This window comes from Mobula hypostoma, chromosome X2 (assembly GCF_963921235.1).
Source record: "Mobula hypostoma chromosome X2, sMobHyp1.1, whole genome shotgun sequence".
Lineage (NCBI taxonomy): Eukaryota > Metazoa > Chordata > Chondrichthyes > Myliobatiformes > Myliobatidae > Mobula > Mobula hypostoma.
In genome coordinates, this window is record NC_086129.1 from 45,179,876 (window position 1) to 46,297,505 (window position 1,117,630).

The 1,117,630-nt window shown below is 42.7% G+C and overlaps 4 protein-coding genes across 6 annotated transcripts; 1 reads left to right on the plus strand and 3 right to left on the minus strand.

The window, feature by feature from the left end:
• Window positions 1-62,968: 62,968 nt before the first annotated feature.
• On the plus strand, window positions 62,969-849,555 carry dscaml1 (Down syndrome cell adhesion molecule like 1). Its single transcript, XM_063038255.1, has 33 exons — window positions 62,969-63,146; window positions 103,660-103,977; window positions 132,373-132,519; window positions 513,143-513,289; window positions 522,257-522,535; window positions 533,121-533,396; window positions 536,255-536,551; window positions 541,194-541,466; window positions 546,857-547,135; window positions 548,965-549,084; window positions 551,775-551,951; window positions 594,431-594,630; window positions 602,052-602,148; window positions 620,483-620,611; window positions 628,438-628,605; window positions 635,220-635,290; window positions 643,891-644,131; window positions 676,808-676,954; window positions 678,707-678,862; window positions 704,512-704,651; window positions 724,310-724,463; window positions 733,698-733,815; window positions 739,030-739,193; window positions 744,172-744,270; window positions 787,082-787,270; window positions 790,122-790,409; window positions 797,118-797,273; window positions 810,763-810,793; window positions 819,221-819,339; window positions 830,209-830,361; window positions 830,866-831,060; window positions 842,359-842,664; window positions 848,779-849,555. The coding sequence occupies exons 1-33, from the start codon at window positions 62,969-62,971 to the stop codon at window positions 849,195-849,197; spliced, it is 6,231 nt and encodes a 2,076-aa protein (XP_062894325.1). The 3' UTR covers window positions 849,198-849,555.
• A 473-nt stretch (window positions 849,556-850,028) lies between these two features.
• On the minus strand, window positions 850,029-923,477 carry LOC134341021 (uncharacterized). 2 transcript variants are annotated; one of them, XM_063038740.1, is made up of 4 exons: window positions 923,346-923,477; window positions 913,918-914,031; window positions 896,085-896,142; window positions 850,029-850,136 (listed from the first exon to the last, which is right to left on the minus strand). In XM_063038740.1, exons 1-4 carry the CDS (start codon window positions 923,397-923,399, stop codon window positions 850,114-850,116), a joined length of 249 nt encoding a protein of 82 aa, XP_062894810.1. In that variant the 5' UTR covers window positions 923,400-923,477; the 3' UTR covers window positions 850,029-850,113. The 2 variants fall into 2 exon arrangements, with proteins under 2 accessions (XP_062894810.1, XP_062894809.1); XM_063038739.1 differs by lacking the exon at window positions 850,029-850,136 and adding an exon at window positions 868,707-869,055.
• Window positions 923,478-941,822: 18,345 nt separating this feature from the next.
• LOC134341028 (late histone H2A.2.2-like) lies at window positions 941,823-943,025 on the minus strand. Its single transcript, XM_063038753.1, has one exon. The coding sequence runs from the start codon at window positions 943,023-943,025 to the stop codon at window positions 942,507-942,509; it is 519 nt and encodes a 172-aa protein (XP_062894823.1). The 3' UTR covers window positions 941,823-942,506.
• Window positions 943,026-950,350: 7,325 nt separating this feature from the next.
• On the minus strand, window positions 950,351-1,104,157 carry c2cd2l (c2cd2 like). 2 transcript variants are annotated; one of them, XM_063038283.1, is made up of 14 exons: window positions 1,103,299-1,104,157; window positions 1,005,640-1,005,735; window positions 997,812-997,931; window positions 981,567-981,674; window positions 978,261-978,374; window positions 976,505-976,622; window positions 975,046-975,169; window positions 972,958-973,022; window positions 964,407-964,534; window positions 960,754-960,925; window positions 960,392-960,484; window positions 959,201-959,334; window positions 956,909-957,194; window positions 950,351-955,960 (listed from the first exon to the last, which is right to left on the minus strand). In XM_063038283.1, the coding sequence occupies exons 1-14, from the start codon at window positions 1,103,647-1,103,649 to the stop codon at window positions 955,731-955,733; spliced, it is 2,139 nt and encodes a 712-aa protein (XP_062894353.1). In that variant the 5' UTR covers window positions 1,103,650-1,104,157; the 3' UTR covers window positions 950,351-955,730. The 2 variants fall into 2 exon arrangements, with proteins under 2 accessions (XP_062894353.1, XP_062894352.1); XM_063038282.1 differs by having other exon boundaries at window positions 950,352-955,960; window positions 959,201-959,337; window positions 1,103,299-1,104,156.
• Between the last annotated feature and the right edge of the window lie 13,473 nt (window positions 1,104,158-1,117,630).

A 1,117,630-nucleotide genomic window follows, 5' to 3' on the forward strand; every position in this document is an offset into this window, starting at 1 on the left:
CTCAACCGAGGCAACGTGTTGTGTCCTTGAGCAAGGCACTTAATCACACATTGCTCTGCGACAACACTGGTGCCAAGCTGTATGGGTCCTAATGCCCTTCCCTTGGACAACATCGGTGGTGTGGAGAGGGGCAACTGCTGGTCTTCCATACAACTTTGCCCAGGCGCAAATCCATGCTCTCACGAGACTAACAAATGCCTATACTTTTCATATTTTCAATCATTTTTTGGCCAGGAAAAGTGGTACAGGTGGGTATAATTACAGCATTATGACAAAGGGTCCCAATGAGGTGAGCTGCCTTCCTGAACCACCACAGTCTTATTAAAGAAAAAGCAAGGTGGGCCATTTAAGCCTAATTTTGTTAATCTTTCTCCTTAGCTTCTTTCAGCTACTCTTTTCTACATTTTTTCGGGCCCGAAACGTCGACTGTTTATTACCCTCCATAGATGCTGCCCGACCTACTGAGTTCCTGCAGCATTTTGTGTGTGGTGCGTTGGATTCCCAGCATCCACACAAACTTTTGTGTTTACAATATTATGATGCTGCCTTTCTTATGTACTCATTCATGTAACATTGGCTTACAGGCAAAGCCAACAATTTATTGCCTATCCCTAGCTGTGCTTGAGAGGCTGCTGGTGAACCACTGCAGTCTTATTAAAGTAAGAGTGAGGTAGCATCTACTGTACAGGGCTTCTAGGATTTAGAGCTTACGCTATTTGCTTCCAGAGATTTTACTGATAACTCTTTCCATGTTCTGCAAGAAATGTTTATGAGCCATCCTCTCGTAATCCTAATTATTTTGTTGGCTTGACTCAGGAGGCCTCATCAGACTGAATAATTTGCATGAATCAATTATCTCAAATCTTTTCCTAATTATGAAATCTTCCAGTGGGTCATCTTGAATCTCATTTAGGCCTAATTTTGTTAATCTTTCGCCTTAGCTTCTTTCAGCTACTCTTTTCTACATTTTTTTAACATCACTAAAACCATCTTGCTTAGTTGACCAGATTCAAAAGGAAATTTTAGATTTAGATTAGCTTTATTTGTCACATGTACATTGAAACATACAGTGAAATGTGTCATTTGAGTCAACAACCAGCACAGCCTGGAAGTGTTGCCATGCTTCTGGTGCCAACATAGCATATCCACAATTTACTAACCCTAACTTGCAAGTCTTGGACCGTAAGAGATAGGAGCAGAGTTAGGCCAATTGGCCCACGGAGTCTGCTCCACCATGGCTGATCCATTTTCTTTCTCCTGTACTGGTCACACTCTGACTAATCAAAAACCTATCAAATTTCACCTTAAATACAGCTAATGATCTGGCCTCCACAGCAGCAAGTGGCAACAAATTCCACGGACTCACCACCCGCTGGCTGAAGAAATTCCTCCCTATCTCTCTTCTAAATGGAGGTCCCTCTGTTCTGAGGCAGTGCCAGCTTGTCCTGGAGTCCCTCACTATAAGAAACATCCTCTCCACATCCACTCTACCTAGGCCTTTCAACATTCAATAGGTTTCAAAGAGATCCCCCCCCCTCATTCTTCTAAATTCCAGCAAGTACATACCAAGAGCCATCAAACGCTCTTCATGCAATTAGAATCATTCTTGTAAATCTCCTCTGAACCCTCTCCAATGTCAGCACACCCTTTCTTAGATAAAGGGATCAAAACTGCTCATAATACTCCAAATGAGGCTTCACCAGTGCCTTATAAAGCCTCAACGTTACATCCTTGCTGTTATATCCTAGTCCTCTCGAAATGAATGTTAATGATGCATTTGCCTTCCTCACCACCAACTGACCCTGAAGCCTTTAGGGAATCTGCACAATGACTCCCAAGACCCTTTGCACCTTGGATTTTTGAATTTTCTCACTGTTCAGAAAATAATCTACGCATTTATTCCTTCTACCAAAGTGCATAACCATACACTTCCTGACACTATTCCATCTGCCACTTCTTTGTCTAAGTCTTTCTGCAGACACCATGCTTCCTCAACACTACCTACCCCTCCACTTAACTTCATCTGCAAACATAGCCAGAAAGCCATCAATTCCATCATCCAAATCATTGATATAACTCAAAAAGAAGCGGTCCCAACACCAACCCCTGCAGAACACCACAAGTCCCTGGCAGCCAACCAGAAAGGGCTCCTTTTATTTCCACTCTTTGCCTCCTGCCAATCTGCCAATGCTTTATCCATGCTAATACCTTTCCTGTAATATCATGGGCTCTTGTTAATCACCATGTCCAGCACCATGTCAAAGGCCTTCTGAAAAACCAAGTACGCAAGATCCACTGACTCTCCTTTGTCTATCCTGCTTGTTATTTTCTCAAAGAATTCCAACAGATTTGTCAGGCAATATTTTCCCTGAAGGAAACCAAGCTGACTTTGGTTACATCCACACTAGACCGGCTAATTTTGAAAACGCCGGTTTCACGTAAAAACGACAGGCATCCGCATCAGGCGTTTTTGAAAATACCTCCGTCCACATTAAAACAGGTACTTGGCCGAATCTCCTCCTACTGGGCATGCGCAGGACACATCTACAGAAAACAAGCAAAGAGGAAACAGTATACTTGGTGCGCGTTTGTCCAGTTAAAGACTAGAAAAACTTAAAAGGAAATTGCCAAACGATGGACAGCTGTTGGCTCTTGTGCAGGAGGACTTAAAACTAAAAAAACAAATACTGGAGCGTATGGAGGCAACCGACGGAGTTCACGGACAGTATGACTCAGCTGACGACAAACATTGAAAAACTGACTGACTGACTAACTCTGTTGCAGAGGGATTTGCAATGATGAGAAATATGATGGCTCCCCCCCAGTACTTTTCACCACCACAATAGCAGCCTCACAGCCACTACAATAGCTACACATACGGAAACACGGACCCCTGGGTGGCCCCACCAACGTCTTCCCCACTCCCACAGAGGGGTCACCCTGCAAACATTTCCTACAGCCATAGTCTCTTCACCAATGAAAGGGACGACAGGTTTTTTAAAACCTCCGGTTACCCCGTACACACTACACCGCCCAACTGGCGTTTTCAGATTTAAACACTCTGGAGAGCGTTTTAGAAAAGCTCCATTTTCAGGGGAGGAAAACGCCGTTTCAGTGTGGAGGGAGGGTCAAAACGAAGAGAAAAAGCTTCAGTTACAGATTTATTTGGTCTAGTGTGGATGTAGCCTTTGACCTATTTCATCATGTGCCTCCAAGTACACTGAGACCTCATTCTTAGTAACCTTTGTCATACTTAACAGTCTTCGGAACATGGGAGGAAATCGGAGCACCCGGAAGAAACTTACGTGGTCACGGGGAGAACATGCAAACTTCTTAAAGACAGCAGTGGGAATTGAACCACAATTGAGGTCACTGCTGGCACTGTAACTGCTACATGACCATGCTGCTCTAAATTATAAATAAGATCAGAATAACTCTTCATACAGTATCAAAACTTTGGATTTGTCCTGTACCTTACACTAGTTAGTGTTTTTTTAAGTATTGTCAAACAGTACACTGACCTCTCTTACACTTGTCCACAGTAGCCTTTAGATCTCTTTCCTTTGTTGCACAGTTCAATTGAGCAATATTATTCCATTTTACTTATTATTACTGACTCATAGTCTCCCTAAATGAAACATGCCCTCTGAGCCTTACTGCTTTTGAGTGTGTGCCCTTTGCAGAGTTGGTCTCTGTTTTCATATTTATTGTATAGTATTTACAAAATTGATGTGGAATATTAACCCCTTTTTTCAAGGTCTCCCTCATTTTGTGGTTTATTTATGAAGTTGAGTTTATTGTATGCATAAGTATGTGTATGCATATGTGCAATGAAAAACTTACTTGCAGTAGCATCATATAAGTAGCATTCCAAAGGAAAAACATAAATTTGGCATAAATCATAGTGATTTTGTCAAAGACTTTAAAATGTGCAAATATAGGTAACTTTAATCATTCTGCCTGTTCTGTTAAAAATCTTTGAAAACGATGGTAAAATTCATCTTAACATGCCATCAGTGAAAGGTTTCACATCAACTGGAGAGAAAACTGGACATTAAATTGAAAATCCTGATGTTTAAATGTCGGAAGTTTAGGAACATGCAGCAGTAAGATTTTTTTAAAACTTAAATTGCTTCCTGTTTTTAATTCTTTTATGTTGTCCTAATGATGTATTTTAAGAGAGGTAATTATTTTTCCATAACTGCCATCACACTCCTGCACTGTTACAAGCAATGAATTAAACCCAGGTTTAATCTTCAGAGAGAAATGGGCATTCAGTCCCAAGCCAGAGATAAATCTTTATTTGTATTTTTGTACATTTTAATTATTTCTATGTCTATTGTGACAAGGGACCCCTTTCTACTTTCATTGCTGCTACAGCAAAATAGCAAGGTCTTGGGAACACAAGTATGAAGAGACAGTTTTCATAGTATGTATTGGGAATTTCAAAGTGGAAATAGGGAGGAATAGGCAGGATGTATTTTGTCTGAGTACCAACTGGTACTTTGTCCAAAATTCTTCATGCATATATATGAATGTAAAATCCTTTGCAGTTTATTAATGTTATTATTAATGCTACATTCCACTCTGCAGTATTTTTCTACTTTTGATCAGCTTTGAAAATCTTCTGTGGAAATTTTAGTGTTACCGCAGTAACCTTTATATCTGATTAATGAGTTAATGCTTAATGTTTGTCAGAATTAATCTTGAGTATAAGATAAACAATACTAGTTATATTTTATTTCTATTTAGTCACAGGGCATTTTTCTGTTTATTCTGAAATCTAAGTATAGAGTTATAGATTAATCCAGCAGGGAAACAGGTTGTTCATGCTGACCAAGGTGTCCACCTAAGCTAGTCTCATTCGGCAGCATCTGGCCCATATACTTCTCACCCATTCCCTGTTCTAACATTATAATCAGAACATAGAGCATTCATGTATCTCTGAATAACAGTACAGTCCCTTCACCTACGATATTATGCCAACCTTTTAACCTAGCCCTCCTACATTGCCCTCCATTTTTCTATCATCCATATGCCTATCTAAGAGTTTCTTAAATGTTTCTAATGTATCTGCCTCTACCACCTCCCTCGGCAGCATGTTCCATGCATCCACCACTCTCTGTGTTTAAAAAAAATCCTGTTTCTGATATTTCCCCCTATACTTCCCTCCAATCACCTTAAAATTATACCTTCTCATAAAAGCCATTTCCACTCTTGGGGGGTAGGGGGGAGAAAGTCTCTGGCTGTCACTCTATCTTTCCCTCTCATCATCTTGTACATTTCTAATAAGTCACCTCACATCCTCCTTCACTCCAAAGAGAAGAGCCCTAGTTCGTTCAACCTTTCCACTTAAGACATGCTCTCTAATCCATGCAGCATCCTAGTAAATCTCCTCTGAAATTGAAAAGTTAAAATATGTTCCTCCTGTACTGTGAAACTCTTCTGCTTGCCTTGCAAGCAAAGTGGAAGAAAATCAGCACTGTGGTGCTGCAAGTAACATCTCAACTCCAGCAACTGGTTCATACCCAACTTCTGTTCCAATGTGGAATTTGCACACCCATGGGTTTCTTCCTGTTGGTCTGCTTTCCTCCCACACCCTAAAGACATCCTGGTTAGTCATTTAATTGACTGCATTTGCAATTGTTTTTCATATAAACAGAAAAGTAGAACTGGCAGCCTGTCATTGTGATTCCTAACATGAGGAAATCTGCAGATGCTGGAAATTCAAGCAACACACATCAAAGTTGCTGGTGAACACAGCAGGCCAGGCAGCATCTCTAGAAAGAGGTACAGTCGACGTTTTGGGCCGAGACTCTTCGTCAGGACTCCTATCTAGTTTTCTCGGCAAGCAATCAGAGATCCAGGCAAGTGAGAGAGAGTAGGTTCCAGGAAAATAAACATGGAATGAGGTTTGTGCTGTTGCTCTGAGAACTGGTATAGACTCAATGGGTTAGATGGATTCTTCCACCTAGTAAGAAAATCTGAGTTACAAAAGGGCCATTTTACATCACAAAAAGGCTGCTATTTCACCGACCCTGAGAATAATGGCCCATGAGATTTGCTTTCAGTGGTCAATGCCTCCTGAAATTTTTATCTGAATTGCTGATGTTCACTACTCTCAGGGACTTGTAAGTTAACCAGAGATGTGGCCAGACCCACAGGCAGCATGCAAGCAGCAGGGATGAAACCAGCAGTCAAAATATTGAACTTGAACTTAATACATTTAATTACACAGCCCCTTTTAAATTTGCCCATAGGACTCCAGAGGCAACCTGTCCTGGAGTTGGAAGCTTATCTGTGGGAGGGTGGGAAAGGGGCTTATTTTACTGTTGTTATAATTGCCTGTGTTCTGCTGAACGTTGCTATGTGGGGGTGGAATGTGTGGCGCCACTTGCAACCTGCCCCCAGCACATCCTTAGGTTGTGTTTGTTAGCACAAACATCACATTTCACATGTACACGTGATAAATAAATGAACGAAAAAATAGATCAAGACAGGGAACTGTGACTTGGAAGTGTCTGTCCAGCACCTATTGACCTGAGATTGATTTAGTACTCCTCCATCTTAACGTAGTGATTCCAGAATTAAAGTTATGTGAGAACTTGCACCTCCCCAGTTCCTGTGGGAGTTATTTAAATACTACACGGCTACAATGTGTATGTATTGTATCAATTGCATTATATTATGGATATCTTTTGTAGAATATAACCTCAGATCTTCATCTCCTGACACATACCAAGCTCATCCTTGTATCTGGAAGATTCAGGTACCATGAAGCTCTATTGCTCAAGGGTATAAAACAGACAAGCTATGCAATGCTTTGGAAAGTGTTCGAACTCAATTGTTCGGTTCGGAATTAGAAAGACGACTAATTTCAGCGTTCCCCAAGGCAAAAGTGTGACTCAAAGTATGCCTGACTTTATGCATATTTCATTAGATGTTGCCCCTTTGTGGAACATGTTCGCCTTCCTGACCCTAATTATCATGCCAGTTGAAATGTTAGCTTCAATGTGTGAAGAGCATGATTGGAGCTGGGAGAAAAATTGCTGAGTAGCAGACTTTTATTAATTAGGAATGAAAACAGAAAATACTGGAAACTCTAAGCAGGTCAGGAAGCATCTGAAGCAGGAGAAATGGAGTTAACATTTCAGGGAAAAGAAAGGAAAAACATTTCAGATGTTAGCAGAGAAGGTGAGGGGACAGATGGGTAAAGCAAGGGAAATATCTCTGGTGGGATGAGACCAAATAAATTAAAGTTTGGAAGAATTTGGAATTTGTATTAAATTAATACAAAAATAATATAAATTGTGTATAATAATAACATTTAGAAGCATATTATGCTGCTTTGAATTGTGTTATATGTTGCTAATAGCATGGCAGAGGGACATATCCAGCAGGTCTGATTATGCTAAAGGAGAGAGGAAAAAATGAACTAAAGTCATAGATGATTGGAAGCAAGTTACCTAAAATTGCAGACGACACAAAGGTTGGTGGTGTTGTGGATAGTGTAGAGGATTGTCGAAGATTGCAGAGAGACATTGATAGGATGCAGAAGTGGGCTGAGAAGTGGTAGATGGAGTTCAACCCGGAGAAGTGTGAGGTGGTAGACTTTGGAAGGACAAACTCCAAGGCAGAGTACAAAGTAACTGGCAGGATACTTGGTAGTGTGGAGGAGCAGAGTGATCTCGGGGTACATGTCCACAGATCCCTGAAAGTTGCCTCACAGGTAGATAGGGTAGTTAAGAAAGCTTATGGGGTGTTAGCTTTCATAAGTCGAGGGATAGAGTTTAAGAGTCGCGATGTAATGATGCAGCTCTATAAAACTCTGGTCAGGCCACACTTGGAGTACTGTGTCCGGTTCTGGTCACCTCACTATAGGAAGGATGTGGAAGCATTGGAAAGGGTACAGAGGAGATTTACCAGGATGCTGCCTGGTTTAGAGAGTATGCATTATGATCAGAGATTAAGGGAGCTAGGGCTTTACTCTTTGGAGAGAAGGAGGATGAGAGGAGACATGATAGAGGTGTACAAGATAATAGAGGAATAGATAGAGTGGATAGCCAGCACCTCTTCCCCAGGGCACCACTGCTCAATACAAGAGGACATGGCTTTAAGGTAAGGGGTGGGAAGTTCAAGGGGGATATTAGAGGAAGGTTTTTTACTCAGAGAGTGGTTGGTGCGTGGAATGCACTGCCTGAGTCAGTGGTGGAGGCAGATACACTCGTGAAGTTTAATAGACTACTAGACAGGTATATGGAGGAATTTAAGGTGGGGGGTTATATGGGAGGCAGGGTTTGAGGGTCGGCACAACATTGTGGGCCAAAGGGCCTGTACTGTGCTGTACTATTCTATGTTCTATGTAAAATTGGAAAATTTGATATTTGATATTGTCTCTGGTATGCTGTGACATGCCCAGTTGGAAGATGAGGAGTTTATCCTAAAGCTTACATTAGGCCTCTGAATGGGAGTGCGTTGGAGAATTAAAAAGGCAGACAACAGGAAGCTCAAGGTCATCCTTGAACGCAGGTGCCCTGCAACATGGACAGATCAGTTTCTCCAATATAGTGGATATTATTCCATATTGTGAATGCCAAATGCAAAGCCTAATTAATGGGGTACCTATAAACATCTGGGTTTCCCTGCAGAAGTAAATACCAGTCAATTTCATGGGAAAACATAAGATTGGTACTCATGATAGAGCCTAACGTAGGGGAAGGCAGGTTTCAATAGCAGAAGTAGGTTGAATGCAGCTGCCTGATAAAATAACAACATCCAATAAGTAGGGGCCATTAAGAGTGAGGTAGTAAGAGTCCCAGTAAGGGTAAGACACAAACATGGTAAGTTTATGGAATTTTGGTCAATAAAGGGTATGAATGTTTGATCGGAAAAAGAAGGAAGATATGTCAGGTATAGGAAATTGATATCAAATAAGTCCTTCCAGGTTTAAGGGGAATATAGGAGAGAGCTGAAGAAAGAGGCCATAAAATGAGCTTGGTAAATATGACTAAGGATTATCCTAAAATATTTCCAAAATATATTAAAAGCCAGAAGGTGGCTAAGGTATGTTTATTTTCACTGGAATGTAAGAGGCAGAGGAGTGACATTATCAAAGTTTATAAAAATTATGAGGGGTAGATAGGATAGATCAAGTCTATTTTCTAGGGTAGGTGAGTCTACTAGAGGGCGCAGGTTTAAAATGGATAAAATTTAAATATTTGAGGGTTAGGTTTTTCCTGGCAGAGGGTGGGTGGTATCTGGAACAGACTGCCAGAGCTGATGGTAGAGGTAGATATAATGACAACTTTTAAAAGGGCAACCACTTAGACCGGAAAGATTAGAGGGAAATGAGTCTAATATAGGCAAACAGAAATGACATTAATTGGTTTTACAGTCACCATAGGCAAGGTGGGTTGGAGAGGCCTCTTTCTGTGCTGCTCCTAAGAATTTGAAGGTAGTCAAAATCTACCAAGAAGTCAATAGTTCCACTGAGTGAGTATTCCTCATCTGGGTATTAATTTTGTCAATGAAACATCTTATTTCAATGTCATACTCGTTCCATGCATCCACCACTCTGTGTAAAATAAAAACCTATCTCTTATATCCCTCCTGTACTTTCCTCCAATCATCTTAAAATTATGCCCTCTTGTATTAATCATTTCCACCTATGTCTCATCATCTTGTACACCTCTATCAAATCACCTCTCATTCTCCTTCACTCCAGAGAGAAAAGCCCTAGCTCTTTCAACATTTCCTCATAAGACATGCTCTCTAATCCGGACAGCATCCTGATAAATCTCCTCTGCATCCTCTCTAAAGCTTCCACATCCTTCCTATAATGAGGTGACCAGAACTGAACACAATAATTTAAACTAATGTTGTTAAATTTTGTTAATTTAAACTATCTTTCCAGCAGTATTGATGAACATGGTAACAGCTAACAGTAAATCCAGGTCAGTCCATTTGCATAACTGTGCTGGTGCCTCACAGTTCCAGTAACCCAGGTTCAATTCAGAGCTAGGATTCTTTCTGTGTAGAATTCGCATGTTCTCCCTGCGAATGTGCAAATTTCTTCCATAACTTTGGATTCTTCGTACATATCAATGTTAATTAGTTTTTGCAACTTGCCTTTTGTGCAGGTGGGTAACAGGAGAAGGGTTGATAGGAATGCAGGAGTTTAAAATGGGATGAGTGTAAATGGCTTGATAGCATGGCTATGATGAGCTGAGGGGTCTACTCTGTGCTGTAATGCCAAGAGTGAACACGGCAGAGAAATAATCGGTCTGCATGGGAGAGGAGCAGCCTTTGCACGGTCCTCAATCAGATCAGGTGCAGAATCACAATCAGGTTTAATATCACTGGCATAGGTCGTGAAATTTGTTGTTTTGTGTCAACAGTGCAGTGCAATATATAAAAAATACTATAAATTACAATAAGATTGCACACTATATATAATATAAATATATATCTGAATATAGTATGTTTATAATATAAATATAATATATAAATTAAATAAGTAGTGCAAAAAGAGAGCAAAAATAGTGAGGCAGTGTTCATGGGTGGGTTCATTGTCCATTCAGAAATCTGACGGCAGAAGGGAAGGAGCTGTTCCTAAAATGTTGACTGTGTGTCTTCAGGCTCTTGTACCTCCTTTTCGATGGTAGTAATAAGAAGAGAGCATGTCCACCACCCAGGTCTTGTCACATACGATGGTCCTTAATGATGGATACCACCTTTCTAAGACATCACCTTTTGAAGGTGTCCTCAGTGGGGAAGCTAGTGCCTATGACAGCTGCAAATATTCAAAGGTATTTTGATATTGAAGGCTCCATGCTGAATACTCATGACCATTCAAACTTTAATTCCCTCAACCAAGTTTTGTCCGGTGTTGTTCAATTAATATAATCAGCACCAATCATTGAGAGGTCTGTCCACTGACTGTTGAGGCTCACTAAATACTTAATATAGCCAAAAGTCTTCAATACATCCCTTGAATATATTTTCAAGCTCACAGCTATAGAATTGACTTAGTTTAGAATTGACTTCTTATCCAATTATGTTGTCTTGTTTTGTTATTTTGTTGTTGCTTGTGTTGTTCTGCTGAATTTTGTGGGCATGCTACGTTTGGTGCAGAATGTGCGGCGACACTTGCAGCTGTACCAGAAACACAGAACCATTCAACAATGTAATGTTTGCAAGAAGGCAGTTAACGATGAGTTGTATCTATTGCCTATTTTACAGGATTCATTTGTAGAGTTGAAAGGAGCTAAAATCCTCACCAAATTAGATCTGTCACCTGAATGTGGATTTGGAAGTCAACAATGTTTGATAAACAATACACAGAGGTATGTATTCGTACACAGTGCTGCTTTATGGAATGAAGTCACCACTGAAGATATTTCAAGATATCACGAGATGTGGATTATTGTCTAATCAATCAAGATGATGCATTAATAACTACATCTGGCAAATAAAATTTTCAATTCTTACAGTGTTCATGCTGTGACTCAGAAACAATGTAGAGTCCAAAAGAAGGAACATGGCTTTATTCAGAAAGAAGCTGTTTGTCTTGGGCTGACAGAATATGCCAGTAGGTTGCAACCAGTCTAAAGTCAAAGTGGAAGGGATTTGGAAAGCAAGGAAACCTGAAAGCAGACAGACCTCATGTCATTGATACTGTAACAATGCTGGATGGCTTTCAGATTGTGTAGTTACACTGACACCAATATTTTGGGTATAAATGCAGAGAATACTGGAAAATTGGGCAGCAGCTGTGGGAAAAAGAAACAAATGGGTCTGTTGCATGAGGGTTTGATATTTCAGCTTGGTGCTTTCATTTTAATCTATGCTATATATTAGGTGTAGTAATTACTGCCTGTTACGCCACTGGCATTTAGGGCAGCAATGAAGGTCCTCCATCTCTCTCTGTCCTTGGCCATCTTCTCTATTGTGGCCCATGTGTGGTTCAGGGCCCTCATTTCTGCCTTTACAGTATGGCACCAAGTTGTCTTTGGCCTCTTGTGTTTCCTCTACTCTTCAGGGATCCAATGAAGAGCTGTCATGCTAATGGATTTGGCTCTCTTCTCATCATGTGCCCAATCCATCTCCATCGTTCCCTCATGATGATTGTGGTCATGTCCTCTTAGTGATACTGAAGGAATAGAGCGTGGTTGGAGATCTTACTTGGCCAGAAAATAGGGGGGATCTTCTGGAGACTCATGGCATAGAATGACAACTAGGCAAGGTCACTTTCTGTCATGCACCAGCATTCTGACCCGTACAAGAGTGTGGACAGAACACAGCTTGATATTAAATGACGGTTGACTTGTGTGACCGTGAGGATGACTAACAGATTACCTACATGGCTGAGCTGATTCAAAGTGAATGCTGACACTTCCTTCTTGTCCTTTCCATGAATATTGGGCTGAAATATTCATGGATGCTCCTCTTGCTTTTCAATTGTTTCTGTTACTTGTGACCAGGTGTGGCAAGATAACAGATACAGAACATTCTGATTTGATCTGCACATTGTAGGATTATTTATTTCTGCTCATAGATTCTGTTTTATTGTTTACCGTGCAAGTAGATCTAGGTGGTTTTGTCAGGTTGTTACTCGTTACTTAGGTGTTCCTGATGAGCTCTATCATACTTGTTCTTGAACAACAGTAAGTTGATCTCCCACCTTGGCTAGTAATGGGAGAACAAGGGACATTCAAATCCAACTTTACAGATTGTGGTGGAATACATTTTTGCTCTCACGACCTTATCCAATTCCGAGTTGCTGATACTACCTGGAATCCAATCCATTTACGCTTGTGAGGGCATCACACAACTTCACCCATGGAGGTACAGACTTTACACATGAGCCATTTGTCAATCAACCTGGTTTATACCAACATCTCTGGTACATACAGGGCTGCCCCCACCCCCAACCTGGATATTCTGACTGCTTATCTATTTTGCTAATTCCTGCAAACAGACCACTAATTGAATAAGTCAAACCAGTTCAAAGGGAGATAAAGACCTGGCCAGAAGGAGCAACCTCAGTGATATGGAACAGTTTTGAAAACACACACTGGAATGTGTTTAGGGAGATGGCTACCTGTGACCACCATATTAACATCAATGAACATTCAGGATCTGTGAGTGGCTATATAGAGAAATACACTGAGGAGGTTACCATTATTAAACACAACGATGTGAGCGTAAATCAGAAGCCATGGTTGACAGCAAAGGTCCAGGCATGGCTGAGAGATTGGGATGCTGCCTTCAGATTGGAGGATAAGACAGCTCTCAAGTCAGCAAGAGCTGCATTTTCCCATGCCATCAGGAAGAAAAAGCTGGATTATTCACAGAGAGAATGTGGCAGGGCATTCAGACCATAATGGACTATAAGCCAACCCGTGTGCCAACGACAGTGACGCCTCTTTTCCCGTAGGCTGAATGTCTTTTACGTATGGTTTGATGCACTAAACAATGTGCTGGTAAGGAAGGCAAGAAAGGCTGATGTGAGGAAGACCCTAGCCAGGATCAACCCATTGAAACGGTAGGGCTTGATAGTCAGGCGCGGAGTGACTGGACAGCCCAGTTAACAGAGGTTCTAACAGATATCTTCAACATCTCTCAGGAACAGTGCACTGTCCCCTCAGGCTTCAAGGCAGCCATCATCACCCCGGTGCCCAATGTGGCTGTCCAGTAACCTGCCTTAACAACTACCGTCCAGTTGCACTGACCCCAACAATAGTGGAGTCCTTTGAGCAGGTGGTTATGGATCACATTAAACCCCATCTTCCTGCTATATTGGACCTTTCCCAGTTCGTTTATCACTCAAATCGGCCCACTGATGATGCCATAGCCACTGCACTTCACTTTATCCTGTCCCACTTGGAAAATAGTGCCTCATATGCCAGAATGCTGTTTATGGATTTCAGCTCGGAATTTAATAGGATCATCCCTCGGAAGCTGGTGGGTAAACTGTCCTTGTTGGATCTCAACATTTCTCTCTGTAGAACTAGATTGTGGACTACTTGACAGAAAGACCAGCGTCAGTCTGTGTTGACAGAAACCTCTCTAGCCCATGTCGCTAACATTGCTAGATCCAGTTCAAGCTGAATCATCAGGTTTGCTGATGACACAACAGTGGTTGGCTTCATCAACAACAACAAAAAGATGTCGTACAGAAAGGAGGTAGAGCAGCTGATAGAATGATACAAGCGTAACAAGTTATGAGCACCAAATTTCTGGAGGTGCACATAATGGACGATCTCGCCTGGTTCCTCAACATCACCTCTTTAGTCAAGAAAGCACAGCAGCATTTCCACTTCCTGAGGAGGTTGAAGTGAGTGAGACTCCTCCCCCCACCCCGCGCGTGCGCGCACACACACACACACACACACACACACCATTCTAATCAATTTTTACAGGAGAACTATCGAGAGTGTCCTGACCCAGCTGCTTCACGGGTCTGGTACAAGAAATGCAGGACGTCTGTGCAAAACCTTACAAAGGATGGTGAGAGGATCACTACAATCCCTCTTCCGCCCATCAGAGATATTTATCAGGAGCATTGTCAAGGATCCCTTCCATCGAGCAGGAGGTACCATAGCATTAGGGAAAGAACTGTTAGGATGGAAACAGCTTGTTCCCCCAGAATGTGAGACGACTGAACTCCCTGCCACACATCCAGCTCTCAGAATGTATGAAGCGCCAGTAGTGTTACATTGTTTACTTTTAACTTGTGTTGCAAATTCACTTTATGCTAAATGTTAATCTTCTGGAATATATTTATGTGTGGTAATATGACTTTATGTGTTACATGTGTTGGTGATATGCACCTTCGTCGTTTGGCAGTATACATGTGTACAGTTGAATGACAATAAACTTGAATTTAAGCATATTGCGATCTCATTGAATAATTAGAGAAGAGATAATGTAAATAGTTGTAGCTCAATCACCTTCATGGTCATCTGCATTGTTTTGATAGATCTAGAAATGAATCTGAATCAGAATCAGGTTTATTATCATTGGCATGTGATGTGAAACTTGTTAACTTAGCAGCAGCAGTTCAATGCAATACATAATCTAGAAGAAAAAATCAAAAGTAATAATAGTAAATTACAGTAAACGTGTATTGAATAGATTAAAAATCATGCAAAAACAGAAATAACATATATTAAAAAGTAAGGTAGTGTTCAAGGGTTCAATGTCCATTAAGGAATCGGATGACAGAGGGGAAGAAGCTGTTCCTGAATCACTGAGTGTGTGTCTTCAGGCTTCTGTACCTCCTACCTGATGGTAACAGTGAGAAAAGGGCATGCCCTGGGTGCTGGAGGTCCTTAATAATGGACGCTGTCTTTCTGAGACACCGCTCCCTAAGGGTGTCCTGGGTACTTTGTAGGCTAGTGCCCAAGATGGAGCAGACTAGATGTACAACCCTCTGCAGCTTCTTTCGGTCCTGTGCAGTATCCCTTCCGTACCAGACAATGATGCAGCCTGTCAGAATGCTCTCCATGGTACAACTATAGAAGTTTTTGAGTGTGTTTGTTGACATACCAAATCTCTTCAAACTCCTAATGAAGTATAGCCGCTGTCTTGCCTTCTTTATAACTACATTTCTATGTTGGGACCGGTTAGATTCTCAGTGATCTTCACACTGAGAAACGTGAAGCTGCTCACTCTCTCCACTTCTGATCCCTCTATGAGGATTGGTATGTGTTCCTTCGTCTTACCCTTCCTGAAGTCCACAATCAGCTCTTTCATCTTACTGACGTTGAGTGCCAGGTTGTTGCTGTGGCACCACTCCACTAGTTGGCATATCTCACTCCTGTACACCCTCTCGTCACCACCTGAGATTTGTATTGTCAGCAAACTTATAGATGGTAAATGGACACAAATAGTTAAATATATAAAAGTGAACTAATTTAATGAAGCTATGATTTTTGATACAAACTTCTTGCTGATCTAAGGTACTTCAAAACATGTAATTAAAACTAGAGGGTGTAGGTTTACGTGATGACCCAGGTGGTTTCGAGAGGATCCAGTGAAGAACCTTTCCAACCAGTGGATGAATGGTATCTAGAACATGCTGCCCAAGTGGCTGGGGAAGACACTTAAGGAATATCCAGCAAGCACTTCAATCACTCGTACGTTGGTTGTTTGTCAGTCTTTGTTAATGTATAGTTTTTCATAGTTCTTTGCTTCCTGTAAATGCCTGCAAGAAAATGAATCTCAAGGTAGTATATAGTCACATATATGTACCTAGATGATCTACTTTGATTTGGTAGACCAAGTCCCAGTAATTAGGATTAGTATGGGGAGGTTCTTGATGATCTGTCAGCATCTAGTGGCCAAAGGGGATTGTTTCTGTATATCTGATTCTAACTCTATTGTTAGGAATTATTGAGGATTTTTGGAATTGTGTAAATATAGGTGTTAATACAAACAAGACCCAGTCTTCAAAAAGATTTGTTGAAATATAATGCACAAGCAGTAATCCATTTTGGAATTTATGTAAACAAATGCATTGTCTGCCGAGCAAATACTCATGGCCATCAGCAGCAGGCAGCTCGAGAGACGTGGTTGTAAACTGTTATAACCATGAGCTGTTCTGTATGCATCAGCCAAACATAAGGCAACAGGATACAGAGTATTACAGAAAGACCCTTTGGCCCACAATGTTGTGCTGACCTTTTATTCTACTCTAAAATTCATCTAACCCTTCCTTCCCCATGTCTCTCCATTTTTCTATCATCCATGTGCCCATCTGAGAGTCTCTTAAATACCCCTAATATATCTGCCTCTATCACCAGCCCTGTCAATGTGTTCCATGTGCCTTCCACTCCCTGAATAAGAAAATCTTATCACTGGCATCCCCCCTATCCTTTCCTCCAATCACCTTAAAATTATGCCCTCTCGTGTCAGCCATTTCCACCTGGGAAAAAGATGCTGGCTGTTCATTCTACCTCTGCCTCTAATTATCTTTTATACCTCTATCAATTCATCTCTCAAGTTCCTTTGCTCCAAAGTGAAAAGCCTTAGCTTGCTTATTCTGCCCTCATAAAACATGCTCTCTAATCCAGGCAGCATCCTGGTAAATCTCCTCTGCACCCTCTCTAAAACTTCCACGTCCTCCCTGTAATGAGGCGACCAGAGATGAACCCAATATTCTAAGTGTGGTCTAACCAGAGATTTGTAGAGCTCTAACATAATCTCGCAGCTCTTGAATGCAATCCCTCAACTAGTGAATGCCAATATACCATACACCTTCTTAACAACCCTATCAACTTGCAGTATGTTCATTACTCAAACCAGGCATCTGATACCAGGTAGTCACCAAGCATAGGCATGGGCATATTTGTTCTGTCTACCAGTAATGGGATATTTGTGCACCCAGAGAATCTGCCCTTCCCTCTTGAATTTTGGGTGTCTGGCATTTCTGTCCTGAGAAGCTTTCAGACCACCTGTGTGAATGACTTTGTTCCAGTGACAGTGTTTGAACATACCGGTGTATCGTGTTGGTAACAAGGTACTCCCACAGTAAATGTATACTTAAAAGCAACTGTTGTCACACAAAAAAATGAAATAAACAATATCACGGCAGCTTTAGAAATTGCATTGAATCACATACCGTTATATTTGTTCTTGCACTTTGAAGATATTTTACTGAGCAGTCTCAAGAGAATATCTACCAGTTACAACACTATGACTCCGTGACAAAAAGATATTGTTCTACAATGAATGTAAGAGAACTTTTAAAAACCTGGACTGAACCGGACAGATGTCCAGATAGAGGCAAGAGATAGTCATATAATTTACAATCAATGCTATGCTGATCGAATAAGGTTTTGTTAATTGGGAACACAGAGTTTTCATACCAAGTGTGTTGAGAAGACAAGCTTAAGAAGAGTTCCGCATTGATCATTTGGGTCATGCGTGTGAAGGCAATTGCTTGAAGAATATTTCAAAGTACATTTATTATCAAAGAATGTATAAATTAGATTTGTTTGCTTACAGGCAGCCACAAAGCAAGAAATCTGAAAGAACCCAACTAAAATAAAAAAATAAAATAAACACATGATGTGCAGAGAAAGGGGAAAAAACGCAAATCATGTAAACAATTGAAGTGAGCGACGACATTCCGAACCAAAATAAGTCCTTAGATCTGCAGCCCAGAGTAAGCCCAAAGCCCCAGTATTACTCCATCGTGTTAGTGGGCATGGAGCACAGCAGCCGGGGCAGTCTTCATAGCCCCAGCATCGTGGAGAGAGGAGTGAACATCGTGGCAGAGTGAGCAGTGTCTTTCCAGTATATCTGGGCTAGTATTTAAATTGTCCAAACAGCATTTCATATCTTGCACTTGGACCCAGGCATTGCTGCAGCGAAAGGCTCTGGACCTAGAACACGCCATCTAGTGACTCATTCGGGCCCAGATTTCGCCACCCATCCCAAAGCTGCTCGCCATTTCTCCAGTTCGGCTCGGTTATCCAGGCTCGCAGCCGTGCCAGTCGTACAGGCATCAGAACTCGAATTCTCTTCTCGTAATGGCTTGCTCCATCTGCATTGATTCTGCAATGTAGCAGTACAGTTCATCCCTTAAATTCACTTCACCCTTGCTCACCTCTTCATTGCTTGCGGTGATAAATTACCACAATTTACTTAAGAAAAGGTGTGATCAGTATGTTTTAGTTGAATTTCTTGCCAACTACCAGTTAGTTGTCGCTCGCATTCGGTAGTGCCATCTTAAACCGGAAGATTTGTCTGTATTAGATAAAGATCTCAAAGAACAAGGTAGATAAGTGAATGATCTGTCAATATTGCACACATAAAGTAGATAAAACACTTTTACAGAGTTAGAAATAGTCAATAAGACCTTTCCAAGTACTTTTCTATTGATTATTGTGAGAAAGGGACTGATAACTACTTAGTACTCATTAACAATCACGTGAAGCAATCATAGGGTTCTGCATCCAGTGTACCTTTCCAAAACTGAGGCCACTTTCTTGTGTTTTGGCTTAAAGGTAAACTTGTCTCAGATAATGGTCTTCAGTTTTGTTCATTGCTCTTAGATTTAGATTCATTTGTTTATCACATCCACACCGAAACATCACTGGCCTTAGCAACCTACACAACCTAAGGATGTGCTGGGGGCAGCCTGCAACTGTCGCCACACATTCTGGAACCAACATAGCATGTCCACAATGTTCAGCAGATCAACACAAGCAACAACAACAACAGTAAAACAAATCTCCTTCCTCTGTCTCACACGCAGACAGGTTTCCAGCCCCAGGGTATGCTGCCTCTGGGCCTCCAGCTTTGGAGCTTTGTACATCATTCAGCATCCAATGTTGATAAAAAAAAGACTAAAGTGTACAGGTTTAACAGTGCGATTGTGATCAGGTAGCTTTTTGCTGAACTGTATAATGAGGAAGTGTTTGATGAAACTTCGTCTTCCTGCTGTGTCTCCATGTCCATGCATTCTATGTGAGAGGGGCAGAGTCTGGGGAATATGTGCAGGGCAAGTTTTTTTTACACAGAGAGCGATAGGTGCCTGGAATGGGCTACCGGAGATAGTGGTGGGAGAGGATTTGGAAGTTTAAGCTTCTAGTTAAGCAAATGAACATACAGGAAATGGAGGAATATGGGTCATGTGCAAGAAGAAGAGATTTAACACAAGAGATTCTGCAGATGCTGGAAATCCAGAGCAGCACCCAAAATGCTGGAGGAACTCAGCAGGTCAGACAGCATCTGTGGAGGGGAATAAACAGCCAACATTTCGGGCTGAGACCCTTCAGCACTGGAAAGGAAGGGGAAGAAGTCAAAATAAGAAGATGGTGGGAGGAGAAGGAGTACAATCTAGAAGGTGAAAGCTGAAGCCGACTGAGGGGAAAGGAGGATTTACTAAACACCTGGGAAAGGTGTGGGGGGCAGGGAAATATGTGCTTACTGGTAGGAACCCATTCTAGATGGCAGAATACGAGCCCCATCCCTACACAGCTGTTACCACGTGGTACGGTCAGCAGCAACCTCCTCCAGGTCCTTGGGTCTGATCTTGCACTTCCTTAAAACATTCTTCATCTGATCCTTATAGCGCTTCTTCGGCCCTCCAGCTAAGCGTCGACCAGGATGTCGCTGGCCGTATAACACTCTGCGGGGTAGCCGACATGGGGACATCCTTATTACATGCCCCAGCCACTGCAGCTGAAGCTGGGTGATCATGGCCTCAATACTCCTGCAGTTGGTCTTTACAAGTATTTCAGTGTGAGGCACCCGCTCACGCCAGGTAATTCCCAGGATGTGATGGAGGCAGCTTATGTGGAAGTGCTCCAAGGACTTGATGTGATGGCTGTAGGTTACCCAAGCTTCACAGCTATAAAGGAGGGTGGTAACACAGACCTTTGTGGAGGAACGAAGGCTCCTGTTCTGAAAGACTCTACGCTGAAGTCTCCCAAAGGCAGCTGATGCCTGTTTAATGTGGCTCTGGATGTCATTGTCAATGCCACTATCCTCAGAGAGAATGCTCCCCAGATATTTGAAAGATGGCACTACTGACAGCTTCTCATCACCAACAGTGAAGGCAGGTAGAGTGGGTGGGACACTGGTACTCCATTGGCAAACCACTTCTGTCTTGGTGGTATTGACAGTCAGCCCCATCCTGCTGTACGCTCTCACCGCCACGGCAAGGACAGTCTGAAGATCCTCCGGAGTATGGGCCACAAGAGCACAGTCGTCTGCATACTGCAGCTCCAAGACCTGCTCTCTACGGAGTTTGGTGGTTGCGTGGACCCTCCTGATGTCAAAGAGGTTGTCATCTAATCTGACGTCCACTGCCACACCGCTGCTGTCTTCAATCTCATTGTGGAGAAGCTTGTTGACACACAAGAGGAAGATGTTAGAGAGCACTGGCACTAGCACACACACCCCTGTGTGTACAAGGAAGGGCTCGGACTCTTGTCCTCCTATGGTTACCCGAGCGTCATCCCATCGTGGAACTGGCGGAGGATGTTAACAAATTTATTGGGACAGCCAAACCTAAGGAGGACATCCCATAAGAGCTCTCTTTGCACAGTGTCTAACACTTCTGAAGAATCAGAATACCATTCTGCTGAGGTGGACTGAGCATTTTAACACCCTGTTTAATCAGGACTCTGACGTAGAACCCACCATCCTGGATGAACTGCCTGAACTTCTTCCTTTCCACGACCTCAGTCTACCACCAACCTTCCAGGAGGTTCTATCAGCTGCCCATTCCCTTAAGTACAACAAGCTGTGATGGGAGCAATGCCTTGGTAGATCATCAAAGGTTACAAGCCTAGGACAAGGGGTAGAAGAAACAGAGGAAGCAAGGGGAAACATGGGTTTGCACAATATCTGTGACTTGATATGTATTGCCTGAAAAGATGATAAAAGAACATTTGAAAGAGAATTGGATAAATACTACATGGGAAATATTTATGACTAATTAAAGAGAGCAGGGAAGTGAAATTAATTAGATGGTTCTACCAAGGATAAATATGATGGGTTGAATGACTTTCTGCACACTATTATTCTGCAAGAAATTTCCCTAGAATTGGTTTTCCCAGTTCGCAGTAAAGTTCTTGTAAGTCGGAGATGCACTCTGTTAGGTGAACCCTGTGTAAATGGCTCCAGGGAGAACTATTCAGGTGAGTAGTTCTGCATGATTCAAATATCTGAAACATCTGTAAGTTATTTAATTTGGGTAAGAATTTACACTCTGTAATTTCTAGACAAAACAATAAAGAAATTAATCATGAGAAATAATACCATTGGCAGCATGGTAACATAATAGTTAGTGTAATTCTTTACAGCACCACTGATCAGAATTCAATATTCTCATCACTGTCTTTAAAGAGTTTATACGTTCTTCACGTAATCACATAGGTTTCCTTATGGTGCTCTAATTTCCTCCCACATTCCAAAGACATACAGGTTAGGGTAAGTTGTGGGCATGCTATGTTGGCGCAGGAAATGTGGTGATACTTTGTGGGCTGGCTGTCCCAGTATAATCCTTGGACTGTGTAGGTCATTGACGGAAATGGCACATGTGACAAATAAAGTGAATCTTTAATCTTTAAATAGAATCAATACTTTCCACAATTTCTGCGTCCTGTATTCTGGTCTTTTTATTGAATCCTTTAAAATTTACTTTCAGGAAAAATACTCAGTTGCATTTGACAGTTATAGAGTCCCAGATAAGCTCATTAAAAAAAATCACATGGAACTAATTTTGTGTATCTATTGACTGAACAGTAAACTCCGTTCATAAATTCACAAGAAATATTGACATACTGCTTGGAAATCCTGATCTCACTTTAAGGCCACATCAGCTACTTAGAATCAAAAGCTATGCATGCAAATTAGTGCAAGAGAGAAATATGCTAATAAATCAATAAAGCAGAAATATAAAGAACTTGGAATTCCCAGCATACAGCATCGGAAAGGCAGAAATCGAAAGACCTTGCACATTCTTGTGATCTCTCTTTCCACTGTAGTGTGGAATGTACAGACAGAGGGATTGAGCTTAATCTAAGGTCCATCCAAGTGGTCTCCAAATAAGTAATCAGTCCAAGTTTTAAGTAAATTGCAATCCCCATGTTAACTACAAATTTATGCCAACTCAGGTTTAGCTTCTCCATTATATTTGTTACATGCGTTGTTTTTCTGTTCCACATAACCTTTGAAAAGGATTCTACTGTTAATCATCAGCACAAAAATAGACTGAGATCGCAACCTGAAGAAAAACATATCCAGACTCAGACTATGTAGTCAGCTCAATGCCACGAGAAGCACAACCCTATTTCGGCACTAGTGACCCGGGTACAATTCCTGCTGCTACCTCTATGGAGTTTTTACGTTCTCCCCAAGACCGCCTGAGTTTCCTCTGGGTGCTCCGGTTTCCTCTCACATTCCAAAGATGTACGGATTAGATGTTTAATCGCCACATGGATACAAATGGGTGGCCATGCTCATTGGGCTGGAAACGCCTATTACTGTGCTGTATCTCCAAATAAATTTTAAAAAGGCTTTAAATCTATATGTCAGCTATAACTGCCTCCCACACATGTAGAGATAAATCATCCCATGCTAATTATCTTGGTTAAAAACATTTTAAAGAACTATCATATATTTGAGAAATAAATCATACAATTATTTTCATTTCTCTTACTGACTTGTTTTCAGACCATCTGTGGTGATACCACTGTAAACAGACACCTTCTACTCTCTTCAGCACATTCTAGCAAAGAGCAGTCCCTGTGAAAATCAGATGTCTTTTATTTAATAGGATTATGACAGTCGGCAATAAAAATAGGACAAAGACATCTGTACTGGGAAACCAGGAATACTATTTGCTTATCTCTTACCCTGAATATATTGCTAACAGGAACAGGTGTTTTGAATAAATTTGGCTCCACCCACTATATTAGAATTTACCTGGCTGTAAACATCTGACAAAAGGTCTTTTGTTAAACATATAATCTGCAATTCTGAAACCATACCTTTTTCCCCCATACATGTCTGAGTTTTCTGTGACCATGTCAAAGTTTCTACCAAAGGTGTTGTTTTAACTTTCCATTTATCTTTCATTCATTACATTAGATGTAAACTTACCAAACATAGATAAACCAAAGGGCTCGATGCCTTTATTGATTTTGTTGCAAAATTGTTTCAGCCAGCTTCCTCATCAATTTATTAAAACACCTTTAGCAAACAAAAGCCAAAGAAAAACAGCTGCACAGCCAGGCTGCAGTAGTTACAGAGTGTTGCCTTGCTTTTGGGAGGATTTGTATTATCTCTCACAATGCATTTTGCAGATGGCATGGACTAATCCCTTAGTTCCCTTTATCCCTCCTCTTTTACCCTTTATTCTTTCCCTTTATTTCACTGTCCTCTCCTATCAGGGTTCTTCTTCAGCTCTTTACTGCTTTCATCTATCGCGCAGCAACACACACAAAATGCTGGAGGAACTCAGCGCATCAGGTACATCTATAGAGAGGAATAAACAGTCGACATTTCGAGCTGCGACCCTTCATCAGCACAGAAAAGGGAGGGGGAAGAAGCCGGAATAAAAAGGTGGGGGGCAGGGGAAAGAGACTAGCTAGAAGGTGATGGGTGAAGCCAGGTGCAGGGGAAGATTGGTCATCTACCTTCCCCGTCACCTGGTTTCACCTGTCATCTGCCATCTTGTACTCCTTCCCCTCCCCTCACCATCTTATTCTGTTTTTTCTCCTCCTCCTTTCTAGTCCTGACGAAGGATCTCGGCCCGAAATAGTGACTGTTTACTCATGTCCATAGATGTTGCCTGACATGCTGAATTCCTTTGGCATTTTGTGTGTTTTGCTTTAGATTTCCAGCATCTGCAGAATCTCTTGTGTCTATGAATTCATGTACTGGGTTTTGAAAGGTTCTGTTTTATTTAATTATCCATGGAGAAATATATTCAAATTTACATGGAGGATTTATTTATTCAGGTTCTGGTGTCTTAAGTACTTGTAAATTAAATTGTCATCAGCTTGATTGAAAAAAGTTTCAAATCTATCAGTGTGTATGTGGTGTGTGTGTGTCCGTTTGTGTGCGTGCATGTGATTACACACACAGGGAGCAAGGGTTCATAAGGAGAAGGCAGTGTTGAGTTGAATGGAAATATATATCAAAACATATCCTGCAGAATGTTAATGTCCTCACTGTACTGCAGAGATACATTGTCAGTTTTACCTCTATGAATAATAAAGGAAAGATATTAAAAGTAACAGGACATGGTTTACATAAAGTTCATTCACTTCTTACAAAAATTCCCCTATTTCAAAGCAGTAAATGGAAAAGCACAATTGAATCACATTTTGAGGCATGATGCAGCACTTGACCTAATTGATGTAATCCACACTTTTGCATATTCCAGTAATTTTGATGCTTTGAATACTTGGTTATAAGCAGGGTCAATGATTTTATAGTAACTACCTTGGTTTATAGCATTAAGGTATTTTTAATCTGTATTTTTGGACTGATAAGATGCAGAAACACACATTTATATCAATACAACCAGCACACACAAAATGCTGGAGGAACTCAGCAGGCCAGGCAGCATCTATGGAAAAGCGTACAGTCGATGTTTCAGGCCGAGACCCATCAGCAGGAACCCCATTCCTGCTCCATGTAACCTTTGACAACCAATCCAATATGTCAACAGTTCCTCCCCGCAACCCAAATGCTGCTTACCTGGGCATCTATTTACCCTTGGTTAGAGCTTTCTGCACCACGGAACCTACCAAGCTCTGCTTTAATTATACCCAATGACTTGCCCGCCACAGCTGAATGTGACCACAAATTCCATAGATTCACCACCCTCTGGCCAAAAAACTTTCTCCTCATCTCTGTTCTAAATAGACATCCATTTATGTTGAGGCCATATCCTGTAGTCCTAGACTCCCCCACTATGGGACATATTCTCTCAACAACTACTCTGTCTAGGCCTTTCAATATTCAGAAGGTTTCAATAAGAATTCTTCCTCCCCCCACCATTCTTCTAAACTCCAGTGAATAAAGACCCAGAACCATCAAATGCTTCTCATACGTTAACCCTTTTTATTCCCTGGATCATTCTGTTGAACCTCCTCTGAACCCTCTCCAGTGTTAGCACATCCTTTCTTAGACAAGGAGCCCAAAACTGCTCACAGTACTCAAAGTGCGGTCTGATCAATGCCTTATAAAGCTTCAGCAAGCCTCAGCATCACATCCTTGCTTTTATATTCTAATCTTCTCAAAATGAATGCTAACATTGCACTTTCTTTCCTTACTACTGACTCAGCCTTCAAGTTAACCTTCAGGGAATCCTACACAAGGACATCCAAATCCTTGCACCTCTGATTTTAGAATTGTCTCCCCCATTTAGAAAATAGTCAACCCTTTCATTTCTTCTGCCAAAGTGCATGACCATACACTTACCGACACTATGTTCCATCTGCCACTTCTTTGCCCAGTCTCCCAATCTGTCTGAGCCCTCTGCAGATTCCCTGCTTCCTCAATATTACCTGCCCCTCCATTTATCTTTGTATCATCTACAAACTTGGCCACAAAGCTATCAATTCCATCATCCAGATCATTGATGTAGAACATGAAACGAAGCAGATGAAATGATCCCTGCAGAACATCTCCAGTCACTGGCAGCCAACCAGAAAAGGCTCCCTTTATTCTCACTCTTTGACTCATGCCAGTTAGCCAATCTTCTATTAATGTGTGCAGCTTTCTTGTAATATCACAGCTTTTATCTTGTTAAGCAGCCTCATGTGTGGAACCTTGTCAAAGGCCTTTTGGAAATCCAAATAAACAACATCCACTGACTCTCCCTTGTCTATCCTGCCTGATATTTTCTCAAAGAGTTCCAATAGATTTGTCAGGCAAGATTTTCCCTTACTGATAATGCTGACTTCATCAGAGGGGATGGTGAAAATCCGGCACAGCTGGGAGCTGGGATTGGAGGGGGGAAGAGGATCGGTAGTGTCTGAGGAGAGGGGAGGATTGGGGCTTTCAGGGAAGGTGGGGTGGGAGGAAGATGAAGTCTCTGAGGACCCAAGAGCTGTTAGTTGGACCTGAGAGCCACGGGACTGCAAAGTGGTGGTCGGGGAAAGGGAGACGGGGGGTTCCAGCAGAGTGTGTAAAGTCCCGGTGCTGTCGGTCAAGGTCCAGAATGGAGGTTGTACAATAGGCATTTTGAAAGTGTCCGGTGTCATTGGAATGTACAATGAAGGAGTGGAGTCCGGATTCTGATTCTGCTCGAGAATATTAGACGGCAGCAGGGATCACCCTCTGGGACAATCGTGGCTGCCGGCATTAGAGATATAAAATACTCTGCAAATGCGTTGTGAGCCGGCATTGGAGATGGCAGGTTCTGTCTTCCAATCCTTGCCGGACATGAGAAAGACGAAGAATCAGCGATTGAAAGCATGGATCCGATGGAGGATAAAGTATCGGACAGGTCCATTGCAGGCAGCGGAGAGAGAATCCCGGAGTTGTGGAAGTGACTGGGATAGGGACACAAAGTATCTCCTCACGGCAGAAAGTGTGGCGCGTAAAACGTGGTGGGAGAAGCAGTCGACTGAGTGCAAGTATCTGGGGTCCTCAGAGGGTCCAAGTCAAGAAGCTTGAAAACAAATCTGGAGCCCATGTGGCATAAGCTGGCGGGAGAGACATGCTCCCAGGAAGGATACATGGCTGTGGTAGCGGGATTGGGTGAGCACGTGGTCGAAGGGTTGGAGAGCAGCAGAGATCACAGAGGGGGAGCAGTGAGAGAGGGTTTCACTGGACTCCCGTCAAACGGATGGTTTAAATTTCTTCAGGGTAAGCACCCCTGGAAGAGACTTTGCAATGTAGTAGTAACACAAAGACAAGATCTTTGTTGCTCTTGTCTAAAGTAATTAGGACTATAATTTCACAAGTACATTTAAATGTGATAGTTTTCTTTGCAACCAACCTGACTATTTTAGGTGGTGATACTTTTTAACCTTATTGTATACACTGAAGCATCACACACAAAATGCTGGAGGAACTCAACAGGTCGGGTAGCATTTATGCAAAATAAATAAACAGTTGACATTTCGGGCCGAGACACTTCTTCAAGACTGGAAAGGGACAGGGAAGAAGCTGGAATAAAGAATTGTGGGGGAGGGGAAGGAGGCTAGCGAGGAGGTGATAGGTGATGCCAGGTGTGTGGGAATCGGATAGGAGAGGAGGGTGAACCATAGGAGAAAGGGAAGATGGAGGGGACCCAGGCACAGGTGATAGGCAAGTGGGAAGAGGTAAAAGGTCAGAGTAGGGAAGAGGGGAAGGGGAGAATTGTTTTTACCAGAAGGAGAAATTGGTATTCATGCCATCAGGTTTGAGGCTACCCAGTCAAAATATAAGGTGTTGCCCCTCCACCCTGAGGGTGGCCTCATCTTGGAACAAGAGTAGGCCATGGACCGACATGTCGGAACGGGAATGTGAATCAGAATTAAGATGTTCAGACGCTGGGAAGAAGCGGAGGTGCTCAACAAGGCAACAGCTCTCACCTGCATGGAGGAGGCCACAGCAGCAGCAGCAGACACAATAGACGACCCAGGTGAAGTGTTGTCTCACCTGGAAAGACTGTTTTGGGCCCTGAATGGAGGTGAGGGAGGATGTGAAAGGGCAGGTGTAATACACTGAAAATTGTTTCCTGTAATGAAATACTCCAATTTTTTTCTCTCTTCAATCTCTTGTTTAAACATTTCCCCTGGGAATGCATAGAAGCCGTGATCAATCCCTACAACAAATGCTCTTTATAGCCTTGCATTGCATTTAGTGCTGTCCTCTTGTCAGTAAACCGTGCTGTTTGCCAGATTTCAGTGAATCAGAGGTAAGTAAGGCAGACTCACAAACTGCCCTGTACTAATAGTACCTCCAGGAGTGTAACTCAAATCTGTAAGTGCAAGAACAGAAACAGAACTTGTGATCCAATGCAAATCTATCAACTCAGGATCCACACAACAGGTTACTATACGATTTCTTCTGCCACCATTTGCAAGTGGCAGTGGGTCAGGGAGAAAAGGTGTTGATGGTGGTGTAATTGTGTTAGCTGATAAATGACTCATCTCACTGCAGATGGCAGCATTGCTAATTCAGTTTATTTCGGTGTCAATCGCATAAATAATGTAAGTAAGAAAACTTGATTCCAGCTCTCTAAGGGTTAATGTGTCTTGTTATGTAATAACACCATGTTGCTCTTCTAATTAGATTTTATTTCTTAAAGTAGTCTACTGCTGGGAGCATATCATAGAATGTTCCACAACTCAGCCAATGTGTCAGCCATGATTCCATAAACACAGATAACAATGCTTATGCTAATGTTCTTTTTCTGTACCGTAAAGAAATGCAATGATTCAGGTGAGTCTTGCCTCTGAAAGTACAATCCACTCAGTGGCCACTCTATTAGACACACCTGTACACCTGCTTGTTAATGCAAATATCTAATCAGCCAATCATGTGGCAGCAACTCAATGCATGGATGGAAAAGAATAAACAGTCAACATTTCAGGCCGAGACCCTGCTTCAGGACTGGAAAGGAAGGGGGAAGGTGCCAGAATAAAAAGGTGGGGAGAGGGGAAGGAAGGTAGCTGGAAGGTGATAGGGGAGGCCGGGTGGATGGGAAAGGTCAAGGGCTGGAGAAGGAGGAATCTGATGGGAGAGGAGAGTGGACCAAAGGAGAAACAGAAAGAGGAGGAGACCCAGGGGAAATAATAGGCAGGTGGGAAGAAGTAAAAGGTCAGAGTGGGGAATAGAGGAAGGTGGGGTAGGGGTAAGTTTGTTTACCTGAGATTACCTCATGTTGATGTTTAGCACTGGGAGAAATTGGCTGGCAGCAAACTTAACCTCATATATGCATTTATATAGCCATATAATATCTCCCAAATTTTCAGCCACTAAGTTTTTTAAGTATACCTAGTCAGTAACATGGCCAAATCTGTGCCAAGCAGGTTTCACATGGAGTAATGTTATAGAGATGCTGCTTGAGGAATACAAGTAGTTACCATGCTGTGGAGGAAGCTGTCTGCCACGGGATTCAGGAAGGTGAGGTCCCAGTTGTTCTATTGAGTAAATATAAAAGAAGATGCTTATTTCACAATGAAAACAGAACCTTGTGATTTAATTATTCGTTTAATTATAGGGTATGCAAGAGAATGTGAAGAAATGTGTCTGAAATGTTTGTAATTTTTCTAGGAAGCATTGTAAATTAATTGAAATTTGCATACAATTGTGTGTACAAGACCATTTACGTTCTGTTTCTATTGTGTACTCCTTAACGGGAAATCTATTGCAAACATTGAAAAAACAAGGATACAATTTAATAGTACATTACCAGTATTGGATACATATTTTCCTGATTAACAAATCCAATATTAAGTTATTGATTAAACATAGACCTGTGTTATACCAACAACTTAAAAATGTCTTGTCAATACTTATATGGAGTCATAGAGTCATTGGAACACTGCAGAACACAAACAGGCCTTTCAGCCCATCTAGTCTGTGCTGAACTATTACTCTGCCTAGCAATTGGCCTAGACCTGGACCATAGCCCTCCATACCCCCCCCATCCATGTACTTATCCAAACTTCTCTTAAGTGTTCTAATCAAACCTGCATCCAGCACTTTTGCTGGTAACTCTTTCCACACTCATACCACCCTCTGAGTGAAGGAGTTCCCCTTTAATACAAGAGGGTCTTTTAAGAGACTCCTAAGTAGGTACATGGAACTTAGAAAATTAGAGGGCTATGGGTAATCTGAGGTAATTTCTAAAGTAAGTACATGTTCGGCACAGCATTGTGGGCCGAAGGGCCTGTATTGTGCTGTAGGTTTTCTATGTTTCTATGTTAAATATTTCACCTTTCCCTCTTAACCTATAACCTCTAGTCCTAGTCTCACCCAACCCCAGTGGAAAATGCCTGTTCATATTTACCTAAATATGCCCCTCATAATTTGTCTACTTCTGTCAAACCTCCCCTCATTCTCCTGCACACCAGGGAATAAACTCCGAACCTGTTCAACCTTTCCCTACAACCCAGGAACTCAAGTCCTGGTGACATCCTTGTAAATCTTCTCTGTACTCTTTCAAACTTAATGATATATTTCCTGTAGGTAGGTGAACAGAATTGCATACTTCATATATGGTTCTTATACAACTTCAACTCCTGTACTCCATGCTTTGATTTATGAAGGCCAACGTGCCAAAAGCTCCCTATCTACCTGTGACACACTTTTGCAGAAATTACGAATCTGTTTCCCCAGACCCCACTCCAGTGTCCTACTGCTCATTGTGTAAGACTTACTCTGGTTTGCTCTCCCAAAGTGCAAAACCCCACACGTGTCTGCATTAAATTCCATCTGCCATTTTCCCCTTGCACACTTTAGTAGCTGTAAACCATGTCACCATTCCTGGTGTCATTTGCAAATTTGCTGATCCAGTTTACCAGATTATCTTCCAGATCGTTGATACAGATCACAAACAGCAACGGACCCAGCACCGATCCCTGTGGCACTCTACTAGTCACAGAGCTCCAGTCAGAGAGGCAACCATATAACCTATTCAACCTTTCCCTGTAACTGAATGATTAAGTGTCTTCTTAGTATGTTTGTGTGTTTTCACCTCATCATTCAAGATTATTAACTTATGCAAAGAAACATGTGCATTTGTGACTGTAGATGTTGTGAATGAGATAACTGTGGGCCACTTATCTAACACCTCATTTATAGGCATCCGTTAGTCTCGTGAGACCATGGATTTGCGCCTTGGAAGGTTTCCAGGGCGCAGGCCTGGGCAAGGTTGTATGGAAGACCAGCAGTTGCCCATGCTGCAAGTCTCCCCTCTCCATGCCACCGATGTTGTCCAAGGGAAGGGCATTAGGACCCATACAGCTTGGCACCGGTGTCGTCGCAGAGCAATGTGTGGTTAAGTGCCTTGCACAACACACTGCCTCAGCCAAGGCTCGAACTAGCGACCTTCAGATCACTAGACGAACACCTTAACCACTTGGCCACACGCCAGCACCTCATTATAGACTCTGTATATCACATAATGTATTTTGTAATATGGCATATATTATTCAATGTGTTGGATAATTAGCTAATATAATGAACTAGAAAATAGAAATCTGCTCTGTTAATAATTAGATCCCCATATTATTGTCTGTTTATCTTCAATGCAATCTTCAATATTAATTTTCCCAAACAAGTGTATTCTGCCAATGAATTTAAATCAGGCCTGATGTACATAATCCTGAAGATGGCTGTAGCCTGGGCAAGGGAAGGTATCCTTTAACCACTGTAGGACAGAATGGAAAGTGTTCATGATAGGAGAGCAGCTCAGTATCTCTTGCAGAGTAATAGAGGCTCCAAAGTGAAACTTTCCTTTACTAACATTTGATAATGATTCATAAAATCATATATCAAGCTGAATCCCTCAGACGTGTGTTATAAAGCTGAAAAACTATGATCGACTTGAAAGAAAGTTAGAATCTTAGATATTCAGAGCAAACATATTTGATATTTATGGAAAAAGGTTTGGCCGCAGTGGAATTCTGACAGTCATGTGATGGCCCTGTTTTTAGCATTAACCATTTTTAATGACTCCTATTGGGAAGACTTTGTGATGTTTACTCTTCATTGAACCCCCATAAACAAAGATGTCAGCTGAATTTTGCATCTGAATATTCAAATATTCAAAACAGAATGTCCTGTTCTTTCCGCTCCCTCACCCCTTCCCTCAAAAACAGATGGTAAAATGTTTAATATGGATCTGCTGCACCTACTTTGCAAGAATTGCTGGAAAATGGCAGTGGAATTTGTTAAAATGGTCTCTCATTAATTATTTCCAAATGGGAGGCTTTACCCTAATGTGTCATACTTAAATAAATAAATAAATAAATAAATAAATAAAAACAACACTCAGACATATGCATGGTACACGAAGGTACTACAACAGCTAGGGGAAATTCCTAAGTTTTAAGATCTCACAGACTTTCTATCCAATGAGCCTTGTAATTTTAAGAGGAAGATATTTGGCATTGGAAGTCTAATGAAATAGAGTAAGTAGTCAGTTTTCCAACACCATTTGGATGAGAATATCTAAAAAGACAGCAAGAATATTATGTTATGCAAACAGACTGGATTTCCAACATGTTCTGCAGTCTGATATGATCTATATTTCATGAGCTTTTATCCCGTGGAAGCAGCATAAGGGTACATTACATCTGACCTGTAATGCATTCTGCAATTATTCTAGTTTTTAAAAGACAACAAACATTTCATTTTTCTTCAGAGAAATTTGCTTTGGAGGTTGTAAATGGCCGATTGTAATACCTGGGTTTTTGTTTCGTTTATTTGTGGGGCATAAACATCAGAGGCATGTGGGGCATATCCATCCCAGAGTGTTCTGAGGCAGTTAACAGTAGACCCTGTTTGTAGGTCTGGAGTCACATATAGGCCAGACCAGGTAGGGAATGCGGGTTTCCTCCTGTAAAGAACATTAGTAAATCTGACAGGCTTTCACAATGTTAATTTTTAGGCTTCCAATACTGAGACAACTTAAAAAATAGAGATTTATTATACAGTTAATGGCAGGTCACTTAATAACATGGATGTACAGAGGGATTGTGGGATCCAAGCCCATAGTTCACTGGAAGTAGATAGAATAGTAAAGAAGGCAGATTGCAAGCTTGCCTTTATAGGACAGGGCATTGAGTACAAGAGTCAGTAAGTCAGGTTGCAGCTTTGGTTCGGCTGCACTTGGAGTATTGTGTCCAATTCTGGTCACCCATTACAGAAAGAACGTGGAGGTTTTGGAATGGGTGCAGAATGCTACCTGGATTAAAGGTATGAGCTATATGGGGTGGTTTGGGCATACTTGGGTTGTTTTTTCTGGAGTGTCAGAAGCTGAGGGGAGACTTGGTAGACATTCTTTTACAGAGGATAGAATTCTCAAATACTTGAGTACATGCATTTGAGATGAGGTGAGAGGAGGAAAGGGTAAAGGAGATGTGCCAGACAAGTATTTTACACTGAGGGTGGTGGGTGCCTGCAACAGGCTGTCAATGGAAGTGGTGGAAATCATGTTTAAGATGGTATTTGACTGATGACCATACAGGGATGGAAAGGTATGGATTTTGTACAGGTAGAAGAGATTAAGTTTAGTTCAGCATTGTGTTTGGCCCAGCAGTCCTGCGTTGCACTGTTCTAAGTGTGTCTATTAGTCTAATTACCTGAAAATTAATTCCCATTCACCATTTGGAACTATAACTCATGTCAGTGATGAATTTTCCAGAATTCCACCTGCTAATTTAATAAATTCACTACTTAAGTTTCCATCAGTAAAAATGTTTTCAGGAAATATTTTAGAATGACCTGTAGGATTGCACTTGGCTCTGCTTATCCGAGTGTAATGCTTTGTGGGATTAAATGACCATCGGGCCTTGTCTTTCAATAATGGATGAGCTACTCAGTCGATGATCATTGGGAGAGTATTGTTTCTCCTGATGTGCTATTTGGCACAATGTCCTGATGAGTGAAAGGCCATCAAATGATCAGTGAGGTGCTGTAGGTGCAAAGTCTTTCTAACAGTCAGTGTGTCTGTACCGGTGAATGACTTTCACAGTGGGGGAAGGCCTGCTCCCGAAATGATGCAGGCCAAAGCAGCTCCAAACCACTCCTCAGCCTTCAAGAGGGTGTAGAGGAGATTCACCAGGATGCTGCCTAGATTAGAGACCGTGTCATATGAGGAAAGACTGAGCGGGTTAGGGCTTTTCTCTTTGAGTGGAAGAGGAAAGGGGATGGGAACCAGAGTGATGGGGCTGTTGATGCAGTGTGTAGTGAGATTGTGAGGAATGATAGGCAAAAGATGGGGCAAATTTGCAGTCAGTGGGATGAGTTAAAGTGTAACAGGGGGCCAAGATTAAAAAGGGTGATGAATATAGGACTGAAGGTGTTACAGTATATTTGAATGCATGCAGTATTGGCAATATGAAGTTGTGGCCACCTCTGAGTCATGGCTGAAAGAAGATCATAGTTGAGAGTTTAACATCCAAGGATACACGTTGTATCAAAAGGACAGACAGATGGGTAGAGGGGTTGGGGTGGGTCTATTAGTAAATAATGAAATAATTTCCTTAGAAAGAGGTGACATAGGATCGGAAGATATAGAATCCCTGTGGGTTGAGACCTTGATGGGAATTATATGCAGGCGTCCAAACAGTCGCCAGGATGTGGGCTACAAATTACAATGGAAGATAGAAATGGCATGTAAAAAGGGCAATGGGGAATTTCAATGTCAGTGAGACGAAAGAGCTGATTGTGGACTTCAGGAAGGGTAAGACGAAGGAACACATACCAATCCTCATAGAGGGATCAGAAGTGGAGAGAGTGAGCAGTTTCAAGTTCCTGGGTGTCAAGATTTCTGAGGATCCAACCTGGTCTCAACTTATTGATACAGCTATAAAGAAGGCAAGACAGCGGCTATCCCTACATTAGGAGTTTGAAGAGATTTGGTATGTCAAAAAATATACTCAAAAACTTCTATAGATGTACCGTGAAGAGCTTTCTGACAGGCTGCATCACTGTCTGGTACGGAGGGGGCGGGGCTACTGCACAGGACCGAAAGAAGCTGCAGAGGATTGTAAATTTAGTCAGCTCCATCTTGGGTACTAGCCTACAAAGTACCCAGGACATCTTCAAGGAGCGGTGTCTCAGAAAGGCAGCGTCCATTATTAAGGACCTCCAGCACCCAGGGCATGCCCTTTTCTCACTGTTACCATCAGGAAGGAGGTACAGAAGCCTGAAGGCACACACTCAGTGATTCAGGAACAGCTTCTTCCCCTCTGCCATCCGATTCCAAAATGGACATTGAACCCTTGGATACTACCTTACTTTTTAAAATATATATTATTTCTGTTTTTTGCACGATTTTTAAACTATTCAATATACGTATACTGTAATTGAGTTACTTATATACTTATTATTATTTTATTTTTTTCTCTCTGCTAGATTATGTATTACACTGAACTGTTGCTGCTAAGTTAACAAATTTCACGTCACATGCCGGTGATAATAAACCTGATTCTGATTCTCATTCTGAATATGTAGGTCGATTGGGGAAAATCTAGTTGGTGCTGGATCCCAAGAGGGAATTTGTAAAGTGCCTACTAGATGGCTTTTTAGAGCAGCTTGTGGCTGAACCCACTAAGGGAACAGCAATTATGGATTGGGTATAATGTAACGAAGAAGATTTGATTAGAGAGCCGAAGATAAAGGAACCTTTAGGAGGCAGTGATCATAATATGATAGACTTCACCCTGCAATTTGAGATGAGAAGCTAAAGCCAGATGCATCAGTATTCCAGTGGAGAAAAGGGAATTACAAAGGCATGAGAGAGGAGCTTGCCAAATTTGTTTGGAAGGGGACACTAGAAAGGATGACGTTAGAACAGCAATGGCTGGAGTTTCTGGGGGAAATTCAGAAGATGCAGGAAAGATACATACCAAGGATAAAGTAGTATTCTAAAGGAAGGATGAGGTAACAAGGGAAGTCAAAATTACCAAAAATTAGTGAGAAGGTAGAGGATTGGGTAGCTTTTAAAAAATTAGTAGAAGACAACTTAAAAAAAAAAAGCCATAAAGAGAGAGAAGATGAAATATGAAGGTAAGCTAACCAATAATATAAAACAGGATACAAAAATTTTTTTCGGATATATAAAGAGTAAAAGAGAGATAAGAGTAGGTATCGAAACACTAGAAAATAAGTCTGGAGAGGTAGTAATGAGGGAAAATAAATGGCGGACAAACTTGATAGGTATTTTGTGTCAGCCTTTACTGTGGAAAACACTTGTAGAATGGCAGAAATTCAAGAGTGTTGGAGTTGGGGGTGGGGGGAGAGCAGACGTGAATGTATTAAGGAGATGATACTTGGGAAGCTGAAAAACCTGAAGATGGACAAGTCACCTGGACCAGATGGTCTACACCCCAGGGTTCAGAAGGAGGTACCTGAAGAGATGTGGAGGCATTAGTAATGATCTTTCAAGAATCAATGGATTCTAGCATAGTTCCAGAGGACTGGAAAATTGCAAATGTCACTCCACTCTTCAAGAAAGGAGGGAGGCAGCAGATAGGAAATTATAGGTTAGGTAGGCTGACCTCAATAGTTGGGAAGATGTTGGAGTCAATTGTTAAGGATGAGGTTTCGGGGTACTTGGAGGCACATGATAAAATACACCAAAGTCGGCATGGTTTTCCAAAGGGGAAATCTTGCCTGACAAAACTGTTGTAGTTCTTTGAGGAAATAACAGGCAGGATAGATGAAGGAGAGTCAGTGAATGATGTTTATTTGGATTTTCAACAGGCCTTTGACAAAGTGCCACACTTGAGCCTGCTTAACAAAACAAGAGCCCATGGTATTATGGGAAAGGTACTAGCATGGATAGAAGATTGGTTGACTGACAGGAGGCAGAATGAGAAGAAAGGGGGCCTTTTTCTGGTTGGCTGCTGGTGACTAGTGGTGTTTCGCAGGAGTCAGTGTTGAAAAATCAGAGATGCAAAGGGACTTGTGCAGGATTTCCTCAAGTTTAACTTGCAGGTTAATTTTATGGTAAGGAAGACAAATGCAATGTTTGCATTCATTTTGAGAGGACGTAATGCTGAGGCTTTATAAGGCATTGGTCAGACCACACTTGGAGTATTGTGAGCAGTTGTGGACCCCTTATCTAAGAAAAGATGTGTCAGAATTGGAGAGGGTTCAGAGGAGGTTCATGAGAATGCTCCCAGAAGTGAAAGGGTTAACATATGAGGAGCGTTTGATGGCTCTGGGCCTGTACCCACTGGAGTTTAGAAGAATGAGGAGGGATCTCATTGAAATCTATTGAATATTGAAAGGTATGGATAAAGTGGATGTGGAGAGGATGTTTTCTATCATGGGGGAGTCTAGGACTAGAGGGTACAACCTCCGAATTGAGAATCATCCATTGGGTGGTGTATCTGTAGAATTCATTACCACGGATGGCTGTGCAGGCCAAGTACCTGTACCTTCTGCCTGATGGCAGCAGCAAGAAAAGAGCATGGCCTGGGTGGTGAGGATCTTCCATGATGGATGCTGCTTTCCTACAGCAACATTTCATGTAGATGTGCTCAATGGTTGGGAGGGTTTTACTCATGATGTACTGGGCTGAATCCACTAACTTTTGTAGTATTTTCTGCTCAAAGGCATTGGTGTTCCCACACTATGCTGTAATGCAGCCAGTTAGTCAATACACTTTCCACCAGGCATCTATAGAAGTTTGCCAAGGTTTTTGATGTCATGCTGAATCTCTGCAGAATCCTAAGGAAGTAGAGGCACTGTTGTGCTTTGTTTGCAGTTATATTTATATCGTGGGTCCAAGACAGGTCCTCTGAGATAGTGACACACAGGAATTTAAAGTTACTGACCCTCTCCACCTCTGATCCTCTGATTACTGGCTCATGGACCTCTGGCTTCCTTCTCCAGATGTCTACAATCAGTTCCTTGATCTTGCAGACATTGAATGAGAGGTTGTTATGACACCATTCAGCCAAATTTTTAATCTCCCTGCTGTATGCTGATTCATTTCCACCTTTGATACAGCCCACAACAAACGTGTCATCAGCAAACGTGTACACGTGTTGGAGCTGTGCTTAGCCACACAGTCATAGGTGTAAAGCAAGTAGACCAAGGGCTTAGTACACATCCCTGCGGTGCACCTGTGCTGATAGAAATTGTAGAGAAGATGTTTTTGCCAATCCAAACTAACTGGGGTCTGCAAGTGAGGAAATCGAGGATCCAATTGCACAAGGGGGTATTGAGGCCCATGCCTTAGAATTTACTGATTAGTTTTGAGAGGACGATGGTGTTAAAGGCTGAGCTGTAATCAATAAAGAGCATCCTGATGTATGCATCTTTGCATTCCAAGAAAACTATCTATTTCACAATTTTCCATAATGTGAACCCATTTTCCCCATTGAATCCAACGCAGTCAATGAAAATCCATTTGTATGGAAAGTTTTTGTCTCAATGTCAATGGGCCCCATTGAGTGAGTGGTTTGTATCCAAGGGAATTCAGATTACATTCTTGGCAAAAGAGAAAGGGTTGTTTTAATTGCAGAAAAATGAATGTTATGTTGTTTAACAAACTATTATTGTATAAGTATCAAAAGAAGAGGTCACCTTGTCAGTTCCCAAAGCAAATTCCTTAAGTGGTCTCCTGCTCTGAACTGGTAGCCTGTGAACGATGGCCTTGGTAAGCTAGTTCAGTTCTCTGTTTGTATTTTTGTTTGTTTATTGATATTTTCATTCTTTAAGAGTGACTTTTTATTTTGTATCTCAAAATTTTGGTAGCAATTTGTGATTTATAAAAGTGAATTTCCATTTCCCAAACTACAGTTACACAGAAGTACACTGTACTGACACTAGTACATTATTTTTTATTTAATTTAAACTTAAATTCCACAGTTGCCATTATTGGACTCAAACGAATGTCTGTGGAGTATTAGGCCCAGCCAATGAACAATACTTGATTAACTTAACCATCATTGTATCCTCACTAGTTGGTTTATTCTACTTACATGGTGTATGGGAGCACAATAGTTTGATAAGCTATTTGATGGAAACACAGAAACATAGAAAACCTACAGCACAATACAGGCCCTTCAGCCCACAAAGCTGTGCCGAACATGTCCCTACCTTAGAACTACCCAGGCTTTACCCATAGCCCTCTGTTTTTCTAAGCTCCATGTACCTATCCAGGAGTCTCTTAAAAGACCCTATCGTTTCCACCTCCACCACCGTCGCCGGCAGCCCATTCCACGCACTCACCACTCTCTGCGTTTATATTAAAAAAAAAATTACCCCAGACATTTCCTCTGTACCTACTTCCAAGCACCTTAAAAAACTATGCCCTCTCGTGCTAGCCATTTCGGCCCTGGGAAAAAGCCTCTGACTATCCACATAATCAATCCCTCTCATCATCTTGTACACCTCTATCAAGTCACCTCTCATCCTCTGTCGCTCCAAGGATAAAAGGCCAAGTTCACTCAACCTATTCTCATAAGGCATGCTCCCCAATCCAGGCAACATCCTTGTAAATCTCCTCTGCACTCTTTCTATGGTTTCCACATCCTTCCTGTAGTGAGGCAACCAGAACTGAGCACAGTACTCCAAGTGGGGTCTGACCAGGGTCCTATATAGCTGTAACATTACCTCTCAGCTCTTAAACTCAATCCCACAGTTGATGAAAGCCAATGAACCATGTGCCGCCTTAACCACAGAGTCAGCAGCTTTGAGTGTTCTATGGACTCGGACCCCAAGATCCCTCTGATCCTCCACACTGCCAAGAGTCTTACTATTAACACTATATTCTGCCATCATATTTGACCTACCAAAATGAACCACCTCACACTTATCTGGGTTGAACTCCATCTGCCACTTCTCAGCCCAGTTTTGCATCCTATCAATGTCCCGTTGTAACCTCTGACAGCCCTCCACACTATCCACAACACCCCCAACCTTTGTGTCATCAGCAAATTTACTAACCCATCCCTCCACTTCCTCATCCAGGCCATTTATAAAAATCACAAAGAGTAGGGGTCCCAGAACAGATCCCTGAGGCACACCACTGGTCACCGGCCTCCATGCAGAATATGACCCATCTGCAACCACTCTTTGCCTTCTGTGGGCAAGCCAGTTCTGGATCCACAAAGCAATGTCCCATTGGATCCCATGCCTCCTTACTTTCTCAATAAGCTTTGCACGGGGTACCTTATCAAATGCCTTGCTGAAATCCACATGCAATACATCTATGGCTCTACCTTCATCAATGTGCTTAGTCACATCCTCAAAAAAATTCAATCAGGCTCGTAAGGCATGACCTGCCTTTGACAAAGCCATGCTGACCATGCTGATGTAAGCATAGCTACAGAAGGGCAAGAAATGTTGACCTTGCTAATGATGCCCACGTCCCACAAATAAATAATTTATGATCTTGGTATTTGGAAAAGTCAGCTGCTTTATTAAATCAGAACATTCAATCTATTAGAAAATTATAGAAAACCTTGATTCTGGCTCCATGTTGTTTGCAAGGTTCCATGATTTGAAATTTGATAGCTTAATAGCGCGTAGCCATAGAATCATACAGCATAGTGTCAGTTCCTTTAGACCAATGGGTCTATGCCAACCAAGACTACCTTCTAAGCTTGTCCCATTTGCCTGTGTTTGTCCCATATCCCTCTAAACCTTTCATATCCATATCAAAATACCTTTTACTGCTTCTACTAGTACCTCTTGGTTCATGTAACTGGGCCACTCTCCTATTTTACGCTTTCAAGAATTGATGGTAGTAAAGTTAAATATTTTTTTTGGTGGCGGGGAGTTTAAGGCCATCCCTTGGGGTTAAAGACTACTTGCTTATACTCTAGTTTTCTTTGTGGCAAAAATGAGATTACAGGCTCTTCCATAGATAGGACAGGAGTGGTCTGAAAGGGCATTTAGGTAGTTAGTAAGGTGGTATATTCCTTCTGCCTTGATGTTCTCAATACCATCCCAAATGTTCCTTCAACATGTTATTTCTAGGCCAGAGGTTCTGAGAAGTGAAGCTTCAATCACAAATTCCACAATCCCATCATCCAAATCAGAGTGGAGGGTACACCAGGGGATCTCAGAGATGCTATAATTATGATTTTCAAGGATGGTGATGTTCAATTGTGGTAACTACAGAGAGGGCTACAGGGAAGAGTCATTGCCAGGATCTTTCTCAAATGCCTCCTCTCAGTGGCTGAAGAACTTCCACCCAAATCGCTGTGTAGTTTCTGTTCATCTAGCATCTTGCTAACCACAGAAAAAAGCTAACTGGCCTATAATTTCCTGCCTTTTGCCTCCCTCTCTTTTAAAGAGTGGTGTGACATTTGCAATTTTCCAGTCTTTTAGAATCATTCCAGAATCTAGTTATCTCTACTGATGCGTCCACAATCTCTTCAGCTACGTCTTTCAGAACCCTGGGGTGTAGTCCACCTGGTTCAGGTGACTTATCTACCTTCAGACCTTTCAGCTTCCATTCTCCTTAGTAATAACAACTACAGTCACTTCTGCCCCCTGACACTCTCGAATTTCTGGCACGCTGGTGGTGTCTTCCAGAGTGAAGACTAATGCAAAATACTTATTAAGCTCGTCCGCCATTTCTTTGTTCCCTATTACTACCTCTCCAGCGTCATTTTCCAGCAGTCCAAAACCCACTCTCTTTTACTCTATATACCTGAAAAAAACTTTGGTGTCCCCTTCATTAATCAGGGTGAATCATGGAATGCCCTCCTCAATTTTGGTGGTCATGAAAATTCAGTATACCTTACTCTTGCTCCACTCAAGCCATGAAGCCAACAAACAAATCAACAATAGAGTACAGTAGTACAACAAAAACCAGGTGAACCAGCCCATTCTGTCTGTACTGTCTCTTTAAAGGAGCATGTCAATTAATCCCCTCACCCACTCCTTATGAGTTTTGCATCCTTTCCCAGCAACCATCTATTTCCCCAGTGATTATTAATTAATTTTGAGTCTCCTTCCATCACCCTGTCATGTAGTGAGGTCTGAATCATAAAAATATAGAAGAAAAAAATACAAAAGAATGTTAAGACATAGAAAATAAGAGTGTAAAAAAGATTTTCAGTCAATGTGCAAACTGCTGCTTATTAAGTATATGCCAAGTCTTTAGGTAATAATTAGTTTAATTAACTATATATTTCAGGAGAACTGAAATGTTGATGCTATTTATATACGTAATTTATCCAATGCAGACAGAACTAGCAATGCAAATCCCATCCACCATTCCCCTACAAGATGCTGCAGTGCGGGCCCTGTGTGTGGGGTATGGTTTAGCATGTAACATTAATCATTCCTTTACAGATCACTAGGGATCGAGCTTTCCAATACAAATTATGCATAAATAAATAAATGATAACGGCATTGTCAACACCACAGAAAGAAATGTTTGTAGCCCTGTCAACATGATGAACTCAATTATATATTTTATCTGTTGTTTTCGCTGCTATTTTTAAAAATATAATTGCAGAATTACCTTTTAAAAATGACTGTATCCATCGCACAGGATAATTTGTTGTCTTTCATATTGTCAGGAAAAAAGCATCACTGTATCTTGCTGTGATCAGCAACTCATTAAAGGGTTGAAGGATGTCATAAAAATTTCAGTCTGTGATGACTCCCATTCCTCCCCACCCTTATGAAGATGTTTATATATAAATACTAAATATGACTTGCAGCAAAATAGCTGGACCAAAATCTTTTTATTATTTATGAAGTATAATATATGCTGGTTCATTTCCATTATTTTCTTAATGTTTCTCATGATGCTCAGAGCTGACTTTGCTCCTTCTCTCTCAAAGAACCTGAGATATTTGCTTCTTTGCACCATTTTATCAGCTACTGATGAAATATTTAGGCAGAAAAGCGATTTGGCTTCAAGCTCTGACAATTCCTAACCAGGAAGAGCCATCGAACAGTGAAAATATAATAACAGCAGTAAACAAAGAGTGTTATTAAAGCCCAGGCTGACCCAACATCCCATTTGGCCCACCTGGAGACAGTGGTCATAAGCAATCAGAATACAGAAGGGTAAGGAAAGGGAGTCGAGGTAGAAAGAAAACCTTGTTAGAAATAAATGATTTATTGTTGTTTATTTGTGAGACATGGACATGGCTGGCACAAGCAACCTTGTGCAAAGGATGGTGAATTGTCTTCTTAAATCACTGCAGTAATTAAGCACATCAGAAACAAGATCAGGACTAGGCTATTCATCCTTTGTTTCTGCTCTGCAAGATTGTGCCTAATCTCCTAATTTAAATGAGGAACTATAGGAGGAGGCTTTAAGAGCATAAAAGCGAAACTAGGACATTTGGTAAATTGAGTCTGCTCTGCCATTCCATCTTGGCAGATTTATTCTCCTCCCACCTTCTCCTTGTAACCTTTGATGCTGTTACTAATCAAGAACCTATCAACTTCTGCTTTAAATATACTTCCCCAGCCAATGGTGACAATGAATTCCACAGATTCACCACCCTTTGGCTAAAGAAATTCCTCCTTATCTCATTTTTAAATGGACATCCCTCTGTTCTGAGGCTGTTCCTTCAGGTCCAAGACTCTCCCACTATAGGAAACATCCTCTTCACATCCACTCTATCCAGACATTCTAATATTCCATAGCTTTCATCATTCTTTTAAACCCAGAGAGTACAGACCCAGAGCCATCAAACACTCCACATGCAATAACCCTTTCATTCCTGGAATCACTCTCATGAACCTCCTCAGAACCTTCTCCAATGCCAGCACATCCTTTCTTAGGTAAGAGGCCTAACACTGCTCTGACCAATTGCTTATATAGCCTCAGCAATGTATAAACATTGGAAGTAGGTGGTTGAGCTGGTTGGCTTGATTCTGTGCTGTACATCCAATCAAATCCTCTCCAATTTTGGGTATTCTCTGCTGGAAAAAAAAACACCCCAACATTCTGAATTGCTGATTAAAGAGACACAGCAGTTTTTTTTCATCAGGAATATGTAACTCCTTGCTTCATTTTTCAACCACAAGAGAAAACCGGTGGGTATATGACCTGGAGAGCTATGTTGGCTGGAGTCAGGGCTTTATGCTTTGGCTCTTGGTAGTGTCAAACAAGTCAAAGGGTAGAGGCCAGACTAAAAGTGGTTCACCAGTCCTCCAGGTTCAGGGTTTCGGTTCAGGGATAACAACCCTGACTGGTCAAATAAAATCATTATGGAAACAGCAGTGAAGAATCCTTCTACACTTGAGTGCAATGGTATTCCAGGACTTACATGACTGACAGTAGTGAAAACCAAGGGGAAGCTACTGACGTGATGAAGGAAGCCCAGAACACTGACAGAGATGGAGGACCTTCATTGCTGCCCTAAATGCCCGTGGCATAACAAGCAGTAAGTAAGTAAGTCTCTCTATAGATGCTCACTGACCTGCTGAATGTTTCTACCATTTGTTGTTCTTTAATGCGGATTGTCTCTACTTGTTCTGAGTATTCCACCTATGCTTCTTAATGTGTCCTGGGACACAATTTTAATGGAAAGTTTCACCATATTATTTGTTTGACCATATTATTTGTTCTTTACCTCACAATTCCAAGGAAACTACATAATTGAAAAAGGATTTAGAGTTGATTCATCAAGAACATGATGCACAAAAAGTCAAATTATGAATTTAGTCTGATAGACTGGAACAGTATTGTGAGGAAAGATTAGAAGGGACTAATGGTCCAGATCCTGTACAAATATAATAGATTTCTGTCTCCTATTGAATGGAGGATTGAGGGATCCAACAGTGTTAAAGATCTGTATTTACATTAATCATAAACTATTACAATGAAAATGATCTTGCCAGTGGCAAAGAATTCAAAGTCTTTTATTAGAATAGAAACGAGTTTTGACATTTAGGGATGCTTTTGAGATTGTACTACATAATTGGGACGGGGAAAGGGATATTAAAAATTAAAACTTAGATGGGCTTTATTTATCATATCTACATCAAAACATTGAAATACATCAGTTACATTAAATTAAAAGAGCAGGGATTGTGCTGGGCAGCTGACAAGTGTCACCACGCTCCTAACGCCAACATAGCATGACCACAATTCACTAACCCTAACCGCACGTCTTTGCAATGTGGAAGGAAACGGGAGCACAAGGAGGAATCCCACATGGTCACGGGGAACGTACAACCTCCTTACAGGCAGCAGCAGGAATTGAACCCCGATTGCTGATGGTTGGTGTTCTAATTAATGCACTAGCCACTATGCTACAGTTTTGATGGAGTTGTTCTGAAGGGTTTAAGCTAATTCGACAGGGGGATGGGAACCGGAGTGACAGTGCTGAAGACGAGGTGGTTGGTTTACAAACAGATGTGTAGTGGGACTTCTAGCAAGTAGAGGCCAAAATGGCAGTCAATAGGATGAGTTGCAACATAAAAGATGGACAAAATCGAAAAGGGTGAAGGTATTAGATTTGAATGTGCAGCATACGGAATAAGGCTTGTAGCACAGCTGCAGATTGGTGGGTATGATGTTGTCAGCATCACTGAATCATGGCTGAAAGACTATAGCTGGGAACGTAATGTCCAAGGTTTGTCCATCGTCATCGATGAAGACCTCAACACCATTAGTATTTTTTTACGAGGTCGAGTTGCTAGCTCGACGCTCAACCCAGCATGGATGGAGAGCATACATGGGAGCCAGCCGGATTCGAACTCAGGACCTCTCGCACCAAAGTCCAGCGCTGATGCCACTATGCCACCAGCCGGCTGATGGTGTGAAGACTAGTGCTTGATTTGGGTTTAAGTGAGGGAGAGTTGCCCAAGGATATTCATTGTATCAGAAGGACAGGCAGGTAGGGAGAAGGGTGGAATGGCTGTATTGGTTAAAAAAAAAAATTAAATCAGATCACTAGAAAGGGTGACATAGGGTCAAAAGGTGTTGAAACATTGTTGGTAGAGCTAAGAAACTGTAAGGGTAAAAAAAACCCCTGGTGAGAGTTATATACAGGGCTCTGAATAGTAGCCAGGATGTGGGATACAAATTACAATGAGTGACAGAGAAGGAATGCCAAAAGGGCAATGTTACAATAGTCATGGGGGATTTCAATATGCAAATAGATTGGGATAATCAGGTTGGTACTGGATTACAAGAGGGGGAGTTTCTAGAGTGTCTACGAGATGGCTTTTTAGAGCAGCTCATGGCTGAGCCCACAAGAGGATCAGCTATTCTGGATTGGGTATTGTGCAATGAACCAGAATTGATTAGAAAGCTTAGGGTAAAAGAACCCTTAGGGGAAAGTGATCATAATATGATTGTATTCACCCTGAAATTTGAGAAGGAGAAGCTAAAGTCAGACGTATCAGTATTACAGTGGAGTAAAGGGAATTACAGAGGCATGAGAGAGGAATTGGCCAGAATTGATTGAAAAAGAACACTGGCATGGATGATGGCAGAGCAGCAATGGCTGGAATTTCTGGAAGAAATTCATAAGGCACAAGATATATACATCCCAAAGAGGAAGAAGTATTCTAAAGGCAAGTTGAGACAACTGTGGCTAACAAGAGAAGTCAAAGCCAACATAAAAATCAAAGAAAGGGCATATAATAGAGCAAAAATTTGTGGGAAGATAAAGGATTTGGGAAGCTTTTGAAAATCAACAGGAGACAACTAAAAAAGTCATTAAGAAGGAAAAGATGGAATGCAAAAAGTGCTTGGTTTTCCAGCATCTGCAGATTTTCTCATGCTGGAGAGGTAGTAATGGGGGACAAGGAAATGACAGATGAACTGAAAAAGTATTTTACATCAGTCTTCACTGTGGAAGACATTAACAGTATGCCAGAAGTTCCAAAGTGTCGGGGTCAGAAGTGTGTGTGAAGTTGCCATTACTAGGGGGAGAGTTATTGGGAAACTGAAAGGTCTGAAGGTAGATAAATCACCTGGACCATAAGGGGTATATCTCAGGTGTATATTCTGAAAGAGGTGGCTGAAGAGATTGTGGAGGCTGTAATAATGATCTTTCAAGAATCAATAGATTCAGGAATGGTTCTGGAAGACTGGAAAATTGCAAATGTCACTCCACTCTTCAAGAGGGGAAAGAGCAAATGAAAGAAAATTCTAGACAAGTTAGTCTGACCTCAGTGGTTGGGAAGATGCTCGAATTGTTAACGATTCAGGGTAGTTGGAAGCTCATGATATAGGCTGTAGTCAGCATGGTTTCCTCAAGGGAAAAGTTTGCCTGACAAATCTGTTGAAATTCTTTGAAGGAATAACAAGCAGGATAGACAAAGAAGAATCGGTTGATGTTGCGTACTTGGATTTTCAGAAGGCCTTTGACAAGGTGCCACATATGAGGCTGTTTAACAAGTTAAGAGCCTATGGTCCTACAGGAATAATACTAGCATGTATAGAGCATTGGCTGATTGGTAGGAGGCAAAGAATGGGAATAAAGGGAACCTTTTCTGGTTGACTGGCATTGACTAGGGATGTTCCACAGGTGTTGGGACTGCTTTTTATGTTGTATGTCAATGACTTTGTTGCTGGAACTGGTGGCTTTGTTGCCAAGTTTGTGGATGATACAAAGATGGGTGGAAGGGCAGGTAGTTTTGAGGAAGTAGAGAGGCTACAGAAAGACTTAGAAACATTAGGAGAATGGGCAAAGAGGTGGCAGACGGAATACAGTGTTGAGAAGTGTATGGTCATGCACATTGGTAGAAGAAATAAAAGGGTAAACTATTATTTAAATGGAGAGAAAGTTCAAAAATCTGATGTACAAAGGGATGTGGGAGTCCTTGTGCAGGATTCCCTGAAGGTTAATTTGCAGGTTGAGTCTGGTGAGGAAGGCAAATGCAATGTTAGCATTCATTTCAAGAGGACTAGAATATAAAAGCAAGGATGCAATTTTGAGACCTCACGTGGTGCATTGTGAACAGGTTTGAGCCCCTTAGCTTCGAAAGGGTGTGCTGAAACTGGAGAGGGTTCAAAGGAAGTTCATAAAAATGACTCCAGGATTGAACGGCTTGTCATATGAAGAGCATTTGATGGCTCTGGGCCTGTATTCATTGGAATTTGAAAGAATTACAGGTGACTTAATTGAAACCTATCACATGGAGAAAGGTCTTGATTGAGTGGATGTGGAGAGGATATTTCCTATGGTGGGAAAGTCTAAGACCAGAGGACACAGCCTCAGAATAGAGGGGTGTCCTTTTAGAATGGAGATGAAGAGGAGTTTCTTTTGGCAGAGAGTGGTGAATCTGTGGAATTGTTGCTTCACATAGCTGTGGAGGCTGTCTTTACAAATATTTAAGGAAGGGGTTGATTAATTTTTGATTGTTCAAGGTGTAAGGGGATATGGGGGGAAGGCAGGAGATTGGGGCTGAGAGGGAAATGGATCAGCCATGATGAAATGGCAGAGCAGACTTGATGGGTCAAATGGCCTAATTTTGCTCCCATATCTTATCGTCTTTGCGCTGTATTACACTACATCTGGAATATCGTATATCTGACCTTGGATGTTCAAACTGGGTAATAATTTGTAAAGGCATTCCATTCTTCAACTTCCCTCACCTTGAAATTATTGATTGAGAGAAGTACCCAAGATATTCTGTTTTTAAGTGTTTTCATTAACTAACAACAAATAGAGAACAGGGACCTTATTATCATTATCCCTCCTTTCTACCAATCCATCTTTAATCATTGCTTACATCAATGTATGAAAAAAGCAATACATGAAGGGTGAGAAAGAATACTCTTTTCCTGAATTCATTTACAGAATTGCTGATAGCCCAGGCATTTCTTCTCCAGCTGGCACTGTGTGAGTGAACTGCTATCTTGGTCTGATGGCATTCATGTGACATAGGGACACCAAGGATTTCCAGGATGTAAATTGAGTTGAAAGTTGCCACACAAGTTAATAGTGTGTTTCAGAAGGTGTATGGTGTATTGGCCTTCATTGGGGGTGGAGGGATTGAGTTCAAGAGTCACGAGATAGTATTGCAGCTCTATAAAATCCTGCTTAGATCACATTTGGAGTATTGTGTTTAGTGCTGGTTGCCTCATTATAGGAAGAATGTGACTCTTTAGAGAGGGTGCAGGGGAGATTTACCAGGATGCTGCTGGATTATACAGCGTGTTTTATGAGAATAGATTGAGTGAGCTAGGGCTTTTCTCTTTGGAACGAAGGAAGACAAGAGATGACTTGATAGAGGTGTATAAGATAAGAGGCATAGACAGAGTAGACAGACAGATTTTTTTTCTCAGGGTGGAAATGGCAAAAATTAGGAGGCATAATTTTAAGGTAATTGGAGGAAAGTATGGGGGTTGTCAGAGGAAGGTGTTTACACCAAGAGTAGTGGGTGTGTGGAACACCCTGCCAGTGGTGGTGGTAGAGGCAGATACATTAGGGACATTTAAGAGACCCCTAGATAGGCAGATGGATGATAGAAAAATGAAGGGTTATGTGAGAGGGAAGGATTAGATTGATCTTGGAGTGGGTTAAAATATTGGCACAATTTTGTAGACCAAAGGGCCTGTACCGATCTATGTTCTACCCTTTGCTGCTTGATGATAGAGATTGTGGTTTGGGAAATGTTAATGAAATCATGGTGTGGAACTGCAGTGACTGTTTTGGATAGTGTACACTGCAGCTACAGTGTGGAAGGTTGGGGTGGGAAATGGTAATGATAACATAATGAAGGCTCCTTTTACTGGTGACGTGTAATCTGTTCCATCCCCAGTCACATGATAGCACAATGCTCTTGCAGCTTAGGGCATTCCGTTGGTCAGAGTTCAATTCCGGCACCATCTGTAAGGGATTTATATGATCTCCCTGAGACTGTGCGGGTTTCCTCGGGTGCTCCAGTTTCCTCCCACAGTCCAAAGACGCACCAGTTAGTAGGTTAAATGGTCATTGTAAGTTATCCAGTGACTAGGCTAAGGTTGAAATGGGTGGGGTGGGGGGGGTGGGGGTGGTGGTGTTACTGGCCAGTGCAGCTCATCGCACCAGAAGGGCCTGTTCCACACTGTATCTCTCAATAAATAAATATAACTCTGGAGCAAGAAGCAAACTGCAGGACGAACTCAGTTAGTTGGGCAGCCTCTGTGGAGGCAGCAGCATGGTTGATATTTTGGATGGAGAACCTGCATCATTCCTGATGCAGAGTTTTGTCACGAAAAGTTGACCGTTTTTCTGCCTCTACAGATCCTGCCTGACCCACTGATATTCTCCAGTAGTTTGATTTTGCTCCACATTCCACTATCTGCAGTCTCTTGTGTCACAGCTTCTCTCTAGTCACTTCACTACATGTTACTAAACCAACAGCTGCCAAGTTAGTATCCATTCTTGTATCTTAACCTTGTTGCTATGTAGAACACAGAACAGTACGGCAGAGGAACAGGCCCTTTAGCTCACGCTATCTATGCTGATCATGGTGCATCTCAAACAGCACACTTCACTGCATGAGCTCTGTATCCCTCTGTCCCTTGCCCATTCATGTGTCTGTCTAAACACTTCTTAAACATTATTATCCTATCTGTTTTCACCACTATTTCTGGCAGTTCATTCTAGGCATCTAAAATTGCTTTGTAAATCTTTTAATTTTTCTCATCTCACCTTAAAGCTATAACCTCTAGTAGAATACAGCATCTTAGAAATTTCAGTTCGATGACAAGCTATTTTGGTTCAAGGTCTATTTTCCTCTCCAATCAGATTCTATTTTATTCAACTCTTTGCCAATTTTATTCAACTCTTTGCCAATTCCACCTATTACCTTCCAACTTCTTGTGTCAATCCCACTCTCCCATTACTTCATCTGCCTGTCTCTCACCCCACCCTCCACCTGGATCTCCCTATCACTGACCAGCTCTTGGTTGATCCCTTGCTCCACCTTTTCTGCCCCCAGCTCCCCTCTTTCTTTCCTGTCCTGATGAAGGGTCTCGGCCCAAAATGTTGACTGTCCATTTCCCTTCATTGATGTTGCCTGAGCCGTTGAGTTCCTCTGGTTTTTTTGTGTTGCTGTTAATTGAGCTCACCCTTTAGGGAAGCTTCTTCACAACAGCAATCCAAAGATAATCTTCACCTTAAGTCTTCCTCTTCTTCAAACATATAACCAAATTTTCCTTCAAAAATCTGGAAGTACCCACTTTAAATGCACCTTGAGACAAAACATTTCATTTCTCACAGTTTTCTATATGAAAACTGTCTTCAAACATTCCTTTATTCTCACAAGAGAGTTTCAAATTGATGCTCCATTACTGAGTTCCAAACAGAAAATATATCAACTTTTCATGATTATAATTCAGAATCACAACACACATTCCCCAGTGCTACATTCTCTCTGCATGCATCTTTCAAACCTGACTCCAATATAGTTCAAAGGAAATGGGAAGACTGACTGTGATGAAGACCCTATTGATATATAACCTTTGTTTGACCAATTACGGGTGACTTGGAAGATTTGGTAACTGTGGTAATGAGGGGAAGTTGGCTTAGAACAGTTGGCTCATGTGTTCCTATAGTGACAGACATTATCACCCAAAAATTGGGTTGCGTCCATTCTTGTGTGTGTGTTGTTGTTATTATTATTATTTGAGATACAGCATGGTAGCAGACCCCTCTGGCCCAACCAGCCCACAATGTCCAAGTACACCTATGTGCATGTGGCCTATTAACCTACTAACTATACGCCTTTGGAATGTGAGAGGAAAACGCATGGCTCCATTTAGGCTTGTATCCTATTAGGTCCTTGTCTTTTTAAAAAAAAAAATTAAAATAAATAAATAAATAAATAAATAAATAATCATGAAATCCAGTTTGAAATACCATGAGGGTGTTTTATATCCAGAAACTAGAATCAAAGAATTCTACTCTAACTGGCCACTTTATGAAGTGCCTCCTGTACCTAATAAAGTGGCCACTGAGTGCACATTTGTGGTCTTTGGCTGCTGCAGCCCATCCTTTTTAAGGTTTGACGCGTTGTGTTTTCAGAGATGATCTTCTGCACACCACCGTGGTAATGCGTGGTTATTTAACAGGTGGGAGAGAGGGGTTTGATGTTTTTCTAGATGATTTCCAGTGTGGATGATCTGTTAGTTTTGTTTGTGTGCGGGGGAGAGAGGATTGGGGGTTTGATGTTATTGTTGCTGGGTTTTTTTGTGCAGGAGGGGGTTGGGGATTTGGGGTTTGATGTTCCAGCTGCCGTTTTCTGGGTGGCCAATTTGTTAGCTTTTGTGTGAGGCAGGGGGTTGGGGGATTTGAGGTTAGCAAACTTTGTTTCTTTTTCTTTTTCATGCATGGGTTGGGGGTTAAAGTCTTTCCTTTCAATGTCTCTGTGGTTTTTCTTTATTTCATGGCTATCTGGAGGAGGTGAATCTCAGAGCTGTATTCTGCATACGTACTTCGATAATAAGATGAACCTTTGAATCTGAGTCATTGTCGCCTTCCAGTCTTAAACCAGTCTGGCCATTTTCTTCTGACCTCTTTCAGTGAGAGAGAATTTTCACCCACAGAACTGCGACTCACTAGGTGTTTTTCACACTGTTCTCTGTAAACTCCAGAGACTGTTGTGTGTGGAAATCCCAGGAGATCAACGGTTTCTGAGATGCTCAAACCACCCCATCTGGCACCAACAATCATTCCATGGTCAAAGTCACTTAGATCACATTTCTTCTCCATTCTGACATTTGGTCTGAACAACAAGCTGAAGTAAAACCAGAAAACAGCGAATCATCTTGTCTAGTAGCATTTGCAAAAAGAGAAAATGACTACATGTCAGGTGATGTACCTGGAAGCGCTTTCAACTGGACAGTTCTGTCAATGAGCAGAATGACCTGCCTCTGAATTGTGAGGCTCTATAATTCTAAAGCTTTATGGTTGGGAGTATACTGAGCATATATTGAGGAGTATGGTAAGAAGACTCAATGGGTATTTTCACCCATTGCTTGGACTACCAGAAAGCATTTGCACATTCGCCTTCCATTTTGTGGTGGTTTAGTAGACTCATGGCATATCTGAATACCCCTGAAGGATATGGCAACATGAAAGCATTAATGCTGTACTGTTCACAACCTGTACATCCCAAAATAGTTCACAACCAGTGAGAAACTAAACAACCTGACCAAGTGGGTTCCGTCTGGGTGCTTCCATATTCCAAAGATGTACTGGTTAGGGCTAGTGAATTGTTGACATGCTATGTTGTCATCAGAAGTGTGGTGACACTTACGGGCTGCCACCCAGCACAATCCTCACTGATTTGATTCCAAACATTTTGCGGTATGTTTTGATGCATATGTGACAAATAAAGTTAATCTATTGAAATTGGCAGTGAGAAGTAAGAAGGGGCAGGTGTGGGTTTTGGGGCAATTGCAGGTCCTGAATTAATTATTTTTTTTTAAATGTCAACTTTCTGGTCAAGCAGGCCAGCTCATTCAACCCAACCCCACATTTACCAACTTTGAACTTTAATTAATTAAAGGAATATAGAACTGTTCCAGGGAGAGTGTGTTACCTTGTGGATGAGTTCCCAGTGGATGGAGATTATTTAGATTAATAGTTATACCATTGATCTGCTCCCTACCTCAGCCAAGGCTAATACTCCATTGGGAACCTCACACTCTACATCTACTGTATATCTCATAGTGTTCAGATTTTTCATTCGGGCTTGACAAATGAGTGTATAACATGAAAATGTCATAATGTCTGAGTTTATAGCTCTTTAATATAGTTGCTTCCTTGTACATTCACTCTAGATCGTCAAGCATCCAGAAAATTGCCTATGTACACGAGGAGAGTGAAGGGGAGTTCACACTGTAAATTCCAGAGCCTGTAGTTATTTGGGAAGGATTTTTTTCATGATTCATTATTTCTGCTACTAATTTTAACATTGTTGTCTATTCTTCACTGGCATAAAATTATTAAAGTTTTATAATTCTTTCGTTGCTTACTTGAATCTTCGAATGCTTATACAACCTAAACCGGAAAGTAATCGTTTTCTTTCTGCAAGCAGTTTCAAACTCCTGGGAGTGTACATCTCCCACAACCTCTCATAGTCCCAGAACACATACTACCAGTCACGAAAGCTCATCGATGTCTCTACTTTCTGAGGGGCTGTAGCGAGCTGGATCATGCATATTGATACTCGTGTCAGTCTGCAGATGCACAGCAGAGAGCATCTTAACATGCTGCATCACTGTGTGGTATGGAAACTGCATTGCAGCAGGCAGGTGGTCAAAACTGCCCAATGGATCAGTGGCATCAACCTACCTGCCATCAAGGACATATATACAGAAAGGTGCCAGAAAAGGACCAGTAACATCATGAAGGATTCCACACACACTGCTCGTGGACTGTTTGTTCCACTCCCATTGGGAGGAGGTTACATAGCATCCACACCAGGACCACAAGATGAAAAAACAATTGCTTTCCCCCAAGCAGTAAGGCTGATCAACATCTCCCATCCACTAACTCCAGCACTACTTTATTATTTCCCATCAGTTACCTTATGTACAGTCTAATATCACTTTGAGCATATCATCAATCTATGTATATAAGCTGTTTTAGGTATTTATATTTATCTTGTTTTTATAATTATTGTGTTCTTTATCTTCTGTGTTTTCTGTGCTGCATCTGATCTGGAGTAACAATTATTTCATTCTCTTTTATACTTGAGTACAGGAAATGACATTTAAAAATGTTGAATCGTGAATCTTGAACTTTGTACATGGAATCAAGACCAAGTCCAGGATTAGGTCAAGCAAGCTGGGGAGAAGTAGATTAGAGTTTCCAAAAAGTGTCCTCATGTTTTAATATCATATCATCATGATATTAATTTAGTATTTAATAAATCTGTCAATGCAATTCTACCCCATATCCATGATTGGTGATCAAACTAATTAATATTAATTACCAGGTGTTTGTTTTCCTCGTAATATTTACCCATCACAGTATGAGATGCATTTATATTTTTATATCATATTAATAAAATGAAATTGCACTGTGCTGAAATTAGCATGCTAGATGCCTTCATTTTTTTTGTTTGTGAATGTTTGAAATAATTAGTTATCTTGGTTTCAGAAATTAGCTTAAAATATTGAGGTACAGTATATTAATCATAATGTTAATATGTTTGTATCTGTTTTTATATCTTGTTCAGCATGGACGATTTGGACTGAAGGGCCTGTTTCTATGCTGGATTAATCTATGACACTACAGTGGATGTACCAACATAGAAGATGATTGTTCACCCCAAGGCATATTAAAGCACACATTGCATTAAATTATGGTTTATAGGAAGTACGAGCTTGCTTTCTTTTGCAATGAGCATAAACATAAAGTATTGGGAGAAAACCCACATTGCTATCATGTACACTTTAACCAGATATAAATACACCTTTCTAATCATTCTCCATTTTATACTGATGGGTAAAGAACAAAAATACATCAGTTATGATATGACAGTCATTTAGAGCATTGTAATTCTGATAAAAAGATGCTTCAATGACAATTACAATGTATCCCATATCAACAAGGAATTAGGGAAAAAAAGCTTTTTGCATATTTTTGATACAAGATTAAAAAAACAACATATATAAGGTTTTGTGTCCATTTCTGCCATGTTATAGCTTGCTTAGTGAAAATTTAGTATGCAGTTTTGAGTATTCTCTTGATGTGATTAATGGGAAACTCCGTTCCTTTGCTTTTTTTGCTTGCTTCATGAAGGCAAACCAATTTTTCTCCACCTCTATTTTTCGGTTGCTGGTTAAATAAGTTACACAAATCAGTTTTATAACAGCAATACCACCTGCATCCCAAGGAGATCCCATTGTAAATGGGAGTCACTGCTCATTCATCACCTGCCTTCACGCAAGGTATAAAAGATGCGGTAATTTGATACTGGATTGCTTGCACCTCAGACACATAGTTTACAAAAAAACATAAGGGCTAAAAAAAAAACATCAGCAACAGTTAATCTTAAGACCCAAACTACCAAGGCCACAGTGGAACTGTGGTAACTCCATTTCCCTGACCCATATGTACATGTTCATTACAAACGGACACTTCCTTTAGTGTTTAATTCCTGAAAGTGCCAAAAATCTAAAGCCAATGATGCACATTAAAACTTCAGACCAATGGAGCAAATTCCCAAGCATAGAATGCATCAAAGTTCTAGCATCAGGATTTTATGTCTGACAGCTTTTGGAGGGCACAATGCATCTCGTAAAGAAACTGTCGATGTTTTGGACTGAGACCCTTCATCCGAATTCACATTCCCTCCATTTTCCGGACATCCACCCTCACTCCATCTTCCCACCACCATAACAGGGATAGAGTTCCTATTGTCCCTTTAAAAACTGATGAACGGTCTTGGCCTGTTATGTCAACCGTTTATTCCCCTCCATAGACGCTGCCTGACCTGCTAAGTTCCTACAGCATTTTGTGTGTGTTACTCTGGATTTCCAGCATCTCTTGTATTGATTACAAATAAATTGTGTTCTGATTTTACCCGAGGTATTCCCTAAGAAAAATTAGTCCGTAGTGGAGAAGAATTCATGTAACAATTCTCCCCACTGTGGCTTATTATAACCCCTAACCCCTTGCTCAAATAGTGACCATGCCTCTTTCTCTGGCTTCTTTCCCACAACATCTTCGAACCTCCCTGACCTCATCTTGACCTCCACACCAAATACCATATACTACCCTGAGATTAACTTTCTTGCAGTTATTAACAGTGGAACTTTGAAATACAATAGAATCAATGAAAAACTACACACAAAGACAGACAAACAACCAAGGTGCAAAAGAAGACAAACTGTGCAAGTATCAAATGAAACAAACGACAATAAATAAATAAGTAAATAAATACTCCCAAGAACATGAGTTATAGAGTTCTTGAAAGTGAGTCCAAAGGTTGCAGAATCAGTTGAGTGAAGTTATCCACGCTGGTTCAGGAGCCTGATGATTAAAGGGTAATAACTGTTCCTGAACCTGTGCTCACTGGAGTTTAAGAGAATGGCGGGGGGGGGGGGGGATCTCACTGAAACCTATCAAATATTGAAAGGCCTAGATAGAGTGGACTTGGAGAGGAGGTTTCCTTTAGTTGGGGGGGGTCCAGGACCAGAGGGTACAGCCTCAGAATACAAAGTCTTTCTTTTAGAACAGAGATAAAGGAGGAACTTCTTTAGCCAAAGGATGGTGAATCTGTGAAATTCATTGCCACGGACAGCTGTGGAGGCCAAGTCACTGGGTATATTTAAAGCAGAGTGTGATAGGTTCTTGATTAGTAAGGATATCAAAGGTTATGAGGAGAAGAGAGGAGAATGAATCAGCCATGATGGAATGGCCTAATTCTGCTCTTATGTCTTATAGTCTTTTGGATAGCATGCAAACTATATACAAGATATTTTTCACTGTATCTTGATACATGTGACAATATTAAAGCAATTACCAGTTCACACTGAAGTGATGACCATCCAACTTCTGAAATTGTACCATGTATCAGCTGACAGTTCTCTCTTCTCAGCTACTGTCCAATTATCCCTCAGATATGCTGTTCTCACACCTCTGAGCTGAAGTAACAACCTCCATTTGTATAACACCTTAATATTGCTGGAGCATCCCAAAGGGATTCACAGAGAAGTTATCAAAGAAAAAGTGATGCGGAGTTACAGAAATGGACCATCTAGCCCACCAGATTCATGCCAATTATTTTCCCCATCTCTATCACTCGCATTAGGACAGTATTCTATGATGCCTAAGTTAAATGCCTCCTATATAGGTAAGACATAGTAGAATACTGTCCTAATACAAGCAAACTCAATGGGCTGAATGGCCTAATTCTGCAGCCTCGATGGGTTGAATGGCCTAACTCTGCTCCTAAGTCTGATGCTAAATGTAGTAATTGTACCTGATGCATCATCACCTCTGGAAGTACATTTCAGATTACAACCACTCTGCAAGAAAAAGCTAGCCCCTCAGATACCCTTTAAGACTTTATAAACAAAAGTGAGTACTCAAATGGCTCATCAGCGATCATATGGGACTGGGAATATACCATCAATGGAGCCTCTGCAAAACTTTCCAAATTCACTAGAAGGGTCAGTGAACCAACGTTCCTTGCTAGATCCATGTCCTCAACAATGAGGCCCCAGTTAGTTATCTCGAACAGGGCACATTGTCTGCCTGACCAACACAAGACTCCTGATAAAGACACTATCTTTTGAGCTCTCTCATGGTGAAAGATTACCAAGCAGTCAAAGGAAAGAAAATCAAGGATGTGCTCAAAGCATCCATAGGTGCCTAGCACTCTCTAAATCATGACCACCCAAAATGGGCAAGGAGCTTTCAAGTTGTTATTGTCTATCTTGAGGCTATGCATAAAGAGCTCACAGATGCTCCATGTAATGGGAGAGGGAGAGCACTACCTCACAAATTATCCATCTGCCTACCATATCAGGCATCTCCTGCTCCACCTGTAAAAGAGGGAGTTTTCTACTTTGGACTTATCAGCAACCCAATAGCCATGACCCCAGAGTGGGAATATGATTCCTTAAACCTGAGAGACTGCCAGAAATATGAAATTCATATGAAGCAAACTGATCTTTCCTTTATGAGATTAGGACTGGTGGGCTCTCTATTCTCACCAGCCAGGATCACCTCAGCTCCACGGTCCCAAGCTCAGCTGTGAGATGCGGAGGGTTGGAAATGGGGCTAGCAAAGCCATCCTGTAAAAACCCAGTGCTACAGAAATGCCAACAGAAGATCCAAAGGCCTCATCCCTGGAAGAGGAAGGATCTTTGGACTACACCTGGGGACAATGTGAAAGAATGGCCCTGGACAGAGGACTCTGATGTGCTGCTGCCAACAGCCTATGCCCCAGTAGGGGAGATAGACAAAGAAGAAGGAGGAGACTCACCTCTGGAAAGTGCCCATTTGGGAACAATAGCAGGGTTAGAGTTGGCACCAGGAGGAACAAGTTGAGTTAAATTTATTGTCATGTGCAGCAGTGCAGTGAGGTACTAGCAGAATGAAACGCTTGTTTGCAGCATCACCACAGGCACGTAGGTGCAGACAACACATACAACATAAATTATATATCACTTATACAAAAATGTGAAGAGAGAGGAAACAAAACAATTGTGTAAAAACAAAGCCTCAGTGCAAAAAAAAACACAATCTGGGACAAGGTTGTCTGTAGTGTCCACCATCAGATTTCGGAACGGTCCATGAACACTACCTCTTTTGCACTATTTATTTATTACATATCTTTTGTAACTTAGAATTTTTTTTGCACTGTACTGGTGCCGCAAGACAACAAATTTCACAACATATGCCAGTGATATTAAACCTGATTGTAATTCTGATCCATTGCTGAGGCAGGTCAGCTTATGAAGCTGATGAAATTGGTATTGGCTTATTACAGTCACACATGCCAAGATACAGTGAAAAGCTTGTCTTGCATACTGTTCACACGGATGAAGTCATTACACAGTGCACTGAGGTAGAACAAGGTAAAACAATATCAACATAGAATAACGCGTGATGGCTACAGAGAAAGTGCAGTGCAGGTAGATAATAAATAGCAAAATCATAGTGAGGTAGATTGCGAGGGAACCATTTAATAGTCATCACAGTTGTGTAGAAGCTGTCCTTGAGCCTGGTGGGACATGCTTTCAGGCTTTTGTATCTTCTGCCCGATGGGAGACGGGAGAAGACTGTATAAATGCCGCGGACAATCGATGAGGGCAATAACCAGCTCTTTTGTTTTGCTGACACTAAGGGAAAGTTTGTGGTCATGACACCATGTTACTAAGCACTCTATCTCTTTACCATACAGTTACTAGTTGTTATTTGAGATGCAGCCAACTATGGCATCATCTGCAAGTTTGTAGATGGAGTTAGAAATTGGTTCCAACTGTTGTAGGATGGTTGTAGGAAAATAGTTATTCTTGAACTTGCTGGTATGGGGCTTCAGGCTTTCTCACCTCATTAGAAAAGGGCTTGGCCCAGAGGGTGTGAAGCCATTTTGATGACAGATGCCATTTTCTTGAGGCAGTGCCTCTTTCCCATGCTGTCAGTGGTGGGGAGAGAGACCACAGCAGAAGAAAAAATATCATTTACAAAAACGTACGTTTTTTTCCCAATCTCGCATTTCTTTAAAGATGTACACTGTGGTGAAGGGGGAGGTTAAAGGTCATTCTGAGCAGGTCTCTGTCTAATCTATGTCTGTCTGCTTCCCAGTATCCACAGCCGGTTTTGTATCGGAGTTTGGTCGGACAGACCTTTCTTGTCCTGTTTTGCCCTTTGCAGGTCGGGGCACATTTCACTGCTGCCTGTTAATGATAGTTCGCGCCTCAGATCTTGATCGACCTCACAAAAGGAGTTGGCTGCTACCATGTGAAAGTGTAAAATAACTTTTAAAGAGGCAGCTCATCTTTAACTCGGCTGTAATTTAAGACTTTTGGTTAACGAGCAATTACGCCCTACCCGCTTTACATATTATGGTTTCACCAATTTACTAACTACATCTTTGAAAGTCCGTTTACCATTAATACAGCATTTTTCACCTGTTTCACTTTCACGGATTTAAAGTGACACCGTCTTTGATGATCCATTATTCCAATCAAAATATGGTAGAAAGAAAACACTATCAGCTTTAATGATCTCGGGAGTCTATGATGTCATTGATTTTGCACATGTTGATTGACAGGAATATCAGTTCCCATTTATGAATTCAATCAGTAATTAAAAATCATAAGAGTAAATAAATTACAATATCTATTGCATTAATAAAAAATGCAACGATTGTTACAGTATAATACAGAATTGTTACAGAATCACGTCACGTGTGTATTTAAAATGCGCTGCCTTAAAGATGATCAACATAATCTCTCAATGGATTTCAGTTCTGTTGTGAAACCACAATTAATATGCAGATCCTAATGTGATAACCATAGGGCGGTGAGATGTTGAGACAGGTGTGTGTGTGTGTGTGTGTGTGTGTGTGTGTGTGTGTGTGTGTGTGTGTGTGTGTGTGTGTGTGTGTGTGTGTGTGTGTGTGCGCGCGCGCGCGCGCGCGCGGAAAGATGGGGGGAAGGGTAGTCAGTAAAGCAAACATTCCCTGTTTAAATACCCACCGAATCATTCGGACAGAACAGCGAATGTGGCCGCTGTGAACACTTAATCTTTTACTGCTTTCAACGTCAGATCGTGTGATTCAGAACATTAGCCACGGGTCTCGGCGATCATGGGTTGGCCGTTACACATTCCAGGAAGAATATATACATTAAAACAAAACGGATTCACTGCAGATTCGTTGTAAAGTTGAAAGATTCATTTAGATTGTAAATAAATTGTTAGTCTTCTCGTTTATACATATTTGAAACATTCTCGGTTTAATGCTTGAAATAATCGAATTTCAGGTTGAATATAATAACAATGTTCACCTCCTCCCCCAACCCCTTTCCACAAAGACAAACACTCGGAGAAGATCTGGTTCAGCATTCATTTCTGGTCTAAGTTTCAGGAAATCGATCGGAGTGTTCCCGAGGTGTTGAACACTTCGATCGATTTCCTGAAACTTGGACAATGGAAGCTGATCTTTCTTTAGAAAAAAAACAGAGGAGCTGGAGAAATGCTTGAAGGGGTAAAAATTTGCACGGCCGTGGGATAGGATGTTGAAAGGGCCGAACTGTCTTTCTGTGCCGTGATTCCATTTGCGATAGGATTAGGCAGCAGGCAGACTCGGTAAGGACTCCCTTCCTGTGCGGTTGACTTGAACCAGTAGAGGGAGCCTAAAGACGCGGGAACGCCGCAGCAACTTTTCCGAAGGTTGGAAACTTTTGCTCTTCATTCTGGGCTCCGGGTCGGGTGCACGACAAGTGCACCTTCTGCTTTGAGAGTTTCGTGAAACTCCGTAATGCCTCACCTTTAGAAAGCGTACGGAATTCTTTACATTTTCTCACACCGTTTAGAAATTAATAGCTAAAATCGCGGAGGCTGGGATTGTTCGGGCGGATCTCAGCGCGGCGCTAGGTCAGTTGCTTGTCGCTGGATATTACTACCTAATGTAATTTGTATTTTTACCGTTCAGTGATTAACCTCCTTTGTCAAACCTTTATCTCTCGCGTCTGATGCTCGCTCACCCTTCCTGCTATGAGTTTGGGCCGTTTAAGAAGCACGTGTTCTCTAATACAAAATGTTTAATGTGTGTTTTTCTTGTGAATGCTGCTTATCCGATGCTATGTGCCCGTGATGCTGCTGCGAGTAAGTTTTTTTTCCCAGTACACCTGTGCATCTAGGTACTTGCGCAAATGACAATAAACTTGACTTTGACTTTAACATTTGATGGTCTGTTATTCTAGTCCATCTCTGAACCACTTTTATTACGATCCACAATCTTGCACGGTGTATTTTGTCGACCGTTTGTATCCAAATAAACATATACCTATCTTCGACACATTCTATCAATCACTTCACCATCGACGTTGTAATTTAATGACATTGTGGGTTTAATTAAATCGCTTTAATTGAAAAGCTGATGTACTAATTTTCTAGCGCCTGGTTCGTTGTCGACGCTGCCTATGTGAATGTGTGGCTAATATTTGGTGTATTATCTATCTCGTCAGCTTCCCCATATCATAGTTCTCCTGAGGGGTATCTCCACCCCCCCCCCCGTGCAAATCTACCTTCTGCCACACGTGCAAAAGACAGCAGTGATAAATAATCGGGCAAGCGAAGGTTTGTCGGATGCTCCACGGTCCGTGCAGTGACTGTGGCGTGCGCGTTATCTCCAGATTTCTGTGACTGGGCGGGGCGAGTTGACATTACCCACCTTTGCAAACGATGACATGTCCCGGGTAGGCTGTCGTTGGGGAACCGCCGTTACCTTCACCTCGCAGTCTCCGACAACCAAAGCGAGGGATCTGAGCTCTCTCTCAACCGCACTGAGACACACACAGAGGGAAATAGGTGCTGTTTATGGCATGTGGCTTATAAATCTAATTCTGCTGTACTCTCTAACCCGAGGTACGTCTTGTTTCTTTTCAAATCGTTAACTAATTAACAATTGCAAAATGATATTTGTGAGATACAGACAAAAAAGTGAGTCATCTTGTTATATTTACTCTATAAACTACCAAGCTCTTGCGCCAATGATAATCGATATAAAATGTTCTAAAGGGGAGATATAGTCGATTTTTAACGAGTTTCGAATATAACAACTATTGTATCCCCAAATACAAAACAGGCTTCACTGGAATTTTATAGAATTTTAATCAAACACTTATTAAAGGAACCTCTACCTCCAGAATGTGATTTACAAATAGATTTGAGATAGAAACGACAGTTAGTGTAACGTAGCGACCGTAATAAGATTAGAGGTCTCGCGTATACAAATGCAATACACCCCGGCATCGAGCACAGTTGCAGATAAGATTAACACGCGTTTCTTCTCATTGCAAAGCTTTTCCGCTGAGTTCTGGACTCGGTTTATAAAATACATGTTTTTTTCTTGTGCGTTTGGGGTGGTTCAAATTTGTGTATTCGTTTTAAAAATGTCTATCCCGCGTGTTATTTCACGGGGTTCTGTTCAATTTTCTTCCCCCCTCCCCCCACGGACACTGTGGAAGGAACGAGATTTCTGCAGGTGTATGAGTGATTAGTGTTCCGGGAACACTTTCCTTGTGCCCACATTCCACACCACTCTTTTCCGAGATTCCAGCGCCTATTTCGGAGAACCATGGCAAACCATGTCCCGGTGCGCAGTGATTGGAGGGGTGAACCAACCCTTATTCATGGATTTCATAATTTATTTTAAATTATGTATTTCATGATTCATCTCTGTGTGTTCATCAGATTGGGGTTTATTGATATCTGGAGTAGTTTTAACACAATATTGCTGATATTTGGATATTTCGAATTTATCCTCACAATACAGTGTTAACGACTCTGTGTAAACGAGTCCCTCGGTTCACTCTTGCCGGGGTTTGCAGCGAGAGCGGCGCTGCTCCGTCCGGTGCCAACCCCGAGCGGTTCTCCCGCTATCGGTTCCCACAGGGTTTCTGCTTTACGCTGTGAGCGTTGCCCGGGAATGCGAACGAGTTATGCATCCTTTGTAACACACACGAAATGTTGGAGGTACTCAGCAGGTCAGGCAGCATCTTTGGAGAGGGATAAACAGGTGATATTTCGGGCCGAGACCCTGCGGTACTCGAGAGTTCGGAGTATGTTAACCCAACGTTAAGAAGAAACGGTTCAAACGTTTGAGAAAGGACCAATGCCTCAATTGGAATTGCATCTTGCTAAATGTGGAAATACTTTTGCAATTTATTTTTCCAATTTTTTGGTGTAAAATGTGAGTAAGTGGGATTGAATTGAATTGAATGATCTTTATTGTCATTCTACATAGGTACAATGAAACTCTGTTTGGCTTCCTCAGGCAATTAAATAAATCGGTAGATTAAAATAAAAGACAGTAATAGAAAAACAGTATTAAATAGATAAGTAACAGAAAACAAGTTGCATTGATGTCAGGTAGCGACGGAAAGGTGATTCCATTTAGTTATAGACACACAGTTTGTTGGAGAAAAGCAACTGGTTCAGGTCGCTCTCCGGCGCGGCCACAGAGCTAGCAGCACTGCACTTCGCTCTTTATTACCACAGTCCTGATCTCCGAGCCTCCTGGAGCCAATCTCCGTAAAAAAAATCAGTTATTCTCTCCTCTCCCTCACCCCACCCCCACACAAACCCTCATACGCACAGGATTAAAATGGTTGTTAAAAAAATAAACGGACGAATATTTGCCTCTTTGTTACACGAACATCGTGACCTGATCCTCTCTTCTCGGTCCGCAAACTCGCTTACACATCCTCTTTCTCAGATAATGTCGTTTCTCTTCCCCTCCTCCCCTCCCATTTCCCACTTTACCTCCTTCCTCACACCCCTCTTCCCTTTTTCCCCTTTTCACATCGCCCTCACGCTCTCGCACACGCCTCTTAGCCGTTCTCTCTCCCCTTCTCCTACACTCTTTCACCATTTTGTCAAACCCTCTCACTCTCACATATTCACTTTTGCTCTCATTCTCTCTCTCTACACTCATCCCTTACACATTCACTCACTGCTCACTTTAGCTCCTTTGCCCTCGAACTAACTCCGGAAAAACGGCGGCTCAGTGTGGTACATATCTCATTCACGTGCTCCTCAGGTTTCCCGAATTAGGTGCAACCCGCTGAGCTATCGTAGAACATCTAGGAATTTTAAACGCCCCGGACAATCGACGGGGGCATTAAGTCAAAACGACAACAACAGCAAATTCCCCGGAGGATGCATCAACTTTTGCTCGGGGTGATTTACAGTCAGATATGAAACGGAGCAGAATTTTCCATCTGAACATTTGCTTCTTACTGCGTTCAATGAATCGCTAATTACCTCTATTGTTTTTAAAACCATCCCGTTGACTGATTGCGGCGTGGGAGTGTTATTCCTGTATGTTCGGATACAGTTCCTTTGCGTATTAATTCAGTACGAAATTGAGATAATTCACAGACCAGGTGCTCGGTAGTCTCTATTGTTTCCACCGTAGACCCGTTAAATTCAATTAAGTGTCTTTAATTGTCAGTGATTCACCCCTTTTCCGTTGTGAGCACTCACCAGCTGAAGGATAACGCCTGTAAATTCCGCTTTATATTTCAAGCCCGATAAGCCCTCCTAAATATTCTAAATAGAAAACTGACTAGTTCTTCTCCCCACCCCCTCCCTCCAGCCACCCCTGTAAACAAAAAAAAGAAAAGAATTCGTAATTATATGCACTGCTACTGAGAAGTGAAAAGAATTGAGGGGAGTTGGGTGCACACCCTGTGGTGAGGGATGTGTAATCTGTAGCAGGGGTGAACAATGCTGTGTCTGTGGTTATTTTAGCTGTATGAGGTGGATTATTAGAGCACCTAGTCAGTTTGGGGGCTGCTAATATATTCCCCATCACCCTATGCCATGTTTTTGTTTTAAAAATATTTGAAATGCTTTGTTACACAATTTTGTTTTCCTGTTCATTGGTCCAAAGATACAGCTTGACCAAGAGGAAGTGTGTGCCCCAGTCAAACCCCTTTCTGTTGTATTATGGAGTGGAGATTTCTCCTCGAGGTTCTTGTTTGTATTCCTGCACCTAATGTCTTGTAAAAAATTTTGTCTTTCAATATACGCTCAGTGGCCACTTTAGTATCTACCTCCTGTACCTAATAAAGTGGCCACTGAGTGTATGTTCATGGCCTTCTGCTGCTGTAGCCCATCCACTTCAAGGTTTGACATGTTGTGCATTCAGAGATGCTCTTCTGCACACCACTGCTGTAACGTGTGGTTATTTGAGTTACTGTCACCTTCCTGTCAGCTTGAACCAGTCTGGCCATTCTCCTCTGACCTCTCTTATTAACACCCACAGAACTGCCACTCACTGGATGTTTTTTTGTTTCTTGCTCCGTTCCCTGTAAACTCCAGAGACTGTTGTGTGTGAAAGTCCCAGGAGATCAGCAGTTTCTGAGATACTCAAACCACTCCATCTGGCACCAACAATCATTCCACAGTTAAAGTCACTTAGATTACATTTCTTCCCCATTCTGATGTTTGGTCTGAACAACAAATGAGCCATCTGGCCATGTTTGTGTGCTGTGCTTCATCAAATTGCTGCACATGATTGGCTGATTAGATATTTGCATTAACAAGCATGCGTACAGGTGTACCTAATAAAGTGGCCACTGGGTGTTCAACTGGATATCTCCCCATTTAATGTATTAACTGAAGTCGTTTTGTTGTGAAACACACATAACTCACCGAGAAACATTATGGATTGTTTGTAGTCTTTGACCAACAGAAAACTATTAAACAGCTTGGGAGTGAAGCAGTAACCTACAGAAGAGTCTTTGTTCAAAAGCTGCAGCAAACCACGAAAGGGTTAACACAATCCTGGAAAAGCAACATAGTGTAAAAATTACAAGTGAGGTCATGTTGAGCTAATTTGCTTGGCAGCATGTAATGTACCAAAGGTATTTGCATAAAACTGAAAAGAGGAAGTGATGTTTGTTTATAAAATATGATTCTACCAGACAGGTGTTCACACTAAAGATAAGGAGCAATAAAAGTCAGTTATTTAAAAAAAAATCACCAGGGACAGCTGGCATGTTGGTGTATATTGGTATTTAGACTATAAGACATTAGACCATTCAGCTAATCAAGTCTGCTCCACCATTCCACCATGGCTGATTTATGATTCCTCTCAACCCCATTTTCCTGCCTCCTTCTCATAACCCTTGATGCCCTGACTAATCAAGAACCTATCAATCTCCACTTTAAATATACCGAATGACTTGGACTTGTCTGAGGCAATGAATTCCACAGGTTCACCACCCTCTGACTTAAGAAATTCCTCCTCATCTCTGTTCTAAAGGGATGTCTCTCTATTCTGAGGCTGTGCCTTCTGGTCCTAGACTAGGAAACAACCTCTCCACATCTACTACATCTAGGCCTTGAATAGGTTTCAATGAGATTACCCTGCGCTCCCCCTCCCCACATTCTTCTAAACTCCAGCGAGTACAGAGAAATTAAAGATTGCATTTCATCTTTCCCCACTTACCTTAAACCAATGCACTCTTGTTTTTAATTCTCTTTCCCTAGAAAAATGAAAATGAAACAAGTAAATACTGTTTACTTTCATAAGAGGTGAGACAGAAAACTCATGGGAAATAATGGAAAATCAGTATTCCAAATTGCAAACTAGAACTTTTGATAATCTATATTTAGAAAGAGTCAAATTTTGCAGGCTAGTCTCAAATACCTCATAATTTGAATGTCTAATGCCAACTATACTGCCAAGTTACTTACAGTTTATCCGGGGACACAAGACACAATATGTTTTTTTGCTGTTCTTGTGACAGTTCTTGACCTGTTAGTGATAAATAAAATGATTAGGCATTTCAATTAGTTACTTAATCCACAGAACCAGGCAAAAAGAGAAATATTGCAAAATCATTTCATCGTGCAACAATTAACAAGTTCACATAATTAACATGAGATTCATTCTACAGATGCTGAAAGCCCCAAGCAACACACAAATGCTGGAGGAACTCAGCAGGTCAGGCAGCATCTATGGAAAAGAATAAGCAATTGACATTTTGGGCCAAACCCCTTATCAGTTGTGCTTGTGTGCTTTGTTTAATTTTATGCTTAACTCCAGTTTGCTGCCCATATAGCAAAAGATGATTTCACACGATAGTGTAGAGGAACAAATCATCCTCCCATTAAGAACTGTGGAAGAATAACATTCTCATTGTTAAGGTAAACATGACATGACATCTTTTGTATCATCATTGTAAAATAAGTTATGAGCAATCTTGGTTTTATAGATTGGAAAGGACATGCTAGATTAGAAGGTGTCCAGGTCTATAAGAATTATCCCAGGAATGAAAGTGTTAATATGAGGAGCTTTTATAGCTCTGGGCCTATACCCACTGACATTCAAAGGAAGAAGGGGGGATATCACTGAAATGTATTGAATAATAAAAGGCCTACAGTGGATGCGGAGAGGACATTTCCCATATTGGGGGATTCGAGGACCAGAGGGTGCAGCCTCAAAATAGAGGGATGTTGCTTTAGAACGGAGATGAGGAGGAATTTCTTCAGCCAGATAGTAGTGAATCTGTGGAATTCTTCGCCACAGACAGCTGTGGAGGCCAAGTTAATGAGCATATTTAAAGTGGAGGTTCTTGATTAGTAAGAGTGTCAAAGGATAGGGGGAGGAAGTGGGAGAATGGGGTTGAGAGGGATTATAAATTAGCCATGATGGAATGGCAGAGCAGACTCGAAGGGCCGAGCGACCTACTTCTGCTTGTGTCTTAAACCAAGTAAACCAAGTATCATAGGTCAGATATGGAGTGAAGGAAGAGCTCACTAGAGTCCTCTGTTCTGGGCCATCCTTTCAAGTTATCCCATCTTCTTACATCCTCCCTCTCCCAGGGATGAGGCCTTTGGAACTTCTGTTGGTGTTTCTGCAGCTCTGGGATTTTACAGGATGGGGTTGCTAGTCCTGTGCCCAAACCTCCTCTTTTTGCAGGAGGACTTGGGACAGTCCATGGTGCAGTTTTACTAAAACCAAGTATTGTAGAAAATAATGATTTTAAATGCAGATAAGTCTCCAGGTTTTTAGTGTAGTAGTCACAAGAAATGGTGAATGCACTGATTGTTTTCTTATACTCTCTTGAGTCTAGAAGAATCAGATTGAAACATACAACATTTTAGAGAGCTTGACTGGATAGATGCAAGGATGATGTTTCTTCTAGCTGTGGTGACTAGAGCAAATGGTCACAATCTCAAAATAAAGGGTCAGCCAGTGAGGATTGAGATGAGAAAAAATGCCTTTACCCAGAAGTTAGTGAATTTTAGGAGTTTTCTTCCCAAGAGCACACGGAGGCTCAGTCACTGATGTATATTGAACAAAGCAATCAATAGATAGCAATCAAATAAAGAGATATAGAGTCAGTGCAGGAATGTGGCACTGAGGTAAGAGATGAGTCATGATCTTATTGAAATATGGAGCAGGAATGGTTTGCCCTTTCTTCAATTTTCGCAGGAGCTTACTTTATGCAAATTGGCTGCCATGTTTTCAATACCACAGTAGTAACTTCAATTTAAAATTACTTCATTAGATGGAATGAACTTTGACAAGGGGTTGGGCTTATGAAAAATGCACATCATTGTTTTATGATAATCTAAAATTTTATGTTCATATGTACTCTTTGTTTAAAGGAGAATATAATTACCTTGGAGGGGGTGCAGAGTAGGCTTACTGCATTCATTCTTAAAAAAAAGGAGCTTCTTTATGAGAAAAGATAGAACATGTTTGGCTATACTCACCAGAATTTAGAAAAACGAGGTGTTATTTTATTGTATCACATAAGTCCTTGAGGTGGATTGATAAGGTTCAGTGTTATTCCTTTGGAAGGGGCCATTACTCAGCCAGGCAAAGTTCTACTCTCAAAGGGCTGTGTATCTTTGGAATGTGATCTCTGAAGGCTGTGGGTCATTAATTATATATAAAGCTGAGATTGACATACACTGAGGTTATAGTAGACGGGCAGGAAGACGGAGCAAAGGACCTGATCATCCATGATACAGCAGAACAGTTATGAGGACTCTATTCAATAAGACACAGAAGCAGAATTAGGCCATGTGGTCCATTGAATCTGCTATCCCATTTCATCATGGCTGATCCATTTTTCCTCTTAACCTCGTTCTCCTGCCTTCCCCCCATAATCTTTGACGCCCTGACTAATCAAGAACTTAACAACTTCTGCTTTAAATGACTAGCCCTCCACAGCCAACTGTGCCAATGAATTCTACAGACCGACTACCCTATTTTTTACATTCTTATGTTTGAATTTCCGATGTTATCTAAATTGAATTCCTATGCTAAAATTGCCATGGTAGAATCTCAATCTCATTTTTGCTGAACTACTAACCAATCTCTCTTGGTTACTAGTCCAGTAACAGAAGTGGCTGGCAGCTGCACCATTTTATATTTGCACTTCATATTGTCCAATTTGAATTTTGATGGTCTGGAAATTTTACCAGGACTGTTTTAATGCCGTTGTCTCATGCACCACAGGATGTCACTCATATTAGTTTGTCTGTGCCTGCTGAAGAGTGGCTAGGCAGTCCTAAATTTCCATATGAATATTGAAGGATGCCTTTGAGTCCATTAGGTTTCGGATGGCTCTCAGAGCAGAGTCAGAGTCAGAATCAGGTTTGTTATCACTGACATATGTCATGAAGTTTGTTGTTTTGTGGCAGTATTACAACAAGAGAGCAAAATAGTGAAGTAACATTCATCGGCTCCTGGACTCTTCAGAAGTCTGATGGCAGAGGGGAAAAGCTGTTCCAAAAATTAAAATGTTGAGTGAGTATCTTCAGGCTCCTGTACCTCGTTCCTGATGGTAGTAATGAGAAGAGGGTATGTCCTGGGTGGTGGGGGTCCTTAATGATGGATACCGCCTTTTTGAGACATCGCCTTTTGAAGCTGTCCTTGATGCTGGGGAACTCGTGGAGCAAGCCATTCTCCCAATAATTTTATCTGTAACATACCCTACTCCCATTTTTACTAACTCCCTCCGATTTCAACACTCACTCACACATCAGAGGCGATTTACAGTGTCCAATTAACCTACAGACCAGCATGCCTTTGGAATGTCAGAGCAAATTGAAATGCCCTGAGGAAACCCTCCTGGTCAGAGGGAGAATGTGGGCGCAGAGCCTGCCCATAACTTACAAACTCTAACCTGTACGTATTTGGAATGTGGGAGGAAACCAGAGCATCTGGAGGAAACCCAGGCGGTCACAGGGACAATGTACAAACTCCTTACAGACAACAGCGGGAATCAAACGTTGATCAGTGATCTCTGGTGCTGCAAAGTGATTGCACTAACTGCTACTCATCTCCCCTCTAATCTAAATTCTAGTTACCTTGAGGCTGCATTTATTGATCATACTGATGCCAACCAGACTGGAAATATTTTGTTAATTTTCTCTGTTAATCATGTTTTGTGATCATGCTGATATAGTTGATCAAAATTGATCTTATGCTTTATGTACAACTGACTATCATTCACTCAATGTATTTACCATGGATTTATTGAGGGAAGTTTCTGATTCCTCTTAAACACAATCTATTTTCTGTGTAGGTGGATTTGTTTACCATACATTAAATATTTAATGTGCAATAAAATGCTCTGCTCTACCTACCTCCAACTCATTGGTTGACAGCAAACACACTTCTACTGTAAACATGCTGTACACCTAAGGTTATTTCTGCCAAAGGATACTAGTCATTCTCCTTCTGATTTTATACAGGAAAATTGCATTTCCCCTTTGTTCCAAGAACTACCTAAGCCTATCCAACTTGTCCTTAGAATTAAAATACCCCACTCTTGGCAATGTATGGGTCATAAGCTATGGCATGGGCTTTTGGAGGGATTCAGGTTAGTCCATTGCCATACTTACCATAAAATAATGAAATTCTTTGCCTTTGTGAGCTTACCTCAATAATGTCTCCATTGAATTTGGTATTGCTGGGAACATGTGACAGTCTAATCTGTTGTTGATCTACATTACCACATTCATAGGCACACCAGGCATTTAGATTGGCACATAGGTATCCACCCTGCATGATCCACGTCCTGCACAGATCTTTGTTTATCCTTTCAGGATGGCTAGCACGAGAGGACACAGGTTTAAGGTGCTGGGGAGTAGGTACAGAGGAGATGTCAGGGGTAAGTTTTTTACGCAGAGAGTGGTGAGTGCATGGAATGGGCTGTTGGCAACGGTGGTGGAGGCGCATACTATAGGGTCTTTTAAGAGACTTTTGGATAGGTACATGGAGCTTAGAAGAATAGAGGGCTACGGGTAACCCTAGGTAATTTCTAAAGTAAGTACATGCTCGGCATAGCTTTGTGGGCTGAAGGGCCTGTATTGTGCTGTAGGTTTTCTATGTTTCTAAGGTGAAGTCCACGGAACTTTGCTGTTCAGTATTGAGGGATTTCCTTATTTTGGACAGTGTTTTCAGTTCTTTTCCATTCATTGTCATGAGCTGAGAGAAAAGCAAAGATTCCTTCAACACATAAGCACAAGAGATTCCGCAGATGCTGGAAATTTTGAGCAACACAGAGTGCTGGAGAAGCTCAGCAAGTCAGGCAGAATAAACAATCGAAATTTTGGGCTGAGACCCTTTATCAAGACTGGGAAAGGAGGAGGATCTCCTTTTCTGTCACATTTCTTCCTCCAGCCTATCCCCTTCTACCTACCTCCTTCCACTTTCCTTCTCCATTCACCCTTCCCCACCCACCCACCTCCTCTCTCACCTGGTCTCATCTATCACCTGCCAGCTTGTACTCCTTCCCCCTCCACCCACCTTTTTATTTTGGCTACTGCCGCCTTCTTTTCCAGTCCTGATGAAGGGTCTCAGCTTGAAATATTGCCTGTTTATTCTCTTCCATCGATGCTGCCCGACTTGCTGAATTCCTCCAGCATTCTGCTCCTTGAAAACATGTTGTATTACAGTACTTACGTGGCTGGGACAATTAAAGACTCAGTTGTATTTAAAAATTAAAGTAAAACTACAGATGCTGGAAGTTTGAAAATGCAGGTCAGTTCCCTAACTATTAAAACTAAAGCATGTTAGCTAGTTTTTTTATATTTAGCGATAGAGCAGGGTAACAGGCCCTTCCAGCACAATGAGCCCGTGCAGCCCAATTACACCCCTGTGACCAATTAACTGACTAACAGTACATCTTTGGATTGTGGGTGGAAACAGGAGCAACCGGAGGAAACCTCACGCGGTCACGGGGAGAATATACAAACTCCTTACAGACAGCGATGAGAATTGAACCCAAGTCACTGACACTGTTATAGAGTTACACTCACCTTGACGCCCCATAAAATTATAAACCATCTGACAGTTAAATGTCTGCTACTGAAAGTACAAAAAAAATGCTGGATTTATGAAATGCTGTATATAAAAAAAACTGAAAATGCTGAAAACCTTGGCAGGTCAGGCTGGATGTGTGGAAAGAGACATTTAACATTTCAGGCTGAAGAACTTTCCTCAGAACTGCAGCTATGAAAATACTAAAACAACAGGAATTCTGCAGATGCTGGAAATTCAAGCAACACACATCAAAGTTGCTGGTGAACACAGCAGGCCAGGCAGCATCTCTAGGAAGTGGTACAGTCAACGTTTCAGGCCGAGACCTTTCGTCAGGACTAACTGAAGGAAGAGCTAGTAAGAGATTTGAAAGTGAGAGGGGGAGGGGGAGATCCAAAATGATAGGAGAAGACAGGAGGCGGAGGGATGGAGCCAAGAGCTGGACAGGTGATTAGCAGAACAAGTGCTACACATGCTCTTACACTTCCTCCCTTACCACCATTCAGGGCCCCAAACAGTCCTTCCAGGTGAGGCGACACTTCACCTGTGAGTCGACTGGGGTGATATACTGTGTCCGGTGCTCCCGATGTGGCCTTCTATATATTGGCGAGACCCGACGCAGACTGGGAGACTGCTTTGCTGAACACCTACGCTCTGTCTGTCAGAGAAAGCAGGATCTCCCAGTGGCCACACATTTTAATTCCACATCCCATTCCCATTCTGACATGTCTATCCACGGCCTCCTCTACTGTAAAGATGAAGCCACACTCAGGTTGGAGGAACAACACCTTATATTCCGTCTGGGTAGCCTCCAACCTGAATGCATGAGTATTGACTTCTCTAACTTCCGTCAATGCCCCACCTCCCCTTTGTACCCCATCTGTTATTTATTTTTATACACACATTCTTTCTCTCACTCTCCTTTTTCTCCTTCTGTCCCTCTCACTATACCCCTTGTCCATCCTTTGGGCTTCCCTTCTCCCCTTTCTTTCTCCCCGAACCTCCTGTCCCATGATCCTTTCATATCCCTTTTGCCAATCACCTGTCCAGCTCTTGGCTCCATCCCTCCCCCTCCTGTCTTCTCCTATCATTTTGGATCTCCCCCTCCCACTTTCAAATCTCTTACTAACTCTTCCTTCAGTTAGTCCTGACGAAGGGTCTCGGCCTGAAACGTCGACTGTACCTCTTCCTAGAGATGCTGCCTGGCCTGCTGCGTTCACCAGCAACTTTGATGTGTGTTGCTATGAAAATACTGTCAGTTCCTGGAACTATGAATAGGAAGAAATGGAGTTAGGCGAGCACTAACATTTAATTCTGACAAATGCAGGGTGATGCATTTTGGGAATTAAATAGTGGGAGGACACATACAGTGAATGATAGGACCTTAGGGCTGTTGATGACCAGAGAAGAAACTTCAAAACATTGGACTAATTCAAAGAAAGACAAGGGAGTCAGAAATGTGAGTCTAACTTCATGTTTTACTTTAAGGTGGGTATGTATCACATGGTAGCATGATGATGTATACAATTTACATATTTTTACATGTAACCTATTTTAATGAGCAAGAATGCTTAATTAGCATATTTACAATATTACTCAAATGTTACTGAACTATTAAATATACAACAGGGTATAAATTTCCAGTAAGATGGCACCATGCCTGGTCATAGCAACCTCTCTGGATCCAACAAAAGGTGCAAGTGTTTGTCTTAAACATTTTTCTTGTGATTGCAAGACCTTAATGGACATTGGTAATACAAAATATTGCAAGTCCAGTTCATTAGCAACCAATGTTGGGGGCACTGCATGGCTTTAGTTTTGTGCAGACCAGGCCTTCATGCCACGTTGTTGCTTGTTACTGCCACCCAGGGGCTGGAGAGAACAGGGGTGCGGCAGGTATGCTGGAATCTGTGCGGGGTTGGGGGGCTGGCTCCTGCAGCCCAGCTCTCCCATCGGTGCTGCTCTGCAGTGTCCACTCACTGGAAGTCAAGCTGGATTGCCTTCGTTTGTAGCTGTGGGAGATGAGGGACCGCTGCGTACTTGTTGTTGAGGAACCTGGCTCCAGGAAACATCCCATGTACCATCAATCTACGGGCCATATCACTCAGGGACTTGTGCTGATATTATTTTGTGACTGTGTGTGCTGGATCATAACTATATGTATGTGCTGTGTGTGACATATGTACTATGTTTTGTACCTTGACACTGGACGAACAGAGTTTTGTATAGCTGTATACATGTGTGTATGCTTTCAATGGCAATTAAACTTGAAATTGAATTTAAAATCCATCATTCCCTGAAGGGAGCAACACAGGTTGAAAGGGTGACAAAGAAGGTATCCTGTCTCTAGTCTACTCTCTTGAGTAGAAGCCCAAAGGTCAAGTCTAAGTATCCAAGCCAGGGACTGGAGATGGTCCTTTTCTCGGAGATTTTTTGGATGGATTCAGTGCATGAAATAAGATAAAATAAACTGTTCATTTGGTTTACAGGTTAACAGGCAGCCTGATGTCTGAGAATCCTGAGCCAAGGATTAGAGGTCCAGAGGCAGCCTGTCTGTGTTTGTGTGTGGAGGCGAGGAAGGAGCTTCTTTTGCTGCTGTTATCTTGTTTTGTTCTGTTGTCATTGTTGATGATGTTGTTGTTGTTTGTGTTGTCCTGCTGCACATTGTGGACATGCTATGTTCGTGCTGGAATATGTGGAAACACTTGCGGGCTGCCTCCAGCACATTTTTGGGTGTGTTAGCTGGTAACGTAAATGAAAGATTTCACTATGTTTCGATGTACAAGCGATAAATAAATCTGAATCTGTTATGAAGTGTGAATGTTTTTCCTCCAATATATATAATATACATACTTCATTAAAACAGCAAAGAGGTCATACATGATCACTGAGACATAAAAAAATAGAAGGCGTTTGTCCTGAGATTTGGTTTAATTGCATTAAAGAGATGGGACATGGGGTTCTTTTCACATGAGGAGTCTGAATGAAGTGGGGAATATAAAGTTTAAGTAGCACAATACAACCGTGGCTTTTCAAGTTTACTTAATACAATTGGCAGCCAGTGTGATAATTCTGGATCCATTCCCATGGAAATCAGCCAAGTTTGTTCATTTAACAGGATACAGGGAGCTACATGCTAGTGACTAGTATATACCTGTAGTTAAATAAAATTTCCATTGGTTTTCAAATGTAAATGATTGGGATGGTGAACACAAGAAAAGTTCAAGTTCAAGAGGCAAACTACAGAGTGGGCAGTTTTCTCTTGTCCTTTTCCAGCACCTCTGAGTGAGCTTGCTATTGGGCTAGTTTTGTGCCACAACCACTTGGCTTCTAGAGACTGGAAGGCTCATTACTTCACTTTGGATTCTTTGAAGTGAAAGCATGTTATGACCCTTCAACCAACAGGCTCCTGACTAGCATGGATAACTTCACTCATGTCAACTCTGAACTGATTCCACAAGCTATCAACTCACTTTCAAAGACTCTGTAGCTCGTTCTCAGAATCACATTATTTACTTATTTATTATTTGCACAGTTTGTCTTCTTTTGCACATTGGTTGTTTGTCAGTCTTGTGTGCAGTTTTTTATTGACTCCATTGTAGTTTATTCTACTGTGAATGCCTGCAAGAAAATAAATCTTAGGGTTGTATATGATAACATAAATGTACTTCAATAATAAATTTACTTTAAACCTTGAACTTTGAATCATCACACATTAATATAAAGATTAAACAGAATTACAAGAATCCTCTATGTCTTTAGTTCTCACTTAATAAATGGTGATTGCTGAAAAAAAGTTAATGATTTCAAATAATTTGTTCCCCCTTTTGTTGATATGGTTCAGATTTCTAATGCAAAAGAGTTTTATCAGTCTTAGCTTGGCTTACCTGAGGTCCTCCCACATTTGTCATGAACTCGGCAGTCTTGATTGTGGACAAGGCAGAGCAAAAGCTACAACACAAAACTGTCAAAATTATAATTCCCTTTTCTCTTATGATGAAGAAATATTTGCAGGATCACTGCACCTTCCTGAGAAGAACTATTAATGTACAAAATAAGCATGACCAGAGAGGATGTTTAAAGCCATTGTGTTCCTGTGCAAAGCTGTGGTAAGTGCCCCATTGGGAATTTGGAGAGATGTAAGCATTGCCAAGATAATTTGATAAGACTTGAAAATGTATGATTCAGAAAGAGTACCCACAAATGTCTTCAAGAATATATTGGTTTTATTGGAACTTCATAGCGAAAATTTGTATGAGAAAGACAGATGTCCAGGAGTCCCTTGTGACCAATTTATCAATACTGTTGAATTATTGATGCTGTTCCAAAACATAATGTTTATTCAGTCAGCAGATAAGCTGCTTTGGGAAAACTTGTCAGCAAGAGTTAACATTGACCAAATTCTAGTTGATCACTTCAGCAGCACAAAATATCTGCTCCTGTTCTTGGGAACTTATTGATGGAACTCAGACATCGAGATAACCTTTTGCAATCAGTAGCAAGGCAGTTTGACTTCAGACGATGGAGTGTCCCTTTGTTATCTGCCATGTTCTTTGATGTTTCTCCGCACCCCTGAGGAACGATCCTTGTATAATTGGTCTGTTCATCAAAAAGTTGCATACGGAACAAAGATCCGTGTCTGAGCTCTCTGAAGAACAGTGCCCATGAGGAATTATTCAGAAATGTCACATCAGGCCTTGGGTTGTACGGATGTTGCCTGGATTCGGAATCAGAATCTGAGTCAGGTTTATTATCACTGACGTATATCGTGGCATTTGTTGTTTTGCAGTGCAAGACATAAAATTACTGCAGTTACAAAATAGATAAATAATGCAAAAGATGAATAATGAGGTACTGTTGATGGATCATTCAGAAAACTGGTGGCGGAGGGGAGGTAGCTGTTCTTAAAATGTTGAATGGGTTTCTTCAGGCATGTGTATCTTCTCCCCGATGGTAGTAAGGAAAAGAGGGCATGTCCCTGATGGTGAGGGTCCCAATAACGAATGCCACCTTTTTTAGGCATTGCCTCTTGATGCCCGCAATTGTGTGGATGCTTGTGCCTGTGATATCTTCAATTCTCTGCAATCTTTAGCGATTCTGAGCAATGAGAGAGAGGAGAAGAGAGAATTTCCACAGTGGGTGGGTAAGAGGGGTCATTGATTCTGCTGGCTGCTTTACTGAGGCAGTGATAAGTGTAGACAGAGTCAGTAGAGGGGAGGCTGATTCCTGGGATGTGGCTGAAGTACCCGTTTCCATGTGTTTGTGACGGACATTGACGCTAATGTAAACGATTGGACTGGCCAGCCTGAGTTCTGGGCCAGAGGCAAAAGTTGACCTGAAACCTCAGGTGACATCTTCCAGATAGTCAATCATTTCAGCTTTCTACGTGTTCTACTTATTGTTTTTATCTTAATTTTGTTTTTGAAACTGCTGGAGCCTGTAGTTTGATCGTGTGAGCCAGCACTCTGCTGTCCCTGAGAAAACTCCAGCAGAGAAATGTGAGCACGAGCTACCACGAGGAGAAGCTCAGAGACGAGCTGAGGGGCTGCGATTGACTACATTTCTCATTGACCATAAGACCATATGACATGGTAGCAGAAATAAGCCATTCAGCCCATCAAATCTGCTCTGTCATTCCATCAAGGCTGATTTATTATCCCTCTCAGCGAGATTCTCCTGCCTTTTCCCTGTAAACTTCGACACCCTTACTAATCAAGAACCTATCATCCTCTGCTTTAAATATATCCAATGACTTGGTCTCCACGGCCACCTGTGGCAATGAATTCTAGATTCATTAACATCACTTAGAAGACACAGGGATAGGAAAATTCAGAGGAATATGGATCAAATGCAGGCAAATGGGAATGGCCTAGATGGAACATTGGTCAGAATGGACCTGGTGGGCCAAAAGGCCTGTGTGAATGTTGTATGACTCTATCACCCCTGACACTGGTGAGCATAGCTTGGTGAAGAGCCCATCTCCTCATCGTTCTCCACCACCACCGTCAGACACCAAACTGAATCATTACTGTAGCAAGTAATAATTCCTTCCTTCCTTCCCTGCCTTAGGAGCACGGTCCCTTTGTTAATTAGGAGTAACCTCTAAATAATTAAATACAGAGTTTTAAGATGGTCCCATTAAGGAGACCATAAAATGATTTCATTCTTGTTTAAAAAAAAATTGTTCTGATCACTGATGTCATCCACGGAAGGAAATCTGCTATCCTTAGTAATGTACATAAAATGTAGGAGGAACTTAGCAAACTTGTCATGAAGGATCTCAGCTGAAACATCAACTGTTTATTCCCCTCCATAGATGCTGCCTGACCTGCTGAGGTTCCTTCGGCATTTTGTGTGTGTTACTCTGGATTTCCAGCATCTGCAGAATCTCTTGTGGTCATAATTCGCCATCCTTGCCTAGTCTATGTGACTCCAGACTTCCAATGTAGCTGTCTTTTGACTGCCTCCTCAATTCAGTGGTAATTAGGGATGACAATAAAAGCTAGCATTGCCAAATTGTGTCCACACTTCTTAAAAATATCTCGTGAACTACATGAAACAGAACATTCTAAGGAGTCAAAGATTTGCTAAAAGGTAACAAGTGTTAGGGAGGTCACTGTGCTCAGCAACAGAGGGTTAACTTGTTAAGGGAAATATTGGACATTGCTCGGAGCCATACTTCAGGCAATGTGTGCTGAGCTCCAGTCTGTACCTACAACAGTTGTAATGTTCTTAATACCAATCTTCTGTGTCTATTCTGACTTTGTCTTTATCCTATTTAGATAATTACATAGAATAAGAACCTTGCATCTAGTTAGCAGTCATACCACATGGTATTGTTAATTCCCCAAGTATTGATAATTTTTCAATTTATGTATGCATACATTATGAACTTCAAGAACCCCATGACCTTGACCACAGTCCAATCTTCTCAAGTGACCCCTTGTCTTATGAAGACGGTGATGGCTGCTTTGTGCAGTCAGACCAGCGGCCTTGATCATTGGTGGCTAAAATATGCCAGAAGATCACGTAATCTGAGTGCAACACACATAAATGCTGGAAGAATTTAAAGCTCCGGATTTCCAGCATCTGCAGGATCTCTTGTGTTCACCTAATCTCGGTAGGTGAGTCATCAAAATTTGGGGGATTTTACTGGATGATAATCAAGAGGTGAAACTTGGTCTAGTTACTGCTCCAACTGTACTCAGAAACGTCAAAGACAATGTTCGTCATCCAGCTTCGGCCCTGACAGAAAGAGCCAAAGATTAAACCTTGGGCATCCTGGAGAAGTCACTGGTTCATGGCTGGAGCCTTCTACCCAAACCCCTGATTGAACCTGTGATCTCACTGCTGTTGGTGGGGTTGCCTTCACAGTGAATACCATTCAAAGATTTTGTTGCATTTCCCAGCATTTATTTGGGTCATTATATTTCTGTTGCTCATCTATATTTGGCTGTTTGATGGACCCAGTAGTTCTAGAAGCATTAATTAAAGAATATTACTCCTTTAAGCTTAAAGCAGAAATGTAAATTTATGGTTCAGTACTGCTTTTTATGAAGTTCCCTATGCCCCATCAATCCAAATATGGTTAAATAGGACTTGAAGACAAGTGTACAGATGTGATTGACATGCAGAATTAGGCAATTCTTGTATGATTATTTTAAAATGTAATTATAGATGTGACAAAGACCGGAAAACACTGAATAACAACTGGACTTTTTAGAAATCAGAGAATGGTTGTTGTGACTTTAAAGGACCAGTTTGATTTTGCCAGCACGAGGAAATCTGCAGATGCTGGAAATTCAAGCAACACACATCAAAGTTGCTGGTGAATGCAGCAGGCCAGGCAGCATCTCTAGGAAGAGGTACAGTTGACGTTTCAGGCCGAGACCCTTCGTCAGGACTAACTGGAAGAAGAGATAGTAAGAGATTTGAAAGTGGGAGGGGGAGATCCGAAATGATAGGAGAAGACAGGAGGGGGAGGGATGGAGCTAAGAGCTGGAAAGTTGATTGGCAAAAGGGATATGAGGCTGGAGAAGGGAGAGGATCATGGGACGGGAGGCCTAGGGAGAAAAAAGGGGGAGGGGAGCCCAGAGGATGGGCAAGGAGTTATAGTGAGAGGGACAGAGAGAGAAAAGAGAGAGAGAGAGAAAATAATAATAATAAATAAATAAGGGATGGGGTACAAAGGGGAGGTGGGGCAATAGCGGAAGTTAGAGAAGTTAACGTTCATGCATTCAGGTTGGACGCTACCCAGACGGAATATAAGGTGTTGTTCCTCCAACCTGAGTGTGGCTTCATCTTGACAGTAGAGGAGGCTGTGGATAGACATATCAGAATGGGAATGGGACGTGGAATTAAAATGTGTGGTCACTGGGAGATCCTGCTTTCTCTGGCTGACAGAGCGTAGGTGTTCAGCAAAGCGGTCTCCCAGTCTGCGTCGGGTCTCGCCAATATACAGAAGGCCGCATCGGGAGCACCGGACGCAGTATATCACCCCAGTCGACTCACAGGTGAAGTGTCGCCTCACCTGGAAGGACTGTCTGGGGCCCTGAATGGTGGTGAGGGAGGAAATGTAAGAGCATGTGTAGCACTTGTTCCTCTTACAAGGATAAGTGCCGGGACGGAGATCGGTGGGAAGGGATAGGGGGGATGAATGGACAAGGGAGTTGCGTAGGGAGCGATCCCTGCAGAAAGCAGAAGGGGAGGGAAAGATGTGCTTAGTGGAAGGATCACTCCAGCTCTTGGCTCCATCCCTCCCCCTCCTGTCTTCTCCTATCATTTCAGATCTCCCCCTCCCCCTCCCACTTTCAAATCTCTTACTCACTCTTCCTTCAGTTAGTCCTGACGAAGGGTCTTGGCCTGAAACGTCGACTGTACCTCTTCCTAGAGATGCTGCCTGGCCTGCTGCGTTCACCAGCAACTTTTATGTGTGTTGCTTGCTTTTGCCAGAGAGGGTTCCTCTGTTTCTGAAGCTGTGTTTGAATCAGATTTGGAATGCTTCCATTTTAGAGCATGTTCTACTTGTCACAGAATGAATATTCAATGACTCTTTATATACACCCGGTGGCCACTTTATTATGTATCTTCTGTACCTAATAAAGTGGACACAGAGCGTATGTTTGTGGTCTTCTGCTACTGTAGCCCATCCACTTTAAGATTCGATGCGTTGTGCCTTCAGAGATGCTCTTCTGCACACCACTGTTGTAACGTGTGGTTATTTGAGTTACTGTCACCTTCCTGTCAGTTTGAACCAGTCTGGCCATTCTCCTCTGACCTCTCTCATTAACAAGGTGATTTCACCCACAGAACTGCTGCTTACTGGATGTTTTTCTTTGCTTTTCTGCACTATTCTCTGTAAACTCTAGAGATTGTTGTGTGTGTAAATCCCAGGAAATCAGCAGTTTGAGACACTCAGACCACCTCATCTGAACTGGAGGGGAACTAATATCCTTGTGGGAAAGTTTGTTAATGCTGCATGATGGGGTTTAAACTGGAGTTGCAGGGGATGGGAACCGAGTGCCTGAACAGTTAGTGGAGAGGTTGTGGAGACGGATGTTGGTAAGACCTCAGACAAAGTCAGGAATCTAAAGGTTGAGCATGGTGTGACTAGTGTCCTGAGCTGTGTATATTTCAATGCAGGAAGTATCGTAGGAAAGGCGGATGATGGTGCTGAAGATGAGGCAGCTGGTTTACAAACAGGCAGTGTGTAGTGAGGAGAGGCTGTTGACGGGGCAACATTGCAGTCAACAGTTTGAGTTGCAATGTAAAAAGTGAACAAAGTCGAAAAGGATGAATACAGGACTGAAGGGGTTGTATCTGAATATGCACAGTATACAGAATAAGGTAGATGAACTTGCAGCACAGCTGCAGATTGGCAGGTATGATATTGTAGGCATCACTGAAACATGGCTGAAAGATTATAACTGGGAGCTTAATGTCCAAGGACACACATTGTACCAAAAGGACAGGCAGGATTGCAGAGGGGGTGGCATTGCTCTGTTGGTAAAAAATAAAATCAAATCATTAGAAGGAGGTGACATAGGGTCAGAAGGTGTTGAATCATTGTGGATAGAGCTAAGGAACTGCAAGGATAAAAAGACCTGGTTGGGAGTTGTATACAGACCCCCAAACAGTAAAATTGATGTGGCCTACAAATAACAATGGGAGATAGAAAATGCATGCCAAAAAGGCAATGTTACAATAGTCATGGGGGACTTCAATATGCAGATAGATTAGGAAAATCAGGTTGGTGCTGGATTACAATTGGAGGAATTTCTAGACTGCCTACGAGATGGCTTTTTAGAGCAGCTCATGGTTGATCCCAATAGGGGATCAGCTATTCTGGATTAGGTGTTGTGCAATGAACCAGAATTGATTAGAAAGCTTAAGGTAAAAGAACCCTTAGGGGAAAGTGATTATAATATGATTGAATTTACCTGAAATTTGTGAAGGAGAAGCTAAAGTCAGATGTATCAGTATTACAGTGGAGTAAAGGGAATTACAGAGGTATGAGAGAGGAGTTGGCCAGAATTGATTGGAAAAGAACACTAGCAGGGATGATAGCAGAGCAACAATGGCTGGAATTTCTGGAAGTAATTCGAAAGGCACAAGATGTATATATTCCAAAGAGGAAGAAGTATTCTAAAGGAAAGAAGACACAACTGTGGTTAACATGAAAAGTCAAAGCCAACATATATGCCCTCTCTTTTTGACTTTTAATAAAACAAACATTTGTGGGAAGTTAGAGGATTGGGAAGCCTTTAAAAACCAACAGAAGGCTACTAAAACATGTCATTAAGAAGGTAAAGATGGAATATGAAGGTAAGCTAGCCAATAATATTAAAGAGGATACCAAAAGTTTCTTCAGATACATAAAGTGTAAAAGAGAGGCGAGAGTGGATATCAGACCACTGGAAAATGATGCTGGAGGGATAGTAATGGGAGGGCAATGAAATAGTGGATGAACTGAATAAGTATTTTGCATCAGTTTTCACGATGGAAGATACTAGGAGTATGGTGGAAATTCTGGGTGTCACAGGCAATGAAGTGTGTGAAGTTACCATAACTAGGGAGAAGGTGCTTGGGAAACTGAAAGGTCTGAAGGTAGATAAGTCACCTGGACCAGATGGTGTACACCCCAGAGTTCTGAAAGAGGTGGCAGAAGAGATCGTGGAGGTATTAGTAATGATCTTTCAAGGATCACTAGATTCTGGAATGGGTCCGGAAGACTGGAAGTTTGGCAATCTCACCCCACTCTTCAAGAAGAGAGAGAGGCAGAAGAGAGGCCAGTTAGTCTGACCTCAGTGGTTGGGAAGGTGTTGGAGTTGATTGTTAAATATATGGTTTCAGGGTACTTGGAGGCACATGATAAAATAGGTTGTAGTCAGCATGGTTTCCTCAAGGAAAAATCTTGCCTGACAAATCTGTTGAAATTCTTTGAAGAAATAACAAGCAGGATAGACAAAGGAGAATTGGTTGATGTTGTGCATTTTGGATTTTCTGAAGCCTTTGACAAGATGCCACACATGAGGCTGCTTAACAAGATATGAGCCCATGGTATTACAGAAAAGATTCTAGCATGGATAAAGCAGTGACTGATTGGCAGGAGTAAAGAATGAGAATAAAGGGAGCCTTTTCTGACGGGCTGCCGGTGACTAGTGGTGTTCCACAGGGGTCTGTATTGGGACCAATTCTTTTTACATTCTATGTCAATGATTTGGATGATGAAACTGATGGCTTTGTTGCAAAGCTTGCAGGTTATATGAAGAAAGGTGGAGGGGCAGGTCATGTTGATGAAGTAGAGAGGCTACAGAAGGACTTAGACATATTAGGAGAATGGGCAAAAGAGTGGCAGATGGAATACAGTGTCAGGAAGTGTATGGTCATGCACTTTGGTAGAAGAAATAAAAGGGTTGACTATTTTCTAAATGGAAAGGAAATACAAAAAACCGAGGTTCAAAGGATTTGGGAGTCCTTGTGCAGGATTCCCTAAAGATAAATTTGCAGGTTGAGTCTGTGGTGAGGAAGGCCAGTGCGATGTTAGCATTTATTTTAAGAGGACTGGAATACAAAAGCAAGGAAGTACTGTTGAGACTTTATAAAGCACTGGTGAGGCTTCACTTGGAGTATTGTGAACAGTTTTGAGCCCCTTATCTTTAGTTTATAAACTAAATCTATAATTTCCTGGGTTATCCTTGTTCCTCTTCTTAAACAAAGGGAAAAATATTGGCTATTCTCCAATCTTCTGGGACCTTGAGAGGATATCAAGATCTTTGTCAAAGCCACAGAAATCTCCTTTGTTTCCTCCACAGCACCCTTGGGGTCTTATCCATCTTAATGTCTTTTAAGAAACCCAAACATGCTTTTTTTTAATAACATACATTCTAGAATGTCGACATATCTCTCTATGATCTTGCCATCTTCAACATCATTCTCCTTGGTGAATATCAAACATTATTTGAATGTATTGGGGTTGAACAATAACTCAACTGTGACACAGTCACCTTTGCTGAAATGAATTATTTCCAGTCTTTTTTGAAACTGAATTGAAACTCTTATTGTTAAGTTTAAACTCTGTTCTTTGGCTTATTGATCCAGACTTCTGGATTCTAGTAATGGAATTACAGTGTCCGTGTTTCCTGATATAAACTGATTCCGGTCCACCTGTTTTGCTCATGCGGACTAGAGGTAGGCAGTTAGGATGACAGGAGATATTCAGAGCAATTCCTCCTTGACTATTATCAGCAGAAACAAAACCAGTGCTTATTCACTTTTAGTTATTTATTACATTTGTTGAAACTAAGTTAACACAAGAGACTCTGCAGACACTGGAAATCCAGAGGAACACACACAAAATGCTGGGGAACTCAGCAGGTCAGGCCACATCATGGAGAGGAATAAAGAGTTGACATTTTGGGCTGAGACCCTTCATCAGGATTGAGTCGATAAATCTTTTTAGCAATTTCCCTAACACCTTCAAATCTTTCCCAAAATGTGGTGCCCAGAACTGGACACAGCATGCCATTCGATTGAGAACTAGAGGTTTAGCTTCTTACATCAGTCCTGCTTCTCCACCCTCATACCTTCCCCCTCACCTGTCATCTGCCAGCTTGTACTCCTCCCCCTCACCCCGTCCTTCACCTTCTCATTCTGGCTTCTGCCCTCTTCCTTTCCTGTCCTGTTGGAGGGTTTTGGCCCAAAACATCAACTCTTCATTCTTTTCCATAGATGCTGAGTTCCTCCAGCATTGTGTGTGTTACTCTGGAAAATGGGTTGCTCTGAACACCTACATAAGTCACTGTCGTTCAGATGTAATTTGTTTTATAGGATTTGATTCATTGCATCATAATTCATCTTGATTTGATGAATAATGCTGGCATTTATCCGTTTTATCATTTACGCCTCATTTGGTGAACATGGTCTCTTTCCAGCAGCATAAAGCTCCCATTTTCCTGGAGACTGGCTCCTGGAAGTGAAAATGCAACTGTTGGTTGGGTGCTAAATACTGACACACCAAATACCATCTGGCCTCCACCCCCCACCCCCACCCCGACTGTGCTCTGACCTATAATGGCTTCCAGCCTAGCAGTCTCTGGATTGATAAAATTCAAATCCTTGTCTGTAAACACTCTTTAGTCTCATCACTCCTGACCTCCTCTAACCACAGAACCCCTTCACTCTCTGCATTCCTTCAGCCCTGCCCTTTTGTAAAGCCTCTGCAGCCTTTGTCCTTCTGAGGATATGCACGTAGAGTCTGAACTCTCTAACTTCTTTCACCTCACAACCCTCCTGTTACATAAAACATTAACCCCCCACTTTGACCAGTCTTTTTGTCACTTGCCCCCACCATTTCTTCTTTGGATCTGAGTGAGATGTTGTTCATTCCTCTCTGAATGTCCTTTTGGAACATTTTACCATGTTAGCATCAATTACAGTGTCAATTCCCGCCGCTGTCAGTAAGGAGTTTGCTTGTTCTTCTCTAGTTTTTTCCTACATCCCAAAGACGTATGGGTTAATAGACTCATTGGCCAATAGGAGTAATTGGGCAGGGCAGGCTCATTGGGTTGGAAAGACCTGTTACTGTGCTGTATCTCTAACTAAATAAAAATAAATGTTAGAGATGCAAGATTTTGTTGCCTTATTTGTCAGCGGAACAAAGATACCCATCCTTCTTGTGATGTTGTTACTTTCTCATCCTGAGTTAACATTCTGTCACAATTTTGTGCCGGAGCTGTTTTTTTTTGTATGAATGTCACTTTCAAAGGGAGGTTATTGTTCCAGTGAACAAATCTGTCACTGTTCCTGACAATGAGCCCACCATCTCAGTTCTGTCCGTGTTGGTAGCCTTGGGAAAGGTGGGCGTCAGCGGACAGCTGGGGTTCCTGCAGCCTGGCCGCAGACAAAGTGAGGGGTCGTGGGAGTGCTCAACAGCGTTCAAAGGCATGTTCCTCTAATGCCTTTAAGGATGTTCTGCCAGATGGTAAGGTTGGCCGAAGTACAACTTCACGTTTAAAGCGCAAATGCCTAATTGTGAAGGAGTTGGATATCAGCAAGAATGAGCTATTCCACACAAGCAGAATAAACCTGGAGCCCAATAGCTTTTCCTCCATCTTTGTGGAGAGGGTGGCGACGATTTCAATCCCAGCAGCCCCTTTAGTGGGTGGCAGCAATCAGCAACGTGATCCAGCAGGAAGAGCTAGGTAAATAAGTAAAATGAAGCCAAGCAGGCCTGCTTTCTGGTACCGATAGGAATAGGGCCTTCAGTGGGAGAGCCAGGATCTGAGATGGAACAGTATGTCAGACTATGGAGAACATTGTGGCTAAACTCACTTCACAACATTTCTTGATCTCATCAGATGGACAAGGCAAGATTATAACTCCTAAATATTATCCAGTAATCTACTGATGTGAAGTCTGTGTGTGTGTGTGTGTGTCTGTGTGTCTGTGTAAGTGACAGTGGGTGTGAATGAGTCTGTGTGTGTGTAAGTGTGCAGGTGTGAATGAATCAGTGTGTGTGTGTGTATGAATAAATCTGTGTGTGTGTGAAAGTGGGTGTGAGTGAGTTGGTGCGTGTGTGTAAGTGAGAGTGGCTGTGGTTGATTCTCTGTGTGTGTGAATAAATCTGTGTAAGTGAAAGTGGGCATGAATGAATCTGTGTGTGTAAGTGAGAGTGAATGTGAATCAGGCTGAGTGTGTGAATGAATCTGCATGTGTAATTGAGTGCAAGTGTGAATGAGTCTGTGTATGTGTATATGAATAAATCTCTGTGTCTATATGTGAAAGTGGGTGTGAGTGAGTTTTTGTGTGAAGTGAGAGTGGCTGTGGTTGAGCCTGTGTGAGAGTGTGTATGAATGAGTTTGTGTGTGTGAATGTGGGCGTAAATGAGTCTGTGAATTAATCTGTGTGTGTAATTGAGAGTTGGGAGTGGGTGTGAGTGAGTCTGTGTGAATGAATCTGTGCATGTGTGTAAGTGAGAGTGGGTAAGAATCAGTCTCTGTGTAAGTGAATGAGACTGTGTGTGTGTGTGTGTGAATGAGTTCATGTGTGTGTCTGTATGAATGAGAGTGGGTGTGAATGAGTCTCTGTGAGAGTGTATACGAATGAATTTGTGTGTGTGTATGTGAGGGTGGATTTTGAATAAGTCTGTGTGTGTGTGAATTAATCTGTGTGTGTGTAAGTGATGGTGGGTAAGAATGGGCCTGTGTGTGTGTGCAAATGAGTGTGTGGGTGTGAATGAGTCTGTGAATGTGTGAATGAATCTGTGTGTGTTGGTAAGTGAGAGTGTGTGTGAATGAGTGTGTGTAAGTGAGAGTGGGTGTGAATGAATCTGTGTGTATGTAAGTGAGAATGGGTTTGAATGTGTGTCTGTGAGTAAGTGCGTTTATATACCAAAGGTTTAGTCCTGGTTCTCTCCCTGGTTTAATATGCCAGTCAACACTGAGCAGACTAGGTTTTGCCTTGTGTGGATTTCTTATGCGGCCCAGGGGCAATGTCAGGATTAAATCCACGATCCCATTAATTTGCTTAAACTCCTGAAATCAGGCCTTATGGAGGGTTTACGCTCTAATGAAGCAACAACACTTTCTTAGATAGCCTGTCTATGGAACAAGCTCACAAGGGAGACACAGCCAGCAGTTGGTATTGATTCATTCAAACACAGGTTAGACAGCTTTCATTCATAAGATAGGATTCCAGCATTGTGCTGCCCAGTCGTGTGTCTTCTAACCAACATAAACAACCTCATCCAAACCTCTGCTGGCTCTATCTCTTATTCATGTGGAAAGTGGTGGACCTGGCCCAGTCCATCACAGGCAGAGCCCTCCTCACCATTGAGCACATTTACATGGAGTGCTGCCATAAGAAAGCAGCATTCCACCATCCAGTCCATGCTCTCTTCTCACTACAACCATCGGGCAGGAGGTACAGAAGCCTTAAGTCCCACACGACCAGGTTCAGGAACAGCTATTATCCTACGACCATCAGGGTCCTGAACCAGCGTGGGTAACTTCACTCACCTCAATGCTGAACTGATCTTACAACCTACAAACTCACTTCAGGGACCCTTTGCAACTAATGTCCTCAGTATTATTTTTTATTTGAAGTTCGTCTAGTCTTTGTCTGTTTATGTGATTTTTTTCATAAATTCTATTGTATTTCTTTTCTCCCCATAAATGCCCACAAGAAAATGAATATTAAGGTAGTATATAGTGAGATATACACACTTTGATACCAAATTTACTTTGAACTTTTGAGCTACAACTGAAATCTTTAAAAACGCAAACACGAGGAAATCTGCAGATGCTGGAATTTCAGTTAACACACATCAAATTTGCTGGTGAATGCAGCAGGCCAGGCAGCATCTCTAGGAAGAGGTACAGTCGACATCTCAGGTCTCGGCCCGAAACGTCAACTGTACCTCTTCCTAGAGATGCTGCCTGGCCTGCTGCGTTCACCAGCAAATTTTATGCGTGTTAACTGAAGTCTTTAAACTGTATCAGTCCCTCAAGGTAGTTCGAGACCCCAAAATGCCCGGATTTTTAAATGCTTGTTTTGAATGCCTTTCTCCTTCAATATCTGCCACCCATGGCCCTAATCAGTCTCTTCTAACCCCACATCTTTAAAGCTGTGTGCTCCTTGCATTAAAACTTGGCAAGCAGGTCTGAGCCCAACAGGACTTGACTATACATGTAGTTTAGTACAAGAATTGCACTCTTTGAATCATAGTCATGAAGAGGTGCAGCATGGGAATAGGCCCTTCAGCCTTTTGAGTCGATGCCAGCCATTAACCTCCCATTTAGACTAATCCCATTTTATTCTCAGTAATTTCCCCTCCCCAGAATGAGTCTTACCCTTCACTTACATGCTAGTGGCAATTTACAGTGGCCAATTAACTTGACGAATAGTATTTCTTAGGAATGTGGCAGGAAACTGCAGCAGCCGAAAGAAGCCCACACAGTTACAGGGGGAACGTGCAAACTCCACCCAGATAATGCCCATGGGCAGGATTGAACCTGGGTCTCAGATACTGAGATGCAGTGGCTCTACCAATCCCACTACTGTGCCACTCAGGGACTTGGCTGGCTTTGTATAAATAAATGCACTGAGAATTAGTGCTGTGGAATGTGAGAGGGCTGAGATCTCATTTCATTGATTAATTTTTGATATCTTGCTGTCACTGTCAGGGACAGCATTTATTGTCCATTCCTAATTGCTCTTGAGAAGGTGATGGTAATCTTCCTGAATTGCTGTAGTCTCTCTGGAGAATGAGCTTCCACAGTTCTGTTGGGAGTGACAACAAAGGACTGGAGGAACTCAACTGATCAGGCAACATCTATGGAGAGGAATAACAGACTGTGGAGGGAAATGGACCATTGACATTTCAGGTCAACATTTTCACCTGGATCAATCACCTGCTCATATGAAGAGTCTTGGTTGATATAATTTTTGCAGTGCTCTTTGGACTAGATAGTTAGTTAGGGAGCACAATCTGAGAAGTTGCCTATTAAGGAAATGAATGAACAACAAGTTCTCACTCAATGACAGCAAAACTAAAGAATGCATTGTTGACCCCAGGAAGGGGAAGGCTGAGTTGAACATGCACTGGTCTACATTGGTGGATCAGTGGTGGAGAGGGTCAGCAGCTTTAAATTCCTGGGCAACGACATCCTGAATGGCCTGTCCTGAGCCCAGCACATAGGTGCAGTGCCAAGGAAGACACCTCGTGTCTTTACTTCCTTAGAATGTTAAGTAGGTTCAACATGTCACTGAACACTCCAGTAAACTGCCACTGTTGAAAGTATCCTGACTGGTGGTATCATGGTCTGGTACACCATTTCAAATATGCAGGAATGTAAGAAACTGCAGAGAGTAGTGGATTCGGCACAATACACCACATACAGGTATATTCCTCACCACTATCGATAATATCATAAAGATCGACGCTGCCTCATAAAATCCCAACATCTGAACTATGGCATCTTCTGACAGCCACTATCAGGCAGGTGGTAGAGAAGCCTGAAGATCTACATCACCCGGCTCAGGGACAGCTATTTCCCTTCACCATTCAGCTCTTGAACTAAACTGAACAAACCTAATCACTATCTCAATATAGCAACTCTTTGACCAATTTGCACTGTTTTCCCTTTTGTTCTATTTATGCCTTTCTTATATAATTTATGTTTGTTTTATGTTTTTACTGGTTAATATGGTCCCTCTAATATTATGTTCCTGTGACGCTGCTGCAAGTAAGTTTTTCATTACACCTGTGTATACACGTACTTGTGCACATGACAATAAACTTGGATACTGACTCTTACCTTCCTTCTCTTTATGCTATCTAAATCTGTCATAAAAATGTCATACTACATTCCCCCCCCCCCCCAGGTTACAACAGGGTTCCATTCCTGTGAACTGTTCCTAACCTTGACAGTACACAAGTTGGAAATGCCATCCCAGACCATGATGCAACATGTCAGGATGGTCAGGAAGCAGTCAGATGTTCCCATTGGTGGGGATGGTTCAAGCAATATGGGTAGTATGAGGAAATTTCAAGGATGATTTGGAGAAATGCCTTTACTCGAGAGAGAGTATTTAACTCTGGATTTCAGTCTCGGTAAATTGATGGCAACAGAACCATTCAGTGATTTCAAAAGGGAATTAGATAGGTACAGGAGAGAATAATTTACAGACTGTGGGGGAAGAACAAATGAATGGGATTGATAGAATTTCTCTAATAGAAGACAGTGTAGACATGATGGGTCTAGTGGCATATTTTAATCCCACAATAAATCAGTACATTTAATTCTCATTCTCCAGAGTTCCTAATTTTATAATGGATGACTCAATGAGAAAGACAGTGTGAGTTGGTCTGATTAGCTTGGGTGCCAATAGCCTATTTGCCAGGGTACACAACTCCTGGCTCCTTGGGAAAGATGCTGAAGGTGACCAGGTAAAAATCTATGACCTCCAGAGCTGTGGAGAAGCAAACTGGCAAAGAATCATTTTCCAAACGTGTAACGTTTTTATGTTCTCTTCCAATCACTGACCAATGTCTCGCAATGGAATACTTCAAGTGATTCCTGTGATATTGTTCCAATGGACATGCATTGTGGTGGACTATTCCTGGTCTCCAGAATGAGTGAACTTATAGAGTCATAGAACACCACAGCACGGGAACAGGTCCTTCAGCCCATTTAGTCCGTGCCAAACTATTATTCTGCTTAGTGCCCATTGACCTGTACCTGGACCCTAACCCTCCATACCCCTCCCATCATGTACTTATCCAAATTTCTCTTAAATATTGCAATCAAACCTGCAACCATCACTTCCACTGGCAGCTGGTTTCACACTCCCACCACCCTGTGAGTGAAGAAGTTTCTCTTCAGGTTCCCCCTAAGTATTTCACTTTTCACCTGTAACCTACGACCTCTAGTTCTAGCCTCACTCAACCTCAGTGGAAATAGCCTGCTTGAATTTACCCTACCTAACCTCTGCAACAAGAGGCTGGTGGATGATTCTATCTGGCTTTGCTTCCCAACTTACAGATAAAGATTGGCTTTATTTGTCACGTGGACACCAAAACATCGAAACATACAGTGAAACGCATCGTTTGAAGCAACGGTCAATAGCATCTGAGGATGTACTGGTGGTAGCCTACAAGTATCACCTTGCTTCCGGCACTGACATAGCATATCCACAACTTACTGACCCTTACTTACCCATACATCTTTGGAATGTGGGAGGAAACCAGAGCTCCCGGAGGAAACACACGAGGTCACGAGGAAATGTAGAATCTCCTTACAGACAACAGTGGGAATTGAGCCCTGATTGCTGGCACTGTGGAGCATTACATTAAATAAAAGTGATTCAGCAGATGCTGGAAATCCAGAGCAACACACACAAAATGCTGGAGGATCTCAGCAGATCAGGTACATTGATGAAGAGGAATAAAGAGTTGACTTTTCAGGCTGAGACCCTTCATCAGGAAAGGAAAGGAAAGGAAGGGAAAAGAAGCCATAAAAAGAAGGTGGGTTGAGGGGAAGCTACCCACTATGCTACCATGTCACCCTTTTCTTCTTCTTGTGTTGTCTTTGAGAAGCAGGCTTTTGGTACTTGAACATAACCCTGGAAAGTGTTGCACCAGCCTTGAATTTGTATTTATAACAATAAAATACTGGTGCAAAACTGTTTATCACTTCTTTAAGGAAAATCTGATGGCAGTGGGTAAATATCCAGCTTTCTATGAACACTTTTATGAGGTATGAATGGAGTATATGCGATGGTGAAGCCAAGGGATTTTAAGAATTCTGTTCTACAAATACCACATACCAATCACCAAGCTTGTATTGATATGAAAAGTCATTAGATTTGACTAGACCATGTCAAATGGTATCTCTGGAACTTCTGCTCACTGCTCAGGGATTTTGGTTTGCTCTGTTTTAATCTCTTTGTTGCCAGTCAGGATCTAATGAACATCAGAAAAACTGTGGATGCTGGACATCTGTGGTGAAGATATTTTTACAGATGCTTTTGATCTAGATGCATCATAGCTCATTATGGCAGCTGCCCTGCCCAAGACCTCAAGAAATTGCAAAGAGATGTGGACACAGCTCGGTCCATCACAAAAGCCAATCTTCCCTCCTTGGATTCTCTCTACACACACCACTGTCTCGGAACAGCAACCAACATAATCCAAGACCCTTCCCATGCTGGTCATTCTCTTTTCTCCCCATTTCCATTGGGCAGAAGATACAAAAGCTTGTGAATACATATCAGTAGGCTCAAAGACAGATTCTGTCCTACTGTTATAAGACTGCTGAACATGTATCTTGACCAATAAAGATCTCCTGATCTCTCAATCTATCTCATCATGGTCCTTGCACGTTATCTGACTAGTGCATTGCACTTTTTCTGTAATAACTGTAATACTGTATTCTGCATTCTGTTATTGTTTTCCTTTTGTATTGCCTCATTGTAGTTGTGTATGGAATGATCTGTCTGGATGGCACTCATATAAGGATTTTCATTATATCTCAGTACATGTCACAATAATAAACTAATGACCAAATCCCAGATGCTGGAGCCACTCAGTAAGTTATACTTAAAGCACTTTGCCAACCTTATCCTTCACTTCTGCAAAATCCGTGGTTTTCTTTATAAGAATAACATTATTTACTGGTGAAAGCATGTCCCACAGCAAGATAAATTATCTCTTGTTCATTAAGAATGTTCTGGAAATTCATTTCATATTATTTCCCCTTCAACAGTAATGGAATTGTTCAGGGAAAATGACATTGTGACAACATAAAGAAAATTCTCCCAAATAGCATTTAGTAAAAAAAAATCCATCCATTATTCTGTGACTGTAATGAGGTCCAGAATAATATCAGCTGGCTTTAATATTCTGTTAATCCCTATTCTCTGCAGCATCCTCATCATGTTACTGCTCTAAACTGGGTACCCATGTTGTTGCTTCTGAGGTCATGCTGTATGCAAAATGGCTGCCACATTAATCTGCATAGCAACAGTTGCTATGGTTAAGTTATTTATTGTGTGAAGGGAATTTGAGATGTTCCTGAGGGATATGGTGCTTTCTCAATCCCTTCATTGCTGGTATGTAAACGAAAAGCCTAAGCTGTTCCTGAAGCTCCTCGCTGAGGAGAGATGATAGTCTTCGTTGGTCTTTATACACCTCAACCTCTGCATGAACCTCATAGACTTCGGCAGTGGTTGTCTGTTTAAAACAAACCCTTCCCTTTGTTACTTTGGCCTTTGTTCTCTGTATGTACGGATGTACTCCCACTAGGGAATTGATACTAAATCCATCTCTTAATCACTTTTAATTCTATCATGGACTCATCTCACCGTCAGTCTTGTACTTCCCTGATCATGGAGACATAGTTAAGAATCCCCCATTCTAATTGGCTCCCTGTTTAACATTAAGTGGATTTAAAGTTCCATGCTTGGCATCTTATCTCAATTATAAAATGATATTTTTGTTAAGTGAATGAATCTACAACATGATGTGTTGAATTTAAATATTTTTGTTTGCAAGTATTGATGCACTTATTTGGAGCCCCTGCAGATATGGATACATTCTCAAGAAACCCTAGACTATTTACTTCGTCAGACAAAGAAAAATAGTGGCAGAGGTGCAGAAAAGATCCATTAGTAAATAGCAGTGGGATTCGTGTACCAGTTAACAAACACAAATCTAACTGATTGAAGGAAACCATTGCCTTGGGAACATCTCTGGACCCCAATCACTCTTCCCATAGGGTCCAGAGACTCCTCTTGAATTCCTTTTTACCCACAAATGATTACATATTCCAAAAATGACCCACAGGAATTAATTGCAAATGAAATACAAAAAGCTATTGGATGGTATGATATTGTGTTAGAAAGCAAATCTCTGGTTTTCAATCGAAATGACGCTGATTGCCATTATAATGACAATTACTATTGTCTTGCTCTCTTCATTTTATAGATTACAATCTCTATCTGATGTGTTTTATTGCCTCTGTTTTCAAAACTGTGTAGTGGCCCATGTAAACAGCTGATGAGACCATCACTCAGCTATTGTGTTACAATTGGACACGAAAGATGAGAATTTAGACTGCACTTTGTCACCTCTCACAAGTCTCCTGGCCCATTTTGTTTTTAACGAATTGTTATATCCTCTTCCTATAGGGAAGTTCACAAAATAAAATATTAATTGTTGGAGTAAGTATCCTTGATCTTTGATCACTGGGTTCACTGTATGATGTAATCTCATACACCTATAGTCCATCAAAGCTGCCCCTCTCAGTCATCATCATGAAGTTATGTACCTGGAAATCCCACTCTCCCCCTTTTAAAATTTCAAGTAAATTTATTATCAGAGTATGTATAACATATACAACCTTCAGATTCATTTTTTGCAGATACCTACAAAACAAAGAAATACAATAGAATCCATGGAAGTCACTCATAACAAAGGCAGAGAGCCTGAAAGTGAGTCTACTGGCTGTGTGATCAGTTTATTACTGAGCCCGATGGCTGTAGGGCAAACACTACTCATGAGCCTGGTGGTGTGAGACCCAAGATTCGTGCATCTCCCACCCGATAGTAGCAGTGAGAAGAGAGGGCGAGGAGTCAAACACAGGCAGAAGAATAGAGTCAGTGAAGACACCGTATTGTATAAGAGTAGCACTCTGCTTGGTGTTGTATTCATGTGCATTGTTAGTTTAAAAAACTTGCACTTTAATAGTGCATTCCATATCGATTGCACTGTTTTAAAAAAAAACTAGCATTTGAATAGCACCTTCCACATCCCTTTCAACACATGCTCACACATGCATACAGAGTCTCTTTGAAAATAATAACTGCAAGACATTTAAGTAGACCTTTGTTTATATGCCGACCCCAAGGTCTTTGGAAATTGACAAACAAGCAGAGTAAATCATCAGCAGAAGTACAATACATAACTATAATGTACAGCATGCATGTGTTGGTCAGTGAGATTTCTGTGCGAGGGCGATAACTCTGATAATAGTTTCCCTGGTGAAGTGTCAGTCTACATATGGTAATGCAATATAATATTCTGGTTTCTCTCAGCCTGGATGGATCACAAACCAATCTGCAGGTAGCTATAGCTCCCAAGCACTTACTTATAGGCATTATATAACTTAATGACTTATAGGCATGCATTATAATCATGCATCTTATTGTTTACTGCACGGCACTTTCTCTTTATTCTGCATTGTTATTGTTTTACCTTGTTCTAGCTCAATACACTGTAGAATGATTTGATCTGTATAAACAGTATGCAAGACAAGATTTATCCCATACCCATGTACATTAAAGGCATCCGTTAGTCTTGTGAGACCATGGATCTGCGCCTGGAAAGTCTTCGCTCTCCAGGGCGCAGGCCTGGGCAAGGTTGTATGGAAGACCAGCAGTTGCCCATGCTGCAAGTCTCCCCTCTCCACGACACCAATGTTGTCCAAGGGAAGGGCATTAGGACCAATACAGCTTGGCACCAGTGTCGTCGCAGAGCAATGTGTGATTAAGTGCCTTGCTCAAGGACTCAAGATCACGACTTTCAGGTCGCTAGTCCAATGCCTTAACCACTTGGCCACGTGCCCACACCCAGGAACATATGAAAATAATAAACTAATACTCCAGTACTTTCACAATAATATATTGCTGTTGTAATGGACGTCCAGCCTTAATCTTGCAGTGTATCAATGTTTCCTTTCACTAAGCAGACCCATACACTCAGGGGTGACTTTATTTGATGCCTCCTGTACCTGATAAAGTGCCCACTGAGTGTATGTTCATGGTCTTCTGCTGCTGTAACCCATCCACTTCAAGGTTCGACATGTTGTGTGTTCAGAGATGCTCTTCTGCACACCACTGTTGTGGTCATTTGAGTTACCATTTACTTCCTGTTTGCTTGAACCAGTCTGGCCATTCTCCTCTGACCTCTCTCATTAATAATAAGGCATTTTCGCCCACACAACTGTGATTCACTGGATTTTTTTTTGTGTTTTCACACCATTCTCTGTAAACTCTAGAGACTGTTGTGTGTGAAAATCCCAGGAGGTCAGCAGTTTTTGAGATACTCAAACCACCCCACCTGACACCAACAATCATTCCATAGTCAAAGTCACTTGGATCACATTTCTTACACATTCTAATGTTTGGCCTGAGCATCTTGACCATTCACTTAGTCAAGAGTCTGCATGCTTTTATGTATTTAGTTACTGCCACATTTTTGGCTGATTAGACATTTGCATTAATGAATAGGTGTATGGATGTACCTAATGTACCCAATGACTCGGACTCAACAGCCATTTGTGACATTGCATTCCACAGATTCACCACCCTCTGGCTAAAGAAATTCCTCCTGGTTGTGAGGTTGGATGTGTGTGTCGTGCTTTTAATGTTGTAGGTGTTCTCTAGTTCTGCACAGTTCTCAAGGCCAACATTCAAATGCTGAAAGAATGCATGGCAGCCTTTGAGGAGGTGCAGTGGATGCTTCTGGAGTTTCAGCCCATGCACCTCTGTGATAAAAATCAGGATCACAATCAGGTTTATTATCACTGACAAATGCAGCGGAATTTGCAACAGCAGGACAGTGCAATACATAAAATATACTATCAATGACAATAAGAAATACATCTTAAAAATTAAATGGTTGAAAAAAAGAGCAAAAATTCTGAGGTGACTAAAACATGGGCTCAGAATCAGAATCAGGATCAGAATCCTTTATTATTGCCAAGTATGTGGACACATACAGGGAATTTGATGCCGGTTTCTCTGAGCTCTCACTGTACAGAATCAAAAAGCAAACAAAACAATAGTGCAAATAATTGTGAACTATATACAATGAGGTATACCTGTGTATGTACAAGTGGACTTGGTTTATAATAGACTAAAATTCATAAGACTGATGGCATACGGAAAGAAACTGTTCTTGTACTTATTTGTCCTGGCATACAGTGATCTAAAGCGCCTACCAGAAGGAAGGAGTTGGAACAGGTAATATCCAGGGTGTGATGGGTCTTGGACCATTCAGGAATCTGATGACAGAGGGGAAGAAGCTGTTCCTAAATTGTTGAGTGTGTATCTTCAGGATCCTGTACCTCGTCCGTGATGGAGGCAATGTCAAGAGAGCATGTCCTGGGTAATGGAGGTTCTTAATAATAGAAACTGCCTTTTTGAGGCATCTGTTTTTGAAGATATCCTGGAAGGTGTTGAGGCTAGTGCCCATGATGGAGCAGGCTGAGTTCAAGATGGAGACTGCTGCCTTTCTCCTGCTGAAAAACATAACTCCGCTCAAAATAAAGTAATTGTGTAAAGTCCTTATTGAGAATCTTTTTGACAGTGATAAAGCAGCACTGTTCAACGACTTTCAAGTTGCGTCTCAGTTTAATCCACCCCGTCAGCTCGTTCTCAGAGTGACCACTAGGTGGAGCAGTCTGTGGTTTCCTGGGGTCCATCTCTGGGATCAGTGTGAATTGTCGTCCGTGGAACACATCTCCTGCCGAGCCGACGTAGGTGTGAACGACAAGGGCGGGAATGTGTGCAAACCGGCACAGGTAAATCTTCCTTAGAAAAACACAAGCTAGATTTGTTAAGGAATTCATATGAAAGCATAAAAGAGACTAGAGACGTTGAAAAGTGCATTTGACCCTATAGTACTCTCTCTCATAAAGACTGTTACTATATCATGAGTATTCATCCGTATTTGACTGCAGGACACCTTCAAGAAGAAACTGCTTTTGTCCAGCAAGCCTTTCCACTCTTTCTTCTCAACAGAGTCGACTGTCTATTAATTCAGAATTTGGTTAATTCAGTGTTTATTCTGTCCCTCACAGAGGTTTACTGTCCACTTTTCTTCAGCATTTTGTTTTGCGTTTTTTTAAAAAAAACAAACACTCGAAACTCACAGTGAGTTTGTGTGTCTCCACATCTCTCTACAAAGCAGTAATTCTGTCTGAGTGTCGCATCTGCGCTGAGTTTTAACAAGGTCTGGTCTTTGTATTATCGTCTGTCTCTTCATTTTAAATGGACATTGAACTTGTTGGTTGCCACGTGCAGTTCTCTTTTCCTTCCTGTTTTGGCCTCCGTTTACCTGGCAAAAGGATCCCAGAATCAATCCGCGATAAAGTCTCAGTAAGAAAGGAAAAGACTATCTTGGCACATATATAACTGTGGCACTGAGGGAATGCTGAACCATTAGAGAGTTTGCTCTCAGGATGTAAAATTAAATGAAGTCTCTATGTGTTTTTCCAACTAAACATTAAATACCCCATTCACTTGGTAATTGGTCTATGTTGCCACATGTACCAAGGTACAGTAAAAACAACTTTGTTTTGCATGTCATCCCTACAGATAATTTCATCACATTAGTACATTGAGGTAGTACAAAGGAAAAGCAATAACAATGCAGCATAAAGGGAGAGTGCAAGTAGACAATAAGGAGCAAAGCTATGATGAGGTAGAATGTGAGGTTGAGTACATCTTTGTGTACTAGGGGACCTTTCAATTGTCCTAGAACAGCAGGATAGAAGCTATTCTTGAGCCTTCTCGTACATGCTTTCAGGCTTTTGTATCTTCTGACTGATGGAGGTGGAAGAAGACCATAGACGTGGGAGCAGAGTTAGGCCATTTGGCCCATTGGCTCTGCTGTTCCATCATGGCTGATTTATCATTCCCTCTCAGCCCCATTCTCCTGTCTTCTCCCCTCTACAGCCGTCTGTGACAATGAATTCCACAGATTTGCCACCCTCTGGCTAAAGAAATTCCTCCTCATCTCTGTTCTAAAGGAACATCCCTCAATTCTGAGGTTGTGCCCTCTGGTTCTAGACTCCCCCACTATAGGAAACACCCTCTCCATGTCCACTCTATCCGGGTCTTTCAATATCAGTGTTGCTTATGCAGATATTTTTTAATGATAGACTGCTTGAAGCTGACCACAAGTATAATTACAGTCCACTTGTATCACGTAGGAATTTGGAGAAACAAGAAATTAACTTTAATTGAATATAATGCATTTAATTACATAACAGTGCTGATGCTTTGCAATAGTTCAACAAAGCTAAAAGTATTTTGTTAATGATTTTTATTTGCACTCAGTGTCTGAGGCTTCTCGCTTAAGTGTCCAACAATAATCAGCCAGCACTGATGCATTCCAGTTGCCCTGATACTGTTTCTCCATGACCCCAATGCCCTGATGAAACCTTTCACCATGTTTGTCACTGACAGTGTCAAGATTTGCAGGGAAGAGGTCTAAATGGGAATGCAGAAAATGAATCTTCAGTGACATGTTGCACTTCATGGTTTTGTATGCTTGAAACATGTTGTCAACCAGCTGCACGTAGTTTGGTGCTCTGTAGTTGCCAAGGAAATGTTCAACAACATCCTTGAATGCTTTCCATGCAATTTTCTCTGGTCCCACTAGAAGTTCTTTGAATTGCCTGTCATTGATGACTTGTTTGGTTTGTGGACCAACAAAAAAATGCCTTCCTTAGTCTTGGCATCAGTTATTCTGACTTGAGTTATGAATTGAAATAACAAATATAGGTGATTTCAAGAAATGATACATGATAGGGAAATTTCATAGTGACCTTCATGATCAGCAACCCAAAATCCATAAGATACAGTCAAAAATATTCAGGAAGCAAAATCTTTGTTGCCCAGTGCATTTGATAGGTTTCAATGAGCTCCCCCATTATTTTTTGAAACTGCCCTGGTGGTTCACAAGAGACTATGTCAGGGGTGGGTGGTGTCTTTGATTATGTTGGCTGTTTTACCGAGGCAGCAAGAGATGTAGACAGAGTCCATAGCAATGAGGCACCTTTCTGTGATGTGCTGAACCGTGTCCACAAATCTACGCAGTTTGTTGTCTCGGTCAGAGCTGCCATTCAAGCCGCGCTGCATTTGGATAGGATGCCTTCTATGGTGCAGTGATAAAAATTCGTAAGGTTCAAAGAGAACATGCCAAATTTCTTTAGCCTCCTGAGGAAGTAGTTGGTGTGCTTTCACAGCAACTTTTTTAAACAACAAAATTTTCTTCCTGAATTTATGTTATGAGGCAGTTGTTTTGGCGATTTATTTTATTTCTATTTCAGGATCTTTGCTGACTGTAAACTGGCAGGTGCATTTACGATATAATTGTTGTAACACTTGCAGTAAATCCCACCGGCTGAGGTAGTGAAATGCTGTAGACTGTAAGCCTTTCTTTCTTTATTTAGAGGCATCTTCTTTAAGGAGATATGAGGCCGAAATTGTTTCATACCTGAGTTTGGTTATACGTTTTAATCCTTGATAACCCATGGTTTGTCACAGCTGTGTGCCTTTTCACCAGAAGTTTGGTTTCTTCTTCTGCAGGTTGCTGGTACAATATGACATTTATTTCCCAAAATGGAACAAAGAATTGGATGTAACATTCCAGAGCAACCAACCCTGTTACTTAGGTCCAGTGAATACAGCACAATCTGTCTCTCATGGATGCACAAGTCATTGTTTCTGTGGTTAGGGAGAACCTTCAAATGTAAAGTTGATGGGCTGAATGGCCTAATTCTGCTCATATATCGTATGCTTATCATTTTGCAAGAGAGGCAGACTATCGTATGAACAGAAAAGTGGGCCCTTTAAACATAAAGCTTTAGAGGGGTATGGAGAGGATGGACTGCAGGAATCTTACCTCCTTCTCAGAGATGAATAGAACTAGATGACATAGATTTAGGGTGAGGGATGAGAGATTTAGAATCAGAATCAACTTTATTATCACTAATGTAGAGTCTGTGTGAAATTTGTTGTTTTGTGGCAGCATGGCAGCAGAACAGAAAATACATAAAATATACTTATACGTAGATGAAGTTGAGATGCAAAATGTTTGAACATCTGAAACAGAAATGTTTGTCTGTTTTTGTGTGTTGTTTTCCTTTGATTGCATTGCATTTCTTTGTTCTGTGAATGCCTGCAAGAAAATGAATCTCAGGGTAATGTATGGTGACATATACGTACTTTGATAGTAAGTTTACCTTGAACTTTGATCTGATTGATCTTCCTTTGTCTTTGCCCCCACAGCACACAGCGAGGATCCAAGGACGAGCCTGTACTTCGTGAATGACTCGTTGCAGCAGGTGATCTTCTCCAGCTCGGTGGGCACGGTGCTGCCCTGCCCGGCTGCTGGCTCTCCGGGCACCATCCTCCGCTGGTACCTTGCCACAAAAGATGACATCTACGATGTGCCCAATATCCGCCACGTCCACCTCAACGGCACTCTGCAGCTCTATCCCTTCTCGCCATCAGGGTTTAATAGCTTTATCCACGACAATGACTACTTCTGCACGGCTGAAAACAAAGCCGGCAAGATAAGGAGCCCAAATATCCGTGTCAAAGCAGGTAAGATTATCTGGTGCTTTGTCCTTATGGGAATTTGGAGAGATTCACAGATTGATAGTTATAGAGCAATCTTCGGTTGTCCATCGAAATCCAATGACGACGTCCACTCCTTTAACGGTGAGATCTTTGATGACTATACAATCCTATCCTGGACCCACAAGCTCTGTTACAGGTGGGACATGTATATGTGGTAGTGGTGGCAACCATGGCTGCATTTCTCCTGGCTCTCTTCTGCTGTCTTCTGGTTGTTCTTCCCATCTCCAGAATACGAACCCCGTCCCTACACAACTGTAGCCATGTGGTACGGTAGCAGCAACCTCCTCATACAGCATGGAAAAAAGCCCCTTGGCCCAATCTGACCCTGCAACTAGCCTTATTTCAGATTCAGGTTCAGATTTATTAGGTGTACATGGAAACATACAGTGAAATGCATCATTTACATTAACAATCAACACAACCTGAGGATGTGCTGGGGGCAGACAGCAAGTGTCGCCATGCAAACCAGCGCCAACATAGCTTGCCCATAATGCTCGGCAGAACAACACAGAACACAACAAGCAACAAAACAACAACAGCAAGAATAACGCAAACATGAGGAAATCTGAAGATGCTGGAATTTCAAGCAACACATATAAAAATTGCTGGTGAACGCAGCAGGCCAGGCAGCATCGAGTGCTGACGAAGGGTCTTGGCCGGAAACATCGACTGTACCTCTTCCTATAGATGCTGCCTGGCTTGCTGTGTTCACCAGCAAGTTTTATGTGTGTTACAGCAAGAATAAGCCCCTTTCCTCCCTCCCATCCAGTCAGCCATGCACATAAACAGTCCTTCTATATTTGGCCCATGTCTCTATAAACCTCTCCTGTCCACATACCTGTCCAAGAGTCTTTTAAATGTTGTAATTGTACCTGTCCCTACAATTTCCTTGTGCAGCTCATTCCATATAACCACTAATCTTTGTGTGAAAAAGTTGCCTCTCAGGTCCATTTCAAATCTTGCCCTTCTCAACTTCAACCTACACCCACTCGTCCCCTATCCTCTGAAAAAGACTTTGGCTATTCATGATTTTATAACCTTATTAGATAAGGGACAAGCAACAGCTGTGAAAGAAGAATCTGAGCAACAGAAAGACCCAACCACTGACCACAACCACCACTTACTCTTGCCCACACGGCACCAGAATATGTGGATCCCGGATCGGCCTCCAGAGCCACACGAGGACCCACCAGTAGACAACTCCTGAGGAGATCAGCATTCTCGACTCAAGTGATTGCACTATTGTAAGGGAATATTGTTACCAACAATAATATTTTTTTGTCAGGAACTTCCCAATTCCAATGAAAGATAGACTTGTTTCAAATACAATTTATATAGGACAACCTATTTCCTTCATAATTTTGCCAGCTTGGATATTTGACTTCCTAGCCACCCAAGTTGGTTAGTTTCGAACGGTGTGACTGAACCAAATCATCTTGGAGTTGCTCAATAGAAGCAAAAAGCCAGAATTATGGGTTCGTGGTGAACCTCAGTGGTTTGTTGAATTATTTGGTGCAATCATCCCAGCAAGAAGTTCCAGGAGCAGCCAGCACCCTCCTGGTGAAAGAGGTCAAACTCTACCCATGGCGATAAAGCCTCACCCATGACAAACACATTCCTGGTGTTTGAAGAACAATGTTCACAACCTTTGTTGGGATTGCACATTAAATTTGGGAAGTATCATATACCACTGCTAGCAACACACAAAATGCTGGAGGAACTCCATGGATCAGGCAGCGTCTATGGAGGGAATAAGATCGTTGCTGTTTCGGGTTGTGAACCTTCAGGAGTGGGAAAAAATGAGTTCAATCTAAATATATTATCACAGAATGTATAACTTGCCATATACTATCTTGAGATTCAATTTCCAGACATTGTTGCCAGGCAGGGTAGTCTGAGCGTCTCAGAAACTGTTGATCTCATGGGATCTTCACACACACAAGTCTCTATAGTTTACAGAGAGTGGTGCGAGAAACAAAATAACATGAAGTGAGCCGCAGTTCTGTGGGTGAAAACACCTTGTTAATGAGAGAGGTCAGAGGAGAATGGCCAGACTGGTTCAAGCTGACAGGAAGGTGACAGTAACTCAAATCACCACACGTTACAACAGTGGTGTGTAAAAGAGCATCTCTGAACACACAACACATCAAATCTTGAAGTGGATGAGCTACAGCAGCAGAAAGCCAATCCAGGTTTAACTACTTTGACCATTATCTATCTATTTATCTATCCATCTCTTTGTATTTGCACAGATGGCCTTATTTTGTGCATTGGTTGCTTATCAGTCTTTGTAGTGTTTTGTTGATTCTGTTGTATTTCTGTGAATGTAAGAAAATGAATATTAGGGTAGTGTACGGTGACATTTGTACTTTGATAATAAATTTACATTGAACTTCAACCTTTGAACTTTGAAGCAGTTGATTCCATAGCTGAACTATACTGTCAATTAGTTGTGCATGCTTGGCAGAGTTCTGATCTTGCATTTTTTTTCTCCAGTAACAGTATTATTCCACTCAACGCTAATTCACCAAAATGAATGAAGTAAATCACACTATAGTTCTTCGGAAACAGTGCCAGGAACATACACTTCCTCTGGGGTTTTGCCTTGCCTTGTGAGCTGTGGTTGATGGTTGACAATATGAACCTCTTGATTAGATTATACCTTTATTATTCATTCTCTAATGCACACTTCAGTGTTCGTAAAATCTTAAAAGTGCGATTGGAGGACACTGATTGAAGAGCAAGAGGTTTTTGTGATGACTTTGTCTCATAATGTGACACCATTATGAGAATATAATGGTGGAGTTTAATATGGAGCTTGCCCACTGCTGTTTGGTGGACAGTTGCTTAAGTCCCTCAAATAGCAACTGAGTCTAATTTTCAATAGAGTAATTTAGGGTCATAGAGCCAAACAACACAGATAAAGGGCTTTTGTCAAGTCAAGTCACTTTTTATTGTCATTTCGACCATAACTGCTGGTACAGTACACAGTAAAAATGAGACGTTTTTCAGGACCATGGTGCTACATGAACAATACAAAAACTACACTGAACTATGTAAAAAAAAAACATAAAACTACACTAGACTACAGACCTACCCAGGACTGCATAAAGTGCACAAAACAGTGCAGGCATTACAATAAATAATAAACAAGACAATATGCACAGTAGAGGGTATAGTAGGTTGGTGTCAGTCCAGGCTCTGGGTATTGAGGAGTCTGATGGCTTGGGGGAAGAAACTGTTACATAGTCTGGTCGTGAGGGCCTGAATACTTCAGTGCCTTTTGCCAGATGGCAGGAGGGAGAAGAGTTTGTATGAGGGGTTTGTGGGGTTCTTCATAATGCTGTTTGCTTTGCGGATGCAGCGTGTGGTGTAAATGTCTAATGGCAGGAAGGGAGACCCCGATGATCTTCTCAGCTGACCTCACTGTCCACTGCAGGGTCTTGGCCCATCATATTCATATCGACCATCTACAGTAATCAATTTTTCACCACCTAACCTTCACAGATAAAGATTAAAGACTGGTTTATTTGTGACTTGTACATTGAAACACATGTTGTTTGCATCAGATCAAATGAGTGAGGATTGCAACACACATCAAAGTTGCTGGTGAACGCAGCAGGCCAGGCAGCATCTCTAGGAAGAGGTACAGTCGACGTTTCAGGCTGAGACCCTTCGTCAGGACTGGTGAGGATTGCGCTGGGGCAACCCACAAGTGTCGCCAAGCTTCCGGCACCAACATAACATGACCTCAACTTAGTAAGCCTAACTATAACTGGGGAATGGAACCAGAGTGCTGGGACAGTTGGTATACAAGTAGGTGCATGTAATGAGACTGAGTAGAAGGATAGGCAGTCAGCTGGACCAGAGGAGGCTGAGGGAAACCTGCCTGAGGCATACAAAACTGTGAGGGTATAAATGGGGAAGGCAGTAAGAAGGTTTTCCCCATTAAAGTGATGTATTAAATCAGAAGAAATGGGTTTAGGGCAAGAGGTAGGAGGCTTAGAGGGGATGTGAGAAAGATTTTTTTTTACCCCAGAAGCAGAAGGTAAACAATAATGAATTTGTAGAATGCCTACGGGATGGTTTTTAGAGCAGCTTGTGGTTGTGCAGTACAGTAAATTTTGGGCAATAGCCAACAGCTAAACATACTTGGTCAGTGATTTCAAGAAGTACTTGTTGGGTATCAGCAAGTCTACAAATGTTTCTGCGCGATACACAAAAGTTAGAATTGCACGTCTACAGTCAGTTCCTCTATTAGCAAGACAATTTCAGACAAAGGGTAACAATACCTCATCACTGGCATGATCTATTGTTAGCTACTGTTAGCTTGCACAAGCAAGTGTGCATCTTGTCCTGTCACCCTCATGACCCAAGTCTTGAGCAATACTTAGCTAGTCAAGCTTGACAACAAAATTTAATTCAGAATTTAATTTTCCTCCACATGGGGGGACACAGCAGGTCAGAAAGTTACATAGAGAGGAAATATATGGAGGGATATAGGCCAAATTTAGGCAACTGAAATTAGTGTAGATAGGCCCCTTGGTCAGTATAGATTAGTTGGGCTGAAGGGCCTATTTCTGTGCTCGATAACTCTATGAATCCTTGAATTTTTAAAATGCTCTATCTAAGGCAACATCTTGATGAACCTCCTCTGCACCCTGTCCTGCACAATCACCTGCTTTCTGTAATGTGGCATCCTGAACTTCACACACTTCTGTAGTTGTGTAGAATGTATCAGCCTCTACCATCACCCCTGGCAATGCATTCCAGGCACTTGCCACTCTTAGTGTAAAGAAAAAACAAACCCCATCTCCCCTCTATTTCTCCCTCTCACTTTAAAAGGCTTGCATAGCAGTTAGCATTACACCATTGCAGCTCGAGCTATCAGAGTTCAGAGTTCAATTCCGATGTCATCTGTAATGACTCAGAATATCCTCTATGTGTGTAAATCTCTCACTGTAGGTTCGTAATGAGTTAGCTAGTATTGTTAATGCAAACTAATAGCCACATAATTCCACAATGCATGGGGAATAACGATGAAAAGGCTACTTCCAATAAATAGCAACACATACAAAATGCTGGTGAAACACAGCAGGTCAGGCAGCATCTATAGGAAGAGGTACACTTGATATTTTGGGCCGAGACCCTTTGTCAGTCCTGACAAAGGGTCTCGGCCCGAAATGTCGACTGTACCTCTTCCTATAGATGCTGCCTGACTTGCTACATTCCACCAGCATTTTGTGTGTGTTGCTTGAATTTCCAGCATCTGCAGATTTCCTCCTGTTTGCACTTCCAATAAATAAACAGGTCTTGGGTAAATATGACTCAGTAAGTGCAAACATTAGAGTTTCAATGTCCCTTTAAGAGGAAATGAGGCTATCAATTGTTTGAATACTGACACACCTATGCAAATTTACTGTTCACCAGGAAGCAATAATTTAACTCATGCCAGTATAAACTTAAATTTAAATTGTATTGAAAAAATATTTTAAACTATAACAAACAAAATGAAGAAAAGAGCCCATTACATATAAATTAGCCTACTATGTGCACATAATCATTAGAGTTTATAATCCATCCAGTTTCCTTCAATTCATTTAATCTCAGTACTGAACAATTTTGCCTGAAAACACAGTTCAAGCAGAACATAAATAAATATCTATGCAACATCCAAGGACAAGATGTCAAACTTTCTCCAAAGATCGTGTGATAACAAGCTCATTAAAAGTTATCTCTACATTGTCTGTGAGACCACTGTCTGCATAAGGATTTTCCAGCAGCAGTATCTGTCCCTCCAAATGGGCTCTGTGAGCATTTCACCATGTTTTTCACCCATGTTTGTCATCTCTCCATTTCTCTCTCTCTCTCTCTCTCTCTCTCTCTCTCTCCATTTCTCTCTCTCTCTCTCTCTCTCTCTCTCTCTCTCTCTCTCTCTCTCTCTCTCTCTCTCTCTCTCTCTCTCTCTCTCTCTCTCTGTCTCTCTGTCTCTCTGTCTCTCTCTCTCTCTCTCCTCCCCCCCCCTTCCAGCTTGAGCTAGAAAATGGCGACCCTGATCTCTCTAGAATGTTCCGGGGCAACTTATTGGCCAAATGTTCACAAGACAAATCCTATTGGCTATTACACAAACCTAACTTAATCAACTGAATTGTTATTTTAAACAGCAAAATAAAAATGAAATACCCAATTGTATGATGTAATTAAAGGAATACATTGCATTTTGAGAAAATCTACAGTAAATAAATTCCCAGCAGCATAACTGTATTAATACAATAAAGCATGGTCATAAACCAGGGTATTATATGTGGAACACGTGGCTTTCCTCCCACAGCCTGAAGATGTACTGGTTAATAGGTTAATTGGTCCTTGTAAATTGTCCCATCATTAGGCTAGGATTAAATCCAGGGTTGCTGGGTGGCACAACAGGCTAGAAAGGCCTATTCCACACTGAGTCTCAATAAATAAATAAATGAAATAAATCAAAGGATATCCTTTGGTATTAGCCACTGCTGCCCAGGAGAAAAGTCTCTGACTGTTCACTCTGTCTATGCCTCTTATTATGTTGTACACCTCTATCAAGTTGTCATTCATTTCCTTCACTCCAGAGAAAAAGCCCTAGTGTGCTCAACCTAAACTCACAAAACGTGCTCTCTAATCCAGGCGGCATCCTGGTAAATCTCCTCTGCACCCTCTCTAGAGTTTCCACATTCTTCCTATAAGCAGCGGGCAGAACTAAATACAAGACGTCCAACCAGAATTTTTATAGAGCTGCAATCTCTTTTGTTTTTCTGTCTTTTGCCTCACACATCACCACGTATGCTTTCAGTCATCGGATTTCTGATTTGTACAGCCTGATGTAGGAATGCTCTGCAGTTTTGCACATCTGTATGTGATTTTTCTCCGTTTCTCAGGCTGGATGACGTTGAATGGGTTTTTCACATCTGCAAAACTACAATTACCCGCCAGTACTTTCAGCTCTGTGAAGACAGTATCCAAGGATTCTCTCTGCTCCTGCCCACATATAAAGAATCAGTCAATTGTTTCAATTTGGCACAGTTTGCAATGTGTTTGTAATGCTGTATCACGTGAGGGATTTTACATACAAAATTTTTCCCCAATACCAATGAAATTCAAAACACCATTACAAGAGCACAAGAAAATCAGGAGTTATGACACTAGGCCTCTCAAGTCTGTCTCACTATTCAATATGATCTATGTTAGCCTCATCTTGTGCCTCGGTTCTTTTTCTTGTGAAGTGTGTCCCTTTGAGGGCGGCAGTCAGGTGCAACAGTGCCAACCACCTTGCTGCTAGTTTTGTTGAAGGATTGTTATGGGATGTAATTTTCAGAATAAACATCAAAGAATTTGCCAAGTGCTTGGTTACATTGGGTTGCCATTGAGATAGAGCTTTTACAGAGATGTTAGATCACTAATACAAAATTCTGATTTGAAATGAGCCGCCTCTCAGCTCTGCTTTAATGAAGAAATATTTGATAAGCTTCTGACAGGGAAGAGGATGATGTTGAAAGGAGCATGTTTCAAAATGAAGAATCTCAGCCCAAAATATCGACTGTTTATTCCTCTCCATAGATGCATTCTGACCACCTGGGTTCCTCCAGCATTTTGTGTGTGTTACTCTGGATCTCTCTTTGTGTCTATTGTTTCAATGTGACTTCCATTGTTTTTTGCATTTTATTTTTATAGGTTCATTTAAACTATTTTCATGCGATCATATGCATTTAAAGACCATTTTCTGGGATGTTGGAACTCTTTAAAAAGAATCAAAAGTGGAAAATATTGGCAATTCTCAGTAGGTCAGGCAGCTCTCATAAAGAGAAAAGTAGACATAATGTGTCAGATTGACAGTGTTTCTTCAGAACTGTCATCATAACTATCCCTTTTAAGATCATAAGATATAGGAGCAGAATTGGGCCATTTGGCCCATAGAATCTGCTGTACCATTTCATCCTTGCTGATTTATTACCCCTTTCAACCCCATTCTCTTGTCTTCTCCCCATAACCTTTAATGCCCTGACTAATTGAGAACCTATCAACCTCCACAGTCGTCTGTGGCAATGAATTCCACAGATTCACCACCCTCTAGCTAAAGAGATTCCTCCTCATCTCTGTTCTAAAGGGACGTCCTTCTATTCTGAGGCTGTACTCTCTGGTATTAGACTCTCCCACTACAGGAAATACCCTCTCCACATCCGCTGTATCTCGGCTTTTCAATATTCAAAAGGTTTCAATGAGATGCCCCCTCATTTTTCTACATTCCAGTGAGTACAGGCCCAGAGCCATCAGACACTTCTCATGTTAACCCTTTCATTTTAGGAAATATTCTCGTGAACATCTTCTCAAATGCCAGCACATCTTTTCTTAGATAAGGGGCCCAAAGGTGTTCACAATACTCCAAGTGCGGTCTGACCAATGCCTTATAAAGCCTCAGCATTACATTGTTGCTCTTGTATTCTAGTCCTCTTGAAATGAATGCTAACAATGCATTTATTTGCCTTCCTTACCACCAACTCAACCTGCAAGTTAACCTTTAGGGAATCCTTCCAAGTCCCTCTGCACCTCTGATTTTTGAATTTTCTCCCCGTTTAGAAAATAGTCTACACCTTTTCATTTCTTCTGCCAAAGTGCATGACCATACACTTACCGACACTGTATTTCATCTGCCACTTCTTTGCCCATGCACCCAACCTGTCTAAAGGTCCTTCTGTAGACTCCTTGCTTCCTTAACACTACCTGTCCCTTTTCCTAGCTTTGTATCATCTGCTATCTTGGCTATAAGGCCATTATTGTGCCTAATATTATTCTGTACTGTATTATTAGTTAAGTTTGCACACTGCTAAGTGTGCTTTTAAATGTTACCTCTGTAATGAATGAATTTCCCACTTGGTATTATTATTATTAATTCCTTCATCCAAATCACTGACGTACAGTGTAAAAAGAGGCGGTCCCAATACTGACCCCTGTGGAATACCACTAGTCACTGGCAGCCAACCAGAAAAGGCTCCCTTTAATCCCACTTGCTGTTTCTTGCCAGTCAGCCAAAGTTAATAGGATGTTCTATCCATACTAGTAACTTTCCTGTAATACCATTGGCTCTTATCTTTTTAAGCAGCCTCATGTGTGCCACTTGGACAAAAGCTTTTGGAAAATCCAAGAAAACGATGTCTACTGTCTCTCTTTTGTCAATCATGCCGGTTATTTTCTCAAAGAATTCCAACAGATTTGTTAGGCAAGATTTCCTTTAAGGAAACAATGCTTGTTTTATCATGTGCCTCCAAGTACCCCAAACTATTCCAGGGTCTAGTGATCACTATTAATGCCTTGAGTTACTTCTTTCAGAACCCTGGGGTGCAGTCCACCTGGTCCAGCTGACTTGTCTACTATCAGATGTTTCAGCTTCCCAAGTACCTTCTCCTTAGTAATAGCTACTACACTCATTCTGCCTCTGACACTCTTGAATTTCTGGCATACTGCTAGTGTCTTGCACAGTGAAGATTGACTAAAAGTACTTAAGTTTGCCTGCCATTTCTTTGTCCCCCATTACTATCTTTCCAGCAATCCGATATCCACTCTTGGCTCTCTTTTATTATTTATATATCTGAAAAAAAACATTTGTATCATCTTTTCTATTATTGGTGAGCTTACCTTCATATTTCATTTTTTCTCTCTTTATGGTTTTTTAGTTGCCTTCTGTTGGTTTTTAAAAGCTCCCCAATCCTCTAACTTCCCACTAATCTTTGCTACATTGTATGCCCTTTTTTTTTTGCTTTTGTGGTGACTTTATCTTCCCTTGTCATCCACAGTTGCCTCAGCCTCCCTCCAAAATACAACTTCATCTTTGTGATCTAACTATCCTGTGCCTACTACATTGCCTCCAGAAACCGAGCCATTACTGTTCTACTGTTATCCCTGCTATTGTCCCCTTTAATCAACTTTGGCCAGTTTCTCTCTTATGCCTCTAATTCTCTTTACTCCATTGTGATACTGATACAGCTGACTTTATTTTCTCCCCCTCTAACTGCAGGGTGAATTCAATCATATTATGACCACTGTCTCCTAAAGTTTCCTTTACCTTAAGCTCCTTAATCAAATCTGGTTCATTACATAACACCCCATCCTGAATTGCCTTTCCTCTCATGGGCTCAACCACAAACTAAAAAGAAGAATAAATTAACATCAATTTGTCAATTCTATCTTAAGATCATTCATAAAACCATATTATCCAATATATATTAATATTTGCTTTTGTTTATGAGTAATATGAAATCAAAAGATATACAGATCCCCTCTGGTCTATGAATGCCTGACTTGTGAAGATATGAATGATTGGTTGGGAGAGTGGTGGGATGGATTTGCCAGCCATTGCAAGGTGGCAGGCATCTTCTGCCATGAAGGAACTTGGCTCACAGCTCCATTTCTGAATTGAGAACCACTGTGTCATAGCCTAAGGAGGACATACACAGACATCCCACCTCTCCTGGAACTTCCGGGAGTCTCCTGCATATTAGTAGTGGCTCCCTGATGCCCGCAAATTATATACAATATCACGGAAATCAATTTTTTTTGAGAGAGAGCGCGTTAGAGAAAAGCAAGAGAGAGTGCGAGAGCGACCATGAGAGAGAGCATGCGCGAGAGAGAGCGAGAGAGAAAGCAAGCGAGAGCACTTGAGAACGCGCGAGCGACCACGAGAGAGAGCGAGAGAGAGAGCGAGCGCGCACGCCATTGCAGAGTGTTCCAAAAGAAAATATAAAATGCTCTTCACCCCAGACTACACTAAAGTGTACCCCTGCCTAATAGGGGGTCAAAATAATGACAGTGTTGCTCGCTGCACTGTTTGCAACAGGGACTTTTCTATTGCCCATGGTGGGTTAAGACTGTAAAAGACATGTTGAGGTGAGTTTAACAGGTGTCATTCGTTCATTAGCATAGCTAACGTTATTTAAACTAGCTGGCCAGCTGCTAAGGAGCTACTCTATTGCAGACATCCCACCTCTCCCGGAAGTCTCCCACAAATTGATGGTGCTACCTCCCTGAAATGAGTTTTTGCAGGGTGGGATGTCTGCATACAGTATATCTGGTATGTGTCATGATTAAAAGTCAGCCATTCAGGACTGAGGTACGTTGTAGTTTTTACAACTTTTTGACTTCGAGACACACATCCACTAAGTCATTGAGGGTATTCAATGCTGGGTTCAATAAGTTGTTGGGTAAGTAATGTTTGAGGCCACAGGGTTGTCCTTAATTTTACTGAATAATGAAGCATAGAAACATAGAAAACTTACAGCACAATACAGGCCCTTCGGTCCACAGAGTTGTGCCGAACATGTCCCTACTTCAGAAATTACTAGGCTTACCTATAGCCCTCTCTTTTACTAAGCTCCATGTATCTATCTAAAAGTCTCTTAAAAGACCCTATCGTATTCGCCTCCACCACCATTGCCAGCAGCCCATTCCACGCACTCACCACTCTCTGAGTAAAAAAACTTACCCCTGACATCTCCTCTGCACCTACTCCCCAGCACCTTAAACCTGTGTCCTCTTGTGGCAACCAAGGACAGAGAAATTCTGCAGATGCTGGAAATCTTAAGCAACACACACAAAATGCTGGAAGAACTCAATAGTTCAGGTCGCATCCATGGAGGGCAATAAACAGTTGACGTTTTGGCTGAGACCATTCATTAGAACTCAGGATGAAGGGTTTTGGTCCAAAACATTGACTCTTTATTTCCTTCCATAGCTCTGCCTGATCTGCTGAGTTCCTCCAGAATTTTGTGAGCACTGAATGATCAAGCAGGTTCAAAGGTCAATGCCTTCAGAGCTCATGTTACCAAATTTATTTTCCAGTTATTGGACACAGCTGCTTAGAAAGTGATCTCTTTTGGTAATGCTTAAAGTCAGCATCTTTATTGCTTTTGAAATTTAGTTCCATTATGTTGCAACTGTACAAGATGTTGATGAAGATTGTGTTCTGTTTTGGTCATTGTGCAATAGGAAAGATACCATTAAGTTGGAAAGCGTGCAGAGGAGATTCATGAGGATGTTGCCAGGACTTGAGGGACTGTGTTATGGGAAGAGTTGGGGCAGACTAGGATTTTATTCCTATGAGTGTAAGAGGCTGAGAGATGATCTTTATGGATGTACATAAAATGACAAGGGGCACAGATAAAGGTGAGTGGACACTGCCTTTTCACCAGGATCCGGGAAACAAGAACTGGAGAGCATAGGTTTGATGTAAGAGGGCAGAGATGTAATTGGAAAATTTTCACCCAGAGGGAAGCTATGGGAAAGGTTTAGAGGGGAATGATTCAAATAAGACTAGCTTAGATGGGTATCTTGGTTGGCATGGATGAATTGGGCTGAAGGGCATGTTTCTGGCTGTACAATACTGGAACTCTATAAAGTCACTACTACAGAGAGGGATTAGTGCTAATGACTGTAGATAAGCTCTCAGAGGATGTATAGGACATGGTTGCATGGTCAACTGGAGAAGTGCTTTAACTCTTCAACCAGTCCATCACACCCAATCTACAATATCTCACTGTTTTCAAAGTTTTTCATGCAGTGGATTCTGAGTGATTGGTTATGCAGACACAAGAGATTGCAGATGTTGTAATCTGGAACCAAACACAATTTGTTGGAGGAATTCAGCGAGTCAGATAGCATCTGTGAACGTAGAGGGTGGTCCATGTTTTGGGTCAAGACTCTGAATCAAGATCTTTGGATCTGCACTAGCTGGGAAACATGCACCCTAAGGCTGTGGGGGAACAGTACATCACAATACTCGACCTTCTGGCCATGATGTTGTGTTGACCTTTATAAACCTACTTGATAAATCTAACCCCTCCCTCAAAATAATCATAGCACTCCATTTTCTTCCATCTGTGTGCCTGTCTAAGAGTCTGTTAAGTGTTCATAATCAGCCTTGTATCCGCTTGCCTGTAACTACTGCTGAGACCCAAAGCTAGAAAGTAGAACAAGCTGGAACTTAAAATTCAGTAAAACTACACCAGTCTCAAATCTCAACTCAGACTCAGACATCCCAGTATGACTATTTAAATAGTTTACTCCAGAAGAATTGAGTCCTTGAATGAAAGTCAGCCTGGGATTGGTTGTCTGCTGACCAATAAGTGTTGTTTATTTTGACTCACTGTAACACCTCCCTTTCTTGAAGATGACTATTTGTAGGATTTGAGCGTTGGTTGATTTGGATTGGAACAATTGGCTTACGCTGTCGATTAGACCTTCTTAGTGGTTGCAGACTGTCATTTTCTTGTCACAATGTCGCTTGCTGCTGTGCTGACGCTGGTGGTTGTTTCAGTCGGGGCAATTCCAGGAGGAGATGAAGGTCCAGCTCTGTGTTTGAACTTGTTGTGCTTGCGGGATCACATGTTCACAACTGGTTTGTATGGCAACATCAGGGATGTTGATCTACGACAACTTCATAGAGTACTTTCCCCAATCATTTGCCAATATGACCTGGTACCCAGGGGTCTTGCCCATTGTGATACTATCAGACCCACACTGCCACTCCGGGCTTGAATGATTCCACTCATCGACCAAGGCTGATATGGCTGTCTTGTTCACCTGATCATCTGCTGTCTCGGATGCTGAACGCTGTGGCAGCGTCACATCCAACACTGTGTGCTCTTTTCTTCCCAAAATTGCTTCAGCTGGAGACTTCCTCTCGAGGCCTGGATGCGGTATAGTTGGATACATCAGCAGAAATGTGTCAAGACCCTCGGCCAGTGCTCCTTCCCCTCTTGATTTCAGAAGCAACTGCTTGAAGGTATCCACAACCCTCTCTGCTTGGCCATTGGACTATGGATGATACAGGGGTGGGTGGATGTGGATAATTCCACTGTTCTGGCTGATTGCAGCAAACTGCTGTGAACTGAATTGAGTGCTGTTGTCAGAAATAAGAGTTTCTGGAATCCCAGTACGGCTAAGGGTCTGCAGCAGCTGTTGGACGGTAGCCTCTGTTGTTGTTAATTTCATAGGTAATACTTCTGGCCATTGGAACAGGCATCAACCAGGACTAGGTAGGTACACCCATTGATTGGGTCAGTAAAGTCAATATGTACTCGACTCCAAGGTTTGGTAACCTGCGGCCATGGTTGTGGATCTTTGATTCTTTGCTGCCGTAGAGCACTGAGTACCCTGGCTGCATACGAATGTGATATCTTCATCTATGCTTGGCCCGTACACAAAGCTTCTCACCGCGGTGATTGATGGCTGGGTGACCACAGTGGAATTATTTCATTACCTTTGGTCGAAGTGTTTGTGGAATCACTATTCCGTCTCCAAACATTAGACAGAAGTCCACAGTTGAAAGCAATGTATGACCTCGATAAACGGATACGACATTGTCTTCATGGCCATCCAACAAAGAGGTATCTGGAGATATGCTGAAAAAGAAGATCTGTAGCCATTTCTGCTCTGATCTTGTTGACCATGACCGGGAGATGTTCAGCAGCATCTGATACAATCCCCAGCATTTCGCAATCCATTGAAATTGCAGCCACGACTGTATCTTCGTTTTCACTGCCCTGCTGGTTTATAAGTCTGGAGGGGGCGGGTAGGGTCTGCCTGACCAAGTCCCTGGATTGATGTGTACTTGATTTCAAAATCATAGGCTAATAACATCGTTGCCCAACAGTGACTTACACTCACTCAGCAGAGTGAAGTGCTTGCCATAAAGCATCTTGTGGAATTTCTTCATAGCAAAGATGATTCCCAAGGCTTCCTTCTTGATTTGTCCATTGTTTCTGTCAGCTGCAGTCAGTGATCTGGCTGCATGCATGACAGCTTTTTTGGATCCATCAGGGAAGATATGGAATATGACAGTTCCCAGCTGGAAGCTGGATGCATCCATCGTGACGACAATTGGTAATTCTGGGTTGAAATGCATCAAGAGAAGGTCAGATGACAGCATATTCTTCACCTGATCAAAAGCTTCTTGGCATTTTGTGGACCACTTCCACATGGCACCCTTCTTGAGTGATTCCCTCAGCCTGTGCATTGCCTGGAGGAATGCTGAATAATGACAGATCATGCCCAAAGATGATTGTAATGTGCTGATATCTGATGTTGGGGCATCGTTAAGATACAGTGATGTTTTCAGGATCTGGGCGACAACCATGCTCATCTATGATGAATCCTAGATACTTGATTAAAGACATCATGAAGCTGCATTTTTCTGCCCAAGTCATGTAATTTGTTCAAAACCTGGTGCATGTGTTGGCATAGTTCTTTCTGATCTGTACCCATCGAGGTTAGTGACAACACCATCAATACCTGTCCGTGAGCTGCTGGAACATTGAAGGAGAGGGAAAGAGGAAAACAACCCCTTATGTGTTGTGACAGTGTGAAACTCCTGTGAATTTTCTGCCAGTTCAGCCAAGTGCTACTTTGTAATGTAATGACCACCATTCAAATTTCAAAAAGATCTGCTGGTACCGCTAATGGGCACTGGTGTGTCCCCAGAGCGGCACTGAGACCTGTTGAGAGGTCTGTACACAACCTCACTGTACCTTTGGCTTTCTTGATAATGACTATAGGAGCTGCCCAACGTGAGTAGTTGATGGCTTTAATGACAACATCTTGTTGCAGGCAACCTAGTTCTTGCTCCACAATTGGTAAGGCTGTATATGGTATTGGTCTTTTGGGACAGAAGACTGGCTTTGAGTTTGGACAGAGATGGAGTTCTGCTTGAACCTGACCCTACTTGAAACACTGCTGGATAGCACTGTTGCAGTTGTTGTATGGTCTCATGAACGGATGGTGCTGTGGTGTCGACGGACGTGATTTACACAGTCAGTGCCTTTGTACAGACCTCATCCAGAGAGATGCTCCAGAGATCAGGCTTGTCCATCCATTTAATAGCAAGGACATTCAGATCTGGCTGGTCTATTAGCTAACACGCACAATTGACTTGGTTGTCGACCAGCTTCAGCATGCTGACCTGGCAGTTTGCCAGATAGCTGAGGGGTTCCACCTGATGCAGCTGGTGGAGTGATGAGTAGTTTGACTGGTGGGGTCCCAAGTGCCCGACATGTACATTTGGAGATAATGGTGATGTCTGACATCGTGACCAACTAATTTTGATAAATACGTTGACGGACTGTTTCCTGGGGGGAAGTCCACTTTGAAAATGACCATTAAGTTCCTTGTGGATTTTGATGCCTTTTGAAACTTCTTGTCCTTGTGCTTCACTGGTTTTGAACACAGTGAAGGACAGCAAAAGCCTTCTTTATGTCCACGGTGACGGCATTTGCTGTAAATATGTTTCTTGTATTCGTGGCTTGTTGCATAATGCTGTGCATCACAGTCCGGACAAACTGTGTTTGGCTTCAGGAAATTACAAAAGTCCTGGCAGAAGCACAAACCAAGAAATCAAGAGAAATTAGAAGTTTGGTTCTCAATGGAAGATTCTATTAATAAGAATATTGAACTGGACACAACTTACAAACCTATGCATCTGCAGGATCAGGGCTGTGAGGTGAGCTGTGAACACCTGAGGAACCAACGCTCATAATGACCAATAACCAGGGACACGGGCCAGCAGTGATCACTCAGCTAACCGGTGGGCTGGGTCTCTGCGGAGTTTAGCAGCCAGCTCGACAGCCAACCAATCAGAGCAACGAATCATACCACTATAAACGCAAGCACATGACAGAAACAACACTCAATTGTGCACTGATGATGTCACCTCAATTGGTCGTGAAATGTTTGCGATCTAACCTCCAGGCTCGGCAAACAAACCTCCAAAAAGCAGCTAACCTTCTCTTTTGTTTCTCTCACTCATTGTCAATAAAATTTAATGAACTGATTGGTGTTCTCAGGAAGGGGAAGGAGGGTTTCTCAGGAAGGAAGAAGGGGAAGGGGAATGTGTGTCTGTCTACACTGGAGGTCACTAGTGGAAAGAGTCACTAGCTTTAAATTCCTGGATGGTAATATATCAGATGACCTGTACTGGGCTCAGCACATTGATGCAACCATAAGGAAGGTGTGATAGTGTCTTTACTTTCTTTGAAGGTTAAGGAGGTTTGGCTTCTCACTGAACACTCTAGAAACTTTCAATTGTTGGAAGTATCCAGACTGGTTGAATCATGGTCTGGTATGGCAATGTGAATGCACAGGAATGTAAGAAGCTGCAGAAAACAGTGCACTCAGCTCAATATTTCATGGGCACATCCCATGCCAGTGGTATTTAGATGAGGAGTTGCCTAAGGAGGCAGCATCTATTACCAAGGACCCAACCACCCAGGCCATGTCATCTTCTTGCAGCTACCATCGGGCAGGAGGTACTGAAGCCTCAAGTACCACACCTCAAGAACATCTACTTCCCTTCAACCATTTGGTTCTGGAACTAACCTGTACAACCTAAATCACTATCTCAGTATCGCAACATTATACCCACTTTCACCACTTTGCATGATAATGGACTCTTTTGCTCTGCTTTTGTTCTTTCTTATATAATTTTCCAACTTGACCTGAAAATACAGTGGATTCTGATAAATTGGGTCATCGATTAATCAGGGCAGCCGCTTATTTGGGACAACTCTAAAGAACAAAAACAAATTGAGAAAATAGGCAGGATTTCTTTTATTTATTTGGGACACTATGCCACTTAATTGGGGGAGGTGACTGTTACAGAACATTTTCTAGCCAGAGTTGCTCATGTGCACATCATATAACCATTAGACACTACACTGTGCTTAGAGCGATTAGTTTTTAAATAGTGTCAGTTGCGTGTTTGTGTTCAAAATACAGTGATTTTTCTCACTGATATTTAGTGAGAAATAAGCAGTAAGACAATTCCAAACTGTTTTGTTCACTACAGTTTCAAGCATTCAGGCTTGGAGATGCCAAAAATGGCTGGGAGTGAAAATGAGATGATTTTACTACTTTAACAAGTTAGGACCGATGAAGAATTTGAAGATATCAACAATCAGCTTGAATGTTACAATGAAAATGAAGATTTGGAGGATGTAATCATTGAAAGCACTTTATGAAGGCAGTCCACTATTTGCATGAGGTGTTTGTGCTTATTTTGTTCATTTACAGTCAATCAAAAGAACATAGCACGTACACTGAATGAAGTCCTCCATCGATAACTTTTAGGAATTAATATACAGTTTTATAGTACTGTAGTAGTTTTGGTAGTGTTCTAATTTATTCTGCACTTCATTTAAATACATAATTTGTTACTCAGTTTACGGGCAGTTTGTCTTTATTATATCTTTTATAACTATTTCCATTAAACTTTGGCTAATTGGGACAGCCATTTATTTGGGCCAAAATGTACTGGTCCAGATATGTCCCGATTAACTGGAATCCACTGTATTTACAGAGTACAAAAGAGGGAAGGGCCAATTAACTCCTACTAGGAATATAAAGTCCTGCTAGAAAGTCTTATTCTTCATGAATTGGATGTCACTTGAAAATATTATGAGGTATTATTGAATTTTTCTTAGGCAATTGCATATCTGAAGATATATGTAATTGAAGTGTTTAGATACAGGTCAGCTGTGATTTGATAGCTGAAAAGCATTGAGGAGCTAACGGGCTTCCCCTATTCCTGTATAAACTAAAGCTGTCATCATTGTATTTCATGACTTGAGCTTGGTGCTTGTAATTTACTATCGTCTAATGCTTATGAGCTGTTTTGAGCTGGCTAAAAGCCATAGCTCACATGACTAGCGTTCTCCTAACACAAATTATGGGAGTTCATCTTTGTGCCCACTGACAGATGGTGAGGCCTGAGATTAAATCAAAGCCTTCATTCCAGTATATACCACCATAAAACCCAGTTGTCACAGCTACACGCAGAAGATCTTGATTTCACCGTATGGCTGTGTTATACATAGTAGCAACAGCAACACTGCAGTAAATATCACTGTGAATCAACAAAAATAAAAGAGCTGGTCATTGATTTCAGAAGTCGGGGAGAGGCAGTGCACATGGTCTTGGATACGTCAAACAGTGTTGAGGTTACAAGTGTTGAGAGCTTCGAATTCCTAGAGGTGAACATCACCAGTAGCCTGTCCTGGTCCAGACATTTTGATGTCGCTGCCAAGAAAGCTCACCAAAGCTGCTGCTTCCTCAGGAGGCTAAAGAAATTCAGCACGTCCCCGTCAATTTTTATCAATACACCGTAGAAAACATTCTTTCTGGATGCATTTGGCTTGGGATGGCAGCAGCTCTGAAAATGACTGCAGGAAACTGCAGAGAGTTGTAAACACAGCTTAGCACATCACTGGAATCAGCCTCCTCTCCATGTATTCTGTCTACACTTCCCACTGTCTCAGTTAAGCAGCCAGCATAATCAAAGATCCACCCACCCCAGACATTCTCTTTTCTCCCCTCTCCCACCAAGTAGAAGATACAAAAGCCTGCACCATCAAGCTCAAGGACAGCTTCTATCTCAGATCACGTCCACAGCATTTTGGAGGTGGAGGGAGAGCAGCCAGATGTCTTGGTAATGTTGGTACCAATGACATAGGAAGGAAAAGCAAAGAGGTCCTGAAGAGAGAATTTAGAGAGCTAGGTAGAAAGCTGAGAGCAGAACCTCCCGGGTAGTAATTTCTGGATTGCTGCCTGTGCCACGCACCAGTGAGGGTAGAAACAGGATGATTTGGCAGATAAATGTGTGTCTGAGAAGCTGGTGCAGAGGGCAGGGCTTCAGGTTCTTGGAGCATTGGGATCTCTTCTGGGGGTGGTATGACCTGTTCAAAAGTGTCAGGTTGCATCTGAACCTGAGAGGGACCAATATTCTCGCAGGCAGATTTGTTAGAACTGTTGGGGAGGGTTTAAACTAATCTGGCAGAGGGGTGGGAACCAGAATGAAGGGACTCAGGATACGACGGATGGTTGGAAAAAAGCAAAGATAGTGTGCGGTCAGACTGTCAGGAAGGGCAGACAGGTGATAGGGCAAAAATGCAGCCAGTGGGGTCAGAATCAGTGCATTAGGGATGCAGAATCAAAAAGGGTAGCAAACACCTTACTCAAAGTGTTATATCTCAATGCACAGAGTACAAGAAATAAGGTGGATGATCTTGCTACACTATTACAGACTGTCAGGTATCATGTTATGGCCATCACTGAATCGTGGCTGAAAGATGGTTGTAGTTGGGAGTTGAATGTACAAGGTTACACGTTGTATCAGAAGGATAGGAAGGTAGGCAGAGGGGATGGTGTGGCTCTACTGGTAAAGAATGGCATCAAATCAGTAGAAAGATGAGACATGGGATCGGAAGATGTTGAATACTTATGGGTTGAGTTAGGAAACTGCAAGGGTAAAAAGACGCTGATGGCAGTTATATACAGGCCTCCAAACAGTAGCTGGGATGTGGACTACAGATTACAATGGGAGGTAAAAAAAAGCTGTGCCAAAAGGGCAATATTATGATAGTCATGGGAGATAGTAACATGCAGGTAGATTGGGAAAATCAGGTTGGTAATGGATCTCAAGAGAGTGAATTTGTTGAATGCCTACAAGATGGCTTTTTAGAGCAGTTTGTTGTTGAGCCTATTAGGGGATTAGCTATACTGGATTGGGTGTTATGTAATGAACCAACCGGAGGTGATCAGGGAGCTTAAGGTAAAGGAACCCTTAGAGACAGTGATCACAACTATGATTGAGTTTAACTTGAAACTTGATAGGGAGAAAGCAAATTCTGATGTAACAGTATTTCAGTGGAGTAAAGGAAATTAAAGTGGTATGAGAGAGGAGTTGGCCAGAGTAAATTGGAAGGAGATGCTCGCCGGGATGACAGCAAAGAAGCAATGGCTTGAGTTTAGAAACATAGAAAACCTACAGCACAATACAGGTCCTTCGGCCCATAATGTTGTGCCGAACATGTACTTACTTTAGAAATTACCCAGGGTTACACATAGCCTTCTATTTTTCTAAGCTCCATGTACCTATCCAGGAGTCTCTTAAAAGACCCTATCGTATCCGCCTCCACCACCGTCGCTGGCAGCCCATTCCACGCACTGACCACCCTCTGCGTAAAAAAAATTTACCTCTGTACCTACTTCCAAGCACCTTAAAACTGTGCCCTCTCGTGCTAGCTATTTCAGCCCTGTGAAAAAGCCTCTGACTATCCACACAACCAATGCCTCTCATCATCTTATACACCTCTATCAGGTCACCTCTCATCCTCCGTCGCTCCAAGGAGAAGAGGCCAAGTTCACTCAATCTATTCTCATAGGGCATGCTCCCCAATCCAGGCAACATCCTTGTAAATCTCCCCTGCACCCTTTCTATGGTTTCCACATCCTTTCTGTAGTAAGGTGACCAGAACTGAGCACAGTACTCCAAGTGGGGTCTGACCAGGGTCCTATATAGCTGCAACATTACCTCTTGGCTCTTAAACTCAATCCCACGGTTGATGAAAGTCAATGCGCCATATGCCTTCTTAACCACACAGTCAACTTGCACAGCAGCTTTGAGTGTCCTATGGACTCGGACCCCAAGATCCCTCTGATCCTCCACACTGCCAAGAGTCTTACCACTAATACTATATTCTGCCATCATATTTGACCTACCAAAATGAACCACCTCACACTTATCTAGGTTGAACTCCATCTGCTACTTCTCAGCCCAGTTTTGCATCCTATTGATATCTCGTTGTAACCTCTGACAACCCTCCACACTATCCACAACACTTCCAACCTTTGTGTCATCAGCAAATCTACTAACCCATCCCTCCACTTTCTCATCCAGATCATTTATAAAAATCACAAAGAGTAGGGTCCCAGAACAGATCCCTGATGCACACCACTAGTCACCGACCTCCAAGCAGAATATGACCTGTCTACAACCACTCTTTGCCTTCTGTGGGCAAGCCAGTTCTGGATCCACAAAGCAATGTCCCCTTGGATCCCATGCCTCCTTACTTTCTCAATAAGCCTTGCATGGGGTACCTTATCAAATGCCTTGCTGAAATCCATATACTCTACATCTACTGCTCTTCCTTCATCAATGTGTTTAGTCACATCCTCAAAAATTTCAATCAGGTTCATAAGGCACGACCTGCCTTTGACAAAGCCATGCTGACTATTCCTAATTGTATTATGCCTCTCCAAATGTTCATAATTCCTGCAGCTCAGGATCTTCTCCATCAACCTACCAACCACTGAAGTAAGACTCACTGGTCTATAATTTCCTGGGCTATCTCTACTCTCTTTCTTGAATAAGGGAACATCTGCAACCCTCCAATCCTCTGGAATCTCTCCTGTCCCCATTGATGATGCAAAGGTCATTGCCAGAGGCTCAGCAATCTCCTCCCTCACCTCCCACAGTAGCCTGAGGTACATCTCGTCCGGTCCCGGTGACATATCTAACTTGATGCTTTCCAAAAGCTCCAGCACATCCTCTTTCTTGATGTCTGTATGCTCAAGCTTTTCAGTGCACTGTAAGTTATGCCTACAATGGCCAAGGTCCTTTTCCGTAGTGAATACTGAAGTAAAGTACTCATTAAGTATCTCCTCTATCTCCTGTAGTTCCATACACACTTTTCCACTGTCACACGTGATTTGTCCTATTCTCTCACGTCTTATCCTCTTGTAAAAGAGTTTCTTGTAAAAGTGAGGAAGGTGCAGGATAGATGGATTACAAAAACAAAGAAATACTCAAATGGCAAAATAATGCAACAGTGGCTGACAAGGGAAGTCAAAGCTAATGTAAAAGCAAAAGAGAGGGCATACAACAAAGCAATAATTAGCTGGAAGATGGAAGATTGGGAAGCTTTTAAAAACCTACAGAAAACAACTAAAAGAATCATTAGAAGGGAAAAGATGAAATATGAAAGCAAGCTAGCAAACAATATTAAGGTGGATAAAAAAGCTTTATCAAGTTTATAAAAAAATAAAAGAGATGAGAGTGGATATAGGGCCACTAGAAAATGAGGCAGGAGAAATAATAATGGGGAACAAGTAGATGGCTGATGAACTAAATGAGTATTTTGCATTAGTCTTCACTGTGGAAGACATTAGCAGTGTACCAGGTATTGAAGGGTGTGAGGGAAGAGAAGTGAGTGCAGTAAAGGTACATAAGTCACCTGGGCCAGATGAACTGCACCCTAGGGTTCTGAAAGAGGTAGCGGTAGGGATTGTGGAAGCATTGGCAAAGATATTTTTGAAATTATTGGACTCTGGCATGGTGCCAAAAGACTGGAAAATTTCAAATATCACTCCACTCTTTAAGAAAGGAGGAACGCAGAGGAAAGGAAATTATAGACCAGTTAGCCTGACCTCAGTGGTGGGAAGATGTTGAAGTCAATTGTTAAGGATGAGGTGATGGAGTACTTGGTGACACAGGGCAAGATAGGACAAAGTCTTCTGGGAAAATTTTGCCTGACAAATCTGTTGGAATTCTTTGAGGAGATTACAAGTAGTATAGATAAAGGGGATGCAGTGGATGTTGTATATTTGGATTTTCAGAAGACCTTTGACAAGGTGCCACACATGAGGTTGCTTACCAAGGTAAGAGCCCATGGTACTACAGGAAGGTTACTTGCATGGTTAGCATATTGGCTGATTGGTAGGAGGCGGAGAATGGAAATAAAAGGATCCTTTTCTGGTTGACAACCAGTGAGTTGTGGTGTTCCGCAGTGGTCGATATTGGGACTGGTTTTTATGCTGTATATCACTGATTTAGCTGATGGAATAGTTGGCTTTGTTGCCAAGTTTGCAGATGATACAACGATTGGCGGAAGGGCAGATAGTGTTGTGGAAACAGGTAAGCTGCAGAAGGACTTAGACAGATTATGAGAATGGGCAAGAAGAGTGGCACACAAAATACAATGTTGGAAAATGCATGGTCATGCACTTTGGTAGAAGAAATAAATGTGCGGGCTATTTTCTAAATGGGGAGGTAATTCAAACATCTGAGATGCAGAGGGACTAGGGAGTCCTTGTGCAGAACACCCTAAATGTTAACTTGCAGGTAGAGTCAGTCAGTGGTGAGGAAGGCAAATGCAATGTTGGCATTCGTTTCAAGAAGTCTAGAATACAAGAGCAGGGATGTGATGCTGAGGCTTTATAAGGCACTGGTGAGGCCTCACCTTGAGTATTGTGAACAGTTTGGGCTCCTCATCGAAGAAAAGATGTCGTGGCATTGGAGAGGAGGTTCACAAAGATGTTTTCGGGAATGAAATAATTATCATATGAGGAATGTTTGATGGCTCTGGGCCTGTACTCGCTGGAATTCAGAAGGATGAGGTGGGATATGTCTGCTCCTCTGCCTTATGGTCTTATTAAGGCAGGTATGGGGTTGTGTGGGAACTGGGATCATCCATGATGGAATGGCAGAGCAGAGATGATGGACCAAATGACCTAATTCTGTTCCTATGTCTTATAGTCTTATGACCTTGCACATTATCTTTTACCTTGTACTACCCCAATGCACTGTGCAATAATTTGATCTGTATGAACTATATGCAAGACAAGCTTTTCCCTGTATCTCAGTACATGTGACAGTAATAAACTAATTTCAAATTCTTTCTGTTCAAGATGTTTATTTGACAGTGTCACTGTAGTTACTTGGATGAAAAGGGACATCACGTAATTATTATATTGACTTGGGGAGTCATCATAAGTGACCAAACACAATTAGATCTGTATGGAGTGACAATCACTGCCTGTTTATTGCCTTTTATAGATGCTGCCTGACTTGTTGAGTTCTTCAACAGTTTGTGTATATTGCTCGAGATTTCCAGCATTTACAGAATCCTTTGAGCAACACACACAAAATGCTAGAGGAACTCAGAAGGTCAGGCAGCATCTATGGAGGGAAATGAACAGTTGATGTTTTGGGCCGATCTCTTTCACTGGATCTGGAAAGTAAGGGGAAAGAAGCCAGAATAAGGGGGGGGGGGGCGGAGTACAAGCTAGCAGGTGATGGGTGAAGCCAGGTGTAAGGTAAAGTGTGTGGATGGTGGAGAGGGAATGAAGTAGGAAGCCAGGAGGGGATAGGTGGAAGAGGAAGATTGAAGAAATATCTGATATCAGTGGAGCATGGAGGAAAGGGAAGGAGGAGCAGCATCAAAGGGAAGTGGTGGACTAATGAGGAGAGGAGAAAGGGTGAGAGGTGAACCAGAAAAGGGGAATGTAATAAGAGAGAACGGGGAAGGGGAGATTTTTATGTACAATTTTCTGGATGAATTTCTGATTGTTTTATTTTTATTTAGTGATACAGCATCAGAGGGATCAGATTTACTGGAATCATTCCAGGGATGGTGGACTGGAGAAACCGAGGGTTCTCTTCTTGGAATAGAAGAGGTTAAGTTCGGATTTGATAGAAGCAATTAGCAGATAGAGGTGATAGTCAAATCTGTTCCCAATGGCAAAGAGTTAAAAAACCAACAGACATAAAATTAATGTGATTAGCAGAAGAATGGAAAATGACAAGAGGAAACACACTTTTCCCACAGTAGATGCTTCTTGTTTGGAATGCCAATGGTTGGGGTGGTTCAGATTCAGTTGTGGCACTCGGAAGGGAACTGGATGTATATATGAAAGAAAGGAATTACACGGCTGTGGGAAGAGAGCATGACAGTGAAAGTAGCCTGAATGGCAGCTCGTGTAATAGAGCTAGTGCAGTTGTACAAGACATGGATGAGGATGCACCTGGATTATTGTGTACACTTCTGCTCAGTGTGTTTATAAGAAAGATGTTATTACATTGGATAGTGTGGAAAGAAAATTTACAATGATGTTGCCAGGTCCTGAGCACCTGAATTACAGGGTGCGGTTGGGCAGGCGAGGACTTTATTCCTTGGAACATAGGAGACTGAAGGGCATATAAAAGCATGACAGGCATACATAGGGCAAATGCAGTTTTTTTTCCAAAAATAAATCAAAGGACTTGGAATTAAGCAGAGAGAAGAGAGAGGAGAAAGATCTAAAAGTGACCTAAGGGGCAACGTCTGCATACAGACAGTTGTGCATACATGGAACAAGATGCCAGAGAAAGCAGTTGAGGCAGGTGCAGTAATGCTATTTAAAATATATTTGGATAAATATGTACGTGAATAGGAAAGCACTAGAGGTTACAGAACAAACACAAGCAACACACATAAAAATTGCTGGTGAACGCAGCAGGCCAGGCAGCATCTCTAGGAAGAGGTACAGTCGACGTTTCAGGCCGAGACCCTTCGTCAGGACTAACTGAAGGAAGAGTGAGTAAGGGATTTGAAAGTTGGAGGGGGAGGGGGAGATCCAAAATGATAGGAGAAGACAGGAGGGGGAGGGATGGAGCCAAGAGCTGGACAGGTGATAGGCAAAAGGGATATGAGAGGATCATGGGACAGGAGGCCCAGGGAGAAGGAAAAGGGGGAGGGGGGGAAAACCCAGAGGATGGGCAAGGGGTATAGTCAGAGGGACAGAGGGAGAAAAAGGAAAGAGAGAAAAAGAATTAATAATAATAAAGAAATAAATAAATAACGGATGGGGTACAAAGGGGAGGTGGGGCATTAACGGAAGTTAGAGAAGTCAGTGTTCATGCCATCAGGTTAGAGGCTATCCAGACGGAATATAAGGTGTTGTTCCTCCAACCTGAGTGTGGCTTCATCTTGACAGTAGAGGAAGCCGTGGATAGACATATCAGAATAGGAATGCGACGTGGAAGTAAAATGTGTGGCCACTGGGAGATCTGCTTTCTCTGGTGGACAGAGCGTAGGTGTTCAGCAAAATGGTCTCCCAGTCTGCGCTGCGTCTCGCCAATATATAGAAGGCCGCATCGGGAGCTCTGGAGGCAGTATATCACCTCAGCTGACTCACAGGTGAAGTGTCGCCTCACCTGGAAGGACTGTCTGGGGCCCTGAATGGTGGTGAGGGAGGAAGTGTAAGGGCAGGTGTAGCACTTGTTCTGCTTACGCGGATAAGTGCCGGGACGGAGATCAGTGGAGAGGGATGGGGGGGGGGATGAATGGACAAGGGAGTCGCGTAGGGAGCAATCCCTGCGGAAAGCAGAGGGGGGGAGGGAAAGATGTGCTTAGTGGTGGGATCCCGTTGGAGGTGGCGGAAGTTACGGAGAATTATATGTTGGACCCAGAGGCTGGTGGGGTGGTAGGTGAGGACAAGGGGAACCCTATTCGTAGTGGGGTGGCGGGAGGATGTGGTGAGAGCAGATGTGCGTGAAATAGCAAAGATGTGATTGAGAGCAGAATTGATGGTGGAGGAAGGGAAGCCCCTCTCTTTAAAAAAGGAGGACATTTCCTTTGTCCTGAAATGAAAAGCCTCATCCTGAGAGCAGATGCGGCAGAGCTGTACCTCTGAATATACCCCTTGCCCATCCTCTGGGCTTCCCCCTCCCCTTTCTTTCTCCCTAGGCCTCCCGTCCCATGACCCTCTCATATCCCTTTTGCCAATCAACTGTCCAGCTCTTGGCTCCATCCGTCCCCCTCCTGTCTTCTCCTATCATTTTGGATATCCCCCTCCCCTCCCACTTTCAAATCTGTTACTAGCTCTTCTTTCAGTTAGTCCTGACGAAGGGTCTCGGCCCGAAACGTCGACCGTACCTCTTCCTAGAGATCCTGCCTGGCCTGCTGTGTTCACCAGCAATTTTTATGTGTGTTGCTTGAAATTCCAGCATCTGCAGATTTCCTCATGCAAGCAAATTGGACTAGTTTAGGCTTGGATGAGTTAAAGTTTTGAAGATTAAAGGAGCTTTGTCACATGTACATTGAAACATACAGTGAAATGTGCCATGTGCATCAAAGCAAATCAGTGAGGATTGTGCTGGGCAGCCCACAAGTGTCACCGCACTTCTGACGGCAACGCAGCATCCCCACAACTCAATTACCCTAAATGTACATCTTCGGAATTTGCGAGGAAACTGGAGCACTCAAAGGAAACCCACGCAGTCGCCAGGTGAACATACAAACTCCTTACAGACAGCAGTGGGAATTGAACCTCGATCTTATCTGAAGGGCATGTTACCATGCTTTATTATTATATTACTTTATGATTCTAACCTTTCTGTAAACTCTATGGTATCTTACCTCTTAGCAAAAGGATAAATCCTGAAACAGGGTGAGATATCCCTTTACTATCTTCTCAATTATGCATGGAAAAAGATACCTGTGCCCAACTTCCAAAAGAATAGATAATTATCCAGAATATTATTTAATTCACTCACATACTGTACTCACACCTGACTGCCTTCTTTCCTTCAGATTGACCTCTGAGAACTAAATATATATTTATGATGTAGATTCAGTTCTGTTTTTGATTTCCAGATAAATTGGCGGAGGAGATTTGCATAGTTGTTGGTTCCTCAGAACATGAAGAGTGGTTCATAGACTCCCATTTACGTTCTTTACTTTCTCTCAGTTTTCAGGGAACCCTACACCGTACGGGTGGAGGATCAAAGGTCAATGCGTGGAAGCGTGGCTGTCTTCAAGTGCCTCATTCCTCCTTCGGTGCAGGAGTATGTTAGCGTTGTGTCGTGGGAAAGAGATACAGTCTCAATCATCCCAGGTAGGAAAATGAGAAAGGCTGGTGCCTTGTGTTACTTCAGATATTTCAACCTGATGAGATGGTAATGTGATATTTAATTGTGCCAGTATCATCTATTTCTTGAATGTGTATCCGTAAATCTAAGTGGACGCTCTACCACCTGTTCATTTGATTTCATTTATATGATGTCGGTGCTTTACTGAAACAGTGAAATGCAGCACTTGAATGTCTCTGACATCTTCTCATATACTGTGCTAATGATTGGCCTTTGGAAAAGACTTGAAGAATTGCTTAGCTGTTTAACTTGGTGTGGAGTTCCTGCACAACCTCAAGTTGTGTGTTTTTCAGATGCAAATTTTCCATGATTACTCTTGGTGATTGTAAGCCCATATGTTGACCTTTGTCAACTATGTCCTGCCAATAAGAATTCAGTTTCTTGATGCTTTTGTTCCTTGGGGTTCCTATGATTTTTACAAGGTTATATACAATGAATCGTATGTATACACAAAGCTCATGTACACTGGTGCATGTTAATTGCATATCAATTGGTCAGATAAAGTTATATTGTCATGTAGATAGCCAGGTGAGGATATTTTTACTGCTGACAACAGCCCAAAGAGGTATAAGGTTCTATTACTCAGATATAGATACTACCATCTCTGATATAAGACAAAGGGTAACATCTCTCTTTAAGAAGATGATTGTCAACTCATATTTTGCTCTTCTGTTTTAATTTAAAGAATGTTTTGTTTTCCTGATTTGGTGGGATGTGACTAGAGATCTTCTTGCGTTGAATGCTCCTGTGGTGTTCGTACTTGTTAAGTGCAATCAATCCCCTCATGAAGTAATGTAGTTAACTGAGATGGAAAATTTATTTGGTAACTGCTTGGAAATATCAAGCAGTCTTCAACAGTTCCAGTCCTGAGTGTTTGTTATTCTTGCCAAAAGTCAAGTCAAGGTAAGTTTATTATCAAAGTATGTATATGACTGGAAATAACATGTCCACCTCATTAATAATCAGCACTGGTGCACCTCAAGGATGTGTGCTTATCCCACTGCTCTGTTCTCTCTATATCTGTGACTGTGTGGCTAGGCACAGCTCAAATGCCATCTATAAGTTTGCTGATGATAAAGCCATTGTTGGTAGAATCACAGATGGTGACGAGAGGACATACGAGATATACCAGCTGGTTGAATGGTGTCGCAGCAACAACCTTGCACTCAATGTCAGTAAGACCAAAGAGCTGGTTGTGAAAATAGAGAAATTGCCTTTAAACTCACGAGGGAGCATAGGCCATCAACTTTTTGCTGTTGATGTTTCTATAGCAGGCAATTTCTTTTTTATGAGGTCGAGTTGCTAGCTCAATGCTCAACCCAGCATGGATGGAAAGCAACACACACAATATTGCTGGTGAATGCAGCAGGCCAGGCAGCATGTATAGGAAGAGGTACAGTTAACGTTTCGGGCCAAGACCCTTCGTCAGGACTAACGGAAAGAAGAGATAGTAAGAGATTTGAAGGAGGGAGGGGGAGATCCGAAATGATAGGAGAAGACAGGAGGGGGAGGGATGAAGCTAAGAGCTGGGAAGTTGATTGGCAAAAGGGAAACAAAGCTGGAGACACGGGAGAAAGAAAGGGGGAGGGGAGCACCAGAGGAAGATGCAGAGCAGGCAAAGAATGATTGTGAGAGGGAAAGAGAGAAAAAAGGGGGGCAAATAATAAATGAATAAATAAATAAAATAGGGGATAGGGTAAGAAGGGGAGGAGGGGTATTAGCGGAAGTTAGAGAAGTCGATGTTCGTGCCATCAAGTTGGAGGCTACGCAGATGGAATATAAGGTGTTGTTCCTCCAACCTGAGTGTGGCTTCATCTTGACAGTAGAGGAGGCCGTGGATAGACATATCAGAATGGGAATGGGACGTGGAATTAAAATGTGTGGCCACTGGGAGATCCTGCTTTCTCTGGCGGACAGAACGTAGGTGTTCAGCGAAACGGTCTCCCAATCTGTGTCGGGTCTTACCGATATACAGAAGGCCGCACTGGGAGCACCGGACACAGTATATCACACCAGCCGACTCACAGGTGAAGTGTCGCCTCACCTGGAAGGACTGTCTGGGGCCTCGAATGGTGATGAGAGAGGAAGTGTAAGGGCATGTGTAGCACTTGTTCTGCTTGCAAGGATAAGTGCCAGGAGGGAGATCGGTGGGAAGGGATGGGGGGGATGAATGGACAAGGGAGTCGCGTAGGGAGCAATCCCTGTGGAAAGCAGAAAGGGGGGTGGAGGGAAAGATATGCTTAGTGGTGGGATGCCATTGGAGGTGGTGGAAATTACAGAGAATTATATGTTGGACCTGGAGGCTGGTGGGGTGGTAGGTGAGGACAAGGGGAACCCTATCCTTAGTGGGGTAGTGGGAGGATGGGGTGAGAGCAGATGTGCATGAAATGGGAGAGATGCGTTTGAGGGCAGAGTTGATGGTGGAGGAAAGGAAGACATTCCCTTTGTCCTGGAATGAAAAGCCTCATCCTTAGAGCAGATGTGGTGGAGACAGGGGAATTGCGAGAAGGGGATGGCATTTTTGCAAGTGATAGGGTGGGAAGAGGAATACTCCAGGTAGCTGTGAGAGTTCGTGGGCTTATACTAGACATCAGTAGATAAACTGTCTCCAGAGATAGAGACAGAAAGATCAAGAAAGGGGAAGGAGGTGTCGGAAATGGACTAGGTAAACTTGAGGGCAGGGTGAAAGTTGGAGGCAAAGTTAATGTAGTCAACGAGCTCAGCATGCGTGCAGGAAGCAGCACCAATGCAGTCGTTGATGTAGCAAAGGAAAAGTGGGGGACAGATACAAGTATAGGCTTGGAACATGGATTGTTCCACAAAGCCAACAAAAAGGCAGGCATAGCTGGGACCCATACGGGTTCCCATGGCTACACCTTTAGTTTGGAGGAAGTGGGAGGAGCCAAAGGAGAAATTATTAAGAGTAAGAACTAATCCCGCTAGGCGGAGGAGAGTGGTGGTAGAGCGGAACTGGTTAGGTCTGGAATCCAAAAAGAAGCGGAGAGCTTTGAGACCTTCCTGATGGGGGATGGATGTATATAGGGACTGGACATCAATGGTGAAAATAAAGCGGTGGGGGCCAGGGAACTTAACATCATTGAAAAAATTCAGAGCATGAGAAGTGTCACGAACATAGGTCGGAAGGGATTGAACAAGGGGGGATAAAACCGTGTCGAGGTATGCAGAAACGAGTTCGGTGGAGCAGGAGCAAGCTGAGACAATAGATCTGCCAGGACAGGCAGGTTTGTGGATCTTGGGTAGGAGGTAGAAACGGGAAGTGCCAGGTGTGGGAACTATAAGGTTGGTAGCAGTGGATGGGAGATCCCCTGAGCGGATAAAGTTGGTGATGGTATGGGAGCCAATGGCCTGGTGCTCCTTAGTGGGGCCACGATCGAGGGGTAAATACGAGGAGGTATCCGCGAGTTGTCGCTGTGCCTCGCCAAGGTACAGGTCAGTCCACCAGACTGCAACAGCGCCGCCCCCCCCCCCCCCAAATCAGCGTGCACGGGCGGGAGCCAGCTGGATTCAAACTGGGGACCTTCTGCCCCGAAGTTCATTATTACTATCAGGTAGGAGGTGCCGAAACCTGAAGGCACACACTTAGCGGTTCAGGAACAACCTCTTTCCCTCTGCCATCCGATTTCCAAATGGACATTGAACCCATGAACACTACCTCACTACTTTTTTTATTCCATTTTTTTGCATTACTTATTTAATGGAACTATTTAATATATGTATCTTCTCTTCGGTTGTCCATCGAAATCCAATGACGACGTCCACTCCTTTAACGTGAGATCTTTGATGACTATACAGTCCTATCCTGGACCCACAAGCTCTGTTACAGGTGGGACATGTATATGTGGTAGTGGTGGCAACCATGGCTGCATTTCTCCTGGCTCTCTTCTGCTGTCTTCTGGTTGTTCTTTCCATCTCCAGAATACAAACCCCGTCCCTACACAACTGTAGCCATGTGGTACGGTCAGCAGCAACATCCTCCAGGTCCTCGGGTCCGATCTTGCACTTCCTTAAAACATTCTTCATCTGATCCTTATAGCGCTTCTTCGGCCCTCCAGCTGAGCGTCGACCATGATGTAGCTGGCCACTTAACACTCTGCGGGGTAGCTGACATGGGGGCATCCTTATCACATGCCCTAACCACTGCAGCTGACGCTGAGTGATCGTGGCCTCAATACTCCTGCATTTGGTCTTTACAAGTATTTCAGTGTGAGGCACCCGCTCACGCAAGGTAATTCCCAGGATGTGCTGGAGGCAGCTTATGTGGAAGTGCTCCAAGGACTTGATGTGAGGGCTGTAGGTTACCCAAGCTTCACAGCTATAAAGGAGGGTGGTAACACAGACCTTTGTGGAGGGACGAAGGCTCCTGTTCTGAAAGATTCTACGCTGAAGTCTCCCAAAGGCAGCTGATGCCTGTTTAATATGGCTCTGGATGTCATTGTCAATGCCGCTATCCTCAGAGAGAATGCTCCCCAGATATTTGAAAGATGGCACTACTGACAGCTTCTCATCACCAACAGTGAAGGCAGGTAGAGTGGGTGGGACACTGGTACTCCATTGGCAAACCACTTCTGTCTTGGTGGTATTGACAGTCAGCCCCATCCTGCTGTACGCTCTCACTGCCACAGCAAGGACAGTCTGAAGATCCTCCAGAGTATGGGCCACAAGAGCACAGTCGTCTGCATACTGCAGCTCCAGGACCTGCTCTCTACGGAGTTTGGTGGTTGCGTGGACCCTCCTGATGTCAAAGAGGTTGTCATCTAATCTGACGTCCACTGCCACACCGCTGCTGTCTTCAATCTCATTGTGGAGAAGCTTGGTGACACACAATAGGAAGATGTTAAAGAGCACTGGCACTAGCACACACTAACGGCTATAATATATATATATTCATACTGTAATTCACAGTTTTTTTCGAAATCATCATGTATTGCAATGTACTGCTGCCGCAAAGTTAGCAAATTTCATGACATATGCTGGTGATATTAAACCTGATTCTGATTCTGTCACCCTATATTACTTTGAGATAAATTTTCTTGCAGGTATTTACAGAAAAATAGAGAAATACAATAAAATATATGAAATACTGCACATTAATAAAGACTGAAAAACCAATGTGTAAAAGAGGGCAAATTGTGGAAATAAATAAATTAATGCCGAGACATGAGTTGTCGAGTCTTTGAAAGAGAGTCCATAGGTTGTGAAGTCAGTTGAGTGTTGTGGAAACAGCTACATAAAATGCGAGGTGGGAAACAAAATGTACCTGTGGAGAGGAAGTCAAGATTGGCGTGACCCAGATGCAGTAGATCTGGAGACAAAGGTGGCTTTGAAGTGAGAGCTGCAAGAGTTGTCCAATTCACCCTGAAGGCATGGTCATGTTGCAACATGACTGGGCCTTTTAATGGCTATCACTTTTCATCCAGCAGTCATGGATTCTGTGTAGTCTTAATGGCTTGCACCCAGGTAGACTTTAGATTGTCAAGGGAACTATATCCTACATTGTTCAACCTTGGTGTTCAAAGCTTTGAAGACTATTTGAAGCAATTCTTCTGTAGTGAAACCTACTTAATTAAATAACACCTTTTAACAAAGCAATTTAGCAATTTTCTATCTAAATGTCTTTCCCAATTGCCTGCTGATAAACCAATCTGTTATGAAGTGCAGCAGTGGAGACTCTTGTTAATGAATTGGTACTAACAATATTCCAACCATCGTTACATGTGAGCACTTACCTTTTGATTATCACATCTCCGTTAACAGCAATAGGCTGCAACACCATGCATTTACATATTCTTCAAGGAAGGAAACCCCCTTTCCTTACTTGACTCAATCTACACGTGACTCCAGATCCCACTAATGCGGTTCACAACCAGTCCCTATGAGATTGGCCGCTCACATCCCAACAGTGGGTACTCACACGTGGACAACACACCTCAAGATGCTTCAAAAAGCCATAATTTGTGAAGTCAATAATGGATGCCAGAACTTACATTGAAACGTAGCATTTTTATTTGGTATTGGAAGCGATCTTGGGAACAGGTTGGTGTAGGTGTTACAGTTTTTGAATTGTCAGAGATGGAGAACCAGAATATTTCACCTGGGACAATTGCATTATATAGGGCTACAGGAAGGGAGGGTAAGATGGACAAGTGTCAGAGGAAAATGTTTAGAAGGACTCCATTCTTTAATAGCAGTATCTGTTGTCAAAGTGTGCAACAGAACATTTCCCAAAATAGATTTTTATTCCAGTTTGAAAACATTTTAAGATTAAAACCATCAACACGGGGCATTAGGGCATTTGGGAAGTGTGAGATGATGAAGAGTCATTAAGAGGGAAATTTGGCTTTGGAAGAGTCTGAAATCACTGACATTTGCGACTTGCGGACTGCATTATTGCATTCATTTAAATAATTGGGATCTTCTTTACTGATGCAAGGGACATGAGGATTGCAATTCTCTTTTTAAATGTGTTGTTCATTAATTGGATGTTTGTTGAAGTTTTGTATTTTGATTTATTTTCTAAAAATAGGAACATCAAGAAAATTATTTAAAAAATTTATTGTCTTTGAAGACATTGTCATTAATTTGGTTTAATGAATCCAGTTAGTGATGGGGACTGACCTCATTTTTTATGTTTCATTTTCTACCATGATGAAATGGAGATCTGTATTTGATTTGAAAGAGAGAAAGATTTTGGCAAGTTTGGCTTTTGTCTTGCAGAAGTTTGCTTTCTGTGATTCTCATGTTCACTTTCACAGAAATACCAACATCAATCCAATCCTGTTCTTGACTTTTTAAAACTACATGCATGATTCTGTTTACTTAGTGGGTGACCTTTGAATTCTGTGTACTCTTGGTATGCCTGCCGATCAATTATAAGTCTGAGCGTTGTGCTTATTCCGGAGATCAATTTTATGGGAAAATGCGTTGCAATGTTCTGGGAATAAAGTAGGAGAAATGGACAAGAAATTGCCCCACTTGGTGCTAGTAAAGACCCAGTTGGCTGAATAACCTTCTCTGATGCCATAACCAATATCATGATTGTCTAAGGAAGAGGAATGGGAAGGGTGGAGGAGTCCAAAATGGTGATTGACTGAGCAACTGTTGACTTTTGTTTTCTAGAAGAAAAGTAATTAACAAAGATATTTGTATCTTATTAAAACCAATGTTGCTCAATAAAGGAATTTAATATTTGGATCACTGGTATAGTCTTTTCATACTTGCAGGGGCTTGTATCGTAAGACAATTGACAGGCCAAGTGGCACTTGCTTGGAATGAGTCATAGCTATCTTGCTTATAAAAGATTTCAGTATCTTATTTCCACCTGTCTGACTCTTTCAAAGTAAAGATAATGTTTCATTGAGCTTGTGACCTTACACTCAGTGGGTGTTATTATTTGGGATGGTTTGTTTGTTGGTACTGTGATGGGAAGAAATGGCTGACCCAATGAAGGCTATTTCAGCACAGTGGATTTAACATGGATTTCCACTGTTCTCAGACATAAAGCTGTAAAAATGCCACATAAACTCATTGGACCCATCTCAATATTCTGAATCATTTGGCAACTGGCGACCTTGGGTTTGAATCCATTAAGTGTGATGTTTAAAACATAGAACATAAGACAGTACAGCACAAGAACAGGCCCTTCAGCCCACAATGTTGTGCCAAACCAATTATATTAGTAATCAAATGGCCAACTAAACCAATCCCCTCTGCCTACACAATGTCCACATCTTTCCAATTTACCCACATTCAAATGATTATATAAACATCTCTTAAGTGTCTCTAATGTATCTGCCTCTACCACCACCCCAGGCAGCACATTCCAGGCAACCACCGCTCTGTGTGTTTAAAAGAAAAACAACTAGCATTGTTTCTGCCATTGTAGATAATAAGGTATGTTTGGTAACTCCAGAGAACCAGGCATGTTCAATGCAGTGTTGCTTGCCAGTACATAATGACACTGTGCCTGGTTTTGATGGAACATTGTGTTATACAACACTCATCTTTGGTCACCGACTATTGAAGCATGCATTGTATAAGCAATTGAGCCTGTGATGGATATTTGCTTCCTGGGCTGGGGGCTTCTTGCTTTTTTGTAAAGCTCAGTGTTCTAAACACAGCAATTCTCACTTGTAAAGATCAAACAGTTGTAAGTTAAAATTCCAACTAATATTCATTGTTTAGGCACTAGTCGTAAATGGGAACCAGTCTTTAGATTTTATGTAAATGGCAAGCAGTAATCAGTTTGAAGTTGAAAAGAGCAGCTTTTCAAACAGGTTATGCGTACCTAGGATCTATGTCTCCAAGAAGCTTTTAGACCATTTGTGCAAAAAAGGTACCTGAAAGAATATCACGTATGGGTGAAGTCACCCAAGTAGCAAAGAAACTATATGAATATAGGGAGAAGTCCAAGCCTTTTAGGAATCATCCAGAAACATCACAAAGAGTGCAGAAACATGGAGCGAACTAGAATCCATTACTCTGCCTTCGATTTCTGCGACGGTGGACTGCTTCGTCTGTGGCTCATGGGTATGTCTTTTTAGCTTATAGCTGTGTTTACCTGTGTACTTGTGTTTTGGAAATACTTTATGTTTTAGAAATGGTTTGGAATTTGTAAGTTTTTTACGGGATAGAAATCTTCTGAGTTTTAAATGTGTTTTAAGAATGTTTGGATTTAAACATGTATCACTGAAAATCAATGAACTCTCTTTAAACGACATTGTAAACTGGAAGTATCTCCTCCTCGGTAGGGAAGGAGGGACTCACCACTCGAATAGTGGGTTTTGGCAGCTAACCTTACCATGGAAAATAATCAGAGAAGTAAACTAGCTTTTAAAGATTGGGTATTTACAGTATTCCCCCCACCCCACCCTTTGGTGAGGATACCCATGGCTACCTACATTGGATAGGGCTTAAAAGTCTTTATTTGAGTTTAGAGCTTTGCGGTCAGCGAACCCAATACCATCACCTTTGCTGGATCAGAACTGTTTGTGGTTGTGATAAACCATGTGCAGGCTTAGTTGATGTCACCATGACAACAATTCATACATAAATTATGTTAATTTGTAGCTGAATACTCTGGCCACTGTTTGTCCAATAATTTTTAAAAATTGACAATAGAACTGATGTAATGCCCAGGTTTCTTGTCCAGATGTGACATTCTAAGTGGTAAATGGGTTTAAAAATGATGTATGGTAAACTGGGGTGTTTGGAGTTTAGAGTTCAAAGTTCAATTCTGGTGCCATCCCTAAGGAGTTTGTATGTTCTCCCTGTGATCACATGGGTTTCCTGCGGTGCTCCATTTACCTTCCACAGTCCAAGGATGTGCTGGTTAGTAGGTAAATTGTCCTGTGATTAGGCTAGGGTTAAATAGGTGGGTTGTTGGTCAGTGCGGCTCATCGGGGTGGAAAGTCCCGTTCCGCACTGTATCTCTAAATAAATAAATAACAGCTCAAAGACTCAGCATTTATGGGGATTGCATGCATTGTAATTTCAAATGTTTCTGGTACGGTTTGGATTCTAAATTTGCTGTATTTGTGGTCTCAAGGATGAGAGAGCATCAGGAAAATGATAAACACTGCTATTTTATTTATTTTTTTAGCATGTTGTTCCATTCTGTGTCAATGATGCAGAGCGGTTGGTTGGAAAAAGACATCTGTAGCTTTGAGTGTTATTGTGATCCTGCCAGAAAGAGGAAATGTGACAGCGGGACCAAATAGTGAATTAAACATTAGTTTTACATCTGTGCTATAAATAAAGCTACAAACCACAATCACACATCTGGGATTTTGGATTCAGTCACAAAGTAATGAAATTTGATTGGCTGCAGAGCCTCGTCTGAGGATACAAGGTTTGACTTCTCATTGAATATTGTCATGGTGATGAGTTTATAGAATCTCTGGAGGTGGCCATTTTGCCCATAGGACCTGTGTTGGCTCTGAGAAAGAGCTGGCAAATTAGTATCACTTCCTTGTTCTTTCTCTACATTCCAGCACATTCCCCACACCATTGAATACTTTTTTTTACCCCAGTTTCCTTTAGAAAACACAAGAGATTCTGCAGATGCTGTAAATCTAGACTAGCACACACAAAATGCTGGAGGAACTCAGCAGTTCAGGCAGCATCTATAGAGAGGAATCAAACGTTGACAATTTGGGCTGACCATTCATCAGGACTAGAAATGAAGGGGGAAGAAGCCAGAATAAGGATTAAGGGGTGAGAGGAAGGAGCACAAGTTAGAAGTTGATAGGTGAAGTAGGGGAAGGTAGGTAGGTGGGGATGGAGGATGAAGTGAGAAGCTGGGAGGTGATAGGTGAAACCCAGTGAGGGGAAGGTAGGTAGATGGGGATGGAGGATGAAGTGAGAAGCTGTGACTTCATAGGTGGAAGAAATAGGGAGCTGAAAAAGAAGGAATCTGATATGAGGGAAGAGTGGATCATGGAAAGGTGATAGGCAGATGAGAAGAGAAGGCATAGGAGAGGAGCCAGAATGGGGAATGGAAATGGAGAAGAGGGATGGAGGGAGGAGAATCTTTTGAAAAGTTGCTGTTGAATCTGCTTGCATTCATCATTGCCTTCCAGATGCATTAGGTACACATCTGCTTTTTAATCTTTCTGGTTGTTTTGCCAATGTACACCTTGTGGTTGTTGACCCCCTTTCAACTGAAAACAGTCTATAGATTAGAGCACACGTCTCTGAGGTGGAAGCAAGGAAGATCGGAAATGAATGTGAATGGCACCCTCTGCTGCTTCAGTTGGTTGGGATTGTGCCTGAGGAGGATGCCTTAGAACAGTCTGTCAGGAAAATAAGAAAACGTTAAGGCCCAACCATATCACTGTAATGATCTATGAGCTTGCATTTCAGCACATTGAGTTTAGACAGGATGATTAATGACATAGACCAAAGGTGAAGTCTATCAGTTGCCTGGCCTATTTTCACTTTGGCAAGAGAGTGGGCATGTGTGTCCATTATTGCTTAATTAATTACCCACAAACTTAGAAGAATGGTGCTTGTGAGTACCCAGAGTGCAGTCGTTAAAAAAAGGCAGGTTACAACTTGCTCTTACTGGCACTGAGACCTGGTGCTTAATGATCTGTTATTCCTAACTCTCTTGTCTTGGCTTCTCCTTTAACCCTTGAGAGCCCTGTAGCTTTGTATTAACAAGTAATGAGAATGCTATTTATTTGATTTGTTCCCAGTGCAACTGGCAGGGTAGTGGATCAGTTTTTACAACAGGAGACTGGTAAATCAGTGATTTCAACTGATCCAGAGTAATGAGAGCCTAACGATCAGAGCAGACCTGGTGGCCCAAAGTGCCTGTTACCACACTGCATAACTATATGTCTTGAACTCATTAAGTCCCTCATGTTTGCTGGAGTAACAGGGTGGCATGGTACTGCATCGGATTGATTGAGAGAATGAGATAAGTGCACAGGAGGCCTGTTGATCGTGTGGTGAATCAATTGGGCCTCTTATAAGGCTCTCTATTTTTGAGCGGGTTTTTGAGTGTGCATGCTTTCATCTTAGTGGGTCCAGTTTGTTGCTCCTACACTGTAAGTCTCCTAGCATGCAGAACAGACTGGAGAACTTGACTAGTGAGGAGTTATGGGTGGAACTGAGAAATAAGAAAGGTATGACCACGTCAATGGGGCTATATTATAGACCATGCAACAGTCCTGTGATTTAGAGGAACAAATTTGTAGAGAGATCACAGACTATTACAAGAAACATAAGGTTGTTATAGTAGGTGATTTTAATTTTCCACATACTGACTGGGACTTGCATTCTGTAAAACCACTACATGGGATACAGTTTGTCAAATCTGTTCAGGAAAGTTTTCTTAATCAGTAAATAGAGGCGGTACTTGATCTGCTATGAGGGAATGAGACAGGGTAGGTGAAAGAAGTTTGTGTAGGGAACACTTTGCATCTAGTGACCACAATGCCATTAGTTTCAAGATGATTATGGAAAAAGATAGGTCTGGTCTGTGGGTTGAGATTCTAAACTGGAGAAAGGCCAAATTTGATGGTATCCAAAAGGATCTGGTAAGTGTGGATTGGGACAGTCTTCTTTATGGCAAAGGTATACTTGGAAAAGTGGAAGGTCTTCAAAAGTGAAATTATTAAGTGAAAAGTTAAAAGCTCCTTATTTGTTAACTCTTTAATATATGGTTTTTTGGATTAGGTGATATTGATTCAGAGGCATAAAACTGGGTGGTTGCGGTTGTTTTATTAAGGGGTGTTACCAAAAAAAAGAACAAACAAAGAAAAAGAAGTCATGGTTGTCTCTTTCTCAGACTAAAGATAAAAACACATGTCAATGATGACAAGTAACCTTTGAAATAGCCAGACTTAGGTGGTGTGACGCCTGCTGGAGAAAAACTGAGAAGCTTCTAGAAAAATACAGAATCGGCTATACTACAATTTCTAGAAAATTTACTGAACAATTACATGTATATTGGTGATTATGTAAAAACTTTAATCAAGCATAGGAAAGTTGAACTACAAGAAAAATAATACAATGCTACACCTTAATCCAACAGGTTAAATCTGGTCATGGGTTAGTCCTAGGAAACATCTTAATGCTGGACAGATGTGGAGTGCAGAGCATTGAATGCATTGTTCCTCAGGAATTGAAGGGTATGTGAAGTAAGGTCCGAGGCATCAAGTGCTGCTGAAGAGCCCCACACACTGAGCAACCTTTCCACCCTACACTTCACTGTGTGTTGGCATACGTAGAAGGAAAATTGTGGACTTAAAATTGGTCCCTGATTTTCCTTCTTATTTTAGTTTTCTCTGAAACAAATGAGTTTGCACACACAATGGCAAGATGACGTGATCCAGTTTGAAAGCAGCTGGTTTTCACTATGAAATTCCTCCCATTATATACCTGCTCCCATTGTTACCAATGACCATTAGGCTTTCCCATTGGCAATGAATCTTAGTTATTTGATTGAAAATTGCAACTTAGATTAACATGCACCTTCCTCAAGAATAAACACAGCCATATGTGTTTATCTGAGAATTGTCTCTCATTGTTTGCCTTACATAATTTTCATGATGTTGACAATTATAATGCAAATTTTCTGCAAGATGTGTCCAAAAGACAGAGGCTTTGGGGAAAATGAAAATTGCGTCTCTGAAGACCGACGCAGCTCAGAACAACCTCATCCTTTCTGTTTATAAAACAAAAACTATCTGATTCCAGTCCCTCCCATTTCTGGCATTTTTTAAGATTCAGTGATAAAATGAGACTTGGAAGGTAATACATGATAAAATTAGAATGACTAATAATTTAAACCACCTTTGAAATTATAAATAAGCCATGTCATTGACGGCTTGGGCTTAAAATATTTGTTACTTTATTTGAGTTGTGGGCATGTGGTATAGGGCATTAAGAAAGGAGTGTTAGCTATCATAAAGAATTTCCTTCTGTAAGACAACCTTTGCAATTAAATGCCAGCAAAGTAATGTGTTCAGATTTTTTTTTACAAATTCACAATTTTTAAAAAATTATTAATTTGCGAAAAATATGCTGGGTGCCAGAAGCATTATATTACTGACATTTTTTTTGATGCATGTAACCTTTCAAATCCTGCAATGATTTGAAAACCAAAGTATTACCAGTGGGCCACCGTTGGCGATGATTACAGAAAGCTCGAGATCATGGTGGCGGTCTGTGATGCAGTCAAGTTCTGAGAAGTGGTTTCTGATTGGCTCACAGCTCTCAAGAACCGGCAGCATATTCCACTGTTTGCGTAAAAAATTACCTTGCATGTCTCCTTTCATCTTCCTTCCCCCTCCCATCTCATCTTAAAGCTATGCCCTCTTTTAATTGACATTTCCACCCTGGGGAAAAAGGATCTGGCTATCAATCCTATCTATACCCCTTCTGATGTTATAAGCCTCTATCACGCCTCCCCTCAGTTTCTGACATTCCAGAGAAAACAATCCAAGTTTGTTCAACCTCTCTTTGTAGCTAATACTCCAGGTAGCATCCTGACATCAATTCTAGATTCCGGATGTTTTCCTGGGATTGCCAAGAAGCAGCGTTTATTAGAATTGTATGCATTATTTCATTGTGTTAAGTCAGGCAATTGACAAAAAACTTTGCACAGGGATCTGGCTGAAATTCCTCCACCGTAATAGCATTAGTAAGTTGTGGACATGCTATGTCAGTGCCAGAAGCGTGGCAACACTTGCAGGCTGCCCCCAGCACATCCTTGGACTGTGTTGGTTGTTGATGCAAATGATGCATTTCACTGTATGTTTCAATGTTTTGATGCACATATGACAAATAAAGTTAATCCTTATCTTTTAAAAGCATTAGCATTCAGAAGTGACCAACTATGTGAGATACATATAGACTACATCTGCTGAATGGCCCATAGTTGGAATGCAGCAGGCCATCGAACCTACTCTGACATTCCTGTGGATAATCTGTATCTCAACTCAATTTACCTTCATTTGACAGATAAAACCTTTACCTAATAAAAGCTTATAAATCGAAATCTTGAACATTTTCATTGTCCCTGCATGTCTAATTATTTAAATGATTTCAATCATTGTGATCAAGTGCTTCATTATTTTGCACTTGTAATTTAAATAATGTGGTCCTTTGATCTGAATTCATCCAATTGAGTAAATGGTCTCCATATATCTATTCTTTTTAAATATCAGTCCTAACCTCGGTTTGCTGGGCTGAAGTGTGTTCTTCAGCTTTGTGCAGCCTATCCTCACAGCTCAATCCTCTTAAGTCCTGCTATTGTGTTGATGAATCTGTGTTATTATTCCTGCCAAGGCCAGTATATCCTTCCATAGTGTTGACCCTGTGTGTACCTAGTGCATAAACTTGAGGCGATCAATTTATTCTCTCAAAGCCCAGGTTCTAACAGGCCAGCTGTTTATCTTTTTGATCGTCCTTAAGTGACTGAATACAAGATAAATATGGACTTGCAACCACCACTCCTCCCCCCCCCCCCCCAGTTGCACATAGAGTTTATTTTTTGCAGGCTATAACCAATTTTCCATCCCTAACACCATCATAAAAGATAAATTATGCCCATGTGTACCTTGGTGACGTGTGTTGGGGTTGAAAAGGGAACGGTCAAGACCCGGCAAGATAATTATGAAATATTTTGTCTCACAGAAGTTACAGATGGCTATTTTTGATTTTATATTTGCAAGAACAATTGTGGAAGATGTAAGGCACAATAATGCAATGGACTGAAACGTTGGGTGTGACTGTCTTTGCAAGACAGACAGACGTTTTTATAATTCCTTGTGACTTATGACTGTTTATTATTCTGTATCTTTAAGAAATTCTTTTTATGTGTCTTTTTATGAGGAAAGTGGGTATAGGTTTTTACAACGCCTTAGTCTGTTTGGTGGTGTTCTGATGAGGGGCCGGTTCTCTCAGTTTAGAGGGATGATTCTTTATCAGAAAACACACAGTATATGATATGTATAAAATATGAAAGTCCAATGATGTTAGTCCCTGTGACAAGGAGGCCCATTGCTGAGCTGTCGCTTTACAAATCCCATGAATGAGTTATATGATTATGAAGACACATAGTCCTCTTTTATTGTCATTTAGTAATGCATGCATTAAGAAATGATACATTATTTCCTTCGGTGTGAGATCACAAAACACAGGACAAATCAAGATGGAAAAAACTGACAAAACCACATAATTATAACATATAGTTACAAACAGTGAAACAATACCATAACTTGATGAAGAAGTCTGTGAGCACAGTAAAGTTCAAAGTTTCTCAAATGCCCCACATCTCACGCAGAAGGAAGAAAGACTCTTCCTGCCATGCCCGACCACAATCTGACTCTGAGTTATCCGAAAACTTCAAGCTCTGATCAGCTCTCCGACACCGAGTACTGAGCGCCATCTCTGTCCGAACGATTCGACCTCCTTCTTGGTCTCCAAAAGCAGGCAAGGCCGGGGATTTTGAAGCCTACCCTCCGAAAGATTCCCGACCACGCAGTAACGGCAGCAGCAAATGGGCATTTCAGAAATTTCTCCAGATGTTCCTCTGTGCTTTCACGTCCATTCTCCATCAAATCAGAATTGTCCACGGCCCCTATTTAACGGATACGATATCATTTTCACCAGACAACTGCGCACGCATAGTGTGCTGCCATCTTCCACTCCCTCCCTCCCTCACTCCCCCCTCACTCCCTCCCTCCCCCCTCACTCCCTCCCTCCCCCCTCACTCCCTCCCTCCCCCCTCACTCCCTCCCCCCTCACTCCCTCCCCCCTCACTCCCTCCCTCACTCCTCCCTCACTCCCCCCTCACTCCCTCCCTCACTCCCCCCCTCACTCCCTCCCTCACTCACTCACTCCCTCCCTCCCTCCCTCCCTCACTCCCTCCCTCACTCCCTCACTCCCTCACTCCCTCACTCCCTCCCTCCCTCACTCCCTCCCTCCCTCCCTCACTCACTCACTCACTCCCTCCCTCCCTCCCTCCCTCACTCCCTCCCTCACTCCCTCCCTCACTCCCTCCCTCACTCCCTCCCTCACTCCCTCACTCCCTCACTCCCTCACTCCCTCACTCCCTCACTCCCTCACTCCCTCACTCCCTCACTCCCTCCCTCCCTCCCTCCCTCACTCCCTCCCTCCCTCACTCCCTCACTCCCTCCCTCCCTCCCTCCCTCACTCCCTCCCTCCCTCCCTCCCTCCCTCCCTCACTCCCTCCCTCCCTCACTCACTCACTCCCTCCCTCACTCACTCACTCCCTCCCTCCCTCTCTCCCTCACTCCCTCCCTCCCTCACTCCCTCACACTCCCTCCCTCTCTCCCTCACACTCCCTCCCTCTCTCCCTCACACTCCCTCCCTCTCTCCCTCACACTCCCTCCCTCACTCCCTCCCTCCCTCCCTCACTCCCTCCCTCCCTCCCTCCCTCACTCCCTCCCTCCCTCCCTCCCTCCCTCCCTCCCTCACTCCCTCCCTCCCTCCCTCACTCCCTCACTCCCTCCCTCCCTCCCTCACTCCCTCACTCCCTCACTCACTCCCTCACTCCCTCACTCCCTCACTCCCTCCCTCACTCACTCACTCACTCACTCATTTTCAACACTGAGTTCTGATGCTGTTAGTGTGTGGAATTGGCTCACCTTCCCAAAGATTAGATGGGTTTCCTTCCTGTGCTCTGATTTCCTATTAAGGCCTCAGTGTGCAGGTTGGCAGGTTGATTGGTTGCTGCAAATTGCCCTGATCAATCACCTGATCAAGGTGAGTGGTAAATTCTGGGACTGGTGGAAATGTGGAAATCAAAGCTTATAAGGAAAATTAGTGTGGAGAATGGAATTGCTCTGTAAGTTGGTATCTACTCAATGGATTAAGTGACCTCCTCAGCATAAAGACTCGCCAATTTATGGTCCTCTCACCAATAGCAATCACTCTAATTGACACCAGGATGTTCCTGTTGCATTAAATGGATTTGGTAACCTTACAAAATTCTTTGTAGTTAGAGAAGTAAGAATTTATGGTACTAAGGGTTGGGTTTAACATAATAGCAATGGTAAAAGATGGACCGAAGGGATATGGGTCAAACACGGGCAATTGGGACTAGCTGGGTGGACACTGATCAACACTGACAATTGTATTATTCAATGGAGATTTGACTCTATTGGCCAAACAAGAGAACCCAGACAGTGAAACCTTCCAACAGAATGAAGAGTGCCGAGGGTGGATAGCCAGTATAAGGAGGAAATGGGGAGTGATGAGACAGGGGTCAGTGGGTGATTTGGCAGACTGAGTGAAGGATGATGAGCATATGGAACCAAATAGGGTGGTATCCATACCTATATTAATGTTTTAGATCAAGAGAGAGTGAATTATGGACAGACTTATTAAGTGTACAAAGATGGACAAGAAAGTATGTTATGAGCAGGACGAAAAGATACAGATAGGTTAAGTGAGTGGATAAAATTTGACCATAAAGTGTAATGTGGGAAGTATGACATTTGCTACTGTGTTCTGAGTGTCTGTGTATATGAAATGCTGAAAGTTTGCATACAGAAGGAGCAAGTAATTAGAAAGATAAATGGAATGCTCTCCTTTATTGCAAAGTGGATATAGTGTGTAAGTGGAGAAGTCAAACTACACGTGTGCAAAGTTTTGGGGAGTTAACACCTGGTTGGCTTTGGTCTCCATACATTATTAGGGATACACTTGCAGCAAAGGCAGTTTAGAGAAGGTTCATTAAGTTGACTCCCGAGAGTTACTGGATTGGGCTGTAGAATTGTTATTTTTCTTGTAGTTTAACTTTCTTATGCTTGCTTGTATTCTTACATAATCGTCTATGTATATGTAATTATTCAGTGAATTTTCCAATAATTATGGTACAGTTGCTTCTGTATTTTTCTAGAAAGTTCTTAGTTTCCAGGAGCAGGTTCCATACTACTTGAATCTGGCTATTTTATAGGTTAATTATTAATGGAATTTTCTTACCTCTACTCTGAGTATAAGACGACCACGACTGCTTTTTTCTTTGTCTTTTTCTTTGTTCTAACGGTGTGACTTTGTTGTTCATTTTCCTTTCTTGTCACACTCAATAAAATGTAAGTAAAAAGTTTTATACGCCGGTCGGTGGTGTTGTGTCATTAGCAGCGGACTTCAAGGCGAGTGGCCACAGGTTTGAATCTGGCCAGCTCCTTGCACACTTTCCATCCATGCTGTGTTGAGCATTGAGCTAGCAACTTGACGTCATTAAAAAAAACAGACAAAAATGCTAACGAAACGACAAGGTTGCCGCCGGATGCACCACAAGGCGTGGAAAGGAACTGCAACACTGAGTTTTATGCCTCATTCTAGACTTCTGAAGAACCTTTGAATCACAGAGGCATCAGGATCCAATAGAGTCTTGTAAGGGAAAGGTTAATTAGATTGGGCCTGTACTGTTTTCTACTTTAGAGTAGAAGCATGAGAGGTGACCTTGGTGAAAATGTGTAAGATTATAAGGGGGATTGACAGAGTATGTAGTGGGTAAATATTTCCCCTTGTGAAAGAGTCTGGAAGTGGAGAAGGAAAAATGGAGAGCCATATGGGTGGGAAAGGTTCAACTGATCTTAAAGTAGGTTAAAAAGTCTGTGCTGTACTGTTCTATATTGTATGTAGGAATGTAGTTTCAGAATATGTCGGGATCCTGGATAGTCTGCTGCCTTCCTGGTGCCAGGGTCCACGATATCTGGGATCGAGTTCTCGGTATTCTCAGGAAGGAGGGTGAGCAGCCGGATGTCGTAGTCCATGTAGGGACCAATGACGTGTATAGGAAGAAGGAGGAGGTCCTGCAAAGAGAGTTTAGGGAGTTAGGTGCAAAGTTGAAAGATAGGACCTCCAGGGTTGCAATCTCAGGATTGCTACCCGTGCCACGTGCTAGTGAGGCTAGAAATAAGAAGATAATGCAGCTAAATACGTGGCTAAGGAGTTGGTGCAGGAGGGAGGGCTTCATGTTTCTGGACAATTGGGCCTTGTTCCAGGGAAGGTAGGACATGTTCCGACGGGACGGGTTGCACCTGAACTGGAGGGGGACTAACATCCTTGCGGGAAAGTTTGCTAGTGCTGCTCCAGGGGTTTTAAACTAGATTTGCAGGGGGAGGGGAACCAGAGTGTTAGACCAGATAGTGAGGGGGAGGAGGATAAAGGTCATGCGAGAACTGCAAGTATAATGCATGGAGTAAACATAGAACATAGAATAGTACAGCACATTACAGGCCCTTCGGCCCACAATGTTGTGCCGACCCTCAAACCCTGCCTCCCATATAACCCCCCACCTTAAACTCCTCCATATACCTGTCTAGTAGTCTCTTAAACTTCGAGTGTATCTGCCTCCACCACTGACTCAGGCAGTGCATTCCACGCACCAACCACTCTCTGAGTTAAAAACCTTCCTCTAATATCCCCCTTGAACTTCCCACCCCTTACCTTAAAGCCATGTCCTCTTGTATTGAGCAGTTGTGCCCTGGGGAAGAGGTGCTGGCTATCCACTCTATCTATTCCTCTTATTATCTTGTACACCTCTATCATGTCTCCTCTCATCCTCCTCCTCTCCAAAGAGTAAAGCCCTAGCTCCCTTAATCTCTGATCATAATGCATACTCTCTAAACCAGGCAGCATCCTGGTAAATCTCCTCTGTACTCTTTCCAATGCTTCCACATCCTTCCTATAGTGAGGTGACCAGAACTGGACACAGTACTCCAGTTGTGGCCTAACCAGAGTTTTACAGAGCTGCATCATTACATCGCGACTCTTAAACTTTATCCCTCGACTTATGAAAGCTAACACCCCATAAGCTTTCTTAACTACCCTATCTACCTGTGAGGCAACTTTCAGGGATCTGTGGACATGTACCCCCAGATCCCTCTGCTCCTCCACACTACCAAGTATCCTACCATTTACTTTGTTCTCTGCCTTGGAGTTTGTCCTTCCAAAGTGTACCACCTCACACTTCTCTGGGTTGAACTCCATCTGCCACTTCTCAGCCCACTTCTGCATCCTATCAATGTCTCTCTGCAATCTTCAACAATCCTCTACTCTATCTACAACACCACCAACCTTTGTGTCTGCAAACTTGCCAACCCACCCCTCTACCTCCACATCCAGGTCGTTAATAAAAATCATGAAAAGTAGAGGTCCCAGAACAGATCCTTGTGGGACACCACTAGTCACAATCCTCCAATCTGAATGTACTCCCTCCACCACGACCCTCTGCCTTCTGCAGGCAAGCCAATTCTGAATTCACCTGGCCAAACTTCCCTGGGTCCCATGCCTTCTGACTTTCTGAATAAGCCTACCGTGTGGAACCTTGTCAAGTGCCTTACTAAAATCCATATAGATTACATCCACTGCACTACCCTCATCTATATGCCTGGTCACCTCCTCAAAGAACTCTGTCTGGCTTGTTAGACATGATCTGCCCTTCACAAAGCCATGCTGACTGTCCCTGATCAGACCTTGATTCTCTAAATACCCATAGATCCTATCTCTAAGAATCTTTTCCAACAGCTTTCCCACCGCAGACGTAAGGCTCACTGGTCTATAATTACCCGGACTATCCCTACTACCTTTTTTGAACAAGGGGACAACATTTGCCTCCTTCCAATCCTCCGGTACCATTCCGTGGACAACGAGGACATAAAAATCATAGCCAGAGGCTCAGCAATCTCTTTCCTCGCCTCATGGAGCAGCCTGGGGAATATTCCATCAGGCCCCGGGGACTTATCCGTCCTAATGTATTTTAACAACTCCAACACCTCCTCTCCTTTAATATCAACATGCTCCAGAACATCAACTTCACTCATATTGTCCTCACCATCATTAAGTTCCCTCTCATTGGTGAATACCGAAGAGAGTTATTCATTGAGGACCTCACTCACTTCCACAGCCTCCAGGCACATCTTCCCACCTTTATCTCTAATTGGTCCTACCTTCACTCTTGTCATCCTTTTGTTCTTCACATAATTGAAGAATGCCTTGGGGTTTTTCTTTACCCTACTCGCCAAGGCCTTCTCATGCCCCCTTCTTGCTCTTCTCAGCCCCTTCTTAAACTCCTTTCTTGCTTCCCTATATTCCTCAATAGACCCATCTGATCCTTGCTTCCTAAACCTCATGTGTGCTGCCTTCTTCCACCTGACTAGATTTTCCACCTCACTTGTCACCCATGGTTCCTTCACCCTACTATTCTTTATCTTCCTCACAGGGACAAATTTATCCCTAACATCCTGCAAGAGATCTCTAAACATCGACCGCATGTCCATAGTACATTTCCCTGCAAAAACATCATCCCAATTCACACCCGCAAGTTCTAGCCTTATAGCCTCATAATTTGCCTTTCCCCAATTAAAAATTTTCCTGTCCTCTTTGATTCTATCCTTTTCCATGATAATGCTAAAGGCCAGGGAGCGGTGGTCACTGTCCCCCAGATGCTCACCCACTGAGAGATCTGTGACCTGACCCGGTTCATTACCTAGTACTAGATCTAGTATGGCATTCCCCCTAGTCGGCCTGTCCACATACTGTGACAGGAATCCATCCTGGACACACTTAACAAACTCTGCCCCATCTAAACCCTTGGAACTAATCAGGTGCCAATCAATATTAGGGAAGTTAAAGTCACCCATGATAACAACCCTGTTATTTTTGCACCTTTCCAAAATCTGCCTCCCAATCTGCTCCTCGGTATCTCTGCTGCTACCAGGGGGCCTATAGAATACCCCCAGTAGAGTAACTGCTCCCTTCCTGTTCCTGACTTCCACCCATACTGACTCAAAAGAGGATCCTGCTACATTACCCACCCTTTCCGTAGCTGTAATAGTATCCCTGACCAGTAATGCCACCCCTCCTCCCTATCCCTTTTAAAGCACTGAAATCCAGGAATATTAAGAATCTATTCCTGCCCGGGTGCCAGCCAAGTCTCTGTAATGGCCACTACATCATAATTCCATGTATGTATCCAAGCTCTCAGTTCATCACCTTTGTTCCTGATGCTTCTTGCATTGAGATACACACATTTCAGCCCTTCTGCCTTACTACCTTTACACCGTTTATTCTGCTTCTCTTTCCTCAAAGCCTCTCTATACGTTAGATCTGGCTTTACTCCATGCACTTCTTTCACTGCTCTATCGCTCCGGGTCCTATCCCCCTTGCAAATTAGTTCAAACCCTCCTGAACCATGCTAGCAAACCTACCTGCAAGGATATTGCTCCCCCTCGTGTTCAGGTGCAACCCATCCTATCTGTACAGGTCCCACCTTCCCCAGAAGAGATCCCAATGATCCAAAAATCTAAAACCCTGCTCCCTGCACCAACTCCTCAGCCACGCATTCAACTGCCATCTCCTCCAATTCTTACCATCACTGTCACGTAGCACTGGCAGCAATCCTGAGAACGCCACCCTTGAGGTCCTGCTCTTCAGCCTTCTGCCTAATTCCTGAAACTCACACTTCAGGACCTCATCCCTCTTCCTGCCTATGTCGTTGGTACCAACATGTATCACGACTTCTGGTTGCTTTCCCTCTCGTACCAGGATGTCGTGCACCCAGTCAGAGACATCCCAGACCCTGGCACCCGGGAGGCAACAAACCATGCAGGTGTCCTTCTCACGTCCACAAAATCTCCTGTCTGCTCCCCTGACTATAGAGTCTCCAATGATGACAGCTCTCCTCTTCTCCGTCCCACCCGTCTGCACCACTGGGTCAGACTCAGTGCCGGAGGCCCTGCCACCATGGCTCACACCGGGTCAGTCGTGCCCACCAACAGTACCCAGGACAGTAAACTTATTATTCAAGGGAATGGCTACAGGGGTGCTCTGCACTACCTGTCTGCTCACCTTCGCTTTCCCCCCTTTGACTGTCACCCAACAACCTGCTTCCAACAGCCTAGGTGTGACTACCTCCTTGTAGCTCTCATCTATGACTGCCTCATTCTCCCGTATGAGTCGAAGGTCATCCAGCTGCTGCTCCAGACAGGAAAATTTTTAATTGGGGAAGGGCAAATTATGAGGCTATAAGGCTGGAACTTGCGGGTGTGAATTGGGATGATGTTTTTGCAGGGAAATGTACTATGGACATGTGGTCGATGTTTAGAGATCTCTTGCAGGATGTTGGTGATAAATTTGTCCCAGTGAAGAAGATAAAGAATGGTAGGGTGAAGGAACCATGGGTGACAAGTGAGGTGGAGAATCTAGTCAGGTGGAAGAAGGCAGCATACATGAGGTTTAGGAAGCAAGGATCAGATGGGTCTATTGAGGAATATAGGGAAGCAAGAAAGGAGCTTCAGAAAGGGCTGAGGAAAGCAAGAAGGGGGCATGAGAAGGCCTTGGCAAGTAGGGTAAAGGAAAACCCCAAGGCAGTCTTCAATTATGTGAAGAACAAAAGGATGACAGGAGTGAAGATAGAACCGATTAGAGATAAAGATGGGAAGATGTGCCTGGAGGCTGTGGAAGTGAGCGAGGTCCTCAATGAATACTTCTCTTCGGTATTCACCAATGAGAGGAAACTTGATGGTGAGGACAATATAAGTGAGGTTGATGTTCTGGAGCATGTTGATATTAAGGGAGAGAAGGTGTTGGAGTTGTTAAAATACATTAGGACGGATAAGTCCCTGGGGCCTGACGGAATATTCCCCAGGCTGCTCCACAATGTGAGTGAAGAGATTGCTGAGCCTCTGGCTAGGATCTTTATGTCCTCATTGTCCATGAGAATGGTACCAGAGGATTGGAGGGAGGCGAATGTTGTCCCCTTGTTCAAAAAAGGTGTGGGGATAGTCCGAGTAATTATAAACCAGTGAGCCTTACGTCTGTGGTGGGAAAGCTGTTGGAAAAGATTCTTAGAGATAGGATCAATGGGCATTTAGAGAATCATGGTCTGATCAGGGACAGTCCGCATGGCTTTGTGAAGGGCAGATCGTGTCTAACAAATCTTATAAATAGATGATCAGTACCTGCAAAAAACTTGACATAGAATTTAGACTTACACTTTAAAAGCCTCAGTATTGAGTGCAGTACTGCAGTGCTGGCTGGTTCTGCCTTCTGAATGAATTGTAACATTTTCCCTCTTGGGGAGGGGTAAAAAGAACCCAAGACACAAAAATATGGCAGGTCTTCTTGGTGTCCTGCCTAGTAATTACACCTCAGTGAATAGTATTAAAACAGACCATCTGGTCGTTAACACATTGCTGCTTGTGTAAACTTGCTCAGTGCAAACTTGTTGCTGTGTTTCTTTCATTACAAAAGTTACTATGAAAGTAATTAATTAGCTGTAAAGAATTTTGAAATATTTTGAAATCAATCTTCTTTTTGCTTGTTGCTTTTTCCTCTTCTCTTTCTTCCCTTTCCCTCTTCCTCCCTCCCTCTCTTTCTTTCTTTTATTCTTCCTTTCTTTCTCTCTTCTCTTTCTCATTCTCTTCTCTTTCTCACTCACTCTCTCTCCATCTCTTTCTCTCTCTCCCTCCATCTCTCTCTTTCTCTCTTTTCCTTTGGTGAGTTTCAAAGCATTTTGTGTTCTATGCATTACTTGTGATGAATAATCACAATTGTAATGTGGTAAACAGAGCAGGGAATTTTCACTTGACCATCTTATGGTTTTATGGTCTCATCTGCCATACACCACATTGTGACTGGAACATGGTTTTTAGTAATATTAGATGAAGATTAACAGTTGACAAGGTCATTAGATATAATTTTCCTATCTTTCTTTGAAAGTGTTGTAGAAATTATTTTACGCTCCTCTGGAGTGGCACAGTAGTGTAGTGGTTAGTCAAATTGCTTTACAGGGCCAGCAATCACTGATTGGGTTTCAATTCCCACTGCTGTCTGTAAGGGTTTATACATTTTCCACTTGACCACATGAATTTCCTCCAGGTGCTCCTGTTTCCTCCCACATTCCAAAGATTTACGGGTTAAGATTAGTAAATTGTGGGGATGCTATGTTAGTGCCAGAAGCCTGGTGTCATTTGCGGGCTGCCCCCCAGCATAATCCTCGCTGATTTGATCTGAAACAAAACAAATGCATTTTATTGTATGTTTTGATGAACATGTGACAAATAAAGCTCATCTTTAAAGCCTTTAATCTTCTCTGTGAGAGTAGATTAGACCTTTTTTTTAACAGCTCATACAATAGACAGTAATTTTTGACAGTGCAGCACTGGAGCCTCAGTGTAAACACCTCTGTAAGCCAGGGTGGTGTGGTAGCATCATGGTTAGTGCAGTCGCCTTACAGCACCAGTTGGCACTAAAAGTACTTGCACCCAAGTCTCTAGGTGGTGTGGGATTGGGAAGGGGTGTTGTAACTGATAGCTCAAGGGGACCATTGTGACAGAGTGCAGGTTTCCACAAAATAGCTATCTAATCTCTTAGTTAACGTCATTAATTTCCTTGTTGTTGGCATGATCTGCTTTATACTTTATCCTGTATACCTGCTCGTTAATGCAAGTAGCTATTCAGCCAATTATGTATAAACCTGAATGCATAAAACATGCAGACAAGGTCAAGAGGCTCAGACCAAACATGAGAATGGAGGAGAGATGTGATCTAAGTGACTTTGACCATGGAATGTGTGTTGGTGCCAGACAGGGTGTTTTGAGTATCTCAGAAACTGCTGATCTCCTGGGATGTTCACACACAAGTCTCTAGAGTTTACAGAGATTGGTGTGAAAAACAAAAAACATCCAGTAAGCAGCAGTTCTGTGGGTGAAAACACCTTGTTATTGAGTGAGGTCAGAGGAGAATGGCCAGACTGGTTCAAGCTGACAGGAAGGTGACAGTAACACAAAATAACCACATGTTACAACAGTGGTGTATAGAAGAATGTTTCTGAATGAACAACATGTCAAACCTTGAAGTGGATGCTCGACAGCACCAGAAAACCACAAACGTCCCCTCGATGGCCACTTTATTAGGTACAGGAGGTACCTAATAAAGTGGCCACTAAGTATATGTAGAATGACCACATTTTCACCCAACACAGGAGTAATTAATTTAATTATAATAATGAATTGCATGCAAAGTGTACATTTTCCAGTTAATTTGATCATTTCAGCATTATTAAGGGATTGACACAGTTAATCCAAGTGAGCCGTTAGTGGGGACCTGGTTCGCGAAATACAGTGGTACAAAGATAAAAGAAAATATAGAATTAGCAGAAAAGACTAAGCCAGGTGTAACCTTTTCACCCAAAGTGGGATGAAGAATACATTGCTGGGGAAGATTTGTTGAAGCAGAGACGATCAATGGATTCTAGAAATAATTAGATAGATTCTAGAGAGAGCAGGGATTTAGGGACGTAGCGAAAAAGCTGGTAAGTAAGATGAATCCATTAAAGGTGGATGTGCTTATTGAGCCTATTGTTCTTTCCCTTAGTAATTCTTAACATTGTGATTCACTTAGTATTTTCTTTATAATCTTCTTCAAGTTCAAGTTTATTGTCATTCAACTGTACGCACGAATATGGCTAAATAAAACAATGTTCCTCTGGGACCAAGGCACGAAACACAGTACATATATCACATACAGACATAGTGGAGCTACTAGGACTTGATGTTTCAATCCCTATGGTAAGTCAGCACTCTCGATGTTGGCAGTGGGCTTGGAGTGGTGACAAGGAGGGAGGGTAGGTACGTCATCGGGGTCATCATAAAACAATATTAAGACAACAATATTAACAGATAATAGAAAAGTATTCTGTAGGTGAACTATTTGACGTAAAGTGCATTACGATGTATAGTTAAATATACAAGAGTATAATGTTACTGATGCTGTCTCAGTAATGGGTAAGGAGAAATTACTGGTCCAACCAGGTCAGCATCAGATACCATATACTCTAAACTTGTGAGTTTATCAACTATTGACTTCTCAGCCATTCATGTAGATCTGCATATATCATACAGCACAGCACGAGGTCATACCAGAAGAGTGCAGAAGCTCAGTTACTGAAATGGAAAGGCGTTTGAATATTATGAGAAGCCAGAGATGCAGTGATAGTTCAGGAAAGTGATAGTGATAGAGCAGGTCAGCCATAATCTTATTAGCTATCAGAGCAGGAATGACGGCCAAATGGCCTCCTCCTGCTACTTTTTATATTCTGACATAATGTATTGGTTGAGAGCAAGTATTCACAAACTTATAATTGTTTTTTGATAAACTCAGTTGAATTGAAGTCCCAGGGCTGATTAAGCCTTAGTTATCTCCTTTCTCTTCAACTCAGAAGCTGTATTTTATCAGATTTCATAAGACTTTGCAGGATAAAATGTACAGAATGTACCCATGACATCGATTTTGCTTCAATCAAGCTTCTTCCTATCTTCTGTAGGTTAGGACTTCATTCTTCAGAATATAGAAGATTGAACAAAATTATAAGGGATAAAGATTAAGTAAATGCGAGCAGGCTTTTCCCACTGAGGTTGGGTGGGACTACAACCAGAGGTCATGGCTTAAGGGTGAAAGATGAAAAGTTTAAGGGGAAAATGAGGGAAAACTTCTTCATTCAGAGGAGGATGAGAGTGTGGAATTAGCTGCCAGCACAAGTGGTACATGTGAGTTCAATTTCAACATTTAAGAGAAGATTGGATAGGTACATGGATGGTAGGGTTTTGAAGGGCTATGGTCCTGGTGCAGGTCATTGGGAGTAGACAGTTTAACTAGTTTTCAGCACAGATTAGATTGACCAAAGGGTCAGTTTTTGTGTTGTACTTTTCTATGATTCTATGACCATGACTCCCTCATCAAAAACTAGCAATAGAACCCTCTGTTCTGTCTCCCTGAATAATTGTCCAGCCTTCCCTCAAATACATTGGAACAGCATCAGAAAAAGCCAGCTTCATCATGGGTACTAACCTCCCCAGTATTGAGGACATCTTCAAAATGCAAAGCCTCAAAAAGGTTGCATCCATCATTCGGAAATCTCATCACCCAGGGCACGTCCTCTTCTCATTACCATCAAGGAGGAAGTACAGGAGCCTGAAAACAAACACTCCACATTTTAGGAACAGTTTCTTCCCTTCCATCATCAGATTTCTGAATGGTCAATGAACTTATGAACACTACCTCAGTATTTTTGCTCTCTATTTTGCACTACTTATATTTATATATTATATAATAGGTAGTAAAAATAATAAATATATACTTCTTATTATAATGGATGGATTATTTTATGTATGCACTATACTGCTGCCACAAAACAACAAATTTCCTGACATATGTCAGTGATAATAAACGTGATTCTGATTCTGACATCAATACCATTTGCTTTATCCACTCCCCATACATGAGAATTCCATGTTCTTACACACTTTGGATAAAGGGGTTTCTTCAGTATTTCCTCGAGGACTTCATGTTGACTATCTCATACTGATGAACTCTAGTTATGTTCGTATTCACATGGGAAGCATTCCTTTTATCTACCCTGTCAAAAACTTTAATCATTTTTATTAGGTCATCTCTCAGCTCTCTTGCCTGGTATGCACAGAAAAGATGGGCAGAGTAGCCTCAATTATGCTATTAACACATTTGGATCTGGAAATTACTATTCTATAGTTTTGAAGTCAGCAGTAACCCTGTGCTTTAAATATAAGAGGCGCTTGTGTTAAAATTAACCTCTGCTGAAGATGTTGGCCTGGAAATTACTCCATGCCACTTTTTGTTTTGCTTCTCTGCAGTGAAACTGATGTTATTGGTTTCAACACAGGCTCCCTGTTGATGTGTGGCAAGATCTCTCAGTTGGTAAAATGAAGGAGGCCAGATTTACTCTGAAATCTACAGACATAGCCAGCTACTCCTTGCATGAATTATGTTCTGGAGGCTTCTGGATGGAAATGAGTGTGGACATTGATCACCTGTGTTTTGAGGAAGTCTGCAAAGCAGGCAAATGACTTATGGGATATGGAAGGAAATCAGAGATCCTAGACCCTGCAGACTTCCCCAAAACACATGTGATCAAAATCTGCACTTATTTCCTTCCCTAGATCTCCCTGAGACCTTCCTACCAGGAGTAGCTTACTATGCCTGTGGCCTTCAGAGTAAGGCCATGCAGACATAGCAAGAACGCGCAAACTCCACACAGACAGCAGAGTCAGAATCAGGTTTATTATCAATGACATATGTTGTGAAACTTGTTGTTTTGCAACAGCAGTACAGTGCAATACATACAATATGACTAGAAGTTACAATAAAAAATAAAAATAAACAGTGCAAAAAGAGAAGGAAATATAGTCCAAGGTAGAATTAGGGGTTTTCAGTTCAGTTCAATAACCTGATAGCTGTGGGGAAGAAGCTGTTGTTGAACCTTGAGGTGTGGGTGTTCAGGTTCCTGTACCCCCTGTTTAAGCTAGTCAGAAGGTTCTGGAATTCTTTTCCTTTCCGATGAGGAATTGTGGACAATCTTGAAACCTTTCAATTGAAGAAATATGATCATTGTATGGAATTAAAGGGCAAATTGACATTGTGTTTCACATCTGCTGCACATCCACAATCTTGTTTAAACCTTCCTGTTGAGAAGAAGGTAAGATCTAGATGGTAGAAGTCCTTGATGGTGGATTCTGTTTTTCTAAGACATTGCCTCTTATGGTAGGGAGAGCTACAATGAATCTTGAGTCATTACTGAAATGTCTCACTTCAACTGTCTTATCTAATGAAGACATCAAATTTATATCTGCATTGCTTGAAAGAATTTTTTTTCCATGAAGGCATCTCCATCAGGCTCTGCAGGGGGTACCTGCAGAGCCCTGCCATCCTCTATTGTACACAGCCTTTATCTGATGTACCCAAGGGCTTTCTCACTGTCCTCTGCTGCCTCTCTCTTCTCCATGACAACCATAGTGTGTGTTATTGGTTATCATGGGCTGCGTGCCTTGAGAGGGCTGATGCCATGTTAAGACTGTTGTGCAGTGAATTGTCAGAGGCTGCCTTCAGCCGAATGTGTTCCTGTGGGGATCCATGCAGCTTCCAGTCTAGCCTAAAGCTGTTTTGATTGTTTCTCCCCCACACAAAACTTCATGATTTTTTGTGGGGAAACTAGCCGTAAAATAGCATCTTAAGCCACCACAGTTTCATTTAGCAGAAACCCAATTTCTGAATATGCACTTTTCTCCACTAAGACAACAAGAGAAGGTAAAGTAGACTGTGAATCAAAGATTCGGGTCTATGCACACCAACGAAAACAGTGTGATTCTTTCTGGATTTCTGGAATTAAAATTGGAAGTTGGTATAAAATGTATCCTTCCCTTTGTTCACTCTGAATGCAGGCTCAGTTGGAGTCTTTGTGAATTGATTAAGTCTCCATTTTTTTTATTGCGTAAAGTCAGTTTTAGCAATTGGTGAGCTTGGCTGATTGCCAGAGCACAGCTGCGGTGATGAAGACTAATCTTTTAATAATATATACAAGGTACTGGAAAAGACCCAGTGTCACACGACGGAAATAGTCTAGCAGTGTTCAGTACCTGTCCTGTAACTCCCTCACTTAGCTCTCGCTCACTTATTTTGCTCCACCTGCTTTTTCATGGTCTTTCTTGTACTTAATCTTGCATTTCCATTGTGCTGTATGCCATGCAGTTGATAATCACTGAGTCTTAACCTCTGATAATGGTTTGCAATAAGGTCACTAAGAAAAACAACACATTGCAGCAACCTTAAAATCATAAAAGATATGAGATTATTTGTTCTTTTCTGTTCCTTGTCCAGTATTTTTTTCTTTTTAGACTGTATCCAGATCCTTTTGAAAACATGCATCTAACAACTGTCCATTCCAGATCATAATCACTTGTTAAGTTAAAAAACACATGATCCTCATCTCCCCAAGGCGGTTTTACCATTATGTTATCTGTGGTTCAGTGGTAACAATCTTAGATCTGAATCTCAATTTTAAGTTCAAGAAGGCGACATCCATCATGAAAGACCCTCACCATCCAGATGTACCCTATTTTCATTCCTACCATCAGGGAGGAGGTACGAGAGCCTGAAGACATACACCCAGTGTTTTAAGAACAGCTTCACCCTCCATCGCCATCAGATTTCTGGACTGCCAATGAACACTACCTCACTGTTTTGCTCTCTTTCTGGGCTATATATTTAATTTGAAATATATATTACTTATTAGTATATTTTATGTATTGTATTGCACTGCACTGCTGCTGCAAAGCAGCAAATTTCATGACAAATGTAAGTGATAATAAACCTGATTCTGATTCTGAAAACTCTCACTTTAACTAGGCATTTACTGAACAGAGCTAATAACTACAGATGTTGCCCAGCAGCAGTTGTTGGCTGACACCCCTCCAGTGAAGCATCTTGGGACTTTTTACAATGTTAAAGGGTGCTATATAAATGTGAGTTGTTATTACTCACCATAATCAAAGGCATCATTAACCCACTTTATGGCTAGAAACATAATCCCACAAGCAGGTGCATTAGGTAGGGAGGTGGGAGAGTTTGGGTGTAAGTGTGGAAACAGCACCCTCTTAACTATTGAGGTGTAATCATACTTTAATTGGTTTAATGAAACTACAGGCTGTGCATTCACACTTGTACATCTGCTACCGTTTTCCTTTTAAAAAAAAACCTTCTCTCTGCTAGATCCATGGTGCGCCATTTATTATACATTATACAAGGTGCATTAAACATATATGTAGTCAGATGACTGGCTGTTTTGCAACTAAAAATTTCAATGATTAATGAACTATCACTGTGATAATGTTGATAATCTGTACAAGGCTAATCCTGTGTGCTATGGTTAACTCAATAGGAGCAGCTGTGTTTTTTTAAAAAGGGACTTCTACATTTGTGCCACAATTTCAGAGAATGAACACCATTTCTATGAAATGGTAACAAATAATTTTATAAAATAGTGAAGATACGTGATTTTTATGCCACTTAACTGTGCTGAGGGTTTGAGAAATATGCATATGATTTGCAGATCTCTGTTAGCTGGATTGGAACTATTTCCTCACTCTCACTCTCCTCACTCTCCCTCACATCCTCTCACTCCCCTCACCCTCTCTTTCTCACTCATTCTCACACAGTTTCTCTCTTTTTCTCTTTCCGTCTCTGTCTCTCCCTGCCTCTCATTTCCCAACTCTCCCTTTCTCCCTGACCTCCTCCCCCCAGCCACTGTTTCATTCTCTGTTCTCTCAAGGTTACCTGTCTCTAATCTGCGTATGAACGAAGAGCTACTGTATAATGGGCCAGCATATTTTAGCAGGCCCCTTGAGTCCGTGTCAGGGGTGGGGGGAATGGGGAAGCACAAAGCCTGCTAGGAAACATCCAGCTGAAGTTCCACAGTGATACAAAACAACTGACAAAATAGTTATTATCACCTTTCACTCTAGAAAAATATCAATTTTCGGTTGTTTTATGTGATTGGATTCTTGGCACTCACTGCTTTTTCTTTCAACTCTGGATAATTTAGCTCAGTGCAATTAATGTGAAAAGACTCGGAAATTGCAACAGTCCCCATTCATTACCTGGAGTGAGTTCCTCTAATCCTGTGCACATTCTTCTTTTATAATGATGCCAATACAGTGTGTCATGTCAATAGAGAGACTTATGTATAAAAGCAAGAAGTAGATTTAGGAAATGTTTTACCTTTGATTATTTCTGAGGATTATCCATAGTTGGAGTCATAGAGAAAGAGTTTCACAGCAAGAGCCTGGTGGTACGATTTTGTATCGTTTGCCCCGTGGTGGTGGTGGGGCTGGTGGGGGAGAGAGGAGGGAATATTTGGAGTGAGTGGGGTTCTTGATTATATTGGCTATGTAATGGCTCCTAGCAAATAATGACAACAGCCTGTAATTATATAACACCTGCAACACTATAATGCATTCCAAGAGATCTTTACAGGTACATTATTAAACAAAGCTTGGATACTAAGCACCATAGGGTGATATTATGCAGGTTGTTAAAAGACATAGTCCAAAAAGGAAATGTTAAGGATTTTTCTTAGAATGATGATGCTGCAGAGTGGATTAAAGAAGGGAATAGCAGAGCTCAAGGTCTTGGCAACAGAAGGCATGGTCAGCAATGATGCGTTATTAAATTTGATCGGGATTTAAGCAGATCATTTTCATGTAAGTTAGGAGGTCTAAACGAAGTTACAGAGATAGAGAGACCATTAAGAATTAGCTTTATTTGTCACACATACATTGAAACATGCAGTGAAATGGACCATTTGCATCAATGAGCAACACAATCCCAGGATGTGCATGCCCACAGTTTACTAACCCTAACCTTGATGTTATTTGGAATGTGGGTGGTTTAACTGGAATGCCATGCAGATCAGCAAGCCATCCATACAGATCATTTCATTACACAGTACATTGAGGTTGTTCTACAGAAAGAAATGACAAGATATGTATCAGCTGTATTATATTCCTTTGTGGTCATGACTTGTCAGCTTGACTTAATGGGAGGTCTATTTCCTTTGAATAGTATGATGAACATGTCTCAGTCAAGGTATTTGAACATAAAAATCTAGGCTCGTGTTTTATTGTGCTGCTAAGGGAGTGCTCTACTATATGAGGTGTCTTATTCAGATGAAGCCTAGTTTGTGCTCTTGGGAAGGTATGCATACTATTAGTATCAGATTCATCACCATCACTAACATATCTCATGAAATTTTGTGTTGTACAGCAGCAGTACAGTGTCATACATAGGAATATGCTATAAAGTATAATAAGAAATGTATATTAATAAAAGATAAATATTGTTGTTGTTCGTCCATCGTTGTCGTCGATGAAGACCTCGACACCATTATGATGGTGTCGAGACCAGCGCTTGATTTGGATTTAAGTGAGGGAGGGTTGTGCAGCATCAGCCTCACTCTCTCTTCCCAATTCCCATCTGGATCCAGCGGCAAGACAAGAGTCGAGACGGCTGGAGATGGGACTAGGTGCAGTGGATGACCAGGACGTCTTCTGTGTCTTGTCCTGCTCTACACGTTCCACGACGCTTGCAGAGACCGCCTTCTTGACCGTTGGACCTTCCGTTGGTCTCGTCCGCTCAGTCCGCCGGGGTCTGTCTTTACATGCTGGGATAGACAACTCCCTATCCCACCGAGGGTTTGAGACCCGTAAATAATTAGTGCAATAGAGAATAAAAATTATGAGGTAATGTTTATGGGTTCATTGTCCTTTCAAAAATCTGATGGTAGAGGGGAGAAAGCTGTTTCTAAAATGTTGAATGTGTGTCTGCAGGCTTCTGAACCTCCAGTACAGAAGAGGGCATGTCCTGGGTGGTGGGGGTCCTTAATGATGGATCTACCTTTTTGAGGCATTGCCTTCTGAAGATATCCTTGATGGCGGGGAGACTATAATGGAGCCGGCTGAGTTTACAACTTCTGCAAATTAGCATCTCCAAACCAGACAGTGATGTAACTAGTTAGGACACTCTCCGTGGTACATCTGCAGAAAAAATTGCTAGAGTTTTTGGTGATGTACCAAAACTCCTCAAACTCTTAATGAAATACAGTGTAGCCATTGGCATGCCCTCTTTGTAATTGCATTATTATGTTGGGTTTATAGGGTAACACCTGTATGTGAGCTTGGGATATAGACAGTAGAGTTTACAGAAGTTTTCTTATGTTAATGTACAATTGTTTATCTCCTTTGAAGGCTTGGGTAATTCATTGCATGCGAACTGGGGTAGAGCGGCATGAAAATAGTGAGTTCAGTGTCAAATCACGCATGTCAAGGAAAGAAATGGAAAAACTGAGAGGATAAAAAGAGAAAAGAAGACATAAATATTGTTTGCATTTTTAAAATTGCTAACAATTAAAATCCAACTGAATGAGATGAAACATTAGTAGTTGTTAGTTTTCAGCATTAGAAGGATTGTCTGGTAGTAATTACACTTATTAACTCAATATCAAAAGGGCACTGGAATAAATTTTTTCATCAGCCATGAACAGAAAGCAAATTTAAAATGTTCAGTGCAGTTCCATTGAGAACCAGAAAAGCTGTTTTTTATCTAATGCCAAAACCAGTCAAGGTGGAGATGATTGGTTAGTTCCACTGTCAATGAGATTTGGTGACCACATTGCTGTAAGCGACTGAAATTGATCTTATGTACATCAAATCTACTCACTGTATTTTATTGAAGAAACTGTTTTGCGTTTTTTGAGGGACAAAGTTGGTATGGTTTCTATTTCATCCACTCTGTTGGATTCGGGTGTAGAATTGTTATTTCTTTTGTAGTTTAACTTTCCTGTGCTTGCTTATATAATCACTTATATATATGTAATTGTTAAGTGATTTTTTAAAAATAATTGTAATACAGCTTATTCTGTATTTTCTAGAAAATTCTTAGTTCTTCAGCAGGTGTCACATCACCTGAATCTGGCGACTTCATCGGACACATCTTCTCAAAGGAATGTGATTTATCTCCACTCTGAGTATGAGATGACCACAACTTTTTTTTTGTTTTTTTTTCCCTCTGTTCTTGTAACACACTTAATAAAACAGGTATAACTACCAAGTTGTCATTTTGGAGGACCTGTCCTGGGACAAGTATGTAAGTGCAATTACTTTGAAAGCATGGCAGTGCCTCTACTTCCATAAGAGTTTGTAAAGATTTGGCACGACATCTAAAACTTCGATTAACTTGTATAGGTGTGTGAGGGCGAGTATATTAACTGGCTGCATCACAGCCTGGTATGGAAACACCAGTGCCCTTGAACAGAAAATCCTATAAAAAGTAGTGGATACGGCCCAGTACATCATGAGTAAAGCCCTCGCCACCACTGAGCACATCTACATGGAGCATTGTCGCAGGAAAGCAACATCCATCATGAGAGATCCTCACCACCTAGGCCATGCTTTCTTCTCACTGCTGCCATCAGGAAGAAGGTACAGGAGCAACAGGACTCACACCACCAGGTTCAAGAACAGTTACTACCCCTCAACCATCAGGCTCCTGAACCAAAGGGGGTAACTTCACTCAACTTCACTGAATTGTTCCCACAACCTATGGACTCACTTTCAAAGACTCTTCGTCTCATGTCATCGGTATTTATTGCTTATTTAATTATTACCATTATTATTTCTTTATTTTCTTCCTTATTGCATTTGTAGTTTGTTGTCTTTTGCACACTGGTTGCCTGCCCTGTTGGTGTGATCTTTCTTTGATTCTATTATGGTTATTATTCTATAGATTTATTGAATATGCCTGCAAGAAATTAAACCTCATTGTTGATTTGCAAAGATCAAAGTCACTGGATTCAGCAACTCTCTACATGGATGAAAGAAAAATGGAGGCGAAATGATCTTAGATTGTGTTAAAAGGTCATCACAACATTGTGGGCCAAAGGGCTTTTTTTTTTCTTCTTTGCTCTTTTTTGCACTGCTTATTAATTTATTTATGCATATATATTTCATATTGTAATTTATAATGTTTTAATTATGTATTACAATGTACAGCTGGTCAAGACAAATTTAACAAAATATGCCAATGATATTAAACCTGATTCTGTTCTGTGTTTAATGTTTGCTCAGACCTTTGCCATGTAAACTGACTTAATTATGCAATGGACTTTTCATTGAGACGTATGCCCTGCATAGCAGAGTTGAAAAAGCACTCTTTTCAGTTAAAACAGAGAGTAGAACAGTGCAATCCAACAACTTTTTATGTTTTGAGTTGATCTAGCCCTTGCATTTGCATGTATCGTGTTGGAGTGAGACTCCTGTGTTTGCTAATTTCAGTGACAAATCTTTAATGCTCTTAGTTTAAGCGACTAAGGTGAACATGTGAGAGAATTTCTCTTCCCTCTTCACTTCTTGACAATATGATTGAATCCGAATGAATAGGAATTCCTCCCTTTGTGTAACACAAGACCACCATTTATTTATTTTTCTTATTTTATTCCTCTGGTAAGGCAGAGATACTGTTCAGTAAATGAGTTTCCTTGTGATGTTTCAGGGGGTGATGAGTGGGATTAAGTCAAATGGAGAATATATGTATTTATATGTCTGGATTTCTTATTGATCCATGAAATTAGCGAGCATATGAGTTCAAATGTGAATTTATTTTGTGAAGCTTGATGGTCTGATGCGAATTATAGAGACAGAAGATCAGCTTGTTTTGTGACAAATGTGGAAATCAGTGTCAGATGCCGTCAAGGATCATAGTAATAATGTTTTATCTGATGTGACATTTTTCTGATATTGTCTGGAGATGCTATTACACTTGAAGAGCCTCCAGCTACTATAGGTTTTGATAAAGGCAGTAATGTAGCAGAAGTAATTGATATAACATACCGATTGCTATCTCTGACTATAAACATGAGGCGAACCACATTGGTCATTTCCAGCCCAATGTCACTTCCACCTTTTTTTTAAACCCATTAAAGAGTCTCTTCCTCCTTGCTTCACCAGCTCACTAGCACCCCATTTCATTTCTTGCCAGATGTCAAGTTCAAGTTGAATTGTCATTCAACCATATATGAATACAGCCAAACAAAACAGTGTTCCTCCAGGGCCAAGGTGCAAAACACAGAACCAGAAGTCACACACTGCACATACAGTTACGAGAGCAGAAAAACATGCAGTCACAAAAAAATATATAGCCCAAGCCCCTGACTGTCATCGCCTGTAGATTGAGGGTGCAGCAGTCCTTCACCAGTTACCTCCATCTCCTCCTCTCATGCTCAGGAAGCCGTCTTTTTGGAAAAGGATTTTCACTCATCCACAGGCTGAAAATGGAGAGTTCCAATAGGAATCAGAACTAGGTTTATTATCACTGATGTATTTCATGATATTTGTTGTTTTGTGGCAACAGTACAGTGCACTATATAAAAAAAATCACAATAAGTTACATAATTAAGTAAATAGATCGATAGTACGAAAGAGGAATAGTGCGGTAGTGTTCATGGGTTCATGGAAATCTGATGGCGGAGGGGAAGAAGCTGTTACTGAATTGATGAGTAGGGTTGTCAGGTTCCTGTATCTCTTCCCCGGTGGTAGTAATGAGAAAAGGTTATGTACCAGGTGCTGAGGGTCCTGAATGATGGATGCTACCTTTTGAAGATGTCTTTGATGGTGAGGGGACTCGTGCCCGTAATTGAGCTGGCTGAGTTTACAACCCTCTCTAACTCTTTCTGATCCTGTGCATTGGAGCCTCCATACCAGATGGTGATGCAACCAGTCAGAATGCTTTGCACGGTATGTTTGTGGAAATTTGTTAGAATTGTTGCTGACATACCAAATGTCCTCAAACTCTTAATGCTGTATAGCGGCTTGTGTGCCTTCTACATTCACGTGATTTGATCAGTGAGTTGGTGCACTGGCTTTCATGTGTTTGGGTCTTGACATGTCGTGTGTGTGTGTGTGTGTGTGTGTGTGTGTGTGTGTGTGCGTGCGCGCACACGCGCGCACAGGAAGGTAGGATTGAGGCCAGGTATCGATGCACCTGAACTCCTGAACTTGCAAGTAATCTGCGAGGAATTCTCAGGCCAAATAACATTTGTGGGGGAAAGGAATTGTCAATGTTTCGGGTTGACACCCTGCAGCAGGTTGTTTATTGTTCCATATTCCAACTTATATCTCCACACCTGAACTTCCACTTGGATTCAACACCTTATTCACGCCAGACCATCAGCTACACTCCAGGGAGAGATGGCATTTCAGCAACAACCCCATACATTTGAATGTGGTCCTTAACCCCGTGGAAAACATTTTAAATGTATTTATCTTTCATTTAAACAGAAATATTTATTTTGTTCTCAGGACATCAACCTCACCAGCAATGCCAGCATTTGTTGACCATCCCTTGGAAATGCTGAAGCAGTTAAGAGTCAACTGCATTGGCCGGGCTGGAGTCACATTGGCCAGACAGGAAAATTTTGTTTTTCTGAAGGACATTAGTAAATTAGATGGATTTTTTTTATGGCAATCTGGATCAAAGGAAAATTACAGAACAGAATCAGGTTTAATATTACTGGCATATGTCATGAAATTAGTTATTTTGCAGCAGCAGTACAGAGTAATACATAAAATATACTCTAAATCACCATAAGTTTTTTTATTTATATATATGAAATTAAATAAATAGTGCAAAAGGGGTGCAAAAGACAATGAGGTAGTGTTCATAGGTTGGTTCATTGCCCATTTAGAAATTTTATGGTGGAGGGGAAGAAACTGTTCCTAAAATATTGAGTATGCATCTTCAGGCTCCAATATCTCCACTCCAATGGTAGTAACAAGAAGAGACCATGCACTAGATGATGTGGGTCCTTAATGATGGATGCTGCCTGTTTGAGGCATTGCCTATTGAAGATGTCCTTGATGCCGGGGAGGCTAGTGTCCATGATGGAGCTGGCTGAGTTTACAACCCTCTGCAGCTTTTTCCGTTCCATACCAGACAGTGATGTGACTAGTTAGAATGCTCTCTGTGGTAGATCTTGTTACATACTTCATGGATATCTTGTGATTGTCTTATGAGGATGATGTAATGGTCTTGCGGAGGTCTCATGATGTAATTTTCCTGCCGATGTGAGGTCACGCGATGACCTGTTCTCACCAGGTATATAAGAGTAGACCCCTGGTGACGCAGCTAGTTTTCAGTTTAAATCATCAGTGAGATACTCCGCTATGCTGCGTATTTGCCTTATGACTCAGTTTAATTTTAAAACGGAGTTTTACTGTCTATTGTAAGGTACAGAAGTGTTGGGCTGGCAATTTCACCAATAGCTGCCAGATTTGTTGATGTACCTTTTCAGTAATATGGGAGAGTGAAGACGGGAACCTGAAGGAGTCGTTCGGCGGTTTTGGTGAGGATTGACCATTATTGAATTCGTTCAAGTAAGAGTGATCTGCATGAGATAACCTCTGCTAAAAGCAGCAGAAAAGGTTGTGCAGTATCTAGTCTGCAGAGGAAAAAGGTCAGTGACTTTAAACCGTTTTATTTCCGTCGTCGTGAATCCTGTGGACAAGACAGGTTCCGGCTGGGGTCGGCAGTAACGTCGTGTCTTCGAGGAATTCTTTACTTCAGGAAAGTCTCTCCTAATTGACTGTATAAATCTCTTGGACTTTCAAATTTACCATTCTAAGAACTGTGTTCCAATTTACCACTCTAATACTGTGTTCGCATTTACCGCTTTAAGAACGAGTACTGAGTTTGGTGGTTTGTTAAATGGCCGCCGCATAGCAGTTTACTTCCGGTTAAGGTTTTCGTTTGTTTATCTTTTTACTAATTTTGAACTGAGTTTAATAAATGTTTATTTGTTTACAAAACTGACTCAGTTCTATATTCATTGTTGCCGGTCACGTGACAATCTGTAGAAATCCATGAGAGTTTTTGGTGACATACCAAACCTCCTCAAACTCATAATGAAATATGCCATTAGTGTGCCCTCTTCATGTAGAGTTATCACTTTACAGTGCTATGTATAATACATATATTGGAAATCTTAAAGAAAATGATGAAAACCCTCAGACAGCATCTGTGGAAAGTGAAACTGCATGAATGTTTCAGGCCCCAATAACTCTGTGTTCAACTTGATATCATGACTATTTCTTGCCCCAGAAGATGCCTGAGTCTTTCCAGAACTTTCTATTTTTATTTTATTTCAGTCTGATTGTTTTGCAGTTACTGTTATTGTAGCGAACATTTACATTGAAAATTTCATTTACACCAAGTTCCTGCAATGCCAGTGAATCCAGTAATGGAATCAACTGATGACCTCCTGCTCACCTTGGACTTCCAGATCTGACCCTGCATAGGCAGAAGTTTGAAATTTGTTCAGGAGTGAACAGCCAAGAGCTGTCGTTTCCCTGTCCTAAAGTGAGCACGGATTAAGCCCAGGTCTCAGTTTTACAGAACCTCCCAGGAATGGAGCTGTTACACTATCCTTTATTCTTCCTTTTGAAGGCTACTTGTAAGACACATATTTAAATCAAATGAAGCAATGAATGTTTCATGCATCCCATACTTTGTTATCCTTTTAAAAATTAATTTGAGGAATTTGATATCCAGAGAGATTAAAAAGATCGAAGTTTATTGGATGAAAATTAATGGGTGACCAGTGGAAATGGTCCAGAAGGGTTGTATGGAAACTATTATTACCATTTTTCTTAACAACTAATTTCATTACTTAGCCTAATAGGTTAGATTTACCACAGTACATAATTATCTATTTAAATGTTTATTTTCCTTTTATATCATCTCAATGTGTACTTAAGAATGTATAAATAATTGTAGTTTTATACATATAAAAAAATGGAAAAGGTTATATGTGTGAAAAAAGTACATGATAATTGTGAATTCCTTATCCAAATAAAAATAAAATTAAAAAAAAAAGAAAATTAATGGGTGATATGTTGAGTAATCTGTTCTTAACTTGTGGTACTGTTATTTATGGGAGTACTTATAAAGTGGTGTTTTCATGCCCAGGCCTCAGCTTGACATGAAGGAATAACTGAGCGCAGCTTGAATATGCGACCGTAAAAAGAGAAGGCAAGTTCAGAGGGTGAGACTGTTGTTGAAAGTGTGCTTATATTCATGGGGAAGAAATACTCGGAAAATATTTCAGCTGCCTCCCATCCCCATCGACCTGTCCTCCACAAACAGATATTATAATAACACCTTTAAACAATGAAACAGGCCAAGGACACCGCTGAGGTGTAACATCTGAGAGGCATAAGATGTTAGAACTTGGTATCTCCACCAGTAAGGTATGTTTTAAGGGCATTTGTACAGGAAAGAAAGGTAAAGATTTTTAGATTGGAATTCCATTGATGAGATGCTCAAAAGAAAAAGATAAATTAATAGAGGTGATTAGCACAGTCATAAATTACTTCCTTCATGATGTAATCATGGTACATTTGCACTAAGGTTCCTCAACCACAGCACTGATTTTGTCGTGATCCAATTTATTAACCTCGCCCAAAACTGTTTTCCGTTGTTCAGTCAAAGAAACCAGCCCAATTTCAGACTTCAGGATACTGATGTAGGACTACAGGAGGTACTTAATGAAGTGGCCACTGTGTGTGTGTGTGTGTGTGTGTATGTGTGTGTATGTGTATATATATATATATATATATATCTCATCATCATCATCTACGACCTTGAGATTAATTTTTTGCAGGCAATTGCAGGAAAATAAAGAAATAAAATAGAATTTATGAAAACAAACTATACATAAATAAAGACTGGCAACCAATGTGCAAGTGATGACAAATTATGCAAATAAAAAAATAGATAAATAATACTGAGAACAGGAGTGATGAAGTGCTTTGAGAGGAAAAGCCCTCCCCACCATTAAGTATATCTACAAAGAGAGCTACCATAAGAAAGCAGCATCCATCATCAAGGACCACCACCATTAAGGCCATCTTCTCTTCTTGTTGCTGCCATCACAAAGGAGGTACAGGGGCCTTGGGTCCCAGCCAACCAGGTTGAAGAACAGTTATTACCCTTCAACCATCAGGCTCTTGAACCAGAGGCGATAACTTCACTCACCTCAATACTGATTCCACAACCTATAGACTCACTTTCAAGGACTCTACAAATCATGTTCTCAATAAACACAAGCGATTCTGCAGATGCTGGAGGAACTCAGCAGTTCTCAGTGCTCATTGCTCATGTTCTCAACATTATTTATTACTCATTTATCATTATTATATGTTTTACTTTTTGTATTTGCACAATATGCTGTCTTTACACATTGGTTGTTTGTAGTTTTTCATTGATTCTATTGTACTTCTTTGTATTTACCATGAATGCCTGCAAGAAAATGAACCTCGGAGTAGTATATGGTGACATATATGTAATTTGATAATAAATTTATTTGGAACTTTAAACTTTGAACTTTGGACTGTTGTGTCATTGCAAGTGAATCTGTGATAGTGGTTTTTAAGAGGCTTTTAGCTAGACATATGAGCATGCAGGGAATTGAGGGATATGGATTATATACAAGTAGAGGAGATTTAGCTTAATTTAGCATTGTGTTTAGCAAAGACATCATGAGATAAAGGATGTGTTCCTGTGTTCTATGTGTCTTGTCGATTAGTAGTAGACATATTTCCTCATTCTTCCTTCCGCAGTGGAAGGCAGGGCTTAGTATATTCAACACAATTGGAAACTACTTGCTTGTTGTCTCTTTTCCACCAGGCTAGAGGAGTGTGGATGGGAAGACTGACATCTGCAGAGAGAGTTCCTTCTTTACTTTAGAAGCATTTTCAGAATCCCAAGCCTCTAGATTTAAGGGAAGAAAATCTGAAACAACATTTGAAAATGTTCCTTTTTCAAGAAGCAGCCTGAAGAAGGATTCAGAGGCACTCAGAATCAATAAAACTTGCCATGCCTGTCAAAACATCAGGTTCTTTGAAGTAGAAGTCCTTGTAACAGGCCCAGTGTTGAATAATTTCAGCATAAATGCCCCAGCAATGGATCTGAAGCTGATGATAAGATAAATGGAGCTGGAGTTTCTCAGTACAGTGGACTGACACCCATTAATACACTCATTAGAGGGCTGATAGAAAGAAGAATGGGACTTCCAGGCCTTTCATTAGTGAGGAGAACCTAGCTGATGTCTCTTATGTTATGTCTCCCTGACTGCATAATAATAAAGAGTTTTAAGAGGATTACAAGTTTCCCTTCATTAACAACATTCACTGAAATCACTCAAAGTACATAAAGAGATATTTATCTTCATTGATGTCACAGTAGATCTTAGAGTTAAATAGATTTGTGTCAAAAGAACTAGGGAAACCTACATGTTTAAGATACCCCATAAGACCACATTATTCCTTTATCACTGTTTAGAACACCTGCTTTGTGCTGTCCTTTTCTGACTGGCTCTCTGTTGAAGTGTTGTTTTCCACAATCTAATTGATATCAAATCCAGCAATTAAGTCCTTCTTTCTGTGAATAATGGGATTACTAACTCAGATGTTGAAGGCCCAGTGTCTGCGGATCCACGAGTCCACTGGAGGCCAAAGGTGGCCTATCCTGGGCTTAGAGGACAATGTATATGTGTGGTTTAGGAACTAGGCTTCTTTTGCTCTTGTTTTGCTGCTTGATGTGCTCAGTGTTGTTCGGCTGAACATCACGGGCATGCTATGTTGCCACCAGAATGTGTGGCTGCACTTGTGGTCTGCTCCCCAGCACATCATTCATTGTATTGGTTATTAACACAAACAACACATTTCACTGTATGTTTTGATGTGCACTCAGTGGCCATTTTATTAGGTACACCATTATACCTTGTTAATGCAAATATCTAATTAGCCAATCACATGACAGCAGCTCAATGAATAAAAACATGCAGATGTGGTCAAGAGGTTCAGTTGCTGTTCAGACCAAACATCAGAATGGGGAAGAAATGCGATCAAAGTGACATTGACCATGGAATGATTGTTGGTACCAGGCAGGGTGGTTTGAGTATCTCAGAAACTGCTGATCTCCTGGAATTTTCGTGCACAAAAGTCTCTAGAGTTTACAGAGAATGGTGTGGGGAAAAAAAAGTCCAGTGGGTAGCAGTTCTGTGGGTGAAAACACCTTGTTAATGAGAGAGGTCAGAGGAGAATGGCCAGACTGGTTCAAGCTGACAACGAGGCGACAGTAACTCAAATAACCACACATTACAACAGTGATGTGCAGAAGAGCATTCTGGGGGCACAACACATTGAACCTTGAAGTGGATAGGCTACAACAGCGAAGACCACACTGGGTTCCACTCCTGCACCTAATAAAGTGGCCACTGAGTGTATACTGATGAAAAAATTTGTATCCGCAATGCACCTGGAAGCACAATTGAAAAGGTGGGCTTTGAGACAGCGGAGAGGATATGGAAATCCGGGAAAGGATGCTGGGCTGGAAGAGGGTGCAGACATGGTATGGAACAACCATTTGGTGGGATCTGCTTAAGGACCGTAAATTAATTGTATTGGGGACAGGAAGCCAATTAAGATCTGTGCAACTGAGTGGCAAGGTAGGATTAAGTAGCGGACAGTATGCAGGTTGCTATGTGTTGAACTCACTGGTAATTTATAGCTTGAGGGATTGAAAAAGTAGCAATTGATTGTAGAGTGACAAAGGGATGAATAAGGTTTTCAGTTGCAGGATGACTACAATAGACAAACAGCATTGCACAGATGGGAAAAGATCATCTTGAAGGATAGATTGTAGGACTTGTATTGAATTGACAAGTAGGTTCGCAAGGTCCCACGTAGGTTGTTGGGAGTGAGATGTTAGTTTATTAATTGAGAAGCAAAGATCAGTCTTTACAGCAGGGGTCAAAATGATTGACAGACTCTGGAATACTCGTTAAGATAGATGACATTTGGAGGGGGATATCAGGCAAATTTTAGGCTCCTTTTATGCTAATTTTCTTTGACATTGGGACATCATGTTTGATATGTATTGCTCTTTATCGATCATTTTGGGTCATGCTGTATGGAATAGGTCACGCCTACATTATACTGCCACGTTGAAAGGGCAGCAATATTCTATTGACTGTGATTTGGCAAATGAATATTAGATGAACAAAATGGCTTTGACCATTATTTTGTGTATTATCCTGCAGCAATCGCTGCCTTAGTGGGTCATTGCAACATAATACATAAAGTATATTTCTAATCAATGCACCCTGTCTGATATTTCCTCATTCAATCTTCCCTTTATCCTAATAGGTCTGTGCTGATAAGCTGATTGGTAAAGGTTTTTGTAAAGATGCCTTAATATAGATTTCCTCTTATGGAGCAGTAACATTGATGCACTGAAGGTGTGAAGGAAGGTCTTTCAATCTGATGGTCTGTTTAATCAGCTTATTGATCTGTTTAATATATATATTCTTTTTGTAATTTGTAGTTTTTTAAATTATGTATCCACTGTCCTGCTGCTGTAAAACAACAAATTTCATGAAATGCCAGTGATATTAAACCTGATTCTGATGTTGATTAGGTTGGGTATGTTCCAAAGCTCTAAGCCATTGCTGTGGGCACATTACAACAATCCCAACACTGGCAGGGTTCTTATTTTTATTGATAAGATACAATTTTAGCAATAACTTGTAATGATTTTTTTTGCACTGGATAAAGATAGTACTGAAAAAAAATTGGATTCATGAGAGTTTTTAATTATATGACAGAAGATGAGAATTGGTCCTCCAGGCTCCAAGGAAAACGCTTTGACCTCTTCATTTTGAATTCTGTTCCTCATTAAGGGACCCATGGATTTGAGCTGTCTCTACCTTCACCTTCCCCTCCGAACCTCTATCTGCCTCTCATTTTTTAAAATTGTGTTGCCTGTCTCCATCTATCATCTCCCAACTCCATTTACCTGGCTTGATCTACGCATCTTTCACCCCTCTTCAGTCCACCATCACCAATGGCTTCTGTTTCCCCACTAAATCTCTCCTCTTTATATTGGTCATTTCACCCCTCTCCACTCTCAATTTTGACCCAAAATGTCAACAATTTCTCTCCCTCACCCCCACCTCCATAGATGTTGCTTGACCTGTTAAGTTCCTCCAGCAGATTCTTTGTAGCCAAATTTATTTGAACCTGAGAGTTTAAGAATGATGAGTGATGAGTAAGCAATGGCCAGGGCACCAGAGAGCCCGTGCCTTTCTTTGAAGTTGTGCCGATGTTTTCTGCTAGGAATATTGGAAGGTTGGTTTATTATTGTCATATGTACCGAGTTATAGTGAAAAGCTTTGTTTGTGTGTCATCCAGAAAGATTGCTCCCTATATAAATTATTGGTGATATTTACATTATGGAACTTGAAGCTCTCGACCATCTCCACATGAGCACCATTCATATAGATAGGAGTGTGTACTCTGCCCTGCTTCATGAAGTCAATGACCAGCTTCTTGTGTCCATTGGAAGGGGAAGACATTTTAACATCTCCCCTGGAAGACACCTTCCCTGATCACTGTGCATAGCATTACCCTAGATGTTTATATGACCAACCATCGCCTCTATGTGTTTAAATATTGAGGAAGCAATGCCTTTTAATTCTTTGATTTCAATGCCTTTTAAGTCCCAATGCAAGATTGGTGGCCTTTCTTGCCAATATATAATAAAAGGAATTTTGTGGTTTCACAGAGTTTGGCCAATCATCTTTAATGGATGTTGCAATGTCCTTGTTCATTAATTCAAACCTTAATGGCATTTTCTCCTCTGCTTTCTTCTGGAGGTGGGGGGAGCGTGTGAGAGTTGTAACTAATTTGATCATTGAAGAGAGCAGTAGATTGCTTTTATCATAAATATTCCAAAAAGTAAAATGTAAATAATTAATTTTGAAAGCTTACATCCATCTGTCCAGAGTGTGGAAAAGGGTAAGACTGACAGTGATTGTGATGTGAAAATTGACAGAAAGCTTCGTTTGATTTTGAACTCTTTATCTGGATTATTACAGACTCTTAAAGGGGCTTATGTTTTGTTGTTATGGTAATAAGATTGGAGTGATAAATTGGCACATTTTAATGTTCCTGCTGAAGTCTTTATTACCTGTGCTACTGCAGAGGAAAGTTGTACAGATCTGTGTAGAGGAAAGCAGATTTTTCTCTTTGCCCAGTGAAATGCCAACCAATAAAAATGAAATTGCAGTGAATGGTAGCAGCTCAGCACATATAAAGAGATGCACACCAATATTATATCTCATGGCAGTCTGAAACTGTTTGCAGAGAGTTTAATGCATTTTCTTCTGATAGCTTTATTACAAAATGGAAATGAATGTTCTGGTGAAGGTGCTACAGGTGGGAACTATAATGCCCATCAAGAAATATTAAATAGGAACACAAGTGATTCTGCAGATGCTAGAAATCAAGAGTAATACACACAAAATGTTGAAGGAATTCTGCAGGTCTGCCAGCATCTATGAGGAAGAATAATCAGTTGACGTTTTAGGCTGAGACCCTATATCAAGACTGAAAAAGGAGGAAGAAGCCAGAATAAGAAGGTTAAATAGAGGAGGGTTCTTTTGTGTAGAAAAGGGAAGACTGAAGGAGTAACCTAATAGCAAAACTTCTTAAACTAACTATAAAGGGTTGATGCAGACAAAAAAGTTTGGAGAAGAAACCAAAGGTCTAAGGCAGAAATGTTCAAATATCCAATAAAAAAACTGACAATAGAGTTGTGTCTGTGCACAACTACATATCAGTTAAATAAAAGCACACATGCTGGAGATGGCTTTAATCAGTGTATTCAGATTGCAAAGAGAGAGGGAGAACAATGTGCATTTGTAGCCGGGGGCGGGGGGCGTCATTGCTCAGAGAAATAGATCCATACATTACACTTCTTCCCTCTTTAGATTAATGCAACATGAAACTATATATGTGCCAAACATTCAATTTCCCTTTCATAAACCCATATTCCAAATAAACATGTTCCATAACTAACTTCACAGTTCCAAAGATTCGGTCTTTTCGATGGTACTCTGTTTCTTCTGGGATAGTGCCACAAACATGCCTGTCCCTTAATGCATCAGAAAGTCTATCTCTAAAGTCACAGTATTGGGAAAGTTTGCACAGTTCTGCGATGTATTTAGAAATGTTTTTATCCTTTAACTGGTTCCTTTTGTAAAATCTAAATTTCTCAGCTATTACTAGGGCTCAAGTGATTTTGTAAAATTGCAACAATTTCATTGAACGTATTGCTTGCTGGCTTTTCAGGGGTTACTCATTTGCATAAGAGACTGTATATTCTTGGGCCCATTAAGCTGAGAAGTGATGGGGCTTTCTTTTGTTCCTCCATGTTGTTCACATGACAATACAGTTCAACCCTCTCAATATTCAACTTTTCTGACTGAAGCCATCATCTCGTTATTTTCACTTTAAATTCAGTACGCTTTCCACTGTTACTCAAGAGTCCTTTGGCTTTCTTGTGCTGTTTAACTCTCGCTGTTTCATCCCATGACTGGTGTAGTAGGTGATATTTTCTGACATTCAGGTTCATACTTGTTGCCAGTTTGTTATGTCTGTGCACAGCTACATATCAATTAAATAAAAGCATGCACGCAGGAGATGGCTTAAACTGATGTATTCACATTGCAATGAGAGAGAGAGCAATGCGCATGCATAGACAGCATATCAATACGTAGTGCTAAGGGGGGATGGGTCATTGCTTTAAAAGAAATAGATCCATACATTACAAATAGCTCTTCTTTTTGACCAAAAATGTGGACCTCACCACTGCATAGAGTAGTTGATATTTGATTGGTATTCCTCTCTGCGCCTTGTGCCACATCAGACAGCAACCATGCCATTTCTTTTGCACTTTGTCTACTTTTTTTGAGGTAGTGTTGCTAGCTCGATGCTCAACCCAGCACGGATGGAAAGCGTGCAAGGAACCAGCCGGATTCAAATCCGTGACCACTTGCTTCGAAGTATGGTGCTGATGTCACTACACTACCAGCCAGCATACAAAGAGCAGTTGAGTTAATCTAATGTGGATTACAATATCTTTGTTAAATACGGAACTATTTATCATAGTTGTCGAAAAGGGCATTGACAATCCACCTGAACTTGGCATCAAAGGTTACGGGGAGAAGGCTGAGGAGGGGAATAAAGGATCAGCCATGATTGAATGGCGGAGCAGACTTGATAGGCGAAATGGCCTAATTCTGCTCCTATGTCTTATGGTCTTAAAGGTCTTATGAACTCAAAATACATTATTGGTGTCTGCTGGTTAAATGGTTCTATGTGTCAAAGTTTTTCCTTTGTTAATGTAGTTGAAAGAGTTTTACTCAGAGAGGTAGGAGAATTGGGATTTCCTTCCCACAAGGAATGGTTGAGATATATTGGGATGACACAATAGCATAACAGTTACTATAATGCTGTTGCAGTACCAGCGACCTGGATTCAATCCTGCTGCTCCGTAAGGAGCTTGTGTATTCTCCCTGTGACTTGAGTTTCCTCAAGTGCTTTAGTTTCCTCCCATGTTCAAAAGGTGTATGGGTTAATAGGTTGATTAGTCACATGGGTGTAATTGGGTGGCACAGGCTTGTTCGGCCATGCTGTATCTCTAAATAAATAAAAAAGATAATTCAGTTTACATATCAATTCAAACCACACAAACTTGGCATATTCCCTTGGATATCCAGAATCAAAAGTTTGATCTGATCAAGATATTTAAAATAATTAAAAGATTCAGAGGAGTAGATACAGAAATAATTTTGTTTGGTGGTGGAATCAAGAATAAGAAAATAATTAATTTCAATACCTTCTGAGTGCATTGAGGAAAGCATATTGTGCATGCAAAGTGGTAGTGTTTGTGTGCAAGTTGGCACCCTTAAAACTGCTTACCTGCTGAGACTTTCAATGGCTTCTGTAGATTAAATGTCTTTGGAATTGGTACACTGCTCAAAGCAAGATGTGCCACATGACTCCACTACCCAATTGGATCACAATACCAGCCAGGAATAAACAGTATATTCCATGCGTAAAGATGTTTTACAATAATCATAAAATTGGAACCAAATAAAGATTCTGCATGAAGAAATTATAGAATTCCCTCACTCCAAACAAAAACAAGTTATGGACTTGTTTATCACAAACACGAGAAAGTCTGCAGATGCTGGAAATCGAAAGCAACACACACAAAATGTTGTTTTAACAGTCAACATTTTGGGCTGAGACCCTTCTTTAGGACTCGACTTGTTGATGCAGTTACAAAGATAGCATGACGGTGGCTATATTTATTTAGGAGATTGAGGAGATTGTGGGAGGGGGAGGGGGCTTTGGGGTTCAAACATTTTCTTGAAATTCATTCTTTGGGGCTTTCTTCTGTTTTGTGGATGTCTGTGAAGAGTAAGAATTTCAGGTTGTATACTGTATACATTCTCTGATATTAAATGGAACCATTAAATCAAAGATACTCGCAAATTTCTACAGATGCACCGTGGAGAGTTTTCTAACTGGCTGCATCATTGTCTGGTATGGAGGGGCCACTGCACAGGATCAGAAAAAGCTGCAGGAAGTTGTAAACTCAGCCAGCTCCATCATGGGCACTAGCCTCCCCAGCGTTGAGGATACCTTCAAAAGGCAATGCTTCAAAAAGGCACATCCATCATTAAGGACTTCCATCACCCAGGACATGCCCCCTTCTCAATGTTACCATCGGGAAGGAGGTAGAGAATCCTGAAGACACACACTCAATGTTTCAGGAACAGCTTCTTCCCCTCCACCATCAGATTTCTGAATGGACAATGAACTCGCGAACACTTCTTTAGTATTTTTTCCCCTCTGTTTTTGCACTACGATCTATTTTTTTCTATATTCTTATTGTTATTTATAGTTTTTTATTATTATGTATTGCTGCCATAAAACAACAAATTTCATGATGTATGCCAGTGATATTAAACCTGATTCTGACTATTTTAATAGAGGGAGAGCGGGAGCGAGTAAGTGCAAGGACGAGGGAGAGCGAGGGCGGGTGAGTGCAAGGGAGAGTGGGGGGTGAGTGAGTGCAGTGGTGAGGGAGAGCGGGAGGTGAGGGAGTGCAAGGTCGCTGAGTGCGAGGGCGTGTGAGTGCAAGGGTGAGGGACAGCGAGAGCGGGTGAGTGGAAGGGCGAGGGAGAGTGAGGGCAGGTAGAACGAGGACAATCTCTTTCCATTTCTAATGTCTACAGCTTATGGAGGCAACAAAAGAATCCCATAAAAAGGCTCCACATTTGACAGCCATGGCTAACCATGTGAATACTTTGGGACTAGGACTGGTGTGGAGAGAGACCTTTTATTTGCTCTAATTGAATTGACTTTATTTCTTGCATCCTTACATACATGAGGAGTAAAATCTTTATGTTACGTCTCTAAACGTGCAATGTGCAATCATAGTAATTTATAATAAATAGAACAGTCAATGTAATATAGAGTACACTCAAATCAGCATGAGTTAATCAGTCTGATGGCCTGGTGGAAGAAGCTGTCCCGGAGCCTGTTGGTCCTGACTTTTATGTTGTGGTACCGTTTCCTGGATGGTAGCAGCTGGAACAGTTTGTGATTGAGGTGATTGTAGGTCCCCAATGATCCTACGGGCCCTTTTTACACACTTGTCCTTGTAAATGTCCTGAATCATGGGAAGTTCACAACTACAGATCCGCTGGGCATGATCTACAAGATTTAACGTGACAACTAGGTGTCCCCAAACAAAGGCATTTCAGAATCAAAATCAGGTTTTTTTTAATATCTGTGGCATATGTTGTGAAATTTGTTTTGTGGCAGCAGTACATAACACTACATAATAATAAAAACTATAAATTACAATAAGAAATATAAGAAAATAAATAAGTAGTACAAACGCAAACACGAGGAAATCTGCAGATGCTGGAAATTCAAGCAACACACATCAAAGTTGCTGGTGAACGCAGCAGGCCAGGCAGCATCTCTAGGAAGAGGTGCAGATGCTGGAAATTCAAGCAACACACATCAAGCTGGAAATTCAAGCCCCCTCCCACTTTCAAATCTCTTACTATCTCTTCCTTCAGTTAGTCCTGACGAAGGGTCTCGGCCTGAAACGTCGACTGTACCTCTTCCTAGAGATGCTGCCTGGCCTGCTGCGTTCACCAGCAACTTTGATGTGTGTTGCTTAAGTAGTACAAGTAGTGGATGAAATACTGTGGTAGTGTTCATGGCTTATGGGACTGTTCAGAAATCTGATGACATGGGTGGGGGGGTGTGGGTAGAAGCTGTTTGCAAAATGCTGAGTTTGTGTCTTCAGGCTCCTGTAGCACCTCTCTCATGGTAGCAATGAGGAGAGGGCATGTCCTGTGTGGTGAGGGTCCTTAAGATGGATTCTGTCTTTTGGAAGTATCGCCATGTGACGATGTTCTTGATGGTGGGGAGGCTAGTGTTAATGGTGGACTCCATCCTCTGGCCCCATGCACAGGACGCAATGAAAATAATTCACAGCTGCTTTGTTTCTGTGTTTTCTTTGTTCAGTTCTTCACTGATCACCTCTGGGTTTTCACGTGTTGAGGCAAGTGATTTCAAGACTGCTCTTGTGTTGATTCTTCCCTTGCAAATGGTGAATTGAGGTCACTGTTTTAAAATAAAGGAAGGTACATACCAGAGTGTAACATAGCAAATATTACAGGAGGTAGCTGATGCTGGAGGTGAAATAATATGACACTTCCAAGTTATGAATGATTTAACTATTGAAAATCGGACTTTATACATATTCTCCTATACATTTTAAAACATTTTTAAAGCAGGTAACAATAATTATAAAATATCTATACTTGTATCCTATAAGTAAATAGTAGAGAGGATCCTAACTTGCTACTTCACCGTAGGACAGTGATCCCCAACCTCCAGGCCGCGAAGCATGCAGGGGTACAGCAGTTGCCAGGACGCACCCAGCACATCTTTAAGAAAAAAGCCAAAATAAACAAGCTAATTAATGAGGTGCCACCCGGCACGCAAACGTCAGCCCAGATCAGAGGAGATTGCCGATTTTGCTTGCTCTGGCCTCAGAAATGGATTGGCAAGTGTGGGTTGGCAAGTTTGCAGAGGACACAAAGGTTGGTGGTGTTGTGGATAGTGTAGAGGATTGTCGAAGATTGCAGAGAGACATTGATAAGATGCAGAAGTGGGCTGAGAAGTGGCAGATGGAGTACAACCCGGAGAAGTGTGAGATGGTACACTTTGGAAGGACAAACTCCAAGGCAGAGTACAAGGTAAATGGCAAGATACTTGGAAGTGTGGAGGAGCAGAGGGATCTGGGGGTACATGTCCACAGATCCCTGAAAGTAGCCTCACAGGTAGATAGGGTGGTTAAGAAAGCTTATGGAGTGTTATGGTGAGTTTAAGAGTCACAGGGTAATGATGCAGCTCTATAAAACTCTGGTTAGGCCACACTTGGAGTCCAGTTCTGGTCGCCTCACTATAGGAAGGATGTGGAAGCATTGGAAAGGGTACAGAGGAGATTTACCAGGATGCTGCCTGGTTTAGAGAGTATGTATTATGATCAGAGATTAAGGGAGCTAGGACTTTACTGTTTAGAGAGATTGAGGATGAGAGGAGACATGATAGAGGTATACAAGATATTAAGAGGAATAGATAGAGTGGATAGCCAGTGCCTCTTCCCCAGGGCACCACTGCTCAATACAAGAGGACATGGCTTTAAGGTAGAGGGTGGGAAATTCAAGGGGGATATTAGAGGAAGGTTTTTTACTCAGAGAGTGGTTGGTGCGTGGAATGCACTGCCTGAGTCAGTGGTGGAGACTAGTGAAATTTAAGAGACTACTAGACAGGTATATGGAGGAATTTAAGCTGGTGGGGGTTATATGGGAGGCAGGGTTTAAGGGGCGACACGACATTGTGGGCCGAAGGGCCTGCACTGTGCTATACTATTCTATGTTCTATATCAAAAAATTATATCAAGTTGCATGAAGTGGATAAAACCAGGTAATAGTGGGGAGAAATTATACTCTCTTGTTATTGTTCTGTAGAATCGACCCTTATTTTTTGATTGAGCATGAAAACCAAAGACGCAATATACTGGCAGTCTGCTGAGGAATGTAGCAGGTCAAGCAGCATCTGTGGGAAGAAAGTAATTGCTGGTGTTTTAGGGTTTGCGAGGTTTCAACCCAAAATGTTGTCAATTCCTTTCCCTTTGCAGATGCTGCTTGGCCACTGAGTTCCTCCAGCAGACAATTGGTTGGTCCGGAATTCACAATCTGCAGTCTCTTATATCTTCACAATGGGGGTGATTAGCACACTGCTTTACAGTACAGGTGACCCATGTTCAATTCCCACCACTGCCTGCAAAGAGTTTGTATGCTCTCCCCATGACCATGTGGGTTTTTTCTGGGTGCTCCGGTTTCCTCCCACAGTGCAAAGACCTACCAGTTGGTAGGTTAATTGGTCATTGTCAATTGTCCTGTGATTAAACTCAGATTAAATCTGGGATTACTGGGCAGTGTGGCTCAAAAGACAGGAAGGGCCTATTCCGTACTCTATCTCAATAAATAAATTAATTAACTCACTGTGAAACGGTTTTAATAAGAAAGAAGATAATCAAAGTTTAACTTCACTCACACTATCCAATTTATTTGAAAAGACTGAAAGCTTTGTTACTTGCCATAATTCACATTGTTCTTCCCCTTCTTTGCTGCAGGTGGCTCAGCAGTGTAGTGTCTCATGTATCACTTTATAACACCAGCCATAAGATCAGGGTTCAATTCCTGCTGCTGTCTATAAGGAGTTTGTACTTTCTGCCCGTGTCAGCGTGGGTTTCCTCCAGGTTCTCTGGCTTCCTCTCACATTCTAAGGATGTATGAGTTTGTGAGGATTAGTAAATTGTGGGCTGGGAAGCATGGCGACACTTGTGGGCTGGCCTAGCACATCCTTGGATGGTTGGTTGTCTACGCAAACAATGCATTTCACTATATGTTTTGTTATACATGTGACCAATACAGCTAATCTTAATCTTAATCTGCATCCCATCCCACTGTAAGTACTTCTTTGATGTTACCTGCAGTTTAGTGCATAGTCTCTTCACCTCATAATCAGAGAGTTGTGGGTTTAAAGTACATTTATTATCAAAGTACGTGTATATTATACAACGTTGACGTTTGTCTGCTTACAAGCAGCCACAAAACAAGAAGCCCAAAAGTACCCATAAAAAAGACCAACACCCAATGTGCAGAGAGAGAAAAAAATTGTGAAAGCATAGAAGTAAGCAACTAGCGTTTCAAATGAAATGAATTCTCAGATACGAAGCCCAGAGCAGCCAAAGCAAGCCCAAAGCCTTGGCCTCAATTCAGCACATAGCAGAGTAACTGTCATGGAGCCCAGAGAAGCCAGAGCAAGCCTCAGTACAGTGAAGAGCAGAGTAAATATAGGAGCAGCAAGTAGAACTGGCTCAACCCTGCCTTTTCAATCCATCTGGCTTGGTGGTTAATTCATCAGGTCGTTCCTCGCTTTAAGACCCAGGCCCTATCACGTTGATATGCTCTGGGTCTGGACCCTACCGACACATTTCGGCCTACTTCAACACATACTTCAGATCTGGGTACAAATTCTGGGGTGAAACTCAGGCTACGTCCACACTAGACCGGATAAATCTGTAACTGAAGCTTTTTCTCTTCATTTTGACCCTCCGTCCACACTGAAACGGCATTTTTCTCCCCTGAAAACGGAGCTTTTCTAAAACACTCTCCAGAGTGTTTAAATCTGAAAACGCTGGTTGGGCATTGTAGTGTGTACGGGGTAGCCGGCTAATTTTTAAAACGCTGTCATGACGTGCCGGAGCAAATGGTGGCGGCATTTCATCATTTTCGTGAACGCAACCTCCAACACCACAACAACAATATCTGACAATAGATGTGTGACATCCTAATGTAACGTTGTATGGAAATACAAGATAACACTGACGCAGACATGTTTTATACATTTAACAAGGTGCTTTATTAATGTATTGCTTGTGCAAACATTCAGTAGATGCAGTTGTCACTTTTGCTGAGTAACTCGTTTTATTGCACATGTTAAATACAGGAAAATAATACACAAAAACATGGCAAAAGTAAAGGCAAACAAATGAGATAACAGCAAATTTCACTTTTGCCCAGTAGCAAGCCTTATTGCATTTAGTTGTAGCTGTCGTCCCTTTCATCGGTGAAGAGACTATGGCTGTAGGAAATGTTTCTGGACAAATGCGCACCAAGTCTTTCGTTTGGCAATTTCCTTTTAAGTTTTTCTAGTCTGTAAATGGACAAACATGTACCAAGTGTACCGTTTCCTCTTTGCTTGTTTTCTGTGTGTCCTGTGCATGCCCAATAGAAGGAGATTTGCCCAAATACCCGTTTTAATGTGGACGGAGGTATTTTCAAAAACGCCTGGTGCAGATGCCTATCGTTTTTACGCGAAACTGGCGTTTTCAAAGTTATCCAGTCTAGTGTGGACGTAGCCTCAGTGCAGTACTGAGAGAGTGTTGTGTTGTCAGAGTTGCCATCTTCTAGATGGGGTGTTAAGCTGAGCTCCCTTTTGCTATCTTAGGTAAATGACTGTTTGTTTGGAAGGGAATTGTCTCAACTAATATATAACCCTCAATCAATATTAATGGCAAAATTGTATTTAATAGCTTCATTACTGCTATTCTCACTTCAGTGTGAGCAGACTTGATCACTTGCAGGAGCAGTGGGTTAAACAAACAACTTTGTATGCAGAACAACACAATTGCCATGCGAGTAAGCTAATATCAGGATAGTTAACAGAATTTAGACGGAAATCCATCTGGCAGTGTAGAGTTTTATATTGAAGGATGCTGTTCATTTGGACTAAATGAGAGCATCCGGCAGCTGTTGCTTCCTAACAAAAGATGTGCAGCTCTACTGTGGTTTACTTTTCAGCGGTTCGGTTTCCAGGATTTGCAGTGGTAATGAATTTGCTTAATTATCTAGTTTCTGTTGCATGACATCATCCCAAATGCTGCTTTTGAATAAAGTCACAGACTCACAAAGAAGTAGCTTTAACCTACCCACACTTTCCAGTCCCAGCCTGAACCTTTTGGTGGGTCACAGAACACTCGTCTCCACCAACCAGTGAAAACACGGACACATACATATATGCACACTTTCATGCATGTTAAGTGTGTGTGTAGAACGGGGCTTGTTTTTGCTTTTGTTGCTTGTTGTGTTCTGTGTTGTTCTGCCGAGCATTATGGGCAAGCTATGGAATGTGTGGTGACTCTCACTGTCTGCCCCCAGCACATCCTTCAATATATTGGTTGTAAACACATTTCACTGTCTATTTTGATGTGTACATGACAAATAAACTTGAATCAATCAATCTTTCTTTCTCTCTCTCTCTCTCTCTCTCTCTCTCTCTCCCCCCTCTCTCCCCCTCCCCTCTTTCTCTCTCCCCTTCCCTCTTTCTCTCTTTTACCTCTCTCTCTTTCTCCCCTCTCTCTCTTTCTCCCCTCTCTCTCTTTCTCCTCTCTCTCTCTTTCTCCTCTCTCTTTCCCCCTCTCTCTTCCCCTCTCTCTCTTTCTCCCCCTTCTCTCTTTCTCCCTCTCTTTCTCTCTTTCTCCCCCTCTCTCTCTTCCCCCTCTTTCTTTCTCCCCTCTCTCTCTTCACTCCTTCCTCCCTCTCTCTTCCCCCTTCCTCCCTCTCTCTCGCTCTCTCTCTTGCTCTCTCATTCGCTCTCTCTCCCCTCATGACTATGCCGTGTGTTTGGAAGGTGAATGCATTCTGTAGGTGGTACACACGGGTACCATAGTGTGCCAGTGGTGGACGGAATGAATGTGGGTTGTGGTTCTAAGCGTATTAGGACTTTTGGATGCCAGGTTCATCCTGGCAAATGGAGAATATTCCCACACACTTGTGCCAGATAGATGATGGAAGAGACTTGGGGTATCAGAAGGTGAGTCACTTGCCACAGCCTCTGATCTGCTTTGGTAGCCAAAGTATTGGTGAACCAGGTCTAAATCTCAAAGTAAGATTTATTATCAAGATTCGAGATTGTTTATCATCTTTATTCAGTACTTAAGTGTAAAGGAGAACAAGAAGAGTGTTACTCCAGATCCGATGCAGCATAAAAATGCACTAAGCATAAAAACGACAATATATAACCCAATAAATATAAATGTAGAAGATAGCTTATATACATAGATTGATTGTATGTCTATAAAGTGATGCTTAGGCACAGGAGTGTCTATACATTGGGTGACCCTGACAGGAAATGATAAAGTAGTGGAGATGGGGGGTTGTGGAGGTGTTGATCAAACTTACTGCTTGGGGAATGTAACTGTTTTTGAGTCCGGTGGTCCTGGTGTGGATGCTACATAGCCTCCTCCCTGATGGGAGTGGGACAAACAGTCCATGACCAGAGTGGGTGGGATCCTTCATGATGTTACTGGCCTTGTTCCAGTATCTTGATCTGCTCAGTTATTGACATAGGAGTAAATTATGCCATTCTGACCATTGAATGTGCTCTGCCATTCGATCATAATTGATTTATTATCCCTTTCAACCCCCTTCTCTTATCTTCTCTCTGTAACCTTTGATACCCTTACTAATCAAGAACCTTTCAACCTCAGTTTTAAATATTCCCAATGACTTGGCCTCTGCAATCATCAGTGGCAATGAATTCCACAGATTCATCACCCTCTAGTTAAGACATTCCATCTCATCTCTGTTCTAAATAGATGTCCCTCTTCTGAGGCTGTGCTCTCTGGTCCTAGACTCACCCACTCTCAGAAACATCCTTTCCACATCCACTTTATCTAGGCTTTTCAACATTCAATAGGTTTCATTGAGATTCCCCTTCATTTATCTCAACTCCAGTGAGTACAGGTCCAGAGCCATCAAATGCTACCATACGATAACACTTTCATTCCCGGGACCGTTCTCATAATCCTCCTCTGGACCCTAGATAAAACTGCTAACAATACTGCAAGTGCAGTCTGACCGATGCCTTACAAAGCCTCAGCATTGCATCCTTGTTTTTATATTCTGCTCCTCTTGAAATGAATGCTAACATCTCATTTGCCTTCCTTATCACCAACTCAACCTGTACTTAATACTGAACCCAACCTGGAGCTTCCATTTTTAGCCATTCTCTGGGTGAAGCAGCTTCTAAATTCTTTACTATTGACAACTTGATATTCTCAGTTGGTGAAAATATAAACAGCAAAAATGTGTCATAATGTGATGAAGTTTATAAAGGGAGATTGGAGGAGCAGGAGTCATCCTGATCATAACCTTTCACTGGATGATGGTTTAAACCAAGAATATTGCCAATTTAAAATGAAGTATGTGTCTGAGGAGGACCCTGTTGGGAATATATAATTTCTTCAGATGTTTTATGATGGGAAAAATGGGTATTTTGAAGACTATTCATTCAATAATAGGTTCAAGCCTATGATCTGCAATTTCAGCAGCTATAAATTCAACACACTCACAATGGGGACATTAATTAGGCTTTGGGGAATTGGGAAGTTTCAATTGCATTTCCTGTTATCATGGATTCTATTTTCTTTGAATTTGGATCTCTCTACATCAGAAGTATGACTGTTTAACATTAGCCTGGATGTGAGTGTAAACTGCTCCTGTGTTGAACTAAGGTATATTAAAAAAGAACTCAAGTGAATTATTGACCTAACACTCCTCCATTGATGGATACATTTCTCTTTACTAGTAAATGAAGGGAATTAAAATCATAACCTTTTTCAAAAATCAATATGCTCCAATCCTTGAAAGATCTTTCATTCTTTTCAACAGTTAATGGAGAGTAGAATTTAACTTGATCTGCTCTGTTATTGACCAGCAGTATTTTCACTGAAGGTTTTTACATTGGAACGGTAAGCTATTCAGCCCCTCAGGCATTTTTTACCATCCAGTTAAAACATCTACACCATAAGTCCAGCTAACTGCCTTGGTTCTAGATCAGAGTTGGCAAAAACTTTTGAGAGAATGTGCCCAAATTGGTGATAATCTTCTAAAAAATTCTCTTGTAATTTTGAGCAGTGATTATCATTGATTAATAAATTAATAACATAATGATTGACTCTTTTAAGGAAAATGGATGAGTCCTGTTGCTTATTTATGTGTACTCATTGTTTTATTATTAATAATAGTATAACAGAGAGACAGATTGATATAAATGAAGCATGGGTGGGTTTAAAGAAATGAAGGGCAGCACTGCATGCTGTATGTCAACAAGATTTTTGCATGTGCCATCTTGGGCACACGTGCCATAGGTTCACCACCCCTGCATGTTGTAATTGCCAGGTGCAGCAAATAAAAACTACCAGTCTCAATTTTGAGATGCTCTGTTACCTGCTCTGTCCCCAGCTTCAGTCACTCTTTGGAGGAGACATTTGCAGAGCTTCATTAAGCTTTAAATGATGGAATAGTACTCATTCCTTCCCATCCCAGCAAATTTGAATGTGCTGATCCCAAGTTCCTTGCTAGGACTGCTGATGTCTGGGGAAACAATTAGATCAGTGAGGCAGATTTCTTTTACTGAATATACTGTTTCAATAACTTGGAAATATCAAGCAGCATTGGGGTGGTTATCCACAAAAGATCCAGTTTTTTCAGCAGTTAGATATGTGTTTTGAGTGAGGAACTGTCCATTCATGAGACAAAACTCTACAGAATATGAGTTTATTCTGAAGGATCAGGCCAAGTCTGACTGAAAGTACAATAACAGGCTGAATTCTTTCATCGTGGTGGGACTGGAATCAAGAGCAGTCATTGATATCCCCTTGAAAGCAAGCACTGTATTCCCCCTCTTTGGCAGAGGGCACAGCTGACCATTCTATTTTCTACTGCGGAACTGGGTTGTACAGATCAGTCTGTGTTACATAAAATGGCAGATCTTGAAGGGTAGTTGCAGAGATGCAGAAAAATAAGATGAGTTATCCAATGGCCCTTGTAAAGCAGACTTCAGTCAGTGTTGAAGAAAATGATCTATTATTACAGAACTCTCCTTACATGTTGGATTAGTAGTATTGGTCCAAAACTGTGTCTCTACCTGTAAATGACACGTCCTGCTTCCATCTAGTTATCGGTTTAGTTAAACTCTGCTAACCTGCAGAGATGTTAGAAGTTCAGTTATGAGGGATGTGCATCAGAATCAGAATTGCTATCTATGACTTATGATGTGAAATTTGTGGGTTGGTGGCAATAGTACTATGTAAAGACATAAAATTACCATAAGTAATAAAAACATATTGTGCAAAAAAACAGAATAGTGAGGTAATGTTCATGGGCTATTCAGAAATGTGATGGTGGAGGGTAAAAAGCTGTTGATGAAGTGATTAGAAACAATTTTTTTCCAACATCTAGCCATGAAGAGTTGGTCTAATAAACCTCACAGTCATTCCATGTTAAGAAGTGCTACTCTTGAGTAGATCTTTAATTTTCAGATAAGCAATAAATTATAAACAGTGATGGATGGAAATTATAAACATGAGGTTCTGCAGATGCTGGAAATCTTGAGCAACATACATACAATGCTGGAGAAACTCAGCAAGTCAGGCAGCATTTATGGGGAGGGTAAACGGTCAATGTTTCGAGGCAAGACCATTCAGCAGGACTAGAAAGGAAGGGGGCAGGAGCCAGAATAAGAAGGTAGAGGAGTACAAGCTGGCAGGTGGTAGGTGTGAGGGTGGGGGAAGACAGTGGACCATGGGAGAAAGGGAAGGAGCTGGAGAACCAGAGGGTGGAAATGGACAGGTGAGAAGAGAAGGGGTGAGGAGGTACCAGATTGGGGAATGTATAAGGAGAAAAGGAGAGGGGGGGGAGACATTACTGGAAGTTGGAGAAATCAATGTTTATGCCATCAGGTTGGATGCTACCCAGGTGGAACATTAAGTTTTACTCCTCCAAGATAGTAGAGGAAGCCATGAATAGACATATCAGAATGGGAAGGTGAAGTCAAGTTGAATGGTTGGAAATTCTCTGCAGGTTGTACGCCTGTGGTCAGAGAGATGAAGTTAACATCAAGATGCTGGAGAAAGTCAGCGAGTCAAACAGAATCTGTGGTGAAAAATGGACATTTGACATTTTGGGTCCAGGACAGTCCGTGCGAAGGATCTCTACTTGAAATATTGACTGTCTGTTTCCCTCCATGGATGCTACCTGAACCACTAAGCTCCTCCAGGATCTTGTTGTTACAGATTCCTTCATCTCCAGTCTCTTGTGTCTCCAAATGGAGTTAACCCTTCAATGATCATTCATCCCCACTGTACTCATCCTATCTGATCGACTTGTGCGTATCCAGAATTTATTTCCGATTAGCAGCATTTGCAGTATTTTGCTTTATTGTGTTGAGTCTTTCATTGGGGGAAGTAGGGAGTGGGGAAGTTTAGATAAACTGTGCAGATGGAGTGATCACTTGGAAGAAAAATTGTAAAAGCTGACAGCAAAGTCTTGTGCAAATCCTTCCATATCAATGTCTTCATGTTTGTTTGATATTTTAAAGGCTTTTACTGATCTACTTTTAAAATGGTATATTTACATACTTACTGAGTGCTGCTGCTTTCATTAACAAGCTGTCACATTAATTTAATTTATGGGTCTAAAAGCAAAGAAAGTATCACTCGCTCTCTGTTTGGACTGCTTGGCAGCTGACAAGTGATTTTAGCTGATGTCTGGCTGCAGGAATGAGTGTCAAGATCAGAATAATGGCTAGGCTGGGAATGACAGCAAACATGTGGGCAGCCACAGGCCAGTCCTGCCACTCAGTCCTTTTATGTGTCACAACCATCCGCGCTTTGTGTTTGGTGATTTTTCTTTCTTTTTGGTTTTTTTCCTCTTATTAATGCATAGATTGCCAAACTACAATTTCTGGATTCTTGAGGGCTTGTACCACTAAGGGTGGCGGGAAATGCAAGGTCATAAGAATTCTGCCTATCCTCCGATTTCTGTGCGCTTTTCCACCTTTGTTAATTTCTGTGCAAGATATATTATGTGTAAAAAGAATTAGCTTTATTTGTCATGTGTACATTGAAACATACAGTGAAATGTGTCTTTTGTGTCAATGACCAACACAGTCTGAAGATCTGATGGAGGCAGCCCTCCAAGGTGTCGCCATGCCTTGGGCACCAACATAGCATGCCCAAAACTTACTAACCCTAAACGGTACATCTTTTGGAAGTTGGAAGAAAATCCACACGGTCGTGGGGAGAACATGCATACTCCTTACTGACAGTGCCGGGAATTGAATCCTGATCGCTGGTGCTATAAAGCATTACGCTAACTGCTATGCTACCGTGCCACACTGAATTTGCACTGATTGTGCACTGGGTCTGTGCCAGTTGAACATTAGGATCTGAAGTGCCAACAGTACCACAGGGCTCTCTGGAAGTATGCTCCTGAGAGTGAGTTAACAGCATTGGTCTTGGATGTGGATGGTTGCTGGAGTTGTGCTGATATGGTTCATGTTAATGGCAGCAATGGGGCAGAGGTAGGGGCTAGGCTCCTGGGAACACGTCAGGATTGAAGGAGAGTAGTAGGGTGCTTCGAATGTGTGTCAGTTTTGAAGGGGTAGTTGGGAAGGGAAGTTCTCTGGAACATTGTAAGGACTGCTGAACAGGCACATTGATAGGAAAAAGCTTAGATGGTTATGGGCCAAACTTGAGAAAATGGGACCAGCTTTGGTGATCATCTTGGTTGACATGGGCTGGTTGGGCCTGTTTCTGTGCTCTATGATTCTGAGTCATGTATATTGGAGCAGTCTGGGGACCGTGCATTTCTGTGGGCATGATGGACCAAAGCATATTACATAAGGATTGAGAACTTCTGATATATCATTATCTCATTGTTTCACAAAGCATGGTCTCAGGACTGCTCTCACATTGATGATCATTACCTTGATCTTGCTAACTCATGAGGCCATCTCCCATCAATAGCTTGTATTTGTCCTCATTATTGAGGATTAAGAGTTGATTGGAGGAAAGTATAGCGGGAAGGCAGGAGTATGCTTTTTACACAGAGTGGTGGCTGTGTGGAAAACCTTGCCAGGGGTCCTGGTAGAAGAAGATACAATAGAGGCATTTAAGAAATACTTTGATGGACAAATAGATTATAGAAAAATAGGGGGCTATGTGGGAGGGAAGGGTTAGATTGATCTTAGAGTAGGTTAAAAGGTTGGCACAACATCATTGGCCAAAGAGCCTGTACTGTGTTGTTATGTTCTGTGTACTCAAATCCCTTCCTCAGTGTTCATTCCTTCACCTCCCCATCTCTGCATATCTCCCCATTTATATGATTTCCTGTTTCACAAAGATTACATCTTAACTCCTCAGACGACGTGGAGTCAAATGATACTTGATAATATTTTAATTGGCACAGGTCATTATATTATCATAATGGTGCTCAATATGCAAATTATTGTGAAGAGAAGCTGCAGGCAAGATGAGTCAAAAGAAGTGACATATTTGTTTTTTTAATTTCTGTCTCTTTGTTGCTGGGTTGGCTTAGCTTGGTGCGGCCACCGTGAAGGTCCGGTGGAGAAGGACCACAGTTTAAGGTTCATCACCCGTGGGAGTGTGAGGGGTTGGGTGGGGTGGAGAATAACCCTCATCAGCGGTGTGGACAGATAATCAACATGGTGCCCAAGGAGTGGGTGGAATTGTTAATTTGGAAAAAGCATTAGAACCAACGCCTGCCTTTATTGTTGATAATTTTATTGTTAGTAAGTCTTAACTCTTGACCAAGGGTTGAGAGTAAATGAACGGTTTATTGTAAACATCTTTCATTTGTAAATGAACAGAGAGTCAACGCATAATTTTATTGTAAATAACTTTATTGAATAAAGACTCAGAGTCAACAAATGTTTTTTCTTATATGTAAATAACTTTATTTTGTAATACTTCTGAATAAAGTATTTTTGGAGAAAAAAAAAACAAGGTCTCTAAAAACACCCAATGTCTCAGTCAAGTGGTTAAGAGACCTAAAATTGGGTTTTGTCTTTACAATATAGTATTCGTAAAAGCGCAGCCCCACCTGACAACACTTTACTCTGTCTGATAACAAGTTGAACCACTGTACAGTTTCGGGAATTTCTTGTTTTATTTCATACTACTAGACTGGAAGTTCTTACTATGATTATTTTAATGTCACTTGTGTCTTCAGGGGATCAGGAACAGAAAAGGGGCATGCAGCCACACCTGTAGTAAAATGTCACCAGTAAATGTTTGTCATATTAGTGCTGAGAGATTATGCACTGCCGTTTAAGTGTGTTTAGCAGGGAGACATTTGTTAAGGAGAATAGGCGAACCAAGCAGCAGAATATATTGTTATCCCCATTCACCCATTCTTCCATTCTATGAACATTGGGATGGCTGGACAATCACTAAAGTACTTGTAGTCATTTGATACTGTGCTAATATTAGCTAATCATAATCACTCATAGAAACCATAGAAAAACTACAGCACAGAAACAGGCCTTTTGGCCCTTCTTGGCTGTGCTGAACCATTTTCTGCCTAGTCCCCTGACCTGCACACGGACCATATCCCTCCATACACCTCCCATCCATGTACCTGTCCAATTTATTCTTAAATGTTAAAAAAGAACCCGCATTTACCACCTCGTCTGGCAGCTCATTCCACACTCCCACCACTCTCTGTGTGAAGAAGCCCCCCCCTAATGTTCCCTTTAAACTTTTCCCACCTCACCCTTAACCCATGCCCTCCGGGTTTTTTTCTCCCCTTGCCTCAGTGGAAAAAGCCTGCTTGCATTCACTCTATCTATACCCATCATAATTTTATATATCTCTTTCAAATCTCCCCTCATTCTTCTACGCTCCAGGGAATAAAGTCCTAACCTATTCAACCTTTCTCTGTAACTAAGTTTCTCAAGTCCCGGCAACATCCTTGTAAACCTTCTCTGCATTCTTTCGACCTTATTGTAATCCTTCCTGTAATTTGGTGACCAAAACTGAACACAATGCTCGAGATTCGGCCTCACCAATGCCTTATACAACCTCATCATAACATTCCAGCTCTTATACTCAATACTTTGATTAATAAAGGCCACTGTACCAAAAGCTCTCTTTACGACCCTATCTACCTGTGACCCCACTTTTAGGGAACTTTGTATCTGTATTCCCAGATCCCTCTGTTCTACTGCACTCCTCAGTGCCTTACCATTTACCCTGTATGTTCTACCTTGGTTTGTCCTTCCAAAGTGCAATACCTCACACTTGTCTGTATTAAACTCCATCTGCCATTTTCCAGCTGGTCCAAGTCCCTCTGCAAGCTTTGAAAACCTCCTTCACTGTCCATTACACCTCCAATCTTTGTATCATCAGCAAATTTGCTGATCCAATTTTCCACATTATCATCCAGATCATTGATATAGATGACAAATAACAATGGACCCAGCACTGATCCCTGTGGCACACCACTAGTCACAGGCCTCCACTCTGAGAAGCAATTCTCTACTACCACTCTTTGGCTTCTTCCATTGAGCCAATGTCTAATCCAATTTACCACCTCTCCATGTATACCTAGTGACTGAATTTTCCTAACTAACCTCCCATGCGGGACCTTGTCAAAGACCTTACTGACGTCCATGTAGACAACATCCACTGCCTTCCCTTCATCCACTTTCCTGGTAACCTCCTCGAAAAACTCCAATAGATTGGTCAAACATGACCTACCACGCACAAAGCCATGTTGACTCTCCCTAATAAGTCCCTGTGTATCCAAATGCTTGTAGATTATGTCTCTTAGTACTCCCTCCAATAATTTACCCACTACCGACATCAAATTTACCGGCCTATAATTTCCCAGATTACTTTTCAATCCTTTTTTAAACAATGGAACAACATGAGCCATTCTCCAATCCTCCGGCACCTCACCCGTAGACACCGACATTTTAAATATATCTGCCAGGGTCCCTGCAATTTCAACACTAGTCTCCTTCAAGGTCCGAGGGAATACCCTGTCAGGTCCTGGGGATTTATTCACTTTAATTTGCCTCAAGATAGCAAGCACCTCCTCCTTTTCAATCTGTACAGTTTCCATGATCTCACTACTTGTTTCCCTTAATTTCATAGACTTCATGCCAGTTTCCTTAGTAAATACAGATGCAAAAAACCCATTTAAGATCTCCCTCATTTCTTTTGGTTCTGCACTTAGCTGACCACTCTGATCTTCAAGAGGACCAATTTTATCCCTTACAATTTTATCCCTTAAATTTTGACTGCCAAGGCAACCTCATGTCTTCTTTTAGTCTTCCTGATTTCCTTCTTAAGTATTTTCTTGCACTTTTTATACTCCTCAAGCACCTTATTTACTCCCTGTTTCCTATACATGTCATACAACTCTCTCTTCTTCTTTATCAGAGTTGCAATATCCCTTGAGAACCAAGGTTCCTTATTCCTATTCACTTTGCCTTTAATCCTGACAGGAACATACAAGCTCTGCACTCTCAAAATTTCTCATTTGAAGGCTTCCCACTTACCGATCACATCCTTGCCAGAGAACAACCTGTCCCAATCCACGCTTTTTAGATCCTTTCTCATTTCTTCAAATTTGGCCTTCTTCCAGTTCAGAACCTCAACCCTAGGACCAGATCTATCCTTGTCCATGATCAAATTGAAACTAATGGTGTTATGATCTCTGAAACCAAAGTGCTCCCCTACACACATTTCCGTCACTTGTCCTAACTCGTTTCCTAACAGGAGATCCAATATTGCATCCCCTCTAGTTGGTCCCTCTATATATTGATTTAGAAAACTTTCCTGAACACATTTTATAAACTCTAAAAGCCAGGACCAACAGACTCCAGGACAGCTTCTTCCACCAGGCCATCAGACTGATTAATGCACGCTAATACAACTGTATTTCTTTGCTATATTGACTATCCTGTTGTACATACTGTTTATTATAAATTATTATAAATTGCACATTGCACATTTAGAGAGAGGTATAATGTAAAGATTTTTACTCCTCATGTATGTGAGGAATGTAAGTAATAAAATCAATTCAATTCAATAGGCCTTTCAGGTCCTTCAAGCCACACCGCCCAGCAAGCCTCAGGTTAATCCTGGCCTAATCATGGGAGAATTTACAGTGATCAATTAACCTACCAACCAGTGTGGCTTTGGACTGTGGGAGGAAACCCATGTGGTCACAAGGAGAACGTACAAGCTCCTTAAAGGGAGCAGCGGCAATTGAACCCAAGTCACTGGTACTGTAAAGCGTTGTGCTAACCACTATGCTACTGTGCCAGTACAAAAGAAGCTTGTTTGTTAAGGTGGAAATTCTAAGCTCCAGAATTCCACCTTACAGTATTTTGCCCTTTACCCTCTTCTAAGAAATTAGCTGCAATCTATCATTTCACCAATCCTTTGGTTCCTCTTTCTTGAACCCTCTTCTGTGTCTTAGTGTCAAATTATGTCCTATATTTTTTTCCTTTCAGTTTCTTGGTTTTCATGATCTCGGTACTATATAAATGCAAGTAATTATTGATGCTGTACAGAAGCATTTTGTTTGCTTCCCAAAGCCAGTGAAGTATTTGCTGAACTTCAGCCACACTGTAATGTGGGAAACAGTTGATGTTGCAAGAATCTTTAAGCCTTCTCCCATTGAGTTTTTTTCCCCTCCTTCTCCAGTTGAAGCCTGTCCCTTAGTCTTTTATACACTGCATGTTTCTTGAACTCTACCTTTCTGTAATCCTAATTAGGATTTAAAACCTCTTTAAAATCAGTGGAATTTGAACCTAGAAACGTCTTTATCTCTTTAAAAGGGTCAACCAAATGCTTTTTCACTTGTTTAGTTAACCTTAGAAGGTTTGAGTATAAGTGGAAGCACAGGCTCTCTTCCGCTTCCCTTCTTCTCTCCACCTTCCTCGCACATCTTTCTCGTCCTCCTTATGCATGTTTTAAAAACAATTTTCAGTGATGTTTTGAATAATATGTCAATAGAACAAGACCAAAGGAGGCTAGAAGACAAGTATTGAATTGATTGGAGAGACTAATCCCAAACCAAAATCTATGGATAGACAAGATTTCTAGTCTGCTGAGGGTTAGATCGGTAGTGTTCAAGACCTGTGATCCAGAACGATACAAGAAGTCCAGGGAGGCTATTTTAAGGGTGAGAAAGCAATTCGGATTGAGGTTAGAGATGAAATTGGATACATGCCAGTTCTGCCTGGGATTGCAGGTCATTACTTCTTACAAGGCAAAACCTAAAATCATAAATGGCTGAGATGCTTCACTCCGAGATGAGCTGAATGCCTTTTATGCACAGTTTGAAAGGGAGAATAAATCTACACCTGTGTGGATCTCTGTCTTGGAGGCCGATATTAGAACATCTTTCGAGAAGGTGGACCCTCGCGAGATGTTAGGCCCTGATGGTGGACCTGGTAGGGCTACGAAAACCTATGCTAACCAACTGGCGGAGAATGTTCAAGGTAATCTTCAATACTTCACTGTTGCAGTTGGAGGTTCCCATCTGCTTCAAGAGGGTGCCTAAGAAGAGCAGGGTGAGCTGCCTCAATGACTATCGCCCACTGGCACTCACATCTACTGCAATTAAGTGCTTTGAGAGGTTGGTCATGGCTAATATCAACTCCTGCCTAAGCAAGGACCTGGACCTGCTGCAACTTGCCTATCAGCACAATAGGTTTACAGTGGATGCAATTTCACTGGCTCTCCAATCAGCCTTGGATCTCCTCAACAGTAGTAATACTTACATCAATCTGCTATTTATTGATTACAGCTCAGTGTTCAACACAATCGTACCCTCAGTTCTAATCAACAAGCTCCAAAACCTGGGCCTCTGTACCTTCCTCTACAACTGTATCCTTGACTTCTTCACCGGGAGACCAGTCCGTGTGGATTGGAAATAACATCTCTTCCTTGCTGATAATCAACACTAGCACACCTCAAGGATACATGCTTGGCCTACTGCTCTGTTCTCTCTACACACATGATTGTGTGGCTAGGCACAGCTCAAATGCAATCTCTAAATTTACTGACGACACAACTATTGTTGGCAGAATTTCAGATGGTGATGAGGAGGCTTACAGGAGTGAGATAGATCAGCTGGTTGAGTGGTGTTACAGCAATAACCTTGCACCCAACGTCAGTAAGCACAGGGAATTGATTGTGAACTTCAGGAAGGGGAAGTCGAGAGAACACACACCATTCTTCATCGAGGGATCAGAAGTGGGAAGGGTGAGCAGTTTCAAGTTCCCGAGTGTCAACATCTCTGAGGATCTATCCTGGGCCCGACATACTGGTGCATTTACAAATAAGGCATGTCAGTGACTGTATTTCATTAGGTGTTTGAGGAGGCTTGGTATGTCATCAAAGACACTCACAAATTTCTACAGATGTACTGTGGTTGGAACACCATCTGGTATGGAGGGGCCACTTCACAGGATCCGAAAAAGCTGCAGAAGTTTGTCAGCTCAGTCAGCTTCATCATGGACTAGCTTCCCCAGCATCCAGGACATCTTCAGAAGGCAATGCCTCAAAAAGGTGGTATCCATCATGAAGGACCTCAATCACCCAGGACCTGTCTTCTTCCCATTTCTGCCATCAGAGAGGAGGTACAGGAATCTGAAGACACAAGCTCAATGTTTCAGGAACAGCTCCTTTCCCTCCACCATCAGATTTCTGAATGGACAGTGAATTCATGAGCACTACCTCATTATTTTTCCCCTCTCTTTTTGCACTACTTAATTTAATTTTCTTTTATATAGTAATTTATAGTTTTTTAAAAATTATTTATAGCAAGGTATTGGTGCCTCAAAACAACACATTTCATGACACATACCAGAGATATTAAACCTGATTCTGATTCTGAGAATACACTGACACAAGTACCACTCTCCTTCACACACCACATTCACGTATGTTCCCTCTTCTCTTTCACAATAAGACATAGGAGCAGAATTAGGCCATTTGGCCCATTGAATCTGCTGTACCATTCCATCATGGCTGATTTGTTATATTTGTCAACCCTACTCTCCTGCTTTCTCCCCATAACCTTTGAAGCCCTGACTAATTAAGAACCTATCAACCTCTACCTTTAATACCCTCTCTCATACAAGCACACACGCATAAAGACACAGGCGCAGACAGAGACATTGTAGAAACACAGCTCTCTAAGTACAAATAAAAGAATCTTACACATTCTGGGATATATTGGATCTTCTTGTACTGATTCAAACATATTCAATACCATAGACTATTCAAGTACCTACTGTAACGAAAGTATTAGTTTGGTGAAAGTGCTGACCTCTGTATGACAGAATGTCAGCGACGGACTTTTAAATGGTTCTTTATTTGACAAACATCAAAATTCTTGGCACATCCTTGGTTGCAGGAGCTGTTTAACGTGACCATTACTGTGCCCTGCAGATGGAGTCCTATGATCCAGATCAATAAGGATGCCCTTCATAGCTCCAGCAACACAATGTTCTCCCTCTCCCTGAAGGATGCAGTGTGCTGCTGGCAATGTTCCTCTCTTGTACATTGCCCAAGCCTCCATCCAGCACACAGGATGTTAGATGGTGACTGTGATGCGCGAGCCTTTCTATTTTCCACTAATACGAGGGCCATGCTTTCTCCTTGCTGCTGCTGTCAGGAAGGAGGTACAGAAGCCTTAGGACCCACACCACCAGCTTCAGGAACAGTTATTACCTTACAACCAGCAGGCTCCTGAACCAGCGTGGATGACTTCACTCACCATAACACTGAACTGATTTCACAACCTATGGACCCTCTCTCAAGGACTCCACAACTTATGTTCTTGATATTATTTATTTACTATTTATTATTATTTGTTTTTGTATTTGCATAGTTTGTCTTCTTTTGCATATGGGTGGTTTGTCAGTCTTTGAAGTTTTTCATTGATTCTCTTGTATTTCTTGTTCTATAAGAATGCCCACAAGAAAATGCATTTCAGGGTAGTATATTGCGATGTATACAGTCTTTGATAATCAATTTACTTTGAGGGGGGCATAGCTTTAAGGTGATTGGAGGAAGGCATAAGGGGATGTCAGAGCAGGTTCTTTACATAGTGTGTGGTAGGTGCATGGAACGCTCTGCTTGGTGTGGTGGTGGAGGCAGATACACTAGGGGCATTTAAAAACTCTTAAGTAAGCACACAGATGATAGAAAAGTGGGCTACGTAGGAAGGAAGTGTTAGATTGATTTTATGTTAGGTTAAAACGTCGGCACAACATCATAGGTCGAGGGCTAACTGTGCTGTGATGTTTTATGTTCTATGTTCTAAGAATGGGTAGCATTTGAAAGAGATGATGGGAGCTTGATTAAACATAAGGAAAAAAGCAGCATGTAAATACAAATCCATCTTTTCGTTAGTAGAACCACAAGTTTGATAACAGGAGAGAAACATCGCTTCAAATCACTCACTCCGTAGTTCTGTTGTGTGGCATCCATTTTCTGTCAGCCTTGTAATGCACTGCAGGGTGACATTTATTCCACTGTTCCATTTCAATCAGGCTTAACCCTGTTAAGGCATATAGCAGTTCAAGCCTGTTTTGAGGGCATTACTAATTGAAAATTTCAGATTCCATCAATCTGACTGTGCCTCACTACTTCAAAAGAAAAATTGTTGGATTGCATTCTGCACTGTACAGATTACAGAATGGGGCTGGATTGTTCAGGCAGTTTACGTTAATGAGCTTCAGTCCTCGGCATCCACCGAACCTTTTGGGTGATTTGCTGCATTCAGAACTAACCACGCAGAGGGCCATGGATACCTGGGGTAATGTACGGCTTGTAGTTTCGATCAGTTGATTGGCTGGACCAAAAAAAAAGAGAATTTATTGTTACTATTGGGAGTAAGGAGTGGGAAAGGGGATTGTTATTGTTGTTGTATGTTGGCTGCATGCTGTTCTGCTGAACATCAGGACATGCTATGTTGGTGTCAGAAAGTGTGGCGACACTTACAGGCTGCCCCCAGCGTAACTTCAGATTGTGTTGGTTGTTAACACAAACGACACATTTCACTGTATGTTTCAATGTACATGTGATAAATAAATCTAATATAATTTAATTCAATTAGAAATTAGTGGGATTTTAAAAAGTGATGATTCTCTGTCTCAAAGCACAAGCCAAAGTTGGAGAATCTCAATAGCCTTCTTGTTAGACTCTAGGCTATTGACAGTTTGCCAAACCAACAAATTAATCCCTCCATAATCTGGTTTATCCTCTTAATTGTAACAGGCACAGATCCTGTAATCTAATCACTTGCCAACAGAAGCCAACTGAGCTAAGTAAGGCGTGGCAGAGGTGTCTTAACTCAGGACTAGGCTGCAGCCTTGTGATTATCATTCAGAATGTTATTTCCTAGTTCCTCAACTGGTGCAGAGGAAGTGGGCTAGCATTATTATGCCTGCCTGCTGGCGGGAATGAATGGCACTCACAGCAGAAGTCACAGTTAGATAAATGGACTTGTATTTGAAAAACCAGTATGTGGCTTCAATGTGTTCCATTCTCTTGGATATGAGTTAGCTATCCTGAGATGCTTTGCATTGTTTTACCAGCCAAAGCTCAGAGAGGGCTGTTGCAGGGGTAACGTTTCTCAATCCACATTCAGCGCCTGGCTACTTGGCCTGAATGTGCCAGTCCAGAATGAAATTAGAGCGATCTGGTGTGGAATGGTGTGGAGAAGTAAGAAGTTTAACCTCATGATTGATTAGATTAGGTTTATTTATTAATCACATGTACATTGAAACAACGTGTCATTTCGTTAACAGCTAACACAATCTGAGGATGTGGAGAGGGCAGCCTGCAAATGTCATCTCACATTGTGCACTAACATGGTGTGCCCACGATTTTCAGCAGATCAACAGGAAGCCAACATGTAACAAGAAACAACAGCAAAACAAACTCCTTCCCCACACTCGTGCACACATACGGGCCTCCAACCCCAGGACAGGTCATCTCAGGGCCTCTGAACTCCAGTTTGAATTATGTACAAACAGGAAAAGGGCCGGGCTTGAGGTTGGAGAGGTGTTGTTACCAGCCAAAGTTTGTTAACGAATTGCCCAAACTGAGTTGGTTACAATTTGTTGGGGTACATGTTGTGTAATATTAACACAAACACTTTCCCCATCATCACAAACACACCAACAGGCCATTCTGCCTTCCTTTACTCTTCTATACTTTAATCTCAACTTGGTATTATATTGTGAAAATGTTTCCTTGCTTGGCTTTGGGAGCTTTGAGCTTCTGCACTGTGTAATGTTCTGATCTGTATGAACAATATGCAAGACAATCTTTCCACTGTATCTTGGTACATGTGAGAATAGTAAATCAATACTAATACTAATACCTTGATAGTATAACATTTCCTTCCCCTCAGGACATTGCCATGCAGACACTTGGTGATGTTTCTCAACTGTATCCTTATTTGGAATGGAGTTTGGGAATGTGACTCCTTCCCCATGCTTAATAAATCACACAGTTGAGGATCATGTCCTCAATCACCTGTCAATCCCTGTCAATCACCTGGGAGGACCAATCATTATTTGTCATCAGCAAATGCTGAGGCTGGTCATGTGATCTCCTTCACCCACTGAAGACAGATGACCAGGACAGAGTTTGGCGGAAACCCAGCCTGTTGAGCTTCGCCTGGAGTTGAACAGGCCGGTGGAGGCCAGGATGTGGCTGGTACCCATGAGTGGGTAAATTACATTTGGCTGACTCGACCCTATATAGACAAGGACAACAGTTTCTACTCATCCCAAATTGTCCTTGAGAAGCTGGGATGAGCCACCACATAGGAGTGATGGAGTTGAAGGTGCTCTCTCAGTGGAACTTCCAGGGTTTACTGTGAAGGAACAATGATATTTTTCTAGTTCAAGTTCAAGTTCATGTTTATTGTCATCTGACTGTACATATATACAACCAATCGAAACAACGTTCCTCTGGATCATGGTGTTCCCCCTGTAGATATGTCACAAACAGCACATTAAGAAATATTAACACAGCTAAGTTCATAAAATATCATTCAAAATGGATTTGAACTGCGCAGCAGAGGTAAACAGCTCACTGTCCCAGTGATGAGACCTCTGTGGTGGCAGGATATTCATTAATTAGAAGTCGAACTTTTGATCCTAGATTTGACTTCGAGAAAAGGTGGGTTTTTTTTGCCCGTTATTATCATTTGATTTGAGTTAATAAAGATGGTCCTTTTCTGATGCTTGGGTATATGAATTTGGTTGGCGGTTTGATGTCTTTTTTTTAATGGAAGCTTGAATGGCGCATCGCTCCGGGTTTGTGCTCCAAATGAGTTTTTTCCCCTTTTTTTTAGTTATTAGGGTTTTTTTTCTGTTTTAGTTAGTAGGGGTTCTTTTTTCTTTCTTTCTGTTTTTCCATTAAAAAAAGCTTTAACATTTTGTTTTTTTTATTGTTGATATACTGCTCAGCTTGGTCGATAGTTTAACTTTTATTCTACATATGGATATGTTGTCTTGATTATTTTGATGTATTTTTCTCTGTTGCTGATTTTCAATAATAATTAATAAAAAGATTTAAAAAAGAAAAGGATATTCATTAATCTCCCAGCCTGAGGGAAGAAGCAGTTACCCAGTCTGGCAGTCCTAATCCTGATGCTCCTGTACCTCCTTCCTGACGGTAGTGAATCAAAGAGATTGTGGGATGGGTGGTAGGGATCCTCAGCAATACTTCAGGTCCTTCATTTACAATACTCATGTCACAAATAGTAGGGAGGGAGTCATGTGGCATGGTAGCATATGATTTGGAGCAGAGCTCACAGGTGATGGCACTTCCTTGTCCCAACTACCCTTGCTTTTATTTTTTTTTAATTTAGAGACATACTAACCTTTGAACTGTGGGAGGAAACTGAAGCCCCTGGAAGAAACCCATGCAGTCACAGGGAGAATGTACAAACTCTTTACAGGCAATGGTGGAATTGAACCCAGATCACTGGCACTGTAATAGTGTTATGCTAATTGCTACGCAGCCGTGCCAGCCTCTGTTCTTCTCAAAGGCTGTGGTAATGTGTTTGGAAGATGCTATTGGAATATACTTGGCAAGTTGTAGAGCCGTACGTTGAACTCGGCAAACGTGGGGTCGTTGGGTTTAGCAGGAAAGCAGCAATGCTGGCTCAGAAATGCACAGCTGATGGAAAAGCAGGAGAGCTCAATAAATATGCTAAGGGTGGTAGAATGGAGAGATAAGTAGAGTTTACACCAAGTAATGTCAGAGAATCTGGAGAGTTTGGGCTATTGGGAAATCAATGTATGGAAGCATCAATAATTGCATCAAACAATGACTTTCATAGCCTTTTTCAACATAACGAATGTGCTGAGTGCTATGAATGTTTCCTTGTGACAAAAAAAATGAAGCTGAACCATCGCAAGGAATGTTGAAATAATTGAAAGTATGAAGATATAGATTTTATGGATCTCTACAAAGGGGAGTATTTTTGTAAGGATTTCTAGAACCTAGCACCCAGACAGCTGAAGCCATACAACTGATGGGGTAAAGGATATTTAAGATACATAGGTGATCAAAATTAGAGATCCCAGAGAATTAATCCAGAAGGATCATAAAATTATCTGTTCAATGGGGCAAATATCCTCCTCAGTGATCCATAAAACACTGGAGCAGAATTAGGCTATTCGTCCATCACATCTGCTCCATCAGCATTCTATTGTCCAACATGATCCCCGAGTGTATTGTGGAATTTGAGGTGCAACTTTACCCACAGTAGAGAGAGTGATGTGACAGGATTCTTCACATACTTAATTACCCAGTACAGGCATCTACTGCAGCTAATTTATAGAATCATTGGTCTTGTGAAGATTCAGGTAAGAGATAAATTCAAGAAACTACTTTTGTTACTTCTCTTCCTCTTATATCTCTATCTTTAGGATTTTATCTAACTCTTGAGATATAATGTGTTACGAGACACTCCCAACCACACCAGCTTCCGAGATTTAAATGCTCTGTAGCTGGTGCGACCTCTTTAAGGGCTTAGGATGTTCATGTTAATTGATGTCAAGTTTTGGGTGCCAAGAATTGAGTATTTAAGAAACACCTGAATGTAGGTTTAGTGCTCAATCGTAAGCCTACCAGTGATTGTTTTATGCCCAGTTTTTCGATCCAGTTTGAAACTGTGTCTCAATCCCAGCCTCAGATACTCCAGCATTTAGGTCCAAGCCATCCTCATCACAGTATGATTGAGTCAACGTGGACCCAGCAGGGTATCAGAGCCTTTCATCCGCTCTGACCAGCCACAGAGAAGATACTTCCTGACAGAGCCTGTAGATTCACAACTTCCTGGTAGCCATTGGTCAACTTTTGCAAGGAGGAAACCAGAGTTGTTTGGGAGAAACAGTCTGTCCCACTTTGGAGCCAGTACATCATCCAACCCTGGAGAGATTTGATAGTAACCCGGGCTCTTACCACGGCTTCCTCATTCAATGCTCATTAGTACTTGAACTTCAGCTGTCACGATTCCCTTCACAGCACGGAAAAGTGACCGTCATTATCTCCCTCCTGACTGGAAGAGCCCTGGCCTGGGCCACCGTGCATTGGGAATGTAGGTCAGAGTTCTGCGTGGATTCAGAGGAGTTCAGGGTCACCATGAGGAAGGCGTTTCATCAACCCACCGGAGCCAGCTGAGCCTTAGACTGCCTGACGAAGATTCGACTGGGGGTGGGGTGGGGGTGGATGGTCAACAGAGAGCTTAGAGGTTCTCATCAACCAGTCCATCTGCCTCGATAACTGTCTGTCAGAGTGAAAGTGGGACTGCTTCAGGAGGTCAAAGAGAGGCGGTCTGAGCCTGGTCCAGATGCATTACAGTTCCACTCTCAACCTTGGACCATGACCAGCCTGTCACCTGCTTAAGATCCAGTTGAATGCATACAGGTCGGTTGCACCAGACTCTCTGCCGATGAGAAGTCCCAGCGTCGGAGCCAAGGTTGCTGCTTTTACTGCAGGGAAGCAGGTCACCTGTGGGCTGAATGTCCAAAGCTGCAGCCACCTGGGGAACTGCTAAGATTGTCCAGAGTTGGGAGGACTGTGACGATAGCAGCCCCTATGCCCAATCCCACGGATTCTGGTTTTGTGCTGAAGGAGGAGTTCACCTGGGGTAAGAACCTGAGGCAGGTGAAGGCTTTAGAAGACTTGCGGGGCAGTGGGTAATTTTCTGTCAGTTCGATATAACGCTGTGAGAGTTGAGCCAGTCCTTGCCCGCAACTATCTTGGACAGCTGCCTGCTATGTCCCAGGCAGATCCAGCAACAGACTGTGGAATTGCAGATGAGGCTAGGGGATCATGTGGAAGACATTAGTTTCTACATTATTGACTCTCCACTTGTACCCTTGATTCTTGAGTACCCTTGGCTGTCCCAGCATAACTCATCCGTGGACTGGAGGGAGGGGAGACTCATTGCTTGGTGCAGTCATTGTAAGAGGCTTTGTTTTTACAGCTTGGTGTTCTACCACTCAGACTCTCTAGTGACCAATGACCTATAAGGGGTAGGTTTCAGTGCAAGAGAACCTGAGACCTTCTGGAGACCTAGTCAATCCTCAAGAGCGGACAAGGCAGTTCTGGCCAATGGGACAGTGCAAGTCCCAACACAGTCTAGTCAGAATTCCACAGGAACTAGAGAGAGAGAATTTCTAGGTCAAGAGGGGTACAAGGAGGTGCCTGAGCAGTCTAGGAGACTTGAGGCTAAGCTGAAGGGAACCAGCCACCAGGTCTCAAGGAAGGGAAAGACTCTTATATGCTGATCCTTGAAGCCTATTGCCGGGGATGCAAGAACCCTCTGTAATGCCTCGCTGCCATTGCCTGTGGATGCAGACAGGGAGTTGGACTCTGACTTAGCCACTGTTTCCATGAAATGAAATCTTTGAGCTTAGGGAGAGGACTCTGAAGCCCCTCAAATCACCCCTGTCACCAAAGAAGTGTCAAGAGTCATCCTCAAAGGAAGGTCCAAAGGAGATGGTACTGTTTGAGGTGTTCGGCAATACCCTAGTGAACTGGGAGGGACTCAGACCAGAGGAGAGGTGCTGGGTGCCAGAAGGAGAGAGCCTGGATCCGACTGTCATCCACGATTACCATCACCATCTCTCCGAGCAACCAGGGCCATCAGGAGTCCGGCGTAAGGGAGGGGGTCCTGTTACAAGACACTCCCAGCCATGCCAGCTTTCGAGATTTAATCACTCTATTTCTCTGGAGTACAGATAGCTGGCTGGCCTCATTAAGGGCCTAAGACTTTCCCATTAATTGATAATCATGTTTTGGATGCCAAGAATTGAATACTGTATTTAAGAAACACCTGAACATAGTGCTCTATTGTAAGCCTAGCAGTGATTACGTCTAGTGTTTGTTTTATGCTCAGTTTCTCAATCCTGTTTGAGCCCGAGTCTTGATCCTAGCCTCGGAGACTCCAGCATTTGGGCCCAAGCCATCCTCGGCAAGGACTCTCCTCACGTAATGAGTTTGCTTTAGCTTCCCCTTGCTGCCAAGATCAAGTCAATAATTTTCAACTTGGCAACATTGTGAGCTGTTGAGCTTTTAACAAAGCTTTTCTGAGGAGGAGAAAAAAGTTGAAACTGTCCTCTCCTCCTTCCACAGTCGCTAAGTTTCAAGGATGACTTGCTTCCTGACCAGCTTTGAGGAGTGGAAGATATGTGAGTAAGTTTGTCTTTCATGTGGAATGGTCATTGGATCCCAGCTACCACATATTCTTGACAGAGTGATGTCTTGTTCCAGTGGTAAAGTGAAGCATTATGATTTGATATCTCACTCTGCTGCACTGGCATAATGCCCCATACAGTACATACAGATACTTTCTACCTCTCCCCTCCCTCTTTTGACCTCCCTCTTGTATACAAATGTATATAGAGTATACACTCCTGTACCTAATGAAGTGGCCACTGAAAATGTCTGTTGTCTTCTGTAGCCCATCCACTTCAAGTTTTGACATGTTGTGCATTCAGAGATGCTCTTCTGCACACCACTGTTGTAACGTGTGGTGATTTGAGTTACTGTCAGCTTCCTGTCAGCTTGAACCAGTCTGGCCATTCTCCTCTGACCTCTCTCATTAACAAGGTGTTTTCACCCACAGAACTGCCACTCACTGGATTTTTTTTTGTTTTTCGCACCATCCTTTGTAAACTCTAGAGCAGGAGTTCCCAAGCTGAGGTCCACGGGACACTCGGTTAATGGTAGGGGTCCATGCATAACAAAGATTCAGAATCCCTGCTCTAGAGACTGTCGTGTATGAAAATCCCAGGAACTCAGCAGTTTCTGAGGTACTTAAACCACCCTGTCTGCCATCAACAACTGTTCCACAGTCAAAGTTACTTAGATCACATTTCATCCCCATTCTGATATTTGGTCTGAGGAACAACTGAACCTGTCTGTCTGTATCTTGTTTTATGGCGGTTGGCATCCAGCTTAATGGTGCATTACCGCCACCCTCTGCTCCAGAATGTGCACTAGACATACATTCTAAATCCCTTAACAACTGAACCTCTTGACTATGCATGCTCTTATGCAATGAGTTGCTGCCACATGACTGGCTGATTAGATATTTGCATTAATGAGCAGGTGTTCCTAATGGAGTGGCCACCGAGCATACATTTATGTATATTCATTCACACGCATGCTCCTGTTCAGAACTCTTTCCTCAGTTCTCCTCCTTCCCTTTGCCTCCTTAATCCCTATCCACCTCAATTGTCCTTCTCAGTACTTTTTCCATCCTTTATGTCTCCCTCCCAGAATCCTCAGGAATTATTGTAAAATCCAATGCAGGTTGCCTAATCAGTTGGAATAATTGGCTTTTGAATTAGCTGGGCAGAAAGGACTTATTGTTTTTGCTTGTGTATAATTGCCATGTAAAACCAAACCTTGCAAAGGTTTCTAGGATTAATCTGGTCCACTGGCACACTGCACTTGGGAACTTCTGATCAACATTTGTCACACTCTATTTTCCTCCCGTCCTGTCTGCTATTGTCTCTTTTCTTGCCCAGTATCTGCCTTTATTGGCCCTATGTATATTTCTGACATTCTGTGTACTGCTATAGAGAGGAAAAGCTGTGTTCCCAGAAGTGCCAGAGAGTACAATCAACTATGTGTCTATCAAATCTCATCTAGTCCTAATGCAGACTCCTAACCTGAGATGTCAACCATTCCTTTCCTTCTGCAGATGCTGCCTGACCCATTGTGTTTCTCCAGCAAATTTTAATGCTGCAGACTCCATTGTCTGTAGTCTCTTGTGGCTCATCCAATCTCAGATATGAAAGACTCTCTAATGCCATTTTTGGAAAGAACAGAGGAGTTCTTCCTGGTGCCCTGTCAAGATATCAAAATCAAAATCAGAATCAGGTTTAAAAGTCCTGATATAGGAGCAGATTGTTGTTACTCCAGATTCCAGCACCTGCAATCTCATGTGTCACTGGAGAAGATGGTCTAGTTTAAAAAATAAATATTATTTGTGAGAGTTTAGTGTGTGCAAAATTGTCACCATGTTTCCTTCACTACAAGTATAAGTTCCTTGACTGCACATTAGAGCATGCTGATATTATAAAACGTTGCACAGCTATGTACTTTCCATTGCATTGTGCTTTATTCACTTTCTGCTATTCAGTATATGTATATTCTTTCTCCATTGCTCAATGTTTTAATTTCCTGCCTGTGCTATATTTTTTTCTGCAGGTGTTATGTTTTTGTTATGTTCCTGAATGTGCTATTTTAGTGCAGCTGTTAACCTGTTTAAAACAAATTGGTGAATGTTTCCTGTAAAATGGCACTGAGAGGAATTTTGCAATTTTGTGAACCAATGTAGCAAAAGCAGGGCAGAGAGGAAATGAAATCATTGTTGTTGCTTTCCCTTTCCTCCTTCAATACCATCTTCTCCTCCTCGAGTCAGCAAGGTCCACGTGCTTAGCTTATCTGTTTTAAATTCCTTGGTATTTTTATAAGGCAAAATTTTACGTGTCTTGGGGAAATATTAATTATATAACCAAGCCAAAACCGAAAAGTTTGATCACGGCTATTTTTAGTGTGCCAAGTGGAGGTTTTTTTTTGCTTAAATCTAGAATATTGAGCACCAAAATATCATAAAAATTGTGATATTGTTACTTTAATAAATGGTTTCAGTCTTCTCCTGTTTTAAGCAATAGAGATTGACTTGTGTGTTCACAACAGCATAGGCTGTCTGAGCTCCCAGCTGCCATCTCACTCACCTGCCGTCTGCTGGGAATAGGTCAGTGCTACCGAAGAGCTCTCTCCATGGCAACCATGTGGGGAGCCATTGAGATGAGGGAAAACGTAGAGCGAATGCAGCAAATGAACGCGAGGAAAATCATGAGGGGAAATAAATGGAAGGATAGAGGTAAGCACCTTATTGGTAATGGAATTCCCCCTCCCCCAAACATGTGGGCTGGCCTTCTGGATCACATGCCATAAACAGGCCTCAAACACATCGATCATCAGGGCCACTCTACCAGTGTATGGCTCTCCTGGGGCCACACCAGAACAAGCAACATGGCTTGGGAGCAAGTGGTTATCAAGACAAGGAAATATCTGTCTTAATATGTTTGGTACCATTGACAAAGGGAAAATCGTTGGCTGGGATAGTGGCAGAATATCGCTGCTTTCCTTTGACTGGTAGTATCTGATGTTTAGTGCCCTATTTAATAGGGGAGAAGGGCTTGCTTTTAAGACTTCATTGGAAGGCAGTTGTCTGTGGTTGTTGCTATAGTACCTGTCCCAGAATGTATGCAAGATCATGTTCAAATCTTTGAGCTCCAGTAGAGCCATTAGTGGTGTGTAATAGTGTATAATCCATTGTGATCATGCACTGTTGATGGACATCTCTCATTAATAAACATTACAAACATCTTTTCTATTACAGGTCATTCACACAACATACACAGTGCCAGTATGTTACATCTCCTAGGGACTGTTACAGTGGAGGTTAGCCAGATTTTGATTTTAATTTGTCTGGAATGGTGCAAAAATGTAGCTCACAGCTCACAGCTCCCAAAGCTGTCTAAATTCAAAATTCAAAAATAGAAATTGTGAAAGGGCCATTTTGTGTCAGTTTTTGTAGGATGGCGAGTGGACTCAATTTGAAACAGCAAATAACATTTGATGAACAAACGATTTTACCTCGTTCTGGATGGCCTGAGGGCAAAAACAAAACATAATGGCCGTTGTTCTGGGCTGAGAATGGTGGTTTTGACATAGGAGCAGAATTAGGCCATTTTGCCCATGGAGTGTGCTCTGCCATTTCATCATGGCTGATCCATTTTCTCTCTCAACCCTATTCACCTGCCTCCTCCCCGTAACTTTTGATGCCCCGACTAATCAAAGACCTATTAACCTTTAAATACACTCAGTGACTTGGCCTCCACAGCAGTCTGTGACAATGAATTCCACAGATTCACTAAACTCTGGCTAAAGAAATTCTTCATCATCTCTGTTCTAAAGGGACATCCACGTATTCTGAGGCTGTGCCCTCTGGTCCTAGACATCCCCCACTATAGGAAAGATTCTCTTCACATCCACACTTTCTAAGCCTTTCAACATTTAATTGGTTTTAATGGGATTTCCCTCCACCCCCCTTTCTTCTTAACTCCATTCAGTCCAGGCCATCAAAAGCACCTCATACATTAGCAATTTTATTCCAAGGATCATTCTCATGAACCTGCTCTAGACCCTTTGGAATCTCGGTCGGGTGTCCTTTGAGCGAAATTCTTATTGCAACCGACATGACCTTTCCTTGAGGATCACAGTTCAGTTGTTTGCACTCTTAATCCTCAGTCCAAAAGTTGGAGGTTCAGATCACACCTCGGATATTTAGATGCAAAAGGCAAAGGTGACATACTGCCTTTCTGATGAGATGTTTGACTAAGGAACTGGCAGCTACTCCGGGTCGATGTAAAAGAAGAACATGGGTGTATATTTTTTTGTTCAACATTTTCTAAATGTGGTTATCATGCTGACATTGGATGTAGTTAATTAAATGTAGTATTTAAAAGCCCTGGTAAAATGTGTCACCAGGCATCAAAGAGAAAAGAGTCCAATGCTGTGATAATTCCTTATTCAAAGTTCAAAAAGTTCGAAGTATATTTATTATCAAAGTTTGTCTACTATATACAACCTTAAGATTCCTCTCCTTACAGACAGCCACAAACAAAGAAACCCAATAAATCCCACTGAAAAAAGACCATCATACACCCAATGTGCAGAAAAAAAGCAAATTATGTAAACAATAAAAGTAAATAACATTCAGAACTGAAGTTCACTAAAGTGAGTCACAGATATGAAGCCAGTCATCACTGCAGCTGATTTAGCAGCCCATAAGTTACAGGTCACAGCCTTGGTTCGGCACAGAGACGAGTAAACGAGCAACGAGCTGGACCAGCTGTCCCTCTCCTCCAGCCCCAGCACCCTGAACTTTTCAATCTGGCCTGACGCTTAAATCGTCCAAATGTTGTGTCGATCCTCGCTCTCAGACCTGGGCCTTATTCAAAGGGAGATGGTTGTGATTTTGGAGGCCAGTCAGTTCAGCCCTTGGACGTCACTGCAGGGGTTTGTCAGGGCAGTCACTCATCTGGACCAAACTTCATTGATGGTCTTCCTTCCTTCAGAAGGTTCAAAGTGCAGATGTTGGCCGAACATGCAACCCCTGAGGGAATGAATCAGTTCAGTCCTGAATGCAGCAAGACCTTACAGAATATTCATGTATGGGCTGATAAAACACAAGTAACCTTGTATACCATAAAAGTGCTGGGCAATGACCAGATCCTACAAGGAAAAATCTGATTCCCTGCACTTGTCATCCAATCTAATGCTGGGTCGTCTTGTCTGGAGGTCAGCGGCCTGATATATGCAGGTCAGAAGCCGCCCCAGCACATCCTTCGGTTGTGTTGGTTGTTAATGCAAACACCATATTTCACGGCATGTTTCAATGTACATATGATAAATAAACCTGAAGCTGAATCAACATCAGCTCATCTAGGCTAGCCATATAGAAATTTCGCTGCAAGAGCAGATGAAAGGCTGGGGGTCCTGTGATGAGTCACTCACTTCCTTGACCCACCAAACCTTCCTCCAACCTACAAGCCTCTGGTCTGGTGTAAGTGATTGGAAGTTCTCCTCCTGACTAATCTCCAGCTCCACCAACTCTACCAACTCTGTAGGAGCCCAACACCTTTCAGGGCGTAATACACCCCACGTGACTGATACCCCATGAGTCAACCTAAGCATTCATCCTTCCACCAGCAGCACAATGCAGCTACCCACAAACTTTTCCAATGCATCTTCTGAACCTGTGACCTCAGAAGGACCATGGTTTTGGGCGCATGGAAACCATGTTGCCTGTTGTATACCATTCTTCACCATTGCTGAGTCCGTGATTTGATTACCCTACAGCTCCAGAGGAGTATCTTCCCTGGAAGGAATGTAGCAGTGTAAAGTTCAAAATAAATTTGTTATCAAAGTGTTTTTTTGGCATCCGTTATTCTCGTGAGACCTGGTGCCTTGGAAGGTTTCCAGGGAGCAGGCCTGGGCAAGGTTGTATGGAAGACCGGCAGTTGTCCATGCTGCAAGTCTCCCCTCTCCACGTCACTGGTGTTGTCCAAGGGAAGGGCACTAGGGCCGATACAGCTTGGCACTGGTGTCGTCGCAGAGTAATGTGTGGTTAAGTGCCTTGCTCAAGGACACAACACGCTGCCTCAGCTGAGGCTCGAACTAGCGACCTTCAGATCACTAGACGAACGCCTTAACCACTTGGCAATGCTCCAACACATCAAAGTGTATATGTCACCAGATACTACTCTTAGATTCATTTTCTTGTGGGCAATCATAGTAGATTCAAAGAACATTTTTGTTATCAAAGTATGTATGCAGTATACAAACCCTGAGATTTATCTTCCACACAGACAGTAATGAATCAGAAGAGAACCATGGAACCCATTCAAAGAAAAACATCAAGCCCCCGCCCCCAACACCGGAAAAAAAAAACAAATCGTGCAAATTGCAACAAAAAAGAGAGGAAAAAAACAGAATATAAAACACAAAATTGAAAGTGTTCAGGTATATTCAGTTCACCTCAGTTTGTTATCTTCAAGTTGCTCCAATTCAATGTCACCCAAAATAGCAACAAAAATAGGAGCAACCAGAAACACATCATAACATGAACTAGAGAGTCCAATCCACATACCCCGTCGATTAAACTCCAGCACCATCCTCCAACAACATCGGGGGAGAGAGAGACTATTCAAACACAGAGACCTTCCTTTGAGAGTGGAGAGAGTGAGTCAGTCACACGCAGCCGCCTTCCTGTGGCAGCAGCGAGTGAGAGGTTGGTTGATGGTTCGCCCTCCGCACTCACCTCATTGACTTCAATCTTCCTCTGCACTTTAATCAGCAAGACTGGAAAGAAATGGAGTCAATCATGGACTCGTGCCCTGTCTCCTGCCTTTTGGCCTTGAGGCTGCACCTTTGTTCGAAGCCTCATGGAGCACCCTTGGAGAATCAATAGTATCAGTGAAAAACTACACACAAAGATTGACAAGCACCCAATGTATAAAAGACAAACTGTGCAAATACAAAAAAACTAATAACATAATTAATTAATACTGAGAACATGAGTATTAGAGTCCTTTAAAGTGAGTCCGTAAGTTATGGAATCTTGATCCTCAGCCTTTGAGTTTTCTACATCCCTATGATGGGAAACGGACCATGCCTATCAACCATCTCTGTGCCTCTCAAAATGTTATCCACCTCTGTCATGTCACCCCACCCTCTTTTATAAAGAGTGGTCCGATGGAGGAACATTGAGTGGGGTACTTGTCACCTGCAATGGCGGTCAGATCACAGATGCTGGAATCTGCAGCAGAACATGATCTGACAGAGGAACTCAGCAGGTCAGGCAGCATCTGTAGAGGGAGGTCGACGGTCGATGTTTTGGGTTGAACTATTTCATCTGGACTGAAAGTGTAGAGAGGAGATGGGAAGAGGAGGAAAGGAGGAAACTTCTCCCCTCCCTTCAACTGCTTGTACTGCCCATCTTCCCTCTACTCTTTCAGTCCATATGAAGTGTTTTGAGCAGAAAAATCGACTGTCCATGCACCATAGGGAACATTCTTTCTTGGTATTGGGACTACTCTACGTGTAACCACAAGGAACTCCGGAGAGTTGTGAACACAGCTTAGCACATTGCAGGAACCAATACTACCCCCCCCCCAATCTATGGACTTTGTCTGTACTTTTTGCTGCCTCAGAAAAAACAGCCAGCAAGCGAGCACAATCAAAGACCCCACCCACCCTAGACACTCTCTCTTCTCCCTCTCCCATCAGGCAGAAGATACAAAAGTCTGAAAGCATGTACCATGAGGCTCAAGGACAGTTTCTACCCACTATTATCATGCTTGAATGGACCACTTAGTGGATTCTTGGCCTCACAATCTACCTCATTATGATCTTGCACTTTATTGTTTACATGCACTGCCCTCTTTGGTAGCTGTTACACTTTATTCTGCATTGTTATTGTTTTACCTTGTTCTACCTCAAGCTGTGTGCAATGATGTGATCTGTATGAACAGTATGCAAGATACAAGATGCAAGATTTGTATTTTCACAGTATCACAGTATATGTGACAACAATAAACTAATATCAGTCTGAATACCCTCCACAGATGTTGCCTGACAAACAGGATTTGTTCAGGTACCACCACCCACTATGAGTCAGCAAGAGGGGGGCTGCACAAGAAACCTTCCCTCTCTTTGTGGGTGGGATATTCACTAATTGGTGTGTTCTCCAATAGAATAGAATTGATGACTTGCTCTGCCCTTCTGGACTTAGGCCACTAAAGCATCAATATTTTCTGCCGCTGGTGTTGTTCAGAAAACAATGAGGGTGATGTTGTACATTACATCGCAACAGGAGATGTGTTTGAACAGTTGAGTTTGAGCCGTTCATTGTAAATCTTCAGGGCATGTTCCTAAGAGGTTTTTCATTTAACAAGCTTCCTTTGCTTAAGTGACAAGCCATCAATAATGTTAATGCACTGGCAGTGTGTTAAAGTTCGCACGTGTACCTATTCATTTGCAGCCCTGTGCTCTGCCAGCCTCTCAGCGCTGGTATTATGTATGCAGCACATCCCCTAATCTCCTACTGAATTAAAGAGCTTTTCTACTGTTTGGCTTTGGTGCATGGAGAGGGCTTAATGGTTAGAAGAAAGAGATGGGGGGAGGGGTGGTGGTGGGGGAAGAGACACTGGTGGTTTGTGAAGCTTGTACTGGGGTTAGAAAATAACAGCAGGGTTTCTCCTGACATTCCAAATGGCTGGCTTGGAAAGATAAATGTGTGGCCACGTGGAGCAGCAGGGTCATGGGGCTATGTGTCAGAGCTATCGGTGTTGGTTTAATTAGCTTGTACCCTCAGCAAGACATCAAACCAAGCACTTGTAACACAAAAACAAGGGATTTGTTGTTAATATGTATTAAGGCCAAGCCAATGATTAGAGAGTTCAACATACACTAATGTGCAACTTTTATTTTTTCTTATTTGGCCCCTGATTTATTTATCTATTTATTTATTTATTCATTCATTCATTCATTCATTTAGAGATACAGCACAGAACAGATCTGCTGGCCCAATGAGCCAGACTGGCCAGCAACCCACTGATTTAACCCGAGCCTAATCACAAGACAATTTACAATGACCAATTAACCTACTAACTAACTGGTACGTCTTTGGACTGTGGGAGGAAACCAGAGCACCCGGTTTGAACCATATTCCAGGATGTTAATGATAATCCATTCATTATTTCACATATTTGGTGTCAACATTGTGGACATGCTTACGTTGGCGTTGGAATGCGTAGTGGCACTTGTAGGCTGCCCCCAGCAAACCCTCGGGTATGTTGGTTGTTTATACAAATGACATTTCACTATATGTTTTGATGAACATGTGGCAAATAAACTTGAATCTTTCATCATGACATTAATACATTAAGGTGAGAGATGTTTCATGATAGAGTGAACACCATCCTCATTCAGCTGAAGTTAGGAAAGAAGCTATGGCACTTGAAGAACACTACTCATTTAGCTTGCATCTTGTAAAGTATTTCAAGTCACTGAACAGAAGGGAAAAAATGACACTAACCCAAGAAAGGACATGTCATTAAATGAAATAGTCTTACAGGAACGGACGTGGTGATGTTTAAAAGGGCAAGATTAAGACTTGTCAGCCAGTGATACTTATATTCAAACTTCACGTCATCTTAAAAGCTTTTCCCCTGGGCAGCAAATCAGATCAGCCAGTCCCGTTAACCTATTCTACCCCTCTATTACCCCTATCACTGCACTGCACTGCACTGTAAATACTTTAAACCACTTTTTATAAAGCTGTTTACATTGTAAATACATACTGGTATTTATGTACTTACGCACGTTTTATTCTACATCCATCCTTTAACCTCTAACTTATTTTTCTATAATTCTTTATTCTTTATAATTGTTGAATGTTTTTTTGTTGCATGTTGCACCCCGACCAACACACCACAGCAAATTCCTAATACATGTAAATGTATATGTCGAGTAAAGTTGATCCTTGATTCACTCATCACAGAGGACTGCCCTGTCTTAGTTGAGTCTTACAAATTTTTTTACGAATGAAGTCATAAATAAAGGGAAGAATCTCACATTGGTGAAGGAGCTGGAGAGATGTACTCGATTGCCAGTAACAATGCAAGGAGAATAAAAAAGCTGGGATAGTTTTCCTGGAATGATAAAAAAAAAAGCTAAATGAAGATTTAAAGTATGTATTCAAAGTTATAAATAGGTTGAAGAGAATGTTTAGTGCATGACTGTATCTTCCTGCTAGAGTGTGTCAGTGAACAGAGATCACAAATGTAATGTAGTTACAGGAAACTTGGGGATATCCTTCATGTTGTGTGGAAGCTTTAGAGAAGGCACAGAAGAGATTTACCAGGATGCTGCCTGGATCAGAGAGCACATCTTGCGAGAATAGGTTGAGCGAGCTAGGACTTTTCTCTTTGGAATGAAGGAGGAAGAGAGATGACTTGACAAAGGTGTCCAAGATAAGAGGCATCAATAGAGTGGATAACCAGAGACTTTTCCCCAGGGCAGAAATGACTAATATGAGAGGCATAATTTTAAGATGATTGGCAGAAAGTATGGGGGGGGGGGTTGTCAGAGGTAGGTTCATTTAAGCAGCGGTGGGTGCCCGAAGCAAGCTGTCAGGGGTGGAGGTAGAGGTAGATACATTAGCGACATTTAAGAGACCCTTAGATAGGTACATTGATGGAAGAATATGTGAGAGGGAAAGGTTAGATTGATCTTAGAGGAGGTTATTAGGTCAGCACAATATCTTTGGATGAAGAACCTGTACTGTGTTGTACAGTACTGTTCTATATTTTGGATTGTGATAGTCTTGTTGGACTTGAAAAATGGAAGCAGATTTGATAATGATCTTCAGAATGGAATTGAATATATACTTGAACTAGAAAGACTTGCAGGATTGTGGGTTAAAATCATGAGAGTGAGTCTCTTTCAAAAAGTTAGTATGGGAATGATGGGCTGACTGGTCTCCTTGTTTTTTGTAGACATAAGCACATGCTAGAGGTCAGTTGTCCAAGTATGTAACATCTGCCTCTGACATCCCATCAGAGAGTTGATCCTGTGGTTATAAGCTTTGAATAAGTGCCAACCTACAATTTTCAGATTGGACTATTATCCTAAGCGCTTACTGTTCTCTGTGCACTTGACTTGATCAGTTCCTATCTATACATGACCCAGACACACAATGCATGGGGAAAAGCTGCAAGATCAAGAAAATTTACACTGGAAACGATACAGGCAAAGGCACTGAGGCGCAGAGGGGAACAAAAACGTGCATCTGCAGGCTTGGTTAAACCCCGATCAAACAAATGCCTGCCACAGCTAAACCATTCATTCAAGATTTAGAATTGTTTAATGTCATCTCCAGTACACAAGTGTAAAGGAGAGCAAAATTATTGTTACTCCTCATCCGATGCAACACAAAAAACACAATAAGATAAAGAACACAATAGTAAAAGACACAATAAATATAGATACATAAGATAGCTTATATATATTGTATGTCCATAAAGTGACACTAGGCATATCTGTACATAGGAGACTGACAAGGAAATGAAGTAGTGATGACGGGGGTTGTGGACGGGGGGTTTAGTAGGTGGAGGCCTTACTGCTTGGAGAAAGTAACTATTTTTGTGTCTGATGGTCCTGGCATGGATGCTGTGTAGCCTCCTCCCATTCATCACTAAGGACCCCCATCATCTTGGGCATACCCTCTTGTCATTGCTACCATCAAGGAGGAGGTACAGGAGCCTGAAGGCACACACAGTGTTTTAGAAACAGCTTCTTCCCCTCTGCTATTAGGTTTTTGAATGGACTTTGAACCCATGAACACTACCTGCTAATTTTAGTTCTCTTTTTGCACTACTTATTTAATTTAACTTTATATATATTTACCATAATTTACAGTTTTTATTATATATTGCAATGTACTGCTGTTGCAACAAACTTCATGACATATGCTGATGATATTAAACCTGATTCTGATGCGAGTGGGACGAACATTCAACTCCTTGCCTCAGTTCCCTACAAGTGAGAACATTGGTAACACAGCTTTTTAAGAAAACTTAAATGGAGTACTGCCCTGTGTTAATAAACACTTCCCTTTTCTTAAGCTGTTGAGTGGTTAAATATTCTCCAATCTCCCTGCATTTACGTTTTAAAACTACCACATCTTGCACGTTTTCAGTTCACGGGCTTTCATGGTTTATTGCAAATCTGTAATATATTCATGATTGTATAGGGAGGTAATGTTTATTTGCAGGACACTACATTTAGGACAGTTGAATCTTAAACTGTTGGTGCAGACTACCTGCAAAAGTGTTATATTATTGAGAAGCACGCATGTCACATGACTCTTCTCCAAAGGGAGTACAATACAAACTCATACATGATGCAAACAAAAACAGCTTAAAAATACATTTAAAAAAGCTGATTTCTATAACAATTATTTTTACAATGTAAATATAATTTCATTCAAATTATAAAATAATGCAAAAGTGCTTGCAAGCCAGAATTTTGTGTACAAAGTAGAGGATTTGGAGACTCAAATGCTATGTTAAATGTGCATCTCCTGTGAATGATGCACAGAAAATTCTGTCAGAACAATTCTTAAACATCATTCCTCCTTAGCCATTTAGTTTGAACATGGCAGTATAGAAATGCTGCAAAGCTTTTAAAGAATGAACAATTGGCAGGTGAATTATCCAATCATCCGCATCTTCACTTGGAGTAAACAGTCTCTATTCATGTCTTTAAAAATTAGTTGTTGGAGCTCAATAATTGGATTTCTGCATTTCTACAGCATGGCCAGCAGTGTACCAAGATAATATTTGTGAAAATGGTCAAATAGTATTTTACACCATTGACTCAAAAGTGAAATTTGGTTGATGCTAGAAATCTGAAATAAAACCCGAAATTGCTGGAAACACTCAGCAGGTCAAGCCACATCTGTCAAGGAAGAAACAGGTCGATAACTTTTCATCAGAACAGGTGAAAGGTCATCACCTTAAATGTTAACTTTCTTTTTTTTCTCTCCACTGAACCTGTCTGGTCTGTGAAGTAGTGGCAGCCTTTTCTATTCATATTATCGATTCTTTAAATCAACTGAGATCTTTCAAGGCCAAGGATCAAAATAAATATTGTTCTCTATCCAGTACATAGTGTCTATAGAAATGTACTTCTTATCTCACATAATGTGAAGATGTGAACTTAAAGATTTACTGTCTACCAAAATATGCCAATCTTTGAATATTATAATGTTCACTTGTTTCAACACTGAACTGACTCCACAACCAATGGATTCACTTTCATTGCACAGTTTGTCTCCTTTTGATTGTCATCTCTTAGTTCTACTGTAAATGCAAGAAAATGAATCTCGGTATTATGTGGTGACATACAGTGCATGTACTTTGATAATAACTTTATTTTGAACTTCGATTATTTTTGGAAAACATTTGCCAACAGCTTGTTCTTATGGACCGATGCTTCTTCTGCGTCCTGAACATTTTTTTTCATGTAAACCATACCAAGGACTGACATGGTAGTGTAGTGGTTAGCACGTCACTTTACAGCACCAGTGATCACCGATCAGGACTCAGTTCCCAACACTGCCTATAAGGAGCTTGTACATTCTCTCCTTGACCACGTAGGTTTCCTCCTGGTGCTTCAGTTTCCTCCCACATTCCAAAGGTGTATGGGTTAGGGTTAGTAAGTTGTGGGTATGCTATGTTGACCCCAAGATCGTGGCAATACTTGTGGACTGCCTCCAGCACATTCTCTCACTGCATTGGTCATTGATGCAAATGACGCATTTCTCCATAGGTTTCAATGTTTCGATGTACATAAGACAAATAAAACTAATCTTAAATTCTTAATATATACTTCCTCCAATTTACAATAGTATATCAAAATCAGAATCAGGTTTAATACCATTGGCATATATTGTGAAAATTGCTAACTTTGCGGCAGCAGTACAATGCGATACATGATAATATATGAAAAAACTCTGTACAGTATATGAAATAGTTAAATAAGTGATGCAAAAACATAAATTTTAAGAAAGTATGAGGTTGTGGTCATGGGTACATTCAGAAATTGGATGGCAGAGGGAATGATGGCAGAGTGCCCGGGTGGTGGGATTAATAATGGATGCCACCTTTCTGAGGTACCACTCTTTGAAGATGTCTTGGACACTGTGGAGTATATTTACTAGGGTCTTCTTCATTGACAAAACAAAATGCAGATTGTGTGACTTCTTTTCAGAACATTCACTCAACAAAGAGACCAACAACTTATCTCTGTTACTAAACTGGGTAGACAAGAAGTTTTTGCCTAAATCTGCACCTTCATATAAGAAGTATGTTTACATACTGTAGATACTATTAATTGGGTGAGAACAATACTTAATTTGATCCTTAACCCTGAAGGCCCCCAGCATTAATTCTCAATCTCAGTCCTACTCCGTCTCTCTGCCCTCTATCTCCTGCACTTTTCCAATGGGAGCTCAAGGAATAGCACCTACTCTCTGACTGGATACACTGCAGCCTTCCAGACTCAACGTTAACTTAAAAAAATTAAAACTGATATTCTGCCATTTTAAAATATAGATTCTCAACATTCCTTTCAAATTACTTCATAATTTCAGATAGTTTTACATTTTCACCTCCTCTGAACATTTATCACATTGCAACATCTCTATCCTTAACTTATTTGTCTTTCCCCAGTCTTCACTTCCCCTGCATCTTGAAACCTGGTTTACTGCAACTTTTCCCACTTCTGATGAAGCAGCTTCTGAATTGTTCCCTGTTTCTTCCTCCTCAGATGCTGCCTGACCTGCCAACTATTCCAACATCTGCATTTTTGTCATCATGCTTGAATAGGAGAAGTTTGATATGGCAAGTAGCCTGGTGGGTTAGATCCATTGGTATCTTTTCTTTGACTTGATGATGTAGATTTGAGCAAATAACCTTTGTCACTCTTTAGTCCTTTGTCATTTCAAAAAGACATCAAGGGTTTGCTCCCACAAATTTCTCATGTAGTCAATATTTATAGGTACTGTTAGTGGGCCAAGAAGAATCCTTGCTTTGATCCTCAGGCTTAAAAGACCATGTTTGATTTCTTTTAATAAGAAGCTGAGTGATCTCTGGCTTGTGTGAGTGCCCGGAGCCGAACTGATTTATGGGCACAGCTGCCTTATACCCTGTGTAATTGTAAATAAGGTTGGACTGCGGATGAATGCAGCTGGTGCTGAGGAAATGAACAATAACCAGCCACTGAAAGTGGAATGGGGCTAATCTTCATTGCAGGCTACCACAAGCCTCTGAGACTCTTCCTTCCATCAAATTAAAGGCCGAAGAATTTTATGTCAATTAGTGTAATTTTCATTATAAGGTGTCACTTAATCATCCAGAACATCATTAGACCTGAACTGATTAGGGGCAGGGAGGAGTGAATGGGAACCCATTCTTTAGGCATGAATTGCCTTGCACTTTGAGAATGGTCTGTCCTTTTTAACAAGGCAAACGTAAAGGCTGTTAATTGGTTCGAGGGAAATAATTGATGTTCCAATAGAGATTTTAAAACTCTTTTAAAGATTAACAAAGATAAAGATTAGCTTTAATTGTCACATACATTGAAACATTGAAGGATACAGTGAAATGAGTCATTTGTGTCAAATCATATCAGCGAAGATTGTGCTAGGGGCAGCTTCCAAGTATTGCTACAGTTCTAACGCCAACATACTAACTTTAACCCTAATCATACATTTTTGGAATGTGGGATGAAACCAGAGAATCCAGGGAAAACCCGTGTGATGTGGTCATGGGGGGAATGTACAAGCTCCTTACAGATAGCGACAGGAATTGAACCCTGATTGGTCATTGCTGGCACTGTAAAGCGATTGCAGTAATCACTACATGGCCTTTTGACAAACCTCCACATTTAACCATATAACAATGTTCAATAATACTTCAGTAGCATTCTGTATGTGATTATTTTTGTGTACCAGGCCTTGACGAGATCGATACTCATATCTGGTATCCCAGTATGTCATTTCTGGACTTAGGTCTTTGAAGAGAAAATGCTTACAATTTCTTTTTGCACCAATCATACCTTCAGCATGTCCCATAACAGTTATGTGCTAATGCCACACAGTCACCACTCCGTTGTAGGATTGTCATAGAGTTGTACGGCATGGAACTGGGTCCTTTTGCGCCTGCCTTCTCCATGTAATCTTTAACACCTTACTAATCAAGAACTTATCAACTTCCATTTTGTCTTGTTTTCTGTTGTTGTTGCTTGTGTTGTTCTGTCGAGCATTGTGGGCGTGCTATGTTGGTGCCCGAATGTGTGGTAACACTTGCCATCTGCCTCCAGCACACCCTTAGGTGTGTTGGTTGTTAATACAAATAATGCATTTCACTGTACGTTTCAATGTACACCTGATAAATCTGAATCTGAAATATACCTAATGGCAATCTCCGCAGCCATTTGTAGCAGTGAATTCCACTGATTCACCACCCTTTGGTTAAGAGGAGGAAGGAATTCCTCTTCATCTCTGTTCTACCAGGATGCCCTTATTTCCTGAGGCTGTGCCTTTTGGTTCTAGACTCTTTCACTTATGGGAACATCCTCTCCACATCCATTTTATCTATGCTTTTCAATATACATGTTGCTGCTAGGCCTTTGTTTCTCTTTGGCAGCATAGGGACTGGATATGAGTGCAATTGTGAAGAAAATCAGTGTATTTAGAACTCTTGGCCTTACCGATGTGCTGCAGTGAACTTGTGGCTTCAGGCAAAGCTGATTGCTTGGGATCCAAAAAGCTCTCAGGGACAAAATACACCTAAGTAGCTTTAAAATAGTATACTCTCCTGAAACCACAGTTTCTCTTATCTCTAAATAAATGTTTTAGTTCCTAATAAATAATGCAGCTACAAGGTATATCGTGTGAATGTTTAGGTGCCTTTGTATAAACACTCGAGTGCATTTAGTCATTGAAGTTTTAATCTGAATATATTATTTATCAGATTTTGGGCACTTAGATGTACTTGTTGCTTGGATAGGATGAACAAAAATTCTGTTTAATGGATTGGCAACAGGGATGAGGGAGGTGAAACTTGGGGCCAAAATCTCTCTGGTTTCTAATTCTGCTGTAGTAGGATTACACAATCTTTATCCCTGCTCTTCTGAAATAATCACAAGATTAAACATATGCAAATAACATGGAAGAGAAATATATTTCTGGGAACAGTGACTGAAAATGGTACAGTAGCACCATTACTGTACAGTAGCTATGGGAGCATAGTGCTTAGCATAATGTTGTAATAACACCAGCAACCCGGGTTCAATTTCAACGCTGTCTGTAAGGAGTTTGTACATCTCTCTGTGACTGCATAGCTTTGCTCTGGGTGCACAGCTTTCTTCCCATGTTCTAAAGACGTGCAGGTTAGTAGGTTAATTGGTCACATAGGTATAATTTGGTAGGCGTGGGCTTGTTGGACCGGAAGGGCCTGCAAGTATGCTGTATCACTAAATAAAGAAAAAATAATTAAATAAATTTGTAGATGTAAAATATCTGGAAGAAACAAAAATGCTCAAAAAACATTAGGTGGAGGGCTTCTCCTTAGTTTTTTTTCCCCATTATATTTCTCTCTCTTTTTTAATTTGGCTCAGGGGGTAGCTATCTGTGAAAGTTGTACATTCAAACCCGAAGTAATTCATCCAGGGCTTGACTTCAGTACAACATAGGGGGTCTTTGCATTGTCAAAAAAATAATTTCCTGATTGAGGTCCCACCTGCCTTGTCAGATGGATGCAAAAGGTTATATGGCATTACTGGAGGAAAAGAGCGTTCTCTCAGTATCCAGCTGTTTGCTGCCCGAATCAACTGATGCTTTGAGGGAGTAACTGACCAGTGAAATAATTTCTCCTTAATTTGTGTACATGTGGTTACCATGATCATTAATTACTGTTGTATAAGTTTCTTTGAATGTGCCTACATGTTTTATTTCTTGCATGAGAATTTTTACAGTGCAAATGTTATATTTTAAAATAGTGCAGATGTTATTTCTAACCCTTTCACATCCTTGCTGAAGATTTCTTCTCAGTCTGTTGGCTAGTACTTCCTTATGCCATCTTGCTTGTTGTGTCAGGTTGAATGACCAGCCTAAAGGGGAATATGTTCTTTATGATGCTTTCATTTTGATGTTTAAAGCTCTTCACCTGTTTCTTCAGGTGAAGAATTTCTAAGAGAAACATTTGATGTGTTCGATTCAGACCATGAAGGTCAACAACCAGCCAGAGGCAGTCAAAACACTTCATTACTTTTTTAAAATCAAAGTCATAATTGGAGTGGACTTGCTGTTATCCTGTTGGCTTAGTCAATTAAAATAAAAGAGCTTCGAGAGCCTTGGAATGATTTCTTCTGGTTATTTTGCATCACCAGTTAAAACAAACACTTGTATTTAAATAGAGACCTTACACTGTTGTAACGTAGCTCAGAGTTAGTTTTTACTGATTTTCTCGATTGCAAGATGATTCAGTACTGACTTCAAGGGCTATTGAAAGGGTATTTCTACAGATGAACTGTGGAGAGCATTCTAACTGGTCACTATGAAGGGGCCACTGCAGAGGATCAGAAAAAACCTGCAGAAAGTTGTAAACTCAGCCAGCTCCATCATGGGCACCAGCCTCCCCTTCATCAAGGACCTCTTCAAAAGGCAATGTCTCAAGAAGGTGGCATACATTATTAATGACCCCCACCACCCAGGAGATGTCATCTTCTCATTATTATCATCAGGGAGGAGGTACAGGAGCCTAAAGGCATTCAGCGTTTCAGGAACAGCTTCTTCCCATCCATCATCAGATTTCTGAACAGTTCATGAACCCATGAACACCACTTCACTATTTCTGCACTCTTTTTCACTATTATATTGTAATTTATAGAGTATTTTATGTATTACATTGTATTGCTGCCACAAAACAACAAATTCATGACATACTGTATGACAGTGATAATAAACCTGATTCTGATTCTGATTCCATGGTCCAGGTTGTACAGGTAGTAGAGAAGGTGGGAGGGTAGATAAGTGTAACAAAAGGAATGTCTCTGAAAGCGTGAAGGAATATGACTTTAATGGGGCAGGTAAGCTCCCTTATCCATTTAATGTGTTGCTGATGTTGTAAAGTCTGGATAAGGTATAGCAATGCGCAAAATTTGTCGTATGAAGAGTGTTTGATGTCTCTGAGCCTGTATTTGCTAAAATTCAGAATAATGAGGAGTGACCTCATTTGAAACCTATCAAATGGTAATAGGCCTTGATAGTGTGGATGTGGAGAGGATGTTTCCTATGGAGGGAGAGTGTAAGACCAGAGGACACAGCCTCAGAACAGAGGGGCATTTTTTTTTTAGAACGAATTTAGGAGGAATTTCTTTAGCCAGAGAGTGGCAAATCTGTGGAATTCTTTGCCACAGGCAGCTGTGGAGGCCAAGTCTTTATATATATTTAAGGCAGAGGTTGACAGATTCTTGATTGGTCAGGGCATGAAGGGATACGGGGGAGAAGGTAGAAGATTGGGGCTGAGAGGAAAATTGGATCAGACATGATGAAATGGTGCAGCAAGCTTGATGGGCCAAATGGCCTAATTCTGCTCCTATATCTTGTGGTCTCGAGGTCTTGTAAAATACTGGAGAAACCCAGTGGGTCAGGTAGCATCTATGGAAAGAAATAGACAGTCGATCTTCTGGGTCAAGGCCCTTTATCTGGATGTTAGAAATCTGAAATAAAAACAGAAAATGCAGGACAACCTCAGCAAGTTAGGCAGCATCTGTGGGAAGAAAATCATAACATTTAAGGTCTGAGACCTTCGTCGGAACTATGAAGGAAACAGGTTGCAGATGAAGGGTCTTCACCTGAAACATGGACTGTCCGTTTCCCTCCATAGATGCTGCCTGAATCAATGCGTTCCTACAGTGTTTTGTTTGTTGCTCTAGATTCCAGCATCTGTACTCTCGTGTGTCTCCTTGGTTAAGATTATTACGTGATAATGAACCAGAGATTGTGGTCAGTTTTGTTTTACAATAAAAGGCAGACTGGTAAGAAATTGGCTCTTTCAGGAAAGGAAGCTATTGGGGTAAAGAGCAGTGGAACAAAATCACCCATTGGCACTTGTTAGAAAAGGATTCCCAATGTCCCTGTCTAATCCATCAGCAATTTGTTTTTAAACAACGTCTCTTTCAAGTGGCATTTTCCTGTCTCTGTCTAGGCATAACCTGTCACAACGTCCTGTTGTCAATCTAAAGAAAGCTTAGCACTCAATGAACGTCAAATATCAGGTGCAGATGAAATGATGTCAAGCACCAAAGACACTGAACAACTTGACAAGTTGCTCGAGCTAGTGAGATTCCTAGGAACCTGAATCCACAGCAACAGCCTTAGCTTTATCCTTGGGGTTCCAAAGTATAGTGTAAATCTGAGGCCCTTGTGATCAATCTTTGTCACTTCTCACAGAGAGGAGATATACCTTGCATTGGGATTTAAATAAAAAAGGAAGAGGGAATCTGTCTTGCTTTTGTACCTTGACAACCTCAAGACATTGCAATATACCTTTCGGTAATAGAGAATATAGGCACAACAAGCACCCACAAACAACTTTTAATCACAAAATGCTGGAGGAACTCAGCAGGTCATGCAGCATCTGTGGAAAGGAATAAAGAGTTGACACTTTGGGCTGAGATTCTTCTTCAGTACTGGAAAAGAAAAGTGGGGGGGAGAAGCCAGAATATAGATGAGGATGAAGAAGAGTCTTGGCCTAAAATATCGACTGTTTATTCTTTTCCATAGATGCTGCCTGACCTGTTGAGTTCATCTAGCATTTTGTGTGTGTTGCTCTGGATTTCTATCATCTGTAGATTTTCCCCTGTGTTTATGAGTTAATCATATTGGTTGAGGTTAAATATTGGCTGGAAACAGAGGATACTGTATTCCCAGTGTCGTGAGATTACACTTTACGTCCCATTGAACCAGGTTATGTTACTAGGCATGCATACAGAGGCTTGGAACATTGCTCTGGGGTTGATAAGTTCAAATCCCACCACAACATCAACTCAAGTCAGTAAATAAATCCGGGGTGAAGGATAAGGAGTCATTAAGCACAGAAACAGGATCTTCTGCTCACTGAGTCTGCGGGAGCCATCGTAGAGTAAATCTACATTCATCCCATTTTATTCCCCCCACATTTTCCTCAACTCTCCCAGATTTGACCTCTGCCTATACACTTGGGGCAACTTAAGTTCAAGTTCAGTTTTATTGTCATTTTTGTACACATATATGACCAAATGAAACAACGTTCCTCGGACCATGGTTTGCCCACAATGCATGTCACACACAGCATATACAACAAAATATTACCACAAATAAGTTAGTAAAATAAATTCAAAATGCATTTACTGCATAGCAAATAGTAAACAGCTCACTGTCCTAGTGACAAGACCTCGGTGGTGGCAGGGTATTCATTAGTTTCATAGCCTGAGGGAAGAAGCTGTTATCCAGTCTGGCAGTCCTAGTCCTGATGCTCCTGTACCTCCTTCCTGATGGTAGTGGGTCAAAGAGATTGTGAGATGGGTGGTGGGGATCCTCAACAATGCTTCGGCCTCTTTGTCTATAATGCTGTCAGTAAATGTCACAACTGGGAGGGAGGGAGACCCCGGTGATCCTTTCAACAGCTTTTACTACTCTCTGTAGGGTCTTGCAGTCTGATGCCCTGCAGCTTCTGTACCACACAATGATGCAGCCAGACAGGACATCCTTGATGGTGCTGCTATAGAAAGTTGTTAGAATGGAGGTGGGGAGCCTTGCACACCTCAATCTCCTCAGCAAGTGAGGAGGTGCTGTGGGTCCAGGTTAGGTCAACCATTACGTGCACACCAAGCAGCTTTGTGCTCTTTACAGCAGCCATTTAAGCTGATGACCCACATACCTTTGGGATGTGGGATGAAAAGCAAATCATACAATCACAGACAGAATGTTCAAGCACCATACGGAGGCAGTAGTTCTTCCAGCTGTGTCACTTTGTCAAGAGTCAAGGATCAATTTTGTTTGTCATATATATTTCCTAGTACATATATGTCACTATATATAACCCTGAGATCTGTTTTCTTGCGGGCATACTCAGTAAATCCAAGAACCAAAATAGAATCAATAAAAGACCGTAACCAAAAGGACGGACAAACAACCAATGTGCAAAAGACACCAAACTAAAAATACAAAAGAGAAGAAATAATAATAATAATAATAATAAATAAAAAGGCAATAAATACCAAGGATATGAGATGAACAGTCCTTGAAAGTGACCCCATAGGTTGAGGGAACAGTTCAGTGATGGGGCAAATGAAGTTGAGTGAAGTTAATCCCCTATTGGTTCAGGAGCCTGATGGTTGAGGGGTAGTAACTGTTCTTGAACCTGGTGGTGTGAGTCCTGAGGCTCCTGTACCACCTTCCTGATGGCAGCAGTGAGATGAGAGCATGGCCTGGGTGGTGGGGGTCCCTGATGATGGATGATGCTTTCCTGTGACAATGCTCTGTATAGATGTGCTCAATATTGGTGTTACTGGTGACAGATTGGGCCGTATCCTGTACTTTTTGTAGGATTTTAAATTTATTGTGGTGTATTGGCACAACAGGCAACAAAAAAGCAACAACATTCAACAATTACAAAGAATAAAGAATTATATAAAAATAGTTTGAGGTTAAAGTGTTGATATGGAATAAGATGTGCATAATTTCATAAACATCATGTATTTATAAACATCATGTATTTACAGTGTATACAGGTTTATAAAAAGTGGTTTAAAGTGTTTACAGTGCAGTGATTGAGGTAATAGGTGGGGGGGGGTGTTATAGACAGAGGGGTAGTTGTCATCCTAAAGTAGATTTTGAACCAGTATAGGAGTGATGCCCTATTGAGCTATGAAACAAAGAGATTGTCCTAAAGATCCATGATCCTCAGGGAGGGAAGTTTATCATCCTTATCAGCTCTGGCGTATTTATGCCTAATGTAAATTATTAGGTAATTACGGACAGGCAGTAAGATATGACTTGTGTATCCCAATCGCTAGTCATCTCTCTGGATCATTAGTGCAACACCGTGACCCCTGTACTGCAATCTTCTGCAAGCTAATTCCCATGATAATGTTTCTGTTTAATCTGTTTTTATCTACATTGCAGTCCCTATATTCCAGCAAGATAAATCTTCCTGATTTAAAATCCTCTATAATGTTTTAATATTGACTGGTACCACTTTAGGAGTTGTATCATGTAAGCTCTTGTGCTCTGACATTAATGCTTAGTGGTCCATTGTCTCTGTGAGGTATGCCACAGTAAGAAAAATGCTGTCTTCAAACAGTAAGCATTTATTTAATAAAGTGCCCTTGTTGTAGGTTTGAAATATTGACTTCTTCAGCATCTTAAAAAAAGGAATGGGGCCTTCCACTGGTCAGGGTTGACCAAGCATGTTGTGTCCTAGCTGTCTAAGATCAATACACAAGCCAGGACAGTACGATATGGAGAGCAAGCTGTTGTCGGTGTAGCAGGCTCCCCCTCTCCACGCAGCTAATGAATCCAAAGGAATGGCAGGGACCGATGCAGTTTGGCACCACCGGTGTCACAGGAGTTGCCAGTCAGTGTTGAACTCAACGTAGAACTGCCTTAGGGACTCCAGCTCCAGATTTTTCCTTAAGGTTTACTCTCAAAGACTTCCCTATGAATGGGTATAAGACACAAGGCAGCGGATGTTTGAGATCAGAGATTTCCTTCTGCTAGATGAGCTGTCAACCACGGCTAAAGAGACCAAACTGCCCGAAGTGACTGGTTTTAAGGTGCCAGTAACAGAAAATGATATTAACACAGGAACCTTATCACTCCTCTTGATAGCTTTTGTCACATTTTGAAACTCGAATCCTTTGGGAGGTGACTCATAAGGACCAATTGTCCTTACAAGTCTGAACAATATTTTCAAACTATATTTTCTTGGATTGCGTGGATAGCCAGAGTATTTTTCCTAGGGTGGAAATGGCTAATACAAGGGGGCATAATTTTAAGGTGATTGGAGGAAAGTGTAGGGGAAATGTCAGAGGCATGGTTTTCACACAGAGAGTGAAGGGTGTGTATAAAACACGGTCAGGGTTGGTGGTAGAGCCAGATACAGTAGGGGCATTTAAGAAACTCATAGATAGCCACATGGATGAAAGAAAAATGGAGGGCTATGTAGGAAGGAAGAATTAGATTGATTCTAGAGTAGGTTAAAATGTTTGCACGACTTCCTGGGCTGTATGGCCTGTTCAGTACTGTAATGTTCTAATTTTTCTTCACTTACAAACATTTTGTTGTAGAATGCAATGAGTTTCTGAGATTCATTGAAGAGAAGCTCTGATTTAACCAGTCTTTCTCTCTGACTCTGGGCCCATTAATGGCTTCCTCTTACCATTATGTGGGTATTTATGTAAATCAAAATCTGAGCATGAGTGTGTCTGGGCAGACGACCTTGTATTTCTCTTTTGTGATTATGTGCATGTGGAGAAGAAGAAAATATATTCATTTTTTTATTCTCTGGAAAGAAAATCATATGTGTGTGGTTCATTGCTTTTGTTTAAATGGGACACAATAAGATTTCTGGAAGACTGGAGAATAGCTGTTATTGTTTAAGAAGAGCAACAGGGACATACCGAAAAATTATAGGCTAGTGAGCCTTACATCAGTAGTAGGAAAAGTATTTGAGAAGATTCTTAGAAACAGGATTTACTCATATTTGTAAAAGCATGGACTCTTTAGGGAATTGGCAGCATGGCTTGGTGCTGGGGATGTCTCACAAAACTAATTGAGTTTTTTGAGGAAGCGATGAAGATGATTGATGAGGGTAGGGCAGTGAATGTTGTCTCTGTGAACTTTTGCAAACCGTTTGACACGGTCTCTCATTAGTAGGCTAGTCCAGAAGATTAAGTCATGTGGGGTAAATTAGATTCAAAGTTGGCTTGATCATAGAATACAGTTGTTAGTAGTTCGGGAGTGCTTTTCTGACTGGAGGTCTAATTCCAGCAGTGTTCTGCAATTTAAATGATTGAAATGAAAATATGGGTACTGTGATTAGTAAGTTTGCAAACAACACAGAAATTGGCAGAGCTGTGAATTGTGAGGAATGTTGTCAAAATATACAGCAGAATATAGATCAATTGGAAATTTGGGGAAGAGCATTAGTTAATGGAGTTTAATCCAAATAAGGGAGTAATGCACTTTGGGAAGTCAAACATAAGAGGAAATTGTACAGTAAATGGCAGGTCCCTTGATGTATGGAGGGTTCTTGCCCTGGAAGCCTTGTTGCTCCCTCAAAGTGGCAACACAAGTGGATAGGGTGGTAAGGAAGGTATACAGCATGCTTTCTTTTGTTGGCTGGGGGATTAATTCATGTGGCAATGGTTTAAGATTTTGGTTAGGATACATTTGGAGTATTGTGTGAAGTTGTAGATTACCACATTATGACAGGGATGTGAAGGATTTTGGAGAGAGAGCAGAAAAGATTCACCAGCATGTCGCCTGGGTTGGAGAGTATTAGCTATAAGTAAAGGTAGAACAAACCCCTATGGTCTATGACCTAGGTGTAGATTGATGGGACTAGGTAGAATAATGATTTGGCACAGACTAAATGGCCAGTTTCTGTGCTGTAGGGCTCTATGACTAAACCTGGAGAGTTAGAGGTAGAGGGATTACCTGAGAGAAGTATATAAAATTATGAAAAGCCATGGATGGAGAAGATAGTGTTTTTCCCCACAGTGGAAATGTCAAATACAAGAGCACATAGAAGATCAATAAAATTATAAGATCATACGATATAGGAGCAGAATTTGGCCATTCAAATCTTTGAAGCCTTTACTAATCAAGAACCTATCAACCTTTGCTTTAAATATACCCAATAATTTGGGTATATTTAAAGCAGAGTTTGATGGGTTCTTCTGTGGATATAATTACTATATGGGTGCATGTTATTCTGTTGATATAATTATGATGTGGGTGTATGTTATTGAGGCTAACCTCAACATCTTGATGTTAGCCTGGATTCACTGAGCTGGCAAACATGGGATAGGGCAAGATGGGGTTGGTAGACAACAGCTTGTGGAGCCCCGGGCAACGTTGGAACAAACTTCCCGTGCTTGGCTTGGGGGAGGGTGAGGGAAGTTTATTTCAGCCACTGACTTAAAATATTGGCTTCATATTTTAACCATTTCAGGAATTGCTTGAAACAAAAATGTTGTCTTTAGCAAGCTCAATTGATAAAAAGTACTTAAGGCAAACAGTACTCAAGTGTGTGTATGTAACTGTATTTTTAGAGTGCTTACGTGTGCAATTGAAGAGCGGGAAATGACTGAGAGAAAGAATTACTAGGTCTTTAGTAATGTGTGTGGTAGGGTAAAGTTTAAAGCACCAAGAGATCTTAACAACAGGGTCACAAAAGTGAGTTTAAAATAAAAACAGAAAATGCTGGAAACACTCAGTGGGTCAGGTCTGTAGAAAGAGAAGCAGAATTAATGTTTCAGGTTCAAGATGTGTCATCTTTACAGATGATGCTGATTTGCTAAGTGTTATCAGTGTTTTCTGTTTTTATTTCAGATCAGATTATTTTATTCCAGCATCTGCATTTTTTGAGTTTTAGTTACTGATGTCATTTTAAATCTCATGAAAGTTTAAAGCAAATTTATTATCAAAGTTCATATATGTCATCATTTACTACCCTGAGATTTATTTTCTTGAGGTAGTGTGTGTGCGGCCTCCGTCAGTCGTGGTCGACCATGGCTACTGCGCCTCTGGTCAAAGCTGGAGTGGCTTTTCCAGGGTGCAAGCCAGGGCAGAGTTGATATGGAGATCCGTCTGTTGCCCATGCCGTGGGACTCCCCCTCTCCATCCTGAGGACAGGTTCAAATGAACGACGAAAGTCGATACAGTTTGGTGCCAGCAGCATCGCAGGAGTTGCCATGCTGGTGCTGGGTACAGCAGTCAGCCGCCTTTGGGACTCCGACTCTGGATTTTTCCTTGTGGTTTACTCCCAAAGCCTTTCCCGTGAGTGGGTATAGCCGCAAGGCAGCGAAGGTTTGAAATTGGAGTTTTCCCTCTCCTAGGTGAGCTACCATCCATGATTAACGAGCCCCATCTGCCCGGAGCAACTGGTTTTAAGGCGCCAGTGGCCCACCTTTGCCCCTTCTCCTGTCAGTGAGAACAGCTCTGCGGGGCATAAGAACTATGCCACACATGAAGGCCAGGAGTTGGACTTGGTTGTCAGAGGCTGTTTAAGACACACGCCATGAAGAGCATTTGTTTAGCAGTGGGAGCTTGTCCCTACTACCACCCTTCGGCTATGACTACCTTTGGGGTAGTATACATTGACATATACACACTTTGATAATAAATAATAAATTATGGCAACTAAGTAATTTGCTAAATTCTAGTAATTAAATAACTTTGGAATTAAAAATCTAGTGTTAGTAAGAGGGACTGTAAAAACTCATCTGATTCACAGTTGAATCTGTCATCCCTCTACCCAGTCTGCAAGAAATGTAAGAGTGACCAACAGGGTTATACTAATGTGTTCAAGAGTAATTAGAGATGGGCAATGAATTCTACCAATTCTAATTCAACTAATTCTACTAAATCATCAACTTTGCCTCCAATTTCCTCAGCTATCTTGACTATACCTCTTCCCGCCCTGTCGCCTGTAACAATGCTATTCTCTTTTCTCAGCTCCTTCATCTCTGCCACATCTGTTTCTAGAGTGAGACCTTCCTTTCCAGGACATTAGAAATGTTCTCCTTCTTCAAAGAATGGAGATTCCCATTCTCCATTATTGATGCTACCCTCACCCGCATCTCCTTCATTTCCTAAACATCTGCACTCACCCCATCTTCCCATCACCTTAACAGTAATAGAGTTCCTCTTGTCATTACCTACCATCCCATCAGCCTTCGCATCTAACAAATCATCCACTGCAACTTCGGCCATCTCCAAAGGGATCCCACCACTAAGCATATCTTTACCTCTCCCCACTTTCCACTTTTTGCAGGGAACACTCCTTCCATGATTCCCTTGTCCATTCATCCCAACCCACTAATCTCCCTCCAGGCACTTATCCCTACAAGGTGCCAAAGCGCTGCACCTGCCCAAAAACATCCAGTGGGTGGCAGTTCTGTGGGTGAAACACTTTGTTAATGAGAGAGGTCAGAGGAGAATGGCCAGACTGGTTCAAGCTGACAGGAAGGTGACAGTAACTCAACTAACCACACGTTACAACAGTGGTGTGTAGAAGAGCATCTCTGAGTCCACAACTCATCAAAACTTGAAGTGGATGAGCTACAGCAGCAAAAGACCATGACCATGCAGTAATACACTTAGTGGCCACTTTATTAGGTACAGGGAGTACCTGATGAAGTAGCAACGGAGTGTATGTGTGGATGTTTCAAATATGCTGCAGCTGCTATGAGGGGCTCTGCCAGGTAAGTGAACAGTTCTGTCAAGGGGAAGGCAGATAGCACCACCTGCTTATGCCAGGGCATGAGATTTCATTTGGAATTTCAATAAATATATTGGGGATTTGAATGAGGCAGGCAGCCATCTAATGAAATCCCTGCATGTGATACGCCGACTGAAGATATTCATTCTGTGAAATGGTGTTATTTGCATGCTTGTGAATAATGCATGTCTTCTGTAGATCCCACACATTACATCAGGATTTCCACAATCACAAGAGAAATGCAAAATAAGTTAGCTAGAGATGGAGAGGGAAAAAAGCGTTTTTAATAATGATTGTTCAAGTATGCTGAGAGCACGTCTGTCCTGAAATCATGATTGGAAGATGAAGAAGATTTATATATACAGGAAATATGCATGTGGGTGAAAATAGATATTCATACTTTTTATCCTTGGGAAAGAAAATAATATAAGTTGCAATTCCAATTTCATTACTTTATATAAAGGAATCACGATGAGAATTCTGAGTAGCGTCCATAAAATTATTGAACTTGTACTCAGGCTTGGTTGCAATTTGACATTCATTTATTTTATTGGTTTTTTTTGGGATTATTGTTTTCAAAGTATTCTGAAAGGCTACTGGTGGTATTTGAGTGGTTATTTCCTACTGGTAGTTAAATGAAGATGATGTAAGTATCTTAAACACAGGAGATTCTGTAGGTGCTAGAAATCCACCCAAAATGCTGGAGGAACTCAGCAGGTCAGGCAGCATCTATGGAGAGCAATGAACAGTCAACATTTCGGGCCGAGTCCCTTCATCAGGACTGAAATAAGTACCTTTCCTTGGGTCTGTTTTTCTTCTTAGCACCTTTCATGTTCTAACCTCTGACTGATTCTTTAAACTTGCCCCTGTGACAAAGTTCCCATTTTAATTAAGTCATACTGCCCACCGGTGAACCTAGAGAGTGAATGAAAGGGAAGTCAGGCTTTGGGTGACTTTATCCAGAATTAGAATCAGGTTTATTCTCACTAACATGTGTCATGAAATTTGCTATTTTGTGGCATCTGCAGAATCTCTTGTGGTTATGGTGGATCTGATCTCATCTGTTATGGTTCTATTACTATTTACTATTTATGGTGCAACTGTAACAAAAACCAATTTCCCCCGGGATCAGTAAAGTATGACTATGACTATCTCAACTTCATTTTCCTACCTCTTATTTGACTCTCCTGCAGATCAAAAGTGAATGTATTTAGAGGTGAGTCATAAGACCATTAGACATAGAAGCAGAATTAGGCCCCTTGAGTCTGTTTTACCATTCCATCATGGCTGATTTATTATCCCTCTCAACCCCATTCTCCTGACTTATCCTCATAACCTTTGATGCCTCTGGAGTTAACTCAGCCTAATTTGTCCAGCATTAAAAATTGGGATCTTTCCTATCAATATTAATTGTTTCTAGACCTAATGCAGTTAGCTAAGACCGCTAAAGTAAAGTGATTCTAATCTTCATTCATGGTAATGGGTTGGAATGGTAGCATTTGATTCAAGCATTTTGCTTATATTTGAACATTAAGAACTAATGTACTACAGAAAGCGTTCTATATGGATGTATCATGACTTGATATGGCAACTGCTCTGCGTGTGACTACAAGAAACTGCAGAGAGTTCTAGGCACAGCTCAGCACTTGGAAACCAGCCTCCCCTCTGTGGACTGTGTCTATACTTCTCACTGCCTCAGTAAAACAGATAACATAATGAAAGATCTGGACATTCCCTCTTCTCCACCCCTCTCCAATTCAGCAGAAGTTCCAGAAGCCTGAAATCACATACTCACCAGGCTCAAGGACAGCTTCTATCCCAATTTTATAAGGCTATTGAACAGTTCCGTAGTACAATAAGATGGACTGTTGACCTCACAATCAACTTTGTTATGGTCTTATTATCTGTCTGATTGGCACTTTCTCTGTAACACTTCATTCTGCACTCTGTTGTTGCTTTTCCTTGTATGACTTCAAGGCACTGATGTGATGAAATGGTTTGTATGGTTGGCTTCCAAAACAAAGTTTTTCATTGTACCTCGGTACATACATGTGCCAATAATAAACCAATTTACCAATTTAATGACATGAAGGCAAGGGGGAACCATTTTGTAAGGAATTCAAAGCCTGATAGAGCAAGGAAGGCACTATATTTTTCACTGCTCAATTCCAGAATGCCCTTCATTGGGTAACTACCTAATAGCATTTGTCAGATTTTGCTCTCTAGCATATCCCTGGACTTTATTACTCCACCACTGTGGCTAAGCTACCAGAATTTCCTCAAACTTTTATAAAGTTAGCTTTATTTCTCACATTTACATTGAAACAGACAATGAAATGTTTTGCATCAAGTCAAATCAGCGATGATTGTGTTGGGTGCACCCCATGAGTCCTGCCACGTTTTTGGTGCTAGCCCACAACTTATTAACCTAAGAAGTATGTCTTGGAATGTGGGAGGAAACCAGAGTACCTAGAGGAAACACACATGGTCACAGGGAGAATGCCTTACAGACAGTGACAGGAATTGAACCCGAATTGGTGATTGCTGGCGCTGTAAAGCATTGTGCTAATTGCTGGCTACTGTGCTGCCCCACCTCTTTATCTCCTCCATCTTCCTATATCTCCTCCATCTCCCTCTATCTCCTTCATCTTTCTATTTTGTTGGAATTCTTTGAAGAAATAACAAACAAGATAGACAAAGGAGGATTGGTTGGTGTTGTGTACTTGGATTTTCAGAAGGCCTTTGACAAGGTGCTACTCATGAGTCAGCTTACAAGGTATGAACCCATGGTATTACAAGGAAGATTCTAGTATGGGTAAAGCAGTAGCTGATGGGCAGGAGGCAAAGAGTGGGAATAAAGGGAGCCTTTTTTGGTTGGCTGCCAGTGATTAGTGGTGTTCCACAGGGGGCTGTATTGGGACCGATTCTTTTTACGTTGTATGTCAATGGCAGATGGAATATAATACCAGGAAGTGTATGGTCATGCACCTTGGTAGAAGAAATGAAGCGGTTGACTATTTTCTAAATGAAGAGAAAATACAAAAAACTGATGTGCCAAGGGACTTGGGAGCCCTTGTGCATTATTACCCAAAAGGTTAATTTGCACGTTGAGTCTGTGGTGAGGAAGGCAAATGCAATGTTAGCATTCATTTCAAGAGGACTAGAATATAAAAACAAGGATGTAATGTTGAGACTTTATAAGGCACTGGTGAGGCCTCACTTGGAGTATTGTGACAAGCAACACACATCAAAGTTGCTGGTGAACGCAGCAGGCCAGGCAGCATCTGTAGGAAGAGGTGCAGTCGACGTTTCAGGCCGAGACCCTTCGTCAGGACTAAGCTTGAATTTCCAGCATCTGCAGAATTCCTGTTGTTTGGAGTATTGTGAGCAGTTTTGGTTTGTTATTTGAGAAAGGATGTACTGAAACTGAAGAGGTTTCAAAGGAGGTTCATGAAAATGATTCTAGGATTGAATGACCTGTCATATGTAAGGTGTTTGATGGCTCTGGGCCTGTATTCACTAAAACTCAGAAAAATGAGGGGTGACCTCATTGAAACCTATTGAATGGTGAAAGGCATTGATAGAGTGGATTTGAAAAGTATGTTTCCTATGATGAGAGAGTCTAGGACCAGAGAACACAGCCTCAGGATAGAGGAGCATCCTTTTAGAATGAAAATGAGGAGGAATTTCTTTAGCCAGAAACTTGTGGAATTCTTTGCCACAGGCAGCTGTGGAGTCCAAGGCTTTATGTATATTTAAGGCAGAGGTTGATTGATTCTTGATTGGTCAGGGCATGAAGGGATATGAGGAGAAGGCAGGAGATTGGGGCTGAGAGGAAAAATGAATCAGCTATGATGAAATGGTGGAGCAGACTCGATGGGCCAAATGGCCTAATTCTGCTCTTATGTCTTATGGAAATAGTTAGGTATATAAAGGAAAGATGGGAGGATGAATACAGGGCCCTGGTGGAGGACTTTGCCAAATGGTGCAAGCTGAATTATCTGCAGCTTGACATCAGTAAGAGAAAGGAGATGGTGATGGACTTTAGGATGACTAAGCCTGTACTGCTCCCTGTTACTACTGATGGTGAGGAGCTACAAGCACCTGGATAACAGACTTGAGTGGAGCACCAGCACAGAACCTGTGTACAGGAAGGGCCAGAGTCGCCTCTACTTTCTGAGGAGACTGAGATCCTTTGCAGCAGGTAGGCCTCTCCTTCACATGTTCTGCCAGTCTGTGGTTGCCAGTACAGTCTTCTATGTAGTGGTATACTGGGCTCAATAAACTGATTAGAAAGGCTGGCCCTGTTAAAGGAGTCAAACTGGTTACACTGGAGGCTGTGGTAGAACAAAGGACCCTACAAAAAATCCTGGCAATTCTAGACACTATTTCTTACCCTCTGCATGCTACATGCCACCTTGGCTAAACAGAGGAGCACTATTAGTGATAGACTAAGACAGCTGCACTGCTCCAAAGAGTGCTATATGAGGTCATTTTTACCATCAGCCATTAGGCTCTATAATGAGTCGACCTATAGCCGGGGAAATGATGAACTTCTCCTGTTAGACTGTTGGAGCTGACTTATTTTTTTATTATTTCATACTTCTCTTCTAATATTTGTATATCTGTGCACTTGTAATGCTACTGTGACACTGTAATTTCCTTTGGGATCAATAAGGTATCTATCTATCTATCTTATGGCTCGATCTGCTCCATCTCTGTCTATCTCCTCCATCTCTAGCTCCTTTATCTCTCTAACTCTTATCATTCCTTTGAGATGTTCCTTACAACAAGCTCTTTGACCTGGCTAACTATCCTAAATTCTCACCTAAGTTAGATTTAATATTTATTTGGTAACAATTATGTGAGATGCTTCAGGACAAGTTCCTTTATTAAAGGTGCCACTAAAATTTAAGTACTTTCTGTTGCTGGATCGATACAAGAGTCATGAATTTCACAAGATTTTTTTTTCACTTAACTGGACCTATTACAATAGCAATGTCAAACTCTATAACTAATTGTCCACAATGCTGACATTATCAACACCGACTGTTAAACTATTCAGAAATGCTGCACATGAGAAGATGCTGCAGTTGATCATTTCCCTTGTACTTTCCCAATGTGGCCCATTTTGAAAGGTCAAGAGACTCAAAGTCAACCGCTGTGCTGAGCTTGGCTGTCAACTTTGGTAACAGTTAACCCATCACAAAAACTGTCTATGGGCAAGTTTTAGTCGTCAACTCATTCATACGGGGTGTCTGGAAACAAACTGCATCATGGGAACAAATTTCCAGTCGGCACCCCAGTCACATGGGGTGACTGGAAATAAATTGCATTACTCCAGTCCTGGATCACGCAACTCAGCTGGAGAAATTTGCCAATCTCAAAAGAAGATTTTACCTCATCTTTCCCTACAGGGTGTTAATTCAAAGTTCAAAGTAAATTTATTATCAAAGTACAAATATGCCATCATATACTACCATGAGATTCATTTTCTTGCAGACATTCAAAGTAGAACAAAGAAATTTTAAAAAGAATTAATGAAAAACTACACATACAAACAACCAATGAGCAAAATAAGACAAACTATGCAAATACAAAAAAAAACAATAAACGAATAGTAAATAATACTGAGAAAATGAGTTGTAGCGTCCTTGAAAGTGAGTCCACAGATTGTGGAATCAGTTCAGTGTTGGGCTGAGTGAAGTTATCCACACTGGTTCAGGAACCCGATGGTTATGCCTGAACCTGGTGGTGTGGCACTTAAAGCTCCTGTACCTCCTTCCCAATGACAGCAGCGAGAAGAGAGCATGGCCTTGGGTGGTAATTGTAGGTGATACTTGCAGGGCAATCCAGGTGAGTGAAAATCAGCAGCTATAGTTAAGAATAAATTCAAAGTCCGGGCCTTGCTGAATGTTGCAGTCTCATTAAATTGTCCACTGAGACTGCAGCAAATCAGAGCAGAGGCAGTGTACTCAGCATCTGTTGTGTTTTGTAGTAAGGACTCCACCTTCACATAGACTCACAACCCCAGCTCCGTTTTATTTTACAGATGACTGGATTATGTTCATAACATGTCAAACAGAATCAGCTATTTTAGCCAAAGGGTAGGCTTGATTCTGATGGGGAAATCAAGAGGTTCTTTACCTTCAGTGTCTCTCCTGCTCACTTTCTTTCCATCTCACATGACTAGAGGTCAAACCTTGATCAAAAAAAGGGATTAATGTGATCTTTCTTTGATGTAGATGCTGTGAAATGAAAATGACTTTGCATTTTGGATGCATTAAGCTACAGAAACAAAATCCATCATGCTCAATAGTATAAAACAAGCAGCTCCCTGGACATTCAAAGGGCCCATTTCCATGTCTCTTGCAGGCCTTTCACCCAAATGTAAATCAGTGAAGGGCAAAATGGATCTTTGGAAATTGTGGACATCGAGTTACTGACAAAATTTGACTGTAGGCCAGCTGGCACAAGGTTATTGTTAAAGAAATGCCCTCTTTTGTCATAGATGTTGTGTGACTGTAGTCCTTCTAATGCATCAACACTCACAAAATGCTGGAATAATTCAGCATCAGAGGAAACTTGGGGAAATGAACAGTCAATGTTTAGGGCAAAGACCCTTCATCAGGGCTGGGAAGTCGACCCAAAACGTTGACTGTTTATTTCCCACCATGGAGGGACCTGCTGAGTCCCTCCAGCATTTTGTGTGTGAATTGCTTTATACTTCCAGCATCTGTAAAATCTCCTGTGTCTCCTTATAGTAGATATTTTGTTGTCATGGTGATAAGAATTATTCCAAGGGAAGGGTTTAATTCAGAATGGATGCATTTGACTCTAGCCCTTTTGTGTGGGGAGTTCCTTATTCAGTTAAGATTTTTAAATCGAGGAATTTGGCTGCCCAGCATCTGTTATTCAGGGGTTAAATGGCCTTCCATGTCTCCATGGTGAAATGTGTGAGATTCTGCTTGCTCCTTCCTTTCCTAGTTCAGGGAACAAACAATCTTCTGAAGGAACTCAGTAGGTCGAGGAGCATTCATGGGAGGAAAGGAACTGTCCAAGTTTTGTGTCAAAACTCTGGGGGATTTTGAGTTTAAGAGCCACGAGGTAATATTGCAGCTCTATAAAATTCTGGTTAGACTACGTCTGGAAAATTGTATTCAGTTCTGGTCACCTCATTTTAGGAAGGATGCAGAACCTTTAGAGAGGGTATAGAGCAGATTTACCGAGATGCTGCCTGGATTTGAGAGTATATCTTATAAGGATAGGTTGACCGACTTTGGGCTTTTCTCTTTGGAGCAAAGGAGGTTGAGAGGTGATGATAAAGCACATTTTTCCGAGGGCGTTGAGAGGGCATAAGGGCTTAATACAAGGGGGCGTAATTTTAAAGTGATTGGAGGAGATTATTGGGTATGTCAGAGGTAGGTTTTTAATACAGATAGTGGTAGGTGCATGGAACACACTGCTAGGGTTGGTGGTGGAGGCAGATACATTAAGGGCATTCAAGAGACTCTTAGATAGGTACATGGATAATCGAAAACTTGAGGGCTAAGTGAGAGGGAAGGGTTAGATTGAACTGAAAGTAGGTTAAAAGATCAGCACAGCAACATAGGCCGAAGAATCTATAGTGCGCAGTACTGCACTATGTTCTATGTTAAAACCCTGCATCGGGTGCTACCCAACATGCTCGGTTCCTCCAGAATATCTTTGACACTCCAGATTCCAGCATATACAGTCTCTAACAAGAGAAAATCTGTAGATGTTGGAAATCCGAGCAACACACACAAAATGCTGGAGGAACTCAGCAGGCCAGGCAGCATCTATGGAAAAGAGTACAGTCGACGTTTCGGGCTGAAACCCTTTAGCAGGACTGGAGAGAAAAAGCTGAGGAGTAGATTTAAAAAGATGGGGGGAGGGGAGAGAGAAACAGCAGGTGCTAGGTGAAACCTGGAGGGGGAGGAATGAGGTAAAGAGCTGGGAAGTTGCTTGGTGAAAGAGACAGAAGGCCATGGAAGAAGAAAATGGGGAAGTGCAGCAGAGGGAGGCGATGGGCAGGCAAGGAGATGAGGTGAGAGAGGGAAATGGGAATGGGAAATGGTGAAGGGGGGGTGGGGGGCATTACCGGAAGTTAGAGAAATTGGTGGTCATGCCATCAGGTTGGAGGCTACCCAAAAGGAATATAAGGTGTTGTTTCTCCAACCTAAGCGTGGCCTCATCATGACAGTGGAGGAAGCCATGGATGAACATATCGGAATGGGAAGTGGAATTAAATGGGTGACCACTGGGAGATCCCGCTTGTTGTGGTGGATGGAGCGTAGATGCTTGGCAAAGTGGTCTCCCAATCTTCGTCGGGTCTCACTGATATACAAGAGGCCACATCGGGAGCACTGAACACAGTAAGTGACTCCAACAGGCTCACAGGTGAAGTGTCACCTCACCTAAGCAGTCTCTCGTATCTCCTTCCCTACTTCAATCTGGCTACCAATCCCCTTGAACTGGCCACCAAATGTTCCCCTCTGTTTCCTTGGCAACCTCTCCTCCTCCAGATTACTGACCCATCCCAAAATCTTGACTTTTCCCTCTCACCTCTGATCATGGAATCAGAACCTTGCATACTTTACATTGTATTGCCTCACTACAGGAAGGATGTGGAAACTGGAAAGGGTACAGAGGAGATTTACAAGGATCTTGCCTGGATTAGGGAGCATGCCTTATGAGAATAGGTTGAGTGAACTTGGCCTTTTCTCCTTGGAGCGACGGAGGATGAGAGGTGACTTGACAGAGGTGTACAAGATAATGAGAGGCATCGATCGTGTGGATAGTCAGAGGCTTTCCCCAGGGCTGAAATTGTTAGCATGAGAGGACATAGTTTTAAGGTGCTTGGAGGTAGGTACAGAGGAAATGTCAGGGGCAAGTCTGTACGTGGAATGGGCTGCCGGCGGCAGTGGTGGAGGCGGAAACGATAGGGTCTTTTAAGAGACTCCTGGATGGCTACATGGAGCTTAGGAAAATAGAGGGCTATGGGTAAAGCCTAGGTAGTTCTAAGTTAGGGACATGTTCGGCACAGCTTTGTGGGCTGAAGGGCCTATATTGTGCTGTAGGTCTTCTATGTTTCTATATTTCTAAAATGCTGGAGGAACTCAGCAGGTCAGGCGGCATTGATGGAGAGGAATAAAGAGTCGGCGTTTTGGGTCGAGACCCTTCATCAAGACCGGAAGGGAAGGGGAAGAAGCTATTCTGATATTTGATAGACAGCATGATAGACCTGTTTCTGTGATTTTTAGCTCTATGACTTCAAATTGCACAGAAACAAGTGAACTAAGACTTTTGGGACAATTAAACATAAGAGGCAGGCAGTTGTTAGTTTAAGGAATGGTGATGGGGTGTGGAAGAAGATAGAACATGGTGTTCTATGTACAGCACAGTACAGGCCCTTTGGCCCATGATATTGTGCTGACCTTTTAACCTACTCTAAGATCAATCTAACCTTTTGCTCCCACATAGCCCTCCATTTTTCTATCATCCATGTGACTGTCTGAGTCACTTAAATATCCTGAATGTATCTGCCTCTACCACCATCCCTGGCACTCATCACTCTTTGTTAAAAAATTCCTACCTTTGACATTCCCTCTGTACCTTTCTCCAAACACCTTAAAGTTAGGCCCTCTCATAATGTCGCACTAGGCAAAAGTCTCTGGATGTCCGTTCTATAGATGCTTCTCATCAAATTATACACCTCTATAAAGTTACCTCTCATCCTCCCTTGCTCCAAAGAGAAAAGCTCTAGCTTACTCAGTCTGTGGGTTGATAAATGCCCCATATCTGTCATCTCCCTGGTGCTTGTCAGGCCGTGATGGTTGGGTTGTTCTGATGGGTCCATTGGATCAGGCAGTGATTCTGCACTCCTTCACTTTGTGTAGCCAATCACTTTAGTTATGCAAATGCAGGGTTACAGCAGTGCCTTCAGGCTGCCTTGGGTTAGTCTCAGCTGAGCACAGTCTGTGCACAAACCTCTGTTCATGCTTGCTTAATCGAGTTTGTCAGATTGTTTTACCTGGCGTTTGCAATGATGGAGATGTATTAATTCGGATGCAGATAATCAGGCTGCACAGATGATTGGTGCTTCCAGTCCTGGCCCTCCACGTCCCATGTGCTTCACTATCCTTTGTGACAATCCTCGCTTTATTTCAATGCTTTTGCGTTCTGTTTTTGACAACAGCATAATGTGAAGCACACTGTCAGCTGAAAGAACTCATTGAGCTTAGCACCTTTGAAATCTGTCAAAAACTGCAATATTTTTTTCTACCAACGTTCATGAGGTGGATGGGGAAAGATGTTCAGGTACACAGAAGTAACACTGCACATGTCCATTCAGTCCATCTCATTGTTTACCCATTGTGTGAGTCCCGATCTGTTTAAATCTCATTTTCCATCCTTCATTCACCAACCCAATCTACTGAATCGATATAGATTCACTTGAAAACTCATAATTGTTTTGCAGCTGCCCGAATTAGTTTTAACTCTTCTAAATGTTTTGAGTCATAGAGTGATATAGCACAGAAAGAGGCCCTCTGACCCACTGAGCCCAAAACAACCATCAGACACCCATTTGCAAAATTCTTGCATGTATCCTATTTGTTTTAGTCATTATGATCACTGACCTGTGATGTGAAATTTGTTGGTCTGTGACAGCAGTGCAGTGCAAAGGCATGCAATTAAGAAATTACAAAAACAAATAGTGCGTAAAGAGGGAATAATGAGGTAGTGTTCGTGGGTACATGGTCCATTCAAAAATCTTATGGTAGAGGAGAAAGAACTATTTCTCAAGTAGTGAATGAGGATCTTCAGACTTTTATAGCTCTTCCCAATGGGCTGAACCGCCTTCTTCCAACCCATAAGGAAATATGAATCATAACAGCATCCAAAAATGGGTTTCCCAGGACAATAAAGCCCGAATTTCCCTGCAGTGGAATCTTGTTGAGTTCCAGAGGTCACTCAAGGTTAGAATTAGTAGTTTATTTAGCAAGCTATACAAAAAGATCCAGACACATGAAAAACGGCAATGAATGACAAAAAGATTAATAAGAAAAAATGAGCCAGAAAAGAATAAAAGCAGAAAGCAATAGTTTCTATATTTAAAAAAAAAAGTTGCTGAAGTGAATGTTGCTCCTGTAGAAATTAAAGGGAATTGGTAATGGAAATTAAAGAGCTGACAGAGGAATTAAGTGGGGATTTTGTATCATTCTTCATAATGGAGGATTTTAGTAACATCCCAGGAATAGTTGTAGATTGGGAATTGAAAGGGAGTGGAAATCAGGAAAATTGCAGTCACCAGAGATCTGGTAGTAAGCAAATTGTAGGAGATAGGACCTTACACTCTGATGGACTTAAAGACTTTAAAGGAAGAGTCTGGTAAGTTAATTAATGGATTGGTTTTGCTTTTTCAGAATTTCCTTTATTCATGGATGATTCCATTCGGAAGGGCAACAGAAAATGTAACTCCTTTATTCACGCAGAGAAAACAGGAAACTACAGACCAGCTGCATAACATCAGTTCGAAACCATTATTATGGATGTCATAGCAGGGTATTTGGAGTATTTTGAGGTAATTAGGCAAAGTCTACAGACATGATTTGGTGAAAAAGCATTCATATTTGATCTATTTATTGAAATTCTTTATAGAAGTAACATGTGCTGTGGATGAAGGGGAACTTTGTATATTTTCCATACTAAGATCACCAGAAGTAAAAATTATTATTGAAAATAGAGGCTCCTCATGTAAGATGTTTGACATGAATAGAGAAGATTGGGTGGTTACCAGGAAGTGGAGAAAAGGCATTTGATTGTTAAATCAAAGGGTGATGTGGCACTGGGATCTGTGCTGGGGTTACTTCATATAGTTTATCTAAATGTCTTTGATTAAAGTGCTGAAGGCATAGTCAATAAATTTACTGGTGATACAAAGATAGGAAGACAATAGACAATAAGTGCAGGAGTAGGCCATCTGGCCCTTCGAGCCAGCACCGCCATTCACTGTGATCATGGCTGATCATCCACAATCAGTATCCAGTTCCTGCCTTATCCCTATAACCTTTGATTCTGCTATCTTTAAGAGCTCTATCCATCTCTTTCTTGAAAACATCCAGAGACTTGGCCTCCACAGCCTTCTGGGGCAGAGCATTCCATATATCCACCACTCTCTGGGTGAAAAAGTTTTTCCTCAACTCCATTCTAAATGGCCTACCCCTAATTCTTAAACTGTGGCCTCTGGTTCTGGACTCACCCATCAGCGGGAACATGCTTCCTGCCTGCAGCGTGTCCAATCCCTTAATAATCTTATATGTTTCAATAAGATCCCCTCTCAGCCTTCTAAATTACAGAGTATACAAGCCCAGTGGCTCCAATCTTTCAACATATGACAGTCCTGCCATCCCGGGAATTAACTTTGTGAACCTAGGCTGCACTCCCTCAATAGCAAGAATGTCCTTCCTCAAATTTGGAGACCAAAACTGCACACAGTACTCCAGGTGTGGTCTCACCAGGGCCCTGTACAGCTGCAGAAGGACCTCTTTGCTCTTATACTCAATTCCCCTTGTTATGAAGGCCAGCATGCCATTAGCTTTCTTCACTGCCTGCTGTACTTGCATGCTTGCTTTCAGTGACTGATGTACAAGAACACCTAGATCTCGTTGTGCTTCCCCTTTTCCTAACTTGACTCCATTTAGATAATAATCTGCCTTCCAGTTCTTACCACCAAAGTGGATAACCTCACATTTATCCACATTAAACTGCATCTGCCATGCATCCGCCCACTCACCCAGCCTGTCCAAGTCACCCTGCATTCTCATAACATGCTCCTCACATTTCACACTGCCTCCTAGCTTTGTGTCATTGGCAAATTTGCTAATGTTACTTTTAATTCCCTCATCTAAATCATTAATATATATTGTAAACAGCTGCGGTCCCAGCACTGAACCCTGCGGTACCCCACTGGTCACCGCCTGCCATTCCGAAAGGGACCCGTTAATCGCTACTCTTTGTTTTCTGTCAGCCAGCCAATTTTCAATCCATGTCAGTACTCTGCCCCCAATACCATGCCCACTAGGAGATTTGCCCACTAATCTCCTATGTGGGACTTTATCAAAGGCTTTCTGAAAGTCCAGGTACACTACATCCACTGGCTCTCCCTTGTCCATTTTCATAGTTACATCCTCAAAAAATTCCAGATTAGTCAAGCACGATTTCCCCTTCATAAATCCATGCTGACTCGGACCGATCCTGTTACTACTATCCAGATGTGTTGTAATTTCATCTTTTATAATTGACTCCAGCATCTTTCTCACTACCGACATCAGGCTAACCGGTCTATAATTCCCTGTTTTAGCCACCCTCCAATCCACAGGAACTGATCCTGAATCGATAGAACATTGGAAAATGATTACCAATGTGTCCTCGATTTCTAAAGCCACCTCCTTAAGTACCCTGGGATGCAGACCATTAGGTCCCGGGGACTTATCAGCCTTCAGACCCAAAAGCCTATCCAACACCATTTCCTGCCTAATATAAATTTCCTTCAATTCATCCATTACCCTAGGTCCTTTGGCCACTATTACATCTGGGAGATCCGAAGTACCTGTTCAACTCGTCTGCCATTTCCTTGTTCCCCATAATAAATTCACCCGCTTCTGTCTTCAAGGGCCCAATTTTGGTCTTAACTATTTTTTTTCCTTTTCACATACCTAAAGAAGCTTTTACTATCCTCCTTTATATTCTTGGCTAGTTTACCTTCGTACCTCATTTTTTCTCTGCGTATTGCCTTTTTAGTTACCTTCTGTTGCTCTTTAAAAGTTTCCCAATCCTCCGGCTTCCCACTCGTCTTTGCTATGTTATACTTCTCTTTTATTTTTATACAGTCCATTACTTCCCTTGTCAGCCACGGCCTTCCCTTACTCCCCTTAGGGTCTTTCTTCCTCTTTGGAACGAACTGATCCTGCACCTTCCGCATTATTCCCAGAAACACTTGCCATTGCTGTTCCACTGTCATCCCTGCTAGGGAATTGTTCCATTGAACTTTGGCCAGCTCCTCCCTCATAGCACCATAGTTCCCTTTGTTCAACTGTAATACTGACACTTCCGAGTTTCCCTTCTCCCTCTCAAATTGTAGATTAAAACTTATCATATTACGGTCACTACCTCCTAATGGCTCCTTTACTTCGAGGTCCCTGATCAAATCCAGTTCATTGCACAACACTAAAATCTAGAATTGCGTTCTCTCTGGTAGGGTCCGGTACAAGCTGTTCAGAATCCATCTTGGAGGGACTCCACAAACTCCCTTTCTTGGGGTCCAGTACCAACCTGATTCCTCCAGTCTACCTGCATGTTGAAGTCCCCCATAACAACTGTAGCATTACCTTTGCGACATGCCAATTTTAACTCTTGATTCAACTTACACCCTACATCCAGACTACTGTTTGGGGGCCTGTAGGTAACTCCCATTAGGGTCTTTCTACCCTTAGAATTTCTCAGTTCTATCCATACTGACTCTACATCTCCTGATTCTATGTCCCCCCTCGCAAGGGACTGAATATCATTCCTCACCAACAGAGCCACCCCACCCCCTCTGCCCATCAGCCTGTCCTTTCGATAGGACGTATATCCTTGAATATTCATTTCCCAGGCCCTGTCCACTTGAAGCCATGTCTCTGTTATTCCCACAACATCATACTTACCAATTTCCAACTGAGCCTCAAGCTCATCCACTTTATTTCTTATACTCCGTGCATCCATATACAATACTTTTAATTCATTACTCCCCTCACCCCCCATATCAATTCCTATTTCACTTGGCCATACTGTACAATCCCTTCTTGAGCTTTCTGCTCTGTTGATTTTACTGTCTTTCTTAACTTTTCTTATTCTCACTTTCCCTTTATCTCCACCCTTATATTTCCAGTTCGTCCCCTCCTGCCCACAACTTAGTTTAAACACACCCGTGTTGCAGAGGCAAACCTGCCTGCCAGAATGCTGGTGCCCCGCCTATTAAGGTGCAACCCGTCCCTTTTGTACAATTCATCCTTACCCCAAAACATACCCCAGTGGTCCAAGAATGTAAATCTTTGCTTCCTGCACCAGTTCCTCAGCCACACAGTCAGATCCATTATCTCCCTGTTCTTGACCACTCCAGCAAGGGGAACTAGAAGCAAACCGGAGATAACCACCCTGGAAGTCCTGCTTTTCAGCCTTCTTCCAAGTTCTCTGAAGTCGCGCTGTAGAATGGAAAGGAAGAAGAAAAGGAAGTTGTGAAGAGGATTTAAAGGTGTTATAAAGGAATACAGTAACACACACACAATATGTTGGGTGATCTCAGCAGATCAGGTAGCAACTGTGGAGAGGGATGAACAAGAATCCTGGTGAAGGGTGTCAGCTCGCAATGTTGGCTGTTCATTTCCCTTCATAGATACTGCCTGGCCTGCTAAGTTCCCCAGCATGTTGCTCCAGATTTCTAGCATCTGCAGCCTTTCTAGCATCTGCAGCCTTTCTATAAAGAGGCGTCGGTTGGTTGAATGAGTGGGTAAAGAGCTGGCAAATGAACTACAATGTGGGAAAATGAAAATTGTCCATTTTGGAAGACAGAATAAATAGAGGTCTTTTTTTTAATTGATGAGTGCTTGCAGAGCTTTGAGATACAGGGAGATCTATCCTTGTGCATGATTCACAGAAGAACACTGTTGGCAGGAACATCTCTGACTCCATCACACTGAGCACTGGATCCCCACAAGGCTGTGTGCTTAGCCCATTGCTGTTTACACTGCTAACACATGACTGTGCAGCCAGATTCAAGGAGAACCTGATCATTAAATTTGCTGATGATACCACAGTGGTGGGGCTCATCAGCAAAAATGATGAAACTATGTACAGCGAGGAGGTCAAACACCTAGAGAGCTGGTGCAGTGATAACAACTTGATACTTAATGTCACCAAAACCAAGGAGATGATCGTCGATTTCAGACGGTCTCAGTCTGAGCACACACCCCTCAGCATCAGCGGCTCCACAGTGGAGAGAGTGGAAAACATCAAGTTCCTTGGGGTGCAGATCTCGGACAATCTCACCTGGTCCAGGAACACCACTGGGATTGTGAAACGGGCCCAGCAGAGATTGCACTTTCTGAGGAAGCTTAAACAAGCATCACTCCCCACTAACATCTTAACTACACTCTGCAGAGGCGTGGTTGAGAGTGTGCTGACCTTTTGCATCACAACCTGGTACTCCAGCTGCAGTGCTGTTGACAAAAAAGCCTTGCAGAGGGTAGTTAGGGGGGCAGAGAAGGTTATTGGGGTCTCCCTACCTTCTGTCCAAGACCTCTTTCAGAGTCGATGCTTCCAGAAGACACGGTACATCATTAAAGACCCCTCACACCCTCTCCATGAACTGTTTGTTCTTCTGCCATCAGGCAAACATTATAGGAGCATCAAAACTAAGGTGCAAGGCTACTAAACAGCTTCCTCCCACAGGCAGTCAGACTGCTAAATAGCTGCTCTACCTGATTCTGCTTTGGACACTTTTAACTTGCACTGGACACTTATAACTGATATGTGGCTGTTGTGTTTTACTATTTATTGTTATGTTTATTATTTAGTGTTGCATTTGTTATGTTATGATTGCACTGCTCCTGGGAAACGCTGTCTCATTCTGCCCTGCAGAGCTGATGTACGGTTAGAATGACAATAAAGTTTTTTTGAATCTTTTAATATTTGAATTAGGAAAGCTCACAGAATGATGTTGGTTTGGGCAAAGGGAATTGAATACAAAAATTGGGAGGTTGTGTGTCAGTCATAGTGAGTCCACATCTGGAGAAATGCATACATTAATGGTTTCCTAATCTAACAGAGGACGTTAATGTATTGGAAATTGGTCAAGAAAGGATTCTTGAGCTCATGCTTGGAATGATCGGACGTCTTTCAAGGCAAGTTTGTACAGGCTAGGCTTGTACCCACTGGAATGAGCGGCATCTTGATTAAAATATGTAAATCCTGGGGGGTCCTGAAATGGTGGATAGGAGGGCATTTGTGGAGAATCTCGAACAGAGGGACACTGTTTAAATTTAAGGAGTTACCCTTTTATTTATTGATTGATTGAGATACAGCACCGAATAGGCCCTTATAGCTCTTTGAGTCACACTGCCCAACAATTCCCCCAATTTAATCTGAGCCTAATTAGGGACAATTTACTATTACTAATTAATCTACCAACCCATATGTCTTTGGTCTATGGGAGGAAGCCAGAGCACCCGGAGGAAACTCATGTGGTCATGGGGAAAATATACAGACTCCAGGCAGTGGCAGAAAGATGAGGCAAAGGCTTTTCTCTCAGAGGCTTTGAAAGTCTGCTTCAACCATCATTGAGAAAGAGAGTCAGAATAGATTTAACACAGATATAGATAACTGATAAACATGGAGATGAAGGATTACTGCAGGTTGCAGGATCAGATTTATTTTCACTGACTTTGATGACATGAAGTTTGTTGTTTTGTGGCAGCAGTACAGAGCAAAGACATAACATTACTCTAAATTATGAAAATAAGTCAGCAGTGCAATAAAAGGGATAATGAAGTAGTGTTCATCGACCATTCAGAAATCTGATGGCAGGGAGCAAGAAGGGGTTCTTGAATCATCATTGACTGTGCGCCTTCAGGCTCCTGCATCTCCTCTCCAATGGCAGTAACAAGGAGAGTGCATGTCTTGGAGGCTGAGTGGTGTTATGATTTCATAACGTACCAGCAGCAAGAGATGACAAACTGAGTTGAGTTTTAATATTAAAACCACTATATTTATTTACATCTACTCAAAAATATAGAAAATTAAATAAACGACTTTCTTAAACAGAAGTTAACAGTCTATAGCTCCCTTACAGTCAAACTTAGAACCTGTTCTTCACAGTCTTAAAGTGGCAGTTCAGAGAGTCCCAGTAATTCACAAAATAGGTGAGAGGAGAGGCTTGTGGATTCACAGGGCAGCGACAAGGCGATCACAACGAATTCCAAAGATTCCACGGCTAGCGAACGAAGAAACTGTTACCAAAGATCCCAGCCAAGGAATACTGTTCCGAAGTCCACGAAGAGCAATTTCTCAAAGTGACTGTCACAAAATCCACACCCATGGATCATATGAAGGACAGACATGTCTCCACAATGCACAGTGTGCCGCTAATTAACCCAATCCTTTGGGTATGGGTAAGCCTTTACCCTTCTCGATCGTGAGCTGTTCCCTGATAGCTCAAAGTCTGCAGTCTTCACTCTCTCTCTCTTTCCTTCGACAACTCCTCAGCATTATGTCCACATTTCTTTTATACCGTTGGCATATGTCATAAGGTAACGCTCACAGAAATGAAACTGTGGACTCCCAGTAAAACGAAACTGTGGACACGTAACAGTGGCCACAATGATGGATGCCACTTCTTGAGTCACTGTCTCCTGAAGACTTCCTTGGTGTTTGGGAGGGTTATGGTTGTGGTGGAACTGGCCAAATCTATAGCCCTCTACAGCCTCCTGTGATCCTGTGCATTAGAGGCTTCATGCCTGGCTGTGTTGCCGCCAGTCAGAATTCTCTCCACCTTACATCTACAGAAATTTGTAAGAGTTTTCGGTGACATACTGAACCTCCCTAAATTCAGGAATCTTGAAGATAAAAAACAAATTGTAGGTATGTTCCAATCACCCTTGATCTTATTAAAATGACAATATAGGCTTGAGGGGATGAATGGTCTATTTCTTCTCCTAATTTTTATGTTTGTAAGTTATTCTCTCCTAGGAAAATTGATTTTCAGTTGGAGAACACTGGGAGAATATAAAATAACAAAGGTCAAATTTGTAAACTGAAGAGCTTCTTAGATGGGAGGACTGGATTTTAAACACCTGTGAGCGCTCGCATGATACCAGGTTATACAATGCCTTTTATTTAACACTTGCACCATTACACAGGAAACTTCATCCTATTTTCCTAGTCCCAGTAGTGGAAATATCCATGTCCTGATTACACACATGATATTTGAAATGAAGAAGTACATTCAGTACCCATTTTATGAGGGACTTCTTGTACCTAATAAAGTGGTCACTTAGTGTACGTTCATGATCTTCTGCTGCTGTAGCCCATCCACTTCAAGGTTCGACAAGTTGTACATTCGATGTGTTGTGTGTTCAGAGATGCTCTTCTGCACACCACTGTTGTAACATGTGGTTGTTTGAGTTACTATCACCTTCCTGCCAGCTTGAACCAGTCTGGCCATTCTCCTCTGACCTCTCTCATTAACAAGGTGTTTTCACCCACAGAACTGCCACTCACTGGATGTTTTTCTTTTACTTTGTGCATGATTCTCTGTTAACACTAAAGACTGTTGTGTATGAAAATCCCAGGAGATCAGCAGCTTCTGAGATTCTCAAACCACCCTATCTAGCACCAACAGTCGTTCCATAGTCAAAGTCACTTAGATCACATTTCTTCCTGTTGTGAATGTGGCCTGGTTGCACAACAATGCTATTAATAAGAACACTGGAGACGGGAGCTAAGTTTCATGGTTCTTTATTGGCATAATCCGAACTCGACACACACGAACAGATCAATATGCACCTAATAGCGCATGCTCAATATGTGCCTAATAGCGCATTCAACGACATGTTACTAAAACATGAAGTAGTCCCTTATTATACTGTAGGCTATACAGTACACTCCTCCCCCTTTATTTTAATAGTGTATCAACTGTTTTTTTATACTGGGGCGCTATACTAAACAAATATGTTTACCTTTAACATACAAACACCTACCATTTGTTTACTTAGTAACTTAATAATATTAATTTATAACAAAGTAAGGTAATAATATCAAATTATAACAAGCCTTTTTTTTTTACTTTTGGTCTAAGACCCATTTATAACCCAAGTCTCTGGGGGGGGGGGGGGTGGTTCTTCTCTGGATTGTCCGGCACTGAAGCAAATAGGTCTTCACTCTATTGTCTGGAATAAATTAAACAATCCACAAATTGGCAGGTTCCAGCCATAAAGAGTAGTCACCTCCATCTTGTAAAGATGATGAAAGCAAAGTGAAATCCGTGAAAAGGTGAATGTTATTCTTAAAAATATGTACAATCATCAAAACTCAGATGGCATTGGAAAGTGTCTTCAAATAGTGTGTTCTTCAGTCTGTCAATAAACTTGTTTGTTTTAAGACAGATTTCCATATAAAAGTCATGAACAGTTGACCTCTGAGCATAGGGAGTTAAGAAGATGTGCGCCTCCAACTTGCTAAGAGTTCTAGGCAGCAGATCACCTCCATATAATGAAGACTCCTCTGTGCAGCTGTCCTAGATATATACGCATCTTTGTGCTATCACTTGTCTTCCTGACCCATATCTCATTTGTTTCAACTGAGCTAATTACACAGCCAATCTTCGTATTCTTCTTAGATTCCAAATAGATAGCCTGACCTTTACGGTACCATCTCTGTGTTGTAATATAACTTTCCATCTTCTATTCATGCTTCATATCTTTGTGCTGGTGATTCAGCAGGAGTGCTGGGAAGATGCTCAGGAGAAGATGGAGATGCTGGTCTTTTCAGAGATTTAAGCTTATTGAGAGTTCGCTGATCTTCCATTATCTGTTCATCTGTTAACAAGTAATTTAATTGCGCAGGTGCAGGTTTTTGTCTTTTGTCTGTAATTGGAGCAGGGTCATTAGGTCCCCTCCTTAGTTTCCTAGTCATTATTGGCTTTACCTCCATAGAATCTCCTGTGAGCTCTATTGTTAGCCTCTCATTCTCAATTATCTTTTTCTTTTCTTCTAACTCAATCTTTTTATCTTCAAATTCTTTCACTGCTGCTTTCTTCTCTTTAATATAATTCCTTTCCACTTGTTCTGTCTCCAGTTGCAGAAAAAGCTCTGCATTTCGTATTCCTTCCTTGTTTTGTTGACCTAGTTTCTTCATCCTTTTCTGATACTCCTGCAAAGTGCCTTCCTGTAACTGCAGTAACTGTCTTTTGAGAGATGTCAATTTCTCCTGGTACATCTGCTCTTTTACTTCCAGGTAGTCTTCATCATCCTGCTTATTGGCAATATCTGTCTCCCTTGCATCCTCTGTATCTTCATCTGAGTCGCGGCCACAGATACTGTATTCGGCCTCGTCGTCGACGCTGGCTAGCTCCTCCTCATCGTTGTAATAGTCGACAATGGGTGAGAGGAGAGCTGTGGACATCTCCCCTGCCGAGCTGCCCTCCTTTGTTGACACATCTAGTGCCTTGATGGTGTGCCAATCCAACTGTATTTTCCTGAGCCATTCACGTCGCAGCAACGGTGGTCCTCCATTTTTCCGTACATAGAGGTTCAGCTGCTGTGTTTTGTCTCCGTAGGTCACTGTCACTTTAATTTTGCCTTTGGGACACACTTTCTGTCCTGTGTAAGTCTTTAGCAGTAGTTTAGTTCATTTCAGAGGTATGTGAGAAAACAGTCGTTTGTAGTCGTGTACAAAGATCACTGTTAAAGCTGAGCCTGTGTCCACCTCCATTTTCAGTCTCACGCCCGCCACTTGTGGAGTGACCCTTATTACTCTTTGATCATCTGTCTCTTTCACGCTGTGAAGTTGCAGACAAGACAATTCATTTTCATCAGAGTCGTTTTCATCAGAACTGCCTTTTTTTATTTTGTGTACCTTGTTGTATTTTCCTTTCTGGGGTTTTTTGTTTCTCTGTATTTTGCCCTTTTTCTGCTGTTTACTAGCTTTGCATACTCTGCCAGTGTGGCCCTGTTTGTCACAGTTTCTGCATTCTTTATCTTTAAATCAACAGTCATCAGGGTCATGTGACCTGTTCCCACAACAGTAACATTTCTTTCCTTCATTTCTGTTCAGTGACATTTCATTTGTGGCATATTCCAGAGGTATCTCGGAAGCACCCTGTGCTGCTGTTTCCATTGATATTGCAATGTTTAGCACTTTCTCGAATGTAAGGTCTCTTTCACACAGAAGCTTCTTCTGTGTGGTTTCACAGTGCATGCGACACACTAACCTGTCCCTCAATGAGTCCGATAGACCAGCTCCAAATTGACAATGTTCTGATAATTTGCGCAATTCAGCATAATATTCAGAAATGTTTTCATTTTTGCTCTGATTCCATTTGTGAAATTTAAATCTTTCAGCAATGACCAGTGGTTTGGGGTTTAAATGCTGTTGGAGAGTGTCTAGTGTGGGACCCATAATAATGTGGAGCATATTAATGGACACTGGATAACCCCCTAATTTTCTTATATTATGTTCATATTATTTTTATTGCTTTGGGTTGTTATTTTGTTCATTACAATTTGATTAATGTTCAGTTGCACTAGCAACGGTAATATTTTAGTGGGTTGGTTGATGGTTACAAGGGGAAAAGCTTATACAGGCACTTGGGGCAGCTGAGGGGTCCTGGGGGCACGGGAGTGTGCACGTGATGGAGTAGACGGAGACATCCCGGCAGCATGCATGGTAAGCCGATGCACTGTGTTCCGGTATTTCCAGAAAGGAAAATAAAGATGTTATTTTAAACTTCTGCACGCCTGGAAGTCCCTTTGGTGTCCAAGTGTGCAACACTACTATTTGCTTGAACATTTTGTCAGCTGGCTTATCAGGGGCTAACAAGCTCCGTAGCAGCCTGTGTGTTTTTGCTCCCATAATACTGAGTAAGACGCTGGCTTTCTTTGCATCGTTAACACAATGTAACCACTCTCTCAACGTAAGTTGCCAAGTCTTCAATGCCACTATCAAATGCTGTAATGGTTCCAATCATCGCCATCTTTGTTATGTTAATTTCGCCCCCTTTTCCCCTTATTTTGCCTCACGTGTCCTTTTTGCTAGTGTCACGAGTGCACACTGTCTAGATGTGTGTGTGTCGCTCCTTTTTATCTCCTGGGGCAGGCAGACCCTCAGTCCCTGGGGGTCAGCGCCAGCTGTGGTCTCGGCTGGACGTGCTGTGGCTCCAACTGTGTCTCTTGGTCTCCCGACGTTCCCGACCCCGGCTGTGCTCCCGCTTTCTTTCTGACTCGGGGCCTTGCTCTGCCTCCTTCTCCCGCTCCTTGGCTTGTTCCTTGCACTCTTCCTCTGAGTGTCATTATCAACTAAAACACGGCGTTCCGATACGATGTAGGTTCATTAACCTTGTTGCCAATTTGTTGTGTATATACCCTAGTTTCACAACAATGCTATTAATAAGAACACTGGAGACAGGAGCTAAGTTTCATGGTTCTTTACTGGCATAATCCGAACTCGACGCACACGTACAGATCAATACGCGCCAAATAGCGCATGCTGAATATGTGCCTAATAGCGCATTCAACGACATGTTACTAAAACATGAAGTAGTCCCTTATTATACTGTAGGCTATACGATACACTTCCCAATTCTGACATTTGGTCTGAACAACAAACAACTGAACCTGTTGACCATGTCTGCTTGCTTTTATATATTGAATTGCTGCTACATGATTGGCTGATTAGATATTTGTGTTAATGAGCAGCTGTACCTGATAAAGTGGCCACTGAGTGTATGACTCCACAGAGAATTGAATGGACATTAATACTGTATGTGAGCAGTTCATTGGTAAAAGTTTCAGGAAGAGTGTTCGTTACAGTGTAATAATACATGTTAAGACATTACTAAGTGTTAGCCCAGGTGATAATTCTATTGGACTCATTATTTTATAGCTATAATTCAAACCCAATTAAGCACATCTACTGTTGGCAACAAAGTCATGGTGGTATTAAAATAATTTAATGATTAAAACACTTTGACTTTGCACATTGAATTGTTCATCCAGAATTCATACATCAAAGGATGCACTTGTATTTATATAATGCCTATCACTGCCTTCATACATCCCAATCAGCTTTACAACCAAAGAAGTACTTTTGAACGATGGACTGCTGTCGGCAAGTTGACACTGAATATGCACACAGCAAGCTCCAACAAGTAACATCGTTTGTTACCTTACTCTTTGAAACCTATTGAATATTGAAAGGTTTAGATAGAGTGGACGTAGAGAGGATGTCTCCTATAGTGGGTGGGGGGAGCGCAGGATCAAAGGGCACAGACTCAGAAAAGAGGGGCATCCGTTTAGAATGGAAATGAGGAGCAATTTCTTTAGCCAGGGGGTGCTGAATCTGTGGAATTCATTGCCATGGATGGTTGTGGAGGTCAGGTCATTGAGTATATTTAAAGTGGAGGTTGACAGGTTCTTGATTAATCAGGGTGTCAAAGGTTACGGGGAAAAGGCAGGAGAATGGGGTTGAGAGGGATAATGTCAGCCATGATGGAATGGCGGAGCAGATCCAATGGGCCAAACAACCTACATCTTATCGTCATTTTAGGTAGCATGCCTGCAGGGTTAGTGCTTGTTCAGGGTGTCAGATGTGGGAATTCTGGGAGACCTCCAGCCTCCCTGATGGCCACATCTGCACCAGGTGCACCGAGATGCAGCTCCTCAGAGACCGTGTTAGGGATCTGGAGCTGCAGCTTGATGACCTACTGCTTATTATGGAAAGTGAAGAGGTGATAGACAGGAGCTACAGGGAGGTAGTCATCCCTAGGCTACAGGGGTCAGAAAACTGGGTGACTGTCAGGAGAGGGAAGGAAAATGCCCGGATAGTGGAGAGCACCCCTGTGGCTGTCCCCCTCAGTAACAAATATCTTGTTCTAGATGCTGTTGAGGGGGATGACCTGACAGGGGACACCTACGGTGACCGGGTCTCTGGCACTGAGCCTGGCGCTGTTATGCAGGAGGGAAGGAGGGAGAAGAGAAATGTGGTAGTCATAGGGGATTCCATAGTCAGGGAAACAGACAGGAGATTCTGTGAGCCTGACAGAGATACCCGCATGGTGTGTTGCCTCCCAGGTGCCAGGGTACTGGATGTCTCGGATTGGGTCCAGAATATTCTGAAGGGGGAGGGTGAGCAGCCAGTTGTCTTGGTACATGTTGGTACCAATGACATAGATAGGACAAAGGAGGAGGTCCTGAAGAGAGATTTCCAGGAGTTAGGAAGGAAGCTGAGAAGCAGGACCTCCAGGGCAGTAATCTCGGGATTGCTATCTGTGCCACGTGCTAGCGAGGGCAAGAATAGTCGGATCAGGCAGATGAATGCGTGGCTGAGAGACTGGTGTAGGGGGCAGAGCTTCAGATTCTTGGATAATTGGGATCTCTTCTGGGGGAAGTATGACCTGTTCAAAAAGGACAGGTTACACCTGAACCCGAAGGGGACCAATATCCTGGCGGGAAAGTTTAATAGAGTTGTTAGGGAGGGTTTAAACTAATTTGGCGGGGGGATGGGAACCGGAATGATAGAGCGGAGGAAGGGGAAAACAGAAATAAATCTAAGATAATGAGCAGTAAAGATGTCAGGAAAGACAGGCAGGTGATGGGGCAAATTTCTAGCCATTGGGATGAATTGCAGTGCAATAAAGTTGCAGTGAAATCAAAGCAAAAAGTATCAAATACTGGTCTTAAGGTGTTATACTTAAATGCACGCAGCGTAAGGAATAAGGTGGCTGATCTTGTTGTACAGCTACAGATTGGCAGGTATGATATTGTGGCCATCACTGAGACATAGCTAAAGGATGCATGTCTCTGGAAGCTGAACGTCCAAGGATACACCGTGTATCGGAAGGATAGGAAGGTCGGCAGAGGGGGAGGCGTGGCTTTATTGGTAAGAAATGATATTAAATCATTACAAAGAGGTGATATAGGATCAGAAAGTGCAGAATCTTTATGGGTTGAGCTAAGAAATCGCAGGGGTAAAAGGACCCTGATGGCAGTTATTTATAGGCCTCCAAACGGCTGCAGTGATGTGGACTACAAATTACAAGAGGAAATAGAAAAGGCTTGACAGAAGGGAAGTGTTATGATAATTGTGGGGGATTTTAACATGCAAGTGGATTGGGAAAATCAGGTCGGCACTGGATCTCAGGAGAGAGAGTTTGTAGAATGTCTGCGAGATGGCTTTTTAGAACAGCTTGTTGTTGAGCCCACTAGGGGATCGGCTGTACTGGATTGGGTATTGTGTAATGAACCAGAGGTGATTAGAGAGATTAAGGTGAAGGAACCCTTAGGAGACAGTGATCATAACATGATTGAGTTCACTGTGAAATTAGAAAAAGAGAAGCCGAAATCTGATGCGTCGGTATTTCAGTGGAGTGAAGGAAATTACAGTGGCATGAGAGAGGAACTGGCCAAAGTTGACTGGAAAGGGACACTAACGGGAGAGACAGCAGAGCAGCAGTGTCTGGAGTTTATGCGATAAATGAGGAATGTGCAAGACAGGTATATTCCAAAAAAGAAGAAATTTTTGAGTGGAAAAAGGATGCACCCATGGTTGACAAGAGAAGTCAAAGCCAAAGTTAAAGCAAAGGAGAGGGCATACAAGGAAGCAAAAATTAGTGGGAAGGCAGAGGATTGGGAAGTTTTTAAAACCTTACAAAAGGAAACCAAGAAGGTCATTAAGGGAGAAAAGATTAACTATGAAAGGAAACTAGCAAATAATATCAGAGGATACTAAAAGCCTTTTCAAGTATATAAAGAGTAAAAGACAGGTGGGAGTAGATATAGGACTGATAGAAAATGATGCTGGAGAAATTGTAATGGGAGATAAGGAGATGGCAGAGGAACTGAACAAGTATTTTGCATCAGTCTTCACTGAGGAAGACAGCAGAATACCAGACACTCAAGGGTGGCAGGGAAGAGAAGTGTGCGCAGTCACAATTACGACAGAGAAAGTACTCAGGAAGCTGAATAGGCTAAAGGTAGATAAATCTCCTGGACCAGATGGAATGCACCCTTGTGTTCTGAAGGAAGTAGCTGTGGAGATTGCGGAGGCATTAGCGATGATCTTTCAAAAGTCGATAGATTTCGGCATGGTTCCGGAAGACTGGAAGATTGCAAATGTCACTCTGCTATTTAAGAAAGGGGCAAGGAAGCAAAAAGGAAATTATAGACCTGTTAGCTTGACATCGGTGGTTGGGAAGTTGTTGGAGTCGATTGTCAAGGATGAGGTTACAGAGTACCTGGAGGCATATGACAAGATAGGCAGAACTCAGCATGGATTCCTTACAGGAAAATCCTGCCTGACAAACCTATTACAGTTTTTTGAGGAAATTACCAGTGGGCTAGACAAGGGAGATGTAGTGGATGTTGTATATTTGGATTTTCAGAAGGCCTTTGACAAGGTGCCACACATGAGGCTATTTAACAAGATAAGAGCCCATGGAATTACGGGGAAGTTACATATGTGGATAGTGCATTGGCTGATTGGAGGGAAACAGAGAGTGGGAATAAAGGGATCCTATTCTGGTTGGCTGCCGGTTACCAGTGGTGTTCCACAGGGATCAGTGTTGGGGCCGCTTCTTTTTACGTTGTACATCAACGATTTGGATTATGGAATAGATGGCTTTGTGGCTAAGTTTGCTGACAATATGAAGATAGGTGGAGGGGCCGGTAGTGCTGTGGAAACAGAGAGTCTGCAGAGAGACTTGGATAGATTGGAAGAATGGGCAGCGAAGTGGCAAATGAAGTACAATGTTGGAAAGTGTATGGTTATGCACTTTGGCAGAAAAAATAAACAGGCAGACTATTATTTAAATGGGAAAAGAATTCAAAGTTCTGAGATGCAACGGGACTTGGGAGTCCTCGTATAGGATTCCCTTAAAGTTAACCTGCAGGTTGAGTCAGTAGTATAGAAGGCGAATGCAATGTTGGCATTCATTTCTAGAGGAATAGAGTATAGGAGCAGGGATGTGATGTTGAGGCTCTATAAGGCGCTGGTGAGACCTCACTTGGAGTACTGTGGGCAGTTTTGGTCTCCTTATTTAAGGAAGGATGTGCTGACGTTGGAGAGGGTACAGAGAAGGTTCACTAGAATGATTCCGGGAATGAGAGGGTTAACATATGAGGAACATTTGTCCGCTCTTGGACTGTATTCCTTGGAGTTTAGAAGAATGAGGGGAGACCTCACAGAAACATTTCGAATGTTAAAAGGCATGGACAGAGTGGATGTGGCAAAGTTGTTTCCCATGGTGGGGGAGTCTAGTACGAGAGGGCATGACTTAAGGATTGAAGGGCACCCATTCAGAACAGAAATGCGAAGAAATTTTTTTAGTCAGAGGGTGGTGAATCTATGGAATTTGTTGCCACGGGCAGCAGTGGAGGCCAAGTCATTGGGTGTATTTAAGGCAGAGATTGATAGGTATCTGAGTAGCCAGGGCATCAAAGGTTATGGTGAGAAGGCGGGGCAGTGGGACTAAATAGGATAAAATGGATCAGCTCATGATAAAATGGCGGAGCAGACTCGATGGGCCGAATGGCCTACTTCTGCTCCTTTGTCTTATGGTCTTATTTCTGAAAGATGAATGTTAGCATTAAGTGACCTTAGAAACTTTCTGAGTTCATATGGTATTTTGATTTGACCCCTAATCAGAAAGGCATCTCCTCCCACAGTGCAGCACTTCCTAAGTCATTAGATGAATTCCCCCTATCTTTCAAGCTTGTAGCTCCAAATCAAAAGCAGTAAGATGAGGTACTTGTACCAAATTGTGATCTTTTTACACGGGCTTTTCGATTTTTTTCCTTAATATTTAATGGGAGGGAGGGTATAATCTTCTTTTACTGACTGCATAACTAAGTACTGAAATGGGAGTGGGGGGTGGTTGATGTCAGTGGCATCATGTGGAACTATAAGATGTGATGGTGCAAAACTAACATTGAGTCTTTGCTTGAGCACGGACTGAATCCTGAGCAGATGAGGCCAGTGGATTTGGTTTGCAACACTACCAGCACTCTGGATGCTGACATAATTGGCTGGAGGCCAGGAGTGAGCTGACCTCTTACACCGTTCTCCAATCTTTTACCTGGGTGACCAAAGGTGCACTGAAACTTAAGAGTGGGGCTTGCCATTTTAAGAATGGCAGATTGATCAGAAGCCAATACTTTGCCAACTGGCTCACATGGTGCCTCATCAATGGGTGTAGAGCTTAGGGGCACAGAATCTTCAAACCCTGAAATCAAAGTCATTGTTGTAGTTTTATGGACACACAAAAAAAAATCTTTCTCTGACCTGTTATATTGCCCTATTGAGCATGTGAGGAAATGGATAAATTCATACTGAGGCATTTAGTGGACAGTGTGTATATTATAAACAAACAATTGGATATTATGCTCATTCTATTGATTTGCCTGATGGCTCAGGTTGCACTTGTGAAGAGTTGTATTTCTTAATAAATATATCTAGTTGATTCTGGGTACGGACCTTTGAAGTTTTTGATCCATTACTTGGGATCTAGGCTTCATTTTGTTGCCCAGCCCTAATGCTCTCGAACTGAATTGCTTGCTGGGCTATTTCAGCTGCATTGGTGAACTGGAATCACACAGAGGATGAGTAAGGATAGCAGATTTTGCTCCCTGAAGGATTTTTGTGAATGGATGGAATTTTCTGACAAACTGTAGTCTTGTGGTCAATGTTACTGATGACCAGAATTGTTTTAGATTCTAGATTATAAACTGAATTTAAATTCCACAATGGCCCACAAAGGGATTTGAACTTGGATCTTTGAGTACCACCATATCTATCTATCTATATATATTTACAAGCTACTCTCTCAACATGTATTAACTGATATATTGAATCTTTACAAATGTTTTTGTTTCAGACTTGCAATCTTATAGGGCTTGTCTTTTTGTTTGGATCAGGAACATCTCACCTTGAGACATCACCTTTGGTTCCAATTGACCTCATCTGCAGTTGTTATTCTGTATGTTGATAGGTAATGTCATCTAGAACTGGGAGGACATTCGCCCTCCCACCCCTTCCTCCCCCCTACCCAGTATAATGCTAACCACAAGTATGTTGAAAATACCCTGTAAGGCACTACGGTAGCATGGCAGTTAGTGGGACGCTATTACAGCTCAGCACGTCGGAGTTCAATTCCAATATCGTCTTTTAGGAGTCCATACGTCTTCCCCATGGAATGCACCGGTTTCCTCCCACAGTCCAAAGACATACTGATTAGTAGGTGAATTGGTCATTGTAAATTGTCTTGTGATTAGGCCAGGATTAAATAGGTGGGTTGCTGGGGTGGCATGTCTTGAAGGGCCTGTTCTGTGCTGTATCTCTAAATAAATAAATATGAAAATACAAAATAAATAAGATTATCTTATGGTCTTAAGATGTTAGATGAACAGCCAACTTAATCTCAGAAAGAACTCTAGATAAGGAACTTCATAGAGTCATAGGGAAGTACAGCACAGAAACAAGGCCCTCAGCCCATCTAGTTCATGCCAAAACCATAAAACTTCTTTTTATGCTACCTTGTTCAAATTAAATCTGAGTTTTGAGCACTTAGCCAGTGTTGGCTTCCAAGTTATAAGGTGGGAGGTTTGCTCTGTCCATCCTTTCTTCTTGATTCCATATTGTGCTAGGGTATGGTCTGCTGCCCTTCATTTTGTGCCATTCTGCATGTCATATACCCATTTTGACCCATCCCTGTGCCTAAACCCCAACCTCACCCCTAACTCCCTGCACTGTGAATACCTGAAAATGCACAGCTCTTCATTTGGGTAAGGAGGAGGAAGCCGCCGCTTTCCTCATTCAAACTCATGGATGGTCATAGAGTCATAGAGAAGTACAGCACAGAAACAGGTCATTCAGCCCATCTAGTCTGTGCTGAAAACCATTTAAACTGACCATAGCCCTCCATACCCCTACTAACCATGTACCTATCCAAACTCCTCTTAAATGTTGAAATCAAGCTCGCTCCACACTCTCACCACCTTCTTAGTGAAGAAGTTTCTCCTCATGTTCCCTTCAACCTGTGACCTCTAGCTGTAGCCCCACCCAACCTCAGTGGAAAATCCCTGCTTGCATTTACTCTATCTATACCCCTCACATAACTTTGTATATCTTTATGAAATCTCCCCTCAATCTTCTACGTTTTAGGGAATAAAATTCTAGCCTATTCAAATCTTTCCTTATAAATTAGGTTCTCCAGCCCTGGCAACATCCTTGTAAATTTTCTCTGTATTCTTTCAACCTTATTTACATCTTTTCTGTAGGTAGGTGACCAAAACTGTACACAATACTCCAACAACCACAAACAACAGGAATACTGCAGATGCTGGAAATTCAAGCAACACACATCAAAGTTGCTGGTGAACGCAGCAGGCCAGGCAGCATCTCTAGGAAGAGGTAAAGTCGATGTTTCAGGCCTAGACCCTTCGTCAGGACTAACTGAAGGAAGAGCTAGTAAGAGATTTGAAAGGGGGAGGGGGAGATCCAAAATGATAGGAGAAGACAGGAGGGGGAGGGATGGAGCCAAGAGCTGGACAGGGTGATTGGCAAAAGGGATATGAAAGGATCATGGGACAGGAGGTCCAGGGAGAAAGACAAGGGGTGGGGGAAACCAGAGGATGGGCGTGGGGTATAGTCAGAGGGACAGAGGGAGAAAAAGGAGAGTGAGAAAAAGAATGTGTGTATAAAAATAAATAACGGATGGGGTACGAGGGGGAGATGGGGCATTAGCGGAAGTTTGAGAAGTCAATGTTCATGCCATCAGGTTGGAGGCTACCCAAACGGAATATAAGGTGTTGTTCCTCCAACCTGAGTGTGGCTTCATCTTTACAGTAGAGGAGGCCGTGGATAGACATGTCAGAATGGGAATGGGATGTGGAATTAAAATGTGTGACCACTGGGAGATCCTGCTTTCTCTGGCGGACAGAGCGTAGGTGTTCAGCAAAGCGGCCTCCCAGTCTGCGTCGGGTCTCGCCAATATATAGAAGGCCACATCGGGAGCACCGGACGCAGTATATCACCCCAGCTGACTCACAGGTGAAGTGTCGCCTCACCTGGAAGGACTGTCTGGGGCCCTGAATGGTGGTAAGGGAGGAAGTGTAAGGGCATGTGTAGCACTTGTTCCACTTACAAGGATAAGTGCCTGGAGGGAGATCGGTGCGGAGGGATGGGATGGGGGGACGAATGGACAAGGGAGTTGCGTAGGGAGCGATCCCTGCGGAAAGCAGAGAGGGGGGGAGGGAAAGATGTGCTTAGTGGTGGGATCCCGTTGGAGGTGGCGGAAGTTACGGAGAATAATATGTTGGACCCGGAGGCTGGTGGGGTGGTAGGTGAGGACCAGGGGAACCCTATTCCTAGTGGGGTGGCGGGAGGATGGAGTGAGAGCGGATGTGCGTGAAATGGGGGAGATGCGTTTGAGAGCAGAGTTGATAGTGGAAGAAGGGAAGCCCCTTTCTTTAAAAAAGGAGGACATCTCCCTCGTCCTGGAATGAAAAGTCTCATCCTGAGAGCAGATGCGGCGGAGACGGAGGAATTGCGAGAAGGAGATGGTATTTTTGCAAGAGACAGGGTGAGAAGAGGAATAGTTCAGATAGCTGTGAGAGTCAGCAGGCTTATAGTAGACATCAGTGGATAAGCTGTCTCCAGAGACAGAGACAGAAAGATCGAGAAAGGGGAGGGCCGTGTCGGAAATGGACCAGGTAAACTTGAGGGCAGGGTGAAAGTTGGTCCGGTGCTCCCGATGTGGCCTTCTATATATTGGCGAGACCTGACGCAGACTGGGAGACCGCTTTGCTGAACACCTACGCTCTGTCCGCCAGAGAAAGCAGGATCTCCCAGTGGCCACACATTTTAATTCCACATCCCATTCCCATTCTGACATGTCTATCCACGGCCTCCTCTACTGTGGAGATGAAGCCACACTCAGGTTGGAGGAACAACACCTTATATTCCGTCTGGGTAGCCTCCAACCTGATGGCATGAACATTGACTTCTCTAACTTCCGCTAATGCCCCACCTCCCCCTCGTACCCCATCCGTTATTTATTTTTATACACACATTCTTTCTCGCACTCTCCTTTTTCTCCCTCTGTCCCTCTGACTATACCCCTTGCCCATCCTCTGGGTTCCCCCACCCCTTGTCTTTCTCCCTGGACCTCCTGTCCCATGATCCTCTCGTATCCCTTTTGCCATCACCTGTCCAGCTCTTGGCTCCATCCCTCCCCCTCCTGTCTTCTTCTATCATTTTGGATCTCCCCCTCCCCCTTTCAAATCTCTTACTAATTCTTTCTTCAGTTAGTCCTGACGAAGGGTCTCGGCCTGAAACGTCGACCGTACCTCTTTCACAATACTCCAAATTAGGCAGGTCTCATCAGTGTCTGTATACAACTTCAACATAACATCCGATCTCCTGTACTCAATACATTGTTTCATGAAGGCCAAAGTGCCCAGAAGCTTCCTTTACAACTCTATCTAAGTGAATCAGTCAAATGAATAAAAAGCAACATGCTGGAGGAGCTTAGCAGGTCAGGCAGCATTTATGGAAGTGAAGAAGCAGTTGACGTTTTGAGCTGAGGACCTTCTTCAGGACTCAATGAGTAAACAGATATTGCCGAAGCAATTCAACCAAGATAGCCTTTACGCCATGCTTTGAATCTCGAACAAAAATTGTGAGTGGGAGTTCTGGCTTTATGTATGTCCAACCCAGAATCCTGTACATTTCACAATGAAGTGATCAACTTTGAGTAAAACTGCTCTCCTTTTCTCCTGAATTATTAATTAGTGCTTGACGATCAGACAGTTACCAGGCTGTAATACTGAATTAGTAAAATCTCCTGTAAATACAGTACCATAACCTATTCATTAATGTTTGATAAGGCTGTAATTACAAGACATGCAATTACTTTAGGATAAAGAATGGTTGGGATACATTGGAAAGCTAAGTTATTATATTGTTCAAAGCTCAGCTTTAGCATTATCATTGAAATGCACAGGTAAGATCTCCTTATTAACCACTGAGCATGTTACCATTTTGGAGAAATGCAAATAGCCCACCTTTTGTGTCCTTTGCCTTGGAAATGGTGTAGGAGGAGAACTGCATGCCTTTGTTACCAATTTGGATCATCCAATACCAGTATGCATTTCCTGAGGGTTAGTTATACATAACTACATAACTGGACAAAGTTTTCACTTCATTACCTGAATAGTGTTCCTCTACTCCACGGATCCCTTGCTTATTGGTATTGGTCCATGCATTAAAAAAAAGGTTGGGAACTCCTGTTCTACTCTATTTACAGACTACTGTGTTACTTTGGTTTCCCATATCAGCCCTCTCTCCCTGAGCAAGGTGTACAAACTATGACTGTTTTTAGCCCCTGACATTGAGAAGTGGATCTAAAGTTGTCATGTCTCAACCATCAGCAGTTGGGAAGCAGTCAGCCCACCTAATGTAGGTCAAGAATGGGAAAGCACCCAATTTTTTCCATTTACATTCAGTACTCTTTTCAAAATGTTAGAATTGGTTTATGGGCCTAATTTTGGGATTCAGTGTGCTGCCCTCAAGGATGCCTGTTAGGTGATGTTACATGCATCTTTGGCTAAGGCTATATGAACAAACATGGGCTCTTGCATGTGCTTTGCAAAGACCAACTAATGTTCTAGTTAATTGTACTAGGCATGAATGAGCTAGTAGCTGCCAAACCTCATGTTATAGGAGGTGTAGGATTGTTTCTCCCATTTTCAGAGCAGTCTGGTTATCTGCCACCAGCTGCTGTAATTTCTCCCATGATTTTTCCCCCAGTTTATAACCTTCTGCACAGAATATCTGCTCAGTGCTCAGGGACACATTGGTTGGATATTACTGTGAGATTAGCAGTATGATTAGCAGTACATCACCCTACTTATCTGAAAGTAATGTAGCCATCTCTGACAAATGCAGACATGTAGGTAGAAGTCCAAATCTATTGTTACCATATGAGATCTATTGTTACCCTTTAATTGAAAATGGTATCTTGCACTCTTGGTTTATTACAAATGTATTAAATGACATAAAGTCCTCTCAGCAACACTATGGTTGCAAAATAAACTCGTACAAGAAAAGTTGCTTGTTAAATGTAAAACCAATTTTAATGGAACAGTAAATCTTGATTACTGCCTGGCATCTGTGATGATTAACATATGTAAAATATCACTGTATCAAATTTTACTATTGTTGGAAATTTGAAGCAAATTTAATTTTTACTTATGCCTTGTTTCTCTTCATCTTAATTAAAAATTTCCCTCACTCTGTTTTGCTTTCTACAACTGATTTGACATTGCATTAAATAACTTATTTCAGACTCTGCTGTGCTCATTAACAACCCTTCACCCTGTTTAGTTAAATCACTTGTGTTGTTCTTGTAGGGTACAATTGCTGCACTGAGGGTGCTGCATGGATTTTTACTGACTGCTAACTTGTGTGCAAACCTCAAAGAAAGTCTGTGGGCAAAAAAATAGCTTAACAAATGGCAGCTGTGGAAATTAAAATCAGCTATTAACTAGTCTTGAAGTACAGGTTAGTAGCTTAATTGATCATATGGGTGTAATTGGGCAGCACGGACTGTCTGGGCCAGAAGGGCCTGCTCTATTTCTACAAGGTATAAGTCGGCAGTGTGTCTGAATACTGTCCAGATGCACCAACAAGACTCGAGCTCAGCCCCATCCAGGACAAGGCAGCTTGTGACTGACTGGCACCCCATCATTCTCACTAAGCATTTAATCCCTCCATCACTGGAGAGTCGAGATTGCAGAGTGTATGACCTACAAAAGGCATAACCCAGCCTACTGCAGCAGTACCCCTCAGGGCAGCAGTACCCCTCAGGGCAGCAGTCCCCAACCACCGGGCCCCAAAGCATGCGCTACCGGGCCGCGAGAAAACGATATGAGTCAGCTGCACCTTTCCTCATTCCCTGTCACACCCACTGTTGAACTTGAACAACTTCAAGTTGCCAACTGTCCCGTATTAGCTGGGACATCCTGTATATTGGGCTGAATTGGTTTGTCCCATACGGGACCGCCCTTGTCCCGTATTCCCCCGCTGAGGTAGAGCGTTCCTATGAACCCTTTCGTGCCGAAATGGCATAAAGCGAAGAAGCAATTACCATTAATTTTTATGGGAAAAATTTTTGAGCGTTCCCAGACCCAAAAAATAACTTACCAAATCATACCAAATAACACATAAAACCAAAAATAACACTAACATATAGTAAAAGCAGGAATGATATGATAAATACACAGTCTATATAAAACAGAAATAATGTATATACAGTGTAGTGGGGAAGATGAAGGCAAAACCGATTTGTGGGAAAAAAATCGGCATGTACGCGCATGCGCACACAGGTGCCCGCGCAAGGTTTCATGGTCATGGTAATCTTTCCTGGGGTGAAGTGTCCCGGGATTTGACTGCCACTTCTTGTCCCTTATATGGGAGTGAGAAAGTTGGCAATCCTAACTGTAAAAGACATGTTGAGGTGAGTTTAACCCTACTTGAACACCGCCTCCCCCCCACACACCCCCCGGTTGGCTGGTCCGCAAGAATATTGTCAGTATTAAACTGGTCCGCGGTGCAAAAAAGGTTGGGGACCCCTGCCTCAGGGAGACCACCTCTGCCACTCAGAAGGACAAAGCAGCAGTCACAAGGGAACACTGCCTGATGTACTCTCCTGCTATGTCACACATTATCCTGACTTGGAAGTACACAAATATAAACACAAGAGATTCTGCAGATACTGGAAATCCAGAGTAATACACACAAAATGCTGGAGGGACTCAGCAGGTCAGGCAGCATTTGTGGAAATTATAGAATAGTTGATTCTGATCTTTCCCCTTCCTTTCCAATCCCAATGAAGTGTCTTATCTTAAAAGGTCGACTGTTTATTCATTTCCATCATATACAAATATTTTTTCTTTGTCAATATTTCAGAACTCCTAATCCAAAAACACAGCAGGGGGCACTTTTACCAGAAGGACTGCAATGGCTGGAGTAGACAGCTCACTACCACCTTCTTAATGGCAGTAAATGCTGGCCTTGCCAGTGATGCCCAGATCCCAAAAATGAATAAGAAAAAAAGGTCACTTATTTTCAGTTTATGCTGAATCCAGCATCTGGGCTCCATTATCCCTTGTGCTCCTGAGACTAAAGAGATTAGCTTTATTTGTCACATGTACCGTGAAAACCATCACTTAGCTTCAACAACCAATACAGTCCGAGGATTGTACTGGGGGGCCACCTGCAAGTACCTTCATACTTTCCAGGTTCAACCTAGCATGCCCACAAGTCACTAGTCTTAACTTGTACGTCCTTGGAATATGTGAGGAAACCAGAGCACTCGGAGGAAACCCACATGATCACAGGGAGAACGTACAAACTCCTGACAGACGGTGCCAGGAATTGAACCCTGATCAGTGATTGCTTGCACTGTGAAGCGACGTGGTAACCTCTATGCCACCCTAAGTAAGAAATTTAGTGACAACTTATTTCTACCAATTGTCAAAGTAAAATTATCGAAGTACAGTATGTATATGTCGTCATACACAACCCTGAGATTCACTTTCTTGCAGGCTTTTACATTAAAACAAAGAAATATAGTAGTAACACTGACAAACAACATGTGCAAAAGAAGACAAATTGTGCAAATACAATAAAAAGAGTCAATAAATAATACTGAGAACATGAGCTGTAGAGTCTTGAAAGTGAGTCTGTAGAATATGGAATCAGTTCAGAGTTAAGGTGAGTGAAATTATCCACACTGATTTTTGAAGGATAATAACTGTTCTTGGACCTGGTGGTGTGGGACCGAAGGCTCCTGTACCTCCTTCCTGATGACAATAGCACGAAGAGAGAATGGCCTGGATGGTGGGGGTCCTGCTTTCTTGTGGTAACACTCCTTGTAGATATGCTCAGTGGTGGGGAGGTCTTTAACTGTGATGGACCGGGCTGTGTCCGCCACTTTCTGTAGACTTTTTCTGGTTGCATCATGGTTTGGTATGGAAATATGGTCAAGTAAACAGAAGTATTTGTTATTCAGCTGAACCGCATGAACAGCACTAACAGTGTTACCATGCAACATGATAATTTAAGTTAGTAACAATCCACCAACCTTAAGGTAGCACTTTCCTTAGTAACTATCAAACAGACACCACAGGAGCCTTCAGTAGTGTTTGTTCTAAGCTGATACTGCATGTGAAAAAATAATCAAATATTGGCCCTGGCTGTAACCCTACTGAAATAAATGACTCATTGTTTTATTGTTATAACATCCCTACTTAAGTTTGTTTAGTGTTTGGGGTAAAACATTATGGTATTAAAATAATTTTATGATCTTGACACTATGATTATACAGTTCAGCTGGAATGCAGTTAGTCACTTGCTTTACTGCATAGCTTTTGAAAGTAAGTATTTTACAATTTGAGATTCAGCTTTATCTTTTGGATTCCAACTGTTACTCTGTTCTGTATGGTTTTCAATGTGAAATGTCCATCAGAATTCTTAATACGGGTCCTCGGGAGCAAAAAAAATGCTCTAAATATTCAGCTAATTGGCACCCCTGCTCAGCGAGGCTGCGGGAAGTGGGACAGTCGTTGGACTGCTGCAGGGCGCGACAATCCTTTGATGTTGGGATTGAGGCACAAGTTGAATGGAACAGTTGCCTGCTTGATGATGCCCCTGCTAGAGACCCATGGCATGTTATACACCTCAATTTTGCCAGCTCACAAAAATTACTTTGACAGAACATTCGTCTCCTGCGAGCCCCATCGCCATTAAGAACATTCCTATCTCCTTTGAATATCCCATCTCACACACCATGGCATGAGCATTCATCAATTGTGCGATTATCATGGTAATCCTGAAACTTTCTGCTTACCAGCATTGAAGAACAACATCATAGGGACAGTAGAATGAGCAATAAATTACTCATATCCTGAGGGAAAGTAATAACGGAACCTTTACACTGTCCTGAATCACATTAACTGGAACAAAGAGTGATTGATGCTTAATCGAGATGCCCCATGAGATCCACTGAAATGTATTTCACACCAATATCACTTAAAGCACCAAGCACAAAATTTCATTGGAAAGATCCTATATTTTCTGGGTAAATGGGTGAAACCTCAATAAATGAACACTGTGTTGAAGTTCAAGTTTAAGTGTCATTCAGCCATACATTAATGCCCATGAACACAGACAAATGAAGCAGCATGACTCTGGGGCCAAGGTGCAAAATACAGTACCAACAGTCTCACACAGCACTAGGCACATATATAATTACAACAGCAGTCAACATATAGTCACACAAAAAATAGTATAGCCCAAGTCCCTGAGTGTCATGGCCTGCAGATTGGTGGTGCATGGGATGTTGTCCTGGAGCCAGGTTTCTGCAAGAATAAACATGCTCAGTCCGATCATCACATGCTAGTGCAGCTGCAGACAAACGCAGTCCAGCTTATCTTCCACTGAGCAATTACGGGAGGGGCAGTCCCCAACCCAGTAACGCCCACTGTGCCACACTGCCTCCAGAGGCTACCCAGATGAAATCAGATGTGCTGCTCCTCCACCTTGAGAGTGGCCTCATCATGGCAATGGAGGAGGCCATGGAACTACATGTTGGAATGGGAATAGGGATTGGAATTAAAATGATTGGCCACTGGGAAATCCAGTTGCAGATGGAGCGAAAGTACTCGAGAAAGTGGTCTCCCAATCTATGTCGGAGCTTCCTGAAGTTGACGAGGTTGTACCAGGAGCACCTGATATAGTAAATGAACCAAGGTTTAGATGCTCTAACTCTCTGGGATATGGATAGGTGATGTGACCCCCTTAAAGATTCAGGACCATCCTGCTAATTGGCAATCATGGCTTGGGTGCCAAGAATTGAGTAAAGAGCACCTGAACGGAGCTTTGATGCTCAGTCGTAAGTAAGCCCCACTAGTGATCGTCTGGAGTTTGTTTTGGGCTCAGATTCTCGATTCCAGTTAGATACCTTGTGTCGATCCTTGCTTCAGATACTCCAGCATTTGTGTCCAAACCATTCTTGTCAAGGACTCTCATCACAGTACGATTGAGCCAGGTATGGATCCAGCGGGGCATCAGAGTCTTTTGTCCGCTGTAGCCAATCACAGTGAGAAAATTTCCAGACAGAGCCTGGAGATACAGGACCTCCATGTAGCTGTTTGCCAACCTTCACAAGAGAGAAGTCAGAGTTGTTCGGAAGAGCCAGTTGGACGCTTAGCGGAGTCAGTACATTTTCCAACCACAGAGAGATTCGATGGTAACTCGGGTTCTTACCACGGCTTCCTCAACCAATGTTCATTAGTGTTTGGTCTCCTGCCATCCTGCTTCCCTTCAGAGCATGGAAAGGTGGCCTTCATTATCTTTCTTCTGACTGAAAGAGCCCTGGCCTGGGCAACTGCCCATTGGGAACGTAAGTCAAAGATTTGTTTGGATTTGGAGGAATTCATGACCGCCATGAGGAAGGTGTTTCATCCCTGTCTTGGCGCCAGCCGAACCTCAGACCCCCTGATGAAGATTGGAAGGAGCTAGATGGTCAGTGGTTGACTACATGATTGAATTTCGGATCTTGACCCAAGAGAGTGGCTGGAGTAGGGAGGCCTTGGCCACTCTATACCTCCACAGACTCCAAGAGGAACTGAAGGATGCCCTCTCCTTGGGAGAACCAGAAGGAACCAGCAGAAGATTTAGAGGTTCTGAAGCGCTGTGGAGTATATAAAGGACGCTCCTGCCCTAGGACTCATTCGGCCCTGCACCTCTCCAGCAGGTACTGGCTAGTTTTTCATACCGAAAAGGGTGGGAGCCTGCGGCCATGCATTAATTATAGAGGGCTAAATTGCATAACGGTCAAGACTTGTTACCCTCTTCCACTCATGAACACTCCCTTTGAGATTCTCCAAGGGGAAAGAGTATTCTTGAAGCTGGACTTGCAGAGTGCATACAATCTGGTCCACTTAAAGGAGGGCAAAGAGCAGAAGACGACATTCAACACACCGACAGGGCACTGTGAGTACCTGGTCATGCTGTTTGGCCTTGTGAATGTGGCAGCAGTTTTCTAGGCCTTTAAAACAACATGCTCTGGAATGCTCTCCAGAAGTACACCTTTGTCTACTTGGACAATATTTCTCTGTCCATGTAGGAACACATCACTCACATCAAAGATATCCAAAAGAGGCTTTTTGATCATGGACTTTACACAAAGCTGGAGAAGTTTGAATTTCACGTAACCACCATTTCATTTTTGGGTTTCATCATCTCTAATGTCGATCTCCAGATGGACCCGAGTAAGATGCAGGCAGTCAGAGATTGGCCACAACCATGCAGTGTGAAAGGGGTCCAATGATTCCTGGGATTTGCTAACTTTTACTGAAAGTTCACCAAAAACTTCAGCTCAATGGTGGCTCTGCTGACAGCACTAACCAAGGGATCCACAGGCCCTTTTGTTTGGACTGCTGAAGTGGGGGCTGCTTTTGCAGAGCTCAAACAGCGGTTCATGATAGCTCCCATTTTGGTTGCACCTAAGCTGGACCTTCCCTTCATCGTCGAGGTGGATGCCTTGGATGTCGGAATGGGTGTAGTGTTGTCTCGATGGATACCTTCGGACAATAAACTGCACCTGTGTGCGTTCTTTTCCAGATGGCTATCTCCAGCATAAATGAACTATGACCTCAGGAATCGGGAGCTTCTTGCAGTTAAGTTAGCTTTGGAGGAATGGCGTCACTGGCTAGAGGGGGCCAAGAACCCTTTTATTGTTTCTGACAGACCACAAGAACCTAGCTTTTATTTAGGAGGCTGAATGCCAGGCAGGCCAGGTAGTCTATGTTCTTTAACAGTTTAAATTTCATCTTGGACTATCACGGTCAAAGAATGAGAAACCAGATGCCTTGTGCTGTCACTTTGACAAACTGGAACGAGAAGAGCAGCCTACCACCATTTTGCTTCAAACCAACGTGGTAGTGCCAATTAATTGGGGAATCGACGCTCTTGTTCACAGGCCCAAGCACAAGGGGAGATTCCTATCAATGGTCCTTCGGGTTGGCTGTTCATCCCAAGTTCCATCCGGTCCCAGGTCCTGCGATGGGGACACTCGTCTAGAATGACCACTCACCCAAGGATTACCGGGACCCTCGAGTTTATCAAGAGGAGGCCCAGAATGATGAAAGGAGTTCGGCAGTACGTGCAGGCATGCGAGGTGTGCGCCCAGAACAAGGAGTCCTATACCTGACCTCAAGGTCTTCTCCAATCCCTACCTGTTCCAGATAGACTGTGGGTGCACATCTCCATGGATTTTGTCACAGGTCTTGCTCCTTTCAAGGGGAAGACCGCTGCCATGGTAATTGTGGATTGTTTTTGGAAGGCCTTCAAGTTCATCGCCTTCCACAGACTTCCATCTGTGGTGGAGACAGCTGAAATTGTCCTGCACCGAGTCGTCCGGTTCCACTGTTTTCTCTTTCAATATTTTTATTAGTTTCTACATAGAAGAATAGAGTACAAGGAAGTTTTCCAGTGGACAATGTGTAGGATCATGGGTTGCAATTCCCATCATGTTTCTGGAGGGCATTTTGCAAACTAATTGGGGCAACAGCAAGTCTTTCCTTCGGATTTCACCCACAGTCCAATGGCCAGATGGAGTGGGTGAACAAAAATTTGGAATGAACCCTAAGACGCCTGGCCCCTGAAAGACCAGAGGAGTGGAGCAACCATTTGATGTGGCCAGAGGTCGTGTACAGCACTTTATGGCATTTGGCACATGAAGTGAGGAGAACTGAGGTCATGGATGGGTTCAAGTAGATGGAAATGGAAAATGACGATGCACGATGAGTGAAGGGACTCTTGACGAAGGGAGGCCAATGTGTCAACTATACTCTGCTGGTGTGAAATTCCATGGGCATATTTGAAATTTGGAAGCAGACTGGTGGGAGATGCTCAGGTTAGTTCTGAGTTGACAGTCTTCAGATTCAGATTCATTTATTTATCACATGTACATCGAAACATATAATGAAATGCATAATTTATGTCAACAACCAACAAAACCTAAGGATATGATGGGGATAGCCCACGTATTCTAGCACCAACATAGCATGCCCACAATGTTCAGCGAACAACACAAGCAACAACAACAACAACAAAACAAGCCCCTTTCCTCCTTCCCTCCCACCTATCTACCCACCCACTCACTTACACAGACAGGCCTTCAACCTCAGGACAGGATGCCTCTGGCCTGGACTTGCAGATATTGGGCCTACGATTTCCAGATATACCGACTCAGGGGCTTCAACCATCGGGACTTGACATGTATTCTTCCATCTGAGCCAGATGTGTGTGGGCTCCAAACTGATTTCAGAAAATTGAGCACCAAAATCCAAGCTAACTCTCCAGTAGGAAGTCTCATGCTGCTGCTTTGAAGAACATCCCCAGCAGCCTGAGCAATCCCCATCTCTCATTCAACTTCACTAAAGAATAATTATCATATTGCAGTTTGTGGAAAGTTCCTGATGAAGGTTCTCAGCATGAAATGTCAGCCGTTTATTTCCCTCCATGGATGCTGTCTGACCTGCAGAGTTCCTCCTGCATTTTGTGTGTGTTGCTCAAGATTTCCAACATTTTGAATAATAGGGTGCAGAAAGGCCAAAGATGCTATAAACTGCTGAAAATTCCCTCTCAAAGATGCAGGGACCTGAGTTTCACTCATTATCTGAAGTACATGATACACATCTCCAGGAGTAGCAATTCAGCTGCCATCCTGAGATGAATGAGATCCTGTGATGAAGGTCCACATTTATAAATTTTCCTTTCATGAGATTTAGATCTGGTGTGTAAAGGAGCTGCCCGCGCCATTCTGGTGAGAGTAGCTTATTCAATCTGTTTTGATTAACCCCAGAACAGATTGTTGTGACTTACCTTCAGCCCCAGAGGTTTGCAGAGATCAAATAATTCAATATGATAACAATCAGTTTAAAAATGTCGGACACTGCTGAGCCTGACTGATCAGATTAGATCATCACAAGCAAATGAAAACCTGTAACACTGCCTCCAATGTACTTTTCAGTTTAGAGCTCAGAAAGTTATCGAGATACAGCATGGAAACAGTCTCTTCAGCCCATGAAATCTGTGCCATGTTCAATGATCCTAATATAACCCAATTCATTTTCCTCACATTCCCAACTCCCCCTGCCCCACCCCTGATTCTACCACTCATCTATCCACTAGGAGGCAATTAACCTACCAACCCATATCTTTGGGACATAGGAGGAAACTGGACCTCCCAGAGGAAATCCATACAGACACAAGAATGTGAAAACTCTACATAGGGAGCAAGTGATTGAACTGGGGTAGCTGGAGATTCTGCAGATGGTGGAAATCCAGGGTCACATACAAAGTGCTGGAGGAATTCAGCAGGTCAGGCAGTGTCTATGGGAATGAATAAACAGTCGACATTTCGTGCTGAGATCCTTCAGCAGTCTTGTCCATAGATGCTGTCTAAGTTGAACAAGAAACTCTTCCATTTATGAAGTGCCTTGTTAAAAGTCCCAAAGTGCTTCTTGGCAACATTATCAGACAAAATTTAACATGGAGCTGCGCAGGTGAGTGAAAAATAAGCAGCCATGTTTTAGAACATAGAACATTACAGCACAGTACAAGCCCTTCGGCCTATGATGCAGTACCAACCTTTTAACCTAATCTGAGATCTATCTAACCCTTCCCTCATACATAACACTCCATTTTGTTATCATCCATGTGTCTATCTAAGAGTTTCTTAAATGTCCCCAAATATTTCTTCCTTTATCGCTGCTCTAGCAGTGTGTTCCATATGCCCACCACTCTGTGCAAAAAAAAAATTAATTCTAGCAATAAAAAGAGAATCGAGTGACTTTAGTAGGCAGCTGGACAGTGTGGTCCAGACTCAAATGGTCGGTTTCTGTTGGATAGATGGACGTGATTTTTGTTCTGTGCTCAGAAATGCTGAGGGATTTGGGTCTGCTAATGCGTGCTTTGCAAAAGGCTAGGGTTGCAGGTATAGCAGGTGATTAGGAAAGCAAATAGAATGTTTATTGCAGTGGAAATTAAATATGAAAATGAGAAGGATATACTTCATTTACATATAGCATGCCTGAGACCACATTAGGAATACTGTGTGCAATATCTGTCTTGTTTAATGTACCCTGTTAACACGTTGAAAGTAGTTCAGAGAAGATTTATTAGAGTAATATCTAGAATGGGCAGGTTCCCTTACGATGAAAAGCTGGACAGGCTTGGCTTGTTATCCACCGGAGTTTAGAAGAGCGAGAAGGGAGCTGACTGAGGCAGGGTTGATCTGAAAGTTTTCTCTTATGGTAGAATCTTGAAATGGATGTGAAACGTTACCATTACCATTCACAGTAAGGACACAAGAGACTATAGGTGCTGGAGGGTTGAGCAGGATCTGTGGAGTAAGGTGGGGGGAAGGAATTGTCAATGTTTGGGTTGGAACTCTGCATCACAAGACGAAACTTTTTCCGTCAGAGGATTATAAGTCTCTGAAAGTCCCTTGTAGGCTCAGTAAGACCATAAGACATAGGACCATAATTAGGCTATTCAGACCATCGAGTCTGCTCTGCCTTTCCATCATGACTGATTTATTATCCCTCTCCACCACATTCTCCTGTCTTCTCCATGTAACTATTGACACCTTGACTAATCAAGAGGCTATCTACCTTCACTTTAAATATACCCAATGATTTGGCTAATACAGCTGAATGTGGCAACAAATTCCACAGATTCACCACCTTCTTGCTAAAGAAATTCCTCCTCATCTCTGTTCTAAAGGGACGCCCTTATATTCTGAGGCTGTGCTTTCTGGTCCTAGACTCCTTCACTAGAGGAAACATCCTGGCCACATCCACTGTATCTAGGCCTTTCAATATTCGATAGACTTCAATGAGATTCCCCTCATTCTTCTAAACTCCAGCAAGTACAGGCCTAGAAGCATTTTTAAGGCAAAGGTAGGTAGATATTTGTTGAGCAGGGGAGTTAAATGGAAGGTAAATGGAAATATGGAGTTGAGGTTCGATTTAGATTAATGAATGAAGGGCGAGGCTTGAGGAGCCAAGTGATCTGTTCCTGCTCCTAATGTGGCTGTGTGAATTACTTTGCTGAATTGTCTCAACTTTAAGGTTCAGAATTCAAAGTAAATTTATTATCAAAATACATACATGTCACCTCTGCAATTCATTTTCTTCTGGGCATTCACTATATAAGAAACACAATAGAATTAATGAAAGACTGCACCAACAGGACAAACAAATGACTAATGTGCAGAAAAAAAATAAATTATGCAAATACTTTATACTTTATTGTCGCCAAACAATTGATACTAGAATGTACAATCATTATAGCGATATTTGATTCTGTGCTTCCCGCTCCCTGGATTACAAATCAATAGTAAATATTAAAAATTTTAATTATAAATCATAAATAGAAAAATTAGAAAAATGGGAAGTAAGGTAGTGCAAAAAAACCAAGATGCAGGTCTGGATATTTGGAGGGTACGGCTCAGATCCGGGTCAGGATCCGTTCAGCAGTCTTATCACAGTTGGAAAGAAGCTGTTCCCAAACCTGGCCGTACGAGTCTTCAAGCTCCTGAGCCTTTTCCCGGAGGGAAGAGGGACGAAAAGTGTGTTGGCTGGGTGGGTCGTGTCCTTGATTATCCTGGCAGCACTGCTCCGACAGCGTGCGGTGTAAAGGGAGTCCAAGGATGGAAGATTGGTTTGTGTGGTGTGCTGCGCCATCACACAAACCAAGCACCGTAGTGCTTTCTACGGTGCATCTATAAAAATTAGTGAGGGTTTTAGGGGACAAGCCAAATTTCTTTAGTTTTCTCAGGAAGTAAAGGCGCTGATGGGCCTTCTTGGCAGTGGACTCTGCTTGGTTGGACCAAGTCAGGTCATTTGTTATATTGACCCCGAGGAACTTAAAGCTTTTGATCTGTTCCACTTGCGCACCACCGATGTAAATTAGGTCGTGCGGTCCGCTACTCCTTCTGAAGTCAACAACCAATTCCTTCGTCTTGCTGACATTGAGAGATAGGTTATTGTCTTCGCACCATGCCACCAGGTTCTTAATTTCCTCTCTGTACTCAAACTCATCATTACCCGAGATACGGCCTATCCCAAACTACAAAAAGAAAGAGGAAAAAAGAAATAATAATCATAAATAATAGGCAATAAAGACCAAGGATATAAGATGAAGAGGCCTTGAAAATGAATCCATAGTTTGTGGGAACAGTTCAGTGTTGGGGCATCTGAAGTTGAGTGAAGTTATCCCCTCTGGTTCAAGAGCCTGATGGTTAAGGTGTAATAACTGTTCCTGAACCTAGTGGTGCGGGTCTCAAGGCTCCTGTATTTTTTTCCTGATGACAGCAGCGAGAAGAGAGCATGGCCTGTACAGTGGGGTTCTTGTTGATACATAAGACCATAAGTCCATAAGATACGGGAGCAGAATTAAGCCATTTGGTCCATCGAGTCTGCTCTGCCATTTCATCATGGCTGATACAGTTTTCCTCTCAGCCCCAATCTCCTGTCTTGCCCCTGTATCTCTTAATGCCCTGACTAATCAAGAATCTATCAATCTCTGCCTTAAATATATATAAAGTCTTGGCCTCCACAGCTGCCTGTGGCAGAATTCCACAGAATCACCATCCTCTGGGTAAAGAAATACCTCCTCATCTCCATTCTAAATCTCCATTCTAAAAGGACTCCCATCTAATTTGAGGCTGTGTTCTCTGGTCTTAGACTCTCCCTCCATAGGAAACATCTCTCCACATCCACTCTATCAAGGCCTTTCACCATTTGATAGATTTCAATGAGATCACCCCTCTTTCTTCTAAATTCCAGTGAATACAGCCCCAGAGCAATCAAATGCTCTTCAAATGACAAGCCATTCAAACTTGGAATCATTTTCATGAACCTCCTTTGAACCATATCCAATTTCAGCACATCCTCTCTAAGATAAGGGGCCTAAAACTGCTCACAATGCTCCAAGTGAGGCCTTGCCAGTGCTTTATAAAGTTTCAGCATAAAAGATGTCACTTTCCCTCAACAGCGTACAGTGTAGATGTGCTCAATGGTGGGGAGGACTTTACCCATGATGGACTGGGCTGTATTTGTTGTAATGTGAGCATTATTAAAAGTAAGTTAATACTAATTAGGATGATAGGGGGTTTTACTTCCATTCTTTTTACTTCTGGTGTGCTCTGTATATAGCGTTCTTGCCATGCTGTACGGGTTGTGAAAGCCTCTGTATATACATAACAGTTTGAAGTTTGAGATAAGTTGTTTCTTTGGGCATGAAGTTGTTGAATGTGCCTTATTCAAAGTAGAAGTTACCACATATTTTTGGCGATGAGGTTAACTGGTTTTGTGGACGTGTCGGGACGTTTCGAACGGGAGCGGCAGCACCGATAAGGGGCCTCACGTTCAGGTGGCTACGCTGGGGACTATTGTTGAATTTGTGGAGGCAATGGAGGACTGGCTGGAGTATGAGGAAAGGTTGGGACACATTTTCTGTGCTAATGGAATTACTGAGGAGGCTAAGAAGCACTCTATTCTCCTGAGTGTGTGTGGGGCAAAGACCTACAAGCTAATAAGGAATTTAGCCACATCCTGGAAATCGGGGGACATTCCATATGACGAACTGGTCAAGCTCGTGGGGAACCACTACAATCCGAAACCTTCTGTGATAGTCCAATGGTGTAAGTTTCACAGCCGTTTCAGGAAGCCAGGTCAGTCTGTGGCCAATTTTGTGGCCGAGCTTCGGCAGCTGTCGGAGCATTGTGATTTCAGAGCTGTGTTGGAAGACATGCTCCGTGATAGATTGGTATGCAGCATTAATAATGACGGCATACAATGCCGCCTGTTAGGGGAAACCCCACCGTTGATTTTCAAGGAAGCCTTAGAGATTGCCCAAGGCATGGAGATGGCTGCTAATAATGCCAATGATATCCAGAAAGGACATGGGGGGGGGGGGGAGCGCAGTCGGCAGCAGTGCACCAAGTCAGGAGGGAGACTGGTAAACAGGCAAAGCGGGTGGAATGTTTCCGGTGTGGAGCAACGCACTATGCAAATGATTACAAATTCAAAGACACTGTCTGCCATGCTTGTAGCAAAAAGGGACATTTAGCTAAAAAGTGCAGAAGTTCAAAGGGTAAGATTAAGCCTGGGCAGGGGAAAGCTCGACAGGCTCAGGCAGCCACACACCATCTAGAAGAAGCAGATGAAGAGGCAGCGTGTGCCTACAACATGTTTGCAGTGGAAACAGATGAGGAACCACCTGAACCATATTATGCCACAGTCACTGTCAGGGGAAAGGACATTAAGTTTGAGATTGATTCAGGGGCTACTGCATCGGTCATTAGTGAGGAGACCTACAGGAGGACATGGGGGTCCAACCTGCTTCCCATTAGACCATTACAGCTCAAACTTAGGACCTATATGGGCAGCCCATACCTCATTTAGGGGTGTTACAGTGGACATTTCAGCCGGGGGTCAGAAGGCTGAAGCCAGGCTAGTGATAGCTAAGGGCAGGGGGCCCAGTCTTTTGGGTCACGATTGGCTTCGCAAAATCTGGCTAAACTGGCATGAAATTAAGTATGCACACACGATGGAGGACATTCTGTAGCGGTACAGTGTCGTTTTCAGGGACGAGCTGGGAACACTTAAAGGTGTGACAGTGAAACTCCATGTCGATCCTGAGGCTACACCACGTTTTTTTAAGCCCAGGTCGGTGCCCTATGCCATGAAAGGCACAGTCGAGGAGGAGCTGGAACGTTTACAGAGGCTGGGCATTATTGAGCCCATCCAGTTTTCAAGGTGGGCGGCTCCCATTGTTCCAGTTTTGAAGGCAGACAAAACGGTGAGGGTATGTGGGGATTATAAGCTTACGGTGAATCAGGTCTCTATGCTGGAAGAGTACCCATTGCCACGAGTGGATGACCTGTCTGCGGCCCTGTCGGGGGGGTAAACTGTTCACAAAGCTGGACATGAGCCACACCTACCAACAGCTGCTGCTCGATGAGGATTCAAAGGAGTACGTCACAATTAATACGCACAAGGGATTATTCAAGTACAATCGCCTGCTGTTTGGAGTGGTGTCCAGCCCTGCCATTTTCCGAAGGACAATGGACACTTTGCTGCAGGGGATTCCACACGTAGCAGTGTATCTTGATGATATTTTGATCACAGGGGCTACGGAGGTGGAGTATCTGGCTAATTTAGAACAGGTTCTAGCGGGAAGGATGGCAGAGCAGCAGTGGCTGGAGTTTATGCGAGAAGTGAGGAAGGTGCAAGACAGATATATTCCAAAAAAGAAGAAATTTTCGAATGGAAAGAGGATGTAACCGTAGTTGACAAGAGAAGTCAAAGCCAAAGTTAAAGCAAAGGAGAGGGCATACAAGGAAGCAAAAATTAGTGGAAAGGCAGAGGATTGGGAAGTTTTTAAAAGCTTACAAAAGGAAACTAAGAAAGTCATTAAGAGGGAAAAGATGAACTATGAAAGGAAGCTAGCAAATAATATCAAAGAGGATACTAAAAGCTTTTTCAAGTATGTAAAGAGTAAAAGACAGATGAGAGCAGATATAGAACCGATAGAAAATGATGCGGGAGAAATTGTAATAGGAGATGGAGGAGGAACTGAACGAGTATTTTGCATCAGTCTTCACTGAGGAAGACATCAGCAGTATACTGGACACTCAAGGGTGTCAGGGAAGAGAAGTGTGCGCAGTCACAATTACAACAGAGAAAGTACTCAGGAAGCTGAATAGGCTAAAGGTAGATAAATCTCCTGGACCAGATGGAATGCACCCTCGTGTTCTGAAGGAAGTAGCTGTGGAGATTGCGGAGGCATTAGCGATGATCTTTCAAAAGTCGATAGATTCTGGCATGGTTCCGGAGGACTGGAAGATTGCAAATGTCACTCTGCTATTTAAGAAGGGGGCAAGGAAGCAAAAAGGAAATTTATAAACCTGTTAGCTTGACATCGGTAGTTGGGAAGTTGTTGTAGTCGATTGTCAAGGATGAGGTTACGGAGTACCTGGAGGCATATGACAAGATGGGCAGAACTCAGCATGGTTTCCTTAAAGGAAAATCCTGCCTGACAAACCTATTACAATTTTTTGAGGAAATTACCAGTAGGCTAGACAAGGGAGATGCAGTGGATGTTGTATATTTGGATTTTCAGAAGGCCTTTGACAAGGTGCCACACATGAGGCTATTTAACAAGATAAGAGCCCATGGAATTATGGGAAAGTTACATACGTGGATAGAGCGTTGGCTGATTGGCAGGAAACAGAGAGTGGGAATAAAGGGATCCTATTCTGGTTGGCTGCCGGTTACCAGTGGTGTTCCACAGGGGTCCGTGTTGGGGCCGCTTCTTTTTACATTGTATCTCAACGATTTGGATTATGGAATAGATGGCTTTGTGGCTAAGTTTGCTGACGATACGAAGATAGGTGGAGGGGCCGGTAGTACTGAGAAAACAGAGAGTCTGCAGAGAGACTTGGATAGATTGGAAGAATGGGCAAAGAAGTGAAAAATGAAATACAATGTTGGAAAGTGTATGGTTATGCACTTTGGCAGAAGAAATAAATGGGCAGACTATTATTTAAATGGGGAGAGAATTCAAATTTCTGAGATGCAACAGGACTTGGGAGTCCTCGTGCAGGATACCCTTAAGGTTAACCTCCAGGTTGATTCGGTGGTGAAGAAGGCGAATGCAATGTTGGCATTCATTTCTAGAGGAATAGAGTATAGGAGCAGGGATGTGATGTTGAGGCTCTATAAGGTGCTGGTGAGACCTCACTTGGAGTGCTGTGGGCAGTTTTGGGCTCCTTATTTAAGAAAGGGTGTGCTGACATTGGAAAGGGTACAGAGAAGATTCACCAGAATGATTCCGGGAATGAGAGGGTTAACATATGAGGAACATTTATCCGCTCTTGGACTGTATTCCTTGGAGTTTAGAAGAATGAGGGGGGACCTCATAGAAACATTTCGAATGTTGAAAGGCATGGACAGAGTGGATGTGGCAAAGTTGTTTCCCATGATGGGGGAGTCTAGTACGGGAGGGCATGACTTAAGGATTGAAGGGCGTCCATTCAGAACAGAGATGCGAAGAAGTTTTTTTAGTCAGAGGGTGGTGAATCTATGGAATTTGTTGCCATGGGCAGAAATGGAGGCCAAGTCATTGGGCGTATTTAAGGCAGAGATTGATAGGTATCTGAGTAGCCAGGGCATCAAAAGTTATGGTGAGAAGGCAGGGGAGTGGGACTAAATAGGAGAATGGATCAGCTCATGATAAAGTGGCGGAGCAGACTCTGAGCCGAATGGCCGACTTCTGCTCCTTTGTCTTATGGTCTTATAGGTGCTGAAGAGGCTCTCAGATGCAGGGCTGCGGTTGAAACGCGGAAAATGTGTGTTCCTGGCATCGAGTGTGACTTACCTGGGACACAAGATTACAGCCGAGGGGCTTTTTCCTGTGGAGGACAATGTGAGAACTATTAAGGAGGCCTCAAACCCTAAGACCATCATGGAACTCAGATCATTTTTGGGCATGGTGAATTATTATGGCAAGTTTCTTCCTGACCTCTCAAGGGTTTTGACCCCACTGTATAAGCTGCTTCACAATGACACTACGTGGCAGTGGGGTGAAGAGCAGGAGAAAGCTTTCAAGGAAGTGAAAGAACGCCTTCACTCAGCGAAGCTGCTTGTTCACTATGACCCAGACAAGGAGGTCACCCTTGCATGCGACGCCTCGCCCTATGGAGTCAGGGCAGTTCTCTCACATGTAATGGAGGACTGTTCAGAGAAACCTATTGGTTTTGCTTCACGTACCCTGACAGCTGCTGAGAAGGAATATTCACAGCTGGACAAAGAAGGCCTGGCCATTGTTTTTGCGGTCAAACGCTTTCATCAATACCTTTTTGGACACGTATTTACAATTTATATGGACCATGGACCATTGATGAGCCTGTTCAGTGAGACTAGATGCATCCCACCGCTAGCCTCAGCCAGGATACAGCGTTGGGCTCTTACACTGTCAGCCTACCAGTACACTATAGTGTACAGAGCGGGTGGGAATAATACAAATGCTGATGCACTGAGTCGACTACCTTTACCTGAGACACCTGTTGCTACATATATGCCTCCAGAGACTGTGTTTACATTGGAGAGGCTGTCAGAGACACCTGTAAAGGTGACCCAGATCAGGCAGTGGACAGAGAGGGACCCAGTCCTGTCCCAAGTCAAGACTTTTCTTTCACAAGGTTGGCCCAGAGTCGTGGAAGGAGAGGAACTGAGTCCTTATGCCAAACGCAAGACAGAACTCAGTCTGCAGGATGGCTGCATATTCTGGGGGCGGGGGGGGGTGAGGGTCATTGTGCCTCCCCCTGGCCATTTACAGATTGTGGAGGAAATTCATGAGACTCACCCAGGAGTGTCTCGAATGAAAAGCCTTGCAAGATCCTATGTTTGGTGGCCAGGAATGGATCAGGATCTGGAGAACAAGGTAAAATCATGCACGCAATGTCAGACTAATCAGAATATGACACCACCAGCTCCTTTGCACCCATGGGAGTGGCCAGACCACCCCTGGTCTAGGCTACATTTGGACTTTGCCGGCCCTTTTATGGGACAAATGTTTTTTGTAATGGTAGATGCGCATTCTAAATGGATCAAAGCTCACATCATGAGCAACATCACAGCCCCCTCAACCACAGACAAACTCAGGCAAGTGTTTGCAGTCCACGGGTTGCCTGACACTCTGGTCACTGATAATGGCCTGATGTTCACTAGTGAACTGTTCAGTGAGTTCATGCAGCAGAATGGCATTTGTCACATTCAGACAGCCCCTTTCCACCCAGCCTCAAATGGTTTGGCTGAGTGGTTTGTTCAGACAGTGAAGGAAGGCCTGAAGCAGATGACAGGGGACTCTCTTAGCATTCGGCTTTCACATTTCCTGTTTAAATACCGCCTCACGCCACAGACTATGACTGCCCACACTCCAGCAAGATGCTGATGGGGCGTAGACCCAAGTCAAGATTGGACCTGCTGCGCCCAGACATGAAGGTGAAAGTGGAGAAAAAGCAGGAAAATCAGAAGGAGGGACATGATCAACATGCGCGAGAGAGACAGTTAAAACCGGATGCCAATGTCTATGTGAGAAACAATCAGCAATGGCTGCCTGGGGTTATTCTTAAGCAGAGTGGTCCCGTCTCCTATGTTGTTAAGCTGACTGATGGGCGTGTTTTCCGCAGACATCAGGACCATGTGCGCCTGCGTCATGATACCGGCTCAGAGGCAGACAGTTCCATGGAGTTTCCATTGGTGAGTCAGACTACGGTGGAAGCATGTCCACCAGTGACTTTGCCAGAGGGAGAGACGCTGGCAGAGGGGTCGGGGTCCCCTGAGGAGGACGGACATTCTCAAGCAGACACACAGACCCCACACTTGCCCCCAACACCAGACCCACCGAAAACACCCTCACCAGCGGTGCCTGCTGGGTCACCGGGGGTAGTGCGCAGATCACAGCGCACTCATAAACCTCCTGACAGACTGAATCTTTGACGGGACAGTTTTTTCTTGTTGTTGTTAGATTGAATGTTGAATCTGTCATGTTTTCCAAATGTTTTGTATTGATAAACTGTTGCTGAGATACTAGTATAAGTTTTCAGGGGTATGCAAGTTAATAACACCACTGCTTTTATTTCCTAGTTTTTTATATTTGGGGAATGTTGGATTTTAAAGGGGGAGAAGTATTGTAATGTGAGCATTATTAAAAGTAAGTTAATACTAATTAGGATAATGGGGGGGGGGGCGGGTTTTACTTCCGTTCTTTTTACTTCCGGTGTGTTCTGTATATAGCATTCCTGCCATGCTGTACGGGTTGTGAAAGCCTCTGTATATACATAACGGTTTGACGATGGAGATAAAGTTGTTTCTTTAGGCATGAAGTTGTCGAGTGTGCCTTTTCCAAAGTAGAAGTTACCACAGTATTCACTACTTTTTACGTATAGGGTTTTCTGTACAAGGGCATAGGTGTTTCCATACCAGGCCGTGATGCAACTAGTTAACATACTGATTGCACCCCACAACCATAGAAATCTGTCAAGTTTCAGATGACATGCTGAATCTTTACAAAATTCTAAGGACGTAGAGGCACTGCTGTGCTTTCTTCATAACGGCACTTGAATGTTACACTCAGGATAGATCCTCTAAAATGATAATACCAGAGAATTTAAAGAATGTGAGGAAATTGAGGATCAAGTTGCACAAGGAAGTAATGAGGCCTCGGTCTTGAAGCTAGCTCTTGAAGGGTTATGGCAGTATTGTGGGGAGGAGATGTGTTTGAAAAATAATCTGTACTGACAAAGCCAGAAGTGTTATGATGTTCTAAATTCAATGGCAGATGGAGAATAATTCTTCCAGTGCCCCAAAAAAAGTTTGTGGCTAAATGCCTGCCTCTCACAATATTAAGGCATGTTTTGAGATAATGCCATATTCTTAAGTTTACAAGGATTTTGCTGGGATTTGAGGACATGAGTTATACGGAAAGGTTGAATAGGTTAGGACTTTTTTTCCCTGGAGCATCAGAGAATGAGGGAAGATTTGATAGAGGTATACATAGAGTAAGTGCAAGCAGGCTTTTTCCACTGAGGTTGGATTGAGAGTAGAACTGGAGGTCATGGGTTAAGGGTGAAAAGGAAAATGTTTAATGAGAACATGAGGAGCTTCTTCATGCAAAGGATGGTAAGAGGATGGAATAAGCTGTCAGCAGGTGTGGTGGATGTAGGCTCAATTTTAACATTTAACAGAAATTTGGATAAGTACATGAATGGGAAGGGAATGGAGTGCAGGTCAATGGGACTAGTCAGAGTAACAGTTCGGCATGGACTAGATGTGCCAAAGGGCCTATTTCTGTGCTGTAGTGGTCTACAACTCTATGACAGGCTTGTTGCTTCCCTGTGATGTTCTGGCATCAATGTGTAGTTACCTGTTCCACTTAATTCTTTTAATGGCTCCCACCTAACTGTTGTTTGGCTTCTTTTTCTGTCTTGAGCTCAGGAAGGGGGATTTGTGGTGTGATTATTTGTTAAATGCTTGTGGCAGAAAACATGATTTGAAGAGCCATTTTCCTCCCTCAAAGGCCAGAAGAATAGAGGCTGTATAATCCATTCTGAACCACCTTCTGCTGCTTGCATTGCAATGTTGCTATCAGTGTGGAAAAGAGGATTAGTGAGCGAATGCCTGTGTGAAAGTTTGCCACTTCTTATGGGCCTTTGTAGCAGAGATATGGTATGTGTATCGCAGATCTGTTCTTTCCTTTTGAAGGCAGCATGTAGGAAGGACCATTTCGTTTGATACTTGTACTATTTTGTTTCAGTTGTGCTAATTTTAGTTTGACTCAGATAACTATAGTCCAGGCTTTGAATCGAAACCTGCTGGGTTTTGAGCAAAGCCCCATGATTCAACTTGGTCTTCTAAGCTAGCACTAAAGGAGTGAGGGTACTGCTGTATCAAGTAAGGTGCTGTGTTTTGATCTGACTGGGGTTGGTGGGGGTGGCTGGGGTGTGCAGTTAGGTACCTTGTGAGGTGATGGACTCCTTCTATCTGTTCTTGATGCCTGGGATCCACCTTCTCAACCCTGTCCCTAGCACTCCTTCTCCAATCAGACCGCTCATTGTTAAAAGATTTCTGGAAGTAACTGGGGTATTGGAGCTCCTCATAGAGGCTTTTAGCACATCCTTGAATCTTTCCCCTGTCCACCTAGAAATCTAAAGTCAAAAGTCAAATTTGAGGTTACTGTCCTATGCACAAGTCACCATCCAGGACATGCCCTCTTTCATTACTACCATCAGTGAGAAGGTACAGGAACCTGAAAACCACATTCAGTGTTCTAGGAACAGCCTCTACCCCTCCGCCATAAGATTTCTGAATGGACAATGAACGCGACCTCATTATTTTGCTCTCTTTTTGCACCCGTTATTTGTTTATTTATTTCTTATTGTAACTGCTGGGACAGCAGAGATTCCAGGCAGGATATTTGAATGCTCCTTTGGCTGGGGGAGGTAGTGGGGATAAGCTTGCACCACCTATTAAATGCTCCTAATGGTGTGCATCTCAACTACTCTCTGACAACCAAGTCCAGCTCCTGGCCTTCACACTAAGCCTGGTGGAACTGTTTCTACTGACAGGAAAAGGGACAAAGGCAGTTTAATGGTGCCTTAAAACCAGTCGCTCTGGGCAGATAGGGCTCGTCAGCCATCTCAAAACTGCACTGCCTTACGGTTATACCCACTCATGGGGAAGGCTTTGGGAGTAAACCCTGAGGGAAAAATCCAGAGCTGGAAGCCTTAAGGCAGTCCTACGTTGAGCTCAATGCTGACTGATAACTCCTGCAACACTGCTGGTGCCAAACTGTATCAGTTTCTGCCATTCCTTTGGACTCATCAACTACATGGAGAAGGGGAGCCTGCTACATGGGCAGTAATAGCTTGTTTTCCATATTGTACAGCCCTGGCTTGTATATCATGTAGACAACTCAGACGCAATATCCATGGTCGATCCTAATCAATGTAGCACCTCAAGAAGTGCAGGGAAACAAAAAGGTGCAAGGGCCGTGGCAAGGTTGATTGGCAGATCAAGGGTCCATCTTTATTGCACCAGAGATCTATTCAAGTCGTACAATAGCTCCAATTTGTTCCACATTCCAAAGACATACTTGTTATTAGGTTCAAACAGCAGGAATTCTGCAGATGCTGGAAATTCAAGCAACATACATCAAAGTTGCTGGTGAACGCAGCAGGCCAAGCAGCATCTATAGGAAGAGGTGCAGTCGACGTTTCAGGCCGAGACCCTTCGTCAGGACTAACTGAAGGAAGTCCCTTCCTTCAGTTAGTGAAGGGTCTCGGCCTGAAACGTCGACTGCACCTCTTCCTATAGATGCTGCTTGGCCTGCTTGTTATTAGGTTAATTGGTCACATGGGTGTATTTGGGCTGTGAGGGTTCGTTGGGCTGGAAGGCACTGTTACCATCACTAAATGAAAAATAAATAAATATAACTCTCCAATTGTGCTCCAACTCCAAAACCAAACTTTGTGAAAAGGTTTGTCTCTTTGCTAAGGGGCCTCACCTTGCTTGCCCCTGTGGGACAGTGTCATAAGGGGGGCTCTGGGAGCGAACCCAAATGCAAGACAGACACTGAACTACTAGGAACAGGACTAGGATTATCAAGGTAGCAAGGTGTGACAGGAAGAAACGATGCTGGACATGACACAGGCCCTGGACGAGACAAAGATACAGGGCCTGGGCTAGGACTTGACTAGGATAGCAGAACCAGGACATGGAACTTGGTACTAGGAGCCTGGGCTTGGACTCCGAGCCAGAGATTGCACAAGGAACCGAAACCTGGGTCTTGACTCGGGCTCGGACCCCGGATCTAGGCGATGACATGACGAGGCTTGGGTTCTTCGAGGCTAGGGTACTTTGAGGCTTGGGTATGGACTCTGAGCCAGAGACTGGGCAAGGACCCAGAACCTGGGACTTGACTTGGGTTCAGACTCCAGAACTAGATGAGGACAAGATGTGGCTACAGGACGAGGAGAGACAACAGGACTGGACGTGAGACTCCTGGACAGGACGAGGGAACCCCAGCACTGGGCTGGGCAAGGTACTCCTGGGCTAGGCGAGACACATGGACAAGACGAGAACACAAAGCCGTAGCTTGGACAAGACAAGGTCCTTGGATTGTGACTAGGACTGGACGAGACCCCGAAGCCTTGACTTGGTTGAGGGAGAGACAGGAACGCAGAGCCTTGGTCGAGGGAAAGACAGGAACGCAGAGCCTTGGTTGAGGGGGAGACAGGAACGCAGAGCTGGGACCCCTCCTTGGAAACAGGACGTAGGGCTGGGAGTCATACACAGAACACAGAGCCGGGACCCCTCCTTGGGTACAGAACGTAGGGCCGGGACTCATTATACAGAATGCTGAACACGTCAAGATGGTTCCCAACACAAGGTAGCAGTAGACGGCCGGACCTACCTAGTGAAGGTGTGGACCAGACAGTTCCCAACACTAGGTAGCAGAAAATGGCCAGACCTACCTAGTGAAGGCATGGACACAGAGACAGTTCAAAACAACAAAAAGCAGTTGCTTATCTTGCTCCGGCGATTGAATTTGACAGCGGTGCAGGCAAAGGTTACAGGTGAGGCAACAGAAGGAAGGGGAAGGGGTATGGACAGGAACAATCCACAACCAGAGGCTGAGTCCTGAAGCTATTTATGAAGCCAGCACAAACGAGAATCAGCTGCCTCAACAGAAACTGGGGGAAACTGGAATAAGGAACATGAACTGGACCGTGAACTGGAATGCGGATTTCACGGACCGGACCATGATAGAGAGAAGCTGAATATCCCAAGAGTGAGTTAAATTGCAAATAATTTCACTAGCAAGTAGCATCACACCTTTGAGCCCTGACTTAGTACAGTTTTAGTGTTTAGGTTTGGCAAATATGCAGGAAAGGCTTGCCAAGTGAAGCTGGTATCTCTAATTAAACATTCCTTTGCTTTCCTACTAAAGGAATGGGTGAGTGACCTTTCCCAGGCTTGCTCTGAGAGAGCTGGTCCCAGTGACTGCTCTTGACTGGGGGTCATCTCCAATGGGGAGAGATTACCAGCTGTCAGCGGGGGAGAATTCACAGAGACAAGGGGTACAGGGATGTAATCTCCTCTGTGACTTGGGACAAGAGCAGCTGAAGTGTGGGAACATTGTCAACTTAAAGTCTTCCCATAATCACCCCCTACTCCTCCATAGAATATGTGTCTGAAGTATTAAAAGTGTCTCGTTGTAATTTTGAAATCTTGAAGTCATGTTTAAGTATTGCACTGCAGGAGGTGTTGATTTTGCAGGGTTGGGAGCTTTGGTTAATGAACTTACAATATTTTCCCACGTATCCTTGGAAGGCAATAAACAGTTGACGTTTCAGGCTAAGACTCTTCATCAGGACTGGAAAGGAGGAGAGCAGATCACAATTACAAGCTGGGTGGTGGGGGGGGCGGGGTGGTAGGGAGGAATACAAGTTAGCAGATGATAGGTGAGACCATCTTCACTTTCTCTGCTGCACTAGGCAGGACCTTCTGTTGGATACCCATTTTAATTCAACTTCCCATTCCCATTCTGACATGTCACTCTACTGTCATGATGAAGCCAAACTCAGGTTGGAGGAGCATCATATTATACCTGGGTAGCCTCCAACCTACTGATAGAACATCGACTTCTCTAACTTCCAGTAATTTCTAGCCTTTCCATCTTACCCTCTCAGCTCGTCTTTTCTCCTCACCTGCCTCTCACACCCCTCTGGTTCCCTTCCTCCTTCCCTTTCTTCCATTGTTCATTTGCCTGTCCTATTAGATTCCTTTTTCACCCCTTTACCTCTTCCATCTATCAACTTGCAGCTTCTTCCTTAGTCCTCGCTTCATCCTCCCTCCCCCACTCAGCCACCTTCCACCTCACCAGATCTCACCTAACCCCTGCCAGCTTTTACTCCTTCCCCACCCCTCATCTATTTATTCCGGCAGAACGAGGCAGCCTCTGGGACTCCAGTAGAAACCTGTAAAGTTCCAAGAGGATTAGACAGACAAGATGCAGGAAGTCGGTTCCTGATGGCTAGAGAGTCAAGAATCAAGGGGCCATAGAGTCAGGACATGGTGTGTGTCATTTACAGGCCAGATAGGAAGAACTTCCTTCAACAGCAGAATGAGATGGAGGCCAAGTCATGAAATTTATTTAAGTAGGAGATAGAGATATCTTCTAATGTGAAAGAAATGAGGGGGTATTGGGAACAAATGGGAATGGAATGCTGAAACATCCACACCAGGGTCACGAGACTCAAAAACAGTTGCTTTCTCCAAGCAGTAAGACTGATCAACACCTCCACCCACTAACATACCCCCCTCCACCACCATTACTTTATTATTTCCCATCAGTCACCTTATGTACAGACATATGTGTGTAGTTTCACTTTATGGACATATCTATGTATATGACGCAAACATGAGGAATTTTGCAGATGCTGGAAATTCAAGCAAAACACATCAAAGTTGCTGGTGAACACAGCAGGCCAGGCAGTATCTCTAGGAAGAGGTACAGTCGACATTTTGGGCCGAGACTCTTCGTCAGGACTAAATGAAGGAAGAGCTAGTAAGAGATTTGAAAGTGGGAGGGGGAGATCCAAAATGATAGGAGAAGACAGGAGGGGGAGGGATGGAGCCAAGAGCTGGACAGTTGATTGGCAAAAGGGATATGAGAGGATTATGGGACAGGAGGCCCAGGAAGAAGGAAAAGGGGGAGGGGGGAAAAACCCAGAGGATGGGCAAGGGGTAGAGTCAGAGGGACAGAGGGAGAAAAATGAGAGAGAGAGAGAAAGAATGTGTGTATATAAATAAATAATGGATGGGGTACGAGGGGGAGGTGGGGTATTAGCGGAAGATAGAGAAGTCAATCTTCATGCCATCAGGTTGGAGGCTACCCAGATGGAATATAAGGTGTTGTTCCTCCAACCTGAGTGTGGCTTCATCTTTACAGTAGAGGAGGCCGTGGATGGACATATCAGAATGGGAATGGAACGTGGAATTAAAATGTGTGGCCACTGGGAGATCCTGCTTTCTCTGACGGACAGAGCGTAGGTGTTCAGCGAAACGATCTCCCAGTCTGCGTTGGGTCTCGCCAATATATAGAAGGCCACATTGGGAGCACCGGCTGCAGTATATCACCCCAGCTGACTCACAGGTGAAGTGTCCGGGGCCCTGAATGGTGGTAAGGGAGGAAGTGTAAGGGCATGTGTAGCACTTGTTCCTCTTACAAGGATAAGTGCCAGGAGGGAGATCAGTGGGGAGGGATGGGATGGGGGGACGAATGGACAAGGGAGTCGCGTAGGAAGCGATCCCTGTGGAAAGCTGGGGAGGGGGAGGGAAAGATGTGCTTAGTGGTGGGATCCTGTTGGAGGTGGCGGAAGTTACGGAGAATAATATGTTGGACCCGGAGGCTGATGGGGTGGTAGGTGAGGACAAGGGGATCCCTATTCCTAGTGGGGTGGTGGGAGAATGGAGTGAGAGCAGATGTGCGTGAAATGGGGGAGATGCGTTTGAGAGCAGAGTTGATGGTGGAGGAAGGGAAGCCCCTTTCTTTAAAAAAGGAGGACATCTCCCTCGTCCTGGAATGAAAAGCCTCATCCTGAGAGCAGATGCGGCGGTGACGGAGGAATTGCGAGAAGGGAACGGCATTTTTGCAAGAGACAGGGTGAGAAGAGGAATAGAACAGGTAGCTGTGAGAGTCAGTAGGCTTATAGTAGACATCAGTAGATAAGCTGTCTCCAGAGATAGAGACAGAAAGATCAAGAAAGGGGAGGGAGGTGTCAGAAATGGACCAGGTAAACTTGAGGGCAGGGTGAAAGTTGGAGGCAAAGTTAATGAAGTCAATGAGCTCAGTATACGTGCAGGAAGCAGCGCCAATGCAGTTGTCGATGTAGCGAAGGAAAAGCGGGGGACGGATACCAGAAAAGGTTTGGAACATGGATTGTTCCACAAAACCAACAAAAAGGCAGGCATAGCTAGGACCCATACGGGTGCCCATAGCTACACCTTTAGTTTGGAGGAAGTGGGAGGAGCCAAAGGAGAAATTATTAAGAGTAAGGACTAATTCCGCTAGATGGAACAGAGTGGTGGTAGAGGGGAACTGGTTAGGTCTGGAATCCAAAAAGAAGCAGAGAGCTTTGAGACCTTCCTGATGGGGGATGGAAGTATATAGGGACTGGACATCCATGGTGAAAATAAAGCGGTGGGGGCCAGGGAACTTAAAATCATCGAAAAGTTTAAGAGCATGTGAAGTGTCACGAACATAGGTGGGAAGGGATTGAACAAGGGGGGATAAAACAGTGTCGAGGTATGCAGAAATTAGTTTGGTGGGGCAGGAGCAAGCTGAGACAATAGGTCTGCCCGGACAGGCAGGTTTGTGGATCTTGGGTAGGAGGTAGAAACGGGAAGTGCCAGGTGTGGGAACTATAAGGTTGGTAGCAATGGATGGGAGATCCCCAGAGCTGATAAAGTTGGTGATGGTGTGGGAGACAATGGCCTGCTGCTCCTTAGTGGGGTCACGATCAAGGGGTAAATAAGAGGAGGTGCTTCCTGCACACATGCTGAGCTTGTTGACTTCATTAACTTTGCCTCCAACTTACACCCTGCCCTCAAGTTTACCTGGTCCATTTCTGACAGCTTATCTACTGATGTCTACTATAAGCCTACGGACTCTCACAGCTACTTGGACTATTCCTCTTCTCACCCTGTCTCTTGCAAAAATGCCGTTCCCTTCTCGCAATTCCTCCGTCTCTGCCGCATCTGCTGTCAGGATGAGGCTTTTCATTCCAGGACGAGGGAGATGTCCTCCTTTTTTAAACATCCTCCACCATCAACTCTGCTCTCAAATGCATCTCTCCCATTTCATGCACATCTGCTCTCACCCCATCCTCCTGCCACCCTACTAGGAATAGAGTTCCCCTTGTCCTCACCTACCACCCCACCAACCTCCGGGTCCAACATATTATCTCCGTAACTTCCGCCACCTCCAACGGGATCCCACCACTAAGCACATCTTTCCCTCCTACCCCTCTCTGCTTTCCGCAGGGATCGCTCCCTACGCGACTCCCTTGTCCATTCGTCCCCCCCATCCCTCCCCACCGATCTCCCTCCGGGCACTTGTAAGCGGAACAAGTGCTACACATGCCCTTACACTTCCTCCCTTACCACCATTCAGGGCCCCAGACAGTCCTTCCAGGTGAGGCGACACTTCAACTGTGAGTCGGCTGGGGTGATATACTGCGTCCGGTGCTCCCGATGTGGCCTTCTATATATTGGCGAGACCTGATGCAGACTGGGAGACCGCTTTGCTGAACACCTACGCTCTGTCCGCCAGAGAAAGCAGGATCTCCCAGTGGCCACACATTTTAATTCCACATCCCATTCCCATTCTGACATGTCTATTCACGGCCTCCTCTACTGTAAAGATGAAGCCACACTCAGGTTGGAGGAACAACACCTTATATTCCGTCTGGGTAGCCTCCAACCTGATGGCATGAACATTGACTTCTCTAACTTCCGCTAATGCCCCACCTCCCCCTCGTACCACATCCATTATTTATTGATATACACACATTCTTTCTCTCACTCTCATTTTTCTCCCTCTGTCCCTCTGACTATACCCCTTGCCCATCCTCTGGGTTCCCCCCCCCTTTGTCTTTCTTCCTGGGCCTCCTGTCCCATGATCCTCTCATACCCCTTTTGCCAATCACCTGTCCAGCTCTTGGCTCCATCCCTCCCCCTCCTGTCTTCTCCTATCATTTCGGATCTCCCCCTCCCCCTCCCACTTTCAAATCTCTTGCTGTCTCTTCCTTCAGTTAGTCCTGACGAAGGGTCTCGGCCTGAAACGTCAACTGTACCTCTTCCTAGAGATACTGCCTGGCCTGCTGCGTTCACCAGCAACTTTGATGTGTGTTGCTCTATGTATATGAGCTATCTTATGTACTTATATTTATTGTGCTTTTTTATTATTATGTTCTTAATCTTAGTATGTTGTTTTGTGCTGCATCAGATCCAGTGTAACAATTAGTTTGTTCTCCTTTACATGTGTGTACAGGAAATGGCATAAAATAATTTTGAGTCTTGAATCTTGAATTTTGAAGTAGGTGATCAACTCTGATTATATTGAATAGCAGAGTATCCTTGAAGAGCAAAATAGCTTGCTTCAGTTCCAATCTTATGCCCATGTTTCAAGGTATGGGAACATCATCATCTTCCCTACACCCTGCCCATCATGCACACCCCTTTGCTATTACATTTTTTGTTGTTTTCAGCTGTATTGTTGAGATGAAACATTAATATTGCAGATTCTTGGGTCCAGCTGTTCAGCTTGGAGGAATAACTACATGACCACTTCATCTGAGACCATAAGACATAGGAGAGAATTAGGCCATTCAGCCCATCGAGGCTACTCCACTATTCAATGCTGATTTATTATCCCTCTTAACCCCATTCTCCTGCCTTCTCCCTATAACCTTTAATTCCCTGACTAATCAAGAACCTATCAACCTCACTTTAAATATACCCAATGACTTGGCCTCCACAGCCATTTGTGGTAATGAATTCCACAGATTTACTGCTCTGAGGCTAAAGAAATTCCTCCTCATCTCTGTTCTAAATGGACATCCCTCTATTCTGAGGCTGTGTCCTCAAGTCCTATACTCCCCCACTATAAGAAACGTCCTCTCCACATCCATTCTATTGAGGCCTTTCAATATTCAATAGGTTTCAAGGAGATCCCCCCTTCATTCTTCTAAACTCCAATGAGTACAGGCCCAGAGCTATCAAATGCTACTCATATGATAACTGTCTCATTCCTGGGATTGTTCTCATGATCCTCCTCTGGACCCTCTCCAATGGCAGCACATACCTTCTTATATAAGGGGCCCAAACTGTTCACAGTACTCCAAGTGGGGACCGACCAATGTCTTATAAAGGCTTTGCTTTGCATCTTTGCTGTTATATTTTGCTTCTCTCAAAATGAATGCTAACATTGCATTTACCTTTCTTACCACTGACTCATCTTACAAACTGGTGAAGAATCAACAGGCTGAAATGTCTTGGACTGAGTGTTTCCAACACTTTTTGTTCAGCTGAGATTCTACTGGTTCAAAAGCTGTTTATTATTCACAGTTTATTAGAGTACCAGTCGAATCATTGCTGTGTTCCAATTTACTGTTGAATCTGGAGACTAAACCCCTCGTAACTCATTTGACCAGCTTGCACAGCATCTCTCAATTGTCTGTTCTAATCAAAAGTTACTTTAAACTTACGTATGATAGACTAAGTTAAGTAGGTGAACATCAATGTTAAAACTGGGTCCATTTGATGTAAATGCTTTCATTTGAATGATAATTTGCAATTTTAAAATGAGATGGCCTTGTTTCTTGAATTATTTGCAATTCTGGTCACTTCTTTAAAGAAAGATTATGAATTTACACCATTTAAAATGCCAGACCTGAAGTGTCTAGCTGGTTCACTGGCTAGATGCCCCAGCCAATGGTTCTGATGTAGTACTAAAGGAGTGCTGTGTTGCTGGAGGCATTCGCTTTCAGATTCTGCAGATGCTGGTAATCTTGAGTAACGCACACAAAATGCTGGAGGAACCCAGGCAGCATCAATGGTATTGACTTTTCGGGCCGAGACCCTTCATCAGCACTTCATCATCGATTCAAAGATCCAGGCCTGACAAGGATGTGGAGGCTTTGGACGTGGTACAGGAGAGGTTTACCAGGATGTTGCCTGGATTAGAGGGTACGAGCTATAAGGTGAAATTGAACAAACTTTGGTTGTTTTGTCTGGAGTGTTGGGGGCTGATAGGAGATCAGATGGAAGTTTATAAAATTAAGAGAGGCATAGATATGGAAGACAATCTTTTATCAAGGGTAGATATGTCAAATACTAGAAGACGTGTATTTGAAGTGAGAGGGAAAGTTTAAAGGAGATGTGCAGGGCAAGTTTTTTCACACAGGGGCTGGGTGCCTGAAATGTGTTGCCAGGGTGGAGTGGTGGAAGCAGATATATTATGCTTGAAGCTTTTGAAAGGCATGTGAATATTCAGTGAATAGAGGGATATGGATCATGTGCAGGCAGAGGAAATGTAGTTTAATTTGACATTGTGTTGGGCACAGACATCAGAGGTTGAAGGGTTTGGTCCAATGCTGTACTGTTCTATGTTCTATGTTCCTCTGTCCTAAGCCAGCTTTAACACTTGCAGAGAATGGACAAGTTGTTTCCTTCTCAGATGATCCATAAGTAAAGTGCTAAGATAATAAGAAATAAGAGCATAATTAGGCCACTCGCCCCCTCGATTTTACTTCACTTTTGATCTTGGCTGATTTATTTTCTCTCCTCCCAAGCCTGGATTTGTGGTTGAACCAAAGTGACCTTAAATGTCACCCGAGTTGTTCACGGCCGAGTTTGGTAGTAAACTGGTGAGCTCCAGGCCTCTTTTGCTCAGCCAAATGGGGCTATTGGTGATTTCTCAGCTGAGGTGTTGGTGTGACTATGTCAAAGGATGATCAAGAGTGAAAACAAAAGTCAGGCCATTTGGAATCTTCTATACTTGTCTTCATACATTGCTGGACAAATCTGACAGAAGGTTTTTTTCTACTCTTATTCCTCCTCCCAAGATTATTCACCTTCTTGTACTGTGTGTAGTTCCAGCGCCAAAAGCCTGTCACAAATACAATAAATCCTAGGATAATAGATACTTAAGACTGTGTTACAAGGCTGTTATACATCAGAGAGTGCAGGTGCAGTCATCAATCACAAGAATAATGTTCAAACTCTATGAACAGCCTTTGTCATCTGAATTCTTTGATGTGCTATAGTCTTGAAGCATGCTACTGAGTAGTTTTATTTTATTTTATATACAATATATGAGATTCACTGAAGCATGTGGTTTTCTTCATTTTGCTGAGGCTATAACAATAGGTTCTCAATCTTAAAGGCTTAATGCTAATCATCTTCTGACCAATGGTGGGGATAGGATCCAGACCAGTCTGAGTGTGCAGGAGCTGATTGGTTAACCAGGAGCAAGGTCACATCCTGTCATACCTTGCACACAAGTGCGTTGTATCTTCAGGGCAGTCAGTTCAACCAGCCAATGGAAAATGGACAAATGGATGCAGCCAAGTCAATGTCATGGTTTGGCTAGTTGCTAGCATTCTCTGAAGATGAGGATTTCTGGTAGGTATCCTTAGTACCACTACAACAGGAAATGCAAGGGTCATCTAGGATTCAATGTACTAACCCTACTTGTTAAAGAACTATACTGAGAGTCCCTTGTGCAATTTGTAAGAGTGAAAGGCATCTTAATTGGGTAGCTTGGGGGTAGTGTTGGAGGGGACAGAGTAAGCTTACAAAAAGTGACCTGCCTGGATCTGGTTGCCACTGCCAGGTTGGCACCTTCTCCCGGAGGCTTCCTTATGAAAACAGGATTGTATTAGGAATGTTCAAGGGGAAGTACTCTTCAGATTCAAAATTGTCTATTGTCATTCTTCGATATATGAGTGTAATGGAAAGTGAAATGATTGTTACTCCAGATCTGATGCAGCATAAAAAAACCACAATAAGCATTATAAGCGATAAATATAAATATAGAAACCATCCTATAAAACACAATGTACAAGTAACTGTAAAGTGGCAGTGTATGAAGGGATGAATGGCACTGAGGGGCTGTGGAGAGGAGCGGCTGAGGTGGATGTAGTGGTGGTGGGGTGGGTTAATGGGCGGAGGTGTTAATCAGCCTGACAGCTTGGGGCAGATAACTGTTACTGAGTTTAGTGGTCCTGGCGTGGATGCTACGTAGCCTCTTCTCTGATAGGAGTTGAACAAACAGTCCATGAGCAGGGCGGGAGGGATCCTTCATGATGTTGCTAGACTTTCCGGCATCTTTCTGTATATACAGTACTGTGCAAAAGTCTGAAGCACATATATATAGCTAGGGTGCCTAAGACTTTTGCATGGTACTGGAGTAATTTTATGTATTGCACTGTACTGCTACTGCAAAAAAAAACACCATGAATTTCATGACATATGTGAGTGACAATAAACCTGATTCTGATATTGGGCTGTGTGTGTCATTACCTGTGCCGCCAGCACTGCTTCTCTGCCACCTGTCCCACACATCTAAGATCTTGCACGGTAGGAAATGATGTCATCTGTCATCAAAATGAAAGTTTGTTCAGACTTTCCAGGGCGCATCATGACCTGAACTACTCAGCTGATTTCCAGGGGAGACACAACTGCTGGAAGTGTACAATGCTATGCTTCTGGCCGGCAGCATGTCAGAGTCCATGAGGAAGGGCATCATCACCCTCATCTACAAGCAGAAGGGGGAAAGGGAGGACATTAGGAATTGGAGGCCCATATCACTCCTGAACGTGGATTACAAGATCCTGTCCAAGGCTATCGCCAACAGGATCATGTCTGCTCTGGGACAGGTGATCCACCCGGACCAAACCTGTGCTGTACCGGACAGGAAGATCTCAGACAGCCTCGCGCTGCTGAGGGACACCATTGCCTACATGCAGGACAGGGGGGTGAACGCCTGCCTAATCAGCTTGGAGTAGGAGAAAGCCTTCGACCGGATATCGCACACGTACATGGCGGACGTGCTCTCCAAAATGAGATTTGGAGAGGGAATCCGGAATTGGATCAGACTGCTCTACACAGACATCCGTAGTGCAGTCCAGGTCAACGGGTGGGAGACAGACAGCTTCCCCATCAGGTCTGGAGTCAGGCAGGGCTGTCCCCTCTCCCCTGTCTTGTTTGTCTGCTGCATAGAGCCCTTTGCCGAAGCCATCAGGAGGGATGAGGGCATAAGAGAGGTGATGCTGCCAGGCAGTGGAGGGACCCAATTGAAAACCTCCCTGTACATGGACAACGTCACCGTCTTCTGCTCTGATCCGAGGTCAGTTCGCAGGTTGATTGGCATCTGCGAACAGTTCGAGGTAGCGTTGGGGGCCAGGGTCAACCGCACGAGGAGCGAAGCCATGCTCTTCGGCAACTGGCCCGACTGATCCAATGTCCCCTTCACTATCAGGTCTGATCACGTGAGGGTGTTGGGGACCTGGTTTGGAGGGGCCCAGGCGTGCAACAGGAACTGGCAGGAGCGGACTGCCAAGGTGAAACAGAAACTGGGACTGTAGGGAGGGCGCTACCTGTCGATAACGTGCAAGAACCTGGTCATCAGGTGTGAGGTGCTCTCAGGGCTGCTGTACTTGGCGCAGGTGTGGCCCATCCCCCGCTCCTACAGCTCAGAAATCACCCGAGCCGTCTTCAGATTCGTCTGGGGATCCAAGATGGACCGGGTGAGACGGACCGCCATGCACAGGTCCCTGGACAATGGGGGCAAAAACGTCCCCAATGTCGCCCTCACCCTGATGGCCAGCTTCGTGTGTGGCTGCATCAGGCTGTGTGTGGATCCCAGATACGTGGGCACAAAGTACCACTATGTGCCCAAGTTCTACCTGTCGCCCTGGCTACGAAGGATGGGTCTGGCCCCTTTCCCACACAACACCCCTGTCAACTGGTCGTTGCCTCCATACCTGTCCTTCGTGGAAAAATTCTTCAAGGCCAACGCATTTGACCACAAGGCCATTAGACAGTGGTCAACACGTAATGTCCTGCAGGCACTGCAGGAGAAGGACGAGATGGATTCTGTGGGGTGGTTCCCTGAGCAGATGGTCCAGTTCATCTGGGTAAATGCCTCAACGCCAGACCTCACCAACAGGCACAAAGACATCGCCTGGCTGGCGGTGAGAGGGGCCCTCCCAGTCAGATCCCTCCTGTACGCCCGGAACGGTTCCTCCACACCCCGCTGCCCACGGGAGGACTGTAATGGGGTGGAGTCGGTGGCACACCTCTTTGCACATTGTGGGTTCGCGAAGAAGGTGTGGAAGAGAATGGAAGGGACAGTACGAAGATTCATGCCCAGCAGTTGCATTACCGAGGACTCCGTGATCTACGGGCTATTCCCGGGAACGCACACGGAGACAAACATCCGGTGCTGCTGGCAGATCATCAACTCGGTGAAAGACGCGCTTTGGTCTGCCCGAAACTTGGTGGTCTGCTAGCACATGGAGATGTCCCTGACTGAATTCTGCCGACTGGCTCACTCTCGTCTGCAGGAGTACGTGCTGAGGGATGCACTCAAGCTTGGTGCGGCCACCGCGAAGGCTCGGTGGGGAAGGACCACAGTTTAAGGTTCATCACCCGTGGGAGTGGGAGGGGTTGGGTGGGGAGGAGACCTACCCTCATCAGTGGTGTGGACAGATAATCAACAGGGTGCCCAAGGAGTGGGTGGAATTGTTAATCTGGGAAAGCATTAGAGCCTTCGCCTGCCTTTATGGTTGATAATTTTACTGTTAATAAGTCTTAACTCTTGACCAAGGTTGAGAGTAAACGAACGATTTAATGTAAACATCTTTCATTTGTATATGAACAGAGAGTCAACACATAATTTTATTGTAAATAACTTTATTTATTGAATAAGGACTCAGGGTAAACGAATGTTTTTTTAATATGAATATAGCTTTATTTTGTAATACTTCTGAATAAAGTATTTTTGGAGAAGAAAAAAAAACTGTACCAAGAAATTGTTGTGGTCTTGCTTCACTCCAGAAGTAGGTAGTTTTCAAATGTATAGGTCTCTGTTTGAATTGTTAGGCCTCTGACTGATTTTTTTCCCCTTCCTATGTTTAAAGAACTGACATGGCAACTTTGCAGCTCCTGTACAAACTGAAAAGAATAATTTGGCTCCATCCCTCCCCCTCCTGTCTTCTCCTATCATTTCAGATCTCCCCCTCCCCCTCCCACTTTCAAATCTCTTACTAGCTCTTCTTTCAGTTAGTCCTGACGAAGGGTCTCGGCCCAAAACATTGACTGTACCTCTTCCTAGAGATGCTGCCTGGCCTGCTGTGTTCACCAGCAACTTTGATGTGTGTTAGGTGAATTAAGAACTTGTTGAAACAACAGAAGCTGTAGACAGTTATGAAGGCAAAAGAGAATCTCGATGGACTTATAATGGATGGACTGGGCATTTACTAATACTTTTTTGATCTCAAATGCACAAGATTCAGAAATAAAATATTTTGATTAAATGGCAAATGATGAGAAGCCAGCTATCCACAAATTCCCTTAAAGAGTTGGTATTGACCTGCCTTCTTAAAGCACTGCAGTCTATGTGGCAAAGGAACTAAATGGTTGATGGTGGTAGAGGCTTCCAGGATTATGACCAGGAATAGTGAGAGAAAGGTTTTCATAATTCCAAATCAACATGGTGTGCCGACTGAGTGGCCACTTAATAGGTACACCTGTACACCTCGTTAATACAAATAACAAATCAGCCAATTATATATAAACCTCAATGCATAAAAGCATGCAGACATGGTCAAGAAGTTCAATTGTTGTTCAGACCAAACATCAGAATGGGGAAGAAACGTGATCTAAATGACTTTGAATGTTGGAGGGATTGTTAGTGCCAGGCGGGGTTGTTTTAAGTATTTCAGAAATTGTTGATCTCCTGGGATTTTCACGCATAACAGTCTCTAGCGTTTACAGAGAATGGTGTGAAAAACAAAAAACATCCAGTAAGCAGCAGTTCTGTGGGTGAAAACACCTTGTTAATGAGAGAGGTCAGAGGAGAATGGCCAGACTGGTTCAAGCTGACAGGAAGGTGACAGCAACTCAAATAATCACACGTTAAAAAGTAGTGTGTGGGGGAGCATCTCTAAGGTCACAACACATTGAATGAGCTACAGCTGCCGATTATTACCCAGTACTAGAAAGGTGTACCTCATAAAGTGGCCACTGAGTGTAACTTGGAAGCAGAGCCATGTTGTTACCTACAGTGGCATGCAAAAGTTTGGGTAACCCTGGTCAAATTTTCTGTCACTGTGAATAGTTAAGTGAGTAGAAGATGAACTGATCTCCAAAAGTCATAAAGTTAAAGATGAAACATTCTTTTCAACATTTTAAGCAAGATTAGTGTATTATTTTTGTTTTGTACAATTTTAGAGTGGAAAAAAAGGAAAGGAGCACCATGCAAAAGTTTTGGCATCCCAAGAGATTTGAGCTCTCAGATAACTTTTACCAAGGTCTCAGACCTTAATCAGCTTGTTAGGGCTATAGCTTGTTCACAGTCATCGTTAGGAAAGGCCGCCAGGTGATGCAAATTTCAAAGGTTTATAAATACCCTGACTCCTCAAACCTTGTCCCAACAATCAGCAGCCATGGGCTCCTCTAAGCAGCTGCCTAGCACTCTGAAAATTAAAATAATTGATGCCTACAAAGCAGGAGAAGGCTATAAGAAGATAGCAAAGCGTTTTCAGGTAACCGTTTCCATAGTTCGTAATGTAATTAAGAAATGGCAGTTAACAGGAACGGTGGAGGTCAAGTTGAGGTCTGGAAGACCAAGAAACCTTTCCGAGAGTACTGCTCGTAGGATTGCTAGGAAGGCAAATCAAAACCCCCGTTTGATTGCAAAAGACCTTCAGGAAGATTTAGCAGACTCTGGAGTGGTGGTGCACTGTTCAACTGTGCAGCGACAGCTGTACAAATATGACCTTCAGGGAACAGTCATCAGAAGAAAACCTTTCCTGCGTCCTCACCACAAAATTCACCGTCAGAAGTTTGCAAAGTAACATCTAAACAAGCCTGATGCATTTTGGAAACAAGTCCTGTGGACTGATGAAGTTAAAATAGAACTTTTTGGCCGCAATGAGCAAAGGTATGTTTGGAGAAAAAAGGGTGCAGAATTTCATGAAAAGAACACCTCTCCAACTGTTAAGCACGGGGGTGGATCAATCATGCTTTGGGTTTGTGTTGCAGCCAGTAGCATGGGGAATATTTCACTGGTAGAGGGAAGAATGAATTCAATTAAATACCAGCAAATTCCGGAATCAAACATCACACGGTCTGTAAAAAAACTGAAGATGAAAAGAGAATGGCTTCTACAACAGGATAGTGATCTTAAACACACCTCAAAATCCACAGTGGACTACCTCAAGAGGTGCAAGCTGAAGGTTTTGCCATGGCCCTCACAGTCCCCCGACCTAAACATCATCGAAAATCTGTGGATAGACCTCAAAAGAGCAGTGCATGCAAGATGGCCCAAGAATCTCACAGAACTAGAAGCCTTTTGCGAGGAAGAATGGGCGAAAATCCCCCAAACAAGAATTGAAAGACTCTTAGCTGGCTACAGAAAGCGTTTACAAGCTGTGATACTTGCCAAAGGGGGTGTTACTAAGTACTGACCATGCAGGGTGCCCAAAATTTTGCTTCGGACCCTTTTCCTTTTTTGTTATTTTGAAACTGTAGAAGATGGAAATAAAAAGGTAATCTTGCTTAAAGTATTAAAGAAATATGTCATCTTTAACTTTATGCCTTTTGGAAATCAGGTCATCTTTTACTCACTTAGCTATTCACAGTAACAGACATTTTGACCGGGGTGCCCAAAGTTTTGCATACCACTGTATGCATTTCTCAGTGTTAGAGACATTGACTTAGAAGTATCTAATACATAGATTACCCACCGCCAGTGGAGGTGGTGGAAGTGTATAGATAGTGATATTTAAGGGGCACAGAACAGAGAGGAAATAGAGGGATATAGACCATGTGTAGGCAGGTCTACTTTTTAAATTAGCATGATGGTTGGCATAGATTTCGTGGACTGAGGGGCTTGTTCAATGTCAATCACTCAAATACTGAGGCTACCTTCTAAATCTGTACTGCGTTTCCTGGAATAGATTGTATTGGTCAACCAGACTCCTTCTGTGCTGTAGCATTTTAATGATTCCTTTATTATAGTCAAGCCACAATTTTTAGTATTTAATTTTGAAGACACAAGGGTATTATCAATCTTCAAAACAGGTGTAGAGAATGAATAATAAAAACGGATTAAAAAGCACAGTCCTAAGAAATACTTGACTGAGTGGGAGTCTTCAGTAAAATGCTAATGGAGTAGAAAAAGTAATTGTTTCAAGTCAAACTGTGAATGCTGGTCAGAGGTGTTAAAGATAATGGGAGCCAGATGAGTTGAAGGAACAACAGGAATTCTGCAGATGCTGGGGTGATATACTGCGTCCGGTGCTCCCGATGTGGCCTTTTATATATTGGCGAGACCCGACGCAGACTGGGAGGCTGCTTTGCTGAACACCTACGCTCTGTCCGCCAGAGAAAGCAGGATCTCCCAGTGGCCACACATTTTAATTCCACATCCCATTCCCATTCTGACATGTCTATCCACGGCCTCCTCTACTGTAAAGATGAAGCCACACTCAGGTTGGAGGAACAACACCTTATATTCCGTCTGGGTAGCCTCCAACCTGATGGCATGGACATCGATTTCTCTAACTTCCGCTAATGCCCCACTTCCCCCTCGTACCCCATCTGTTATTTATTTTTATACACACATTCTTTCTCTCACTCTCCTTTTTCTCCCTCTATCCCTCTGAATATACCCCTTGCCAATCCTCTGGGTTCCCCCTCCCGCACCATGTCTTTCTCCCCAGACCTCCTGTCCCATGATCCTCTCATATCCCTTTTACCAATCAACTGTCCAGCTCTTGACTCCATCCCTCCCCCTCCTGTCTTCTCCTATCATTTTGGATCTCCCCCTCCCCCTCCTACTCCAACTTTCAAATCTCTTACTAACTCTTCCTTCAGTTAGTCCTGACGAAGGGTCTCGGCCCGAAACGTCGACTGTACCTCTTCCTACAGATGCTGCCTGGCCTGCTGCGTTCACCAGCAACTTTGATCTGAGTGAGTTGAAGGAATTAAGGTTGATTAACTGTGAGTGAAGTGATGTAGCAAATCTGGCTCAGAGAGCTAACAAAGTTCAAAGTTCGAAATAAATTTATTATCAAAGGACATATCTGTCATCATATACAATGCTCAGATTTATTTTATTGCAGGCATTCACAGAACAAAGCAATACAGTAGAATCAATGAAAAACTACACACAGACAGACAAACACACAATGTGCTAAAGAAGATAAACTGCAAACACAAAAAACAAATAATAGTAATAAATAAGTAAGTAATACTGAGAACACGAGTTGTAGAGTCTTTGAAAGTGAATCCATAGGTTATGTTGATTGTTGAGATGAGTTAAGCTATTTTCACTGGTTTAGTAGCCTGATGGTTGAACTGGTCCTGAATCTGATGGTGTGGGGCTCCTAGATGATCCTATGTTCCTGCAAGGAGATGTGGAAGCAGTTTGGAAAATAGGAATATCAAGTATTGTATAAAGTACAGTACTTCTATATGTAAGGTTTGTCACAAATAAATGGCAAATCATTGGAGATACTTAAGAGGCAGTGAGATGGGAGACAGGGTGGATATACAGTATGAACTGGATGAATCAAATGGATTCTCTCATCTGTCTGTATTGATATGATTATGTTCAATTATATTTGCTCAAAAGTTTATCCTGATTGTTAGTTCTAGCTCATTTCCACACCAAACAGAAATATTTTGTGGCTCATTAAATGAAAATAAAACAAAAATAAATCTCTGAAACTGACCTCCATGTTGAATCTAGTTGTTTGTTCTATATTATCATCATGGGAAATAAAAGAAAATCTTTTCATTAACATTTGACCTCAGTTATCTGTTATATAAACAAGGTGAGCATATTCCTTTTTCAAGTAGCCACTTCCTTTCACAGCATTTAAGTGAGAATGCCATTACAGTTAGGCAGTTCATCTTGCCCTGAAGATGACTTTCATTTTGGAAGTTTCTGTTACGTGGGAGTTAAATGTCTTCATGTTCCTTTGTTGTAATTTCCAGTCATTAAAAAAAATTTCTTTTTATTGTTAGTATTTTTTCCGTCTTGTGTCTTTCTATACCACCTACATAGGTGTGTAGGAGTCTCCAAATTACCCAACAGGTTAGGTATACCAACCCCAGTGAATGCACTTGGTCATAACTGCTAGATCAAAATCCTTCAGCTCCTTTTGGAACAGCACTCTCTAATCAACTGTAGTTTGACTACAGCAGTCCAAGCAAAATGGCTCACCTTTGCATTCTCGATAGCAATTTAAATTGGGACATTCTGGCAAAACCCATACCTCCAAAATGTAAACAACAGGAATTCTGCAGATGCTGGAAATTCAAGCAACATACATCAAAGTTGCTGCTGAACGCAGCAGGCCAAGCAGCATCTATAGGAAGAGGTACAGTCGACGTTTCAGGCCGAGACCCTTCGTCAGGACTAACTGAAGGAAGAGTGAGATCCCTTACTCACTCTTCCTTCAGTTAGTCCTGACGAAGGGTCTCGGCCTGAAATGTCGACTGCGCCTCTTCCTATAGATGCTGCTTGGCCTGCTGCGTTCACCAGCAACTTTGATGTATGTTCCTCCAAAATGTATTTTATTTAAAATAATTAGGGAATAGGAGAGAATGCTTTGAAAGCTCGAATGGTTGTCTAACTTTTCTTCTACTAGTTTAACGTAAAGTTGATTACAGAATATGTGCAAGAAATGCAGGAAACACTCAGGAAGTCAGGCAGCATCTGTGAAAAGAGAAACAGTTTCAGGTTCTCAGACCTGAAATATCAACTTGGTATATCTTCCCACAGATGCTACCTGAACTACTCAGTATTTCCCGTATCTTTTTAGTTCAAATTTCTATAATTTGTAGCGATGACTAAATAATCCTGCTTGGCCTCTGTTGGTTGAGGTTGACCATTGATGTTGCATCCTAGTGTCTACATGATACGCAAATCAGGGCAGTACAATAAGGAGAGCAAGCTATTGCCCATGTAGCAGGCTTCTCCTCTCCAATCAGCCGCTGAGCCCAAAGGAATGGCAGGGACCGACACAGTTTGGCACCAGTAGCATCACAGGAGTTGCCGGTCAGCATTGAACTCAACGTAAGACTGCGTTAGGGACTCCAGCTCTGGATTTTTCCTTGGGGCTTACTACCAAAGCCTTTTCCATGAGTGGGTAGCTGCAAGATAGTGGAGGTTTAAGATCAGAGTTTTCCTTCTAGATGAGTTGACGAGCCCCACCTGCCTGCTGTAACTGGCTTAAAGATGCCAGTAACCCACCTTTGCCCCTGCTTCTGTCAGTAGAAACAGTTTGTAGCTAAGCCACATGTGAAAGTCAGAAGCTGGACCTGGTTGTCAGAGGCTATTTGAGACGCATGCCATGGGAGCATTTAAGAGGTAGTGGGAGCCTATCCTCACTACCCCCCTCTGACTATTTCAGCTTCAAGGAACCAAGTAAGTATCTGCATGGTCAAACATTGGCCAGAGTGGCACAGAGAAATAGTGAGTTGAGATCTATTATGGATCTATTATGTCCCTATTATGTCCAAATGAGAAGCCAAAATGGCCCTTCATTTAACATCTCACATGACTGACAATATCTGAATGCACTAGATCATCAGCTCAGTTTGAACCTATGTCTTTCTCATCTGAAAGTAAGGGAATCCCCACTGAGCTACAACTGATGGATTGGGCCAGCAGATTTATATAGTGCACTGGGCTTAAGGCAGACTTTATTGGAACATTGCTGGGAATTCAAATATCATTTAAAGAAGTCTGCATTTCTCTTTAATCCATCTTTATTCAGTAGATGTAAAACTGTCAATTAAATTGCAGTGAAATCAGATCTTCTAGTGTTGGAGAAAACCCTTATTTTAATCCACTGATACCTCACAGTGTCTACCTCACTGTGCAAAAACCTTTTCCATGGACCTGAACCTGCACCTCAGCTGTGTTTAGCAATGACTTAAGACATTGCAGGTTTACTCTTAGTTCAATCAATGTGCAGGTTGAGTTGTGTTCAGTCATGTACTCTTGGTTAACATACAACAAGCTGGAGGAACTCAGTGGGCCAGACAGCATCATATGGTGGTTGACGTTTGGTGTTTCAGGTTGAAACCCTTCATCTGTACTGAAAGGCCGAGGGTACTGCTATGGTTGCACAGCAGTTAGTGTAACACTTTACAGTGCCAGCGATTGGGGTTCAATTCCTGCCACCGTCTATGTGTCGTTTGCGCGTTCTTCCCATTACCATCCAGGTGCTCTGGTTTCCTCCCACATTTCAAAGATGCACAGTAAATTGTGGGAGTACCATATTGGCACCAGAAATGTGGCGACACTTGCGGGCTGCCCCCAACACATCCTTGGACTGTGTTGGTTGTTGATGCAAACATCACATTGCACTGCATTGTGCAAAGAAATACAAAAGAATCAGTGAAAAACTACACACGAAGACCAACAAGCAACCAATGTGCTTAAAAAGACAAACTTTGCAAATACCCAATAAATAAATACATACATACATACATACATACATACGAGAACACGAGTTGTAGAATCCTTGAAAGTGAGTCCATAGGTTATGTTCAGAGTTGAGATGAATAAAGTTATTTACACTGGTTTAGGAGGCTGATGGTTTATTTGTTTCAAATAAAGCTTATCTTTAAAATAGCTAATATAAAGGGGAATCTATAGAGCAAGCAGATGATAGGAGGATCCAGTTCAGGAGGGGCGATTGGGCAGGTGGGGGAGAAAACAGTGCGAATAACACCAGGAGTTGGGAGGTGTTGTAGGTAGCAGCAACAAAGGGCTTGAAGATGCAGTCTGAGAGGAAAGGAAGGTGCAGGATGGAATTAAGGGAGGTCGATGGCTAGGACCGATGGGAGTCGTGGGTGGGGAACCATTGGGAGGAGTATGTGGGTACTAGGCAGATGGAGAGGGTAGAAGAGGAGTAACAGACAGAATGACGGGTGAGGTTGGAGAAAAGGGACAGAGAGGGAGCAGCTTATCAGAAGTTGGAGAATTCAATATAATATGAGGTGCTGTTCCTCTAGTTTGCATTTAGTCTTACCTTGGCAATGAGGAAGGCTGTCACCTTTCAGTTCAGATGAAGGATCTTGACCCTAACCATCAGCAGTGAATTTCCCTCCAGAGGTGTTTCCTGATCTACTGAGTTCTTCTGGGTTTTTGTTTGTTGCTGTAGACTGCGACATCTGTATTCTCTTTTTCACCAGAATTAGTTCATAGTTATTTGACTGAAATCTACCATCTCCTGATCTCCTTGGGTAAAGCAACATTTTGATGAAATTAGAATCACTTGATTACATGGGCGCCTGTATGTAATAGGTCTTACCTATCATACATGATAGGAACTTGAAGTTCTCAACCTCAAGAGGTTATGTCAACCTCCGCTGTTGACATAAACAGGAGCATATGACCCATACTCCCCCCCCCCCACCCTTCCTGAAGTCAATGACCAGCTCAACACACACAGAATGCTGAAGAAACTCAGCAGGTCATGCATCATTTATGGAGAGGAATAAACAGTTGACGTTTCAGGCCAAGAATTTTCATCAGATGCTGCTTGGCTTACTGAATTCCTCCAGCATTTTGTGTGTGTTGCTCTGATTTTGCAGAATCTCTTCAGTCAATGACCAGACCTTTTGTTTTGCTGAAATTGAGGGGGAGAAATGCTGACACTATTACAGGAATAGTGACATCAGGCAGGAGGTAGGGGCATCTGTGTATAGCCTGTTTCCAATAGATCTTCACTACACCCAATATGGACCTTTCTGATGAACATTCTATGGAGAATCAGGTTTTCCAAGGTTGGCATCACTGAGGTATGTGAAATTCTGTTGGCAGATCTGTAATCATGCTTTCATAACAGGCGTGAAGTCTTTCTTATAGGTCAAAGTCATCTTGTTTCTGAAATTCTTCATCATAGGATCATTCCAAGTGGCCATAGCAGACCTTTGTAGGTCACACGGTTTGTCCATCACTATAAAATCAGACTTGTCACCTCAGTACTGCACTCACAAGGTAAAGGTTCCATATACACGGATCTCTGATAATCTGATAATTTCTGGTACACTCATATAAGTGTGAATCAGAATCAGGTTTAATATCACTGGCCAATGTCAGGAAATTTGTTAACTTAGCAGCAGCAGTACAATGCAATACATGATAATATAGAAGAATATAAATAAATCAATTTCAGAAAGTATATGTATGTATATTAAATAGTTAAATTAAAATTAGTGCCAAAACAGAAATAATTTTAAAAAAGTGAGGTAGTGTTCATGGGTTCAATGTCCATTTAGGAATGGGATGGCAGAGGGGAAGAAGCTGTTCCTGAAAGGCTGAGTGTGTGTCTTCAGGCTTATGTACCTCCTTTCTGACGGTAACAATGAGAAGAGGGCATGTCCTGAGTGATGGGGGTCCTTAATAATGGGCATCGCCTTTCTGAGGCACTGCTCCTTGAAGATGTCTCGGATACTACAGTAGCTAGTACCCAGGAAGGAGCCGACTAATTTTACAACTTTCTATAGCTTCTTTTGATCCTGTGCAGTAGCCCTCCATCCGAACCACCCCCCCGCCAAACCTGACAGTGATGCAGCCTTCAAGCTGCTCTCACCTAAATGTTTTAGGTGACAAACTAAATCTCCTGTAGCTGGTATATCTCAGTCCTGTATGCCCTGTCGTCTCCAACTGATATTCTACCAACAGTGGTTGTATCATCACCAAATTTATAGATGGTATTTGAGCTATGCCTAGCCACACAGTCATGGGTATAGAGAGAGTAGAGCAGTGGGCTAAGCACAGACCCCTGAGGTGTGCCAGTGTTGATCGTCTGCGAGGAGGAGGTATTATTCCCAATCCACACAGATTGTGGTCTTCTGGTTAGGAAATCAAGGATCCAATTGCAGAGGGAGGTACAGAGGCAATTTGCTGGCTTCCCAGGAATACAGGCAGTGTCCATAACAGTTTCTATTAATAATATAGTCACTATTATGAATCGGTGTTTCTATTCCTATTCATGCTACTGGACTGTATCGGTGACCATCTTTGTCGTTGGTGCCCATGGTTATTCATGTCAGCGTCCTCTCCAATTGCAACAGAGGAGCACGGTTACAATGCAAACTCCCAGCTAATTAGGGGGCGTTAGAGACTGTAGATGCTGGAATTTGGAGCAAAGAAAAACATGATGCTGAAATAACTCAGCAGGTCTAGTAGCATCTGTAGAGGGGAATGGACAGTTGATGCCTCAGGTTAAGACCCTTCATCTGGACAACTAATTAGTCCTGCAATAGAAAACACTATCAATCTTGTCAAGATGAGTTTCCATTGCCTGCACACTCAATCCATATCAAGCAGATGTGGAGACTTCATAATTGTGTGCTGCAACATCTTGCAAATAAGGACAATAGCCAGTATTGAATATGTGGTAAAAGTAATTCGTGATCTCTCAGTATACCTCGTCATGGCCTTTGCACTTTATTTGTCATTCTGCATTGCACTTTTTCTATAATTGTGACCCTATTGCAGTATATAAATCCTCCCCGTCATACTACCTCAATGTGCCCATGTGTGGAATGGCATAGAAACAAAAGCTGTCTACTCTATCTCAGTACAACAATCAACCAATCACCAAGAGACTGAAAGAAACCTGGAACCTCAAAACCTGGAGAGCAGCAGGAAAAGAAGGAAAGGAGAAAGATCTAGGTTATGTTCCTACTCAGCATTCACACTCCTCTCCCAGACTGGCATTATCCATATGGGATATCATGGTCTCCCTAAAAGAGAGATGTTTTATGTAAGGAACTTGCAAAATAATAGTTCCCAGTGCAAAACATGTGACGTTCTCCACACTCCAATCATTACCGATAGCACGGTACACCAATAATCATGAAGTGAGCCCAGATAATGCATAATAATCCCTCACAAGCTGCTTTGCAGGTCCACCTGCTATGATTATAAAACATCAATAAATGAATTCCTGATCCAATTAATAAAATGCTGGGCTACAGTTGCTTTCAGTGATGTGCAGCTCTCCCTGAAATTTACTCGTGCACAATGTGAAGAATCTCAGATTGCTGGGAGGTACGAGAGCATGGCAAGGCTATATTTATAGTGGCCCAGTCATGTCTTCAAGTTGGATAGCACAATAATATAGTGGTTAGTGTAATGCTTTACAATGCCAGTGATCAGAAGGTCAGAGTTTGATTCCCAGTGCTGTATATAAAGAGTTTGTATGTTTTCATCAGGACTGCGTGGGTTTCCTCTGGGTGCTCTGGTTTCCTCCTACATTCTAAAGAGGTATAATTAGGGTTAGTCAGCTATGGACTTGCTATGTTGGTGCGTGAAGCATAGCAACACTTGTGGGCTGCCCCCAGCACATCCTCAGACTGTTTAGGTCATTGTTGCAAAAGACGCATATCAATATTTTGATGTATGTGTGACGAATAAAACTAATGATTAAGTCCCCCTGATGCATGGGGCTGGTAGGCTGCATGGGTCTAACATTAAAATCCAACCCAACCATCACCATTTGGAATTGTGGCGAATCCAAACCCAGCCCATATTGGAGATTATAGATTCACAGAGAAATTCAGTACAGAAGCAGAACCTTCGACCCACTGAGTCCATGCTAACCATCAGCCACGCATTGTTTTTACATGCTCAACCTAACCCGATGTCAGAATTCCATAACCTAACCTGGATGTGGGATATCACACGCAGCCCTATTTAGACTGGACATTCAAACCAAACTGGGCCTCCCTCAGCCACACCCCACAAGTAGATGTCACTGCTTGACCATGGCACTAGAACCAATTTGAAATCAAAGTGTCAGAAAGTTGTCCCAGATCTGGACAACATTGCCTGCCTCTTGCCAGCTCTACATCTTGCCATTGGCATTTTCAATTAACTCCCCAAAATCACCCTCTTGTCCCAGGTCACAGACTCATCGATTACTCAGATAAGCAGCTATCTAACTCAGCTACTGACAACTGACACTCATACTGCCCTGAAAAAAGTACAGAGCTAAGCCAGCATAGCATAGTTTCATCTCATTGACCAGGTGTTCTATGTCTCTTTAAGTGAAATGGTGAGTTGCATTGCTGTCACAGTGTGCATTACTGCTGGCTACCTCTTCGGGGTGTATATCTTTTAAAGGCTTGGGGTGCCTTTCTCAGACTGATGCAGCTAGTTATCAGAATTAGAACTGAGAGTGGTCCCTTTGGGAAAAAATAGATACTGCTTTATTGCATGGTTCTGGGTGTAAACCACCCCAGAAATCTTTTCAGCCAATTTTTTTTCCAGAAATCTAAATTGCTGTTTGCATTAAACATCAGCTAAACATCAATTTAACACCCCACAAATAGTTGATGTCCTATGATGTCTTATTTCGAGAATAGACTCCATGTTGACTGAAAATTCACTGACAACCAGTGAGTTGTTTGTGAATCTAGGTTTACAGTGAGCAATGTTTATAAAGTTTAAAGCAGCAATATACAAACAGATCAATTTATAGAGCATAGGGAGCAGTGTACACTTGCTAGAAGTGCAAGGCATAGAGGATAGTTATCAGCAAGATTGGTGCTGCAATTCAATATCTGTCACTTGTAGCAAGGTGATTGCCTGGCAAGATTGACAGTGGAATTATCTAACCATGTCCACTCTGTCTTGGAATAGCCTCATCACTGTATACAACATTATACAGAGCTGGCAGTGTTATAATGTCAATGTATTGAGTTACAGTTCCATAGCAACACGAGTTATGTTACCATAACACAAGTTTCCAATCTCTACAATTAAAAAGGGAAAGTAATTTTTTAAACTGCTATTTAACCCCATGATCACATTAAATACCCTCTGGATGCTCTTTTTTTTTAAACAGGAGGGTTTCATTTATTTTTGACTGTTTAAATGAGCTGTCCTGTTTAATAAGAAAAAAAATACAGATTTTTGACCTCTCTTGTTTCGCATAATTGAGTTTTTAACTCAGGTGCACCAATAACTGTCATCCACTTCTCGTAGTAACAGTCCTCTGCCTTTTAACACACAAGCCTTTCTCTTTCACATCTGGCCTGTCCTGCATCTTTTCAAAGCTATTGTTTGGAGTGTTGTATACCTAGGCAGATGGTGCTGGGTTTCTAAAGAGACACGGAAGGGGAGCATGGGTCAGCCAGAAAGTGGTCCATGCAGATCAGATGGTCGTAATGTGAGCATCTGACCTTCCAGCAGAGGATCGGAGCTCGTGGCTAATTAATGCAACCAAATGGAAAAGCTGGACCTGCAACAAAAAGCTCACAGATTGCATCAATAATTAACCCTGCTGCTTTGTCATCAGCATGAAACCCAGTATCATCCCTGCAAATGAATACCTGGTCTAACTGTAGGAATACCTGTATTAAAGGAGCAGGGTCACTTTATGGGAGTGGAGTGAAGGATAATTCTTATAGGCAGACAGAAAATCTATCATTTATTGCTGCATTCTGTGGATCAGATCGTTGTAATGATGTCTCAGATCAACAAACGCATGATTTGACTGCACAAATTTGAAGTGTTTTGCATGAAACCTCACCATGGTAACAATATCCTATTGCCATAGTAACACTGCCCCATTAGGAAATTTGGGAATGTAAATGCAAATCCATTTTTTTTCATTCCCCTCCTACACCATGTGCCTTTAGCAACCAGGCATTGGCGACTTGCCTGAGGGTCTCTGTCAGGAGATTCTTATAGGGATTTGATGAAAAATAGAAAAGAGGAAGAGGTGAAGAAAAGAAAAACTTAGATTTATGTAGAACCTTTCATGTTACTTTCAGCATATCCTAAAGCGTTTTCCATCCGATCAAGTTAAATCATTTCAATTATCATCAGTTTGTACGCAGAAAGCTCCCCTGAACACTAATCGTGTTCAAGTTTATTGTCATTCAACCATACACATAAATAACGCTAAATGAAACATTGTTCCCCTGGGACCAAGGCGCAAAACACAGTATGTATGTCACATACAGCACATAAAATAATGTTAACACAATAATGTTAACAGATTAAAAAAAAGTATTTTGTAGATGTCCAAGCTGACATAAAGTGAATATACAATGTATAGTTAAGTATACATCAGTATAATGTTACTGATGTTGTCATCAATAATGGCTAAGGAGAGATTACTGGTCCAATCAGGTCAGCATCAAATCCCATATATTCTAAACTTGGGTGGTGTCAAGCTGTTCAGAAGTCTCACAGCCTAGGGGAAGAAGCTGTTACCCAGCCTGACAGTCCTTGTTCTTATTCTGTAGTACCTTCTGCCTGATGGTAGGAGGTCAAAGAGATTGTGGGACGATGGCAGGGGTCATTGAAAATGGTAATTAAGTTTTACACATAATTTACTTAGCGAATAAAATATTTATATGATATTGACTGAAGGACAAAATGGACCCCTATCATAAATTCTCAGTTCTTTTTCAAGATCTTGCCATGGGTCTTCTACTTCTGCATGAAAAGTTAGGTAAGATTTCGTTTGGAATCAAAATCAGGTTTAATATCACTTAGTTCTGCCTCCCTCCCTTTTTGAAGAGTAGAGTGACATTTGAAATTTTCCAGTCCTCAGGAACCATTCCAGAATCTAGTGGTTCTTGAAAGATCATCACTAATGCCTCCACAATCTCTTTAGCTATCACTTTCAGAACCCTGGGGTACAGTTCATCTGGTTCAGGTGACCTATCTATCTTTAGATTTTTCAGTTTCCCAGCATCTTCTCCTTAGTAATAGCAACTACACTCTCTTCCTCCCTCGACACCCTCAAACTTCCAAATTTCTGGCATACTGCTAGTGTCTTGTACAATAGAGTCTGATGCAAAATATTTATTAAGCTCGTCTTCCATTTCTTTGTCCCCCAATTATATCTCTCGAGTGCCATTTTCCAGAAGTCCAATATCCACTTCCATCTCTCTTTTATTCTTTATATATCTGAAAAAAAATTTTGGCATCCCCTTTTATATTATTGGCCAGCTTAACTTCATATTTCATGTTTTCTTTTTTATGGCTTTTTAGTTATCTTCTGTTGGTTTTTAAAAACTTCCCAATCCTCTAACTTCCTGCTATTTTTTGCTATATTATGTGCCCTCCCTTTTGCTTTTATGCTGTCTTTGACTTCCCTTGTCATCCATGGTTGTCTCATCCTCCTTTTAGGATACTACTTTATCTTTGTGACATATCTATCCTGCACTTTTGCCATCATCCCTGGTAGTGCATCCTACCAATCAATTTTAGCCAGCTCCTCACTCATGCCTCTGTAATTCTTTTTACTCCATTGTAATACTGATACATCTGACTTTATCTTCTTCCTCTCAAACTGCAAGGTGAATTCTATCATATTATGATCACTCTCACCCAAGGGTTCCTTTACCTTAAGCTCTCTAATCAAGTCTAGTTCATTACACTACACCAATCCAGAATTGCCTTTCCCCTAGCGGGCTCAATCACAAACTACTCTAAAATGTTGTCTCATAGGCATTCTGCAAATTCCCTCTCTTGGGATCCAGAACCAACCTGATTTTCCCCAATCTACCTGCATATTGAATCAGAATCAGGTTTATTATCACCAGCACGTGATGTGAAATTTGTTAACTTAGTAGCAGCAGCTCAATGCAATACATAATCTAGAAGAAAATAAATAAGTAAATCAGATACAGTATACATACATTGAATAGATTAAAATCGTGCAAAAAAATAGAAATACTACATATTAAAGAAGTGAAGTAGTGTTCAAGGGTTCAATGTCCATTTAGGAATCTGATGTTAGAGGGGAAGAAGCTGTTCCTGAATCACTGAGTGTGTGCCTTCAGGCTTCTGTACCTCCTACCTGATGGTAAAAGTGAGAAAAGGGCATGCTCTGGGTGCTGGAGATCCTTACTAATGGACGCTGCCTTTCTGAGACACCGCTTCCTAAAGATGTCCTGGGTACTTTGTAGGCTAGTACCCAAGATGGAGCCAACTAAATTTACAACCCTTTGCAGCTTCTTTCGGTCCTGTGTTTGTTAACATACCAAATCTCTTCAAACTCCTAATGTAGTATAGCCACTGTCTTGCCTTCTTTATAATTGCATCGATATGTTAGGACCAGGTTAGATCCTTAGAGATCTTGACACCCAGGAACTTGAAACTGCTCACTCTCTCCACTTCTGATCCCTCTATGAGGATTGGTATGCGTTCCTTTATCTTACCATTCCGAAAGTCCACAATCAACTGTTTCGACTTACTGACATTGAGTGCCAGGTTGTTGCTGCGACACCACTCCAGTAGTTGACGTATCTCAGTCCTGTACACACTCTCGTCACCACCTGAGATTCTACCAACAATGGTTGTATCATCAGCAAATTTATAGATGGTATTTGAGCTATGCCTAGCCACACAGTCATGTGTATACAGAGAGTAGAGCAGTGGGCTAAGCACACACCCCTGAGGTGCACCAGTGTTGATCGTCAGCAAAGAGGATATGTTATCACCAATCCACATAGATTGTGGTCTTCCGGTTAGGAAGTCGAGGATCCAATTACAGAGGGAGGTACAGAAGCCCAGGTTCTGCAACTTCTCAATTAGGGTTGTGGGAATGGTGGTATTAAATGCTGAGCTATAGTCAATGAACAGCATCCTGATGTAGGTATTTATGTTGTCCAGGTGGCCTAAAGCTGTGTGGAGAGCCATTGAGATTGCGTCTGCCGTTGACCTATTGTGGTGATAGGCAAATTGCAATGGGTCCAGATCCCTGCTGAGGCAGGAGTTCATTCTAGTTATGACCAACCTCTCAAAGCATTTCATCACTGTCGATGTGAGTGCGACCAGACAATAGTCACTAAGGCAAATCGCATTATTCTTCTTAGGCACTGGTATTATTGTTGCCTTTTTGAGGCAAGTGGGAACTTCCGCCAGTAGCAGTGAGAGGTTGAAAATGTCCTTGAATACTCCAGCTAGTTGATTGGCATAGGGTTTCAGAGCCTTACCAGGTACTCCATTGGGACCTTCTGCCTCGGGATATCCCCCATGATATGTTTTTCTTGTAATAGCAAGAATTGTAATATATGGGGCTGTGATTTTTTTTAAATGAAAATAGTACCCTTATTATATAGAACATAGAATATTTAAAACTTTAACAAACTTCTTTAGATACACAGGGGAGAGTATCCTGACTGGTTACATCATGGCCTGGTCTGGAAACACCAATGCCTAAGAACTGAAAAGTCTGAAACAAGTGGTGGATACAGCCAAATCCATCACAGGAAAAAGCTTCCCCATGATTGAGAACATTTATAAGGAGTGCCTCCACAAGAGAGTTGCATCTATCATCAAGGACCCCCTCCATTCTGCCCATAATCTGTTCTCACTGCTGTTATCAGGAAGGAGGTACAGGAGCCTCAGGTCCCACACCATCAAGGTTCAGGAACAGTTATTACCTTTCAACCATCAGGCTCTTGCACCGGTGTGTCTAACTTCACTCACTACCTATGGGTGCAATTTCAAGGACTCTAAAACTCATGTTCTCTGTATTATTTATTTAATTATGTTTATTATTTTATTGTTTTATTGTTTATTACTGTGGCCCTTTAGACCACATGTTGTGCGGTCCTTTTAACCAACTCTAAGATCAATCTATCTCTTCCCTCCTACATAGCCCTCCATTTTTCTCTCATCCAGGTGCTTATGGATCTGCCTCTATCACCGACCCTGTTACACACCCACACTAGGTGTAGGAGTATCAAATAGAGGTTAAATATGTACACTTGTCTGTCACATGGGAAGGAATGGCTGCTGAATATTCTGTGGTTTAGATGATTTGTGTTATCTAGCTCCCTTTTTCTCCTTTTCAAACCTAAGTAGTTTTCTTTAGGGTCTGACTTGCATTCTTTTCCTACCCTGAATTCTCCTGTTTCTCACCTCTACCATGGAGCTGGGGGTGCGGTGTGGTGTGGGGTGTTGGTTCGACTGGTGAGAAGCATTAAAAATTGCAAAAGGTGTTGAACTTAATTGAAATTTAGAGTAAACTTGGTGTAATGTCTTAAACTCAGTTCTTCTTAAGCAAGGGGAACACTGTATATTGTCCTCTTCCTGTCTCATTAACACAGAGTCACAGAGCACTACAGCACAGAAATGGTCCTTTGGCCCATCTAAACTGAGCTAAACTGTTATTTTGCCTAGTTCCATCAACCTTCATCTGGACTATAGCCCTCTATACCCCTCCCATCCATGTATCTATCTAAATTGCTCATAAATGTTACTATCAAATATGTATCCACAACTTCTGCTGACAGTTTGTTCCGCATTTGTGTCACCCTTAGGTTCCCCATAAATACTTCACCTTTCATCCTTAACCTATGAGCTCCAGTACTAGTCTCACCCAACCTCAGTGGAAAAAGCCTGCTTGCATTTACCCTATCTATATCCTCGTAAGTTTTATTGGATTATAATTATTTTCACAAGAAAGAGTGTATAATATTTTCCCCTTTCAATCACCTCCACCCAACCCACAGAAACTATCACAAGTTATAAAACACCATGCAAGCAGGTAGTGAGGAGATGTACCTTTAATCCCAATGTAGTTAAATTTACAATATTCCAAGGGACTGAATCAGACTTGGAAGAGGAAAAGTGCCTGCTCTACCTTTAAATACCTTTGAAGCTGGTCAGATATGGTGAGGTGGGTTGTAAAACTACATTTACCTCCTTTCGGGGGAGATGTCTTTTTGAGACATCAATGGAGATGTTCATGGGACCGATAGTTAGAAGTGTAGCTAATTTAGTAGGCAAAGTGTCCTCTGGAGAATATATATCAGTCTCTATAAGGTTAATACCCATTGGGCAGGCCACAGGTTTGCTGAAGGAAGCATGCTTAGAAATTCAGAACCATGCTTTTCTACTGATCTATGTATTCATACACTACATTTATGGGATGTTACCAAGTAGATCTAAAATTTCCTTCATTTTGCCAAAAAACAACATAATCTGTTTGATTTATTATAGCTCCTCTTGCTATCAATATGGAGTCAACCAGAAGAGCTCCTCGAGCATTGCTATGCAATATTCTTTAAGCTCACATTATCAACTTCAGTCAATATATAGAATTAATTCACGTTGATTTACCTTCAATATCCAACAAAAGAAGTGACTCTCCTCCAGTGTGCATCTTCAAAAAGTCAAAACCTGCACCTTGTTACCTTGGAGATTCTGGATGTAAATACATGTCCTACCCCAAGCCCTTTAATGATGAGCTCTCATTTATTTTCTGAGGTAATGGTGCTGAGATTTGCTTGCCTTTAATATTTAATAAACTCAGAGTTGTACACTCCATCTACTTGACATGTAATCTAGAAGATTTTCTCTTCAATAAATGCAGTCAGACTATTGAATTGCCACCGTACAATCTATCATGATACTTACAACTTACACCAATAAGTATGTCAGGAGGCTGATTGATCTTAACCATTTTACTGTTGTTAATGTTGCTCTGTAGTTCTTGCCTCCAGAACCCTCTTCATACTTTCCTTCCTTAGACTGACTTGGACCTGTTGAGTGAATAAATAGGTCAGTAGAAAACAATGATTTCAGAACAAAAGGCTGGTCCCTTCAGTAAACATATTTGGTAATTGACCTAAACACAAGAGATTCTACAGATGCTGGAAATCCAGAGTAACATACACAAAATGCTGGAGGATGCAAACACGAGGAAATCTGCAGATGCTGGAAATTCAAGCAACACACACAAAAAGTGCTGGTGAACGCAGCAGGCCAGGCAGCATCTATAGGAAGAGGTACAGTCGACGTTTTGGGCCGAGTCCTGACAATTGGTCTCAGCCCGAAACGTCGACTGTACCTCTTCCTATAAATGCTGCCTGGCCTGCTGCATTCACCAGCATTTTTGTGGAAGTGCTGGAGGAACTCAGCAAGTCAGACAGCATCTATGGAGAGGAATAAACAATCGACGTTTCAGGCCAAGACCCTTCAGGACTGGAAAGGAAGGGTAGAAAGCTCAGAATAAAGTGAGGGGAAGAGAAGGAGTACAAGCCAGAAGGTGACAGGTGAATCCAGGTGGGTGGGGAGGGAGGATGAAGTGAGAAGCTGACAGGTGATAGGTAGAAAATGTAAAGGGCTGAAGGAGAAGGAATGTGATAGGAGTGGAGAGTGGACCATGGGAGAAAGGGAAGGAGGGGCACCAGAGAGAGGTGATAGGCAATTGAGGAGAAGAGCCAGAGTGGGGAATAGAAGAAGAGGAAATGTGGGGGGAGGGGAGAATTACTGACAGTTAGAGAAGCTGATGTTCATGCAATCAATTTGAACATGTCTATCTATGCAACAGTCCCCAACAAGGTGATGCATTAAGCCACTAGGGATATTGTCCCGATTTACCTGTGCTTCTAATGCCTGCACTATTGGATCCTAGTGTAAAGCCTGCATTGTTTTCCAATCATTACAACTGTCTCTCTCATAGGAAGCTTAACTGTGAGATCAGTGATAGGTGTATAATTTTATAGAGTAAAACATAAAGCAATTCAAATGCAGTAAAATATTCCTAGGTGCTCCAAAAGAACATTTCCAGATAAAAACTGGCATGGAGCTGCATAAGAATTCAAGATAAAAATAAATCAGAGCACAGGAATGATAGAATGAGGTGGAGAGGAGGAGAGAAGATATTGAGTAGATGTTTGACACAACCACTGTGGTGTACATTGTGTAAGGGGCTGCAGTGGTTAAAAGCAAATATCAGAGAGCCATAGAAAATTTGTAATGCATGAGAAGTCCATTCAGCCCATCACATCAAACAAAGGAAAGCCCAATTCCACCTTTCAGCGCTGAAGCTCTGAAGGTTATTGTACATCCATTTACTGTTGAAATGTGATGAGGGTTTCCACCTTTACCATACTTTAAAATAATGGGTCCAAGAATCCTAAAATTCTCTGGCAAACCTTCTTTCTTCCATTCAGATTCTTCCACCAGCTATCTTAAACCTAGGTCCTCTGAAGTTGAAGAATTTGTGCTTATCCCAGAGGTAAGGTGCCATGATATCATGACGGTTACTGTGACACTATTAAAGCTCAGGTTGTCCAAGTTTGAAGTTCAATTCCAGTGCCGTCTGTAAGGTGTTTGTTCGTTCTTCCCGTGACTGCGTGTATTTCCTCTAGGTGCTGTGGTTTTCTCTCACAGTCCAAAGACATACTGGTTATTATAAATTGTCCTGTGATTAGGTAGGTTGCTGGGTGGTGTGGCTCATCGGGCCAGAAGGGCTTTTTTGTGCTGTATCTCTAAATAAAATCAAATAAGGTGAAGCACTGTAAATCCAAATCTAGATTTGACTGCAGGGTTGAAAATGTCAAATAAGAAGTAGTTCTTCAAGTGAAATCTGAGTTGAAGGGTGCTACTCCAGCCAAGCCCAATTATGACTTATTGAATAACTATCCCAGTGTACTTTCCTGCAGAGGTGATTGGTGTCAGTAGCCTAGCTGATTTAGCTTTAAGCAGTTCCTCTCCAATTGAATAGTCAAAACTGCCACCCAATACTCCAATACCAGAAGTAACCTTAATGCTAGTTTTGACATTAGATTCAGAGCAGGAGCTGACCTGAACAGGCAATAAAGCAGTGAAGGGGGTTTATTCAGTCTGCATTTAATTTCTGTTCATCTTAACGCTGAGGCAGGTTTGTATTTTTTTCCATTAATGAGATGCTTGCAACAAGATTGTGTTTTTTGATTTTTGGGAACAACTTTTGAATAAGAATGGAGAACGAGTCAGAGAAGGGTGGGATTACAGTCTGAATCTTGTTTTCATTATTGTTGAGGTACATTTTTTTGGAAACGTTCCCAACAATTTAAAAAGTAGAATAATGCATTAAATATCAGACCGGTGGACCTGGACATGGGTAACTCAAACTAAATCCTCAATTTGCTTATGTAAAAAGCTTAAAAGCTGCTTAATGTTCTTAACCCTGACACGTTCATAGAAACACTAAATGATCCACTGGCAGCACAGAATGAATATGCATAAAAGGGCAAAATCATGCTGTAAGAAGATACAGGAAGGTAACAATGAAAGATCACAATGGCAAATGTGGTTCTGTTTGAGACAGAGATGGAAGAATTTAATAGGTGAGGCAGGGGTGGGGGTTGGATAATAAAATGGCGAGGAATTGAACAAATACTTCGTGTATGCCTTTATGGAAAATACCGTTAAACAAAAACCCTCCCAGACATGCTGGAGAACCAGAAGTCCAGTGCAAATGAAGAAACAAAAGAAATTGGTAATATTAAAGATCCTGCGACCAGACATTGTCCTAGTGTCTGAGTCTACTAAGCAAGTGGTGCTGCTGGAGCTGACAGTCCCATGGGAAGATAGCTTGGAAGAGGCCTTTGAAAGGAAGCTCTCCAAGTACGCAGGACTGGTCAGCAACTGTCAGCAGGCTGGATGGAGAGCGAGGTGTCTCCCAGGGGAGGTTGGCTGTAGGGGATTCGTAGCCCGTTCCTCAGCAAAAGCCTTCAGCAGTTTGGGCATCGAGGGAGAGAGGAAGAGGAGAGCCATCTGCAGTACCACCAATGCGGCAGAGAGGGCCTCAAGATGGCTGTGGCTCAAAAGAGGGGAGCCATGGAGTCATAAGTAGCTAGCCATCTGGACACAAGCTGGGGTCTGATCAGCCCCGGCTGGGTCACCAGGAGGAGGTTGTATGATGTTGAAAGACCCGAAACACCCGATGATTCCAGGAACATCACTGAAGATGTGTCCAGTAGATGTATGTACACAGCAGAGGGGTGAATGGATCTGAAAACTGACTATCTATATCCCAACATTTTGAAGAGGTGTCTCAAAGGTAGGGAGTGCTCTAGTTATCTCTCTTCAAAATGAAACAGACTCTGGAATGCTTCCTGCAGATTAGCGTGTAGACCATAAGGCATAGGAGAAGAATTAGGCTGTTTGGCTCATCAAGTCTGCTCTGCCATTCCATCATGGCTGATTTATTTTCCCTCTCAATCCTGTTCACATGCCTTTTCCCCATTACGTTTGATGCCCTGATGAATCAAGAACCTATCAACCTCTGCTTTAAATATGATGGCCTTCACAGCCATCCGTGGCAATGAATTCCCTCTAGCTAAAGAAATACCTTTTAATCTCTGTTCTAAAGGAAAGTCCATCAATTCTGATTCTGTGCCCTCTAGTCCTAAACTCTCCCACTACTGGAAACATTCTCTGCTTGTCCACTCTATCTAGATCTTAATATTCGAATGGTTTTAATGAGAGCTCCCCTGCCCACCCCTCATTCTTCTAAATTCCAGTGAGTACAGGCCAAGAGCCATCAAATACTCCCATGATCTTGTGACCCTCCTCAGGACTCTCCAATGACAACAGATCCCTTTTTAGATATGGGATCTAAAACTGCTCATAATACTCCAAATGCAGTCTGACCAGTGTCTTATGCTCAGCAGTATACCCTTGCTTTTGTTGGTCTTCACTATTTAAGAAGGAAGGAAAGGAGAAAATGGGGAACTACTGAGCTTTTGGTGGGGAAATTTTGAAAGCCATTATAAAAGATCTGAGATCAAAGCACATGAAAAAAATAGTGACATTATTGAGGAAATTAAATTTGGATTTATAAAATAAAGTTTAATAAATCTATTAGCCAGTCCTGATGAAAGGTCTCAGCTCAAAGCATCGACCTTCATTTCCACAGATGCTGTTTGACCTGCAGAGTTCATCCAGCATTTTGTATGTGCTATTCTGGATTTCCAGCATCTGAAAAATCTCTTATGTTTAGAGTTTTTTGAGGATGTGTTAAGTAGATTAGATGCAGGGAAATTAGTGGATGAGGTATCTCGGTCAAGTTCAGTTTCAGTTTATTGTCATTCAACCATACATATGAATGTTGGTTGTCCATCGTGTCCGACGATGACAGGAGAGTTTTTAAAGTGGAAAAGCCATTGCACTGGAACAGTTCCACTCTCTCGACACCAGAAGTCTGAGTCCATTGGTATGAATAAGCGTCACGTACTGCGGTTTTCCTTGGTTGCAGTGGATGACCATGCCTCCTGTGCCTTGTCATATCCTTTGCTCTCCATGGAGTGTTGTAGTACCTCCTTCCGGGATGTTGGATCACACTGCAGATCTCATCCGCCCAGTCTGCCAGAGCTGTCTTTGCATGCTATCTCGCCAGGGTATGAGGCTTGCCAGCTACCGTCACCTGATTTAGCCCACCTGTTGAACGACTGTACTGGGATGTGACTGCTGAGAGCTGACCGTCCAGTGGGGACCAAAGGTGAGTGAGCTTCCCCGAAATGGACATGACAAACCCCTTCACCAGAGATGCTACCCCTCCTAGGACACCCCGTAGACTCCGCACATGCATACTGCCAAACAAAGCAACGTTCTTCTGGACTAAGGTGCACAACACGGTATGTATAACTCACAGACATAATACATAAAGTAATATTACCACAATAAATTAACAAATAATAAGTTGCATGTACGATACAAGTTAAGAAGTAAACAGTATAACACCATTGGTGCTTCATATGTGATGAAACCTGGGTGATGGCAGGGAGTTCTGTAATCTGATAACCTGGGGAAGAAGCTACTTCCCATCCTAATCGTCCTTGTCCTAATGCTGCGGTACCTCCTGTCTGCTGGTAGGGGGTCAAAGAGACTGTGGGACAGATTGGAGAAATCATTGACAATGCTAAGGGCCTTGCGTACACAGCGCATCTGATAAATATCTCTAATAGATGGAAAAGAGACCCTGATGATCCTCTCAACAGTCCTCGCAATCCTTTGTAGGGACTTGTGGTCAGATACCTTGCAATTCCTGTACCAGACCATGATGTAGTTGGTCAGGACACAGCTGTGTATATGCAGTGAGGAGTGGTCAGCCTGCACCTTCCTAAAGTCCACAATCATCTCTTTGGTCTCGTCCACGTTGAGACTCAAGATGTTGTGCTTGCACCATTCTACCAGCTGCACTACCTCCTGACTTTTCAGAAGGATTTCAATAAGGCACCATACAGGGGACTGGTGAACAGGATTTGGACACATCAATTGGGGTATGTGTGTGGCCTCCGTCCATCGTGGTCAACCATGGGTATCGCGTCTCTGGTAGTCACTGGTTTGTCAAGCCGTGTTGACTGTGGCTATTGAGACTGATCCTGGAACAGCAGGCTCTGCCACAGTTCCTGCATGTGTAGGGCATCATGGAATTGTTGTCCACTGTCCGCTGTGCCCTCCGTTTAGCCCTCCGCTCCGCAAACTGACTCCGGATCACTCTTTCGCCTCGCTCTCGGTGTTGCTGAAGAATACCTCGCCATTTGTTGTGGTCATCTGCTGTACCCTCCCAGCACTCGTGTTGATTTTTAAGGCTTTCATGTCGCGCTTGCAGAGGCCCTTGAAGCGAAGCTGGGGTCCACCAACGTTCCTCTTGCCTGTTGCTAGTTCTCTGTAGAGGATGTCCTTTGGCAGTCTACCATCCTTCATACAACGGATGTGGCCCAGCTAGCGCAGTCTGCATTGTCTTAAAAGCATGAGCGTTGTGGGAAGTCCAGCGCAGGAGAAAACTATTGAGTTTCCTCTCCTGCTTGGAGTAGATGGTCCAAGTCTCGCTACCATACAGGAGGGTGCTGATAACACCTGCATTGTACACAGCAGTCTTGGTCTTTGTAGTGAGTTTCGGATTCTCTCAGCCCCACGAGGAGAGTCGAGCAAGGATCGATGCTGCTTTGCCGATACACATATTGATTTCAGCGTCGAGGGAGAGAATGTTGCTCATGGTCGACCCCAGGTATGTGAACTCGTGGACCACTTCCAGTTCGTAATTGTTGATGGTAATGACTGGTGTCTCCACTACATTCTGGGCAAGGACATTTGTTTTCCTTAGGTTGATGGTAAGCCCAAAGTCCTTGCATGCCTTAGAGAAGCAGTCCATGAGAGGTTGTAGTTGCTGTTTGGTGTGCGAGGTTATAGCAGCATCATCGGCAAAGAGCATGTCACGTATTAAGATCTTTCGCACCTTTGTTCTTGTTCTCAGGTGTGCAGGGTTGAACAGCCACCCATCAGACCTGGTGTGCATGTAGATGCCTTCTGTCGACATCCCAAACGCGTGCTTCAATAGCATAGAGAAGAAGATGCCAAATTAATGTTGGGGCCAACACTCATCCTTGTTTGACTCCACTACGAACAGCGAAGGGTTCTGATGAGCTGCCATCATACCGAACAGTAGCCCTCATGTCGTCATAGAATGACTTGATGATACCTTGGAGTTTCGGGGGACAGCCGATCTTGAGGAGAATCTGAAAGAGCCCATCCCCGCTGACAAGGTCGAATGCCTTGGTCAAGTCGATGAAAGCGACATAGAGGGGTTTCTGTTGTTCCCTGCACTTCTCCTGGAGTTGATGGAGTGAGAAAATCATGTCCAGTTGACCTCCTTGCGCGAAACCACATTGGGACTCAGGGTAGACCCGTTCTGCCAGAGTTTGTAGACGTGCTAGAGTTACACGAGCAAAGACTTTGCCGACAATACTGAGGAGGGATATACCCCTGTAGTTGTTGCAGTCGCTCCTGTCACCCTTGTTCTTGTACAAAGTGACGATTTTGGAGTTGCACATATCCTGTGGTACGGCTCCTTCCTTCCAGCACTGACGGAGGACCTCGTGTAAAGGTTGGAGGAGTGAGTTCTTGCAGTGTTTGATCAGGTCTGGAGGAATCCCATCATTGCCAGCAGCTTTCCCTGGGGCCAGACTGTCAATTGCCTTGCTGAGGTCCTCAATGGTTGGTTCGGAGTCGAGTTCATCCGTGACTGGTAGGCAATTGATGGCATCAATGGCTGAGCTAACAACAACATTTTCCCTTGAGTAGAACTCGGAGTAGTGTTCTACCCAGCGTTGCATTTGTTTGCTTTTATCAGTGATTATTTCACCGCTGGATGACTTCAGGGGTGCTGTCTTGCTCTGTGATGGGCCAAGGGCCTTCTTGATACCATCACACATCGATCTGATGTTGCCTGTCACAGCTGCTGTCTGAATGTCCTCACTGAGCTGGAGCCAGTACTCACTTGTGCACTGCCTTGCAGTCTGTTGCACTTTGCTTCTAGCAGCTCGAAGTGCCTGGAGTGTTTGGTCGGATGGTGAGCGCTTGTAGTCTGTGAGAGCTGCACGCTCGGCTTTGATGACAGGAGTCATGATGTTGGACTTTGCCTCAAACCAGTCACTGCTCTTTGTGGTCTTTCTTCCAAAGATAGAGAGTGCTGATTCGTGAATGATATCGCAAAGGTATGACCATTGTTCTGTTGCAGTATCTCCTTGTGAGGAGGTAGTCATAGCACCCTGTACTGACTTGGCAAACTGGTCAGCCTTTTCTGACTGTTTCATCTCTGTTGTGTTGCTGTGAGGTTTTCCAGTTTGTTTGGAGTGGTGGAGTTTCTTCAGACATAGTTTGATCTTGCAGCATACTAAAGCATGATTGGGGTAATGTACCAAAATATACCTAATATATTTGAACTTATCTCAGTTCTTGAACATGACATTAATTTTGCACCTTAAATTTTCTCCTTCAACTTAATGCCCTATTTAACTTCTTTGGTTTGTTCATTCCTCCTTTAGGATCATTCCTTCTCATTGGGATATATTTTGCTGGAGTCATAATACATTTCCTTAAACAGGTCTTACCTGTTGACCAATTTGCCTGATTCACTTTACCTTGTGCAGTCCATTGTAATTCCCCTTATGTAAGTTCAATTACTTATTTCAGACCCAAGATTTGCACCCTCAGGTTGAATCTAAATGGGAACTATTATTCTTAACTAGTTACCACATTATCAGATCCAAAATAGTGTGTCCCCTGGAAGTCTCCACAATATTCTGGAGCAGTAAACAAAATGCTTAATTGACATAGTTGTTGAAGCAAGTGCAAAAATGGGTCTATCAGTTGCAAAAAGACAGAATGTATGGTGATATCCAAAAAGAAGGAGAATCCTATCTGCAGGCTGAGAATAAACGGGGAAGATATAAAACAAGTACAGAGCTTTTGCTACTGAGGAAGCTGGGTGACATCAGATGGCAGGTGCGACATGGACATCAAAAGAAGAATAGGGATGGCAAAAGACACCTTTACGAGAATGAAGAGTGTACTGACCAACACTAAACTAGGCATGACAACCCACCCCAGAGTACTGAAATGTTACGTTTATCCACTTACGTTATATAGCTCAGAATATTGGACAATATCTAGTAACATGAGGAAACGCATTGAAGCAGCAGAGATGTGGTTTTTGAGGAGGATGCAAAGAATATCATGGACGAAACAAATATCTAACAAGGATGTCATGAACAGAGCAAACACAAAAAGAGAAATAATGTATGAGATCATGAAAAGGTAACGCAACTTCATTGGACATGTGATCAGGAAAGAGGAGTTAGAATGCACAGTAATTATGGGAAAGATTGAAGGGAAGAAAGCAAGAAGAAGACAAAGACAAATGATGATGAAGACAGCAGCCAGAGAACTGGAAATGAATACCAATGAATTGATCCACTTGACCCAAAACAGGAGTGTGTGGGCCATGGCAGTCAAAGCTCAATTTGGGCATGGCACCTGATGGTGATGATGAAACAAAATGCAGGAGGAACTCAGCAGGTCCAGAGGGACCTGCATCTCTAGAGGGAAAGGAATTATTGACATTTCAGGCAATCCCTTTGCCTCCACAGATAATCCCCAACTTGCTGAGTGTGTTTATTGTATCAGAATTACAGCATTTTGTGTCACCACTGTATTTTGCTTTTGGAAACTATCTTGAACAAGTCTGTGAGTTTTTTTCTTGTGTCCCATTGCTAAGCTGATTAACCCATTCTACATGAGGATTAAAGTTAGCCATGATTAATGCACTACTTATTTTATAGACCTTCCATTATTTCCTGATTTGTTCTCCTTCTTACAGTGCATCTTCTATCTGAAGGACTGTGTTCTGTTCCTACCACTACTATCTTTCATTTGTTATTTTTAATTTTCACCAAAATCTTCTAAGCCTAAATTATCTCTCACAATTGTACTTAATTCATCTCTTAGTAGCAAAGGAAAAAGTTCAGGGCAAACTGAAAGGACTTAAGGTGGATAAGTCACTTGGACTGGATGAACTACATCCCAGAGTTCTGATGGAGGTTGCTGAAGAGATAGCAGATGCATTGGTCATGATCTCTCCAGAATCACTTGATTCTGGCATGGTTTCAGAGGATTGGAAAATTGCAAATATCACTCCACTCTTTAAGAAGGGAGGCAGGCAAAAGAAAGGAAATTATAGACCAGTTAGCCTAACCTCAGTGGTTGGGAAAGTGTTGGAGTCCATTATTAATGATGAGGTTTCGGGGTACTTGGAGACTAATGATAAAATAAGTCAAAGTCTGCATGGTTTCTGTAAAGGGAACTCTTGCCTGACAAATCTGTTAGAGTTCTTTGAGGAAGTAACAAGCAGGGTGGACAAAGGAGAGGCAGTGGATGTCATTTACTTGGATTTTCAGAAGGCATTTGATAAGGTGCCATACATGAGGCTGCTTAACAAGATAAAATCCCATGGCATTACAGGAAAGATACTAGGATGGACAGAGACATGGCTGACAGGCAGGAGGCAGTGAGTAGGAATAAAGGGGGCCTTTTTTGGCTGGCTGCCAGTGACTAGTGGTGTTCCTCAAGGGTCAGTATTAGGACCGCTACTTTTCACATTGTTTGTCAATGATTTGCATGATGGAATTGATGGCTTTGTGACAAAGTTTGCTGATGATACAAAGATATCTGGAGGGGTAGGTACTGCTGAGGAAGCAATGCGATTGCAGCAGGACTTAGACAAATTGGAAGAATGGGCAAAAAAGTGGCAGATGGAATACAGTGTTGGAAAATGTATGATAATGTACTTTGGTAAAAGGAACAAAAGTGCAGACTATTATCTAAATGGGGAGAAAATTCAAACATCAGAGGTGGAAAGGGACTTAGGAGTCCTCGTGCAAAACTCCCAGAAGGTTAATTTACAGGTTGAGTCTGTGGTAAAGAAGGCAAATGCAATGTTGGCATTTATTTCAAGGGGAATAGAATATAAAAAAAACAAAGACATAATGCTGAGGCTTTAAAAGACACTGGCCAGGCCGCACTTGGAGTATCATCAACGGTTTCGGGCTCCATGTCTCGGAAAGGATGTGTTGTCATTGGAGAGAGTCCAGAGGAAGTTCACAAGGATAATTCCGGGAACGAAGGGGTTAACATACGAGGAGTGTTTGGCAGCTTTGGGCCTGTACTCACTGGAATTTAGAAGAATGCAGGGGGATCTCACTGAAACCTACTGAATGTTGAAAGGACTAGATAGGGTGGATGTGGAGAGGATGTTTTCTCTGGTGGGGGTGTCCAGAACTAGACAGCACAGCCTCAAAATTGAGGGGCAACTCTTTAGAAACATAGAAACGTAGAAAACCTACAGCACAATGAAGGCCCTTCAGCCCACAATATTACGCCGAACATGTACTTACTTTAGAAATTACCTAGGGTTACCCATATCCTCTATTTTTCTAAGCTCCATGTACCTATCCAGGAGTCTCTTAAAAGACCCTATTATATCTGCCTCCACCACAGTCGCCAGCAGCCCATTCCACGCTCTCACCAGAGGTAAGGAAGAATTTTTTTAGCCAAAAAGTAGTTAATCTGTGGAATACTCTGCCACAGACAGCTGTGGAATCGAAGACTGTGGGTGTAGTTAAACTGAAAATAGATAGTTTCCTGATCAGTCAGGGCATCAAAAGGTTATGGCAAGAAGGCAGGTGTATAGGGTTGACTGGGATCTGGAATCAGTCATGATGGAATCACAAAGCAGCCTCAATGGGCTGAATGGCCTAATTGTGCTCCAATGTTTTATTGTTTTATGGTCTTATACCCTACCGACTTTTCTATCCTACCTGACAAATATCCCTGAATATTATGTTGCCAGGTTTAATCAGTTTGTATCTGTGATAGTGATCAGATCATATCTATTTATCTCTATTTCTGCTGTAACCTTATTGATTTTGTTTCAGATACAACACGATTTGTGACAGAGCTCTTAATTTTGTCCTTCTATCATTTTCTTTACATTACCCACTGTGGACTCTACCCACCCAGCAAACTGCCTTTTCCAAGGCTCCCTTCTGGAAAGCGCTATAGGACTATTAAAATGAAAACTTCACGCCATTTAAATTTTTTCCCTCCAGGCAGTTAATTTGATCAACCACTCTATTTGCCCCACCCCATCTACTTATTACCCCTGTCGCTACACTGCACTGTAAACACTTTAAACCAATTTTATAATGCTGTTTACATTGTAAATACGTGCTGGTATTTATGCACATTTTATTCCATATCTGTACTTTAACTGTCCTGGTTGGTGCTCAACATCTCTCTCTGTAATTGGATCTTAGACTTCTTGACAGAAAGGCCAGTCAGTCTGTGTTGGCAGCAACATCTCCAGATCCATCATGCTGAGCATTGGCGCCCCCCACCCCCCAGGCTGCACGCTCAGTCCACTGCTGTTCATGCTGCTAACGTATGACTGCACTGTGAGATCCGTTTCAAACTGAATCATCAAGTTTGCTGATGACACAACAGTGGTTGGCCTCATCAACAACGACGACGAGATAGCGCACAGAGAGGAGGTAGAGCAGCTGATAGAATGGTGCAAGCACAATAACTTGAGTCTCAAGACTAGAGATGATTGTGGGCTTGAGGAAGATGCAGACCAACCACTCCTCACTGCATGTAAACAGTTCTTTGGTGGAGAGAGTTAGGAGCATTAAGTTTCTGGGAGTGCACATAATGGATGATATCACTTGGTCCCTAAACAACACCTGTTTAGTCAAGAAAGCACAGCAGTATCTCCACTTCCTGAGGAGATTGATGTGAGTTCAAGAGATGCAAAGTAATGTTGCAGTTCTATAAAACCTTGGTTAGACTACATTTGGAGCATTGGTTCCCTCGTTATATGAAGGATGTGGAAGCTTTAGAGGAGATTTACCAGCATACTGCCTGCACTAGGGAGCGTGTTTTATGAGGAAAGGTTGAGCAAGCTACGGATTTTTTCTATGAAGTGATAGAGAATGAGAGGTAACTATATGCATACTTTGATAATAAATATACTTGATAGAGATGTATAAGATAGGAGGTATAGATAGAGTGGACAGCCAGGGACTTTTTCTTTTGGTGGAAATGGCTAATATGAGAGGGCATAATTTTAAGGTGATTGGAGGAAAGTATATGGGGGATGTCAGAGGTAGATTTTTTATACTCTTCTTTCTCCTCCCCCACCCTCCTGATCAGCCCATCATCTTCCTCTGGTTTCCTACCTCCTTCCCTTTCTTCCATGGTCTACTGTCTTCTCCTTTCAGATACCTCCTTGTTCAGCCCTTTACCTCTTCCACTATCAACTCCCTGCTTCTCATATCATCCCCCCACTCTCCCTCACCTGGCCTCACCTATCACCTGTCAGCTTTTATTCACCCCTTCCCCTACCTTATTTTGGCTTCTGCCCAGTTCCTTTCCAGTCCTGATGAAGAGACTTGGAATAGCGACTATTTATTTCCCTACATACAGTAGATGTTGCCTGACCTGCGGGTTTCCTTCAACATTTTGTGTGTTGCTTAAGATTCCCAGAATCTGTGGAATTGCCTGTATCTCTGACTGAAATTGCTACTTACACTGATCTTTTTAGACCATAGGCACTTCACTTGTACAGTGTACTAAGAAAGAAGAAATACATTCAAAGAGCAAAGAGCAAGGGAGAGGGATTGAATGGAATAGAACAGGCACAATGGCTCCCTTCAATACCATATGAGTCTGGGTCAGAGAAACCATCACATTGACTCAGGTAGGATTTGACCAAATCCAAAATCAATTAATTCCATAACCTACCTTTATTAAAACTGTCATGGAAAAATAAACACTTGCATTTCTCCAAACACAACCAAGAGAAAATCTGCAGATGCTAGAAATCTAAGCAACACACACAAATTGCTGGAGGAACTTAGCAGGCCAGGCAGCATCTACGGAAAAGAGTACAGTTGACATTTCGGGCCGAGACCCTTCATCAGGACTGGAGGAAACAAAGGTGAGGGGTCAGAGTTAGAAGGTGGGGAGAGTGGAGGAAGAAACACAAGGTATTAGGTGAAACAGTGAGGGGTAGGGTTGAAGTAAAGAGCTGGGAAGTTGATTGGTGAAAGAGATACAGGGCTGGAGAAGGGAGGATCTGACAGGAGAGGACAGAAGGCCATGGAAAAAAGAAAAGGGAGAGGAGCACCAGAGGGAGGTGACGAGCAGGCAAGGAGATAAGGTGAGAGAGGATCTTTTTTCACTATGGATGTCCAGTCCCTATACACCTCCATCCCCTGCCAGGAAGGCCTCAAAGCTCTACGCTTCTTTCTGGATACCAAACTCAACCAGTTCCCTCCACCACCACTCTCCTCCGTCTGGTGGAACTTGCCTTCACTCTAAATAATTTCTCCTTTGGCTCCTCCCACTTCCTTCAAACTAAAGGTGTAGCCATGGGCACTCGTATGGGTCCCAGCTATGCCTGCCTTTTTGTTGGCTACGTGGAACAGCCTATGTTCCAAGCCTACAGTAGTTTAATTCCCCAATTTTTCCTATGCGACATTGACGACTGCATTGGTGTGGCTTCCTACACTCATGATGAGCTTGACAACTTCAACTTTGCCTCCAACTTCCACCCTGCCCTCAAATGTACCTGGTCCATTTCCAACACCTCCCTTCCCTTTCTCTCTCTCTGGAGAGAGCTTACCTACTGATGTCCTTTATAAACCCACAGACTCTGACAGCTACCCGGACTATACCTCTTCCCACCCTGTTACTTGTAAAAATACCATCTCCTTCTCTCAATTCCACCATCTCCACCATATCTGCTCTTAGGATGAGGCTTTTCATTCCAGAGCAAAGGAGATATCCTGCTTTTTCAAAGAAAGAGGCTGCTCCTCCTCCACCATCAATGCTGCCCTCAATCGAATCGCTTCCATTTCACGCACGTCTGCCCTCATCCCATCCTCATACCATCCCACCAGGGTTAGGGTTCCTCTTGTCCTCAACTACCACTCCACCAGTCTCTGCGTCCAGCACACAATTCTCTGTAACTTCCGCCATCTCCAATGGGATCTCATCACCAAGCACATCTTTCCCTCCCCCTCACTTTGTGTTTTCCGCAGAGATTACTCCCTTGTTCATTTGTCCCTCCCCACTGATCTCCCTCCTAGCACTTACCTTTGAAAGTGGAACAAGTGCTTCACCTGCCGCTACACCTCTTTCCTCACCTTTCAGGTGAGGCAACACCTCACCTGTATCCGATGCTCCCGGTGTGGCCTACCGTGTATCAGTGAGACCCAACGTAGATTAGGAGACCTCTTTGCCGAGCACCTACACTCTGTCCGCCAGGAAAAGTGGGATCTCCCATTGGCTATCCATTTTAATTCCACTTCCTATTCCATTCTGACATGTCAGTTGATGGCCTCCTCCACTATCGCAATGAGGCTGCACTCAGTTTGGAGGAACGACACCTTATATTCCATCTGGGTCGCCTCCAACCTGATGGCATGAACATTGACTTCTCGAACTTCCGGTAATGCCCCCCTCCCCCTTCACCATTCCCTATCCCCTTTTCCCTCGCTCACCTTATCTCCTTACCTGCCCAATACCTCCCTCTAATGCTCCTCCCACTTCTCTTTCTTCCATGGCCTTCTGTCCTCTCCTATCAGATTCCCCCTTCTCCAGCCCTGTATCTCTTTCACCAATCAACTTCCCAGTTCTTTACTTCACCCCTCCCTCCCCCTATCACTTTGTGTTTCTTCCTCCCCTCCCCCCACCTTTTAACTCTGACTCCTCCAGTCACGACGAAGGGTCTCGGCCTGAAACATCGAATGTACTCATTTCCATAGATGCTGCCTGGCCTGCTGAGTTCCTCACGCAATTTGAGTCTGTTACTTGCATTTCTCCACAACCTTTCAAGTTCCAAAGCATCTTACAGTCAGTGCTATACTTTTCAAAGGTAGTCACCATTGTAATGTATCGGTGAGAGAAATGTAGTGCTGAGAGAAATCAGACAAGCTTCCCACAGACCTTGTCCTGGATCAGAAATCAAAGATGAGTCACTGGAGCTGTTAGCACTGCTGTTCTGTCACAGTGCTGACCACTGAGAAGTTGCAAGACTGGTCATTATTACAAAACAATATCTGAGAGCAAATAAAGTGCAGTGCTCATGGATTTCACTTGGTAATCCCTCCCCACTCCCAGAGGAGGTGATAGAGTTTCATGCAATTACTCTGTTTAAGAAGCATTTAGGCAGACTTATAAATAAACAAGGTGGAGAATCAGAATCAGATTTATTAATCACTGACATTTATAACCCTCTGCAGCTTTTTCCAGTCTTGTGAAGTTGTCCCTCCATACTAGATGGTGGTGCAGCCAGTTAGAATGCTCTCATCAGTGCATGTTACAAGGCAGTATAGATGGGCAAAACCATTGGCATGGACAGGGTAGAGTGAAGGGCCCATTTCTGTGCTAAATGTCTGTGACTTTCTCCCTCCTCCCACTTGAACCAGTGAACTGTCATATATCTACTGGTGGTGTGTAATAAGTGAGGACTGGGGAAAGTTGCAATGCATTTCAGGCAGGTAATGAGGGTATAATGTGGTTAAATTTTGTGGTAGTAATGGCAAATCTAGTCACATTCAGCATTGTTAATCCATGAAACTGGCAGCAACGTATGAATTTTCAAGTGTGCATATTTTACCGTAGAACTCCCATTGATTGAGCTCTCTTCTATGGGTGATGCTGTTGGCAGTTTTTCCATTGTAGTCAAGAGGAAATCACTTACATTGGAGTAAATTGAACTGGGGGAAAAACACTGGAATTGATTCACTTATTTGCATGCGTTCCAAGCAAATTCTTTTGGCAATAAACTGGTCCTATATAGATCTAAAATTTTGGATGTCTGTGGCAAGACTCTCAAAACTTTAAACATATGAGGAATTTTATTTTTTTTCTATTGGTTTTGGAGAGCTTATGACTCTTTAGTTTCCACTATGCATTTTTCTTTCTGCTTTTAGCATTGTGTACAATGCTTCATAATTCAAGAAACTTTTAGGCAGGAATGATTTTAGGCATCCTAGTTTATTTCCTATGGGTGTTTTCTAAAGCCTGCTCTGAAAGCTACTGGATGTCAAAGATCCAGATGACTAGAAGACAACAGACAGTGATTGGCGGAAAGGAGGACGTATCTTCAGCGGTAATTGCTTCATGGGTAGTTTTTTCAAAGTCAATAGGGAGCACATTTATTTTCCACTGGCTGTAAATTCCATGCCATTATGTTTGAATTTCAATTTTCATACAAGCTTCAAGATTGTTTGTTGTCATTCTTCAGTTTACAAGTGTAAAGGAGAACGAGATGATTGCTACTCTGAATCTGATGCAGCATTAAAAAACTCCAAGGATAAAAAACATTATAGATATAAATATAAATTCAATCTTATAAAACACAATGTACAAGTAGCTGCATATAGCCCATTATATACATAAGATGAGCTTATATACTGTTCATAGACTGATTGTATATACATAAAGTGATGCTAGGTGTAGGAGTATCTGTACATAAGGTGACTCTGACAGGGAATGATAAAGTGACAAAGTGACTCTTGGGAAGAAGAACTCTTCTAGGTTGCATCAGGGCTACCTAGATAGCAGTCTTCTAGATTGAGCTGTTCTAGGTGGAACACTTCTCAGTAGCAGGGCAAACCTTAGTGTTCCTTACATCAAAGTTAACGCTCCACTTGCTTGAAAAAGCGGGATCGCCTAGTGGCCACTTATTTTAATTCCACTTCCCATTCCAACATGTCAGTCCATGGCCTCCTCTGCTGTCACAATGAGGCCACACTCAGGTTGGAGGAGCAACACCTTGTATTCCATCTGGGTATCCTCCAACCTGATGGCATGAACATCGATTTCTTGATCTTCTGGTTATCCCACCCCCACCTTCACCATTCCCCATCCCCTTTTCCCTCTCTCACCTTATCGCCTCACTTGCCCATCGCCTCCCTCTGGTGTTTCTCCCCCTTTTCAAACTACCATGGCCTTCTATCCTCTCCTATCAGATTTCCCCTTCTCCAGCCCTGTATCTCTTTCACCAATCAATTCTCAGCTCTTTACTTCACCCGCCCCCCCGGATTCATCTATCACTTTGTGTTTCTTCCTCATCTCCCTCCACCTTCTAACTCTGACTCCTCAACTTTATTTCTCCAGTCACAATGAAGGGTCTCAGCCCAAAAAAATCGACTATGGTCTTTTCCACAGATGCTGCCTGGCCTGCTGAGTTCCTCCAGCTTTTTGTGTGTGTTGCTTGGATTTCTAGAATCTGTAGATTGTCTCTTGTTTTTGAAGTTAACTTTTTGTTGTGTTAAGGTTTGGGAAATGAGAGTTGCAAATCAAATATGATTCATGAATGACACAAGAGAGGGCAGATACTGGAATCTGGAGCAACACACAAAGTGCTAGAGGAACTCAGTGTGTCAGGTGGCATCTATGGAGGGAAATAGACAGTTGATGTTTCAGGTCCAGATTAACAATTCTGACCTCGAGCTTCCTATTTCCCTTTGTAGGTGCTCCTTCATGGAGTTCATTCAGCCCTTTGTGTGATGATTCAACTGTATATTGCATCAGGTTCCAAAGAGCTGATGGTCCATTCCCTGTTGTTGGTTCTCTCCAAACATCTTGTATTTAATTCATGCCGGCATTTTTTTCATCAAAGAGTTTTGCACTCAAGTCCTACGTCAGGTGTTAATGTAATTGTTTCATAGAAATTGCAACAGCAGAACCCATTGATCTATTAAACCAATCAAACCCAATAAAAGCAATGAAATGAATGAATGATATTGGATAGGTTATTACAGAGTGTAGATAGCAAGTAATGGAACTTGCTGTCATAGTCTGCCAGCTGAGATATTTTCCATTGCATACGATTGGCATTCACCAGGTAAAAAATCTGGCTGTATATCCTGCATATAAAAGTTGCTGTCATCACTGCGCAATATGTGAAAATGATGCCTGTAGAGGCCAAGCCACTGGGTGTATTTAAAGCAGAGTTTGATAGGTTCTTGATCAGTCAGGGTGCCACAGGTTACAGGGAGAAGGCAGGAGGATGGGGTTGAAATGGAAAATAAATCAGCCATCATGGAATGGCAGAGCAGACTCAATGAGACAAATGGCCTAATTCTGCTCCTGTATCTTGTGGTCTTCTGTGGTTGCACTGTTAGTTGAAGTAGGAAAATCATCCAAGCTGTCCTGCATTTTGGAGCTACATGTAGAATCTTTAAATTGATTCTCAGCTATGTAGCTGGGCTGGCTAAGCTTTAGTGTAGACAGAAAGAACTCACACAGGGTCTGGGGTTCACTTTCTCTTTATTACAAGCTGACGTCAACATCCTGGAACAAATGCTTCCCAATCCAAAAGTTGTCATTATTCTTATGCTGTTTCTTATCTACCTTCCTCCAACTATCTCTACCCCACATGAGCTGTGTATACTGTACGTAGTGAGTTAAGTCTTTTGCAGAGTCAAGCTTCAGAACCTATGTTCTATGTGAGCTGAGTACAGTTCTGCTTTTAGCTTATATGTACACTGGCAATACCCATCCTGGAATTAATGAATCCACAGCTAGGCTAGTAACCAGGCATAAATTCACTGTAGTTCACTTTAGCCTATAGTTTGTAGCTCGGGCCAGTTGAAACTATTACAGACTTTCACTGCCTGCTACCAACCATGCAGGAACCCCCTTTATCTCACTGCTACATGCTCATCCCTGCTTCTCTTTCTGCTGTGTGACAGAGCCAAGAATTCACTACTCCTCACTAGATTCAGCCTGATCAAAGAACTGGTGGTCTAATGAAAAATCAAAGTTGAAAGTAAATTTATTATTAAAGTATGTATAATCATATACAACCGTGAGCTCCAAGGTTGAAATCAAGTCTCCCAAGTCCCAGCTTGCTTCCTCTCCCCTCACAAGTCGCCTAACTTGCTGAATATTTTTTCAGCATTTTTTGTTTTCATTTCAGGTTGTCAGTACGTGCATCACATTATATTTGTCTCCATTATTTCTATTCTGGTGCTGTTGTCTTCCTGTCTCACTGTTGTCAGCGTTAAAAAAAAATCTCAAGTGTCAAACGAGAGATCACTTTCTTGTTTCCTTCCCATGGGAACAGGCCACTGTGCCAACTTGTAAATTAGATACGTCTGGTAAAATAATGTCTGAGATGGGAAGGATTCACCTACAAGTGGAGGCAAATATGACTGAGGTATTTAAGAGGCACTTAGATGGGCCCATGATAGGAAGGATATGGACATTGTGTAGGAAGAAGGGATTGATGTAGCTGGGCATTTGATTACTAATTTAGTGATTTTGGCATGACATTATGGTTGCAGGGCCTGTTCCTGTGCTGTACTGTTTGAGGTTCAATGTTCTAAATGTAATCAAATAGCACTTTCTTTAGGGTCACATAATTTGAAAATTGCATTTTTTTTCCCTCTTGGGGAAAATAGGATAATGAACATTTGTATATAGTCAGCATTATTCCTGAAATTCAGCCAGACAAGTCTGAGTGTGGCTCATCTCTGTGGTCCTGGTAAAATCCTCATTAGTTGCACCAGGGATGAGGTCATTTCAATGCTTGGCTTCTTTTGGAGCATCACAAGTAACAAACTAACTTTTCCAGATAGTGGAAACAAAGTAAAGGGGAGGGTTAATTTGATCTTAGAGTAGGTTAAAGGTTGGCACAATATTGTGGGCTGAAGGGCTTCTACTGTGCTTGCCTTGGTGGACCCAGGCATGGAGGAATATCAGCATCCCCAGCAGAGATGGAAACAAGTCAAACATCAGAATCAGAGCCTCAGCCAAGTAACTAACCAACATCACAAGCTAATTCATCCTCTCCAACACAATGACCCCACTAAGGCACTGAACAAGAGTCCTCTTTTTTGTTTTATGGCAGTTGGCAACCAGTTTTCAGTGCATTACCGCCACCTGCTAGACTTGTGGTGTTCCAACCAAATGCGTCCTGGAGTTCTCTACTTTAGACAATCTAGTTCAGCCTGCAGTTCTCGTTTAGCTTCACTCTGTAGTTGCAATTCCTCATGAATGCTTAATGCACACATTAGATAATGCCACAAACTGCTGTTCTTCTCCATTTATGTCACGTTTTCATGTAGTTGCATTACCTCAATTACATTGATTTCATCTACATCACTTGTAAGACTAAAATCGTCTTGTTAAAGAATAGTAATTATCGCACGTTATACTTTTAAAATTGCTGTTTTTCCAAGTCTATCTACTTTTTCAGGTTTTCCTTTTCTTGGATCGTAGCCTGCAGTTGTTTACTGAGACCTCGGCGTTCTTCTTCATTTGCTTCCATGTTTTCATTTTATAATCTGAATGTAGATAATTCACTTTGCAACAAATTCCTTTTCCTTTTGTATCCTTATAATAATTTCCTCCATTTTCCAATCTCTTTTCAACTCACCGTTGTTCTTGTCGGGTACTTCTATTTGTTGTTGGAGTTCTGCACATTTACCCTGGGCTTCAACCATAAAATCTGAGGATGTTCCTTAAGTTCTGAAACATTTCTTAAATTCTTGACCATTTGCAATAAATATACTGCCATTAAGATTCCATCTCCCCTGCTTGTGAACTGTTGGATCCTCCATTCAGCATTTCTTTGACTTCTTCCCACCTAATCCCTTTAATACCAAGATACTTTTCTGCAGACTTGACAATGATTTTAATTTTCTCAGTCCTTTTGCTTGTTTGTGCTGTACAATTAATTGTATCCACCATAAAAAGCACAAAATCCTTTCTACTCATAAATAGTGTATCCTTATTTTTCATATATTACAACTCTCACAATTCTCCAGTTTATTATTCCCTGTATTTGTTTGCTTGACATCCTTTTTTATCAAATTCTTTCACTGCCTCTGCACAACTGATTCCTTGAGTTACTTTTACATATTGTATCTCAGCTGCCTTCTTGCTATAAATGCACCCTTGATAAGCTGCACTGTGTTCCTCGCCACAACTGCAGCATTTCAGCCTAGTTCCCACTTCACATTTCCCATATTCATGTTCTCCAGCACATCTCCCACATCTTCGTTTTCCTCTGCAGACCACCGCAATGTGCCCGAATTTCTGACATTTATAGCATCTTAAAGGCAGTGGTATATATATATATATATAATAACCGCATAACACACACCTTAAGTAAACATTAGTCAGCAATCTCTCTTCATCAAAATTAATCATTACAGATAAACTACCATACTTTCTCCTCATTTCTTGTAACTTTCAAACATTTGGCCTCAATAATTTTTGCTCCTTTTATGTAATCTCATCCATGGTAACTTTTGTTGGTATCCCCAGAATAACCCCTCTAGTCCACTTTCTATTGTTGGGTATTGAGTATTGTACTTCTTTGCTAAATATTTTACATAATCTTATCACTTTGCCTTGCTGAGCACTATCCCGACAAATCACTAATAGTAATCCATTTCATAAAATCTTTGCTCCTTTTATCTCGCCTATAATTTTGTTGAGTATCTTCATCAAACAAATCAGGTTCCAATCACCAAAAGACACCCCATCTTCACTTAGTTTTATAATTGCTTTAATCTCATCTTCTTTCCATTGTTTTGCTGTCCTGTTTTGATCATCCACTGACTCCTCAGAGTTTGATATCCCATACCTCTGCTTTCTTTTCTTCCTCTTTCCATTCCATTCCTCTTTCCCACAAACCTCCATCTCTAGTTCACTTCCACTTTTGCCAAAAACTTCCTTCAACAGCTTGGCTCTTTCCTCTATAGGCAATACCCTGTTTGCACAGAGGTTTTGTTTCTGAGAGCTGTCTATAGTTCTTCATGTCAGAAACTTCCATTTTCACTATCTACCCATATCATTCCTGAATGTATACACTTCCTATAATTCTTTCATTTTATTAAATATTCACTCTAACACCACCCACTATTAAACTAATGGAACATATATTGTATTCAGCTGTTAATGCTGCAAAATTCTTCAAACGTTTATGGGAGAATTTATGTAAAGTCAGATTTCCATAAGTCAGGTCTTCTGGGACTTGGGAGTCCTTGTTCTGGGGCTGCTGTATGATAAACATCAGACGTCATCCTTCAGAGCTCGCATTCTAACCATAAGACCATAAGATATAGGAGCAGAATTAGGCCATTTGGCCCATTGAGTCTGCTCCACCAATTCATCATGGCTGATCCATTTCCCTCTCAGCCCCAATCTCCTGTTTTCTCCCCATATCTCTTCATGCCCTGACCAATACAGAATTTATTAGCCTCTCTTCTTAAATATATCCAGTGACTTTGTTTCCACAATCACCTGTGGTAATGAATTCCACAGATTCACCACTCTCTGGCTACAAAAATTCCTCTTCATCTCCATTCTAAATGGACAACCCTCTATCCTGAGGCTGTGTCCTCTGGTCTTGGACTCACCCACCATAGGAAACATCCTGTCCACATTCACTCTATCGAGGCCTTTCAACATCCAATAGATTTCAATTAGATCGCCCCTCATTTTTCATAATTCCAGTGAGTACAGACCCAGAGCCATCAAACGCTCCTCATATGATAAGCCTTTTAATCCTGGAATCATACTCATGAACCTCCTCTGGACCCTCTCAGCACACCCTATCATAGATAAGGGGCCCAAAACTGCTCACAATACTCCATGTGAGGCCTCACCAGTGTTTTATAAAGCCTCAACATTACATTTTTTCTTCTATATTCTAGTCCTCTTGAAATGAATGCTGACGTTGCATTTGTCTTCCTCATCACTGACTCAACCTGCAAATTAACCTTTAAGGAATCCTGCATGAAGACTCCGAAGTCCCTTTGTGCCTCAGATTTTTAAAATTTTCTCTCCATTTAGAAAATAGTCTATGCTTTTATTTCTTCGACCAAAGTGCCTTACCATACACTTCCTGACACCATATTCCATCTGCTATTTCTTTGCCCATTCTCCAAATCTGTCTAAATCCTTCCGCAGCCTTTCTGCTTCCTCAAAACTACCTGCACCTCTACCTATCTTTGTATCATCCACAAACTTGACCACAAAGCCATTAATTCCTTTGTCCAAACCATTGATATATAACATAAAAAGAATTGGTCCTAACACAGACCCCCGTTGAACAGCACTAGTCACTGGCAGCCAACCAGAAAAGGCTTCCTTTGTTCCCATTCTCTATCTCCTGCCAATCAGACACTGCTCTATCCATGCCTGTACCTTTCCTAAAATAGTATGGGCTCTTAGCTTGTTAAGTATTCTCATGTGGCGCCTTATCAAAAGCTTTCTGGAAAAGACCACGGATTGCCATTCCTCCCTCTCACCCACTACATTGTCCATTTCTATCCTAGGGCCTCGAAACATTCCTGCCAAATCCTGAAGTATAGGCCATAATTTCTGATCCTCTTAACCTGTCATCCACCACCTGACATCAGGGTTGAAAGCAACTTGCCATATGCAAACACTGAAGTCCATTGACTATGTTGGCAGGGGAGGCATGGCAGCCTAGTGGTTAGCGTAATGCTATTACAGCACCAGCACCTGAGTTCCATTCTGCCGCTGTCTGTAAGGAGTTTGTATGTTCTCCCTATGACTGTGTGGATTTCTTCCCACAGTCCAAAGATGTATGAGTTAGTAGTTAATGGGTTAAATGGATAGCGCATGTTGATTTGGCTGGAAAGACCTAATAGTTTGTTGTATTTCTATATAAAAAAATAAAAAATGAAAAAGCTGAGCATTTTATTTAAATTTCAGGCCAATGTTATTCTGAACACGCATATTGTTAACAATAAATAAAAATGGAGGATTTGGATCACAAAAACCATCGGGAAGTCCTGAGCTCATAAATGGAACGCTATATAAACAACACAAACACGAGGAAATCTGCAGATGCTGAAAATTCAAGCAACACACATAAAAGTTGCTGGTGAACACAGCGGGCCAGGCAGCACCTCTAGGAAGAGGTACAGTCGACGTTTCGGGCCGAGACCCTTCATCAGGACTAACTGAAGGAAGAGTTAGTAAGAGATTTGAAAGTGGGAGGGGGAGGGGGAGATCCAAAATGATAGGAGAAGACAGGAGGGGGAGGGATGGAGCCAAGAGCTGGACAGGTGATTGGCAAAAGGGATATGAGAGGATCATGGGACAGGAGGCCCAGGGAGAAAGAAAAGGTGAAATAACGGGTAGGACCATTACAGATGGCGAAGAAAGTGTCCCGAAGGTGTGGAAGGGTCTGGGATAGGGACACCAAATACCTCCTCATGGCGGAGAGGGTCACCTTCAGAGCTTGACGGGAGAAGCGACGAGAGGCAGAGTCAATAAAATGTAAGTACCTGGGATCCTCAGAAGGTCCAAATTGAGAGGCTCGAAAATGAATTCCAAATTGAGAGGCTGGGCCTCCTGTCCCATGATCCTCTCATATCCCTTTTGCCAATCAACTATCCAGCTCTTGGCTCCATCCCTCCCCCTCCTGTCTTCTCCTATCATTTTGGATCTCCCCCTCCCCCTCCCACTTCCAAATTTCTTACTAGCTCTTCCTTCAGTTAGTCCTGACGAAGGGTCTTGGCCCGAAACGTCGACTGTACCTCTTCCTAGAGATGCTGCCTGGCCTGCTGCGTTCACCAGCAATTTTGATGTGTGTCACAATATAAACAAGTTTTTATTAAAGAAAAGTCAATGCAACCATCTTTAATTAACTCTGACATTAACTTTGATCAGACATTTTGTAACTTTGAAAGTATGTGTCTTGCTTCCTAGGCATGACTGGCTAAAATTTCTTGGTCTAGATACAGTGTTGCAGAATAAACATCAAGAAATGTGCCTCAGTACTTGACTGCATGAATGAACAACATCTTGGAACTGTGGTCTCTATATTTTAGGATGTCTGCGATAGTATAAGAATTAGGACGTCATGTTGCAGCTATACAAAACATTAGTTATCCTGCATTTTGTGTACAGCAACACACACAAAATGCTGGAGGAACTCAGCAGGTCAGGGAACGCAGTATCCAGAGGGAGAAGCAGAAGTGGCTCATCCAGGGCTTCTGCTTGGGGATGACTTGGAATGATTTTGTGGGGACATACTCATCCACCAGTGTATTTATACAGTTGGCCTTCCAATTGCAGTGTGGAACATCAAGTGAGATCAGACTTCAGCGGGACTTGACCACCCTCTCTCCTCCCACTCTAGTTTCACATCATGTTTACTAGCAAGGCAGCAGACAATCTGCCCTCCAAGCTGTTCAGCTTACACTCCCTCAGCACCTCAGCTGTAATGTTCTCTGGCACTTTGCACTTTTAAATCTTTCAATTTTTATTTTGAATTTCCTGGAAATGTTGCAGCAGGAGGAGCTGACCTCGTTCAATGTTTAGGAAGGAACTAAATTTGTGAACAGGCCTCCGATATTGGAGAGGGTCCAGAGGAGGTTCATGAGAATGATCCCACGAATGAAAGAGTTAACATATGAGGAGTGTTTAGTGGCTCTGGGCCTCTACCCACTGGAATTCAGACGAATGAGGGGGGATCTCATCGAAACTTATCAAAGGTTGATAAGCCTAGATAGAGTGGATGTGGAGAGGATGTTTCCTGTAGTGGGGAGTCTAGAACCAGAGGGCAGAGGCTCAGAATACAAGGACAGCCCTTTAGAACAGAGGTGAGGAGGAATTTCTTTAACCAGAGAGTTTGTTGCCGCTGACAGCTGTGGGGGTCAAGTCATTGGATATATCTAATAAGCCATGATGTAATGGCGGAGCAGACTCCATGGCCTAATTCTGCTCCGATGTCTGATGGTCTAATGGTTATTGGACACCTATTTATCATTAATGGTAATGACACCTGATACTTTAGTAATGTCAAGGAGATGCTCCACAGGTGCTAGGGGATCCACAACTTTTCCCTGTGATCTGCAGACACATCCCACATCTTACTCAGATATCCAGAACATTCTCCATGTGGGCATTCTGCTTTCACCTGTGTTCTTTCCAGGGATGAGTTCATGTTCAATAGCCGTAATTAATCTCATCTTCTCACAGCTTGCTTGGTGATGCTGAGGCCTTATTACAACTCTGGCTAAGTGTTGGCACCTTACCGATTAGTGTATGATTGGTGCTGCTTTGTCTGTACCACTTTACCATATGTTTCAGATTTAATTAAACCACACTCTCAAAAATATTCCAAACCTTTGTGTAAGGCGTATATGTGGACGAATTTATTTTCCTTATTCATTCTTCTCATGATCCTGCAGTACACTTACTCTATAGCTGTTACACTTTATTCTGTATTGTTATTGTTTTACGTCATTCTATCTCAATGCACTGGGGAATGATTTGACCTCTATGAACTGTATGCAAGACAAGCTTTTCACTGTGTTTTTAAAAGTAACTTTTATTTAGCGATACAGAACAGTAACAGGCCCCTCAATAAGTTTCCATGGCCCAGTTACACCCTTGTAACCAATTAACCTATTAATCGGTCCATCTTTGGAACATGGGAAGAAACAGGAGCACCCGGGGGAAAGAAACATGGTCACAGGGAGAATGTACAAGGTCCTGGCAGACAGCAGTGGGAATTGAATCTGGTCGCTGGCACTGTAATAGCGTTACACTAACTGCTATGCCACAGTGCTGACCTATGTTATGTCAGTGCATGTGGCAATAACAACTCAATACCAACCCCAACCCCAACCCCAATACCTGTAGGAGAGAGAAAGCTGCCATTGTTGCTCATTACTCATGTGGCTTTTTGGTGTTTGATGGATATTGATGGATTTTTTTCTTTTTTTTTCCCAAGCTCAGCTTTCTAAACGTTCACAATGGTGAGCTTCTAAGGATCAAACAGTTGTTTTTAAATAAATTAAACTTCCAACAAGCATTGGTTGGTTTGCATCCTATTGTAAATGGGAGCCAGTCTTCAGTTCTTAATTGCAAGCAGTAACCTGTTTGAAGCTAAGAAGTCAGCTTTGCTAACAAGCACTGTCTATAGGCCCCACAGCACCAGGGATTATTGCTTGAGAGGTGCTTTGTAAGACAATGGGTTGGTTGAAACTAGACAATTGTGGCCAAGATGAAATTATTATTTAGCATACTAAATAGCTGATGTGTTAGTAGTTGGAAGGTTTGAATACTCAAAGAGTCGGCTTCACAACCATTAATTGTGGATAGCTGGGAACTCTGTCTCCAGAAGCTTTTAGATTGTTTGTGTTAAAAAGTTTCTGGAAAAGTATCATGTGTGTAAAGTCACCCAAGTGGCAGAGAAATAGAATAAATGTAGAAAGCAGTTCAGTTTTTTTAGGAATGGTCTGAGAACATCAAGAAGAATGACAGAAACATAGCGTGAACTAGAATCTGTTCCTTTGCCTTCGATTTCTGCAATGGACAACTGGCTTGCCTGCAGCTCACAAGTATGTCTTTTTAGCTTATACAGTGGGAACTGTACCTGTGTTTTGGAAATTCTTTATGTTTTGGAAATTGTTTGTAAGTTGCAAGTCGTTTATAAGAGAAATCCTCTGTAGTCTTAGATGGGTTTCTAGAATGTTGTTTGGATTTAAACGTGTATCACTGGAAAAAAAAAACTGTCTTTAAACTACTTTGTTAGCTGGAAGTATCTCCTCCTCGGTAGGAGATGCAACTAGCAGGTATTGGCAGCTAAACTCACCATGGAGGATAAACAGGGAAGTGAACTAGCTTTTAAAGATTGAGTAGTTACAGAATAACCTCCCTTTAGTGAAGGATACCCATGGCTATCTACATCAGATGCGGCTTTAAGTCCTTATTTGAGTTTAGAACAAGTTTAGAACTGTTTTTTCACTCAAAGAAGGTTGAAGTGCAACTCCAGAGACTTGACACAATATCTAGGCTGATACTCCGAGCAGTGGGGAAGGAATATCACACTGTAGTTGAAGCATTCTGTTGAACAAGATATTAAATGAGGACTCTGCCAATCCCATCAGGGAATTTATTTTGAGAGGAGCAAGGTAATTATCACTGACATTCCAGTTCACTATCACGTTACTGATTGCGAGAGCTTGCTGTGTTTGAGCTGCCTTGTATCTTCCTGCATTACAAGTTGCTTTGGGACATCCTAAAATCATGACAAGTGCTGGAGAAATGCAAGGCATATTAACGTGTGGGATTCTCAAAGGTGTTTATGGCCAATGTAAATTTGAGGAGGAATGCTTTTGCACTCTGAGAAGTACAGCTGTCAATTTGTACACAGAAAGATCCCACAATCAGAAATGCAAATGTAAGCAGATCATCTAATTTTGTGATGCTGTATTGCTAATTGACCAGCTGCATCACCGTCTGGGCTGGGAATTGCAATGCGAGATCCTGCAATGGATAGTGAGGACTGCGGGGTTGGAGTCTCTCTCCACCCCCCTTCCCATTCTGGGTATATGTCAGAAACATAGCATACACAGTGCCTCCAGCATTGTCAAGGACCCCTACCATCCTTCCGACAATCTCTTTGACACCCTACCATCAGGCAGAAGGTACCACAGCAGAAGAACAAGTACTGTCAGCCTTGGTGACAGCTTCTTCCCCCAGGTTGTTAGATTTAACACCCTGCTGCCATCCAGTACACATGTACATCCTGTCTGAATGCCCTGCCACACCCACCCCCACCCACTCCCCAACTCACAGACACACTGTCATCCTGCTTTGTCAAGGGCAGGTCATGCCTTACGAGACTGATTGACTTCTTTGAGGAGGTAACAAAACACATTGATGAAGGTAGAGCAGTGGATGTAGTGTACATGGATTTCAATAAGGCATTTGATAAGGTTCCCCATGCCAGGCTCATTGAGAAAGTAAGGAGGCATGGGATCCAAGGGGGCATTGCTTTGTGGATCCAAGATTGGCTTGCCCACAGAAGGCAAAGGATGGTTGTAGATGGGTCATATTCTGCATGGAGGTCAGTGACCAGTGGTGTTCCGCAGGGATCTGTTCTGGGACCCCTACTCTTCGTGATTTTTATAAATGACCTGGATGAAGAAGTAGAAGGATGGGTTAGTAAGTTTGCTGATGACACAAAGGTTGGAGGTGTTGTGGATAGTGTGGAGGGATATCAGAGGTTACAGTGGGACATCGATAGGATGCAGAACTGGGCTGAGAAGTGGCAGATGGAATTCAACCCAGATAAGTGTGAAGTGGTTCATTTTGGTAGGTCAAATTTGAAGACAGGATATAGTGTTAATGGTAAGACTCTTGACAGTGTGAAGGATCAGCGAGATCTTGGGGTCTGTGTCCATAGGACACTCAAAGCTGCTGAGCAGGTTGACAGTGTTGTTAAGAAGGTGTATGGTGTGTTGGCATTCATCAACCATGGAATTGAGTTTGAGAGCCATGAGGTAATGTTACAGCTATATAAGACCTTGGTCAGACCCCACTTGGAGAACTGTTTCCAGTTCTGGTCACTTCACTACAGGGAAGACGTGGATACTATAGAGAGAGTGCAGAGGAGATTTACAAGGATGTTGCCTGGATTGGAGGGCATGCCTTATGAGAATTGGCCTTTTCTCCTTGGAGCGACGGAGGATGAGAGGTGACCTGATAGAGGTGTATAAGATCATGAGGGGCATTGATCGTGTGGATAGTCAGAGGCTTTTTCCCAGGGCTGGATGGCTAACACAAGAGGGCACAGGTTTAAGTGCTTGGAAGTAGGTACAGAGGAGATGTCAGGGGGTAAGTGTTTCACAGTGAGAGTGGTGGGTGCGTGGAATGGGCTGTTGGCGACGGTGGTGGAGGCGGAAACAATAGAGTCATTTAATAGACTCTTAGATGGGTACATGGAGCTTAGAAAAATAGAGGGCTATGCCGTAGGGTAATTCTCGACAGTTTCTAGAGTAGGTTACATGTTCGGCACAACTATGTTCTATGTTTATTGCAAACTACCCAAGCGTCACCCAAGATATGCCCTCTTCACACTGTTAAACAGCCCTTGTATCTGATAAACTTGGTAATGATCACAGCAACGGGGAGAATAGAATTTCAAAGTTCAAAATTTTCAAGCTAAATTTATTATCAAAGTATGTATACCATATACAATCCTGAGATTTGTCTTCTTGCAGGCAGCCACAGGGATGTGAAGAAATACAATAGAATCCACAAAAAGTCATACAAAACAAAGATTGACAAATATCAAATGTGCAACAGAGGACAAATTGTGCAATTAATAAAAATTAAACAAATCATACTGAACACATGAGCTGCAGGTTCTCTGAAAGTGAGTCCACAGGCTGCGGAGTCAGTTCATCGCTGAGGCAAGAGAAGCTGGTCCTGGAGCCCAATAGTTATAGGGTAACTACTGGTGGTGTGGAACCCAAGACTCCTGCACCTCTCGACTGATGGTTGTAGTGAGAAAAGAGGAAGATGGATCAAATGCAGGCAGATGGGATGGAGCTCAGTGGAGCCATTATATCCATGCCAGCTAAAAATGGTTAACCCCACATCTCTGCTGTTAGTTCATGATCCTGCAGATTATGGCTCATCAAATTCTCATTCTGATATGTAATGTATGAAAGTTTCTCTCATCATCACCCTTTCAGACATTGGGTCCCAGAGCCCCATGTTGCACTGGGTAAAATAAATTCACACTGATCTTTCCACTACTTAACACCTCATATTCCATCTGAGTAGCCTCCAACCCAACAGCATGTACATCGATTTCTATGACTTCCTGTAATATCTCCCCCTCCCTCTTCTCTCTAACCATTTCCCATATGGGCTCCCCTCTTACCCCTTCTCTTCTCCTCACCTGCTTGTCACCTCCCCTGGTGCCCCTCCTCCTTCCCTTTCTCCCAAGGTTTATTCTCCTCTCCTATCAGATTTCTTCTTCTTCAGCCCTTTTCCTTTTCTACCTATCACCTCTCAACTTCTTACTTCATCACCTCTCCCCCACCCACCCACCTCCCCCCTCACTTGGTGTCACCTATCACCTGCCAACTTGTACTCCTACTCCTCCCCCATCTTATCCTGGCTTCTTCCCCCCTCCGTTCCAGTCCTGATGAAGGGTCTCGGCCTGAAACCTTGACTCTTTATTTCTTTCCGTAGATGCTGCCTGACTAGTGAATTCCTACAGTACTCTGTGTGTGCTATATCTCCTTTCTTAGTTTATCCTCAGATTTTTTTCTGATTACTTTCCTTAGTTACTGTGGGGCATTTATCCATATGTGTCTGCCATTTAAAAGATGCGTCTAAGGAAATGTTTAGGAGAAAGTACACCATGTTATAATTACCTTAAGTGCCTGCAGTGTGTATCTTTGTGCATCAGCTGGCTTAGAGATTTCCATATTTTGTTGCCTTTGGCATATTGTCCAGTTCAAAGCACCATCTACGATTTCTGAGAGCATGTATGTAGGTCAGTTACAGCCTGTGGTGTTGGAAGTATTCCAGGTGTGAGCAGAACCTGAAATATTAGGCCAACTAAGAAGACAAGTGAGTAAATCACTCTCTGTGTTGTTCTTTAATTATACAGAGGGGGGAAGGAGTGTACAGCCCTGGGCAATCCTTCTTAATATTTCTGTATATTTACTCAGTCTCTGAACTAGTCCGACTCAAGTCAATTTCACTCGTTTCAAACCGAGCGACTTCCATGATCTTTAATGTGCTTTTGTTGATTGGAAATGAAATCAATTAGCAACATCGAAGTACAAACAGTCCCTTGGATTCAAAAATCACCATCACCAAAGGATTAGTTGGTGCAACGATTTAGTGTAACAATCAATATGAGGGGGCGGTGTAGTCCATGTAATGCTACTACAGCACCCGTGCCCTGGATTCAGTTACATCGCTGTCTGTAAGGAGTATGTACGTTCTCTCCATGACTGCATGGGTTTCCTCCGGCTGCTCTGGTTTCCTCCCACAGTCCAAAGATTAGTGGTTTAATTGGTCACCTGGGCGTATTTGAGTGAATGGGCTCATTGGGCTGGAGGGTCCTATACCATGCTGTATCTCTAAATTAAATTATCATATTTAAGTTGGGGTGATGTCGAAAGGGTAAATAAAATCTCATTAAAGGCAGAATTAGCCTGAGTGCAAGTGATGGAGTGTTTGAATAATCGGGACTAGAGGGTTGCAGATACCTCCTTTAGAATGAGCTTTCCAAATTACATAATGGGAATGTTTAATCGGAGCAAAAGGACAATGAGCTGATCATTACAGTTGCACTTGTGTGAAACAGCAGCATCATCATCAAACACCTGGACTCTGCATCCTACATCCTATATAGAAGCATGTCCTATATCTTCATTCCCAAGTGAGGTGTTCCTTTAGCAACAGTGGCTACTGTCACCTCAACTTGTGAAGCTGAATGATGCCAGCAGGCTCTTTCACCTCTTGAGAGGAAGGAGCCTTGTATTTGAGCCGAATTCTGCTCTTACCCAATCCCGACGCACATGCTCGCACGTAGGAGCCAATGAAATGAAGTGCGGTCAAACACCTGATTTATTTCCAAGAGTCCAGTAATTAGGCTGATGCTAACTAAGTACGGCCAGCAGAGCTTCAACCTGGATCTGTAAACTCATGTCTATTGCATCACCGCATCAGATTTATCTGTATTGCAAATTGCATTTGTACTTGTCAGGTTTTAAAACACTCGGCACCATGTACATTATAAAAATGTGGTTTGTATTATGAGTTAGGGAAACAAACCAGATAATTTGATAGATTAAAGATTAAAGGTTAGGTTTATTTGTCATATGTACATCGAAACAAACAGTGAAATATGTTGTTTGCATCAATGACCACACAGTCTGAGGATGTGCCTGGGGACAGCCTGCAAGTGTCACCATGCTTCTGCTGCCAACGTATCATGCATTCAACTTACTAACCCTAACTCTACGTCTTTGGAATGTTGGAGAAAACTGGAACTCCCAGAGCAAACCCACGTGATCACAGGACAAACTTCTAGCAGGCAGAGGCAGAATTGAACCCAGGTTCCTGGTGCTGTAATAGTATTATGTTAACTGCTATGCTATCATGCCATCCATATTTGGTTTATTATTGTTGCATGTAAAGAGGTACAGCAAAAAACTTGGTTTTGCATGCCATTCACACAGATCATGACTTTACAATAGTGCATTGAGGTAATACAAGGTAAAACAATATCAGAGTGCAGAACAAAGTGTTACATTTACAGAGAAAGTGAAGTGCAGGCAGACAATAAGGTGCAAGGCTATGACGAAGTAAATTATACGGTCAAGTGTCCATCTTATCATACTAGGGGACCATTCAATAGTCTTATACCAGAAGATAGGAGCTTCTTTAAGCCTGGTGGTAGCCTTTTGTATCTTCTGCCCAAATGGAGAGAATGTCTGGGATGGTTAAGTAGGCTCTTTGATTATGTTAGTTGCTTTACCAAGGCAGTGAGAAGTGTATTTGTGTGCAAAAAGATCCCATAAGCAGCAATAAGATACTTGACCATTTGACCAAATGTTCTGTATACTCTGATGTTTGTAGATCATTAAATACTAGTCTAAAAACTATCTTGTTGCTTTCTAATGCAGTACCTAGAAACTTCTACTGCCATCTGCGAGGACAGATTAAGTCTTACTTTCACAAAGAAGATGCCAAAAGTTGAATGAGGTCCCAACTCGAGTTACAGGGAGAGGTTGGGAAAGCGGGGGGGTGGGGGGGTCTTCATTCATTGGAAGTTAGCACACAGAGGGTTTATCTTACAGTGTCATGAAGGGTATGGAGAAGATCAATGCACACAGTCTTTTTTCCCAGGGAAAAGAAATCAAAAACTAGAGAACATGGGTTTAAGGAGAGAGGAGAAAGATTTAAAAAGGACTTGAAGGGCAAATTCTTCATGCTCTGAGTGGTGCACTAAAGGAACCAGCTGCTGGAGCAAGAACATTTGAAAGACACTTTGATAGATCCATGGATAGGAAAGACTTAGATGCATGTGGGCCAAATGCAGGCAAGTAGGACGAGTTTAGATGGGAATCTTGGTTGTCATGGCTGGGTTAGGCTGAAGGGCCTGTCTCTGTGCTATTACCATAACACCTTAAGACAGGAGCAGAATTAAGCCATTTGGCCCATCAAGTCTGCTTCACTATTTAATCATGGCTGATTTATTTTTCCTCTTAACCCCAATCTCCTGCCATTTCCCTGTAACCTTTGACATCCTTACAAATCAAGATCCTGTCAATCAGCGCTTTAAATAGACCCAGTGACTTGGCCTCAATAGCTGTCTGAGGCAATGAATTCCCAGATTCACCACTTTTGGCTAAGGAAGTTCCTCCTCATCTCTGTTCTAAACAGAGGCCGTTTAGGTTACTCTATGATGTAGCAGATTACTGGTACAAAAGCAAAGCACTGTTGCTGCTGCTGATTGAGATTGCAGATAGCGCTGGAAGTCATCAGCAAGTCAGGCAGGATCTGCGATAAGAGAAGCCGTTAACGCTTCAGATCAATGACATTTAATCACAATTCCAATGGGCACTCACTGAGCCTTGGAAAACCGAGCACAGATTTTGAGATTTCCTATAAATTTGGAGATGTTCAATGACTCAATTCAATTCAATGACTCAAGATTGTGTATTGTCATTCTTCAGGAAAAACAAGTGTAAAGGAGAATGAGATGACTGTTACTCCGGATCCAATGCTGCATAAAAAGCACAATAAGCATAACTAAACAATAAAAAAACAAAAAACATCCACAATAAATATAAATAAAAAAGCAATCCTATGAAACACAATGTACAAGTAACGCTTTGAGTGTGGCCATATATACAAGTATTAACATGTATCTGATCTTTTTTGTATGTACGTAGAGTGACAGGAGGTGCAGGAGAATCTGACCAGAAGTGATAAATTGACCAAGTGACTCTTAACAAGAGGAACTCCTCTCGGTAGCAGCGGGGCAAATGAAAACACAATAGGATGGTGACTGTGTCAGTGTAGATGCAGACAGCTTAGCACATCTGTAGTTGTGAACTTCCTACTATTCCATAAGACCATAAGATAAAGGAGCAGAAGTTGGCCATTCGGCCCATCGAGTCTGCTCCACCATTTTATCATGAGCTGATCCATTCTTCCATTTAGTCCCACTCCCCCACCTTCTCACCATAACCCTGGCTAGTCAGATACCTATCAATCTCTGCCTTAAGTACACCCAATGACTTGGCCTCCACTGCCACCCGTGGCAACAAATTCCACAGATTCACACCGCTGTGTCATACATGCGCACTTTGCTAAAGTAAAACAAAGTACACATGTTTATCTCCCGACTCTTTGTTTTGCTTTCAATTAGTTTTAATGTTTTGGATTAATAAAACATAATGAATTGAATTAAAATAATGAAATATTTTGTGTCCCCCTATTTTTAAAGGAGCTGATTGCTGTAACATTAAGAATGGTAGTGGGCTTGTGGAAAACCAGGAATACTTCTAAGAGCAAAATATGAGATAAAGTGATGGTAAGGAATGAAAAGTTGCCAGAGGAAGAGGAGTAGGAAATTGGGATAGGCAAACTCATGGGTGTGCCAAGCCAATTCAAGGTCCTAGACTATTCAGACTCGACAGTAAGTGTGCAGAAACCAAGGGCTAACAACACAAAGACCCCACAGGTGCTCAAACTACCCACTTGCTAACCCATTCTGTCAAGCACGAGGAGTTCATCAGCCACCCAGAACCTAGAGAACAAGTCAAGGTGAGGCAATTTTAATGTCAGGCCACCATCGGTGTTGAGCAATAACTATCATTGATCCGCTGGCTCCCAGTGTGAATTTCTTTATCATAAGCAACACACACAAAATTCAATTGACGTTTCGGGCTGAAACCCTTCATCAGGACTGGAAAGGAAGGGGTGCGGACATCAGAATAAAAAGGTGGTGAGATGGGAAGGAGGATAGCTAGGTGACAGGTGAAGCCTTGTGAGAGAGACTGGTAAAGGGCTGGAGTAGAAGGAATCTAATAGGAGAGGAGAGTAGACCATGGGAGAAGGAGAAGGAGAAGAAGAGGGGGCACCACGGGGAGGTGATAGGCTGGAGAGGAGAAGACGTAAGAGGCCAGAGTGGAGATAGAAGAAGAGAGAATGGGGAGGGAAGAAGTTATATTACCAGAAGGAGAAATCAATATTCATGCTATCTGATTGGAGGCTACCTAGATGGAAAATGAGCTGTTGCTCCTCCACTTTGAGAGTGGTCTCATCATGGCAAAAAAGGAGGCTGTGGAAGGGGAATATATATAGGAATTAAAGTGGTTTGTCACTTGGAAATTCTGCTTTTGGCGGATGGACCAGAGGTGCTTGACGAAGCAGTCCCCCGATTTACGTCAGGTCTCACCAGCGTAGAGGAAGCCATATTGGGAGCACCGGATACATTAGACAACCCCAACAGATCCACAAGTGAAGTGTTACCTCACCTGGAAGGATTGTTTGGGCCCTGACTGGAGGTGAGGGAGGTGGTGAATGAGCAAGCGCAGGATTTCTGACACTTGCAGAGGTATGTGCCAGAAGGGGTATTAGTGGGGAGGAACGAATGGACAAGGGAATCATGGAGGGAGCAATTCCTCTGGAGAGTAGGGCGAATTTCTTTATCATAAATTTGATTTAGTGTTGAAGTGCAAATCATGCTTTGGATGAGTGCAGCATCACCAATGACCTGTCCTCGTCCAATCACGTAGTCACCATGACCGAGAAAGCAGACCAGCACCTCTACTTCATCAGGAGGCTAAAGAAATTTGCAATGTCCCCTTTGACCCTTATCAATTTTTTATTGATGCACGGGGTGCGTCACATCAACTGCTTTTCCTGGGACTGCGAGCAAATGCAGAGAGTTGTGCACGCAGCTCAACAGGTCATGGAAAACAGCCTCCCCTCCATGGACTGTGTCTGCACTGCTGCAGGTAATTGCAGGTAGTTGTGCATGGAGCTCAGCTCATGATAGAAACTAGCCTCCACTCGATGGACTCTGTTTACACTTCTCACTGGCTCAGTAAAGCAGCCAGCATAATCAAGGAACAAAGCCAAACCCAGACGTACTCTATTCTTTCCCCCCCCCCCCCATCAAGCAGAAGATACAAAAGCCTGAATCAACGTACCACCAGGCTCAAGGACAGCTTCTATCCCACTGTTATAAGATTATAGAAAGATTCCCTAGTTTGATTAAATGGCCTCAACTTCACAATAACCTCGTTATGGCCTTGTACCTTATTGTCTGTCTGCATTGCATGTTCTCTATAACTGTAACACTATTTTTCATTCTGTTGTTGCTTTCTCTTGTTCTACTCTGATGTACCATTGAAATGAAATGAACCATATAGATGGTATGCAAAACAAAATTATTTACTGTAGTTTGGTACATAATAGGCCAATTTTATCCTCAAATTAAACAAAATTTAATGTAATCACACATATTAAGGGAAAACTATTCAGCAAAGATGTCATTGATTCTACGTGGGCACTGTCCATTGCAATGTTTATTAGCAATCTTCTGTTTATAAGCAAATTTAGGTGGACCGACTGGAGAATATTCAAGAGAATGAAATAACTGTGTGTTCAACAAAGTCTTTAAAGGGTTTTCCATGCATTAGATGTTCTAGCACATACAGGAGCTAGGCACGCTTCCTAAGATGTACAATGAACGTCTCAATACCATACCAGGATTTTAATTTCCCCAGGGAGATTGCTGGAGGCCTTTGCAGTGAGTACGGTACCTGCTTTTTTGTTAGAGTCATGGAGCACTACAACACAGAACAGCACCTTCAGTTCATCTAGTCCACTGCACCTCTTCCTACAGATGCTGCCTGGCCTGCTGCGTTCACCAGCAACTTTGATGTGTGTTGCTTGAATTTCCAGCATCTGCAGAATTCCTGTTGTTGCTCATCTAGTCCATGCTGGTCTGATATTCCGCTTTGTCCCATCTACCTGCTACAGGACCATAGCCCATTATGCCTCTCTCATGGATGTACACAACAAACTGCTTTTAAATAAGCATGCTGCCTGGCCTGCTGCGTTCACCGACAACTTTTATGTGTGTTGCTCGAAATTCCAGCATCTGCAGATTTCCTCGTGTTTAAATATTACAATTGAATTTGCATTACCACTTCCACTGGCAGCTCGTTCCATACCCACACCACCTTTTGAGTGAAGTAGTTCCCTCCTCAGATTCCCTTTAAATATCTTAAACAAAACTTGCTTAATTACTTGAAATTCTTACCTGGCACACCCCATTCACATTTTTGATGGTCGCCCTCCCTACTGAGACCTCTCTTTATCCCTGAGCCAATGTTCTGTACTGTCTTCCACCACAGCCCCTACATCACCATCCATTGTAAGTCTGACCCTCAGCCTCACCTCATCCCATGCAACTTTCTCCACTGTACCACTCCTTCAGTAGTCTCCTGAATATCCATCTGACTCGCTGAGGGGGATTCTTTTGAGTATGTAGCTATTATTTCTATTTTCCTATTTCACAAAGACAGACCAGTAGGCCATTCAGCCTCTCAAGCCTAGCCTGGCTCTTGGAGTGTATTCACCAACCTCATTCACCATTTGTATCTTCTTCACTCTCACTTACCCATCAATTTCACTGTCCCACCACACATTGATCATCCTTGCAATCACTGCTGTCAGGAACAATTTATAGTAGCTGTCGTGGGATGCAAGAGGAAACAAGAGCATACATGGGAAACCCAGATACTTACAGGGAGAGTATGCAAGCTCCACGATGATAACAGCAGAGGTTGGGAGTAACAACCGCTGTACCATCTGCCTCAGCACTGTATGACACCTTGGGTTCATGCACCACAACGCTTTACAGATAGAGGTCCTTGAATTATATAGAACATGGAAAAGTACAGCACAGTACAGATTCTAACCCTTCCTAAACACATAGCCTTCCAATTTTTTTACAGAACACAGAGCAGTACAGTATACCACCACTGCCCTATCACGCACCATCCACTTAATATATTCTGAAGGCACCAGTTCATTTATAGATTGTTGACTCTTGTCAGGGTAGAAACACTCAATGTTCATACACGTGGGAAGAATCCAGAGATCGTAAAACATAGGAAGAGTCTATTCATCCCAACAAGTCTGCAGGTTTAACATTAGTAACAAACAATCTGCTGGAGAAACACAGCAGGTCAAGCAGCATATGTGGAGGGGAAAAGAAATGTCAATGTTTTGGGTCAAAACATTGTATCTGGACTGAGCGGGGAGATAGCAGTTACACTGGGAAGAGGGTAAAGGAGTGAGACAGAGGTCAGAAGATAATATTGGGAATAAGGATGGGTGAAGGATGATGGTCAGATGGGAGACATGGATTTGGAAGACAGAGTAGGTGGGTGATAGGTGGAAACAAAGGAGATGAAAGGTAGGTGGAGACATTGGGGGAAGGGAAGATGAAGGTGAAGACAGATACTGGAGGGTGTTAAATGGGGACACAAATGTCACCAGTGCTAGAGTCTGGTAAGTAATGAAGGTGATAATGGGAACCATTAAAGGAGAGATGTAGGGCGTATGAGGAATGGGATTCATTGGGTGAAACATATTAGTAATAGGTGATTAGCATTGGCCTCCTCCCCCACCTTCAATATCATGCCCCATCTGTATAACCTTTCTCTTTCATCTGTCCTGATGAAGGGTCTTGGCCTGAAACACCAACTCTTTATTCCTTTCCATAGATGCTGCCTGACCTGCTGAATTCCTCCAGCGTTTTGTGTGTGTTACTCTTTCATCTGCCGACTTTGTTTCTCCTGTCAGTGCCACACAACTTCCTCATTAACGAACACTTTCTACGCTGTTTTATGGTCAGCAGCAAGCCTGCCTTCAGCTGATGACCACCCACTTTGGTTTGGGAATACCAGATGATTAGGAACACTGACAGATTTCTCCTCCGCCCCACACCTTTCCAGATAGACAGAGCCCAGCTGAGACTTCCCCACTTAATAAGAACAATTGCCAAGAAATTGGAAGCATTTTTGAAACCAGAATCCTAGTGTGATCCTCAATAGTTTCAACTTACTATTGACCCGAATCTTTGCCTTCAGCACAGTTGATGGATTCGACCACACTTTGTTATGAAATATTGATGCGAATGAAAGCCAAAGGCAATGTTTTTTACCATTACAGTACAAATGTCTTGATCTATTCACACATGCCACTCTGAAACTGCAGTCCCTCGAGGACAGAGCAAGGGCATATTTAGGTATGTTTGAGCAACTCCTTGGGCAAAAATTGTTTCAAACACTGCACCTATTACCTTGTTCATTTTGAAGTTTCATTTATTTAACAGAATAAAATTCTGTCAGTTCCGTGATAAGTGGCAGGTTGCAGTGTATTCCCGTCCTACTCCTCTTTCCATTTTCTTGATGGAAGCTGTAGACTGTTACCTGCTCCTTCCTTTGATATCTGAAGTCATCAGATTCAATTAAAGGATTTTGTTTTCTTAAGAAGGTAGGGATAAAGCTCACAGTCTTTGAGTTGGTCTGCTATCCAATACGATCATGGTTAATCTGATTTTAACTTCAGCTCCCCTATCTTCTTGACACCCCTGAAGTCTACCTGTCACTAATAGTCAACGACTCAATGTCTCCATGGTTCTGTGGAACAGAGAACTTCTGATTCATGCCTGCAGAGAAGGAATTCCTTATCATCTCCATTTAAAATGGGGAAACCACTTATTCTGAAACTCTGAATTTCCCACAAGAGGAAACATCTTTTCGGCATCAGTCCTGTCGATCCCTGTTAAATATTATTTATTTATTTAGAGATACAGTGTGGAACAGGTCCTTCTGGCCCACTGAGCCATGCTGCCTAGCAACCCACCTACTTAACCCTAGCCTAATCACAGGGCAATTTACAGTGATCAATTAATTTACTAAATGTTGTGTCTTTGGACTGTGGGAGGAAACCAGAGCACCCAGAGGAAACTCATGCGCTCACAGGGTGTAACATACAAAGTCCTTACAGATGGTGTTGAAATTGAACTCTGAACTCTGCACCACTGTTCCTTTATTGTTGATGGGGTCTGAATTCCCGGAACTCCCAAGCAGACCGCAGGGTGACTTTACCTCCGAGAGTGCAGTGGTTGAGAAAGCGCTCACTTCCATCTCCTTTAGGGAAATTATTGATGTGCAGTAAATGTTTGTTATCAGCTATACTGAATTTTATATAGGAATGCAGAAAACTGGCAGGTAGATAATGTTGTGGCCATCAGTTGATGAATTGCAGATGAGTTTTCTTGTTGTCTTGATCAGTATTTAATTAACATTAAAACAGATGCTCTGATCTGTTACTTTTTGTGGAATCTTGCCGTGTGCAGGTTGGCAGCCATATTTCCTGTAATACAAAAAGATTTTTTAGAAATGGTAGACACTAAAAACATTCAGGAGAAGGGTCGAAAATTGTGGAAAGATCAGTGAATTGTTTTACACAGTAATTGTCAACACAACAGAGAGACAGGAGAACGGGGCATTTGGAAAATAGTGCCACCACGAATGAAAGTGTATTAAGTGAGCAGTGATGAATAGGGCCAGTGGCTGTATGCAGCGGGCTCTGAAAAAAAAAATCAATTCCCATGCTAGTCTCAGGCACTGAGCTTTGTCGCACTAATCTAAAGGAATCACCATTCCACGGGGGAAATCCATAAATGGAAAGGGAATTCTTCACAATAATGTTGTGGCCATTAATAGGATGAACAGCAACTCTGAGTGTCGTCACACCTGGACAACGCTAAGCTTTGTTGACAGTGGGAAGAGAGCTAGGTGGCAAGTTTGGACGTGTCTGTGCTTGTGCTGCCTAGCCTATGCCTGAGCAATTGTATCTCTTCCCATTTTCATTTGAAATCAATCATGCTCTGCTTAACAAGATGATTTTTTGCAGGGAATGGTTAGAAACTAGATTGTACTCAAGGCACAAAGCAAGAATTATTATTCAACATGCAATCTAATTATTGCAGATCAAAATGGAGTAGTATTTTGCCCTTCCTTGCTGATATTTGATATAATTATCATTGTACTCTATCTGTATAATATTGGGCTGGGGTGGTTTACTTTTATTATACATCTGCCTGTATTTATTTTAATATAAACCAAACAGCAAATGCATACTTCTCTAGGCATTTTTTCACAATTATTCCTCTCGTGCTTTTGGTAGATAAGATAGATACAATAAACAGTTTTTGTAAAATATCAAAACAAGATACATTGAGAAATTGTAAAAGCAGCAGAGTCTAGCATTGGAATTATGAGCAGGATTTATTAAACTAGGCATGTAGAGAGAGAAGGATATATAAAACCACGAGCATAATTGCTAGCAGGATATATAAAACTAGTTATGTATGGAGATTTATTATATCAGTGGTATAGAGTAATGGGAGGGAGAGAGAGAGAGGGATGTGAAAATAAGTAACTATGTATGTATGTGAACTGTGTGAAAGGAAAATAGATGTGTATTTGTGTTGATACAGTATATGAAAAGATAGGCTCAGATGTTGTAAAGATGGAGCTGTGTTAGCAGAAGACAAGCAAAACAAAAGAATACATGATTAACGATTAGATGTCAGGAACAGAGGAATTCTAGGATATTTATCTGGAAATAGTAGGGCCATCAGGCTCTTGAGCCAGAGGGGATAACTTCACTTGCCCCAACACTGAACTGTTCCCACAACCAATGGACTCATTTTCAAAGGCTCTTCATCTCAGGTTCTCAATACTTATTGCTTCTTTATTTATTATTTTTTTCTCTCTTTTTGTATTTGCACAGTTTGTTGTCTTTTGCACATGGGTTGTTTGTCTGTCTTGAGTGTGGTCTTTCATTGACTCTATTGTGTTTCTTGTATTTATTGTGAATACCTGCAAGAAAACGAATCTCAGGGTTGTGTATGGTGACATATGTACTTTGATAACAAAGTTATTTTGAACCTTTGAAGTATTTAAGAAGGTGTGACAGAATTATGCTTTTATTGAGTACAAGAGCAACATGGTCATGCTAGAAATGTACAAAATATTAGACTCGTGTCACGTTGGAGTACTCCGCACAGTTCTGGTCACCACACTGTAGGATGTGATAGCGCTGGAGCAGATGGAGAAGAGATTTACAGGGAAATTTCTAAGGGGGGATAATTGTAGTCATGGAGAGAGACTACCTTAGCCATCTTCTTTGAAACAGAGCTGAGGGAAAATTTAACTGAGGTAAATAAAATAATGATGTGTTTAGACAGGATAAATGATGAGGACCATATCCATTAGATGTGACTTAAAAGCATAGATTTAAGCTATATTTCTGGAAGAATAGGGATGGAGTGAGACGATGCTTAAAGAGTGATTGATGATCAGTTCAAACTTGTTGGGCCGACTGGCTTGTTTGGTGTTATATTTCTCCATGACTGTGACAATATCTTTATCAATTAATGAATATTGGGCGTCTGGAAGTTACTGCCTGGAAGGACGGAGGAGGTAGAAATCCTCACTATGTTTGTAGAGTACGGTATTTGTAAGTAACCTGCAGGACAGTGGAGCATGAGGTGAAAAGACTATTGGATCCTGCTGATTTTGTGATCCAAAGGTTCTTCGGAAGTCAAGAATGAAGCATAAAACTTGTTGGTTACAGGTATTTATGAAGTGTTACAGGAATGAAAAATGAACAAAGAAAAAAATACAAAGAACAAAAAAGAACAAAGAAGTTGCAGTTGTTTGACACTAAAAACTAGCTCAGACTAGACAAATAACAAGACATTCCAAAGATAAGAATAATCTATGTCATAGGCCGATTCAGTGGCATGACATCCCGTGCAGAGAAGCTTCTAGAAAATACAGAATCAGCTATACTACAATTACGGAAAAAATTCACTAAACAATTATGCTTATTTAGGTGATTATATGAAAGTACAAGCAAGCATAGGAAAAGCTAAACTACAAGTAAAACAACAATTTTACACTTCAATCCAACAAGAGAGATTAACTTAGTCTAATTTAGACATGGCGATCAAATGGCCTGATTCTGTGTTATTAATTTTTGTGAGTGTAATCAACATTCACTTCACCAATAGCTTTTCATAGAACCTTCTTTCTTAGCAAAGATGTACTAATTCAGCATCAGATCATTTATTGTGTTGTTAAGAAAATAAGAGATTATTCTCCTAACAAACTGAAGAAACCTCATCAAAAGTCCTGCAGTATCAAAAGCATGAAGTCTAAATTTGGTTTCCGATATCCAAAGTAGTTGATACAGCTGAGATTTTTTTTCAAAGACGTGGGCAGGAACAAGTTAAAATGCAAACTTCTTTTGTCATTTCAAAAATATTTTAAGAAAGATCCACAGTTGTGAAATGATATTTTCAGGGTCAGAGAGGTTGTTTGGCAGTAATTAACATATATCACACCATCAAAAATGCACTTATTCTTGGATGCTTCAGACCTAATTTTTAATAGCATTTTTAATGGGTTGCCAGAGGGAAATTAACTCAAATTTACAACACTACTGTAATTTAGTGCTTATTGGTGAGGCGTGTTACCATACATCCTGAGAAAGAGGACACTTTTTGATCTAAATTGTAAATTACCATCGTTAACTGGGTGAAGGTAATCTGGGAGACTTTGCCAGATTTTCTCCATTGCTACAGATTTAACCAAATTTCTTCTCAAAAAATACGGATCTGCTTAAAAATGAAAGTTCTCAGGTAAACTTCTCATGGTACTGAGTTATGCTACTTTACCTATGTGGTCTGTACACGATGGGCTTCTATCTACCATTTTAAATAATTGTTTTATTTTTGTCACATGTTCTGAGATACAGTGAAAATCTTCGTTTAGTATGCCATCTATTACATCAGTACATTGAGGTTGTAGAAGAGAAAAGCAATAACAGAAAGCAGAATTAATTGTTACACTTCAAGAAAAGGTGCAGTGCAGACAGACATTAAGGTGGAAAGCCAGGATGAAGTAGATTGTGATGGCAAAAGTCTGTTCAACAGTCTCATAAAAGCAGTTTCAAGTTTCAAATGTAATTATCATTCAGCCATACATGAGTATAGCCCAACGAAACAGTGTTCCTCCAGGACCAAGGTGCAAAGCACATTACCAACAGCACATAGCACAAATAGCACATATTGTGACAATTTCAGAAAATCATACAGTCACAAAGAGAAAAAATACTAGTATAGTCCAAGTCCCTGAGTTGTCCTGGTCTAGTGTGTTCTTCCATCGAGCGAACCCACTGGGTGGCAGGCAGCACCAAGCAAATGCTGGAAAGCAGCACTGAATGAGCACTGGAGAGCAGCACCGAGTGAGCACTGGAGAGCAGCACCGGAGGGCAGCACCGGGTGAGCACCGGAGGGCAGCACCGGGTGAGCACTGGAGAGCAGCACTGAATGAGCACTGGAGGGCAGCACCGAGTGAACACTGGAGAGCAGCACTGAGTGAGCACTGGAGAGCGGCACTGAGTGGACACTGGAGGGCAGTACTGACAGGAAGTGCCTGCTACCAACTCAGTACCAAACCCAGCAGCAGACAGCAAGCTCCGTCATCTCCAGATAGAAGCAAGTAATTTTGTCTTAACGTATCAGTGATATTCCCTTTGTCCTATCCACCACCCAAGGCAACTAACTTATTTTATTTCCGTCTGTAACAAAGGATTCAGGATCTGAAACATTAACTCCTTCTAAAGATGCTGCCTAATGAGTGTTTTTAGCATTTTTTGTTTTCACTTCAGACCTCAAGCATCTGCATTAAAAAAAACTGCATGACTATCCTGACTTTGTAATATGCAAAATGGGAAAATAACGTGTACCCAGGAGCAAGTTACAGGCAGTGATTTAATCGCAAGGATTGTTGGTTTATATATAGAGTACTGGACATCCTGGAGTCTGGAATTCATTGAAGGAATATGAGAAATGTTGTGAAATGAAAGAAGCTATATCCAAACCTTGAGATCAGATAACCATGTGGCAATAATTTCCTCTCCTCTATTATTCGGTAATTCAGTGATAGGAGGCTGAAGCTACACCATCGTCTGATATGGGATCGCTAGGTACCTGATGTAAGACTCTACAAAGGATTGTGAGGACTGTTGAGAGGATCACTGGGGGTCTCTCTTCCACCCATCCGAGATATTTATCAGGAGCGCTACGTATGCAGGGTCCTCAGCATTGTCAATGATTACTCCCATCTTTCCCCCAATCTCTTTGACCTTTACCATCAGGCAGGAGGTATCATAGCATTGGAACAAGGGCTGTTAGGATAGGAAATAGTTTCTTCCCCCAGGCCGTCAGACGACAGAACTCCCAGCCACTATCCAGGTCTCATCATGTATGAAGCCCCAGTAGCGTTATACTGTTTACTTTTTAACTAGAGTCATAAGTGCATCTTATTATTTGTTAATTTATTTGTGGTAATATTACTTTATGCATTGTGTGTGAGTTATATGTACTGTGTTGTGCACCTGTGGTCCCAAGGAACTTTGTTTCATTTGGTGGTATACATGTATACGGTTGAAATGACAATAAACTTGAACTTGAACCTGAGTAGGAACACTGCTCTAGTTTGGATTCAGCTAATGGGTGATATTTGAGCAAAGAAAAATCTCCCATCATTGAGGTATACTATCAATATAGAATGTACTGTAACTCAGGAAATTCAGCAGTAATCAATTTGTTACTTAACATGAGAGATCTGTAGAAATTCATACCTGACTCTTGCACACAGCACTCAATAAACAGCATTTTTAAAGCAAAATAAAATGTGTGTCCATTTCTGTTGTGTCTTTAATATTAAACCCCAAGGATCTATATCTACCCCATTTGGTGAGTTTTTACTTCCAACAAGGAGTTTGTTTGCATGGAAGGTCGGGAAGCATTGTGAACCTTTTTTCCCCAGTACATAGTTCCAAAGGCAAGGCTGTAGCCAGAACATGAGCGACAGTTAAGAAGGTCCTACCGTGATGTTGTTCTCACACACATTTTAGAAGCAATCTGAAGTACAGTAATTTCAACAGATTGCTTCAAAGGAATCCGCAGCCTTAGGGAAAGATGATATGTGGCACAGCTGGCCTCACAACTCCAGTGACCCGGGTTAAATCCTGATCTCGGGTGCTGTTTGCATGAAGTTTTACCGTTCTCTGTGACCATCTGGACTTACTGGTTTCCTCCAATGTCCAAAAAATGTAGGGCTCAGGCGGTTCACTGGATGCTGCAGATTGTCTATGTCCATGGAATACATGCTGGAGCCAATGGCAACTCCTGAAAGGAAATGGTTAATAATACATGTTTTCTGGGACTGTGACAGTGAATCAGATGTGTGCATGCATCTTGGAATTCCCTGCGCCATATTCTAGACTGTCCCAAGAGTCTCATTATCCAAGGAATGCCAAATGACTTCCTGCTCTGTATCCATGGTTGGTCAGGATTTTGGCAACTTAAGAGGATGTGTGAACCCTGGACAAATGTTTGGAGAGCAATCCACTGAGAGGTATTGGGGTTCACACCTTAAATCAGTGTTGCTGAAAGCTACTGGTTGCAGTTTATGGCATTAGTGGGACCCCACGATACATTTACTGTTTACATTGATTAACAAATATGCAGGAGAGAATAGCCCATTAACAAGTTCCAGGTGTTCCTATTAAAGAGAGATTAATAGGTTGCAGATGTGTTTGTGTCCATGATTAACAGTGAATGGAATCTCCGAGTACCAGGCTGTGTAGGGTGTGATTTTGAAACTGGGATATGGCAGGGTGCTTGAATTTAAGCAGATGCATTTTGTAAGGGTTCAGCCAGCAGGTGGCGTAGTGGCATCAGCGCTGGACTTCGGGGCGAGAGGTCCCGAGTTCGGACCTGGCCGGCTCCATTGCACGCTCTCCATCCGTGCCTGGGTTGAGTGTCGAGCTAGCAACTCGACCTTGTAGAAAAAGCCTGGAGAGGGATGGGCTCCACCAGGTTTCAGATGCACAGATTTCCAAGACACGCCGTACAATGAGCATACCAAAAAAAAGCTTGTCTTGAAGGCGACCTGATGACTCCACCAGGAGTTAAGGGCGCACACACACACGTTTTGTATGGGTGGGTGGCTACATCCACCAAACCAGTAATTTTCATTGTATGATTTCCGTTGTGGAAGAGCATTTGTGTACGGCAGTCTTAGAAAGGTGGAAATGATTATTTAGCTAAGTGTCAGACTTGTGCTTGGAAAGCTTTTGATGTCATGCACAAACATTTCAATAATTTTTTCCCCTCACTGTTTGCTGGAGAAATTCATCAAGTCAGACAGCATTTATGGAAAGAGAAACTGCTGATGTTTCAGCTTTGAGACCCTCCACTTGAACGAGGAAAGACAGATTAGGTTAGTACAAAGAAGACTGAGGAAGAGATGGGTTGAACAAAGGGAATACTTCTGGTAGGCTGAGACCAAATTCAAGATTCAAGGTTATTGTCATTCTTCAGAGCACGATTGTTACTCTGGATCTGATGCAGCACAAAAGCAAATTCAGTAAGCATAAAAAACACAACGTGTGCAAAAAAACCCACAATAAATGTGCATATAAAATCAATCCTATGAAACACAATGTACAAATAACCTTTGAGTGTGTCCGTATGAACTGTCGACATTTCAGACTGAGACCTGAGGGTTCCCTCCAATTATGCTGCCTGACCAGCATTGTGTGTGTGTTGCCATTTGGAGTATGTTGCTTTACCACCATTTGCATTGCAACTGCTGGAAAATAACACCCATTAATCTTTTTTTTTATATCTCTTCAGCCTCTAAACATAGAGTCCTGAACAGAAGGGAAGCAGGCTCTTCAGCCCAAGGCATCCACTGAAGAGCTTTGGGCTCTAAACCTTTTCCAGCCGTGTACCTTCCCAAGTGCCTTTTAAATAGCATTCACTTTCTGTTTTATTCAGAATTTCCAGAAGTTAGCAGTCTGGCTGTCGAGAAAGAAAGGAATGGGACAAATAGAGAGGTGCTGATGCCCAACCTGGTGGGTTTTAAAAGGGTTCATTGATTAGCTATGAATCCTCAGATGATGCCATATTTTCCCCCGTGCATTTGCCAGGACTATGTTACTTGTGCTCCCTTGAACATGGGCTCCACTGGGTAATTCATTATTGTACTGTTAACATTTAAAGAAAATGTGAAGTACATACCTGATGGTCTGGAAATTCTGCTAGTCTGTTACCAAGTCTTAAAAATACTTGAAAAACAGGCGTTCCTGAACTTGGAAAGAGTAGTGCCCTCAACCCCTTCCTTTGGCAGTTTGTTCCTGTGAAGAAGTTGCCCTCAGGTCCCTTTTAAACCTTTCTCCTCTCACCTTAAACCTCTGCCCTCCAGTTTTTGAAGAACAGGTCTGAAATCAAGAGTACAGGTGGCTCCCCTGTGCATGCACTATCTCTCCTGACAATTAATGTTTTGAAGTACTTTATTTTTCATATTGTGTTGGTACAGGTGAGCCTTCTACGGCCTTGATTTAAATTGGTGCCAAGGAGTATTTTATAACAATATGATCATGATTAGGGTAAGGTTATAATTTCACAATAAATATTCTAAGCTTCTCCTTGTTGAGTTCACTGTTTAGTGGTATTCTTCTTAATGCTGTCTGTCTGTATATTCTACCACATAGAAAGTGCAGCACAGTGCTTTGAAGTTCACAGTTCCCACAGGACCTTTGTAATGACGCACAGTACCTATGCATTACCACACGAAAGGCTCGGCTCCCAATGATTACAATGACTCACACCTGGTGTGATATGAAAACTGCTTCAGCTGGAAAGTCCCTTAGCAATGCCATCAGAGCGATAACCAGTCCCGTTGGAGGAACTCAGCAGGTTAAGCAGCATCTGTGGGAGGAAAGGGATTGTTGACATTTCAGAGTCACCATCCCTTACAGGCCTGATGCAGGGTCTCACCCTGAAACAGTGACAAGTCCTTTCCTCACACAGATGCTGCTCGACCTGCTGATCTCCTTCAGCAGATTGGTTGTTGCTGCTGCTTCCAGCATCTGCAGCCTCTTGTGTGTCCAATGCCATTGCCTAATGATTTTCCATCTCTTTATGCATTTATAATATGCTTCTTTATTCCATGCATATTAGAATAGCTCTGACTTTTTTGTCCAATTTTAGCAACTTATCCAAAAGGTCGGGTTTTTCTGAGCTGTGTTGGATTTTGATGTTTTAATCAAAAGTTTCTTTCAGAAGTCAGGAAAGAGGCATGAAACTTGTTGCTTCATGATGGTTTCAAGTGTTGATAGAACAAAGGAAGGTTGAACAGACGGTGATGGAAATCTAGTAAGCAAAGAGAGAGACAAAGGGACTAAGAACATGCTGAGGTTAAGATGGCACTGCTTTTGCTTAGTTATTTTATACCCGTAGATAAGGAAAGTTCCATTCAAATTTATAGATTAGAATTAACCAATGAGAAAGCACTTATTCAAATAATACAGTACAAAGAAGTTTCCAGAGCTTTCCAGAATTATACTTTGTATAACCGCTTGGAGGCATAATAAACCTACATATACATTCTATAGCCACTACGAAGCATAGTAAGCACTTACTGGAATTTGCAATTTGTACATTTGTACCTCTGAGAGGTTGGGCCGGCTGGTGGTGTAGTGGCATCATCACTGGACTTCAAGGCAGATGGTCCTGAGTTCAAACCCAGCCGGGTCCCAACTTGGGCAGCAGATACAGTATCTTCATGGAAGAAGGGCCTGGCAATCTACTTCTGTAACTTGCCATGACCCTATGGTCCATGAGGTCATGAAGAGCTGGACTCAGCTGAATGACTGAACAACAACAAAAACCTCTGGGACGTTCATGGAATGAGGCCACACACAATTAATGGCACAAGTCGGTGTTTACTAAATCAATACAGCCCCCAACAAACAGACTGACTTAATTGTGGGCAGGGGAGGTGGCGAGGAGCAGAGAAGAGGTGGGTGAGGATTCGGGGAATAAACTAGAATGTTGGAAATAATAGAATAGTGAATAGAATTGGGATCATGATGCTTTACAGCGCCAGCAGTCAAAAGATCAGGGTTCAGTTCCCTCTGCTGTCTGTAAGGAATTTGTATGTTCTCCTTGTGTTTCCTGCAGGTGCTCCTGTTTCCTTCCACATTCCAAATGATGTGCTGTTTGAGGTTATTAAATTGTGGGCATGCTATGTTGATGTCAGAAGTGTGGTGACACTTGTGGGCTGCTCCCAGCACATCTGTGAACTGTGTTGGCTTTTGGCGCCAACCAACACATTTCACTGTATGATTTGATATCTCAATGTACATGTGACAAATAAAGCTAATCTAATCTGGATGGTTTAGTAGGAGAAAATGATCAAATCAGATCAATTTTAAGAGATTCTGTGGGGCCGTGGAAGTATTGAAGTTGATGAACTACAGTATTACACCTGTCAGTCATTAAGGCATTATTTTCTACATCTAACTCTGATTGTAAGTTGTCCACTGGAACTGAATATTGAATACTACCATTCAGAGCTTCATAGGATGTGTAATACAAGATGTGTGATGCATCTAATGGTAGAATAGCCTTCTAGTTACTTCAAAACATGCCTCGATCTTGTTGCCGACAGATGAGAAAAGGAGACAAAAATGAGAATTTATAAGGAAAATGAAAACTTCCTGCTTATAATAACTACTGTCTGCTCTTCCCCAATGACACTGGATATACAGTAGAATAACAGACAATTCTGCCTGTCTACCCATGTGGCACTTGTCTTCCTACATGACTACATCTGATTTGGTTATTCTAACATTGTGATTCCTCATGGAATAACTTCTTTTATTTAAGTCATTAAATAATGCATTAAGAAACTTGCCGTTCAGCTGGTGCTGGAGTTTATAAAAATAAGTACTGTGCGTTAATAGTATCGAGGTAAGATTGCTGATAAAACGTGTGTATAGAGTTCCGCTTGGTGTAATGGGCTGTTGGGGAGTTGATATTTCCACCCTGGTAATGTATAACCTGTTAGTGCAGTGCTGTGTGAAGAATGTCAGGGATTTGTTCTGAAGGTTACCAAGATGTGACTTTACATCTGTAAATCCATTCACGCTTCACAGCTCAGGCGGAAGAGATAACCACGTGACTGTGAGCTCTTTCAAAAGTGCAGTCTGCATGTCTGTGTGTCTGTATACAGTAGAACATAGGCCAGTACAGCACAGTAACAGGAGCTTCAGCCCATAATGTTCTGCTGAGCTAACTGAACTTGTAATTAAATGCCTAACTAACCTTCTGCCTACACAATGTGCATATCCCTCCATACTCTGCACATCCCATGATCAGGTTTCAAAGCATATTTATTATCAAAGTATGTATCACCTTCCAGCTAGCCTGTTTCTCCACCACCTACCTTTTTATTCTGCCCTCTTCCCCCTTCCTTCTCAGTCCTTAAGAAGGGTCTTGGCCCGAAACATCAACTATGTATTCATTTCCATAGATGTTGTCTGACCTGCTGGGTTCCTCCAGCATTTTGTGTTTGTTCTGGATTTGGGCCAATACTTTTCATCAGGACTTGTGGTAAGTCAGGTGTTTCAAACTGGCATCACACTAACATCTGCAAGAAAAAAGGTTTAATGATTGATCTCAGTCTAGGTCAATGTTGTGAGGAGTTAATACTGATGCTTAGTGATGGAATACTACCCAAAAGCCTTAGCACAGGAAGGCAGCAATTTAATCTGCCCGGAATCCTACCCACAGACAGAAATTAGTTGTGAGAGATTACTAATGTATAGAGCTTGTGGGCTTGCTATGTTGGCGTCAGAATGTGTAGCGACACTTGTGGGCTGCCCCAGCACATACTTAGGTTGTGTTGGTTGTTAGCTCAAGCAACACATTTCACTGTATGTTTTGATGTACATGTGATAAATAAATTAATCTGAATCTGAAGTGTGATACCTTTTAATTCTTTTCCTGTTTATTTCTTTTCTACATTCTTTCCCTATCTATTTCAGTTCCTGGATCTAATTTCACTCCATTTTGCTCCACTGCCTTCTATGTCATTTACCATGGTCCCTAAATCCTGTTGGTTAAGAAGAAAGGATTATCAATCGGCTGATGAATGGAGACCCAGGTGCCCCATTATCATTTACAACTACAGTATCTCATGGCAAAAAGAAAATTCAGTTGAAAGGCGAGGAAGGAATTCTGACTTGGCACACAGTAAAATATCCAACTTAAGGAAATTCAGGATGATTGCAGCTGACTTTGATGAATTCAAATAGTTAGATTGCCAACATTTTCAAAAACGAAAGATATTGCAATGGACGGTCTTGTACATTATATTAAGGTGTTTCTCAAAGGCAACAAAAATATGTTTAATGGTGCATCATTTAGTTAGCACTCTTATTAATGTGTACACTCTCAGCAGGTATATTGCTGATCCTTAATGACTCTGCAGATGTAGGAATCTGCGCTTGGATGTACACATCACTGCAGAAAGTGATGGAGGTCATGTTTAAGCTCATCAATACTGCAGCTCATTTAGAAATATTTTCTGGCAAAAAAATTCTTCCACTTTTTAATCGAAAAATTGGAGTAATAGGACCTTTCGTTTTTTTGTACTGGACTGTTGACTTAACTTCTCTCAAAGGAAATTTAGGTCATTAACTAAAGGAAGAGGGTATTCAACCCATCAAGTCTTTCTGGCTCCTAGCAAAGTAATCTCTTCCTTCCACTCTGCCTATTGCTCTGCAGCTCTGCAGCTTATTCTCACTTGAGTACTATCACCTCTTATAAAGTGAAATCAAGCAATGTAGGTGACAACAGGGCTTCATTTCCAGATGAGCTCAATGCCTTCTGTGCTGGCTTTGACCATCAAAACTTGGAGGAAGCATCACAAACTCCCACAGCCCCCGATGATCCTGTGATTTCAGTCTGAGGCCAATGTGAGAGCAGACTTCAGGAGTGTGAACTCACAGAAAGCATCTCGTGCAGATGGGGTAGCTGGCTGAGTCCTAAAGACCTGTGTTGATCAACTGGCTGATATGTTCACTGAGATCATTAACCTCTCACTTTGGCAGTCTGAGATACCCACCTGCTTCAAGCAAGCTTCAATTATAATGGCGCGTAGGAGAACGTGGTGACTTGCCTCAATGACTATCGTCTAGTAGCAATAACGTCCACAGTGATGAAGTGTTTTGAGAAATTGGTGATGGAACATATCAACTCCTGCCCAAGAAGTGATTTGGATCCACACCAATTAGCCTACTGCGATAACAGTTCCACAGCATCTCATTGGCTCTTCACTCAACCCTGGAACATCTGGACAAAAAGGGTGCAGACATCAGGATGCTCTTTATTGACTATAGCTCGGCATTCAATACCATCATCCCCTCAAAACTAATCAATAAGCTTCAAAACCTTGGCCTCAATACCTCCTGTGCAATTGGATCCTTGATTTCCTCTCTTGCTGAACCCAGTCAGTTCAGATTGGCAATAACATCTCCTCCACAAGGCTGTCTGCTTAGCTCACTGCTGTACTCGCTTTGCACTTAAGAACATGAGGCTCAGCACAGCTCCAATGCTGTATCTAAATTTGCTGACAATACCACTGTTGGAGGCTGAATCAAAGGTGGTAAGGAATCAGTGGTAGTGAGGGACATTGAAAATATGGCTGAGTGGTGCCGTGGCAACAATCTCTTATTCAATGTCAGCAAGGCCAGGGAAATGATTATTGACTTCAGAAGGAGGAAACCAGAGGTCCATGAGGCAGTCCTCATTGGGGGATTAGAGGTGGAGGGGGTCAGCAACTTCAAATTCCTCAGTGTTATCATTTCGTCGTGAAGGACGTTCCCTTTTCTCATTACTACCGTCAGGAAGCCTGAAAACTGACACTCAATGTCTTAGGATCAGTTTCTTCCCCTCTGCTGTCAGATTTCTGAACAGTCTATGAATCCATGAACATGATCTCACTATTTTTAAAATTCTAACTTATAGTAATTTGTAATGCTTGCACTGTACTGCTACCACAAAACAACAAACTTCATGACTTATGTCAGTGACAATAAACCTGCTTCTGGGTTTGGATCCTATTCAATGTCATTCAATGGAGAGCAATATTAGACATGGTGAAAATGTAGTGATCTAACTAATGCTGTAGGATTTTCGCCACATGAGATGGGTTGATATGACCACCCTCTATCCTCAGTGACTGGATATTAAAATAAAATATCTACTAACATCATCAATAAAGTTTTTTAGTGCATGACCTGGTAGGCGGGTTGCCTATTACAGGTACTTGCATTAGTGGATCAGACTAAAATTGTAATTGCATCATGACAGAGTTCTTCACACAGAATCTTCTTTTTTTTATTTCTGGTATTTAAGTATAAACTTTGCTGGGTGACCCACTTTCTTGGTTATCAGCACAGCATGGATGTTGGGCAGGACCCCACCCTGGACAATTGTGATCCCACTCAGCGGCTTGATGAGCTCTTTGTCATTGCAGATAGCAAGCTACGGGTTGTGAGGTTTGATCCTCATCATCTTGTTGTCACAGACCGATTGCCCATCAGTACTAAGACCTCAGTTGTGTGGTACTAGAGGACTGCCACTAGATAGACCAGGGCACCAGCTCCAGCCTGCCCAATATAGTGACCTTTTGTGGATATCCTACACAGAAACCTGTAGGCGAGTCAGAGAGGAATGAATCTTTGCCTTAGTGTGACCCATCTCTCAATATATTCCCATGACCTGACATTATCCGAGATACCCGCTTCACACCCAAACCAAGAGCAGTCTTAGGGTGGAGATGCTTCCAATCAGGTTGGATATTTGGCAGTCATACTGTTCAATCCAATGTGTCTTTCAAAATTACAGAAGAATTCTTGCTTTAATTCCTTTACGTAGTTTGCTAGTAATACCTGCATTTATTCTCCACCTATAAATCCTCTTAAGAAAGTAATGGTGAACCATTTTCTTGAAATAGTGCAGTTGTCCACTGAAGGTTCTCACACAGTGCTGTTGGGCAGGGAGTTCCATAGTCCAGATCCCATAACAATGAAGGTATACTGTACATTCCAGATCAGAACAGTACATGACTTGGAAGGGAACATGTAGTAAGTGATGTTTTCATGAGGAAGACTCACTGGTATTCACTATTGCACAGAAATTAGTTATAATTTAGAACATAGAACATAGAAAACCTACAGCACAATACAGGCCCTTCAGCCCACGATGCTGTGCCGAACATGTCCTTACTTTGGAAATTACCTTGGGTTACCCATATCCCTCTATTTTTCTAAGCTCCATGTACCGATCCAGGAGTCTCTTAAAAGACCCTATCGTATCCCCCTCCACCACTGTCACCAGCAGCCCATTCCACACACTCACCACTCTCACACCTCCTCTATACCTACTTCCAAGCATCTTAAAACTGTGTCCTCTCTGTTAGCCATTTCAGCCCTGGGAAAAAGCCTCTGACGATACACATGATCAGTGCCTCTCGTCATCTTATACACCTCTATCAGGTCACCTCTCGTCCTCCATCGCTCCAAGGAGAAAACGCCAAGTTCACTCAACCTACTCTCATAGAGCATACTCCCCAATCCAGGCAACATCCTTGTAAATCTCCTCTGTACCCTTTCAATAGTTGACATATCCTTTCTGTAGTGAGGCGACCAGAACTGAGCACAGTACTCCAAGTGGGGTCTGACCAGGGTCCTATATAGATACGAAAGGTGATTGATAAGTTCGTGGCCTAAGATAGAAGGAGTCAATTTTAGAAAACCTAGCACATTTATTTTTCAACATAGTCCCCTCCTACATGTACACACTTAGTCCAGCGGTCGTGGAGCATACGGATCCCTTCTTTGTAGAAGTGGTCCACAGTAGGGGTGATTGATAAGTTTGTGGCCTTGGGTAGAAGGAGATGAGTTATACTGTACAGCCCTTGTTACATGCACGTGCAGTTCAACTCTTTGAGTGAAAATGCAGAAAGTTTGAAGTTAATAACTGATCTCCTTCTATCTTAGGCCACGAACTTATCAATCACCCCTGCTGTGGACCACTTTCTGGAGGTCCAAGACGCCGACTTCTACAAAGAAGGGATCCGTATGCTCCACAACCGCTGGACTAAGTGTGTAAATGTAGGAAAAATAAATGTGCTAGGTTTTCTAAAATTGATTCCTTCTACCTTAGGCCACGAACTTATCAATCACCCCTCGATATAACACTACCTCTTGGCTCTTAAACTCAGTCCCATGATTGATGAAGGCCAGTGCACCATATGCCGCCTTAACCACAGAGTCAACCTGCGCAGTAGCTTTGAGTGTCCTATAGACTCAGACCCCAAGATCCCTCTGATCCTCCACACTGCCAAGAGTCTTACCATTAATACTATATTCTGCCATCATATTTGACCTACCAAAATGAACCACCTCACACTTATTTGGGTTGAACTCCATCTGACATGCATCCTATCGATGTCCCATTGTAACCTCTGACAGCCCTCAACACTATCCACAACACCCCCAACCTTTGTGTCATCAGCAAATTTACGAACTCATCCCTCCACTTACGCATCCAGGTCATTTATAAAAATCACAAAGAGAAGGGGTCCCAGAACAGATCCCTGAGGCACAGCACTGGTTACCGACCTCCATGCAGAATATGACCTCTCTACAATCACTCTTTGCCTTCTGTGGGCAAGCCAGTTCTGGATCCACAAAGCAATGTCCCCTTAGATCCCATGTCTCGTTACTTTCTCAATAAGCCTTGCATGGGGTACCTAATCAAATGCCTTGCTGAAATCCATATACACTACATCTACTGCTCTTCCTTCATCAATGTGTTTAGTCACATTTTTACACTACACTTTCACAAACAATTATGTGAAGTCTTTACTTGTTGTTACCTTCTCTTTATCCACATTGTGGATGGTACGGTAGTGTGGTAATTAGCATAATGCTGTTAGAATTCCAGTGACCTGGGTTCAATTCTGCCACAGTCTGTAAGGAGTAAAAATCTTTACGTTACGTCTCCGTCTAAATGTACAATTTACAATGTGCAATTTATAGTAATTTGTAATAAATATTATGTACAATTCATATATCAGCATGAATTAATCAGTCTGATGGCCTGGTGGAAGATGCTGTCCCGGAGCCTGTTGGTCCTGGCTTTTATGCTGTGGTACCATTTCCCGGATGGTAGCAGCTGGAATAGATTGTGGTTGGGGTGACCCAGGTCCCCAATGATCCTTCGGGCCCTTTTTACACACCTGTCTTTGTAAATGTCCTGAGCAGTGGGAAGTTCACATCTATAGATGCACTGGGCTGTCCGCACCACTCTCTGCAGAGTCCTGTGATTGATGGAGGTACAGTTCCCATACCAGGCAGTGATGAAGCCAGTCAGGATGCTCTCAATTGTGCCCCTGTAGAAAGCTCTTAGGATTTGGGGGCCCATACCAAACTTCTTTAACTGTCTGAGGTGAAAGAGGCGCTGTTGATGCCTTTTTCACTACACAGCCGGTAAGTACAGACCACGTGAGATGCTCGGCGATGCTTATGCTGAGGAACTTCCTGTAATCTACAACTAGCTCCTTTGTTTTTGCGACGTTGAGGGAGAGGTTGTTTTCTTGACACCACTATGTCAGGGTGATGACTTCTTCTCTGCAGGCTGCCTCATTATTATTTGAGATTAGGCCATTCAGTGTAGTGTCATCAGCATACTTAATTCGCGGATTGGAGCTGTGGGTGGCGACACAGTCATGGGTATACAGAGTGTAAAGGAGGGGACTTACGACACAGCCCTGAGGGGCGCCTGTGTTGAGGGTCAGAGGGGCAGAGGTGAGGGAGCCCACTCTTACCATCTGCCAGCGATCTGACAGGAAGTCCAGGATCCAGCTGCACAAGGCAGGGTGAAAGCCGAGGTCTCTGAGCTTCTTGTCAAGCCTGGATGGAATTATGGTGTTAAATGCTGAACTGTAGTCCAAGAACAGCATTCTCACATAAGCGTCCTTCTTCTCCTGATGTGTAAGGACAGCGTGCAGAGCTGTGTCTATTGTGTCGTCTGTCGATCGGTTGTATTGGTAGGTGAATTGTAGGGGGTCCAGTGTGGGTGGTAGCCTGCTGTAGGTGCAATCCTTGACCTGCCTCTCAAAGCAATTGCTTATTATTGAGGTGAGTGCGACAGGATGCCAGCCGTTCAGATGTGTTACCTTGGCCTTTTTAGGTACAGGGACAATGGTGGACATTAGTTTTGAAGCAGGAGGGCACTCTACATTGGAAGAGGGAGAGATTAAAAATGTCTGTAAACACACCTGCCTAAGAAATAGTAAATTAAATGGTCACCTGGCTGTAATTGGGCGGAGTAGACCAGGGATGACGGACTGAGGATAATGGATAAGCCATTTACGAATAAGATGTAAAGAAAATTCTTCTACTAAAGAGTGGTGAACCTGTAGAATTAGCTACCCCAGAAGGACATTGAAGTAAAACTATTAAATATATTTAAGAAGGATTTAGATATTGTTTTTGGATGAAGAAATATGAGGAGAAAGCAGGGGTAGGGTATTCAGTCTGGATGATAAGCCGTGATCATATTGAATGGCGGAGCTGGCTGAAAGGGGAAATTGGCTATTCCTGTTCCTGTTTTCTGTGGTTCTGTGATCTTAGTGGTATAATGAGCCAACCTGAATTTAGCTTGAAGGTATTATTGGAGTATACAACCATGTCAGCCCAGCCCGTCCCAAAGCCCATCTCCCTGTCCCTGCCCTAGATTCAGATCCCAATGAACTTGGGTAAAAAATAGCAGTTCTAGTCCTCTATCCTAGTCTTTAGGAGCTCTACCTATATATTTCCTGGTGATTTTCTCTCCTTTTGCTGCATACTGCAATCTAACCACTTCTTTCAACTTCTCAACAATCAATGTTTTCAGAGCATAAGAGATCCTTGCTGATGGCTGTCCCTGAACTGAACAAAGAGTCTATTCCCCTTTGATAAGCACGTTTAAAGAAGAATCGTCTGAAGAAGAAACATTATTTCCTTACTCACCAAAGGCCTCCACAGTTAAGCCCATTACAAAGGATTCCAATACACCAAATAACGTTTCTCATTGTGCAATCACAATAAAACAAAAATAATACTGACACTTACACTCAGTGGCCACTTTATTAAGTACACCTGTACATCTGCTTGTTGATGCAAATATCTGATTAGCCAATCATGTAGCAACAACTCAATGCATAAAAGCATGCAAACATAGTCAAGAAGTTCAGTTGTTGTTCAGACCAAACAGATCATGGAGTGATTGTTGTTGCCAGATGGAGTGATTTGAGTATCTCAAAAACTATTGATCTCCTGGGATTTTCACCCACAATGGTCTCTAGAGTTTAGAGTGATTCAGAATCAAGTATAAAATCACTGGCATATGTCGTGAAATTTGTTCGGTTTTGGTAGCAGTACATTGAAATACATAATAGTAAAAACTTTGAGTTAGAACAAGAAGTATATATAAAAAAATTAAATTAAATAACTAGTGCAAAAAGAGAGGGACAGATGGTGAGGTAGTGTTCATGGGTTCATTGTCCATTCAGAAATCTGATGGCAGAGGGGAAGAAGCTGTTCCTGAACGGTTGAGTGTGTGCCTTCCGGCTCCTGTACCCCCTCCTTGATGGCAACAATGAGAAGAGGGCATGTCTCATGCCCATGATGGAGCTGGCAGAGTTTACAACTTTTTGCAGCTTTTTAGTGTATTTGTGGTCTTAACAGAACAAAACTACCCGAGGCATTTTGCAGGTGCAACTGTGAGGAAAATTTGGCACATAGCCATGTGTGGTGTCACCAAGAGCTGCAGCAAAGAAGTAGCCTCATCTGACTGGCAACTGCTGCATTGTAGCCGCTCCCAAACTGTATCGGTCTCTGCTGTTCCTTTGGATTCATCAGCTGCGTGAAGAGGGGGAGCCTGCTGCACAGGCAACAGCTTGCTCTCCATATCCTACTGTCCTGGTTTGTGTATCGCATAGACAGCTGGGATGCAACATCCATGGTCGACTCTGACCAACGGAAGGCCTAAGGTTTGGAATTGTCTCTACTTCACTTCTCTAAACCTGCCCGGTTTTCAACACCACTGAACAGAGTTGCATTTATTCTTCTTTTGTCTGCTTGTAAATCCCCTCCAGCCTTCATTTAGACAAAAATTCTTCATCCATGTTTCCAAGCCTCATCTTTGTACTCTGTGCCATTTCCCTCATTTCACCTTCCACCTTGAATCAGTCCTAACCATCTGTGAGAGAAAGGAACTGTCGATGTTTCGAGTTGAAACTCGGCACCAGGATCATCAGGAGCTGCATTATGGCCAATCCTGATGCAAAGTTTTGAGTCAATATGTTGATGGCTCCTTTCCTCCCACTGTTGCTGTTTGACCTGCTGAGTTCCTCCAGCAGATTGTTTGTTACTCCAGATGCCAGCCTCTGCAGTCTCACATGTCTCCAGTCCTACAGAATTCCCTCTCAGAAACGCACCACTTCCAAAATAATGTACTTCCAAAATAATGTACCTTAAAACCTACTTATTTAACTGGGGCATTATTCATCTCTCTGACTCCCTGGTCAAATGTTGCCAAATTTTTCCAGTTGCACAGCTTGGAGCACTTCACTGCTGCACAAACCGGATAAACACTCCGTTTTTTTTACTCTCTGCTTTTGCAGACCTCATCAGCAGTAAATAAGATTGTTGATTGGCGGTGATTCATCGCCATCTTTTTTGACTAATCGTGTCCCCTTACAATGCCAGCTGATGGTTAGAGGCTTATGTTTGTTTGACCTTATTTGATAATTTTGACATCTTTTGTCAGCAATAACCGCATACCATCTTGCAAGTGACGCTTACTCAAGTGCCTACTTTTCTGCTATGTTCACAACTTTTAACAAGTGCTGGAATCAAGAGGGAAGCATTGCTGCGGTGTCAGGAGAAGTGTGGGATCTGAAGGTAATATTCAGTTCATGGAGCATAGTAAGAAGATGCATGGATCATGCAACAGCACTGCACTGTACCAGATTAGTCAGCCAGGTTCAGTATCCTGGGAGATACTGTGATTGATGGATGCCAAGACCATTCAACCTTTTAGATTGAGAGCCAGCACTATAGGTGAAGGGAAATACGAGCTACTGATTACAAATAATAATGATGTTACCATGCCAGAAAGAAGGTCCTACATGAGCTTTTCACCTTTCTTCATCGCACTCGGAATTCCTCATTTGATCTTTACCTCTCTGCACCCTTCACTCTGTTTCTGTCTCACCACATTTTGTGCTCAATCCCTCATCCCAAGCTGGTAGCTTGTTCAACATTCTCACCACCCTATCAAAGCTCCCATCATTCTCCTCAGCTCCTGGGAATAAACCTAACCTATTCAACCTTTCCCTACAACTCAGGTCCCCAAGTCTCAGCAACATCCATGTAGGTTTTCTGTGCACTCTTTCAATCTTATTGATATCTTTCCTGTAGGTACATGACCAGAACTACACACATTCTGCATTCTGTTTTCCTTTTGCATTATCTTGATGATCTGTCTGGATGGCACTCAAACAAAAGCTTTTCCTGGTACATTTGGCAATAATCAATCAGTACCCACTCTATCATCACATTCTATCTCTCGCTATTCGTTAAAAGCAAGGATGTAATGCTGAGGCTTTTCTCTGGTGAGGCACTGGTGGGGCCTCATTTGGAGTATTGTGAGCAGTCTTGGGCCTCTTATCTAAGAAAGGATGTGCTGGTATTGTAGAGAGCCCAGAAGAGATGCACGAGAATGATTCCAGGAATGAAAGGGTTAATATATGAGAAGAATTTGATGCTTCTTGGACTGTACTCGCTGGAGTTTAGAAGAATACCGAGTATTTAAAGGCTGTGGTAGAGTGGACCTAAAGTTGTTCCCCCACTTCATCTATTCCCCTGCCTCCTTTATTTTCCTTTTCTTTTGTGGACTTTTTGCCGTTGCTGATTTGCGTTGACTGATTGTCCAGCTGCCTCCTTGAAGAGCCACATCCCATCTCGTTAGCAATGTGGTTTGTCTTCTCCCAGGAAAGTCTTGAGTTTAGCTGCTTTACTCTCATTAAAGCATCGCACCGTCTGTCCAAAGTACCATCATCAAAAATTCCATTTGCAATAGTGCCAGTGCATGCTGTTTGATCAATGCACCTGCATTTGGGCAGAAGGCTGTCTATCGTTGCAGCAGTAACACTTCCTCTCAACAGCCCCATTTTTGTAAAATCAGATAATGAAGAGAAAAGATTGTTTTTTATTTGTTTTTATTTTTGGAATCTGGACATCACTGGCAAGGGCAGCAGTTATAGTCCATTCCTAATTGATTTTGAGAAGATGATCGTGGACCACCATTTGCATTTCCAAGAACAAGGAGAGTAATAAGGGCAAAAGATTAGTGCAAAATGGATGCTTGATGATTCGCCTGGATTCAGTGAGCTAAAGGATCTTTTTCTGTAGTGTGTGAATCCAGGGTCCAAGTCCTGCATGTAATTTTTGTATTGACCTTGTTCAAACAACGTTAACGAAAGTGTAGCAGTAATAGTGTGGTAACTCGAGTCGAGTATGATGTTCTCCCAAGGGGTTGTCTATTGGTGGGTCGTCATGTGGCTGCAGAGGCCAAACCGGGATCCACATATTCTGGTGCAGATTAGGAGGATTCTGTTAATGAAGAATGCTAGTGCATGACTTTGTTTAATGTGGGGTGGCACAGACAGATACCACATGGTGTCAGGGTCCAGTGGCATGGAGTGCAAGATGGCTGGGGACCCTTCACTGCCGCTGTGATGTGTCGTCATCTGCCACCAGCCTCACCACTGTTGAGCTCTTTGTCTGGAACCTCCCCCTTGACCTTAACCCAGTGGGTGACCTTACCAGGAGCTAAATGCTAGATGGCTAAACTTCAAATGAAATTACTTCCGGGATCTCAGGAACTCACAAGTCTCTCCACTATGACAAGGTGACGATCCTCGGAGAAGCAGGGGAGTGTAAGAAAAGATTTGGTTTGGTGGTCAAAGGTGGTAAGGGACTAACTATATATATTATGAAAACCCTTCCTGAATGGTGTCACACTTTTTATTATATGCATAATTTAGTATAATACAACTCCTACAAAGATTAAATATCTCAGTAACATATTGCAGGGCGAGTCATTGTACCACCCACTGTTTCCATTACAAGGCAGACAATGGTTCCCTCTGTGAATTATAACACAGCAATCTAATCATAGATTTTAAATTGCAACACAAACTACAAGAGCCAAGCTTGAGCAGCTTACAGACATTATTGGAGCCCTTGAGATTCATTTAGATACTTCAATCCATTTTGAGCTCTCTGTATTCATTTCATAATAGATATAAAAGATAAAATACTTACGTTTTCAAATGGGTTTTTTTGTGCAACATTGTGGTGCAGACTTGAAATTCATTTGCTTGATGGAAAGTGTCAATACTTTGGGGATTTTTAGCTGTTTATCCAGGGAAGACATTTAGAGTAATTCATCATATAAATTATATTAAAAGAAAATTATCTGAAAATAGATTAAAATCCCCAGAGATTCATAAAGTATGGGAAAGACACAGGATGAAGAGTGACAAGGAGGGTGTGTGGTAATGGTGGAAAATCTTGAAAGGTAACAAGATACTCTATGACTATAAATTGAATGGTCCATCCTGTGGAAAACTGCTTCTTGTATCACTTCGACTTGAGATAATAGCAACAATTTTAGCCAACTCGATTAGATATTGGTTTATTCTTGTCACATACACATTATTATCTCATTAGAGCAGAGATGAGGAGGAATTTCTTTAGCCAGAGGGTGGTGAATCTGCAGAAGTCATTGTCAGAGATGGCTGTGGAGACCAAGTCACTAGGTATATTAAAGGCAGAGGTTGATAGGTTTTTGATTAGTACAAGGGTAACGGGGAGAAGGCAGAAGAATGGGATGGAGAGGGATAATAAATCAGCCATGATGGAATGGCAGAACAGAATGGATGGGCAGAATGGCCTGATTTTGCTCCTATGTCTTATGGCTTTGTGGTCTTATACAACAAGATATGGTGAAAAACTTTGTTTGCACGCAATCTAGACAGATTATTCCAAATAGAAGTACATTGGGGTTGTGGGAAGGAAGACAGAATGTAGAATATAGTGTTACAATTATAGAGGAGGTGAGTTAGACAAATAAGATGCAAGGGCCATGTCTTAGTAGATTGTGAGATCAAGAATTTATCTATATCGTGCAAGAGTTCTGTTCAAGAGTCTCCTAACAGCAGGATTGAATGTGCCCTTGAGTCTGATGGTATGAATTTTTATGTTTTTGTATCTTCTGTCCAATGGAAAAAGGGAAAAAAGAATATGTCTAGGATGGGAGGGGTGTTTTATTATGTTGGCTGCTTTCCCGAGGCAGCTGTGATAGAAAGTTAATATGATTAAGACCATAGTTTAATGGTCGTAAAACAATAGATGCAATGACACGTTGAGCTGAGAAGACTGATGCACATTTCCAGGGTAACCAATTGTCCATCACTCATGAGTCCTGGCAGAGGGTTGGTCAACCACATGGAAATTGTGCAATCACTTGGGAACCCGGAACCTTCGTGTTTTTCTCATTAGTCGAACAGCATGGTGGCCCACCATAGTCCCAAAGGTGCAGGTGTACCTAGCAGAGGAACACAGAGTCTGCAGAATTAGCAAACATCATTATACATTGCCTTCGATAATAGGAATTCCATTTCCGACCAGTTAACTAATGAACAAATTCTGTGCACTGAATGAAAAAGAACAATTGCATTTGTCTTTATTATGCACATTTAAAAAGCAGGGTAATATTAGCCTGGAGGATAGTTATCATTTAACACAGTCTTACAGCAAAGTGTCAGGACAGATGTACCATGGGCTGCAAATGTGCGTCAAGGTACAGGGCTGTTAATGAATGTCTCTGCATCTCTGCACTGGGTAATGGAAAAAATAGCATTAGTGTGGCAGAGAAGTTGAAGTTGTAATGAGAGTGAGAATAGGAATCTGCTGATATTTCATGTCTTACATTGTTCGTCTGCAGAGTGAAGGCTTTCGGGATTATTAAAATGTCACAGGTTGATCTTGGTTTAAAATTCCTGCTGTGCATCTGTAGTGTGGCTTCCTTCTGGGCCCCTGAAATGACAATTACGGCCACCGAGTGAATGAAGTCATCAGAATTAACAGTAGGGAGGCTTGTCTTTGAGGCTTTTGGACAAGTTACATTTTCTGTATTACACTGAATTCTGCTCTGTGCTGTTACTGGTTACTGGTGCATAATAAATATATCAATTGTTTCTTGCGGTCCAGCCGAGTTAACATGGGTTGCGTCAGATTTAAAATTTAAGTTTATAAGTATACAATCAATACCTAGAGTTATTTCCTCATTTCAATTATCTCATTACTTTGAAATATTTCCTCATCCATCCATTAATGTGAAATTGACATGAGCAGATTGCACATCACGAGGGTTCTTCAAAAGGTGAAGCCTTAAAAAGATGGCATCCATCATTAAGGACCCCCACCAACCAGGACATGCCCTCTTCTCATTGCTACCATCAGGTAAGATATACAGGAGCCTGACATACAAGCAAAATATTTTAGGAACAGCTTCTTCTCATTACAGAATATCTGTCTGGTGCTTCCCACTCCCTCCCCTCTCCCTTCCCCCTTTCCCAACCATGATTCCTCTCTCCCTGTCCCCTTCCCACTCTCAGTCTACTGTAGAGACCCTTATCAGAATCATATTTATCATCACTCATGATTTTGTTTACGTGGCAGCAGTACAAGGCAATACGTAAAATTACTACAGTGCTGTGCAAAAGTCTTAGACACCTTAGTATATATATAGATGCTTAAGACTTTTGCATAGTACTGTATTTATATTTCTTCTTGTAATTTATAGTAGTTTTATGTATTGCAATGTACTGCTACCACAGAACAACAAATTTCACAACATATTTCAGTGTTATTGAACCAGATTCTGATTTTAGCTAGGTTTATCAGGAACTGAAGTTCCCAGGAATTAAAGGTTACTTTCGAGATCATGATTACAAATGACAAGAGCAAATAATAACTGAGGCATTAAGTGAAATGGATTTTCCAAATTAATATCCTTTACTATTTCTTGTTTATTATTATGCCTCATATGTTGGTCTACTCATTGGCTATTATAGAACTTTTTAAAACTTCGTGTGAGGAAATCCTGCAAGACTATGCCTAGGGAGCCAAATCTCATACCAAGGAATCCAGTTATCTCATAGTGGGAAAGAGACACAGTGGATTCTGGTTAATTGAGACACATCGGGACCAATGCATCTTGGCCCAATTAAGAGGCTGCCCCAATAAACCGAAATTTCATGGAAATAGTTAAAAAGGTATAAAAAAAAAGACAAACTACCATTTAACTGAGTAACAAATTATGTATTTAAATGAAATACAGAACAAATTAGAACATTACCAATACTACAGTATTGTAAAAGTATGCGTTAGTTCCTAGTAATTACTGACAGAGTATTGACTGTAAATGAACAAAATCAGTGCAGACACCTACTGTAGATAATGGACTGCCTTCATACAATGTTGTTGACAATTACATCTTCCAAATCTTCATTTTCATTGTATCATTCAAGATGATTGTCGATACCTTCAAATTCTTCATAGTTCTTAACTTGTTGAAATAGTGAAGTCGTTTCATTTTCACTCCAAGCTGTTTCTGGCATCTGCAAGACTGAATGCTTGAAACTGCAGTGAACATAACAGTTCTGAATTGTCTTATTTTTTATTTCTCACCAACTATCAGTGAGAAAAATCACTGCTTTTTGAACACAAACACCACAACTGATGCTATTTAAAAACTATTCGCTAGATGCATGCTGTTGTATCTAACAGCCACACAAGTGCACACGAATAATGCTAGTTAGATGCTTTTTGCAACAGTTTCCTGTCCCAAATAAGTGGCATAGTGTCCCAAATGAATGAAGGCAATAAGACGTAGAAGCAGACTTAGGCCATTCAACTCATCAAGTCTACTCCGCCATTCCATCATGGCTGATCCCAGATCCCACTCAGCCCCATACACCTGCCTTCTCACCATTGCCTTTGATGCCCTGACCAATCAGGAAATGATCACCTTCCGCTTTACTTATACCCACGGACTTGGCCTCCACTGCAGCCTGTGGCAGAGAATTCCACAGATTCACTACCCTCTGACTAAAAAAAATTGCTCCTTACCTCTGTTCTAATTTTGAGGCTGTGTCCTCCAGTTCTGGATACCCCCACCACAGGAAATCTCCTCTCCACATCCACCTTATCTAGTCCTTTCAACATTCCCCTGGCTACTTTCACAATTTAGTTTTGTTCTTTAAGAGTTGTACCAAATAAGTGGCTGCTCCGATTAACTAATAGATTAGATTAGATTATGAGGACACTCAGTCCTCGTTTATTGTCATTTAGAAATGCATGCATTAAAAATGATACAATGTTCCTCCAGAGTGATATCACAAAAACACAAGACAGACCAAGACTAAAACTGACAAAAGCCACATACAGTAATTATAACATGTAGTTACCATGGTGCAAAGCAATACCAGAATTTGATAAGAGCAGACCATGGGCACGGTAAAAAAAAGTCTCAAAGTCCCGATAGCCCATCGTCTCATGCAGACAGTAGAAGGGAGAAACTCTCCCTGCCATGAGCTTCCCACCACAAACTTGCCGATGCAGCATCCTGGAAGCACCCGACCACAGTCTGACTCTGAGTCCGTCCGAAAACTTCGAGCCTCCGACCAGCCCTCTGACACCGAGCACCATCTCTGCCGAGTACTTTGACCCCGGCCCCGGCCACCAAGCAACAGGCGAAGCCAAGGATTCGGGGCCTTCCCCTCCAGAGATTTCAGATCACACAGTAGCGGCAGCAGCGAAACAGGCATTTCAGAAGTTTCACCAGATATTCCTCTGTGCTCTCACGTCTGCCTCCATCAAATCAGAATTGTGCACAGCATCCTACTTGATAGATAACAGACATTGATCACTGGAGAGGCTGCGTGCACTGCGTCGCGTCGCCATCTTCTCCTCCCGCCATATAGCCAATTAACTGGAATCCACTGTATTGGTTAAAACAATTATCTCAGGAAAATTTGATTAAATGACAGGATAGGCAGCCTGATAGCATAGCAGTTAGTTCAACACCTTATGATGCCAGCGATTACGGTTCAGTCAATGCTGCTGTCTGTAAGGAGTTTGTACTTTCTCCCCATGACCCATGACTGTGTGAGTGTCCTCTGGTGCTGCAGTTTCCTCCCACGTTCCAAAGACATGGTTTAGGGTTAGTGAGATGTGGGTGCTGGAAGCATTGCAACACTTGTGAGATGCCTTCAGCACATCCTTGGACTGTGTTGGTCATTGAAGCAAACAACATACTTCACTGACTATGTTGTACATGTGGCAAATAAAGCTAATATTATATCTTCCTCTTTTTTTTCTTTTAAGAAAGATAGAGATAAGGCATGATAAGTGAACAAAGACATTATTTATTATTTGCTACTAGTATGTATGGAGGAACAAAAACCTATCGGGCAAGTATTGAAATGTAGAGAATGTGAGAAGTTCAGGAAAAGGAAAATACGTGTATATTATTTTGTTCAAAAGAATTAGTGGATTAGGAAAATGTAAGAATTCATCAGGCATTATCCAGGAATTGATAAAGAGAGCAAAATATTAACGTGGAAGAATCCATAAAAGAGGAATAAAGCGATTGTAAGTCCCTGGTAGAAGCAAAATAAAAGATAAAGAGTAATGAATAATATCCGTCACAGGTGGAGGTGTGTTGAGAGGGAATAAAGAAATAGTAGAACCATTAAGCAAAACTTTGGCCTGAACAAAGGGTTCCCGGCCTAGCGTCCATGGAACACTCGGTGATGGTAGGGATCCATGGCATAACAAAAGTTGGGTACTCCCTAGGCTAGATGTTTACCTCTGGTCCATAGCACTAAACCTGCTAAATAATAGAAGCTCTGTGTACTTCTGAAATTCAGATTCATTGAAGATACCAGTTTCTAAGCATTTCTAATTGTCTCCATGACTGACAAAACTAAAAACTATATTCCAGAAATAGTCTAGTGTTAATGAGAAACTAAAAGTGCATTTGTAAAGAAATAGAGTTGTAGAAAGGAATGGGAATAAAAAACAGCTAATCGCCTGAACCTGATACCCTACATGTTTACGAGAGATACCTGCAGGAGTGATTGTGTTGGTTCTGATCTTCCAGAATTCCTTAGGTTTGAGAATGATACATATGGATTGGAAAGGAGGAAATATAATCCAAGCAACACACACAAAAGTTGCTGGTGAACACAGCAGGCCAGGCAGCATCTCTAGGAAGAGGTGCAGTCGACGTTTCAGGCCGAGACCCTTCGTCAGGACTAACTGAAGGAAGAGTGAGTAAGGGATTTGAAAGTGGGAGGGGGAGGGGGAGATCCAAAATGATAGGAGGAGACAGGAGGGGGAGGGATCTCTTACTAGCTCTTCCTTCAGTTAGTCCTGAAGAAGGGTCTCGGCCCGAAATGTCGACTGTACCTCTTCCTAGAGATGCTGCCTGGCCTGCTGCGTTCACCAGCAACTTTGATGTGTGTTGCTTGAATTTCCAGCATCTGCAGAATTCCTGTTGTTTGGAAATATAATCCAACTGTTTTAGAAAGGAGGGAGGAAGGGCCTACATCAGAGTTGCAGGAAAATCTTAGAATCTATAATTAGGGAGGTGTTAATGCATGTAAAGTGTAAAATGATCAGGTAGACTCATCATGAATTTATAAAGGCATGACTCAGCTTTCTCAGCTTGCTACTTGCTGTAGATGAGTGAAAATCTATGGGAGATGTGCATTTGGTCATGAAAAAGGATTTGAGGAAATATTACGCAAGCTTATCGGTTAAAATCATACTTCATTCCATTGTGGTAAGGACATAGATTGAGGGTTTGCTAATGAGCAGAGAATGAACAGGAGGAATAATTCGATTGGTTGGCTGTAACAAGTTGTGCTAAATGGTACCTGGTCAGGGAAACAAGGTGAATTAAAAAGCAGAGGGATGCATTCCTTTAGGATGAACACATAAAACTAAGGAAATTATGCAGGAACTGTATACAGCACTAGTTAGACCATGGTTTGAGGATTATTTAGAGTCCCAGTCAATTTTGGGGGAAGGTGTCCTTTCTGCTCACCAGACCCGGAATAGCTAGCCGTAAGGTACCATCCTTTTTACCTACCACTGGAGTTCTCCAGGGTCATTTTGGTAGCAGTTTACATTCCACCTCAGGTCAATGTCAAGCAGGCTTTAGATGATCTGAGCAATAGGATCAACATGCACGAAACAACACACCCTAACACCTTCACCATCGTTTTGGGAGATTTTAACCAGGCCAGTCTGAAAGAAATCACTAAGCAATTACCATCAACAGATCACTTGCAGTACCAGAGGAAGCAACACACTGGACCATTGTACACCACCATCACTGTGCTGTTCCACGCTCTCACTTCGGGAAGTCTGATCACCTGGCTGTACTTCTACTCCCTGAGTATAGGCAGAGACTGAAGACTTCAGCACCAGTGGTGATGACCAAGTAGGTATGGACAAGGGAAGCACAGGAGCACCTACAGGACTGCTTTGAATCGGTAGACTGGACTGTATTCAGGGATTCATTTTTGAACCTGGATGAATATGCTGCAGTTGTTACCGAATTCGTTAAAACCTGTGTAGATGAGTGTGTGCCCACAAAGACTTACTGTACATTCCCAAACCAAAAGCCGTGGATGAACCAGGAGGTACATTATCTGCTGAAGGCTAGATCTGTGGCATTCAAGTCTGGTGACCCAGGCCTGTACCAGAAAACCAGGTATGATTTACAGAGGACTATTTCAAGGGCGAAGAGACAATTTCGAACGAGGTTGGAGGCGACATTGGATGTACGGCAACTCTGGCAGGGTCTGCAAGACATTACTTCCTACATAGCAAAACCCAATAGCATGAATGGCAGCAATACTTCACTACCAGATGAACTCAATGCCTTTTAAGCATGCTTTGAAAGGGAGAATACAACTACAGCTGTGAAGATCCCTGCTGCACCTGATGACCCTGTGATCTCTGTCTCAGAGGCAAATGTTAGGCTGTCTTGAAAGAGAGTGAACACTCGCAAGGTGGAAGGTTCCGATGGAGTACCTGGTAAGGCTCGGAAAACCTGTGCCAACTAACTAGCGGGAGTATTCAAAGACATTTTCAACCTCTCATGCTACGGGTGGAAGTTCCCACTTGCTTCAAAAAGGCAACAATTATACCAGTGCCCAAGACAAACACCTACGTCAGGATGCTGTCCATTGACTATAGCTCGGCATTTAATGCCATCATTCCCACAACCCTAATTGAGAAGTTGCAGAACCTGGGCCTCTGTACCTCCCTCTGCAATTGGATCCTTGACTTCCTAACTGGAAAACTACAATCTGTGTGGTTTGGTGATAACATCTCCTCCTCGCTGAAGATCAACACTGGTGCATCCCAGGGGAGTGTGCTTAGTCCACTGCTCTACTCTCTACATACCCATCACTGTGTGGCTAGGCACAGCTCAAATACCACCTATAAATTTGCTGACGATACAACCATTGTTGGTAGAATCTCAGATAGAGGTGATGAGGGCGTACAGGAGTGAGATATGCCAACTAGAGGTGTGGTGTCACAGCAACAACCCGGCATTCAAAGTCATTAAGACAAAAGAGTTGATTATGGACTTCAGGAAGGGTAAGACGAAGGAACACAGACCAATCCTCATAGAGGGATCAGAAGTGGAGAGAGTGAGCAGTTTCAAGTTCCTGGGTGTCAAGATCTCCGAGCATCTAACCTGGTCCTAACATATCGATGTGGTTATAAAGAAGGCAAGACAGCAGCTATACTTCATTAGGAGTTTGAAGAGATTTGGTATGTCAACAAATACACTCAAAAACTTCTATAGATGTACCGTGGAGAGCATTCTGACAGGCTGCATCACTGTCTGGTATGATGGGGGGCAGGGTGCTGCTGCACAGGACAGAAAGAAGCTGCAGAAGGTTGTAAATCTAGTCAGCTCCATCTTGGGTACTAGCCTACAAAGTACCCAGGACATCTTTAGGGAGCGGTGTCTCAGAAAGGCAGCGTCCATTATTAAGGACCTCCAGCACCCAGGGCATGCCCTTTTCTTACTCTTGCCATCGAGTAGGAGGTTTAGAAGCCTGAAGCATATACTCAGTGGTTCAGGAATAGCTTCTTCCTCTCTGCCATCCGATTCCTAAATGGACATTGAACCCGTGAACACTACCTCACTTTTTAAAAAATTATATAGTATTTCAATACTTTGCATGATTTTTAGTCTACTCAATATACATATACTGTATAAAGTATACTGAATAAGATTTACTTATTTATTTATTATTATAATTTTATTTTTTTCTTATATATTCTGTATTGCATTGAATTGCTGCTGCTAAGTTAACAAATCTCACGTCACATGCCGGTGATAATAAACCTGATTCTGATTGCACTGAAGACAGCGCGGAAGATGCTGTTGGAACAGGGAAATATAGAAATGGGGGAAGACTGGATGAAGGTAACATAGTTGTCTTTATAACAAAGGCAGGCGATGAGAGAATGAGGTATATAAAATTAAGAGGGACAAAGGTTGAGTAAGTACAATGGATCTATTTCCCTTGAAGAGAATTTGAAAATCAGGGGAATTAGATTTAAGATACTGTAATTGGTAGAAGGATTAGAAGGATAATGAACATAAAAGTTTTCATCCAGAAAGTGCTGGAGGTCTGGAACTCATTCCAGAAATTGTGTTTCGGGCAAAAATCCTTAAATTTCTTGAAGAGCTGTGATCTACAGAACGATGAACTTGATGCTGGAAGTTAGAGTGGAAACATGGGCAGGATACAGTACATTGAGACTCGGGGAAATGGCACTTGAAACCACAATATTTTGGTTTGGAGGCAAGGCTGATTCATCCTAATCCAAGGCTGTAGAATCCCGTACAACGAAAGGGCTCCTTTATATAGTATCCTATTTCATTGTTAAAATGATATTTAACAAACCCTTGATCATTAATATTATATAACAGGTTGGAACCACAATATAGAATGCCATGTGCAATTGACAGGGCATAGCATAATCCAAAAATAATGAAAATTCAAACCTATTTAGATACTCCTGTAAAAACCTAGCTTTACTCTTTGGAGAGAGAATTTAGTCAGAAATCTCTAAGTTGATTCACTATTGCTTCAGTATATAAATTTTTTAAAAAATATAAAGAAATATATTCAGTAAAGTGATTACAGGGAGTCTGGAAATAAGTAAAGTTTACCACTTATAAGTATAAGTGAAATGACTTGGGGAGAATGTAATTTAACATCTCTAGGTCCATAACACACACATCACTCCCTCCCTCCCTCCTTTTTTATTTGTGTTCCCCCCCTCCCCTCTCCCCTTTCCTCACCTTTCCCTCTATCCCTCTTCCTCCTTCCCTCCTCCTCTCTCGCTCTCTTCCTCCCTCTCTCCCTTTCTCCCTCCCTCCCTCTCCCACCTCTCCCTCTCTCTCCCTCTCTCTCCCTCTCCCTCCCTTTCCATCTCGCCCTCTCTCCCCCTCTCCCTCTCTCCCTTTCACTCTCCTCTCTCTTTATCTTTCTCTCTGTTTAACGCAGACTGAAGGCTTATCATGGTCTTACACATCACATTTTGATTTTGGACTTTTCTAGAATGGAGGATGGGATGTGGGCAGATGAAGAGGAGGTGACAACCACTTCTGCTTACAGTAAAAGCAAAAATTTAAAGTTCAAAGTAAAATTTATTATCAGAGTAAATACATGTCACCACATATAACCCTGAGATTCTTTTTCTGTGGGCATACTTCGCAAATCTATAGAACAGTAACTGTAAACAACAGAAACTGTTAACTCTAAACAAACCATTATAAAAGCAGATATAAATAAATAGCAATAGATAACGAGCATGAAATAACAATATAATAGAGTCCTTAAATGACTGTAATTATCCCCTTTTGTTGAAGAGCCTGATGGTTGTGGGGTAGTAACTGTTCTTGAACCTGGTGGTGTGAGTCCTGAGGCTCCTGTACCATCTACCTGATGGCAGCAGTGAGAAAAGAGCATGGCCTGGGTGGTGAGGCTCTTTGATGATGGATGCTGCTTTTCTTCAGCAACGTTTCATGTAGATGTGCTCAATGGTTGGGAGGGTTTCACCCAGACGTACTGGGCCAAATCCACTAGGAAGGATTTTCCACTCAAAGGCATTGGTATTCCCGAAGGCCATAAGGCAGCCAGTCAGCACACTTTTCACCACACATCCATGGAAGTTTGCCAAGGTTTTTGATGACATGCAAATCTCCGCAGACTCCTGAGGAAGTAGAGGGACTGTTGTACTTTCTTCACAATTATATTTATATGATGGGTCCAGGACAGGTCCTCTGAGATAGTGACACCCAGGAATTTAAAGTTACTGACCCTCTCCACCTCTGATCCTCTGATTACTGGCTCATGAACCTCTGGTTTCCCTCTCCTGAAGTCTACAATCAGTTCCTTGGTTTTGTTGACGTTGAGTGAGAGGTTGTTATTACACCACCCAACCAAGTTTTCAGTCTCCCTCATGATTCATCACCCCCTTTGATACGGCCCACAACAGTGGTGTTGTCAGCAAACTTATAGATGGTGCTGGAGCTGTACTTAGCCACAGGGTCATAGGCATAAAGCGAGTGGATCAGGGGGGCTCAGTACACATCCCTGCAGTGCTCCTGTTCTGATGGAGATTGTGGAGGAGATGTCTTTGCCAATCTGAATTGACTGGGGTCTACAAGTGAGGAAATCCAGGATCCAATTGCACAAATGGGTATTGAGATCCAGGTCTTGGAGTTTACTGATTAGTTTTGAGGGAGGATCGTGTTAAATCCTGAGCTGTAATCAATAAAGAGCATCCTGATGCATGCATTTTTGTTGTCCGGATATTCCAGGGTTATGTGAAGAGCCAACGAGATAACATCTGCTGTAGACCTGTTGCATTGGTAGGCGAATCGGTAATTGTCAAAATCCCCTTGTAACCAATTGACAAGATGGACAATTACTTTGAGTAGAAGTAATCTACTACTTATGGTTCTCTGCCTGCTTCTTACAGTTCTAAACCCCTGATAGAAAATAACAGCCTTTATTTCAAATAATTTTACTTCAGCATTTTCTCCACTATCAATGTGAATTGAAAAATCTCAAAATAGGATTCATGACCCTGTTCTTGACAATTTCTGTTTCACTTTCTCCCATTTATCGCTTCTCTGTCTCTCCTCCTGCCTAACCCTTTATCCCTTCACCTACTCAGTTCCTCACTCACTCACTCATACAAGCTGCACTACCATCTCCTTCCTTCCCTCTCCATCTCACCTGCCCTGTCCTGCAGTAACATACCCACTCCCAAAGTCAAAGAAAATTTATTATCAAAGTACATATATGTTAACATTTACTACCTTGAGATTCATTTTCTTGCAGGCATTCACAGGAAAAAGAAAGAAATGCAATAGAGTTTATGAAAAAAAAATCCCTTATTTATCTAAGCAAAACACACAAAATGTTGAAGTAACTCAGCAGGCCAGACAGCATCTATGGAAAAGAGCAAACAGTCAACATTTTGGGCTGAGACTGAAAAAAAAGATGAGGATTCAGAATAAGAAGGTGGGGGGAGGGGAGGAAGAGTCACAAGGTGTTAGGTGAAACCGGGAGGGGTGGAGGGGTGAAGCAAAGAGCTGGGAAGTTGAGTATTGAAGGAGATACATTTCTCTATCCCTTTTCCTTCCTGTGCCTCTCTCCTTCACCTCATTGTCTCCTATCTTTCACTCACCCACTGTTTGTGCCTCCCACTTTGATAGTCTCCCAACTCCTCGTGCTTTCACTCTACCATACCTCACTCCTCTGCCCTTTTCTCCCTGCATCCCCCTGACCCTCCCTACCAAGTATTGATACTTGGTGTATTAATTTTCTGTTTGACAAATATTATTGAATCAAGAGTGGAAGTCAGTTAATTAGTATCCACAATACTAGATTATTTCACCCCTTCTCCCACACCCTCCATGCCCTTAGACCCAACACAGCTACCACTGTCACTGCCTTAAATCCAATAGATCACATTTCGACAGTAGGGGCATACAACAGAACTTGTCAACAGATCAGTCTGACTATCACTGTCATGATGAATGTTATTGTAAGGTCCATCTTCTCATACCGTGTGGTATGCGCTGGAGAAGCCTGAAGGTCTACCCACCAGGTTCAAGAACAGCTACTTCCCTTCAACCATGCAGGTTTTGAAGCAACCTGCACAAAGCTGATCACTACCTCAGTGTGGCAACACTATGAACACTGTGCACTGCAATTAACTTTGTTTTTTTTTCATTCTAATAGTGTTCTTTCCTGCATGATTTTGTATATTATATGGATATGTTTCAGTAATGAATGTTGTGTTTCCAGTGCTATGTGTTTGTGATGCTGTTGCTGGTAAATTTTTCATTGTACCTATGCATATATGTGCTTGTGCAGGTGAGAATAAACTCAGCTTCAGTGTCCTCTCAGTGCACCAGGACAACTTACCATTGGTCTAATCATACCACATACAGACTTGGGCTACATCTTTTTTTTCTTTTTGTGACCTTATGTTTTTTTCTGAAATCATAACTATTTGTACTATTCATTCTATGTGCTATGCGCTATGTGCAGTGTGCTATGTTCTGTTATGTGTTTTGCACCTTGTACTGGAGCAATGCTGTTGGCTATATTCATGTATGGTTGAATGATGGTTTAACTTGAACTTGACTTAACTGCTGTGGATATGTGATTTATTTAACACTACCTAATAGCGATGATTAGGAAAACACCTCCATCTATATTGTGAGGAATATTGATAGGATAAATGCAAGCAGGCTTTTTCCACTGAGGTTGAGTGAGACTAGAACTGGAGGTCATGGGTTAAGAGTGAAGGGTGAAATATTTAATGGGAATATGAGGAAAAACTTCATGCAAAGGATGGTGACAGTGCGAAACAAGCTGCCAGTGGAAGTGGTGGATATGATTTTCATTTCAACATTTCAGAGAAATTTGGATAGGTACATGGATGTTAGGCGTATGGAGGGCTATGACCCAATTGCAGATTAATGGAACTAGGCAGAATAATAATACATCACCAACTAGATGGACTGAAGAGCGTGCTTCTGTGCTGTAGTGCTGTATGACTTGACTCGACTGCTGTGAATATATCATACATTTAACACTAGCTAATGGAAGTGACTAGGAAAACATCTCTGGACGGTTTTGAAGTGTGATGTAAAACTTCAAAATGAATAAACTGAAGTTAGTCCTCAAGTTGTAATGTTGTGAAATATAGTTCATTCAAGTAAAAAACCAATTTCTTTCCCTGAATTGCTCTGTCTAAATGAATCTGGGAAATCACAGACACTGGTATCTCAGGACAGCCACATGCTGCTCATTTTGCTTCTAGTTTGTGAGGTACAGGAGGGCTGCCATTAGGCTGCGCCTGTCCACTGCAGTGCAGCAGGGCATGGGAGACCAGTAGCAGCTAGGGAAACTCATCAGTAACAAATTCCATTCTTCAAATCTTTCATTGAGGCAAGCAAGACAAGAACCTCCAAACTAAAGGTGTAGCTATGGGCACCCATATGGGTCCTAGCTATGCCTGCCTTTTTGTTGGCTTTGTGGAACAATCTATTTTGCTTGTGCCCTCAGAGGCTCCATCTTCCTCTCACCCCAACCCTCCCCTCTCCACTGACACCCCCAGCCTCCCCCCTCCCCCCTCTGATTCCAGCTCTCATTCGTGCCGGGTCTTTACCATCCCCTCCGACCTTCAACTGTCGGAGGCAGAACGCTCTGTTCTCAGTAAGGGCCTCACCTTTGTCTCCCTTCGCCCACACCTCATCAAGTTCCGTGTTCGCCATGACGCGGAACTCTTCTTCCGTCATCTCCGTCTCCAAGCCTACTTCTTCGGCAAGGACTCTTCCACCCCCACCAATGACCCCTTCTCCCGTCTTCAACCCTCCTCTTCTTCATGGACACCCCGCTCTGGTCTTCTACCTGCTCTGGATCTCTTTATCGCTAATTGCCGACGGGACATCAACCGTCTCGACTTCACCGCACCTTGTCCCCATTCCAACCTCACTCCTTCGGAACGCTCTGCTCTCCACTCCCTCCGCACTAATCCTAACCTTATTATTAAACCCGCCAATAAGGGGAGTGCTGTTGTAGTCTGGCGTACTGACCTCTACCTTACCGAGGCACAGCGACAACTCGCGGATACCTCCTCTTATTTACCCCTCGATCGTGACCCCACTAAGGAGCACCAGGCCATTGTCTCCCACACCATCACCGACTTTATCCGCTCAGGGGATCTCCACTGCTACCAACCTTATAGTTCCCACACCCTGCACTTCCCGTTTCTACCTCCTACACAAGATCCACAAACCTGCCTGTCCTGGCCGACCTATTGTCTCAGCTTGCTCCTGCCCCACCGAACTCGTTTCTGCATACCTCGACACGGTTTTATCACCCCTTGTTCAATCCCTTCCAACCGATGTTCGTGACACTTCTCACGCTCTTAAACTTTTCAATGATTTTAAGTTCCCTGGCCCCCACCGCTTTATTTTCACCATGGATGTCCAGTCCTTATATACTTCCATCCCCCATCAGGAAGGTCTCAAAGCTCTACGCTTCTTTTTGGATTCCAGACCTAATCAGTTCCCCTCTACCACCACTCTGCTCCGTCTAGTGGAATTAGTTCTTACTCTTAATAATTTCTCCTTTGGCTCCTCCCACTTCCTCCAAACTAAAGGTGTAGCTATGGGCACCCGTATGGGTCCTAGCTATGCCTGCCTTTTTGTTGGCTTTGTGGAACAATCTATGTTCCGTGCCTATTCTGGTATCTGTCCCCGACTTTTCCTTCGCTACATCGACGACTGCATTGGCGCTGCTTCCTGCACGCATGCAGAGCTCATTGACTTCATTAACTTTGCCTCCAACTTTCACCCTGCCCTCAAGTTTACCTGGTCCATTTCCGACACCTCCTTCCCCTTTCTAGATCTTTCTGTCTCTGTCTCTGGAGACAGCTTATCGACTGATGTCTACTATAAGCCTACTGACTCTCACAGCTATCTGGACTATTCCTCTTCTCACCCTGTCTCTTGCAAAAACGCCATCCCCTTCTCGCAATTCCTCCGTCTCCGCCGCATCTGCTCTCAGGATGAGGCTTTTCATTCTAGGACGAGGGAGATGTCTTCCTTTTTTAAAGAAAGGGGCTTCCCTTCCTCCACTATCAACTCTGCTCTTAAACACATCTGCCCCATTTCACGTACATCTGCTCTCACTCCATCCTCCCGCCACCCCACTAGAAATAGGGTTCCCCTGGTCCTCACCTACCACCCCACCAGCCTCCGGGTCCAACATATGATTCTCTGTAACTTCCGCCACCTCCAACGGGATCCCACCACTAAGCACATCTTTCCCTCCCCCCCTCTCTCTGCATTCCGCAGGGATCGCTCCCTACACAACTCCCTTGTCCATTCGTCCCCCCCATCCCTCCCCACTAATCTCCCTCCTGGCACTTATCCGTGTAAGCGGAAAAAGTGCTACACATGCCCTTACACTTCCTCCCTTACCACCATTCAGGGCCCCAGACAGTCCTTCCAGGTGAGGCGACACTTCACCTGTGAGTCGACTGGGGTGATATACTGCGTCCGGTGCTCCCGATGTGGCCTTTTATATATTGGCGAGACCCGACGCAGACTGGGAGACCGCTTTGCTGAACATCTACGCTCTGTCCGCCAGAGAAAGCAGGATCTCCCAGTGGCCACACATTTTGGTTCCACATCCCATTCCCATTCTGACATGTCTATCCACGGCTTCCTCTACTGTAAAGATGAAGCCACACTCAGGTTGGAGGAACAACACCTTATATTCCATCTGGGTAGCCTCCAACCTGATGGAATGAACATCGACTTCTCTAACTTCTGCTAAGGCCCCACCTCCCCCTCGTACCCCATCTGTTACTTATTTTTATGCACACATTCTTTCTCTCACTCTCCCTTTTCTCCCTCTGTCCCTCTGAATATACCTCTTGCCCATCCTCTGGGTCCCCATCCCCCCTTGTCTTTCTTCCCGGACCTCCTGTCCCATGATCCTCTCGTATCCCCTTTTGCCAATCACCTGTCCAGCTCTTGGCTCTATCCCTCCCCCTCCTGTCTTCTCCTATCATTTTGGATCTCCCCCTCCCCGTCCAACTTTCAAATCTCTTACTAACTCTTCCTTCAGTTAGTCCTGACGAAGGGTCTCGGCCTGAAACGTCGACTGCACCTCTTCCTATAGATGCTGCCTGGCCTGCTGCATTCACCAGCAACTTTGATGTGTGTAGCCTCAATTTCAAGTGGTTTTGATCTTTGCCTTGCCAGAATTCAGTTCCCTTATTTTGACTTGGGTTCAGTTGTGGTTTGATTGAAACTGCTTTGCCTATTCCTTCCCCAGGAATTCATCAGGACTGGAAAGGAAGGGGACAGAAGCCAGAAAAAGAAGGTGGAGGGAAGGGGAAGGAGTACAAGCTAGTAGGTGTTAGAGATTCAGTTACATTCTTTTTACATCACAACTTGCAGAATGAATTGAAAGACATCTTTTGTTACACATGCTGACTGAACACATAAACCTAGGATTTCATTGCAGATTGTTTGGATGAAATATCCCAGATGTTTTCAAGGCAACGTCATTTTCTGTCCTATCATCATAGACAAAACCTATAGCTGAAACAAAGGAATTTTTAATTGTACTAATAAAGAGATGTGTGATTACATTCACATCAACTTCTCCAGATTACAAGTGAGTATGTGTGTTATAGTGTGGCAGTCGTTCAAAAAAAATGATGACCAAACAGGGTGATTAATAGGTCTGCTGCGGACGAATGGCAGGGATGGGGGAAAGAGAAGGTGAAATCTCACTGCAGTCCACTTGGGAGGCCCTCCATTGGTCAGTGTCGACCATGGATGCTGTGCCTTAGCTGCCTACAACAAGCCATTGCGCAAGCCAGGGCAGTACAATATGGAGAGCAAGCTGTCAGTCATGTTGCAAGCACCCCCTCTCCTCGCAGCTGATGAATCCAAAGGAACGGCAGAGACCAATACACTTTGACACCAGTGGTGTCACAGGAATTGGCAGTCAGCATCGAACTTAACGTAGGACTGCCTTTGGGACTCCAGCGCCGGATTTTTCCTCAGGGTTTACTCCCAAAGCCTTCCCCATGAGTGGGTATAGCCACAACGCAGCAGAAGTCTGAGACCCGAGTTTTCCGTCTCCTAGATAAGCTGCCAATCATAGCTGATGAGATCCATCTGCCTGGGCAGTCCATTAATGAGTTGATAATCATATACAATTGTATATGACAACATCGACATGTCACTGGATGCTGGTTCCTATTCTCACAACTCCATTAATAGTAACTCATTGGAGCTATCAGCAGTACTAATGCACCAGTAGTCCATAGCAGTGTATCGATGAGGCTTCAAATGCTCTTTATATCTTAACATGATAACTTAGTCATCATGTTAAAATCCCAGGATGCTTGAACATGTACTGTATGTATGCATGGTGTATTTAAATTTTTAAATTTTGCTCTTTCCTGATTTTCATTGAGTGTTGCATTCAAATCTTGTCACCCCATTATATGAAGGATATGGAGGCTTTGGAGAGGGTACAAAAGAGGTTTGCCAGGATGCTGGTGAGGCGAGGTTGGACAAAGTTTGGTTGTTTACTCTGAAATGACAGAGGCTAAAGGGAGACCTGACTGAAGAGGCACAGATAGACAGCTAACATGCACAAAATTCTGGAGAAAGTCAGCAAGTCAAGCAGAATCTATGGAGAAAATTTCAGGTCAGTGTTTCGGACTAGGACCCTTCATCAGGATTATGTTTAGGTAGACAGCTGGTATTCTCCGCAGGGTTAACATGTCTAGAGGACATGCATTTAATGGTGGGGGGGGGGGATAAATTCAAAGGAATTATGTGGAGCAAGTATTTTTTTACATTTTGTAGGCAGAAGGGTGTAGTTTAGTTAGGTATTTAATTACTAGTTTGGCAAAATATTGTTGGCTGAAGGGCCTCTTCTTGTGCTGTGCTGTACTGTACTGTTTATTTTATGTTCTCTCATTCAGAGTGTCAGTAGTTCTTTGAATTACCTTTTCCCATTTCATTAGTGTGAGCAATTGCTATTTGACTATCTGCATGTGTCATTCTCACAAGGCTCATTGCCGTCATACAGACTTGCAAAGTGGTATAACCCATATTTCTCACAAGGTGTTGTTGAATCTACATGACACTAAGATCCCTTACACATTTTCTCACATAGACTATAGTTGTTCAGACACAATATTACTTACAGTATGTCTGTAATCTGGGCACATCTGCTTATCAAACATTGGTCAAGACATTCCACATTGGGAGACAGTCTAACAGTTTCCCTGTTTGAAAATCACCCTGTATCTTTGCAGTGTTCTTCAGGGGGTGTTGAGTAACCATAATACCTTGGAGCCTTAACGTTCTTCCTCTTTCTTCAATAAGCATGTTTCTATGTTTCTAAGCCCCTGTCCCAATAACAGTAGCATAAAGGAATGGTTCATATTCCAAGTTGCACAAAAATGACACTGATGACAAAGCAATTGAGGAGCATTTGTTAATTGGTCTGTCCAATGCAGATTTTGCTGATGCCAGGTTAGAACTAAGTATCCTCTTTTGCTGCAGTTATTTTTTAAGGACCACAAACTGTGTGTTTTGTTGCCTCTCTCAATATGCATCTAAAGATTTCTGAAACCTTTGATCAATTCTTCCTGTTTCCGAGTGCCAGCTTAAACTCAGGAGCAGCACTCCTGCCTTGAATCTGCAGACACAAGGTGAAGTGAAGGCAGTCCTAAAGATCTAAAATAAAAACAGAATTTGCTGGAAATGCCCAGCAGGTCAGCCTGTATTTGTGGGTGGAAAGTTAACACTTCAGTTTGAAAACCGTCATCGGAACTGGAAAGGAGCCTACAAAGTCCTACAACCTATAGACTCACTTTCAAGTGCTCTTCATCTCATGTTCTACATACTTATTGCTTATTTGTTATTATTATTTTGTTTTACTCTTTATTTTTATATTTGCACAGTTTGTTGTCTTTTGCACATTGATTGTTTGTCTGCCCTGTTGGGTGTAGTCTTTCATTGATGGATTCCTGCCTTGGAATTCTATCAAAAACCAGTTGGGTGGACCAACTTAAGACACTTGAACATTCACCTCAGAGACCTTAGCACACAGCCACAAGAGATTCTGCAGATGCTGGAGGTCTTAGCAACTTTTGAGCCCTACACAGAAAATACCAGAGGAACTCGGCAGTCAGCAGGGGAAATCAACAGGTCAGGCATGGAAGGGAATAACGAGTCAACATTTCAGGCCAAGACTCTTCATCAGGACTGGAAAGGAATGGGGAAGAAGCATAATAAGATCATAAGATGATAAGATATAGGAACAGAATTAGACCATTTGGCCTATTGAGGCTGTGCACCATTTCATCAGGGTTGATCCATTTCTCTCTCAGCCCCAATCTCCTGCCTTCTCTCCATATACCTTCATGCCGTGACTAATCAAGAATCTATTAACCTCTGCTTTAAATATACCCAATGACTTGGCCTCCACAGCCGCCTATGGTAACAAATTCCACAGATTCACCACTCTCTGCCTAAAGAAATTCCTCCTCATCACTGTTCTAAAAGGATGCCCCTCTATTCTGAAGCTGTGTCCTCTGGTCTTAGACTCCCCCAGCAATGGAAACATCCTCTCCACATCCACTCTGTTGAGGCTTTTCAACATTCAATAGGTTTCAATGAAGTCACCCATTACTCTTCTGGATTCCAGTGAGTAGAGGCCCAGAGCCATCAAACACTTTTCATATGACAAGCCTTCAACTCCGGAATCATTTTCGTAAACCTCCTTTGAAGCCTCTCCAATATTAGCTCGTCCTTTCTTAAATAAGGTGCCCAAAATTGCTCACAATATTCCAAGTGAGTCTTCACCAGTGCTTTATAAAGCTTCAACATTACATCCTTCCTTTTAAATTCTAGTCCTCTTAAAATGATTGCTATCGCATTTACCTTCCTCACCACTGACCTGACCTGCAAATTAACCTTTAAGGAATCCTGCATGAGGACTCCCAAGTCCCTTTGCACCTCAGATTTTTGAATTTTCACTCCATTTAGAAAATAGTCTACACTTTTGTTTCTTCTATTGAAGTGCATGATCATACATTTCCGGACACTATTCCATCTGCTACTTTGCCCATTCTCCTAATCTGTCTAAGTCCTTCTATAGCCTCTCTACTTCCTCAAAACTACCTGCCCCTCCACCCGTCTTCGTATCTTCTGCAAACTTGAACACAAAGCCATCAATTCCGTCATCCAAATCATTGATATATAACACAATGTAATATAATAAAAGAGTAGGGAGAGGGGGAAGGGCAGGCCATCGACCTGCTCATCCCTACTCTCCCTGCTCTTTTTTTCTGACTTCTATCCCTTCCCTTTCTTGTCCTCATGAAAGTATTTTGGCCTGAAATATTGACTGTTCATTTCCTCCATTATGCTGCCTGACCTGCTGTGTTCCTCTGGCACTTTCGGTGTGTTGCACTCAGCACATAGTCTCGGCCATTACTCCAGGTTATCACTGAGGGAGTGCTGGACAATTTAGGATCAAATGAAGATCATTTGTGCTCATACAGTGAATGCAAGAAATGAAATGGCATTGAAGGAATCCAGAAGAGTTCTACTTGATGTCCAGACCACAAATTATCCCTTAGCTAACTTCATTAACACAGATTATTCAATCTGTTACCACATTAACCTCTGTGGGAGCCAACTTTGTACAAATGAACTATTTTTTTTCTGCAGTACAGACATAAACACACTTTAGCAAGCTATAAGCATTCGAATATATCCTGAGGTGCAGAAGGATCCTCCGATGAATGCAAGTTCTTTCTTTGGAATGTGGCTACAATTCAAGTTACTCAAAAACTATGACACAAAAAGGGAATTAATGTTTCATCAAAGAAAAAGAATCCTCAGATACTGCTTGACCTGCTCAGTAGTTTTATTTTAGATTTAGAATCAAAGTTCAAAGTGAACTTTATTATCAAAATACAAACCGTATATGTCACCATATACAACCCTGAGATTCATTCCCCTGAGTGCATTTTCAGCTAACCGACAGAATAGTGACTATAACAGGATCAATGAAAGATCAACCAGAGCACAGAAGACAACAAACTGTGCAAATGCAACTATAAGTAAATAGCAATAAATAATGAGAACCTGAGATAAATAGTCTGTAAAGTGAGATCATTGGTTACAACATAGAAAAACGTACAACACAATACGGCCCTTTGGCCCACAATACTGTGCCAAGCATGTGCTTACTTTAGAAATTACCAAGGGTTACCCATAGCCCTTTATTTTTCGAAGCTCCATGTACCTACCTAGCAGTCTCTTAAAAGACCCTATTGTTTCCACCTCCACCACAGTCGCCGGCAGCCCATTCCACAAACTCACCACTCTCTGCATAAAAAACTTACCCCTGACATCCCCTCTATACCTACTTCCAAGCACCTTAAAACTGTGCCCTCTCATGTTAGCCATTCTAGCCCTGGGAAAAAGCCTCTGACTATCCACATGATCAATGCCTCTCATCATCTTATACACCTCTATCAGGTCACCTCTCATCCTCCATCACTCCAAGGAGAAAAGGCCAAGTTCACTCAATCTATTCTCGTAAGACATGCTCCCCAATCCAGGCATCATCCTTGTAAATCTCCTCTGCACCCTTTCTATAGTTTCCACATCCTTCCTGTACTGAGGTGACCAGAACTGAGCACAGTACTCCAAGTGGGGTCTGACCAGGGTCCTATATAGCTGTAACATTACCTCTCAGCTCTTGAACTCAATCCCACGGTTGATGTACTGTATGCCTTCTTAACCACACAGTCAACCTGCACAGCAGCTTTGAGTGTCCTATGGACACAGACTCCAAGATCCCTCTGATCCTCCACACTGCCAAGAGTCTTACTATTAATACTATATTCTGCCATCGTATTTGACCTGCCAAAATGAACTGCCTCACACTTATCTGGGTTGAACTCCATCTGCCACTTCTCAGCCCAGTTTTGCATCCTATCAATGTCCCACTTGTAACCTCTGACAGCCCTCCACACTATCCACAACACCCCTAACCTTTGTGTCATCAGCAGATTTACTAACCCATCCCTCCACTTCCTCTTCCAGGTCATTTATAAAAATCACGAAGAGAAGGGGTTCTAGAACAGATCCCTGAGGCACACCACTGGTCACCAATCTCCATGTAGAATATGACCCGTCTACAACCACTCTTTGCCTTTTGTGAGCAAGCCAGTTCTGGGTCCACAAAGAAAGGTCCCCTTGGATCCCATGCCTCCTTACTTTCTCAATGAGCCTTGCATGGAGTACCTTATCAAATGCCTTGCTGAAATCCATATACACTACATCTACTGCTCTACCTTCATCAATGTGTTCAGTCACATCCTCAAAAGATTCAATCAGGCTCGTAAGGCACAACCTGCCTTTGACAAAGCCATGCTGAGTATTCCTAATCATGTTATGCCTCTCCAAATGTTCATAAATCCTGCCTCTCAGGATCTTCTCCATCAAATTACCAACCACTGAAGTAAGACTCACTGATCTATAATTTCCTGGGCTATCTCTACTCCCTGTCTTGAATAAAGGAACGACATCTACAACCTTCCAATCCTCCGGAACCTCTCCCATCCCCATTGATGATGCAAAGATCATCGCCAGAGGCTCAGCAATCCTCTCCCTCGCCTCCCAAAGTAGCCTGTGGTACATCTCATCAGGTCCTGGAGACTTATCCAGCTTGATGCTTTCCAAAAGTTCCAGCACATCCTCTTTCTTGATGTCTATGTGCTCAAGCTTTTCAGTCCACTGTAAGTCACCCCTACAATCGCCAAGGTCCCTTTTCGTAGTGAATACTGAAGCAAAGTATTTATTAAGTACCTCCGCTATCTCCTCCAGTTCCATACACACTTTTCCACTATCACACCTGATTGGTCCTATTCTCTCGTCTTATCCTCTTGCTCTTCACATACTTGTAGAATCCCTTGGGGTTTTCCTTAATCCTGCTCACCAAGGACTTCTCATGGCCCCTTCTGGCTCACCTAATTTCATTCTTAAGCTCCTTCGTGCTAGCCTTATAATTTTCTGGATTTCTATCATTACCTAATTCTTTGAACGTTTTGTAAGCTCTTCTTTTCTTCTTGACTAGATTTCCAACAGCCTTTGTACACCACAGTTCCTGTACCCTAACATCCTTTCCCTGTCTCATTGGGACGTACCTATGCAGAACATCACACAAACATCCCCTGAACATTTGCCACATTTCTGCCGTACGTTTCCCTGAGAACATCTGTTCCCAATTTATGCTTCCAAGTTCCTGCCTGATAGCTTCATATTTCCCCTTACTCCAATTAAATGTTTCTCTAACTTGACTGTTCCTATCCCTCTTCAATGCTATGGTAAAGGGGATAGAATTGTGATCACTGTTTCCAAAATGCTCTCCCACTGAGAGACCTGACATCTGACCAGGTTGTGGGAACATTTCAATGATGGTTGAGTGTTAGTAACTGTTCTTGAACTTGGTGTTTCATGTCCTGAGGCTCTTGTACCTTCTACATGATGGCAGCAGTGCCAATAGAGTTAGAGGGAACTGCAGCACAGAAACAGGCCCTTTGGCCAGTCTAGTCCCTGACAAACTGTTAATCTGCCTAGTCCCATCGACCTGCCCTTGGACCATAGCCCTCCATACCCTTCCCATCCATGTACCTATCCCAAATTTCCTTCTGCATTGAAATCGAGCTAGCATGCACCACTTGCACTGGCAGCTCATCAACACTCTCACCACCCTCTGAGTGAAGAATTTCCTCTCATGTTCCCCTTAAACATTTCACCTTTCACCCTTAACCCATGACCTCTAGTTGTAGTCTCCACATTTTTTCAACATCTTCCAGCATCTGCTTTTTTGTTACATAGAAAGAGTTTGTGTGTTTATAGATCATCATCCTTGTTCCATGTACTTAATACTGGTTAAACCTGCATGTTACTGTGAGTGGGGAATATGGGTGGCATGATTAGTATGTTTGTAGATGGCAGTAAAATTGGTGGAATAGTGAAGAACATTGTCTGAAGTAATGGTCAGATCTGAATCAAATGGTAAATTGGGCAACGGAATGGCTGATGGTATGTAATTCAGACCAGTGCAAAGTGATGTATTTTGGTAAGTTAAACAGACTGGGACACAGTGAGTGGCAGGGTCATGGGGAATATTATTGAACATTGAGCTACAGTATAAGTACGTAGTTCTAAGTGGCAACACCATAAGACTGTAACACACAGGAGCAGAATTAGGCCATTCAGTCCAATGAGTCTGCTTTACCATTCCATCATGGTTGATTTATTTTCCCTCTCAATGCAATTCTCCTGTCTCCTGTCTACCTTTGACACCCTGACTAAACAAGAACCTATCAACCTCGGCTGCCCAATAATTTGGCCTCCACAGCCACATGTGGCAATGAATTCCACAGATTCACCATCCTCTGGCTAAAGAAGTTCTTCCTTATCTCTGTTCTAAAGGTACATCCTTCCTTTCTAAGGCTGTGCCCTCTGGTTCTAGACTCTCCCACTGTTGGAAGCGTCTCTCCACGTCCACAGCGTCTTGGCCTTTCAGATAGACAGATTGGTGAAGAAGGCATGCGAGTCTTTTTGTGGGCTTGGAGAGGTTGATCAAATTGTAAGGGCATCAATACGGTGAACAGTTACAATCCTTTCCCCAGAGTTGAGGAGCCTTAAACAATAGGCCCTCGGTTTAAATTGTGAGGGGAAATATTTAAAGGGATTCCGAAGGGGGCAAGTTTTTCACACAGAGTATATGGAATGAATTGCTAAAGGAGGTAGCAAAAGTGGGTACAATTTTAATATTTAAAAGATATTTAGAAAGGTTTTGTCTTTAGAAAGATGTGGGCCAAACACTGCCAAATGGGATTAGCCTAAGTAGGACAGGCATCTTGGTCAGCATGGATAAATTGGACCAGAAGGCCTGTTTCCATGCTGTATGGCTCTATGAGTTTAAGAGAGTACACCTGATCAGTGCTATTCAGAGCAGAGAAATGGGCCATTCGGAACAACTGCTTTGTGCCTCTATTAAAGCATTAGTGAACATTCTCCCACACTTTTTTCATTTGATTTTAGCAGTCTGTCCCACTTTGCTTACTTGTGTACATATCAGCCTCCCCAAAATGTATCAATGCTGTATGTCTCAACCGTTCCCAGTGGACATGAATTCTGATTGCTCATTATTGCTTTTAAAAATTTAATCCTCATTTGACTGGGTTATTTTTGATGAACCCCTGGTTTGGGACCCCCCCTGCATGTGGAAGCATATTTCCTGTGTCCGCCCTGTCGCACTCCTTCTGTAAGCTTCAAAGGCCTCTGTTAAGTCAACCCGCGAGCTTGCTCTAAGGTAATGTGCATGTCTGTGCATGGTTGTGAAACTCTACAGTAAACATCACTGCGACTGTGTTGCATTGAGGCTGAGGAGCAAATACAATACGACGGCAATGTCTGTACTCTCCATGCTGAGCAGATGATTATGAGTTTGTATCTGTGTTTCCATCAATTATGTATCATTCACAGACACAAGAACTGTGCCAATTTATGAATAGCACTTGGACAGAATACTCCCTCACTTTTAGCCCCAGTTCTGGGGTTCTGCCTGGCTACAATATTTTCCACATTCAGAATCTTCAGTAGGACATAAATCCTGATCCTAGGAAAGGTCTGCTGCATTATATTTTTAATCCCATTTTTAATGCTTTTGTAAACAGAACATTCTGGGGATTAAAATAACCCTATCTGCTTTGCTAATAAAAGCAAGGGCAGGGGTATGGCAGTTCATCTTGATCAGAGCTGTACCCATTCTTCGACTGACAGGTACTTATGTACATAAGACTTATGTACAAATCAGGAGAGGGATGTGAAATAAAGAGAATATATTTGAAAAAAAATGTAAAAGAGCTGCAGAAGGTGGGAACAGTAATTTTCATTCCAAAGAAAGTTATTTCTCCTTGCTGTGTTTGTTAGTTGCATATAGATGGACAACATATGAGCGAGACTCCCACAGAAATTAAATGGAAAATGTCATTCAGCAAGTCATTCAGCGTCTGAGGAGGAGAATTGGTTTTATAAGTGAGATTTGTAAGGAGCTGGTGCTGGGACCACTTCTTTCTATGCTGTATATAAATGATTTAGATGATGGAATAGATAGACTTGTTGCGAAGTTTGCAGATGATATGAAGATTGGTGGAGGGGCAGTAGTGTTGAGGAAACAGGTAGGATGCAGAAGGACTTACGCAGATTAGGAGAATAGGCAAGAAAGTGGCAAATGAAATACAATGTTGGAAAATGCATTGTCATGCACTTTTGTCATAGAAATAAATGTGCGGACTATTTTCTAAATGGGGAGAAAATCCAGGAATCTGAGATGCAGAGGGACCTGGGAGTCCTTGTGCAGAACACCCTGAAGGTTAACTTGCAGGTTGAGTCGGTGGTGAGGAAGGCAAATGCCATGTTAGCATTCATTTCAAGAAGTCTAGAATACAAGAGCAAGGATGTGATACTGAGGCTTTATAAGGCACTGGTGAGGCCTCACCTTGAGTATTGTGAACAGTTTTGGGCTCCTTATTTTAGAAAAGATATGCTGGCATTGGGGAGGGTTCAGAGGAGGTTCACAAGGATGATTCCAGGAATGAAAGTGTTGTCATACGAGTAGCGTTTGATGGCTCTGGGTCTGTACTCGCTGGAATTTAGAAGGATGGGGGGGATCCTTATTGAAACCTTTCGAATGTTGAAAGGCCTAGACAGAGTAGATGTGGAAAGGATGTTTCCCATGGTGGGAGGGTCTAGGACAAGAGGGCACAGCCTCAGGATAGAGGGGCACCCTTTCAAAACAGAGATGCAGACAAATCTCTTTAGCTAAAGAGTGGTGAATTTGTGGAACTTGTTGCCACATGCAGCTGTGGAGGGCAGGTCATTGGGTGTATTTAGGGCAAAGATTGATAGGTTCTTTATTGGACATGGTATCAAAGGTTACGGGGAGAAGGCCAGGAACTGGGGTTGAGGAGGAGATAGAAAAAAGGATCAGCCATGATTGAATGGTGGAGCAGACTCGATGGGCCTGATGGCCTAATTCTGCTTCTATGTCTTATGGTCTTATTACCTTATGATGTTTTTCAATTAAAATTTTCCACTTCTGAGGTTTTAATTTTCCTTCCCCCTTTGTATACATGGGAGGTTTTGTGCTTTGCAATGTACATATATGTTATGTTTTCATGCACTGAGGCTACCATGTTACCTATATTATCTATGTCATTATGTGACCCAGCGTCACTCTAACACTTGCTGAGTGAGTGTGTTTTTGACACAAGACACTGCAGCAATACTTGCCATCTGTTGCTGGTGCCATTCACTCATTACAGAAAACTATATTATTTTTCTTTGTGTAAGAGAAGCTTTCAAAATCTAACGATGCTTATGTCAAGCTGTCTTTGAACTCTCCCAAACCACGGGTCCAAATTTGACCTGCATGTGGTCATGATGAACTTCTCAGTAGGTAATCAGAACTCTTCCTTTTGTTTGAACAGACTCTTAATCTGCAGATGTTGTGTTGCGTTGCCAGCTAGCGGAAAGAAAGCCTGCTCACAGAGGCTTATAGATTGTGCATTGTTTTTGGCTGTGCACAGACATATCTCCTCTTTGTAAATGACTGTGGCAATATATCTGAAAATAAGGAAATAGGAAGACCCGACCTACCACATCCTTTTCTGCATATTACAAGGCACAGCCAATGGAGTTCTCTTGGAGTGGAATTCCTACTGTCATGCAGGAGAAGGATATCGATGTTGTCTATTATTGTCACATGTGCCAAGATACAGTGAAAAGCTTGTCTTACATACTGTAGTCCAAATCATTACACAGTGCATTGAGGTAGAACAAGGTAAAACAATAACAATGCAGAATAAAGTATAAAAGCTACCAAAAAAGTACAGTGCAGGTAAACAATAAATGATAAAGTGCAAGATCATAACAAGGTAGATTGTGAGGCCAAGAGTCCATATTATAGTACAAGAAGTCCATTCAAGAGTCTGATAACGGGGATGGAAACTGTCCTTGAACTTGATGGTGCACCTTTCAGGCTTCTGCCCAATGGGAGAAGGGAGAAGAGAGAATGTCTGGGTGGATGGAGTCTTCATTAATTTCCTTCCTCATCACCTCAAACCTCCTCCCTAACCCACACACTCTCCCCCTTAGTTAGACTGATCTATCACCTGCCACCTTGTATTTTTACCCCTCCTACCACCTTACTCTGGATTCCGCCCCCTTCATTTCCAGACCTGATGAAGGGTCGGCCCAAAACTGTTTTTTTTTACCTCCATAGACGCTGCCTGACCTGCTGGGTTCCTCCAGCATTTTGTGTGTGTTGCTCAAGATTTCCAGCATCTGCAGAATCTCTTGTGTCCTGAATCCATTGTTAGCCTTCAGAAGTGTTTGGTTTTCCAAATCCACATTTCCAGCTTGGTATAACTCCAAATGCCATCTCTTAAGGCACCTGATTGAGCTGTTCGTAGTGTACATCTCCTTGGGGAGCATGTATAGAGAGTTTAAATATAAATATAAATATTGCAAGGCATCTGTACTCAGGATAACCCCACTGACAATGAAGTAAATGCTGCCTTACAGTTCAGGTGACCCTGGTTCAGTTGTGACCTATGCACAGTTGTACGGGCTGATAGGCATTTGTAAATTGCCCCTTGTGTGTAGACAAACCATAGAATCTAGGGTTTAAAGGAATGTGAAGAGAATATGTGACAGGGAAGATAAGTAAGGGAATCGGATTGCTCCATGAGCTGGTATAGAATTGATGGAACAAAATGGGTTCTCTAATTTTGCAAGGAAATATGGAAATTGCAAGTGGCATTTTGATTCCATTCACCTTCATCACTATCAGTGAGATGATATCAGTTCTCTCCTCTTGTTGGAATGGTATCTCTCAGAAACCACTGGTTTGGAGTATATTGGAGAAAAAAATAATGCAAGTTCAAAGAAGAACATAGAACATTACAGCGCAGTACAGGTCCTCCAGCCCATGATGTTGTGCTGCCCTTTTGTGGCATTGGGTTGCAGATGATCCAGGTGGAAAATGAATCACTGTTCCTCCAGTTTGTATTTAGCCTCACCCTGGCCATTGAGATTATCCCTGATGTTTTGGCTTTAGTTAACCCCCCAATCAAAGAACCAATACATATGATGCTTCTTTTTGATCTGTGGAGTGCTCAAGAAGGGTTGCATATAATAACTTTCAAAAGACAAAAACTGAAAGAGGAGTAAAATGCGTTAGGTGGTACTGAGGGAAATAGCATATTGAGAACATTGGAGTTTATTGGTGCTTCAAAAAGTGAATTTCTACATGAATATTAGATTCCACAGAGGTTCACAATGAACTTGAAGAAGGCAATTACCTGAGGAGATGGACCTCAGTGAGAAGTTCTTCAAAAAGTATCTGAGTTCATCATTAAAGACTCCATTATCCAGGACATGCCATCTTCTCATTGCTCCCATTGAGGAGGAGGTACAGGAGCCTGAAGACACACACTCAACGCTTTAGGAACAGTTTCTTCCCTCCATCATCAGATTCCTGACTGGACAATAAACCTGTGTACACTACCTCACTATTTTTTAACTTTTAATGTCGTTTTGCAATACATTTAATTTTTATAAATATATTTCTTATTGTAGTTATAGTTTTTATTATTATGTATTGCAATGTACTGCTGCTGCAAAACAACACATTTTATGACAGGTGCCAGTGATATTAAACCTGGTTCTGATTCTAATTGTGATTCTGATTCTGATAATTCCGAGTAAATGCCCTCCCCTGCAACCCAGTCAGTTCTCCCCTCTCACTGCCTATTCCCTCCCCCACACATGACTCCAGAGAGAAAGCATCTAAGCTATTGACTAATTAAAAACTAAAGCAAATTAATTTAATTACTACTGATACGTGCTGCACAGAACAGCAGAAAGTGGAGCCTGCTTCCTGCCACTGAGCTGGGAAAATGATGGTTAAAATGTGTTACCAGACAGGTATTTGCAGAAGGGGGATTGACAGATAGGACCACCCCTTACAAGAAGGCTATGGTGATTTATGGCTTCAGTAGGAGTCTGGGGGAGGGGAAGAGGGTCTGCCTTCATGCCCACTAAAGCTCTCAACATGAGCGAGGCAAGTCAAAATGGCTATCGATTCCCTTTGTGTAACTTTCACCAGTTTAATAGCTGAGGAATATTCTCCTGTGCAGCTGAGATTTCTATGAAATATTCTCTCGCCTGGTTCAGAAGGTTTGCTCTCGTATTATGTGTGATTTCATGGCTTGGTTGTATAAAAGGTAATAATGTTAGTATTTGTTCACAGAGCAGCTCATCTTTGACAACTCCATCTTACTATTCAGATACCTGTTTTAATCACCGATGTATGTACAGAAAATACAGCTAGCCTTCATTCCTTCCAATTGCTGAGTTTTTAAAAAATATAACATTTTTTGTCTCCCTAATGAAGAGAAGGCACCAGGAAATATCTTGATCTTTTCCTGTCTCCCCCTCCCATCCTTATTAATCTCCCCGATATCCTCCCGCCCTCCCACTGCCAACACTATCCATCTCCATGTCAATGTGTGAGTCAGGATTTTGGGTTTAACGGCCTTGCTGGTTCTCCTAGGGACCGTATGAATTATGAACCCTCCTCTGGTTGCCATGGTGATGCCGGACTTATTTCTCTTCCTAAATCTAATTACTGTCTAATATCCAGCACTTCAGAAAGAACACCAGAGATGTATAGTGCAGTGGCAGCTGGTGGAATACGGGTCTGCTTGCCTGAGCAGCAGCTGTGACAAATGAATAATTTGTATCCTATCAGTCTGAAAGGCTTGTGGAATGTAAATTTTGCCCCATCAATCATGGGAGTGCAAGCCGAAAGGAGAGAAACACCAAAAGAGCCATCAGCCACCTACAGATGACAGGAGGACTGGTCAAAGAAGCCTGAGGGAAGCTGACTGTCATTGTTGGTTAGACTAAGGCAATGCCTAGTAACGTTTATATCTTAAACTCCCGCAGGAAGTTTCCCTTGGTGGGCTTGCTCCATTTTTCCTTATTTTGCAAAATCAGACTGGAGGAAAAAGACGCCTTTTGTTAGGAGATGCTGTTCTGCTGTCCACAGTAGGTGACACTTTCATAGTTGTTGTCTCCATGTGTTGGACAATGAACTCAGAGTCATGAGCAGTCCAAGCAGCACAAGCTCATTGACGGGGCCTTCCCAGAGCTGTTGCTGTGGGATTCACCAGGAGAACTAAAATGTGAGCACAACACAGAACCATGATCGATTGCTTCATCGTTCCTTGTGAGATCTGATTTCTGCTCTTGAAGAATATCTGTATTTTAGCTTTATTTTACATTAGTAATATAGATTGAGTACCACACATAAGCTATTTTTTTCATTCAAAAGGCCATAAAAATGAATGATTAGAATTACTAAATGTAAAATCAGTCCATTCAACCCATCGTCTCCATGACAGCAGGCTGAATGAGCTTTCTAATGATTCACACTGCCTGGTGTTTTCTATTAGTCTGGCAATTTTATTTTGAAATTATATAAATACCTTTTAAAAGCTGCATTTTGGATCTGCTTCCATCAACCTTTCAGCTTGTGCATTCCAAATCATAACTCACTGGGAGAAGAGAGAGAAAATCCCTTCATCTCTCCATTGCTTTGGTTTCAATTATTTGAAATCCCTCTCCTTCAGTTGTGAACCCATTTGCAAGTGGGAATTTTCTTCAACTTCTGTCAGAGTTTTCAATATTCATATTAGATCTCTTCCTAACTTCACTGCTCTAAGGAGACAGTGCCGTCTTCTCTTGCCTCTCCTTTCCTTTTTTCCAGGAAAGGAAATCAAAAACTAGAGGGTACAGGATTAAGGTGAGAGGGAAAAGATTTAAAAAGTACCTGAAGAGCAGCAAAGGGTGGTCCATATAGGAAAAGAGGCTGAGATAGGTACAATATCACTTAAAAGGCATTGGGATATGGGCTACATATGGGCAAGTGGCATCTTGTATAGCATGGATGAATTGGGCCGAATGACCTTGTGCTATACTGCATTACTTCAGAACTTAGAAAATGGAGCACTACAGTGCAGTGCAGGCTGTTCGGCCCACGTTGTTGTTCTGACTTCTTAACCTACTTTAAGATCGATCTAATCACTCCCACATAACCCTCAAATTTTCTTACATCCATGTCCCTATCTAAGAGACGCTTTAATGTCCTTAATATATCTGCCTGTACAACCACCCCTAACAGTACCCAGCACTCTCTGTGTAGGGAACTTAACTTTGATATCCTCTCCTCCTCCTGCCCCCTCGCACCATACTTCAATCACCTTAAAATTATGCCCCCTCATATTAGCCTTTTCTGCCCTGGGCAAAAGTCTCTGCCTTTCCTTATGACTCTCCGAAAGACTGAAATCCCATGACCATTATTGTGGATGCCCTTTGCACCTGGCCAAAGCCACCACACCCTTCCAAGAAGGTAGAACCCTTCTGCTGAGCTCTAAAACCTACAACCTGTACAGGATTAGAATTGGAGATTCCACAAACAATGACTTGTATTGAGATCAGGGAGGGCTGATTCATGATTTTGTTTAGCAAAATAGTGTCTGACAGAAAAACCTCCCACATTCTGAAGATGTAGCTATTGGCAGGTTAATTTGTCCAATGTAAATATTTCCTAGTGTGTAGAAGAATGGTGGAATATCAGTAGGAGAGAACAACGTAGGATTAGTGTAAAAGCAAGTCCACTGGCGAAGTTAGAGGCCTGAATTCTGTGAATTTGCAAGCCTGCTGAAGGCCTGGAGGCAGCCTGTCCTGGGATTGGAAGAGTGTCTGTGTATGTGAATGGGTGGGTGATGGATGGGATGGAAGGAAGGGGCTTACTTTTCTGTTGCTTGTTGTGTTCTCTGTTGCTCTGCTGAGCATTGTGGGCATGCTATGTTGGTGCTGGAATGTGTGGCGACACTTGTGGGCTGCCCCCAGCACATCCTTAGGTTGTGTTGGTTGTTAACACAAACGACCTATGTTGATGTACATGTGATAAGCAAATGAATCTGAATCTGATAGTCAGTGTATACTCAGTGAGCTGAAGAGCCTGCTTATGTGTTGTGTGACGTTATGACTAATACCCAACACCCACCCACAGTTTGATTCCTTATTGTAGTCAGCACTCTCTCATATCCCTGGACCACAAGGCACACTTATTTAAATAAGTCTGTGCCAGATCCCAGTAGAGCAATCCCCTCAGACCAATTTCCTCCACTCTTTTCCCATAATCCTCCATATGATTTTCCTTCAAATAGATATCCAACTCTCTTTTAGAAGCCCTGATTGACTTTTATGACACCAGGTGTTAAATGCTGTTTAACAGAAGAGAAATCAGGTACTGGACTTCCCTCTGTGGGATTTCTTTATGACTGACCATTTTCTCTGTGGGTTGCAATCTGGAAAAAGGGGACACTAAACTGAAAGAAAGACATGCATTTATAGAGCACCTTTTATAACGTCAGCACATCATAAGCACTCTTGAGGTTCAGTCACTAATAGAAAACAGGCAATCTGAAATGCAATTTTGGGTGTTAGTGGTCCAGAAATAGCATGTCTCAGAATGGAATAGGTTCATAAACACAAAGTACTCTGCAGATGCTGGGGTCAAAGCAACACGCTCAACACACTGGAGAAAAACCAGTAAGGGGAAAGATCAAGGGGTGGGGGAGGGGAAACAGGGAGGGGATAGGCAGGAAAGGTGAAGAAGGAATAGGGGAAAGCACAGTGGGTAGTAGAAGGAGGCGGAAAACAAAAGGTGGTGCAGTAGTAGTCTGGCAGACGAACCTCTACCTCACTGAGGCCAAACGGCAGCTCTCTGACACCTCCTCTTACTTACCCCTGGAACAGGACCCCATCAGAAAACATCAAACCATTGTCTCCCGTACCATCACTGCCCTTATCAACTCCGGAGACCTTCCATCCTCAGCCACTAAACTCATAATTCCCACACCCCACACTGCTCGGTTTTACCTCCTCCCAAAGATCCACAAGCCTGACTGTCCCAGTAGACCCATAGTTTCTGCCTGCTCCTGTCCCACCAAACTTGTATCTGCCTACCTGGACTCCATTTTGTCACCCATAGTTCAGTCCCTCCCCACCTACATCCGGGATACATCCCATGCCCTCCATCTCTTCAATGACTTCCAGTTTCCCGGTCCCGATCACTTCATTTTCACTATGGATGTCCAATCCTTATACACTTCCATTCCCCATCAAGAAGGCCTCAAAGCCCTCTGCTACTTTCTGGACAATAGACCTCACCAGTTCCCCACCACCACCACCCTCTTCCAGTTGGTGGAACTGGTAACTTCTCTTTTGGCTCTTCCCACTTTCTTCAGACCAAGGGTGTAGCTATGGGCACTCACATGGGCCCCAGCTATGCCTGCCTCTTCGTTGGTTATGTGGGACAGTCTGTGCTCCAAACCTATTCTGGTACTGCTCCCCAACTTTTCCTTCGCTACATCGATGACTACATTGGTGCTGCTTCCTGCACCCATGCTGAGCTCATCAATTTCATCGACTTTACTTCAAACTTCCACCCAGCCCTCAAATTCACTTGGTCCATCTCGGACACTTCTCTCCCCTTTCTCGATGTCTCGGTCTCCATCTCTGGAGACAGGCTGTCCACTAACATCTTCTATAAGCCCACTGACTCTCATAACTACCTTGACTATACCTCTTCCCACCCTTCCACATGCAAAAATGCTATTCCCTATTCCCAGTTCCTCCATCTCTGCCGCATCTGCTCCCAGGATGAGGCTTTCCGTTCCAGGACATCTCAAATGTCCTCTTTCTTTATGGATTGTGGTTTCCCTTCTGCTATCATCAATGATGCCCTCATCCGCATCTCCTCCATTTCCCGCACTTCGGGTCTCACCCCATCCTTCCACCACCACAACAGAGACAGAGTTCCCCTTGTCCTCACCTACCACCCACCAGCCTCTGGATCCAGCACATTATCCTCCGCAGCTTCTGCCACCTTCAACAGGACCCCACCACTAAGCACATCTTTCCCTCTCTACCCCTCTCCGCTTTCCGCAGGGACCGTTCCCTCCGCGACTCCCTGGTCCACACGTCCATCCCCACGGATCTCCCATCCGGCACTTATCCCTGCAAGCGTAAGTGTTACACCTGTCCCTACACCTCCTCTCTCACCACCATTCAGGGCCCCAAACAGTCCTTCCAGGTGAGGCAACACTTCGCCTGTGAGTCTGTTGAGGTCATCTATCACATCCGGTGCTCCCGGTGCGGCCTCCTCTACATTGGTGAAACCCAATGCAGATTGTGGGACCACTTCGTCGAGCACCTCCGCTCCGTCCGCCACAACAGGCAGGATCTCCCGGTTGCCACCCACTTCAACTCTGGTTCACACTTCCATTCGGATATGTCCATACATGGCCTCCTCTACTGCTACTATGATGCCAAACTCAGGTTGGAGGAGCAACACCTCATATACTATCTGCGTAATCTCCAGTCCCTTGGCATGAACATTGAATTCTCCAACTTCCGGTAATTCCCTCCTCCCCCTTCCTTCCCTTATCCCAGTTTCCTCTGCCCCCTCCTCCAGCTGCCTATCACCTCCCTCATGGTTCCACCTCCTTCTACTACCCACTGTGCTTTCCCCTATTCCTTCTTCACCTTTCCTGCTTATCCCCTCCCTGCTTCCCCTCCCCCACCCCTTGATCTTTCCCCTTACTGGTTTTTCACCTGGAACCTACCAGCCTTCTTCTTCCCACCCCCCCACCTTCTTTTTAGGGCATCTGCCCCCTCCCTCTACAGTCCTGACGAAGGGTTCCGGCCCGAAATGTTGACTGACCGTTTGCACGGATGCTGCCTGACCTGCTGAGTTCCTCCAGCGTGTTGTGAATGGAACAGGTTTATTATTGTTACAGGTACCAAGATACAGTGAAGAGCTTGTCATAAACACAGGAGATTCTGCAGATGCTGGAAATCCAGAGCAACACGCACAAAATGCTGAAAGAACTCAACGGGTCAGGCAGGATCCATGGAGAGGAACAAACAGTCTACATTTCGGGCCGAGACCCTTCATCAGGACTGGAATTACCCAGCAGTCCTAATGAAGGGTCTTGGCTCAAAACAGGGACTATTTATTCTTCTCCATGCATACTGCATGACCTGCTGAGATCCTCCAGCATTTTGTGTGAAAAGCTTTTATGTGCCATCCAGGTAGATCATGCCATACATAAATACATCGAGGCAGTCAAAAGGAAAACAGAATGCAGAATAAAGTGTCGCAGTTTCAGAGAAAATGCAGTGCAGTGAGACACGTAAACTGAGGTAGATTGTGAGATCATGAGTTCATCTTTTAGCTTATGTGCAGTTCGTTCAAGGGTCTGATGGATGAGCTCTATGACCTTCTGCCCGAGTGTTGGACATTATACCAGGCCTGATCCACACACGGAGAATCCTCAGCTTCCGGTGCTATCATGGACCAAAAACAGCAGTAGGATCTCCCAACCTGACACCTATCCCTGTGGACTCCCCATGGAGTCAAACAGAGCAACAGAAGCTCTTGCAGACTCCACTTCTCAAAGACCTGTCCTGTGAGAATTACATTTAGATGGGGACTCAAGTTGCCATTCAGAATGGTCAGCTAGGAAAATGTAAGTGGTAATTTTTTTCCAATTATTAATTTGTTAGTTTCAGTTGTTGTAATTATTTTAGTCTGTGACAGTGTTTTTATTTCTGAATAGGCCCTAAATGTTATTTATGTATTTATGTAGAGATACAGCACGCTAACAGGCCCTTCAGGCCCAATGAGCCCGAGCTGCCCAATTACACATATGACCAATTAACCTACTAACCCGTACGTCTTTGGAACGTGGGAGGAAACTGGAGCACCCGGAAGAAACCTATGGAGAGAATGTACAAACTCTTCACAGGCAGCAGTAGTGAAACTGAACCCGGGTCACTGGCACTGTAATAGTGTTACACTAAACGCTACGCTACCATGCTGCCCTACTTGATCGTAATTGCCTCATTTGATTGTAAGTGTTTCATTCTAAGTGAAAAGTGTTCAGTGGAGCAGCTGTCATAGACATTCTGTGAGTGCAGCTGCCTGTCTCCATTGAGTTAGACCTAGGCTGCACTTCAAAACATTGGGAGCTGCGTTTCAGGGGCCGATGACATCAAGGGCCATACTAGAACAAGTACAATGGCCACGCTGCGGAAGACTGCAGGTCAATAGAACATCCACAGCCAGTCTTGTTAGTTGAGGGATAAGTAACAGCAAGAGCAATTAGGAAAGAGACATTTATCTGCAAAGTGTTTTGGCAGTACAGCATTCCTTCAATCCGGTTAACCTAGATCCTGTACTCAAGTGTGGGAATTAAACCCACAACCGTTCTGGCTGAGAAAACAATGTGCCAGCCACTGAGCTGTAGCTCGCTGTGCTGCTGTCATCACCCGCAGTTGCACGCGTAGGTCCCACAGCAGCATCAAATATGAGTGCGAACAGAGCCTTCATCTCCTGTTTGTTGTCTCATCGTCTTGCTTGCCACACTGCTGCAATTTTCAAAGAGGGAAAAAGATGCATTTCCCTTACTTAGTGATATTTTTGTGGGGGGTAGGAGCATTCCTGCTTTGGTAGCATGCCTGTCAATGATGGTGTTTGTTGTCAGTTTAATAATTATCAATATAACGGCAGTTTCTTGCATTCTTGGGATTGAGGTGAAGCCTACCTCTGAGGTGGTCTAGTTGATGGCTTTTATTCTGAATTTTTGTGTTTGGCATTCTCTGTGTAAATGCACAACACTTAAAAGGGTAATGCTGACAGAGCTAGTGATGTCTTGTACAGTTTAATTATCCTCTCATTCATCCAGCAACACCACTTCTTCAGTCCTCCTCTCCACATGGGGCAGATGTATCCTTGGACTATAAATTGTATTCCAGAATATTGTCTTATGTGTGAATGTTTTCAATCAAGACAGAAGCAGCTGCCTTCACAAAACTAACACATCTTATTAAGTAAACAAGCCTTCTATCCATTGTAATAATGCTGTTGATTTGTAGGGTGTGATTTTGCTATGAGACTGGCATCTAGAGCCCCAACTGTGATCCAGAGACAGGAGGTTAAATCCCATTGTGATACGGATATTTAAATTACTTTATTTAAAATAAACATAGAACTTTCAAGCAGAATTTGAATCAATAATGAATAAAACTTCACTGCTGTTAAAACAGTATAATTCACAAATCATAAACACAAGAAATTCTGCAGATGCTGGAAATCCAGAGAATACACACAAAATGCTGGAGGAACTCAGCAGGTCAGATAGCATCTGTGGAAATGAAAGAACAATCAATTTTCGGTCCAAGACCCTCCATCATGACTCATCTTGATGAACTTAGAGGGTCTTGATGAAGGGTCTCAGCCAAAAATGTTGTGTTTATTCATTTCCATTAATGCTGCCTCATCTGATGAGTTCTTCCAGTATTTTGTGTGTATAATTCAGAAATGTTCTTCAGCAAAGCTATAGATACGTATGGACCTTGTAGGAGAGAATCAAATTGAAGCAGGGCAAATGTTCCTCAGATAGGGGAATCTACTCTTAGCTGATGTGGACTGTTTGTAAGTAGACCAAACAATGTAATTGACTCTGATGACAGGGGCCAAGTACAGATAAGACCATAAGACACAGGAGCAGAATTAGGCCATTCAGCCCATTGACTCTGCTCTGCTATTATATCACGACTAATTCCGGATCCTACTCAACCCCATACACCTGCCTTCTCGCCATATTCTTTGAAACCCTGACAGATCAGGAAGCGATCAACTTCTGCCTTAAATATACCCACAGACTTGGCCTCCACCAGTCTGTGACAGAGCATGACACAGATTCACTACTCTCTGGCTAAAAAAATTCCTCCTTACCTCTGTTCTAAATGGTCGCTCCTCAATTTTGACCCTGTGCCCTCTAGTTCTGGATATCCCCATCAGAGGAAACAAACTCTCCGCATTCAACCTATTTAGTCCTTTCAATATTTGGTAAGTTTCAATGAGATCCCCCTGCATTCTTCTAAATTACAGTGAGTACAGGCCCAAAGCTGTCAAACGCTCCTCATATGTTAACCCCTTCATTCCTGGAATCATCCTCGTGAACTTCCTCTGGACTCTCTCCAATGACAACACATCCTTTCTGAGATATGGGGCCCAAAACCATTGACAATACTCCAAGTGCAGCCTGACTGGTGTCTTATAAAGCCTCAGCATTATCTCCTTGCTTTTATATTCTATTCCCCTTGAAATAAATGTCAACATTGCAGTTGCCTTCTTTACCACAGACTCAACCTTGTAAATTAACCTTCTGGGAGTCTTGCATGTGGACTCCTAAGTCCCTCTGCACCTCTGATGTTTGAACCTTCTCCCCATTTAGATAATAGTCCACACTATTGTTTCTTTTACCAAAATGCATTATTGTACATTTCCCAACACTGTAATCTATCTGCCACTTTTTTTGCCCATTCTTCCAATTTGTCTAAGTCCTGCTGCAATCACATTGCTTCCTCAGCACTACCTACCCCTCCACCTATTTTTGTATCATCTGCAAACTTTTCCACAAAGCTATCAATTCCATTATCCAAATCATTGACAAACAATGTGAAAAGTAGCGGTCCCAATACTGACCCCTGAGGAACACCACTAGTCACTGGCAGCCAACCAGAAAAGACCCTTTTTAATCCCACTTGCTGTCCCCTGCCTGTCAGCCATTTCTCTATCCATGCCAGTATCTTTCCTGTAACGCCATAGGATTTTATCTTGTTAAGCAGCCTCATGTATGGCACCTTATCAAATGCCTTCTGAAAATCCAAGTAAATGACATCCACTGCCCCTCCTTTGTCCATCCACTTCCTCAAAGAACTCTAACGGATTTTTCAGGCAAGATTTCCCTGAACAGAAACCATGCTGACTTTGAGTTATTTTATCATTAGTCTCCAAGTGCCCTGAAACCTCACCCTTAATAATGGACTCCAACGCTTTCCTAGCCACTGAGGTTAGGCTAACTGGCCTGTAATTTTCTCTCTTTTGTCTTCCTCCTTTCTTAAAGAGTGGAGTGACATTTTCAATCTTCAAGTCCTCTGAGACCATGCCAGAATCAAGTGATTCTTGAAAGATCATGACCAATGCATCTGTTAACTTTTCAGCAACCTCTCTCAGGACTCTGGAATGTAGTCCATCTAGCCCAGGTGACTTATCCACCTTAAGACCTTTCAGTTTGCATCGCACATTTTCCTTTGTAATAGCAATGGCAATCACTCCTGCTCCCTGACACTCATGGACCTCTGGCACACTGCTAGTGTCTTCCATAGTGAAGACAGATGCAAAGTACCCATTAACTTCATCTGCCTTTTTCTTGGAACCCCATTAGTACCTCGCCAGCATCATTTTCCAGTGGTCCAATATCAACTCTCACCTTTTTATTGTTCATAAAACTGAGAAAACTTTTGATATCCTGCCTTATGTTATTGGCTAGTTTGCCTTCATATTTCATTTTTTTTTCTTTTTCTAGCTTTTTTAGTTGCCTTTTGTTGGATTTCAAAAGCTTCCCAATCATCCAACTTCCCACTCACTTTTGCTACCTTATTTGCCCTTTCCTTGGCTTTTATCTAGTCGTTAATTTCCCTTGTCAGCTACAGTTGCCTACCACTGTCATTTGAGAAGTTCTTCTGTGGGACATATCAATCCTGCGCCTTTGTGAACTATTCCCAGAAACTTCAGCCATCTCAGCTCTGCTGTCATTCCTGCCAGTATCCCCCTCCAATCCACCTGGGCAAGCTGCTCTCCCATGCCTCTCTAATTCCCTTTATTCCACTGTGATACTGATATGTCTGACTTAGGCTTCTCCCTCTCAAACTGCAGTATGAATTCAATCACGTTATGATGACTGCCTCCTAAGGGTTCCTTTATGTTAAGCTCCATAATAAGGTCTGGGTTATTACACAACATCCGGTCTTTGATAGCCTTTCCTCGAGTAGGCTCAAGCACAAGCTGCTCTAAAAAGCCATCTCGTAGGCATTCAACAAATTCCCTCTCCTGCAAAATGACACCAGCCTGGTTTTCCCAATCCCTTTGCATATTGAAGTCCCCATTACAAATGTGTGATTACCCTTATTTCATGCCTTTTCCAGCTCTCAATCCTACATCTTGGCTACTATTTGGAGGCCTGTATATGATTCTCACAATGTTGTTTTTACCCTTGTAGTTACTTAACTCCACCCACAAAGATTCAACGTTCTCTGACCCTCTGTCACCTCTTTCTAAAGATGTAATTACCAACAGAACGACACCACCACCTATGCTTGTCCTTTCGATACAATGATGTACAATAAATGCCAACCTTAATAATGTCACTAAATAAATATCTCATTGCATCATACGGTATTGAAACAGGCCCTTCAGCCCTGCAAAATCCATGCTGACCATAAAGCACACATTTACACTAATCCTACAATAATTCCATTGTATTTTCCCCCACATTCATTATACCACTCTCCCTACTCTGATTATGCTGCTCACCCATACCTTCGGGGCAACACACAGTGATAATTGACTTACTACATCCTCGGTTACTCTGGGGGATACCGGACCACACAGGGACAGCATTGCGGGTCAGGATTGAACCCAGGTCATTAGGGCTGTGAGGTGGCAGCTCTACAAGCTGTCCCACTTTGTTGCCTGATCTTTGCAGCATCTTCAAAATTTTTGAGAAATTCCTGAGTTATTTGAATATTAACTGAACAAGAGGGCAATTGAATCACCTTGAGGTCATATTTACACATCCTGGACCAGCTGCAGCGCTTGAACTGTTCCTGTGACTGTGGTCTGCAGCCTTCGGGCTCCTAAACCGGCTGCCGTACTGATCCATCTCCATGACTCTAGACTCACTTTCAGGGACTCTGCAGTTCATATTCTGTGTGTTATTTGTTTACTTTTTATTACTTGCATGATTTGCTCTTGGTTGATGGTGTTTGTTTTGTGGGGCTTATTAGTGGCTTATGTTGTGTTTCTTTGTTTTGCGGCTGCCTGCAAGAAGACGAATCTTAAGGTTGTATAATGTATACATACTTTGATAATAAATGTACTGTGAACTTTGAACACAGGTTATCTTTGCAGTTCACTGCAACAATTCAGATTTCAATTGTATACCTTTAACCTATGCCATTCAGAAGCTCTTCAAAGATGAAAAATAGATGCAGAGCCAGTGAAGGAGGTATTTGGAGGGTAAATGCTTGTGGAAGGAGTCGAGAGTTACTCAGGGGACTCGAGAGCTGTAGGACAATAGAACTTAATGAAGCAAAGCCTGATACAGAGTAATGGAAGCAACACACACACACACACACACACACACACACACACACCACACACACACACACACACACACACGCACACACACACACAAAATGCTGGAGGAACTTAGCAGGCCACGCAGCATCTATGGAAAAGAGTAAACAGTCGATGTTTCGGGCAGAGACCCTTCGTCAGGACTGAAGAAAAAGATGAGAAGTCAGAGCAAGAAGATGGGGGGAGGGGAGGAAGACCTAGCATCTTGTACTTCTTTCTCCCCTCCCCCCACCTTCATGCTCTAACTTCTCATCTTTTTCTCCAGTCCTGATGAAGGATCTCAGCCTGAAATGTTGACTATACTCTTTTCCATAGATGTTGTCTGGCCTGCTGAGTCCGTCCAGCATTTTGTGTGTGTTGACTGGATGTCCAGCATCTGCAGATGTTCTTGACAGAGTAATGCAAAAACCTTGAAAGATTGTGATGCTGGGTGAGATGTTAGAACTGGAGAAATGATTTGAATATAAGGACAAGAATGTCAATTCTAAATTTTCAACAAAAACAAAGCACATTCTAATGCTCTTTTCCAATGGAGAGGGGTGAATGGGATTTTTTGGTATTTGGGACATGGATGGAGATCATAGAGAATGAATGAACGGAGGCTTACCAACTCTACTTTGGTCCTATCTCGTCATAACAGCAGCATAATAAAGGTTCCAAGTGGCATACCCGATGTCAAAGTTTGGCAGCGATGGTGAAAATTACACATGGATTGTGGTTTAATGCTGTTTGTCAAAGTTATTGAGGAACACAGTGTAGATTTCACATCTTAAATAGTTTCCAACTTTATCTTGAGAATTACTCCAATTCCAAGTTGCCTTCCAAGTCACACATCTCCCTGAGCTGGAAATCTGTTGCTGTTCTCTGGATATAAATCATCACCTAAGAACATGCTAGGAGCACCTCCACCAGAAGGCAACAGTTCACAGATCTACTCAACAGGATTTAGGAATGTTCAATAAACACCGGTCTTGCCAGAAACACCTACTTCTGATGAATAAAGAGTGGAAATATATCAATTCCACTTGTATTATCCAAGGTACTTTTGGTATAGGAGGGCAATATGAACATATATTGTTCATATACGCATCCTCATTGGAGGATCAGAGGCGGAGAGGGTCAGCAACTTCAAATACCTGAATGTTACTATTTCAGAGGACCCGTCCTGGACTCAGCACGTAAGTGCAATTCTGAAGAAAGCACAATAGTGTCTCTAATTCCTTAGAAGTTTGTGAAGATTCGGCATGACATCTAAAATTTTGATAAACTTCTCTAGATGTGTTGTGGAGAGTATACTGACTGGTTGCATCCCAGTCTGGTATGGAAACACCAATGCCTCTGAATAGAAAACCCTAGAAAAATTAGTGGATTCAGCTCAGTCCATCACTGGTAAAGCCCTCCCCACCATTGAGTACATTTACACAAAATGCTGTCACATGAAAGCAGCGTCCATCATCAGGGACCCCCACCACCCAAGCCATGCTCTCTTCTCACTGCTGCCAACAGGTAGAAGGTACAAGTGCCTCAGGACTCACACCACCAGGTTCAAGAACAGTTACTAACCCTCAACTTTCAGGCTCTTGAATAAAAGGGGATAACTACACTCACTTGCCCCATCATTGAAATGTTCCTACAACCAATGATCTCACTTTAAGAATTCTTTTTCTCATTATCTCATGGTCTTGTTGTTTATAGCTATTTATTTATATTTGTATTTGCACAGTTTGTTGTCTTCTGCACTCTGGTTGATCTTTCACTGATCCTGTTATAGTTACAATTCTATAGATTTGCTGAGTTTGCCTGCTCGAAAATGAATCTCCTAAGTTCCATTGGTATGTTTCCAAGATCATGGAGGTTCTACATAGAGAGCATGCCACCACAAATAGATCTTGCATCTTATGCCTCGAAGCAAGTAGTTGAAATAAGATGCAGTGAAAATGTTTAATAATTAGGACTGTGAATCATCCAGTTAAATTGCTTTGATTTCAGATTCATGTGGAGTTTGATCTGGGGCTACTGTGAGACTCTCATTTACTTGAGTTAATCCCTAAATCTTGATCCGGGCTGCTGACTGCTGCTGGGATTGAGGCAGATTATGTTGTGGTGGCAACAAGATTCAGATTCAGACTGAGATTTATTTTTTGATTGTGCATTGAAACATACACTGAAATATGTTGCTTGCATTAATAACTAACACAGCCTAAGGGTGTGCTGGGGGCAGCCCGCAAGTGTCGCCACACATTCCGGCGTCAACATGGCATGTTCGTGATGCGCAGCAGAATGATGCAGAACACAACAAAAGAGAAAAACAGCAACAAAACAAAAGCAAAACAAGCCCTATTCCTCCCTCTCACCCACTCACACAGGCCTCCAACTAAAGGAAAGGCTGCCTCCACACCTTCAGCCTCCAACGGGTTCGCAGACATCGGGCCTCCAACTGCCCCGGTGGAGAACCGACTTGCAGACACAGGGCTTCAGGCATCGGGCCTTGACTTTCAGACTCACTTCTTTGTGTTTTAACAGGAGTTAAATAGCAGTAGCAGCATCCCCATGTCCCACAAAGACACAAATTCTCATGGATTCCCACCAGATTTACTGTTCAGTCGCGCTCTCGGAGTCATTGACAGCAGCCAGTTAACCTACCAGCCTGTCTGTCTTTGGGGTGTAGGATTAAACCAGAGTATCTGGTAGAAACTCACAATAGTCACAGGGAGAATAGGCAAACTCCACACAGACAAGATCTGAGATCAGGAACAAATCTGTGTCTCTGGTGTTGTAAGGCAATAGCTCTGTGCTACAATGTCACCAAATATGCTGTCTAACCTTGTAGCTTTCATGAACTTGAGGCTACCAAAAGTCTGCTATTTGTTTCTCAACTTGTAGTGAGCATCACTATGTCATTCCCATTCTCACACTAGCCTGTGTGTTCTCGGCTTTCTGCACTGATTGGTGAGGCCCAACACAAACTAAAGTACAGCACCACATATTCTGTATGGGTAGCCTACAGCCCAATGACATTGATTTTTTCCAATTTCAGGTAACCCACACCCCCAGTGTTTCATTCACATTCCTTGTCAGTTCATCTAAGATCTCTCTCCCTTTATTCACCTTTTCTACCCTCCTTTCAAAACTCATTACCCTCCCTTATTTGGTTCCAACTGCCCATCACTCACCATACCTCTCTACCTGGGTTTCAAAGAGTCAAAGTATGTACACAGAATACAACTCTGAGATTTGTCCTCCCACAGGCAGCCACAAAACAAAGAAACACCATGGAACCCTTTCAAGAAAACATCAAACACCCAAGGCATAAAAAAACAACAAATTGCACAAATGGCAAACAACACATAAAACATCAGACATCATACCAGGAGTCCAATAGTTTTTAGTTTAGTTCATTTCAGTACCTCACCACAAGTCCACTGCTGCCCATCGGGCCGTTCTTTGCCAAAGCGCCCCAGTCCGCATCAATCAAACTGCTCAAAAGCAGCAAAAAAAAGTATCCAGAATTCAGGAATACATGCAGCAGGACTCTGCAGAGAGTGGTGCGGACAGCCCTGCGCATCTGTAGTTGTGAACTTCCCATGATTCAGGACATTGACAAGGACAGGTGTGTAAAAAGGGGATCACTGGTGAGTCACCCCAACCACAATCTATTCCAGCTGCTACCATTCGGGAAACGGTACCGCAGCATTAAAGCCAGGAGCAACAGGCTCCGGGACAGCTTCTTCCACCAGGCCATCAGACTGATGAACTCACACTGATTTGAGTGTACTCTATATTACACTGACTGTTCTATTTATTATAAATTATTATGATTGCACATGGCACATTAAGATGGAGATATAACATAAAGATTTTTACTCATGTATGTGAAGGATGTAAGAAATAAAGTCAATTCAATTCAATTCAATTCAACCTCAAATGAGTCCCAAAATGAGTCCACAGCCTCGCTGATCAATCCTTACAGCGTGGATCACCTTTCAATCCCTCCTCCACCTGGTTCTACTTGCTTATTGCTCCTTCCATATTTGGTTCCACCTATCAGCTACCAGTCTCTGTCCCATCCCCTCCCCCCCCCCCGCGACTGCTTCATACTGGCTATCTTCCCTCTCAACTCAGTCCTGATCCCCCAAAATGTTGACCATCCCTTTGCCTTCACAGATGCTGCCTGACCACAAGGTTCTTCCAGCAATTTGTGTTTTGCTCACTTTCTGTTGTTGCCTATTATTCCTGGCCCCCCAGCTTCACAATGGCCAGTTTAACTTCAAAATTCTCCTGGTTGTTATTAGAGATTGGTTGTATACTGTAGATTTGGAACGGAGCTCTCAACACAGCCACTGTACATGGTGCCATCTTAGAAACAACACATTTAGACGGAGATGGAACGTAAAGATTTTTACTCCTCATGTATGTGAAGGATGTAAGAAATAAAGTAAATTTAGTAATTCAGTATTGAAGTCCTACAGTTGTTTTCTACTCCCTATCACTGTGGCAGTCACAATGCAAAAGCCCTCAGTTATTCGCACTCCCTCAATTTTGGCCTTTTGAGCTTTCTTGTTTTAATCATTCCACCATTGCAGGCTACTCCTTATGCTGTTCAGTTCATGAGCTCTATATTTCCCTTCTTAAGACCATAAGACATAAGAACAAAATTACACCATTTGGCCCACTGAGTCTACTCCGCCATAAAATTCTGGCTGATTTATTATCCCTATTAACCCCATTAATCTGCCTTTCCCCGTAACCTGTGGTGCCGTTGCTAATCGAGAACCTATTAACCTCTGCTTAGATAAGGGGCCCAAAACTGCTCACAATACTCCAAGTGCGGTCTGACCAATGCCTTATAAAGCCTCAGCATCACATTCTTGCTCTTGTATTCTAGACCTCTCAAAATAAATGATAACAATGCATTTGGCTTCCTTAGCACTGACCTGTAGTTAACCTTTAGGGAATTCTGCACGAGGACCACCAAGTTCCTTGAGCTTTTCCGCCTTTCAATTTTTAAAGCCTACTGCCAAAAACTTCTCCTAAATCTCTTGATGTGAGTTGGTGTCAAAATGTGGTCACAACCCCTTGATTTATATGGAGCTGTGTAAGTGAATGTATTCCCCCTGTATTAACAATCTCCCTTTAAGCAGTACAAGACCCTTGCCAATAGTGTTCATGCTTACAGGCGCCTGGGAGTCATCTCCAGGAGATCTGAATATGTTAGTTTAAAACACACACAAGTAACGAAACCAATGTAGGTCATCCATCACATTTTAACTGCACACATAACCCTGTAAAACACAGACCACGGGTATACTCCAAAGTGTTTTCATCGCCTGCCAATTAAATGACTTCTAATTTGGGAGCTAATATTCGCTGTTCTATTATCCCCTGACTGACAGTGCACAAAATAATTAAGACACATTCTGTATGTGATTCCAAGGTTGACGGCACCCTTGAAAGCAATAACAATAACATCACTGACGCAATATTTTGAGATTCCAGTGCTGGGATCATTTTCGTTGACATATGAAGGCCATAATTTGCAGCATATTTACATGTGATGTACGCATGCATTTAAAAAATGGCTCTGTTTAGATAATTTATCCACCTTTCAAGATTCATGAAATTCCCCTAATCTCTCATCAGCAATGTATTGCACTCTTGTAGCGAGAGAGTGTGCATGCAGCTTTGTTCATATGCGTGTGCATGCGAGTTTCTTTATATGTATGTGAGAGAAATCCTGTGAGTGAGTATGTGAATGTGTGTTCATGAGTATGGAAGTATGTATACATGTATGTAACTGTTAAGGCTATATCATTCACCACAGTGGTGATGAACAGGATTACAGAGCACAAATATTTTGTGAAGGAGCTGCATGTGATCTATTAATATGATGTTTCCGCAACATGACTCACTGTGTGTCAATGGCTATATCTTAAAGTGACAGTGTCCTTCAGCAGGAAAAAAGTATACCAGACCTTATATTTATTTATTTTTTTAGAGGCATAGCACGGGAACAAGTCCTTCTTGCCCAATGAGCCTGTTCTGCCCAATTACACTCCTGAACCTAAGACAGTACAAGACCCTTCAGCCCATGATGTTGTGACAACCTTTTAATCCACTTTAAGATCAGCCTAACCTTTCCCTCCCATGTAGTCTCCATTTTTCTATCATCCATGTGCCTATTCTAAGAGTCTCTTAAATGTCCCTAATGCATCCACCTCTTAACACTGCCACTGGCAGTGTGTTCCACACACCCACCACTCACTGTGTAAAATCAACTTTGACATCCCCCCCCCCAATACCTTCCTCCAATCACCTCAAAATTATGCCCCCTCATATTAGCCATTCCTGCCCTGGGAAAAAGTCTCCAGCTATCCACTCTATCTATGCCTCTTATCATCTTGTACACCTCTATCAAGTGACCTCTCATCCTCCTTTGCTCCAAAGTAAATGCATACAGATCAAATCATTACTCAAGGTAAAGTGCATCATTTTAAGGGGATTGGAGGAAAGTATGGGGGTGTACCAGAGGTATGTTTTTTACACAGAGAGTTATGGGTGTGTGGAATGTGCTGCCAGCGTTGGTGATAGAGGCAGATACATCAGGGACATTTAAAAAACACTTAGATAGGCACATGGATGATAGAAAAATGGAGGGTTTTAGGGAAGCAAGGGTTAGATTGAGCAACACCCACAAAATGCTGGAGGAGCTCAGCAGGCATGAAAAAAAGGTACAGTCGATGTACAGTGTTGCTTGGATTTCCTGCATCTGTAGATTCTCTCTTGTTTAAGGGTTTGATTGATCTTTGAGCAGATAAAAAGGTCAGCACAACATTGTGGGCTGAAGGGCCTGTATTGTGCTGTAATAGTCTATGTTCTGTGTTCTATGTTCCATGCCATATAACTAAGCTAGTATGACTAGAGGGGAGTGATGTGTTCTGCTGCTCTGCCTTGTCACCCTGTACAGATACAGCTGAGGGTGAGATTGACATGTCTCCTGAGTAAAAATAGAAAATAATGGAAATGTTCAGCGGCTGTGCAAGGAGAAACAACTGGTCCAAGAAGTGAAAGTGAATTCCTGCTTCCCCTGAACAAGTGTCAACGCCCTTGGATGCAGAGAAGGCAGGAAGGTTGGAGATAGCAAGAGAGGACAAAAACAATTTTAAGTGCACATTTTGGCAGATTGTTTCTGAAAATGCTTTTTTGGCAAGTCACATTATTCTGTTAAGATACTGAAGCAGATTGTGATATACCCACTCAGAACAGTGATGTTATTACAAGAAAAGTTGCAGCCAAGCAGCTAAACCTATTGAGCTTGGCCAGTCTCAAGCATTTCTGATAGACAAGTCTCTCAGTTTCAGAAACAAAGTCCTTTTCACCGAAAGGGAAGATACCTTCTGAAGCTGATTTTCATGATAGAGCAAAACAGTTATTACCCTAGAACCATCGTGTTCCTGAACCAGCGTGAATAACTTCACTCACCTCAACTGAATCTGAACTGATTCCACAACCTATAGAATTTAAAAACGTAAACACAAGGAATTCTGCAGATGCTGGGAATTCAAGCAACACACATCAAAGTTGCTGGTGAACGCAGCAGGCCAGGCAGCATCTCTAGGAAGAGGTACAGTCGACATTTCGGGCCGGTACCCTTCGTCAGGAATAACTTAATCTTTATTAGTCCTGACGAAGGGTCTCGGCCCAAAACGGCGACTGTACCTCTTCCTAGAGATGCTGCCTGGCCTGCTGCATTCACCAGCAACTTTGATGTGTGTTGCCACAACCTATAGCCTCACTTTCAAGGACTCTACAACTCATGTTCTCAGTATGATTTATTTACTTAACTATTTTTTTAATTTACAGGATTTGTCTTCTTTTGCACTTTGGTTGTTTGTCTTTATGTATCGTTTTTCATAAATTCAATTGCATTTCTTTTCTGTAAATGGTCGCAAGAAAATGAATCACAAGGTAGTATATGGTGACATTTGAACTTTGATAATAAATTTACTTTAAATTGAACTTTGAAATTCAAAGCAAGTTATGTCAAATTGTCTCATCTGTGTGTGACATCATCATGACAACATATTGCACATGTGGTTCAAACTCTTCATCTTTGGACTGAATACTAGAAAGAACGCCCCAGTTTTTCTTTGGAATGGTGACATGGATCTTTTGTATACTTCTGAGTGGGAAGTTGTAGCTCCCACTTAGCATTTCCACCTGGAAATAGAGAGGTCTGAAGGGTCTTGGCCCAAAATGTTGACTGTTTATTCCTTTCCATTGACACTGCCTGATCTGCTGAGATCCCCCAGCACTTTGTGTGTGTTGCTCTGGATTTCCAGCATCTGCAGGATCTCTTGAGTTTAGTATAAGATGGACTTTTGGCCTCCCAATCTACCTCATTATGGCCTTGCACTTTATTGTCTGCCTGCGTGGCACTTTCTCGGTATCTGTAGCACTGTATTCCGCTGTTGCTTTCTCTTGTATTGCCTCGATGCACTGAAATGGATGGCTTGCAAAACCAAGTTTTTTGTTGCAGCTTCGTGCTCATGCAATAATAAACTAACATGACAGTTTAGCAATTTTAAAAGCTTCCCCTCCCCTCCTCCACCACTACCCTCTCCCAATATGATTTACTAATCCAAGCGCAACCTCAAGTCTACCATTGACATTTTGTCACCTCTCTCAGTGAAAGCTTGCCACCAGACTTGGCTGAATTAATGTCATCTTAATTATATTTATTTTTGCGGAAAAAAATCCCCGCTTGAAAGCTGAAGTAAATGAAGGAGTGTGTTATGCAAATCGGATATGATGCTTATTATGGTGAACACAGTCTCAGCGAGCACAGGCACAGAGACAAGTAATTTCAAAGCTATTCCCGTGTTGCCTCTGTTGGGGACTTCTGACCTTCAGTGGACTGGTACGTTTGTGCTATTTACATTTCTGAAGAAGAGATGATGCAAGGTATGCAGAGAAACATCTGCTGGGAGGTTCCGTGAGTCCTGAATATTAAATCTGCAATTTCCTGCATTACATAGCAGAGACTCTGCGACTGTAAGGTCCTGTTGTGTTGTTCTACATTTTAATAAAGGCAGTTTTTAAATAGGTTTCATTTTTTATATCTGCATGTCCTTGATTTTTTAATCCTCTTTTGACAGCATTGATTCCTCACAGTGGGGAATAGCAATCACTGGACAATTAGCACACACCCTTTAAAACCTTGTCCAAGTATGCATTCATCTGAGATAAATTTCAATGTGTCCATAGGTTCTTGACAAATGGGGAATCATAGTTAAGACTGTTATCATGATTATGCACTCAGTGACCATGTTATTAGGTACCTCCTGTACATAATAAAGTAGCTGCTGAGTGTATGGGGTGGCGGAGTAGAGATACATCTCTAACAAAGGAGGTGGAAGGCGTTCCTTCTCTCCACCAGCCTGTAGGTCACCCTTGGGCAAGGTGTAGCACCTGCTTAGCTGCCTCGATCAGGGTCATGTGAAGCCATGGGAGCAGGTGTGGATGGTCGTATGAGCAGCTGGTGCACGTCACAGGTCCTGGTTATGCGATCACTGACTCCAGGCTGACAAACTTGGAAGAGTATTGATAATGGCTGAAGTCATCTGTCTTGTAAAGACACTGCCCAGAAGAAGGAAATAGCAATCTATTTCTGTAGAAAAATTTGCCAAGAACAATCATGCTCATGAGACCATGGTCACCCAAGTCATAATGACATGGCACATACCAAATGAATTGGCCACTGAGTGTATGTTCATGGTCTTCTGCTGCTGTAGCCCATCCACTTCAAGGTTTGACATGTTGTGCATTCAGAGATGCTCTTTTGCACATCACTGTTGTAACGTGTGGTTATTTGAGTTACTCTCACCATCCTGTCAGCTTGAACCAGTCTGGCCATTCTCCTCTGACCTCTCTCATTAACAAGGTGTTTTCACCCACACAACTGCTGCTAACTGGAATTTTTTTTTTTGTTTTTCACACCGTTCTGTGTAAACTCTGGAGACTTCTTGTGTGTGAAAATCCCAGGAGATCAACATTTTCTGAGATACTCAAATAATTATTCCATAGTCAAAGTCACTTAGATCACATTTCTTCCCCATTCTGATGTTTGGTCTGAACAACAACTGAACCACTTGACCATGTCTGCATGGTTTTATGAATTGAGTAGCTGCCACATAATTGGCTGATTAGATATTTGTATTAATGAGCAGGTGTACAGGTGTACCGAATAAAGTGGCCACTGAGTGTATTCTTACATTCCATTGGGAATAAACATGGAATATAGACCATAACAGCACAGTACAGGCCCTACAGCACACAACATTGTGCTGACCTTTCAACCTACTCTAAGATCAATCTAACCCTTCCCTCCTATGTAACCCTCCATTTTTCTATCATCCACGTGCCTATGAAAGGGTCTCTTAAATGTCTTTAGTGTATTTGCCTTTACCACCACCCATGGCAGGGTGTTCCACAGACTCAACACTCTGTGAAAAATTCTTACCTCTCACATCCCCCTGTATACTTTCCTCCGATCACCTTAAAATGATTCCCCTCCATATATTTGATATTTTCTTCCTGTTTCTTTAAATGATAAAATGGATTATTTTCAAAATTCAGAATTCTCAATTGACATGAAATATTTTTGCATAACCTGGATATTTTTCAGTTACATAAACTTGGTTTTTAGGACTTTTTCCTGCTATAATTAAAAATTCTGATCTGGATTGTTCTGTTCTGGTACTTCTAGAATAGCTTAATATCACTGAAATTTTGACAGTTTTGACTATTTTTTAAAATTTCCCTCTGAGGAGGTTTGCTTAGAAATCCATCCCTGCTCAGTAGCATTAATATAGAACTGTATTTTGGAAGTAGAGTGGAACCATCTGATACGGCTTCTCAGTGGAGCAGACTAGATGGGCTGAATAGCCTGATTCTGCTCTTATCTCTTATGGTCTCTCATTGATGAAATTCAAGGCAGTATTTCAGCTTGGGTTTGGTAGCAAGAACTGTTTTCCAATGCCCAGTACAGGTAGATACGCACTGAGTATGGATCGACACTTACTAGGTTTGCAGGCTTTTAATCATGAGCCCATTAAACTATTAATGTCTTCAATCAATACCTGGGAAGGGTGCATAGAGGGTGAACCTAAAGGTGATTTTTCCATCAGTTGTGCCTCACTGTGCATGTTGAATTAACTCACACAAAAGAGGGATCAAACTTCTTTCTTTTATTTCCGTTCATTAATGAGATGTGAACATCACCGGCAAAGCCAATATTCATTGTATATTCCTAATTCCCCTTGACTGAGGAGGCAGGAAAGAGGCAGCCACTTAGTGGCTCCAGAGCCACATATAGACCAGAATGAATAAGGATGGTGGATTTACACACCAGAGGATATTCATGAAATAGATGGGTTTGCTACAAATGTCAGCCATGTTGTATTTGACATTTCACTGACCAGCTTTTCTTTTAATTAAGAAAAACACTAGAAACTAAATTTAGGAAGAATAAAATGGGCAAGGAATAAAGTATCCATTGTTAAACTGGAAGTAACAGGATAAGTCTGGCAATCCATGAATAGGGTCTAGAGTTAGGAGCACCTTCTTGAACAATCAAAACAATGTGATGATAAGAGTTCAGAAGCTGACTTAATTCTGTTGTTCACATTCAGAGAAGTGAGAAGAGTCCATCATTATTTTTGTCTCCTTGTGAAAATTACCCTTCACAGACAGGGATTGAAGCAATGTCATTTGTCCAGGCCTCCATCAAGGACTTGGAGTAGATCTGATTTTTTTTCTGTCTTCATCTTTTTCCTGTATCATGAATATTTCTTTAAATTAAACAAGCTGCAAATGCCTAGCAATTAATGGGATCTGTCAAGATTGTGCAAACATACCTGTCCTGGGAATTTGGAGAATGTCTGTGTGTGCAACGAGAGAATAATGATTTTCCATTATAATCGTCCTATACATAGTGCTATTCATGTGCCAGGCTATCCTCAACCTGCATGTCTGTTGCGTATCTACCCTTGACAAGGCATGTGGATTTCCATGGTGTGCTAGTCAGTGTGGTCACTTAGCAACCTCTTTAGGCCAGCAGTAATTGGATGTGGGGTCCAAGGCCAAGGACTGGAGGCCCAGAAGTGGCCTGTCCTGGGGTTAGAGACCTGTCTGGGTGTGTGGGTAGATTGGAGGGTGGGAATGGGGTTTGCTTTGCTTTTGTTGTCTTGTTTTCTGTTGTTGTTGTTGTTGCTTGTGTTGTGGGCATGCTATGTTGGTTCTGAAAAGTGTGGTGACGTTTGTGAGCTGCCCCCAGCACATTCTTGGGTGTGGTGGCTGTTAACTCAAACTCTCTATGTACATGACGTGCTCTCTTCTTGCTGCTGCCATCAGGGAGGAGGTACAGGAGCCTCAGGACACATGCCAACAGGTTCAGGAACAGTTAGTACCCCTCACTCATTAGGCTCTTGAACCAGAGGGGATAACCACTCACCCCATTGCTGAAATATTCCCACAACCTATGGGCTCACTTTCAAGGACTCTTCATCTCATGTTCTTGATATTTACTGCTTATTTATTATTAGTATTATCATTTCTCATTTTTCTTTCTTTTTTGTATTTGCATAGTTTGTTGTCTTTTGCACAAAGGTTGTTTGTCCATCCTCCTGGGTGGAGCCTTTCATTGATTCTCTTGTGTTTCTGGTATTTACTGTGAATGTCTGCAACAAAATGAATCTCATGGTTGTATATGATGACATATATGTACTTTGAAAGTAAATTTACTTTGAACTTTGAACTTGATAAATCCAAATGTAAAAAACAGAACAAAATTGCTGAAATGAAAGCAGAAAATACTAGAAACATTCAGCAGGCCAGTTAGCATCTGTGGAAAGATAAATAGAGCCAAACCCTCGGGTCACAATTTATACTGTGAAGTTTCAGTATAAGCTGTGAAAAACAGACCTTAATTAATGTGGCATCTTGTCCTTAGAACATTCCAAAGCACTTTACAGCCAAGTGTAGTTAGCTTCATGGTTTAGGGAGGATGCAGCCAATTTGTATTCTACCAGCTTCCACGAACAGCTCTGTGATCAGGACCCAGTAGTTGATTGATGTAGTGCAGAACAAAGGTATTCAGTGCCTTTCTTCAAAGTTTATTTTTTTTCATTTATTCACTTAGAGATATAGCACAGTTACAGGCCCTTCTGGCCTAATAAGCCCACACTGCCCAATTACAATTAACCTACTAACAATATAATCAATCTATTTCTTTTAATTAGTGTTCTTTATCTTTTGTGTTTATATTCTGCTTTGGATTCAGAGTAACAATTATTTTGTTCACCTTTACACTTGAGTACTGGAAATGACATTAAACAATCTTGAAGCTTGAAACCGTATTTCTTTGGAGTGTGGGGGAAAACTGGAGCACCCAGAGGAAACCCACTCAGTCATGGGGGGAACGTACAAACTCCTTACAGTCAGTGATGGGAATTGGACCTGGGTTGCTGGCACTGTAAAATGTTATGCTTCCCGCTACGCTACCGTGCTGCCCCCAAAATAGTGACAATGGATCTTGTACCCTGAGAGAGAAAAAGATTGGTTTTATTGACAATCTCTGTCAGTGTGATATTCTCCTAATAACCCACTCGAGTATCACCTGAGATTTTTGCACTTCAAACTCTGGACTGGGATGTGAACCCATAATCACCTCATTCAGAGGGGAAGTGCTATCACCTGAGCTTTGACTGACATGAAAACTTGCATCATATTATGTAGAATGAGCTGCCAGGAGAATTGGTGGAAGCAGAAACAACATTTAGACAGGAAAGGAGTCAGTGTGGACTGAAGGCCCTGTTGAAAGGAGTACCGAGATAGGGACCTAATGCAAGCAAATTATATTATTGCAGATAGGCACCATGGTCGGCATGGACAAGTTGGGCCAAAGAGCCCATTTCTGTCCTATGTGGCTCTGACTTTAAGTGATCTTTATACATTACCAGGGTAGCTTTTGTATGGAATATTGATAAGATGTGATATAACATCTGCCTGTTAAAACTGGTTTCCATGCTAAGGTTGTTGTCTGCTTGAGTGAAGTTGTTTTTCAAGACTTACAGTTCCAAAGATAAGTTATGGATGAAACTATTATTGACTGTGTATATAAGGACGAGAAATTGGAGTAAGAACAAGCTATTTTCACATTCTCATTTTCATATACTGTGATGCTATGTTATAATGGGGCCTTCACTGACTTACTGGCCAATTGTAAACTTCTATGATATTGTAACTGCTCTGTCATAACAAATTGAATTAGTCTGGCACAATATTGTGGGTCAAAGGCCTTGCTGTGCTCTTCAGTGTTTTGTGATGCCCACTATTGCTGGAGTTCCAAGTATTATCAAGTAATTATATTGTATTCTCTGCTCCTTTATGATGGTCATCTCAGATATCATTTGTAATGTGCCTATATTTAATATAGTTAGCCTGACCTGCAAAGCAAATTATTGAAATACTTCAGATAATATTTTCAGCCTTTTCCATTTTGTACTGCCACTAGTAGTTGTGGTGCAGTTTAATTTTATCTCCATATGCTCAATGAGAAGGTAGAGTCCTTGAAAAGATCAGCCCCTCTAATCCTCAGTGGCTTTGTTATGATCCGCCAAGATCCTCATCAGGCAGACAATTCAAAGACACAGACACAAGAGATTCTGCAGATGCTGGAAAGCCAGAGCAACACACACAAAATGCTGGAGGAGCTCAGCAGCTCAGGCAGCCTCTATGGATGGGAATAAAGAGTCGATGTTTCAGGCCAAGTCCCTTCATCAGGACTTCATCGTCGATTCAAAGATCCAGGCTTGACAAGAATGTGGAGGCTTTGGAGCGGGTACAGAAGAGCTTTACCAGGATGGTGCCTGGACTAGAGGGTACAAGCTATAAGGAGAGGTTGGATAAACTAAGGTTTATTTTTTCCGGAGTGCCAGAGGTTGAGGGTGGTCCTGATAGAAACTTATAAAATTAAAAGAGGCACAGGTATAAAGGACAGAATATTTTCTTCAGGATAGAAATGTCAAAAGCTAGAGAGCATGCACTTAAGGTGTGAGGGTGAAAGTTTAAAGGAGATTTGTGGGGTAACTTGTTTTCACACAAGAGTGGTAGGTACCTGGAACGAGCTGGCAGATGTAGTGGTGGAAGCAGAGATGAAAGCGGCATGTGCGAGGCAATTAGATAGGTATATGATCAATATCACAAACACGAGACAGTCTGCAGTTGCTGGAAATCCAAAGCAACACACAAAATGCTGGAGGAATTCAGCAGGTCAGGCAGTATCAACAGAAAAGGGTAAACCGTCGTCATCTTGGGCCGAGACCCTTCATCAAGCCCTGACTAACTTGCTGAGTTCCTCCAGCATTTTGTGTGTGTTCCATATGATAGATACCTTAATTAGATCTTGTACACCTCTTCTCGATAGATTCTGTCTGACCTGCTGACTTCCTCCAATTGAGTGGACAGCCAGAAACTTTTTTTCCTGGGCAGAAATGGATAATACCAGGGGCATATTTTTATGGCGGAGGGGGGATCTCAGAGGTAAGGTTTTTTTTGCACGAATTGTGATGAGTGGAATGCACTGGCAGGGTTGATGGTAGAAGCAGATGCATTAGGGGCATTTAAGGAATTCTCCAGAAGATGCATTGATGATGGAAAAATGGAGGATTATATGGGAGGGAAGGGTTAGATTGACCTTAAAATAGGTTAAAATGTCGGCACAACATAATTTGTCGAAGAGCCTGTACTGTTCTGTAGTGTTCTATGTACAATAAATAAGCAGAGAATGGAGGGATATGGATCATGTGCAGGCAAAAGAGATTTAGTTTATAGTAAATCTATTATCAAATTATGTACTTCATATATCACCATATACTATATATATATAATTTGACATTGTCTTCAGCACAGACATCATGGGCCTGTACCTGCAAGGTCCTGTTCCATACCATTGTCATTCAAACCTTGTCGTATTTTAACCATGAGCTACAATGCTCAGTGCTGAGCCCAGATACTCTTGTTTTTTAATCCCATAATTTATGCCGCACTCCTTTAACAATTGTCATTCTAATACATTACAACAACTTTAGGGAAAAAAATCTAAGCAGGATTCTGACAGAGGCATTTAACCACAGAAGCTAGTTTTGCACCATTGTCTCCTCAGCCAAGCACATACACCCATTTGTAGGAAAAAATAACTGCATCTACTGGAAATCTGAAATAAATTTAAAAAGAAACAGAAAATGCTGGAGATATTCTAAAGCTCCAGCAATGGAGAGGAAAGAAACAGAATTAACATTTCAGGTTGACAAATTCTCATTGAAGCTTTTCCAGAATATCCAATCCAAAATCAAATTATGCATCAAAGAAAACAAAATAAGGAGAGGGAAAGGAAAAAATGAAGAAAAATGAAGAAAAATCGATCAATAATTCAAAGCTGTAAAAAGAAAAATCCACACTTGTAAATATTAATTTACAAGCAGCAACATTTCTTGGCAGTAATGAAGATTCTTACTGGTTTTAAACTGACACTAAAATGAGAAAGCTTTAGCTTTTTAAAGTTTAGTGAATATTTCTGAAGTATTACAGGTGTAAATCATGGATGTGTTTGCATGCCAGGTCTCTCCATGAGATACCAAAACTGTATAGTACAGTTTCTCGAGGTTAATATGACCAAACTTTCTGATTTCTGCCTTCAACTAACACACATCAAAGTTGCTGGTGAACGCAGCGGGGCAGGCAGCATCTCTAGGAAGAGGTACAATCAACGTTTCGGGCCGAGACCCTTCGTCAGGACTAACTGAAGGAAGAGCTAGTAAGAGATTTGAAAGTGGGAGGGGGAGGGGGAGATGCAAAATGACAGGAGAAGACAGGAGGGGGAGGGATGGAGCCAAGAGCTAGCTCTTTCTCCTTTTTCTCCCTCTGTCCCTCTCACTATACCGTTTGTCCATCCTCTGGGCCCCCCCCCCTTTTCTTTCTCCCTAGGCCTCCTGTCCCATGATCCTCTCGTATCCCCTTTTGCCAATCACCTGTCCAGCTCTTGGCTCCATCCCTCCCCCTCCTGTCTTCTCCTATCATTTCGGATCTCCCCCTCCCCCTCCCACTTTCAAATCCCTTACTCACTCTTCCTTCAGTTAGTCCTGACGAAGGGTCTCAGCCCGAAACGTCGACTGTACCTCTTCCTAGAGATGCTGCCTGGCCTGCTGCGTTCACCAGCAACTTTGATGTGTGTTGCTCTATGTTTATGAGCTATCTTATGTATTTATATTTATTGTGCTTTTTTATTATTATGTTCTTAATCTTAGTATGTTGTTTTGTGCTGCATCAGATCCAGAGTACACTTGCCCTTACACTTCCTCCCTCACCACCATTCAGGGCCCCAGACAGTCCTTCCAGGTGAGGCGACACTTCACCTGTGAGTCGGCTGGGGTGATATACTGCGTCCGGTGCTCCCGATGTGGCCTTCTATATATTGGCGAGACCCGACGCAGACTGTGAGACCGCTTTGCTGAACACCTACGCTCTGTCCGCCAGAGAAAGCAGGATCTCCCAGTGGCCACACATTTTAATTCCACATCCCATTCCCATTCTGACATGTCTATCCACGGCCTCCTCTACTGTAAAGGTGAAGCCACACTCAGGTTGGAGGAACAACACCTTATATTCCGTCTGGGTAGTGTCCAACCTGATGGCATGAACATCGACTTCTCTAACTTCCGCTAATGCCCCACCTCCCCCTCGTACTCCATCCGTTATTTATTTTTATACACACATTCTTTCTCTCACTCTCCTTTTTCTCCCTCTGTCCCTCTGACTATACCCCTTGTCCATCCTTTGGGCTTCCCCTCTCCCCTTTCCTTCTCCCTGGGCCTCCTGTCCCATGATCCTCTCGTATCCCCTTTTGCCTATCACCTGTCCAGCTCTTGGCTCCATCCCTCCCCCTCCTGTCTTCTCCTGTCATTTTGGATCTCCCCCTCCCCCTCCCACTTTCAAATCTCTTACTATCTCTTCCTTCAGTTAGTCCTGACGAAGGGTCTCGGCTTGAAACGTCGACTGTACCTCTTCCTAGAGATGCTGCCTGGCCTGCTGCGTTCACCAGCAACTTTGATGTGTGTTGCTTGAAATTCCAGCATCTGCAGATTTCCTTGTGTCTGCCTTTAACTGTACACTTCTGATACTGGAAGGTGCTACCTGATTTGCACCTTTATATAAGTAGTGTAGCAGGCTCCTCCTTTTTTTGTTTTATTTATGTATTTATGTATTTAGAGATACAGCACAGGACAAACCCTTCCAGCTCATAAACCGCATTGTCCAGCAACCCACTACTCACAGGACCAATTAACCTACTAATATGTAATATATGTCTTTGGACAATGGGAGAAAACTGGAGCACCCAAAGGAGCTCCATGCCTTCACAGGGAGAATGTACAAACTTTCTTACAGAAGACACCAGAATTGAACGTCAAACTCCAACAACCCAAGCTATAATAGCTTTGTGCTAACCACTACACTGCTGTGGTGCCCCACCATAAAGCCATGCACAAAAAGAGGCCCTTCAGCCCAACTGGTTCATGTCAACCAAGGTTTCCATCTACTCTCATCCCTTCTGCTTGTGTTTGTCTCATATTTCTCTAAACCTTTTCTATCTGTATATCTTATTATTAGCGCAAAATCCACAGCCATATTAGTGACAGATTTTCAATATCTCCTGTACCTAATAAAGTGGTCACTGAATGTATGTTCACGATCTTCTGCTACTGTAGCCCATCCACTTTAAGATTCGATGTGTTGTACGTTCAGAAATGCTCTTCTGCACACCACTGTTGTAATGTGTGGTTATTTGAGTTACTGTCACCTTCCTGTCTGTTTGAACCAGTCTGGCCATTCTCCTCTGACCTCTCTCATTAACAAGGTGTTTTCACCCACAGAACTGCTGCTCACTGGATCTTTTTTTTGTTTTTTTGCACTATTCTCTGTAAACTCTAGAGATTGTTGTGTGTGAAAATCTAAGAAGATCAGCAGTTTCTGAGATACTCAAACCACCCAGTCTGGCACCAACAATCATTCCACAGTCAAAGTCACTTAGAACTCATGTCTTCCCCATTCTGATGTTTGGTCTGAACAACAACTGAACCTCTTGGCCTTGTCTACTTGCTTTTATACATTGAGTTGCTGCTACATGATTGGCTGATATTTGCATTAATGATCAAAAGAATAGGTGTACTTAATAAAGTGGCTACTGAGTGTGGATGTGAATGATGCCAGTGAGGCTTGTGATACCTCTGCTCAAAGGGTAATCTTGCTCCACACTCACTAGTTCTGATGCCCTTTGCATACTTGTGTCTCCACTCCATACTTTTATGTTATCCCAACAGACCCAATCCTTATCAGGCTTTACTCCATGACAGAAGGTCAATATGTATTTTACCAAGGTTAATATGATTTGATTAAAAATCTTCATCTAATCTACTGCCAGTATGACTACTGGGTGAGTGAGAGAGTGTGAGAGAAAAAATCACAACATGAATTTAATAAACAATGAAATATTGCCTTCATTAGTGTGGCCTGAAAGGATTTGTGCTAAGCTCACTACATCCCTCTGCAGTAATGCATATTAGATGAAGAATTAGCTGAATTCCAAATTCACTTCCATTGCAGGCATCACAACATAAAACCATGGTGTTATTACTGGAGGTTCATGATTATATTTGGCCTCCTCATACAATCTTTTTGAGTTAATTTTAAATTGTTAACTCAACCTTGGAGGGATCTTCTACTGTGGCTCTTCGTGTCAGCCAGGAGGGAGGGAATGCCCAGAAAAGTCAGGACATCAATTCCAAGCAAGAATCATTCTTAACTCTCACTGTACACATTCATATCTTCCAGGGAAAGCCAATGGATGACACTAAGGACAAAAAATTCAGAATAGAATCACAGGAGCATTGACTTTTAATATGCAAACAAGGCCATTTGGTCCATCATGCCTATGCAATCTAAGCAAAGGGATCCAGCTGCACCCTATTCTCAAGTTCTTGAAAACAACCTTTAGATTGTGGTGTTCTTATGCCTTTCCATTTACTTTTAAAATGGGTACAGGTTTTCTGACCTTGGTAACATTCTAGGCTGTGGGTTCCAGATTTCCACTACCCTTCGGGTAAAAAAAAACTCCATAGCTCCCTAATTCTGTTAAATACCTACAGTTTATTCCCTGTAATTATTGACAATTCTGTAGTGTGAAATAGCTTCTTCCTATTCAATCTCTGTAGCCCCCTCAGAGTTTTATATATCTGAAGTAAATCTCCCTAAGCATGCTTAGTCCGAAAGAAAATCCTCTCAGCCTAGCTCACCTTTTCTTATAGCATTGCCAACATCCTTGTATATCTCTAAACCATTTCTTGCTGCTATGTGGTGATTACAACAATGCACACTTTGCCTTACCCAGAGTGCATTGTTCTAATCACCACACCTTACTTATTGCAGAGGGTTATAAGCTCCTCCAGCTCCATCACGGGCACTAGCCTCCCCAGCATCGAGAACATCTTCAGCAGGCGATGTCTCAAAAAGACAGCATCAATCATTCAGCACCCTCACCACCCAGGATATGTCCTCTCATTGCTACCATCAAGGAGGAGGTTCAGGAGCCTGAAATGTTTTAGGAACAGCTTCTTCCTCTCCACCATCAGATTTCTGAATGGACATTGAACCCATGAACACTGCCTCACTATTTTTGCTCTGTATATAGTATATCTACAACCGTAGATAATGAAGGTTGTGAAAGGATGCAGAGAAACATAGATCAGCTGGAGTGTTGGGTGGTGAGCAGGCAAATGAAATTTAATACAGACAAGTGTGAGGACTGTCAGGAACTAAGGACACATTCAGTAAATGGCAGTGGCCTTAGGAGTGTTGATGTATGGAGCAACCTGTGGGTGCCAGTTCATACTTCCCTAAAATTGCACACAGGATAGGGTATTGAAGAAGGCATTTGGTGCGCCTGCTTTCATTGACTGAGACACAGTATAAAAGTTGGAAAGTCAGATTCCAGATTTAGATTTGTTAATCAGATGTACATCAAAACACACAGCAAAAAAGTGTAATTTGCATTAACAACCAATACAAGGATGTGCAAACGTACTGTAGCATGCCCACAGTGCTTGGTATAACAACACAGAACACAGCAAAACAGAACAGAACGTGACAAGCAGGTGTAGCATTGGTTAGGCTGCACGCGAAGTGTGCGGTTCTGATCACCACTCTACATGAAGTGTGTGTTAGCAGTAGAAAGAGGGCTGAAGAGATTCACCAGGTTGTTGCCTCAGATGGAGGATTTTTCTTATAAGGAAAGATTGGAAGGCTCTGATCTTTCTCACTGGAGCACTGAAGGCTGAAGGCTTATTGAAATTTATGAAAAAGATTAGCATTATTTGCCACATAACTTATTAACCCATATATCCTTGGAATTTGGGAGGAAACCGGAGCACCCAGAGGAAGCACATGCAGTCACGGGGAGAACATACAAACTCCTTCTAAACAGTGGTGGGAATTGAACCCTGATCTTATCACTACTGCTGTAAAGTGTTACGATAACTGCTACACTACCGTGCCGCCCAATCGCCGATGAAGCTGTTCACAGACATAAGGGGAAACATAACAACCAACTTATATGGATTATTGATTTTTATTTTGTAGATAGTATTTGAGGGATGAAGCCTGTTTAAGATGCCACAGGATTCACCTGGTAGTTATTGAACACTAAAATGGATCTCTCATCTGAAAGAGCAAGCAGAACCTTGGCTGAAAATCTCACCTGAAAGAGAGACTGTGACAGTGTAGCATGGAAATGTCAGGCTTTCTTGCACGCTCAGATGTCTGCAAAAGCACTTGAATGTAAATGCCTGAATTCAAAGGTGAAAGTGCGAGGGCAATGCAGCAAGTACATGGTATTATCATTGATCCCCTTTGCTCTTTCCACCTTTACAAGTGTAAACATATAGCGTCTCAGCTTGTACTCGGAGCACAGAAGAATGAGGAGAGATCTCACTGAAACCTACCAAATACTGAAAGGCCTAGATAAAGTAGATGCGGAGAGCATTTTTCCAATAGTGGGATAGTCTTGGGCCAGAGGGTACACCTCAGAATAAAGTGACGTCCCTTTAAACTGAGATGAGTAAGAATTTCTTCAACTAGAGGGTGGTGTGTCTGTGGAATCTGTTGCCACGGAGGCCTGTGGAGGCCAAGAGTTTTGATAAGTATGGGTAGTAAAGGATACACGGCTAATGTTGATGAAATAAAAGTCAGCCATGATTGAATAGCAGAGCAGACTTGATGGGCTGAATGGCCTGTCTGCATCTATTGTTAGGGTCTTAAGGCATGAAGTCCTATTACTAACATATAGTTGATGGAATAAAGCTATATCTTAATAAATCTTACATACAGTTATCGCTCCCATCGTGCAAAGTATAATCTGTAGGCTTTTAGAGGCAACAACTATGGGCACCTAGTTGAGGTAAGCCTAACCAACACTCCCTCATGAGATTGTGAGCAATTGAAGATTTGAAGATAGGTAGTTCTTTTCTGTGGAGTTGTGTTATTTTCTTCATATCTTGCTTGATCCAACTTTCCACCCCAGTAACGAGCTCACAATGTAGCTGCAGGCTGTGAAGTGGGCCTGTCTTTCACCCTGGGTAACAGGCAGCCAGTGCAGGACCGGTGGAGGCTTGCCTTCGGATTGCTCGTTTTGTGATCCATATCGCTGCCAATGTCAGTGCCCACAAGTGTACACATTTAATCTAAAATGTATTTTAATCATAAAAGAGCTGAACCATTGGGATTTTCCAGGAGCCCTGCTGTTACCCTGATGTTGACTGTGACATTTGTCTGATTTGTTTTCATGAATACAAAATTAGTCACACTTATCTCTCTCTCAATCTCTCTTTCTCTCCCCCCATTTCTCTCTAACCCTCTTTCTCTTTCACTCATTTTTTCCCAAGGTGCCACTGAGCTGCGACCTCCACTGAGTTGCAGCTCAGATTTAGCTGTTTTCTAACCGTTTAATTGGTTAATTTTTCATACTTCTTAGGTTTATAAGGATGGTTTTGGGAACAGAAGGGAGAACTAGGGGTCAGGTTAGTGTTTAGAAACAGGGATGTAGGAAATTAGAGGTTGGGAGCAATTGAAGACCAGTGACACAGATATGGGGTGTCCATGGTTGCATGCTGGATGTCAGATGTCAAATCTCCGTGAACCATAAGGGAGGTTGAAGCCCGTTTTGTTTGCAGGCCCAAAACTGCTGGAGGTTAGAACTGGAGGTCTTCCTGGGTTGAAAGGACTGTGTGTGTGTGTGTGTGTGTGTGTGAAGAACAATGATTGTTTTTTGCTGCAGTTATTTTGTTGCTTGTTGAGTTCTGAGTTGTTTTGCCAAGCATTGTGGGTATGCAATGTTGGTGCTGGACTGTGTGGCAATCGTTGGCACTGTAACGCGTTACACTAACCGCAACGCTACCATGCTGCCCCTGTCATTAACAGCTACAGTGCTGTTCAGTGCAGAGTTCCACGGTTTTGACTCAGAATGGTGTGTGGCTTGGGGGGTGGGTGGCAGCTTCTCTGTGCTTTTGCTGCCTTTGTCCTTCTAGCAGATAGAAGTTGTGGGTTTGGAAGGTGCTGTCCAAGGAATTGCAGCAGTACTTCATTATTGAAACAGACCAATCAGTAGACATGTAGAACATACTCCTGACTTGATCCTTGTAGGCTTTGGGGAATTATGGAAGGAGTTGCACACTGCAGGATTCTCACCTGTTCTTAGAGCCATCTTCAAATAATGAATCTCAAAGTATATGGTGACAGAGGTACTTTATTATTAAAGTATATATATGTGTGACACCATATACTACCTTGAGATTTGTTTTTTTGCGAGGAATCTCTTGGTACAACATGGTGACATATACTGTATGTACTTTGAGCTTAGTTATGACTACTCCAGAGTTGCTTAAACTGACAGATTTCAAATATTTCCATATACTATCAGAGAATGTATACAGTATACAACCTGAAATTCTTACTCTTCACAGACATCCACGAAACGTGAAACCCCATAGAATGAATAATAGAAACATCAGAACCCCTCTGTCCTCCCACACACAAACAGCAGCAGAAGCACCGACCCCCACCCCTCCCCTCCCCACCGTGCAAGCAACAGCAAAAGTCCCCAAAGAGACCTTGATCTAGAGTCCATCAAAACTACAGTCCATAACCCAGTATTTCGGTATCCCAGACAGACTCTCTCTCTCCTTCCATCGTGAGAGGGAGAGGTCACTACTGCAACAAGGAGAGTGGAGACCAGCAGCTTACTGTTCCGATGTTACAATCTTCCACATTGCCCCTCCAAGTCTACTGACTTAAGGACCAACAGGCCCTCACTCACCATCAAAAGAGAGGGAGAGAGAGGGATCGCTCAAGTACAGGGGCTATCCTCCACCAGCAGCACATACCACCTGCTGTCTTCTTGATGTTTCAGTCTTCCACGATGCTTCAGTCGGCGAACTCGGCGAGGAACCGGATCATCTACAGGGCCACTCCCTGAAGACACACATCTTCCAGGCCATTCCTGGAGACAGCAAAGTGTGCACAGCTGATCCAAAGTCCCACTTGTGAAGAACTGTAGTCTGAGCTGTAGATCATGTACTCTGACAAAACCACAACCATCTTGAAAAGAAAGAAAAGACGTAAGAGAAGAATAAACTGTTTCATGGACAACTGGGTCTGCAAAAGCCCCTGGTGCCATCTCTTCTAGCATCTCTTCCAGGTAAAGGGAGAGGAGGAGACTTCAAATAGAGAAGAAATAACAGCATGTATTAGTTGGGCTGAAATTAGTTGTTTCTGTCCTATGTTGAAAGGATGGGTGTAGACAGGATCTTTCCTCTTGTGGAAGAATCTTAAACTTGATTACTTGTAAGAGGTCACCCATTTAAGACAGTGATGAAATTATTTTATTTTCTCCCAGATTGTCTTTGAGTATTCTTAAAGCAGAGGTAGACGTGTTCTTGATGAGCAAGAGGGTGAAAGGTTACAGGATGTAGACAGGACAGCAGAATGGAAGTCACAATCAAATCAGTCATGATATTATTAAATAGTGGAACTGGCTTGAGGGTCTCGCTGACCTATGACTGTTCCTGACTCATATATATGTAATTTAATTGAAGCAGCAGATAAAAGGCCCTAAACTACATTCTTGTTTCATTTATAATCCAAATTCCCTTCAGTTCCCTGAGAGGTTGGAGTCCATGCCGGTGAAAGCTATTTTGCAGATAAGGGGCAAACATTTGAGTTGCAATACATTTGTGAGTGGAATTGGTGAGTAATATGTTCAGTATTACAGAGGGAGAGGTGGGGGTGCTGAGCATGCTCGTTGACTGGTTGACAAAGCAAACTTCGAAGCTTTTGCTTTAGTTTCTGACACAGCATGAACACTTCCCAGAGGTCTGCTTAAGGATTTAATGCCAATGTTTTTCCTGAATGAATGATTTAGTCAAATTTTTGTTATTGTTGTTCATGGACGGAGGGTAAGTATGTTAGAACAGATCTCAGTACCACACAGGAACAGGCCCTTCGGCCCACAGTGTCTGTACCGACCATGATGCCAATCTATACTTATCCTGGCCGCCAGCACATTGTTACTATTCCTCCTTTCCTTGACTGATTATGTATCTGTCCGAATGACTCTTTAATAATTCATTTGCATCTGCTTCTGTCACTTCCCTTGACGGCGAGTTACTGGCAACTACCATTCTCTGTGAAACCTTGTTATTTAGTCCATAAGACCATGAGGTATAGCAGCAGAATTAGGCCATTTGGCCCATCAAATCTGCTCTGCCCTTCAATCATGGCTGATTGATTTTTCAACCCTGTTGTTCTGCCTTTACCCTGTAATTCTTAACCCCTTTAGCAATCAAGGAGCAAACAATCTATTTTTTAAATACACCCAATGGCTTGCCTGCATAGTCCTCTGCAGCAAAAAATTCCACTGATGCACAACCCTTTGGCTGCAGAAATTCCTCCTCATCTCAGTTCTAAAGGGATGTCCTTCTATTCTGAGGCTGTGCGTTTTTAACAGTGGCTGAATATGCTGTTGGAGTTCGCAGATTAAAAACATTAACAAATTCATGGCAGTCTGTCTGTAACCACTGGGAAACACTGATTTCAAGTGAGGAGGTGAAAAAGACAAAGTTCAACATTTTAGATTGTTTAATGTCATTTCCAGGACGCAAGTGTAAAGGAGAACAAAATAATTGTTACTCCAGATCCAATGCAGCACAAAAAAACAGAATAAGATAAAGTACACAATAATAATAATAAAACACAATGAATATAAATACATAAGATAACTTATATACATAGACTGATTGTATTTCCATAAAGTGATGCTAGACACAGGAGTGCCTGTACTTAAAGTGACCCTGACAGAAAATGATAAAGTAGTGGTGGCTGGGGGTGTGGAGGGGTGGGTTAATGGGTGGAGGTATTGATCAGCCTTACTGCTTGTGGAAAGTAATTGATTTTTGGGTCTGGTAGTCCTGGCATGGATGCTACGTAGCCTCATCTCTGATGGGAGAGGGACAAGCAGTCCATGAACAGGGTGAGTGGGATCCTTCATGATGTTACTGGCCTTTATCTGGCATCTTTCTGTATCTAGGTTTTTGAAGGTGGGTTGGCTAGTGCCAGTGATGCGTTGGGCAGTTTTGACTACCCATTTTCGAGCCTTCCTGACCGCTGCAGTGCAGTTTCTGTACCATGCAGTGATGCAGCTTGTTAGAATGGCTCTCTATTGCACATCTGCAGAATGATGTGAGAATAGATGTGCAATTAATTTGAACATTCTCCAAATATGTTCCCTGCTGATGTATAACACCATTAATTTCTTCAATACTGCAGTTGACGGGACCTGAGGAACAATGTTAGCCAAACAGAATCAAGTTGTGAAACAGGCCTGACAATGTCCTCATTTCAAGTTTGATCCTGCTATATCAGTGAGTCTTGTCTCTGGCAGTTTGTTCTTGGCTTTAAATTTGAATCTTTACACCATTCTTTATCAAGAATCTGGAATCTGTGTAACAGGAAGCCTTTTGTAATGCAAAGTGTTGTGTATATCAGTGCTTGCTTATAGCTACATGACCAGCAATCTGAGTTAAAAAGCATGCAGAAGACAACTTGAAGCTGAGAGCAGCATGTGTGTGGGATCACATGATGGCCCTTGCACTCCCATTTTTGGCTACCCAACTTGTCCATCACCATGGCACTTCTCCTTCCTTGGTGCTTTGAAAAGACAGAACTGGATGGGTTTGGTTGTCAGTCAGAATCAGAATGAGAATCAGGTTTAATATCACTGAACTATGTCATGAAATTTGTTGTTTTTGTGGCACTGGTACAGTGCAATACATAAAGATGAACTATAAATTTCAATAAGAAATATATGTATATTTATTTTAAACATGAACACATAGTGCAAAAATAATGAATTCATGGGTTGGTTCATGGACCATTCAGGAACCTGTTGGTGGAAGGGAAGAAGCTGTTCCTAAAATGCTGAGTGTGTGTCTTCAGGCTCCTGTACCTCCTCCCTCATGGTAGTAGTGAGAAGAGGACCTTAATGATGGATGTCATCTTTTTGAGGCATTACCTTTTAAAGGTGGCCTTGATGCTGGGGAGGCTAGTGCCCATGATGGATCTGGCTGAGTCTGCAACCGTCTGCAGCTTTTCCCAGTCCTGTGCAGCTGCCCCTCCATATCAGATGGTGATGCAACCAGTTAGAATGCTCTCCATAGTATATCTATACAAATTTGCTAGTCTCTTTGGTGACATACCAAATCATTTATAACTTTTTATACCAAGTTTAGTGCTCTTTCATCTCATCAGTAGTAAACAGGGAATGAAAGTAATGCACAGTGGATCATGGCGGTAGTATTCTTACTACTGCCAGCAATCTCCTATTAGAACTCAGTCAGAACTTCAATACCCAACAGGAGCATTCCTGCGCAGGTCCATCAAAGAGCTTTTAAAAACTCAGTTTCTGTAAAAGAGAGGTGCAGCCTAGCAGAGCGATCATCATCGGAGTAGTCTGGATTGGATTGATTGGACTTATAAGCCATTTGAGAGCCCATAAATAGATCAACAGAACGAAGACCATCATCCTGGACCTCGAGGGATAGCCACGACGACGAGGAGTCTGGAGTCAGAGTAGTGAGGCTTTGGCTCAAACAGGCTTCAATGAGAACAGGCAGAGTCTAGGTAAGTTCATTCCTTATTTATTATTTAACCTAGAGAGAATAGGGGGTATGGCTACAGAGCCAGGGTTCTGTTCTGGGTGTCAGATGTGGGATTTTCAGGAGACTCCCAGCCTCCCCAATGGCTTCATCTGCTTCAGGTGTATTGAGATGCAGCTCCTTAGAGACCGTGTTAGAGAAATGGTGCTGCAGTTCAATGACCTTCGGCTTGTTAGGGAAAGTGAGGCAGTGATAGACAGGAGCTACAGGGAGGTAGTCACCCCAAGGCTACAGGGAGGTAGATAAATGGGTGACTGTCAGGAGAGAGAAGGGAGAACATCAGATAGTGGAGAGCCATCCCCCTCAATAATAAGTACTCCATTTTGAGTACTGCTGGGGGCCTGGGGAAATGACCTACCTGGGGGAAGCAACAGCAGACGTGCCTCTGGCAGAGTCTGGCCCTGTGGCTCAGAAGGGTTGGGAACTGTTCACGTGGCCATAGTAATAGGGGACTCTGTAGTCAGGGGGACAGGTAGGCGATTCTGCGGACATGAAAAGGAAACGCTGTTGGTAGTTTGCCTCCCAGGTGCCAAGGTCCAAGATGTTTCTGGACACACCCACAAATATCCTGAGAAGGGAGGGTGAGCAGCCAGAGGTTGTGGTACATATTGGTACCAACAACACAGGTAGAAAAAGGGAGGAGGTCCTGAAAACAGAATACGTAGAGTTGTAAGGAAGCTGAGAAGCAGGACCTCAAGGGTAGTAATCTCGGGATTGCTGCCTGTGCCACGTGACAGTGAGGATAGGAAAAGAATGAGGTGGCAGGTAAATATGTGGCTGAAGAATTGGATCAGGGGTCAGGGATTCAGATTTCTGGATCATTGTGACCTCTTCTGGGGCAGGTGTGACCTGTACAAAAGAGATGGGTTGCACTTGAATCTGAGAGGGACCAATATCTTTGCGGGCAGGTTTACTAAAGCTGTTGAGAGTGGTTTAAGGGAGATGGGAACCGGTATGATAGAGCTGGGGATGAGCCAGCAGGTTTACAAGTGGATGATGGACGTAACAAGAATGTAAGGAAGGACAAACCAATTATTTATCTTCTATATTACATATTGCATTGAACTGCTGCTGCTAAATTTCATGACACATGCCGGTGATAATAAACCTGATTCTGATTCTGGGCACAGGATTGATATGACCCACAGAAGAAGTTGTTCTCAAATGGCAGGGGTAGTCAACCGTGGCTGACAAGGGAATTTAAGGACTGGATAAAAGCCAAGGAAAGGGCATATAAGGTAGCAAAAGTGAGTAGGAAGTTGGATGATTGGGAAGCTTTTAAAATCCAACGAAAGGCAACTGAGAAAGCTATAAGAAGGGAAAAGATGAAATATGAGAGCAGACTAGCCAATGATATATAGCAGGAAACTAAAAATTTTTTCAGTTATATAAAGAGTAAAATGGAAGGTGAGAGTTAATATTGGACCACTGGAAATTGATGCTGCTGAGGTAGTAATGGGGGACAAAGAAATGGCAGATTACGTTAATGGGTACTTTGCATCTGTCTTCACTCTGGAAGACACTAGCAGTGTGCTAGATATCCATGAGGGTCAGGGAGCAGGAGTGAGTGCCACTGCTATTACAAAGGAAAAAAAGCAAGGCAAACTCAAAGGTTTTAAGGTGAATAAGTCACCTGGATCAGATGGACTACATTCCAGAGTTCTGAGAGAGGTTGCTGAAAAGTTAACAGATGCATTGGTCATGATCTTTCAAGAATCACTTGATTCTGGCATGGTCCTGGGGGACATGACTCCATTCCTTAAGAAGGGAGGAAGGCAAAAGAAAGGAAATTATAGGCCAGTTAGCCTAACCTCAGTGGTTGGGAAAGTGTTGGAGTCTATTATTCAAGATGAGGTTTCGAGGTACTTTTGAGGAGACTAATGATAAAATAAGTCAAAAGTCAGCATGGTTTCTGCAAAGGGAAATCTTGCCTGACTAATCTGTTGGGGTTCTTCGAGGAAGTAACAAGCAGGGTGGACAAAGGAGAGGCAATGAATGTCATTTACTTGGATTTTCAGAAGGCATTTGATAAGGTGCCTCACATGATGTTGCTTAACAAGATAAAATCCTATGGCGTTACAGGAAATGTACTGGTGTGGATAGCGGAATGGCTGACGGGCAGGAGGCAGCGAGTGGGAATAGAAGGGGCATTTTCTAGTTGGCTGCCGGTGACTAGTGGTGTTTCTCAGGGGTCAGTATTGGGACCTCAACTCTGCACACTGTTTGTCAATGATTTAGATAATGGAATTGATGGCTTTGTGGCAAAATTTGCTGATTATACAAAGATATCTGGAGGGGTAGGTAGTGCTGAGGAAGCAATGTGATTGCAGCAGGACTTAGACAAATTGGAAGAATGGGCAAAAAAGTGGCAGATGGAATACAGTGTTGGAAAATGTATGATAATGCATTGTGGTAAAAGGAACAATAGTGCAGACTATTATCTAAACGGGAGAAGGTTCAAACATCAGAGGTCCAGAGGGACTTGGGAGTTCTCGTGCAAGACTCCCAGAATGTTAATTTACAGGTTGAGTTGTGGTAAAGAAGGCAACTACAATGTTGGCATTTATTCAAGGTGAAAAGAATATTAAAGCAAGGAGATAATGCTGAGGCTTTATAAGACACCAGTCAGGCTGCACTTGGAGTATTGTCAACAGTTTTGTGCCCCATATCTCAGAAAGGATGTGTTGTCATTGGAGAGAGTACAGAGGAGGTTAACGAGGATGATTCCCAGAATGAAGGGGTTAACATATGAGGAAAGTCTGGCAGCTTTGGGCCTGTACTCACTGGAATTTAGAAGAATGTGGAGAATCTCACTGAAACCCACCAATTGTTGAAAGGACTAGATAGGGTGGATGTACAGAGGATTTTTCCTCTGGTGGGTATATCCAGAACTAGAGGGCACAGCCTCAAAATTGAGGGGCGACTTCTTGAAAAGAGGTAAGGAGAAATTTTTTCAGCCAGAGAGTACTGCCACAGACTGTGGTAGTGGCCAAGTCCATGTGTATATTTAAGGCAGAAGTTGATATTTTCCTGATGGGTCAGGGCATCAAAATTTATGTTGAGAAGGCAGGTATATGGGGTTGAATGGGATCTGTGATCAGCCATGATAGAATGACAGAACAGACTCAATGGGCTGAATGACCTAATTCTGCTTCTCTGTCTAATGTTCTTATGGTCTTATTCTTTACACAAGTTGAAAAATGTAGAAATCCGGTAAGCGAAAAAAATGCAGCGATAAGGGCGGTGGCATTAAACCTGCCTGTTTGCTCCTTTGATAGTGCCGGACACTTCATGGGACCCAGTAGTGTAGCCCTCACTAAGTGGGATTCCCCAACATCCTGCTGGGAAAGTTATCAAACAAATCAGAACCAGCAAGGGACCTGAGACGCATCGTGTCTAAAAACAAAGTTGTCGGTTGAAGGTGAGAAATAAGAGTTTTGGAGGGGACCTGAAGAAAACAAAAGTCATCCAGAGGAAAGTTGGAATCTGAAACACACTTCCTGAGAAGGTTTTGGAAGCAGATACACCCACACCAGTTAAAAACATCTGGATGAGCACTCGAATCACCAGGGTTTCCAGACCATGTGCTAGCAAGTGGGATTAATCTAGCTAGTGACATAAGAGACTCCGCAGATGCTGGAAAACTTGAGCAACACACGCAAAATGCTGGAGCACTCCTGATGAAGGTTTTCGACACAAATGGTCGACTGTTTATTTCCCTCCAGACCTGCTGCCTGACCTGCTGGCTTCCTCCAACATTTTGTGTGTGTCAGTACCTGATTGTCAGCATTGATGTGGCAGGCTTGTTTCTATCTTGTTTGTCTGTATGTGATTGGATGGAGGAGGGGCAGGAGATGTTGATGTGCCTGGAATCTATACTTTATTGCTGTCGTCACATCTCACAAATTGCTGCAGTTAACTTATATAATGAGTCAGTGCTGAAAGATATTGATGCAGTCATGGCAAGATTGCCAGTGAATGCAACTTCAATTTATGTAATACTTGGTGAAGTAAAATGTCCCAAGGAGTTTCACAGGAGCATTACTGAATGGATGTTGACAGCTATAGGGAGATAGCTTACACGTCCCAAGAAGTAGACTTTGAAGTCATTAAGGTAAGAAAAGTCGAGAGATCAGGACAACTGGGAAGAAAATTTCAGATTAAGCACCTTGCCAGGTGAAGACTTGGTTTAATTCAGAAATTAAGGCTTTCTAATTGCTAATAGCATGATCTGCATTTGGAAAGATCCCAGGGCTGTGAGAGGGTCACATTGTACCTGTCAATGGGAAGGTCAATGATGTTGGTGGAATGGAAGAAGAGAATAGTAATAATTCATAATAAGAATAATAATCGGTGATGCATTGGAGCGCTGAAATAGGGTAGACCTTATGAGGTTTGGAGCCAAAAGAAGTTGCAGTGATGAGGGTGGGATTTGAAAACGATTAACTCAAGTTCAAGTTTATTGTCATCTGACTGTAAATATATACAATCAAACAAAACAGCATTTCTCTGGACTACGGTGCACCCATAGATCATATATCACACACAGCACATAAAACAAAATATTAACACAAATACATTAATAAAATATAATTCAAAGTGCATGTAGTACACATCACAGGTAAACAGTAAACAGCTCATTGTCCTAGTGACAAGACCTCAGTGGTGGCAGGGTATTCATTAGTCTCCCAGTCTGGGGAAGAAACTGTTACCCAGTCTGACAGTTCTAGTCCTGATGCTCCTGTAACTCCTTCCTGATGGTAGTGGGTTAAAGAGATTGAGGGATGGGTGGTAGGGATCTTCAACAATGTTTCGAACGCTTTGTCTATAATGCTCTCGGTAAATGTCACAAATACGGAGTAGGGAGACCCTGATGATCCTCTCAGTGGTTTTTACTGCTGTAGAGAGTGAGCCAGTGCATTCAGCAAGCAGAGGAGTGGAGTGAAAAAGGGAGTTTTTGTCAGAAACAAAAGAGATGGTTGTTGACTTCAGGAGAGCACGGAACGACCACTCTCCGCTGAACATCGATGACTCCTCCGTAGAGATCGTTAAGAGCACCAAATTTCTTGGTGTTCACCTGGCGGAGAATCTCACCTGGTCCCTCAACACCAGCTCCATAGCAAAGAAAGCCCAGCATCTCTACTTTCTGCGAAGGCTGAGAAAAGTCCATCTCCCACCCCCCATCCTCACCACATTCTACAGAGGTTGTATTGAGAGCATCCTGAGCAGCTGCATCACTGCCTGGTTCGGAAATTGCACTATCTCGGATTGCAAGACCCTGCAGCGGATAGTGAGGTCAGCTGAGAAGATCATCGAGGTCTCTCTTCCCGCCATTACAGACATTTACACCACACGCTGCATCCACAAAGCCAACAGCATTATGAAGGACCCCACGCACCCCTCATACAAACTCTTCTCCCTCCTGCTATCTGGCAAAAGGCACCAAGGTATTCGAGCTCTCACGACCAGACTGTGCAACAGTTTCTTCCCCCAGCCATCAGACTCCTCAATACTCAGAGTCTAGACTGACATCTACATCATTTATTATTATACTGTAATTTGTCCTCTACTGTGCCTATTGTCTTGTTTATTAATTATTGTACTGTCCTGCACTGTTTTGTGCACTTTATGTAGTCCTGTGCAGGTCTGTAGTCTAGTGTAGTTTTTATGTTGTTTTACATAGTCTAGTGTAGCCTTGTGTTGTCTCACAGAGTCTAACGTAGTTCTGTGTTGTTTCATGTAGCACCAGGGTCCTGGAGGGACGTTGTTTCGTTTTTACTGTGTACTGTTCCAGCAGCTTATGGTCGCAATGACAGTAAACTTGACTTGAGAAATGATATGTACAGGAGGATTTTGGATGACTTCAAATTCTGGTCAGATGGAAAACATATGGTATATTCACAGTGCAAAAATGTACTGTGGGACACATAGTTTCATAAGAACAAGGAGGCCAAAAAGTCCTACAGAGCTAAAGCAGACCTTCAGGCTATTGTGCCCGTATTGGCTTTAATAGACCATTTATTTGTACATCCCAAAGTCCACTCTGACTTTATAGATTACTACTTTTTAATCCTGTTACTTTGCATTATTAACACATCACACCTGTAACAGGGTGTCAGAGATAAAGTGACCTGTCTCATCATAGAGACGTAATTCTATTCTCAGTTTACCAGTGGCTGGAGAGCAATTACTCTGGCTTCTAGCCAAGTTTCTGAAGCCAGCAGGACTTGTTACATAATCTTTAATAACTTCCCTAACACATAGTGTCCCAAAACCTTTTTATCATTGTGCTTTCTTAGACTTCAAAGTCAGAACTATACAGAACAGCACAGCACAGGCCTTTTGGCCCACAATGTTGTTCTGACCTTTTTAATCTTTTTCAAGTGTTTTCCTAATAACAGTTGCCATGGTAGCGTAATGATTAGTGGGACGCTATTACAGCTCAGGACATTTTGGAGTTAATTTCTGGCGCCAACTGTAAGGAGTGTGTACGTTCCTTCCCATGTGTACGTGGCTTTCCCCTGGGTGTTCCAGTTTCCTCCCACGGTGCAAACACATACCAGTTAGTAGGTTAATTGGTCATTATAAATTGTCCTGTTGTTAGGCTAGGGTTAAATAGATGGGTTGCTGGGCAGTGTGGCTTATTGGGCCAGAAGGACCTGTTCTGCACTGTATTTCTAACTAACTAACTAACTAAATAAATAAATAAATAAATAGAGAGAATATATCACGTCGAGTATGTTAGTAATTGGGAGATGAGGAAGTTAGGGAATATCGTGGTGAGAGCCCTGAGAAGTTGTTCCTGATATTAAAAAAAAGCATTGGGATTATCGCCTCTGAATTTGTTCTGCAATGATGCTGGTTGTGACATTGATTTAGAGGAGGGGATGGTTATGTAAATAAATCAGGAAGTATATGTGAGGCTTTATCTGAAACAAATTCCCAGCCTTAACTGAGCTGAAAATAATGGCGTGTGTTACCTGTCAGTGAGACACTAGTTATGTGTAACAGTGCCACGGCTAGTTCATAAAACCCGGTATATCGATTCCCAAGGAGTTAAAATAGCACTTATAAGACAGAAATTGGCCCTCAAATACCCAGGGATGGGGAGCTCATTAATTGGATGAACTGCACAGTATATTTTGGCCTGAAGTATCGTCCTCATTATTTTTATAAATCTGTATTGGATAGAGCAGAAGCTGTAACACTTATTGATTGTTCCTCTTCTTGCTGTACTTGTATATCCCTCTGGGCCGTGACTTACTTGTCTCTTCGAGTCAGTGCATCTTGCAATAAATAGCTACTCTCCATTTAGTTACATTAGAAGACCTTGTTCAGGTAACATGCGATTCTTCTTTGGTGAGCAGGAAATTCCTTGTTGATTGCCCTCGACAGATTGCCAAGGCCATTCTGCGTAAAGGGTAAGCTTGCAAACAAAATGGCCCCTGGTAGAGAATGAAAATTCAGCTGGATTTTTCCTCTCATTGTGGAAATTGCCAACTAATTCTGTCACTTTTCTGGAGGCTGGAGGCCCAGAGTTCAGTCCTGGGGTTGGAGAACTGTCTGTGTGTGTGAGTGCAGTTGTGGATGAGTTGGTGGAAGGAACAGGGTTTATTTTGCTGTTGTTGTTTCGTTGGTTGTTGTGTTCTGTGTTGCTCTGCCGAGCATTGTGGACATTCTACGTTGGTGCTGGAATGTGTGGTGACACTTGCAGACTGCCCCCAGCACATCCTTAGGTGTGTTGGTTGTTAACTCAAAAATGGTGCATTTCACTGTATGTTTCGATGTACATGTGATAAATAAATCTGAATCTGAATCGGATTTGGTTCTTGAAAACGAACTTGAAATCCCCGAAGTAAAGATGGGAAAATTCTGGGAATACTCTGCAAGTCAGGCAGCACCTGTGGGGAGAGAAGAGCAATTTTCTGTTTTTCCTTGTTATTAGGTCAGTTGACCAAGATTTGCATTGGCTTATTAATCAGAAGTAATACAATAATACAATATTATTGTACCAAACTAATAAATAAACTACTTTGGCCAATGTGCAGCAAAGCAGTATCATAAGAAGACTACCAAAATGCTGGAGGAACTTAGCAGGTCAGGCACTATCTATGGAAATGAATAAACAGTTGACGTTTTGGGCTGAGACCCTTCTTCAGGAGTGAGAAGGAAGGGGGAAGGGGAAGATTCTTATATCTTTCTCCCTTCCTTCTCAGTCCTGAAGAAGGGTCTTGACCTGAATTGTTGACTGTATATTCATTTCCATAGATGTTGCCCGATCTACTGATTCCCTCCAGCATTTTGTGTGTGTTGCTTTGAATTTCCAGTATCTGCAGACTTACTCATGTTTATAGTAAGACTCCTATATTTTGAAAATTGACCATTCCTTTGAATATTAACTTGCCTCTTGTTGTTTGAGGAACGCTTCAGAAACTGGAACCAAGACCAACTGAAGTTTTAGAAGGACAATTGCCTTCACCCACTTTCAGTAAACTTCATCTCCATGGGCTTAATTAGGCCTGGTCCCAGAAAATGATGGCTGTAGTAGCAGAAGGTGGCAAGGTCAGATTTTGGATTTATTTATCACATGAACATTGAACATACAGTGAAAAATGTCATTTGTGTTAACCATCAACACACCAAGGCATGTGCTGGGGCAGCCCTGAGTGTCACCACACATTCCTCTTTCAACACAGCATGCCCACAATGTTCAGCAGAACAACATAAGCAACAACAATAACACAGAACAAGACAACAATGGCAAATCAAGCCCCTTTCCCATCCTCTCACCCATCCACCCTCTCACACATACAGATAGGCCTCCAGCCCCAGGACAGGTATCTCTGGGGCTTCAACCTCCAGTGCCTAGCCCAGACTCCCTGACAACCTTTGGGCCTGTACCTCTGGATTCGCGGATTTTGGCTATCGACTTTTTGTCCTTTCTACCTCCAGACTTGCTGAGCTCTAGATTTCAGCCTTCAGCATTGTCCTCCAGATTCCGCCAACATATAGGAATCAACCTTAGGACTCACTGATTATGGGTTTAACCTTCGGGCCTCGACCCCAAGACTCACTTATCACAATTTTGAACTTCAGGCCTCGACCAACCTGCACCATTGGTGTGAAAAAGTAAAGTTCTGAAAAATCAGGTCAGCACTGGATCTCAAGAGAGAGAATTTGTAGAATGTCTGCGAGATAGCTTTTTAGAACAGCTTGTTGTTGAGCCCACTAGGGGATCGGCTGTACTGGATTGGGTATTGTGTAACGAACCGGAGGTGATTAGAGAGATTGAGGGTAAGGAACCCTTAGGAGACAGTGATCATAACATGATTGAGTTCACTGTGAAATTTGAAAAAGAGAAGCTGAAATCCGATGTGTCGATATTTCAGTGAAATAAAGGAAATTACAACAGCATGAGAGGGGAACTGGCCAAGGTTGACTGGAAAGGGACACTAGCAGGAAGGACAGCAGAGCAGCAACGGCTGGAGATTTTGTAAAAAATGAGGGAAGTGCAAGACAGATACATTCCAAAGAAGAAGAAATTTTCAAATGGAAGAAAGACACTACCGTGGCTGACAAGTGAAGTCAGAGCCAAAGTAAAAGCAAAAGAGAGGGCATACAAGGAAGCCAAAGCTAGTGGGAAGATAGAGGATTGGGGAGCTTTTAAAAACTTGCAGAAGGAAACTAAGAAGGAAAAGATGAATTGTGAAAGGAAGCTGGCGACTAATATCAAAGAAGATACTAAAAGCTTTTTTAAGTATATAAAGGGTAAAAGAGAGTTGTGGGTAGATATAGGACTAATAGAAAATAACACTGGAGATATTGTAAAGAGAGATGCAGAGATGGCAGAGGAACTGAATGCATATTTTGCATCAGTCTTCACAGTGGAAGACACCTGCAGTATACTGGACATTTAAGAGTGTCAGGGAAATGAAGTATGTGCAGTGAAAATTACGACTGTCAGGAAGCTTAATGGTATGAGGGTGGATAAATCTCCTGGACCTGATGGAATGCACCCTCGGGTTCTGAAGGAAGTAGCTGGAGAGATTGCAGAGGCATTAACGATCATCTTTCAAGAATCTGGCATTGTACCGGATGACTGGAAAATTACAAATGTTACTCCACTATTTAAGAAGAGTGGGAGGCAACAGAAAGGAAACTATAGACCTGTTAGCCTGATATCAGTGGTTGGAAGTTGTTGGAATCAATTGTTAAGGATGAGATTATGGAATACCTGGAGGCACATGATAAGGTAGGCCAAAGCCAGCATGGTTTCCTGAAAGGAAAATCCTACCTGACTAACCTACTGCAAATTTTTGAGGAAATTACAAGCAGGGTAGACAAAGGAGATGCAGTGGATGTGGTGTACTTGAATTTTCAGAAGGCCTTTGACAAGATGCTGCACATGAGGCTGCTTAGCAAGATAAGATCCCATGGAATTACAGGTGAGCTACTAGCATGGGTGGAGCATTGGCTGATCGGCAGAAAACAGAGAGAGGGAATAAAGGGATCCTATTCTGACTGGCTGCCGGTTACCAGTGGAGTTCCAGAGGGGTCGATGTTGGGACCGCTGCTTTTTACGATGTAGGTCAATGATTTGGACCATGGGATTCATGGATTTGTGACTAAATTTGCTGATGATAGAAAGATAGGTGGAGGAGTGGGTAGTGTTGAGGAAACAGAGAGCCTGCAGAGAGACTTGGACAGTTTAGGGGGATGGGCAAAGAAGTGGCAAATAAAATACAATGTTGGGAAATGTATGGCCAAGCACATTGGTAGAAGAAATAAATAGGCAAACTATTATTTAGATGGGGAGAGAATTCAAAATGCAGAGATGCAAAGGGACTTGGGAGTCCTTGTGCAGGATACCCTAAAGGTTAACCTCCAGGTTGAGTCAGTCATGAAGAAGGCGAATGCAAGGTAGGCACTCATTTCTAGAGGTATAGAATATAAGAGCAGGGATGTGATGTTGAGGCTCTATAAGGCACTCGTGAGACCACACTTGGAGTATTGTGTGCAGTTTTGGGCTCCTTATTTTAGAAAGGATATACTGACATTGGAGAGGGTTCAGAGGAGATTCACGAGAATGATTACAGGAATGAAAGGGTTACTGTATGAGGAACGTCTGGCAGCTCTTGGGCTGTATTCCCTGGAGTTCAGGAGAATGGGAGGATCTCATGGAAACATTCCGAATGTTAAAAGGCCTGAACAGATTAGATATGGCAAAGGTATTTCCCATGGTAGGGGAGTCCAGGACAAGAGGGCATGACTTCAGGATTGAAGGACGTCCATTTAGATCAGAGATGCAGAGAAATTACTTTAGTCAGACGGTGGTAAATCTGTGGAATTTGTTCCCATGAATGGCTGTGGAGGCCATGTCATTGGGTGCATTTAAGGCAGAGATAGATAAGTTCTTGATTAGCCAGGGCATCAAAGAGTATGGGGAGAAGGCAGGGGAGTGGGGATGACTGGAAGAATTGGATCAGCCTATGACTGAATGGCGGAGCAGACTCAATGGGCCGAATGGCCTACTTCAGCTCCTATATCTTATGGTCTTATGGTCATATAGAAGGTGCTTCATGGATGTTTAATCCTCAAGTTAGAGTTTAACTAGGAAATTAATCTTAGCTAACCATTCAGTTATTTAGTCAGTTTTATAGGCAGGTGATTGACGGATTAGAAGGCAGCTCCTGTTCGTGGAGGATTTGGATAAATGGCTTCCAGTATGGAAACAAATGTATGACAGTAAAAGGTGTTTGGTGGTTTTAAAAGAAATCTATCTCAGGTGACTGAATTTTGCATTTATCCTCCTGAGGCAGTGTACAGATATCCATCTTCATTGAGTCCTACATGCAGAAACAGACCCTTTGGCCCACCAAATTTATGCTGATCATCAAGCATGTACTTACACCAGTCCTACTTTATTCCCTCAATAGTTCCATGAACTCAGCGTGTATTTGGAATATGGGAAGGAACAAAGGTCCTGGAGGAAGACAATGTGCAGTTTGCACAGGGGGAACATGCAAACTGCACACAGAAAGCACCAAAGATCAGTATTGATCCCAGATCAACTTGAGTTGTGGGGATACAGCTCTAGTAGTCTGCATTCCATGAGAGCATGAGCTTCTGCAAAATGTTATCGTGCCGTATCTCTGAATAAAATGGTTTTCTTATGACTCATATTTCTGTCACTAAACTTCATGCTTCAGTCAGTTGCAAACTCAGCCAGCTCCACCATGGGCACGAGCCTCCCCACCATCTTCAAAAGACAATGCTTCAAGAAGGAAGCATCCATCACTAAGGATCTTTATCATCCAGGACCTGCCCTCTTATCATTATGCCAACTGGGAGGAGGTACAGGAGCCTGAAGACGCACACTCAATGAATTAAGAACAGCTTATTCACCTCTGCCATCAGATTTCTGAATGATCCGTAAATCCATGAACACTAGCCCACTACTTTGTTCTCTCTTTGCACTATTTATTTGCTTATTGTATAGTTCTTATTATAGTAATAGTAATAAAATAAAATATTTTATAAATTATAGTAATACAATAAAATATTACTGTAATAGTTATCTTATATGTATTACATCATCATGGAATAAATTTCAATACATGTGTCAGTGATAATAGATCTGGTTTGGATTCTAATACCAAAGGCTCTGGAGATCCTGGTGTCATGGACAAACACACTTTGATCAAGTGTGCTTGATCAAAGTTGTGTACATCAAGCAAAAGCCAATAGTGGAAGTCTGCTCTCCCCAGCTCAATCATTTTCTGACAATATCATACAAGATTGACAGGAGTACAAGGACCCATAGATGCTGGAAACTGGAGCACAAAACAAGCAGTTCAGACAACATCTGTGATGGGACCGATCACCTCTCAGCTTCTCACTTCATCCCTCCTCCCCCACCCACCTGGCTTCTCCTATCACTTTTGAGCTTGTACTCCTTCCTCTGCCTCCCTCCATCTTCTTATTGTGGTTTCATGCACTTTCCTTTCCAATCTCGATGAAGGGTCTTTGCCTGAAACATCAACTGTTTATTCCTTTCCAAAGAATCTGCCTGACCTGCTGAGCCCCTCCAGCAATTTGTGTGTGTTTCTCTGGATTTCCAGCATCTGCAGAATCTCTTGTATTCCTTTCCTGTTTAAGATTAATTCCTCCTTCTTTAATGAGTATTGGAAGACTTTGTTACATGAGGAGATGCTTTTGAAGATGAAAATTCACAAGCATTTTCCTTGTGATTTGCAAAGGTTTTCTTATCGTCCAGTAGCACTTACATCCACAGTGATGAAGTGTTTGGAGAGGTTGGTGATGAAACATATCAACTCCTATCTGAGAACTGACTTGGATCCACGCCAGATTGCCTCCCATTGTAACAGGTCCACAGCAAATGCCATTTCATTGGCTCTTCATTCAACCCTGGAACATCTGGACAGCAAAGATGCATACACCAGAATACTCTTTATCAATTACAGCTCAGCATTCAATGCTATCATCCCCTCAAGACTAATCTATAAGCTTCAAGACCTTGGCTGCAATACCTCCTTGTACAACTGGATCTTCAATTTCCTCATTTGCAGACCTCAATCAGTTCAGATTGGCAACAACATCTCCTCCACAATCTCCATCAGCCCTGGTGCACCACAGGGCTGTGTGCTTAGCCCCCTGCTCTACTCTCTTTGTACTTATGACTGTGAGTCTACACACAGCTCCAATGCCATGTTGAAGTTTGCTGATGACATCACTGTTGTTGGCTGAATCAAAGGTGGTGATGAATCAATATATCGGAGGGAGATTGATAATCTGGCTGAGTGGTGCCACAACAACAACTGCTCACTCAATGTCAGCAAGATCAAAGATTGCTTATTTATTGACTTCAGGAGGAGGAAACTGGAGGTCTGTGACTCAATCCTCACCAGAAGTGGAGAGGGTTAGCAACGTTAAGTTCCTCGATGTTGTCATTTCGGAGGAATTGTCCTGTGCTCAGCATGTAAGTGCCATTATGAAGAAAACATGGCAGTGCCACTACCTTAGAAGTTTGCGAAGATTCAGCGTGACATCTAAAACCTGACGTCCTGAAGAAGGGACTTGGCCTGAGATGTCGATTGTTAATCCCTTTCCATAGATGCTGCCTGACCTTGAGTTCCCCCAGCGATTTGTGTGATTTCCAGCATCTGCAGATTTTCTTGTGTTTGTTATTTATTTATTATTAATTTTTCCTTTTGTATTTGCACACTATGCTGTCCTTTGCATATTGATTGTTTGTCTGTCCTGTTGGGTACATCTTTCATTGATTCTATTGTGTTTCTTGTACTTATTAAGTATGCCCACAAGAAAATGAATCTCAGGATTGTATATGGTGAGATATGTGTACTTTAAATTTAAACTTTGAACTTTGTAAAACTGAGAGTGTAGATTCAACTATATACTATAGAGCAAGATAGCACAGGAACTGGCCATTTGGCCCTTGATGTTGTGCCAGACTATCTAAACTGAGTAATTAAAAGCCCAACTAAACTAGTCCCTTCTGCCTACATATCCATGCCCCTTTATTCTCTGCATACTCATGTGCCCACTTACAAAATGTAAAGTTATATACAGTTCAGTTTATTAGTCTTGGAGATGTCAGCTCTGGGACGATGGTGGGGAAAAGCCTGAATGAATGGTGTTGCTGGGAACAGAAATTAGGTGCCTATCAGGTATAACTAAAAATGCTCCAACATCTTCTATAGATGCACAGTGGAGAGTGTCCTACCTGGTTGCATGATGGAAACATCAATGTCAGGAATGGAGAAGACTACAGAATATGATGGACATCACAGGCCAAGCTGTCCTACATTTAAGTGGAGCGCTGCCACAAGAAAGACCCCACCATCCAGGCCATGCCCTCTTCTCACTACTACCATCGGGCAAGTGGTATGGAAGCCTTAAATCCCATGGCACCAGGTTCAGGAAGAGTTATTACCCTGCAACCATCAGGCTCCTAAACTGGCATGGATAACCTCACTCACCACAACTCTGAACTGTTTCCATGACTGACAGACTCACTTTCAAGGACTCTTTACAACTCATGTTCTCAGTATTATTTTTTATTTGCAGTTTGTCTTCTTTTGCACATTGGTTGCTTGTCAGTCTTTGTGTGTAGTCTTTCACTGATTCTATTGTATTTCTCTGCTCTACAGTGAATGCCTGCAAGAAAGTAAATCTTAAGGTAGTATATGGTAACATATATGTACTTTGATAATAAATTTATTTTAAACCTTGAAATTTGAAGACATTTCCAACCCCATTGTTGGACTTAGGGTGAGTGGAATGTCATTTCTCCTACTCCCTGGGAGAGCTTGGGCCTCTTTCCTGTCAACCAACTGTCTGCATCTACAAGAAACTGAGCCATCAATATCACATTTTTCTTTTCCTGGCATATCTTGCTCTGATTTCTCTTGCTCGATTGCCCACAGCAGTCTCTGGGAGATCAATCATTAATTCCTGTAGACCTGGGAGATTGAGAGCTAGGAATGGAATGTTAGAAACAGGAGCAAGAGGAAGACATTGCTCTGGAAGGCTGCTCCATCGGTCAATAAAATCAGGGCTGATCCAATTCTGGGATTAACACCACTTCTCTGCTCTCCCCTTACCCCTTGATTTATATTTTATTTTTATTTGGAGATACAGCATGGTAACAGGCCCTTTCAGCCTAAAGAGTCAGCGCCACCCAGTTACCCCCATGTGACCAATTAACCTACTCGCATGTACGTCTTCGGAAAATGGGAGGAAACCAGAGCACCCGGATAAAACCCACATGGTCATGGGAGAAAGCAACAGGAATGTCTTGAATGTGCTTCACCTCCAGGTCTCTCTGGGCCAGAAAATTCCATGGATTCACAACCCTCTGGGATACTAAATTTCTTCTGACTCTGAAATAGGTGACTCCACATTGTCGAGCTCTCAGCCTTATCACCAAATCTCACAAAAGTATCTCCTATCACACTACACATGTGGCAGAAACTTACTTAAAAGTGTATTGATATGTATCCTACGGCTTCAATTCATCCATGAATACGTTTATAGCAAATGAACTACTTTTGTAATTATGGTGAAACATGGAAATGATTGGAACACGATTTAGTTGCGGAAACTGAAGTGTGCTACTGACCAGACCATATACTTTTTTTGTAATGTTGATTGATTGACAACTATTAGTTATAACTTAAACAAAAGAAAAAAATGCTGGATATAAAAGCAAATGAATGGCGTTCCTATGGAATGGAGATGAGGAGGAATTTCTTTAGCCAGAAGGTGGCGAATCTGTGGAACTCGTTGCCACAGGTGGCTGTGGAGGCCAGTTCATTGGATATATTTGAAGCGAAGGTTGTAGATGCTTGATTGGTCAGGGTGTCAAAGGTTACAGGGCAAAGGCTGGAGAATGGGGTTAAGAGGGATAATAAATCAGCCATGATAGAATGGTAGAGCAGGCTTGATGAGCCAAATGGCCTAATTCTGCTCCCATGTCTTATGGTCTAATGGTCTAAAAGACAGAAATAATTAATGACCCGAATCATTTATTCCTTTTCTCTTTCCAAGCACATCAAGTGCTTAGCTCTTCCTGACTGCGCAAAAGCAAGCCATTCAGCCCATTGGATCTAGGCTATCCCTTCACTATCCCTTCATTCCCATTTCCCTTGTAACCCTACAAACTCTTTCTTCTCATTAGCCCATTAACTTCCTTTTTTTGGTTATATTAAGGGTGAATTCCAATAGCCAGTATTAATATCGGCTTGTTATTGTCATATCTCCCAAAAAACAGTGAAAAACTTAGTTTTGTAAATCATCTATACAGATCATTTCAAAACGTAGTACCTGGAAGCAGTACTGGGGAAAAGCAATATCAGAATGCAGAATATATTATTGGAGTTACAGAGAAAATGCAGTGAAGATAGAAAATCAGGTGCAATGGCCATGACGAGTTAGTTTTGGAGGTTAATCAACCTCCTTCACAATGTGGAAGGAAACTGGAGCAGCTTGGGTAAAACTCATGCAGTCATATAAGAAGTTGCAAACTCCACACAACAAGCATCTAAAATCAGTACTGAACCCTCAGTGCCAGAGCTATGAGTCATGCATGTAATATTAATTTTTTTTGTGTCAGAGATAACTCCTCTGCTCTTCTTCAGGTTAATGACATGGGGATCTTTTACATCCATTGAAGAGAGCAGGCGGGATTATGCGCAAGACGGCTCTTCCTCTCTGCCATATTGATGTACTCTGGGATTTTAACCCCATAAATCCATCACCTGAAAGAAGAGAGACTTATCCCCTAAGTCACAGCTGAATTTGGCCAATAGTGAAATGAGATGCATCAGCAGCTGAAGTGTTCTCAATGTTTCAAAATACAGTATTCTGTGATTATATTCAGAACTTCTGTTACTATATGCATTGCTACATGCACAGATGCATAGCAATGTATTTAGCAGTGAAACTCTTGAGTTTACTGGCTGGGCAGAAGCCAGCTGTTGCCTGATAATTAAATCCCAGAATGCACTGCAAACAGGAGCCATGTTGATCATCCCTCCCATTACCACGTAGGGAAATTTTCAGTGGCATTGATGCTGGATTTCTTATTTGCAAAATGTTTACCAAAAAATATTTTCAACAAGCCACAAAAAGCCAGTACAGATTTTCATTGAGGTGAAAAGTATGGATCTGATTTCAACTCTTCCACCTCCCTTCAAAAATCACAGTGATCATTAAATACCAGGATGCACGGTAAGCAGAATGATGCAGAAAATAATTTTTTGTTTGACTGGTTCAGTCTGCAGGGTAAATGGGAAAAAATAACAACATAATCAACTGCAGGGAGTGTGTGACATACAAGTGAGCACCTTGTTTGTTTAGAGTGATTTCCCTATATAGAAGAGAGTTGCTCTTAATTGGGGTCTAGGCAGCTAGAAGAGTGCCTGTCAGCATCACTGCTGCTGGAGGTGATGCTCTGAACGGAAATGCTCCTGTATCCCGCTGCCTCAGTGAAACAGTGCAATCTCATCATCCGTAATGAATTTGAATACATCAGGAAGGAATCAGTCTTGCTTGTAAAAGGGTGAAACTGACAGATGTGCCAGTGAATCCATGATGCTCTTCAGCAATGGCACAGAATGTGAAACATACTTAGCAGCATCATAATAGCAATTTATAGCCTCTGCTGGAATTCAGTCTGGGGTAGTACAGATGCCTTCAAAGTGCCAGTTTAAGGCGCAATACCTGAGTATCCTGAATGCAAATTCTAAAAGATGAATCGGACTGTAAGAACCTTTTAAAATACAATCTGTGTCTATTGTACAGCTCGGTGAAGAAATAAAAATATTATTGCAATGCTGGGTGAGTATTTTCAACTGGAAGCCTCAGAGATTGGGTCATAAATCAAGACTTTGTTTTCCCCCGCTCTGGTTTTCAATTCAAAGAATTTTAAAAATACTTTCATGTCTCTGAGGATGCAGCAAATGTCTTTACAACCAGTGATTACTCCTGAAGTGTGGTCACTGCTGTAATGTGGGAAACGTAGCAAAATGTAGCTCACTCACAAATGATCCAGGTTATTGTTAAGTCTCAGCCATGGTGCATATATCTCTCATCACTATTGCTTTTATAAAAATTTACGGTCCCCATGTTACCCATTGTAAGCTCATTTCCATTTTAGAGTGTAGAACAGTACAGCACAGTACAGGCCCTTCGGCCCACAATGTTGTGCCGTCTGAATAACCTACTCTAATCAATCTAGCGCACATAATCTTCCAATCTTCTTTCTTTATGTGTCTGTCTAAGAGTCTCTAATGTATCTGTCTCTACCACCCAGCGAGTTCCACGCACCCACCACTCTCTGTGTAAAAATCCTACCTCTGATATTTTCCCTATGATTTCCTCCAAACACCTTAAAATTCTGCTCCCCTATATTAGCCATTACTGCTCTTGGAGAAAGACACTAGTTGTCCACTCTGTCTATGCCTCTTCTAATCTTATACACCTCTATCAAGTCACGTCTCATATCCTCCTTTGCTCCGAAGAGAAAAGCCCTAGCTCACTCAACCTATTCTCATAAGACACGCTCTCTAATCCAGGCAGCGCCCTGGTAAATCTCCTCTGCACTCTCTCTGAAGCTTTCATCCATAACATTTTCCATCAATAACATTATTTAATGTGACTGGTGGAAATGTGTTTTAAAACTCTCTTGGTTGGATATCTGAATTAAGATTCAAAAATTTTCACGGATTTTTGTCATCATCTACATAGTGCCCTTTTGCTTCACATCAGAGTCAGAAGTTTGTGCAAAGGATTGGTGTACCAGTTCACAGTGGATTGGCTTTATCATTTCTACCACCATTTGATGGCTGTGGCTTACAACATGTGGGAAGAGATTACACAAGTCTAAAACACGTGCCCTCGAGTTTAGATGGTGGAAGATTGATTTATTGCTCTGTTCACTTTATACTTATGTCTGTGAGGCTAAGCACAGCTTCAATGCCATATTTAAGTTTGGTGATGATACCCCTGTTATTGGCTGAATCAAAGGTGGTGATGAATCAGCATTTAGGAAGGAGATTGAAAATCTGGCTGAGTGGTGCCACAACAACCACTTAATCAGTGTCAGCAAGACCAAGGAGCTGATTATTGACTTCAGGAGGAGGAAACCAGAGGTCCATGAGCCAGTCCTCATTGAGGGATCAGAGGTGGAGAGGGTCATCAACTTTAAATTCCTCAGTGTTAACATTTCAGAGGATTTGTCCTGGGCTTAGCACATAAATGCCATTACGAAGAAAGCACGGCAGTGCCTATACTTCCTTAGAAGTTTGTGAGGATTCAGCATGACATCCAAAACTTTGACAAACATCTATAAATATGTGGTGAAAAGTATATTGACTGGGTGCATCATGGTTAGGTATGAAAACATCAATGCCTTTGATCAAAAAATTCTACAAAAAGTAGTGGATACAGCCCGGTCCATTATGGAAAAAGCCATCCCCACTTTTGAGCACATCTACCTGGAGCGCTGCTACAGGAAAGCAGCATCCATCATCAAGGACCCCAACATCCAGACCATGCTTTCTTCTTGCTGCTGACATCAGGATGTAGGTTCACAAACCTCAGGACTCACACCACCAAGTTCAGTTATTACCCCTCAACTATCAGGCTCTTGGACCAGAAGTCAACTTCACTCACCCCGTCACTGAAATGCTCCCACATCCATTGGACTCACTTTCAAGCTTTGTTATTATTATCATTATTATTATTACATTATTATGTTGTCTTTTGCACATTGGTTGTAACTAACTTTTGCTTTGTCAGATGTTGAAGTTGTATAAGATGTTGGTGAGGCTGAATTTGGAGTATTGTGTGCAATTCTGCTCGCCTTACTCCAGGAAATGTATTAATAGTCTTGAAAGAATGCAGAGAATATTTACAAAGATGTTTCTCGGATTTGATGGTAGAAGAGGTTAAGATTGTATTCCCTGGCATGCAGGAGAATGAGGGGAAGTCTTATAGAGCAGGGGTTCCCAACCTGGGGTCCACAGACCTCTTGCTTAATGGTATTGACCCATGGCACAAAGAGATTAGGAACTGTTATAGAGGTATACAAAATTATGAGGAGCATAGATAGAGTAAATATACTGCGCTTTCCCCCCTGAGATTGAGTGAGACTTGAACCAGAAGTTATAGGTCTAGGGTGCAAGGTGAAGTAGTTAGGTAGAATCTGAGGGGGATCTTCTTTGCTCAGAGGGTGGAGAGAATATGGAACAGGCTGCCAATGGAAGTGGAGGATGTGGGTTCATTTGCAACATTTAAGAGGAGTTTGGAAAAGTACATGGATGAGAGAGGTATGGAAGGCTTCTTGGATAGCTATAAGGACAGGACAGGGTGGATTATGGGCTGAGTGCAGGTCGGTAGGACTAGGTGAGAATAAGAGTTCGGCACGGACCAGAAGGGCTGAGATGGCCTGTTTCCATACTGTAATTGTTATATGGTTATATGGTCTAGGTGTGGGTAGATGGGATGAGGCAGAAACAAGTCAGTATGGACGAGATGCACTGAAGAGCCTATTTCAATGTTGTAGTGCTCTGTGACTCTGTGACATTGGTGGTTCAATATTCCAAACTAAATTGTTCCATTTCTCTTCATATTTGCCCTCTGATACCATTCTGAGCATCATATATAATTAACCATTGATATTGGTAAAGATCTCATGTTAAAGTGTCAGCCGGCTAAGTGTAAGCCATGTAAATTGAGTGATCTCTGATGCATTGGCCGAATTTTTTAAAAATGTAATGAAGAAAAGTGGCATAAAAAGATGCAAGTGAATTATATTAACTAAGCATTGCTAATTTAATTGCTTTGAAATCCTGCTTTAATGGCAAAGACTTGGCAAATCTTGTCCTGCCTAAGGGTTTTGCCCCGAAACATCGACTGTACTTTTTCCATAGGTGCGGCCCAGCTGGCTGAATTCCTCCAGCATTTTATGTGTGTCTTGTTAAAGACTAGTGTAATTTTAGAGACACAAGAAACTGCAGATGCTGGAATCTGGAATCTGCGGGAAGAATTCAATGGTTGAACTGCATCCTTGAGAAAAAATGAATTGTCAACATTTTGGATTAAAATCCAGGACAGTCCTGATACAGGCTTTTGACCCAAAAGGTTGACAGTTCCTTGCCTCCCACAGTTCTTCCAGCAGATTGTTTGCTAGTCAAGAAAGGGACAAGATGGAGTGGAATGGTATGCATAGGACTATAGGTTGGATCTATCAGGTATATGGTCAGAGGAGTGTATCTTTCGTCTTCAAAAAGCCATTGGAGTGTAAAATCAGTTTTCATCTGACCCTGTCAACTTCACTTCACTACAGGGCTTGCCGATGACTCTGAAGCCCAAGCAAGTCACCATAGTGCTCGTTGTAAAGCTATACTCCAGCCAGAGAGCTATTCAGCACAGAAACAGGCCCATTGACCTACTGAGAACATGTCTACTATCAAACACCCACACTCACACTGCACAAGTCATATCTTATTCCCATATTCCCATCAACTCCTCCAAATCCTAACTCACTACAAAATCCTTTGCGCAGTTTACAGACCCCATGTGTCCTACTAGCCTGCATGCCTTCGGGCTCTGGGAGCATCTGGAGACAGCTCATTCAGTCACAGGGAGAAAGAATTTTAAAAGGTTAACTTTATTTGTCATGTACATTAAAGCATACAGTGAAATGTATTGTTTGTGTCAAAGACCAACACGATCTGAGGATGTGCTGGGAGCAGCCCACAAGTGTTGCCATGCTTCCAGCACTAAACATAGCATGGTCACACTTACTAACCCTTTATGAACATCTTTGGAATGTGGGTAGAAACCGGAGCACCCTGAAGAAGCCTAAGCTGTCACGGGGGTGAACATACAAACTCCATACAGACAGCAGCAGAACCGAACCGGAGTCGCTGGTACTGTAAAGCATTATGCTAACTACTACACTACTATGTCGCACACAAAGTGCAAGCTCCACACAGAGGGCACGGAGATCAGGATCCAGCGTGGGCTGCAGGAGCTATGTGGCAGCAGTTCCACTAGACTGATCACTGTGCTGCCTCAATTTGTACTGAGTTCTACTTTCTAGCGTGTGGGTCACTTTATAGCCTGACCTTCTGAGGAATGAGAGGAATAGTGACAAAAAGAGCTGATATTATACAGTTGCTGACTTCTTGATGAGGTTGCTTAGAGTGGCCACAGAGTGTATGTTCATGGTCTTCCGCTGCTGTAACCCATCCACTTCAAGCTATGACATGCTGTATATTCAGATACTTTTCTGCACACTGCTGTTGTAACACGTGGTTATTTGAGTTACTGTCGCCTTCCTGTCAGTTTGAACTTGTCTGGCCATTCTCCTCTGACCTCTCTCATTAACAAGGTGATTTCACCCACAGAACTGCTGCTCACTGGACTTTTTTTTGTTTTTTTGCACCATTCTCTGTAAACTCTAGAGATTGGTTGTGCATGAAAATGCCAGGAGATCAGCAGCCTCTGAGATTCTGAAATCACCCCGTCTGGCACCAACAATCATTCCATGGTCAAAGTCACTCAGATCACATTTCTTCCCCATACTGATGTTTGGTCTGAACAACAACTGAACCTCTTGACCATGTCTGCATGCTTTTATGCATTGAGTTGCTGCCACATGATTGGCTGATTAGATATTTGCATTAACAGGCAGGTGTACCTAATAAAATGGCCACTGAGTGTATACCAATAACCTTCAGTTCTTTGTCAGGCTGTGAATCTAGAAAAAAAATGATTTGTTTTTTTCTCGCGCAGAGATAATATCTTCATATTACAGTGTAGAAAAGGGTAGTAAACAAATGCTTGAAGATTTCACCTTGTGGGTATTTCTAACATAATGGGAAATACATTCCATTTAGGACATGTTTTAAGTTCTTCTAAAAAAAATCTTGCCAGAGGAAACCTTTCCTTGTCTGGTTATGATCTGCACAGCAACCAAAGGAAATCAGCCGACTTGCTTGTTCCCTCTCTGTCTCATTCATTTTTAAAAATAAATTATTTTCTCCCACTCACTACCCCCTTCGCACACCTATCCCTCAGCTTCATGTAATTGTATTACACACCACAATATTCTTCATCCGGCAAGAGATCACACAGCAATTACTCACAAACCTATTGTGGATCACTGCCATAAATAAATAATTTGCCTTTCCTTTGAATTTATTTAAAGATGTTCACTAAATCTTTCTCTGTGCTTAGGTTTTTCTTTTTCATGCCATCTATGTTTTCCTTCCCCTTGGGTTGAATGCTAAATTATTGGAATTCATCTTCATTCACTTAGATCAAGTTGCACCACCATTTTAGAGACTGTTTTCTATACAGGCTTTCTTCACTTAATTTTCCTCAGCTAAGCAGTGCTTGAATGAAACTCACATACCATTTTAAGTCAGGTTCCCTAGTCCAGGAACATGGAATAAAGAACTTCTAAGTGGTGTCATGTCCCTGGGGATACATTATTGACAGCAGTACTAAGGTAGGATCCTTCCAAAGTTCAAAGTAAATTTATTATCAAAGTACATTTATGTCACCATATACTACCCAGAGGTTCAAAAGGGCTCGAAGGATCATTGGGGACCCGGGTCACCCCAACCACGAACTGTGCCAGCTGCTACCATTGGGAAATGGTACCGCAGCATAAAAACCAGGACCCACAGGCTCCGGGACAGCTTCTTCCACCAGGCCATTAGACTGATTAATTCATGCTGATACAATTGTATTTCTATGTTATATTGACTGTCCTGTTGTATATAATATCTATTATAAATTACTATAAATTGCACTTTGCACATTTAGATGGAGATGCAACATAAAGATTTTTACTCCTTATGTATGTGAAGGATGTAAGTAATAAAGCCAATTTAATTCAATTCAATTTTCTTGCAGGCATTCACAGTAGAACAAAAAGTACAATAGAATCAATGAAAAGCTATATACAAACCAAGACAGGCAGACAACCAATGTGCAAAAGAAGATAATCTTTGCTAATGCAATAATAATAATAATGATAAATAAATAAATAATACTGAGAACATGAGGTGTAGAGCCTTTGAAAGTGAGTCCATAGGTTGTGGAATCGGTTCAGAGTAGAGTTAAGTGAAGTTTTCCACGGTAGTTGAGAAGCCTGATGCCTGATGTTTGAATGTGAATAACTCTACCTCTGTCCTGATGGGAGCACGGCCTGGATGGTGAGGGTCCTTGATGATGGATGGTGCTTTCCTGTGTCAGCAGCACTCCATGTAGATATGTTCAATGGTGGGAAGGACTTTGCCTGTGACTGGCTAGGCTGTATCCACTACTTTTTGTAGGATTTTCCATTCTTGGACATTAGTGTCTCCACACCAGGCTATGATGCAACCAGCTAAGATGCTCTTCATTGTGAGTGATTGAGTGAGGCCTTCATCGGTCAGGGCCAGCCATGGATGTTGTGTCCTAGCTGTCTAGATAAGCAAGCCTGGGCAGTAGGATATAGAGAGCAAGCTGTTGCAAGCTCCCCCTCTCCATGCATCTGATGAACCCAAAGGAACGGCAGAGATCCAGTTTGGTACCAGAGGCATCACAGGAGTTGCCACTCAGTGTTGAACTCAACTTAGGACTGCCTTAAGGACTCCAGCTCTTAATTTTTGCCTCGGGGTTTACTCCCAAAGCCTTCCCCATGATGGATATAGCTACAAGGCAGAGGAGGTTTGAGATCAGAGTTTTCCTTCTCCTAGGTGAGCTGCCAACCATGGCTGACAAGCCCCATCTGCCCAAAGCGACTGGTTTTAAGGTGCCAGTAACCCACCTTTGCCCCTTCTCCTGTCAGTAGAAACGGTCCCGCTGGGCTTAGTAGCTAAGCCACACGTGAAGGCCAGGAGCTGGACTTGGTTGCCAGAAGCTATTTGAGACACATGCCATTGGGAGCATTTAATAGGTAGTGGGAGCTTGTTCCCATTACCACCCCCGGCTATAACAACCTTAAGGAACCACTGTGCATCTATAGAATCTTGTTAAATTTTTAGATGACCTGCCGAATCTGAACAAACTTCTTAGAAAGTAGAGACTCTATCTTGCCTTCTGTGTAAAGGCATTTAAATGCTGGTTCCAGGACAGATCCTCTGATATGACAACATCATAGAATTTAAAGTTCCTTCCCCTTTCTATCTGACTCACAGACTTCCAGTTTCTTCCTCCTGTAGTCAATAAACAGCTTGTTGGTTTTGCTGATGTTGAATAAGAGGTTGTTGTTGTGGCACCATTCAGAAAGATTTTCAAACTCCCTCCTATATGCTGATTCTCTCCCGTCACCACTTGCCCTGCTACATGTTTCAGATCAGTTCAATCATCTTTCTGTTACCTCGTGGTGTTTGGGTAGATGTTGGCATGTGCCAAACAAAATATCCAGCCTGCTTGTTATCAGTTTGGCTTCAGAGAAAATTGGATTGCTTTTAGATTGTTCTCAAGGTGCAAAGCAATGCTGGAAAGAACAGAGTTTTTACCCATCTTGTTTTCTCACTCCATTGTCAGAGTGATCATTTACCACAGTCAGGTTAATCTAGTGTCCTTTGACATCACTAGAGTTTTCATTACATACTTTGCTGAGAAGGTAGATCTTTTGGGGCTTCTCCAGTGTACAGTTGAACAATGTTTGACTTCTTCAGGCCATGGTCAATGTGTTGTTCAGGTTATTGCATCTAAGAAAATAATTTCAGCAACTCCTTGGGGAACTGAACTTCTTCTTTGTCTCTTATCACTTGTGACCAGATGGATGTTATCATTTCTCCTTGTTGTTGCCAATGTTCTAACAAAAGCACCAGCAGCAACCAGCCAAAGACGACTAAATGTTCAGATTTAAAAGAGCAAGACTGCATCTTTCAGAGAACTGATTTGTGAGGTTCTACGACTGTCTCTGTTTCAGTAGAAACCTGCTTGGTTTCAAATATCCAGTTGCTTATCTTCATATGGACAATACAATTGCCCAAAAAGTAGTTAAAAGATTGAGTCTATTTGATTACACTGAGCTCAACTTGTTCAACCTGTCCATAATACTTATGCCTTATCTTACAATGGAACTTGGTAGCTGTGTTTCAGCAGATTACAGAAGTCACTTATTGGACCAGGCAGCATCTGTGGAAAAGAGTATATTCGACGAAGCGTCTCAGTCAAAACATCGACTACTCTTTTCCATAGATGCTGCCTGGTCTGCTGTGTTCCTCCAGGATTTTGTGTGTGTTGCTTGGATTTCCAGCATTTGCAGATTTTCTCTTGTATGTGAGAGGTCATTTATTTACTGTTTGCTGTCAGCACGTGGTCCTCTTCATACTGATGAGTTGTCCAGGTTTGGTTATCTACAGGAGGAAGGAAGTATAACTTCGTAGTTATGTTCTAGGAGGAGAAGATGGCAGCGCGACGCAGCGCGCAGCGGCCACTCTGGTGAATGATATCTGTTATCTGTCAAGTAGGGTGCCGTACACAGTTCTGATTTGATGGAGACAGACGTGAGAGCACGGAGGAACATCTGGTGAAACTTCTGAAATGCCTTCTTCGCTGCCGCTGCTACTGTGTGGTCCAGAATCTCCGGAGAAGGCCCCGAATCCTCGGCTTTGCTTGTTGCTCGGCGGCCGGGGCGGGATCGAAGCGCTCGGCAGAGGATGGCGCTCGGGAGGCTGTATCGGAGGGGCTGCTCGGAGGCTCGAAGTTTTCGGACCGACTCAGAGTCAGCTGTGGTCGGTGCTTCCAATGCATCGGCAGTTGTTGGCGCCTGGAGGTTTATGGCAGGGAGAGTTTCTCCCTTTTGCTGTCTGCTATTGGGACTATCAGGAGTCGATCAGAGCTTTGAAACTTTTTTTTTACCGTGCCCATGGTCTCCTCTTTATCAAATTATGGTATTGCTTTGCACTGCTGTAACTATATGTTATAATTATGTGGTTTTGTCAGTGTTAGTCTTTGCTTTATCCTGTTTTTTTGTGATATCACTCTGGAGGAACATTGTATCATTTCTTAATGCATACATTTCTAAATGACAATAAACGAGGACTGAGTGTCCTCATAATCTAATCTAATCTAATCTAATATACAGTAATCTAGAACTCTGGATGAATAACCTGAAAACAAGTTCAATTCCCATCATGGCAGCTGCAGAGTTTAACTTAATTAAATAAATAAATTGGGAATTTAAAGCTAGAATTGTGAATAGTCAGCATATCCCGATGACACTCACTAACATATACAGATGCATTATCGAAAGCTACCTCTCTGGATGTATCACAGCATAGTATGGCAACTGCTCTACCCAAGCCTAGAAAAAATTTGTGAGAGCTGTGAACACAGCCAGGTCTATCATGAAAGCCAGCCTCCCTTCCATCAACTCTGTCTACACTTCCCACTGCCTCGTGAAAGTAGCCAACATAATCAAAGACCCCTCCCACTACAGTTATTCCTACTCCATTGGACAGAAGGTGCAAAAGCTTAAAACCACGCACTATCAGGCTCATAGAAATCTTCTAAACCACTGGTATAAGACTCTTCAGTGAATCTTTGTATGATAAAGATGAACTCTTGATATCTCAATCTACCTTGCCGTGGCCTTGCACTTTATCTAGCTGCACTGCACTTTCCCTGTAGTTGTAACAAGATGTTCTGTATTCTGTTATTGTTTTTCCCTTTGTACTACCTTGATGTTCTTATGTGTGGAATGATCTATATGGAAAACAAAGTCCTTCACTGTACTTAGTACTTGTCACAATAATAAACCAATTTCCCAATTCTAACAGTAACACTGGAATGATAGGATTATTATAAAAGCCTATATAGTTCACTAAGTCTGTCAACCGTACTTTGCAAGTCCATAGACCCACTGCAATGTGGTGGACTCAGCAGCAGTTAGGGTGGACAATAAGTGCCAGCCTTCTAGTGCCTTGAAAGGATAAAAGATGTTGCAAGTCCAAAGTTGCTGACTCCTGGGGAATCTCCTGTCATTAATCCAAAACATATGTGTGCTAAATTTCAGTAACCTTGAGACAGAAAGCCTTGCTGAAAGGGTTGCACATTTTGTTGTTGAAAATAAGCCATCGGGACAGAGATCTAGTATGGGGATCAAGGGAGGGGATGGTAAAAGACCTGAGTCATAGGTCAGGAATGAAATCCTGGGTGTGGTAGGTGAGTGGTGAGTGAAGTGTGGGACGTGGGCCCGTAACCAAGATTAGGTCCAAGCTGGAGATATTGTCTCCCCAGCTAAGATGTGGTATGGAGAAGAATTAGCTCTTTGTGGTCAAATTGTGATAGTGGGAAGGCGGGTCGCACGAATCACAGATAAGTATGGAATTTCAATACCCAGTCTGTGTAGGGAAGGCCTAGCTGACCCAGTGACACAAACTCCCAAAACAGTTCAGAGAAAGGTGGCCCGATGTGATCCAAAGTAGCCAAACAAAAAAAAAGCAAAAATAAGCAAACGTTAGAAATCTAATGTAAAACCAAATACCAGCAGTGCTCGGAAGGCTGAGTAGCATCTGTGGAGAGAGAAGCAGAGTTTAGGTTTCTGATCAGTGATGTTCTACCAGATCGGAGAAAAATTAGAAATCAAGTATGTTTTTATTTGATGGGAAGGGCAGGAATGTCTCTGATTGATGGGGCAAAGAGAGACTGATTGTCACAAAACTTGGCAGTGCTGGCTGAAAAAGATAATGTAAATTTGTTAATCCTAATTAATCTATGAGGAGAGATATAAATTGAAGGAGATGCATGTAATTAGAAGAGGAGGAAGAAAGGAAAAAAGAAAACATTGCCACAACTGCAAGATATCAACTGGAGAAGCAAAGCCCTACAGATGTTGGAAATCTGAAGTAAAACCAGAGTACACTGTAAATATCAATGGAGGGAGAGACAGCATTTCAGGCTGATAAACTTTCCTCAGAAAAGGCTGCTTATCTAATATTTAAAATGAAGTATCAAGTCCTGAGCGCCTTTGTGGACAATGAAGCCTTGCTCCTCAAGCTTCTGGTCTTTGCTGGAAAAGTGTAAGAGGCCAAAATCAAAGAGATCAGAGAGGATGGAGAATGAAAGTGACAGATGACTTGATGCTGATGATCTCCCTTTTGAACAGAGCAGTGGTGTTCTGCAGTACAAGCGCCCTATCTACATTTGTAGGATAGTGAGACACCAAATGAAAGTTGCACTTGGAGAAACATTATTCCACGAGCAGCTGATGCACAGATCATGTCAAGCAGATGAGGGGGGATTCCTAACTGAAAGCGGCCAGTTGAACTTCCAGAATGACACAAAACATTTCCAACGTGGTCCCTATCTTGTTCCACTCGGAGAAACGAGTGATTTTCAATTGTGTAAACTGAATGAAAATGTATTCAGAGATTGAACTTCCAGGCACACCCTTCCACTGAAGAACCCCTGATGAGCAATAACGTAAATCCATAGTTGGCTGTTAATTCATGAACCATGTTTGCTGGTCCTGGGGTTAAGCTCTCAGATTCTTTTCGTTGATTGTTTGATTTCTCAGCACACCAAGCAGCCAGGAGACCCAGTTGGAGGATTTGTAGCTCTGTTTAGCAGGCTAGGCGTAAAATTCAATGTTTACTCCCTCTAGATCTCATAATCCATCATAAAGACCAAAAGGTCCATATGATAGAGAGGTGATCATTGTCAGAATCCATCCTATGAGTTAGATTTTTAACTTTTAAGGTGGGCACAGACATGCTACAGGAACAAACATATAAATTTCATTCCACATTTTCATAAATGTGCATGAATCTCAATAATTCTGATTTAGCATTAATCCACCTCAAAGGTATCAGAGTTAAGGCCAGCTCTTTGCATGCTTCCAGACCCAGAAAATCGCAGCAGTTTAAATTACCTGAAATGAAATATAAATGTTATAAGTCTTGATATTGAATTCTGTGACTTGAGCCACCTGTTGTGCAATATTAATGAGAATTGGCCAAATTCATAGGTGCTCAGTAATTTCTGTCAGACATCTCTTGTTTTACATGCTTTAAAAATCTAGATTTTCTTTTTTTGTTCTCATTTTTCTGGTTGCATCATTGGAGGGCCACTGCACAGGATTAGAAAAAGCTGCAGAAAGTTGCAAACTCAGCCAGCCCCTTCATCTAGAAAATGTGATGCCTCAAAGAGGTGGCATCCATGAGTAAGGATCTCCAACATGTTCGATATGCCTGCTTCTTATTGCCATCGTCAAGGAGGAGGTACAGGAGCCTAAAGACACACACTCAACGTTTTAGGAACAGCTTCTTCCCCTCAAATTTCAGATTTCTGAATGGACAATGATCCAACCCATAAACACCAGTTCACTATTTTCGCTCCCTTTTTGCACTACTTACAGGGCATGTAGATGTGTGGAACACCCTGCCAGGGTTGCTGATAAAGACAGATACATTAGGGACATTTAAGAAGCTCCTAGATAGGCGCGTGGATAAGAGAAAAGTGGAGGGCCATGTGGTGGGGTGGGAGGAGGGTTAGCTTGATCTTGGAATAGGTTAAAAGGTCAGGACAATATTATGTGCCGAAGGGCCTGTACTGTACTGTTCTTTGTTCTTTAAAACAAGATGTCAGAGGAACTCAGCAGGTCAGGCAGCATCAATGGAGAATGACCCTTTTTCAAAAATAAACTACATTTGTAATAAAGGTTGTATTCTTATTAAGTCAGTCAAGAAGTATTTTTATTCATGGTCAGTGTGGACATGTTGAGTCAGGGGGCCTGTTTCGATGTTGTATGACTTTGACTAAGATATACAGTATATAGAACATTAGAAAGTTTTTAACAAGAACAGGTTATTTGGCCCAACAAAGCTTGCCAAATTCCTATTCACATAGTGTGTTGAAATAACTATATTGAGTTTGGATTTGATAGTCTCTAAGGTACCGCTCAGCTACACAACTAGGTAGTTTGTTGGTGTGTTCACAACAGTCATGTGGCCTTCTGAAATTATACACCCTCTCAGTGCTTGAGGGGCTTAACAGCCCCTTCATATCCAGGACTGGAAAGAGCCTAGACTGTATGGATATTTAGGGTCAAGATCCTTCATCACCACTGAAATATTACAGGGAAGGAGCCAGTGTAAAGAGGTGAAGAGAAGGAATGGGTTAAGAGTTGGCAGGGGATATATGGATCCAGATGAGGAGGGATGATAGGCAGGTGGAGGAGGAAAATAACGACAGAGGCTGGGAGGTGGCGGGTGAAGACGACCAGGGGCTGCAGATGGTGGAATCTGATAGGAAAGAAAGGCAGAGCATGGGATCAAGTGAGGGAGGTGGGGAAGGTAGATGGGAACTGAGGGGGAAGGGAACCAGTGGGATGAGCGTGTGGATTCAAATCTAGGGTTCGCGTCAGTTCCTGAATCAAATTTTCATTTAGTATGCCTCAACCACTTTGTTAGAAAATATTCAAACACCATCTGAAAGGAGAATCTTTCAGCTTAGTAGCAATTTGAAACTGTTGACCCACATAGTTGAATGCCTAGCCAGTCTCTCTCTATTCACCTTTATAAGTACTTACTAAATTTTTAACTTCTGCTCTTACCCTTCTGTCAGGCGTCATCAGACCTCTGGCAGCTCTGCAAAAGGCAATTTCTTCATGTGTGAGTCCAAGCAGAAACCACCATTCAGCCTGATTTATAGTCATGAGGGACATTGTTTGAAATGCAGCCCCTGGCTCTTTTCCCCTAGTTGCTACCCACAGTAGATACCATGGCTTTACTCAGCCCAGGCCCCAGCACCAGTCTTAGTTCATACAGGCCTTGTATCCTGAATCGTCACAACCTCCCAGTAAAACCGTTTAAGGAAGGCTATCAAATCTGACCTAATAGCTTAACTATAGTTTTCTTTGTAGATGCAAGCATCATAAAGAAAGATTCATTTTTTCCTATTTCCCATGCAGAACATGCAAAGCACTTTATAATCACCAAAGGTCTTTTTTTTAAGTCTGGTCACTGTTGTCACAGAGTCAGAGAATAATACATCGTGGAAGCAGGCCCTTCAGCCTGACTTGTCCGTGCTGAACAAAACGTCTACCTGAGCTAGTCCCATTTGCCCTCATCTGGCCTCTAAACTTTTCATGTCAGTTGTAATTGTACCTGCCTCAACCACTTCTTCTGGCAGATCATACCATGGACACACCACCTTCTGTGTGTAGAAGTTGCCCCTCATGTCCCTTTTATATCTTTCCCCTCTTATCCCTCTAGTTTTCAATTATCTTTCTCTGGAGAAAAAGTTCATGTGCATTCACCCTATCTATGCCCCTCATGATTTTATTCACCTCTATAAGGTCACCCTTCCTACTCTCCAAGGAGTAAAATCTCAGCCTGCCCAAACTCTTGTTATAACTTCGGCCCTCAAGTTTTGGCAACATTTTGAAAAATCTTTCTTGCATTCTTTCCAACTTAATGATAGGGTAACTAAAACTGTACACAGTACCCTAAGTATGGCCTCATCAATGCCTTGTGCAACTGCAACGTAATGTCCCAACTCAATGCTCTGAGCAATGAAGGCCACCATATCAAAGGCCTTCTTCACCACCCTATCTATCTGTTGCTCACACAAAATGCTGGAGGAACTCAGCTGGTCAGACAGCATCTATGGAGAGGAATAAAGAGTCAACGTTTCAGGCCAAGACCCTTCAACAGGACTCTCAGCCCAAAATGTTGACTTTTTATTCCTCTCCGTAGATGCGGCTTCCATGTCTTCCTTTCCTTCTTCCCTTTGTCTGACCACATAGACGAAGATGCAAGTGGAGAGCTGCTTTGATAAATAGTTGGTTGCCTGTCATGTCTGACGATGACATGCAACCTGTGCAAAAGAGTTTTTAAAGTGGCAAGGCATTTGTACTGTCTCAAACTTAGCAATCCGAGTCCAGTGGTATGAACAAGTGTCACAAACTGGGGTCTTCCTTGGTTGCAGTGGATGACTATGACATCCTCTGTGCCTTATCATACCCTTTGCTCTCCACAGAGGCAGGCATGATTGGCAGCTGTATGTTGGGTTGCTTCCTGCCATCGTATCCACTTTGTACAGCAAATTATTCTCATTGTGCTGTTGACTCTGTGAAGCATAAAAGGGAAAAGTGAAGGGAGGAGGGAGGGGATGTTCCAAACATCTAGAATGTGTAAACATCTGACAGGATCTTATAAGGATGAGTTGCCATCATCCACAGGGTGTGCTGACTACTTTACCCTGAGAGTTTGGGAACAGATTCTACAAAGGAAAATAAGGACATGGTGGTTTGGGAGGAGGTGGACATGAACTTAATGACATGGGTAGGACCTCTGGACCATCCAATTAGCTGTGACTAACCTGCATCACTACTCCATCCCACTAGTGAGGTTTTGCTGAGCAATAATCATTCAATCTCAAGTTTTAATTTAAAGCTTTCAAGTAGCCCCCTTCCCCAATCCCCTGTGTACCATTAATATACAGGAATGGCAATCTGTGGGACTCCTCAAATCCCACCTCTAGTTTTAACATTTTACTGTTGTATTCTGAACTTGTCACACTTTTCCCTCACACTCATACCCAATTCCCAAAGAAACAATTCTCTGACTCTACCCTAGTTAGCTTATAAATGTAAATTATATCACCCTTTCCTTTCTCTGTTTAAGGCCTTGGAATACTAGAACTGACCTGGATTTAACCCTCTTAGCCTTGGTTTCAATCTAATGAATACAATTTAGCTTTACTCTCCAGACATTTAGACAAAGGAATTCAAGAAGTGCTGTGTGAATAAGTCAAGTAATTGTAGCCCTGTGAGTCTAACGTCAGTGGTAGAGATGTTATTAGAAAATAATTCTGAGATACAAGATGAATCTACACTTGGTAAAACAGAGATTAATCAAAGATAATCAGCATGGGTTGCATATTGAGGGTGGTACAGTTGATGTAGTCTACAGGGACTTCAGGAAGGCCTTTGACATGGGAGACTGATCCAAAAAGGTGGAGAGTAATGATGGAGATGACTGGAGCTGTTTGTTATACACTCAATCACCACTTTATTGCTTCTGCACACCGCTGCTCTAATGTGAGGTTATTTGAGTTACTGTCACCTTCCTGTCAGCTTGAACCAGTCTGGCCATTCTCCTCTGACCTCTCTCATTAACAAGGTGTTTTCACCCACAGAACTGCTGCTCACTGGATGTTTTGTTTTTCACACCAATCTCTGTAAACTCTAGAGACTGTTGTGTGTGAAAATCCCAGGAGATCAGCAGTTTCTGAGATACTCGAACCACCCCGTCTGGCACCAACAATCATTCCACGGTCAAAGTAATTTGGATCACATTTCTTCCCTATTCTGATGTTTGGTCTAATAAGAACTGAACCTCCCGACCACGTCTGCATGGAGACATGGAGTTCACCGTGGATGTTGTGTGCCAGGTGACTATGTGATATGCAAGCCAGGACAGTATGATATGAGAAGGCTTCGGGAGTAAATCCCGAGGAAAAAATCTGGAGCTGGAGTCCCTAAGGCAGTCCTACATTGAGTTCAACACCGACTGGTAACTCTTGTGACGCTGCTAGTGCCAAACTGTTTTGGTCTCTGCTGTTCCTTTGGATTCATCGACTGTGTGGAGAGGGGGAGCCTGCTACATGGGGGACAGTTTGCTCTCCATATCGTACTGTCCTGGCTTGCACATCTCATAGACAGCTGGCTCAACATCCACGGTGAACTCCATTTAACTAATTATGTGACTTTTCAAACCAATTGCCTGCGCTAGTGATGATTTGATGTGTCATATTAAAGGGGGTGAATACTTAAGCAATCAATTATTTTGTGTTTTATATTTGGAATTAATTTATATCACTTTGTAGAGATCTGTTTTCACTTTGAGTCAAAGGAGTCTTTTTCTGTTGATCAATGCCAAAAAGAGCCAAATTAAATCCACTGTGATTCAATGTTGTAAAACAATAAACCATGAAAACTTTTGGGGGGGGTGCATACTTTTTCTAAGCACTGCAGACATCCCACCCTGCAAAAACTCATTTCAGGGAGGTAGCACCCCCGCCCACCGCAACCACATATACCCCCCCCACCCCAGTCAACCTCCAAGGGTGTATGTAATACCTTGTTTAGTGATTTTGTCTGATCTGTAAACCAAGTTGGGAATATGCAGAAAATGTGACACTAAAATATGTACTTATATTACCATGTTTATTCTATTACAACTTTAAGCAAGTCTACAGGGAGTTTGGCATCATCACGTAGGACATCAATAGAGTAGCTCCTTAGCAGCTAGCCAGCTAGTTTAAATAACGTTAGCTATGTTAATTAATGAATGACACCTGTTAAACTCACCTCAACATGTCTTTTACATTTTAACCCACCATGGGCAATAGAAAAGTCACTGCTGCAAACAGTGCAGCGAGCAACTCTGTCATTATTTTTGAGGTCGACTGTAAAGCCCGCCCACGGAGAAAACTGATAGGTCTACTTGGCACAAAGAGACACCAATCAGGATGCTCGCTTTCCCTCTCCCTCTCAAAAAATCGATTTCCCGGATATTGTATATAATTTCTGCAGTCTGAGAAAGAGAAGATAAAGTCAGATGTACAGTACTGTGCAAAAGTCTTAGGCACCCTAGATTTTTGATATGGTTCCAGATGGTCTGGCCTCCACAGAGCTCTGATCTCAACATCATCAACGCTGTCTGGGACTACCTGGAGAGACAACAGCACGTGAGATAGGCAAAGTCTGCAAAACAACTGTGGCAAGATCTCCATGATGCTTGGAACAACCTACAAACTGATTCTTTTGTAAAACTGCACAACAGTGTACTAAGAGAATTGATGCAGTTTAAAAGGCAAAAGGTGTTCACAGCAAATATTGATTTGATTTCATTTTTTCCTGTTTACTGCTCTTTGTAGTAATATTTTTGATATTTAGATTTATTATTTTTGAAGGCATCTTCACGTAACAGAATTTTTCTACATGTGCCTAAGACTTTTGTACAGTATTGTATGAGTATTACAGTGGAGTAAAGGGAATTACAGAGGCATGAGAGAGTAGCTGCCCAAAGTTGATTGGAAGGAGACACTATCACGGATGACAGCAGGGACGGCAGCAATAGCTGGAGTTTCTGGGTGCAGTTCAGAAAGTGCATGATAGATAAATCCCAAAAGTGAAGAAGTATTCTCAAGGGGGGGATGAGGCAACTGTGGCTGACAAGGGAAGTCAAAGACAGCATAAAATCAAAAGAGAAAGCATATAACAGTGCAATAATTAGTGGGAAGTTAGAGAATTGGGAAGCTTTTAAAAACCAACAGAGGGCAACTAAAAAAATGGGAGAAAAGATGAAATATGAAGGTAAGTTAACCAATAATATCAAAGAGGATATCAAAGTTTTTTCAAATAAAGAGTAAAAGAGAGATAAGAGTAGATATTAGAGCACTGGAAAATGACACCAAAGAGGTAGTAATGGGGACAAAGAAATGTTGGACGAACTTGCTAAGTATTTTGTGGCAGCCTTCACAGTGGAATACGTGAGCAGTATGCCAGAAATTCAAGAGTGTCAGGGGCAGAAGTGAATGAGTTGCTAACACTAGGGAGAAGGTGCTTTGGAAGCTGAAAGGTCTGGAAGTAGATAAGTCACTTGGACCAGATAATCTACAGTCCAGGATTCTGAAAGAGGTAGCTGAAGAGATTGTGGAGGCATTAGTCATGATCTTTCAAGAATCACTAGAGTCTGGAAAAGTTCTGGAGGATAGGGAAATTGCAAATACCACTCCACTCTTTAAGATGGGAGGAAGGTGGAGGAAAGGAAATTATAGACCAGTTAGCCTGATTTTAGTGGTTGGGAAAGTCCATTTTTAAGGACAAGGCTTCAGTATACTTGGAGGTATATGATAAAGTAGGCAAAAGTCAACATAGTTTCCTCCAGGGGAAATCGTGCTTGGCAAATCTTGGAATTCTTTGAGGAAATAGCAGGCAGGATAGATAAAGGAGAGTCAGTGGATGTTCAAGCAACACACATAAAAGTTGCTGGTGAATGCAGCAGGCCAGGCAGCATCTCTAGGAAGAGGTGCAGTCGACGTTTCAGGCCGAGACCCTTCGTCAGTGGATGTTGTTTACTTGATTTTCAGAAGGCCTTTGATAAGGTTCTGCACATTAAGCTGCTTGACAAGATAAGATCCCATGATATTATAGGAATGGATACAAGATTGGCTGACTGGCAGGAGGCAAAGAGTGGGAATAAAGGGGTCCTATTCTGGTTGGCTGCTGGTTACTAGTGGTGTTCCGCAGGGGTCGGTGTTGGGACTGCTTCTCTTGAGGTTGTATGTCAATGATTTGGATGACAGAATTGATGGCTTTGTGCCCAAGTTTGTAAATGATACGAAGGTTAGTGGAGGGGCAAGTAATGTTGAGGAAGCATGGAGTCAACAAAAGGACTTAGGCAGTTTGAGCGAATAGGCAAAGAAGTGGCAGATGGAACAGAACGATTTCAGGAATGAAAGGTTTGATATATGAGGAGTGTTTGGCTCTGGGCCTGCACTGAATGGAGTTTAGAAGAATGAGTGGGAAATCTCCTTGAAACCTATTGAATATTGAAAGGCCTAGATATAGTGGATGTGGAGAGGATGTTGCCTATACTTGAGTGAGTCTAGGGCAAGAGGGCACAGCCTCAGAATGGCGGGACATCCATTTAGAACAGAGATGAGGAGGAATTTCTTTAGCCAGAGGGTGGTGAAACTGTGGAAATCATCGCCACAGATGGCCAAGTTATTGAATATATTTAAAGCAGAAGTTGCTATGTTCTTGGCTATTCAGGGCATCAAAAGATATGGGGAAAGGGCAGGAGAAAGGAGTTGAAGGGGACAATAAATCAGCCATGATGGAATGGCGGAGCAGACTCGATGGACTAAGTGGTCTAATTCTTATGTCTTATGGTCTTATGGTCTCACAAAGTCATAGAACCATACAACATGGTCCTTTCACACCAGTCAAGACCCAGCGATATTCATCCCATCTTCCAACGCTTGGGCCACTTAGACACTTCTTTGAAAAGCTACAGAGAGACTAGTTTGGGTTTGCATTGCACCACTGGGGATAGAGGAGGAGACAAGTTCAATAGTAACATTAAAAAGGGGGCTGGTCAAGGATTAGAATGAAGAAAAGTTTATAGGAAGAAGATTATGGGAATGGGGGGGGGGTAACTGAATTGTTACAAAGAGCCAGTTTGAACTCGATGGGTTAAATGGTCTACAACAAATCATGCTAAAAAAATAAGGCAGGGGATTTGTAGTTAGAGACTCTTTCAGTGCTCAGTTGTAACAGCATTCTCTGGAGTGCCCTCATGCAGAGTTCAGCAAGGCCCTCATGCAGAGTTCAGCAAGGGAAGCCAGCAGGTATTGTCAGTGATTCCCTGCTTACCCAAAGGGGTCTCATTTTGCAGCTGATTTCAATATAATCCTCAAATGAGTGAAATCCCTAAAAATGTCAACTACCTGCATACCTTGTAAAAGAAAACTCCAAATGTTTTATTTTTGCATGAGATGTGAGTAATTTTAATAACATACTAAATCCTCATTCCTGCTTATTGACCTCTTTTCCTTTTGAACTTAATTTATATCTAGAGATTGTCATTTTCCAAGATAATTATTTAAAAACTTGATAGATTAAAAAATAGTTTTACTTTTATATTTAAAGAACCTTCATTCCAATTCCTGACTTAGTCCCTTGTGCATGTTCCAATCCTTAGTCATAAAGTCAGAGTTGTAGAATTATACAGCAATCATTCAGCTCACCAAGTCTGCATTGACAATCACATACTGATTTGTACTAATCCTATACTAATCCTATTTTATTGTTTGGAGCTCTATAAAATGTTTATAAAGTTAGTCAAAATCTTTGCTTTTTATGTTAGTCTTGATGTCTGATGGTTTATTGATGTCACAGTCATAGAGCACAGAAAAAGGCCTTTTGGCCTGTTGTATCAAGTACCCATTTACACTAATCCTAAACTAATCCCTTTTTTCCCCTACATTCCCATCAACTCCCCCTAGATCCGACTGTCCACCAGAGGCAATTTACAGCAGCTAATTAGCCTGCCACTGCTACATCTTTAGGATATGGGATGAAATCTGGAGTACCCTGGGAAAAACCACGCAGTCACAGAGAGATCTTGTTGGCTTCACACAGATAGCACCCAGGTCACTCTACCAGCTGCGCTTCTCTCTCACTCATGCTTGGTCTGCTCAGTCAGACTCTTGAATGGACTTCTTGTGTGATAACATGGACTCGACTTCACTATCTACCTCATTATGATCTTAAACTTCATCATTCACCTGCACTGCACTTTCTCTGTTGCTTTCATGCTTTATTCTGCGTTGTTATTGTTTTACTTTGTTCTACCTCAATGCTCTGTGTAATGACTTGATCTGTATATGTGACAAGTTTTTCAATTTGTCTTTGAGCATGTGACAATAATAATCCAATACCAATACCGATATCACAAGGACAGGCAGGTAGGTAGAGGGGTTGGGGTGGCTCTGTTGGTAAAAAATGAAATCAAGTCATTAGAAAGAGGTGACATGGGATGGGAAGGTGTAGAATCCTTGTGGGTAGAGTTTAAAAACTGCAAAGGTAAAAAGACCCTGATGGGAGTTATATACAAGTTCTGAACAGTAGCAGGACCTGGGCTACAAATTACAATGGGAGATAGAAAGGGCATGTTAGAAGGGCAACATTGTGATAATTATGGGGATTTCAACATGTAGGTAGATTAGAAAAAATGGGGTTGGTGCCAGATCCTAAGAGAGAGAATTTGAAGAATGCCTGCAAGAAGGCTTTCCAGAGCAGCTTGTGGTTGAGCCCACTAGGGGAATAGCAATTGTGGATTGGGTGATGTGTAATAACCCAGATTTGATAAGGGAGCTTAAGGTAAAGGAAGCCTTGGGAGATGGTGATCATAAATTTTGAGAAGGAGAAGCTAAAATTGATGTATCAGTATTACAGTGGAGTAAAGGGAATTACAGGGGCATGAGAGAGCAGCTGGCCAGAGTTGATTGGAAGGGGACAGCGGTAGGGGTCATGGCAGAACTGCAATACTGGTGTTTCTGGGAAAATTTGGAAGGTGCAGGAAAGATACATCCCAAAGATGTAGAAGTATTCTAAAGGGAAAATGAGGTAATGTTGGCTGACAACAGAAGTCAAAGATAGCGTAAAAGAAAAAGAGAAGACATATAATATTGCAAACATTAGTGAAAAGGGAGAGGATTGGGAAGTTTTTAGAAACCAACAGAAAGCAACTAAAAACATAAAGAGAAAAGATGAAATATGAAAGTAAGCTTGCCAATAGTATCAAAGAGGATACAAAAAGTTTTTCAGATAGATGAAGATTAAGAGCGAGACGAGATTGGAGATCTGACCACTGGAAAATGACACTGGAGAGGCAGTAATAGGGGACAAGGAAAAGGCAGACAAACTTAAGTATTTTGCATCAATCTTCACTGTGGAAGATACTAGCAGTACTCCGGAAGTTCACGAGTGTCGGGGCAGAAGTGAGTGCAGTTGTCATTACTAGTGTGAAGGTACTTGGGAAGCTGAAAGGTCTGAAGGTAGATAAGTCACCTGGACCAGATGACACCTCAGGATTGTGAAAGAGGTGGCTGAAGAGATTGTGGAGGCATTAGTAATGATCTTTCAAGAATCACTAGACTCTGGAATGTTCCTGTAGGACAGGGAAATTGCAAATTTCACTCCACTCTTTAAGAAGGGAGGAAGGTAGAAGAAAGGAAATTATAGGCCAGTTAGCCTGACTTCAGCAGTTCAAAAGATGTTGGAGTCTATTATTAGGGATGAGATTTCAGAGTACTTGGAGGCACTTGATAAAATAGGCCAAAGCCAAAATAGTTTTCTTAAGGGGAAATCTTGCCAGACAAATTTCTTGGAATTCTTTAAGAAAATAACAGACAGGATAGACAAAGGAGAGTCAGTGGATGGTGTTTATTTGGATTTTCAGAAGGCCTTTGATAAGGTGCTAAACATGAGGCTGCTTAACAAGATAAGTGCTGATGGTACTACTACAGGAAAGATACTAGCATGGATAGAAGGTAAAGAGTGGGAATAAAGGGGCCTTTTTTGTTTGGCTGCTGGTGACTAGTGGAGTGCTGCAGGGATTGGTATTGGGACCTATTCTATTTAGGTTATAATTCGGTAATTTGGATGAAGGAATTGATAGCTTTGTGGCCAAGTTTACAGACGATACAAACGTAAATGGAGGAGCAGATAGTGTTGAGGAAGCAGGGTGTCTGAAGCAGGACTTAGACAGATTGGGGGAATGGGCAAAGAAGTGACAGATGGAATATAATGTAGAGAACTGCATGGTCATGCACTTTGGCAGGACATATAAAGGCATCGACTATTTTCTAAATGGGGAGAAAATTCAAAAATCAGAGGTGCAAAGGGACGGGAATCCTCATGCAGGATTCCCTCAAGGTTAACTTGTAGGTTGAGTCGGTGGTGAGGAAGGCAAATACAATGTTAGCATTCATTTCGAGAGGAATAGATTACAATGTCAAGGATATAATGCTAAGGCTTTTTAGGCATTGGTCAGACCGCACTTGGAGTATTGTGAGCACTTTTGGGCCCCTTATCTAAGAAAAGGTGTACTGGCATTTGAGAGGGTCCACAGGAGGTTCAGAAGAATGATCCCAGGAATAAAAAAGATTGACATTTGTTGGCTCTGGGCCTGTACTCGCTGGAGTTTTGAAGAATGAGGAGGGGTCTCACTGAAATCTATAGATTAATGAGAAGTCTAGATTCAGTGGATGTGGAGAGGATGTTTTCCAATAGTTGGGTAGTCTAGGGCAAGAAGACACAGCCTCAGAATAGAGGGACATCCATTAGAAACAGACATGAGGAATTTTTTTAACCAGAGGGTTGGTGAATCTGTGGAGGCCAAGTCATTGAGTATATTTAAGGAGGAGATTGGTAGGTTCATGATTAATTGGGGTGTTAAAAGTTACCGGGAGAAGGCAGGAGCATGGGGTTGAAGGGAATAATAAATCAGCCATGATGGAATGTCAGAGCAAACTCAATGGGCTGAATGACCTAATTCTGCTCCTATGTCTTATGGTCTTAATACCAATACCAATAACATCTTTGTTTCTGGACGCAAGAAATAGCCTTGTCTTGACACCTGACAGCAACAGATGTCAGGAAGAGTCATAGAATTGCACATCCCAGACATAGGCCCTTCACCCACCAAGTGCATGCACCATTTGCCCGTATTAGGTCCATATCCTTTTATGCCTTGCCCATTGTAGAGTCAGTCTAACTGTGTCTTAAACACTGTAATTGTATCTGATCCCACCACAGAAATCAACCACTCTCTATGCAAAAAGATCTTACCGTAACAACTCCCCCTTCTCACCTTGAATCTATACCCACTTGTTTTTGATACTCCTAGCATGAAAGATGAAATCTACCTTCACTGGGATTGCGTGAGAACACGAACTCTACCACTGATCACAATGCTCAGTCCATTCCTTTGCTACAATCCTGACTGAAAAAATATTGAACTGAAACATTAGCTCCACTTCTCTCTCCACAGGTGCTGCGTGCTGAGTTTTTCCAGCAAATTCTATTTGATTTCAGGCTTCCATCATTTGGTGTATTTTGACTGAGTTTGGCATTGTGCACTATGCTTCTTTGACCAGCTGTGCCATCCACACGGCTCCTGTTGTTGAACTTCTAGCATCTTATGCAGGGAACTATTGAGTTAGGCCTTTAAATGCTGATAATACAGCACAGGAGGAGAGCCTGAGAAAAGAAATTGGGAGATCCTGGTGATGAGCAAATTCAGGTAAATTGAGTGTCTCATAATTTATGTCGCTTGGTTGTGTTGGTGATCATGGAATCAATAGAAGCTGAGTAGATGCCATGGATGTTAAGCCAAGGCTCATCAATGCTGCAGATGGAATTTTTCCTGGTGTCTTGGTTCATGTGTATTCCTTAATCAATATCACTAACAAAAAATGGATTATCTGGCAGTTATTTTTGATCGTGGCTGCTTGCTAGATGCACACTTTCTGTATTAAATACATTGCAATAGTGGATATACTCAATGGATGCAAGAGGCATGGGGATATCCTCAGGCAGGGAAAGATGTGATGACTTTGCAAGTCCTTTGCTTTTGCTGTAAGGATAAATGTGCTAAAAGATTGTAAATCACTGGAATTGAATACACAGAACTTAATCTTGGATTCACATTGTTTGCTTGGTGCTGGTAATTATTGCAATAAAAATAAGGGCTCCAGATGTTGAGGAAATGATGGTCCAATCCATTGTCAGAGAACATTTTCTACTTGAATCCTTTACTATATCTGATTGACCGTGTTTGCCAACAAGAAACTGAATGCTTTGTTTCTCTTTGTCACCAGGGAGTAGATTCCACATCACTTCATATGGAGCCTTGTACATATCTGATGTACAAAAGGAGGACGCGCTGTCCACGTACAGGTGTATCACCAGACATAAATACAGCGGAGAAACGCGGCAGAGCAATGGAGCCCGCCTCTCTGTTTCCGGTAAGGGACAGTTTGCCACACACTGCCACCCCTCCCAATTTAATTCAGAGTCTCCAGGATTTAAAACTTTGGAACGTTTTGTAATCCATACAGGACATAAATGTGAAGAGCAATTCACACAAAATACTGGAGGAATATCCTGCTGAAGGGCTTTGACCTGAAACGGTGACTGTTCATTCATTTCCAGAAATGCTGTCTGACCTGCTGAGTTCCTTCAGAATTTTGTGTATGTTACGCTGGATTTCTAGCATCTGCATAATCTCTTGTGTTTACAAAAGTGAAGAAACTTGTTTAGTTGGAGGATTGCAAGCCTTTGGAATTCTCTAACTAATAGGTGTGTGGAAGCTTAGTCACTAGCTAGAGATCAATATACTTTGAGATGTTAAAGGAATCAAGATATTTAAGATTAGATAAGTGGCACAGTGGTGAAAGATGGGATCTTATTAAATACAGAATGGGCACTAGGGGCCAAATGACCTACTCTTGCTTGTTTCTTATGTTCTTAAATCAACACTGGGGGAAAAACATAGGATTTCAGCTTCTCTTCTATGTGTCAATGTATGCATGTAGAACTTTGGTTCTGATACTTGATTCTGATCAATTTAGCGTGTATAACGAGTTTCCATCCTGAGGCATTGTGCTGGTGGTTGTCAGCAAAAGTAGGAAGAAATGTTGACTTTTGACTGTGTGAGGCCAGTGGAGTGAGGAGAAGGAGCATGTGATAGATATTCCAGGAATATATCCAATCCAAACCATGTCCCCACTAATATATTGAAATATTTGAAAATAATTGTAAAAGTGGCTTTTAAATATTTGTTTATAAAAACAGAAAACTTGTAGCCTTTCTATCTGAAGACTGGAATACAAGGGATTAGAAACTACAGATGTAAAAGACTTTACTTAAACCAAGCCTGAAGAATGTATGTATTTCTAGGTACCCTATTCTAGGAAGGATACAGTATATTGGTCTTATAGTGTGGGACTATCAAGTGGTACTTAGAATCCAACAATAAAGTTATGAGGAGAAAACGTATTTTGGGTGACTTTAAAATCTAAGACATGGGATCAGATTGGAAAGTAAAAGTCAGATTTTTATTGAACAAGGTTAGGATAAGTATCAATGTGAACAGAATAGTTTTATAAGCACAGGATCATTAATTCCAGGTTAATTCTAAATTTGAAGTTGATGGATTTTTGTAAATATAGCGACTATTTTGCAATTGAGTGGCTGGGCCGTTCCAGGGGGAATTTAATGGTCACATCACTTCAGCTCTAGATTTACAACCAGATAAAAGCAGCAGAATTCCTCCTTCGAAGGGGTGAATCATATGGACTTTTACAGCCATTTCATAGTAAGCACTTTTAAGAATTTTTACTTTCTTTCAATTCTTTGATTATTTTTAACAGAACTTAAATTTCATAGCTTCCATGCTGAGAATCAAACTCATATCTCTGGATTGGTATATAGGTCTCTGATTATTAACTTATTAACCACTGTACCATTACCAAATCCAAATATATGAGTACATGAGGAATAGCTAGGACACAGATCAACAAGAATAGACTGAATAGGCTGAACAGCCTGCTATGTGTCCTGACCAGCACAGAACATCAGCTGAGCAAGACTTAAATGCCAGCCAGTTTAACTGTTTCACACTGCAGGATTGGGTAGTTAGTACTGCTGTGTACAGAGCTCCAGTAACTCAAGTTCAACCTTGATCCAAATTGCTGCCTGTGTAGAGTTTGCATATCCTCCCTGGGAGTTTCCCTGGGTGTTTATGTTTCTCCCCACATCCCAAAGATGTGGAGTTATAGAACACTACCTTACAGAAATAGGCCCTTCAACACATCTAGTCCCTGCCTAGTCCCATTGACCCACACCAGGACCATAGCCCTCCATACCCCACCTGCCCACGCACCTATCCAAATTTCTCTTAAACATTGAAAGCGAACCCGCATCCATCTACTTGGCCACTGTAATTGCCCCTGTGTGGTTGGGTGGCAAGCGAATTAGGGGCTGTGATGAATTATATGAAGAGGAATAAGAGGTGACTTGTGTGTAAAAATGCATTACGAGAATATAGTTGGGTGAATGAGAATGATAGATGTACTGTGGAGAACCAGCATAGAATTAATAGGCCAACAACCACTCCATTGGTGTCAGAAGGAAATACCTACAACTTTGAAAGTCCTTTCAGTGGTATCGGAGAGTGAAAGAACCAGAGCAAATCAACCTTCATACATCCTGGGTACATTGATGAGTGAGATCGTAGCTCGATTCAGACCAAGGACCACAAAGTCAAATCATTTCCAAATCGAAAGTTCATAAATAATTCAATAATTACTTATTGATTGGATTAATGACGGCAGAACTTTCTAACTGTCTAATTTGCTGAATTATATTCAGAGTTATGAAACTAAACTTTTATCTTTATGCGACATTTTGCTCAGAGTTTCACAAAGTTACAAGTTATTTGCAGCAGGCAACTTGTTCAACTGGTCCATGCTCCATATACCTACCTCTCACCTTTTTCATCCAACACCATCAACCTCATTACCTCTATTGCTCCCTCCATCAGCTTCCCCTCAAAGTCACTTGCTTTAAATGTGATAGTGGATTTCCTTGGGTGTTCTGAAATGAACATATTCAAGATTAATTTTATAGAGTTGTTGTTGGCAGTGGTAGGGTGGGAGGAAGTGATAATTATACCCAAGACTGTTAAAAATATTCCTATGCTTAAAGACGTATTTAAAATGATAAATTTAAAATTGTAGCTCTTCTCAGCGCTACCATTGGAGAGGAAGTACAGGAGCTTGAAGACACACACTCAACATTTTAGACACAACTGCTTCCACTGCATCATCAGTTTTCTGAATGGGCAATAAACCCATTTACACTACCTCACTTTTTTATCTATCTATATGTAGATAGATAAATATGGATATACATAGATATATTCTTATTGTAATGTATAGTTTTTATTATTTTTATGTATTTGTGCAGTACTGCTGCCTCAAAACAACAAATTTCAAGAAAACAGGTTGAGTGAACTCGGCCTTTTCTCCTTGGAGCGATGGAGGATGAGAGATGACCTGATAGAGGTGTATAAGTTGATGAGAGGCGTTGATTGTGTGGATAGTCAGAGTCTTTTTCCCAGGGCTGAAATGGCACAGGATTAAGGTGCTTGGGAGTAGGTGCAGAGGAGATGTCAAGGGTAAGTTTTTACTCAGAGAGTGGTGAGTGCGTGGAATGGGCTGCCGGCAACAGTGGTGGAGGTGGATACGATAGGGTCTTTTAAGAGACTTTTGGATAGGTACATGGAGCTTATAAAAATAGAGGGCTATGGGTAAGCTTAGTAATTTCTAAGGTAGGGACATGTTCGGCACAACTTTGTGGGCTGAAGGGCCTGTATTGTGCTGTAGGCTTTCTATGTTTCTATATGCCAGTGATATTAAACCTGATTCTGGTTCTGATTCAATGTGACAGAAATGTTCTTTAATTGGAATGGATCCAAGTAGTGATATATTATTTCTAGAGTGTTCATGCAATAAAAAGGGAAACTTGAATGTGGCTTCATAGGGGTGAAGGAACTTACTGTTTCTCCAAACGGGACATTTTCTAATGATACAATAGGAGGTGGGGGCAGGGTGGGTGAATTTGAGCAGGAGACTAAATCCTACAGCAATGATAATTGATTCAACAGTATTATATTTTCTTGAATATACCACACAGATTTAGTCTATGATCCCTCTGCTTCTCCTGATAGATGAAGCTTTAGCAGTTATCCCTGGATCACATGTGTGGTGTGTTAAAGTAAGGGCTAAAAAGATGACTATATCTTGTGCAGCCAAGTTAGAACTCCCTTAATCCTTAGATCCCTCTTCATCCAAGTTTCCAAATTCATTTAGATAGTCTCTTTGTCTGTCTTTTTTTTCTTTTCACTTCTCATGGATCTCACTGTCTGCACAGGGAGATCAAGTGTTAAACTATACTCATACAATACAAGGACTATATCTCAATGTAACCAGTTATATAATAAGTTTCTGGTTTCAAATACAATATTTCAGATAAAAATTACTATAAGTTGCAATAAGGAATATATATATATGTATTATATGTTTAAGTATTGCAAAAAAAGGGCAAAAAGTGAGGTAGTTTTCATTGTTCGTTCAGAAACCTGATGCCAGAGAGGAAGAAGCTGTTCCTGAAACGTTGAGTGTGTGTCTTCAGGCTCCTGGACCTCATTATTAACTCTCATGTACTGGGAAATGAAATGGTGTGGAATGTCTTCTAACTTGCACATTAGTTCACCTGAGAAGAATTACACACTTGCCGGCCAGTCTTATTCTGTCCAATAGTTGGAGTGGATGGAAAAGAACAGAGTTCTTTCTCTTCATGCTGATGTAACATAATGATTTTCCAATGTACGTCCTACAAGATGATGCTATTTACATAGATCTAGTAACACAAGGACATTTCTTCCTGAGGTGAAAGTCAAGCACTGAAGCAAGCGCTAATCTTAAGGAGAATAACACTGGCAAGATTATTGCTGTAATAAAAATCCAGTCCACAAAATTAATATTCAAAGCACAATCTGAATTAAAAATGTATATTTTACTTATGCTCAGTCACAGCTCTCCACAAGCGGATAGGTATCTAAAAAATATAGACTTAAGGTTGTTGTCCAAAATTCAGGAGGCAAACTATGTGGCAAGTATTTTCATGCAGTATAAACTGAGGTCAGGATAGATCACTGAAGAGGATGATGGAAGCAGTTTCAGTCATAACACTCAAAAAGAAATTATACATATACATAGACAAATAGCATTCAAGGGTTCAGGACATGAATGGCATAATGGGGCTAATTGGAACATGGGTGCAAAATTTAGGATATTTAATCTCTCTACCCTGTTCTTCCATTCAATGAGATCAAAACTATTTTTTCCCCACATCCTTAATACCTATGCTTACTAATATATACATTTTAAATATAAAATTAACAACTAACCAAAACTGAAATTCAAAGTGTAGAAGACTGTCCAAGTCTCTATTGATCAATGCATACTCCTTACTGAAAGCCTTTATGTTTTTGGGCTGAACACCTTAAACAGTCCTAAGCATATTGTCCTGATACAGGGTCTCGACCTGAAATGTTGATGTACAGCTTTTGCCTCCACAGATGCTGATTGACCTGCTGAGTTCTTTGAACATTCGCTTTCTCTTTTGTTCCAGATTTCAGCATCTGCAGTCTGCATTGTCTTCATCTTTACTAACGCAAACGTGCTTGTCCAACCTTATTTTATCTGAGTCTACCCATAGACCTAAACACAACTCACACTAGTTTGGAATTCTCCTTTATTAATTAGTTAAAGCCATGAAGTTTTCACTGCCTGTTTACCTCTCATTATACCTTCTAGTAACACCAAAGATTTATTAGCCTTAAGCTACAATTGAGACTCATTTAATCTCTAGCCCTTTCTACCTTATAGCCATATCTCTGTAATGAACATTATGTGCATTCCCTCTCCCCCACCAACTGGCTTCACCTATCGCCTTCTAGCTTGTCCTCCTTTCCCTCCTCCCACCTTGTTACTCTGGCACCTTCCCCTTTCCTTTCCAGTCTTGATGAAGGGTCTCAGCCCAAAACATCGACTGTTTATTCATGTCCATAGATGCTGCATGACCAGTTGAGTTCCTCCAGCATTTTGTGTGTGTTGCTCTAGATTTCCAGCATCTGCAAAATATCTTGTGACCATGTTATTCTCTCCAAGTTGAATTTGTGTTTGCAATTCATTCAATTCTACTGTGTAGCATCATGGTTAAGCTACCAAACTAGGGTTTATAGACTTGCATTATCAATTTCAGATGCAGATTTAAATCTCACGATTGCAGATGAGGAATTTAATTATTTGAATCAAAGTAAATCAGATAATTTCTGATGTGATTGACTCTTCACTGCCTTTTGAAATAGCTCAACAAATCACTCAGTTCAGGAGAAATTGGTCATGGTCAAAAATCGTGGTCTTGCCTGTGGTGGCAGCATCATGTGAATGATTGAGAAAGATGTACTTTATATGAAGCATGTTCACTTGGATTGGTGCAAAGGACCAACACTCGTGGTTTGTCTGAATGGCTTCTTCTGGAATGCTTTGATTCTTTATGCCAGCCATTGTTTAACTTAATTGCAAAATTTTATAATCGGCCCTAAACATAGAACATAGTGGAAATTATCAGCAGGTCTATGCAAAGAGAAACGGAGTGAATGTTTCAGGTCAATGACCTCTCAACAGAACTGGAAACATGAGAAAACAAGTATGTTTTAAATTGCAGAGATTGAGGAGGGGTGAAGAGACTAAAGGGAATGTCTGAGATAGGATGGAGATCTGGAAAATCCAGGTGACACACAGGTACTGCTACCCCCAAAAAAGAGGGCCATGAATGTTTGATAATCGTAGCTGATTTATTTGACAGAAATGTTAAAGAAAGGAGAATGAGAACAAAAGTAAATGCTGGAAACAGTCAGGAAATCTGTGAAGAGGGAAAAATAGGTCTGACACAAACAGGACAGGCGGGTTATCTCAACTACACACAAAAAAGTCTTGGAGGAACTCAGTAAGTCAGGCAGCATCTATGGAGGGAAATGAATAGTCGATGTTTTGGGCTTCATCAGTTCTAGGCCCAAAATATGACTGTTCATTTCCCTCCATTGATGCTGTCTGACCTACTGAGTTTCTCCAGCAATTTTTTTGTGTATGTTGTTCAAGATTTCCAGCATCTTCAGAATCTCTTGAGCCTTGGTTATTTGAGTTTGTTGAATTCAACACAGAGCCCCAGCCATCTCCCAATTTACGTCGGGTCTCACCGATATACAGGAGGCCACACTGGGAACACCAGACACAGTATATGATCCCACCAGGCTCACAGGTGAAGTGTTGCCTCACCTGGAAGAGATCTGACGATGACTGGGTGACTGCTTTGCAGAACAACTACGCTCCGTCGGCTAGGAGAAGCGGGATCTCCCAGAGGCCCCCCATTTTAATACCACTTCCAATTCCCATTCCAATATGTCAATCCATGGCCCCTCTACTGTCACGGTGAGTACTCAGCTTGTAGGAACAACATCTTATATTCCATCTGGGTAGCCTCCAACCTGATGGCATGAACATTGATTTCTTGAATTTCCGGTAATGCCCCCCTTCTTCACCATTCCCCATCCCCTTTTCCCTCTCTCACCTTATCTGTTTGCTTGCCCAGCTCTTCCCTCTGGTGCTCCCCACCCTCTTTTCTTTCTTTCATGGCCTTCTGCCCTCTCCTATTAGATTTCCCCTTCTCCAGCCCTGTATCTCCTTCACAATCAACTTCCCAGCTCTTTACTTCATCCCTCCCCCTCCCAGTTTCACCTATCACCTTCTGTTTCTCTCCACCTTTTAAACCTACTCCTTATCTTCTTTTCTCCGGTCCTGCTGAAGGCTCATAGCTCGAAATGTCGACTGTACACTTTTTCATAGGTGCTGCTTGGCTTGCTAAATTCCTCCAGTATTTTGTGTGTGTTGCTTGGATTTCCAGCATCTGCAGATTTTCTCTTGTTGGAGCTCAGAATGGAAGTTAAATAAAATTAAAGGAACAGATGATCAGTAAGTTCAGGGTCTCCACTACAGGCTAAATGGAGATGATCTCCAAAAGTAATCACTGAATTTGTGTTTGGTTTGTCCAGCACAGAGATCACATCATGAGCTCCGAATGGAATTGAAAGAAGTGCAGATAAAACTTTCACTTAATGTGCATATTGATATAATCTTTTCTCTGCTTTCTTTAAACTTTGAACTTCTTTTTCAAATAATTTGCTTTTAACTGAATCAAAACCAGCTTTGAAACAAACGAGAATGGCAGAACTATAGAGACTGGCAATCTGAATGTCAGAGATATGATCCAGTCCACCTCAAATTAGGAAGAGCAACATGCTCATTCAAAGTTTCTGGAATCTAACATTGTACTAATAAATGGAATTACCCTTTCATCACTAAAAAGTCAGTAAAATCACAGAGATTAAATTATTTATTGGAACAGATAAAGGAAATCCTCATGAGTCCATCCATGAGCAATTAGGACTCTTACAGACATGTGAATCACAAGCAAGAACAGACCAGTTGTCCACTAGAACCTGCACCATCATTTAATAAGATCAAAGCTGATCTGATTGTGAGTTAAATTCCATCTGTCCATCGTTAACCTTTCCCACCCTTGTTAGCAAATGTTCAAAGACTCTGCTTCCACTACATTTTGATGAAGCGGGTTCCAAAGATTTATGACCCTCAGAGAGAGAAGACATCATGTTCTATCTGTTGGTGATGCAGCATGATGTTAATGGTTCTTTAACTCTGAATTGCTGCCACTACACCTGTTTAGTTGCACGTATCACCCTATGGGATACTTCATCAAGGAAACAAACTTGGGGTTTGAATTGAATTAATAGCCATCAGCACAGGAAGCAGAAGGATGAACAAAATAGAAATGAGAAAAGAGATCCTGATGTTTTCTATGACTGATTTGTCAACCATTTAGGCTAATAATGGTCATATGAGATAGCTTAGATGGGCATTTTTGTTGGTATGAACAAGTTGGGCTGAAAGGCCTGTTTGCGTGCTCTGTTACTCTCTGAATCTCGAATTTGCCTCTCATTGTCATTTTGTCAATCTTGTTGCTGTTTCCTTCCTTTATTTCTGTATTTATCCCTTTCTAGATTTTTCTATCCCTTGTCTCTTCCCTTTTCTCCCTTTATTTCCTTTTCTTCCCTGACTTTTTCTCCCTTCCCCTCCTTCCTTTCCTCATTTACTGGCCATTCCTCTTCCATACTTTCCACTCTATCCTTTTCCTCTTTCCCTCATTGCAAGGAGCAATGGGAGTGAAATGGTGCAAGACTCATTTCCAGAGACAGGGCTCAACATTCCACATGTTTTCTTCCACAGATCCTATGGAATCAGCGCCTACAGTCTTGGACAGTTTTCAGTCCAGAGAAGTTAAAACCAGGAAAACTATGGAGCTTCCTTGCATTGCTTCAGGTTACCCGAACCCAACAATCCGCTGGCTGAAAGACAACAGGCCCTTGCCAGTAGATAGCAGATGGACCAAACGCATCACAGGCCTGACGATCAACACCTTGCGTGTGGAGGACAGTGGGACTTATATCTGTGAGGTGACAAATACATTTGGCTCTGCAGAGGTCACTGGGATCATTAAAGTGATAGGTAAGTCAATGCTGAGTTCCTATTGGTGTGCACTGAGGTCACAGGTGAATGATTTTTGCTAGAACAAATGCTAGTTTAGTTTTTAAGCCAAGGTTTTAAGAGAAGCTTCAAACCGGAAATTCTTAAATTCCAGTAAAGGATTCACTTCACCTTGTCGTGACTGCATTGGATAAGAAAGCTTTGCTTGCCTCAAAAGGAAAACAGTGTTGCATTGGATGTTGGGATTATGACCATACACATCCCCCAACAAAACCTCATAACTAACCCACACAATGCCGACCAATTGATCTGCAATGACTCTCCTCGTAAGCATGTGGTCAAATCCTTTGTTTACATTCTCTTTCATTATCTCTACTACTACCCTACAACAACAACTTGAGGTCAATTTCTGATATGCCGTTGAGTATAACATTTAGAGTCTTAGAGTCATAGAGTCTTATAGCATAGAAACAGGCCTTTTGGCCCGACTCATCCATGCTGACTGTATTGCCCAGTGAGTTAGCCCCATCTGCCTGCTTTTAGCCCATAGCCCTCTAAACCTCTCCTAGCCATGTAATTACCTAGGTGGCTTTTTTAATGTTGAAAATATGACCATAAGACATAGGAGCAGAATTAGGCTATTTGGCCCATTGAATCTGCTCTGCCACTTCATCATGGCTGATATATTTTCCTTCTCAATCCTATTCTCCTGCATTCTCCCTAATGTGCTCACCTCAATCACTATTTCTGGCAGAAAATTCCAAATGCCACCCTTTGTATGAAGAAGCTACCCCTGATGTCCTTTTCAAATCTCTCACCTCCGCTCCTAAACCTATGCCCTGTTGTTTTTATTAAACCCCTTTCTGAATAAAAGACTGTGTTTTATATGACATCACTTTCACAACCTGCTATTCTACTATTTGCCATTGCTGTTGACTACTCTAGGCTAAGGGGCCCGACAGGTCTTTGTTCAAAGTATCTGTTTCTTCTCTGACAATCTCTCCTCCCTCAGCCATTGAAAATAGTAGTTTCCTCCTTGCCCCTTTCAATTATATTATACAGTCAAAGGGACGGTGGAGGAATTAATTCATTTGAAGTGCTTCTTTCTTGGCTGTAGGAGGCTGACGCACTTCCACTCTTAGCATCATGCTGAGAAGGGCGGATGTTTGGGTGGCCTGAATCCAACAGTTTCTTTCATCTAATGTTTACTTGCCATCCCTCCACTGTCACCTCTTTGCTCCCTGTCTCTCTTTTTAATGGTGTGGTATACTTTGAAAAGCAACTTTTGTGCAAATCATCTGTTTTGGTCTTTGAAGGCAGCAAAGTTGGGACAAGTCAAATATTCCTTCAGTTGTTACCAAGAGCATAGAATAGGCATCTGTAGGGAGAGATGAAAAGGAAGTGTTCGTCCTCTAGGGAAGAATCTTAGAGTACTGCTGCAAAGAAACAGGCCCTTCAGCCCAACTGGAATATACTGACCAAGGTGCACACCCAAGATTGGCCTTTGTGCCCATGTTTTGCGTATTTGGTCATGGCTCTTAAGATGTGGGTGTTTACAGCAGGGGTGAGAGGAATGGGCATTCCTAGGAATAAATGGCAGGAGCTCATTATCATTTTTCACTTGGCATCAGTGAAGGAAGTAGGGAAAAGATCAGTCAGAAGACATTCCACACTATTTGATTTCCCATTACATGAGAGTTAAAAGTGAGCTACAGGAGTCTGAAGACCCACACTCAATATTTTAGGAACAGCTTCTTCCCCACTGCCATCAGATTTCTGATTGGGCAATAAACCCACAAACACTTTCTTACTATTCTTATTTTGCACTATTCCTTTATTTTTTATTGTAACTTAGAGTAATTTGTTCTGCCTGCACTGTACTGCTGCGACAAAACAACAAATTTCACAGCTAATGTCAGCAACGACAAACCTGTTTTTGATTCTGCCAATTGTGGCAGCATTTCAGCTGCTCCTGTGCTGACTGTGCTGCGTGATCCAGCATCACCTGTCACTAAACGGTTCCCGGAATATTAACCAGTAACAACTCTCAGAGAGGAGCTACAATGACACAATGCAATCTATGGAACTTGATTAAAACTTTATAAGCAATGCTGGGCAAATTTAACATATTACAGTATAGGACAAAGAAGTGAGCACTAAATATCATTATTGATACTTTTTTTTGTGTTCGTCCATCATCGACGTCGATGAGAACCTCGACACCATTTGATGGTGTCAAGACTAGCCTGTGATTTGGATTTAAGTGGGGTGAATTGCACAGCGTCAGCCTCACTCTCTCTTCCCAATTCCCATCTGGATCCAGTGGCAAGACAGAGTCAAGACGGCTGGAGATGGAACTAGGCGCAGTGGATGACCAGGACGTCTTCTGTGTCTTGTCCTGCTCTACATGTTCCACGACGCTTGCAGAAACCGCCTTCTTGGCCGTTGGACCTTCCATTGGTCTGGTCCGCTCAATCCGCCAGTCTGTCTCCACATGCTGGGATAGACAACTCCCTATCTCACCGAGGGTTTGAGACCTGTCGGCTAACCTCACCTGGTTTAGCCGGCTTGTCGAAGCCGTTGCCTGGGGTGTGGCCGCTGTCGCATGCAAACAGCTACGGGGAGCCACAGGTGAGAGCTGAGTGCCAGGTGGGGACCAAAGGTGGACAAACCGCCCTGAAAAGGACGCGACATGTTCCCCCACCAGAGGTGCTACCCCTCCCTGACACCCTATACGCCCCCCACTGAGGCCAAACGGCAGTTCTCTGACACCTCCTCTTACTTACCCCTGGAACAGGACCCCATCAGGAAACATCAAACCATTGTCTCCCGTACCATCACTGCCCTTATCAACTCCGGAGACCTTCCATCCTCAGCCACAAAACTCATAATTCCCACACCCCACACTGCTCGGTTTTACCTCCTCCCAAAGATCCACAAGCCTGACTGTCCCAGTAGACCCATAGTTTCTGCCTGCTCCTGTCCCACCAAATTTGTATCTGCCTACCTGGACTCCATTTTGTCACCCATAGTTCAGTCCCTCCCCACCTACATCCAGGATACATCCCATGCCCTCCACCTCTTCAATAACTTCCAGTTCCCCGGTCCCAACCACTTCATTTTCTCTATAGATGTCCAATCTTTATACATCTCCATTCCCCATCAAGAAGGCCTCAAAGCCCTCCGCTACTTTCTGGACAATAGACCTCACCAGTTCCCCACCACCACCACCCTCCTCCGGTTGGCGGAACTGGTACTCACACTTAATAACTTCCCTTTTGGCTCTTCCCACTTTCTTCAGACCAAGGGTGTAGCTATGGGCACTCGCATGGGCCTCAGCTATGCCTACCTCTTCGTTGGTTATGTGGGACAGTCTATGCTCCAAACCTATACTGGTACTGCTCCCCAACTTTTCCTTCGCTGCATCGATGACTACGTTGGTGCTGCTTCCTGCACCCATGCTGAGCTCATCAATTTCATCGACTTTACTTCAAACTTCTACCCAGCCCTCAAATTCACTCAGTCCATCTCGGACACTTCTCTCCCCTTTCTCGATTTCTCGGTCTCCACCTCTGCAGACAGACTGCCCACTGACATCTTCGATAAGCCCACTGACTCTCATAACTACCTCGACTATACCTCTTCCCACCCTTCCACATGCAAAAATGCTATTCCCTATTCCCAGTTCCTCCGTCACCGCTGCATCTGCTCCCAGGATGAGGCTTTCCGTTCCAGGACATCTCAAATGTCCTCTTTCTTTATGGATTGTGGTTTCCCTTCTGCCATCATCAATGATGCCCTCACCTGCATCTCCTCCATTTCCCGCACTTCGGCCCTCACCCCATCCTTCCACCACCACAATAGAGACAGAGTTCCCCTTGTCCTCACCTACCACCCCACTGGCCTCCGGATCCAGCACATTATCCTCCGCAACTTCTGCCACCTTCAACAGGGTCCCACCACTAAGCACATCTTTCCCTCTCCACCCCTCTCCACTTTCCGCAGGGATCGTTCCCCCTGCGACTCCCTGGTCCACACGTCCCTCCCCACAGATCTCCCACCCAGCACTTATCCTTGTAAGCGTAAGTGCTACACCTGTCCCTACATCTCCTCTCTCACCACCATTCAGGGCCCCAAACAGTCCATCCAGGTGAGGCAATACTTCACTTGTGAGTCTGTTGGGGTCACCTATTGCATCCGGTGCTCCCGGTGCGGCCTCCTCTATATCGGTGAAACCCGACGTAGACTGGGGGACTGCTTTGTCAAGCACCTCCGCTTTGTCCACCACAACAGACCGGATCTCCCGGTTGCCACCCACTTCAACTCTGTTTCACATTCCCATCGGATATGTCCGTGCATGGCCTCTCCTACTGCCATGATGAGGCTAAACTCAGGTTGGAGGAGCAACATCTCATATACCGTCTAGGTAGTCTCCAGCCTCTTGGTCGGAATGTTGAATTCTCCAACTTCCGGTAATTCCCTCCCCCCTCCCTTCCCCCATCCCTATTTCACTCTGCCCCCTCCCCCAGCTGCCTATCACCTCCCTCATGGTTCCACCTCCTTCTACTACCCATTGTATTTTCCCCTATTCCTTCTTCACCTTTCTTGCCTGTCCCCTCCCTGCTTCCCCACCCCCACCCCTTTATCTTTCCCCTTACTGGTCTTTCACCTGGAACCTACCAGCCCTCTCCTTCCCACTCTCCCCCCACCTTCTTTATAGGGCCTCTGCCCCTTCCCTCTTCAGTTCTGACAAAGGGCTCCGGCCCGAAACGTTGACTGATCGTTTCCACGGATGCTGCCCGACCTGCAGAGTTCCTCCAGCGTGTTGTGAGTGTTGCTTTGACCCCAGCATCTGCAGAGTATTTTGTGTGTACAGTTCAGCTCACTTCTTGTTCTATCTAGCACTGTGTCATTCATTATCTGAGGCCACCCCGATCAAAATTGGCCAAGACGGCAACAAAGAAAAAGGAGCGACCAGAAACACATCATAAAGTGAACTAGAGACCAATCTGCAAACTGCATCGATTAAACCTTGTCCATCCTCTGATAGCATCAAGTGAAAGAAAGAGCAACCATTGAAACACAGGGACCTTCCTCCAGGAGCAGCAAGTGAGCAGGAGAAAGAGACAGTCATACGCAGACACCTTCCTCCAGGAGCAGCAAGTGAGAGGCCGATAGACAGTGCTTTCTGTTCTCACCTTGATGATTTCACCTTCCTGGACACTTTAATTGATGATAAAGTGGTGGTTGGCACAAGCCCATGAAAGATGGAGAAGAGGAGCCTCACAAAATACTTCATTCCAAGCCTCACAAAACACCCTCAGAGATAGAAAAGCGCCAGATTGCTCAATCAGCTCAGGAGCACACAACCGAAATGTAGATCACAGGCTCCAACAGTAGCAGAAACACATTTGAAGTCAACAGAAGAAGGGAAAGAAGTAGTTTTGTGAATCGTCTAGAGGATATCGTCCTTGGTTGCGTTGTTCGCTGATGCCATCCTCTTCCAGCAGAGGAATCTGATTAACCAACAAATTTATTGGCTAGGGGAGGGGAGTTTTCCCTCCCACCCCTCTACTTATTACCTCTGTCATTACACTGTACTGTAAACACTTTAAACCACATTTTATAATGTTGTTTACATTGTAAATACATGCTGATATTTACACACATTTTATCCTATATCCATACTTTAAGCTAACTTTGTTTATATCAATCTTTATTCTTTATAATTGTTGAATGTTGTTTTTTGTTGCATGTCACACCCTGACCAACACACCACAGCAAATTCCTAATACATGTTAATGTCTGCAGCAGATAAAGTTGATCCTCGGTCCTTTGATATCAGAAATGCAACCTCATTAACAAATTATAGTAATTGTCCCCTCAGACCAGTTTACTTGGACGCTCCAGGTTTGGTGTTACATCAGTAAGGGAACTTGTATGTTTGGATGGGATTTCATTCACACACTGCTTTACTCCTCTTCTCCATCTTTCAGGGGTTAAGAGGTCAACCTCCCACCTTTACTCTGCTGATCCACCAGGAGAGTTGGGAAAACCAGTCAGTGGAGCAGAGTGCAATGTGAGACAGATAAGATAAATTTTTAAAAAATCTTGCTTAATATTTCATGCTGACAAACATGCCCAACTGCTCAGATGTCAGTCCAGGGCACCAGCATCACAGTGAGTAGTCTTGAGCAAACAGATAATCATAAGGCAAGGCTTCAAAATCAGGTGATGCTCTGTGCAACTGCAGTGTGATCTCTTCACATGGAAAACCCACTGCACTGCCTTCTGGACACGTGAGAAAGTGGACATTGCACCCTGGCACCATGGTTACAACTGGGCTGGCATAATAATGGAAGAGATTAATATTGTACTAACTACTTCATATGGGGTATCATAATAGCAAATTAAAGTTGTGAATTGGTATCCGAAACCCATAATGGAACGGTTAACGTATGAAGAGCGTTTGATGGTGCTGGGCCTGTACTCACTGGAGTTTAGAAGAATGGGGGGGAATCTCAATGAAACCTATTGAATATTGAAAGACCAAGATAGAGCGGACATGGAGAAGTTGTTTCCTATAGCGGGGGAGTCTAAGACCAGAGGGAACAGCCTTGGAATAGAAGGACGTCCCTTTAGAGCAGAGATGTGGTGGAATTTATTTAGCCAGAAGTTGGTGAATCTGTGGAATTCATTGCCACAGATGGCTGTGGAGGCCAAGTCATTGCGTATATTTAAAGTGGTGGTTGACAGGCTCTTGATTAGTCAGGGTATCAAAGGTTACATGGAGAAGGCATGAGAATGGGTTTGAGAGGGATAATAAATCAGCTGTGATCGAATGATATTATAGCACCAGCGAGCCTGTTCAATTCCCACCAACGAGTTTGTACATTCTCCTCATGACCACGTGGGTCATAACCAGAGATGTACAGGTTAGAGTTAGTAAGTTGTAAGTTTGCTACGTTGGCACCAGGAGTGTGGCAACACTTTTGCGCTGCCCCAGCACACCCTCAGATTGTGTTGGTCATTAACGCAAACAACACATTTTACTATATGTTTTGATGTGACAAGTAAAGCTAACCTTTATATTTTCAATGGAGACACAAGAGACTGCTAATACTGAAATCTGGAGCAACAATCTTCAGCAGATTCTTTATTGCTCCATTATGGACTACAGTGACCTGGAAGTTAAATTAATGCTGCACTATCCAATGGTCTTGGTTTCTAATCCAGAGCCACACACTTAAATCCCATTACAACAGCTAGGTTGTAATTTCAGTTGAATTAATTAAAAAGAAATCGTTGGTATTAGTGCTGGATTGCCTTAAAGACTCCTCAGGTTCCCTAATACCCTCTTGGGAAAGAGATCAGTCTATTTGAGGTTCTGAATCAATAGGCTGGCCCTGTGAAGTAACCTTGTAATCTGTTCAGTTCAAAATGTAATCGGGGGAGGTAGAGGGGATAGGAATGGAAAATAATTACTACTCTTTCATACCTACAACCCCCAGGTGAATAGAAGGAATTGGTCGTCAGCTGCTCACCTCACATGTCTGAAAGAATTACATTCAAAGGGTGGGTTGATATTTTGGTCATTTGTATGGGATGGGTGTCCACCAATTCATGTGGATATTGGTACAGTGTGCAGTTTTACCTTGGTTGCCCATTGTCAATGGTACTCAGGCTGATGCTGAAAGGCAAGTACTTGGATCTCTTTTGTTGAGACTCAGATAAGGTATTGTTATCTACTATCGGTGTGTGTCCAGGAGTCATCTGAGACTGATGCTGTGATCTCAACCTTCTGCCACAAGCTGTTCATTGACACTGACTCTATAATGGAACATAACCTAGAACATAAACATTCATTGACTGCCTGATAGTAATGCATTTCTATTTGAGATGAATTGAATGGAGACAGTTTTGTGATATACCAAAACAGTCCCTTTGTGCCAAATGACCTCCTGTATGTTCCCTAGGACTTTTTTCCACTATGTTTTATAGTTCATCCAGGCTGAAATTAATTTATCTATTCAGAGAAATTGATAGCTCATTTGGATGCTTGAAATTTATTACCTATACTCGCTATTACAGAGCTACTCCAAGTCAGAAAATACAGTCTTACACCTTTTATTATCTCTTTCTCTTTGGCCTTCTCTTTCAAAGACATATCACTACCATGGACCCTCTTCCCGCAGCAGGCTGGAAGCTTTCTGATTTGTCACAGGACAAGTAGCTAACGTGCCATGTCCTCATTAGCCTAACTTCATCTGGGATTATTGATTGCAAGCTTGTGTCAGAAAATCATGGAGTGCTCTTTTCCTTTTCCAAAGATGGTCTATTCAGCAATTACAAAATCACATTAGTACGATATCACAATACTTAACTATTTACAGTTTCAGTTCATAACATGGTCAACTCTATCCAAAACACACTCGAGCCCTTGTGGCACCTACTGATCCTGGAAATGCCCCATTGTATCTGTGGATGCCGTGCATTCCTTCTCCGGGAAGATGTGGGCATGGATGTAGCTGCAAAAGAGCAGCAGGCAATAGGCTCAGGCTGCTCACCAACTAGAGTTGTGAATGGCCTACTTGGCCAGGTCCCAGGTACAAACTGACCAAGAGATCCCCTGACTAACCCACCTCTTTCCACACCGGGTGACCGAAGTGTGGGATTGAAGTGCAGCCAGAATTTGGGAGCAGCCCCTTCAGGTACTCACATAGAGGCTGTAACTTCTCACACTCCATATATACATGATATGCTATCTCCTCCCAGCAGCAGAAATGAAAGGTAAACCAAGAATCTGTGACACAGTACTGCTCTCTGCAATGCTTTCCACCATAGGTCCCAGTACAAAGGGGGAGGACTCTCACATAAAGAGACCTCCAGTGGACCTCCCTCATTGCAATATGGCCCTTGTGCCATGGCATAACCAGACAGGAGATAAGGGCAAGAAAGTGTTCATTGTGCAGGAACATGATTGCAAAATGGAACAGTGGCTCATGTTGTGCAGGACTGACTCCTGGGAAATATTTTGGGCCTTGGGTCCAATGAGTAGTTCCAGCTGAGCAAGCGTTAGTACAGTCAGGAAAACTCCACTTTCATGAGCCTCTTCAACGTCCACTGCATGGACCACTCAGCAGCATGGTAGCGTAGTGGTTAGCACAATGCTTTATGGTAAAGACGAATCGGGTTCAATTCCTACCGTAGTCAACTGTCCAAACTCTGATGTTGACAGAGTCAGCTGTTTATTCCCCTTCATAGATGCTGCCTGACTTGCAAAGTTCCTCCAGCATTTTGTATGTATTGCTCATAAATGTTTAGTATTAAAAGAAGCTTGTTTTCTATAATTACCATCCCTTTTAAATCCAAGAGTTCTTCTTATTTTGATCTGATTCTTTTTGTTCGTAGTGCCAAACAACTTTTTCCAAGGAGATATTTGAGGGGTAAGGAATGGGTCGGAAATATTTCTCTTCATTAAGCTGGAAGATCTCATGGACACTTGTCGAAAAATGTTCATTATTTTTACTTTTATTTAATTTTACACATTAAGTTGCCATAACTGATAACTCAGTATCCTAAAACATGTATAACTCAGTATCCTAAATCCATGGTGAAAATGGATTCAACAGTAAAACCCTCTTAGTGGTGACTGCAAGTACTTTCTTGACCCAGTCAAGGGTCCCATCCCCCTCTGAGTTGGGATCAGGTCTACTCCAGGACCTAAATGTAGAATCTGGACTGATGCTTCAGTGCCTGAGTATGCACCATCTTCCAAATAAGACATTAAGTTACCTACATATCCAGGTTGATCTAAAAAATTTCTATGCATTTATTTTAGGAGCAGTTCTCCCCAATGTCTTGGCCAGCATCCCTCTCACCACAATGAACAGTGACAAAAGATTTACTGTGATTCATCCCATTTGTCAATTGTGACAGCTTGATATGTTCACGCAGCAGGCCAGGCAGCATTTCTAGGAAGAGGTACAGTCGATGTTTCGGGCCGAGCCCCTTCGTCAGGACTAACGAAGGGTCTCAGCCCGAAACATCGACTGTACCTCTTCCTCGAGATGCTGCCTGGCCTGCTGCGTTCACCAGCAACTTTTATGTGTGTTGCTTGAAATTCCAGAATCTGCAGATTTCCTCGTGATTGTGACGATATGTTCACATTGGCTGCACTAATTACCTGCCTTTACTTGCAAAACTTCGAGGATAAGAGAAGATGCAGTAAAATCCATCCATTGCCAGATATTGGGCTTGCATCATACAGACCTTCTGAACATGGTCAGAGTGTGGAATGAGCTGCCAGCGGAAGTGGTAGATGCAAATTCAATTTCAACATTTAAGAGAGTTTGGGGTAGGCAAATTGATAGGAGGGTATGGAGGGCTAAAGTATATGAGACTAGGCAGAATAAGAGTTTGGCATGGACTTGTTGGGCCAAAGGGCCTGTTTCTGTGCTGTAGTGTTCTATGACTCTATGGCATTCAGTCTACACTTTCAAAGATGATCAATGTGGGGGATTCGTGCTGAACCTATCTATTTGCATTTTACTGTCTCCTCTCACTGTGGCGATTTTCTCCTCTTCTTTCCATGTCACCTTTGCAGATCCACTGAGAGTAACCGTGACTCCAAAAAAGCTGAAAACTGGGATCGGCAGCACAGTCATCCTCTCGTGCAGTGTGATGGGCTCCCCTGAGTATGTCATCAGGTGGTACCGGGACACTGAGCTTGTTGTTCCTGACAGTTACATTTCCATCCGAGGAATCAACAATGAAACCCTCCTTATCACATCTGCGCAGAAGAGTCACTCAGGGGCCTACCAGTGCTTTGCCTCCAGGAAATCCCAGACTGCACAGGACTTTTCCATAATTGTCTTGGAAGGTGAGTGCCACCAATTTCAATCAACTTCCCATTTCCATTCCAACGTGTCGGTTCATGACCTCCTCAACTGTCACAATGAGGCCTCACTCATGTTAGAGGAGCAACACCTCATATCCAACTGATGGCATGAACATCAATTTTTCTAATTTCTGGTAGTTTTTCCACCATTCTGGCTCCCCTCTCAACCCTTCTCCTCCCCTGCCTAACACCTCTCTTGTGTCTTTCCTCCTTTCCTTTCTTCCATGGTCCACTGTCCTCTCCTATCAGACTCCTTTTTGTTCAGCCTTTTATCTTTTCCGTCTATCACCTCCCAGCTTCTTGCTCTTATTTCATACCCACTTCGCCACCTTTCCCTCACCTGGTCTCACTTATCACAGGCCATCTTTGTATTTCTTCCCCTCCCTCCACCTTCTTATTCTGCTTTCTGCCCCTTTACTTTCCAGTCCATTTGAAGGACTGTTTATTCATCTTCGTACAGTAGATTGCTGTCTGACTTACTGAGTTCCTCCAGCATTTCAATAGGTTTCAATAGGTACATTTAATGCATTTAATGTCCGAGAAATGTATACAATATACATCCGGTAATTCTTTTTCTTCACAACCATCCACGAACAACAGAGGAGTGTCACAAAGAATGAATGACGGTTAAATGTTAGAACCCCAAAGCCCCCCCCAGCTCCCCTCCCACACATAAGCAGCAGCAAAGCAACAACCCCCCTCCCCCACCAGCAAAAAAGCACCAGCACCCCTGGCAAGCACTCAAGTGTGTAGCAAAGCAGCAGTAAAGACACAGACTTGCAGTACCCCAAAGACTACTCGTTCACCCGGTAATTCGACATACCACTGGCTCTGTCTCTCTCCCTAATAAGGGAAAAAGAGTTGTCCCCAGTTTCACAGCAAGTGGGAAGACATAACAAAACAACTCGCTGATTTATGGTGTTAAAGGTCTGTTGCGTCGCTTTTTCCGAGCTCTGTGCGCAAAGAACTCGGGTCTCTGGATACACAGCCAGCTCACTGCTTTCGATCTTCCGTCTCCCTCGACGCACCAGGCGGTGGCACGGACCCCGAGTCCACCCACCTTCAGAGTCACGAAAATCCAGCACCCTGAAGGTGCGTTAGACTTCCAGGCCACGTCCTTGGCATATCAAAAAGCAGCCAGTTGTGAGACCGCGAGAGCAGGTCCCATTCCCGCAAAGAACTGAAGTCAGCATGAAACTCCAGGTCAGGGTCTTCAAAAGAACCCTGAAAAGGAAAAAAAGAGACATTAAAAGTAGAAATAGGGCTGTTTCCGAAGATGCAAGCAAAAGAGTCGCCGTTTTAGGTGTATTATTCAAGATTCTGCTCGCCTCTTTTGCTATGCAGTCGTTGATGATGTTGTTGGGATCTTAATGTTATTTTACCAAAAGAGAGTGAACAAGGGGCTGAAGCTAGTGGAGTGTGGATGGGTGATGTGACAGAGGCTGTGGAAAACAGGTGGAGAACAGGGCATCGTGGAGAACAGGGCATCATGAAGAACAAGAGGATGAATTCACTTCATTCTTTAGTGGCCCCAGGAGGAGGAGTTTTGGATTTCTCCTCCACTTCCCAGATATCATGCTCACACCATCTTTCTGTCACCTTAACAGTGACAGAGTTCCTCTTGTCCTTACCTTCCATCCCATGAGCCTCTGCATCCAACACATCATCCTCCACAACTTCCGCCACCTCCAAAGGGATCCCACCACTATACATATGTTTACCTCCTCCCCCCTCTGCTTTCCACAGGGATCACTCCCTCTGTGATTCCCTTGTCCATTCATCCTTCCCTACTAATCTCCCTTCCAGTACTTATCCCTGCAAGCAGCCTAAGTGCTACACTTGCCCATACACCTCCTTCCTCTCCTGCATTCAGGGCCCTAAACAGTCCTTCCTGGTGAGCCAATACTTCACTTGTGAATCTACTGAGGTCGTCCATTATCTATGGGGCTCCCAATGTGGCCTCCTCTACATTGATGAGAATCATCGTAAACTGGGGGACCGCTTCATTGAGCACCTCCGCTTCATCCACCAAAAACAGAACTTCCTGTTGGCCAAACACTTTAATTCCAATTTCCATTCTGACATGTCAGTCTACGACCTCCTCTTGTGCCCTGATGAGGCCACCCTCAAGGTGGAGGAGCAACATCTTATGTTCCATCTGGGTAGTCTCCAACTTGATGGCATGAATATCATTTTCTCCTTTGAATAAATCATCCCCCTCCCCTCCTCTTCTGTTCCCCACCCTGGCCTCTTACCTTTTCTCAACTGCCTATCACCTCCTCCTTCCCTTTCACCTATGGTCCGCTCTCCTCTCTTATCAGATTCCATTCTCCAGCCCTTTATCTTTCCCACCCACCTGGCTTCACCTATCACCTCCGGCTAGCCTCTTTCCCCTCCCCCCTCCTTTTTATTCATGTATCTTCCCCCTTCGTTCCCTGAAGAAAAGTCCAAAAAATTGACTGTTTGTTCATTTCCATAGATGCTCGCTTACCTGCTGATTTCCTCCAGCATTTTGAGTTTCTTGCTTTGGATTTCTAGCATCAACAGAGTTTTTTGTATTTGGATTGGCTCTTTGTTTTATTAACCATATCCCACTAGGGATATGTTAAAGTGTCTCCTTCCCAGGACTTTATGTTGTGAAATAAATTTTGATTTCTCTTAATCATGATGAACGTAAATTAAGTTTTTGTTTATTTCCGTTGAGAAGCTTGGTGTTGGTGACTGGACATTGAATATATTCCATTAAAACAAATTGCTACCTTGGTAGTGAGGTGGGCAGATTCACTCATGATCCCTGAATTAATTCTTTCTCTACTAACTCTCTCTCTTACCATTCCCAGATGGTACGCCTCGGATTATCTCGTCCTTCAGCGAGAAGGTGGTCAATCCGGGTGAGCAGTTTTCTCTGATGTGTGCGGCGAAGGGTGCCCCTCCTCCCACCCTATCCTGGACGTTAGACGATGAGTTGATCCTCAGAGACAGTGGGCACCGGACCAACCAGTACACCATGACAGATGGCACCACCGTCAGCCATATGAACATCACGAGCCCACAGATCAAAGACGGAGGGGTTTACCGCTGTACCGCAAGGAACCTGGTCGGCAGCGCCGAGTACCAAGCGCGAATAAACGTAAGAGGTGCCTGTCTACTTTTCAATATCAGATAGGAATAACTTCTTTTGTTAAGTCCATTGTGTTAACCTTATGTTTTATTCCAATGCACATTTACAGCCTTGTCCTCACCAAGCTGGATCCTTTTTGCAAAAGTCATATTCCCATCATTAATAGTTGCATATTATCTCCCTCTTTCTTTCTGAGCTCTGCCATTCTTTCCACCTTGTCCTTTCTATCCAAGCCCTCTGTACCAACCAACACACTGAACCATGCACACTGGTATCTGATCATGCACCTATCAGAGACAGGCAACTGTGTGGGTTTTGTTCCCTTGAGTGGTACGCTCTGCAGATGCATTGCACCTTTGATGACACAGAAAGACCCCATTTGGTTTGGGTAGATTCATGCTACCCAAATGGTATACCAGGATCATGATCAGAGACCAGTGTCCCTTGTTAAGAGATAGTTGCATGTTGGGGTACCTTGGGGCAAGGGGTGAATAATGTGGAGGCTTACAAAGAAATGGGGGAGAATAATAATGACAGGAATATATTTGGATGTGAAAAACTGAGCTACGGGGGAGCTCAACAGGTCAGGCAGCATCTATTGGAGAGAAATTGAACACCCTTCCCTTTCATCCAATGATCTAAAATTATGTCCTCTCATATTAGCCAATTCCACCCTGGGAAAAAGTCCTTGCCTGTCCATTCAATCTCTACCTCTTGTCTGCCAAGTCACCTCTATTAAGACCATAAGACATTGGAGCAGAATTAGGCTATTCTGCCCATCTGGTCTGACCTGCCATTCTGTCATGGCTTATTTATTATCCCTGTCAACCCCTCCTCCTTTCTCCCATGACCTCTGATATACTTACTAATCAAGAACCTAGCAACCTCCGCTTTCAAGAGTGGAGATAGTGACAGATGCTGGGAGACAACAAAGGGCTGCTGATTGTGGAATCTGAGAAGAAAAGAAATTGAAGAGAGGAAGGGAGAAGGAAGGGATGCTGGGCAGATGGAACGGTGGGTGGTGGGTGTAGGTGATGGGCAGATGGAGTAGATGTAGTGTGTATAAGATGTCTGTAATCATTGTCGTGTTAGCAATGACACAGATCCCAATCTTTGGACTGATATAATCCAAGGCCAGACGTAGTCTATTCCACTTCTCTGACATTCTGCATCACATCTCCATTTATGCCTAAACTGTAGAGTCAGATTTCCATCACTTTAACAATAACAAGCTTCAGTCCTCCTCCACCTTGAGTACAGTTGGAAGCAAAAGCAGGGCCCAGTATCTGACACAGCAGGACTCTGTTTGAAATCTGCGTTGCTAAAATTAGTCTATTATTTACCTTGAATTACTAGACCTTTATGTTCTTGTGAAAATCTTTCTTAAGTTGGAGCAGCAAATATTTGACTGACCTGAGAAATTGCTCCTGCTCATGGTCTCTATTCACCCTCGTTACTTTACCCATGGGACAGTGGGAACCCACAGCTTGTTACTATGAACTCAGGCATACCTCCAGAGATGCTATTTAGGCTCCAAAAAGAATGGTTTTAAGAATGAATCCGGACTTGAGTATTATTCTGCAGTTGCAATTATGATATTGCATTCACCACAAGCATTTATGGAACAGAAATTATCACTGACATGTCGTTAAATTTGATGTTTTGCTACAGTACAGCACCTATGAATCTATGACTCTATGAAAACCAATGGCTTGTTTTCCTCCAATTTCATTCTGTTGTCCATCAGCTTCAGTTGTTGGCTTACTGGAGCAAGTTAAAATCTGAATCTTTTGCTGCCAAGGACTTCACTGACCTCATCCCGTTCCTGCCAAGAAGGAAATTATCCCCCACTCTCCCCCATGGTTAGGAAGTGTGGTGCTTTGCGCTACTCCCTCAGTCATGTAAATCCTGTGTCATTAGGGCCAGGCCTAGAACAAACTCCTTTGTTTGCGATCAGCCCCAGTGAACAAGACAATGAGACAAGTGTCAGTAAGCCTCGAAGCTTTGCAGAACACTCATGAACTGCGGCTGAAAGCAGATATTTTAATGACACCTATCACAGGCCCATGGGAGCACCCACAATATAGCATTCTCTCTGAGATTTAATCAGTAAAATAAGTCATTTCTGAAGGTTTTGTGTTTTTTCCCCAATCCTCCTAGGAATTCTTACAGAGAGAGTCTGAGTTATCTTGTAGTATGGCAGGTGCTGGAGAAACGGAGAAAAACCTTCAATGTTCTGTGTTAGCTTAAGTTGTTTTTTTTTCTAATCACATTTGACAAATCAAAGGAAAAAACATGCAGTGTGAGCTTTTATTTTTTGTATGTCGCCTACATTTCACGCCTGGCTCCCCCCTTCTCAGCCTTCGCCACAGTTTATTGCGCACAATTATACCAGAGACTTTTTAACAAGCAATGCATTTAAAGAGACTGCAGCCTATATTTGTGCCATAAAAGGACTTTTAGTTTAAATGTCTTTTTGCAAATTGTATTTTTCTCCCATGACTACAGGACTGAAATGTGTGATTACTTCAAGGATGTTTGGGGATCACTATCTAGGATGCTTCAAGGGTAATTGCATTCTTGAGAGTTGCAAGTTAATCCCTCGTCTAATTAATACCTCCAACCTGCCAGCTGAGATAAAACGACGGCAGAACTTTCCCTGCAGGGTTTTGATGAGTTTTTTAGAGAAACAGATGAAAAAAGCAGCAGTAGGTACCTGTGGGCTGGGAGGGACCAAAGCTTCTCCACCTATTGAGGTAGCTCCCAATGTTAACAGAGGCAGGGAGTCACATCACTCTAATCCTAAACCTCTCTGACTAACTGGGATGGTATTCTCTCAACACACATAAAAGTTGCTGGTGACTAGTCCTGACAAAGGGTCTTGGCCCGAAACGTTGACTGTACCTCTTCCTAGAGATGCTGCCTGGCCTGCTGCGTTCACCAGCAACTTTTATGTGTGTTACTTGAAATTCCAGCATCTGCAGATTTCCTCATGTTTGCGTTGATATTCACTGGCTTCCTCACCTATTGTTTGTTTTGCATTTGAGAACAATTGGGAATGGCACGGTAGCATAGCGATTAGTATAACACTATTACAACGTCACTGACCCGGGTTCAATTCCTGCTGCTGTCTGTAAAGAGTTTGTATGTTCTCCCTGCAACTGCATGAACTTCCTCCAGGTAATTCAGTTCCCTCACACAAGGAAGTATGGGTTAGTAACTCGACTCTAATTGGCTGACGTGGGGTTGTTGGGTCTGAGGGACCTGCTACTGTGCTGCTAAAATAAACGCAAGCTATCAGGGCAGCACGGTAGCGTAGCAGTTAGTGTAACACAATTATCACACCAGCAACCTGGGTTCAATTTTCGCCGCTGTCTATAAGGAACCTGTAGATTCTCCCAATGACCGCATGGGTTTTCTCCCATGTTCCAAAGACATATCGGTTAGTAGATTAATTGGTCACGTGGGTGTGATTGGGCTGTGGGGGCTCGTTGGACAGGAAGGGCCTGTGACCGTGCTCTATCTCTAAATTTAAACAGACATTGCTTATCTGGTCCGAGTAAGAGTGGCAACTTGGATAGTCTGCTTTAGACTGGTCACCAGTGAAGGGACTGCCATTGTTTATTGTATCTGGAGGTGAGCTAAGTGTGAACATGGGGAGGAGGCTAGTATATTGTCCCAGTGCCGTTGAATAGGATTTCTCTGCCTGTGGTTCTCAGGTGGCATAACTTGGATGGAACTTAAAATTCAAAATCAGCCATGTGCCTTCTTCACCAGCCTTGTATACCAATGTGCCCCTGTTCAGCAATGCTACCCATTCAACATATTTGGTTTGCTCTGATTTAACTTCCCAAAATGCATCTCTTCACACTTGTTTGAGCTAATTCCATATGCCATTTTCTTCCAATATCATCTGCATATTCATTAATCATGCCATCTGCCTTCTCATCCAAATCATTAATGTATATGATTAAACTACAAAGGAGCCAGCATATCTTCCTGTGGAACACCATTGGTCTCAGGCCTCCAATATGAAATCATGCACTATCACCCTCTGCTCCTGGGATTCCCGTCAGGAACACATCATTCACTACCCAGTGTCAACAGGAAACTCACTTTCCACTTAATGCCCCTGCTTGTGTCTGGGAAGGCTGTGATTGGATACTGTGCAGAAAGAGCATGAGATGGCTCAATTCCCAGGCAGTCCCCTGTGAGAACTCCCAAATGCTCCATCACCCCTTCCTACAATGCATGGTAATCCTGAATTTGCTAGTGGACTGTACACAGATTCAAATTCTATCATCACTTGAATTGGAATTGTTTATTATTGTCACATATACCAAGGTATAGTGAAATATATACTGTTCATACAGATCAACTCATCACACAGTACATTGAAATAGTACAAGGTAAAACAATAACAATGCAGAATAGAGTGTAGCTCTTACAGTGCAGAGTAGGTAGACAATAAGGTGCATGATCATTACAAAATGGTTTAACAAATGTATCATTTGCAGATTTTATTTACTGCAGTATGTGGCAGTTGTTTTGATGTCCAAGGGTAAATGACTTAGATTTCACATATAGAAATCACTTGACTACAAACCGACATAGTGTGATAAATATCACTGTTTTAATGCTGCAATCCTTTTTCACAGGTTCTCCGAGTATACGCTCCATGAAAAACATCACGGCCATTGCTGGGAGAGATACCTTCATTAACTGCCGGGTTATTGGATATCCCTACTACTCCATCAAGTGGTACAAAGACTCGATATTGCTTCCTGACAATCACAGGCAGGCCGTGTTTGAGAATGGTACCTTGAAGCTCGTTGATGTGCAGAAGGGGATGGATGAAGGGGAGTACGTGTGCAGTGTGCTGGTACAGCAGCAGCATTCTATCAGCCAGAGGGTCCACGTTGCTGTTAAAGGTACAGTGAATCAGCAAGGGGCAGTCATCGCTGAACATGCCTGATGTACTGAAGGCATCACAATGTAACATCTGAGACACGAGATTCTGCAGATGCTGAAAGTCTTGAGTAACACGCAAAAAAATGCGAGAGTAGCACAGCAGGTAGCATCTATAAAGGGAAGTAAACAGTCAATGTTTCATCAGGTCAAGAAAGGAAGGGGTCAGAAGCCAAAATCTTCCACATATCACCACTTATACTTTATCATTTAAACCTTCCATTCTTTGCAAATTTGAAATGTAACAGATTGCATTGAGCAATGCAAAATTCCCACTGCCTCCTAATTATTTTTATTCAGTTGAGGAATCTGGAGAAACAACCAGATCCCGTAAGTTAGGACAGATAGAATGTACCTACTATTGGCTTGTAGGTATAATAGCATAGCAGGTAGTGAAATTGCTTTACAGCTTAGGGTGATTGAGTTCTCGGCATACTTTCTTGTCCGATAGATGTTACACACTGAGCAACACACACAAAATACTAAGGAAACTCAGCAGCTCAGACCTATGGAAGGAAATGAACAATTGATGTTTCTGGCTGAGACCCAGGTGACACCATTCATCAGAACTGGAAAGGTGGGGACAAAAGCCAGTATAAGAAAGTGGGGGAGGGGAAGGAGGCAGGTCTCAGGTGAAACCCGGCAAGGGAGAGGGGAGGTGATTTGAGTAGCTTAGAAGTGATATGTACCTACTGAAAAGACCTAGAAAGCCTAACCCTCCCATCCACTTTCCTGCCCTGCTCTACTTCATTGATCCTCGCCTACCCCACTGCCTTTCCCCTAACCCCTGCCCCTCCCTTTGCCCAAGATCAGGTAAATCAGGATGGTGATGAGGATGAGCTGAAAACAAGTTTATATGGTCAATGGGTTTTATAAAACCAGCAGTTTGTTGGAGTAATATAATGATCTTTGCAGACTTGTGCATTTGATACTTTGACAGATTGTCTTTGAGTGGAACCTATAAATCTCTGCACCACAGTTCCAATCAGGGATTGAATATTATTGTCATCTCTTGTTGGCACTGAATATTATTCTCAACTCTGGGGAATGCATGCCTTTGAGCTGAAGAGTAAGTTTGTGCCAGAATTCTGTCAGCCTTTGACAAGAATGATGCCGAGTCTGAGGTGATCTTCAGTGTCCGGCCATCACAGCACTCCCTGCAGCGAGCTTTGGCACTGCCACACCAATCATCCCATCAGTTGTTGCCAGGTGCCAGCCTGGCATTCAATGTATTCACAGTCAACAAATTTTCCCCTGCATCAGCAACGGAGATGTCTTTCCATTAAATTCAGAATATTCATCATTGGAACATAGCATGGGATGTAAATGTAGGTGTATAAAAACATCGTAATGGAGGATTAGAGGAAGGTGTGGAAGTGGAGCAGGGCAACAGGGAAATGCAGATGAGTAATTGAGGTATCAGTGGAGATGTATAGAGGAAATATTGTAGAGATGTAGAGATGAACTAAACAAAAAATGGAGGCCTATGGAAAGGAAGCAAGATATTGATCTAGGAGTCAGTTAAAAGGTTGGCATAACATCATGGGCCACAGGGCCTGTATTCTGCTGTACTCTTCTATGTTCTGTTGAGCGAAGGTGTTCAAGTAATCGCCCATCTAGTCTGAATCAAGGTAGTGGCTGGTGCACTTCCTACTTCTGTACCATGTGAATCTTCAGGGAACAGGAAACAAGGGGCATGTTCTCATCACTACCCTTGGGCATGTTATGTTGGTGTCTGAATGTGTGGTGACATTTGCAGGCTGCCTCCAGCACATCCCTGGACATATTGGTTGTTGAGACAAGTAACACATTTCACTATATAGTTTGATGTACACGTGATTTTGGCTACTCTGGCTGATGTTTCGTCCAAAGTAATGTTGTAGTTAGTCACTCACTATGGACAGCTCCGAATATACTGAGAAACAAGGCTTGCAAATACATGTCCTCCTTTGAAATCCACAATATGCTTAAGGAAATTTCCTTAAGCATATTGTGGATTTCAAAGGAGATATTGAATCCTAAATAGGTTTTACATTGGATTTTTAATAGAATGGAGGAGTCAGAAGATTAGCCATTTTCAACATCCCCTATAAAAATTTTATTAATATTCCATTTATACTTTCCATTCTTTGCAAATTTGAAATTAAACAGATTGCATTGAGCAACACAAAATTCCTACTGCCTCCTAATTATTTTTATTCAGTTGAGGAATCTGGAGAAACAATCAGATCCCGTACATTAGGACAGATAGAATGTTGAATTCCCTGATGCCTCAGACTCAGACAGATTAATGAGGTGAGGAGCTTGCTTATGGAACCCAGATCTGTGATTCAACAGCCAGCTATATGGAGCTGATGGGTCTCAACTCAGTTACTAGAAGGAGGTTAACTCCTGGTCTTGCCACTCCTGTTTTACGGATGAGAAAATAGAGCAGGTTTCCAACTCCAGATGAGTGTCTGTCAACTCACTGAGTCAGTAACTACAGGAATCCATGGAAAGCTCACTTGGGCTAAGAAATGACAGAATGGAGAAAGAATGAAAGACTTTGTTCCTTTACCTGATTGCATTTCCAATGCACTCTACACCCTCATTCCTATGTCACGGGACGGCACATTAGCATAGCAGTTAGCGCAGTGGGTTTCCTCTAGTTGCTCCAACTTCCTCCCACAGTTCAGTGATGCACGGGGTAGGGTTAATGAGTTCTAGGCATGCTATGTTGGTGCCAGAAGCATGACGACACTTGCAGGCTGCCCCCAGTAGTGAGAAGAGGGCATTGCCTGAATGGTGGGTGTCCTTGATGATAGGTACCATCTTTCTTCAGGCACCACCTGTCAGTGGTGGGGAGGGCTGCACCTATGATGGACTAGGGTGTGTCCACTGCATATACCTGTGCATTGTAACAGCCATCATGCAACCAGACCACTTGTCCATCAAGGTCCCAGATGACCCTTTGCCCCCTTTCCACTCTTATCCACCAGTTTGAGAAATGGATGTGTTTCGAGCTGATTGGTGAGGAAAAGAATCAAAAACAGGAAAGACCGATTCCCCTTCCCAGAAAAACTTAAGCATACTGCAATACTTCTGGGTCCCCCTTTCTTTAATGGTGAACAACAAGTCAAATGAAGTCTGTGTGGTTGGTGAAAGGTTAATTAAATTTTCTAAGCTTCAGAGGAAATCCTCGTGTCTTTTTTTTAATAAATGCATTATGCCAGTCAAAGAGAAAGGGCAAAAATAATGTGAGGAGGAATGCAATTTAACTGTAACATAAAATCTAGGTACTTCTTACATGCAAAACAAGGTTTCACAATGTCGACAACATATTAAAGCATGTAACTTGTGCAGGGCTGATCTCCTCCAATGTTACTGCAGTGCCTTTGAATGTTTTGCTAGCTGTGTGAAAAAATAAGAAGCATCGTTTTTAAGTGCTCAAGAGAACATCTAAAATGCATCTTGCTCACATTAATTATTCAGGGCTATGCAGGGAGCTATGTGTTCAGACGAAGCCATTGCGTTTCCATGCTTTGCCATGATTAAATTCTGATTATACTACACAAGAATGTGGCTCGTGCCCCGGAGGATTTGACTGCTCAAACGTGGAGGTGTAATACTTTAATTCATTGGATAGGCACGAATACCCCACAAAAGCTTCAGACATTAAAAACCAGCACCCTACAAACAAATCTGTTTGCATCTGCTCTGACAACTTGGATCTTGTGACTGAGTAGAACTTGGCAGGTCCTGCAGTTTATTAAAGATTTTCTTGAAAGCAGCCACAGAATTTGTTAAAGGGATTCTGGTCTCAAACACAACTGCATTGCCCACTATTTATGTGAAGATCACATCCACGGTTTGGCTTTTTCAAAGCTGTGAACCCCAGGGCAACATGTGGAATTTTAGAACCCCAAAAAACTGTACATTTCCATAGTTTGACAGCCCTGGTGGACGTATTCAAAGACATACAACAACAAGTTAATAGGTGCAAAAGATGGATGTTATTTCAGTTCTTTGGGAAATAGTTATAATGGTGTTGAAAGTATCTGAAAGGAAAATAAAGGGTTCTGGAATACATGGCAAGTCAGGCAGCATTAGAGGAGAACGTAACAAATTAATTATTTTACATTCGAATTGGCCTGCCTTAACAATAATGTAAAGGCTGGCAACCTGAAAGTATCAAATTCAGTTTTTTTAGTCCAAGAGCTGCAAAGTGCCTTTATGAAAAAAAATGTGACAATGTTTCTTGAGTTTATATAGAACTTCATTAAAACTGTATTGGAGATCAAAGGCAGAGAGATTAAAGTGAGAGATAGATAGATAGAAAAGTGACAGGTGACTGGAAGCTTGGGTCACCCTGCCACATGTGAATGCCACACAGTGCTATCAAGTATTTCTCAATTAATAAAAGCAGGGACCAGTGGCTACCTTGATTAAGGTCATTAAGTTAGTGTCCACTGGTGGTAAATCCTGGGGGAAGTTATTTTGTTCATCAATTATGAATGATCCCTTTTGTTGGCCCAGTCTCAGGGATCATATCACCTCAAAAACCTTTATATCACATCTAGTTTCGATTCAAATTTGATTTCAAAAGATTAAAATTAGCAGTTGGTCCTTTGATCCATATTTCCATGGTAAACTGCAGGGAATCTCAAATTGTAGCAAACATCATGTTCAAGTGTTGTCATGGGCACAAGTACAGGTACAATTGGGAACTTGCAGCTGTGACATGCATGTAGGTACTGACAATGCACAAAGATCAAGAATCAACTTTATTCATTACGTACATTTCCATGTATTAGGAATTGGCTGTGGTGGGTTGGTCAGGTGTGACATGCAACAAAATCAATATTCAACAATTATAAAGAACAAAGACTTACATAAAAAATAAATGTTTGAGGTTGAAGTACAGGTATGGAATAAAATGTGCATAAATACTGTACATAAATACCAACATGTATTTACAATGTCAACAGTATTATAAACAGTGGTTTAAAGTGTTTACAGTGCAGTGCAGTGATGGGGGTAATAGAGGGGGGGGTGGTAACTGAAATGGTTGATCAGTTTATCTAGCTGAGGGAGAAACTTTTAAGATTCATGAAGTTTTTCTTTTGATAGCTCTATTGTACTTTCCAGAAAACTTTTGGAAAAAGCAGTTTCAGGGTGGCTAGTGTCTGTAATATAAGCTATACATAAATTAAACAGTGAAGAAAAAAGAGACTGCAAAATAAGATATTAGTGCAAAAATGAATCATAGTCAGAGACAAAATTACCCTTCAAAGAAAGGTGATCAAGGCTAGAATTGTGGTTAAGAATTTTTTACTTTGGATGTCCCAGGTAATTAATGATGAATTATTTGCAGTACCCCCACTGATCCAGCCGTTTGAGTTTCCACCAGCGTCAATTGGCCAGCTGCTCTACATCCCCTGCGTGGTGTCCTCAGGTGACATGCCCATCCGCATCACCTGGAGGAAGGATGGTCAGCTCATACTCTCTGGCTCCGGGGTCACCATCGAAACCAAAGAATTCATGAGCTCTCTACAGATCTCCAGTGTCTCTCTGAAACACAATGGCAACTACACGTGCATCGCCAGTAACGAGGCCGCAACTGTCATGCGTGAGCGGCGGCTCATTGTCCGAGGTAAGAAGCTCTCGTAACTTTTCCCACGTGACAGGTCTTGTTAAATATCCTTAGATGATGTTCTGGATATCTACTGGGTGCTTGCGGAGCACTGATTGCAATTAGGCAGGACGGTTTGATGAGGGTAGTGTCCATAATGGAAGGACAAACCATTTTTATTAGGAAATTGTTGAGTTGTCTTTGCAGTCTTGCAACCAAAATTGACAGTCCGTCACATTGGGATCTCCCTGCATCAATTTGCTGCCAGTTTTGCCAAGAATACAAAAGTAATTTTACTTTCTTGAGAATGTGACAAAGTCTAGCTTTTATTTTTACATTACCTGTAGATTCGGCAATAAATATTGGCCTCCTTTACATTGGTGAGAATCAATGTAGATTGAGCAACTTCACTCCTTCTGCCACAAAAAGACGAGATTTCCCAGTGGCCATCCATTTCAATTTGACCTCCCATTCCCATTCTGAAATGTCTGTCCATGACCTTACTATTGCCTCGATGAAGCCATACTCAGGTTAGAGGAGTAACATTTCATATTCTGTTTGTGTAGCCTCCAATCTGATGGCATGAACTTTGATTTCTCTAACTTCTGGTAATTTTTCCCTATTTCCTCCTCTTTCTTTTTCCATACCCCATTCTGGCTCCCTTCTTACCTCTTCGCTTCTACTAATTCCCTCTGGTTTCCCTCTTTTCCTATTGCTCATGGTCCACTCTCCTCTCCTATCAGATTCCTTCTTCTTCAGCCCTTCATCTCTTGCACCTATCACTTCCCAGCTTCTTACTTCATCTCCCCTTCCTCGCCCACACACTTCCCTCCTCACCTGGTCTTACCTATCACCTGATTGTGTGCGTGACTGGGACAGCACTTTGTCACAGGTCAACACACTAGTGTAGCTTGTAAAACTGATACCTCACCACTCCAGTGACATAAGTTCAGTCTGATGTCCAGTGCTCACTTTGTGGACTTTGCACATTCTCCCTGCAACTATGTGGTTTCCCCAAGGTACTTTGGGTAAAAGTACATTTATTCTCAAAGTAGGTATAAATTATACAACCTTGCGATCTATCTACTTATAGGCAGCTACAAAGCAGGAAACTTAAAAAAAAAATCACAAATCATGCAAACAATAAAAGCAAGCAACAGCATTCTGAAACAGATTGAGTCCATAGTCTCAAATGCTGGAGCAGCGGGAGTAGGCCCATAGCCTTGGCCTCAGTTCATCATATCGCAGGGCAAACCACCGCGAAGCTCACAGATATGAAGCACGTAGCAGTTGGAGCAGTCTTACAGCCTCAGCATCAAGGAGAGCAGAGTAAAACATTGCAGAGCAGAACCAACTCTACCCTGACATCCTGCACTTCCAATCTATCTGGCCCAGCAGTTAATTCCCACATCTCAAAAAAAGTGTGGGATGATAGGGTAATTGGTCACTGCAGTTGGAATGTGATGACAATAAAACAGGATTAGTGTGAGGTTCTAGATGGTCGGTGTTGTCTCAGGCCTGTGCTGGGACTTGAACGCAACAGCTGTCTGACTCAGACCGAATTGTACAACCAACTGAGCCACTGATAAAACACTTATCTCACTGTGTGCTGTCACTCTCCTAATAAAATTGTTACAGTGCCAGCATCGCCCAGTCCAGTATGTGGCTGCAGCTATTTCTCTTGTCAATGCACAGTGCCAAAGATAAATGAATATAAAAGCTAAAGAAGCCATTTTGACCAATGTGGGTTATTTTTCCCATGGCAACTCTTAGTTATTTTCTGAATGGCTCTCATATTCATTGTTGACCAGATCACTGAAATTTCTCAAACCTTTATATCTGTGTTCCAGTCCCCCCTCGTTTTGTGGTACAGCCCAATAACCAAGATGGGATCTATGGGAAATCTGGAGTTCTTAACTGCTCAGTGGATGGATACCCTCCTCCAAAGGTCATGTGGAAGCATGCAAAAGGTAGGGCTCCATTGCTTGTGATCCAGGTCTGCTTCTGATGTCCTGGTGCTCATTGGTATCTATGTCACTGCAAAATTGACTTTAATATGTAGGCTCTGTGCTCATGCCACCGCCTCCATTTGGGAGGATTCCTTAATCCACTGTACTCCCCCTACACTTCCATCTTTGGTCACCCAACACATCATTCATGATTCTTTATTTCCTGATTGGTTGATTCTTGGCTGTTTGTTAATGGAACGTTGAACATAGATCATTATAGCACAATACAGGCCCTTCGACCCATGATGTTGTATCGTATTTTTAGCCTACTCTAAGATCAATCTAACCATTCTCTCCCACATTGTTCTCCATTTTTCCATCATCCATGTGCCTATTTAAAAGTTTCTAAGATGTCCCTAATGTACCTGCCTCTTAACACCACCCCTGTTCTCCCATCATATCTTTCAGAACTAAGGGTATTAGCCGGAAGAATGTTGTCTTTCATATTGTCTGTGATGTTCTATAATTCATGGATGATCCAAGAAATTTGACAAGTTTCTTGTGTTATCTAGGCCATTGTTTGCCATGAGGTTTGATAATCCCAACAGAATTATTACTAACTTCCCTCATTCTACCTGATGGAGAGGATCTTCCCATCTGGGACATGTCCTCATCTCATTACTACCATCGAGGGGGAGGAGGGTTGTGCAGGAGCCTGAAGAAAGACCCACGCTCAATGATATAGGAACAGCTTCTTCCCTTGCCGTCAAATTTCGAAACAGTCCATGAACACTCCCTCGCTATTCCTCTTTTGTGCTATTTATCTATCTATTTATTTATTAAATTATAGTAATTTTTATGTTTTGCACTGTACTGCTGCCACAAACAATAAATTTCATGATATATCAGTGATGATAAACCTGATTCTAATGCTGAAAGCACAGTTTCCCATGCTGTAACTCACACCAGGTCCTGTTCACCCACTAATCCTGCTGGCCAAAACCACATTCACTCACAAATAAGCAATGCTCTGTTATAAAATCCAAACCTTCTGTGGCTGCTCTCTTCCATTATTTCCTTCAGAACCAAGACCTCCAGGGCATTGGCTGTCTGCCATTTGTGTCAACTTGTTCACCCAAAGTTTAATTGCTGCAGCATTAGTGACCAAGGTTTCTAAACTTGGAAATCCCCTCCATAAACCTCTCTTATTTACTCCTTAATGTCATTACTTAAAGCCCAACGCTTCGACCAAGCTTTTGGCCATCAGATCTTCTGATGTTGCTCAATGATAATGTTTTGTTCCTGCATTATCTCTGAGTACAAATCAATATCACACTAAATAAAGTCTGAAATAATTATGAGTTGGGAGATGTGTATGACTGTGAAAAATATAATAGTCCTTTGGCTCCAGGAACCAATCTGATGAAAATAAATAACCCCACCTGCCCTAATCCTTACAGTGGTTAGCTAAAAGAGTGAGAGAAACATTATGAACTCCTTTCATCTTGACAGATGGTTTAGGGGAGTTTGGTGAGAACGGCAGATGCTTGTGTGGAATAAATTCCCAAGTTAAGAACAAATATTTTGTTTAATACGCACAGTAATAACCAATGTAAGTGAAGAATATTTATGAAGACAGTTTCTGTATACTGTGAATAAAAAACTAACCAATGTGTGCTGTGGTTAAAATTCAAGCATGTTATTGTGGGCACACTATGTTGGCATCGGAATGAGTGGTGACACTTGTGGGCTGCCCCCAGCACATCCTTGAGTTTGTGTTGGTTGTTAACACAAACAATACATTTCAGTGTATGTATCCATGTACACATGATAAGTAAGTTAATCTGAATCTGAGCTGGCTTTTGGTCATAGTTTCTGAAAGGATAGAGGTTATAGGTGAAGGAACAGTTGAGGTTTGAGTCCTGTGATGTACCCTCAAATTTTGGATCCTGCCTATGATCCAGAAGAGAAACATTGCTGCTCTTTTAAACACAGGAGATTCTGCAGGCGCTGGAAATCTTGAGCGATACGCAAAATGCTGGAGGAACTCAGCAAGTCAGGCAGCATCAATCGAGGGAAATAAATAGTTGACGTTTTGGGTTGAGACCCTTCATCAGGACTAGAAAGAAAGCGGCAGTAGAAGCCAGAATAAGAAGGTTGGGGGAGGGGAAGGAGCACAAGCTAGCTGGCGAGAGGTGATGCAAGGTGAGGGGGGAGCTGTGTGGATAGGGGAGGGGATAGTAAAGGGCTGAAGGAGGAGGAATCTAATAGGTGAGGAGAGTGGACTATGGAAGAAAGGGCAGGAGGAGAGACACCAGAGGGAGGTGATAGGCAGGTGAGGAGAAAAGGAATAAGAGGGTAACAAGAATGGTAAATGAAAAAGAGAAAAGGAGGAAGAGGGGAGGAATTGTCCATGTTATCAGGTTGGAGGTTATTCAGATGGAATATGAGGTATTACTCCTCCAGCCTGGGTGTGGCCTCATCATGGTAGTAGAGAAGGCCATGGACCAAAATGTAAGAATGGGAATATGAAGTCAAATTGAAATGGATAAGCACCAAGCTCATTGCACATAAGTTCAGTAGTGACTACATGTGATGATCAGCAGAACTTTGCCATAATTCAATTTGTTTGTTGGGTAGGATTATTGTTTATTGTATGTCTTAGTAATCCTCTGAATTCCATGAATTATCATTGGCTTTATACCTTGCAGGAAGTGGAAACCCTCAGCAGTATCACCCTGTCCCACTGACAGGTCGAATTCAGATCCTGGCTAACGGTTCCTTGTTGATTCGTCATGTTTTAGAAGAAGATATTGGGTACTACCTTTGCCAAGCAAGCAATGGAGTTGGCACCGACATCAGCAAGTCAATGTTTCTTACAGTAAAGAGTAAGTAGTTACTTTTAGACCATATTTTCCAAAATCCATGCATGTTGAAAGCCCATTTGAAAGTCAATGAACATGATTGTTTAACACACTGTCTTCCAAAAACCTGATCAATACAAACCACTTAATAACAGAGTTGAAAGAGCAATTTCCAGTTTTTAACTATGGCAGAACTTACCAGTGAAGAAGAAGGCCATTTACCAAATGTGTTTATGATTACTCTTTGAAAGAGCTTCTGTTTTGGCCATCTTATTTTCCACCCTTTTGTTTATAGCTTTGAGAATCTCTCTTTTTCAGGTATCTAACTGAATGTCGATCAAAAATTACCATTGATTTTGCTTTCAGGCTGTGCATCCAGATCATAGCAATTTGTTGTATTCAACGAAGAAAAACTGTTTATTTCTTCAGCATCCCTGCAAAAGAAAAATAATGGTCAAAGCTTTACTGTCAGCAACTGATGACTTGAACTTGACACTTACACAGATTCTCTGGTAATTATTTGATCAAAGAAACCATTTCAATCCTCAACAATGCATGGCAACAGAACCTTCCAGGTTGTAAGTGAAATCACACAGAGGTGTGGTGATGAGATAGAGTGATAAAGGTTAGCTTGATTTGTCACACGTACATCAAAACATACAGTGAAATGCACCATTTATGTCAAATCAAACCAGCACGGATTGCACTGGGGACAGCCCACAAGCATCGCCATGCTTCCAGTGCCAACATACATGCCCACAACTCACTAACCCGAATGGTATGTCGTTGGAATGTGAGAGGAAGCCACATGGTCACAGGGAGGACGTACAAACTCCTTACGGGCAATAGTGGAAATTAAACCCTGATCTTACAGCTGACACTGTAAAGCCTGCTGCTAACCATTATGCTACAGTGCCACTCTGTGCCGTGCCATGGGTGGAGGGCAGGGTGAGCATGGAGCATGCAGTGTATGGAGAGGCAAAATACGCCCTGCCAAAAGAGCTCAAAGTAACCCCTCCTCATTCAACCAGCTGTCTAAACTTTCGAAAACTTCAAAACTAGAAAGCAACAATATTTGAGGTATTTGAAACTGTTAAAAGCTATCATAATTTTTTTAACTGAACACAAAGCACATCAAAACAGTTAAAACTGAATTGAAAACTAAGCAAACATTTGATTCTTTGTGGCCATTCTCTTCCACTGAACTCAATGAAGGACTCCTTTGTGAAAGATGTTTGAGTGTGATGGAGAACTTCTAAAACTGCATTCTCTCACTGGACTGCTGTTCAGTACAGGTTGCATAAACTTTTCAGCACCAGCTGTAAGAACGGGATTCAATTCCCAAGCTTGTATGTTCTCCCTGTGACTGTGTGGGTTTCCTCCGGGTGCTCCAGTTCGCCCACATTCCAAAGACACATGAGTTAGAGTTAGTGAGTTGGAAGCTTACTATATTGACACCAGAAACATGACGACAATTACGGGTTGCACCCAGCACATCCTCAGACTGTGTTGGTTGTTGATGTATGCAACACATTTCAATCACAAAAAAGAGAAAGTCGGCAGGTGCTGGAAATCCAACCAACACACACAAAATGCTGGAGGAACTCAGCAGTCCAGGCAGCATCTACAGAAAAGAGTACAGTCGACATTTTGGGCCTAGACCCTTCATCAGGACTGGAGGGAAAAAAGATGAGGGGTCAGAGTTAGAAGGTGGGGGAGGGGAGGAAGAAGCACAAGGTGAGTCGGAAGGCAGCTGCATTTTGTGTGTGTTGTTTGTGACTGGACTACTACACTGCAAAGTCTCTTCCAGGGATGCTTACCTTAAATCTTGCCTTCGACAGGAGTTCAGTTAAACCCCTGCTCACTGTTTCCCCTCGGTGATCTCTGCTGCCCTCCGATTCTTTTTCCCCTCCAGCATTTTGTGTGTGTTGGTCTTGACTACCCTGCTCTTCTACTTGTTTCCTCTATCTTATTTTCCTGTTGTTTTTAAAAATCCAGACAATGTCATTTCCTATTTCATTAGGCTGCTAAATTGAAGTAGTTAACAAGACTCATGAACACCGATGTTTACAAGAGTCTGGGTGGGGGAGGAGGAAGGGGTAAAGTTTCCAACAACAACAGAGAGGCAGGTAATCCATACTGAAGGATGAGAAACGATTGATTTTGCTCCTGTGGGAATGCCACACAGATCACAATGAAAAAAAACCCTATCCAGTCGGTGTATCGGAGTAATCAATCAGCAGCTCTCTCTGCCAAAAGTGACTTAGTGGCTGCTTCAATACAGACACAAATCACAACTAGAAACAAGTCCTTAAAACACAGGCAAGGCATAGGGAAGTTGATCATTTACTTGCACCTCCATCTCTGACAAATCTCATTCATTTGAAAGAGTTCTCCCTGTGCCCCGAGCAATATCTCTCTCTCTGCTGACCGCACCAAAATGAGACAAGATGATGGGGCACAAAAAGGGCAATTTGGCCCATCAGCCTTGCTGTCAGCATTTGAAATGGAGTTCTCTGTTTGATCAAAAGTTGAATGTCAAGTTCATTGTCATAAGCACAAGTACATTGTTACTAGCAACAACATTACAGGCACGTAACATGTTCAAGAGGCGATGTCTCAAGAAGGCAGTATCCATCAATAAGGACCCTCACCATCCAGAACATGTCCTCTGCAATCAGGGAGAAGATACAGGAAACCTGACAACCCACACTCAACAATTTAGAAGCAGTTTCTTACCCTCCACCCATCTTCTCCTTTTCAGTATTTACAGCAATTTTATATCTTTGTACTGCCGCTACAAATACCACTATCGCAGTATAGCAACACCATGACCACTTTGCACTACAATGGACTTTGTTTTCTTTCTGTTCAAATTGCTTTCTTTCTTGTAAAGAATATGTATAACTTACATATCAGAATCAGGTTTATACTGAGATAGTGGTATTTGTAGTGGTCAAAAATTGATCCAAAATCAAAGCAAAACAATTGCTGCCAGCCTGCAACCCCAGATGGAGTTGTTATACTTGTGTGACACGCCCAGAGCTCCAATGATTGCTCCAGCTGAATTCCCTATTTAGATCCTTTATTAGTAATTAGCAAACATGCAATTAAGCATTATTGAGCGTCATCACAGTGGTCATCAAAGATATGACCTCCACCGATCCCAAGCTACAAACTGCAGTGAACAAAGCATGAATACGTAACTTATTCCCTTTGTTTTTACCACGCACCCCACTCATGTAACTAGTTACCATAATAAACGCACAGCACAGATGTGTGGTTCCTACATCCAGCCCCCTAATTATGATACTAGAATAATTACGTCTACATGCTACCAAGACACAGGAGACATGAAATCTCAACATTTACACAGATGTCCTCTTTTGGTAAGCAGCCTATCCTGAATTGTGATCATCTGCCAAATCCTCTTGACTGCTTATTATTACTGTTACAGGTACCAAGACAGTGTAAAACTTGTCTTGCATACTGTTCATACAGATCAAATTATTACACAGTGCATTGCACTTGTGACTAGAATAAGGTAATACAACAACAATGCAGAATAAAGTGTAAAAGCTACCAAGAGTGCAGAGCACGTAAACAATCAAGTGCCAAATCATTACTAGGCAGATTGTGAGGCCAGAGTCCATCTTACCATAAAAGAGATCCATTCCAGAGTCTGATAAAAGTGGGATAGAAGCTGTCCTTGAACCTGGCGGTATGTGCTTTCAGGGTTTTGTATCTTCTGTCCAGTGGGAGAGGGAGAAGAGAGGCTGTCTGTGGTGGGTAGAGTCTTTGATGATACTGGCTGCTTGACTGAGTCAGTGAGAAGTGTAGACAGAGTCCATAGAAGGGAGGATGTTTCCTGAGTTGTGCTGAGATGTGATCAGAACTCTGCAGTTTCTTGTTAAGTTCTGATATGGGTTGCACCAGTTGGTTTAAGAACTGAATGGTTGAAGGGAAATATCTATTTTTGAACCTGGCAGTCTGAGACTTAATGCTTTAGTCCCCCCTCCCACTCCTTACCCATATTTTTTTTATTTTTTCAAGAAAGTAAACCAGTTTCCTAACTGAAAGCTGTTATTGATTCTGCTCCCACAATCACTTTACCATTAACCTATTATTATTCTCACTGCTGTCTATGGGAAGTGATGAACAATTAAGACATTTGACAATGGAGCAATGACAACAGTACAAAATTCATTTTTGGGTGTAATAAAAGAAGAAAAAGCTGAAAACACTCAGCAGGTCAGGCAGCATCTATGGAAACAAGATTGTGTTCCAAATTGGCAGCGTTGAAATTTTCCATTGTGAGACTTCCAACAACATAATTATTGCACAGTTCCCATTTCTGCCAACACCAATGTAAGTTGTTCAAGTATTTTCTGACTGTAGTTATCTAACCTAGGGATGACTGGTTGTGGCTTTTATTCTAAGCAAAATTGTAACTGAATCACATTGTATTTAAAAGAAGCATAATGTGATAAAAGTGTGGACAGATTTCCTTTTTATTTATCAATTCGTGGAAGCTGGACATCAGTCATAAGTTAGAAGAATCTATTTCTAATTGTCCCCAAGTGATTTGCTATGTCAGAATCAGAATCAGGTTTATTATCACTGACATATGTTATGAAATTTGTTGTTTTGTGGACTATAAGTTACAAAATAAATAAATAGTGGAGAAGAGGAATAATGAGAATTTTCATGGTTTCACGGACAGTTCACTAATCTGATGGTGGAGGGGAAGAAGCTGTTCTTAAAACACTAAGTGTCAGTCTTCAGACTCTTGTACCTCCTTCCTGGTAGTAGTAATGTTTAGAGGATGTGTCCAAGGTAGTGACGGTCTTTAATGATAGATCCAGTCTTCCTGAGATGCCTTCAATAACGCGTAAGGTTGTGTTCTCATTTCTTAAGGTAGTTGAGGATCCAATAATATCTCCTGCTTCCTGTTCTCTTTTTTCTGTTCCCCATTCTAGGGTCCCCTCTTATCCCTTATCTTCTCCTCTCCCACCTATCACCTCCCTCTGGTCCCCTCCTCCTTCCCTTTCTCCAATGGCCCACACTCCTCTCCTATCAGATTCCTCCTCCTTCAGCCCTATCATCTCCCAGCTTCTCACTTCATCTCCTCTCCCCGAAACCACCCCCCCCCCACACCTTTGTCCTCACCTGGTTTCAATTATCACCTTTCAGTTGTACATCTTCCCCTCCCCCACTTTCCTATTCTGGCTTCTTCACTTCCCCCACCCTCCACCTTCAGACTAAGAATCAGGTTTATTATCACTTCGTTCTTGAAATAGCCTTCCTCAAATCATACCTGGTTTTCTGGTACAGGCCTGGGTTGCCAGACTTGAATACCATAGATCTGGCCTTCAGCAGATGACATACCTCCTGGTTCATCCATGGCTTTTGGTTTGGGAATGTACAGTAAGTCTTTGTAGGCACACACTTATCCACACAGGTTTTAATGAAGTCAGCAACAACTGCAACATACTCATCCAGGTTCGAAGATGAACCCCTGAATACAGTCCAGTCCATCGATTCAAAGCAGTCCTGTAGACGCTCCTGTGCTTCCCTTGTCCATACCTTCTTGGTCCTCACTGCTGGTGTTGCAGTCTTCAGTCTCTGCCTATACTCAGGGAGTAGAAGTACAGCTAGGTGATCAGACTTCCCAAAGTGAGGGTGTGGAATAGCACGGTAGGCATTCTGGATGGTGGTGTAACAATGGTCCACTGTGTTGTTTCCTCTGGTATTGCAAGTGATCTGTTGATGGTAATTGCTTAGTGATTTTTTCAGACTTGCCTGGTTAAAATTTCCCAGAACAATGGTGAAGGTGTTAGGGTGTGTTGTTTCGTGCACTTTACTGCCAGATATTCCAGGTCTAGCTGTGAGGTGTTACATTTTGGTAGGACTAATCAAAATAGGACATACATGATAAATGGTAGGGCATTGAAGAATGCAGTAGAACAGAGGGATCTAGGAATAATGGTGCATAGCTCCCTGAAGGTGGAATCTCATGTGGATAGGGTGGTGAAGAAAGCTTTTGGTATGCTGGCCTTTATAAATCAGAGCATTGAGTATAGGAGTTGGGATGTAATGTTGAAATTGTACAAGGCATTGGTGAGGCCAAATTTGGAGTATTGTGTACAGTTTTGGTCACCAAATTACAGGAAAGATGTCAAGAAAATAGAGAGAGTACAGAGAAGGTTTACTAGAATGTTACCTGGGTTTCATCACCCAAGTTACAGAGAAAGGTTGAACAAGTTGGGTCTTTATTCTTTGCAACGTAGAAGGTTGAGGGGGGGACTTGATAGAGGTATTTAAAATTATGAGGGGGATAGATAAAGTTGATGTGGATGGGCTTTTTCCATTGAGAGTGGGAGAGATTCAAACAAGAGGACATGAGTTGAGAGTTAAAGGACAAAAGTTTAGGAGTAACATGAGGGGGAACTTCTTTACTCAGAGAGTGGTAGCTGTGTGGAACGAGCTTCTAGAAGAAGTGGTTGAGGCAGGTTCGATGTTGTCGTTTAAAGGTAAATTGGACAACTATATAGACAGGAAAGGAATGGCGGGTTATGGGGTGAGTGCAGATCGGTGGGACTGGGTGAGAGTAAGAGTTCAGCATGGACTAGAAGGGCCAAGATGGCCTGTTTCCATGCTGTAATTGTTATATGGTTATATGGTTATATATGGTCTGGTGAGCAGAATTGGGACAGCACTGATATATTTGTGCACCAAGAAGAGTTGATCATGAGGCATACTCCTCCACCTCTGCTTTTGAGAGACTCTATAGATCTATCCTGACGGTATATAGTAAACCCGTTGATCTGAATCACTGCATCCAGTACGGAAGGGCCAGTCCTGATGAAGGGTTTCAGCCTGAAACATCAACTCTTTATTCCTCTCTATTGGTGCTGCCTGACGTATTGAGTCCCTTAAGCATTTTGTGTGTTTTGCTACGAATCAATGAGTATAGTTAGTCTGAACTTATTTATAGACCAGAATGGATGGGGTTTTGCAGATTTCCCCCCCAAAGAAACTTTGGTGCATCTGATGGGACAACCTGAGAATTTGATAGTCACCTTTATTGCTATGCATTTTATTCCAAATTTATTTCAATAATTGGATTTAAATTCATGATTGGATCCCAACTGACCTCTTTAGGGAAGTGCTCCAGTAGCCACCACAGTACTGAGGGTCACATGCATAATACGAATGTATCCACATCGACAGAAATGTAATTGTTTCATTTCTTGATGGTGGGCGACAGTTCACCTGTATTTATATTGAATTTTGTGTCAGCCTTTGACAAGCCTTTATTGTCCAGCTTGATTTGTTGGTATAATTTCTGGCTTTTACATCCAGGGAACTACATATGTACAAGGGACTAGAAATCATACTGTATCTATTTAGACTCTAAATGACACCATACCTGAAGTAATGTAATCAGTTCTGAGAAAGATATATTGGCCTTGGAAGAAGTAAAGCATAGATTTAAGAAAATGTCATTTACACTGGCATGGGTTTAATTACATTTTTAAAATAATATTATTCAGGCAAGTTTCCTCTGCCATCGCTAATTAATTGGAGTCTGCAAACTCACACTCGTTCCTCAATCACACTTCATTTACTTGAGCACAAGAAGAACAACATGTCCCCTGACACCACATTGTTTTGAAGTTTGAACAGAGAAATTTCATTTTTATACAGAAATTGACTAGTTGTATATCATTTGCATATTTAAGTACCAATCATAATACGTATTTCAGATGTTGATCAATTAAATCAGTCTGTTAAAGGCCAATAATACTTGAGAATTTGTAAAATAACTGTTCAGGAGTAAGTGTTTTCCTAGAATCTTTTATTTGCATCTTTATCTAGTCTTGGCATGCTCGGTGACCTTGGTTCCCAGGCTTGAGCGGAAAGGCTGTACGTGAGTTAGGCTTTCAAGGGCCATGTTCAGCCTGGGTGACTGCACCACGTCTGTACACTATCTCTGTCAGCTTATCATCTTTACTGTTGTCTTAGTGAGCTTTCACACAGAGGAAGACGTACAAAGTGGCTGTGCTCTGTTTGGTGAGCACTACATTTTAACCCTTATATTGCTGCAATTTCCACACTTCTGTGGGGAGTTCTACAAAAGGTAACACTGATTTTTTTTGTGACCAGTGAAAGAAACCAACGTGTATTGCACAGATTTGAAGTTGGGAAGGATGAGGGATTATTTGGTGGGTTTAAAGACATTAGGGAGAATTGATGAGGATAAATAGAAACTATTTCCTTTGATTGTTGAGTTTGTCTGGGCGATAGAGACTGAAAATAAGATCCATTCCTTTCAGCTTCTCTAGGAAGAGGTTAACATCGACTGTACCTCTTCCTAGAGATGCTGCCTGGCCTGCTGCGTTCACCAGCAACTTTTATGTGTGTTGCTTGAAATTCCAGCATCTGCAGATTTCCTCGTGTTTCCATTCCTTTCAAGAATGGTTAGGAAATACAGAGGATGGTGAAGCTGATGGCAGTCAATCAAAACACAATCTGCTAGAGGAACTTGGATGGTCAAGCAGCATGTATGGGGCAGAGGGAGGGAGAAGAATTAACAATGATTCAGGTTGAAACCTGTAGAAGTTGCAGCAAGGCAAAGGTTAGGATAATGTCCGGGCAAGGATAGTTTACAGATAGTGTACAGTCACCCCAGGCAAGACAGGTCTTTGAAGGGTATAGCTTCCCTTTGTACAGTAGGGGACTGAAACCTTTGGCATGCTGACCCAAGATAAGAATGTAATCAACGGATACAAGGCACACACCAACTTGGGAACAATTATTTTCTAACGTCAGAGTATCAGCTTGTAGTTTCTCTTGAGTTTTAAACCTGCATTGTGAATGATGATCAATCACACAAATAAGGAATTACGCAAACAAGGTTACCAATTGGTCAATATCTGTATCCTCTAGTCAATTCTGCATAAAAATGTTAATTCCTCTGTTTGGACTTTAGACCAGTTTGGTGACAGGGGCCATGCTGTACTCCTTGTGCATAAGTAAATAAGGTATGATTGAGGAAAGAGTTCAAGTTTTCAGAGTCTAGTTGTTTGGTATTGACAAACTGCAACAAGACAGTTGATGCTAGATCAGTCAATAATATGAAATCTGACATTGATAGATTTGTGTTAACCAGGGGTATGAAGGGGTTTAAAGAAATGACACGTAAATGAACTAGGTCTCAGTGGAGTGGAACAAGCCAAATATCTCACTCCTGCTTCACTGTTCTTGAATCTGACGAAAGTGTAAGAGCTCTGAGCATAAAACCTGAGTTGGTATTCGGTACGAAGGGAGCGTAGCCCAACCAAGATGCAGTCTTGAGGCTGGGATGAGCCCCGAGGCCATGTCTGCTCAGTGATGTCGTGATTGGAAGAAATCCAGAATACCACTTTCCCCACTGCTATCAGAAATATTTTCTTCCATTGTTGAGTCTAATGCAAGAGGGGGGCAGAGTCTGAAAATGAGAGCCAGTCATTTCAAGAGTGGTTCGGGCCAACACTTCTGAATCAGTCACCTCTTTTCAGATCCCCTTCCCGATGGTACTGCCAAGCCTTCAAGGTTCAAAGTAAATTTATTATCGAGGTCCATCTATGTGACCATATACAACCCTTTTGAGCACATCTATAGAGAGCATTGTCACAGGAAAGCATCATCCATCATCAGGGACCCCCACCACCCACACCACCCAGGCCATGCTCTCTTCTCACTGCTGCCATCAGGAAGAAGTAATAAGAGCCTCAGGACTCACACCACCAGGTTCAGGAACAGCTATTACCCCTCAACCATCAGGCTCTTGAACCAGTGGGGATAACTTCATTCAACTTCACTCACCCAACACTGAACTGTTCCCACAGCCTATGGATTTACTTTCAAGGACTCTTCATCTCATGTTCTCGATATTTATTGCTTTATTTATTATTATTTTGTATTTGCACAGTTTATTGTCTTTTGCACATTGGTTGTCCTTCCTCTTGGGTACAGTCTTTGTGTTTCTGTTGTGTTTCTTGGATTTATTGAGTATGCCTGCAAGAAAATGAATCTCAGGGTAATTTATACAGTATATGGTGACATATATGTACTTCGATAAATAAAATTACTTTGAACTTTGAGATTCATTTCCCAATCCTAAGTCTACCTCTTCCATTACTGTCACCTCAGCATTTCGTTTTGCACCACTGCAATACTCTTCACCATCCTGCTGTTTTACCCTCATCACTGTACGAGGGGTGATTGATAAGTTCGTGGCCTAAGGTGGAAGGAGTCAATCTTAGAAAACCTAGGCACATTTATTTTTCCTACATTTACACACTTAGTCCAGCGGTCGTGGAGCATACGGATCCCTTCTTTGTAGAAGTCAACGTCTTGGACCTCCAGAAGTGGGCTACAGCAGGGGTGATGCAATCAGTTAGTATACTCTCCACTACACATCTACAGAAGTTTGTCAAAGTTTCAGATGATATGCCAAATCTGCACAAACTTCTAAGAGAGTAAAGGAGTTGCTGTGCTATTACATGGTGAATGGTCTTCCCTCTTTCTTCCTCCTGTTCCTGGTTGGTTGTCCCTGCAAGGTTGAATCAGTTTTGTCTCTGAAGTGCTCCATTCCTTTCCCTTGGCAACTGTCTAAAACTGAACTAGATTGTTCCCAACCTTGCCATCCAGTTTGATCCTGAGTAAAGTTCTGAAGTGCAGGAGATTGCTGAGCCTCTGGCGATGATCTTTGCATCATCAATGGGGATGGGAGAGGTTCCAGAGGATTGGAGAGTTGCGGATGTTGTTCCTTTATTCAAGAGAGGGAGTAGAGATAGCCCAAGAAATTATAGACCAGTGAGTCTTACTTCAGTGGTCGGTAAGTTGATGGAGAAGATCCTGAGAGGCAGGATTTATGAACATTTGGAGAAGCATAATATGATTAGAAATAATCAGCATGGCTTTGTCAAAGGCAGGTCATGCCTTACGAGCCTGATTGAATTTTTTGAGGATGTGACTAAACACATTGATGAAGGTAGAGCAGTAGATGTAGTGTATATGGATTTCAGCAAGGCATTTGATAAGGTACCCCATGCAAAGCTTATTCAGAAAGTAAGGAGGCATGGGATCCAAGGGGACATTGCTTTGTGGACCCAGAACTGGCTTGCCCACAAAAGGCAAAGAATGGTTGTAGACGGATCATATTCCGCATGGAGGTCGGTGACCAGTGGAGTCCCTCGGGGATCTGTTCTGGGACCCCTTTTCTTCGTGGTTATTATAAATGAGCTGGATGAGGAAGTGGAGAAGTGGGTTAGTAATTTGCTGATTGTGGATAGTGTGGAGGGCTGTCAGAGGTTACAATGGGACATTGATAGGATGCAAAACTGGGCTGAGAAGTGGCAGATGGAGTTCAACCCAGATAAGTGTGAGGTGGTTCATTTTGGTAGGTCAAATATGATGGCAGAATATAGTATTAATGCTAAGACTCTTTGCAGTGTGGAGGATCAGAGGGATCTTGGGGTCCGAGTCCATAGGACACTCAAAGCTGCTGCGCAGGTTGACTGTGTGGTTAAGAAGGCATACGGTGTATTGGCCCTCATCAACCGTGGAATTGAGTTCAAGAGCCCAGAGGTAATTTTACAGCTATCTAGGACCCTGGTCAGACCCCACTTGGAATACTGTGCTCAGTTCTGGTCACCTCACTACAGGAAGGATGTGGAAACCATAGAAAGAGTGCAGAGGAGATTTACAAGGATGCTGCCTGAATTGGGGAGCATGCCTTATGAGAATAGGTTGAGTGAACTCGGCCTTTTCTCCTTGGAGCGACGGAGGATGAGAGGTGCCCTGACAGAGGTGTATAAGATCATGAGAAACATTGATCGTGGCCCATGATGATGTGCTCACCCTTTCACCTTCTCCAAGGTCAATTTAAATCTTCCCTATCACATAGCCTTCCATTTTTTTAATCATCCATGTGCCCCTCTAAGAGTCTCTTAAATGTCCCAAATATATGTGCCTTTTTTCATCACGCCTGGCTGAGGGTTCCATGCACTTAGTGCTCTCTGTGTTTAAAAAAAACTATACTTTTCTCCAATCACCTTAAAATTATGCATGGGTAAAGTTCACAGGGAAATGTGAATTAGAACTGCAGAAAGGTTCACTGAAGAAATAAACTTGAGCCAAAATTTTTCTTTTCTGACCTAACATAGGAGAAGATAAATTTGCATTTCTGTAGTGACTTTTAAATATTTTTGTAAACTTTGCTCACTGCTGTAATGTAAGAAAGCAATCAGAAACATTCACAAAGCAGATACCCTGCAAACAGTGAAGGGGTGAGTGTTCTGATGATATTCCTGGTCAGAAAACCAGATTCACTTCTGCTCTATTCCAAAATGTTACCAGGATATCTTTATTATCCTCCTGATTTTGGTTCAGTGTCATATCAGTAAAATGACACCGATACTGAGTCTGTGAGGTTTATAATTCCTTTGCCAGTTACTCAGTGGTAATTTACAGAAGCAGTTTATCCTCCTGTACTTTTTTGAGATGTGTAGGGAAACTGGAACGCTGAGGGAAACTGACACAGTCGCAGGGAATGAGGTGTATACTCCATAGGGACAGCACCAGAAGCTAGGATCAAACTTACAACAATACCAGGAACTGCTGTGTCATCCCGTCACCCAACTTATCTCTAAACAGGACCATTCCTGCACTCTCTTGGGCTGATGTTCAACTACCAACCTTCGTAAACCTGATCAGATCCAAGCAGCATTCACAAGAAAAACATAAGTGAGACTTAAATTATATACAATTATACATGGGGCAGCATGGTAGCGTAATGCTATTACAGTGCCAACAAACAGGGTTCAATTCCAGGCTCTGTCCGTAAGGAGTTTGTACGTCCTCCCTGTGACTGTGTGGGTTTCCTCTGGGTGCTCCTGTTTCCTCCCACATTCCAAAGATGTACGGGTTAGTAGGTTAATTGGTCAAATGGGTGTAATTGGGCAGCTCGGGCTCATTGAGCCGGTAGGGCCTGTATTTCTAAATAAAGTAAAATAAAAATATAACAAATTAGACATGATTTTCCCAAGAAAGAACACAATTAGAACAAAAAGAAACTAAGTCCATTTTAGTGCAAAGGGATCATAGCGATGTAAACTGTGGTGATTAGAGTTGCACTGGATGGTTTAAGAACTGAATGGTTGAAAGAAAGTAGCTGATTGGATTTTGATCGTCATGAGTAGGAGCAGAGAATTGTCCATTATAATTACACGTGTACTGTAGAACAGAGACAACAGGTGCAAATCATTCGGTAACCTGATTAGTCTCATATACACAGATGGAGCAAAATAGATAAAATGATATAATCCCATTAACATTTCCTGTAATTCAGCAACCTTTGAAGTTGTAGCTTGCTGAACTTGCTGCTACCACACACAGCAGTGTTAGAGCTTCCCTTTGAATGTGTTATCTGTGGCTCACAAACAGTAATCCCTTTCCCTAGTCTCTTTTAAGAGATTAAGCAGGAAAAAAAAATCCTCAGTCCATAATTATTTTCTCTTTTCATTTGAAGGGTCTTTTGAAATTGGAAGAGAGCTGATATTATACCACAAACAAATAGTGTCAGGTTAGGACCTGTTACAAGTCTGTGTAAATAGCTGTGACAGTGAGTTAAGGGGTTTCTGACTTGAGGTACTTGTGGGAGCTCTAACTGCCTGGCTTAGCATTTCAAAGATTCCATTCTTTTGCAGAAAGCTAGTCAACAGTGGGCAGTGGAGCTCCTTTAGATACCTTCCTGAATAAACACCATGAATCATTGCTGCCTCTCCATAGTTTGACCTCTAGCCTCCTTCAACTTCAAGTTCAAGTTTAATTAATATGACACTCAACCGTACACATGTATACAGCTAAACGAAGCAGCGTTCCCCCGGGGTAGTAGTCACATACAGCACACAGCACATGTATTTACAATAGCACATACAATTGCAAAAATAATATTAGCTTAAGTCCCTGATTGCCATGGCCTGAAGATTGTCCTGGAGCCACAGCATGCACTCCTCATCTCGTGCTGGGTCAGCCGCACACAAAGGCAATCCAACTTCTCTTCCAGGAAGCGAACACTGGAGAGCAGCATCGATGAGAGGGCCATCATTCACCACCCCAGGCTCAGGAATTCGCTTTCCATCTTCTGCAATGAAGCATGTACCCAACCAAAACACAAGTCAAAAGTTAGTGGAGGGGATTGCTCATACCCAGAGAGTGTAAAAACCATGAAGATATATTTTGTAGTGGGCACGTGGCCAAGTGGTTAAGGCATTCAACTAGTGATCTGAAGGTCGTGAGTTCGAGCCCCAGCCGAGGCAGCGTGTTGTGTTCTTGAGCAAGGCACTTAACCACACAGTGCCCTGCGACGACACTGGTGCCAAGCTGTATTGGCCCTTGCCCTTCCCTTGGACAACATTGGTGTTGTGGAGAGGGGAGACTTGCAGCATGGGTAACTGCCGGTCTTCCATACAACCTTGCTCAGGCCTGCGCCCTGGAGAGTGAAGAAAGAACAGAAGAGGGGAAAAAGAGAGAGCCAATGTAGTCTGGTCCTCTTATACCAGACTGCTGATAATGCACATTCCATTTGAATTCCATTGCCTAAATTAACCGAAAAGGTAGCCCCTATTCAAGTAATTAAATTAGATTAGATTAGATTAGATTAGATTCAACTTTATTGTCATTGTGCCGAGTACAGATACAAAGCCAATGAAATGCATTTAGCATCTGACCAGAAATGCAAAGAAATGTGATACCTGCCACTGAAACTTCATTTCCAGAAAGATATATAAAGACAGCTTCAACCGGTGAAAAACACACTGAACAATTATATGTCTATAGATAATTATATATAAATACAAACAAACATAATAAAGTTAAACTCCAGGGAAAATAACAATTATACAATGCTATCAAACTTCAGATCAGAATGTCAGCTGAAAATGTCAGAATTGTCTTGGCTCAGTTCTAGATAGGTAAGGATACAGAAGCAACGTTAGATGAGTAGAATTAATCAGCCTTAATCTAATTGAGGGGCTCAGTAGTCTTCTCCTTTGCTCTTTTCCTTAGGCTGTGTATTAATATAAATCAGCAGACCAAGATTCAATGATCCCTGATACAGTGCAGTATTTGTTCCAATTTGACCAATGTCATAATCCTTTTCCTGATTTATAAATGACCTATAGTACCCACTTGCAGAAGTCACCGGGTGGTTGATTCTTGATTTAAGAAATTGATCTGAGATTGATTAGCAAGTTGTTGGCTAAGGGACAGTGCATTTCTTAATTGTCAATAGTGGTGCTGTGATTGTAAATTTCATATTGATTTGGTGCTTAGGGGTCATTTGTTTCTTACGCCAATTAGCGCCCATTAATAGCCATGCATTTTCCACAACACTTTGTAATGAAACACAGATAGACATTGATTTCTCCCTAATACACTGTTTATTCACTACTACAGTTCCATATTACAGTATATTCAGGCTGAGGAAAGCTCTTGAACAATAGACTGATGAAACAGCTTTATTTATAGAACATATTTTCATCAGCATAGATGTAAGCTGTAAAATAGCGTCTCACAGGTTAGGAAATGTAAAGCAGGAAATGTCCTTAGATAAGCATGCAATTCTATAGATCCTGGAAATCCAGAACAACAAACACAAAGTGCTGGAGGATCTCATCAGGTCAGGCAATATCTGTTCAGGTCAGGACTCATTTCAACCTGAAATGTCAACTCTTTATTCCTTTCTATAGATGCTACCTGATCTGCTGAATCTCCCCATGTACATACATTATAGTTGAGTGCTTTAGATTTAGGTTTGTGGACCAGCAAGTGGCATATTCATGCCAAAAGTAGTAGAGTAGTGGAGTCTGAGTATACATACTGTTATTCTGAATCTTCCTGAGATGGATGGAGTTGCTTGTCATGGGTTCCTCCATGAATTCCTATTCCAGTTGCATCAAAGAACTTCATGATGGTCAATTTGCAGTGTTGCTAATTCACAGTGCTGGATACAATCGATTTTTAATCATCAAGCTATGAGTGTGAAGGTTTTAATGGGATTTTGGTTAATTTTGTTGATATAAAGGTAAAAATTGTTAAAACTGGAAATGGAGAATATCACAGCACAACAGAAGGCCACTCAGTCCATCAGGCTTCTGTTGGCTCTTACTGTAAATCACGTAAATATTCTGTTTAAATTATACCCTATGTATCCTTCTAGGACAACGGGATTAGACCCTCTCAGGAAGTACATTCTGGACTGTAGCAAGACATTGTGTAGAATATATTTCCATTCCTGAGAACTGTCTGTGAAGTGATTTTACCATAGGTCAGGAATGAATGATTTCTGAATAAGAATTAAGTTTATTATCACTGACATATGTCATGAACTTTGTCATTTTGCGGCAGCGATATACTGTAAGACATAAACATTACTATAAGTTATAAAATTAACAAAATTGCAAAATTTATGTGCGTTTGGAATGAATGAAGTTGATTAGGATTAGTCAAAATGGCTTTGTGTGTGGGAAATCATTTCTCATGAATTTCATTGAGTTTTTTGCAAAAGAAACCAAGAGGGTTGATGAGGGTGGGGTGGTAGACATAGTCTACATGAGCTTCTTTAAAACCTTTGAGAAGGTTCTACATGGTAGGCTGCTGTTGAAATCCAAGGAGAGCTGTCTACAGAATTGGTTTGATGGTAGAAAATGGAAAATGATGCTGGAAGCACAAGGAAGACTGCAGATGCTGGAAATTTGCGGGAACCCAAAAGATCAGGCAGCATCTGTGGAGGTAAATGAACAGTTGATGTTTCTGGCCGAGGCCCTTGCATCAGGACCCAAAGCATTATATTTAAAAAAATCTAAGGATGAGCTTTATTTGTCAATTATATATTGAAATATACAGCAAAATTTGTTGTTTGCATCAAACCAAATCAGCAAATTGCACTGGGCAGCCTGCAAGTGTCACTTCCAGTGCCAATGTAGTGTGCCCCCCAACTCACTAACCCTAACTGCTACGTCTTTGGATCTTTGGATTGTGGGAGGAAACCCACATGGTAATGGTGAGAATGAACAAACTTTTTAAAGACAGTGGTGGGAGTTGGATCCCAATCTTACAGCTGGTGCTGTAATAGTGTAACATTAACTGCTATGTTACTGTGCCATCCAGTTTCTTTCCCTCCACCAAAGCTGCTTCAGCCACTGAGTTCCTCCAGCAGATTGTGCCTTGCTGTAGATTCCATCATCTGCTGTTTCTTATGCCTTGGTTTGCAATTAGAGACAGTCAAATGAAGGACCAACATTAGTGAATGGATCATCCCCTCTTTACTCTGTATAATGTCCTTTCCTGAACGTACAGTATCATTGACTGGCTCCTGTCTGAAGTAAGAGTTGCTTTTGTTGCATCATGTACCAGGCTTTCTGTAGCTATCTGGTTGCAAACAGCCTTTTTTTTCCAATATCTGCCCTGAGATTTATGTGATGCCGCCTGTAATGTAGTCTTTAGTTTGTTTTAATGAGCACCATTAGAAGCGCGGAGAGAGCTTTAACACTATTCATTATTTGATTCAAAGTGCCTCTCCCCTAGCTCCAGAGGTGACTACTTAGGTTTCTATCTTGAAAGGCTGTGAAATAAGAATTTGATATTAGATTTTTCTCACTGCCTCAAACCCAATAACTGTTTTATCTACAAAACGAGTAAAAAGAGACCCAACATACTGTAGATTGCGGGACCATATCATCGAGCAACATTGCTGCATCCACAGCAGGCAGGCTGCCCGCTGATCAACTATTTTAATTCTACTCCCCATTCCCATTCTGACATGTCAGTCAATGGCCTCTTCTACTGCCATAATGTGGCTACTGTCAGGTGGAGAAGCAACACCTCCTATTCTGACTGGGTAGCCTCTAACCTGACAGTATGAACATTGGTTTCTCTTACTTCTGGTAATTTCACTCTCCCTCCCCCTTCTCTCTTTTCTCATTCCCCATTGTGGCTCCCCTCTTATCCCTTCTCTTCTCCTCACCTGCCTATTGCCTCTCACTGGTGTCCCTCCTTCTTCCCTTTCACCCACGGTCCACTCTCCTCTCCTATCAGATCCCTTCTTCTCCAGCCCTTTACTTTTTTCACCTATCACCTCCCAGCTTCTCACTTCATCACCTGTACGCCACCCACCTTCCCTCTCACCTGGTCTCACCTATCACCTGCCAACTTGTACTCCTTTCCCTCCCTCCACCCTCTTATTCTGGCTCCTTCCCTTTTCCTTCCCAGTCCTGATTGAATTGAATTGAATTGAATTGAATTGACTTTATTTGTTACGTCCTCCACATACTTGAGGAGTAAAAATCCTTACAATACGTCTCCATCTAAATGTACAATGTGCAATCATAATAGTTTATAATAAACGGAACAGTCAATATAACATAGAAATACACTCAAATCAACGTGAGTTAATCAGTCTAATGGCCTGGTGGAAGAAGCTGTCCCGGAGCCTGTTGGTCCTGGCTTTTATGTTGCGGTACCGTTTCCCGGATGGTAGCAGCTGGGATAGATTGTGGTTGGGGTGACTCGGGTCTCCAATGATCCTACGGGCCCTTTTTACACACCTGTCCTTGTAAATGTCCTGAATCATAAGAAGTTCACAACTGCAGATGCACTGGGCTGTCCACACCACTCTCTGCAGAGTCCTGTGATTGAGAGAAGTACATTTCCCATACCAGGCAGTGATGCAGCCAGTCAGGATGCTCTCAATTGTGCCCCTGTAGAAAGTTCTTAGAAATTGGGTGCTCATACGAAACTTCCTCAACCGTCTGAGGTGAAAGAGGCGCTGTTGTGCCCTTTTCACCACACAGCTGGTGTATACAGACCACGTGAGGTCCTCGGTGATGTGGATGCCGAGGAACTTAAAGCTGTTCACCCTCTCAACCCCAGATCCATTGATGTCCATTGGGGTTAGCCGTCTCCATTCCTCCTGTAATCCACAACCAGCTCCTTTGTTTTTGCAACATTGAGGGAGAGGTTGTTTTCTTGACACCACTGTGTCAGAGAAATGACTTTTTCCCTGTAGGCCACCTCGTTATTGTTTGAGATAAGGCCAATCAACGTAGTGTTGTTGGCAAATTTAATTAGCAGATTGGAGCTGTGGGTGGCGATACAGTCATGGGTATACAAGGAGTAAAGGAGGGAACTTAGTACGCAGCCCTGAGGGGCACCTGTGTTGAGGGTCAGAGGGTCAGAGGGGCAGAGGTGACAGAGCCCACTCTTACAACCTGCCAGCGATCTGACAGGAAGTCCAGGATCCAGCTGCACAAGGCAGGGTCAAGGCCGAGGTCAAGAACAGCATTCTCACATAAGCATCCTTCTTCTCCAGATGTGTACGGACGGTGTGTAGAGCAGTGGCTATTGCATCATCTGTTGATTGGTTGTGTCGGTAGGTGAATTGTAGGGGGTCCAGTGTGGGTGGTAGCAAGCTGCAGATGTAATCCTTGACCAGCCTCTCAAAGCATTTGCTTATTATTGAGGAGGGTGCAACAGGACGCCAGTCATTCAGGCATGTTACCTTGGCCTTTTTTGATACAGGGACAATGGTGGATGTTTGAAGTAGGAGGGCACTCTACACTGGGAGAGGGAGAGATTAAAAATGTCTGTAAACACACCTGCCAGTTGTGCTGTGCACATCCTGAGTACTCGCCCTGGGATGCCGTCCGGTCCCACAGCCTAGCGACTGTCCATCCGTTGGAAACATCTGCGTACCTCAGCCTCAGAGATGACCGGTTGTAGGTTGTGGCGGTGGGTTTCCTCGGAGGCTCAGAGTTAGCGACATCGAACCTAACGTAAAAGAGGATGAGCTCATCTGGAAGAGAGGTTGCGATGTTGGCGGCACCACGACGTTTGGTTTTGAAGTCTGAGATGGTATGCAGTCCTCACCACAAGTCATGTGTGCTAGTCGTTGTGAATCTTGAGTCTGATGAAGGGTCTGGGCCTAAAACGTTGACTGTTTATTCCTCTCCATAGATGCTGCCTGACCTGCTGAGCTCCCCCAGCATTTTGTGTGTGTTCCTCTGTATGAATGATGGATTCAAGGCTGAGTGCTTATTACCACCAGCTGAAGGTTAAGAGCTGAATGTGAGTTTCTAGTCTCCCTCTGTGTTATGATGCGGTTATGGATGGAGGGTGTGAGTGGGGTCGTGGAATTGGAGGGAAGACTGCAACTCTTTGGTGAATTACTCACTCATACACTTAACCAAAAGAAGTACGTGGTCTAGCAAGACCTCGAAATGAAAACAGCAAAATTCTGGCATTTGGGAGGAGCCTGGAGGAGTCTCAGACTGGATGGTAACTGCTACAGATATGTATCTCAAGATCAGAATGAGGCCATTTATTCCAACAACTCCTTGTCATATGAAAAGATTATCCTGCTTTATCCCATTCCCACCTCTAGTTCTATGATTCTATAGTTATGACACTGAAGGTGATTTTCAAGTATAATGTCTCTCTCTATTACACTTTTAGTCAATGAGTTAAAGGAATTTGTCTCCATGTGTACACTAGGTGTATTTGTACATAGCATATCCAGACCACCACTGCCTCTAGAATGAAATTAAGTCCTTACCTTCTGCCAACTGTTTTAAAATTTATTTATTTAGAGATACAACGCAGAACAGGCCCTTCTGATCTACCGAGCTGTGCTGCCCAGCAATCCACCTATTTAACCCTCGCCTAATCATGGGACAATTTACAATGACTAATTAACCTACTAACTGGTACATCTTTGGGCTGTGGGAGGAAACCAGAGCACCCTGCAATCACGGGGAAAATGTACAAAAACTCCTTATAGAGGGCGCCAGAATTGAACTCCGAACTGCGGAACACTTCGAGCTGTAATAGCATCACGCTAACTACTGCACTGCCATGATTAATGATCCCTTGTTCATCATATTCTTGCTTAGAAGAATGCACTTCATCCACCTTTTACCAGCTAGATAAACTCTCTACTCCATCCTCACTGCTCCAAGGAAAGCAATCCCAGCCAGGGCAATCTTCCCGTATGTGTAAGATTCTCCAATCCTGGTCACACCTTGTAAATCTCATTTGCACCCACTCCACTGCCATCACATTCCTTTAGCAATATGTTGCCCAGAAGTCGATTTGTAGTCTAATTGGTGGATTCTACAGCTCAAGTGTGATTGTACCTGAGACTCGGCCAATAAAATAAATTATCCCATGTTCTCAAAGTGTTAGGTGGAGAATCAGTAATAATGTGGTTGAATAGTCTCTGTTTTATACTTCTTCCCTGCTCTCAGATCCCGAACTTGACCTAGTTCCACATTTTACTTGGTGCTGTCTTGCCCGAACTGACACAACCTCTTCTCAAGGATCTCAAGTGCAAGCTGATGTACTGCCTTACTGTTTATTGGCCAATGGGCAAAAGACCATCATGCTTTTAATGGGGTGATCTAATTTAATGGAACATGATACCACTTGCTCCATGAAGGAGACCTATGATGATTCTATAATAAATATTTTATTTATTTTTTGTCCTTGCCATGTCCCAGAAAAGCAACATAGCTTGCCATGAGGGCAAATAATTGCCATGTGCTGTGGAGGAATTGGTTTCAATTTTTGAGTCCAAATGTCCAGTCAAGTTCTACTCAAGGGACTTGAGCTGATGTTGCACCGCAAATAGAAATCTTACATTGTTGAATGTAGTATCATTTGGTTGAAATATGAACTTAAAGTCTCTTTTTATATATTGCTTTAATATTGTCACATGTACTGAGCTTCACTGAAAAGCTGTTCTGCATGCCACCCAAACAGACTATTTCATCACATCAGTACATCAAGGTAGTACAAGGAAAAACACAGTCGACGTTTTGGTCCAAGATCCTTTTTCAGGACTAGAAATGAAGGGGGAAGACATGAGGGGGGAGGGGAAGGAGAATAGCTCGAAGGCGTTAGGTGAAGCCAGGTGGGTGGGAAAGGTAAAGGGCCGGAGAGGAAGGAATCTGATAGGAGAGGAGAGTGGACCATGGGAGAAAGGGAAGGATGAGGTGAATGGCAAATGAGAAGAGAGAGGCCAGAGTGGGGAATAGAAGAAGGGGGAAGGGGAGGGTAAATTTTTTTACCGGAAGGGAAAATCAATACTCATGACATCAGGTTAAAGGCTACTGAATGGGAATATAAGATGTTGCTCCTCCACCCTGAGGATGGCTTCATCTTGGCAAAAGAGGAGCCCATGGACTAACATGTTGGAACAGAAATGGGAATGAGAATTAAAACGTTTGGCCACCGGGAAGTTCTACTTTTGATGAATGAAGTGGAGGTGCTCAATGAAGCGATCCCCTAATTTATGACGGGTCTCACCAATGTAGAGGATACCGCATCGGGAGCACCAGACAAAATGGACAACCCCAGGAGATCCACAGGTGAAGTGTTGCCTCACCTGGGAAGATTATTTAGGACCCTGAATGGAGGTGAAGGAGGAGGTGAATAGGCGCTTAGGGCACTTGCAGGGTTAAGTGCCTTCAGGAGATTATTTGGAAGGGATGAATGGACAAGGAACCACAGATTTATAAATAAATAAATAAATATTTATAAATATGCATGGAAGGTCATGTTTGACAAATCTTATTGAATTTTTTGAAGAGGTTACTACGAATGTAGACGAGTGTAAAGCGGTGGATGTTGCCTATATGGACTTCAGTAAGGCCTTTGACAAGGTCCCACACGGAAGGTTGGTTAGGAAGGTTCAATCGTTAGGTATTAATATTGAAGTAGTAAAATGGATTCAGCAGTGGCTGGATGGGAGACACCAGAGAGTGGTGGTGGAAAACTGTTTGTCAGAATGGAGGCCGGTGACTAGTGGTGTACCTCAGGGATCTGTACTGGGTCCAATGTTGTTTGTCATATACATAATGATCTGGATGATGGGGTGGTAAATTGGATTAGTAAGTCTACAGATGATACTAAGATAGTAGGTTTTCAAAGCTTGCAGAGAGATTTAGGCCAGTTAGAAGAGTGGTCTGAAAGATGGCAGATGGAGTTTAATGCTGATAAATGTGAGGTGCTTCACTTTGGTAGGGCTAATCAAAATAGGACATACATAGGACATTTGGTAGGACTAATCAAAATAGGACATTGAAGAATGCAGTAGAACAGAGGGATCTAGGAATAATGGTACATATTTCCCTGAAGGTGGAATCTCATGTGGATGGGGTGGTGAAGAAAGCTTTTGGTATGCTGGCCTTTATAAATCAGAGCATTGAGTATAGGAGTTGGGATGTAATGTTGAAATTGTACAAGGCATTGGTGAGGCCAAATTTGGAGTAGTGTGTACAGTTTTGGTAACCAAATTATAGGAAAGATGTCAAGAAAATAGAGAGAGTACAGAGAAGATTTACCAGAATGTTACCTGGGTTTCATCACCTAAGTTACAGAGAAAGGTTGAACAAGTTGAGTCTTTATTCTTTGGAACGTAGAAGGTTGAGGGGGGACTTGATAGAGGTACTTAATATTATAAGAGGGATAGATCGAGTTGACGTGGATAGGCTTTTTCCATTGAGAGTAGGGGAGATTCAAACAAGAGGACATGAGTTGAGAGTTAAAAGGCAAAAGTTTAGAGGTAACATGAGGGGGAACTTCTTTACTCAGGGAGTGGTAGCTATGTGGAATGAGCTTCCAGCAGAAGTGGTTGAGGCAAGTTCAATGTTGTCGTTTAAAGTTAAACTGGATAGCTATATGGACAGGAAAGGAATGGAGGGTTATGGGCTGAGTGCAGGTTAGTGTCACTAGGTGAGAGTAAGAGTTCGGCATGGACTAGAAGGGCCAACATGGCCTGTTTCCGTGCTGTAATTGTTATATGGTTGTATGGTTATATAAATAAATAACGGATGGGGTACGAAGGGGAGGTGAAGATCCGTTATTTATTTATTTATTATTATTAATTTTCTCTCTCTCTCTCTCTCTCTCTCTCTCTCTCTATCCTTTTTCTCCCTCTGTCCCTCTCACTATACCCCTTGCCCATCCTCTGGGATTCCCCCCTCCCCCTTTTCTTTCTTCCCGGACCTCCTGTTCCGTGATCCTCTCATATCCCTTTTGCCAATCACCTGTCCAGCTCTTGGCTCCATTCCTCCCCCTCCTGTCTTCTCCTAGCATTTTGGATCTCCCCCTCCCCCTCCCACTTTCAAATCTCTTACTATCTCTTCTTTCAGTTAGTCTTGACTAAGGGTCTCGGCCTGAAACGTTGACTGTACCTCTTCCTAGAGGTGCTGCCTGGCCTACTGCGTTCACCAGCAACTTTGATGTGTGCTGCTTGAAATTCCAGCATCTGCAGAATTCCTGTTGTTAGCACTGGTGGTCTGTCCCCATCAAAATCCTAGGACTGTTTGGGTTGTTGATACAAAAAGATACATTGCACTGTATGTTTTGATCTTTCAATATACATGTGACAAATAAAGCTAATCTTTTTTTAAAAAATTGTCGATGAAAGTAGAGCAGAATCAGTTATGCTTGTACAGGGAGTGTGGATGCAGCCTTGGGGCACACCAGTGTTGAGACTAATCATGGCAGAAGTGTTGCTGCCTATCCTCAATGTCTGTTGATCAGGAAGTCAAGGATCCAACTGCAAATGGTGGTGTTGAGTCCCAGGTCAAGGCATTTAGAGATGAATCATCTGTTTCAGCCAACCGTTGTGGGATGGTGGTGCAACTAGTAGAACCTCTGCTTCACAGGACTAGAGACCCAGGTGCTGTCTGGGCCAGGTGCTGTCTTGGCCATGTCTTCTTATTTTCCTTGTGACCACATGGATTTTTTCCAAGCGCTCCAGTTTCTTCCCACATCCCTAAGATGCGCAGGTTAAGTAGCCACTGTAAATTTCTCTTTGTAGGCCATCGCATCATAGAGTGAGCTCAGAATCAGAATCTGGTTTAATATCACCGGCATACTGTATATTGTGAAATTCGCTAACTTTACAACAGCAGTGCAATGAAATACATGATAAATGAATATAGAGAAAATAACCTGAAGCACAGTAAGTATATATATGTCTGTTAAATAGTTAACTTAAAATAAGCAGTGCAAAATAACAGAAATAATAGAAAAAAAAGTAGTGAGGTAGTGTCCAAGGGTTCAATGTCCATTTAGGAATCGGACGGCAGAGGGGAAGAAGCTGTTCCTGAATCATTGAGTGTGTGTCTTCAGGCTTCTGTACCTCCTACCTGATGACAACAGTGAGAAAAGGGCATGCCCTGGGTGCTGGAGGTCCTTAATATTGGACGCTGCCTTTCTGAGACACCGCTCCTTGAAGATGTTGCGGATACTATGGAGGCTAGTACCTATGATGGAGCCAACTAATTTTACAACTCTCTGCAACTTACTTTGGTCTTTGATAACATGGAAGCAAGCTCTTTGGCCCACCTCATCCAAGGTACTCACCTGCACTAGTCCCGTAAGTGGTCGAATCTGTAGAAGATGATAAGAATATGGAACAATAAAAATGGGAATAGTCAGGATTAGTATAAATGGGGGAGAGTTGACCATCACTACATACTCAGTCAGCTAACATCGCATTTGCCTTCCTCAACACTGACCCAAACTGCAAACTTACCTTTAGAGAATCCTGTACAAGGACTCCCAAGTCCCTTTGAACCTCAATTTTGTGTATTTTTTCCATTTAGAAAATAGTCTACATTTTCATTTCTTCTACCAAGTGCATGACCATATACTTCCCGACACCATATTCCATCTGCCGCTTCTTTGCACATTCTGCTAATCAGTCTAAGTCCTTCTGTAGTCTCTCTACTTCCTGAAAACTATCTGTCCCTCCACCTATCTTCATATTGTCTGCAAACTTTGCAACAGAGCCATGAATTCCATCATCCAAATCATTGACAAAAATATAAAAAGAATTGCTTCCAACACAGATTTGTCAGGCAAGATTTCCCCTTGAGGAGACCATGCTGGCTATGGCCTATTTTATCAAGTGCCTTCAAGTACCCTGAGACATCATCCTTAGTAATCGTCTCCATCATCTTCCCAACCACTGAGATCAAACTAACTGGCCTATAGTTTCCTTTTCTCTGCCCCTCTTCCTTCTTGAAGAATTACCTGGAACCATTCCAGAACCTACTGATTCTTGAAAGATCAGTACTAATGCGTCCACAATCTCTTCAGCCACTCTGGGGTGTACACCATCTGGTCCAGGTGACTTACCCACCTTCAGACCTTTCAGTTTCTCAAGAACCTTCTCTCTAGTTATGGTAACTTCACACATTTCATGTCCCCAACACCTGGAACTTCCACCAGACTGCTAGTGTCTTCCACAGTGAAGGTTGCTGCAAAATACTTATTCAGTTCATCCATTATTTCATTGTTCCCCATTACCGTCTCTCCAGCATCGTTTTCCAGTGGTCCAATATCCACTCTTACTTTTCGTTAATAGTTTATGTATCTGAAGAAACTTTTGGTATCCTCTTTAATGTTATTGGATAGCTTTCCTTTGTATTCCATCTTTATCTAAATGACATTTTAGTTGGCTTCTGTTGATTTTTAAAAGTTTTCCAATCCTCTGACTTCCCAGTGATATTTGGTTTATTACATGCCCTCTCTTTGGCTTTTATGTTGGCTTTGAATTCTCTTGTCAGTCATAGTTGTGTCAACTTTCCTTTAGAATACTTCTTCCTCTTTGGGATGTATATATCCTGTGCCTTCCAATTGCTTCCAGAAATTCCAGCCATTGTGGTTCTGCTGTCATCTCTGCCAGTGTTCTGGTATGGGTAGTAATCCTGAGATCACAACCCTGGAGGTCCTGCCCTTTAACTTGGCACCTCATTCCCTATGCAGAACCTCGACACTTGTCCTACCTATAACATTGGTACCTACATGGACTATGGTCTCTGGCTGTTTACCCTCCTACTTAAGAATGCTGAGGACTCAACCTGAGATATCCCAGACCCTGGTGCCAAACTAACGTGCAGGTAATTAGGACGGCAAATAGTCTTGCACTCCTAATTGTATAAGGTTTCAGTGAGATGTCATGGAGTCATACAGCATAGAAACAGGCCTAACCTGTCAATGCCATCCAACCAAGTCCCATTTGTCTGTGTTTGGCCAATATGTTCCTAGGTCTTTACTTTCCATGTACCTGTACAAATGTGTATTAAACACAATTATTGTATTTGCTTCTACAGCTTCCTCAGACAGTTTATTCTATGTATTCACTACTCTCTGCCTGAAACAGTAACCCCCGTGGTCTCATTTCAACCTTTCCCCTCTCATCTTAAGCTTATGTTCTCTAGCTTTAGACTTTCCTTCTCTTGCAAAAAAGACTGTGACCATTCACCTTATATACACCCCTTAGAAATTTATATGCCTCTATTATGTCACCTCTCCAGGGAAAATAGTCAAAGTATCTAGCCTCTCCTTATAACTCAGTATTGGCCACATCTTTGTAAATCTTTTCTGGCCCCTTTCCATCTTAATGGCATCCTTCCTATAGCCAAGTGACCAGAGTCTCACCAATTGTAACATTTTAAGTACTGTGTGTAGCTTTGTTTTCCATAGTTGTAGGAAGATCAGCCTACCCAGATTCAGTGCAGTGTTGATTATTCAGGGTGAGTCTCAAAGAGTCCCAGAGCACTACAGCACAGAAACAGGCCCTTTGGTCCACCTAGTCCATGCTGAACTGTTGTTCTGCCTACTGCCAATGACCTGTACCAGGACCATAGCCCTCCATACCCCTTCCATCCATGTTCTTATCTAAACTTTTCTTCAATATTGCAATCAAACCCACATCCACCACTTCTGCAGACAGCTTGTATTCACACTCTCAGCACCCTCTGAGTGAAGAAGTTCCCCCTCAGGTTCCTCCTCAACATTTCACCTTTAACCTATAACCACTAATTCTTCATTCACCCAACCTCAGTGGGAAAGGCCTGCTTGCATTAATCTTATTTATGCCTTCATAATTTTGTATGTCTCCATCAAATCTCCTACGCTTCGGAAATAAAGTCCTACATATTCAATGTTTCCCTATAACTCAGATACTCAAGTCCCAGGAATGTCCTTGTAAACTTTCCCTGTAGTCTTTAGAACCATAGAACCATAGAACCACAGAATATTACAGCACATTTCAGTTCTATTGATATCTTTCCTCTAGGTAGGTGACCAGAACCACGCACTGTGCTCCAAATTCGGTTTCATCAAATTCTTATACAACTTCAACGTAACATCCCAACTCCTCTACTCAGCACTTTGATTGATGAAGGCCAATGTGCCAAAAAAATTTTCTATGACCCTATCAACATGTGACACCACTTTCTAGAAATTATAAGCCTATCATAATTTGTAAATTATGATGCCACTTTCAAGGAATTCTGGGGATGAGGAGGTTGGTTACCTTTGGTGTAGATATTGAGTAAGATCAATCTTTGCTTGTGTGATTTCAGAAGAATAGATGCAGATATGAGTGGGAATGATATGGGAGATACAGAGGCTCTTCCTCAGTAGAGGGAATCTTGAATAGGAAGGATGGACGATCATGGTAGTCTCAAAGTCAGAGGTTAACTAAATGTAGGTGAGCTGAAAGGAAAATTCCAGTAAAATTTTGAAATTCTCAATTATACTCCATCCTTGGATGTATTCAATGAGTGATTTTCAGAAACAAAGGGAATTAGAATGGAGATTAGGTACAAGGCTAATATCTTATTCAGTGGGTGTGAGGAGCTGTATGTGTCACTGCTTCTTCCATTTCTTATGTTCAGAAATGTCATATTCTAAACATTTCTTGCATTAAGAATAGAACAATATTAGCAGGAGGAGTGGGAGTTGGCCACCTAACCTGGTCCACCATTCATCAGGGTCATAGCAGATTTTTCATTGATTTGTATTCTGGATGAATACTGCCCTGCAAGGTAGAAAATACCAAAGGTTTACCATCTTCAGAGTGAAGAAATTTCTATTTTTCTCATTGATAACCAGTTTCCCTCTCTTGTTCTGAAGCCAAGGCCTCTGGTCCTAGATTCCACAGGCCCAAGGAGGCCCTACACAAACTTCGTAAATTACATTAAGACCTCTTCTCATTCTTGGCATCATCTGCTGTTTCTGTGAGGGCTCAACCATCCGATGGTGCATTCTGAAAGAGCAGCAAGGCAATTCCTTCCAGCACCCTGGCCATTATTTATTCCCTCAAATATCACTGCCGGTTTCTCCCGCCATCTGAAGGTAGCACGTTCCTATGAAATGGTTCGTAAGCCGAAATGTCGTAAAGCGAAGAAGCAACTACCATTTATTTATATGGGAAAAGCCTGTGAGCGTTCGCAGACCCAAAAATAACCTACTAAATCATGCCAAATAACACATAAAACCTAAAATAACAGTAACACATAGTAAAAGCAGGAATGATATGATAAATACACAGCCTATATAAAGTAGAAATACTTTTCCACAATCATTACTGAACTGTTCTCCGTAGCGAAAGTCTTACGCAAACGCCGTCGGCAGAAAATCTCACGCAAGTGCTCTCGGCAGAAACACGGCGCAAGCGCTCTCCAGTAGCCTTTAAGCTATGAAGCTGCCAAATCATACCAAATAACACGTAAAAATACACAGCCGATATAAAGTAGAAATAATGTATGTACAGTGTAGTATCACTTACGGGAATCGGGAAGACAGCGCCGAGCACACTAATGATGGTGTGTTACACTGAGTCGTCGCAGGTTGGGTGGTGCAGTGGCCCCCACCCTCCAGGCCACCAACAGATACCGAACCATGAAGCATGCAGAGGTCCAGCGGTAGCCGGGAGGCATCCAGCATGTCATTAAGAAAAAAGTCGAAATAAACATGCTAATTAATTAGGTGCTGTCCGGCATGTAATTGTCGGCCCAGATCAGTGCCGATTGCATCGCCTTTGATCTGGGCCGATGTTTAAGTGTGGGGCGGCACCTAGTTAATTAGCATGTCTATTTTGGCTTTTTTCTTAAAGATGTGCTGTGTGCCTCCCGGCTGCTGCTGCATTCTCCACGAATCGATATGGTATCTGTCCGCAGCCTGGGTGTTGGGGTGGTGGGACACTGGGGTGTCATCTCATCATCCATTTCCATTAGAGCAGGCAGCTCATCTTCTCCTATGACTGCCCGTCTCGATGTCGAAGGTCGAGGTTCGTCGTCTGCTGTGGCTGATGTGGAAGGCTTGCTTGACTGCTGAGCCTCGCGCATTTTTCTATCACACAGTTCTTTGTAAGGTCTCAAACCATGCTGCAAATATCTCCTAAACCTACGTACCCTTTCAAAATTAAAGTCATACTTATCATTGCAGCGAAAATCTCACGCAGTTGCTTCACGTTCATTTCGCTACTGCATTCGGTTTTGATTGTTATCCTTTCCTCTTCCAATTGCACCAGCTCTTCATCTATCAGTTCTTGGTCATGGGATGCCAAAACCTTTTCAACATCATGTTCGTCAGCTTCCACAAGCCAAACTCACGTTGTCCTTACTTCGTTCACCACGATCGAAACGCTTAACTATGTCTAGTTTTACACTGTGTAACACCCTTACGAGCTCTTTTAGGCTTTTCCGACACCATAGAACTCATCTTGCAAATGGGTGCTTGGGGCACCTGCTGCCTTTTATCACGCGCTGAATTTTTTATCGCGTGCTGTTTTTTTTTGTAACAGTGAAAACACCTTCTGAAAGCAAAAACAGGGTACTAATGTAGGTCTTTCGTAACAGTGAGGTTTCGTAAAGTGAACGTTCGAAAAGCAGGGGACACCTGTATTGGGTCATTGCAAGATCTTTCTCTGAAAATTTGCAGAAGTACTCCTCTGCACTATACCTTCAAAACCAAATATGCTTCTAAAAAGAAGGGGTATGTGCAGGAATTTGCTAGATTTTGGACAAATAGGATCATTAAAGATAGGCTTTATTTGTTATATGCACATCAAAGCAGGTAGTGAATTGTGTCCAATCACGAAGAAGAAAAAATCTGCATATGCTGGAAATCCAAGTAACACACACAAAATGCTAGAGGAACTCAGCAGGTCAGACAGTGTCTATGGAAAAGAGTACAGTCAACTGTTTACTTTTTTCCATAGATGCTGCCTAGCCTGCCAAGTTCCTCCAGTATTTTTTGTCTGTTGAGGGAATTGTGTCACTTGCTTCAAATCAAATCAGCAAGGATTGTGCTGGTCGGCTCGCAAGTGTTGCCACACTTCCAGTGCTAACATAGCATGCCCACTACTCACTAACTTTAACTGTATGTATTTGGAATGTGGGAGGAAACCCATGTGGTCACAGGCAGAACATACAAACTCCTTACAGACAGTAGTGGGAATTGAACCCCATTTGCTGATCATTGACTGACACTGCAAAGCAATGCACTACCGTGCCGCCTGTGTTTACAGTTTGGGTGTGAGAGTCTGCATGGTCAGTAGTTACTGTGGAAGAGTGCACGCTTAACACATGCCCCTGGAATGCTGTGACATGAATTCCATCCTGTACTCTGACCTGACTGCTTAGTGATGTATATTTAGAGCCACACTTTGCATGCCTGGGCCTGAGGCTAGCTTACAGCACACAACTCGCTTGGGCATTGTGGAAATAATTCCAGCAGCAGAAAGCAGAATGAAGAGAAGCAGCCTGAGGTCTGGGAATCCACATCAGACTCAGTGCTCAACATTTCTTCTCATTTATTATAAGGCTTGTCTCCAAGGAATAAAAATTTTAGAGGAGTCAGTTTGCTGGTAAACGTGTGGTTTAGTCCAAGCCTCCTGTTGTTCCTATTCCAATCAAGGACTCAAAAAGGACCAAATTTTCCACTCTGCAGCCTCAGCTGTGTGTAATACTTATGGACTGATTATCTGCCCAAAGGCACAGAAATGGAACAGACAGCCTCGTGTTTTAGAATTTAAACTACTTTGTCAAAAAACAAATCTGTTTTCTACAGACATTGCTGGTCTAATCAGTTAATGATCCTTGATATATTGATCTTACTGTGGCCGCCTACCCAAAACCACTCAGAAAATCTCAAATGGGTAAGAAAATGCTGGACGTGTTCAGCAGGTTAAGCAGCATATGTGTAGGGATAAACTAAGGTAACATTTCAAGTCGATGATCTTTCATTAGAATGCACACTTGTTTCTTTTCTAGTTCTTGGACCCTCAGTAGCGTGATGCAAAGTCCTACTTATGCAGTAATATGTCACTAAATTAATTGTTCCTGTGCTTCAGAAGCAACCATTTAACCTTAATGGATTCCATGATGGATTATACTCCATATAATCCTCTCCTTCCCACCCCACTTCATTGAATTCTGTCAGATTTACTTTTTGTTCTTTTCCCTTGCAAAATGGTTGTAGTTTAGAAATAGGGAAGTATTGTGCTATCACACAGGGTGTTTGTAGGGCCGTAAATGGAAAACTATGTACAGTTTTGGTCCCCATATCCTGGAAAGTATATAATAGCATTTGAGACGGTACAAATATGATTCACCAGACTACCTTCTGGGATGAGAGTGTTGTCCTTTCGATAGAGGCTCAACGGTTGGATCTGTATTTCTTGAAGTTTAAAAGAATGAAGGGTGATCTTGTTGAAGCACATAAGGGGCATTGGAATAGATGTTAAACTGTTCTTATGAGTGGGAGAATCTTAAACAGAATGAGATTGTTTCATGATAAGGGGCAGGTCATTTAAAACAAAATATATAGAAATTTCTTTTCATAGAGAGTGATGAATCTCTGGAGTTCTCTGCCTTTGACAATTTTGGAAGCTAGCACATTAGTAGCATGAGATTTTTTTTCGAAAGATCAGAGGATTGAAGATGATGGGTCTGTGGCAGAAAGGAAGAAAATGCTTGAGTTATGCCATATTCAATGGCAGGACAAGTTTGAAGGACTGATATCCTATTTCAGTTACTATTTTCCTGTGTCCTTTATGTATTATCCCCTTCAATACATCCATTCTATTTGCTTCCCTTGTGGTAGCCCTTTCATTAATTCACCCCTCAGCCTTCTCTTTCATTGAGGTTTGACTTTTGCAGTAATCCACAGATTATTCCAGTTGCTTCAGAACATGAACGAAGATTCTGAGTTGACCTGCCAGAGAAGGAATATTGTATTACCAGAAATATCATCACATTAATTCAGATTCTGATTGATTTTCTTTATTTAATATATATTGAAGTTATTAATGACAGAAAGAACAAGACCGTTATTCCTGGTGCTCTGGCCAATGATTACTCCTCAGTCAGTGGCTCTGTGCAACAGTTACTCTTCAATCTTCAAATTGGAATGGAATTTTCCATAGGTGTTTTATTAAGTGTAACATTGAGTAAATGAAAATTTCTAGTATGTGGAAACTTTGGGGACTTTTCTCCATTTTACCTCCTCCACCAAACACATGTAAAGTGCAAATAGACATGGGCCTTTTCACGACATGAATAACAAGGCAAATCAGAGCACAATGCACTGCACTCCAGTGAAACAGATCCAGCAATTGTTGGCAGTCTTTCTGTCATATGGGGAGCTTTATCAGGTGTCCCAAGTTGAAATGTGTTAAGAGGACAAAGGCCAATATGATCATCTGTTTCTACTCTTCACGAGTGAAAACCCCGATGGGACTGTGAGTTTCTGCCAACCACAGAGGTGGTATTTCAAACTATACTACAGAGAGTGAAGTACCAGCAGTAACAAATCTGAGAGTAAGAATCCCATCCAAAGACATTGCCAAGAAATCCATCATCATTCAGTAGGACTGGATGTTGCAGGTCATATCCTTCCAATCTCTCCAGCTCCATAATGATCTTTCGAAATTTGTAATCCTCCAATTCTGTTGATCACACAGAAGTTTAATTGGTCCCCAATAGTGGCTGATTCATCAGTTGCCAAGGCCCTGGATTCTGAGATTCATTTCCTAAAGCTCTCCACCCCTTTGCTTCTCTTTCCATCTTAAATTCAATTATTAAACCCTACACCTTCAACCTACTTCTGGACAAAAGGCTCAGTGTCTCTCTGTGTGACTGTGCAACAAAGTTCATCTGATACCTCTGCAAAGCACCATGCAATATTTGATGAAATTGATTTAAATTGGCATTGTTTTTTAATGTACCCAACTTCTTTGCATATTAGATCCATAGCTGTACTGAGCACTATGACCTGAGGTGGTTCAAGCCACCCCCCCACCCCACACACACACACAGACACACACCCTTCAGAGTAACATGAAGAGCTGTCATGCAAGTTGTGAAAAGAGAACTGCATCATACAGGTTTTCCAAGAAGTAAAAAGGGAAAATTGGGATGAAGAAATTCTCAGGGAAGATGCCATTTCCTGTTTTACAGATAATAGTTTGCACTTCCCCTGAATACAATGTCATTTCTTCCTGTCTCCCTAGCCCTCCATTTTGTCACAGTAAATGTATCTGCAGGGTCTTTTATTCATAAATGAGTGACTGGATTAACCACAGTAACAAGGCAGATACCCCAGGATTGTAGAACATTTTCCAACTCCACAGATGAAAAATGACTTTACTGAAAGCAGGATTTGTTTTCCTAAAGTAAGATTAACGGCCCGTTTCCAATGTAACCTGCTGTCTTCAGTTACTGGAGTACAGTCCAGTTGGCTTGGGGCTATCATCTGGAAGGTTTTATTAGTATAATCTATTGTGGCTCCTGTAGTTAGCTGCCTGAAATAGCTCTTCTAAGCACAAAACAGGAGCAGCCATTATTTTGTGTACATAAAAGTTTATGGACTCATTATTAATTTTATTACTAATTGAAATATTTAATGAAAGTAGTACATGAATAATTTAATTCCTCATTAGCCAAACAAAGGTTGTATCAGCACCGTTGAGCTGATTAAAGAGAGAGACATATGTCAGTATTCAGTCCTCACTTCCTGGCATGTGGAACTCTGGGAAGAAGCATTCCTGTTGTTTCCTCCGTTGCTTATTCATTTAATTCAGGGCCCTGTCCAACGATGCTGACCACACCACAGGAATCTGAAAAAAGATAATCAGTACAATTAAAATTATTTTATGGGACATTGACAGCACCAATGCTCAGGAATGGAAAAGGCAACAGAAAGTAATGGATACAGCCTAGTCCATCGCAGGCAAAGCCCTCCCCACCATTGAATACATCTATATGGATCACTGCCACAAGAAAGCAGCGTCCATCAACGAGGACCCTCACCATCCAGGCCATCTCTCTTCTTGCATTACCATTGGGTAGGAGATACAAAAGCCTTAGATACCACACCACCAGGTTCAGGAAGCATTATTACCCTTCTAATATCAGGCTCCTAAACTGGCTTGGATAACTTCAATCACCACTATTCTGAACTGATTCTATAACTGACTCACTATCAAAGACTATTTACAATTCTTGTTCTCCGTATTCATTTTTATTTGCACAGTTTGTCTTCTTTTGCATATTGGCTGTTTGTCAGTCTTTGTTCTTCATGTGTAGTTCTTCATAACTTCTACTGTATTTCCTTATTTCCAGTAAATGCCTGCAAGAAAATGAATCTCAAAGTGGTATATGATAACATATATGTACTTTGATCATAAAATTACTTTGAATTCTGAACATTTGCTAACTACCCTTGATAAGATCTTCTACAACTGGGTAGGTTCCTTGGTTTTCTCAGAGGGTAGTGAAGATTCAAGCACTTTGCACTGGGTCTGAGATCACATGCTCTGTGGACCAGATCACTCACAGTCTCTCCCAGATCACCATTCACAGCACTGAGACATGGATTAGACTGAGTCACTTCAGCTAGTCAGGCTGTGTCATTCAAATCCCTGGCACCATGCGGCCAAATGAACATTTAATATCAAGATCTGACCTTAGACCAAAAGGTCATAAGACAGGAGGAAGCATTCATATCACAGGAGGTTGTTATGGCCTGGAATGTATGAATGTATTACCTGAAATGATGAAGGAAGAAAATTAACTAGTAATGTGAAAATATTTGAAAGAGAGGTTTTTACAGGGCTACAGGAATTTACTGGAAAGAGACATCAATTATAGGCAGTTGCACAAAAGAGCTGGAGCATATTGGAAGGGATAAGTAACATCATCCACTCCTGTACTAAACTGTAATAAAAAAAACAGAAAATGCTGTAAATGTTCAGTGGGCTAAGCAACAGCTGAAAGAGAAAAAGGGGGAAAATATGCATAGTGCTGTGGAAATACAATCATCACACAGGCATCAATGGTTGAAATAAGCTCTCAACACTATCTTACTGAGGGCAATTGGAGATGGGTAATGAATGCTGGCCATGCAGGTAATGCTCACATTTGTCAATAAACAAACATTTTTTTAAAACAATACACATAATGATCAATATACTCTGCCATTTGTAGCCATCTGGTACATTGACAAAATAATGAATCCAATGTGCACTCAGTGGCTGCTTTATTAGGTACACCTGTACACCTGCTCATTCATACAAATTATCTAATCATCCAATCATGTGGCAGCAACTGAGAGCATGCAGACATGGTCAAGAGATTCAGTTATTGTTCAGACAAAATATCAGAATGGGAAAGAAATGTGATCTACAGAGCATATAAAAAGTATTCACTCTCCTTGGAAGTTTTCATAGAAACATAGAAAACCTACAGCACAGTACAGGCCCTTCAGCCCTCATAGCTGTGCCAAACACGTTCCTACCTTCTTAGAGATTACCTAGGGTTACCCATAGCCCTCTATTTTTCTAAGCTCCATGCACCTATCCAAGAGTCTCTTAAAAGACCCTATTGGTTCCGCCTCCACCACCGTCACTGGCAGCCCATTCCACACCCTCACCACTCTCTGCGTAAAAAAACTTACCCCTGACATCTCCTCTGTATCTACCTCCAAGCACCTTAAAACTATGCCCTCGTGTTAGACATTTCAGCCCTGGGAAAAAGCCTCTGACTATCCATACGATCAATGCCTCTCATCATCTTATACACCTCTATCAGATCACTTCTCATCCTCCATCACTCCAAGGAAAAAAGGCCGAGTTCACTCAACCTATTCTCATGAGGCATGCTCCCCAATTCAGGCAACATCCTTGTAAATCTCCTCTGCACCCTTCCTATGACTTCCACATCCTTCCTGTAGTGAGGCGAACAGAACTGAGTACAGTACTCGAAGTGGGGTCTGACCAGGGTCCTATATAGCTACAAAATTAACCTCTCGGCTCTTAAACTCAATCCCACAGTTGATGAAGGCCAATGCACCGTATGCCTTCTTAACCACAGAGTCAACCTGCGCAGCAACTTTGAGGGTCCTATGGACTCGGACCCCAAGATCCCTCTGATCTTCCACACTGCCAAGAGTCTTACCATTAATACTATATTCTGCCATCATATTTGACCTACCTGAATGAACCACTTCACACTTATCTGGGTTGAACTCCATCTGCCACTTCTCAGCCCTGTTTTGCATCCTTTTCTTTCTTTTTAAATCTTTTTATTGAATAAGTATACAAAAAGGTAAGCCATATAGGCACTAATACACTGTTAGAATATAATAAAATTACAGAAGATATTAATACAAAAAAAATACTACAAACAATGTAATTTAAACATAACATACCAAGGTAACATAATAGTATACTAATTTTTATATATATATCAATAGAGAAAAGGAAAAAAAAAACCCCCAAAAAAACCACCGTGCAACTAACTAAAAGCAAAGCAAAGCAATGGGCTAACTTGAAACCAAACAGAGTTAAAAAACTTAAAATCACGTCCTCAATCCCGACCTCCATTAAAAACAGTAAAAAAAACAAGAAGGGTATATATTACATTAAATGAAAATATTGAATAAAAGATCTCCAGGTCTGTTCAAATTTAAATGAGGAGTCATAAAGATTGCTTCTAATTTTCTCCAAATTCAAGTATAATATCGTCTGAGAAAACCAAAAAAAGGTAGTTGGAGCATTAAGCTCTTTCCAATGTTGTAAGATACATCTTTTCGCCATTAAAGTAAGAAATGCAATCATTCTACGGGCTGAAGGGGAAAGATTACTGGAAATTTTAGGTAGTCCAAAGATAGCAGTAATAGGGTGAGGAGAGCTATCTATATTCAATACCTTGGAGATAATATTAAAAATGTCTCTCCAAAAAGTTTCCAGAATAGGGCAAGACCAAAACATATGAGTTAAAGAGGCTATCTGCCCCGGACATCTATCACAAAAAGGATTAATATGAGAATAAAAGCGCGCTAACTTATCTTTGGACATATGTGCTCTATGAACAACTTTAAATTGAATTAGGGAATGTTTAGCACAGATAGAGGAAGTATTGACTAATTGTAAAATCTGCCCCCAGTCATCCACGGAAATGATAGAACCCAATTCCTGTTCCCAATCTACCCTAATCTTATCAAATGGAGCTTTCCTAAGTTTCATAATAATATTATAAATCATAGCCGATGCACCTTTCTGACATGGATTAAGATTAATTATAGTATCTAAAATGTATGTAGGAGGAAGCATTGGAAAGGAAGAAAGTATAGTACTCAGGAAGTTTCTAACTTGTAAATATCTAAAAAAATGTATTCTTGATAAGTTATATTTATTAGATAATTGTTCAAAAGACATAAGGGAACCATCTAAAAATAAATCCAAAAACCGTGAAATACCCTTAGTCTTCCAAATTTGAAAAGCACGATCCTCAAAAGAGGGAGGAAAAAGTATGTTACCTAAAATAGGAATCGCTAACCCAAATTGATTAAGATCAAAAAATTTTCTGAATTGAAACCAAATACGTAAGGTATATTTAACTATCGGGTTAGACACCTGTTTAAGGCGTTTCAAATCAAAAGGAAGAGAGGAACCTAAAATAGAGCCAAGTGTATAATCCTGAACAGATTGTAATTCCAATGCTACCCATTTAGGAATGGATAGTATATCCTGGTCAAGTAACCAGAATTTCATATGTCGAATATTAATTGCCCAATAATAAAATCTAAAGTTAGGTAATGCTAAACCTCCATCTCTCTTAGCTTTCTGTAAATGTATTTTACCCAGTCTCGGGTTTTTATTTTGCCAAATAAATGAAGAAATTTTAGAGTCGACTTTGTCAAAAAAAGATTTTGGAACAAAGATTGGTAATGCCTGAAATATATATAAAAATTTTGGCAAAAAAACATCTTAACTGCATTAATACGACCAATCAAAGTTAAATATAAAGGAAACCATTTAGATGAAAGTTGAATAATATGGTCTATTAATGGTAAAAAGTTAATCTTAAATAAATCTTTGTATTTACAAGTAATTTTAATCCCAAGATATGAAAAATAATTATTAATCAATTTAAATGGAAAATTATAATATAAGGAAAGTTGTTTATTAATCGGGAAAAGTTCACGCTTGCTAAGATTTAATTTATAACCTGAAAAAAGACCAAATTGTGCTAATAGCTCTAAAACAGCCGGGATGGATTTTTGAGGATTAGAAATATATAAAAGTAAGTTATCAGCATAGAGTGATATTTTATGGGACTTTAAGCCCCGAGTTATCCCAGTAATATTTGGAGATTCTCGAATGGCAATTGCAAGAGGTTCTAATGCAATATCAAATAATAAAGGACTAAGAGGACAACCTTGTCGAGTACCCCGAAAAAGAGGGAAAAAAGGTGAACTTAAAGAGTTAGTACGGACCGAGGCCACAGGAGAATGATATAACAGTTTAATCCAGGATATAAATTTCGAGCTAAAATTAAACATTTCAAGCACCTTAAATAAATAAGGCCATTCTACTCTATCAAAAGCTTTCTCAGCATCTAAAGAGATAACACACTCAGGAACATTTTGTGAGGGAGTATAATCAATATTTAACAGTGTGCGAATATTATAAAAAGAGTAACGACCTTTAATAAAACCTGTTTGGTCTTCTGAAATAATAGAAGGAAGTACTTTTTCTAATCTATTTGCTAATAACTTAGAAAAAACTTTAGAATCAACATTTAATAAAGATATTGGTCTATAAGATGCACATTGAGCAGGATCTTTATCCTTCTTTAATATTAGAGAAATTGACGCTCTATTGAAAGATTCAGGAAGTTTACCAAGTTTTAATGAAGCCTCAAAAACCCTACAGAACCAAGGGATTAATGAAGGAGCAAAACATGTATAAAATTCTACGGTAAACCCATCAGGGCCAGGAGCTTTCCCCAAATTCATAGAGAAAATAACATTCTTAATCTCATCCTTGGTAATAGGAGTATCTAACATAGAAGACATATCCTGTGAAATCTCAGGGAAGTCTAAATTATCTAAAAAATCATTCATATATTTAGAATCTCGAGGAGACTCTGATTGATATAAGGAAGAATAAAAATCACAGGTTTGATTAATCCCCACATGATCAAGTATCAGTCGGTCATTTTGGTTATAAATCTGATTAATTTGAGATTTAGCATAATTAGACTTCAGTTGATTAGCCAACAGTTTACCAATTTTGTCACTGTGTACATAAAATTCACTTCTTGTTTTCTTTAATTGGTTTACAATCGAGGACGAGAGTAATAAACTGTGTTCCATTTGAAGTTCAGTTCTTTGTTTATATAACTCCTCAGAAGGAGCTATAACATATTTCTTATCAACTTCCTTAATCTTGTCCACAATTACCAACTCCTCCTGCTTCAGCTTCTTCCTCAAAGCAGCAGAATACGACATAATCTGACCACGAATATAAGCTTTAAAAGTGTCCCAAAGAATGTTCACAGAAATATCCTCTGTATAGTTAATTGTAAAAAAAAGATCAATCTGTTCATTCATAAAGTTAACAAAGTCCGAGTCCTGAAGCAACAGCGAATTAAAACGCCATTGTCTATTATTTTGTATATTGGCCAGAATTTTAATAGAAAGCTTAAGTGGAGAATGATCTGAAATGGTTATAGAGTCATAATCACATTTAATCACTGAAGAAATAAGACGAGAATCAATAAAGAAATAATCAATTCTTGAATAGGAATGGTGAACATGTGAAAAAAAAGAAAAATCTTTTTCCTGAGGATGCAAAAAACGCCAAATGTCCGTCGACCCAGAATCAGAAAGGAATGAATCTGTTTTGCATCCTATCAATGTCCCACTGTAACCTCTGACAGCCCTCCACACTATCCACAACATGGCCAAACTTAGTGTCATCAGCAAATTTACTAACCCATCCCTCCACTTCCTCATCCAGGTCATTTATAAAAATCACAAAGAGTAAGGGTCCCAGAACAGATCCCTGAGGCACACCACTGGTCACCGGCCTCCATGCAGAATATGACCCGTCTACAACCACTCTTTGCCTTCTGTGGGCAAGCCAGTTCTGGATCCACAAAGCAATGTCCCCTTGGATCCCATGCCTCCTTACTTTGTCAATATACCTTGCATGGGGTACCTTATCAAATGCCTTGCTGAAATCCATATACATTACACCTACTGCTCTACCTTCATCAATGTGTTAGTCACATCGTCAAAAAATTCAATCAGGCTCATAAGGCACGACCTGCCTTTGACAAAGCAGGTTTTATTATTTTACAGCATTGAATCACAGTGGATTTAATCTGGCTGTTTTGACACTGGTCAACAGAAAAGACTCTTTTGTGTCAAAGTGAAAACAGATATCTGCAAAATGATCTAAATTAATTACAAACATAAAGCACAAAAACTTCCGGGGGGGGGGGGAATATTTTTTATAAACACGGTAAGTGATTTAGACCGTGGAATGATTGTTGGTGCTAGATGGGGTGGTTTGAGTATCTCAGAAACTGCTGATCTCCTGTGCAGAAGGGCGTCTCTGAATGAACAACACATTGAACCATGAAGTGGATGGGCTACAGCAGCAGAAGACCATGAACATACACTCAGTGGCTACTTTATTAGGCACTGGAGGTATCTGATAAAGGGGCCACTGAGTGGATATTCATTTAGTTATAAACACTGAAATCAGCTTATGGAAACAAAATGCTGGAAATATTCAACAGTCTTTATGTTTCTTTCTGTGAATGCCCTCATTAACCCATCAACTAGATGATGACATCAATAACTTCTCCATGGTAAGCTAGCCTCAACCTATGGAGAAGTTCCCTATGTTCTCTCCATACTCACTGGCCAACACGATTAGCATGGTCGAGTTAGGCCGAAGGGTTTGTTTCCCTGCTGTATGACTCTGACTCTATCTCTCCCTTCAAGCTCAATGCAAAATAAATATAAATTGTGTTTTCCCTGTTCTGAGTTCTGATGAAGGATCCATTACTGGAAATGTGATTCTGTTTCTCTTTCCACAGCCGATGTCTGACCACCGTTTTCTATTTTCATTTCAGTTTTTTGGTGTCTGCCCTTTCTGATTTTTGTTCACTAAAATTAATTTTCGCTGTAATGGTCACAGCATTGTTTTGTAGCCTCACCATCAACTTGACTGTGGTCTGGTACTCACATAGAGTGAACTGTTGTATATTTTTTCATCTTTTATCCAGTCCCAGCTATGATTACTTCCCACCCCAACACCACCATCGCCATCAAGGGCCAGAACAAGGAGCTTAACTGCACAGCCCGTGGAGAACGGCCCATTATCATTCGCTGGGAGAAGGAGGACACAGTGATTGATCCAGACAGAATGTTCCGATACTCAGTGGCTACCAAGGACAATGGGGAAGAGGTTGTCTCCACCCTGAAGGTAGGTTATCGATGATTTATTCATTCAGTTGGGCTGATAAATGGTGCAGCCCACAACACCAGAGACCTGGGTTCAATCCTGACCTCAGGTGCTGGCTGTGAGAAGTTTGCACATTCTTCCTGTGAGTTTGCGGGGTTTCCTCTGGGTGCTGGATGCTCCCACATTCCCAAAATATGAGGGTTAGTAGATTATTTATTTAGAGATACAGTGCAGAACAGGCCCTTCTGGCCCGATGAGCCGCACTGTCCAGCAACCGACTGATTTAATCCTAGCCTAATCACAGGACAATTTACAATGATCAACTAATCTACTAAACAGTACATCTTTGGACTGTGGGAGGAAACCAGAGCACCCAGAGGAAACACATATGCTCACAGGAAGAACATATGAACTTCTTACAGACGGCATTAAAATTGAATTCTGAACGAGCTGTAATAGCATCGTGCTAACCATTACACTCCCACTGCGCCCCATTAGTTCAGATTAGTTGGACACTGCAAATTTTCCGTTGTGTGTGGGTGAGTGGTAAAGTCTGGATGAAGTTGATAGAATGCAGCGAGAGGAGGATTAATGTAGGATTAGTGTACATGGTGGTTGATGGTCAGCACAGATTCGCTGGGTTGAAGGGCCTGTTTCTGTGGTATATCTCTGAATCCTTAATGACAGGCTGGTGGAGAAAATGTTTCTGTCTTTTGAGAGAAGTTCAGAACAAGGCACTGTGGAGATATAATGGCCGTTAATAAATCTGATGAGGAATTTTGAAGAAATGTCTTTACACAGAGATTGATCAAAATTGTGAATGTAGTAGTTGATAAACCAAGGCAAAGCCTGATGTGTGAGGGCGAAAGGTGTCACTTAAAAGAGAGTAACGGGAGTAGGCTGGGATGGAGTGATAAGTGAAGATGAAATGGTTGAATGACAGTATTAATAGTCAATGTTCAGGCCAAGACCCTTCATCAAGATTGGAAAGGAAGGGGGAAGAAGCCAGAATAAGAAGGTGGTGGGAAGCTTGCTGAGTTCCTCCAGCATTTTGTATGTATTGTTCAAAATTTCCACCATTTGCAGGATCAGTAGTGCTTATGGCTTAATACTTGCTGCCTGTAAGAGTCAAGGGCCATCAGCTGAGGAAATTGATGACCCACAGATTTTTCATAGATCATCAGAACTTCAGCTCCAGCTTAATCAACAATTTTCTTCCTCAAGTTGCCGAGTCAGATTAAAACTGAATAATGAACAATGAACACCAAGTGAGAAATATCTCAGCGCTGATTAGGTTTAATCCCAAAGCTTTAGCCAAAGGAAGGGTAGGTTGGGCAAGGGGGTCTCTGACTGAAGAAGAATTGATCACATTAAATGTTTAATTTAAATGCTCTATCTTTGATGCTGTTTTGCTTCAAGTCTCCTATTAAAATCAAATCTATTTTATATAATTTTAAAGGGGATCATATCTCAGCATTTACAGCCACCTTGACATTTATATTTTAAGATATGAAGTTGCATAGTTTTAACCTTGAGACATAATAAGTATGCAAGGTTCTCTATGTAAATTTCTTTAAAAGTTTATAACCAAATTAGGTATTCATTTCTGCCAGTGTTCTGGATGACAACTGTGCTAAAGGACAGAGGGATTTCTGCATTACATGAATTACAAAATTTGAGGGTGTCTTATGGGTGGAACGATGCTGTAGGAACATGAACAACAGAATAACATTGCATCTCACAGTTCCAGAAACCAGGATTCAATCCTAACCACTGGCGTTGCACTCACATGTTCTCCCAGTGACTGGTGGGTGTCCTCTGGGTGCTTAAATTTTCTCCTACACCATAAAATGCTAGGTTAATTAGCAAAAGTAATTTTTCCCATGGTGAGTGACTGAAGAATTGGATGGGGATTGATTGGTTTGTATGTGAGAATAGGTTGTGGGAAGTAAGTGGTGAAGTGGTGCAATGAGAAGATGAGTGTGTTCTGATAGCCGGCGTAGACTAGATGGGCTGAATGGCTCCCTTCTCTGCCATATGGAAATATGAGAATTCCAAGGCAGAATACCTTAAAAGTGGTCCCTCTTGAGGCTCATGGAGATTACGTGGAACACCATGGTCCACACAAATCTAACCTGAAGCAGCAGTGAGGAAAATACTTCTGCTTTCGCAAAGAATGGTTTTGTTGGAACAGGAGTAGTAGTAAGTATAGGAACTGTTATGCATGAGTCTCTGTGATAAACTATAAAAATGTGGGTTCACATTGAGAAATGAAAGGCTCCAATAGAAGTGATAATGTGAGTGGAAGAAAATGGTTGTAACTTGTGCTAAAAGATGACTATCAAAATATAAAATTATGTGGGTGGGATGGACTGTCACCATACATTTTTCCATCCATTTTGCATTAATCTTCACTGTGGAAGACACAAGTAGCATGCCAGATGTTGAAGGGTATAAGGGAAGAGAAGTGAGTGCAGTTACAATTACAAGGGAGAATGTGCTCAAAAAGCTGAAAGACCTAAGGGTACATAGTTACCCGGACCAGATGAATTGCACCCTAGGGTTCTGAAAGAGGTAGTGGTAGAGATTGTGGAGGCATTATTAATGATCTTTCAAAAATCATTGGATTCTGGCATGATGCCAGAGGACTGAAAAATTGCAAATATCACTCCACTCTTTAAGAAAGGAGGAATACAGCAGAAAGGAAATTATAGACCAGTTAGACTGACCTCAGTGGTTGGGAAGATGTTGGAGTCAATTGTTAAGGATGAGGTGATGGAGTACTTGGTGACACAGGACAAGATAGAACAAAGTCAGCATGGTTTCCTTCAGGGAAAATCTTGCCTGACGAACCTGTTGGAATTCTTTGAGGAGATTAACGTAGGATAGATAAAGGGGATGCAGTGTATATTGCATATTTGGACTTTCAGAAAGCCTTTGACAAGGTGCCACACATGAGGCTGCTTATCAAGTTAAGAGTCCATGGTATTACAAGAAAGTTACTGGCTTGGCTCGTGATTGGCTGATTGATAGCAGGCAGCGAGTAGGAATGAAAGGATCCTTTTCTGGTTGGCTGCCAGTGACTAGTGGTGTTCTGCAGTAGTCAGTGTTGGGACCACTTCTTTTTGTGCTTTATGTAAATGATTTAGATGATGGAATAGATGGCTTTGTTGCCAATTTTGCAGATGATACGAAGACTGTTGGAGCGGCAGGTAGTGTTGAGGAAACAGGTAGGCTGCAGAAGGATTAGACAGATTAGTGGAATGGGCAAGAAAGTGGAAAATGAAATACAATGTTGGAAAATGCATGGTCATGCACTTTGGTAGAAGAAATAAATGTGCAGACTATTTTCTAAATGGGGAGAAAATCCAAAAGTCTAAGATACATAGGGACTTACAGGTAGAGTCAGTGGTGAGGAAAGCAATTGCAAGAGGCCTAGACTACAAGAGCAGGGATGTGATGCTGAGTCTTTATAAGGCACTGGCGAGGCCTCACCTTGAGTATTGTGAACAGTTTTGGGCCCCTCATCTTAGAAAAGATGTGCTGGTATTGGAGAAGGTTCAGAACAGGTTCACAAGGATGATTCTGGGAACGAAAGGGTTATCATACGAGCAGCATTTGACTGCTTTGGGTCTGTATTCATTGGAATTCAGAAGGATGAAGGGGGGTTCTCATTGAAACTTTTTGAATGTTGAAAGGCCTAGACAGAGTAGATGTAGAAAAGATGTTTCCCATGGTGGGGAGAGTCCAGGTCAAGACGGCACAGCCTCAGGATAGAGGGGAGTCCACTTAAAACAAAGATGCGGAGAAATTTCTTTAACCAGAGGGAGGCGAATATGTGGAATCTATTACCACAGACAGCTGTGGAGGCCAGGTCGTTGGGTGTATTTAAGGCAGAGCTTGATAGGTTTTTGATTGGACATGACATCGAAGACTACGGGGAGTGGAGCTGAGGAAGGGATGGCAGAGCAGACTTGATGGACCAAATTGCCTAATTCTGCTCCTATGTTCTTTGGCCTTATGGTCATTTATTCTGCCATTTCTGTTGGGTTCGTCTTAGTGTGGTGACGAGGCACATGCTAACTAAAGTTCTGTTCTGACATGATGGTTAATTAGATCTGTTTTGTTTGAAGGACAATATCAAGATAACAGTAATTTAAATGTGAAGTGCCTGGCTCAGTATTAAAAAGAGAAATGCATGCAGCAAATACAAAAGCCCAAAAGCATGTACTATCAGGCTCAAGGACAACTTCTGTACTGCTGTTAGCAGACTCTTGAATGGACCTCAATAAGATGGACTTTTGACCTCACAATCTACCTTGTTACGATCTTGCACATTATAATTTTACTGCACTGCACTTTTTCCCATTCTCTCTTCTTCCCTCTCCCATTTGACAGAAGATACAAAAGCCTGAAAGCATGTACTAGCTGGCTCAAGAACAGCTTCTATCCCACTGTTAGCAGGCTCTTGAATGGACCCGAATAAGATTGACTTGTGACCTCACAATTTACTTCTTTATTATCTTGCACTTTATTGCCTACTTGCACTGCACTTTTTGGTAGCTTTTACACTTTATTCTGCATTGTTATTGTTTTACTTATTCTACTTCAATGCACTGTGTAATGATTTGATCTGCATGAACAGTATTCAAGATGAGCTTTTCACTGTATCTTGGTACAGTGATAATAATAAACCAATTCCAATACCAAAATATATTCAGTGGCCACTTTATTAGGTACATCTGCACACCTGCTTGTTAATGCAAATATTTAATCAACCAATCACGTGGCAGCCACTCAATTCTTAAAAGCATGCAGACATGGTCAAAAGGTTTAATTGTTCAGACGAAATATCAGAGTGGGGAAGAAATATGATCTGCGTTACTTTCACTGTGGAATGATTGTTGGTGTCAGATGGGGTGGTTTGAGTATCTCAGAAGCAGATGATCTCCTGGGATTTCCGCACATTTCCATAGGACACTCAAAGCTGCTGACTCTGTGGTTAAGAAGGCATACGGTGTATTGGCCTTCATCAATCGTGGGATTGAGTTTAAGAGCTGAGAGGTAATGTTGCAGCTATACAGGACCCTGGTCAGACCCCACTTGGAGTACTGTGCTCAGTTCTGGTCGCCTCACTACAGGAAGGACATGGAGACCATAGAAAGGGTGCAGAGGAGATCTACAAGGATGTTGCTTGGATTGGGGAGCATGCCTTATGAGAATAGGTTGAGTGAACTTGGCCTTTTCTCCTTGGAGTGACGGAGGATGAGATGTGACTTGATAGAGGTGTATAAGATGATGAGAGGTATAGATCGTGTGGATAGTCAGAGGCCTTTTTCCCAGGGCTGAAATGGCAAGCACAAGAGGGCATAGTTTTAAGGTGCTTGGAAGTAGGTACAGAGGAGATGTCAGGGGTAAGTTTTTTACGCAGAGTTGTGAGTGTGTGGAATGGGTTGCCAGCAGCGGTGGTGGAGGCGGAAACGATAGGGTCTTTTAAGAGGCCCCTGAATAGGTACATGGAGCTTAGAAAAATAGAGGGCTATGGGTAAAGCCTAGGTAGTTCTAAGGTAGGGACATGTTCGGCACAGCTTTGTGGGCCGAAGGGCCTGTATTGTGCTGTATGTTTTCTACGTTTCTATATAACAGTCTTTATAGAGAATGGTGTGAAAAACAAAAAAAAACCATCTAGTGAGCAGCAGTTCTGTGGGTGAAAATGCCTTGTTAACGAGAGAAGTCAGAGGAGAATGACCAGATCGGTTCAAACTGACAGGATGACAACAGTAACTCAAGTAACCACATGTTACAACAGTGGTGTGCAGAAGAGTATGCCTGAACGCACAACACATTGAACTTTGAAGTGGATGGGCTACAGCAGCATAAGACCACGAACACACAGAAATACATTCAGTGGCCACATTATTATGCACTTTCATCTATACCTGATAAGGTGGCCACTAGTATAGTTGTAGGCATTCAGCAGATTTTACAACATCTGTGGAGAGAGAAACATGAATGGGAAGTTAACAAGAAAAAAAGTCAATAACCGTTCATCCGAATTGGAGAAGTGGGAAAAGTATGTGCTTGAGTTGCAGAGAAGTGAAGGGGTGGAGAGAACAGAGAACAATGTTGTTGGTGATGTCCAAGAGATCCAAGATGGTTCTGTGCTGGTTTCTCATGCAATAGATTGAGAAACTTCGGGCAGATATTACATTTGCTAAAATTTTACACAAAACCAAGTTTTCTTGCTCTTTGGCACTAACCAGATGAGACAATTGCCAGCTCCCCCTACACAAATCTGGCACTCTGCTTCACCCTCAAAAAATACCAGTAAATCCAACATTACTGCATTTACACTAGTTCCAAGTTACACCTAAACTTCTTGTTCCAGTGGGACTTGGAGTCAAATTTCTAGTAAGTTTTTTTTTAATTTTCACTGCAGTTGAATCCACATTGTATTTCCTTCATCTTTTAATGCTTTTTCCTAACACAAAAGTAAGCTATGTTAAAAACTGAAGCTTCCAAGCTAGGATTTCCAAATCAGGAAAGCAGCATCCATCATCAAGGACCCCCACCATCCAGGACATGCTCTGATCTTGCTGGTGCCATCAGGAAGGAGCCTCAGGACTCACACCACCAGGTTCAGAAACAGTTATTACCCCTCAACCATCAGGCTCTTGAACCAAGGGGAGTAGCATCACTCAACTTCACTTACCCCATCATTGAAATGTTCCCACAACTAATGGACTCACTTTCAAGAACTGTTTAGTTTATGCTCTCAATATTTATCACTTATTTATTTATTATTATTACTTACATTTTTTTTGTATTTGCAGACTTTGTTGAATTTTGCATATTGGTTGCTTGTCTGCCTCGTGTGGTTTTTCATTGATTCTGTTTCTCTATATTTATCATGGATGCTCACAAGAAAATGAATCTCAGGGTTGTATATGGTGACATACATGTACTTTGATAACAAATTTACTTTGAACTTTGATTGATTTATGAGAGGTGATTTGACAGATTCAGATTTTAATTAGCATATGAAAAGAGAAACCTCAGGGTTGGCACAATGCTTTACAGGACATCAGTGGTTCAACAGTTTTAAAGATGAACTTTATTTGTCATATGTACATTGAAACATACAGTGAAATGCACCATTTGCATGAAATCATTATCAGCAAGGATTGTGCTGGGCAGCCTGCGAGTGTTGCCATGCTTCCGGCACCAGAGTAGCATGCCCACAATTGTGTCTACAACTCTCTGCAGTAACATCCAGAGCATTTGCCATTAATGGAAACTTTGTTCATAATTGATGTACTTCAATACCTGTTTCAGCGACTCAACAGGGCTGCCTTTAGTTGCTCAGTTGAACACTGGAGCAGAGGATTCCAACTTTTACTGCATGTTAAACATATGTCCTGTTGCACATCTGTCTCTTGCAGATCATACCTGCCGATCGAGGGGATTCTGGCTTCTTCTCTTGCCATGCAATCAATTCCTACGGAGAGGATCGAGGACTCATTCAACTCACGGTTCAAGGTATTCCATGTGATATGTTGTTCATTCAGTTCACCTCTGATCTAGGGTTTGCTCCTGATATTCATAACATTGGGAAAGGTACATTTGCATTTTTTCAGCACTGGGATCTGGCCCAATTGTAGCCTAAAGTGTTAGGTTTCTTCAGTTACATTTTTATTTTATTGAAAAATCAATAATTTAATATTGGAGACCTCAATAAATTTTATGCTCTTGGGACTACAAGTATTGGATGAGTATTATTGAAGCCCTTAACCAAACCTAGACTTCTTATCTGTACAAACTCTCAAGCATTTTCATTAACTTTCCCCATCCAGAGTTCAGCAATACATCAGGACTGATAATTGCATATAAATATAATGAAATTAAAATTGGCAACCAATATAATCAAGGGCACCTTTATCTCTCACTTGATGTAGGAATTTAATGGAACATTACTTACACTTAGTTTTTAATAGTATTTTACACTCAGTGGCCACTTTATTAGGTACACCTAATTAGCCAATTGTGTGGCAGCAACTCAATGCATAAAGGCATGCAGACATGTTCAAGAGGCTCAGTTGTTGTCCAGACCAAACAGCAGAATGAGGAAGAAATGTGATCCAAGTAACTTTGACAGTGGAGTGATTGTCGGTGCCAGACAGGGTGGTTTGAGTATCTCAGAGATTGATAATCTCCTGGGATTTTCACACACAACTGTCTCTAAAGTTTTACAGAGAATGGTGTGAAAAACAAACAAAACATCCAGTCAATCACAGTTCCTTGGGCAAAAATACCTTATTAATGAGAGAGGTCAGAGGTGAATGGCCAGACTGGTTCAAACTGACAGGAAGGTGACAGTAACTCAAATAGCCACGTGTTACAACGTTGATGTTCATAAGAGCCTCTCTGAATGCACAAGACATCGAACCTTGAAGTGGATGGGTTACAGCAGAGAAGACCATGAACATACACTCAGTGGCCACTTTATTAAGTACTGGAGGTATTGAATAATGTGACCACTGAGTGTGTACTGTTGGGTAGGTTCTGATGGACTAGGTAGGGCAGCTATTGCTTGCTCATCAGTTCTGTCATCAATGTCCTTATCAGGAGCCGTCTAGATTAATTTTAGATTAAAGACCTCTCATTCTTCTCTTTTATTTCAGGCATACTTGATTCAGACTCTTATATTCAGATGCTTTTATTTATCACATGTACATGGAAACATACAGTGAAATGCATCGTTTACGTTAACAACCATCCTAAGGATGTGCTGGGGGGCTGCCCGCAAGTATCGCCACACATTCTGTTGCCACAATGTTCAGCAGAACAACACAAGCAACAACAACAACACAACAACAAAGCAAGCTTCTTTTCCACCCTCCTGTCCATCCACCCCCTGACACACACAGGCAGGTGTCTCACTCCAGTCAGAAGTTCCTTTGTCTGGAAATTTGGGTAGGAATTTAAAAGAGAGGTGAGAGTGGACATTGGACCACTGGGAGATGACACTAGAGAGGTAGTAATTGCAGACAAAAAAATAGCAGATGAACCTAGTAAGTATTTAGCATCTGTCTTCACTGTGAAAGACTAGTACTATGCCAGAAATTCTCGAGTGTCAGGGGCAGAAGTGAGTGTGGTTGCTGTTACTAAGGAGAAGGTGCTTGGGGAGCTGAAGGTCTGAAGGTATGTAAGTCATCTGGACCAGATGGATGACACCACAGGGTTTTGAAAGAGGCGGCTGAAGAGATCGTGGAGACATTAGTAATGATCTTTCAAGAATCACTAGATCCCAGAATGCCTCCTGAGGACTGGAAAATTACAGATGTCACTCCACTCTTTAAGAAGTGAGGGAGGCAGAAGAAAGGAAATTTTAGGCCAATTAAGCTGACTTCAGTGGTTAGGAAGATGTTGGAATTGATTATTAAGGAGAGGATTTCAGGGTACTTGGAGGCACATGATAAAGTAGGCCAAAGTCAGCATGTTTCCTTAAGGGGAAATCCTGCCTGACGAATTTTTTGGATTTCTTTAAGGAAATAACAAACAGGATAGACAAAGGAGAGTCAGCGGATGTTGTTTATTTGGATTTTCAGATGGCCTTTGACAAGGTCAGATCTTGAGGCTGCTTAACAAGATAAGAGCCCATGGCATTACAGGAAAGATACGAGCATGAATAGAAGATTGGCTGCTTGGCAGGAGGCAGAGTGGGAATAAAGGGGGCCTTTTCTAGTTGGCTCCAGTGACTAGTGGTGCTCCACAGAGGGTCAGTATTGGGACCGCTTTTTTTCACATTATACTGTACATCAGTGATTTGGATGACAGAATTGATGGCTTTGTGGCCAGGTTTGCCACTGATACAAAGATGGGTGAAGGGACAAGTAGTGTTAAGGAAGCCTGCAGAAGGCCTTGGACAGATTGGGAGAATGGACAAAGATGTGGCAGATGGCATACAGTGTAGCGAAGTGTATGGTCATGCACTATTTTCTAAACAGGGAGAAAATTTAAAAAATCAGAGGTGCAAAGGGACTTAGCAGGATTCCTTGCAGGTTAACTTGCAGGTTGAGTTGGTGGTAAGGAAGGTAAATGTAATGTCAGTATTCATTTCTAGAGGACTGGAATACAACAGCGAGAATGTAATACTGAGGCATTGGTCAGACCTCACTTGGAGTACTGTGTGCAGTTTTGGGCCCTTTATCTACTTTGTAAGAAAAGATGTTCTGGCATTGGAGAGGATCCAGAGGAGATTCACGAGATTGACTCCAGTAATGAAAGGATTAACCTGTGAGAAGCTCTGTACTCACTGGAGTTTAGAAGAATGAGAGGTATTTCATTGAAACCTATGAAATATTGAAAGGCCTAGACAGAGTGGAAGTGGAGAGGATGTTTCCTATAGTGGGAGAGCCTCGGACCAGAGAGCATAGCCTCAGAATAGAGGGACATCCATTTAGAACAGAGATGAGATGAGAAGAAATTTCTTTAGCCAGAGGGAGGTGAATCTGTAGAATTCATTTCCACAAATGGCTGTGGAGGCCAAGTCACTGGGTATACTTAAAGTTGCTAGGTTCTTGATTAGTCAGGGAGTCAAATATGATGGGGAGAAGGGAGGAGAATGGGGTGAGAGGGATAATAAATCAGCCATGATGGAATGGTGGAGCAGACACAGTGGGCTGAATGGCCTCATTCTAATCCCATGTTTTATGTTCTTACTAAATGAAGTCAAATATTTCTTACAATTCTTGCAGCATTTCAGTCAGTGTTTTAACAGCAGGGTTTTCTGCTGCATCATATTTGATGAGGTTAGTGAGGTAAACGAGGAGGAATTTGCCTTTGATTACCAAAGCCAAGCATGAGAGAGGCCATCAACTGCTAGCTGTGCACATCACTGGATTTGTGTGTAATCAGCAGCCAACACACACACGCTTACAACCAATGCCATTCATGAGTTTCTCCCTCAGAGCATAAAAGGAGGTCCAGGTGTAACTGATCCTAATTTCTACCTCAGAAAGATTTCTCATTGAGCTGGTGAAGTGAGAAGCATGTCTGATCCTCAGTGCATGAAGCTAGCTTTGTGCAAGCCCAAGTGAATTGCATTCTGACACTTAATCGTTTGATTTTAACCAAATGTATCAAACTGTTGGATGTCACAATGCATATTGCTGTAATGTAATTTTTTTCGGAAAGTTTTGTTTAGGACATTAAAAAAGCTTTGCAGATTTCAGGTAATACTATTTCAGTTTACTAGGTATGGATATTTAAATATATAGTTTAAATATATCATATTTAAATATAGAATATTTTTATATTTATTACTTTGTAAATGGATCACCTTGGATCACCTGGGCAATGCAAATACCTATGTCAGGATGCTGTTCATTGACCATAGCTCAGCATTTAACACCATCATTCTGACAGTCCTGATCATAAAGCTGCAGAATCTAAGCCTTTGTACCTCCCTCTGCAACTGGATCCTCGACTTCCTAACCAGAAGACCACAATCTGTATGGATTGAAAATAACATCTCCACCTCACTGACAGTTAACACTGGTGCGCCACAGGGATGTGTGCTTAGCCCAGTGTTCTAATCTCTCTCCACCCATAACTGTGCGGCTAAGCATAGCTCAAACAGCATCCATAAATTTGCTGATGATACAACCATTGTTGGCAGAATTTCAGGTGGCAACGCAAGGGCGTACAGGAGCAGAATGTACCAGCTAGTTGAGTGGTGTAGCAGTAACAACCTTGCAGCAAGATGAAGGAGCTGATTGTGGACTTCAGGAAGGGTAAGACGAAGGAACACATACCAATCCTCACAGAGGGATCAGAAGTGGAGAGAGTGAGCAGCTTCAAGTTTCTGAGTGTCAAGATCTCTGAGGATCTAACCTGGTCCTAACGCATCGATCCAGTTATAAAGAAGGCAAGACAGCAGCTATATTTCATTAAGAGCTTGAAGAGATTTGGATCATCAACTAAAGCACTCAGAAACTTCTATAAATGTACCGTGGAGGGCAGTCTGACTGGCTGCATCACCATCTGGTATGGGGAGGGGTGGGGGGGGGGCTACTGCACAAGATCAAAATAAGTTGCAGGAAGTTGTAAAATTAGTCAGCTCTACCACAGGTACCAGCCTCCATAGTATCCAAGACATCTTCAAGGAGTGGTGCATTAGGAAGGTAACATCCATCATTAAGGACCTCCAGCACCCAGGACATACCCTCTTCTCACTGTTACCATCAGGTAGGAGGTACAGAAGCCTGAAGGCACACACTCAGCGATTCAGGAACAGCTTCTTCCCCTCTGCCATGCCATTCCTAAATGGACAATCCATGAACAATAACTCACTACTTTTTAAAATTTCTGTTATTTTGCATTACTTATTTTACTGTAACTTAACTATTTAATAACCATATGTAATATTTAATAAACATATGTCTTCCATACAACCTTGCCCAGGCCTGTGCCCTGGAGAGGACACTCCAGCGTCGCCTCACCGTGACGGCAGAACACGGAAAGCAGCAGTCTACCAGTTATAAGCCTCTGGTCGGCTGGCGTAGAGCAAGACGCCAGGGGTTGCTTTCGACGGAGGGAGAGACCGTCGCGTCTCACTGGACAGTTACCCCCCGCCTCAAGCAGGGCAGACCCCAGCCAGTTAGGGGCTGTCCCGTCACAGTCCGCCCGCTCCACTGGGTGCGTGGGGCTTAGGGATACAAGTAGCCCGAACCGCAGACTGTAAACGCTGCACCAAGCACGACTAGAAGACAAAGAAAGAAGCCAGCACGCAGACTAGGATGCTGGAATATATGGACCATGACTACTGGTATATCAGATGACCTTCGGGAGATCAACGACACACGCAAGACAGCAGTGATTAACAATGAACTGTCGAGACTCAAAGTGGACATCGCAACGCTCCAAGAGACACGTCTGGCAGAATCGGAAACCCTACGTGAAAGAGACTATACCTTCTTCTGGCAGGGGAAGGGCTCAGACAAGACCAGAGAGCATGGTATCGGCTTTGCTGTGAAGAACTCGCTGCTGAAGATGGTAGAGCCTAGCGAGAAAGGGACAGGGCGGATTTTCTCACTTCGACTCCACACATCCGACGGGTCTGTCAACCTTGTCAGCGTCTATGCCCCAACCCTCTACTCTACACAAGACGCAAAGGACAAGTTCTACGACCAGCTCTCAACGATGATACAGGAGATCCCAAGTCAGGAACAGTTGCTGCTACTTGGCGACTTCAACGCCAGAGTGGGTGCCAACCACAACTCCTGGCCAAGCGGCCTGGGGCGGTACGGGATTGGCAGCATGAATGACAACGGGCAATGACTGCTCAAGCTTTGCATGCTCCACGAATTGTGTGTCACCAACACCTACTTCCAGACCAAAGCTCAGCACAAAGTGTCTTGGTGACATCCCCGCTCCAAACACTGGCACCAGCTAGACCTGATAATCACAAGGCGCCGTCACCTGAGAAACGTGCTCATGACTCGCTCCTTTCAGAGTGCCGACTGCGACACGGATCACTCTCTGGTTTGCTGCAAGATCAGACTTCGGCCGAAGAAGATGCACTATGCCAAGCCCCCAGGCAAGCAGCGCATCGATGCCAGTAAGACACAACACCCAGACAAAGCGGCGGAGTTCATCAAGTCACTGGAGGATGCTCTCCTTGCAGACCCACCAGAAGGAGATGCTCAGCAGAGATGGGATTCTCTCAGGGACACTATCCACAGCACTGCACTCAAGGCCTTTGTGAAGAAACGGGGCAAGACACAGGACTGGTTTGAAGCGAGCTCAAGTAAGCTCACCGCTGTCATCGAGGTGAAGCGTGTTGCACTACTAGAGCACAAACGCCACCCCATCCAGGCAAACTGCAAGCACTAAGGACAGCAAGAAGCAACACCCAGGAAACAGCCAGGCGCTGTGCAAATGACTACTGGCTACAACTATGCGAAAGCATTCAGTCATCATTTGACACAGGCAACATCCGTGGAGTGTACGAGGGGATCAAGAAAGCCATCGGGCCAACCCAGAGCAAGACAGCACCATTGAAAACCATGACAGCCGAGACCATCAATGACAAAGGCAAGCAGATGGAGAGATGGGTGGAGCATTACTCTGAACTCTTCTCCAGAGAAAACAGCATCTCGGACAGTGCGCAGACGCTGTGGAAAGCCTGCCTGTCATGGAGGAACTTGATGCATTGCCAACCGCCGAAGAGCTGAGTAAAGCCATCGACAGCCTGCCCACTGGGAAGGCACCGGGGTTGGATGGCATTCCACCAGAGGCCTTCAAATGTGCAAAGGGCATCCTGCTAAACCACCTGTATGAACTACTGTGCCGGTGCTGGACAGAGGGAGCAGTGCCGCAAGACATGAGAGACTACAACATTGTCACCGTATATAAGAACAAAGGGGACAGAAGCGACTGTAACAACTACAGGGGAATCTCCTTGCTGAGCATCGTTGGGAAGGTCTTCGCCCGCGTGGTCCTGAACAGACTGCAGAAAATAGCCGAAAGGGTATATCCCGAGTCTTAGTGCGGTTTCAGGTCGGAACGCTCCACAATCGGTATGATCTTCTCCCTTCGACAGCTACAAGAGAAATGCAGAGAGCAAAGACAACCATTCTACATCACTTTCATTGACCTTACGAAGGCCTTCGACCTTGTGAGCAGAGACGGCCTGTTCAAAATCCTCGCCAGGATTGGTTGTCCCCCGAGGCTCCTCAGAATAATTCAGTCGTTCCACACAGACATGAAGGGTGTCGTTCGGTTCGATGGCTCTTCTTCGGAGGCCTTCAATATCTGCAGTGGTGTGGAGCAGGGCTGTGTGCTTGCCCCCACCCTGCTTGGCATCTTCTTTGCAGTCATGCTGAAGCACGCCTTTGGAACGTCAACTGATGGTGTCTACCTCCACACCAGATCGGATGGGAGGCTGTTCAGTCTGTCCCGGCTGAGGGGGAAAACCAAGGTTCCTGAAGTACTCATCAGGGACATGTTCGCAGACGACGTGGCACTGGCAACACACTCTGAAGAGCAACTGCAACGCCTCATGGACAGCTTCTCAAGAGCCTGCCAGGACTTCAGCTTGACCATCAGCCTGAAGAAGACCAACGTGTTGGGCCAAGGCGTTGAGCACCCCCCTGCCATTACCATCAACAACTATGAGCTGGAGGTAGTTCACGAGTTTACATACCTTGGTTCCACCATCACGGACAGCCTCTCCCTAGACCGCGAGATCAACAGACGGATCGGACGAGCAACCTCAACATTCGCCAGGCTGACAAAGAGAGTCTGGGAGAACAGAAAGCTGATGACGCACACCATAGTCATAGTCTTAGTCATAGTCGTACTTTATTGATCCCAGGGGAAATTGGTTTTCATTACAGTTGCACCATAAATAATAAATAGTAATAGAACCATAAATAGTTAAATAGTAATATGTTAATTATGCCAGTAAATTATGAAATAAGTCCAGGACCCAGCCTATTGACTCAGGGTGTCTGACCCTCCAAGGGAGGAGTTGTAAAGTTTGATGGCCACAGGCAGGAATGACTTCCTATGACGCTCTGTGCTGCATCTCGGAGGAATGAGTCTCTGGCTGAATGTACTCGTGTGCCCACCCAGTACATTATGTAGTGGATGGGAGACATTGACCAAGATGGCATGCAACTTGGACAGCATCCTCTTTTCAGACACCACCGTGAGAGAGTCCAGTTCCATCCCCACAACATCACCGGCCTTACGAATAAGTTTGTTGATTCTGTTGGTGTCTGCTACCCTCAGCCTGCTGCCCCAGCACACAACAGCAAACATGATAACACTGGCCACCGCAGACTTGTAGAACATCCTCAGTATCGTCCGGCAGATGTTAAAGGACCTCAGTCTCCTCAGGAAATAGAGACGGCTCTGACCCTTCTTGTAGACAGTTGCAGTCTACTGGGCCTGCGTCCTCAGCACACTGTTTTACGGCAGCGAGACCTGGAGCCTCTACTACAGACAAGAGCAGCGTCTCAACGCCTTCCACCTTCGCAGCCTGAGATGCATCCTGGACATCACGTGGACTGACCAAGTCACCAACAATGAGGTCCTGGCCTGCGTCCAGATACCCAGCCTCTTCACCCTGCTCCAACAACGCCATCCCTGCTGGCTGGGCCATGTACGCCGCATGTCAGACAGGAGGATCCCGAAAGGCCTGCTTTACGGGGAACTGGCCTCCGCCAAGAGAGCACAAGGGCGGCCCCATCTTCGTTTCAAAGACATTTGCAAGAGAGACATGAAGTCACTGAAAATGAACATCGAGAGGTGGGAGGACATCGCAAGCGATCGCTCTCACTGGAGGCTGGAACTATGCAGAGGTTTAAAAAGAGGAGAAGAGAAGCTGAGGCTTGCTGCTGAAGAAAAGCACACTCGTTGGGAAAACAGCACCAAGACAACACTGGAGGACAGCGCCTTCAAGTGCAGTTGCTGCAGCCGAGACTGTCACTCCCGTGTGGGCCTCTACAGTCACATCAGACGCTGCTCTAACACAGGCTGAAGCAAGACTTTCCAGACGCAGATCCATGATCTCGGGAGACCATGGTCTTGTGGAATGCACTGCCTGAGTCAGTGGTGGAAGCAGATACACTAGTGAATAAGAGACTACTAGACAGGTATATGGAGGAATTTAAGGTGGGGGGTTATATGGGAGGCAGGGTTTGAGGGTCGGCACAACATTGTGGGCCGAAGGGCCTGTACTGTGCTGTACTATTCTATGTTCTGTGTTCTAACGGATGCCACCATGAACTATTTAATAAACGTATGTAAACTTAATGTAACTCAGTTTTTCACGATATTTATTTATCATGTATTTCATTGCGCTGCTGCCGTAAAGCTAACAAATTTTACGACAGATATTAAATCTGATTCTGATCCTGATTGTATATAATAAACACTTAAAAAATGTTGGACTTTGTGTCTGAAATATAGTTCTAGGGAGGTTAACAAAAGTAGTTGCAGAACCAGAGATCAATGTGCATTTACATGCAGTGCTGGAGGAACTCAGCAAGTCAGGCAGCATCTATGAAGGGAAATAAATGGTCAACGTTTTGGACTGAGACCTTTCACCATTGGCCAAAATGTCAACTGTATATTCCCTTATATAGATGCTGCCTAACCTGCGAAGTTTCTCCAGCATTTTGTGTGTGTTGCTCAAGATTTCCAGCCTCTGCAGAATCTCTTGTGTTCATGATCAGTGTGTATATAATTTGAATGCTGCACATTTAGTGTGTACAATGGAGAAAGGTTTACATCCAAAGGTTCCTTGAAGTTTTGAACCTGTCCTTTCAGCCAGAGGAAATTTGTGATGGCCCTCTCGTACTCTGAGCTAACAGATGATATTCATTCTCATGCTACATGGTACTCCAATTTCCTGTTTTAAGGGCATCAATAATACTCATCCACAACGTATAGTTTTCAAGGGCATAAGGCTTATGATGTTCTTCAATATTAAATTATTGATTTCCCAATAAAATATAGAAGTAACTGAAGAAGCATTGTGGAAAGGCTTATTCACAAATTACTTTCTCCTTCAATCTCAGATAGAAGACAGTGAAATTTAGGCTGTGCATATGTACTGTTAAAGTCTATTGCAGGGATGTTGGCTCCAAAAGCATTTTGTCAGCCACAGTGTAACTAAATAAGCTTCTTCTATGCTCATAATTTATTTGTGTGTAGCTTTGCTCATCTCCTCAGGAGATGAGCTGATGGGTTCCATTTTCTGGAGACCATGAGCCGAGACTTTTCTACTCATGTTCTGGCTTGGTGCCGTGTGAGATTGGTTCAAGGTAGATATTGTTCATCCTGCAGATAATGTGTTTTAGCAGTTCATTCGAGAAAAAATAAAATCTGCTCATGGCCTTGACCTAGCAAAGACACATATTTATTCTCTCCAGTTTTAGGTGTTCACAGTACACATCAGAAAGTCTTGATTCACAAAACCAGGAACAGCCATTGAGTTCTCAAATCAGCTCTGCCATTCAGTTGCAACTAGACTGATCTGTATCTAATCACTATTTGTATGACTTTATTCTACATCATTTTATACTTTTGCCTACAGACAATCTATTGATCTTGATCTTCTAATGTTTTTAATTGTTCTTACCTCAACCTTACCTCTGCTGAACACTATGGGGTGTCAGCATAAAAGTTTGTAGAAAACAAATTGCATTGGGTCTGTGATTATAAATCCCAGAGCAATTTCTTTGAAAGAAACTTAGCTACTCATCCGAATTAATTAGTTTGATCCTGATGTAGCTGCCTTCACATGTACACAAATAATAAGGACAGAGGTGTCCACGTGGTTCTTCAAGCCAGCTCCACCAACCAAGCTGGGGCCTTAGTAATACTTTTATGCCAAGTTGATTGTCTCGTGGACTAATAATACTGTATTCGAAGAAGGAAGTCTGAGAATCGGAGCGGGAGTGTGGAGGAAGCCATTTTTGAATTTTTCGATTTTTTTTCCATCGGCGTTCAGAGAGGCGGGACTGCGCAGGCGTGTGACGTCGGGCAGTGAAGCGCGGAAGACTTAAAAGGACAGAAATCCTGATTCTGGTTTAATTCGAAGAAGGAAGTCTGAGAATTGGAGTGGGAGTGCAGAGGAAGCCATTTTTGAATTTTTCGTTTTTTTTCCATCGGCGTTCAGAGAGGCGGGATTGCGCAGGCGTATGACGTCGGGTAGTAAAGTGCAGATGATTTAAAAGGAACAGAGCCTCATACAACGGGCAGCGTAGTTTGCGGGCGGTGGAGTGAGCCGGGAGCAGAGTGAAGGCTTAAGGGCTTCGGCTTAATGGGCTTAGGCGGAAATGGACGAGGCGAGAAAGGTTTGGTATTCATTTTTGTTGTTATTTGAGGGGGGAAGAAGTATGAGTGTGAGGGCAGTTTGTTGTTCTCTGTGCCGGATGTGGGAGGTCCTGGAGTCTCCAAGTCTCCCGGACGTCCACATCTGTGCCAAGTGCGCCGAGATGCAGCTCCTAACGGACTGCGTTAGGGAACTGGAGCTGCAGCTTGATGACCTTCGTCTGGTCAGGGAGAGTGAGGAGTTGATAGAGAGGAGTTGCAGGCAGGTGGTCACACCCGGGCCACGGGAGGCAGACAAGTGGGTCACGGTTAGGAGGGGGAAGGGGAAGAGTCAGGTAATAGAGAGTACCCCGGTGGCTGTGCCCCTTGACAACAGGTACTCCTGTTTGAGTACTGTTGTGAGGGACAGCTTACCTGGGGGAAGCGACAGTGGCCGTGCCTCCGGCACAGAGTCCGGCCCTGTAGCTCAGAAGGGTAGGGAAAGGAAGAGGAGGGCAGTTGTAATAGGGGACTTGATAGTAAGGGGGTCAGATAGGCGATTCTGTGGGCGCAGTCCGGAGACCCGGATGGTAGTTTGCCTCCCTGGTGCCAGGATCCGGGATATTTCTGATCGCGTCCAAGATATCCTGAAGTGGGAGGGTGAGGAGCCAGAGGTCGTGGTACATATAGGTACCAATGACATAGGTAGGAAAAGGGAAGAGGTCCTGAAAGGAGAATATAGGGAGTTAGGAAGGGAGTTGAGAAAAAGGACCGCAAAGGTAGTAATCTCGGGATTACTGCCTGTGCCACGCGACAGTGAGAGTAGGAATGCAATGAGGTGGAGGATAAATGCGTGGCTGAGGGATTGGAGCAGGGGGCAGGGATTCAAGTTTTTGGATCATTGGGACCTCTTTTGGCGCAGGTATGACCTGTACAAAAAGGACGGGTTACACTTAAACCCTAGGGGGACCAATATCCTGGCAGGGAGATTTGCGAGGGCTACTGAGGTGACTTTAAACTAGAATGGTTGGGGGGTGGGAATCAAATTAAAGAGACTAGGAGAGAGGAGATTAGTTCACAACAGGGGGATGGGAACAAGTGCAGAGAGACAGAGGGGTGTAAAATGAGGGTAGAAGCAAAAAGTAGTAAGGTGAAAAGTAAAGATGGCAGGCCGGCGAGTCCAGGGCAAAAATCAAAAGGGGCCACTTTTCAACATAATTGTATAAGGGTTAAGAGTGTTGTAAAAGCAAGCCTGAAGGCTTTGTGTGTCAATGCAAGGAGCATTCGTAACAAGGTGGATGAATTAAAAATGCAGATTGTTATCAATGAATATGATATAGTTGGGATCACAGAGACATGGCTCCAGGGTGGCCAGGGATGGGAGCTCAACATTCAGGGATATTCAATATTCAGGAAGGATAGACATGAAAGAAAAGGAGGTGGGGGAGCATTGCTGGTTAGAGAGGAGATTAACGCAATAGAAAGGAAGGACATTAGCCGGGAGGATGTGGAATCAATATGGGTAGAGCTGCATAACACTAAGGGGCAGAAAATGCTGGTGGGAGTTGTGTACAGGCCACCTAACAGTAGTAGTGAGGTCGGGGATGGTATTAAACAGGAAATTAGAAATGTGTGCAATAAAGGAACAGCAGTTATAATGGGTAACTTCAATCTACATGTAGATTGGGTGAACCAAATTGGTAAAGGTGCTGAGGAAGAGGATTTCTTGGAATGTATGCGGGATGGTTTTTTGAACCAACATGTCGAGGAACCAACTAGAGAGCAGGCTATTCTGGACTGGGTTTTGAGCAATGAGGAAGGGTTAATTAGCAATCTTGTCGTGAGAGGCCCCTTGGGTAAGAGTGACCATAATATGGTGGAATTCTTCATTAAGATGGAGAGTGACATAGTTAATTCAGAAACAAAGGTTCTGAACTTAAAGAGGGGTAACATTGAAGGTATGAGACGTGAATTAGCTAAGATAGACTGGCAAATGACACTTAAAGGATTGACGGTGGATATGCAATGGCAAGCATTTAAAGGTTGCATGGATGAACTACAACAATTGTTCATCCCAGTTTGGCAAAAGAATAAATCAAGGAAGGTAGTGCACCCGTGGCTGACAAGAGAAATTAGGGATAGTATCAATTCCAAAGAAGAAGCATACAAATTAGCCAGAAAAAGTGGCTCACCTGAGGACTGGGAGAAATTCAGAGTTCAGCAGAGGAGGACAGAGGGCTTAATTAGGAAGGGGAAAAAAGATTATGAGCGAAAACTGGCAGGGAACATAAAAACTGACTGTAAAAGCTTTTATAGATATGTGAAAAGAAAAAGATTGGTTAAGACAAATGTAGGTCCCCTACAGACAGAAACAGGTGAATTGAATATGGGGAGCAAGGACATGGCAGACCAATTGAATAACTACTTTGGTTCTGTCTTCACTAAGGAGGACATAAATAATCTTCCGGAAATATTAGGGGACGGAGGGTCCAGTGAGATGGAGGAACTGAGGGAAATACATGTTAGTAGGGAAGTGGTGTTAGGTAAATTGAAGGGATTAAAGGCAGATAAATCCCCAGGGCCAGATGGTCTGCATCCCAGAGTGCTTAAGGAAGTAGCCCAAGAAATAGTGGATGCATTAGTGATAATTTTTCAAAACTCTTTAGATTCTGGACTCGTTCCTGAGGATTGGAGGGTGGCTAATGTAAACCCACTTTTTAAAAAGGAGGGAGAGAGAAACCAGGGAATTATAGACCGGTTAGCCTGACATTGGTAGTGGGGAAAATGCTGGAGTCAGTTATCAAAGATGTGATAACAGCACATTTGGAAAGCGGTGAAATCATCGGACAAAGTCAGCATGGATTTGTGAAAGGAAAATCATGTCTGACGAATCTCATAGAATTTTTTGAGAATGTAACTAGTAGAGTGGATAGGGGAGAACCAGTGGATGTAGTATATTTGGATTTTCAAAAGGCTTTTGACAAGGTCCCACACAGGAGATTAGTGTACAAACTTAAAGCACACGGTATTGGGGGTAAGGTATTGATGTGGATAGAGAATTGGTTGGCAGACAGGAAGCAAAGAGTGGGAATAAACGGGACCTTTTCAGAATGGCAGGCAGTGACTAGTGGGGTACCGCAAGGCTCAGTGCTGGGACTCCAGTTGTTTACACTGTGTATTAATGACTTAGATGAGGGAATTAAATGCAGCATCTCCAAGTTTGTGGATGACACGAAGCTGGGCGGCGGTGTTAGCTGTGAGGAGGGTGCTAAGAGGATGCAGGGTGACTTGGATAGGTTAGGTGAGTGGGCAAATTCATGGCAGATGCAATTTAATGTGGATAAATGTGAAGTTATCCACTTTGGTGGCAAAAACAGGAAAACAGATTATTATCTGAATGGTGGCCGATTAGGAAAAAGGGAGGTGCAACGAGACCTGGGTGTCATTATACACCAGTCATTGAAAGTGGGCATGCAGGTACAGCAGGCGGTGAAAAAGGCAAATGGTATGCTGGCATTTCTCGCGAGAGGATTCGAGTACAGGAGCAGGGAGGTTAACTGCAGTTGTACAAGGCCTTGGTGAGACCACACCTGGAGTATTGTGTGCAGTTTTGGTCCCCTAATCTGAGGAAAGACATCCTTGCCATAGAGGGAGTACAAAGAAGGTTCACCAGATTGATTCCTGAGATGGCAGGACTTTCATATGATGAAAGACTGGATCTACTAGGCTTATACTCGTTGGAATTTAGAAGATTGAGGGGGGATCTTACTGAAACACATAAAATCCTAAAGGGGTTGGACAGGCTAGATGCAGGAAGATTGTTCCCGATGTTGGGGAAGTCCAGAACGAGGGGTCACAGTTTGAGGATAAAGGGGAAGCCTTTTAGGACCAAGATTAGGAAAAACTTCTTCACACAGAGAGTGGTGAATCTGTGGAATTCTCTGCCACAGGAAACAGTTGAGGCCAGTTCATTGGCTATATTTAAGAGGGAGTTAGATATGGCCCTTGTGGCTGAAGGGATCAGGGGGTATGGGGTGAAGGCTGGTACAGGGTTCTGAGTTGGATGATCAGCCATGATCATACGGAATGGCGGTGCAGGCTTGAAGGGCCGAATGGCCTACTCCTGCACCTATTTTCTATGTTTCTATACCAAACTCAGCCTTAAGTAAACTCAGTGGCCACTTTATTCGGTACAGGAGTGGAACCCAGTGTGGTCTTCTGCTGCTGTAATATACACACACTTCACGGTTCTACAAGTTGTGCATTCAGAGATGCTCTTCTGCACACAGCTGTTGTAACGTGTAGTTATTTGAGTTACTGTCACTTTCCTGTCAGCTTGAACCAGTCTGGCTATTCTCCTCTGACCTCCCTCATTAACAAGACATTTTCACCCACAGAGCTGTTGCTCACTGAATGTTTTTTTTTGTTTTTCTCACCATTCTCTGTAACTCTAGAGACTGCTGTGCATGGAAATCCCAGGAGATCAGCAGTTTCTGAGATACTCAAACCACCCCATCTGGCACCAACAATCATTTCATGGTCAAAGTCACTTAGATCACATTTCTTCCTCACTCTGGTGTTTAGTCTGAACAGCAACTAAACCCCTTGACTATGTCTGCATGCTTTTACGCATTGAGCTGCTGCCGCATAATCGGCTGATTTGATATTTTCATTAAAGAGCAGGTGTACAGGTGTATCTAATAAAGTGGCCACCGGATGTATATCGAATGTCAACTCCAATAATATCAAGGGAGAAGTATTTCAATGACTCTCAATCTTCTCATCGCTACCTTAACTGGACACCTGTCGTTCTGAAACCATGCCTTTGATTTCCCTCATTAAGGGAAGCATTTTCTCGCCATCTAGTTTGTCAAACACTTTAAAAATCATATAAGTTTCATTGAGATCACATCTATTCATCTAAACATTAATGTATATGAGCCCAACCTGCTCAGAATTTCTTTATAAGAGAACCATTTTATCCATGAAACCAGTCCCATTCACAATCAGTCTGAAATGCCTCAAATTCTTCCTGAAGAGGAAGACCAAATATGTATGTCGTGCTTCAGGTGCAGTCTCACCAATGCCCTGTACCAATGCCCAATTATAAAGGAACACCTGGGCAAGTCCTTTATGATCACCATTTAGATAGTATGGAAGTCCTGTGATTGAAATTAACTCTCATCATTTTGACCAAGTGACCTCAGATGCTGTTAAACTGAAAAACCATCTGGAGTGTTTGAAGTGTTTGTGTGTGGTTTAACAAGGTCATAGACCAAGACTGCCATGTCCCAGTAACGCTGTGAGTGGAGGAGAGTTTAATGAGTTGATTAACCTCACTGCTACTCTCCTTTGATTCTTTTCCTTGAAAGCTTCTTCCTTTTTTTGTCAACAGTGGAAGGCAGCAGTTACTTATCCAAACCATTTCTTATTCTGTGTTGAATTTCTTTTACTTTAGTTTCTAAACAATGGCAGCAAAATAATTAATGCAAATTTCATAAATCAACACAACTTAGTTTAGATTAGATTCAACTTTATTGTCATTGTGCCAAGTACAGATACAAAGCCAATGAAGTGCAGTTAGCATCTAACCAGAAATGCAAAGAATAGTGTTATTTGCAAAATAACTATGAATAAAAAGTAAGTGCTACAGCACACAAATATAAAAGTACTGAGACAGTGCAATATGGGTGCAATACTGCGTGGCGCTGTGATGTGAGGTTCAGCAGGGTCACAGCCTCAGGGAAGAAGCTCTTCCTGTGCCTGCTGGTGCAGGAGCGGAGGCTCCTGTGGCGTCTACCGGATGGGAGGAGAGTAAAAAGTCCATGGTTAGGGTGAGATGCATCCTTGATAATGCTTTTCGCCCTGCCCAGGCAGCATTTATGGTAGATGTTCTCACTGATGGGCAATTGGGTGCCGATAAGCCGACGGGCAGTTTTCACCACACGCTGGAGTGCTTTGTGGTCCGATACGGGACAATTGCCATACCACACTGAGATGCAGTTGGTGAGTATGCTTTCAATGGTACAGCGGTAAAAGTCCGTCAGTATCCTGGGACAGAGTTGAGCTTTCTTGATGCTCTGCAGGAAATAAGGGCACTGTTGTGCCTTTTTGATCAGGATGGAGGAGTTCAGGGACCAAGTGAGATCCTCGGAAGTGTGGACACCAAGGAAGTTGAAGCTTGATACACGCTCCACTACAGCTCCGTTGATGTAGGTGGGGACGTGAGTGTGGCTCCTAGCCTGCCTGAAGTCCACAATGATCTCCTTGGTCTTCTGGGTGTTAAGGGCCAGGTTGTTGTCGGCACACCACACGGCCAGGTGCTGGACCTCGTCCCTGTAGGCTGTCTCGTCATCCCCTCTGATCAGACCAACCACCATGGTGTCGTCTGTGAACTTGATTATGGAGTTAGAACCATGTACAGGAACACAGTCATAGGTGAAAAGGGAGTACAGAAGAGGGCTCAGCACACAGCCTTGAGGCACGCCGGTGTTCAGGGTGAGAGTGGAGGAGGAGAGGTTGTCTAACTTAACTGATTGGGGTCTGTTAGTCAGAAAGTCCAAGGTCCAATTGCAGACGGATGAGCCGATACCAAGCTGGCGAAGTTTGGTGATCAGCTTGGAAGGGATCACAGTATTGAATGCCGAACTGAAGCCAATGAACAGCATTCTGATGTAAGAGTTGGGGCTGTCCAGATGGGTCAGGGCAGAGTGAAGTGCCTTGGAGATGGCGTCCTCTGTGGACCTGCTGGTGTGATAGGCAAATTAATGGGGGTCCAGGGTAGTGGGCAGACAGGATTTCAGATGTGATAGAACCACTCTCTAAACACTTTGCGATGATGGGGGTGAGTGCAACTGGGCAGAAGTCATTCAGGCCGGTGGCAGTGGAATGCTTATGCGTGGCTGTTCCAGGAGAATTGTACTTCAGTTGTTACTTGATTTTGATAAGCTGAATTGCATCATTGTATGGATGAAAATGTTACAGATAGCAAGAAAACTGTACAGGAAAGAGTTAATTAACTCCTGTATATCTGTATCCTCCACAGAGCCACCTGACCCTCCTGAGCTGGAGATCAGAGAAGTGAAGGCCCGCAGCATGAATCTCCGCTGGACACAGCGATTTGATGGGAACAGTCTTATCCTTGGCTTTGACATTGAATATAAGAACAAGTCAGGTGGGTAGTCACTGATCTCACTGCATTGGCAATCATTTCACTGTGCACCGATGTCTTCCAAGTGTTTAGCCTCATTCCAGTCCCCAAACTTCCCACTTTGTAAACCAGATTAAACCCCATGATAAGCATCCTGTTTAACCCTGAGATGGGCACGCCTGTATCACCTCTATCATAGGATATGGCATAGCCATCATTTCAGTTGCCTTTGTCATCTGCCTCACATTCCTGCTTTCAGCCATTCCAGTTACCTCCCGGTTGATCTCTGCCTTCCTCTCCAATAAAGCAAAGCTCCACCACTTCATACCTGGTCCCTTTCATTGAGCATATGTCCTCTAACATATATTGATTTCGAAACCACTAGCACCTTGTTTTTTTAAAACTTTTCTCCTTGTGTTCAACCACCTCACTCATTCTGATATCTGTGACTAAAGATTAGCTTTATTTGTCAGATGTTCATCAAAAGATACTCTGAAATGTGTCATTTTCATCAATGACAACACAGTCCACTAGACCATTAGACTTTAAGACATAGGAGCAGAATTAGGCCATTCGGCCCATCAAGTTCACTCTGCCATTTCATCATGGCTAATCCCGGATCCCATTCAACTCCCCACATCTGCCCTTTCACCATATCTCTTGATGCCCCGACCAATCAGGAATCTTAGCAACTTCCACTTCAAGTATACCCACAGACTTGGCCTCCACTGCAGTCTGTGGCAGAGTATTCCACAGATTCACCACTCTTTGGCTAAAAAAAAAATCCCTCCTTACCGCTGTTCTAAAAGGTCACCCCTCAATTTTGAGGCTGTACCATCTCGTTCTGGATACCCCACCAGAGGAAACATCCTCTCCACATCCACCCTCTCTAGTCCTTTCAACATTTGGTGGGTTTTAATGAGATCCCCATGCATTCTTCTAAATTCTAGTGAGTTCAAGCGCAAAGCTGCCAAATGCTCCTCATATGTTAACCCCTTCATTCCCAGAATCATCCTCGTGAACCTCCTCTGGATTCTCTCCAATGATAACCCATCCTTTCTGAGATAAAGGGCCCAAAACTGTTGACAATGCTCCAAGTGCAGCCTGACTAGTATCTTATAAAGCCTCAGCATATTATCTCCTTGTTTTTATATTCTATTTCCATTGAAATGAATGTCAACATTGCATTTGCCTTCTTTATCACAGACTCAACCTGTGAATTAACATTCTGGGAGTCTTGTACAAGGACTCCTAAGACCCTCTGCACCTCTGATTTCAGGATGTGTATTGTACACATTTCTCTAAATATACCTATTGAAGCCCATTGATGTTTGAATTTTCTCCCCATTCAGGGCCCTAAACAGACCTTCCAGGTGAGGCAACACTGAGCCCGTGAGTCTGTTGGGGTCATCTACTGTGTCTGGTGCTCCTGGTGTGGCCTCCTGTATATCAGTGAGACCTGACGTAGATTGGGAGACCGCTTCACCGAGCATCTATGCTCTATCCGCTAGAAAAAGCGGGATCTCCCAGTGGCCACCCATTTTAATTCCACTTCCCATTCCCATTCTGATATGTCCATCCATGGCCTCCTTCACTGTCGGGATGAGGCCACACTAAGGTTGGAGGAACAACACTTATATTCTCTCTGGGTAGCCTCCAGCCTGATGGCATGAACATTGATTTATCAAAGTTCTGGTAATGTCCCCCCCACCTTTCACTATTTCCCATCCCTTTTTCCTTCTCTCACCTATCTCCTTGCCCACCCATCACCTCCCTCTGGTGCTCCTCCCCCTTTTCTTTCTTCCATGGTCTTCTGTCTCTCACCAATCAACCTCCCAGCTCTTTACTTCATCCCTCCCCCTTCAGGTTTCAACTATTGCCTTCTGTTTCTCTCTCACCTCCCCCCACCTTTTAAATCTCCTCAGCTTTTTCTCTCCAGTCCTGCCGAAGGGGTCTCGGCCTGAAACGTTGACTGTACTCTTTTCCGTAAATGCCTGCTGAGTTCCTTCAGCATTTTGTGTGTGTTGCACCAGTAATAGACCTTGGGTTATGAGAAGAAATCAGGAGGGTTCCTGATTAGTAAGGACATGAAAGGTTATGGGGAGAAGGCAGGAGAATGGGGTTGAGAGGGAAAATAATCACTCATGATTGAATGATGAAGCAGACGGAATGGGCCAAATAGCCTAATTCTGCTCACATGTCTTATATCTTAAAAGACAGGATGAAGGAAAATACCAAATGTTTTTATGGGTATATCAAGAGCAAAATGATAGCAAGGTACAAAACTCGTCATCTTGAAGATCAGTGTGGTCGTTGACGTATGAAGCTAAAAGAGAAGGGGCAGACCTTAAATGTACTGTTTGGACCTATATTTACTCAGGAGACAGAAATAGAGGCTGAAGAACTGAGGCAAAAGAATTGGGCCAAAAGGCCCATTTCTACAGGGTCTGTATGGTGTGTTAAAGCATTGCTCAAGACTCAAAGCAATGTGGTTGATAGGAGAGGCCCTTAATCCATAATCTCCCATTTTGGTGATCACAGAGGAAGGGGTCTGAGAGATGATTATGTGAGTGTGGGGCTTTGGATGGAGATTTGTGTGGGGAAGGCTCAAGCAGTTGATGGGAGGCTTCATGCAGACAGTAAAGTGGACTGCAAAACATGGGCATTGGGATGTTGCTGAGGACATTGGAGTGAAGGGACAGTGGAGTTGAGATGATAGAAAGATAAGGAAAGTGCCTGATAGGAAACCCTGAACTCTCAGAAGGCAATCCTTGTATATGGAACCCTTTGAATAATACCTAATAGGCCCCAGCCTCTCCATTTAAGAGCACCTCAGTTTTCAGGAACTTAACGTGCAAGGTAGTTTTAATTGAGTGACCAATGTTATGCTTAAAGTGCCAGTAACAAATTCAAGCACAGTCTTCTGTTCCAACCTCTGAAGGACCTGCCAAATCAAGGCAGTGCTAAGTTATACTTAGTGGCCACTTTATTAGGTACACCTGTTTGTTAATGTAAATATCTAATCAGCCAGTCGTGTGGCAGCAACTCAATGCATAAAAAGCATGCAGACATGGTCAAGGGCTCAGTTATTGTTCAGACCAAACATCACAATGGGGGAAGAAATGTGATCTAAGTGACTTTGACCATGACTTTGTTGGTGCCAGATGGGGTGGTTTGAGTATCTCAGAAACTGCTGATCTCCTGGGATTTTCACATACAACAGCTTCTAGAGTTTACAGAGAATGGTATGAAAAACAAAACAAAACACCCAGTTCCGTGGGTGAAAACATCTTGTTAATGAGAGAGGTCAGAGGAGAATGGCCAGACTGATTCAAGCTGACAGGAAGGTGACAGTAACTCAAATAACCTCACATTAGAGCAGTGGTGTGGTGTGCAGAAGAGCATCTCTGAACACACAACAAGTTGAATCTAGAAGTGGATGGGCTACAGCAGCAGATAGACCATGAATATGCACTCAGTGGCCACTTTATTCGGAACAGGAGGTACTTAGTAAAGTGGCCACTGAGTATACGTTAAGATACAACATTAAAACACGTTGATGTAAATGTTAAGATGCCCTAAGGCTTCATTCTGTCTTGGTCGACCATTAAACAGAGCACGTCCTATAAAGTGTGTTAATTCTTACTCTCCTGTAAGCATTGAAGGTCCTTTGAACACCACCTTTACACTGCGTTTAAAATCCAATCTCAACACAGCTCCCGAGACATCATTAAGGGGAGTGCAGCACTTATTCAAGGCTTCTAATTGACAATTTAAATTCATTGCTAGAAATCTAAATCCTGTTGCTGCCATACCAGGAGAGATTAAAATATGATTAAATTTTGTAAATTAATATTGTACAAGGGCTGCAAATATTAATTATATACAGTGTATTCTATCAGAGTTTGATAAGATTGTTGGGTGTTTCATTCATCATCCTTCTGTATAATCAATTCTAATCTGACAAGTTTTTTTTAGTTAATCCATGCATATATTTAATACATTCCTATCAGGTTTACTGGTATAAATAAATTATTGTAAGGGATTGCCATTGCCTATAAACAAAATCTGTTGGGTTTAAGCATAATTATTGTTGATTTCCATGTTTTCTGTACATAAATTAATTGATGATATACAGGTTTATAAATTAGCTCAAGTCCTTCTTTTTGATAATATGCCCTTTATCAGATTTAACTTTGGGTTAAATTTGTTCTTCCCAATATGGAATGGAATATAGAGGCTGTACTTCCAAATCTTTGTAATATACACTCAGTGACCACCTTATTATGTGCCTCCTGTACCTAATAAAGTGGCCACTGAGTGTATGTTCATGGTCTTCTGCTGCTGTAGCCCATCCACTTCAAGGTTCAATGTATTATGCATTCAGAGATGCTCTTCTGGTCAGCACTGTTGTAACGTGTGGTTATTTGAGTTACTGTCACCTTCCTGTCAGCTTGAACTAGTCAGGTCATTCTCCTCTGACCTCTCTCATTAACAAGGTGTTTTCACCCACAGAACTGCCACTCACTAGATTTTTTTTGTTTGTTTTTTTGCACTATTCTCTGTAAACTCTAGAGACTGTTGTGTGTGAAAATCCCAGGAGATCAGCAGTTTCTGAGATACTCGAACCACCCTGTCTGGCACCAATCATCATTCCATGGCCAAGGTCACTTAGATCACATCTCTTCCCCATTCTGATGTTGGTTTTGAACAACAACTGAACCTCTTGACCATGTCTGCATTCTTTTATCCATTGAGTTGCTGCCACATGACTGGCTGATTTGATATATGTATTAATGAGGAGAAGTACTGGTGTACCTAATAAAGTGGCCACTGGATGTAGATTTAATTTACTGCAGATGGCATTCATTTCCCAGTTGGCCATTGCCAATACACCATTCTATTGGTCACTGGCACCTGTTCAGACCCACATGGACAAGCTTCCAGCCCTGGATGAAACACCAGAATTTAAAGAAGCATCCCCCTCCCATTAAACACCACCACAGCACAGATGGAAATTTGGACCACTTAACTTTTGGAGGGCTAATGAGAATTAAGTACACGAGGGCTTAAATTTAAGATAAGAGGTAAAAATTTTAACAGGGACCTAAGGGACATCTATTTAACACAGAAGCTGGTAGTTATATGGAACAAGCCGCCTGAGGAAGTGGTTGAGACAGGTACAGACTATTGAATGGTTCCATAGTACAATAAAATAGACTCTTCATCTTACAATCCACTTTGTTATGATCTTGCACTTGATTGTTTACCACTTTCTCTGGAGCCGTTACATTCGTTCTGCATTGTTATTGCTTTACCTTGTTCTACTTCAGTGCACTGTGTAATGAATTGATCTGGTCGAACAGTATGCAAGGCAAGCTTTTCACTGTACCTCAATGGATATGACAATAGCACATCAGTTTCAGTTCCAATAACAAACTTTCAAAGACATTTGAACGTGTACATGGATAGGAAAGGTCTAGAGGCGTAGATGGGCATCTTGATTGGCATAGATGAGTTGTGCTGAAGGTCCTTTTTCGTGTTATACCACTGTGAGATCTGCCATTGTTACCTCCACAAGTGTAGAGTATTGGGCATAGTGAAGGAAGGGGTATAAAGCAGTGGCAAGGCTATACCTACAAGAGCTAGAATGTCACTTCCAGTTGCATTGGGATATTTTGCAAAGTCTTTAGACCAGAAAATGGTGCATACCAGATGGAAACACAGTACATTTGCTATTTTTATTATTAAAGAGGGTTAGATGTTTCTGACAGAGCCTCCCATTTGTTGTTGTCTGCTGAACTTAGTGACTTGCTAGGCCCTTGCAGAAGGTGATTAAGAGTTGACTGCCATTGTTAGTTCTATGTATGTGCAGAGCAAAAACAATAATGGAGTAGTAGGATTAAATGATTTGACTGAGTCACTTTAGCCATAGTACACAGTTGGCAACTTACAGCGTGGGAGTGATGAACTAGGCCCGCCAAGATAAGAACGTGCTCTTGAAAGCCCACATACAAAGAAAGGGGCCTTCCACATGTAGCAGGCCCAGTTGATTCACCACGCAATCCATTGCCCACATGCAGATTTGCCATATTATTGCAATCGATCTGGGACAGTTCAGGTACCCCAAGAGGCACATGTAGACAAGAGTCATTAAGGAGAGCAGCATTGTGCTTGGAGTGACCTAATAAAAGAGATGTTTTTGTTTACAACCGTCTGGTATTTCATGGTCTTCATCAATAATGCTAGTGTTCTGTTCTAGATTTATTTACAGACTTCAATTTAAATGCAGTAGCTGTGGGGAAATTCAAATATATGTCTCTGGATCATCGGTTCAGAGCCCAGAATACTAAACTAGCTACTGTAGGACGAAGAAGCACTCTTTATAAGTTATTGGGACTAATTAGAGGAAGGTGGATTCTCTCTGACCCATGTCATGCTGAACCATCAGGATTACAAATGTTATGCTGTCAAGCATGCAACCCTTAAAATCTGACCAATTAACTTGACCCTCTTTTTCACTGAAGTGAGTATTTGTATTGAGTAACTTTCGTGAAAAAACAGAATATAACTTCCCTGACTAAAATCTTGGATTATCTGATGATTTGATTGAAGCATTTTGGAATTAAGACTTTTCTGAAATGGGAATGGCTCTAACTTTGTCTACAAGTTTGCTGATGATACTACTCTAGTGGGCGATATTTCAAATAACAATGAATTGGAGTACAAGGGAATCAAGAGCTTAGGGACATGGTGTCATGACAGCAACCTTTCCCTTAGTGTCAGCAGAACAAAAGAGCTGGTCATTGGCTTTAGGAAGAGGGGTGGTGCACATGTTGTGTTTGAGAGCTTCAAATTTCTTGGTGTGAACATCACCAATAGCTTATCCTGGGCCGACCATGTTGATGGCATGGTCAAAAAAGCTCACCAATGCCTCTACCTCCTCAGGAGGCTAAAAAAATGTTGCATATTCCTATTGACTCTTACCAAATTTTATCGATGCACCATAGAAAGCATTCAGTCTGTATGCAGAATGGCTTGGTATGGCAACTGCTTTGCACATAACTACAAGAAAGTACAGAGAGTTGTGGATACAGCTCAGCACATTCCAGCAACCGACCTTCTCTTGATGAACTGTATCTATACTTCTCGCTGCCTCAGTAGAGCAGCCAGCACAATCAAAGATCCCAGCCACCCCAGACATTCTCTCTTCTCCTCTCTCTCATCAGTCAAAAGATACAATAGCTTGAAAACACGTACTACCAGGCTCAAGGATAGCTTCTGTCCCACGGTTGTGATAAGATGGACTGTTGGTCACACAATCTACCTTGTTATGATCGTGCACCTTATCACTTACTTGCACTGCACTTTGTTGTTAGCTTTTACATTTTATTCTGCATTGTTATTGTTTTACCTTATTCTAGCTCAATGTAGTGTGTAATCATTTGATCTGTATGAACAGTTTGCAAGACAAGCTTTTCCATTGTAAGTTGGTACATGAAACAACAACAAGCTAATACCAATCCCATTCCTGATGTCAATACTCAGTCTAGAAGCACATGGTGTTCCTGCCGACTTCAGGTGTATAGAAACAAATAGTTTAAAGGGAAATATTTACATCTGTGTCACACCTTTCCTAACCTCTGGACTTCCCAAATTCTTTTATAGGCAATTCATTACTCCTAAAGGACAGTCACTATTTAATGTAGGAATGTAAGGTTGGGGCATTAGGATACAAGCCTTAAAGTTGAAATTATTGTCTCAGAAATTTTTCATCATTATCTTCTGGGTTCAAATTTCATTATATCAGATCCTATTAAAAAAACAATTGCTTCTTCTCTCACCAACAGACTCGTGGGACTTAAAGCAGAGTACTCGGAATATCAACCCAACCATAAACCAGGCCAACATTGTGGATCTGCACCCAGCATCCGTCTACAGTATAAGGATCTACTCATTCAACAAGATCGGCAGAAGTGAATCAAGCAAAGAATTAACTGTCAGCACAGAGGAAGCAGGTATCAAGTCAGAATGGTGTGGGACAACCACTATCCACTGAAGTCAAATTGTCCAGACCTGAAGCTGTCCCTATACCCTGCTTCAGTTTGTTGAGAGAATGTGGTTAATGTTGAAAGGGAAGTTACACTAAATCTTTAGTTAACCTGATTATAAGGTGCTGATACATTGTGTTCAAATCTGAGCTGCGTGCTTTAGGATAGGGCAGCATACTTTAGGGCTTTGAGAGGAGTTAGTGCTTTTCTAAAATGGTGCCAGATGAAAGATTTCAATTAACGGGAGGGAATTGAAGTTTGCAGTCAGTACTAAGAGCAGATTTGATAGGTGGTGTCAATATTTTGTTGGAGAGTCTGTCTCCAGTAGCAGGTCAGCAATTAGAGGACACAGGTTTAAGATCATTGCAAAAGTTTGAGAGGAATAAACAGGTTAAAGAGCAAGAATTGGTGTGGCATGGAAGTGTGGTGGTTAGCACAACACTTTACAGTACCAGTGACGTTAGTCGGTAGGTTAATTGATCATTGTAAATTCTCCCACAATTAGGCTAAGATTAAATTGGGATTGCTGGGTGGTGTGGACTCGAATGCCAGAAGGGCCTGTTCTGTGCTGTAGCTCAATGAAATAATAAGAAACTTCTCCCCATAGCAGAGATGTTTAAAGTAAGGAAGGGGTACTTAGGGGAGATCTGAGGAGGGTCTTTTTATTGGCTGGAATGCAGTTGGAATTGGGAACTCCCCGCCTGAGGGTGGGGTGAAGGTGGAATCCCCCACAATGCTTAAAAAGTATCTAAATGAGTACTTGATTTGCAAAGATAGAGAAGGCCTTAATGATGCCACTGTTTAACAGCCTTGACCATCCTGAACAGATCTAAGGGTGCAGGGATTTGGTTCCAGGCATCTATTTACATGAGAGAGCTTCCACTGAGGATGTCCGCAGCCTGTTTAACTGTGAGGCACACCCAGTTTTGTTTTCACTTGTCATCTATGTGTTTCTATACTATAGGGGCAATGCACCATCACACTGAGTTAGTTTTCTCTTTCTTTTTCCTTGGAGAAACAGAGACCAAGCTTTCTTATGACAGCTGAGATAAGTAAACTCAGCACCAGGCAAAGATTGACATTGGACATTGTGTCCACTTACTGAATCATTGGGCAGTCACATTTTTTTTACTTTCTTTATTGCAATCAAGCATTGCTTTGAATAATCAGTCATCCGATTGCAATAATGGACTGGTAAAGTGTAAGGCTGCTAACCCAGATTATGAAAGGAGAGTTGATTGCCCTCTCTGAGACTCTTAAGTGATGAGGGCTGGTTTCAGAGATCTCTCTAGTCTAATTAATGTTATACTGTGCTTAATTATAATGCAACCTCATTAAGGCTTCAGTTCGAAAAAGGGTCAACTTCCAGGATAAAATTCACCAAAATAGCTTAGAGTTCTGTTATTCTCGTGGCACTCTCAGCTCGCACCCAACACTGTCCCCTTATCTCATCAGGTCACCTCTCTCTTATTTACTCAAACTCTCATCTAGAATTTGATCAATTTGAAAATAAACAGTGCTGAGAGCCACAGGGTGCTAGATCGACAGCGGGGAGCTCTCCTAGGTGCTGAACAGGAATCTGGGGATATTTGTCCAGACTTGATGCCGGAAGCTACAGTCTGGAGTTGTGTGGACGTCTGCATTAGAAACAATCTCTCTGTCTAGATTATTGCTATATGGTGCCTATCTTTGAACCAACTTGATCATTATTTCAATGAGAAACAGGCTTAACTTTCTCAAATAAATTCACCAAATCAAGGTCCTCTGTGCAGTCTGTCCTCAAGGTCACCGATTTTTTAAACCACAATTTTAAATTCCATCACCTTAAGTGATGGTAAAGGCTATACATAGATTTGGAAGTCATATTAATTATAATATACTCTTTGGTAGGTTAACTTCCAGAATACCTGTGGTGTAAGGAAAAGGATACAAATATGAACCAATTATTTAACCAGAATTGGATTACCATGACTGATATATTCAACTGTTAGGTATTAAGTTCCACCTCACAGGAGGAAAGGTGATTGGATGAGCTGGGTTCTATCCCTGCACGTGCAGTTCCCAAATTACCAGTGCAAAAACTCCAGCACAACAATACCAACAGGGTGCTTATTGTTTCAGGTGACACCTTCCAGATGAGATGCTCTCAGGTGGATAGCACACACTATGGCTGTACTTTAGCAAAGAGTAAATGAGTTCTCCTCAGTGTCCTGGCCAATGCTTGCCCCATCAAAAACCTTGTTATAATCATAATTCCTGGTTATTGTTGTTTGCAAAATTTGCAAATTGTTTGCCACACTTGCAACCTTACAGCCATGACAAACTCAAAATTAAAAACCTGCAGATGCTGCAAATCTGAAGGAAAGTCAGTTCTGTTGAAGGGTTGAATCACTAAATCTTTTTCTCCCTCTACAGATACTGTCTGACCTGCTGAGTGTTTCCTGCTTTCACTGTTTGATATTTCAGAAGTGCTTCATTGGCTAGAGATAGATAGATAGATAAATATACTTTATTGATCCCGAGGGAAATTGGGTTTCGTTACAGCCGCACCAACCAAGAATAAAGCATAAATATAGCAATACAAAAACCACAAACAATCAAACAACAATATGCGAACTATGCCAGATGGAAATAAGTCCAGGACCAGCCTATTGGCTCAGGGTTCGATGGCCACAGGCAGGAACAACCTCCCGTGACGCCCAGTGTTGTATCTCGGTGGAATATGGCCGGAGTCCAACAGCAAAAAGTTCAATATCCAGTCTACAAACACGTTCCTCGATCGTAATGTGACCAGGATTGCGCCATTCATTGTTAACCAGAACAGTAAGCCCCCAACTCCTTTACGCTTACCACTCTCAGTGCACTTCCGCTCAGCCTGAACGGTCTGGAAGCCATCCATGGAAAAGCATTAAATAAAGCATTCTATAAAACATTGAAATATATATTTAAATAGATTTAGATTTATTCATTAATCATGTGTACATCATTGTGTCATTTGCATTAGAAACCAACACGGTATGAGGATGTGCTCGGGCAGCCTGCAAGTGTCACCGTACATTCCAGCGCCAACATAGCATGCCTACAATGTACAGCAGAACAACACACAGCCAACATACAACAAGCAACAACACCTTATTTTAAAAAGGGCTCTGAAATAAGCCAGAAAATAGGACTGAGAATAGCGAAATCATTGGACACTAGGAAAGAGAGACACTGTTTTTCATGGCATCAGAGAACTTCGCAGCCAGTGAAGTACTCTGACACTGTATTCACAGTTGGAGTGTGGGGAATAGATCAGCCAACTTGTATGCAATAAGTCCTGACCAGCAACCACAGGATAATGGGCTGATAATCTACTTTTAGTAATGCTGATTGATGGATGATTATTGTCCAGGACTCTGGGGATATCCTCCCTGTTCTTCTTTGGAGGCATGCAGGAGTAAAAAAGAAACCAGTATAGGATGGTACAATGTTTATCAGTGAGAAACCAGCTGACACAATCAGTAGAAATGATTTTAAATGGCAATGTTAATTATATAGCCTTATCAATAAGAAAGTTAGGTTACTTTTACCCCTGTAGTAGCCCCTATGGAATCTTTAGTGAGAGAGCAAACAACACTTTAGTTAATATGTTGTATGAAAGATAGCACTTCTGACATGTAGTCCTAATCAACTATGGGCCTAGACTTTCCTACTCAATTCATTGGAACCCAGAATTCTGTGACTCAGATGTAAGAGGTCACCAATGAAGCCAATTATACAGTGTTGCACCTGTGATGAAGCTGCAGAGATGATTAATTGGGCATGTTGCCACTGGAACTTTAATTGGCAATGCAGCAATTTACCAGAGATGAAGTGGTTTTCAAAGCATAACCTGAGAATAAGAGAACGTTTGAATTAGTCAAGCTACGACTTGTCCATGTGCGATACATTGCCACGTGGTCATGTAGAGTCTTGACTCTTTTGCTGCTGTGTTTATGGTCACGAGGGGTTTCTTCAGTTGGTTGTTTGACACTTCTGTGGATTGGCAGCAGTTTGGTTGCTTGGTGAATCTTTGTTGTTTTGTACAGGATCTCCCCCAATGAGTGCTCAAAGACATCACGTGTTAAACTGTAAATAACCTGTAATGCTGAGTCTTTATGTTTATTTAAGGCAGAGGTTGATAGGTTCTTGATTGGTCAGGGTACGAAGGAATATGGGGAGAAGGCAGGAGATTGGAGCTGAGAGGAAAATTGGATCAGCCATGATGAAATGGCGGCACAAACTCAATGGGTCAAATGGCTTAATCCTGCTCCTAGAAGAAGGCAAATGCAATGTTGGCATTCATTTCTAGAGGAATAGAGTATAGGAGCAGGGTTGTGATGTTGAGGCTCTATAAGGCGCTGGTAAGACCTCACTTGGAGTACTGTGGGCAGTTTTGGGCTCCTTATTTAAGAAAGGATGTGCTGACGTTGGAGAGGGTACAGAGAAGATTCACTAGAATGATTCTGGGAATGAGAGGGTTAACATATGAGGAACGTTTGTCCGCTCTTGGACTGTATTCCTTGGAGTTTAGAAGAATGAGGGGGGACCTCATAGAAACATTTCGAATGTTGAAAGGCATGGACAGAGTGGATGTGGCAAAATTGTTTCCCATGGTGGGGGAGTCTAGTACGAGAGGGCATGACTTAAGGATTGAAGGGCACCCATTCAGAACAGAGATGCGAAGAAATTTTTTTAGCCAGAGGGTGGTGAATCTATGGAATTTGTTGCCACGGGTGGCAGTGGAGGCCAAGTCATTGGGTGTATTTAAGGCAGAGATTGATAGGTACCTGAGCAGCCAGGGCATCAAAGGTTATGGTGAGAAGGTGGGGGAGTGGGACTAAATGGGAGAATGGATCAGCTCATGATAATACGGCGGAGCAGACTCGATGGGCCGAATGGCCGATTTCTGCTCCTTTGTCTTATGGTCTATATCTTATGGGCTTATGGTTTTGGTGGCTCTCTGGTTGTTGACCCAAGAGAAGTTCTTCATTTGTGTGCCTACCTGTGGAAGGCATGAAGGCAAAGATTAATTCTACTTTCACCTGGGGTATTTAGCAAAAAAGAGTCAGTAGTACATGTAACCAAGTTGCTTCCCTCCTTCCGCTAATCCAGACATACAAATCTTTGTTTTTAATCAAAGCATGAAATAGTGAAATAATCATTCCATCATACTCACTGTTTAGTGCTTCAACCTGAGTTGTAATTAACTCCCTCTTTTTGATAAAAATGTCTTTTATTTATTTGAAAAACATATATATTTCAGGCACTTTCTGTAACCTGTGAACATTGAAATTAATCTGTTGTCAATTACCATTCTTTCTAACTGTCTTACCTGCTTTTATGGGTTTTGATTATATTTCAGTGAAGTCAACAGCTGGGGAATGCAAAACAGAAACAAAATTTATTCACCACAACTATAAAACTAAAATTTGGTGCAAAGCAGTGGCAAATACAGTGTTTTTTTTAAGAATGTCCATAAAACTCCTGATCTGTGGTTGAGACAAAGAAGCAAAGAGTTTGCACATATAAGGAATGCTTTGTGGTTGCAGGAAGTCTCAGGGGACTTCATGACTAGTGCAGTCTTGAAGCTCATTCTTTGTTCTAATCCAAAATATCATAGTCAGCAGACTGTGGTAAATAACACAACAGTAGGTTTTGTGAGTGTTCGGTGAGAAATGAGGGCTGTCAAGGAGAACACAATGCATGTCTGCAGACTGCCTTGTTCTTTTCCCATTCGCCAGAGCAAGCTTTAGTTTAACATCTTACTTGAAAGACAGCATCTCCAACTGTGCAGCGCTTCCTCAGTACTATATTGAAGAACCAACCTAGACTTCATTTGCAAACCCTATTACTTACAAAAAAAAGTGCAAAAGAACAACAGTGAGCTAGTGCTCATGAGTTCATGGACTGTTCAGAAATCCGATGGCGAAGGGGAAGAAACTATTCCTTAAAAGCTGAATGTAGCTCTTCAGGCTCCTGTATCCTGCCCCCCCCCATGGTAGCAATGAAAAGAGACATGTCCCGGGTGGTGAGGATCCTTAATGATGGATACTGCCTCTTGAAGATGTCCTTGATGGTGGGAAGGGTTGTATCTGCGATGGAGTTGGCTGAGACTACAACTCTGCAGCTTTTTATCGATCCTGCACGTTGGAGCTTCCATATCAAGTGGTGATGTGACCCGTCAAGATGCTTTCTACTCTTGAGTCCCGTGCACCTCATGTACACACGAGAGGTTCTCGGGTCTATTTCCCATGTGAGTGCATGTAAACACAGATTCTGCAGATGCGAGAAATCCAAAGCAACATACACAAAATTCAGGAGGAACTCTGCAGGTCAGGCAGCATTTACAGAGGGAAATAAATAGTCGATAATTTGGGCCATGACCCTTCATCAGGACTGAACTTAATACAGGACTTGTGTTTGAAACTATGAGCGGAAAAATCCACCTTGGGCAATCAAATATTGTTTGTGACTGAAGTGTTGGCAAGTGACCCAATGGGAACATCTCATCCATATATACAGTATATAACACTGGATCCTCATTTCCTCTCTTTCAGCTCCAGACGGCCCACCCATGGATGTCATATTAGAGCCTGTCACATCTCAGAGCATCAGAGTGACCTGGAAGGTAATTTTATTCTTTTCCTATTGCTCCTCAGTGGAGCTGCAAGGTTTCTGCTCATTTCCATACATTGTATCTAAACGAACAGTGTCTATGGCGGGAGAAGTCCTTCCTCAATTTCCTATGCTTTCCAGTCTCATTTTTTTTCCCCTCTGGTGTGATTCTGTGTGTTCCACAGAAACAGAATTCCATAGAATTTGAGACATGTCATACAGCACTCAGCAAAGATTGGTCTTCATAGCCCAATCTGGGCACACACTTAGCAGTTGTGTCCAAGCTGAGAAAGCACCAGGGGAATTACTTAAGGTCACCTTCAACTCAAGACTGGGCTGTTACAAATTGATTTTGTTCCCTTTCAGTTTCCTGCACCTTCCAGCTAGGGTATGATCCATTCCCACTGCACTTCTCTCATCTCTTTCAGAACGTTCCAGTTTGGTTTACACAACTGAAGAAGCTTTGAAGTGAAGTTGTTGTAATGCAGGGAGAGTGGCAGCCTATTTGTACACAATAGGATTCCAATAGGAATAGACTATTCCCAGCCTAACCTAACCTTTGACAGCTTTATCACACAGTTTCAAGAATGCTCTCAATAATGTTATTCTTGGAGTCATCTTAAGATGTTTTGCATTGTTAAAGGCCACAACATTTAGATTATAATTTTAAAACACTGGAAATCTGAAATAAAAACAAAACCATTGCAAGCACTCAGCAAGTCAGGCAGCACCTGTGGAGATAGAAGAACAGAGTTAACGTTTCATTTCCAGGATCCATTCTCAGAGATCACTGATGAAGGGCCTCTGACCTAAAACATTAACTATATCTCCCTTTCCAAATTTATATTTAATATTAAATAAAGATTGGCTTTATTTGTCACTTGTACATTGAAACATTGAAATATATAGTGAAATGCTTTGTTTGCTTCACGACCAGCACAGTCTGAGGATACGCTGAGGGCAGCTCACAAATGTCACTATGTTTCTAGTGCCAATAATATGCCAACAATTTACTCGTCGTAACTCGAACATTTTTTTTAGAATGTGGGAAGAAACCAGTACACCCAGAGGAAGCCCATTTTGTCATGGAGAGAATGTACAAACTCCTTTACAAACAGCGTCAGGCATTGAACCCGATCAGTGATCACTGGAGCTGTAAGGCGTTACGCAAATTGCTATGCTACCGTGCTGCCCTTTTTTAACTGCTATATTGCTGAGTATCGCTGAGAAGGAGTGATTGAGGCGTGTGGTATTGGAGCAGGATGGTCATGATAAAACAGTATCTGTTACCAGTAAAGAAAAACAAGCTGCTGGAGGAACTCAATAGGTCAGGCAGCACCTGTGGAGGGAAATAGATAGTCAGCGTTTTGGGTTGGGATCTTTCATCTGGTTCCTCCAGCAGTGAATTTGTTGCTCCAGATTCCAGCATCTGCAGCTTATTGCACCTCCAGTATCTATCACTAGATAGGCCACAACAAGAGAACTTTGTGAAGTTGTGATTCACAAAGATGGGCTCAAAACCAGGACTTCCTTGACTTAAGTGAGTCAGGTCCAAGGTCACACATGGGATATTTTAACACTGGGGAGTGAGAGAAAGAAGAAAAAAACATCAAGCAGCTGAAGAAAGAAGCAGCAATGAAGAAGCAAATGGAGGTTCAAAGAAGGAATGAACCAATAAAAAGCAATGCTTACAACTCTGTATAATTAACGCAAAGCATGTTTAAGTAAGGTTTTGATTATATAAGTAGAAAAAAATCAATAGGGAAATGGTGAACAGTATCTATTTGAGATTGCCTGCTGGATAATATGCACCAGTTAATTTAAAGTAGAACTAAAATAAATACAGTTAATGGGATTTCAATAGACACAGGGAGCATAGAACTTCCTTATTAGGCTATGGATCTTCCAAGAAACATCTTAACTTGGGAATTGTGTACATATACTATATTCTGATGGACTATCCGAGGCCGTGAGGAGGTTTTCTATCTGATTTAATTTGATAGGGAAAAAGAAAACGCTCTGTTCAACTTATTTCAGAAACTATTCAAATGAGTGTCACACAGATCCCTCTTGACCCCAACTGTGGCACTGCCATGACCCAGGAAGGTAAGGTGGCAAGCAACGGTAACAACACTGTGACATTATGAACAGGGACAAAGGAATTTATATCCAAAACTGTTGCCTGTAGGTGTAGGCTTTTCAATACCCTGAAGCAAAATATTATTATCAATTAGATTGACTTCTGAATTTGTTACATATAACAAAAGTCCCTCTTGATTCTTGGTCTTCACAAATTTTCCGTCTGGTTTTTTGAACAAGATCTTGATAAGCATAATATTTTGTTTGTCTCTTCCACACGTGCGCGCGTGCATGCGCGTGCGCTCACACACATTCACACTCACACACGCAGACGCGCACAGCAGAGAAATACAGAGTATGACGACAGACTCAGAAAAAATGACATTTTAAAAAAAGTGCTGTCTTTGTACACAAGTCATCAAAAGCTCACTTCAAAGTTCAGCAAATAATAATCAGGAAGGCAAAAGATAAGTTTGCTTTGTCACGAAAAGAAGGACAGCACAGTAGTAGAGCTAGTTGACACGCAGACCCGGGTTCAGTCCCAACCTCAGGCTCTATCGGTGTGGAGTTTCAAAATTTTCTTTGGCTGGGTGGGTTTCGTCTGTGTTCTCTGGTTTCTTCCATATCCCAAAGATATGCAGGTTGGTTATTTTGTTGGCCACTGTAAATCCCATTAGTGTGCATTTGAGTAGTAGAATCTGGGGACAACTGATCAACATGTGGGAAGAATAAAATGGAATTACTATGTACGGTTCCTGTAACTGTGTGTGTGATGGTCAGTGCGGACTCAATGTCAAAGGGCCTGTTCCCATGCTCTATCACTCTGTGACTCTTAAGATTTGGGTACAGAGTAAAAATATCTTACTACAATTAGTTACGGTCCTGGTGAATTCAGTCATTTTCAATTTTGGTCTCTGTACTTAACAAAGGATATATTTGTAACAGAGAGAGTACAGAAAGATTCTCCAGACTGGTTCCTGGGATATTGAATTTGTCATAGGAGGTGAGAGTGAGCAGGTGACAGCTCTATTCTCCAAACTCCAAGGAAGATAAGATATGACCTTATATAAATGTATAAAATCACCAGAGGGATGGACAGAGGGAGTGCAGCGAAGATGTTTCCTCTTTCTCTGGAGTTGGACACTGAAGGTCACAGATTGAAATTAAGGGTAGGTCATTTTAAACTGAAACAAAGAAAATCCCTTCACTCAGAGGGAGGTAAATCACTAGATTCTCTTTTCCTGGAGACTCAGACATTGATTGAATTCAAACAATTCAATGGAACCCCAAAACTATTGATGAAGGTACAGCAGTGGATGTAATGTATATGGATTTCAGTAAGACATTTGATAAGGTTCCCCATGCAAGGCTCCTTCAAAAAGTAAGGAAGCATTGTTCTTAAGAAGGTGTATGGTGTGTTGGCATTCATCAACCATGGGACTGAGTTCAAGAGCCGTCAGGTAATGTTACAGCTATATAAGACCTTGGTCAGACCCCACTTGGAGAACTGTTTTCAGTTCTGGTCACCTCACTACAAAAAGGGTGTGGACACTATAGAGAGAGTGCCGAGGAGATTTAAAAGGATGTTGCCTGGATTGGAGGGCGTAAATTATGAGAATCGGTTGAGCGAACTTGGCCTTTTCTCCTTGGGGCGACGAAGGATGAGAGGTGACCTGATCGCGGTGTATAAGATGATGAGGGGCATTGATCATGTGGCTAGTCAGAGGGTTTTTTTCCAGGGCTGAAATGGCTAACACGAGGGGGCATAGTTTTAAGGTGCTTGGAAATAGGTACCAAGGGGTTGTCAGGTGTAAGTTTTTCCACACAGAGAGTGGTGGGTGTGTGGAATGGGCTGCTGGCGGTGATGGTGGAAGCTGATACAATAGGGTCTTTTAAGAGCCTCTTAAATAGGTACATGGAGCTTAGGAAAATAGAGGGCTATGCACTAGGGAAATACTAGGCAGTTTCTGGAGTAGGTTGCTTGTTTGGCACAACATTGTGGGCCCAAGGGCCTGTAATGTGCAATATATTTCTATGTTCTATAACCCCGTTGTAACCCAGGGAGGACCTGTATTCTCCCCACATTCCCATCAACTCCTCCCAATTCTAACTCTCACCTACACAGTCACCTCACCTACCAACCCGCACTTCTTTGGGATGTAGAAGTTCATGTTTATTGTCATTCAGCCGTACACATGTATACAGCTCAACGAAACAATGTTCCTCCGGGACCAAGTGCAAAGGAGGAGACTGGAGACCACAGGGAGAATGTGCAAACTCTACACAGACAGATGGAATGTGGGTTTTTGGAGCTGCTGCCCCACCACATTAGCCAGCGGCCAGCACCTCAGGGAGGGTCAGCAACCTCGGGGCAGGAGGCTTAGATTTGGGAAGAGCCTATTCCCAGTAATTGGAACTGGAATTAATTTATTATTGGCATACTTACCAAGGTACAGTGAAAAGCTCATCTTGCACACATCCTTCGTGAAACAATCTGATGAACAAGCCATTGGGAAGTTCCGATTGTCAACATCTGCCATCACTGACATAGGTCACAGAGCATAAACAGTCCAGCACAAAAACAGGTCCTTCGGCCCACCATATTTGGGCTGAGCAAGTCTGCTGCCAAATTATACTAACCCCTCTGCCTTTACATGATCCCTATCCTTCCATTTCCTGCCTGATCTTGTGCCTGTGTAAATAACTCTTTCATATCTGCTTCCTTCACTTCCACTGGCAGCATGTTCTGGATACCTATCAATCTCTGTGTAAATAAAATATGCCAGATAAATCACCTTGAAACGTATCCCCTCTCACCTTAAAGCTACTGTATGCCCTCTGGCATTTGACATCTAGAGACATAGAATATTATAGCACAGACACAGTCCCTTCAGCCCAACTGATCCATGTTGACAAAGATTCCCGTCTAAGCTTGGCCCATTTGCCCACAATTGGCCCATATCCCTCAAAACCAGGGTTCCTAACCTATTTTATGTCATGGACCAATACTATTAAGCAAGGGGTTCATCAACCTCAGGTTGGGAACCTTTGCTCCATACCCTTCCTATCCATGTATCTATCCAAATACCTTCTATATGTTGTGATTGTACCCGCCTAAACCTGCTGACAGCTCATTCCAAATATGCAGCACCCTGTGAGTGGAAAAAAATTGTCCCTCAGGTTCCAATTAAACCTCTTCCCTTTCACCCTTAACCTATGTCCTCTAATCGGTTGATTGCCCAACCCTTGGAAGAAAGACTGTGCATGCTCACTCCATCCATACCCCCCAATATTTTATACATACCTCTGTACTTTCTACCCTGAAAAGAAGACTCCAACAATCGACCCTCTTGTTATTTATGCCTCCCACCTCTGAGATGAGTGTCTTCCTGCCAGCTCACCCTCATTCCCACTCTGGAGATCTCTCGGCCACTGGATCATTCTAGGCAGTGATGGTGGAGCCACACCACATTTCTGAAGAAAGCTCAGAGGAAGTTCACAAGGATGATTCTGGGAATGAAGGGTTAACATGTGAAAAGCATTTGGCAGCTTTGGGCCAATTTAGAAGAATGTGGGGGATCTCATTGAAACCTACTGAAAGTTGAAAGGACTAGATAGGTGGATGTGGAAAGGATGTATCCTATGGTGAGGGCATCCAGAACTAGAGGGCACAGTCTCAAAATTGAGGGGCGATCTTTTAGAACAGAGATAAGGAGGAATTATTTTTAGCCAGAGGGTAATAAATCTTTGCTGCAAACTGCGCTGGAGGCCAAATCCATGTGTATATTTAAGGCGGAAGTTGATAGTTTCCTGATCAGTCAGGGCATCAAAGGATATGACAAGAAGGCAGGTGTATGGGGTTGAGTGGGATCCAGAATCAGCCATGATGGAATGGTGGAGCAGACTCGGTGGGCTGAATGGCCTAATTCTGCTCCTATGTCTTATGGTCTTCTTAGTTTGCCAAGACACCAGAGAACTCAACGGGACTTGACTCACGAAGGGAAGGTCTTACTTGATGTCAGTGTCTCCTGAGGCACCAGGATTTGCCAACAATGCTGGCCTCCCATGAGCACAGCCACTTGTCAGCTGCCAGAAACCCTCTGATTAGCAACTCGCATCATTTCTTGCATGGGGAGGGTTTCCGCTCTCTGAATGCCCAGCTGGCCCTGGATGCTGAGAAGAATTTAATAGTGATGAACACAAAGTATTCCATCGTGATTCCTTTATCCTGATGTTTTCAGCAATTGGAGGGACAAGGGCTGGCCTCTAATTCCATTGGTTCCTGCACAATTTCCCACTACAATGACCCAGTGAGGATGCTGTGAGGGCCTCAGGGTAGCTGTAGAACATGTCAGGTTCTGAGGTGTGATCCTACTCTCTTTGTCCGTCGGGGGGGGAGGGAGCAGTGCTCCCTCCTGCTTGCTCTCAGTTGGCTGAGTGGCTAAGCGGCCTGTTGTAGTGGCTACATGCTACAGAACAACATAGACAGCATCTGGTGAGAGAGTGGAGAGCCAGAATATGAAACCGGCGCTGAGACCAGCCAGGAACATCAATTTGCAAGATCATCAGCCAAGCAGATGAAAGAAGCTTGGATGGGCATCTTGGGCCGAAGATTCAACTCTAAGGCATTATCTAAGCAGGCAATAAGAGACCCCTTGTAAAGAGGTGTTTCATATAAGCAGCCTATACAGCCATAGACCCCCATGTAAACCCTCCCCCCCACCCATCCACAATCACCATAATACTCTAATGATCAATCCAGAGAACACAGATAAATCATAATGTTTCTGGTTAACTGACCCCTAGATGTCTGATCCCTTCATACTTTAGCCAGTGGAATTCATTGTCACAGATGGCTGTGGAAGCCAAGTCATTGAGTGTATTTAAAGCTAATGTATCTAATCTTATTTTCTCTCTAATTGTCCTTGAGTAGGAGCTATTGAGCATTCTCAAGCCACTACACTGAATGAAATCCCACAATGCTGTTGGCGAGGGACTTTCCAGAATCTTGACCTACAGTCTACTCCCCAAGAGACGTCTCTGAAGATAAAACATAAACACAAAAGAACTTAGGACATAGAAGTTTATCTAGGCCATTCAACTCCTTGCGCCTGCTCGCATTCAAAGTCAAGTTTATTGTCATATGCGCAAGTGCAATGAAAAGCATATTTCCAGCAGCATCACAGGGGACATAGCATCCAATAAGCCATATTCACAAAAAAAATCAAATTAAACATGAATTATAACATTTTTAAAGAAAAAATTAAAAATAAACAAAGCTCATTTTAGTGGAAAATAATCAAAGTGGTCACAGTGTTGCTAAACTGTAGTGATTAGGTTTTTGCCAGTTGGTTCGAGAACCGAATGGTTGAAGAGAAGTAGCTGCTCTGGAACATAGTCATGTGAAAATCCAGGCTTGTGTACCTTTTGCCCGATATGATCAATAAAACCTGGTTGAATAGCATCAATAAGATTCCATAAGGTCATAGCTGATCTTTACCCCAGCAAGACTTTCCACAACTAACCTCAAATTTCTTGATGCACCTAATATCTAAAAATCATTGATCTGAATGTAATCAGCGACCACTTGGAGTCACTTGGGGGAAGGCAAGTTTTTTCTGGTCCAGGAGTCTGGGAGCAGCCTGTGCTGGCTAACCACAAAATCAACCCCCACTGTTCAGGACAGGCCCTCTTTTTGCTATTATCATTGGGCAGAAGGCACAGAAGCCTTAGGACCCACACACCAAGTTCAGGAACAGTTATTAGCCTTCAACCATCCAGCTCTTGAACCACCATTGATAACTTCACTCACTACTGCACAGAACTGGTCTACAATACAACATAGAACATTACAGCACAGTTCAGGCCCTTTGGACCTGTGATATTGTGCCAACCTTAAAACCTACTCTAAGATCAACCTAACCCTTCCCTGCTACATAGCCTTACATTTTTCTATCATCCATATGTCTATCTACAGACTCATTTTCAAGAACTATTTACAATTCATGTTTTCAGTATTTTGGTTTGTTTGCTTATTTTGACTTCTTGTTGATTTAATTGTTCCTAGGTCTTTGCTTACACATCATTTTTCATAAATTTTATTGTATTTGATGATTTTCCTGTAAATGCCTTCAAGAAAATGAATCTCAAGGTAACATGTACATAATTTGATAATAACATTGTCCTTCTGCCTACAGCAGCTCAGTGGGCTTCTGAATGACTATATTTTCCTCCAATTCCCACAGTATGATTTGTGAAGAGCTGAGATGCTAAGAGTGGTGGAGGCAAGTACGAAAAAAAAACATTTAGAAGCCACTTGGATAGACACATAGAGAGTAAAATATTAGATGTAAATGGGCCAAACACAGACGAATGGGACAACTTAGATGGACATCTTGGTTGGGCTGAAGGGCCTGTTTCTGTGTCGTATTGCTCTGTGGTTCTATAATATTACTTTGAACTTTGAACTTTGAAACAGAAATTGAGATCTGGGACAGCACTGAATAACCAAGAGCTTTGTGTTTCAATCTTCAGGCACCCAGGAAGGAACTCCAGAATGGGGTGATCCGGGGCTACCAGATCGGCTACCGGGAAAATGGCCCTGGCAGCAATGGGCAGTACAGTATTGTGGAGATGAAGGCAACAGGAGACAGCGAGGTATACACACTGGACAACCTGAAGAAGTTTGCCCAGTATGGCGTTGTCGTGCAGGCATTTAACCGAGCTGGCACCGGACCGAGTTCTTCTGAAATCAATGCTACAACGCTTGAGGATGGTAGGTCAATCCAACATAATGTTCTTTGTCTGAATCAGAATCAGGTTTATTATCACTGACACATAGTTTGTTAGGAAATTTGTTGTTTCACAACAGCAGTATGGTAAAATACAATAAAATTACAATAAGTTACAACAAAAATATAAAATAATACATATGTAATGCAAAAAGAGAGCAAAACAGTGAGGCTGTGTTCATGGGTCCATGGATCATTCAGAAATCTGACAAATGCAACCAGTTAGACTGCTCTACATAGTATATCTGTTGAGATTTGCTGGATTGTTTGGTGACATACCAAATCTCCTCAAACTCCTTATGAAATATAGCTACTGATGTGCCCTGTTCATAATTGCATCAATATCTTGGGCCCAGGATAGATTTTCAGAGATGTTGACATCAAGGAACTTAAAATTAATGTGGATAAATGTGAGGTTATCCACTTTGGTGGCAAAAACAGGAAAACAGATTATTATCTGAATGGTGGCCGATTAGGAAAAGGGGAGGTGCAACGAGACCTGGGTGTCATTGTACACCAGTCATTGAAAGTGGGCATGCAGGTACAGCAGGTGGTGAAAAAGGCGAATGGTATGCTGGCATTCATAGCAAGAGGATTCGAGTACAGGAGTAGGGAGGTACTACTGCAGTTGTACAAGGCCTTGGTGAGACCACACCTGGAGTATTGTGTGCAGTTTTGGTCCCCTAATCTGAGGAAAGACATTCTTGCCATAGAGGGAGTACAAAGAAGGTTCACCAGATTGATTCCTGGGATGGCAGGACTTTCATATGATGAAGGACTGGATCGACTAGGCTTATACTCGCTGGAATTTAGAAGATTGAGGGGGGATCTTATTGAAACGTATAAAATTCTAAAGGGATTGGACAGGCTAGATGCAGGAAGATTGTTCCCGATGTTGGGGAAGTCCAGAATGAGGGGTCACAGTTTAAGGATAAAGGGGAAGCCTTTTAGGACCGAGATGAGGAAAAACTTCTTCACATATAGTCATAGTCAGAGTCATAGTCATTCTTTATTGATCCCGAGGGAAATTAGTTTTCGTTACAGTTGCACCATAAATAATTAAATAGTAATATGGAAATTATGCCAGGAAATAAGTCCAGGACCAGCCTATTGGCTCAGGGTGTCTGACCCTCCAAGGGAGGAGTTGTAAAGTTTGATGGCCACAGGCAGGAATGACTTCCTATGACGCTCAGTGTTGCATCTCGGTGGAATGAGTCTCTGGCTGAATGTACTCCTGTGCCCAACCAGTCCATTATGTAGTGGATGGAAGACATTGTCCAAGATGGCATGCAACTTGGACAGCATCCTCTTTTCAGACACCACCGTCAGAGAGTCCAGTTCCATCCCCACAACATCACTGGCCTTACGAATGAGTTTGTTGATTCTGTTGGTGTCTGCTACCCTCAGCCTGCTGCCCCAGCACACAACAGCAAACATGATAGCACTGGCCACCACAGACTCGTAGAACATCCTCAGCATCGTCCGGCAGATGTTAAAGGACCTCAGTCTCCTCAGGAAATAGAGACGGCTCTGACCCTTCTTGTAGATAGCCTCAGTGTTCTTTGACCAGTCCAGTTTATTGTCAATTCGTATCCCCAGGTATTTGTAATCCTCCACCATGTCCACACTGACCCCCTGGATGGAAACAGGGATCACCGGTACCTTAGCTCTCCTCAGGTCTACCACCAGCTCCTTAGTCTTTTCACCACCTTAGAGAGTGGTGAATCTGTGGGATTCTCTGCCACAGGAAACAGTTGAGGCCAGTTCATTGGCTATATTTAAGAGGGAGTTTGATAAGGCCCTTCTGGCTAAAGGGATCAGGGGGTATGGAGGGAAGGCTGGTGCAGGGTTCTGAGTTGGATGATCAGCCATGATCGTACTGAATGGCGGTGCAGGCTTGAAGGGCCGAATGGCCTACTCCTGCACCTATTTTCTATGTTTCTGTGTTTCTAAACAGCTCACCATTTCCACTGCTGATCCCTTGATGAGGACTGGTGTGTGTTCCCTCAATTTCCCCTTCCTGAAATTCACAATCAATTCCTTGGCCTCACTGATGTTGAGTGTGAGGTTGTTGTTGTGACACGACTCAATCAACTGATCTATCTCACTCCCATATGCCTCCTCATCACCATCTGAGATTTTGCCAACAACAGTTGTGTCATTGGCAAATATATAGTTTGTCTGGTTGCTGATACTCATACTTTCCAAGCTCATTGAGAGGTGCCAAACACTGGTGACACAGTGGTACAGTGAGGAAAGTCACTGCCTCACAGCACCAGAGAAGCAGGCTTCAAATCCGGACTCAAGTGCTGTCTCTTTAGAGTTTGCACATTCTCCCTGTGACTGAGTTTCTCCTGGGTGCTCTGGTTTCACAGATTTGTGAAGCCATCCTTGTCCTATCAAGTTTGTACCAACCATCAAGCACCCCTTCATGCTAATTCTACCCCAACATATGTTAATCTCTCCACATTCCCCTCCCTTCCATATCCTGCATATCACCAATGGGGGATTTTACAGTGACCAATTAACCTACCAACCCACACCTGGATGAAACCCGTGCAATACAGGAGAATGTGCAAACATCACTTAGGCAGCACCCACGGTCAGGATTGAACTCAGGCTGGAGCACTGGGGTTCCAGCCTAATATGCTCCCATGTCCCAAAGACGTGCAGATTGGGAAATTATTGTAGACAGCCCCTGGTTTGTAAGTGGAGTCTGGGAGGGGTTGATGGGAATGATGGGAGGATGGGTTACAAAGAAAACGAGTGGGAAAGTGAGATTACATGTATAGGAGAGGAAAGGCTCAAAGGCTCATTTAATATTAGAGAATGTATACTGTATACAACCTGAAATTCATAGACATCCATGAAACAAGAAACCCCATAGAATGAGTGATAGAAACATTGAACCCCGAAGCTCCCTCCCTTCCCTTCGCACAAACAGCAGCAAAAGCAATGAACCACCCTTCACCCCCACTCACGCCGACAGAAGCAGTGTCCCCTCCGCCCCCCCCCCCACCATGCAAGGAATAGCAAAAGCCCGCCAAGGAGACCTTATCCAGAGTCCATCAAAACTACAGTCCATAACCCAGCATTTCAGTATCTCAGACAGGCTCTCTCTCTCCAGCGAGGGAGAGAGAGATTGCTCCTGCAACAATGAGAGCAGGAGACTAGCAGCTCGCTGTTCTGATGCTACAATCTTCCACGTCGCCTCTTCAAGCCCCCTGACTTGAGGACCGACAGGCTCTCAGGAGTGGGAGAGAGAAGAAAGAGAGAGATATTGATATTGAGTACAGGGCTTTATTCTGGCAGCAGCTGACGATTAGCAAACACACGGCCTGCTGTCTCCGTGTTCCAGTCTCGATATTTCAGTCTCAGACGACACTTCAGTCAGCGAAATTGGCGAGGAACTGGGTCATCCACAACACCACTTCCCTGACTTCTGAACCTCCCGGCCCCAAGACTGCATGTCTTCCAGGCTCTTGCTGGAAATGTCGAAGCGTTAGGCCACACAGTCGGTCCAAGCCCCCCCACCTCACCCCGCCCACGTGCAAAGAACTATAGTTTAAGCTGTAGATCATGAACTCTGACATAACCTTGAAAATATAGGGAAGACATAAGAGAAGAAGAACAAGCTGTTTCATGGATGAACTGGAAGAAGTCGCCTAGGTCTGCAAAAACCCCTGGTTTAGAGGGATTTGGGCCAAATATGGAGAAATAAGATGAGTTCAGGTAGACAACTTAATCAGCATGGACGAAGTGGACCAAAGGGCCTGTTCCCATACTGCAAAACACTCTGGTCTCTGAGGTGGCATAGACTTGTGGGGCCAAACTGGTCTCTCTCCTTCTGTGAGTATAAGTATGCAAATATTGGATCATCTCTGTCAAATTGACCATTCATTTAGACAGAAAACCATCAAATATAGGAGCAGAATTAGGCCATTCAGCCCATTGAGTCTGCTCTGCCATTCCAACGTGGTTGATTTATTATCCCTCTCAACACCATTCTGCCTTGGGGCATCAACCCCATTGACAGTATTACTAATCAAGAACCTATCAATCCCCACTTTAGTATACTCAATGACTTGACCTCCATAGCCATCTGTGGCAATGAATTCCACAGATTCACCACCCTCTAGATAGAGGGATGTTCTTGTATTTTGATGTTCTCTGGTCCAAGATTCTGCCACTATAGGAGACCTCTGCATTTAGTTGTAGGTTTTAAACCTAGGTCTTTAGTTACTCTTTCCTCTATCAGTTAAAGGCTCATGTGCTGAAGGCGGTAGAGGACCTCACCAATGTCTACCTTCATAGAGAAGTGACCTGTGAGACGTGAAAAGTTCTTTGCTGTCAGAGGGAGTACTGTATAGGTTGGAGGCAAGTTGGTAAAGGATCAAGTGGTTCTTGTCCTCTTATATACACACAGTGGCCACTTAGTTAGGTAAACCTGTATGTCTGCTTGTCTGCAAGAATCTACTCAGCCAATCATGTGATAGCAACTCAATGCATAAAAGTATGCAGACATGGTCAAGAGGTTCAGTTGTTACTCAGACCAAACATCAAAATGGGGAAGAAATGTGATCTAAGTGACTTTGACTGTGGAATGATTGTTGGTGCCAGATGGGGTGGCTTGAGTATCTCAGAAACTGATCTCCTGGGATTTTCATACACTACAGTCTCTAGAGTTTACTGAGAATGGTTCTGAAAAACAAAAAACATCCAGTGAGCGGCAGTTCTGTGGGTGAAAGCACCTTGTTAATGAAAGAGGTCAGAGGAGAATGGCCAGACTAGTTCAAGCTGACAGGAAGGTGACAGTAATTCAAATACCACACATTACAACAGTGGTGTACAGAACAGCATCTCTGAGCACGCGACATATTGAACCTTGAAGTGGATGGGCTACAGCATCAGAATACCATAAACATACACTCAGTGGCCACTTTATTAGGTACAGGAAGCTCAGATTCGAAGTGCGCATAGTGCATATGTCACCTGCAGCCTGCGGTTTAATAGCTGAGGTTCAGGTAACCTTAATCTTGGCGTGTAGTCACTATAGGTTCAACAGTTTCCCACTAGTTCTGCAGATTTTATCAATAATATTGAAAGAGTGCAAGGGTATTGCTGGGTCTGGAGGACCTGAGTTAGGGGGAAAGATTGAATAAGTTAGGACTTTATTCCTGGAGCGTAAGAGAATAAGAGGAGATTTGATAGAGGTAGACAAAATCAAGAGGGGTATTGTGTTGATAGGGTAAGTGCAAGCAGGATTTTTCCACTGAGGTTGAATGAGACTAGAACTAGAGATCATGGGTTAAGGGTGAAAGGTGAAATGTTAAGGAGAGCATGAGGGGGAATTTCTTCACTCAGAGGATGATGAAAGCTTTCAGTGGAAGTGATGGATGCCGGTTTGATTTCAACATTCAAGAGAAATTTCCATAAGTACATGGATGGAAGGTGTAGGAAGAGATATGATCAAGGTGCAGATCCTGGAACTGGGCAGAATAACAGTTCAGCATGGACTAGATGGACCAAAAGGACTGTTTGTGCACTCTATGACCATTAGCTCCACCCCTGCAGGGTGATTTGCAGAAGGAATTCAAGTAATATTGAAAGGAGTTGTTGGGATAAGGGTACAGCCTTATTGGAGTTGGTCTTCTCTGTGATTGGCTCCATTGTGGATCTGATGGTTGGGATCACGGCCTGTACGTAAAGAGGATATTCGTACTCATTCTGCTGCTGCCCCTCCCACATATTCATTCACTTGCAACTCTTGGGTGGGGGAAGGTAGGTGGGTTGGCAGATTGATTTGAGAATTCCCTTGATTACAGACGTAATGGAATAGAATGACGTAGACAGGACAGCGTGGAGAGTTTAAAAAGGAAGGTTACTTCCAACGACTGTCTTTTGGATTGGGACAAGTAGAGCATCGTGGGAGCTGAATTCTGAAGGAAGGCAGTTTTTTTAAAAAACTTCTTCGAGTGCAAGAAGGACGAGACTGTGCAGGCGCGTGACGTAGACAGGACAGCGCGGAGAGTTTTAAAAGGAAGGTTAATTCCAATGGCTGTCTTTTGGATCGGGACAAGCAGAGTGGCGTGGGGGCTGAATTCTGAAGGAAGGCAGTTTTTTTAAAAAACTTCTTCGAGTGCAAGAAGGACGAGACTGTGCAGGCGCGTGACGTAGACAGGACAGCGCGGAGAGTTTAAAAAGGGAGGTTACTTCTAACGGCTGTCTTTTGGATCGGGACAAGCAGAGCGGTGTGGGAGCTGAATTCTGAAGGAAGGCAGTTTTTTTAAAAAACTTCTTCGAGTGCAAGAAGGACGAGACTGCGCAGGCGCATGACGTAGACAGGACAGCGCGGAGTGTTTTAAAAGGAGACCACCCTATACAGCGGGCAGCGGTCGGAGCGGGCAGCGGAGTGAGTGGGAGTAGAGTGTAGGGCTTTGGCTTCAACGGGCTTCAGCAGTAAACGGGAAGAGGAGAAAGCGAAGCACCATCTCTCTTTTCTTTCCCCTTGGCGAATCAGCCCGGGACAGACAGGAACAGCAGGTCTCTCACAGCTAACAGTACGGGCTAACAATTTAAAAAGTTCGTCTGTTTGGTGAGGTAAGTGGGTGAGTAGACTTATTTTTCCTGTTTCATTCCTGTAGAATTAGATATCATGTCTGCAGGGTTAGTGCTTTGTTCAGGGTGTCAGATGTGGGAATTCTGGGAGACCTCCAGCCTCCCTAATGGCCACATCTGGGCCAGGTGCACCGAGATGCAGCTCCTCAGAGACCGTGTTAGGGATCTGGAGCTGCAGCTTGATGACCTACTGCTTATCAGGGAAAGTGAAGAGGTGATAGACAGGAGCTACAGGGAGGTAGTCACCCCTAGGCTACAGGGGTCAGAAAACTGGGTCACTGTCAAGAGAGGGAAGGAAAATGCCCGGATAGTGGAGAACACCCCTGTGGCTGTCCCCCTCAGCAACAAATATCTTGTTCTGGATGCTGTTGGAGGGGATGACCTGACAGGGGACGCCCACGGTGACCGGGTCTCTGGCACTGAGCCTGATGCTGTTGTGCAGGAGGGAAGGAGGGAGAAGAAGAATGCGGTAGTCATAGGGGATTCCATAGTCAGGGGAACAGACAGGAGATTCTGTGAGCCTGACAGAGATACCCACATGGTGTGTTGCCTCCCAGGTGCCAGGGTACGGGATGTCTCGGATTGGGTCCAGGATATTCTGAAGGGAGAGGGCGAGCAGCCAGTTGTCTTGGTACATGTTGGTACCAATGACATAGATAGGAGAAGGGAGGAGGTCCTGAAGAGAGATTTCCGGGAGTTAGGAAGGAAGCTGAGAAGCAGGACCAGGAGGGCCGGTAATGGTGAGGAAACAGAGAGTCTGCAGATAGACTTGGATAGATTGGAAGAATGGGCAAAGGAGTGGCAAATGAAATACAATGTTGGAAAGTGTATGGTTATGCACTTTGGCAGAAAAAATAAACGGGCAGACTATTTTTTAAATGGGGAGAGAATTCAAAGTTCTGAGATGCAACGGGACTTGGGAGTCCTCATGCAGAATACCCTTAAGGTTAACCTCCAGGTTGAGTCAGTGGTGAAGAAAGCGAATGCAATGTTGGCAATCATTTCTAGAGGAATAGAGTATAGGAGCAGGGATGTGATGTTGAGGCTTTATAAGGCACTGGTGAGACCTCACTTGGAGTACTGTGGGCAGTTTTGGGCTCCTTATTTAAGAAAGTATGTGCTGACATTGGAGAGGGTACAGAGAAGATTCACTAGAATGATTCCGGGAATGAGAGGGTTAACAGATGAGGAACGTTTGTCCGCTCTTGGACTGTATTCCTTGGAGTTTAGAAGAATGAGGGGAGACCTCATAGAAACATTTCGAACGTTGAAAGGCATGGACAGAGTGGATGTGGCAAAGTTGTTTCCCATGATGGGGGAGTCTAGTACGAGAGGGCATGACTTAAGGATTGAAGGGCGCCCATTCAGAACAGAGATGCAAAGACATTTTTTTAGTCAGAGGGTGGTGAATCTATGGAATTTGTTGCCATGGGTGGCAGTGGAGGCCAAGTCATTGGGTGTATTTAAGGCAGAGATTGATAGGTATCTGAGTAGCCAGGGCATCAAAGGTTATGGGGGAGTGGGACTAAATGGGAGAATGGATCAGCTCATGATAAAATGGTGGAGCAGACTCGATGGGCCGAATGGCCGACTTCTGCTCCTTTGTCTTATGGTCTTATGCTCCTGGTGACTGTAGGATCCCCACACAGGAAGCATAGGAAATGAATTCTTGAAAGAACTAAAGACTGATTCTCACCCATTCATTACAGAAGTGGAAGTGCATTATGGGCATAGTCATGCTCAGAAACAGGACACCTCCCTGTGTTGATGAGAAAACATTGCAATGAGTAAACACAGATCCCCCGGCATTTTTTTTGTATGCGATCACTGACAATTTATGACAAGCTATAATTTTATTTCTGTTGTAAATGCAGGATAGCGAAGCCCATCTGATATTTGCCTCTTTCTCATCCTAATTGTTTTGTAACAAAGAAGCACCAATCAGCACTTACAAAATCTCAAAATCCAAATTACAGTGGATCTGCCGTCTAATTAAACTGATGTCAGCCTGGATTTACAATTCAATGATCAGTTTTTAATGAGTGTAGCACCCTGTAATCTCCTAACACCGTCATCAGGCACACTATCTCTTAAGCCTGTTATCAGCACAATTCAGCACAGTATAATTGATGTCACACTATTCTAAGGCATAAAGAGAAGGAAGATTGCTTTGCTACTAAACACTTGCAATGACAGAAGAAAGAGCTCTTGGTTCTTATGACAGAATCACATAAATTACTGCTCAATGACTGCCTTAGCTGGTAGTTTGATTTTGGAAAGAATCGACATACTTCTGGCTGTGTCCAACTGAGTGGGTTCCACGGCTGCAGTTGTGTAGATGTAATGCCAGCCATGAACTCACATGGATATGTTTTGTTTCAGCATAATTTCTTGTATGCCTTCTGATCCACCTCTGCCACTCTCCCCCACCCCGTTCACACTTTCCCCACTGCTCTCCTTTCCCTCTTCCCCCACTCTGACCTCGCTCCTCCACATCTAACATTTACCCCTTCCCCCTCTACTTTGCTGCCCTCTATCTTCCTACTGTCCCCTTTCACCGTGACCCCATCCTCTGGTTTCCACTCCCTACCTCTCTGCCTCACCTCCTATACACTTTATTTTTCCTTTTCTTCTCATTGTTTTACACTCTAAGATCATAAGACCGTAAGACATAGGAGCAGAATTAGGCCATTTGGCCCACCAGGATGACTGATTGATTATCCCTCTCAACCCATTCTCCTGCCTTCTTCTCATAACCTTTGAAGCCCTTATTAATCAAGAATCTTTCTCCCTCCACTTTAAGTATATCCAATGACTTGGCCTCCATAGCCACCTGTGGCAATGAGTTCCAGAGATTCACCACTCTCTGGCTAAAGAAACTCCTCCTCTTCTCTGGTCTAAATGGATGTCCTTCTATTCCGAGACTGTGCCCTTTGGTTTGTCCTAGACTCTTCCACTATAGGAAACATCCTCTCCATGTCCACTCTGTCCAGGCCTTCCCCCTCTACTTTGCAGCCTCTCTATCTCTCTATTCTCCCCCTTTTACCATGCCCCCATCCTCTGCTTCCCACTCCCTCCTTTCCTCACTGCCTCACTTCCAGTATACTACATTATTTTTCTTCATTCTTCTGCGTTACCTTTTTCCCAGAGCCAAAATGGCTAATATGAGGGGGCATAATTTTAAACTGATTGGGAAAAAGTATAGGGGGTATGTCAGAGGCAAGATTTTCACACACAGCGGTGGGTGCATGGAATGCCCCATCAGGGGTGGTGGTAGAGGCAGATACATTACGGGCATTTTAAGAGACTCTTAGACGGGCCACACTGATAATTGAAAAATGTAGGAGGGAAAAGTTTGATCTTAGATTAGGTTAAAAAGTTGGCACGGCATTGTGGACTGAATAGCCTGTACTGTGCCGTACTGTTCTATCTTCTATGTCTCCCTTTTCCCTCACTGTCTCAATTCTTTTGTCTTCTTGCATTTTTTTCTCCATGCCTCCTCCTCTCACCTTGTCTGCCCTCTCCCTTAAGGCCTTCTCCCTCTACCTCTTCTCTTCACTACCTGTTCCCCTCTTCCCTTCACTCTCTGCTGTTATCTCCCTCTCCTCTCTCTCCCTTGTTCATTCTCTCCCCATCTCCCTCTGCCTCTCTCTGACCCAGTTCTTCTCAGTCTCTCTCCCTCCCTCTCCCTTCCCCTCTTTTCACACTCTCTCTCTCGTATGTTCTCTCTGTCTTTGTCTATCTCAAGTTTTGGGTAAATTCTCAGGTTCTGGAACCTCTTTTTTACTTTTTCTTCCTCTCCCCCTCCCCCCTCTCATTTATTCTCATTCTCATAAATTCTCTTGCTGTCTCTCTCTCCCACTCTCTTCCACCCCCTCCTCTGTCTCACTCACTCTCACCACTTTATTTCACCCCTTCTTCCCTGCCCTTTTCCAATATTCTTCAATCTGTCTCTCTCATTCCCTCTCTCAATTTCTGTTTCACCATCATATTTTTCTCTCTGTACCTCTCTCCATCCTGAAATCACTTCATCCATCTTTTATCGAGAGAGACCCATCAGCCTATTGAGTTTATGCCAGCTCTCAGAGCAATCCTATCACTCAATCACCCTGTTACCTCTTCTCTCCTATGTATCCAATGTTTCCCTGATTCTCCCACCATTTAACTACCTAAGATATGGATGGATTGTCCAAGGTCCATGTAGACAGCACCAGAAGTCAGGATTAAACCCAAGTCACAGTTACTGCGAGGCACTAACACTACCTGATGCTCCACTGCATCACCCATGTTGGAAAGCAGGAAGCTGTGGGATGCCACAGAAAACAGTGCTTGGTATCATTTGTTTACAATCTACAAAAATGAATCTAATGAAGGGAATTAGTCAAATGAAGACACAATTGTTGAAGAAACAAATTTGGTGGGGTGGGGAAAGTAAGTGGTGAAGGAAGACAAAATGTCTACCAAGGTAAATTATGGGTGTGTGCATAGATTGGCAGAAAGATTGTAAAGTGAGAAAATGTGTTTGGTCAATGGGCAGTATGGCAACATAATCGAGGTTCAGCTCTCACCACTGTCTGTACGTTTTGATTGATTGATGGAGAAGATCCTGAGAGGCAGGATTTATGAACATTTGGAGAGGTATAATATGATTAGGAATAGTCAGCATGACTTTGTCAAAGGCAGGTCATGCCTTACGAGCCTGATTGAATTTTTTGAGGATGTGACTAAACACATTGATGAAGGTAGAGCAGTAGATGTAGTGTATATGGATTTCAGCAAGGCATTTGACAAGGTACCCCCTGCAAGGCTTATTGAGAAAGTAAGGAGGCATGGGATCTAAGGGGACATTGCTTTGTGGATCCAGAACTGGCTTGCCCACAGAAGGGAAAGAGTGGTTGTAGACGAGTCATGTTCTGCATGGAGGTCGATCACCAGTGGAGTGTCTCAGGGATCTGTTCTGGGACCCCTTCTCTTTGTGATTTTTATAAATGACCTGGATGAAGAAGTGGAGGGATGGGTTAGTAAATTTGCTGATGACACAAAGATTGGGGGTGTTGTGGATAGTGTGGAGGGCTGTCAGAGGTTACAGCAGGACATTGATAGGATGCAAAACTGGGCTGAGAAGTGGCAGATGGAGTTCAACCCAGGTAAGTGTGAGGTAGTTCATTTTGGTAGGTCAAATATGATGGAAGAATATAGTATTAATGGTAAGACTCTTGGCAGTGTGGAGGATCAGAGGGATCTTGGGGTCTGAGTCCATAGGACACTCAAAGCAGCTGCGCAGGTTGACTCTGTGGTTAAGAAAGCATATGGTGCATTGGGCTTCACCAATCATGGGATTGAGTTTAGGAGCCAAGGGGTAATATTGCAGGTATATAGGACCCTGGTCAGACCCCACTTGGAGTACTGTGCTCAGTTCTGGTCGCCTCACTACAGGAAGGATGTGGAAACCATAGAAAGGGTGCAGAAGAGATTTACAAGGATGTTGCCTGGATTGGAGAGCATGCCTTATGAGAATAGGTTGAGTGAACTTGGCCTTTACTCCTAGGAGCGACGGAGGATGAGAGGTGACCTGATAGAGGTGTATAAGATGATGAGAGGCATTGAGCGTGTGGATAGTCAGAGGCTTTTTCCCAGGGCTGAAATGGCTAGCACGAGAGGGCACAGTTTTAAGGTGCTTGGAAGTAGGTACAGAGGAGATGTCAGGGGTAAGTTTTTTACTCAGAGAGTGGTGAGTGCATAGAATGGGCTGCCGGCGATGGTGGTGGAGGTGGATACAATAGGGTCTTTTAAGAGATTCCTGGACAGGTATATGGAGCTCAGAAAAATAGAGGGCTATGGGTAACCCTAGGTAATTTCTCAGTTAAGGACATGTTCGGCACAGCGTTGTGGACCGAAGGGCCTGTATTGTGCTGTAGGTTTTCTATGTTTCTATGTTTTCGCTGTGAGTGCATGGGTTTCCTCCGGGTGCTTAGATTTCCTCCCACATTCCAAAAACATATGAGTTAGGGTTAGAAAGTTATAAGCATGCTATGTTGGTGCCAGAAGCGTGGCAACACTTGCGATCCAGCACATCCTCAGACTGTGGTGATCATTGATGCAAATGATGCAATTCACTGTATGTTTTGAAGCTTCAATGTACTTATGACAAATAAAGCTAATCTTTAAGGTCTTTAATCTTTCAAACAAAAAATTAAAATATTGGTTAAAGAGAGACTACTGATGCACAGAGTGATCTGAGTGACCTTATCCATGTAGCAGACATATTCAGCAGGTAATTAGAAAAGTGAATCGAATGTTGTAAAAACAGAAGAAGCAGTTCTGGCAGAGTTAACATTTCAGGACAATCTCCTATCATTAGAGTGCTGTCCTTCATTGAAAAGAGGATTAAGTATAAATGTGAGAAAGTCCTGCCAAAACTGAAGAGAGCATTGGACAGATTTCAAGTGTTTTAGCTACAGTTTAGATCTCCTTATTACAGGAGGGATATACCAGCATTGGAATTGGTCCAGGGAAGGTTCACTGGAATTTGGGTTGAAGAGTTTTTCCCCCCGAGGAGAGATTGAGAAACTTAGGACAGCACTCATTGGGGGTTAAAGGAACAAATGTAATTTTAAGGAGACTTCACAGTGTAAATATTGTGTGGATGATTCCTCTTGTGGAGGAATGTAGAAGAAGGAAGCATGATTCAGAATAAGGGAGGTACCTATTTAAGGCTGAGAACAAAAAAAAAACAAAGGTCATTATAGCATAGAGTGGTTAAGGTGGACAGTGTTGCTATAGTGAGGCAGTGATTAAGGCTGTGCTGGTTGGTTCAAGTACCGAATGGTTGAAGGGAAGAAGCTTTTCTTGAACCTGATGGTGTGGGACCTCAGGTTTCCCTACCTCCTGCCTGATGGTAGCTGTGAGAAGATAGCATGGCTCAAATGCTGACAATAGTTGATGATGGATGTTACCTTTCTGAGGCAGTGATGATGAGGAAGGAGGTTCCAGTGACCTACTCAGCCGAATCCACTACTCTCTGAAGCTTCTTACATTTCTGCACAACTGAATCGCCGTACCAGATCATGATACCACCAGCCGTGAGGAACTGGAGCTTTCCTTATGATCCTCCCTGAATACTTCTTCTGAAATGCCGCGAATCGGAGGGGGACAGGTCTGTGTGGAAGAATGGTGGTGAAACGCAGCTCCAAAGCTCATCCTGTGTCAACTAAGCGTTAAATAAATTATTTAATTGGTTAATAGTCTGCTTTAGGTGATAATTTAACTGTATGCAAATTGAAGTAATTAAAGCACCCTATCAGAACGTCACATTTTAAGTGTATTTGGTAAGATTATTCATAGTTCTGAGGAATAGTGAAAACACGTTTTCCACAGCAATACTGCCAGTTAACCCTTCTTTGATCAGTAGCCTCTTCTCTGGCTGTTCTTTAGTTTCAATGATTGATAATGGGAAGGAGGGAAGGGTAGAAGTTGTGTGAGAGGCAGGGAGAAGAAAATTGGAGCGGGAACAGGCCACTCGGCCCCTCAAGCCTGACTCACCATTCAATCTGATCATAACTGATCTGTCCCCATGCTTCCTTTCTTTTGTGCCAATTCACCATAGCTCTCAATTCCTTGATCTTTCAAAAATTTATCCACCTCTTCTTTAAGTAGCTCTAGTGATCAAGACTACACAGCCTTCTGTCTTGGGGAATTCCAAAGACTCAACACCATCAGTGAGAGAAATTCCCTGCCCACATTGGTTGTAAATGTCCGCCCCTTTATCTTGTAACTTTGTCCCCTTCTTTGAGATTTTCTCATTGGTGGAAACATCCTACATACTACCTTAGAATCTACCTTTTTACCCCTCATTTTTCAAAGATCACTGATTCAACTTACTTAATCACAGAGAGGGTGGTGGAGAAGGGAAAAGGAAGCAAGGGAGGGTAATGAGTAGGTGGTAGGATCTTCCCTGAGGGAGATTCTGGATGTTCAGATTCATTTATTGATCATGTGTACATCAAAACATACAGTAAAATGTCTTATTTGCATTGACAATCATCACAATCAAAGATGTGCTGGGGGCAGCCCGCAAGTGTCACCATCTGATGTCAACATAAAATACCCACAATGCTCAGCAGAACAGCACAGAACAGGTTCCTGCCAAATGGTTTCAGCCCAAAACCTCGACTGTACTCGCCTGGCCTGCTGAGTTGCTCCAGCATTTTGTGTGTGTTGCTCGGATTTCCAGCATCTGCAGAATTTATCTTGTTTGTTATGAAGGCATTTGGCATACTTGCCCTCAAAGGCTGAGGCACTGAGAATTCACATTTGGAATCATCTGGCAACTGTACAAAACATTGTTTAAGCCACATGTGGGGTATTGCCTACAATTTTATTTGCCACGTTATAGGTAGGATGTGGTAGCATTGGAGAAAGTGCAGAAAGATTCACCAATACATGGCCTTTATTACAAGAAGAGATTGGACATGCTAAGTTTATATGGAATGATTCCTAAATACAAGAGATACTGCAGATGCTGGAAATCCAGAACAACACACACAAAATGCTGGAGGAATTCAGCAGGTCAGGCAGCATCTATGGAAATGAATGAACAGTACACAGTTTCAGGTCAAGACACTGACTGTTTATTCCTTTCCATAGATGCTGCCTGACCTGCTAAGTTCCTCCAACATTTTGTGTGGAATAATTTCTAATGATTTTGAATTAATTATGTATCTCTGTGATGGGAGATGGAGTGGGTTGCAAGAGGGGTAGTTAAAAGTCGAGTTCATTGTCTTATGCACAAGTACATAGAATTAGGGCATCACAATAGCATACAACAGGAAATCTGCAGATGCTGGAAATTCAAGCAACACACATCAAATTTGCTGGTGAACGCAGCAGGCCAGGCAGCATCTCTAGGAAGAGGTACAGTCGACGTTTCAGGCCGAGACCCTTCGTCAGGACTAACTGAAGGAAGAGTTGGTAAGAGATTTGAAAGTGGGAGGGGGAGGGGGAGATCCAAAATGATAGGAGAAGACAGGAGGGGGAGGGATGGAGCCAAGAGCTGGACAGGTGATTGGCAAAAGGGATGTGAGAGGATCATGGGACAGGAGGTCCGGGGAGAAAGACAAAGGCGGGGGGGAACCCAGAGGATGGGCAAGGGGTATAGTCAGAGGAACAGAAGGAGAAAAAGGAGAGAGAGAAAAAGAATATGTGTATATAAATAAATAAATAACGGATGGGGTACGAGGCGGAGGTGGGGCATTAGTGGAAGTTTGAGAAGTCAATGTTCATGCCATCAGGTTGGAGGCTACCCAGACGGAATATAAGGTGTTGTTCCTCCAACCTGAGTGTGGCTTCATCTTGACAGTAGAGGAGGCCGTGGATAGACATGTCAGAATGGGAATGGGATGTGGAATTAAAATGTGTGGCCACTGGGAGATCCTGCTTTCTCTGGCGGACAGAGCGTAGGTGTTCAGCAAAACGGTCTCCCAGTCTGTGTCGCGTCTCGCCAATATACAGAAGGCCACATTGGGAGCACCGGACGCAGTATATCACCCCAGCCGACTCGCAGGTGAAGTGTCGCCTCACCTGGAAGGACTGTCTGGGGCCCTGAATGGTGGTGAGGGAGGAAGTGTAAGGGCATGTAAGGGAGGAAGTGTAAGGGACATCTTTCCCTCCCCCCCCTCTGCTTTCCGCAGGGATCGCTCCCTACGCGACTCCCTTGTCCATTTGTCCCCCCCATCCCTCCCCACTGATCTCCCTCCTGGCACTTATCCGTGTAAGCGGAACAAGTGCTACACATGCCCTTACACTTCCTCCCTCACCACCATTCAGGGCCCCAGACAGTCCTTCCAGGTGAGGCGAAACTTCACCTGGGAGTCGGCTGGGGTGATATACTGCGTCCGGTGCTCCCGGTGTGGCCTTTTATATATTGGCGAGACCCGACGCAGACTGGGAGACCGCTTTGCTGAACACCTATGCTCTGTCCGCCAGAGAAAGCAGGATCTCCCAGTGGCCACACATTTTAATTCCACGTCCCATTCCTATTCTGATATGTCTATCCACGGCCTCCTCTACTGTCAAGATGAAGCCACACTCAGGTTGGAGGAACAACACCTTATATTCCGTCTGGGTAGCCTCCAACCTGATGGCATGAACATTGACTTCTCAAACTTCCACTAATGCCCCACCTCCGCCTCGTACCCCATCCGTTATTTATTTATTTATATACACATATTCTTTTTCTCTCTCTCCTTTTTCTCCTTCTGTTCCTCTGACTATACCCCTTGCCCATCCTCTGGGTTCCCCCCCGCCTTTGTCTTTCTCCCCGGACCTCCTGTCCCATGATCCTCTCACATCCCTTTTGCCAATCACCTGTCCAGCTCTCGGCTCTATCCCTCCCCCTCCTGTCTTCTCCTATCATTTTGGATCTCCCCCTCCCCCTCCAGCTTTCAAATCTCTTACCAACTCTTCCTTCAGTTAGTCCTGACGAAGGGTCTCAGCCTGAAATGTCGACTGTACCTCTTCCTAGAGATGCTGCCTGGCCTGCTGCTATCACAATAGCATAGTGGTTAGTGTATTGCTAGCACAGCTATTGGACCTGGGTTCAATTTCACCACAGTCTGTAATGTCCTTGAATGTTCTCCTCCGACCACATAGGTTTCAACCAGTTGCTCCGATTCTGCCCCTCCCCCACATCACAAGGACATACAGGTTATTAGGTTAATAATATTAGATTGTAATTGACCAGAATGGGCACATTGGGCTGGAAAGGTTTGTTACTGTGCTGTATCACAAAAATAATTTTTTAAAAAATATGTCTACATGGGTGCAAAAAAAAACTTCCTTGCAGTAGCAGCATGTGCACATAACATCATAAAATCAGCATTCACAAGAAAGAAACATAAATTGAACTCAAATCATACAGAGATTTACAAGAAAATACAGAAATAGAACAAAGAATAGTGGTCCATTTTAGTGAAAATTAATGAAAGTGCCCGTAGTTAGATAGCCTAAGAGTTGCCAAGGGATTGGTTGGGTAGGGGTTGGAGGAGGGCAATGCAAAGATGAGTGTGCCTAGAGAGACTCACTGGATTGCACAGCAGTGAGGATTGAAGATCTCCACAAGACTCTTGAAGACAATTCATTGTGACAGGGGTCACCATGAGAAAACACTATGATGAGGATTGATTGATATCACTGTGTTCTGGGTTCATTTCCACCCCAGAGAATTTTATACATGTCACAACATCGATTATTCTCTGCAGTGTGGAGGAAGAGAGGCATCTTTGGGTCCACGACCATACATTCTTCAAATTGCCGTGCAAGGTGATTGGGTTGTTAAGAATATGTATGGTGTGTTGGCCTACATTAGTTGGGGGTAAAACTGTGGTAAGACTACACTTAGGATATGGTGTTCAGCTCTGGTTGTCTCATTATAGGAAAGATGTGGAAATTTGCCAGGATGTTGTCCGGATTAGAGAGGATGTCGTATTAAGATAGGTTGAGCAAACTATGGTTTTTCTCTTTGCAGCAAAGGAGAATGAGAGATGACTTGATAGAGGTGTGCAAGATGATAAGAGGCATAGACAGAATGGACATCCAGAGACTTTTTCCTAGGGTGGAAATAGGTAAAACAAGAGGTATAATTCTTAGGGGGATGTCAGAGGTAGGTATTTTACACAGAGAGTGGTGAGTGCATGGAATTCCTTGCCAGGGTGGTAGTAGAGGCAGATACCTTAGGGGCATTTAAGTAACTCTTAGATAGACACATGCATAATAGAAAAAGAGAGGGTGAGATTGATCTTAGAGTAGGTTAAAAGATTGACCCAACATCATGGGCCAAAGGGTCTGTACTGTATATTTTATGTCCTTCAAGTATCTGCCAGTTCTCAAAGTTCTCCTTTCCCACTCACCTACTTGGGTTGCAACGTTATGCCAGAGTCTCATCTGCTCACCCGCTCACCCAAGTGGATGCAGCAAGTCTGAAAACACTGTTTCACAGTGAAACAGAGTTCTCCATGGTGTGACAGCCTCGGTCTATGTCACTAAATATCAGTTTATCTCGTCACAATTACATCAATGTTTGTAGAAACTTGCTGTGCTCACATTAGCTGCTGTGTTTTCAATGTTACAACTGCCACTGTCTCACTGGATGCAAAACAGACCCAGACACCCAGAGAAGGGTGTAAGGTGATGAATGAATGCACATCTTTATTTTAACAAGAGGAAAAATTGTGAATGTGGCTCATGAAGCAATTGAGGGAATATTGTGAAATTTTAAGGTGGAAGAGGTTGGCTGTGGATTGCTGTCAAGAACTTGTTGAGGTTGAAGGGGACAAGAATATACTGAATATGATCACTGAACGGCACTTTCCTTGACCCATATATCCCTCTCAGTTATCAAGGGGATAGAAAGAGCTTGCACCTGATTTATTTTAGTTCTGTTCTACAAATGTGGTTATTGATTTCTCTTTCAGAAAAAAAATCAATTGAGATGGTTCGGAGATTTGACTCCTGCCGCGATTGATGTACAAATATGATAGCAGAGCAGGGATGTGTAAACAAGCTGGTGGGATGCCAAATGTGTGATTAATAAAGTAGTTAGTGGTTTTGTTTGCTGCCATCTGAAACTTATTGGGTCAGTTGGTATTCCATGCTCTATTGTTAAATTAGGAAGCATGTGTAATCAGGAACTTCAAAAGATTAAGATTAGCTTTGTGTTTACAGCAAAACACAGTGAAATGCATCACTTGTGTCAAATCAAATCAGTGAGAATTGTGCTGAAGGCTGCCCACAAATATCGCCATGCTTCTGGCACTAAGATAGCATGCCCACAATTTACTAACCCTAACCATACGTCTTTGGAATGTGGAAGGAAAGCAGAGCACCTGGAGGAAACTGAAATGGAACAGACAAACTCCTGACAGGTAGCAACAAGAAGTAAACCTGGTCACTGGAATGTGGGATGAAACCATAGGGAGAACATACAAGTTCCTTATGGACAGTGGCACGAATCAAATCCCCATTGGTGTTCGCAGGCACTGTAAAATGATTGCTCCCATCCTATCCAGTTGAAAGCTAGCATGACAATTTCATTTAATGACTGAACATCTGAACCTAAGGAGTCAGCCATTCAGTAGTTAAGATGAGAAGAAATCTTTTCACCCAAAAGGAAGTGGACTATTGAAATTCTCTGCCTAAGGGGTGGTTCAGTCACTAAAAACATAAAGAGATTTTTAGATGTTAGGTATTTAGAAATATTGGTATTGGTTTATTATTGCTACATATATGGAGATGCACTGAAAAAATTAAATTTTGCAAGCCATCCATACAGATCATTTCAAAAACTTAAGTACTTGAGGGAAAAGCAGTAACAGAATGCAGAAAATATTGTTATAAGCTTAGTGTTGGGATGAATAAGTGTAGTGCGAATATGAGGTTAGAGGAAAATGTCTCTGAGGTAATGGATCAGCCTTGAACTTAATGAATGCCTGAACTGAATTGAAGACTTGAGGACCTGAGTTAAAGGGAGAGTTTGAATATGTTCGGACTTTATTCCCTAGTAGGAGAATGAGGGGAGATTTGATGGAAGTATACAAAATTATGAGGGGCATAGAAAGGGGCAATACAAGCAGGCTTTTTCCACTGAGTTTGGGTGAAAGGTAAAATGATTAAGGGGAACATGGATCAGAATCAGGTTTATTTTCACTGGCATGAGTTGTGAAATTTGCTAACTTAGCAGCAGCTCAATGCAATACATGAGAATAAAGAGAAAAAATAAATAAGTAAATCAATTACGGTAGTATATATATGTCTATTAAATAGATTAAAAGTAGTGTAAAAACAGAAATAATATATATTAGAAAAATAAGGTAATGTTCAAGGTTCAATGTCCATTTAGGAATTGGATGACAGAGGGGAAGAAGCTGTTCCTGAATCGCTGAGTGTGTGCCTTCAGGCTTCTGTACCTCCTACCTGACGGTAACAGTGAGAAGAGAGCATGCCCTGGATGATGGGGGTCCTTAATAATGAACGTTGCCTTTCTGAGACGCTGCTCCTTGAAAATGTCTTGGATACTGCGGAGGCTAGTACCCAAGATGGAGCTGACTAATTTTACAACTTTCTGCAGTTTTTTTCAGTCCTGTGCAGTAGCCGCCCCGCCCCCCCCCCCCCATATGAGACAGTGATGCAGCCTGTCAGAATGCTCTCCACGGTACATCTATAGAAGTTTTTGAGTGTTTTTGCTGACATACCAAATCTCTTCAAACTTCTAATAAAGTATAGTCGCTGTCTTGCCTTCTTTATAACTGCATCGATATGTTGGGACCAGGTTAGATCCTCAGAGATCTTGACACCCAGGAACTTGAAACTGCTCACTCTCTCCACTTCTGATCCCTCTATGAGGATTGGTATGTGTTCCTTCATCTTACCCTTCCTGAAGTCCACAATCAGCTCTTTCATCTTACTGACACTGAGTGCCAGGTTGTTGCTGCGACACCATTCCACTAGTTGGCATATCTCACTCCTGTACGCCCTCTCGTCACCACCTGAGATTCTACCAACAATGGCTGTATCGTCAGCAAATTTATAGATGGTATTTGAGCTATGCCTAGCCACACAGTCATATGTATATAGAGAGTAGAGCAGTGGGCTAAGCACACACCCCTGAGGTGCACCAGTGTTGCTCGTCAGCGAGGAGGATATGTTATCACCAATCCATACAGATTGTGGTCTTCCGGTTAGGAAGTCGAGGATCCAATTGCAGAGGGAGGTACAGAGGCCCAGGTTCTGTAACTTCTCAATCAGGATTTTGGGAATGATGGTATTAAATGCTGAGCTATAGTTGATAAACAGCATCCTGGCATAGGTGTTGTCCAGATGGCCTAAAGCCATGTGGAGAGCCATTGAGATTGCGTCTGCCGTTAACCTATTGTGGCGATAGGCAAATTGCAGTGGGTCCAGATCCCTGCTGAGGCAGGAGTTCATTCTAGTCATGACCAACCTCTCAAAGCATTTCATCACTGTCGATGTGAGTGCGACCAGGCATCTCACATTGTTCTTCTTAGGCACTGGTATAATTGCTGCCTTTTTGAAGCAGGTGGGAACTTCTGACCGTAGCTGTGAGAGGTTGAAATGTTTGGCTCAGACAGGAGGCAGTTTGTCTGCAGAGGAGCTGGAGAGTACTGCGTGGATAAATACTCCTGCCAGTTGGTTGGTACAGGTTTTCAGAGCCTTACCAGGTACTCCGTCGGGCCTTCCACCTAGCAAGGGTTCACTCTCTTTAAAGACAGCCTAACACCAGCCTCTGAGACAGAGATCACAGGGTCACCTGGTGCAGCAGGGATCTTCACAGCTATAGTTATATTCTCCCTTTCAAAGCTGGTTTAGAAGGCGTTGAGTTTATCTGGTAGTGAAGCATCGCTGCCATTCATGCTATTGCAGGAAGTAATGTCTTGCAAACACTGCCAGAGTTGACGTGCATCTGATGTCACCTCCAACTGCATTTGGAATTGTTTCTTCGCTCTTGAAATAGCCCTCTGCAAGTCATACCTGGTTTTCTTGCACAGACTTGGGTCGCCAGACTTAAATGCCACAGATCTCTTGGTTCATCCACGGCTTTTAGTTTGGGAATGTACAGTAAGTTTACAAAGTCCCACACTCGGGAGAAGATGGCTGCGCGACACAGCACGCGCAGCTCTCCAGTGAAATGATATCGTATTTGTTAAATAGGGTACCGTGCACAATTCTGATTTGATGGAGACAGCTGTGAGAAGCACGGAGGAACATCTGGAGAAACTTCTGAAATGCCCGGTTCGCTGCCGCTGCTGCTGTACGATCGAGAATCTCCAGCGGGAAGGCCCCAAAATCCTCGGCTTTGTCTGTTGCTGGCAGCTGGGGCTGGGGTCAGGGTCGAAGTGTTCGGCAGAGATGGTGCTCGGTGCTTGGTGTCAGAGGGCTGGTCGGAGCTCGAAGTTTTCGAATGACTCAGAGTCGGACTGTGGTCAGGCATGGCCGGGAGAGTTTTCTTCCTTCTCCCGTCTGCAATGTGAGATGTGGGACTTTCGAGAGACTTTGAACTTTTTACCGTGCCCATGGCCTGTTCTTCATCAAGTTATGGTATTGCTTGCACTGTTGTAACTATATGTTATAATTATGTGGTCTTTGTCAGTTTTTCAGTCATGGTCTGTCCTGTGTTTCTGTAATATACTGGAGGAATATTGTATCATTTCCTAATGCATGCATTACTAAATGGCAATAAAAGAGGACTGCGTGTCCTCATAATCTAAATCTAATCTCATCCACACAGGTTTTAGTGAAGCTGGTAACAACTGCAGTATACTCATCCAGATTCAAAGATGAATCCCTGGATACCGTCCAGTCCACCGATTTAAAGCAGTCCTGTAGGTGCTCCTGTGCTTCCCTTGTCCATACCTTCTTGGTCAACACTACTGGTGTTACAGTCTTCAGTCTCTGCCTATACTCGGGGAGTAGAAGTACAGCCAGGTGATCAGACTTCCCGAAGTGAGGGTGTGGAATAGCATTCTTGATGGTAGTATAACAGTGGTCCAGTGTGTTCTTTCCTCTGGTAGTATGAGTGATTTGTTGATGGCAGTTATTTAGTAACTTTTTCAAGCTGGCCCCCAAAATGATGGTGAATTTATCAGGGTATGCTGTTTTGTGCATGCTGATTATGTTGCTCAGATTATCCAAACATTGGGCTGAGGGGAAGCTGAGGGTGGTGAGAGTGTAGAAGGAGCTGCCAGTGGAAGTGGTGGATGCAGGGTTCGATTGCAACATTTAAGAGAAATTTCAATAGGTACATGGATGAGAGGGGTATGGAGGGCTATGGTCTGGGTGCAGGTCAATGTAACAAGGCATAGTCTAGATGGGCCGAAGAGCCTGTTTCTGTGCTGTAATGTTCTATAATTCCAGAACAAAAGAGAGTCCATAGCTAAATGGCCTACTCTTACTTATGTTTCTAGTGTCCTTATCTGCCTTGAACACAGGTGGATATGCCAGGTCATTTCCAGATGCTCATCATATGTTACACTAGCCCTGCTCTGAGGAGCATTTGATGGCCTTGAGCCTATACTCACCTGAGTTTGGAAGAATGAGAGGAGGAATGTCATTGAAACATATTGAATATTGAAAGGCCTAGATAGAGTGAATGTGGAGAGGATGTTTTCTGTAGTGGGGACGTCTCGGACCAGAGGGCCCAGTCTCAGCATGTGATGTCTATTTAGAACAGAGATGAGGAGGAATTACAGTTCTGTGCAAAAGTCTTAGGCACATGCAAAAAAAATTCTGTAAAGCGAAAGAAATACTGTCAAAAAATAATGAAATGTAAAGTTTCTAGATATCAAAAAAATTGCTATAAAGCGCAGTAAAAATAAATTAGGTTGAATCAGTATATAGTGAGACCGTCCTTGCCTTTGAAACTGCATCAGTTCTCTTAGGTTCACTGTCATGCAGGTTAATAAGAAAATCAGCTGGCAGGTTGTTCCAAGCATCCTGGAGAACTTGCCACAGTTCTGCAGAAGCTGGCTGCCTCACTTGCTTCTGTCTCTCCAGGTAATCCCAGACAGCCTGGTGATGTTGAGATCAGGGCTCTGTGGAGGCTGTGCCATCTATTGCCATCCTTGTTCTTTTCACTGAAGGTAGTTCTTTGGCCTTGGCCCTGTGTTTGGGATCATTGTCCTGCTGCAGAATGAAGTTGGGACAGATCAGATGTCTCCTGATGGTATTGTGTGATGGATGAGAGGATTGAGGATTCCATTAATTCTGACCAGATCACCAACTCTATTTAGAGAAATGCAGCCCAGAACCTGCAGGGAACCTCCTCCGTTCTTCACTGTTGGCTGCAGACACTCATCCACGTAGTGCTCTCCAGCTCTTCTGCGGGCAACCTGCCTCCTGTTTGAGCCAAACATTTACACTCTTCAGTCCAGAGCACCTGCTGCCGTTGTTCAGCACCCCAGTCCTTGTGTTTTTGTGCGTACGTGAGTCTCTTGGCTTTGTTTCCACTTCAGGGAAATGGCTTTTTGGCAGCAACTCTTCCATGAAGACTACTTCTGACAAGACTTCTCCGGACTCGAGAGGGGTGTACTTGGGTTCCAGTGGTTTCTGTGAGTTCAGAGCTGATAGCAGTGCTGTACTGCTTCCGATTGAGGAGGGACGTCAGTTTGATTTATCTCTCATCTGCTGCACTACATTTCCGTGGCTGACCACTGCATTTCTGGTCCCCAACCTTGACAGTTTCTTTGTGCTTCTTCAAAAGAGCTTGGACAGCACATCTTGAAGCTCCTAACAACACACTCAAAATGCTGGAGGAACTCAGCAGGCCAGGCAGCATCTATGAACAAGAGTGTAGCAGATGTTTCGGGCTGAGACCCTTCAGCAAGATGAGGTGTCAGAGCTAGAAGGTGGGGGGGAGGAGAGGAAGAAACACAATGTGATAGGGGAAACTGGGAGATGAGGAGGGGTGAAGTAAAGAGCTGCGAAGTTGATTACATAGAACACAGAACATAGAATAGTACAGCACAGTACAGGCCCTTCAGCCCACAATGTTGTGCTGACCCTCAAACCCTGCCTCCCATATAAACCCCCACCTTAAATTCCTCCATATACCTGTCTAGTAGTCTCTTAAATTTCACTAGTGTATCTGCCTCCACCACTTGATTGGTGAAAGGAGATGGGGAATAGAGAAGGGGAGCCATTACTGGAAGTTCGAGAAATTGATGTTCATGCCATCAGGTAGGAGGCTACCCAGACGGAATATAAGGTGTTGCTCCTCCACCCTGAGTATGACCTCATTATGACAGTAGAGGAGGCCATGGACTGGCATATTGGGATGGGAATGGGAGGTGGAATTAAAACAGGTGGCCACTGGGAGATCCCGCTTTTTTTAGTAGATGGAGCGTAGGTGCTCAGCGAAGTGGTCTCCCAGTCTATGTCAGATCTCACTGATGTACAGGAGACCACACCAGGAACCCCATCCTCACCACGTTCTACAGAGGATGTATTGAGAGCATCCCGAGCAGCTGCATCACTGCCTGGTTCGGGAATTGCACCATCTCAGATCGCAAGACCCTGCAGCGGATAGTGAGGTCAGCTGAGAAGATTATCGAGGTCTCTCTTCCCGCCGTCACAGACATTTACACCACACGCTGCACCCGCAAAGCTAACAGTATTGTGAAAGACCCCACGCACCCCTCACACAAACTCTTCTCCCTCCTGCCATCTGGCAAAAGGTACCGAAGCATTCGGGCTCTCACGACCAGACTGTGCAACAGTTTCTTCCCCCAGCCATCAGACTCCTCAATACCCAGAGTCTAGACTGACATCTACATCATTTATTATTATATTGTAATTTGTCCTCTACTGTGCCTGTTGTCATGTTTATTAATTATTGTACTGTCCTGCACTGTTTTGTGCACTTTATGTAGTCCTGTGCAGGTCTGTAGTCTAGTGTAGTTTTTATGTTGTTTTACGTAGTCTAGTGTAGCCTTGTGCTGTCTCACATAGTCTAGTGTAGTTTTGTGTTGTTTCACGTAGCACCAGGGTCCTGGAGGGACGTTGTTTCATTTTTACTGTGTACTGTACCAGCAGCTGATGGTTGAAATGACAATAAACTTGACTTGACACCGTATATGACCCCAACAGACTCACAGGTCAAGTGATGCCTCACCTGGAAGGACTGTCTGGGGCCCTGAATGCTAGTGAGGGAAGAGGTGTAGGGGTAGGTGTAGCATTTGTTCCGCTTGCAAGGATAAGTGCCAGGAGGAGGATCAGTGGGAAGGGACGAATGGAAAAGGGAGTTGCGTAAGGGGCGATCCCTGCAGAAAGCAGAAAGTTTGTGGGAGGGAAAGATGTGCTCGGTGGTGAGATCCTGTTGGAGATGGCGGACGTTACGGAAAATTATTTGCCGGACGTGGAGGCTGTTGGGGTGGTAGGTGAGGACAAAAGGAACCCTATCCTGGGTGGGGTGGCAGGAGGATAGAGTGAGGGCAGACGTGCACGAAATGGAAGAGTTGCGATTGAGGGTAGCGTTGATGGTGGAGGAGAAGAAGCCCTTTTCTTTGAAGAAGAAGGACATCTCTTTCATTCTAGAACGAAAAGCCTCATCCTGAGAGCAGATGCAGCGGAGACAGAGTAATTGAGAGAAGTGGGGATGGCATTTTTATAAGTAACTGTTACATCTTTCTACCAGACGTAGATTGGACGACTGCTTTATGCACCGTCTGCAAAAAAATGTGGGGTCTCTCAATGGCCATCCATTTTAATTCCACTTCCCATTCCCATTCCGACAAGTCCATCCATGGTGTCCTTTATTGTCGCGATGAGGCTACACTCAGGTTGGAGGAAAAACACCTTATATTCCGTCTGGGTAGCCTCCAACCTGATGGCATGAACATCAATTTCTCTAACTTCCAGTAATGCCCCCCCCCTTTCTCTATTCCCCATCCCCTTTTCCCTCTGTCACTTTATCTCCTTGCCTGTCCATGATCTCCCTCTGGTGCTTCCCCTCCCCCTTTTCTTTCTTGCATGGCCTTCTGTCCTCTCCTATCAGATGCCCCTTGCTCCAGCCTGTATCTCTTTGACCAATCAACTTCCCAGTTCTTTACTTCACCCTCTCGCTTCAGGTTTTACCTATCACCTTGTGTTTCTCTCTCCCCTCTGATTCTGACCCCTCATGTTTTTCTCTAGTCTCACTGAAGGGTCTCAGCCCAAAACGTCAACTGTACTCTTTTCCATAAATGCTGCCTGGCCTGCTGAGCTCCTCCAGCATTTTGTGTGTGTTACCTGGATTTCCAGCATTTGCAGATTATCCCTTTGATCTTGAAACGAAACTCCTGTCTGCCATGAAATTTCTGCTTGGGAGAGACCTTGCTAATGCAGGGTGACCACCTTGTGTCTTGTTGCTCTGCTCACTTTTGCCATGGTGTAAGAATTGATGATTTGAAGACCCTTCGTCACACCCTCACCTTTTTAGTTTGGTTGTCCTTTGTGCAGTTTGATTCCTTCTCCACCCATTTCTGTTTAGTTCATTCAACTCATTATATCATTGACCATTCGCCTCCTGCTTGTTATCTCTGTTTAATCATGTACTGGGTTATATACCTGCAAAGTCATCAAGTTTTTTATCTGATAAATGGTCTATTACTTAATATCTTACTTTCTTTAATGTAACACAAATATTTGTCTATACCATTTAATTTTTGAGAATTAACGTTTGTAAATCTAAGATTTGCTCTTATCTACTGACACTATAGAAGACAAAAAATAAACATCTAAAACAAAATTTATATCAAAAATCTAGGGTGCCTAAAACTTTTGCACAGTACTGTACTTTAGCCAAAGGGTGGTAAATCTGTGGAATTCATTGCCACAGATGGCTGTGGAGGCCAAGTCTTTGAGTATATTTAAAGTAGAGTTTGAAAGGTTCTTGATTGGCCTGGGTATCAATGGGAAGAGGGCAGGAGAATGGGGTTGAGAAGGATGATAAATTAGTCGTGATAGAATGGTGGAGCAGACTCAATAGCCTACTACTGTTCCTGTGTCTTATTGCCTTATGGTCTTATGGTTTCTCATTGGTTTCAGAAGAAACAGGAAAAGGTTGTACACTTTATCGTTAGAGCTGTCAAACAGAGACCTCCTTAGAACTCTGTCACATCTGTCAACTGTATGCCGGACAATACCAAGTTGTGAGAGCTTTGTATCAGGATGCCCTTAATGTGATGGACAATTCAAACTCGTTCGGCTCAGTATCCTGCAGCCAGGCAAATGTTATTAATTGATTCAACCATGCATGTAAACCTGTTGATAACCTGTATTAAACCATCTGTGTCGATATTGGTGACCATCTGTCTTTTAAGTTGATGGCGTGCAACTGGACAGTTCTTCAATCCCTCCAACAGGGAGAAATTGAGGATATAAAGATGCACGTATGCTGTGATTCTGAGCAGAAAATGACCATTTGCAGAAGATAGATAGATAGGAGTTTTCTGAAAATGTGACAAGAGACATAGAACATAGAAAACCTACAGCACAATACAGGCCCTTCGGCCTACAATGCTGTGCTGAACATGTACGTACTTTAGAAATTACCTTGGGTTACCCATAGCCCTCTATTTTTCTAAACTCCATGTATCAAACTTCAGATGTGTTCATCACACTGCCAGTCAGGAAATTCTGTGAAGCAGTGGGAAGTTTTCTGACTTTACCTAATTGAATTTTGGCAAACATCTGTCATATTTTCCGGTGCAGTAGTCACACAGTTGTACGTTTGTACAGGCCCTTCAGCCCATGGTGCCTAGTCCAGCCCTATTTATAATGATCCCTTTTACCCTTTACCACTTTCTGTGCCTTGGCAATTCAAGTGTCCGTCTGGATGCTTCAAACTTCCCAACTCTTTGTTCCAGGTCCTCTGGGTACCACACAAATGCGTTACCCACACATGCAGCTGTACATGCACATTGGGCAGACATGCACACATATGGATGCACTACACATGCACACACATGCAATCACACAAATGCATGTGCACACACATGCACATTAGCACACACAATGTACACATCACACACACCACATGCACATCTACCTACAGACACACCATCTACACATGCACACAAACACACGGGCACATGCATACCCATGCATCCACACACATACATACTCACGCGCATGCACACACACACTCCCACATGCACATACACACAAATAGACTGCTGGACATGCAGATTGACATCAGCACAACATAAGACCATAAGATATAGGAGCAGAAGTAGGCCATTTGGCCCATCGAGTCTGCTCCGCCATTCAATCATGGGCTGATCCAATTCTTCCAGTCATCCCCACTCCCCTGCCTTCTCCCCATACCCCTTGATGCCCTGGCTAATCAAGAACCTATCTATCTCTGTCTTAAATGCACCCAGTGACTTGGCCTCCACAGCCGCTCGTGGCAACAAATTCCACAGATTTACCACCCTCTGACTAAAGTAATTTCTCCACATCTCAGTTCTAAAAGGATGTCCTTCAATCCTGAAGTCATGCCCTCTTTTCCTAGAATCCCCTACCATGGGAAGTAACTTTGCCATATCTAATCTGTTCGGGCCTTTTAACATTCAGAATGTTTGACTTCTGTTGCACAGAGTTATATAACACACAGGAAGCTATAATAGGTATTGCCTTGCACACCAAAGGAGCTTCTTCCAAGCAAGCTCTTAAATATTAATGATTACCCCCACCCTCACTTCTGTTCTCCTCAGATTACCGTATCAGCTCCCATATGACCCAGGGTCCAGAGGAGGTTAGCAAGAATTATCCTGTGAATGAAATATGAGGAGAATTTGATGGCTCTCAACCTGTACCCACTGGGATTTAGAAGAATGAGGGGGATCTCATTGAAACCTACCAAATATTGAAAGGCCTAGATAGAGTCGACGTGCAGAGGATGTTTCCTTTACTTGGGGAGTCTAGGACCAGAGAGCAGAACCTCAGAATATGAGGATGTCCCTTTAGAACAAAGTTAAGGAGCAATTTCTTTAGCCAGAAGCAGGTCAATCTGTGGAATTCATTGTTACGATCTGCTGTGAAGGCCAAGTCATTGGGTATATTTAAAGTGGAGGTTGATAGGTTCTTGATTAGTCAGGATGTCAGAGATTATGGGGTTAAGACAGGAGAATGGGGTTGAGAGAGAAAATATATCAGCCTCTGTTTTTTGTTATTTCTCTCCATTTGGAAAATAGTCCACCCTTTCATTTCTTCTACCAAAGTGCATGATCATACACTTCCTGACACTTTATTCCATCTGCCATTTCTTTGCCCATTCTTCTTCATAATCTCACAAACACAAAGAAATCTGCAGATGCTGGAAATTCAAGCAACAGACACAAATTGCTGGTGAACACAGCAGGCCAGGCAGCATCTCTAGGAAGAGGTACAGTTGACGTTTCGGGCCGAAACCCTTCGTCAGGACTAACTGAAAGAAGAGATAGTAAGAGATTTGAAAGTGGGAGGGGGAGGGGGAGATCTGAAATGATAGGAGAAGACAGGAGGGGGAGGGATGGAGCTAAGAGCTGGAGTGATCCCACCACTAAGCACATCTTTCCCTCCTCTCCCCTTTCTGCTTTCCACAGAGATTGCTCCCAATGCGACTCCCTTGTCCATTTGTCCCCCCCCATCCCTTGCCACCGATCTCCCTCCCGGCACTTATCCTTGTAAGCGGAACAAGTGCTACACATGCCCTTACACTTCCTCCCTCACCTCCATTCAGGGCCCCAGACAGTCCTTCCAGGTGAGGCGACACTTCACCTGTGAGTCAGCTGGGGTGATATACTGTGTCTGGTGCTCCCGAAGCAGCCTTCTATATTTTGGCGAGACCCGACGCAGGCTGGGAGACCGTTTCGCTAACACCTACACTCTGTCCGCCAGAGAAAGCAGGATCTCCCAGTGGCTACACATTTTAATTCTACGTCCCATTCCCATTCTGACATGTCTATCCACGGCCTCCTCTGCTGTCAAGATGAAGCCACACTCAGGGTGGAGGAACAACACCTTATATTCCGTCTGGGTAGCCTCCAACCTGATGGCATGAACATTGACTTCTCTAACTTCCGCTAATGCCCCACCTCCCCCTCGTACCCTATCCGTTATTTATTTTTATACACACATTCTTTCCCTCTCTCTCTCCTTTTTCTCCCTCTGTCCCTCTGACTATACCCCTTGCCGATCCTCTGGGTTCCCCTCCACGTTGTCTTTCTCCCCGGACCTCCTGTCCCATGATCCTCTCGTATCCCTTTTGTCAATCACCTGTCCAGCTCTTGGCTCCATCCCTCCCCCTCCTGTCTTCTCCTATCATTTTGGATCTCCCCCTCCCCCTCCCACTTTCAAATATCTTACTATCTCTTCTTTCAGTTAGTCGCCCGAAACGTCGACTGTACCTCTTCCTATAGATGCTGCCTGGCCTGCTGTGTTCACCAGTATTTTGTGTGTGTGGCTTCTTCATAATCTGTCTAAGTCCTTCTGTAGCCTCTCTATTTCCTGAAAACTACCTGCCCTTCCACCTATCTTCATATAACCCGCAAACTTTGCAGCAAAGCCATCAATTCCATCATCTAAATCATTGAGATAAAACATAAAAAGAATCAGTCCTGACACAGACCCCTATAGAACACCACTAGTCACTAGCAGCCAGTCAGAAGAGGCTTCCTTTATTCCCACTCCTGCCAATCAGCCACTGCTTTATCCATGCCAGAATCTTCCCTGTAATACCATGAGCTCGTAGCTTGTTAAGCAGCTTCATGCGTGGCACCTTGTCAAAGACCTTCTGAAAATCCAAGTACACAGCATTAACTGATTCTCTTTTGTCTACCCTGTTTGTTATTTCTTCAAAGAATTCCAACAGATTTGTCAGGTAAGATTTTCCCTTGAGGAAACCATGCTGGCTATGGCCTATTTTATCATGTGCCTCCAAGTACCCTGAGAGCTCGTCCATAATAATTGATTCCAACATCTTCCCAACACTGAGGTCAGACTAACTGGCCTATAGTTTCCTTTCTTCTGCCACTCTCCCTTCTTGAAGAGTGGAGTGACATTTCCAATTTTTCAGTCTTACAGAATCATTCTTGAAAGATCAGTACTAATGCTTCCACAATCTCTTCAGCGACCTCTTTCAGAACCCTGGAGCGTACACCATCTGGTCCAGGTGACTTATCTACTTTCAGACCCTTCAGTTTCCAAAGACTCTTCTCTCTAGTAATGGTAACTTCATGCACTTCATGACCCCTGATAAAGGGATGTTGTTCATTTGGGTGATTGTCATGAATTCCTTATTGTTTGGTGATGGTTAGATTGCATTGATTTCATTTTAGAAAGAAATCTATTAAGATGGTTCAAAGTTTTGACTGCTGCACTGCTGCCACAGCTGATGTATAGAAGTTAAAGCAGGAGCAGAGTTCCTGTTTGTTTAATGACGATTACTTTGGTTTGTAACATTGACAAGGTTTGCTTTGAATTATCATTTGTCATTTTGCTCTCTCTCTCAGTTCCCAGCCAACCTCCAGACAACGTGAAGGCTGTGTCCATCTCATCGGATGTCGTCACTATTGTTTGGTCACCACCTCCACGTAGTACTTTGAATGGAGTATTGAAAGGTTTCCGTGTCATTTACTGGTCTGTGCACCAAGATGGAGGTTAGTTTCTTGGTCCTAATCTTCAGCTGAACATTTAAAATGCCTATATATCTATTTTCTTTCATGCTTGTGCATACAAAATTGAGGTATCCAGAGCTGGAGACAAGTACTGCCGGCTCATACAAAGTACATTTAGATATCAGAATGAAGCTTCCTTTAATCCCACCCTGTGGTCCATGGACCCCTTGCTGAATGGTATTGGTCCATGGCATAAAAAATGGTTGGGAACCCCTACCTTAATCCTTCAACGTGCATCAGGCCTTGCACACCACCTCCATACCCCATAACTGTTGGCATGTTGGAGATCTGTACTGTACTTTGGCAACATCATTCCAATCAGGACCCTGAAAACATCAACTGCTGCTAGAGGATCATCAATTTGGTGAAAAGCACACTTTAGTCTGCCTGAAATGAATTAAGTCTTCCATTGCAATGAGATATCCATAAGTGAATGCTACTGGCGGACACAGTGCGGGCTATGGGAGTGTATGGTGAGGGTTGCACTGCAAAGACTGCACTTGAAGGTTTTGCTGCCACTGTACTCTGAGGGGCTGGCTCCTGTCTAACTGCCCTGTAAACACTTGATTGGTGTTTTGTGAATGACACTAGGCACGAGTTGCTAGATATCTTGAGCAAAACACATGCAAAATGTTGGAGGAGCTCACCAAGTCAGGCAGCATCTATGAAAATGAATAAACAAACAACTTTTGAATAGTCTGAAGAAGGGTCTTGGCCCGAAACATCGACTGTTTATTCTTTTCCATAGATGCTGCCTGGCCTGCTGAGTTCCTCCAGCATTTTGTGTGTGTTGCTGATGAATGACACATGTTTAGTAAATGGAACGTTTTGAGTGGATGACACTACAAATAAAGAGAAAGGCATGTACAGATGGTATTGCAGTTCCTAGATTTATTATTATGAATACATTTTATTTTTGAAATGAAATATTACATAGAATAACAACCTGCATATGGATGGGTCTTTGATTCCCCTGGCCTCAACTCAAATATCACCTTACTTCCCAATTCAAGTTTCAAGATAGTTTATTGTCATTCTTCTGTACACGAGTATAAAGGAGAAGGAAGTCGTTGTTACTCCAGTCTGATGCAGCATTAAAAAAAACACAATAAACATAAGGAACACAGTAATTATAAATACAAAAGCAATCTTATAAAACACAGTGTACAAATAACTGTTGAGTGTGGCCGACTATTCATAAGATTAGCTTATATATCTAGATTGATTGTCTGTACATAAAATGACAGTGTGGGGTGGTGGGGTAGCTAAATGGGTGAAGGTATGACTTACTCCTGGACCTGGCCAAAATGGTCATTCACAGATCCAGGCAACGGGCAGTTGAGGGATCTGCTCGAGCCAACTGCTTGCCCTTCTTCCAGCCTTATGTCCCTGCTAGGGTATCTTTGGAGAGGGGCCATTGGGTATTATCAGAACAGTGTGCTCCCCCACCCCAGAGCATTTTATAGATAGCAGTAACCATATTATAATTTGAAATTGTGAGCAGTCTTGTAAATCCCTAAAGATTGTATTTGTGTATTTTTTGAGTGAATAGACATCCGTAGTTTTGTAAAATAAAAATGGGTAGCCGAGGTGTTGATCAGCCTGGTGACTTGAGGGAAGTAACTGCTTTTGATTCTGGAGGTCCTGGTGTAGCCTCTTCCCTGATGGAGGTAATACAAACAAAATGCCTGCAGCAGGTGTTGAGTGACTTTTCCCCATCTTGTGTTGGTGCAGACTGGGGAGAGATGCAGAACATCACCACGATGGACTCACAAGTAGAGCTGAGAGGCCTGGAGAAGTTCACCAATTACAGCGTCCAGGTGCTAGCCTTCACTCAGGCAGGGGATGGCGTACGCAGCCTGGTGATCTATGCACAGACGAAAGAAGACAGTAAGAATCCTTTCTTTCCTTCTCTGTAACATTCGAGCGAGTTTCCTCCTTCAGGTTATGAGTGATGTTGCTAACACTAGCATTGGAGATTGAGAGGAGATTTGTGGGGTACAGATATTGTAAATGCAAGCATTTTCCCCTCAGGTTGGGTGAGACTAGAACTAAAGGTCATCGGTTAAGGGTGAAAGGTGAAATCAAGGGGAATTTCTTACCTCAGAAGGTGGTGAGAGTGGAACGAGCTGCCTGCAGAAGTGATGAATGCAGGTTCAATTTCAAACATTTGAGAGAAATTTGGAGAGTATGTGGTTAGGAGGGGTATGGAGGGCTATGGTTCAGGTGTTTGTCAATGGGACTAGGATAATATTTCAGCTCAGATTAGATGGACCAAAGGATGTGTTTCTGTGTCCGTAGTGTTCTATGACCTGATGATTCTATCACTAAACCGCATAAACTGGTCAAGCCCAGGAACAGAGTGACAATTTTGCTGACTCAACACTTGATGTATGAATTAAATAAGACTTTCTCATTTCCTACATTATGTATTGATAAGGAGTCAGTAAACTTGAGCATTTACGCACAGATACATGCTACCTCTGTGTTACAGCGGTTCAGTTACCAGAATTTCCCCTATGTAATTCACAAATAAAACATAGGAAAGTAGAATATTACAACACAGTACGGGCCATTTGGTCCACAATGTCGTGCCAATCATTTAACCTATTCTAGGATCAATCTAACCCTTCTATTTCACATTTACTGCCCATTACGCTACTGGCATTTAGGGTCGCAATGAAGGTCGTCCATCTTCATGTGTAGGAAGATTCTTCATTGCTGCTTCCGTAATAATTTTGTTTTACAGGTCAGAGTTCTTAGCCCTGAGCTGAACCCCCGAACCTGGAGGACCGGTGGACCACTCTTAGTCTTTCCTCTACCCTTTGACCTGTTTGACATGGGTGACCCCACCAAGAGTCAAAGCATAAAGCCCTGACTCCAGCCAACATAGCTCTCTGGGCCATTGAGGCATGCAGCTTCCAAACCCAATGACAAGATTGTGTTCCTCTTGGATCTCCATTTTTCTATCATCAATGTTCCTGTTGAAGAATTACTTCAACCTCCCTAATGTATCTTCCTCTACTATCACCCCTGCCAAGGTATTTCATGCACTTGCTACACGCTGTGTAAAAAAAACTACTTCTGACTTCCCCTCTATACTTTCCTTCAATCACCTTAAAATTATGCCTCCTCATATTAGCCACTTCTGCGCTTGGAAAATGTCTCTGGCTGTCCATTCGATTTATGCCTCTTATTATCTTGTACTCTTCTATCAAGTCAGCTCCCATCCTCCTTCACTCCAAAGAGAAAAGTCCTAGTTCGCTCAACCTATCCTCATAAGACATGCTCTCTAATCCAGATAGCATCCTGGCAAATTTCCTCTGCACCCTCTCTGAAGCTATCATATCCTTCCTATAATGAGGCAACTAGAACCGAACACAATATTCCAAGTGTGGTCTAACCAGAGTTTTATAGAGCTGCAATATCACCTCAAGGTTCTCAAAATTAATCCCCCCCGAATGATGAACACATGATGCACGTTCTTAACTATCCGATCAATTGCTACTAAAATAGCTGAGATACAGAATACAAATTCGCTCTCATGGAAATTATGTCAGGTTTTATTTTAATTTTAGTTCGCTTTTCTTGTTGCGTGTGCAGATGATGTTACTTTGAATTACAGAAAATCGTGACATGGAGATGGTTTTCTGGGAATATAACCCCCTTCTTCCCTCTATAATACCTGTCTCGACAGTTTCCCCCACACAAGTGATTTATGTATTTACCAATCTTTGCTAGAGTTTTCTTTTCACCAATCAGTCAGCCAAACTAATAATCACTCAAAGTCTGCATCTTTCGACTTGTATTCTCCCGGACTAGGATCACTCTCTTCTAGCTTACGGTAGTAAGAAAAGCTTGATATTAATTACAGTGTTTGTATTTGTTTGTGATATCCTTATTTCAACGATTGCTTCCTACAGAATTGTTCTCGTTCATGGTTGCTCATGGTTGGTTCAGAGTTTAATGGGTTACATCATCGTGTATGTTGCTGTGACAATGTAATGGTATGTTATCACTACAGTGGTAACACTCCTTTTGGCTCTCTCCATAGCAACCCAAATTTCCAGTTGTCTTTGACAAACATAAAATGTCTGCAAATGATCCTAGAATTTATTTATGCTCCTATATCTCAGTCTCCAAGATGGTTTATTGATTTAAGTTCTTATGGTGGGACATTCAGATTTCCAGTATCCTCAATATTATTTGTTTGCACTGTATTCAAACTCTTCTTGTTGTTAGGAATATTTGATGTGGATCTGTTTTTGCTGCTCCTGCAATAATGCCTGACAGGGACATGCATTTTTGTAGGTATTTTCCTTTCAGGAATTGTAGCAATTGTGTTGCTGGTCAACAACTGTACAAAAATATCCTTTATACTGAGATGATAGTCTTAGTATTATGGAAACAGAGATCCTGCAAGTGCTCAAAATTTGATAGTCACCACTAATATTTGATCTTGCCTATTCTCCCATTCCTTCCAACCCCAATAAATCTTCTATAAAGATTAAAGTTTAGCCTTATTTGTCACATGTGTGAAATGTATTGCTTGTGTCAAATCAATCAGCAAGAAATGCTCTGGGCAGCCCACAAATGTCACAACACTTCCAGCACCAATGTTTATTAGCCCTAACCCATACATCTTTGGAATGTGGGGGGTGGGGGGTGGAATCTGAAACACCTGGAGGAGACCCAAATGGGAAAAATGTACAAACTCTACATACAAGGGGTGATTGATAAGTTTGTGGCCTAAGATAGAAGGTGTCAATTTTAGAAAACCTAGCACAATTATTTTTCAACGTAGTCCCCTCCTACATTTACACACTTAGTCCAGTGGCCGTGGAGCATATGGATCCCTTCTTTGTAGAAGTCGAAGTCTTGGACCTCCATAAAGTGGTCCACAGCAGCGGTGATTGATAAGTTCATGGCCTAGGGTAGAAGGAGATGTGTTATACTGCTCTCGTTACATGCACATGCAGTTCAACTCTTTGACTGATTATGCAGGAAGCTTGAAGTTAATAACTCATCTCCTTCTGCCTTAGGCCACAAACTTATAAATCACTGCTGCTGTGGACCACTGCTGGAGGTCTAAGGCACCGACTTCTACAAAGAAGGGATCCGTATGCTCCACGACCACTGGACTAAGTGTGTAAATGTAGGAAAAATAAATGTGCCTAGGTTTTCTAAAATTGACTCCTTCTACCTTAGGCCATGAACTTATCAATCACCCCTCGTACAATGCTACCATGCCTCCTTATTAAACATTATCTTCATGCACATATAGCACATGTTTAAGTTTGGTTCTATGTACATAGGGCACACCACTATACAAGTAACAGATTGAAGTAGGTTGCATTGATCATATTAGAGGAAGCTGAAGAAGAAGAAGAAAGCCCTTAACTCTGGGTGGAATCATTGGGACGCCGTCATGACGGCATTTTTTTTTTTAGCAGGCTTTCTTATTTTTACGAGACCAAGTCGCTAGCTCAGCGCTCAACCCAGCACAGATGGAAAGCGTGCAAGGGAGCTGGCTGGATTCGAACTCGGGAGCCTTCGCTCCAAAGTCCGGCGCTGATGCCACTATGCCACCAGCCGGCAAATATGAGCACAAGTATAAAGTAATGGAAAGGCATTTCATGCAGCAACACACTCAATGTTGAGTTCCTCCATTAACGTTTGTGGTACTCCAGATTCCAGCAACTGCTGTTCTCTTTGCCTCAAAGGGTATTCATTGTTGCCAGTCCATCACAGGAAAAGCACTCCTCATCACTGAGTATACTTACAAGGGATGCTGCCACAAGAAAGCAGTATCTATTATCAAGGACCCCCACCATCCAGCACATGCTCTCTTCTTGCTACTACCATCGGACAGGAGATACAGGAGCCTTAGGTCTGACACCACCAGGTTCAGGAACAGCTATCACCCAACATCCATCAGGGTCCTGAACCGGCGTTGATAACTTCACTCACCTCAACACTGAATTGACTTCACAGTCTACAGACTCACTTTTAATGACTCTACTACTCGTGTTCTCAATATTACCATCTTTTTTTTGCACAATTTGTCTTCTTTTGCGCATTGGTTGTTTATCAGTCTTTGTTTATGTATAGTTCATAAATTCTAATGTATTTATTTATTTTCCTGTAAATACCTGCAAGAAAATGAGTCTCACGGTAGTATATAGTGACATATTTTTTGGTCAGGTCACTCGCCTGAGTGCTACTGGTACCATGTAACCCAGTACTACCTGTCGCATAGTCGGGTGGTCGGCGACTAAACCGGCTCCCCCTAGACACCCTGCAGGATGAAAAACAAGACCTGTCAAAGGGCGGATGAACCCTCTCGTCGGGTCAACGGCCATCTAGCAAACACGTGCCGTGAAGCGCGGAAAGGGCATCCCTTGCACCGAAGCGTGGTCTGGCCGTTCACTGCAACAGAACTTCCCCCAGCCATCTTGGACCCCACCGTGCCGCTGGATCCGGGAGGGGATGTCGAGAAGGTGGGTCTGGACCTGTGCAACCCCCTACTCACCTAAAATCCACTCACACACATGCTGTTCCTTTCTGGGGAGTGGGGTACCACCCCACTAACTGACTGAAAGGAACCATCATCATCCTATGAGATGGATAGCCAGAGAGAGAGTGACATATTTGTACTTTGATAGTAAATTTCCTTTGACTTTGGGCATTGATGCGCAGAAGGATGGAATAGTCCATTTATCTTTTTCCCTTCTGTGGATGTTCATAACGACAGATGCAGGTACAGTCCAGCTTTTATTTATTCCCTCAGTTGGAGGTTTTGACTGGCCAATCTTTAGCTGCCTTATCAATGAGGAGCAAGCCTAAAGGTTTTAAGCACTCTAGTTGGGCTAACCTTACTCAAAGCCATCTGTGGAATGGGAGCTTCATTTAAAAGCACGGCAGTGGACTGACAATGGTTAACAGTTGTGCAGTGAATGCCAAAACTGCAACAAGAAATTTCATGACATATGCCAGTGATAATAAACCTAATTCAAAGTTCAAAGTAAATTTTATTATCAAAGTACAAATATGTCACCATACACAATCTTGAGATTAATTTTCTTGTGGGCATACTCAGCAAATCTATAGAATATGAACTATAACAGAATCAATGAAAGACACCCAGCTAGAACGTTTAGCCAGAGTACAGAAAACAACAAACTGTGAAAATGCTAATATAAATAAAAAGTAATAAATATTGAGAACATGTGATAAAGAGCCCTTGAAAGTGAGTCCAGAAGTTGTGGGAACATTTCAATGATGGAGCAAGTGAAGTTGAGTGAAGTTATCCCCTTTGGTTCAAGAGCCTGAACAAAGCACCTAGAAATTTAAAATTGCTAATCCTCTGCATCTTTGATCCTCCAGTGAGGACTGGCTCATGGACCACTGGCTTCCCTCTCCTGAAATCAGTTCATTAATCTTGCTTACATTGTGTGAGAGGTTGTTGTTGTGGCATCATTCAGACAGATTTACAATCTCCCTACTGTATGCTAATTCATCACCACCTTTGATTCAGTTCACAACAGTGGTGCCACCAGCAAACTTAAATATGGCATTGGAGCTGTATTTAGCCTCACAGTCATAAGTGTAAAGTGAGTAGAGCAGGGGACAAAGCACACTGCTTTCCTTTTGGGAGCAAAAATACAGAAGAAAAGGTGACCCAGCTATGACACACAGAGGAAATTAAGGTCTGTATTAGCTCTAATAAGCAGGCATAAAAAGTTGCAAGTAGATGAAGCAGACCTGAGACTGTAAGCAGTTTAGAGTTCAGCGAAATAGAAACATAGAAAGCCTACAGCACAATACAGACCCTTTTTGTGTCCCTACCTTAGAAATTATATTAAAAATAATCCTCTATTTTTCTAAACTCCATGTACCTATCCAGGAGTCTCTGAAAAGACCCCATCGTTTCCGCCTCCACCACCGTCACCGGCAGCCCATTCCACGCACTCATCACTCTGCGTAAAAAATATACCCCTGACATCTCCTCCATACCTACTTCCAAGCACCTTAAAAATATGCCCTCTCATGTTAGCCATTTCAACCCTGGGGAAAAGCCTCTGACTATCCACACGATCAATGCCTCTCATCATCTTATACACCTCTATCAAGTCACCTGTCATCCTCCGTCACTCCAAGGAGAAAAGGCCGAGTTCACTCAACCTATTCTCATAAGGCATGTTCCCCAATCAAAGCAATATCCTTGTAAATGTCCTCTGCACCCTTTCTATGGTTTCCACATCCTTGCTGTAGTGAGGTGACCAGAATTGAGCACAGTACTCCAAGTAGGATCTGACCAGGGTCCTATATAGCTGCAACATTACCTCTCGGCTCCTAAACTCAATCCCACAGTTGATGAAGGCCAATGCACCGTATGCCTTCCTAACCACAGAGACAACCTGCGGAGCAGCTTTGAGTGTCCTATGGACTCGGACCCCAAGATCACTCTGATCCTCCACACTGCCAAGAGTCTTACCATTAATACTATATTCTGCCATCATATTTGACCTACCAAAATGAACCACCTCACACTTATCTGGGTTGAACTCCATCTGCCACTTCTCAGCCTGGTTTTGCATCCTATCAATGTCCCGCTGACCTCTGACAGCCCTCCACACTATCCACAACACCTCCAACCTTTGTGTCATCAGCAAATTTACTAACCCATCCCTCCACTTCTTCATCCAGGTCATTTATAAAAATCACAAAGAGTAGAGGTCGCAGAACAGATCCCTGAGGCACACCACTGGTGACTGACCTCCATGCAGAATATGACCCGTCTACAACCACTCTTTGCTTTCTGTGGGCAAGCCAGTTCTGGATTCACAAAGCATGGTCCCATTGGATCCCATGTCTCCTTACTTTCTCAATCAGCCTTGCATGGGGTACCTTATCAAATGCCTTGTTGAAATCCATATACACTACATCTACTGCTCTACCTTCATCAATGTGTTAATCACATCCTCAAAAATTCAATCAGGCTTGTAAGGCATGACCTGCCTTTGACAAAGTCACGCTGATTATTCCTAATCATACTATGCCAATCAATATTTGGGAAATTAAAATCTCCCATCACGACAACTCTGTTATTATTACACCTTTCCAGGATCTGTTTCCCTATCTGCTCCTCGATATCCCTGTTACTGTTGGGTGGTCTATAAAAAGACACCCAGTAACGTTATTGACCCCTTCCTGTTTCTAACTTCCACCCACAGAGACTCCGTAGACAACCCCTCCATGGCGTCCACCTTTTCTGCAGCCGTGACAGTATCTCTGATCAACACTGCCACACTCCCACCTCTTTAGCTTCCCTCCCTGTCCTTTCTGAAACATCTGAAGCCTGGCACTTGAAGTAACCATTCCTGTCCCTGAGCCATCCAAGTCTCTGTAATGGCCACAACATCATAGCTCCAGGTAATGATCCACGCTCTAAGCTCATTATCGTTGTTCATAATACTCCTTGCATTAAAATAGACACATCTCAAACCGTTGGTCTGAGCGCGCCCCTTCTCTATCACCTGCCTATCCTCCCTCACACACTGTCTCCAAGCTTTCTCTATTTGTGAGCCAACCGCCTCTTCCTCCGTCTCTTCAGTGGTTCCCACCCCCCAGCAATCCTAGTTTAAACTCTCCCCAATAGCCGTAGCAAACCTCCCCGCCAGGATATTGGTCCTCCTCGGATACAAGTGCAACCTGCCCTTTTTGTACAGGTCACACCTGCCCCAAAAGAGGTCCCAATGATCCAGAAATCCGAATCCCTGCCCCTGGTCCAATCCCTCAGCCACGCATTTATCCTCCACCTCATTCTATTCCTATACTCTCTGTCACGTGGCACAGGCAGTGATCCCGAGGTGACTACCTTTGAGGTCCTGCTTCTCAACTTCCTTCCTAACTCCCTGTAGTCTGTTTTCAGGACCTCCTCCCTTTTCCTACCTATGTCGTTGATACCAATATGTACCATGACCTCTGGTTGTTCTCCTTCCCACTTCAGGATATCGTGGACGCGATCAGAAACATCCCAGACCCTGGCACCTGGGAGGCAAACTACCGCCTGTGTTTCTATCCTGCATCCACGGAATTGCCTGTCTGACCCCTAACTATAGAGATCCCTATCACTACTGCCTTCCTCTTCCTTTCCCTACCCTTCTGAGCCACAAGGTCAGACCCTGTGCCAGAGGCCACTGTTGCTTCCCCCAGGTAGGCATCTCCCCCAACAGTACTCAAGCAGTACTTATTGTCAAGGGGTACAGCCACTGGGGTACTCAGTGCCCTTCCCTCTTCTGACTGTGACCCACTTGTCTGTCTCCCAAGGCCCTGGTGTGACTACCTGCCTATAGCTCCTCTCTATCACCTCCTCACTCTCCCTGACCAGACGAAGGTCATCGAGCTGCTTCTCCAGTTCCCTAACACAGTCCCTAAGGAGCTGCAGCTTGACGCACCTGGTCAGATGTGACGTCCGGGAGGCTGGGAGCCTCCAGGACCTCCCACATCTGACACCGAGCACAGAACACCGGCCTCACACGCATACTTCCTGTCTGTATTCTAAACTGGCAACCTACCTCACCTTGACCTGTTATCACCTCAACCCATTAAACCAAAGCCCTCCAACTCTGTCTCCCTCTACATCGTCACCTGCTTCTCTGATGCCTGCTCTATAAAGCTGCCTCCTTTTCAACTCTTCTGGCTGTTCTAACTGGCTGACGTCCACACACTTGCGCAGTCGTACTTCGATCAATATAATGACCAACAATTTGATTCCAGGAGCGTGAGAGTAAACTGCAAGGAACATAAAGTGAACTACAAAAGCTTCCACAAGTATGAACAATGTGGTATCCTCACAGGAAACATTAAAATAGGGATCAAGAAAATAGCAGAGAAATTCAATAAATATTTCAGTTCTGACTTGAAAGAAGATAGAAAAAATAACTTCCCATCAATGCTAGGGAACATAGTAGTCATAGTCATACGTTATTGATCCCGGGGAAAAAGAAAGAGTCTAAAGAAAAGAAAGAAGTAAAGAAACGTAGTATTAGTAAAATCATATTGCAGGAGAAGTTAATGTCACTAAAACTGAACAAATCCACAGAGGTTGAAAATCTGCATCCCAGGTTACAAAAGAAAGCAAACATTGATATAAAGTTCAAAGTTCAAAGTAAATTTATTCTCAGGGGACATTTATGTCCTGAGTAGGAGGCTGAGCACTCAGCTTTGTGGTGAATTTGTGCTGATGGAAGAGATGCTGTTGCCAATCCAAACTGAATATGGTGGATGCATTGGCTGTAATCTTCCAAAATTCTACAGAGTATGGAAAACATCTTGTCAATTAGATAGATAGATACTTTATTGATCCCAAAGGAAATTACAGTGTCACAGTAGCATTAAAATTGCACAGATACACAAATATTAGAAGAGAACTAAGAAAAAATAAAAAATAAGTTACCTTAAAAATAAGATGTACAAGATTTTCAAGTCAAAGATTGCAAGATTTAGAAGATTTCCAAATTCATATTGATAAAATGGTAGTGCAAGAATTGCTGTAATATTATACAGTAATGGGTGCGCATTCACACGGTCCAGATAAGAAGAGATGATAGTATAGCACAGTATTACACAGGGTGTTCACGATAGCAGGGTGTGGTAAACAGAGCTCAACAGAGCTTAAAAAAAGGTTAATAACAGTCTAACAGAAAGGGGTCATCACTTCTCCAGGTATAGGTTGACCCATTATAGAGCCTAATGACCAAAGGTAAGAATTACCTCATATAGAGCTCTTTGGAGCAATGCAGTTGTAGTATTCTGTTACTGAAAGTGCTCCTCTGTTCAGCTAAGGTAGCATGCAGACGGTGAGAAACATTGTCTGGTATTGCTGGGATTATCTGTAGGGTCCTTTGTTCTGTCACAGCCTCCAGTGTGTCCGGTTTGGCGCCTTTATCAGATCCATTCTTTCTAATCAGTTTATTGAGCCTGTTGCTATCACCGGTGTTCATGTCATTGTCCCAGCACACTACTGCATAGAAGATTGTACTGGCGACAACAGACTGGTAGAACAGATGTGCAGGAGAGGCCTGCATACTCCAAAGGACCTCAGTCTCCTCAGTAAGTAGAGGTGACTCTGGCCCTTCTTGTACACAGCCTCTGTGTCGGTGCTCCACTGTCATCCAGGTACACCCCCAGGTACTTGTAGGTCCTCACCACATCCACATTCTCACCATCACCAGTACCAGGGAACTGTGCAGGATTAGTCTTCCCAAAGTCCATCACCATCTCCTTTGTCTTACTGATGATCAGCTGCAGATGATTCAGCTTGCACTATTCGACAAAGTCCTCCACCAGGGCCCTGTATTCATCCTCCTGTCCTCCCTTTATACACCCAACTATTGCTGAGTCATCAGAGAATTTCTGCAGATGACATGACTCAGTGTTGTATCTAAAGTTCGAGGTGTACAGGGTAAACAGGAAAGGGGCCAATACAGTCCCCTGTGGGACCCTGGTGCTGCTTGTGTGACACACAGTTCTGAGCTGCACAAACGGTGGTCTGCCAGTCAGGTAGTCCATTATCCAGGGCACAATAGAAGTGCCAACCTGCACTGAATGGAGCTCCCCCCCCCACCACCCCCCAGCAATGAGGGCTTGAGGGCTGTATGGTATTGAAGGCACTTGAGAAATCATGATCCTCACAGTGCTGGCCTGCTTATCCAAATGGGAGTAGGCTCTGTTCAGCAGGTAAATGACAGTATTGTTGATAACAATGTGCTTTCGGTAGGCAAACTGCAGGGGGTCGAGGGCTGATCTAACCAGGGGTCAGAGGTGAGACAGGACTAGCCTCTGTAGATTCTTCATGATGTGTGAGGTCAGGGCCACTGGACGGTAGTCATTCAAGACTTTTGGTGGGCTCTTCTTGGGTACTGGGACACACATGATGTTTTCCACAGTCAGGACCCTTTCCAGGCTGAGACTCAGATTGAAAATGTGCTGGAGAACTCCACACAGCTGCTCAGCACACTGGGTTCACACCATCTGGTCCTAATGCTTTGATATGTCTGAGTTTCCCAGAGCCCTTCTCACCTGCTCAGTAGTGAAGGTGAGTCCATAATGACTGGGGAGATGGTGGATGGTGGATGGTGGGGACTGGGGGAGGTGAAGATCAGGATGATAGCAGTTGATATGTGGAGGTGTGGATGGTAGGTGCAAGGCAAGGAGGGGATATAGACAGTGGTAGCCTGTGTTGTTCATCCACATGTTGAACTGGAGGAATGGAGGCATTGGTGCTGAGGGATCAATGGGTGCCTGGGCACCTAGGCTGGTGTGCTGAGGGGTGTAAACAGGAGGGCAATTGTCAAACCTATTGAAGAATTGGTTCAACTCATGAGCCCATTCACGACTGCATTCCGAGGCTCTACAGCTAGGTTGATGATAAGGTGGCGAACATAATTCCACTGTTATGTGCCAGCTTGTACTCCTTCCCCTCCCCCACCTTCTTATTCTGGCTTCTGCCCCCTTCCTCTCCAGTCTTGATGAAGGGTCTCTGCCTGAAATGTTGACCCTCCACTGAAGATGCATCTTGATTGTCAATGCTCTGTAGCTCTGTGCTGCTGTATGTGGTTACAGAAGTCCAGGACATGCTGCCATATACTGCAGGCTGTAATTGGTAATCGGTTTAGTAATGTAACATCTAGCAAAGTACAGAAAAAAGTTTTTGTTTTTGGGCCGGCCAGACAGGTCATTCCATACATAAGTATACCAAGGTAGCATGATAGAAAAACAATAACAGAATGCAGCATATAATGTTACAGTTACAGAGAGAGTGCAGTGCAGTGAGACAAATGAGGTGCAAGGCCCGTGATGAGGTAAATTGAGAGATAAAGTTCTCGGATCGTATAAGAGATCTGTTCAAGAGTTTTAGTCAGCAGTTCTCTTCATAGTAGCCTGTCAGCACCATCCTGTCCAATTGGTTCAATATCCACTGATGTAGATGTGAAATTAACATCCCATGGTCAGGAAATGAACAAGTTATAGTGGGATCAATCTTCCACAATGGACAGTTTGGATCAGCAGGAAGGTAAGCTCATAACTCTGGCTGTCCCTAAATGTAGACTGTGGGATCAGGAAACAAGGGCACTGGCATCGTGCACAGATTTACCCGTTCCTTCATCAGTTAGCACAGCAGCCCCATGAAGAGAATGGGGAGAATCAGCTGATGAGCAAAAGTTTAGTGTCTATGTTTCTGTAAATGGATCAGTATGTATGAGTGTGGACATTCTTGCATGTTATCCTTTGTATTTATGTGTGTGTGCATTTGAGTCGTTCAAGTGTGCACACTGTTTATCTGTGTCTGCTTGTATACATGAAGGTACTCCAAAGAGAAAAATACCAAACACAAAAGATGTGTATATTTTTTTTTGCACTTTAATCTTGATTTTTTTTCTACCAAATTTTGGATATCCCCTGTGTGAGGGATTGGGGGCCTGACTGGCTGTCAAATCTGTTCTGTGAGTTTATGCAGGTGCCTCTCCTGAGACAGCCCATACACATCGCCCAGCCATGCTGTAAGGCTGTGAGCATGGGCCCAATGGAAGACCATGGCTGGGGCCATACTGTAGGGAACAGAGTTCTCCAAGTGCAGGCAGGCAGCAATCTTGGTGTAACGAGGCAGCTGTGATTGAAAGACCTGACATGTAAGCTCATTTTGCAACACTAGCCGTGGCCCTTTCACATACTGAGACCCAAGGGGCTACCACTGAGATCAGAACCCACTGTAGCTTTCCCAGTGGGCAGAACATATTTAAAAAGAATTATTTGGGACAACCAGGAGTTGAAACGAGTTGGGGCGGACGTGGCTAGAATAGCATTTTGTCCAGCAAGCTTGCCTTTCGACCGGTGAAGTGATTTAAAATTAAAATGTACCTAATTATAGACTGCAGCCTGAAATTACGGCTTCAGTTCATGCCAGAACAAATCCTATCATGTTCAAATCGATTATAACACACCACCTCCAAGGTTATTAATTGTCCCTTGATTGCAGTGGATAGCAAATCCTCATGGAATCTTGCCAGATCAACCGGATGACCCATTTTCAACGCAAAGCAGGATCTGCACCTGTTTTATTTTTTAATAATACCATGAGCCCCACGTATTTGCATATTTTTTTCATTAACTAATCCCTGTTTTGCATAACAGTTAGCAGAAGGGTTTTTATATTCTGATTCAAAAGGAAATCCGAGTTCTCCGGGTAATTATTACATATTTAAGCACCTCTAGAATGCAGATGAATCTGTCATGTGTTGTTTTCAGACACGTTTAATATGATAATCCTATCGTGGAAATAAATTCTTATTAATGAATGGACTTAGGTTTGCTTATTTCCATTGGGCTTTTACTTGGTAGGCAGCCGGGTCTCCTCAGGGCTTTCTGCTTTCCTGGCTGATTAATATTGTACACATGTACTCAGGTTATTTTCAGCCACTTAATGTTACACAGAGTAGCGGGTATACACAGTGGCCACTTTATTAGGTACCTCCTGTAAAGTGATCAATGAGTGTATGTTCATGGTCTTCTGTTGCTGTAGCCCATCCACTTCAAGGTTTGACATGTTGTGCATTCAGAGATGCTCTTCTGCACACCACTGTTGTAACGTGTGGTTATTTGAGTTACTGTCACCTTCCTGTCAGCTTGAATCAGTCTGGCCATTCTCCTCTGACCTCTCATTAAACAGGTGTTTCCACTCACAGAAATACCACTCACTAGATTTTTTTTTGTTTTTCATACCATTTTCTACAAACTTCAGAGACTGTTGTGTGTGAAAATCTTAGGAAATCAGCAGTTTCTGAAATACTTCAACCTCCCCGTCTGGCACCAATAATCATTTCCACGGTCAAAGTCAGTAAGATCGCATTTCTTCCCCGTTCTGATGTTTAGTCTGAACGACAACTGATCCTCTTGACCATATCTACATGCTTTTATGCATTGAGTTGCTGCCACATGATTGGCTGATTAGATATTTGCATTAATGAACAGGTGTGCCTAATAAAATGGCATCTGAGTGTACTTCTCTCAGGTTTCTTGGGATAATATTACATCTACCAGGGTGAGACCTGATGGGCAGCAGTCATTCTGAGAAGTGGACTCTGAGAATAATGTAAATAATGAGGTTACTGGAGCTGTATGCTGAGACCCTGCACTGTTGATTCTGGGACAAATGGCAATTTCGAATTTGTGACAAGAATACACATAGATTAAGATGTAGCTGGCCTGGGCTGGCACCAGTGGAATCAGCAGTTGGTCTGCCACCTGTCTTCAGGAGAGAGAGAGATAAGGAAAACAATGGAGCAGCATTTGGAGATGTTAATGAAGGGGAAGGAGAGCTGTCAAGATCGGCTCCCCCTTTGAACCCTGAACTGTTTGAAGTGATGGACAGGCGATACCCCAGCATGGGGATAAAAAGGGACAGGTTCGCTAAGGCAGGACACACACGACACCCGAGGTAACGAGACCCTGGAAGCGGTGCGCCTCTCACAAGTCGGTGGGAAGCTTTTAGACGGCTGATCGCGGGATCAAGCCATAGACGCTCAGGGTGGAAAGGCACGATCGGCGGGAACCTGGTGTGTGTCCACCCTTGCCTGGGTACCAGGTTCAGCGCAGAGAAAAGGTCGTATCTGGAAACGGAGGGGTCACGGTCGGTGACCTCAGATGACATCACAAAGGGCTCGCCCGAAAGCTGACTGCGAAGGTCTGTGTGTGGAAGCTGTGTTGAATATTCATTCGTTTTTGCTCTCTCTCTCCTTCCCCCACACTGTCCATCTCCCACGGCAGCGATTACTGCGAACTGAACTGAACTTTGCGTCACTTTGAAACTGGTCATTTGCCCCTAGACAACGATAGAGCTTGATTGATCCTGTTATCTTAATTCTGTGCACATGTATGTTTATCATTGCTGAACTGTTGCATTCATTATCCTTTTGATTAGAGTACTGTGTTGCTTGTTTCTTTAATAAAACTTTCTTAGTTCTAGTAATCCAGACTCCAACTGAGTGATCCATTTCTGCTGGTTTGGCAACCCAGTTACGGGGTACGTAACAAATTAAATAAATCAGGAATAGAAAAGAGCTAAACTTATTAATTAATGGATATAGAGTCAGGAAGAAGGGAAACAGGCCCTTCAGCCCAACTAGCTATGCTAACCAAGATTCAAAGTTCAAAGCAAATTATTATCAAAGTATGTATATGTTGCCATCTACTACCTTGAGATTCATTTTTGTGGGCATTCACAGTAGATACGATAGTATCAATGAAAAATTACACACAAACAAAGACTGACAAACAACCAATGTGCAAAAGAAGAGAAACTATGCAAATAAAATAATAAATAAATAAATAATACCAAGAATATGAGGTACAGAGTCCTTGAAAGTGAGTCCATAGGTTGTGTATTCAGTTCCGAAATTACCATCTAGAATGATCCCATTTGCCCACATTTGGGCCATTTTCCTCTTCGCCTTTCCTATCCACATACATGTCCAAGCGTCCATTAAACATTGCTAATGGACCAAGCTTCTGACAGCTTTTTCCATATACTGCGTGGTAAAAGTTACCCTTCAAGTTCCTATTAAATGGACCTGCCTTCTGACAGATCATTCCATATACTGACCACCCTCTGGGGGAAACAAAGTTGTCCCTCAGGTTCCTATTAAATTCCACTCCCCACCAAACTTATGTCCTCTAGTTCTTGATTCCCAAACCAAAGAAAGGGCATTAGGACCCATACAGCTTGGCACCAGTGTCTTCGCAGAGCAATGTGTGGTTAAGTGCCTTGCTCAAGGACACAACACGCTGCCTCAGCTGAGGCTCGAACTAGCGACCTTCAGATCACTAGACGAACACCTTAACCACTTGGCCACTCTGCAGTAAATATTTATACTGCACCATCTGCCGCTGCTGGACTATAAACATGCAGGAGCAATGTGTGGTTAAGTGCCTTGCTCAAGGACACGTGGCCTCGGCTGAGGCTCAAACTCGTGACCTTCAGATCACTAGTCCAACGCCTTAACCACTTGGCCACGCGCCAACACTCTGTTATACACCCCTGTAAGATCTGCCCGTATTCCCCTAGGGTTCAATGAATAAAACTCCAGCATCTCAACCTTTCTTCATAGTTCATAACTCAGACCCTCAAGTCTCAGAAACATCCTCACATCCTCATAAATCTCCTCTGGCCTATTTCCAGTTTGATGGAATCCTATCTGTAGCAGAATGACCAAAACTGAACACAATATTCCAAATACCTTGTGCAAGTGATCTGAAGAGAGGACTGGAAAATGATGTTGAGATGAATGAACGGTAAAGCAGGGGTAGGAAGCCAGATGACCTACCCCTGCTCCTATCTTTTATGATCTTATGTTTCTATATTATGGTATATATGCATGGACTAGATGGGCTGAAAGGCCTGTTTCTGTGCTGTAGTGATCTATGACTAAGCATAAAACTCATAGTTGTTAAAAAAGCATTTGCTTCTCTCATATTGTTACCCTGTCTGACCTTGAGAAATGAGGTTGACACTCATGAACCCAAGAGATTCTGCAGTTGCAGGAAATCTTAAGCAACACACACAAAATCCAGAAGGAATTCAACAGGTCAGGCAGCATCTATGGAGAGGGATAAGCAGTCAATGTTTTGGGCTGAGATCATTCGTCAAGACTGGAAAGGAAGGGGGAAAGAGTCAGAATAAGGCGAGGCAAGGGGGAAGGAGTACCCACACTGGCAGAAGATAGGTGAGACCAGATGAGGGTGATAGGTGGATGAAGTTAGAAGCTGGGTGGGGATAAATGGACATGGTTTAATCGGAAATGACTGGGAAGGCGGAGGGAGACTAGAGGGAGGAAGTGGGCAAGTGAGGAGAAGAGAAAGCATGAGAGGGAAACTAGAATAAGGAATGGAAGAAGAGAGAAGGTGGAGGGGGAGAAATTACCAGATGTTTGAGATATCTCAGTTGCCTTCTGAAACTGCCCTGAAAGCCTTTTGAGGCAGTTAAGAATAGGTGTAAATCCTGGCCTTGTGCAATGTCAGTGTCCTGTCAATGAATGAATGAATGAATACCACAGGCCTGAAATAGGTACTGTACTCAAAACTTCATCATAGCCTCCTTGAAAAAATGTAACATCCTCACAGAATCGTGGTAGTCCTTAGCCTGTGACTGGTCAAAGCGGAGAAAGAGCATATAGAATGGCTTTCGCCTTGAATCTTTTCATTGGGAGCACATGGAAGTACCTCAAATATATCAAAAGAAATAGCTCATCTCCCATATTATGCCCCTTCCCACCTTTCTGAAGCAGCTGTTTCCCCACCTATGATAAAGCCTGTAAATCCCACCCCAGTCTGGATCCCAAGACACTACCAAAGAAAAAGAAAGAAATTAGGACATAGATTAGATGAATTTGAAGATAGGAATCTAATGGAAATCAACAAGGACAAGTTGCAGGATTTAGCCCAAACTGGTTCATGATCGAGAGTATCTTTTGATGATATGGAAGAACCCCATGCCAAACTACCTTTTAGCATTTGGTCTTAAAAAAGAACTTCAGTTTCTAAAGAATCTAACATAGACATTCCAAAGTATGTAGCAGCCAACTAAATATTTCTGAAGTGTTGCTGTGTAGAAAATGTGGCAGCCAGTCTGTGCACAGGAAGGTCCCACAATTGATCATGAGATTATTATCAGATAGTATATTATAGCAATATTAAGGGAGAAATATTGACCAAGATACAGAGAAAATCTTACCAGAAGGACCTTTTTTGGTGCCCTGGGATCCACAAGAAAGCGACCAGTGATTAAAAAAGCATGATATTCGTCATTGGAGAATTCAAGTAGCTCCAATTTGACTGAGCTCCCTGAACAGAGTGAAGAAGGAGCCTGTTAATATGAAAATTAAGGATATTATTCAAAGCTAGAGCATGTAAAAACTATATATATCTATTATTAAAAAAATACCGACTGCAATTGTTTTGAACCACATTTCCTGGCAGATATAATGAAGGTCCAATTATTCAGTAATTTGTCGTTTGAATATTTCACACAAAATTTGTAGCTTGTGCTGTAAATAGAATAGCCTGAAGTTAGAAATTAAATAAGTGTGCTGCATTGATGCAATTTTTATGAAGAAATAAAGGATTTGTGCCCGAAGCTTTTGTCACAGATTAATCTACACACATAGGTCCTTATTCAAACCCTGCCATTTTTAACAGGTGCAGAGAATATGGATTAACTTTGAACATGGATTAAATTGTGATGATATAGTCCCTGAAGTCTTATATATTACAATTTATCTTTATCAGTCCAATCATAATGCATTCACATTAAGCATATAATGCTGAAAAATAGAAAGTTAGGCTCCTGGCTGCTTGTACCATCTCTCTCCTCCCTGAAGCCCCCTCCCAAGTCCCTCTTTCAGCAAGAAACATTGCTTAATACCTGTAAGCTTCTCAAAATTCAATATCTAACAAAACCTGTGTGTGGCAGGATTTGGTGGCCAATCAGGATAATGCGGTTCACTTCTGTCTCATCAGCTGTCATTTCCTTGTTAATTATCAGACCACTTAAAGAGACCGTGCCCCCCGTCTCCCTCCCCAACCAATCATTCTTCAGCTGTCTGGTTTCTATCTCTGAACACAAGAATCTATGAGAAGGAACAAGACCAATCTGATTAAAACATTCTTCCAATCTCCCATGCTTCGCTCTCTCTCCCACGCTCTCTCTCTTTATTATATATGGGCTTGTCAACAGTGTAAAGTCCTCTATGGAACAAGCACATTTATTTTAAAAGAGATGGAATTCTTAAGGGGACATATTTCTTTCTTGGAAATGGAAATTCTTGTTTCATAATATCATAAAGAAATTAGACCACAGTAGAAGACTTCAGCCCATTGGAATTGTGGCAGTTGAACAAGATGACACGTAGGTCCACTTTCCAGCACTGTGGGTGATAACTGTTCAAGGATACTGTACTTCTCGTCGCTTAGTCAGTGTGTTCTGATTTTCTGATTTCCAGTAAGTTCCAAACCCACTGGCTCAGCACACTGCAGAAACCAGCCTTCCTTCCATGGACTCTGTCGCCACTTCTTGCTGCCTCAGTAAAGCAGCCAGCGCACGAAGACCCCAACAACCCCAGACATTTTCTCTTCTCCTCAATCCCATCGAGCATAAACCTGAAAGTACGCAACACTAGGCTCAAGGACAGCTCCTTTCCTGTAGCTATAAGACAATTGAATGGCTCCTGGTATGATAGACGCTCAAGATTTCCAGCATCTGTCTTGTTACCTTATTGCACCTTGGGGGCAGCCTAGCACAACCCTTGCTGTTTTGATTTGACGCAAATGACACATTTCACTGTATGTTTTGATGTACGTGTGACAAATACAGCTCATCTTTAATATGGTGATGAGATCAGTGTAACAGAATCTTTCTCATCCCAATGATGTGTGAGCACTGCTATCTTAAAGGAAGAGTCGACAACACACCATGCAATGTTTTCTATTTGTAACTCTGGTTATTCTACAAGCCATGAAATTATTTCACTGTAACAGGGCAGCTCTCTCCACCCTCTGAGTGAAAAAGTTCCCCCTCATATTCTCCTTAAACATTTCACCTGTCACCCTTAACCATGACCTCTAGTTGTAATCCCACCCAACTTCAGTGAAAAAAGCATTTACCATATCTATACCCTTCATGATTTTTCCCTATACCCAAGATCCTCAAGTCCCAGCAACATCCTTGTAAATCATCTCTGTTTGGAATTGGAATTTGTTGTCACAGAAGATTTGACAAGTTCACTACCAGCCCTTTTATACATTATACGTTGCACTTATAATAAACAAAGATAGGAATCTATCTACCTGTTTTCTAAACCTGATGGCTCTTTAAAAATACACTTGGAGATGATTCTCTTTTACTCAGATGTCTGTGATAATGCCTTATTTAGTTTGGAGAAGATAGCAGCAGCACAATGTTAGCAGAATCACACACACAAAATGCTGGAGGAACTTAACAGGTCAGGTAGCATCTACCTGAGAGGAATCAACAGTCAATGTTCTGACCCGAGACTATCTATTCCTCTCCACAGATGCTGCCTGACCTGCTGAGTTCCTCCAGCATTTTGTCTGTGTTGCTCTGGATTTCCAGCATCTGCAGAGTCTCATGTTTACAATGTTAGCAGGACAGATTGTCAAAGGAGAATGAAAATTTGCTTGATGTCTCCTCCTGCGGAGAGGTTCGGGATGTTCCTGAACTTGCCCATCTGTCTGGAATTCCAGATTTTGCTGAGTGTAGCAGACCTAAAGTGGAGCCAGTAAGGCAGCCTTGGATATTCAGAGTATTAGCTGGCTGCATGTGTCTGAGATCACTAGCCATTAAAAGCCAATAATTTTTTTCTCTCTACATGTACATGACAGGAAAGGATTTAATGAAGATGAGCTCCACTCTTTCTCACCAGATGGATTGCGTGTTTTATTATTAACTCTTAAAGCAGCAGTTAAGATAATTGATATGCTAATTGAATCGAATTCCTGTCTATTCAAGCCATTAAAGGCTACTCAATATTCCTACTTATTCATCTTGGTATGAGTTAGTATGTGGAGTTCTATATTTTATCTGATAAAATAAGAATAACAATGCAGATGTCTTTTTTATTCCACAAGGGAAGGGATTTATTTATTTCAGGCATACAAATAGCCAAAGCTGAGTCTTTTATCACCACCAGAATGCAATAAGATACAGTACTGGATGGGTATGGAGACTTGGTTAGGACCCCTTATTGGAGTATTAAATTCAGTTTTAGGTGCTGCACATAGAGATTTGTAGATGCACGGTGAGAGCAATTTGACTGGCCACATCACAGCCTGTTATGTATCGGATTCCAAGAGGCTGCAGAGGGTTGCAGACATCACCAGCTCCATCATGGGCACTGGATCTGCAAATCTCTGTGAGTCCACTGGAGAAGCTGGGATCCAATGTCTGTGAATCCACAAGTTCAAAGTACATGTATTATCAAAGTACATATACGTTACTACCGTATACAACCCTGAGGTTCATTTTCTTGCAGATGTACTCAATAAATCCAGAATAGAATAATAGAATCAATGAAAGACCGCAACAACTCGGGCATTCAAGCCATGTGCAAAAGACAACAAACTGTGCAAAGACAGAATGAAAATAGTAATAATAATAATAATTAAGCAATAAATATTGAGAACATGCAGTGTAGTGTCCTTGAAAGTGAGTCTATAGGTTGTGGGAACATTTCAGTGATGGGAAGAGTGAAGTTGAGTGTAGTTATCCCCTCTGGTTTCAGGAGCCTGATGGTTGAGGGGTGATAACTGTTCCTGAACCTGGTGGTGTAAGCCCTGAGGCTCCTGTACCTCCTTCCTGAAGGCAGCAGTGAGAAGAGAGCATGGCCTGGATGGTGGGAGTCCGTGATGATAGATGCTGCTTTCCTGTGACAACGCTCAATGGAGTCCACTGGAGGCCAAAGAACATAGTCTGTCCTAGTGTTAAAGGACTGTGCGTATGCATGAGTGGAGAGAGGGAGGAATGGGGCTTGTTTCGCTGTTGTAGTTTTGTTGATTGGTATGTTCTGTTTTGTTGTTTTCTGTGTTCTGCCAAGCATATCGGGCATGCTATATTGGCACCAGAATATGTGGCAACACTTGCAGACTGCCCCCAGCACATCCTTAGGTGTGTTGGTTGTTAACTCAAAAATGGTGCATTTCACTGTATGTTTCGATGTACATGTGATAAATAAATCTGAATCTGAATCCTGCCCACCACTGAGGACATATTGAAGAGGCTGTGGATCAAAAAGGCGGTATCCATCATTAAGGACCCTCACCATCCAGGATATGCCCTCTTCTCATTACTGTCATTAGGAAGGAGGTAGAAGAACCTGATTCAGAAATGGCTTCTTCCCCTCCACCATCAGATGGGTCCATGAACCCATCCCTTTAATCCTGTCTTATTTATTTATTTTTGCGTTTTATAGTAATCTTATGTCTTTGTAGTGTACTGCTGCCACAAAACTATAAATTTCACATCATGTAAGTCAGCAATAATAATAAATCTGAATCTGATCCTGATTGTGAACAGGGTAAAGTGAAACTTCACTGGAAGCAAACTTCATCTGATAACAGGAAATGCTAGAGACACAACAGGTCAGGTGGCATCTATAGAGAGAGAAACAGAAATTATGTGTCAGGTCAACGACCTAAAAAAAAGTTTGTTGAAGAAGCTTTGACCTGAAATCTTAAATCTTTCTCTTTCCATAGATGCTGAATATTTACAGTGCTTTGTACTTTAGTTCAAGTTTAATTGTCAATGAAATACAGTATTCCTCTGGGGCCAAGGTGCCAAACACATTACATACTCAGCACACAGTACACAGTACCTATAGTTATGATAGCACATACAGTCACAAAAATAATATTAGCAGCAGTCGCAGAGCGGCATGGTCTTTAGATTGATGGTGCGTGAGGTGTTATCCTGGAGCCACGTTTCTGTGATAACAGGTATGCAACGATTCCTGATCTTGCACTGGGTCAGCAGCAGACGAAGGCAAATCAGCTTATCTTCCAGAATTTAGGGTTTCCAGAATCTAAGGGTTTTTTTATTTATGAAAACAGGCTCAATAAACTTGGTCATCGTACCCTTTAGTTTAGAAGGCTGAAGTGACAGAGGGTTTCAAAGGAGTTGGTTTACTTTGGCATGGAATCAAAATGAGCAGGTAACAACCTGAAATGAAAGCCAGCAGTGAAATGTGGAAGCATTTTCTTGTGCCAAATCTCAAATTTTCTCCAAATATAAACTGTTGATCCCAGCTGTAAAATTTTCAACAGTGCTGACTGATTACATTAGCAGCTGGTGTGGAGGCTCCAGTGCACAGAATCGGGGGGTGGGGGTGGTGGGACAAAAAAAGCTTCACAGGGTTGTAGACTCAGCCAGCTCCAAAGTGGGCACTGGTGTCCCCAGTATCAAGGCAGTGCCTCAAGAAGTCAGCATCCATCATTCAGCACCCCCATCACCCAGGACATGCTCTCTTCTCATTACTACCATCAGGGATGTGGCACAGGAGCCTGGAGACACTCACTCAGCATTTTAGGAACAGCTTCTTCTGCTCTGCCATCAGATCTCTGAATGATCCATGGACCCAAGAATACTACCTCACTGTTTTGCTTTCATTTAGCACTACTTATTTATTTATTATTTATTTTTGTGATGTATGGTAATTTTTATGTATTTCACTGTACTGCCACAAAACAGCAAATAAACCTGATTCTGAATTGAAACTATCCATGACACAGAAGGAGGTCACCTGCCTATCAGGTCAACGCCAGCTCCCCACAAAACAATCTCATCTGCCCTGTTCTCCACTCCTTATTTTATTATAGCTGTACAATGTATATTCTTCCAAAAGCCTATCGTTCTTTTGCCACTTCCCTACACTGAGTAATCTGGAGTAAATATGTTTGATTTTTGTTAACCAAACATATGAAGGGATGTGAGGAAAAGACATGCATGTGAAGCAGGCCAAATATCCCACTCCTGCTTCACTGTTCTTGGGTTTAAGGGCCACCCCTGAGGTTTAAGTGTGCAACCTGATATGCCATTTAGTACTAATTGAGTGCAAAACTTTCACAGACACAATCTATAAACTGGGATGGTTCTGAAGCCATTTCTGCTCAATATTGTCACAGTTGGAAGAACTCAGGAACAGCTTCTTCCCCACTGTTTAACAGACTCCTGAACCAATCGCCTCACTCACACACCTTTCCCAGGGGGGCTGCCACATTCTCCAACCCTTAATTCTACATCTTCCAATGTTGTCATTAGGCAATTCTTTTTGCACCACTGCAGACTGCATGGCAATCTTCACGCTGTTCAGTTGAATTACACCCATTGCTGTATTTATTGTTGTAAAGAGGAAAATTAATTTTATTTGCTACACGTACATTGAAACATACAGTGAACTAAGTCATTTGCGTCAATGGCCAGCGCAGTCTGAGGATGTGCTGGGAGCAGCCCGCAGTGTCGCCACGCTTCTGGCACCAACATAACTGCCCACAACTTACTTACCGTGCTAGCCCATATGTCTTTTAGGAACGTGGGAGGAAACTGGACTGCCCGGAGGAAAACTGCGTAGTCTCAGGGAAAATGTACAAACTCCTTACAGAGAGTAGTGGGAATTGAACCCTGATCTTCTGATCGTCGATGCTGTGAACACCACACAACATTATTACCATGTATACTGTTTACACTGTGAGCTTCAGTGAGCTAGGAATGTCACTGCATGTGACAATCAACTGATCTGAATTCATTAACGCATCTTTGGATTGTGGGAGGAAACTCGAGCGGAAAAACTGATATAGTCACAGAGAGAAGATCAGGCAGACTTTGCTAATGTGCCACTCAAGGTCAGGATCAAACCCAAATCCTCAAAGCTCTGAACCACAAACACTAACCTCTACATGACTATGTCATGGGATACAGTACTGTGTAAAAGTCTCAGGCACGTGCATATAGCCAAGGTGCCTAAGACTTTTGTGCAGTACTGCAAGCTGTTTTTTTATATCATTTCCTGCATGGGTTAATTTTGGTTTTGATTTGAAGCACATGGTGCTCTCTTCATTTGCCCATGAAACAGCAATATCTGAATACTTAGTAGATACAGTACTGTGCAAAAGTCTGAGGCACCCTATATATAAGTTGTGACATCTGTTGTTTTGTGACAGCAGTACAGAACAGGCAGAACAAATTACCATAAATAACACAAAAAATATATAGTGCAAATTAGGAATAGTGAGGAAGTGTTCATGGACCATTCAGAAATCTCACAGCAGAGGGGAAAAAGTTGTTTTATGTAAAATATTGAGTGCAGATCTTCAGGCTTCTGTACCTCCTCCCTGGTGGCAGTAAGAGGGCATGATGACCGAGCAACACACATCAAAGTTGCTGGTGAACGCAGCAGGCCAGGCAGCATCTCCAGAAAGAGGTACAATCGACGTTTCAGGCCGAGACCCTTCATCAGGACTAACTGGCATAATGATAGTAGTAATGCATACTATGCAGCCTGAGAGGATGAATGGCTTTATCTTGTTCCAAAATTGGGATCAATCACTCCACAGAGCACTTTATTCCAACAATAAAACAGATCTGACTGTGTTCCTGATCAATTTAAAACACTCTCTGCTCTCTAGATAAATATACTTGGTTTGCCTTTGGCTTTGCGTATTATAATACAAAGACAGATATTTGCCATATTTTCTTTCATATTTTAGCATAATGAAATGTGTAATTTAGCCTCTTTGAAAACAAATTGGAACTCTGGCAAATATGTTTTTAAATTTGGTTTTGTGCATTAGATGAAAAGGCGGGTTTTCTGTAGCCCATGCTGTTCAGTGTTCTAGGAATTAATAACCAGTCTGACTAAACATTACTAAATTTGCTTTGCTTTACTTCATGCTGTGCTTCTTTCTTGCTTCAGTTCCAGGACCTCCTGCCGGAATTAAAGCTGTCCCCTCCTCGGCCACCAGTGTGGTGGTGTCCTGGCTCCCTCCAACCAAGCCGAATGGAATCATCCGCAAATACACCATCTTTTGTTCGAGCCCTGGATCTGGGCAGCCAGTAAGTTGGAAAATTCCATACCCTTCCACCCCAGCTCCCCTTTAAATATTTAATCACTTACCCCCGGGAATAACAGGAAACCAGAGCATAGTAAACGTACAATCAATCCTGCTGAGCTTTATATTGTTATCCACTGTTTACTGGGAAACTTTTAATTTTATATTGAACTTGTTGAAAACATCAGAACTGGAGCAGGAATAGGCCAATCAGGCTATTTCCCCATTCAGTAAGATCTGATAGTGCTGTTAACCCTATGTTCTTACCTTATCTAAATGACCATTAACTCCCTATTGGCTCTGATGGTCTGCCTCTTGGGTATCACTTTGATTCTTCAGGTGTATCTGATAGGACTGGCTTATTATGTATCCTCTTCCACAGGTTAACCAGAGGGCTCTCTGGCTGACTTATGAAGGTAGTTAAGAGGATGAAAGGGACTAGAGACACCTTTAGATCCATAGTCAGAAAGATTCTCTTCCTAGAGAGCAACAATGAACCTTTTGGGATTTTACAAGTTGATGCTTTCATAGTCACTCTTACTCACACCTGGACTTAATATTTTCAAATAATTAAACAATTGGGTGACGGGATGGAAATAAGTGTCTATCAAAGGAGGTGTAAGGCTGCTAGCCTGTAGGTCACCCTTGGGTAAGGTGTCGCACCTGAAACAGCTGCACAGGTTGACTCTGTGGTTAAGAAGGCATACGGTACATTGGCCTTCATCAATCGTGGAATTGAGTTTAAGAGCCGAGAGGTAATGTTGCAGCTATATCGGACCCTGGTCAGACCCCACTTGGAGTACTGTGCTCAGTTCTGGTCACCTCACCACAGGAAGGATATGGAAACTATAGAAAGGGTGCAGAGGAGATTTACAAGGATGTTGCCTGGATTGGGGAGCATGCCTTATGAGAATAGGTTGAGTGAACTCGGCCTTTTCTCCTTGGAGCGACAGAGGATGAGAGGTGACCTGATAGAGGTGTACAAGACAATGAGAGGCATTGATCATGTGGATAGTCAGAGGCTTTTTCCCAGGGCTGAATTGGCTAGCATGAGAGGGCACAATTTTAAGGTGCTTAGAAGTAGGTACAGAGGAGATCAGCAGGTTGGGCAGCATCCGTGGAAAAGATCGGTCGACGTTTCAGGCTGAAATGTTGACTAATTTTTTTCCACAGATCCTGCCCGACCTGCTGATTTCCTCCAGCGTGTTGTGGGTGTTGCTTTGACCCCAGCATCTGCAGATTATTTTGTGTTTGTGGTACAGAGGAGATGATGTCAGGGGTAAGTTTTTTTACGCAGAGAGTGGTGAGTGCGTGGAATTGTCAAGGCGGATCGACTCAATCCAAGAGCGCAGATACCACAAACACAATAACACAAGCAATACTTTCTCAAACTTTACTCTTTATTCATAGCATGCTATGGGGGAAGTTACAGACTGATCTCCCAAAGAGCCAGTCCGGATGCTACCCTCCCTTAATGCACAATTCTTCACAATTTATAATATTGATCATTATGTCCACAGGAAATCTTACAATTACGCGAGTTAAGACAGTTAGAATAGTTTCGATCACATGTTAATATACTATTAGATGTAAAATCATTATTAGTTAGTTATAATTATTTTCTGCCAAAGCTAGCCTGGATACAATATTAGTTCCTTATATTGACACCTTCCCCTTTCTCTGGAACATTCTATCCCCTACACTATCCTTCCCATATTTAGTTATACCTTGAGATGTCCCTTCTGTATGGCCAGATAGAGGACAATGTCTAATACGTCACCTGTTGCTGGGTAAGGTTTCTTCCTGACTTGCCCAACAGCAGTAAGCTGAAGTGCTCATAAGGTGATTGATCATTAGCTAATCATCGTTCTTAGTATTTACCTATCCCTCTACTCTATCAAAATGGGCTGCTGGCGATGGTAGTGGAGGTGGATACAGTAGGGCCTTTTAAGAGACTCCTGGATAGGTACAGGGAGCTTAGAAAAATAGAAGGCTGTGGTTAAGCCTAGGTAATTTCTAAGGTAGGGACATGTTCAGCACAGCTTTGTGGGCTGAAGGGCCTGTATTGTGCTGCAGGTTTTCTATGTTTCTAAGTCTGCTCCACTGTCGAGGATGAATATCATTGACTTACAAAGCCTGCTGGGGATAATATTGACCTGGGAACCTGCTGCATCATCTGGAACAGGGGTTCCCAACATTTTTTTATGCCATGGACCAAGGGGTCTGTTGTTCCCAGGTTGGGAACCCCTGATCTAGAGACTATCCTAAAGAATCGAGGAAATATACCATTGCTGCCAAACTTCTTCAGTAGAAAGAGCACTTCAGAAATAGATCCATTAACTCAGTCCTCCACTAAATTATAATACTATATGAAACCTCTACATGTAAAGGGTGTTTTAATAATATTTTAAAATGCATCCTTTCAAATGTAAATCCTCTGTGATCAAGTGGGGATTTCTTTTCTCCGCAAAGGCAAATTCCTTTCAAATATTAACAAGCATCAATCAAATATCATCTGAAAAGAAGCAGTGTAACTCTCACTCTCACGTAGAAAATACCTGGCTTTGATTTCCACTTAGCAAATATTGAAAACACTTTAATTGTACTCAGAAATGATGTATAAATATAAAGTATTTTTTGTAGTTCAATGATGTGCAGAAACGTAATAATTAAGAGCAGGGCTGCCGCAGTCCCTGCTAATGATTAAGGAGCTGTCTTATGGGGTTCACCCTGACCCAAGGGAATCTGGCCAGTCCAACTGCAGGCTATGGACCAGAGAACATGTGCCTGAGCAGCTCATCAGTCACAAGCAAATTGACTGGGGTATAGATAGGATAATGCAAGCAGGCCTTTTGCACTGAAATTGGGTGAGATTAGAACTAGAGGTCATGGTTTAACAGTGAAAAGTGAAATGTTTAAGATGAATATGAGGGGGATTACCTTCACTGAGGGGGTGCTGACAGAGTGGAACAAGCTGCCAGCAGAAGTGGTGGATGCAGGTTCGATTTCAACATTATTTGAGAGAAATTTGGATAGGCACGTGAATGGGAGGGGCATAGAGGGCGATGGTCTGGGTGCAGGGCAATAGTACTAGGCAGATCAATAGTTCAGCATGGACTAGATGGGACAAAGGGCCTGCTTCTGTGCTGTAGTGTTCTATAACTCTATGAGTCTATGACTGCCTAGAACTACTTGCTTTGTGGAGAGTCTTCCGAGACCTAAGAGATGCATGGACTCCAGTTAAAGAGAATTGATATATACTCATGTTCGGACAAGGAGTGCAGAGCTTCCCCTGAAATTACCAGAGTGTCCCCTCTCCTTCCTCAGCCTCCAGTCCAAGTAAATTCTATAGAAATTCCTGGACAATTCCACTGCAAATGCGAATATTATGCATGCAGAGGAAAATTCAAAAAATTGCAATGAAATGTAGGATTGCTCTGGGTTCGTATTAAGTATAACCATAAAGCTACCTCCTAGTATTTTTGATTGGCATTTACTGCTCTTGCATGCTTTTGAAATGCAAATCCTTTTTTCCAACTTTGGATGTGTTGGAGCCGGCATAGGAATGGCATCCCCACTGTTGTTCACACTCTCTACTACATTCCCATGTGTGGCACCAAGATGTCTCCTTGTGACTCAGTATAATGGATGATGAAGGATATCCAGGGAAGAGGATAGAATATAGGGTCTTAGAAATACTGATGAGGGACATAGAGTCAACATATTCCAGTCATGTCCAGACCAGATAACATGTTGGCATGCTTCCCAGTGCTTTTTCTGGCTTCTGCCCTTTCTTTCCAGTCCTGATGAAGGGTCTCAGCCCGAAACATCATTTATTGATGACACAGAGTTTGGGGGAGTTGTAGATAGTCTGGAGGGTTGTCAGAGGTTACAGCGGGACATCGATCGGATGCAGAACTGGCCTGAGAAGTGGCAGATGGAGTTCAACCCAGATAAGTGTGAAGTGGCTCATTTTGGTAGGTCAAATATGATGGAAGAATATAATATAAATGGTAAGACGTTTACAGTGTGAAGGATCTGCTGCGCAGGTTGACAGTGTTGTTAAGAAGGCATATGGTGTGTTGGCATTCATCAACAGTGGGATTGAGTTCAAGAGCCGTGAGGTAATGTTACAGCTATATAAGACCATGGTCAGACCCCACGGAGTACTGTGTTCATTTCTGGTCACCTCACTACAGGAAGGATGTGGATACTATAGAGAGAGTACAGAGGAGATTTACAAGAATGTTGCCTGGATTGGAAGGTGTACCTTATGAGAATAGGTTGAGGGAACTCGGCCTTTTCTCCTTGGAGCAATGGAGAATGAGAGGTGACCTGATAGAGGTGTATAAGATAATGAGGGCATTGATCGTGTGGATAGTCAGAGGCTTTTTCCCAGGGCTGAAATGGCTAACATGAGGGGACATAGTTTTAAAGTGCTTGAAAATAGGTACCAAGGGGATGTCAATCTTTTTTTGATCTAAAAAGAGCATATATACAAACAAGAGGAGAAGTATCTCAAATATATATATATATATATATATCAATAACAATACATAAAGAAGGTGAAATAAACATTATCAAAATCATGCATAGTATTAATCTGATATAGAATGTATAATAAGGAAAAAGATAATTAATTTTCCTCATCAACTCATGAAGAGAAAAAAGACTTTTTGAAATTTCTATGTGAAAAAAAAACACTATTCTGTACAAACAAAAACAGAAAAAGAAAAAAAAAGGACTGGGCAGTCCATCTTGAGAGTAAAACCAAGAAAAGAAAAACTTTCTGATCAAATCCAAAACTTCGGAAGTACCAAGGGGATGTCAGGGGTAAGTTTTTCACACAGAGAGTGGTGGGTACATAAAATGCACTGCCGGCAATGGTGATGGAAGCAGATACATAGGGTGTTTTAAGAGCCTCTGAGATAGGTACATGGAGCTCAGAAAAGTAGAGGGCTATGTGGTAGGGAAATTCTAGGCAGCCTCTAGAGTAGGTTACTTGGTCAGCACAACATTGTGGGCTGAAGGGCCTGTAATGTGCTGTAAATTTCTATGTTCTATGTTTTATTCCTCTCCATCGATGCTGCCTGAATTGTTGAGTTCCTCCAGAATTTTGTGTGTCTTACTTAAGATCTCCAGCATCTGCAGAATCTTTTGTGTTTATGTTGAGATACTTACCCCCGCTCTTAAAACATTATTAGTCCTAAATCATAAACAAAAGAGATACTGCAGATGCTGAAAATCCAGAGTAACACATACAAAATGCTGAAAGAACTCAGCAGTCCAGGCAGCATCTATGGAGAGGAATAGAAAGTCAACATTTCAGGGCCCAGCCTTCAGTACTATTCATCAGTCCTAAATCAGTGGCTTCCTACCATTTAGTAAGGCTTCCAAACCCCAATAAGGAGAGCCTTTCAACAGAACAAAAGGACAAACGTGTAGTTAAGTCATTTTTTATGACCTCAGAAAGCCCCAGAGTTTTGAGGTACCTTTTACGTATGTATTTTATTGTAATGAAGGAAACACAGCAAGCTCCCACTAACAGCAATTGACAGCACGTTTTTATGAGGAGGGGTAGGTATTGACAAAGGGACAAAAGGGTAAACTCATCTGTTCTTCAAAATATCAGTATGCAATATTCTATGACTGGGCAGACAAGTCTGACATCCTATACAAAGGACAGTATCCCCACTACTGTATCACTCCCTCGCTGTTATACCTTGGACACTGGCCTGAAACGTTGAGTGTTTATTCATTTCCATAGATACTAACTGATCTGCTGAGTTCCTCCAGCATTGTGTGTGTGTTGCTCTGGATTTCCAGCATCTGCAGAATCTCTTGTGTTTACTGTATCTCTTTCTGCTTCAATCACCAATGTGGGATTTGAATCCACACTGTTCTGTCCTAAAGATAAGAGTACATTGAGCCACAGGCCGGTAACATTATATTCTTGTCTATTTTGGTCACTGAGAGTCTAAACCACCATTTTTATGGGAAAATGTGTCTTTTGTCAAAGGATTTCCCATGTCCCACACTCACCAACCACTCTTCCATTGTTACTCTGTTGACATGTCCATCCTTGCAACATATAACTAATTGGAAACGCTACTGTCTTCCTGTTACTTAATTGGATAGGTCTTAACTAGCAGTCAAGAGCCTTTTCACACCACCCCTTCCCTCCGTGATTTGCCAATATTTGAATAATTAATAAACAGTTGTCCTGAAGGAAAATGAAACAGACATATTTCACTTGATACCCTATGATTTCTCAGCAGAACTGCTTGCAGCAACACTCTGGAATTTAATCTTTGATCCCCTGGGACAATGCTGAATGACTGACAACCCTATTTTATCTTCCCCAGCAAGGACCACGCCTTATTAGAAAATTGCAGTCCTAAATTCATCACCTGCTGATCTCTGGCACTGTGAACTGTCTAAGGGCACCCTTAATACAATCTTCCTGCGGCTCAAGGCCTCGGCCTCGCCCCAAACAGAACCCAGCCAGCCAGAGAAAGAAACATCATATTTTAAAAGTGTCCTGTTGTGAAAGTATGTTTGCTATTGATACATTCAATTGATGGTGGGGGTCTTCTGTCAATCTTCTTTTCTGAGACATGTGGATTTAAAATCCTATTATGACTGCAGACCCCAAAAATGACAGTTTTGTCATCAGGTATTCACACCAAAATTAGAAGTATTGTGCCCTGTGTTATTATAGATTTTTCAAGACAGCTTTGACAACATGCCAGCAAAATAACTGTATCAGATCCCCATGGTTTTAACTAGCCGCTTTGATGAACAGATTACAACTCCATGGCAACGCACAGCTCAGATAGTGAAATGAATTTGAAGCAGAGGTTTTGATAAGTGGCAATTTGCAGATCTCTAGTCTCTTTATCACTGATGTGTGGGGCCAGGGTTGTAGCTTTCTAAAGAAAGTAGCACCTTTGCCCATCTCCTCATAGAAAAATGACTCGTAAACCAGAAACCAAACTCAATGGAATGGCAGAAGTGCGAATGGAAATTGGCCAAACTGTATTTTCCTCCCTGTCTAACAAAAGAGAGAATGAGCTTGTAAATGTTGGTTCAAGATGATATCTATTGGTAAACTATAACAAAGTAGAGTTTGAAATGAAAGACAATTAATTTCACCTTTTGGTTCCATCTTAGTTTCTTCCTTTTGGGTGCAAAGACAATGAGAGAGTCTCTCCAGAATCCATGTTGTGGGAATTCCCGACAGACAACACGATTATGCTCCAGGGGTTCATACACAAGGAGGAACAGGATGAAAGTTGTTTATGCAGTAGCTTTTTCCATTGATCTGCCTATCTACTTTTTTAGTTCTAATGTGATTTACAAGTACAGTGGTGCTGGAAAGTTTAAAGTTTGTGAACCCTGTAGAATTTTCTCTATTTCTTCATAAATATGACCTAAAATGTGATCAGATCTTGATGTAAGTCCTAAAACTAGATAAAGAGAACCTAATTAGATAAATAACACAAATAAATTATACTTCATTTACTTATTGAGAAAAATGATCCAATATTACATGTATTTGATGGAAAAAATAGGTGAACCTTTGCTTTCAGTCACTGGTATGACCCGCCCCCACCTCCACCCCCGTAAAGAATAACTTCAACCAAACATTTCCAGTAGCTGTTGATCAGTCCTGCACATCAGCTTGGAGGAAGTTTAGATCATTCCTCCATACAAAACTCTTTCAGTTCATCAATATTTCTGGGATACCTTGCATGGACAGCCCTCTTCAGGTCATGCCACAGTATCTCAATTAGATTAAGATCTGGACTCTGACATGGCCATTTCAAAACACACATTTTCTTCTTTTTAAACCATTCTGTTGTTGATTTACTCTTGTGTTTTGGTTCATTGTCTTGTCCCAAATGTTCAAATATCTTGATACAATTCTGAATGCATCATTCCCTCAACAATTACAAGCTGTCCAGGCCCTGAGACAGCAAAGCAGCCCCAAACCATGATGCTGTTTCTACCATGCTTCACAGTTGGGATGAGGTTTTGGTGTTGGTGTGCAGTGCCCTTTTTCCTCCAAACATAGCAGTGTTTTATTTCTGCCAAAAAATTCAACTTTTGTCTCATCTGTCCACAGAATATTATCCCAGAAGCATTGTGGAACATCCAGGTGGTCTTTGCAAACTTGAGATGTGCAGCAATGTTTTTTTTTGGAGAGCAGTGGTTTCCTCCATGGTGTCCTTCCACGGACACCAATCTTGTTCAGTGTTTTTCTTATAGTGAACACATGAACAGAGACTTTAGTATGTTGTAGAGATCTCTGCAGGTCTTTTGCTGCTATCCTTGGGTACTTTTTACCTCCTTCAGCATTGCATGTTGTCCTCTTGGTGTGATCTTTGCAGGACGCCCACTCCAAGGGAGTATAGCAACATTTCCAAATTTCCTCCATTTGGAGACAATTTCTCTTATTGTGGACTGATGAACACTCAAGTCTTCAGAAATGCTTTTGTATCCTTTTCCAGCTTCATGCATCTCTACAATTCTTCTAAGGTCCTCTGAAAGTTGTTTTGATCGAGGCATGGTGCACATAAACAGATCTTTCTTGAGAAGCACAGACTATGTCAGTAACCTGACTTTGTGTGTCTTTTTAAAAGAGCAGGTCACCTGTACAACCCACACCTCCAATCTCATCTCATTGATTGGAACATCTGACTCCAAATTGCTTTTGTAGTAGGCACTACCCCAGAGATTCACATACCTTTTTGAACCTTGACTGTGATTGTTTAATTGGTGTACTCAGTAATGACTAGAGTAAGTGCAATTGTTTGTGTGTTATTTGTTTAGGCAGATTGTGTTTGTCTACTGTTGTGACTTAGATGAAGATCAGACCACATTTTATGAGTAATTAATACAGAAAACAAAGTAATAGCATAGGGTTCACAAACTTTTTCTTGCAACTGTATCCATCGATGCTGGATGAAAACCCCTCTGTCTCATGGAGTTGGTATGTCATAAATTACAAACACTCCAACCCACACAAAAACCCTCATGATCTCTGGAGAGAGGAAGAAAAAGGCTAAGGCTAATAGGGAGGAGAAGTATTTGGAACTCTGGCTCACTATTCAAGTAATCTCTAATCATAAATCATGAGAGGTTTATGTTGATTTGCCAACATCTCTTTACCATCAGATTCACTATTATTCCCCAGCTTACTCAGGAATGACTGGCAGTGTGCGTTTTAGTTTGTTATCCTTCCTTCCTCCTCCCTCCTCCATCTCCCCCCCTTCCTCTTCCCCATGGAATTTGGCAGTAGAGCTCCCATCGGATAAACTTCCATCAACTCACATAAAAGTTGCTGGTGAACGCAGCAGGCCAAGCAGCATCTCTAGGAAGAGGTACAGTCGACGTTTTGGGCCGAGACCCTTCGTCAGGACTAACTAAAAGAAGAGCTAGTAAGAGATTTGAAAGTGGGAGGGGGATGGGGAGGTCCAAAATGATAGGAGAAGACAGGAGGGGGAGGGATAGAGCCAAGAGCTGGACAGGTGATTGGCAAAAGGGATATGAGAGGATCATGGGATGGGAGGCCTAGGGAGAAAGAAAGGGGGGGGAACCCCAGAGGATGGGCAAGGGGAGAAGACAGAGAGGGACAGAGGGAGAAAAAGGATAGAGAGAGAAAGAATGTGTGTATATAAATAAATAACGGATGGGGTACGAGGGGGAGGTGGGGCATTAACGGAAGTTAGAGAAGTCAATGTTCATGCCATCAGGTTGAAGGCTACCCAGACGGAATATAAGGTGTTGTTCCTCCACCCTGAATGTGGCTTCATCTTTACAGTAGAGGAGGCCATGGATAGACATATCAGAATGGGAATGGGACGTGGAATTAAAATGTGTGGCCACTGGGAGATCCTGCTTTCTCTGGCGGACAGAGCGTAGGTGTTCAGTGAAACAGTCTCCCAGCCTGTATCAGGTCTCGCCAATATATAGAAGGTTGCACCGGACAGACTATATCACACCAGCTGACTCACAGGTGAAGTGTCGCCTCACCTGGAAGGACTGTCTGGGGCCCTGAATGGTGGTAAGGGAGGAAGTGTAAGGGCATGTGTAGCACTTGTTCCGCTTACAAGGATAAGTGCCAGGAGGGAGATCAGTGGGGAGGGATGGGGGGGACGAATGGACAAGGGAGTTGCCTACGGAAAGCTGAGGGGGGGGAGGGAAAGATGTGCTTAGTGGTGGGATCCCGCTGGAGGTGGCGGAAGTTACGGAGAATTATATGTTGGACCCGGAGGCTGGTGGGGTGGTAGGAGAGGACAAGGGGAACCCTATTCCTCGTGGGGTGGCGGGAGGATGGGGTGAGAGCAGATGTGCGTGAAATGGGAGAGATGTGTTTGAGAGCAGAGTTGATGATTCCCATTCTGATATGTCTCTACTGTAAAGATGAAGCCACACTCAGGTTGGAGGAACAACACCTTATATTCTGTCTGGGTAGCCTCCAACCTGATGGCATGAACATTGACTTCTCTAACTTCTGTTAATGCCCCACCTTCCCCTCGTACCCCATCCGTTATTTATTTATTTTATATTTTTATATATATATATGTATTCTTTTTCCCTTTCTCCTTTTTCTCCCTCTGTCCCTGTCACTATACTCCTTGCCTATTCCTCTGGGCTTCCCCCTCCCCCTTTTCTTTCTCCCTAGGCCTCCTGTCCCATGATCCTCTCATATCCCTTTTGCCAATCACCTGTCCAGCTCTTGGCTCTATCCCTCCCCCTCCTGTCTTCTCCTATCATTTTGGACCTCCCCATCCCCCTCCCACTTTCAAATCTCTTACTAGCTCTTCTTTTAGTTAGTCCTGACAAAGGGTCTCGGCCCGAAACATCGACTGTACCTCTTCCTAGAGATGCTGCCTGGCCTGCTGCGTTCACCAGCAACTTTGATGTGTGTTGCTTGAATTTCCAGCATCTGTAGAATTCCTCGTGTTTGCAGATAAACTTCCATGGCATTTTTTCTAGCAATCCACTGTCAGATCCCATGGCAAGTTAGACCGCATTGATTTCTGTAGGGATGGCAGGGCTACTGGGAAAAAAGATAAGTTCCTTTAATTACATTATCAAGATACAAAAAGCAGCAGTGGCCAGAAACCTGAAAACACTTTGAAGATGCTGGAAATGCTTATCAGGTCAGGTAGCATCTTCATAGTGTGAAAAAGATTTAATGTATCTTGGCAATAACTTTTAATACATTTTCAAAATATGTTAATTCTTTAACTCATTTGAATATCTTGTAGATCTTTCTGAATCTCTTTCAGAAGCACATAATAACTATAGCAGCTTTGACAGTTGTTTGCTCTGGGATGGGGCTTTGCCAGTTGTCAAAGCTGTCAGAAGCAATTAAGGGGAAGGGCTTCTTCAGTGGGAATTTCAAAACCCTTATGTCATTCAGTTCAAGGTGTAGACCAGCAAGAGAGGCCCACCATGTCTGGATGAAGTCTGGACATAAGGTGACTGTGTGCAGCCATTGTAGATTTGGCCTGTTATCTTGCAGGTAACAGTGAATTTTCTTTAAAAAAATTCACTTAAATGAGCCCTTCACTCAAGAAAATTGCATTGATAAAACTTTTAATAATTGGAACCATATATTACAATTACATGATCGGCATCCCTCTTTAATCATTTGCTTAGTGGAATTAGTGAATCCCTTGCGGACATCCCAACCTGCAAAAACTCATTTCAGGGAGATAGCACCCCCGCCCCCCGAACCCCATATCCTCCCCCACCCCCCGTCGACCTCCAGGGGTGTATGTAATACCTTGTTTAGTGATTTTGTCTAATCTGTAAACCAAGTTGGGTATATGCAGAAAATGTGACATTAAAATATGTACTTATATTATATTATCATATCATGTTTATTCTATTACAACTTTAAGCAAGTCTACAGGGAGTTTGGCATCATCACATAGGACATCAATGGCGTAGCTCCTTGGCAGCTAGCCAGCTAGTTTAAATCAGGGGTCCCCAACCTATTTTGCATTGCGGACCGGTTTAATATTGACAATATTCTTGCGGACCGGCCAACCCGGGGGGGGGGGGCGGGGGGGTGTGGGTGAGTGTTAAACGTAACCGGAATATAGGTGATAAGTCAACTATGTCACTTGTAAGTGACTAATACACTAAATTTAATTTCTTAAGGGGTTTATCTAACGCATTTAATATTAAACACACAGCGCATATTTTCCTCACATGAATGTAGTGATAAGTCAATTATAACAGTGGTCCCAAACCTCCAGGCCGCGAAGAATGCAGCGGTACAGCGATAGCCAGAACACACAGCACATCTTTAAGAAAAAAGCCAAAATAAACAAGCTAATTGATTAGGTGCCGCCCGGCACGTAAATGTCGGCCCAGATCAGAGGCGACGTAATTGGCAATCGCCTCTGATCTGGGCCGACATTTATGTGCCAGGCGGCACCTAATTAATTAGCTTGTTTATTTCGGCTTTTTTCTTAAAGATGTGCTGGGTGCGTTCCGGCTACCGCTGTATTCTTCACGGTCCGGAGGTTGGGGACCACTAAATTATAAGTCACTTATAAGTCAATAGCATCATAACATTTTAAGTAATGTTTGGATATTAAACACACAACGCATATTTTCCTCGTATGAACATATAAAATCATTGCAACACACCAATATCGCTGAATCAGTGGGAGCCCTGGGCTTGTTTCCCTGCAACAAGACAGTCCTATCGAGGGGTGATGGGAGACAGCGATACTCGAAGGGGGTTCCTTATGTCCAGTCTATTCCGCAATTTAGTTTTCGTTGCATTCATTGCAAAAAACTGCACTTCGCAGAAATATGTTGGAAATGGAAGCAATGTTTTCAGTGCTTTCGTGGCTATTTCAGGATATTCAGCCTTGACTTTGATCGAGAATGCTGGCAGAGATGTTATGTCAAACATACTTTTCAGCCTGCCGTCATTTGCAAGCTCGAGGAGTTGATCTTTTTCCCGCGCTGACATGGATGATTCACCGGGGACATTCACAAATGGGTCACGGACCCATTCCTTTGCACGTCTTGGGTCACTGATGACCTCGCTTGCGTTAAAATTCAACAGTGCGTGACAGGGAATGAGGAAAGGTGCAGCTGACTCGTATCGTTTCATATCGCCAAATCATATTGTTTCCTCGCGGCCCGGTGGTTGGAGACCACTCTTAGCACGAAGAGAGACCAATCAGAATGCTCGCTCTCCTGCTCCCTCTCCCGCTCAAAAAAATCTATTTCTGGGATATTGTATATAAGTTCGGGGCGTCAGGGAGCCACTATCGATATGCGGGAGACTCCCGGAACTTCTGGGAGAGGTGGGATGTCTGCCCTTATGCATGAGATTGTTAATACAAATGACGTATTTCACTGTATGTTTCGATGTACTGTACATGTGATAAATAAATCTGAATCTGATGTGATTCCCTTTCTGTAAGAAAATGAGAAAGCATACTGCTCAGTGTTTCTTGACAAAGTTAGAGCCTGCAGGCAACCTGAACACAAGAGATTCTGCAGATGCTGGAAATCTTGAGCAACACACACAAAATGCTGGAGGAACTCTGCAAAATCAGGCAGCGTCCATGGAGAGGAATAAACGGTTGACATATCAGTCCTGCTTTGAATCGGTGGACTGGACTGTATTCAGGGATTCATCTTTGAACCTGGATGAATATGCTACAGTTGTTACTGACTTCATTAAAACCTGTGTGGATGAGTGTGTGCCCACAAAGTCTTACTGTACATTCCCAACTCAAAAGCCGTGGATGAACCAGGAGGTACATAATCTGCTGAAGGCTGGATCTGTGGCATTCCAGTCTGGCGACCCAGGCCTGTACCAGAAAACCAGGTATGATTTGCGGAGGGGTATTTCAAGCACGAAGAGACAATTTCGAATGAGGTTAGAGGCACAACAACTCTGGCAGGGCTTGCAAGATATTACTTCCAACAAAACGAAACCCAGTAGCATGAATGGCAGCGATGTTTCACTACCAGATGAACTCAACGCGTTCTATGCACGCTTTGAAAGGGAGAATATAACTACAGCTGTGAAGATCCCTGCTGCACCTGATGACCCTGTGATCTCCGTCTCAGAGGCCGATGTTAGACTGTCTTTAAAGAGAATGAATCCTCGCAAGGCGAAGGTTCCGATGGAGTACCTGGTAAGGCTCTGAAAACCTGTGCCAACCAACTAGCGGGAGTATTCAAGGATATCTTCAACCTCTCACTGCTACGGGCGGAAGTTCCCACTTGCTTCAAGAAAGCAACAATTATACCAGTGCCTAAGAATATTAGAAACATAGAAAACCTACAACACAGTACAGGCCCTTCGGCCCACAAAGCTGTGCTGAACATGTGCCTACCTTAGAACAACCTAGGCTTACCCATAGCCCTCTATTTTCCTAAGCTCCATGTAGCCATCCAGGAGTCTCTGAAAAGACCCTGTCGTTTCCACCTCCACCACTGCCACTGGCAGCCCATTCTATGCACTTGCCACTCTCTGCGTAAAAAACTTACCCCTGACATCCCCTCTGTACCTACTTCCAAGCACCTTAAAACTATGCCCTCTCGTGCTAGCCATTTCAGCCCTGGGAAAAAGCCTCTGACTATCCACATGATCAATTCCTCTCATCACCTTATACACCTCTATCAGGTCACCTCTCATCCTTAGTTGCTTCAAGGAGAAAAAGCTGAGTTCACTCAACCTATTCTCATAAGGCATGCTCCCCAATCCAGGCAACATCCTTGTAACTCTCCTCTGCACCCTTTCTATGGTTTCCACATCCTTCCTGTAGTGAGGCAACCAGAATTGAGCACAGTACTCCAAATGGGGTCTGACCAGGGTCCTATATAGCTGCAATGTTACCTCTCGGCTCTTAAACTCAATCCCACGATTGATGAAGGCCAATGCACCATATGCCTTCTTAACCACAGAGTCAACCTGCGTAGCAGTTTTGAGTGTCCTATGGACTCGGACCCCAAGATCCCTCTGATCCTCCACACTGTCAAGGGTCTTACCATTAATAATATATTCTGCTATCATATTTGATCTACCAAAATGAACCACCTCACACTTATCTGGGTTGAACTCCATCTGCCATGTATCCTATCGATATCCTGCTGTAACCTCTACACTATCCACAATTCCCCCAATCTTTGTGTCATCAGCAAATTTACTAACCTATCCCTCCACTTCCTCATCCAGGTCATTTATAAAAATCACAAAGAGTAGGGGTCCCAGAACAGATCCCTGAGGCACACCACTGGTGTCCGACCTCCATGCAGAATATGACCCGTCTACAACCATTCTTTGCCTTCTGTCGACAAGCCAGTTCTAGATCCACAAAGCAATGTCCCCTTCGATCCCATGCCTCCTTACTTTCTCAATAAGTCTTGCATGGGGTACCTTATCAAATGCCTTGCTGAAATCTATATACACTACATCTATGGCTCTACCTTCATCAATGTGTTCAGTCACATCCTCAAAAAATTCAGTCAGGCTCATAAGGCATGACCTGCCTTTGACAAAGCCATGCTGACCGTTCCCAATCATATTATGCCCCTCCACATGTTCATAAATCCTGCCTCTCAGGATCTTCTCCATCAACTTGCCAACCACTGAAGTCAGACTCACTGGTCTATAATTTCCTGGGCTATCGCTACTCCCTTTCTTGAATAAGGGAACAACATCCACAACCCTCCAATCCTCCAGAACCTCTCCCGTCCTCATTGATGATACCAAGATCATCGCCAGAGGCTCAGCAATCTCCTCCCTCACCTCCCACAGTAGCATGGGGTACATCTCATCCGGTCCCGGTGACTTATCCAACTTGATGCTTTCCAAAAGCTCCAGCACATCCTCTTTCTTAATATCTACATGCTCAAGCTTTTCAGTCTGCTGCAAGTCATCACTACAATCACCAAGATCCTTTTCCATAGTGAATACTGAAGCAAAGTATTCATTAAGTACCTCTGCTATTTCCTTCGATTCCATACACACTTTTCTACTGTCACACTTGATAATGTGAGCTTCCTTAATGATTATCGCCCGGTAGCACTCACATCTACGAGGGGTGATTGATAAGTTCATGGCCTACGGTAGAAGGAGTCAATTTTAGAAAATCTAGCACATTAGTCCCCTCCTACATTTACATACTTAGTCCAGTGGTCGTGGAGCATACAGATCTTGGACCTCCAGAAAGTCTCCACAGCAGGGGTGATTGATAAGTTTGTGGCCTAACGTAGAAGGCGATGAGTTAGCAGCTCTCGTTACATGCACATGCAGTTCAACTCTTTGAATGATTATGCAGAAAGTTTGAACTTAATAACTCATCAGGGGTGATTGGTAAGTTCGTGGCCTAAGGTAGAAGGAACATAGAACATAGAATAGTACAGCGCAGTACAGGCCCTTCGGCCCACAATGTTGTGCCGACCCTCAAACCCTGCCTCCCATATAAGCCCCCACCTTAGATTCCTCCATATACCTGTCTAGTAGTCTCTTAAACTTCACTAGTGTATCTGCCTCCACCACTGACTCAGGCAGTGCATTCCACGCACCAACCACTCTCTGAGTAAAAAAACTTCCTCTAATGTCCCCCTTGAACTTCCCACCCCTTACCTTAAAGCCATGTCCTCTTGTATTGAGCAGTGCTGCCCTGGGGAAGAGGCACTGGCTATCCACTCTATCTATTCCTCTTATTATCTTGTACACCTCTATCATGTCTCCTCTCATCCTCCTTCTCTCCAAAGAGTAAAGCCCTAGCTCCCTTAATCTCTGATCATTATGCATACTTTCTAAACCAGGCAGCATCCTGGTAAATATCCTCTGTACCCTTTCCAATGCTTCCACATCCTTCCTATAGTGAGGTGGCCAGAACCGGAGACAGTACCCCAAGTGTGGCCTAACCAGAGTTTTATAGAGCTGCATCATTACATCGCGACTCTTAAACTCTATCCCTCGACTTATGAAAGCTAACACCCCATAAGCTTTCTTAACTACCCTATCCACCTGTGAGGCAACTTTCAGGGATCTGTGGACATGTACCCCCAGATCCCTCTGCTCCTCCACACTACCAAGTATCCTGCCATTTACTTTGTACTCTGCCTTGGAGTTTGCCCTTCCAAAGTGTACCACCTCACACTTCTCCGGGTTGAACTCCATCTGCCACTTCTCAGCCCACTTCTGCATCTTATCAATGTCTCTCTGCAATCTTCGACAATCCTGTACACTATCTACAACACCACCAACCTTTGTGTTGTCTGCAAACTTGCCAACCCACCCTTCTACCCCCACATCCAGGTCATTAATAAAAATCACGAAAAGTAGAGATCCCAGAACCGATCCTTGTGGGACACCACTAGTCACAACCCTCCAATCTGAATGTACTCCCTCCACCACGACCCTCTGCCTTCTGCAGGCAAGCCAATTCTGAATCCACCTGGCCAAACTTCCCTGGATCCCATGCCTTCTAACTTTCTGAATAAGCCTACCATGTGGAGATGAGTGTGCTAGGTTTTCTAAAATTGACTCCTTCTACTTTAGGCCACGAACATATCAATCACCCCTCATACAGTGATGTAATGCTTTGAGAGGTTGGTCATGACTGGAATGAACTCCTGCCTCAGCAAGGACCTGGACCCGCTGTAATTTGCCTATCATCACAATAGGTCAACGGCAGACACAATCTCAATGGCTCTTCACATGGTTTTAGACCATCTGGATAACACAAACATCTACGTCAGGATGCTGTTCATTGATTATAGCTCAGCATTTAATACCATCATTCCCACAATCCTGATTGAGAAGTTGCAGAACCTGGGCCTCTGTACCTCCCTCTGCAATTGGATCCTTGACTTCCTAACCGGAAGACCACAGTCTGTGCGGATTGGTGATAACATCTCCTCCTCACTGACGATCAACACTGGTGCACCTCAGGGGTGTGTGCTTAGCCCACTGCTCTACTCTCTATATACCCATGACTGTGTGGCTAGGCATAGCTCAAATACCATCTATGAATTTGCTGATGATACAACCATTGTTGGTAGAATCTCAGGTGGTGATGAGAGGGTGTACAGGAGTGAGATATGCCAACTAGTGGAGTGGTGCCACAGCAACGACCTGGCACTCAACGTCAGTAAGACAAAAGAGCTGGTTGTGGACTTCAGGAAGGGTAAGACGAAGAAACACATACCAATCCTCACAGAGGGATCAGAAGTGGAGAGTGTAAGCAGTTTCAAGTTCCTGGGTGTCAAGATCTCTGAGGATCTAACCTGGTCCCAACATATTGATGCAGTTATAAAGTGGTTATACTGTACTTTATTAGGAGTTTGAAGATATTGGGCCATGTCAACAAACACACTCAAAAACTTCTGTAGTTGTACCATGGAGAGCATTCTGACAGGCTGCATCACTGTCTGGTATGGAGGGGCTACTGCACAGGACCGAAAGAAGCTGCAGAAGGTTGTAAGTCTAGTCAGCTCCATCTTGGGCACTAGCCTACAAAGTACCCAGGTCATCTTTAGGGAGCAGTGTCTCAGAAAGGCAGTGTCCATTATTAAGGACCTCCAGCACCCAGGGCATGCCCTTTTCTCACTGTTACCATCAGGAAGGAGGTACAGAAGCCTGAAGGCACACATTCAGCGATTCAGGAACAGCTTCTTCCCCTCTGCCATCCCATTCCTAAATGGACATTGAACCCTTGGACACGACCTCACATTTTTAATATAGAGTATTTCTGTTTTTTGCACGATTTTTAATCTATTCAATATATGTCTACTGTAATTGATTTACTTATTTATTATCATTTTATTTTTTTTTCTTCTATATTATGTATTACATTGAACTGCTGCTGCCAAGTTAACAAATTTCACGTCACATGCCGGTGATAATAACCCTGATTCTGATTCCTGATGAAGGGTCTCGGCTGAAACATTGGCTATTTAGTCCTCCCCATAGATGCTGCCTGATCTGCTGTGAGTTGTTGCTACAGGAAACATGGCTGTCTAACCTTTGTAAAATTGGATTGGTGGAACAGTACCAACAAGGTGACTCTATCCTACACAACCATCACCTTACGCCTGTAATCTTGATCTCCTGCTGTCCCATATACCCATCGCCCAATCTGGTTGTGTGTCTATACTGGCTCCAGTTCTTGTCCCAGTGATCCCTCTGAAGCTTTCCTATCTCCGTAACTTCCTCATGCACCACAACCTTCCATGAAATTTTAGTTCAGTTCCAGAACTGAACACAATACTCCAAACTAGGGTTTTATAGAGCTGCAAAATTACCTTGCCACTCTTGAACTCAGTCCCCTGACCAATGAAGACCAACACACCAAATGCCTTCCGAACCACTCCATCAACTTGCACTGCAATTTTGAGGAGTCTTTGGACATAGACCCTAAGATTCCTCTGTTCCTCTGTGCTGTTTAGAATCTTACCATTAACCCTGTATCCTGCCTTCAAGGACTATTTGCTGGGTGCTCAGTATATGATTCTGAATATAACTTCTCTATTGAATACTTGAATCTGAGCCTATTGTAGGCAGCTGAGCAGTTGGATTGAGTGGGCACAGCCCTGTAACTTCCTGCCAATGTAGTTGCAACAGACTAATCGAACCCTGTTTCTCCTGCACAGGCACCCAGTGAATATGAGGCTTCGCCGGAGACCCTGTACTACCAGATCCCAAACCTAAAGAGCAAACAGCAATATTTGCTCTGGGTGGCAGCAGTTACATCGGCTGGTCGAGGCAATGTCAGCAATAAGGTCACCGGGGAGCCTGCAGCAAAGGGTATGTCAGCAGTTCTCAGTTGCCTCATTAACAATGACCTTTGTTACAACTGGACACAATTTGAAAGCAGTGTGAATAAGTTGAGAGGTGACTGGTATGAGTATTGTTGGAGGGAGATGGGTTTCGAAAACTCTCCACAACTGGGCATTTCATCGCCTATGTGCCAGTGCCTATTGTAGACACGAGGCTTTCGATCTGTGGGCTTTAGAGGGAGTGCACAGCTCTGAGACCCTGCAATGACTAGGCTGTAATCAGTGTTGGAACAACTAGTGGTGAAGCTTCACATATCAGAGCATTGAAAATCGAAGCTAGCAGATGCTGTGTGCAAGACAATGAGAAGAATTTGGCCTTCACTAATCAATGTATTGAGTACAAAATTCAGGATTTATATTCAAGATGTTGGTGAAGCCTAATTTGGAGTACTTTGTGCAGTCCTGGTCACCTACATACAAGAAAGATGTCAATAATATTGAAAGAGTACAGGGAAAATTTACAAGGAAGTTGTCAGAACTTGAGGACCTGAGTTATGGGGAAAGGTTGAATAGGTTAGGACTTTATTCTCTGAAGCGTAGAAAATTGAGGGGAGATTTGATAGAGGTATACAAAATTATGAGGGGTATAGATAGGGTAAATACAAGCAGGCCTTTTCCCTGAGGTTGGGTAAGACAAGAACTAGAAGTTATGAGTAAGGGTGAAAGGTGAAATATTTCAGGGGAACCTGAGGGGAAATGTCTTCATCCAGAAGGTGGTGAGATTGTGGAATGAGCTGACAATGGAACTGGTGGATGCTGGTTCGATTACAACATTTAAAAGAAGTTTGAATAAGAACATGGATGGAAGGCGTATGGAGGGCTATGGTCCAGGTATGTGTCGATGGGAGTAGGCAGTCTAACAGTTTAGCATAGACTAGATGGGCTGAAAAGCATGTTCCTGTGCTCTAGCACTCTATGACTCTAAGAAAGGGAACTTGATACTTGATTTCCATTTGGTGATCTCAGCACAATGTGCACCTAGCTTTTTTTAGTGACACAGGTTACCCTGCATGAGTGTTAACTTTCACTGCCAGTGAAGGAATTGTGTGGAATGTTGAGAAAACGTAAGTGAATTGAACATAAAATAGGCCTGGTCATTTGTCCAATGGAACTGAATTCATCAGACCTAACCTGGGGCATGAGTTAACCCAGTCAAATCACTTCTATGTGTGATTTGCTCATGAAAAATGGGTAATTTATAGGCTAGGCTCTCCTCGACTGCCAGTACCATTGGGTTTACTCCATGAGCAGAGCTCGATGATTGGTGTATAAATTCAGTAAGAACATGGTTAATTTATCAGACCTTGAACAACAGGAACAAGTCTACAGACGGGAATCAGCAAGAGCTGAGTGAAGACCTGTTGCTGAAGGAGGGAGAAGGTGCGGCAGCAGTTAGCATAACCCTATTACAGTGCCAGCTGTAAGCTTGGCATTTGATTCCCAGTGCTGTCTATAAGGAGTTTGTAAGTTCTCCCTATGACAGTGTGGGTTTCATCCAGGTGCTCCAGTTTCCTCCCACATTCCAAAGACGTACCGTCAGTGTTAGTGAGTTGTGGCCATGCTATGTTGGCACCAGAAGCATGGCGACACTTGCAGGCTGCCCCCAGCACATCCTCAGCTAAATCTGATGAAAATCAGGTGGTGGGGCAGAGACTTGTAATCTTAGCTCTTGTTTCTCCCTCAGCAGATTGTGCCTGACCTGCTGAAAGGCAGCACTAACTGGTTATTTCAGTACTAGCCACCAGCATTACTCCAGTCTACATGTTCAAATTCAAATTCAAATTCGAATTCAATTATCATTCAACCATACATAAATACAGCCAAATGAAACAGCATTCCTCTGGGGCAAGGTGCAAAATACAAAATACAGTACCAACAGCACATTCAAAATAGTGAGCAAAAAAAACATAGTCATACAAAATAAACACATATATAGTCCAAGACCCTGAGCGACAAGTCCTGCAACTTGATTGTACAGATTTCCAGCAGTGTGTAGCTGCTGCAACCCAGCCTGTCATTGCACAGATTGAGCACTGGATGGCAGTGCTGAGAGGAGAGGCTGGCTTGCAACCAAGCACAGACGCCACGCTACACCACCTCTGGCGTCTCTTTCCTGGACTGCAGCAGCAGGCAAGCCCGTGGCTTGAGGCGTAATCCTCACTACAACTGAGGCCATGCAGCTCCTGCCTGTCACGCCACTGAAGAAGGGAAACAGGCCTGCAGCATCCTACATTATCAGTCCAATTGGGTCTTGCAATTGCAAGAGTAACGTCCAAGACAGTCACCCATGGTTACACTGCACACCGCCTTCACACACCAACTTCAATACCTTCGAGTGGCAGGCAGCAACACGGTCTGAACCTAGTCCAGCTCCTCCAACACGCCAGCCGGATCGTCCGACACCCTGGACATCCTGGCCGGCTCTTTCGATCAATGAGCAGCTCACTGATGGGATAGACCCTTAGCAGCTGAAACTCTTGGAGCCCAGCATGGTATTGCAATCATAAAAAACACAGTTAACAAAGAAAAAAGCACATTTGGTTGCCCCCACCCCCACAAGAGGCTGCTGCATCTGAACGCAGCACTACGTATCTTACCAAAAGTTCAGTTGGTTGATTGTAATGGAACTGAATATATTGATGTGAACACAGCTAACAACCACACGGAGAGCATTCTCACCGAAATGCTAGACAAGCAGAACAGACCAATGTTAAGTGAAGCCATTTTACCTTTGCCATATTCTTATCTTCTTACTCAGAATACAGAGATAAGGTATTTCCTTAGCCAGAGGATGGTGAATCTGTGAAATTCGATGCCACAGATGGTTGTGGAGGCCAAGACACTGGGTATTTTTAAAGCAGAGGTTGATGGGTGCTTGATTAGTCAGGGCGTCAAAGGTTACGAGGAGATGACAGGAGAATGGGGGTGAGAGGGATAATAAATCAGGCATGATGGAATGGCAGAGCAGACTCGATGGACCAAATAGCCTATTTCTGCCCTTATGTCATATGTATGGCCTTAGGGTCTCAGCAACACAGAAGTGTAAGCTCTACCTCAATAGATGGGTTACCAAACTGGGTTCCATCAAACAAGTTCAATGTGCATCATTTAACTGTTAGTTAGGGCACATTGGGTAACCTCTTGCTAACCTTATGCTGTGCAGGTAATTCACCTAAAAGAACGTAACAGAGCCACCAGACCAGTGGAAAAGTGTGAAAAGGCACCTAGCCCCATTCCATCCCCCTATTGGGTGATACCATGAGGTCATAGACTACTAAAATACCATAGCTCAGAAACAAGCACTTCCGCCCATCTAGTCTATACTGATCTGGTCTTTTATCTAGTCTCAGCTACCTGCACCCAGACTATAGTGCTCCATTCCCTTCTCATCCATGTACTTATCCAAACCTCACTTAAATGTTACAATTGAATCCGCAATCTTAGAAACATAAAAAGCCTACAGCACGATACAGGCCCTTTAGCCCACAATGCTGTGCCAGATGTGTACTTACCATAGAAGTTACCAAGGGTTACCCATAGCCCTCTATTTTTCTAAACTCCATGTACCCATCCAGGAGTCTCTTAAAAGACCCTATTGTATCCACCTCCACAACCATCGCCGGCAGCCCATTCCACACACTCACCACTCTCTCTGTAAAAAACTTACTCCTGACATCTCCTCTGTACCTACTTCCAAGCACCTTAAAACTGTGCCCTCTCGTGTTAGCCATTTCAGCCCTGGGAAAAAGCCTCTGACTATCCTCATGGTCAACACCTCAAAAGCCTCTGACTATCCACACGATCAATGTTCCTTTTAAATATTTCACATTTTCCCCTAGGTCTATGACCCTTAGACCTTATAGAAACTGAAAACACTAGGAACATTCAGCAAGTTGGGCAGCATGTGTGGAATCAGGAAAAGTTAATATTCCAGGTCCAAGCCCCTTCAACAGAACTGGGAATGAGAAAAAATAAGTTTCATTTTGTTTGAAGAGAAGGTAGGGGAGGGTTAGGGTTAGGGTAAAGGAAGTATCTCTGAAAGGGTAAGACCAAATGAGCTAATAGGAAGTTTGAAACAGATTATGCTTCTTTACTTGTGCTGTGTGTTATTAATAGGGCTGTGGGACATGCCCAGGAGGTACTAATGGAAAGAGGGGAAAAAAACTGAACTCAGATCACAAATGGGTGGCTGGTAGAAATTACTAACCATAAGGGGTTAACAGCAAGCTAAAACTGATTTACTTTTCAAAACAGTAATACCTGAAACTAGTCATCAGAGTGTGTACACCACTAACATTTAGTTGGTTATTTTATCTATAGAATTTTGCTTCATTGTGAAGCATTTGAAGCTATGCTGGTTAATACCGATTAAGCTGTGTGCTGTTTCCTCTCTACATCTCCTTTTTTTCACAGTGATCTTTTCATATTTTGCTTTCAGTATCTGTTTCCATTTTCAATCAGTAAGCCTTTCTGTCAATCTTACGTAATTACTAGTTGTCAGTTTATGTGCTGAACAGGTGTTATTAACCTAACAGGTCAAGCTCTTCTTTTGGTAAATTATAACAAGGGAAGAAATGCCCTTAATTTCTCCCTTTCTTCCTCTCGAACTCACTGCTTCATTAAGAGGAGTTGATGCAATAGCTTGTTAGCTGGCACCTCGACAGCAAAAAATGGATTTGATTCCCTTTTGAAGCCTGTCTTCAGTCTACTGGTCCCTGGAGTATGGAGGAATGGTAAACAGATTCACTAGAAAATAGCAGCATGCAAATAGATTTGTCCATTTAAACCATGGTGTGACTCAAACACACCCTTTTTCACATCACTGAAGTTGCTGATAATTAACAAGATTCTGCCGTTTATATCAGAGGAGATAAAACATAGACAACCTACAGCACAATACAGTCCCTTCAGCCCGCAAAGTTGTGCCAAACATGTTCTGACCTTAGAAATTACTAGGGTTACCCATAGCCCTCTATTTTTCTAAGCTCCATGTATCTGTCCAAAAGTCTCTTAAAAGACCCTATCGTATCCACCTCCACCACTGTTGCCGGCAGCCCATTCCACGCACTCACCACTCTCTGTGTAAAAAACTTACCCCTAATATCCCCTCTGTACCTGCTTCCAAGCACCTTGAAACTATGCCCTCTCATGCTAGCCATTTCAGCCCTGGTAAAAAGCCTCTGACTATCCACACGATCAATGCATCTCATCAATTTATATACCTCTGTCAGGTCACCTCTCATCCTCCATCCCTCCAAGGAGAAAAGGCCGAGTTCACTCAACCTCATCTCTTAGGGCATGTTCTCCAATTCAGCCAACATCCTTGTAAATCTCCTCTGCACCCTTTCTATGGCTTCCACATCCTTCCTGTAGTGAGGCGACTAGAACTGAGCACAGTACTCCAAATGGGGTTTGACCAGGGTCCTGTATAGCTGCAACATTATCTCTCGGCTCCTAAATTCAATTCCACAATTGATGAAGGCCAATACACCATACGCCTTCTTAACCACAGAGTCAACCTGCGCAGCTGCTTTGAGCATCCTATGGACTCAGATCCCAAGATCCCTCTGATCCTGCACACTGCCGAGTCTTACCATTAATACTATATTCTGCCATCATATTTAACCTACCAAAATGAACCACTTCACACTTATCTGGGTTGAACTCCATCTGCCACTTCTCAGCCCAGTTTTGCGTCCTATCAGTGTCCCGCTGTAACAACTGACAGCCCTCCACAATATCCACAACACCTCCAACCTTTTTGTCATCAGCAAATTTACTAACCCATCCCTCCACTTCCTCATCCAGGTCATTTATAAAAATCACGAACAGTAAGGGTCCCAGAACAGATCCCTGAGGCACTCCACTGGTGACCGACCTCCATGCAGAATATGACCCGTCTACAACCACTCTTTGCCTTTTGTGAGCAAGCCAGTTCTGGATCCACAAAGCAATGTCCCCTTCGATCCCATGCCTCCTTACTTTCTCAATAAGCCTTGCATGGGATACCTTATCAAATGCCTTGCTGAAATCCATATACACTACATCTACTGCTCTACCTTCATCAATGTGTTCAGTCACATCCTCAAAAAATTCAATCAGGCTCGTAAGGCACGACCTGCCCTTGACAAAGCCACGCTCACTATTCCTAATCATATTATACCTCTCCAAATGTTCATAAATTCTGCCTCTCAGGATCTTCTCCATCAACTTACCAACCACTGAGCTAAGACTCACTGGCCTATAATTTCCTGGGCTGTCTCTACTCCCTTTCTTGATTAAAGGAACGACATCCAAACCCTCCAATCCTCTGGAACCTCTCCCATCCCCATTGATGATGCAAAGATCATCACCAGAGGCTCAGCAATCTCCTCCCTCACCTCCCACAGTAGCCTGGCGTACATCTCATCCGGTCCCGGCGACTTATCCAATTTGATGCTTTCCAAAAGCTCCAGCACATCCTGTTTCTTAATATCTACATGCTCAAGCTTTTCAGTCTGCTGCAAGTCATCACTACAATCACCAAGATCCTTTTCCATAGTGAATACTGAAGTAAAGTATTCATTAAGTACCTCTGCTATTTCCTCAGGTTCCATACACACTTTCCCACTGTCACACTTGATAGGTCCTATTCTTTCACATCTTATCCTCTTGCTCTTCACATACTTGTAGAATGCCTTGGGGTTCTCCTTAATCCTGCTCGCCAAGGCCTTCTCATGGCCCCTTCTGGCTCTCCTAATTTCCTTCTTAAGCTCCTTCCTATTAGCCTTATAATCTTCCAGATCTCTAACATTACCTAGCTCTCTGAACCTTTTGTAAGCTTTTCTTTTCTTCTTGACTAGATTTATTACAGCCTTTGTACAGCATGGTTGCTGTACCCTACCATAACTTCCCTGTCTCATTGGAACGTACCTATGCAGAACTCCACACAAATACCCCCTGAACATTTGCCACATTTCTTCCATACTTTTCCCTGAGAACATCTGTTTCCAACTTAAGCTTCCAATTTCCTGCCTGATAGCCTCATAAGTCCCCTTACTCCAATTAAACGCTTTTCTAACTTGTCTGTTCGTATCTCTCTCCAATGCTATTGTAAAGGAGATAGAATTGTGATCACTATCTCCAAAATGCTCTCCCACTGAAAGACCTGACACCTGACCAGGTTCATTTCCCAATACCAAATCAAGTACAGCCTCTCCTCTTGTAGCTTGTCTACATATTGTGTCAAGAAACCTTCCTGAACACCTAACAAACTCCACCCCATCCAAAGCCCTTGCTCTAGGGAGATGCCAATCGATATTTGGGAAATTAATGTCTCCCATCATGACAACTCTGTTATTATTACACCTTTCCAGGATCTGTTTCCCTATCTGCTGCTCGATATCCCTGTTGCTAATGGGTGGCCTATAAAAAACACCCAGTAAAGTTATTGACCCCTTCCTGTTCCTAACCTCCACCCACAGAGACTCCGTAGACAATCCCTCCATGGCGTCCACCTTTTCTGCAGCCGTGACACTATCTCTGATCAACAGTGCCACGCCCCCACCTCTCTTGCCTCTTTTGCCACAGATAAAGGAGATGATGTCTGAAAATGGTGTGATTGAAGAAACAATCTAGCTTGCTGGAAATTTCAGTGGCAGCTCTGCCATGTCTCAGTGCCTTCACCTGATGTTATGCTACACAATCCTGCTAATGAAGACTAGTATAGAGTCATAGAGCACCACAATGCAGAAACAGGCTCTCCTACCCATTTAGTCCATTCTGCCTCGTCCCATCTGGACTATAGCCCTCCATACCACTCTGCCTAAGTACTTATCCAGACCTCTTAAATATTGAAATCGAACCCACATCCACTACTTCTTCTGGCAGCTCACATCAACCTCTGAAGGAGTTCCTCTCAGGTTCAGCCCTTGCTGAATCTCCAGTCAATAAGCTTCAGCTTGGACAGCATTTGGGTGGTAATGCCAATCCCATCCCCACTATACAGGACAACTGGTGTAATACTGCTCTGTCAGCCCATTTAGGCCCCTGGTCATTAACATTGACAAAGGGCAGAAGAGGACTCTGGTGCAAGTGAATTAATGGTCTTTGCTTCTTATTATCTATATTACACATGGAGAATGCAAGTGCTGGAGGCCTATTGATATGAGTGGAACAATACCCCATTCAGTCCTTTCCAAGCACAAGTTAATTTTTCAAAGACATTTGAAGCCTAAGGTGGCCACAAGCACACAAATCCGTGTCTGCTTCCTTAAGCCATTCAATGAAGTTATTTGTGGAGGAGTGATATCATTGTAGCTAATATCAAGGCATACAGATGGAACATGAATTTATAATTCATGAGCACTTTGATCTCCAGGAACCTCTTCTTCATTGTCAGGGAGATTTTTTCTTGAATTGATCTAGGGTTGTTCAATGCATTGCTTAATATATGATCCTGCATTGTACACTGCATTGCACACGTTACCTTATATTGTCCTGAACCAGTGTGGATAACTTCACTCACCTTAACACTGAGCTGATTCCACAACCTATGGATTCACTTTCAGTGAGTCTACAACTTATGTTCTCAATATTACTTATTTATTTGTTTGTTTTTATTCGCACAATTAGTCTTCTTTTGCACATCAGTTCTGTCTGTTTTGTGGATAATCAATTCTATTGTATTTCTTTATTTTCCTGTAAATATCTGAATGAAAATTTATCTCAGGGTTCTATATAGTGACATGCAGTTTGTACTTTGATTATAATTTTACTTTGAACTTTGACAATTGTGAGCTCTGAATGGTTTTAGATACAATGCTTCAAGTGCCATACAGCACACCATTTTGTATATTTCCTCCATATTTCTATTTATTTATGGAATGTGGATATTGATAGCATAGCCATCATTTATTACCCAACTTAATCACTTCAAGATGGTGATCAGCCTTCTTGAGGTGCTGTAGTCTTCTGGTGAAAGTACTCTCATAGACCTGTTGGGTAGAGGATTCCATATTTAAATCCACCAATGATGTATTTCCAAGCCATGAGAGGGCACAGGTTCTATGGTATATTGTGGAGTTCAAGCTCTGTATTGTACCTCCTTCTTTAGTTGATGTATGCTGTACAAGCCATGGGATTGCAAACTAGTTTCTGTAATAAATATTGCAGTGCAAGCTGCAGACTTGAACATCTGAAACTTCTTTGATTTGAATTATAGCACCAGCGAGGATTATTGCATTTGGCGGAACGGTGACTACTCCTTGGATGAAAGATGTGTTTCTACCTTGCCGAGCTGTAGGTGATCCAGGACCAACCATCAAGTGGACAAAAGACAGGTAAAGCAAACTGACTATGTGCATGGCATTGTGAATCCCTGCCTCCAGAGCATTAAAGTTCAGTGAGGCCTATTCATCCATGGTGTAAGAGACTCTTAGATAGGCACATGGATGAAAGAAAAATGGAGGGCTATGTCAGAGGGAAGGGTTAGATTCAGTAACACATACAAAATGCTGGAGGAACTCAGCGGGTCAGGTAGTATCCGTGGAAAGGAATAAGAGGGCTGAGACTCTTCATCAGAACTGGAAGGGAAAGGGAAGAAGCCAGAAAAAGGAGGTTTCAGGAGGGGAAGGAATACAAGCTAGAACGTAATATCTGAAGCCAGGTGAGGGCGAAGGTAGGTGAGTAAGAGGAGGAAGGGGTGAAGTGAGAAGCTGGGAAGAGTTGGATGAAAAAGGTAAAGGACTGGAGAAGAAGGAATCTGATAGGAGAGGAGAGTGAATCATGGGAGTAAGGGAGAGAGAAGGAGCACCAAAGGGAAGTGACAGGCAGGTGAGGAGAAGAGAAGAGGTAAGAGGGGAGCCAGAGTGGGGAATGGAAGAAGAGAGAAGGGGAAGGGGGAAAATTGCCCGAAGTTAGAGATGTCTTATATTCATGCTGTTAGGTTGAAGGCTACCCAGACAGAGTATGAGACATTGCTGCTCCAACCTGTGAGTGGTCACATTGTGGTAATAGCATTAGTAGAGTTAGATTGATCTTAGAGTAGATTGAAAGATTGGTACAACATCATGGGCCAAAGGGCCTGTACTGTGCTGTCATGTTCTATATTCTATGTAAGTCTACAGTGTTGGGACCAGCATTGAGATGCTTCTCCAATACTTTGACCACAGTGCTCCCCCCACTGAGAGGCTTTCCAGGACCTTTTAGAGGCTCTGCACAGTGAGGGATCTCAATTGAGGAATGAGGGAATACAGACGAGTCTCTCCAACCCTCAGAATTCTGCTATTGTTGACCAATAATGCAAACAGCATTGACAGTTGCCATGGAAATTATTGCTGCTTAGATGTTTAATGATATTCGTGGAGAGATGAAGGACAATAACAACACTGGGACAAGGAATGTAGGCTGACAAATAATAACACTCCCAACCAAGCAAAATACCATAACCTTTAAACTTCTGGGCACCATATTACACCTTAATTTTTTAATGTTATGATAATCCATACTCTGTGTTTAGAATTGTCGAATCTATTTAAATGGTGATAGTAATCTATTATAATATGTTTAACAAAAGAGAGTGGGATGAAGTTTTTTTTTAATGTTTTTAAAAAATGCATTAATTCTCGGCATTTGTTATAATTGGAGCTGTTGCTGCTATATGGACAAAATGGAGCCAGCAACTACAGCTCTCCCTCATCACAGAGGCCATGACCCAGACTTCTCGTTTTCCCAGGTGTTAACCAAAGACACCCTCCAGGGGGATAAACAAGGCTGCAATTAAATTATTTGTGAGGTGTTTCTGCATGTGTCTCAAAGGCTAATCTCGGGAAATGTCTCCTGAACCCTTTAGTGAGTGTAATGCAGCCTTCCACCCCAGGCCTTAACCGTCAGGTTCATTTGCTTAATGCAAACAGTTTACCAGTCCTCCAGGAACATCTGGACTCTCCAGGAATTCCCAGTACAGTGATGCAACCAACATTGCAGCACAAAATAGAGTGCTTCTCCCTCACTGAACACTTTGCTGGAAGTTCATTAGTTGCAATGAGTAGAGCCCCTACCTCACAGCTCAGTGACCTGGATTCGATCCCAGTGCTATCTGTGTGGAGTTTGTCTTTCTGCTTGTGACCATGTGGGAGTCTTCCGTTATTCCAGAGTCCCACTACAGGCCAAAGACATGCATTGTTAAAAAATATTTTATTTATTTAGAGATACAGCATAGTAGCAGGCCCTTCAGGCTCACAAGCTGTCCAATTACATCCATGTGACCAACTAACCTGCGAACCATGTACATATTTGGACTGTGGGAGGAAACCGGAGCACACGGAGGAAACCCACATGGTCACAGGGAGAATGTACAAACTCCTTACAGACATTGGCCACTGTAAATTCCCCCTAGTGTGTATTGAGTGGTAGAATTTTTTGGACTTACTTCCATCTGGCATAATTTACATATTATTATTTAATTATTTATGGGTTTTATATTGCTATATTTATACTCTATTCTTGGTTGGTGCAATTTTAATGAAAACCAATTTCCCTCGGGATCAATAAAGTATGACTATGACTATGAATTTGAGGAGGTTTGGGAGGAATGTGGGCAGAATGAGGACAACTTCTTGGATAGAAAAGAAGTTGGAAGTGCACTAAACTAAGCAAGGAGTAGAGGGATATGGGCCTAATTTGAGGAACTGGGATTATGGTGAGCATGAATAGTATGAACTGAAGGGCTCGTTTCTGTGCTGTACAACTCAACAATTGTGATAACTTGGTATTAGTGTAAATGAGCGCTAAGTAGTTAGTGGGCCTGTTTCCTGTCTATGACATTCACTTATCAGTTATAAAGTTAACAGATAAAAGGAGAGGTAGTTCTTTGATTGTGAGGATGCGATTATCCAGTTGGCACAAGGAAGTGATGATAGATGTGTTGCAGGACCAATAGCAGGAACATAGGGGTGGGATAGTTCAGTCAGCAGTCCGAGGATTAACCTCTCGGACTACGTCCATCCAGAGTTAACAATTCCAGCACAAATGAATAAAGATAAGGTAAAACATGGAAATGTCAGCTACATGGCAAAATGTTATGTCACTAAATGATACCCTACTTATGCCAACAATTAAAGAAATCTGATCTTTGTAAAAACAAAAAAAAACTAGAATTGGTAGAGCACGGAAGGCTACCATTCAGCTTGACAAGTAGATGCTGTTCCCTATTAAAACAGTCCCATCATCCGCTCGTCTTTCCCTGCAGACTTGCAAATTGCTCTCTCAGTTGCCTAACTCATCAATAATTTCCCCCACTCTTACAACCATAACCACTCCTTGAGTACTTTTTTACTCCTCGCAGTCGCCCTTATTTTTTGACGAGAATTTTTTTTTTATCAACTAACAAAACATTGATTAGACCATACTGGTCACCACATTAATTGGTAAACTGGCTAAATTGGTTTATTATTGTCACATGTACAGAGATGCAGTGAAAAACTTTGTTTTTGTATGCCATCCTTATAGATTATTTCATCACAACAATGCATTGAGGTAGTACAACGTAAAACATTATCAGAATGCAGAATAGAATGTAACAGTTACGGAGAAAGTGCAGTTGCAGGCAGATGGTAAGGTGCAAGGCCACGACAAGGTAGATTGTGAGGTCAAAAGCACGGTGGATTATACTAGGGAGCCATTCAATAGTGCTATAACAGTGGGATAGAGCTGTCCTCGAGCCTGGTAATACAATGACTGCTTGAGGAATAGCAAGAAGCCGGACAGGCTGGGTCCTTTTTCCATTTAGCAAAAAGGAAGAGGAGTGACATGATAGAAGTATATAAAATTCTGAAGGACATAGATAGGCTAGGTAGAGACTGTTTCCCATAGTAGAGATGTCTAAAACGAGAGGCAGTAGGTTGAAGGTAAGAGTGAGGAAGTTTAAAGGGGATCTGAAGGGTAATTGTTATTGGAATGAGCTGCCAAAGGAAGTGTTGGAGGGAGGAACAATTACAATATTGAAGGGGCATCTGGACAAGTTCATGAATGAGCAGAGGATGAAGGAATGTGGAATTAATGCATTTGTGTTCAGTTCTATAGGCCTGATGTTCAGCCTACACATGATGGGCTAAAGGCCTGCTTCTGTGATTTATAACTCGATGACCCTGTGGGTTGATCTGTTTACCATGATCCTTAAACTAACTGCTCACGCAAACAGCTTCCTCTGTTCACTCTACATAAACCCATCATGGTGTTGAAGGGTTCCATAAGATCTCCTCACCACCTTCTTTATTCCAGTGAGAACAACCCCAGCTTCTCCTGTCTAAGCTTGGGGCTAAATCCCCTAAAACTTATTCATTTAGAAACACAGCGTGGACCAGGCCTTTCTGGCCCAACAACCCGCCTGTTTAACTCTAGTCTAATCACAGGACAATCGACAATGATCAATTAACCTACTACTGGGTGTGTCTTTGGAATGTGGGAGGAAACTGGAGCATCCGGAGGAAGCCAATGTGTCCACGAGAAGACCATACAAGCTTTCTTAAGATGGCACTGGAATTGAACTCTGAATTCCAGTGTCCTGAGCTGTAATAGCACCACACTAATCATTATACTACCACAGCACCCAAATTCTACAATTCTTCAAAGGTACAATTTAATGTCAGAGAAATGTATACAATATACATCCTGAAGTATTTTTTCTTCGCAAGCATCCACGAAAACAGAGGAGTGCCCCAAGGAATGAACAACAGTTAAATGTTAGAACCCCAAAGTCCCCCCCCCAGCTCCCCCTGCCGCACGTAAGCGGCAACAAGCAACAATCTCCCCCTCCCCCCACCGGCAAAAAAAGCATCAACACCCGCCACCAAGCACTCAAGCGTGAACAAAGCAACAGCAAAGACACAGACTTGCAGTTACCCCAAAGACTACATTGTTCACCTGGTATTCAACATACCACAGGTTCTCTCTCTCCCAAATAAGGGAGAAAGAGATGTCTCCGTTTTCACAGAAAGCGGGGAGACGTGACAAACAACTTGCTGGTATACGATAATAGAAGTCCATTACGTCACTTTTTTTTCAAGCTCTGTGCCCAAAGATCTGGACAGACAGCTGTAGATATTCCAACTCACCCGATGACACACGGGTCTCCTGCCGTGACACCGACCCTCGATCCACCCGTCTCCAGAGTCCCGAGATCCTAGGCTTCCAAATCCGAGCCGGACTCTTAGGCCGAGCCCTTGGAGTGCTGAACAACAACGGCCAGTTATGAAACCCTGAGAGTGGGTCCCATTCCTGCATTCCCGCAAAGAACCGTAGTCAGCATGTAACTCCAGGTCAGGGTCTTCAAAAGAGCCCTGAAAGGGAAAATAAAGATATTAAAGATAGAAATAGAGCTGTTTCCAAAGATCATGTAGTCATTCCAGTAAATGTTTTCTGCGCATTCTCTCAAGGATGCCATGTCCTTTCTTAAATGGATATATTATAAGGAGAAATCTCAATGGGAAGGAAATAAGATAGAAGTGCAGGTTGATTTTGAGTGGTAGTTAACTGCAGCTCGGTGTTTGTTACAGTGAGGACTCTGCTATTCCGGTGCAAGTTGATGGCCACAGAATGATCTTCAACAATGGCACTTTGTTTCTTCGCTCTGTCAGGGCAGAGGATTCTGGGTATTATACCTGCACAGCTACAAATACCTGGGGCTTTGACACAATCATCGTCAACCTCTTGGTGCAAGGTGAGTGTGTGCGCATGGTGAGTTCTTGTTCCTTTCTCCACCGCTGTGGACTTTGCAACATTAATGGTGACAAAACCTCCAGGTGCTTTGCCTCTCATACTGGACATCTTGTCCAAAATAATCCCTTTAGCTCCATTCCGATCCCATTTTTAATTGCCATGGTTCCTTGTTAAACAATCTTAAAAATGTTGGTCATATCGACAGCATTGCAGTTCTCGCAACATCAGCAAAACCCTGAGAGCTGATTATCAACTACAGGAGGGAAAACCAGAGATCCATGAGCCAATCCTCATTAGGGGAACAGAGGTATAGAGGATCAGTAGCTTTAGATCCTTTGGCATTAACATATCAGAAGATTTGACTTGGGAGCAGCACCATAAGTATTATCATAAAGAAGGCACAACAGCGCCCCTACTTTCCAAAAACTGAGACAAACTTCCAATGATGCACTATGGAGAGTATCCTAACTGGTTGCATCATAGCTTTGTATGGATGCCCAGGAAAGAAAAAAAGCTTCAGAAATTGGTGGATACAGCTTAGTCCATCACAAGCAAAGCCCTCCCTACCACTTAATACATTTGCGAGGAGCACTGTCAGAAGAAAGCAGCACTCATCAGCCAAGACCTCCAACATCCTGACCATGTGCTTTTTTCACAACTACCATCAGATAGGAGGTACAGAAGCCTAGGTTCATTAACAGTTTATTACCCTACAACTATCAGCTTTATCAACCAGTGTGGGTAACTTCAGTCACTACTACCCTGAACTGATTCTACAACCTATGAGACACACAGAAACTCAGCAAGCCAGGCAGTATCAATGGAAAAGAGTAAACAGTCGACGTTTCGGGCTGAGACCCTTCATCAGGATGAAGGATTTTGATGAAAGGTTTCGACCCGAAACATTGACTATACGCCTTTCTGCAGATGCTGCCTGGCCTGCTGAGTCCCTCCAGCATTTTGTGTGTGTTGCTTGGATTTCCAACATCTGCAGATTTTTTTGTATTTGTAATTGAACTACCACCTGTGGACTCACTTTCAAGAAACTCCTTACAGCTTATGTTCCCAGTATATTTCTTTGCACAGTTTGCCTTATTTTGCAGAATCAGAATCAGGTTTATTATCATCGGCATGTGACGTGAAATTTGTTAACTTAGCAGCAGCAGTTCAATGCAATACATAATATAGCAGAGAGAAAAAAAAAATAATAAATAAAATAAAACATAATAAATAAACAAGTAAATCATTAATGTATCTTGAGTGGATTATTAAAAAATATGCAAAAACAGAAATATTGTATATTAAAAACAAAGTGAGGTAGTGTCCAAAGCTTCAATGTCCATTTAGGAATCGGATGGCAGAGGGGAAGAAGCTGTTCCTGAATCGCTGAGTGTGTGCCTTCAGACTTCTGTACCTCCTACCTGATGGTAACAGTGAGAAAAGGGCATGCCCTAGGTGCTGGAGGTCCTTAATAATGGACGCTGCCTTTTTGAGACACGGCTCCCTGAAGATGTCCTGGGTACTTTGTAGGCTAGTACCCAAGATGGAACTGACCAGATTTACAACCTTCTTCAGCTTCTTTCGGTCCCGTGCAGTAGCCCCTCCATACCAGACAGTGATGCAGCCTGTCAGAATGCTCTCCATAGTACAACTATAGAAGTTTTTGAGAGTATTTGTTGACATGCCAAATCGCTTCAAACTCCTAAAAAAGTATAGCCGCTGTCTTGCCTTCTTTATGACTACATCAATATGTTGGGACCGGTTAGATCCTCAGAGATCTTGACTCCCAGGAACTTGAAGCTGCTCACTCTCTCCACTTCTGACCCCTCTATGAGGATTGGTCTGTGTTCCTTCGTCTTACCCTTCCTGAAGTGCACAATCAGCTCTTTTGTCTTACTGACGTTGAGTGCCAGGTTGTTGCTGTGGCACCACTCCACTAGTTGGCATATCTCACTCCTGTACACCCTCTCGTCACCACCTGAGATTCTACCAGAGATGGTTGTATCATCAGCAAATTTATAGATGGTATTTGAGCTATGCTTAGCCACACAGTCATGTGTATATGGAGAGTAGAGCACACACCCCTGAGGTGCGCCAGTGTTGATTGTCAGTGAAGAGGACATGTTATCTCCAATCCACACAGTCTGTTAGGAAGTCTGGTTAGGAAGTCAAGGATCCAATTGCAGAGGGAGGTACAGAGGCCCAGGTTCTGCAACTTCTCAATCAGTATTGTGGGAATGATGGTATTAAATGCTGAGCTGTAGTCGATGAACAGCATCCTGATGTAGGTGTTCGTGTTGTCCAGGTGGTCTGAAGCCGTGTGAAAAGCCATGAAGCACATTGGTTGCTTGTCAATCTTTGTTTATGTATAGTTTTTCACAAAACCTAATGTATTTCTTTTTTATCCTGTAAATGCCCACAAGAAAATGAATCTCCTGGTAGTATATGGTAACATATACATACTTTGATAATAAATTTATTTTGAACTTTGAACCATGGAATTGCAGTGACTTTTATGTTTAGAGTTTGGACCTTCCCAATTAACATCCAAAACAAATGATATACAACCCAAGATTATGGCTACGAGTGTTTGGTCATTTGGATAATGTCAAGGAAGCATCTGTGCTCCAAAATAGAAATGCATCAGGCTGAGGGAGACCTTTCACTCCTTTTAACCTGTCCCAACTCTTTGAAGAATTGTTCATTTAGATGCACTCCTGCCCCATTTCACCAAAGACCCATCAAGCCTTTGTTCAATTCCCACTGAAAGTCACAGTGCCTTTGATTTGTCACTCATCCTGCATTCTCTAAGTCACAGCAAATCTCTGTTGGTATTATTCACCTCAGTCCCGTAGAACCAGAATCAGAATCAGTTTTCTCATCAATGACATATGTTGTAAAATTTGTTATTTTGCCGCAGCATACAGTACAAAGCATAAAAATTACTACAGTTAGTGGCCACTTTATTAGGCACCTCCTGCATCACTGAGTGTCTGTTCACTCAGGTGAACTAAAAACGAAATTACCTTAGTTGAGACAATAAAAGTTACTTGTTGGTAAATACAAGTCTCTCTATGCCTCTCTGATCATTATTACAAGGGGCGATTCTTATAACAGAATTCTTGTAACAATGGTCTTCTGCTGCTGTAGCTCATCCACTTCAAGGTTTGACATGTGTGTTCAGAGATGCTCTACTGCACACTACTATATTGTTATATTTCAAGGGGAGTAGAATATAAAAACAAGGAGATAATGCTGAAGCTTTATAAGACACTAGTCAGGCCACACTTGGAGTATTGACAAACGTTTTGTGCCCCTTATCTCAGAAGGGATGTGTTGTCATTGGAGAGAGTCCAGAGGAGGTTCACAAGGATGATTCCCAGAATGAAAGGGTTAACATATGTGGAGCATCTGGCAGCTTTGGGCCTGTACTCTCTGGAATTTAGAAAAATGCTTGGGGATCTCTTTGAAATCTACTGAATGTTGAAAAGACTAGAAAAGGTGGATGTGGAGAGGATGTTTCCTCTGGTGGGGTATCCAGAACTAGAGGGCACAGCCTCGAAATTGAGGGGCAACTTGTTAGAACAGAAGTAAGGAGGATTTTTTTTTTTTAGCCAGAGAGTGGTGAATCTGTGGAATCCTCTACCACAGACTGCGGTGGAGGCCAAACCCGTGAGTATATTCAAAGCAGAAGTTGATAGTTTCCTGATTGGTCGGAACATCGAGGCATATGGTGAGAAGGCAGGTGTATGGGGTTGAATGGGATCAGGGATCAGCCATGATGAAATGTCAGAGCAGACTCGATGGGCTGAATGGCCTAATTCTGCTCCTATGTCTTATGGTCTTATGGTCTTACCGTTGTAACATGTGGTTATTTGTGTTACTGTCACCTTCCTGTCAGCTTGAACCAGTCTGGCCATTCTCCTCGGACCTCTCTCATTAACAAGGCATTTTCACCCACAGGACTACCACTCACTAGATGTTTTTTTGTTTTTTTCGCACCATTCTCTGTAAACTCTAAAGACTGTTGTTTGTCAAAATCCCAAAAGATCAGCAGTTTCTGAGACACTCAAACCACCCCGTCTGGTACTAACAATCATTCCATAGTCAGAGTCACTTAGATCACATTTCTTCCCCATTCTGACATTTGGTCTGAACAACAACTGAACCTCTTGACTACGCCTTTTATGCTCTGAGTTGCTACCATATGATTGATCGATTAGATATTTGCGTTAATGAGCAGGTGTACAGGTGTATCTAATAAAGTGGCCACTGAGTATAAATTGCAAAATAAATAAATAGTGCAAAAAGTGACGTATGCCAATGAAACTGTTACTGGATGTTATAAATATCTTTCATTAATATGAATTTTTTTTAATCCCCCAACTTCTCCTTTCTTTCCTCATAACTGAAGTTCAGCATTCCTCTATAATCCCACATCTTTTTAAAGCCTTGCTTCCTCATTTGTAGCCAATGTTTCCAGGAGTTTGTTCAATCCATTTATAAAATAATCCCTAGCCTATAAGAGTTCTTTCTCATCAGTCGGGTTGGATGGAAGCCAGTAGTCCATTAATGTCTCAAGAATAAAAGAAACCAGGAACAGGAGTGGTCCACCTGTCCCATCATTCAATATGGCTGATCTGACCCAGGACTCAACTCCACTTCTGTACTAGTTCCCAAAGTCTATCTGTGATCCAGCCTCCAGGGCAGAGAGTTCCTGAGATTCACCACCGTGTGTAAGCTGGAATTCCTGCGTGCCAGTTCAAATGACTGCTCCCTATTTTTGTAATCACGTTCCCTCATTCAAGACTCCCTCACAAGTGAAGACATCTACCTTGCCTTACCCTCTTAGGATAATAAATGTTTTAATATGATCACCATTCACTCTATAACCCACTGTTCCTCAAATTTTGTTGTTGAAGTTGAAATATGTAATAATCTCAAAATATTTCATTTACAATTTACTTGCTTTTTCCTAGTACCACCTGACCAGCCTCGCCTGACGGTGTCTCGAACTTCCGCCTCCTCCATTACATTGGCTTGGATTCCTGGTGACAATGGGGGCAGTTCAATCAGAGGTATTTGGTGGTCTTAACCTATACCATTGGCATTTATTCTGTTTGTATTTGAAAACATCTGGTCCTTAATGTATTATTACAGTGACATTGCAATGTTTTATTTCTGCATGTCAGTTTGGCACAGTAGTCACTATCTAACGTCTGAGTCAAGCAATATTATGATGAAATGTTTCACTGATGGCATGGATGGATTCAATCAGACATCAATCACAATGAGATATGGGTCAGCATGCACCGGTTGGACCAAAGGGCCTGTTGCCATGCTGTATTGTTCTGTGACTCTATAAAAATAGAAATACTGCCAATGATTGACAATTCACATAGCAATCAGTGGAGAATGAGACAGAATTAATGTTTCAGGTTGCTGATATTTCATCAGATACACCCCAGTGGTGGATACAGTGGGTCCTGGTTAGAGGTGCTATTAAACGCAACAGATGTAAGTGGAGCTAAGGTCATTTTTTAAAGATTAGTTTTATTTGTCCAATGTACATCAAAACACTGAAACACCCAGTGAAATGTGTTGTTTTATCAATGACCAACACAGTCTGACGATTTGCTTGGGGAAGTTCGCAAGTGTTGCCATGCTTCTGGCGCCAACCTAGTATGCTTACAACTCACTAATCCTAATCATAGATTTTTGCAATGATGGAGGAAACCAGAACACCCAGGGGAAACCTACTCTATCACAGAGAGAATATACAGACTCCTTACAGACAACGGCAGGAACTGAACCCCGCTGAGTTATCTCTGGCACTGTAAAGTGGTGTGCTAACTGTAGAACATTCCACTGCAATCCAGTCCAGAGCCTCTAGTGTACATCTCTGAAAGCTGAGACCTCAAACCTTTTCTGGGACCCCACCTGCAAACTCTGACCACAAATCTCCCTCAACGTACCTCTATGAGGGAAGTTAAAGGGGAATGAGTGGTGGAAATGTTCTGACTCTGCGCCACTTACTCATTCACAAATTACAGAATTTCTTACCTCAATGCGACTTGATTTTAGTTTTGCTAAGTATACATAACTCGCAAGAACTAAGATGTTAAACCATGGTGTACTACCCTATTCAAAATTCTCCCTTCATTATATGTGAAAAAATACTTCCTTTTTGTTAACAAGTAAAACCCTTTATTCCCATCAAATATTTTTGTAAGTAAATGGTGCTGTCTTTCATCTTATCTCTCAAATCATTTTGCTCAACAATTCCATTAATTTGTCTCTTGAATCTATTTAGGCTGTGTCCAATTGAATGAGGTTTCCTGATATCCACTGATCTATTATTAAGGTTGGAAAATATTCTGCCCACCGTTTCTTACAAGTCATGCCCCTTCTATTTGAACTCCTCACTATTGTGAATGTTCAGCTTTGTCAATCGTCTTTGTAATCTTGAAAACATCATTAAGTGCCACTAGTGTCCTTGATTTTGTTATCACTTATCCGCACAAAAGCCTGGATGGATAAGAACATTGCTTTCGGACAACCTTTCCTGTCTTCTTGGTTATGATAATGCTTGTTCTATTTTGTAATGGAAATCCTAAATAGAGGAATTATTATTCTGGGACTGTATGTTCAGTGTAGATATAATCTTCAACAGGGTGGTTTTATTAGGTCTGATCATGTGGTCTGGAAAATCTACCGAAAATATTTGCTGGCAATAATATTGCTGGGAAGGAGATTTGCCCTAAGCAGAGTCTGTCAACACGACAGCCTCCCTTATCAAGGACTCTCACCATCTAAGCCATCCAAGTTTGCGGATGACACGAAGCTGGGCGGCAGTGTTAGCTGTGAGGAGGATGCTAAGAGGATGCAGGGTGACTTGGATAGGTTAGGTGAGTGGGCAAATTCATGGCAGATGCAGTTTAATGTGGATAAATGTGAGGTTATCCACTTTGGTGGCAAGAACAAGAAAACAGATTATTATCTGAATGGTGGCCAATTAGGAAAAGGGGAGGTGCAACGAGACCTGGGTGTCATTGTACACCAGTCATTGAAAGTGGGCATGCAGGTACAGCAGGCAGTGAAAAAGGCGAATGGTATGCTGGCATTCATGGCAAGAGGATTCGAGTACAGGAGTGAGGAGGTACTGCTGCAGTTGTACAAGGCCTTGGTGAGACCACACCTAGAGTATTGAGTGCAGTTTTGGTCCCCTAATCTGAGGAAAGACATTCTTGCCATAGAGGGGGAACAAAGAAGGTTCACCAGATTGATCCCTGGGATGGCAGGACTTTCATATGATGAAAGACTGGATCGACTAGGCTTATACTCTCTGGAATTTAGAAGATTGATGGGGGATCTGATTGAAACGTATAAAATGCTAAAGGGATTGGACAGGCTAGATGCAGGAAGATTGTTCCCGATGTTGGGGAAGTCCAGAACGAGGGGTCACAGTTTGAGGATAAAGGGGAAGCCTTTTAGGACCGAGATAAGGAAAAACTTCTTCACACAGAGAGTGGTGAATCTGTGGAATACTCTGCCACAGGAAACAGTTGAGGCCAGTTCATTGGCTATATTTAAGAGGGAGTTAGATAAGGCCCTTGTGGCTAAAGGGATCAGAGGGTATGGAGAGAAGGCAGGTACAGGGTTCAGAGTTGGATGATCAGCCATGATTGTACTGAATGGCAGTGCAGGCCTGAAGGGCCAAATGGCCTACTCCTGCACCTGTTTTCTATGTTTCTATGTTTCTCTTTTCCCGCAGCTGCCATCAGGAAGGCGGTACAGAAGCCTCAGGACCCACACCACTAGGTTCAGGAACAGTTTTTACCCCTCAACCATTAGGCTCTTGAACCAATGAGGATAACTTCACTCAGCTTCGTTCACCCCATCACTGAACTGCTCCCACAACCTGTGGACTCACTTTAAAACACTCCTCATCTCATGTTCTCGATATTTATTGCTTATTTATTATTATTATTTTGTACTTCAAGCTTGTTGTCTTTTGCTCATTGATTGTTTGTCCATCCTGTTGAGGTGGTTTTTCATGGATTCTAATGTGTTTCTTGGAAGGGAGCTTGCAGTTGGTCCTGTGTATCTGCTGTCCTCATCTTTCTTATTTGTAGAGATCACAGGTTTTGGAACTGCGTAACTGCAGTGCCATTGATGGTAGACGTTGCGGCCTGTGATGGAATCAGTGAATGGTGGACAGTCAAGTAGTTTACTTTGTCTTGAATTGTTCAAAGTTTTCACAAACAAGAGAACATTAGCAGATGCCAGAAATCAAAGCAATACACAGTCCTGACGAAGGGTCTTGGCCTGAAACGTTGACTGTTTACTCTTTTCCATAGATGCTCCCTGGCCTGTTGAGTTGCTTCAGCATTTTGTGTGTGTTGCCTTGTCGACTACTGCTTTTACTTGAGATTTCAGACTGAGGCCTCTTCTGGCTATGATCAAGAATATAATATAATAATACTTTGAAGAGAAGTCCAATGTCCAGGCTTATTTGTGATTGTTACAATGCTATTTGTGGATCTTGTTGTGTGTAAATTGGCTGCCACATCTCCCATATTACAAGACTGATGACACCCCTAAATTATTTCATTGGCTGTAAAACATTTCAGGACCTTGAGTGATGCAACATAAATGTGTCGAAGTATTATTCCTCTTACATTTATCTCCTTTGTAATTAATCCTTTTTCTCATTAGTTAACCTGAGGGAATACTGCATCCCAGTGGGAAGCCAAGTCCATTAGTTCCTTACAGAAAGCTCATTTGAAGATGTTTAATTTGCCCCAGGTAGACATGACCAACCCCCAATGCTTGTACATCTTGTGAACGTAGGAGAGTGAGGCATAGGCTAATTAAGGTATTTTAAAAGGAAAGGATACACAGTGAGAACATAGGATCAGGAATAGGCCATTCAGCCCCTCAAGCCTTCTCCACCATTCAATCTGATTCAATATGTGTTCTTTGCGAGAACATATTTTTGGTAAAAGAGCAACACACAAAATGCTGAAGAAACTCAGGAAGTCAGGCAGCAGGGGAATAACCAGTCAATGTTTCAGGAGAGACCAAGTATCAGGACTCAAATGTCAACTGCTCATTCCCCTCCATAGATGTTGCCTAACCTACTGAGTTCTTCCAGCATATCGTGTGTAACTCTGGATTTCCAGCAATTGTAGAATCTCTTGTGAAAATGGAGTTAGGTCCAGATTAGTCAAGATCTAATTGAATGGCACAACAGCCTCTGTGGTAGGTCCTGAACACATTTCCCTGTTCCTTTGTTCCTCAGTGCAGCTCCTATAAGGTTGTAGTTATCACTGATCTGATTGATGTACAGGTATGTGCCCCCTTCAAGCAGGTGGTTGCAATTAGCACAATAAATGTAATTAATATGGCATTTTATTTGTTCACGCATGTATATGAAGGGGTTATTGAGAGGAACACATGCAAAATGCTGGAGGAACTCACCAGGTCAGACAGCGTCTATGGAAAAGAGTAAACAGTCGATGTTTTGGATGACTTTTTGGGCTGAGACCCATCATAAGTTTATTCATTGTGTGTTGCTCTGGATTTCCAGCATCTGTAGAATCTTTTGTGTTTGTGTTTATTAAGAGTGTGTTTTAAATGTGGGGTCCCCCAAAATATGATGTATAATGATTGTCAAATATGCAAAAGAAGATCCATTTCCTCACCTGCTTCTGTCTGTCTCACAATAGTGAAGTCATGAAACAAGAGATTCTGCAGATGCTGGAAATCATTTTGGGCTAAGACCCTTCATCAGGATCTTGGCCCAAAGCGTCAGCTGTCTTTTCCTCTCCATAGATGCTGCCTAACCTGCTAAGTTCCTCCAGCATTTTCTGTGTGATACAATAGACCTGGGAGATGCTTTGTTGTCACCTTCATCACCCAATATTCCCCTCTAACTTCCATCCTCTCCACTCCGGTCAGACCACTTCTGGTCTTGGTGGTCAGTCAATGATTCCCAAGGTCAAAGGTAGGTGTGCTCAAATCTGTTTTGACAATGCCCAATCCTCTTTTATCAGACACAAGTACCTTTTTAATAATCCTTCACTAGTGAATTAGAACACAATCTATTTAGCAATAATTTCCTATTAAAATAACATTACTGCCTTTCTCACACACAGGTCAACAAACAGCAACAAAACATACAGAAGCAGTAAGAGAGAAGAGACCAACCCAGCAATTAATTATGAGCAAGCATTTAATTACCTTAACCAATCACTAAAATCCCTTCCCTCTCAAATTTGACTTGTTGATAAACTTTTTTTCCCCTTAATTGGGTTACTGATATTAAAATCTGAGCTTGCATATAAAAGCAGCATGTGCCTTCATCTCCATCCAGACTGCAGCACAGGAGGTTTGATTGCCATAAAGAAATTGTCATGTGATTTCTGCCTGACTTCTCCTGAATACTAATTCCTCCAAGACAGAGACTAATAAATGCTGGGTAATTGAGAGATGTGGGTGTTGTAAAAGAAACAAAGAAACTGAATATGCAGGTATCGAAAATCATTAATGAGGCATGAAGGACATTGAAAAGGGGTGAAGAGATATAGTATGAAAATGGTTCTTTTGGCCATCAAATGCCCACTGTAAAATAAAGTTTACCTTTTTTGGTTATATGTACACTAAAATATCGAAACATACAGTGAAATGTGTCATTGCCTCAGGCGGCTGTGGAGGCCAAGTCTTTATGTATATTTAAGGCAGAGGCTGATAGATTCTTGATTGGTCAGGGCATAAAGGGATATGGGGAGAAGGCAGGAGATTAGGGCTGAGAGGGAAAATGGATCAGCCATGATGAAATGGCAGAGCAGACTCGATGGGCCAAATGGCCTCATTCTTCTCCTATGGCTTATGGTCTATGGTCTTATAATTCTGCAGATGCTGGAGATCCCAGAGTAACACACACAAAATAGTGGAGGAAATCAGCAGATCAGGCAGCATCTATAGAGGGGAATAAACATTTGAGGTTACGGGCCAATAGGAGAGGTATTACCTCCCTCTTGTTCCCCACCTTTTTTCCATTTATTCCATGGTCCACCATCTCTCACCTCCCCTACCCAGCCCCCATGCAATCCTCCCTACCCCACACATCCATCCATTCATGATTTAATGGAGGGGGACAGTGCAGGCTTGAGGGGCTATGTGGCCATCTCCTGGTCCTATGTCAATGTTGTAAAGCCAAGGCACTAATTGAGTAAGAGGCTGTCAATGTAATTCAAACATGTGCTTGTACTATACCTATATCATGAGTAAGTGAAGTGCTGATACTGTTGATTATTATCAACTGATCTAGGTTAGGCAATTCATGACAACTCTTAATGAATCAAAACTTGCACTTTATTTTCTCTGCACAAACATCAACATAACTAAGTTGACCCAGGCCAACAATTTAACTCATGACTTCTACTGTTCCCTCCATAACAACACTCACGCAGACCACTTCAACAATTTATAACAGCAATATAGGAATCTCCCACTGGCCGGTCGATTAATCCTTCTTCTCCCAGCATCTGGCATATGTGGCGGGTGGGGGGGTGTTGGTTGTCTTCCTTGTGATAGTTAGTCTCTGAAGTTATTACTGCTTTGCATTCAAAGCTCCTCATTCCTATACCCTGCATATCAGTTCAAATGTGTTTCAACCTATTTGGTTCTAGACTATCTGGCTACTGTGTGTCAGCTTCCTATTGACTCTGGTCCAAGCCAGCCCTTTATTGTCCTTGCACAAGTGACAACCTGTAATTAATACCTCTTTGTTCTGAATCAGAGCAGACCAGCCAGTTACTAGGTTCAAGTTACTCAGGTCAGACACAGATTCCCTTATTCGTAAATCTGCATGTCCTATCATACCAAAGAACACCTCACAAATAACTTCTTATTTCAAAATGATCAACAGATTATCAGAAGCATCATTCTATCCACTTTAAAGCACTTTGATACACTAATTGCTGAGCAAAACCAGTTCACAACACAGGTCACAAAATGGAGGCTGCAGGGCAGCTTCCCAAATATGCAACCAGATGACAAGAACAAAGACAACTGGTTATCTACTTCCTCTGTCCTTGACTCGATTTGAGTTCTATGTTTTATTCAATATTTTAATTCCTTCATGGCCAACAGCACCTCCTGTTGAAATAATTTGATTTAGGCATAATTGCATGGAAATTCATCCTCCATGTGCCATGTAGAAGCCCAGCTCTCATCCGTGCCGGGTCTTCACCATCCCCTCCAACCTTCAACTCTCTGAGGCAGAGCGCTCTGTCCTCAGTAAGGCCCTTACCTTTGTCCCCCTTCGCCCACACCTCAGCAAGTTCCGCGTTCGCCATGACGTTGAACTCTTCTTCCGCCGTCTCCGTCTCCGAGCCTACTTCTTCGGCAAGACTCTCCCACCCCCACCGATGACCCCTTCTCTCGTCACCAACCTCATAGTTCCCACACCCCACTCTTCCCGTTTCTACCTCCTACCCAAGATCCACAAACCTGGCTGTCCAGGTAGACCCATTGTCTCAGCTTGCTCCTGCCCCACCAAACTCATTTCTGCATACCTCGACACTGTTTTTATCCCCCCTTGTTCAATCCCTTCCCATCTATGTTCGTGACACTTCTCACGCTCTGAATTTTTTTGATGATTTTAAGTTCCCTGGCCCCCCACTGCCTTATTTTCACCATGGATGTCCAGTCCCTATATACCTCCATCCCCCACCAGGAAGGTCTCAAAGCTCTCCAGTTCTTTTTGGATTCCAGACCTAACCAGTTCCCCTCTACCACCACTCTGTTCCATCTAGCGGAATTAGTCCTTACTCTTAATAATTTCTCCTTTGGCTCTTCCCACTTCCTCCAAACTAAAGGTGTAGCCATGGGCACCCATATGGGTCCTAGCTATGCCTGCCTTTTTGTTGGCTTTGTGGAACAATCTATGTTCCGTGCCTATACTGGTATCTTTCCCCCACTTTTCTTTCGCTACATCGATGACTGCATTGGCGCTGCTTCCTGCACGCATGCTGAACTCGTTGACTTTATTAACTTTGCCTCCAACTTTCACCCTGCCCTCAAATTTACCTGGTCCATTTCCGACATCTCCATCCCCTTTCGAGATCTTTCTGTCTCTGTCTCTGGAGACAGCTTATCCACTGATGTCTACTATAAGCCTACGGACTCTCACAGCTGCCTGGACTATTCCTCTTCCCACCCTGTCTCTTGCAAAAATGCCATCCCCTTCTCGCAATTCCTCCGTCTCCGCCACATCTGCTCTCAGGATGAGGCCTTTCATTCCAGGACGAAGGAGATGTCCTCCTTTTTTAAAGAGAGGGGTTTCCCTTCTTCTACCATCAACTCTGCTCTCAAACACATCTCCCCCATTTCCCGCACATCTGCTCTCACTCCATCCTCCCGCCACCCCACTAGGAATAGGGTTCCCCTTGTCCTCACCTACCACCCCACCAGCCTCCGGGTCCAACATATTATTCTCCGTAACTTCCGCCACCTCCAACGGGATCCCACCACTAAGCACATCTTTCCCTCCCCCCCTCTCTCTGCATTCCGCAGGGATCGCTCCCTACACAACTCCCTTGTCCATTCGTCCCCCCCCATCCCTCCCCACTGATCTCCCTCCTGGCACTTATCCGTGTAAGCGGAACAAGTGCTACACATGCCCTTACACTTCCTCCCTTACCACCATTCAGGGCCCCAAACAGTCCTTCCAGGTGAGGCGACACTTCACCTGTGAGTCGGCTGGGGTGATATACTGTGTCCAGTGCTCCCGATGCGGCCTTCTATATATTGGCGAGACCCGAAGCAGACTGGGAGACCGTTTTGCTGAACATCTACGCTTTGTCCGCCAGAGAAAGCAGGATCTCCCAGTGGCCACACATTTTAATTCCACATCCCATTCCCATTCTGATATGTCTATCCACGGCCTCCTCTACTGTCAAGATGAAGCCACACTCAGGTTGGAGGAACAACACCTTATATTCTGTCTGGGTAGCCTCCAACCTGAATGCATGAACGTTAACTTCTCTAACTTCCGTTAATGCCCCACCTCCCCTTTGTACCCCATCCCTTATTTATTTATTATTATTATTTTCTCTCTCTCTCTCTTTTCTCCCTCTGTCCCTCTCACTATAACTCCTTGCCCATCCTCTGGGCTTCCCTCCCCCTTTTTTCTCCCTAGGCCTCCCGTCCCATGATCCTCTCCCTTCTCCAGCCTCATATCCCTTTTGCCAATCACCTGTCCAGCTCTTGGCTCCATCCTCCCCCTCCTGTCTTCTCCTATCATTTCGGATCTCCCCCTCCCCCTCCCACTTTCAAATCTCTAACTATCTCTTCCTTCAGTTAGTCCTGACGAAGGGTCTCGGCCTGAAATGTCGACTGTACCTCTTCGTAGAGATGCTGCCTGGTCTGCTGCGTTCACCAGCATTTTGTGTGTGTTGCTATAATGTTCCACTGCTAGTCTGAGTATTGTTGAGTGGTAGTGAAGCAGTTACCGCAACGCCTTACAGTATCATCTGCAAGATCAAGTTTGAATCCCACCGCTGTCTATAAAGAGTTTGTACCTCTTCCCCATGACTGTATGAGTTTCTCCAGGTGCTCCGGCTTCATCCCACATTCCAAGGACGTATAGATTAAGGTTAGTGAATTAGGGGCATGCTGCAGGCGTGGCAACACTTGTGGGCTGACCACAGCACATCACAAATAATGACACAAACGGTACATTTCACTGTATGTTTAATGTACATGTAACAAATAAAACTAATCTTTATCTTTAAAATGACCATGTTATAAAATACATTATCGTTGCCCCAGTGCAGCGGTTCCCAACCTTTCTTATGCCATGGAGCCTTACTATTAACCGAGGGGTCTGTGGACCCCAGGTTGGGAACCCCTGCTCTGGTAGGACTTGTCACTCATTGGTTGTTGGCCTCATTCATTGAGTAGTGGTGAACTGTAACTTTTCCAGTGTTATGGCTGCCACAGATCGTCACCGCTGAAAATTGGGTTTGAAATATTATTTCCTTATCACTAGTGAGGTACTCATTTGTAAATGTAACAAAGGCAGAAGTGGAATTAGAGTCAGATTTATTATCACTGACTTTAATGATGTAAAATTCCTGTTTTCCAGCAGCAAAATCATAAATTTATGATTAAGAAAATAAATAAATAGTGCAAATAAAGGAATCATCTGGTCGTGTTCATGGACTGTTCAGATATCTGATAGCAGAGGGAAAGAAGCTGTTTCTGAATCATTGAATATGGGTCTACAGGCTCCAGAATCTCCTCCCTGATGGTGGGAAATAGAAGAGGGTATATGTAGTATGTATGTCAGTGCTATTGAGATCCTGAGAGACAATAACAAGATAAATACTACTGGCCTTTTCCAGAACTAAAAACAGGATGAGGATCAGTCCTTTAGGAACCTCTTGATGGAGGGTTGTGAGCACAATGGATGTACAGTCATTAAGTATATCCAGCAATAAGATCGATAAATTTTTGGATATCATTATAATGGTAAGGATGTGGGACCCAGCCTTAGTCTTATTGAGTGGCACAACAGGCTGGAGGAGCCATGTGGCTAACTCCTGCTCCTATTTCTCCTGTTCTGAGATTCACTTTGTCAAGCACCTCTTCCCTTTAAAATAATATCCCAGGCTGCAGTGGACACACTGATTTCACATACAGATGGAATGCTCATGGTACATAGATGAATCAAAAAAAATTGTATATTAAGGGAGGAGGCTATTCAGCTCATATCGAAGATACTAGCAGGAAGTGAAGAAGAGTCTCGGCCCGAAACGTCGACTACTTATCCCCCTTCATAGATGTGGCCTGACCTACTGAGCATTTTAGGTGTTGATCAGGAAGGTTGTGCTCTCTAAATTTTGTACCAGTGACCCAGACAAGGGTAAAGATGAGCAGAATTACAAAGAAGGTATTTATAGGAGGAGCTTGTAACACATTGCTGGGTGTTGGTTTATGTGGGAAAGAATTCAGCCTTTTTTTTCAAGCACACAGGTAAACAACTGCAAGGCCAAATATTTCAGAGTTAGTTAAGTCAGGATCACTTTTCAGAGCCTGAAGCCAGACAATAGGAAACAATGTTTCATGTGGAAGCAAAGGAAATGCCTGAAAGCACTACTGATGGAAACTTGATTCAGTTTTGATGCATGTAGGCATTTGTAGCCAATTTGCATCACGAGTGATTGTAAACTCAGACAGAAAAGTACTTGCATTTCTGTAACATTCCCTCACAGCCTTTGGTCATCCCTGCATGAACATTGATTTCTCCAACTTCTGGTAATTTCTCCCACTTCCCCCACTTCTCTTTTTCCATTTCCCATTCTGGCTCCCCTCTTACCCCATCTCTCCTCCCCACCTGCCTACAACCTCCCTGTAGTGTCTTGCCTCTTTCCTCTTTTCCCATGGTCCACTCTCCTCTCCTATCCTCACTTTTACCTTTTCCATCTATGACCTATGGTCTATGTAGCACCTATCACCTCCCAGCCTCTCACTTCATCCCTCTCCCCCACCGACCTCCTTTCCCCCTTACCTGGTCTCACCTTCGCCTGCCGGCTTGTACTCTTTCCCCTCCACCCTCCATATCTTGTTCTGCCTTCTTTCCCCTTCCTCTCCAGTCCTGATGAAGGGTCTTAGCCCAGAACATCAACTGTTTGTTCCTCTCCATAGATGCTGCCTGACCTGATGAGTTCCTCCATCATTTCGCATGTGTTCCTCAAAAATGATTTAAACTTTTCTTCTTTCACCTAAAACTATGCTCTCTAATATTTGACATCTGCACCCTTGGAAAAAGACTATCCACATTATCAATGGCGCATCCTTTAGGATGAGATGGCAAATTGGATAATAAAGATCCCAGGACGTAAATAAGGATAGGAGGGTTCCTGTGGCTAATACTGATGTTGAAATCAACATTGTAAAAGTCAATACACCAATTCATTGTTCCATTACTGTTTTGGGGATATAGATATGAACAACCTAGTTGCTCTGCTTCTGACAATTCAACTATGACTGCACTTCAAAATAACCTCTTTATCTGTTAAGCACAAACATGAGATTCTGCAGATGCTGGAATTCCAGAGGAACGCTCACAAAATACTGGAGGAACTCAGCAGGTTTGGCAGCATCTATAGAATGAATAAGGGGGGAGGAGTACAAGGTGACAGGCGAGACCCGGTGAAGGAAGATAGGTGGGGGGGGGGATGAAGTAAGAGGCTATGAAGTGATAGGTGGATGAGATAAAGGGATGAAAAAGAAGGAATCTGATAGGAGAGGAGAGTGGATCTTGGGGGAAAGGGAAGGAGGAAGGACACCAGAGGGAGGCGATGGGCAGATGAGAAGAGAAGGGGTAAGAGGGGTGTCAGAATGGGGAATGGAAAATGAGAGAAGGGGAAGGGCGAGAAATTAGGAGAGTAGAATGTTCCCGAAACACGCTGTTGGGGAGTTAGTGGAAGCAGACATAATAGCAATGTTTATGAGGTTTTGAGACAAACGCAAGAACGGGCAGGCAATGGATGGATACCGACTAAGTGCAAGCAGATGGGATTAGTTTAAAATGGCATCATGGTGGGCCAAGAGGACTGTTCCTGTGCTGCACTGTTCTATGTTTTGTGAAGAAGGAACGCAGTCTCTGTCTCAGACTGGGATTCAGACAATATGAAAGACAGGAGGGAGAAGCGTCTTTCTGAAAATAAAGATATGCATGATGGATGAGAGACAGATTGAGCAATGGATGAACAAAGATATAGAAGCTGGAGCTTAAGGCCACCATTCTAAATTACTTGTGAGAGAGTTCTATCCTGTGACAGAAATTGAGGTCAGAATGCAAAATCAGAGTCAAAAATCAGCTATTTAGGTAAATTACCCTTAAAATAAATATTTATTTGTTTTATCATGAAAATTTCAAGTTTTATGTATTACATTTTAGGGGGAAAATGATCAATATGGTTAAGAAATAGGACAATGCTTGACCATGGAGTTTTCTGAATTTCATCTGCCTTCATTGCTTTTACATTGAATGGAAGATCTGTTTCTTTGATTTCTTACCAATTTCAGGCATATTTGAAACCAGAATCTGTTTTGATGCAGTTCGCTGCTGCACTGCTAGAAATAAAAATCCGATGTAGCGAGGGTGTGGTAGTTTCACTTACGATAAAACCAAGATGGATACTGAAAAGGTTACTTTGGCATATTGGCTGTTCAAAATGGAGATCAAAGTGCTTGCCAAGTTTAGCTGGAAAAAAGCTGCAGAGTGGAATAAATCATACAAAACTACCCTCTCTTCCATCCAATAGGAAGGTAGATGAAATTAAGGAAATTACTGTAATTTTATCTCTTAACTATGTCGATCACTTCTGGACCAAAGTTGAAAATTGTTTGAAATACAAGGAATGGAAAACTTAACAGCATTAGTCACTGTCCCCCATTTGGAGTACTGTGGAGCCAGGGGCGAATTCACTGTTTTAAAAGCTGATGATATCTAAACAAGGAAAGCCACAAATTCATCAATGGAGGGGTATTTCTTCACTGTTGACATTATAAGCTGGTCATGTGACCTCTCCTACAGGCTGACGGTGACCATAATTAGGCCATGAGTGCCAAGTGAATGTCAAAACAAATGATCTAGATTCTTCTATATATGCCTTGAGTTGTGCATATTTCCAAGGGCTGGTGTGGTGACAGTTGGAGGAGAGACAAGAGTTGATGGTGAGTTGAAGGAGGCTAAGGGTGGAGGTGCAGTTTGTGTGGAGGTGAGGGGTGGATGGTTGGAAAGGAGAGAGAGATGGATCATTGTTGGTTGTAGCCTTAGCCTAATGATATCATCATATGGGTCCAACTATGGTTGAAGCACAAAGGTGAGGTGTTGTTTTAGACACTTCATGACAAAGTGAAAGTTTGCAAAGATAGAATTCATTAGAAGTTTGGATGCATGAATTCACAGTAGAAAAATAACACAAAAGATGTCACAAACCAGCATCAAAATGGATGTTTTGTAGACAGCAAACGAATGGAGATGAATGATATTGATATACAGTATCACAGCTCAAATTGAATGGGAAGGCTTTGGTCCTTTGGCACTCTGTAATTGAGCACCATGACACTCGATTATATTGTACTGTACTGGTATACTGCAGATGCTGGAAATGTTCAGCAAGTCAGACATCTCTGTCAGCATTCAGGTCAATGGCTTTCATCATATCCGAGAAAAGTCGGAGCTGAAAACAGAAGGAAGGCATAGAAGGTTGGTCCAAAAGGTTAGAGCCCATGGGATTTAAGATTAAAGATTAAAGTCTGTCACGAGCCTTGTGCCCATCAGGCCGGTGCTTATGCCGGTTTCTGTGGCGTGAAGCGACTGAGAGTATAAGACTCCCCCCCCTCCCCCCCCGGGATAGGACGCCAGTCTATCACGAGGTATGAGATTTAAGGCACGTCAGCAAATTAGATCCAAAATTGGCTTGGTAATAGGAAACAGAAGAAGATTTGTGATTGGAAGATTAACCAGTGGTGTATCACAGTGATTAGTTCTGGGAACCTTGCTATTTGTTGTACACTTTACTGATTTAGATGTTAACACATAATGTATGAATAGTAATTCTGCAGATAACACAAAAATCAGTAGTGTTGTTTCTAGTCAGGAGGATCACTGTAGCCTAAATTATGATAGTCACCAGTTGGCAAATTGGACGGGAAAGTAGCAGATGCAATTTAATCTTGAAAAATGTGGGATAATGCATTTTGAGGGGAAGGTAAAATTAGAGAATGATATGATTCATGAATGGTAAGGCATTCGTGAGGAATTTTGTATTATCTCTTTGCATTGAGGAACCGAGTCACTTTGGTGTACGAGTCAAAATATCTGAGGGTGGCATATAGATAGGGTAGATAGGATGGTGAAGAGCCATATAGGATGCTTGCCTTCATTAGCTGGGGCATAAATTGTAAGCACAGGGAGATCTTGATTCAGCTTTATAAATAATTACTTTGGCCATGGCTGGAATGTTGTGTGCTGTTCTGGTCAGCACTCCATCGTACATAGGGGAAACTCACCAGGACGTTGCAAAGAGCTAGGGAGCTCTTTGTTCAGTAAATTGTTATAGACAACAGCCTTCTTCAACAGGTACATATTTGGAAATTTATATTGAATTATATTAATTAGTAGCATCAGGGTTAGAGAGCAGACCTCACAAAGAGATGATCGTCGCAGCTCCACTATTCATATCTGATCTGCAGCTCAATACATTGTCACACAATATCCTTCATCACCCTGAACAAATAAACACTCCTCCCTCTGATATGTAAACTTCATTAGATTCGGCAACTACTGAAAGATCAGAAGTCGCTTACTTAGTATGAAAAATTGCTTCTAGGAATCTGCTTTTAATTTGAAGATTTTCCCCATCTGATTCCCTCTAAAGGAAATCATTGGGGCCAACACGGTAACGTAGTGGTTAGCACAACACTATTACAGTGCCAACGACCCAGATCCATGTCCCACCGTTATCTGTAAATTTATATGCTCTCCCCATGACTGTGTGGGTTTCTTCTGAGTGCTCCAGTTTTGTCTCACACTCCAAACATGTACAGGTTAGAAGGTTAATTGGTCACATTGATGTAATTGGGTGGCACGGGCTCATTGGGCTGGAAGAGTCTGGTAATGTGCTGTATCTCTAAATGAAGAAAGTAAAATAGGTTCAGGTTGAGAATTATTTATCACATGTACATCAAAACATACAGTGAAACGCGTCATTTGTGTTACCAGCCAAGGATGTGCTGGGGAGCAGGCCACAAGTGTCACCACACATTTTGGCATCATTCATGTTCTCTGACTGCACCCTCTTGAACCCATTTCACATTCGAAACAGATGGGCTAGGACACTTTTCAACTCACTGCATTTTAGAGATAAATTCTGTTTAGGGACAATATAGTTTCATTATCTATTGAAGTCATCCATTACTGTGTTTGATTAGGAAATAAATGGAAAGGTAATCATATCCCTAAAGTGCAGGAAATGAGTGGAGCTGCCCATAGCATTCAGAGTATAATCGGAAGGTTTATCAGAGCTGTTGAAAGTCAAGAGGATCAGAGGGTCTCTGAACATTGAAACAAAGACACAGTTCTGCATGTGCACTGCCCTGACTAACGGTCATCACTCTGAATAATGAGTGATGCACTAAGGTATCAAGAGCATTCATTTACACACGCATACTAGTCAGAGCACCCTAATTTCTATACTGTGTCTGCGACGTGTGTGTGCCGTATCGATTTTAAATGCAATGTTTGTTATTAGACTTAGTGAAGTAAGAGCATCAGTGTTTTGCACAGGAGAAGGAACAAGGGGGAAAGAAAGTAAGCGAAGGAGTTGGTGCGCGGAGGCAGTGTGCAGTCTAACAGCGAGTGATCGTCTTAGTTGCTTTTCTTGTGATTGCAAGACTTTGTTGGACATTGCTCATATGGAATGCTGCAAGTCTGATTCACTGATTTATTGGCGGACAGCAGAGGTGGACAGTGGACAGCTGTGTGGCCTCTGTCATAGCGATGACAAGGCTTCAAGCTATGGTGTTGCCTGTTTACAGCCACCCAGAAGAGAGGTGTTGGAGTCAGTGTGCTCCACCAGAGTACTGGGAGCAATATGGTGCGGCATCCAAGCTGGAGTCAGTGCTGCCCCCAGTGTTCACTTGGCAGAAGACAAGCTGTACTGTGTTCAACTGCAGACTGCTGCAACATTCATGGACTCAGGGTCTTGGACTATTTTTTTGTATGTGACTGTATTTACTGATATCTTATATGTGCTGTATGTGTGTTGTGCTTTGTGTGACTTCTGGTACTGTGTTTTGCACCTTGGCCCCCGAGTAACAACGCTTTGTTTGGCTATACTCATGGGTATTGATGTATGGTTGAATGACAATTCAACTTGGACTTGAACTACTGACACTTATATCTTTCATATATACAGTGTTTGCTCGTATTCTGTGTTCCTTTAATAATCTCCTGAATGGAACCCTAGGTTTGACCCTAACCTCTGATGCAGTTTGTGCCTCCTCTGTATTGATTTCTGTGTCATGTGGCCCAGTTTCCCCCACATTATAAAACATAATCCTCCACAACCTGGATCAACACATTGATGTCGTGTGGAGGCTTGTGTGCTTCAGGGATTGCATCAGGCAATGCCAACTCAAGACCACCCATGTTGACAGGATGCCAGACGAAGATCGATCCAACCCCAGCTCCCAAACGGACAGAGTTGCATCTTCCCCTCCCAGGCTACACCATCATGACAAAAACCAATTAGGAGTGTGAAGAGAAAAACACCTGCCATACAAAACAACAAAATAAAACATATTGGTTGGTTCTTTGGCTACTGTAAGTCAGCCTAATGTAAGTAGCTGGCAGAAGAATCATAACAGGGAGTCTGTGTGCCTGTGAGAGAGACTGAGTGAATTGTAGGGCTGCAGGGAAGTAAGAGAGAGGGAATGGGATTTAGAGACAACAGGGAGCCAATGGACCAAATGGCCTTCTCTTGTGCCATATTCCATCAGGAAGCAGGTACAGGAGTCTCAGGACCCACACCAGCAGGATCAGGAACAGTTAATACCCCTCAACCATCAGGCTCTTGAAAAAAGCACATAACTTCACTCACCCCAACTGAACCATTCCCACAGCCTATGGATTCATTTTCAAGGACTCTTCATCTCATGTTCTCACTATATATTGCTTATTTATTATTATGATTATTATTTTGTATTTTTTGTTTTAGTATTTTCGCAGTTTGTTGTCTTATGTGCATTGGTTGTTGTCCATCCTGAAGGTGCAATCTTTCATTGATTCATTTGTGTTTCTTTGTATGTACTGTGAATGCCTGCAAGAAAATGAATCTCTGGGTTTTATATGGTGACATATATGTAGTTTGATAATCAATTTACTTTGAACTTTGATATAAGTAGGTGAGTGAAATCCCATCTATCCAAATATCTCCCCCTTTTGTCTCAAACTAAATCTATCACATTTTGTTCCAACATTTACCCTGTGTTGGGTTTGGTTTGAGTTTATATTATGCGTGGTTTGAGTTTGCCTGCAGCTATATTGAAAATGGCTCATATCACAGAACAGTGCTGGATGAGAGATCACCTTCCAGATTTTATTGATTTGCAAAGTATTAAAATTCTGTGATCCAATTTATGGAATGTAAAAGCGCAATGTTATTGTCTGTATGCATTTAGCAATTCATTTAACACTGCAAGAAGAAGAAAGCTTAGAGCCTTTCACAGAGCATTTGCATCAAGTTGTAAAGGCAATATTTTGTGTGTGAGGGAAATTAAAATGTAGTTCTGCTAATGGCATGGAATATGCATTGTTTTCCGATTACTGTAACTCTATTTCCCATTCACAAACTGCAACGGCTGACGATAGTTTCTTGCCCTTTGGGCTTCAGCCCCTTGTTTCTTTGTTCAAGTGGGCATTCTTAATATGTAAGCTCAGTGTTATTAACTTCTTGACCACAGTGGTTACCACAGCTGAGCACAATTCTCTTCTCCTGACGTAGGATGTTGACCCAAAACGTCGACTATCCCTTCGCCTCCACAGATCCGCCTGAACCACTGACCTCCTCCAGCGGGTGTTTTTGTTATTTTGCTTCACAAATATATTGTAGCCACAGAGTCATATAGCACAGAAACAGATCCTTCAGCCCGACTTTCCCATGCTGACCAAGGTGACCATCTAAGCCAGTCAAGTTGCACGTGTTTGGTCCATAACTCTGGAAATCTTTCCAATATTAGCATGGTAGTAGCAGTGTGACCGCTCAAGTCAAGAATGCTGATCTCCTCAGGGGTTGTCTACTGGTGGGTCCTCGCGTGGCTCTGGAGGCCGATCCGGGATCCACATATTCTGGTGCCGTGTGGGTAAGAGTAAGTGGTGGTTGTGGTCAGTGGTTGGGTCTTTCTGTTGTTCAATCTCTCCTTTCACAGCTGCTGCTTGTTCTCTGAGACACAGCGGAGGTTGTTCTCATGTAGTACAGCTCCCTCTTGAACAGATTTCCTCCAGGAGTATCTATCAAACTACTGACCATGTACCTGTCCAAATGTCTTTTAAGTGCTGTTATTGTACCTGCCCCAAACACTGCCTCTGGCAGCGCATTCCATTTATGCACCACTATCTAGGTGAGGAAGTTGCCTCTCAGGTGCCTTTTAAATCTTTCACCTCTCACCTTAAGCCTGTGCTCTCTAGCTATTGATTCCATTTCCATTGTGTGCGTTCACCCTATCATGCCACAGTAGTGAAGTGGTTAGCATGACACTATTACAGTTTGGAGCATTGGCGTTCGAACTTCAATTCCAGCACCCTTTGGAAGAAGCTTGTCTGTTTCTTCCTGTGAGCACACGGGTTTCCTCCGGGTGCTCTGGTTTCCTCCCACAGTCCAAAGATGTACTAGTTGGTAGGTTAGTTGGTCATTGTAAATTGCCTCACGATTATAATGGGGTTGAATAGATGCATTGCTGGGTTACACGGCTCGTTGGGACGCAAGGCCCTGTTCTGTGCTGTATCTTTCTTATAGGCATCCGTTAGTCTCATGAGACCATGGATTTGCACCTTGGAAGGTTTCCAGTGTGCAGGCCTGGGCAAGGTTGTGTGGAAGACCAGCAGTTGCCCATGCTGCAAGTCTCCCCTCTCCACGCCACTGATGTTGTCCAAGGGAAGGGCACTAGGACCCATACAGCTTGGCACCATTGTTGTCGCAGAGCAATGTGTGGTTAAGTGCCTTGCTCAAGGACACAACACGCTGCCTCAGCCAAGGCTCGAACTAGCGACCTTCAGATCACTAGACCGATGCCTTAACCACTTGGCCACACGCCAACACGTGCTGTATCTTTAAATAAAATAAATAAAATTAAAAAATAAAAATATCAATGCCCCTCATTCTCATTCAGTATCCACTAGCCAGCTTGTGTAATTAGATCAAGTGAAAAGGACTCATCTCCTTCCTCCTGCCTTCCCACAGAGCACACAGTGTAAACTGCAGTACCAATTTTGATGACCAAATGGAGAATTTGGAATTGGTTCTCATGGTCTCGTCGTAGAGGTTGCATTTCTCACTGAAATGTGAGCAACATGTAACAAGCATTAATAGAGTATTGTAAGCACAAGAGATTCTGCAGATGCTGGAAATCCAGAGTAACACACACACAATTCTGAAGGAACTCAGCAGGTCAGGCAGCATCTAGGGAGACAAATAAACGGATGACATTTCAGGCTGAGACACTTCATCAGTATTGGAAAGAAAGGGGAAAGATGCCAGAATAAGAAGGTGGCAGGAGGGAAAAGAGGACAGCTAGAAGGTGATAGGTGAAGTAGTTGAGTAGGGGAGGGGAATGAAGTAAGGAGCTGGGAGGGAGGTAATACGTGGAAAAGGTAAAGGGCTGGAAGAGTTTGATCAAGTAGCAGCAAGTCCTGAGGTGCTTCATATAAATAATCAAACAAAAGTTTTTGCTAATACAGAGATACTACAACAGGAATTGTAAGGGTGGCATTGTAGCATAACGGTTAACACTATTGGAGTACTAGATGTGAGATGGGGTTCAAATCCTACCACTGCCTTTAAGGAGTTAGTACATTCTCTCTGTGACTGTGTGTTTCTCCACCAGGTGCCGCGGTTTCCTCCCACATTCCAAAGATGTACGGGTTGGGGTTAGTGGGTTGTGGGCATGTTGTGTTGGTACCGGAAGCATGATGACACTTGCAGGCTGTCACCAGCACAATCCTCGCCGATTTGATTTGACACAAATGACACATTTCACTGCATGTTTCAATGTACATGTGACAAGTAAAACTAATCTTTAATCTTTCCATTTTTTAACAAGCATTTTAGAGGAGTATCTAACACTAAACTGAAAAATAATCTGCAAAACCTCCAGAAATCTATTGCAATAATCACAGTCATATTGACTGATCAAGTGAATCATCTTTGCCCAGTCTTGTTCTCCTCTCACTATCCCGTAGTTGTTGTATTCTAACTCCAATGAATCCCATTCACTCCTCATCCCCACACATTTTGCCCAATTTACATACCCGTTTCTTATTTCAGATTTCCAGCATCTGCACTTTTATTCCTGGAAACACAAGAAACAATGTGCTGCAAGAACTCAGTGTGTCAAGCAGCATCTGTGGGAGGAAAGGGATTGTCAACATTTCAGGATGAAGCCCTGCATCAGTCCTGAATCAGTATTTTGACCCATAATATCAACAGTCCCTTTCCTCCCATAAATACTGCTCAGCCCACTGAGCTCCTCCCACAGATGTGTGCAGTTCATTCTGATTGTCATATTCATTCCTGAATGGAACTGACCCACTATTCACTTCCATGTCTCAGTCTGGAATTCCCTTCTTATACATCTACCTCTGTAGCTTCTCCCTCTCCCTCTCCCTCACTTTTTTTCCACCCATCACCCCAACTCCTTTAAGTCAGATTCCTTACAACAAAATATTGACCTGGTTATCCATCCTAATGCTTCTCTTTTTAGCTTGACTTCTACTTATGCTCTTCTTGTGTTAAGTTGGGTCAAGACCAAATGCTTGAAGGGAAGTAGCTGTTCTTGAATGTGGTACTGTGGGACTTCAGACTTCTGTACATCTTGGCTGATGATAGCTGCGAGAAGATGGCATGGCTTGGGTCATCCAGAAATATGTGGCTCATATGAGTGTGCCATCAAAGCGTGCGTAACAGGGAGAGTGCTAAAGAGTTGCCTGGAATGGAGGGATGTAGTAAAAGGGCAGACTAAAAAAGATGTGTTTATTTTCCCTGCAATTTAGTAGGCTGAGAAGAGACCTAAAAGAGGTTTACAAAGTTATGAGCAGTGTAGATAAGACAGATAGAGTCTTTATCCCAGGTTAGGGGAGTCTAAAACTTGAGGACACAGGTTAAAAGAACGAGGGGAGAAATTTAAAGAAGATCTGAGGGGTCAAGTGGATTTTACAGTCCATAAGACGTGGTAGCAGGATAAGGCCATTCAGTCCATCAAGTCTTCTCTGTCATTAGATCTTGGTTGATTTATTAACCCTCTCAACCCTATTCTCCTGCCTTCTCCCTGTAATCTTTGACCTAAACAAGAACCTCTCAACCTCTGCTTCAAATATACTCAATGACTTGGCCTCCACAGCCATCTGTAGCAATGAATTATGCAAATAATCCTCTCAGGCTAAAGAAATTCCTCCTCATCTCTGTTCTAAAGGGATATCCTTGTATTCTGACATTGTATCCTCTGGTCAAGGACTCTCCCACAATAGGAAACATCCTCTCCACATCCACTCTATCAAGGCCTTTCAATGTCGGTAGGTGTCAGTGAGACCCCCCCCCCACCCACTGTTTTCAAGTGAGTACTGGCTCAGAACTATCAAACACTCCTCATACGTTAACTCTTTTATTCCCAGGATCATTCTTGTAAACCTCCTCTGGATCCTGTCATTTATTGACTCCCAGCGGTTGGTGCTGCGGTTGGCAGAGGCAGACACAATTACAACACTTAAAAGGCATTTAGGGATATAGGTCCAATACTGGCAAATGGGATTAGCATTGACAGGCATCACAATTGGCAAGGACAAGATGGGCCAAAGGATCCACTTTCTGTGCTGCACATTCCCATGATCCTGTGGTCACCATTGCTTTCAGGCTGTGTGCTTCAAAAGCTCAAAGTTTGAAATAAATTTATTATCTAAGTACATATGTCACCTATATGTCCATTCACAGTCGAACAAGAAATACAATAGAATCAATGAAAAACAAATAATACTGAGAACATAGTTGTAGAGTCCTTGAAAGTGGGTTCATAGGTTGTGTTCAGTGCTGAAGTGACAATGACAGTCGTCCCTCGGTATCCGCGGGGGATTGGTTCCAGGACCCCCTGCGGATACCAAAATCCGCAGATGCTCAAGTCCCTTATATAAAATGGCGTAGTATTTGCATATAACCTAGGCACATCCTCCCGTATACTTTAAATCATCTCTAGATTACTTATAATACCTAATACAATGTAAATGCTATGTAAATAGTTGTTAAACTGTGTTGTTTAGGGAATAATGACAAGAAAAAAAGTCTGTACAGGTTCAGTATAGACGCAACCATTGTAGCTCTTCTGGGAATGCTGATGCTGCCCTGGCATCAGCCGATGCCGATTCTCCTGTGATCTTTAAGTTCTTCAGGCTGTAGCACTTTACATAGCTAGCCAGCATTCCTTACTAGCCTTAAAATCCTTTCTCTCACTCACAACGCAAGTAGCAAATGAACGAGACATGAGGTGAACAATGCTCAAACAACGAGTGCTGGAGAGAGAACTTCTGGGTTTTTTTCCGGTCCCGATCCGTGGTTGGTTGAACCTGCAGATACGGAGGGCTGACTGTTTATTTAAAACATCATGGTTAGTTGAGGTGAACTCATTAAAACCTATCGAATATTGAAAGGCCGAGATAGAGTGGACATAGAGAGGATGTTTCCTATAGTGGGAGAGCCTCGGACCAGAGGACACATTATTGTGTGTCCAGGTGCTATAGTTCACAAAATGCAACTCAGTAACATGTGAGCTTATTTCTAATGCCAATTAAAGAGTATAGTGGTGGGGATCTGGGGTTAATGTTGGTAAGGGTGACAAATTTCATTTCATAAAGTTCAAATGAGTTCACACAACAGTCTAGTGGCTTCTCAGACATCATTACATTTTATTCCAGATTTAATTAGTTGAATTTAAATTCCCCAGCTGCCCAGCGGGGATTTAATCTTGTGTCTCTGGATCATTAATCCATGCCTCCAGATTATTAGGCTGGTAACATAATCACGCAACTGCCATACTTCTTGACCTGTTTGTAAATAGCGGCCTATGTGGTTACACACCGAGTCAGGTAAAGTTTTATGTGTGGGTCTGAGCCATGGAAAGATTCGCCCAAGTAAGTGTCATCTTATTGGATAGAGTTAAATCAGGACATTTCTCCTCCCTCGATGCTGCTTCCAGCTGTCATAGCAACAGCCCGTACAGCTGCAGCCTTTCCCTGAGGCCTGCCTGTAGAGAATGGATGATTTCCAATGCAAATATGAGCTCCTTGAGATGAGAAAGATTATGTATGTACGTGTATGCGAGTCTGATTCATGTGTGGGTCATATTGTTGAATACTGACCAATATTAGAGGTCTAATCTCATTGGGGCTGGAAATCTTTATCTTGCTTGTATTATAGAAATGTCATTCCCATTTTGATCTTCACCTCTCTCCCGCTTGTCTTAAGAACGCCACAGAGATCACAATCATTTGGAGCGATGTACAAAGATTTACAACACGCTGATAACCCCCTCCCCCAACCACACCAAAAGCACACACTCTGTGTGGTAAAATGGAATGTAATTTCCAGTCCCATTATGTTCAAAATAACTGAACGTATTATGAACAAAAATTGTTTTTGTTGCCACTGCACAGCTAGAGTAACTATTTCCGAAATGATTGGTGGCATCTGTGACATTAACTCTTTGAGGAACATCGATCTTTTTCAATCTGCTTCCCAATTTATCGTCTCCAGAGACTTGCTGGGTTGTAGATCTGTTTGTAACAGTTTGTAGCAGTTGCCCTACGGCAGCTTGTGTGTGAACCTTAGCACAGACTGCTCACTTCGCCATCAGCCAGTACTGTTGATAGGTCTGTTCAGTCCAGTTATCTAACTTTCAACTGCGTTCTTTCTTTTCGCACCCTCTTGGATAAATTCTTCCTTCCTTTCTGCTCTTATCTTCCTTCTGTCCTTCCTTCCCACCCTCCTTTCCTTCTTATGCAGAGCTACTAGGATGCACAATGCAAGAGCGGGCCATTTGGCCCGGCAGGTCTGTGCTGAGCTTTGTGCCATTGCCCATTTTTCCTTAGTTTATAAGCAAAACCCTCACTCCCGTGTGATTCTCAGTCTCCCCTTATATGCACCCATATTATTTGATGTCAAAGTGAGTTCCACATTCTCACCACTCTAGGAAAATAAGTTTATATATTCTGAATTCTAGAACATAGAACATTGAACAGTACAGGCCCCTTGGATGTTGTGCTGACCTTTTAATCCACTGCAAGATCAATCTAACCCTTCCCTCCCACATAGGCCTCCATTGTTCTCTTTCATCCATGTACCTATCTAAGAGTTTCTTAAATGATCCTAATGCATCTGCCTCTACCTCCATCCCTGGCAGAGTGTGTGAAGAACCTAACCTGATGTCCCTCCATTACCATCCATGGGAAAAGTCTCTGGCTGTCCACTCTTTCTGTGCCTCTTATCATCTTGTACATCTCTAGCAAGTCACCTCTCATCCTCCTTCACTCCAAAGAGAAGAGTTCTAGCTCGCTCAACCTAAGCACATAAGACATGTTCTCCAATCCTGATAAATATCCTCTGCACCCTCTCCAAAGCCTCAACATCCTTTCTCTAATGAGGGGTCCAGAAATGAGCACAATACTCCAAATGTAGTGTAAGCACAGTTTTATAGAGCTTGAACTCAGTCCCCTTACTAACAAAGGCCAATACTCTGCTAGATTTCTCAGTGATATTCCCCTCTCCAGTTTCTGTGATGTTCTGTAGTTTTTCAAGAGCTGTCCAGAGTGGCAAACTCTGATACATCAAGATGGAGCTGACAGCTTCCTGCTCAGTGGGTGCTCCACATTGTGGAGTAAAAGTACCTACTGCCCTATCAGAGGATTGTGGGCCTGCTGAGGTGTTTGAAACCCCGTTGTTTCAAAGTTTGCTGACTTCATTTCTTTGTGCTAACATCTGCCAAAAGTAGGTTTAAATTCTCAGCCGTTAAGAAGGCAAAACTCAGCTTGTCAGTATCAAAATACAGCAGGTTACTGCACTGTGAACCATCAAAAGATGCTAAAGAGCACCCCCTAGAGGAAGTCACAAACATGACACACAATTTAAGCACATTTCCATCATCTATCAAGCCACAAAAGGTAATTATTGGTGAATTACCACCTTCCCATTTCCAGAAATATTACACAACAATGCTCCTTTGACTTCTTAATACTGCATTATACATGTTGACATAGGGCGTGTCACTATAATTATGTGATGTGAATGAGATGCTGTTTATTTGTCTATCACAATAACAGAGACCTAAGGATGCGCTGGGGGGCACTTGCAAGTGTCGCCACACATTCTGGCACAAACATAGCTTATCCACAATGTTCAGCAGAACAACACAAGCAACAACAACAATGACAACAACAAAACAAGCCCTTTTCCTCCACTCACACGCTCACACACGCCTCCAACCTCCAGTTGAAGGATAATTCTGTGACCACATTCCGACCCCTTTGTCAGCCTATCCTCTTGAAGGTGCCAATCCGTTACACTCTCAGAATGCAAGCTGCCATCAACAGGAGGAGATTCATAAAGAGATACAGCGTGCAAACAAGCCCTTTGGCCTGTCAAGTCTGTGCCAACCAATTACACTAATCCTATATTAATCCTAATTTTTATTCTCCCCACATTTGCAGTAACATCCCCCACATGCTACCCTGCACCCACACACTTTACAATGGAAAATTAACCTACCACTCACCTGTTTTTGAGATATGGGAGGAAATCAGAGCACCTGGAAAAAACCTACACAAGGAGAACATGCAAACTCCACAGAGTGAGTACCTGAGGTCAGGATTGAACCCAAGTCTCTGGCAGAACCATTTCTACTGACAGAAGGGGCAAAGTCAGGTTACTGGTGCTTTAAATCATTTGCTTCGGGTAGATGGGACTTATCAGCCTTGGTTGGCAGCTGATCTAAGAGAAAGAAAACTGATCTCAAACCTCCGCTGCCTTGTGTCTATACCCAGTCACGGGGAAGGCTTCTGGAGTAAACCTCGAGGGCAAAATCTGGAGCTGGTGTTCCTAAGGCAGTCCTACGTGGAGCTCAATGCTGACTGGTAACCCCTGCAATGCCACTGGTGCCAAGTATATTGGTGTCTGTCGTTCCTTTGGGTTCATCAGATGCATGAAGAGAGGGAGGCTGCTACATGGGCAACAGCTTGCTCTCCTTATAGTACTGCCCTGGCTTGCATATCACAGAGACAGCTGGGATGCCCATTGTTACTGCAGGAGGGAGACCATTCAGCCCATTCGAGTTCTTAGTTGAAGCAATCATTTCTGAGCCTAGACCAACTGCTGCATGCAGGTGTTCTTCAACTTCACTCCTGTAATTTTGATGTATGTGGTTCCTCATATTTATTCATTCCTGCACAAGATGGGGGCATCATGTGCAATGTCATGGTAGTTTTTCCAAACTGAGTATGGACATCTGATGCAACCAGGCTGGATAGGGTAGGAAATTTCCTTCCTCAGAAGGCATTTATCAATAAATTTGTTTCATTGATATGAGTGAACCAAATAAGGATTTATAACAATTCAGTAGTTTCATTACCATAGCTAATATTAAGGTGGTAGGTGCCTGGAGTGCTCTGCCAGGGTTGTCGTGATAGCAACATTTAAGAAGGATTTAGACACATGAACAGGCAGGAAATTGATGGATACTGAGGGATTGAATTTTATGAAGATATACACTCCGTGGTCACTTTATTCAATACCTCCTGTACCTAATAAAGACACCAGTGAGGATATGTTTGTGGTCTTTGAACATATGGACATCTAAAAAGGATGCCCATTTAGAACATAGATGAGGAAAAATAGCCAGAGGGTGGTGAATCTGTGGAATTCATTGCCACAGGCAGTTGTGGAGGCCAAGTCATTGGGTATCTTTAAAAGCAGAGGTTGGTAGTTTCTTGATTAGACAGGGCATCAAAGGTTATGGGGAGAAGACAGGAGAATGGGGTTGAGAGGGATAACAAGTTAGCCATGATGGAATGGTGGAGCAGACTTAATGGGCCGAATGGACTCATTCTGCTCCTACGTCTGATGGTCTTATAATCAGGGAGGTCTTGATTACATGCAAATGTGGCTCCAACAGCCTGGTTTCAACCAACAGAGGGCAGCACTGTAGTACAGCTGGGAGAGTCACTGCCTCAGAGGGCCATTGACCCAGGTTCAATCCTAACCCCAGGTAGTCTCTGTGTGGACTTGGCACATTTTCCCCATGGCCTAATTCTGCTCCTAGGTCTCATGGTCTTACGAAACACACACAAACCGCTGGAGGAAGTTAGTAGGTCAGGCAGTATCTATGGAAATAAATAAACAGTTGATGTTTTGGGCCAAGACCCTTCTTCGGGACTGGAAAGGAAAGGAGAAGACAGCAGAATAAAAAGGTAGGGGGAGGGGAAAGAGGCTAGCTGGAAGGTGATATTTCAAGCCAGATGGTGGGAAAGGTCAAGGGCTGGAAAAGAAGGAATCTGATAGGAGAGACGAGTGAACCATAGGAGAAAGGAAAGGAGGAGGTGACCCAGGGGAAAGTGATAGGCAGGTGAGAAGAAGTGAAAAATCAGAGTGGAGAATAGAAGAAGGGGGATTGGATTTGTTTACCAGAAGGAAAAATTGATATTCATACCATTAGTTGGAGACTACCCAGATGGAATATAAGGTGTTGCTCCTTGACCCAGAGGGTGGCCTAATCTTGGCACAAGAGGACACCATGGATCAACACGTCGGAATGAGAATGAGAATTGGAATTAAGATGTTTTCCCACCGGATGGTGCAAAGGTGCTTGATGAAGCAGTCCCCCAGTTTACAATGGGTCTCACCAATGTAGAGGAGGCCGCATTGCGAGCTCCAGACACAATAGACAACCCCAGCAGGTGAGGTGTTGGCTCACCTGAAAGGAATGTTTAGGCCCTGAATGGAGGTGAGAGAGCAGGTGAATGCCAGGTGTAGCACTTAGGCTGGTTGCAGGGATAAGTGTCTGGAGGGAGATTAGTGGGTAGGGACAAATGGACAAGAGAATTTCGGAGGGAGCAATCATTGCAGAAAGTGGAGGGATGGAAGTGAAGATATATTTGGTATTAGGATCCCTTTGGAGATGGTGGAAGTTGTAGAAGATGTTGTGTTGGATGCAGGGGCTCATGGGGTGGTAGGTAAGGACAAGAGGAACTGTTAAGGCACAGGAAGATGACATGAGCACAGATATTCCTGATATGGAGGCGATGCAGGTGAGGACAGCATCAATAGTGGAGGGAGGGAAACCCTGTACTTTGAAGAAGGGGGACATTCAAATGTCCTGGAATGGAAAGCCACATCCTGGGAACAAATGTGTTGGAAGTGAAAGAACTGAGAAAAGGGAATAGCATTTTTACAGGAGACTGTATTACGGTTACAGAGAAAGTACAGCACAGGCAGACTTTAAGCTGTAAGGACATATAATGAGGTATATTGTGAGGTCAAGAGTCTATTCTATCATACTGGTGTATTGACTATTTTCAATAGTCTTTTAACAGTGGCATAGAAGCTTTCCTTGGATCTGGCCATATGTGCTTTCAGGCCTTTGTATCTTCTGCCTGATGGGAGGGGGAGAAGAGAGAATACCCAGGGTGGTGTGAGGTCTTTAATCATGCCGTCTGCTTTATCAAGGCAGTGAGAACTGTAGGCAGAGTTCATGGAGCCATAGAGGGGAAGCTGGTTTCTGTGATGTGCTGAGCTGTGTCCACAAATCTCTGTATTTTTTTGCTGTCTCAGGCAAAGTATTTGCCATGCCAGTCTGTGGTTACATCTGGATAAAATGCTTTCTACGGAGCATCAACAATAATTGTCGAGGGTCACAGAGGAAATGCCAAATTTCTTTAGACTCTTGAGGAAGTAGAGGTGTGGTGAATTTTCTTGACTATAGAGTCCACATACAGTGCCTATAAAAATATATTCATACCCCTTAGAAGTTTACATGTTTTATTGTTTTACAACATTGAATCACAGTGGATTTAATTTGACATTTTTAACACTTTTCAACAGAAAAAGTCTCTTTCATGTCAAAACAGATCTCTACAAAGTGATCTAAATTAATGAGAAATATAAAACACAAAATAACTGATTGCATAAGTATTCACCTCCTTCAAGTCAGTATTTAGTAGATGCACCCTTGGCAGCAATTACAGCCTTGAGTCTGTGTGGATAGGTCTCTATCAAACTTGCACATCTGGGTGCTGCAATTTTCCCCCATTCTTCCTTACAAAACTGCTCAAGCTCTGTCAGATTGCATGGAGATTGTGAGTGAACAGCCCTTTTCAAGTCCAGCCACAGATTCTCAATTGGATTGAGGTCTGGTCTGAATTTGCCACTCCAGGACATTAACTTTGGTTTTTTTTAAACCATTCCTGTGTAGGTTTGATTTTATGCTTGGGTTCATTGTCTTTCTGGAAAACAAACCTTCTCCCAAATCACAGTTCTCTTGTAGACTGCATCAGGTTTTCCTCCAGGATTTCCCTGTATTTTGCTGTATTCATTTTACCCTCTACCTTCACAAGCCTTCCAAAGCCTGCTGCAGTGAAGCATCCCCACAGCATGATGCAGCCACCACCACGCTTCATGATAGGAATGGTGTGTTTTTGATGATGTGTGGTGTTTGGCTTACGTCAAATGTAGCATTTAATCTGATGGCCAAAAATCTCAATATTAGTTTCATCAGACCATAGAACATTCTTCCAGCTGACTTCAGAGTTTCCCCACATGCCTTCTGGGAAACTCTAGCTGAGATTTCATGTGAGTTTTTTTCAACAGTGGCATTCTCTTTGCCACTCTCCCATAAAGCTGTGACTGGTGAAGCACCCGGGCAACAGTTGTTGTATGCACAGTCTCTCCCATCTCAGCCACTGGAAGCTTGGAACTCCTCCAGAGTTGTTGTATGTCTCTTGGTGGCCTCCCTCAATAGTCCCCTTCTTGCACGGTCACTCAGTTTTTGAGGACAGCCTGCTCTCGGCAGATTTACAGCTGTGCCATATTCTTTCCATTTCTTGATGATTGACTTAACTGTACTCCAAGGGATATTCAGTGACTTGGAAATTTTCTTGTATCTGTCTCCTGACTTGTGCTGTTCAATAACCTTTTCGCAGAGATGCTTTGAGTGTTCTTTTGTCTTCATGGTGTAGTTTTCGCCAGGATACTGACTCACCAGCAGTTGGACCTTCCAGATACAGGTGTATTTTTACTACAATCAATTGAGACACACTGGCTGCCCACAGATCTCCATTTAACTAATTTCTAAAACCAATTGGCTGCACCAGTGATTATTTGGCGTGTCATATTAAAGGGGGAACTAATTTCTAAAACTAATTGGCTGCACCAGTGATTATTTGGCGTGTAATATTAAAGGGGGGTGAATACTATGCAATCAATTATTTTGTGTTTTATATTTGTAATTAATTTAGATCACTTTGTAGAGATCTGTTTTCACTTTGACACGAAAGAGACTTTTTTCTGTTGGTCAGTGTCAAAAAAAATTAACTCCACTGTGATTCAGTATTGTAAAACAATAAAACATGAAAACTTCCAAGGGGGTAGGGTGAATGCTTTTTAAAGGCACTCTATTTCGCCTAGGACTGGCTATTGGTGATGTTCACTCTGAGGAACTTGAAGCTCTCAGCCCTCTCGACTTCAGCACTGCTGATATAAACAGGAAGAAGTGGGCCACCTGACCTCTCTCATTAACCAGACATTTTCCCCCACAGAACTGCCACTCACTGGATGTTTTTTTTTCAGTTTTCGCACCTTTCTCTGTAAACTCTAGGCATTATTGTGTGTGAAAATCCCAGGAGATCTGCAGTTTTTGAGATACTCAATCTACCCCGTCTGGCACCAACAATTATTTCACAGTCAAAATCACTTAGATCACATTTCTCCTCTATTGTGTTGTTTAGTCCAAACAACAACTGAACCTCTTGACCATGTCTGTATGCTTTTATGCATTGAATTGCTGCCACGTGATTGGCTGATTAGATATTTGCACTAACAAGTAGGTGTATAGGTGTACCTAAAAATGTGGCCACTGAGCATATTTGGGTGGCATGGTAGCGACGTGATTTTCATTAATACTATTACAGCACCAAAGACCTGAGTTCAGTCGCTGTCTGTAGGGAGTTTATACGTTCTCCCCATAACCGCTTGGGTTTCTTCTAGGTGTTCTGATTTTTTTCCACATTCCAAAAAGTATGGGTTAGTAGGTTAATTGGTCACATGGGTGTAATTGGGAGACGTGGCTCATTGGGCCAGAAGAGCCTGTCACTGTGCTGTATCTCTGAATAAAAATATAGACCATGTACAAGCAGATGTGCAGTTTAAATTGACTTCATGGTTGGCACAGACATCAATGGCTTGTTTCTGTGCTGTGTTCTATGTAATGATATGATGGCTTATCTATCACTTGCTCTATTGCCCTGTCCTTAAACTTGTTATATATTGATGTCAATATATTGTAGTCTCCCTCAAAATTCATTTGTTAACTTGAACCGAAAGAGAGTGAATTTACAGATATTCTTCTCAGAACAACTTCAGTTAACAAAAACCTCGTAACCGGAGTTTCAAAGGTGAAGATTAAACAAGCACCAGCTACCATTGTGGGAGGGAATTTCAGATTTTAACCAGCTTCTCTGATGCTTAATCAAAGACTTCACAACCAACAGGAAGGATTTCTCTGTCCTGAAAGTGTCCATCAAGTTATTCCCTATGTTACTAAACACCAAGTACTACCCATGTCATAGACTCATAGAACACTACAGCACAGAAGCAGGCCCTTTGGCCCTTCTAGCCCATTGCCACACCATTAATCTGCCCAGTGCCAATGGTCAACAGCCAACCCACAGCCCTCCATAACCCTCCCATCCAGGTACTGATCCAAACTTCTCTTAAATGTTGAACACACACCCATATCCACCACTTACATTTGCAGCTCATTCCACACTCTCACCACCCCTGTACCTCTTCCTAGAGATGCTGCCTGGCCTGCTGCATTCACCAGCAGCTTTGATATGTGTTGCTTGAATTTCCAGCATCTGCAGAATTCCTTGTGTTGAAGTTTCCCCTCATGTTCTCCTTAAACATTTCACTTTTCACCCTTAACCCACGACCATATAACCATATAACAATTACAGCACGGAAACAGGCCATCTCGGCCCTTCTAGTCTGTGCCGAACTCTTACTCTCACCTAGTCCCACCGACCTGCACTCAGCCCATAACCCTCCATTCCTTTCCTGTCCATATAGCTGTCCAACTTACCTTTAAATGACAATATCGAACCTGCCTCAACCACTTCTGCTGGAAGCTCGTTCAACACAGCTACCACTCTTTGAGTAAAGAAGTTCCCCTCATGTTTTGCCCCCTAACTCTCAACTCATGTCCTCTTGTTTGAATCTCCCCTACTCTCAATGGAAAAAGCCTATCCACGTCAACTCTATCTATCCTCCTCATAATTTTAAATACCTCTATCAAGTCCCCCCTCAACCATCTACGTTCCAAAGAATAAAGGCCCAACCTGTTCAACCTTTCTCTGTAATTTAGGTGATGAAACCCAGGTAACATTCCAGTAAATCTTCTCTGTACTCTCTCTATTTTGTTGACATCTTTCCTATAATTCGGTGACCAGAACTGTACACAATACTCCAAATTTGGCCTCACCAATGCCTTGTACAATTTTAACATTACATCCCAACTCCTATACTCAATGCTCTGATTTATAAAGGCCAGCATACCAAAAGCTTTCTTCACCACCCTATCCACATGAGATTCCACCTTCAGGGAACTATGCACCATTATTCCAAGATCCTTCTGTTCTACTGCATTCTTCAATGCCCTAGCATTTACCATGTATATCCTATTTTGATTAGTCCTACCAAAATGTAGCACCTCACATTATCAGCATTAAACTCCATCTGCCATTTTTCAGCCCAGTCTTCTAACTGGCCTAAATCTTTGAAAACCTACTTCATTATCCACAACGCCACCTATCTTAGTATCATCAGCATACTTACTAATCCAATTTACCACCCCATCATCCAGATCATTAATGTATATGACAAACAACATTGGACCCAGTAAAGATCCCTGAGGCACACCACTAGTCACCAGCCTCCAATCTGACAAACAGTTATCCACCACTACTCTCTGGCGTCTCCCATCCAGCCACTGCTAAATCCATTTTACTACTTCAATATTAATACCAAACGATTGAACCTTCCTAACTAACCTTCCGTGTGGAATCTTGTCAAGGGCCTTACTGAAGTCCATATAGACAACATCCACCGCTTTACCTTTGTCAACTTTCTTAGTAACCTCTTCAAAAAATTCAATGATTTGTCAAACATGACCTTCCACGCACAAATCTATGTTGACTGTTCCTAATCAGACCCTGTCTATCCAGCTAATTATATATACCATCTCTAAGAATACTTTCCATCAATTTACCCACCACTGACATCAAACTCACAGGCCGATAATTGCTAGGTTTACTCTTAGAACCCTTTTTAAACAATGGAACAACATGAGCAATACGCCAATCCTCTGGCACCATCCCCATTTCTAATGACATTTGGAATATTTCTGTCAGAGCCCTTGCTATTTCTACACTAACTTCCTTCAATATCCTGTCAGGACCCGGAGACTTATCCACTTTTATATTCCTTAAAAGCACCAGTACTTCCTCTTCTTTAATCATCATAGTTTCCATAACTTCCCTACCTGTTTCCCTTACCTTACACAATTCAATATCCTTCTCCTTAGTGAATACTGAAGAAAAGAAATTGTTCAAAATCTCCCCCATCTCTTTTGGTTCCACACATTGCTGTCCACTTTGATTCTCTAAGGGACCAATTTTATCCCTCACTATCCTTTTGCTATTAATATAACTGTAGAAACCCTTTGGATTTATTTTCACCTTACGTGTCAAAGCAACCTCATATCTTCTTTTAGCTTTTCTAATTTCTTTCTTAAGATTCTTTTTACAGTCTTTATATTCCTTGAGCACCTCATTTACTCCATGCTGCCTATATTTATTGTAGATATCTCTCTTTTTCTGAACCAAGTTTCCAATAGCCCTTGAAAACCATGGCTCTCTCAAACTTTTAACCTTTCCTTTCAACCTAACAGGAACATAAAGATTCTGTACCTTCAAAATTTCACCTTTAAATGACCTCCATTTCTCCATTACATTCTTCCCATAAAACAATTTGTCCCAATCCACTCCTTCTAAATCCTTTCACATCTCCTCAAAGTTAGTCTTTCTCCAATTAAAAATCTCAACCCTTGGGTCCAGACTTATCCTTCTCCATAATTATATTGAAACTAATGGCATTGTGATCACTGGACCCGAAGTGCTCCCCAACACATACCTCCATCACCTGACCTATCTCATTCCTTAACAGGAGATCCAACACTGCCCCTTCTCTAGTTGGTACCTCTATGTATTACTGCAAAAAACTATCCTGCACACATTTTACAAACTCCAAACCATTCAGCCCTTTTACAGTATGGGCTTCCCAGTCTATGTGTGGAAAATTAAAATCTCCCACAATCACAACCTTATGCTTACTACAAATATCTGCTATCTCCTTACAAATTTTCTCCTCCACTTCTTGCTCCCCATTAGGTGGTCTATAATACACCCCTATAAGTGTTACTACACCTTTCCCATTCCTCAATTCCACCCAAATAGCCTCCCTAGATGAGCCCTCTAATCTATCCTACCAGAGCACCGCTGTAATATTTTCTCTGACAAACAATGCAACACCTCCCCCTCTTGTCCCTCTGATTCTATCACACCTGAAGCAACGAAATCCAGGAATATTTAGTTGCCAATCACACCCCTCCTGCAACCCTGTTTCACTAATAGCTACAACATCATACTTCCAGGTATCAATCCATGCTTTCAGCTCATCCACCTTTCTTATAATGCTACTGGCGTTAAATGCATTTAAGAAATTTTCCACCTCTTACTCTCTGCTTATCACTAACTTTACTATTTTCTTTTTTTTTCCTTCTCCCCTACATCTGTTCCTACACTCTGGTTCCCCTCCCCCCTTGTATCTAGTTTAAATCCATTGGAGCCTCTCTAGCAAACCTACCTGCAAGAATATTTGTCCCCCTCCAGTTCAGATGTAAACCGTCCTGCTGGAACAGGTCCCACCTTCCCTGAAAAACTACCCAATTATCTATAAATCTGAAGCCCTCCCTCCTGCACCATGTCTTCAGCCACATGTTGATCTGCACTATCTTATTATTTCTAAACCCACCTGCATTGGCACTGGTAGCAATCCTGAGATTGCTATCCTGGAGGTCCTGTCCTTTAACTTGGTGCCTAACTCCTTAAACTCACCTTTCCGGACCTCCTCACTCTTCCTACCCACGTCATTGGTCCCTACACGGACCACGACATCTGGCTGCTCACCCTCCCTCTTGAGAATATTGAGAACTCGATCCGAGATATCGCGGACCTTGGCACCAGGGAGGCAACAGACCATCTGAGACTCATGATCTCTCCCACAGAACCTCTTATCTGTCCCCCTTACTATCAAATCCTCTATCACTACTGCTCTCCTCTTTTCCCTCCTTCCCTTCTGAGCTGAGGGTCCAGTCTCGGTGCCAGAGACGCAACCACTGCAACTTGTCCCTGGTAGGTCGTCCTCATCAACAGTATCCAAAACGATGTACTTATTATTGGTGGGAACGGCCACAGGGGTGCTCTGCTCATTCTGTCTATTCCCCTTCCCTCTCCTGACAGTCACCCAGCTACCTGTCTCCTGACTCTTAGGGATGACTATCTCCCTGTAACTCCTGTTTATTTCTGCCTGTGCCTCACAAATGATCCGAAGTTCATCCAGCTCCAGCTCTAGTTCGCTAACTCGGTTTGTCAGGAGCTGCAGCTGGATGCACCTTTTACAGGTGTAGTCATCAGGGACGATTGTGCTCACCCTGACTTCCCACATACTGCAAATGGAGCACTCAACTGCCCTAACTGCTGCCTCCATTACCTATTTTTAAGGTAATTAGATTAAGTAAAGGAACTTACCCGGCCTTACCTCACTTGGAATGAAGCTCGTCCTTCAGCCTCTGCTCGCCGAAGCCTCTCAAGCCAAAGCCTTCCTACTCTGTCTCCCACTACTCCGTCGCCCGCTCCATTAATCTTCTCTAGTTTAGTCTCACCCAACCTCAGTGGAAAAAGCCTGCCTTGCGTTTACCCTGTATGTCTATACCCCTCATAATTTTGTATACCTCTATTCTTCTATGCTCTAGGGAATGAAGTCCTAACCGATTCAACCTCTCCTTGTAACTCATGTCCTCAAGTCCTGGCAACATCCTTGTTCATTTTTCTGAATGTTTTCACTCTCATTTACATTTTTTCTGTATGTGAGTGACCAAAACTGCACACAGTACACCAGATTAGACCTCACCAATGTCTTACAGAATTTGAACATAACTTCCCAACTCCTGTACTCAGTACATTGATTTATGAAGGCCAATGTGTCAAAAGCTTTCTTTACAACCCTATCTACTTGCTGATTGAGTTTGCCACATTATCACCCAGATCATTAATATAGATAACAAACAACAACAAACTCAGCATTGATCCCTGTGGGACTCCACTAGTCACAGGCCTCCAGTCAGAGAGGCAACCGTCTACTACCGCTCTCTGGCTTCTCCCACAAAGTCAATGTCTAATTCAATTTATTACCTCATCTTGAATGCCAAGCAACTGAACCTTCTTGACCAACTTCCCATGCGGGACCATGTCAAATACCTTGCTAAAGTCCATGTAGACAACACTGACTGCCTTACCTTCATCAACCTTCCTAGTAACTTCCTCGAACACCTCTATAAAATTGGTTAGACATGACCTACAACACACGAAGCCATATTGAGTATCCCTAATCAGTCCTGTCTATCCAAATACTTATATTTCCAGTCCTTTAGAACATCTTCCAATAACTTTTCCACTACTGATATCAGGCTCACTGGCCTATCATTTCTTGGCTTGTTCTTAGAGCCTTTCATAAACAACAGAACAACATTAGCCATTGTCCAATCCTCCAGCACCTCACCGGTGACTAAGAATGTTTTAAATATCTTTATTAGGACCCCTGCAATTTCTGAAGTGACCTCCCCCAGGGTTTGAGGGAACACCTAGTCAGGTCCTGGGGATTCGTCCACCCTAACTTGCTTCAAAGCAGCAAACACCTCCTCCTTTGTAATTGGTGCAGGGTCAATGACCTCTACAGACTCTATGTCCATCTCTCGAATAAATACAGATGCAAATACAGATTTATGATCTGCCCTATCTCTTTAGGCTCCACGCATACATTACTATTCTGATCTTTATGGCATTTGGTGCATGGGATATCCCCTTCCGAATGCTAATTTGGGTATTCTCTGCTACTCTTCCCTGAGCAGGAGGCAAAGGTAGGGGCTCCTGCGGTTGAAGACCTAGTCCGATGCTGCGAGGAGAAATGGACTTGGGCAAGGGAGATTTTGTTAGCTTGTACCTGGAAGGCTGAAATAAAGGCCAACCGCAAGAGAGGACAGGCGCCAGTTTTGCAGCAAATCTGGCTGTTGACTCAGGATTTGCCTCTCCGAATGATGCCCAGGAAATTGTGATATCGTCTAACGTTCGTTTTGTACGCAGTTCTTGATCCAGTCTTGATCCTAGCCTTGGATACTCCAGTATTGGGTTCAAACCATCTTCATCAAGGACTCCCATCACAGATACATTCAACCCAGCAGAGCTGGGGTCCCCGGATCCCTCGGATAACAGTAGCACAAAGAAGATCGGGAATCCCTGCATTAGACAAACTTGAGGCTTCCTTTATGCCAGCTCATAAAGTTATAGAGCACTTCAGGACAGAAGGAGGCCCTCCAGCCCACCTAGCCCATGCCAAGCTATTATACTGCTTAGTCCCATCGACCTGCACCTAGACCATCACCCTCCATACCCCTCCCATCCACGTACCTGTCCAAATTTATCTGAAATGTTGAAATCAAACCCATATCCACCACTTACGCTGGCAGTTCGTTCCACACTCTCACCACCCTCTGAGTGAAGAAGTTCCTGTCATGTTCTCCTTAAATCTTTCACCCTTCACCTGTGACCTATGATCTCTAGTTCTAGTTTCACCCACTCCCAGTGGGAAAAAGCCTGCTTGCATTTACTCATGATAATGTTGTATACCTCTGTCAAATCTCACCTCATTCTCCCATGTTCCAGGAAATAAAATCCTAACCTGTCCAATGTTTCCCTATCATTCAGGTATATCTCTCCAAAGAAGTTCTATTCTATTTGAAGTGATTTGTATTTGTTAGGAGTTTCAGCTCATTATCCAAAATGAATTGCTGAAAGAAGTAATAAGTGGCCAGAAAATAATTCTGAAGTGTATGTAATATGTAATATATCTCACAGCTTGCAAATAGAACACAGCGACGGTTGTAACAGAGCCAGTGTATCATCAGGATCTCTGAAGTGAAGGGGTTTTGGGGTAAGGTTGGTTAAGAGATGAATGATTGCCAAATGTTTTGGCAGATACAATGTCTAAATGACTTTAAATGCCCAAGGCAATTTGTTGAATAGTATATAATATATCAGAATCAGAATCAGGTTTATTATCACCAGCATGTGACGTGAAATTTGTTAACTTAGCAGCAACAGTTCAATGTAATACATAATCTAGAAGAAAAATAATAATAATAATAATAATAATAAATAAAATAAAATGTAATAATAAATTAACAAGTAAACCAATTATGTATATTGAATAGATTTTAAAAAATGTAAAAACAGAAATATTGTATATTTTTTAAAAAAGTGAGGTAGTGTCCAAAGCTTCAATGTCCATTTAGGAATGGGATGGCAGAGGGGAAGAAGCTGTTTCTGAATCGCTGAGTGTGTGCCTTCAGGCTTCTGTACCTCCTTCCTGATGGTAACAGTGAGAAAAGGGCATGCCCTGGGTGCTGGAGGTCCTTAATAATGGACGCTGCCTTTCTGAGACACCGCTCCCTAAAGATGTCCTGGGTACTTTGGAGGCTAGTGCCCAAGATGGAGCTGACTAGATTTACAACCTTCTGCAGCTTCTTTCGGTCCTATGCAGTATCCCCTCCGTACCAGACAGTGATGCAGCCTGTCAGAATACTCTCCACAGTACAACTACAGAAGTTTTTGAGCATATTTGTTGACATGCCAAATCTCTTCAAACTCCTACTAAAGTATAGTTGCTGTCTTGCCTTCTTTATAACTACATCGATATGTTGGGACCAGGTTAGATCCTCAGAGATCTTGACACCCAGGAACTTGAAGCTGCTCACTTTCTCCACTTCTGATCCCTGTATGAGGATTAGTATGTGTTCCTTCGTCTTACCCTTCCTGAAGTCCACAATCAGCTCTTTCATCTTACTGACGTTGAGTGCCAGCTTGTTGCTGTGGCACCACTCCACTAGTTGGCATATCTCACTCCTGTACACCCTCTCGTCACCACCTGAGATTCTACCAGAGATGGTTGTATCATCAGCAAATTTATAGATGGTATTTGAGCTATGCTTAGCCACACAGTCATGTGTATATGGAGAGTAGAGCACACACCCCTGAGGTGCGCCAGTGTTGATCGTCAGTGAGGAAGAGATGTTATCACCAATCCGCACAGACTGTGGTCTTCCGGTTAGGAAGTCGAGGATCCAATTGCAGAGGGAGGTACAGAGGCCCAGGTTCTGCAACTTCTCAATCAGTATTGTGGGAATGATGGTATTAAATGCTGAGCTATAGTCGATGAACAGCATCCTGACGTAGGTGCTTGTGTTGTCTTGGTGGTCTAAAGCCGTATGGAGCGCCATTGAGATTGCGTCTGCCATTGACCTATTGTGGCGATAGGCAAATTGTCATGGGTCCAGGTCCTGGCTGAGGCAGGAGCTCAGTCTAGACATAACCAACCTCTCAAAGCATGTCATCACTGTCGATGTGAATGCTACTGGGTGATAGTCATTAAGGCTGTCCACATTATTCTTCTTCGGCACTGGTATAATTGTTGCCTTTTTGAAGCAAGTGGGAATTTCTGCCCATAGCAGTGAGAGGTTGAAAATGTCCTTGAATACTCCTGTTAGTTGGTTGGCACAAGTTTTCAGAGCCTTACCAGGTACTCCATCGGGACCTTCTGCCTTGTGAGGGCTCACTTTCTTTAAAGACAGTCTGACATCAGCCTCTGAGACGGAGATCACAGGGTCATCAGGTGCAGCAGGGATCTTCACAGCTGTAGTTGTATTCTCCCTTTCAAAGCATGCATAGAAGTCGTTGAGTTCATCTGGTAGTGAAGCATCGCTGCCATTCATGCTATTGGGTTTCGCTTTGGAGGAAGTAATGTCTTGCAGACCCTGCCAGAGTTGCTGTGCATCTGATATCACCTCCAACCTTGTTCAAAATTGTCTCTTCGCCCTTGAAATAGCCCTCCGCAAATCATACCTGGTTTTCTGGTGTAGAAGTAATATGCATCCATTTCAAAAAATCTAGCTAAGTCTCGGTGGTATAACTTGTTCAAATTTCTTATTTTAACTTTTAGATGACTATGTGTGTTCCTGGAAAACTGTCCAAATCTTGATTTTCCATCATCCACACATGCATCAAGAATCCCCAGTTGAAAAGAAATAAGTTTTGTTTTTATGTATTTATTTTTATTCACATAAAAGGGAAGGCAAATACAGAGACACCACACATAGTCTTTTTCCAAGGAAGTGGGTACTAAAAACAAGAGATCATGGATTTAAGACTAGAGGCAAGGGAGTTAAAAGGGATGTCACAGGCAGCTTCTTCATGGATCAGCATGGGCACATTGGGCCAAAGGGCCTTTTTCTATGGTGTCTGACTCTAAGTTCCAATTTTGTTCCATATCTCAAATTTGGTAATTAGTTCATTTGTACCGAGATACAGTGAAAAGCCTTATTTTGCTTTCCATCCAGATGAATCATTTCATACACATGTACACTGAGGTAATACCGAAGGAAGACCAGTAATAGAATGCAGAATATAGTGTTATTCTGGGTAATGATTTGGGAATTCTGTAATGATGAATTTCCATCAGCCAAATGACCTGCAATATTTATAGTCCCTTCTGCATCAGGTATTGCATCATCTATTTGAATCTACCATATTGGAATCAAAGGACAACATAAGCTATTTACTTTGTATTTTATTTACCTGTTTAGAGCTACAGTGTAGAACAGGCCCTTCTGGTCCAATAGTCTCTGCTGCCAAGCAACCCACCTATTTAACCCTAGCCTAATCACAGGTCAATTTACAATGACCAGTTAACCTGCTAACTGGTACATCTTTGGACTGTGGGAGAAAGCCAGAGCACCCCGAAGAAACCCACACATGTTGCAGGGAGAAAATACAAACTCCTTATGGACGGCATTAGAATTCAGCTTCGAACTCCAGAACCCTGAGCTATAATAACATGCCGCTAATTGCTACACTACCATGGCACCCCGTGTGTAGTGCTATTGTCTGAAGTAGAATCAGCCATAGTCACCAATACAGGCAGGTAATACAGTACAGCCAAACCAGGCCTGTTCCTGTCCTGTACTGTTCTATGTTCTATGTTATGCCGAACCAATTAAATTAGTAATCAAATGGCAAACTAAATTAATCCCCTCTCCCTACACAATGTCCATATACTTCCATCACCCTCACATTCACATGCCTCTTGTGTGACCTTATCCTGCTCCTGTTTCTTACACGTTTGCCCACAACACATGCAATGATTATTTTTTAAGTAACCTTTCTGTGCATATGAAATATCCAGTTTTCATGAGAAAAAAGACCCGACAATGAAGAGGTTAATTTTGTAAAACTAAGCAAGATCTTGCTGGCCTGCAGGGTGATTGACATTTGGAGGTTCAGCTGGTGATTCTATTTGCAGCACTAATGAGACATCAATCCTGCTTTTCTGACAGGCTTCGTGCTGCAGTACTCAGTTGATAACAGCGAGGAATGGAAGGATGTCTTCATCAACCCCAGCGAGCGCTCCTTCAAACTGGACAACCTCAAGTGTGGCACATGGTACAAGGTAAAACTGGCAGCCAAGAACAGCGTCGGAGCTGGGCGTATTAGTGAAATTATTGAAGCCAAGACCCATGGAAGGGGTGAGTCATAGAGGTCCTGCCTCCTTCTGGACATTAAAGCTGCAAGTGGAACTAATTAATGTGTCTGAGTCAATATGAATACATTCCCTGCCTCTGCACTGTGTGTGTGGTCTTGAAACAAGTGAATTGCAACAAATTTGTGTTTACCAATTCAACCTTGTAATTCCTGTCAATTCCAAAGATCCTAGAACACAACTACAGCATTTACGAGAAGCCTTTAGGACATAAATCACTGAACTCACTGGTTTCAAATGTTAAGGTTTACTTTACTAATTTATAAATGTGAGGTGCCATGGTAGTGTACTGGTTCATGCAATGCTAGGACAGCTTGGGGCATCGGAGTTTGGAGTTCATTTCTGGCCTCCTCTGTAAGCAAATCTGTATGTTCCTTCCCATGTTCACTGGGTTTCCTCCAGGTGCTCCAGTTTCCTACCAGTTCGTAGGTTAATTGCTCATTGTACATTGTCCTGTGATTAGGCTCGTGCTAAATAGTTGCTGAGCGGCATAGCTTGAAAGACCAGAAGGGCCTGTTCTGCACTGTATCTCTAATTAATAAATAATAAATAATAAACCAGTAATCAGGAGATGTGAGTTCAATTCCCCAAATTCAAATCTGGAATTTAAAAAGCTATGGTTAGTAAAGTGTTGTGCCCACCTTTTAACCTACTGAACGATCAATCTAACCCTTACCTCCCATGTAGCCCTCCATTTTTCTATCATCCATGTGCCTATCTAAGAGCTTATTAAATGCCCCTAATATATCTGCTTCTACCTCTACCTGTGGCAGTGTGATCCACACACTCATCACTCTGTTAAAAGTAACTTGCCTTTGACATCCCCCCCTATACTTTCCTCCAATCACCTTGAAATTATGTCCCCTCATATTAGCGATTTCTTCCCTGGGAAAAAGTCTCTGGCTGTCCAGATGATCTAATCCTCTTATCACCTTGTGCATTTCTATCAAGTCACCTCTCATCCTCCTTTGCTCCAAAGAGAAAATTCCTAGCTTGCTCTTGCTTGGGCTAGTTTTATAACTGTCTCTAGACCCATAGAAATGTTGTCTTGACTGTTCACTGAGTCAGTATGGACTAGACAGGGTGAGTGGCCGCCTTCTACACCACAGGTTCACAACCTTTTTCATACCATGGACCAATACCATTAAGCAAGGGGCCCGTGAATCCCTGTCGTACACTATAACCACTCTTTGATTCTGTCAAATGCCCCAGCAAGATAGTCAGTTCAGGGACAGACTCAAACATTTAATGTAAATAGATAAAAACTTCTATGCTCTGGATTTAAAGTGAAATGTAGCTACACTGAGCTGAATTATGTTGCTCGTCAAATAAGAAGACTTTTACCAGCTTGAAAAATTTTGGAATTTTATAGGTTGGATGGCCATTCTGCCGGATGTGTCTATGCCATCTCTTTAAACTAAACAAATCACTTTCCCGCCCCACTTCATATTCTCGTTGCTCAACAAGTATCACCCTTCCAAACATTTCCCAATTTCCATTTGGAAGTTACAATTGAGTCTGTTTCCATAATTCTTTTAAGCTTGTATTCCAGATCATAGCATTTCTCTTAAATCTGTACCCTCTTGACCATCACCCATTCACCAATAATAAAACACCCCGGGAATATCATTTCTGAAGTTGTTCTCTTTCCTATAAAACCCCTTGTAGTTTTAAACACCTCCAGGCAATTTCCCTTTCACCTTCCCTGCTGTCCAGAGACAACCACACAATTTCCTACCTCTCTTCCTAACTGTGGTACCTCAACTCTGCAAATATTCTGATAAACCTTCCCTTCCTCCTAATCAGCACTTCTTAGTTAATTCCTTAACAGCACTTCTTAGAATCTGGTACCCAGAATTGGGCATAATAATAAATCACAAAGACCAGAAAAGCTGCACCTGTTCGAAATCCAAAGCAAACATACAAAATGCTGGAGGAACTCAGCAGCTCAGGCAGGGCATAATAGTACGTTTGAGACCTGAGTGGTGTTCTGTCAGCACAGTAACAGTACTTCCATCCCTCTGCCCTGCGTGTGGGGAAAATGTTCTAATGTCTCAGCAACTGAATTTCAGCAAGTTTGTTTTTACAAACTCAAAATTATAATTCCTGTCAGTTCCAAAGAGCCTAAATTTATGATGAGTTTTTGGCAATGAATTCTTGAGCATCCATAGTTTGATTTTACACTCTAAGGGTCCAAGCTTTGGGCTTTAAAAGCCACTGCAGCTTCAAAGGTCAAAGTTTAAAGGACAGTGTGGGCCTAAATTGTTTGGAGCTTAAGGACTCCCTAATGATTAAATTAATACATCAGATTCAGATTTATCTATATACAGTGAAATGTGCTGGTTGAGTTAACAACCATCATACCCAAGGATGTGCTGGGGGCAGCCCACAAGTGTTTCTACACGTTTCGGTGCCAACATAGCATGCCCACAATGCATGGCAGGGCATCACAAACGAGAACATACTTAGCAACAAAGCAATAACAACAAAATAACCCCCATTCCTCCCTCTCTCCATACCCACCCACCCTGACACAAACACAGTTGTCTAACCTCAGGACAGGCTTCCTGCCACCAGCAGATTCATGGCTTCTTAGACACTGGACCCCCAACTTACCCAGCGAACTTGTAGAGACTCAAAGGTCTTTTTGATGAATTCGTTGAATTTGAAATTAAGATTTTGCCTTAATGAATTAGAGAAGGATTTGGTGCCTAAAATGTGATAAGTTGAACATTATCCTTTCATGTGACAATAGTTTATTCATCAAGCATTCATGTTAAAGCTTTGAAAATGAATGTGTGTCTTATTCCACTCTTTATCTTTGCTTTATGCCCTAGAACCTGCTTTCAACAAAGATACCCATCTCTTTACTCACATTAATTCTAGCCATGCTAGGCTTAACCTCCAGGGGTGGAACAATGGTGGCTGCCCCATAAGGGCCATCATCATGGACTACCGTCCCAAAGGCACTTGGCCTTGGCTTACCTTGAGAACCAACCTATCCAATGAGATCTTCCTGCAGGACCTGCGAGAGGCTACTTGGTATGAGTTGAAGATGCGAGCCTGTAACAGTGCTGGTTGTGGTAATGAAAGCACACAGTTCGCCACCCTGGATTATGATGGAAGTAAGTCCCAACAAGGATTGGCAATTAACTTTCACTGTATAAATTTTTCTGTTGCTTTCTTGGTATTGTTATTCCTTTAGGCTAATTTTTAGAAAACAGGACATCTGATGAGAGGTAAACTCCCTCATTGTTCAAGATTCAATATTCTAGTTTATTTATCAGGTGTACATCAAAACACACAGTGAAATGCGTTGTTTGTGTTAACAACTACCAACACAACCTAAGGATGTGCTGGGCAGACAGCAAGTAATGCCACACATTTCGGCGCCATCATAATGTGCCAACAATCCTTGACAGAGCAACACAGAACACAACAAGTAACAAAACAACAACAGCAAATACAAGCTCTGTTACTTCATCAGTACTTCAACCAACAGGAACTGCTTGTCCTTCCGTGTTGTCCTTCCCTAACATCTCCCCTTGCCCCGCTTCTTCTACGTAACTGCTGAGCCTTGATACGTTGACACTGTTAAGGCCATTCAGCCCAAATGTTTCATGTTGCACAGCCAAGGTGCACATAAGATAGAAATGCTGGAAGCACGCAAACAAGATAATCCTGTTTGTTAGTCCCAGTACGATATAAACTTAAATAAAAACAGAAAATGCCAGAAATAGTCAGTATGTCGGACAGCATCTGTGGATGGAGAAACAGAGATAATATTTCAGGTCAATGCTTCTGTTTTTCTCTCCACAGATGCTGCCTGACCTTCTGAGTGTTGCTGACAATTTCCATCTTTATTTCAGATTTCCAGGATCTGCAGTTGATTTTTAATTTTTATTTTAACATCCACATTGCCTTTTCTCTGATGGACAATGCATGTTCTACTACCAGAACCCAGAAGACCTGCTAGTATCACATTGCCCATTCAATAAACATGGCTGTAAAAGGAAGTGTAGGAATGAAAAGTTCATTTCAACTCTGTCATGTTTAGCCCACAGCCCTTCATTGTCCAGTGTGGATGTCCAGATGGTATGGTTAATAAAGGTTGTAGGAATTTTAAGAAGTAACAGAACATTGGGAGCATAGTGGTTAAATTATTAGACTAGTAATTCAGAGGCTTTTCAACCAGAGACCTGAATTTAAATCCCACTGGAGAATTGGGAAAATTTAAATTCAGTTAATTAAATAATCTGAAATTCAGGAGCTAATATTAACAATGGTGATAGTGAGACTGCCAGGTTTTTGTAAAAGCTTCCACTTCTGTCTCATTGTCCATCGACTTACTATCAACCCACTCCTGAACTTGGGTAAGTGTTACTGGGAGTGTTGGCCAAGATGACAAATGGTTTCAGTGCCAGGGTTCAGTAATGTGAGTAGATTTGAGGTCAGACCTGTTGTTTAGAATGTTTCTACATTCCAGTGAACAGCAAGGACCCGGTGGATTTAGGTTTTCTGATGTCACTCGGGAAAGGAAGCTTGCCCAACCTAATCAGCCTGGCCTATGTGTAAATTCACAGACATTGCTGAGTGTTCACTGCCTGTGGAAAGGGCTGGTGAACCTTTCAGTTATAGACTGCATGGCATTTCAAGCCAAAAGGTAAATAGTGTACTGATCCCTTGAATGGACAAGGGAAGCAGAGACACCTGAAAGAGAAAGGCTATGAATTAATAAGGGGTCAATGGATCAAAGAATTTAGGAGCCAGATTGGGAAGAGATCACCAGGCAGATACTTATGTGGACCATAAACAACAAGGATAACCTATTGTGTCAATTGCCCTGTTTCTGGGTAAGAATTCCATAGAAATGGGAAAATCAAAAAAAAAATGCTGAAAGTCAGTTTTTTGGCCTGAAATCATAAACATAAGAGATTCTGCAAATGCTGTAAATCAGATGAGCACCACACTAAATGTTGAAGGAACTCAGCAAGTCGGGCAGCATCTGTGGAGGGGAATAAACAGTCAATATTTCAGGCCGAGACCGACCTGGTGAGTTTTTCCATCATTTTTTTTGCCAAGTAAACATGAACTGAGCTGATTGGTCAAACACACACCATCACAATTCATTGTTGCCTCAGTAAACTTACCAAACTCAACTGGCTGAAGCCAAAAGTGGCATCACCTCGACCAAATTCATTTTTTTAAACAGTGAGAGTTTTCTGCCTGTCCAATCCAGTGAGTTCTCTGAACTTCTCCAAACTTGGCATCTTGTTCCTTTCCCCACTGAGCACATGTGAACGATTTGATCATTGGCTGATAATTGGTTCAGTGTTTCAATGGACATGTGATAAATGAATGAATCTGAACCTGAACAACCAGGGAATGGAGGGATACATACCATGTGCAGGCAGATACACAGTTTAAATTGACAGCATGGTCAACAGAGACACCATGGGCTGAAGTGCCTGAGTCTGTGCTGTACTCTAATGTACATGTTCTGTGTAAGAACGCATTGTTCAGTGAATGCTTGAAACACATAATAATGACATTAGTTGCTGCTCAATAGGTAGGAGTCTTGCTTACTTTAGTGACTCTAGAAACATAGGTTGATCGTTCATTGCGGTACCGAGAGGGTGTCATGTAGTCAGTGAGTGATAGAATTATAGAGAGACAGCACAGAAAAAGGCTCTTCAGCCCATTGAGTCCATGCTGAACATCAAGCATCCACTTCTAACTAATCCCTGCCCTAAATCTCCCCATATTCCCATCAACTCTCACCAAATCCTACCCCTCAGCTACATATACTAGGGACAATTTAAAGTGATCAATTAACCAACCAACCTGCATGCTTCTGGGATGTGAGAGGAAACACACATAGTCATACAGAGAGCATGCAGATTCCATACAGACTGCACCAGGAGTCAGAATTGAACCTGGGTCACTGGAGCTAAGAGGCAGTAGCTTAAGTAGCTGTGTCACTGAGATGTCCTCCTCAGGGCTCCAGTGTTTTCAGATATTTCTGTTAAATGAAACCTTTAACTGGAGGCCTCTCTGCTTTCTCAGCTGGGTGTGTAAAATCCTCATGTTTCTTTTAATGTGGACAGGAGTTGTGATGTTTTGTTCAAGTTACACAATACATAGGTGAGGCCAAATTTGGAGTATTGTGTGCATTTCTGGTCACCTAGCTACAGGAAAGATATCAATAAAATTGAAAGAGTGCAGAGAAAATCTACAAGGATGTTGCTGGGGCTTGAGCACCCGAGTTATAAGGAAAGTTTGAATAAGTTCGAACTTTATTCCCTGGAGCAGAGAAGACTGAGGGGAGATTTGATAGAGGTGTACAAAATTATGAGGGGTATAGGTAGAGTGAATGCTGGCAGCCTTTTCACCCTGAGGTTGGGTGAAAATAGTACTAGAGGTCATGGGATTAGAGTGAAAGGTGAATATTTAAAGGAAATCTGAGGGGAAACATCTTCACTCAGGCAGGAGTATGAGTGTGAAATGAGCTGACAGTGGAAGTGATAGAGACAGGTTCAATGGTAATATTTCAGGAAAGTTTGGATAGGTACATGGATAAGAGAGAAGTAAGGAGGGCTATTCCAGGTATAGGTAGATGGGAAAAGGCAGATGATTAGGCTGGCACAGACTAGATGGGCCAAAGGGCCTGTTTCTGTGCTGTAGTATTCTATGACTTTAAGATCAGTGAGATTAAGTCCAATGCCCTGACAATGGATATGAAACACACATTGACCAGGGGTGCAGAGCAGGCAATGAGCTCTGTAATCTCTGCCTGAGCTACCACAGTGCACAGGGATGCATTTCTGCAGGTAGATCCAGACCCTGTAAAGGTTACTTTGAGGTAGTGGGAGGTAATTTATCCCCAAGCCTTGAACAACAAATGTTGACTGGCCGCTGGGGTTGAACCTGGAGGCTGTAGAGGATTTCTAGGATAAAGAGGTGAGTATGTTCTCTGAGCTGACATTCTGGTTGAGAGTAACCTTTACCTGACGGGCACAATTAATGCACGGATCTGGCAGAGTTGGCAGGAGGTAGAGAGGGGAAAGAAAATAGCAGGCTTACACACTAATAGGACTTGAAGTCTCTCCAGCTGAGTGGATGCTTTCCTCTGTGTTTTAATTCACTCATCAGCAGCACCAAACCTGCCAGCCCATCTGTTGGTGCTTGCGGAGCCTCAGGATGTGCTGACTGATATTCTCTCTTTTCCCCAGTGCTAAACCTTCCCTAGTCAAGGTCTTTAAGCTTGCAAATCACCAATCACTCCAGTTGAAAGAAGTTCTTTACCCAGAGAGAGTGGAACTCATTGACGCTAGGAGTTAAGGCAAAAAGAAAGCTGGATTAATATGAAAGCAAGAATAAAATAGAATGCGTTGGTGATCTGGGTGGTATCCTTAACAGAACATAAAACACTGTAGCACACTGTAGGCTCTTCAGGCAATGACGTTGAGCTGACCTTATAACCTACTCCAAGATCAATCTAACCCTTCCCTCCCACATAGCCCTCCATTTTTTATCATCTATGTGCCCATCTAAGAGTCTCTTAAATGTCTGTAATGTATTGTATCAGCCTCTACCACTACCCCTACCCCTAATGCAAGCAACAACAGCCACAAGAAACTAATTTTTAATTGTTATATATGGATAAAAGACATTTAATGTTAACTTCTCTTTCCCTCTCACCTGGTTTTATTTATCACCAGCTGGCTTGTACATCTTCTCCACCCCCACCACCTGCTTCTTCTTCTTCTGGCTTTTTCCCCTTTCCTTTCCAGTCTTGATGAAGGGTCTCAACTCAAAACATCAACTGTTTATTCCCCTCCATAGGTGCTACCTCACCTACTGAGTTCCTCCAGCATTTTGTGTGGGTTACTCAAGGTTTGCAGAATCTCTTGTTCTATAACATTAAATCTGCCTTTTATCCATGAACACTAGCCACATTAGTGAATGGTGGAGCAGACTAGATGGGCCTTCTGCCCCTATGGCTTATGGTCTTATGGTCTAACCAGTGCTTGTAGTGGGATGAGTGTAAGTAATACACATTGAACATCCACCATCACCACATTAATCCTTGAAAATATTATCACTATACAAAACTATATAAGAGCAAGGATGTAGTTCTGATGCTTTATAAGGCATTAGTCAGACCACACTTGGAGTATTGTGAGCAGTTTTGCTAAATGGTTCCCAAGGACTGGAAAATTGCAAATGTCACTCCACTCTTTAAGAAGGAAGGGAGACAGAAGAAAAGAAATTAAAGGCAACTTAGCCTGATGTTGGAGTCTATTATTAAAGATAAGGTTTCAGAGGCACAAGATAAACTAGACCAAAGTCAGCATGGTTTCCTGAAGGGGAAATCTTGCCTGACAAATCTGTTGGAATTCTTTGAGAAAATAACAGGCAGGGTAGACAAAGGAGAATCGGTGGATGTTATGTACTTGGATATTCAGAAGGCCTTTGACAAGGTGTTGCATATGAGGCTGCTTAGCAAGATAAATCCTATGGTAAAAAAAAAGTTGTGCTGGCATTGGAGAGAGTCCAGAGGAGGTTCACAAGAATGATCTCAGGAATGAAAGGGTTAACATGTCAGGAGCATTTGATGGCTCCAGGCTTGTACTCAATGGAGTTCAGAAGAACGGGGAGGGTGGGGGGAAATCTCACTGAAACCTATCGAATATTGAAAATCCCAGATGGAGTGAATTTGGAGAGGATGTTTTCAATAGTTGGGGAGTCTAGAACCAGAGAGCATGGCCTATTTGGGTACCCTCCAACCTGATGGCATGAATATCAATTTCTCTAACCTCCAGTAATTTCTCCTTCCTCTGGCTTCTCTTTTTCTGCTTCCCTTCTCTTTTCCTCACTTGCTCATCACCTCCCCCTGGTGCTTCTCCACCTTCCCTTTCCTTCACGGTCCACTCTCCTGATTCCTTTTTCTCCAGCCCTTTACCTTTTCCATCTATCTTCTTCCCCCTTCCTTTCTAGTCCTAATGAAGAATCTCAGCCCAAAATGTTGACTGTTTATTCCTCGGCATAGATGCTGCATGACTTGCTGAGTTCCTCCTTCATTCTGTGTGTGTGTGTTGCTCTGGGTTTCCGGCATCTGCAGAATCTCTTGTGTTTATTATCTTCTTTTACATTTTTATTCTGTCTTTTTCTCTTAAACATCAAATGTACGCCTATTCATCTTTCTTCCTTCATCACTCAATGCCACTACCTCCTGATACTCCTGTTTGTCTGTTTTATCCTGTCATCGTCAAATTAAGAACAGCCCCTCAGATCAGCTCCAGTATGTATGCAGATCAAGACTGGCGTGCATCTTATGTAGTTCTTATCATTTTGTAATCTTGCCCTGGCAAAATCATTCGATCCTAGTTTTTGCCAATCACTTCCACACCCACAGCCTTTTAGGGGAGCATATTTTAGATACATATCATGTCCCTCCTTGTAGCCTTGGAGACGCAATACGAGATCAAATTGTTGTTGGTACTTTAATCTTGACATATTTTTCACTCAATATTCATGTATCAGTATAAATGAGATTCTGGAGACAGACAGTGGTTGCTTCGCATGATGACTACGAAGAACCATTTCAATTTTATGTCATCCATAAATAACAAATGCATTTGCTATAAATAATTTAAAAATCACTGAAGTAAATGCAGTAATCTGATTTTGAGCCTAAGGCAATTGTAACTTGTCTCATTGCCACTGTTACAGTTCATGACCTCTTGTGCGCCTCCATGGAATTTCCTTCCAGGTGAGTCTTATCTAAATTTTGATTTATTTTCTATATTTTATTTGCTCTGATAATATAGGCACAATCCCACCAATCAAATCAATGCAAGGAGAAGGGGATGATGTGAAGAAGTTGTTTACCATTGCTTGCCCTGTGATCCTGGCAACAGTTGCCGTGGCTCTCCTGTTCATTATCCGGAAGAAACGCAAGGAAAAGCGCCTGAAGAGACTGCGAGGTAAGCAAGGATGAGTAGGAAACATCTCAAGTATTCTAGGGTCAAAATGTTGCTGAGATGTTTGTCAATCACTCTGAAAGAACTTAAGAAACATAGCAACAGGGGTCAATCAGTTAACCCCTCAGATCTGTTATTCACTGAAATCTAGGAACCATCTCCCCTCCCCTTGAGCCCACCTTCAGGAAAGGTGAAGAATAAGAAAGGTTTAAAGGAATATGGGTCAAACAGAGGCAAAAGGAAGTAGCTTAGATAGCCATCTTGGACAATTTGAATTGAAGGGCCTGTTCCCATTGTGTTAACTCTCTGTTAGTCCCATTTAGCTCTCTGTATCCCATATTCTTTAATACCCTTGGTTAAAAGAAATACATAATTTCCAAACTTAAAACTGATAGTAGCCTTTGCACCAGTCACTCTTTCTTTGTGTGTAGTTTTCCATTGGTTCTATTATATTTCTTTGTTCTACTGTGAATGCCTGCAAGACAATGAATCTCAAGGTTGTATATGCTATCATATATATACTTTCATAATAAATTTACATTGAACTTTGAATTAGGAGAGTTCTAAACGTCTACCACCCATGGTGTGAGGAATGTTATCTATTCCCACCGCTGTCTATAAGGAGTTTGTATGTTCTCCCCATGACAATATGGGTTTCCTCTCACAGTTCCGAGGCATATGAATTAGTAAGTTCATTGACCACTTGGGTATAATTGGGTGGCATGAGCTTTTTGGGCCGGAAGGGTCTGTTATTGTCCTGTACTGTAGCTTTAAAAAAAACTCACTGGAAAGGCTGATTTATACTTGTGCGTCAACTCGACGCCGTAGCCTACGCAAGTGGCCTATGCGCGTTGTGAGCATTTATACTTGTGCGTTGGTGTGTCTGCGTAGCTCTGCAATTCACGCATGCGCACACACCAGCCCGTGCAAGGCTTCATGGTCATGGTAGTCTTTCTCGGGGTAAACAAGTTTAAAGCGAGCGTCTTTTTTCGTAAAAGCGAAATGTGTCCTCCATAATTTCGGAGGTCTGTAAAGCTTTATGGAAAGCATTGCAGCCAGAGTTCCTTCCCTGCCCTTCAGTCGCCCAGTGGGAAGCTATTGTAGTGTAGGAGGAAGTGCGATGCTGCCAAGTGGACCAATCACAGTTGTTGCGGTCTGCGTTGCTGCGATGCATAGTTACATTTTGGGAGAGGTGGGCATCAGGATCCGCGTAGGCTCTGTGTAGGGTTTTTGGCGATGCTGTACCTCTGGCGTCGATTTGGCACACAAGTATAAATCAGCCTGAAGAGATCTGTACCCACCCGCCCCCCCATCTCAACTATCCCACTGTCAGATCTGACTACTCACCACCTTTCGTCCTTCCTCAATATCTTTAAAATCCTCTTGAAATGATCTAATTTTCCAAAGAATATCAGTTTGTGAGAGCTTTCTCTACAGTTTAACCCTTCCATGTTCACGCGTTATATTAGAAAATCTGTGCTACACTCCCTCCTAGGCCTCTACATTTCTGGTTCCCGAGAATCCTGATGCAGGTTTTTCACCCGAAACGTCGACAATTCCCCTCCTCCCCACAGACACTGCTCGATCTGCTGAGTTCCTCCAGAAGATTGTGTGTTTCTCTGGATTCCAGCATTCACTATCTCTTCTACAGCCATTGTATTCTTCCTGTTTAAGTGCTACAGTAGTGGTCCAAGATGACTTTGTATAGCTGTGGCATGACCCTTACTTATCCCTTGTAAACAATTCCTGAGAGGCCTATACCAGAACACAAGATTTTAATCATCTATGTCCATGACAGCCTGGTTAAAATAAGGCATGGTACAGAGCTATGTGATCTAAGGAGTCACCAGGGTCAAAGATCTCTACTGCAGCAGCAGTAAGGGCTTTAGGATAAAACTCAATGCTTTCCTATTAGTTTGATGCAAGAACCAGATTTTGTTACCACCCTGATTGCCACCCAGTAATGTTGTCTGGTAAGGTCAATCTGGTTTGTACGTTAGGAGTTTCTGCATTCTCCCTTTGACCGTGTGGGTTTCTTCCGGGTGCTCTAGTTTCCTCCCACATTCTAAAAACATTCATGTTTGTAGGTTAATTGGTCACAAGGGTGTAATAGGGTGACGCAGGCTCGTTTGGCCAGCTGTTACCATGCTCTGAATGAAAATAAATAAATTACTCATACCAGATGTCAGGTAGCTGATATATGGTGTGTCAGAAAGATGGGTTAGGAGGCAGAGGGGGTGGTGTGACCCTGTGTATAAAAAATAGTATTAAATCATTGGAAAGAGATGACATAGGATTAGAAGGTATAGAGTCTCTATGGGTTGAGTTAAGAAATGGCAAGGGTAAAAGGACCCTAATGGCAGTTGTATACAGGCCTCCAAACAGCAGCTGAGATGTGGATTACAAATTACAGCAGGAGATAGAAAAAATGTGTCAGAAGGGCAATGTCATGATAATCGTTGGGGATTTTAACATGAAAGTGGATTGGGAGAACCAGACCAGTGCAGGACCTCAAGAGAGAATTTGCAGAATGTCTAAGGGATGGCTTTTTAGAACAGCTTGTTGTTGAGCCCACTAGGGAATCGGCTATGCTGGATTGGGTGTTGTGCAATGATCCGGAGGTGATAAGAGAGCTTAAGGTTAAGGAACCCTTAGGGAACAGTGATCACAATATGATCGAGTTCACTTTGAAATTTGAGGAGGAGAAACTAAATTCCAATGTGTCGGTATTTCAGTGAAATAAAGGAAAATGGCATGAGAGGGGAACTGGCCAAGGTTGACTGGAAAGAGACACTAGCAGGAAGGACAGCAGAGCAGCAATGGCTGGAGTTTCTGTGAAAAATGAGGGAAGTGCAAGACAGATACATTCCAAATAAGAAGAAATTTTTAAATGGAAGAAGGACACTACCATGGCTGACAAGTGAGGTCAGAGCCAAAGTAAAAGCAAAAGAGAGAGCATACAAGGAAGCCAAATCTGGTGGGAAAATAGAGGATTGGGAAGCTTTTAAAAACTTGCAGAAGGAAATTAAGAAGGTCATTAGGAAGGAAAAGATGAATTATGAAAGGAAGCTGGCGACTAATATCAAAGAAGATACTTAAAGCTTTTTTAAGTATATAAAGGGTAAAAGAGAGTTGACGGTAGATATAGGACCAATAGAAATGATGCTGGTGATATCGTAATGAGAGACGCAGAGATGGCAGAGGAACTGAATGCGTAATCAGTCTTCACAGTGGAAGACAACTGCAGTACACTGGACATTCAAAGTTGTCAGGGAAGTGAAGTATGTGCAGTGAAAATTACGACTGAGAAGGTGCTCAGGAAGCTTAATGGTCTGAGGGTGGATAAATCTCCTGGACCTGATGGAATGCACCCTCGGGTTCTGAAGGAAGTTGCTGGAGAGATTGCGGAGGCATTAACGATGATCTTTCAAGAATCAATAGAGTCTGGCATTGTACTGGATGACTGGAAAATTGCAAATGTTACTCTGCTATTTAAGAAGAGTGGGAGGCAGCAGAAAGAAAACTATAGACCTGTTAGCCTGACATCAATGGTTGGGAAGTTGTTGAAATCAATTGTTAGGGATGAAATTACGGAGTACCTGGAAGCACATGACAAGATAAGCCAAAGCCAGCATGGTTTCCTGAAAGGAAAATCCTGCCTGACTAACCTACTGAAATTTTTTGAGGAAATTACAAGCAGGGTAGACAAAGGAGATGCAGTAGATGTGGTGTACTTGGATTTTCAGAAGGCCTTTGACAAGGTGCCGCACATGAGGCTACTTAGCAAGATAAGATCCCATGGAATTACAGGGAAGTTACAAGCATAGGTGGAGCATTGGCTGATCGGCAGAAAACAGAGAGTAGGAATAAAGGGCTCCTATACTGGCTGGCTGCCAGTTACCAATGGAGTTCCACAGGGGTCAATGTTGGGACTGCTGCTTTTTACGATGTATGTCAATGATTTGGACAATGGGATTCATGGATTTGTGGCTAAATTTGCCAATGATACAAAGATAGGTGGAGGAGCGGGTAGTGTTGAGGAAACAGAGAGCCTGCAGAGAGACTTGGATAGATTAGGGGAATGGGCAAAAAGTGGCAAATGAAATACAATGTTGGAAAGTGTATGGTTATGCACTTTGGTCGAAGAAATAAACAAGCAGACTATTATTTAGATGGTGGGGGGAGAGATAATTCAAAATGCAGAGATGCAAGGGGACTTGGGAGTCTTTGTGCAGGATACCCTAAAGGTTAACCTCCAGATTGAGTTGGTTGTGAAGAAGACAATTGCAATGTTGGCATTCATTTCTAAAGGTATAGAATATAAGAGCAGGGATGTGATGTTGAGGCTCTATAAGGCACTTGTGAGACCACACTTGGAGTATTGTGTGCCGGGTTACTGTATGAGGAACGTCTGGCAGCTCTTGGGCTGTATTCCCTGGAGTTCAGGAGAATGAGGGGGGATCTCATAGAAACATTCCGAATGTTAAAAGGCCTGAACAGATTAGATATGGCAAAGTTATTTCCCATGGTAGGGGAGTCCAGGACAAGAGGGCACGACTTCAGGATTGAAAGATGTCCATTTAGAACATCACTTTAGTCAGAAGGTGGTAAATCCGTATGGCCTACTTCTGCTCCTATATCTTATGGTCTTAGAAGAAGGATATGGCAAAAAAGATTTAATGGGGTTCCTTGTTTCTTTTTATATCTTTTAACAGCATGTATGACCTTGATTAGTTTAGCACAGAGTAAGGAAGCAGGCATGGAAATGACGGGCTGAATGGTTCCATCTGTGGTATAAATTTCTATGACTCTGAGAATACCATTCATTTGAAGGGAACTTCTTGATATTCTCCTGATGAAGGATCTCGTCAACTCCTTATTCCCCTCCATAGATGCTACCTGACTCGCAGAGTTTCTCTAGCACTTTGTGTGCGTTACTCAAGATTTTTAGCATCTGAGACCTGGACATTCTCCCTATTTAGCAGGAAACTCTGATCTGATCAAACACTGTCTCTTCGTGGAATAAAACTGGAATAAATTTTGCTCAATCTGTAACACACACAAAATATTGGAGGAACTCAGCAGGTCAGGCAACATCTATGGAGGGGAATGAATAATTGACATTTTGTGCCGAGGCCCTTCATTAGGATTGATGGGGAAAGGGGAAGACGTCAGAATAAGAAGATCGGAGGATGGGAAGTAGCCTCCTTTTCCTGCCTCCACGTCCTTCTTATGGCTTACTTCCCCCCACCCTCCACCCTCTTTTTCCAGTCCTTATGAAGGGTCTCAGCCTGAAACATCGACTGTTTATCTCTCTCCATCGATGCTGTCTGAGCTGCTGAGTTCCTCCAGCATTTTGTGTGTGTCACTCTGGATTTCCAACATCTGCAGAATCTCTTGTGTTTATTATTTGCACATTCTATGTTTTACATTTTGTTTGAAACTCCTTAGATGACTAATTATTTTCCAGTAATCCATCTCCCTGTGGTTTATGAATTGTGCATGGACCTGCCGTGATTGTCAGTTTTATTTGCCTTGGCCATGCCAGGTGTACAGAGTGTGGATCCGGCTGAGGTTTAATTAGAATCCAGTCTCTTTAAAGATTTGTTAAAAGATTTGTTGCAGTCGTGCAGGTGGCAGAGAAAGCCCCCCCCCCCCCCCGGGCAGATGGCAGCAATTTGAGTTGGACAATCAGGAACGATGGCATGGAAAATTCCTGGAATCATTTATGTAACAGTTGGAAGTTTTGAAGGAAAGACAGCAGGTTTTTCCAGATGGATGAGCTGAAAAAATCTGAATCGTCTTTGTCCTGGACACCCCTGCAGTAAGAACAGGAAACTCTCGGTGGCTGCATTTGTACAAGATGCTTGTGAGATTGCACTTGGAGTATTGTGTACAGTTTTAGTTGCCCTGTTTCCGGAAATTGGAATGATTGCAGAGAAGATTTATGTGGACTTGATGACCTGAGATAGGCCTGGTTTGGACTTTATTCCTTGGAATGTAGGAGATCGAGGGCAGACCTTGTAGACGTATGGAACATCATGAGAGGAATAGCTATTGTAGAGTGAACATAGGTACATTGACTTTTTCCCAGGGAGGGGGAACTAAAACTAAAAGCCATTAGACATAGGAGCAAAATTAGGCCATTCAGTCCCATGGGCCTCCTCTGCCATTCCATCATGGATGAATTATTATCCCTCTCAACCCCATTCTTCTGCTTTCTTTTCATAATCTTTAATGCCCTTACTATCAACCTCCGCTTTAAATATACCCAATGACTTGATCTCTACAGCCATCTACAGACACTTTACGTACAATCAATCAATGTATATAAGCTATCTATTTATATTTATTGTGATCTTTGTATTATTGTATTCTTTATCTTATTGTGTATTTTGGGCTGCCTTGGATCCAGAGTAACAATTATTTCATTCTCCTTTGCACTTGTGTACTGGAAATGACATTGAACAATCTTGAAACTTGATTGTCCTTGTATTCTGAGGCTACATCCTCTGGTCCTTGACTCCACTACTATAGGAAACATCTTCTCCACGTTCACTCTATATAGGCCTTCCACTATTCAACAGGTTCCAACAAGACGCCCCTTTATTCCTTTAAATTCCAGGGAGTAGAGGCCCAGAGCAATCAAATGCTCCTCATACCTTAACCCTTTCACTCTCGGGATCATTCTCGTGAACCTCCTCTGAACCCTCTCCAATGCCAGCACATCCTTTCTTAGATAAGAGGCCCAAAACTGCTTACAATACTCCAAATGTGGTTTGAGCCTCCACATTATAATAATAGTGCCCTTTCTGACAAGGGTTTTAAAGGACACAGGTTTATGGTAAGAGGTGAAAGATCTAAAAGGGACCCATACGACAACCTCTTTCTGCAGTTGGTGTGTATTTGGAATGAGTGCCAGAGGAAGTGGTTGAGACAATAATTGAATAAGTAAGTGAGAGGCATAAAAAGAGTGGGCAGCCAGCACCTTTCTCCTCGGACAGCAATGGCCAATACCAGCAACATCCTTTTAAGGTGAGTGGAGGACAGTTTAGCAGAGATGTCAGATGTAGGTTTTTTTACACAGAATGGTAAGTGCCTGAACAGCCTGTTGGGTGTTGGTAGAGGCTGATACAACAGTGACATTTAAGAGACTCTTAAATAGGACCATCGATATAGAAAATATGGAACGCTATAGACTGCATAGGAGAGTGTGGAGTAGGTTTATATAGGTTGGTACAATATCATGAGTCATAGAGCTTGTACAATGCAGTTCAAGTTCAAGTTTAATTGGCATTCAACCATAAAGTACCTGAATGCCCATGAATACAGCCAAACAAAACAGCATTATTCCGGGATCAAGGAGCAAAACACAGTACCAACAGTCATGCATAACACAAGGCACACATATCAATATAAGATAACAGTAAAATACAGTCAGATAAAAAATATAGGGAAAGACCCTGAATCCATGAATGTTGCAGCAGTCTGCAGTCAAACACAATCCAGCTTGTCTTATTGCTGAGTGAACACTGGGGGTCAGCGCTGACTCCAGTCGAGTGCCCGACTCTGACACCTCCCCCTAGGTGGTTGCAGAAGGTGACACTCCAGCTTGAGGCCACACAGCTCCCCCACTATTCACCAATAAACCAATGAATTGAACGCAGCATTCCACACCACCAATGACCAATAGGGTCTTGTGAGCACAATAAAAGCAACTAAGACCATAACAGCAACACCTCTCTATGAGGGGCAGCATCACGGTCCGTACCATGTCCAGCCCCTTCAGTTTCTCCACCAATGAGCAACTCACTAATGGGGTAGACAGTATTACTTTAAGTTCTTAATGTCCAGCAGGGTATTGCAATTGTAAAAAATTCATTTAAAGAAGGCAGTAACACCTTTGGTTGACACTGTAGATGCTGCTGGAATTTTACTGGAAGGTAAGCTGAGACATATAACTGAGATGGGTAAGAAGAAGTCTTCTGTGATATGTTAGCAATCCACAGTTCATCTGAGAGGAGAACACTTCCCTCAAGTTCCCACACACCAAAGGATAATAGGAAAAATCTAAATAATGGCATATGGATTCAAAACCTCAATTCAATAGCATTTAAAATAGTTGGCTGTTAAAGATTATAAAGATTAGCTTTATTTGTCACATGTACATTGAATCATGGAGTAAAATGTTCGTTGTAGTCACTGTTTTGCAATGTGCTGGTGGCAACCAGAGCACCTGGAGGAAACCATGGGGAGAAAGTACAACAATCCATTCAGGATGGTTTCTGACTTGGAGAGGAATTCACATGTATTGGTGTACTTTTGTCCTTGTCCTTCCAAGTGGTTGATCTTGGGTTTGGAAAGTGTTGAGAAAGAAAGCCTGGCATTTTGTTACAGTGCATCTTGTAATATGGTACACTCATTGAAGCCTGAGTACTCTGACGCTGGTGGAATGGCTCCTTTAAGACGATGTATTGTTGGCAAACAAAAAAGCTGCTTGGTCATGAATAGCATTGAACAGTCATCTGACCAAAGATTGGCCCGTGTAATAGCACAAAACTGTACTTGCTCCTGTTAACTTTCAGATCTCAGCAATCCCAGGGTTTACATCAACCTCAGCAATTGCCTGCAGCTAAAACCTGCCACAGTTTGAGGATAGAGGGGAAGCCTTTTAGGACCGAGATTAGGAAAAACTTCTTCACACAGAGAGTGGTGAATCTGTGGAATTCTCTGCCACAGCAAACAGTTGAGGCCAGTTCATTGGCTATATTTAAGAGGGAGTTAGATATGGCCCTTGTGGCTAAAGGGATCAGGGGGTATGGAGGGAAGGCTGGTGCAGGGTTCTGAGTTGGATGATCAGCCATGATCATAATAAATGGCGGTGCAGGCTCGAAGGGCCGAATGGCCTACTCCTGCACCTATTTTCTATGTTTCTATTATTTCCACCTAGTGCCATTTATTCAATTTTCAAGAAACAGGAATAAAATCTCTCAGTGCCTTTAGCAAAAGAAGACTGGATACATTTATAGCCAACAAAGTTCTTATATTCTTGATGATGACTAGAATATACACTTTACAGGTTAAGACAGAATGTAAGAGTAATGAGATCTTGCTGGGACAGTACAGCTCATTAGCAGTACTATTGCTGCACCCTATGTGGACCTGGCCACTGTAGAGAGTTGGGGATACAGGAAAGAGGGTTCAGAGGAAGATTACTAGAAGTTCTATAAAACTGGCGAATTTTAACTGCAGGGAAATGTTGGTTAATCTGATGTCAGTTTCTTTGTAAATGAGAAATTGGCTGATTATTTATTGAGGCATGTCAAATAATGAGAGATCGAGATGGAATGAAAAGGGAAAACTGTGTTCCCTTATCCAGAGGTCAGTAAGCAAGGAGAGCAGAGATTTACAGTAATCATTAGAAGGAACTGAGATGAAGTTAAGCATTTTTTTTTGTTCAGGGGTTTGTGTGTCACTGGCTGAAAGGATAGTGGATGCAGAAGCCCTCTGCTCATCCTTGCTATAGAGGAAGAGATGGAAATTAGGATTAAGCTGGATAGCCTAGGTCAGCAGCAGTGGTCTGAATTCCCCATTTTAGTAGCTTCCTGCAAGTTGCTCACTTGGTTTCTTTCAATCAGTCATAAACTGGTGCCCAGTTCTTCCAATCTGATGTATCAGCAGTGGCTCTCTCTCTCTCTCCACATCTCTCAGACTTACTCTGTCCTCTCTCGCCACCTCTCCCTCTCATTCTCTCTCACTCTCCCTCCCTCTCTCTCCCCCCGACACTCCTCCTAACCACAACTCCCAAACTTTGAATCACATTGTTCACATTAAATACCTGCTATGTGCACACCTCGCTGGACCAGAAACATAGAAAATAGGTGCAGGAGTAGGCCTTTCGGCCCTTCGAGCCTGCACCGCCATTCATTACGATCATGGCTGATCATCTAACTCAGAACCCTGTACCTGCCTTCCCTCCATACCCCCTGATCCCTTTAGCCACAAGGACCATATCTAACTCCCTCTTAAATATAGCCAATGAACTGGCCTCAACTGTTTCCTGTGGCAGAGAATTCCACAGATCACCACTCTCTGTGTGAAGAAGTTTTTCCTAATCTCCGTCCTAAAAGGATTCCCCTTTATCCTCAAACTGTGACCCCTCATTCTGGACTTCCCCAACATCGGGAACAATCCTCCTGCATCTAGCCTGTCCAATCCCTTTAGAATTTTATACGTTTCAATCAGATCCCCCCTCAATCTTCCAAATTCCAGAGAGTATAAGCCTAGTCGATCCAGTCTTTCATCATATGAAAGTCCTGCCATCCCAGGAACAAATCTGGTGAACCTTCTCTGTACCCTCTCTATGGCAAGAATGTCTTTCCTAAGATTAGGGGACCAAAACTGCACACAAGACTCCAGGTGTGGTCTCACCAAGCCCTTGTACAACTGCAGTTAACCTCCCTGCTCCTGTACTCGAATCCTCTTGCCATGAATGCCAGCATACCATTCGCCTTTTTCACCGCCTGCTGTACCTGCATGCCCACTTTCAATGACTGGTGTACAATGACACCCAGGTCTCATTGTATCTCCCCTTTTCCTAATTGGCCACCATTCAGATAATAATCTGTTTTCCTGTTTTTGCCACCAAAGTGGATAACCTCACATTTATCCACATTAAATTGCATCTGCCATGAATTTGCCTACTCACCTAACCTATCCAAGTCACCCTGCATCCTCTTAGCATCCTCCTCACAGCTAACACTGCTGCCCAGCTTCGTGTCATCCACAAACTTGGAGATGCTGCATTTAATTCCATCGTCTAAGTCATTAATATATATTGTAAACAACTGGGGTCCCAGCACTGAGCCTTGCGGTACCCCACTAGTCACTGCCTGCCATTCTGAAAAGGTCCCGTTTATTCCCATTCTTTGCTTCCTGTCTGCTAACCAATTCGCTATCCACATCAATACCTTACCCCCAATACCGTGTGCTTTAAGTTTGCACACTAATCTCCTGTGTGGGACCTTGTCAAAAGCCTTTGGAAAATCCAAATATACCACATCCACTGGTTCTCCCCTATCCACTCTACTAGTTACATCCTCAAAAAACTCTATGAGATTCGTCAGACATGATTTTCCTTTCACAAATCCATGCTGACTTTGTCCGATGAATTCACCGCCTTCCGAATGTGCTGTTATCACATCTTTGATAACTGACTCTGGCATTTTCTCCACCACCGATGTCAGGCTCACCGGTCTATAATTCCCCGGTTTCTCTCTCCCTCCTTTTTTAAAAAGTGGGGTTACATTAGCCACCCTCCAATTCTCAGGAACTAATCCAGAATCTAAAGAGTTTTGAAAAAGTATCACTAATGCATCCACTATTTCTTGGGCTACTTCCTTAAGCACTCTAGGATGCAGACCATCTGGCCCTGGGGATTTATCTGCCTTCAATCCCTTCAATTTACCTAACACCACTTCCCTACTAACATGTATTTCCCTCAGTTCCTCCATCTCACTAGACCCTCGGTCCCCTACTATTTCCGGAAGATTATTTATGTCCTCCTTAGTGAAGACAGAACCAAAGTAGTTATTCAATTGGTCAGCCATGTCCTTGTTCCCCATGATCAATTCACCTGTTTCTGACTGTAAGGGACCTACATTTGTCTTAACCAATCTTTTTCTTTTCACATATCTATAAAAGCTTTTACAGTCAGTTTTTATGTTCCCTGCCAGCTTTCTCTCATAATCTTTTCTCCCTTTCCTAATTAAGCCCTCTGTCCTCCTCTGCTGAACTCTGAATTTCTCCCAGTCCTCAGGTGAGCCACTTTCTCTGGCTAATTTGTATGCTTCTTCTTTGGAATTGATACTATCCCTAATTTCTCTTGTCAGCCACGGGTGCACTACCTTCCCTGGTTTATTCTTTTTCCAAACTGGGATGAACAATTGTTGTAGTTCATCCATGCGATCTTTAAATGCTTGCCATTGCATATCCCCCGTCAACCGTTTTAAGTATCATTTGCCAGTCTATCTTAGCTAATTCACGTCTCATACCTTCAAAGTTACCCTTCTTTAAGTTCAGAACCTTTGTTTCTGAATTAACTATATCACTCTCCATCTTAATGAAGAATTTCACCATATTATGGTCACTCTTACCCAAGGGGCCTTGCACGACAAGATTGCTAACTAACCCTTCCTCATTGCTCAAAACCCAGTCCAGAATAGCCTGCTCTCTAGTTGGTTCCTCGACATGTTGGTTTAAAAAACCATCCCGCATACATTCCAAGAAATCCTCATCCTCAGCACCCTTACCAATTTGGTTCACCCAATCTACATGTAGATTGAAGTCACCCATTATAACTGCCGTTCCTTTATTGCACACATTTCTAATTTCCTGTTTAATGCCATCCCCAACCTCACTACTACTGTTAGGTGGCCTGTACACAACTCCCACCAGCGTTTACTGCCCCTTAGTGTTATGCAGCTCTACCCATATCGATTCCACATCCTCCCGGCTAATGTCCTTCCTTTCTATTGCATTAATCTCCTCTCTATCCAGCAACGCCACCCCACCTCCTTTTCTTTCATGTCTATCCCTCCTGAATATTGAATGTCCCTGAATGTTGAGCTCCCATCCTCGGTCACCCTGAAGCCATATCTCTGTGATCCCAACTATATCATATTCATTAATAACTATCTGCACATTCAATTCATCCACCTTGTTACGAATGCTTTTACGAATGCAGAAGGAAAATTGGGATGCTCTAAGGCGAGTGGCAGGCAAGATGTGATGTTAGAGAACTGCTGATGTCTGAGGAAATGCAAATGATTTAAAAGTCACAATGTATGGCCGGGAGAAGTCAGACAAGCAGTTCGCCGCTTGGCACTTTTGAGAGGAATCTGTCACTCAACCTTGCCAATCACTGCAGACAATTAATCTTTTCATCTTTTATTTTATTGAGATACAGTGCAGAATGGAACTTTCTGGCCCTTTGAGCCACACTACCCAACAACCCTAGCCTAATCACAGGACAATTTACAATGACCAATTAGCCTACTAACCGGTATGCCTTTTGAACTGTGGGAGGAAACTGGAGCACCCGGAGGAAACCCACACGGTCATAGGGATAACGAGCAAGCCCCTTACAGGTAGTAGGTATTGAACCTGGGTCTCTGGTACTGTACAGCATTGTGCTAACTACTATGCGATCATTCTACCACTTGCTTGGGTCACTGTTCAAATTGTGGAGCACTGGGGCACAGCTCTCCTACGGCTTTGTACAGAAGGCGGAGAGAAAATCTCGCCTCTTTGTGCTGGTTGCCTGAACCTAATTGTAAGCAAATTGCAGAAAATGCTGGAGCAACTCAGCAAGTCAGGCAACATTATGGATGGGAATAAACAGTTGCCTGAAGCCCTTCCTTTCCAATCCTGATGAAATCTACAGAAATCCCTTGTGCTTATGAAAATTAATTGTTTTGTTTTGATATTTCAGATGCGAAGAGCTTGGCAGAAATGCTGATTAGGTAAGATCTCTCGAATGTGGCAGACTGAACTGTTCCGATGTAGGACCTCCGCATTCCAACCAATACACGGAGCAGTTTCACCCCAAGGCTGTTCAATTCAGCCCTCTGCACCATCACACCTCACCTAGACCCTCTGCTCCCAGTCTCTCCAAATTCCAGTCTCCACTCCTGGTCACTGGCCACCCTGACTCTCCACACTGTCATGCCTCACACTGACCATCACACCTTACCCAGGCCCTCTGCTCCCAGTTTCTTGACACTCTAGGTCACTGGCTACCCTGACTTTCCATACTCTGACCCTCCACATGGTCATGCCCCACCCTGACCGTGTGCTCTCAATACAGAGCAATAGAAAAGTACAGCACAAAAACAGGCAGTCCTGCCCACCTAGTCCGTGCCGAGTGATTTAAACTGCCTACTCCCATCAACCTGCACGGGGACCATAGCTCTCCATACTCCTACCATCCATGTACCTATCCAAACTTCTTTTCAATGTTGAAATCAAGCTTGCATGTGTCACTTTTGCTGGCAGCTCGTTCCACATTCTCACAACCCTCGGAGTGAAGAGATTTCCCCTCCTGTTCCCCTTAAACTTTTCACCTTTCACCCTTAACCTATGACCTCTGGTTGTAGTCCCACCCAACCTTAGTAGTAAAAGCCTGCTTGTATTTACCTTATCTATATCCCTCATAATTTTTGTATAATTCACCCAAATCTACATTCCAAGGAATACAGTCCTAACTTATTCAATCTTTCCATAGAACTCATGTCCTCCAGACCCGACAACATCCTTGTAAATTTTCTCTGTACTCTTTCAATATTATTTATAACTTTTCTGTAAGTAGACAACCAAAGCTGCACACAGTACTCCAAATTAGGCCTCACCAATGTCTTACACAAATTCAACATAACATCCCATCTCCTGTACTCAGTACTTTGATTTATGAAGGCCAATGTGCCAAAAGCTTTCTTTGCAACCCTATCTCCCAGTGACGCCACTTTCAATGAATTATGGACCTGTATTCCCAGATTTCTTTGTTCTATTACATTCCTCAGTGCCTTACTGCTCACTGTGTAAGACCTACCCTGTCTGGTCCTTCCATCTCACACTTAAATTCCATCTGCCATTTTTCAGCGCATTGTTCCAGCTGGTCCAGATCCCTCTGCAAGCTTCGATAGTTTTCCTTGCTATCCACTACACCCCCAATCTTATGACCATCCGCAAATTTGCTGATCCCATTAACCACAGTATCATTCAGATAGATGACGAACAACAACACTCCTGGAACACTGATTGCTGCGGCACACCACAAGAGACAAGCCTCCAGTCAGAGAGGCAACTATCTGCTATCACTCTCTGGCTTCTCCGCCAAAGCCAATATTTAATCCAATTGACTACCTCATCTGGAACAACTGCACTTTCTTGATCAACCGCCCATGCGGGATCTTGTCAAATGCCTTACATCCACTGCTTTGCCTTCATCAACTTTCTTGGTAACTTCCTCAAATAACTCTATAAGATTGGTTAGACATGACTTACCATGTACAAAGCCATGCTGACTATTCCTAAGCAGTCCCTGTCTATCCAAATGCATACATATCTGGTCCCATAGAATACCTTCTAATAACTTTCCCCCTACTGATTTCAGGCTCACTGGCCTATAGTTTCCTGGTTTACTCTTCTTAAACAACAGAACAACATTACCTATCCTCCAATCCTCCGGTACCCAATCCGTGGTGAAAGATGTTTTAAATCTCTCTGCTAGGGTCCCTGTAATATCTGCACTTTCCTCCCACAGGGTCTGATGGAACACCTTGTCTGGCCCTGGGGATTCATCCACCCTAATTTGCCTCAAGACAGGAAACACCTCCTCCTCCGTAATCTGTGCGGGGTCCATGAAGTTGATGCTGCTTTGCCTCACTTCTGTACACTCTGTCCATCTCCTGAGTAAATACAGATGCAAAAAATCCATTTCCGATCTCCCCCATCTCTTTTGGCTCCACACATGGATTACCATTCTGACCTTCCAGCGGACCAATTTTGTCCCTTGCAATCCTTCTGCTCTTAACAAATCTGTGGAATCCCTTGGGATTCTCCTTCACCTTGTCTGCTATGGCAACTTTGTGCCTTCCTTTACCCCGCCTGATTTCTTTCTTAAGTGTTTTCCTGCATATCTTATACTCCTCATTTGTCCCTACCAGCCTATACCTGCTATGCACCTCCTCCTTTTTCTTAACCGGGGTCTCAATATCTATTGAAAACCAAGGTTCCCTAAGCTTGTTATCCTTGTCTTATATTATGACAGGAACATACAAACTCTGTACTCTCAAAATTTTACTGTTAAAGGCCTCCCATTTACCAAGTACACCTTTGTCAGAAAACAGCCTGTCCCAATCCACACTTGCCAAATCTTTTCTGATACCATCAAAATTGGCCTTTCTCCAATTTAGAATCTCAACCTGAGTACCAGACCTATCCTTTTCCATAACTACCTTGAAACTAATGGCATTATAATCACGAGATGCAAAGTGTTTCTCTACACAAACTTCTGTCACCTGCCCTGTCTCATTCCTTAATAAGAGATCTAGTATTGCACTCTCTCTAGTTGGAACTTCTATGTACTGATTAAGGAAGCTCTCCTGAGCACATTTGACAAACTCTTTCCCAACCAGCCCTTTTACAGAATGGGATTCCTAGTCAATATGTGGAAAGTTAAAATCACCTACTATAACAACCTTGTGTTTCTTTCAACAATCTGTGATCTCCCTGCAAATTTGCTCCTCCAAATCCCGTGGACTGTAGAGTGGTCTGTAATATAATCCCATTAACATGCACATACCTTTCTTATTCTTCAGTTCTACCCATAAGGCCTCAATAGACAGGCTCTCCAGTCTGTCCTAACTGAGCACTGCCATGACATTTTCTCTGATTGGTAATACCAATCCTATAACTTTAATCCCTCCCGCTCTATCACATCTAAGACAATGGAATCCCGAAACATTGAGCTACCAGTCCTGTCCCTCCTGCAACCAAGTCTCACAAATGGCTACAATGTAATAATTCCACTTGCTGATCCATGCCTTTCCTATGATACTCCTTGCATTGAACTGTATGCAGTTCGGGACATTAGTCCCACCATGCTCAACCTTTTGATTCCTGACTTTGTATGTAGGCTTAACAACATCTCTCTCCCATCTGTTCTGGTGTTCTGGTTCCCATCCCCCTGCAACTCTAGTTTCAACCCCACCATGCAGCACTAGCAAACTTTCCCACTGGGATATTAGTCTCCCTCCAGATCAGTAGAAAACCGTTCCTTCTGTACAAGTCCCACCTTCCCTGGAAGAGAGGCCAATGATCCAAAAGTCTGAAACCCACCTTCCTACACCAACTCCATAGACAAATGTTAAACTGTATAATCTTCCCATTTCTGGCCTCACTAGCACATGGCATGGGTAGCAACCCTGAAGGTCCTGCCCTTTAGCTTAACACCTAATTCCCTGAACTCAGTTTGCAGAACCTTGTCACTCTTCCTACCCATGTCATTGGCCCTGTCTATCAACTCTCAGCATACCAAGTGATCAGGAGTGTATCCATTTCCAGCTACAACTTCTTAATACAGTGAAACAATATACCTACAGCCTCTGCCTCTCTTCACCAAAGCCTCGATGAATCAAAGCCTTAACAACCCACTCACACAATGGCCGCTCTGCTTAAACCTAACTTATATTGCCAAGTGCCTAATGGTACACAATCCAATGTCTCTTCGGGAACTGTGGCGCAAAAAAAGTGCTGACTAGCATGCTCGCTCCTTTTAAACTCTCTCTCCCTCTACACAATCTGGTCTTTCCTGGGGAGATTGGCACATAGAAAGTGCCGACTGCCCCTACTGACTAAACTCTCTATCCGTATACATAATCCTGTGTCTCCGTGGGAACTGTAGTGTGCAATATGTACGAACTGTCTCTGCTTCTTTTAAAATCCTCTCCCTCTACACAATCCAGTGTCTCCTCGGAAATTTTGCGCAAACGGTGCTGACTGCCCCGCTTGCATTTTTTAAAAACTCACTGTCTCCCTCTACCCAATCTGGTGTCTCATCTAGACTGTGCCACGCAAAATGTGCCGACTACTCCCGCTCGCTTCTTTTAACCTATCTCTCCCTCTACGCAACCCGATGCCTCCTCGGGACAATGGCGCGTAATAAGTGCCGGCTGCTCCTAGACGCTTCTTTTAAGGTACTCTCTATTCCTTTACGTAGTTTGGTGTGTCCTTGGGACTGTGGTGCGCAAAGGTGCTGGCCGCTAACTTCTTTTAAACTCTCTCCCCCATCTATAAAATCCGATGTCTCCTTGGGACTGTGGTGCGCAAAATATGCCGACTGCCTCCGCTTGCTTCTTTTAAACTCTCGCTCCCTTCCACACAATCCAGTGCCGTTTGCCCCCACTCTCTTCTTTTAAAGTCTCTGTCCCCCTACGCAATCCGATGTCTCCTGGAAACTGTGGTGAGTAAAATGTGCCGACCGCCTCCACTTGCTTCTTTTAAACTCACTGTCCCTCTACGCAGTCTGCTGTCTACTCGGTATTGTGGTGTGCAAAAAAATGCCAATTGCCTGCACTTGCTTCTTTTAATGTCTCTGTCTCTCTGCACAATCCTACGTCTCATGGGAATTGTGGTGCGCAAAAAGTGCCAACTGCAACCACTCGCTTCTTTTAAACTTTTTCTCTCCATCTATCTATCTCTGCGCAATTCAGTGTCTCCTTGGGAACTGTGGAGCACAAAAAGTGCCAACTGCAACCACTCGTTTCTTTTAAACTGTCTCCCCTCTACGCAATCAGGTGTCTCCTCGCGGCTGTAGTGCAAAAACAAGTGCCGACTGTCCCGACTCGCCTATTTGAAACCCTCCCTTCTTCTGCGCAACCCGGTATATCCTCGGGAACTGTGGCACGTAAGATCTGCCAACTGTCCCCGCACACTTCCTTTAAATTGTCCCTCCGTATACTCAATCTTGTGTCTCCTCGGAAAACCGTGGCATGCAAAATATGCTGACTGCCCCCGCTCGCTTGCTTTAACCTCTCCGTCCATCTACGTAAACCGGAGCTTCTTGATACTGTGGCGTGCAAAAATTGCTGACCGCCACTGCTGGCTTCTTGTAGTTCTTTCCCTCTACGCAAACCAGTGTCTGCTCGGGACTGCGGTGCGCAAAATGAGCCGATTGCTCCTGTTCACTTCTCTCAAACTCTGCCTCACTCCCACTGCAATCCGATGACTCGTCGGGACTGTGGTGTGCAAAAGAAAGTGCCAACTGCCCCCGCTCACTTCTTTTAAACTTTCTCCCTTGACACAATCCGGTGTCTCCTCGGGACTAAACTGTGCCAGCTGCCGCTTCTTTTAAACTCTCCGTCCCTCTACGCATTTCGGTGTCTCTTCGGGACAGTGTCGCACAAGAAGTGCCAACTGCCCCCTCCCCCCACTAGCTTCTTTTAAACCCTTTCTCCCTCTGCGCAATCTGGTGCCACCGAGGAACTGCAGTACGAAAAAAAAAAGTACCGACTGCTCCCATTTGCTTCTTTGGAGGTCTCCCCTCCTTTACGCAATCCGATATCTCCACTGGAGTGTGGCGCGGAAAATGTGCCGACTGCCTCCGCTCACTTCTTTTAAACGTTTTCACTCTCTGCAATTTGATGTCTCCTCGGGACTGTGGTGCGCAAAAACTGCTGACTGCCCCGCTCGCTTCTTTTAAATTCTTTCTCCCTCTACTCAATCTAGTGTATTCTCAGGACTAATAGCGCAAAATGTGCTACCTATCCCCAATCGTTTCATTTAAACTTTCCCTCCCTTTACGCAGTTCGTGTGGCTCCTTGGGACAGTGTCGCGCAAGAAATGCCAACTGCCTCCGCTCGCTTCTTTTAAATACTCCATCCCTCTACACAATTCAGTGTCTCCTCGGGACAGTGTCGCGCAAGAGGTGACAACTGCCACACTCGTTTCTTTTAAACTCTCTCTCCCACTACGCAATCTGGTGGCACCTAGGGAATGTGATACGAATCAAGTGTTGACTGCTTCCATTTGCTTCCTTGAAACTCACTCTTTCTCTCTCCGCAATCTATTGCTTCCTTGGGACTGTGGCACACAAGAAGTGCCAACTGCCCCCAGTTGCTTCTTATAAACTCTTTCACTGAACGCAATCTAAATTCTCATTGGAAACAGTGATATGTCAAATTGCTAACTACCCCAGATCGTTTCTTTTAAACTCACTGTCCTTCTCTGCAATCCGCTGACTCCTCTGGACTGTGGGCACAGAAAGTGCCAAATGCACCCGATCGCTTCTTTTCAACTCACTGTCCCTCTCCGCAATCCGGTGTCTCCTAGTGACTGGCGCACAAAAATGCCAACTGCACCTGCTTGCTTCTTTTAAACTCACTGTCCCTCTCCGCAATTCGGTGTCTCCGAGCGACTGTGATGCACAGAAAGTGCCGACTGCACCTGCTTGCTTCTTTTAAACTCACTGTCCCTCTCTGTAATCCGGTGTCTACGAGCGACTGTGGCGCACAAAAAATGCCAACTGCACCCAATCGCTGCTTTTAAACTCACTGTCCCTCTGCGCAATCCGGTGTCTCCTAGCGACAGGCGCACAGAAAGTGCCAACTGCACCCGATTGTTTCTCTTAAACTTACTGTCCCTCTCCGTAATTTGGTGTATCCTCGCGACTGTGGCGCACAAAATGTGGCAACTTCACCTGATCGCTCCTTTTAAACTCACTGTCCCCTTCCACAATCTGGTGTCTCCTCGCAACAGTGGCGCACAAAAAATGCCAACTGCACCCAATCGCTGCTTTTAAACTGACAGTCCATCTCTGCAATCCGTTGTCTCCTCGCAACTGTGGTGCACAAAAATGCCAACTGCACCCGATCGCTGCTTTTAAACTCACTGTCCCTCTGCGCAATCCGGTGTCTCCTAGCGACAGGCGCACAGAAAGTGCCAACTGCACCCGATTGTTTCTCTTAAACTTACTGTCCCTCTCCGTAATTTGGTGTATCCTCGCGACTGTGGCGCACAAAATGTGGCAACTTCACCTGATCGCTCCTTTTAAACTCACTGTCCCCTTCCACAATCTGGTGTCTCCTCGCAACAGTGGCGCACAAAAAATACCAACTGCACCCAATCGCTGCTTTTAAACTCACAGTCCATCTCTGCAATCCGTTGTCTCCTCGCAACTGTGGCGCACAAAAAATGCCGACTGCACCCAATCGCTGCTTTTAAACTCACTGTCCCTCTGCGCAATCTGGTGTCTCCTAGCGAACGTGGCGCACAGCAAGTGCCAATTGCAGCTGCTTGCTTCTTTTAAGCTCACTGTCCCTCTCCGCAATCCAGTGTCTCCTAGCGATTGGCGCACAAAAAGTGCCGACTGCACCTGCTTGCTTCTTTTCAACTCACTGTCCCTCTGCGCAATCTGGTGTCTCCTAGCGAACGTGGCGCACAAAAAGTGCCAACTGCAGCTGCTTGCCTCTTTTAAACTTACTGTCCCCCTCCGCAATCCGGTATCTCCGAGCGACTGTGGCACACAAAATGTGGCAAATGCTCCCAATCGCTTCTTTTCAAACTCACTGTCCCTCTCCGCAATCCGGTGTCTCCGAACGACTGTGATGCACAGAAAGTGCCAAATGCACCCAATCGCTTCTCTTAAACTCACTGCCCTCTCACAATCCGGTGTCTCCGAGTGACTGTGGCGAACAAAAGGTGCCAACTGCACCCAATCACTGCTTTTAAATTCTCTGTCGCTCTATGGTATCATGTGTCTCTTTGAGGCTGTGGCATGAAAAAATTGCTGCCTTCTTCCTCTCGCTTCTTTTAAACTCTCTCTCCCTCTACACTGTCTGGTGTTTCCTCAGGACTGTGGCACAAAAATGTGCTGACTGCCTCCACTTGCTCACACAGTTGAAGCACAGAGGTCTGGACTAGGAGCATTAACTGATTCCTATTTTCAAAATCTGGCTGCATTTGCTGCCTTGATACCCTAATAATGCTGAGGCAGGTAACTGACACCGGTGGCTGTCTTGTGTCTTTTTTTTGTCAGTGCATTTTAGTGCTGCCCACAAGGCAGCTGGATTGTATCTGAGATTAGTTTAATGCAGGGTTCTTTGTCCTTATATTTAATAAGGCTCATTCCGAGTGCTGTGAGCATTGCTGGTAAGTTGGGAATTTAATTTCCATTGCTTTACAGGGGTCATATTTGTGATCTACGTCTTGGATATGTTATTACTTGGTGTTCATTATGATCCTATTACTTTGCAAATATTTAACTTTAAATTTATCAGATTTTGTTTCATAACACTCCCATGTAGTGTTTTTGGATGTGTCTTGCCAAACATTTTATCCGAGTAATTTTTGTTTTTCAAATTATAGAATAGTGAAATGTTTTCTGATTGCAGTAAGAATAACCGAAGCTTCGATACTCCGGTGAAAGGGCAGCCCCAGGGACCCCGGCTTCACATCGACATCCCAAGAGTCCAGTTGCTGATAGAGGACAAGGAGGGAATTAAACAACTGGGTAGGTGGTACAGAGTGCTAGAGTTCAAAATCTGCAACAAGCTCCTTGTAATAGGTGGGACAAGATTACTGTTGTAGGTATACAAAATTATGAGGGGTGTAGTCCAGGTCAATACAAGCAGACTTTTTCCACTGAGCTTGGGTGAGATTTGTCACATACCCCATGACAGGTTAAAGAACCAGCAGAGATAGAAAATACTTTGGAGTCTGGTATTGCTATTAACTAATGGAATTTATTAGTAACTATGCAATACAGTAATATAAATGCAGATATATAAAACAGGTTAGCAATGAATATATACATGTGTGTGTGTGTGTGTGTGGAAATATATGAAAATCAAGCTTCTTCAAGTCTTGGGGTAAATAGATATAGTCTTACAATGATGAGTAAAGTTCAGTTCAGTTCGTGGTATTGAGTTGTGATAGAGAGAGAGAGGCGGAGAGATTTGAGTCTTCAGGTGAGCTGGCGCCATCGATCTTCCCGTTGTCCTCTGAAATTCTTTAGAAGTCACCGATTGTGACCACAACAAAGAGGACCATTCTTCTGTGGTGGAATTATCAACCCAGGCAAGGGTTGGTCACACAAACAACTCCCCACCGGTCACTCCCTTTTCACACTGCGAGAGCCACCGATCGATCCGCCTGATCGATCCTCCAAAACCCACTTTTTCTGTGAGTACAACAAAGCTCATTCAGTGTCCAAAATCATGTGTCTGTAGGTCTATCATCTGACCTTCTATTTATCTCACCGTGCAGAATACTAGCTGTCCATCAAACAGCTCCTCCCCTCTCTCTCTGTAAGAATACAGAAACTGAAACCAGTGTCCTTGTACAAATGTAAACACACTGCAGAAAACCCAGAACATCATCCAAAGCTGTCTTCATCTCTCTCTCTCTTAAAAACAAGATGTCGGTGTTCAATAACTCTCTCTCTCTCTCTTTTCAAAAGCACAGTTCATAGGGGTAATTCAGGACCCCGTCACGGATTGGAACTAGAAGTCATGGGCTATGGGTGAAATATTTAAGTGGAACCTGAGGAGGAACTTCTTCACTCAAAGGGTGGTGAGAATGTGGAATGAGCTGCCAGCTTAAGTGATGAATGCGGGATTGATTTCAACAATAAAGAGAAATTTGGATGGGAGGGAGATGGAGGGCTATGCCTGTAGGTGCAGATCAATGGGACTAGGCAGAATAATAATTTGGCACGGACTAGATGGGCTGAAGGGCTTGTTTCTGTGCTGTGGTGTTCTATGACTTTCTAACAGGTAGAGGAATGTACCACTTCCTCTCCAGATCTTTCAAGGTGGTTGTGGTCAATCTGTGACATATCTCAACATATATAATTGCAGTTGTGTTGTAGGTAGAAGCCATTCAATCCATTAAAAATGATCAGCACAGCCCAATTCAACAAAATGTCTACAGATCACAGCTCCTCAAGTCTTTCCTCCAGGAGCTCTGCTTTTATCCCACATCACCATAAGACCATAAGATATAGGAGCAGAGTTAGGCCATTTGGCCCATTGAGTCTGCTTTGCCATTTTGTCATGGCTGATCAAATTTTCCTCTCAGCCCCAATTTCCTGTCTTCTCCGCGTATCCCCTCATGCCCTGACCAGTCAAGAATCAATCAGCCTCTGCCTTAAATATACATAAAGACTTGGCCTCCACAGCTGCCTGTGGCAAAGAATTCCACAGATTCACCACTCTCTGGCTAAAAAAATACCTCCTCATCTCCGTTCAAAAAGGATGCCCCTCTATTCTGAGACTGTACCCTCTGGTCTTACACTCTCCCACCATAGGAAACATCCTCTCCACATCCACTCTATCAAGGCCTTTCACCATTCGATAGGTTTCAATGAGGTCACCCTTCATTCTTCTGAATTCAAGTGAATACAAGTCTAGAGCCATCAAACACTCTTCATGTGACAAGCCATTCAATCCTGGAACCATTTTCATGAACCTCCTTTGAAACTCTCCAGTTTCAGCACATCCTTTCAAAAATAAGGGGCCCAAAACTGCTCACAATACTCTTAAGTAAGACCTCGCCAGTGTTTTATAAAGTCTCAACATTATATCCTTGCTTTTACATTTTAGTCCTCTTGAAATTAGTGCTGACATTACACTTGCCTTCCTCACCACTGACTCAACTTGCAAATTAACCTTTAGGGAATCCCGTATAAGGACTCCTAAGTCCCTTTGCACCTCCATTTTTTAAATTTTCTCCCCATTTTGAAAATAGTCAACCTTTTCATTTCTTCTACCAAAATGCATGACCATACACTTCCCAATTCCCAACTCTGTCATTTCTTTGCCTATTCTCCTAATCTGTCTACCCTCTACTTTCTGAAAACCACCTGTCTCTCTAACTAACTTCATATTGTCTGCAAACTTTGCAGCAAAGCCATCAATTCCATCGTCCAAATAATGAATATATAATGTGAAAAGAATCAATCCCAACACAGACCCCTGTGGAATACCACTAATCACCGGCAGCCAGTCAGAAAAGGCTCCCTTTATTCCCACTCTTTGCCTCCTGCCAATAACCACTGCTTTATCCAGGCCAGAATCTCTCCTGTAATACCATGGGCTCGTAGCTTGTTAAGCAGCCTCGTGTGTAACACCTTGTCAAAGGCCTTCTGAAAATACAAGTACACAACATCAACCAATTCTCCTTTGTCTATCCTGCTTGTTATTTCTTCAAAGAATGCCACCAGATTTGTCAGGCAAGATTTTCCCTTGAGGAAACCATGCTGACTACAGCCTATTTTATCATGTGTCTCCAAGTACCCTGAGACCTCATCCTTATCAATCAACTCCAACATCTTCCCAACCACTGAGGTCAGACTAGCTGGCCTATAGTCTCCTTTCTTCTTCCTCTCCCCCTTCTTGAAGAGTGGAATGACATTTACAATTTTCCAGTCTTCCTGAACCATTGCAGCATCGAGTGATTCTTGAAAGATCATTACTAATGCCTCCACAATCGCTTCAGCCACCTCTTTCAGAACCCTGTGGTGTAGATCATCTGGTCCGGGTGACTTATCTACTTTCAGACCATCACAAAGGATGTGGGGTTAGAAGATCAAATGGCCAAGATAATATGCCCCTATTCTGTAGGTCAATGAGAGAATTTGGGAAAGTTAATGGAAATGTCAAAGATATAAGTTAAGTGGAAAAATTAGTAGAGGAATGATTTTTTTAAATGACATAGAACATAGAACATCATAGCACAGTCCAGGCACTTCTGCCGCCAATGTGATGTAATCTACTCTAAGATCAATGTTACCACTTCCATCCCACACAGCCCTCCATTTTTCGATGATCCACGTGCCTACTTAAGAATCTCTTAAATGTCCCTGATCTATCTGCCTCTACACCTCCCTGGCAGCTCGTTTCATGCACTTACCACTCTCTGTGTAAAGAAGCCTACCTCTCACATCACCCCCCCCCCTTATATTTTCCTCCAATTACCTTAAAATTATGCTCTCTTGTATTAGCTATTTCTGCCCCGGATGTCCACAGAATTTGTGTCTCTCAGCATCTTGTATACCTCTATCAAGTCACCTCTCATCCTCCTTCATTCCAATGGGAAAAGCCTTAGCTCATTCCACATTTCCTCATAAGACATGTTCTCTAATCCAGGCAGCATCCTGGTAAACTTCCCTGCACCCTCTATAAAGCTTCCACATCTTTCCTATGATGAGATGACCAGAACTGAACACAATATTCTAAGTGTGGTCTAACCAGAATTTTATAGAACTGCAACATTACTCACAGCTCTTGAACTCAATCCCCTGACTAATGAAGGCCAGCACATCAAATGCCTTCTTAACTACCTTATCAACTTGCATGGCAATTTTGAGAGATCCATGGACATGGACCCTAAGATCTCTCCATTCCTCCACACTGTTAAGAATCCTGCCATTAACCCTGTAAATGCTGGAAATCCAAAGCACACAAAGTGCTGAAGGAAATCAGGTCAGGCAGCATCTAAGGAAATGAACAAACAGATGCCAGAATAAAAAGGTGGAGGGAGGGGAAGGAGGCTAGCTAGAAGGTGACAGGTGAAGCTTGGTGGGTGGAAAAGGTAAAGGGCTGGAGAGGGAGGAATCTAGTAGGAGAGGAGAGTAGACCATGGGAGAAAGGGAAGAAGGAGAGGCACCCGGGGAAGGTGATAAACAGGTGAGAAGAAGTCAGAAGCCAAAGTGGGGAATAGAAGAAGAAGGGAGGGGGAGGGATTTGTTTTACCAGAAGGAGAAATTGATATTCTTGGCATTAGGTTGGAGACTACCGAGACAGAATATAAGGTATTGCACCTCCACCCTGAGGGTGGCCTTATAGTGGCAAAAGAGAACACGGAATAGGAATGGAAATAGGAATTAAAATGGTTGGCCACTGGGAAATTCCACTTTTGGTAGATGGAGCAGAGGTGCTTGATGAAGCAGTCTTTGTCTAGTCTGTATTCTACTTTCAGATTTGATTTTCCAAGGTGAATCATCTCACACTTTTTCAGGTTGAACTGACTTAATGAACTCTTCCTATGTCATAAGGGAATATGTAATAACATAGAAATTGACAACAGTTCCTACAAAAATTACTACATGGGTGAAAAAAAGTTTTGAATTTCTTACAGTGTTGAGCTGTAGAAGAAACGTGATAACTGCTTTTTTACACTAATTTTTGCTTTAGCATAACGTAAGTTAAAATGATCCCTAGTCATTGAATCTCTAACCACTTACCTGTTGCAAATGATGGCTGGGACCTCATATCGTGAGACATCAAGAAGAAATTGGAAAGGAAAGAGGATGAAGAAATAGATGCTGCCTGGCCCACTGAGTTCCTCCAGTATTTTGTGTGTGTTGCTTTGGATTTCCAGCATCTGCAGATTTTCTTGTCCTTGAGGATGAAGAAAAGGTAGTTGGAAGTTTATCAGACAAAGGATGAGGCTCCAGGAAAGCCTTGAACTACGGACTCTTTATGGGTTCAAAGGGGAGCCAAACAGGTTTTTGAGAAACGTGATTTTTGAAAAGATGGATGCTGAGGGGCAAGAGCTGACGGTATGTGGGATCTTGTAGTTCCTACAAGTTCTTATACCTTATTCCCGAACCATGTGTCAAAATCAAGATGGAACCAAGATGAAGTGAATTGTATTTGTGAATCTTTGATAGACTTTGCCCAAGTGGTAAATCAAGAGTAAAACCTATCACTTTCTGAGAAGTAGGGTTAACTGGAGTTAAAGTGCAGTTCAGCAGTAACCCCAGGGGGAGCAGTCCTTGGAGATTAATGGGTTTGCTATTGTTACACGACTGAATGGCCTACTCTACAAGAATACACTGCTCCACATTGTAGAAGGGGTCATGTCATACAAACTTGGTTGAGTTTTTTTTTGAGATGGTGACAAAGATGATAGATAAGGGTAAGGCAGTGTAGTAAGCTGATCCAAAAGGCATATGGGATCCATGGAGATTTGGTAGACTGGATTCAAAGTTGTCTTTGCTTAGGAAACAGACAATAATGATGGAGGGGTGTTGTTCTGACTTGAGGTGTATGACCAGTAGTGTTTTGCGAGGATCAGTACTAGGATTACATAATTGATTTGGACAAAAATGTAGATGGGCTGATCAGTAAACTTGCAGATGACACAAAAAGTGTCATTCAAAAGGGGAATGACAAGATGGCGTCAGCAACAAATGGCAACATCCTGCAGAGATTTAAATTACTTCTACTACTTCTTCTTTTAAATATACTTCTTCTCCTGAACTGCAATCGATTGTAGCCTATAATTTCCACTTTGATAATGTCATTTTGGGCTGACTGAGTGATCTAGTGCTTTTGCTATCTCCTGGAGAATTCAGTGAGGTTGAGCGTAGCATGTGCAGCCGTTGTTTCTGAATAACAGCACACAAACTCGTGGTCAGCCTCCATTATTTCCCACCAATTAAAGTGTTGAGCAAGTTTGAATTTGAATGCATTTGACCAGTTTCCCTTTTGCTGCTGCCGGAGGAGGGTGCATGTTTGATTGCCTCGGTGCAGCTCATGGTTATGGGACTCTTTTGGGGAGGGGGGACCCTGTATTTGGAAGTTTCATGTCCTCAGCACTGAATGCGCTCTGCGGTTGTGAACTCATTTTTGGAGGATTCTGTGGTTCATGTGTTTCTGGTTACACTGGACAACAAAGATTTTGCTTCCTGAATACTTTTGGGTGTATCTTATGAATATTGGGCTGCTGATCATGAAAATCACCATGAAAATTCCCTATCTTGCACTACTTTTCTGAACTTGCCTGTATTTGTTATTTCAATTAAAATGTTGCTCACAGTGTAAACTGAAAAGCTTTCTATCTTGTCCAGGCATGTCTGAGTATGAGTAGGCTGAGCAGGTTTTAGGAAGACTATAAAAGCATCACGCACACACCATTCTATACATTGCTTTTACATGTATATCCGTTTGCGATCAGGTTGATGCACATGCTCTACACGCATAGCATATTGTGTGGACTCATTATAATAAAGTAATTGTATTTTCAGTAGTATTTGTGATAGCAAAATGTCTCGCCAATGTTGCAACAGCTGCGGTAATTTCTGTTATATTTGTGGCGAGTATGCACTTAAATCTCAAAGATGGAGCATGACTCCTCTTATTAAGAAAGCCTATTCGCTCTACTTTGGGTGTAAAATTGGCGACCAAGACAAAGCATGGGTCCCTCACATTTTTTGCGCAACATGCGCGGTTGATCTTAGAGCTCAGCTCAGAGGTACTTGGAAACCAATGCCGTTTGCTGTCCTGATGAGAAAGCGAGAGCAGAAGGATCATGTGACAGACCGCTCCTTCTGTCTGACCAGTGTGTCTGGTTTCTCTGCTAAAAACTAGAAATCCATTGAATACCCCAATCTCCCTTCAGTCATGAGGCCTGTATCGCATGACGATAGTCCTTCAGGACCAAAACCACCAGAGACATGGAGTCTAGAGGGGGCAGTCGAAGATGCCACAATGCAAAGCCAGGAATGGAAAACAACACTGACACTGATACAGATTATGAATGCTTTATGTTGAGTGAGCCCCATCTGATAACTAAATCTGAGTTAAATAACCCGGTCAGAGACTTGGGTTTGTCAAAGGCAAAAGCAGAATTACTGGGTTCAAGGTTGCAAGGATGGAGTCTGCTGTCACCAGGCACAAAAATCTCCATCTTTCATAGTCGCCAAGAAGATTTGACGTACTTCTTTGGTCAGATTGATAATCTGTGTTTCTGGACTGACATTAATTGGCTTATGACTGCTTTGGGTTGCCAGCATGACCCACAACGATGCCTTTTTTAATTGATTCTTCAGTGTTAAGCCTGAAAGCTGTGCTGCTACATAACGGCAATGCCCACCCTTCAATACCAATCGACTATGCTGTACACATGAAAGAAAACTACTGAAATCTGGAAGTCTTGTGAAAACGCATAGATCACAGTGACTACAACTGGAACATCTGTGGTGATCTGCTACTAGGAATGCACCAAGTACTGTTGTTTCATTTGTGAATCGGACATCCACGCTAATGAATCTCTTTACATTAAAAACGATTGGCCACTCCATAAGCAGTTGGTTCCAGGGCAGAAAAGTGTGGCACGTAAGTCACTTGTAAAACCAACAAAGATAATTTTGCCTGCTGTTCATATAAAACTGAGGATTGTGAAAAATTTTGTGAAAGCAATGGACAAGAAAGGTGAAGGATTTCGATATTTGAGACAGATGTTTCCCAGAATAACTGATGCCAAGATTAAGGAAGGCATTTTTGTTGATCCACAAACCAAACAGGTCACTAATGACAGGCAATTTGAAGAACTTCTAGTGCAACCAGAGAAAATTGCATGGAAGGCATTCGAGGATGTTGTTAGAAAATTTTCTTGCCACCTACAGAGCACAAAACTACGTGTAGCTGGTTGACAACATGCTTCAAGCATACAAAACCATGGAGTGCAACATGTCACTAAAGATTCATTTTCTGCATTCCCATTTAGACACCTTCCCTGCAAATCTTGGCGCTGTCAGTGACAAACATGGTGAAAGGTTTCACCAAGATATTGCCGTCATGGAGAAACAGTATCAGGGCAACTGGAATCCATCAATGCTGACCGATTATTGTTGGACGCTTAAGCGAGAAGCCTCAGACTCTGAGTGCAAATAAAAATCATTAACAAAACATTTTTAGCTTAGTTGAAGTATTGAAAGTGTCAATACCGTTATGCAATTCAACGCATTATATTCAATAAAAGTTAATATTGTATTTCTCCAAATTCTTATGTGATATAAATAGTCTGAAATTATATTTGTGTGCAGCTTCAAGCAGTCTATCATAACTACAAAATATTTCTGAGGAAGCAACACTTGAAAAAATTTGCTGTCCAGTGTTACTCATATTTTGCTATTTGCGCAATTTGATTGAGGTGATTTAGTGCGGAACTTGCTCTGCGGCTGAGGCCTACAGTTGTCGACACAGCGCTAAACTGACTGAATCAGTGACTGTGGCTCCTGGACTATTTCAGGGACTCTGCTGTTGACGTTTAATATTCCATGTGTTATTTGCTCTCTCTTTGCTATTTACGTGATTTGTTCTTTTTTGCACGTTGATTGTTTGGTGTTTTCTTTAAACAAGTTCCATGGCGTTTTTTTGTTTTGTTGCTGCCTGCAGGGGGAGGACTCTCAGGGTTGTCGACTGTATACGTACTTTGATAATAAATGTACTTTCAAACGTGGAGAAGTGATGGAGATTATGAATAGTGAGGAAGATTGCCAAAGGATAAAGCAAGATATAAACTGGCTGGCAAAGTGGGCAGAGAAATGGCAGGTGGAGTTTATTCCAGACAAGTAAACATGTGTCGTACCTTGAGAGGTAAGATGTAGGTTTACAATAAATGCCAGGACCCTTAGGAGCACTGATGGACAGAGGGATCTTGATCCATAATGGTAACACCAGGTCTATGCTTGTAAAGAAGACATTCTGCACACTTAGCTTCAGCAGTTGGAACACTGAGTATAAAAGTCGTTGAGTTATATTGCAACTGTATAAAACTTTGATTGGGCCACACTTGGAGTAATGTGTGCAATTCTGGTTGCCACATTACAGGAAGGATATGCAGACTTTGAAGAAAGTGCAGAAGAGGCTCATCAGGATGCTGCCTGGATTAGGAGAAATTGCACTATTTGCTCAGGAGTTTCTGAGGCTGAGGGGACAAACCTTTCTCTGGGTAGAAATATTGAAAAAATGGAGTGTATGGCTTTAAAGTGAGGAAGGGAATATTTGAAGGAGTTTTATATGGCATTTTTTACACAATGTGGCAGTTACATGGAACATGCTGTCTGGGGAGATGTTGGAAGCAGTTACGGCAGCAATGGTTAAGAGGCACTTAGGCATGAATAGGCAGAGAAATGGCCGGATACAGACCCTGTGCAGGTAGTTGGGGTTGTTTTAAATGGACATCATTATGATACAAGTAAATAGTGATTGAGGAACGAGTGTGAGTTTTCAGAGTTCTGTTAATCGGTGACAACAGACCTTGCACATTCTCCCTGTGCTCTGCATGTGCTGCTTCCTTGTCTTCTGTCCATTTCCCTCCACAGATGCTGCCTGACCTACTGAGTTCCTCCAGTGCCTCAGCGTTGCTCCAGAACATGATAGTGTTCATCTTGAAATGAGCTGGCCAATTAGCATAAAGATGAGGAAGCATTTATTTGTACGGTGGGGAGTGTAAACTTGGAGCCCTCTCCTCCTGTAGGTGTTGGACTGGGGACAGGGTAGGGGTTGGGATGTTACATCAACTGAAACATCAAAGACTTGAATCAATGGACCTTTGGCAGTGGGGTTTATGGGACAAAGGTGGACTTGGGGCACAAAGCAGTTCAGATCTAAATGCCTTACAGAACAGTGAACAGTATCAAGGATATACGTGACCTACTGCTGTTCCTATCTTCCTGCCGTAAAGATAACATACACATTTTTCCAAATAGTCAATATCCGTAACTGTTAGTCAGTTTTGTATAAATGCCATGTCTCTGTTCAGCACTTCAGAACATTTTGGTGACAGGGGCCAGGCTGTTCTTGTTCACAAGTAACTGAAGTGTGTTTGAGGAACGAGTGTGAGATTTCAGAGTCCAGTTACTCGGCGACGACACCACTCTTCCCTGAGAGCCCACGGTTTCATTCTCGGTGACAGCTTCCTCTGTGAGTGGCAATATTCTTCACATTCTTTGTGTCTTCTTTCCATACAAGGTACTGGTGAGGCCTCACCTAGAGTACTGTGTGCAGTTCTGATCTCCTTACTTAAGAAAAGTTGTACTGGCTTTGGAGGTGTTGCAGAGGAGGTTCACCAAGTCGATTCTAGAGATGAGATGGTTAACCTCATAGCAGGGTTGAAGGGGAAGTTAATCATGGGAGGTATAGGATATGTGGATGGGACAGATTAAGAGGCATGAGCACAGTGATAGGAGTTAAGTTGCCTGGGACAATACTTGCTGAAATTCTGAAGAATGAGAGGGGATCTTAATGAAACATAAAATTATGTAAGAGATAGATAAGATAGAGACAGGAAATTTGTTTCCACAGGTAGGTGAGACTAGAACTAGGAGACAGAGACTCAAGATTCAGGGAATATAGGTTTAAGATGGAGATGAGAAGAAACTGCTTTGTCCAGAGAGTAATGAATCTGAAGAATTCTCTGCCTAGGGAAGCTGTAGAGACAAATTAATTAAGTAGATTTAAGACACAGCGACGTAGATTCTTGCATAATATGGAAATTAAGGGTGATGGAGGAAAGACAGGTGGAGCTTAGTCCATGATCTGGCCATGTGGCCTACTCTTGCACCTACTTCTTATGTTCTCTGCTGCAGGGGAAGACAAGGCCACGATCCCAGTGACAGACTCCGAGTTTAATCAATCAGTCAACCCCCAGAGTTTCTGCACGGGTGTATCTCTCCATCACCCAGCCTTGGTCCAGAACACGGGGCCGCTGATCGACATGTCAGACATCCGACCTGGTACCAGTAAGTATCAGAGTTTCTATAAAAGTGTAGTGACTTCAGATGAGACAATACCAGACCAGAAGTGGATCTTGTTTTGCTTGGAATGTGGGTGACCAGCATAGCGGGGTTGAAGAGGAGGTGAAGCATGGGAGATACAGGATATGTGAAGAGACATGAGCACAGAGACAATCAGACCAGGTGGGCCGAATAGCCAGCATCACTACTATTAATGTAAGCTTTCAATCCCTATGTGTTCATGCTGCAAACAATGGGGAGGGAAAGAAAATGATTAATTTAAATGGGTCAACACAGACAAAATGCTGGAGAAGCCTAGCAGGTCAGGCAGCATCTATAGCGAAGAGTAAACAGTCGATGTTTCAGGCCGAGACCTTTCATTGGGACTCAGCCCAAAACGCCGACTGTTTATTCCCCTCCATAGAAGCTGCCTGACCTGCTGAGTTCCTCCAGCATTTTGTGTGTGTTGCTCAATGTCTCAGTGAAGACTCTTGGTTTCCTCACCACTAGATCCTGTCGCGAGGAAGAGTGTGAAATCAGCACACAGTACAAGGAACAGGTATTCCAGCCAGTGGACTCTTACAAAGTGTCAGGCCTCAACCCCAGCTCGAACCTTGACCTCTGACTGGAGAACTGTGGGATCACAGCATGGAATAACGGTGACAGAGAGTGACAGCTACAGTGCCAGCCTCTCCCAGGATACAGGTAAGAGTGGCAGCAAAGTGACAGGACAAGCCCTGCTTGGCTGTTTATACCATAAAGATTTTGATAGTTACTGTATTTATTGTCAGACTTAACTTACCAAATAACCCCATGTTCCACTTGGAACCCCATTCACCTTCCCAAACAGTCCCTTCCTCCTCTGCCAGTCCACCAGGGCTCCAGTAGGAACCACCTGCAAAACTAAATGTAGTCTTGCTCACCCAGGCTACTCCAACATCTCCCAAGCCTCAACCACCATGAAGAACAGGACAATGGGCACGGAGTGGCACCTCATCTTTTATTCACATCCTTACTTGGAAATATTTTGCATTCCTTCATTGTCATCATATGGAAATCCTGGAAGGTGCTAACTAATAATGTTGTAGGAGATACCTTCAGCATAGTGGACAGTATTGTTAAAAAAGTAGACTCACCATCAGCTTGACAAGAGCAAGGATAGATGATCAATAACGAGGATGTCTCCTGGACTTGAAGGACTTAGTTATGAAGAGAGTTTGAGCAAGTTAGGACTCTTTTCACTGGGGTGTAGGAGAACGAAGGGTGATCTCGTCAAAGAGTATAAAATCATGAGGGGCATAGATAGGATCTATTGTATAGTCTTTTCCCCAAGAATGAGAGGACATAAGTTTAAGTTAACAGGGGAGTGATTTAATAGGAACCTGAGGAACAACCTTTGCACCCAGAGCATGGTCAGTGGCTGGAAGAGATTAAGCCAGCTACATGAACAACATTTAAAAGGAAATTGGGCAGGTACATAGATAGGAAAGATATACAACCAGAAAGCACAGGAGCAGACTTTAGCCATCTGGCCCATCCAGTCTGCTCCGCCATTCAATCCTGATTAATCCTTTTATCCTCTCCTCAGCCTCATGCCCCAGCCTTCTCCCTGTGACCTTTGATGCCATGTCCAATAAAGAACCTATCAAGCTCTGCCTTAAATGCATCCAATGACTTGGCCTCCACAGCTGTCTGTAGTATCAAATTCCACAAATTCACCATGCTCTGGCTGAAGGAATTTCTCTGCATCTCTGTTTTAAATAGACACCTCTCTATCCTGAGGCTGTACCCTCTTGTCCTAGACTCCCCCACCATGGGAAACATCCTTTCCACATCTACCATGTCTAGGCCTTTCAACATTCGAAAGATTTCAATGAGATCCCCCCTCATCCTTCCTAATTCCAGCAAGTACGACCCAGAACCATCAAACATTCCTCGTATGACAACCCTTTCACTCCCTTCATTCCCGGAATCATCCTTGTGAACTTCCTCTGCTCTCTCCAATGCCAGCACATCTTTTCTTAGGTGAGAAGCCCAAAACTGTTCATGATACTCAAGGTGAGGCCTTGTTCATCTGGTCCAGGTGATGTATGTACCTTTAGGTCTTTCAGCTTTTTGAGCACCTTCTCCCTTGTAATGTAACTGCACTCACTTCTCTTCCCTCACACCCTTCAACATCTGGCACACTGCTCGTGTCTTCCACAGTGCAGACTGATGCAAAATACTCATTTAGTTCATCTGCCATCTCCTTGTCCCCCGTTATTATTTCTCCAGCCTCATTTTCTAGCAGTCCTATATCCACTCTCATCTCTCGTTTATTGTTTACAAATATTTGAAAAAGCTTTTACTATCCACTTTACTATTGTTTGCTAGCTTGCTTTCATAGTTCATCTTTTCTTTTCTAATGACTCTTTTAGTTGCTCTCTGTGGGTTTTTAAAAGCTTCCCAATCCTCCGTCTTCCCACGAACTTTTGCCTTGTTGTATGCCCACTCGTTTGCTTTTACATTAGCTTTGACTTCCCTTGTCAGCCATGGTTGTACTATTTGCCATTTGAGTATTTCTTTGTTTTTGTAATACATCTACCCTGCACCTTCCTCATTTTTCCCCAGAAATGCACACCATTGCTGCTCTGCTGACATTCCTGCCAGCAACTCCTTCCAATTTACTTTGGCAAACTCCTCTCTCATACCACTGTAATTTCCTTTACTCCACTGAAATACTGCTACATCAGACTTTACTTTCTCCTATCAAATTTCAAGTTGAGCTCAATCATATTGTGATCACTGCCTCCTAAATGTTCTTTTACCTTAAGCTCCATAATCACCTCCGGTTCATTACATAACACCCAATGGCGTATAGCTGATCGCCTAGTAGGGTCAATAACAAACTGCTCTAAAAAGCCATCTTGTAGGCATTCAACAAACTCACTCTCTTGGGATCCATTTCCAACCTGATTTTACCAATCGATGTGTGTAGTGAAATCTCCTATGTTTATCACAACATTGCCCTTTTGACACACCCTTCCTATTTCCTGTTGTAACCTGTGGTCCACATCCCAGACACTGTTGGGAGGTCTGTATATAACTGACATCAGGGACCTTTTACCCTTGCACTTTCTTAACTTAACCCACAAGGATTCAACATCTTCCGATCCTATGTCACATCTTTCTACTGATTTGATGCCATTCTTTACCAGTAGAGCCACACCATCCCCTCTGCCTACCTTCCTACCCCTCTGATACAATGTGTAACCTTAGATATTCATCTCCCAACTACAACAATCCTTCAGTCGTGATTCAGTGATGGCCACAACATCATACCTGACAATGTGTAATAGTGCAACAAGATCATCCACCTTATTTCTTATACTCCATGCGTTGAGATATAACACATTGAGCACTGTATTTGCTACCCTTTTTGATTCTACATCCCTAATGCACTGATTCTCACCCTGCCGGCTGCAATTATGTCCCATCACCTGCCTGCTCTTCCTGACAGTCTGACTGCACACTATCTTTGCTTTTTTACCATCCGTCCTATCCTGAGTCCCTTCACTCTGATTCCCACACCCTTGCCGAATGAGTTTAAACCCTCCCCAACAGCTCTAACAAACCTGCCCGCAAGAATATTGGTCCCCCTTGGGTTCAGGTGCAACCCGCCATTTTTGAACAGATCATACCTCCCCCAGAAGAGATCCCAATGATCTAAGAACCCTTAGCCCTGCCCCCTGCACCAGCCTCTCAGCCATGCATATATCTGCCAAATCATCCTGTTTCTACCCTCACTGGTGTGTGGCACAGGCAGCAATCCAGAAATTCTCAGCTTTCTGCCTTACTCTCTCAATTCTCTCTTCAGGACCTTCTTGCTTTTCCTTCCTATATCATTGGTACCAACATGTACCACGACATCAGGCTGCTCTCCCTCCACCTCCAAAACGCTGTGGATGCGATTCGAGATGTCCCTGACCCTGGCATCAAGGAGGCAACATACCATTCAGGTGTCCCGTTCACATCCACAGAATTCCCTGTTTGTTCTGCTGTTTATCGAGTCCCCTATCACTACCACTCCCCTCTTCTCCCTCTTTCCCTTCTGCACCACGGACCCATGCTCAGAGCTAGTAACCAGGTCTCTGTGGAAAGTCACCCCCCCATTACAGTATCCAAAGTGGTATATAGTAAACAGGAATTCTGCAGATGCTGGAAATTCAAGCAACACACATCAAAGTTGCTGCTGCGTTCACCAGCAACTTTGATGTGGTATATAGTACTTATTTTGAGGGGTGCTGTGCACTAACTGCCTATTCACATTTCCATTTCTCCTGACCGTTACCCAGCTACTTGCCTCCTGCAACTTCAGGGTGACTGCTTCCCTGTAACACTGATCAATGATCTCCTCACTCTCCCGTACAAGCTGAAGGTCATCCAGCTGCTGCTCCAGATTCTCAACACGGTCTTCAAGGAGCTGCAGCCGGATGCACTTCACGCAGATGTAGTTCTCTGGGAGAATCTGGGTCTCCCTGGACTCCAACATCCAGCATGAAGAATACACAATGGCCATTTACTACTCTAGGTTCAGTAAGAGAGGGAGAAAAAAAAATGAAGCTTCCCCAGAGCCAACACCTCTTCTGAGCCGAAGTCTCCTTTAAGCCAAAGCCTGACACTCCTACCCTCACCACTGGCCTACTCTCGACAATGGCCACCTGCTTGTCCCTTCTGCACTTTGAAACAAGCATTGTATGTGGGCCAAATGGGAGCAAACGGGTCCAGCTTTAATGGGAACCTTGGTTGGCATGGATCATTACACCAAAGAGCCTGTTTCTGTGCTCTTTGACTCTAAATGCTGGTCTTGCCACCAATGCCAGCTTCTTTACACAAAAAAAAACAGATTGTGCTTTCACTTAGTGAGCCTTGGGCAAAATCTGACCAGAGCAATATGCACCTGATGATCATCCATTGACACCCAGATTGTGACATCCATGCAGTGAGAACAAGGTTGATTTCACCTGGTTAGGTGTCACTGCCCTCTCTCTGACCATCAGCAACGGTCTTCCATTCAGGATTGTAAAGGCTTGCTGGTACCCGAGGGATGGTTTAATCCTTCAGGAATATTTTGAGGGAGGTGAGGAAACTAGAATGGTTGTGCAATTAGATCCACAATCTCTTTCTCACCCTGAGCTTAGTTGTTTAACAGTTGTGATTTTTATAAATGACGAATGAAGAAATGGTTAGTAAGGTGGAGGGACGTTTAAGAGACCCTCAGATAGGCACCTAGGTAAAAAAAAATGGAGACCTATGTGGAAGGGAAGGATTAGAGTGATCTTAGAGTAGATTAAGTGATCAGCACAACATCAAGTTCAAGTTCAAAGTAAATTTATTATTGAAGTGTGTATATGTCACCATATACAATCCTGAGATTCATTTTCCTGCAGGCATTCATGGTAGAACAAAGAAAGACAATAGAATCAATGAAAAACGACACAATCATGAGCCAAAGGGTCTATGCTGTGCTCTACTGTTCTATGTTTGGTAAAGTAGTACTCAGTCAGCCACCAGCACTAATGACTGGCAAAGGCATCAGGATTTACTTAATATTCCTCAATTAAGCTCTGGAACAAAAAGATTATACTTTTCAAGGATAGGTTTCATCCACCAGAGTTTCTTCTGAAAATATAAATTATGTATTGTGGAGCTTCTAAGATCTTATGCATAGAGAAGGCCATACTGGAGTTTTCTGTTCTAATCCCCAGCTCTTATCTCACAAAATTTACTACTTCTACTTTTGAAGTGATTATCTGATTTCTCCTTGAATACAAATGCAACTCAGACTCCAGTTTGAGTTTTTGCGGTAGGAATGGTAGATCTCAGTGACTAATGCAGGGTGCAGCTGGCTGCAGTCTCTATTCCTCAGCTCCCCCAACCTGGAGCTAAGGAGTATGTCGCAGGAAAGCAGCATCCACCATCAAAGACTCCCACCATACAAGCCATGCTCTTGCCTTTGAGTAGGAGCATGAGGTTCCACACCATCAAATTCAGGAACAGTTGTACCCTACAAGTTAGTCCTGACGAAGGGTCTCGGCCTGAAACGTCGACTGCGCCTCTTCCTATAGATGCTGCTTGGCCTGCTGCGTTCACCAGCAACTTTGATGTATGTTGCTTGAATTTCCAGCATCTGCAGAATTCCTGTTGTACCCTACAATTATCAGGTTTCTGAATTAGAGAGGACTGCTGTGTACAAACATCTACTGATGCTTCTGGACACATCTTCAGTGATGTTCCTGGAATCATCGGGTGTTTCGGGTCTTTCAACATCATACAACCTCCTCCAGGTGACCCAGCCGGGGCTGATCAGACCCCAGCTTGTGTCCAGATGGCTAGCTACTTATGACTCCATGGCTCCCCTCTTTTGAGCCACAGCCATCTTGAGTTCCTCTCTGCCGCATCGGTGGTACTGCGAATGGCTCTCCTCTTCCTCTCTCCCTCGATGCCCAAAATGCTGAAGGCTGTAGCTGAGGAACGGGCTACGAATCCCCTACAACCAACCTCCACTGGGAGACACCTCGCTCTCCATCCACTTCACTCACCTAACTCTGAACTGATTGCACTACCTATGGACTCACTTTCAAGGACTCGAGAATTCATGTTTTTGATATTAATTAATTATCTATCTATTTTTAAATGTATTTGCACAACTTGTCTTTTTTCGCACATTGATTGTTTTTCAGTCTTTGTTTGTGTAGTTCTAAATTCTATTGTATTTTCCTGTAAATGTCTGCAAGAAAATGAAACTCAATGTAGTATATAGTGACATAAGACAAGACCATAAGACAAAGGAGCAAAAGTCGGCCATTCGGCCCATCGAGTCTGCTCCACCATTTTATCATGAGTTGGTCCATTCTCCCATTTAGTCCCACTCCCCCGCCTTCTCACCATAACCATTGATGCCCTGGCTACTCAGATACCTATCAATCTCTGCCTTAAATACGCCCAATGACTTGGCCTCCACTGCTGCCCGTGGCAACAAATTCCATAGATTCACCACCCTCTGGCTAAAAAAATTTCTTCGCATTTCTGTTCTGAATGGGTGCCCTTCAGTCCTTCAGTCATGCCCTCTCGTACTAGACTCCCCCACCATGGGGAACAACTTTGCCATATCCACTCTGTCCATGTCTTTCAACATTCGAAATGTTTCTATGAGGTCCCCCCTCATTCTTCTAAACTCCAAGGAATACAGTCCAAGAGCAGTCAAACATTCCTGATATGTTAACCCTCTCATTCCCAAAATCATTCTAGTGAATCTTCGCTGAACCCTCTCCAATGTCAGCACATCCTTTCTTAAATAAGGAGACCAAAACTGCCCACAGTACTCCAAGTGAGGTCTCACCAGCGCCTTATAGAGCCTCAACATCATATCCCTGCTCCTATACTCTATTCCTCTAGAAATGAATGCCAACATTGCATTCGCCTTCTTCACCACCGACTCAACCTGGAGGTTAACCTTAAGGGTATCCTGCATGAGGACTCCCAAGTCCCATTGCATCTCAGAACTTTGAATTCTTTCCCCATTTAAATAATAGTCTGCCCGTTTATTTCTTCTGCCAAAGTGCATAACCATACACTTTCCAACATTGTATTTCATTTGCCACTTCTCTGCCCATTCTTCCAATCTATCCAAGTCTCTCTGCAGACTCTCCGTTTCCTCAGCACTACCGGCCCCTCCACCTATCTTCGTAATGTCAGCAAACTTAGCCACAAAGCCATCTATTCCATAATCCAAATCGTTGATGTACAATGTAAAAAGAAGCGGCCCCAACACAGACCCCTGTGGAACACCACTGGTAACAGGCAGCCAACCAGAATAGGATCCCTTTATTCCCACTCTCTGTTTCCCTCCAATCAGCCAACGCTCTATCCACGTATGTAACTTTCCCGTAATTCCATGGGCTCTTATCTTGTTAAGTAGCCTCATGTGTGGCACCTTGTCAAAGGCCTTCTGAAAATCCAAATACACAACATCTACTGCATCTCCCTTGTCTAGCCTACTGGTAAAAAATTGTAATAGGTTTGTCAGGCAGGATTTTCCTGTAAGGAAACCATGCTGAGTTCTGCCCATCTTGTCATATGCCTCCAGGTACTCTGTAACCTCATCCTTGACAATCGACTCCAACAACTTCCCAACCACCGATGTCAAGCTAACAGGTCTATAATTTCCTTTTTGCTTCCTTGCCCCCTTCTTAAATAACAGAGTGACATTTGAAATCTTCCAGTCCTCCGGAACCATGCCAGAATCTATCGACTTTTGAAAGATCATCGCTAATGCCTCCGCAATCTCCACAGCTACTTCCTTCAGAACACAAGGGTGCATTCCATCTGGTCCGGGAGATTTATCGACCTTTAGCCTATTCAGCTTCCTGAGTACTTTCTCTGTCGTAATTGTGACTGCGCACACTTCTCTTCCCTGCCACCCTTGAGTGTCCGGTATCCTGCTGATGTCTTCCTCAGTGAAGACTGATGCAAAATACTTGTTCAGTTCCTCTGCCATCTCCTTATCTCCTATTACAATTTCTCCAGCATCATTTTCTATCGGTCCTGTATCTACTCTCACATTCTTTGATAATAAATTTACTTCGACTTTGACATTTTAATTTGTAGTGCATTGTGCTGCAGTGTGTGCTTGGAGTAAGTGACTGAAGACACACTTTAACTCTCATGGAACCTTACAGCTCAGAGATCCCATTTAACCCAGTGTGCCTCTGTAAGAGCCATCCAGTTATACCTGCTATAACATGAAAATCGATTTCTCCAACTTCTGGTATTTTCCCCCTCCTCCTTCCCTCTTCAATTCCCCAAACTGACCTCTTACCTCACCTGCCTATCACCTTCCCTGGTGTTTCTCCTATGGTCCACTCTCCTCTCCTATCAGATTCCTTCTTCTCCAGCCCTCTACCTTTCCCACCTATCACCTCCCAGCTTCTTACTTATCCCTTCCGTTCCCCTTCCTTCATCCCCTTCCTCCCCGACACACCTGGCTTTAACTATCATTTGCCAGCTTGAACTCTTTCCTCTCCATCCAACTTCTTATTCTGATTTTCATTGCCTTCCTTTCCAGTCCTGATGAAGAGCCTTGTCCCGAAACATCAACTGTTTATTCACTTACATAGATACTGCCTGACCATAAGACAGAGGAGCAGAATTAGGCCATTCAGCATTAGGCCATGTCTGCTGTGCATTTCATCATGGCTGATCCTGGATCCCACTCAACCTGATACAACTGCCTTCTCGCCATATCCTTTGATGCCCTGACCAATCAAGGAATGATCAACTTCCTCCTTAAGTATACCCACGGACTTGGCCTTCATCGCAGTCTGTGGCAGACCATTCCACAAGTTCACTACTCTCTGGCTAAAAAAAAAATCCTCCTTACCTCTGTGCTAAAGGGTCACCCCTCAATTCTGAAGCTGTGCCCCCTAGTTCAGGATATACCCACCATAGGAAACATCCTCTCCACATCCACCCTATCTAGTCCTTTCAACATTCAGTAGGTTTCAGTGAGGTCCCCCCAGCATTCTTCAAAATTCTAGTGCATACAGACCCAAAGCTGCCAAATGCTCCTCGTATGTTAACCCCTTAGTTCCCAGAATCATCCTAGTGAACCTCCTCTGGGCTCTCTCCAATGACAACACATCATTTCCAAGATATGGGGGCCAAAACTGTTGACAATACTCCAAGTGTGGTCTGACTAGTGTCTTATAAAGGTTCAGCATTATTTCCTTGGTTTTATATTCTATTCCCCTCACAATAAATGCCAACATTGAATTTGCCTTCTTTACCACCGACTCAACCTGTCAGCTAACCTTCTGGTAATCTTGCATGAGGACTCCTAAGTATCTCTGCACCTCTGATGTTTGAATTTTCTCCCCATTTAGATAATAGTCAGCACTATTGTTCCTTTTACCAAAATGCATTATCAGACATTTCACAATACTGTATTCCATCCATCACTTTTTCCCCATTCTTCCAATTTGTCTAAGTCCTGCTGCAATCGCATTGCTTCCTCAGCACTACCTACCCTTCCACCTATCTTTGTATCATCTGTAAACTTTGCCACAAAACTATCAATTCCACTATCTAAATCATTGTAAAGAATGTGAAAAGTAGCAGTCCCAATACTGACCCCTGTGGAACACCACTAGTCACTGGCAGTGAACCAGAAAAGGCCCCTTTTATTCCCACTCACTGCCTCCTGCCTGTCAGCCATTCCGCTATCCATGCCAGTATCTTTCCTGTAACACCACGGGCTTTTATCTTGTTAAGCAGCCTTATGTGAGGCACCTTATCAAATGCCTTCTGAAAATCCAAGTAAATGTCATCCACTGCCTCTCCTTTGTCCACCCTGCTTGTTACTTCCTTGAAGATCTCTGACAGATTTGTCAGGCAAGATTTCCCTTTACAGAAATCATGCTGACTTTGACTTATTTTATCGTTAGTCTCCAAGTACCACAAAACCTTGTCCTAATAATAGACTCCAACACTTTCCCAAACACTGAGGTTAGGCTAACTGGTCTGCAATTTCCTCTCTTTTGTCTTCCTCCCTTCTTAAAGAGTGGAGTGACATTTGCAATTTTCCAGTCCTCCAGGACCATGCTAGAATCAAGTGATTCTTGAAAAATCATAACCAATGCATCTGCTATCTCTTCAGCAACCTCTCTCAGGACTCTGGGATGTCAACCATCTGGCCTAGATGACATCCACCTTAAGACCTTTGAGTTTTCCTAGCACTTTTTCCTTTGTAATAGCAATGACAGTCACTCCTGCTCCCTGACACTCACAGACCTCTGGCACACTGCTAGTGTCTTCCACAGTGGAGACTGATGCAAAGTACTTATTAAGTTCATCAGCCATTTCTTTGACCCCATTACTACCTCACCAGCATAATTTTCCAATGGTCCAATATCAACTCTCACCTCCCTTTTATTCTTTATACAATGTAAAGAAAAACTTTTAGGATCTTGCTTTATATTATTGGCTAGTTTGCCCTCATATTTCATCTTTTACCTACTTACAGCTTTTTTAGTTGCTTTTTGTTGAATTTTAAAAGTTTCCCAATCATCCAACTTCCCACTCACTCTTGCTACCTTATTTGCCCTTTCCTTGGCTTTTATACAGTCCTTAAATTCCCTTGTCAGCCACGGTTGCCTAACCCTGCCACTTGTGAACTATTCCCAGAAACTTCAGCCTACTCTGTTCTGCCATCATCCCTGCCAGTATCCCCCTGCAATCTACCTGGGCAAGCTCCTGTCTCATGCCTCCGTAATTCCCTTTATTCCATTGTGATACTGATACATGTGACTTATGCTTCTCCCTCTCAAATTGCAGTATCAGTTCAATCATATTATGATCACTGCCTCCTAGGCTCGAGCACAAGCTGCTCTAAAAAGTAATCTCGTAGGCATACAACAAATTCCTTCTCTTGCGATTCGACACCAACCTGATTTTCCACTTGCATATTGAAGTCCCCTATTACAATTGTGATATTACCCTTATTGCATGCCTTTTCCAGCTCCCTTTGCAATCTCAACCCCACATGTTGACTACTATTTGGAGGCCTATATATAATTCCCATAATGGTTATTTCACCATTGCAGTTTCTTAACTCCACCCACAAAGATTCAACATTCTCTGACCCTGTCACCTTTTTCTAAGGGTGTAATTCCATCTCTTACCAATAGAGCCACACCACCGCCAATGCCTTCCTACCTGTCCTTTTGATACAAAGTACCTGCTGACCTGCTGAATTCCTCCAGCATTTTGTGTGTTGTTCTAAAGTCCAGCATTTGCAGAAACTCATGTTTCCCCTTTGGAAGATGGTCATTAAATCTGCTTCACTGCTCTTTCAGGTACTCATGACCCAGGATTTCTGATCTCTGACTCTCCTAATCAATGTCATGTATCATATTCTATTTTTCTCCTCTAACTTTCCTCACCTTTGTTATCTTTCTTTCAAAGACAAAGGCAGGAACAGCATGGTCTCTACAGAGAGTGCTTCCTCCACCTACGAGGAGTTAGCTCGAGCCTATGAGCATGCCAAGCTGGAGGAGCAGTTGCAGCACGCCAAGTTCGAGATCACTGAGTGCTTCATCTCGGACAGCTCCTCCGACCAGATGACTACAGGCACAACCGACAACGCCGACAGCATGACCTCCATGAGCACCCCCTCGGAAGCTGGAATCTGCAGGTTCACCGCGTCACCCCCACAGCCCCAGGACATTGACCGAGGGAAGAACGTTGCTGTGCCCATTGCTCACCGAGCTGGTAAGCTGTGTCAGACCCATGCCACCTAGAACTCCTTGGCTTTATTTACAACAGGCAGCTCTGCCACCCAAGCCCAGGCAGAGCTTTAGTCATATAGTATGGAAAAAGGCCGTTTATCCCAGCTCATCCATGCCAAACAAGTTGCCCATCTAGGCAAGTCCCATTTGTTCATATCTCTTGAAACCTTTCCTATCCATGTATCTATCCAAATGTTTTCAAAATGGTGTTATTGTACTTGGCTCAACCACTTCCTCTTGTTCCCTATAAGCACCATTCTCTGAATGAAGAAGTTGCTCCTCAGGTCCCTGTTAAATCTCTCTCCTCTCATCTTGAACCTATACCTTCTGGTATTTTATTCCCTTCTCCTGGGAAAAAGACTGTGTGCTTTCACCCTACCTATGCCACTCCTGGTTTTATACACCTCACTAAGGTCACCTTCAATTTCCTATGCTCCATGGAATAATGACCTAGCTTGCCTAACCTCTCCCTATAATTCATAAGACCATAAGACATCGGAAGAGAATTAGGCCGATGGGCCCATCCAGACTGCTCTGCCATTCGATCATGACTGATTTATTATCCCTCTCAACCTCATTCTCCTGCTTTCTCTCCACAACCTTTGACATCCCCACTAATCAAGATGTTAAATATACCCCAGTGATTTGGCCTCCACAACCGTCTGTGGTAACGAATTCCACAGATTCACCACCCTCTAGCTGAAGAAATTTCTCCTCATTTCTGATGTAAAGGGTCGTTCTTGTATTCTGAGGCTATGTCCTCTAGTCTTAGTCGCTCCTACTATTAGAAACATCCTCTACATGTCTACTTTATCTAGGTCTTTCAAAATTTGGTAGACTTCAATAACATCCCCCTCATTCTTCTAAACACCAGGAGCCATCAAATGCTCCTCATATGTTAGCCCTTTCTTTCCTGGGACCATTCTCGTGAATCTCCTCTGGACTCTTTCCAATGCTATCACATCCTTTTGTAGCTGAAGGGCCCAAAACAGCCCACAATACTTCAAATATGGTCCAACCAATGCCTCCTAAAGCCTCTGTATCACATCCTTGCTCTTATATTCTAGTCCTCTCAAAATGAATGCTAACATTGAATTGCCTTCCTCACCACCAACTCAATCTGCAAGTTAACCTTTAGGGAATCCTGCACAAGAACTCCCAAGGCACTTTGCACCTCTGATATGTAAATCACTTCCTGTTTAGAAAATAGTCTATGCCTTTATTCCTTCTACCAAAGTCCGTGACAATACACTTTCCTACAGTGTATTGCATTTCCCAAGTTTTTACTTATTCTCCTGATCTGTCCAATTCCTCCTGCAGACTCCCTGATTCCTCAAACTATCTGCGCTTATCCCCTTCCTTGTATCATCTGCAAACTTGGCCACAAAGCTATCTATTCCATCATCCTGTAAATGTGCTGAATGGCAGGAGGGCTTTACTGTACGGTATCCACCATTTTCTGTAGACTTTTCCGTTCCTGGGCACTGCTGGTTCCACACTAGGCTGTGGTACATCCAGTTAGGATGCTCTCCACTGTACACCTAAAGAAGGATAAAGGATCCCACTTTATGGCCCAAGGATCCCACTAATCCATGTTGAACTATTGGAAGGGGCTCGGCTGCTTACTAGAGCAATAATTGGTATTCTTGCTCCTGGAGCGTTTCTAGATTGCAATTTCAAAGGACATTTTCTGTTACATGTTGTAAAGGCAAGATAAGTAGAATTGGGATTTGATCTGGGACAGTTCAATATAAAGAAATTTTCACATTGATTCTGTACCTGCTGACAGCTTGATGAGACTGTGTAGAAGTATGCTTAGTTTCCAACCCATTCTCTGCTCGTGGAGTGTTCGATGGACCCTTAACCGATGTAACCCGTGCTATAACTGCCCAGAGATCTCTTGATAGGAAAACATAGAAGGAGACTTCCTCATGATCAAGCCAGTGCTCTGTCTTCTCTGGAAACGTTGGATGGAAGAAGGATGAGGGAACCTTTCACTGTACGGTTTGACAGGTGCATGGTAGGGAAAGGTTGCGGGGTTCCCAACTTTTCTTATGCTATGGACTAATACCACTAAGCAAAGGATCCATGGAACCCCTGGTTGAGAGGGATATAGGCCAAGCACAGGAAATTGGGATGTGCTGAGGTAGGCAACAGTCAGCATGGACAATTTGGGCCAAAGGGCCTGATTCTGTGTTGTACAATTGTATGAATATAACTTTTGGCTTCTGCCCCCTTCCTTTCCAATGCTGAAGAAGGGTCTCAGTCCCAAATGTCCTCTGTTTGTGTTGAACCTATGACTCTAACTTGCATTGTGCTTGGAGCAGCTCAGTGGGTCAAGCAGCGTCCATGAGGGGGTGGGGGGGGGGGTGGCGGGAGAAGGAATTTTGAACATTTCTGGTTAAAACCCTGAAGAGTAGAGTGGGAAGATGCCTGTATAAGGAATCAGTTAAGGGTCCATGTAGAGGAGGGGAGGACAGCTAGAGTTCAGGAGCCAGAAGCAGGGTGATAGATGATACCTGCGATTACATAGAAACATAGAAAACCTACAGCACAATACAGGCCCTTCAGCCCACAAAGCTGTGCCAAACATATCCTTACCTGAGAAATTACCTAGGGTTACCCATAGCCCTCTATTTTTCAAAGATCCATGTACCTATCCAGGAGCCTCTTAAAAGACCCTATCGTATCTGCCTCCACCACCATCGCTGGCAGCCCATTCTACGCACTCACCACACTCTGCGTAAAAAAACTTACCCCTGACATCTCCTCTGTACCTACTTCCAAGCACTTTAAACCTGTGTCCTCTCGTGATAGCCATCTCAGCCCTGGGAAAAAGCCTCTGACTATCCACATGATCAATGCCTCTCATCATCTTATACACCTCTATCAGGTCACCTCTCATCCTCTGTCACTCCAAGGAGAAAAGGCCGAGTTCACTCAACCTATTCTCATAAGGCATGCTTCTCAACCCAGGCAACATCTTTGTAAATCTCCTCTGTACCCTTTCTATGATTTCCATGTCCTTCCTGTAGTGGGGTGACCAGAATTGAGCACAGTACTCCAAGTGGGGTCTGACCAGGGTCCTATATAGCAGCAACATTACCTCACGGCTCTTAAACTCAATCCCGTGGTTGATGAAGACCAATGCACCATATGCCTTCTTAACCACAGAGTCAACCTGCGCAGCTGCTTTGAGTGTCTTATGGACTCAGAACCCAAGATCCCTCTGATCCTCCACACTGCCAAGAGTCTTAACATTAATACTATATTCTGCCATCATATTTGACCTACCAAAATGAACCACCTCACACTTATCTGGGTTGAACTCCATCTGCCACTTCTCAGCCCAGTTTTGCATCTTATCAATGTCCCGCTGTAGCCTCTGACAGCCCCCCACACTATCCACAGCACCCCTAACCTTTCTGTCATTAGCAAATCTACTAACCCATCCCTCCACTTCCTCATCCAGATCATTTATAAAAATCACAAAGAGTAGGGTCCCAGAACAGATCCCTGATGCACACCACTGGTCACCGACCTCCAAGCAGAATATGACCTGTCTACAACCACTCTTTGCCTTCTGTGGGCAAGCCAGTTCTGGATCCACAAAGCAATGTCCCCTTGGATCCCATGCCTCCTCACTTTCTCAATAAGCCTCGCATGGGGTACCTTGTCAAATGCCTTACTGAAATCCATATACACTACATCTACTGCTCTACCATCACTAATGTGTTTAGTCACGCATTAGTCACATCTCTACCCCTTCCCCTCCCCTCTGCCTCTACAATCTGCCTTTCATCTTTTTTCCTCCACCAATCACCTAGGAATCCTTTCTCACCATTTATCTTCACCACTTTATACCTGCAACTCTCCTCTTCACTCTCAGTCCTGATGCAGGGTTTCATCAACAGTATCTTTATCCTCACAGATCCTGTTTTGATGTGCTGAGTTCCTCCATCAGCTTACCTGTTGCTACAGATTCCAGCATCTTCAGTTTCCTTTACCTCTTTGCTTTGTATTTTTCATGAGTATGGTCTGTTTGCTAGACAGTGTAGGGGGATTGTTACTCCAGCCAATGCTACATCTGTCCTTGGAGAGTTCAGAATCAGGTTTAATATCACTGGTACATTTTGTGAAATTTGTTAACTTTGCAGCAGCAGTACAATGACAATAGAGAGAAGAAAAAAAACTGAATTACAGTAAAAATATATATGCATCAAATAGTTAAATAAGTAATGCAAAAATAGAAATAAAAAGGTAGTGAGGTGGTGTTCATGGTCTCAATGTCCATTCAGAAGTCTGATGGCAGAGGGGAAGAAGCTGTTCCTGAATTGTTGCGTGTGTGACCTCAGACTCCTGCATGGAATATTGAACACTCCTTACTTCATGTCCAGCCCATGCCTTATCTGTCCTGGGGTGACTGAATGTGGAGAGACCATTGAGTGCATCTGATAGGAAGTCTTCAGTTCCCAGCATTAACATCCCTCACCTTGATGACTGCAAAACTTGACAAAAACAGTTTCCAAAATATGGTTCATTTGAGGCAAAGCTTCACATTAAATGTAATTAATTTGTCTCACTATGGTTACAGTTATGAGTGTAACCTCCCAAACCAACATTTTATCACGTAACCTAACATGCCTGCGATACATCACTTATAATGGACCCATTTGGATGCAAGCTGTCTGCATCTGTGCAGATATGTAGCTGCTGTTTGAGTTTGCATTGACTCTCAATAAACCTTCAGCGGAGATCACAATTTAACTTTCAGCAATGTAGATACTTTGGGAATTTATTATTTTTTGAAATGCAGATGCTTCTGGCAAGGACAGGATTTATTGCCTATCTATAATCTCCCCTGAACCATGAGCCTTGCTGAGCCATTTCAGAAGGTAATTAAGATTCAGCTATATTACACATGGACCAAATAGGGTAAAGATTTCCTTCGTGATTCAAGCAGATTTTTTTTGTGGCAACCAGTTGCCAATATGGTCACCGCTACTGTCAATAGTTTTAATCTGAGATTTGCTTTGTGAATTGCAGTTCTCTACTTAGCTTGGTGGGAGGGATTTGAATTCATGACTCCCAGTTGCTAATCCATGCCACTGGACAACGGATCTGGCAACAGAGCCAGTGCACCACACAAAAAATACTGAAGGAACTCAGCAGGTCAGGCAACACCCATGAAAAGAAATAAACAGTCAACATTTTGAGCCAAGACCCTTAATCAGATCAGACAGCATCTATGAAGAGGAATAAACGTTTGACATTTCAGACCAAGACCTTTCATCAGGACCAGAAAGAGGGAAAAAGTCAGAGTAAGGTGGTGGGTAGAGGAGAAGGAGTGCAAGCTGGTAGGTGATAGGTGAAACCAAGTGAGGAGGAAGGTAGGTGGATGGGGCAAGGAGGGGAGGCATGAAGTGAGAAGCTGGGAGGTGATTGGTGGAAAAGGTAAAGGGCTGAAGAAGGAGGAATCTGAAAGGAGAGGAGAGTGGACCTTGAGAAAAAGAGAAGGAAGAGGGGCACCAGGGGGAGGTAATAGTTCAGAGAAGAGAAGAGAAGGTACAAGAGGAGAGCCAGAGTAGGGAAATGGAAAATGAGAGAAGGGGAAGGGTCTCTTTTCTCTAGACTGCCGACGGCCTACTGAGTTCCTCCAGCATTTTGTGTATATCATAGTCTTAATGGTTTCCACCCCAGGCAGTTAATTTGATCAACTGTTCTAGTTAGTCCTCCCTGACCTCTCATTCTATTACCTCAGTCACTGCACTGTATACACATTAAACTACATTTCATAATACTGTTTACATTGTAAATGCATGCTGGTATTTTATGTACAATATATATGCATATTTTATTCCATATCAGTACTTTAACTTCTAATTTTATTTGTATATAATTCTTTATTCTTGTAAATGTTGCTCTTGTTGATTTTGTTGCATGCCGTGCTCTGACCAGCACACCACAGCAAATTCCGAAGACTTGTATTTTTATGTGTATAGCAAATAAAGTTGATCCTTGATCCATAATCCTTTATTTTGTTGAGTAATCTTGGCATGATGCATTAATTTAACATTCATGACTATTTATTTTGCAGGTGATTATTGCAATCTACCCCTCTACGTAAAGTCAGATGCATTCTTCCGCAAGTCCGATGCCCGCGACCCTTGCCCTGTGGTGCCACCGAGGGAAGCCTCCATCCGGAACGTGACCAGAGCATACCAGTCACAAGGCCGGCACCTGACCCTCGACCCCAACAGCAAGCCGCCCATCCACCCGCACGCCACGACCACCTTACCTCAGAGGACTCTCACCGTGCCAGCCTCCACAGCCCCCGCCACCACGACTTCCAACAACACGACCACCACCAGCGCCGCCCCTGCTGAGCCTCGACTGCCCGCACACACCAAAATAAGCAGCTCCAGAGACTCGCTACTAGAGATGAGTACTGCTGGACTGGGCCGGTCACAGAAGCAGGGGGCAGGAGCCTATTCTAAGTCCTACACCCTGGTGTAGGCTCCAATACATCCCCTTATTACCCTCGCCCTTGCTAATTTGTAATAAAAAATATTTCTTGTACATAAAGAACTCTTTTTGTATAAATAATACTATTTTCTTCTTCTGCAGACTGATCAGGGCACAAAAAAATCAAAATGTGATGTTATTTAAAAAATAAAAACAAAAAAAAAGTGCACATTGTTTTGAACAGAGGACACAAATGAGGTTTTTTTTCTGATGTTGTGGATTGTTTCAAAGCAAGCTCCCTGAAGCCACTGCATGCGGACTATTTTACTGTTTAAAGAGATAACTCATAAAAGAATCTGCTTCTATTTGCAAATGCTTGTGTTAATACCTTTTTTCTATGAAAAAATCTCCAAACGCCGTGTGCAATAAAACGTTTGTTTATATGCTGTTGTTTGCTTAATGGTTTGACTTTTGTTCCTGATAGTTAAATGGGGGATAGGGTGGGGGTGTGGAAACACCAGAATGGAAGGACAGCAGGAAGATATCCAGATCCTTGGTCTCATTCCATCAATCTGCATCCGAATGTCATCACCCAGCTTGTATCACAAATGTCAATGTTCCATTTGAGGTGCTTAGTTTTTGTGGTCATCATCACTGTGTGTTAACGTTGACTGACACAACATGTTTCGAACATGGTTAATTCATTCTCTTCAATGGCAAGGCCAGCATATACTGCCCATCCTCAAAGCTCTTGAAAAAGTGATGGTGAACTGTCTTTGTGAGCCATCTCTGTCCTTCGATAGCATAGTGGTTAGCGTGACACCATTACCTTCAGCGCATTCTGGATTTCAAAGTTCAATTCTGGTGCCACCCTTGAGGAGCTTCTATGTTCTCCCCATGAGCCACGTGGGTTTCCTCCTGGTGCTCTGGTTTCCTCCCACAGTCCAAAGATGTACCAATTAGAAAGTTAATTGGTCATTGTAAAATGTCCTGTCATTAGGTTAAGGTTAAACAAGTGGATTACTGGTCAGTGAGGCTCATCAGGCCCAAAGGGCCTGTTCCACACTGTATCTGTAAATAAATAAAATTTAAAAATTATATTCCCACAATGCTCTGTGTTGAGGAGTTCCAGGACTTACCCCCAACGATGATGAGGAACAGTGACATTTAAGTCTTCCACAAGGTACCAACTACCAACCTATGTTCAGCCCATGACAACGTGCACAAAATCCTTGAGGAACTCAGCAAGTCAGGCAACATCTATGGAGGGGAATCAACAGTTGATGTTTTGGGCTGAGACTCTTCATCTTGCTAAGTTCCTCCAGCATGTTGTGTGTTGCTCAAGATTTCCAACATCTGCAGAATCTCTCGTGTTTAGCACAAGTTTTAGTGGAGATAGAATATCGATCAAATATGAGGAAAACATTCAAAGTGTTCTTCTTTCTGGGGGGGGGGAGTGGGGGCTGATGCCAAGGTATGAAGTTTTAGGATTTTCCTAAACCAGGAAATTAAGCATGAGGATGCTGTTTGGTGTGGAGTCCAACCTGCAGATGGGTAGTGTTCTTCATTCTCAAGTGCTACGAATTACTGGAATACAATTGAGCGAAGAATTTAGAATCATGGACTCGGAACAGCACAGAAACAGGCCCTAACTAAAGGAAGTGCTTCAGTAAGATTGAAAGAGTACTGAGAAAATTTCCAAGGATGTTGCCGGGACTTGAGGACTTGAATTACAGGAAAGATTGGATAGGTTTGGAGTTTATTCCCTGGAGCGTAGGAGAAGGAAGGGAGATTTGATAGAGGCATACAAAATGTTGAGGGGTATAAATAGGGTAAATGCAAGCAGGCTTTTTCAACTGAGGTTGGATAAGAATAGAGCTAGAGATCATGGGTGAAAGAGGATGCTGAGGGAGAACGTATTCACTCAGAGGTGGTGTGAGTGTGGAACAAGCTGCCATTGGAAGTAACGGATGTGGGGAAATTGCAACATTTAAGAGAAATTCAGATATGTACATGGATGGGAAGGATATGGAGGGCCGCAGTTCAAGTGCAAGTCAAGGAACTAGGCAGAGTTACAGTTCAGTGTGGACTAGATGGGCTGAAGGGCCTGTTTCTGTGCCGGAGTGCTCTATGACTCCATAAGCAAAAACTAGAGAGACTATAACCCTGCACCTCAGACCGGTGTATGGTTCTGGTCACCCAGGTTTTGGAAGGATATCACAAAACTGGAATGGGTGCAGAAAAGATTCATAAGGATGTTACTGGCACTGGAGGATTTCGGTACAAGGAGAGACTAGACAGGCTGGGGCTTTTACCCCATAGCATAGGTGGCTGGGGGTGACTTTATGGAGGTTAGAAAATATGGAGGCATAGATAAAGTGAATAGCCAGGGTAGGGGAGTCTAAAACTACAGGGTTTAGATGAGAGAGAAAAGATTTAAAAGGGCCCGAAGTGATTTTTTTTTAATACACACTGAGGGTGGTGGGTACATTGAATGAGCTACCAGAGGAACTGGTAAAGGTGGGCACAATTATGTTTAATAAACATTTAGACAAGTACATGAATAGGAAAGTTTAGAGCAGGGGTTCCTAACCATTTTTATGCTATGAACCAACACCATTAAGCAAGGGGTCTGGCCTGATTTTGAGGGATGTGGGGCAAATGCAGGCAAATGGGATTAGCTTAGATGGGCATCTTGACTGGCATGGAGGAGTTGGGCAGAAGGGCCTGTTTCTGCACTGTATCTACCTTTGACTTTAAGCACAGAAGTCCTTGGCATACACTGCAACCACAGTTTACCAGACTGCATAGAGCAGCAGTCTCTCTGTTCCATTAACCTAGGTTCACCTGGCCTCTAGTGCTGTTTCTGTGGACTTTGCCAATTCTCCCAGGCACCACATGGGATTCCGCCCCCCCAAACTGGGTGTCATAGAGTCATAGAGCACCACAGCACAGAAACAGACCTTTCAGCCCATCTAGTCCATGCCAACCCACTTTGCTGCCTAGTCTCATCTACCTACACCCAGACCATAGTCCTCTGTACTTCTCCTATCCAAACTTCTCCGAAATGGTACAATTACAAATCTATCATTCTGCTGGCAGCTTGTTCCATGCTCGCACCACCTCTGAGTGAAGCAGTTTCCCTTCTGTAATGTTAAATCAGGTTCTCAGCTCTGGCAAGTGAGAAGGGAAATGCATTGGCTTTGAATCGGTATATTAATCATTTATTTACAAACAGTAAAAATTTGACCAAACATTCATACTCCCAAGCTACAGACACTACAAATCAGAACATTCAACAAACATATGTACCTTTAACAAACATACTTAGCTAAAATTGCGCGCAGTGTGTATCTTCCCAATGGTCGTGTGCATTCTTGCCTAAAACAAGCTCCTTCCACATGCTATTTTATAAACCCAGGTTATTTGAAACTGGACACCATGCAGCTATCCAATGGGAAAAGCAGCTGAAGTTTCTAAACTAACCAATCACAACAGAAGCGACTTAGTACAATCAGAATAAGGCACCTTAAGATTTCACTTAAATACTTCACCTGTCATCCTAAACCTATGACATCTAGTTCTAGCCACACCCAAACTGCGGGGAAAAAGCTATCTATATCCCTCATAATTTTGTAAGATATCTCATCAGCCTGCTGTGCTCCAAGGAATAAAGTTCTAACCTACTCAACCTTTCCCTATAGCACAGGTCCTCAAGTTCTGGCAACATTGGTGTAAATTTGCCTGCACTTTTTCAAACTTATTGATACCTTTCCTGCAGGTAGGTCCAGTAGAATTGCACACAATACTCTAAATTCGGGCTCACCAACATCTTATACAACTTCAACACAATTTTGCTGAAGCTGCTCTAATTTGTGAAGCCAATGTGCAAAATCTTCCCACATCCCAAAAAAAGGTTGGTTGTCACTATAACAGGCCCCAAGGGTAGATGACAGCTGAGAAAATCAGTGGGAATTGATGTACAGTGAGAGAGGGAGTGGGTTACAGAGCACTAACAAGCGGAATAGGATTGATAAAAGTGCCCTGAGAGCAGACATGGATTTGACAGGCGAAATAATCTCATACGTCATAAGAAAATATGATTGAGAATGTTCAGGGAAGTGGATGGGGACTCAGTCAGGCAGAATTTTTTCATCTTGCTATTGCTGAACCTCGAGTATTGATGGAACCGTCTGACATTCAAAAAAAAACATACTGTAAGTGTTGTCAGCAAGACACACAAAATGTTGGAGGCACTCAGCAGCATCTGTGGAGGGGAGTAAACAGTCGATGTTGCAGGCCGAGACTGGAAAAGAAGGAATAGGAACCTGCTGAGCTCCTCCAGCATTTTGTGTGTGCTACTCTGGATTTCCAGCATCTGCTGAACTTCGTGTTTAGCTGTTGTAAGTGATTGGTTTGTGGGGCTGTGTTAAGCCTCACGTTCACTTAGCCTTTTGTGACTACCCACGCATTATGAACGAGCTGACATCACAGAGAAGCTTCATTGATTCTGGGTATTGATTCTAGCCACATTCAAATAGTAAACATTCCATTTCTGGAACCATTATAAAGTAGTTTCAAATGGAGATTTATTTCTGTATACTTTCTTGAAAATGTTTTTCTACTTTCTTTCTAATTTTCCTAATTTTAAAGTGATTACAAGAAAACATGAGGGGGATGTCAGAGGTAAGTTTTTTTTATATAAACACAGAGTGTTGGGTGCGTGGAACACCCTGCCGGGGCAGTGGTAGAGGCAGATAGGTTAGGGACATTTAAGAAACTCTTAGATAGCTGTGTAGGAGGGAAAAGTTGGGTTGATCTTAGAGTAGGTTATAAGGTCAGTACATTGCAGGCTGAGAAACTACTTTTTTACTTCAAGGTTAAAAGTAGCCCTGGAGCAGAATTTAGAAAGGGCTTAGTCACAGGGGAAGAGTGGGGAGTAAAGTAGATGAAAGACAGAGGGAGAGACCGCTGTTGTGTTGCTGCTCTGAGGGTTTGGAAAAGTGACCAATAATAAAGCACAGTACAGGCCCTTTTCTTTTATCCACATGCCTATTGAAGAGTTTCTTAAATGCCCTTAATGCATCTGCCTCCTCCACCACCCCTGGTAGGGTGTTCCTTGCACTCACCGCTTTCTGGGTAAAAATACACACTCTGACATCTCCCTATACTTTCCTCCAAACACCTTAAAATGATGCCCTCTTGTATTATCCATTACTGCTCTGGGAATCCACTTGATCTATGCCTCTTATCATCTTGTACATCTGCGTATCAAGTCACCTCTCATCCTTCTTTGCTCCAAAAGGAAAAGCCCTAGACTATTCTTTCTCGATAGTTTCCAGGAATCTCCCACATCTCAAGACATCTGTAATTAAGGACGTTCATGAAAGCAAGGTCACTATTCAGCAGCATTGAATCAGTTTGCTGTCATTGAGAAACTACCACCTTTTAACACTTGGTACTGATCTCCTAAAGGAATCCTGTCTTTCTGAAGAAGTAGGATCTGAACCATATGTACTGTATTAATGAGGTTTTGGGTAACTGACACCTTGATCTAAAGATAAGCTTTATTTGTCATATGTACATTGAAGCATACTGTGAAATGCATTTTCTGCGCCAACGGCCAACACAGTCTGAGGATTGTGCTGGGGACAGCCTGCAAGTGTTGCTACACTTCCAGCACCATTTACAGGAGCACACCCACAGCTCACTACTCCTCACCTGTATTTCTTTGGAATATGAGAGGAAACCAAAACACTCGGAGGAAACCCAGATGTTCTCAGGGAGAACATACAAACTCCTTACAGGAGGTGGCGGAAATTGAACCCTGAACTGCTGATTGTTGGTGCTGTAAAGTCTTGCACTAGCCACTATGCCATTTCATAAGCTGTTGGTCTGAGAAAAACATCAATGAAACTTGAAATGCATTCTTCAAATTGGCACAACATCCAGCAGGTGAAGGGTTAATTGAAAGCTGCAGTGTTTGTAGATATTTGAATTAAGCCTCAAGTGTGCCCAGAGGCCTCTGAAGTCTAGGATTTGGCAGTTAATCAAGTGAGGAGGTCAATATGTGGGGCATAGGAACATGTTAGTTAACATGGTTTTGGAGAAACTTGTGGTCATTACTAGCACTGTGGTTGATATTTCTCTCCCAAGTGGAGTAGGAGAATAATGAGAGTCTCTACTTGCTAATGATCAGAAGCCCTGAACAGAGTGATATTGCTGTTACAACGTGTGTGGCCTTTTTCACTGGCTTCTCATATCAGAAATGCCTGTGTTTCCTCGACAGCTGTGTAATTGGATTTTGAACCATTTGTGATCAAGTCTACACTTCCCTTCATTCAACTGTTTCTCACCAGCTTTGGGTGACTGGGTGCTCTTTCTGCTCAGCTGATATTTCAGGTTAAATCAGTTATTAACCCTCATCTTCTCACCACCAACACACATGAAAGAAAAACTATATGGTTATTCTTTACAAATTGGCTTGGTCTCATAGTGGTTAGTGACCCTCATCCCCGCTGCCTGTAAAGCTTTGTACGTTCTCCCTGTGGCTGCATGGCTTTCCCCCGGCTGCTCCATCGACGCACGCCAACGCTTGTGGGCTGCCCAGCACAGTCCTGACAGATTTGATTAACACAAAAATGCATTCCACTGTATGTTTCAACGTACTTGTGACAAATAAAGCTGATCTTTTCTCTTTTGCTTTGTTAGGGGGCTTGGGAATTAGCGTATCTTAAAAGGCAATTTCTCAGTCCAATGTTATTCTTGTTTGAATGTGTGGAAGATTTCAGCATTCTGCTTACCACAGGGACATACTGCAAAACAGATTCTGGCTGCTGAGCAAGAGGTGGCTTTAATTATGTTTGCTGTTCTGCTTCAGTTAATCACCAACTCCCTTCCATGGAAATTCTGCTATAAACAGAATAGGTGCTCTAGAATTTGTGACTGTCACGGGGGATAAAAACACTGAAGAGAAGCTCAAGCAGGTCAGATGTCATATCAGGCAGAGCTTTGCCCTCTTGGTAGGGGTGTCAATCCTCCCAGCCTGCCCTGCAGTCTCCAGGACTTAAAGGCTTAGCTCCAGGGCACTACAGAGCCCGAGGAAAAAAGTCATTGAGCTTCAAAAATTATGTTTAACAAATTTTATTTGGACAGTTTAGGACAAGACATTGGCAGTAGGGTGGGGGGGAATAGGCAAGAATTAACTAGTCTACTGCAAACCATCCCTGGGTTAAGAACCCCTGACATATGACACCCCTACATATTAATGGCCTGCATAATATTGTTAAATTTAAAAGTCTTACATACACACATACGTCCATCCTTATGAATGCTGAACTAGTTTCCTCCCTCCCTTTCTCCCTCCACTTTTAGTCATTGCTCTTTCTTATCAACCTAATGGACAGAGAAAGGAGTTGGAAACCAATGGTGGGAGTATGGGGACAGGGGCAGGCCACATGATAGGACTTCAATGATTTGACCAGACTTGGCAACCTTAAAATGGAGGTTGCTGGGTTATTAATTAGTAAGAGCATCAAAGGTTATGGGGAGAAGGCAAGAGAATGAGGTTGAGAGGGAAAATAAGTCAGCCATGATGAAATGGCAGAGCAGAGTCGATGGGCCAAATGGCCTAATTCTGCTCCTATGACATATGCTCTTATGGCCTTGTATCTTGGGCCTGGGTTTAAGTCTGACAGCATTTGTGTCTGTATACACCTTACTCCAGCTTCTCACAAGAATTGGCCAAAGTACCGGAGGGACACTTACAAAATATTCCTCATTCTGTTGCATTAGGGTTTTAGCACTACCTTGGTGTACAATGTGTGTGATAATCTGCCCAGCCTTTCACAATATCCCAGTATATGTGACCATAAGCAACCAATATCAATATCAATGCCCAGTCTATCAGATTCTTTCTCTCTCTATTTGTTAAAAGCAAGGATGTAATGCTGAGGCTTTATAAGACACTAGTGAGGCGTCACTTGGAGTATTGTGAGCTGTTCTGGGCCCCTTATCTAAGAAAGGGTGTGATGGCATTGGAGAGAGTCCAGAGGAGGTTCATGAGAAACATTCTGGGAATGAAGGGGTTAACATATGAGGATAGTTTGATGGCTCTGGACCTGTGATTGCTGGAATTTAGAAGAATGAGGGGGTACCTCATTGAAACTTACCAAATGTTGAAAGGCCTAGATAGAGTGGATGTGGAGAGGGTGTTTCCTATGGTAAGGGAGTCTAGGACCAGATGACACAGCCTCAGAACAGAAGGATATCTATTTAGAACAGAGATGAGGAGGAATTTCTTTAACCAGAGAATGGTGAATCTGTGGAATTCATTGCCACAGATGGTTGTGGAAGCCAACTCATTGGGTATATTTAGACCATAAAACCGTAAGACATAGGAGCAGAATTAGGCCACTCAGCCCATCGAGTCTGCTCCGCCATTCCATCATGGCTAATTTATTATCCCGCTCAACCCCATTCTCCTGCCTTCTCCCCGTAACCTTTGACACCCTGACGAATCAAGAATCTATCAACCTCTGCTTCAAAAATACGCAGCTATCTAGGCAATGAGTCCTCTCGAAATCAATGCTAACATTGCATTTGCCTTCCTAGCCACTGACTCAACCTGCAAGTTAACTTTTAGGGAATCATGCACAAGGACTCCCAAGTCCCTTTGTATTTTGGATTTTTGAATTTTCTCTCTGCTTTTATTTCTTCTACCAAAGTGCATGACTATGCACTGCCCGGCACTGTATTCCACCTGCCACTTTTTTGCCTGTTCTCCAAATCCTTCTGCAGACTCCCTGCTTCCTCAACATTACCTGCCCCTCCACCTACTTTTGTATCATCTGCAAACTGGGCCACAAAGCCATCAATTCCATCATAAAAATCATTGACATACAACGTAAAGAGACGTGGTCTCAACACTGATGCCTGCGGAACACCATGAGTCAATGGAAGCCAACCAGAATAGGCCCCCTTTATTCCCACTCTTTGCCTCCTGCCAGTCAGCCAATCTTCTATCCATGCTAGCACCTTTCCTGCAATACCTGTGTGGTAGCTGTGTGGAACGAGCTTCCAGCAGAAGTGGTTGAGGCAGGTTCGATGTTGTCATTTAAAGTTAAATTGGATAGATATATGGACAGGAAAGGAATGGAGGGTTATGGGCTGAGTGCTGGTCAGTGGGACTAGGTGAGAGTAAGAGTTCGGCATGGACTAGAAGGGCCGAGATGGCCTGTTTCCGTGCTGTAATTGTTATATGGTTATACCTTGGATCTTGTTAAGCAGCCTCGTGTGTCGCACCTTGTCAAAGGCCTTCTGAAAAAACAAGTATAGAAGATCCACCGATTCTCCTTTTCTATCCTGTTTGTTACTTTCCCAAAGAATTCTAACAGATTTGTCAGGCAAGATTTCCCCTGAAGGAAATCATGCTGACGATGGCCTATTTTATCATGTGTCTCCATGTACCCTGAAACCTCCTCCTTAATAATAAACTCCAACATCTTTCCAACCACTGAGGTCAGGTTAACTGGTCTATAATTTCCCTTCTTATGCCTCCCTCCCTTCTTAAAGGGTGGAATAACATTTGCAATTTTCCAATCTTCCAGAATCTATCGGTTCTTGAAAGATCATTGGTAATGCAGACCATCTGGTTCAAGTGACTTATCTACTTTCAGAGCTTTCAGTTTCCTTTGCACCTTCTCCCTAGTAATGGAACTTCACTCACTTCTGACCCCGACCCCTGGGACTTCCAGCATACTATTAGTATCTTCCACAGCAAGGACTGATATAAAACACTTATTCAGTTTGTCTGCCATTTCATTCTCCCCCATTACTACCTCTCCAGTGGTCCGATATCTACTCTCCCCTCTATTTTACTCCTTAATCCTAAAGGGATTGGACAGGCTAGATGCGGGAAGATTGTTCCCGATGTTGGGGAGGTCTAGAACGAGGGGTCACAGTTTGAGGATAGAGGGGAAGCCTTTTAGGACCGAGGTTAGGAAAAACTTCTTCACACAGAGAGTGGTGAATCTGTGGAATTCTCTGCCACAGCAAACTGTTGAGGCCAGTTCATTAGCTATGTTTAAAAGGAAGTTAGATATGGCCCTTGTGGCTACAGGGGTCAGGGGGTATGGAGGGAAGGCTGGGTTCTGAGTTGGATGATCAGCCATGATCATAATAAATGGCGGTGCAGGCTCGAAGGGCCGAATGGCCTACTCCTGCACCTATTTTCTATGTTTCTATGTTTCTATGTTTGTATGGCTGAAAAGTGTGAGCACGTGGCCAAGTGGTTAAGGCATTGGACTAGCGACCTGAAGGTCATGAGTTCGCGCCCCAGGCAAGACAACGTGTTGTATCCTTGAGCAAGGCACTTAATCACACATTGTTCTGTGACAACACTGGTGCCAAGCTGTATGGGTCCTAATGCCCTTCCCTTGGACAACATTGGTGTGTGGAGAGGGGAGACGTGCAGCATGGGCAACTGCTGGTCTTTCATACAACCTTGCCCAGGCCTGCGCCCTGGAGAGTGAAGACTTTCCAGGCACAGATCCATGATCTTGCAAGACTAACGGATGCTTTCATATCTGAAAAACCTTTTGGTATCCTCTTTGATATTATTGGCTAGCTTACCTTCATATTTCATCTTCAACCAGCGCCCCCCATGGCTATTTAATTGTTTACCATTCCTCTAACTTCCCACTAATTTTTGCTCTGTTATATGCCCTCTCTTTGGCTTTTATGTTGGCTTTGACTTCTCTTCTTAGCCACAGTTAAGCCATCTTTCTTTGGAATACTTCTTCCTCTTTGGGATGTATATATCCTGTGCCTTCCAAATTGTTTCCAGAAATCCCAGCCATTGCTGTTCTGCTGTCATCTTTGCCAGTGTTCTCTTACAATCAATTCTGGCCAGCTCCTCTCTCATGTCTCTGTAATTCCCTTTACTCCACTCTTATACTGATACGTCTGACTTTAGCTTCTCCCTCCCTAATCAAATCAGGTTCATTACGTAACATCCAATCCAGAATAGCTGATCCCCTAGCGGGCTCAACCACAAGTTGCTCTAAAAAGCCATCTAGTAGGTATTCTACAAATTTCTCTTGGGATCCAGTACCAACTTGATTTTCCCAATCTACCTTCATATTAGCATCCCCCATAACTATGACTGTCCCCTCTTTTGACATGCCTTTTCTATCTCCTGTTGTAATTTTTAGCCCACATCTCAGCTACTGTTTGGAAGCCTGTATATAATTCCCATCGAGGTCTATTTACTCTTGACTCTACCCACAAGGGTTCTACATCTTCCAGTCCTATGTCTCCTCTTTCTAAGGATTTGATTTCATTTTTTACCAGCAGAACCCACAGTGATGCCCACAACATCATAGCTGACAATCTCTAACTGTGCTACCTTGCTACGTATACTACGTGCATTCATATATAACTGCTTCAGTCCTGTATTCATCGTCCTTTTTGATTTTGTCCCCTTTTACACTGCAACTCATCTCACTGACTGTAATTTTTCCCTATCCTTCCTGACAGTCTCACTACACACAGTCTCTGCTTGTAAACCAACGGCCCTAACCTCAGCCCTATCCCTTCGGTTCCCATCCCTCTACGAAATTAGTTTAAACCCTCCCCAACAGCTCTAGCAAACTTGCCCACAAGGATATTGGACCCCCTTGGGTTCAGGTGTAACCCATTCCTTTTGTACAGGTCATACCTTCCCCAGAAGAGAGCCCCGTAATCGAGAAATCTGAAACCCTGCGCCCTGCACCACTTCCTCAAGCACTCATTCATCTGTACCATCATCCTGTTCCTGCCCTGACTAGCATGTGGCACTGAAAGTAATCTGGATCTTGAAGGCCCTGTTCATTAACCTTTTCTTTAACTCCCTATATTCACTGTGTAGAACCTTTCTACCAATGTCATTGGTGCCAGTGTGCACCACAACCTCCGGGTAAACAGTTCAGAAAAAGTGTAAAAGTATTTGCAGTACAAAAAATGGCAAAATGGCAAAAGTGTCAAAAAGAGAAAATACAGATGTATTTGCCTCGTCTCGCCTCGCCTCGCCATAGCCTCTCTACCATACCCATTTACACCAAAATGAACCTTTAAGCCGGGATCTCCTTTACTGGGGGAGAAGAGGGATATTCCATTCTTTGGAATGTGGGGGGGTGGTGTTACCATGAGCCTGAACAACTACACAAAAACCAAAACACAGGAATTCGCATCCTTCTTCACAATCACAAATGTCCACAATTACATTAATCACAATAAGATCACAATGACTTTGTGCAACAAAATCAATCAACAACTAGCCATTTTCCAGGAGCCAGGACTCTTCCCCCCATCCCCACCACAAACAGGCACCTTTTTTGAAGACACCCCACCCATCAGTCAGGTCCCCGTAGGAATTTCAATTTAACTGTATATTAGACTAGATTATGAGGACACTCAGTCCTCATTTATTGTCGTTTAGATATGCATGCATTAAGAAATGATACAATGTTCCTCCAGAGTGGTATCACAAAAAAAACAGGATAAACCAAAGACTAACACTGACAAGACCACATAATTATAACATATTGTTACAGCAGTGCAAAGCAATACCATAATTTGATAAAGAGCAGACCATGGGCAGAGTAAATAGGATGCAATTAGCGATTAATAAGGTTGAACAGTGGGCGAATAGATGGTGTTTTAAGCTTTCAGTAGCTAAAACACAAGTTATATGTTTTACAAAGAGGATCAATAAACATGCACTTAATTTGAAATTATAGAGTCAAACTCTTGAAGAAGTTTTAAGACTGTATTGTGGTACGGTAAGATTGTCCCCTGTTTCAGCTTTACTGGTTGAAATGGGACAATAACCCTTACAGTTGCGGAGGTTGATGTTGTTGTTAACGTACTGGATAGGGAGCAGAAGGACGACCACCCTGTTAAAAGTGTGTTGGAAGACTGTTGGGAACAAGAAGAGTGTGATTAGTTTTGGGTGGCTGGGTTCTTATCTCGCTAGGAATATGGGTTTGCTGGATTACACAATATGTCCCACTGCAGCTCTTTCGGTAGCCCCACCGTGTTTTTTTCCAATGACTTTAGTTGATCTTAAGTAATGATTTAATGAAGTCCAAGGATCCTTGTATGCCTGAGACTCTGTTGGTTCAGCAATATGTTAAGGAATATTATTGTGATATGTGAACTATTTTTACTGATGGATCAAAAGATAATTTAACAGGGAATGTCAGTGTGGCTGTTTTTGTGCCTGAATTACAGGTAACAATAAAGAAATGTCTTACTAATCATTTATCAGTATATACTGCAGTGCTGGTTGCCATCCTTTTGGGCTTACAGTGGGTGGAGGAAATCTGTCCTTGCAAAGTTATAATTTGTTCAGATGCTTTTTCGGCTTTGACTATTCTTAAAACAGGTCATTCTAGCAGTGGGTCTGATTTACTGCTGGAAATGCTTCAAACTTTATTTCATATTCAAAGTATGAAAGTTATGGAAGTGATGTTAATTTAATTCACAATATTGTCTTTCATTATTTATAATCTATAGGGCTCCTTAGGGTAAATTAATTTTCATTTGATAAAGAACTAGTAGGGGTTTTATTTCCTAATTCTCTACACCACACTCCAATCCAGTCGGTGGCAGTAATGCACCTTTAAGTTGGACTGCCAACTGCCAGTAGAAGTCAGAAGGAGGAGGAGGAGGTCGGGTCCCCTCCCTGAAACTAGAAGCAGCAACAAACAGATACGTCAAAGAATGCAGCTGTCCTGGAGTATGCAAGTACAAACAAATGCATTAGTCTCTGTGGGTGGAGGTTAGGAACAGGAAGGAGTCAATAACTCTACCGGGTGTTTTTTATAGGCTGCCCAATAATAACAGGGATATTGAGGAGCAGATAGGGAAACAGATCCTGGAAATGTGTAATAATAACAGAGTTGTCATGGTGGGAGATTTTAATTTCCCAAATATCAATTGGCATCTCCCTGGAGCAGGGAATTTAGATGGGGTGGAGTTTGTTAGGTGTGTTCAGGAAGGTTTCTTGACACAATATATAGGTAAGCCTACAAGAGGAGAGTCTGTACTTGATTTGGTATTGAGAAATGAAGCTGGTCAGGTGTCAGATCTCTCAGTGGGAGAGCATTTTGGAGATAGTGATCACAATTCCATCTCTTTTACCATAGCATTGAAGAGGGATAGGAACAGAAAAGTTAGGGAAACGTTTAATTGGAGTAAGGGGAATTATGAGGCTATCAGGCAGGAACTTGGAAGCTTAAATTGGGAACAGATGTTCTCAGGGAAAAGTATGGAAGAAATATGGCAAATGTTCAGGGGATATTTGTGTGGAGTTCTGCATAGGTACGTTCCAATGAGACAGGGAAGTTATGGTAGGGTACAGGAACCATGCTGTACAAAGGCTGTAATAAATCTAGTCAAGAAGGAAAGAAAAGCTTACAAAAGGTTCAGAGAGCTAGGTAATATTAGAGATCTAGAAGATTATTAGGCTAACAGGAAGGAGCTTAAAAAGGAAATTGGGAGAGCCAGAAGGGGCCATGAGAAGGCCTTGGCGGACAGGATTAAGGAAAACCCCAAGGCATTCTACAAGTATGTGAAGAGCAAGAGGATAAGACATGAGAGAATAGAACCAATCAAGTGTGACAGTGGGAAAGTGTGTATGGAACCGAAGGGAATTGCAGAGGTACTTAATGAATACTTTGCTTCAGTATTCACTATGGAAAAGGATCTTGGTGATTGTAGTGATGACTTGCAGCAGACTGAAAAGCTTGAGCATGTAGATATTAAGAAAGAGGATGTGCTGGAGCTTTTGGAAAGCATCAAGTTGGATAAGTCGCCGGGACCGGATGAGATGTACCCCAGGCTACTGTGGGAGGTGAGAAGGAGATTGCTGAGCCTCTGGTGATGATCTTTGAAACATCAATGAGGATGGGAGAGGTTCCGGAGGATTGGAGGGTTGCAGATGTTGTTCCTTTATTCAAGAAAGGGAGTAGAGATAGCCCAGGAAATTATAGACCAGTAAGTCTTACTTCAGTGGTTGGTAAGTTGCTGGAGAAGATGGAGAAGATCCTGAGAGGCAGGATTTATGAACACTTGGAGAGGTATAGTCAGCATGGCTTTGTCAAAGGCAGATCGTACCTTATTAATCTGATTGAATTTTTTTGAGGATGTGACTGAACACATTGATGAAGGAAGAGCAGGAGATGTCGTGTATATGGATTTCAGCAAGGCATTTGATAAGGTACCCCATGCAAGACTTATTGAGAAAGTAAGGAGGCATGGGATCCAAGGGGACATTGCATTGTGGATCCAGAATTGACTTGCTCACAGAAAGGCAAAGAGTGGTTGTAGACGGGTCATATTCTGCATGGAGGTCGATGACCAGTGGTGTGCCTCAGGGATCTGTTCTGGGACCCCTTCTCTTGGTGATTTTTATAAATAACCTGGATGAAGAAGTGGAGGGATGGGTTAGTAAATTTGCTAATGACAGAAAGGTTAGGGGTGCTGTGGATAGTGTGGGGGGCTGTCAGAGGCTACAGCGGGACATTGATAAGATGCAAAACTGGGCTGAGAAGTGGCAGATGGAGTTCAACCCAGATAAGTGTGAGGTGGTTCATTTTGGTAGGTCAGATATGATGGCAGAATATAGTATTAATGGTAAGACTCTTGGCAATGTGCAGGATCAGAGATATCTTGGGGTCTGAGTCCATAGGACACTCCAAGCTGCTGCGCAGGTTGACTCTGTGATTAAGAAGGCGTACGGTGTATTGGCTTTCATCAGTCATCAGTCGTGGAATTGAATTTAGGAGCTGAGAGGTAATGTTACAGCTATATAGGACCCTGGTCAGACCCCACTTGGAGTACTGTGCTCAGTTCTGGTCGCCTCACTACAGGAAGGATATGGAAACCATAGAGAGGGTGCAGAGGAGATTTACAAGAATGTTGCCTGGATTGGGGAGCATGCCTTATGAGAATAGGTTGAGTGAACTCAGCCTTTTCTCCTTGGAGCGATGGAGGATGAGAGGTCACCTGATAGAGGTGTATAAGATGATGAGAGGCATTGATTGTGTGGATAGTCAGAGGCTTTTTCCCAGGGCTGAAATGGCTGCCACAAGAGGGCACAGGTTTAAGGTGCTGGGGAGTAGGTACAGAGGAGATGTCAGGGGTAAGTTTTTTACGCAGAGAGTGGTGAGTGCGTGGAACGGGCTGCTGGCAATGGTGGTGGAGGCGGATACGATAGGGTCTTTTAAGAGACTCCTGGATAGGTACATGGAGCTTTGAAAAATAGAGGGCTATGGGTAAGCCTCGTAATTTCTAAGGTAGGGACATGTTCGGCACAACTTTGTGGGCTGAAGGACCTGTATTGTGCTGTAGGTTTTCTATGTTTCTATGTTTCCAGCGTGTGCACCTGATAAACATAACATCAGCACTGCCAGACAGGGATAATGAGAATTACGGGGCTACTGGGGGGTGGGGAAGAAGAAATTACTTGTGGCAGACCCGCTCTGTCACAACATGGGAGACAACACGCCATCCTGGCTTCTCTTTCATAACCACAGAGTCTCCTGTCTGTCCCCCTATCATGTCTCCTGTCACTATCACGCTGCTTGACTTTACCCAGCCTCAGAGCTGGCCTCGGTGCCACTGACCTGGCTGCTGCTGACATGCCTGATAGATCATCTCTCCTCCCCTGCCCAGCAGTGTGCAAAGGGGAATACTTGTTGCTGAGGAGAATGGCCACAGGGGATCACTACACTGACTGCTCACTCCCTTTGCCTCTCCTGGTGGTCACCCAGTGTGACCACCTCAGTAAAAGATTCGTCTATGAAGAATTCAGCTTCCCGGATGGTCCTGACCTGATCTCACTGAAGCCTGACAACTCTAACACTGTCCCACTCACAAGCCAGCAACAGCCACTCTAACAAACCCTCTTCTTTTTATTGGCCCTTGCTAATTAACCCTACCATTCTCTCGTTCCACAGACAAGTCTCTACAGGCCCTGCTTGCTTTTTAAAACTGGTGAGTAAAGTCCACGAGGAACTGTCTCCAACTCACTGTGATCTCCCGCTGCGTAGACAAGTCCTGACAGGCCATGATCGAACGGTGGAGCAGGTTTAACTGGCTAAATGGCCTAATTCTGCTCCTAGATCTTTTGGCTGAAGTTACTGGGGGAAATCCCTATTACACATGGGCAGTGATTGTTGACACAGCTTTGCTGATGTGATGCATCACTTATCTGAAGCAGTTTGTAATGAAAATTCAGCTTAGGCCAGTCACATATGCATTCGCAGACAAAGGGAGGCACTACACATGTGTTAAACCACAAGAAAACACTTTTATTAGAAGTAGCACAAGTACAATACAGGAGAAAAACAGAAGTCTACAGTAGTAGTACCTGCCCAATCACCTCACCTTCCCCAGACAAACGTGTTTGACACCATTTTCCACTGTTATGACTGCTGACTTGTACTCCATTCACTTTTTCAAAACATTGTCATGGACTAGTTTTCTTGAACTCTAAAAACAATCCCACTCCAAGCTAACATCATTTTATTTTAGCATATACCAAGGAGGAATCACATTTAACTATTTCCTTACAGTATAAACTTTGGTGACCTCCAAAGGGAGCAACACAGGTGGATGTGGCATAGATTAGCATCAGCAGGCTAGAATCATCTTGAGGCTAATCAGGTAGATAGGAATTATCAACAAGAGAAAATCTGCAGTTGCTGGAAATCCGAGCAACACACACAAAATGCTGGAGGTACTCAGCAGGCCAGGCAGCACCTATGGAAAAGAGTACAGTTGACAATCTGGGCCAAGACCCTTCAGCAGGACTGGAGAATAAGAATTATTTTTCAGACCTGTGTGGTGAAAGATCACACTGTAGATGAATGTGTGTTGCACAACTGTGCCCTCATTGGAAGATATTGACACCAGAAAGAAAGTGACAGAGAGAATGTACATCTGACCAAACAATGAAAACAAGTTGTAGAATCATCAAATCAAGGAAAAGTTACAAGTCAGAAGGAGCTATTTGTTAAAGTGGAACCCAGCCCAAGCTCACCCTCCTACATTGATCCTTGATCCCTGCAGGACAAAGCGCACACCCAAGTGATGAGACTTCGGCCTCATCCAGCCAATGAGCACTAGGCCTGTACCACGTTTCCTCATCTGCCATCCAAACCTTCTGCCAGTTACTTAAAATCTAGCTTTGCTGATCCTTGAGCTAAGGAAAGTAGAATCTTCCAATTTCCTCTACACAGGCCCTTCAGAATTTCATAATTTTTCAATGAAGTCTCCCCTCAATTTACACTTTCCCAAAGAAAAAAACAAAGCTTTCATCATCTTTCCTCATGGCTGCATTTTCCAGTTGGTCATGATCTGATAAATCTCCTCTGCACCCTGTCCTGTGCAATTCCCTCTGTCCTGTTATGTTCTGCTAAACTGGATGCTAAGACACCCAGGAAAGTGCATAAAATCGCCCTACTTCAGATTAAATTGTTTTTTTTCCCCAAATAACAGAATGCCTGTGGTATTAGTAACAGGATCACAGAGGTAATTGTGTTTCCCAGGGATCCATAGTTGACACGGCTAAAAAGGAGCTTGACTTCTAAACCCACTCAATTCATTTCAGACAGGTTACTTGAGGCCACTCATAGAACAACTTTCACACTGGAATAAAATGAAGGCATGTTCATACCTTAGAATGCATCTTACAATAGGCCTTCTGTCCACAGTCAGATTTGATTCATAGAACAGTACAGGCCCTTTGGCTCACAATATTGCTAACCTTTTAACCTTCTCCAAGATCATCCTAACCTTTCCTTCCCACACAGCCCTCCATTCTTCTTTTATCCATGTGCCTATCTAAGGGTGTCTTAAATGCCCCCAATGTATTTGCCTCCACCACCACTCTCTGTGTAAAACACCTACCTCTAACATCCTCCCTACACTTTCCTCCAATCACCTTAAAATCATACCCATCAAGTTAGCCATTTCTGCATGGGCAAACAGGTGCTGGCTGTCCGCTCTAGACCTCTTAACATCTTATACACCTTTATCAGGTCACTTCTCATCCTCCTTTGCTCCAAATAGAAAAGATCTAGCTCACTCAGCCTATCCTCATATGACATGCTCTCTAATCCAGATAGCACCCTGGTAAACCTCTTCTGCACCTTTTCTAAAGCTTCCACATCCTTCCTATAACGAGGTGGCCAGAAATGAACACAATGTTCTGTGGTCTAACCAGAGTTTTATAGAGCTACCACATTACCTTGTGGTTTTTGTCTCCTAGTCCAGTGGTCCCCAACCACCGGGCCGCCAAGTGGTGCAGCGGTAGCCGGGACGCACACAGCACATCTTTAAGAAAAAGGCCGAAGTAAACAAACTAATTAATTAAGTGCCGCCCAGTCACAGATCACAGATCACTCTGGGCCGACATTTACGTGCCGGGCGGCACCTAATTAATTAGCTTGTTTAATTTGGCTTTTTTCTTAAAAATGTGCTGGGTGCGTTCCAGCTACCGCTGCACCACTGCATGCTTCGCGGCAATGTATCGGTTCGCAGCTCGAAGGTTGGGGACCTCTGTCCTATTTAAAAATCATGAAAACATACAGATCAACAAATGGCAGACAGGAGTATGAATAATGATCTACCTTTATGTTTTGGAGTTAGAATCTAATAACCAAACACTAATGTTAAACTCCAAGCACTTGGCACTACTTTCGATGGTACAGGAAAGACCTCACCAAGACACATCACATCACTTATGGGCTGGTTTCATGCTTCTTGCATTCCTGGTACCTCCTGTATTGTTTCTGGATCGTTATAGCTGCTCTCTCTGGGCTGGGGTCCATGCAGATATTTTCTTCTCTACGTTCCATACCTATAGAACAGAGATGAGGAGGAATTTCTTTAGCCAGAGGGTGGTGAATCTGCGGAATTCATTGCCACAGACAGCTGTGGAGGTCAAGTCATTGGATATACTTAAAGCAGAGGCTGATAGTTTCGTGATTAGTCAGGATGTCAAAGGTTACAGGAAGAATGCAGAAGAATGGTGTTGAGGGGGATAATAAATCGAACATGATGGAATGGTGGAACAGACTCGATGGACCAAATGGCCTAATTCTGCTCCTATGTGTTATAGGCACTAAGCAAAAATATAAATTGCCCTTTTAAAGCAACTATTTTGAAACACGGAGAGTGAAGCTTAGGATGATGGTGCCTAACGGCGACTCCTTTGCTTGCAACTTCTGAAACAACTCTACTTCCATCTTTAGTATCTTTTTTTTTAATCTTTTCAGGGTTCCTTTGAAGACTCTGACCTGGAGTTTCACGTCGACTTCAGTTCTTTGCGGAAATGGGACCTGCTCTCGGGGTCTCACGACCGGCCGCTTTTCAATATGCCAAACACGCGGCCTGGGAGACTAGTGCGCCTTCAGGGTGCCGGATTTTCGTGGCTCTGGAGGCGGACAGATTCGAGGTTGGTACCGCCTGGTGCGTCGAGGGAGACGGAAGATCGAAAGCAGTGAGCTGGCTGTGTATCCAGAGACCCAAGTTCTTTGCGCACTAAGCTCGGAAAAAGCGACGCAACAGACTTTTAACACCATAAATCAGCGAGTTGTTATGTTATGTCTCCCCGCTTGCTGTGAAACGGGGACAACTCTTTTTCCCTTATTAGGGAGAGAGAGAGCCAGTGGTATGTCAAATACCGGGTGAACGAGTAGTCCTTAGGGTACTGCAAGTCTGTGTCTTTACCGATGCTTTGCCGCACACTTGAATGCTCGGTGGAGGGTGCTGATGCTTTTTTGCTGGTGAAGGAGGGGTGGGGTCATTGCTTTGCTACTGCTTATGCATGGGAGTGGGAAGCTGGGGGGTGCTTTGGGGTTCTAACATTTAACTGTCGTTCATTCTTTGTTTTTTGTGGATGTTTGCGAAGAAAAAGAATTTCAGGATGTATATTGTATACATTTCTCTGACATTAAATGTACCTATTGAAACCTATTTGGTCAGTCTTCTCTTTTAACCATGCCACAATTTAATTTTTTAAAATTTGCATTCAAATACTTAATACTGGAGATGCTGAAATAAAGACAGAAATTACTCTGAATGCTTAAGTCAGGCAGCATCTGTGGAGAAAGAAATCGAGTTAACCAGAGCTGACCTCTCATAAAAGCTGGAGGAATCAATAATAGATTTTAAACTAGTACAGAGGTGCAAAGTGAAAATGGTGGTGATGTGATTGGAGAAAGCAAAGTACAAACTGGGGAGGGTGGGACATTGGTAGTGAAACAATATACGCAAGAGATTCTGCAGATGCTAGCAATCCTGAACAACACACACAAAATGCTGGAGAGAGATGGATATACGGCAGAGTGGTATAAATAATTTAGAAATGAGTTAGTTCCTGTTTTACTCCCGACACTGAACTGGGCTTTAAGAAAGGCACAAATGCCACCCAGCTGGAAGGAGGCGATAATCTCAGCTATATCAAAAGCTGTCTCAAACTTCTGCTAATGCCCCACCTCCCCCTCGTACCCCATCCATTACTTATTTATATACACACATTCTTTCTCTCTCTCTCCTTTTTCTCCCTCTGTCCCTCTAACTATACCCCTTGCCCATCCTCTGGGTTCCCCCCCTCCCCCTTTTCCTTCTCCCTAGGCCTCCTGTCCCATGATCCTCTCGTATCCCTTTTGCCAATCACCTGTCCAGCTCTTGGCTCCATCCCTCCCCCTCCTGTCTTCTCCTATCATTTTGGATCTCCCCCTCCCCCTCCCACTTTCCAATCTCTTACTAACTCTTCCTTCAGTTAGTCCTGACGAAGGGGCTCAGCCCGAAACGTCGACTGTACCTCTTCCTAGAGATGCTGCCTGGCCTGCTGCGTTCACCAGCAACTTTGATGTGTGTTGCTTGAAATTCCAGCATCTGAAGAATTCCTCATGTTTGCAATACCAAAAGAAGGCAAGGATAAAATGGAACGTGGGTCATTTAGACCAATATTTGTTCTTAATGTGGATTATAGAATATTTACCTCCATCATGGCCAAATGCTTAGAAGAGTTTCTACCCACACTGATACATAATGATCAGACAGGTTTTATACAACAACGCCAAACACAAGACAATATACGAAGGACACTTCACATTATGGATCATATTAAAAAAATGAAATTGAAGCAATAGTGATAAGCATGGACGCTGAAAAGGCATTTGATTCGGTTAATTGGAATTTTCTTTACAGAGTTTTAGATAGATTTGGTCTACATGACACAATTATTAAAACTATACAGGCACTATATGACAATTCTACTGCTAGGATTAAAATCAATGGATATTTATCTAATAGTTTTACCCTAGAAAGGGGCACGAGACAGGGTTGTGCATGGTCACCACTATTCTTCGCATTATATCTGGCACCATTAGCTCAATACATCAGACAAAATGAAGATATTAGGGGAATTACTATTAGAGGGACAGAGCATAAATTGGCCTGTTACGTGGATGACATTTTGATCTATCTAGGACAACCAACCACCAACATACTCTTTACCTAAATTCATGCAATCCTTTGAACAATATGGTCAATTATCAGGATGCAAGATCAACATAGATAAAACCCAATTACTTTCATATAACTATAGCCCACCAAGAGAAATTGAAAGTAGATATCCCTGGGCATGGCAAACAGAGTCTTTCAAATATTTGGGCATCATTATGCCAAAAGATTTGGCAAAATTATCAGAATGCAATTATCAGCCTATATATAAAAAAAAATTAAGGAAGCTGTAACAAGATGGAACCTAATTCCTTTTCTTGGTCTTAGTTCAAGGATTGAATCTATTAAAATGAATATATTGCCCAGACTACTATATCTCTTTCAGACCCTACCAATAGAGATTAACCAAAATCAATTCAATGAATGGAATAAGATGCTATCAAGATATATATGGCAAGGTAAAAGGCCTAGGGTTCGTCTCAAAACTTTGCAATTAGCCAAGGAAAAGAGGGGATGGGGCCTACCTTCTCTTAGAGATTATTATTTTACAGCACAATTGAGAGCCGTGATATACTGGTGCAACCCATCATGCGGCACTCAATGGAAAAACATTGAAGAAAGGATACTTTCCATCCCCATACAGGCAATTTTGGCTGATAACAATCTACGAAGTTACATAAATACTATTGATAACCTGTGGGTGAAATGGACTCTTAAAATATGGAAAACTATTATAAAGGAATATAAACTTAGAGAGAGACATTGCAATTCTTAAATGGTGTGCGTATGACGCCGATTTTATGCCGAATAAACTGGATGCTAGATTTAAGGACTGGACAGCTAAAGGAATAACAGCTATTTGCAATATAATGAAAGAAGGAACACTGTTCAGTTTTGAAATGCTCAAAGAGAAACACTTATTAGAAAAACAAGACTTTTATCGGTATTTACAGATGCGACAGTATATTAATAGGATGGTTAAAAATGTAACCAAGGCAAGTGCATGTCTGATAGAGTTATTTAGAAAAGCATATAATTCAGATAACGGTAGTAGAATCATTTCAAGCGTGTTTAAGGGTTTGTCAAATCTTAAGACACATTCGACTTCATACATTAAAACAAAATGGGAGAAGGAAGGAGGGATAATAATATCTGAGGAAGACTGGACAATAATATGGAAGTGTACCAGTTCACAGAAATGGAGGGAGTTCGGGTGGAAAAAGGTATTTTATTACACCCTCTCAGGAATCCCATTATGATTCCAGCCTTGAACTCCAGGCTTGGTCTTCACGTGCTGCTATTGTGACTCCCGTCTCCCCTTCCCCCACCACCACTCTGCAAACCCGTCTCTCTCACATTCCATCATCAGCTCCTGGGCCCTCAGAGGCTCCATCTTCCTCTCACCCCAACCCTCCCCTCTCCACTGACACCCCCAGCCTCCCCCCTCCCCCCTCTGATCCCACTTCTCATCTGTGCCGGGTCTTTACCATCCCCTCCGACCTTCAACTGTCGGAGGCAGAACGCTCTGTTCTCAGTAAGGGCCTCACGTTTGTCCCCCTTCGCCCACACCTCAGCGAGTTCCGTGTTCGCCATGATGCGGAACTTTTCTTCCGTCGTCTCCGTCTCCGAGCCTACTTCTTCGGCAAGGACTCTTCCACCCCCACCGATGACCCCTTCTCCCGTCTTCAACCCTCCTCTTCTTCATGGACACCCCGCTCTGGTCTTCTACCTGCTCTGGATCTCTTTATTGATAACTGCCGACGGGACATCAACCGTCTCGACTTCACCGCACCTTGTTCCCATTCCAACCTCACTCCTCCCGAACGCTGTGCTCTCCACTCCCTCCACACTAATCCTAACCCTACTATAAAACCCGCCGATAAGGGGGGTGCTGTTGTAGTCTGGCGTACTGACCTCTACCTTGCCGAGGCACAGCGACAACTCGCGGATACCTCTCTTATTTACCCCTCGATTGTGACCCCACTAAGGAGCACCAGGCCATTGTCTCCCACACCATCACCGACTTTATCCGTTCAGGGGATCTCCCATCCATTGCTACCAACCTTATAGTTCCCACACCCCGCACTTCCTGTTTCTACCTCCTACCCAAGATCCACAAACCTGCCTGTCCTGGCCGACCTATTGTCTCAGCTTGCTCCTGCCCCACCGAACTCGTTTCTGCATACCTCGACACTGTTTTATCCCCCCTTGTTCAATCCCTTCCCACCTATGTTCGTGACACTTCTCACGCTCTTAAACTTTTCGATGATGTTAAGTTCCCTGGCCCCCACCACTTTATTTTCAACATGGATGTCCAGTCCCTATATACTTCCATCCCCCATCAGGAAGGTCTCAAAGCTCTCCACTTCTTTTTGGATTCCAGACCTAACCAGTTCCCCTCTACCACCACTCTGTTCCATCTAGCGGAATTAGTCCTTATTCTTAATAATTTCTCCTTTGGCTCCTCCCACTTCCTCCAAACTAAAGGTGTAGCTATGGGCACCCGTATGGGTCCCAGCTATGCCTGCCTTTTTGTTGGCTTTGTGGAACAATCTATGTTCCATGCCTATTCTAGTATCTGTCCCCCACTTTTCCTTCGCTACATTGACGACTGCATTGGCCCTGCTTCCTGCACGCATGCTGAGCTCGTTGACTTCATTAACTTTGCCTCCAACATTCACCCTGCCCTCAAGTTTACCTGGTCCATTTCCGACACCTCCCTCCCCTTTCTAGATCTTTCTGTCTCTATCTCTGGAGACAGCTTATCTACTGATGTCTACTATAAGCCTACTGACTCTCACTGGACTGTTCCTCTTCTCACCCTGTCTCTTGCAAAAATGCTATCCCCTTCTCGCAATTCCTCCGTCTCCGCCGCATCTGCTCTCAGGATGAGGCTTTTCATTCCAAGACGAAGGAGATGTCCTCCTTATTTAAAGAATGGGGCTTCCCTTCCTCCACTATCAACTCTGCTGTCAAACGCATCTCTCCCATTTCACGCACATCTGCTCTCACACCATCCTCCCGCCACCCCACTAGGAATAGAGTTCCCCTTGTCCTCACCTACCACCCCACCAGCCTCTGGGTCCAACATATAATTCTCCGTAACTTCCGCCACCTCCAACGGGATCCCACCACTAAGCACATCTTTCCCTCCCCGCCTCTCTCTGCTTTCCGCAGGGATCGCTCCCTACGCGACTCCCTTGTTCATTCATTCCCCCCCCCCCCGATCCCTCTCCACTGATCTCCTTCCTGGCACTTATCCTTGTAAGAGGAACAAGTGCTACACCTGCCTTTACACTTCCTCCCTTACCACCATTCAGGGCCCCAAACAGTCCTTCCAGGTGAGGTGACACTTCACCTGTGAGTTGGCTGGGGTGATATACTGCGTCCGGTGCTCCCGATGTGGCCTTCTATATATTGGCGAGACCTGACACAGACTGGGAGACCGTTTCGCTGAACACCTACGCTCTGTCCGCCAGAGAAAGCAGGATCTCCCAGTGGCCACACATTTTAATTCCACATCCCATTCCCATTCTGACATGTCTATCTACGGCCTCCTCTACTGTCAAGATGAGGCCACACTCAGGTTGGAGGAACAACACCTTATATTCCGTCTGGGTAGCCTCCAACCTGATGGCATGAACATTGACTTCTCAAACTTCCACTAATGCCCCACCTCCGCCTCGTACCCCATCTGTTATTTATTTATTTATATACACATATTCTTTTTCTCTCTCTCCTTTTTCTCCTTCTGTTCCTCTGACTATACCCCTTGCCCATCCTCTGGGCTTCCCTCCTCCCTTTTTCTTTCTCCCCGGACCTCCTGTCCCATGATCCTCTCATATCCCTTTTGCCAATCACCTGTCCAGCTCTTGGCTCCATCCTTCCCACTCCTGTCTTCTCTTATCATTTCGGATCTCCCCTCCCCCTCCCACTTTCAAATCTCTTACTAACTCTTCCTTCAGTTAGTCCTGACGAAGGGTCTCGGCCTGAAACGTCGACTGCACCTCTTCCTAGAGATGCTGCCTGGCCTGCTGCGTTCACCAGCAACTTTGATGTGTGTTGCTTGAATTTCCAGCATCTGCAGATTTCCTCGTGTTTACGATGACAGTAACCCCCCTCCCCCCCGTTTGCTGGAGAAATTGTGGAAATCAAAATGCAATCCATTATCATATTTTCTGGGAATGCTCCGTTATCACAGACTATTGGAGTGGGATACACAATACCCTACAAGACATCTTTAAATGTGAAATACCCTTCGAGAGTAAGACCATATATTTTGGGTATGTACCTCAAGAATGGTTGAAAAGAGATAAATATTTAATGAATGTACTGCTAGTGGCTGGTAAAAAGACTCTTACCAGGAAATGGTTATCACAGGAGAGCCCAACTCTAAATGTATGGATGGAAATTACAATGGACATTTACAAAATGGAGAAGATAACAGCATCTGTTAATCATGAGTTGGAACAATTTGATTCATACTGGGAAAAATGGTTTAGCTATATGACACCTCATCGGCCTGATTTTATTCTTACTATCAATGAATATGTTGTAAAAAAAATCACTCCCTACTCTGTACGTAGTTTTCTTCTTTCAATTGTTCTTTCTTTCCTCTCCTTTCTATAAGTGTATACCTCAGATAAATATTATGTAGAGATTTGTGACAAATATGATTATATGATATATATGTACAGTATCTGAAATACATCTGATGGAAATGTTTGTTTGACGATGAAATTCAATAAAAAATAAATTACAAAAAAAACAAAATGCTGGAGAAACTCAGCATGTCAAGCAGCATCTCTGGAAAAGAATAAGCAGTCGCCATTTGTTCTGCATATATTCATAAATGGCAGGTACCCCTGTCAGATTGGTAGTCCCTCCAACATAGAAAACATGGGCACAAGCACAGAGTCTGAGTATATTTATATGGGTTAAGAGAATATCTTGCACCATTAATAAACTACTCTAACATTTATTGCACTTTGAAAGGATTACTGTGCAAGAAATTTTAAAATATAGGCTGATTTAGATCACCCTTAACAGAATGGGTGGAATGGTGGCGCAGACTCGATGGGCTGAATAGCCTAATTCTGCTCCTATGTCTTCTGGTCTAAGGGTAAAAAATCTTTCTTCAATGTCTTTTTTGGTCAAAATCAATTCTTAATAAATAAGCAAAATCTCACAGATTTTTACAAAGAGTTTTCCAAATACGCAAGACACTCCACTTGTGCCAATCAGTGCCAATGCTGTTCTGACATTCTGGCAATGAAGCATTAAGATTGTGCTTCCATTTATTCAACCTCAGCCAGGGTTCGGCGAGTCTGGAGGTCGAGGCCTGAAGGTCGTAGCCACTGGGTTAGCATGTCCAAAGGTCGGAGGTCAGGCTGCCCCCAGCACATCCTTCAGTTGTGTTGGTTGTTAACCAACTTAAGAGTCAGTGATCATAATATGATAGAATTCACCCTGCAGTTTGAGAGGGTGAAGATAAAGTCAAATATTTCAGTATTACAGTGGAATAAAGGAAATTGTAGAGGCATGAGAGAGAAACCGGGCAAAGTTGATTGGAAGGGGACACTTGCAGGGATGACGGTTGAGCAGCAATGACTGGAGTTTCTGGGTGCAATTTGGAAGGCACAGGATAGATACATCTTAAAGAAGAAGTATTCTAAAGGCAGGCTGAACCAATTGTGGGTGACCAGGGAACTCAAAGACAGTAGAAAAGCAAAAGAGAGGGCATATAATATAGCAAAAATTAGTGATAAGTTAAAGTATTAGGAAGCTTTTAAAAACCAACAGAAGGCAACTTAAAAACATAAGGAGAGAAAAGATGAAATATGAAGGTAAGCTAGCCAATAATATCAAAGAGGATGCCAAATGTGTTTTTCAGATATATAAAGAGTATAAGAGAGGTGAGAGTAGATATTGGACCGCTAGAAAATGGATAGTAGTAATGGGAGACAAAGAAATGGCTGAACTGAATAAGTATCTTGCATCAGTCTTCACTGTGGAAGCAGTATGCCAGAAATTCAAGAGAGTCAGGGGGTAGAAGTGAGTGTAGTTGCTATTACTAGGGAGAAGGTGCTTGGGAAGCCAAAGATTGATAAAATAAACTTTTCTCAGGGTTCCAGCCAGGTACAGGTATGGATTTTAACTGATGTTTTGATTACAAACTCTGCCATCTTCATCAGGGATGATGCCAACAGGAAACCTTTTATTTCAATGGCTTCCTTCACTAGGCGATCCCTAAAGAAAACCTAACAATGAGGAGGAAACCGTCGTTTTCTGCTTGTCTTCCCTATATTTCCACGGTTCTTGAAAGGATTGCCAGGATTCTGAAGAAATACAGGATTTTTACTATCCACAAACCTTCAAGAAAGCTCAAATTACAGTTTATGCGGGTCAAAGATGGCCTGGGACTCAGGATGGCTGGCTTTTACAGGATTCCCTGTGAATGTGGAGCAGTGTATATCGGCCAGATGGGATGCACGGTGGAAACCAGCAAAAAGGAGCACAGGAGGTGTATCCGTTTGGGTTGTCCAGAGAAATCAGCAGAAGCAGAACATTGCATTCGCAGATTGATCTTGATGGCACAAAACTACTGTACCATTCCAAAGGCTTTTGGGAGCGCCTGGTGAAGGAAGCCATTGAAATAAAACTAAAGGAAAAGAAAAACAAAGGTCTCGATCTACATAAGAACTGGAATTTGATTGTAAACAATCAAGGGAAACCTGACTGGATGAAGACTAACCAATCGTGAGGGGCATGCAACGGGAGTATAAATACCACCGGACTAGACATGCCCAGGCATCATCCCTGATGAAGATGGCAGAGTCTGTCCTTGAAGCATCAGTTAAAAACGATACCTGTACCTGGCTGGAAGCCCGAAAAAAGTTTATTCATCATATATGCCAGGAAAGCACTAGATCATGAAGGTAGATAAGTCACCTGGACCAGACTTACTACACCCCAGTGTTCTGAAAGAGGTAGCTGAAGAGATTGTGGAGGCAGTAATAATGATCTTTCAAGATTCACTAGAATTTGGAATTGTTCTGGAGAACAGGAAAACTGCAAATATCACTCCAATCTTCGGGAAGGGATGGAGGTAGAAGAAAGGAAATTATAGGCCAATTAGCTTGACTTCAGTGGTTGAGAACATGTTGGAGTCCATTATTAAGGACGAGGTCTCAGGGTACTTGGAGGCACATGATAAAATAGGCCATAGTCAGCATAGTTTCCTTAAGGGAAATCTTGCCTGACAAATCTGTTGGAATTCTTTGAGGAGATAACAGGCAGGATGGACAAAAGGCAAGTCAGTGGATGTTGTTGACTTAGATTTTCAGAAGGCCTTTGACAAGGTGCTGCACATTAACAAGATAAGAGACAGGGAGATAGAAAGTCATGCTGAAGGGTCTCAGCCCAAAACATCTACTATACTCTTTTCCATAGATGCTGTTTGGCTTGCTGAGTTCCTCCAGCATTTTGTGTGTGTTGCAGGGAAATAGAAAGCTTTTGGTACATTGGCCTTCATAAATCCAAGTATTGAGTACAGGAGATGGGATGTTACGTTAAAGTTGTATAAGACATTGGTGAGGCCTAATTTGCAGTTTTGGTCACCTACCTACAGGAAAGATGTAAATAATATTGAAAGAGGACAGAGAAAATTTACAAGGATGTTGCCAGGTCTGGAGGACCTGAGTTGTAAGGAAAGATTTGAATAGATTAGGACTTTATTATTAGGACCTTCGAACATAGAAGATTGAGAGGAGATCTGATAGAGGTATACAAAATTATGAGGAGTCTAGATAGAGTAAATGCAAGGAGGATTTTTCCACTGAGGTTGGGTGGCTTCCCGGCTTAAGGGTGAAAGGTGAAAATGTAAGGGGAACATGAGCAGAAACATCTTTACTCAGGGGGTGGTGAGAGTGTGGAACAAGCTGCCAGCACAAGTGGTGCATGCGAACGTGATTTCAACATTGAAGAGAAGTTTTTGGATAGACACATGGATAGTAGAGGTCTGGAAGGCTTTGATCCCGGTGCAGGTCAATGGGAGTCAGCAGTATAAATGGTTTGGCATGGACTGGATGGGCCAAAGGGCCTGTTTCTGTGCTGTACTTTTCTATAACTCGATGCTGTGGATGTCTGTATATAGTAGTTGTATTATATAGCAAATATAAATATTAGAAGAGAAATAGAAAGAATAAAAAAAAAGTTACCTCAAACAATCTAACGAGGGGGACATCACTTCCCTGGCTACAGGTTGACTCATTATACAGCCTAATGGCCGAGGGTAAGAATGACCTCATATAGCTCTCTTTGGAGCAGTGCAGTTGTCTTCGTCTATCACTAATAGTGCTCCTCTGTTCAGCCAAGGTGGCATGCAGAGAGCGAGAAACGTTGTCCAGAATTGCCAGGATTTTCCCTGAGGGTCCTTTGTTTTACCACAGCCTCCAGTGTGTCCAATTTGACTCCCTAATTGGCATGCTGGCCTTTCTAATCAGTTTATTGAGCCTGTTGGCATCACCTGTGTTGATACCATTGCCCCAGCACACCACCGCATAGAAGATTGTACTGGCGACAACAGACTGGTAGAACAGATGTGCAGGAGAGGCCTGCATACTCCAAAGGACCTCAGTCTCCTCAGGAAGTAGAGGTGACTCTGGCCCTTCTTGTACACAGCCTCTGTGTCGGTGCTCCACTGTCATCCAGGTACACCCCCAGGTACTTGTAGGTCCCCATCACATCCACATTCTCACCATCACCAGTACCAGGGAACTGTGCAGGATTAGTCTTCCCAAAGTCTGTCACCATCTCCTTCGTCTTACTGATGATCAGCTGCAGATAATTCAGCTTGCACTATTTGACACAGTCCTCCACCAGGGCCCTGTATTCATCCTCCCGTCCTCCCTTTATACACCCAACTATTGCTGAGTCATCAGAGAATTTCTGCAGATGACATGACTCAGTCTCGCTTTAGGTAACCTTGAAGTTAGACCTGTAATTCCTACTCCCATGTCTTCCTCTGAATTAGAATTTACAAAACATAACAAGCATGGATGGGGAGAGGACATTTCCTCTACTGGCTGTGTCTGGAACCAGAGCGCACAGCCTCAGAATAGAGGAAATAGAGAGATGTCCATTTAGAACAGAACTGAGAAGGTATTTAATTTACTAGAGGGTGGTCAATCTGTGGAATTCATTTAAAGCAGAGTTTGATAGATTCTTGGTTAGTCAGGGCAACAAAGATTATGAGGAGAAAGCAGAAGAATGGGGTTGAGAGGGATAATAAATCAGCCATGATAGAATGGTGGAGCAGACTTGATGGGCCGAATAGTTTATGTCTAGTCCTATGTCTTGTGGTCCTAACACAAACAATGTATAGCAGTGTATGTTCTGACAAATGTAATAAATAAATGAATCTGAGTCTGACACAACAGAATCCTTTCAACCCACAGGGAGAAAGGCAAGAAAAGAGCCAAATCTCCCATCCACAAGTTTCCTAGGATGGTATAAGGCAGTATGGAGGCAACTTGATCAGCTCACACTCAACTTGATCGAAGAACAACAGAGAAGCAAGGTGTTGGGAGAATCAATCAAAGAGGCATGGGGATATACAGCATGAACACAGGCCTATCGGCCTTCTCAGCCCTCACGGACTATCCACTTACATTAATCTATATTAATTCCAATTTTTAATATCTATCCATATTCTCATCAGCTCCTCCCCACCCCCAGATTCCACCACTCACCTACACCCCAGAAGGAATTTACAGTGGCCAATTGGCCTGCCAACCGACATTATCTTTGGGATGTGGAGGGAGCGCAAACCCATGCAGTCTCAGGGAGAGCATACATACTGCACACAGTCAGTCAGCAGCCACAGTCACTGAATCTACCAACTGCAGAAAAACTTCCAAAAATCTATTTCACTATGTATGGTTGCTGGAGTATGGAGACTATTACAATATGAACATGGTTTTGTGAAGAACAGGGACTTTTTTTCATTACTGTATGTCACAATGGCAGTTTCAGAATTACGCAGGCAAATGAGCATCTTCAAAACAACAGTTTATAAACGACCACCAATCAGTTCATCCTTAATGCTTGATCTGCATGCTTCTCCTCATTGCTGCTAGTGCTCATTTTCCAAAATGCTTTGCTTGCCATAAAATTAAAAAAATGTGATATTGGCCCCTGAGGTGGAATTTCATTTTCAAAACTCATTTTTTTACAGTAATGAGCTAATTCTATCATTTAAAAAGCAAGGATATCTTGCATTGCCTTGTGTAACCATGAATTCTAAACCCAAGAATGTCTGTTACCGCTTTATCACATCTGGATGATATAATATCCAGCAGCAACATCATTTTTGTTTCTAACAGTCAAAACAATCACAGTAAATTATGAATTTTAAGCATTTATCTTTCTGATTCTGTTGAAGTTGTGTATTTGTTTTAATTTCCTGTTGGGGTAGATTAGGAAATTGAGGCTTGGCAGATTCTCGAAGCCATGCTGTATCAAGGAGCTGGTTTTAATAATGCAGTTGAAACGGGGTCAAGTGCCAGTTTGATCTCCATTGGTGGGATTTTGATTTGTTTGCATATTCAGAGACAATTCCAGAAGGATTAAGCATAAATTATGCAGTCTAATCCAACTCTCCACTGTTTGCATTCCCCCTTTCTTATATTAACCACTTTTCAATGTGCTTCTGAAGTGTATCAACAACCCAAGACCAACACATTCTAACCTGGAATAAAAGCAAGAAAAAATAAAAACAAGTTTGTGGACGATACAAAGATAAATGGAGGGGCAGGTGGTGTTGAGGAAGCAGAAAGTCTGCAGAAGGACTTCGATTGGGGGAATGGGCAAAGAAGTGACAGATAGAATATAGTGTAGGGAGGTGTCTGTTCATGCACTTTGGAAGAATATTCAAAATTCTGAGGTGCAAAGGGACTTTGAAGTCTTCATGCAGGATTCCCTAAAGGTTCACTTGCAGGTTGAGTTGGTAGCGAGGAAGGCAAATGCAATGTTAGCATTCATTTGAAAAAAAAATTGATTAGACTGCACTTCGAGTACTGTGAGCAGTTTTGGGCCCCTTTTCCAAGAAAATGTGTTGACATTAGAGAGGGTCCTGAGGAAGTTCACAAGAATGATTCTAGGAATGAAAGGGCTAACGTATGAGAAGCATTTGATGGCTCTGGGTCTATACTCACTGGAGTTGAGAAGAATAAGGAGGATCCCATTGAAACCTGTTGAATATTGAAAGGTCTAGATAGAGATAATGTGGAGAGGATATTTCCTTTAGTGGGGGAGTATAGGATCAGAGGGCACAGCCTCAGAATAGAGGGATGTCCATTTAGAACAGAGATAAGGAGGAATTTCTTTAGCCAGAAGGTAGTGGATCTGTGGAATTCATTGCCACAGACAGCTGTGGAGGCCAAGTCACTGGGTGTATTTAAAACGGAGATTGATAGGCTCTTGATTAGTAAAGGTGTCAAAGGTTACAGGGAGAAGGCAGGAGAATGGGATTGAGAGGGATAATAAATCAGTCGTGATGGAACGGGGGAGCAGACACAATGGGCCAAATAGCCTAACTCCACTCTTACATCTTACATCTTATGGTCCAAGAAAATCCTGGAAATACTCAGACAGACTCAGAGTTGCCATTTCAAGTTAATGCTTGAAGCAGATTTTGTGAAAAGAGCAACACAATGCTGGAGGAACTCAGCAGGTGAGACAGCATTTAAATAGTCACTTTAACTCAGCAACAATGAATATTAACAGCCGCTTCATAGGAGCATTTTCAAAATAAAATTGATGTCAGACCCATTATCACACACAGGAGACGAAGGGTCTTGCCCCGAAACATCGACTGTTTACTCTTTTCCATAGATGCTGCCTGACCTGCTGAGTTCCTCCAGCATTTTATGCGAGTTGCTCTGGATTTCCAGCACCTGCAGATATTCTCTTGTTTGTGATCAGACCCATTATGTTGTATTACTAGATGTTGAGGCACTAGAATTGAAGGATCATCGTAAAGGGATGAGAAAGGTGAAGACAGTCAAAGGTAGGAGAATTGCAGTTGTCAGGAGTTTGAGACTAAAGACTCAGAACTGGTGATGGGAATGAATAAATGTATAGGAAAGAAGAAGATCAAAGTTAGAGAAGCAAAGATATTTCTAAGGGAACTTTGTGTGCATAATTATGCCAACCTGTACACAATATCTCTCTAGATTCAAGAAGACTCAAGACTCAAGACTGTTTAATGCCCCTTTCAGTACACAAGTGTAAAGGAGAATGCAATAATTGTTACTCTGGGTCTGATGCAGCACAAAAAAACAACACAGTAAGATAAAATACACAATAATAATAATAAAACACAATAAATATAGATACATAAGATAACTTGTGTATATATAGATTGATCGCATGATGATAGGCACAGGAGTATCTGTACACAAGGTGACCCTGACAAGAAATGATAAAGTAGTGGTGGTTGGGGATGTGGAGGGGTGGGTTAGTGGGTGGAGGTGTTGATCCACTTTACTGTTTCAAAAAAGTAACTGTTTCTGAGTCCGGTGGTCCTGGTGTGGACACTACGTAGCCTCCTCCCTGATGGGAGTGGGACAAACAATCCATGAGCAGGGTGGGTGGGTTCCTTCATGACGTTATTGGTCCTTTTCTGATACCTTTCTGTATATATGTCATTGATGGCAGATAGGCATCAAGAACATACATACAGTTTGATTTACACCTTAAGTGTTTATGTATTTCTTTGGGATCAATTATGAACTGGAGGAAGAACTGGTGGAGATTTCAAACATAATCAAGAATGATATAATAGAAAATCTTTAAAATAATGAGTATTTCAAAGCTCAGGTAGATAGGACTGTAAAGAGAGCTTTTGGCACACTAGATTTCAAAAATCTGGGCAGAGTACAGGATTTGGGATGTTATGTTGAACATAGAGTATTAAAGCACAGTACAGGCCCTTTTAACTTACTCTAGGATCAATCCAACCATTCCCTCCTAAGTAACCCTCCATTTATCTATCATCCATGTGCCTATCTAAGAGTTTCGTTCATGCCCCTAATGGATCTGCCTCTAGCAAGCATTCCACACACCTAGGTAAAGAACATACCTCTGACATCCTCCCCCCGCCCCCCATTATATGTGCAGGTTGGTATGTTAACAGGTTCACTGTAAATTGGCCTGCTGTGTAGATAAATGGTAGGAGTTGATGAAAATGTGAGGGGAAATACAAAATGGAATTTATGTACGATTACTGTAAATGGGCTGTTAATGGCTGGCATGAACCCAATGGGCTGAAGGATCTATTTCCCTGCTGTTTCTCTCAAAGTCTGTAAAATTGGGTGGAGGTATTTTGCAGGGTGAACAACACCATTGAAGTTGAGGTTTGTTCAAAATAAAACCATCTGAGAAATCATAGTAGGGTGTCAGCCCTGCCCAGGCAGGCACCTCCCAGTCTCCACCCAGCTAACAGGAGTTAGGAGTTGCCACTCATTTCTAACCCATCACTTGCAGCCAGCCTCAAGCAGTTGCTCCCAGTCTTCAGTTATCTTGTTGCCTGTGGTGCTTATTACCTGCTCTCTCTTGTTTTGTTGCCCTTTGTGGCTTATTATTTTTGCAGTCTGTTATTAAAGTTATCATTCATTGCTAAATTATCTCTGCTGCTCTGCTTTTGGGTCAAGGCTCCTCTGCATTTCCTGACAGAGGGTAGTCTCAAATAGAGTAGGGTAGGGTAATAAAGGTATGCCTCCCTGGGAGACCTCCTAGCGCCAAGCAAGACGAAACATATTTAATGAGTTGGTAGAGATTGTAGAATCACTTTAACACAGCCTCTTCAGACATTGTTGAAAGTTAAAAATTCATGACCAAAAACCTGAGATCATATAGTGATATTGAAGAATTTGTCATGACCTTTAATTTCCACGTCCTTCTCCACCAAGTGCTGTGAGATAGGTTTGTGTGCAGCTTAACAGTTGAGCAATTTCAACCTAATTTATTGAATGCATACGATTTAATGTTTGAGCATGTATGTAAATAGCAATGGAGATGGCTTCTAAAAACACCAGAATCTCTGTCAAAAACACAAGAGATTCTGCAGACGCTGGAAATCTTGAGCAACACACACAAAATGCTGGAGGAACTCAGCAGGTCAGGCAGCGTCTATGGAGGGAAATAAACAGTTGATGTTTTGGGCTGAGACCCTTCTTCAGGAGTTTCTGTCAGTACCTGATGCAGTATTAGTGCAAATATTGGACAAATTGAAACGGCAAAGACAACGACTGTAACAAGAATTCCTCACTTGCAGAACCCAGTCAGTTCAGATTGGCAACATCTCCTCCGTGTATAAGGTGATGAGAGGCATTGATCGTGTGGATCGTCAGAGGCTTTTTCCCAGGGCTGAAATGGCTAACACGAGAGGGCACAGTTTTAAGGTGCTTGGAAGTAGGTACAGAGGAGATGTCAGGGGTAAGTTTTTTACGCAGAGAGTGGTGAGTGCGTGGAATGGGCTGCCGGCGGCTGTGGTGGAGTGGGATACAATAGGGTCTTTTAAGAAACTCCTGGATGGCTACATGGAGCTGAGAAAAACAGAGGCTATGGGTAACCAGAGGTGATTTCTAAAGTAAGTACATGTTTGCACAGTATTGTGGGCCAAAGGGCCTGTATTGTGCTGCAGGTTTTCTATGTTTCTATTAATTACCATCAGCACACTTGCTTTATGCTTATGTCTGTGTGGCTAAGCACATCTCCAATGCCATATTTAAGTTTGCTGACAACACCATTGTTGTAGGCTGAATCAAAGGTGGTGAGTAATCAGCATTTAGGAGGGAGATTGAAAATCTGACTGAAGGTGCAACAACACCGATCTCTCACTCAATGGCAGCAAAACCAAAGAGCTGGAGACTTCAGGAGGAGGAAACTGGAGGTCCATGAGCCAGTCCACAATGAGGAATCAAAGGTAGAGAAGATCAGTAACTTAAATTCCTTGGCATTATCACTTCAGAGGATCTGTCCTGGGTCAAGCAGCACATAAGTGACATTACAGAGAAGGCAAGGCAGTACCTCTACTTTCTTAGAAGTTTGCAAAGATTCAGCATGTCATCGAAAACTTTGACAAACTTCTATACCGTAGATGCGCAGTGGAGATTATATTGACTAGTTTCATCATGGTCTGGTATAGAAACACCAAGGTCCTTGAACAGAAAAGCCAACAAAAAGCAATGGATACGGCCCAGTCCATCACAGGTAAGGGCCTCCCCAACATCTACATGGAACATTGCCACAGGGAAGCAGCATCCATCATCAGGAACCCCCAGCATCCAGACCATGCTTTCTTCTCGCTGCTGCCATCGAGAAGGAGGTTCAGGAGCCTCAGGACCCACACCACCAGGTTCACAAACAGTTGGTACCATCTGGGATAACTTCTACTACTAATACGTCAAGGCAAGGCATAACTTCACTCACCCCAACACTGAACTGATTTCACAACCTATAGACTCACTTTGAAGGACTCTGCAACTTAGGCTCTCAATATATATTACTTATTTATTTACTATTGTTATTTTGTTTTTTTTTTCTTTTTTGTACTTGTAGTTTGTTGTCTTTTGCACATTGGTTGTTCGTCCATCTTGTACAGTTGTTCATCGATTCTATTGAGATTCTTTTCATTGTCTGTGAAGGCCCACAAGAAAAATCTCAGAGTTGTGTATGGTGACTTGGTATGTACTTTGATAACACTGGACAACAAATTTTTTCAAAAGTGTTGCTTCCGCAGATTTTTTTTTTTGTCTTTGATAGACCACTTGAAGCTGAACAGAAATATAATTACAGACTACTTGTATCACATAGGAATTTGGAGAAAAAAGAAATCAACTTTTATTGAATATTTTAACTGCATAATGGTGCTGACATTTTGCAACAGTTCAACTAAGCTAAAAGTATTTTGTTAATGATTTTTATTTGTACTCAGTGTCTGAGGCTTCTCGCTTAAGCGTCCAACAATAATCAGCCAGCATTGATGGATTCCAGTTGCCCTGATACCGTTTCTCTATGACGGCAATATCTTGGTGAAAGCTTTCAGCATGCTTGTCACTGACAGCGCCAAGATTTGCAGGGAAGAGGTCTAAATAGGAATGCAGAAATTTAATCTTTAGTGACATGTTTCACTCCATGGTTTTGTGTGCTTGAAGCATGTTGTCAACCAGCTACACGTAGTTTAGTGCTCTGTAGGTGGCAAGAAAATTTTCAACAACATTCTTGAATGCCTTCCATGTGATTTTCTCCAGTCCCACTAGAGGTTCTTCCAATTGCCTGTCATTAATGACCTGTTTGTTTTGTGGATCAACAAGAATGCCTTCCTTAATCTTGACATCAGTTGTTTGGGGAAACATTTATCTCAAATATCGAAATCCTCATGGATTTCATGTAGGTCTTTCCTGTCCTGGAATAAACATACAATCCTATAAAAAGTATTGACCCTCCTTGGAAGTTTCTATGTTTTACTATTTTACAACATTGAATCACAGTGGATTTAATTTGGCCTTTTTTGACATTGATCAACAGAAAAAAAGACCTTTGTGTCAAAGTAAAAACAAATCCTTACAAAGTGATTTAAAATAATTACAATTATAAAACACAAAATAATTGATTACATAAGTATTCACCCTCTTTAATATGATACACCATATCATCACTGGTGCAGCCTATTGGTTTTAGAAGTCACATAATTGGTTAAATGGAAATCTGCTTTTGGAGACCTATATGCAGCTAAAGTGTTTCAATTGATAGTAGTAAAAATACACCTGTATCTGGAAGGTCCAATTGCTGGTGAGTCAGTATCCTGGCAAAAACTACACCATGAAGACAAAAGAACACTCCAAGCAACTCCGTAAAAAGCACAAGTCAGGGGACAGATACAAGAAAATTTCCAAGTCACTGAATGTCCCTTGGAGTACAGTTAAAATTCAATCATCAAGAAATGGAAAGAATATGGCACAGCTGTAAATCTGCCTAGAGCAGGCTGTCCTCAAAAACTGAGTGACCGTGCAAGAAGGGGACTACCGAGGGAGGCCACTATGACAACTCTGGAGGAGTTCCAAGCTTCAGTGGCTGAGCTGGGAGAGACTGCACATACAACTGTTGCCTGGGTACTTCACCAGTCACAGCTTTATGAGAGAGTGGCAAAGAGAAGGACAAAGCTGAAAAATCTCACATGAAATCTCGGCTGGAGTGTGCCAGAAGCATGTGAGGGACTCTGAAGTCAGTTGGAAGAAGGCTCCATGGACTGATTAAACCAAAATTGGGCATTTTTGCCATCAGACTAAAGACCGCACATCATCAAAAACACACCATCCCTACCGTGAAGCATGGTGGTCCATGCATCATGCTGTGAGGATACTTCACTACAGCAGCTTGAGCAGTTTTGTAAAGAGAAATGGGGGAAAATTGCAATGTCCAGATGTGCAAAGCTGAGAGAGACCTATCCACACAGACTCAAGGCTGTAATTGCTACCAAAGGTGTATCTACTAAATACTGACTTGAAGGAGGTGAATACTTATGCAATCAATTATTTTGTGTTTTTATATTTGTACTTAATTAAGATCACTTTGTAGAAATCTGTTTTCACTTTGACACGAAAGAATTTTTTTCTATTGATCCATGTGAGAAAAGCCAAATTAAATCCATTGTGATTCAATGTTGTAAAACAATACAACATGAAAACTTCCAAAGGGGGTGGGTACTTTTTACAGGCACCTGGCCCTGGAGCAACACCGTTCCTTTGGCTTTATTCAATGTATGGATGAATGACAATTAAACTTGAACTTGAAATGTACACTGCACAAAAATTTTGCAACATGCAGAAGCAGGCTGAACTGGAACTCTGGTGAGAATCTGATGTTTTTTGCCATGTTAGATCTGCCTTGTGCTTTTTCATAGTTAAATGTGAAAAGAAGAAAGTCAAATCTATGCAATATTCAGCATCCTCAAGAGGCTTTATTTGGACACTAACTTTCTTACAGCATTAGTTATTTGAGCCATTAAGGGGAAGATGCTACAGGACTCTGAGTAAGTCTTTTACACAGAAAGGGTTGTGTGGGCGGAATGCCCTGCCAGAGGAGGTGGTAGAGGCAGATACATTAGGGATATTTAGGAAACTCTTGGAAAGGTACATGGATATTAGAAAAAGTGAGGACTGTGTAGGAGGGGAAGCATTAGAGTAATCTTAAAATAGATTACGAGGATGGCACTTAATGACTTTGGGATGTGGGCGAAAACAAGTGCAGTCTCAGGAGAGGGTGCAAACTCAATGCCAGGACTAACCTGGGTCACTGGAGCTGTGAAGCAGTGGCAGTACCAGCGGAACCACTCTGCTTCCTCACAGCAGAATTATCTAATTCTATTATAAACAAAGAAAGTAAATTATCTAAAATAGCTGAAACCAGTATTGAGTCCTGAAGGCAACAAGGTGCCCATGCAGAAGATATGGGCCTTGACAGCTCCCCATTTCCTGGTCCAAACTGGCTCTATAAGCCCTCTACACACCTATTCCACACCAGGATGTTTGCAGGGTTCATCACTTCTTGCTTCATTGCAGGCCCAACTAGCTCACCTTCACCCATTCATCTCACTGAATTCATTCTTGCACTGAACAACTTCTTCAGCTTCACTCATTCTCTCCATGTCACTGTTAAAGTCAAGATGCCAAGTCACAGGGTGTATTTATGGCAGAGATTAATCAGTTCTTGATTGGTCTGGACATTAAGGGAAAAGGCAGGAGAATCGGGTTGAAAAAGAACTGAGCCATAGGCAAGTGTCAGGGCAAACTCAATTGGCTACATAGCCTAATTCTGCCACAATATCTTATGATTATTACCCAGCATCAATATCAAAGATGTGTGAGTTATAACATTGGGGAGGACACAGCAAAGAAGATGAGACTACTGCAACAGGAGTCTCAATGGATTAGTCTCTTCTTGTGCACCACAACACCAGCTGTACACTGAAACACTGTGCAGTGATATCTCCAGTTAGGAGTTGGGGGTAAACGAAAAACCATGGCCATTGTTGGTGTGCATCAGCTCAGCAAACAAAAGGATCTGAAAATCAGCAAGTGCATATCTGGCAAGGCTGCAACAAAGGCAGTGTGTGTCCATCAGGACTATCACAAAAGAAGGTGCAGAGAACATGCTGGTGTTGGTGGGCAGGCAGCCAATCACAATGGGGTGCATGCCCCACTTATGTAAAAGAACTGAGACCCACTGTCATGATGCTTGGTTTTCCTGAGGAGATTGTATGAGACAAATGATCCACACTTTCAGTTTGTCCAAGATGATATCAGAGATTACTTTACACCTCCTTACCATCTCGCCCCAAAGAGAGAAGCTGAGGGAAATGTGCACAAGTTTAAGGAAGCTAGGTGTAATTCAGATTTTCCTCTAAGCCACAGAGCAAGACCTTACACCACTGCGGGATACATCCCTGCAGAAATGCTGATACCAAGAAGGCATGGAATGTGCTAAAATCTGTTCCAGCTTAACCTGGAAGGAAAGTTAAAGAGAAGTAGTTGAAACAAAGTAAATATCAAGCTACTTGCTATAAACCGAACGGCTCAGGCAAATGTTAATGCTCACATGCTGAGAACTCCATTTGGGTCAGAGCTGAGAAGATGGGAAATAGAACATAGAATATTACTGCACAGTACAGGCCCTTCAACACACAATGTTGTGCCAATCTTTAAACCAACTCTGAGAACAATCTAACCCTTCCTCCCTCCGTAGCCCTCCATTTTTCTTTCATCCATGTGTCAATCTCATGCTTTCTTAAATGTCCCTAATGTATCCTCTTCTACCACCACCCCTGCCAGGCCATTCCACACACTCACCAGTCTCTGTGTAAAAATCTTACCATAGGAAAGATTGCGGAGAAATGTTGGGCCAAGAGTTCACTGGCAATTCATAAAGATTCATGGAGATTACTTGATCTCAGTCGGTACCAGATACCAAGGACGACTGCAAGGAAGCTAAAAGCAACCTGCTGGAGGAACTCAGTGAGTCAGGCAACATCTGTGAAGGCAAAGGGGTAGCCAATGTATTGGGTTGAGACCCTGTTTTGGAACTGAAGAATAGTAAGGATGATTGTGAGTTTGAATGGGTTCCAGAAGAGTCTGTGAATCTCTGCTGGGGAGTTTGAAGCCTGGTGTCTGCAGGCCTGAGTCTGTGTCCACTGGAGGCCAGTCCAGGGGTTAAAGGATTGTGTATGTACAATGGTAGGAGGGAGGAACGGTGTTTGTTTTTGTTGTTGTTGTTTTGTTGCTTGTGTTCTGGTTTGTTCCACCAAACATTGTGGGTGCTGGAATGTGTGGTGACACTTGCAGGCTGCCTCCAGTGCATCATCAGTTGTGTTGGTTGTTAATGCAAATGGTGCATTTCACTGTATGTTTCCATGTACACCTGATAAATAAACATGAATATTGAATTTTGAAGAGCCCTACAGCGGTTGAAGAGGAGAGAACATAGAACGTGACTGAAAAGAGTCAAGAAATTAAACCTTTTATGCTCAGAGATGGATGCTCCACCAACAACAAGTTATTCATAAAGATTCATCATGAATAACACAAGGTTAAAGAAGGGTGAAACACCTCCTGGCAGGTACCTCGGGAAGCATCATCTCTAGACCTGTGCCACCCAGTAGGGAACTGAGAGCTGGCCCTGGTTGTTCTACCACTTGCCTGAAGACGCACATCTATCTGTGTTTTCTGCCTTTCCTTCTCCAGTGCTTGATGGGTCTATAATGTGTGGACTCACTTTCAAGGACTCTACAGTTCATATTCCCAGTATTGTTTATTTACTTTTTTATTATTTGTATGATTTGCTGCTTTTGCACATTGTTGGTTGTTTGTCTTTCTTGTGTACAGTTTTTCACGTGTTCTATTGTTTTTATTTTGCTGTGAATACCCACAAGAAAATGAATCTCAGGGTAGTATACGGTGACGTATACGTACTTTGATAATAAATTCACAGTCTGGTCCATCGACCCTTGCTCCAGGTTTTCCTATCTACCCTGTTTCTGTTCTTGTTGAGCTCTAATTGAGGCAGCTGATGCTCATTGGGGCTGGCTGCATAAATACCTCCAGAGACCAGGGCATGGCTGCTGGATTGTTCTTGTCCTTACTCCTTGTATCCCCTCCTCTGCCTTCTGTTTCCTCACCTGAAGCCCTGCCTTGTCTTGCCAAAGCCCTGTCTTGTCTTGCCGGTAACTCTTGCCTCGACTGAAGTTCTTGTCTTGCCTTGCTTTGCCTGTAGTCTTGCCTTGTCTTGCTGTCAGGTCCTGGAGCCACCCTGTACCTAGCCCCCTTCCTGTCCCTTGCCTCTGCCCAGGTAAGCCAGGCCGTCTTGCCGTTACCTGGGGTTGGTTCTGTCCCTTGCCTCTGTTGGGTGGTGATCCGTGCCCTGCCCAGGAGGAGCCTGCCAAGCCTCGCCTCAAGTCTCCAGCCTCCAGCCTCACCTCAAGTCTCCAGCCTCCAGCCTCGCCTCAAGTCTCCAGCCTCCAGCCTCGCCTCACCTCAAGTCTCCAGTCTCCAGCCTTGCCTCGCCTCAAGTCTCCAGCCTCCAGCCTCGTCTCGCCTCAAGTCTCCAGCCTCCAGCCTCGCCTCAAGTCTCCAGCCTCCAGCCTCGTCTCAAGTCTCCAGCCTCCAGCCTTGCCTCGCCTCGTCTCTTGCCCAGCCCCCAGCCCCCAGCCTCTAGCCGCTTGCCAAGCCAAGTCTCTAGCCTCTAGCCTGAAGACTCCAGCCTCGTCCTGCCTGCCTGCCAAGCCTCGTCCTTGCCTAGTTCTGGGGTCCAAGCCAGAGGCAAGACCCAGGTACTGGGTCCTTGTCCAGTCTCTGGCTCGGAGTCCAAGCCCGGGCTCCTAGCTGTCTTGTTCAGTCCTGATCCAGGTTCTCGGTTTTCGTGTCCATGTCCTTGCCATCACCCTGTATCCTAGTCCTGTCCCTAGTACTTCAGTGTCTGTGTCTTGCACTTGGGTTCATTCCCAACCGTGCCCTTATGACAGGCTCAGACTTTGGAAAGCTTAAAGGGGATGTGTGAAGTAATTTCTTACATAGAGAGTGGCAGGTGCTTAGAATGGGCTGCCAGGGGTAGTGGTGGAATGTTTGATAACAACATTTAAGGGGCATTTCAGCAGACACATGAGCAGGCAAATGGTATTGTCTAGATTAGCATCATGGTTGGCACAGATATGGTGGGTTGAAGGGCCTGTTTCTCTGTTGTACAGGTTCTTGATTAGTCAGGGTGTCAAAGGTTACAGGGAGAAGGCCGGAGAATGGGGTTGAGAGGGATAATAAATCAGTCATGATGGAATGGCAGAGCTGACTCGATGGACAGAATGACCTCATTCTGCTCATATGTCTTAAGGTCTTATGGAATCACTGGGACCTCAGCTATTCAGAAGGTTCCTTCTGACACCACATTTTAACCCTTCCAATCCATCAACTCTCAGCTGCATGGGCATCCGCCCTATGCTACAAAAATATTTTACACAAAGGGTAACAGAGCTCACTTCAACTCAGGTGAGCTTAGCAACATTCTCTCTAAACGCTCATGGGAAAAGCCAGTGAAAATTCGATCCGAGCTTGCTTTAATTGTTGGAGCACTCCCTCTTCTGGTAATTTTATACACTTTAGTTTATCATACAAAATCTAATCTTACAGCTAATAATGCCTCTCTCTCATTTTCCCTTCCCAAAGAGAGAGCCAGATGGCCCAGTAGAAGGCCCTCACCAGCTGTTGCAGATTTGATTTTCCACACTGGACACGCAGCTGCAGTACGTCCACCGGATGATTTTCAAAGCACCAGGTTACTCAACCCAAGATTGCTTAATATTACAAGCATTTTATTGATGCTTCTTAACTATTAGAAGAAACTACAGTAAACCTGATTTTAGTTAACCTCCCCATCCTCCTCTATTACCCCGGTCACTGCACTGTAAACACTTTAAACCACTGTTTATAAAGCTGTTTACATTGTAAATACATGTTGATATTTATGTATTTATGCACATTTTACCCATATCCATACTTTAGCTACTAGCTTATTTTTATATAATTCTTTATTCTTATAATTGTTGAATGATTTTTGTTGCATGTCACACCCTGAACAACACACCACAGCAAATTTTTAATACATCTAAATGTATATGGCGAATAAAGTTGATCTTTAATCCTTAGAAGTCTGACACAAAAGTTTCAATGGCTGTTCCAATCAGAACTACCAAGTCCAACCACCAAGGTTTGCCTTGATTTCAAGATTAGATGTTAAACTAAAAGTGTCTGATTTTGACATAGAATATTCTTAAGCAGAGTATTGCAACTCTGTGTTCCCCTCCATCAGATTATCTGGTCATTTTAGGTTCTTGATTAGTCAGGGCATCAAAGGTGACAGGGGGAAGGCAGGGGAATGGGGTTCAGAGAGAAAATATATCAGCCATGATGGAATGGTGGAGCAGACTCGATGGGCTGAATGGCCTAATTCTGCTCCTACGTCTGATGGTCATGGTTATCAAATTGCTGTTTGTTGGCGCTTGCTGTGCATGAATAGGCTGCTGCACTTTCTACACTAACTCATTTTGAAAATAATTGATTGGGTCGGAATATTATTGGGATGAGCTGAAAATGACATGCAAATTTTTTTTTTTGTCTCATGACTTCATGGCCACTAGTCTTCCAAAGGGTCTGAGTGGATAGTTAAGCTGTTTAGTTTCCATTAGACATAGGAGCAGAATGAGGCCATTCAGTCTGTCGAGTCTGCCCTACCTTTCCATCATGGCTGATTTATTATCCCATTCAACCCCATTCTCCTGCCATCTCCCTTAACCCTAGACACCCTGACTAATCAAAATCTATCAACCTCCGCTTTAAATATACCCAATGACCTGGCCTTCACAGCCATCTGTGGCAATGAATTCCACAGATTCACCATCCTCTGGCTAAAGAAATTCCTCTTTATCTCTGTTCGAAAGGGATGTCCCTCTATTCTGAGGTTGTGCCCTCTGGTCCTAGACTCTCCCACCATAGGAAACATCCTCTCCACATCGACTCTATCTAAGCCTTTCAATATTCGCTAGGTTTCAGTGAGATACCCCCACCCCTTCATTCTTCTGGGAATCATTGTAGTAAATCTCCTCTGGACCCTCTCTAATGCTAGCACATCTTTTAGAATTCTTAGCTGACCAGAAAAGGACCCCTTTATTCCCACTCTTTGCTTCCTGCCAGTCAGCCAATCTTCTATCCATGCCAGTCGTGTGGGCATTTGGAGACAGGCCACCGAAGCATGAGCAGATGGCTTCAGTTTCAGTTCTGAATAGTGGCCAGATGGAAATTGGAGACCTACCTCTTGCTGTGCTGGCCTTTGAGCTATTAACACTGCTTCGACGAGAGCCACTGTCCTTCTGAAAGAACAAGAAGAATCTGTATCATTGGCCATTGTAGTCACCACTATCTTGATCAACTATCAATATGATATTCTCATTATCACGTCCAAGGAGGATGTTTCTTATATCAATAAAGTTCCTCTAATCCAGTTTAGTTTTTTTTAAAAAGGGATTGCAAGATAAAATAAACCTGGAATCTCTTTTAGTTTTGATTTATATTTTCAGCCAAATAAATTCTGTTTTTAAAAGAAAAAAAGCTGCAACACAAATTCTTAACTATTGTGCCTTGATTTGAAGAGCTTCTGCTATAACCTAATCCTTTGCAATTTTTGGACCAATCTTCTGTAGCAGTTTGTGTGAATAAGATTGGATACATTTCATTCTCTCCCATACTGGCAAACAGCTGCAGCAGAAATAACTTGGTGAAGAACATAGACCATGGAACAGCACAGCACAGGAGCAGGCCCTTCAGCCTGAGATCTCTGTGTCAAACTAAACTGATCCCTTCTGCCTGCACATCCCTCCAGCCCTTGCATACTCATGAGCCTGTCTAAATGCCTCTTGAACACCACTGTCATATCTGCTTCCACTATCATCCCTGGCAGCACACCACTCTCCACGTAAAAGAGACTTACCCTGTTCATTGAACATAGAACCCTACAGCACAGTACAGAACCTTCAGCCCACAGTGTTGTGCTTTCCCTTTAACCTACTCTATGCTCAATCTAATCTTTCCCTCCCACATAGCCCATTTTTACATCTCCTCTAAACTTCACTCCTCTCGCTTTAGATGTATGTAGTAGTTGTCAGGTCACTCGTCTGAGTGCTACTGGTACCATGTAACCCAGTACTACCTGTCGCATAGTCGGGTGGTCGGCGACTAAACTGGCTCCCCCATCAGGCTTGCCTGGTGAGGAGGATGGCTAGACACCCTGCAGGATGAAAAACAAGACCTGTCAAAGGCCGGATGAACCCTCTCGTAGGGTCAACGGCCATCTAGTAAACACGTGCCGTGAAGCGCGGAAAGGGCATCCCCTTTCCCCTGAAGCGTGGTCTGGCCGTTCACTGCAACAGAACTTCCCCCAGCCATCTTGGACCCCACCATGCCACTGGATCCGGGAGGGGATGTCGAGGGGGTGGGTCTGGACCTGTGCAACCCCCTACTCACCTAAAATCCATTCACCCACACGCTGTTCCTTTCTGGGGAGTGGGGTACCACCCCACTAACTGACTGAAAGGAACCATCATCATCCTATGGGATGGATAGCCAGAGAGAGAGTTGACATTTCTACCCAAGAAAAAAGATTCTGACTGTCTATCCTATTTAATACCTCTCAAAATTTTACAAACATCTGTCAGGTCAGGTAAACTATTAGGTAAACTTCTATTAAGATTCAAGTTAGTTAAATCAGATTAATCATATGGTATGGTACTGTTCTATGAAATAGTGAGGTCTCCATGACAATCTTGTCTAATGGAAAGATTTAGTCTGCATTTTAGACACTATAATTCTTTGGAATTAAATATATTCAACTTCAAGTGCCAGGCTTTAATTGTTTCAGAAAGGACAGGGAGGGAGACAAAAGAGGTGGGGGCGTGGCACTGTTGATCAGAGATAGTGTCACGGCTGCAGAAAAGGAGGAAGACATGGAGGGATTGTTTACTGAGTCTCTGTGGGTGGAAGTTAGGAACAGGAAGGGGTCAATAACTCTACCAGGTGTTTTTTATAGACCACCCAATAGTAACAGGGACATTGAGGAGCAGATAGGGAGACAGATTCTGGAAAGGTGTAATAATAACAGGGTTGTCGTGATGGGAGATTTTAATTTTCCAAATATTGTCTGGCCCTGGAGCGAGGGGTTTAGATGGGATGGAGTTTGTTAGGTGTGTTCAGGAAGGTTCCCTGACACAATATGTAGATAAGTCTACAAGAGGAGAGGCTGTACTTGATCTGGTATTGGGAAATGAACCTGGTCAGGTGTCAGATCTCTCAGTGGGAGAGCGTTTTGGAGATGGTGATCACAATTCCAGCTCCTTTACCATAGCATTGGAGAGGGATAGGAACAGAAAAGTTAGGAAAGCATTTAATTGGAGTAAGGGAAATATGGAGCTATCAGGCAGGAATTTGGAAGCATAAACTGGGAACAGATGTTCTCAAGGAAATGTATGGCAGAAATATGGCAAATGTTCAGAGGATATTTGCATGGAGTTCTGCATAGGTATGTTCCAATGAGACAGGGAAAAGATGGTAGGGTACAGGAACTGTGGTGTACAAAGGCTGTTGGAAATCTAGTCAAGAAGAAAAGAAAAGCTTATGAAAGGTTCAAAAAAATAGGTAATGATAGAAATCTAGAAGATTATAAGGCTAGCAGGAAGGAGCTTAAAAAGGAAATTAAGAGAGCCAGAAGGGACCATGAGAAGGCCTTGGCAAGCAGGATTAAGGAAAACCCCAAGGCATTCTACAAGTATGTGAAGAGCAGGAGGATAAGACGTGAGAGGATAGGACCAATCAAGTGTGACAGTGGAAAAGTGTGTATGGAACCGGAGGAGATAACAGAGATACTTAATGAATACTTTGCTTCAGTATTTAATACGGAAAAGGATCTTGGTGATTGTAGGGATGACTTACAGTGGATTGAAAAGCTTGACAAACATTGAGAAAGAGGATGTGCTGGAGCTTTTGGAAAGCATCAAGTTGGATAAGTCACCGGGACCGGATGAGACCTACCCCAGGCTACTGTGGGAGGCGAGGGAGGGGATTGCAGAGCCTCTGGCGATGATCTTTGCATCATCACTGGGGATGGGAGAGGTTCCAGAGGATTGGAAGATTGCAGATGTTGTTCCCTTATTCAAGAAAGGGATTAGAGATAGCCTAGGAAACTATAGACCAGTGAGTCTTACTTCAGTGGTTGGTAAGTTGATGGAGAAGATCCTGAGAGGCAGGATTTATGAACATTTGGAGAGGTATAATATGATTAGGAATAGTCAGCATGGCTTTGTCAAAGGCGGGTTGTGCCTTACGAGCCTGATTGAATTTTTTGAGGATGTGATTAACACATTGATGAAGGTAGAGCAGTAGATGTCGTGTATATGGATTTCAGCAAGGCATTTGACAAGGTACCCCATGCAAGGCTTATTGAGAAAGTAAGGAGGCATGGGATCCAAGGGAACATTGCTTTGTGGATCCAGAACTGGCTTGCCCACAGAAGGCAAAGAGTGGTTGTAGACGGGTCATATTCTGCATGGAGGTCGGTGACCAGTGGTGTGCCTCAGGGATCTATTCTGGGGCCCTTACTCTTCGCGATTTTTATAAATGACCTGGATGAAGAAGTGGAGGGATGGGTTAGTAAATTTGCTGATGACACAAAGGTTGGGGTGTTGTGGATAGTGTGGAGGGCTGTCAGAAGTTACAGCGGGACATTGATAGGATGCAAAACTGGGCTGAGAAGTGGCAGATGGAGTTCAACCCAGATAAGTGTGAGGTGGTTCATTTTGGTAGGTCAAATATGATGGCAGAATATAGTATTAATGGTAAGACTCTTGGCAGTGTGGAGGATCAGAGGGATCTTGGGGTCCGAGTCCATCGGACACTCAAAGCTGCTGCACAGGTTGACTCTGTGGTTAAGAAGGCATATGGTGCATTGGCCTTCATCAACCATGGGATTGAGTTTAAGAGCTGAGAGGTAATGTTACAGCTATATAGGACCCTGGTCAGACCCCACTTGGAGTACTGTGCTCAGTTCTGGTCGCCTCACTACAGGAAGGATGTGGAAACCATAGAAAGGGTGCAGAGGAGATTTACAAGGATGTTGTCTGGATTGGACTCAGCCTTTTCTCCTTGGAGCGACGGAGGATGAGAGGTGACCTGATCGAGGTGTATAAGATGATGAGAGGCATTGATCGTGTGGATAGAGGCTTTTCCCCAGGGCTGAAATAGCTAACACGAGAGGGCACAGTTTTAAGGTGCTTAGAAGTACGTACAGAGGACATATCAGGGGTAAGTTTTTTACGTAGAGAGTGGTGAGTGGGTGGAATGGGCTGCCGGTGATGGTGGTGGAGGTGGATATGATAGGGTCTTTTAAAAGACTCCTGGACGGGTACATGGAGTTTAGAAAAATAGAGGGCTATGGGTAACCCTAGGTAATTTCTAAAGTAAGTATATGTTCGGCACAGCATTGTGGGCCGAAGGGCCTGTATTGTGCTGTAGGTTTTCTATGTTGCTATGTGTCATGGAGTTACTTGTGTTACATGCCTAGATTTCGGGGTCCTGTCATTGGCAAGTCCTGGGGTCAATACCAGAGGTGAAAGACGGAAGTCGGTATGTTTGGAACTTGAGGCCCGATGGCCGACGCCCTGTGTCTGCGAGTCTGCCAGTCCACTGGGGAAGTCGGGCAGCTGATGTCCACTAGGGACAGGAGGCTCAGAGGCAGCCTGTTCGGGGTTGAAGGCCTGTGTATGTGGGTGGGAGGGACAAAGGGGTCTTGTTTTGTTGATTTTTTTTGCTGTAGTTTTGTTGTTGTTGGTACTGCTTATGCTGTTCTGCTGAACATTGTGGGCATGGTATGTTGCTGTCGAAATACGTGGCTTCACTTGCGGGCTGCCCTCAGCATATCTTTAGGTTGTGCTGGTTGTTAACGTTTCACTGTGTGTTATAATGTACCTGTGAAACTGAATCTGAATCTGATAGTTCACCACAGCAGAGGTCATCTTATATCTCTTACCTCTTTGTATCCCTGTTGATGTTATAATGTTGGTAATAGAAGAGTACTGTAACTAGAAAGGGGTGGATCCTGCAGGTAGAATCCACAGCTCCACAGCCTGCTCCCCTCCCACACAACTGCTCACCTGTCTGGACACAGCAGGCGATCCCACTGGGCCTCCACACCCTCAAATCAGGCAATTAAGCCTTGGGCAGCAGAGGGCAGAACTCCTGAACACAGAGCACCTTGACGAGCTTTGATGGAGGGCAAAACCATGAACCTCTGTCTAACTGGCAAGGAATTTTAACAGATTAAGTGCCTCTGACTATTAAAATTTCAAAATAACAAGAACATTAAACCAAATTGAAAAATATTCTTACCTCTTGCCTTTTTTAATGAATGGAGCTTCCAATCCTATTTGTATTTCAATACAAGGAGTATTGTAGGAAAGGCAGATGAGCTTAAGGCATGGATCAGCATGTGAAATTATGACATTGTAGACATTAGTGAGACTTGGTTGCAGGAGGGGCAGGACTGGCAGCTGAATATTCTGGGGTTCCATTGTTTTAGATGTGAAAGAGCAGGAGGGATTAAAGGAGGAGGGGTGGCGTTACTAGTCAGGGAAAATGTCACGGCAGTGCTCTGTCAGGACAGACTGGAGAACTTGACTAATGAGGTATTATGGGTGGAACTGAGAAAGAACAAAAGTACGACCACGTTTATGGGGCCATATCACAGAGCACCCAACAGTCCGAGGGCGTAAACAGAACACATTTGTAAAGAAATTGCAGACTGTTGCAAGAAACATGAGGTTGTTATAGTAGGTGATTGTAACTTTCCACATATTGACTGGGAATCCCATACTGTAAAAAGACTAGACGGGATAGAGTTTGTCAAATGTGTTCAGGAAAGTTTCCTTAATCAGTAGGTCGAAGTCTCAGCGAAAGAGAGAGTGTGATACTGAATCTGTGATTAGGGAATGAGACTGGGCAGGTGATGTGTAGGGGAACACTAAAACCAGCGACCACAATGCCATTGGTTTCAAAGCCAATATGCAAAAAAGATAGGTCTGGTCCACAGGCTGAGATTCTAAATTGGAGAAAGGCCACTTTTGATGGTATCAGAAATAACCTGGCAGGTGTGAATTGGGAAAGGCTATCTTCTGACAAAAGTGTACTTGGTAAGTGGGAGGCCTACAAAGATGAAATGTTGACAGTACAAAGCTTGTATGTGCCTGTCGGTATCAAAGGTAAAGATAACAAGTGTAGGGAACCTTGGTTTTCAAGAGATATTGAGACCCTGGTTAAGAGAAAGGAGATACATAGCAGGTATAGGCAGGTAGGAACAAATTAGGTGTTTATGGAGTATAAGAAATGTAAAATAACACTTAACAAAGAAATCAGGAGGGCTAAAAGAAAGCACGAAGTTGCCTTAGCAGACAAGGTGAAGGAGAATCCTAAGAGATTCTACAGGTAGAACAAAAGGATAACAAGGAACAAAATGGTCCTCTGGAAGATCAGAATGGTAATCCATGCACAGAGCCAGAAGAGATGGGGAAGATCTTAAATGCATTCTTTGCATCTGTATTTACCTGGGAGATGGACACAGAGTCTACACAAGTGAGGCAAAGTGGCACCAATTTCATGGACCCCATACAGATAGAGGAGGAAGTGTTTGCTACACTGAGGCAAATCAGAGTGGATAAATCCCCAGGGCCTGACAAGGTGTTTCCTCAAAGCTTACGGGAGGCAAGTGCAGAAATTACTGGGCCTCTAGCAGAGATATTTCAATCGTTCTTAGCAACAGGAGAGGTACCAGAGGATTGGAGGACAGCCAATGTTGTTCCACTGTTTAAAAAAGGCTCTAAACATAAAACAGGAAATTATAGGCAGGTGAGTCTGACATCAGTTGTGGGAAAGTTATTAGAAGGTATTCTAAGGGACTGGATATATAAGTTTTTATAAGTATGGACTGATTAAGGATAGTCAACATGGCTTTGTGCATGGTGGGTCATGATTAACCAATCTCATATAGTTTTTCAAGGAAGTTACCAGGAAAATGGATGAAGTGAAGGCAGTGGATGTTGTCTACATGGACTTTAGTAAGGTACTTGACAAGGTCCCGCATGGGAGGCTGGTCAAGAAGGTTCAGTCGCTCAGCATTCAGGATGATGTAATAAATTGGATTAGGATTTGGTTTTGCGGGAGAAGCCAGGGCATGGTGGTAGAGGGTTTGCCTCTGACTGGAGGCCTGTGACGAGTGGAGTGTCACAGGGATCAGTGCTGGGTCCATTGTAGTTTGTCATCTGTATCAATGATCTGGTTAATAATGTGCTTAACTGGATCAGTAAATTTGCAGATGACACGAAGATTAGAGATGTAGTGGACAGTGAGGAAGGCTTTCATGACTTGCAGAGGGATCTGGATCAGCTGGAAAATTGGGCTGAAAAATGGCAGATGGAATTTAATGCAGGGAAGGGTGAGGCTTTCCATTTTGGTAGGACCAACCAGGGTAGGTGATACACAGTGAACGGTAGGGCACTGAGGAGTGTGGTGGAACATAGGGATCTGGGAATACAGGTCCATAATTCATTGAAAGTGGCATCACAGGTAGATAGGATTGTAAAGGAAGCTTTTGGTACAATGGCCTTCATAAATCAATGGATTGAGTACAGGAGATGGGATGTTATGTTGAAGTTGTATAAGACGTTGGTGAGGCCTAATTGGGGTATTGTGTGCAGTTCTGGTCACCTAACTACAGGAAAGATGTAAACAAGGTTGAAAGAGTACAGAGAAAATTTCCATGGCTGTTGCTGGGTCTGGAGGACCCGAGTTATAATGAAAGAATGAATAGGTTAGGACTGTATTGTTTAGAACATAGAAGATTGAGAGGAGTTTTGATAGAGGTATACAGAATTATGAGGGGTATAGATAGCGTTAATGCAAGCAGGCTTTTTCCACTGAGGTTGGGTGAGACTACAACCAGAGGTCATGTGTTAAGGGTGAAAGGTGAGAAGTTTAAGGAGAACATGAGGGGAAACATCTTCACTCAGAGGGTTGTGAGAGTGTGGACTGAGCTCCCAGCACAAGTGGTCTATTCAAGTTCAATTTCAATGTTGAAGAGAAGTTTGGATAAGTACATGGATAGTAGGGGTATGGAGGGCTATTGCCCCGGTGCAGGTTGTTGGGAGTAGGCAGTTTAAATGGTTTCAGCATGGACTAGATGGGCCAAAGGGCCTGTTTCTGTGCTGTACTTCTCTATGACTCTATTCTTATTTCAGACACCCACAACAAGGAAACAAAAAGATTCTTACTACCTACTCTATCTTTTACCCTCATCACTTTGCATATTTCTGTCCGCTCGCCTCTCAGCTTCCTTTACCACAGGAGAAACAAACATTGCCTATCTAATCGCTCCTCATAATTAAAATGTTCTAATTCAGGCAACATCCTGGTGAATCTCCTCAGCACTCTCTCCAGCGCAATGACATCCTTGGCAACGAGGACTCCCACAATTCCAAGTCACTGTTCTACATGATGCCCTTGTTCTGATCATCTATGAATTCTACATTTTGTTAATGTTACTGGCAACACTAAATTAAGAAGGGCAGTAAGAAGTAGGGGATATGGCAAAAGATTTATTGAAAGATTTATTTCTATTAAGCAATTGGCAAATGAAGACAAAAAAGGGATAATATTTGCCACATGAGACAGCCAGAGGTATTTGCGAAAATTAAATCAAACATTTGGAAGATTAAAACAGTATTTCTTCATAAGATGCCAAGAATATTCAATGATAACTTGTTTATACGGGATCTATTAACACTCTAAAAACGTCCCAGACTGTTTCACAGGTGTGGCATCAAATCATACATAATAGTAGAAAAGCAGATCAAATTTCCCTAAAGAGGAAAGGTTAAGAGAAACAAGGAATTCTGTATATGCTGGCAATCTTGAGCAATACACTCAAAAAGCTGGAGGAACTCAGCAGGTCAGGCAGCATCTATGGAGGAGAATAAAGAGTTGAAGCTTTGGGATTGTTAATTTCTCTCAATAAGCATTTGGTATGTATTACTAAGGAAAGGTTAAGGTTCCTTAAAGAAAGGCATAGAATCAAAGAGGTTTGGGGAGGGAATTCCAGAGATTAGGGCTGTGGCATCTGAAGATGAAGCCACCAGTGAACAGTGGTACACAAAAGGCCAGCACAAACCTTGATTTAATCTTTACCGCAGTGGTGGGAATACATTTTATAATCTGACAGATAGGTGATGGCAGGGTTCCGTTACTGTGAACCGATTGCAACTTGAACAGTTCACCAGTCAGAAATGTGGCTGTGATCCCAGGTGGTAAAAGATTCTTGCAGTCCCTTGGCAGCTGGTGAATTCATCCCAATCTCCCAAACAGTCATTTGTATGTTGTACCCAAGACAGGGGTTTGTAAGGTGGCGAGCACCTGTATTAAGTTTCCATATCCTAGGCACCCGGAGGAGATGTTGGTTCAGATTATATTAGAAGAATACCTTGGACTGAGGAATAATGGATTTCAGAGAAAGTTCTTACTTAAGTAAGAATAAATCAGAACAGAAAATTTCTTAAACACGAGATTTTGCAGATGTTGGAAATCTTGAGCAACACACACAAAATGCTGGAGGAACTCAGCAGGTCAGGCAGCATCTATGGAGAGGAATAAACAGTCGATATTTTGGGCCAAGACCCTTCATCGGGACTTCACCAGGCGGGTTTCATAAGTCTTCATTGGAAAGGGTGAAAGGAGTCCAAGCCATTTGGTTGGGAATATAAATAGTACAATACAGACTATATCATTACAAATTTATACTTATTCTTAAATACCAATCAAAAATTGTTTCTGAATAATCTTAGATCTGGTTTACCTGAGAGGCACCAAAAGGTACCTCAGACATTACGTCAAGCTTACTGATCTTTGAAGAGAGTGATAGATGAAGATTTTACACAGGAATGTCCTCCTCGGGTCTGGTTCCCAGACCTGAGGAGACTCTTAGCTCAAACCTCAAAAGCAGAATGACCTTTAGTCATTATCTGCAAACAGAGGAAGAACCCATCTGTTCTGATTCAGCTAATTCAGCTGCACCAAGGATTGTCACCTTGTCATGGTGGAGAGGCTTGTGAGTTCCTGATATCCTGAGAGTGATGCTGTCTGAACTCTGACCCTGATCTGTCAACACCCATGCAGTAGCTGCCCGTGCATCAGCCTCCCCATGTTAAACGAAGGGAATCAACGCTAAAGTTGCGGTTATGTCGATCTCGGATCAGCATCTTCAGCCACCTAAGGACCCCCAATGGATCAACCCCATTTGAGAATATCATACTCGAGTGATCTTACTATTACTAATGCCATCAAAAAGGAGAATGAATGACGTCTTGTTGCTCTGTGGATAAGACAAAGGTTTCTGACCACTGACTCCAAGGCACTCCAAATATGAAGCGGGTGGTCTCCTTGTCACCAAATCAAATCAAATCAAGTTTAATTATCATTCAGACCATACATGGATACAGTCGAATGACACAGTATTCCTCTGGGGCCAAGGTGCAAAACATACATTCAAAATAGCAAGAGAGAAAAAAAGCACACATATCGTTACGCAAAAAAACACATGTATAATCTGAGTGTTTTGGACTATAAATGACTTGCAAATTGATGGTACAGCTCCTGACAATCCAGCCTGTCATTCTGCCGGTCAAACACTGGAGGGCAGCACTGATGGGAGCTGAGCACAGACTCCATGCTACACCACCTCCAGAGTCCTCTCATCTGGGCTGCAGCAGCAGGCAAGCCCACATGAGGCCTAATCCTTGCTACAACCAAGGCCACGCAGTTGTATATCAGAATACCAACAATATTCTCCCCTATTAATTACTGCTTTCAAAAGGGAACTGGACAGACATTTTGAAGAGAAAAATGTGAAGGAGAATGGTCATTAGCAAATTAGTTTATTATGGTCATGTGCACCAAGATACAGTGAAAAGGCATTCAGACAGATCATTCCTCAAGGCAATCCATACAGAACTGGCTGAATGGCCTCCTTCTGTCCCTAAACGATTCCATGGTTACAAAACTCATTCCACCAAGATGCAGCACAGAGCGTCATAGGAAGTCATTCCTGCCTGTGGCCATCAAACTTTACAACTCCTCCCTTGGAGGGTCAGACACCCTGAGCCGATAGACTGGTCCTGGACTTATTTCATAATTTACTGGCATAATTTACATATTACTATTTAACTATTTATGGTTGCATTACTATTTAATTATTTATGGTGCAACTGTAACGAAAACCAATTTCCCCCGAGATCAATAAAGTATGACTATGACTATGACTACTATAAAACTGTTCTTCTGTTAGGTTTGGCTGATGTCAAGCTGCTAGGTGGGGGCATGTTCACCACACAAACTGTAGCAGTTCACAAAGGCAAAGCTCAAAGGTAATCAGTGTTGGATAATACTGTAAATTCTGGCCTTGCCAATGTTCTCAATATTATTTATTACTTATCAATCTATTATCATCATTTTGTTTTTCTTTTTATTTTTGCAGAATATGATGTCTTTTATTTGTCTGCCTTTGTTTGTGTGGAGTTTTTCATTGATTCTATTGTGTTTCTTTGTATTTACTGTGAAGGCCCATAAGAAAATTAAGCTCCAGATGACATATATGTACTATGGTAATAAATTTACTTTGAATTTAGAATTATGTTAATTCCCTTGAATAAATATGTCTGAAGAAAAGAAATTGCACTTTCAAACAAAAGATTATCTTGAATTACTGGGTTACTGATACCAATCAGTACTAATACGAATTACCAGTCCTTCCAGGTGAGGCTACACTTCACCTGCGAGTCTGTGGGGGTCATCTATTGTGTCCGGTGCTCTTGATGTGGCCTCCTGTACGTCGGTGAGACCCATCGTAAATTGGCGGACTGCTTTGTCGAGCACCTCCACTCCATCTGCCAAAAGCGGAACTTCCCGGTGGCCAAACTTTTTAACTCCCATTCCCGTTCCAACATGTTGATCCATGATCTCCTCTTATGTCAAGATGAGGCCACCCTCAGGGTGGAGGAGCAACACCTGATATTCTATCTGGGTAGCCTCCAACCTGATGGCATGAATATCGACTTCTCCTTCCAATAAACATTTCCCCCTCCCCCTCCCCTCTTCTTCTACTCCCCATTCTGACCTTTTACCTCCTCTCACCTGCCTATCACTTCCTCCTGGGTCCCCTCCTTCATTCCTTTCTCCTATGGTCCACTCTCCTCTCTTATCAGATTCCTTCCTTTCCAGCCCTTCATCTTTCCCACCCACCTGGCTTCACCTATCATCTTCTAGCTATCCTCCTTTCCCTCCCCCACTTTTTTATTCCGGCGTCTTCTCCCTTCCTTTTCAGTCCTGAAGGAATGTCAACTGTTCATTCATTTTCATTAGTGCTGTCTGACCTGCTGAGTTACTCCAGCGTTTTGTGCGTGTTGTTACTGATACCAATACACAACGACTAACCACAGCTGCTACTTACTTGTGTCCATGCTACACTGGAATATGTGGATCCTGGATCGGCTTCTACGACCATCTGAGGACCCACCAATAGATAACTTACTCATCTCGAGTTAACCCTATTGATACCAACTACTACTTACCTATCAGAATGCTTTCGCTCTCTTGGAAAAGCTTCTTGTGGGAAAACATGATTAATTTACATAAAATTTAAATAGTTAAGATAGCAAGAAGGAGTTTGATTTTTGAAGCACAAATTATGTTGTTGATTCGTGATTCTGGGGAGTGAGATCACTCTCTCTTGGAACCGATGGTCTGAACATCCATCAGCTGTCAAGTTTTGACTTGGCAACCTATATTATGAGACAGCAAATTCTTGACTCCCTTTTCCCCCGACTCCGCCGTTTTCCCTTGGCACTGGAAGGTCACATTCCTTCTACTGGAGATGCACAGATGGTGGAAGTCACAGCAGGGATTAAGGAATTATAAATATGTCAACGCTGCCTGGAAACAGTATCAGTCAAGCAACAAGCTCACACTCCACACTGGGGCTCGCTCAATTGTTTATTGGCCTGGGAGAGGTATCTTTTTTTATTACTCTGTATTTTTGTTATGGAATATCAGCAAGATGGTTTCCATGTTCTCTGTGTTTTATTTGTCCAAAACGCCTTAATCTCTCTACTCACATCTTGCAAATCTTGGTGTGTGTGCAGTTTGTGGGTGGTTTATGCAATGAGAAGGTTTGTTTTAAAGAAAGTAATTTTTAATTAAATCCAGCGCATTAGTTGGACGCTCCATTTCCTTCCATTTACTTGCACAAGAATTCTCAATTTTAATGTTTTTCCAGAGACGTCTCTTAAATAAAACAGAGCATTTTGCTCAGATGGAAATGGTACACAGTGATTATGTTTTTTGGATTGAAGTTTCAAACACTCGAGTTCAAATCCCATCCAGAAACATATGCGGAGTTTTTAATTCAATGAATTAAGGAAATCTGTTAATAAAAAGCTAGCATCAATAATGGTGACCATGAAGTTATTAAATGTTATAAAAATCTGATTTGCTTCAGGGAAGGCAATCTGCTGTACCTGTTTGGTCTCCCCAAACATAACTTCATGTTCACAGTTACATTGCCCTGTAAGTGCCCACAACCTGTGAATGAATACACTGGAGAGATGGATTATTGACTGCAATGAATTGTGTGGTAATACAACATGCTCCTTTCTACTATGTTTGAAATAAACAATGAATCTGCAAGCCACTTATCTTACATCATGCACCTTTTAGAGCATGGAACATCAAATAGTACAGCACAGAACTGGCCCTTCAGCCCACGATGTTGTGCTATCCATTTAACTTACTCTAAGATTATTCTAAACCTTCCCTCCCTTTAGCCCTCCATTTTTCTTTCATCCATATGCCTATCTCAAAGCCTCTTAGATGATCCTAACGTATCTGTCTCTACTACCAACACTGGCAGGACATTCCACGCACCCACCACTCACTGTGTGTCTTATATATCAATGGTCACTTATTATGGCCACTTTATTAAGTACAGGAGTGGAACCCGAGCTGGTCTCTTGCTGCTGTAACCCATCCACTTCAAGGTTCAACATGTTGTGTGTTCAGAGATGCTCTACTGCACACCACTGTTGTAACGTGTGGTTATTTCATTTACTGTCAGCTTGAACCAGTCTGGCCATTCTCCTCCGACCTCTCTCATTAACAAGGTGTTTTCACCCACAGAACTGTTGCTCACTGGATATTTTTTGTTTTTCACACCATCCACTGTAGATTTTAGAGACAGTTATGTGTGAAAATCCCAGGAGGTCAGCAGTTTCTGAGATACTCAAATCACCCTGTTTGGCACCAACAATCATTCCACGGTCAAAATCACTTAAGTCACATTTCTTCCTCATTCTGATGTTTGGTCTGAACAACAAGTAAATCTCTTGACCACAAATACATGCTTTTATGTATTGAGTTGCTGACACTTGATTGGCTGATATTTGCATTGATAAGCCCCTTCACAGGTGTGCCCGATGGAGTGTCCACAGAGTGTATATCAATAATATATTTAATTGCACATTACAGCAGCATCGAGTATTCCCACCAGTCAGGCCTGCCATTTTTTGTAACTTCCATCGGACAGGACGTACAGTTTATCGACTGTGACTACTTTGCATTAAAATTGACTTTGCTTTATTGTTCTAATTGCTTTGTCTTGTAAAAATTGTGCGTAATTTATGTTTAATGTAGACTTATCTTGTGAATGTTACTTATGTTTCTTATGCTGCTGCAACAAAGTTTCTTGTTTCACCTGCACTTGTGCACATGACATTAAATTGTAGCATCCCAGAGGAATATTGCTTTGTTTGGTTCATGTGGGCAATGGATGACAATAAACAGGAACTAGAACTTTGACTGTGAGCTAATGTGTGATACAGGAACAGAACATCAAATCCAGGTAAAGGGTCTTGACTACCTATTTCCCTCCACAGATGCTGCCTGATCCGTTGTTTTTCTACCTTACCAGCAACATTTATTTGCTCCAGATTCTAGAACCTGCAATCCCTTGTGTCATCCACGGATGTTTTTAAGACTCTAGATCATGACATATGCGAATTCTGGCTGTGAAGATACGAATAGAAAATAAATTATCACAGCCATAAAGTCAGGGCAACTACAACTCCACCCTGAAGTTGTATAAAACATTGGTGAGACCGAATATGGAGTGTTCTGTACAGTCCTGAACACCTACTACCAAAAGATATCAATATGCAACCTTTGTCCCCTCAGATCATAGTTTAAGGGTGAAACTTACGGGAAACCTGAAGATGAACTTCTTCACTCAGGGTTGGTGTGATTGCAATGTTTAAGAGAAGTTTGGACAGGTACGTGGATGGGAGGGGTATGGTGGGCTATGGTTTGGGTGCAGACTGATGGGACTGGCAGAGTAATAGTTTGGCATGGACTAGATAGAAACATAGAAACATAGAAAATAGGTGCAGGAGTAGGCCATTCAGCCCTTCGAGCCTGCACCGCCATTTATTATGATCATGGCTGATCATCCAACTCAGAACCCCGCCCCAGCCTTCCCTCCATACCCCCTGACCTCTGTAGCCACAAGGGCCATATCTAGCTCCCTCTTAAATATAGCCAATGAACTGGCCTCAACTGTTTCCTGTGGCAGAGAATTCCACAGATTCACCACTCTCTGTGTGAAGAAGTTTTTCCTAATCTCGGTCCTAAAAGGCTTCCCCTCTATCCTCAAACTGTGGCCCCTCGTTCTGGACTTCCCTAACATCGGGAACAATCTTCCTGCATCTAGCCTGTCCAATCCCTTTAGGATCTTATACGTTTCAATCAGATCCCCCCTCAATCTTCTAAATTCCAACAAGTACAAGCCCAGTTCATCCAGTCTTTCTTCATATGAAAGTCCTGCCATCCCAGGAATCAATCTGGTGAACCTTCTTTGTACTCCCTCTATGGCAAGGATGTCTTTCCTCAGATTAGGGGACCAAAACTGCACACAATACTCCAGGTGTGGTCTCACCAAGGCCTTGTACAACTGCAGTTATCCTCCCTGCTCCTGTACTCGAATCCTCTCGCTATAAATGCCAGCATACCATTCGCCTTTTTCACCACCTGCTGTACCTGCATGCCCACTTTCAATGACTGGTGTATAATGACACCCAGGTCTCGTTGCACCTCCCCTTTTCCTAATCGGCCACCATTCAGATAATAATCTGTTTTCCTATTTTTGCCACCAAAGTGGATAACTTCACATTTATCCACATTAAATTGCATCTGCCATGAATTTGCCCACTCACCTAACCTATCCAAGTCACCCTGCATCCTCTTAGCATCCTCCTCACTGCTAACACTGCCACCCAGCTTCGTGTCATCCGCAAACTTGGAGATGCTGCATTTAATTCCCTCATCCAAGTCATTAATATATATTGTAAACAACTGAGGTCCCAGCACTGAGCCTTGCGGTACCCCACTAGTCACCGCCTGCCATTCTGAAAAGGTCCCGTTTATTCCCACTCTTTGCTTCCTGTCTGCTAACCAATTCTCCATCCACATCAATACCTTACCCCCAATACCGTGTGCTTTAAGTTTGCACACTAATCTCCTGTGTGGGACCTTGTCAAAAGTCTTTTGAAAATCCAAATATACCACATCCACTGGTTCTCCCCTATCCACTCTACTAGTTACATCCTCACAAAATTCTATGAGATTCGTCAGACATGATTCGTCAGATATAGATGTGCGGTAGTCTGCTATGACTCTAACAGTAATATAGCAGGGAACTGGTGAAACATCTCAGCACGTTCTCTGTATTGCAATGGTGAGTCTGTTGGAGCATGACAGTACAGACAAGCATTCAGATTTTCTCTTCTGAAGACTGTGGCACAGTAGCATAGATGCACTATTTTACAGCATGGACCCAGGTTCAATCCTCACCTCAGATGCTGTCTATGTGGAGTTTGTGTGTTCTCCATGTGACCATGTGGACTTTCTCCAGGTGCTCCACTTTCAAGTTCAAGTTTAATTTTCATTCAACCTTACATGAATACCTATGAATAGAGCTGAATGAAGTGTTCCTCTGGAGCCAAGGTGCAAAACATATACCAACAGTCATACACAGTACAAGGCACATATAACACATACAGTATAAGATCACAGTAAAGGTTCAAAGGTTCATTTATCGTCAAAGTATACAACTCTGAAATTCGTCTCCACGAAATCAAGAAGGGAAAAGAATGGCAGAACGATCACCAAACCCTAATTCCTTCCTTCCCACACAAAAAAACGGACAGGCACATCAACCCCAAATCCTCCTCCCCCGCAGACCTGAAAGAGCGGGCAAAAAACACAGAATAGTCACATAAAATAATATAGTCCAAAACCCTGACTCCATGAACAAATTTAACTCTAATTCTAATCCTGATTATGGTAGGATGGCAAACACAACCAGCTGGTATAAGTGCCCAAATGGTAATTCTCCTTCAAAGGAGTGTCACGGTTTCTTTCAGTAAGCAAACAGAACCTCTGCTGGGAGGCATCACAGCCCTCCCTCAGAACTGCACCAGTCTATCTTAGAAGATAGCACAGTACAGCTCAGGAAAAGGCCCTTCAGCCCACAATGTTGTGCTGAACTAATTAAATTAGTAATCAAATGGCCAACTAAACTAATCCCTTCTGCCTACACAATATCCATATCCTTCCATTTTCCTCGCTTTCATGTGCCTATCTAAATATCTCTTAAAAGTCCCTAATCTTTCTGCCTCTTCCATCACCCCAGGCAGTAGATTCCAGGCACCCACTGTGTCTAGGTCACTCTAGATCACTGCATTTAGTCTCTGCAGGCAGCTCTACGTCCAGAGTCTTCTGAATCAGATGCAGCCATAACTCTCAGCTCCAAATCAGAGATGATGGAGCACTTATACAAGCAGAACTTGGACTCTGAAATCAAAGCACATTAGCCATCTCATCTCATGGTCATTATAATTAAAATATAAAAATGCTGACAGAAATCAATACATCATCTAATAACAAGTGGCTTTTACCTTGTCAGCTCGACTGGACTTGCGATTGCGACTGACGTTATGCAGCTGCCAGGGCAGTGGCTGAAACACCTGGTAGCGTCGAGGCTCCTGCCGCTGGTGCACGCCGATCTCAAACTTTGAATTGACACCAGGTTGTAATTGGAAAGTGTTGAAGATTGAAATAGAAAATAACAAGGAAGAGATGAGAATCACCTACTTAGTCTTAGAACATAGCACAGCACCAGAAGAGGCCCTTCGTCCTTCGTCCCACAATATCTGTACAGAACATGATACCTAATTTAACTAAACTTCTTCTGCTTGTGCATGATATATAGTTCTCCATTCCCCAAATATTCATGTGTCTAACGTGCCATTATCATATCTGCTTCCACCACTATCCCTAGCAGCCTGCTCCATACTACCTGGTGTTTTAAAAAAGCCTGCCCTGCACATCTCCTTTAAACTTTTCCCCTCTTTCCTTAAACGCATGTCCTCTATAATTTGACATCTCTATCCTTGGCAGGAGAGTAGTATAGTGATTATTGTAATGCCTTATAGTGCTAGCTGTAAGATTAGGGTTCAATTCCTGCCGCCGTCTCACTGGGCTGCGACATAACTTCCTTGCTCTCATACTCAATGACCAAACCAATGAAGTACATGGTATGTCATCTTTCCCACTCCGTGTTCTTGTGCGACCATTTTCAGGGAGCTACAAACTTGGACCCCAAGATCCTTCTGTACATTCATTGACTGCTTACGTTCTCCTGATATTGCTTATATCCTTCCCCTTAATACATCTTTTAAAGCATTGATCGTGTGGATAGTCAGAGGCTTTTTCCCAGGGCTGAAATGGCTAACACGAGAGGGCACAGTTTTAAGGTGCTTGGAAGTAGGTACAGAGGAGATGTCAGGGGTAAGCTTTTTTAAGCAGAGTGTGGTGAGTGTGTGGAATGGGCTACTGGCGACGGTGGTGGAGGCGGATACGATAAGAGACTCCTGGATAGGTACATGGAGCTTAGAAAATAGAGGGCTATGGGTAACCCTAGGTAATTTCTAAAGTAAGGATGTGTTCGGGGAAACTGCTGGAGTCAGTTATCAAGGATGTGATAACAGCACATTTGGAAAGCGGTGAAATGATCGGACAAAGTCAGCATGGATTTGTGAAAGGAAAATCATGTCTGACGAATCTCATAGAATTTTTTGAGGATGTAACTAGTAGAGTGGATAGGGGAGAACCAGTGGATGTGGTATATTTGGATTTTCAAAAGGCTTTTGACAAGGTCCCACACAGGAGATTAGTGTGCAAACTTAAAGCACACGGTATTGGGGGTAAGGTTTTGGTGTGGGTGGAGAATTGGTTAGCAGACAGGAAGCAAAGAGTGGGAATAAACGGGACCTTTTCAGAATGGCAGGCAGTGACTAGTGGGGTACCGCAAGGCTCAGTGCTGGGACCCCAGTTGTTTACAATATATATTAATGACTTGGATGAGGGAATTAAATGCAGCATCTCCAAGTTTGCGGATGACACGAAGCTGGGTGGCAGTGTTAGCAGTGAGGAGGATGCTAAGAGGATGCAGGGTGACTTGGATAGGTTGGGTGAGTGGGCAAACTCATGGCAGATGCAATTTAATGTGGATAAATGTGAAGTTATCCACTTTGGTGGCAAAAATAGGAAAACAGATTATTATCTGAATGGTGGCCGATTAGGAAAAGGGGAGGTGCAACGAGACCTGGGTGTCATTATACACCAGTCATTGAAAGTGGGCATGCAGGTACAGCAGGCGGTGAAAAAGGCGAACGGTATGCTGGCATTTATAGCGAGAGGATTCGAGTACAGGAGCAGGGAGGTACTACTGCAGTTGTACAAGGCCTTGGTGAGACCACACCTGGAGTATTGTGTGCAGTTTTGGTCCCCTAATCTGAGGAAAGACATCTTTGCCATAGAGGGAGTACAAAGAAGGTTCACCAGATTGATTCCTGGGATGGCAGGTCTTTCATATGAAGAAAGACTGGATGAACTGGGCTTGTACTCGTTGGAATTTAGAAGATTGAGGGGGGATCTGATTGAAACGTATAAGATCCTAAAGGGATTGGACAGGCTAGATGCGGGAAGATTGTTCCCGATGTTGGGGAGGTCTAGAACGAGGGGTCACAGTTTGAGGATAGAGGGGAAGCCTTTTAGGACCGAGGTTAGGAAAAACTTCTTCACACAGAGAGTGGTGAATCTGTGGAATTCTCTGCCACAGCAAACTGTTGAGGCCAGTTCATTAGCTATGTTTAAAAGGAAGTTAGATATGGCCCTTGTGGCTACAGGGGTCAGGGGGTATGGAGGGAAGGCTGGGTTCTGAGTTGGATGATCAGCCATGATCATAATAAATGGCGGTGCAGGCTCGAAGGGCCGAATGGCCTACTCCTGCACCTATTTTCTATGTTTCTATGTTTCTATGTTTCTATCATTGTGGGCCGAAGGGCCTGTATTGTGCTGTAAGCTTTTCCGTGTTTCTACATACCAGACATCCCACCTCTCCTGGAAGTTCCGGGAGTCTCCCGCATATTAATAGTTGCTCCCTGATGCCCGCAAATCAAATTTTTTGAGAGCGAGCAAGTGAGAGAGACCACGAGAGAGAGCGAGTGTGCGAACGACCACGAGAGAGAGAGAGAGAGAGAGAGAGAGTGTACGCGCACGCCATGGCAGAGTGTTCCAAAAAAAGAAAATATAAAACGCTCTTCACCCCAGACTACCCCTGCCTAATAGGGGTCAAAATAATGACAGTGTTGCTCGCTGTGCTGTTTGCAACAGTGACTTTTCTATTGCCCATGGTGGGTTAAGGCTGTAAAAGACATGTTGAGGTGAGTTTAACAGGTGTCATTTGTTCATTAGCATAGCTAACGTTATTTAAACTAGCTGGCTGGCTGCTAAGGAGCTACTCTATTGCAGACATCCCACCGCTCCCGGAAGTCTCCCGCAAATTGATGGTGCTACCTCCCTGAAATGAGCTTTTGCAGGGTGGGACGTCTGACATACTGTCTTAAATATGTTAAAAATCTACAGCAATCAAAAGAGCAAATTTGCCTGTTAATGATGTATTCATGCTCAGACAGGGCTAGACATTTTGTTTGCCCTCTTATTTTATTTAGTGATACAGTGTGGAGTAGGCCCTTCCAGCCCTTTGAGCCGCACCGCCAGCAGCCCCCAACAAATCCTAGCCTAATTATGGGACAATTTGCAATGACCAATTAACCTATCAATTGGTAGGTCTTTGGACTGTGGGAGAAAACCAGCACACCCAGAAGAAACCCATGCACTCCACAGGGAGAACGTATAGACTCCTTACAGATGACTTTGGAATAAAACTCTGGCACCCTGAGCTGCAGTAGCATCATGCTAACCACTATGCTTGTTCAGCTGAGACGCCAGCACTCTGAAGGCTGGAAGAAGAAGCCTCATTCTAAATCTTCAGTAGATTGGCTGTGTGGAAGTTTCAGAGCAGCACTGTAGGAATATCATACTTTTAGAAGTGCTTTCAATCAGATGGAAAGGTAAAATAAGTTCTGCCTAACAATTCCAGTGATTCGGGTATGCAGTGCTAATCAAAGCAGATCTGGGACATCGTCCCGCTTAAATAAGTGGGTGCAATCCCCTACACAGTCCAGAAAGGTAAATCATTGCACATGAAATCATCACCACAGCAAATTCCTAACACATGTAAATTGATATATAGTGAATAAAGTTGATTGTTAATAAAAAAAAAGAGGTGAGATAAGCTGGTATAAAATAACTGTGGCTCTATTTTTGAATGTGCTCATTCATGCTGGGCTAACGTATTCACCAGCTCTAATAAATCTGTTACCTCAGCCTGGTGATAATTGAAAACACTTTAAGCTGTTACTGAAACTATTTTACTAAGTGTTTAATTATCTGCCCTGATTTTTGGTGGTGCCACAATTATTATTACTGAGACAAAGTTTTCTTTTAGATTCCATAATGATCTAATGAGCCCCACTATTTTATGTGAGGTACCCTATACCTCTACTGGCCTAAACTTCAAAACACACTTAAAGGAAAATTTCCATATCTTATGTTTAAACCTTGGGAAATAGGAGGTTGAAGCATACCTGCAAATTCTTTTGAATCTCAAGTCTAAATTGTCTGAAGAATACTCAAAGATAATAGGTCAATTGTCAATATATCAAAGAGTGTTTTGTGACACAGTGTATGAGTAATTGGAAACATGGGAAGTGATAAGTATACCCTTGTGGTTAGGAATAGCTGACTTGAACCTATGTGGACACACGGTAGATAAACAACCGACGGAAAGATATCATTAAGATTGAAAGAATACAGAGAAAAATTACAATTAAATTGTCAGGACTTAAGGACTTGAGTTACAGGGAAAGCTGATTAAGTTACAAATTTATTCCCTGGAGCATAGGAGAATTAGGTGAGATTTGATAGTGGTAGTGGTTCTAGATAGAGTAAATACAAGCAAGTCTTTTTCATAGAAACATAGAAAACATGCAGCACAATACAGGCCCTTCAACCCACAAAGCTGTGCTAAACATTTCCTTACCTTAGAAATACCTAGGGTTACCCATAGCCCTCTATTTCCTAAGCTCCATGTACCTATCCAGGAGTCTCTTAACAGACCCTATTCTATCCACCTCCATCACCATCGCCGGCAGCCCATTCCACACACTCACCACTCTCTGAGTAAAAAAACTTACCCCTGACATCTCCTCTGTACCTACTTCCAAGCACCTTAAAACTCTCATGCTAGCCATTCCAGCCCTGGGAAAAAGCCTCTGACTATCCACACAATCAATGCCTCTCATTATCTTGTACACCTCTATCAGGTCACCTGTCATCCTCCGTTGCTCCAAGGAGAAAAGGCCGAGTTCACTCAACCTGTTTTCATAAGGCATGCTCCCCACTCCAGCCAACATCCTTGTAAATCTCTTCTGCACCCTTTCTATGGTTTCCACATCCTTCCTGTAGTGAGGTGACCAGAATTGAGCACAGTACTCCAAGTGGGGTCTGACCAGGGTCGTATATAGCAGCAACATTACCTCTCGGCTCTTAAACTTAATCCCATGATTGATGAAGGCCAATGCACTGTATGCCTTCTTAACCAGAGAGTCAACCTGCGCAGCTGTTTTGAGCGTCCTATGGACTCGGACCCCAAGATCCCTCTGATCCTCCAGACTGCCAAGAATGCTGTATTAATGCCATTAATGTTGTATTCTGCCATCATATTTGACCTACTAAAATGAACCACCTCACACTTATCTGGGTTGAATTCCATCTGCCACTTCTCAGCCCAGTTTTGCATCCTATCAATGTCCCGCTGTAACCTTTGACAGCTCTCCACACTATCCACAACACCCCCAACCTTTGTGTCATCAGCAAATTTACTAACCCATCCCTACACTTCCTCATCCACATCATTTATAAAAATCACAAAGAGGAGGGGTCCCAGAACAGATCACTGAGGCACACCACTGGTGTCCGACCTCCATGCAGAATATGACCCGTCTACAACCACTCTTTGCCTTTCTGTGAGCAAGCCAGTTCTGGATCCACAATGCAATGTCCCCTTGGATCCCATGCCTCCTTACTTTCTCAATAAGCCTTGCATGGGTTACCTTATCAAATGCCTTGCTGAAATCCATATACACTACATCTACGGCTCTACCTTCATCGATGTGTTTAGTCACATCCTCAAAAAATTGCCTTTGACAAAGCCATGCTGACTATTCCTAATCATATTATGCCTCTCCAAATGTTCATAAATCCTGTGTTTCAGGATCTTCTCCATCAACTTACCAAACACTGAAGTGAGACTCAATGGTCTATAATTTCCTGGGCTATCCCTACTCCCTTTCTTGAATAAGGGAACAACATCCGCAACCCTCCAATCCTCCAGAACCTCTCCTGTCCTCATTGATGATGCAAAGATCATTGGCAGAGGCTCAGCAACTACTGAAGACTGGAACTAGAGGTCACAGGTTAAGGGTAAAAGATGAAATATTTAAGGGGACCTTAAGGGGGAACTTCTTCACTCAAAGGTTGTTGCAATTGTGGAACAAGCTGTCAGTGGAAGTGGTGGATCTGGCTTTGATTTCCAAACTTAAGTGTGGATAGGTACATGGATAGGAGGGGTGTGGAGGGCTGTGGTCCAGGTGCAGTCAATGGGAATAGGCAGAATAACAGATCGCATGGAATAGATGGGCTGAATGGCTTGTTTTGGTGCTGTAGTGCTCTATGACTCTACGACTTTTACCGCGAGACCGACCTGTTGTAAATTAATACCTAGAGATTGATTATTCTGATTTGTCAACAGCCACAGTATCAGACAAGATTCTAACTGTCAATGTGGCAGTATGGTCTTTCTCCTCCTGTGTCCATCCACCAAAGTATAGTCTTTCTGGTGTGGTGTACAATGCAAAATGCAAAGTGGCCTCAACAAGATCATGACTTAGAGGTGCTTGTGAGCATGAGCCAAGCTAAAGGTGTGGGACCGATTGCCTCTCCATATAACGATATAACCATATAACAATTACAGCACAGAAACAGGCCATCTCGGCCCTTCTAGTCCGTGCTGAACGCTTACTCTCACCAACTCTCAATGGAACAACATGAGCAATACGCCAATCCTCCGGCACCATCATTGTTTCTAATGACATTTGAACGATTTCTGTCAGAGCCCCTGCTATTTCCACACTAACTTCCCTCAAGGTCCTAGGGAATATCCTGTCAGGACCCGGAGACTTATCCACTTTTATATTCCTTAAAAGCGCTAGTACTTCCTCTTCTTTAATCATCATAGTTTCCATAACTTCCCTACCTGTTTCCCTTATCTTACACAATTCAATATCCTTCTCCTTCGTGAATACCGAAGAAAAGAAATTGTTCAAAATCTCCCCCATCTCTTTTGGCTCCACACATAGCTGTCCACTCTGATTCTCTAAGGGACCAATTTTATCCTTTTACCCACCACTTTATCACTAAATTATCACTATCCTTTTGCTACTAATATAACTGCAGAAATCCTTTGGATTTATTTTCACCTTCTTTTGGCTTTTCTAATTTCTTTCTTAAGATTCTTTTTACATTCTTTATATTCCTCGAGCACCTCATTTACTGCATGCTGCCTATATTTATTGTAGATCCTCTCTTTTTCCGAACCAAGTTTCCAATATCCCTTGAAAACCATGGCTCTCTCAAACTTTTCACCTTTCCTTTCAACCTAACAGGAACATAAAGATTCTGTACCCTCAGAATTTCACCTTTAAATGATCTCCATTTCTCTATTACATCCTTCCCATGAAACAAATTGTCCCAATCCACTCCTTCTAAATTCTTTCGCATCTCCTCAAAGTTAGTCTTTCTCCAATTAAAAATCTCAACCCTGGGTCCAGACCTATCCTTCTCCATAATTATATTGAAACTAATGGCATTGTGATCACTGGACCCGAAGTGCTCCCCAACACATACCTCCGTCACCTGACCTATCTCATTCCCTAACAGGAGATCCAACACTGCCCCTTCTCTAGTTGGTACCTCTATGTATTGCTGCAAAAACCTATCTTGCACACATTTTACAAACTCCAAACCATCCAGCCCTTTTACAGTATGGGCTTCCCAGTCTATGTGTGGAAAATTAAAATCTCCCACAATCACAACCTTGTGATTACTACAAATATCTGCTATCTCCTTATAAATTTGCTCCTCCAATTTTTGCTCCTCATTTGGTGGTCTATAATACACCCCTCTAAGTGTTACTACACCTTTCTTATTCCTCAATTCCACCCAAATAGCCTCTCTAGACGAGCCCTCTAATCTATCCTGCCAGAGCACCGCTGTAATATTTTCTCTGACAAACAATGCAACACCTCTCCCTCTTGTCCCTCCGATTCTATCACACCTGAAGCAACGAAATCCAGGAATATTTAGTTGCCAATCACACCCCTCCTGCAACCATGTTTTACTAATAGCTACAACATCATACTTCCAGGTATCAATCCTTGCTTTAAGCTCATCCACCTTTCTTATAATGCTCCTCGCATTAAAATAAATGCATTTAAGAAATTTTCCACCTCTTACTCTCTGTTTATCACTAATAGTGCAAACAACTTTACGATTTTCTTTTTTTTCCTTCTCCCCTACATCTGTTCCTACACTCTGGTTCCTCTCCCCCCTTGTATCTAGTTTAATTCCACTGGAGCCTCTCTAGCAAACCTACCTGCAAGGATATTTGTCCCCCTCCAGTTCAGATGTAAACCGTCCCGCCGGAACAGGTCCCACCTTCCCTGGAAAACTGCCTAATTATCTATAAATCTGAAGCCCTCCCTCCTGCACCATGTCTTCAGCCACGTGTTGATCTGCACTATCTTACTATTTCTAAACCCGCCTGCACATGGCACTGGTAGCAATCCTGAGATTGCTATCCTGGAGGTCCTGTCCTTTAACTTGGTGCCTAACTCCTTAAACTCACCTTTCCGGACCTCCTCACTCTTCCTACCCACGTCATTGGTCCCTACACGGACCTCGACATCTGGCTGCTCACCCTCCCTCTTGAGAATACTGAGAACTCGATCCGAGATATCGCGGACCTTGGCACCAGGGAGGCAACAGACCATCTGAGACTCATGATCTCTCCCACAGAACCTCTTATCTGTCCCCCTTACTATCAAATCCTCTATCACTACTGCTCTCCTCTTTTCCCTCCTTCGCTTCTGAGCTGAGGGTCCAGTCTCGGTGCCAGAGACGCAACCACTGCAACTTGTCCCTGGTAGGTCGTCCTCATCAACAGTATCAAAAACGGTGTACTTATTATTGCTGGGAACGGCCACAGGGGTGCTCTGCTCATTCTGCCTATTCCCCTTCCCTCTCCTGACAGTCACCCAGCTACCTGTCTCTCATCACAGTCATGGGTCTGATGTATTTATTACTGCGTCCTTTTGTGTCAGCTCTTGACCAGTTGACTTTGGTATGGGCAAGATTCAGAGATTTCTAGATGATGTGTACAATAGGAATTGAATATAAAGATCCTTCTAAGTCCTGAGCAATTCATTGAAACACCATTACATTCACACCTGACGCCACCTACAATTTGAAGTCTGCATTCACAATTTTCAGAAGTCACAGGACAACAATACAAAGTGTGAGTCACAACAGGTTATCCATTGACCCCAATATATCTTGTAATCCATGTTAACTTGGCTGAGATCACCTCATACAGCATTGGTTCACAATTAAACTAAGGCCTTATCAGTCAGTAAGGCTGAACACGACAATACATTTAATTAATTGGGTTGTAGGGAGGAGTTAAGAGTGTATTTGGAGAAAGAGGACAATAATTTCTTTGAAACAAATCATATTAATATAATGATATTTGTTTGCACCGCAATTGTTACTTATGCTGTTAGAATCTTCCTGTCAGGCTCACCTGTCCAACTGCTCTGCTGATAAGGAACAACATTGTCATCAGGGTCCCCAGCATTTTCTATCCTTTTTGTGCAATCTTTTTCCTCCTGAAGTGATTTTCCCAGCCGAGTGCTTCGTGGAGTGGATGGGGTAGTCTGATGAATCTCAGCAAGATTTTCATAAGACCACTAATGAGCTTACTTGGCCTGATTTAGAGACTCTGTGTAATCTTTAACTGCCTGTCAGTGCCCTTGCAATCACCCTTGGACAGCGCTAATGCAAACAACTCCGTTTTTGAATCAGTCTGGAAAATGTTCAAAGGCTGAGAGCAAAGACAAAGAGCATCGGTTCACTGATTATATGATTATGGAAGAAAGGACTATGTCCTCAAAGTCAACATGACATACTGAGAGGAACACAATACCACTGGATCACCAAGATTGTCCTTTGTATTATCCCCCAACTCTGCCTTTATATGTGCATTCGTTACATTAGATCTGAACAATCCAACGTACTATTTGTTGTCCTCCCATTCTCCACACTCCAGAAAAACTCAGCTTCCCTTAATTTAAGCCCCATTGAACCATCACTTCTTTGATCTCTTCCTGTCTGTCTCTCCTCCTTTGAGAAGTTACTTAAAAACCTTGCATTAGAACTATGTATCATTGGTCCTAAAATTTTCTTAACTAATTTCTAGTTGGACATTTTGACAGTGCTCCAGTGGCAGCATCCACATTAAGGACCCACACCATCCAAGACAGGTCCTACCAACATCCAGGGAGGCGGTACAGGAGCCTGAAGTCCCACAATTAACATCTTAGCAACAGCTTCTTCCTTTCCATCACCAGATCTCTGAATAGCCCATGAAACCATGCACACTACCACATTACACTATTCCTCTTGCTTTATATTATTTGTAACTTAAAAACAATTTTTATGTCTTGCACTGCACTGTTGTCACAAAACAAGAAATTTCATGAAATATGTCAGTGATAATAAACCTGATTCTAATTAGAATGGCTGTTGACACCTTAATAAACGAAGTTGCATTTGTGATATTATTTATGCTTGCTCCTAGATCACAGAAAAAGGCCCCTTTGGCCCACCACTCCATGTTATCTGTGCATATCCGATTTGCTTGCATTTCGTCTGTAGCCCTCTTCACCAGGGGTTCCCAACCTTTTTTATGCCATTGACCCCTATCATTAACTGAGGAGTCTGTGGATCACAGGTTGGGAACCCCTGGTCTGCACCATTCCTGTCTAAGTGTCTGCCCAAATGTTTTTTTAAAACATTGCATCTGTCTCTAACACCTCCTCTGGCAGCTCGTGACGTGGATCATTCCTTTGACATTGTCGTTCCATCTTGCTTCTGTAATTTCAATACACAATGGGAGGAAGCAGCTCAATAGAGGATGCACAATAATATGGACATTTCTTCATTTCAGTGTTGAGAATTTCCTCACTCTGAAAGTACTGGGTGATGTCAGTCTATGGGACACTGGAAACTCAGTAATAAGTTTACTTGAAATAATAGAAGCAGACAATTTTGTGGTGTTTAAGAGGCTTAAGATAGACACATGAATGTGCAGGAAATGGAGGGATATGGATGATACACATGAGAACATTTCATATAAATTGGCATCATGATCAGCACAATGCGGTGGGCTGAATAGCCTATCCAGTGCTTTACTATGCTCTATTTTATTTTTTTCAAAGCAAATTTATTATCAAAGTACATACTGTGCTGTGCAAAGCTATTAGGCACATATATATAGCTAGGGTGCCTAAGACTTTTACACAATACTGTATTTGTCAACGTAGAGTGGGGAGCGAGTTGGAACAAAAGATGTTAGGAATGGCGAGGGTGGAGTGCCACAGGACGGGTGCAAACACACCTGGCCCCAAGACACCAGGCAAGGTCATTTAATTCCAAACAATTACAGAATATCTTTCTGGTACTTCCCGTTCCCTGCCCTCTCCCTGACCCCTTCCCACTCTCAGTCCCCTTATCAGAATTAGGTTTATCATCACTCACCGACCTGTCATGATTTTTTTGCAGCAGCAGTATAGTACAATACATAAAATTACTACAGTACTGTGCAAAAGTCTTAGGCACTCTAGCTAGCACTGGTGAGGCTGAAAGGGAGATTTTGACAACTGGGCATCCTGAAATCTCCATTCTTTCCACCCAGGCTTAAAACTTAGAGAGGTCACTCCAGTGTCGATTCTATTGTCCTTTGAGACAGACAGATGTATCATCATTATTTTATATGTATATATACATACACACACACTGTATGTACCTAAGACTTTTGCACAGTACTGTATATGTCACCATATACAAGTCTGAGATTCAATTTTTTGTGGGCATACTCGATAAATCCAATAACCATAACAGAACCAATGAAAGACCACACCAGTGGGGCAGACAACCAGTGTGCAAAACCAAACAAGCTGAACAAATGCAAAAAGAAAGAAAAAAAAAGAAATCATCATAATAAATAAATATACAATAAATATTGCAAGCATGAGATGAAGAGTCCTTGAAAGTGAGTCCATAGGTTGTGGGAACAGTTCAGTGATGGGGTGAGTGAAGTTACCCCCTCTGGTTCAGGAGCCCGATAGGTGAGAGGTAGTAACTGTTCCTGAACCTAGCGGTACGAGTCCTGAGGTACTTTCCTTATGGAAACAGCAAGAAAAAAGCGTGACCTGGATGGTGGGGGTACCTGATGATGGATGGATATTGCTTTCCTGTGACAATGCTCCTCAGAGATGGAGGGGAAGGATTTATGTGTGATGGCCTGGGCTGTTTCCACTATTTTTTTGCGGGATTTGCCATTCAAGGGCATCGGTGTTTCCACACCGGCCTGTGACGATACACTTGCCTCCGATGAGGACGGGCTCGCGGACTTCTAGTCTCCTTCTCCTGAAGTCAATAATCATTTCCTTGGTCTTGCTGATATTGAGTAAGACGTTGTTGTTGTGGCACCAATCAGACCTCCTATTTGCTGATTTGTCGCCGCCTTTGATTCAGCCTATGACATTGGTGTCGTCAGCAAAGTGAAATATAGTATTGGAGCTGTGTTTAGCCACACAGTCATAAGTGTAAAGCGAGTAGAGCAGGGGACTAAGCACACAGCCTTTTGGTACAAGTTGCTTCTCAAGCAAGAATTGATATGTTTCGTCAACAACCTCTCAAAACATTTCATCACTGTAGATAGGTTGGGTGAGTGGGCAAATTCATGGCAGATGCAATTTAATGTGGATAAATGTGAGGTTATCCACTTTGGTGGCAAGAACAGGAAAACAGATTATTATCTGAATGGTGGCCGATTAGGAAAAGGGGAGGTGCAACGAGACCTGGGTGTCATTATACACCAGTCATTGAAAGTGGGCATGCAGGTACAGCAGGCGGTGAAAAAGGCAAATGGTATGCTGGCATTTATAGCGAGAGGATTCGAGTACAGGAGCAGGAAGGTACTACTGCAGTTGTACAAGGCCTTGGTGAGACCACACCTGGAGTATTGTGTGCAGTTTTGGTCCCCTAATCTGAGGAAAGACATCCTTGCCATAGAGGGAGTACAAAGAAGGTTCACCAGATTGATTCCTGGGATGGCAGGACTTTCATATGATGAAAGACTGGATGAACTAGGCTTATACTTGTTGGAATTTAGAAGATTGAGGGGGGATCTTATTGAAACATATAAAATCCTAAAGGGATTGGACAGGCTAGATGCAGGAAGATTGTTCCCGATGTTGGGGAAGTCCAAAACAAGGGGTCACAGTTTGAGGAGAAAGGGGAAGCCTTTTAGGACCGAGATAAGGAAAAACTTCTTCACACAGAGAGTGGTGATCTGTGGAATTCTCTGCTACAGGAAACAGTTGAGGCCAGTTCATTGGCTATATTTAAGAGGGAGTTAGATATGGCCCTTGTGGCTACAGGGATCAGGGGGTATGGAGGGAAGGCTGGTGCAGGGTTCTGAGTTGGAAGATCAGCCATGATCATACTGAATGGCGGTGCAGGCTCGAAGGGCCGAATGGCCTACTCCTGCACCTATTTTCTATGTTTCTATGCCAATGAACGACAGCCACTGAGGCAGGTTACCATATTCTTAGGCACTAGTGTCATTGAAGGCTGCCTGAAGCAGGTGGCTACCTCAGACTGCTGCCAGGAGAGGTTAACCATCTCAGTGAACACCCCAGACAGGTGATCGACACAAGACTTTACTACTCAGCCAGCTACCCCATCTGGGCTGGACGTGTTTTGTGGGTTCACCCCCCACTCCCCAGCCCCCGAAGGCTGCTTGCACTTTAGCCTCAGAGACTGAAAACTCAGGGTCATCAGGGGCTGTGGGAGCTTGTGAAGTTTCCTCCATGTTTCACCGATCAAAGCAAACACAGAAGGCATTGAGCTCATTTGGAAGTGAAGCCCTGTTGTCACCTATGTCACTTGATTTCACTTTTTCTAAGAGGTGATAGCATTCAAGCCCTGCCACAACTGCCAATCATCCTTTATTAATTCAAGTTTAGTCCAGAATTCCGACTCCACCCATGAAATGGCTTTCCATAGATTGAACATGGACCACTTGCAACTTTCTTGGTCCCCAGACTTGAATGCCTCTGATCTGGCCCTCAGCAGATTGTGAATCTTATGGTTCATCCAGGGCTTCTGGTTGGGGAAGGCTGAATTTTGTATGATCTTAGTCGTTTATTCTAATTTTAGTTATAATTATTTCAAAGATTAAAATGTGTAAATCGTTTTTAAGTTTTCCAGATAGAACCAAAAATTGCCTTTGAACATACGACACAAGTTAGGATGAAATACCAACTAGTGGTGATTGGGATGTGGGCAACTTGAGATTTCATCAGAATGCAGCACCATCTAGTGAAACAATTATCCCTTGGAACACTGAACCTGGGAATGGACAGTACTCTATTTCAAAATGAATGTGCTATGGTAAGTTTTATGACTTACAAGAAAATCTTGTGGGAAATAGCTAATCTTCTGGAAAGAATCTCAGAGGAAAAAAGTAGGCTATCTAAAAGAAACTACAAGTATTAATACAGAAAATGTTGGGCACACAGCAGGCTTGGCAGCATCAGTGGGGTTAAAAAAACCCCACAGTTAATGTTTCAGGTCTGGACCCTTCATCAAAATTGGGGAAGTCAATTAGCTTTCGCACCACACAAGGTGCTGGAGGAACTTAGTGGGTCAGACAACATCAATGGAGAGATATGGCCAGTTGACATTTTATATTGAGACCCTTGATCCGGACTCCAATGATCCAGCATCTACTGTCTCATGGCTCCACTTAGTATTAGGTCACACAGAAGGTAGCATTTGGGTTATTTAAAGTAGATAGAACAAATGCATTATCATTGATAGGGTAAAACCAGATGAGTAAATGCTCAAATTATGTCACCAGGTTCGGATATGGCCCAAGTGTGGGGTGAGAGACACTGAAGCAGGTCGACATTTCACAGACTTTTATGCGAATAGTCTTAAAGGGAAAAGAAAACAATAAACACTAGGCCAAACAGGGCCGTTAACTAAGCTCTTGAATGGAAAATGAAGCCTACACTGCGGCTGAAAAGAACAACTAAGAATAAAACGAATACCGCTAATCTAAAGGGTCAGTTGACTTGACAGTCCAATTTCTCAGGCAAGGCCGAATGCAAACAGGCAGTGAAACATTACTGTGCTGTGTCCTAGTCTCAACAAATACTATAACAGAATTAAATACTATCACAATGAAATAATTAGCTGACACATGCATATTCACGAGCGCAATTGCCGTATCTGCTGCACTGGTTGTGACAAATTATGCTCTTCTTCTGTGTAATATAAGACATAGGAGCAGAATTAGGCCATTTGGCCCATTAAGTCAGCTCTGCCATTCAATCATGGCTGATATTTTTTTCCCCTCCTCAGCCCCACTCCCCAGCCTTCTCCCCGTAACCTTTGATGCCGTGTCCGATCAAGAACCTATCAAGCTTTGCCTTAAATACACCCAACAACATGGCCTCCACAACTGCCTGTGGTAACAAATTCACCACTCCCTAGCTAAAGAAGTTTCTCCACATCTCTATTTTAAATGGACACACCTCTTTCCTGAGGCTGTGCCCTCTTGTCCAAGACTCACGCACCATGGGAAACGTCCTTACCACATCTACTCTGTCTAGGCATTTCAGCATTCAAAAGGTTTCAATAAGATTCCCCTCAACCTTCTGAATTCCAGCGAGTACAGACCCAGAGCCGCCAAACATTCGTCATATGATAACCCTTTCATTCCTGGAATCATCCTTGTGGACCTCCTCTGAACCCTCTCCAATGCCAGCACATCTTTTCTTAGATGAGGGGCCCAAAACTGTTCACAATACTCAAGGTAGGGTCTCGCTCGTGCCTTATAAAGCCTCAGCATCATATCTTGCTCTTGTATTCTAGACCTCTTGAAATGAATATTAACATGACATTTGCCAATGTAATACGTTGTTAATGTTAAGACTGTGGGGGAAGTTCAGCAGGGCAGACTATACAATTAGATGAAAAGCTAACCAACAATGAAAGCAAGCAGAAATGATCAGTTGTGACACAGAAAGAAAGATTGATTTACCTAAAGTTGGAGAATTTAATACTATGTCCCAAATGTTGCAGTATGTCAAATGTTGTTTCTCAACATTACTTTTGGCCTCATGGTAACAGTAAAGGAGGCCGCAGACATAAATGTAAGAGTAGGAGTGAAATGAAGAATTGAAGTTACAAGTAACTAGCTCAGGGTCACTCCTGCAGAATGAACACAAGTGCTCTGCAAAGCAATCACAAAATTTGTGTTTGGTTTCTCCAATATAAACAAATAGACTAAATTAGAACGTAGGACATAGAAAACCTACAGCACAATACAGGCCCTTCAGCCCACAAAGCTGTGCCAAACATGTCCTTACCTTAGAACTACCTAGGCTTTACCCATAGCCCTCTATTTTTCTAAGCTCCATGTCACCATCCAAGAGTCTCTTCAAAGACCCTGTCATTTCTGCTGGCAGCCCATTCCATGCACTCACCACTCTCTGTGTAAAAAACTTGCCCCTGACATCTCCTCTGTACCAAGCACCTAAAAGCTGTGCCCTCTCGTGCTAGCCATTTCAGTCCTGGGAAAAAGCCTCTGACTATCCACATGATCAATGCCTCTCATTATCTTGTACACCTCTATCAGGTCACCCCTCATCCTCCATCGCTCCAAGAAGAAAAGGCCAAGATCACTCAACCTATTCTCATAAGGCATGCTCCCCAATCCAGCCAACATCCTCGTAAATCTCCTCTGCACCCTTTCTATGGTTTCCACGTCCTTCTTGGAGTGAGGCGTCAAGGATTGAGCACAATACTCCAAGTGGGGTCTGACCAGGGTCCTATATAGCTGCAACATTACCTCTCAGCTCTTAAACTCAATTCCACGATTGATGAAGGCCAATGCACCGTATGCCTTCTTAACCACAGAGTCAACCTGCGCAGCAACTTTGAGTGTCCTATGGACTCGGACTCCAAGATCCCTCTGATCCTCCACACTGCCAAGAGTCTTACCATTAATACTATATTCTGCCATCATATTTGACCTACCAAAATGAACCACCTCACACTTACCTGGGTTGAACTCCATCTGCCACTCCCTAGCCCAGTTTTGCATCCTGTCAATGTCCCGCTGTAACCTCTGACAGCCCTCCACACTATGACAACACCCCACCCTTTGTGTCATCAGCAAATTTACTAACCCATCCCTCCACTTCCTCATCCAGGTCATTTATAAAAATCATGAAGAGGAAGGGTCCCAGAACAGATCCCTGAGGCACACCACAGTTCACCTGCCTCCATGCAGAATATGACCCGTCTACAACCACTCTTTGCCTTCTGTGGGCAAGTCAGTTCTGGATCTACAAAGCAATGTCCCCTGCCTCCTTACATTCTCAATAAGCCTTGCATGGGGTACCTTATCTAATGCCTTGCTAAAATCCATATACACTACATCTACGGCTCTACCTTCATCAATGTGTTTCATCACAAACTGAAAAATTCAATCAGGCTCGTAAGGCACGACCTGCCTTTGACAAAGCCATGCTGACTATTCCTAATCATATTATGCCTCTCCAAATGCTCATAAACCCTGCCTCTCAGGATCTTCTCCATTAACTTACCAACCACTGAAGTAAGACTCACTGGCCTATAATTTCCTGGGCTATCTCTACTCCCTTTCCTGAATAAGGGAACAACATCCGCAACCCTCCAATCCTCCAGAACCTCTATCTCTGATCAATAGCGCCATGCCCCCACCTCTTTTGCCTCCCTCCCTATCCTTTCTGGAACATCTAAAGCCAGGCACTTGAAGTAGCCATTCCTGCCCCTGCACCATCCAAGTCTCTGTAATGACCATAACATCATAGCTTCAAGTGCTGATCCATTAGAAGGGCAAGTCATTCACTGCTTCATCTGGAAAGATTTTGTGTCCTGAGGATGGGAAAGGAAGAAATTAAAGGACAGGTACTTACAGTGGACTGAAAAGCTTGAGCATGTAGATATTAAGGAAGAGGATGTGCTGGAGCTTTTGGAAAGCATCAAGTTGGATAAGTCACCAGGACCGGATAAGATGTACCCCAGACTACTGTGGATGGCGATGGAGATTGCTGAGCCTCTGGCGATGATCTTTGTATGATCAATGGGGATGGGAGAGGTTCCGGAGGATTGGAGGGTTGCGGATGTTGTTCCCTTATTCAGGAAAGGGAGTAGAGATAGCCCAGGAAATTATAGACCAGTGAGTCTTACTTCAGTGGTTGGTAAGTTGATGGAGAAGATCCTGAGAGGCAGTATTTATGAACATTTGGAGAGGCATAATATGATTAGGAATAGTCAGCATGGCTTTGCCAAAGGCCATTTTTTGAGGATGTGACTAAACACATTGATGAAGTTAGAGCCGTAGATGTTGATGTACATGGATTTTAGCAAGGCATTTGATAAGGTACCCCATACAAGGCTTACTGAGAAAATAATGAGGCATGGGATCCAAGGGGACCTTGCCTTGTGGATTGAGAACTGGCTTGCCCACAGAAGGCAAAAACAATAGACAATAGGTGCAGGAGTAGTCCATTCAGCCCTTCGAGCCAGCACCGCTATTCACTGGGATCATGGCTGATCATCCACAATCAGTACCCTGTTCCTTCCTTCTCCCCATATCCCTTGACTCCGCTATCTTTGAGAGCTCTATCTAACTCTTTCATCCAGAGAATTGGCCTCCACTGCCTTCTGAGGCAGAACATTCCACAGAACCACAACCCTCTGTGTGAAAAGATTTTTCCTCAAGAGTGGTTGTAGATGGGTCATATTCTGCAAGGTGGTCGGTGACCAGTGGTGTGCCTCAGGGATCTGTTCTGGGACCCTTACTCCACATGCAATGGCTGGTGTGGTGGAAGGGAAGGACCAAAAGAAGTCTGTTCTTGCTCTGTCAAGGAGAAGCAATGATGAGGAAGGACAGAGTTGTGGGAAAGAAATAGAATGTAGTAGAGTTGAAGTCATAACTCAGGAAGAAATTTCTGTGGCAGTTGCACAAAATCTCATCAACACGCACAATTGTATTCTAAGGCGTGCTTGGTGTTTTTTTTAAACAGTACTAGTACAGATCTCAGCAATTGCAATTCTTCCCATCATGTTTAAATATTAAACATTCAGTGATTGTCAAGGCATAAAGTTGTAGTCAAAGTTTCCTTTGGATTCACATCCTAGACAGTTTAAGTTGTCACAATTTCCAGTGTCTGTGTAATAAGGCAATGCAAATGATCAATCAGAAATGGACACTTTATTCTAGATGAGAATGAGCTTAACCTTAGCCCAGAGATTTGTACACTGAGAACAAAGAAACTGGCATCAGCACACAGCACTGAATGTTTTTGTATGGTTAATTCCTTTTCAGTCCTGGCTTCTAACCCAGAATCAGACCAAGCATCCAGTCAGTATGGTTGCACTGAGTTAAATATAACACAGCAGAGAAAACTTGAGTCTATTGCACTTACGATCAGTTACCATTCTTGCGTAAAACTGCCCAATGCAGATGATACTGAGCTGAGGTCCTGTTTGTGCTTTCATGCATATATGAAATATCTTGTGATGATGTACTGCAATCTCCCGAGTGACTTTCCTATTTCTAGAAGTTAATCATTCAACCAACATTCACATTGCTATTTACAGATATATACAAACCTCGCGCTGCAACTCATTCACACTACTTCACACTAGAGTAAACCGCTGGGTAATCAACATGGGATTTCAAATGAACAGCACTTTATTTGGTTTGGACAACTTTAATAAATAAGCAAGTGGCGGTTAGTTATGTTATATGCTTTACTTAAATTTTCAACAATAAACATGTGAAGCACGACATCAGTTGAAAGTGTGATGTATTTAACATTACTTATTCTGATATGAAAGGAGACAAAATTGTACTTTTAAAGAAACATGCATTTTACATTTTGTCAAGTAAAGAAACCTGCACTTATATAAGGTCTTTCACAATCTCGGAATGCTGCAGTTTTTCTAGAAAGAAGCATTTTTGTGGATAAATGTAGGAACCACAGCAGCCATTTTGCACACAGTAAGCAGAAATGTGATGATTATCAAGTAATCTGTTTCAGTGACATAGATAAAGGTAGAAGCCAGGACACCAAGGATAATTCATCTCCTCATTTTGAAGTAATCCTATGAGACCCTCTATTCACATGCAAAACAAGATGATAAGCAGAGTTAGAATCTGCATTGAGAGTAATAAGGCTTACAATGCTCACTGTTTTAATGGAGAAACTACATGTGCAATTATTAAATAGGAACTCAAGAGTCTGCACTAACTGCTTATCTACACAATGCATTGTTGCTGGGTTTTCCAGTGTAATCAGAAATTTTATATCATCTTTAAATGTTTGCCAACAAAAATAGACACTGTTGACTAAGATGTAAGTCTTAAATTGCACTCTAAGTCATAATTACTATTTACTCCATTACTTTTAGGTGAACTCTCATTTCTTCAGCCACTAATTTTGCAATTCTATTCTTCTGACTTTTTAAATATAATTTAGCAGCTATCTTAGTCTAATGTCCAAAGTCAAAGTAAATTTTAATCAAAATATGCATATGTAACCATATACTAACTTGAGATTCATTTTCTTGCAGGTATTCACAGGAAAGTAAATACAATAGAATTTATGAAAAACAATGCATAAAGACTGACAAACAACTAACTGAAGATGTGTTCAGAAGCATCAGTAGATGTGTGTACACAGCTTACACCCTGAGTTCATCAGTGACAACCACGAAAAGAGTGGTGACGACTGGAGAGTCAGTGACAGCCCGGAGAGACGGCAACTGGGGCAGAACGGGCTGGCAACCCAATCTGCGTCCTCTGAGAGGAGGACCCCCACAAAAGCTACAATGAATCTAAGGGAAGATACCCCCAGGGGTGCCCGAGAGGGGGGGAGGATGAGCACCCCAGTCGGATGGACACAACAACATCAGACCCAGGCAATGAACAAACGACGATGAGGAAGCAGTGTGCATGTGGCAAAATCTGCAAGAACGATCGCTGCTTGAAGATCCACCAAGCGAGGATGAAGTGTTTGGCGGGAGCAGGAGCAGCACAACGTGCAGGTATCCAACCTGGTGAGATGAAGGAGGGGCCAGGCCCGGAGTCACCCCATAGTGCCCGGAACCTCCAAGAGTTGCAAACTAATCCCTCGAACATGAAGTCTAACAGGAGGTGGATCAAATGGCCTGCAGCTAACATGACTTCACTGTGGAAGCAGTTTGATGACGATGTTAACCAAATTCTGGAGGCAACGGCGAAGGGAGGGGTTGACAGGAAGCTGCAAACCATGACAACAATTCAGCAGGCTGGATGGAGAGCGAGGTGTCTCCCAGGGGAGGTTGGTTGTAGGGGATTCGTAGCCCGTTCCTTAGTTAGAGCCTTCAGCAGTTTGGGCATCGAGGGAGAGAGGAAGAGGAGAGCCATTCGCAGTACCACCGATGTGGCAGAGAGGGCCTCAAGATGGCTGTGGCTCAAAAGAGGGGAGCCATGGAGTCATAAGTAGCTAGCCATCTGGACACAAGCTGGGGTCTGATCAGCCCCGGCTGGGTCACCAGGAGGAGGTGGTATGATGTTGAAAGACCCGAAACACCCGATGATTCCAGGAACATCACTGAAGATTTGTCCAGAAGCATCAATAGATGTATCTACACAGCAGTAACAAATGGACTATAGAAAAATATATATATATTTGAATAATATTGACAACATGAGTTGCATAGTCTGTAGGTTGTGGAATCAGAGTCCATGTCCTAATCATTATGCTTTCTGCAAAATGTTTAAAGTGAGTTAAAAATTAGTTACCTGTGCAAGTTCCCAAAGTTACTGAATGCCTGAAGCTCAGTGCAGCATAGGACAAGACCTTCCTGCTGTAAACCGCAAAGCTCCTGCCAACTGGCTATTCCCATTTGTCAGTCCATGGCCTTCTCTACTGCCACAATGAGGCCACACTCAGTTTGGAGGTACAATACCTCATATTCTGTCTGGATAGTCTCCAACCTGATGGCATGAATATCAATTTCTCATACTTATGGTAATTGCCTCACCCTTCACCATTCCTGTTTCTCTCTCTTACCTTATCTCCTTACCTGCCCATCATCTCCCTCTGGTGCTCCTCCCCTTCCCTTTCTTCCATGGTTTTCTGTCCTCTCCTATCAGGTTCGCCCTTCTCCAGTCCTTGATTTTTTTCACCAATCAAGTTCCCAGCTCTTCACTTCAAATCCAAGCAACACACATATAATGTGGAGGAACCCAGCAGGCCAGGCAGCACCTAGGGAAAGGGTACAGTTGACGTTTCAGGCTGAGACCCTTCGTTAGGACTGGAGAGAAAAAGCTGAGGAGATTTAAAAGGTGGGGGAGGTGAGAGAGAAACAGAAGGTGACAGGTGAAACCTGGAGGGGGAGGGATGAAGTAAAGAGCTGGGAGGTTGATTGGTGAAAGAGACAGAAGACCATGTAAGAAAAAAAAGGGGGAGGAGCACCAGAGGGAGGTGATAGGCAGGCAAGTAGATAAGGTGAGAGATGGAAAAGGGGTTGGGAAATGGTAAAGGAGAAGGAGGGAGGGGTGGGGCATTCCCAGAAGTTTGAGAAATCGATCTTCATGCCATCGGGTTGGAGGCTACCCAAATGGATTATAAAGTGTTGTTACTCCAAGCATGACGTCATCATGACAATTCCAACATGGGAAAACACAAATTTTCATTTTCATCGAAACCAAATAAAGGGAAGGGAAAGTCAACAAATCACAGAAATCACAGAGGATTGCAGGTCTGGAGGAAATTAGAGAATGCAGGCATAATAAAGTCATACAAAAATCTCAACATAAAGTATAAAATACTGTACTCAAGACTTACTTCTCACCCCACAGCAGTCTCCTGCCCTTGAAATGAATGGAGTCAGTACCAGGTTTAATTTGGCCCAGACTCACCAACAAACTTCTCAACGTAACCTGTGAGATACTGCAGGAAGCTGGTACTCTGCTTCACATAGAATCTAGAAAATAGCTGCAATTACAGCAAGAGGTTTGGGTCTTCTTCAATGCTATGAGTAGCCCTCAGAGGTTTTATCAGATTGGACTTCTGTGTACTATTGTTATATTTGTATTGAAAGGTGGAATAAACACTGACACCAATTGAGGGAAATGGCAATCTACAGTATTTTAATGAGATTCAACTGATACCTGGAGCATTGTGGTGATGTGAATGGATCTTCCTAAAAATTGAATCAACAGGAACCAATTATCAGTGGCTGTTATTCATAGTACATAATCACATCAAGTTTTGATTAATTTAACTTTTTTGATAATGTTTCAGTGAAGAGTCTTTTGTAAGCTAATTTTGGAGAGTGGGACTGTAGCAATATCAAGTTGTGTGCAGAGATAACACCAGCTTTCATTATGTCCATCTGATACTAATGTCAAAGGTTCAAAGGTGCATTTATTATCAAAGTATGTATCCAGTATAGAACTCTCAAATTCATCTAATGCAGATAGCTGCAAAACAAAGAAAACCATGGAGGTTTTATCAGGCATAATGTACTTGTGTATTTATTTTTCTTTTTTTTTCACAATCTACTGGGAAAGTCTCAAAGATCGACTGGTTGGCGACCACTATCTTAAAGAGAAGCCAAATAAGCAACGGAAGGAAAAAGATAAAGAATGTGGTTAAATGAAGAGAAGGGAGAGGCTTACTTGGAACATGCACAGACCTGTTAGGCACATAAGCCTGTTATGTGTTACCAGTATGTTGATAATATAAACCATCACGAAGACTTGACAGTTAAGAGACAGATCTGTGAAAAGACTATGCCAAAGACAGGGCACAAGTAGGAATAAAATGGAGGCACAGTAATTTAAAATGTCACTGACCATGCAGACCAAGAGGATGTTTCCAATAGTGCAAGAGTTTAAGACCAGAGAGCACAGCCTCAGAAGTCAAGGATATCCCTTTAGAAAAGAGGTGAGGAGGAATTGTTTTAGCCTGAAGGTGAATTTGTGCAATTCGTTGCTACAGATAGCTGCTGAGGCCAAGTCATTGGAGGATATTTAAACATGATAGGTTCTTGATTAGTAAGTGTCAATTATTACAGGGAAAAGGCAGGAGAATGGGTTTGAGAGAAATAAATCAGCCATGATAAAATGGTAGAGCAGACGTGATGGGCTGAATGGCCTAATTCTGCTCACATGTCCTAAAGTCTTATTGTAAAAGAGAACAAGTGTCCTGAGAATAGACACTCACTGCCTTCACCCAGAACTCAAGATACAAAACACCCTCTGTTCGTCATTCACAACAATCAAGTATGAGGAGCTGGAAATTTTGGATTTCAAGACCAAGAAATTGATTTTTAAAAAAGTAAAAACAGAATAATGACAAATTGCAAAATAAGAAGTTTTATAAATAAAAAAAGAAAATAAATAGTAACACAAAAAAGACTGGAGGAAATCAGCAAGTCAGACAGTATCTATAGAAGTGAACAAGCAGTCGATACTTTTTGCTGAGACCCTTCATCAGAACAGTGAAGGCAGGGAGAAGATGCCAGAATAAAAAGTTGGGGGAGGGAAAAGAGGTCAGCTGGAAGGTGAAAGGTCAAGGGCTGGAGAGGAAGGAATCTGATAGGTACACTGCTGGGTTTCAGTGTCTGTATTTTTGGCTTCTGTTATTAGTTCTTCCATGGTTTCCCTTGCCAGGTCTAGGCAGATTGAGGAAAACAGCAGTGACATCAAAAGAAACCATGATTTTGTCTTCTATCTACATGTCTTTTATCTTGTTTAAGAATTATTGTGTACTCTTGATGGAATGTTGGGAGCCACGTACCAGGTGCTTTTTCTATGTTGTTCTTGATCGTGATACAATGGGACATCCGGCTTGTGAACTTTAGGTAGTCCGTACAATTGAGATATTGGCATCATCTGCTTTCATTTGGAAGCAGTCTTGTTTGATAATTTCTACCAACAAATGGGAAAGCATAGATGTATTAGGGATTGTCAGCATGGTTTGGTGGAAGGGACATCAGGTCAAAAAACTTGCATTTTTATTAATGATAAAGCATCGCAGCCTGATACAGTGCCTCTAATGCACGGGATCTTATGAGGATGCAGACGGCTGTAGACTCAATCAGTGCCATTATGTACACAACCCAGCCCATCATTAAGGTGGCAGCATCATTAAAGAGCCCCACCATTCAGGACCTGCTGTTGTTGCATTCAGGGAGAAGGCACAGGAGCCTGAAGACCCATAATGAAGGTTTTAAGAGCAGCATGTCATCTTCTGCCATCAGATTTCAAAATGGTCCATGAACACTACCTCATTGTTTGGCTTTAGTCATTTACTTGTTATCAACTATAGCTCAGCAATTAATACCATCATTCCTACAATCCTGATTGAGAATTTGCAGAACCCAAGTCTCTGTACCTCCTTCTGCAACTGGATCCTCAACTTCCTAACCAGAAGACCACAGTCTGTGCAGATTGGTGATAACATCCTTCTCGCTGGCGATCAACACTGACACACCTCAGGGGTGTGTGCTTAGCCCACTGCTCTACTCTCTGTATGCACATGACTGTGTGGCTAGGCATAGCTCAAATACCATCTACAAATTTGCTGATGATACAACCATTGTTGGTAGAATCTCAGATAGAGGTGATGAAGGCGTACAGGAGTGAGATATGCCAACTAGAGGTGTGGTGCCACAGCAACAACCCCGCATTCAAAGTCATTAAGGCAAAAGAGCTGATTGTGGACATCAGGAATGGCAACACAAAGGAACACATACCAATCCTCAGAGGGAGGTGGGGGGGGGAAGAGGAAGGAAGGAGAGAGAAAGCTACTGCACAGGACCGAAAGCTACAGAGGATTGTAAATCTAGTCAGCTCCATCTTGGGTACTAACCTACAAAGTACCCAGAACATCTTTAGGGAGCAGTGTCTCAGAAAGGTAGCATCCATTATTAAGGACCTTCAGCACCGAGGGTATGCCCTTTTCTCACTGTTACCATCAGGAAGAAGCTTGAAAGGAATACATTCAGCAATTCAGGAACAGCTTCTTTCCCTCTGCCATCCAATTCCTAAATGGACATTGAATCTTTGGACACTACCTCACTTTAAATATACTATTTATTTTTCCACATTTTTAATCTATTCAATATGTATAATGTAATTGATTTACTTGTTTATTTTTGTTTTATTATTTCTCTTCTATATTATGTATTGCATTGAACACATCGCAGTGATAATAAACCAGATTGTGATTCACTTTTGTCTTGCACTATTCTGCGGCCACACAATAACAAATTTCCTGTCAGTGAATGACTGATGGGCAGGGTGATGGATGGCACACTAGATTGGTTTGACCTCAGGAGACAGTGCAAGTCTATGATCAAGATTACAGCTGAGATTTAGTTTAGCACAATGTGGGCTTAAGGACCTGCCCATGTTCTAAATCCATAGGTCTCTGGAAGCAGCAACAAAACTAGACAGGCTGGTAATGGCAATACAGTGCAACACAAACTTGCATCCATCAGAAGTCTCAGCAGTACAAAATTGGTTAAATGACTTCTGCCACCTCCAACGGGATCCCACCACTAAGCACATCTTTTCCTCCCCACCTCTCTCTGCATTCCGCAGGGATCGCTCCCTACGCAACTCCCTTGTCCATTCGTCCCCCCATCCCATCCCTCCCCACCAATCTCCCTCCTGGCACTTATCCGTGTAAGCGGAACAAGTGCTACACATGCTCTTACACTTCCTCCCTTACCACCATTCAGGGCCCCAGACAGTCCTTCCAGGTGAGGCGAAACTTCACATGGGAGTCAGCTGGGGTGATATACTGCATCCGGTGCGGCCTTTTATATATTGGCAAGACCCGACACAGACTGGGAGACCGCTTTGCTGAACATCTATGCTCTGTCCACCAGAGAAAGCAGGATCTCCCAGTGGCCACACATTTTAATTCCACATCCCATTCCCATTCTGACATGTCTATCTACAGCCTCCTCTGCTGTAAAGATGAAGCCACACTCAGGTTGGAGGAACACCTTATATTCTGTTTGGGTAGCCTCCAACCTGATGGCACGAACACTGACTTCTCTATCTTCCGCTAATACCCCACCTCCCCCTCGATTATTTATTTATATACACACATTCTTTCTCGCTCTCCTTGATAGCAGGCAGATAAAGTTCCACAAATGGTTGGTGGAATTTCCCACTGCCAAAAAGATAACAAGAATGAACAGGTCTTCGTAGCATCTGTAGACCAGTGGAGAGGTGGGGTACATCTAATTGATAATTTTGAGCAAAAAGTTTAACATTAATAATAGATTTAAATCAGTGAAGCCTGCACCACAAACTGGAAATGCAAATATCTTGAGTAGATAGAGAACCTAATGGAGCAGGTGGGGGAGAAATAAAGGTAACCAGTTCAGTAAAAACAGGCACAGAAGGAAACAAAAGTGTTTCATGGATGTTTCCTGGACCATTATTGTAATTGCCATCTTAATTTACAGGGCCACACAATAAAACCTTGTGTATAATTTTAGTTCCCTTGACCAAAGGAGGCATCTGAGAGGCAGATTTCATGCTCCTGGTTTTTTTTCTATCACCCATTAAAAATTTCACAGCAGATTCAAACTTCGCCCCCACTTCATGTTACTTCGATGTTATCTGGTCATTAACTAAGAGCCATCTTAAACAACCACATCTGGTCACTGGTTTCAAATGGGCAAACATTTTATCTAGTACCTGTTTCAGATGTCCAAGTCATTTTCCCTTGTGTTGCTCTGTGGATTTTGCAGGGATCAGAGGAATGGCCTAGACCCCAGTTTGTCACATGTCACGCTAATTCAATAGCACAAAGCAAAAATCAAAAACCATAAAGAATGGCTGTAGAAATTCTAGTTTTATGTAAACAGGAAAATCTTTATTCTGAACCAGCAGTGTACATTTATTCAAAGGTCTTCATAGGTTGAACAATTCGTCTTGCCGGTGTACTGCAGATTTTGATGTCAGTTAAGGTACAGAATTCTACATTAGAACACATCCTAGTTGAAACAGGATGGGCTGATCACGTAACAAAGGTTGCTTAACGGTTATCAAAAAACTAATTCGAATTTTCAGTAAATTTTTTTAAACGAGCAAAAGCCCTTAAACATTTTATTACAGGTTTACGAACAACATGAAGAAGGCACTCGAGGAATTGCTTGTGCAAGCCAACTCTAAAGAAACTTGAATAAACCATTAACAGCTTTTGAACTCCAAAACAAAATTCACAAAACGAACCACGTGCGGCGATGCAAAAGAGGGCCGCCACGATTCAATAACAGAAACAATAACAATTTCATTCAATTGCAAACCAGAAAACTCAATAAAAGTCCAAGAAACGAGAACATAGAACTTCATAAAAATTGGAACTTAAATTTGGTAACAAAACAGCATAAAATTCATGAAAGGGCAGGAGCCTCACAGCCTCTCGTCCATGAGAGGTCCCGAGAAAGGTCTTATTGGACTCAAAGCTTTTTAAAAGTCCATTTCTCTTACGAGTCCTCCAGCCGGTGCACGTCCTCCAGTCCGCTACGGGGCGCCCTAATAATCCTGCGACTGCTGCGAGCTCTTCTTGCTGCTGGACTTGCTTCCGCCGCTACTCCCGGCTGTGGAAGGGCCCGAACTCGACTTCTTAGGCAGCAGGACGGCCTGTATATTAGGAAGCACGCCGCCTTGGGCGATGGTGACACCGCCCAGCAGCTTGTTGAGCTCCTCATCATTGCGGATGGCGAGCTGCAGGTGGCGGGGGATGATGCGCGACTTCTTGTTGTCGCGGGCCGCGTTTCCCGCCAGCTCCAGGATTTCGGCGGTCAGGTACTCGAGCACAGCCGCCAGGTAAACAGGGGCGCCAGCCCCCACTCGATCGGCATAGTTCCCCTTGCGTAGCAGCCGGTGCACTCGACCGACTGGAAACTGCAGTCCAGCCCGGGATGATCGTGTTTTAGCTTTAGCCCGGACTTTCCCGCCACTGCTTTTGCCTCTTCCCGACATATTCTGCTCCCCTTCAATAACCTGTAAAATGGCGATGGACGGTTGGCGGGTCTGCTTATTTATAGTCATCCCGCCCGTCTACGTCAAGGTCCCGCCCCCAAACCGTTCGCCCATTGGAGAATCGGACCCATCCCACTCTTCTATTGGTGATCTATCAGATCAATCAGAATAATCAGTGGGCCGGCCAGAATTTGTTCGCGCGCCATTCTCCGTTTGGCTGTGATTGGGCAAACCTCTCAGTCATAGACCAATGATTAATGTTCCCGCCTCAAAACATGATTTAAATTTTTTGCCATGGTAAAGGCGCGCTAATTAAAGCGGGTTTACAGTGAAGCCAGCGCAAAAATATTTGTTTTTAAACGTACGTGTATTTTAATTGCGTTATATTCAATTGTAATATCTGCCCTTTTTAATCGAAAAGAAAATGAAGAACTCTTGGCCAACGAGGCCCAGCACCCAAAATTAAACATAGCGTGTACTTTCTGCAATTTTTTGTTAAACGTTTGTAAGATCCAGAGAGATCAACATTGTGCAATGAGAAGTGCCTCAAAGAATGAACGGGAGATAACCGCGAGAACCCCGCGCGCAAGCGGCAGCGAACAACGATCCCCCTCCCCCCACCCACACCTGCAGAAAAAGCAGAACATTCCAGGTCGCTCAACGAACTAAACCGTCTTTCCTGACGCAGTTATAATATTCAACATACACGCCGTGGATGTTATTTCCTGCAACTCGACCAAGTTGCAATTATAAAATATTATTTATAAATTATTAATTATTATTTTATAATTGCAACTTGGATATTATATTATAACTGCGTCAGTGGGGGGAGGGGGATCGTTGTTCGCTGCCGCTTGCGCGCGGGGTTTTGCGGTTATCTCCCGTTCATTCTTTGAGGCACTTCTCTGTTTTCGTGTATGTTTGCAAAGAAAAAGCATTTCAGAATGTATATTGCATACATTACTCTGACATTAAATTCGACTTTTGAACCTTAATTGCGCGATTTTGCGGGCTCTCCTCTTGTTTAACGGGAAAGCACTTGGTTCCAATTCAGTGTCACCTTTCCAACAACAATACACCCTGGGTTTCGGCGAGGAGGGGCAGTGCAAACTCTCAGCGCTGTTTCTCTTTCGATAACACAAGCCCTCTGTTAACAGATAACACGCTCTTTCTTCCTGTTATATGAGAAACATTTCCTCCCGCAAATCATTTTTTCTTCCCTGTGTGTAGTCGGGCCTGAGCATGTCCTTCTGTGCCAAAACCATTATCAACCACAAATTAGGCTACCCGTAATGTGGGAGTATTTTATCCTGTCTCCATATGCGTTCATTGTAACAAAAATGTTGTTTTCTCGCACATTTCCCGCGCTCAGTCTTCTCATTTCTCAAGTCTAATGAATAAGTTCCCCATCTGCCATATTTACTCCCCCCCCCCACAGATGCCACCTGGCCAGCATTTTCCATTTATTTCAAAGTACAAAGTAAATTTATTATCAAAATATACATACAGTATGTCACCATATTCAAACCTGAGATTCATTGTCTTGTGGGTATTCACAGTAAATATGAATAAACTAAAAGCACAAACAAAATAATAAATAAATAAGCAATAAATACCTAGAACATGAGATGAAGAGTCCTTCAAAGTGAGTCTATTGATTGTGGAAACATTTCAGTGATGGGGTGAGTGAAGTTATCCCCTCTGGTTCAAGTGGCTGATGATTGAGGGGTGATAACTGTTCCTGTACCTGGTGGTTTTGATTATTATACACACACACACACACACACATATGTCTAGTCTGTCAGGCATTACCAACTCCTTACACAGGCCTGGTAGCTCAAGCCTTCTTTGCTGATCCAGTGTGAGATGAGGTGCTAGGTGCTTCTTGCAGAAACATAGCTTCAGGACCACATCCCATATACTATCAAACTTCAGGCTATGTCACTCAGGGATCTGTGCTAATATTATTTTGTGACTGTATGTGCTCGATCGTAACTATATGTGCTGTGTGTGACAGGTATAGTGAGAGGGACAGAGGGAGAAAAAGGAGAGTGAGAGAAAGAATGTGTGTATATAAATAAATAACAGATAGGGTACGAGGGGGAGGTGGGGCACTAGCATAAGTTTGAGACAGCTTTTGATATAGCTGAGATTATCGCCTCCTTCCAGCTGGGTGGCATTTGTGCCTTTCTTAGAGCCCAGTTCAGTGTCGGGAGTAAAACAGGAACTAACTCATTTCTAAATTATTTATACCACTCTGCCGTATATCCATCTCTCTCCAGCATTTTGTGTGTGTTGTTCAGGATTGCTAGCATCTGCAGAATCTCTTGTGTATATTGTTTCACTACCAATGTCCCACCCTCCCCAGTTTGTACTTTGCTTTCTCCAATCACATCACCACCATTTTCACTTTGCACCTCTGTACTAGTTTAAAATCTATTATTGATTCCTCCAGCTTTTATGAGAGGTCAGCTCTGGTTAACTCGATTTCTTTCTCCACAGATGCTGCCTGACTTAAGCATTCAGAGTAATTTCTGTCTTTATTTCAGCATCTCCAGTATTAAGTATTTGAATGCAAATTTTTAAAAATTAAATTGTGACATGGTTAAAAGAGAAGACTGACCAAATAGGTTACAATAGGTACATGTAATGTCAGAGAAATGTATACAATTTTTCTCTCTCTCTCCTTTTTCTCCCTCTGACTATACCCCTTGCCCATCCTCTGGGTTTCCCCCCTGCCCCTTTTCCTTCTCCCTAGACCTCCTGTCCCATGATCCTCTGATACCCCTTTTGCCAATCACCTGTCCAGCTCTTGGCTCCATCCCTCCCCCTCCTGTCTTCTCCTATCATTTTGGATCTCCCCCTCCCACTTTCAAATCTCTTACTAGCTCTTCCTTCAGTTAGTCCTGACGAAGGGTCTCGGCCCAAAACGTCGACTGTACCTCTTCCTAGAGATGCTGCCTGGCCTGCTGCATTCACCAGCAACTTTTATATGTGTTGCTTGAATTTCCAGCATCTGCAGATTTCCTCGTGTGTACTGGCTTTTTGTGCCTTTGATTGGTGAGTAACTTCTAATTACATATCAAATAGTTATAGTCATTCAACACCTTTTGATTGATTGTCCACAGTAGCCATCAATCATTTTTTTGAATTTTCATTTTCCTATTGACTCCCTCATATTCTGCCACTAATCAATTCAAAAGGACAGCCAAATAATCTACCAACCTACATGTCTTTGGGATGTAGGAGGAAATTAGTATTAGTATTATTATTTGTACAGTTTTCTCAAACAATATGTAGATGACCCTACTAGAGAGGAAGAAGGGTGTGCAGTTCTGGTCACTCAGCTATAGGATGGATGTCATTAAGCTTGAAAGGGCACAGAAAAGATTCATTAGGATGTAACTAGGACTGGAGGACTTGAGTTAAAGGGACAGGCTGGCTAGGAAATGCAGGAGGCTGAAGGGCGACCTTATAGATATAAGGCAGAAGAAATGGAGGAGTACAAATACTTGGTGCTCACCTCGACAACAGACTTGACAGGAAATCCAGCACCAAGCCTGTTTACAAGAAGGGGATGGATTGAGCTGACTCTATTTTCTAAGGAAGCTGAGATACGCCAATGTGTGCAGCAGGACGTTGGAGATCTTTTACCAGTCTGTTGTAGCGAGTGCAGTCTTCTTTGCTTCTTTATGTTGTGGGAGCAGCATTGGTGCTGGTGATGCAAAAAGACTAAATAAACTCATCAGAAAGACTGGATCCATCCTTGACTACAATCCGGACTGTTTTGAGTTAGAGGTGAAGAGGAGGTCACTAAACAAACTGTTATCCATTATGGACAATCTGGCACATCCTCTCCATGACCTACTGAATAGGCAGTGGAGCATCCTTTCAAACAGACTCATTCAGCTCTGCTGTTACAAGGATCGTGACAGAAAATCTTTCCTTCCAAATGCAATAAGCATTTCATCTCTGTGTGACAGGAGAGCACACATCATAGTACAATAGTCTCTGTTTCAGCATTTCGTACATTATTGCAAATGATTGCACATTGATAAATTATTGTGTATATTATTCTGTACTTTATTATTAGTTATTATTGCTAAGTGTGTTTTTAAATGTTGCTGCTGTAACAAAAGAATTTCCCACTCGGGATCAAAAAAGTGCGTGCTTATTATAATACGTACACACACACACACACGAGGGGTGATTGATAAATTCGTGGCCTTGGGTAAAAGGAGAAGAGTAATTAAGTTCAAACTTTCTGCATAGTCACTCAGAGTTGAACTGCACATGCATGTAACAAGAGCTGAATAACTCATCTCCTTCTATCTTATGCCACAAACTTATCAATCACCCCTCGTATGTGTGTGTATATATAAATATAATAAAAGGTACTTACTTTATTGATCCTGAGTGGGAAATTCTTATATATGTATATATAGACATACACATACATACACGAGATGGATTGTCACAGTCATTTTCCCAGGGCAAGGGAGTTTAAAAGCAGAGGGCAGAGATTTAAGGTGAGAGAAAAAAGATTTAGGAGTGTCCTGAGAGCAATTCTTTCACACAAGAGATGGTTAGTTTATCGAATGAGCTGCTAGAGGAAGCTGTAGGTGTGCATACAATTTCAATGTTTAACAGACATTTGGTCAGATACATGGATCGAAAAGGCCTAGAAAGATGCAGGCACATGGGACTAGCTCAACACACACAAAATGCCAGAGGCACTCAGTAAGTCAGGCAGCATCTGTGGAGGGGAATAAATAGTCAGAGTTTTGGGCCAAGACCCTTCATCAGGACTTGTTGGTCAAGATCTCCAGCACCTGCAGAATCTCTTGTGTTTGGGACCAGCTTAGATAGATGTCTGGATCACCATGCACAAGTTGGGCTGGAGGCTCTGTTTCAGTGCTAGATGACGATTAAGAATACAGGTGAAAAGGTGCAATATTAATTGGGAGTTAGGTCACAGAATAAAGAGGAAGACCTATAAAATGGTCATCTCTGTATTTTTGTTTGGATCTCTGGATTTGTAATCTCTAATTTCACTGCCAAGTGGTGACGTGTATAGGAAATGTAAGATAGGATGATCGGGTTAATGTGTGGCTAAAAGGAAAGTGTAGGAAGGAGGGTATCAGAATTCTTTGATCACTGGAACCTGGACAAGTGGAATCAGTTCAGAATGGTTGGGGTGCACTTGAACCACAGAATGTCCAACCTCCATGCTCTTTTATGTCAAGATTCTTTAATGTAATTTCCAGAACAAAATAAAACACAAGAACACAATAATAATAAAAACGCTATCAATATAAGTACATCAGACAGCTTATTAACTTAAGGTGACTGACAAGCAAATGATATAATGATGGTGGTGGGAGGTGTGGAGGGGTGGGTTAGTGGGTGGAGGTGTTGATCAGCTTTACTGCTTGGAGAAAGTAACTGTTTTTGAGTCCGGTGGTCCTGGCGTGGATGCTACGTAGCCTCCTCCCTGATGGGAGTGGGACAAACAGTCCATGAGCAGGGTGGTTAGGATCCTTCATGATGTTACTGGTCTTTATTCCAGCACTTTTCTGTATATACTGGTCCTTGATTGCTGTGCTGGTGATGTCCTGGGTGTTTTGACTACCCGTTGTAGAGACTTTCCTGTCTGTCGCAGTGCAGTTTCAATACCATGCAGCGACACAGCTTGTTAGATGTTAGTAGCAAGCTTTCAGCTTTCCCAATTTTAACTGGGATCATCCTAGCATATAATTCAAGAGGGAGTGGAGTTTCCAAAGTAAATCCAGCAGAGTTTTGACCCACTGTGTAGATAGTCCTCATCTGAGGACCGTATGTAATCTGAGATTAGCTTTATTTGTCACAGGAACATCAAAACATGCCGGGAAATGCACTGTTTTTCGTCAATGACCAACACAGTCTGAGGATTACACCCACAAGTGTCACCATGCTTAAGGCACCAACAGAACATGGCCACTGATGATAGAGAGCATAACTGGACCATCAGGTGGCATGTCAGTGGCAGAATTTTTCGGACACTATAGCTGTCAAGGAAATCATGGAAAAGAATAAGGATGCTGCATATCCTACATTACAAAAGTATCTACAATTTACTAGTTGTTCACTTCAATTGTTTGCATGATTTGTATTTTTTTCTATCTCTTGCACATCAAGTGTTGATCTTTTATATTTATTTCTTATTCCTTTTTTCTTTAATTGGGTTCTTTTGCGTTTCTTGCTTTGTGGCTACATGTGAGCAAACAAATCTCAAGGTTGTATAATTCATACATTCTTTGCTAATAAATTGATCTTGACTAGTATCATGTTGAGTATAAAACCATTTCAGATAACAGAATATTTTTGATAGATAATACTAAGTATTTTTTCATTGATGATCAGGTGAGTTATGTACAGAGGCAGTTAACTTTTGAGGATTAGAAATAAATGACCTGTAGGGGTGGCACTGGGCCAAACTCATTCCTAATGTGCGAACCTAACAGTGGAACTTGTGGAATTGCTGCTAAAACAAGATTGATTTTGCCATAATAATCAATCAGGCAAACATAACCTTTTACTATTGACTGCTCCACAGGTGCACTTTTGAGCTTCTAGCTGTTCACCACTACTTTATCAGTTCCTTGTCAGTCATCTTATGTACAGACACTCCTGTGCCTAGCATCACTTTACGATATACAAGCAATGTACAGTTTGTATATAAGCTATCTTATGTACTTTTTTTTTTATTATTGTATTCTTTATCTTGTGTGTTTTTTGTGTGCCGCATCAGATCCAGAGTAACAATTTCATTCTCCTTCACACTTGTGTGCAGGAAACGACATTAAACAATCTTGAAATTACAGAACTAATTTAGAGCTAAAGTTAAATGTGTTCATTCTCTGTAACTGTAACACTTTATTCTGCATTCTGTTATTGCTTTTCCTTGTGCCCTCAGTACCTCGATGTACTGATCCATATGGTTGGCATTGCTTCACTGTACATGTGGCAATAATAAAACCTGTCTCACAATACAGCATTTCTTTGCTCGTGTCATGAAAAACTTCTCCTGTGCCTTTCACAGATACTGAACAGGTGGTGTGTGTGTGTGTGTGTGTGTGTGTGTGTGTGTGTGTCTTTCTCTCTCTCTCTCTCTCCCTCCATCCACAGATTATTGCCTATGTGGAATGGACAATCACTTTTCAAAGTTGCATTGTATAATATTACTTTGTACACAATGCAGGGAGTAGACACTCTCTTGTACATAGATCATGATCATGGATATATGAAATTGGGATGAATGGAGAACTATATAAGAGAATCTTCACAAAGACCATCTAACAGAGAGGCACTCAAAGCTTATCCAACAGATCTATTGGAAAATCCAAACTCTTCCCGAATAGAACTATTTTCAATGTGAATATCACTTAGTTTACCTTATATGCAAATCTTTAACGCAAATCCATTAAAATTTGAAGGAGAAGCAAAAAGTAGTGGGTTGAAAACAAATGCTTTGCCCTTTATTCATAAGAGCATGATAATTGACAATATAAGCAAGGAAGGCAAATGCAATGTTAACATTTGTTTTATGAGGACTAGAACGCAGAAGCAAGGATGTAATGCTGAGACTTTATAGGCACCCGCTAGTCTTGCAAGACCATGGATTTGCGCCTTGAAAGGTTTCCAGGGCGCAGGCCTGGGCAAGGTTGTATGGAAGACCGGCAGTTGCCCATGCTGCAAGTCTCCCCTCTCCATGCCACCGATGTTGTCCAAGGGAAGGGCACTAGGACCCATACAGCTTGGCACCAGCGTCGTCGCAGAGCAATGTGTGGTTAAGTGCCTTGCTCAAGGACACAACACGCTGCCTCAGCCAAGGCTCGAACTAGCGACCTTCAAATCACTAGACGAATGCCTTAACCACTTGGCCACACGCCAACATGCTGAGACTTTATAACGCATTCATCAGATCACATTTGGAGTATCGTGAGCCGTTTTGGGTCCCATATCTAAAGAAAGATGTGTTGGCATTGGAGAGGGTCTGGAGGAGGTTTACGAGAATGAAAGGGTTAACATATGAGGAGCATTTAATGACTCTGGGCTCATTCTCACTTGAGATTCAAAAGATGTGGGGGAATCTCATTGAAACCTACCGAATACTGAAAGGCCAGGATAACATGGAGAGGATGTTTCCTATAGTGGGGGAATCTAAGACCAGAGTGAACAGCCTCAGAATACACTGACAAGGAGGAATTTCCGTAACCAGTGGGTGGTGAATCTGTGGAATTTATTGCCATGGACAGCTGTGGAGGCCAAGTCATTGAGTATATTTAAAACGGAGGTTGATAGGTTTTGGATTAGTAAGGGTGTCAAATGTTACAGGGAGGAGGAAGATAATAAATCAGCCATGATGGAATGGCAAAGTATAATCAGTTGGATAAGTTGAAGTGTAACATGGAGGCAAAATCGAAAAGAGTAATGAATGCAGTACCAAAGGTGTTACAGTATATTTGAATGCATACAGTATACAAACTAAAGTAGCTTGTGGTGCAGTTAGAGATTGGCAGGTGTGATGTTGTGGGCATCTCTGAATCATGATCGAAAGAAGATCACAGCTGGGAGCTTAGCATCCAAGAATACACAGGCAGGTAGGCAAAGGGGGTGGGTGGTTCTGTTGTTAAAAATAAAATAAAATCCTTAGAAAGAGGTGACATGGGATTAGAGCATGTAGAATTCTTGTTCAGAAACTGTAAGAGTAAAAAGACCCTGATGACAGGCCTCTGGACGGTAGCCAGGATGTGGACTACAGATTACAATGGGAGACAGAAAAGGCATGTCATAAGGGCAATGTTATGGTAGTCAGGGGGATTTCAAAATGCAGATAAATTGGGAAAATCAAAATGGTGCTGGATCCCAAGACAGGGAATAGGTAGAACACATATTAGAAGGCTTTTTAGAGCAACTTGCGGTTGAACCCACGAGGGAAAAGAAAATTCTGGATTGGGTGTTGTGTAATGAATCAGATTTGATGAGGGAGTTTAAGATAAAGGAACCCTTATGAGACATTGATCATAATATGACAGACTTCACCCTGCAATTTGAGAGGGAGAAGTCAAATATATCAGTATTACTGTAGAGTAAAGGGAATTACAGAGTGGCATGAGAGAGGTGTTGGCCCAAAGTTGATTGGAAGGGGATACTAGCAGGGATGAAAGCAGAATAGTAAAGGCTAGAGTTTCTGGGAGCAATTTGGAAGGGGCAGGATAGATACATCCCAAAGATGAAATACTTTAAAGGCAGAATGACACAACCGTGACTATCAAGGGAAGTAAAAGCCAACATAAAAGCAGAAGAGAGGGAATGTAATAGAGCAAAAATTAGTGGGAAGTTAGAGGATTCGGAACCTTTTAAAAACCATCAGAAGGCAACTAAAACAGCAATCAGGAGAGAAAAGATGAAACATGAAGAGAAGCTAGCCAATAATATCAAGGAGAATACCAAAAGTTTTTTCAAATATATGAAGAGTAAAACAGAGGCAACAGTAGGTACAGTATTGGACTGCTGGAAAATGATGCTGGAGAGGTAGTAATGAGGGCAAAAAAATGGCAGATAAACTTAAGTATTTTGTATTATTCTTCTCTGTGGAAGATACAGTAGTATGCTGGATGTTCAAGAGTGCCAGGGGGCAGAAGTGAGTGTAGTTGCTGTTACTAAGGAGAAGATACATGGGAAGCTTAAAGATTTTAAGGTAGATAAGTCAATCTGGATGAGATAGACCACACCCCAAGGTTCTGAAAGAGGTAGCTGAAGAGATTGTGGATGCATTAGTAATGATCTTTTAAGAATCACTAGGGGAGCAGAACAAAAGAAATTCTAGGTCAGTTAACCTGACCTCAGTGGTTGGGAAGATGTTGGAGTCGATTGTTAAGCATGTGGTTTCAGGGTACCTTGAGGCACACGATAAAATAGGCCACAGTCAGCATGGCTCCTTTAAGTGGAAATCTTGCCTGATAAATCTGTAGTTTGGTTCCCACGTACTTCCTGCTCTTGTCATTCTTGATGAAGAAATGACGGGATTGGAAAGTGTTGCCTTTGGAAGAAACCTTGTCAAGATGGTGCACCACAGTCATAGAGGGCCAGAGGGTGGTGAATAGAATGTCAATGCTTTGTCCAGGATGGAGCCAACCTTTTTCAAATCATACACTTAAAAACAATCAAAATCTTTATTAAAACATGCAGTTGCTGTGTGAACAATACATTTTTAAAACATTTATTTCCAAGAAACTTCAGGAAATGAGTTTGGGTTTAAAGTAGCATTCAGGACAGTGCAGCCCACAGTAATCTATGGGAAAGTACCTACAGATATGTACCTCCTAAAATGGTGTTTGCTTCCTGGGGTTTGACCAGCCCCCATCTTAACAGATTGTACCACTCTGTAAACCAGTAGCAAATAATGATGACCAGTGACCTTCCAAACCCAACACACATCTCCATCTTGGTAATCTGGGCTTTATGTCAGCTGACTGGTTATTCTTAAGAGGTAATCTTTCCACTTGTCTCTAGGAGGATTATTTTTTGAGGTTTTTAAGGTTTTTGATATATTTTTCATTCTTAACGAAAACTAATTTCAGAACAGAGTCCACTCTGCAAGAAGTGGAAGCCAACTGGCTGGCTGTGATTTCCAAAGCGTTACCTGCCGCTACAAAGTGACTGTCGGAGCTAAGATGATGTCACATCGTAATTATATTCATTCACCATCCTTCACCTGGCTGCAGAAAAGACATGATTAAGGTTTATTGTGGACAATCCTTTTTACATGTGTATCTCATAAGGAGCTACGTGCAAGAAGTCTTGGAATAATCACCAATCTCGGTGAGGTGGCAACTGAGATGCCTTAGTATTTATCGATAGAACAAAAACTAAAACAAATTAATTGGAGTGGAGATCTAATCCATAAAGTCAGCGTGGCTCAAGAAACTGGGCACAAATCATCTTTTATAGGCAGTCTCACCAAGCACTGCAGGATAGACTTGCACTAGTATAAATTTCTCTATATACAAAGTTTATCATGAACATGCCTCGGGCATCTTAGTAACTATCTTATTGTGGCTATGCCAAAGGCTACGCATCCACTGGGTATCGTGATAATGGTTACTGTATGGTCTCACGTCAGTTCCTTCACATGGGGGTAAATATTATCTTCATATTAAATTATAGCCCACCACCCATTGTGAACGTGATTTTCTTTGACAAGCACAAAAATAGTGACAATTGCCAAAAATTCTAAAATAAAATCTGAAGGTAGATTAAAAACACTCTTCAGGTCAGGAAGATTGTTGGAGAGGTAACAGCTAATATTACAGGGAACATTTGTCATCTGAAATGGTTTGTTGGGAATCTGAATTCATCAGCCTGAAACAGTAACTCTTTTTGTCTCTCCACCGATGCACCCTGACCTGTGGAGTGTTTTCCAGCATTTTCTAATGACATTTATTTAAGTTACACTCAGTCACTATTGGGCCAATGGGATATTTATAAAACCAAAGAACGATACATTATGGAAGACACTGCAGTCCATTGTGCCTAGGTAAACTTTTCGATAGAGCCACTTCCTTACTCTTCCTCTGTATCCCTGCAAATTTTCTCTCTTTGATGTCCACTTTGAGACTTACAATTGAACCTATTCCTACTCTTTTTAGGAGAAGCACTTCACATCAAATAACTCACTGCATTAAAAAAAACTTATCTGTCATCAATTCCCAAAGCTTGTACCATTAGAAACTGTTTATTGCCCAGTTGCTTTTACCAAATATCTTCAAAATTTGGAACAAGGCCTTAAGACCATAAGATACAGAAGCAGAATTCGGCTGTTCAAGTCCGCTCCGCCATTCAATCATGGCTGATTTTCAAATCTTTCCCTATATCCATGCTCCAAAGACATGGCCTCTCTCTGAAAATGAAGATTCACATTCCTCACAAATATTCTCCGTGCCTTCACCAGGCCTTGGCCAGAATGAGATTCAACATCCTGGTCTACAGGGAAAGCAGGATGTGATCTGCCAGTAAACCTGGTGAATGCAAGAAAGTGCAACAAATGCAACAGACTAATGTTATCTCAATTTCCCAAAGCAAGTACATTCTCCCCCTGTATAAATAACCCATCTCATCATGCCTTGTTTTGGATGTCTTTCAGGATCTAAGGAGAACAGAGAGCTGGTTTTCCTTTCTGAGAAAGAATTAAATTTTGTCTCTACATTTACATTTTCAAAATATCAATAAATCAGTAAATGCAAGAATAGGCAGCAATCAATAATAATTCATTCCTCCCAATTAAAACATTACAACAGTATTTCTAATAAAATATCTTGTACAGCTGCCAAAGCTTGGCAAAGTTATAGACTTTCAATAAATAAAGTTGGGGAAAGGTTAAATCTGGTTGTTAATTTACATTCAAAGCTAGTGTCACCAAACAAATGCATTTGTGTCTTAGTCTTTATCTCAGGATTTCCTTGGCTTCAGGCTGTTGAAAGGTCCATTTTATTTCCCATCAACACAACATTGTCAGACTTGGGAGAAATGTTACTGCAAAGTGGCTTTCACAAGCGATGGCAGATGAATGATGATAGCACTCTTATCATTTCACAGAAAGTCACTGAAAAGAAACCCAGGATAGAAATTACTGCAACAATCTCAGATGGGCCCCTTAGTGCTTTGCCTCTTGTTGTCAGTTGAACCTCCAAGTACCCAATCTAACAATGCTGTCTGGGCATTCCAGCACATTCAGTTCCCACTTGCCCCAGAATTGCCGTTTGTGTTGGCCTTTGACTTGGACTTGGACTTGAAAGAGAAGCGCTTAATAAGCTTCCGAGAGAAGCTTCCTGATTTCTTCCGTGTAGATGAAGGGCTGTCACTCACATTGGATAGGTCATCGTGGGAGTGACTAAAGCCTGACTCCTTCTGCTTGTGTTTCTTTCTGAACAAAAGCTTGGTTCCACTTCGTAGGAAGCCAACTACAAGAAAATATGAGAACAATCTAGCAATGATAATTCATCATGGGATAAAGGAATGAAACAGTATTATATAAAGAAGAAGATGGTGCTGGAAATAGCATTGGCCTAGAATATTAACACACAACCATGGAAAGGTACATCTGCCGTTGACAAAGATATTAAAAGATTAGCTTTATCTGTCACATGCACATCAAAACACTGAAACGTATAGTGAAATTAATTGATCGTGTCAAATCACAGTCTGAGGATGCGCTGGGGGCAGCATGCAAGTGTTGCCATGCTTCTGGCGCCAACATAGCATACTCATGACTTACGAACTCTAACCCATACGCATTTGGAACGTGGGAGGAAACTGGAGCACCAGGAGGAAACCCATGCAGTCGTGGGGAGAACTCCTTACTGACAGCAATGGGAATTGAACCCTGATCAGTAATTGCTCACTCAGGAAGGTAATTGTGCTAACCACTATGTGACCGTGCTGAACAGGTGTAAGGAATTACATGGCCTGCATGTGACCTACAGCCGTGGGGTTGCCTCTTAAATGCCCTCTGAAATAGTTTAGCAAGCCACTCAGCTGCAATAAACCACAATGAAATAAAACTAAATGTAGATACTCTCTCCTTAACAGCATAGTGAGCATACCCACATCTCAAGGTGTGTAGCAGTTCAGAAAGGCAGCTCACTACCACCTTTTTGAGGACAACTAGAGGTGGCAATTAAATACTTCGTCAGTCGGCAAAGCCCACTTCCCTTGAAGAAAAATACAAAACGAAGGAACTATAGCTCACTGACTACTATTTTCTCCACAGATAATTATTATTAATGCATTATTTAGCATTTAATATAACTTAAACTGTAGTGCCTGGAAGATTTACGAAGTGATACAATTCATTGGGCGGGGGGGGGGAAGATACTTAAAAACGTCATGATGGACTCCTTTGTGTTTACCTTTGTGATCCTTCAAGCTTCTTGTTTCCAGTGCTCCCGTTGACCCTGTTTCAGATTCTACATCATCCACTGATGGCCGCTCTGAAATATCAGATGCAACGGCTTCGTCCGGGTCTTGGCTGGCTGGTTGCCGCTGGTTCAGAGAATCAGTGGATTTGGGCGACTCTAGTGCAGCCTGAGCACTGCAGTGGGGGAGGGCGGGCAACCCCGGCTCGGACTGCAGAGAGGCATCCATAGCTGCTGCATAGCCCACAGACAGAGCCATTTCTTCCTGATCAATGGGAGACTGGATCAAAAAAAGGACAGGACATCAGCCTATATAGTGCAGACAATTCTAGTCACTTTTCCCCCCCATCTCCTTCTCTATAACTTCCTTTAACCCTAAAGCACTCTATAATACTTCTGTTCCTCTGATGAAGGGTCTTGGTCTGAAACATTAACTGTTTGTTCCTCTCCATAGATGGTGCCTGACCTGTTGAGTTCCTCTAGCACTTTTTGTGTGTAGAACTCCTTTCATATTCTCTCTCCCACTTCTGGCTGCCATGGGCATCAGCTTCCAAATTTCTTCCCTAAATCTCTCCAGTTCTCTCTTACCTCCTTTAAGATGCTTCTAAAATCAACCGCTTTGGCTTGGTGTCTTCTTTTATTTGATCATTCTCTGCCATGTACCATGGGTGTTTTAAGCCATGCATTTCTAGTGAGGGGGAAGTCCAAAGAAGATCTGCGAGGCCATTCCCTTCCCCCCCCCCCCACAGAGCGGTGGCTGCCTGGATCTGCTGCCAGGAGTGGTGGTGAAGGGATATGATAAAAATGTTTAAGAAGCTCTCAGATAGATACATTAATATGCAAAGAATTGAGGGAATTGGGCCACATGCTGGCAGAATGGATTAGGAGTCACTGGCTTAACTAGCTTGGCACCACACTGTGGGCCGTAGGGCCCGTTCCTGTGCTGCCCTGTTCTGTTTTAGTGCTAATTAATCCATGTTGACTAGCTGGCTGGTGGTGTAGTGGCATCAGTGCCGGACTTTGGAGCAAAGGCTCCCGAGTTCGAATCCAGACGGCTCCCTTGCACGCTTTCCATCCATGCTGAGTTGAGCGTCGAGCTAGCGACTCGGCCTCGTAAAAATGAGAAAGCCTGCTAAAAAAACACCGTCATGACGGCGTCCCAATGACTCCACTCAGAGTTAAGGGCTTTCTTCTTTCTCCAATCCATGTTGACATTGATAGTGAATGTGTACTTTTATGTACCTTGAATCAAATGGAGAAACCTTGTTGTGCAAATGAGATACAGGTGCATGATTAAAATAGTAATAACATTTTAAGGAAAAAAATAACTTGAATTTATGTAGAATCTCAATGTTCTAAGCTCAATACCAGCTTATATCTTAATGCTATAAGCTGAAGTTTATCTTAATGTTACAAGCTCAGTATCAGATAAACTTTGACACCAAGTTAAGCAAGGAGAATTTGGGACAGTTAAGGGTCAGTCAAAAAGGTAGGTTTTTAAATTAAAGAGATAAAGATTAGCTGTATTTGCCACATGTACATCAAAACATACAGTGAAATGTGTCTTCTGTGTCATATCAAATCAATGAGGATTGTGCCAGGGAGCAGCTTACAAGTGTCACCATGTTTCCAGCGTCAATGTGGCATGCCCACAACTTACTAAACCTAACCACACGTCTTTGGAATGTGGGAGGAAACTGGAGCAATAAAGGGGGACAGAAGATTCCTACACAGCCCCTACAGAAATAGAAGCAGAAGATAGCTATCTAATAATTCACACTTCATACCATCTGGCTTTCATTTTTATCCAGTAGATTCAAGAACAATCTTCTAGCTCCTTTCTGCAAGGATGTAGCCTGATAGAACAAATCAACAAAGATCACCTTGGTCTGCGAGTGAACTCTCAGATTAACCCCACTCTCCTGCCTTTTTTTCTCCCAGACATATCTGAAAACTCTGAATAGACCTGTCAATCAAACATATCCAAGCAGCAATTTGAACTTTTCATTGTTCCTATGGCCTTGAGGATTGCACATCACTGGTTTATCACCTGTGGCAATAAAACTCTTGTGTATCACAACAAACAATTGATTATGCAAAACTTAAGCAATAGCCTTGAGTTTTTGGACTGGTATTGACCATTAAGTTTTAATAGTTAACATTTTCTTCGAAAGCTTCTGCTTACATTTCTGCCTCTCAAATTGCTGATATTGAGAAACCATTAAATGAACAACCCCACAAGCTGCTGAAACCAGTGCACATTGCTCATTAGTGGAGTAAGTTTACCTTTGAAACTCCTGAAATAATCAGTGTGCTGCGCTTGGTCGGTGTCTTTTTGCTAGGCTTGTTAGCAGATTCTGTCAGCTGCCGAATCGCAGTCTGTACGACCGGATCCAAACCATTAGCGAGGTGGTTGTCCACTACTGTCCAAACGTACAACGTTATCATTAGCATGAAAGCACGTGAGAGGGAGAAATGGACTGGAGGAAGTGTGGGGGGGGGAGAGGGAAGTATGGTGGAGAGAGCTGGGGTGGAGGTAGGTGTAAAGAGAGAGTGGGAGGAGAAGGAAAGAAGGTGCGAAAGAATGAAGGGGTAGTCAAAGACAGAAACACATGGGGAAGCAGAGAGACAGCTTGGAGGCTATAGGTGAATTCACCTTTAACCACCCATTCACACTGAAGGCATGAGTTCAATTAATAGCAAAGGAAGTGTAGACACTGTACAACTAAATCAAAAAGAAAAACTGCTGGAAAATCTCAACATGTCAGGTAGTATCTGAAGGGAGAGAAACAGAAACACAAGAGATTCTGTAGATGTTGGAACTCCAGAGCTGTTTCTCTATACATATATTACCTGATATGTTGAGACTTTACAGTATTTCTTAACAACAACAGCTATTCTGGCTCCCCTCTTGTCCCCTTTCTCTTCTCCTCACCTGCCCATCGCCTCCCTCTGATGCCCTTCCTCCTTCCTTTTATTCCATGGTCCACACTGCTTTCCTATCCACCTATCAGCTTCTAGTTTGTACTTCTTCCCCTAACCTCACCTTCTTATTCTGGCTTCTTCCTCCTTCCTTTCCAGTCCCGATGAAAGGTCTCAGCCCAAAACATTGACTGTTTATTCATAACCATAAATGCTGCCTGACCTGCTGAGTTCCTCCAGCATTTTGTGTGTGTAGGTTACTCCTGATTTCCAGCATTTTATTTTCTCATTTTGTTCCAGTTCTATAGCATCTACACTTCCTTTGCTTTTTTATTTAAGCTTTTGGTGCTTTGCTTTGGCTAAAATGAGCAAAATTGGACTGGCAGTCTAACATGTGCTCTTTTCCACTTTTCTTTTCTATTGGAATAAATTAACATGTTTTAGGTGGTAAATCCAATATTGATCATTTTGTAAAAGTTAGAATTGTCTCAAAAGAGGCTATAATCCCAGAGGCTTTCATCCCTGAACTTGGGTTCTCAGTGTGACACAATTTACCGTTATTGGGAGGCTGACTCATGGGGCTATCATCCAGCTTGATGTTTCTCTTCTCCGTTACTTCCACCTTGGAGGGTGACCTTGTTGGAGAATCTGAGGGCAAGGAGCACAGAAGTTAACAGACCGTTAGTTGAAAGGCTCTGATTCTGAATACACAGCTGCAGCTGTGTTTGAACATAAGTAGTAAGTGACTGCCATTGGTACAATGTATCTTGATAACATTAAAAAAAGAGGTGGATTCCTTAACAAAAAAGTATTTGGAACTACCAGAAAGAAAAGGCACATTCAGCCAGCCAGCTCTAGAAATACAACAACTAGATGAGCTATTTCAATATGAAGACAATGGTAAATAGCAGCCTCACCTATTTTGCTATCCAATTTAGGCCTGGATTGGATGGTCGTTACTGTTGTCACTATGGTTCCATCAGGCATTACTGTTCGATCCATTTCAACCTTTTTCGTAGGGGTGACAGTTGTCCGCAGAGGGAGCAGTGACTGGGCTGGCTTGGGATCTGTTGGCTCCACGTAGATCAACTATGGGGAATAAACACAATGAGTGAAAAACACTGAATGATCTGTCTCTACTACCTCTCTATCTGTGCCTTTATTTTCCCAAGAGTAGTGATCAGTTAATGTTTCTTGGTTGCCATAATGTCCTGTCAATGGTCCCATCACCAGCTGGTCCTGAGGTCGATCAGAAGCCCGGAAGTTGAAGCCCAATGATCGAAGCCTTTGGCCTATGAGTCTGAAGTCCACTGGGGAAGTCCTGAGGCCTGTCCTGGAATTGCAGGACTCTGAGTTAAGGGGGGGGGGGGAGGGCTTATTTTGCTGCTGTTGTTTTGTTGTGTTGTGTTTTGCTCTCCTGAGCGCTGTGGGCATGCTTTGTTGGTGCTGGAATGTGGCCACACTTGCAGCCGGTCCACAGCACATCCTTGGGTTATGTTGGTCGTTAATGCCAATGATGCACTTCAGTCTGTTTTCATGTACATGTGATAAATAAATCTGAATTAAATTTACGCTATCTGCTCAAGAGCTATTCTTTGCATACAAACTTAGGCAGTGGAGATCAGTAGACTGTTAAGATAGGCAGGAACCATTACAGCTGAGATGCAGTTATTCTTTAGAGAAGGTCTTCAACTTGAAACACTAACATTCTGGCTCCAGTTACATTGCCTACCTTGAAGAGTTTTCAGTATTTATTGTTTTGATTTCAGATTTCTCACATCAGCAGTTTCTTGCTTTCACAGTGAAAACTCAAGAGACTGCAGATGCTGGAATTTGATGCAACAAATCTGACTGCTGGGGGACCTCAACAGGTCGAGCAGCATCTGTGGAGGCAGAGAGACGGTTGACATCTCAGTTTGAGACTCTGCATCAGGACTGAGAGTGTAGAGAAAAGAAAGACAGAAAGATTTGGCTTTATTTGTCACATGTACATCAAAACATACAGTGAAATGTGTTGGTTGCGTTAAATCAAATCAGCGAGAATTGTGCTGGACAGCCAGCATGTCGCCATACATCCAAATGCCCACAATTCACTAACCCTAACCATACTCCTTTGGAGGAAACCAGAGCACCCAGAGGAAACCCACAAGGTCATGGGCAGAGCATACAAACTCCTTTCAGAAAGCAGCGGAAACAAAGCCCAGTAAGGTGATTGCTGACGCTGTAATAGCATTACGCTAACCGCTACACTGCCATGCCATGGAGAAATAGCTAGAGTGAAGACTCAGACTTCTCCCTCTCACTTCTTTACGCTATCTGCCCTGTACAACCTCCCGTTTGATCTCCACCTGAAATATCAATGCTTTGCCTCCTCAGATGTTGCCTGACCCATTGAGTAACTCCAGAAGCTTATCTTTTGCTGTCCCAATTCTTTGGTATCTGCAGAGGCTGAGGTTTGAATATGAAGCCCATCAGGCCCTTGGATGTTGGCTATTCACTAGTTGAATCAGAGGTTAGAAATTACTGGTTTCTGTGTGAAATGTACAATATAGAGCGGCATTGGAAGTCAGTGAAAATCAAATTCCGGAAGGTGACTATAGCATGCAGCCATTAATTTGTTTGCACAATTGCTGCAAGTGACTATGGATAATTTTCCACCTCAAGGCATTTTGAGCGCCACAGTAGTGTAGTGGTTAGTGCAATGCTATTATTACAGCTTGAGGTGTTCCAGAATTTGGACTTCAATTCTGGCGCTATCTTCCCCATGGAATGTGTGGGTTTTCTCTGGGTGCTCTGGTTTCCTCCTACAGTCCAAAGACCGACTGGTCAGGTCCATTAATCATTGTAAATTGTTCCGGGATTAGGTTAGGGTTAATCAGGATTGTCAGAGGTTACTGGGGCAGTGTGGCTCAAAGGACAGGAAGAGGCTACAACACACCGTATCACTGAGCAACCAAACAAATAAAACGTCATTGTTCTCAGCCTCACTCTTTATCAGTGCTGAGGGCAAGATGTTTGTGGACAACATATCACAGCAACTATTTGCAAATATGTGCCACAAATGCAAATGAAAGCAAATAATTGGATCTTTTGATTTAGGTTTACTGCAGGGTCTTCTCGAGCATAGCAGAGCCTCCTCATTTCAGAATCAGAATCAGGTTTATTGTCACTGACACATATAAAATTTGTTAGTCTACAGCAACAGTACATTAGAATATAAAAATTTACCATAGATCACCATAATAAATAAATAAACAGACAGCGCAGAAAGAGAGCATCTCCTTTCACTTCTTTTTATTTCAGATGTGGTTCTGCTACTGTTGGAGCCTGTTATCTGCCTTCTGCTGTGTTTTTGGGCTGATTGGGCAACCTGGCGCTTTGCTGTCTCCGAGAGGGTACCACGATGCCACGAGCAAAGTGTGTGGCATGAAGCCTGGAGACGGGGTGGTGGGTGGGGGTGATGGCGAGCCCATGATCAACTCCATCTCTCGCTGATCAAAGCACCAAGGGAGACTAAAACCATCGAGGTGGGTGCAGAGGTGAGCGGGTGTTCAGCGCCGTCTACCAGCCTCTCCTCGCTGCTGGTGAAGGAAGTGTCTGTGTGTGACTGTCTCTGTCTCCCTCTCACTCGCTGCTCCCAAGGGAAGGACCTTGCATTCGAATGATCTCTCTCTCTCTCTCTCGATGCCGTCGGAGGATGGTGCCAGAGCAGAAGTTTAATCGACACAGTTTGTGGATCGGACCCTAGTTCACGTTCATGATGAGTTCTAGTTTTTCTGGTTGTTCCTTTTTTTGTGGCAAGTTTGGAAGATTTTGAATCAGGGCATTCTGCAGAAAATGAACACTGTGCTGAACTGAAGTTTGCCTTTTGATTTTGTGTTTTCGCTAGCTTTTTTGCCGTTTGCGCGATTTGTTTATTTGCGCGTGGGGGGTGGGGTTTGAAGTTTTTTCCATTGTTCTTCTTTGTTTTGTGGCTGTCTGTGAGAAGATGAATCTCAGAGTTGTGTACTGTATACATACTTTGATAAGAAATGTATTTTGACTTTGAATCCTTTGAATTATCCATTCAGAAATCTGATAATGGAGAGGAGGAAGTTGTTCCTGAAACATAGAGTGTAGGTCTTTAGGTTCCTGTTCCTGGTAGTAATGAGAAGAGCGCATGTCCTAGGTGGAGGATGTCCTGGGTAATGATGGATGCTGCCTTTTGAAAATGCCCTCGATGGTGGGGAGAGTTGAGCCCGTGATGCAACTGGCTGAGTCTACAACCCTCTGCGTCCTCTTTTGATCCTGTGCATTGGAGCCTCCAGAGCAGGGGGTGAAACAACCAGTTGGAATGCTTTGTACATCAATAGAAGTTGCTCGAGTCTTTTGTAACATAGCAAATCTCTTCAAAATTCTAATGAAGTATAGCCGCTGGTGTGGCTTCTTCCTGACTGAATCGATGTGTTGGGCCCAGGATAGATCCTTGGAGATGTTCCTCATTTAAGGAGGAACAGACACCCAGCAACATAGGAGAAATGAGGAAAATGAAATCAAATAACAAAGATGAAAGGCAGGAAAGTTAGACTACCTCCAGTGAGACTGATCCAGCGGAAGTACTCGACATTTCTGGAGAGGCTGCTAAGGGAAAGCTCTGGCATCCAGAAGGTGATCTCCGAGATAAATCCAGTGGGATCACACTCTGTCCCAATAATACATCTGGAAAAGAATAAACACGCATTTTGATGTATGACTGCCACCCACCCATGTCAGAAGATGCCTCAATACACTGGGGATCTTCACTCCCAACAGATGGCTTGTGATCTGCCTGCAATGGTCCAAGTTGGACTGCGACCAATCATCAAGAGGGAGTGCGTAAATAGAGCTACCTTTTCAATCAGGTCCGCGATCAAGATTTAAAAGGCAGAGCTTTGCGACAGTTTCTCTGAGTTGGACTGCGACCAATCAACGAGAGGGAGTGCGTAAATAGAGCTACCTTTTCAATCAGGTCCGCGATCAAGATTTAAAAGGCAGAGCTTTGCGGCAGTTTCTCTGAATTGGGCTGCGACCAATCAACAAGAGGGATTCATTAGAAAGGGCGAATAAAAGTAACGCAAGTGCGAGCGGAGCAGCCATTCTTTTGAGTGTGGCAGTGTTTGGAGTGGCTTTGGCAAGATCAGGCTTGGGTGAGGTAAAGTATTTGGTAAGTTTCTCTACTTTTGCTCTTATTTGTTCATTCTTCGTTAGGACATTGTAGATTAGTGAGAATGGCTCCAGGGGAAGTGTTTCGTACTGTATGTGGGAAATCTGGGAGACCTGCAGTTTCCTGGACAACCACATCTGTACCAAGTGTACCGAGCTCCAGCTCCTCAGAGAACGTGTATAAGGAACTGGAGCTGCAGCTCGATGACCTTCGACTCATACGGGAGAATGAGGATGTGATAGACAAGAGCTACAGGGAGGTTGTCACCCCTAGGGTGCAGGAGACAGATGACTGGGTGACGGTCAGTAAAAAGAGGGAAAAGGGACAGCCAGTGCAGAGTGACTCCTGTGGCTGATCCCCTCAACTATAAGTACACCACTTTAGATACTATTGAGGTGGATGACCTACCGTGGGGGGGGGGGGGGCGGGGGCAGCTAGCCACAGTGACCGGGTCACTTGTACTGAGTCCGGTGCTGTGGCTCAGTAGAGCAGGGAGGTGAAGAGGACTGTACTGTTGATAGGAGATTCCTTAGTCAGAGGAACAGGTTCTGTAGGCGCGATACAGACACCTGGATGGTATGTTGCCTCCCTGGTGCCAGGGTCAGGGGTGTCTTGGATAGGGCATTCTCGAGGGTGAAGGGGAGCAGCCAGAAGTCTTGGTACATATTGGCACCAATGACATAGGTAGACAAGGTGAGGAGGTCCTGAAGAGAGATTTTAAGGAGCTAGGTAGAAAGGTGAAAAACAGGACCTCCAGGGTAGTAATCTCTGGATTGCTGCCTGAGCCATGTGCCAGTGAGGGTAAGAATAGGATGATTTGGCAGGTGACTGTGTGGCTGAGGAACTGGTGCAGAGGACCCAAAGAGAGGGCACATAATAGAGCAAAAATTAGTGGGAAGTTAGAGGATTGGGAAGTTTTTAAAATCCAACAGAAGGCAACTAAAAAGTCATTAAGAAAGATAAAGATAGAATATGAAAGTAAGGTAGCCAATAATATTAAAGAGAATACCAAAAGTTTCTTCAGATACATAAAGTGTAAAAGAGGTGAGAATGGATATCGGACCACTGGAAAACGATGCTAGAGAGGTAGTAATGGGGAACATGGGAGTGGTAGTCAAATGAATTAGTATTTTGCATCAGTCTTCACTATGAAAGACACTAGCAATGTGGTGGAAGTTCCTGAGTGTCAGGGGTCAAAAGTGTATAAACTTGTTGTTACTAGGGAGAAAGAACTTGGGAAACTGAAAGGTCTGAAGGTACAGTGCCTATAGAAAGTATACCCTCCCCCCCCCAGAAATTTTCATGTTCTATTGTTTTACAACATTAAATCACATTGGATTTAATTTGGCTTTTTTTATATAATGATTAACAGAAAAGACACTTTCGTGTGAAAGTGAAAACAATTTTCTACAAATTGGTTTAAGTTTATTACAATTATTAAGCACAAAATTATTTATTTATTTATTGCATAATTACTCATCCCTTCAAGTCAGTATTTAGTAGGTGTACCTTTGGCAACAAAGTCTGTGTGGATAGGTCTCTATCAGCTTTGCACATCTGGACACTGTAATTTTTCCCCATTCTTTACAAAACTGCTCAAGCTCTGTCAGATTGCACGGAGATCATGAAGGAACAACCCTTTTCAAGTCCAACCACAAATTCTCAATTGGATTGAGGTCTGGACTCTGACTTGGCCACTCCAGGACATTAACTTTGTTGTTTTTGAGCCATTCCTGTGTAGCTTTGGCTTTATGCTTGGGGTCATTGTCTTGCTGGAAAACAGATCTTCTCCCAAGTCACAGCTCTCTTGCAGACTACATCAGGTTTTCCTCCAGAATTTTCTTGTTTTTTTTTCGCTGCATTCATTTTACCCTCTACCTTCACAAGCCTTCCAGGGCCTGCTGCAGTGAAGCATCCCCACAGCATGATACATGGACCACCATGCTTCACGGTAGGGATAGTGTGTTTTTGATGATGTGCAGTGTTTAGTCTGATGGCCAAAAAGCCCAATTTTTATTTCATCAAACCATAGAACCTTCTTCCAGCTGATTTCAAAGTCTCCCACTTGCCTTCTGGCAAACTGTAGCCGAGATTTCATGTGAGTTTTTTCAACAGTGGCATTCTCTTTGTCACTCTCCCATAAAGCTGCGACTGGTGGAACACCTGGGCAACAGTTGTATGTGCAGTCTCTCCCATCCCAGGCACTGAAGCTCGTAACTCCTCCAGAGTTGTCATAGTGGCCTCCCTCGGTAGACCCCTTCATGCACGGTCACACAGTTTTTGAGGACAGCCTGCAGCCTGCTCTGGGCAGATTTACAGCTGTGCCATATTCTTTCCATTTTTGATGATTGACTTAACTGTACTCCAAGGGATATTCAGTGACTTGGAAATGTTCTTGTGTCTATCTCCTGACTTGTGCTGTTCAATAACCTTTTCACAGAGTTGCTTAAAGTGTTCTTTTGTCTTCATGGTGTAGTTTTTGCCAGGATACTGACTCACCAGCAATTGGACCTTCCAGATGCAGGTCTACCTTTACTACAATCAATTAAAGCACCTTGAATGCACACGATGATCTCCATTTAACTAATTACGTGACTTCTAAAATCAATCGGCTGAACCAGTGATGATTTGGTGTGTTATATTAAAGGGGGTGAATACTTATGTAATCAATTATATTTTGTTTTATATTTTAATTAATTTAGAATACTTTGTAGAGATCTGTTTTCACTTTGACATGAAAGTGTCTTTTTCTGTTGATCAGTGTCAAAAAAAAGCCAAATTAAATCCACTGTGATTCAGTTATAAAATAATAGAACATGTAAACTTCCAAGACAGGGCTGAATACTTTTTATAGGCACTGTAGATAAATCACCTGGACCAGATGTTGTATACCCCAGTATTCCAAAAGAGGTGACTGAAGAGATTGTGGAGGCATTAGTAATGATCTTTCAAGATTCTCTAGATTCTGGCATAGTTCTGGAAGATTGTAAAATTGCAAGTGTCACCACACTCTTCAAGAAGGGAGAGAGAAGAAGAAAGGAAACTATAGGCCAGTTAGTCTGACCTCAGTGGTTGGGAAGATGTTGAAGCTGATTATTAAGGATATGATTTCGGGATACTTGATAAAATAGGCCATAGTCAGCATGGTGGCATTCTTTGAAGAAGTCACAAGCAGGATGGACAAGGGAGAATTGGTAATCTTGTGTTTTTCAGAAAGCCTTTGACAAGGTGCCACAGATGAGGCTGCTTCACAAGTTAAGAGCCCATGGTATTACAGGAAAAGGTACTAACATGGATAAAGCAGTGGCTGATTGGCAGGAGGCAAAGAGTAGGAATAAAGGGAACTTTTTTCTGTTTGGCTGCCAGTGACTAGTGTTGTTCCACAGGGGTCTATGTTGGGACCGCTTCTTTTTACGTTATATGCCAATGATTTGGATGACAGAATTGTTGAGTTTGTTGCAAAATTTGCAGACAATATGAAGATAGGTGAAGGGGCAGGTAGTGTTGAGGAAGTAGAGAGGCTATATAAGGACTTAGACAGAGTAGGAGAATGGGCAAAGAAATGGCAGATGGAATTGTATGGTCATGCACTTTGGTAGAAGAAATGAAAGGGTTGACTATTTTCTAAATGGGGAGAAGATACAAAAATCTGAGGTACAAAGAGTCCTTGTGCAGGATTCACTAAAAGTTCATTTGCAGGTTGAGCCTGTGGTGAGGAAGGCAAATGCAATGTTAGCAGTCATTTCAAGAGGACTAGAATACAAAAGCAAGGATGAAATGTTGAGGCTTTATAAAGCACTGGTGAGGCCTCACTTGGAGTATTGTGAGCAGGTTTGGGCCTCTCATCTTAGAAAGGATGTGCTGAAAGTGGAGACTGTTCAAAGGACGTTCACAAAACTGACTCCAGGATTGAACGTCTTGTCATATAAAGAGTGTTTGATGACTCTGGGCCTGTATTCACAAGAACTCAGAAGAATGAGGTGTAATTTCATCGAAACCTATTGAATGTTGAAAGGTTTTGATAGCGTGGATGTACAGAAGATGTTTCCTATGGTGGAAGAATCTAGCACCAGAGGATACAGCCTCAGAATAGAAGTGTGTCCTTTTAGAATGGAGACAAGAAGGAATTTCTTTAGCCAGAGAGTGGTGAATCTGTGGAATTCCTGCCACAGGCAGGTCTGGAGGCCAAGTCTTTATGTATATTTAAGGCAGTGGTTGATTGATTCTTGAGTAGTCAGGGCATCAAAGGTTATGGGGAGAAGGCAGGAGATTGGGGCTGAGGAAAAATGGATCAACCATGATGAAATGGTGGAGCAGACTCAATGGGCCAAATGGCCTAATTCTGCCACTATATCTTATGGTCACGTAGTCTTCTTCCGTCATAGCGTGGCACAGCTTATCAGCGTATTGCGTTACTGCATCACCCAGTTCTATCACCTTACAATTTCAGTATATTCCTGTGACCTGGGATACAATCTGACAGATACAGCATTCCTGATTCCTGAAGTTTTTCATTCCCTACAACCCCATTTGTGTGTGTTCTTCAAGATTTCTAGCATGTACAGAATCTCCTATGTTTATAACCCCACTAGTAATTCACATTTCCACCTCCCTGCCCCCAATCATTCACAACCTTCTTACAGAGCAGTGCCAAGAGAATCAGACACAATATTCTAGTTGGGATGAAAGAGATTCAACCTAGCTTCTTCGCTTACCATAAGGAAAGAAAATGGTAGAAAAACAACATTGTCAGATTACAGTCACTTTATATACAAGCAAAATTCTGCAATATCTACAGTCCACTGTAAGGGAGCTCATTATTAATGGTTGGATTGCTGCATTTCAGATTTAATTGAAGTGACATTGAGTTAGAACTGGGGTGAAAATCCTTTGCTATAAATATTTTTTTTCATGGAAGAGACTCAAGGGCGGTAGAGAAGTTCAGCAGTTAATGCTGCTGCACCACTGGGCAGACCCAGGATCAATCTTCCTCTCAGGTGCTCTCTGCTTGAATTTGGTACATTCTCACTGTGATTACATAGGCTTCTTCTAAGACAAGCGCTCAATTTCCTCACACATCCCAAAGATATGGTGATAGATTAGACCATAAGACAAAGGAGCAGAATTAGCCATCTGGCTCATTGAGTCTGCTCCACCATTCAATCATGGCTGATCCTTTTTTTTAAATCTCCTCCTCATTCCCAGTTCTTGGCCTTCTCCCTGTAACCTTTGATGCCATGTCCATTCAAGAATTATCAATTTCTGCCTTAAATACACCTAATGACCTGGCCTCCACAGCTGCAAGTGGCAACAACTTCACCACCCTTTGGCTAAAGAAATTTCTCCACATCTCTGTTTTAACTGGACACCCTCCTATCCCGAGGCTGTGCCCTCTTGTCCTAGACTCCCCCACCATGGGAAACATCCTTTCCACATCTACTCTGTCTAGGCCTTTCAACATTCAAAAGCTTTCAATGAGATTCCCCCTCATCCTTCTGAATTCCAGTGAGTACAGACCCAGAGCCAAACGTTCCTCGTATGATAACCCTTTCATTCCTGGAATCATCCTTGTGAACCTCCTCTCTACCCTCTCCAATGCCAGCACATCTTTTCTAAGATGAGGGGCCCAAAACTGTTCACAATACTCAAGGTGAGGCGTCACCAGTGCCTTATAAAGACTCAGCATCACATCCTTGCTCTTGTATTCTAGACCTCTTGAAATTAATGCTAACATTGCATTTGCCTTCTTCACCACCGACTCAACCTGCAAGTTAACCTTCAGGATGTTCTACACAAGGACTCCCAAGTCCCTTTGCTTCTCAGATTTTTGGATTTCCTCCCCGTTCAGAAAATAGTCTGCACATTTATTTCTACTACCAAAGTGCATGACCATGCATTTTCCAAGATTGTATTTCATTTGCCACTTTCTTGCCCATTCTCCTAATCTGTCCAAGTCCTTCTGCATCCTACCTGTTTCCACAACACTACCTACCTCTCCACCAATCTTCGTAGATTAATTGGCTACTGTAAATTACTTCAGTGTTGTGGACTTTTGGAGAATTACAGGGGAATTGGCGGGTGTGAGAGGGAAAATAGTTTACAGGGAAATGACAGAGAGAATGGCACTGATGGAAAGCTGGCAGAAACTTCCCTTATGTTGTGAGAACAACATTAAATAAGGGAACCATGAGGAATAAACAATGGGTATAAGTAAATGTACAATAGTAACTCAATCACGAATACCAACTCTTGTATACCTACTAGTCCTGCACTTCCTAAAATCAAATCAACTTGTCCTTCAATTGGCTCACAAGCTGCACAAAATCTAGTCTGACACCACTCAGCAGCATCTGAAATGTGACTAAACTGGGGCTAATACTGAACTTTCAGGTACATGTAAAAATCCTTAAGAAGAGAAAGTCTGCGGTTTCTGGAAATCCAAAGCAACACACACAAAATGCTGGAGGAACTCAGCAGGCCAGGCAACATCCATGGAAAAGAATACAATGGGCGTTTCGGGCCGAGACTTTTCATCAGGACTGGAAAGGAAGAGGAGAAGTCGGAGTAAGAAGGTGGGGGGGAGGAGGAAGTACAAGGTGGTAGGTGATAGGTGAATCTGGGAGGTCGGGGAGGGGGAGGGGTGAAGTAAAGAGCTGGGAAGTTGATTGGTGAAGGAGATACAGGGCTAGAAAGGGGAGAATCTGATAGGAGAGGACAGAAGGCCATGGAAGAAAGAAGAACAGGGAGGAGCATCAGAGGGAGGTATTGGGCAGGCACGGAGATAAGGTGAGAGAGGCAAAGGGGGATGGGGAATGGTGGGGGGGGCGGTGGAGTTCAGGAAATTGATGTTTATGCCATCAGGTTGGAGGCTACCTAGATGGAATACAAGGTGTTGTTCCTCCAACCTAAGTGTGGCCTCATCTCAACAGTAGAGAAGGCCATGGATTGACATATTGGAATGGGAATGGGAAGTGGAATTAAAATGGGTGGCCACTGGGAGATCCCACCTCTTCTGGCCAAACAGAGTAAATGACTCCAACAGACTCAAAGGTGAAGTGTCGCCTCACCTGGAAGGATTATTTGGGGCCTTGAATGGTGGTAAGGGAAGAGGTCTAGGGGCAAATGTAGCACTTGTTCCACTTGTAAGGATAGGTGCCAGGAGGGAGATCAGTGGGGAGGGATGTGGGGGGGGGGGGAACGAATGGACAAGGGAGTCACACAGGGAGGGATCCCTGCAGAAAGCAGAAAGTGATTGGGGGAGGGTGGGGGTGGGAAAGATGTGCTTGGTGGTGGGATCCCGTTGGAGATGGCGGATGTTCCAGAGAGTTAAGTGCTGGACGTGGAGGTTTGCATGCCTCAATGACCGATAGAGCTACGTTGGCTGGAGCCAGGGCAAAGGCTAGATACCAGACTAAGAGTGGTCCTCTGGTCCTCTGGGTTCAGAGGTTCAGCTTAGGGCTAACAACCTTGACTGGTAAAACAAATCTATAACAAAAACATCAATGACAAATCTTTCTACATCTGAGTGCAATTCTATTCCACCCAGGACTTGCATGACTGACAGTAGTGAATACCAAGAAGAAGCAACTGGCATGATGAAGGAAGCCCTGAATACTGCCAAGACCAAGACCAAAACTGGTTGGCCAAGGACAGGTTGAAATGGAGGACCTCCATTGTTTCCCTAAATGCCAGTGGCGTGACAGGCAGAAAGTAAATAAATAAATTAATCTACTAACCGGTACATCTTTGGATTGTGGGTGGAAACCGGAGCACCCAGAGGAAACTTACACGTGCACAGGAAGGAATGTACAAGCTTGCTTACAGAGGACTTGGAACTGAACTGCAACACCTCAAGCTGTAATAGCGTCACGCTAACCGTGATACTACTGTGGCAGCCCAAGTTGTTGTTGAGGACCTTCTTGCTTAAATGCATACTTACTCTCACTTTGTTCTGTCTTCTCCAGGACTTTCACTTTCATCTCCTTGGTTTCTGCTCCCAACTCACTAGCAAAGAACATGAAATACATCAGGAAATTAGTCAAGACATAACAGAGAAGTGTTTAATTCCAGGAACTATTGTGGTGGTGGGTGGGGCAGAGAATAGCAATAGGTCATACCAATTAGACATCTCTTTCAAACCACCAGCACAGGTGCCATGCGGTGAAAGACCTCTTTGTGTGCCACCTGTTTCCATGACCTAAGGTGACTCCACTTCACTTGGAGGTGTAATATTAACTGCACTGAATGTTCACCAAAATGAGAATGAATATACTAGGTAATGCCTAGATTCAGCACTTGTTTTTAAAAATGTATTCACAAGATGTGGTGAGAGACAATGCCAACATTTATCGTTCAACCCTAATTGCCCCTGAACTGAGTAGATATTTGGATCAGTTAGAAATCAACTGCACTGCAGTGAATCCTGAGTCAGGCCAGGTAAGGACAGCAAACAATCTTTCCAGAAGAAAGGTAGTTAACTAAATGTGGTTTTTTAAAAAAAACAGTTTAATAGTCTTATGGCCACCATTAAGTTACAAGCTCGTAGTAAATATATTCAGACATAGGAGCAGAATCAGGCCACTTGGTCCATTGAGACTGCTCTACCATTTGATCATGGCTGATTTATTTTCCCTCACAAACCCCATTCTCATGCCTTCCCTCTGTAAGCTTTGATGCTACTACTAGTCAAGAACCCATCAATCTCTGCTTTAAGTATACCCAATGACCCAATTTTAATTGTTGAATTTAAAAACCCCAGATATCACACAGGGATTTGAACTCATGTTTCCAGATTAATAGGGCATGTCCCTCGGTGTTAGTCTATCAAGTCAATGGAAGACAATTCTCACCTGTGACGTTCCTGACCACAATGTTTTGCCTAATTTTGTTTTGCGTAGACTGTCTCAGTACACTTAACTGGTTCTCGTCATTTATTGCCTATCTCTCAATGCTCAGGGAACAGAATGATAAATCATCAAAAAGGTGTTTTATCTACTAGAATGAGGGTGATATAAGAAGTATTGGTAACACTGGACTGGAGTTGAATTTTTTTGACAGTTTACCTTTGTTGCTGAATGGAGCTGGGTGTTCATAAGTTTGGTACAATGACTTGCACTGTAGGAGGGAACATAATAAGATGACCAGAGTAATGGCAGGATTTAAAGACCCACCAAGCCACCAAGAACATAATAGTAGTTTTCTGAAAAGAAAGCCTTTTGATTTTTGATGATTCTTCTGCATTTAACCACCTCTCTCACCACAAATACCTGACGGGACCAGGTCTTCTCCAAGATACTCCTTCCCTTTCATTCTTGTTTCCCTGAATTATTTTTCACTCAAATAATCAAAGGAATTTGTTAATAACTACATGTTGACTGTTCCTCCAGTACTGGGTGCTTCCAGTCCCATTTCACATCCCAGACCTTACTCTACCATCATAGGCAAATCAGATGTTGACTTTACTCAGTTTCTATATGCTGTGGGTTATTGGGCAGTGATGAGGACCAGCAGATCCCACTCAATCCTAGGTAATATTACAAATGCTACATTATCTTTCTCAGATGCTATTTTTCTCCTCCTCTCCCCCCCCCCACCTATAACCTTGGTTGATTTGGAACTCCCCAATCCAAATACTTCTCTCTCATTGTACCATTGGCTTTTTCTCTTCATTGCCTTGTTTATGTATAATTTACATACAACTTACATTTTCTGTGCTGCTGTCCAACTCTACATGCTGCAAGCAAGTTTTTCATTGTACCTGTAACCTTGCTGTGCTCATCTATTTGACAATAAATTCGACTCAACGTGACTTGAACTAATGGTCAGAACATGAAGGTCTTCTCATCTTAGATACACATTTCAGAATTTTTAGATGGTTAATACATTCTGTGATCGATATGCTGAAGTTCTTCACGGAAATCCAAAACTTTCTCTGCCCTATAGCTATCCATATATGGGAAGATTCTGGAAGTTGAGATTCTTTGTCTTGCAGTAAGATATACAAGATGAATGTGTAAAAATTGCTTACAAGGTTAGTTCATCGTTCCACTTCAGATCAGTGCTTGGGCTCTGAGATGTGGGTGTCACAGATCTGGTTCTTTTCAGCTGTGCAGGCCTATCAAGCTCCATCACACAGCACAGTTCTCCACCACCTGCAAATGAGGAGATAATGACATCAGAATAGTATACCTGTAATCCGTGACTATCACACAGCAGAACTGTACAGCCATAATCTATGACTACAACAATATTCTAACTGTAATTAAGATGTTTGATGTTGGCCAGTGATTAGAAGTTTGAAGATTCTCGGTGCAAGTCCCACTACAGTTGGTGCACATGATCTGTTCCGAAATTTTAGTATAAATGGAGTGGGTGCTGCAATGTTGGAGATGATGCCTTTTCAATGAATTCTCCAGGAAAGCTCTGAGAATGTCCTAATATTTTGTTTTGAAGAAATGTGGACATCTTATCCAGGATCAAACAATTTTCTCCAACTAAGACTGCAAAAATAGCTCATTGATTTTGGTGTCCAAAAAGTACTTCCGTTAACTGTAAGGTTGTGTTTGGAAGTATTTGATTGGATGTGAAGCAATTTCATTCACACCAAGCATGTGAAAGAAAATTGACAATATAGTTTATTTCTGTAACTGTCTACTTCTTATGGATTTAATACCTGTTACAATTTCCCACATCACTGCCTCTACCATCATTCAACAGTCAACAGTTAATGGGAATCCATTCAACAACCTCCTGCCAATTTCTCTACTGGAAGGGAAAGGCTTGGCCTGTTATTTACCAGTTAACTTTGATTACGACTAAAGCAAAATGGATGATGAACACATTGCCTCTCCTCCAACTCAAAGCTGATATTTTCTTAATATTTTCTTTGATGTCATTCTCTTCTCTGTTTTGTCACTATAGGTGTCAGATGTCCTGTAAAAGGCCATTTAAATTGTCAAGGTTACCTGACCTTTGACACCTAGTGTCACCAAGGTGTTAAGCCACCTGTGGCTAGTTTGACTGCACACTTGTGCCATATTCTTGCACAGATGCATGGTGACACCAGGAACAGGGACTCAAGAAGATTTTCAGTACTGACGAGATGGTGATGTGATAAAGGTCTTCTGAATAATGAAGAGCTACGTTGTGGTAAATAACCATAGATTGTTCAGGAACAAAACAAGAACAATCTTAAAAGGATTTTATTTGTTTTGATAATTCTTTGTCAGATGCAGAATTCCTAGATTGCTCAGAAAGAATCATTGTTTAAAGTTACAGAATAATAATGGAGAGAAGAACAGAACAGGGAATGAGACTAAACAAATAACAGCACAGGTTTGTGGACAGCATCTCTTTATGCACGCCATTCTGTAGGGATCTAATCCAGGAACACTAAGTGATCTAATTCTTTCCATCAATAATTGTGAGGCACTCCAAGAACCACCAAATTATGGGATGAATTGTTTCATGTAATCCAAAAGCCTTACCCACTTCTTCCACTCTGCTGATATTGGCCTTCAGCTGTCTGACCACCAGTTTACCCGCAGCATTAAGTGTGATCTTTGATGGAGGAGTCGAGGCTTTACCAGGTTTCTCCCCTGCCACCTAAGTGGAAGGAGAAAAGCAGTTACTTGGACAAATTTGAAGTGTGGCACAGTAGCACGACGGCTAGCACAACGCTCCTCAGTGGCAATGATCACCAACTGGGCTTCAATTTAAGGGCATCCCTTTAGAACAGAGATGAGAAGGGATTCCTTTAGCCAGAGGGTAGTGAATCTATGGGATTCATTGCCACAGATGGCTGTGGAGGGCTAGTCATTGGGTATATTTAAAATGGAGGTTGATAGGTTCTTGATTAGTAAGAATGTCAAAGGTTACGGGGAGAAAGCAATAGAATGGGGTTGACAGAGATAATAAATTAGCTATGATGGAATGGCAGAGCAGAATCCATGGGCTGAATGGCCTAATTCTGCTCCTATGTCTTATGGTCTAATTCACACCACTGTCTGTAAAGAGTTTGTATGTTTTTTCCTGTGACCACAAGGGTTTCCTCCCACATTCCAAAGACATACAATTTAGGTTTAATGAGTTGTGGCCATGCTATGTTGGTGCCAGAAGCATGGCGACACTTGCGGGCTGCCTCGGCACACTCTTGGACTGTGTTAGTCTTTGACACAAACAACTCATTTCACTGTATGTTTTAATGTTTCAATGTACCTATGACAAATAACGTGTATCTCTTTAAATTTGCCCAAATTCTACTGTGGCAATGACAAGGTTTCATGGTCCCCATTATAGATACCAACCTCAGTGGGAATGGGAACTCTGAAAATTCGTTCAAATCACTAGATTTCCAGCAACACGCTGTTGTATTAATATAGAGTCATACAGCACTACAGCACAGGCACAGGCCTTTTGTTCCATCCAGTCTGTGTCAAACTGTTATTCTACCTAGCTCCATTGACCCACACCTGGATCATAGCCCTCACATTTACGTACTTATCCAAACTTCTCTTAACGTTTGCAATTGAACCCACATCCACCACTTCCACTGGCAGATCACACCGTCTGAGTGAAGATGTTCCTCCTCAGCTTCCCATTTCACCCTTAACCATGTCCTCCAGTTCTAGTCTCACCCAACCTCAGTGGAAAAAGAATGCTTGCAATTACCCTATGTATATCTCTCATAATTTTGTATTATCTCCCTAAGATCATCCTCCTATGCTCCAGGGAATAAATTCCTAACATGTTGAACCTTTCCCTATAACTCAGATCCTCAAATCCTAGCAACATCCTTGTAAATGTTCTCTGTATGAATATCAGCCGCATAATCACCACCGAGGGAGCAGTGGAGGCAGCAATGTCCTCAAAATTCTAAACACAAAGAAGACAAGAGAAAACAGTGCAGGGACTAACACAAACTAAACTGCAAACCTTCTGCAGATCATTAAGAACTGTAAGGATTCTAAATATTCAATCTCACAATGGTTTCCTGCCATAAGCCCTTTGCAATATTCAACACTACCGACCTCAACAGGGCTCAACATTGGCAGAGTGGTACAATGGCCAGCAAATGCAATTCTGCCTATTGATGCCCTATTATATCCAATTTAACACTTGCATTACTCTAAGAAATGCTTTTCAGCAATATCTATGAGGCTCCATCTTCTGAAGTAGTTAGAAAGGGTATAAAGAACTCAACCCTATTGAAGGAGATATCTCCAATACACAGATACTACCTACCAATGTGTTTGTGATGTGTGCCTCGAGATTGATCAACATGGCTGGATTGGTGCTGACGATTGTATCCTCAATCAATTCTTTGATGGTGGAGATGTCTGCTTTCCCATCATTCTCCTGCCCAGACAAAAGTTCAGGTAAATAATCCAGCATTTCCCTTGGAAAATCAGCATGCTAGTAGAAGATGAAACACAAACCCTCCCTACACAGTCAACAGAATTGATATCAATCATAATTTGTATTATAACATAGAACATTACAATACAGTACAGGCCCGTCAGCCCATGATGTTGTGCTGACCTTTTAACCAACTCCAAGATCAATCTCATGTCACATGCCGGTGATAATAAACCTGATTCTGATCTAACCCTTACCTCCCGCATAACCTTTCAATTTTCTTTCATCCATGTGCCTATCTCTTATATGTTCCTAATGTATCTGTCTCTACCACCACCCCTGGCAGGGTGTTTCACGCGCTCACCCCTATCTGTGTAAAAAAAAAACACTACCTCTGACATCCTCCCTCTATTTTCCTCCAATCACCTTAAAATTATGACTTCTCATATTAGTTATTTCAACCCTGGGAAATAGTCTCTGGCTGTCCACTCTATCTATACTCCTTATCATCTTGTACATCTCTAATCCTCCTTTGATCCAGATAGAAAAGCCCTAGCTTGCACAACCTATCCTCACAAAACATGCTCTCTAATCCAGACAGCATCCTGATAAATTTCCTCTGCACCCTCTCTAAAGCTTCCACATTCTTCCTATAAATTATGTGACCAGAAATGAAACACAATACTCCAAGTATGCTCTAACCAGGATTTTACAGAGCTGCAACATAACCTCATGGCTCTTGAACTCAGTCCCCTGACTCATGAAGGTCAAAACATCAAATGCCTTCTTAACCACCCTATCAACTTGTGCGGCAACTTTGTGGGATCTGTAGACATGGACCCCAGTATCTCTCTGTTTCTCCACAGTGCTGAGAATTCTGCCAGTAACCCTGTACCCTGCCTTCCAGTTTAACCTTCCAAAGTGAATCACTTCACACTTTTCTGGATTGAACTTCAGAAATCGGTTGAGACATCTGCTGAATAGAAGTCTGGTAAAGGAAGAAACAAGGCAACATGAACCAACATAATTAAATACATACCTAAAGAAATACCAGTTTGCACTACACCTGGCTACAAATTTTGTGAATGTGATATATGCATAACTGCAATGCATTGTCTTACAAATGTAAAACCTGGAAGATCAATTTCCACACAGTAATACCTTTAAAATGCATGGTGTACCAATAACGTTCAAGTAACATGAAACACAATGTTGCTGGTACTTTATAGATTAATGAGGTTTTATTGCTATCATTTTTAAATACACAATCCAGAGAATAGGGAAGCCACTTTTATGCCAATTGATCATTAATTTAATATGTACATACAGAGGGGGAAAGTCGTTTTCCAAAGTAAATGCCCAAATTGTATAGGGATTCACTTTCAAATACTCAAGCAAGTACAATTGAAGTCAGAAGTTTACGTACACCTTAGCCAAATACATTTAAACTCGGTTTTTCACATTTCCTGACATTTAATCCTAGAAAACATTCCCTGTCTTAGGTCAGTTAGGATCACTACTTTAATTTAAGAATGTGAAATGTCAGAATAATAGTAGAGAGAATGATTTATTTCAGCTTTTATTTCTTTCATCACTTTCTCAGTGGGTCAGAAGTTTACATACACTTTGTTAGTATTTGGTAGCATTGCCTTTAAATTGTTCAACTTGGGTCAAATGTTTTGGGTTGCCTTCCACAAGCTTCTCACAGTAAGTTGCTGGAATTTTGTTCCATTCCTCCAGACAGAACTGATGCAACTGAGTCAGGTTTGTAGGCCTCCTTGCTCGCACATGCTTTTTCAGTTCTGCCTACAAATTTTCTATCGGATTGAGGTCAGAAAATGATGTCGAGTCTGGTTCATCCTTGGGAGCAATTTCCAAACGCCTGAAGGTATCATGTTCATCTGTACAAACAATAGTACGCAAGTATAAACACCATGGGACCACGCAGCCGTCATACCGCTCAGGAAGGAGATGCATTCTGTCTCCTAGAGATGAACGTACTTTGGCGCGAAAAGTGCAAATCAATCCCAGAACAACAGCAAAGGACCTTGTGAAGATGCTGGAGGAAACAGGTAGACAAGTATCTATATCCACAGTAAAATGAGTCCTATATCGACATAACCTGAAAGGCTGCTTAGCAAGGAAGAAGCCACTGCCCCAAAACCGCCATAAAATAGCCAGACTACAGTTTGCAAGTGAGCTTTAACTTCCTGGCTGATGTCTTGAGATGTTGCTTCAATATATCCACATAATTTTTCTTCCTCATGATGCCATCTATTTTGTGAAGTGCACCAGTCCCTCCTGCAGCAAAGCACCCCCACAACATGATGCTGCCACCTCTATGCCTCACGGCTGGGATGGTGTTCTTTGGCTTGCAAGCCCCCCCCCCCTTCCCTCCAAACAAGCAGAAGCTTGTGGAAGGCTACCCAAAACGTTTGACCCAAGTTAAACAATTTAAAGACAATGCTACCAAATACTAACAAAGTGTATGTAAACTTCTGACCCACTGAGAAAGTGATGAAAGAAATAAAAGCTGAAATAAATCATTCTCTCTACTATTATTCTGACATTTCGCATTCTTAAAATAAAGTAGTGATCCTAACTGACCTAAGACAGGGAATGTTTTCTAGGATTAAATGTCAGGAATTGTGAAAAACCGAGTTTAAATGTATTTGGCTAAGATGTATGTAAACTTCTGACTTTATCTGTATAATTAGCTTCTGACCATCTCAAACTGAGCTGTCTGTAAGGAGTTTGTACATTCTCCCTGTGACCACATGGGTTCCCTTAAGGTGCTCCAGTTTCTTCCCACATTCCCAAGACAAAAGATTTAGAGTTAGTAAATTGGGGCATGAGCAGAGAACGTTTGCTGACTTCTGTAATGAATTCCATTCAATACATTCCTCATAATGACATTTGTTTCAAAATACGCACCTTTCCTGATATATTCTCATTGCTCCTTGTGCCTCACTGGAACACTGCTCAAGTTGTTATGTGTTTGAGAACCAACACAGATGATCGCACTAGCAAGTAGCAGAGATTTTCTGTATTCAACAGGGACTGGTGGTCGGCAAGCCATTGAACAGCATTGTCTTTAAGTCCAAGTCTCATACCTCCATTTACATACCATCACTTGATTACAATTCTTGATCAAGTCAAATTAAATTTCTAGAATATTTTTCATTCTCTTACCCCTCGCTGTAGTTTAGGAGTAACTGTGAGGGACAGAGCAGGGGGCTCCTTGAATGACCAAGTAACCAGCAGGCCTTTCATCTCTGCTTCTTCCAAACAGATCTCCATCTGTAGTAACAAAAGAAAACAGTTCACAAAGTACCCACCCACCTTCTCCTCATCTGGTATCATCTATCACCTCCTAGCTTATACTTCTTCTCCTGCCCCTACCTTCTTACTCTGGTTTCTTCCCTCTTCCTTTCCAATCCTGATGAGGGGTCTTGGCCTGAAACGTCAGCTCTTTATTCCTTTCTACAGAGGCTGCCTGACCCGCGGAGTTCCTCCGGCATTCTGTCTGTGTGACTTCATAAAGTGATAGAGTGCTTGTCATGTGTACATCATCTTTGATGACAGTTCACGTATACTCCTCTAGATGGCCCTAGAGTTCAGCACATTCACATCTGTAAGCAGTGTCACGTGATGCAATCAGACAGCCTGACAGCTGTGAAACTTCAAAGAGTCAGCAATATATATGAAGCTAAGACCCCACTGATTCTTGCTGGGGTGCAATTTCATGGCCATATTCCAACACCTCAGCCAGGTGATAATGGGCTCACTTTCAAGGACTCTCATTTTATCAATATTTATCACTTATTTATTATTATTATTTCCTCTTTTTTCTTTTTGTACTTGCAATTTGTTGCCTTTTGCACATTGGTTGTTTGTCCATACTTCATTGATTCTATTGTGTTTCTTGTATTTACTGTGATTAACCACAAGAAAATAAATATCAGGGTTGTATATGGTGACATATATGTATTTTGATAATAAATTTATTTTGCACTTTGAACTTTTGAATCTCAATGCAGAAAATTGGGAGGAAGCATAGATCTTCTTGCTGTAAACCCAGTGCTGGTTCTTCTCATTTCCTCTACTCTCAGTAGCTACTCCAGTTTCTAGTCAGATAGGCTCCATCTGAACTTGCGCCTAACTCCCTACTTTGCTGTCAATTCAAATTGGTCAGTTTGAACACCTAGGGTCCTGAACTTTTTGAAAACTTTCAAGCAAAAAGCTTGGCAGCATGGTAGTACAGCAGTTAGTGTAATACTTTACAGCACCAGTGATTAGAAGTTCAATTCCCGCTGTACATATTGCCTATGACCACATGGTCCAATTTCCTCCCAAATTCCAAAAACGTATGGGTTCGGGTTAGTAAGTTGTGGGCATGCTATGTTGGTGCCAGAAGTGTGTCAACATGTGTGTGACATCCTTGGGCTGTGTTAGTTGTTGATGCAAAATATTGCATTTCACTGTATGTTTTGATATTTTGATGTACATGTGATATCTGAAATTTTTGATCAATAAGATAATGGCTGATCATCTATCTTGACACCAATTTCCAGCACTACCCCTTCACTCCTAGACTTCTTTAATCTACAGATCCCAAACAATTCTCCTCGTTTCTGCACAAATGGCCTTCTTCTTGAAATTCTTTATGTGCTGTAACTGCTTTTCTCATTCTGTCCCTCCTGAAAGATTGAATAGGTTAGGACTTTATTCCTTGGAACATAGAAGGTTCAGAGGAGATTTGATAGTGGCATACAAATTTATGAAGGGTATAAATAGGGTAAATTCAAGCAGGCTTTTTCCATTGAGGTTGGATGGGACTACAACCAGAGGTCATGGGTTAAGGGTGAAAGGTACAAACTTTAAAGGGACCATGCAGGGAGAATAGGAACCAGAGTGCCAGGACAGTTAGTGGAGAGGCTGTGGAGGCAGATGTAGGTAAGACCTCTAAGTCAGGAATCAAAAGGTTGAGCATAGTATGATAAGTGTCCTGAGCTCTGTATACTTCAGTGCATGGAATATTCTAGGAAAGGCAGATGAGCTCAGGGTATGGATCAACACTTGGAATTATGATATTGTAGCCATCAGTGAGACTTGGTTGCAGGAGGGGCATAATATCCCAGGGTTCTGTTGTTTTAGACATGACAGAACGGGAGGGATTAAAGGAGGAGGGGTGGTGTTACTAGTCAGGGAAAATGTCATGGCAGTGCTCAGTCAGGACAGACTGGAGTGAGGCATTCGGGGTGTAACTTAGAAACAAGAAAGTTATAACCATACTAATGGAACTACATTACACACCACCCAACAGTCCATCAGATTTAGAGAAACAAATTTGTGGAGAGATCGCAGAATGCTGCAAAAAAGCATAAGGTTGTTAAATAGTAGGTGATTTTTAACTTTCCACATATTGACAGGAATTCACATTCTCTAAAAGGGCCAGATGGGATAGAGTTTGTCAAATCTGTTCCCAGTGAGATAGTGTGTGATACTGGATCTGCTATTAGCGAATGAGACAGGGCAGGTGACAGAAGTTTGTGTAGGGGAACATTTTGTATTTAATGATAATGCCAGTAGTTTCACAGTAAATATGCAAGAAGAGGTAGGTCTGGTTCACGGGTTGAGATTCTAAATTGGAGAAAGGCCAGTTTTGATGGTATCAGATATGATCTGGTAAGTGTGGATTGGGATAGACTGTTTTCTGGCAAAGGTGTACTTGGTAAGTGAGAGGCTTTAAAAGTGAAAATTTTGAGAGTACAACATTTGTAAGTGCCTGTCAGGATACAGGTGGCTCCCGTTTTCTGAACATTCGCTTTACAACACCTCGCTGTTACGAAAGACCTACATTAGTTACCTGTTTTCACTAACAGAAGGTGTTTTCACTGTTACGAAAAAAGGCAGCGCGTGAAAAAAGCAGCGCACGCCCAAACGGCCAAGCTCCTTCCCCGGAATGGCATTCTAGCCGGCATTGCTTAAACACGTGCTTTATCTCGATTTATTTTGTGCATCCATTAGCAAGATGAGTTCTAAGGTATCGGAAAAGCCTAAAAGAGCTCATAAGGGTGTTACACTTAGCGTAAAACTAGACATAATTAAGTGTTTTGATCGTGGTGAACGAAGTAAGGACATTGTCTGCGCGTTGAACTTGCCACTTGCCTGCATCCACCATTCGCATTATTTATACGCAGAGAGAAAGAATTTTGAAAGCTGCCGATGTTACTGTTGGTTCTGCTCGTAGCAAAGTGGTCTCTCTTAGTCAGCATCCAATAATGGATAAAATGGATTGATGGGTGTACAAAGCGTGGTGTTCCGTTAAGTTTCCTTATACTTAAGGAGAAATCAGTCAGTCTTTTTAATAAGCTGAAACAGAAAGCCCTGGACGATGGTGACGGAAGTGGAATTTAAAAGTAGTCATGGGTAGTTTGATCGGTTTCTGAGGCGAGGGCAGCTTCATAGTTTAAGCAGTGGTCCCCAACCTCCGGGCCACGGACCGATACATTGCCGCGATGAATGCAGTGGTGCAGCGGTAGTCAGAACGCACCCAGCACATCTTTAAGAAAAAAGCCGAAATAAACAAGCTAATTAATTAGGTGCCGCCCGGCACGTAAATGTCGGCCCAGATCAGAGGCGATTGCCGATTGCATCAGGTGGTTATTCGCATATAAGCAAGAGTTTAACTGTGATGAAATTGCAATTTATTGGAATCTTCCTGATTCCAGTAAGTGAAACTACACTGTACATACATTATTTCTACTTTATATAGGCTGTGTATTTTTATGTGTTATTTGGTATGATTTGGCAGCTTCATAGCTTAAGAGTTACTGGAGAGAGTGTTTCTGCCGAGAGCACTTCCGCGAGATTTTCGCTGCGCTAGACGGTGCTGCAGAAAAGTATTTCTACTTTATATAGGCTGTGTATTTATCATATCATTCCTGCTTTTACTATATGTTACTGTTATTTTAGGTCTTGTGTGTTATTTGGCATGATTTTGGTAGGTTATTTTTTGGGTCTGGGAACGCTCACAAATTTTTCCCTTATTAATAAATGGTAATTGCTTATTCACTTTACGACATTCCGGCTTACGAACCGTTTCATAGGAACGCTCTACCCTTGGATAGCGGGAGAAATCTGTAAAAGATAAAGATAACAAGTGTAGGGAACCTTGGTTTTCAAGAGATATTGAGGTCCTGGTTGAGAGAAAAAAAGGAGGTGTATAGCAGGTTTCGGCAGGTAGGAAGAAATGAGGTGCTTATGGAGTACAAGAAATGCAAGAGAACACTTAAGAAAGAAATCAGGAAGGCTGAAAGAAGGCATGAGGTTGCCCTAGCAGACAAGGTGAAGAAGAATCCCAAGAGATTCTGCAGATATGTTAAGAGCTAAAGGATTACAAGGGACAAATCCATGTGTGGAGCCAAAACCGATGGATGGAAATCTTAAATTTTTTTTGTATCTGTATTTACTTGGGAGATGGACACAGAATCTACAGAACTGAGGCACAGCGGCATCAACTTCATGGACCCTCTACAGATTACAGAGAAGGAGGTGTTTGCTATGCTGAGGCAAGCCAGGGTGGATAAATCCCCAGGGCCTGACAAAGTGTTCCCTCAGACCCTATGGAAGGCAAGTGCAGAAATATTTAAATCACCCTCAGTGACAGGTGAGGTACTGGAGGATTAGGGGATAGTCAATGTTGTTCTAAACATAAACCAGGAAATTGAAGGGTGGTGAGCTTGGCATCAGCAGTAGTAAAGTTATTGGGAGGTATTCCAAGGGACTAGATTTATAAGTACAGGTGCACATTCCTTTATCCGAAATTCTGAAATCCAAAAAGCTCCGAAAACAGAAGTTTTTTTTCGCCAACAGCTGACGTCACTCAGGTGTGATGTGGCAGCACTAGCAGAGGCCGTCAGACGTCAGATGTGGCTCAGCGCTCGTACTGGTTACACGTGCATTTGTTGTTCGCTGATATTTTGTGTTCACTGTTGACTTTGTGTTTAATTTCACTGTGAAAATGTCAAAAAGAGCTGCAGATACCCCTATGGGTAACAATGAGAAAAAAAGAGAAGGAATCTTCTCTATCAATAACGCAGAAAGTGGAGTTATTGCAGAAGCTTGATGGTGGTGTGTCTGTGCGGCGTCTTACTGAAGAAAATAGTGTCGGAACTACCACTGTATATGATTTAAATAAACAGAAAAACAAGTTACTGAAGTTTTATAGTGACGGTGACGTTCTACATTTATTCCAATAAGTCATTTACCATGCGTTTAATTCGGTTCGTTTGAAGCTGTATATCTTTATGTTTTATTGAATGTTTTTGTTGGAAATAAAATTTCTTCTTGTCATTATTCCCTAAAGAATACAGTATAACAATTATTTACATAGCATGAGGGAGGTGAACGAGCTGGCAGGTGAAAAAGGGAATGATGTGAAAATCTGGGAGGTGATAGGTGGAAGAGTCAAAGGGCTGAACAAGATGAAATCTGATAGGAGATATTAAATGGAAGGAGGTGGGGAATAAGAGAGAGACTTGCCCATTAACAATAGTGGTGTTTAACAGACTCAGACAAGTCATACAGGTGTGCAGAGACTGGGGGTTGAGGGGGGGATAGGACCATTGTGTAGGCAGAAGGGATTTGATTAGTGAGGTGTTTGATTACTACTTGTTTAAATCAGCACAACATCACGGGTCAACCCTGTGCTATGGATCGGTGACCACACTGGATGCAGGTCAGTGAGCATCTTTCACAATGGGAAAAGGTAGAAAATTCCCTGAAAATAATCATTCTCGTTGTATCAGCTGTCGGTTGGACGATAGGTTATTCTGTAGCTGAATTTTGCAGGAGGAAAATGGCCACTAGCACAGAAGGGGAGTTGAGACCTGGCTGAGGGGACATAAGGAAATCCTTGCACCAGTGGGTGGTGAATTTGTGGAATTCATTGCCACAGACAGCTGTGGAGGTCAACTTATTGGGTATATTTAAAGGAGAGCTTGATAGATCCATGATCAGTTGGGACATCAAAGGATAGAAGGAGAAGACCAGGACAATGAGGCTGAGAGGGATAATAAGTCACCATGATGGAATGGTGGAACAGACTCGATGGACCAAATGGCCTACTTTTGCTTCTATGTCTTATATAGTCTTATATAGTCTTGTGATCATTTACATTGTATTAGGTATTATAAGTAATCTGGAGATGTTTTAAAGCAGTGGTCCCCAACCGCAAAGTATGTGCTACCGGGCCACGAGGAAACGATATGATTTGGCGATACGAGTCAGCTGCACCTTTCTTCAATCCCTGTCACATCCATTGTTGAACTTGAACACATGCGAGGTCATCAGTCGGACATTAACCTACAACTACTCAATGAGTAAAAAACAAACGTCGTTTGAGAATTTCTTTGGAAGAGATGGTAGGGGACATAAAAGGCCTAACACAGAGACAGCTGAGGCCGAGACTGCAAAAGAAAAGAAAGCTTCCTTCAACAGAAAATACGACGAGTCGTACATAAAATATGGCTTTATTGCAAACGGTGACTCGCACGCTCCAAGCCCCCTGTGTGTGATATGTGGAGACAAGCTGTCTAATGAAGCAATGAAGCCCTCAAAACTACTTCATAACCTTGAGTCCAAGCACCCTGCACTTAAAGACAAACCCGTTGAGTTTTTTGAGCAGAAAAAACGTGAGCAAGTGGAACAGAAGCAAGTGCTGAGAATCACCACCTCCACAAATGCTGCTGCTCTGAGAGCGTCTACTTAGTGGCTAGCCGTATTGCTATGACTAAGCCTTTCACTGTTGGTGAAAAATTGATTCTGCCTGCTGCCAAGGACATGTGCCGTGAACTGTTGGGAGAAACTGCAGCTAACAAGATGGCACAGATTTCTCTTTCGGCTACAACAGTTTCACGGAGAATCGATGACATAGCGGAGGATATCGACGCACAGCTGTTGGAACAGCTTAACGAGTCTGGTTTCAATACCCGAGTCAAAGAGGTTGTTCCTGAATGCCAGTCTACACACTGTGTCACACACAGGAAAATGCCGGCTAGCCGAAAAATGTCACCTGATCTTAACAGCGTATTGAGTGACATTGCTGAAGTTATCAATCACATCAAAGCAAAAGCCCTTAACTCACATCTGTTTGAGCAGCTTTGCGAGGAAATGGATGCAGAGCACAAACGCCTTCTCTTACACACTGAAATCAGGTGGCTATCAAGGGGGAGGGCCCTGGCCAGGGTTTTTGAGTTAACAGAAGCTACAGAGATTTCTTTCAGGAAAAAAGTCACCACTGGCAGCACACTTCAGTGACAAGGAGTGGACAGCAAAACTACTGACATACAAAACTATGTGACATCTTCAACCTGCTCAATGAACTCAATTTGTCACTTCAGGGGAGAATGACAACTGTCTTCAAGTTGGCAGATAAAGTGTCTGCTTTCACAGCCAAACTGGAACTGTGGGGATGGCGAGTGGACAGGGGCATATCTGACATGTCCCAACATTAGCTGGGAATTTGGGAGAGACTGAGGCTGCACCGTCCTTCTCACAGCTGGGGTGCGATCACCTATCTTCGCTGCCGACAGAATTCGAGTGTTACTTCCCAACCGCAAATGACCCAAGACATGCAAAGGAATGGGTCCGTGACCCGTTTGTGAATGTCTACGGTGAATCATGCATGTCAGCGCGGGAAGATCAACTCCTCAAGCTTGCAAATGACGGTGGGCTGAAAAGTATGTTTGACATAGCATCTCTGCAGGCATTCTGGATCAAAGTCAAGGCTAAATATCCTGAGATAGCCACAAGAGCACTGAAAACGTTGCTTCCATTTCCAACATCATATCTCCGCAAAGCGGAGTTTTCTCCGATGAATGCAATGAAAACTAAATTGCGGAATAGACTGGACATGAGGAACCCCCCTATAATTGACTTATCACAACATTCATGCGAGGAAAATATGCACTGTGTGTTTAATATTAAATTCGTTGAGATACACCCTTTTAGAAATGAAATTGAGTGTATTAGCCACTGATAAGTGACTTATAGTTGACTTATCCACTATATTCCGGTCGTGATTAACACCACTCTCCCTCCCCTCCCCGTCGGCCGGTCCGCAAGAATATTGTCAATATTAAACCGGTCCGCGGTGCAAAAAAGGTTGGGGACCCCTGATTTAAAATATACGGGAGGATGTGCGTAGGTTTGGTGTGCCACTGGGTCTTAAAGTTCACCGCACTGAGACAGGTTAAAAAAGAGACTTGAGCATACATGTTTTTTGGTATGGGGGGGGGCGGAGTCTGAAATCCAAAAATTCTGAATTCTGAAATGCAACTGGCCCTAAGGATTTCAGATTTTCGGATAAGGGATTGTGGACCTATATTTGTATAGACATGGACTGATTAAGGATAGTCAGCATGGCTTCATGCATGATAGAGCATGTCTAACCAATCTTATAGATTCTTTTGAGGAAGTTACCAGGAAAGTAGATGAAGGCAAGGCAGTGGATGTTGTCTACATGGACTTTAGTAAAGCATTTGACAAGGTCCTGCATGGGAGGCTGGTCAAGAAGGTTCAGTCGCTCGGTATTCAAGATGAGGTAGTAAACTGGATTAGACATTGGCTTTGTGGGAGAAGCCAGAGAGTGGTAGTAGTGGGTTTGCCTCCCTGACTGGAGGCCTGTGACTAGTGGAGTGTCACAGGGATCAGTGCTGGGTCCGTTGTTGTTTGTCATCTGTATCAATGATCTGGATAATAATGTGGTTAACTGGATCAGCAAATTTGTGGATGACACCAAGATTGGGGATGTAGTGGACTGTGAGGAAGGCCATCAGGGCTTGCAGAGGGATCTGGACCAGCTAGAAAATGGGCTGAAAAATGGCAGAGAGAATTTAATGCAGACAAGTGCGATGTGTTGCATTTTAGTAGTACCAACCAGGGTAGGTCTTACACAGTGAATGGCAGAACACTGAGAAGTGTGGTAGAGCAAAAGGATCTGGGAATACAGGTCCATAATTTATTGAAAGTGGTGTCCGAGGTACAGGTCCCCCGCTTTTCGAACGTTCGCTTTACGAAACCTCACTGTTACGAAAGACCTACATTAGCTACCTGTTTTCGCTAACAGAAGGTATTTTCACTGTTACGAGAAAAGGCAACGCACGAAAAAAGCCGCACGCAATAAAAGGCAGCGCACACCCCGAGCAGCCAAGCTCCTCCCTCGGAACTGCATTCCAGTCGGCATTGCTTAAACACGTGCCTGTGAGCATCCATTAGCAAGATGAGTTCTAAGGTATTGGAAAAGCCTGAAAGAGCTCGTAAGGGTGTTACACTTCGCGTAAAACTAGACATAATTAAGTGTTTCGATCGTGGTGAACGAAGCAAGGACAAAGTGAGTTTGGCTTGTGGAAGTTGAGGAAGATGATGTTGAAGAGGTTTTGGCATCCCATGACCAAGAACTGATAGATGAAGAGCTGATGCAAATGGAAGAGGAAAGGATAACAATCGAAACCGAATGCAGTAGCGAACGGACCGAAAGTGAAGTCGTCCAGGAACTGAACGTGAAGCAACTGTGAGATTTTCGCTGCAATGATAAAGTACGACTTTAATTTTGAAAGGGTAGGTAGGTTTAGGGCATATTTGCAGGATGGTTTGAGTGCTTACAAATAACTGTATGATAGAAAAATGAGCAAGGATAAGCAGTAAAGCATACTGTCGTTTTTCAAGCCTTCCACATCAGCCACAGCAGACGATGAACCTCGACCTTCAACATCGAGGCAGGCAGACATAGAAGATGACCTGCCTGCCCTGATGGAAACAGACGACGATGAGATGACACCCCAGTGTCCCACCACCCCAACCCCCGGGCCACGGACCGATACATTGCCGTGGAGAATGCAGCGGTAGCCGGGGTGCACCCAGCACATCTTTAAGAAAAAAAACGAAATAAACAAGCTAATTAATTAGGTGCAGGCAGGTCATCTTCTATGTCTGCCTGCCTCGATGTCGAAGGTCGAGGTTCATCGTCTGCTGTGGCTGATGTGAGTGCTGGGTGCGTCCCAGCCACCACTGTACCACTGCATTCTTCGCGGATCGGTATCGGTTGGCGGCCCGGAGGGTGGGGACCACTGCACCACCCCACCCTGCGACAACTCAGCCTAACACACCATCATCAGTGTGCTTGGCACTGTCTTCCCAATTCCAGTAAGTGATACTACACTGTACATACATTATTTCTACTTTATATAGGTTGTGTATTTTTAGGTGTTATTTGGTATGATTTGGCAGCTTCATAGCTTAAAGGTTACTGGAGAGAGTGTTTCTGCCGAGAGCGCTTGCGTGAGATTTTCGCTACGGAGAACAATGCGGCAATGATTGTGGAAAAGTATTTCTGCTTTATATATGCTGTGTATTTATCATATCATTCCTGCTTTTACTATATGTTACTGTTATTTTAGGTTTTATGTGTTATTTGGCATGATTTGGTAAGTTATTTTTGGGTCTGCGAACGCTCACAAAATTTTCCCATATAAATAAACGGTAATTGCTTCTTCACTTTACGACATTCCGGCTTACGAACCGTTTCATAGGAACGCTCTACCTTCGGATGGCGGGGGAAACCTGGAGCTTGTGCGTGAATCACGAAAGGTTGCTTTGCAGGTACAGCAGGCTAGAGGGATTGAATTGAGGAGCAGGGAAGTCATGCTGCAACTGTACAGGGTACTGGTGAGGCTGCACCTGGAGTACTGTGTGCAGTTCTGCTCTCCTTAACTTGAGGAAGGAAATACTGGCTTTAGAGGCGGTGCGGAGGAGGTTCACCAGGTTGATTCCCGAGATGAGGGGGTTAGACTATGAGGGGAGATTGAGTCGCCTGGGACCGTACTCACTGGTGTTCAGAAGAATGAGAGGAGATCTTATAGAAACATATAAAATTATGAAGGGGATAGATAAGAGAGGCAGGAAAGTTGTTTCCACTGGTAGGTGAGACTAGAACTAGGGGACATAGCTTCAGGATTCAGGGGAGTAGATTTAGGATGGAGATGAGGAGGAATTGCTTTTCCCAGAGGATGGTGAATCTGTGGAATTCTCTGCCCATTGAAACAGTGGAGGCAAACTCAGTAAATATATTTAAGACACGGTTGGATAGATTTTTGCGTAGTAGGGGAATTAGAGGTTACGGGGGAAAGGCAGGTAGGTGGAGATAGTCCATGGTCAGATCTGCCATGATCTTATTGAATGGCAGAACAAGCTCGATAGGCCAGATGGCCTACTCCGGCTCTTATTTCTTATGTTCTTATAGGGTCATAAGGAAAGCTTTTGGCACATTAACCTTCATAAATCAAAATACTGAACACAGGAGATGGGATGTTATGTTGAAGTTATATAAGACGTTGGTGAGGCCTTTGGAGTGTTGTGTGCAGTTTTGGTTACCTACCTACAGGAAAGATGTAAATAAGGTTTAAGAGTACAGAGAAAATTTACAAGGATGTTGCCGGGTCAGGAGGACCTGAGTTATATGGAAAGACTGAATAATCTAGGACTTTATTCCTCAGAATTTAGAAGATTGAGAGGAGATTTGATAGAGGTATAGACACAGTAAATGCAAGCAGCCTTTTTCCACTGAGGTTGGGTGGGACTACATGCAGAGGTTATGAGTTAAGGGTGAAAGGTGAAATGTTTAAGGGTAGCATAAGGGGAAACCTCTTCACTCAGAGGCTCGTGAGAGTGTGGAATGAGCTGGCAGGAGAAGTGGTGTGTGCAAGCTTGATTTCAATGTTTAAGAGGTTTGGATAGGTACATGGATGGTAGGGGTATGGAGGGAAATGGTCCCTGTGGAGGTCTATTTGAGTAGGCAATTTAAATGATTGGGCACAGACTAGATGGGCTGAGAGGCCTGTTTCTGTGCTGTTGTTTTCTATGACTCTATGAGGAGAAACATTTTGCATCAATATCCCAACCACCAGATTAAGGTTAATTCATTTATTTATCACATGTACATCGACACATACAGTGAAATGTGCTATTTGTGTTAACAACCAGCACAACTTAAGGATGTGCTGGGGGCAGCCTGCAAGTGTTGCCACACATTCCAGCGCCAACATAGCACACCCATAATGTTTGGCAGAACAGCACAAGCAACAACAACAAAACAACAGCAGCAAAACAAGTCCTGTTCCTCTCTACGCGCACACACACAGGTAGTGTTCCAGCCCTAGGACAGGCCATCTCCAGCCTCCAGTGGACTTGCAGACTCTGATCTGCCAAGTGTTACACAGCATTTTCTGTTCTTATTTGACAGTACACATTAAACTTGGCATCAGGTAGGACTGTGGCACACTGAACAATGAAATCAGCACCTACTTAATGGGCATTTTCTCCAAAACCAACAGGTCCTCGTAGTTGGTATGTGATAAATGGAAAATATTTTTTAAAAACTCCTTAATTTCTACCTTGTATTAAATTTCAAAATTCAAACTGTGCTATCAGATGGCAGATTGCCATGGTAAATGTCTGCAGCAACACCCTAATTTATGATTAATACCTTTACAATGCAGCTCTGGTGTCCCTTCTTTAGTGCAGATTCATAATCTCATGTCAGCATTTGAAAGACTGAAGGATATACAGGCGAGAAAAAGGAAATGTTGACCGTACGCCATCTTAGCAATAAATTCACCGGCAGCTCTCAGTGGCCATTACAGCTTCTTGCTATTAATACAGTTTCAAAGAATCTGAAAGGTTTTTTTGCAAATTAACATAATATTAATTGCTTTGATTTCTTGATTTAAGGTTTTGCCTACTTGCCTACAGCAGCTGGGAGGCAGGTGGTGGCATGACAGTAACTCACAGCAGTAGCTGCTCTTCTGTTCTACATTCCTTTTTCAATTAAAAGCATCTCGTTAACATGAGATGGGAATGTCTGACTTGCTCTGCATTTAAATGGCTTTGTGATAGAACTGTGAAAGGGGAGGATAGAAGGAGGGAGAGAGGGAGACAGAAGGGGGGAGGGAGGGACAGATGAGGGAGAGGGAGGGGAGGGAGGGAGGGGGAAGAGAAAGGGAGAGAGGGAGAAAAAGCAAAAGAGATACAAAGGGAGAGAAAGAAACAGAAAGAGTGAGTGAGAGAGTAAGAGAGACAGACAGAGAGTGACCGAGAGACAGGGTGAGGGGATACGTAGAGAGTGAAGGCAAGGAGAGTTTTGAGGGTGGAGGGTTTAGAGGGTGAGGGGGTTATCAGCTGAAGAGGGTTAAAGGATAATGGAGGGATTAAAGAGTGGTGTGATGGAAGGTGAGGGAAAAGAGGGTGAGAATGAGAAAAAGAGAGGGAGATAGATTCTCTGTTCATGTCTCATCCTACGTGGAAAATCCAAGAACTGATCCATTCTAATCACTTTGTCTATTCCAGCCAAACCATTCTGGCTGCACACTGTAGCTGTGATGTCCAAAACTCACTGCACTTACTTGTTCAGGGTACCCAGGCACTTCTCCCAAACTCACAACCTCTACCCTTTAGAAGGAGAAGGGTAGCAAGTCCACAGCACTATCTTGACCTACAGGTTCTGCTCCAAGCTGCTCACCAACTTGATCTGGAAACATTACCATTCCTTCAAAGTTCAAAGTAAATTTATTATCAAAGTACATATCTGTCACCATATACAACCCCGAGATTCATTTTCTTGCAGGCATACTCAATAAATCCAGTAACCATAATACAATCAATGAAAGACCACTCCAACAGGGCAGACAACAAACGTGCAAAAGACAGCAAACTGGGCAAATACACAAAAAGAAAGAAAGAAAAGGTAAAAACAATAAAAAATAATCATGCAATAAATATTGAGGATATGAGATGAAGAGTCCTTGAAAGTGAGTCCATTGGTTATGGGAACAGTTCAGTGATGGTCCTGTCCTCCCATCACTCCTGAACAGTTCAGTTCATCTATCATAGTCTCAGGATAAATCATTTAAGACTGAAATGAAAAATTAATTGTACAGATCCTTTATCAATATTTCAAAGAGGGTATCAAAATTTTCTGTACTGTTTGAGAGCTTTCTTCTGGAAGGGAGAGAAAATTATATAATGAAACTCGTACATTTTACATTGATTTATATTAAAGTCAGACAACAGTTATTCACACAAGAGTTTCTGCACTTACTGGAAATCCAAGGCAAAACACACACAAAATGCTGGAGGAACTCAGCAGGTCAGGCAGCATCAATAAACAATCATCATACATTCCTCTCCATAGATGCTGTCTGAGCTGCTGAGTTCCTCCAATATTTTGTGTGTGTTACTCAGGATTTTCCAGCATCTGCAGAATCTCTTGGGTTTGTGAAGGTCACGCAAGATCATATTGATTTTGGCCAGCCATACTTAAAAGTCTAATCCTGCTCTTATGTCTTTATGTCAGGCCAAGTACATACAAACTGGGCAGCAGTCCAGTGAAATTTCAGTTTAAGGCACAAATCTAAACAGCAGGTGTCAGTTAGACAGTCATCAAACAGCAGGAAAGGAACAATAAGCAAGGCTCATTTATTAATAATTCCTTTTTACAACATTACAACTACCTTTAGCAAGTTCCTAAAGTACTTTGGGAGTAGGAAGAAGCTTGGCTTGTCAAACAGCATCTTATATTTCCATTTTCCACTCCATCAAAACCCTCTCCTGCTGATCATCTGCTGATCTTGCTCTTAAAACCAATATATGAAGCAACATCCACACTGTTTTGATGAGGTTATAAATTTCTATCAACATTGCTTCCCCAGCATTTAACTCCAATTTTAGGACTGTGAAAGGTGACAGTTCCCCCAAATCTACTCTGTCAAACCTTTTCAATACTTTAATCACCTCAAGCAATCCAAGTTCATTTGAGTTACCTTAATAATGTAACCATTTCAGCACTGGTAGTACACTGACAAATCAGTACTATTTCCACTCTTGGGCCAGTCCCTCCTCTTTGACTACCATGGCTTTAACTTACTGCAGTGTTCCAGGTGAGGTCTGACTGAGAGCTTTACAAGAGAACCACAACTTCCTCAAACTTGTACTCCAACCTCTTGAATTAAGCAAACATTTACCTAGCTATTTTGTATCAGGCTCCTGAACCAGTGTGGATAACTTCACTCACCTTAACTCTAAACTGATTCCACAACCTACGAACTCACTTTCAAGGCCTCTACAACTTGTGCTCTCATATTATTTATTTTTATATTGATTCCCTTAAATTGAAGCCTGGAGTATTTATCTCAGACTTATATATAGTCTTAGTCATAGTCATACTTTATTGATCCTGGGGGAAATTTTCGTTACAGTTGCACCATAAATAATAAATAGTAATAGAACCATAAATAGTTAAATAGTAATATGTAAATTATGTCAGGAAATAAGTCCAGGACCAGCCTATCGGCTCAGGGTGTCTGACCCTCCAAGGGAGGAGTTGTAAAGTTTGATGGCCACAGGCAGGAATGACTTCCTATGACGCTCTGTGCTGCATCTCGGTGGAATGAGTCTCTGGCTGAATGTACTCCTGTGCCCACCCAGTACATTATGTAGTAGATGGGAGACATTGTCCAAGATGGCATGCAACTTAGACAGCATCCTCTTTTCAGACACCCCCGTCAGAGAGTCCAGTTCCATCCCCACAACATCACTGGTCTTACAAATGAGTTTGTTGATTCTGTTGGTGTCTGTTACCCTCAGCCTGCTGCCCCAGCACACAACAGCAAACATGATAGCACTGGCCACCACACTCGGTGAACATTTTATTAGATACTTTCTGTACCTAATAAAGTGGCCACTGAGTGTATGTTCATGGTCTTCTGCTGCTGTACCCATCCACTTCAAGATTTGACATGTTGTGGGTTCAGAGATGCTCCTCTGTACACCACTGTAGTAATGTGTGGTTATTTGAGTTACTGTCACCTTGAACCAGTCTGGCCATTCTCTTCTGACCTCTCTCATTAACAATGTTTTTTTGCCCACAGAATTGCCGCTCACTGGATTTTTTTTTTGTTTTTCACACCGTTCTCTGTAAATTTTAGAGACTGTTGTGCGTGATAATCCCAGGAGATCAGCAGTTTTTAAGACACTCAAACCAGCCCGTCTGGCACCAACAATCATTCCATGGTCAATGTCACTTAGATCACATTTCTTCCCCATTCTGATGTTTTGGTCTGAACAACAACTGAACCTCTTGACCATGTCTGCATACTTTTATGCAATGAGTTGCTGCCACATGATTGGCTGATTAGATATTTGTATTAACGAACAGGTGTACCTAATATAGTGGCTTGTGAGTATAGGTGCAGAGACAGGTGGAGTTTATGAGGATACCAGAGGGAAAATGGAAGTTGCATAGGACTGATAGTGTGGGCATGATGGGCCAAAGGGCCTGCCCCCCTGTTGTTTAACTCAATAATGTAACAAACTAATTACCTGAGCCTGAAGTGGTGCCAAGGTGACTTGGTAAGAATCCATAGATACGGCTGCTGGAGACTGCTGAGTAACGGACACAGGGAACTGAATTGCATCCACCGCTATATTGCAACAAAGCACCTACAGCAAACAAATGGTTAACAATTAAACTCTTCATTAACTAAACATATTTCAATCTCCATCATGCTTTTCCTGAACATTCCACAGGCTGCTTACAATTCCAACTATTTGCTGAATGTTGAAACTAAGTGTTGAGTGAACAGGAGCTGGCTCATCAGACCGGTGATGTGTGGGAAAGTGCATTGATGGATACGTTCCCTTACATCAGTGCTTCATAACAGTTTGTCACATTTATAACAATGGCAATATCCTGAAAAATAACATTCCTTCAGTCCCAACAGGTCAATTGTAGGACTGAATAAGAGGATTCTGAGTTCAAGCTCTGCTCTAAAAACCCAAATGCAGAGTGTCTCCTCAGTGCAAAGCTGAGGGAGTGCTGTACCGTCAGAGCTGGCTTTTAATTGAGATGTTAAACAATAGGCTTGTCTATATGACGTGGAAACAGGCCCTTCAGCCCAACCTGTCCATGTCAAATACTGTGCCCAGCAAGCTCATCCTATTTGCCAGAGTTTGGCCCATATCCCTCTAAACCTCTCCTACCTATCCAAATATCTTCTAAATGTTGTTATTGTATCTGCCTCAACCACTTCATCTGGCAGCTTGCTCCATATACCCATCACCCTTTGTGTGAAGAAATTGCCCCTCAGATCCCTTTTAAATCTTTACTCTCTCACTTTAAACCTATGCCCTCTAGTTTTTCGTTCCCCAGAGAAAATAGATATGTTCATACATCCTTTCTATAGCCCTCACAATTTTAAAAACTTCAAAAAGGTTACCCTTGAGTCTCCTATGCTCCAAGAAATAAAGTCCTAGGCCAGCCAACCTCTCCCTACAACTCAGGCCTTCAAATCTGGAAGGCATCCTTGCAAATCCTCTCTCCACCTTTTCCAATTTAATGGTGTCCATTCTGAGCACATGTAAGGAATCCCCCAGCATTACTTCAAAGAAGAACAGTAGAATTCTCCCTAGTAATAAAGCAAGATTCTACAGATGCTGGAAATCCAGAGTAACACCCAAAATGCTGGAGGAGCTCAGCAGGTCAGGCAGCATCCATGGAGGGAAATGAACAGTCAAAATTTCAGCTGAGTCCTGATGAAGGGTCTCGGCCTGAAATGATGACCGTTTATTCCTCTCTATAGATGCTGCGTGATCTGCTGAGTTCCTCTCCTGAATTCTCCCTAGTGCTCTGGTGAACATTTATTCTTCAACTAATATGATTAAGAAGAGGTTAACTAACTATTATATGAAATACAATGTTGGAAAATGCATGGTCATGCACTTTGGTATTAGAAATAAATGTGCAGACTATTTCCTAAATGAGGAGAAAATCCAGGAATCTGAGATGCAAAAGGACTTGGGAGTCCTTGTGCAGAACACCCTAAAGGTTAACTTGCAGGTTGAGTTGGTGGTGAGGAAGGCAAATGCCATGTTAGCATTCATTTCAAGAGGTCTAGAATACAAGAGCAGGGATGTGATGCTGAGGCTTTATAAGGCACTGGTGAGGCCTCACCTTGAGTATTTTGAACAGTTTTGGGCCCCTCATCTTAGAAAAGATGTGCTGGCATTGGAGAGGGTAGAGAGGAGGTTCACAAGGATGATTCCAGGAATGAAAGGGTTATCATACGAGGAACGTTTGGCTCTGGGTCTGTACTCACTGGAATTTAAAAGAATGGGGGGGGGGGCGAATCTCATTGAAACCTTGTGAATATTGAAAGGCTAAATTTCTTTAGCCAGAGGATGGTGAACTTGTGGAATTTACTACCACAGGCAGCTGGGGAAGCCAGGTTGTTGGGTGCATTTAAGGCAGAGCTTGATAGGTTCTTGATGGACACAGCATCAAAGGTTACGGGGAGAAGGCTGGGAAGTGGGGCTGAGGAGGAGAAAAACAGATCAGCCCCGATTGAATGGTGGAGCAGACACAATGGACCAGATGGCTGAATTCTGCTCCTATGTTTTATGGTCTTATCAGTCAGTGAAACACGCACAAAATGCTGGAATAACTTAGCAAGTCAGTCAGCATAATCAGGATCCTGATGAAGGGTCTCGGCCCAAAATGTCGACTGTTTACTCTCTCCACAGATGCTGCCTGACTTGCTGAGTTCCAGCATTTTGTGTGTGTGTTGCTCTAGGTTTCCAACACCTGCAGAATCTCATATGTTTATTAGTCAGTGCTTGCTGTGTGCAGGCTGCGATTATAGGGAAAATGTTATAGATCTACAGGATAGGGAAACACAGTTAACCGGATACCTTTAATAATGAGTCCACGCAGCAGTAGTAGTGCGATCACTTGGGTCAAGTATGATGTTCTAAGGGGTTGTCTATTGGTGGGTCGTCAGGTGACTGTAGAGGCTGATCCGGGATCCACATAACCGAGACGTTAAGGTGCATTCCCTTAATGGAAAACGCCTGTATGTGACTTTGTTTAACATGGGGAGGCTGATACGTGGGCAGCCACCACAGAGTCCTTGACAGATCGGTGTCAGAGTCCAGTGCTCTGGCATGCAAGATGGCTGGGGACCCTCCACTGCTGCAGCCTTCCTCCGCCTTCACTGCCGCTGTGATGTGTCGTCATCTTCCACCATGGCTAAGACCAGAGGACACAGCCTCAGAATAGAGGGGCATCCTTTTAGAATGGAGACGAGGAGAAATTGCTTTAACCAGACAGTGTTGAATCTATATCTTTGTTTAATGTGGGGTGGCACAGACAGATACCACATGGTGTCAGGGTCCAGTGGCATGGAGTGCAAGACGGCTGGGGACCCTTCACTGCCGCTGTGATGTGTCGTCATCTGCCACCAGCCTCACCACTGTTGAGCTCTTTGTCTGGAACCTCCCCCTTGACCTTAACCCAGTGGGTGACCCTATCAGAAGCGAAGTGCTCTCTGGATATCAGGAACTCACAAGCCTCTCGATCACAACATGGCGACAGTCCTCGGAAAAAAAGCAGCAGTAATGAACTGAATATCTTTCTGTGCGTTGGTGTGGTTAGCGCACCGTGTTACAATGTCAGCTGCAACGCTTAGGTTTGATTCCTGCCACTGTTTGTACTTTCTCTCCATGACCACATGGTTTCCCCAGGGTGCTCTGGTTTCCAGCCACATTCCAAAGACATACAGTGCCTATAAAAAGTATTCACCCCCTTGGAAGTTTTCATGTTTTGTTTTACAATACTGAATCACAGTGGATTTAATTTGGTTTTTTTTGACACTGCTCAACAGAAAAAGATTCTTTCATGTCAGAGTGAAAACAGATCTCAACAAAGTGATCTAATTTAATTACAAATAAAATATAAAATAATTTATTGTAAATAAGAGTAAATCTGCAGATGCTGGAAATCCATGGAACACATACAGAATGCTGGAGGAATTCAGCAGGCTTGGCAGCATCTATGGAAAAGAGTACAGTTAACATTTCAGGTCAAGACCCTTCATTAGGACTGGATAAAAAAAGGCGAGGAGTCAAAGTTAGAAGGCGGGGGGAGGAAAGGAAGAAACACAAGGTGATAGGTGAAACGGGAGGGAGGGGGCGGGTGAAGTAAAGAGCTGGGAATTCAATTAGTGAAAGAGATAAAGGGCTGGAGAAGGAGGAATCTAATAGGAGAGGACAGAAGCCCATGGAAGAAAGAAAAGGGGGAAGAGCATCAGAGGGAGGTGATGGGCAGGTATGGAGATGGGGAATGGTGAAGGGGGGGGGGGGGCATTACCGGAAGTTAGAAAAGTCAGTGTTCATGCTATAAGGTTGGAGGCTACCCAGATGGAATATAAGGTGTTGCTTCTCCAACCTGAGTACTCATTGCGACAGTAGAGGAAGCCATGGATTAACATATCGGAATGGGAATGGGAAATGGAATTAAAACGGTGGCCACCGGGAGATCCCACTTTTCTGGCAGATGGAACGTAGATGCTTGGCAAACTAGTCTCCCAATCTAGGTTGGGTCTCACCAATATACAGGAGGCCACACCAGGAGTGCCAGACACAGTATATGACTCCAACAGACTCACAGGTCAAGTGTTGCCTCACCTGGAAGAACTGTTTAGAGCCCTGAATGGTAGCGAGGGAGGAGGTGTAGGGGCAGGCGTAGCACTTGTTCCGATTAGTGGGGAGGGACGAATGGGCAAGGGACTCGCGTGGGAGGGATCCCTGCGGAAAGCAGAAAGTGGAGGGCGGGGGGAAGATGTGCTTAGTAAATGGGATCCCATTGGAAGTGGTGGAAGTTTCGGAAAATTATATGCTGGATGCGGAGGCTGGTGGGGTGGTAGGTGAGGACAAGAGGAACCCTATCCCTGGTAGGGTGGCGACAGGATGGGGTAAGAGCAGACGTGCGCGAAATAGAAGAGATGCGGTCGCTAGCAGCGTTGATGGTGGAGGAAGGGAAGGAGGACGTTTCCTTCGTTCTGGAATGAAAAGCCTCATTTTGAGAGCAGATGTGGTGGAGACGGAGGAATTGAGAGAAGGGGATGTCACTTTTACTAGTAACCAGGCAGAAAGAGGTATAGTTCAGGTAGCTGTGAGAGTCACTGGGTTTATAATAGACATCAGTAGATAAGCTGTCTCCAGAGATAGAGGCAGAGAGATTGAAAAAGGGGAGGGAAGTGTCGGAAATGGACCAGGTAAATTTGAGGGCAGGGTGGAAGCTGGAGGCAAAGTTGATGAAGTCAACAAGCTCGGTATGGGTGCAGGAAGCAGCACCAACGCAGTTGTTGATGTAACGTAGGAAAAGTGGGGATGGACACCATTGTAGGCTTGGAACATAGACTGTTCTACGTAGCCGACAAAAAGGCAGGCATAGCTGGGACCCATGTGAGTGCCCACGGCTACACCTTTTGTCTGAAGGAAGTGGGAGAAGCCAAAGAAGAAATTATTGCGACTGAGGACCAGTCCTGCCAAATGGAGGAGGTTGATGGTGGAAGAGAACTGGTTGGGTCTGGTGTGCAGAAAGAAACTGAGAACTTTGAGGCCTTCCTGGTGGGAAATAGGGATGTATAAGGACTGGACATTCATGGTGAAAATAAGATGCTTGGGGCCTGTGAAATGTCACAGATGTAGGTAGGAGGGGACTGAACCAATACTTGCTTTCACCCCCTTTAATATGACACACCAAATCATCGCTGGTGCATCCAATTGGTTTTATAAATCACATAATTAGTTAAATGGAAACCACCATGTGCAGTCAAGGTGCTTCAATTGATTGTAGTAAAAACACACCTGCATCTGGAAGGTCCAACTGCTGGTGAGTCAGTAACCTGGCAAAAACTACACTATGAAGACAAAAGAACTCTCCAAGCAAATCCACAAAAAGGTTATTGAAAAGCACAGGTCAGGAGACAGATACAAGAACATTTCCAAGTCACCGAATATCCCTTGGAGTACAGTTAAGTCAGTAATCAAGAAATGGAAAGAATATGGCACAACTGTAAATCTGCCTAGAGCAGGCTGTCCTCACAAACTGTGACCCTGCAAGAAGGGGACTAGTGGGGGAGGCCTACGACAACTCTGGAGGAGTTACAAGCTTCAGTGGCTGAGATGGGAGAGATTGCACATACAACTGTTGCTTGGGTGCTTTATGGGAGAGTGGCAAAGAGAAAGCCACTGTTGGGGAAAAAAAACCTCACATGAAATTTTGGCTAGAGTTTGCCAGAAGGCATGTGGGAGACTCTGAAGTCAGCTGGAAGAAGGTTCTGAACTGAAGAAACCAAAGTTAAGCTTTTTGGTCATCAGACTAAACGCTATGTTTGGCATGAGCCGAACACTGCACATCATCAAAGACACACCATTCCTACCGTGAAGCATGGTGGTCCATGCATCATGCTGTGGAGATGCTTCACTGCAGCAGGCCCTGGAAGGCTCGTGAAGATGGAGGGTAAAATGAACGCAGCGAAATACAGGGAAATCCTGGAGGGAAACCTGATGCAGTCTGCAAGAGAACTGTGACTTGGGAGAAGATCTGTCTTCTAGCAAGACAATGACCCCAAGCATAAAGCCAAAGCTACACAGGAATGGCTCAAAAACAACGAAGTTAATGTCCTGGAGTGGCCAAGTCAGAGTCCAGACCTCAATCCAATTGAGAATTTGTGGCTGGACTTGAAAAGAGTTGTTCACTCATGATCCCCATTGAATCTGCCAGAGTTTTGTAAAGAAGGTGATGCATATCATCTTTGTGTATAAGATGATGAGAGGCATTGATCGTGTGGATCGTCAGAGGCTTTTTCCCAGGGTTGAAATGGCTAACATGAGAGGACACAGTTTTAAGGTGCTTGGAAGTAGGTACAGAGGAGATGTCAGGGGTAAGTTTTTTACGCAGAGAGTGGTGAGTGCGTGGAATGGGCTACTGGCGACGGTGGTGGAGGTGGATACGATAGGGTCTTTTAAGAGACTCCGGGACAGGTACATGGAGCTTAGAAAAATAGAGGGCTATGGGTAACCCTCGGTAATTTCTACAGTAAGTACATGTTCGGCACAGCATTGTGGGCCGAAGGGCCTGTATTGTGCTGTAGGTTTTCTATGTTTCTAAGAATGGGGAAATATTGCAGTGTCCAGATGTGCAAAGCTGATAGAAACATATCCGCATGGACTCAAGGCTGTAATTGCTGCCAAAGGTGCAAATACTAAATACTGACTTGAAGCAGCTGAGTAATTATGCAACCAATTATTTTGTTTAATAATTGTAATTAATTGAGATCACTCCGTAGAGATCTTTTTTCACTTTGACACGGAAGAGTCTTTTTCTGTTGATCAGTATATTAAAAAAAACAAATTAAATGCACTGTGATTCAATGTTGTAAAACAATAGAACATGAAAACTTACAGGTGATGGGGTGAATACTTTTTATAGGCACTGCATGTTTTGGATTACTGAGTTGTGGGCATGCAGGAAGCATGGCAACATTTGCAGGCTGTCCAGCACAATTCTCGCTGATTTGTTTTGATGCAAATAACGCATTTCACTGTATGTTTCAGGTACATGTGACAAATAAAACTAATCTTTCATCTTAAATCTTAAGAGGGCACAAACAGGTCACTGCTTTTAAGTGTCATTATTACACTGCCTGACAATATAAATAACAGAATCACCTATTCATCCCTTCAGGTTTGTTTTACCATTAAATAGACATGGCTATTCTGCACAGGTTTCTTCACTGAACCCACGTCCCTCAATTACCTCAAATACTGAGCCTCCACATTCCTTTTGAGCTAGGACGCAACACGTTGGGTGAAGAAATTTCTACTGATTTCCTGAGTAGAAACAGGCCTGGTCTGGGTACTTTCTCCTCATATGACAAACACTTTGTCGCCTTCTTTGCTGATTCAATCATGAAGATAATTACCAAATATTGAAAGGCCCAGGTAGAGTAGATGAGGAGTGAATAACTAAAATAGTGGGAGAGTCTAGGACCAAAGGGCACAGCTTCAGAATATAGGACATTGCTTTAAAACAGGGATGTGGAGGAATTTCTTTAGTCAGAGTATTGTAGTAATCTGTGGAATTCATTGCCACGTCATTAAAGTTGGAGGTTACTCAGTTCTTAATTAGTAAGAGTGTCAAAGCTTATGGGGGAAGACAGGATATTCAGTTGATAAGGAAAATAAATCAGCTATGTTTGATTGGCAGGGCAGACTCGGTGGGCCAAATGGGCCTTATAATTCTAACCTGGAACACATCAGCCCAGTGCTCAGACTAGTGCCCATCTTCCTACATCCATTAACTTACCATGCTCTGCTCTGACTGTTCGGTACACGTCACATGACTGATGCCTGCTGTTGACGGCAGCTGCGAGCCCTCTTCAAAGCTGATCTGCACGGAACTCTTAAAGAAAAACAGATTCATTAAGACAAGCTTGTTACCAGTTTTAGATTCCCAGAGTTTGCCTGTAGACCAGAGCTATCAACAAAACAGCACACAGCAGAGACGAACAACCATTTTCAAATATAATAGCCATGTGGATTTTCTTTTGCCCCCTTTTACCCAATACATTGGCCTGCACATTGATGCAATCATAAGGAAGGCATACAGGTGTCTTTACTTTCTTAGAAGCCTAAGGAGATTTAGTGTGTCACTGATGGCACAATAGCATAGCAGTTAGTTCCAGACCCAGGTTCAATTTCCGCTGCTGTCCGTAAGCAGTCTGTACTTTCTCCCCATGACTGTATGGGTTTCCTCTAGGTGCTCCAATCTCTCCCCAGATTCCAAAGGTGTAAGGATTAGTGGGTTAATTGGTCACATGGGTGTAATTGAGCAGTCTGAGTTCGTTGAGCCAGAAGGGCCTATCACCATGTTGCATTGCTAAATAAAAAATAAACTACAACAAATGTTGAATCAAGTACCATCCATAATTTTGATGATGATACAACCATTGGTGGTAGTTCTCAGATGGAAATGAGGGGGCATACAGGAGTGAGATATGCCAACTAGTGGAATGGTGCCACAGCAACAACCTGGCACTCAACGTCAGTGAGACGAAAGACCTGATTGTGGACTTCAGGGAGGGTAAGACGAAGGAACACATACCAATCCTCATAGAGGGATCAGAAGGACGAGAGAGTGAGCAGTTTCAAGTTCCTGGGTGTCAAGATCTCTGAGGACCTAACCTGGTCCCAACATATTGATGCAGCTATAAAGAAAGCAAGACAGAGGCTATATTTCATTAGGAGTTTGAAGAAATTTGGTTTGTCCCTGAACCCACTTGAAAACTTCTATCATTGTACCATGGACAGCATTCTGACAGGCTGCATCACTGTCTGGTATGGGGTGGGGGGCTACTGCGCAAGACTGAAAGAAGCTATAAAAAGTTGTAAAATTAGTCAGTTTTCTCTTGGGTACTAGCCTCCATAGTATCTGAGATGTCTACAAAGAGCGATGCCTCAGAAAGATGGCGTCCATTATTAAGGACCTCCAGCACCCAGGATATGCTCTCTTCTCACTGTTACCATCAGGGAGGAGGTACAGAAGCCTGAAGGCACACACTCAGTGATTCAGGAACAGCTTCTTCCCCTCTGCCATCCCATTCCTAAATGGACATTGAACCCATGAACGCTACCTCACTTTTTTAACATACACTACTTCTGTTTTTGCACTACTTTAATCTATTTATACTTACACATATACATACATAATGCCCTGGTTCATATTTTTTACTGTTATGCTGTATGTATTTCATTTTGTGCTGTTCTGTGTGAGCTACTTGTTTTCAGCTTATGTTGGGGTTATTGTTGAAGATAAGAGATGAGGAGAAATATCTGCCATCCAATTAGGATGGCTGAATTGAAGGGGGGGGGGGTTTCTCTGATGAGGGACACTAAGGTTGGGCTTGGAGTTTTTTTTGGGTGGTTCGAGAGAAGATGCCAGAGAGAAAAGGTCATAGGATTCCACCCAGAACGGGACCGTGGTTTGATGAAACCCGGGGTGAGATTGATTGAGGATCGGTGATGGGGAAACCATGAGCTCCAACTTGTGCACATTAGACTGTTTCATTAAAATGGGCCCTTTTCTTTTTTTGTTCTTTTCATTACTAACCTTTCAGTCAAATTAAGAATTACAAAGCTAAATCGTTTAATTGTATGTGGTATACTGTCTGTTATTTTGTGGCACTCACTGTAACGGTAACGGATTACACAGCATCCACACAAACAGGGGGCTTGGGGTGGGCTCGCGTCTCAATCTCACACATTTGGCGGGGCCGGGGATTGTTTTCCCTAGACATATGCAGCCGAGGAAACCAGGGCACCTCACGTATATGAAGTTACTGTAATATATTTACTTTGTTTTCTTTTTATATTATGTATCGCATTGAACTGCTGCTGCTAAGTTAACAAATTTCACGGCACATGTGGTGATAATAAACCTGATTCTGAATCGACCCCTGCAAGCATTGTGAATGATGGCAATTTGAATGTGCAGGAACACAAGAAGTTGCACAGAATAGTGGACTCTGCCCAATATATCACAGTCACATCCTTCACCATTATTGGTGGTACCTACAGGAGGCAATGCCTCAAGAAGGCAACATCCATCAGAAATCCCTACCATTCTGACTATGCCATCTTCTTGTAGCTACCACTGGGCAGAAAGTCAACATGCCTGAAGTCCCACACCACCAGGTTCAAGAACAGCTACTTCCCTTCAACCATTTGGTTTTTGAACCAACCTGCACAAACCTGAACATTGCCTCAGTATAGCAGCACCGTGAGTGCTTTGATCAAGGACTTTTTTAAATTCTAATTTTGTGCTTTGTATAATTTATGCTGTTCTTCTGAACATTGTGCATTTGATCCAATGCGATGCTGCTGCAAGTAAGCTTCTGATTACACCTGTGCTGATATGTAGCTTGAGCTTAAGAAGGGGCTGAGAAGAGCAAGAAGGGGGCATGAGAAGGCCTTGGCGAGTAGGGTAAAGGAAAACCCCAAGGCATTCTTCAATTATGTGAAGAAAAAAAGGATGACAGGAGTGAAGGTAGGACCGATTAGAGATAAAGGTGGGAAGATGTGCCTGGAGGCTGTGGAAGTGAGCGAGGTCCTCAATGAATACTTCTCTTCAGTATTCACCAATGAGAGGAAACTTGACGGTGAGGACAATATGAGTGAGGTTGATGTTCTGGAGCATGTTGATATTAAGGAAGAGGAGGTGTTGGAGTTGTTAAAATACGTTAGGACGGATAACTCCCCGGGGCCTGACGGAATATTCCCCAGGCTGCTCCACGAGGCGAGGGAAGAGATTGCTGAGCCTCTGGCTAGGATCTTTATGTCCTCGTTGTCCACGGGAATGGTACCGGAGGATTGGAGGGAGGCGAATGTTGTCCCCTTGTTCAAAAAAGGTAGTAGAGATAGTCTGGGTAATTATAGACCAGTGAGCCTTACATCTGTGGTGGGAAAGCTGTTGGAAAAGATTCTTAGGGATAGGATCTATGGGTATTTAGAGAATCATGGTCTGATCAGGGTCAGTCAGCATGACTTTGTGAAGGGCAGATCGTGTCTAACAAGCCTGATAGAGTTCTTTGAGGAAGTGACTAGGCATATAGATGAGGGTAGTGCAGTGGATGTGATCTATGTGGATTTTAGTAAGGCATTTGACAAGGTTCTACACAGTAGGCTTATTCAGAAAGTCAGAAGGCATGGGATCCAGGGAAGTTTGGCCAGGTGGATTCAGAATTGGCTTGCCTGCAGAAGGCAGAGGGTGGTGGTGGAGGGAGTACATTCAGATTGGAGGATTGTGACTAGTGGTGTCCCACAAGGATCTGTTCTGGGACCTCTACTTTTCGTGATTTTTATTAACGACCTGGAGGTGGGGTAGAGAGGTGGGGTGGAAGGATGGGTTGGCAAGTTTGCAGACGACACAAAGGCTGGTGGTTTTGTAGATAGTGTAGAGGATTGTCGAAGATTACAGAGAGACACTGATAGGATGCAGGAGTGGGCTGAGAAGTGGCAGATGGAGTTCAACCCGGAGAAGTGTGAGGTGAAGGACAAACTCCAAGGCAGAGTACAAAGTCAATAGCAGGATACTTGGTAGTGTGAAGGAGCAGAGGGATCTGGGGGTACATGTCCACAGATCCCTGAAAGTTGCCTCACAGGTAGATAGGGTAGTTAAGAAAGCTTATGGGGTGTTAGCTTTCATAAGTCGAGGGATAGAGTTTAAGAGTTGCGATGTAATGATGCAACTCTATAAAACTCCGGTTAGGCCACACTTGGAGTACTGTGTCCAGTTCTGGTCGCCTCACTATAGGAAGGATGTAGAAGCAATGGAAAGGGTACAGAGGAGATTTACCAGGATGCTGCCTGGTTTAGAGAGTATGCATTATGATCAGAGATTACGGGAGCTAGGGCTTTACTCTTTGGAGAGAAGGAGGATGAGAGGAGACATGATAAAGGTATACAAGATATTGAGAGGAATAGATGGAGTGGACAGCCAGCGCCTCTTCCCCAGGGCACCACTGCTCAATACAAGAGGACATGGCTTTAAGGTAAGAGGTGGGAAGTTCAAGGGGGATATTAGAGGAAGGTTTTTTACTCAGAGAGTGGTTGGTGCGTGGAATGCACTGCCTGAGTCAGTGGTGGAGGCAGATACACTCGTGAAATTTAAGAGACTACTAGACAGGTATATGGAGGAATTTAAGGTGGGGGGTTATATGGGAGGCAGGGTTTGAGGGTTGGCACAACATTGTGGGCCGAAGGGCCTGTACTGTGCTGTACTATTCTCTGTTCATATGACAATCAACTTGAATTGTTGTTGCAAACTGCACTTTGCTGCCTCCGAACCCTGCATTTGAAGATAATGGTCTCAGTATCACATTCCTCAATGAGTTAAAGATTAAATATTGCTGGAGCATGTCCCCCTTGGCTTAGACAACAAGTTTACTCAATGCACAGCAATGGAAACAAGCCAGATATTAATGACTTGGAGAAAAGAAGGAGATGTATGGCAAATTTGCAGACAACACAAAAATAAGTTGGAAGGGAAGTTGCAAGGAGGATACAAACAGTTTCCAGAGAGCGATTGATAGATTGAGTGGGCAAGAAACTGGCAAATGGAGCATAATGTGGTAAAATGTCATTTATTTTGGAAGGAAGAGCGATTTCTTAATGGAAGAACATAGAAAGCTGCAACTCACAAAGATTGGCGGCCCTTGTGCATGAAACCCTGGAAGCTAGCACACAAGTGTAGCAGACAATAATGAAGGCTAATGAAATATTAGCCTCTACTTCAGAAGAACAGAAAAACAGCACCAAGACAACACTGGAGGACAGCGCCTTCAAGTGCAGTCGCTGCAGCCGAGACTGTCACTCCCGTGTGGGCCTCTACAGCCACAACAGACGCTGCTCTAACACAGACTGAAGCAAGACTTTCCAGGCGCAGATCCATGGTCTCGCGAGACTAACGGATGCCACCACCACCACTTCAGAAGGACCAGAGTATAAAACTGGGGAACTCTCATTACTTCTGCACAAGGCAACGGTGAGACCACATCTAGAGTATAAAACTGGGGAACTCTCATTACTTCTGCACAAGGCAACGGTGAGACCACATCTAGAGTATTGTGAATAGTTCTGTTCCCTTTATTTAAAGGAAGATATTATCTCATTGGAGGCATCTCTGAGAAAGTTCACTGGAATGATTCAGCACATGCAGAGGTTGTCCTAAATGTAAAGATTCAACAGGTTAAGACTCATTGAAGTTTGGAAGAATGATAGACGATCTTATTGAAACCTACAAGGTTCTGCAATTGATGCTAGAACGTACAATCATCACAGCGATATTTGATTCTGTGCTTCCCACTGGAAAACACTGAGAGGAAGTCTCTCATAGGAGAGTCCAGGGCCAAGAAGACAGGGTTTCAGAACAAGAGGGTATCCATTTAAGACTGAGATGAGGAAGAATTTATTTTCTCACAGAGGGTTGCAAGTCTTTGGAACTCTGCCATGGAATGCTGTGGGGACAAGAGCAGAAAAGTGGACTTCAAGAAAGTTGTTGAAGATGAAGCAGACTAGATGGGCTGAGCAGTCTACCATTTTACGCTTTTAGGAATTAAAGGTTTATGCAACACCTTTAATACAGGGAAAAGGCTCAAAATGGTTTCCAAGAGAGTTAAATATTCCCCCCCTCCAAACCCAGCTCAGTAAAAAAGATGGCATGGGGAAAGGAGAGATAATACAGAAAGTGTTTCCATTTACATATCTAGCTCATAGGTGCACTACTGCATCAACAGTACTAAAAGCTTGCACAGTCCCTCAGTGCACTGGTCCATTAATTAATTCTCCTCCAAGGTGCCCTCTTCCTTTAATACAAGTCACTGTACCTCAGTGATTTAAATGTGAATCACATTGAAATATTTTTAAGTAGTACTCAAATTAAAATTCTTCTATTTATTTATTCAAGGGAGGTTGCTATAACAGAAAGTAAGCAGTACACAGTCACCCCTAATTACTCCGGGGGCAGCTCCAAGGTTAGCAAGCTATTTCACAGGATAGTGGGTATCAAGCGAGACTAGAAAAGGGAAGCACGTTTCATTCGTGGAGGCCAAATCATTGGTATATTTAAAGCAGAGGTTGATAAGTTCTTGATTACTAAGTGTGTTAAAGGTTATGGGGAGAAGGCAGGAGAATGGGATTAAGAGGTAAAATGAGTCAGCCATGATTGAATTGTGGAGAGGACTTGATGGTCTGAATGGTCTCATTGTGTTATACTCATATGTGATGGTGGGATGTGAATTCACATTATTATTGCGTGTTTCTGAGTGGCTGGTCCAGTCATACCCATTTAATGGGAGAGTAGAGAAATGGCTGTAAAAGTTAGAGGTTAAACTCCCACCATTGTAAACTGAGAAAGTAATTTGATAATTCTGGTTATCCAAGAATTGGTCTCAGTAAAAACTGAGAAAGCTGCTCCACAAACATATATGGGACAGCAGAGCTCTGGGACTGTGACCTACACGATTCCTAATGACCTCAGGGTAAACTCGGGATAATTACACTGTACGGATACTTTTCAAAAACTTCCCCCATCATATCACCCCATCAAGCACCAGCAAATAACTTGCACAAGTAGCCAAGGCAAGACAAATCCTCTTTCCTCCTAGGCACTCATACATGTACTGTACATTTCCACAGGAGCAAGAATTAGCCCATTATGACCCATTGAGTCTGCTAAACCATTCCATCATGACTGATTTATTATCCCTCTCAACCCCATTCTCCTGCCTTCTCCCCATAACCTTTGATGCCCCAACTAATCAAGAACCTATCAACCTCCTCTTTAAATATACCCAATGACTTGGCCTCCACAGCCGTTTGTGGCACTGAATTGCACAGATTCACCATCATTGGGCTAAAGAAATTTCTCCTCATTTCTGTTCTAAAGGGATGTTCTATTCTGAGGCTATGTCCTCTGGTCCTAAATTCCCTCACTATAGGAAGCATTCAGCAGAAGTCATAGAAGATGGATTATAGAATCATAGAAATACTGTAGATAACACAGGTGCATCAAGCTTATTATGATCATACGGGCTGCTCAAAGGCTAGTTAGGGTAATGATTCTTCCTAAATCTCTGTCCTATGCCATGCACATTTAATAATCCAGCTACTTATTAAATGTAGTGAAGTGTCTGCCCGAATTTCCTACACTTCTGATCTGGTGATAAAATTTTCACCTCTCCTAGTTATTTGCCCTTTTGACTTGCTTAACAGTTACCCTAATCACACACACAGTTGTTAGCAGGCTGGGCAGCATCCACAAAAAGTTCTGTCGGATGGGTCCAGACTGAAAGCATTTACTATTTCTCTTGAGATACTACTTGACTTGCTGAGGATTCCAGCACCTGCAGTCTATTGATAATCATCAACACAGCGATTAAATTTTCCCTTGGCCAGTGATACTCCACAGAAAGAAACAATACTGTAAAATGTTGATAATCTAGTATACCCCCAATTTTAGATCAGCAAACTCTTGAGACTATTGGATGCAACTCCAATTAGCACCAAAACGTTTTTTTCCCACTTTTGTTTCTAGATGATACAATTTTTCCAGTGAAATTAGAGGGAACAGGAAAGATACAACCACTCCAGGCCCTGACTCCGGCTAGAAACTCATCCACGTTCCTGATTCCCGATGGTCCAGTCCCCAATCCTGGTTCCAGATCTGGCCACACACACTGCTTGCATTCTAGATTCCCGGCTCCATTGTGGAATTATGAGCGAGCGTGATGCCAGAATGTCAGCCATTCTGAATAAGATTCAAGTTTCGAGATTGTTTATTGTCGCTCATCAGTACTCAAGTGTAAAGGGGAACAAAATGATTTTTACTCCAGATCTGATGTAGCATAAAAAACACAATAAATCTAAGTACACAAGATTAGCTTTTATATATATACTGAATATTTGTACAGAAGTGACACCAAGTACAGGAGTGTCTGTACATTAAGTGACACTGATAAGAAATGATAAAGTAGTGGTGGTGGAGTGGGTTACTGAGTGGAGGTGTTAATCAGCTTGACAGCTTTGGGGAAGTAACTGTTTTTGAGTCTGATGTTCCTGGCATGGATGCTGTGTAGTCTCTTCAAATAATCCAGATTATCACAGTCTCACTAGACCAGATTGGCAATCCTGGGCACCTCTGCTCCTTAACCCGGAGTGCACATCATTCCATTAAACATTCATAATCAAATCCACCAGGAAAGAAAAATCTCTCTCGACACAAGCTGAGCACACAGTACTTAACAACTTGTATAACGGCTGCCACAGCCTAATTACAATAAGCGATGTGGCTCTGATTGGCACTCAACATCAGGTTCCAACACTAAAGTATTCATAACCATGCCAGGCTGTTGTAACCCCAGTTGTGATTGGGAGAAGGTCACGCATATGAAATGTGTAGGAGTGTGCAGAATGTCCAGAGGGAACACCACAGGAGATGGACAGCTTCTCGGTGCAGAGCTCCTGACATTTACATATTTCAAAATATATATTGCCTTCAAGCATAAAATAAATCGGGAGACATTTCTCTCCATGTTATAAGGTTAGTTTAAATCAGTACATGAAGTTGGTTGATTTGTAAATGATACAAAAATATATAGTGTTCTGTACTGTACAAGACAAGGAAGCATAGTGGTCAGCACAACGCTATTACGGGTGGGTGGGTGGGTGGGGGAGTAGTTTGGAGTTCAATTCAGATGTCACCTGTAAGGGGTTTGTACAGTCTCCCAGTGGAATGCATGGGCTTTCTCCGGGTGCCCCAGTTTCCTCCCACAGTCCAAAGATGTACTGATTTGTTGGTTAATTGGTCATTGTAAATTGTCCTGTGATTAGGGTAGGGATAAATTAGGGGTTACTGTGCAGCGTGGCTCGAAGGGCCGGAAGGATCTACTCCACACTGTATTTCAATAAATACAAATAAAGACAAGATGAAACTCTCCAATGCGTTGAAATGTACTGGCTTAGGAGAGGGTTATTATACCAGCACTTTGGCCAAGTACCAACAGTTCAGTATCACCCAAAGCACAAGGCATTGGTCCATACTAAATGGTACCCTTTGTCACTGTGGATCTCATAAAGGGAAGTCCAAGATAAGATGGGAAGATTGCAGAGAGGGGAGAGCTGGGGGTTAACTTGGTGCTTTAGGTAAGGGTCAAATCAGGGAATCAGAGGGCTAGATCAAGGACAGCAAGTCAAAGATTGGGGGGGACTGATTAGGGGATGGTGAGGGAGGTGGGAAATGAAAGAGAAAAAAATGATAGAGAGCAGGAAGGCTTCCTGAAGGAGAAAAGTTAGTTAAAGGAATCCAATGCAGTTCATTTTCCAGCCTCAGAATGGGACCTGCTCAGGAAGCAGTATTATTATAATCTCAAAAACAAGAGACTGGAGATGCTCAAACCCAGAGCAATAAACAAAATGCTCGAGGAACTCAGCAGGTCAGGCAGTTCCTGGAGATGAATATTCAATTTTTCATGTTGAGACCCTTCATCAAGGACTCATTAAATCGAGTAAAGGACTAGAGTCACCGAAACCACAGCTACACCCAGAAACAAGGGGACTAATTTCAGAAACACTATATAAGGTGTGTTCACTGAAATATCATAATTTCACATTTAACAATGAAAATATCAACGTGATCCACCTAGCTGAATATCCAGAATGACATTAAATAATCCAGAAATTATTGCAATTGCAATCCACACTGTGGCATTGAAAATAAAATAAACTACCTGTACACATTTCTAGGCAACACACACAAAATACTGGAGGAACTCAGCAGGCCAGGCAGCTTCTATGGAAAAGAGTACAGTCAACGTTTTGGGCCAAAACCTTTCAGCAGGACTGGAGGGGAAAAAAATATGAGACAATAGACAATAGGTGCAGGAGTAGGCCATTCAGCCCTTCGAGCCAGCACCGCCATTCACTGTGATCATGGCTGATCATCCACAATCAGTACCCCTTTTCCTGCCTTATCCCCATAACCTTTGATTCCGCTATCTTTAAGAGCTCTATCCATCTCTTTCTAGAAAGCACCCAGAGACTTGGCCTCCACAGCCTTCTGGGGCAGAGCATTCCACAGATCCACAGCTCCCTGGGTGAAAAAGTTTTTCCTCAACTCTGTTCTAAATGGCCTACCCCTTATTCTTAAACTGTGGCCTCTGGTTCTGGACTCACCCATCAGCGGGAACATGCTTCCTGCCCCCAGTGTGTCCAATCTCTTAATAATCTTATATGTTTCAATCAGATCCCCCCTCATCCTTCTAAATTCCAGTGTATACAAGCCCAGTTGCTCCAATCTTTCAACATATGACAGTCCTGCCATCCTGGGAATTAACCTTGTGAACCTATGCTGCACTCCCTCAATAGCAAGAATGTCCTTCCTCAAATTTGGAGACCAAAACTGCACACAATACTCCAGGTGTGGTCTCACCAGGGCCCTGTACACCTGCAGAAAGACCTCTTTGCTCCTATACTCAACTCCCCTTGTTATGAAGGCAAGCATGCCATTAGCTTTCTTCACTGCCTGCTGTACTTGCATGCTTGCTTTCAGTGACTGATGAACAAGGACACCTAGATCTCGTTGTACTTCCCCTTTTCCTAACTTGACACTATTCAAATAGTAATCTCCCTTCCTGTTCTTACCACCAAAGTGGATAACCTCACATTTATCCACATTAAACTGCATCTGCCATGCATCTGCCCACTCATCCAGCCTGTCCAAGTCACCCTGCATTCTCATAAGATCCTCCTCACATTTCACACTGCCTCCCAGCTTTGTGTCATCGGCAAATTTGCTAATGTTACTTTTAATTCCCTCATCTAAATCATTAATATATATTGTAAACAGCTGCGGTCCCAGCACTGAACCCTGCAGTACCCCACTGGTCACCGCCTGCCATTCTGAAAAGGACCTGTTAATCACTACTCTTTGTTTTCTGTCAGCCAGCCAATTTTCAATCCATGTCAGTACTCTGCCCCCAACACCATGTGCCCTAATTTTGCCCACTAATCTCCTATGTGGAACTTTATCAAAGGCTTTCTGAAAGTCCAGGTACACTACATCCACTGGCTCTCCCTTGTCCATTTTCATAGTTACATCTCAAAAAATTCCAGAAGATTAGTCAAGCACCATTTCCCCTTCGTAAATCCATGCTGACTCGGACCAATCCTGTTACTACTATCCAGATGTGTCGTAATTTCATCTTTTATAATTGACTCCAGCATCTTTCCCACCACCGATGTCAGGCTAACCGGTCTATCTCTCTCCCTCCTTTCTTGAAAAATGGGACAACATTAGCCACCCTCCAATTCAAAGGAACTGATCCTGAATCTATAGAACATTGGAAGATGATTACCAAAGCGTCCACGATTTCTAAAGCCATCTCCTTAAGTACCCTGGGATGCAGACCATCAGGTCCCGGGGACTTCTCAGCCTTCAGACCCAACAGCCTATCCAACACCATTTCCTGCCTAATATAAATTTCCTTCAGTTCATCCATTACCCTAGGTCCTTTAGCCACTATTATATGAGGAGTAGGTTTAAAAGGTGGGGGAGGGGAGAGAGAAACACAGGGTGACAGGTGAAACCTGGAGGGGGAGTGGTGAAGTAAAGAACTGGGAAGTTGATTGGTGAAAGAGATACAGGGCTGGAGAAGGAGGAGTCTGATAGGAGGACAGAAGGCCATGGAAGAAAGAAAAGGGGGAGGAGCACCAGAGGGAGGCGATGGGCAGGCAAGGAGATAAGGTGAGAAAGGGAAAAGAGGATTGGGAATGGTGAAGGTGGGCGGGACATTAACAGAAGTTTGAGAAATCGATGTTCATGCTATCAGGTTGCAGGCTACCCAGACGGAATACAAGGTGTTGTTCCTCCAACCTGAGCATGGCTTAATCGCACAGTGGGAGGCCATGGATTGACATAAGACCATAAGCTATAGGAGCAGAAGTAGGCCATTCAGCCCATCAAATCTGCTCCGCTATTCAATCATGGGCTGATCCAATTCTTCCAGTCATCCCCACTCCCCTGCCTTCTCCCCATTCCCTTTGATGCCCTGGCTAATCAAGAACCTATCTATCTCTGCCTCAAATACGCCCAATGACTTGGCCTCCACAGCCGCTCGTGACAACAAATTCCACATACTTACCACCCACTGACTAAAGTAATTGCTCCGCTTCTCTGTTCCAAATGGACATCCTTCAATCCTGAAGTCGTGCCCTCTTGTCCTGGACTCTCCTACCATGGGAAATAACTTTGCCATATCTAATCTGTTCAGGCCTTCTAACATTTGGAAGGTTTCTATGAGATCCCCCCTCATTCTCCTGAACTCCAGGGAATACAGCCCAAGAGCTGCCAGACGTTCCTCATACAGTAACCCTTCCATTCCTGGAATCATTCTCGTGAATCTGCTCTGAACCCTCTCGAATGTCAGTATATCCTTTCTAAAATAAGAAGAGCAAAACTGCACACAATACTCTAAGTGTGGTTTCATATTGGAATGGGACTAAGAAGTGGAATTAAAATGGGTGGCCACTGGGAGATCCTGCTTCTTCTGCCAGACAGAGCGTAGGTGCTTGGTGAAGCAGTTTCCCAATCTTCGCCGGTCTCACCGATATACAAAAGGGCACACTGGGAGCACTGGACACAAAATAGGACCAAAACAGACTCACAGGTAAAGTGCCGCCTCACCTGGAAGGAGTTTGGGGTCCCAACAGACTCTCAGGTGAAGTGTCGCCACACTTAGGTTGGAGGAACAACACAAATATTCCATCTGGGTAGACTCCAACCTGCTAGCATGAACATCAATTTCTCTAACTTCCGGTAATGGCCCCCACTCTCTCCTTCACCATTTCCCATCCCCCTTTCCCCGCTCTCAACTTGTCTCCTTGCCTGCCCATTGCCTCTCTCTGGAACTCCTCCCCCTTTTTCTTTCTTCCATGGCCTTCTGTCCTCTCCTATCAGACTCCCCCTTCTCCAGCCCTGTATCTCCTTCACCAATCAACTTCCCAGCTCGTTACTTCACCCCTCCTCCCTTCAGGTTTCACCTATCACCTTGTGTTTCTCTCTCCCCTCCTCCACCTTTTAAATTTGCTCAACTTTTTTTCTCCAGTCCTGCTGAAGAGTCTCGGCCGGAAACGTCGACTGTACTCTTTTCCATAGGTGCTGCCTGGCCTGCTGAGTTCCTCCAGCATTTTGTGTGTGTTGCTTGGATTTCCAGCATCTGCAGATTTTCTCTTGTTTGTATTTGTACCCATTTCTAGGCCAGTTTGTTTTTTTTAAAAAATCAATATATTTGATTTTAATATGAGTATACAAATGGATCATATTTTTACATCATACGCAATGAAATTCATTTTGAGAGATAAAATGAAAGAATCAGAATCAGGTTTAATATCACTGCCATATGCCATGAAATTTCTTGTTATGTGGCAGCAGTACATAATAAAAATAAGACCCCTCACACCCTCTCCATGAACTGTTTGTTCTTCTGCCACCAGGCAACATTACAGGAGCATCAAAACTAAAACCACAAGGCTACTAAACAGCTTCCTCCCACAGGCAGTCAGACTGCTAAGTAGCTGCTCCACCTGATTCTGTTTTGGACACTTATTACTTGATTTTGACTGACATGTGGCTATTGTGTTTTACTATTTATTGTTATGTTTATTATTTAGTGTTGCGTTTGTTATGTTATGATTGCACTGCTCCTGGGAAACGCTGTCTCATTCTGCCCTGCAGAGCTGATGTATGGTTAGAATGACAATAAAGTTTTTTGAATCTTATAAATCACATTAAAATTATATATATAATATATAAATATATAAATATATAATATATATGATATATAATATAAGTAGGGCAAAAACAGAGCAAATAAAAAGAAAATCGTGAGGTAGTGTACATGGGTTAATTTCTGTTCAGAAATCTGATGGTGCAGGTGAAGAAGCTGTTCCTAAAATATCAAGTGTGTGTCTTCAGGCTTCTGTACCCCTCTTTGGTTTAAAGGATGAATGTTTCGATTCTGGTCCATTCACAATTGCCAATGAGGAGGTGGTAGTTTGATACCCTCTTGATCTCTTGCAGGGTTATGGGAAAAGAGTGTGAAGAGTATGGGATTTCTGTGCAAGGAAACAGCCTAGACTCAATGGGCTGAAAGGCCTCTTCCTGTGTTGTTACAATTCTGCAAGTGAGCGAGAAATATTTAACAGCTGTCGATTAGAGAGCCACGTCTGAGATGTGCCTGTAGGGACAGAGCTGCATATTGTTCTGCATCTGTCATTTTACACCTGACCTCAGAGGGCACCCTGCTGAGAACCGTTTCAGTCCTGTACATGGATCCCACTGCAGCAGAGTAACAGATCACCAATTCAAAGGCATTGAGGACAGATCGGGCATCTTTTAATACATCGAGTATCAACACTTGCAGAACAAGTTTTGTTTTAAGACATTGGAAATTGGAGATCCTCTGAAATCAAACTCATCTACTTATAAACTGGGTGAATCTCATCAGCGATATACTATACTGTAGTGGCGCCATGATAAGGTGCTTCTGGCTCTTGCTGACACACTAGAGCAAGGGAGATGCAAGAAGAGGACGGCTGGCACAGACTTGAGGAAGGCCATCACCTTCATCAAAGAGGGAGCTAGGCCTTTTGTAAACAAACAACCAAAGCCCAATCTGCTGCTAACGGCCAGGGCCTGGGAGATGAGGGTCGATGTGGGAAGGAGGTTGCAGTTCCCGGATGTGGTGCACACAGCCCTACGTCCGGACATTGTACTGTGGTCAACTGAAGACAGGAAAATAATTCTGGTTGAGCTGACTGTGCCGTGGGAGGAGGGATGGGAAGAGGCCCACGAGAGAAAGGCCTTGAAGTATCAGCCCTTAGTGCAGGAGTGTAAAGACAAGGGATGGCAGGCATGGTTGTTCCCTGTGGAGATCGGCTGCAGGGGTTTCCCAGCCAAATCAGCATGGCAGTTGTTGTCAGATCTGGGCCTGGACAAAAGGAGCAAACAACAAGCAGCTCGTAGGACGGGAGAAGAGGCAGAACGAGCCTCTTGTTGGATTTGGAGTAGGTGAGAAGAGGGAAGCTGGAAGCCAGGAGCAGAAGGGCAGTGATTTGGCCACCACTGCCGGCCCACCAACTGGAGAGCGTCATGGTTAAGGGTCGAAACACTCTGTGAAGGTTGGGAACCACCTGATGACATCTGCTCCTGGCTGAAGGCTACAGTTACCTTATAAGGTATCTGGAGAATGCACCCTAACAGGTGTATGTAACAAGGAACAAGTGCAACTTGTACTTTTTCCAAGTAACAATCTATCAGATTTCATGTACCTTTAAATCCCATGAAATGGGGAATCTGGGAACAAAACCTTAAAACATGTAGGCTTCATAGAGATGTCTTTAACCTTGGATAGTTAAATGTAAGCACTATTTTCCCCTTTAACTGTTGAAAATGAAGACACCTGTCAGAGACTACAATAGTAGGCTTAATATTTAAACGGTGTTGCTTCTTTTAGATTTCAATTCAATAGTATTGGTTTCACATCTGGCTCATGCTTGCACCTTGTGAAAGTAACACTGCCAATCACCCAGCAGCACACACAAACTAGTTTTTAAACCCGAGGATTTATTTATTTATTTAGAGATACTGTACAGCACAGAACAGGCCCTTCCTGCTCGACGAGTCGCTTCGCCCATTAACACACCGATTTAACCCTAGCCTAGCCACAGGACAATTTACAATGACCAATTAACCTACTAACCTGTACACTTTGGGACCGTGGGAGGAAACTAGAGCACCCGGAAGAAAGCCACGCATTCCGCAAGGAGGACATATATACTCCTTACAGATGATGTCGGACGTGAACTACAAACTCCGACGCCACGAGCTATAATAGCATCGTGCTAACTGCTATGCTACCGAGGCATTCAGAATGTCGACTGTCCATTTACTTTTGTGAAAGTAAATGGACGATTGACATTTTGGGTCGAGACCCTTCATCTGAACTGATGTCTTTCACCAATCCAGATGAAGGGTCTTGACCTGAAACATCAACTATCCATTTCCCTCTATAGATGCTGTAACAGCCAGGATTTCCTGGTGGTCAGCCATTTTAATTCCATTGCCCATTCCCACACTGATATGTCTGTCCACGGCCTCGTCTACTGCCCTGTTGAGACCAGGCGCAGATTGGAGGAGCAACACCTTATATTTTATCTTGGTAGTCTCCAACCTGCCAGCACCATTATCAATTTCTCTATCTTCCAGTAACCTCTCCCCTCTGTCTCCCCCTTCCCCCTTTATTGTTCTTTATCCTTCTGGCCCTGTTATTCCATTCTCTTTCCCCTACCCTGCTCTCATGACCTGCCCATAATTCCACCTCCTCCTCTTTATTCCATGGTCCACTGTCCTCTCCTATCAGATTCCTCCTTCTTTAGCCCTTTGCATCTTCTACCTATAGTGGTGCTAGACAATTTTTTCAATAAATACATGTAATATTGGATCATTTTTCTCAATAAATAAATGAACAAGTATAATGTTTTGTGTTGTTTATTTAATTGGGTTCTCTATCTAGTTTTAGGATGAGCATGTAAAGCTGATCCCATTTTAGGTCATTTTTATGCAGAAATAGAGAGAATTCCACAGGCTTCACAAATTTTCTAACACCAATGTATCTTCTCCCAGCTTCTACATCATTCCCACTTCCCCCAATCCCACTTCCCTACATTCCCCCTCTCACCTGGATTCACTGATCAACCAGAGCTCAAACTCCTCTGCCCCCTCCTACAGTTTTATTCTGGCTTCTACCCTCCTCCTTTTCAGTCCTGACGAAGGGTGGTGGCCTGAAACATCCACTGTTTATTCCTCCCCTCCATAGATGCTGCCTGGCTTGCTGAGTTCCTCCAGCACTTTGTGTGTGTTGCTCTGGATTTCCACCTCTGAGACATACACTGTGTCTCAGAGATTTCCAAAGTCCAGCTCAACAGCAAGTCTCCGCCTGACACCTTTTACACAACCCCAGCTCACGTAATCTCCTCACACTGAATACCTTAACACAGTAAAGACTTCATTCCATACAAACCTGTGGAGGGGTGTTTATAATGGACAAGGTTAAAATGGTATCCAACAGTGCTATTCAAAATCATGAAAGGATTTGTGTGAAGTTGTGGAAACTGTTTTCAGTGGCAGAGGCTCATTGAGGAGTTAGGATGCCTGGCAAAAGAAAAAACTCCCCCCCCCCCCCCTTCTCTCTGCTTTTCATGATTTTTTTGTACACTTGTTCATTCCCCACCAATCTCCCTCCTGGCACTTATCCCTGCAAGCAGGACAAGTGCCACACCTGCCCCTTCATCTCATCCTTCACCACTATTCAGGGCCTTCAAGGTGAGGCAAAACTTCACTTGCAAGCCTGTTGTATCCAGTGCTCCAAGTGACCCCCTCCTCTACATCGATGAGACCCAACACAGATTTGGTAACTGCTCTGTCTGCCAGAAGATCTCCCAGTAGCTAGCCATTTGAATTTGGCTTCTCGTTCTGATCTGTATGGCATCTTCTATTTCCACGATATGGCTACACTCAGGTTAGAGGAGCAACAGCTCACATTCTGTCTGGGTAGCCTCCAACCTGATGGCATGAACATTGACTTCTCTAACTTTGGGTAATTACTTCCATTTCCACCTTCTCTCTTTTCCCATTCCAATTCTGGTTACCCTCTCACCCTTTCTTTTCTCCTCACCTGCCCATCACCTCTCTCCTCCTTTCCATTCTTTCATAGTCCACTGCCCTCTCCTAGCAGATTCCTTCTTTTTCACCTCCCAGCTTCTGACTTCACCCCACTCCCCACATCCATCCACTTTCCCCCTCACCATGGCTTCACTTGTCATGTCAGCTCGCACTCCTTATTCTGACTTCTTCCCCCTTCCTTTGAAGCCCTGATGAAGGATCTCAGCCCAAAACATCAACTGTTTATTCCCCTCCATAGATGCTGCCTGACCTGCCAAGTTCATCCAGCATTTTGTGTGTGTTTCTCTGGATTTCCAGCGTCTGTAGAATCTCTTGTGTTAAGGAGTCAAGGGGAGTTAGGTTTATGCAATGAGAGGTTCTGATCTGGAATGTTCTGGAAGGACAATGGTCACTCTCTCCTTGCCTCATATTCACCAAAAATACTGACTCTCAAAAATTGAGATGATTTGAGGGAGTAACAAAACTCTACACAAATGCTGGTGCTACCTTTCAAATTCCTGCTGTAAACAGTTGTGCTTCACATCCATTATCACCGGCAGGAAGACACATGATTGACGATGCTATCACAGCATGTTAGGACTTGAAGGAAATAATAAGTGGCAACTTATGCTGAAAGGCACAAATGTTTGACCTTAATATGTGTTTAGTGGCACACTCACAGACCCCCCACCCCCACCAAAACTCCTAAACTCACAGACTGCTGACAAATACTGTCGTAGTCACACAATCCTCACAAATACTGCGACACAGAAACACACACACATAGCCTATTCCTGAGCACTGGCACCCCCAGCTACTCCTGTCCCAAGAACCTAAGAGAATGCCAAAACCCCTATCAGTACGTTAAAACATTTCAAAATAGGCAACAAGAATAATGAGATGTCAAATGAACAAATGCAGGGAATTATATAACACAAATCTGCAAAGACCCCATGCTTCAGATGTGTGATCCCTCAAAGTTCCAGCACAAGTTGATAGGTTGGTTAAGACAGCATATGGTGTGTTGGCCTTCTTCAATCAGGGGATTGAGTTCAAGAGTTCAAGCTGTGCCTCTAAAAAACCTGGTTTGACCACACCAACATTCCTTCTAATATTTTTTTACAACTGTGTGGACCAACCATTGTTGTGAGCAGGAAATTTTTACACGGCCTGAAAACTGTGCAGCACTTTATACTGATGTTATATAAAAGAAAATTCCAGCTATGCAGCAACAAAGGCTATGTGCGCGGGAGCATTTCAGTCACTGAGCAGCTGTGCACCTGCGCAGCTTAGAGCGAATGCTGGACCACTTGGAGTTCTGTATTCAACTTTGGTCGCCTCATCGTAGGAAAGACGTGGAAGCTTTAGAGCAAACAAAGCTCCTGAGACTCACAGGCAAGAGTGTTTTCTTTGCTCCTTTGCCCTTGGATTAGATGACAGGAACACTAGTAGGGCACAGGGGCCTCTGCAGCAAGCTCCTAATCATGGAGAATTCACTGACAGTGAACACCTCTGGCTCATCTCTTTATCTCATGGTAACTCTACCCTCGCCGATATTGAGTTACCATCTGAGCAACAACAACTGGCTCAGTTGCAGGATAACATAGACATCAATTCCCTCTTTGGCAGATGGCTGAAACATGAAGACTCAGCACAAAGCTAATGTGGAATTCGTCAAAAAAACCACAACCACCGAACAGTAATCAATTTCTTTTCTCCCTACAGCTGGGATTTCAAAGCTGCTTCCCCGCCCCCCCCCTCCTCCTTAGCGGGCAACCTTCACCCTCATTTAGTGACGACTGTGTCAGTCATATCTCACTGAACAATGAGGATCTTAATTGCAGCAGCATTTAGTCAGCTGAGCGTCTGTTTACCGTCTGACTACGAGGCAAGAAACAGCAGTCTTGAGGTTGATTTTTGATTTGCTGTCAACGCTTTCCACCAATTAGGCTAGTCCAACATTAAAAGCCTTTCAACCCACTGATTAACGGAGCAAAATTTCCCTGTGATGGTGTTTAAAGGCAACTATGATTTCTGAATAAACAGTATTCATCATTCAAATTATCAAGTGCTCTGTTTTTAAATGCAAAAGCTGATATGTAAATGTATTTGCAGAGGGAGGTTTAAGGAACTTTGATTTTAATTCCAAAATTGAGACCTAGTTTTTAGGCCCTCTGTGAGAGCACATAGTCCATATGCTTGGTCTGCCCCCTCATGATCCGCACGGGTCTGTTGGCCACTCTGCTCGCATGGAAAATCTGATTTGTTTTTTTTTGCAATTGTAAGATCATAAAATAAGGCAGCAAGAAAGTTGTGGGGTCAGGGATGTAGTCAATTGCCATTCCTGCATGGTGACTGCTCTGGCCGATCATCTGCTTTTTATATTTAAAAAAAAACTAAACCACATTGGGAGCTCAGGCCCACAAACATGAGAAAATCTGCAGATGCTGGAAATCCAAAGCAATCCTCCAGCATTTTGTGTGTGTTGCTTGGGAGCTCAGTACATCAGCATGTTCTACTTAAATGAATAATCCCAAGAAAAGGGATCTGGGATATGCTTGTCTTCCTGTAAACTTAAACTAATTGGCACCATTCTTGATTACAGGGTGGCTAGAAAGATGACTTTGATGGTGAAAAATGTCTCCTTTTGAGATCAGACACTAAAGTTTTGGATGATGAGAAGGTTTCAAAGGGCAGAGGTAGACTACAGGGAGCAGTTGAGATGAGCAGCAGAGGTAAATTAAAGTTAAATAAACACAGTATACAAGTAGAAGCTGGGGAAACACAAAGGGAGAAGATTAGATGGTATGGTGACAAAAGTGAGATGGGAAAGGGTTTGGAGGACCTGGTAATATAACATAAACATCAGCAAAAACTAGATGGTCCAAGTGTGGCCCACATCTGTGCTGTACACTCTACATTCAGTGGCCACTTTATTAGATATAGGAGTGGAAACTGACATTAACAAGGTGTTTTCACTCACAGAACTGCCGCTCTCTGGATGTGTTTTTTGTTTTTACACCATTCTCTGTAAATCTTGAGACTGTTGTGGGTAAAAATCCCAGGAGATCAGCGGTTCCTGAAATGCTCAAACCACCCCATCTGTCACCAACAATCGTTCCATGGTCAAAGTCACTTAGATCACATACCTCTTCCCCATTCTGATGTTTGGTCTGAACAACAACTGATCCTCTTGACCATGTCTGCATGCTTTTATGTACTGAGTTGCTGATTAGATATTTGCATTAATGAGCAGGTGTACCTAATGAAATGGCCACTGAGTGTATTTCAGAATAATTATAATTACTTTTTCCATAATCTTCTCTCTTGCACAGTTGAAGCACAGAGAGTTTTACGGAAGTGATTTCAGACCCCAGAGCTTGGCTGGGTGTATCACTGAAACTACAATCATCACTGCCTGTGGTGTTCACATTCCCTGGGAGGCCTGTGGTCAATATGAATGGTGGTTACTCTACTGATAACGTCTGGTGGACAACGGGAACACTTCAGAATCAGCTTGAAGAAATTCAGCTTTACATCTGAACACTGGGAAGACATTGCACTCAATAGATACTCCTGGAGGAAATCTGTCCAAGAGGGAGCTGTACTACATGAGAACAACCTCTGCTGTGTCTCAGAGAACAAGCAGCAGCTGTGAAAGGAGAGATTGAAAAACAAAAAGACCCAACCACTAACCACAACCACCACTTACTCTTACCCACACGGCACCAGAATATGTGGATCCTGGATCGGCCTCTGCAACCACCTGAGGACCTATATTGTAATTTGTCCTCTACTGTGCCTGTTGTCATGTTTATTAATTATTGTACTGTCCTGCACTGTTTTGTGCACTTTATGTAGTCCTGTGCAGGTCTGTAGTCTAGTGTAGTTTTTATGTTGTTTTACATAGTCTAGTGTAGCCTTGTGCTGTCTCACAGAGTCTAACGTAGTTCTGTGTTGTTTCATGTAGCACCAGGGTCCTGGAGGGACGTTGTTTCGTTTTTACTGTGTACTGTTCCAGCAGCTTATGGTCGCAATGACAATAAACTTGACTTGACTTGAGTAGACAACCCCTTAGGAGAACTTCATACTCAACTCGAGTGATCGCACTACTGCTACTACTACAGAGTGTAGTAGTATAATCCGATATAACCTGATTAGGGTTGGCTGTTACAGGACTACATATGAAAGTAGAATGTATATATTTGTAAACACAAAGAGATGCTGGAAATCCAGAGCAACACACACAAAATGCTGGAGGAACTCAGCAGGTCAGGCAGCATCTAAGGAGGGGAATAAACGGTCAATATTTTGGGTCAAGACCCTTGAGTGTATGCTCAATTGCATGTGCCAAGATATCACAGACTGCTTCGATTGAATGGTTCCCTAGGATGAAAAGATGGACTCTTGACCTCACAAGCTACCTCATTATGATCTTGCACCTTATTGTCTACTGCGCTGCACTTTCTCTGTAGCTGCTACACTTTATTCCACATTCAGTTATTGTTCTATCTGGTTCTATCTCAATGCACTGTGCAATGATCTGATCTGTATGAACAGTAAGCAAGACAAGTTTTTCTCTGTCTCTCAGTCCATGTAAAAATAATTGACAAATCTAACAGGCAAATATATTTGATCAAGAATGGATGGATAACAGTGTAACAGCTGTACAGACTCCCTCTCACACTTGGCCCACATACTGTACATGGATTTCCCAACACAAGGAAGTCTTCCACACAGTTCCTTCCTTGTGGACAAGAGTTTCTGCAGCCTCTGAGACAGAACTAAAAGCTTCTAAAGCTCATATTCTCTGTATTATTTACTATTTATTTATTATGATTATTATTTTGTATTTGCAGCTTCTCTTCTTTTGCACACTGGTTGCCAGTCTTTGCTTGTGTGTAGTTTTTCATTGATTCTATTATATTTTCTTGTTCTACTGTAAATGTCTGCAAGAAAATGAATCCCAGGGTTGTATATGGTGACATACGTACGTTGGCAATAAATTCACTTTGAAGTGATGGTTCCATTAGCCCACTGTCGCCATGGTGGCTCTTTGAATACTTCCCCAGTTCCCTCCTCCCTGCAATCAACTTTTTATTTATTGAATTTAAAAGCTGCCAGCCCCCCATCCTTTCTGACAGCAAACTCAGAACTATCATGACTTAGTGCTTTCAAGAAAAAAGAAAGATTAGCTTTACTTGTTACATGTACATTGAAACATACAGTGAAATGCATTGCTTACGTCAATGACCAAAATAGTCTGAGGATGTGCTGGGGGCAGTATCACAAGTTTCACTATGCTTCCAGTGCCAACATAGCACAAACACAGTTCACTAACCCTAACCTGTACGTCTTTGGAAATAGGAGGAAACAGCAGCAACCAGAAGAAACGCACACAATCACGGGAAGAACTTACAACCTCCATAAGTGAACCTGTGTCACTGGCGCTGTAATTACACTAACTGCTATGTTAAGGTAAAATTATCCTTCGTCCCTTTTTTGGAAGGAACTGCACAAAACACTTGCTATTATTGCAATCCTCAAAAACCATTAATTAAAGAACAACCAGCCTCACCCACAGATAAGAACCCAGAAACAATTCTATTTCTTGGTAGTAAAGCAGTATCTGTGGAAAGAAAAGGTTAACCTTTCAGGTAAAAAATCAGAACTCTCGTCTCTCCTGAATTTTTTTAAACGATCACACAGATTCTGCTATCTAATGTGACCCATCTGATAATGAGTTCAAAGTTCAAACTTCAAAGTAAATTTATTATCAAAGTATATTAATGCCACCAAATGCAACCTGAGATTCATTTTCCAGCAGGCATTCTCAGCAAATCTACAGAATAGTAATTGTAACAGGATCAATGAAAGATCAGTTAGAGTGCAGAAGACAACAAACATTGCAAATGCAAATATAAATAAATAGCAATAAATAACGAGAGCATGAAATAATGAGATAAAGAGTCCTTGAAAGTGAGATTATTGGTTGCGGGAACGTTTCAATGATAGGGCAAGTGAAGTTGAGTGTAGTTATTCCATTTTATTCAAGGACCTGATGTTTGAAGGGTAGTAAGTGTTCTTGAACCTGGTGGTGTGTGTCCTGAAGAACTGTACCTTCTGCCTGATGGCAGCAGCGAGAAGAGAGCTTGGCCTAGGTGATTGGGTCCCTAATGATGGATGCTGCTTTGCTACAGCAGCATTTCATGCAGTTGCAAGCAAAGGTTTGTGAAGCCTTGGCAATTACCTGGCCTTCTGCATTAATTGCTCATAAAATGTGGTCTGATCACAATAATAGACAAACACAATCAGCCTAAACTAATAACTCACAAACAATTGTTCTTCTCATCAATACTGAGTAGATCAATTAAACAATCACAGTCTAGGTTCAAAAAAGTATGTGAACCTCTGGGGCAGTGCCTGCTACAACAGCTATTTGGAGTCGGGTGTTGCAATCAATGAGATGAGATTGGAGGCGTGGGTTGTAGGGGTGCCCTGCCCTATATGAGAAAAAAGACACTCAAAGTCAGCTTATTGACAAAGCCTGCTCTTCTCAAGAACGATCTGCTTATGTCCACTATGCCTCAATAAAATCAACTTACAGTGGACCTTAGAAGAAGGATTGTAGAGATGCATGAGCTGGAAAAGGCTACAAAAGCATTTCTAAAGACCTGAGTGTTCATCAGTCCACAGTAAGAAATATTGTCTCCAAATGGAGTAAATTCAGTACTGTTGCTAATGTCCCTAGCAGTGGGTGTCCTGCAAAGATCACACCAAGAGCATAACATGCAATGCTGAAGGAGGTGAAAAAGAATCAAAAGGCAACAGTAAAGAACCTGCAGAAATCTCTGGAACTTGCTAAAGTCTCTGTTCATGTATCCACTGAAAAACACTGAATGGTGTTCATGGAAGGATACCATGGAGGAAATCAATGTTCTACAAAAAAAATATTGCTGCAAGTTTGCGAAAGATCACCTGGATGTTCCTCAATGCTTCTGGGACATCGTTCTATGGACAGGTGAGACAAAAGTTGAACTTTTTGGCAGAAATGTTTGGAGAGAAAAGGGCACTGCACACCAACACCAAAACCTCATCCCAGCTGTGAAGCATGGTGGAAGGAGCATCATAGTTTGGGGTTGCTTTACTGCCTCAGGGCTTGGACAACTTGCAGTCATTGAGGAAACAATGAATTCAAAATTGTATCAAGACATTTTACAGGAGAATGTCAGGGTAGCAGTCCGTCACCTGAAGCTTAATAGAAGTTGGACAATGCAACAAGACAATGATCCAAAAGACAAGAGTAAATCAACAACAGAATGGTTTAAAAAGTAAGGAGGTATAGGATCCAAGGGGACATTGCTTTGTGGATCCAGAACTGGCTTGCCCACAGAAGGCAAAGAGTGGTTGTAGACGGGTCATATTGCCTGAATTGGGGACCATGGCTTATGAGAATAGGTTGAGTGAACTTGGCCTTTTCTCCTTGGAGCGCCAGAGGGTGAGAAGTGACCTGATTGAAGTGTACAAGATAATGAGAGGCATTGATCGTGTGGGTAGTCAGATGCATTTTCCCAGGGCTGAAATGGCCAGCACGAGAGGGCACAGTTTTAAGGTGCTTGGAAGCAGGTACAGAGGAGATGTCAGGGGTAAGTTGTTTTTTTTTAAACGCAGAGTGGTGAGTAAGTGGAATGGGCTGCCGGCAGCAGTGGTGGAGGCGGAAACGGTAGGGTCTTTTAAGAGATTCCTGGATAGGTACGTGGACCTTAGAAAATTAGAGGGCTATGGGTAAGCCTAGGTAGTTCTAAGGTAAGAACATGTTCGGCACAGCTTTGTAGGCCGAAGGGCCTGTATTGTGCTGTAGGTTTTCTATGTTCTAAATATTGATGAACAGAAACAGTTTTGTATGGAGGAATGGTCTAAGATTCCTCCTTGTCATAGTACAAGTCTGATCAGCAGCTACAGGAAACATTTGGTGGAGGTTATTGCTGCTAAAGGAGGTTCTACCAGTTATTAAATACAAGGGTTTACATACTTTTTCCCACCTGGACTGTGAATGATTAAATAATGTGTTCAATAAAGACTTGAAAATGCAATTGTTTGTGTGTTATTAGTTTAGGCAGATTTTACTTGTCTATTATTGTGACTTAGATGAAGAGCAGAGTACATTTTTATGAGTAATTCATGCAGAAAAGCAGGTAATTGCAAAGGGTTAACAAATATTTTCTTGCAACTGTAGATGTTCTCAATAGTTCTTTGATGTTTGATCTGAAAGATTAACTAGTTCTCTCTCCGGCGATGTCACCTGTCCTGCAGCGTGCTTCCAACTGTTTCTGATTTTGTTTCAGATTTTCAGCATCTTTAATTTTTTCTTGATTTTCCATTCCATGAAGGGTGCCTGTTTCTTTAAATACACATTGTCATCTACGTCAGTTCTAATCCCTCATAAAATTACTCTACTCTAAAGCAGCTTAAGTTTTGAGTTTAGTACATAGCAATCTCACTTAATCCTGTAGTCTAGGTCGGCGGGCTTCAATGATGTCCCAATGGTCATACTATAACTGATCTTCAAGTCAGAAGCCTGACCAAGTCTTCTGGTAAATTTAGCAAGAAAACAATTAATAATTCAATGTACTAAGCAACCTTTTCATTTTATTTTAATTGTTTCACAGAAAATTTCACAAAACACGAATGACTCAGCAAGTCAGAAAACATCTGTAGGAAGAGAGAGAAAGAGTCAGACTGTCAATTAGTCCCGCTGAGATGTTAACTGCTTCTCTCTGTACAGATGCCGCCTGACCTGCTGAGCATTCTCAGAATTTTTGTCTTCACCTAATATTTCCAGCACCTGTAGTTTCTTGTCTTTGGCTATTAAAATGAAACTCCAGATTTCAACATCAGCATGAAAGGCTGAAGCTCTAAGGAGGCTGATGAAATGTGCCCTTTGATACTGCACCATATAGAAAGCATCCTGTGCAGATACATCACAGCTTCGTGCGGCACCTACTCTACCCATGACAGCAAGAAACTGCACTGAGTTATGGACACAGACCAGTACATCACAGAAATCAGCCTCCCGTCTATGGACTTTGTCTACACTTCTCACTGCTGCGAGTAAAGCAGCCAAAATAATCGAGGACCCCACCCAACCTGGACAACCCCTCTTCTCCCCTCTTCCACTGGGCAGAAACTAGAGAATCATGTGCAACCAGGATCAAGGACAGCCTCTAATGTCCCATTATCACTTCATTTGTCCCACTGTCAAATTTATCTTGCGAAGTACTTTAAAAATAGCTCAAACAGGATAATATCTGCAGGTGCTGGAAATCCAAAGCAGCACACACATGCTGGAGGAATTCAGCAGGCCAGGCAGCATCCATGGAAGATAATAAAACATCGATGCTTTGGATTGAGACACTTCTTCAGGACTCAGAAAAACAGCTTGCTGTGCTACGGGTTATAAACACATGCAAATTATTCGTGAGGGTGCAGCATACAGATCAAAGCATGCTGGCAAATATGATTCAACAGACAGGAAAGCTGCACAGAGATAATCTTCTGAATCTAATTTAAGAAAGAGTGCTTCTTAAATTAGATGAAATTTAATGTTTACTGGTCACAGGCAGGATAATAGATCACTGTTTCATCTGAAGCTGGAGAATATGTACAGACTGCTTGCTAATGAGGGGAGAAAATTATAAGAGAGAAAAGGAATATATTATTAAGATAAGAGGTGGAATAGGTGTTCTGTGGGGGGAGGGAAGTGGGATGGAGGGAGGGGGTGGAGAAGGTGTTGGGGGAGAGAGTGGGGTGCAGAGAGGGGGCAAAGAAGCGGGTCGGGGGGGCCTTTAAAGATTGTAATTGTTGAGGGAGATTTCTTGATTGGTAAAAGGGGTTAACGATTACAGTGGGAGAAGGGCTGAGGGAAAAAGATTAATCAGCCATGACTGAAAGGCGAAGTAAACTCAATGAACCAAATGGCCCACTTCTGTTGCTATACCTTACGGTCCTGTGGTCTAATTGAATCTGATTCTATTGGCAGCTTGTTCCAAACATTCACCACCCTGTATGAAAAACTTTGCCCTTAGTTCCTCAGATCGTGGCAGGTCGCTTGGCCATAGTGGCAACCAGACACCAATGCCAGTCACACAGTTAGTAGAGCTGTTGTCAAAAGCTCCAGTGATCTGGGTTTAATGCTGGCCTCTGGCACTGCGTATCTGGAGGTTATACCTTCCCCTGCTGACTGGGTGGGTATTGTCCAGGCGCACCGGTTCCTACCGTATCCCACAGAGATGCAGGTTGAACGGTTAACTGTAAATCACCTCAATTGGAAGTGAGTAACAGAATTTGGGGGGAATAGATGGGAACATGGGGAGAATAAATAAGGATAAGTGTGGGCTTGGTGGGTGGCACGGTGGCGTAACACTACTACCAGTGCCAGCGACCCAGGTTCAATTCCCGCCGCTGTCTGTAAGGAGTTTGTACATTCTGCCTGTGCCCGCATGGGTTTCCTCCGGGTGCTCGGGTTTCCTCCCACATTCCAAAGTCAAATGGGTTAATAGATTATTGGCCACATGGGTGTAATTGGTTGATGCGAGCTTATTGGGTCTGAAAGGCCTGTTACCAAGCAATTCTCTAAATAAATGGGTGATTGACAGTTGGCGTGGACCTGCTGCAGTGCGTGTAAGTAGCTTAACTTTCTTGCCAGTCAAGTTGCAGCATTAACAGTGCTGACTTAACCTATTTGTACTGTGTCAGCCACGGATGCTTAGTTTTACCTCTGAAGACACGCCGACTTTGCCAGTCTGTGTGGAACCAGGAAACACAAGTTCAAAACAAAGGGATATGGCAAACTAGATCCCTCTCCATGAAGCCTGTAGATACCAGATTTAGATTTATTTATCACATGTTCAGGGAAACATAGAGTGAAATGGGTCATTTACATTAACAACCAACACAACTGAGGATGTGTCACCACACATGCTGGCACCAACATAGCATGTCCGCAATGCTCAGCAGAACAACCATAAACAGCAGTAGCAACAACAGAACAAAACAAGACAACAGCAGCAGCTTAACAAGCCCCTTTCCATCCAATCACACACACAGACTGGCCTCCAATCCCAGAACTGGCCACCTCTGGGCCTCCAGTCCTCAGCCTCAAACTCTTAGACATCAGATCTCCAATTTGCAGTCCCTGGCCCAGACTCAACCTTTTGACCTCGACCTCCGGAGTCACAGACTTCGGTCTTTGACCTTTCAGCTTTCTACCAGACAACTAACACTTGAATATGGGGGAAGAGAAAGCGATAAGAGATACCGTCAAATGGAATAAAGGTAGAAATCAGTCAGAGCTAAATGAACGCTGAATAAATGACCTCCTCCTGTTCCAGGACTTGGAACGAGATTGGCAATAACATTGGGCAGCTTTTGTTTGTAAAGTGCTGATCTCTGCTAATCCCCAAAGAGCAGTCATTAAAGCAAGTGAGCATGTACTTTTTGTGCCAGCGATATCAATTCACCATGAATTTAATAGATCCATTTGCATTTTAGTAGCTCTTTATCTCATCAAAATGGTCCTGTCAAATAATTTCAGATGTTTTAAAGTGAGGTAATGCAGGCAAATGCAAAAGCTATCGTGTCCCAGAAACAGTGATGAACTGTTTGGCTCTGGCTCTGGGTGCTGCTGTTTGACCAAGGAATTCTGGGCTACACTCTTACTCTGTGAATAATATTATGAGACATTCAGAGTGCACTGAACAGGCTTGAGGGCCCCACCATTACCTGCAACAAAGCATCTCAGAGGGTGCAGAAACCCCTCAATATAATAAGATAAATTTAGCTGATTTCACAACCTATGGACTCACTTTCAAGGACTCATGCTCTCCGTATGATTTATTATTATTTGTTTTTTATATTTGTGCAATTTGTTTTCTTTTGTGCATTGTTTGCTTGTCAGTCATTATTTATGGGTAGTTTTTCATTGATTTTATTATATTTCATTGTTCTACTGTGAATGCCTGAAAGAAAGCGAATCTTAGTGTTGTATATGGTGATATGTCCATACTTTGACAATAAATTTACTTTGAACTTTGAGTATACAAGAAATCTAAGAAAATCCTTACTGAGCCAGGTGAGAGTTCACTAGCAATTGCCATTGAAGAAGTGGGTAAGCGGCACTAAGTCTGGCAGTCACACAGGGAATGCTGAGCAGAGAAAGGGAGATTAAAATGGAGTTAAGAGCAATTAATTGGGGAAAACAAGCCTTGTCCCGGTATAAAAACCCATAGATGCTAGAAATATGAAATAAAAACAGAAAATCTTGGTAGCAACTGGGCATGGAAAATTAGTTAATATTTCAGATTTGGGATCCCACTTCAAAACCAGCCGAGGGTTCTGAAACTGAAATGTTGTCTACACTTCACTCCCCACAGATGATGCCTGTCCCACTAAGCACTTCCAGCATCTTAATGGTTTTATCCCCCTCCCACAGTGGCTTCCAAATCAGCAGAGTTGAAATTACTTAAACTCTGGAGGGCCATTTTGACTGCAGGCAATGTACAAAATGGGCATTGCACAGCAATCGCTGACTTCGGGAAAATGTACGCAAGTGGCCAACTCCACATTGCTCATTTTATGCCACAGTTTGAAATCAAAACTGTACATTTGTCAGAGCATGGTCCAGCGCAGCTCGAATTCCATAGTTAAGACTAGATTGTATTGGTGTATCATTGTCACATGTACCGAAGTCCAGTGAAAAGCTTGCCTTACACATTGTTCATACAGAGTGCAATGAGCTGGTATGGGGTAAAACAATGACAGACAAAGAATAAACTGTAGCAGCTACAGAGCAAGTGCAGTGCAGGTAGGCAATATGCAAAATCATAATAAAGGGAACTACTCAATAGTCTTAACACAGTAGGGTAAAAGCTGTCCTTGAGCCTGGTGGTGTGTGGTTGCGTCTTCTGGCCGATGCAAGAGGGGCAAAGAGACAATGGGAAGTATTATTTCCCCTCAGGAGGAGGAATGTAGAAGACCAGAGGTTGAAAGACCCCTGTCAGATGATATTGTTAGCAAGTATGCAACAGCATTGGATGTATCTGTAGTGACCACAGGTATCTTTCTCCTCCCACGCTGAGCTCACACAACAGCAGTGAAAGACCACTCCAAGCATCTACCAGCTGCCACCTTCACACTGCTATTGTTTACCCACACCAGGGGCAAGTTACAGAAATTGATTAACTTATCAGCACACCTTTAAGATGTGGAATGAAATCAGGGCGCATGCAGACTCCACACAGACAGCATCTGATGTCAGGATCAAACCCGGATCACTGAAGCTGTGAGGCAGCAGTGCCAAATAAGCGCACGTGCACACTGTGTTCAATATGCTCCTTAAAAAGTGGAGGAATTTGAATGTCTATGAATGGACCTCCTGTTTTTCAGCACAGCTAATCAAAACACCACTAGTAATCCCCTGGTGCCAACTGCGACCTCTTGTTACAACGTTACTTTCGCTGGTATTCTTGGTAAATTCTGGGAAAATGTCTGGAAGAACTTGGGCCAAATGGGACCAGCATCTTAATCGGCATGGTTAAGGTGGGCTGAAGGGACCTGTTTCCATGTGTATTACTCTTTGAGTCTTTGAACCTTTAAATATACTGAAATGGGTCAAGGAACCTCTGGATCAATATCACCAGATCCAACACTATCCTAATCTATTTCATTCTCCCCACATTCACACCTAGCCCCTAGGACAATTTACAGTGGCCTTTTAATCTACCAAGCTGCGCATATTTGGATTTGGGAGGAAACGCACGCTGTCACAGGGCATAAAGTGCAAGGTCCACTCCAACAGCACCAGAGGTTGGGATTGAACCTGGGTTACTGCAGCTACACCATTGTGCCGCCCTCTATATTCTATCCTCAAGGCTGCTCCACGTAACACGATGGTGCACATGATAGTACAATTGATGACAATCTTTACCCCAAGGATCCCTTAGGTGATGGATTATGACGAGGGGTTAGAAGAAAGATTTGCTGCTATTTTTACATCCCTTGTGCCAGATGTGCCTTACACACCAGGGACAAGGCTTACATTTTTTATCCCAAAGTGTTTAACTCCCATAAATTATAATCCTAACTGACTTGGAAGAACAGAGACAAATAATAAATAGTATATGGACTATGGCTTTCCACAACTGGAACTGGAGTTGATTTATTATTGTCACATGTATCAAGATGCTATTTTCTAAGCAGGATCATGCACTTTTGATAGAAGAAATTAACGCATGGATTATTTTCTAAATGGGGATCAAATTCAGAACTCGGAGGTGCAGAGTGATTTGGGAGTTCCTGTGCAGGATTCCCTGAAGGTGAACTTGCAGGTTGAATTGGTAGTGAGGAAGGCAAATGTGATGTTAGGATTCAGTTTGAGAGGTCCAGAACATAAAAGCAAGGATGTAATGCTGAGGACAGAGCAAGCTTGTTGGGCCAAATAGCCTAATTCCTATCCTATGCCTTATAGAAACATAGAAACATAGAAAATAGGTGCAGGAGTAGGCCATTCGGCCCTTCGAGCCTGCACCGCCATTTATTATGATCATGGCTGATCATCCAACTCAGAACCCAGCCTTCCCTCCATACCCCCTGACCCCTGTAGCCACAAGGGCCATATCTAACTTCCTTTTAAACATAGCTAATGAACTGGCCTCAACAGTTTGCTGTGGCAGAGAATTCCACAGATTCACCACTCTCTGTGTGAAGAAGTTTTTCCTAACCTCGGTCCTAAAAGGCTTCCCCTCTATCCTCAAACTGTGACCCCTCGTTCTAGACCTCCCCAACATCGGGAACAATCTTCCTGCATCTAGCCTGTCCAATCCCTTTAGGATCTTATACGTTTCAATCAGATCCCCCCTCAATCTTCTAAATTCCAACGAGTACAAGCCCAGTTCATCCAGTCTTTCTTCATATGAAAGACCTGCCATCCCAGGAATCAATCTGGTGAACCTTCTTTGTACTCCCTCTATGGCAAAGATGTCTTTCCTCAGATTAGGGGACCAAAACTGCACACAATACTCCAGGTGTGGTCTCACCAAGGCCTTGTACAACTGCAGTAGTACCTCCCTGCTCCTGTACTCGAATCCTCTCGCTATAAATGCCAGCATACCGTTCGCCTTTTTCACCGCCTGCTGTACCTGCATGCCCACTTTCAATGACTGGTGTATAATGACACCCAGGTCTCGTTGCACCTCCCCTTTTCCTAATCGGCCACCATTCAGATAATAATCTGTTTTCCTATTTTTGCCACCAAAGTGGATAACTTCACATTTATCCACATTAAATTGCATCTGCCATGAGTTTGCCCACTCACCCAACCTATCCAAGTCACCCTGCATCCTCTTAGCATCCTCCTCACTGCTAACACTGCCACCCAGCTTCGTGTCATCCGCAAACTTGGAGATGCTGCATTTAATTCCCTCATCCAAGTCATTAATATATATTGTAAACAACTGGGGTCCCAGCACTGAGCCTTGCGGTACCCCACTAGTCACCGCCTGCCATTCTGAAAAGGTCCCGTTTATTCCCACTCTTTGCTTCCTGTCTGCTAACCAATTCTCCACCCACACCAATACCTTACCCCCAATACCGTGTGCTTTAAGTTTGCACACTAATCTCCTATGTGGGACCTTGTCAAAAGCCTTTTGAAAATCCAAATATACCACATCCACTGGTTCTCCCCTATCCACTCTACTAGTTACATCCTCAAAAAATTCTATGAGATTCGTCAGACATGATTTTCCTTTCACAAATCCATGCTGACTTTGTCCGATCATTTCACCGCTTTCCAAATGTGCTGTTATCACATCCTTGATAACTGACTCCAGCAGTTTCCCCACCACCGACGTTAGGCTAACCGGCCTATAATTCCCCGGTTTCTCTCTCCCTCCTTTTTTAAAAAGTGGGGTTACATTAGCCACCCTCCAATCCTCAGGAACTAGTCCAGAATCTAACGAGTTTTGAAAAATTATCACTAATGCATCCACTATTTCTTGGGCCACTTCCTTAAGCACTCTGGGATGCAGACCATCTGGCCCTGGGGATTTATCTGCCTTCAATCCCTTCAATTTACCTAACACCACTTCCCTACTAACATGTATTTCGCTCAGTTCCTCCATCTCACTGGACCCTCTGTCCCTTACTATTTCTGGAAGATTATTTATGTCCTCCTTAGTGAAGACAGAACCAAAGTAATTATTCAATTGGTCTGCCATGTCCTTGCTCCCCATAATCAATTCACCTGTTTCTGTTTGCAGGGGACCTACATTTGTCTTTATCAGTCTTTTCCTTTTTACATATCTATAAAAGCTTTTACAGTCCGTTTTTATGTTCTCTGCCAGTTTTCTCTCATAATCTTTTTTCCCCTTCCTAATTAAGCCCTTTGTCCTCCTCTGCTGAACTCTGAATTTCTCCCAGTCCTCAGGTGAGCCACTTTCTCTGGCTAATTTGTATGCTACTTCTTTGGAATTGATACTATCCCTAATTTCTCTTGTCAGCCACGGGTGCACTACCTTCCTTGATTTATTCTTTTGCCAAACTGGGATGAACAATTGTTGTAGTTCATCCATGCAACCTTTAAATGCCTGCCATTGCATATCCACCGTCAATCCTTGAAGTGTCATTTGCCAGTCTATCTTAGCTAATTCACGTCTCATACCTTCAAAGTTACCCCTCTTTAAGTTCAGAACCTTTGTTTCTGAATTAACTACGTCACTCTCCATGTTAATGAAGAATTCCACCATATTATGGTCACTCTTACCCAAGGGGCCTCTCACGACAAGATCGCTAATTAACCCTTCCTCATTGCTCAAAACCCAGTCCAGAATAGCCTGCTCTCTAGTCGGTTCCTCGACATGTTGGTTCAAAAAACCATCCCGCATACATTCCAAGAAATCCTCTTCCTCAGCACCTTTACCAATTTGGTTCACCCAGTCTACATGTAGATTGAAGTCACCCATTATAACTGCTGTTCCTTTATTGCACACATTTCTAATTTCCTGTTTAATACCATCTCCGACCTCACTACTACTGTTAGGTGGCCTGTACACAACTCCCACCAGCGTCTTCTGCCCCTTAGTGTTACGCAGCTCTACCCATATCGATTCCACATCTTCCCGGCTTATGTCCTTCCTTTCTATTGCGTTAATCTCTTTTTTAACCAGCAACGCCACCCCACCTCCCCTTCCTTCGTGTCTATCCCTCCTGAATATTGAATATCCCTGAACGTTGAGCTCCCATCCCTGGTCACCCTGGAGCCATGTCTCTGTGATCCCAACTATATCATAATCATTAATAACAATCTGCACTTTCAATTCATCCACCTTATTACGAATGCTCCTTGCATTGACACATAAAGCCTTCAGGCACTCTTTTACAACTCTCTTAGCCCTTTTTAATGCTTGCCCTGGATTTGTCGGCCTGCCACTTTTACTTTTCCCCTTTGTACTTTTTGCTTCTACGCTCACTTTACACCCCTCTGTCTCTCTGCACTGGTTCCCATCCCTCTGTTGTGAACTAACCTCCTCACACCTAGCCGCTTTAATTTGATTCCCACCCCCCAACCATTCTAGTTTAAAGTCACCTCAGTAGCCCCCGCTAATCTCCCTGCCAGGATATTGGTCCCCCGAGGATTTAAGTGTAACCCGTCCTTTTTGTACAGGTCACACCTGCGCCAAAAGAGGTCCCAATGATCCAAAAACTTGAATCCCTGCCCCCTGCTCCAATCCCTCAGCCACGCATTTATCCTCCACCTCATCGCATTCCTACTCTCACTGTCGCGTGGCACAGGCAGTAATCCCGAGATTACTACCTTTGCGGTCCTTTTTCTCAACTCCCTTCCTAGCTCCTTATGGTGAAACAGTGCTTATAGAGTAAAAAGCTTGCTTTGTACACTGTTCATACAGATGCACGTCGGTTGCTGATGGGGAATTTCTGTTAGTTTTTGTGCAAGGGAGGGGTTGGGGGCCTTGGGGTTTGTGAGTTTTTGTTTCTCTTTCTTTTTGTGCGGGGGGGGGTGGAGTTGATGTCTTTTCTTTTAACAACCTATGGTTTTTCTGTATTTTATGGCTACCTGGAGAAGACAAATCCCAGAGATGTATTCTGCATATGTACTTTGATAATAAAATGAACCTTTAAAAACCCAGCAAATGAAGAGCCTGAACATGAATCTATTGAATGTTCACTGCAACTGTCTCACTGAACAGGTACATGTTTAAATAATCCCCTGACCTTAAGTGTAAAAACAAGCCCTGGAAATACTCAGCAGGTCAGGGAGCAACTGTGGAAAAAGGAACAGTTATGTTTCAGGTTGAGGAAGAAATGATGAAGGACCTTTAACCTGAGCCATCAAGGTTCCTTCCACAGTTGCTGCCTGATTGCTGACTGCTTCCAAGATTTGTTATAATTTCAGGTTTTCAGAATCTGCAGCTTTTTTTTTAAAACCAAGTATGCATTTAAACACTCTCCTAACTAATTTACCCTAAACTACCACTAACTGGATCATGTTTAATCTTGTGAACCAATGTGACTTTAATAACCTGCCCGATGGGAAAGACACTTAAAAGACCCACTGACAAGGTATGGATTTAAATACTACCTGATCAGGGCTGTGCTTAAATACCTCCCTTACTGACCAAGTGTCTATATACCTCACTAATTGGACATTTAATTAAATACCTTCAAGCTTTGCAAAGTTCCATTAGCTGGTAGTGATCCCAAGAACCTTCAAGCCTTTCAGACAATCAGCTGGGAAGGGCAAAGGTTTTTCTCACCCACTTGATTCCAGACTTCAGGAGATTGCTGCAGGGTCAGAAGCTGACCGACAGACCGATCGAGCAGAAGTGACCACAGAGACTGCTGCCTGCCTGGCACCTGCTCACTTACGAAGCCGCTGAGTGAATGCAAGCCAGGCCGAGTGGGTTTGCCCAGAGAGATCATTGCTGCCTACTGTTGATGTTTACAGTTTTAATCATAAATCGCGCAGGCAATTTATAGGAGGTGCCAACTTTGACTCAGCTGGCTCTTTCTCATCTCTGCATCAGAAGGTGGTGGGTCTGAACTCCTAACACAGAGATGTAAAGAATAACTTTATTTATCACATATGCTTTGACAGTGAAAAGTATCGTTTGCGTCAACGACCAAGACAGTCCGAGGATGTGCTGGGAGCAGCCAGCAAGTACACCGTGCTATCAGTGTCAACATAGCATGCCCACAACTTATTAACCCAAAACTGTACGCTTTTGCAATGTGGGAGGAAAACGACTGTCAACAATGGAGAGTCAGTGGATGTTGTTTATTTGGATTTTCAGAAGGCCTTTGACAAGGTACTAGCATGTATAGAAGATTGGCTGACTGACAGGTGGCAAAGAGTAACCGTTGTGGTTGGCTGCTGGTGACTAGTGGTGTTTTGCAGGAGTCAGTGGGACACCGCTTCTTTTCATGTTATATGTCAATGATTTGGATAATGGAATTGATGGCTTTGTGGCAAAGTTTGTGGATGATACAAAGTGAGGTGGAGGAGCAGGTAGTGTTGAGGAAGCAGAGGCTACAGAAGGACAGACAGATCAGTAGAATGGGCAAAGAAGTGGCAAATGGAATATAGTATAGGGAAGTGTATGGACATGCACTGTGGTAGAAAGAATAAAAGTATAGACTATTTTCTAAATGGAGAGAAAATTCAAAAAATCAGAGGTCCAATGGAACTTGGGAGTCCTCGTGCAGAATTCTCTAAAGGTTAATTTGCATGTTGAATTGGTGGTAAGGAAAGCAAATGCAATGTTAGCATTCATTTCAAGAAGACTAGAGTATAAAAGCAAGGATGTAACGTTGAGGCTTTATAAGGCACTGCTGAGGCCTCACTTGGAGTACTGAGAGCAATTTTGGACTCTGAATAAATTCTGAAAAAAGGTGTGCTGGCATTAGAGAGGATCCAGAGGAGTATGATTCCTGGAATGAAAGGGTTAACATATGAAGAGTGTTTGAGGATTTTAGGCTGTACTCACGGCAGTTCAGAAGAATGAGAGGGAATCTCATTGAAGCCTGTTGAATATTGAAAGGCCAAGACAGGGTGGATGTGGAGAGGATGTTTCCTACAGTGGGTCAGAGATGAGAAGGAATTTCTTTAGCCAGAGGTTGGTGAAACTGTGGAATTCATGGACGGCTGTGGAGGGCAAGTCATTGAGTATATTTAAAGTGGAGGTCGAGATGATTAATGAATCAGCCATGATGGAATGGCGGAGCAGATTCAATGGGCCGAGTGGCCTGTGTCGTATGGTATTATGAAACCACAGCACTTGGAGGAAACCCTCATGGTCACAGGGAGAATGTACAAACTCCTTACAGGCAGCGGTGGGAATTGAGGCAGGGTCGCTGATCGCTATTGTAATAAAGATATGATAACCGCTACACTACCATGCAACCATCAACTCCTTAGTCCAACATTCACCTTGGACTCCTGTCCCCCTACTCCTTTAGTCTTGCTGCCTTCCATCTCCACTCTCAGTCTTGATGCAAGGTTTCAACCGGAAATGTCAGCAATTCCTCTCCTCCCACAGAGTTCCTCCAGCAGACTGTTTGTTGTCCTCAGAGTCTGGAGGAGGATGTTGAAAAAGTATTCAGCCCCGACACCTATTTTCACATTTTACTATCTCATTTTCTAAATTTAAAATATATTGAAGTAGAAATTTTTGAGCTAATCTACAAAACATTGTGCACCATGTCAAATCAAAAGAAAAATTCCAAAACCTGTCAACAATTTACTAAAAATTAAAAACCAAAATTGAGACTGAAAAAAATATTCATCCGCTTTGTAATTACTATGCTAACTTTTCTCGGGTACAATACTGTATATTACCTTACCAGCTTACCCAATTTGTTGATGTAGAAAATTGGAGGATCACCTGTTTTCAATGAATTCATAAGAATAAATACCCCTTCTCTCTGTAAAGTCCAACAGTATGGTAGGTTTTCAACAGACCAAACCAAAATGAAGACAAAGGAGCATTCGAGATAAGTCATGGAAATAATTGAGAAGCACAAATCTGGGGAAGTGTACAAGACCATCTCAAAGGCACTGAACATACCTTGGAGCTCAGTGCAGTCCATTGCAGAAAAGTGGAAAAAATATGAAACCACAGCCACACTGCCTGGGTCAGGCCACCCCTCTAAACTGTGACACCGGGGAAGAATGGCACTTGTACGAGAGGCTACTCAGAGTGAGTGGCCTTCTCCCTGGAACTTATAAAGCCCTGGCTTAATAAAAAGCTTATCCTTGCCCATAAAGTCTTTGCAAACGTCACTTAGAAGATACTGTAAAGATGTGGAAGAAGGTCTTGTGGTCGGATGAGACTAAAGTGGAACTTTAGGCCTCAACACTAAGTGGTACATGTGGCATAAATCTAATACTGCGCATCAGCCAGGTAACACCATCCCTACTGTAAAGCATCATGCTATGGGGATGCTTTTCAGCAGCAAGGACTGGAAATCTGGTCAGGATTGATGGGAAGATGAATGCTGCTAAATACAGAGAGATTCTGGATAGAAACCTGTTAGCCTCTGCTAGAAGGCTAAAACTGGGGAGGAAATGAGTCTTTCAGCAGGACAAAAACCCAAAGCGCACTGCCAGAGGAACCATGCAGTGGCTTCAAATGAAGAAAACTGATGTCCTTCAGTGACCTGTTCTGAGTTCTGTCCTTAGCCAAATCAAACATTTCTGGCAAGACCTCAAGACTGCTGACTACCGCCACTCCCCAACTAACCTGGCACAGCTTGAGCAATTTTGCTCCATCACGTTGTGCAAAGCAAATAGAGACTTATCTAAAAAGATAATATTGGAATAGCTGCGAGAGGTGGTTCAACAAGCTACTGAGCAAAGGGGGATGATCACTGTTGAACTGCTGACATTTCAGTTCTCGAATTTTTAGTGTTCTATGCTTCACAATTTTCCATGTTGTTTGGGCTCGACTAAGAGGGAGAAAAGGAGAGTGTGATTCACAAATAAAAATTCTCAGTTAAATTGATTAAAATATCTGGTTGTAATACTCATTTATATGAGCAAAGTGTTGGGGGTGAATAGTTTTACAAGCACTTACATCATAGACTCCAAAAACCTCTGTACTATGTGCACAATGCAACTTAGAGTATCATACACCTACATAAAAGAGAATTCCCAGAATGTGAATTTCAGCCAATGGAAAGTCAGAACTGTGAGAGGATGTGCAGACGGCCCAGCTTTTTGAAAGAGACTTTTCCCCAACTCCTCCATGTCAGTCAGCCTCAAGTTCTTTTCAACAACTGAACTGCGATAGCACCTGCTTCCACCCCATTTTTCCCCATAGATTTTAGGAATGAAAGGGTTAACAAATGAGAAGTGCTTGATGGCCTTCGGCCTGTATTTGGTGAAGTTTAGAAAACTGTGGGCAATCACATCGAAATCTAAAGGGCTAGACAGAGTGCACATGCAGAAGATGTTTCCAATAATGGCAGAGTCCAGGATCAGAGGGCACAGCCTCAGAATAGAAGGATGTCTCTTTAGGACGGAGATGAGGAATTTCTTCAGCAAGAGGGTGGTGAGCATGTGATGACTGTGGAGGGCAAGTCATTGGGCATATTTAAAGCAGAGGTTGATAGGATCTTGATTAGTCAGGGTGTCAAAGATTACGAGGAGAAGGCAGGAGAATGGGGTTAAGAGGGAAAATATACTCAGTGGCCACTGTACGTTAATGCAAATATCTAATCAGCCAATCATGTGTCAGCAACTCAACATATAAAAGCATGCAGACATGGTCAATAGGTTCAGTTGCTGTTCAGACCAAACATCAGAATGGGGAAGAGATGTGACCTAAGTGACCTTCACCATGGAATGATTGTTGGTGCCAGACGTGGTGGTTTGATCAGAAACTACTGAACTCTTGGGATTTTCGTGCACAACAGTCTGTAGAGTTTACAGAGAATGCTGTGAAAAACAAAACACATCCAGTGGGTAGCAGTCCTGTGGGTGAAAACACCTTGTTAATGAGAGAGGTCAGAGGAGAATGGCCAGACTGGTTCAAGTTGACAGGAAGGTGACAGTAACACAAATAACCACGTGTTACAACAGTGGTGTGCAGAACAGCATCTCTGAACACACATGTTGAACTTTGAACTTCGAAGTGAATTGGCTACAGCAGCAGAAGACCATGAACACACACTCAGTGACCATTTTATTAGGTGCAGAAGGTACTTAATAAAGTGGCCATTGAATGTACATCAGCCATGGTGGAACGGACTCAATGGGCCGAACGGCCTAATCGTACTCCAATGGTGTTATGGATGAAGGAATTGAGTTTGCTGAAGTCATGTTTGCTGATTACACAAAGACAGGCGAGTTAGCAAGTTGTGAGGCAATATGGGGTACCAGCAGAGGGTTACAGAGAGGTTAAGAATATGGCCAAAAAATTGGCAGATGGAGATAAATGATGGTTTTTGAAAAAGGAACATTATTTAAGTGGAGTGACACTAGTTAACTAGATAGATAGATACTTTATTAATCCCAAAGGAAATTACAGTGTCACAGTAGCATTACAAGTGCACAGATATAAAAATATTAGAAGAAAGAATAAAAATAAGTTACCTTAAAAATAAGATGTATAAGATTTACAAGTCAAAGATTACAAGATTTACAAGATTTCCAAATTCACACTTATAAGATGGTAGTACAAGACTTGCCATAATATTAACAGTAATGGGTGCATATTCACACCGTCCAGATAAGTGATGGTAGTATTGCACAGGATGTGGTAAACAGAGCTTAAACAGAGCTCTGGTAAACAGAGGTTAATAACAGTCAAATCTCTTACTATCTCTTCTTTCAGTTAGTCCTGTCTAAGGGTCTTGGCCCGAAACGTCGACTGTTCCTCTTCCTATAGATGCTGCCTGGCCTGCTGCGTTCACCAGCAATTTTTAAGTGTGTTGCTTAATAACAGTCTAACAGGAGAGGATCATCACTTCCCCAGCTATACGCTGACTCATTATAAAACCTAATGGCCGAGGGTAAGACATAGGGCTCTTTGGAGCGGTGCAGTTGCCTTACTGTATTATGGAAATTGTTTCTCTGTTCAGCCAAGGTGGCACGCAGAGGGTGAAAGGCATTGTCCAGAATTGTCAGGATTTTCCGTAGGGTCCTGTGTTCTACCACAGCCTCCAGTGTGTCCAGTTTGACTCCTATATCAGATCCATTCTTTCTAATCAGTTTATCGAGCCTGTTGGCATCACCTGTGTTGATACCATTGTCCCAGCACACTACTGCATAGAAGATTGTACTGGCGACAACAGACTGGTAGAACAGATGTGCAGGAGAGGCCTGCAGACTCCAAAGGACCTCAGTCTCCTCAGGAAGTAGAGGTGACTCTGGCCCTTCTTGTACACAGCCTCTGTGTCGGTGCTCCACTGTCATCCAGGTACACCCCCAGGCACTTGTAGGTCCTCACCACATCCACATTCTCACCATCACCAGTACCAGGGAACTGTGCAGGATTAGTCTTCCCAAAGTCCATCACCATCTCCTTTGTCTTACTGATGATCAGCTGCAGATGATTCAGCTTGCACTATTTGACAAAGTCCTCCACCAGGGCCCTGTATTCATCCTCCTGTCCTCCCTTTATACACCCAACTATTGCTGAGTCATCAGAGAATTTCTGCAGATGACATGACTCAGTGTTGTATCTAAAGCTCGAGGTGTACAGGGTAAACAGGAAGGGAACCAATACAGACCCTGTGGGGCCCCAGTGCTGACACACAGTTCTGAGCTGCACAAACTGTGGTCTGCCAGATAGGTAGTCCATTATCCAGGATACAATGGAAATGCCAACCTGTACTGAACGGAACTTTTATCCCCAGCAACAAGGACTATATAGTATTGAAGGCACTAGAAAAATCAAAAGTATGATCTTCACAGTGCTGCCCTGCTTCATTTGACTCACCTCTGACCCCGGTCAGATCAGCCCTCGATCACCTGCAGTTTGCCTACCAGGAGCAAATTGCAGTCAATGATGCTGTCATTTATCTGCTGAATGAGAGGTGAGTCAGGACCAGCCTCTCTAGGGTCTTCATGATGTGTGAAGTCAGGGCCACTGGACGGTAGTCATTCAAGACTTTCTGTTAGCCCTTCTTGGGTACTGGGACACACATGATGTTTTCCACAGTCAGGACCCTTTCCAGGCTGAGACTCAGATTGAAAATGTGCTGGAGAACTCCACACAGCTGCTCAGCACACTGGGTTCACACCTTCCAGTCCCAATGCTTTGCCGCATCTTTAATGGGGTGACATAACAAATAGGGATCCAAGGTTCCTGGTATAAAATATTAGCATACAAGTGTGTGATTCAGAAGGCTGATGGAATGTTGGCATTTATTGCAAAAGGCGTGGCATATTAAATGAGAGAAGTTCCAATGAAACTTCATAGGGTGTAGCTCAGACCACACCTGGAGAACTGTATATAATGATAATATCGTCCCTAATGAAGGTAGGATTGTACACTCAGTTAATTCCTAGAATGACAATGTCACATTTGCATTTCCTTTTGAAGTTTTCTCCTGACACCACTTGTGTTTCAGTTCACCCCCAGCAGCTGTGTAACAGAGGTCTCTCTGACCTAAGGGCTGTTCTCTGGGGCATATACACAGACAGGCATCGTGCTGCTGGAACGTCATCAACTCAGTGGAAGACGCTCTTCGGTTGGCCCAAAACTTGGTGTGCCAACACATTGAGATGAGCTCGGAGGAAAGCTGCCGAAAGTCACAGCCCAGGCTGCAGGAGTACGTGCTGAGGGACGCATTGAAGCTCAGAGCAGTCACTCCAAGGTCTCAGTGAGGAAGGACTGCAGTGTCCACTACTGGACAGAGAGGGACCGGGCTGGGTGAGAAAACCCTTCAATTATTGTATCATAGTAGTGTACCAACCCAGGGAATCACAAGTGGCAATGGTGCAATTGGGTTTAAACAAAGTAATCGAACACTAAGTACCACACACAGAAATTGCTGGTGAACGCAGCAGGCCAGGCAGCATCTATAGGAAGAGGTACAGTCGATGTTTTGGGCCAGGACCCTTTGTCAGAACACTAAGTACATTGCCTACAAATTTAAGAATTGCACGGTTCATTCTTGTAAATACTTTTTATGAAAAATTAAGTTTAATTGGGTTTATAAACTATCATGAACCACTTCTAAAGGCAGTCCCTCAAGAATGCAGCATTCATCTTTAAAGACCCTGACCATCCAGGACATGCTATCTTCTCATTGCTACCATCAGGGAGGAGGCACAGGAGCCTGAAGACACACTCAATGTTTTAGGAACAGCTTCTTCCCCTCCATTATCAGATTTCTTAACAGTCCACGAATCTATGAACACTACCTTGTTTGTCCTTTGCACTAACCTCTTTGTAGCTTGTCGTGATTTTTATGTCTTACTACCGCAAAACAAAAACTTTCATGACATAAGTTAGTGACAATAAAGCTGATTTCTGATTGATGGGGCAACGCGATTGCGTTAACTTCACCCTGACAACATCCAAGGTCCAGATTCAATCTGTCTCTCTCAAATTGTGAAGGAGCCTCACCACATGGATTAGATTCACTTTATGTGTCACAAGTACCTCGAAACATACAGTGAAATGTGTCACTTCCAACGTGCTGGGGACAGCCAGCTAGTGTCGCCATGCTTTTGGCCCCAACATAGCATGCCCACAACTCACTAAACCTAAATTGTACATCTTTGGAATGTGGGAGGAAACCAGAGCATCCGAAGGAAACCCACAGAGTCACAGGAAGTACATACAAACTTCATACAGACAGCGGCGGGAATCGAACCTCCATCAGTAACCACTGGCACTGTAAAGCGATTGGGATAACCACTGCACTACAGTGTCTTCATTACTTATAGCACCAACGTGCTGCCTACCCGTGACAGAGTGGCTGCAAGTGAACACGGAAAGAAAGCTAAACAGGTGGGCCCTTACACCCAATGGGGTGTAGAAGAGCAAGAGGAGATCTTATTGGAACATAAGGTTCTGAGGAGACGGGGGTTGACTAGATGGATGAGAGACAATATTTCTCCTAGTGGACAACATCTAAAGATAAAGAGCTAAATTCAGAATAAGGGATAATCCCAAGAGATCAACAGTCTCAGAGATACTCAAACCACCCCGTCTGGCACCAACAATCATTCCATGGTCAAAGTTACTTAGATCACATTTCTTCCCCATTCTGATGTTTGGTCTGAACAACAAATGAACCACTTAACTATATCCGCATGCTTTTATGCATCGAGTTGCTGCCACATGATTGGCTGATTAGATATTTGCATTAGTGAACAGGAGTAATGGTGTACCTAATAAAGTGGCCACTGAGAGTGAGCACAGCAGTGAGGTAATGTTCATGGACCATTCAGAAACCTGATGGCGGATGGAAAGAAACTGTTCCTAAAACATTAAGTGTGCGTCTTCAGGCCCCTGTAACCCCTCCCTGACGGTAGTAGTGAGATGTGGGAAGTGATGCACGATGTAGGAATTCATCATTTGGCCCATAGTCAGAGCCATCCTACCAATATCAATGCCTCATTTGTTACCTACTCTCTTATATGACAATCAGCTCGCCACCACCCCCTCCCCCCAGATTCCACTATTCATCTATATGCTCGGGACAACTTACAATGGGCAATTAATTTATCAACCTACATATTGTTGGGATGTGGGGGGAAATTGGAGCACCTGAGGGACATGCACATAGTGACGGGGAATATGCAAACTCTGAACTCCATAACCTTAGCTTTCCCAATAATTAATGACATACTGCAATAAAGCATTATCTGGGTTTGCAAATAGTGTCAGTAAATGTTCAACTGCGAGGTAATTTATTTATTTGGAGATATAGGTGGAACAGGGCCTTCCAGGTCACTGAGTCTCTCTGCCCAGCAACCCACATATTTAACCCTAGCCTAATCACGGGACAATTTACAATGACCAGTTAACCTACTAACCGGTACGTCGTTGGACTGTGGGAAGAAACCAGAGCACCCGGAGGAAACCCACACAGACATAGGACGGAATGTACAAACTTGCTTACAAAGGATGCCGGAAATGAACTTCAAGCTCTGACGGCCCGTGCTACAACAACATCACACTAACCGCTATGCTACCGTGACGCCCCAATCAATGAAATGATACAGTACAATGCTGGTTTGCAAGCACACTGCTGTTTTCTGTGGAGCAGTGCCAAGATCTGTGACTTCTGCATTCACTCATCACTCTCCCCTCAGCACTCACTGCAAAGCTCTGCACATTGGAGCCTTGTAGCAACCCCAATGTGCAACTCTGTCTCCATGGAGACAGGAGGCCTTGGGGAATGGACCAGAATTCAAGCCAAAAGGATGTGCTTATCTGCAGCTGGAGTTTAACGTCTTAGTGAGCTTTCCCTGAACTTGACTCCAGGCTAACCCCTGTGAAAGCATTATCCCTCTCGCCTGCCATTACCCACTCTACTTTTGTAATTTAAATGCCACAACATGATTCAATTAACTATAATTTATTTTATTATTATTTAGAGCTAGAGCATAGTAACAAGCTCTTTCAGCCCAACTATGCACCCGTGTGACCAAGTAACCTACTAACCCGTACATCTTGGGAATGTGGGAGGAAACCAGAGCAACGGGAGGAAAATCACACAGTCACAGGGAGAACATACAGGTTCCTTACAGGCAGCAGTGGAATTGAACCTGGGTCGCTGGCACTGTAATAGTGTTATGCTCATCGCTACACTACCACTAGAGTAGGTGTGCAGTAGAATTCAAGCCAAAACTGTGTCATTAATAAAGGGACATCATGTCTTGACAGAGCAGATGCTGGGAAGTGACTTCCCCAGGCCAAGGAATATTGTACAATGGTAATGGTGCAACACATAAAATGCTGGAGAAACTCAGAACAGCAGAGTGAGCTCAGATTGCAGCGTCAGCCACGTCCAATCACAGGGTCACGTTCAGGCGATCATCTCCGCCAAGCAGCGACTTGCCAATATTTATTCTTCAATCAACATTAGTAACTAGATATTGTGCTATGGTGTCACTTGGCAGGTTTTGAGTTTGTTCTATAAACTTGGATGTCATCTTTCCTACATTACAGCAATGAAGGTACTTAAAATCGCTGAGTCATAGAGCACCACAGAACAAAAACAGGCCCTCTAGTCCATGCCAAATTGTTATTCTGCTTGGTCCCATCAACCCACACCCCGACCATAACCCTCCATACCCCTCCCATCCATGTACTTATCCAAACTTCTCTTAAACGTTGCAATAGAACCTGCATCCAGCACTTCTGCTGGCAGCTCGATCCACACTCATACCACCTTCTGAGTGAAGTAGGTCCCCCTTATGATCCCCTTAAACATCTCACCCTTAACCCATGACCTCTAGTTCTAGTCTCACCCAAACTCAGTGGAAAAATCCTGCTTGTACTTACCCTATCTATACCCACCATAATTTTGGTTCAGAATCAAAATCAGGTTTATCATCACTGGCGTGGTCACCTCTTTCAATCATATTGATGTCCTTCCTGTAGGTAGGTGACCAGAACTGCACACAATACTCCAAATTTGGCCTCACCAACATGACTTTAACATAACATCCCAACTTCTCCTACTCCTGTACTCAATACCTTGATTTATGAAGGCCAACTTGCCAAATGTTTCCTTTATCTACCTGTGATGTCACTTTCAAGGAATTACAGATCTATATTTCCAGATCCCTTTGTGCTACCACAATACCCTGCCGCTCACCCGGTTTGTCCTTTCAAAATGCAACTTCTTGCACTTGTCTGCATTAAATTCCATCTGTCATTTTTCAGCCTATCTTTCCAGCTGATGAAGATCACGCTGCAAGCTCTGACAGTCTTTCTTGCCGTTCACCACACCCTCAATTTTGGTGTAATCCGCATATTTTCTGATCCAGTTTACCATATTATCATCCAGATCATTGATATAGATGACAATCAACAAAGGACCCAGCACCTATCGCTGTGGTACACCACCAGTCAGACAGACAGGTCTCCAGTCAGAGAGACAACCATCTACTACCACTTTCTGGCTTCTCCTGCTAAGCCAGGGGTTCCCAGCCTTTTTTAATACCAATGGCCAAGGTGTCCATGGACTCCAGTTTGGAAACCCCTGCGCTAAGCCAATGTCTAATCCAATTTACTCGTCATCCTGAATGCCAAGCCATTGAAGCTTCTGGACCAGTCCTACCATGTGGGACTTTGACTTATTGGTTGCAAGCTGCTTTGGGTTGGTTGAAGGGCATCATTACAGAAATTCTGATTTGGGACAATACAAGTAATTAAGCTTTTTGCTGGCAGATTCTGACCTTGACCTGACCTCTCCTAACATGACTCTCACTGAAGTAAAGAATGACCTGCTGTGGTTGGATACATTCTTGTAAGATTAATCACAATGATCTGCCTGGACAAGTCAAACCAGCTTTGTTATTGAAAACAGCTTTTGACAGGCTTCCTGAGAGATCCTGGCATTAATGATCTGCAGAGCATTGCCTAAATGGGTGGTTCAAAGTACATATATATTATACAGTACCTTGACATTTATTTTCTTGCAGACATTTACAGGAAAACAAAAGAAATGCATACATAAACAAAGATTGACAAACAGCTTTAACAACCTGGAAGCCTCATTCACTGACAGCCACCAAAGTTCAGTAAATGGAAGATCAATGTCAAAAATTCTAGGCACACCAAAGCCATCAAGAAATTCCGGCATCAGAGATATTACATTACATTTAACATCATAGAAATGAGGAAGAATTTCTTTAACCAGAGGATGATGAATCTGTGGAAGGTCATTGCCACAGATGTTTATGGAGACTAAGTCATTGGGTGTATTTCAAGTTGTAGTTGATAGGTTCTTGATTAGTCAGGCTGTCAAAGGTTACAGGGAGAAGGTAGAGAAAGGAGTTGTAAGGGAAAATAAATTAGCCATGATCAAATGGCAGAGCAGACTCATAAACACAAAATAATCTGCAGATGCTGGGGTCAAAGCAACACTCACAACTTCCACCACCTTCAACAGGACCCCAGCACTAAGCACATCTTTCCCTCTCCACCCATCTCTGCTTTCCGCAGGGATCGGTCCCTCTGCGACTCCCTGGTCCACACGTCCCTCCCCACGGATGTCCCACCTGGCACTTATCCCTGTAAGCGCAAGTGCTACACCTGTCCCTACACCTCCTCTCTTACCACCATTCAGGGCCCCAAACAGTCCTTCCAGGTGAGGCAACACTTCACTTGTGAGTCTGTTGGGGTCACCTATGTCAGCGGTCCCCAACCACCGGGCCGCGGACCGGTACCGGGCCGCAGAGCATGTGCTACCGGGCCGTGAGGAAACGATATGATTTGGTCAGCTGCACCTTTCCTCATTCCCTGTCACGGCCACTGATCATCCATTACGCATGCGAGGTCGTGACCGGCATGTCATCCGTGTCAGGGCGGGAAGAAGATCAACTCCTCGAGCTTGCAAATGACGGTGGGCTGAAAAGTATGTTTGACATAACATCTCTGTCGGCATTCTGGATCAAAGTCAAGGCTAAATATCCTGAGATAGCCACGAAAGTACAGAAAACGTTGCTTTCATTTCCATCATATCTCTGCGAAGCGGGATTTTCTGCAATGAATGCAACGAAAACTAAATTGCGGAATAGACTGAACATAAGGAACCCCCTTCCAGTATCGCTGTCTCCCATCACCCCTCGATGGCACCGTCTTGTTGCAGGGAAACAAGCCCAGGGCTCCCACTGATTCAGCGATATTGGTGTGTTGCAATGATTTTATATGTTCATGCGAGGAAAATATGCGCTGTGTGTTTAATATTAAATTCATTAGATAAACCCTTTTAGAAACAAAATTGAGTGTATTACCCACTTATCACCTATATTCCAGCAGTGATTAACACCCACCCCCACGAACAGAATCGCCAAAACGGATTTGCTGGGGGGGGGCCGAGGTTTGTGGGTGGGCGGGACGGGAATCGTCAGGTCACGACGCGCATGCGCACTGGTGCCCGCGCAAGGCTTTATGGCCATTGTAGTCTTTCTGGGTAAACAACGCATTTGACTGCTACTCTTGACCGTTGGCAACCCTACCCCCAACCCCCTGGTCGGCCGGTCCGCAAGAATATTGTCAATATTAAACTGGTCCGCAATGCAAAAAAGGTTGGGGACACCTGATCTATTGCATCCGGTGCTCCCGGTGCGGCCTCCTCTACATCAGTGAAACCCAATGCAGATTGGGGGACCGCTTCATCGAGCACCTCCGCTCTGTCCGCCAAAACAGACAGGATCTCCCAGTAGCCACCCACTTCAACTCTGCTTCCCACCCCCATTCAGATATGTCCATACATGGCCTCCTCTACTGCCATGATGAAGCTAAACTCAGGTTGGAGGAGCAACACCTCATATACCGTCTAGGTAGTCTCCAGCCCCTTGGTATGAACATAGAATTCTCCAACTTCCGGTAATTCCCTCCCCCTCCCTTCCCCTATCCCTATTTCACTCTGTCCCTCCCCCAGCTGCCTATCACCTCCCTCGTGGTTCTGCCTCCTTCTACTACCCATTGTGTTTTCCCCTATTCCTTCTTCACCTTTCCTGCCTATCACCTCCCCCACCCCTTTATCTTTCCCCTTACTGGTTTTTCACCTGGAACCTACCAGCCTTCTCCTTCCCACCCTCCCCCCACCTTCTTTATAGGGCCTCTGCCCCTTCCCTCTTCAGTTCTGACAAAGGGCTCCGGCCCGAAACGTTGACTGATCGTTTCCACGGATGCTGCCTGACCTGCTGAGTTCCTCCAGCGTGTTGTGAGAGCAGACTCAATCGGCTGAATGGCCTAATTCTGCTCCCATGTCTTATGGCCTTAACATGGCAATTTTAAGACAAATCTCTTCACTGGGAACTCTGAAAGATACAACTCTCAAGGTTGCTACCACTGCATAAACAGAGTTTTGGCAGAGTATGCAACTATGCTCTTCTACCATAGGAACATGGTAGGCCAGGTCTGGATCACAGATGAGACAGCTTACGTATGAACTGGAAGTTGGTGTTAGTACTGCCTATCCACCTTACAGTCCCATTCAGGTGCTGTGTGGAATCCAACCCACTGCTGTGATCACCTGCCCTACACTGCAACTTGCCAGCATCTTCAAGAGCAAACATGAGTAACACACGTTGGTCCTGCCAACATTCATAGATGCCCTCGTGAATGAGTAAACACCTGTGCAAGAAAATAACATTTGTTAAACACTCACCTCCTTCCAGAAGTTTCATGGTTGCAATGTGTCACTATTATAACAAAGCAGTTAGAAATTAAAAGAGGTCATTAATTTGCTGTTTCTTGTGTCTCTTAAATGATCCCAAATATTTTATGTTCAATTAAACACTTCACAAAAGTGCTGGGAGTTCTGTAGATGAATGCAGCAGATATTTTGGGCATGGTAAGATGCCACAGAAATGAGATGGATGACAGGAGGAGATGCCAGTTTGTTTCAAAAGGACTGAATCTAAAACTCTCTGAAGAAACTGTATACCCAGCTTTGGATGCACAAACATGCCCATTTTCTGATTTGTGCCAAAGGCTAAGGTTCCCAGCTAAATATTCCTCTGAAAAATCAGGACAAAGTCAGCATAAGACAGAAATTTAAGCGACTGATTCCAAGTATCGTGAGCAATCACAAATCCAATTACAGTTACCAGAACAGTTAATCTATCTGTTGGTCTGAAATAAGGGGTTCCAAACTAGCCAGTTGTCTACCTATTTAAAATCCTTAGAGAAACATCCATGGAGATGTTCAGAATCATAGAGGCAATTTTGATAGTGGAAATGGGAAGGAACTGTTCATGGTGGTAGGCAGGACAAAAAGCAAGTATGAGGTAACTCACTAAAAAAAGAGAGGAAGTGAGAAGAATATTTTTGAATGCTGTAAGTTGTTATACTAGCTGAGTATTTATTTTTTAAGAGATACAGCACAGTAACAGGCCCTTCCGGCCTAACAAGCCCATGTCACCCAATTGTGCCCATGTGACCAATTAAGCTACTAACCTGTACGTCTTTGGAATGTGGGAGGAAACCCACGTGGTCACGGGATACAAACAGCGGTGGAATTGAAACCAGGTTGCTGGTCCTATAATAGTGTTACACTAATGTGCTGCCCACTTAAAGGGGAGAAACTGCAGATAAAGAGGATAGGCTCTCTCAAAGCAATAAAGGCATTTGGCCATGGTCTTCTAGTATCTGTTAATTCTCATTAGTTCCAAATAGGTAAAACTTCCAGTTTAATAGCACAATCCTTTTGGCTGAGTTTGGAAAATGAAAATTTATTTTTCCCGACGCGGTTGGCTACCATCCTCTTTCCCATCTTCTTATTCTGACTTCTGCCCCCTTCCCTTTCCAGTCCTAATGAAGGGTCTTGGCCCCAACATTGCCTCTAATTTTCTTACAGCTGTGTGGACCAACCACTGCTCTGAAGAGGAATTTTTTTTTTTAATGGCCTGAAAACTGCGCAGCATTTTAATAAAACATTACATAAAAGAAAATTCCAGCTGTGTGGCAACATAGGCGACGTGCACCGGAGCATTTCTGTTACTGCAATTCCACACAGCTGCGAGGGAACGGTGCTCAGTCTGAGACGCCAAATCCTTATCACCTTCATAAGTGCTGCCTGATCTGCTGATTTCCTCCAGCATTTTGTGTGCATTGCTCAAGATTTTCATCATAAGTAGAGCTCCTGCGTTTATGACTAACTCTTGCTGTTTTCTTGGATTTCACTCAACCTTTCCTCATAAAATATGCTGTCTAATCCAGGCAGTATCCTGGTGAATCTCCCCTGCACTCTCTAACCTTTCACATCTAATAAAGTGAATGTTCTACAGACTCTCAAACCCCACAAACAGAGGAAGAAGTTTCACTCAAACAACCAGTACATTGATCTTGCAAATCCAACACTTACTTAGCATGTTAACAGTTAATCACTGGGCAGCCCTGGAGCACACCTCCACTGGAGGATAGTTACATTAGATTGACTGTATTAAACTTATTCAAGGAATGACATCCTGAGAGACATGAAAGGGTGCTAGGTAAATGCAATCTTTACAAGCTCTTTGGCTTCACTGAATGCAAGCTGCTGGTTGAGTTGACACAATGCATTAATGCAGCTTGGCTTGTTTACGACCCACTACACATGGAAAAAGCGTCTGTTTGCAGAGGTCAGAAGAGATGATTAAATTATAAGTGGCAGGCCATTTATTATTAAACTAATGTGTCTGGAAAGTAATAGTACATGGAACACTACAGCACAGTACAGACACTTTGGCCCATAATGTTTGTTGACCTTTTAACCAACTCTAAGATCAATCTAACCCTTCCCTCCTACAACGCCCTCCATTCTTCTGTCATTCATGTACCTATCTAAGAGGTTCTTAAATGTCACTAATATGTCTGCCTCTACCACCAGACCTGTCAGGGTGTTCTATGTACCCACCACTCTCTATGTAAAATAACCTACCTCTGATATTCCCCCCCTACACTTCCCTCCAATCACTTCAAAGTTACGTCCCTCATATTAGCCCTATTCATCCTGAGAAAAAGTCTCTGGCTGTCCACTTGATCCATGCCTATCATCTTGTAGTATACCTCTATCAAGAGTGGAGTTAAGATGGTGCCAAATAGCTGCCTTTTCGAGCTCATCTACGGAAACAACACAAATTCCTCTTTAATCTCCTCCAAATTCTTCTTTAATGTCTCTTTTCCCCTTTTCAAAGTAACTGGGGTTTTATCAAGGTCCTTGATCTGCAACGGCACTCAAAACTGTGGTTTTTCATGGCGGTTGAGTTACCACAGGGTTAGAGATGAAACTTACACAGAAAATACAACAACCTATGACATAGACAAAGAGCATGTCAGGCAGACAAAAATGAGTGGACCGTTCAGGAAAGAGAAAATGATAAAAAATGGCAATTTCAAAACGATTACTAATCTGCATGCTGTTGATAAAAAAAATCTGATAATGATGTGAGTGACACAGGACTTGGGCAGTCTTAGGGTTTACAATGTGAAAACTAATAGGAGACAAACAATATGGCTTACACCTGAAGTGAACGGCAAATTAATTAAAATAGAATTGGCTCAGCTGTTTCAGTCATTCCACAAAATGAGTTTGAATGGCATTTCAAAGATACTGAACAAAAAGCCTGCAGATATCCATCTAAGAACTTACACAGGAGAAAAAAATAATTCCTGTAGGAATAGCCTTTGCAACTGTAAAATACAACAACCGACAAGCCACATTGAGCTTGTATGTGGTAAAAACAGGAGGGCCAGCATTGTGGGGATATGCATGCCAGATTCCCTGCTATAGTCAACTGAAAGCAAATTCAGAAAGGTACTGGATGATGCTGCAACTGTCTCCATGCTGTACACCATGAACTGTTCCCTAACAGAGGGCAAACAGGTATTGCTGCCAATCTTTCTGCCTCTGGTTGGACCAAGAAAGGACCATGTTTCTCAGAGGAATTGTGAAAGTGGCGAAAGTAGTGGTCAGATTACAAGTTTTTGTAAGCAACATTTCTAAGAAAGCTTGTGATATGGTAATCAAGCAATTACTTGTGAAATGCTGCTTGGTTTTAAACTGGAAGAGAGTTCATGGAGCTTCAGGAAAGCCGCAAACATTTGGCTTTTGTGAGTATAAAGTACCAAAACCTATTCTGCATGCATTAATGTTGATGCATGAACTTCAAGTGGGAGACAAAAAGCTGCTTGTAAAAGTAAATGTAAAGACCGAAGCCCAGCTGGATAAATGGAAGGCCAAAAATAAAAGGAGACAATAGAGATTTGTCAGATGATGTTGTGGATATGGAAAACAAGAGGAGAGATCAGACCGTAAAGGGAGCAATAGAAGAAATAACAAGAGAATACTCCAGTGAACCAAATGAACCTTCCCAAGATCAAGATGCACATCCCAGAATGAAGAAAAAGGGAAAGCAAGAGGAGGATAATGTAAGTGCTATGGAAGTGGAAAAGGATAAACGAGACCTAATTTCTCGAGAAATTAGCAAATTCAGAGATATTCATGAGAAACTAGAAAAAGAAAGGTGTGAAAGACAGAGGAACACGAGAAAGAAAAAGAGTGGGAACGAGAGCATAAGCAAGACCATGAGAAAACCGAGTACAAGGAAAGGAAGCACAACCGAGAAAAGAAGAAATGTGTCCAGAGCAGTCAGTCCCAGAGTCAACTTCTACAGCCACCATGGAGGAGGCCCCAGAACCTGAGCAGGGAGGAGTGTTGTGTATTTAATATAACAGTAATATTTGAGTAGTATTGTAAATATATTGTTTGATTAAGCATTCTGTTGTTTAAATAATTCATCATGGGTTATATGTAAAAGTACGTACATGGCGTGCATCATCATGTCACTGCCCATTACGTACATGCCTTGATTAAAGTAAAAACAAAGTTAGATACGTTTTCCAAACTCCCTTGTTTTTATTTTGATTAGTTTGATGCTTTGAAGTTATAACACATAACAAGGGGGACGGTTTAAGGGAGATGTATGGGGCAAGCATTTATTTTTTTTAACGCACAATGTGATAGGTGGCTGGGACAGGCTTCTTGTGGTAGTGGTAGAAGCAGACATGATAGTGGCATTTAAGGGGCTGCTAGACAGACATATGAATATGCTGGGAATGGAGGAATTCAGTTCCAAATTTAGTTTATTGTCATTCAATCGTAACATGTATAACCACTGAACGAAACAACAATCCTCTGGATCAAGGTGCAGAACAGTACGTATAACTCACGTACATAACACAAAGTAATATTACCACAAATGAATTAAGAAGTTGCATATACGATACAAGTTAAAAAGTAAACAGTATAGCGCTACTGTCGCTTCATATGTGATGAGACCTGGGTGGTGGCAGGGAGTTCTGTAGTCTGATGGCCCGGGGGAAGAAGCTGTTTCCATCCTAACAATTCTTATCCTAATGCTATGGTAACTCCTGCCTGCCTGGGGTCAAAGAGACTGTGGGACGGATGGGATAAATCATTGCCAATGCTAAGGGCCCTGCTTACACAGCACTCCTGATAAATATCTCTAATGGGTGGAAGAGAGACTGCCCGACGATCCTCTCAACAGTCCCCGCAATCCTTTGTAGGGACTTGCGGTCAGATGCCTTGCAATTCCCGTACCAGACCGTGATGTAGATGGTCAGGACACTCTCGACGATGCTCCTGTAAAAATTGATTAGAATGGGGTGGGAAGCTTCACTCATCTCAACCTCCTCAGGAAGTGGAGACGCTGCTGTGCTTTCTTGACCAAAGAAGTTGTGTTGAGGGACTGGATGAGATCGTCCATTACTGCACTCCCAGAAACTTAGTCCTCCTGATTCACTCCACGTAGGAACCGTGTACATGCAGTGAGTAAGGGTGAGCCTGCACCTTCACCACTTTGACCTCGTCCACATTGAGACTCAAGTTGCTGTGCACACACCATTCTACCAGCCGCTGTACCTTCTCTCTGTACACTCTCATGTCAAAGTTATTCATGAAGCCAACCACTGTTGTGTCATCAGCAAACCTGATGATTCAGCTTGAACTGGATCTAGCAATGTTAGCGACATGGGCTAGAGAGGTTTCTGTCAACACAGACTGACGCTGGTCTTTCTGTCAAGTAGTCCACAATCTAGTTCTACAGAGAGAAATGTTGAGATCCAACAAGGACAGTTTACCCACCAGCTTCCGAGGGATGATCCTATTAAATTCCGAGCTGAAATCCATAAACAGCATTCTGGCATATGAGGCACTATTTTCCAAGTGGGACAGGATAAAGTGAAGTGCAGTGGCTATGGCATCATCAGTGGGCCGATTTGAGTGATAAACGAACTGGGAAAGGTCCAATATAGCAGGAAGATGGGGTTTAATGTGATCCATAACCACCTGCTCAAAGGACTCCACTATTGTTGGGGTCAGTGCAACTGGACGGTAGTTGTTAAGGCAGGTTACTGGACAGCCACATTGGGCACCGGGGTGATGATGGCTGCCTTGAAGCCTGAGGGGACAGTGCACTGTTCCTGAGAGATGTTGAAGATATCTGTTAGAACCTTGCTTCTAACAGACATCTTCAACATCTACAGGCATCAATGTACATGCAGAAGAGCCATAGAGCACAACTGTTCAAACATGGTTGGTTTTTTTAACCCCTTTCTCTTGTATTCTCCCCATAACCCTTAACAATCCAAAACCTATCAATCTCTGCCTTAAACATGCCCATTGACTTGGCCTCCGCAACCCTTTGTGGCAATGGATTCCTCAGATTCACCACTCTCTTCCTCATCTCAGCTTTAAGGGAATTCCCTTTAGCCTCGCATACTAGGACAGTACTTTCATCCATGCAATTTAGAGTTACATGCTCAACATGTTGACTGAGAGGCAAAGCTGACACATTTTAGTAAACGATTCCATTATTGAGGAGGCTCAAAAGTCAGAGTTTATATATATCAGCCGGTCATTAATAAATAGGGAATTCAGGAGAAATGAACTGTGGTTAGAATGCAGAATTTCTGCAGACAGGCAGTGACTAAGCAAAACAGCATGGATGTATTTAAGGAACAAAAGATAAAGAGAGGTTAGCTTTATTTGTCACGTGTACATCAAAACATACAGTGAAATGCATTGTTTGTGCTAACAATCAACACAGTCTGAGGATGCGCTGGGAGCAGCCTGCAAGTGTCACCATGTTCCTGTTGCCAACATAGCATACCCACAACTCACTAACCCTAAACCGTACGATTTTTGGAATGAGAGAGGAAACCGGAGCACTCAGATGAAACCCACATGGTCACAGTGAGAATGTACAAATTCCTTACAAAGAGCAGCAGAAATTGAACCCTGATTTACAGCTCATACTGTAAAGCATCATGCTAACATGCTGCCCACTGCATACAGAAGTGAGAAAGTGGTTGAAGGGTTTTGGATGTGGATTCTTGTGCAGATCATGGAGATGGACACTATTGGTACAAATGGCCTATATCACTGCATCAAATCTCAAGCACTCCCATCTTCTGTCTTCTCACATACCAATCATCATCGTCTATAACAAATTAAACTGCTTTTACTGAACACCACTTCACTTCAGTCAAGGAATACCTGAGATCATAATGGAGAAGAAGTGCAAAATATCCTTACCCTGCTCTCCCTAGCTGGCAACCTCCTCACAAATCCAAAAAAAACGACCAGATGTTCTGTCTTCTTCAGTTCCCCTCTGATTATATAATGTTCAGTCTTTTCCCAATCAATCTTTTGCAAAGCCAAAAATTAATTTTGAAAGTGAATTGCTGCCCTGGGGGGAATGAATCATGTTGCAGTCCAGCAGTATATTTCCCCAGTGGTTTTGTGTTGAGTCATGTGGAAACACTAAGTAGCACAAATCTCTCAGCTTCCCCTAAGCAGCTCGCCTTTCTGCATGAAAAAAATACTGAAAGCTTTCCACACTTCCTGGCAAACCCTGTTGAAAACCATTTGCCAATTTACAATGGATTTATCTTACTTTGTGGTTGTGTCAAATTCCCCAGCACAACACACTTTATATACATATTTAATTCGATTTCCACTTGTCATCTGCAAGCATCCAACCGACCATCTGAAACTCACTGTGGGCTTCAGTCCATTCAGACAGGGATATCCCCATATCAAAGTCCCAGTGAGGTGGCACTGTAGCATAGCAGTTAGCATAATGTTTTACAGCGCAAGCGACTGTGTGTAAGGAGTTTGTACATTCTCCCATAACCATGTGGGTTTCCTCCAGGTGCTCTGGATTCGTCCCACATTACAAACACATATAGTTAGGGTTAGTTAGTAAGTTGTTGGTACAGGAAGAGTTGCGACACTTGTTGGCTGCCCCCAGCGTATCCTCCGATTGTGACAGTCGCTGATACAAATGACAGTTCACTGTATGTTTGATGTATGTATGACGTGACAAATAAAGCTAATCTTTAATCGTTATATTGGCCAGTGATAAGTCTGTTCCTCAATTGTCTCAGTAACTGTCCTCTAATCTTTGAGGAAACAAATTTCCTGTGAAGAATAACTTTGCCAGGATTTCCATTTTTGATCTGAGGAGATCTGTTGTGTTCAGGTGAGGAGATCTGAGAACACTCACAGTTAAATTGCCTCTTGCATGTTCACACTTTCAGAATGATGACAGGTGACATTGTTATGCTGATAAAACAGTCCCACAAGACAACAGGAGAGGGGACAATTCTTGTCTTCCTATAGCTTTCTACATCCATGAGGGCTTCAGTCTAACACCTAGATCAGGGGATCAGGTGTCCCCAACCTTTTTTGCACCGCGGACCGGTTTCATATTGACGATATTCTTGCGGACTGGCCGATTTAGGGAGGGGGTGTGGTAGTCTTCAAGTTCAACAGTGCGTGACAGGGAATGAGGAAAGGTGCAGCTGACTCATATCGTTTCATATCGCCAAATCATATTGTTTCCTCGCGGCCCGGTGGCTCATGCTTTGTGGCCTGGTGGTTAGGGACCACTGAGGAGTTTTCAGCATTTGTGGGAGAGGTCCCTGGACTGAAAATCTAACCTTGTGAGTGTGGCTGTGGATAAATTGGAATTGTTCTCGTCTCTTGAGAACAAAGCTCTGCTGTTGTACTAAGATTGCCAGAGTGCCATTTTTCAGGAGAGGTCCTACCTACCCGATGGATGGTCAGAAATAAAACCCCATAGCACGGGACTGAAGAGGAACAGGGGAGTATCCTTCTATCGCTCGCATTATCCTTCATTTATCCTTCTATCACTCGCATTAAAACCGGTCATTACCAAACTTCTGACATTTTCTAACTGCTGAGAGTTTCAATGACTTCCCAGAGAGAAGTTTACAAGATTCAACTGGCATCTTTTTCCCAGGCTGAAACAATTAAAACTCAAGAACATGTATTTAAAGTGAGAGGGGGCAGAGATGTGCAGGGCAAGATTTATTTCTACACAGAGGCTAGTGGATGCCTGGAATGCACTACCAGGGCTGGGAATGAAGGAAACTATAACAGAGGTAATAAGAGGCTCTGAGATAGGTGCGTGAATGTGCAGAGAATGGAGAGACATGGACATTGTGTAGGCAGAAGGGATTAGTTTAGGCATTTAATTATTTGTTTAATTAGTTCAGCACAATAACATTGGTCAAAAGGACCATTCCTGAGTTGTACAGATCTATGTTCTATGATTGTAAAGCATATGGGGGTGCCAAGGGGCTATAAAAATGTAGGGCTGTTTATTACTGATTGTTTCTAAGAATGATAATTATCTCATTTTGCCATCATCTCTTATTGTTTAATCACTCCTTCCTTCCAACCTGATGCGCATCTTCCCAGGGTGAAACAGCCAAGATTCAAGATTGTTCAATGCCTTTCCCTGTACACAAGTATAAAGGAGAAATAATTGTTATTCTGGATCCGATGCAGCCCAAAATACACAATAAGATAAAGATCACAATAAATATAAATACATAAGATAGCTTATATACACAGATTGATTGTTTGTCCATGAAGTGACACTAGGCACAGGAGCCACGTTCCACTTCCTACCTCCCAACAAAAAGACCATCACAATACATATGACAGTGCATCGGAGACAAATGCAGACCTGAACTAACTACTATTTATACCTCTGGGAGACTCAATGCTTATTGGGATATATATTGCAAGGTGAATGACAGGAAACAATAAAGTAGTGGTGGAGTCAGTGGGTGGACAACCAATTTCCTACCACTGCCTGCCTTCTGACCAGTACACCATCCTGATCTGTCACTTTCACTTTCCACCCTGAGACAGCTGGCTGGAGTGTTTACCCTGGCTTTGGACTTGCTCAAACCCACCCATCTCTGACACCTTTCCGTGGTTAACCAGTAAAAGGGAAAACATTTCATGAAGAATGGATGGGATACAGCCACAGAGCACATTCACAAGCAGGTGATTATGAAATGTTCCACTTCCTGCCTCCCTACACAAAGACCTGTACTGTGGTGCATTGGAGGATAAACCCAGATAAGAAGCAATGACTATTTATACCCCAGGAGACTCAACGCTCTCCAGGACATACACTGCAAACACCCCTATTGTAAACTACCAACAGCACACATATGTATAATGATGCCATCATGTTGCACACATTCCAGTGACCAGGATTGATCTTGGCCCCTGGTGCAGTCTGAGTGCAGACTGCATGTCCTCCCTGTGATCTCATTGGCTTTCCTTGGCTGCTCGGCTTTCCTCCCTCATCCCAAAGGTGTTCTAGAAGCTAATTTGCCACCAGAAGTAATTTCTCCTTGGTGTAAATTAATCACAGAAGGAATCTAATAAGAATTGGTGGGCATGCATAAACTTGCTAGGCCAAATAGCCTCATTCTGCACAGTTACAGGAAGATGAGGCAAAAATCACTGCAACACAATGGATTCTGCAGATACTGGAAATCCAGAGTAACACACACAAAACACTGGAGGAACTGTGGAAGTCAGGCAGCATCTGTGGAAATGAATAAAACGTCGATGGTTCAGGCCAAGACATTTCCTCAGGACATCCCCATCAATTCCATAGATACAGCCTGAGCTGCTGAGTTCTTCCAGCGTTTTGTGTGTGTTAGATAATTCAAACATTTTGTTTTCCCTGTGAGACAAAAGTTAAAATTATGAAGTGAAAGACGCAGAAGCCATTTCTCCACTGCCATCACTCAAATGGCGACTGGAATGAATTGGTATTCCAATAATTCCCACCAAAGGTGGCAGGGTCTCCTGAGGGTGATACCTGCAGCTCCCGCCCAAATCTCAACTCTCCCAGCTTGGAAAAACATTGCTTTTCCCTCTGTAGCTCTACCACCACATAAAAGTAACATCAAATGGCACCAAGTTCAGATCTTGGCTGGTGAAGACTGAGCAGTAACCTGTCACTGGGTTACAACACTGGAATTTCATTCTTAATACTGATTTCCTTCATCTCGAGGACTAGATAATCATGATAACTTGATTAAATAATTGTTTGTCCCACTCCCATCAGGGAAGAGGCTACACAACATCCACACCAGGACCACCGGACTCAAAAATTGTCACTTTCCCCGAGCGGTAAAGCTGATCAATACCGCCATCCACTAACCCACCCCTCCACACTCTTCAACCATTTTCCTGTCAGGGTCACCTTCTGTGCCTAGCGTCACATTATGGATAGACAATCAATCTATGTATATAAGCTATCTTATGTATTGATAGTTATTCTGTTCTTTATCTTATAGTGTGTTTATTTGTGCTGCATCAGATCCGGAGTAACAATTATTTTGTTCTCTTTTACACTTGTGTACAGGAAATGGTATTAAGCAATCTTGAATGCCGGTTCAGCGCACCTTTACAAAGGCAATAAATGCTTACCTTACAAGTGCGTGTCTAATACCCCAAGATCTTTTAATGCAGTTTTTTATTGATGGCTCATAGAGTTAGAGAGCAATACAGCTCTTCAGCCCAACTGGTCCATATCAACCAGTGCCAACATATTAGTTCCAATTTCTTGCATTCGGCCTATATCCCTCCAACTCTTGCTCCGCCATGCACCTAACCAAGTGCTTCTACATTATCTAGTACCTCCTCAACCACTTCCTTTGGCAGTTCATTCCATGTACTGACCACTCTCTGAGTGAAGAATTTAACCCTTATATCCCTTTCAAGTCTTTCCCCCCCTCACACTAAACCTATGCCCCTAGTGTTGGATTCCCCTAGCATAAGACCATAAGACACAGGAGCAGAATTAGGCAGTTAGCCCATCGAGTCTGCTCCGACATTCTATCATGGCTGATTTATTATCCTTCTCAACCCCATTGTCCTGCATTCTCTCTGTAACTGACGCCCTGACTAATCAAGAACCTATCTACCTCCACTTTAAATATACCCAATGATTTGGCCTCCATGGCCATTTGTGGCAATGAATTCCACAGATTTACCACCATCTAGCTGAAGAAATTTCTCCTCATCTGTTCTAAATGGATGTTCCTCTATTCTGAGGCTGTGCCCTCTGGTCTTAGACTCTCTCACTAAAGGAAACATCCTCTCCACTTCCACTCTGTCTAGGCCTTTCAATATTCAATAGGTTTCAATGAGATCCGCACCCCCCCATTCTTCTAAATTCCAACGAGTACAGGCCCAGAGCCACCAACTGCTCAGACATTAACCCTTTCATTCCCCAGATCATTCTCGTGAACCTTCTCTGGACTCTCTCCAACGCCAGCACAATCTTTCTTAGATATGGGGCCTAAAACTGCTTACATTACTCCAGGTGTGGTTTGAGCAACGCCTTACGCTTTTGCTTTCCAGCATCTGTCGCTGTTTGTTAATTTGTGCTTCAGGGGCATGCACATGTGACCCTGTGCAATATTTAAATGCTTTACACTACACCCACTGAAATCTAAATCCAGCATTATCAAACACAAGAGACTCTGCAGATGCTGTAAATCTTGAGCAATACACAGAAAATGCTGGAGGGACTCAGCAGGTCAGGCAGCATCTATGGAGAAGAAGAAACAATCGACATTTTGAGCTGAGACCTTTTATCAGCACTGGAAAGGAAGGGGGAAGAAACCAGATTAAGGTGGTGAGGGGGATGGGAAGGAATACAAGCTGACTGGTGATAGGTGAAACTGGGTGACGCATCCTTCCTTTCCTCTACACACACACCCACTTTCTCCCTCACAGGGTTTCACCTTGTACTCCTCACCTTCCATACACATTCTTTACTCTGCTTTCTGCTCCCTTCTTTTCCAGGTCTTGAAGAAGGGTCTTGGCCTGAAACGTTGACCGATTCATTTCCATAGATGCTGCCTGACCTGCTGAGTTCCTCCAGCATTTTGTATGTATACACTTATCAGTTGGTCTCTGATGCTTCACTCATTGCAAATGGCATGAGTTTACAGGGAGGAGGGAACCATGCCAGGACCACCAATCAAAATCAATGACATTCCCCAAGCAGTAAGGTTGATCAACAGCTCTACCCACTAACTCCACACTTACACGCCCCCAACCACCACTACTTTATCATTTCCTGTCAGTCACCTTATGTACAGACACTGCTGTGACTGGAGTCACTTTATGGACATATACAGTATCTATGTGTATAAACTATTGCATGAATTTATATTTATTGTGTTCTTTATCTTTTTTGTGTTTTTTTGTGCTGTATCGGATCTGGAGTAACAATTATTTTGTGCTCCTTTACACTTATGTACTGGAAATGACATTAAACAATCTGGAATCTTACATGCCCCTTTAGACTAAATCAGTGGTGACATGGCTGTGGGTCATGGATCCGTGGGATGCTCATGATTTTACGGAACCCTGCTTTCTAAAATGATTGCACGTTCATCATGATTCAAACAGGATTTGACCTGGTTGCTACAGCCTGGCATTTAGTATTTGCAGCAATAGTCCAGTTCCAGTTTTCCCACAGGTAACAGTAGTCCATGTGATATATATACACTGTATTTAGTATAACACAACAGTCATTATGGCAAAACAAATGCCCATAACCAGCTACAGAATAAATGAAGCAAAAACAGAAAAGGCTGAAAGTCCTCCAGCATTTTGTGTATGTTAGTTAGGATTTCCAGCATCTGCAGAATCTCTTATGTTTAAGTACACAGCAGGTGAGCCTCGCGCTTGCCACCAGATGCGATCGCGAGTCCAGGGTGTGTAGCTGTCAATCAGAGAGTTTATGACAGACACAAATCCTCTCTATTGCAAGCAGTATTTCTTGCCCTTTCTCGTTTTCCCTGGAGAGGTGACAATGATTCTCTGTCCAGAACCAGTAAATTTACAAAAGCAGAAGTTCAGGTTTATTATCACTGAAGTACACTTTATTAGGTACACCTGCTTGTTAATGCAAATATCTAATCAGCCAATCATGTGACAGCAACTCAATGCATAAAAGCATGTAGACATGGTCAAGAGGTTCAGTTGTTGTTCAGTTCAAACATCAGAATGGGGAAGAAATGTGATCTAAGTGACTTTGACTGTTGAATGATTGTTGGTGCCAGATGGGGTGGCTTGAGTATCTCAGAAACTGCTGAGCTCCTGGGATTTTCACACACAACAGTCTCTAGAGTTTACAGAGAACGGTGTGAGAAACAAGAAGACATCCAGTGAGCAGCAGTTCTGTGGGTGAAAACACCTTGTTAATGAGAGAGGTCAGAGGAGAATGGCCAGACTGGTTCAAGCTGACAGGAAGGTGACAGTAACTCAAATCACCACACGTTACAACAGTGGTGTGTAAAAGAGTAACCCTGAATGCACAACATGCTGAACTTTGAAGTGGATGGGCTACAGCAGCAGAAGACCATGAACGTACACTAAGTGGCCTCTTTATTAGGTACGGGTGGTCCTTTATTAAGTTATATTAAGAAATACATTGAAAATAATTAAAAATAGTGTGGTAGTGGTCATGGACCATGCAGAAATCTGATGGCAGAGGGGAAGAAGTTGTTCCTAAAATGTTCAGTGTGAGTCTTCAGGCTTCAGTACCTCCTCTAATCATTCCAGGATTAATCCTTCTGAGACTCAAGTTCAAATCACACCTTAGCAGATTCAACTTAGATTCAATTGATTAAATAAATTCAAATTACATAGTATCAGCAATGATGTCTATGAAGGTACTAGATTGTTGTAAAGAAACTATCTTGTTTAATAATATCAGTCCAGGAAAGGAACGTGTTGTCTTTACTAACACTGAACAACGTCTGACTAATTGTGCTGCAGCTGCAATTGGAAACAACTCCACAGAGCACATGGTTCCAGGACACTTAGAAAGGGGCAATAACTGAGAGCCTTACCAACGACAGCCGCGTCCCATAAATTAATGTAAAAGCAACTATGTCAAGACGCTGCTGCCACAGAGATTTTGGAGTGGAATTTGCAAGTCTTTGACTCACGAAGAATGATGTAACAGCTTACATATATCCAGGTTGTCGGGAACTTAGAGATCCACAGGCCAGAGCCTCTGCAAATCTACTCGGGTAGTTGAAGGCCCTGTGTCTACATGCCCGAGTCCACTGGAGACTGGATGCCAAAGGAGAAGGCCTGTCTTGGGGTGAGAGAACTGTGTATGCGGGTGGATGGGAGGGAGGGAGGAATGGGGCTCATTTTGCCGCAGTTGTTTTGTTGCTTGTTGTATTCTGAGTGGCCATGCTGTGTTGGCACTGGAATGTATGGTGACACTTGGCAGGCTGCCCCCAGTACACCCTTTGGTTGTATTGGTTATTAACACAAACAACACATTTCACAGTCTGTTTCAATACAGTTGGCACAGTACGATTCAGGAACACCTTCTTCCCCTCCACCACACTTCTGAATGGACAATGTACACTATCCTCAGTATTTTTTTCTCTTTTTTGCACTATTTAATTTTTAAATATATTTCTTATTGTGATGTATCATTTTATTAGGAGGCATTGCATTGTACTGCTGCCGCAAAACAACGAATTTTACGATAACAACAGGAATTTTGCAGATGCTGGAAATTCAAGCAACACACATCAAAGTTGCTGGTGAACGCAGCAGGCCAGGCAGCATCTCTAGGAAGAGGTGCAGTCGACGTTTCAGGCCGAGACCCTTCGTCAGGACTAGATATATGCCAGTGATATGAAACCCAATTCTGATTCACAGTACACATGATAAATAAACTTCAAACTTGAGCTTGCTTCTTTTTAATTTGAAGGCATGAGATGAATGAGCAATTAATCTATCCGGTGGCACCACGTGTTCACCCTGTCAGCACCCTGATCCATCAGATCAAAACATTTGTAACTGAACCACTTCTGCTCAGATCCACTTACAAACTAACAAGCCAGTGGATTGGGAGAGGTGCCAAAAGCTTCAGCTTCCAAACGGCTTTCACCTTCAGCCTTAGGTTATCAGACATATAGGAGCAGAATTAGGCCATTTGGCCCATTAAGTCTGCTCTGCCATTTCATTATGGCTGATCCATTTTCCTCTCAGCCCCATTCTCTTGCCTTCTTCTCATATCCCTTCACACCTTAAATAATCAAGAATCTATCAATTTCTACCATTGATTCACTACTCACTGGCTTAAGAAATTCCTCATCTGATTTAAATGGACATCCCTCTATTCTGAGGCTGTGTCCTCTGATCTTAGACTCCCCCATTACAGGAAGCATCCTCCCCACGTCAACTCTATAGAGGCCTTTCAGTATTCGATAGGTTTCAATGAGGTCACCTCTCATTATCTGCAATGAGGTGAGTGCAGATAACTTCACTCTCCTCAACGCTGAACTGATTCCACATCCTAAAAAAAATGGAACTAAATAAATTCTTGCACTTACAAGTATTATTTAACTACTTTTTTGTTATTATTTGAACAATTCGTGTTCTTTTGCACAATGGGTGTTTGCCAATCTTTAAAATTTATAGTTCTCCATAAATTCTATTTGTATCTTTACTTTCCTGGAAATGCCCCCCAGAAAATGTATCTCAGGGTAGTATATCTGATATAATGTACTTTAATAATAAATTCACTTTGAACTTTGAATTTTAGACAGTCAGACTTTAAAGCATTTACTTGCAGTAGCTTAGCCAAGGTATTGCAACACTATCGTTTCATCCTAAACCAGTCCTATTTACAGTTTTCACAGATGGCAACTCTAACTCTTCCAAGTAAACATAATCCATCAAAACAAAGCACATCCGGAATCTGCAGTTGAAATTCCTCTCAGCGACAGCAGGCTTAGATCAAATTTCTGTTCGAGGTTTAATTCAAGTGGGTTTCTGACATCTTTGTTAAACCTTTCCAAAAATGTTTTTGACTTTCATCTCTTAATTTTTGCTGTTTAACATCAGCGAAATTCCACCTCTAAGGGTTATATTGACTATGGACAATTTTGTCATTGAGAATATCAAACTGGCAGATCAGCCCAGCAATAATCCAGTTCATCTAATCTGTGGTTATTTCCCGTTGACAATCCTCCCTTTCAAACAGCTAATTTACTTTCCAAAGAACTCGCTAAAAATTCCTTCCCATTCTGTATAAACAGACTTTCTACCCGATACTTTAGCCCTGTTAGCTAACTAGCAGAATCTGGTAATCGGCTATTTATTTGACATGATCCATTAGGTCATGGCTCACCTTCATAACCCCTAGTGGAAAAAAATCCCAGCTTCCCATCTCTTCAAAACTGCAGTGTCCTGCAGCAATATTGTTATAACTTAATTCAAAACACTGAATTGATGGACTCACTTTCAAGGACTCTGCAACTCATCGTATTCACAGTATTATTTACTTAGTTATTTATTGTTATTATTTTTTTTTATGTCTACACAGTTTGTCTTCTTTCACACATTTGTGCCAGTCAGTATTTTTGTGTAGTTTTTCATTGATTCTATTGTATTTCCTTGTACCTACCGTGAATACCTACAAGAAATGAATCTCAGGATTGTACAGTATATGGTGACATACATGTACTTTGACAATAAATTTTTTTGTACTTTGTCCTAAATGATGGGCATTGCCCTTGTAAGTGTCCCCGATGTTGGGGAGAGCTATACCCTCCACCTACTGAACTACTGCTCAGCTTTCCACCCCGCCACACCAGCTTAAACCCTCCCAAGTGGCACTAGAAACTTTCTTGAAAGTTCATATCCAGCCTGTCCCTCCTTTACAGTTTTCACCTGCCCTGGAAGAGATCGTAATGATCCAGGTAGCTGAAGCCAGCTGTCCTAACCAGTTTTTTAGACACACATTCAGCTGTACTACAAATGAAAGGGTTAACATATCAGGAGCATTTGATGGCTCTCAGCTTGCAGTCCATAAGATTTAGGCCATTCATCCCATCAAGTCTGCTCCATCATTTGATCATGGCTGATCCAGTTCCATGAGACATTAGAGTTTAGAAAAATAGGTGGTGGGGGGTGACATCTCACTGAAACCTGTCGAATACTGAAAGGTCTTGACAGAGTGAATGTGGAGAGGATGTTTCCTCTAGTGGGTGAGTCTAGGATCAGAGGACACAGCCTCAAAATAGAGGGACATCCCTTAAGAACAGAGATGAGGAGGAATTTCTTTAGCTGGAGAGTGGTGAATCTGTGGAATTCATTGCTACAGATGGCTGTGAAGGCCAGGTCATTGTATATCAAGCGGAGGTTGATAGGTTTTGATTAGTCAAGGCTTCAAAGGTTATGGAGAGAAGGCAGTATGGGTTTGAGAGGGAAAATAAATCAGCCATGATCAAATAGAGCAGATTTGATGGGTCAAATGACCTAATTTTGCTCTTATATCTTATGGTCTTATCTTCCTACCTCTGGCCTTGCCAGCATACGGCAAAGGGAGCAATTCCAAGATTGCAATCCTAACCATCTTCCTCCCTAAATTCTCTAAAATTCTTTAAAAGTGCTGACCTATTGCTACCTAGACTTTGACCCACAATATTGTAAAACAGCCCTTATCACAAACAATTCCTGGTATCTAAAGGCTAGGCCATGAGCCAGTGTCTCTCCAAGTGCTCCACAAACACAACCCTTCAGGCATTCCATATAAGATAACAAAAGTGTTGTAACCACTCAAACAAGATACAAGATTGCAACTTTAACTGTTTAGGAAGGTTTCTAGCTCAGTCCTGTTCATGGAAATACAAAGTCATGACTTCCACTTCCCAGATGACAGAAATAGCCTGTTCTATCATCTTCAACACCTTCAAAAAGCATAAAATGGAAGCAGTTGCCACTTATATATCCTCCCTGTTTTCAATTTTTCTCCAAGTTATTCAATTCCTAGAAACCTCAAGGACTTGCTCTGGATCACTGACAACCCAACTGTTCAGACTCAGGCAGGGACCTCCTTCACCTCTCTCAAGTGGAATCACTAGTGGCCTGTCTGAACTACCTCCACATCCCTTCCACTGAAGAACAAGGAACAATCTACATATCTGAGGACTCTGCTGGTTTAATGAGCACAAGGGGTGCAAAGTTATTGCACAGGACTTTATCAGAGAATAGAATGTGATTAAGTTACAGGAGGGGGAGGCTTCACTACCAGCCTCACTTCCATGGACTCTGTCTACACTCCTCACTGTCTCAGTGAAGCAGCCAGCAAAATCAAAGACTTCCCCCCCCCCCACACACCCTGGACATTCTCTCTTCCCCCCCATCCCCCCCCCCCCATTGAGAGCAGTATACAAAAGCCTGAAACCATGTTCCACCAGGCTCAAGGACAGTTTCAGACTATTGAACAGCCTGTAGAACAATAAAATGGACTCTTGACCTCACAATCTACTTGCTATGTCTTTCTGTCAATCCGCACTGCGCCTTCTCTGTAACTGCTCTGCATTCTGACGTTGTCTTACTTTGTTCTAATTCAATGCACTGTGTGAACAGTATGCAAGACAGGCTTTTCACTGCATCTTAGTACATGTGACATTAATACAATACCAATTCCATATTCCCCACAGGAAGAAGCTTCAATAACTGCAGATGAGGAATCTAAATTCAGTTAATTTACCAAGTGCACCACAGGGTGAGCTGCTGCCTAACATCTCCAGGAACCTGATCTCGGCTACTGTTTCTGTAGAGTTGGCATGTTCTCCCTGTGAACACACAAGTTTGCTCCAGATGTTCCAGATTCCTCCCACAACCCAATGACGTGCACGTGTGGAGAGAATAAACAAATAGGATTACTTTAAGCACCTTCATCAGTACATGAATGAGACTGATGAGTCCAGGCCCAAAACATCAACTTTTCATTTCCCTTCATTGATACCGAGTCCCCATGCTATACTGTTCTATGTTCCAGAATCAGAATCAGGTTTAATATCACTGGCGTATATCATGAAATTTGTTTGTTTTGTGGCATCAGTTCATCGCAATACATAATAATCTTAAAAAACTATAAATTACAATAAGAAAAAATATGCTGCACGTATTTCACTTTAGCAATTCTGTAAAAGCAGACTGTTCTGTTTTCAGTATGTTTGGGTTTGAGCTAAAGGTAAGGGGTTGTGAAGTTCATGCTTAGGAATGTAGTGTCATCCAATCAGGATGGTAGAATTGGGAGAAGGTTCCAGAGAATGCCAGGTGGAAAGGGTTTTGTGATGGACGCTGGTGTGGGTCGAGGTCTTTTCGGCGAAAGTTGGAGAAGACTGGAGGAAAGATGGCTGGGGATGCCATCCCTGTTGCACAAGGCGCTTCGTGCAAATGAATGGCTTCAAGGGAGGACCCACACTACCGTGGGGGAGCCTATTTGTTCGAGATGGACTTCGAGCCATATTTGGAACGTGGTGTGTGCTTTCATGCTGACAGAGGGTCCAGTGCATGAGTTACAGACAACTTCAAGATGAACTCCAACGTTTGTGCACGTTTGGACTGGATTAACCATAACGAGTCCTTTTAAATTCTTTCTTCTCTTTTTCCTACTGTTTGATAAAGCTGACACTTGTAAATATACTGTCTTTATAATTGTATGCAGTGTACAATCTGTTATTTCTTGATAAAAGCTAATTGCACGGGGGCAGTATTTACACAGTATTCACACAGATTGGGGTTCAGGTGGGTGAGACATCCTAACTTGCTGGTTTTAGTGGGACTCAGGTCATACTGCCCCTGGATGTACTGAGTCTGAGAAAGGTAGCTTTCTCACAGCTGAGTCCAGTGGCTGTTAGTGAAGGGCTAACAAGCCGTGTTTCTAGAAATGCCTGGTAAAAAAACTGTTTCATATAAATTAAGTAGTTAAAAAAAGAGACCAAATAAAAAATTGAGAGGTAGTGTTCATGGGCTCATTGTCTGATGGCGGAGGGGAAGAGGCTATTCTTGAAACATTAAGTGTGTGTCTTCAGACCCCCGTACCTCCTCCTGTATGGTCACATTGAGAAGAGGGCATGTCCTGGGTGATAGGGGTCCTTAAAGATGGATGCTACCTTCTTGAACTATCGCCATTTCGAGATGTCCTTGAACCTGGAGAGGTTCATGCCCATGATGGAGTTGGCTGAGTTTACAACTTTCTGCAGCTTTTTCCGATCCCGTGTATTGGCCCCTCCATACCAGACAGTGTTGCAACCAGTTAGAATGCTCTCCACAGTACATCTGTAGAAATTTGCAAGCATCTTTGGAAACATAGAACAGTACAGTAAAGGAACAGTGCCTTCAGTCTATAATGTCTGTGCCAAATAGAATGCCAAGTTAAATTAGAGACACAAAGACTGCAGATGCTGGAAATCTGGAGGAGCATAAAAATTGCCGAAGGAACTTATAGTAGGAGGTCAGGCAGCAACTATGGAGGGAAATGAACAGTTGATCTTTTGGGCTGAGATTCATTAGTCTCATTGAGGTCCTAATGAAGGTGCTTACAATAATCTTATATGAGCAGATCTTGAGTCAGTTACAAAGTCGATTACAGCGCCACTGGAGCACACAGTAGGCGACACGATCCAAGATAAAGTCAACACGAGTTATTCTGAAAAGGGGGGAAATAAAGATGATGTGACTGTACTACAAGTTAGTGTCTACATAGCTGAGTCACTGCAAGCTTCTCTGGAGATTAAAATCATCACTTTGCAAAGCCTCAGTAAAAGTGCATACTAAAACCTGTCAAGAACTTGCTGAAGGCACACACAGTCTTGACCTTGAGATACAGCAGCACTGCAATAAATTTCAAATGTTGACTGAGGCTCAGAGAGCAGCTCTTCCATCTGACCCAAATGGTTAAGGATTCAATTCCTCCCCCCACATCCCCCCCCCCCAAGAAACCTAGGCTGACCTTGCTGGTGAGCAGTTTCCTATGTTACAAGAATGGTTACGCTTCAAAATTACTTCATTGGTAGAAAACTACTTTGGGATTGCTCAAAGTTACACAATGTATTATGCAAAGTCTTTGTTCTTGAAAAGATACAACAGAAATGCAAATCCATTGCAAACCTTTAGAATTGATAGTTTATAAAAGTATTAAAGAGAGCTTGACAGAGTTGATGCTGAGTGGCTATAAGACACAATGAAAGGCTGTGGTGAAGGGTTAGCCATTTTGAATTGAGACGAGGTGAAATGTCTTCTTTCCCAATAGATCAGAGGGTCTTCAATGAGATTGATGGATCTTGGCCACTTATTTAACCATGGAGATGGGAATGGGGGTTGAAAATCAAACGGAGGAACACACTAGAGGGGCCAAATGGCTTACTCTTGCTCTTACTTGCCTACCAATTGCCTCCAATTTGCTTACAAGAGCAACTGGTCCACAGCAGATGATTGGTTCTTCACTCAACCCTGGAACATCTGGACAGGAAAGAGGCATACATCAGGATATTCTTTCACTACAGCTCAACATTCAATAACATGATCCCCTCAAAACTAATCAATAAGCTTCAAGACCTTGGCCCAATACCTCCTTGTACATTTAGACCCTGGATTTCCTTACTTGCAGAATCCATTCAGTTTGGATTGACAACAACATCTCCTCCATGATCTCTATCAGCACAGGTGCACCACAAGGCTGTGTGTTTAGCCCCCTGCTCTACTCACTTTATATTTATGACTGTGTGGCTAAGCACAGCTCCAATGCCATGTTTAAGTTAGCTGACGACACCACTGTCATTCGCCAAGTCAAAGATGGTGATGGATCAGCATATCGGAGGGAGATTGAAAATCTGGCTGAGTGGTGCCACAATAACAACCTCTTACTCAATGTCAGCAAGACCAAGGAGCTGATTATTGACTTCAGGAGAAGGAAACCAGAGGTCCATGGGGACTATATCGAGGTGCCATAGGTGGAGAGGGTTAGCAACTTTAAATTCCTCAGTGTTATCATTTCAGAAGACCTCTCCTGGGCCCAGCACGCAAGTACTACTATGAAGAAAGCACAGCAGTGCCTCTACTTCCTTAGGAGTTTACGAAGATTCAGCATGACATCTCAAACTTTGACAGACTTCTAGAGATGCATGGTAGAGAGTATGTTGACTGCATCACAGCCTGGTATGGAAACACCAATGCCCTTGAATGGAAAACCCTGCAAAAAGTAGTGGATACAGTCCAGTCCATCACAGGTGAAGCCCTCCCCACCATTGAGCACATCTACTTGGAACACTGTCGCAGTAAAGCAGCATCTATCATCAGGGCCCCCACCACCCAGGTCATGCTCTCTTCTCGCTGCTGCCATCAGGAAGGTGGTACGGGAGCCTCAGGACTCACATCACCAGGTTCAGGAACAGCTATTGCCCTTCAACCATCAGGCTTTTGAACCAGAAGGTATAACTCCACTAGCCCCATCATTGAAATGTTCCCACACCCTATGGACTCACTTTCAAGGGCTCTTCATCTCCCGTTCTCAATACTTATTGTTTACTTATTATTATTACTTCTTTCTTCTTGTATTTGCCCATTGTGTTATGTTTTGCACAGTGTTGAATGCCCAAGTTGGTGTGGTCTTTCATTGATTCTATTATGGATTTATAAATTATGCCCACAAGGGTTGTATATGGTGGCATATATGTACTTTGATAACAAATTTACTTTGAACTTTTATTGCATCCTTTGAGATATTATTGTGTGCAGATCCTCAACACAAAAAAAGTTTCACTTTAGTTCCACCAGGAAACCAGATTTTTATTGCTTTTCACACTGTTATCAAAGTCCAGGGTCCTTCTCTCAAACTCAAGGCATTCATACTACATTCAATTGTTAGTTGACACCTTCAATCCCACTTACTCTCCTCCTTTTCACATATCATGACTGAAAAACATATGACCATAAGACTTAGGAGCAGACACTAGGCCATTCGGCCCACTGAGTCTGCCCTGCCATTCAATCATGGCTGATATTTTTTCAACCTCATTCTACCACTTTTCCTTGTAACTGTTAACCCCCCCGCCCCCCCCCCCCCCGCTTAGCAATCAAGAAACTATCAATCACTGCTCCACACAGTTACCACCTTCTGGCTGATGAAAATTCTCCTTGTTGCAGTTTTAAAGAGAGGTCCCTTTATTCTGAGGCTGTGCCTTCGGATCCTGGATTCTCCTATGAATGGAAACATGATCTCCCTGTCCACTCCACCAGGCCTTTCAGTAATCTGCTAGGCTTCAATAAATTCCACCCTCATCCTTCTGAACTCCATCGAGTACAGGTAGAGACGTCAAATGCTCATCATATCTCAAGCACAATGAATACATTATAATTATCTATGTCAAACTACTCATGATGGAGCTGTCTTGTCAGACCTAGCCTTTGTCTGTTCTTTGAGATGCAGAGGATCTGGGTGTCATCAAGGGCAAGAACATTCGGTGGCCACTTTATGAGGTACAGGAGGTATTTAATAAAGTAGCCACTGTGTGTATGTTTGTAGTCTTCTGCTGCGGTAGCCCATCCACTTCAAAGTTCAATGTGTTGTGCATTCAGAGATGTTTTTCTGCACACCACTATTGTAACGTGTGGCTATTTCAGTTACTGTCAGCTTGAACCAGTCTGGCCATTCTCCTCTGACTGCTCTCATTAACAAAGCGTTTTCACCTACAGAACTGCCGCTCACTGGATTTTTTTTTTGTTTTTCCTCTGCAAAATCTTAGAGACTGTTGTGTTGAAAATTCAAGGAGATCTGCAGTTTCTGAGATACTCAAACGACCCTGTCTGGCAACAACAATCGTTCCACAGTCAACGTCACTTGGATCACATTTCTTCCCCATTCTGATGCTTGGGTTGAACAACAACTGAACCTCTTGACCATGTCTGCATGGTTTTATGCAATGAGCTGTTGCCATGTGATTGGCTGATTAGATATTTGCATTAACGAGGTGTGCAGGTGTGTCTAATAAAGTGGCCACTGAGTGCATGTCGATACAGTAAGTAAATAAGAATGTGGTTCACAATTCCTCTGGCAATAAACAAGAGGTATGTGCAGTTATTTAAGGCATTGGTAAAACTTCATCTGGAGTTCTGCCAACCATAATTTAACCAAGCTCTTAATTTAAGAGAGTGTGAATGCACTGGAAGCAATTCAGAGAATGCTAGATCAGACTAAAATGTGGAACTGCAGCTTATCTTCTGAGAAAACATTGTTCGGCAATGCCTATATCTGTTTGGAGAGTGACTTTAATTGAAAAATAGATAATTCTGAGGAGGCTGTACGCATGGATATGGTGAAATGTGCTATTGCGGGAGAATCTTCAACTTTTCTAATGGCTGTTCAACTGAGCATCTGAAAACTTAGTTTGTTTATTTTATTTAGAGACACAGGACAGTAACAGGCCCTCTGGCCCAACGAGTCTGCACCACCCAATTACACCCATGTGACCAACTAACCTACTAACCCATACGCCTTTGGACTATAGGAGGAAACCGGAGCGATAACGGGGAGGTTCTTATTGTATGTGTACGTATAGAAGTTCGTGATCCCACAGCACTCTTTTGAAGGCAATCAGGGATGCCACTGCCATTGCCCAGGACAATACTTAACCCTCAACTAATGAATAAAAGCTAGTTAGTGTATGTGTGTTTGGTTGATGGCTTGTTTTAAATTACCTGCTGAGGGACTCCATTTCCAAGATATTTTATTCATGTGGTGATCTGGGACAGCTTCTAGCATTTGACTTCTTAAACAAATATTTTCAGAAAGACAAACAACACTCCTTTGTTAAACTACCAAGAAGAATCAATCATTACCCTTACACACAGCAGGCAACACCCAGCCAGAAGCTCCCTTCACCTCCTCACTACTTTACCTCTCCCACTCCACACCCAACATCAGCCTGTGGCACTTCAATTATTGCCAACAGCTCTGACAGAACAGAAAGCAGTCAACCAAAGGATAGGACTACACACCAGACTTTAATTTAGCCAAAGCTTGGAGTAAAACTGATGAATGATTCCGAAGTCAGCCTGTCCTGAAGTTGGCGAGGTCGTTTATTTGTCGGTGTCTGTGTGCGTTTTTGCTGTTGTTGTTTGTGTTGTTCTGCTGAACATTGCGGATATGCTATGTTGGTGCAGAATGTGTGGTGACACTTGTGGGCTGCCCCCAGCACATCCTTGGGTGTGTTGGTTGTTACTCAAACAACACATTTCACTGTGTTTCCATGTACAGTACTGTGCAAAAGTCTTAGGCACATATACACTCAGACCCCACATAACACTGATTCGTTACAACGTGGTTATTCAATTCTTTATTGAAACATTTATAAATGACAAAAATTCATTCTAAACAACAGTTAAAACTTCTCAAGAGTGGCTGCCATTACAGTAAACATTCATTCAGCCAACGAGAGCACTTTACACACGCTCTGAGCCACTCACAGCCAATCACGTATTAGTTTACCCTCTGCCTCCTTGCGTGTGTAAACGTTCCTGCTCCCCCGCCAATTTATTCCAGTTTTTTCACCCATAATGTCTGGTTTTACAGCCTGCAACTTCCAGTGAGGGTAGTACATCTAAGATGTCAAGGAAAAGCATTAGCATGGATGTGAAACTGCAAGTGATGCGATGTTTCGAAGCTGGTGAACACCAGGTTGATGTTGGCGCCTCACTGAATTTGGATACATCGACAGTCAGAATGACCCTGGCTGGGAGCGAAGCAATAAGGCAAAGGTAGGTGTTCGCGACATGATTTCCTGCTGCTGAGAACTGCTTCACGAGAGGAAACTTAAGAAAAGGCAGTCAAATCTCAACGCCTACTTGAAGAAGCCAAAGTTGGTGGAGGACCCACAGCCTGGTCCCTCCTCTGAGAAGTAACCACCGCCCGCTTCCCTCCGCTGGTGCTGCTGCGATGTGTCGCTGCTCCACTAATATACAGGTCAGGCCTAGTTGTGTGTTTGTTACTCCACAAATTACTGTGTATACATAAAATAATACAAAGATCATACATCTCGGGTTTGATTTCCTTAAAAATCAGGCACACATATCCATTTACGTAATGTTATAATGACCCCACATAGCGCTGATTTACACAGCAATCCATCTCCAAGGAATGCATCCTCAGCGTTAAGCGGGGTCTGAGTGTATATTGCTAGTATGCCCTCAGACCTTTGCACAGCACCGCAGATGAGGTGTGAGTCAGGTGGCAGAGAAGGAGTGCCGGGGTGGGTGTGGCGTGGGTGCAAACACATCCAGCCCTGAAACATCAGGCTGATTGGCAGGAGGCAAAGAGTGGGAATAAAGGGAGCCTTCTCTGGTTTGCTGCAGGTGACTAATGGTGTTCCACAAGGGTGTGTTGGGATCAATTCCTTTTACATTATATGTCAATACAGTGTTGGGAAGTGTATGGTCATGCACTTTGGTAGAAGAAATGAAAGGGTTGACTATTTTCTAAATGGGAGAGAAAATACAAAAATCTGAGGTGCAAAGGGACTTGGGAGTCCTTGTGCAGGATTCCCTGAAGGTTAATTTGTAGGTTGAGTCGATGGTGAGGAAGACAATTGCAACATTAGCATTAATTTCAAGAGGACTAGAATATAAAAGCAAGGATGTAACATCGAGACTTTATAAAGCACTGGCGAGGCCTCACTTGGGGTATTGTGAACAGTTTTGGGCCCCTTAGAAAGGGTGTGCTGAAACTGGAGAGGGTCCAAAGCAGGTTCATGAAAATGATTCCAGGATTGAATAGCTTGTCATATGAAGAACGTCTGATGGCTCTGGGCCTGAATTCACTGGAATTCAGAAGAATGAGGGGTGACCTCATCGAAACCTATCAAATGGTGAAAGACCTCGATAGAGTAGATGTGGAGAGAATGTTTCCTATGGTGGGAATGTCTAAGACCAGTGGGCACAGACTCAAAATAGAGGGGTATCCTTTTAGAACAGAGATGCGGATGTTTTTTTTTTAGCTAGAGAGTGGTGAATCTGTGGAATTTGTTACCACGGGCAGCTGCGGAGGTCAAGTCTTTATCTATATTTAAAGCACAGGTTGATAGTTTGATTAGTTAGGGCAGGTGGAGGGGGGCGGAGGGGAAGGCAGGAGATTGAGAGGAAAATGGATCAGCCATGGTGAAATGGCAGAGCAGACTTGATGGGCCAAATAGCCTAGTTCTGCTCCTATATTTTATAGTCTTAATGGAATTTCTTTTGACAGAGAGTGGTGAATCTTTGGAATTCATTTCCACTGACAGCTGTGGATGCCAAGTCATTGGATACGTATTTTTAAAGCGGAGGTTGAGTTCCTTGGTTAGTCAGGGCATTAAATGTTATGGGCGGAAGGCAGGAGAATGAGTATTGGGAGGGATAATAAAGCAGACATGATGGAATGGTGGAGCAGATTCGATGGGCCAAATGGGCTAATTCTGGTCCTATGTCTTATGATATTATGGGCTGTGTGTGTGCGTTGGGAGGAACGGGGCTTGTTTTGCTTTGCTGTTGTTTTGTTGCCTGTTGTGGTTCCTTAAGATTGTTACAGCTGGGGATGGTAATGGTAATAAGCTCCCACTACCTATTAAATACTCCCAATGGTGGCACTGGTGTGTGTGGCAACACATGTGGGCTGCCCCCAGCACATCCTTAGGTTATGTGTTTCAATGTACATGTGATAAATTAATCTGAGTGACTTGTGTCTAAAATGCCTGCCCGCAGTCCTGAGAGACGGCCACTGCACTGGCGAGACCTGCAAGCTGAATCAGGGGAAAAAGCTTGAGTGCCTGAGTTTTTAAAGTGTGCCGTCCACTTGCATTGAAACCTCCACACCAGCCGCACAACTGGTGTTGGTGTTCACAACAAATGGATGTTAATTTTATTCTGGGGACACTGCTTCCAACCACTGCAGTAAAACAGGTCAACATAGACCAGTGTAAGATCCACAAAGCTTCTGTGAAACCACAGCAGTCACGAGGCTGGTGCAGCCCTCTTATACAAGGATGACAGAATTATCCAGTGAAATTCTAATCTCACAATTACTCACGAACAGCTGTGACAGATTTGGGTTAAATAACTTCTCTTTTTAGTGACAAGTCAGTGTTGTCTCTGGGCCTGCTTACTACTGCACTGTAGGACATAACACAACAAAAGCTAAATCACACACATATCAATATGTTTAATGTTGTGCAACACACTTTAGTCATCCTGATGATTTATCACCCCGGGCTCCTAATACTTCAAGCTGTTGGTGTACCATTCACAAATGCTCTCTAAGTACTTGCACACAGTATTGTGCAGAAGTCCTAGCCACATATATATAGCACTATACATTATAAGGTACATACACCCATAAATCAGTTTGCTAAATGTTATACTTTTTCAAACCCCCAAATAATTCTGGAGGGTCAGGATGGCAAAACAAAATGGGTCCCTTCTACGCTCCATGAAGGGATGGCACAGTAGCGTTAGTGCAATCGGGGTTCAATTCCCACACTATCTGTAAGGGGTTTGTATATTCTCCCCATGATTATATGGGTTTCTTCCGGGTGCTCCAGTTTCCTTCCACATTCCAAAGATGAGTGGTTAGGGTTAGTGAGTTGTGGCTATGCTACATTGGTGCCAGAGGTGTGACGACATTTGCGCGCTGACCACAACACAATTCCCGCTGATTTGATTTGACACAAGTGACACATCTCACGGTTTTGATGTACAAGTGACAACTAAAATTAATCTTTAATCTTTTTGTTATTTTAATAAAGCTGGACAATAAGGCATTTCTCAGTGCTTTCAACTTTGGAAGCATCAATCAGCTTCCACAACACAAAGCATAGAGAAAACAGGAAAGAAAGTAGACCACTCAACATTCAGGCCAGCTCCACTACTCACTACCCCATTCCTTCAGGAGCAAGAACCGAGTATAGGGAAGATTTGGAGAAGTGACCATAGCCCAGAAGTTATGATGGAATGACATTGAATCCTCATTGAGTTCAGCAATATCACTCACTGTTGTCAATTTTATTCACATAATACAACTGTGCAAGAAAGCAAATTCACCAGGTGAAATGGAGAGCCACATTTTCAAAAAAGCTTTCAGAATGTCACTGAGTGATACTGATATCGCTGGGACTTCAAGACCTGAGTTACAGGGATAGGTTGAATAGGTTAGGACTTTATTCACGGGAGATTTGATAGAGGTATACAAAATTACGAGGGGTATAGATAGGGTAAATGTAAGCAGTCATAAACACAAGAGATTCTGCAGATGCTGGAAATCCAAAGCTACAGGAACTTAGCGGCTCAGGCAGCATCTATGGAAAGGAATAAAGATGAATGTTTTTTGCCCTAAATGTCAAATGTTTATTCATTTCCATGGATGCTGCCTGACCTGCTGAGTTCCTCCAGCATTTTGTGCGTGTTGCCTTAAATGCAAGCACACTTTTTTCCCATGGATGTTGAGTGGGACTACAACTAGAGGTCATGGGCTAAGGGTGAAACATGAAATGCTTAAGAGAATGAGGGGAAACTTCTTCACTCAGAGCATAGTGAGAGTGTAGAACAAGCTGCCAGCGCAAATTATGGATGCGGGTTCGATTTCGATGTTTAAAAGAAAATTGGATAAGTACATGGATGGGAGGGGCACGGAGGACTACGGTTAAGGTGTGGGTAGATGAGACTAAGCAGATTAACAGTTCAGCATGGACCATATCGTCTGAAGGGCCTCTTTCTGACCTCAGTGGAAAGCACAGACAGGCTTACATTTATAGAAGCAAAACCTACTAATATAAGAACTTCATGGATGATTTGTGGCAGCATTTTGATCAAGATAGCAGACTAATAACCCAAGGCCAGAAATATTGATCTACCATCCCTTATCCAGCCATGCCGATACCTGAGACCTATAGATGACTCTGTCAGCATCATTCATAACGAAAACAGGCCCTTTTACCCAACTGTCCATGACAACCAGGGTTCCCATTTGGCCCACATCACTCTCAACCTTTCTTATCCACATACTACTGAAGTCCTTTTAAATCCACTCATTCAAGCTACAGACTACCTCTTGGGTGAAAACATTGTCCCTCAGGTCCCTACTAAATGCCTTCCCTCTCACCCTAGATCTATACTTCCAATTCCCTTTTCTGGGGAAAAAGGCTGTGTGTATTCATGATTTGATACACCTCTATAAGATCACCCCTTCAGTGAATAAAGTCCCAACTTGCTCAACCTTTTTCCTTAACTCAGTCCCAGTCTCGTTAACAACCTCATGAATCTCCTTTGCACTCTTTCCAGTTTAATGTCATTTTTCCGATAGCAGGGTGACTAAAACTGAACACAATTCTCCAAGTGCTACCTTATCAAATGAATCATTGCTGAATCACAAACAAGAGAAAATCTGCAGGTGTTGGAAATCCAAGCTACATGCACAAAATGCTGGAGGAACTCAGCAGAGCAGGCAGCATCTCTGGAGAAAAGCACAGTCGACCTTTGAATCAATTGACTCTATACTCTCTCTCACTTCAGGCAGAGTCAGGGATGGACAATAAATGCCAATGTTGTCCACTTTCAGTAAACCAGTGGTTTAAAGTGACCTTCACACCAAGCCACATTATTGGTCAGGCAATGTGGAATTATTGATGGGGAGTAGGTTACTTGAAACGAACTTGTGAGGATGGATTTACCTTTATTTGTCACAAACTTCGAAACGTACAGTGGTGCTGCCAAGTATTACGCTAGCTGATATGCCACAGTACCAGAGTTAGGAAGAGGTCTACTATAGTCTGGTGCTGGAAAGAATTAAACTCCTTATCCAAAACAAGGTTCAACATCTGTGAAACTACCGATTAATCTGTTTTTTGTGTAAGAACTTTGAATGGTTTCTGAGAAATGTGCTAACAATTTTTGAGTATCAGACCCCTAACACAGACACACCCTTCCTATTTTCATTATGAACCAGAATCAAAGGGCTGGAAATGCTGAAGGTATGTTGCAAACAACCAAGAAATGAGACAGACGTGCATGACAGATGTACCACTGGGGCAGTACGGTAGCGTAGTGGTTAACGCAATGCTTTACAGCACCAGCTGATCAGGCTTCAGTTCCTGAACTGAGTTTGTACTTTCTCCCCGTGACCATGTGGGTTTCCTCAGGGTGCTCCGGTTTCCTCCCACATTCCTAAAGACGTTTGGGTCAGTGAGTTGTGAGCATGCTATGCTGGCGGCAGAAGTGTGGTGACACTTGCAGGCTGTAAAGCACAATACTCACAAACGTCATATTTCACTGCGTGTTTTGATGTGCACGCAACAAATAAAGCTAATATTTCTTTTTTTATACACCATCTGGGTGGTTAGATCACTAGACCTGTATATAGAAGCTGTATTTGCATAGCACCTTCGTTGGAGAAAAAGATCTCAATGATAGTCACAATGGAATAAAGATCATGAATTCATGCAGAATCAGAGGAAACTTGATTCAAAGTTTGGGTAAAGGCTAGAAATTCAAGGGGAGATGACACCATAGAAAGTGAAAGATAAACAACTTGCAATGAAAAGCAGCCAAAAGAACAGTGTAACCATCCAACAATCATTTAATCACTGGATGGTGAACATTAGCACCACACATAATGCAGATATGTTTATCAAGTGAGAAGCAAACTCTTTTTCCTTCACATTTTATTGAGTATCTTTAGATCCACTAGCCCCTCACTACACCTAGGTTGGGTGCCATTGGGGAAGTACAGTGACAGCATTCTGACACTTCACTAGCACTGAGAACTACACTCAGAGATCACCTTATTAGATGCCTCCTGTACCTAATAAAGTGTCCACTGAGTGTACATTCATGGTCTTCTGCTGCTGTAGCCCATCCACTTCAAGGTTTGACATGTTGTGCATTCAGAGATGCTCTTCTGCACACCACTGTTGTAACGTGTGGTGATTTGAGTTACTCTCACCATCAATCAGTCTGGCCATTCTCCTCTGACCTCTCTCATTAACAGGGTGTTTTCACCCACAGAACTGACACTCACTGGATGTTTTTTGGGTTTTTTTGCACCATTCTCTGTAATCTCTAAAGACGGTTGTGTGTGAAAATCCCAGGAGATCAGCAGTTTCTGAGATACTCAAACCACCCCATCTCGCACAAACAATCATTCCATAGTCAAAGTCATTTAGCTCATATTTCTTCCCCATTCTGACGTTTGAACTGAACAACAACTGAACCTCTTGACCAGGTCTGCATGATTTTATGCATTGAGTTGCTGCCATGTGATTGGCTGATGGTTGTTTAATGAGCAGGTGTACCTAATAAAGAGGCCACTGAGTGTATAAGTTTGTTTACGGGCAACCTGCTGCATATGGAAGTACACGGAGGTGGTGCAAATGTGGCCGATACATCCTTTTATTTTGGGAACCTCGCATGTCACCTCAACTTCCTGCCAGGTTTAATACCCACAGCCACCTGTAGCTGCTAACTGAGATAGAGCTTCATGGTTAGCTTGCCAGGCTCCAGTGGAAGAGGAGGAGAGAAGAATGCTGATAAGAAGGAAGCAAGCTGAAATTGTACAGGAAAGTTCTGACATACATGTATGGACAGGATAATGAGCAAGTGACTCAGTAAATTAAAATAATCTCACAAACTGCTGAAGGAATTCAGCAAGTCAGGCAGTATCTATGGAGGAGAATAATCTGTCAATTTTTCAGGCCGAGACCAGTCCTGATAGAACCATAGAAAATAGGTGCAGGAGTAGGCCATTCGGCCCTTCAAGCCTGCACCACCATTTATTATGATCATGGCTGATCATCCAACTCAGAACCCTGCACCAGCCTTCCCTCCATACCCCCTGATCCCCGTAGCCACAAGGGCCATATCTAACTCCCTCTTAAATATAGCCAATGAACTGGCCTCAACTGTTTCCTGTGGCAGAGAATTCCACAGATTCACCACTCTCTGTGTGAAGAAGTTTTTCCTAATCTTGGTCCTAAAATGCTTCGCCTTTATCTTCAAACCGTGACTCCTCGTTCTGGACTTCCCCAACATCGGGAACAATCTTCCTGCATCTAGCCTGTCCAATCCCTTTAGGATTTTATACACTTCAATCAGATCCCCCCTCAATCTTCTAAATTCCAACGAGTACAAGCCTAGTTCATCCAGTCTTTCTTCATATGAAAGTCCTGCCATCCCAGGAATCAATCTGGTGAACCTTCTTTGTACTCCCTCTATGGCAAGAATGTCTTTCCTCAGATTAGGGGACCAAAACTGCACACAATACTCCAGGTGTGGTCTCACCAAGGCCTTGTACAACTGCAGTAGTACCTCCCTGCTCCTGTACTTGAATCCTCTTGCTATAAATGCCGGCATACCATTCGCCTTTTTCACCGCCTGCTGTACCTGCATGCCCACTTTCAATGACTGGTGTATAATGACACCCAGGTCTCGTTGCACCTCCCCTTTTCCTAATCGGCCACCATTCAGGTAATAATCTGTTTTCCTATTTTTGCCACTAAAGTGGATAACTTCACATTTATCCACATTAAATTGCATCTGCCATGAATTTGCCCACTCACCCAACCTATCCAAGTCACCTTCCATCCTCCTCACAGCTAACACTGCCACCCAGCTTCGTGTCATCCGCAAACTTGGAGATGCTGCATTTAATTCCCTCATCCAAGTCATTAATATATATTGTAAACAACTGGGGTCCCAGCACTGAGCCTTGCGGTACCCCACTAGTCACTGCCTGCCATTCTGAAAAGGTCCTGTTTATTCCCACTCTTTGCTTCCTGTCTGCTAATCAATTCTCCATCCACATCAATACCTTACCCCCAATACCGTGTGCTTTAAGTTTGCACACTAATCTCCTGTGTGGGACCTTGTCAAAAGCCTTTTGAAAATCCAAATATACCACATCCACTGGTTCTCCCCTATCCACTCTACTAGTTACATCCTCAAAAAATTCTATGAGATTCGTCAGACATGATTTTCCTTTCACAAATCCATGCTGACTTTGTCCGATCATTTCACTGCTCTCCAAATGTGCTGTTATCACATCTTTGATAACTGACTCCAGCAGTTTCCCCACCACCGACGTTAGGCTAACCGGTCTATAATTCCCCGGTTTCTCTCTCCCTCCTTTTTTAAAAAGTGGGGTTACATTAGCCACCCTCCAATTCTCAGGAACTAATCCAGAATCTAAAGAGTTTTGAAAAAGTATCACTAATGCATCCACTATTTCTTGGGCTACTTCCTTAAGCACTCTAGGATGCAGACCATCTGGCCCTGGGGATTTATCTGCTTTCAATCCCTTCAATTTACCTAACACCACTTCCCTACTAACATGTATTTCGCTCAGTTCCTCCATCTCACTGGACCCTCTGTCCCTTACTATTTCTGGAAAATTATTTATGTCCTTCTTAGTGAAGACAGAACCAAAGTAGTTATTCAATTGGTCTGCCATGTCCTTGCTCCCCATAATCAATGATGAAACGTTTCAGCCTGAAACATCAACTCTTTATTCTTTTCCATAGATGCTGCCTGACCTGCTGAGTTTCTCCAGCATTTTGTGTGTGTTGCTCTGGATTTCCAGCATCTGCAAATTCTCAGGGGATCTTTCATTATTTGCTACTGACCTTACTGGGTTTTTTTCCCCGTTCCTTATTGGATCTAAAAGTCAGAGAGGGTAAAAGCAAGCTCAACAGGTGAACGAACTGATCTCACCAGGGGTTCTGAGTTTATCAGGCTGCCATTCACCCCACTAGGTGTGGCACGGTAGCATCGCAATTAACATAACACTTACATCACTAGTGTTCAGGGATCAATTTCCACCAGTGTTTAAGGAGCTTGTACATTCACCCTGTGACAGTCTGGGTTTCCTCAAGCTGATCCAGTTTCCTCCCACATTCCAATGGTTAGTAAGTTCAAGTTTATTGTCATTCAACCATACACAAATATATAGCAAAATGAAACATAGTTGCTCTGGGACCAAGGTACAAAACACAATACATACAGTCACACACAGCACATAGAGTTACGATCCAGCACATACAGTCACAAAATAATATCAGCACAAGCTCCTGAGGGGCATGGTCTGAAGATTGAAAGTGTGAGGGACATGTTTCTGTAAGACAGTGTAATATTACTGACGCTATCATAATAAAACAAACAGTCCGATAGATAGATATGTGAAACAGCAGCAATATGAGATGAAACGTGACCAGTGCAGGATGTGAGTGTGTCTTCGAGTTGGGGAGTGGGGCAGGGCATTCAGACAAGGGTGTACATGTGTACTGGATGGCAGCAGGGTTTGCATCTAACAGCCTGGCAGAAGCTGTTGCCCAGCCTGACAGTTGTGGTTCTTGTTCTGCAGTATCCTCTGCCTGATGGTAGGAGGTCAGAGATTGTGGGAAGGATGGGAGGGGTCCTTGACAATGCTTGAAGCCCTGCGTGTGCAACCCGTCTGATATATGCCTTGAATGAAGGGGAGAGAGACCCCGACCATTTTTTTCATCGAGTTGTGGGCATGCTACGTTGGTGCTGCAAGTCTCATCCTCAGACCTTGTTGGTCCTTGATGCAACTGATGCATTTGCCTGCATGTTTTGCTGCTTCAATGTATGTGTGACAAATAAATCTTCATAAAATGCAGTTAGAAGTGCAGTTTTCTGCCAATAACTCTGTCAACACATGCCTGTCCAAGTGATCATCATACCTATGGCTGCTTCACTCCACTCACACCAGCTGCCTGGGTCCACACTCTGTCAAATCCCATTCTCATAAGCTCCAATAAATCTTTTACAGGCCACTTCCATGACCAAGTGTTCAATCATCACATCTCCAGCCCCAATTTCCTTCCAATTCTGAAAGATAGGAACACTTTGGGAACTTCATTCACAAACAAAAAGGAAACACCAAGAGACGGCAGATGCAACAACAAAATGGAGGAATTTAGTGGGTCATGCAGTATCTGCGAAGGTAAATGAACAGTCCATGTTTCAGATCAAGACCTTTCATCTGGACTGAAAGATTAAGATTAGCTTTGTCACATGGACATCGAAACACCGAAACATACACAAATGCATCGTTTGTGGCGATGACCAGCACAGTTGAGGACACGCTTCTGATGCCAACACAACGTGCCCACAACTCACTAACCCTAACCTGCATGTGGGAGGAAACCCACATAGTCACAGACAGAACATACAAACTCCTTACAGACAGTGGCAGCGATTGAATCCGAATCTTCTGTTTACTGTCACTGTAAAGCATTATACCAACCACTGTGCTATTGTGCTGCACCAAGATGGAAGGGAGATAACCAGTGTAAAGAGGTGAGTGGAAAGGGTGAAGTCAGCTTCCGGTTTCATAATTCGCAGAAAGCTTCTACCTGGAAGGGTTGCATGAGACTTAAATACAGTCCAGATGAAGAGTCTCAACCTAAAATATTGATTATCCATTTCCCCTCACGGATGCTGCCTGACCAGTATTTTGCTTTTTATCCACTTGTAAGCTGCTGTTACCAGGGCCTGCAGCTAATCACGTGGTGTCTGGTTACACCCAAAGCTCGTTCTATAGAGCAGTGAGGAGACGATTTTCAAACTATTGAAACCTTTTGGCTGTTCTCTGGTGTTTAATATTTAACCACGGTGTGAATCAAAGATTTGAACCCACATAATATAGGAACTCCACCCTTATATGCAGGATGTCATAAAATGATTAAAGATTAGATTTTACAAGATGGCAGGCAGCTCACCATCCCCCACACCACTGCCACGACCTGCATGTATTTTGCAGATGCAGGTTGCCAAGCAACAGAATGCACAGCTGAGAGCATAGCGCTGTACGTGGTATCAATGAAGCATCCCTCAACAACCCAGTCAGAGTGTTGTCACACTGAAATTATTCCCGAGCTCTTCCATAAAACGTTTTTGATTTGTGTTAGGTCTGTCGATGATCACACCTCTTAAGAAATATTCATTCCGTGAGAAGTCATGACATTGTACAATTGTACAGTGGATCAAGAAGCCAGGCGGCAGGTTTAGCAGGGTAGAACATTGAACACTACAGCACAGTACAGGCCCTTCAGCACATGACGTTGTGCTGATTTTCAACCTACTCTGAGATCAATCTAATCCTTCCCTCCCATAAAGCCCTCCACTTTTCTGTCATCCACGTGCCTATCTCTTAATCTCTTAAATGTCTATAATGCTGCCTCTGCTGTCAACCCAGGAACCACATTCTACACACCCACCACTCTGTGTAAACACTTTCCTTTGACATTGTAGAAAATCCAAGTTAGTTTTTTTTCCCCCCACCAACTTTTTTCATCATCAACTCTTTTTGAGTTATAGAATTCCTGGATTTATTTGCCAGCAGACCCTAGGCCAACCCCAATGTGTCATTAAACATAAACAAAGACAACTTTAACAAAATACTAAGGTACATTAGTTTTATATTTAACATTTAGATTTGGTTCACTGTTCAGAAAGACCATTGCAATCACACCGATCCATTCTCTTCATGGGCCAAAGAATAAAAGAATCTCATTTGTTGCAAGAATTTGCCACATTTTGGCTGTTTATTGGAATTGGTTTATTATTGTGACATGTACTAAGATACAGTGAAAAGCTTCTCTTGCATATTGTCCATACGGATCAAATCATTACACAGAGCATTGAGGTAGAACTAGGTAAAACAATGACTGAATGTAGAATAGAGTGTAACAGCCACACAGAGTGTGCGTTGCAGGTAGATAGCAACGTGCAAAATCATAATGAGGCAGATTGTGAGGTCAACAGTCCATCTTGTTATGAGAGAACCATTCAGTTTGTCTTATAACAGCAGGGTAGGTGTCGTTGTATCTGGTGGTGCATGCTGCAGACTCTTGTATATATTTTTTTATTATAGCAGTGAGTTTTTGTAACTGGACATGATACTGCCTTTCTGAGAGTTACAACTTCCAGCAGTTTGTGTATTAACATGTTTCCTGACAACACGATCAATTGTCAATCAGTAGGCAGCTTAACCTCTGATCCTAACAATGTCAAACACATTTGACATTGTATTAGCAAGAGTGGGAAAACCTGACAAAATTTTTAAAAAATATTTCTTTCAAATTATCACAATTGTAAACACATGGTGGCTAATTTTATCTGTTCCTGACCTGAATGGGTTGCAATGTCACTTCAGAGAGAAGAGTCAAGTACATCACTATAGGTTAGGAGTTACATATAGATAACATCAGTGTAGTATTGCCAACTTCCTTCCCCAAGGACACCATGTTTTTTTAAGCCAATCCAATAATTTTGTGATGCCTACTCTTTATATTTTATTATAAATTATGAGGGGTATAAATAGGTTTTTTCCCCACTGAGGTTGGGTGAAACTAGAACAAGAAGTCACAAGTTAAGGGTGAAAGGTGAAATTCTTTAATTCAGAGGGTGGTGTGAGTGTGAAACAAGTTTCCAGCAGAAATGGATGTCAGTCTTTGCGTGTAGTTTTTCATTGATTCCATTGTATTCCTTTGTTCTGCTATGAAGGCCAGCAAGAAAATGAATTTCAGGGTGGCATCTGGTGACAAATATGTTCTTTGATAATAAATTTACTTTGAACTTTGAGGTATCATTCCCGTATGCTAACAGAGAGTCGATTTTGTAATCATCCCCTGAAAGTTATGCTCACACCCAAGAGCAAGTTTTTATCCATAGGGAGGATCAGTCTGACACGGCCACCACCTCTAACACTGACTGCCCAGAATGCCAAAACCAATCCAATATATTGACCTTGCCATCACCAGTTAGCTAGACCCAGAACACATGCACACTTCCAACTCAAATGTACTTTATTTTATTCGTGCACAATGAAAACAGCATGGCTCCTGTCACCCACACTGTTCTGAATTCTGGACAGATTAATGCCATTTTTATACAGAATTGTCTAGCAGTTATGGATAATGACCATTTGGTAAACTATGCATGTTCAAAGGGAGGTTATGCTCATCAAAGACTTTGCTTGGCTGGGCTCTCTGCATTCTGTCTGCAATCTATCCTAACCTGGACATTATGTTAACACTTATTTTATTGCAACTTCCACAACATGATCCAAAGTGGCTCAATGCCAGGACCTGTGGACTAACTAAGCCAGGACCTGGTGTTTAGGCTCTGGTCGAAGACACTCCCAATGTTAACTGCCCCTCATTGAATCACATTTCCATAAAACAACCCAGTGCCTTTACTGGAAGACATCACCACACATTGAAAGTGAGAGTCTGTAACACTTGTATAGCAAGTGTTAAAGCAGATTTCACCAATTAGATCATTAAATGAATATTCATTGCTGTTAACATTCCACTTTCATTTTCCTGCACATAATTCACACACCTGAAGTAAGTTTTATTTTTAAATGTAGCAGCGGAAATGAAGCTGCATTCTAAGTGACCCAAATTGCAATACCCAAAAGAACTGCATCATTAACACAGCTTCATTAATGAACCAGTTCGTATGCTTAGTTAAACATACTGTGTAACAGAGGAGCAGGAGCAGACTCTTCAGTTCCTCAAGCTGGCTCAGCCCTTCAATTAGATCCAGGCTGATCTATGACTATTTACCATCCTTTAGAATTTACCAAAGTTTCAGTAGACCCTTGATAAATCCCTCTCCATGGGGGTGTATTTTTACCGTGTAAAAAATTGTTTCCGTAATTCACTCCTGTCCAGTCTTGCTTAAATTCTAAACACAAGAGATTTGGCAAATGCTTGAAAAAAGCTTAGCACTATCAATAAGTCAAAGACCTATAAGAACAAACTAGACAAACATGGTACATTCTACAGATGCTGAGAAACCAGGGCACACACAGGTAATGCTGGAGAAACTGAGCAGCTCAGGCAGCATCCATAGAGGAGATGATTCAGGCTGAAGTCCCTTCCAGATGCTCCCTGACTTACTGGGTTCCTCCAGCATTTTGTGTGTGCTGCTCTAGTTCTTTGCTGGGCTCCTGTGAAGCTGCACCACCAATCACCTTGTCAAGTCACGATCATTTCAAACACACCAATCAAGTTATCCATTCATCCTTCTAAAGGGATTGCCAGCTTAGATTACGCTACACTTGATCACAGTTTAACCATTTCAAAGTACATTATCAATATGAATACAGCATACAACCCTCAGATTCGTCTTCCCACAGGCAGTCTCGAAACAAAGAAACATCATAGAACCCATTTAAAGAAAGCCCCATACAACAAAGACCATTAAAAACACAGAGCATGAAAAAAAGGAATCGCACAAAGTACAAAAAGTAAGCAAATAATATACAGAACATTAAACATTGAACTGCAGAGTCCCCAAAAGTGAGTCCACAGCCAGAAGCCACCGAGGCAATCGAACCTTGTCGTGTGGGACCCAAGATTCCTGCATCCACTGCAGGCAGCAGTGAGAGGTAGACCGGTCAAATGCAGGCTGACAGCGCTAAATACCCCTTCGTCTTCCACTCTCCTCCTTGTTGATTTTAATCTTGCTCAACACCTTAAACTCAAATTTATTTCTGTGAATCTCTTTAATCTCTCTAAAAATGACTTGAACTGGTGCCCAATCACCTGACCAACAACTTCTACTTATATAGCATCCAAGACCAGAAGGTATAACACCCCCCCCCCTTAGAACAGAGAAAAAGAATTTCCTTAACCATTGGATGGTGAATCTGTGGAATTCATTACCACAAATGTCTGTGGAGGCCAAGACATTGGGTATACTTAAAGGAGAGGCTGATAGGTTCTTAATTAGTAATTGCATCAAAGATTATGGGGAGAAGGCAAGAGAATTCGGTTGGGAGGGATAATAAATCAGTCATGATGGAATGGCAGAGCAGACTTGACAGGCCAAATGATCTAATTCTGCTCCTGTGGCTTATAGTCTTGTGATCCTTGGCATCAAAGTCGACCTATTGTACCTCAGAGAAGCATTTCCTAATAAAATTGCCATCAAGCAATGTAGGAAAGTATTAGGGTAAATGACAAATAGTTAGATATATTTAAAGTGAAGGTTGATAGGATCTTGATTAGTCAGGGCATTAAAGGTTATGCAGAGAAGGCAGGAGAATAGGGTTGAGAGGAAAAATAAATCAGCCATGATTGAAAAGTAGAGCAGGCTCAATGGGCTGAATGGCCTGGTACTTATAATCCTTGGCATAAAGGTTGATTCATTGTATCTCAAAGAAGTGTTTCCCAGTGTCAAGGATAGATGGCAAACAGCTGGTCAATGAAGCAATTGTTCAGAACCATCATGGTGGTGGGGGGGAGGGGAAGAAAAGAGGAGCATTTTAGAGGTGAAATAGCAAACCTTAGGCCTTGATAACTGAACGGAGATCTGCTAATGGTGACTCAAGTGGTCAAAATCCACTTTCCTTTCTCTTTCACAGTGGTAACTTCCTGATAATCTGCATGTCCTGTGGCATTACTGACTGAAATTAATTACGGTAATACTTGGCTCTTTGGAATTACTGACAGGGAGTTCACTGGGAAGGCCAAAGCTCAATGTCTTCAAATCCATAAGTCCACTGGAGGTGGAGGCTGAAGGCAGAAAACAGCCAGTTTTAGAATTGGAGGACTGTGTATATGAGTGGGAGGGAGGAAAGGGGCTTGTTTTGTTGCTTGTTGTGTTATGAGTTGCTCTGCCGGGCATTGTGGGTATGGTATATTGGCACCAGAATATGTGATGTCAGTTGTGGGCTGCCCCCAACTCATCCTTAGGTCGCATTGGTCGTTAACACAAATGACATATTACACTGTACGCATGATAAATAAAACGAATCTGAAATCGGAAATGTCAGCTTTATGCACTATGATCTTTCGCTGATATCACCAAGAGCAACATTTAAGAGTGTTACTTCATTACCAACATCTCCTCCCCCTCAACCTGCGAAATAATGCATCAAAAGTATGAGTACTAGTTCCTTTTCCAGTGCTCATTGCAAAGTATGTGTAGGCCAAGAAGCAATCGAGGACAGGAACCTCATTTTAACCCCAGAAAATAATGCAATAGTAACGTTAAATTCCCCAGGTTATGCTATAACCAAGATTATTTATTCTAGTTCATTTAAGGACAGTTCTGCAATGCTGATCCTCACAATAATGAAAAGGCTTCCAACTATAATAATTATTCACCCATCAGTCTGGATGTGATTCAAGTAAATACAGAGCAGAACTCCAATCGACTGACTCATTCAGCTTGATATTTTTTTTAAGTCAAGCAGCCAGGATAAACTTGAACCTACTCTAGATATTCAATGATACAAACAAGCCTCTCAATTCTCCTGAAGTAGGGCCAATAAAGAAGTTTCCCTACATGAACCCAGATTCAGGAACCAACGTAGCCATGAAGGTGATCCTGAAGAAATCAGGAGAGGTGGGCAATTACTTGAGACTTTCTCCATACTATACCAAAATATACAATAGTGTACAGAATGTACCCTCAGTGGCCACTTTATTAGGTATACTTGCTTGTTTTTGCAAATATCTAACCATGCGGCAGCGACTCAATGCATAAAACCTTTGCTATAACCAAGATTATTAATTCCAGTTATTTAAGGGCAGTTCTGTAGTACCATGGTCAAGAGTTTCAGCTGTTGTTCAGACCAAACATCAGAACAGTAAAGAAATGTAATCTAAGTGACTTTGACTGTGGAATGATTGTTTATGCCAGACAGGGTAGTTTGAGTATCTCAGAAACTGATCTCCTGGGCTTTTCATGCACAACAATCTCTAGAGTTTACAGAGAATGGTGCGAGAAAAAAAAGCATCCGGTGAGCAGCAGTTCTGAGGGGAAAAGTATCTTGTTAATGAGAGAGGTCAGAGGAGAATGGCCAGACTGGTTCAAGCTGATAGGAAGGTGACAGTAACTCAAATAATCACACGTTACAACAGTGGTGTGCAGAAGAGCATCTCTGAATGCACAATGCTTCGAACCTCAATGTGGATGGGCTATAGCAGCAGAAGACCATGAACATACAATCAGTGGCCACTTTATTAGATAGAGGATGTAGCCAGTGAGTGTGCATCATGCATGGGGAGTCTCTTTTACTTGCAGGAAAAGCGCAGTACACATGAAACCTTTCCAATATGAGTTGGAAGCAGGCTCATTCTCATCTTTCAAAATAGGTTGCTATGGACTAGGGTCCTGCCAGTCACTGATTATCAAAATGGTAATTTTGGTTACCCAAAGGCATAGGCAGACCACGTTACCAGATGAGCCATTACCAACACTAAGTACATACAAGGTGCGGCCAAATCTCACTGACTTGGAAGGAGCAACAGTCCAGTCTGTGCTAAGGTGGTCAAAATAGTCCAGTGCTTTACAGCACTAGCTGTAAGATCAGGGTTCAATTCCTTCCGTTGTCTGTACATTCTCCCCATGACCCATGTCATTTTTATTTTTGCCATCTATGCATAATGTATGTTACCTTATCTTTGTCATATACCGTTGTTGCTGCTAAAAGCTGATTTTAATGGCATTTATACCCTGAGTATTTCTGCCCATGATAATTTAAAGCTTATGAATAAAAGCTGTAATTCCTAGCTACCTGAAGCATTCATAAACTTGAACTTGACATAACCCACAATTAGTACCATCATATAATCATGTCTCACAATATTTCACTAATAGCACATGCTGACTACAATTCCCACTGCCTCGGGAATCCAGGGCAATATTGTCAACCACTCAAGACCACATTCCAAAGATGTACGGGTTAGGGTTAGTGAGTTGTGAGCAAGTTCCATTGGCAGCAGATGTGTGGTGACACTTTTGGGCTGACCACAGCACAGTCCTTGCTGATTTGATTTAATACCAATGACCTACCCGAGATATTCTCCATTCCCGCCTCCCCCAGCAGAATGATGATATGAAAGATTGGAAACACACACCACCGGGCTTCAGGACAGCTTCTATCCCGCAGTCATGACATTCTTGAACAGGCCTCTTACGTGATAAAGATGAACTTTTCATCTCTCAATCTAACTTCAGAGTCAGGTTTGTTATCACAGATGTACATTGTCAAATTTGTTTTCTGGGAGCAGTATATATAGGCATCCATCTCGTGAGACCATGGATTTGTGCCTTGGAAGGTTTCCAGGGCACAGGCCTGAGCAAGGTTGTATGGAAGACCGGCAGTTGCCCATGCTGCAAGTCTCCCCTCTCCACGACACCAATGTTGTCCAAGGGAAGGGCACTAGGGCCGATACAGCTTGGCACTGGTGTCGTCGCAGAGCAATGTGTGGTTAAGTGCCTTGCTCAAGGACACAAACACGCTGCCTTGGCTGAGGCTCGAACTAGCGACCTTCAGATCACTAGACCGACGCCTTAACCACTTGGCCACTCGCAGTATAGTGCAATACATAAATAAGTTACAATAAGAAATATAAAAACTAAACAAGGGCAAACAGAGAGCAAAATTGTAAGGGAGCATTCAGGGATCATTCAAGGACGAGCAGCCCTTGCACCTTATTTGTCTGCCTGCACTGAACTCTCTCTGTAACTGGAACACTGGATTCTGCATTGTTACTGTATTGTTCTTTCCTCAGCACTACAACAATGTATGAAATGATCTAAACAACAGGAATTCTGCAGATGCTGGAAATTCAAGCAACACACATAAAAGTTGCTGGTGAACGCAGCAGGCCAGGCAGCATCTCTAGGAAGAGGTGCAGTTGACGTTTCAGGCCGAGACCCTTCATCAAGACTATGAAATGATCTGTCTGGATGGCACACTTTTCACTGTATCTGGGTACCTGTGACAATAAAAATTCCCAGCAACAGGCATCTCCTCAGGCTGGATACTGTAGATTCCATCCATACACCAGTGTATTAGTAAAGAAGTGGAATTTGTCAGTCTACCAAGGGCGGGGCACCACGGTAGCAGAGTGATTAGCGTAACGCTTTACAGTACCAGTACCAGCAACCCGGGTTCAATTTCTGCCACTGTCCGTAAGGAGTTTGTATATTCTCCCCATCACTGCGTGGGTTTCCTGCGGATGCTCTGGTTTTTCCCATATTCTAAAGACGCACAGGTTAATGGGTTAACAAACATAATTGGATGGTGTGGGGTATTTCGGTGGAAGAGCCTGTTTTTGCACTGTATACTAAATAAGATGATACCCTTGGTGAAAGATTAAGGAAAAAACGGAAGATGATCTTGTGATACGGGGAGTGAAGATGAGAAAGAAATCTGAATTGTTGAGTCTATAGTATGGTTCCCTTCTGTCCTGGATTTAAATCCAATGTTTGGATTTACTTAAAATTGGAAACAGGGATAATGATCGTGTTTCTTTTTCCAGAGATGTTTGCAGACCTGCTGAATGTTTCCAGAATTTTCTGTGTTGATTATAAACATATGCATGTTTGAAAATTTTGATCACCCACCATTCGCCGCACACATTTATCAGTGAACTGTGCAACCCTCTCTTCTCAGGAATGTCCAACGCTCCATTTGATAATGGTGCGCCACACAGTAAGTTTACTGTTTTAAAATAAAATGCCCAACATTCTCCACATTCAAAAATCACACAGAGATCCGCGTTCGACGTGTACAAGACCCAGCAAAACTACAGCACAATATAGGAACCTAGTAGAGGCGCCCGGGGGAGCTGCTACCGGCTCCGGCAGGGGCACCGGGGTGGAAGAAGGAAGCTGGTGTTGATAAGATCGAAGAGAAATTGGAGTAAACGAAATAAGGTAACCTACCCCAATACGACAAGCCTGGTCGTTCAGCGCCCTGATCCATGCCTTCTGCCAATTGTCTCTGAAGGACTTGAAGGAGGAGAGGGACCTGAGCAGATGCCGGAGCCCCGAGGTGGAGCCGCTATCTTCACGGGAGCAGCCCAACTGCAGGAGTGAGCTCCACAATCCCAGGGCTGCGGGAGGCCGGTGCCGAAGAGCGGCCAGGCCGGAACGCCGTAAAATCCCGAAGGAATACTGCACCAGCCAAGTCAACACTGTCACTATGGAGGCCGCGAACAGCAGCAAGAGAATCAACCAGCCGGCATCCTGGAAAGTAGCAGAGGTGCCGCCGAGTAGACCAAAGGCCAGAGCCATAGTCAACAGACACAGAGCGAAGAATCTTCAGTCGGAGCCCGAGATGTGGCAAACGAATGCAACTTGCAAGTAACTCTGGTGCATTGGATAGAGTGTATCCTTGCCCGAGGAACGCGCACACACGCAGACCTCCCTGGGATCCGCGATGTCTACATTACATGCATTGCAACATTGATACTGCGATAAGGGTTGTTTCAGGGCGATACGCTGGGATCTTGCTATGCTCGCAGTTGCACACCTTCTCAGATCCATGAAGGTGTCGGGAGACTCCTCAGCCACCCATGGTTTGAAACTGAAATTGATGGAGTGTCAGTTTGAGGCAGGTGACTTCATCAGCAGGAATTTTCCCCCTTCTGCAGCTAGTCGGTGAAAGGCCGGAGCGCGGAGCGACGGGGAAGTGGAGACGCCACCGGCGCTCGGTTGCTTTGCAGCCCGGGCCGGAACCGAACGGAACAAAACTGTAGGCGCGCTGTAGCCCAGCATTCAGAGCGCAGGCGCAGACACAGACTCAGACTCAGCAGCTCCGGCGTCGCTCGCACTGCGCAGGGGCGGCCGCCGCGGGGGCAGGACACAGGTAACGGGAGGGGTGTTGGGGGGCGGAGTGGGTGGAAAGGGGGGCTGGGGGTGGAAAGGGGGTAGGTGGGGCGGAAGGAAGTAGGGGATAGGGTGGGGGCGGAAGGAAGTAGGGGATAGGGTGGGGGCGGGGTGGGTGGGTAGTGGGTTGGTTGGGCAAAGGCTAAAGTGTTGGGGAGTGGAGGGAGGGGTTGGGGGAGTGGAGGGAGGGGTTGGGGGAGTGGAGGGAGGGGTTGGGGGGAGTGGGGGGAGGGGTTGGGGGGAGTGGGGGGAGGGGTTGGGGGGAGTGGGGGAGGGGTTGGGGGGAGTGGGGGGAGTGGGGGGAGGGGTTGGGGGAGTGGGGGGGAGGGGTTGGGGGGAGGGGTTGGGGGGAGTGGGGGGGGAGGGGTTGGGGGGAGTGGGGGGAGGGGTTGGGGGGAGGGGTTGGGGGGAGTGGGGGGAGGGGTTGGGGGGAGTGGGGGGAGGGGTTGGGGGGAGGGAGTGGGGGAGGGGTTGGGGGGAGTGGGGGGAGGGGTTGGGGGGAGTGGGGGGAGGGGTTGGGGGGAGGGGTTGGGGGGAGTGGGGGGAGGGGTTGGGGGGAGTGGGGGGAGGGGTTGGGGGGAGGGGTTGGGGGGAGTGGGGGTGTGGGGGGAGGGGTTGGGGGGAGTGGGGGTGTGGGGGGAGGGGTTGGGGGGAGTGGGGGTGTGGGGGGAGGGGTTGGGGAGGAGAGACGGGAGGGGAGAGGGGGAGAGGGGAGGAGGTGGGGAGAGGGGAGGAGGTGGGGAGGGGGAGGGGAATGGAGTGGGGGAGAGAGAGGGGGAGGGGAGAGGGGAGGAGAGATGGGGAGGGGAGAGGGGAGAGGGGAGGAGGTGGGGAGGGGGAGGGGAATGGAGTGGGGGAAGGGGAGAGGGGAGGTGGGGGGACTGGGGGAGGGGGAGAGAGAGGGGAGGGGAGGAGAATTGAGTGTTGGGGTGAGGGGTGGAGGAGGGGTGATGGGTGGGGGAGAGGGTGGGGGAAGGTATGGAGGGGGTAGGGGAAGGGGTGATGGGAGGAGTGGGGGATGGGGGAGGGGTGATGGGTGGGGGGAGGCGGAGAGAATTGAGTGTTAGGGGGTGACAGGTGGGGTGGAGGGGTGATGGGTGGAGGGAGGAGTGACGGGGTGGTTATGAGGGGAGAGGGCAGAGCGGGTGGGGGAGAGAATTGAGGGTTATGTGGAGGGAGGAGGGGATGGAGAGAAGGAAAATGGAAGACGAGTGGGGGTAGTTTAGTGAGTGGGGATGGGAGAGCTGGGCAAGGGGGAGGAGTGAAGGATGGAGCCTGCAATCCTTTTCCTCCCGGAGATGCTGCCCAGTTTTCCTTCTGCAGAAGACCAGGGAGCCTTGTAAAGCTGACCTGACCATGGACTCATCTTCACCTACCTGCTTTTCCCCCATAACCCATAATTCCCCTACTACGCAAACATCTATCCAACCTTGTTTTAAATATGTTTACTGAGGTAGCCTCCACTTCTTCATTGGACAGAGAATTCCACAGATTCACCACCCTCTGGTAAAAGCAGTTCCTCCTCATCTTCATTCCATCCTGAATCTACTCTCCCGAATCTTGAGGCTATGTCCCCTACTTCTATTCTCACCTACCAGTGGAAACAACTTTCCTGCCTCTATCTTATCCCTTTCATAATTTTGTGTGTTTAATAAGATCTGCTCTCTTTCTTCTGAACACCAGTGAGTACAGTCCCAGGCGACTCAATCTCTCCTCATAGTCTAACCCCCTCATCTCTGGAATCAACCTGGTGAACCTCCTCCGCACCGCCTCTAAAGCCAGTATTTCCTTCCTCAAGTATGGAGATCAGAACTGTACACAGCACTCCAGGTGTGGCCTCACCAGTACCCTGTACAGTTGCAGCATGACCTCCCTGCTCCTCAATTCAATCCCTCTAGCCCGCTGTACCTGCAAACCAACCTTTTGTGATTCATACACAAGCACTCCCAAGTCCCTCTGAACAGCAGCATGCTGCAATCTTTTACCATTTAAATAATAATCTGATCTCCCATTTTTTTAACCAACATTGAACGCCATCTGCCAGATCCTTGCCCACTCACTTAATCTATATCCTATATCACTTTGCAGACTCTCCATATCCTCTGTACAATTTACTTTTCCACTGAATTTTGTGTTATCAGCAAACTTAGATACACTACACATAGTCCCCTCCTCCAGATTGTTTAATATATATGGTAGTGCACCCGTGGCTGACAAGAGAAATTAGGGATAGTATCAATTCCAAAGAAGAAGCATACAAATTAGCCAGAGAAAGTGGCTCACCTGAGGACTGGGAGAAATTCAGAGTTCAGCAGAGGAGGACAAAGGGCTTAATTAGGAAGGGGAAAAAAGATTATGAGAGAAAACTGGCAGGGAACATAAAAACGGACTGTAAAAGCTTTTATAGATATGTAAAAAGGAAAAGACTGATAAAGACAAATGTAGGTCCCCTGCAGACAGAAACAGGTGAATTGATTATGGGGAACAAGGACATGGCAGACCAATTGAATAATTACTTTGGTTCTGTCTTTACTAAGGAGGACATAAATAATCTTCCAGAAATAGTAAGGGACAGAGGGTCCAGTGAGACGGAGGAACTGAGCGAAATACATGTTAGTAGGGAAGTGGTGTTAGGTAAATTGAAGGGATTGAAGGCAGATAAATCCCCAGGGCCAGGTGGTCTGCATCCTAGAGTGCTTAAGGAAGTAGCCCAAGAAATAGTGGATGCATTAGTGATAATTTTTCAAAACTCGTTAGATTCTGGACTAGTTCCTGAGGATTGGAGGGTGGCTAATGTAACCCCACTTTTTAAAAAAGGAGGGAGAGAGAAACCGGGGAATTATAGACCGGTTAGCCTAACGTCGGTGGTGGGGAAACTGCTGGAGTCAGTTATCAAGGATGTGATAACAGCACATTTGGAAAGCGGTGAAATGATCGGACAAAGTCAGCATGGATTTGTGAAAGGAAAATCATGTCTGACGAATCTCATAGAATTTTTTGAGGATGTAACTAGTAGAGTGGATAGGGGAGAACCAGTGGATGTGGTATATTTGGACTTTCAAAAGGCTTTTGACAAGGTCCCACACAGGAGATTAGTGTGCAAACTTAAAGCACACGGTATTGGGGGTAAGGTATTGGTGTGGGTGGAGAATTGGTTAGCAGACAGGAAGCAAAGAGTGGGAATAAACGGGACCTTTTCAGAATGGCAGGCGGTGACTAGTGGGGTACCGCAAGGCTCAGTGCTGGGACCCCAGTTGTTTACAATATATATTAATGACTTGGATGAGGGAATTAAATGCAGCATCTCCAAGTTTGCGGATGACATGAAGCTGGGTGGCAGTGTTAGCTGTGAGGAGGATGCTAAGAGGATGCAGGGTGACTTGGATAGGTTGGGTGAGTGGGCAAATTCATGGCAGATGCAATTTAATGTGGATAAATGTGAAGTTATCCACTTTGGTGGCAAAAATAGGAAACAGATTATTATTTGAATGGTGGCCGATTAGGAAAAGGGGAGGTGCAACAAGACCTGGGTGTCATTATACACCAGTCATTGAAAGTGGGCATGCAGGTACAGCAGGCGGTGAAAAAGGCGAATGGTATGCTGGCATTTATAGCGAGAGGATTCGAGTACAGGAGCAGGGAGGTACTACTGCAGTTGTACAAGGCCTTGGTGAGACCACACCTGGAGTATTGTGTGCAGTTTTGGTCCCCTAATCTGAGGAAAGACATTCTTGCCATAGAGGGAGTACAAAGAAGGCTCACCAGATTGATTCCTGGGATGGCAGGACTTTCATATGAAGAAAGACTGGATGAACTGGGCTTGTACTCGGAATTTAGAAGATTGAGGGGGGATCTGATTGAAACGTATAAAATCCTAAAGGGATTGGACAGGCTAGATGCAGGAAGATTGTTCCCGATGTTGGGGAAGTCCAGAACGAGGGGCCACAGTTTGAGGATAGAGGGGAAGCCTTTTAGGACCGAGATGAGGAAAAACTTCTTCACACAGAGAGTGGTGAATCTGTGGAATTCTCTGCCATGGGAAACAGTTGAGGCCAGTTCATTGGCTATATTTAAGAGGGAGTTAGATATGGCCCTTGTGGCTACAGGGGTCAGGGGGTATGGAGGGAAGGCTGGGGCGGGGTTCTGAGTTGGATGATCAGCCATGATCATAATAAATGGCGGTGCAGGCTCGAAGGGCCGAATAGCCTACTCCTGCACCTATTTTCTATGTTTCTATGTTTCTATATTCATTGAAAACCGGTGATCCTCCAATTTTCTACACGAACAAATGGCTGAGTTGGTAAGGTAATATATTGCACCTGTGAAAAGTTAATGCAGTAATTACAAAAGGGATGAATACTTTTTCACCCTTAAATTTGGTTTTTAATGTTTAGTAAATTGTTGATGGATTTTGGGTTTTTTCTTTTGATTTGACATGATGCACAATGATTTGTAGATCAGCTCAAAAATCCTATTTTAATACATTTAAATTTTCAAAACGAGACAGTAAAATATGAAAATGGGTGTGGGGGCTGAGTACTTTTTCAAGGCACTGTAGGAGCAGAGTTTGGCCATTCAGCCCATTGAGTCTACTACATCATTCAATTGTGGCTGATTTCTTTTGCACATTGGTTGTTTGTCAATCTTTATAAATAGTCATGGATTTTATTGTATTTCTTTATATTTCCTGCAAATGCCTGCAAGAGAATGAATCTCAGGGTTGTATATGGTGACATATATGTACTTTGATAATAAATTTACTTTGACTTTGAAATTCTGCTTCAAATCTATGTATATAAGCTATGTGTGTTTTGATTATTATTATGCGTTCTGTATCTTCTTTGCTTTCGTACTGCATCAGATCTGGAGTAACAATTATTTTGTTCTCCTTTACACTTCTGTGCAGGAAATAACAATCTTGAACACATCCTATGAGAGAGCTTCCGCAGCCATCTTTGGCAATAAACTCCAGATTCACCACTCTCTGGCTGAAGAAATTCCTCCCCATTTCAGTTCTTAAAGGGATGTCCCTCTATTCTGAGGCTGTGCCCTTATATCCTGCCAGGTCATGTGTTGCTCCTGATTTCAACATCTGCAATCTCTTGCATTTCCAGCAATGATTATTAGGATACAGCTAGACTTTACTGCACTGACAGAATTAAGCATTTTTAAAAATCATTGCCTGCATGGATACAACAACACTTAAAATTCTCCAGATGTTGAAATTCAGAAGCAACACACAAGATACTGGAGGAATTCAGCAGATGAGGCAGCATCTATAGAAGCCAAAAAACTGTCGATGTTTTGGGCCAAGACCCTTCATCAGGACTGGAAAGGAAAGGAAAGGAAAAGATGCCAGAACAAGAAGGTGGGAGAGGAGGAGGAGGACAATCTGGCAGATGGACCAGGTGAGGGAGAAGCTGGGTGGGTGGGGATGGAATGAAGTAAGAAGCTGGGAGGTGATAGGTGGAGGAGATAAAGGGCTGAAGAAGGAGGAATCTGATAGGAGGCGAGTGGACGATGGGAAAAGGGAAAGGAGGAAGCACACCATGGGGAGGTGATGGGCAGGTGAGGAGAAGAGAAGGGGTAAGGAGGGAGCCAGAATAGGGAATGGAAAATGAGAGAAGAGAGGGAGGACAAAAGACCAAAAGCAGTTCTTTTGGATGACAGAAAATCATTGTTGCACCACGGAGCGTACATTGCAGGATAGAACCAAGATTTTTAAGAAGGATGATTTATCCACAGAGACTGATTAAATTTTATAACCCAATCAGGAGATATATTATGGGTATCAACCTCATTAGAATTACAGTGTTGGTTTTACATCAGGTTGTTGCTAAGTTGTTCTGGTCTCAGGAGTGACATTTACTGTTTTGTCTGTTGTAACAGCAATGCCTGAGGAGCTGAGGTGGAACTGCCATCTGTTCAGTCCATCTCCATTAACATCGCCCTTCTACCCGCTTCCCTGTCAGGTACAAAGACCTTTCACTGAGTCAGATGCCAGCATCCCACTCATCGTGTTCATCTATCAGCTTGGCCAGTGAAGGTCAAACTGCAGAGGGAATCACTAATTAACCCAATAGTGCATACATCCTTACCTGGTAAACAAGGTCCTCAGAAGCTGTGATTAATTTCCAATGAATTCTGTGCAGTTGCAGCTGGTATGCCAGGTAAGTGCCTTGCATGTAGCAAGATCCCACAAACATCAAGTCATTATCTTGCAGGTATTGACTGAAAGGGGATATTGGCCAATAAACTAGGTGTTTCCCCGTTCTGTCACCTTGAACCGCTAGACGAGTCTTAGCTTAGTACATTAAATACTGACTTTAAAAAAAATAACAATTCACACAAACTTCTCTAACTATCCAGCAGGTCAGGCAGCACCCATGGAGAGAGAAACTGAGTTAACGTTTCAGACTGATGAATTTTCATTAGAACCAGATGCCTCTTTGCTTTCTGTTCTCCTGGGCTTCAGTCAGCAATCTGTAAAACACACAAACTCTCTCTTTCTTCAATTAATGTCTCGACCCTAATCATTCACACAAATTCCATCTAAAATTCCAAATTTCACCTTTTGATTCAGCCATGATTACAGATATCTCCAAGATAGACAGTGTCTCTCAAATCTATACTACAGTCATAGAGTTATACAACATGGAAATAGGCTCTTTGACCCAACCTCCCCACAGCAAGCAAGTTGTCTACATAAGATGTTACCATTTACCCATGTTTGGCCTATATCCCTATTAAGCATTCCTATATTGGTACTACTTAAATGTCTCTTCCTGCACCACCTTCAGACAATGCATTCCAATCTCCAACAACCTCTGGGTGTGGAAAGAAAAACCTCCATTCCTTGCATATTAATGTATAATATAAAAGAGTGGTTATCTGAAAGAACCGCAATAATTGTTCTATGGCTTTACACAAAATGAATAGCAATGACTTTATGCTTAGTATTGACAATATGGCTTTGCCTAATCTAAGAATGTATTATTGGGCTGTTAATGTGCGATACATGTCCTTTTGGTTATATTGGGTTGATAAGAACAAACAGCCAATTTGGGTAGACCTGGAATTGAAAGCTGTGAAACAGTTTTATTTAACCTTGTTATTGGGAGTTGCTTTACCTATACAATTAGCTAAAGTTACTAATTTAAACCTATACCCTGTGATTAAGCACTCTACAAATTTGGCTCCAGTTCCGCAATTTTTTTAATCTTAAAAAATTTAAACTTTGTAGTTTAATTTATCGAAATTACTTTTTTAAGCTTCCTTTGAGTGATCCATTTTTTTTAACTTTGGAAAAATAGGTATTAATTATTTTTTGGATTTATTTAAAGAAGATAGATTGATGTCTTTTGAACAATTAGTTGATAAATATTCTCTTTCATACTCACACTTTTTACAATACCTTCAAGTTAGACATTTCTTACAAAAATATTTAAGTAATTTTCCTTACATATTGGATGCTGACCTGTTAGATACTATTATGAGTATGAACCCTTTGATCAAGGGTTCTATTGGAAAAATTTGTAATTTATTATTACAATGGGATAAGCGTCCTTTATTTTAGATTAAACAAGATTGGGAAAAGGAACTCAATTTGACTTTTATGATGGAGGATTGGACGCGGATCCTGAAGCTGGTTAACTCTTCTTCGATTGTGCTAGTCATTCACTGATTCAATTTAAAATTGTACATCTTTACCATTTGACGAAGGAGAGATTGTCTAAAATATTCCCTAATGTTGATAGTTATTGTGATAGATGTAAAACTGAGACAGCTACACTGACACACATGTTTTGGTCCTGTTCTATACTGGAGCAGTTCTGGAAGTCAGTTTTTTCGACAATTTCTAAAGCACTTAAAATTAATTCACAACCTAACAAATTAACTGTGCTTTTTGGAATAATTCCTCAAAATATCTGTGGTATCTCTGTGTCTGACCAACATGTTATTGCATTTGTTACATTGATAGCTAGGAGGGCCATTTTGTTGAAGTGGAAGGATACATCACCTCCCACTTTGTCACAATGATTCTCTCAAATGATGCTATGTCTTAGTTTGGAGAAAATTAGAAGTCGAGCCTTTATTTGATTTTGAGAAAAGATGGGGTTCATTTGCTCGTTATTATCATTTGAGTTAATTAATAGATTTCCTCCATGATCTAATTGTAAATTTTTGGTATTTTTTTTTCTTGCTGGCGGTTTGATGTTTATCTTTAGAAGCTTTTTGTATGACGCATGGCTCCAGGGTTGTACACCTAATGGGTTTTTTTTCCCACTTTTTCTGCTTAGTAGGGTTTTTTTATTATCACCAAAATTTTTCAATCCTTAAAATAATGTTTTTTTTCCTTGAGATATTGTAAGTGTTGTTTACTTCGATGTACTCGTGTTATTTTTGAATAAAATAATAAGAAAAAGATTTGAAAGACAGTATGGCAAAGACCTACAAGAAAAAAAAACTGGATAAAGACGAGATTCTGCAGATGCTGGGAATCCAAAGTCAACACACACACATGACACTGGCAGTGTCTATGGAGGGAAATGAACAGGCCGAGACCCTTCATCAGAACTGGAAAGGAAAGGGTAAGAGGCCAGAATTAGAAGGTGGTGGGGGGCAGGGGGCAAGGAGTACAAGCTGCCAGGTGATAGGTGAAACCAGGTGAAGAGAAAGAGAAATGGTGGTATGAAGTAAGAAGCTGAAGTGCTATGTGGAAGAGGTAAAAGTACTGAAGGAGGAATCTGATGGGAAAGGAGAGTGGACCATGGGAGAAAGGGAAGGAAGAGGGGCACCAGGGGAAGGTGGTAGGCAGGTGAGAAGAGAAGCAAAACAGTAAGAGGGGAGCCAGAATGGGGAATGGGGAAAAAAAAAGAGAGAAGGGGCAGTAATTACTGGAAATTAGAGAAATTGATGTTTATGCTATCAGGCTGGAGGCTATCCAGACAATATATGAGGCATTGCTCTTCTCATTGTGATCATAGACAAGGCCATGAACCAACATGTCACAACGGGAATTCGAAGTAGAATTGAACTGGGTGGTCCCCTGGAAATCTTGCCTTTTGAGGCAGACGGAGTGAAGATGCTAAACAAAGCTGTGTGAGGAGATGTGAAGTGAGTCTTAATCACTGGCATTATCTTTACTGGAGCATGGATGGCAAAGAGGTATTCTACATATCATATTCATATTTCCTTATTGACATAGGTCCTCATCAATCTCCCCTCCCCCTCGCTACAGAGCAATTCTGTACTACCATTCCCTTGTTCTCCCCACTTTCCCATCAATACCTCACATCAATATCATTCTACACATCAGAAGCAATTTACAGTGACCAATTAACCTACCAATCCAAAGTCCTTTAGGATGCACCCAGGGGAAACCCACGAGGTCAAAGGGAGAATCTTCTAAACGTGTGATGAAACTCAGGCAGTCGTGGAGAGTATGAAACTCAACACAGTGGAACTGAGGGAGCACTCTATAAACTGCAGCACCCAGTTTAATAGAGGTTTGTACTACTTAAAAAAGGTCATTAAGTACATTAAAAAGGAATATTATTTCTATATGGAAAATTGTTGATAATAGAGCATTCATTTAATACAGTCACTAATCAAGCTATCATAGAACACAGACAAAGGCCCTTCAGTCCCACTGACCCATGCATGAGTATGGCCCATATCAAACTAAACCTTTCCAACCCATGAGCCTGTCCAAGTGCCCTTGAAATGTTATTAATGTACCTGCCTCAAACACTTCTGGCAGCTTATTCCGTATATCCACAACCCTCTGGGAGAAAAAGTTGCCCCTCAGGTTTCTATTAAACCTCATGCCTCACTCCTTAAACCTGCACCACCAAGTTCTTGATTCCCCAACCCAGGGAAGAGAAGACTATGTATACAACCTGTCTATACCCCGCTTGGTGTTTTGCATAGACAGAGCATGGACACACAGGCCAGAGTGGAGATTAGAATGGGGTGAGGAAGAAATCTGGTAAACATTCAGAGCAGAAGTGGGAAGAAAATATGAACAAGCAAGAAAAATAGGATAAGTTGTGTCCTTGCCTATTGACCTGCTTCCTCAGTTCTTTGAAGATCCTACACGGAGATGGTGGTGAGACTTTCCATCTCAGCTTCTTCAGTTAACTATAAACACAAGAGATTCTGCAGATGCTGGAAATCCAGCATAACACATACAAAATGCTGGAGGAACTCTGCAGATGAGGAATAAACAGTTGACATTTCAGGCAGAAACTTTTCATCAGTGTTAACTGCTGTCATTGCAAGCCAAGCAGCTCTCCATGCCTCAGCAAAGCCACTCTGGTTGGTTTCCTGACATGGTGTTAAAAATACATCTGCTCATTGGAATTCTTTGTTCATGCAACTATATTCACTTTGTTCCTGGTACTACATCCCCTAAAGTACTTGAGCATGTGTTCAATTAGTTTGTTTTGGTACCTTTATTAATGACCTTTGCTTTCTTCACTACAGGATCCACTACCTGCTGAGTTCTCTAGGTCTGAACACTATGTGCCAATTATAAAATATGCTCTCTGGGACCAACTATTTACCAGCTCTCTGACCTGTGATGGATTTTTGTTGAACATACTGAGCATTAAGTACAGATCTATTGTTCACCCTACGGGTCAATGTCAGCACCTGAGGCCAACTTGAAGCCAGTTCCTTAGAAAGCTCAGGCCAGCTCTGGGGCACATTCCTTATACACTCTCTTGCTCTGCATCTTGTCAAACTTGAATCAACATCCAAAAATTAACCTCCTTACTTAGTAACACACACTAAATGCTGGAGGAACTCAGGAGGTCAGGCAGCATCTATGGAGATGAATAAGCAGTTGATGTTTCAGGCTGAGATCCTTTATCAGGACTGGAAAGGAAAGGGGAAAAAGCTGGAATAAGGTGGTGGGGCAGGAAGAATTACAAACTGACAGGTGATAGGCAAGTCAAGCATAATGTTCACTCATATTTTTGCACTTCTTATAAGTTCTGACAACAGTTGGTCCGCTGAATCTGCCAGCTCCCCATCACTCACATTTTCCCAATTATTTTCCCTGCACCCCTATTCTGTCCCATAAACTTATCAAGTCCCCCATTTGCCTTGCTGTCACCAATCTACACTTAGCATAATTTACAGTGGCCAGTTTATTTTTATCTTATTTAGATATACAGAGCAGAATGGGCCCTTGCGGCCACAGCGACCCACCTACTTAACCCTAGCCTAATCACAGGACAATTTACGATGACCAATTAACATATGAGGAGCGTTTGTCGGCTCTTGGATTGTATTCATTAGAGTATAGAAGAATGAGAGGGGATCTCATAGAAACGTTTCGAATGTTGAAAGGGTTGGACAGAGTAGATGTGGAAAGGTTGTTTCCCTTGGTGGGTGAGTCCAGGACAAGAGACCATAGTCTTAGAATTAGAGGGTACCCAGTTAAAACAGAGTTGAGGAGAAATTTTTTTAGCCAGAGGGTCATGGATTTGTGGAATTCGTTGCCACATACAGCTGTGGAGGCCGATCATTGAGGGTGTTTAAGGAGGAGATTGATAGGTATCTGATTAGTCAGGATTTCAAGGGATATGGGGAAAAAACAGAAATTGGAACTAGATGGGTGAATATCTTCATCACGAAGGATGATTGCATTTCTTACTTTAATGGCTAGAAGGTCTATTTTGTTGAATTGGAAAGAGATTAACCCTCCTACTGTATTTCATTGGTTTTCACAAACTATGGTGTGTTTGAATTTGGAGAAAATTAGAAGTGCAGTTTATGACCCTTCCATTAAGTTTGAAAAAACTTGGAGGCCATTCATTCAGCATTTTCATTTGATGTAATTTGATCATTTCCAAACTTGTTTTATCTCTCTGTACTGTTGTTGGAGGGGATTGGAGTCGTCGACACTAAGGTTTTCTTCTTTTCCATTTTAAGTTGTTAGTTTTGCCCAAGTCTTTTAGTTTAGTTGGTTAATTTTGTTTTTCTTTGGGGATGGGGTTTGCTTTTTTTTTTGTTTTTTTTCTCTTTTTCATGATTTTTTTTCCCAGTTTTTTTTTTTTTTGCTTTGTATTATCTGTTGTTAGTTCTACATGATTGGGAGCTTTGTTAATTTACACTATTTGATTTTACAATTACTTTTCTTAAGTGTAACAATATATCTCCTACTATTTGTATTATTGCTATGTTTTGTTTCTATATTTTGAAATTAATAAAAAGATTGAAAAAGAAAGGAACTAGATGGGTGAATAGTTTAGCTCATGGGGAGCTGCAGAGCAGACTTGATGGGCCGAATGGCCTACTTCTGCTCCTTTGTCTTGTGAAACCTACTAACCAGTACATCTTTGTACTGTGGGAGGACACCTACGTGCTCACAGGAAGACGTACAAATTTCCTTCAGAAGACGTCGGAATTGAACTCCAAACTGTGACACCCAAGCTGTAGGAGCATCACAGTAACTACTATGGCACCCTCTATAAAATCTTCTGAACGTGTGATGAAACTCAGGTAGTCGTGGAGAGTATGAAACTCCACACAGACCTGAGATCAGTTTTGAAGGTGGCTTCCTGGTAGTTGTGAGTTAGCAGAATTAACTATTGCACCATTGCGTCACCATGGAAAAGTGTTTAGCACAATTGCCATTTGTTAAGACCAAGTCAGATTATCCTGGGACAGCTGAATGGCATGATTCCCACACCACCAGGATCAGGAACTGCTTCTTCCTGCAGCTATTGTGTTGGCACAGTAAGTGTGGCAACACTTACAGCTGCCCCAAGCACATCCTTCTCAGACTGTGTTGGTCATTGATGCAAATGGCACATTTCACCATTATGTTTTAATGTTTCGATGTACATGTGAGAAATAAAACTAATCTTTAGACTTTTTTTGCACTAATTTCTTGCTTTGCAAAGTCATTTTTCCTTAACACACTTGTATAATTAATCTTCTGTGTGTTGTCTGAATCAATGTGCTTGTAATGCTGAAAGCAATTTTTTTTTACAGGTACCTTGCTGTAGTTGCACTGTGTATATGACAATAAACTCTACTTGATTTGTGCACATTCAAGGATCTGCTGACTCATGACTGTGCTGCAACACACAGCTTGAACCACATCATCAAGTTCACCAATGACACGACCATGGTGGGTTTCATCAGCAAGAACGATGAGTCAGCATACGGAGAGGAGGTACAGCGGCTAACGGACTGGTGCAGAGCCAACAACCTGTCTCTGAATGTGAACAAAACAAAAGAGCTGCTTGTTGACTTCAAGAGGACACAGAACGACCACTCTCCACTGAACATCGACGACTCCTCCGTAGAGATCGTTAAGAGCACCAAATTTCTTGGTGTTCACCTGGCAGAGAATCTCACCTGGCCCCTC

Bases quoted from the DNA above. Each gene is read 5' to 3' on its own strand.
- dscaml1 (XM_063038255.1), top strand. From the start codon at position 62,969: ATGTCCCGGGTAGGCTGTCGTTGGGGAACCGCCGTTACCTTCACCTCG. The intron at 551,952-594,430 runs GTAAGTAGTTAC...TCTTTTATCCAG, and splicing joins AATGTTTCTTACAGTAAAGA to TCCCAGCTATGATTACTTCC. The intron at 678,863-704,511 runs GTAAGAATCCTT...TTCTTGCTTCAG, and splicing joins TGCACAGACGAAAGAAGACA to TTCCAGGACCTCCTGCCGGA.
- LOC134341021 (XM_063038739.1), bottom strand. From the start codon at position 923,399: ATGCTGGGGACCCTGATGACAATGTTGTTCCTTATCAGCAGAGCAGTT. The intron at 914,032-923,345 runs GTGAGCCTGACA...GTCAATTCAAAG, and splicing joins TCAGCAGAGCAGTTGGACAG to TTTGAGATCGGCGTGCACCA. The intron at 869,056-896,084 runs GTAGGTCTCCAA...TCTGTTCTATAG, and splicing joins AAAGGCCAGCACAGCAAGAG to GTATGGAACGTAGAGAAGAA.
- LOC134341028 (XM_063038753.1), bottom strand. From the start codon at position 943,025: ATGACTATAAATAAGCAGACCCGCCAACCGTCCATCGCCATTTTACAG.
- c2cd2l (XM_063038282.1), bottom strand. From the start codon at position 1,103,649: ATGGCTCTGGCCTTTGGTCTACTCGGCGGCACCTCTGCTACTTTCCAG. The intron at 978,375-981,566 runs GTAAGAGAATGA...TTGTCTGGGCAG, and splicing joins CTCCTAAACTACAGCGAGGG to GAGAATGATGGGAAAGCAGA. The intron at 964,535-972,957 runs GTAAGTATGCAT...ATTCTTTTCCAG, and splicing joins GAAGACAGAACAAAGTGAGA to ATGTATTATTGGGACAGAGT.